Source organism: Sus scrofa, chromosome 18, assembly GCF_054392235.1.
Source record: "Sus scrofa isolate SSC_HxYL_T2T_F1_AM1 chromosome 18, Sscrofa_HxYL_maternal_Yorkshire_Landrace_v2.0, whole genome shotgun sequence".
Lineage (NCBI taxonomy): Eukaryota > Metazoa > Chordata > Mammalia > Artiodactyla > Suidae > Sus > Sus scrofa.
In genome coordinates this window covers 44,706,522-45,592,505 of record NC_139400.1, presented here as the reverse complement: position 1 = coordinate 45,592,505, position 885,984 = coordinate 44,706,522, and the positions used below count along the sequence as shown (strand labels likewise).

The 885,984-nt window shown below is 37.8% G+C and overlaps 3 protein-coding genes, 2 long non-coding RNA genes, 1 other non-coding gene and 1 pseudogene across 15 annotated transcripts; 2 read left to right on the top strand and 5 right to left on the bottom strand.

Annotated features, from left to right (window-relative positions):
- Nucleotides 1-29,620: 29,620 nt before the first annotated feature.
- Nucleotides 29,621-82,010, top strand: GPR141 (G protein-coupled receptor 141). Its single transcript, XM_005673242.4, has 3 exons — nucleotides 29,621-30,032; nucleotides 54,064-54,441; nucleotides 78,795-82,010. The coding sequence occupies exon 3, from the start codon at nucleotides 78,809-78,811 to the stop codon at nucleotides 79,718-79,720; it is 912 nt and encodes a 303-aa protein (XP_005673299.1). The 5' UTR covers nucleotides 29,621-30,032; nucleotides 54,064-54,441; nucleotides 78,795-78,808; the 3' UTR covers nucleotides 79,721-82,010.
- On the bottom strand, nucleotides 61,703-67,679 carry LOC146395014 (uncharacterized). The gene is made up of 2 exons (XR_014834251.1): nucleotides 67,550-67,679; nucleotides 61,703-66,742 (listed from the first exon to the last, which is right to left on the bottom strand). It is a non-coding gene; the product is annotated as an uncharacterized LOC146395014 (long non-coding RNA).
- Nucleotides 82,011-99,759: 17,749 nt separating the features above from the next.
- Nucleotides 99,760-107,631, bottom strand: THAP5 (THAP domain containing 5). The gene is made up of 3 exons (XM_003134778.5): nucleotides 107,482-107,631; nucleotides 103,298-103,490; nucleotides 99,760-102,586 (listed from the first exon to the last, which is right to left on the bottom strand). Exons 1-3 carry the CDS (start codon nucleotides 107,559-107,561, stop codon nucleotides 101,672-101,674), a joined length of 1,188 nt encoding a protein of 395 aa, XP_003134826.3. The 5' UTR covers nucleotides 107,562-107,631; the 3' UTR covers nucleotides 99,760-101,671.
- A 260-nt stretch (nucleotides 107,632-107,891) lies between these two features.
- DNAJB9 (DnaJ heat shock protein family (Hsp40) member B9) lies at nucleotides 107,892-855,955 on the top strand. Of its 10 annotated transcripts, XM_085005842.1 has the most exons (10): nucleotides 107,892-108,505; nucleotides 109,675-109,901; nucleotides 111,071-111,337; nucleotides 116,960-117,024; nucleotides 156,994-157,109; nucleotides 281,876-282,039; nucleotides 441,561-441,655; nucleotides 567,344-567,508; nucleotides 853,443-853,547; nucleotides 854,615-855,955. In XM_085005842.1, exons 2-6 carry the CDS (start codon nucleotides 109,869-109,871, stop codon nucleotides 281,893-281,895), a joined length of 501 nt encoding a protein of 166 aa, XP_084861968.1. In that variant the 5' UTR covers nucleotides 107,892-108,505; nucleotides 109,675-109,868; the 3' UTR covers nucleotides 281,896-282,039; nucleotides 441,561-441,655; nucleotides 567,344-567,508; nucleotides 853,443-853,547; nucleotides 854,615-855,955. The 10 variants fall into 10 exon arrangements, with proteins under 10 accessions (XP_084861968.1, XP_084861967.1, XP_084861966.1 ...); XM_085005841.1 differs by lacking the exons at nucleotides 116,960-117,024; nucleotides 853,443-853,547; nucleotides 854,615-855,955 and adding an exon at nucleotides 115,447-115,606 and having other exon boundaries at nucleotides 107,892-108,082; nucleotides 567,344-569,149; XM_085005840.1 differs by lacking the exons at nucleotides 567,344-567,508; nucleotides 853,443-853,547; nucleotides 854,615-855,955 and adding an exon at nucleotides 535,008-535,114 and having other exon boundaries at nucleotides 107,892-108,082.
- On the bottom strand, nucleotides 237,422-237,529 carry LOC146395013 (U6 spliceosomal RNA). Its single transcript, XR_014834455.1, has one exon. It is a non-coding gene; the product is annotated as a U6 spliceosomal RNA (small nuclear RNA).
- On the bottom strand, nucleotides 443,886-471,174 carry LOC146395012 (uncharacterized). Its single transcript, XR_014834254.1, has 3 exons — nucleotides 471,066-471,174; nucleotides 470,436-470,553; nucleotides 443,886-444,009 (listed from the first exon to the last, which is right to left on the bottom strand). It is a non-coding gene; the product is annotated as an uncharacterized LOC146395012 (long non-coding RNA).
- LOC100621929 (F-actin-capping protein subunit alpha-2-like) lies at nucleotides 619,984-621,472 on the bottom strand (annotated as a pseudogene).
- Nucleotides 855,956-885,984: the final 30,029 nt, after the last annotated feature.

Sequence of the window (885,984 nt, the reverse complement as noted above, 5' to 3'; positions counted from 1 at the left end):
GCTAATAAAAACTTTATAGTGGACTACTCAGGTTGGCTACTGACCAATTTTAGCATAAAAAAATAAGAGAGACAATCAGAGAGTCTGTAACTCCTAAAGTGATGCAAAAGGAAGTACAAAATATGAACTAAGAAGTATTCTTGCCCCACTGAAACTGAACCAATCAAGTCTCTAATTACAACTGTGCAGGAAACACAAGGGACAGAAGAGAATGTTGAAAAACACCCCAGTGACATGTTAGTGAAATTCAGTATGTGGAAGACTCTACAGAACAAATAACCTACTTTCTTTGAAAGATAAATAAAATTTAAATACAGATAAAAATATAAAGGAAAGGGGAACTATTGTTTACAAGAGAAATAAGGGATATAACAATCAATGCCAGATGTGAACTCTGGATTTTGATTCTGACTCTAAAAGCAAACAAATAACGAAAACAACCAAACAACTAACCAACCCACCAAAAACCAATAAAAACATCTATGTGATATATCGTGAGATTGGAATACTAACTGACTAAGATACTAAGGAATTATAATTGGTTAAGTATAACAGTGGTACTGTGGTTATGTTAAAAAGAAGAATCCTTATCTTTTAGGACTGGCACATTCATGGATGAGATATTATATAATACCAGTAACTTGCTTCAAAATAATCTAGTGTTATGGAAGAAACGGTGGGAATATGAATGAAAGATTGTTCACTAAAATAATTAAAGTTTGAGTCATGGGTGCACAGATTTATTGCACTACTCTTTCTACTTGAGTATTTATTTGGAATTTTCCATTGTGAATAAACAAACAAAATCTAGAAGGACTTGCCTTTCCTAAAGCCAAACAGATTTCTTAGGGGATGTTTTCATATGTAGGTGCCAGATAACGAATATCTCCTTAGCCTTACCTGTTCAAGTTTGGGTATCTTATCTTTTCATAATGGACTAAGAACACATCTCAGTGATTAACAAACGTCTTAATTGCCTTTTACTTCAACAGTTTCTACTGTACCACTACACAAGCACATTTTTTTGTTAATCTTTAGGATTTTATGCCATCTACAGTTTCTCCTCTAAGTCACATACATATGAAACAGGTCCTCCTGAATCACCATTGCTTTTGTTTATCTAGGAATGCTCACATGTTATAGGATCCCTCTTTTCATGTGTGCAATTTCTTTAATAAGCATTAATAAATAGTGAGTACAATGCTTGCTCTATGTCCTAGACTAACATAGGTGCCTTAGGGAACATGGAATAAACATAATTACATCCTTCCCTTCAAGGAAATGGCATAGGCAAAGTGCTTGGCACATCACAGGAGAGCTACAGAGGTTGATGAACTTCCCTTTCTGTGAGCCTGGTGTTGCTCAGAAGGGCAGGCTCCACAGTCATGGGACAGAGAGAACAACTCATATTACCCTGGGTGCTGTAAGCACACTGCCACTGCACATAGTATGTGACCTAAGTTTAACCCAAGGATGGGCCAAAAAGTATCTGAACAGTATCTTTCATTTTTCCCAAGACCCTAGCTATGCTACTTGCTGTTCCAGTGAACACTCCTTTTTGTGGGAATGTTTTAGCATTACCCTAGGTGGAGATGGGGCTTAAGAATATTTTTGGGAATTATTGTTTTGGTGGGTCATTACCAATACTTTAATCATTCAATAAATGCATGCATGCCTACCATGTGCCCCGCACTGTACTTAGTACAGTGATGTAATGGAGACAAAAACAAAGTCTTTGTTGTTCTGATGCTTATGGTGCTGAGGAGAAGACAGATGTTTATCAAACATACACATGCATATAACTGCAACCCGTGACAAGTTAAAGAAAATGTACCATTTTTTATTTTAGACTGTATAACAAAGGGACCCAACTCTTCTAAGCAGCTGGCTGAGCTCTGACGGCTGCACAGGACTTGAATAGAGGTAGGATTGTGCAAAGGCTGGCGGGGGGCAGGGTGGTCCCTTGGAGGTAGCTGGTGGTATTGCAGGGTGTGTATTCAAGAGCTTGAGACAGAGACGACAGCCTTTGAAGACCCTGAGGCAGAGCAAGGGCGAGAGTTCTCTGAGGGGCCATTTCAGGAAGTGTGAGAAAGCAAGTGGCAGATAACTCTAATCTGGGAAACATACACAAACCCTAACACAAAGATACCAACCCAGCTCGGCTGGTAAATATCCACTGAGATGAGAGAACGTTGGGGGCTGATGAGAAGAGGGAGCAGCAGGAGAAAAAGACAGACTTTTAAGAGAGCAGCACACGTTCAGGGTTATACTTTTTCACTCATCTCTTTTTTTCCCCCTGAAACCCTCCAGTTGGTGGGTTTCCAAATGCTTACACTCTTGGGGAGAAGCTGGTTACTTAAATTTTATAGAAATACCTAAGTCATCGTTCTTCTAGCCAAAGAGAGATGATGCTTTCTTTAAACCACCACAGTGTATTTTAAACCCAAATCAAAACAGAAAAAAAGGATTTAAGAGCTATCTCAAATATTGGGCCAAAAACCAGGTTGAGCTGAGGAAGGAGGGCTGGACAAAAAAATCTAGGAAACTAGCATTTATTGTGTGTTTGAATGAATAAATGAATGAATGAATGAATACTATGCTAACCACTTTATATGTATATGGTGTATATATTTATATGTATAATACATACCACACACACACACACACACACACACCACACACATATAGTTTCTTCAAATTTTCCCAAAAGACAAGTAAGGTCATCATTGTAGTTATTATTTTTTATCATAATTTTACCAATCAGGAAAGGTAACTAATTCAGATTACGTGGTTAAATATGTGCTATTTTTACTAAACCTCATAGGAACAAGGATTGGGTAAGTTTTCTTAGCTATTTTGTCTTTCTCGTCCATACTGGCCATTTGGCTCGGCACATGCTTAACTCTTGCCTTGCCCTCTGTAAGAGCTAATAGCCCACATTACCCAATGTCATGGTAGTAAGAATTGATGTCCTCCTCTGCCAAGGCCAGTATGGAAAAAGGTCTTTGTTCTCAGAGTGTAGACATTTCTCCTGTGTCCAGAAGAGGCTGATTTTTTTTTTTTTTTTTTTTTTTTTTTGGTAAATCCTGCTTTGCAAAGCTTTGGTTTTTCCCCTTGGGGACTTAACATGTATATGCACAACAGATCCTGCTTATGAGTCCTTTATCATCAATTTTTTTATTAGGTTTTCATCTCTTTGGTGAATCATTTAGATTACAAGCTGAAAAACTTTATTTTTTAAACTGAAGTCAGGTCAGAATATTATTCCCCCCAAAATGCCTTTTATGAAAATCAAAATATGCACACACACACACACACACACGCCCCACACAATATAGCAAAAACTCACACTGGACAGACCCATCAACGTCTTATTGTGTATTAGACAAGAGGCGTTATTTGTCAAGCAGCATCCTCCTGGTCTCCTTGGAGACCACCAAGAGCAGAAAAGCAACGTGAAAGTCATGGAAGCTTCAAGGGCAGTGGAATATGAAAGACTGATTGTAGCCTCTTCAGGTGAGGAGCAGTCCAGAGAAACAGCATGATTCAGACCCAGGAGCTATAATTTTGACTTTACCACTGACTGGCAAAGGAGGCTTTACAAGTCACTGAATTCTTTGTGATTCAGTTGCCTCATCTAAAGGTTAAAGACAAAAGATCTTGCTTCTTCCTTCCTAAGTATTGATTATTAAAACCCTTAAGAGTAAAGACATTATATTTTCCAGGTGATTGGATTTGGATGGTCAACAAAGGACCCCAAGGATTTGGTAGTCATTAAAAGATTTAATATTTGGCTTTTCTGAGCCTCACGTGTAAAATAATACTTAACTGAAATGAGATCATGTATTTGAAACACATACCATGTAATCAAAGAGTAAACACAGTGGCACCCTGTAAACATTTCCTATACAATTGTTAATATTATAAGACAGAGCATGATGTAATGATTTTTATAAAGCACATGGTTTGGAAACAGACAAGCCCGGGTTAGCTTTCTAATCTGCCCCCATTTAACCCTAGTACAGTAATAAACCTTGCTTTTCGAATACTTTTAAAATGGGGAAATAGTTCTGTTGTGAGGAGTAATTATGCAAAGTACTTAGAGCAATATTGGATGCATAGGAAGTACTCAAGGAATAGTGCTGTCTATCTGTCTAAATATTCATGCACCCATCCATTGTGTGCCTCTGCCTACAGTCTAGCTTATCATATTCTGCAACACCTGCTTCTCTGAGACCAAGTCACATTGGAAATGTTGACTCACTGAATTCATAGAGCTGCATCCAAAGAGGAATATTAAGATGAGAACAGGCAACAAAAACACCTTCTCTTCCCCTTGAAATACCACCAGGTCAGAAAATTAAGGGCTCTGGCATACATTGTACTATGAAGTGCACGAATAAAAATACTTGCAATATTTGTGGGTAATTGTTAACATTTATCATCTCTGCTTCTTTGTACCACTGTCTCAGATTTATAAATCTGGATGTTTTATTTTTTATTTGTGGTGATCTGGCCTGGCATCTTTGGAGTTAACTGTTTTGCTATTACTAATTACAGACAGTATCACAGAGAAAAAGAGAGAGAAAAAAAAAAAAAACAAAAACAAAAAAACACTGGTGTTTTTGGTGCCCTAAATATCTGAAATCAATTTATGAAGCTGGGACCAAGCCCCATGGTGTGCACACAGGAACTGTTAATGTTCTCTTTCCCCTCTAACTTAATTTGGTTGTCAAGGAAAGATATGTACCGTGATTTAAGCAAAAAGATGATTATCTGAAAAGGTAGAATCACTCTAGAGCCAGCATAGTGGCCTGTCACACTTGCTTGGTTATATCTGGAGTCTGTGTAAATGGATATATATGGCTATCATATAAAATGTACTTTATTTAAAAACATTTCCACAGAGGGTTTCCTGTAAAGACCTGCTCTTTTCTTCCCTCAACTTTATTTATTTTTTACTTATTTTTCTTTTCTTTTTTCCTTTATTACTCAATGAATTTTATTACTCAATGAATTTTATAACATTTATAGTTGTACAATGATCATCACAGCCAAATTTTATAGCATTTCCATCCCAAACCCTCAGTGCATCCCCCGACCCTTAACCTTATTAATCAGCCCTTTCCTTGGTTTTTTAACTTTAATTAAATTAAATCAAATTAAATTAAACTCTTATTAGTCATAAAATTATTTGAATATATCTGGTTTCAGATCATGAAATTTCTACCAATAGAAGCTTATTACATTAAAAACTGTTATGTTTTAATACTGTTACAGCTAAATATAAAAATAGTTTTGATATTAGCATTGAATTCAACACATATTTAGCAGAACTACACATAAAAAAAAAAAACAGAAAAATGCACTACCTACTAATAACAAGATAACTAAAACATGGGCTTTGACTTCAATGAATATAAAATCCCAGGGTAACCATAGTCGACTAAAAATTACAAACCATGTCAATTGCATCAGCTGGTATAGAATTTTTTAATATAGTATTTTTATTGTTGGCTTAGCAAAGCATTTTCCCTCTAGGCTAATTCTGAAAACATACACAAAATTAGAAATTAAAATATTTGATAAAATAAGTTTCAAATGAGATAATTCGAGGTACTGAAATAGGGTTAAACACTGTGCAAAGAAATTGGTAATTAGAATGAAAGTCATAAATTAAAAGGATGAATTTTTCTGATGGAGCTAAAGCTGAAACCTGAAGTACTGACTATGATGCCCAAAGTAAAATATGCCATTACTTAAATGATTAAATTGACATCACTAGGTTTAGTCCTTTTGATTTTGCAACCAGAGTATGAGCTCTTATTTATAAGAAAACCACAACTTGTCTTATTTGTCTCTTGCTTCCTATCTGTTGTAGTATCTTAAAGTGAAAAAATTGCTTAAAAATTCAGACTATAATTGATAGCACTGTATTTTATAATTGAAATTTGCTAAGAGAGTAGAACTTAAATATTCTCACCAAAAAAATAAATAAAACAAGATAAATATGTGAGGTGATGGATATGGATGTATTAATTAACTAGACAAGGAATACTTTTATAGTATATATATATATAAAATCACCATCATGTACACTTTAATTATCTTACAATTTTGTATGTCAATTATGCCTCAATAAAACTGGAATTAGACAAAAAACTCAGACCTTTGTTTAAGTTAATAATGTAATAGCTTTAAACATCTATTCTGAAATAAATGGCTTTCTATTTTTTACTAGGAATTCTGAGCACCTGTGCTGTTTCCCGCTCCCTAATTTTCTGCCAAACTCTTTCAGTTTGAAAAGGAGGTTTTAAAAGATAGAGCAAGATTTCCTGCTCCACAATAAAACAATTAAATGAGAGTTTCTGAGAAGTTGCCAAGAACATTCAAGAATGATGTTGCTTTTTACACAGAATGCTCAGTAAAGAATAGCTTTGCATCTTGGTCAATGAGCAGATTCTCATTATTTATTTAGATTTATCTGGCAGTTATTCTCTGAAGGGCTCATTAGAGGAAATTATTCCAGGATCATATACATTTACAGACTCAAGTTATTTATCCCTATGTTGTTTTCATATTTTTGCAGATTTTATCCATGAATATGTCTTGAATCTAGTCACATTTCTCTATCTCCACCATAATAAACTTAGTCCAGACAATCACCACCTTTCATTCAACTGTGTAGCACTGCCTGTAAACTGGGTTTCTCACCTCCACTCTTGCCTTCTCCATCTGTTTTTTGCTCCACAGTCCAGTCATGTCTTTTGCAAAAAAGATGGCTGGGATTTTGATAAAAATGACACTGAACCCATAGATCAATTTGGGGATTATTGTCATCTAAACAATATCAAATATCTGGTCCATGAACATGAATGTTTTACCATCTGTTTAGGTTTTTTCTTTCTTCTTCCTTTTTTTTTTTTTTAAGGGCCACACCCACAGAATATGGAGGTTCCCAGGATAAGGGTCAAATTGGAGCTGTAGCTGCTGGCCTACGCCACAGCCACGGCAACGCCATATCCAAGCTGCATCTGCAACCTACACTAAAGCTCACACAGCAACACCGGATTCTTAACCTACTGAGTGAGGCCAGGGATTGAAACTGTGTCTTCATGCATACTAGTCAGATTAGTTTCCGCTGAGCCATGATGGGAACTCCTATTTCGTTTTTTTTTTTTTTTTTTTCTAATTTCTTTCTATGATGTTTTGGAGTTTTAGCAGTAAAAATTTTGCAGCTGTTTTGTTAATTTTACTCCTAAGTATTTTATTCTTTTATTCTATTTGATGCTATTTAAGTGAAATTTTATCATTCTCAGATTGTTCACTGCTGCTATTAAAATTGATTTGTATAAGTTGATCTCATATTCTGTAACCTTGCTTAACTCACTAATTAGTGGATGCCTTAGGATTTTCTATTTTGTAGATAATGCCACTTAGAACTAGAGATAGTTTTACTTCTTTCTCTGTAATTTGGATCTTTTATTTCTTTTTATTATCTAATTGCTCAATCTAGAACCTCTAGTACAATGTTGAATACAGGTGGTGAGAGCAGTCATTCATGTTTTGGATCTCATCAGGAGATCTCCGGGGAAAGCCTTCAGCTTCTCCATTAAGCACGATATTAGTTGTGAGATTTTCGTAAATGGCCTTTATCAGAGAGAGGAAATTACCTTCTATTTCAAGTAAAAAAAAATTATGAAAGGGTGTTGAATATCATCAAACACCTTTTCTATACCTATTGAAATTATTATGGTGATTGTAGGGGATTGGTTCCAGACCTCTGCAGAAATCAAGATTCAGTAATGCTCCAGTCCTTTATATAGAATAGTGTAATAGAGTCAGCCCAGTTGTATCTGACGGTTCTGCATATGCAGATGAAACCAACCTTGAAATTTGATATGTGGTTGTTGAATCTGAGGAGATGGAATCCAAAGATACAAAGGGCTGACTATAGTTTTCTTTTTCCTTCTGTTATTCAGATTATATAATCTCTATTAATCTTTGTGTTTGATAATTCTTTCTTCAGTCAGCTCAAATCTTCAGTCAGTGTTGAACCATTTCAGTAAATTTTAATTTCAGTTATTGTACTTTTCAACTCCAGAATTTCCATTTGGTTCTTTGACACACCTATTGATATTCTCTATTGGGTGAGACATTGTCATCATATATATATTTTTTTACTTATATAATATGCTTCTTTTAGCTCTTTGATATTTATAATGCTACTTTGAGGCTCTTAAGGTAATTTTTGTTGTCTACTCCTTTTTTTGTTAATTGGCAACACTTGCCTGTTTATTTTTATGTCTCTTTTTTGTTGTTGTTGAAAACTGGACGTTTCAATAATGTATTATCCCAAACATGATTACTGACCTGCCTCCTCTCCTATTTTGGGCGTATTCTCCTTTCCTTTTTTTTTTTTTTTTTTTTTGTCTTTTTGCCTTTTCTAGGGCTGCTCCCGCGGAATATGGAGGTGCCCAGGCTAGGGGTCGAATCGGAGCTGTAGCTGCCAGCCTACGCCAGAGCCACAGCAACGCGGGATCCGAGCCGCGTCTGCGACCCACACCACAGCTCACGGCAACCCCAGATCCTTAACCCACTGAGCAAGGGCAGGGATCGAACCAGCAACCTCATGGTTCCTAGTCGGATTCGTTAACCACTGCGCCACGACGGGAACTCCTCTTTTCCTTTTTTTTTTTAAATTTTTTTATTTTATTTATTTATTTATTTATTTTAGGGTTGACCCATGGCATATGGATGTTCCCAGGCTAGGGGCTGAATCAGAGCTATAGCTGCCAGCATACACCACAGCCACAGCAACACAGGATGTGAGCTGCATCTTCGACCTACACCACACCTCACAGCAATGCCGGATCCTTAACCCAATGAGCGAGTCCAGGGATGGAACCCGTGTCCTCATGGATACTACTCGGGTTTGTTAACCACTGAGCCATGATGGTAACTCCAGTTTTGGGGGTATTCTAATTGTTTGCTTGCTTAATTATTAATTTAGTGACATGGCTGGACTAGTTCAGTGAAGTCTATTTCTCATGCAGTGTACATGCTATGATGCCACTCCCTAAAGGGTGCAGCCTTGGGCATGTGTACAGTTTACTGACTTCCTTCCCCATGGGTGAATATGGTTGTAGCTGGTGTCATTCACTGTCTCTTTCTCTGAACCCCCTGTTAAGCTTCAGGCTGGTTATCACATTTAGCTGTCAGCCACCACTATTGCCAGCTGATCTCTCTATTATTTTTCACACCACCTTGCTCCACAGTCTGATTCAGTTAAAGTTGGGCCCCTTTGCAAGGGTAGTCTTTGAGACTTGATTTACTTTAGGAGAGCCCGTCTTAGCCATCTTGTTCTCTGATTCTCTCTGGTATACTTCTAGCTACTCTGTTATTTTTCTTATCGATGTCAAGGAGACTCTTCTTAAGTGCCTGCCTCCAAGAACTCTATTGCTTTCATCAATGCCTTTGAGCTTGAACATCCTCATACTCTATTACAAATAAAGAAGTACCTTTCCTGATTTCTCTATTTAAACTCACAATACCTGTAACTCTCTCTTCATTTTCCCTACTTTACTTTTCTTCATAGCCTTTACATTGACCTGACATTAGGTTTCATATTTATCTTATTGTCTATCTCTTCCATGATAATATAAGCTCCCTGAAGGGAACTTATAGCAATATACACAGTTCCTATGCCATATACATAGTTACTAGAATTCTGCTTAATATAAAGGAGGCACACTAAAAGTGACTGAATAAGTGATTTAGTGAATGATGAAGGAATAAATAAGCCAACAAACAGCACTATCTGATGAAAGGAAAAGGGAAAATTCACAGTGTGCTAAGTCTTTGGGCATACATATGACTGTTGACAAAAACTTTGAAGTCTATGTTAAAAAAAAAAGTGTTGAGAAAATGAAAGTTGCAGTGGGATGAGCAGGTCTAATGCCTCCAAATGAAGATGAACTCAATAATAATGATGTTGCTAATGACAATAACAACACAGCTAACATGAACTAATGCTTAGAGAAGACCAAGCCCTGTGCTATGTTCGAATCCATTATTTCTTTACTACTCACAATAATGCTTTGTAGGGAGTACTGTTTTGCAGATGTGTATACCGAGCACAGACGTGTTAAGGAGTATATTCAGGGCAGTAACACAGCTAGCAAGTGGTAAAATTGGGTGTCCAGATTGGGCAGCCAGATGTCAGAGCCTATTTTATTAAATAAACTATGCCAGTATACCTAAACATGCGTGATATTAGGAATTAAGGAAATGGTTAAAAATAAAGGAAATAAAACCAGAATCTTCGTAGATTCCAAAAGCTGCGATTAAAAGTGAGGTCATGTTAATATTAATTCTTGAATTATTTTGGCTCACTACCTTATTTCTTGGAGTATGACCTTGGTCCCCTATGTAACAAAAGTTCTGAGGGATCCCCACAACGAATATCATCTGTTTCACAATTATTATAAATGTGGTCTAGGTACTGCACAAATATCCAGTGGGCTCACACCACCTCCTGCTGGACCTCCTGGCCTCCCTGGGTGTTTTGTCACTGCTCTCTGGCCCCCATGTTTAATGCATTAATTTACAAGGCTAGAATCATGGTAGTTAATGGGTTCTGAGCAGAAACAAGAACATGCTCATGGCAGTCACTCTGTCTTGCACTTTATCTATGGTCTGGGAAACCAAGCAACTCTACTTATGCCTAAGTTGTAAAAAGAGAACTTTTAGCCTCTATAAGATTTAGAATGGAGCTCATGGGCTCAGTCTTGGGAAGATACTTGAAGTTGCTTCCATCAGCTCTTTTAAACCTTTATGTATTCATGTAAACCTGCATGTATAGCCTCCCTTCTCCTCTTAAACCAAAGCGAAACACTAGAACAAAGGGATCTATGTGAACTGATATCCTTTTAGTGCTCTTTGCTAATCATGATCAGACATTGTTAATTCCACCCCTGATGCAGCCTCAGCTTAAACTGGTTTGTCTCCAAATCTGTTTGTTTCCAAAGCTACTGCTCCTAACATTATATTTTATTTTCACATCTAGTTGACTTTCCAACTTCTGTTATCTTAAGTTTGTGGACCACCAGGGAAGCAACTAGAAAAGGCAAAATGGAGACAGGCTGCTTATCCTCTCTAGGATTCTAGTCTCTACAACTTGTAGCTGGAGGGCCCTGTCCAGAACAGCTACTAAATATGCAAATGATCACTTGAGGAAATACCTCAGGGTAGAAGAAGGGGATTTCAGGAGAATGCAGTTTCCTTACATTGTACTGGGAGAGAGTGACATCTTAGCTCTAAAGAATTAGAGCAGCTGTCAGCTCTGATGGAGCATGTGGTGAAAACAATATATACACTGAAGTCAGGCACATTTGGATTAAAATCCTGGTTCTTTCACTTTAACTGATTTCAGCAAACATGTATTTAGTGCCTACTATATATGTCAGCCACTACTAAGTGCTAATAATAGAGATGAATAAGCTATTATCCTGAAGTAATAGAGTTTAAAGACTAGTTGTGGCAAATCACTTAAAAACAGAAAAAATAGATAAAAGGATTACTAGGTCAGGCATAGTACAAAGTTACCTTGAAATTAGATCAAGCGAATTGAAAATTCTTAAGCCTCGATTGCATTTTTTCATCTAAAAGTTGATGGTCGTAATAGTTTAAAAGATCATTTTAAGGCTTGGAAAAAATAAAATATACATATACATGTATGTATACATATGCATTCACATACATACACATACACAGAGATAGAGAGTAAATGATAAAGCAATTATAATCTTAACCAAGATTTGCCTTTCATTAACAAGGTTAAATAACCTCTTCAAAATACTGCTATAAGTTGAAGGAAGAAGCACCTGCACCTCTTTCCTCTTTCGTCCCAAATCTCATTGACATTTCTGAAACATGTATTTTAAAAGAAATAATTTCCAACAGTGATGGGAAAAAATACAGGTCTGCTATCAGTAGAGCAGAAGTCTTGAGGCACTGCAATTATGAACCAGAGCTAAAGAAATACAGCTCAAAATATAGGTTGGAGAAAAATATCTCAGATGGGATTCTTCCCTATCCAAAGACATCCAGAGACATTTTTAAAGGCAGCGTCAACAGACAATCATTGGGATAATTCATTAAAGGGCTTTCTTCAAAATAGCTGGGCTAGTTGGGGGGGGGGGTGGCTGCTGCTTCTCCACTTACACTGCCCACCCGGGAGGGCCCTGGGGAGACTGTGGGCTGGACTGAGAGGCAGAGCAGAGATAAGGCTCTACCTTTGGGTGACAGTTGGGAGTTAAAAATGGAAAGGAGCAGTAGACATAAGCCTTTACCCCTAGATTAAAGAGGGAGTTTCTGCAGAGAAAATCCTGAAAGAGACTCCAAGAGAAGCATTTGGTTGACAGGAAGAATTGAGAGCCCTACTCTATTCACTTGGCCTCCTGCCCACTCTGCCCAACCTCATCCCCAGCCCCTCCTCCCAACAAACACCACTAGTCCATGGTCAGGACTTCTAGTCACAGCAGGGGAATGAGAACTCTTTGGGGAATGAAAATAGACTTGGGACCAACAGTGTTTTAAGTCCAAACCCTCAACTCAAAAAATAGGAACACGGGGTTTTAAATCATCAAAATTTCAAGACTAATAGTATGAAACGGAGGCACAGATATCACAAAGACAAAAGAAATACGTAAGGACACAGAGCTCATGGGGGAAACCACAAAAAACATTAACAAAGGAGGATTCATAGATGCTATAAACTGAGATAGAGTACTTGGAAATTAAAAAGAAAACAGTGGGTGAATTGAATTGCAACGCTGACACGAGTAAAGAATGAATTAGTGGTCTGAGATTGAGAGAAGGGTCTTCCAAAACTCACTGCGGCGGAAAGAGTAGGTTGACATGTTTGCAGAGTTTGGCTCTGACGCTGTGCAAAGAAGTTATTCTCTAGGGGCACTGCCACTATGAGCAAAGCTAGTGTTTGTGCTCTGTATTTCAGAAGCTAAAGGCCAAGGAGGGATCTGAAACCCTAGTCAAGGTGGGGCTTAATATTAATTGGATGGGTTTTGCATTCCACAGGAATTCATTTTATTTCATGTTACTTCCTATGTTAAGGTTTTATGGCTAACCAAGAGGAGAGTATGAGTGTTTGTCAATGTGAACGGACTGTCAGCCTCCACTATCCACTGCTCACATTTCTTTTCTAAGATCAGCCAGGCAATTTATGTTTCAGACCTCCTAGGGAGGGTTATTTCTAAATGTCTTCGGGTGGATGGCTATATAATTGATATAATCTGGAACTCAGAATAACTTTGCTGTACCTGGTACCTAGTGAGGAAGAAAAGACAAACTCAAAATCTCCGTTCTGCTGGGGCTCATAACCCATGGTGGATATAAAAGGCAGATGTTATGTTTTATTAGGGAAACTGTTCATTTTATGACAGTGACTCTGAACTGTTTATACAATAAAAAACTCATACAGGAGTTTGCCACAATTTCACACCCCAATGTGATGCTTCTGCAAATGTTATGGGAGTGTTCTGCAAGATCCCTAAAGCACGGCTGGGTTGGAGTGTGTGTCCCCAGTGGACCACTTGCCAAAAGCAGCTAAGTTAGAGTCTTGTCTGAACCTATGTCCCTAAGATAGGTTTTATCTGAAAGAACTTTCTCTGATGTGATAAATATGTGTCTTCTTCCTCGGCCTCTTATGTGAGTAAAGTGAATAAATGCGATTTTTTTTTTTTTTTTTTTTTTTTGGCTGCATATGGAAGTTCCCAGGCCAGGGATCAAATCTAAGCCACAACTTCAACCTGTGCCTCAGCTGTGGCAACACCAGATCCTTAACCCACTGCACCATAGCAGGAACTCACTAAAGGTGACTTTTTTTTTTTTTTAATGACAAAGTTCTCTAAAATTGCCATGGCAGGCTTTTAAAAGAGATTGACTATTTTGGGGGAGGCATGAGCCAGCCAAAATGGGGGTCACTTTTATTTTGGAACATTTTGAGGAAAGGGGTGGGAAATACTGACAGGGAATAAATTTCAAAATCTCTAAATGTGTGAGTTTTTAAAAGCCTAAATATAATGAGACAATTTTGTTTGTGATGACTCAGTTAAGGTAGGAATTGTTGATTGGTTTAACATGACCCTGATTTTTTTTTTTTTTTTTTAGCCGTATCTGCAACATGTGGAAGTTCCCAGGCCAAGGATGGAACCTGCATCACAGCAGTGACCCGAGCCACAGCAGTGACAGTGCCAGATCCTTAACCCACTAGGCCACCAGGGAACTTCCCTATAATTTTAAACAGGTGAGTTTACAGCTTAAAACTCACTTCAGAGTAAAGTGTCCTTCAAGACTGTAACCGGCTACAGGCACTCATACTGCAATTCCCAGTCACTCAGGCTAACTCCTAGGAGGTGTGGGACATTTTATGCACAGTAGCTGGCAAGAGAATAGTCATGAAGACCACTATGTACTAACTGAACAGATGAGAGTCTTTAAATTGAAAAAGAAATTTAAAAAGTGTTAGGACTAGTATCCAGATGAGATGTTCATTCTGGCAAAATTTTTGAACTAGAGTTCTGCTCATTTTATATACTCAAAGATAGTGCAGAAGAAGAAAAAAATTAACCAGATAAATTTCCAAAGATCCATACTTAATCTCCCACAATTTTCCTGGGCAAGAAGCAAGAATGGTGGTACTTTATAGTGAAATGTCTGAGGTGGCCCAAAGAGTTTAACTATTGGATCCAGATTCCAGTGATGTGAAACCTTTAGCAATCTGAAGATGGATAAAACTGGATTTTACGTTACACTTTCCAGAAGTGCTTCAACACTTGTTTGCTCTAGAATCCTGAATATAATTACAGTGATTTCCGTTAATAGCAGAAGGCACAAACTATGGTCCAGAGGCCAAATTGGGCCTGCTGACTGTTTTTATTTTTTTTTAATTATTATTATTATTTTTTGGGTCTTTTTAGGGGTGCACCCACAGCATATGAAGGTTCCCAGGCTAAGGGTCGAATTGGAGCTGTAGCTGCTGGCCTACACCAGAGATGCAGATCGGAGCTGCGTCTGCAACCTATACCACAGCTCACGGCAATGCCAGATCCTTAACCCACTGAGCGAGGCCAGGGATCGAATCTGTGTCCTCATGGATGCTAGTCAGATTCGTTTCACTAAGCCATGATGGGAACTCCTTGTTTTTATAAATCACGTTTATTGGAACACAAGTCAATGGTGCATTGTCTGCTTTCTTTTTTTTTTTTTAATTTTTAAAAATTGTATCAGTGTTTTTGACTTAAAAGGATGCATTTGAGTAGTTGTGGCAGGGCTCATATGGCCTGCACAACCTAAAATATGTACTAGCTGACCATTTACAGAAAAAGTTTGTTGACTCCTGCTTAAAACTTCTCATAACACAATACATGCTTCCTAAAGATGCTCGCTCAAATTAGGACACAGAGTGGTGAATAACAATGTACTACAAAAGACAAATAAATGCATCACTATAGATAAAACTACACTCAAACTGAAGGCAACTTTGTTGTGAGCCTGTCCAATGGGGAACCTAAAACCTGCCACAGTCACTATTGCGATGCTGGCCCTCTTACAGGGTATACCAACAGTACCCCAACTGATCAGCACTTTAGCTACAGGAGGTTTAATTCTCTATTTATCTACATAGATGTGCTACAGAATCAGTGGGTTGGAGACCAGCTTGTGCCACTGAAGAGCTGTGTCCTGGGCTGCAGGAGAAGATACAACATGATGAGCATCACTTTCCACAAGTCTCACTGTAGCTGGCAAGCCACCAGCCTTTCAGCACCATCTCATCAGGATACAAGCTGACCAAGACCAAGATAACATCATTTAGATTTATATTTTCAAAGCAGTGAAATGTGTAAAAAATAGAAAAGAAATATGATCTTCTATAGTTATCCTAGGGCCACTCCTATTTAAAGCAAAGTTTTTGAGGAGGATGACGTCAGCCTCATAGTGACATGAGTCATTCCTTTTTTCTCTTCTTTTTAATTTACAACTAACCAGACATCCTTAACCCATCAAAAGTGCCTCTGCATACTACACTAAGACACCGGGAGATCCGCTCACCTGTCGAAAGTGGGTGGATCGGAGCTCAGAGAAGGATGTGGATCCAAGGGAGTCATAGCCTGCCCACCCACACTTGCCACTGAAAGGAAAAAAAGGTAATCTGGAGAGCACAAAACTGGGCACTCCTGGGGGAGTATCTGTGGAAGCCCACCTGACAGGAGAACTCGGTGGGCCATCGAGCAGGATGGAGACAGTTTAGAGGCACAGAAAAAGGAAGAACAGGCTAAGGCAGCCTCACAACCCAGACCAATGCTGCAACAAGCTAGGGCTGTTGTGGTGGCGGGGGCTACCTCTCTGGCAGAGGAGGTGGAAAGTAAAAGTGTGTAGCCTGGAGAGTCAGTTCAGTCAGAGAAACCAAAATTGTGTTATAGCACCATCTTCTGGAAAGCAAAAGAAAGTTTTCTAATTGACAGACTATTGAACTATTAGAACCAAAGTAAACAAAGCCTTCCTTCGTAAATAAGAAAGGTATTTGCTACTTCACATGCAAAAGCACAGGCACATTTCATCAGTCACAATGAAAAATTGCAGTAGTAGGGTATCACAAAAAGAAAACGACAATTTGCCAGTGACAGAACTCAAATACATGAAATATTATGATCTAGCTGATAAAAATTCAAAATAGCTGTTATGAAGAAATTCAGCAAGCTACAGGAAAACTCAAAAAGGCAAGTTAATGAATGCAGAAATAAAATTTATGAGCAGAGGGAGTACTTTATGAAAGAGACTGAAATTTTAAAAAAGAACCAAACAGAAATTCTGGAGCTGAAGAACCCAGTGAATGAGATGAAGGAAGGATGTGTTAAAAAACACTGGTAATAGGGCAGACCTGATGGAAGAGAGAATAAATGACCTGGAGGATTGAAATTTAGAATGATTCAGATGGAAGAGGAGAGAGAACTAAGATTTCTAAGAAGTGAAGAAACCCTGCAAGTGATACCAGTCTCTGTTGGGAAAGCCTATACAAGATTAATGGATGACTATAGTTAATAACACTGTATTGCATATTTGGAAGTTTCTAATGAGTAAATCTTTAAAAAGTCTTCATCAAAAGGAAAAAAATGTATCTATTTAAAAGGACAGATGATAACTAGACTTATTGTGGTAACCATTTTGCAGTATATATAAATATCAAATCACTATGCTGTCTATCTGACACTAAAAAAATCATATGTCAACTATACCTCCATAAAAAATTTTAATAAAAATAAATGAAATTAGGAATGATGACATTAGATGAATCTAATTTATAATTGTGTCCTCATCACAAAAACACCTCATTTAAGTAGATATTTAATTGTTTGAGTTGACACATAGGATAAAAAATATTTATCATATATATAATGCATATTTAATACTATCATAGTGTCTCCAAATGTTGTGGTCTTATCCTGACCCCTATGCCTAATGGAAAATGAATTCAAATGAAATTAGTGATAACAACAGAGTGGTCCAGATGACTGTCTTTCTAGTAATGAGGAACTGGAGGAGCAACTGCAGGTATCTACTGGTTTTACCTGTTTTGGGTGATACTGTTTCTGGCAAAGCAGAAGCAGGGGATCTTTGTATGCTCTACTTTCTGGGCTGGTCATGGAGAAAGAAGTGTGAACAAGTGAAAAGATAGCATTTCACATCATTCATTCAGATCACCACGCACCTATAGGAAACTTTTGGGTGCGACCCTAAAACATACATATGATGTAATAATAGTAATAGCATTATCTTACAGCGTTATATGAGGACTACATAAACTAATGTGGAGAAAATACTTATTGAAGTCATAAATATCCAATAGGTACTAGCTAATAGGATTATTAATCATTAATGCAACTCTGACTAACATAATAACAAGCAATAGCAGTATTACTGTTCTGGATATAAACAGTATATCCAAAGACAATGAAAATACTAATTCAAAAAGATATATGCAGAGTTACCTCCATGGCACAGTGGATTAAGAGTCTGACTGTGGTGGCTCAGGATGCTGCAAAGGTTCATGTTTGATCCCCAGCCTGGGGCAGTGTGTTAAAGGATCCTGCGTTGCCGCAGCTGTGGCATACATCACAGTTATGGCTCAGATTCAATCCCTGGAAACTTCCATATGCCATGAGTGTGGCCATAAAGCATTCTTTAAAAAGAACAAAAACAAAAGGATATGTGCACCTCAATTTTCATAGAAGAATTATTTACAAGATATGGAAGCAACCTAAGTGCCCATCAACAGAGGAATAGATAAAGAGAAAATGGCTTATATATACAATAATACTCAGCCATAAAAAAGAATAAAAATTTGCCATTTGCAATAACACAGGCCGACATGGAGCATATTATGCTTAGTGAAATAATTCAGACAAAAGACAAATACTGTATGATATCACTTATATATGGAATCTAAGAAATAAAACAAATGAGTGAATATAACAAAAAAGAAACAGATTCACAAATACAGAGAACTAATGATTACTAGTGGGGAGAAGGAAGTGGGGGCAAGATAGGCGGAGGGGATTAAAAGACACAAATTATTATGTACAAGCAAATAAGCTACAAGGATATATTGTGCAGCCAATATTTTACAAGTGGAATATAATCTACAACAATTTTGAATAACTATGTTGTACACTAAAAATAATATAGTACTGTGAATCAGCTGCACATCGATAAACAAAATAACACTATTATCGTTAATAATCTTGGGCAAGTTATCAAAATATTTCTTTCCTTCCTTTTTTTTTTTTTTTTTTTTTTTTTTTTTGCTTTTTGCTTTTTAGGGCCATACCCATGGAATATGAAGTTCCCAGGCTAGGGGTTGAATCGGAGCAACAGCTACCAGCCTATGCCACAGTCACAGCAACACGGGATCCAAGCCACATCCACGACCTACACCATAGCTCACGGCAATGCCGGATCCCCAACCCATTGAGTGAGGCCAAGGATTGAACCCACATTCTTATGGATGGTCAGATTTGTTTCCACTTTGCCACAATGGGAACTCCTATCAAAATATTTCTGAGTTTTTCTTTTCCTCTGTAAAATGAGACTGATTTCCACCCACTAGAGTCGCTGAGGAGATAATATTTTAAGATTGACATATAAGACTGTATTAATTTCAGGTGTACCACATAATGATTTGATATTTGCATATATTTTGAAGTAATTGCAACAGTACATCTAGTTAACATTCATTACTACACATAGTTACAAGTTTTCTTTTTCTTGAGAAAAAAGCATTTAAGATTTATTCTCTTAGGGAGTTCCCGTCATGGCTCAGCAGAAACAAGTCTGACTAGCATCCATTAGGACGCAGGTTCAATCCCTGGCCTTGCTCAGTGGGTTAAGGATCTGGAGTTGCCGTGGGCTGTGATGTAGGCCAAAAGCTACAGCTCCAATTTGACCCCTATTCTGGGAACCTCCATATGCTCCCTAAAAAGACAAAAGACAAAAAAAAAAAAAAGATTTACTCTCTTAGCAACTTTCAAATATACGATATAGTATTAACTATTTCTACCATGACGTACATTATACCTCCAGGGTTTATTTATTGTATATAAAATTATTAGGATCTGCTTGGCATATTAAGCATCCATTCATCCATCAACCCATCCACCCACTAAGCCATCATTTATTGAGTGAATATAGTGTGTTTTGCGCTATTATGCTAAGTTTTGGTCAGTAGGTAGTAGGTGAGTCATAGTCCTTAATGCATCGTCTTCTGTTGAACTGTACACAAAATACGAATACTGGATTAAACAAATGAGTCTATTATGATAGAGAAATAAAGGTTTTGGTGTCCACGTTGGGAATGATAGCAAGTGAGAGCAAGTGTGTGAATGAGAAGACTTGCACACCAAGGTGAAGGAATTAAACGATAAAAAGACACTGCCTAGCAGAGTGCTGGCCAATGTGACGAAGTGACGTTCCACAGGAGGTGACAGGTTCCCCAGCAAAGGTGGAATCAAACTAGTGGGCAGCTTCTCTAGCTATGCTGTTAGGTATGATGCCTGGTTCAATAAGAATTCACTGAATAAATTAATAAATTCATCCTTCAAGAAAAAATGTACTCTGGAGATGGCAGTGACCACATAGATAATTGAGACCAAAATGTTAAATAAACAGAAAACTTGGGTAGTTTTTTTAACAATTAGAGTGAAACTTTAGGGACTGCACAAGGTAAGGTCCATTGTAATTGCCTCCTAAACTTCTCTGGCAACAGCTGGTCATTCTCAGGAAAACTCTCTGAACCTCTCACTTGAAGAGTGAATGTAGGGTACCAAGGAAATCATCAGTGATGATGAGTTCCAGGATAGGGCTCCATCAGGTGGGAAGGCTTCTTGGAACTAAAGAAACCACATCTACCTTCAGCTACAGGGGGCAAGCACAGATCCACAGAGGGGAAGACAAAGCCAAACAGTCAGGAGCTGAGTATAGGTAAAAATGGATTATGAGGCAAGAAGTTGAAGTCAAGAGAAAAAGTCCAAGACTATTTCTGTAAACAGGGTCAGGATGTGTGAAGTTTAGATTAGGTGCTGGCCTGGCTTAGCCTGGAATAAAAATTATTGGTGATCCAGTTGCTAGATGTATTTGGGGAGTGTGTGTGTGTGTGTGTGTGTGTGTGTGTGTGTGTGTGTGTGTGTGTGTGTGAGAGAGAGAGAGAGAGAGAGAATATATCAGTGAATACATTTAAAAACTGAATTCTTCCCCCATGTTTTAAGACTTAGCATCTAAGTCAAAATACCATTAGATTTCTATTTTAGGGGTGTGGTCTCCCACAGCACAAGGGCTGATGCTCTGCTTCTAGAAAGACAAGCTTTGCTTTTAAAATGGCAACATGCAGCTTGTTTCTTAAGAAATGCATAGGCCTTGAAACTAGTCCCTAGCTGAAAGGAAGTATGGTTTTGGGGTACATTTATGTTTTACCATAAAATTCAACTGTCACCCTAGCAACTGTCCTGAAATGCCTTATAATAGCCTGACATGCATATAAATAGGATTGCCCATATTATGAGAAGCCAGGTGAGTATTATTAGTTATTCCAACAAGAGGAGTATTATGGCTGTAGACTGCAAGGTGGGAGCCTCGATTTGATTCATCATCATCATCATCATCATCATCATCCTGGCCACCTCTGTTGCCATCATCACCTTCTCATATAACAGTATTTCTTCACAGGTGCTGACTTTTTTTTTTAATAACTTAATATAATGTCTCAAAGAACTAAATAGTAAAAATCCTCAGGTCTCTACGCTAATGGGGGTGTTTGATGGTCTCTGTTTTAGAACACTCTTTATGTGGAGTTTGAAATTCATGGAATACTTTACAGGAAACGTGCTACTTTAGACCAAGTTCATGAACGTTAAAACAAACAAATTGAAACAAAATGATACAGTAGAAGCCTTGGCAATGAACCCATTGTCTTAATTAGCAAAAGAAGGCTCAGAAAGTCTGTATGGTTTTTCTAAGAACACAAGTTTACTAGGTGAAAGGGAGGAACTTGAACATAGATAAAGCTCCAAATCCTTGTGGTACTATGAGTACAGAGTCCACATGCTAATTCGTGTGGCTAGAAGGTTAAATTGTGACAGGGATATCGTGACAAGTCACCAAAATGAAGCTGATCAATATTCCTTAGACATAGGTTATGTGGTTTTCAAGCAGTCATGCAGCAAGGTTGCTGCTGGAAGCACAAAATGTATGATATCTGGAGAACAGTTCTAGGACACAAATGAATGGACTGGTGCCCAAGTGGAAGTGTTCAGGTGACTGATAGAGATCTTAAATATCCATTCTGTTCTGTTGGACATCTTGAATGAAGATGTAGTGATAGGTTTAGGATGCAAAAATTCTGGAAAAACCCAGAGCAAAATAATTTAGTAAGAATCAATACAAGGGTCTTCTCATAGATCTAACAGCACAGGATGGTGGAAGATGTGCTTGCAGGCAGCTCTTAAAGAAAGCATCACATAACAAAGAGACAGTATTTCACAGGTCAGAGCACACTGAAGGTATTCTGGATAAACCCTAAGAAAGAGGAAGTTAAATAAACTGAAGGATATTGAAAGCAGAGTGACTAGGAGGGTGGGGGAGCTCAGAACCACACCATGTGAGTATTGTTTTAAGAGAACACAGCTCTGGGTATGGAGAAGAGAAGACTCAGAGCCCACTAGTCAAAGGTCATCAGAACTTTCAGTGCTGTTGTGTAGAAAAAGGATTGCGCTTTCTCTCTGTGGTATAGGGGGAATTGAACATGTGGGCAGGTGGTATAGTGAGACCATTCAGCTAGTAAGTAATGATTAAGTGTTGGAGCTGCCAATGAACAGGTAGTGACTGGATCATTACTTGGAAGGGTATTTCCAGCATCAGTGCATAGCTTCAAACACTGAGCTTCTGTGCTTCACAGATCCCTCCCTTGCTCTTTAAATATTCGACATGGTTTCATCACCAGCCATATTTTTTATATTGGTTCCCAATATTGGCAATCATTTATGTCACTAAGATGATTCTGAAGACCTGCAGCAGAGTTTAGCCAGAGTTTGCTTCTCACATTGACTTAATAGGTAAGAGCTGGAAGCTCACAAATGCCACATGCAAATTTTTTCCTAATGACCTCTGAATATAGATTTGGAGTTAATTCTTCTGGCACTTATTTCAGTGGAGATGAAGCACTGACCAAACATACTACAAAGTGAGGAAGAGGATGTGTTAGCTATCCAAGAAAATAAGCAGGAGTATGCAGGAAATTCTGAAAAGGAAGACATTCCATCTGAAGCCTCATGGAAGAAAGAGAATGTTGGCTGAATTCTTACTTGGAAATAACAGAACTACGAAAATAATTAGTGTTACATCACATATAGCACTGAATTTCCAATGTGGGTCATATTTTTAAAATAAACTTCTATTATTTCAGTATAAAGTATAGACATAAAAGTACATAAGTTACAAAAGTACACAGATAAATTACTAGGAGCAACCACCTAGATCAGGAGATAGTACGGAAGTCCCCTTCTTTCATTTACTCCTCCCATTTGTCCCAGAGGTAAGGACTACCTGACTTAAAATATGTCAGTTTTGCCAGTATTTAAGCTTTATATAAGTGTTACCACACAGTGAATTATCTTGTGTCTGGCCTCTTTTTATTAATACACCGCTTGCAAAATTCATATGTTTTTACATGTATGTATTCATTCATGTTCACAGCAAGAGCAATTCTATTCATCTCACTTTTTTTTTTTTTTTTTTTTTTGCTTTTTTAGGGCCACACCCATGGCATATGGAGGTTCCCAGGCTAGGGGTCCAATCAGAGCTACAGCTGCTGGCCTAAGCCAGAGCCACAGCAACGCAGGATTCCAGTGATGTCTGCAACCTACACCACAACTCAAGGTAACACCGGATCCTTAACCCACTGAGCAAGGCCAGGGATCGAACCCGAAACCTCATGGTTCCTAGTTAGATTCATTTCCGCTGCAACATGATGGGAACTCCATCATCTCATATATATATATATATATATATATATATATATATATATATATATTTGTCTTTTTGCTATTTCTTTGGGCTGCTCCCATGATATATGGAGGTTCCCAGGCTAGGGGTCGAATCAGAGCTGTAGCCACCGGCCTACACCAGAGCCACAGCAAACGCAGGATCCGAGCCGCGTCTGCAATCTACACCACAGCTCACGGCAACGCCAGATCGTTAACCCACTGAGCAAGGGCAGGGACCGAACCCGCAACCTCATGGTTCCCAGTCGGATTCGCTAACCACTGCGCCACGATGGGAACTCCCATCTCAGGTATTTTTTTGATAATATATTTTATTTTTGTTTGACATCTAGAATGTTTCAGATTTCATTTGCTATTATTTAAAACTGTTGCAAACATTATTGTAACTTTTTAAATACACATACATATGCATTTTCTTTTGGGTATATAGTTTCTAGTTCATGAGATATGTGTATGCTCATCCTGAGAAGTAACAATTTAGTTGTGCCACATTTCCACTCCCTGAATCAGTATATGAAAATTGTATTTACTCTACACCCTCTGCAAAACTTCATATTGTGAGTCTCTTAAATTTCCACTATCTGGGGTACAGTTAGTGGTATTCCACTGTAGTTTTTTTGTTTTTTTGTTTTTTTGTTTTGTCTTTTTGCCTTTTCTAGGGCCGCTCCCGCGGCATATGGAGGTTCCCAGGCTAGGGGTCGAATCAGAGCTGTAGCCACCAGCCTACGCCAGAGCCACAGCAATGCGGGATCCGAGCCACGTCTGCAGCCTACACCACAGCTCACGGCAACGCCGGATCGTTAACCCACTGAGCAAGGGCAGGGACCGAACCCGCAACCTCATGGTTCCTAGTCGGATTTGTTAACCACTGCGCCACGACGGGAACTCCTCCACTGTAGTTTTTATTTGCAGTTCCCAAATTGCTAGTAAGGATGATCAACATTTTATGGGTTTATTGGGAAATCTTTTGCAAATTTCTATTCATGTGCTTTGTGTAACTTCACAGATGATACTAACCTTGTTGTATCATGTCTTTTTCTATATATGTATATTTGATATGAATCTGCTGTCAGTTATATAAACTACAAAAATCTTCTCCCACTTCATGGTTTGCCCTTTTATTCTCTCGATGACATCTTTGCTGGGCATAAAATCTTATTTTAACATACTTTAACCTATCATTATCTTAAGGGTTAGTGGGTTTGTACCCTTAAAAATATCTTTCCAATCCCCGAGGTTATAAAGATATTCTTCTTTGTTATTTTCTAGAAATGTTATTGTACCTTTGACATTTAGATCAGCTCTCCATCTGGAACTGATTTTTTTTTAATAGAGTGAGGTAAGGCATCAAGATTCATTTTTTTCTTTTAATTAAATTTCCAATTGACACAGCCTCACTTATAGAAAAGATTATGTCCCACTGTTCTGCACTGACATTTTTTTTAATATAAGTATCCATATATATGTAGATTAATTTGTGAACTCTATTACTCTTCCATTGGTCTATTTGTGTATTATTGTGCCAATACCATATTGTCTGAATTATTACAGATTTAAAATAAATCTTGATATCTGGTAATTTTAAATTTTCAAATATGTCTTTTTTCCACTGTTATTGACATTGCACACTCTTCATATTATTGTATAAATATTCAAATCAGTTTGTCAATTTTCATGAAAACACTTGTTAAGATTTTGATTAGAAACACATTGAATATAGGCAGTTTAGGGGAAGAACTGACATCTTTACAGTACTGCATCTCTTTATCGGAAAGCATTGTGTATTCTTCCATTTACTGAGTTCTTCTTTAATTCCCCTCAATGTTTTATATTGTCCTACATGGAAAACTTATCCACCTTCTGTTAGATTTATTTTAATGTTCTCTGATGCTAATTTAAATAGCATTATTTTAAAAAACCGTATTCTCTGCTTTTGTGTTGCAAATGTGAAATGCAATTGATTTTTGCAAATTAGCATATAACTATTACCCACTTCACTAAATTAACAAATTTATTCTATTAATGTGAATGTATAGTCTCTGGAATTTTTAATATATAAAATCAGGGCTCTTGCAAATAGAGGCCGTTTTATTTCTACTTTTCAATACTTATACTTTGTCTTGCCTCATCATACCAGGTTAAGATAGATCCTAGATTAGAATACAATGTTGAATAATATTCTAATGGTCAGAAGTTACCCTTGACTTATACCTGATATCAAGAGAAAAGCTTTCAATATTTCTCATTGAAGCATGACATCTATGATATGATGTCATGTAAGCACCCTTCTCTTCTTAGTTTGTAGGTTTTCTTTTTTAAAATCATAGACGGATATTTAATTGTATTGAATGATTTTTTTACCTCTATTTAAGATGATTGATTTTTCTCCTTGATTCTGTTTATGTGGTGCGTTGCAGTATAGATTTTCACATATGATACCATCTGGCCCTCCTGGAATAACTGTCACCTAGCCATAATGCATCATCATTTTTACAAATCACTGGATTTGCTTTGCTAATACTTTGTGAAAGAATTTTTGTCTCTATAAATGAAAGTGTAGCCTCCTTTAAAATCCTTTAATGTAGTGTTCTTACCAGTATTTGCTACCAAAGTTATGATGACCTCAAAATATGATTTGGGACAGTTTCCCTCTTTTTCTGTGCTCTGGATTAGTATATATAAGGTTGATTTTATCTAAATGTTTGGAGGAATTCTCTAATAAAACTGCCAGGCTTGGAAAATTTTTTTCAAAGGATTTTAGTTATAGATTCAAACTTTTAATACATACTAAACTATTTGTATTTTATATTTTGTCTTGAGGCATTTAGGCAATTTTGGTAAATCATGGCTTTTAAAATCATTTGATCATTTTATTGAAATTGTTTTCCTTCTGCCTGTGGTACACTTTTGCTCTTCCTGAGCAATTCCTTCTATTAATTCCATTAGTTCATGTTTGTAGATTACAAATTATCTTAGTTTTTGTTTGTCTGGAAATGTCATAGTTTGTCTTCAAGATAATTAACACATTCATTGAATAAAGAATTTTAGGTTGGCAGTTATTTTCTTTCACAACTGTGAAGGTGTTTTTTCATTTCCTTTGGTTTCCATTGTTGAGAAATTTGTTTTTACTCTTATGTTGCTCATTTAAAAGTAATTTCCCCTTTCTAATTGATTTTAAGATTTTTTTTCTTCTTTTTTTGATTTTTAGCAATTTTTCTAGATGTAGCTAGGTGTGAGTTTTCTTCATTTCTATCTTGTTTGAGAGACATAGCACTTCTTGAATCTATGTCTTTTAAAAATTATATAATTTAAAATTTTATTACCTCTTTAAATATTGGTTTTGCCCAATTATTTCTCTTCTCTCTTTTTAGGACATCAATTATGAGTATGATAGAACTTTTCCCTATGTCCTTTACATTAAAAAAAATTGGCCCTTTTCTTCTGCCTTTTTTTCCCTCCTCTGTTCATCAATCTGATGTCTTCTTCTGACCTATTCTAATTCTCATATTCTGGGTCTAATCTGCTATTATCCTCCAGCAATTGGTTATTTAATATTAGTTATTTTTCAATTTAGGAATTTCTATTTGATTTTTAAAAGATAGATTCTGGTATAAAATACAAAATCCTCTATATTTCATCTATTTCTTCAAATTATGAATCACGGTTATTTTAAAGTTCTTTAATTCCATATCTTCTCATACATCTGTTTCAATTTCCTATTTATTGTCATAGTTTGGGTTTTTTAGTCTTATACTATGACATGCCTGCTAATATTTAGTGAAATTTGGACATTGTGCATAAAAACATTTGAAAGCAAATTTGCTGATCTGTATTGTGTTATCATCCTTCAGAGATTACTTTTGTTTGAGGTTGGACATATAATGTGGTGAATCCCCTAATCTGTTTGATGATTATCTAATTATCTCTTAATTTAGTTGATTTGAATTGAGCTTCGATCCTGTGACTGCACAGTATTTCTAGTTCATACCTTCTCCTTAGGTGTACCCTGCAGGGGTCCAACCTGAAAGCTTAAGGTGACTATAAAGGCACAACATCTTTGGTGATTTCTGGGCTCTAATTGTGGCCCCTAACTCAAAAATCCTTCACTTCTAGCTTCCTTGCTACCCTTTTCTGCTTGATTCTCTGCTTCTCAGTGGCCAGTTACAAATAGGAGTACCTTGAGTAAAAAAAAAGAATCAATCAGGTTCACCTTTGTTTTTCTCCTCTGGATATTTCTTCAGGCCTTCACTGCCTTGCCAGCTTTCTAAAGCATTCAAGCCAGTGGGATTTATATTCTATACAATTTTTTAAGTTGTTCTCAGAAGGTGGATTCATCTGTACCAGTCTTCTCTACCATTACTGAAATTCCTTCAGCCTGAATTATTTTCAAGCACATAACATTTTTATTCCTATGACACAAGGAGTGCACATCTGCTGAAATTGAAGACTTTCCAGAAGTAGAGTCCTTCCTTTGAAATTGAAAAAACAAAGCTAGGTGAATTTACAACATTATGTTTGAAATGAGAAGTGTGAACAATAAGAAAGAAGAACTGCAAAATATTTGCCTAGTATATTAGTGTTCCAGCATTGCAAAGGAGACCAGAAATAATCTGAAATAAGCACAATTATAATTCTAATTAGGGCTTTTAAATTATCAAGAACTTAGGGATGGTGTAAGTTTGATGGTCTCATAATTTTTTTTCTTTTATGGCTGCACCCACGGCATATGGAGGTTCCCAGGCCAGGGATCGAATTCGAGCCACAGCTGCGGCATACACCACAGCTGCAGCAATGCCAGATCCTTTAGCCCACCGTGCTGGGCTGGGGATTGAACCCATGCCTCTGTAGCAACCTGAGCTGCTGCAGTCAGATTTTTAACCCACTGCCCCACAGTGGGAACTCCCCATAATTTTTTTTTAATGAAAAAATCTCAAATTAGAGTTTAAAAATTGGAGCGGAATTTTAAATGTTGATGTTTAATAAATAAGCATTTTAAACTCACAGATTTCTATACAGTATTATGTGATTTACAAGGATAATTATATTTATAAAGTGTCAATGTATACTATTGCATAAAATGGCAAGCAAGTCGGAATAATTTAGAAGCTTATTTTTCTTTCAATATTTGCAGTATATCTTTATGATTGTACGTATAGCTTCTTTTGAAGATAATGTTAAGGGTATAAAAAATGAGGCTATGAACAAACACACACCCCTCCTCTGGCACTCTAATAAACTCTGGTTCAAATACCTCTCTCAGAGTTCCAAGTGTGGTTCAGCAGGTTGAGAACCTGGATAATATTCATGAGGATGTGGGTGCTATCACTGGCCTTGCTCAGTGGATTAAGGATGCATCATTGCCACAGGCTGTAATGTAGGTTGCAGATGTGGCTTGGATCCCGCATTGCTGTGGCTGTGGTGCAGGCTGGCAGCTGCAGCTCTGATTTGACCCCTAGCCTGGAATTTCCATATGCCATAGGTGCAGCCCTAAAAATAAAAAAATAATAAATAAGTTCTTAACTCTAACTAAATAAGCTGATGGGAGTTGCCATCTTGGCTCAGCGGTAACAAAACTGACAAGTATCCATGAGGACATAGGCTCAATTCCTAGCCTCGCTCAGTGGGTTAACAATCCAGCATTGCCATGGTGTGGTGTAGGTCAAAGATGTGGCTTGAATCTGGACTTGCTGTGGCTGTGGTGTAGGCCAGCAGCTACAGCTCCGATTTGACCCCTAGCTTGGGAACTTTCATATGCCACGGGTGTGGCCCTAAAAAGCAAAAAGAAAAAAAAGAAAAAAAATCTGAGAAAAAAAAATAAAATAAATGAGCTGATGTTAGTGTCATATTACAGTCACTATTATATATCAATTACAGAGCTGATCATCAAAATATGAGAGTTGGAGTCCTAGGTCCCCCATGGGGTACAGTACAACTCTGTAAATTTGCTGAAAGGAAATATTGTATATGCATACTTCCACCCTAAACAGCACACAGTTACCTTCTGTTTCATTTTGATAATATCACTGTCTTTTCCTCCTCACTCTCGACAAAATCCAATTTGAATAGTTTTTTTTTAATGGATTCTCATCATAGTCCTAAAACCTTAAAAAATATTTCTTTACAGTTGGCCTTCCTGTAATTTTGCAACTTGAACTGTTCATCTTTGAGCTTGGTTTTTCAACGCTAGTGTTTGAAATGGTCTTGAGGTTTTGTGGTTGCTGTTGATTCTCTGCAGAACTTTGAACACGAGCTTCCTTTTGCTTGGTGAACTGGCCAGGCCCTGTGAGCGTGTGCAGACCATGGAAGTGTCCAAGCAGCCTTGCTGTTAGAAAAGATTCCTGTTTGGATGTCAGACAGGTAGCCTAACTCCACACATTTCCCTGAGATATCTGGCTTGTTCAGGTAAGTGCAAAAGAATTGGGGTGGGAGAGGGCACGCGAATAGACGTTATGCAGAAAGAGAGCTTGGCCGACTTGCCTACGTAATTCTAATTCAGAATCTCCAGAGAGTCTTACTATAGGAAACAAGCTTATTTACTCTGACCACAGCTCCTCCTTTACAGAAAGAATTGTTCCAGTCTTCCTGTGTAGTACATACTGCTCTGAGGGTGAGATGTAATTTTATTAGCCCTTAAATATGGACAACTATATTTTTAGAATCTATCAAAAAAATAAAAAAGAACTCTGGATAAAAACATCCTAGAAGTTTTTAGGGGATTTGGTGTTGCTTTTAGACATTATTCAAATTTTATCTTTTAGGCAGTTTTATCATGTTTTATTATGAAAATCTTTTAACTATTTTTGAAAATATTGCCATATGTAGTTTGAAACCATTCTGGCAGCTCAAACTGATAGAAAAAAAGCAATCAATAGCAATCAAGTACTTTGAAATTTCCAAAAGAATATATTCAAAATAGCACATGTGACTGCGTGATAATGGTTATTATAATTCTTTGCATTCTACACTGACAGTACTATGTGACAGGAGGAATCTGAAAACAACTTTAAAAATCATTTAATTAGGAATTAACAGCAACATCTGTTCAAATAATTTTCCTTTAAGTGCAAAGTTCTTTCCATACCATTACTTCCTTTTCATAAGAAGTGTTACATTTCAAACATGCGAAATGGAAAATAATGCAAATCAAAAAAAATTAGTTGGTGATAAACAACCTGAGCTTGAGAGCTTAGTCTTGCCCCTTTAACAAATTTTCAATATGATTTTCGACAGGTCACTTCGTTCTCTGGATTTCAACTTCCTATACAAATTTCCAATTATTTATCTAAGAAGTTATTTCTTAAGTACTTGAGATTTACAACTCCTCGTTTTCTTTTTTTATTGGATTTAAATCGATCAATTAGTCAATATTTTAACTGATCGGTAGGAGTAATGAGAGACCAACGGATGAGAAATCTGGTGGTATGAATGCTTGTCCTCTATTTTCTGGTAATTGGCTGAATAATTTGGAAGATATTTTCTAATCACTGCAGGCCAAATATTGGCAATTTTTTTTCTATAAAGACTACATAGTAAATAGTTGTTTTGCAAGCCTGAGAGGCAAAATTGAAGATAATATAAGATTCTTACATAGCTGTTTAAAAATGTAACCATTTGAAAATGTAAAAGCCCTTCTTAGGTTGTACAAAAAGGAGAAATGAGCTGGATTTAGCCTCAGGGCTCTAACTTTCCAATCCCTGTTCATGGCAATGACTTGTACCAACTACAAAATGGAAGCTCTAGACTAGATCATGTGACCCCAGAGGAGTTCATGGATGATACTTAGGGTAATCCACCAAACCCCTGACACTGTATACAAAAATCTGAGTGTTTGTAAATATGTGCTTTTTTAATGGGAAAAAATTTCCCCAGTATTCATTCGATTTTCAAAGTGCTCTAAAACCCAATTAAGATTAAGGACCAGGGAGTTCCCGTCGTGGCGCAGTGGTTAACGAATCTGACTAGGAACCATGAGGTTGCGGGTTCGGTCCCTGCCCTTGCTCAGTGGGTTAACGACCCGGCGTTGCCATGAGCTGTGGTGTAGGTTGCAGACGCGGCTCGGATCCCACGTTGCTGTGGCTCTGGTGTAGGCCGGTGGCTACAGCTCCAATTCGACCCCTAGCCTGGGAACCTCCATATGCTGCGGGAGCGGCCCAAGAAATAGCTAAAAAGACAAAAAAAAAAAAAAAAAGATTAAGGACCACAGGACTGGCTGACTTCTAAAAATGCTTTCCAAATCTAAAATTCAGGGAAATGCTTACTGGATGTCTGTCTAAGCCACTATGCTAGGACTGTAAGAGATGTTAGCATATTATAACAAAAATAACACGTCAAAAATACTTTAAAGAAGATTTAAATATGCACAAATCAGTGACATCCTTCAAGGTAATAATCTTGAGAAAGATTCTGTAATGGTCAAACATTTCTGAAAATATTAATTTGTGAAGTGTCTTCAAATCTATTATGAGTCAAAATATTCATAAAAAAATTCTTACTGTACCATCTTGTTTTTGATGACAATGGCATTATTCATGACAATCATAATAAAACACAATCTAAACAGGGGGTCTTTCCCAAAAATATGATTTCCTGAAGGAACTATTCTTTTTTCATCTTTGTATTCGGAACAGTGTTTGTCACATACTGAGTACTCAACATCCCTAGAATAACTATATGAATAAATAAATGAATGATGAATTAAAAAGATAAAGACAGTATCATAGAGATTATGTGCATTAGATACTGAAGACGTAGAACCCCAAATGCTCTAAAAACAGTAGTTGCTAAGTCCAAAGATTGCCTTACTTTTCAACTTTGGATGTTAACTGGAATTTCAAAATACTTGGTCAGCTAAAGGTTGCAGTTCTTGGAGATTAAGCAATTTTTTTTAAAAGAGTGAACTTTGTTGAATTTAATTCACATGTTAAAGATTTCCTAGTAACCTATCCTCTCGGATGGGGGGACTAGAGAGTGAAGTTTTGCTAATGAGTAACAACATGCTCAGCATCTGAGCGCTTCCTGCTCTGAGACCAGGAAGGAGTTTGTACCAGCTGGAGCATGACACAACAATGGAAGGTTTTTCTGGGCAATAAAAAAGTCAGATCTAATAGAATTCAGGATATCACTCTGCTCCCTGACAGGGGAATGCAGTCTGACCTCCAAAGCCTGGTCAATGGATGATGCCAAAATCTGAGCACCAGGCACAGGGGAGTGCCCACAGCTACACCGGGGGCGGAGCGGGGTGGGGATGACTTGGGATATAAACATACCTCTCTTCTCTCTCTAGGAAGAATTTCATTTTCTGAAAGAGAAATTCAGCCTACAATAGATGGTTTATGGTTCATTCACTTCTTTAGGGAAATTAAAATCTTGACTTAAAAAAATTTAAGAAATGTTCATGAAAAGCCTACACAGCTTTGTATAATCTGGTGCCATGCCTGAAACATCCTTATTCCAAAAAGTGCATCCTACCTCCTCCCCTCCCTTCACTTTCCCTCCACTTAAGAATCTGTGAGGGAAATAGCAACTTACTTTTCACTTTGGGATGTAATTATTCAGTGCACCTGTATAGTATTGGTGCTTTAAGTGGCTCCATTTATTCAACTGTTTAGAGGTTATGCTGAGGTCATATCCCCAGATCTCCTTAGGGATGGAGATTAGCCCCAGATTGAGTCCAAAAGCCAAAAGATTCCTACATGGAATCTCAACTATATAACTCGTTTCTGTGCTTGGTCCAAGGTCTCTTTTAAGTGATGACAGGAAGTTCAGTCCCCTCCCAAGGACTTCTTCTGAGACCTGGATTACGCATTCTACAAATCCAAGGCAACCAATGACGCTCACTCTGACTGCTGCCCTGAGATCTGCCTGTAGATCACCTCTGTACCCCTCTGGTGCATTTGGACAAGGTCCCTCCAGTTTCCTGTCAAACACAACTAACTTGAATCTGTGACAAAGTTTTTGGGTCCGACTTTTTCTTAAAGGACCAGATATTCAATATTTTACGTTGTGTGGGCCATACTGTCAATCTCTGTTGCAACTCCTTAGCTCTCTGATTGGAATATGAAAACAGCCAGAGGTGATACATAAATGAATAGGCATTGCTGTGATCAGATAAAAACTTGACTAAAACGTCCCATGAGCTGTAGCTTGCTGGATCATGAACTATATCAGAGGCTTGATAACAGCTTAAGAAATTACAATGTCCTAGAGAGAAATGAAAACTCAAAGAAGTTAGAGATGACCTGCTGGAGGCATTTGTGCTTTACGCCTGGAGGTTCCCAGCAATCTCTCTCATTAGCCCTGGTTTGAGGCCATGCTGCTAGGGCCTACTTATTATCCTGGGCAGAGGACTTCTCTCCTCCTTATCTTTACATCCACAAATTCAGTGTCTTCCTTCCTACAGTAATTACCGTTAAAGGATGTCAAAAATAAGTTCATATACAATCACCTCTGAAGAGCAAGGCTTCATTGAAGGGAAATGTGGTCCTTCTAGGTCTGAAGCATCTTCGACACTCATAGTGGCACAACCTTCCATTTGTACTGCTAAAAGGCTCATCAAAATTGTGCTTTCTTGACTAAAGTGAGAGTCTGCCCTAAAGACAAACTCTTTTCCTATTTCTTCTTAATATTTTTATTTACCATGTTAACCCTTTTTAAGTGTACAGTTCACTGGCATTAAATACATTCACGATATCATGCAACTATCACCATTATCCATGTCCACATCTTCCTCATCATCCCAAACTGAAACTCTGTACCTCTTCAACAACAATTCCCCATTCCTTCCTACTCCCCCATCCCGGAACTGCCATTTTATTTTATGTATCTTTGAATTTGACTATTCTAAGTTATTCACATAAATGGAACCGTAATAGTGTTCTTTTGTGAAAAAACACAAATTCTTGCTTGTATTCTTAGAATCACATGAAAAAATAAATTGCCTGTCTATTCTGGTGTTCAACTATCTCTGGTTTAGAAACATAGGGGTTGAAGCTGAGAACACCTGACTGTGTACCTTTCATAAATTATATTCCACTATTCTCCAATCTATTTCCTCTGTATCAACTATTAGGACATCTCATCTTTCCCCAAATGCACATTGCACGTTATTGGCTTTGGAATATTATGATCCACGCCTTTAATGTCACCATATTACAAGGGTTTTAGGAGTTCTGTGTCATGAATTGGGGGCAAAGCAATATATTTATTTATTATTTCACAGCAGGTACAATGGGACTCATGTACTTCATCGTAGACTGCATAAGATTATTTTAGTACAGGTCATTTCCTAAATTGTAATCTCTTTGCAAAGTCATGACCATATCTAGCACAGACTGTATTCTGTGCAGTGGCTTAATTTAGGAAAATTTTAGGGATTTAAACATGAGATTATTCAAGAATTAAGAAAAAAATTATCACATTTATCAGTTCTCCCCCTATTTTATTCCCCTCTCCCCAACTCTCTCTCTGTCCATACGCCATTAAATATAATCCATCTTACAAACATCTCTTCCAAGAACAAAATTGTTGAACTGGGCTATTTCAGATCTCTTCCCATGAAGAAAATTTGACATAAAACTTTAGTTTCTTTTAGTTGAGTTTTCAGAAAAAAATTAATAGTAAATATGGATTTTTATACCTACTTCACTCTTTATAATATTATAGATAGAAAGACACACAGAAATATTTAAAGATGTTTATTACTGCTGCTTTCTAGAAGAAAATAATATGGTTGGAAAGACACAATTTATCCATGTGAAAAAATACAAACATCGTTAAGTCATTATGAGAATGTGTATTTGTCAAATGCTTTGAGGCTAATGAGGAGGTAAGTATATTAACCTTATTTTACTCAATTTTTTTCAGAAAATTTAATTATAAGAACTTGAAAGTTTAATCCTGAATTTTCTTTATGGGAAAAGATCTGAAACAGACCAATTCTAAGTTTTTTGGGTTTTTTTTGTTTTTTTTTTTTTTGCTTTTTAGGGCCACACCTACAGCATATGGAAGTCCCCTGGCTAGGGGATGAGTCAGAACTACCACTGCTGGCCTACACCAGAGCCACAGGAACGCAGGATCCAACCTGCATCTGTGAACTACACCACAGCTCATGGCAATGCCAGATCCTTAACCCACTGAGTAAGGCCAGGGAATCAAACCCACAACCTCATGGTTCCTAGTCGGATTCGTTTCCGCTGCACCACAATGAGAACTCCCTCTAAGATTTTTCTATTGGCAAAGATACTTAACAGAAAAAAAAATGGTTAGATAATCTTTATCAGATTACATAAAAGGAAAAATAAGAATTACAAATTATTAATCAAATGACTGGAAGGGTAACTAGTGTTCTAGACCAGGTCTCTTAATATCATCAAGGCTTATTAGAAAAAAATTCAGAGTTTTTTATCAAGAATGCTTAGTGCTTTACAAAACATGGAGACTATTTTTCCTTTATATTGCAAATGATGAAATCAAGGCTTAAGGTCACTTGAATACTCTTGCAGATCAGGAGAGGCAACATTTGTTGGTGGTGTGGTAAAAAAATAGATCGTAAATAGTTTCAGTTTATACAGTCTCTATCATGACGACCTAACTGCCACTGTAATGGGAAAGCAGTCATAGATATATGTGAACAGGTGCATGTGACTGTATTCTAATAAAGCTTTACTTATAAAATCATTTGGCAGGTGGGATTTGGCCCTTGGGCTGTGGTTTGGAAACCCAAGCTCTAGATTTTTTTTTTTTTTTTTTTTTGGTCTTTTGTCTTTTTTGTTGTTGTTATTGTTGCTATTTCTTGGGCCGCTCCCGCGGCATATGGAGGTTCCCAGGCTAGGGGTTGAATTGGAGCTGTAGCCACCGGCCTACGCCAGAGCCACAGCAACGCGGGATCCAAGCCGCGTCTGCAACCTACACCACAGCTCAGAGCAACGCCGGATCGTTAACCCACTGAGCAAGGGCAGGGACCGAACCCGCAACCTCATGGTTCCTAGTCGGATTCGTTAACCACTGCGCCACGACGGGAACTCCCAAGCTCTAGATTTTAAGTAGCCAGAAATCTCAAATCAATTTTGATTTTTAAAAATGTATTTTACATTTTGAATAATAAGTACACATAAATCATTCTCTTTATTCGCTTTTTTTTTTTTTTTTGCTTTTTCGGGCCTCACCCTCAGCATATGGAGGCTCCCAGGCTAGGGGTCGAATCAGAGCTGTAGCCACCTGCCTTCGCCACAGCCACAGCAATGCAGAATCTGAGCCATGTCTGCAACCCACACCACAGCTCTTGGCAACGCCAGATCCTTCACCCACTGAGCAAGGCCAGGGATGGAACTTGCGTCATCATGGATGCAAGTCAGATTCATTTCCTCTGACCCATGACGGGAACACTAAGGCAATATTCTTTTTTATAGGAGAGTCCAACCTATGTTCTGCCCCCTTCCAAAGAGCTTAATTTAAAACCCACCTGCCCCAGGAAATCTATGTATAACCCAGGCTGGGTGCTTCATTCTTCCAAGCCAACCAGGATTTGTCCCCTCAGCTTAGACTATAAGGCACATGTGGACTCCAATAATGTGTGAAAATGTGTCATTGTGACAAGACATTGTTCCTAAGAGTTGCAGTTGAAAACTTAGGGAAAATAAATCTTACAATTCACTGTAATTTAGCAAGTTAAAAATAAGTCCTCCAACTGTTCTAAATGGAATATAGCAAAAAGAGAATGTATTAATATTTTTCCTCAATTTCCTTCAGTTTCTTATATAATACTTTGTGACATAATATGATTACATATTATCATACAATAAATAACAATTAAGAAAATGGTAGCCTATACAGTTTTCTCTATGTTTTCTCTATGTTTGAATGGGTTGCCTCCACATAATATTATGGTTACATATTATCATACAATAAATAACAATTAAGAAAATGGTAGCCTATACAGTTTTCTCTATGTTTGAATGGGTTGCCTCCAGAGGAATGGAGGGGAGTCTTGCTTCATGACCCAAGGGGAGAGTTTTGATAAACACCATCATCTCAGCTCAACTTTGCTTCCACTTTATTTCACCCCTACCTAGAGTTGCCAAATTTAAAATACAAAAATATAGGACTCTCAGTTACATCTGAATTTTAGATAAATAGTAAATAAATTGTTTTTAGTATTGGTATGTGCCAAATAGTGCATGGGATGTTTATACAAAAGTAATTATTTGTTGTTTATTTGGATTTCAAATCTGAATATTCTGTATTTTATCCGTCAACTCTACACACAAATCCTTAAGGTTCAGCTTTCACATAGTGCATGTACTGGTTTAACAGAATTCGATTCAATTTCCTGTTCAGCTGCATATGAGCCCTTAGGCAACCTACTTAACCTGGAGGTAATAATTCATATTGCAGAGAGGTGTCATAGGAATTGCAAGTAGAGAATGCAAATAAATTGCCTGGGTTAGGCAGGCACTGCTAGTAGGCAGCTGCTCAAAAAAACATTGGCCAAATATTTATTTCCCTTTTTTTCTTTCAACTTCTTTCAAATTTCCATCCAATCTTGCTGGAAAGAATTAGGTGCTGCTCCCTTTTCCCTCACCATAGGTTGTGCCTATTTCATACAGCATTTATTAAAAATGAGTTAAGGCTTGATGACAATATAGTTCCCTTCTTTCCTTCCTTCCTGCTTTCCCTCCTTGTGTTCTTTTCTTTTAGGTTAATTTAACTTGCTTTTTCTTCACTTCATTCTTCCCCTTTACTAGTTTGGAAGATACACATTCTAGTTTTACTCTTTTAGCACGATAAAAGAATCATGAACTTCTGTTAAGAACCCCAAAGTTAAACGATGTCTTTCTTTCTTTCCAAACAATACACAAACCTTCTAACACATTGACAGAGAACTACATCCTAGGTTATATGATGTTATTACACAGTATTTCAGTATTGTCTTGTATTGTAATCCAGTAAATTAGATATCCTTATTAATATCATTTTATATGAAATCTGGTTGGAGTTACCCATATATTTAGTTTCTTTGACTAATATTTTCCCCTTGTATCTTAGGACTTTCCTTCTTGTATAACTTTCCTTCTTCCTTAAGTATATCCTGTGTATGTTCCTTTCATAAGAATAAATGTGTACTACTCTCTTTCAATTTTTGTTTGTATGAAAGATCTTTTTATTGCCTTTATTCTTGAGGGATAATTTTGCTGGGTACACTTTGTAGATTGATGGTTATTTTCACCACTGTTTAAGATAATATCTTACTGTATTCTGACCTCCACAGATGCTTTTAAGAACCCACCTCTCTCTGTAAAAGCTTTTCTTTTTAGTTGATCCATCTTCTCTAATAGGCTGCTTTTAGCATCAGCATCTCTTTTTCCTTAGAATTCTGAAGTTTCATTATGCTGTGTCTATGTATGGATTTCTTTTTATTCACACTGCTTAAAATTTTTTGACCTTACTGAATCTGACAATCAATGTTCTTCATCAATTCTGGAAACTTCTCAAACTTTATGTTTCAGAAAGTTGACTTGAATTTTCTTTATCTATCATGTATTCTGGAACAAATTTAACCTCCATGTCACTGCTCTTTTGTGCTAAGAAAGGTGTATAGTATGTTTGCTCTTATTATTTTTCTTTCTGAGCTGCATTGAGCAATTTTTCATATCTATTACATAGTTCACCAATTTTTATATTCTTTGTTGAATACGTCCTTTGAGATTCTGGTTCTACTGGCATATTTTTCATTTTCAAAAGTAAAATTTGGTTATTTTTCAAACTGCCTGATCAATTTTTAAATTCATTTACTTTTAATATATTCTTTCATTTCTTTACATATTTACATTTGCATTGGAATTTGTGTGAGTTGAGTACCATCGGCTGGATACCCTGGGGCATTCTGAAAACTGCTTATACTGGCCTTTCCTCAATGTGTTGGGAAAACACTGAGGGGAGAGATAGAGAAAGTTCTCTAACTTGATTATACGTGATTTGAAATGACAATAAGATGAAGGTCTGACATAAAATAAACCAAAGCCTGAGGCTGGGAATTCAATTTGAAATTGAGACAGTGGTTTTCATCCTTGGATGCTCATTGGAAATATTTGACAAGTATTGAAAAATATGGATACCCAGGCACCTTTGTAGACATGGGAGCCATGCCTCAGTGCTTTTCAAAAGCTTCCCAGGTGGAGTTCCCTTCGTGGCTCAGGAGTTAGCGAACCTGACTAGCATCCATGAGGATGCAGGTTTGATCCCTGACCTCGCTCAGTGAGTTAAGGATCCAGCATTACTGTGAGCTGTGGTGTAGGTCGCAGACACGGCTCAGATCCTGCATTGCTGTGGCTCTGGCATAGGCCAGTGGCTCTGGCATAGGCCAGTGGCTCCAATTCAACCCCTAGCCTGGGAACCTCCATATGCCACGGGTGTGGGCCTAAAGACAAAAGACAAAACACACACTCACACACACACACAAAAGCTTCCCAGGTGATTCTACCATGCAGCTGGCATTGGTATATCAACTAGAGTATTACAGGGAAAAACAAAAACAAAGACAAAACGCCAGATGTTCCAAACAGGGAGGAATTTAATGTAGAGGATCAGAGATTGTGATATCATTGGAAAGGCTGCAAAAATAAAGATTAGGGGCAGCTTCTGACTTTTGTCCTGGGAATCAAGAGGTACAGGAATCTCAGAAAACCACCACTGAAGCCTATAGCTATGTATGATCCAAGGAGGATGATTTAGAGGAAGACAGAGACACTCCATTAGAAGGGCTTGTCTGCTCCCTCCCAAGCCCTCAGGCCTCAATGCTGTTGACAGAGGAAAACTCATGGTCTCTCTTCAGTTTCACCTTCAGATTGCCAGGGGGTACTTATCACTGGAGGTATCTAATAACAAACCCTCTGGCCAGGGAGTTTTGGGGATGCAGAGAAGGGGTAAAATTGTGCAAATCTGTCAATACCTTGTCACTGGTCCAGGATAGGTAAACCTCCAAAATTCAGAGCTCAGAGGGACTCAGGTCTATCAGTAACTCTGAAGATCAAAATATTTGTAAAAGGTCTAAGAAGGCCTGAGGTTAAAACTCTTCCAGTGGAGAGAACTTTTCCCAATCCCCCAAGTTTCTGTAAATACCAAGAAGTAGAAATACCTTTTATTCCCCTATAGTGCCTTTAACTTTCCTGGCAGTGCTAAAGAATTCACAAATGAATGGCAAAAAACTCTGTAAGGAGAATCTTAGTCACATGAGTCCAAAGCTGTACTTTGCAGAGACTAAGCTGAATCTGGTATTCAAAAGGAGAGGTTTAATGATGGGCACCATGAAAATCTCACTGTAAAAAGGGAAAATGTACCTTATACCAAAGCTCATGTTCTTTGTTTTTCATTCCATTGCCTCTTTATAAGCAAGTCACAGTATGAATTTTTTAAGAGTATTTTCTTTCTTTTTTCTTTACTTTGAATGCAAATCTTATTGACCACAGACTCTTGCAAAGAGACTAGGCATGGATGAAAGAAAATAAGAGAGGGCCCATCCCTTGTTGGTGGTTCTTGTTTTATCTCTTTCTGAGAGTGACTTCCCACCTAGTGTGTCCCTACTTCTCTGTCACGGCTGTAGCCTCTTCCTCTTTCTCTCTTATGTTTCCCCAACCTTCTTCTCTTCTTCTTCCCTTTACCTCCTTCCTGTTAAAGTGTCTGGTAGTGGAGTTGGGCAGAGATGTGGTCAGATCTGTGTGGGATGGGGTAACCTCAGACACTGCACCCAGGGGGAATATATCGCCCTAGAGGCAGATACCTTGCACTCTGAACCTGCCAGACCTTCTCCTGTCATAATATTGAACATCTACTGCTTGCCAAGATGGTCCTAAATGTAGCAGTCAGAATCATATTTAGTACCTTAGTATAGCACTTTTACCAAAATGTTCACAACAGCATTACAAAGCAGATAATCCTATTATTCCTGTTTTATACTCGAGAAATCTGTAGGCTTAGAGAGACTGAATATCTTGCCCAATTTCAAACAGCTAATATTCAGATCAAGTAATGAGCATCCCCCTGTGTTCTGAGTTTTCCTGATTACAACATATTTATGCCTCCGGTTTTGCTATTATAATTTGAGAAGAACATCGGCCAACTAGAATGTCCATAATCTGGTCATATGAGGAAGATACTGGAAGCTATCCTGTCTTATCACAAATCATCATAAATGAGGCACATTTATGCAGTGTAACCTCTATACCAAGTCCTATGATGTGTTTTAAGTCAACTATCTGCATGTAAGTAAAACATTTAGTGCAACAATTTTATGAAATAGATGACATTATTATCATCTAATGAAAGACAAAGAAATTGAAGTATGGGAAGATTGATTAAGTTTCCCAAGATGGTCCAGCTAATAAATAATAAATGCAGAAGTCAAGTGCCAAAGCGTACCTGAATAAGAAAAGATGGCAAGGTACAGAAGTTGAGAGGAAAGAGATAAGATAGGAATATTCAGTTGATGAACAAATATCTTCTAAACAGAAAAACATTTACATTGCAAAATGCCAAGAACAGAAGTATGACGATGGTGGGATTGTTAGAGGAAGACAGACTTCCTGTACAATATAATAAAGAAATTCCCATCAATTATTTTTGTCTTAACAACACCATAGACTGTATTATAAAATAAAAGTGTGAATTCTATGAAGCTAAGAGTGTTTGTCTGGATATGAAAGACATGTTCTAAGTTGAAAAGAACACTGGAGTGTGTATGACCTCTTAGACAGTATGTGACCTCTAAGATGCTTTGGATCTAGAAGTTAATTCATTTAAACCATCACAGCAGCCCAGCATATTTAAGGATATCATTTTATAAGTGGCCATATTGAAGCACGATGAGGAAAAATGGCCCAACCTAGATGAAGAACTAATTTAGTCACTGAATTGAGTTCTGAATCTAGTCTTCAATTTTGTCAGCATTTTTCAAAAGTTTTCTCCTGACAAATTACTTGGCAAAAAAACCTGGTCAAAAGCAGTCTGTGTTCCAGTTATGTAGGGAGTTGTTGTTCTTCCTGAATTTATTTTTGTGCTAAAAATCACATTTCTTCCTCCATGGTTTAATGGAAGTTCTAACAGGGTGGTGACAAAAGGAGGTGTCATTTGCAGGGAGTAGTGAAAGCTAAAACTACTCTTGTAAGACCTGGGAAAATGAGTAATAATGACATGTCTGAGAGGAACGCTGTACTTGCACGAAAGGTAGGCGTTCTGCTTGGGAAAAGGCAGATTACTTCAGGAAACTGACAAGGGGGAACAGGGAGGCATGGGCAGGGACTGTCCCCAGGTAAACAGTCCTTTCCTTATATAACCATTGGCTTCATTAGCAAGAGGGTTTGAGCAGCAATAAGATGTCACCACCCAAAGACCTTGCTTAAAGTACAAATTCAAATAAGCAGTAATAATGGCTACTTTTTTTTTTTTTTTTTTTTTTTTTTTTTGTCTTTTTGCCTTTTCTAGGGCCACTCCTGTGGCATATGGAGGTTCCCAGGCCAGGGGTCTTATAGGAGCTGTAGCCCTGGCTTACGCCAGAGCCAGAGCAACTCAGGATCCAAGCCGCGTCTGCGACCTACACCACAGCTCACAGCAACGCCAGAACCTTAAACCACTGAGAAAGGCCAGGGATCAAACTGCAACCTCATGGTTCCTAGTCAGATTTGTTAACCACTTCACCACGACGGGAACTCCAATGGCTACTATTTTTATAACAGTTCATTGATTATGATGCATGTCCAGGTATGGGATCGCACCCACCTCTTCTCAACATATTACATACAAAGAAAACTGTGAACTTAAAGGCTTATAAAGATTCTTGTATACATTGTGTCTCATTTATCTTCCAAGTGACCTTGAGATCAAGGTGTTATTAAATTATATTCTTCACTCAGCCAAGGAAAACTACATATAGTTACACAAGCCATAGCCCCTATTCTGAGTATATCCAAGGCTGTTGTTTGTCATCAAAGTCATTATCATCAGGCAATTAAGAAATACAGGGCAACTGTGCATGATGAAGGAAATATTAGAAAAATTAATAGTTTAAAAATATTTTTATAATAATGAAAGTGTATTCTTATTTCTCAAGAGGATTTGGAAAACACTGGAGAAGTATGCAGAAAGAAATCTAAATCATTCACGTCCAACTGTCCAAAGCGCCTAGTTTTAAATATTCGATAAATTTACTTTCAATAAATACATATATTCAGATAATACAGTAAAGAACATAATGTATAAACACTTTTCTTTATTACAGGAATTACCTATTTATTTTATATTTCTTTATAAGCATTATTTTAGTGGCACAGTGGGTCATATGGGTACAGCATAATTAACTTATTGTTAACGAATCTCCTTACATCTAGTGTGTACATCTTGTGCACACTATTGGGTATTGCCCTTAGTAATTCCTAAAAGAGAGATTCCTGCCTCAGAGAGCATGATTGCTATTCATGACATTGCCATACTGCCAAACTGATTTCTAGAAATGTGATTCCAATTTCAACTCTAATGAGCAGTGTCACCTTATCTTTTCCATCATTGAAGACTGTCAAAGTGTTTCACTTCACTAGATGAAAAAGATCATTGTTTTGACCTTTTCTTATTTGAAAACCTTTGATGGCAAAATCACTTTACCTTGTCAATACAACTCACTAAAGGCATGGATAAAAGAAATACCTGTAAAGGACAGTCTTTTTTTTTTTTTTTTTTTTTTTTTGTATTTGATAGAAGCTTTTTTAATGGCTACGACCTAAGTCCATATACAAAATTAAGTGAACTAGACGTTTCCTGCAAAGGGTAAAGTTGAGACAATGGGCATAGTAAGTACTTAAATGTGCAGGAGGCTTGGGTATTGAGTCCAAGAGCGGGCAGCAGAGTAGCAGGGACTAAGGTGTGTCTGTTTGTGAGCTGGCCCCTCTTCCTTCCACCAGGAGTGATTTTTTTTTTTTTTTAATTGAGTGAACAGTCATTGAATGCCTGTTGTGTCCCCAGCACGCCTGAATGAAGTTTTCTCTCAGTGTTTGTTTCACAGCATGGGTTCTCTGTTCACAAAGCCCTCTTTGCAGAAGGATGGCTTCTTAGAAGAGAAACAGAGTACCTGGTGATCTGGGGGGCGTACCACTGGCAATGTTTCCTTTGGAGGCATTGAATTTTATCATATTCATTCTTCATAATAGCAAATGGAAGTATATCTATCTTTCACCATTGTTTATATTTTTTTAGAAAATGTTTTGTCTCCTTATTCTTTTCTTTTTAAATTACTAATTAAAAATGTCATTATGGAAAATTTGAAATACACATCCCAGCACGTGACAGTGAACCCCATGTATCCATTACCCAGCTATGCTCAGCTATAGCAACGCAGTTCACAGCAGCTCTAGTCTGATTCATTCCACCTCTCCCAACCCCAATAACTGGGTCATTTTTAAGAAAATCTCAGAAGTAATACCTTATCCACAAATATTTTGATATGCATCTTTAAAAGATAAAAGAACTCTGTGTAAAAAAAAAAAAAAAAAAAAAAAGCCGTGACTATAATACTATTATCTTACCCCCAAATAATTCTTTTTTTCTTTTTCCAAATAGTTCTCAATAATATCAAACAGCTAGTTACTGTTCAAATTTTCCTGACTTTCTTTTTTTTTTTTTTTTTTCAGTTGGTTTCTTGAGTTTGGTTCCAAACAAGACCTGTATATGCTTCTGTTGATTTGTTTATTATCTCTTTTAAAATCTAGAATTCTCTCCTCTCCCTCTCTTTTCTGCAGCAGGCAGTTCTGGTTCCTTGCAGTGGGAAATTGTATTGAAAGCAAAGTCTGGGTGCCAGGGATGCTTATTGTTATTGACGTGGTCTTTTTTTTTTTTTTTTTTTTTTTCCTGGAGAGAGCTAGGAAGTAAGTAACAGGAAAGTATTTTTGCTCTGTTTACACAATTTTAATTTCTATTTACTTATGTATTTAACAGGATTTTTTTTTAACTCCTGAATTTCAGAACTCCTTACCTGTTTAGTCAAATATTCAGTGTGTTTACTGTAACTGATGGTGTTCTAGGTTCTTTGGGGTGAAAATGGGGAAGGCTCACCACATGATCTAGCTCTCAAGATTTTCCTTTATACTCGGCAACACTTGTGAATCAAAATGAAAAAAAAAATCAGGGGGAGACACTGAAATTATGTGTAGTAAAATAATAGAATGAGAGAGCTTCGAGGGGCTACTGAGATATTCCAAGCTGACCTCTTCATTTCGTAGACAGGTACACCAAAGACAGGTGACTTGCTCAAAGTATCTAAATCAAATTTAGTCAAATTTAGTTCCAAAAAACATCAGTAGAAACTGCTAAAACAATGCTGAGCTTCACCCCAGAGATTCTGACTCAGTCAGTCTGGCTGGGGACCTGGTGATATCAATGCCGCCAATGTACTGAGTAACCAGGAGTGGTACCCAGCTGTTTCCTGAGAAGCAACCAGTGTGAGCATCTTCTTGGCTACAGCCCTGTTGAAGTACAGAGGAACACGTTTTGAACCACGTGGGAACAGATGCTGGAAAAATCAAGTCATGGGGTCCAGAGCAGGTAAATTGTAGGTTGGCTGGATCACTACCCACCTAGTGTGATTTATGAAGGAAACTGGGCTGCCTGCCCCAATCTATTTGGTGTTCTCCAAATTTTCACCACAGATTAATTCCTTTAAGTTAATTCCTCCTTTTAAAAATCAGGTCCTTAAAAAAAAATCTACCTCTGCTGGAAGTATTTTTTTTTAGCTTTAAAAACAGTTCATTTGTCATCTTTAAATCATTAAGTATTTATTTATATTTATTGAGGTACAGTTGATTATATTAGTTTCAGGTGTACAACAATATTATATTAGTTTCAGGTTATGACATAGAGATTCAACATTTTTAGTTATTTAATGTTATATAAAATATTGGCTACATTCCCTGTGTTGTGCAATATATCCTTGTAGTTCATTTATTTTATACATAGTAGTTAGTACCTTTTTTTTTTTGTCTTTTTGCCATTTCTTGGGCTGCTCCCGTGGCATATGGAGGTTCCCAGGATAGGGGTCGAATTGGAGCTAACCACCAGCCTACACCAGAGCCACAGCAACGTGAGATCCGAGCCATGTCTGCAACCTACACCACAGCTCACAGCAACGCCAGATCTTTAACCCACTGAATGAGGCCAAGGATCGAACCCACAACCTCATGGTTCCTACTCGGATTTGTTAACCACTGAGCCACGACGGGAACTCCAGTAGTTTGTACCTTTTAATACCCTGTCCCTATAAGCCCTCCTTCCCTCTCTCCACCGGTAACCACCAGTTTGTTCTCTTTGTCTGTGAGTATGTTTCTTTTTGCTTCATGCACTAGTTCACTTTAGTTTTAGATTCCACATATAAGTGATAACACATAGTAACTGTCTTTGTTTCACTTATTTCACTAAACATAATATCCTGCAGGTTCATTCAAGTTGTTGCAAATGGCAAAAGTTCATTCTTTTCTTTTTGTCCATTGCTTCCTTTGGTGTGTATATTCCAGGAAGGGAGAAGAGCCCAAGGATTCACACTGGTGGTTAAGGGACTCAGAGTATTCACATGTGTATGCGTGGAGGCTGAGTGAGACTGGTACTAAAAAGTGCAGGAAAAAAAAAAAACCCAAAGACAAAAAGGGTAATATGGTGATCGATCTGCCTACATAATATGGCTTTTGTTTGGACTACAGAAACCAGACTGCCATTCATTCCTCACACAATCTTTCCCTGGTCCCTGGATAGCATATCAAGTTATTCATCAAAGCCTATTAAAAAAAAAAAAAGATAAACCTGATACCTGAAAGATGGCAGAGTGATTGCCCTTCTGGTGGCAATGCATGAGGGACTTGATTTAAAAACAACAACAACAACATAAAAAAACACCTGTTAAGGACATTGTATTCAGTTGGTTCCTACCAGCCAAAATGCTATGTAGGAAGTTATCCCAAGACTCAATAGCTTAAAGAGCAAGTGTCTATCTTCAAGTGTACTGGCTGAGTGTGGGTCAGCCAGTTTGGTCCAGGCTGAGCTGGTTGGCTCTGCAAATCTTGGGTGGTCTTGCTTCTACTTCCTGTGTCTGCTGATTGAGGCTGGGCTCTACTGGTTGGTTTAGCTCCACTCTTTGTCTTTCCTTTTCCTCGGGGACCAGGACTAACCCAGCATGGTCTTGTCAGGGTAATGGCAGAGGTTCAGGGAATGTGAAGAAAGTGAAGGTCTAAGCACAAAACTCTCACACTGTCACACTGTCATTCTATCTTAGTCTTCTGAACAAAGCAAGTTATTTGGCCAAACACAAAGTCAAGGGGGCTGGAAATACATTCTGCCTCTGCAGTGGGAGGGTCTGCAAAGTCACACGTCAGAGGGTTTGCAGATAGGGAAGGGTGAAGAATTGGGCAAATAATGCCCTGTCACAAATATAGACAGTATGATACCAATCAAGTTGAATAATATTACATATAAGAACATTCAGATAAAATACCATTAGATTCTGATGCTGAGGTATAACACTTTTTTATGGATAAACTTAAAAAAAAATAGCTAGTGGGTCCTAGGCATATCTGTTAGGTCTTGTTTAGATTTCTCCTTTTTTGCTGCCTAGATTCTTCTAACTCTTTTTCTGTCTTCCACATGGTTACATTTGTTTGCATTGAGCCTTATTACTTAATGAAAGTTTCCCAGACTCTATCTGGAATTGTTTCATCACTTTAAATATATGTCATCTTCAATATATGCTGCATTGTTGCTAAAGAATCTCCAATTCACTGTGCAGAATACCCATTCATTATATATTTATGTGATTGAAACCGTATTTCTCTATTTTACGATTTTGTATAATTTTGGCTACTATTTATTAAGGAGTTCTTAATGCAAGCCTCTATACCAGACCCTATATATCTTTTTGTTGTTTCACATAACAATATTATTAGTATAATCTCCATTATATAAATAAGAGAACTGAACCCAAGAAGATTAAATAAGTTACTTAAAATCAAATTGATACTAGTGAAACTGACAGCATTAAAGGCCTGAACCTAGCCAGAACACAGATTGGGACTTGAACCCACATGCCGGGACTCGAACCCGGCCTAAGCCCAAATTGGGACTTGAACCCAAGGTTTTAAATTAGAATCACCCACCCTGTGTCTGGACTCACTGAGGTTCAGGTTCTTCATGTCTCTGCACAGAAGGAATTCAGCGAGAGACAAAGTGATAGGCAAGAAATAGATTTATTATGAAAGGACTTTTGTGAGAGAGGCAAGTGGGCAGGCACGGAGGCTCTGCCCAGAGTATCCTATGGGCTACAGTTTTTATCATCCAAGGGGAGTAGGGTTGGAAAAGCCTGTCTCTTCCTTTCTGGGAGTAGTAGCTCCTCCTTAGTATCGGCTAAGGTGTGTATTCAAATCCGCAGAAGGGTGGTCCTCAAACTCTTGCCCTTGGTCGGAACATGAATGCAGGCCTCCTCCCATCCCCCGCCCAATGACCTGAGGCAATTCTCAAGGCTCCACTAATGAAGCAAACCTGCCTTGTTCTGATGGCTTTTTTGAGCAATTTATTTACTTACAAAGATCTCCCAATGTCCCCTAAGTTTCCCTCTTTAAATATGGTCCTTTATCAGGACTTCTACAACTACCTGTGTCTACTCCATCCCCATCACTAATATTAGAATTCAAATACGGTCCTTTTTGGCTACAAGGTCAATAGCTTTTCTACTATTTGCACGTCTTTTGTTTCATCTTCCTTGTCTCTCCTGGACCTGGGTTTCTAGATTTTCCTCTGAGATACAGTGAACCAAAGGTTTTATGCCAGGTAATTTGGTGGCAAATGCTGGTGGTATTCTTTTTTACTCTCTTGAGAGCCTGTAGATTTGGCAGGGCATGTATTATTCTTATCTTCTATAAACCTGAGGGAGTAATATTTTCAAGTGAAGAGATGTACGCAGCCAATAAGTAGCAGAGCTAGGACCTAGGCTCAGGCTATGTTTCTTATATATCATTTAAATTGCTACACTATATCATGGTGATTAAAAGAGTGATGGTCTACAGTTTTGCTAGTGGAACTGGCAATGTAGCTTGACTTCAAAGGGCTGTATTTTCCTATAAGGCCCTAAAAGTTTTCAGTAATAGTAACAGACTGGCTGTTCTCACATTGCAACAAAATAAAAGGTAAGCTGGTAGAAGATAATTACTGTGCAGGCTTATAGTTTCCTAGATTCTAGAGTGTTACATTTATAACAGAATTTTTTTAATAACTTGGAACTCTTGGTAACTAATTGTTAGTTACACAGCTTCTTAGGCAATTCAAGTTAAAGATCAAAAAAGAAGCAAGTTTGAATTCATCCAAATAACCTTGAATGAAACAAAATTGAAGTTTTTTTCCTTTATATTACCCTTATTTTCCGATGACTACTGTTTATTGTAAAGGTCTAGCCCAAGAAATCAAGAGTTTATTTTTCTTTATGTTTTAACCTGCCATTTATGGAGCAAGCCCTGTTACACCATGGTTTGTTAGTATGGTGTGTGGAAACAGGATGTAAACTATTATGTTCTTTGCAATGGCTTCCCATGAACATGTGTCTCAAGCACTAGGAGTCTCAAAAAAAAAAAAAATCATTGAGTCTTAGTTTGGGTTAGTTGTACCCTTGTGAAAACTGGAAGATGAAGTTTCATTCCTGAGTATTATCTATCTTTATTTTGAATTCTTCAGAACATGCTATTATAAGAATTTGGGGTTGCTGATATATTTCAGGGTATTTTTATTTTTGTTTCTGTTTTTTAAAAAAAGACCTTTAGATGTGGAAAGAAAGATGGAGAAACTATTGAGATTTAAGGAGTGGCTGCTGAGTGTCCAGCCCCATGCTGAGTACTTTACAGAATAATCTCATTATTGGTCCCACATTACAGATGAGGAAATAACATTTTTATGAATGCAAACTTGATAAAACTCTAATTTAACTTTTTAAATTATCAGATTTTAATGATTAAAATTTTGAAAAGAGGTTTTGTTTCCTGTTTTTTTCCCTATTAGGATATTCTTTTCTTTCCTTTTCTTTTTTTTCTTTTGCTTTTTATGGCCGCACCCGCGGCATATGGAGGTTCCCAGGCTAGGGGTCAAATCGGAGCTGCAGCTGCCAGCCTACGCCACAGCCACAGCAACACCAGATCCAAGCCACGTCTGCGACCTACACCACAGCTCACAGCAATGCTGGAACCTTAACCTAATGAGTGAGGCCAGGGATCTAACCAGCATCCTCCTCATGGATACTAGTCAGGTCCTTAACCCACTGAACCACAAGGGGATCTCCCTAGAACATATTTCATATACCAGATACCTAAATGTCTATTCCCAAGCTACCACTTAATCAGCATCATGAGCCTAATATATGTCTTCTGCTATGGCAGTGAAATGACTGCAGCACTTCTAAGTCTCAAACATACTCACTCCACTTTGTAAAACAAGAGAATCTGCCTTTGCTCAGCATTCCCAGAAAGAGTCCTGAAATTCTTTCTTATTGGACTATCTGAGGTCATATGTCCATCTTAGATCAATAAATATGATTAGGCAGAAGATGGGGGGTAAAATGTACTGCTCAGTGTACCATAGGCCAAGTTTAGAATTCCGTCATTGAAGTTGAGACATGGAGTCAAGTTCTCCAGAATAACAGAGATACTGAAATGGAAATGATGGGCTTTGAGGAAGGTATAAACAGAGTCTGAGGAGACAGGCAAACACAACTGTCCACAGATTATTCATTCTTTCAATGAGCCATGTAGACAGCAGTCTTACTAAGAACTGGGGGGCGGTGGGGGGATGAAAAGAATTAGACATAGTTCCTGAACTGGTTGTCTATATTTTATTACAGAGAGGGAGGAACTAAATTAATAAGTATAATAAAACTTTGAAATGATGTGAAATAAAAGTGGTACAACTAACTACTGGGAAAGATTCCTCTTCTTTGGAATTCCTTTGGAGAGGAATAATGGAAAATTCTTGAAGGAAGTGAAAAATGACTTAGAACATATAGGACTAGTTCAAAACTTTTTTTTTCAGTCATGTGTAATATGTTGCTGAGAAAAATTGGGACACAGGAAAAAAATAAGTTTTGTTAGGGAATAGGATGGACAGAGGTTAGAAGTAATATCCAGGGCTTTCATAGAAAATGTAGCACCCTAAAGTACAAAAATTACCCTATTTCACCGTTTTATTTGGGATCTGTTTTTTTCAATAAGGATGGTCAAAAAAGTTAGCGTGTGATCAAAAAGTATCATTTTTTGTTGGCTGAAAGTGGTAACTTCTGTATTCTTTACAGAGTTTGTTCTCTTGCTTAGGTATCCCTGCACTGCAAAGCATGTTTTCCTTTCAGTTTACATAATTCTCTTCTTAAGTTCTATTTCTGAATGAAGTTTCAACTTTATTACTTCTACCTCATTTGTCATAAAAGAGGACATAATGTTGTTGAACTTTCAGCTAGGTTTTCAGCTCAAACTCTTTGTTTTCCCTTATGGACTGGAAATGGATTCCTACAGGACCAAGGGTGTTGTGAGCACTTTTTGGGCCCAGCTCTAATAAGAAGCCCAGCAAGACATGTGGAAGGTTCTCCAGGCAAACAACCTCAATTTTCCATGTTGGATATTATCAAAAGGGAGCAAGGCCATACGCCTTTCCTTCTTGGCCAGTCTTGGAACTTGAAGGTCCAAGTCCTTTTTGAGTGTTCTATCTTAATGCCCTTCAGGGCTGAGGATAATTTTGTGGCCAGAATCCAGAGAAGCTACTGATATTGGTATACGGCAGTTTTCGGAGTCTGAAGGGTGAACCAGAAGCTCAGAAATAAATGTCTTTGTGTTTGGTCACTAGACCATCACAAGGTAGTTTTGTGGTCTGAGCCTAGGGCAGAAGTCTGGGTGAGCTAAAAGATGGAGTAAGGCAGGACTGCAGAAGCCAGGTCTTTGTTAAATTATAGAACCTCAGGATTGTTCATCTTATCTGACCATCAGATTCAATGATGAATTTTCTGTACAACAATCTGCCAAGAAGTTTTCCAACTCATGTTTGAATAACTGGTACCTCTTCCTTCATCCAGCATAAATGGTTAATAACTCCTTCTATTCATTTTAACTTCGTACGTGGACCTCAGCCTGTGTTTAATCATGGAAATACTGGTCCTCTTTTTCCTGTCGAAAGGACCAAAATGCTCCTAGAAACCTAGTTCCTCTCTTCAAAAATATTGAAACTTACACTTTGACACACATATCTGAGAGTCCTGAGTCATTTTTGTCTCATCTTAGAATTCACCTTGGCTGTGGTTAGAATATGCAGTTCAGAGGCAGCTGGTTAGCAAAATCAAAAATAAAGAGTTGCTGGAGGGAGCTGTGAATTAGACAGGAAACTGAGGAAATAAGTGGCACCTCCTCTACTCTACAATTTCTGCAAGGAATTACCTTAGGCTCTCTGGGGTGGGATGGGGGATAAGCTTTTAAGGAAATAGATAAGGGAATAGGAGCATAAGGCAAAACTTGAATTCTTCCAGAGATACTATTAGAAGTAAGGCAACGATGTGAAGGGAAGCAGGAACAGTCCCTAGAAACAGGGGTCAGAATGCTTAACAGAGGGAGGAGGCCCTAAAAAACTTTAGAGCCAGGTTGGAATCAAAATTTGCGGGGCTGGCTGGTCCTGCAAGGGTGAATGATCATAGAGACACATCTAAATTAATGTAAGGCCATGAAGTACAAGACAGAAGCATCAGAATGAGAAGATCTTTGGGGCATTCAGGGAAACTCAAGACCCAGAGGGGACTGGAAGGCAAAACCAGGAACCAGGTGAAAAGCAATCAGAGGAAAGGCATGGTGTGACCCCAGCCTGGCACTCCTAGAAGACTGTGTTCCAGCTGCTCATCTGGGATCCCTGGGCACAGGGCATTGGACACTTAGAGACAACAGTCCCTCATGCCCATTAATAGCCAGACACAGCTTTCCTGGGCTAAGTCCATCTGGGGTTGAGCAGCTGGTCAGGGCCCACTGTAACAGTCTCTCAGCGTGATTTCCACTTTGTGGACTTAAAGTTCAAGAAGTAAGAAGGAATTAAGAAAAGGGTTCAGGACTCTATAGCCAGGACAAATCGAATTTTGGGAAATTAAACTTTAATGAATTTTGTTTTTCTATTATATTGCAACCTGACAAACTACTTCTCAAATATTTATTGGTGTTAGAGAATACGAGTGAGCCTATTTTAATAACTTTCTATAGCAGTCACATTAACTGCCTTTAAATAAACTGGTCGTAGAGGTATAAACAAGTGCAGTGGAGAAAGAAGGACCAATTACCTAGGTGACTCCTCACCTCAGAGGAGATTAGAGATGGAGCAGTATGGAATGGCCACTTTTTTTTTTTTTTTTTTTCCACAGGAGGAAGATTTCAGTACTGCTGCCCTGTGAACTGGCACTCAGCATTTGAGTTTCAGTGCTGCCGCTTGTTAGCTGAGTGGAACTGAGAAAGTTGCTGAGCCTCAATTTCTCCATCAGATATTAAGGATAAAAGTGCCCAGATTCTAAACTTCTTGGGAGAATTATAAGCAGTGTATGTCACATTTCCATCATATTATCAGGAACTGAGAAAGAACTGAGGACATCACAGCTATAACTGTCGACAAGTTGTGCTGGAAGAGACATTTTGCCCATTGCTGATGAGAAAGCATAAATCCAGAGGCACCTGGGACTGAAGATTGGAGGAGGGGGCGCCTGGCTAATTTCTCAATAGCTTTGACTTGTGGAAGTCTTACTGCTGTGAGTAAAATATTTCACATTCACTTTGGAGGTATGGTGCCTTGGTTAGTTCTCAAGTGAAAAGCCTCTTTCCTTTAATCAAGAAAGTTAACATTCTCTAAAGTCATCTCCCATTCCCAGTTCTCCTCAGGTGTTCTATTGGCTGTGGCATCTTGACCTGTTGGCAGATTACATTGAGATCCAAGACAAAGTTCAATTATTTCTCCAGAGCTTTATTTAGATATGAAGCAAAGTCAGGATTTGAATAGGAGAATACCTATAGAACTTCACTAGTTTTCTCTCATTTTTGGCTTAGCTTGCTGAGTGAGGGCTGAGAGTATGGTTTCAAGGGGCAATGCATTACTTGAGGTAAGTATTTTATCCCAAACTCCTTATTTTGCCCATTTCAGAATTCTGCCCATAAGAACATATATAAAGATTGCTGGATGATTTGCCTAATTTAGACAAAGTATTTTTAAAAACCTGCTTAATAGAAACAGCTTAAATTAGAGAGCAGGAACAAACCTTTTACTTTAAGTGAATATTTTGTATTTGTCAATGTAAAGCAATTTTACATACAAATCAAGGTCCTAAATATTTTCATGTTATGCAACCACTTTTTTCTTGGATATCAGTTTCTGAATACAATCCAAAATATATAAAATGGTTAATTCACAAAGATGTTTATCATAGAGTTACTTATAATATCAGCAAGTAAAAAACATCCCATTGCTGAAAATTTGGTTACATTACAGTGAGACCTTGATGGGATATTATGTAGTCATTTAAAAGCACAGAAGCTTCAAAGCTAAGTATTACAAAATGTTACTACCGAAAAATAGGCCTTGTAAATTGAGGTACAATGTGATTATATCTATCTCACTAACACAGATATACAGAAAGATACTAGAATAAAATTTACTAAAATATTCAAAAGAGTACAAAAAAACTTGTTCATCTTCTAATTTTTTCTTTAGTTTCTTTAATTTAGTTGCTTCTTTTTATAATAAAATAAAAAACAGAAACACTGAGAAAACAAAAGGAAATAAAATCCTAGTAGTTATGAAGGAAAAAAGATCATGGAGCCAAAGCTGTACAAGTTGATAGTCAAGCTCAACAAATAGTCATAGTGGTCCTGATAGAAAGAAAGCCTATTTGTGATACTCTTAGTGAAATATACTTACCGTGAATCACATGAAATGAAAATGTGAAAAACAGCCTTCTTTAGTGACATCCTATCCTTACTTTATTGTTTTAATTCTTCATCAGGCTATAATGGGAGCTTAGAGGCGAGGAAGTTACCAGCATGGCTGACAACCAAGTTTCATCTATTGGAAGCCCTCCTCCCTTACTGGTTGCCTGACAGTTTGCTTTTCTGTCTTTGGGTGTTGGGTGGATGAGATAGGCCAGATTCTGTGATGAGGGTGGTGAGAAAGACCACTGCAGCCTTGGGCATTGGGGGCATTCCAGGAACAAACTCCCAAAGATTTAACATTTCCTGAGAACAAAGAATGGTCCTTGGGCAACAAGGTATTTCTCTGAAGCAGGATTTCCAATAAGGAGTAAGGGATACACACTAGGGTCAGAATTCACAGCACACTTTAATACCTACAGACCTACAGATCTGAACAAAGCTCCTTCTGGGAATGAAAAGAACTCATACACTGCTTCTTATTTTGAAGAAAGCAGGTGATAAAATAGTGTGCTGAGGTGGCCTGCTGGGTAGCGGGCTCTCACTCTGCTCCAACACGAAGCCTCTGAATTTCAACCTCATGGGGGTGTGACCTCAACTTTCACTTCCCTTATGGGTAACCAGAAGTTATCAAGTCAGGAACACCATTTAACTCCTCAAATGATTGCAGAAATGACAGCTCAAACGCCAAATGCAGTTGTTGGTTGAAATGGAATTTTTTCTTTTTTTCTATTATAGTTGAATCTTGTCAAATACTTTTTTGCATCTAGTGAGATGATTATATGGTTTTTAGCATGATATATCACATTGATTTTTGGATGTTGAAACATTCTTGCATCCCTGGGATAAATCCCACTTGATCATTGTATATGATCCTTTTAATATCTTGTTGCATTCAGTTTGCTAATATTCTGTTGAGGATGTTTGCATCTATGTTCATCAGAAATATTAGCCTGTAACTTTTTTTTTTTTTTAATCAGGGTTGCCTTTGTCTGGTTTTGCTATCAGGGGGTCTCCTAAAATAAATTAGGAAGCATTCCCTCCTTTTCAATTTTTTGGAAGAGTTTGAGAAGGATAGGTATTACATCTTCTTTAAATCTTTGGTAGAATTTATCTGTGGAGCCATCTGATCTTGGATTTTGTCTTTTGGGAGGTTTTTGATTATTGATTCAATCTCTTTATTTGTGATTAGTTTATTTGGATCTTTCATTTTTGTCATGATTCAGTCTTACAAAGTTGTATGATCCTAAGAATGTGTTCACTTCTTTTTAGTTGTCCAATTTGTTGGTGTATAGCTATCCATAATATTTTCTTATAAATTCTTTGTGTTTCTATGGTATTTGATATTTCTCCTCTTTCATTTCTGATTTTAATTATCAGTGTCTGTTCTCTTCTTTCCTAGCTAAAGATCTGTCTGAAGTATTGTTAATTTTGTCTATCTTTTCAAAGAATCAGCTCTTAATTTTTTTTAGAAAAAATTGAGACTTGTGTCTCAACATATGATTTATCCTTGAGAAACTTCCCTGTGCACTTGAGAAGTGTATTCTTTTCTTTTTTTGTCTTTTTGCCATTTTCTTGGGCTGCTCTCGCGGCATATGGAGGTTCCCAGGCTAGGGGTCAAATCGGAGCTGTAGCCACCAGCCTACGCCAGAGCCACAGCAACGCGGGATCCGAGCTGCGTCTGCAACCTACACCACAGCTCACAGCAACGCCGGATCCTTAACCCACTGAGCAAGGCCAGGGATAGAACCCACAACCTCATGTTCCTAGTCAGGTTCGTTAACCACTGCGCCACGCCACGACGGGAACTCCCGAGAAGTGTATTCTGCTGCATTGGATGGGATGCTCTATACACATCTATCAAATTCGTCTGGTTTAATGTTTAAGGCCACTCTTTCCCTGTTGGCTTTCTGTCTGAACGATCTATCCATTGATGTAAGTGGAATGTTAAAATCCCCTACTGCTTTTGTTTTGCTGTCAATTTCTCCCTTTAAGTCTATTAATAATACATTGAAGTCTTTATGTGGTGCTTCTCAGGCGCATATATTTTAATACTATTGTGTCTTCTTGATGAATTACTTTATCATTGTGTATGGTCCATTTTTTTCAACTGTTACTTTTTTGGCTTAAAGACTATTTTGTCTGATCTGAGTATGGATACATCCACTTTCTTTTGGATGTCATGTCCTCAGAATGTTATCTGCCATTCCTTTACTTTAAGCCTATGTTTGTCGTTAGAGCTGAGGTGAGTCTCCTGGAGGCAGCATATGGTTGGGTCTTATTTTTTAATTCACCCAGTCATCTCGTGTCTTTTGATCATTGAATTCAATCCATTTTATATTTAGGGTGATTATTACTAGATGAGGACTTAGTACTTCCATTTTATCTTTTGCTTTCTGGTGGCTCTACATCTCCATTGTTTCTTTTTCCTTGTGTTTCTATCTGCCATTTTGGTTTGGCGGTTTTCATGTTTTCCTCAGTTTCCTCTTTTTTTTTTTTCTGTTTTATGCCTCTGCTCTAGATTTAAGCTTTGTGGTTACCATGGTGTTTGTATAAAATGTCTCATAAATTAAAAAAAAAAAACTCCATTTCTCCTGATAGTATCTTATCTCCATATACCTATGTGAGTTCCATCCTTTCCTCTTCCCCTTTTGTGTTTTGTCTCCAATTGTCCCTTTTTATATTAACTTTGTTACAAATTGAAGTATAGTTGTTTTGTCTGCTTTTTTCCTTGAATCTTTATACTTTAATAAAGTGTTTAAAAACTTATTCTGATACTGAGTTGCAATTTTCTGATCTGTCCATCTACTTATCACACTACTCATGATTTTGTGTACTTTTGCCTTTTGTTTCTGGTAGAAAGGTTCCTTTCAACATTTTTTTATAAAGTGGGTCTAATGTTGATGAATTCCCTCAGCTATTGTTTCAATGGAAAAGTCTTTATTTCTCCTTTGTATCTGAATGATAACTTTGCTGAATAGAGTACTCTTGGATGATAGTTTTTATCTTTCAGTATTTTGAGAATATTATTCTACTCTCTCCAGGCCTATAGCTTCTGCTGAGAAATCTGCTAATTCTTTAACTGGGATTTCTTGTAGGTTACAATCCTTTTTTCCCCTGGCTGTCTTTAAAATTCTTTCTTTAGAATTCTTTATCTCCTCCTTTCTCTCTTTCTTCTTCTAGGATATCCGTTATCCTAATGTTGCCCTTCCTAAAAGAGTCAGATAGTTCTCATAGAATTTCTTCGTTGAGACTTGATTTTCTTTCCTCATTTATGTCCTTTCCAGATTTCTATCTTTGAGCTTGCTAATTTCCTCTTCCCTATGGTCTACTCTATTTCCAGTGCTTTCTAATGCATTCTTCATCTTGTTTATTGAGGTCTTTAGCTCCAGAATTTGTTTGGTTATTTATTAGAGTTTCAATCTCTTTGGTAAAGTATACTTTATGCTTATTAATTTTATTTTATTTTATTTTGTCTTTTTGCTATTTCTTTCGGCCGCTTCCGTGGCATATGGAGGTTCCCAGGCTAGGGGTCTAATCGGAGCTGTAGCCACCGGCCTACGTCAGAGCCACAGCAATGCAGGATCCGAGCCCCGTCTGCAACCTACACCACAGCTCACGGCAACGCCGGATCCTTAACCCACTGAGCAAGGCCAGGGACTGAACCCGCAACCTCATGGTTCCTAGTCGGATTCGTTAACCACTGCGCCACGACGGGAACTCCTAATTTTATTTTTGAGCTCATTTAACTGCCTTTCTGATTTTTCTCTTATCTCATTGAGTTTCTTGATAGTTTTTTTTTAATTGTCTATCAGGTCATAATATTCTATGATTTTAAGTTTGGTCTCTAGAGAATTGTCGTTTTCTTTTTGCAATACTGTGTTACTGTGGTTCCTCATGGTGTTTGATGAGTTGTTCGTGTGCTGATGCATTCTAAGTACAGAACACCTCTCTTCCTTAGATAAAGTTGGTTTAGTTTTGTTTTTTCACTTATCTCTAAGAATTCAATGTTAGAAATTAGAGGCATTTCTTCTGTTTTCCAATAGGTAGCGCTATCACATGAAATTTTGATTTTTCTTACCTTAGGTGCCTCTGATTGTATTTGAAAATTGGCACTTTGCATCCTTCACTTCCTCTATCCGAGGTGTTGCCCAGGGCCCTCATTATCACTGCTGTGCCTCCAGGATCACTGGTGCCTCAATGCTTCCAGTGTCACTGGGATCACTGCTGGGGGCACCAGGAAATGGGCTCTTTCATCAAGCTCAGGATCTCTCGAGTTGCAGGCTCCCCTACAACAGGGTAAGGTGGTGGGGAGCTGGGGTAGTGCAGGCACCTCTGCCATGTTTGGTGTTGTAAGGTTCACAGGCTCTGCTGCTGCAGGCAAAGGGCAAAGGGCCTGGGGTTGTGGGAGCCTCTGAGGCTGGAGGGACAGCCTGCTATCCCTGCTGCCCCTTTATCTTTGGCTGTGGTCACACTGTGGCTGGAGGCCAGAGTTGTTTGCACCTTCTCCTCTGCTGCTGCTGCTGGGTTCTCTGGGGCTCTGGGGTGGCTTCTGTGGGTGGTAATCTGAGATTGCAAGCATCATCTCTACTGTTTCTCTGGTCCTAACTTCCCTATTTGTTCAAACACACCCATTTTTAGATGTACAGATAAGTGGAATTTCCCAGCACCCTGGTGTGTTAGGCAGAGGTGCCTGTGTTGAGCTGTGGATGTCTTTCTGGTTGTAGATTGAAGGGGAGAAACAAAGAGAGTTTCTCACATCACTGTGATGCTGATGTCACTCCCTCGCTGCTTTATTTTGGTATACTATACATCTTACTTTGTTTTACTAGAATATACATAAATGATTCAGGGAATTTCTAAGAGAGGTAGACTTTCTGAGTGCTCATGTATCAGAATATACCTTTCCTTTTCTCTGCATTTCAAATGGCAGTTTGGTTGAAAGCAAAATTCTAAATTCATGATCACCTTTCAAAACAATTCAGATTTTTTCTCCAGCATTTTGATACGTCAAAGTTCAGATGCTCATTTGTTTTAAATTCTTTTATACAGTATCTTTTCTTTTCCCTCTACGAGAACTTTCAGTATGGTTGGTTTCATTTATTCAACAATTATTTATTAAGAAGGTATTATGTACAGAGCAGTATTCCCAATGCTGGAATTAAAAGAGTGAACAGAAGAGAATTTTTTTGTCCTCAAGGAGTTTGAATTATATTGGAAGGAGCAAAAAGACAAGCAAACAAACAACTCAAACATATGGTATGTCAGTGATAAATGCTGCGGAGAAAAATAAAGTAGAAAAAGAGGATGAGATGTTCTAGGTGGAAGCGGTCAAGTGCTGACATTTTAAGTATGAAGAAAAGGAATTAATGAAGTACCTTTGGTCATAGATGTGAAGAAGGTGAAGGTGCAAGTTGTACAGACATCTGGGGGAAGAACACTCTTGAAGAGGAAACTTCATGTGCAAAGGCCCTGAGGTGTGAACATGTTAGGGATGTTAGAGGGAAAACAAGGAGTTATTATGTTTAGTTGGAATATACCAATAAAAGGAAAAGTTATAGGAGATAAGATCAAGGCAAGAGTGTATGGGGGGGAGGGCTTAAATTCTGTAGGACATATTAGACCATTTTCCACATTCTGGCTTGACTCTGAGTAAAATGAGAAACCATTAGAGGGTTGTGATATGAGGAATGACATCTTCTGACTTATATTTTGAAAGGTCACTCTGGTTGCAGACTGGGAATACACTATAGAGGAGGCAAGAATAAAAGAAGGGAGAATTAATGAATTTACCATAACATTCCCAGAGAAACATGGTGTGGTTTGAAGAAGAGTAGTAATAATATATGTGGTGAAGAGAAGCCACACTTTAGATTGAATTTATTTCTTTGTAATTTTTAACTTAGAAAAATTTTATACTTATGAAAATATTATATGAATAGTATAAAGTATGCTTATAAAAATAGTATATGAATGGTTTAAAGACCCCGATATATCCTTAACTCAGATTCCCCAGTTGTAATATTTACCACATTTGCATTTCACTTTTTATATCAACACATTATAATTTTTGATCCATCTGGGAACAAGTTGAAAACATGATGCTTTTATTTCTATGACATGCAGTATATATTTCCTAAGAACAGTACATTCTCTTTATATAACCACATACAATGATCAAAGTCAGGAGAATAACACTGATGCAATTCTGTTACTTAATCCATAGACTCTGTTCAGATGTTGTCTGTCATCTCAGGAATGTCCTTTATAGAAGGAAATCTGGTCCAGGGATCCTATGTTGATTATGTTGAAGAAGAGAGGGTAGAAATTGCTTAAGGAGTAGAGGTTAACTTGGGGAGATAAAGATGAATCAAGTATGACTCTAAGGTTTTTCACTCAAGCAACTAGAAAGCAGAGTTACTATTCCCTGAGACTGGAAGGACTTGGAAAGTAACATGTTGACATCCATGTCTGGGAGGCGGGGAAGAAAGGTGCAGGAATTCAGCTTTGGATGTACCACACTGGAGATGTTTATTGGCGATGACATCCAGTGCATATGCAAGTTTGTTCTTTGTGATTTGAAATTCCACTCCGATGTGCCCAAATGTTAGTCTTTTCTATTAACTCAGCTCAGCTGCGGGTGTGATCCTTTAACATAAAGGTGTCACCTTTTTATGTGTAGGAAATGGTCTTTGATTATTTGAGTATTCCATTCCTTTTTGCTCTCTCCAGATGATGTTGGAACTTCTTGATTTGCCCTGGGTGTTTGGTAGCATTTCTTTTCAATATTTTCTCTTGATGTATTTTGTTCTTGTTCCACTCATGAAAATCTTTCTGAACATTCTTACAAGCTCACTAATTTGTTAGTTTGGTGCATTTCTATTCAATAACAACTGTAGTTGAATTTATTTCATATAATTTATTCTCTTTGAGGGTATTAATTGCATTTAAAGTTACTTTACCCTCTTTGTCCTTTTAGCAAACTAGATAGTCTGTTTCGATTGCCTGAGGAGTTTGACATCTTTTTAATGTAGCATTTGCTTTCTTTAAATGCTCAGTGATTATTCCCATCTTTTACCTGTTGGTTTGCTCTGTAGACGTCATCACTTGCTAACTGATGTACCTGAAGCACACAATGTCTTCTCCAACCCCACACTCTTCCATTTTTGTGTAGTTTAGAGGTGACTTCTCCCAGGTGGTATCAGCTTGCACCAATCCTTGTAATATTTAACCTTGATCAGCATAGTAGCCTGTTAATATCACTCTTTTTGTCCTGCCCTCCTCCAATCCTTTCTCCATTCTGCTGCCAAAGCTAAGCTTTTATAATTGAAACACTAAAATGTCATTTGATATTTAAATTTTTGCATTTCTAATAATTTTCAGAATAAAATGGGAACTCTTCAGCATGGCAACATGTTGTATATTTGTCAAGGTTCATTTACACATATTCATCTCTTTTCTACTCATTTACCTCATGTTCCTGGTATGTCTAACTACTGGTAATCCATGCCTTTTCTCAGACTCTTGTCTTTACCTGGGGTTCTCTAACTCTTCCTCTCTGCATCTGGAACTTCAATGCATCTTCCAAGATACAGCACCTGTTACATATCTGTGCCCAAGTATAACTCTATCGCTATGATATTGTGATGCTTTCACTCCCCACTAGATTAAATTGAATGACTCCCCTTTCTGAATTCTTGTGGCATTTTCAATGTACCTGGAGGTGTTGTTGTAAATAATCTATGTACTTGTCTCTCCCCTGACAGATAAAAGGAGATTGAAATGTAGGGAAGGATATGTTTTATTCATCTCAGAATATTTACTACCTATGACATGAAAAATACTTAAAATGATATGATTTGTTTATTAAATGAAGTGAGAGATCCCAAAGTAGATTATAGATACTCCTCTAGAAAAAGGAGGGGTCCTGGGGCCTGAAGTCTACACACTCATGAGGATGTGGATTGCTTAATGCCATTTTTTTTTTTGTAAGACTACAATTTTTTTCAGGACTCTTACTTTGTAGGCTGGGCTCTGATGTTGGTTCTAGCATAGATTTCTTATAAAACAGCCACAGGAGCTAATTCCATGTCTTACTTCTACTATTGAGGTAGTCCTCAGGCCGTGGGCAATGGGTAGGGCTGTAGGCAGAGTATTGGGAAGGGAACTTATAAGACTCAAGGAAAAAGCCCCTGTCAAGCCTTGGGCAAAGCCGAGGAGCAATCCTGTGTGTAGGATGAGGTCAGAGATCAGAGAAGAACAAGGAAGAAACAGTTCAAGCAGGATGGGGGGGTGGGGGAGCATCCTGGAGCTCCAATGACAGACGTTGAATTATAAAAGCCAGTCAGACATATTTAGTATGTTATGCTGAGAGAAGGCTCTGATGTATGAGGCAATGGGAGGCCAGGGGGAGTTTTTAAGGAAAACAAAATCATTTATGGTATAATTTGGATTTCATTTTTCTGTGTCTAGCTGTACCTTGGGATCTATAGAGAGAAGAAATGATGTGTAGTACGAAAAAGAACTTCCCAGGAATGACAAGAAGATATGCAAATCTGGGGCATAAGCTGAGGGCAGGGTGGGGAAAGAGGGGTCATGACAAAAATGATGCTTTGAAATATAAGTTGGGTTTAGACTGCATGGTAGTTATCAGACTTCATTCTTTTCACTAAAAGGAACCAAAGAAGGCTTTAAGCAGGAGGACGAGAGAGGGCAAAGGAAAACTGGAGTTTGAGGCCAGGCTTCTTGCTGTTCTTCAGGAGTCAATCACAGAGATAAGAGATCACTGCCCAAGGCAAGGTGGTTCCCAGAAAGCTAAGGCGGCAGCAGCCCTGCTCCCTTAGGAGAGTGTCCTCTGGGCCCACAGTTTATCCCAGGTCCTGACATCACTTACTGGATTAGACTCAAATGTGGCCCTTTCAGAGATACCGTTGACAAGGGCAAGGTAATTTTTCACCATTATTTCACCCATTCAGTTAACAACTCATGCCTACTACACCCCCTCAAAAAAAATCGATTTAGTTCTAAAAGAAATTCAGTATTAAAAACAGGTACAGAAATGACTAAAATAAATAATTTAAATGGAAATTAATAAAGCAAAGAAAGAAGAAATGCAACACTTAGGTAAAGCATTTTGAGGATGCAGCTAAGAATGTATAAGGGGACCAGGGAGGCTGGCAAAGGAAAAGAAATTTGAGTTTCCAGCTCAGGAATGTGCAGGAGTAAATGAATAGGGTGGCGTATTTGGGGAAGAGGAAACACAATGAAGATATAGGGATGCCATACCTAAATAATATCAGCAAATAAATGCTGCAAGTATTGTTTTAAAAAAACTCCCTGGCTCTTTGTATACAAAATGGATCATCTCCATGGAAAAAGAAACTATATCCTTTACTTTCTTTTGGGTTTTATGAGAGCAGCTGCACTCTTTTGCAAACAGTTCATATTATAGTAGACAATTAACTGGGTAAATAAATACATTTATATGGTTTTCAGGTATAAAGACTTTGATGCCAGGAAATACTAGTCAGCTCAAGGCCTGCAAGTGATGACAGCATGGCTAGCTGGGATCCTCAGAACCTGCCTTCCTCTTCTTCCCTCTTCTCCTCCTCATCCTTCCCTTTATTCTTTTCTTTTTTCCTTTTCCTTCTCTGTCTTTCCCTTCCCTCATTTTTCTTGATTTCTCTTTCTTTCACAAACTCATTCAATCAATACAGATATACTACCCACCTCCCATGAACTAAATGTTGAACTAGTGTTCACATTTTTTTTTCCTACAAAAAATGGGTGTGAGGCGGAGTCTTTAAATAATAATAATAACTAGTGTGTCTCGAACATTCGATCTGGGTGCTTTCTGAGTTTCATGTGTTTTCCTCTTCAAAATGTCTTTGTCCCAAACCAAGGGCAAATTTCAAAACCTGAGCCTGAATTTTAAAAAAATCCAAACATATAGATAACATCTAAACTAGACATCCAGGGAAAGTAACAGAGCATCGAGTTTCATTGGTGACTCTTATCTGCCAGTGTTTACTGAACCCCATTTGGCAAGTTCTATATATAACACATGTCAAAGCCCCAGCTGAGCTCATCCTGTGTACCATGACTGGCACGTGGGTACTGGCTCAAATGTTCCAGGTCCCCAGGTCCTGCCTGTGGGGTTTCTCCCCCCGGCCCATCTGTCACAATTCCCACTGCTTCTCTCAGGCACCCTCTCGGTTTTCCCATTGTAGGGACTGTTCTTCTTAGCAAGCTATTACTCCGCAGTGAGGCATGGGAAGCACTTCTGAACAGTATTTACTATTTTTATTTGTGTTCAATTAGCAAATGAAGATATTTCTTTCCAAGATTTTTAAGCTCTGAACTTTCATTTTGTGCAAAAACTTGAGATATCCCCAATTCTATTAGGGTATCCAACTCTAATACGTAAAGCAATAGATTAGGAAATATTTAGCAGTCTAAGTTCTAACAAATCTATTTACTTTGGTTGAACGGATGTTGCTCTTAATTGTCACTGAGAGATTTGACAGTAAGGAAAATATGACATTGCCCGTATCTCAAATGAGAATTGTCTGCAGATTTCAGTGTTTCAACTTCAATTTGGAGAATACAGTTCTTCAATGTAATATTGATAAAATAATGCTGTCTATCCCTGTGCCCATCTCTTCTCAAGTATCAGGCTGCTGTGAACATGTGGGAATGCCCTTCTACCTACACAGGTGGGGAAGTGACTGACAGTGTGGTATAGGATATGCACAGTCATGGCTACAACCAAGTCATGCATATGGGAGAATTTAAGCGTTTCTCTGAGAAAGAATGAAGGAGAGGAGAAATAAAATTTTTATGCCAATTAATTAAAAATTTCTTTTAACCCCTGGAATCATATCCCATATGCAGAGTAATACTTCTTGGACATACATTTTTTTTTTCCATTTTTTTGGCCCTGGGAAGAAATTAGGCCCAAATCCCTATCTGATCTCCCTTAATACCTATGACTCTCTCCTTACTACCTATGACTCTCAAAAGCCTTTACTTCTTCATTGTCTTCCTCCTCTAGGCTCCATTCTAGCGCTTGTTTTCAAAAGCCGATGAGTCATCTTGATAGAGGGGGATAACCACACGGAATGCAGCAGTCTTCATGAGAACAAAAAAGAGAAAGTGCCATGTAGTAGGAGGCAAAGAGAAAGAGTGTGTTTGTTTTTAAAAAGGAACGCACTCTAGGAGGAAACAAACTTTTAACCTGTTTTTTCATTGTGTTACATAGCCCAGAGTGGGAGCTGGGTTCCTCGGAAGTGATATGAGAGAGTGCCCCCTGGAGGCAGATTGAGAGAGTGCACGGCACAGTTCAGCAGAAAGATAAGGCAGAATAAAGAAGCTGTGATCTAAGCCAGACCATCTGGGAGTCTTACGCAATATCCCTGAGGAACATGTATGCAAAAACCCTTTTTGCCTTTTCTAGGGCCACTCCGTGGCATACGGAGGTTCCCAGGCTAGGGGTCTAATTGGAGCTGTAGCTGCTGGCCTACACCAGAGCCACAGCAACACCAAATCTGAGCTGCGCCTGTGACCTACACCACAGCTCACAGCAACGCCGGATCCTTAACCGACTGAGCAAGGCCAGGGAAAGAACCCGCAACCTCATGGTTCCTAGTCAGATTTGTTAACCACTGAGCCACGACGGGAACTCCTACAAAATATTAACGAGAAAAATTCAACAGCACATTAAAATAATCACACATATCGACCAAGTGAAATTTATCCCTGGTTGTAAGAATGGTTCAATATACATAAACCAATCAATGTGACTCACCTCATCAGCAGAATAAAGGATAGAAATCATAAGAGCACCTCAATGGATATAGAAAAAGCATTTGATAAAATTCAACACCCTTTCATAATTAAAAAAAAAACTCTCAAAAATTATGTGTTGAAAGAACTTACCTCAACACAATTAATGCCATATATGAAAAATCCATAGCTAACATCAGATTCAATTGTGAAAAACTGAAATCTTTTCCTCTAAGATCTGGAACAAGGCAATAGCACTCTTGCTATTTCTATTCAGCATGATCTGAAATTAAAAAGAAATTAAAAGAGCAATTTAAAAGAAATAAAAAGAGCAAGAAAAAGAAATAGAAAGTATCCAAAAGTGCCCTGATGGTGCAGCAGGTTAAGGATCCAGTCTTGTCACTGCTGGGGCTCAGATCACTATGGCATGTGTTGGATCCCTGGCCCTGGGACTTAGGTATGTTGTGGGTGTGGCCAAAAAAAAAAGATGACAGTTCTGAAAACATTTAAATTTAAAATTTATACAATTGGAGTTCCCGTCATGGCTCAGTGGTTAGCAAATCCGACTAGGAACCATGAGGTTGTGGGTTCGATCCCTGGCCTCGCTCAGTGGGTTAGGGATCCAGCATTGCCGTGAGCTGTGGTGTAGGTTGCGGATGTGGCTCGGATCCCTCGTTGCTGTGGCTCTGGTGTCAGCTGGTGGCTACATCTCCGATTAGACCCCTGGCCTGGAAACCTCTATATGCCACAGGAACAGCCTTAGAAAAGGCAAAATTGACGAAAAATAATAATAATAATAAATAAAATAAAATTTATACAATTGGATGATTGTCATGGGGGTGAGCAAACAGAAATAAAAAACATCCAAATAAGGGAAGAAAGAAGTAAAATTATGTCTCTTTGCAGATGTGATATTATAAGTATGAAACCTTAAAGACAAAAAAAACCCAAAAAACCTGTTAGAACTAACCAATGAATTAATTTAAATATGTAGGACAGAAAATCAACATACAAAAATCAGTTGCATTTCTGTAAGCTAACAATAAGCTATCTGAAACAGAAATTAAGGAAACAATCCCATTAACAATGGCATAAAAAAAGAGGAATAAACTTAAGTAAGACTTTACTTCGAAAACTATAAACCACTGATGAAAGAAATTAAAGCAGATAGAAATAAGTGGAAATACTCTGTAATATTCATGGATTAATATTATTAAAATTATTACCTAAAGTAATCCATACTACCATAAGTGATATGCAGATTTAATACAACCTCTATCAAAATCACAATGTAATTTTTTTTATAGACATAGAAAAAAATTTTCTAAAATTCATATGGAACAATGAAGACTCTGACTAGCCAAAGTAATTTTGAGCAAAAATAACAAAACTATCGGCATTACATTTTCTGATTTCACAATATATTACAAAGCTATATAAAAACTACACAAAGCTGTAATAAAAACATATTACAAAGTAATTAAAATAGTATGGTACTGGCAAATAAACAGATTCATAGACAAATAGAACAGGGTAGAGAATCCAGAAATAAACCCATGTGTATATGGTCAATTGATCTTTGACAAGAATACAAAGGGGAAAGTATAGTCTCTTTAATAAATGGTCTTGGGAAAACTGGATGCAGAAAAATGAAACTGGTGCATCATCTTACACTACACACAAAAGTTAACTCAAAATGAATTAAAGATTTAATGGTAAGACATGAAACCACAAAAACTCCTAGAAGAAAACACAGGGGAAAAGACTTTTGACACTGGCCTTGAAATGATTTCTTGGATGTGACATTGAAAGCATAGGCAAAAAAGAGAAAAATAGCTAAGTGAGATTATATTGCACTAAAAAGTTTCTGTACAGCAAAGGAAACTATCCACAAAATGAAAGGGCAACCTGTGGAACTATGGGAGAAAATATTTGCAAAGCATGTATCTGATAAAGGGGTAAAATCAAAAATATATTAGGAACCCCTATAATTCAAAAGCAGAAAACCCCAAATAACCTCATTCAAAATGGGCAAAAGAGGAGTTCCCTCTGTGGTACAGTTGGTTAAGGATCTGGTGTTGCTACAGCTATAGTATAGGCTGCAGCTCCGGCTCAGAGTTGATCCCTGGCCTGTATGTCATGGGTGCAGCTGAAAAAGAAAAAAAAAAAAAGGACAAAAGAACTGAATAGACATTTCTTTAAAGAAAACATACAAATGGCCAACATGTACATGAAAAGGTGCTTAACATCTCACCAATCATGAGAGAAATGCAAACCAAAACAATGAGATATAACCTCATAGCTATTAGAATGGCTATTATTAAAACAACCTAAAGGAGTTCCCTTTTGGTGCAGTGGGTTAAAGATCTGGCATTGTCACTGTAGGGCCTCAGGTTGCTGCTGCTATGGTGCTGTTCAATCCCTGGCCTGGGAGCTTCCATATGCCACAGACACAGCCAAAGGAAAAAAAACCCTAAAATATAACAAGTGTTGGTACAGATGTGGAGAAAAAGGAACCGTTGTACACTCTTGGCCGGAATGCAAATTGTTGTAGCCACTATGCAAAACAGTATGGAAGTTGCTCGAAAAATTAAAATAGGATTACCATATGATCCAGCAATCCCTTCCTGGGTATATATTCAAGGAACACAATCAGGATATCAGAGAGTTATTTCCAATCCCATGTTCATTGCAGCCTCAGCTTTATTCACAATAGTCAAGACATGGAAGCAAACTAAATGTCTATTACTGGATGAATGGGAAAACAAAGTGCGGTATATATAAACAACGGAATATTATTCAACCTGAAAAAGGACATCTAGCTCTTTGTGATAACATGGGTGTACCTGGAGAACATTATGCTCAAGTGAAATAAGCCAGACACAGAAGGATAACTACCACATAATACCACTTATTTGAGGAATCTAAAATAAAATAGTAGCAGAGAGCAGAATGGTATATGCCAGGATCCGGGGGTGGTGGTAGGGGGCAAGGAAGTATTAGTCAAAGGGTACAAAATTTCAGTTATATATGATAAGTCCTAGAAATCTGTAGAGTACAGAGGTTAGAGTTAACAATACTGTATTGTGTTCTTAAAATTTTGTTGAGGATAAATCTTATATTAAGTTTTTATACCAAAAAAATACTAATGATAATAAGAAGGTGGGAGGAAATTTTTGAAGGTGACGGATATGTTTATGGCATGGATTGTAATGATAACTTCACAGGTGTATAATGATATTTAAACTCATCAGGTTTTATACATAAATATACACAGCTTTTTGTATGTCAATAATGCTTCCAAGAAGTGGGCTTTATAAAAAGCAATGGATAAGGAAACTAAGTGGATAAATATAAACAGCTATTGATTATTAACAGTATAATACAATGGTTATAATGTTATGTGAGGTTTAAAATGTATGTAGGATTAAAATTCATGAAAATTATAAAAATAGATGGAGAGAGTAAACGGAATTAAAATATTCTGAATTTGTGTCAACATGAGGGGAGTGGCTGGAGCAATAATTTGTATTAGGCTATAATACGTAAAAGATGCATACTATAATCTCTAGGATTACCAGTACAAAAAGAGTAGAAGAATTTATAACTAAGAAGTTAATAGAGAAGGAAATGAAAATATATTTGAATAATCCAAAGGAAAACAGAGAAATAGAGACAGAGAAATAACATGGATGACTGAGTCAAACAGAAAATAAAATTATGATGATATACTAAAGACAACTTCAATCATAAGTTACATCAAATGTAAATAAACAGTTCAAATAAAAGACAAGTGTTGTTAGAATGAATTAAAGAACCCAATCCCAATAATATGGGTTTTACAAAAGACACATTTCAAATGTTAGAACATGGACAGCGGGGACTCTACCCAATATGTGATAACCCATATGGGGAAAGAATCTGAAAAAGAATGCATATGGGTATGTGTATAATGGAGTCACTTTTTTCTTTCCTTTTTTAGGGCTGCACCTGTGGCATACGGAGGTTCCCAGGCTAGGGGTCAAATCGGAGCTGCAGCTGCCGGCCTTTGCCACAGCCACAGAAATGCCAGATCCAAGTCATGTCTGCAACCTATACCATAGCTCGCAGCAACGCCAGATCCTTAATCCACAGGGCAAGGCCAGGGATTGAACCCACATCCTCATGAACACTAGTTGGGTTTGTTGAGCCACGACAGGAATTCCCTAAGTCACTTTGCTGTGTGCAGAAATTATCACAATGTTGTAAATTAACTATACATTAAAACTTTTAAAAAACGAAAAGTTAGAATAATAAAGGTTGCAAGTAAAAGGATGGAAAAAATGTAAAGTGCAAACATTAAACAAAAGAAGGCTTGGTGTATCAGAAAAAGTAGATCTTAAGGAAGAATCAAATATAGAAATAAAGAGGATACTTTAAAGTTGACCAACTGAAAAGAATACTGCACAATATATAACAAGAGTGGAAGACCATAACAAACTACTCTCAACTGCTTGCTTCTAGAACAGGGGAGAAATAAAGCCACCAGAAAAGAGAATGCATATAAAATATGTGAAATAAAATTAAATGTAATCTCAGTTGATTCTATAGAATACTAGAAGTAATAAATCAATGCACACAGACATTTTTAGAAAATGGGAATGAGAGAACATTTCTAAGTTTATTTAACAAGGCCAGCAAAACCTTGTTATACCTGACTAGGGCATTGAGAAGAAAATTATAGACCAATCTTTCTCATAAGAGAAGCAAAATTTTGTACAAAATGCTACTGTTTCAAATAGAGTGATATATTAATGAGGTTTATACAATATATCAAAAGCAGTTTTATTTCAGCTATGCAAGTCTGGAGCATTCAAATCAATCACTGTATTTCATTACAATCATATGATTATCTCAATCATTATAAAAAACATATGAAATACCTCTATATGGAAAGCCACAACACATTACAACACATTATTGAGCCAAAGAAGATTACAGAAAATGAAGGGGAAAGAAAAGGCAATGGATGGCTGGAGGAACTCAAGGTGGGCATTAAGAGTTACTTACAGCAGAATTGATGCAACATGATAAATCAACTGTATTTTAATAAAAAAAATTTTTTAAAGAAAAAGAAAATGGAGGGAAGAAGTTCCCTGTTTTGCAGTGGGTTAAAGATCCAGCATTGCCACCAACTGCATGCAGTTTGGATTTGATCCCTGGCCTGGGAATTTCCACATGCTGTGGACTGAGGGGGAGAGGGGGGAGAAAGAGAGAGAAAGAAGAAGAAAGGAGGGAAGGAGGAAGGAAGGGAAAGAAAGAGGGAGGGAGGGAGGAAGGAAAGAAGGAAGGAGAGCGAGGGAAAGAAAGGAAGGAAGAGAGAAAGAAAAAAAGGAAGAAAGAAAGAAAAAGAAAGAGAAAGAAAAAAGAGAAAATGGAAGAATATATTATGTTCAGTGATTAGAAGACTCGATGTTGAAAATCTATTAATATCTATCAAAAGCTATTGGTATCTACAATTTCAAGGCATATCCATTAAAGACCCTAGAAGTTTTTATAAGCAGATTTTAGAACTTAATGGACATACAGAAGGTCAAGTACAGCTCAGGTGACCTTAAGAAAAAGAAAGCTAGAAAAGCTGCACTACTTATGTGAAAACTTACTATACTGCAGTTGTGATTTAGACACTGTGGTATTTGTCCAGGTATAGATCAACAAACCAGCGGAACCTAGTGGAGCCCTAAAATGGACTAAATTGTCTCATGTGGTCACCTAATTTATAACACAGCTGACACGGCAGTTTAGTAGGGGTGAGGATGGTATTTTCAATTAATAATTATGAGTCAATTGGTTAACCATATGAGAAAAAATAATCATGACCTCCTTTTTACATTATATTAAAAAGCCAATTCTAGATGAAATGTATATCTAAAAATGAAAAAAAGACGTTAAAGATAAATAGAAGATGAACACAGCATACCATCTTTAGTACATTTGAGTAGGCAGATTCCTTAATAGGACACAAAAGGGCTGACTGAAGGAAAATTTGACATATTTGTAATACTGAAAACTAAATGTTCTGTTTATCAGAAGATACCAATTAAGCAGTTAAAGGGAAGTGGAAGGACATATTTACAATACATATCTCCAGCAAAGGAGTAATACAGGCTACATAAATAACAAATAAATAATCAATAAGAAAAAGCAGATCACCAAATAGAAATATGATGAAAGACTTCAACAGGCACTTTACAAAACAAGATATCCAAGTGTCCAACAGATACGCAAGAATGTGCTCATCTTTATTATTTATTAGGTAAAGGCAGATTAAAACCACAATGCAATATGGCCATTTAACTACTACAATGGCAAAAGTAAAAAGGACAGAGAATTCCATGTATTCTTGAGGCGGTGGAACAACTAAAACACTCATCTACTATTAGTGGGAATTTATATTGGAAACTGTGGTTTACACCAAAACTGAACACATACATACCAAATAATCCATCAGTTCCACACTTTGGTAAATTCCCAACAGAAATGCATACTTATTTTCACAAAATATATTTATAGGAATGTTCAGAGTAGTGTTATTTATAATAGCCCTATAACTGGAAATAACACCATTGTTCATCAACAATAGAATGGATAAATTGTGAAATATTTATACAGTGATATAGTATACTAAACAAGGATAAAATAACTAAACTAGGGAGTTTCCTGGTGGCTCAGTGGGTTAAGGATCTCTCACTGTCACTGCTGTGGCTTGGGTCGCTGCTGTGACATAGGTTCAATCTCTGGCCTGGGAACTGCTGCATAAACATAGCTGAAAAAAAAAAAAAGAAGAAAAGAAAGAACTATACAAATGAATGAATATCAAAGCATACTGTTGAGTGAGTTAAACTAGAGACACACAAAAGGGGACACTGAATTGATATAGAATTCAAAGTAGACAAACCTACTGTATGGTTTTAGTTGTAAGGTTAGTGATTACCTTTGGTGGGGATATGTTTACCATGTTAAAATGCATTGAGCTGTATTCATATAGCTGAGCACTCTACTATGTCAGTTTTCAATAATAATATTTACATTAATTTTAATAAGTTTACTAAGTTCTGTGAATATAATGGAAAACACGATTCTTCCCTGTTCAGTCAATGTTTGTAAGGCAGAAGTGTAATATGGTCTGTGTGTTAAGTACCATAATAGAGATAAGCATGGTGAGTTCCATGCGACAGAAGAGAAATGGCACACAACCTGAATTTAGAGTGGAGATTAGGAAAGATTTCCTGTGAGAAATGATGCCTTAGTTGATTTAAAAGAGAAATAAGAGGAGTTCCCGTCGTGGCTCAGTGGTTAACGAATCCAACTAGGAACCATAAGGTTGCAGGTTTGATCCCTGGCCTTGCTCAGTGGGTTAAGGATCCGGCGTTGCCATGAGCTATGGTTTAAGTCACAGACGAGGCTCGGATCCTGTGTTGCTGTGGCTCTGGTGTAGGCCAGCGGCTACAGCTCTGATGAGACCTCTAGCCTGGGAACCTCCATATGCCGCGGGAATGGCCCAAGAAATGGCAAAAAAGACAAAAAAAAGAAAAGAAAAGAAAAGAAATAAGAATTAGCCAGGTATTTCGGGGTTGTTAATTGCAAACAGAACCCACGTTAGCTGGTTTAAGCAAAAAGTGTTTATTAGAAGCTGACAGTTTACAGACTATCGTGGAATGTCTGGGAACCAGGCTTGGTTGCTACAAAGATATGATCCACATAGATAGAGAAAAATGTCCAATATCAGTCGAGGCTTAAGAGCAGAAACATCATTGGCTCCAACTACTGCTTCCTGAAATTCATGTTTAGCATGGGACACCTGTGCCATAGCTGTCCCAGAGCAACCAGACATTTCCACTACTGTCTTGCCAAATGGTCTAACCTTTTTGCACACTGACATCCCTCACTTTGCCTCCAAGTTTTGCAAATGCAACAGACTAGCAGAAACTAGGTCACATACAAGCACTGTAACTGCAAAAAAATCTGCACAGACATTTTCTGGCAGAGCAGAAAGGGTTAGAATGGATGTTGAATGAGCTAATTTATATAATCTGCTGTGAACTAAGTAAAGAATAGGAAGGTGAGGAGTTCCCTTATGGCATAGTGGGTTAAGGATATGGTATTATCATTGCAGCCCTTCAGGTTGCTGCTGTGACGTGGGTTTGAGCCCTAGCCCAGGAATGTCCACATGCTGTGGGCATGGCCAGGAAAAAAAAAAAAAAAGGTGAGAAATCCAAAAAGAAGGAAGAGCAGCTTTCAAGATACATTGCCATACAGCTATGTGAACAAACATTCTTCATGGCTTCCCCTCCTTCTTATGTTAAGGTTTAGAAACTTGGGCTTAGGTGATGTGCAACTCACTTCTCCATGATGTACAATAAGGACGTGTGTGTGTGTGTGTGTGTGTGTGTGTGTGTGTGTGTGTGTGTGTGAAAGAAAGAAAAAAAAACAGAGAGATACAGAGAGAGAGAAGATTTCGGAGAACTTGGCAAACAACATCTGGTCTGGGGTTCAGTTTCTTCATTTGAAAAATCAGTTTAGTGATACATATAAAACACACAGGACTGCTGTGAAGGTTATACGAGACTATGTTCAGGCAAGCATCTCTTGTAGTACCTGGCACATAGAAGAGATTTAACATGAGCTTCTCATATCTGAAAGAGAGAGACAACGAGTTGGTGAGAAAGAAGGAGGGTATGAGACAAATGATACGAAATTGATCATACATTCTTCTTTCAGAAGCTGGTCCTTCTAGGTCAATAGCTGAAAAAACTGACGAGTAGAACTTATGGTGGCACATTCATCCTTGATTCAGATAAGAACACAATATAATTTCATGTTTACCTGATGGAACTACTTTTCTACAGAGAAAAATAAAAGGCAAGTACAGAGATTACACACCACATAGAAGAAGTATAACATGAGGCAAGCCTTAAAGTGGGTTGCATGGAAATTCTATTCCATACCCGTGAAAGCAGAGGCTCTCTGGTGTCAGGTTACTGTTATTTTTAAAACTAGTTTTATTAAAGTATAAGTTTATATGCAAGAAAATTCACCACCTTTAAGTGTACAATTTGATGAGCTATGACAAATAGCTACAATTGTAACCAGCACAATAGAAAACATTTCATCACCCATAAGTTCCCCTACGCCCCTTTGAAGTCAATCTCTTCCCCTGCAACCTGGGCCCTGAGCTACACTGATCTTCCTGTCATATTAGTTTTGATTTTCTAGAAAAAGAAATCATTGAGCATGTAGCCTTTTGTGGCTGGCATCTTTTATTTAGTATAATTTCTCAACTTTATTATTGCACCTTTAAAGAGCCTCTTTGGACCCATTTCCCTGTCTTTCCCCCTCTTACGAAATTTTTATATACCGTCTACCTAGATTTTCTACACTAAAAGATTTTTCACACTTCCAAAACAAAATTTTCCCCCGGGGGCGTAGTACTGCCCAACTGAGAATACATGATTCAGCATAATGCTTTTCCACTGCCGTAGTATTGTATCAGTAGTTGGTTCATTTTTATTGCTGGGTAATTTTGATTGTATGAACAGACACTCAAGAAGTGAATAAGAATAACTGCAAATGTGTTACAAAGGTCAAGTACTAAGTGCATAATTCAATGACTGTTCTTTCTTAGTTTGATCCTCAGTTTCCCTGGTATCAGTTACCACACCTCTTACCACACAGTTGTTCACATAAGGTCTGGGAGCAATTGAGACACTTCCTTCCCCTTCATTTCTCCATTTACAATTCATGTCAAATCCTGACAATTTCACCTCTAGATTATTTCTTGAATCTGGTCTCAAGGGATCAGATTTTGCCATAACCCAGAACATTCTAGACATGTAAGAATTTTTATTTTTATCTTAAAAGAAATAGGCCATTGAAGGACCTTAAAGGAGAAAGTGAAATGACTTGATTAGTGTAATTAAAGATTAATAAGTCTTTTATTCATTAAATGATAAATTAGAGTGTGAATAATAAATTAGAAGGGATCAAGACAGTATAGAGAAGGGATCTTTAGAGAGGAAAAATAATAATGGTGCCTTTATAAATTTAAGGATGGAGGATGGGAGAACTGGGAGACATGCTATGATTTCAGGGGAGCCCACGAGAAGAACTTAGGCAAGGTCTCACTGTTAGCTGATAATATAACTGTGATGAGAAATTCAGATGTACTCTCATATTGCTTGTCGCTGGCTTCATTTAGCCAATTATTTTTTGCCAAACTAATGAGTATCCTAAAGTAATTAAGTGTTAATATGGATCATTTGTTGATGAGTTGGAAGGAATTAGAGAATTAGAATAACATTAAAAAATATTCTATGTACTTAATGCATCTACTCTGTTTTCTATTCCTCTTAGGATTGTGTGTGTATGTGTGTGCAGTGGTTGCTGCAGTACTAGCATCCATGTATCAGTTTCACATGGTCTGCAGTCCAATTTCACGCAAATTGTTTTGACTATACAGATAGATGCATGTCTCTGGGGAGGTCTTTAGCCTGTTCAAGGTCAAGAATTAATGAGGTCTTTAGTCTATCCAAGGTCAAGAATCAATGACTTATCGTGTTTTCAGTGAATGTATGTTACAGCAAGCAGATAGATAGGCACAAGCAGAGAAGGGGGGAGGGTATGGGGCCAGCTGGCAGGACATCACACATCATGCAAACAGCAGAGTCCATGGGCAGACAAAGAAAAGCCAGAACCTCCAGACTGACAGGAAGCCACACATTTTGGGGGTGACAGTGCCCTGGAGGCAGATAAAGAAAGGTGGAAAAGGGCACAAATCTCTAGTGTCCGAATGTAACCTGTTGCTCATTATGCCCTCATTATTTAAAACAACAACAACAACAATTAGCTATGCGGATAAGAAGTACCCATCAAACACACCATAACACTGCCGATAAAACCAAATAAACACAAAAATCCCTTCTCCCTTTGGGAAGGTGGAGCTGGGATGAAAATTAAGGACTACGACCCCCAAACCCCACCTTCCTAGTGAATATTTCACCCGTGCAATTGGATACCCCTTCTGTGCCAAAAAACAAAAACAAAAGCAAAATGAAGGGCAGCTGCTTGCCTTTCTGCCCGCCTCTCCTTAAGACGTGTATTTCTCACCTAAATAAATCCTCACATTTCTTTCTCAATTTCCGTCTCATTTCTGAATTCCTTCTGCGACAAGACAAGAACCTACTCTTGGGGAACACGTATACAGAAATGCATGTGACAAGAGCCTTCATTCTTAAGGCTCATAAAGTTTACGTCATATAAATAAATAAATGACAAAGTCACATTGTCAGTACAATGGGAATGAAATGTGAACAAAATTCTGGAAGTTTGTTAGTTAACACTGGTGCTTTATCTCTCCCAGGTGACTTTTGAAGCATGGCTGGCCACAACACCTCCTCCTGTGATGATGCTATACTGACACCCCATTTGACCAGGCTCTACTTCGTCGTACTCATTGGAGGGCTGATGGGCATCATCTCCATCTTGTTCCTGCTGGTGAAAATGAACACCCGGTCCGTGACCACCACGGCCGTCATTAACCTGGTGGTTGTCCACAGTGTTTTTCTGCTGACAGTGCCTTTTCGCTTGACCTACCTCATCAAGCACACCTGGATATTTGGGTTGCCCTTCTGCAAATTTGTGAGCGCCATGCTGCACATCCACATGTACCTCACGTTCCTGTTCTATGTGGTGATCCTGGTCATCAGGTACCTCATCTTCTTCAAGCACAAGGACAAAGTGGAATTCTACAGAAAACTGCATGCTGTGGCTGCCAGTACTGCCCTGTGGATACTGGTGATTACCATTGTGGTACCCCTGGTGGCTTCTCAGTATGGAATTCGTGAGGGGTATGATAAACACGACTGCTTTAAATTCCATAAAGAACTTGCTCATGTATATGCACAAGTGATCAACTATATTATAGTCATTATTGTCATAGTCATTGCAGTGGTTCTCTTGGTCTTTCAGAGCATCATCATTGTGTCAATGGTGCGGAAGCTACGTCACTCCTTGCTATCCCACCAGGAGTTCTGGGCCCAGTTGAAAAACCTTTTTTTTATAGTGGTCATTCTTATTTGCTTCCTTCCCTACCAGTTCTTTAGGATCTATTACTTGTACACTGTGGCACACTCAAGTCATTGTAACAACAATGTTGCATTTTATAATGAAATCTTACTGAGTGTAACAGCGATTAGCTGCTTCGATTTGCTGCTCTTTGTTCTTGGGGGAAGCCGTTGGTTTAAGCAAAAGATAACTGATCTGTGGAATCGCCTTTTGTGCCGTTAGCCACAAGCTACAGTATTCAGAAGTACTTCCTTTATATTGAGAGTGAAAACAGGAATGGTTAGTTCATTACTTGATTAAAACTATGCTTTGATGCAGCCAAACAAAAGGACTATAAAATGTCAGAGCATTCTTTTCATTCCTTATTTAATGTCTACCATCTCTGGATGATAAACATACAAAGACTAGTGATGTTCAATCCACCTGGAGTTACAACACTGCATTATTTTCCAATGTAAAAAGTCTGCTTGGCCCATCCAGGTACCATGGGTTTAATGGTTTCTGAGTTCTACTAGCTTATTTTAGTTTCCTCAGTTTGAAACACGGTCTTTTCTTTGGACTGGACTCAGCCCTCTAGTTCTTTTCATTCCACTTAACCTTAGTTAAGATTAATCTTGGTAATGATTCAGCTTCAAAAACACAAACTCTACTTAGCTAACCAGAAGAGATGTCCATTCAACTTATGCCCTCACAAAAAACAAACAAACAAACAAACAAACAAAAAACAAAAAAACAAAAACAAAAAACAGAGAAAGGGGCAAGAATAGTAAAAACACTTTTTTAGATCACCATAGCTTTGGTGGGAAGTCACTTATTTAAAAATCAAGAGAAATAGAACTCCTGTAGCCTTCTATAACCAGGTAATCTAGATTTGTTCTTTGAAAGATCAGGTTTAAGAACATGGGATCAACTCCCTGAATACATCCTAAAATAATTTAAAAGCTAACTGAACACATTTAAATAATGGTGACTGTAACTTAGAGAATTTTACTGATGAATGTGTTGCTAGGCATTAAATGAGTTCCCAAGGGAAGTGATTAAATTTTTCCCCTGTTTTTTGAAGAATTTCTAGATGTCTTGGGCCACAATTTAGATTTTCCTTGGAGACAGAAAATTATACTGAACTCTTTATAGAGTTGCATTCTACTCTTAAAGTTATATTTAAATAAATGAAAATATTCTTAAAAATAACTTCGGAAACACATAGAAAAATATTCATTTATACCATGAGATTAGGCTGCTAAGTTGAAACATAGGCTTGTCAGGTTTTTGCTCTTCTACCCATATTTCTACTATTTCCCTCAAAGTTTCACAGTCTCAGAGTTCCCTGGGGGCTCAGTGGGTTAAAGATCTGGCATTTTCACTGCTGTGGCTCAGGTCACTGCATGGTGATCCCAGTCCCGGGAACTTCGGCATGCTGTGGGATGCAGCCCAAAAAAAAAAAAAAAAAAAAAAAAGGTTTCACAGTCTTGAAACTTTCCAAAGAAACGGTTCTGTTTCACATTTGAGTCTTCAGAATCTGAAGCAATTCATAGTAGGAGAAGAACCATGTGAATTTAGGAAACTTTTTTCCCCCCAGCAAGGTTAAATTTTTAGCATTTAAAGATTTTTTTTTAATTTGTTTTACTCTATGGAACCACAAATTCATCAGATGGATAAGAAATACTCCTTGGGTTTTTATGATCACAAAAGTTACTGAGTCACAGAAATTAATTTTGAGGAACAAAAAGCGACAATATATTGAGTACATGACTTGCTCCCCCATTTTTTCCAATTTAAAAGTTTCTCTTATCCTTCCTTTTTTTCTTTTTTCTTTTTTGCTTTTTAGAGCTGCACCCGAGGCATATGGAGCTTCCCAGGCTAGGGGTTTAATCAGAGCTACAGCTGCCAGCCTATACCACAGCCACAGCAACTCGGGATCTGAGCCATGTCTGTGATCTACACCACAGTTCACAGCAACGCCGGATCCTTAACCCTCTGAGCGAGGCCAGGGATCGAACCCGCAACCTCATGGTTCCTAGTTGGATTTCCTTCTGCTGGGCCACAATGGGAACTCCCTTTTTTTCTTTTTAAGTTGTAGTTCTTTTACTTCTTATTTGTCTTCTTTTCCCATTTTTTTTTTGTTTTTTCTTTCTCATTTGACCCAAAATATGCGTAAGATAATTTCTAAGAACCAAAATAATTTAAAGAAAATTTGTTAATCCATAAATTTGGAAGAAAATGACTACAGTAAAATATTTTAAAGTTTTTAAAACTATTTTGAGTATGACATCAAGTTTCTCTTCTTATATATCCATGTCTTACTATCATAATATCTGTTAGTGTATAGATTGTATTATAGTCTCTTCCAGATTTTAAATACGCTGAGGTCAGGTAATCATGCTTTTCTCCTTATTATCATATGTTATAATAAAGGGTCTATTCTTGTGGACCTATAAGAAATATTTTCCTAAATATAGAAATGCAATAATAATATCTTATTAATATTTACATAATAAACCAAAAAATTCAATTTGCTGGTCCTCTGTGTCTAATTGCTTTAAAAATGAATCTCATGCAGGAGTGGGAGTGACAGTGGCTTTTCACTTTTGGATGTCACAAATATAAATGAGTACCACTGGCATTTGATGGCTGGGGTCACCCTGCCTTGCATACATTTATAAATTTTTAGGTCTTGCTCTGTTTTGGAATGTTCTTCCAGACATTTGTGAAGTAAAATATATGCTCATAATAATAACAGCAGTTAGGTTTTATCTACTTTTCATAAACACATAATTTTTTTTGGTATGGTTTTACTTTTCTGAATTTCCAAGAAATCCCACTACCATAGATGTTGAAGAAAGATTTTACTCTATTTTCCTCAGACTTTTCCAAGAGTTGTTAATTTCCTGGGGGGAAAAAAATCACCTTTTCTTTTTTAAGGGCTGCACCGGTGGTATATGGACTTTCCCAGGCTAGGGGTCGAACTGGAGCTGTAGCCACTGGCCTTCAATACAGCCACAGAAACACCAGATCCAAGCCATGTTTATGACCTATATACCACAGTTCACAGCAACGCCAGATCCTTAACCCACTGAGTAAGGCCAGGGATCAAACCACATCCTCATGAATACTAGTCAGATTTGTTTCTGATGAGCCACGATGGGAACTCTGAAAATCACACTGTCAATGGCAACACCATCTGTGGCATTAATATACCACATAACACACCTATAAACAATACTCGTAGCTGTTATATTCAGGTAGATATCAGATATAGGTGCCAACATCACAGTGCCTCATTTTGTCTACTTTTGCAATTATGTCTCAGCATTTACACACTGTAATATATTTTATTAAAAGAACTTTCTCTTTCATTACTCATTTATATGATAATTAGAACATTAGATGCATTATCTGTGATTTTATTTTAGATAGCAGAAGTGTTGCCAAATATTTATAATAAAAAGTAAGGCACTGGGTCTGCAAGGATTGAGAACCACTGAGCTACCATAAACAGGGTCAATATAAAAGAGAGAACTGCCAATTATGACATTATGGACTGCAAAAATATTTCTGTATTTTGGGAATACTTAACTTCGGTTTGATTCAATTCTAAATGATTTCTCTCATTTCTGTAGTAATTAAAAGAGTAAATGCAACTTTTAAACAAATACAAAAAAGAATATATATGTATTTTTCCTTTTTAATACAAAAAAGGCATTTCCCTGAGCCTCACAACTCTCAGACTGGCTTCATGGTCAATATCTACCAGATTTTTAACCTATGGATTATTACAACTTTTTAAAAATGAAATGAGCTTTGTGTGGAAAGAATCAACAAGTGCTGAAATCCCCAAATCCTTCTCAATGGGACTGCTATTAAGACTGCATTCCTAGGTTAATATGGCAGTTCTTCTGAAGGAGGGCAGCAGGCCAATTCACTCTGGTCTCAGCTCTTGAGCATGAAGTCAATGAGGTGAACCTTCATGAAAGTGCCATTTTGTAGATTTGGTAGATTTTGCCCACTTAACCTCTAATAAGATAAGGCATAGACCAAGGACTCTCATATCTATTGGGGTTAATAATAGGAACAAGGAAACTCTCCTTGTAATAGACATTGACCAAAGCACTTTGAAGATAGTTGGTAACAAAAACCTTATGGTAAAGGGGCACATTAATGGTGGAGTTACTTGAATACTGCTGAGAAATCTCAGGAGACAGAGAAGATTTTGGTCTTGGGCATGGCTGAGTTCTCCTTCTCTGATAGAGCTAGAATTCTAGATATTTACCAAGACAAAACTCAGAAAAATGAGCAAGTTCTGTCTCCTGAAGGGGTATACATGGTGACTGGAACTTTCAGAGATGGGAACTTGGCCCCAATGTCAAAATTCACCTATGGAGGCTTCAACATGAGACACACTGCAAAAGCTATAGTAATCAAAACAGTATAATGTTGTCATAAAAACATTCACAGAGATCAGTGGAACAGAGAGCCCCATAATAAACCCCATAAATGTGCATATAATCAATTACTTTATGACAAGGTGCCAAGAATACCTTACAGTGGGGAAAGAATAGTCTCCTCAACAAACTGGACAAGCACATGCAAAAGAATGAAATGGGACCCCTATCTTATACCATATGCAAAAATCAACTCAAAATGAATTAAAGGCAGATTTAAGACCTAAAAATGGAAAACTCTTAGAGGAAAACATAGGGAGCAAGATTCTTGATGCTGGTCTTGGCAATGATTTTTTTTTTATTTGACACCAAAGGCAAAGGCAACAAAAGCCAAAAATAAACCAGCAGGACTTCATTAAAACTAAAAATCTTCTGTACAGAGAAGGAAACTAGCAACAAAATGAATACCTATAGAATGGAGAAAATATTTACAAGTCATATGTCTAATAAGGGATTATTATTTAAAGTATATAAAATATACTACTCAATAGCAAAACCCAAATAATTCAATTTAAAAATGGGCAGAGGAACTGAATAGACATTTTTTCCAAAGGAAACATACAAATGGCTAAGAGGTGCGTAAAAAATTCTCAATATCACTAATTATCAGGGAAATGCAACCCAAACCACAATGAGATATTACTTCATACTGTTAGAATGGCTATTACTCAAAAAAATGAGATAACAAATGTTAAGCATGTGGAGAAAAGAGAAACCTTGTGCACTGTTAATGGAAATATAAACACGTATATCCACTGTGGAAAACAGTATGAAGTTTCCTCAAAGATTAAAAAGAGTTCCTGGCATGACACAATGGGTTAAGAATCAAACTGCAGTGGCTCAGGTCACTTCAGAGGTGTGGGTTTGATCCCTGACCACTGTAGTGGGTTAAAGGATCTGGCTTTGCCAAAGCTGTGGCTTAGGCCCAGTTGTGGTTTGGATTCAATCCCTAGCCCAAGAACCTCCTTGTGCCATAGGTACAGCCATAAAATTAAAAAAAAATTAAATTAAAAATAGAACTATCATATGATACAGCAATCCAATTTCTGGATATATATCCAAAAGAAACAGAAGACACGATCTCAAAGAGATAGCTGCACTTCCATGTTCATTGTAGCATTATTGAAGGATAGCCAAGACATGAAATAATTTAAGCATCCATCAATAGAGTAATAAAGATTATCACATACAAATATACACAGTATTCCACACACAGTATGTAGAATCTAAAAAAAAATCAAAGTTAGAGATGTAAGGGCTGGGATGGTGGGAGAAAGCAGGAGATGTTGGTCAAAGGACATACATTTGCAGTTATGTGAGTATGAATAAGTTTAGAGACCCATTGTGAGGCATGATGATTATTTTTACTACTGTGCTGAACAGTGGGAATATGCTGAATGTAAATTTCAGGTACAATTGTCATACACCAAAAATAGTAACCATGTGAAGAGATAATACATAAACTAGCTCAACTGCAGTCATCATTTCACTATGTATTTGTATATCAAATTTCATGTTATACACCTTATATTTAGCTTTTATCTAAAAAAAATCTTTTAACTATACCATTAGCATCTAATTTCTGTCATACTAAAAATATCAACACAAAAGTTTACAAAAGGCAAAAGCAAATGTATTCTTTAACACTAGATGGCAGCCCAAAGTAACAAATTGTATCAGCTTTTCAAAGCTTTGTTATTTGAGTTTTAAATTTATTTTAAAAAGTGGGAGGGGGAATGAAATAATGACATTTTAGGATTTTCTAAACTCTGCATAGATTCTCAGGGGTTTTTTTCCCTAGAAGGAATAGTTTACAGTAACTCTGTTTTCCTATGGGAAATGGACTGAGAAGATATTAAAATATTAAGTCTATACTTAAAAGAGCAAAAATAATTCTGAAAGCAATTTTTTTTGGCTTAGCTCATATTTCGACATCCTCACGCTTTATTACAATAATAGTTTGCGGCAACTAATTTTTGAAATTAGATTAGGTTGATCCTTGCAAATAATTTGTACACAGTTGTTTTTATAGAGGATGAGATTTAGATGACCTATTATGTTTTTAATAAGTGCAATTATAACATTTGCATGCCTTAACACAGGATGTCAGGACACTTCTCTACAGGCAAAATCCTGCAAAGGCTGGAGTATACGGGGAACAAGTCAGTACCCACTCAGGGCTTCCTCTTCAATGACAGCCTTTGATTAGCCCTGGGAAAATTTTATTCTTCTGACTTGTAAACAGTATGAAATATTTCTCTAAGTACTATGCTATACAATTTATGATTGCTGAAAACTGTATCAGCCCCCACCCCCAACTGCCCCCCCCCAAAAAAAATAGGAAAGAGAAACCGAGTTAAAATTTATTCTCTCTTCCACAAGGTTGAATGTGTGGTGTCCACTGGGTATCAAAGCGAAAGAAGTGTTCATGAGGATTACGAATGTAGAAAACTTGGTGGTGGTGGTGGTGGTTTTTATCATTCTCAGGCTTTCAGAAAAATTACAAATAGAACACAAATAACTTCTTTTTCTGAACCATATCAGGGTGACTTGCTTGCCTGATGCCCTATCATTACCTAATATTTTAGTCTGAATTTCCCACAAACAAAACCTGCATCTTCTACAAGTCATTATACAGCCATCAAAATAAAGAAATTAATGTTGATTCATGGCCATCACCTAATCCACAGACCCCATTTAATTGTCAGATTTCTTCAGTCTCCTTCACTCTGGAGCAGTTCTTCAGTCCTTCCTTATCCTCCACGAAATTTAACACAAATTAGATTTTGTATAGTTTGTCCCTCAGTCTGGGATTGTCTCATGATTAGATACAGATTATGTATCTTTGGCAGGAGAATCACAAAAATGATGCTGTTTTCTCATTATATCTCATTGCCATGAAGTTATCCACAATTTTGACTTGTCCCATTATTGATGACATTCACTGGGGTCACCTAATTAAGATGCTGTCACATTTCTTTGCTCTGAGATTCTTTTTTCTCTTTGTAAGTATCTTGTGGGAAGCTATCGTGAAGTTATGTATAATCCTATTCCTCATCAATTATTGGCCAACTATAGTAATATCATTAGCATTCAAGTAAAATCAATAAATCATGCAAATTGATATCACTAGCATTCAAGGAAGTTCAAATAAGGTGACCATAAGCAATTTTATAAGAAGTCTTTTTTTAAAGTTTGATAAAGTCTCTTAATGGTGAGGGTGAAAGGCAATTTTATTAGTATATTAGTACTCTGCTTTTTTGGAGTACAATTTGGAAATAATAAAATAAGTGTTTGGTTTTTTTCTCTCTTTCATTTTTTGTATTTTTTAGGGCTACATATGGAAGTTCCCAGGCTAGGAGATGAATTAGAGCTACAGCGGCTGGCTTACGCCACAGACACAGCAACTCAGGATCTGAGCTGCAACTGCGACCTACACGACAGCTCCCAGCAACACTGGATCCTTAACCCACTGAGCAAGGCCAAGGATCAAACCTGCATCCTCATGGATACTAGTCAGCTTTGTTAACCGCTGAGCCACGACGGGAACTCCTAAAGTAAGTTTTAGAGGTATATATTTTCTGGTATAGTAATTTTATTTCTGTATGTTGGTCCCTAAGAAATCCACACATTCACAAAGATATATATTCAAGAGTATACACTGCAGCATTATTTGTATTAGCAAAAAGTTAGAAAGGAACTAAATGTCTGCAAGTGGGGTGATTAATTGATAAGCAAGCTATGGTAAATCCATGTTATAGAAATCTATGAATTAACTGAAATAAATAGTGGTATATGTTTTGAATTGGAAGAAGACGTTCACCCTACTATGGAGAAAAAAAGCAAGTTGTGACACAGTGGAAACGAATCTGACTAGCATCCATGAGGATGTGGGTTCGATTCCTGGCCTTGTTCAGTGGGTTAAGGATCTGGCATTGCTGCTTGCAGAAGCGGCTCAAATCCCACATTGCTGTGGCTGTGGCGTAGGCTGGCAGCTGTAGTTTCAATTCGACCCCTAGCCTGGGAACTTCCATATGCATGGGTGTGACCCTAAAAAGCAAAAAAAAAAAAGCAAATTGTTTTCCTTCTCCATATCTTATGGTGAATGCACATATCCAGTCTATCAGCAGATACTGTCAAAATACATACAGAATTCAATTACTTCTTATCACCCTCACTTTTATCATCCTGTGTCATCAAGGCTCAGCATGACAAGTGGTTCATTAAAACCAGGTAATTTGAGGAGGCTAGATTGGAGGAATTGTCTAAAGGTATGAGTAGAGTTTAGGAAACCTGAGTTTAGGAGGAAGAGAATCAAAACAAACCTGCTAGAGACATGTCCCAGGAAAACCAATTCCAAAGTAATTTTGTTTCATTTTGTCTTACTTTAAAATATATAAATTGCCATAGCTTATGTAGAATTTCATGCTATGTTAAGAAATAAGCACATCGCTAAGAAAGACAAAACAGTTGAATTACTCTAGAAAATGAATTGACCTAAGATTTAGGAAGATCAGTAAATGAAGCATAGCATTATTCATGTTAAGATGTGGCATTAAGAAAATCTGCATTGTGTTAAAGTGTAGTGGAAACGACTTTTCATGTCTAAACAGAAAACTATGGTTCCTGGAACAATCATAAACGGTAAATATGTGTCACCCCCAGGAAGCAGAAAACATTCTACGGCAATAAGATAGAAGGGCAGTCTCACTCTGTCTCAAAGTACACTTAATTTTTTCCTAGTTCAATTATGAAAATTGTGACTACGTGAAATATTTACAGACACTCCTAATGATAATGTATCTGTGAGGATGGAGAATAAAATGTAGGTAGAGGAGTTCCCATTGTCGCTCAGCAGATTAAGAGCCTGATCATCGTCTGTGAGGATGTGGGTTCAATCTCCGGCCTTGCTCAGTGGGTTAAGGATCCTGTGTTGCTGCAACCTGTGGCCTAGGTTGCAGATGCAGCTTGGATCTGGCATTGCTGTGGCTGTGGCATAGGCCGGCAGCTGCAGCTCTGATTTGACCCCTAGCCTGGGAACTTCCATATGCTGCAGGTGCAGCCCTAAAAATAAAAATAAACTAAAATGTAGGTAGAATTTAAACTTCATAAAATAAAATCCAAATCAAGAGATAAATCATTCAAGATGAAAATAATTGTCTAGAAAAATATCAAAGGCTTGCCTTAAAATTTTCAATTTATAATTTAGTAAAGTCCAACAAAAGGAAGATTTAGGAATAGCCAATAGGCAATAAGGTTTAATGGTATTGGGTTTTAGATTTTTTAACTTTATTTACTTTTTAAACATTATATATATTGTAACTGAAAAAAGAAGTCAGAGTATATATTTTGTGACTTTCTGAAGTGGTACTTCAAATTGAAAAGAGTGATATGCATATTTTTAATTATCTTAAACTTGTTTACCCTCATTTAAATATTTTCTAAGGTTTTCATCTCCTTTGACATTCTAATTTCTATGGCCTCTTCTCTGTTTTCTGTTAGCAAGTAAATGTGAGATATATTTAGGACGAAAAAGCCAGCACAGAATTACCTAATAGGTTTTAAGTTTAAACAACTTAAATTTCCTATTAGGTTAGTTTTCTACAGTATTTAAAAGTAACTAGATCTGGAGTTTCCGTTGTGGCACAGTGGTTAATGAATCCAACTAGGAACCGTGAGGTTGCGGGTTCGATCCCTGCCCTTGCTCAGTGGCATTGCCGTGAACTGTGGTGTAGGTCACCGACGTGGCTCGGATCCCACATTGCCGTGGCTCTGGCGTAGGCTGGCAGCTACAGCTCCGATTAGACCCCTAGCCTGGGAACCTCCATATGCCGTGGGAGCGGCCCAAGAAATGGCAAAAAGACAAAAAAAAAAAAAAAAAAAAGTTACTAGATCTAAGCACGATGCCATATACTTTATCATCCATCATTCAAATACTGCCACAAGAGATAGAAAGCATATTATTATTATCTTTTCCACAATTTAATTGAGGGCTTACTAGATGTTGGAGGCATTCAGAGTACGACACCCCAAAACAAACCACTGACTTAGGATTGTTTTGAGCTGCAGATGATTGAGAGGAAGCAGATACACACACAAAAAAAAAACCTGTCCTCTTTCTTTCTGCTATGAAGGCTAGGGTGACACTTGACCACCAGAGAAACTCCAGACTCTTATCAGCACCAGAGGAATCAAAGAGAACCACCATATGATCCAGCAATTTCACTGCTGGGTATTTATCAGAAAAAGACAAAGACACTAACTCAAAAAGATATCTGCACCCTCATGCTCACTGTCGTATTATTTAGAATAGCAAAGACATGGACTCAACCTAAATGTTCATCAGCTGATGACTGATAAAGAAAATGTGTATATCTACAAAATGCAATATTATTCAGCCATTAAAAAGAAGGAATTTTTTTTTAAAAAAGGAAACCCTGCCATTTATGACAACATGGATAGACCTTGTGGGCCTTATGCAAAGTGAAATAGGTCAAGATCAGACAGAGGAAGACAAATACATTATGACCTCAATTACAGGTGAATTTTTTTTTAAATTAAAACAACAACAACAACAACAAACTCATAGATACAATAGATTGATGGTTAATAGGCAGGGGGCCAGGAGTGGGCAAAATGAGCACAGGTGGTCAAAAGCTATACACTTTCAGTTGTAAGATTAATAAATCCTGGGGGAGTTTCCATTGTGGCTCAGCAGTAATGAAGCCCACTAATATCCATGAGGATGCGGGTTTGACCCCTGGTTCCACTCAACCGGTTAAGGATCTGGCCTTGCCGTGAACTGTGGTGTAGGTCACAGACGAGGTTCCGATCTGGCACTGCTGTGGCTATGGCTGTGGTGGAGGCCCACAGCTGTAGCTCTGATTTAACTCCTCACCTGGGAACTTCCATATGACTTGGGTGCAGTCCTAAAAAAAAAAAAAATCCTGGGTATGTAACCAGCATGGTGACCATAGTTAAAAATACTGTATTGTATATTTGAAAGTTACTAACAACATATCTTAAAAATTTTCATCACAAGAAAAAAAATTTGTAACTATGTATGGTGATACATAGCAACTAAACTTACTGTGGTAATCATTTCACAATATATACATGTATCAAATCTCAATGTGGTACACCTGAAACAAATACAATGTTATATGTCAATTATATTTCAGTTAAAAAAATATGGATTCACTGAAAAAAAGCCTTTATTTTCCACTAGATCCCCCCATATATTTACCTTCCCACAGTTTGTTGCCCCTAAAGACCTAAACCCCCTTTCCTTTGTCTTGTCACTTTTCTTTTTGAAGATACTACATAAGCCTCAAGTTCTGCTCATGCCTTTGAGTTACCCATTACTGAGTTCTCCCACATGTATGTGAGAGGATAGGGGGTACAGGATATATGAATTTCTTCTTCCCTACAGTGACAAAGGTGAATAAGGTTTCATCCCCACCTCTTGGGAAATCCCAGTCTAATCAGAGACTGATACATAAAGAGGTAACTATAAAGAGAATGATTTAGTTATAATAATGATATGAATAGCATTTGTAAAGATACAGTGAATTACTAACTGGTATTTGTATCAGTGTGTGTGTCTGCCTATGTTTTACCACTTGGAAGAGGTGACATTTAGGCCTGTTCTTCAGTGATACAAAGAAACAACCCCCCAGGAAGTTCTGGTTCTATAGTAACAAAATGAAGATGAAAGACAGAGGAAAGATTTGTGGGACCATTTTATTTAAGTGGGAAGCAATTTCTCCTGTGCCAAACACTATTTGTTAAAACCAGGGTCCTCCCTGCACTAGTATTAGCAGCAGCATCTCTTTACCTTCAGTATTTGGCTTTTACAAAGGAAGGAGTTTACCTTAGTGTGACTTGAGCTGGCTTTTTGTCTTTTTCCTCTCTTATTAAAAGGCTATGTTTACAGTACTTCTTTTCAGAAATGCATTTCTGTGGTGATATTCATTAATGTACTTCTGCCTACTGACAAAGGAGACTGTATTACATTACAGAGAAAATCAGATTTTTCAGACTTCTGGGTCCTAGCTCTATGCCCCTCCTACATCCAACCCCATTATTTCCCTTTGCATTCTATCATTTCCCAAATTAATGAAACTAAACAGGTGAACCAAAAGTTGATATGCTGAAGTGTATTTCAAATTTATAAAGCAGCAAATAAATATCTTTAACACACTACCTGATGTTCCAAAGAGAAATAAATGAATGCTTTCTTATTTAATGACTTTTTGGGGATTAAATAATTGGAATGGTGTCCTTTGCCCTTCCTCCTCACTTCCCCCAAAATTTCTTCTTATAGTTTAATATTATCACATCAGTGAACTGATTGACTTCTTTTTCATCTGTGGTTTAGAGATGTTCTAGTTTCATGTCAGTGAATACATTTTTACCTAGACTAAGCAAGGTTGAAAGCTTAATAAAATTAACCTTATTTCATATTTATGATATTCAAGTCCACTGTGCATATTTAAACACCATGCCTTTTTATTAATGGAAATTCTGAACCATGAACTGGAAAAAAAAAATTAGGCTTGCTCTGAAATTGGCTTCTGCTCTATTGCTTCTCATTTTGAATTATATTTCAGTAACCGAGAAACAAACGTATTATTTTCTAATAATCAAAATACTTATTTAATATCTGAATTTATTTTCTGACATTCTATATAGTAATCTGAACAGTGAATTTTTTTTCCAGGAAATATGAAACAACACTGCCCTAAAATTCATAAGAATTCTGTGCAGAATTTACCCAGCCTGCTTTTGAATATGAGTGCATTTTCCTTTCAGTCCCAGTTCTACTCCTGATTAGTTAAAATACTTAGTTGAATTAGAGGTTTTTGTGCAATCAAATCTAGAATAATGGCTTTCCCATCTCTATGTTTTAAGGGTTTTAGAGAGTAAACTATGTAAGGCGCTCTATGCCTCTTCAACAAATGGCACAATGTAAAATGTAATACTGCTCTGAGCAGTGGTATTTAAATTTTTTGGAAGCATTTATCCCTTTCCTAATTCAACAAAAATTATGTGTTCTCTTTCCAGAAAATGCCTACACACAAAATTTTGTGTTAAATTTTAGGGCATCCAAAGACCTTTCTGGAGTCTTCCCTCAGATCTCCATTTCAAAAACGCTGGTCTGGTAGGAATGCTACTTCACCTTTTTTTTTTTTTTTTTGGTCTTTTCCAGGGCCGCACCCGCAGCATGTGGAGGTTCCCAGGCTAGGGGTCCAATCGGAGCTGTAGCTGCCGGCCTATACCAGAGCCACAGCAACATGGGATCCGATCCACGTTTGCGGCTTATACCACAGCTCAAGGCAACACTGGATCCTTAACCCACTGAGCAGGCCAGGGATCGAACCCAAAATGTCATGGTTCCTAGCCAGATTCGTTAACCACTGCGCCATGATGGGAACTCCTACTTCACCTTTACTAGGTACTGTTTATGAGGCATACCATAAAAGATTAAAAGTAGCATTATTTACATCACAATTTAGGTTAATATTTTAACAAAGCCTGCCAGAACGATGTGGCAATAATATACTCATGGAGCTGAAAGTTGGTTAATTTATTTAGGGTCTGTCTCAATGTGGAGCCAGAACTAGACCTAGCAAATAGTTCCTGAAATATGGTTTAAGAGGTACCATTACTCACTTGACAAATACTTATGGAGCTCCTATTATGTACTAAGAATTGTACTAGACAATGAAGCTAAAAAGCTTATAAAAAAAAAAAGCTTACACTTTGAGGGTATGAAAACTTACACTGAGGTATGAAAAAAAGTAAGGGGCAATAATGATACTAGATGATTGGTATTAAGATAGGGTAAGTAAAGGCAGCTAATAGAGTAAATAAGAAGAGCATCTGGAAGGGCAAATGAAGACTTTCTAAACAAAATAATGAATGGGTCAGTCCTCTCTGAATGATAAAGAGGAGCAAGCCATATCTCTTATGCGTGTTTAAAGAGTCAGATACAGACAACGCATACAATTCAAAAGCAAAAAAAACAAACAACCCAATTGAAAAATGGGCAGAGGACATAAACAGGCATTTGTCCAAAGAATTCATACAGATGGACAACAGGCACATGAAAAAGTGCTCAACATCACTGATTATTAGAGAAATGCAAATCAAAACTATGATGAGGCACCACTTCGCACCAGTCAGAATGGCCATCACTATTAAGTCTACAGATAACAAATGCTAGAGAGGGTGTGGAGAAAAGGGAACCCTCCTACACTATTGGTGGGAATGTAAATTGGTACAACTACTTTGGAAAACAGTATGGAAGTACCTCAGAAAACTAAATGTAAACTACCATATGATCCAGCAATCCCACACCTGGGCATATATCCAGACAAAACCTTCATTCAAAAAAATATATGAATTCCTACGTTTACTGCAGCACTATTCACAATAGCCAAGACATGGAAACAACCTAAATGTCTATCAACAGATGAATGGATTAAGAAGATACAGGAGTTCCCATTGTGGCACAGTGGAAATGAATCCAACTAGTAACCATGCGGTTGCGGGTTTGATCCCTGACCTCATTCAGTGGGTTAAGGATCCAGGGTTGCCATGAGCTATGGTATAGGTCACAGACGAAGCTTGGATCCTGCCTGGCTCTGATTAGACTCCTAGCCTGGAAACCTCCATATGCGGCAGGTGCGGCCCTAAAAAGAAAAAAAAAAGATGCAGTACATATACATGATGGAATACTATTCAGCCATTAAAAAAGAAAAAATGCCATTTGTAGCAACATGAATGCAACTAGAGGTTCTCAGAAAGAGAAAGACAAATGAAGTCAAGTCAGACAGAGAAAGTGAGGTCAGAAAGAGAAAGACAAATACCATATGATATCACATATACGTGGAATCTAAAATATGGCACAAATGAACCTCTCTACAGAACAGGAACAAACTCATCAACCTGGAGAACAGACTTGTGTTTGCTGGGGGGGAGACGGGGATGGACTGGGAGTTTGTGGTTTGTAGATGCAAACTGTTGCATCTGGAATGGATAAGCACTGAGATGCTGCTGTATAGCACAGGGAACTATATCCAATCACTTGTGATGGAACATAATGGAATAAATGAGAAAAAGAATGTATATGTATGTATAACTGGGTCACTTTGCTGTATAGCAGAAATTGGCAGAACATTGTAAATCAACTATAATAATTTTTTTTAAAAAAAGTAAGAATTCTATGAGCCTTGTTAGAAAAATTTCTATCCCTCCATCTCTTCCTCCCTGGAGTCAATCACTTCCAATGATACATGTGGATTATTTGTGCATTTACCTCTATTTCTCAAAGCAACATGCTTAATTTGCATTTTAAAGTTTTTTTTTTTTTTTTTTTTTTGGTCTTTTTGCTATTTCTTTGGGCTGCTCCCGCGGCATATGGAGGTTCCCAGGCTAGGGGTTGAATCGGAGCTGTAGCTTCCAGCCTATGCCAGAGCCACAGCAACGCAGGATCCGAGCCGCATCTGCAACCTACACCACAGCTCACGGCAACGCCGGATCGTTCACCCACTGAGCAAGGGCAGGCATTGAACCCGCAACCTCATGCTTCCTAGTCGGATTCGTCAACCACTGCGCCACGACGGGAACTCCCTAAAGTTTTTTTATTTAGGCCTTATCTTTTGATATTCAACTATGGGTGATGAGGATTTTGCTCTCTTTAATTATTGCATCTGCCAACCCTTTGCTCCTGGCCTTAGCACAAACATATGTACACATACACACATCCCTCCTATGCCATACCTCATCTTCCCATTTTGTCAGCATTTATATTGTATTAACATTATTTTCACTATGTAAATGCAGTTACATACTAAGATACGATGGTTTGACCTTTCCTATGTATTTTGTCAATATTTGCCTGATTTGTTTGTATAGTTTTCACTGTACTTAATATTAATTCAACCCTAAAAATTCTACCCGATATGTATGTTTCCTCTGAAGATGTTCAACACATTAGTTATTTTATCAATGTTCATCTTGAAGAACTCTATCCCTGAGCCATCAGACGTATTCCGATTTGAACTAGTGGCTCTCTAGGTCTGTGGTCCAGCTGTCATGTTGGGACTACCCTTAAACACCAACTTGGGATTTCCTTTGCTTCTTTATTGATTTGAATTTCCTTTTTCCTACTTTCAATCTATAGATCAATTGAATAATAAATTATCTGGGAAATCATTCTAATAATTTTCTTAAATCATTTTCTTATTATAGCCTTATTTCCCTCATTTTCCAGTAGCTTCCTTAGAAAGGGTATAGAGGAGGCAATATTTTGAGACTTTAGATACAGAATTTTATCTTGGAACTCTTTTTCTCTCATAATTTTCAAATCATTGATCTCTTGTCTTCTTGCTTCCAGGGTGGCCATTCACAGGTCTGATGCTATTCTATTCTTGAAACTTTGTGTGCATGTGTTTTTTATGTCTCAAGTTGTGATTTTAAGAAATAATCTGCCTTGGAGTTCCTGTCGTGGCTCAGTGGTAAATGAACACTACTAGGAACCGTGAGGTTGTGGGTTTGATCCCTGGCCTCGCTCAGTGGGTCAAGGATCCGGTGTTGCTATGGTGTAGGCTGCAGACCTGGCTCGGATCCTGCATTGCTGTGGCTGTGGTGTAGGTCAGCAGCTACAGCTCCGATTGGACCCCTAGCCGGGGACCTCCATATGCCATGGGAGCGACCCTAGAAAAAAAGGCAAAAAGACAAAAAAAAAAAAAAAAAAAAAAAAACACCTGCCTTGGTGTATCTATTTTGCCATAGTAAAATACCCGGTATCATGTGGATTAAACAACAGAACTTTATTTTCTTACACTTCTGGAGGTTAGAAGTATATGACCAAGGTAGCAGCTGGTTTGGTTTCTCCTGAGGCCTCTCGTTTGGTTTGCAGCCAACTGCCTTTTCACTGTGTCCTCATGTGGTCTTTCTGTGCTCTCAAACCCCTAGTGTCTGTATATGTTGAAATGTCCTCTTCTAATAAAGACTCCAGTAAGACTGGATTAGGGCCCACCCTAACAGTCTCATTTTATTTAACTAAATTACCTCTTTAAAGGCCTTTTCTCCAAATATAGACCTATGCTGAGGTACTGGTTTTTAAGCCTTCAAAATATGAATTTGGGGGGTGGGGGGGAGACACAATTTACCACATAATGCTGGGCTTGTTTCTTTGAGGTTTATGGTCACTTTCCCGAGTCACAAAAATTAACTGTTTTGTTTGTCTTTTTAGGGCCACACCTGTGGCATATGGAAGTTCCCAGGCTAGGGGTCAAATCAGAGCTGCAACTGCTGGCCTATGCTACAGCCACAGCAACACCAGATCCAAGCTGCATCTGCAAACTTGGCCGCAGCTTGTGGTAACATGAGATCCTTAACCCTCTGAGCAAAACCAGGGGATTGAATTGGCATCCTCAAGGACACTATGTCAGGTTCTTAACCCACTAAGTCACAAAAGCAACTCTCTTTTTTGCAATTTTTAAAGGAAATATGTGCCCAGTGTTCAAATTACGAACAAAAGAAAACAAACACACATGATTCACTCTCAGAGAACAATGAAAGTAAAATATCTTTCCTTTAGTTGTTTTGGAATTGAACACAAACAAAAGGCCACAGCTTGCAGCAACTCTAGATCCTTATCCCAATGGGCAAGGCCATGGAATGAACCCACATCCTCATGGACACCATTCGGTTCTTCACCTGCTGAGCCACAACAGGAACTCCCAACTTTAATTACTCTCTTTATTGCCGTATCTAACCTCTCATTCTTGACCACTCTAGTCTGTTACTGTTATATGTCCTCCCTTCCAGAACTTTCCTTTTACCCTTTACCTATATCTATCAAGACAGAGTAGAATAGAAAGATTCAAAAAAGAAATCAATTGCTTTGAGGAGTTCCCACTGTGGCTCAGCAGTAACGAACTGGACTAGTATCCATGAGGATGTGAGTTCAATCTCTGGCCCTGCTCAGTGGATGAAGGATTCAGCATTGTTGTGAGCTGCAGTATAGGCCACAGATACAGCTTGGATCTGGCGTTGCCAGATAATAATCACAATCAATTAAAAAAAAGTAAATGAAGAAAGAAGGTGGTGATCAGAATGAGGTGCTTGAAGCTGACATTTTCAAGGGGATGCAGGTACTGATAATGACAAAAGTCTGCCACTGACCACGGAAATGAGGTGGCTGAAGATGGATGGAAGAAAAGTTCACTGGAAATGAGGTGGTCAAGCAACCAAAAAGCCAGAGGGAGGTGAATGGGAGGTTACAATGGTAACTGAAACCAAGTCCCTTCCTGAAGGAACTTACTTCTTATACAAATACATCTGGCCCATCTCCCCCCAACCTTCTCTATAGCTTTTTTTCCTCTGACAACTGTGAATGAGCGTTTTAACCCACCCACTTTCCACAAAAACCCAAAATAGCATAATCTAAAAAAAAAGTACTTGAACACCCAATTAGTTGGCAGAACTGCTCAATTTAGCTGGAAATAAAAAAACTAATCTGCTAATCAATACTCCAACTCTTAAAACATGGCTGATTTTTTTCCCAAGATCAAAAATATGCAGAAAAGGTCATTTGATGTTTATTCATTATTATTATACTTTTTTTTAGGGCTGAACCTGTGGCACGTGGAAGTTCCCAGGCTAGGGGATGAATAAGAGCTACAGTTGCCAGTCTACACCACAGCAGATCCCTGACCCACTGAGTGAGGCCAAGGATCCAACCCACATCCTCACGGATACTTGTGGGGTTCATTTCCGTTGCACCACAACAGGAACTTCTCTTTGATGTTTAAATCAATTCCACATATTACGTGTATTGATGAAATCTTTCTAAATTTGATTTACTTATCTCCCCGACATGAAGGCATGGAAATATACAGCTTTTTTTGACTTAGATCTTTTTTTTTAATTAGCTAGGATCAAAAGTAGGAGGTAGTCTGTGGTGGGGACAGCCTTCTACAGTAAGAATCCATTAATAGGTGGTTTACCAGATAGCTGGTAAATTGTACTGTCCATTGGAAACATGTAAAGTTTGAAAGATTATATGACGGTCTATATCCTTCCCTAATCATTCTCAAGGTTACAAGGACATATTTGTTAAAAGGGTTCTGATTTTTAGTGAAAAAACAAAGAAATTCTAAGTAGGCAAAATCAAAATATTCAACCAAACACTTATTGAATGAATACTACATTGTGAAAGAAACAAAAAGAGAAAAAAATTCTGCTTTCAAAAAGCATACAGTCTACTCAAAGAGAAAGCCATAGGTAACATCATGATAAAAAAAAGTATAAATGCTGTTACGGCGTTATAAAACAAACCCTGTCAGAACAAAAAATTTTGAAAAAAAGGGATGACATTCCAACAAAGTCAAAATATTTTGGAGTTCCCGTCGTGGTGCAGCAGAAACAAATCTGACTAGGAACCATGAGGTTTCGGGTTTGATCCCTGGCCTCGTTCAGTGCGTTAAGGATCCAGCGTTGCTGTGAGCTGTGGTGTAGGTCACAGACGCAGCTCAGATTCCACATTGCTGTGGCTGTGGTGGAGACTGGTGGCTACAGCTCCGATTAGACCTCTAGCCTGGGAACCTCCATATGCCGCAGGTGTGGCCCTAAGAAGACAAAAAAAGACAAAAAAATTAAAAAAAAATATTTTGACAGAATGGTTAAATTTAGAAAATAAAATAAGTAGACAAAAAGACAGGTACCTGTCTTTGTTTAAGAAATGCTAAGAAGTCCAGTGTGGTTTTAATACAGGATGAAGAGAATCACAGAGGATTATGTATATGATGGTAACAATTTTTACTTTATTTATTAGGTATTAAAGAGTAATTACAGACTTCTGAGCTAGGAGAGTTAAATGGTAGGCAGGTGATATAGCCAGATCTATAATTTAGGTAAAAAGATGACAACAGAGTCCAGGAAGATATGGAAGCAGGAGATTGAAATATAGGTACTATTAAATTGAGGCTCCTATAACAATCCAAGTAAGAAGAAAGTTGGCCAGAAATTCCAAGTAAAATTTAGCAATTAAGTCAGACAGGGAACATTCTAAATAGAATATAGAAAATTCAAGAAAGTATTTACTTTTAATTTAGTAGTTTAAAGAAGTACAACCAGTTTAAATTATTCCTGAGTAAACCATAACTTTACATACAAAATAACTACAATGTACAACATATTTTATAATGACAAGTTTTTACAGTATTTTAAATATTAGCAAAGTGCAACTTAAAAACATCACATCAATTTTACCAATTATATGCATATAATTTATGCAAGTTTTAAGGTTTTTTTTCCCCCATCACATCCAATAAGGATACCTCTAATCAATTTATTGCTAGCTGATAATATTCATATAATACCAATTAATTTTATTAGCATTAAAAACCTAACTTAATTATGGTCCCAAATAATCACCATCAATTTACAAAACAATCAGTATACTATCTGCTGTGCAGTCAACTAGTATTTATTGAGCACCTCCTATTTTCCAGCACCAAAACCACATTTATTACGTCACAGAATTCACAAAAACCATCCTTCAAGATAGGTAAGAGTATTTTTTTATATAACGGATGAGAAAACCAAGAATCTGACATGAATTTGCTCAACATCATAAAGAGTAACATATTATATTAACTGCCAATTTTATGGGATCATGTATTTTTCATATTTGTGTTGTTATGATGACCTCTCGGCTTTTACATTTCTTTTTATTTCTACCACCATTATTTCTCTTTCCCACGTGTCTCCCTAAGGTCATCACAAATCTCTAATTTCTTACTTTTAATATAATTACATATAAGTGGGAAGGCATAGTAAACTATTTATCATTCTGGAATTTTAAAATGACACAAGTACACATTTAAAAAAATTAAATATATTAAACAGATACAAACTCAATTTCTAAAATATTACATACTTTAAAATTTAACCTAATTGAAACTTTTGGTTTATAAATATATCTTAAATACAGGCTGTTGAGAAGCTTAAATGGCTATGTATTATGATGGTCAGCCATAAGGTTCATATTCTTTCCAGTTTAAAGTACCTCTCCTAAGGACTGCCCTAATGGTTGATTCCTCATTTTAGTTCAATTGGAATGTAATTATAAAAGGAGTATTTTCCTTTATAATGCAAAAAACTATAGCCCAAAGGCCAAGCAATACTGATTTAATAAATACTGAGAAGAATCCAACAGTTAATAATATCAGATTCTAGACAGCATTCAGTCTTAAGGATAAGATTATCATATATAAATAATCTATTAAAAGTGTCTTAGCAGAAAGGAAAGAAACTATAAAGAAACATTATGTTACAGATCTAGTTAAGTGCCTTCATTTTACAGATTAGAGACTAAATCACAAACCAGGTAGAACCATGAATGATTCCTAAGCCTGCCTTCTATTCTGGGCTCTTATTTACCATATCTATGTTCACTCATTTAAAATATAAAGTAAAATAATATTTTCAAATTCTTTATTCACTGTATTTTTATTTTAAATTTGGACAATTAACAAGTCATGAAACTTTTTCTATCCAACAACTCTCTAGTTTTTCTCAAAGGAGCATTACAAGAATATTAGAGCACTTGCTTGGCTTCATTAAAATAAAGAAATTTATACAGGAAAAAACTTACACACAATCTGATCTGGCCAACAAAAAGCTTACATAAAAGTCACAACTTTAAAACCTCTTATATCATCGTAACTTCATTTGTTGTGAAATGGTTTCCTATAATCTTGACATTTTCTTCAGATAGCCAGTTTTCCTGTTTTAGCTGCCTTATAAGAGCTTCCAAAGACTTCAATCTTCCTAGAGTTTGTTGTTCTTGTAACTCAAGGTGAGTTATCTTTGAATGAAGTTTAGAGACCTTCTGCCAAAGGTGTTCCTTACTTACATCTTGTCTGCAGTAAGAATGCTCAATTTGTAAAACTTCTGTCTCATAGTCTGCATCCTTATATGAATCTTCAATGTCTATGTCTTCTTCCATTTCCATGGTTTCTTTGGGGGTGGGCATAAAAGAGTTAACTGTAGGTTTGGAATTTTCTGCAGGTATCAAAATAGCAATAACAGATTCTTTATTTGTATTTAATTCTTCAACTGTTTGAGTAATTGTGCTGAAAAAGAATGGGTTTTCCTGTGCTGGATTAATTTCCAAAGAATTATTTGTAAAGTTTGGGTTAGTAAGATGATTGGTAGTTATTTCAAGCACTTCCTGGGTTTCCAAAGATTTTGTGATACCTTCTGAATTTGAAGTTGTCAAAGTGATAGTTGTGGAATTTAGATCCTCAAAAGATGTGTGAAACTCATGTATACCTATGTCTTGGTTAACTGGTGTTTCTAAGGTAGATTCTAGTTTTCTGGTATCTTGTTTAACTAGATTAAGAGTTAATACATTATTCTGTACACTTTCTGCTTTTAGATCTGGTGGCTTTACAAAGGCAGATAAATCAAGCAATTGTGCATGTTCAGGGAGGACATTTGAGTTAACTGTATTCTTCTTTGGCTCATTTGATGCAAATGATTCCTCTGACTTCGATTTTAGGCATACTTCTTTCTCATCTTCTGATTTTTTCTTCTGAGATTTTTTTTTGGAAGGGTCTTTCTCCTATAAAATAATATTTTCAAATTCTAAAAAAGATGTTCTTTCTAGACTGATTCTCTTATTAGTTAGTGCTGACTATTTCATTACAACTTCAAGCAGTATACTGGCCAGGCAAATTTATTCAGTTAAAAAAATGTTTTAGCAGTATAACAGCACAAAATATACTTGAAGGCATTTTTAAAAAAATATTAAGCATGGGAGTTCCCAACGTGGTGCAGCGGAAACGAATCCAACTAGGAAACATGAGGTTGCGGCTTTGATCCCTGGTCTCACTCATCTGGTTAAGGATCAGGTATTGCTGTGGCTGTGGCATAGGCCAGCAGCTGTAGCTCCAATTGGACCCCTAGCCTGGGAACCTCCATATGCCGTGGGTGCGGCCCTAAAAAATTATACATACATCAAGCTTAATCATTATATGATGGAAAAAGCTCACATCATTCACCAGACCAGTAAAAAAAACTTAGATAATTAATTTACATTAATAACTTGATAATTTACATGTTATCTTCTGCTCCTAAGCTATGCCTCAGAACAGTTTAAATTTTTCAAAATTTATCATACTTTCAGTAAAAGCATCAGTTTTCCTTTTTCTCAAGTATGTTTTCCCAGCAGTTATTTTTCTCTTTCATGCCCTCTACCTAATTATATGCCACCCTGAAATCTGCTACCATGTTTAGCACTATTCCCTTCTCCCCTACTTCCTGCCTCCAATACCTGATTGTCTTCAGGCAAAGAAAATATTGTTGGAATTGCAGTTTGTTTCAAATAGCGAATACCCCATCTGATGTCAAGAGAGTCAGGAGTAAAATGATCACTACACAGGAACTGGTATTTACTGGGAACCCATGAATCTCGTTTCATATTCTTTAACCATTTTTCAAGTCTTTCTTTGTCATGTAGAGGAAACCTGAAATTAAAAAAAGGAAAACTTTGCTATATTTTAACAATCTTGCCAGAATCCAGGACTGCACACACAGGTAACCTTATAGGTCAAGTGCCACAAAAGCAAGACAACCATCTCCACCATACAAAAGCATCTTCATGACAAAATTACTACCATATCATTTCTGCAGCAAAGAGGACTAAGCTATGAGATGTGTAGCCAAAACATTTGTCTGAGAGGAGTGACATGTAAAACATAACTCAAGAGTCCCTTCAAGCAAAATAAATGTGTTACTAAAGAGGATAAACTATCTTATAAAAATTAATATATTTTCTATGGATTATGTTTCTTTTTTTCGGTCATGTAGTTTGCCTAGAAATGGTAAAGAGTTTTGTAACTAAAAAGTCTTATTCAAATATATTCCACAGTAATAAAGTCAAACAGTTTCTTATCTATAATTCTAGGAAATATTAAACTCTAGGCTCTTATTTATATTAATATTTTTAAAGTAAGGAGATGTGAACTCAAACAAATGGTTTATCTGACATAAAAATGAATACTAAATCTTGTAAAACTACATATATGCCATTCTTTTTACTAGAATCAGCCTCAAATCTACCCATTTGTAATTCAGTCCAATATTTCTCAACATCTCTAGCCAGTGCACTGGGAACTCTTAAAATTTAAGTATTCAAGTTCTGAAAGAGAAACTGACGCAAGACCTAAATATATTAAAAAGGACAGACTCATATTTTACAATATGAAACAAACAGAAAAGATAGAGAATGGCAAGACAGCTCTTTATAAGTTTTGTTTCTGTACTAACCTGGATTTTTAGAGTTGCCTCTACATAGCGCACCATGTCTTATGGGTAAAACTGGACCAATGGAGGAATTTCACGGAAAACTTTTTTCTACCAGTCTGAATATGTTTGGCCTATTCTGTATTAAACAACAGTGGCCTATACTTCCTCTGATGATTTTTAAAAGAACACAGTCCAAGACACATACTACATAGTTTCTTATTTTTTAAAAAATAGTAAAACATAAGGTTCTTATACAAAAAGCAGCTGTTATACATTCCCTCAATCTCAACGTTTTATGCTTTGTAGTAGCATGATTTTTTAAAATAAATATTGGTAACTTTTTAACATGCTAGAGGAAGTTTGGCTACTTTATAGAAAATACTTTTTAAACCTGATATCCTTCCATGGTAAACGCAGATAAACTGCCTTTCGAAGTTCTTAACACAGATACAATATTCATACACGGTTTGAAAGAAAAAAAATTTTTTAAGGTTTACTCATTTATTTATTTATTTATTTGTCTTTTCTAGGGCCACACCTGCAGCATGTGGAGGTTCCCAGGCTAGGGGTCTAATCAGAGCTGTAGCTGCCAGCTTATGCCAGAGCCAGAGCAATTTGGGGTCTGAATCCGAGCCACGTCTGTGACCTACACCATAGCTCATGGCAATGCCGGATCCTTAACCCACTGAGCAAGGCCAGGGATCGAACCAGCAACCTCATGGTTCCTAGTCGGATTCATTAACTACCGAGCCATGACAGGAACTCCTGAAAAAAAAATTTTTTTGGCTTTTTGCCATTTCTTGGGCCGCTCCTGCAGCATTTGGAGGTTCCCAGGCTAGAGGTCGATCGGATCAGAGCTGTAGCCGCCAGCCTGAGCCAGAGCCACAGCAACTCAGGATCCCTGCCACACCTGCAGCCTACACCACAGCTCACGGCAATGCCGGATCCTTAACCCACTGAGCAAAACCAGGGATCGAACCAGCAACCTCATGGTTCCTAGTCGGATTCATTAACTACTGCACACGACAGGGAACTCCCTGAAAAACTTTTAGTGATGACCTAGGGTATAAGTATAATGGCATGATGAAAAAAAGCATTTAATGACAAAAAGAATCTTCTTTTCAGAGGGCTTGAATTCTGCTAGCCAAAGATAAGTTCATGCCTTTTCTGTTACATCTAAAATGAGAATATGTCTTTTATAATGTTTTTAATGTAATTTCATGTAAAAGGATGTGGTTTATATATTATTTCTATTGTAGCATTATGCAAGTTATCAAACAACTTAAAAAACACACTTTGTGAATGTCTTTATTGGTAATTGGATTGCAATGTTTTCTCAACAGCTATCTCTAAGAAATTTTCTAGAATATGTTTCTGGAACAACTTAGTATCTTTACATTGGTTCAGTCTGTTTGACTAGTAATTTTGTCTCACTGTCTTATTAACTTCTCCTCAAACTGGTCACTATATGTATACATACATTCAGTGAATTCCCAAATTAGTATAAATTTATTTTGCAACTTGTTATAGTGTTAGTATGAGAAAATTCAATTCTTCAAGTTTGGTGCTATTAGGGGAATAAAAGTAATTCATTTTATGGATTACACATGAAATTTTAAAAACACATTAGAAAATTCAACTTTCAGTAAATTCACATTTTTAGAAGAAAAATTTTTATAATTGACTTCCTCTGGCATTTTATTTTCCCCTCCTTAAAAAAAAGTAACTACACAGTCCGCAAAGATTAAAGACTTTTTAGTTTGACGTTATGACAAAATAAACCTGAAAAATATGAGATTATATCAAGCTCAACATGATCCTTTGCTACAAACCTTCTCAGAGCCAGAGCCACTAACATACTAGCATATATTTCTCCCCAAAAAATATCTTTGCAATTTGTGGAAGGGCTTCAAGAAATATAATCCTGGAAATACAGCCAAATAGTGTGCATTATTTGGAGTTATCAGGTTTTTTTTTATTAGTTAAGATAATGGAAAGCAGCTGAATCATGAGCAGAGAGCTTCAGCTCTAAAGTCAAATAAGTTTGATAAAATAGCGAGTGCAAAATCAGAGACAGTTAAAAACAACCAAGTCACAGCTAAATTATTAAGTACAAGAAATAAAGGAAATAAAATATTCTAAGGATGCTGATTTTCACATACATTATATTCTAAGTGCTGTTTTACCTCTTTACACACTAAGTGTGAATTAGGTTCTATTAATGTCTCCACTTTACAAATGGGAGGTCTTGGGTAGCACAGGTTAAATAATTTGCAGGTCATTCAGCTACAAAGTAGTGGAGCCAGGGGATTTGAACCAAAGTCTGGCTTTGGAGCCTGGACTCTTACTTATTACACCATACTGCTGCCCTCTTCTTATAAATAAACAAAAATGAGTACTTCTGGGGTTCCACAAAAATATTTCATGGCTCTAGAATTTGGAATACAGGTACCCACTTTTCCAAAGTTGGCTTTCTGCCAGTTCAGTTTTTAGGAAAGACCTAACAGGTACTAATGCCTGAACAAGATTTTCACTTTTACGAGAAAAACGCAACTGCTTTCTTGCTTAGAAAAGGTTTCACAGGAACGCTCTACGCTGGGATAGCAGGTGAAACCTATCAGCCCTTACTTGTCCTGCTCCCTGTACGAATGAGTATCTAGAGCCCAGAACAGGGGCTTAGGATATACCTGGCTCTGCCACAAAACTTTCAAGGTCAGTTATCCAACCTTTCTGAAAGGCCTCAGTTTCCTCAGGAGAAAATAGAATTAAGTAACATCAATGCGACCTAACTTACTGCAGGTGGAAGTTAAATAACTTTGAGGGCACTTTCCCACTTGGCACGGTGGACGCACCTGGTGGTCAAGGGCCTTTAATGAAATGAGGTCAGGTGAGCTAGGGAAACGTTCTGAAAACCACAGAGCATCGCGCAAACTTTACTGCTTCAAGCGCCCTATTAACACCCGCAACAAGCCCCAACGCCTCGCCGCCCGCCCAGCGTCCTATCCAGAAATGTCAGAACACGTCTAGGAAAAGTTTACGCGAGCCTTCGCGCCCTCCTCCCCCGCACCGCCCGACCACCCCCGGAGAGCTGAGGCAGACTTCACAGAGCTGAGGAAGACTTTGTAGAGCTGACAGGAGATACGCCAAGCCCAAACGCCCCAGAACTGCGGCCCAAAGGCGAGATAACGCTTCCGCGTTAGATCAACTCACGGGTAAAAACTCAGCTTCCGGTCTGTATTGTTTCTTCCCCGGCGATTCTTACAGCAAATCGCTGCGCAATAACGCGGCATCGCGACAGAAAGCCGGGCCTCCTGAGGTGTGGGCAGGCGGGCCTTCCTCACCGAGGCGGGGCCGCAGGATACGGCTGCCCGAGCCACTGCGCCTGCGCCAGGCTGGGCGGAGCGGAAAGACGCGGCAACCCTCTCCTTACTTCCGCTTCTGCGGGCTTCAGTCCTACCCTTTCGGGGGTTGGGGCCGGAAGTGACGCATGGGCTGAGCAGCAACAACAGTTTTCCACGTGCGCGTAGCGCTCCAGGGTCAGGTGGGTGGGCCAGAACCAATAGGGAAGCGTTTCGTGTAGGTCTTCTCCTGAGGTGGAGGCGCCGGCCGCTCCTCCCGCCAGTAGGGAGCGGGCGGAGAAGGGACGCGGCTGTAGCTGTGTGAGGCCGGTGTACAGGCGGCCTTGGGCACGGGCCTGCTCCCAGAGCGGCGGCGGCCGGGGTGAGGGGCCCAGCCGGGCAGCTGTGTGAAGTCTGTGGTCAGCGTCGCCGGAGCCTACGCTCTGTGGAAGAGCAGCAGCGGCAGCCAGAGGGTGCGAATGAGGGACGAGGCCGGGGTCTCGGGGAGGGAGGTTTAGGCCTCTTTGACCGTCACGGTCGCCGCTCGGGCTTCGGGCCGCCTAGTGTTCTTGAGGAAGAGAATAGGAGAAAGGACATGACCGAAGCACGGGGTAGTGTGTTTTGTCATAGTGTGGTGCCGCTGGCGTCGGGCACCCCTCACGGCCGGACCCCGGGCGGCGAACAACTGTTGGCGCCTGGACGGACGGGGCGAGTATCGGTCGGCTTTGGCTTCAGGCTGATGGTCCAGGCCAACCAGCCACCGGCTCTGGGGAGTGAGTCCCAGGCTACTGTCCGCCAGGTCCTTCTTGGGAATGAGAGGTCAGAAGAACGCAAAAGTCGGTCTCCTGGGAGAGTATCGGATATTCAAGTTGAAACTGGAATAACGTTTATTAAGAGTAAGGTGCTTCCCTGTCAGTTTTAGACCCGCCCTTTGACTAGGGAACAGCCAAAGTACACGCTTGGTTTGGCGTTCTTTAAACCAGGAGTTTGTACTTGTACTTGATTCTTGCTACTCGTGACTGTGAGTAACTCTGAAAAGCAGTATTCCGTCTGCTAATTAGGCTCCGAACCGGCCACAGGAGAGGAAGGCAGGCAGTTTCCACAAACCGGAGTGTCTTTCATCAGCTTTGTTTTGTCATCCTAGGTTGTTAAGGACTCCTGTGGTACAGCGTTCAAAAACCAGGATCACATCTTTTTGAATCCCGAGTCATTAAATCTCTATTATGAAGAATTCTAAGTTGAATTCTAGGTTGAAACTTTTTAAAAAATTAGATAAATATTTTAATGACTCCTGAAAAGTTTGAAAATAAGCGTTTATCTTATCGAAAGTTCAGACTCTGAAAGTCCATTTTTTTCTGGCAGCCGTTGCAGAAATCTTAAGTTGTATTAATTGAGTTTTTAACAAAACTTAGTTATCCGTGCTTTTTTGTTAAAATGGTTGGGATCTTACAGATTAAGAAAAGATTACATTCTCTTGTATTGCATTGTCAATATTATTGTGATACTGAGATTCTCTATGCAATCCTTGGCTTACCTTGCTGAAATGAAAACTGAAGTTTCTTAGAGGAAGATTACTACTGATTTAGACATACTGGGCTATTTGGTAATATACTTTTCTTCTGCGAAGTCTTTTTTATCTTTAAACTCTTTTAGAATATGAATCGCGCTCCTTTCAAAAATTGTTTGTATTTTCCACTCTTGATTAAGCTTGCATATGATGAGTCTTTGGTAGTAACTGATAATAAAAATTAGTTATTGAATATGTTTGTATCTACTATGTGTATGGCTACGGTATTAGTGGAAAGGTAAAGCCAAAAAAGATTTTTCTCAGTGTGGTTGAATCACATTTGCCCTCAAGAAGATTACAGTCTATGGTAGAATAGCCTGTGTAAATGAAATAACGTAGAAACAAGTACAATATATACTACATATGCTTAACATTTTCATGCTTTAGTAGTATACTTTGAATCCTACAAGTTCATTGGGTTTCTTTTAGAAAAAAATCTTAATGATAAATTGTTTTTACAGTTTAAAAAGATAAAATTTTTTTTCTTTTCTTTTTTAGGATATTAGAAATGGCTACTCCCCAGTCAGTTTTCATCTTTGCCATCTGCATTTTAATGATAACTGAATTGATTTTGGCCTCAAAAAGTTACTATGATATCTTAGGTGTTCCAAAGTCAGCATCAGAGCGCCAAATCAAAAAAGCCTTTCACAAGTTGGCCATGAAGTACCATCCTGACAAAAATAAGAGCCCTGATGCTGAAGCAAAATTCAGAGAGATTGCAGAAGGTACGTAAATGACCATCTCCAGGGTATCATGTGTATTAACTAGTAAAGGAGGATGATAGCTAAGAAGTATTTACGTATTTGAAGGTTTTGTGGAGCTGGGAGAAAAGAGTGGGATCTACACTTAAAATATAGTGAAATTCTCAAGACTGTTTACTTAGAATGGACACTGTGATCCTGGATGTGTGGAAGTATATATTTTTATTGGCACTCAGATCTAAAAAAATTGAAACTGTACTACATTCTTTTATTTATAAAATCACTTATTGTTTCCACATCAAGAGGATTTTACAAAGTGCAGAGATTAAGTATAAAACTATTAAGTGTAAAAAATTAAATAGACTCTAAAATGACTTGGGGGGTTTTTTGTTTTTCATTTTTCTTCCTTGCTTGGTCTACATCTCAAAGACAAAGTCACCTTTGTCTTTAAAGGAAATGTATGAAACAAATTTTGACTCAAGACCCATTCTAGGGAGTTCCCATCCTGGTGCAGCAGAAACTAATCCGACTAGGAACTATGAGGTTGCTGGTTCGATCCCTGGCCTTGCTCAGTGGGTTAAGGATCCAGCGTTGCTGTGAGCTGCGGTGTAGATCACAGACGTGGCTTGGATCTTGCATTGCTGTGGCTTTGGTGTAGGCTGGCAGCTGTAGCTGCAATTTGACCCCCAGCCTGGGAATTTCCATATGCTGTGTGCAGCCCTAAAAAAGACTCGTTCTAAAACAGATTGCATCTTCTGAGCATTCAGTAATTAATGGTGGTTGTTGGTAACTGAGTAGGGAGTTGGAGTTAAACATTTACTTCAGCTAGTAAGGAAGTGAAAAATCTAAATTCTTAAAATTTGCTCATTAAAAATTTTAATACAAGTATTGGTTTTACACAAATAATATGAGAATAACTCTGTAATTGTTGCCCATCTATTTATTTGTAGTAGTGATAGCATTTATTAAAAAATATTTATTGGCTGTCTCCTAGAGGCAGGCATTGTGCTAACTGCTGATAGTAGTAACAAGGCAAAGTCTGCCTTTTGTGACTTTTATTTTTTCTTATGTGCTTGTAGCGTTTGGTTTTAATTTTGATGTGAAATCCTTTCATAAAATAGATAAATTTAAGAGGTTTGAATATATGTAATATTGATTAACTTCAGTTACTAAACTATTTTTATTTCTTTCAGCATATGAAACACTCTCAGATGCTAATAGGCGAAAAGAGTATGATACGCTTGGACACAGTGCTTTTACTAATGGTAAAGGACAAAAAGCTAGTGGAAGCCCTTTTGAGCAGTCATTTAACTTCAATTTTGATGACTTATTTAAAGACTTTGGGTTTTTTGGTCAAAACCAAAACACTCGATCCAAGAAGCATTTTGAAAATCACTTCCAGACACGCCAGGATGGTTCCAGTAGACAAAGGCACCACTTCCAGGAGTTTTCTTTTGGAGGTGGGTTGTTCGATGACATGTTTGAAGATATGGAAAAAATGTTTTCTTTTACGGGTTTTGACACCACCACCAGTCGGCACACAGTACAGACTGAAAATAGATTCCATGGATCTAGCAAGCACTGTAGGACTGTCACTCAACGAAGAGGAAATATGGTTACTACATACACTGACTGTTCAGGACAATAATTCATTCTTTTTCTGTTCTCATTAAACACAACTAGTTGACTCTTCTTCAATATCTTTGATTCAAAAGAATTTTCTGTGAACTGTTTTGACAAGTGCATGATTTCACTTAACTTGATATAGCTATTAAACATATTTAAATTGTTTTTAACAAATTCAGCATCATTCAATTACTAGAGAAATAGCTAATTATTACTTTCCCTGATTAGGAAGACTTCTTTAAAAAGAGAGATTATAATACTGCCTGGTCTTTTTTCTCTACCTGCCCTTGGGCTTATTAACATGGCCAGTTTTATTACCAAGAAACGAGTGAGTTTGCCTGATAAATATTTAAAGGTTAAACTTGAAAAGTTATTGTAAATTTAAATTGTGTGAATTTGAGTGGTTTTGGAGTGAAACCTTTGCTAATTTAAAATTGCATGCTCTGTAGCATCTCTGACTTGGGTTGCTAAATGTATGTGAAACCGTATAATTGAGTTGTTCAGCAAAGGATAGCAGTATCTTTGTTAATTTCCATTGAAAACTTCAGAAAGATGTGGTTTAGTATTTACCACAGAAGCATGCAGAAGAATTAGAGGTAAAGGAAATGATTGTATTGCTCATAGCCATTTAGGCTAAAAGAAAGTTGAAAGCTTATGAAATAATTGCCAAGAGATTGTTGTGTGTTTGGTCCCTGGCTAATGATTTTATAGTGTTGAAATCATAGCTACTTGACACATCTTTCTTAGTTTTTGGAGCTCTAGGTCTTCATATGGATTTATGTATTTGTGTGTGTGTGTGGTTTCTCTTCCTTACACTCATCTTTAGAGATTGACTAATACCTCATTCTGTTTATAAAAACAGCCAGTAATTTCTGTGCAACCTTATTATGTGCAATATTTTTAAATCCTAAGAAATGTGTGCTTTTGTTTTCAGATAGACTTAACTTCTTTAGTTCTGCACTTTTCCATGTTATACTCCATATGAGTATTAATCCTATGGATACATATTAAAACTAGTAAATATCTCATACAATTTTGTGAGTGAGAGAAATATAGTATTTACAATATGATGTTCTTTGTTGTCATTTTATTGTTAAAAGTTTAGCCATTCTGGATGTATGGAGGGTGTATAAGCATTTGGGCTGCTTATACTGATCATAGATCACAAGTTACTTTTGACTAACCTGAAAACCCTGAAATGACCTTGTTTGCCACTTGGTAATTTTTCTTGCTTTCTCATTGTCCTTCATCCTTTCATCACAAGTTTTGGTAGCTTAAAGATTTGATTTTGGTGTATTTGCTTGCTAGACCAAGTATTCTTGCCATTGGTTCTTTTCTCTTTCGGCCTCTTTGGGAAAAAGCAAACTTTACATGAAGCTATATTTGTTAGTAATCATCTTTAATTTAAATCTGTGAAGAAAATGAGTTTGTTCTATTATATTTATGTATCTTAATTGCTTCCTGGAAGTTATATCTTTTATTTTTGTTTGATAATAAGAAAAAAGCCATACCTTGAGTTTTGGTCTGAGAATTATCTATGGCCTATTAAACAGAACAAATGAAGCCAAAAAAAAAAAAAAAAAAAGTACCATTTTCCTATCACAATTAACTTTAAGGATTATAGGATTATTTTAATATTGTTAACATCTCTTTTTCTTCGGGGCTGATTATCTTTCTTGTTTTTCCTGTTTTAAACATTTATTTGAATCTTCTCTCTTTCTCCCTCTCCTTCTCTCTTCCTCTTTTTAACCTCTGCTTTGGCTCTTTGGCATGCTTTTTGCGAGGAAAACTGTACCATGAATTATGCACACTTAGGGTACAATTAAATATCAAGAAAGATAGGTAATCTATAGGTGTGTGTGTGAGTAGATAGCTATATAAGTAGCTGGAAATTAGACTAGTAATCAACACAAAAGTGGGTTAAGAATCCGACATTGCCACTGCTGTGGTGTGGGTTTAATCCCTCACCAGGGAACTTCTATATGCCGCAGGTGTGGCCAAAAAAAAAAAAAAAAAAAAAAAGGTTTCCTGAAAATACCATTATTTTGGAGTTCCTGCTGTGGTGCAGTGGAATCGGTGGGGTCTCTGCATGCCAGGTAGCAGATTCAAGCAGGTTCCATCCATGGCCCAGCACAGTGGTTTAAAGGATCCTGTGTTGCTACAGCTGTGGTGCAGGTCAAAATTGCGGCTCTGATCTGATCCCTGACACAGGAACACCATATGCCGAAGGGTGGCCAAAAAAGAAAAAGTTTCTTTAATAAAAGTTTTTTCTGTATAATTGGATGGGTTAAATGTACAAGGAGAATGGTAAGCTTCTGTAGTTATGAAATGATCGATACAATAGCTTAACCTACACTCTTTATACAAATCAACACATGAAATCAATCACTTTTTTTCTGCATAAAGTAGTAATATTCATAACATGACCATCTTTTTCTTGAACCCAATTTCTGTAATTCTTGAGGCTGTCTGAATTGGGTATGTCTTGGCATTGGACACTATAGGGCACTTGGTAGGCATGACATTCTTTTGGTGCTCTAGATTAGTATATAGTTAACGCCGCATCTGACAGCTAATTATAGGCAGTTTCTCTGCTATAAGTTTCAGATCCAATTCAGAGATTAGTTCCATGGAAATTTAAGTTGTCCAAGATCAATTAAGAATTTGTATGCTCCTGGGGTAGTTATTCTAGTTTCTGAAATGGGATTTTGTTGAACAATTAAAAAGCACTCTAAGGAAAAATGAAACCATTGCTAAACAGAATAAAGAAGAGATGGGTAACAGCAGTAGATCTCTAAAATTTTTATGTTCTTCATGTTAATGCTGGGCACCTTCTTGCCAGGTGACAGCTTGAATAAAATCAGTCATGATTATTTCCCCTGTTGATACCAATGACAGAAAATATAATCCAGAAATAAGACAACTAGAAGTTTTGAGACTTGATATAAAAGAAAGTATAAAGCAGAAGGAATTAAGAGAAATCATGGAATCACAGCTAAGCTATCCTGGGGAAGCTTTGCATTCTCAGATTTTAGATAGTTGGGGCAGGGGAAGCAAAGGAATGGGCCGGAGTTCAGTTATGTTAATTCATTAAAGGACTGCATTGAGAACCCTTGCCCTTTTCTCTTCCCTTGGTAAACTGTTGACAGCTTTTTCTTCGGGTCAAAGAGATTATCCTGGGCAGGCTCCCCAGTGAGGGTATTGAGATGCCATAGAAAGGTAGAGCAGAGAAGTGAATTTTCACTTGGTAGTGAGAGGGTGTTGGTGAGTAATAGGGACACTCCACTCAGAGTAAATCCTTCTTTGGCATTTGTAGGAGTAACTTCTGCATGCTGACCACATACTCACCTCCCTGCAGGTTGAAATATCTTGACAGCGTTACCGAAACTCAGTCTCTGTCCACTAGTGCCAAACAGAAATGCAGAGACGGTTTTGGGCGAAGGAGAAAAAAAAAATAGCTTTATTGCTTTGCCAGACAAAGGAAGCCACAGCAGGCTAATGCCCTTAAGTCGGTGTCCTCCCCTGGGAGAGATTAGGAAGTGGTTTTATAGTTTAGGAGTAGAGAATATGGCCACAGATAAGGATCATGGTAGATGCTAGCTTTCCTTCTTCAGAGTTTGTGTTTAGTGGCCCTAGGACTGGTTCTGGTGGTCCTGCTCTCTTGTTGGGGGTTCTTTTTCTGCAGAACTCAAAGGCATTGCTATGTCTGTTCCCTGAAGAAGGAACTGGGACCCTGCCCCAAGGCTGCACTATTGTTTCTTCGATGTTCCTCCCTGGTCTTTGTTTTCCCTCCAGTCCCTGATTAGCACCTCTTTGAACCTATGCTTCGCAACTCTCCCAAGGTCAAGGAGGCTGGAGCTTATTCCCTAAAAATAAGAAATTGGGGGCACAGAAAGGCTTGTCTACCCAGGAGCCCCATAGTGTCCTTTTTTGGTTTCAACAGCTTACGAGGAACCATAGCTCCAATTCAAAAAGGAGTTATAACACATGCATAATATAACCACTGAAGAAACTGCTTTTCTCAGCCATCTGTGCAAGTCGATGTAGTCCTTCAAAACACATTCAGGTGCCCAAGGAATTCAGACACTTAAGGAAAACCAAAGGTAAGGAAGGGAAACCACAGCATCTAATCCTGCATTTACTGACATGCATCAATGAATCATGTCATTCCTAACCTGCTTACTCCAGGGTTTCTATCCAGGTGGTAATGGTGTAAAACAGGATTAGATGAAGCAGTATGAATCCACATTTAGTTTACACTTACATCAACTACAACCAAAATTGGTGGAAGATAGAGCAGATATGCAGGATGTATATTCCCTACTGTTTTTTCTTTTTGTTTGTTTGTTTGTTTTATTTTGTTTTTGTTTTTGTTTTGTTTTGTTTTTGCTATTTCTTGGGCCGCTCCCGCCGCATATGGAGGTTCCCAGGCTAGGGGTCGAATCAGAGCTGTAGCCACCGGCCTACGCCAGAGCCACAGCAACTCGGGATCCGAGCCGCGTCTGCGACCTACACCACAGCTCACGGCAACGCCGGATCATTAACCCGATAAGCAAGGGCAGGGACCGAACCTGCAACCTCATGGTTCCTAGTCGGGTTCGTTAACCACTGCGCCACGACGGGAACTCCTCCCTACTGTTAAAAACAAAATTCAAATGAGTAAATTTTAAACATCTTTCTAGCTGTATTCAAAGTATCATGTATCAGGTAGCTTTCCACCTAGCTGATAGAAAGGAGCTCTGAGGAGCTAAACAAAATGAAAGTCTTACAGACAGGAAGGAACAGGACAAGGAAGTTACACCAACAAAAAATTTGTCACGGTTACTTTAGGGGACAATAGAGGGTCTATCAGTCAGATTACCTTGCTAGTGCTGATCAGGTAGTTCCTGACTGATTTAAGATTCCATTTCTGGGAGAGCTGAAACTACTTAAGTCTTGGTGACCTAAGTGACTCCATTTGGGGACTGTTGTCTTATTTTTCATGCTACCACACAGGTCTTATTTTGACTCTCTTCTAGAAAATTCATATTTTTCCTCATCTCAGCTTTGCTACTCAAATCTCTCTCCAATTTCTCTTCAGACCTTGCCTTATGGTTGAACTACCCAGTGAGGGGAAGCAGAACTTGCCACCCTTAAATATGCCTCTTTGGAATAAGGATGATTTTAGGCTATTTATTGAACACACAAAAACGTAGGAGAATCTCAGAAAACCAAGTAGATGATACCCTTCTGTAAGAGACATTTACATTTATAAGAAAATCTTTATTTTTAGGAGTGTTTCTCTCTATATATATACAAGAAAGAAGAGAATGACTAAATGTCTAGAAATTCGTATTAGTGGAGAAGTTTGGATTTAAATCTGCGTAACAACTATATCCTTGCTTACTTTGCCTGAAAACCTCCTATAACTGTCTCCCACTCCCAACATCTTTATATCTTTTCCTGTCTTTCCCCAGGTGATGGTTTTGGCCATTTCCAAGAGTTACTTAGTTTTCCTGGTTATCTTCCATAAATTCAGGAGGTATGCATGTTGTTAAACTTTTATTTGTTTTTCTCCTGCTAATCTGTCTTATTAATTAGAGGTTGGGGGGAAATCCTCAGACAAGAGCCTAGGAGAATAGAGATACAAGCCTACACTACACTGGATAATTTGATGTGCAGTTTTATTTATTGTCATTCATAATACATTATGAGGTGTGTGGGGTATAGATGCTTACATTCCCATGGAAAGAAATGGGCAATAACCATAATAATTAAGTCAATTACTGTCAACTTAAATACACTGCCAATAATTTCTCCAGCAAAAATGGGTTTATTTGGGATCAGCCAAAGAATTGCAACTCAGAGTCTGCAACCATGGTGAGCCACATGCAAGTCCCCAGCAAAAATGGAGAGGAGAATTGTTCCATAGAAGGGAAAGGGAAACTGGAAGGGCCATATTAAACAAAGATTCCCTGGCTTTTCATTGACTGAGTTGTGACAGTCTTGGCTGAGCTCTTGCCAGGAAAGCGAGGAACTTTCTCTTCCTGTTGGGCTGTGCTGTGATCCTAAGGTGTAAGAGCTCCCCATTGTGGTCTACTGACTATTTAATTGAGGGTTCTGCTTATTTATTTATTTATTGGTCTTTTTAGGGCTGCACCCACGGCAAATGGAGATTCCCAGGCTAGGGGCTGAATCAGAGCCGTAGCCGCCAGCCTGTACCACAGCCACAGCAATGCCAGATCCAATCCTTGTCTGTGACCTTTGTGGCAGCTTTCAGCAACACTGGATGCTTAACCCACTGAGCGAGGCCAGGGATCAAACAAACATCCTCGTGGAAACTAGTCGGGTTCTTAACTTGCTGAGCCAAAACGGGACTCCCAGTTTCTGTTTACTTTTAAATTTTACTGTGTCAGGTGATACACTCTACCTGAAAAAAAAAAAAAAAAAAAAGAAAGAAAGAAAGAAAAAAAATCACAGAGGAAGGATATTAGGAGGGTAGGAGGGTCAAAGATGTATTGCAGTTTTCAACAGGATGGTCTGTGTAGGCCTCATTGAGAAAGTGAATTTACAGGCTCGAGTTATTTATATGGAAGATGGAAACATGTGACTGGTTCTAGAAACAGCAAAGTAGCCAGTGTAGCAGGAGGTCACTGACAAGGGAGAATAGTTGGAGATGGTTTCATAAAAATAGTGGGGTAAGGGACAAGACATTGTATAGGGCTTTGTCAGCTTTTCTAAAGGATTTAACATTGGAATGTGATGTGAGAGCTGAGTTTTGAGCAAATAAATGACTTTACCTTCCATACATTTTAAGAAGGTCATAGTGGCTTCCATGTTGATAATAGACTATAGAGGGGCAACTGTGGAACAGAGAGACTAGATAGGAGACTTTTTTTATTCCAGAATGAGAAATAGATGCAGTGCACACATAGTACCAAGAGGGTAGCGGTGGAGATGGTGGGAAGTAGCTGGATTTCAGATATACTCTGCAACTGGAGACGGTAGGATTTGCTTACTGATTGGTAATAGCCATGAAGGAGAAAAGGATGATTTTAAATTGCTATTAACTAAGATGGGGAAAGCTATAGGAAGAAGACATTTAAGAGGGAAGATAGGAGATTCAGCTTGGATGTATCACCACCTTTGAGATGTGTATAGAGTTGGAGATATGCCTAAGATTCGGAGAGAGCGCTGAGTTCAAGGTGTGTATTTTGGAATTGTCAAATATAGGTGATAGTTTAAACTGAGTCCAAATGAAATCACTAAGAGAATACGTAGAAAAACAGTCCAAGAACTGAGCCTTCGGGTACTCTAAAAGCACAAGGAGAAAATGAGGAAACCACAGAGATATATGAGGAGCAGCAGCCAGTGTGTTAGGAGTTTTGTGTCTTGGGAGAAGGTGAAAAAAAATGTTTTATCAAGAAGTAGGAAGTCTTGACCTGTAGTGTAGGTCGAAGATGCAGCTCAAATCCCATGTTGCTGTGGCTGTGGCATAGGCTGGAGACCTAGCCTGGGAATTTACATGTGCCTCGGGTGCCACCCTAAAAAGCAAAAGAAAGAAGAAAGTGATCAACTTTGTAAAATGCTGCCACTGAGACCAGTAAGATGAAGCCAGAGTACTGACCTTTTTTTTTTTTTTAACATTTTAAAAGTGGGGGACCAGGAGGCACTCTGTTTCTCTGAACAAAGGCCCTTAGGCTTTAGCCCACAAGACTTTTATTAGGGAAATTGATGTGTTTAGATTAGTGAGCAAGAGTAGGCATCAGGAGTGTCAATGCTATCTCTTAGATTTAGGGAGACTACTAACAATAAAATTCACAGGTGTGTACATCTTAGGATATAGTGCAGCTGCCTAAAGAACAACATAGTTAATGTATAAGCCCCTTATTTTATTTTGACAGGAGACCCTGCACTTTAGAACTCTGCGTCATCAGACATGCTTATCTGGCTTTTGCCATCCGGAGCATTCCTTGGCTTATTGTGCTTTTGCATGTACCAAGTTTGCTTTCTGCAGAGTTCAGCAGTTCAGTGGTCTCCAACATCTCCCCCTTTTTTATTTAGTTGTTGTATAAGAACAGTCATAGTAAATTTTGATTGCAGGGTGTTCATTTAGTTTCTGTGGATCAATCTGATTCTGCAGACTGCACAGACTTTTTTTTTTTTTTTAGCAATAACCTTCAGAAATAAGCCTAGCAAGACTAATTTCTGTCAAGTGGTGGGAGTGTGCCTGATTGGAGTAGGTTTAATACAATGGCAGCAAAACCAAGCACTTTTAAAGAAATTATTTGTAAAAGAATTTATAGTTGAATACATTTTTGAACAGAATTTTTAACATGGATATTTTAGTTTGAGTTTCAATTATGACTCTGTACATGTAGCAAATAGCTTGTTCTTCAGAATGAGGTTAATAAGTACACCGTAGGGGAGTTCCCGTCGTGGCGCAGTGGTTAATGAATCTGACTAGGAACCATGAGGCTCGGATCCAGCGTTGCTGTGGCTCTGGCATAGGCCGGTGGCTGCAGCTCTGATTCAACCCCTAGCCTGGGAATCTCCATATGCCGCGGGAGTGGCCCAAGAAATAGCAAAAAAAAGACCAAAAAAAAAAAAAAGTATGTCGTGGGGAAAAAAATGTTTAAAAAGATTTGTGAAATGCAAATTGATTCAAACCTTGTTAAGTGTTTCTTTATGGGGGGGGGTTCAGTATTGTGATTTATAAGAAATGCATACTTAGTCATTTTGGTGATTAAAATACATTTCTTGTATATACACTTGACTCTTGAACAGCATGAGTTTGAACTGCACAGGTCCACTTATACACAAATTTTTTTCAGTAAATACCTAAAACTATGGTGCTTCATCATCTGATATTGGTCGAATCTGTGGTTTCGGAACCTCGGATAAAACTGGCTGTTTGTGAAGTAGATTTTCCCTGCATGGAGGTCAGTGACCCTAACATCCATGTTGTTAAAGGGTCAGCAACCTGGCTTTCATTCACAGTACCTGGTTCCTAGAACTCTCGGAATTTTGTGAGAGAGCAGTAACTATGTCTCTTGTTCTGCTAATGATACTACTTTTGGACCAAGGATAAGGATAAGAATTGATCAAGTGGTTAGAGCTTTGGCACTTTCAGTCCTACCCCTTGACTTTTGAGAAGGGAGCGGGCCTTTGACTTGGTAATCAGTGGCCAATAATTTAATCTTTCCTATGTATGTAATGAAGCCTCTATAAAAACCAAAAAAGGAGAGTGTTTGGAGAGCTTCTGGGTTGGTGAACATGCGGAGATTGGGGAGGGCAGCCGTGGAAGCTTGGTGCCCTTTCCACCTATCGTGCTCTATATGTCCTTTCCATCTGGCTGTTCCTGAGTCATATCCTTTTATAATAAGTCAGTAAAATGTTTCTCTGAGTTCTGTGAGCCTCTCTAGCAAAATAATAGAACCTGAGGAGGGAGCTCGAGAAACCTTTAGTCTCTGGCCAGTTGGTCAGAAGCACAGGTAATAAACCTGGTCTAGCAGTTGGCATCTGAAGTGAAGAATAGTCAGTCTTGTAGGATGGAACCTTTAACCTGTGGGATCTGTCCTTGGCTCCAGGTTGATAGTATCAAAACTGAGTTGAATGGTAAGACACCTAGCTGATGTCAGTAGCATTACTTGGTGGTGTAGGGGAAAGCCTCCCCAGCACATTGGAAATTAGGGTCTCTGAATACCCATTTATTGGGCTTCTCAGAGGTCTTAATATCCTAACCTATGTTGTGAATCTCCAATAGAGATATTATTTACAAAACTTACTGGACTATAGAATCATTTTTATTTAGAACCATATCCAAGAGTGCCACAGCAAAAGTTTGGTAAATATTGGCCTAAATAAAACTGAATAACAAACCATAATGAATTTTTAGAACATGTACATGAGCAAATATTAAATAGTACTTGAGGTAGAACAAGGATGGTAGCATATATTACCCTTGAGTTCCCTTTATCCCCTTCCCTGTCTTTTTCTCTTTCATCTGTGTGTCTGAATTAAATATGACCTGAAAAAGATAGCCATCAGACCCATTATGTTTTTATTTAATCTATCTTTTATTTCATCAACATGCTTTCCTTGTTTTGGTCACTACTCTATTTAAATAACATTGTTTTTTTAGAACTATTTTGTACCTATAAAAGCCATCATCGAGCAAATTGTGACAGTATAGTTTATGTAAATGAAAAAACTCTTTTATTATTCTCCCATGAAAATAAAAGCTAGTCACAGTTGTTTCTATATTGTATTTTAATAAGACACTATTTGAGAACAGAAGAGTCAAAGTGTGATTATTAGGATAAAGAGCAAATGATTCTTATAGTCTCATCTGTTGACTAATTAGACTAGTATTAGGAGCTTGTGATATCAAACAGGTTCTGACAGGAATGAAATAATTGCACATGCACACACACATCCCTATACAGTCTTTGCTTGTTGAAATATCCTTTGGCTGTGTCTACAAAATAATGGGGTACTTGGAAACAGATCAAAATGATAATATACATGAATAATTTGTCACAGTCTTTCAAAAATCATTTATTCTTTTTTTACTCTACAAATATGCATAAATTTAAAAAATGACTGTTCTTATTCCTAATGTGAACTTTTATGATAAAGTTTACAGTAAAATGCTGGCAAGATGGACTCATCTTGTGGGGGAACATAAAGGATTCTTTTCTCTCCCAACCCTAACCACACCAAAAAATAAATTATTACAAAAGGGTGAGAGGGAGGGGGGATGAGAATGGAAAGAGAGGAACCAAAGAGAGCAAGTCTGAAAGAGTAGTGTGTAGATTTTTATTACAAAGAGTTGCAGAAAAATGAGCAGTATTTAGTGGGGGAAGTAGAGTGAAAAGTTTCCCTATGAAGTAGCAAGAATTAGTTTAACAGACATTTGGAAAATAATACCAGATGCTGAAGTTGAATGCAGTAATGTCTTCAAAGATCTGAGGGAAAGACACTTTTGAACTTAGAACTTTGTAACCAGATAGATTATTAATAGAAAGTGAACCCAAAATAAAGACACTTTGGAAATGCAGAAACTCGGTTACTACCCCCATACCCTTTATGAAAAAAATTAACTGGTTTTTACTCTAAATTACAATGTATAGGAAAGTTACAACATGGGAAATAAGACAATGGCAGCTGAATATATACCCTTATAAAGAAAGAAAGCTAGAAAATTGAGAGCATACATTAGAATCTGACACTTAGGAATTTTTCATTTGGAAAGCAAAGATATTGTTTCTTTTATTACCTAATTTACAACAAATTGTTTATATAATTGTATTATAAATGTTTTTCAATCAATCTGAAATAGCACACAAAAGATATATTTATTGGATAGTGGTGTAAAATGTACCTCACATTGGGAAATGGAAGAAGAAAGGAGAGGAAAAGGCTTTGTGTATTAATTCTATCATCTTTCATGATAGGCAATCAGTTCATTCTCTCTAAAATTGATATATTAAAGACAAGTGATTTAGGTTTGTCATTTTCAGTTTTAATGACAACTACCTGAAGATCTGCTAATAGACACTGATAACATAGTAATTCCTGAAGAGCAGGACTAGGGGGCCAGGAAAGACATAGTTTTCATTTTACATCAACCCACTATGTTTGAATTTATGTTTGCGAATGCATTTTTCCTGCCCTAGTATGTTTTTAAAGAAAAAAAAAAAAACTGATGTATTTGTTAAAATGTCTGCAACTAACATAAAAAACCCTAAGTAAAACTTACTCAAGCAATACAAAGCTTATTCTTTTCTTAAACAAGGAGTCTGAGGTCAGGCAGCTCCAGGAGTGGTGTTTGCCAGGAATCTGGTTTTGCTTCTTTGTAGCTGTCTTGGCTTTGATCTCTGTTGGCTTCATCCTGATGGCTGTTACCAGCCATGAAACCTTCTCTGAAATGCCCTCAAAAAACTTTCCCTCCCATCTCATTGGCTAGAAATGTTCCATGCTGTTACATGTACACACCCAAACCAGTCATTAACAAGGAGAATATGACCACCATGGTTGATTTGGGCTTTTCTCCTCGAAAACTAGAGGGAAAAGGTGCTCTATTAGTGAGGACTTAGGAGGTTACAAACAGTTGAGTATTTAAACTTACAAAAAAAAAAAAAAAAAACTTGGAGTTCCTGTCGTGGCTCAGTGGTTAACAAATCCAACTAGGAACCGTGAGGTTGCAGGTTCGATTCCTGGCCTCGCTCAGCAGGTTAAGGATCCGGTGTTGCCATGAGCTGTGTGTAGGTCGCAGATGGGCTCAGATCTTGGGTTGCTGTGGCTCTTGCGTAGGCTGGCGGCTACAGCTCCGATTAGACCCCTAGCCTGGGAACTTCCATATTGCCGCAGCAGCAGCCCAAGAAATGACAAAAAGACAGAAAAAAAAAAAAGGCTTAAGTGGTCTTGAATGTTTTACTTCCTTTATGATTTATTCTTCACCATTAGATGTTTCTGAAGAGGATTGGGCTGTTATCTTTGTATCCCCAAATGATGACAGATTTTGTTTGAGGTAGGAACCAACTTCCCCTTAAGTACTATAGACTCTTGGCATTGGTATGTTTAATGTTTATGGTTTCAGTTATTTGGGACAGACCCTGAAGTTCCATAATACAATAATTTGTGATTTTTCTAGGTACAACATTGAATTCCATACCTTACATGTCTATTAGGATATAGTCATTGAGGTAGTTAAGAAGGCCCAGCCACCTATCTAATATCTACATATCAAAATATCTTTGAGTAGTTTATCATTATGTAGGCATTTTAAGAGGGAAATTCTTTGCTAAATTATGTTTACTAAATTCGAGATCTGAGTCTCCTTCAGAGTCAAGACGGTTCTTTATCCTGTGATGATTGGTTGCTGCCATGACCCATTTATCTGATCAGATATTTTGCATTCACCCTTGTCTGTTCTGTTCCATCCTGCCTCAGTCAAACGTCAGTTTTCACCATTTATTTGAATACTGACTTTGAATTTTTAACTGCTGGCCTGTAGCAAGTCAAATCTACACCTGGATTATTTCCCTCAGCCTTGGCCCTGCCATCTCATTGTTTTCGCATTTCCCTTATCAATCTATGCTGCTGACAACCCAAGGATTCCTCCTGGTAGTCTTTCTTTGGGGTTATGATACATTATGTATTCATCACTCACTAAATTAGCAGTTTAAATAAAAGACTTTCAACTATTTAATTTTTTGACCTTAATTTCCTATTATTTAAATATAATGTCACACAATAATCACTTGAAGAATTACATGATTCATTACACATATTAGGGAGAAGTCATTAAAATTTTCTGCCATTTCACAATTTACTTTTGCTTACAACTAAATGTATTAATACTTAAGTAATTATTTAAAAGAACAGCCACATTTTCTTGTTTTAAATGAGTTTTACTTAGCATTTTCTACATTGTATTACATATTTCATAATTAGAAGTGGAATGAACTGGTGTTTGCTTATGCATATTATTTGGTTATTTGTATTCATTCTTATCATTTAGATAATACTGATTCTCATTTTCTGATACACAGAACAGGAATATAGACCCACATAGATTTTAGATATAACAGATGAGAAAAACATTTTTCTTTGCTTTTCACAGATGGTTTTGATTCATTCACCTCTGTTCCTTTCTCTGTGTAAGTAGAAGTAGGTATTATGTTAGTTGGCAGAGTCTATGCTGCAGTAATATATTAGTCACATTTTCTTTTCTTTCTTTTTTTTTTCTTTTTTGTCTTTTCTAAGGCTGCACCCACTGCATATGGAGGTTCCCAGGCTAGGGGTCTAATCAGAGCTGTAGCCACCGGCCTTCACCATAGCCACAGCAGTGCAGGATCCAAGCCGCATCTGTGACCTACAGCACAGGTCACAGCAATGCCAAATCCTTAACCTGCTGAGCGACGCCAGGGATTGAACCCACAACCTCATGGTTCCTAGTCGGATTTGTTAACCACTGAGCCATGATGGGAACTCCTAATTTTCTTAAATATTGGAATAATACCAAAAATGAATATGCCTAATGATTTTATTAAGTAATGCTATATTTTTGAAAAAGGAATAGCTATATACTAGTTTTTCCTAAAATATGCTATGCGTCTGTTCAACGAAAATAAGGATTCTATAGTCAGGGGTGGGAAACACTAGGACTAAAGACTAAAAACTGCTCAGAGTCTTTAACATGCTAATTTTACACTGGATAGCTCCAAGAAGCAGATAAGTGCATCATTTCTAAAATCTGTGATCATTAACATCTCCAAATCAGTCACATTTCTGTTTACTAACAATGAAATATTAGAAAAGGAACACAAAAAAGCAATTACCTTTCAAAATTGCACCCAAGAAAATAAAACCTGGGAATACACCTGACCAAGGGGGTAAAGGACTTATATGCCGAGAACTATAAAACATTAATCAAGGAAATTAAAGAGGATGTAAAGAAATGGAAAGATATTTCATGCTCCTGGGTTGGAAAAATTAATATTGTAAAAATGGCCATACTACCCAAAACAATCTACAGATTCAGTGCAATCCATACCAAACTACCCATGACATTTTTCACAGAACTAGAACAAACAATCCAAAAATTCATATGGAACCACAAAAGACCCAGAATTGTCAAAGCAATTCTGAGGAACAAAAACGAAGCAGGAAGCATAACTCTCCCAGGCTTCAGGCAATATTACAAAGCCACAGTCATCAACACAGTGTGGTACTGGTACTAAAAACAGACGTACAGACCAATGGAACAGAATAGAGAACCCAGAAATAAACCCAGGCACCTACGGTAAGTTAATCTTTGACAAACGAAGCAAGAACACAAAATGGGAAAAAGACAGTCTTTTCAGCAAGTATTTCTGGGAGACCTGGACAGCTACATGCACATCAGTGACACTAGAACACACCCTCACACCATGCACCAAAATAAACTCCAGTTGGCTTAAAGACTTACATGTAAGTCAAGACACCATCAAACTCCTGGAGGAGAACATAGGCAGAACATTCTCTGACATCGACCTTAAAGATGTTTTCTCAGGTCAGTCTCCCAAAGCAACAGAAATAAAAGCAAAAATAAATCCATGGGACCAATCAAACTGACAAGCTTTTGCACAGCAAAGGAAACCCAAAAGAAAACAAAAAGATAACTTACAGAATAGGAGAAAATAGTTTCAAATGATGAAACTGACATAGGCCTAATCTCTAAAATACACAAACAACTTCTACAACTTAACAGCAAAAAAGCCCACAACCCAGTTGAAAAATGGGCAAAAGACCTGAATAGACATTTCTCCAAGGAAGATATGCAGATGGCCAATAAGCACTTGAAACAATGCTCAACATGACTGATTATTAGTTAAATGCAGATCAAAACTACCATGAGATACCATCTCACACCAGTCAGAATGGCCATCATTAATAAGTCCCCAAATAACAAATGGTGGAGGGGGTGTGGAGAAAAGAGAATCCCCCTGCACTGCTGGTACAACCACTATGGAGAACTGTGTGGAGGTACCTTAGAAAACTCTTCACAGAACTACCATATGACCCAGCAATCCCACTCTTGGGCATCTATCCAGACAAAACTTTCCTTGAAAAAGACATATGCATCCACATGTTCACAACAGCCAAGACATGGAAACAACCTAAATGTCCTTTGACAGACGATTGGATTAGGAAGATGTGGTATATATACACAATGGAATTCTCCTCAGCCATAAAGAAGAATGACATAATGCCATTTGCAGCAGCATGGATGGAACTAGAGACTCATACTAAGTAAGTCAGAAAGAGAAAGACAAATACCATACGATATCACTTATATTTGGAATCTTATATACAGCACAAATGAACCTTGCCATAGAAAAGAAAATCATGGATTTGGAACATAGACTCATGGTTGCCAAAGGGGAGGGGGAGTGAACAGGATGGACTGGGAACTTGGGGTTAATAGATGCAGATTATTGCCTTCGGGATAGATTAGAAATGAGATCCAGCTGTGTAGCACTGGGAACTATGTCTAGTCACTTATGATGGAGCATGATAATGTGAGAAAAAAGAATGTGTACATGTATGTGTAACTGGGAAAATTGGCAGAACACTGTAAACCAGCTATAATGAAAAGTCAAAAAACCGTTTTTCTCTCTGGACCAATTAAGTAAAAGAAGAATTCTATGTAACACTCTTTGCAAATTCTAGGCTAGAAATACCTTTAATAAAAGAACAAACTTTTGTGGAAAACACTAACTTTTAAAAACTTTATTCTAAACCATGAACAATGTTAGGACTAATGTCCCATTCATTGGCACTACTATGGAGAGTAGAGAAAATTTATTAGAAGAATGACTTGAAAGGGAGTCATGACATTAAAAATGTAAAGCATGTGTGTATGGTATTACCTTGCTTGTCTTTGTTATAAACATTAGGAATCTCTAGATTAAAGTTAGATGTTGATCATAAAGTTAGAATACCCATGATTAAGACATCTAATTCTCATAGTAATGCATCCGAAGGAGTAAGAGCCTAAAAGTCCCAGAATGCTCATTGATGTCTCTGTGTTTGTTTGCCACCTGGAAAAATGACATAAAAATTGTGGCTATAGCATTGGGGTAGTTAGAAAATTCACCTGGGATGGAAAAAAAAAAAAAAAGGTACAAAGATAAATGCATCTGTACTCATTTATAGCTGGCAGTCTTTCTTCATTGAGAAAACTGAAGTGATCCGAAACGAACTTCCCAGTTTCCCATCATCTTCCTATAGCAGCAACTCCACTTTCTCTGCCTTTCCATGAGCCCACCAGCAACAATAAACTTTTCGTATTCCCTTCTAAAGCCAACCCCTCCACCATACTCTGGATCACATCACTCAGAGCATTGAAAAATACTTCTTCAGAAATTCTTCTCTTCTACTCCTATTATGGATTTTTTGCTTTCCATTTAGTAATTCCCACCAGGGAACAAACTTTCTTCTTCCCTGTCATCTCTTCTCTTCCTGTTATACTCATTACTTTCATGTCGTCTTTTCATGGTGTAAAAGTCGTCAGTATACCTTCCGCTTCCAGCTTTCTGTCTCTAGACTGGATCTCTCTCCTAAACTTCAGATTCGTAGATTCAGCTCTACTCAGCATATCTAAAATAGAATTCTTGGTATTCTAACTCAGATCTACTCCATCTCAGCCGATTGTTAATCCATCCTTCCAGGTTCTCAGGTTGAAATCTCGGAATGATTCTTGATTTCTTTCATGCTCTAGCACTCCCACCCCATAACCAATCCTACTGGCTATACCTTCAGAATATTTTCAGAACTTCACAACTTCTTATCACCCCAAGGCTAATACTGCCATCTCTCAAATGGGCTAGTGGGTAAAGGTAAATTTCCATCCTTTATAGTGTGTTATCAAACCAGCAGCTAAGATTATCCTTTTAAAAGATAAGCCAGAACTTGTCATTTCTCTGCCTAAAACCTTCCATCTACTCCCTTCTCATTCACAATAGAGGCTAAATCCTCTATAACAGTCTGCAAGGTCCTACACCATCAGCCCACCCTTGCCTTTCACTTGCTAATTTTATCTTGTCTTCTTTTCCCCTTTTTCACTCTGTTTCTGTCAGTCTGGGCTCTTTACTCTTCCAGGAACAGGCCAGGAATGCTTCCTCCTTAGGGCCTTTGCTTTAGCTATCTCCTCTCTTTGGACCATTCTTCTACCATATGATCAACTCTTTCACCTTCTTAAAGTCTTAGCTCAAATGTCACCTTTTCAGTAGAACCTCCCGGGCCACCCAATTTAATTCTACATGGTGTCCCTCCTCTTCCACCCTCCCCATCCCTTTCATCTTCATTTTTTAAAAAAATGCAGCATTATCATATTATTTGCTTATTATTTTATCTCTTTCCTTTTGATAGAATATAAGTTTCATGAACATAGGAATCTTTGTTTTGTTCACAGATGTGACATAAATGGTTATCTCTGTGACTGGCATAGAGTGGATACTCAGTATTTACTGAATGAATGAATTGGACATCTCAACAAAATGTGCATATCTCAACAATGTGATTTTTGGAAACATTACACAATCTTTTACTTTTCTTATAAAATGGGTGAAACTAAATGGGAACATTTTGATTATACCAAATAAATGACATCTGTTCATAAAGATACTGAGACTCTAAGATAGTCATCCTGCAGATTTTTTTTCTCTCATATGATAACATCTCTTTTGCTGATAGTTTTTCTCATTGTTTTTCTTGCAGACATAGGGTTGGAAAATATTTTTTTTTGCTCAAATACCATAGTCTAAGCTGTCAGAGATAGTTATCTTTTAAGAAATAATTTTTGAAAGGAGACAGAAATCAGTTTATGTATTGATGCTGGTGGATCTTTAGATAGAAAACTAGAATATGGCTCCTCACCTATTAGATCAAAGGGGAAATTTTAAAAAGCTTCTGTTAAGAAGTTAAAATCAGCTGTTAACTTTTTTATATATAGAGAGAGACACTCTTTCCTGAATGGGGATCTGTGAGCTTATCTTTTAAAAACTTTGAAAATAATGAATCTTCCTTTTCCCAACCCCTTAGAGCTGTGTGCACAGGGACCTAAACATGTTTAAATTTCATTTTAAAGCCATAGTAATGGTCTACTGAAAATGTCCCCTATTTGGTCATTGTAAACAAAAGAATTCTCTCTTTTCCAATACTTCCAGAATATTTTTAAATTGATCATAAAGTAGGTCAAAGGAAATCTCAATGAATTCATGTTTGGATAATTTATAGAGTGTGCTTTCAGCTGAGACTGCTAACAGAAAGAAGGATGTAAACTTGATGCTGCCAAGGGCTACATTATTGAAATAGATAAAGAGCTTCCAAGGAGGACTTCAGAGCCATTTACGCCTGGATCCAGCTATGCCTGAAGCTAATTCTCCCCTTGAACTCCTTGGTTATGTGAGACCAAAAAAAAAAAAGAAGTCTTCTTTTTTACATTAGTCAGTCTGAGTTGAATTTATCATTCAATTAAATCCTTCATCAAGTGTCAGGAGCAGTAAGGAATCACATTGGGCTGTCCGAGAGAAGGAAGGGGAGGACAGGAGGAAAGGAAACTTATGTTTAGATAAGAAGATGGATATGTGCTGACCTCATGGAGACAGGGCCCCTCTGAGACTGGGAGGAAGCAGAGGTGGCAGATTAAAGATGGTAGAGCTTCCCCCTCCCACTCAGCTGCCCTGGAAAACTCCATGGATCCAGACAGGACATGCAGGTCTGTGGTTTGATTCCTGTCTCAGTCTCAACAGCATTGTTGTAAGCCCCTGTGACCACTCCCATGGTCATTGTAGACTACTTCACCCAAATTGTGCTTGGGCATGACAGGGTTATCCAGTTGCCCCAGTATCCTATAAAATGTTTTCACTTTCACTAAATTCCCTGATGTAAAGAAGAGATTGGAAAGCACTAGAGAGAATTACGTTGTAGGGCTTCTAACATAGTGTCTGTCGTAGGTAGGTAATCACACCCCAAAGACGTCCATGTCAGTTCCCGGAACCCATGAATATGTTCAGGTACTTGATGAGGGGGAATTAAGGTTGCAGATTGAATTATGATTGTTAATTATTTGCCCTTTACATGAGAAGGTTATCCTGGATTATCCAGATGAGCCTAATGTAAACACAAGGGTCTTTAAATGGGTCAGAGAGAAGCAGAAGAGTCACAGTCTGAGATGGTATCCTGAGGAGGGCTTGACTTGTCACTGCTGACTTTGAAGGGGGGAAAGGGCTACTAATCAAGGAATGAAGGCAGTTTCTCTAACATGAAGAAGATAAGAAAATGGGTTCTCGGGGAGTTCCTGTCGTGGTGCAGTGCAGACAAATCTGACTAGGAACCATGAGGTTGAGGGTTCGATCCCTGGCCTTGCTCAGTGGGTTAAGGATGTGATGTTGCCGTGGGCTGTGCTGTGGGTCACAGACGGGCTTGGATCCAGCATCACTGTGGCTGTGGTGTAGGCCGGCAGCTATAGCTCTGATTGGACCCCCAGCCTGGGAACTTCTGTATGCCGTGGATGTGGCCCTAAAAAGACAAAAAAGAAAAGAAAAGAAAATGGGTTCTCCCCTAGAGCTTCCAGAAAGGAACACAGGCCTGCCACACCTTGCCTTTAAGCCCAGTAAAACCCACTTTAAACTTCTAGTCTCTAGAACTATGAGGCAATATGTTTGTGTTGTTTTTAAGCCACTAAGTTTTCTAATAATGTGTTACAGCTACAATAGGAGAATAACACCATTTTCTGTAGAGGGCAGAGGTTCAGGCGGCAGAAGGTGGATAATGATGACAGATGTGGACTAAGGGCCAGGCCTGCCTCATTTTGCTGTCACCATCTTAGTCCCAAGATTCTTTTACATTTCTCAGAGGGTGGCAGGGTACCCCAATAATGATATTTACCATCCCATCAGCAGGTAGGTAGGAGTTCCAAACCAGTGGTCTTGCATAAGGCTATTATGGAACAGTAAAAATGTCATTTATCAATTATGTGATGTCAAGTTTGAATTTTTTTCATTTATACTCTTTTGAAGTCACTTTTTGAACTAATTATTCGTGTCGGGTTTTTACAACTGTGTCTATAAACCCCACAACTGTCCTTTTCCTGGAAGGCTTTTTAGTGTATGAAGTTCATGCATGTCTCCCTTTTGACATATTGTCACCAGCAATAGCACTGATCATCATGAAAGATCTTGAATTTATCTTCCATTAGGATTCAACTACTCGTCATACTTTTTAAACTGTAAACTGTCATTGCAGTTTCTTAAAAGTTTTCTTTTTATTCCATTCTCTGACCTTTACATACTCTTTCTTCTGAGTACTTTCCCCTGAATTCTATGTACTGCATTATTAAAAATACCATTTGTCGATCAACTTCCCAAATTTTTTAATTTGAATTTGATTTATAACAGTTTCTGCAGTTTCTGCTGTATAATAAAAATGCATAAACAATTCAATGTCAAACGGAAGCATACTATAAAAATTGGGCTGAGCTCTTACATTGGTGATACCTGGCCACAACTTTTTTCTTTTCCCAGCTCCTTTGAGTGATGATAGGAACTCTCAGACATTTAATTTTTCTTGTTGACTGTGTCTTGGGGTGGTTAGGTACTATTTTTCATGTATCTTAAAGTATTGTCCCCTTTAAACTGCCACATAAAGAGTGACTTTGCAGTCTTTAGTGCTGCTATTATTTCTTATAAAAAAAAAAAAACCCTTGGTATTTTTGGTTGAATTGTGATTTAAGATGTAATCTTTGTTTTAACTAATTGGATTAAAAAATATATTTCCCAAAGGTGAAAAGACTTTCTTCAAAATAATTATGGTTTTCATTTTTCCCACTATTACTAGGAAAGAAGAAAAAATTACCTTTATTTTATTCAGCCTACTGCCTGAAGGACGGAATTTTTTTTTCATTTGGTTTCAGTGATGCATTAGTATTTGTGACACAGCAGAAGCTGGAACATTACAAATGCCTGTAATTGTTTGCATTGCTGTAGGGAATATAATGTTGTTAATATCTATTACTGAACTAAATGAATGAATAAAGTAGCCAGAAACAAATATGATTGTCAAGCATGATTTAGTTGGAGTATAGCTTTAGAACAGCTGCCAGATTTAATATGCAGGGTGGAGGAGGGTTTCATAACATTTGCAAATAACATTCTCAATGTCAGACACCTCTGCTTTTCCACTAGATGGAGGCCTTGCTTTGCTTTGAGAGCCATGGACCGCTTGGGTACTGCAGTGTGTCTAAAATGAATGACGTTCTATAGAGTTTTTCCTTTTCCTTCTGTGTTCCATTGCACTGTTTTTATTGTTAGCTATTGTGTGTGCCTTGTCCATGCTTTTGTCCTTTGGAGTGGGCTGTAAAAGGGAGGATTCAGTCAGGCGGGGAGAGTGGGGAAAGCAGAGGTTTGAACTGGTTCTAGCATAAGCTTCACTGTGAGGAAGGCTGAGGTTTTCCTTTAGTTCCTCCCATTTTACTCACTGGGGTCCTTCACCTTGTTCTCAAACACACAGGATACATGTGTGTGACCACCTGGGGTCGCGTGTCCTTGGGCGTTCCTGATATCTATATCTAATCTCTATCTGTATCTATCAAGATGCAGCTTTTCAGTGTCCTGTTTTCTCCTAAGGATTTGGATCCATGTTTTGGTTCAAACACTGTACTCATTGAGCAGCTTTTATGTATTAGGCACAGTACTGAGAACTTTTAGGTCAGCCATCTCATCTCAGTCTCACAAAAATTCTGTGAGGGCAAAAGTTCTGATCCAACTCTGGCCAGGTGGCTATCAGCTCTTCTGGCAAGGTAATTTGCTAAAAGGCTTTCCAAACTGATATGCCATGGCTCTTTCCATAATATTTCAATATGATTCAGTATATTTGGGTACATGGTGATAGACACCATTAAAAATTCATATTTATTGCGGGATTTCCCTGAGTCTTTAGCAGTGACTTCTGGCTGTGGGAAGTCCTTACTTCCTCACCCTGGAGGCTACTCTTTCCCATGTGTCTGGTGTGTAAAGACCTCCTGGTATAGAATAAACATTCTTCTTGGAGACCAACTGTTTTTGTTTAAAATGTCACCTAGGATAACTCTAGCTCTGGCTGGCATCCCATAAAATTATGAGGAAGAAAGGGATCAGGAGTGAGCCAACTCTCCAGGAGAGATGAACCTTTGCCATCCTGGCAGTAAGTAGGATGGCAACAGCCAAGCTACAGCATCTCTGTTGGGTTACCTTTTACTGCGTTTGTATTGAAAGGTGAGCCCCTCCTGGTACTTCATCAGGTTTAGGCCAGTGGAATGACCTGGAAAGTTCTTCTGTCTTCAGTTCCTGGATTATGGATTCTGGCTTTCAGTTGGTCCAAGTTATCCCAATCTAATGGTTTATATTTATTGGCTATCATAGATATTAATGCATATTTTAAAGGCTAAATTGTGTAAGATATTAATAAGTAAAAATGTTTCAGTAAATCAAATATTCTCTGTCACAGTAGGGCTCATAGACTTGGAGAGAATTTAGCTACAAGTTTCCCAATTCTCCAAAGACAAGGATGTTTAGGGAGTTCCCTTCATGGATCCACAGAAACGAATCAGACTGGTGTCCGTGAGGATGCAGGTTCAATCCCTGGCCTTGGTCAGTGGGTTAAGGATCTGGTGTTGCCATGCGCTGTGGTGTAGGTCACAGACACAGTTCAGATCTGGTATTTCTGTGGCTGTGGCATAGGCCGGAAGCTGCAGGTGTGGTCCTAAATAAAAATAAATAAATAAATAAATAAATAAAGATTGCTTCGAAGACAGGCTATTTAGAGTTCTGCAAGATAACGTTCTTTAGAGCTCTGCCAGCAGGAATGCTGGAGTCAGACTCAGATGAGACCTAATATCACTACCCCACTCACTGCCTGACTTGGTGCTGATCTGCCTCCCTGGCTCTTTTCCTTTCTCTGAGTGATTTTTTTTTTTTTTAATCACAGGGATCTCTCGGTCTTCTCCAGCCCTGACCTTTGGTCAGTGCCAATGTAGTCCACAGATCTCAGTGGCTGAATCTGGAGACAAAAAGTTGGGGTTTTGACTCCTTCTTTCCTAACAGGCCTCTATGCTACCTACATACTTTTGTTAATACCCTCCAGCATCCTTCAGTAGCTTCTCTTTCTGTGTTTGCCACAACCCCCATAATATACATGCATATTATTTATTACATGTCTGCAACCCTGGACATCTTATCATCAGAAACACAAAACAAGCAAACAAAAACCCCTCAGAACACTAAATGCACCTCTTGCTGTTGCTCCATAGGAAGGCAAAGGCTTCAAAGGCTAGGAGTTGTATAGTAGATGTTCTACAACTAGCATAGGGCAGACGTGCCCCATTTTCCAGTGCCCACCTCTGGATCATAGAAGAGGAGGTGAAGAAAAGTCATAGTAAGGATTTCTTTGTATAGAGGAAACACCCCAGTTGTGTGTTCCTGCCAAGGTGAACTTCACCAAGACTGCTAGACTAGCTTGACCTATGTCTCCTAGAGTGTGAGAATCACCAGGACTGAAATCTTGACTCATGTCAGAAGGTTTAAAGTGAGAGGCTGTGGTTAAGCAGCATAAGTGGCTATAGGGAGAGAGACAGGACTTTGTTGGGTATAGCCTCTTCTTCCAGGTGTGGGGAGCAGGGGTGCATCAGTATTTGGCTAGAAGTAGTGGAGACTGGAAGGCAGCTGGGCCACCAACTGTCATGAGATGGTCTCCACCCTAGAGGACTACCTCTGAGGTCCAAGTGATACTAACATTAGGGCAGACTGGGACCTGGCAACTAGTGGGCTGAGCAGGAAGTTGAACAACACCCATCAGGAGGAGTCCCCCAGCATCAAGGACACTACAGAGAAGAGGTCCTATGTGTGAGTATGTGTGTACACTTGTGTGTGTGTGTGTGTGTTTCTCCTGGGGAGTGGTCTCTGAGGAGCCTACCAAAGTCCTCCACAAAACAGTTCTCTTTGGCCATCTGCTCAACTCGGTGAGAGCCAAAGCAAGAAGACAACCGTCCCCAGCAAGTGAGAGCTCTCCTACCCTTCCCATGTGCTCTTCTCTTCTCACTCTGCCCCCCAGGGACCCCAGAGAGTAGCAGCAACTAGAGCAAGGAAGACTAAGGGGTCTGCCATGTCCTGGACTTCCAGCTTTAAGTTTTCTGGCCTTGGGGCTTTCTGTCCCACAGACAGAGGAAGTGGAGGGTAGGATGGGGTTAGTGGGAGTAAAATTGCATAAAGAATAAAGTTTAAGTATAAAATTTGGCAAGACATTTTATTGCCCCAGATGCTTTGGGGGCTTCCTTTCTTTAATGATAAAATATACATTATATAAAATTTACCATTTTAACCAATTTTAAGTGTACAGTTCAGGGACATTAAGTACTTTAACATCTTTGTGCAGCTGTCACCACTGTCTATCTCCAGAACTTTTTCTTCATCTAAACTGAAACTCTATACCCATTAAACAATAATTCCCCATTCCCCTTTACCCCTAACCCCTAGTAACCACTATTCTACAACCTGTCTCTGTGAATTTGACTATTGGGTATTCTTTTTTTTTTTTTTTTTTTTTTTTTTTTTTTTTTTTGTCTTTTGTTGTTGTTGTTGCTATTTCTTGGGCCACTCCCTCGGCATTATTGTTGTTGTTGTTGCTATTTCTTGGGCCACTCCCTCGGCATTATTGTTGTTGTTGTTGCTATTTCTTGGGCCGCTCCCTCGGTATATGGAGGTTCCCAGGCTAGGGGTTGAATCGGAGCTGTAGCCACCGGCCTACGCCAGAGCCACAGCAACGCAGGATCTGAGCCGCATCTGCGACCTACACCACAGCTCACGGCGTGTTGGATCGTTAACCCACTGAGCAGGGGCAGGGACCGAACCCGCAACCTCATGGTTCCTAGTCGGATTCGTTAACCACTGCGCCACGACGGGAACTCCGGGTATTCTTGATATAAGTGGAGTCATAACAGTATCTGCTCTTTTGTTTTTTGTTTTTATTTGTTTGTTTGTTTTTGTCTTGTCTTTTCAGGGCCACACCCGCAGCATTTGGAGGTTCCCAGGCTAGGGGTCCAATTGGAGCTACAGCTGCCAGCCTACACCAAAGCCACAGCAACCTGGGATCCAAGCCACGTCTGCGACCTACACCACAGCTCATGGCAATGCTGGATCCTTAACCCACTGAGCAAGGCCAGGGATCGAACCCACAACCTCATGGTTCCTAGTCAGGTTCGTTAACCACTGAGCCACTATGGGAACTCCTATCTGCCCTTTTGTGAATGACTTATTTCACTTAGTATAATGTCTTCAAGTTGCATCCATGTTGTAGCTTATGTCAGAATTTTCTTCCTTTATAAGGCTGAATAATATTCCATTGTATGTATATACCACATGTTGTTTATCCGTTCATCTGGTGATGGACACTTGGGTTGTTTCCACCTTTTGGCTATTGTGAATAATGCTGCTATGAACACTGACCAGCTAGTATCTGTCTGAGTTCCTGTTTTTGATTCTTTTGGACTGTACACTTAGGAGTGGAATTGCTGAGTCATAAAGTAATTCTCTTTAACTTTTAGTGCAATTGCCAAGCTGTGTTTCTCAGCAGCTGCACCATTTTATATTGCCACCAGCAAAAAGCACAAGGGTTCCAACTTCTCCACATCTTCACCTCACTTTAGAGAACTTTTTATTGTCAATACTGACCTGACTATCTGCAGGACCAGCCTACAATTTCTTCAAGGACTTGGAAGAGCAAGCTGTGAGAGCCAGTGTGGAGATGAGTGGAATAAGTGTAACTGAGAAGGACCCTATGGGACCTTCCCAGGAGAGATCCCGCCCTGCGCCCCCGCTGATCTGAAGCAGATTTCCTCAGTAGTTTTACAGACACTAAAACCCCCACCAAATGGAAGGTGTAAACTACTTAATGACCCGGAGAACATAGCCCCAGACCTAAGAATTGATAACCCCTGTGTGTTACCTCATCATCAACCAATCAGAGAATTGTGCACTAGCTGATCACATACCCTGGAACTCCCCTCCCTTACCTGGTCTTTGAACACTGAAACACTTTGGGGAGTTTGGGGTGTTTTGAGCACTAGCTGCCCTGGATCCCTTGCTTGGTGCCCTGCAGTAAACTCTGTACTTGCCTTCTCCACAACCTGGTGTGACTAGATTGGCCTTACTGTGCGCAGGCGAGGCCCCAAGTTTAAGTTTGGTGACAGGAGGATAGCTACCTAAAGCTTTCTCTCTACATCCTACGGGGTCCAGTTTGGAAGCAGATGTCAGTGACTGTTAGGAAATGGCTAAGGCTGGTCCAGTTCCCTCTGGCAACAAAATCCTGAGGCAGCAGGCTGTGCTCTTTAAGAGCTGAGAACGAGGAGGGCCCAGAACCCTGGGTCATAGTCTACCTCTTTTTATCTTCCCGGCCTACTGGTGGGCAAAGGGAGTAAAACCAAGACCTACAAATGAGTTCTTTATTCTGTATAGATTTGTCCTTTCCATTTTTCTCAAAAAATCAGTATTAAAAGGTAGGAAGAGTTGCAGAAGCTAGACCTTCCCAATTCAGAAATTATCAACCCTCTTTTTCAGACTGCTTATTTTTGTCTTCCTCTTTTATCATATGGCTAGTTCCGGAAGTCAGAATGAAGACTACTAAGACCAGCAGTGTAACTGTTCATGGTTTCTTTCCCTCTCATTGTCCGACTTTGTCTTCCTTGGAGCTTCCTGTGGAATGCACAGTGGGACGTAAGTGCCATCTCCTCTTTCTTGAGCTTTATCAATGGTGGAAATTAGTTCTAATTTAGCCCTTTTTATGAACTTATTAATCTGTTCATAAAACGTGTCATAAACTTCTACAGTCATGGTCCACAGTTCAGCAATTAAAGATAGATAAAACGAGCATTTTCTGGCTGATAATAACTGAATGATGTGGCTAAGGGCCTCAGGTGAAACCAAGGCTCCCCTTTCCCAGCAGGAAGCAGCAACATTAGTTGATAATCCTAGCAGTTATCCTTAGCACTTTATATGCATTAACTAAACCTCACCACACTCTTGTGAGACAGGTTTTATTTTCCCTATTTTAACTATCTTAAAAAGACTAAGAAGCAAATTGCTTAGAGAGTGTCTGCTAAGCCTTTGACTTTTCACAGTCATGTGGTGGGGAGAAAACTGGGACAAATAGATGGTTTCTTCTCCACCTTTCTTTCCTCTGCTAAAAGACTGATTGGAATTTCAAAAACCTTTTTGAAATAACATTATTATTTTAATTTTATTTTTTTCCTTTTTGCCCAGGTCTTTGAAGAATTTAGAAATCAAGAAAAATCTGTCCCTGTAATTAAAATGTGAAAACAAAAGCTATTTGTGGCAGAAAAACATCCCATTAATGTGATTTCCTTGTGGTGGATTGACAAGTTCAAAGCAGGAATGTACGTTGCCATGGCCACCAGCTTGTATTTGCTCTGCTGGTTCATTTGACTTAGCTGCTGTAGGAGGAGGGTAGCATTCAGCCAGGAATCACTGAGCATTGCTAGAATAGATTTGTAATTTTTATGTAATACCTTCCCTTTATAGATCTACACAGATAACAGCTGCAAACTGTTTATAGTCACTTTAGGGGCAGAGTTTTCAGAATCTCTCAGGAATATAAACTGCAGAGTGGGGCACAGGAGAGCGCCTTTTCTCCCTTCTCAAACATCTCATCCATAACAGGCTGTAAATAAATATTTGTCAAAAAGATGGGGTGGATGGGTGAATGGATGACTCATTATCATGCACCAGCTGCCTGAGTTAAACTTTGGGTTTATGAGGAGGAAGGTTGGGAAAAGAAGTTGCTGAAGAAAGGGAGAGGGAGATTTCAGGAGAGAGAAGGGAGCAGACATTCTGGAGTGGTTGGTGATCGTTCAGACACAGGGGCACAGGATTAAAGCTGTCCTTCTGCAGTGACAGAGAGAGAGAGATTAAGAGCAAGTGAGAGATGCCTGCTGCTTGCCTAAAACCACTGAAGTCAAATACATAAAAGGCAGTTACATTTTATTAGCTCCATGATGCCCCCAGCCTCCTCTCTCTCTCTCTCTCTGTTTTGTTTTTTGTTTTTTTTTTTTTTTGCCATTTCTTGGGCCACTGCTGCGGCATATGGAGGTTCCCAGGCTAGCGGTCCAATCGGAGCTGTAGCCACCGGCCTACGCCAGAGCCACAGCAACTCGGGATCTGAGCCATGTCTGCAACCTACACCACAGCTCACGGCAACACCGGATCCTTAACACACTGAGCAAGGCCAGAGATCAAACCCGCAACCTCATGGTTCCTAGTCGGATTCTTTGACCATTGAGCCACGACGGGAACTCCCTCCTCTCTTTTTCACTATGTTTATAGGGTCTGATAGCAAGTGAGAAATGGGAGGGGTGGCTCCCTCTCTGGAGGGGCAGGAGTAGTTCCCTGATGCTGATCCAAACAATGAAGTTTTGCTTCATTTGTTTTAAATTTTCAGGACCCGGTGACTTTCATTTTGAATTATGCATTTTCCTTCCCTGACAAATGAAACCTCCTGCCAAGGCCTTTGGATCAGGAAAGGCTCCTGCTCCTCATATACAGCAGCAGCATTCACAGTGTAAAATGATGGTTCTGGAATTGCAATGGAAGTGGCAATGTTTCACAGTGATTTTCTCCCATCCTTCTCCCTCCTACCCCATGTTGAGTGTTGTCTAAGCAAACTCTGGTGGTGTCTTGTGTCTGCATGATGCCCAAGTAAGCAAAAGGCAAGACAAAGTAAATGTCTTCCAAGTCTCCATTTATCATGAACACAGATTGTAATTTCAGCTCTTTCGCTTGATGCAAATATATATCATCGGCAGCAAATCTCATGGCTGACATAGCTGCTGAATTTGTCTATATTCTTCCTGGGGAGGGATAAGTTATAATATAAAATGTTTTGATGCTAATGCTCCCTGACCTCTCTGCTTCACTCCTCTGCTTCAGTCCCTAAGGCACATCTTTTCAAAGCTCTAGTCCCTAGGGGGCTAACGGCTTGGCTGCCCTAGAGTTCAGGATATCCTGGTCTCAGTTATCTGTTGAATTCCAGACTGTTTCTCTCCTTCACCTGTTTCCTCTTCCACTTCTTCAGCCATCACCTGTCACGAGTTGCATCCTTTTCTCAGTTATTCCTTGGCCCTTGCAGATACCTGTTTGATCACAATAATCTGATAAAGTAATTCACAACACCCACTAATGGATGATAAATAACAAAGGATGTAATTTTTCAAATGTTCCCACTAAAATCCTCTAATGATAGAAAAAAGTGAATGAGTCTCTCCAATGAGGCTGAGGGATGTAGGGTGAGAGGCAGGGGTATAAGGTTGAGGGAAGAAAGGGCAGAGAGAAACTGCTTTAAAAATCTGTTTTAAATTATTTATTATTTAGGTTACTTTATGCTCTAGCTCATCTCAAATGTCCAACAGTATGCACTCTCTCCATGTCTTTTCATCCTGTGCTTTTGCAAACTCCCAGCACACTGCTGTACACTTTTGAAGGTGAGCAGAGAAATCTTTAATTCAGATGAATAAAACTCCATTGTAAGTTATTACATCCTTTAAAAATTTTTATTAGTATTAATATATTATAAAACAATATTTGCTTTTGTAAACATCAAATATCATAGACAAGTATCAAGAAAAATATCCCCTCTTCTTAGTTCCATTCTTTTTGGAGAAAACCACTAATAACAATTTGCTGGTTATTTTTTTTAGACTTTTTTTGGTAAATGTATATCATTATCTCTAATTTATTATAAATTAGTTAAGTGTGCAGTCTTTTAGCTTTAATCCATACCTTAGGGCTGATGAGTTAATCTTCATATACATACGCTAATCAAGATAAACATTCAAGGAATGGGCGGTTGCTATTGAAAGACTAATCCCAAGGCTATACTCTAAAGGCACTAGATCGATCTCCAGTTATTTATGTTTTTAGCATAATGGGTATTAGAAATAATATTTCCTTAGTAAAATTATTAGTGTTCAAGATGTGTGAATAAATTAGAATTTTTATATAGGCACTCCTGCCCTTGAAGGATAGGCAGGAAGACCATTTGCCTGGCACATTAGTTTAGGATTTTATTCTATCCTGTGGACATTTCTTTGAGGTAAGAGAACTGAGTGTGATTGTGTTTGTGTCTGCCTGCTTATAAATCTTTGTCTCCTGAGCAAAAGTCCATAAGAAACCTGCTTTCATTTTACCAAATACCCCCTATTGGGCAGGTGTGGGAGGAGAGTCCATTGCTATCAACAACTTCTAACTTTTAGAGCCAATAGCTCTCTATCAAAAAGAACCTAATGATTGTGAACAAATTGGGTTGGGTCAGTTCTCAACACATGTATAATGATATAAATAATAAATAAATATATATTAAAGTACATACTCATTTAAAAAACAAAAAAGAGGGATCAAATCAAAATGGCAGAGGAATAGGACATGGAGCTCACCTTTTCCCACAAATACATAAAAAAAAAAAAAAAAAAAAAAAGAACATTTACTAAAGGCAAAAAAAAAAAAAAAAAAAAATCTCCACATGACTGGGTAGAACAAAGGAAAAAGAGAGAAAAAGGAAGCATGTTGAGACCAGCACTCCTGGGAGGGAGCTGTGGAAGAGGAAAGGTTTCCACACACTGGGAGGCCCCCTGACTGGTGGGGTGATCACCCAGGGCAGAAGGGGAAATTCAAAGCCTCAGAGAAGACTGCAGCAGCCAGCCTGAGGAGGGCAAAGTGGAGGGAGAGCCACGCAGATGGTCAGTGCTGACACTCAGTGCACCCAAGTCTGAGAAGCACTTTTGCTGGAGTGGGCAGGTTTGAGTGCTGAGGCTTAGGAGTTGTGACCTGGTTTGAGGACTAAGGTTGGCCGCGTGGAAACAACCTGAAAGGGCTAGAGTATAGTGAAGTACAGGTTAGTGAGTGTGAGAAGAGACCTGATCCTGCCGAAGAAACAAGGTGCCATTGCTGGGGAGTGCAAGAGGAGGGGGCTGGGACCACCATTGGAATTTCTTTCTCTCCTCTGGCCTTTCAGATGGCAGGGCAACACTTACATGGGCCACAGGGACAGGGACAGGCACAAGCCACACTACCATCTCGGACTCCAGAGGTGTGTGCAGCCAGCTGCTTCCAAGGGTCCTGCAACCAGGCCCTTCTCACACACACACCCCCATGCAGGAGCACCCACAGCCTGCTGCCACCACAACCACTGCTGCCAAGGGCCCTGCGACTGGGTGCTCCCTGCTGCCAGGCCATTATCCCTTGATAGTGAGTATATAGGTGTGCAGGGATAATAGCCTGTGTATTTGAAGGAAAGAGACAGCAAGCCTCCAAACCACAAGCAGCCCTCATGCCAAGGAAAAAAAAAGGCTAAACCAACACAAGCTACCCAGGGATGCTCCTGCATATAAATAGCCCTCCAAGACTGCAGTAGATACTTGTTTCCCTTAAACGCACAGAGTAAGAGAAATATAAATGAAGAAGCAGAGGAACCATTCCCAGTTTAAAAAATAAGAGAATTCCTGAAGAAGCACACAATGAAACAGACTTCTTCAGTTTAACAGATACTGAGTTCAAAAAGGTGGTAATGAAAATACTGAAGGAATTAAAAAAGGCTTTCAACTGCAAAAAGGTACAAGAAACTATAAGGAGGAGCAAGAAAAATTAGAAAATGTGTTTGCCGAGATGAAAGCTGAGCTAAAGGCAAGTGTTAAAATATATGCATAATAGGAATCCTAGAAGGAGAAGAAAGAGAAAAGGGAATTGAAAATATATTTGAAGAAATTATGGCTGAAAACTTTCCAAATCTAAAAAAGGAAACAGATATCTAGATACAGGAAGCACGGAGGGTCCCAAAGAAGATGAACCAAAACAGATCTACAACAAGACGTATTATAATAAAAATGGCAAAAGTTAATGATAAAGAGAGGCATCTAAAGGCAGCAAGAGGAAATCAAAAAGTTAATTTACAAGGGAAACCCCATAAGGCTATCAGCTGATTTCTCTACAGAAAGGCTGCAGGCCAGAAGGGAGTAACAAGATACATTCAGAGTTTTGAAAGGGAAAAATCTGCAACCTGGAATACTCTACCCAGCAAGATTATCATTTAGAATAGGGAGAGAAATAAAGAATTTCTCAAGCAAAAACTAAAAGAATATGGCAATACTAAACCTATCCTGAAAGGAAATATTTAATGGTTGCCTCTAGATAGAAAAGAAGCAAGAAGATATAGGAAGGAGGAAATCAGAATTGGAAAGTAATCACTTAAATAAGCCAGTATACAGATCACAAAGGAAAACAAACAAACAAACAAAAAAAAACTATTGTGTAAAGCAGTAATAAACACAAGGAACAGCAAATGGATAAACATGAAGATGTAAAAAAGAACATCGAAATCATAAAATATAGGGAAGGAGAGTAAGAAAATATATACTCTTTTTTTTTTTTTTTTTTTTTTTTTTTTAAGAATGTGTTTGAGTGTGCCTATATGACTGTCAGTGTAAAGCAAGCAGATATGAGAAGGGGTTAACATACTCGAAAAACCAGGCAATGACAAACCAAAACAAACAATAGATTCACAAAAACCAGAAAGAAGAGGATACAAGCATAAAATAAAAGGAAATCATCAAACCACAAAAAGAAAAAGAAGGGAACAAGAGAAACATAGAATCAATTTAAAAAAAAGGTTTAAAATGGCAATAAGTACATATGTATCAATAATTAACTTAAATATCAATGGACTAAATGTTTTAATCATAAGAGAGAGTGGCAGATTGTGTGAAAAAAAACAAGAGCCTACAATATGCTGTCTACAAGAGATGCACCTTAGAGCAAAGGCCACACATAAATTGAAAGCGAGGGGATGGAAAAAGGTATTTCATGCAAATGGTAATGACTAGAAAGCAGGAGTTGCAATACTCATATCAGACAAAATCAACTTTAAAACAAAGCCATAAAGAAATATAAAGAAGAATACTATATAATGATAAAAGAATCAATAAAAGAAGAGGATTTTCACACTCATCAACTTATATGCCCTTATAATACGAGCACTCAGTTACATAAAACAAATACTAACAGATATAAAGGGAAAAACTGATGAGAATATAATAATACTAAGAGACTCTAACACTCTATTCATATCAATGGACAGATCTAGATAGAAAATCAGTAAGTCAACAGAGATCCTAAATGTCACAATAAAACAGTTAGACTTAACTGGTAGTTTCAGGACATTATATTAAAACAAAAAACAGGAGTTCCCATTGTAGTGCAGTGGAAACAAATCCTACTAGGAACCACAAGGTTGCAGGTTTGATCCCTGGCCTCACTTAGTGGGTTAAGGATCTGGCATTGCCATGAGCTGTGGTATAGATCATAGATGCAGCTTGGATCTGGTGTTGCTGTGGCTGTGGTGTAGGCCAGCGGCTACAGCTCTGATTAGACTTCTAGCCTGGGAACCTCCATATGCCATGGGTGTGGCCTTCAAAAAGACAAAAGACAAAAAAAAAAAAAAAAAGAATATTCATTCTTTTCAAGTGCACATGGAACCTTCTCTAAAATTGACCACATAATGGGAAACAAAACTAACCTCAGCAAATTTAAGTGTATGGAAATTATTTCCAACATCTTCTCTGACCACAATTGCATCAAACTAGAGATCAACCACAGGAAAAGAAATGAGAAAAAAAAAATCAACTACATGGAAACTAAAGAACATGCCACTGAACAACCAATGGGTCAATAAGGATATTTAAAAAATACCTTGAGGAGTGTCTGTTGTGGCTCAGCTGGTTATGAATCCAACTAGTATCCATGAGGATGTGGGTTCAATCCATGGCCTCACTCATTGGGTTAAGGATCCAGTGTTGCCACAAGCTTCAGTGTAGGTCTCAGATATGGCTAGGATCCTGCAGTGCTGTTGCTGTGGCATAGACCAGCAGTTACAGCTCCAATTTGACCCCTAGCAGGGTCATTTCCATATGCCATGGGTGTGGCCCTAAAAAAAAAAAAAAAAAAAAAAGAATTAATACCTTGATTCAAGCAACAGTGAAAACCCTGCCATACAAAATCTATGGGATGCCATAAAAGCAATTCTTAGAGAGAAGTTCATAGCAATACAGGCCTTCCTCAAAAAATAAAAACAAAAACAAATCTGAAATAAATGACATAACCTACCACCTTAAAAAATTAGAAAAAGAAGAACAAACAAAATCTAAAATCAGCAGGTGGAAGGAAATAATAAAGATCAGAGAGGAAATACATAAAGTAAAGATTTTAAAATGGTAGGAAAAAAATCGATAAAATCAAGAGATGGTACTTTGAAAGGGTAACAAAATTGATAATCATCTGGCCAGGCTCACCAAGAAGAAGAAAGAGAGAACCCAAATAAACAAGAAGTAAAAAAGGAGAAATGTCAACTGATACTGCAGAAATACAAAACCATTAGAGAATACTATGAAATAACTATATGCCAACTATGAAACAACTATATGCCAAAAAATTTGACAACCTAGTAGAAATGAACTACTTTCTAGAAACATACAGCTTACCAAAATTGAATCAAGAAGAAATAGATAATTTGAATAGACTGATCACTAGAAGTGAAATAGAATACACACACACACACACACACACACACACACACACACACACACACACACACGTCCAGGAACAGAGGGCTTCACAGGTGAATTCTACCAAACATACAAAGAGGAACTTATATCATCCTTCTCAAACTCTTCCAAAAGATTGAAGAGAACATTCCCAAAGATATTCTATGAAGCCACCATCACCCTAATACCAAAGCCAGACAAAGATAATATGAAAAAAAATATATACATATATAGGTCAATATCTTTGATGAATATAGAAGCAAAAATTCTCAACGAATTTTAGCAAATCAAGTTCATATCCCATGGCCAAATGGAATTTAACCCAGGTTCATAAGGATGCTTCAACATAATGCAAATAAATCAATTTAATACACTGTGTTAACATAAGAAAAGTCAAAAACCATATGATCATTTCAATAGATACAGAAAAAAAATCTGACAAGAACATCCATTCATGATAAAAAAAAAAAGTCTTATTAAAGTGGTATAGAGGGACCATATCTCAACATAATAAAAGCCATTTGTGACAGACCCACAGCCAATATAATACTTAATGCAGAAAAGCTGAAAGCCTTTCTGCTAAAATCTGGAACAAGAGAAGGATGCCCACTCTCACCACTTCTGTTCAATATAGTGTTGGGAATACTAGCCACAGCAATCAGACAAGAAAAAGAAATAAAAGGTAACCAGATTTGAAGAGAAGGAGTGAAGTTGTCAATATATGCAGATGACATAATACTATATATAGAACCCTAAGGACTCCACACAAAAACTGCTAGATCTGATAAATGAATTTAGCAAAGTAGCAGGATACAAGATTAACATTCAAAAATCAGTTACGTTTTTATACCCTAACAATGAAATATCAGAAAAGGAATGTTAAAAAAAAACTTTTAAAATTGCACCAAAAATTAAAATACCTAGGAATAAACCTAATTGAGGAGGTGAAAGACTTATTTACTGAGAACTATAAAACATTATTAAAGGAAATTTAAAGAGGATTCAAAGAAATGGAAAGATATTTCATGCTCTAGTTAAATGGCAATACCACCCAAACAATCTACAGATTTAATTCAATTCCTATCGTTACCCATGATGTTTTTCACAAAGCTAGAAAAAATAACCCCTAAATTTACATTGAACCACAAAATTACCCATAATTACCAAAGAAATCCTGAGACGGGGGGGTGAAGCAGGAGACATAAGAAGATGTACATATACAAAATGGATTACTACTCAGCCATAAAAAATAATGAAATGATACCATTTGCAGCAATGTGGTTACCACTAGATATTCTCATACTAAGTGAAGTAAGTCAGAAAGTGAAAGACAAAAACCATATGATATCACTTATATGTATGTGGATCTAAAATGTGGCACAAATGAACCTATCTACAAAGCAGAAATAGACTCACAGACATAGACAACAGAGTTGTGGTTGCCAAGGGGGAGGCGGAAGGAGTGGGATGGACTGGGAGCTTGGGATTGGTGGATGCAGACTATTACATTTAGAGTGTATAAACAAGGTCCTACTGTATAGCACAGGGAAGTATATCCAGTCTCCTAGAATAGACCATGATGCAAAAGAATATAAAAAAGAATGTGTGTATATGTATAACTGAGTCACTTTGCTGTACAGCAGAAATTGGCACAACATTGTAAATCAACTACAATTTAAAATTATGAAAACAAAAAAAAGCAAAAAGAAATAGGGTTGTAAATATATACTATTTACTCAAGATATATTGTGGAATAAATGTCTAATTATAGGAATTTGGGTACCTGCAGGATATTGGTGAAAAAGATTTTTTGGGTAAAATTGACTCTTACAAAAATCTTCTTAAATTTTTATCACGTAAGTGGATATTTTAAAATATTTGCTTATTTTCTGATTTTAATACTAAAATACATTAGTCATGGAAAGATAGAAAAAAATCCAGAAGAAAATAAAAATATATCTAATGCTGTTATTTCAGTGTAACATCGCTCTCATTTCAGCGTAATAATCGTCAGTATTGATTTTACCTGCTTCCTTCCAGTGTGTGTGAATATCTGTATACACACACTTATAAATAAAATTGTTCTGTAGGTATAGTTTTGTGTTCTGCTTCTTTAACTTAGCATTATATAGTGAGCATTTCTACAGATAATTAAAGTGGCTCCAAAGCATAATTTTGTACTTGCCAATAATTCCATCTTATGGGTAGATCATCGCTAAACCATTTCCTCATCATTGGACATTTGCTAGATTTTTTTGTTTTAATATTATCATATTGTGACATGTTTTAGACCTAAAGCTTTGCCCTCATCTCTGATGCTAGAATCCTGTGTAGAGTTTGGAAAGCATGGTTTATTCATGACCTATTTCAACCTTCTCATTCATCTGTCATTCTCCAAAAATAAACACATACTTTATGACCTCTGTCATTTAGGAATATTTGAAAAGCTTTAGGGGGAAAAATGAGTATTCTAAGGAAGAGTACTGTTGGTGTTACCAGCTATGCTTTCATTTTGAAAAAAGAAAAAAGCCTCTTTATTCTCTTGATGCCTGGTTTAGGAAGCATAGATTTAGTGTTCTAGTCTGACTTAACCATCAGAGTAGCTTCTTGCTCAGGGTTCTGTTCTAGCTCCATTCTCATCCAGTAAATTTGGCTTTTTCTGCCGTTATATTGCCATCCATTGAAGCACCATCCCTTCCTTCAATCACTGAGCTCAAATGATTCCTTCCTTCATTCCTGGTTTTTCTTTGAGGGGAAGTAAACATTTAAGCTTTTGTGTGGCTCCCATCAGGTGCCAGTGGCATCCAGAAACATCCCAGCCCTAAGCTCTACAAAGCAATAAGGTTGTGCTAGCCACCTTGCTTAGTGTTGGAGCAGAGAGAATCCACAGCTGTTCCCTTCCTGCCCTCTTATCTCCTGCATCTGTGAAGTGACAGTTTCCATGGGCTCCAAGTAGATGTAAGGAAGATTTTGAGAGTCCTCTGACCCTGAAAGCTGCTAATTAAAGTGCTGCTAAGATGCTTGCATGAGCTCTGAGCTGGTTTCATGTACATTTTAAAGAGCCGGCCTTTCCCCTTTCTGTCTCTTGCGTCCCATTGTGAGTGCTGTGGGTGGTCAGCAAATAATAACTGATAATAACCCTCTCCTATTCTTTCAAACCTCTACAGAAATGCAAATCGCTGCCTTCAGAAGAAAACACACAGGCATATGAATTTTATATCAGCAGGGATTACCAGTGAGTCATGCTTGATGTTGTATAAACTATTCAGGTGGGAAGGCTAGCACAGCAGTGAGAGAATAAGATGGGGAGTGTCTCTTTTTCCTGAATATTCAATTATCAGAGAAACACAATACGCACATGTTCCAACCCACAAAAACAGACAATTGCGTACAATGTATGCCAAAATCTCCACAGGGAGGAAAGCTAAACTCTTCAAAATCAAATGGTTATCACAATGCAGAAGAGAAAAAATCTGGAAGGTGATAAACAGTTAATACCTGAGCGAGAGTGCCAAAGCTCATGCAGATGTGTGTTATTTATGCCCTTAATTGTTATTTCCAGTAGGTGTCTGGCTGCCAGTGCACACGAGTTAAGTACTGTAAAATAACAGATGTCACACATCACAAGAACAATAGGGAGTCAACATAAGCAGCAGCATAAATCTGATTACCTCAGGTACTAGGGAAACAAAAAGAGAAAGTACACAAAAACGGATGAGCCTGTGGCTGTAATTTATAAAACAAATGATCCCATTCAAATATGTTCTGCACTAATTATGTATTTGCACTGAGTATACGAAGAGACAAACCATCTTGAAATAACAGCCTATTTGAGTAACAAAGTTTCCCTTCATTCTGCAAAGGGCAAAGAAAAGGGGAGAATGAAAGAGAATGAAGGAAAGGCAACAAAAGAAGAGAACCAAGTCAGCCAGTGACATTTTCTAGAGAAAGGGTAGGATGCAAGAAAAAGACTAAGAACCTTAGATGTAAATTTTTAAAGTATTATTAATGATCCAGCAGAAAGATGTGCCAGTGAGGCTTGCAATCTAGCACCAATTCATTGTGCTGAGAACCCCACAGAATGAGATAGTTTGCAAAGACTTCAGAGAGTTCAGAGATTTGAGAAAAAATCCACGAAAAGCAAAACAAGATACAACTGAAAAATCGAACACAAACACATCTGAGAAAAATAATCTTAAATAAAGGTACCCAGTTGGAGAAAAACTGCGACAGCCTGGACATAGAATAAAGCAGACAGCAAAGCCTATCAGAATTGCAAGGTATTACAACAGCTCCAGAAGGTGAGTTTCCTCTTGAGGTTTTAAATACAGAGGTGTCTCATTATGGAGCATTGACAAAGGAACTCGTGTCCCTTTTTACTAGCAAAATGGGATCCTCGTTACCTAGCTGAATAAATGAACCTTGTTCACAGTATAGAGTACTTTTGGGGTCGTGTAAATATGCATATGTGGCTGAACTGTTCTGATTCTGTCATTTCTAGTCAAACGATTTAACAGAAATCTGATTATACCAACCTATAATTTTCCATACTTAAGGAACTATTTAATAATAATAGCATTTACTAAGTACTAGGCATTCGTTGTAAGCACTTTTATATATTTAACTAAATCCTCATAATTCCTCCAATAGATGCGATTGTTCTCCTCAATAGATGGGGAAGCTGGGGTGCAGAGCTTAATGAGACATCCCGAGGTCATACTTTTAATAAGTGGTGATTCTGGGATTCAAACCCAGTCAGACTGTCTCCCGAGTTCATGACTTTTTAACACTACACAAGACTTCTGTCTGTGGGTAGAAAAGGAGGTTTACTCTATAATTCCCTTCAATTTGATAAATAAACTTTATCTCTGAATAGAGACCTGGAAAGGCTCATGATATATGACCAGCCTATATCATTCATCCTCCTGTATGCCTTCTGTCTCCTCACTCTCAACTATCCAGTTCTCTTCCAAAAGTCATCTACGTGGTCTGCAAGACACAGGGTCGGAGGTTAAATTTTGTGGCTCCAGTCCCTGGACATTTTTTAACCTTTGGCCCATTAAACTGCAGTGGTCTTTGAGAGACTTGGACATGCCAGAGACTATGAAGAGCCTGTATAGATTTAAGGATCCTTCATGACTTTTGTCATTTAGGTGAGAAATTAAAAGAGGTTAATTTTAGGAGGTTGTTTAACATAATGGCAGTAATATAATTTTTGAAATGTACTCCATGAAAACATTTGTAAGTTTATATTATTTATGAAGCATTGGTTTCTTTGGAGATACTCTTTGTCCCCCCAGAATCTTGAAGTACAGATAGTTTCCCCCCATGACAGTATTTGGAAGGAAACAATAAAACTGTGACTAGGGAAGAATACATTTTTCCCTGGGCTGCCCTGGTACTATTCTCTTTCCTCTCTGTCTTGAGTCTCCCACCATTAGAGTCATGACTTCAGCTCTTACATGGGTGCCTGAGAGGTGACCCGGTCCAGTGATGGTCCAAAAAGACTTGTTTTACTGTGATTCTGCTGCCAGCCACATCCACCCAGAGCCACAGTGTCTCAATTACAAGAATAATCTTCCTTGGGACTGGGAGAACCGGAGATTAGATAGACTACAGGTTTGATTCCACTTATTGATTCTTTCACTTCATCTGAGAAATATCTTTCCCCCTTTCAAGAGACTGAGATTGAGTTCTCAATTCAGTAGGTTTGTGTGATGAGGTCCAAAGGATTATGCTCAACATTTTTTATCCTTGCTTTATGTCTCCTGGCTCATGCAGAGATCATCCAGAATGAGAGGCTGGGAGTAAGCTGATAGAATTAAAATGTAGTGTGTGGCATATCCAGAGAGAAATAAGTTGTAAGACAGAATTGTGTGCCTGATTCTGCCTACTGAAGCATCTTCAGGCAGTCAAGTGATATACTTCGTGTAGGTTCAAGTATAATAATACCTAGATTCATTATTTAGTTATATATTTATTTAGTATATGTAAAGATTCATGTATGTGTGTGTATATATGTATATATAAATAATGGAGGGGGAGGAATTTATATTAGAGGGATTCATCACAGGATATATAGGCTTAGACATGTGATGGTTTCTACTCAGTCCCAGAGTAAAAACAGAAACTAGGGCAGTCTAGTAGATCTCTAGCCAGAGATCATCTTTTACAAGCTCTTTTTCAGGCTCTGCCCCTGAATTGAATATGCCCCAAACTTTTTTTTTTTTTTTTCTTTTCTAGGGCCACTTCCCGTGGCATGTGGAGGTTCCCAGGCTAGGAGTCAAATTGGAGTTGCAGCCACCAGCCTACGCCAGAGCCACAGCAACACAGGATCCAACCGCATCTGTGACCTACTCCACAGCTCACGGCAACGCCAGAGCCTTAACCCACTGAGCAAGGCCAGGGATCGAACCCGCAACCTCATGGTTCCTAGTCGGATGGTTAACCACTACACCACGACGGGAACTCCAAAACTTTATTTTTTTTTTCAACTATCTTTGTATCACTCTTCCTAATGTTCAAAGCAGGGAAAGAGGGTTATATTCCATGACTCGGTGCCAAGTCTCTGATTAGGGAAGGGTACAGTTCCCTTAAGACTACACAGACAGGTGAGGAAGTAATTTCTCTAAAGCGAATAGGGTTACATTAGAAAGAGGGAATGAATCTTGTTTAGCAAAACAATAACAACAACAACAATAATGACAACAAATGTCCACTAGATTCTAAATCCTTATTGCTTCAGATCTGGTGATCTGCCCAGGATGACTCCTTTCCAATATGCTGGGCTAGTCTTGGCACCCTATCTGAAAGAGGTTGCCTACCTTTTAAAAATCTATATTACTGATCATGAGGAGTTGTTAGCATTTCTTTAAGCTCTGGCCCAGAGCATAGTTTTAAGGACTAAATTTATCATCTGCTGATTTTCAGGGCTTAGTGTCTTATCTCTGTCTTCTGGACAAAGCTGCATGCCTGCTTTGCTAGTTTATGGGGGAAGCAGGGCTGTGTGAAGCTGCCTTTCTGCATCTTACCCTGTGTCTGTTCTTCGAGCTGGCTGATCTCTTGTTGGACTATCAGGCTGCTCTGCCCTTAGGCTATGTGATGAGGGTGGGAATAACACATCGGTTTTTGTTTAATAACAGCCTGTCCACATCATGTAGTCTAGCATATGTTACTTGGGAATGAAGAAGATTCTAAGAGTTCATAGTACTCTCAGGAGTGATTTTTCTCAAATTAATTAGCTGTCACTTTGAAGGAGAGGCATAGTAGTGATAAACTGTGGGTAGATAGATAATAGCAGGAAATGTACAGGAAGGCCACCTTCATGGGTCCCTGAGCAGCCCTGGGGATGCAGGGGTCTAGAATGATGGAGCTTCCTCGCTTCACTGTCAGAGCGTTTATGTTCCTTTTCACCCCTCAGCACTTCATTTCCCTCATTAAGTACCCGGAATCCTGATGCTCTTTCTCAGATCTTATTAGAGTGGACAGAAAGTAGTCTAGTAAACACCAGCACACACCAAGGTGCTGGGAGCTGGGTGGAATGCTCCTCCAAGGAGAAATTATAGTTTTAAATGTAAGGGCAATGTATAAAACAATGGAATTGATTCTTTTGGCGGGGTTTAGTTAACATGGAAGTGGGGAACATACTGTTGGACATGGTGGTTTTCTTCATATCCATTTGACCATTTCCTGATTATGAACATCTGCAACCTTAGTTGGGGGCCATGCATCTATTGGGGAGAGACGAAAATAACACTCATCAAGAAAAAGAGCCCAGGGAGTTCCCGTCATGGCTCATCAGAAACGAATCTGACTAGTATCCATGAGGACGCAGGTTTGATCCCTGGCATTGCTCAGTGGGTTAAAGATCCGGCATTGCCGTGAGCTATGGTGAGGTTGCAGATGTGGCTTGAATCCTGTGTTGCTTAAAAATCCTGTGGCTGGAAGTTGCGGGTGATGCAGCCCAAAAAGACCGAAAATAAAAAAAAGCAGCCCAGCTTCCTTTGGCTTCAAAGCAAGTTTTGTGCTTTAAGGGAAGGATTAGGGGAAGGAGCCATTGGAAAAGCTGGTTTGAATGGCATTTAGCTAACAAAACATTCTTTTTTAGCTCTCCTTAACCCCAGGAGAGATCACACCTTGTTATACTTCTTACCATCATGCAAAGACCAAACCAATCAATATACACTTAGAGAGCCAGTGCAAATAAATCATAACTGGTTGAGGGCAGGGACTATTCGTTCAGCTCCTTTATGTAATACATCCCACCCTCATTCATTCAATTCATTTCGCAAACATTTATTGAACACCTACTATTTGCCAGGTTCTATGCTAGATGTTTGTGATTCTACATGATTAAGGTGTGTTTCCTCTCCTTAAGGAGCTCAGAGCCTAGTGAGAAAGACAGATGAGCACGTGGTAGTTTTTAAAGCAGTGGGTGAGTTGCATTCCTACCTGTAAGAATACATTGGTATTGTATCATTGAAGAGGAAGAGTTAATTCTGTCGAACTTTAGCAACACTGGCATTTGAGCTGGTCCTTGAAAAAGATTTCTCCGTATCTCATTGGCTCAGCATCTTAAATATAGCAAACTTTTAATAATGTCATTGTCTAAAAATCTCGGAGATGGAAGAAACTAGAATTCCTTGAAAGTTGAGACCATTGTTTTTTTCCCAGTTTTTGTTTGTACCGAAGTTGAACCAGCTTGCCTCATTAGTGAGACCCCTGTGTGATTCTAGCATGGCATCATTTGACCACATAATCAGTGTTCCTGAGATTAGCACACAGACACCATATAGGAGTTGAGAACTTGACATATTATGGATGCAAATGTAATTAAGTGATGAAAGTTCATTTCTCCTTTTTTCCCCTTGCTTTTGAATCATTTTGTATTTTGAAGTTATCAGTCTTTTTTTTTTTTTTAAGTTGTCAGTCTTGATACCATACTCATAACCCCAGGAATTCAACTCAGATGACTGAAGCGTGTTTCTGTGGTGGCACTTAATCTGGCCCTATTGAGTAGTCAACTCTCATTAAGCTGCAAATTTTAGATTTTTTTAAAGTGAACTTTTGATCAAACTGGGCTTTTTTTACCCTAGTAATAGTTATCCATTGACTAGTACAGTATTTACAAACTAAATGTTGAGAAGCCCACCACAAATTCTGTGTAGTTTTAGCAACTTTATTTTTAATAGTAATGATCACATTATGCTGATGAATTGAATTTCTTTTTTCAGGCACCCTAAAAAACTAAATTGAATGTTGTTTGAAAAAAATTATTGAATAGCTTCTCCCATCAGTTTTTTTTTTTTTTTTTCCTGCGTCTAGGTAATGCTGTATATCTGAATAAAAAGATCAAATGCTACAAACTATTAGGTGTTTCAAAATATCTGAATTTGTATGATATATAGAAACAATGAGATGATTGAATCTGCCAGTTTCTTTTTAAACTTGAAATTGAGTATAAATAAGTTTTTGCTGTTTAGTCAACTTGTAGATTTCAAAAATAGTAAATTTCCAATTTTGACCACAAGGGGGAAGTAGAACACTAAAATTGTTATGCAGTGGCACCAAATGAAAAATGTGTATGTGTGTTAAGAAAACCTGTATTCTATAGCCAAAAGTAAGATTTTTTTAAAAAAAATTTGACTAAAAATTAGTAATCTTTGTGGCTTTATAGTCACCTTAATTTCAGCCTCTTTATAGTTTGTAAATTTCACCCTTGAACTAAAAATATGGTCTACAAAATGAACAAAGAAAATAAATAATTATCAGTGAAGGGAAATACTTCACATATCATCTTGAATGACAGCATGTAAATTCTCACATATTTGGGGGAGATTATCAGTTTTCTTAAGATGTCTGGTTGGCTGGCTGGAAAGGCATATATATATATTTTTTGTCTTTTTGCCATTTCTTGGGCTGCTTCTATGGCATATGGAATTTCCCACGCTAGGGGTCGAATCAGAGCTATAGCCGCCGGCCTTTGCCAGAGCAACGCGGGATCTGAGCCGCATCTGCGACCTACACCACAGCTCACAGCAATGCCAGATCCTTAACCCACTGAGCAAGGCCAGGGATCAGACCCTCAACCTCATGGTTCCTAGTCAGATTCATTAACCACTGAGCCACGACAGGAACTCTGGAGAGGTGTATATTTTTGAGGCTTCAACATCAGTGGAAAATAGATCAACCAAAGTAGTTGCATGATATGGTTTAGCACTTAAACAGAAAAGGTAAATATTTAATCTGTTTTTCTGGCCTTGCTTGTAGTTCAAGGCAAGCTTTTTAATTCTTGTCAAGTCTGATTCAAGATTCTCTTCCTTCCAGAAACATTCCTGATCTCATTCCACCCAAAGCGAATGCCTCGTTAGTGTGCAATAGCACCCACCGCAAGAGTTCTGCAAAAAAGACTGTGGGGCTTCTCCCCCAGGGCTTGTGGTCTGGTAAGTCTGGGGAGGGGCCAGAGATATGTAATTCTACCACGTTCTAGCTGTTGCTGATGCTGCTGTGGGTTTGAGAACCCACAGTGGTGCCTTGTGAAGCAGTGGTGCCTTTAGAACCGTTGTTTTAACATGTATTCACTCAGTTTATGCTACCAAATCCCATCACAGCAATGTCTGGAGAATGTTACCTGTTTGTTATGCTGGAATTTGGTTTGGCTAAATAGTCTTTGAAACCAAAGGTGGCTGTTGACTGTGGCTCAGAAAGCTTTCTCAGCTCTGCAGTTGTATGTATTTATATATTTATTAGAATTTGATGTGACTTTTGGCCCACAGCTTTGCATACAGTGGTTTCTCAGACGTTTTATGAATACATGATGTGTCTTTCTGAGCACACTGTCACTTGAAGTGGGTCTGGTCCTTTTGGCCTGTGCTTGCCCTTAAGAGTCCCCTTGAGCTAGTACAGCACTTACTCTAAAGCATGTGTGCACTCAAATCTTGAAACCTGAGGACAAATTAAAATATCAGTACATATGCTAATTAGTGAATCGTTCCTGCCAGAAATACTAGTACTGATATAAAATGAGGATTAGGGAAGGGTTTGGTCTGAATCATTCAGGCTGTATAGCTATAATCATTAGTTAAATGGAAATTGGTTAATTGTATTTCTTTACCTTTTCCTCAATGAAAGAAAAAATGAGTCAAACACTGTTCTAGGTATCAGTAAACTTCTAATTGTTTTGGACACAAGTTTAGTGGGTAAATTGTAGCAATGTGATCTTCAGCCTTCTGGAGTAAGAGGAAAATAGCCACACTTACCTTAATAGATCCACTGAAACTGACAGCTAGCAACAACAATAACAAAATCCTTTGTAAATGTAAAGTGCTAGAAATATATTAGGTAAGGAGAATCAGTTTGATATTATAGGTTTTACTGGTCAGATCTATTTCTTTACAAACCACACTTCTAGGAATAGAACAATTATAAGCAGAAGTGTGGTTCCACTGAGGACAAGGAAATACAATCGCAACTAAAAGATACTGAAGATTAAAGCTGGCTTTTTACCAGCATGGCATAATGGGTGTTAGACTCTGTGGCACATATTGTAATTGTTTAGCAAATCAACACTGGCAAAGCAATTAATCTGGTAGGTCCTGTGCCCTCTACCACTGATTCGCAATACGCCCATAGATTCTCTAATTCTTTGGAGGTTCTAGAACTATGTGTGATCACTGCAAAACAAGTCGTGAGATTCCAGTTTCTAAGTCACATTGTCTTCTCTCCAGCCTCGGTGGAGGTATAGAATACGCAGCAGGGCCATGGGAAGATACTGGATTCTTCTCTAATATTCCAACCCTAGTTTCAGGGCACTGAATAAAAAGAATTCCTTTATGAGGGTCTCTGTGACAGTGTTTATGAAATGTTTTGAGTTCTTCAGATGAAGGCATGATATCCCACATGTTGTTATGCTCGTCTCAAAGAAAGATTTTCAAAATGTATTTTTTTAAAGCAAAGAGAAATGAAAGAGTATTTGACCTGCAGAATTTGCTCTTGAACGAGCCAGGCTTACCAAGATGGCTCTTTCTAGTTATCCCTGTCAGATGGTGGTTTGTAATTGCCAGAGGGACTGGTCATAGCTGCCTATGAGACTGAGCACAGGCTTCCAAAGCAACATCACACACCTACTTGCTGGCCTTGGCTCTAGGGCTCAACCTTTTAAACATTTGCCCACTAACTGACTCCTTGTACCCCTGTCTTGATGTTTGGCTGATTCACTTCAGTTTCTTGCTCATTTTAGCTATTTCCTCACTTTTAGCCTGTGCTTCTGAGGGGTTCTGGCAAAAGCATAGACTGTCAAGTCTCATTGCCTGGATCTGATTCCGATTCTACCACTGGCTTTCTGAATCTCAGTTTCTCTCTCTCTGACACAGGGATAGAAACTGTCTCAAAGTTTGTTGTCAGGATTTGCAGAGATAAACATAATTCCTGACAAATATTTGTGCTCAAAATGTGCCAGCTATTGTTATGACTAATTAGGTGTTGGCACTTTTAAGTTCCACCCGGTGTTAGCTACTTTGGCTTCTCAACATGTGCTGCTTTCTCCTGCCTAATTCCATGCCACTGATGCCCTGTCCCAGCTTTTCTTGACCTGGGCTCATCCTCTGCCTCACTTATAGTCCTCTTGCTTCCTCTCTTGAAGTCAGGGCCCCTGAGGTTAGGAAAGCTCCTACTTGCCTAGTAGCATCAATATCGTTATGCTTCAGACTCAGACAACAGCAAACACTCTTCAGATTTTACTAAGTAAGAGGCCAGATGGGCAGTGGAATTGACCCCCTGGTTTTGTCATCTGAGTAAACACTACAGATCGCCTCCTGAAAGATTTGGCTTCAGAAATCAATATTCATTATTGGTGTGGTTAAAGTGACTGAATCAGTTGGCCATTGTCACACTCACTACTCATTGATTAATTGGTAGCATGACCTCAGAATTCTCATTTTGTGAACAATCATTCCAATTACAGCAAAGTGGACATGAAGCCTCTTTGTCTCCAGCCAACTTTTAGGTCCAACCATTATGTGTTTTAAATTTTTAATGCCTTCTTTTAGAGAAGCCTCATTCTGTTTAGTAGCTTGAAATATTTTCTGTAACCTAAAGCCAACTAATTTTGCTGTGCTCTAGGTGTGAGAGGTCAGGCTTCTAGAGTCTGGAAGAGCCAGGCAACAAAGCCCAGAGAATTTATTTCCCACTCATATAGAACAAGTGGATGGAGGGTTTCCTCCTTGTGAAGCTTTGTAGGACACATTTTGGCTCTTTAAAGAATTGATAGGGAAAAAGGTAGGGTTAAATAAAGAAGAAAATCGCATACTGTGAACAAAAAAGCTTCAAAAGAAGATTTTCATCTATGGAATAAGACATATCGTCGTGGCACTATTTTTCAGATGAATCAATCTTAGCCTGTCCTTTAACACGAAGTAAATAAGGAACTTCAATCTCCATTAATTTGAATGCTTGTGCTACATCATTCTCACCAATGGTTTGTTCTTTTGCCCCATCAATGAGCTGAAGACAGGGCCTGACTTTCATATAAAATGCACTGATTTTTGTTGGATTCTATTGCATTCTCATGCTGCTAAAGAGTCTTTTCATGTTCAAATTCCACTGTGTTTTCAATGTCAGATTTTTTTTTTCTTTCGAAAGAAAAAGGGTCCCCTGTGGAAGTTTATGAAAGCTGACACATTTTCTTGTAAAATATCCTTCTGAGATTATGTGGTTTACTGGTAAGCACATGTTTTTGGACCTTTTAAAATGAGCATTATGAAATTAGCATGAGATGTTTTTAGAAAAGTGAACACTGTTGACTTGGTAGGGCAAAATGTCTGTCTCCTTCGTGGTTGTTACTCTTTATAATTCCCTGCAAAAGGCATTTTCAGATAATTAAAAAAGGTATTGGGAGCAGAAATACTTATCAAAAGAGGTTATATAACACAGGCACGGCAGCCACTTGTCAAAGTTAAATATACCCATTTCTTTTCCCCCAAAGCCATTAGATCTATTACCACCTAATTGCTTGGAAAATTCATTTTCTTTTTCTCAAATCACAGCTTTAATTGAGGTCTGAAAGCTCACCAAGTGCCTCTTAAATCAGTAAACCTAACTTTAAAAAAAAAAATTCTATAATTTATCTTTGTGGCTGAGGGCGTATTTTTTTCTTTGAGACAGTTATGGCAGTTAGTACTAGGAGAAAAAACTCTTACTTTGAGAAATAAGAAAATGAGGGAGCATGTCTCATGTTTCTGATAATGTACGTTGGGGCCAAGAGTTCACAGCAGAGTGAACAGATATTGATGCAAGCACAGTATTTAATCATACTGCAACCAAAAGATTTTTAACTAATTTATGTATTTTATCCTGAATGTCAAGATGAGAAACACACATCTGTTCTTCATCCTGGCTATGGAAATCTGCTCTTCATGTAGCTGTCATCCAGAGTACCATAGAAGTAATATGCATAACCTTATTCCTTGTTATATAAATCCTGAAGAATGTATATAGCAAGAAGTAATTTTCAGCTTTGGTTTATGATATATCAGTGGTGCATCAATGGTGATTAGAATATCTAACTTGGTATCTGAAACCAGAATTAATTTTAATTATATAAAAGTAATGAGAGTAAATGTAATTTTTTTTTTTTTTTTTTACACAAACATAGAAGCAATTGTTCAGTTTAGGGTTGCTTGTTTAAGGAATCACCTTGGGAAATTATAAATAAATTTGAAAAAAAAATGTATTATTTATTTACAAATTTCTAAGATTTTACTTGAACAAAATCAATTGGACTTGAGCAGTGCCAAACCAAAAGTGGCTAGGAACTCAGGGAGATACTTTCCCAGGGAAAAGGCAGAAGTAAGGAAATTATTGATTGGCTATAGCAAAAAGTCTAGTTGGCTGTGATTGGTTGTCCTTAGTGTTTTGATTTCATAATCTTCAGGCATTTACAGGCTTAGATTTTGGTTTGCTAGCACAGGCCATATGGCATTAGAGCCACATCAGTCTAAAGGCCTCTCTGTTGAATCAGTTTAACACCCACCCCCACCCCCCCGCCTCCCCAGCTTTGGTCATCCTCTGATATATTAGGTATTGACCAAAAATTTAATATTAGCACCACTGTCAATTACCGTCAGGGTTAAGTTGCTCTTGTCTCGTTGTGAAGGAGGTTATGATGTCACTACAGCTGCCAGCCTATACCACAGCCACAGCCACGCCAGATCCGAGCTGCATCAGCAGCCTACACTACAGCTCCTGCGATACTGGATCCTTTAATCACTGAGCAGGGTGTCCTGATCAAACCTACATCCTCATGGATGCTAGTCAGATTCATTAACCTCTAAGCCATGACAGGAACTCTGAAGCACAGTACATTTTTGATAAGACACAAAACCTTTGCTTTCCAGGTAGATTCACTTGAAAGGTTAAAAAAAAAAAAAAAAGCTTTCACAGACTCTTCTCAAGATCAGACCAATAGAACAGAGAGGAAACCAAATTCTAATTCTGTACCAATGTACTTTTGATATTAAAACTCGTTCTTTAAAAACTTAAATAAATTCTTTTCAATTTTAGTCAGCTTGACCGCTCATAAAATTCCTTTTCCAAGATCCCTTTTCCATATTCCTTCTACAAATTTTCGTTTTGCCTTTTTTTGTTTTTAAATATCCATTCAGGGTTTTTTTTTGTTTTGTTTTGTTTCTTTAAGGGCCGCACCCGCAGCACATGGAGGTTCCCAGGCTAGGGGTCTACTCAGAGCTACAGCTGCCGGCCTACATCACAGCCACAGCAACGTGGGATCCGAGCCACATTTGCAACCTACACCATAGCTCATGGCAACACCAGATCCTTAACCCACTGAGCGAGGCCAGGGATCGAACTGCAACCTCATGGTTCCTAGTTGGAGTCGTTTCCTCTGCACCATAATGGGACTACTCCATTCAGGTTTTGTCCTATATTTTTTCTCTTTGTCATTCTTTAATAACCAGTTGTGCTACTTTCCCTACCTATTTTTCATACGCAATTGTTTCCTTTCACCTGTATTATTTCTAAGTAGTTTTAATTGCACATATTGAGTAGATTTCTTAAACCTTAAAATCTTTTATTTATATTGAAAACTAAGAAATAAGTGATTGTGGACTGTCTGGTATACTAGCATTCTGTAGATTGGCAAATTTATAAATAAATTATTTCACAGTTTTTAGAAGTATATTCTTCCTCATAGTAAATTTTTCAATGTGCACATAACATGTTTACTAATAGACCAGTATATCTTTAATTCCTCTGTAAAAGGAAGCCAAAGATAGATAAACTTATGTTCACTAATCAGTGTTTCAGTATTTTATCTTATTTGGATATAATCTGGATATTCAGTGAATATCTGTCATTCAAGTAATCTTAGTATAATTTTGAGTTTTGAAATTACCAAAAATATTTTGGAAATTATTTTTAAGTAAACATAAAATAAAGCATAATTATTGTTAACAAGTTTATTTGTAAGATTATCTTACATCTATTTAATTTACTTGTTCTTAATTATATTTAGAATACTCATGAAAATTTCATGAGATATTAAACAGCTAACCATCATCTTAAGTCACCTTTCTTGCTGACAAACTCTGTAACGGAGAAAATATGAGCTTATTTGACTTTTAGTAAACCTAATAGAATAAAAATATTCTATTTAATGCTTATAATTCTAAATCAATAAACTTTAGCTTTTATCCTAGATCAAGTGAACTTGAAGAGCATTTGGTTAGTTTCTCTATTTCTGAGAGTACGCTTGATTTATATAACTTTTTGTTTGTCTTTAAGTAAATTAAATAGAGCTCTTGACAAATAAATTTTGGCAATATCATCCAGAGGTAGAAAAATTCCACACAACTATAACATATACAGAAAGACATACAGATGCATTGATTTTACAGTTTTTATTTTAAAATTTTAGCTGTGAGACAGGTGCAAAATGCAAAAATCCCTAGATTACAAAAGAACGGTTGGTTGTATTTCTGGCATATAGACTAAGTTAAGGTTACTTGCTCAGAAGGCTAAAGCTTTTACTAATATTTGTGAAAAAAGACTTAAGACTTTTCATTCACCTCATTTCCAAATAGCGTAATTTTTTTCCTCTGATAAAAATTATCTCTCATAAATTTGCACTTCAAAAGATGGCTCTGGGTTCCTAAAGATCAGGTAGCATATTTACATCTCAAAGGCACAGGGAAAGGCTATAAGTCTCTCCCCATAGGGCTTTTGTTTCCTAAATGCAGGTCTTTTACAACATCTATAAGCTTTTTGAGATAAATAGAGAAATTTTGAGGATTGGTTTAAAAAAAATAAGGCAGACTTTGAATTGTTGCTAGAGCTGCCTTTCTGTTCTTGTAAGGACTCAGTTGTAAGACAAGTAGAGTTGTTTTTAACTCCTCAAAGAATTGGGTTATAGCCTAAATAACTTTAAAAAGCTGACCCCATCCAACCCTATTATCCTCAATTTGCTTCTTTATATTGAGGAGACCTTCAACCCACATGGAAATCAAAAGATTCCAAGATCTGGATTTAGAGCTGTGTTTCTTTGGAATGTTTTAGTAATCCTTCTACAGTGGCTTCAGAATGTTTTTCTTTCCCTCTGGGCACATAGTTTCAATCTGGCTTAGAGGAAAAGGCCTAAAAAACAGATCCTATCAGGATCCAAATATCAGCTTCCAAATTAGGTCAACTTCTGTACATAGAGCTACTTAAAAAAAGGGAAAAAATCCCTTTGAATATCTTATCTCAAGTTTCACCTGGGACAAACAGTAAATATTACTGGCAGTACTGAACAATTCCACGGATACTTCAATGAGGGTGTAAAAGATATGACCCTTCCAAGATCTAGATCTAGGATGAAAGACTTAGTTCCCCCTGGGAGCTGGGAACAGTCAGTAGGACCCTGGCTGCAAACGGAGTGCAACCTACATTTCAGTCTGGCCATATTTTTGGGTCCTGCAACCTGATGATTGCTAACTTCTCAGAACACAAAATGGGACAAGAAGGCAAAAGCTGCCCCTGGGATTGAAAGGATCAATAACTTTTCCCTGCCAATCTGAATTTAGAAAAGAAGGGTACAGTATAGAATTTTAGCTTCCTCTCTCGAGAAGGCACCACAGAGAAGGATCTGGGGGAGCTGACTTTGGTGAGAATCCTCACCCTTTGCCAGGTTCTGCAGCTTTCCCAGGATCCCACCCACAGGCTCTGGGGTGAGTAGTGTCCCATCAGATCTCACCCTGGTCATCAAAAACTGTAGAGGAGGAAAAATAATTTTCCCTCTTTCCTTTATAGCTAAGTTCCTGTGTGAAACTTCTTTTGCTCTAGAGTACCTCACAAATGGATAAGCTTATGTAAGATGGTTAAAATTCTTAACTGTGGACACTGTAATTCAAGAATAGCTTTGGTAAAGTTAACCTCCTAGTTTAGCCTCAAAACAAAATTTTATTCACCTGCAACCTCACACTGGACCCAGTCCAGTTTAAAGTGTTGGACCCAGTTTGTCCCTAGGTCATGACCAGTTTCTAAGTCTAACTCAGTCCAACCCCAAACCAAATCCACCTCTTGCCAGTTTCTGGACCTAGTCCATAAGAAGAAATGCTCAAGTAAAGTTCGAAAGCTCATAATGCAAAGGCTGTGGAGCTCGGATCCAGGATCCTGGAAAGACTCATGCATCACCTCCAGAGGCAGAGAGATCAGGGGGCTCAAGAGGTCCTACTCCTGGTTGCTCATCACTCTTAGGGCCGTTGGGGTCTCCTTTGCTTCCCTTTTTAGACACCAGAGCTGTTAAAAGATAAACATACTGGAGTTCCTATTGTGGCTCAGTGGTTAATGAATCCGACTAGGAACCATGAGGTTGTGGGTTCGATCTCTGGCCTTACTCAGTGGGTTAAGGATCCGGTGTTGCCATGAGCTGTGGTGTAGGTCACAGACACGGCTCGGATCCCGTGTTGCTGTGGCTGTGGTGTAGGCCGGCGGCTACAGCTCTGATTGGACCCCTAGCCTGGGAACCTCCATATGCTGTGGAAGCAGCCCAAGAAATGGCAAAAAGACAAGAGAAAAAAAAAAAAAGATAAACATACTGAAAAAAAAAAACAAACGGGGGGGGGGGGGGAGAGATGGTGCAAAGATTGATTCCAATTGGGCAGCACCAAACTGGAAGTGGCTAAGGGCGATCCTTATTACTATAGTTACAGTTTTACTACTGATGGTGTTGCCTTGCTTGTCCACCCATTTTACTCATTAAACTAACTCAGAGTGAATTTTGTTAATTGAGAAATTGACAAAAATGTGATATAAACCATTCCAAAATATTTTGTGTAGCAGCGTCTTCTCTGGAATGGCTATGTTCCTCGCCTTTCACCCCAGGATAATTTAGATTTAAAAGTGGGAAGAAGGAAACCGAGTGATTAATGTAAACCACTTTTCATTGAATCTTTACCAAAGTCCTATGAAACAAGTATTCTCTCTCTTATCCAGAGGAAGCAGAATCAAAATGTTTAAGGGATTTGAATCCCTTAGAACTAGTGTAGAACTGGGGTTTATCTGGCACTAAAGTTCTGCTCTTTCTTATACTCCTTAGTATCTTCTTCCAGGGTGACGACCTCATTTTGGAAGGGTAAGTTCTGTTGGGTTTGTGAACATTCACATTGCTTTTAAATTAACACCTGCACATATCTATGTAAGCTTGGGCCAGAGTATGATCGATATTCTTAATGTTATCTTTGTGATTATATAGCTTTGAGAGATGAAGAAAGGGGAAGAAATGTCATTTGTTTATGCATAGAAAGCACTGTGATGGGAAGCCACATAGTATTAGGCGCTATTAACAATAATGATGTTTGACCTCCTAGTGTTGCAAAAATTTGCCACATTTTTTGTTTTGTTTTGTTTTTGTTTTTAGGGCCACACCCCCTGCATATGGAGGTTCCCAAGCTAGGGGTCAAATCGGAGCCATAGCAATGGCCTATACCACAGCTCACGGCTATGCCAGATCCTTAGCCCACTGAGCGAGGCCAAGGATCGAACCCACATCCTCATGGATCCTAGTCAGGTTCATTAACCACTGAGCCACATTAATTTGCCACATTAAACAAGGTCAAACAGATGAGCCAATAAGAGGGAAGCCCCATTTCTAACAAATAGGCTTCAAGAGAAAGCAAACCAATGAGAAGTGAGTTTGTAATGCTAACATAAAAACCTTGGGGAAGATGAGAGAGACATGATTCAGCCACTACTTCAGATGATAAGTTTGAAGACAAAAGAATCCTTAATATTAAGTCCTAGTTCCAGGATGAGGAGTTTAGGTGATATGCATCCCGCTTGCCCAAATGACTTGACTTTTGAAAAGTAATAGAAATTGGAGATGTGTAACAATTTAGTTATAGTTCAAAAGAGCCATCTTTCCATGTGTCACCAAAAAAGAATAATATGTATACACTGCTTTCTATTTGCCAGGTAGAGAAACCAACTCATCCTGGTTTACCTGGGAATTACTTGGTTTTAGCATCAAATATTCTGTATCCTGGGAGCCCCCTCATTCCCAGGAAAAGCAGGATGATTAGTCATGGATGCCAGGTTCTGTTCTAAACATTTTATATCTAGCAACACATTTAATCCTCACAACAACTCTGTGAGGGAGGTACTATTATTATCCATCTTTTACAGACGAAGAAATGCTTGCACAGAGAGGCTAAGAAATGTACCTAGGGTCCCGTGGCTAGTAAGTGACAGAGTCAGGATTTGAATTAGGCAGTCTGGTTCAGTGTCAGTCTGCCTCTAAGTGGACTGCCTCTAAGTGGACTGCCTCTAAGAGTGTCTTGCTTTATAATAGAGGGAGAAAGACAGATTGTTGGGAAGAGGATAATGGAGAAAAACCTGGTCCCACTCGCCTGGTGCACATGTGGCATATATGGGAAAGAAAACAGGCAGTTACTGGGTCTGAAAAAAAAGAAGCTCTTGTCAGAGGCCTATAGAGTGAGCCCTTTGAGGATGTTGGAAGCTAATTAACCCAACTTGTTTGGTCAGGGAAGGTGTGAGATACTATGTGAAGAGCTTAGCCTCCGCTAGATATGCGTTCATTGTCATTAGCCTTCAATGGTGGCAGCTGTAGAAGAATTTGACAGTAATGACAATGGCTGCAGAAAAGTAGAAACTATTGCTAAGGAGGAATATGAACCCCTCAGGGCTTCCAGGACAGCAGAGGTCAGGATAGAAAGATTTGGGTAGAATCAATCACACTGTGATAATCCCCAAGGCCAGAATGGTATTGGTTTGCAGGTCTATGTGGTTCATGGAAACCTGGGTTAAATAAATACATACCACTGAAGATTTCCTGTCAGGGAGATTCATAGGTATGACTGTGATGGGATTACAATATGTTAATACAACCACATCCCCCAAAACAAAAAATAAACAAATTTGGAATCATTTTTCTAAAGGGTAGGAACTATGCTATTTTGTGCTATGTTACACAGGGATTAGGAGGTTTCAGAGCTTTTCCCTGATTTGGTAAGTAGTAAACACTGTCATTTACTAAAATCCTGATCAACAAGGGAATAATTTAACTGTTACTAGTAGATTTGCCCAGGACCGTTTGAAAGTTCCGCATCCCAAGAAATCCCTTAGTCTTTCACAAACCAGACAGCTGGCCATGCTACCAGTAGACTGGCTCTGGAGCCACTCAGTCCTAACTCAAGAGCTCATTCCAAGCTCTGTGACTTTGGGAAAATTACTTCACTTCTTTTAGCCTCAGTTTACTTACTTGTTAAATGGTAATGCTAAGAGTACCTATCTGTATGGTTATTGTAAATATGCATACACGGTGTGCTTGTACTTATTGGGGCCCCTTGCTCATAATAAGTTTTATAAGAAAATAGAAAAATCCTAAAAATATAAGGGTTTGCCTTGTCTTCTTTGTCCCAACCTCCCTAGTACATTAAACCAACCCTAGCAATGGGCCGCAGGTAGTTTTGTTGCTCACCAAATATATCTAGTTCTCTATCTGGGCATGTGGTAGGATTGATGTGAGGTGTGACCACAGGACTTGCTTCAGTCAAGGAAATAGGAGAAATGACGTATGTAAATGTGCCAGTGGAAGCCTTAAAACTGTCACATGGAACATCGTGCTTGCTCCTGCGGAAATGTTCCAAACAAGGCTTGCTCTGTCACCCAGGGGCCTTACCTAAGGACAAAGAGAAGCAAAGGTCCCAGTTGACCTGTGTCAGATATGGCACAGGAGTGAGAAATGAACCTTTGTTGCTTTAAACTGCTCAGGAATTTTGGGTGTGTTTGTTAGCACAGTGTTAACTAGCCTGTACACCAAGGAAGTGGCTGAACTCTACCAGTGGAGAACTGCAGTTAAACCAAAACTGACTGACTTAACACAGCCACTATTAATTGTAATCTTAAGTTGATTTTTGGCGTCAATTCGGTTTTCAGTTTTGTTAAAGAATAAGTTGACATAGCACGCTTTCTCATGGTTTGACTTGCATGGGCAATGTTGTTATTTGTAGCATACTATGTTTATACTCTATTTTGCCTTGCATTTCTTTGCTGTTTGTATGTCAAGCTTCAGTTGGACAAACATTCATTACTTTGGCTCCACAGTAGATTTTTGGGGGAGTTCTAGAAAATATCCATATCCAGGCCCTACCTACACTCTAGTTATTTTTCCCAAAGTTCCCCAAGTGATTCATATGTGAAGCCAGAGGTTTGACCCTTAACAAGATCATTAACTTCTTAATGAGGGCATTGACCTGAAATCCTTCTTGTCTGTAGTAAGCAGGAGCCCAGTACACAGAGGGCTATGGGGCGCCATGACCAGGAACGGTTGACATGGCTTAGTGGAGACTCTTGTACCATACTTCTAAGTGGTACTGGCCAGCCTAGAACAAGCTCTCGGTGGGGTTTGACATCATCTTTCCGGAAGGGTAATTCAGGGCTGTAGGTGCCAATTGAATGCTTATAGAATTAAGCTTGTTACAAGTGTCCACATCATCAAGAAGATGTGATTTCCTGAAGAAAGGAAGGGGTCCACTCTTGGTAGATATACTAAAGGAAGTTCTCCTCTTTTGCAAAGGGTGATACTGATCTACAGCTCACTTTGGAAGGTGACCTCTTGTGTCTGGCTGTTCCTTTGACTTCACTTGTAACAGATGTCAGTTCTCTTACTGTGCCTCAGTTATTCGTTATCTGTTTGATACTGCCTTCCTCCAACTGAAATGTATAACTTGTACGGGTGCTAGGATTTTATTTTTGTTCCTGTCCTCATTTGTGCTAATGAATCCCTCTATGGTTTGGTTCCTCTAATCCTGAATCCTTATGGTCATGTGGAAGGAGCACTTGCTGAGCCTGAAGAGGACTGCCTGGGCTCTTATTTTTGTTCCTTTGCCCACCTGGAATGTCTCTATTTTTTTAGCTCAACCTAGCAGCTCATGTCCACGTGGGCTCAGCATAGGCTGAATGAAGGCAAGATCTCTTGCTATCTGCAGCTTTTGTTGGTCTCCTTGTCCTTTGATACCTATAAGCCAATTGTGAGCTGCCTTATTCCATGAGGCACCCTTTGTATCCCTCTGACTTTCTATTTCTCCTACCTTCTCTGAGAGTTTAAATACATCATCAGCAGAAGTTAACTGGAGATAAAAGTTTACAGTTAAACAGGCAGGATGTGGTACAATATCCATATAATCTAAAGTAACTGGGGCTCTCTCAGGGTCATTGAAATGTACAATGGTTTTCTCCCAATGCATTTTTAAAACCTAGATAAATTGTGTGTCATATAAAATGCATTATAAAAGGTTCCAATTGAGTCATTGGATTAAATGAACCTTTCAACACCTTTCAGAAGAAAAGAGATTGTATTTGGTGGTGTGATAAAATAGTCAGTGCTTGGCTTCACTCTTAGGAGATACAGTGATCACCAAGGGAAGACTTTACTTAAAGAAATAAAAAGAAATAAACCAATGATCTCCTGACTTTGTATGAAATAAAAAATATTATTGTTATTTTTAAAACAATACCTTTCAGGATGTTCTTAGGAAGAAACATTATATCCAAAGCTCCTTCTGTCCTTGACCTACTGTTAAGATAGGTAAGATACCTAATCCTCCTCCCCCTACCCAGCATCCACTAGCACCTGTTAAAACTGATCATTCATATGCTAAAAGCTGTGTGGACTTCTCTCTTTCCTTTAGTAGTAAGTGTTGCACTCTGCTAAGGTCACAATTATTAACAGGAAGCCAGAAGCTGATCTCTGACCAGCAGACTGATATGGAAGAAGGAGAACAGATGTGATTAGCATATTAGAAAGCATTTGATTTTCTTCATTCTTTAATTTAAAAAAAAAAAAGTTCTGAACCTATGTTTTAGAAAACTATTTAAGAGATTCTGTCAGTTTAGAATCCATTTAAATAGTCTCATATTTGGAGAAGAATTTAAGGTCACTCTTAGGGATGCTTAATTTCGTATGAATAACATTGTGCTACTACCTTTATGAAGAGACTCTTGGAAGGTGGAGATATTGAATAAAATCTGAGAGGCTGAAAAAGGAAATAAGCAAATCCATGAAGTGCAATTATGAAGTTTATTGTGGGTAACTCTTACTTACAGAAAAGCAGGATTGGGCAGAGGATGATCCAGAGTCATACCCTAAAGGAGGTTCGGGGGCCTAAAGGGGCCAAAGCTAAAAACAGAATCTGACCACTAAGGGAGAAGCACATCTGTAGGACAGGAACCAGGGATTTTTCCTCCATCTGTGGATCTCCTGACCATTAGCCTTCTTCCAGTTTTCACATCAGACGAAAGCAAGGGTACAAGTTGATAGGGAACTTAATTGGCTTGGGTGCATTCCTTGTGACTAGGCTAAAGCTCAGTCATGCAGAAAAGGGAGGGGCCAGGCTGGCAGGCCTGAGATGGAGCTGAAAAAAATGGAGTCAGCAGGGTTCAGTCTAATCCTGCATTGTCTAAATTCTCTTAGACCTTGGCTTCCCTCATCTCACTTTCAGGCTCTTTCTGTGTCTTGATCTTCCCACTGATTTGTCTGTGACATCGTTAGTTTGCTTTTCAACTTAAAGGTAATATTTTGTCCAAGTTTTCTTGTTCCTCATTTGTATATCTATATGGTGATTATTTTTCTTAAAATTTAAAGTATCTATGGGTCAGGGCCTTGCTCCTGTTAAAGTGATGCTCTTGGATAGTGATGATAATAAGCTAAAATAAGGAAGAAATCAAATACATTTTATATTATCACAAATAGCAGAGCTTCTTGGAAACAGCATCAGAGGTACTAATAAAGTTAAAATTTATAAACATTGTTTTTCTTCTTGAAATTTCCATTCAACTTTTTATTGAGCAACTACTCTGTGCCTCACGCTGACTTTAGCAATCCTAAGTGGTCTTTCTATTCCAATCCTACCTGGATGGAATCCCAGATTTTCTTACACATCTCGGATGGGAGTCAGGAAGAGTAAATTGGCTGAGATTCTGGCATGCCAAGGGTTGCTGTGGCAGAGTGACCTTGCAGCTGAGTGTCACAGGATAAACCACTGTGCCAGGACCAAATGTTTCAATGAGAGATAAGATGGGCTTAAAGAGCACAAGGCTTAAGGAAACTGAAAGAGGTCAGGCCATAATCCCACCAGCTGCCAAATTTAATAGCAGATGCCAGCAGAACATCTCAGGACAGGCTCAGTGGTACTTCTACAATTGCTAGTCCAGAGAAGGAGCGTAAGGATAGAGAATATAAGTCCCAGACCTCCTCCCCCCACTAAACATACCTCATATACCCTGAGGCCTCCTTGGAGAAGAGGAAGGAGAGAGAGGGCGTCTGAAAGACTAAAGAATTATCTAAAATATACTGTGTTCTCTAGAGAGAACTAAATTAATTTATAAGAGAGGAATAAACTCAGTTTTTAATCACCACTCAGTGGGTGGGTTCCAGTGAGGAAGATTAGATTGGTTACAAACAAAATAAAGAAGCTGAATTTTATCTGCACATTTGTATGAATTGAGGGAAATTTGGAGCCCTCTACTGTGTGTGTGTGTGTGTGTGTGTGTGTGTGAGTGAGTGTGTATTTGTGGTGGAAGAGCCCATCTCAAAATACAGAGAAGTAGCAATATAGCAGGAAAAATTTAAACTTGTTCTTGGTGGTTCTGGAAAGCAGTGGCCCGCCTTCCCTACCCTTCACTTGCTCCCATTACACACGAATGATGCAAAATAATAGGAAGTGAGGGCCCACTAGAAATAAAAGCAACACACAAAGGGAGTGTTAACAACACGATTTGGGGGATCATGAATGACTTGGCCTTTGAGATATATCCTGAGGGTGAGCAGATTTTCAGTAGGAGACTGTTCGAGAGCCCCAAAACCAGGGGATGTGAAGCAGGCTTAGTGACAGGTGAAAGGTCCAGTTTGCCTCCGTGGGAGCAGGACACTGGGATGCGTGAGGGCGTTTCGTTCGCATCATTCTCATGCTGCAACTCCCGAATGCCTCCTCTTAGACAACAACTTCAAACCCCAGAATGGTTTAATAACACCTTCTGGCAGGCATTCAGTGGAAAAAGTGGTTCCAGGTCAAGGAAGTTTGGAAAATGTCCTACATCAAATTCTTCTCTCGGAGAGTCATGATGCACATTTGCATATTAAAAGTTCTTAGAAATCCTATGGTAAAGAAATTGGTTTATCATTGTTTACTGTTTTAACCCAGCATTTCTTGGACCTATTTGATCAGCTTTTTTTTTTTTTTTTTAAGCATATCCTAAAAGCAGTATTTTGCTTGTTTAACTTAAAACTAATTCCTCACATGAAAATTGCAAACTCTTCATGATCTGGTCCTCTTTGTGCAATGAGCTTCTCTCCCTTCAGCAATTTCTGAGCAGCTGCTATATTTCTCAAGACTCACCTGTCACCAGATTTTCTTTAGAACTTTTTTCGTTTGCTGACCAGGGAAGAATTCATTTTTCTTTTGGTGTGGACTCCACTGTGCCTTTCATAGCGTATCTTTACTATTATTGGTTTTCTCTACTGTTCTTTGAGTCACTTGAGAGTAAAATACACACCTTATTAATTTCTATATTTCTGTTATCTAAGATAGTGTCTGGCACATAGCAAAGACTCAATTTATGTTAAATAAATGAATAATTCCACACTTGAGTGTATCAAGATGAGCATAAGTCTCCAGGGCAGCCGTCTATCCACAGGCTGATGGCTAGTTTATAAGGGACAGACATCAAATTCTGTCCCAAAGCAGGGTTTTATTCTGATTAGTAAATTGGTCAGACCTTGTCTCTTAGGCAGCTTAAAAATGAAGCACACAAGAAAAGCACACAGTGAGTAGTAGAAACATCAGAAGAGAAATACACAAAGAAATGGCCTTAGAAAGGAGGCAATAGTAGAAGTAGGAAGTTAACAGGAGTCATAACTCGAGGAGTAGAGAGAAATCAGCCAGCGATAGAATAGAAGGAAGCAGGTGGAAAAAAGAGAGAGAAAGAAAGAGAGACTGTCACCATTTTGGCGGAAGTGCTAGTGTTAGAAGAAACAAACTCTCATCTTTGGGTGAACTTGAGTCCCGAAGGAAGGACCGTGAGAGCAGCACCTGCCCTGCCCTGAATAATGATAAACACCACGCTGGTTATCAGGATGGTGACTGAGAAGTTTCCTTTTCATCTTTATAATACCCTACATAATATCCTTATAATATCCTGAGGTAACTGGAACCTATCTCCTTTCCTTAAACCTGAGAGAGCCCAGCACAGCATAATTATTCTAATTTTTACAGCAAGGAAACCAAGGCAAAAAGAGACTAGGTATTTTGCTCAAGTTCAGAAAACAAGTAAGCACTGGAATCAGAAGCCGAAGCCAGATTTGTCTGACTCAGAGCTGATATTCTATCTAATTCAATACAAAGCTTCTGCCAGCTGGGAAGCAGAGAATGGATTCAAAAAACACTGCAGAATTAGCATCCATGGTTCTTGGCGACCCAGTAACTGTTTCATTTGCATATCATTAAACAAAAGGTCTTAGAATGTTTTTTTTCTTCTCCCACATCTTTTTTTTAACCTCCATTTGTGCTGTGGGAAGGTGACACAGAATCACAGACTCAAAGGGCTGTGATGCTGTTGAGTCCAGTTCTTTGTGTTCTTTTTAAAAAGTTTCTGAAACACATGTGAATTTGCTTCAGCTTAACAGCAGAGACTTCTTAAATGTAATGATTCTTGATTTTGGGTACTGGTGAAAACAGAAAGCTTTTCTACCGCTCACTAGTATAGATGGAAGAAAGAAGCATGGTACCCAAAACCTCACACAATTCACAAAAACATTCTTCTTCCTCCACCACTGCAATAAGTGGTTTTCTTGCGGGGGGCGGGGGGTGGTTATACCAGTGGCATAGGGAGGTTCCCAGGCTAGGGTCAAATTAGAGCTGCAGCTACTGACCTACACCACAGCCATAGCAACCCGGGATCTGAGCCTCAACTGCATCATACACCACAGCTCACAGCAATGCCAGATCCTTAACCCACTGAGCAAGGCCAGAGATCGAACCTGAAACCTCATGGTTACTAGTCGGATTCATTTCTGCTGCTCCACAATGGGAGCTCCCACAATGAGTGTATTTATTGACAAATTCTGGTCTAAGCCTTGTTCTCCTTTCGGAAAGGACCCCACTAAACCTCCTCTGAGGGGGCTTCCAAGCAAATTTTATTAATTCTGTCACCATAAACTTAAAGACGAATGAATAAAATACAAGATGGTCTGAAATGTATCCCTGATAGGCACATAAAAATCATTGTTTTTTGAAAATTGGTAGACGAAGACTGTGGTAAACAGCTTTCTGTCAGTAGCGTTATGTGAGGGAAAATGTGGACCTGGTCAGCCTCTGTCCTCCCCAGTACATCATAAGCTCCATGAAGCGGGGATCAGGTCTTTCTCGTTCATCCCTGAATTTCCATCTCTAAGGGAGTGTCTGCCACCTAATGGCTACCTGTTATGGACTGAACTGTATTCTCCCCAAATTCATATGCTAGAACCCTAACCCACAGTGGGATCGTATATGGAGATGGGGCCTTTACAGAGGTAGTTAAGGTTAAATGAGATCTTAGGAGCAGAGCCTTAATCCTGTTGGACTGTGGCCTTATAAGGAAGAGGAAGAGAGATGAGAGAGCTCTCTCCAGCCCAGAGGAAAGGCCCTGTGAAGACGCAATGAGAAGGCAGTCATCCACAAGCCAGGAAGCGAGATCTCACCAGAAACTTACCCTGATGGCACTTTGGTCTTGGACTTCCAGCTCCAGAACTATGAGAAAATGCATTTTTATGGTGTAAGCCACCCTGTTTGTGGTATTTCATTATGGCAGCCTGGGCAGACTACTACCCCAAAAATATTTTTGGAAAGAAGGAGAGGAAGGAAGACAAGCAGGGAGCAGAAGAGATCTGACTTTTCTACTGATTAGATTGCATGGTCTTTGGTGAATCACTGCAGATGTCTCTATTTGAGCTTCTGTTTCCTAGTAGACAAAATATAGATGAAAATAAGGCCCATATTTCTGGGTTGTGGGGAGGAGTAAGTAAGAGAATATGTATAAACTACAAAATACTTTTCAACAGAATGGCCTTCATCAAAAAGTCTACAAACGATAAGTGCTGGAGAGGGTGTGGAGAAAAAGCAACCCTAGTACACTGTTGGTGGGATTGTAAATTGGGACAACCACTGTGGAAAACCACTATGGAGATTCTTCGGAAAACTAAAAATAGAACTACCGTTTGATCCAGCAATCCCACTCCTGAGCATCTATCCAGAGAAAACCACAACTTGCAAAGACACATGTACTCTGATGTTCACTGCAGCACTATTTTCAGTAGCCAAGACATGGAAACAACCTAAATGTCCATTGACAGAGGAGTGGGTCAAGAAGATGTGGTACATATACACAATGGAATATTACTTAGCCATTAAAAGGAACAAAATACTGGCATTTTTAGCAACATGGATGGACCTAGAAATTATCATGCTAAGTGAAGTCAGCCATACAATGAGACACCAACATCAAATGCTTTCACTGACATGTGGAATCTGAAAAAAGGACAGACTGAACTTCTTTGCAGAACAGATGCTGACTCACTGACAGTGAAAAACTTACAGTCTCTGGAGGAGGCAGTTTGGGGGGGTGGGGGGATGTGCTTGGGTTGTGGGATGGATTGTTATGATCATTATACAACTACAGATGTGATAAATTCATTTGAGTAAAAAAAAAATGCTGTTCAAGTCTAGTTGCTCTTGTTCAGGAAACTGTTTTCTCCAAAATCTTAGTTACTTCAGCAAAAGGACTAATTCAGTGACTTTTTATTGTGAGTTAATGAGGACTTCTGGACTGTGAGGTCTAGAAATGTTCTGTATTTTTGACTATGGGAATAATGAACAAATGCTGAGGTTTGTATTCAATGATAAAATAAAATTATTTTAGGGAATAAAAAAGATATGGTTATCATTTTTATTCAGTTTCTCTATTTCTTTCCATGTCTTTCAAAAAAAATAGTGTGTTTTTTTTTTGGCTGTAAGATCATCTCAACTCCCTAATATTTTAGTGGTAGCACAGTAAAATTTGTACAACTCTCCCAGCATTTATGTGCTGTAAATGCTATTGACAGTAAGGGGCAATGTAAGCCATTGTTTGTCATCTGGTATTGATGTCTACCCTTTAAAAAGGAATAAGAAGGGAGTTCCTGTCTTGGCACAGTGGTTAACGAATCCGACTAGGAACCATGAGGTTGCGGGTTCGGTCCCTGCCCTTGCTCAGTGGATTAACGATCCGGCGTTGCTGTGAGCTGTGGTGTAGGTTGCAGATGCAGCTTGGATCCCGAGTTGCTGTGGCTCTGGCATAGGCCAGTGCCTACAGCTCCAATTGGACTCCTAGCCTGGGAACCTCCATATGCCGTGGGAGCGGCCCAAAGAAATAGCAAAAGACAAAAAAAAAAAAAAAAAAAAAAAAAAAGGAATAAGAAGGAAAAAAAAAAAAGACAAAAAAAAAAAAAAAAAAAAAAACAACCCTGCCAAGCAGTACTAAACTATCAATAGACTTTTAGTGAAAATTTATGAAACAAGATGTGGTACAAAAAGCAGTAGGCTGGAGTGGCCTTGTACTGGCTTGTGAGAGCCAATTCTCATATTTTCAACATCTCTTTCCAACTCTGTATTCAATGATGTCACATTGATAGCTTGAAATCGGCCTTGTGGGCTTACTTATAGCATCGAAATTGACAAACACCCCAAACCTCGGTCTTTCCCGCTCCCTCCCCTGAAGACCTGGTGCTTAAACATTTCTCAGCAGACAAGTGTAGACAACAAGCAGAACTGACTGCAAGTGACCCTCAGGCTCACTCAGAGTGGCCCAGACAATGTACCAGCTGGGACCCTGAGGAGCAGTCCTCTCAGTGATGGATGGGGAGTGTACCAAAGTCAGCTTCTCATGGGACCTTGAGCATCCTCTCTCCAGCAGGCGGATGGCAACAACTTATGTGACCCAGCGTCTCTACAGCTGGGCAGCTTGGTGTTTGCAGATAAATACCATACAGTTCTGATATCCCCAAACAGACTGCCTAGGGCAAGCAGCCTACGTAATCCCTCACTGCTTTCTCTTACCAGTCCTGTGAAAAAGGCAGAATAACACACTACAAGGCTGTGCACTGGAACTCAACCCCACAATCCCTGCCCAGCAGAGCCCTAGCCAGTGTGTATTCCTGTGAAATAATGGGAGTCATGCCATGTAATACTGTGCAATTTATCCTGAATTCTGGTGTTTTTTAAAAAAATTATTAGGGTATAGTTGATTTACAATTTTGTGCCTATTCTGCTGTACAGCAAAGTGACCCAATCATCAATATATATACACATTCATTTTATATATATATATATATTATTTTCCATCATGGTTTATCCCAGGAGATTGGATATAGCTCCCTGTGCTATACTGTAAGACCTTGTTGTCTATCCATTCTTATCATAATAGTTGGCATTTATTAACCTCAAACTCCCAGTCCACCCCCCCACCCTCCTCCTTTGCAATCATAAGTATGTTCTCCATGTCTCTGAGTCTGTTTCTGTTTTGTAGATAGATTCGTTTATGCCATATTTTAGATTCCACATAATTCTGGTGTTTTAAGATGGGATACATTGCCAGCAACAGAAAGAACGAAAGAGAAAGGAAGAAAGGTCGAACTCAGCAACTTTGAAAACTTATAGTAATACGACCTAGCCATTCACATGGCACCCATTTTATTTTTGGATCAGGTTCTCAAAGATGCTTGCTTACTCAATTTTTAAAAATTTGTTTTTAACCTGATATTGTTACAAAAAGGTGGGTTTTACACACACATGTTTATATATGTATAAAATCTTGGAATAAATTAGATACATTGAAAGATTTTGGACAAAGAGACCATAACTAATTAAAGGAGAGGAACCTGTACATATACAAGTGTTAGTCCTGAGATGCTATGTCCTTCCAAGAGGTAGTCCACAGATTTTTCTCTAGTGGCCAACAGGAAGACAAAAACACAGCCACTATATTCAAAGGATTCTTAAAGCACACACAGATTGTTCAGGAAAAGTATTAACTATTTCTGGTACTGTGACAACAGGACACTACGTGATGCAGTGAATGATGTTCTCAACAATACCCTGTAGTTACTAAAATATTCAGTTTCACCGTGCTGTTTCTTATCATGTCTCAGTGTAAGCTGATGTTAATTTCCATTGTTTCATCATTAATGAATTGTCAAGACTTAGAGTTAGACTTGATTATAGGTGTTACCTCTGTCAGGTTTTTCTTTCATCATCTTGATTCTGCTTAATTCTCTTCTTTGTGTTCTAATATTTGTGTCCTTCTTTGGTATTTGTTGTAATAATCCCTTTCTTATATTAAGACCTTTACTATTAACTGCAAAAAATTCTGTCTTTTGGTCTGCAACTTTGTTAAAGTTTAGTCTCAGTATAATAAAGTTTTCATCAATTGTTTTAGTAAGAACATTTGATGTGGCCAGTATGCTTTGCAAAATTTTTAACTCTATTACCTGGGAATGCTTTTTCCTCCAGGGTTCTGGTCTTGCAGCCTGTCATCTCTTGCTTTTATTTCTGTGTGTCTTAGGCTCTCTGAGTAGTCAGAATGAAATTTATACTTTTTGGCATAAAGAATAGCCTCTAAATCAATTCCAACCTTACAGGTAAAGAGGCTGAGGCTTAGAGAGGATAAATGTCTCTCAATCAGGAGCAGTATCAGGATTTTAACTCAGGTTTTTTTGATGCCATGTTGAATTTTTTTTTTATTACTCAATGAATTTATTACATTTATAGTTGTACAATGATCACCACAATCCAATTTTATAGGATTTCTATCCCACAACCCAGCACATCCCCACCCCCCGAACTTTCTCCTTTGGAAACCGTTAGTTTTTCAAAGTCTGTGAGTCAATATCTGCTCCACAAAGAAGATCATTCTGTCCTTTTTTCAGATTCCACATGTCAGTGAAAGCATTTGATGTTGGTGTTGAAAGGATGAAAATGCAACCTAACCCTCCCAGAACCCAGGAAGTTAATAAAAAGCTCTAAATGCCCCCGAATTCCAGACCCTGCTGGCTGCCAGTAAATAGGTAGAAGGTCACACTTCCTATTGTTCCAGGGCCTGCTATCCTGGCCTAAGTAAGATAACAGGAAATGAGTTGACTAATCGCTTATCTGGATTCTGTAAAACTGACTGGCACCATAGAAGAATTGATTACACATTGACAGCCCTAGTGACCTATCTCAACTGCAATCTGTCACTCTGCCCAGGAGCCCACGCAGATGCGGACCTCCGGAGCTATTTTAAAATGATTGGTCCACGGAGCGCGGGCTCTCGATATTTTAAAATGATTGGTTTGTGACGCACAGGCTTTGTTGTGAACCCCATAAAAGCTGTCCCGATTCCGCACTCGGGGCCGCAGTCCTCTACCCCTGCGTGGTGTACGACTGTGGGCCCCAGCGCGCTTGGAATAAAAATCCTCTTGCTGTTTGCATCAAGACCGCTTCTCGTGAGTGATTTGGGGTGTCGCCTCTTCCGAGCCCGGACGAGGGGGATTGTTCTTTTACTGGCCTTTCATTTGGTGCGTTGGCCGGGAAATCCTGCGACCACCCCTTACACCCGAGAACCGACTTGGAGGTAAAGGGATCCCCTTTGGAACGTGTGTGTGTGTCGGCCGGCGTCTCTGTTCTGAGTGTCTGTTTTCGGTGATGCGCGCTTTCGGTTTGCAGCTGTCCTCTCAGACCGTAAGGACTGGAGGACTGTGATCAGCAGACGTGCTAGGAGGATCACAGGCTGCCACCCTGGGGGACACCCCGGGAGGTGGGGAGAGCCAGGGACGCCTGGTGGTCTCCTACTGTCGGTCAGAGGACCGAGTTCTGTTGTTGAAGCGAAAGCTTCCCCCTCCGCGGCCGTCCGACTCTTTTGCCTGCTTGTGGAAGACGCGGACGGGTCGCGTGTGTCTGGATCTGTTGGTTTCTGTTTCGTGTGTCTTTGTCTTGTGCGTCCTTGTCTACAGTTTTAATATGGGACAGACAGTGACGACCCCCCTTAGTTTGACTCTCGACCATTGGACTGAAGTTAGATCCAGGGCTCATAATTTGTCAGTTCAGGTTAAGAAGGGACCTTGGCAGACTTTCTGTGCCTCTGAATGGCCAACATTCGATGTTGGATGGCCATCAGAGGGGACCTTTAATTCTGAAATTATCCTGGCTGTTAAGGCAATCATTTTTCAGACTGGACCCAGCTCTCATCCTGATCAGGAGCCCTATATCCTTACGTGGCAAGATTTGGCAGAAGATCCTCCGCCATGGGTTAAACCATGGCTAAATAAACCAAGAAAGCCAGGTCCCCGAATCCTGGCTCTTGGAGAGAAAAACAAACACTCGGCCGAAAAAGTCGAGCCCTCTCCTCGTATCTACCCCGAGATCGAGGAGCCGCCGACTTGGCCGGAACCCCAACCTGTTCCCCCACCCCCTTATCCAGCACAGGGTGCTGTGAGGGGACCCTCTGCCCCTCCTGGAGCTCCGGTGGTGGAGGGACCTGCTGCCGGGACTCGGAGCCGGAGAGGCGCCACCCCGGAGCGGACAGACGAGATCGCGATATTACCGCTGCGCACCTATGGCCCTCCCATGCCGGGGGGCCAATTGCAGCCCCTCCAGTATTGGCCCTTTTCTTCTGCAGATCTCTATAATTGGAAAACTAACCATCCCCCTTTCTCGGAGGATCCCCAACGCCTCACGGGGTTGGTGGAGTCCCTTATGTTCTCTCACCAGCCTACTTGGGATGATTGTCAACAGCTGCTGCAGACACTCTTCACAACCGAGGAGCAAGAGAGAATTCTGTTAGAGGCTAGAAAAAATGTTCCTGGGGCCGACGGGCGACCCACGCAGTTGCAAAATGAGATTGACATGGGATTTCCCTTGACTCGCCCCGGTTGGGACTACAACACGGCTGAAGGTAGGGAGAGCTTGAAAATCTATCGCCAGGCTCTGGTGGCGGGTCTCCGGGGCGCCTCAAGACGGCCCACTAATTTGGCTAAGGTAAGAGAGGTGATGCAGGGACCGAACGAACCTCCCTCGGTATTTCTTGAGAGGCTCATGGAAGCCTTCAGGCGGTTCACCCCTTTTGATCCTACCTCGGAGGCCCAGAAAGCCTCAGTGGCCCTGGCCTTCATTGGGCAGTCGGCTCTGGATATCAGAAAGAAACTTCAGAGACTGGAAGGGTTACAGGAGGCTGAGTTACGTGATCTAGTGAGAGAGGCAGAGAAGGTGTATTACAGAAGGGAGACAGAAGAGGAGAAGGAACAGAGAAAAGAAAAGGAGAGAGAAGAAAGGGAGGAAAGACGTGATAGACGGCAAGAGAAGAATTTGACTAAGATCTTGGCCGCAGTGGTTGAAGGGAAGAGCAGCAGGGAGAGAGAGAGAGATTTTAGGAAAATTAGGTCAGGCCCTAGACAGTCAGGGAACCTGGGCAATAGGACCCCACTCGACAAGGACCAGTGTGCGTATTGTAAAGAAAAAGGACACTGGGCAAGGAACTGCCCCAAGAAGGGAAACAAAGGACCGAAGGTCCTAGCTCTAGAAGAAGATAAAGATTAGGGGAGACGGGGTTCGGACCCCCTCCCCGAGCCCAGGGTAACTTTGAAGGTGGAGGGGCAACCAGTTGAGTTCCTGGTTGATACCGGAGCGGAGCATTCAGTGCTGCTACAACCATTAGGAAAACTAAAAGAAAAAAAATCCTGGGTGATGGGTGCCACAGGGCAACGGCAGTATCCATGGACTACCCGAAGAACCGTTGACTTGGCAGTGGGACGGGTAACCCACTCGTTTCTGGTCATCCCTGAGTGCCCAGTACCCCTTCTAGGTAGAGACTTACTGACCAAGATGGGAGCTCAAATTTCTTTTGAACAAGGAAGACCAGAAGTGTCTGTGAATAACAAACCCATCACTGTGTTGACCCTCCAATTAGATGATGAATATCGACTATATTCTCCCCAAGTAAAGCCTGATCAAGATATACAGTCCTGGTTGGAGCAGTTTCCCCAAGCCTGGGCAGAAACCGCAGGGATGGGTTTGGCAAAGCAAGTTCCCCCACAGGTTATTCAACTGAAGGCCAGTGCTACACCAGTATCAGTCAGACAGTACCCCTTGAGTAGAGAGGCTCGAGAAGGAATTTGGCCGCATGTTCAAAGATTAATCCAACAGGGCATCCTAGTTCCTGTCCAATCCCCTTGGAATACTCCCCTGCTACCGGTTAGGAAGCCTGGGACCAATGATTATCGACCAGTACAGGACTTGAGAGAGGTCAATAAAAGGGTGCAGGACATACACCCAACGGTCCCGAACCCTTATAACCTCTTGAGCGCCCTCCCGCCTGAACGGAACTGGTACACAGTATTGGACTTAAAAGATGCCTTCTTCTGCCTGAGATTACACCCCACTAGCCAACCGCTTTTTGCCTTCGAATGGAGAGATCCAGGTACGGGAAGAACCGGGCAGCTCACCTGGACCCGACTGCCCCAAGGGTTCAAGAACTCCCCGACCATCTTTGACGAAGCCCTACACAGGGACCTGGCCAACTTCAGGATCCAACACCCTCAGGTGACCCTCCTCCAGTACGTGGATGACCTGCTTCTGGCGGGAGCCACCAAACAGGACTGCTTAGAAGGTACGAAGGCACTACTGCTGGAATTGTCTGACCTAGGCTACAGAGCCTCTGCTAAGAAGGCCCAGATTTGCAGGAGAGAGGTAACATACTTGGGGTACAGTTTGCGGGGCGGGCAGCGATGGCTGACGGAGGCACGGAAGAAAACTGTAGTCCAGATACCGGCCCCAACCACAGCCAAACAAGTGAGAGAGTTTTTGGGGACAGCTGGATTTTGCAGACTGTGGATCCCGGGGTTTGCGACCTTAGCAGCCCCACTCTACCCGCTAACCAAAGAAAAAGGGGAATTCTCCTGGGCTCCTGAGCACCAGAAGGCATTTGATGCTATCAAAAAGGCCCTGCTGAGCGCACCTGCTCTGGCCCTCCCTGACGTAACTAAACCCTTTACCCTTTATGTGGATGAGCGTAAGGGAGTAGCCCGAGGAGTTTTAACCCAAACCCTAGGACCATGGAGGAGACCTGTTGCCTACCTGTCAAAGAAGCTTGATCCTGTAGCCAGTGGTTGGCCCGTATGCCTGAAGGCTATCGCAGCTGTGGCCATACTGGTCAAGGACGCTGACAAATTGACTTTGGGACAGAATATAACTGTAATAGCCCCCCATGCATTGGAGAACATCGTTCGGCAGCCCCCAGACCGATGGATGACCAACGCCCGCATGACCCACTATCAAAGCCTGCTTCTCACAGAGAGGGTCACTTTCGCTCCACCAGCCGCTCTCAACCCTGCCACTCTTCTGCCTGAAGAGACTGATGAACCAGTGACTCATGATTGCCATCAACTATTGATTGAGGAGACTGGGGTCCGCAAGGACCTTACAGACATACCGCTGACTGGAGAAGTGCTAACCTGGTTCACTGACGGAAGCAGCTATGTGGTGGAAGGTAAGAGGATGGCTGGGGCGGCGGTGGTGGACGGGACCCACACGATCTGGGCCAGCAGCCTGCCGGAAGGAACTTCAGCGCAAAAGGCTGAGCTCATGGCCCTCACGCAAGCTTTGCGGCTGGCCGAAGGGAAATCCATAAACATTTATACGGACAGCAGGTATGCCTTTGCGACTGCACACGTACACGGGGCCATCTATAAACAAAGGGGGTTGCTTACCTCAGCAGGGAGGGAAATAAAGAACAAAGAGGAAATTCTAAGCCTATTAGAAGCCTTACATTTGCCAAAAAGGCTAGCTATTATACACTGTCCTGGACATCAGAAAGCCAAAGATCTCATATCTAGAGGGAACCAGATGGCTGACCGGGTTGCCAAGCAGGCAGCCCAGGCTGTTAACCTTCTGCCTATAATAGAAACGCCCAAAGCCCCAGAACCCAGACGACAGTACACCCTAGAAGACTGGCAAGAGATAAAAAAGATAGACCAGTTCTCTGAGACTCCGGAGGGGACCTGCTATACCTCATATGGGAAGGAAATCCTGCCCCACAAAGAAGGGTTAGAATATGTCCAACAGATACATCGTCTCACCCACCTAGGAACTAAACACCTGCAGCAGTTGGTCAGAACATCCCCTTATCATGTTCTGAGGCTACCAGGAGTGGCTGACTCGGTGGTCAAACATTGTGTGCCCTGCCAGCTGGTTAATGCTAATCCTTCCAGAATACCTCCAGGAAAGAGACTAAGGGGAAGCCACCCAGGCGCTCACTGGGAAGTGGACTTCACTGAGGTAAAGCCGGCTAAATACGGAAACAAATATCTATTGGTTTTTGTAGACACCTTTTCAGGATGGGTAGAGGCTTATCCTACTAAGAAAGAGACTTCAACCGTGGTGGCTAAAAAAATACTGGAGGAAATTTTTCCGAGATTTGGAATACCTAAGGTAATCGGGTCAGACAATGGTCCAGCTTTTGTTGCCCAGGTAAGTCAGGGACTGGCCAAGATATTGGGGATTGATTGGAAACTGCATTGTGCATACAGACCCCAAAGCTCAGGACAGGTAGAGAGGATGAATAGAACCATTAAAGAGACCCTTACCAAATTGACCACAGAGACTGGCATTAATGATTGGATAGCTCTCCTGCCCTTTGTGCTTTTTAGGGTTAGGAACACCCCTGGACAGTTTGGGCTGACCCCCTATGAATTGCTCTACGGGGGACCCCCCCCGTTGGTAGAAATTGCTTCTGTACATAGTGCTGATGTGCTGCTTTCCCAGCCTTTGTTCTCTAGGCTCAAGGCGCTCGAGTGGGTGAGGCAACGAGCGTGGAAGCAGCTCCGGGAGGCCTACTCAGGAGAAGGAGACTTGCAAGTTCCACATCGCTTCCAAGTGGGAGATTCAGTCTATGTTAGACGCCACCGTGCAGGAAACCTCGAGACTCGGTGGAAGGGCCCTTATCTCGTACTTTTGACCACACCAACGGCTGTGAAAGTCGAAGGAATCTCCACCTGGATCCATGCATCCCACGTTAAGCTGGCGCCACCTCCCGACTCGGGGTGGAGAGCCGAAAAGACTGAGAATCCCCTTAAGCTTCGCCTCCATCGCCTGGTTCCTTACTCTAACAATAACTCCCCAGGCCAGTAGTAAACGCCTTATAGACAGCTCGAACCCCCATAGACCTTTATCCCTTACCTGGCTGATTATTGACCCTGATACGGGTGTCACTGTAAATAGCACTCGAGGTGTTGCTCCTAGAGGCACCTGGTGGCCTGAACTGCATTTCTGCCTCCGATTGATTAACCCCGCTGTTAAAAGCACACCTCCCAACCTAGTCCGTAGTTATGGGTTCTATTGCTGCCCAGGCACAGAGAAAGAGAAATACTGTGGGGGTTCTGGGGAATCCTTCTGTAGGAGATGGAGCTGCGTCACCTCCAACGATGGAGACTGGAAATGGCCGATCTCTCTCCAGGACCGGGTAAAATTCTCCTTTGTCAATTCCGGCCCGGGCAAGTACAAAGTGATGAAACTATATAAAGATAAGAGCTGCTCCCCATCAGACTTAGATTATCTAAAGATAAGTTTCACTGAAAAAGGAAAACAGGAAAATATTCAAAAGTGGATAAATGGTATGAGCTGGGGAATAGTTTTTTATAAATATGGCGGGGGAGCAGGGTCCACTTTAACCATTCGCCTTAGGATAGAGACGGGGACAGAACCCCCTGTGGCAGTGGGACCCGATAAAGTACTGGCTGAACAGGGGCCCCCGGCCCTGGAGCCACCGCATAACTTGCCGGTGCCCCAATTAACCTCGCTGCGGCCTGACATAACACAGCCGCCTAGCAACGGTACCACTGGATTGATTCCTACCAACACGCCTAGAAACTCCCCAGGTGTTCCTGTTAAGACAGGACAGAGACTCTTCAGTCTCATCCAGGGAGCTTTCCAAGCCATCAACTCCACCGACCCCGATGCCACTTCTTCTTGTTGGCTTTGTCTATCCTCAGGGCCTCCTTATTATGAGGGGATGGCTAAAGAAGGAAAATTCAATGTGACCAAAGAGCATAGAAATCAATGTACATGGGGGTCCCGAAAGAAGCTTACCCTCACTGAAGTTTCCGGGAAGGGGACATGCATAGGAAAAGCTCCCCCATCCCACCAACACCTTTGCTATAGTACTGTGGTTTATGAGCAGGCCTCAGAAAATCAGTATTTAGTACCTGGTTATAACAGGTGGTGGGCATGCAATACTGGGTTAACCCCCTGTGTTTCCACCTCAGTCTTCAACCAATCCAAAGATTTCTGTGTCATGGTCCAAATCGTCCCCCGAGTGTACTACCATCCTGAGGAAGTGGTCCTTGATGAATATGACTATCGGTATAACCGACCAAAAAGAGAACCCATATCCCTTACCCTAGCTGTAATGCTCGGATTAGGGACGGCCGTTGGCGTAGGAACAGGGACAGCTGCCCTGATCACAGGACCACAGCAGCTAGAGAAAGGACTTGGTGAGCTACATGCGGCCATGACAGAAGATCTCCGAGCCTTAGAGGAGTCTGTTAGCAACCTAGAAGAGTCCCTGACTTCTTTGTCTGAAGTGGTTCTACAGAACCGGAGGGGATTAGATCTGCTGTTTCTAAGAGAAGGTGGGTTATGTGCAGCCTTAAAAGAAGAATGTTGCTTCTATGTAGATCACTCAGGAGCCATCAGAGACTCCATGAGCAAGCTTAGAGAAAGGTTAGAGAGGCGTCGAAGGGAAAGAGAGGCTGACCAGGGGTGGTTTGAAGGATGGTTCAACAGGTCTCCTTGGATGACCACCCTGCTTTCTGCTCTGACGGGACCCCTAGTAGTCCTGCTCCTGTTACTTACAGTTGGGCCTTGCTTAATTAATAGGTTTGTTGCCTTTGTTAGAGAACGAGTGAGTGCAGTCCAGATCATGGTACTTAGGCAACAGTACCAAGGCCTTCTGAGCCAAGGAGAAACTGACCTCTAGCCTTCCCAGTTCTAAGATTAGAACTATTAACAAGACAAGAAGTGGGGAATGAAAGGATGAAAATGCAACCTAACCCTCCCAGAACCCAGGAAGTTAATAAAAAGCTCTAAATGCCCCCGAATTCCAGACCCTGCTGGCTGCCAGTAAATAGGTAGAAGGTCACACTTCCTATTGTTCCAGGGCCTGCTATCCTGGCCTAAGTAAGATAACAGGAAATGAGTTGACTAATCGCTTATCTGGATTCTGTAAAACTGACTGGCACCATAGAAGAATTGATTACACATTGACAGCCCTAGTGACCTATCTCAACTGCAATCTGTCACTCTGCCCAGGAGCCCACGCAGATGCGGACCTCCGGAGCTATTTTAAAATGATTGGTCCACGGAGCGCGGGCTCTCGATATTTTAAAATGATTGGTCCACGGAGCGCGGGCTCTCGATATTTTAAAATGATTGGTCCACGGAGCGCGGGCTCTCGATATTTTAAAATGATTGGTCCACGGAGCGCGGGCTCTCGATATTTTAAAATGATTGGTTTGTGACGCACAGGCTTTGTTGTGAACCCCATAAAAGCTGTCCCGATTCCGCACTCGGGGCCGCAGTCCTCTACCCCTGCGTGGTGTACGACTGTGGGCCCCAGCGCGCTTGGAATAAAAATCCTCTTGCTGTTTGCATCAAGACCGCTTCTCGTGAGTGATTTGGGGTGTCGCCTCTTCCGAGCCCGGACGAGGGGGATTGTTCTTTTACTGGCCTTTCAGTGTCTCATTGGCCATGTTGAGTTTTTTAACTCCTTCTGATTTCATGCATTACTTTTGTTTTCTTCCCTTTTTTTTTTTTTTAAACTAGACTTTATTTTTTAGAGCAGTTTTAGGTTCACAACAAAACTGAATGGAAAATATAGAGAATTTCCACATCTCCTGTCCCTACCATTGACCTCCTGCGCTAGAGTGGTGCCTTTATTGCAGTCAATGAATCTATATTGACACATTGTTACCAAAGTCCATAGTGTACACTAGGGTTCACTCTTGGTGTTATGTATGCTGCAGATTTTGACGCATATGTAGTGACATGCTTCATTACTTTTTGGTTTTGCTTTTGAACCATTTCGCACATTGTTCAGACAGGGTTCTTTTGCAAACTGATGAAGTCTCTGTGAGTCCAGAATACAGTTTTAAGAAACAATTCTATCAATTCACTAAGGAATGATGAGATTCTGAAGGGACTGACTTCAGGCTATCAGGCCTCATGGTTTTATTTGTAAGCACGTGCTAACTTAATATTCAGTGGGATTTTACCCTTCTTGTTGTTAGAGAAGCCTTATCTAAAATGGCCCTTTTTATGGTCACACTTCCCTGGAATCCAACTTGGGAATCCAAGTTGCTAATCAAGAAATCGTGAGGCAAACGTGAAGATATGAGATAATGGTAATATAAACTGAGTAGTCTTGAAGGATATTTCTTTCAGATTGTGGCAGAAACCAGAGAAAACACTCCTGCTTTACTGCTGATGATATATTTCTAATGACTTGTGTTCCAGGTCTGTCAGAATAAATGCCAACAAGTTATTATTCGTCAACTCTCTGTTCTCTAAACTTCAGGCATCGTGCCACATCATTTTGTTTGCATTTATTACAAGCATGTGGTCATCCAGGTTATCCAAAGTTGAAGCTCAGGCTACGGTAACTTACATTTGGACTGGGGACCCTAAGGAGATTTAGAGACACCATGGTCTCCTATACAACTCATTTCAAAGTGCCTCTCGAGGATTACTCCTGCAGAAGGCTAATCACATTCATTCCATATTAATTAATATAAACTTCAGTTGCAGAGGATTATTTAAAAATAAAAGTGTCGATCCCCCAATACTTTCCCTCAAAATTCCCCTTGTACCGACTCTACCGACTCTACCGTGGCTCCTAACTTAGGCTGCTAACACTTTTAGGGAGTGAACTCCACCCTGATTCAACCTCCAGTCGTGTATCTTATGTTACCAGGAAAGTTTTTCTCTCTTGGATTCCTAAAACCAGCATCTGTCAAATTAAGTGTCACTTTCTATTGCGAATGAGATGTGAACCACTATCTTCAAAGGAACAGTGTTAGAAGAACTCATTTTCCCAGCCTTCCAGGTGATAAGAGTTTTGTTTGTCAGTTTTAAATTTGCACATGCACTGCCTGAACATAAATAAAAGAATGTAAGTCTGTCACCAATGACTATGGATTTGATATGAAATATTAATTCCTTTTTCTTAGCCGATTCTTTAACTATGATAAATAGCACTTGAAATTTTTTGAAAAGAGATGTCAAAACTCACTTTCACCTCCTTGTTACACTCCTTCAGTTTGACTGTAACATCCATGCTTGATTCATGTCAAGACTGTAAATCTTCTAATCTTCTTGAGAGCTCTTAATTTAAAAAAAACCCCAACCCATTCCTATTTTAATGGGGCAAAAAATTCCAAGTTGGAAGTCTATTTTCTAATGAAAATGATTTTAATTTTGATCAGTGAAATAGTCATGCCATTTGGGAGATCAGTCTACCATATTTTCCAAGCACAAAAGTACAGGTTTTTCTTAAACATGTCCCCTTTGGAATTAGTGGCAAAATTGATGTCTCCCCTTTCTTAATCACTAAACTAGGCTGGTACAGACAAAAGGTCTCCTGCCTTGTATACCTCTTCTCTTTTCCTTAAAACGTTGTGTCAAATTAAAACTTAAAAATGACAGTCAAGAAAATAATTACACCCTTGTTCATTTTTCTTGCCAGAGGGGTGATCATAAGTAAACAAGAAGAGCCCAGTGCTTTGAAGCTATAATAGTATTTCCCTTGTGTGTTTTTTCCTCTTTGTATAAACATTAGTTGAAGTAAATCCCATTTACTTAATAACTGCTTGGATTAAGAAAGTTTTTGAAGAGACTAATCTACATAAAGTAAACTGATTTGAATAATTTGTGCTAGTTTGGATATTGAAAACAAAACACACACCTGCGATTTTGTAAAAGATTTTGGCTTGATTGGCATTGCCTTGGGTATTTTTTCTGCGAATGAGGTTAAAGTTTCCTTACTGTGTTTATGCATGAGTGGAGAGGGCTGAAGAGAAATCTCCAGACAAATAAATTCTTTGGCAACTCATTACTTGACACTTTGCCTAAAAGTCTGTATTGCCTAAAGTTACAGAAATATGAAACCAAAGGACAGATTAATTCTTCTGAAACTAAGGATTCAATGTTTTCCTTTTTTAAATCCTAAATAAGTGCTAATACTATTTAATGATAAAAATGGATACAAATTAAAGTTTGCTTTATATTAGAAAGTTAAATGCTTTTTGTAATAATCAAATACAATTCTATGAAAAGTATTTCATTCAATTTTGTGTAAAACCAAGATGTAATAATCATGTATAGTTTATATCTAAACTTTCATATCATAAATTTAGGCAAGGTTTCTGAACTTTCCCTATAAATAGCACTTTTTAGGGTCTGGTAGTTTTTTCATTGCAACCTTGGGCTGAAAGACTCGACTAATAGACCTATTTAGTGAGTATGTAGACCCAAGTAACTTAAGTTTTTATATCCTAGCATCACAGAAGCCAGTTAGAAAAATAATACTTATAAGTGGAGAGAAAAATATTTTCATTCTTAAATATTCACAGTTATTTGCACAAATTCTCAAAAATATTTTCATTCTTAAATATTCACAGTTATTTGCGCAAATTCACAGTTATTTGGAGTCAAATGGACCCACTTCTCTCATTTCTTGTTTTGTATTGATTTTTGTTTAGGTCTTATTTTTATCACAGCACCTGCCGAAAATGTTTCATAAAGATATGATATCATGGCAATGTGTATGTGTACCAAAGCATCACGGGTTGTACACCTAAAACTAATACAATGTTTTATGTTTGTTATACCTCAATAAAACTGGAAAAACAGGAGTTCCCGTCGTGGCGCAGTGGTTAACGAATCCGAATAGGAACCATGAGGTTGCAGGTTCAATCCCTGCCCTTGCTCAGTGGGTTAACGATCCGGCGTTGCTGTGAGCTGTGGTGTAGGTTGCAGACGCGGCTCGGATCCCGTGTTGCTGTGGCTCTGGCATAGGCTGGCGGCTACAGCTCCGATTAGACCCATAGCCTGGGAAACTCCATATGCCGCGGGAGCGGCCCAAGAAATAGCAAAAAGACAAAAAAAAAAACCAAAAAAAAAAAACCTGGAAAAACATGGCATCAAAAGGAATGTACATGTTGAAACTGAACTATCTCAGAGCTGTTGTTTGCATGTCTGACAGATATCACTGTGTTTCTTTTGGCAATTGAAATATCCCCTGGCACCCATTTATGAATTTGCTGCAGCTCCCAGGGGCAGCTCTGTGAGTTTGAGAAGGGCAGCATTTAGGACAATATATTTTAGAAAGTTTTATTATATATCTTAATCATTTAACTATCTAAGGCTAAACTTTTTGTTAGTGTTCCCAGTTTTCAAACTAACCATTAGTCATTAACTGCTCAAGAAGGTATTGGCTGTATTCATATACTCAGTAAGCATCCAACTGTAATCATGACTTCAATCTATTTAAGGAATAGTGGCATTGTTTTACATAAAAAATAATTGTTGGACATTATTTTAACTTTCTAGAAAAGCAGTATATAAGTAGCCTTCAAATGGATCAGAGACCAGGATGGACCCAGCTGTAGAATGGAATAAACGGCCAGATGAACGAGGGATACTAGGAATCCCCATTTCCTGGAGTATTTATCTGATTGTGCTTTGTTTGCAAATTCCTGACTTCTGTTTTGTTTGGAATGCCCATCCTTGTCATTACTCCTTCATTAACACAAGAAACACGGGGCTTGGGTTCAGGAAATTAGTGCTAAAATAAACATACCATTTTAGGGAATAGTGGGGAAGCTCAGTGGATCTGTCATCTTACCTACATTGTTACCTGCGCTTAAGTATCAGATTAACTGTCTATTGCCTGGAGAAGAAGGGGGTTGTGAGGACTAGCTGAAGGACAGCTAAAGTGTAGTGCGCAGATCTAGGTTCAGTGGATCAAACATGAAATAAGCAGGAGGCAGCATGAGGGCACGAATAGGATCTAGGTTAGGGAGGATGGAAGAGACTGGGATCTGCAGATTAAGTTTGTCTCTTCCAATGGGGGAACTGCTCTAGTAGGGAACCAGCCACTTCAGGCGGTTACAAGGCAATTCCCTTGGATAGTCCTTAGGTTATTGACTTCTGGAACTCATAGCGGGCTAAATATTCTCAGACATAAATCTTTATGAACATGTGTGATAATTTCTTTTTTTATAATGATTTTTATTTTTTCCATTATAGCTGGTTTACAGCATTCTGTCAGTTTTCTACTGTACAGCAAGGTGACCCATTCAGACATACATGTATACATTCTTTTTTCTTTCTTTTTTTTTTTTTTGTCTTTTTTTTTCGTCTTTTCTAGGGCCATACACACGGCATATGGAGGTTCCCAGGCTAGGGGTCTAATCAGAGCTGTAGCCAGTGGCCTGCACCAGAGCCACAGCCATAGCAATGCCAGATCCGAACTGTGTATGCAACCTACACCACAGCTCATGGCAATGCCAGATCCTTAACTCCCTGAGCAAGGCCAGGGATCGAACCTGCAACCTCATGGTTCCTAGTCAGGTTCATTAACCACTGTGCCATGATGGGAAAGCCCATTCTTTTTTCTTGATGATTTCTTTAAGGACAGATTTCTAGAAGGTGAATTGCTAGAACATAGACTCTAAGTATGTTAAGATTTTTGGTTCACTTTGTCAAAATATTCCTCAAAAAAGTCAAAACAATGAAAAGTGTGCCAGCAGGGTATGAGAATAGACACCAGAAATGGTAAGTTCCATTTCTTCTGGCAAGCTCCACCTAGGACAGTTATACCTGTATATAGCCCTAAATGGGGATTTTGCTTAAAAGGCCAGATGTTGACTCACTGAGAAATGCTAGATTTACACTAAAAGGTTAAAAATAAGCAAGTAGACTAAGAGTGTCAGTTTTTGAATACTGCCAAGCATCTGTGAATACTCAACATTGAGATCCTGGCTACAAACTCTAATTCCTCTTCAAGATCGGGAATACCCAACTAGAGTGGCTGAAGGAGTGGGCTCTCTTTGGTTTCATCTGGATACTTTTAGTCACTTAACAAAATCTTTAAAAATTACATTATTTTTTTCCGAAAATCTCTTCTCTCTAAATTTTCCTGTCTTTGTGAATAGAACTATCATCCCCAAATTTGGCCAAGCCAGACTTGGGAATAGTAAAAACTAACACCTTAAGCCCCACACAGACCCAGCAGGCAATTTGTTACCAATTCCTATCACTCTATTCCCTGATTTCCTTTCAAACATATCCCGGTTTTAGTGCCTTTGTTTGCACCTTTGTCATTTCTTGTTTCTTAATGTTCTGGCTACCCTCAGCCTCATATATCTCCAATTTATCACACTTTCACTAAAGTCAAACTTCTAAAATATGTATCAGGTTATGTTTTGTTCCTTCTCACAGTTCTAGATAGATTCCTATTGCCTATAGAATAGAAACTATAACTTGTGTCCAGTCTTACAGGACCCTATTAGCCATAAAGTTCATTGTTATGTTGCAGAGCTGGTATTGCTGAGCACCCATTACTGATCATGGTTTTCATCCTGAACCTCTTGCCTTCACCTTTTTAGGCACCATATCCTGATTTGAACCTTATCTTTCATGCTTCTCTTTTTTGTAGAACCACACCCACAGCCTATGGAAATTCCCAGGCTAGGGGTCAAATCAGATCTGCACCTGCTGGCCTACAGTGACACTGATTCTGAGCCGCATCCATGACCTATGCTGCAGCTTGTGGCAATGCTGTATCTTAACCCACTGAGCAAGGCCAGGGATTGAATCCACATCCTCATGGATACTAGTTGGGTTCTTAACTTGCTGAGCCACAATGGGAACTCCTCCTTCACACTTCTTTTTTGTTGTTGTTGTCTTTTCTAGGGCCGCACCCGAGGCATATGGAACTTCCCAGGCTAAGGGTCTAATCAGAGCTGTAGCTGCCAGCATATGCCAGAGCCACAGCAACTCAGGATCCGAGCCACGTCTGCGACCTACACCACAGCTCACAGCAACGCCAGGTCCTTAACCCACCGAGCAAGGCCAGGGATTGAACCCACAACCTCATGGTTCCTAGTTGGATTCGTTAACCACTGCGCCACAACGGGAACTCCTTCACACTTTTGATGTGTGATTTATCTTCCTGGGCACAGCTTCATTTTCACCTCCCCACCTCATGCTTAGCACTGTGTCTCTGGCTTTGACCTCTTGTACCCTGCCCTACCTATTTTAAAGAATCTCCCTTTTTCCTCCTACTGTGGAAAAAAAGATATCCAGAGTTCTAGTAGAATCAGTGCATCAGTTCAGAGCAAAACTCTGTCCAGAGCTGGCCCACAGACTGGGGAAGGACAGAACTGACCAGAAGAGGTTCATTTGCTTGAGCTTCAGCATTGTGGCTCACTAACACCAGAACTAAGACCTACCGTGGTTCTTAGAGGCAAAGTTCCATCTCAAAGTTCTGTCTCATTTGTGGTTTCTCCAAGAAATCTATCAAAGAGGTGCTGTTGAGGTGATGAAGCTTTTAACAGTGTTCCTTCTGCAGGTTTAGAAAGAATGGTTTCTGTTTGCTAAACTATTTGCACTTGAGAAATGCAATATGATTTGAGAAAACAGGAAAGCACAATATCCTGACTGAATCTTTGACAATTAAGAAATAATATGACAACTGAATTAAGCTGACTATCCTAATTTTAATGTTTTCTATGCTGAAATGCAATTGGTTAATGAAAGGAAACAAAAATGTTGCTCGTATAAATAACGAGAGATATTTATCTTATTAAAATACTGCTGGAGTTCCCATCGTGGCTCAGTGGTTACAAATCTGACGAGGAACCATGAGGATTCAAGTTTGATCCCTGCCCTTGCTCAGTGGGTTAAGGATCTGGTGTTGCCATGAGCTGTGGTGTAGCTCACAGACGTGGTTCGGATCCTGAGTTGCTGTAGGCCGGCGGCTACAGCTCTGATTAGACCCCTAGCCTGGAAACCTCCACGTGCTTCAGGCATGGCCCTAGAAAAGACAAAAAAAAAAAAAAAAAATCTTAATGTTTCCAGTTAAAGAAAATACACCAAATAAATGCATTTTAAGAAAACAAAAATTGACGTTACTGTTATTTACCTAAATAATATAACTAAAATATAGTTTACCTATTGAGTCTAAAGTGCTTTGCTGCCAGTTACTTTACAAGAACTTATGTTTGATTACCTTTCGCATGAAAATAATGACTTTTAAATTTTCTTAAGAGCATAGAAAATGAAAATATATATTAAAATAAAGCCATGCTGTAAAATGTGTAAATAAGCCTTATGAGAATCAAACTTGTATTTTTATCTTTGGTACAGTTTTAAAAATTATGATATGTAATATTTTTAGGTTGGAAAGGCTTTTCATTGGTGTTCAGTCACACAGTGTATGAATAGAGGAGGATGATTTAATTGGGAAAGTATCTGAGCCCCAAACAGGATTGTAGTGTCCATTTATCAGGGAAGCATGGCAGGCCGGAAGGGGGTCTGAGGATGGAGAGAGAAGGCAATAGTTATGTCAACCCAGATCCCAGATAGGCAATACTGAAGAGATGTTCTCAAATATATGTAAATGTATGATCTATGACTTCATTGAGTATTGAGTAAATAGTCAGCAGATTAACAATAATAACATCAAAGAGTAAGAGAGTCTGTTTTTTTTTCTTTTTCATAGAAAAAGAGAGAAAATATTTACATTTAGGCAAATGTTGATTATGACACATGTTGTGAACTTTTTCCAGATTGAAATAATTGCCTCTCACTCAGAAAAGCTTTCACTGACACCCCATCTTGAGTAATAACAAACATATTGTAAAACCCATCCAACTGATTAATAGTTTTTGGCTTTTAGGAGAGTTTTCAATAAGATAAAGAGATTGGAGTGAAGTGGAAGGGAGGCCATCTGTTTCAGTGTTGAATTTTAATATTTTATTATTAATGTAACAATTAGAAATTGATAATTATTCCAGATAAAAGCTGTGCTCATAAATATTTAAAGCAAGACAAGTGGGTGGGTGGGTTGGATGACTTGGAGGGGATTTGGATCAATGAAATCAGAATTTAGTTGTTATGTGGTTTGTATTTCTTGTTAAATCCTGGAATGGTACAGACATATAGAATGGCATTAAATTAATTTCTTTTTTCACTCTTGTTTTCATGCAATTTCCCACATTATACCCTTTGCTATAAAATGTGCCATGTTCAATTAAGGTATGCTAGTATATTGAAGTATTTTTCAACAACTCTGTTGAAATCTCATGAATGAGGTCAGCTCACAGGGTCAAACTAATACATGCTAAATGCTTGTATGTAATTTTTTAGCTTGAGACAGGCCCAGAGGCATTTATTTGACGAACTCTTGAGAATAATTGGTTCTCCAACAACCTTGACAGAATAGGCTTTTTGAGAATAAACTAGGTCCTCTATTCATTCCTTTCCTGTAGCTCATTTTAAGTAGGGTCTTATAACAATCGTAATTTTAAAGTAACTTCTCTTCACCCAATGAATTAACTTGTTTCTTTTGATCCTTTTGGTTCCTAGGTCTTTAAACTGTTCTCAAACTGAAGCTGTTAATCACACACATTTGTTTTGCCTTATGCTGTTAGTAGGATGGAATTGACTAACTTCTTTGCATGATCCTGTTATACCGATACACGTAACATCTGCCATAAATGATTTCTTAAGATTTAGTGAAAATTATATTTCAACATATTTAGGGAATAAACTTCACTGAAAACGCAAATGGTATACTCACATTTTAGTACTCTCCCAGCCTTTCAAATTATAATTAAGATATAATTTCATTTCCTTATTATTTTGGAACCCCAAGCTGTCACAATATGTCTTTTCTTTTATGAAGTATTTTCCCCTTAAATCAGAAAACTTTCATTTTATGCATTTAAGCACAGGCTTTAATGGCAATTTATTTTTCTGATCAAATACATGTTTCAGAGTTTGAAAAATTTTGTGATTTTCAAAGTAATACAGAGGCCAAAGTCAGGAATTTAACCCAATAGATGGAACCCACACACACGAACATGGAAATTGATGAACTTTTTTTTTTTTTTTTTTTTTATTACTCACACCAAAACTTATTTTGTTCAAATGGGTAAAATCACTTGGGTCACTGAAGCTAAAGCAGTAAGTCCAGACCTTTATGTTAAAGCATTAGCTTAATGGATTGATATGTATCCTCCGAATAAATGGCCCTCTTGAGACTGATTCAGCCTGTGAGTTCAATAAATTTACCTCCCCCTCCAAAGCTTTAGGCTTAGAGTTCTGGTATCTTGGGATATCAGCTTTGTCGACTCAAAATCAAACTTTGTGTCACCCATAGCATTTCCTTCCTTGCCCATGCTCTTTATTTGTTTTGGGAGACTTTGTGACTAAGGAGACTCACTTGTATAAGGTATAGACTTGTAAATTTAGCTCCATAATTAGTGAGTAGAGTGTGCTGCACATCCAAAGGTCAAAAGCTTATTGAACTTTTGGGCAACTCACTTTATCTCTTGGAGCATGAGTGACCTCATTCTTACGATAAGGGTAGGCTTTATATATTTTGGAGGATAAAATGGTTAAAAGGAACGTCTTCAGAACTGCTACAGGGAGGTGAGTAATGGGCAAATGCAACTTCAGCTGAAACAGGATCGGTTGACCTGAATCCATTAAGTATTCAGCAAATATTAACGAATATTACTATTAAAATTAATTTACAGCAATTTTCCATTGCTAGATATGGAGAGCACAAAATTGCTGTAGCAAGGCAGAACACAGACCACACAAGACAGAGGCTCATGTTAGAAAGCAACCCTACTTCAGTATTAATAAATGAAATATCACAGGTTTGGTCTGAATATTTCTTTTTAAAGGATATAACAAGCAAACATTCATAAAAATCCTTCAATAATTTTTTTTTTTTTTGCCCAAAGCACACTTTGAAAAATCATTTGAGAATAATCTACAGTAGTTTTTTGTTGTCATTGTTATCTATTTATTTATTTGGTCTCTTTAGGGCTGTACCCACGGCATATGGAAGTTCCCAGATTAGGGGTCTAATCAGAGCAATAGCTGCCGGCCTATGCCAGAGCCACCGCAAAGCCAGATCCAAGTCGTGTCTAAGACCTATGCTGCGGTTCATGGCAATGCTGGATCTTGAACTCACTGTGAGCAAGGCCAGGGATCAAACCTGTGTCCTCACGGATACTAGTCGGGTTCATAACCGCTGAGTGACAATGGGAGCTCTGTTTTTTTTTGAAGTAGAGTAATCTGGTGGTTCATGAATGAAAGTTTCTCTTCAGTGTATTTTGCCTGAATGTTGAGATGGTTTTAAATATAAATTTGTATGTGATGGTAAACGGGATTGCTTCCCTAATTTCTCTTTCTGATCTTTCACATATATTTTTTTCTACTGTACAGCATGGTGACCCAGTTACACTTACAAGTATACAATCTTTTTTCTCACATTACATGTTCCATCATAAGTGACTAGACAGAGTTCCCAGCGCTACATAGCAGTATCTCATTGCTAATCCATTCCATAGTAGTAGGCAATAGTCTGCATCTATTAAACCCAAGCTCCCAATCCATCCCACTCCCTCCACTACCCCCTTGGCAACCACAAGTCTGTTCTCCAAGTCTGTGGTTTTCTTTTCTGTGGAAAGGTTCCTTTGTGCTGCATATTAGATTCCAGATAGAAGTGATATCATATGGTATTTGTCTTTCTCTTTCTGACTTATCTCACTCAGGATGAGAGTCTCTAGTTCCATCCATGTTGCTGCAAATGACACTAGTTTGTTCTTTTTCATGGCTGAGTAGAATTCCATTGTGTATATATACCACATCTGCCTAATCCAATTGTCTGTCAGTGGACATTTGGGTTGATTCCATGTCTTGGCTGTTGTGAATAGTGCTGCAATAAACACACGGGTGCATGTGTGTTTTTTGAGGATAGTTTTGTCTGGATATATGCCCAAGAGTGGGATTGCTGGGTCATATGGTAGTTCTATGAATAGTTTTCTAAGGTACCTCCAAACTGTTCTCCATAGTGGTCGTACCAGTTTACATTCCCACCAACAGTGCAGGAGGGTTCCCTTTTCTCCACACCCCCTCCAGCACTTGTTATCTGGGGACTTATTAATGATGGCCATTCTGACTGGTGTGAGGTGGTATCTCATGGTAGTTTTGATTTGCATTTCTCTAATAATCAGGGATGCTGAGCATTGTTTCACGTGCTTGTTGGACATTTGTATATCTTCTTTGGAGAAATGTCTATTCAGGTCTTTTGCCCATTTTTCAACTGGGTTGTGAGCTTTTTTGCTGTTAAGTTGTATAAATTGTTTATACATTTTAGAGATTAAGCCCTTGTCAGTTTCATCATTTGAAACTATTTTCTCCTATTCTGTAAGTTATCTTTTTGTTTTCTTTTTGGTTTCCTTTGCTGTGCAAGAGCTTGTCAGTTTGACTAGGTCCCATGGATTTATTTTTGCTTTTATTTCTGTTGCTTTGGGAGACTGACCTGAGAAAACATTTGTAAGGTTGATGTCAGAGAATGTTCTGCCTATGTTCTCCTCCAGGAGTTTGATGGTGTCTTGACTTACATGTAAGTCTTGAAGCCAATTTGAGTTTATTTTGGTGCATGGTGTGAGGGTGTGTTCTAGTGTCATTGATGTGCATGTAGCTGTCCAGGTCTCCCAGAAATACATGCTGAAAAGACTGTCTTTTTCCCATTTTGTGTTCTTGCTTCCTTTGTCAAAGATTAACTTACCGTAGGTGCCTGGGTTTATTTCTGGGTTCTATATTCTGTTCCATTGGACTGTATGTCTGTTTTGGTACCAGTACCACATTGATGACTGTGGCTTTGTAATATTGCCTGAAGCCTGGGAGAGTTATGCCTCCTGCTTGGTTTTTGTTCCTCAGAATTTCTTTGGCAATTCTGGGTCTTTTGTGGTTCCATGTAAATTTTTGGATTTTTTGTTCTAGTTCTGTGAAAAATGTCATGGTCATTTGATAGGGATTGCATTGAATCTGTAGATTGCTTTGGGTAGTATGACCATTTTTATAATATTAATTTTTCCAACCCAGGAGCATGAAATATCTTTCCATTTCTCTACAACTTCTTTAATTTCCTTGATTAATGTTTTATAGTTCTCGGCATATAAGTCCTTTACTCCCTTGGTCAGGTGTATTCCCAGGTTTTATTTTCTTGGGTGCAATTTTGAAAGCTAATTGCTTTTTTGTATTCCTTTTCTAATATTTCATTGTTAGTACACAGAAATGTGACTGATTTCTGAACGTTCAACTTACATCCTGCTACTTTGCTGAATTTGTTGATCAGTTCAAATAGTTTTTGGGTTGAATCCTTAGGGTTTTCTGTATATAGTATCATGTCATCTGCATACAGTGGCAGTTTTATCTCTTCTCTTCCTATTTGGATGCCTTTTATTTCTTTTGTTTGTCTGATTGCTGTGGCTAGGACTTCCAATACTATGTTGAATAGCAGTGGTGAGAGTGGACATCCTTGTCTTGTTTCAGATTTTAGTGGAAAGGCTTTCAGCTTTTCTCCATTGAGTATTATATTTGCTGTGGGTTTTTCATAAATGGCTTTAATTATATTAAGGAATGTTCCCTCTCTACCCACTTTGGTAAGAGTTTTTATCATGACTAGATGTTGGACTTTGTCAAATGCTTTTTTTGCGTCTATTGAGATGATCATGTGGTTTTTGACTTTTTTTGTTAATGTGGTGTATGGCTTTGATTGATTTACATATATTGAACCATCCCGTGAACCTGGGATGAATCCCTCCTGGTCATGATGAACTATCTTTTTGATATGTTGTTGGATTCAGTTGGCCAAAATTTTGTTGAGAGTTTTTGCATCTGTATTCATCAAGGATATTGGCTGATAGTTTTCTTTTTTGGTGGTATCTTTGTCTGGTTTTGGACAATTATTTATAACCTCTTTCTGAAGACAGAAGCAGAGGGGATACTTTCTAACTCAGTATATGAGAGCAGAAAAGAAAACCTGCAGAGTAATATCTCTCATGAACATAGGAGGAAAAATCCTTGACAAAATATTAGCAACTGAATCCAGCAATATACACAAAGAATTACACATCCGACAAGGTAGGACTTATCCCATGTATACAAGCCTGGTTCATATTCTAAACTCAATTGACGTTAGTCCATTACCTCAATAAACTAAAAACAAACAAACAAACAATCCTATCTATTAATGGATGCAGGAAAACTATTTGACAAAAATCCAACACCCATGGAGTTCCCACTGGGGCGTGGAAGGTTAAGAATCTGACTGCAGTGGCTTGGGTCTCTGTGGAGGTGTAGGTTCAATTCTTTGGCCCAGTGCAGTGGGTTAAAGATCTGGCATTGCTACAGCTGTGTAGTAGGTTGTACCTGTGGCTTGGATTCAGTCCCTGTCCTAGGAACTTCTATACACCATGGGTGCAGCCATTAAAAAAAAAAAAAAAAATTCCAACATCCATTCATGGATGAAAGCACTCAATTATCTATGAATAGAGGGTTTTTTTTTTTTTTTTTCCACTTGGTAAAGACTATCTACAAAAACCTTCAACTAACATCATATTCAGTGATGAGGAACTCAAAGTTCTCCAACTAAGATCAGGTACAAGGCAAGGATATTCTCTCTCACCACTTCTTTTTAACATCATACTGTAAGTCCTAGCTACTGGAATAAGGCAAGAAAATAAAAGGTGTGCAGATTGGGAAGGAAGGCATAAATTTGCCTTTGTTCACAAATGACATGATTGTCTATGTAAAAAATTTCAAAAGAATTAATAAAAATAATTCCTGAAACCAATAAGCAAGTATACAAAGTTTGTACGATACAAGGTTAATATATAAAAATCAATTGCTTTCCTATATACCAACAACGGATGAATAGAATTTGAAATTTAAAGCATAATTCCATTTACATTAGCAACCCCAGAATAAATACTTAAGTATAAATCTAACAAATATGTGTAAGATCTATATGAGGAAAACAAAATTCTGAAAGAAATTAATGAGGAACCGAAGAAATGGAAAGATATTTCATGTGCATGTATGTGTAGAAAGAGTTGAGTATTGTCAATATGTCAGTTCTTCTCAATTTGATCTGTATACTCAATGCACTCTCAAAGGTCCCAGCAAGTTATTTATGCATGTTGATGAACTGATTCTAAAGTTTATGTAGAGAGACAAAAGACCCAGAGTAGCCAGCACAATACTGGTGGAGAAGAAAGCTGGAGGACTGATGCTACACAGCTTCAAGACTTAACTATAAAGCAACTGTAATCAGATAATGTGGTATTGGTGAAAAAAAAAAGACAAATCAATGGAACACAGTAGACAGCCTAGAAATAGACACCATTCATATGATAAACCGATCTTTGACAAAGAAACTAATGCAATATGATGGAACAAAGATAGTCTTTTCAGCAAATGATGCTGGAACATCACAGGCAAAAAGCATCCATACACAAAAAGTGTCTAGACATAGACCTTACACCCTTCACAAAAATTAACTCAAAAGTGATCAAAGACATAAATGTAGAGGGCAAAATTATAAAACTCCTAGAAGATACCAGGAAAAAACCTAGATGAGTTTGGGTATGGTGATGCGTTTTAAGACATGACACCAAATCCATGATCCATGAAGAAATAACTGATAAACAGGGATTCATTAAAATTAAAAACTTCTGCTCTGTGAAAGACAATGTCAAGAGAGAAGACAAGGCACATACTGGCAGAAAGTATTTGCAAAAAGCACATCTGATAAGTGACTATTATCTAAAATGTACAGGGAACTCTTACAACCCAACAGTAAGAAGGAAGTTCCCTTGTGGTACAGCTGATGAAGGATCTAGCGTTGCCACAGCTGTGGCACGGGCTGCAACTGCGGCATATGTTCAATACCCGGCCTGACCTGGGAACTTTCGCATGCTGTGGGTACAGCCAACATAAATAGATAAAATAAGAAAACAAACAACTGGATTATAAAATGGAATAAATTCCTTGGACATCTCACCAAAGAAGACATACAGATAGCAAATAAAACATCTGAAAAGATGCTATACATCCTATGTCATCAGGGATATGCGCATTAAAACAACAGTGTGATACCACCATACATCTATCTGAGTGCTCAAAATCTGGAACAAGGCCAACACCAAATGCTGGAGAGGATGTGAAGCAATAGGAACTCTCATTCATTGCTGCTGGGGATGCCAAGTGATACAGACAATTTGGAAGACAGTTTGATGTTTTCTGACTAAACTAAACATTGTCTGATCACATGATTCTGCAATTATCCTTCTTGTACTTACTCAGCAGTGTTGAACACTTACATCTACACAAATATCTGTACATGAATGTTTATAGCAGCTTTGTTCATAATTATTAAAACACAAAAGCAACTAAGACGTCTTTCAGCAGGTGAATGGATAAGCTGTGGTCCACCCAGACAATGCAATGTTATTCAGTGCTAAAAATAAATGAGCTTTCGTTCCATGAAAAGGCATGGAGGGAACTTCAATGCATTTTACTAAGTGGAAGAAATCAATCTGAGAAGTCTGAATATACATACTAGTATGATTCCAACTATCTGACATTCTGGAAAAAAACAGAACCATGGAGACAGTAAAAAGATCAGCAGTTGCCAGGTATTGGGATTGTACTGCGAGATGAATAGGCACAGCACAGAGGGTTTTTATGGCAGTGAAAATACTCTCTATGTTACTATAGTGATGGATATACACCATTATGTGTTCGTCCAGACCCAAAGAATGTACACCAAGAGTGAACCCTAAGGTAAACTATATACTTTGATGATTATGATGTGTCAGTGTAGATTCATCTTTTATAAAATGTTACCACCCTGCTGAGTGTTGTTAAATGGGGAGGCTGTGCATGTGTAGGGCAGGGGGCATATGAAAAGTCTCTGGATCTTCCTTTCAATTTTGATACAAACCTAAAACTGCTTTAAAAAGAAAAAGGTTTTAAAACATAAGTACCTCCGTAATATAAATATAATCTGTCTTTCATGATGAAAAAATGATTTGAATTACTTTATTCCAGTTTGCTACACACTGCACTACCCCCAGTGTTTAGAAATGGGCAGGGTTTGGAGTTCCCGTTGTGGCTCAGCTGCTAACGAAAGTGACTGGCATCCATGAAGATTTTTGCGGGTTCAATCCTTGGCCTCACTCAGTGGGTTAAGGATCTGGTGTTGCCGTGAGCTGTGGTGTAGGTCGCAGATGTGGCTCGAATCCCTTGTTGCTGTGGCATAGGCCAGCGGCTACAGCTCCGATGGGACCCCTAACCTGGGAACCTCCATATGCCACGGGTGCGGCCCTAAAAAGACACAAAAACCAAAAAAAAAAAGAAAAAAAAAGAAACAGGCAGGGGTTTATATTTTTATGTACCTATGTGGGATCTGTAGCTGATTTAGTTTATGCTCCTTGATAATCAGGCATTTGTTTTAAGGGTTCTTTTAGGCTATCAGATGTGTAAGAAAAGAGAGATGTTAAGCACTAAAACATGCTCTACTAAATCAGGAAGAATTTTCTAGACCAAACCACTCCGTTAGCTGTGGCTCAGTATTTCCATTTTTAAGGAGGAATTAGAACTTGCTGCTGCATTTTCTCTGTGGAGTAGCCCCAGATGTTAAGAAGTATTCATAAATTAACATTATGAGTAAACCTTAGTTCATTCTTACTTTTTAGTGTAAATCTAGTACTTTTCGGTGAACTGATTTCTGGCCTCAAAGAGGTGACAGAACTCCTTTTGTCATTGCTACGAACACATATAACTGTCCTGGCTGGACCTTGCCTGAGGATTCCAGTGCCATTGCCAGTGTCCATTCTCACACTGTCGGTAGACTTTCAATTATTATTACCTTTCTGAGGAATTCTTTGGAAAGTATATCAAAAGTCTTAACACACTTATATTCTATGATCCAGCAAGGAATTCTTTTTCTAGGAATTTGTTATGTGGAAATTGCATATCTTATACATAAAGATATAGTTTTGAGGATGTCTAGTACCCGATTGGTTGTAAGAGTAAAGAATCAAAAACAATCTAAATGTCCCCAAATGAATATTTGTTAAATAAATTTTGTGGTAATTTGGAATTTGTTGTGCTCATTCAAAATCTTTTTATTAGAGTATTTAGTAATTGAAGAAAATATTTACACCTAAGTATCTTTGAAAAAGTATGTTATAAAATGATGTGTTTGCTATGGTCTCATTAGTCTTCATAGAAGCAAAAATAGAGTCACACTGTAAGTTTAGAAAATACCCCAAAATGTTAACAGTGGTTCCCTGGGTGTTAGGAGTATGGTTGATTTTTATTTCTTCTGTGAGCTTTCCTATGTTTTCTACATTTTATTGTTTTGTAATGAGAGCAATACTAAAAATAACTATTTTCAGAGATATTCTAGTGCTCTGATGGTTAATACTAGGTGAGCAGCACCCCTTAAAGGCTACTCAACCAGTGGGCCGTGCTCTCTGCCTGAGCTGGAAGACTTGGGCATCCCATCTCAGGAGGGCCCTTTCAGCAGTATGGCTTAATGCTCTGATTTTGACATAATCATGATTTGTAGATCTCTTGTCATCTCAAGCAACTTTTCAATCAGAGAGGTATCGGAAGCTTTTCACCATCAGAGCTAATGGTCCATACCGGTACTGCTACCCTGTAGAATAATTATGCTTTTGAGGGGAACATTCTCTGCTACCCTGTGATGGTTAAGTGTGGGATTGTTCTCTCCATTGCAAGAGGAGCGGCTCTAATTTAATGATTCTGGATGATATTGAAAGGAATGGATATTTGTTCTCAGAAGGATCTTTTTAATAGGATCATTGCCTTGAAGCAATGTTCCCTTGGAAACTGCTTGATGTCTGTGTAGCAGGAGTATTAGATTTTTAGAAGTTGGGTGCATGTGTGTATGTGAATTCATATTGAAATAGCTGAAGATAAGTATGAATAAAAGAAATGCATCCGTAGCCTAAAAACTCAAATTAAATTAAATCTTATAACCATATTTTTCAGAATAGGGAGATAATGAAAAGAGGAAGCATCCAATTATTGCAGTTCTTTCAAATGTTTACATAGTGGGAAAAATTAACTTCTAAAATACACAACTCCGAGAGTTCCTGTTGTGGTACAGCAGAAACAAATCCAACTAGGAACCATGAGGTTGCAGGTTTGATCTCTGACCTTGCTCAGTGGGTTAAGGATCCAGCGTTGCCAGGAGCTGTGGTGTAGATCACAGACACAGCTCAGATCTTGCATTGCTGTGGCTGTGGCATAGGCTCCAATTCAACCCCTAGCCTGGGAACTTCCATATGCAGCCCTAAAAAGCAAATAAAATAAAATAAAATAAATAAAATAAAATACACAACTCCCAAACTCACATTAGCTTTCAAATTCTTTCTTGGCCTCTATGCTCTGGGTTATATGAAGAAATTAATATATGTCACGGCAAAGTTGCTGGCTTGGCATGTGAGCCCTTGCTCACTTATGATATTTTGGGGATGTGGGAAGGTAAATTAATATAAAAACTATTAACATCTGATGCTTTTATGGATATTGCAAAAGGAAAAAAGAAAGCTTATATTCATTAGATGATGTATGGTGTATACAGACTGCATTAGAGATATAAAACACCTTTTCTTTCTTTTTTTTTTTAAGAGCCGCACCTGCAGCATATGGAGGTTCCCAAGCTAGGGGTCGATTGGAGCTTTAGCCACGGGCCTACACCACTGCCACAGCAATGTGGGATCCAAGCCACATCTTCGACCTACACCACAGCTCAGGGCAACACCGTATTCTTAACCCACTGAGCAAGGCAAGGGATCAACCTCATGGTTCCTGGTCGGACTCGTTTCTGCTGCACCACGACAGGAACTCCATGAAACATCATTTCAGTCGATATGTTCAGACCACAATCATACCTATTAAATATTTAAGAGGATATTGGAGAACTTCTGCCTCATGATCTTGAATGACCAGTAAGTATGTGTGTTAGGGGATAGGTAAAAGGGCTTGAGAAAATAAGAAATAAGAAAATAAGAAATCAATTCTTGAGCATTTTCAGACTGCCAAAATCTCTCTCTCCCTTAAAGGGTTGTATCAGAGTTGAATGGATGAATAGAAGGTCCTTACGTGAAATTTGAAAAATTCTCAGATTAATGCTTAAAAACCATGCACTTCATTTTCTAAGATTTATGAATTAAAATATCAGAGATGTTAAGTGGCATTACATAAAATTACCAAACTTGTTTTGGAGAAAACTTAGATTGATTTTTCATCCAGTGGATGAAGTATTTTAATTTTTAATATACAAATTAGAATGGAAGAGTAGGATAAAAGCATGAACAGATTGAACAAATAGCTTCTCAAATTGCTTTACGTTCTCTGCCCCATATCAACCCAATTTTTTTACTTGTCACTTATTGATCGATTCAGTCATCATGACTGCTATTGACCTAGCTCTGTGTCATGTTTTCCCCTTTGGTAAAGAAATGAGTGACATTTGAGAAAATGGTCTCTACGATGTCAAGATGTAAACCTAATTAGAAGGGTTGAAGCATGTGGAAATGAGCAAAAGGAGACAAGTACAGCTAAATGATTGCTTCAAGAAGTTTTCACTAAAGAAGAAGAAAGAGTGATAGTGTAGTTGGGTACTAGAAAAAGGATAAAACCTTTTATGAGATGCAGCCAAAATAATCATGGATACGTATTGTATAACTTTCTCTGCGTAATGTTGGTGCTATACATGAAATGACTTTCAGGCTTTTGCTGCAAAATGCTGCATAAAAGACAACCCCAAAATCTAGTAGCTTTCAACAATGTATATTTTTTTCTAATGGGCTTGTGGGTGGGATCTGGCTTGTGGGCTCTGCTGGGCTTGGGTGCTGTAGTGGAGCTGGCTCTGAATGAAAGCACAGGTAATTCACTGATGGGAACAGAGAGGAAGGTGGAATACGTGTAGCTGGGTGGGTGGAGGTGGAGGCAGTAGCTTCTAGAGCTCTTCATCTTTTAGAGCTATAGGAAGCAAAGCTAAGAGTGAAGATGAGGAGGGACTGAAGTTTTGAGCTGAAAGAAGAGGTATAAAAACGTTATTTAAGGAGAATGAAGAAATTGTATAGAATAGAGAAATGCAGTCCATTCGCTGGACAGCCCTGTAGGTCTTTTTGAGATTAGTGATCATGATTTAAAGATACAGAAGACTGATATTCTCCAGCCACATTCAGCCTCCTGGGTGCCAGGACAGAGCAGGTGGCTATTTAGTTTTAACTAGTTAGAGTTTTACCTATAAGGTAAGAAGAGGATGAGGGTTGAGAAAAATGATGGACTATGAATTCTAAACTACATGGGAGAATATATGAATAGGATGTGGGGAGAAAAGGATAGGTCCTGGTTGGGAAGGGACATTAGAGAAAAGACCTGGAAGGACAAGAGGTGGTGGTTGGAGAGTGGGATGCTAGATGTTGAACTTATGGGGCAGTTGCTGTTATTGGTAATGAGAAGGTGACTGGGTTAGGTAGCAGACAAGATCATTGGAGATGAGCTCAAATGGATTGGAAGGAAAATTAGGTGGATATTGAAATCACCAAGAAAAATGACAAGTAGGGTGCTGGACTTGATAGTGAGTTAGGAGAGTAATTCTTCAAGGAGTGGGGAAAGGCTGAGGTCTGTATATAATTGCAGCAAGGAGGGTTAGTGTGTTGATAGTCTGATGAGTTGAGGGGAGATCATATTTTGAGGGAAGAGCCAGTTCAAGTAGAGGACATTAATGATCGAAGGGATTTTGCTGGTGATGGATTTTGGGTTCCAGTGGGATTGAGGGATGGGTTGGAGCTAAGTTCATAAAAGGATAAGTACACAACCATCTGATAATAAGAGCCCAGGGATGAAGGTGTTTCTTGGTGATGGGGGGATAGGGTTGTTTTTTTTTTTTTTTTTTTTTTTTTTTTTTTTTGTCTTTTTTGTCTTTCTTTTGTTGTTGTTGTTGCTATTTCTTGGGCCGCTGGCGCGGCATATGGAGGTTCCCAGGCCAGGGGTTGAATCAGAGCTGTAGCCACCGGCCTACGCCAGAGCCACAGCAACGCGGGATCCGAGCCGCGTCTGCAACCTACACCACAGCTCACGGCAACGCCGGATCGTTAACCTACTGAGCAAGGGCAGGGACCGAACCCGCAACCTCATGGTTCCTAGTCGGATTCGTTAACCACTGCGCCACTACGGGAACTCCCGGGATAGGGTTTTTAAAGTGATCAACAAATCAAGAATAAAGGGATGTCTGCCTGAGTCATGAGGCAGATAGACTATGAGAGTTCATGTAGTGAGGGACGAGGGTTGAGATTTACTCATAGCACATTAATTTGGAGACCTTCCTCTTCATGTCAAGAATAGTGTAGAAGACGGGGGAAGAGTGCCTTCATCTGGTGATTGTAGAGTTCTAGGGCTTGGAATTGGGGTGGTGTGGTGTGAGTGGTTGAGGTAATATCTGAGGCTATTATCTAGGATCACCTGTCATAATCAATTCACCAGGGCTCTTTGTTTTCAGGGTCTTAGGTTTAGAACATGGGACTCTTTTTCCCTCATCATAATGACTTTTTTTTCATGATTATGTCATAAAACCCATGGTTCAGTAGCCAGGTGTTTGACAGTTGAGTTAAAAACAACAAAAACAGAAGTTCCTATTGCCGCTCAGTAGTAGGGAACCTGACTAGTATCCATGAGGACACTGGCCCTGATCTGTGGGTTAAGGATCCCCTGTTGCTATGAGCTGTGGTATAGGTAGGTCGCAGATGCAGCTCACATCTGGCATTGCTGTGGCTGTGGTGTAGGCTAGCAGCTACAGCTTCGATTCAGTCCCTAGCCTGTGAACTTCCATATGCCACAGGTGCAGCCCTAAAAAGACAAAAACAACAACAATAACAAAAACCAGATTGAGAGCATGCATATGAGACAGAGTTATAGGTCTCTTTAATTTAACTATCAATTTATCCATTTCTTTATTTACTGTGTGGGAATATGGTTGGGTGTGATGATGTTTGAACTCAAATTTGAGGATAAAAAATGTGCTCAAACTATTTAATACGAAAAGAAAAAAATCAGGGCCATTTGTCCCCTTCCTTCAGTGTCTGATCATGTTGTGGCCCCGCATCAACTTTCACAGTTCACAGAGGAGGAAGATAGAATCCTCTGAGTTGTCCATCTTTATTTTTAAGATTCTCTGATGAGGTTTATAATAAGATCTTGCAGGATAGGAGGCTTGAAGGAGATTCATTCTACATACCTCATGGTGTAAAGTCCTCTTTCCCCTTAATGGAAAGCTAGAAAAGGTTGAAGAGTTCATTTTGACTGTTTCACAATAAAAATTCCCTTTATTTTGTTTAGCAATTGGGGCATAAATATGCTGAATTTTTATAAGGTATGCTTTTATAGCTACTTCACTTCCTTTCCTTACAATGGTTAATTTTATGATAGAATTTAAACTTTTTGCCAACTTTAATTTATGGTGTTAAAGTGTTACATTTGAGTACTTTGCTTAATTGGCTTCCAGAGAGTGACAGACGGGCATGGCTTACGTTAATCAGCTCTGAATCTCTATGGCAAATTTTCTTTTACCTTCTTTATTAATTTTATTCTTAGGGGCTGTCAGGAAATAGTTTAAATCCCTTTGGGGAACCCCTATTCTAGAGAAGCAAAAGCGTGGCAGGATAATAAACCATAGCTCTTTGGCCCTTGTGCTCCTCCAGGATGAGATTCTCGAATAATTATACCTCCACGGGTTGAGAAGCACCACTCTACTGTACTCAAAAATGAAATACAAGGAGTTCTCAGGTGGTTCAATGGGTTAAGGATCAGGTGTTGTCATGGCTGTAGCACGGGTTTGATCCCTCTCCTGAGAAGTTCTGCATGCTGGGGGCATGGCCGAGAAAAAAAAAAAAAAGAAGAGAAAAGAAATATATTGCAGTTCATCAATAGCATCCTTTATTTTGGAGTCTTGGGGTAGAGCTTGTAAATACCTCATTTATTTGTTACTTCGCTTTTCTTGAGGAAAACCATATCAGACTTTCATGTCTTCTAGACATTTCCTCTAAGTAAAACGACTACTAGCAAGAGAATAGAATGTAACTGTCTTAGTCCATTTAGGCTGCTATAACAAAATACTGCAGATTGGGTAGCTTATGAACAACAGAAGTTTATTGCTTGAAGTTCTGGAACCAGGAAGTTTGGTATTAAGGTGCCAGCATGATTAGGTGAGGGTTCTCTTTGGGGTTGCAGACTTGTTGTATTCATATGGTAGAAGGGGGCAAAGGAGTTTTTCTGGGGTCACTTTTATAGCAGCATTAATCCCATTCCCGAAGATTCCTCCCTCATGGCCTAACCACCTCCTAAAGTTCCCACCTCCCAACACCACCACTGTGGGCATTGAAACTTCAACATATGAATCTGGGGTTGGGGGACACAAACATTTAGATCATAGCAATAGCGAATTGTGTTGTAATGGGTAAGGTTGTTTTGTGTAATTTTATTTTTCAGGTGAAAACATTAGTTGATTACAGTACATAACATAGTTTCTATTAAGCAGTAAAATTATGTCATAGATTTTATATAAATTAGGTTCACCCATCTCAATTGTTTTAAAATTACCACTGAGATCACACATATTTTTAGAACTAGGAAATGAAAATGTATCTTGGTGGTCATTCACGTAGTTTGTCTTTATATGCTTGTAGAGAGGGATGGAATTTAATTCCTATATTGACTTACTTTTTCTGCATATAGGAAAAAAAAAAAAACCAGTTTTACAGTCATAGGACTTCAGCATACTTCACCCAGAACTGGAGTCTTCTAGAATCTAGGTGTTTGGTGCTATTGGTCACAGGCGGGAATTTCTACCTGGGTAGCTGTCCTAGGACAAATCTATCTTTACCTCCAGAGCAACTGACACGCAGTTTCCAGCTCGCTGTTTGGTCTTATTTTTAGGTTGTAAATTTTTTTTTTCAGAAACAAGCTCTGCATTTTCAAGTGCCCTGTGTCCAAGTTTTTCATAATAGCTCAGTAAATATTTGATGCGTGACCGCAGTTTCTTAACAATTACTTCATTTCCAGGAGAAGAATGAATGTGAGTTGCCAGGCTCTGTATTCTACACAGTACTTCTGTTAGTAGGAGGATATGGCAGAGTATCCCATCTTTTATTTATGTTTATAGTTACACAATGCAATTTAGTGATTAAGTGAGGGATATAATTTGAAAGGGACTCTCCTGGGTGGAAATATCCTAAAAATCCACAAGAGGGAGATATATTGCCATTGAGTGGAGCTAATGAGATAGCAATTCCTAATTTTTCAGAGCAGAATACTTCAGTGTATTTCCCCAGCTGAAAATAAGAAAAGGAAAGCTTTCTTAAGCTTGGTCTCCCAGTTTTCTTTTGGGATGGAGATTAGATTTAGGAATGCTCAGTTATTTGCAGAGTCTTAGAATATGCATAATATGTCAAGGTTTATGATGAATCAACAACTTTAGTGAGCATATCAAAGGGCTTTAAGGATTGTTGTTTTGTTTTTGATCTTGACTGTGGCTCTTTCAAGGATGGACTGCAAAGCTGCCTTTTCTCTGGCTTCCTCTTTTCACTTCTTTGGCAGTGGCAGTGGAGAGTCAATGCTGGCCAGATTGGGTTTAATATTCTTGCTGGGAAGTGCCCTCACTGTCTCCTTTGGGCAAGATGTCTCAGCTGGATCAATCATTTTGGTTTTCAGTAGCCTTTACCTACCAAGAGGCAGGGCTGAACTCCAGGTAACTACAGAAAAGGAACAAAAGGAAACTTTATTTTAAATAGCAAAAAGGATGTATATGTATGTATGACTGGGTCACTCTGCTGTACAGCAGAAATTGACACAGCACTGTGAATCAACTATACTCTAACAAAAAATTTTTTTAAAAACCATGATTAAATGGAAAAAAAATGACTATATGTGCACTTTGAAATTTATACTCCTTACCTGACCTCCTCATGTTTATGAGGAGACAGAAACCCTTTTATAATTTCAAAAGAAGTATTTACAGCCTTATTATGAGATTACTTACAAATTTTATTTTCCTTCTTTTTAGAAAAAATTTTTTTCTCTTTATATATATATATATATATATATATATATATATGTACAAATGAAGCTAATGGTATTTTTAGTGTTTGCCTGCCTTTCCTGAAGATGCTCCAATTCTTAAAACTATTTCTTTCTCTTTTTTGGGGGCCTTACCTGCGGCATGTGAAAATTCCCGGGCCAGGAACTGAACCCTTGCCACAACAGTGACCCAAGCCAATGCAGTGATAATGTCAGATATTTAACCCAGTGAGCCACAAGGGAACTCCAAAACTATTTCTTCCTTGGTCTTCTCATTTCCTTCTATAGCTTTCCATTCTCAGTGTTCTTCAGGTGGTATTTCCTTCGTCCCACATCATTACTGCCCAGAGTTACTTCTGTGGTCATCCTCTCTTAGGAAGGCCGTATTGTGTACAGACTAAGAGCACAGGCTGGAGACAGTCTGTTCTGGGTTCACACCCCAGCTCCACTACTGACTAGCTGTGTGACTGAGGGCAAGTAGCTTAAATCATCCAAGACTAGTCTCGTGGAGTTCCCTTGTGGAGCAGCCAGTTAAGGATCTGGCATTGTCACTGCAGTAGCTCAGGTCACTGCTGTGGTGCCAGTTTGATCCCTGGCCCAGGAACTTTCACAGGCCAGGGGAATGCCACCCACACACACACACACCAAAAAAAAGACTTAGTCTCACAAGCCGTAAAATTGAAATCATGATAAAGCCCACCTCATTGAATTTGTGTGAGGATGAGCTGAGTTAATATATGTAAAGGGCTTAGAACAGGGTCTGGCACATAGGAAGCACTCTTTAAAGGTTGGCCATTCTTATTGTTTTTATTAGTAATCTCTTCCACTAGAAACTCTCCTTGTTGGAGCTCAGCAACACCCAGAGTCTCAAGAGTTCCCTTCATATCTTTTCTGAACTCTAGACACATTTCCTAGAGCTTTCTGGACATCTTCACAGGGGCTGCCCACAGGATCCCTCAGATTCAACATGCTTAGAACTGAACTCATCATCTGTCAGTCTCCACTCCTTGCAATCCTGCCTCTTTTTCTAGTCTCTCTTTTAGCCAATGACATTACTTCTTGTCTAGTAGCTAAAGCCAGGAAACAGTGAGTTATCCTTGCCTTCAATCCTTTACCTCCATCTCATTTGATTACCAAAAAGGCCAGTGCACCTATTCGAACTTCATCTACACACAGGCCCTTTATTAGCAGAGGGACCCTGAATCCATCTCCTTGCCTCTACTTGTACGTTGTTCTTTCTAATTTGTTCAGAACGATATTTTATAAATGAAATCTGATCCCACACTTCCTCAGATCAAAGAGTTCCATATTTTTCAAAGCTTTCAGTGTTACATATAGTCTGACACACAAGATCCTTCCTGATCTGACCCCAGCTCGCCTCACTGTGCTGACCTATTGCTTCTCTCTGCCACATGGAAAATGTTGTCCTCATTTTGATTTGGGGGCACAAAAGGGAAACCTCACTGTGCATGTATCAGAGAGGAATTAGTATCCACACGGCTGCATTTACTAGAGATTCTAGCATATCATAGGTACTGAATATATATTAATATCTGTATGAATAAAGTCTGGACTCCCCATGAATGGGAATGCTTTCTTGCTCATGGACTTTAAAACTGTCCTCCATGTGTTGATTGGAATCAGCATGTTCCACAGCATAATTAAAATGTGAGAAATGTTTCTAGCACATCAGTAATATAGACACTTTCAAATAATGTCTGAGGAAATGCAGGCTCAAACTTACAAATAGCCTTTTACAAAAACAACGCTCAGAGATGCATTTTCCCCTTAATGCATGTATGTAACTCCCATTAACGTTCTTTGCCTCAGTGGTTAGCTTTTACTTTTATGTCTGTTGTATAAATCTGAATCTTGACACTTTAATGGAAAGATCTCAGTTAGTAATGACATCATATCAAATGTAAAGCAGAGATGGTTGTGTGGTGGGACACTTTTATCTGAGAATGTTTATCTGTAGTTCTGAAAAAAAATATTTTAAGCCAGTAATATTCTGCTCCCCAAGGGAGCCTCTTCAGTACATGGGTCCCACATGCTACCTTCACCCCTCCAAATTGTATCTCTGGATGATTTTTGGTGGATAGCTATAGAGAAAATGGCTTGATCTGGCCTAATCCCACTCAAAGGGCTCAAGCTTGAGAGAGATGCTAGAAGTCATTACGGCTTCTGTAGGAAGGACCCAATGTGCTGAGGGATGGTGATGAGAAGGAGAGTCATGGGGAGAGAACAGCTGAGCTGATTCTATTATTATTATTATTATTATTATTATTATTATTAACAGTGTGGTTTGTATTCTAGAAACTGTTCTGGGGAGACTTTGTTCCACATCCTGTATAACCTAGACCTTTTTGTACCAACTTTGGGGCAAGTTAGAGGTTTGAATGTACCAGAGTTTCTTGGGTTTTCTCATGTTGTTCTGGGATCCTGACAAATTAGACATAGGCATTAATCTTTGATTCTCCTCGCAATTCACTTGTAGGCCTTCCTGACAGAAGGTGTGGCCACTGGATCCTGCTTGTCATAACGGAAGCCTGAACCCCAGCAGTGTCCCTAAGTTATCTTCACTCAGTTCCCACCCCACCTACCCAATATAGCAACTGCCCTGATGAAGGATGTGTGACTTGACCTTCATGCTGAAGTGTGACCCTGACTTTTTATTCTAGTACTTTGTTCACTGGATCAGAGAGAGGCTGAGAGTTTTTATCCCAGGGTAATACCACTTTTCCTAACGTGAAACTCAGTGGTTACTTCAAGGATTATAGAATATTGAACTGGAACCTAGGTTATTGAACTCTTATTGAGGAGGAAGAAACAGACTGGCAGAGCTGGAGTTCCTTTCTCAGGGTGGGTTTAGTGACAGAGTTAGGCTGGAAGCTCAGTTATCTGATTTCTAGCAGGGACCTTTCTTCTCTGTTTCTCTCATTCTCTCTTCCATTCTTTCTTTCCTTTCTCTCTTCTGTTTTACTTCTGTCACTTGGGAACACTTTCACAGTGTGGAAAGCACAATAATTTTTATATCATACAAATCCTAACAAGCATCTCTTAAATGATCCCAATGTATTATTCAAAAGCATGAAAATATGGACTTTGTTTTTTTTTTTGAGGATTTTATTCACTATTAACTTCCCCTAAATCAGAGAGATGAGTCCCAGCAGTTTTTCTTTCTGCCTGCTCAGCCACTGATGTCAGCTTGTTCTTCTTCATGGCTCATTTTTTGTAGCTGCTGCTCTTGTAAGGGCAACTCGTTGTCTTGTTCTTAGCTCAGCCTGCTCTCTTGTGTCATTTAATATCACCGTGCCACTTCTCTCTGCTGACAATTAGACATTAGCTGCAGTAATTATTTTCTTTTTAATTTAAAAATATTTCAAGCACACAAGAGATAATAACAGAAACCCATATTTTCCATCATCCAGATTTATTACATATTAACATTTTGCCATAACTTCTTTAGATACTTTTAATGAAATACAACTTTGTAGATACATTGGAAAGCCTCTTAGCACCTAAATCTCCTCATAGAGAAGCTTTTTTTAAAAAAATTTTTTAAGTGATTTTTATTTTTTCCATTATAGTTGATTTACAGTGTTCTATCAATTTCTACTGTACAGCAGAGTGACCCTGTCACACACACATACATATATATATATTCTTTTTCTCATATTATCTTCAATCATGTTCTATCACGAGTGACTAGATATAGTTCCCTGTGCTATACAGCAGCATCTCATTGCTTATCCACTCCAGATGCAACAGTTTTCATTTATTAATCCCAGACTCCCAGTCCATCCCACTCCCTCTCCCTCCCCCTTGGCAACCATAGGTCTGTTCTCCAAGTCCATGAGTTTCTTTTCTGTGGAAAGGTTCCTTTGTGCCGTATATTAGATTCCACAAATGAGTGATATCATATGGCATTTGTCTTTCTCATTCCGACTTACTTCACTCAGTGTGAGAATCTCTAGATCTGTCTATGTTGCTATAAATGGCATGAGGTTGTCCTTTCTTATGGCTGAGTAATATCCTATTGTATATATGTATCACGTCTTCTTAAACCAATCATCTGTCAATGGACATTTAAGTTGTTTCCATGTCTTGACTATTATGAATAGTGCTGAGATGAACATAGGGGTACATGTATCTTTTTTGGTGAAAGTTTTGTCCAGATAGATGCCCAGGAATGGGATTGCTGGGTCATACGGTAGCTCTATATTTAGTTTTCTGCGGTACCTCCATATTGTTTTCCACAGCGGCTGTACCAGTTTACACTCCCACCAACCGTGTAGGAAGGTACACTTTAGGAGAAGCATTGTTAAAGTGTGCCCACTTCTTTCCATTATATCTCCAAAACACAATGTGTTCTTAATAGAATCATTGCGTATGCACTCTTTTGCAACTTTCCTTTTTAACTCAAAAGTGCTTTCTTCAGATATATTTGTGCTGATATAGTAATTCATTTTCATTGGTCTTTTATGAATATTATTATTTTATGAAAAATATCATAATTTATCTATCTCTTCCACTATTGATAGACATTAAAGTTGCATTTAAAATTTTCTATTATAATCCATGTTGTAGTGAACATCTTTGTCTGCATTTTTTAGTGGATTTATGTAGGAGGTTCTGTGGAGCACCTATCTAAGAGTGAAAATTTTGGTTTGTAGCTTATATTTAATTTTGTTGAATGTGCTAAATTATTTCTCACAGTGGTTTTCCAGTTGACATGCTTCTCATCACTGGATGAGAGTTCACATTTCTCCACACGCTCTCTTTTACAGTGATTAAGTATTGTTCACCAATGACTTTGAGCTCTCTGCCTTCTAGGTTTGTGGTGGCCTTGAACTTGTTAACTTTGAAGTTAGGCAAAGGCATGAGATTTGTTTTAGGCAATAAGATGAGAGCAGAACCTTAAGGGCTAATGAGGCACTCATCACATTCTCTGGACCATAGTGAACTTTAATATCCATATGGTGACTTTGTCATGTTGGGGCTCAGTGAGGATGACATGCAGTATAAAGCCTCCCATTGACTGGACAAAAAAACATTAACTATGAGCTATCATTATGATACCGTGATGCTTTATATCAGAGGTTGGGAAACTGTGTCCTGTTGGCCAAATCTGACCCACTGCCTGTTTTCATAAAGTTTTATTGGAACACAGCCACGCTCATTTATATATGTCTTTTCTAGACAGAGTTGAATAGCTGAAACAGAAACCAGGTAGCCTACAAAGTTGAAAGTATTTACTATCTGGCCTTTTGCAGAAAAAGTTCCTGACCCCTGTTTTAAAACATTGAGCTTCTGCGATTGTTTGTTATTGTTGTAGAACATAGCACATTCTAACTGATATGCTCGCCACCATGTGGCATTATCTGACTATAAGCTCTTTGCCAGTCTAATAGGTGTCTTGAAATTTTTCTTATCAGTTCAGTAAATAATTCCTTTTTGAAAGCCATGGACATATTTTGCTGACCCTAATGGCTCTTTCTTTTTAAAGTTTTTAAAAAATCAACTTTATTGAGGTATAATTACAATAAAATTGACGCATAAAAGGCAGTCATCACTGTAACCCAGCTTTGGAGTGATTTCGTCAGGCCCAGATGTTCCCTTGCGCCCTTTTGTCCCCATTTCCACCTTTCAATGCAGACAACCACTAATCTGCTTTCTGTCTGTATGAATTTTTCATTTCTGGACATTTCATATTTTTGGAATCATGTAAATCTAAATGGAATCCTGTAATCTTTTGCATTTGTCTTCTTTCACTTCATGTAATATCTTTGAGCTGCATCCGTTTTAGCACCAATCAGTAGTTTGTTCCTTTTTAATGCTGAGCTGTATTTCATTACATGAAAATTCCACATCTTGTTCATTCATTAACAAGCTGATGGAAATTCACTTTGTTTCTACTTTGGCTATTATGAATGCTGCTATAAATATTTACATACATGTCTTTACAGAGACATATATTTTAAATGGGTAAATTTCTGGGAGTGGAATTGCTGCATAGAATGGTAAGTTTATGTTTCACTCTTAAAAAAAAAAAAAAAAACTGCCAAACTATTTTCTAAAGTAGCTGTACCATTTTACATTCCCACCAGCAATGTCTGAGGGTTCCAGTTTTCCACATCCTCACCAGCATTTGATGTTGTCTGTCTTTTTGATTATAGCCATTTGGGTGGGTACACAGTAGTATCTCATTGTGGTTTTAATTTTCATTTCAGTAATTACTGATGATGTTGAGCAATTTTTCATATGATTATGAATCATTCACATACCTCATTTATGAAATAACTAAATATTTGTCCCATTTTAAAATAGTTTGTGTTTTCTTTTTGTTATTTAATTGAAAGAGTTCTTAATGTATGTTCTGGGTACAAGTCATTTATCAGATATATGATATGCACATACTTTCTCCTAGTCTGTGATTTGTCCTTTCATTTTCTTAGTAGTGTCTTTTCAAATGCAGACGACTTTAATTTTGACTAAGTCATATTTACTGCTTTTATCTTTTATAGATCATGTGTTTTTTTGTTTTTGTCTTTTTGCCTTTTTGTCTTTTTAGGGCCACACCTGTGGCATATGGAGGTTCCCAGGCTAGGGGTCTAATCAGAGCTGTTGCTGCCAACCTACACCACAGCCACAGCAATGCCAGATCCGAGCCGTATCTGCGACCTACAACACAACTCACGGCAACACCGGATCTTTAACCCACTGAGCGAGGCCAGGGATCAAACTGACAACCTCACTGTTCCTAGTCGGGTTCGTTTTCTGGTGCACCACAGCGGGAGCTCCTAGATCATGTTTTTGATGTTGTTTCTAAGAACTTTGCTCAACTTAAGGTCGTAACAAATATCTTCTATTTTCTTCTAGAAATCGTAAAGTTTTATCTTTTATATTGAGGTCTATGATTCATTTTGAGGGTTTTTTGTTTTGTTTTGTTTTGTTTTGCTTTTTAGGGGCACACCAGCAGCATACGGAAGTTCCCAGGCTAGGGGTGGAATCAGAGCTATAGCTGCTGGCCTATGCCATAGCCACAGCAACGTAGGATCTGAGTGGCATCTGCAACCTGTACCACAGCTCAAGGCAATGCTGGATCCTTAACCCACTGAGTGAGGCCAGGGTTCCGACCCACATCCTCATGGATCCTAGTCGGGTTTGTTAACTGCTGAGCCACGATGGGAACTTCTTGAGTTGATTTTTTGTGTATGGTAACCCTAGTGGCTCTTATTTCATACTTTTTGGGGTTATTGTTACAGGGGAAGGAAGTATCAGTGGTGAAAAACTAGTGCTTTAGAATTAGATAGAAAAAGGGAGGCACAGTCGGAAGCCAGAGAACCTATTTTCTAACTTTCCAAATATGAAACTTTTTAGTATGAAAATATGTTCCTTCTGTGAAAAATACATTTTAAAACATAATCAATGTTTATATTGCGAGCAAGTAATGAGAGCTTACGCCTCATGTGCATAAAGTTGGGGATGTTTGAAAAGAAACTTTAATTGAAGCTTATGCAACCTTATCTCTCCTTCTGGTTTTACAGACTTCAAGAGAGTTAGGCAAGTCCAGAGAGGCTTAAGTTTTCTTCAAAGATTTCAGGACATAACTCAACTCAGCAAGGAACACTTTTATAATTCTTTCATAAAATGAGGGGAACACAGACGTCTTTGAGTAGGACTAACACTGCTCTCTGTAGAGATTTAATTGTACACGTGGAGATAAGCTTGTTTTTCATTCTAGCTACAGCAACTTGGGAGCAGAGTGGGAAGTTGCATTGGGCTTACTTAGCTGCAGTTATGAATCAGTATTTCCCCTGCCCCCCCATCTAAAGAGATAGGCATCAGTGTCACAGTAAGAGTAGCAACATCAAAAAGATCCTCCTAATCTCAATCCACCAAGAAAATGCCCTTTTCCCCACACTCCCCATGTTGCTTCCCCTCTGGGCTGATATCTGGGTACTGGCTCCACCCTCCAGGTTATGGCTCTTGACTGTGTTCCCTGTTGCTCTGCTAGCCAGGGCTGGTGGGTTTCATGATCAAGTGCTGTCTTCCAGGCTCCTTCACCCTCTCTCCACAGGCCTCTCCCCCTCTCTCCATGTACACACAGGCCTTGGAGTCAAACAAACTTGGTTTGACTCCTGCCTTTGCTAATGGCTCCATGACCATGGACACATCATTTGCCCTCTTCAGTCTCCTCTTCTGTAAATATGAGGTATTTACAGAACTTTCAGGATTGCCATGTGGATTAGAGACAGTATGAAGGACCTAGTACAGTGCCTAGCTTGGCATAACACTTCTCAGCATAAAAAAATATCTTGTTGGGAGTTCCCATCACGGCTCAGTGGTTGGCGAATCCGACTAGGAACCGTGAGGTTGTGGATTCAATCCCTGGCCTCACTCAGTGGGTTAAGGATCCAGCGTTGCCGTGAGCTGTGGTGTAGGTCGCAGATGTGGCTCGGATCCTGAGCTGCTGTGGCTCTGGCGTAGGCCAGCAGCTACAGCTCTGATTAGACCCCTAGCCTGGGAACCTCCATATGCCACCAGAGCGGCCCTAGAAAAGGCAAAAAGACAAAAAAAAAAAAAAAAAAAAATCTTGTTGAGTACATATCATAAATAGTAGCCAAACAAACAAACAAAAACCAAAACAAAACCAGAAAACAAACAAAACCCAGTGGCAGTGGTAGAAACAATAGGGCTTTTCTTTCTTCCCCTCTTCTCTCTCTTCCTCTTCCTTCTTCCTCCTCCTCCCCCTGACCTTGTGACAGATGACATCAGTGTCGCAGATGTTTGATGGGTACCTCTGTGCTCTGAGCCTGAGCCAGAGCCACTGTCATCACCACAAAAAATCCTCTTCCTGCTGGCTCACCATTATTGCCACCATCTATACGATCTCCCTGTGACTTTAGACGGGGGCTTACCCATCAGAACTACAATGCCTTTCATTCCAGGGTAGCATGGGCAGAGACATTGCCAGTGTTGTAGGGGATAAACCTTTTGGAGCACCACCTGGAAGCAGGGCACCTCGTCTGCAGCCCAAATTATTGATCTAAAATGTGGAGTTTTGAGTGGCTGCTTCTCTGGGGAAACTCAGACATCTTTCCAGTGCTGTCTTCTGGCTACAGTTCTCTCCCCTTTCTCCTTCTTTCCCAGGAAGCTGGAGAGACATTTTTTTTTTCCGCTCTGCGCTGGGGTTGCACTTTCCTGTTTTCCATGAATTTTGTCACCCATGGGATCATCCCATCAGCATGAGAAAATACTTCAATATTTACTGTTAAGCCATTATTACCCTCACCTAACATCCTTCTCCAGCTTATGCTCTCTATCTCTGTTCCCTTCCCAGAAACAGTTCAACACATGTGCTGTTACCAGCCCTCACTCTTGTGTCTTCCTCATCACTGGTCTTTTCCTCACTGACTCTGGTCAGGCTCCATCCCTTTCTGTCCACTGATGTTTATGCCATCCAGCTTACCTGCAGCCTCCCTGTTGCCAAATTCAATGGTCCTTGTAGGCATTTCTGGGACTGGGGTGGGGCAGTTGTGGCATTGCTGGCTTCTCCTTTGCTCTCCAACCTACACATGCGATGTGCCCCAGGGGCCAGTCCTAGATCACCTTTCACCTAGTTCCCCTCATCTGTCTCTTGTCTTTAAATCTGTATGCTGCTGGCTCCCATATTTATAACTGTAATTCCAACCTAGCAAGCTCGACTCATATATCCAGCTTCTCTGGGTTCACTCCTGCAATAGTCTGAATGTTTGTGTCCCCCCAAATTCATACTTTAGAATCCTAGCCCCCAATGTGACGATATTAAGAGGTGAAGCCTTTGGGAAGTGATTAGGTCATGAGGGTAGAGGCCATATGAATGGAATTAGTGCCCTTGTAAATGGAACCTCAGAGAGCTCTCTAATCCTCTTTCCATCATGTGAGGATACAATGAGAAATTGGCAGTCTGCAACCTGGAAAAGGGTCCTCATCAGTAACCAACCATGAGCATCCCAATCTTAGACTTCCAGCCTTCAGAACTTTGAAAAATAAATTTCTATTGTTTGTAGGCCACCTAGTCTATGATACTTTGTTACAGCAGCCTGGACTAAGACACCTCTCCTTCTGCATCTGAGACATCTCAAACTAACATATCCCCATAAAAATCCTAGATTTCCTCCTTCAAACAAATTCCTTCTTTACTTCTCATATCAGTAAATGACACTTTAGTCTGCATCCAATGCACCAGCCAGTGTCTCAGCACCCCATTCAAAACATGTTCCAACTCCTTGGATATCGCCCCTTGCGGCAAACCCAAGTTCAAGCCACCACCATGTCTCCTGGAAAAGGGTCTCTGCTACCACTTTTAAACTGTAACGTATAGCACATTTTGCAGCCAGAAAGATCTTAAAACATAAATCACACCATACGTTATCTTATGTAGAACCCTCTAGTTGCTCCCCACTGCTCCTAGCGTAAAATCCGAACACTTTATCATGCTTTTACCAAGTCCTAAATGTTCTGGCCCCACTGATGTTCCTCTGCCATCATTTGCTACTTATATTTGCTGTATTCTAGCCACACCGAAAGTCTTTTTGCTCTTTAACCTAAGTTAGTGTTTACCTCCGAATCCTTACTTGTGCCATTTCCTTTGCCTAGAATCCTCCAACCCTATGTCTTCTCATGTTTTCCTTCTCATTTTGATTGAGTTCAGAAGTCATGTTGACAGGGAGGCCTTTCCTGAATGCTGGATCCAGGAGGTCCCTCCACTGTCCTAGTCATTTGCTATTGCACTGTCAGTATTTTAATTGTGCATTTGCGTATGCATTTATTTTTTATTTGTTTGGTATCTGTTTCCCCCAACTAGTGTGCTACTTCCAAGAGAAAGCGCCCTTCTCTGTCTTGTTCACCTCTTTATCCTCAATGTATAGTGCACTGCCTAGCACAGAAAGGACTCTATAAACATGTGTTTGTTAAGCAAATAAATAAGTATCCATCCGGAAAGCACTTCTGACCAGTTCCGGCTACTCAGATGTTATGCTCCATGATTTCTCTCTCTTGACCCTGAGAACATCCCGTCACCCTCCCCCAGAGAGGAGTTCCTGGTGGGGATTGGGTCTGGCTCTTGTTCTTTCAGGATTTGAGGTAGGATTCTAGCCTTGATGCCTCCTGCCCATTGTCTGAATTCTTGTAAATGATGACAGTCTGGTTTTTGAAGAGTGTTGGTGTCAAAGACAGAGTGTTGAACCATGGAAATCAGTTGGGTTAGTTAGGAACTCAGCTCAAACATGGAGCAAAACAGGGTACTGGGATTTTGGCTGGTGAGGATCTGTGCTCAAGAAGCCAGCAATATGAGTGGCCAAGGGAGAGTGATCTAGATGGATAGATTTGGAGTATGGAGTCCTGAGGCAATTTATTATGGAAAAAGAGCATGTATTTAGTGTGGCTGATATAGGTTTGTTTAAGGAATTATAATGTTTTTCATGGAGTTTGAGACTCCTTTTAGGACTTGCCAGGTCTTTCATGCTCCCTCTGCGTCTTCCTCTATGAGGAAGACTGCTATACTTTTTCCACAGTTATGCTTTTACATTTTCTCTATTCTCCATTTTTCTGTCCTGGGAACAACAGAGAAATGTGCCATTTTATAGTCAGATTTTCAGGAGTGAACCTTGGATTCAGTTTCCAGATACACTTAATCTTTTGGACCAAACATAACTTGCTTCTGAGAGATCTTTGCCTGCCATCCACAAGGCATAATTGTTTGAGGCAATATACAGAGGTGTCTTTTAAGAAATTTCGATACACATAAATCTGAACTTGCTGAACTCTAACATACACACCAGAGGTCATTATGTTACAAAACCATAAATAGTGGACACCATAAGATCCACACACATTTATGACATAAAATAAAGAACAAATATATAAAAAAGCCACCATCCCTCCTACAATAGAGCATTTATAGGTTTTTCTTAACTTCGCCATATACAGAGAGTCTAAATTCTGGTTGGATTCATTGCTTGGCAAAGCCATTGTTCAAGGCAGCAGTAAAGACATAAGTTTCCCTCAATTCTCACATCAAAAAGTATCACCCAGAAGTCAGAACTCCCCAAAAGTACCTTCTCTGCACCATGATTATCATTTGTGCTTTGAATAACCAGGGTAAGGTGCTATTATGCCTCTTTTATTGATGGGGAAATGGACAGAACAGCTTGCTTCTTATAAATGTGGCTGAAGCTTCATAAATTGTCCTGCTTTTTGAATGACAATAGTCCCTCTTCTTTCAAATCAAAAGCCCAGCAGGTTTTTAACTTCACCAATTTTCTTGGTGAGAAGCATGCTAAACAATGATGTGTCGATAAAAGTATGAGCAGGAACTGCCACCCTAGAGTTTTGCAGAAAGGAAAAGATGCAAGAATACTGATTTTTTTGTTGTTGTTTTTGACATGTTGGGAAAGTCTATAGACAATTTTGGGTGTGAAAGAAGTTGACTAAGAAGTGTGAATTTACTCTGCTGTTTTGGCCTCAGAAACATGTTTGTACTTCATTTTAAACCTCCCCCCTGCCCCCTTTCCTAATGACTTTGTTTTCTGATTATGAGCTGTTTGGCTGGAATTCTCCAGGCATGACTAAATTAGAATTAGATTAGTTAAAAAAAAAAAAAAAAAAAAAGGAGTCTCCATTATGGCTCAGTGAGTTATGAACCCGACTAGTATCCATGAGGATGGGGGTTCGATCCCTGGCCTCCCTCAGGTGTTGCCGTGAGCGGTAGTGTAGGTTGCATACAATACCATTAGATACGGTTAGTATTCTAATAGTTATATTCATTCAGATAAAAATTCGTATAGGATTTGAAAATGACCATGGAGAAGAAAGGTTGTTTTCTTAATGCATAAAATAACCACTCGAACCTCTCGAACTTCCTAAATAATTGATAGAAGTATAACCATCTATTTTCCCTGCAGTAGTAGCTTGAGAAAGTGCTTCAGTAGATACATTTAATTGTATCTTGCACACTTATTTTTAAAATGTTGAAGAATTCTGGAAGCTTTCTGGAGGCATTAGTGTTTATTACATGTAGTTACAAATTTAGAGAAAAAAATTGATTTCTTCCTTGGAATCAACCTGCCACAACCATTTAAAAACAGTGGATCCATGTACTCTGAGGAGATAGAAATAGCGGGTGTTAGGAAATGAGGGAGTAAAAATTTAAGATTACTTATTTTTTATTTGAGAAATTTTTCAAAGTCAAGGTATTGATTTCATCTTCTAGGACTAATATTGAAAAAGAAGTCAATCTGATAAAATAGCTTAAGAACTGTGATTAAGAAGAGAGTCAGATCTAGAATTTTGAGATAGCACTATAGCGAAAAGAGTTACTTCACAATAGCAGTTACAAGAAGGAAAGAAGGAAGCCCTAGTGCCAGGTAACTTATTCTCTAAGAATAAGCAAACACAAACAAATAAGTTCTCAATGAGCTAAATTATGAGTGTGTGTGTATATATAATATATATAATTAAGTAAATATACACATGTATATTTGTATACTTATACATATAGTCATATAAAACATTTGAATAAACAACCTGTTTTATGTTCAGAATTACAGTAGGAGACATGGAGGGTATAAGTAAATAAATACATTCTATTTCATGATTCTTGTTCTTATCAGAGCTGTACAACTGATTTCTCATTACTTCTGAATGTACTCTCCCTGCCTCAGTTCTCTGCCATTTATTATTTATTTATTTATTTATTTTTGTCTTTTATCATTTTTTAGGGCTGCACCTGCGGCATATGGAGGTTCCCAGGCTAGGAGTCAAATTAGAGCTGTAGCTGCTGGCCTACATCACAGCTCATGGCAACGCTGAATCCTTAACCCACTGAGCGAGGCTATGGATCGAACCCGTGTCCTCATGGATGCTAGTCAGGTTCATTAACCACTGAGCCATGATGGGAACTCCTCTGCCATTTATTTATAGTTCTCTTCTACATGTAACAAAATTAAGGTTTGTCTGGATCTCTGAGAATTAAAAAAAAAAATCAATATATAATTATTAGAGATGATATGCTTCCCAAACCAAAATCTGGAAGACTAAACCAAGCTTGAATGTAATATAATCAGTGATATTAACATCACTAAAGGAAGAATTTACCAATGGAAGCATGAAAACAAAGAAAAATGAGGAATGAGATCATGATCTTGGAGAAAAATTGCTTGGAAATTGCAGGGGTATTGGGCCCATAAATCAAACATGCATATACAGAGCATCTGGCTCTCCATACTTGCTGTATTAGCCACTATAATTACACAATTATCTTTTTTTTTGATTCTTTACACTGACTTTTGATTATAATCTAGCTTTCCATAAAGCTTTGCCTCAATATCAGTACAGTATCTGATGCCCCCAGGCTGAGATGTCTATTGTGAAAAAGGCATACTTTGACATTCTGACCCCTACTTCAGTATTTTGTGAGTTATCGAGACAGGTTTCTAAGAGATTGATCATCTGATAATTGATTTGCATTATGTAAGCTGGAGGTATTTATCATTTTTCTGAGCTAGGTCGTGTTCTGAGCTGTGAGGCCCTCACTATATAAAAGTCATCATAGAAAACTCTGAGTGGTATGCCAGGGGCCCGGGGGTTTTGCCAACTGTGCTTTCTTCTCAGTGTATCTCTCCTTCCAAAGGACGGTGCCTTATTTTGTATTCCCCATTCCTCTATTCCCGATGCACTTTCTTCTTACTCATCCCCATCCGATCTTAAGAGGAAGGTCGTTTTCCATCTATTGGCTCAACTTTGGCTGCTCATTAGAATTACTTGGGAAAGTAAGAAAATTCTCACTGTCAAGCCCACACCTCAGACCAATTAAATCAGAACCTAAATAGATGGAAACAAAGGTAATTCCAATGTGCAGCCAAAGTCAAGAACCACTGCTTAGAGAGACTCTATCAACTTAACAGCCCACTTGAATTCTCCCTTCTCTGAATTCTCTTCATCACTTGAACTGTTTTCATATGCTTTTGTATTTTTCTTGTTTGTTTTTCTAATTTGAAAATATACTCCCTATGGTCATGAGTTGTGTCTTGAATGAATTTTATGTGTAATTATTTAAATTACTTCTGACATACATAAATACTTTGGATAATTACTGGGCTTATAGTCTGTCATACTTATAATGAACCATTCTTCTCTTAGGTTGCTTAAGTACATGTCAAAGTTGTTAGGATACAATTCACATTCCATGTAATTTGGTAATCTGAATCTGTCATCTTTGGCATACATGAATGGGAGAATGTGTATCTGTGTGTGTAAACAAATATACGCATAAATTAAATTCTAGTGAAATTTTAAAATAGCATATTAAAGAGTAGAGGGAAAGTTTATTTAATTATATTACCGATAGCTACTTTTCATGATTTTATTTTTCCCACTCTGTACAACCAGAAGCTAATCTTTTTATTGAAATTTATTAATATGCATAATCAGTATAGCATTTAATATACATGATAAAGGATAATGTCCTAGTAATAGCAGGACAGTCCTAGGATTGTCCAGGATACTGTCTTAGACAATCTAGCCTGGTGATTTAACTATATGCTAATATGCTATTATATCCTAAATTTGAAGATGAACACTGTGACATTCATAGTTCACATGTGGACCAAATAAGACTCTAGACTTTTAGTGAAGATATCTGTCTCTAGATTTTCAGCCAAGCTCAAATGAGTTCAAAAGGTGATGTGACCCACCTGTCTCTTGATTAGTGTAAAAGGAAAGGTTTAACCTTTTTGGAAGAATTTCCCACTTTCCATGTTTTGCTCTGATTACAAATCAAGCTTCTAAGGGTATGACTACAAGGACACTTAAAAAAATTTAGCAAATAACCAGGGTGTTGAAAGAGTAAATGCAGCTCAACTTAGTGAGTTTTTTTTCCCCTTTGTTTTCTTTTCTTTTTTCCTCTTCATCATGATTCATGGTGAATCACAGTTGTTTGAAAAACTGCAGGATTAACTATTTATGATTTGTATTATATAAGCGCGAGGTATTTTTCTGAGATAGGAACCCTAATAAAATATCCGGTTAAGACTTTTCAAAATTAATTAATTGGAAGTTTTTATGTCTTTTTTCCTCGTGAAGTTTTATCCAGGAACCTGGTACTGATTCTCATTCTCCTCTCTTCCATGAGCTCCTTAGTTGCTATAAAATAATGTCAGAGCCTGCTCTTAAAGAAAACATCCTTTCAAAATGAAGGGGTTAAAGAACTTTGAATTACTCACATGTGACTGTGACAAATTGCTTTAACCTTTAGCGGCTCTGTGTTACTTCTGACTCACTAAAGAACAGCTTAAACCCAGGTTGCTTTCAGAATAGACTCCATTTTATTTCTGAAAGAAGTGATTGTGTTTGAAACGCTTTTAAACTTAACAATTATGAATATTATCATCCGATGACAGGCAGTACCTAGTGCATCTGGAGTCCCTGTATGATGAAGTTTGACATTTCATGCTAGAACGGAGGATACCTTTTCTTAAAATCAAGCCTCCTCAGGAGCCGCTTCTCCAGCTCATTCCGAGAGGAGGCACCTCGAGGAGCATTGTGTTCTTTGCCGTTTGTACACCTCGTGCGGTAGCACTCTTGTTGATTAAAGGTGCTTTAGCAAATGGAATTTAAAAGAGGATTATTAAAACAGCTAGCAAAAATGCAGCACCAGAAATTCTGAAAGCTTACAGAACTGACTTGTTAAATGCAGTCTTTAATGATTTATATTTGACATAGTAGATTCTGAGTGGCTCCTGAGTGAGAAGAGGCCTGGAATAGAGACAGCATGTTGCCTAAGGTTTCGCTGAGCTAGATGCATCTAAAGAGTCTTGTTAGAATTAGATCAGTTCTAGGAATTTCATGGCCATGAGGAAGTCTGAGCAGTAGCGACGATGTATGCCAGCTGGGATTGCACTGTGACCCTTTTCAAGTGTTGAGGTCAGTTTGATTCAAAGATATAAATGGGGTTTTTGTTTGCTTTGGGGGGTTTATTTTTCAAGATTATTTTGGTTGCAATAAACAGAGACCTCTCTCAAGTGTGCTGAACAAAGTAGATATTCCTCTAAGAACAGGAATCACAAGAGGTCTGGATTTCCCTGGTGTGGTGGTTGGATTTAAGGCCACCCATGAACCTTAGCGGCAGGAGCTCATGCACTTTTCCTTTGGGCACAAGCATTTCTGGGACTCAGCCGCACTACAAATATGACTGCATATTTCTGTTCCCTTGTCCAGTCAACTGTGGGACAGGGGAAATCAGCGGCCCACTGTCCATTCAACATAGGCAATCAGCAGAATGGTTCCTTGATAATAAAGATGAGATATTATGCCCAAATACATTGCTACCAAAAATGTTATTGGGAGCAAAGGAGGAACGAATCCAGAGAAATGTGTGGAGAAGATATATAAAATTTAGTTTTGCCTGTATTGCACAAGGGTGACTGTCGATACCCAAATGTGTATGTGTAGAAGTGATTTGGTTGGTTGAAGCTGAAGCTCAGGACAGAGGGCAGAGCTCCAGAACCAGCTTTGGTTGCCATTAGCACATGGGTGAGAGTTCAAATCATTAGCTCAAATGAGGCTACCTGAGATGAGGATATGGAGAGAAAGGCAGTATGCAGAAAAATTGAGGAGAGGATAAAACCCTGTCGAACCCTAACATTTAAGGATCGGGGGGCGGGGGGGAGAAGCAAAAAATACTTGTATAGGAGATAGTTACAGAATAGGGGAAAACCTAGGAGAGAATGATACCATGGAAACCAAGAATATACAGCTTTAGAAAGGACAGAGTTTCTACCATTCTGGAATAGGACAGAAAGAACCAAAAAGTAACAGAAAGTTGTCAGATTTGACATGATGGAGATCATTGGTTGCCATTTCCAGGGCAGGATTTTGCAGAGCTGAGGCAAGTGTGTGACAAGGAGGAGGTGAAAACCAGCTTTCTGTGGCTGAGAGAAAATGGGAATGGGAAGCAAGGATGTAGAATTAGTTGAAGAATATTCTCCAGAAGCAGCACAAGAGGGAAATATAAAGCATGCACCTAGTTAGAGGTAAAGCCTGGTCAGAGAGAGATGCTTTTTTCAGGATAGAAGAAATTTGAGCAAGTTTCTTACTTGGGGCTAAGCGACTGGAGGTTGTAAGAGGACCAAAAGGATGGAAAAAAAAAAAATTACGGTGTTAATAAAGCTAAGAGAAAAGTAAAATAGAAGAAGACTTTGCCATGATACATAGTATCCAGTGATAGCCTGGCAACTCTGCCAGTTGGGCACTACTAAGTAACTGTCAAGATATTTGTATATAAAGTATAAGGTCTAATTAACTCTTAACTTGGTTTATTAAATCATTGATATCTGTACCAAGTTCTTCTGTCTCTGATCTCTCGTTATAGGTGATAGCATTTCTTTTTCTTTGCCTTTTTCATGACTACAATGGAGTTCAAACAACTCTATTGCTCTTGACACAATAATGGCAGGAACAATTCGAATCCCCCGATAATTCATTATGAACTATTTAAAAACCACTTTTAACCATTTAGGTCTGTTTTAGTGAAATTCAAAATATAGGGTCATTGACATGTTTTTTGTTTTTTTGGTTTTCCTCCATTTCCTTTCCAACTTACCCCCAGGAAAAAATACTAATGAGAAAAAAATTCTAACATTTCCCTCAGCAAAAATAGTTAATAAAATATTGCCCAATTCTCCCAACTCCAACAAGATGATTGGAGTGGCCTATGCCACGAGTCAGTTAAAGAAAAAGTTTTTGTTCAGGCGCCTTCTGTATATGAAGAGTTGTAATCATTTCCTCATGGTGTTGGTGATTCCAGAGTTGCCTTTATGCTGCCAGTGGAGCTCAATCACTCGTGACAGCAGGACAGAAAACAAAGACAGAGACTCAGAAAGATGTAGCATGGGACATTTATAAAGAATGAATTAAGGAAATGTAACCATGTGCCCATCTGCTACACAGTAATCTACAGTCTCAACACAAATTCCTGATATTGCACCTTGAATTCCTGGCTACACGAAGTCAGGTATAACAGTTAATTATTTTTTGAAGTGTTTGTCATTAACGGCCCCACTCAACTATGCATGTTGTGATCAAAGCTCTAAGGATATCTGTAGACTTGTAGCAGCCAACGTCTCTTTCTGTTCAAGCAGAGAAAAAGAACACTGTAGCTCAACCTGACATGCTGATAAGACCCAAAATGTTTCGCATCTACTTCATTTGGTGCCTCTAACTTGAAAAATTGATGACAAATAGTATATGCATTGCTACCACCAGGAAAGTTTTATAGAGTTCATATATATATGAACTCTATAAAAAAATTAAAATTTTAAGCTAGGGAAAGATAAAAACCTGAAGTAGTATTTGAGAGGGAGCAAAAACTGCGGAGTGTAGGAGGGCAAATAATAAAGCTATGAAAGTGTTCGGCAATGTTCTAAAGGGGGAGAGATTAAAAATAGGCTCATGGATCAAACAAACAGATTAGAATCAGGCAGTGAGGTTTGATTCTCGGTTTGGGCACTTACTAGCCCTGTGACATTGGATGAATAATACAGGTCCACAGACCCCAGTTTACCCATCTGGAATTGGGTTGCTGTGAGTTTTAAATGACATGTGAAGTGATAAGCATGACACCTGGCCCATGGGAGAGATGCTTAATGAATGTCAGTCATCATAACTGAAGAAAGATATCTAAGGGATATATGAAATGGAAAACGGGTCTGATGAATATACCGGGAATCTGGGTTAGAAACAAGCGGAGAACTATGGATAGACGAAAGCACTGCAGGTGTGCTTCTCTTTTAACAAGTGGTATACCTGTTTAGTTTAGTTCAAGGACTAAGGACAAAGGCTACGTGGAGAGTTAAAAAATATGCATATTCACAGGCTGCCTAACTTCCCTCCGCCACCCCAACCTAAATGCCATTGACTAGGGCAGGGGTAGGATCCTGAAATCTGTACATTCAAAGTGATCCACAGTGGGTCTGATTACTTAGTATATTCCTCACCACTGGGTGAGGAAATGAGGCTTAGAAGGACAAAGCTAGTTTAGAAAATCTTTGCAACATGGCAATGATTTAAAAAACACTGGGGAGGACTTTGAAGCCCTTTGAAAATCTGATATAAAAATCCTTTTAAAAATGCACTCAGTACCTATTCAGAAAAATTTGCATACGTTTCAAAGTGTTCCTTTACCTCTGAAGCTCAGCCACACCAGGCTAAAGAAAATCCATTGTAAGTAATTATTTATGGAAACAGAACTCTGTGGCACATATAACAACTAGTCAAATAAAAGAATTCCTTCCATGGGAATCTAGCGGTATGTGACATAGAGAGCTAGCCTTTCATCAAAAACGTGTGTGTCCTTCTATTATACTGTAAAACCATTGCTGGGAAACAACTACATCTGTCCCAGCCTTCCTCACATGTGGGTGTGGCCATGCCAATGGCCTTGCCAATGACATGTGAGCAGAGGTGACATGTGTCACCTGCAGGGAGGAAGGGTCAAGAATGAACACGCCCTCACCATCCCCTCTTTTTCTCACCTGCTGGCTGGATGAACACCCTGGGGTAACCTTGAAAACCGCATGCTGAAAATAGAAGAAGAGCAAATTGGATGGAGGCTGAGTCCTGAAACACTGCTCAGAGGAGAGCTGGCAGCTGGTCAGGAACATTCACTTTTCCCTTACATGCAGGAGAGAGAAATTTGTGTGAAGCCACTGAGATTTCAGGGGTTTTGTTTTCAGAGATACTAGTGTTATCTTAACTAACCACTGCCAGTTTTTGGAACTACAGTGCGGGGTTGAGCCCCAGACCACTACTTGTGCAACAAGTAGCAAGCGTATAGTTTTCTGGCAAAGGTCAAGAGGTTCAGTTTCTCCTGTTGTGAACAGTGAAGGTCCATAGAGGATGTCCTGGGAAATAAAGCAATGGATGAAGCTGATTTTGTTCTCTGAAGCGATGGTATAACTGGTCAGTTACTAATTTCCCTGACGCCGTGGTCAGCATACTCTCTGTGTTGTAGCTTTCCGTTTAGAAAATGGCGGCGATTCTCTTTCTTCCTGTTTCCTAGGTCTGTGTCCTGAGGATTGAAAGAAAGGTCCAGCGCCACTCTAGCAGAGACTGCTAGATGTTCCTTAAGTCCCTGTTCTCCTTTTCTTCATGAACACACGCCTGGGCTCATTTTCTAGCTTCTCTTCCATTGCATTCAGTGTAGCCATGTATCTTGAGTCCTAGCTCGTAGAATGGGAGAAGTGATATATGCCACAATTTTCTGGCTTTGAAAAATCTCTCAAGTATGATCGTTCATCCTCTTTTCCCTTTGGGGCTGGATGGAAGTGACTTCAGAATTGCTTCTTTTGAAATGATGGTGAGTGAAGGGCTGAATCTCACCAGATTAAGGAAGGTCCTGCAGAAGCTTCCTAGAGGCCCGGGGACCACTCAGAACAAAATCAGGAATGTCTTCAATTGGACAAACCTTTAAAGTTTCCTTTGGATATAACATACTCTTGTCCTCTTGGGAAAACACAACAAGTTTTTCTATTTTTTATTTCTGTGTTTAGCTGACAGATAACACTAAATTCTGCTTCCACCTTCCATTTTGAATAATAGTAACCTAACTATGCTGAAATGATGGGAGTCCGATGATATTTTATCTTCTTCTCCAAGCGACCTGGAGAAGAAAACACCAAGTTCCCAGGAGTCTGACCAAACTGCAATCTAGGATCTGTGTCAACACACTAGTAATTACTTTTGTAGAAGAATCTTTGATATCTACTTTTAATGATAGAATTATCGTTACCATCCCTTTGAGCTTTGAGTTTTATTCCTAACTCTGTGTGTGCATTTGTGCTCTGTAAATCCGTGCATTATGTGTGTGTGTAAAACGATCGATATCTTTAGCAATGATCAATAATACATTTGATTAGGGTCCTCTTTCAGCTCTGTGGTGAAAGCTATTCATTTGTTAGTTTATGGTTTTCAGCCTTATCCTAAAGTCTTATTCAACAAAAATGTTGACTGGTTTCATTCGTCAGCATCCCAGCAGGACATAGATGGGGTACTTAAAGGGAGTAATAAATAGGGGCAGGGTAAGTGCAGCAAGGTATAGCATAGTAAGTACCTGGGAGCTAGTAACAGTGGGGTGTCATCACTATCTGTAGGCCTGAGGAGGCAAAAGGAAGGAGTAGTTACCGGAACCTGGAGATGGAAAGGCATCTGGAAAGGGACATTGGAGCCCACGGCTACCCAGCAGGAAGAGAAAAGGGAGATAAGGGAGATAAGTAACCCAGTTTCTTCTCTTCTTCTCTTCTATTTGCAGGGAATTCCCAGTGTCCAACCTCAGATTGCAGGCAGAGGGCAAAGGCATCCAGTTACATAATCCCAAAATCCATGCCTGTGAGTCTAGGGGGTCTAGAGTAGTGAAGAGAAAGGTAGAGACTTGATTTGAAAGGTCAAATGCAATATCTACCCAATGATCATGACCTTTGTTATGAAATTCAAGACTATTTGTAAATGTTATGGTAATTAGTGCTTAAGGTGCTCAATAAGACTATCCTTTTATTTTTTATTTAATTTAATTTAATTTAATTTTTGCTTTTTAGGGCCACGCCCATGGCATATGGAAGTTCTCAGGTTAGGGGTCAAATTGGAGCTATAGCTGCCAGCCTACACCACAGCCACAGCAATGCAGGATCCAAGCCTCAGTCTGTGACCTACACAACAGCTTATGGCAACGCTGGATCCTTAACCTACTGAGTGAGGACAGGGATCAAACCTCATGGATCCTAGTTGGGTTTGTTAACCACTTAAACCACGAAGGGGACTCCCAAGACTATCCTTTTTTTAAAAGAAATACGGAATACTTCACCAATTTGCATGTTATCCTTGCAAAGGAGGCATGCTAATCTTCTCTGTATTGTATCCAATTTTAGCATATGTGCTGCTGAACCAAGCTCAAAGCTATTCTTAATTATAAAAATACAGGGACTCTAGTTCTCTGTCCAGTATGATAGCAAGCAGCCCCATGTGGTTGTTTAAATTGGGATTAGTTAGAATTAAATAAAATTATAAATGCAGTTCCACAGTTACACTAGCTGCATTTCAAGTGTTCATTGGCTTCAGGTGGCTGGCGGCTTCTGCACTGGAAAGTGCAGATGGAGGTCATTTCCTCCATTACTGAAAGTTTTGTTGGATAGCTCTAGTTATTTCATTCCTCATTGTCCAGTTTCTTTCCTTTGTTGTGACTCAAAATGAAAGTAAAATGACTTTTGGAATTATTCATTTCCCCTAAACTCCTAGATCCCCAAACTAGGATGTTAGTATCAGATACTAAAATGCCTTATTTTGGATGAGTTAGAGTTATTTGGGTGCATGAAAAAAAAAAAGTCAGCTCTGGCCAACTCAACAAAAATTGGAATATATTGAAAGGATCCATTGGATCCCAGAAGGAGGTGAAGGGAGGCTGAAGAACCAAGAAAGCAGAAAATCCAGGAGTTAAGGAAGCAAGATTTCTGGACAGCTTTATTAGATGCCGAATGAAAGTGGAGCCTCTTATTGTCCTATTGCTCATGGAGAGGGTCTAATTTACTACCAGATGCCTGTGCTTTGACTAGGGAAAAACAGGGTACCTTGATATATGGGTCCATTGTTTGATTACACACAATGAAAAGGGCCATTCTCCAAAGGAAATCCGATTCACTAGTGCCAAGAAAGGATGGCATGGGAATTCCTATTGTGGCGCAGTGGTTAATGAATCCGACTAGGAACCATGAGGTTGTGGGTTCCATCCCTGGCTTGCTCAGTGGGTTAAGGATCCAGCGTTGCCGTGAGCTCTGGTGTAAGTCGCAGACGCGTCTTGGATCCCACGTTGCTGTAGGCTGGCGGCTACAGCTCCGATTAGACCCCTAGCCTGGGAACCTCCATATGCCACGGGTGTGGACCTAGAAAAGGCAAAAAGAAAAAAAAAATGGCATGGATGGAAGTGCTCCCAAGCTGAAGCTGTTCAGTACAGCCCATCCTCTGGCTACTTAACATCCACATATATCTTCCCTCCATATGCAGAATGCATTCTCATTTGGGGTGATGTTACTCTCAAGGGGGTAAAATTGGTTTTTTGGGGGAAGAAATGTTGGATATTTGTGGTGGGCTGAATAACAGTCCCTCAAAGATCTGCCTGTCCTAATCCCCAGAACATGTGACTAGTTACCTTAAGAGACTTTGGGAGTTCCCATCGTGGCTCGGGGGAAGTGAATCTGACGAGCATCCATGAGGATGCAGGTTTGATCCCTGGCCTTGCTCAGTGGGTTAAGGATCTGGTGTTGCTGTGAGCTGTGGTGTAGGTCGCAGACATGGCTCACATTCTGCGTTGCTATGGCTGTGGTGTAGGTCAGCAGCTGTAGCTTTATTTTGACCCCTAGCCTGGGAACCTCCATATGCCACGGGTATGGCCCTAAAAAGCAAATTGAAAAAAGAAAGAAAGAAAAGAAAAGAAATAAAAGAGACTTTGGAAATAAGTTTTTTTGACATGGGGAGGTTATCTCACATTATCTGAGTGAGTCTGGTGTAATCAGAGTCCTTATAAGAGGGAGGCAGGAGGATCAGAGTCAGTTGTAGAAGAAGTGATGACAGAAGCATTAGATTTGAAGATTATATGCTTCTGGCTTTGAAAATGGAGAAAGGAGCTATGAGCAAGGCATGCAGGCAGCCTCTAGAATCTGGAAAAGACTAGACTCCTATAGACCCTTTGGAAAAAACATGGGCCTGCCAACACCTTGAATTTAGTGCAATGAAAATGATTTTGGACTTTTGACTTCCAGAACTGCAAGAGAGAAAAAAATGAGATGATAAGCTGTGGTAGTTTGTGCATGGATAGGAAGCAAATACAACCCTCCCACCCTCCAAATAGTTCGTGGTACTCCAAAGCTCAACCCCAGGTGGAAATGTCTTATTCCTTCCTATTTAATTTCACACTTGGGAGAATTTAAATTTTATGTAATTTTTCTCCTTGGGAGAGGTATTAATAAAAGATTGAGAAACTATGATAATAGCGTTTCAAGAATCCTCCTATTTTTACATTACTTACAAATTAAACTATATTCATCCCTTTCCCAAATGGAGATAGCCTAAATTGATCAATTCCTGCATCTTTCCCCATGTATGAGACACCTGGATGATGTTTCATTCCTTGTGGTTTCCCTGTAATCAATCCATCCTGATATTACCCACGTTGTGGACAAAATGGCAAGGTTAATCATCGTCATTAAACTCTGTTTACAACACTCTAAGTATAGAAGGGCACTAGGAAAGTGGAAGGAAATTATTAGATGAACATTGACTTAGCAAGGAAAAAGATATGAGTGAGGGTTAAAGTTTTTATTTCCTACATTTATTATTTCTTCTGCACTACCCATTCTGGTCCCCTTTGTCCTTGGTTGTTTGCCTGGTGATATGCTCCAAACATTCATTCTTCAAATATCTGAAACCTTGGTGACATTTCATTAATTTTTTTAAACAGCTTTATCAAGATTTAATTGAAATACCAAAAAGCTACACATGTTTAATGCATATGAGTTTGTACATTGTACCCACTCTTGAAAGCATCATCACAATTAAGATAATAAATATATCCATCCTGACCCGAAAAGTTTCTTTGTGTCCCTTTTGTGTGTGTGAGTGATAAGAATGCATAACAAGAGATCTACTCTCTGAATAAATATTTAAGTGCACAACACCCCATTTTTAACTGTAAGAGTTATGGTGTACAGTACATCTCTGGAAACTTATTGATCTTGCATTACTGAAACTTTTGCCTGTTGAGTTAAAAGCTCCACATTTCTTCCCCTCCACCCTCATCCCTGGCCACCACCATTCTTTTCTCTGCTCCCAGGAGTTTGACGATTTTATATGCCTTTACAAGTGAAATCATATGGTATTTGTCCTTCTAAAACTGGCTTATTTCACTTAGCCTAATGTTCGAGTTCATCTATATTGTTGCAAATGATAGGATTTCCTTCTTCTAAAAGATTGAATAATGATATTCCACTGTTCCATCTTTTCTTTTTCTGTTCATCTGTCGATGGATATTTGTTTCTATATCTTGGTTATTGTGAATAATGCTGCAATGAACAAAGGCTAGAAATGTCTCCTCAAAACCCTAATTTCAGTTTTCCTAGGAGTAGGATTGATGGCTCATGCAATAGTTCTATTTTTAATTTTTTTGAAGCACATCCATACTGTTTCCTATAGTGGTTGCATCATGTTACACTCCTACCAGGAGTGTACAGGGGTTCTAACTTTTTCACATCCTCGATAACACATTCTTAATAGCTGTTCTAGTAAGTCTAAGGTGTTCCTGTGATTTTTGACTTGCATTTCCCTGATCATTAGTGGTGTAGAGCACCTTTTCTATACCTTGTGAACATTTAAATGTCTTCTTTGGAAAAATGTCTGTTCAAGTCCTTTGCCCATTTATTAAATAAAGTTACTGGTTTTTATCAATAAGTGTGATGACAAAAGATGTGTCCCAGGGAGTTGCCTGGCTTTCACGTATTACACCAAGCCCATTTTGTAGTAGTAGCCACTTTGGGCTCTTGGTCAACACTGTAACACCTGCTTTTGCCTATTTCTGCAATGGGTTGAGGACCCCTGTGTGGTCAAAAAAGCAGTGTTAGTTTCCATTTCAGTGAATTGTAGTTGGATGTCTGTGGTAGAAATTCCTTCCTTGGAAGTTCCTATCGTGGCTCAGTGGTTGATGAACCCAACTAGTATCGATGAGGACGTGGATTTGACCCCTGGCCTCACTCAGGAGGTTAAGGATCCCCATATTGCCATGAACTGTGGTGATGTTCACAGATGCGGGTCAGATCCCAAGATGCTGTGACTGTGGCATAGGCCAGAAGCTACAGCTCTGATTGGACCCCTAGCCTGGGAACCTCCATATGCTGTGGTACCGCCCTAAAAGACAAAAAAAAAAAAAAAGAAAGAAAGGAAAGAAAAGAAATTCTTGGAGTTCCTGTCGTGGCGTAGTGGTTAACGAATCTGACTAGGAACCATAAGGTTGTGGGTTCGATCCCTGGCCTTGCTGAGTGGGTTAAGGATCTGGCATTGCTGTGAGCTGTGGTGTAGGTTGCAGACTCGACTCCGGTCCCACATAGCTGTGACTGTGGCATAGGCTGGTGGCTACAGTTCTGATTAGACCCCTAGCCTGGGAACCTCTATATGCCGTGAGAGCGGCCCGAGAAATGGCAAAAAGACAAAAAAAAAAAAAAAAAAAAAAAAAAAAAAAAAAAAGAAAGAAAGAAAGAAAAAGAAAAAAAAGGAATTCCTCCATTGTATAATCATTTGCTCTTTTGGGTGGTAAAAACCTCTAAACTTCTCAGATATGTGGGCTAGGAGACAGAACGCATTGTAGGTGGATCATTGTGTGTGATTGGGAGAAAACTGAACAGAGTTTGACTTGTAAAAGGCAATGAAGTTTTTTAAGAACTGGGGTGAGATGATCAGCTTTGTCTTTAGCAAGTAAGACTGTATTTATCTTACTATCTGTATTATTCTTTGTTTAATTAGTTGATGATCATGACACCTCAAAATAAGATTTGCCTTTACTCTGCCAGTTCTCTGGAACTGATACCAACCTGGAACCATCATAAATTACCATTTCTTCTCGAGAATTTCTTCACATCACTCAGAGAGTGTGAACTCAGATTATGAACATGATTTTGAAATGGTTGTGAATTACTACGGTAAATGCAAATTTTTCCCTTCCAAGAGAGCTTAGTTGGCACAGGTGAGTTTCTTTTCTGCACTTTTCTGTGTAGTGACGTTTACCTTTACATGGTGGGTGCAGCAGGAACCCCTTTATCAAATTATCCACCTGAAGGAGCCCTGGGCTTTATGTCACAATCTCTATCTCCTGAGCAGGTGTCAAAGTGGAAGCTCGAGGTCTCACAATTTCTCTCTCTCTCTCTCTTTTTTTTTTTTTTTTTTTTTTTTTTTTTTGTCTTTTTAGGGCATATGGAGGTTCCCAGGCTAGGGGTCGAATCGGAGCTGTATCTGCTGGCCTATGCCAGAGCCACAGCAACACCAGATCCTAGCATGTCTGTGACCTACACCACAGGTCATGGCAACTCCGGATCCTTAACCCACTGAGTGAAGCCAGGGATCGAACCCACAACACCATGGTTCCTAGTCGGATTCGTTTCCACTGCGCCACAACGGGAACTGCTCCCAATTTCAATAAAAATCTTCAGGTTAAGAGTCAGCCTTGGCTCTTTTTTATTTCCTAGAGCTTCTGGTTACTTTGGAGACTCAGCGTCTTTACTTTTTTATTATCTCAGTGATGCATATTAAAAAAAAAAACACTGAAAACATTTTATCTGATATTTTATTGTATTCAAATGGGTTGTTCGAAGTGTCTAATCTGCCATCATGTCAAATGTAGAAGTCCCTCTACCTTTATTTCAAAGGTAAAGAACAGACTCAGAGTTGCCATGACTTTCCTAAGATCACACAGCTCTTTGGAACAACCATATATCTACTACTAGAGACTGATTTTAAGGCAAGATCAAAATCAGGATTTGTTTACAATGCTTAGAAACTTGCTTTTACCTCTGTACCTAAAAAGATGGAGTTTCTGTCATGGCTCAGTGGTTAACGAATCTGACTAGGAACCATGAGGTTGCGGGTTTGATCCCTGGCCTTGCTCAGTGGGTTAAGGATCTGGCATTGCTGTGAGCTGTGGTGTAGGTCCCAGTCATGGCTTGGATCCCGAGTTGCTGCGGCTCTGGCGTAGGCCGGTGGCTACAGCTCCAATTGGACCCCTGGCCTGGGAACCTCCATATGCCGCGGGAGCAGCCCCAGAAAGAAGGCAAAAATAAATAAATAAATAAAAATAAAAAATAAAAAGAGACCACTGTCTCAATCTAACTCAATCTAAGTTGACTTGACCATACAACACAGAGCCTATTAAAAACATGCTAAACCAAGAGGAAGATTTGGGTGGTCTTACAGAACCCAAAGGTGAGATGTACAGTGTGACCTCAGAAGGGGTTGACATTGGATGTGAAAACTGACCCGAATTCAAGGCAGACACTCTCTCCGTCTCTCCTGCCCTCAGGGTTTCCCATCTATAATTTTCTTGTGCCTATTTCATGCTCTCGCTTTTTCTGTTAACTTTCTTTTTTTAAATTATTATTATTATTATAATTATTGCTTTTTAGTGCTACACCTTCGGCATACAGAAGTTCCCATGCTGGGGGTTGAATCAGAGCTATCCTTAATCCACTGAGAGAAGCCAGGGATCGAACCTGCGTCCTCATGGATCGTAGTCGGGTTCATTAACCACTCAGCCACAATGGGAATCCACTGTTAACTGACTTTCTGTACTTCATTTTGGATCAGGTTAAAAAGAACCATTCCAATCTCTTTTAAGTTACAGATAAAATATTCAGCAGAGCCTGACTGGGGTCTCTCAGTTCTAACTTCAAAATGATGATTGGAGTAAGATGGCATTACTGGCTCAGCGTGGGGTGTTCCCTGTAGCCTAGCAGTTAGCTGTTCGGCCACTGCTATGGCTTGAGTTGTATCCCTCTCCCAGGAACTTTACCATCACAGCCAAAAACAAACAAACAAACAAAACAAAACAAAAAACAAAGCAAAAAAAAAAAAAAAAAACCAGGCTCCACTTGGATGTTTCTTCCTATTATCCTTGGTCAGAGTGTCATCTTGAGATATGATAACGGGCTTTAAGGGAATGAGGTATGGACATATTATTTTATTTTTTTAATTAATTTATTTTTGTTTTGCTTTTTAGGGCTGCACCTGTGGCATATGGAGGTTCCCAGGCTAGGGTCCAATTGGAGCTGCAGCTGCCAGCCTACACCACAGTCACAACAACAAGGCATCCGAGCTGCATCTGCAATCTACAACACAGCTCCCAGCAACACTGGGTCCTTAACTCACTGAGAGAGGCCAGGGATGAAACCCACATCCTCATGGTTACTAGTCAGACTTGTAACCCCCTGAGCCACAATGGTAACTCTTTGGACATGTTATTTTAAAAGGAAGAATAGGGAGGAAGTGACTAAAAACAATATATACTCAATACCTAGACCACTAGGAAAACAAATAAATATTTTTTTTATTAAGCTAAGAATTACTGTGTAATTTGGGGGCATACCAATAACTTGGGTGCTTAAAATAGTGGAATGGATTGTTTCCCATTTTGTTAAACAAAAATAAGACCAAAAAACTCTGTCTTCATACTAACCTTTTGTTCATATAATATGCTTGTTAGAGTGACATTTATTTCTTTTCCAAGGTCAGTCTGAAAGTCACTAAATGTGGTTTAATGCTTTGTTCCATCCAGTGTGTGCCAAATATAGGATGCAAAAGAATGCCCTTTTTGAGCCTGACTCCTTGTAAAGGATAGTTGCCAAAAAGAAGTCAGCTTATAGGTAGATTAAATGCATGGGGTAATCCATCATGAACAGGACAAGACCTGCTTGAAGTTGCTACTGATTGTGAACCTATTTCAGACGTTTTATTCAATTGAGTCCATAGGATCGATTCTTTCCTAGGTTTATTTTATCTCTTACAAATTATTCTCATATCTGAAATTCAGATTCTTTTGAATACTAGGTAGAGAAAAACAAAATAAATGCAAATTGTATGTGTGTGTTTTGTGTAGAAGAGAGAGGAAATTATTTTCAACAATTATGCAAAATATCTTCTAAGAATTAGAAAGCTAGATTTTCAGGAGATAATTTGAGAATATAGCCTTTTCAGTGTAAATGTAATATAATGTAAAGGACACAAAAATAAGTTTTATATTTGGATGACATTTTGATATCCAGAACAATTCCTAGAGAAATACTATGGGAGTTAGTGAAAAATCCACAGACAATAATACAAAGTTGGAGAGGGGAGAAGAAAAACTGGGATGGATCACTCTCTTTCTGTCTCCAAAGGGAATGGTAAGAGCATTGTAGGGAATTGGAAAAGAAATAAATGAACCAGTTTAAATTCAGTGCAGTTTTTGTTAGGAAGATAGTCTGTCTCCTCTCTAATACTGCCCAAGCTCCTAGTAGTTGCTGACTTTATGGTTGTTAATCAAATCAGTTGTGGATTCTCCCATCCTCAGACCACATTGTTATGACCATCAGAACAGACCATAAACCCATTTTAAACTGAGCTACAGAAGGGTTTTTTCTGAATTAACTTTCTCTCTCTCTCCTTTTTTTTTTTTTTTTTTTTTTTTGGTTGTTTATGTGATATTATATAATACGACGCTGTTAAAATAAGCTTAGGATAGTTTGTATCCTGGGAAAAATCTCTTTCAGGTTTTTCCCCCAGATATCATTTCAGGAGATAATCAACAAGTGTGTTTTTGAGAGTTTACAAACTCTCATAGAGAGATATAAGAGAAATGTACTGTGTTTCTAACTCATGGACCTGAGGAACAGACTTGCCGTTGCCAAGGGGGAGGGAGTGGGATCGACTGGGAATCTGGGATTTGTATATGCAAACTATTGCATTTGGAGTGGATACACAATGAGATCTTGCTGTATAGCACAGAGAACTATACCTAGTCACTTGTGATGGAGGATAATGTGAGAAAAAGAATGTATATGTGTATGTATGACTGGGGTCACTTTGCTGTACAGTAGAAAATTGACAGAACACAGTAAACCAACTATAATGGAAAAAATAAAAATCATTTTAAAAAAAAGAAGAAGAAACTGGAAAAAAAAAATAAGACCAGCAATATGCCAAGTAACTGATACTAGGCTTGAGCCTGAGGCCAACCTCTGAAAATGAATAAAAAGAGAGGAAGGATGTCAGTTTAAAATCTGCAAACAGCAAAGACTTCTGTTCTATAAAATTGAGGAAGATGTGACCTAATTATGTCCCTCTCCTTTAATGAAATATTCATATTTTATCTCAAAAAAATGTACTATGTTTCTAAAAAGTCAGGGACTGTATTATTCACCAGCAAAGGTACCATTCTTAGCTAATGAAGTGCCTGGCACAATATATGTGTTCAATTATTATGTGTTGGATGAGTGGACAAGACACATGTTCTATTGGCTCCAAAGAGAATAAATGACATGATATACTATCTTAGACTTCTCATTTTATTTTGCAGGGTGTAATCAGGTGAGTAAAATAAAAATAAATGTGATATCAAATTGATTTGTTATTCAGGCTTGGAAACCTAAGAGTTTCTGGGTCATGAAATGATGGGTAAGGTTGAATCTACATAATCTACATTAACTGCTAGTTTGTCCCTGAGAACTTGTCCAGGGCTCACTGACATTAAAGGGAGCAAGAATTATGAACTGCAGCCTTCCCGGACACATAATTTATCTCTTTTCTTATGGCATTTACCTTGAATAGTGATGAGTATATTAAAAATATCATAAATAATGTCATATAAGCCTGTTTTGGGAATTTTGAAATGGAAAACTTAGGGGGGAAAGGATGCAGTCATGGAATGAATTGGGTTATGTAATGATATCTTTTAGTAAAATTAAAATAAAATTTTAATTATAATGGAGACATCTTTATATTTTCTCATAGAACTGGAGAAAATAACTGATAATTTAGGATATTTTGCTCTTGATAGTCTGCTAGGTTGAATTGCTGAAGTGTGGGAATAATGTCCTGTTCTTTTTTGAATTTCTAAGGCCTAACATAAAGTCTGGCCTCTCTCCTTCGAAAGGGAAACGTCGTTGATAATAGTAAGTGCTATGTTAATCAGATAACCCTGCTAAGCTTGGCTGACAACCCACTCATTAAGACCTTTGTGTGCAGTTTAGAAGTGAAAGCATTTCAGACCTTTCCTTCAGAAATCCACCTCCAATTTCTTCCTTTTCACTAATGAGATGTTTCAGTGCGTTATTGCTTTTAAAAATGTTTGGGCCATTTGAATGGCAAGAATGTCACCAAAATTATTATATAAAAATTCCATTTTCTACAGGGGCAAAAGGACAAAGCATAAGGACTGAGGCTTAAATTTCAGATTTGAATTGAATGTATCTTGAAACATGAGGCAATATATCTTTGGTTGACTCAGGTAATGCATAAGATGTAATACCTTTTACAGAATCCATCTTGAAAAGTATCAGCCAATGACAGGCAATCAGTTCTTTTTCAAAAAGAGATAAGGACATAGTTAAAAGCCTTAATATTGATGAGAAATAGGCTTGCTGGTGCTTTAGGGGAAAGAATGGGTTGTTCATAGGAAGAGATTTTTATGTTTTCAGGAAAATTTTAAGTGTAATAAGATGTCACTGAAACAAAGTTTTGGGGAATGTTAATTCTGCTTAGAGCAGAAGGCTCTGATATTATTTCTTTCTGGCCCACCTCTGCCCACCCCTCCAGATTAAGTGATACTCAGTTTTATTATTACTCACTACTCTCTCCTACATGTGCCATTGATCTTTGTAACCAGCCTTGACTTTTCCATTGACCTTGAGAATCATAGATACATTCCTGGTGGACATCTTCACTTGGATGTCCTATTGGCTGAAATTAAATCACAATCTTCTTCCTCTTCCCCAGTGGTCCTCAGAAATGGCTCCTCTTCTAGTGTTAATGATATCACCATTCATTAAGTTGCTCAAGACAGAAAACTGAGAGTTACCCTGGACAGTTGCCACTGTTTGCTCATGTTGTGCTTTTGCAACGAGTAGGAAGAGTTGACATTCCTCTGTGCATACATAAACTCTACTTGGTAAGCAAAGCTCAAGCTGAATTCCAGTTCCCATTTCTCCTCTCAATTCAGAACATGACATGCCTAAATAACATGGATCCGTCCTCATTCTAGGCTCTTCTACCGTTTTTTACCTACATACTTGATCAGTTTTCAGCATCTAAATCTCCTGTAATCTGTAAGTCCTTTTTCTTTTCTGCTTAATTATCTGTTAACCTAAATATTTAATAAGAAAAGTGTGTATCTTCTGAATGTGTGTTTACTGTAATATTGTAAAGAACACCAGTGAACTCACCACCTTCCCAAGAACCAGAACATAATTGGTATTTTTCCTTGTGCTTTCAACTCCCCACCATGGCCACATCCATCTACGTACCATATCACTACACATTTAACCATTTCACTCCCCTTCTTAAAACTCTTCCGAAGATTTCTGTTCCTTAGGGAAGAGCCTCTAAGTTGCTTGGCATGGCTGAGAAGGCTCTTCAAGTTCTATCCCCTGTGGAGCAAAAACCCCATCTTTTGCAGAGTTTAAGCAGAGCTGATGGTGGTTCCCCAAGCAGCTCACTGCATTATTTTCTATGCCTGGAGGCACTGCTTCCCTCTGCCTTGTCCAGTCCTTTCCCATTTTATTGAAATGATCTCTCTGTGTCTGTCTCCAGTCCTAGACTGCTAGCTATTTGAAGACAATAAATGTATCTTGTTTACATTTTTTTTTCTAGGTCACAGTAGGGTTTCAAATATTTGAATCAAAATGATTAAGAAGGAAGTTTATCTCAGTATTTTGGGGGGGCGACACCAAACCTTCCTTCTGAAATTTGGTTTTAAATTCAACCAGTCATCTAGACATTTGTTGTGGATACCCTTCAATGTTCCTTTTGTAAGTCTTTGCCATCACATAAACATAGCCTCTGAATTACCTTGGGGAAATTACTTAATGTGAATCAGGGGCTCTGTCAGTTAAAAGAGTCAGATGGTAGTGTTGATTTTTCCCTCCACTCCAACATAATTAAATGAGTAAACCCAGAGGATTTGCTTGATATCATGTCATCTTAGCTTACATAACTCTTGTCCCAGACAGGACCTCTTGGTTGAGGTCTCAGAAATTTCCTTAGAACCCAGGAATCTTCTCTTTTGTCCCCTTCTTTGATCCCTAGCTCACCCCTCTTCCCATCCCTGATTCCCACTCTGCTGCTCAGGGTCAGCTGAGGCTCCTATCAGCTTGTGCTCCCAGAGCAGTTTCATTTGCTACAGTTTCCTCTCCACCCTCTTCTGACCTCAAACCTGCTCTTCTTCCAGAGCCACCATTTTTTTACAGGCTGTCATGAGGGAAACAATCTCATTAAATTAATTCAATTAGTATATGAATAAGCCTTATTTAACTTAATCTGTGGATTGTCTCACGTATCTAAGTTTTAAAGGAGAATACTTCTTACCTGAAAGTAATGAAGCTTGAATGATGCATGTGTTCAGTGCATAGTCAGCGCATCCTGGCATTTTTCTAATCATACCAAACAATACATGCGCCTATTACTTTTCCCACCAAGCAGCCTTGCTTGGATATTATAATACTGAAATCAATCTTTTCATAAAAGAAAGCTTTATGCATATTATTTAGTGGCAAAGTCAGACAGATGTACAAAAGCATTCGACACATCAACTTGGGTAATTATTATCTCTGGATGTCAGCCATAAGAGCAAAATTTTTAGCCTCGTTAGGTATTGTTGAACTTATAAGAAACAGGTTTAGCTTTGACTTCCTTTCCATCTCCACCACAATCTCATGCCGTGAGAAAGCTTGGTTGGTAAGGTGGTCTCTTCTCTCTTTTCCAGTCCTAATGCATAGCAGGGTGATAAGGGATGTTTGAAAATTTCAGTACATTTTTCAAAGTGACAAATATTTGTCAGGAATATACTATTTTTAGAGCAGTGTGCAATGAATAAGATGTGATTCCTGTCCTCCCATAGCTTATTAGAAGTCCTCTTGCACAGATAGAAGGCAGGATGTGATAAATGTTATACAGGAGGTACAAATAGCCTCCTCAAGTTTCCAGGAGAAGATTAATTCTGTTTGGCAAAGACTGAAAAGATTTTGCAAAGGGATGGCATCTGAGGAATAGCCGTAATCTCAAAATGTAGAGATATTGGACAAGGGTGTTCCAGATAAAGGGAAGGGTATGAGCAAAATACAAAGGCAGGAAGGGAGAGGAGGTGGGAGGGTTTGAGTGGCAGAGAGTTAGAGGCTTCCTCCTTTAGGTTTTGACTGAGAAACCTTCTCAGCACACAGCAACTCCTTGTTATTCTTGGAAAAAGAATCCAAGCCTGTTCCTTTTGCTACATAATATATTTTTACAGTTCAATTGCTTTCATTTTCAGTTCCTTTGATTTTAGGGGATATAAAAACTCCTTTGCTATCAACTAATAGGAAAACTTAGGAATTGGTTCACCCTTTGATATTTAAATATTACATTTTAAAACCTCGTGTTGGCAATGTTTTAAATTTTCTATAGCTTGTTTCAGACTCTGGTAATGAATTTTAACAAGTAATTACTGAGTATCAACTATATACCAGATGGCATTTTTGATGCTGTAATTGAGACAAAGTCTCTGCCCTCATGCAGCTGACATTCTACTCAGGGAGGCAGACATTAAACAAGTAAATAAACAACAATAGAAAAGCCCTCACAGATTAATAAATGCTCTGAGATTTTGTTGTGACAATAAAGAACAGTCAATTCTCTGTGGCTTAAATACACAGATCTGGGATTAGCTGCAGTGACTCTGTTTCCTGCTCTGAATGGGTTCTGGTCTGTTCCATGTATCTTTCATTCCAGGACCAAAGTTGAAAGGGCAGTGGCTGCCTCAGATAAGCTCTGCTCATAGGGTAAAAAGGTCTTAGGAGCATAAGTGGGCTGGTGAGACTTACCGTATCCCCTAAAGCTCTCACTTTGAAGCACATTTCAGTGGTCAAAGCAAGTTATATGACCAAGTCTCGGGTCAATGGACTGAGGAAGTACACATCTCTTGCAGGAGATATTGTGGAAGAGAGTCACTATTTGCTGAAAATAATCCAATCTACCTCAAAACAAAGTAAATAAGAGTAAGATCTTAGTATTGTGTATCATAAAGAAAATATACCTCAAAAAATAAAGCAAATAAAAGTCTTAGTAATGTATCATAAAGAAAATTAAAGAAAAATAAAATCAGGTGATGGGATATGCTATCTAGGGATAGAGCAAGATGTTCTTTTAGATAAAGTGGTCAGAGAAGAGGTGACTTAAATGGGATCCGAATGATGAGCAAGGGCCAGTCACGGAAAGAGTTGGAAAAAAGGCGTTCCAGGCATAGGCAACAATAGGTGCAAAGACCCTGGGGTACATACGAGCTTGACTTGCTCAAAGGTGAAAAGATGTCCAATAACGCTGAGGAATGGTGACTCCTGGGAGTGGTATGGAATTTAGCACTGCAGAGAGGAGCCAGTGCAGACTGGAACTTGTAGCTCAAGTGAGGAGTTTAGATTTCATTCTTAGTGCAATTGGAAAACATTAGACTTTCAAGGCACAGTAATGACATAATCTAATATGTATTTAAAGCAATCTCTCTTGCTGATGTGTAGATTAAAAATTATGGGGGTGAGGGTGGACAACAGCGGAAGCAGGAAGATGAATTAGGAGACTTTTGGAGAAGGTTCGGAGAAATATGACGGTACTTGGCAATAGGGTAGTGGAAAGGAAAGGGGAAGAAAATGAAAATGGGACACATTTTGGAAGCAGGGTTTTTAAACTTTTCCATTAAAGGAGATGGTGAGCTTTTGACTAGTCCAAGCAAACACACATTGTGGTGGAGGGGAAAGGACATGGGACTTGGAGTCAGAAGATTGTTCTGGATCCAGGCTTTGCTTCTTAGGACTTGTTGACTGAGGGTAGCTTCTGAACTTTAGTGTCCATAATGCCAGTAAACAAACAAACAAATGAGTGATAATAAATCAATTGATAGGGAATGACACCAAGGACGTATTTTTTTCAGAAGATTTAAATGTGAAAGAAAATTCATATGAAATACAGAGTCTGCATGGGTAAAGCTTAAATTTCTTTGCTTAAGCTCAGGCATTTGTTGACATTCTCAAAAAAATGTTCCAAATATAGTCAGTCCCATAAGTTGTGTGTTCTGGAAGATGGTATAGTGGTAGCAACACTGGCTTATAAATTCACCTGTGCTCTTACGTGAAACTTCAGTGTGGTTTCTCCCAGTCTCCAAGTGAGTGTGCTCACTGGAAAATGCAGGAACTGCTGAAGCTAGAGGTTTTTTTAAGCGTGGATGTATGATATACATTCTTTGGAGTCACCCTCTCACGGGCTGACCTATATTCTGCTGCCAGGGATAAGGGATAGTGTACCATAAACCTTATCAGTTAATATAGCCGTTTTGCTTGTAATGGAGTGATTAAGCCCTTGTTTTGGCCAGAACACCTTAAGGCTGAATTGAGCTGTCAGGGATTTGCTGGTAATGTAGCAATTTTTCAGACAAGGTTCTGGTATTTTCTGATAACATCACTGTTTTATATCTAATTAATACTACTGCTATTTGAGTGGTGTTTCTGAGATGTGGACTTCAACTACTTCTTAAGCCCAGGATTAGGAAGAGAGGTGACATTTTCTCAAGTATCTGAATTTGTTTTCCTCTGTTTTTTCCCCCCTCCCCTAAACGGGTCTTTGTAAACCTACTCCTGCTGCTCCTTATGATAAAAAGCAGAAGCAAACTCCCAAGTAAACTTAAAACTATTTCCAGGTGGCATTTTTGATAAACAATCAACTAATTACAGTTATCTGTACATCTTTGCAGCTTGGAAAATATACAGTTAATTGAGTCACTTTAACATAAATAGTCACAGTACATGTATGTATCTGTCAGATTCTAGAACAAGAGAAAATGTAAGTCATTGGGTTCTTGGGCCCACTCATAGAGGGTGAGAAGTTTTGAGGAAACAAATGAGGGATGTTGAGGCCCCCAGAAACTAGCAACCAGGGATGCCATTCAAGACCCTAGGCTGGAAGAGTAATACTATTATTTGAGCCGAGTGAGATTTGGAGCTTTGGAGAAGGGATAAATCAATATATATACATATATATATATATTTTTTTTCTTTTGTCTTTTTCCAGGGCCACACTTGCAGTATATGGAGGTTCCCAAGCTAGGAACCTAATTGGAACTGTAGCCGCTGGCCTATGCCACAGTCACAGCGATGTGGGATCCGAGTCGAGTCTGCGACCTACACCACAGCTTCATGGCAATGCCGGATCCTTAACCTAGTGAGCAAGGCCAGGGATTGAACCTGCAACCTCATCGTTCCTAGTCAGATTCGTTAACCACTGAGCCATGATGGGAACTCCAGGGATAAATTAATATTAATTGTAGTCCTGGAAGAGTGTAACTGGCATAAATGTAGTCCAAAGCAAAAAGGAGAAGGGAAAGAAAAACAGTGACTTCTCTCCCCTCCCAACCTCTGGTTTCCTTCTGATGATGCTCATTGGCCAAGCCCTACTTAAGCTCACAGTAGGCCTACAAAGGTGCTTAGGTGCTTGGCCACTGGACCAGTCTTACAGTGATAGAGCAGAGAAAAGAAGAGCCAAGAATGAATTTGTGGGACAGAATGAACGATGATCACACAATTTCTAATTCTCAGCTGTGCTACTGAATCCTTAACTAGGTTCCAGTTATCTGAGGTTTTTAAAAAATATTTTCTGGGAGTTCCCATTGTGGCTCAGTGGTTAACGAATCCAACTAGGAACCATGAGGTTTCGGGTTCGATCCCTGGCCTCGCTTGGTGGATTAAGGATCCAGCATTGTCGTGAGCTGCGGTGTAGGTCACAGATGCGGCTTGGATCTGGCATTGCTGTAGCTCTGGCATAGGCTGGCAGCAACAGCTCCGATTAGACCCCTAGCCTGGGAAGCTCCATATGCCTTGGGTGCGGCCCTGAAAAGATAAAAATGTTTAGTCATCTTGTGGGGTAATGTCAGAAAGGCCAACAATAGCATTGCAACTCTAAGTCTGGAAATAACTGGGTCATGATGAATAGCCTAGTATTGGCTCTACCACTGTGTATGTATGCTGAACAGGGGGTTGGGAATTGCAGACTCTGGCTCCACCAACCAAATAAGCAAGTCTCCATGACTCTTTAAACTTCTGTTTCCTCATGTATAATCACTACTAAATCACACATAATTTCTGTAATATATACTTAGGAAAGGCAAATCAACAGCAAATATTTATATAATAATGAAACCCACGTGTATGTGATTTTAGTTTTATCACTGTTTGGGATTATCCATAACATCACACTTAAAACAGCAAGGTTAGTTGGAAGTTGTCATAAACACAGATGTCTTTTGTACAAACAGTCTGCTATATCTTTGTGATATGAAATTGAATGCAAATATTTGTAACCAATGAAAAGCTGAAACATGAGAAATTGCTGGAATTCCAATACCAGTACTGCTGAGATGTGCATGTTTTTATACTTCCCTTACAACATATGTTTGCAAATGAGTATCTGTGGAAGGTCAAAGATAACATTAGTGAAACCATTGGCTGTTTTGCATGTGGTTTGTCCTCTCAGACTAGACTTAAGTCTTCATCTCTTACTTTTCACAGGACAAGGGCTTATTTTTCTCCTAGGCAGAATGTCTCCTTATTTGTTCCACTTCCTTCTTCCTCTTTCAAATTTTATGTTTTTGTCTTACTCTCATGCTTTTTTCCTAAGAGGAGCCATAATTTGGCATGTAGTAGAGGTTGCAGGGTTCTTAAGAGCTGTCATAGTAGAAGAAAGCAAGTGGGATCAAAGTCTTTTGCTGATACCAAAAGTTCAAGGTTATGGGAGTTGCCTATTAAGAGAGAAGGTGACTTTAAGATATAAAGAGGCATGTCTGGTATGTGTCCTTGTTTTCAGACTTACAGGGAATGAAGTATGTATTTATCACTAAGAGTCAGGCTTAGGTGACCTTTCTTCCACTCCTCCCGAACCAATTCTTCTATAGCATCTCAGTAAGTGGCACCCGGAGGCCATTTAGGGAGAGTGACTCCTACAGTGACTCTCCCAAAATCATCACACCCAATGGACCGTGGCATCTAGCAGAATTCTGTTGATTGCATTTCCTAAGTATCTCCTGATACATTGTTCAATCATTGCCTTGTTCATTCACTCAATAAGTACTTAAGTGTTAGGCACTGCATGCTAGGTTCTGGATCCAAAGATGAATAAGTCTTCATGGTCTTGACCTTACAATGCAGATAATGTAGTGCAAAAGAAAAATAAATACATATACAAATGCACATTTATATACTGCTATATCACAAGATGTAATGTTAGAGAATTAGAGAGGGAGGAGCTACTTTAAAAGGGTATTTAGTTAAGACCTCCCTGAGAAAGCGATACTCAAGAAGAGGCTCAGGCAGGAAACTTCAGTCATGTAGTTAATACATGAGTTGTTTCCTTCTTCAGATCCACCTCCCTTAGCCTGGCCATCCTGTCTCACCTGGAGTTCTGTAACGGCTCCTAACTTGTCTTCCCAGTTTTAATCATGTTCCTCTTAAGTGCTGTTTTTTTTTTTTTTTTTTTTTTTTTTTTTAGGGCTGCACTCATGGCATACAGAGGTTCCCAGGCTAAGGGTTGAATTGGAGCTGCAGCTGCCAGCCTGCATCACAGCCATAGCAAGGTGGGATCCGAGCCACGTCTGTGACCTACACCACAGCTCATGGCAATGCTGGATCAGATCTTTCACCCACTGAGCGAGGCCAGGGATCAAAACTCACATCCTCACGGATACTAGTCAAGTTTGTTACCACTGAGCCACAATGGGGATTCCCTCTTAAATCCTTTTTACATTCTTTATTTAGAGCAACATTATAACACATTATAAAACTTCAAAGTTCTATACTTCAGATGCTTCCATGATTCCCATTGTGCTGATATATAAATAAACCAAGCCCCTCCTTAATCCAGTTTGTTAAGGTCTGCCACCTGGACCTGTTCCAGATTGGAACAGGGAGAGGATCGTGGTCTGGATACCCACGGCCGTGGTGCTTGCTCCCTTTGGGGTCTAGACTGAAGCCTATGGGGAATGTTGTCCAGTCTCTTTCACTACACGTTGTTGTAGCTGTTGTCTTTGTCAGCCTGGACTGCGACAACAAAATACGATAGCCGAGGTCGCTTCAACAACAGCATTTTTTCCCCTCTCAGTTCTAAAGGCTAGCAAGTCCCAGATCAAGGTTCTAGCAGGGTTTGGTTTCTGGCAAGGGCTTTCTTCCTGCCTTGCAGGCTTCTTGCTGTAGTCTCACATGATAGAGAGGGAGAGCTTCTTTTCATGAGCTCACAGTCCCACCTTGATGACCTTGTATAACCTTCATTGCCCCCATAAAGATCTTATCGCTGGCCACACTACATTGGGAATCGGGACCTCAACATATGAAATCGGAAGGGACACAATTCCGTCTGTAGTCGCTATTTTAAATATTCTGCCTTCTGCAAAGACTGTCACCTGCATGAAGGCAAGGATACTATTGCCTTTGTGTTTGGCAGTATCTTGCAGAGTCCTGGCTGACCACGAGAGCAAAAGAAACCTTGAATGCTTGAAAAGACTGGGCATTTCTAGTTGACTAACTGAATTTCCCTTGGGGAAAATCCTTGACCACTTTAGGCCGAAATTTTTCTATCAGAAAAATGAGAGGTTGTATTCTGATCACTAAGATTTGACCTGAACCTTTGAATTTTATAATTTTCCTTGCCTGAGGGAAATCGTTTTAGCTTGCTTGGTAGAGCTTTTTATGCCCTTCTTATGACCTTACTATCAATCAACAAGGATATACATATAAATGCTTGGGATACCAAAGAAGAACTTAGTCAAAGGCATTTGACATCTCACTTCCTACGTCTTCCTCATTTTTGCTTAAGAGTTTCATAGAGAATATCAGCTCTCTTTGCTTTGGATGCTGCTATACTAAAGTAACATAATACTATTGATTTTTATCGATCACTGGGTAAGGTGACTTTTCTAACTTCCAAAATTAGAAATTTTCTAATTTTCTAATATTGAAAAATTACTCTTGTTCTTCACATATATAAAGTGTCACATATATTTCTCACCAATAATTTGTGGGGAGTAAATATTTTCAATATATAGTTGCACTGTGTGTCTTTTTATCCTGAGTGTGGTGCTTTTAGGCATTCCTGACTGTTGTAGTTATTGAATTTATTTGGATGACCGTCTTATATGTTAGTATAACTTCTACCCTGAATGGGCTCTGAGTGGGTGAGTCCGGAACATACAGATTCAATGTGACCTTCTCTCTCCATCTCTGGATTGGTTTGATCTCATACATGACAAAGTCGGAAAGTGAAATCCTCTTCGAAATTTGATTAGCTGGATACTATTTTTGGAGCAATAGCACTTGTTCTGTTCATCCTCATCCCCATCCCGCCTGTTAATAACATGCGTTTGCTAATGAGGACATAACTGCCAACTTCCCAAAGCTTGTGTAGTAGCCTGGAAACATATGGTAAACCCTAGTATTATTAGTAGAATCTCATTCCCCTCATCTGTTGTCTTATATGGAGAGGCACTGGGGTGAATGGAATGACTAATGAAATAACCTATGAAATCTGTGCTATTCTAGGAGCTCAAGATAAAGCAAAGAAAGTATATATACAGATTTATTCACTTTTTTTCTTCAAGGAACTACCTTATATTTATGCATTTATTATGGATTCCTTCATGCATCTGTATTTTTTTCAGTGACTACTCAATACTTGATTTTGAAATTATTCTCCTTTTCTTTCCCTACTTCAGAAATCCCCGTTTTGCACATGGAAGGCAAATTTTAAAGGCAATTTCTTTGGTTATCTTAATGATTACATCTCTATATAAATTGTCTCAAGATGGACATTCTGGATCATGCCCTAACAGAAACAACGTTCTTTTCTTCTTGTGAATAGGAGCTATAAAAGTCTATGTACTTTTGGGTTTATCATGCAAATTTTGATACACTATTACAGTTCAACAGCAGTTATATAGAGGTATGTAATATGAGGACTATGGTAGAAAGAAGCTGGATGCTATTTAAGAATAGATAGGAAAGACGTGAATAAGACAGAACTAGCAGTGGGGTGAGTCTTCCGTGTACACTATGAATGAGCAAGAGTGGAACCCAGGAAGATTCCTATCGCTCAGGTGTGTGGTGTTCCTCTGGGCTAAAAAATGCTTTCCATTATACAGGCTTCATTAGCACAACAGTCTTGTAACACCCCAGTGCAGCTGAGAACTGCTGGGGGCCTCTCAGCATCTGCCAGGCATGGATCACTGATTAGAGTCAAGCTTTCATTGCCTGTGAATTCCTACTCATCAGTTCAGCTTGGGAAGGAAGGCATTGTGCATAGAGGCAAAGAGAGTAAACAATGTTTGGAGGAAATGCTGGATCAAAAGTCATCCTTTGTCTTCACAGAGCATGAATGACACAGGCAGAGCCTGCGTGGGGTTCCCTGAATTTCCCTATCCATGAGTAAGCTGGCACGCACTCCCAAGGATGAACTGCTTCTGCAGAGCCTGCCTTGTCACTCTGCGCTGTCAGTGATAACACCAATTAGTGTCAGTTTTAATGATGGCTCTTGAGACCCAAAGGGGCCTAATATCTTGGCTACTGAAATAGGAGTTTGGTTTTCTATTCAAGTGAGAAGAGAAATGAACCCACAGCAACTTGGGATCCGAGCCGCGTCCGCGACCTACACCACAGCTCACAGCAACGCCAGATCGTTAACCCACTGAGCAAGGGCAGGGACCGAACCCACAACCTCATGGTTCCTAGTCGGATTCGTTAACCACTGCGCCACGATGGGAACTCCTCTTTTGTCTTTTTAGGGCCACACCCATGGTAAATGGAAGTTCCCAAGCCAGGTGTTGAATCAGAGCTGTAGCTTCCAGCCTTCACCACAGCCACAGCAATGCCAGATCCGAGCCACATCTATGACTTACACTACAGCTCAAGGCTATGCCAGATCCTTACCCCACTGATCAAGGCCAGGGATGGAACCCATGTCCTCAGGTTCTTTACCATTGAGCCACAACATGAACTCCCAGGAAAACACTTCTGTAAGCAGAGATTAAATACTGAGGATGAGAGCTAGTGCAAGCCATGATATAAGTTTACTCTTGGGAGTCAAGCTGACATAGAAACCTGACTGGGCATTAAAGACCCATAAGTTTTTCTTCTGGTATAAAAAGGATTTAGGTTGTTATTTTGGGGGGAATGGGGAGCTACCACTTTTTAGCTGTCAAATTCAGGGTGATCATTACCACACATTTCCATTACACATACTATTATTCTCTTTATAGTAATATTATAGACTCCTGACAACATGATCTACTCTGTCATTGTAAACAGAATAGGTGGTTGTTGAAGTCTGTTTAAAAATTGAGTCCATTTAGACTTAAAAAGGAGTCAGGTAGCTTTTCCATTTTATCAAATGATGCATTTATTAGTCTCCCTTTCTGAACATTGTGGCAGATTCTAAAAGGGCTTGTTTGGCTGTCTTGGCATGACAGGCTTCTCCTATTTTACTGCTGTCATAGGTGAGCTTGACATGCTTCTCAGGAATTCTGAGTTCTGCTGAGGAGTGTAATTTCGGTCGTAGGGTGGAATTTTAAATCTTGAACTAAGAAACTCTAAGAAATCCACCCCACCAAAGTTTTCTTTAAATATAAAACACGGGAGTTCCTGTCATGGCTCAGTGGGAATGAATATGACTAGTATCCATGAGGATGCAGATTCAATCCCTGGCCTTGCTCAGTGGGTTAAGGGTCAGGCGTTGCTGTGAACTGTGGTGTAGGGCACATGCTCTTCTTGGATCTGCAGCTACAGCTCTGATTCAACCCCTGGCCTGGGAACCTCCTTATGCCATGGGTGTGGCCCTAAAAAGACAAATATATATGTATGTATATATATAAACACACACACATATATATACATATATATGTGTGTGTGTGTGTGTATGTGTGTGTGTGTGTATATATATATATATATAAAATGAAGTTAAGTGTTTACCAGTAATTTGATGCAAATCCAAAAGCTATGTTCAGGAAGCACATTACCTTATAGGGAAAATGGAAAGAATATAATGAATGTTTATTTTCAAGTTAACTTAAAAGTAACTAAGATACTTCTGTATGTTTTATATATATATATATATATATATATATATATATACTTTTACAAGTGTATACATATATATAATATTCACAATTGTATTTTAAATAGTATCTAAATGATTTTGTTAATAGTATCAGTGAGTTCCTATAGGAGTATAGGGGTTAACTCACATAGGACTCCCATTTAAGTTGTATAGGGACTAACAGTACCCACTGGCACCTACTGTGTCTATGACAATTCATATATATACCTATATATAGACAGACATGAATGGAGAGATGAGGGAGGATTTGGGGGGAAAGAGAGTGGAAAGAAGAGGGAGTGAGAATGATAATGAAGAGGATGGGTTGGTGTCAACTTCTTGCCTGGTTCCAGGGACTAAAATTTTTGAGCTCTTGGAGAGGGTTTGAAGAAGCTGAGAGAACTATTTAAAGAGATTTTATGAGAGGAGTTCCTGTCACGGCTCAGTGGTTAACAAATCCGACTAGGAACCATGAGGTTGCGGGTTCGATCCCTGGCCTTGCTTGTGGGTTAAGGATCCAGCCTTGCCGTGAGCTGTGGTGTAGGTTGCAGACGCTGCTCGGATCCCGAATTGCTGTGGCTCTGGTCTAGGCCGGCGGCTGCAGCTCCGGTTCGACCCCTAGCCTGGGAACCTCCATATGCCGCAGGAGCGGCCCTAGAAAAGACAAAAAAAAAAAAAAAGAGAGAGAGAGAGAGAGAGAGAGATTTTATGAGGTTCTGGGCACAGGCAGAATTGTTTGGGGGACGGGCATTAAAGAGAGGCATGGTACTGAGGAAGACCACCAATATTCTGATACTTTGAGGAGCTAAAGCAGGCAGCACCCTGAGCCTCTGACAACCTTTGTGGGCAACACCCTGGGCCAGACCTTGGCACATGAACAAGCAGGGTAGTTAGGTCAGGAAGACTATCTGGGTGCGAGAAGATGGCTGTGGCAGGCAGACCGTTGTTGGAAGCAGCTGAGACCTCCTCTCTGGGTTCTCCCAGAAATGAGCAGAGCAGTCAAACCACTGTGTGGGGTGAAAACCATACCATCCATATTTTGAACACACAAAGGAAACATGATCTTGTTTTATGGTCAGAAGCTGATAAGAGAGACCTTTTTTTGAGGTTAGAGGCTATACTGGAATGAAGTGAAATCACGTATGTGAAATGCTTGTTTTGGCTTCTCATTCAGGATGGCTAATTGAGCACATATTAATTTCCTTTTCTTTTTAAGACTCAAGTAAAATGTTAAAGACTAAGAAGTGGAGTTTACTTAGTGGCGAAGAGGGGCACAAGACTTGAGACTATATTTCAGCCCTTCTCTGCAAGATGAAGCAGACAGCAGCATGTTGGTGCATCCAGCAGAGTGGGGCAGAGGCCAGAAAAAGTCAGGCAGAACCACTCAAAAGGCCCCTGACTTCAGTGGACCATATAGAGGGTGGGAATGAGAAAGTATGCTATTAATAGGCCTAAGGAAGTAAAAGGTGTGCCCATGGGAACAAAAATACTTTGATTTTCCGCTTCCCCTTCTTCTACCCTTCCCTCTTCTCTGGCTGGCAGACTGTGAATGACTCAGTATTTAACCCTTAACAAGAAAATCCATAAGATTCTTTTCCACAGAAATGAAACAAACTGCCTAGGAAGAACTTGAGCCACTATTCTGGCATTCAGGCTGTCTTCCCATTATAGGCTGGTTCCTTACCGTTTATTCTTTTTTTCTTTTTTTAACTTATGAATTGTTTATTTCTGGAATTTTCCATTTAGGATTTTTTTTTCTTTTGTTGGGATTGTTTTATTTAAATGATTTTTATTTTTTTCCATTATAGCTGGTTTTACAGTGTTCTGTCAATTTTCTACTGTACAGCAAGGTGACCCAGTCACACATACATGTATACATTCTTTTTTCTCACATTATCATGCTCCAGCATAAGTGACTAGATATAGTTCCCAGTGCTACACAGCACCTTACTGCTTATTCTGAGGCAGAGTCTATCAGGTGACAAATCTTGCCTTCATACATAGCTCTGGGTGAAATTTCCTATTCAGAAGAGACCTTGGAGGGAAAAACAGAAGACCTATGTGTACAATAGCAGGAAAACATCTCAGAGGTAAAAGAGCTAATTCAGAGGACAAAACATAGCTTAAAACAAGTACAAACAATAAATTCCAAACTTCCAACGTGGATACTCAGAATAAGATGTAACAACTGATTAAATCAGGTAAACATCTCTTGAAAACAAAACCAAGAACAAGAAAGAATTCTTAAAAATTGGAAATGTTAGGAGTTCCCATTGTGGGGCAACATAAATGAATATGACTAGGAACCATGAGGTTGCAAGTCTGATCGGGGGGTTAAGGATCCAGTGTTGCTGTGAGCTGTGGTGTAGGTCGCAGACGTGGCTTGGACCCTGTATTGCTGTGGCTGTGGCGTGGGCTGCAGCTGTAGCTCCAATTCTCCAGTTAGACCCCTGGCCTGGGAACCTCCATATGCAGGGGGATGTAGCCCTAAAAAGCAAAAAAAAAAAAAAAAAAAAAAAGGAAATATTAATGCAGAACTAAGACAAACATAGTAAATAAGTCAAAAGTTAAAGTCAAAGGGTAGAGTAAAAAAGTCTTTCAGAGTAGAAAGAGAAAGATGAGAATGTGTGAGAGGCAGGGAGAGACTAGAAAGGTCAGAATAACATCCACCTATAGGAATTTTAAATAGAGGAAAGCAGATAAAAATGAGGAATTTATCAAACCAATAATAGGAAAAATAAATGCCCATTCTTTAAAAGGACTCAGTGTGTATAATGAATGAAAACACATGCAGGAAACCAAAAAGAAAACAAAAATGCAACTTACAGAATGGGAGAAAATAGTTTCAAATGATGAAACTGACAAGGGCTTAATCTGTAAAATATACAAACAACTTATACAACTCAACAACAAAAAAACCCAACAACCCAATTGAAAAATGGGCAAAAGACCTGAATAGACATTTCTCCAAAGAAGATATACAGATGGCCAACAAGCACTTGAAACAATGCTCAGCATCCCTGATTATTAGAGAAATGCAAATCAAAACTACCATGAGATACCACCTCACACCAGTCAGAATGGCCATCATTAATAAGTCCCCAGATAACAAGTGCTGGAGGAGGTGTGGAGAAAAGGGAACCCTCCTGCACTGTTGGTGGGAATGTAAGCTGGTACGACCACTATGGAGAACAGTTTGGAGGTACCTTAGAAAACTATTCATAGAACTACCATATGACCCAGCAATCCCACTCTTGGGCATATATCCAGACAAAACTATCCTCAAACAACACACATGCACCCGTGTGTTCATTGCAGCACTATTCACAACAGCCAAGACATGGAATCAACCCAAATGTCCACTGACAGACAATTGGATTAGGAAGATGTGGTATATATACACAATGGAATTCTACTCAGCCATGAAAAAGAACAAACTAGTGTCATTTGCAGCAACATGGATGGAACTAGAGACTCTCATCCTGAGTGAGATAAGTCAGAAAGAGAAAGACAAATACCATATGATATCACTTCTATCTGGAATCTAATATGCGGCACAAAGGAACCTTTCCACAGAAAAGAAAACCACAGACTTGGAGAACAGACTTGTGGTTGCCAAGGGGGTAGGGGAGGGAGTGGGATGGATTGGGAGCTTGGGTTTAATAGATGCAGACTATTGCAGACTATTGCCTACTACTATGGAATGGATTAGCAATGAGATACTGGTGTGTAGTGCTGGGAACTCTGTCTAGTCACTTATGATGGAACATGTAATGTGAGAAAAAAGAATGTATACTTGTAAGTGTAACTGGGTCACCATGCTGTACAGTAGAAAAAAAAAGATAAATAGATAAAAAATAAAAATGCTATCCTACAGACCGAAAAGAAATCACCTCAAAAGAATGAGAATCAGGAGTTCCCATTGTGGCTCAGTGGTTAACAAATCCAACTAGGAACCATGAGGCTGCGGGTTTGATCTCTAGCCTCACTGAGTGTATTAAGGATCTGGTGTTGCTGTGAGCTGTGGTGTAGCTCACAGAGGTGGCTCGGATCTGGCATTGCTGTGGCCGTGGTGTAGGTCAGCAGCTGTAGCTCTGATTCGACCCCTAGCCTGGGAACCTCCACATGCCCCAGGTGTGGCCCTAAAAGGATAAAAAAATAAAAAAATTAAAAAATTAAAAAACAAGATAACCCTTAACACTAGAAAATCATAGGACAATGTCTTTAAAACTCTGATGGAAATTATTTTGAATCCAGACTTCCATGCCTGCTCAGTTATGATGGTAAATATGTTTTGACATGCAAATATATAGAAAATCAAATTCCCGAACATATTTTTTAAGAAAGTTAGCTGAGAATTTTCTCAAGGACTACAAATTTGAAACCAATAAAAGGGCAGATGGAAGACTCAAAAAATGTAGAATTCCAAAGTGCACTGGAAACAAATTCAGGATATCAGATATACTGCAGGCCTAGAAATCGAGTACCACAAGGAACCTGCTGAAGAATGGAGTAGAATCCAAGCAGTAGAGAGGAATTTCAAGTGTAGAATAAGGAACTGTAAGACATTAGTGATATAGAGAAGATAACATGAAAAAATAAAGGAACATTTGAACTCAAAGAAAAAACCAGCAAGCACACACATGCATGCACAAACCTCTGTAAGAAAGTGCCAGTCTATTAAAAATTTTTAAAAAAAATTAAAAAAAGGTTCTCCCTGGCATTGTCTCTGCTGTGGTGCAGGTTCAATCTCTAAGAAAACCACTGTCCAAATACTAAGCAAATGAGCAAATTGCCAGGTTTTGAGAAGTTAGTGGGGTATAAAAAGAAACCATTTGACCTGAGTACTGGGATAGCAAATACAGAATTCTAACACATTTCTTGGCCTTCCATAAATATGTATAGTTCACTTTGTGGATTTTCAATTTGAGTAGTCAATTTATAGACAAAGCGGAGTAAATCTTAATAAACAGAATAAAATGTAAATATTATCAACCTTAACAATATAAAGGTAAATATATAACCAACAGATGAGAAACGGTGCCAATATCTTCATCTTACAGAGCAGTGTCCAGAATTACTAGCACAAGTTAGTGAAAAAAGACACCCTCTACCCACCTCGGCTACAGAAACCAACCAAGCCTGGCCCCACCGAAGCTCCCCTCTCCAGCCGCGAAGCCCAGAAAGAGTCCTGCCCCCAGCCACTGCCCCTTTGACCCTGCGTGCTGGCAGCCAGCGGCCTGGGCCAGGGCAGCAGGAGCGGGCAAAGCAACGTGCTGTGCAGCATCAGCCTCTGCGACCCTAGGACTTCCAGCCCGGGTGGCAAAGCCGGGAGCCGGCAGCTGAGGCGGACGACGAGCCCAGGGGTCTCCAGGGCAGCAGCAAGAGCTCAGCCGCTAAGGCGGCCTCGTTTGTCCGGCCTCAAACAGCTCGAAATCAGAAGTGCAGTGTGTATAAGGACGAGGCCAAGGTCCCAGACAGTTGCCGCAACTAGAACTAGCCCAGGCCAAGGCCCCTGTGGCCCCCACGGCCGCCATGGGCGACCCCGCCACGAGAGGGCGCCCCGCCTCTGCCCGGGTGCACCACCCGTCGGTGCCCGCCCTCTTGAGATTCCTGAAACAGGCGCCCGATCCCGGCTCCGGAAGCCCATTTCCGGACCACAGCCCGGCCTGAGAAGGTGAGCAGAAGGCCAGGTCCCTGAAAGATGTTTTAGAGCCTTTGCTCCCACTGCCTCCCCTTTTTGCCAGTAGGTAGTGTTAAGCTGAAGTCGAGGGCGCCCTGCACCCTACCCTTCCCAGGCCAGTATTTACCGGCAACAACCAGAGTTGGAAGCTTGGGAAGAGGGAGTTTGGGTGTCTTGTCTTTTCTTTTTTCTTTCCCTTTCCTCTCTTTTCTTCTTTTCTTTCTCTCTTTACTTTTTTTTAAAAGTAGTACTTAATTTGAAACATATTGAATTGTATATAACCATCTTCCCTTCTTGTCAGTGCTGCGGGGCTTCTGGGCATCCACCAGGAAAACCTTCTTGTGCTTGTGGACAGTTGCAGGTACCCTGGGCCTCAGCCCCGGTTGGCACTCTGCCTGGCCTGGCCTGGCCAGGCCTGTTTTTCTCAGGCGCCTTAACGGCTGGGGTCGCGCTTTAGTGGCAGGGGCTTAGTGAGTTTTCTGAGTAAAGCACGACCCCTCCCTCAAGTTAAAGGGAACAGCGGGCTTCTGGAAGGCACCAAAAGCTGCTCATCCTGTGTTGCCTGAGCAGCAAGAGATGGAGCCAAGACCACATGGAGGCAGGTCCAGGCATTTGTAGAACTCCATCTCCTTTGCAGTACACAGGCCCTAATAATTTGCTTCAGGGGCCAGTGGAAGTGAGAAGACATCAAGGAAGAAAAAGAAAAGGGACTTCCCATCGTGACTCAGGGTTAACGAACCCGTCTAGTATCCATGAGGACGTGAGCTTGATCCCTGGCCTTGCTCAGTGGGTTAAGGATCCAGCGTTGCACTGAGCTGTGATGTAGGTCGCAGACGCTGCTCTCATCCCGACTTGCTGTGGCTGTGGCGTAGGCTGGAGGTGTCAGCTCTGATTGGACCCTTTGCCTGGGAACCTCCATATGCCTCAGGTGTGGCCCTGAAAAAAAAAAAAAGAAAAGAAAAGGAAAAGAGCCCTTGGAAGCTTCCTGGCTGGGAGGGACGAAGTCCTTTGCCACTGCTGTCTCGGCTGCATTCGCACTTGGGCCTCCCTGCCATCCTCCTTCCAGAGTTCATCCTTGAACCTGCGCCCTCCAGCCTGCATCAGAAGATTCAGGATGAGAGATGGAGCTGGAGGCCACAGGGCCGGGGTAGGACAGTGGCCCAGGGGCTTCCCTGAGGAGACAGCCAAAGCATACCTCATGTTTTCTGTCAGTATTAGCCCTGTCCTGTCCTGGTGTGTGTGTCACTGCCATGCCCGGGCCTGTCCTGGTCCTCAGAAACCAGAGTGCCCAGTGTGCCGGCCCAGGCCTCTCTGGGGACAGATCAAGGATCCGTGGCGTGGCTGCTCCACCAGGTTCCGGACAGAGGAAACCCTGGGTGGTTCTAGGCGAAGTGTTTCTGCTTTCTCTGCAGCACCTCCTTGCACCATATCTTTAGGGCCCGTGTTTGGTGTGTTTGGTTTCCTTCTAAGAGGACAGGTGCATGGGTTTAGAGGTATATGCCATGTTTGTGGATATTTATGAGAAAGAGTCCTGAGGAAAGGGTACAAGACTAGCCAGGGCAGGGTGGGGACTGGTGGGCCTTCTCCAGGAGAGGGATTGGAGTCCTTGGTGTGAATGGAGGCTTGGAATCCGAAGCCTGGGTCCTGCTCTTCTCATCCTGCTGAGCCAGGAAAGGAGCAGAAGTGCCAGCAGTGGGCTCCCCATACCTTCCCCAGGACCCTGGCTGAGGTCCAGTCCTGTCCACAGAACCTCAGAGGAGGCCCACTCTATGGACAGGGCCTGGGAGACTGGCCCAAGGGGAACTGGGCTAAGCCTGTGGATCAGTACGTACCAGCTGTCTCCTGCCTTCTCCTCATCCCACCGCCTCAACCACCTCACTTAAGGCCCTCCACTCTTCCTTGCTAGAAGCGAGGAAGTCCCGCGTCTGAACCAGAGGGTTCTCCCTCCCACCTCCGTGTCAACCCTCTTCTCCCAGAAAAGGAATAGTCACTCCGTTTGGGTCAGAAGCAAGGGCGGGAGAGGCAGCCCCACAGGGTCTGTGCGCCATGATCAGGTTGGTTTGAGATGTCTTTGTGTCTTTTTTTTTTTTTAAATCAATCATTAGTGGGGTTTTCCTTTAGCCACCCGTCTTGGCCTTGAAGCAGAAGGCTGTAGCCCTTGGTGTTTGTAAAATAAGAATGAATACGTAGTATGACTGTGGTTGGGTTTTTTCCCCCTCCTTTGAGAATTTTCTTTTGTAAAAGCAAAATTCAATACTTTAAAAAAGCTACATCTATGGATGAAATAGCCGAAAGCCCCTTCTTGGAATATTCAGCCTAAGAACTTCATGGGATTAGGAATTCACCTGAAATTTTCATTTGCCATCAGGCTGAGCTTTTAAAGAAAAATTGTTCTCTAACCAGGGTTGTAAATACTATTTCAGAGTTGAAAGTTGAAGGTGCAGGTATCTATATAATGTCCTATATTTTAACAAATGAGCTTCATGTGACCTTATTCCACCTGCTCTTTGTACTCCACATGTGTCTTCCAGAAACATCACCTGCCCTTTCTCCTGTTGTCCCATAATCCAATAGTTGTATTACTGCCATTAAAGGATACAGTTATTTTTTTGAAAGAGAAATATTGTGTATATACATATATATATAAATTATTTAAACTATGTAGGTGTCCAGTAGAAATGTATAGTAAAGTTATAGTAAAAACCACAATAACTCAAAATTAGGAGAGGCTAGAGAGAAGAGGTAGAAATATGATTAACAAATTAAATCTTTATATTTCATATTGGAGAGGCAGATATGACAGATTCAAGAAATTTGAATGTAAGCCTATTTTTAGATATTAAAGAACTATCAGAAGAGCTAAAACAAAAAAAGTTAAAAGTGATCATCTCTTGAAAGCCAGAGTTCAGATTGGAAAAGATGGCTTGGGAATATTTCTTTTCATTAGAAGCACCTAATATAGAATTTTATTTGTTCAACAGTACATGTATTACTTTATTATATTTTTAGAAAATAAAATATCCAGAGTCTAGGGTGTGCTTAATAAATATTCCTTTCCACATACTTATTCTGAATAGAAGTCTCTGAGTAAACAGTTCTTCTAAGTCACTTCTTAGAGTGACTCCCCTGATGTCTGAGTTTTAGTTCTGTGACTATCAAATTTTAATGTGCATTTAATCTCCTAAGGGCTCCTATTAAAATGCAGATTCTGATTCAGTAGAGCTGAAGTGGGGCCTAAGATTGTCTGCATTTTTAACAAGCTCCCAGTTGACATAGGTGCTGCTGGTCTGTGAACCACATCTTGAATAGGAAGTAAATCTCTGGATACCTTCCTTCCTCCCCTTTGCATGTATGGTGACTGTTGATTTGGTGTCAGACTTGGTGAATGTTATTTGGTTGCATGCTGAGCATTTTCATGTTCTTATAATTATTCTTGAACTTTGTTCTGGAGTGTAGCTAAGTTACTTGAAAACAATCTGATCCTTTTGAGGCGTCAGTGGTTTCTGAGCAGTTTTTAGTCTAGGGGTAATTTTAACATCCTCCTCCCCCCACCCCCCCAACTGAGGCAAGACTCTTCTGAATTGAGTCTTTCACTCTGGCTGTTGGGAACACGAACTATTCCTTGCCCTTTGTGAGCTCCAGGGGTTCTTTTCTCTGCCTTTGGTAGTTTTTTTCCCTTTCTCTCTTTTTTAATTTTTCTTTTTTTCCCCTTTTTTGGCTGCCCCTTGACATACGGAGTTCTCAGGCCAAGGATCAGATCCGTCACTCAGCTGTTACCTGTGCTGCAGCTGCAGCAGTGCCAGATCCTTTAACCCAGTGTGCCAGCCTATGTCCTGGCGCTGCACAGACACTGCAGATCCCCTTGCACCGCATCGGGAACTCCTGGTCGTTTCTTTGTACCCATGCACTGATGAGTACCCAGTTGATGACTGGAGAGAATTCTCAGTGGATCTCTGGAGTTCTCTCTCTGTGCAGTCCCCTCCTGTCCTGTTCTTTGCCTTGCAGACTCTAATCTGGGTTTCTCAATTCTATCTCTTTAATTTAGAGAGAACGATGGACTCTTCCTGGGTTCTTTTCCTTGCAGATGGGAAATTCTTACAGGCACACCCCCTCTCAGAAATCACTGTTCTAAGCTGCCTGATGTCAAAAAATCTTAAAACTATTGTATTAATATGTTTTTCTTGGAGTTCCCATCATGGCTCAGCGGTTAACGAATCTGACTAGCATCCATAAGGACGAAAGTTCGATCCCTACCTTTGCTCAGTGGGCTAAGGATCTGGCATGTAGGTCGCAGATGCGGCTCAGATCTTGCCTTGCTGTGGCTGTGGCATTGGCAGCTACAGCTCTGATTTGACCGCTAACCTGGGAATCTCCATATGCCGCGGGTGTGGCCCTAAAAAGCAAAAATATATATATATATATTTCTTAGTGTTACAGTTGTTTTAGGCATGATGACAACTTTGGCTTATGACTCTATCTTGGCCACATGCAGAAGTCCCTGGATATTATTTTCCATCCTGATTGGCTTTGCTTATTTAGCTTAGTGTCAAGAAGTGTGCAGAGTCTGAGATTTTTACCCTGCTTGCAAAATAACAGGTTAGTCTGCCACAGGTTTAAAATGCTAGCAGAGGACAAGAGACTCTTGGATCAGAGACAAAGGATTTGTTATTCAAGGCACCCCAAAAAGCCTGAGGTTCCTGTTCTCTTTGTTTCTGCTGTCCCCTCCAAGTCCCATGGAGTGATGTGGAATGATCTAGATCTAGTGTGCACAGAGGGGGTCTGTGTCACAGCTGAGGAATCCTGAGTCTCAGAATATAAGAAGATGATGCCAGTTTGCCAAAATTTGTTCCAGAGGGAGAGATTTTTAAAAATTATTCTTGTCACTAAAGAAATCTGTCCCCTGCCCAGAGGGAGATATTATCTTTTTCTCCCAAGACTGTTTGACATACAATCATTCTCAGATATAAGCACAGACGGAAACTGTCACAAGACATGTTGAAACGATGGAGAATAGCTCCGGAATATTGAACTTTGCTGAGTGACCTGCCCAAGGGTTTTTGGGGCTATGGTTATTTCAGTTATTTTTTATCAGGTATTGAGAGTCAGAATATCTATGTAGGATGACTTAAATAAGGGCCCTATTCGTTTGACAATGAACAGCTTTTAAAATACACACATTGATTATTTGGCATGTGCTCAGTTTCAACAAAGTGGATTTTTTTGTAAGCATTAGAAAGCACTCCAGTTACTCACTTTTTCAAGGAAAATTACCAAGCAAGGTAGGTTTCTGCATTGTAGAGTTGATATCCGATCCCAGCTTTAATGTGGGCACAGAGTCACAATGTAGATTCGAAGCCAACTTATTGAACTTCTTCAATAACGTATAATATTGTTGAGCATGTAAAGCGATCATTTCTAATTTGAATTTTATATGTCTCATCATCAGGCTGGTTATTTGCTAAACTGGAAAGTTAAGCAGTGAGAGTGAAGGCTGCTGTTCTTCTTTGGAGAATGTCTTGGGCTTTGATAATACTTCACATGTGATGCTGTCTGGAAGATTCTAATTATGTGAAACAGAGAGTAGATATGCTACAATTAGATTTGATTAAAAAAAAAGAGCTGATAATATTGACTTTATTATTTGGCAAAACCCCATAGGAAACCGGAACTATTAGGCAACCCTATCTTGACAATGTTGTAAGCAAGTCAGTAGGAGCCACTCAAAGGCTTAGCCGGCTTATATAACGGTTTAAGCACCTTACATTCTCTAAGGAGGCAGGTTTTATCGGATATTCAAGACAGGCTCATGACAGATGTAGAGACATTGTGCTTATTGTATGAGTTCGTGTTAGAGCAGAGTGGGAAGGAATAATATTTATAAATGACTTCAAGGGTAAATTTGTGACTGTCTGACTTGTAAATGGATCTAAAGCTTTTTGTGGGCGGCATGAGAGAAGTCTCTAGTTCCGTATCAGCAGGAGCTCTTGTCTTGGTTTGTGTGGTCACAAGGGAGGCTTCAGGAAGCCTATGAATCTGTTAAGTTTGATGTGTATGGATGTGTTGTTGCATTTTGAGCAGAGGGATTCAGTAACTTTAATCAGAAGGATCAGTCAGGATTAAGAATGGAGAGTTCCCTTGTTAGGGATCCAGCATTGTCACTCCAGTGGCCCAGGTGGCAGCGGTGGCATGGGTGTGATCCCTGGCCTGGGAACTTCCACATGCTGTGAGCACGCCCCCCTCCCCCCAAAAAGATTAAGAACAGTGTTTCACAGCTCAGATTAACCAAGGAATAACTCAGAGACATTTAGCTAGGTTTTTTCTGTACTTTTAGTTATTTGGAATAAAAATTATACATGCAAAGGTAAGGGAAAGTGAGACTGAGTCAAGAGACAAAGGAGAAACCAGGATTAAAAGAGAGAGGGGTGAGAGTAAGGTAAAGCAACCAAAACAACTGTAGTTAATCTGAGAACAAAAAAATCTTGTTTGTACATTCTTTTGGGCAAAATAATTATCTGACAAGTAGTAGAGAGGTCAGGCTGGAGATTTTTTTTTATTTGAAATGGACACCTAAATTATCCAAGAAATGATTTTAGTTGTTGATAAATTTTCCAGAAAGCCTTGAGAGTTCTGCTAAGGTATACACATGATATATTCTCTCTTCACATGTCCATCCATCATCACCTTCACCACAGTCATGTTAGTTCAGCCTCATTGCCCTCAGAATTTCTCACAGGTCAAGTTGAACAAAACCCTAGGAGAAGATCACATAGCAGAAAAACCACACAAACTCTTCCCTGAGTGATGAGCCCTGATCTCTAATAGCCAAACTCTTTTATTTTTTGCTTTTTAGGACCACACCTGTGGCATATGGAAGTTCCTAGGCTAGGGGTCGAATTGGAGCTGCAGCTGCCAGCCTATGCCACAGCCACAGCAATGCCAGATCTGAGCCAAAGCTGAGACCTATGCTACAGCTTGAGGCAATGCTGGATCCTTTGTCCACTGAGCAAGGGGAGGGATCAAACCCGCATCCTCACAGACCCTATGTCAGCTTCTTAGCCCACTGAGCCACAATGGGAGCTCCTCTAAAAGTCAAACTCTTGAATTAGTTCTATTTTAATGCTTTTTTTCAGGGCGCAGTCACTTACTTCAGAATTATGGACAAAGTTTTGGACACACATTTCAAACTCTGTTAACCTAGAAACAACTGAATTATCATTTATTCAAACTGTATTTTATATGAGAAGCATAATTCACGAGCACGTGTTTTATTATTAGTCACTACACAAAGCAATTTCATATCACTAGGAAAATTACCAAAGATGATTAAAGGCTATTTAATAATTAATTGGCCTGTCAGAATCCTTTTTCCTCAACATTCAGGAGCTATATATTGGCCTAATTATGCCCAGGAAAGTAAGTGATCCCAGACTACTTTTTGTTGTTGTTGTTGTTATTTGTCTTTTTGTCTTTTTAGGACCGCATCCACGGCATACGGTCCCAGGCTAGGGGTCTAATTGGAGCTGTAGCCACTGGCCTACGCCACAGCTACAGCAACTCGGGATCTGAGCTGCGTCTTCGACCTACACCACAGCTCATGGCAACACCAGATCCTTAACCCATTGATCAAGGCCAGGAATCAAACCCTCATCCTCAAGGGTGCTAGTTGGGTTCGTTAACCGCTAAGCCACAACGGGAACTCCTATCGTTGTTTCTTTACTCTGTTTTAAAACATTGTCAAAACTCCATTAGAGAAAGGAAGGATATAAAACTCTATGGTATTCTATGTTTCATTAGAGTTATCCTGGCTTATACCTGAAGACCCCTTTCAAATATACTGCCTCAAGATTTCAGGACATGCTGTTCTGCTTGCTGGAATGTTCTTTCCCTGGATATTCACTTTCAGGGTGTTACTCCAAAGTTTGTTCTGTAAAGATGTTTCCCCTTGTCATCTTGGAAAATATTAATCCAAGTTTCTAAAATTTAATTATCTAAAATATTACCTACACTTTTTTTTCCTCTATGCTGCTTTATTTTTCTTCAGAACACTTGCCCATTGTATTCTAGACCTATTTTTGTCGGTATTCTTCAGTAGCATAGAAGGAAGCTTTGTGAAGACAGCTTCACTGTTGAATCTCTTGCTTCTAGAATGGTGCCCAGAACACCAAAGTTCCTATTTATGGAAAGAATGAACTGTATGTAAACTTCTCTCTAAATATTTTGGAATCGTGTCTTTAGATGGATTGAATAGTCATCCTTCATCTATACCAAAAACAACAGCAGCTTCTCTGACTGTTAAATACAGAATATATTGCCTTATTCTAGGAACAATTTCTAAGAGTTAGATTTTAAGCTTAGCAGTTGCTAGAAGGAATAGCTCTACATCAATAGCATAGTCTTAGTTGTCCTATTTACTACAAATTTATAAAATATAATTGGCCACTTTTTATTCAACAGTTTAAAATTTCAAATTTTGGTGTTTAAGTGGCCTTTTTTCTATTATTTTGCATGGATATATGACATCCTGACCTATCACTAGTACAGAAGATTAAAAAGCAAAGATCTAAATTATCCATTTATCATTTTACTGCTCATAATTCCAAAATCAAGATCTATACAAAAAGTAATTGAAATAATAAAAATGGTTCCATATAAAATATGAGGAGAGGATGGTGTGAGTGGTTAAAAATGTAAGTTACTACAATTGTCTATTATTTATATTCTTTGATTCCATAAACTCCACAGCTGAATTTAAGGTTCAAGAGGTTTAATCAACTCAACTCAGGTGCTTAAAAGTAATATTCCACCTGTATCCTTCAGGTGGTCTTATTTCACTTTTATTCTTAAAGATCGTATTTTATATTCTGTGATAATCTTTAAATTACTTCAGGATTTATTTCAAATGCATAGGGCATGGAGTCAATTAAAAAAAAACAAACGTGAAGAGTTCCAATTGTGACTCAGTGGGTTGAGAACCCAATTAGTGTTCATGAGGATGTGAGTTCATTCCCTGGCCTCGCTCAGTGGGTTAAGGATCTGGCATTGCCGCAAGCCGCATCGTAGGTCCAGGATGCTCTTGGATCTGGCGTTGCTGTGGCTGTGGCTGTGGCTTAGGCCAGCAGCTGCAACTCCAGTTTGACCCGTAGGCTGAGAACGTCCATATGTCACAGGTGTGGCCCTAAAAAGACAAAAACCAAAAACAAACAACATGAGCTTCATTTTTAGAAGAGCTGTATATGTAACTCTATATTGCATATTTTAGTATTCATGGTTATAAATTGTAGACTAAATTATGATTGTCTTAATGTGGAAAATGAACAAATAGTCTCAAAATATAGAGTCAAGATAATTTTACAGCTTTTTAAAATCTAAAAATTTCAATTTCCAACAGTTTTTTTTTTATTATCAACTTTTGTCCTTCTTTTTGATGAAATGGGGTAAAAGTTGAAAAAAGATAATTGAGGAAACGGTTAAAAATGACTTCGTTGTACTGATCCAAATGGTCTTAGCCTGCTATCAAGGTTTGCTGCTGAAATTTTTTCCATTACCTGTCATCAAGAAGAGGAGAAGTATGGTTCCTATAAATTATGTTGCAGAGCGATTGCAGTAGAAAAATGGCACCCATTATTTTATCAAATTACTTTTTATCTACAAGACTGCTCTCCTTGCTGCCATGGTATTGTAAATTAGGTGGTAATGTTTGAAAAAGGGAGTTGTTACTTAGTTTCTAATCTCTACTGCTATCACTGACAAAATAACTTTGTCTTTTAAGTAAATCCCATAAGACCCCACTGAGTGTTTTGTGGTCTGGGCTGCTGTACGTGTTTACTACTGATATATTCTCATGATAAAAATAAATTTAAGGAATGTTTTATTTCATTAGTATTATGGGACTATGAGTTAGCCAAGAAGTATTATTAACTTGAAGAATGGTTAATTTAACATGTAGTGTCTAAATCTCCTGGTGTTCTAACTTCCAACTGCAACTTCTTCATTGAGCTAAAATTGTAACCTGTGGCATACACTTCTATATATTTCAGTATTTTTCATAAATGTTATTCAGCTGTAGATGGGGATGTGGTTTGGCAAAAACAAAACAAAAAAAAAAACCAAAAAACCCCCTAATGCATGTCCAAGGTCTTTGATGTCTTAGCTGTTTTATCTTGTCCAGTGCTTACATTTCAGTACCTTGTAGATACCTAGTAACCAGTGGTATTATTACTCTCATTTTATAGAAAAACACACTTTCACCAAATCATGCAACTTTGAAAAAGTGGAGTTAAGACTGGTCAGGGTCTAAAGCTGTGTTGTACTATCTCATATTATTCACATACATTTTTCATATTGAGAACTATGAGAAAGGCAAGGATAATTATGCTTATTTATATGATGAGAAGAAGGTTGAGCATGTCTTTATGAAGGTGTAATTTTAAGAAGCAGGATGACGTATGGAAGTAGTCCTGAAATTGAAGTTTTGGAACTTGAGTCCTTGATTTAAGCACTAAATAACTATATGGATGAACAAATAATTTAACTAAGAAGAGATCCCATTTCCTTCTATGTAAAGTGAAGGAGTTGGTTTCAGTATTTCAAGTTCTCTTCTACACTGGACTCACTCTGATTCTGTAATGTCGAAAGATTATTATTGCGTTGACTGTCTTGATTTTGATGAAGAGAGAAAATGTCTTAGAATGAATTTGTGAAAGGCACAAAGGGAATTCTTGTTTACTTAAAGGCAGGGTTATAATCAGAGGACATGGAAATACCATCTTTAAGATTTTTTAAAATGTGAAGAATCCACTTTATTGGAGTGCCTCAAGAGTGAAAAAATTCACACAACAACAAATACACTTCTGAGTCCTTCCCGTGTGCAAAGCACTGTGGAATTGTGTAAGATATAACTACTATCTTCAAGGAGACTTTGATCAAGTTGGGGAGATAGATGTGTAAACACTAATAGAATTTAGTATTTGTACAATACTATACAGTAGGATCTAGTCCTAGTGAGGTACTCAAAGGAACAATTTAGAAACTCAACAGTAATTCAGAATAGCTCTATTTATTTATTTGCTTAAACCAAATGAAAGGCAATACATAACCTGAAGTAATACTTTAAATACTTCCTTTGTTGCTCATCCATTTTCCTCATAGTTTCAACTCTGTGCCTCTTCTCAAAGTTTCTCCAAATCACAGCCCTGTACATCTTGTGTCTTTCTCTCTTCTACTCCTCCTTCTCCCTTATGTGCAAATTTTGAAAGACAAAATTCACAGGAACCCATCTGGCATGAGAAGCTCAATCTCTGTAAAGAGAGAAGGGAAAGACACCAAGCCAGCAAAGACAGTTCACCCTTACAGGGTCTGTGATGGTTATAGCCTGGCTTTTCCAGCTTCCCTTCCCTTCTTTTTCTCTTTGGTACAGAACTCCTTCCTGTGGGAAATATGAGCCAGGGAGTTTGTTGGGCCTACACTATCACCAGCTGTCCACAGAGACAGACAGGCTCCAGGCCTGGCCATCAGACTCCTTCATTCCCCTGACCGAGGACACGAGTGGTTCAAGGACATGAATGCATCCCAAACTGAGTCAATCAGATGCCCTCTGGGAAACTGGTTATGGACTCTGTCCTCCTTTTGTTCACAAGCAGTGAGGATCATAATGTGGAATTGCCAGTACTCTTTGGTTGGATTCAACCGGTGGCCCAAGGACTGAAGCTGACTAAGAAGGAGGGCAGAACTGGAAAACAGAAAAATCAATTGCTGGCAGCATGCGCCTCTAGGTCCAGCAGTGTCTGAGGCTGAGGCACCACTGAATTGTTCAGTTACGTGAACTAATCCCATCTTTTTTGTCTCCTTAGCTAGTTGATTTTCTCCTTCTTGAAATGGAAAGAGCTCTGTATAAGGCACAGCTTCAGCAGTGTTTGTGGGAATATTCACACATCAATAATTGTTGTCCAGTCATATGTCCCAAGGGTTAGTCTTTATGGAGGCTAGCAAAATATTAGTCCAGAGTACCTAAATATTTTCACATCTCAGGTCCCTCTTTGCTTAATTAGTAGGGCTTTGTTTATAGCTCAGTGTCTCTTTTTTTTTTTTTTTTTTTTACATTGAGAGTGTATGTCACACCTCTCAAGTCCCTCTCTAGGTGCTGTGAAGTAGACCCCACTTTAGTTCATTGTAGTACCTTCTTCAAACCTTGGTGTTGGGGAATGGTTAACTTCTCAAAGAGCAAACCAGCATTGTTAGTATTTAATCCCCTCTCCTTGTGACCGGTGTTTTAACTCTAGAGATGAAAAAGGAACATGGGAAAGACCTCTTTGACACAATAAAGCCAGAAATAAGGGCTTCTTTTGGATGTCTGGGTCTGTAATCCTCTAGGAGTAAATGATAGAATAATTAAATCCTTCCCACTTACAACCCATTAGAAACAAATTAAGGGTCCCAGTCTTGATCTAAGTCTCCTCGCTTACTCTGGGGGGCTCCCTGACCATGATTAGAGAAACCAGCTTATCTCTACCTGCTGAGAGCTCATCTGTTAGGATTTGTCTTCAAGGGAAAGAGATATACCTTCTTTACTTCCAGCTTCCAAGACCACTCAAAGGGTGTCATGTCTGAGCTTCATTAGTCTTGTGTGGATAGAGATTAGCTAATTATCTCCTCAGTCTTCATTAGGTTCAGTATTCAGAGTTTAATGAATGTTTTTCAGCTTAAGTTTCTGGAAGATTTTTGATGCTTTTGTGTGAAATAGAAAATATAAAAGACGATGTAGCTTGGGGCATGTGGAATGTGAGTTACCAGATAGGTGTGCATGGAATTACCATGCCAGGAGCTGGAAATACTGGTCTGAAACTCAGTACAGAGGCTCTAAGTTGAAGAGAGTGAGGGAGGCTGCTGAGGGATAAATGATTAGAAGGGGAAAACATCAGATGGGCATCACTGTGATGCCAGCCAGTGATCCTCACACCAGGGTACAAAATGACTTTGCAGTGGGTACACTGGTGGGTCATTTAAAGGGAAGCCATTGTCCAGAGAATGGCCTTCATAAGTATCCTTTTCTACAACTGATTGACCTGAACAGTTATTTGAGGTAGGTCTTCCCTTTGTCACCTCCCCTTCCACGAAACCCTCTTTTGCCCATGTTACAAAGGGAACACCTACCTTCACCGATCAAGAATCATATTATGAGACCTTGGGCTTCAAAACCTGCACAACAGCAGGCAGAGGAACTGTTCAGTGATTCCTCTATTCAAGACTATAAATTTTACTTTCTCATTAAAAGGTATAAGCCCAACAGAGTTTTACTTTTTGTATTTATCATTTTACTGTCTAAATTTATACTTTTTATATTTGTGTTTACCCTTTAAATTTGTGTTATATATAGATTATTTTTATTAATTTTATAGAAATAATTTTAATGAATAAGTAAAGAAAATTTATAGGCTTGTGTTCATAGGATATTAAAAATAAATTCCTGGGAGTTCCCATCATGGCTCAGCGAAAACGAATCTGACAAGTATCCATGAGGAGTCAGGTTCGATCCCTGGCCTCACTCAGTGGGTTAAGGATCTGGCCTTGCTGTGGCCAGATTCAGTCCCTAGCCTGGGAACTTCCATATGCTGCAGATGTGGCCATAAAAAGAAAAAAAAAATCCTCTATTTGTTGCAGACAACTATAATAAGGTGATAATGAAGAACTTTCAAGTATAAAAGATATACATAAATATCACCTGCTGTGAGGATACAGGAGATATACAGATTTGAGGAGGAAAGGAAACACAGACTTTTTTCTCAGGACCTACAGACAAAAAAATTTGAACTACTTGAACATTACTGATGCAAATGATTGGTATGTCTTTGACAAAAATGGGAGCAGTGCTCCAGTGACAAATGTCTAACAGAAAGATAAGTGTTTTTTGTTTTTTGGTTTTTTTCTTCCTTAGAGCCGCACCTATGGCATGTAGATGTTCCCAGGCTAGGGGTTGAATTGGAGCTGCAGCTGCTTGCTTATGCCGCAGCCACAGCAATGCAGGATCCTGAACCCACTGAGTGAGGCCAGGGATCGAACCCACATCCTCGTGGATACCAGTTGGGTTGGTTACTGCTGAGCCACAACGGGAACTCTGAAAACTAAGTGTTCTGATGCTTAGACTCCAGCTGTCTCCTTAGAACCTAATTTAGAATCTTACTTTATCAATTCATTCTTTTGCAGCTCCTTGGGTCTTCACCCTTGGGAAAAACTCAGGGACCTCAATGGTTATCTTATTCAGTCACTGTTTGATCCTGAGTAATCTTTTCAATTCTTTGAAAAATTGATTCATATTTCCTTCATCTGTCTCTTCATCTCTTTTCCTCCACCTCTTCCTTCTTTGCAGAACGCATTTATAAAATGAAATTTTTACACAAAGGGTTTGTGATAAGTATTGGGGATATGACTGGTGAAGAAAATGAGAAGTTTCTGACCTTTCTGAGCCTACAGTCTAGTGGGAAATACAGCCAGTGAAACAAGCATTATTGTAAAGTACAAGGTCTATAAACAAGGAAGCACAGGATATTATGATGAGCCATGTAGGAAACATGTTACTTTGTCTGGGAAGGTAGGGATGAGGATTGTCAGTAAATATTTCTAAGAATAAATGTCATCTAAGTTCACTCACTAGATTGTCACTTTGTCCTTTCTTGCTCAGCACTGTTCTACTGAGAATCAAGACTGATAAAATTCACATAAAGCACATTCTACCTGAAAGGTAGAGATACAGTAAACAGCCAGTTGAGGAAATGAATAGGATAAATTTCATGTAGTGATGAATGCTATGTAGAAAAATGATAATTCATTCATTTCTTACATTAAAATTTAATGAGTGGAGTTCCTGTCGTGGTGCAGTGGGAACAAATCTGACTAGGAACCATGAGGTTTTGGGTTCGATCCCTGGCCTCACTCACTGGGTTAAGGATCCAGTGTTGCTGTGAGCCGTGGTGTAAATCACAGACGAGGCTCAGATCCCTCGTTGCTGTGGCGTAGCCCAGCAGCTGTAGCTGCAATTAGACCCCTAGCCTGGGAACCTCCATATGCCGTGGGTGCAGCCTTAAAAAACAACAGCAAAAAATCTAATGAGTGCCTTGTATTTTCTTGGTGCTGGTCTAAGTGCTGGGCATAAAGAGAACAAGACAAGACAGTGTCCCTTTTCTCATGGAACTTACATTTATTTCTATTAGAGGAATAATACACAAACAAAAACATACAGTAGGAGGTTAGATGGTGATAAGGGTTAGGAAATGAAATGATAAAAGAGAAAGGGAAAGAGTGTGGAGAGGTCTTTTTTTTTTGTCTTTTTTTTGCCTTTTCTAGGGCTGCTCCCACGGCATGTGGAGGTTCCCAGACTAGGGGTCTAATTGGAGCTGTAGCCACCGACCTACGCCAGAGCCACAGCAACACAGGATCCAAGCCGCGTCTGCAACCTACATCACAGCTTATGGCAACGCTAGATCCTTAACCCACTGAGCAAGGCCAGGGACCGAACCCACAACCTCATGGTTCCTAGTTGGATTCGTTAACCACTGTGCCACAACGGGAACTCCAGAGAGGTCTATTTTTGATAGATGATGGTAAGGGAAATTTCCTGAGGCTGTGACAATTGAGCAGAATCCTGAGTGAAGTGAGGGACCAACTCATGCAAATATCTGGGAAAATTTTGTTCCAGGTAGAGGAACCTGCAAGTGAAAAGACTGTGAGGCCAGAAGCATGCATCATCTGTTCAAGGAACAACAAAGAGGCCAGCATGGCTGCAGCAGAAAGAAGCACTGGCAGACAGCAGTTGAGGATGAAGGTAGCCGGAGGTCAGACCACGAAGCTTTGCAGATCATGGTAAGGAGGATTCTTTTCTAAATATGATCTGAAGGCACCGGAGGATTTGAGTGGGGGGGGGTGAGGTGGTCTGGTTTATGTTTTTAAAAGATCACTCTTATTTGGTTCCTATTGTTAGTTTCTACGAGCTTGAGGGTTTCTTAGCTTGGTTTGTCTGAGAAGGATATTTGAGCTGGGTCCCAATGCTGCAATCTGAAGGACAAGAAGGACTTACCCAGACATTGAGGAGAAATCATTGTGTTGTATGTAAAGACATCAGTGGGAGCTGAAGTCTGATGGTGAGTGAAGGAAGCATGTCCTCTTCAGAGATCTGCAAAACATTCATTTGGGCTGATGTCCAGAGTACAAAGGCAGGACGGTTAAAGAGGAGGCTGAGAATGTATAGTGGTGAGGGAGGAATTTGGATTTTATCCTAAAGACAATGGAAGGGAACGTTTTGAAGAATTTTAGGGAGGGAAACATCAGAGCAGTTCTCTATTTTGAATGACTTGCTTAGACTACTGGAGAGGAACTGGCAATGGGAGATCAGGTAGCAGGGTGTGGAAGTAACTCAGGTGGAGGGATGGAGTATAGTCAGACTTTGTGTGAACATTTCTTGAAGCTATTCTCTCTTAATTTTGGACAGCTATGGTTGCTGAATAGGTCTTGCCTTTGGAGTCAGTCTGCCATCTTGGAACTTCCACAGTTTATCTTAGTTTTGTTCTCTTGTCACACGGGACAAATTTAATTTGGTTTCTACATGGCAATCCTTTGTATTTTTGAAGGCAACCTTTCCCCATATTTCTTTCCATCGTGTGGGAGTATTTTTTGGTGGGTGCATGTCCTGTATTTCTTCAACTCATGAACGTTGAGTATTCCCCATGTCACATAGCTTTTTGTTCCTTCTCAATATTCTGATCATTTTTATTTAGATCAATTCTTGTTGGTTAGTGACTGTCTCAGAGTGTGCCACCATACTTTTACCAGCTCAGTAAAGGGAGTAATTATTTCTTCCCTCGTTATGACCATTATATTTTACAAATAGTAACTGACATTCTCAAGAGATTTTTCTAGTGCCTGTACAGTGTTATTAAATATTTTAGTTGCAGCCAACTAAAATTCTCATTTTCTTCTCAGTTATGTTACCATTAAACATGAGTCTGGCTGTGTGAATAAATAGATACAGGGGACCAGGGTGGAAGCAGGGTGTCCAAAAAGGTGGCTTTGTGATAATCAGATCAGAGAAGATGGAAACTTTATCTAGAACATTTATAGTAGAAATGGAGAAAAAGTGGTTGAATTCTGAATACATTTTGAAGGAAAATCCACTCCATTATTTTGTAACCCCTATAAAATGTAAATATCAATGGCATGAAGAGTCAACCTTTGCCATGTTGTCTCAGGTTAACTTGCCCTTATTTAGTCCCTACCACATGGCTCAGGTTGAAACCTTTCATTTAGTGCATATTTTACATACATTAATATACATGGATACGATGTGTCAAAATAATTGACTCCCATGATAGGTTGCAAGTATGTAACTTTAAAATACCTGGCATATGCTATAGGTTTTATTTTGTTTCACTTTTGTTGTATTGATCCAAAGTGTGTCATATTGGAGACTTTTACTGTCAACTTCACATTTCATTAAACCACTCATAATAGAAGACACTGACAGAGGGGCTGGCTGTGCTTTGTGTCTTTTATAGGATTCATAGGAAATGTCATTATGATTATGTCTTTTTGCTAAATGGGATTCATAAGAACTGCTTCATATTTATAGAGAAGATGACTGCCCTCCCATCTGAAAGAGCCCCTCAGCTCCATGCCTATGCATCCTGGTGCTTTTGCTCACACTCATTTCTATAATGCACTGTGATCGGAGATTTTGGTGTCCTATTGGCAAGTCCTGGTGAGACAATGTCAGCTTGTCTTGTGCCAATTTATCTGCACATTGAATGACAGCTGTACTATCCCTGAATAGTAACAGCATGAGAGGTCATTTGACCTGGCTGTGCTGCCAACTGAAAGGCTTAATGTGTTTTCAAATCTTGGGTTATTAGAGCCAAAGGAACTTTATAAATCACCTTGACTCTTTTCTCATCTTATAGGTGTGGAAAATGAGAGAATAGCTAAGAAGAAAATGTTCTTTCTCTTTTTCTCTTTTTAGCCGTTATTACAGACAAGAAGGTGTGCATTTTAAAAAAAGCCATTATCTGGGCCTGAGTGAATATGTTACCGAGAAATCTTGTCAAAATATTATGACAGTCATTCTGGGGTCAGAGTCATGGTATCAGAAATATGGCTTGTGAAATTATCTTCAGAGAAACAGCCGGAGGGGCAGCTGAGAGATATGTCTCTTGTAGGTGGACGTGTCTCCACCTGTGACGACACACATAGGAAAGAGAGAAGAAAGCAGTTCCTTGCTTCTTCTTGGAGGGCAAATCATTGTAGCTACTCGGAAGTATTTTTAAAGGGCTGTTCTGTTAATAATAGTTAAAAAAACTCTGGGGTATAAAAGCAAGATTAGTAACCCGTTAACACAAAGGGAAGATAGCGCGTAATAACGTCTTTCTCCAGTGGGATGCTGCCACTTAAACTCACATCATGCCTTAGAGCAGTTCATACATGCCTTCTTTTTAGTCACCAGCTGAGCACCGATCTTATTTTCTCAGATATTTCTGAGCTGTGAGAGGTAGCTGCCTAAAAGGAAATCCAGGGGCTGTTCTTAGGATGAGGTGAAAATTGATTCTGAGAGGGAAAACAATAGATATTCCCTCTCATAAGGGGAGTGGGGAGGGCAAAGAGGTTCTCTGAGGGCTCCTTTGTGATTGAACTTGCTTTCCAAACCAGGATGTCATAGAAAGAGAGGTGGAGTGGGACAACAAACTTTCCAGTACCCGAGACCTCAGTTCCTCGCCTTTTATTTCTTAACATCCACATGTCTTGGTCAAGGTTTAAATCTCTTTCTAGAGTAATCCTTTTGATATGCCCACCTGCTTGCTGTCCCTGCAGTGTGGACCTCTTGCTGCGTGCTTCCGGGGGCACATACAGACGTGCTTCCCTGAAGAGAGAGGCTCAGAGACAAAGAGAGACAGAAAGAGGAGGTCCAAGACAATTTTCACCATTTGTCCTTGAACCTTGTGGACAGTGTTGTGTATTCCCATGTGAACATGTGTTTATGGGGAGGGAATATTGCCTACAAAATGGTGCATCACTGTAAAATATATGTGGGAAAACATTTTAGAAGAAGATAAGGTAACTGCTCTTCAGGATGATCAGGCTTCGGGGGAAGTGTACGAGTGTGAGTAGGTAACTCTGGACAGTGAGCCTCTAACCACATTGGAGAGAAGACATACATCAGCGTTTCAACCGACCCCATATCCCTAGTCACATGGGAGTATTTCCTGTTCCCAGGACATGCTGTGCAGTTTCTCCCCATGTGCATATTCTCCCTCCTGTCCCACTGTTGGAAATTACAGTAACTCTGGCTCAGGTTGTCAGTGTCAGAAAGTGAGACACACGGACAAGGAGAAATCTCGACAAGGCTCTTTACTTCTGCAGAAGGGCTCGGACACTCCAAAAAGTGTGTGCGCCGAACAAAGGACTCTCCCCTATTTATCCCTAACGCGGGTGATGTACCTGTCCCCTTCCCATTGGTTGGGTCAGGGCGCACATTCTTCCCAGTTGGCTACTTTGAAACAAATTTTTGCTGGGAAAAGAGGTAAAGAGGAAGGGGGTCCCAGGGTTGATTCAGCAGAACCCAGAGCAGGAGCAAAATGGAGTAACCAAGATTTCCCTTGAAAGAAAAGACATTATGTTACTTTCCACACCACTAAACCCTTCAGCTGCCCTACTGTCTCTAGCCATTGACCATGATTTTCCTTAAAGCTTCTCTGAAAACTCTCCCCTGAAGTCTATCCTTTTCCATTTACGGTGCTAACTAGATTGAGATGGTCAGAAGACGTCTGTGGTTTTTCGGGTTTTTTTTCTAATTATAGTTTGAGGATGAGTGTTTTTTTCCCCCCAGTTAGAGGCTATTAAGGTGTGAGCCAGGATTTTTAACTACTAATTCATTGCTTTCTGGAGAAGATGGTCTGAGAGAGTAACTTTAAAAGTTTCATAGTATCCAGTATTACATTTAGGTCTTTGATCCATTTTGAGTTTCTTTTGGGGTATGGTGTTAGAGAGTGTTCTGATTGCATTCTTTTGCATGCAGCTATCCAGTTTTCCCAGTACTACTTATTGAAGAGACTTTTTTCTCAACTATCTCCAATTCAACCCCTAGCCTGGGAACTTCCATACGCTGTGGGTGCAGTCCTAAAAAGACCCCCCCCCCCGCAAAAAAAAAAAGAGAGAGAAAGAAAAAGAAACATCTAATCTAATCTATAGTCTTTTAACGATTATGTTTGATATTGAGAAATCTGATGTTATTATTTTAATGTGCATAGCTATAGTTACATGAACAAGAAATTTATTGAAGTGTAAAATCTTTAGGTTTTGCTGCATTCTTGATTCTAGCTTTCTCTAGTGAATTACAAGTTACTGATTTTTAAACTCAGAAATAAAATCTTGGAGTTCCCATTGTGGCTCAGTGCTTAATGAATCCGACCAGGAACCATGAGGTTGCAGATTCAATCCCTGGCCTTGCTCAGTGGGTTAAGGATCCGGCGTTGCCTTGAGCTGTGGTGTAGGTTGCAGACGTGGCTCGGATCTGGTATTGATGTGACTGTGGCATAGGCCAGCGGCTAGGAACCTCCAGCGGCTAGGTGCGGCCCTAGAAAAAGGCAAAAAAAAAAAAAAAAAAAAAAAAAAAAAAAAAATCTCATATGCTAGTGCTTTTTATTTTTAAAAAAGATTATCTTTAGTTTTACCTTTTAGACTAATAAATTCCTTATAAGTTTGTGAAAGAATTAAAAAATCATAATTTGGAGAATTAAAAATAGTGTATTTTTTAAATTACTCTTAGGCACATAGAGTGACTTATTTTATGATTTGCTAAAGTTGTAGACATTTTCTGATCCTTTCTAAAGCAGAAAGTGTGTGCTACCTTCACACACTTTTCCTTAATTTGGATCTGTCTAAAGGTACTTTTTAAGAACTATATCATTCTGATCAAGAATTCTGTTTCTCCCTGAAAAACTTCTTTCTACATCTGATTGGGATGACATGATCATGATTATCTTTGTTCCTACTTAGATATGTTGAAATTGTCTCAAGGCTTTGAAGTTCTGAGATTTAAAGAAAAGATGAAATACAAATATGTCTACGCTATATTCATATGGGAATAATATTCTGAAAGAAAAGTAGCTTCTTTGTTGGCATACACTGAGTCTTCTAGAATAAATTAAAAAGTACTTGAGGACAGGCTCCATTCTTTTTCTTGTAACTTGACTAAGATACATTGTTAAGTGGAGACTGAAATTCCTAGGATTTTGAAGAATAATTAATACATTTTCATTACATTTTAGCACTTCAGAATATGAGAATTGTGTTTATTTCTATGTTTGAAGTGTGTCCATTTCATTCCTGAGTTCCATTGTTCTTTTTTTTGTACGTACCTCTACATTTTATTATTTCTGATTATTAAAGTTGTAAATTTTCATTGTAAAAAGTCAAGTAATATGGAAAAGTAGAGTGAAAATTACTTATAACCTCTCCACGCAGTCTTAGCCACTATTAACCTTTTAGTATAAGCTCCTTTCATACTTTTCTTGTCTATATGAATCTTTGGGGGCATAACTCAATCTGTGTATCTGAGGACATTCTGTGGATGTCTTCAGTGGACCTGTTTGGGTGGGACTCTCTTTGTTGAGCTCTCTCTCTTTTTACATGCTTTTCTGACTTTTATTTTTGCTTCTTTGTTCCTCATCTTCTCTCTGTCACACACACACTCACTGTTTTTCACCTTCTCTGTATATGGTTTTATACATCCGAAGTGTGTGAGTGAATCTCTATGTGTGTACCTGTGTGTATGTTTGTGTGTGTGTATATATGTATATTTAATTTTTAAAAATTATTCAGTGAAAGATTATTTAAATTCTACGGTACTTTAAATTTTTCAAAAGTTCACATACATGACTTCATATAATTCTATAACTCTTTTTTTAAAAAAAACCCCTGCCCCTATATTGTCCCTCCCTTCTTCCCTCTCCCACTATGTGTATATATATTTATGTCAAAATAGAACCATTGTGGAGTTCCCTGGTAGCTCATTGGGTTAAATATCCAGTGTTGTTACTGCTGCGCCTCAGGTTACTGCTGTGGCCTGGGTTTGATCCCTGGCCTGGGAACTTCTGCACACCATGGGTATGGCCAAAAATTTTTTTAGATCTAGAACCATTAGACATATGCTGCCTTGAGATTAAAAAGTAAATAAATAAATAAATACAAGAACAAAAAACAAAAAAAACCCTTTTCTATAACAACAAATATAGATCCAAAGCTCCATAATCAATTACTGAATGATATTCTGTAGTATCGTGTGGTCTAGATTTAATTTATCCAATTCGTTCAAACAATTTATTTTGGACTTTAGGTTGTTTCCAGTTTTTTGTTTGTTTGTTTGTTTTAACCATATTTAGCCTTTTTAATGCACATTTTTACATATTTATACAATCATTTCTTTGTAACTGAAATGTTACTGTTAGCTATTACTAATAACCCTTACTGTAAGTATCCTTAATTAGCTGTTCTAAATTATGCAAACTTAAGCATGTACTATTAGGATAAGTCCATAAGATTTCTTGGGAAAAGCTAGTTTTCTTTAAATAATAAAATTTTACAGGATGTTGCTAGCAACTAATGGTGGGATGTGGCTCTCTATTGTTGTTGGTCATTTCTAATAATGTATTTGCTGATGGGTATGTCCTGAGCTCCCTTCTCCATGACCAACAGGAATAGTGTTTTAAGAAAACACTTGGGGTTATAGCTGTTGTTTGTGATTCAAAGAGCAGAATCAAGCTACACATTCACAGAGTAGGAACAAAACTCACCACCCTGCCCTAACCATTTGGATCAATTGTATTCTTTTCTCAACCACAGCAGGTCTTTCTTTCAAGTTTTGCCTCCCTTTTCTTTCATTCTTTGTCTAAATAAGCTCTAAGCTGCTTGAGACAGGAGCCTTGTTTTCACTGTGTTGTTTTGTAAAATGCCATATGCACACATGACATTTTGTAGATAATAAAACAACAATGATTATAGGCTGTTGGTAGTCCTCTGTTGATATCCCTGCTGGTAACAATACACTAAGATATCACTTGACATTCTATTGAGTTAACAGAAACTGTTGTGCTGATTTTTACTGCTGTTAAGAGCAGGGAGAATATTGATTTTAATCAGAAAGAGCAGGGAGAAATTGCTTTGACATGTGTTTTTTTACTTGATCTTTGAGAATGTGATGAAAAAATAAAAAGAGTAAATAATAATCTATGTGAGGTTCTTTCAAAAGAGCTGAAAGGTTGTTTGAGAAGAGTGACCCAAGGATAGAGATTTAGTTTCAGAAATGAAGTGTTTTATCAGCCATCTCAAAGTAATCTCTTGCATGACACAAAGAAACCTTTCTTTGGAATATTAAATAACTGTACTTTTAATCACATTCTGATTAAAATATAAATAAATATGGTTTCATTTGTTAATCACTTTATTATCTATGTAGTTCTTTATTCATTCAGCAAATATGCAGTGTTCACCTACAATAAGGCTGCTCTTGTCCTAGGTCCTAGGGTCGCTCTAGAGAACAAAGCAAAGTCCTCGCCTTGATGCAATTTGCATTCTAGAGGAGGAGTAGGTACAATAAAGAATTAGGTAGCAGGTCAGGTGGCAGTAAGTACTATGGAGAAATAAATGGAGCAGCGGTGGGGTATGGATGGTAATAGCTATTTTACATATCACAGTTGGAGAAAGCCACTCTGGAGATGTAAAGAAGTCACAAATGAGCCCTGTTCTAGGCAGAAGGAAGAGCAGGGGCAAATGTCCTGAGGCAGGAGTGTGGGCCAGGGACAACCAGGAGGGCTGTATGGGCAGGAAAGTAGCATAAATCAAAGGGAAATGGGAGGATTCTGATCTTCTAGGGCCTTGGAGGCCATTGTGTGACTTTAGCTTTTACTCTGAGTGAGACGGAAGTCAATAGAAAGTTGTAATCACAAAAGTGAACCCAATCTTCTTTTCTTTTAAAGGGATTAGTCTGGTTGCTATGAGAAGAACTCTCAGGGTGCCAAAATGGAGAAACACTATAATAAGCTGGTTCATAGCCAGGCAGTGGAAGATGGTAGTTTGGATCAGGGTAATAGCAACAGAGGATGTGAAAAGAGATTTGATTTTTGCTATAGTTTGAAGATAAGGGTGACAGTTTCCTGATGTATTGGATGCTGGGTGTGAAATAAAACGAGCAAAGATGTTTCCAAGATTTTTGACCTGAGCAACACAGAAGGGTAAAAGGCTGCAGAAAAGAGGGTTTTGTAAGGAACACGGCAGTTCATTTTGAGATGAATCCAGTTTGGACATTAGAGATTAGAATTTAGTTTCAAGAAAGAGGCTGTAGCTGGACATGTAGATTTGAAAGTTGTCAGCATGTAACTGACACAATACCATTAAAGACAGAAAACTGAAAGAGATCATTTAGGGAGTAATTTAGGTAGAGAGGTTCTGAGAGCTGAGGCTGGGGTATTTCAAGGGTTAGAGGTTAGAGAAATCAGTGATGAAGACTGAGGAGCAATGAAATAGGGAGGTTCAAGGGAACCAAAAGCATCATCTTTCAAGGGTCAAGTGAAATAACTGCTTCAGGAAGTTAGGAGGGAGGGAGGGGGTGTGGAATCCAAAGCCATTTGTAGGTCTGATAAAATAAGGACAAAGTTGACATCTGGGAGTCCTTGTTGACCATCTTGTGAGTTGTTCAGAGGAAGAGAGAAGGCTTTCTGGAGTGGGTTCAAAAGAGAATAAAGATAAAAAATAGAGGCAACAGGAGTTCCCGTTGTGGCTCAGTGGTTAACAAATCTGACTAGGAACCATGAGGTTGCGGGTTCGATCCCTGGCCTCACTCAGTGGGTTAAGGATGTGGTGTTGCCATGAGCTGTGGAATAGGTCGCAGATGCATCTCGGATCCCGTGTTGCTGTGGCTCTGGTGCAGGCCGGTGGCTACATCTCCGATTAGACCCCTAGCCTGGGAATCTCCATGTGCTGTGACAGTGGCCCTAGAAAAGGCAACAAGACCAAAAAAAAAAAAAAAAAAAAAAAAAGAAGCAACAGTGTAGGTAAGTATTGAGGAGTTTTGCTGTGAACAGGAGAATGGTACTGTTGTGCCAGCCATGTTGAATGGATGGCCAGTGGCACACATGCCAGGCCTGCAGGAGCAGTGTTTGTTGGGGGAAAACTCACAGCGGCAGGACCAGTATCAGGAGCGTGAGCCCCCACTGTCCACTGCATTTGGGCAGTACACAGAGATCCAGCGGGGCTGAGTGTCAGACTCTAGGAGAGGGACTCTGATGTCAGGCTGTGGGGCTTTAAAGGTGCACCATCTCCACTCCTGATGTGAGTACAGGCTGCAGTGATACTTTCCTTTCAGCCTCAGTCCTTCAATCCTTAACTGCTCACAGGGCCAAGGTTCATTTCTGATTGACCAGGAGTGAATATAATAAGTACTAGTTTCCGTGGGAGCTCTGTAGGACAAGGATTCTTTTCTGAGAGCCCAGCCTTAAGGAGATGAGTCTTGCTAAGGTAAGCTTATCTCTAAGTAACAAGAGAGCAGTAGGAAGGCTATGGGAGGGTTTTTTTAACCTCCTCTTCTTCCCTTCCCTCTCTCCCTCTCCTCCTTCCTTCTCTCCTTCCCTTTCTTTGGTGTGCAATATTAAAGATTTTTATAATCTAGTTGAGAGGAAAAACCATTGAGGATATAGGGGAAAGAGCCAATGGAGTGATTGCTGTTGAGAAGAGGATTGGGTAGGATCCAGGATAGGAGTGGAGGGCGTGGCCTTTGTGAGGAGAATAGATAGCACATGCCTATTAGAAAGAAGACAGGATTTATAAGCACAGAGGTGCTTATGCTGTGGTAGAGCCTGTGGACATTCTTTTAGGACTGCTTCTAACTTTTCACTGGAATATAAACTTGCAAGGAGAAAGAAGTGGGTGTTGGAGTGATTATAACAATATGTGATTAACAGCGTTATTTTCCTGATGAAAATTTTATTAGCTACATGCTCAAAAAATCCTCTCTTACCAAGGATTGAATTTTATGTCATTTTGGTAGACAGTCTTGGTTAAATTTGTTTAGCTTTTTTTGGTCAAATGTTTATTTCTATGGGCCAACTTTCATACACCAAAAAAAATCTCAATGATTTGAGTCATGTTAGATGATTCTGTAAACATAACACAGAGATAAGCAAAATGTACTTGGGCTTAATGGCATGTGTGCAGAAGAATCTGTACTTATTAAGCATACAAATATGTTTAAGATTCACTGTCTTTCATGTGGCTCACAGCAAGCAAAAGCATGACATTTGAAATTGTGTCTTCATTGCCTTCTCAGGGCCTGGGATGATTGACACATCCTAACCTACTTGAAACTCTGAGACTGAACCAGTTATTCACAGAAGTTCTCTGCCTCCTCTACCCCCATTTTGGAGCTTAGATAATTGGATTGAATTATAACAAATAAGTCAGGCCCACTAACACTCTCTCAACTGGCAAGAGATTGGCTATTCTGGCAAAGTGAATACATTTTATACATTTCATTATCATGTATGACTCTTAAAAAATAAGCAAAAATCTCCTATTTTAAAATAAATAAAATAACAGATAATAAATGGACTCCCTAATCTTTCATTTCCTCAGGTTTAATATGGAGGTCAAGCTAAGATTGCACTAAATTATGGTATAGGCCTTTCCAATTAAATTTTATGATCTCAAAATAGTTTTAGTGAGTGAGCCATTTGTGGCTAAGTTATTAACCTAGATGATGCCATATACTAGATTTCCAACGTATCTCTGGTCATTTCCTCTGACACAGCATTTCCTTAGTTCCTTTTGAGATTATCCTGCCTTGTAACTTCAAGTTGTTGAGGTAGCTTAAATAGAATTGAGGGACTTTCAAACCTCATTAGTTTCTAAACGGCAGGTGTCTGGAGGCAGAATTTCCCTGGAACTTGTTAAAAATGTAGGTATGCAGGACACATCTTCTAAGCTTCTGACTTAATGATTTGAAGCTGGATTCAGAAATCTGCATTGTAGTAAGCACTCAAGTAGTGTTGAGGCGAGTAGCCAATGAAACACGTTTTGGAACATAATCCTGGTTCGTATGTAGAATTTATGTATATTTGCCTGATTTAGGAGAGACTAGACATAAGAACCCAACTTTAGCCAAAATGTTTAGTTAAAAATCAAAAGATGATGAAAATTATCAAAAGGAATGGAGATCAAAGCACAGTGTGGCAGGCTGATTCGTTTCTGATAATTTCTAGGTTGTCATGATGATGAGAAGAAGGTGGCCATGGGAGGAGTCTATAAAATATTGTAATGAGAGGTGTCTTACATAAATGTAATTTAGTATGTAACCTTTGAAATGAGTTTGGAGACCCTTATACACTGAATGCCAGGAATTAACACATCATGATGTAGAAAAACCTCTGAGAGATTTTACAAATCACACTAGCTCTACCTTCTGTTAGTGATTCCAGAACTACAAAGAACAATAGCTACTGAAAATATGGGCCTTGAATCTGTACCATACGTAGTTCTGTACATCCATCCTTGAAATCCATCTTGAATCCAGAAAACTGTCATGTTGGAAGTTAAGAACCCTGTTGAATTATGCTCTGCATTCCCTTTCTTTCTCCCTCCCTTCTTCCCTTCATTCCCTCCCTTTTTTTCCTCCTTCTCTTTCTCTCTTTCCTTTTTTTCCTGGCAGTTTTTCCCCTAATATCTGGATCTTATGTATGTATTGTATAGTCAAGGGAAAACTTTCTACCTTATTTTGTCTTAAAAAAAAGTTTAACATTAAAAAAAAATTGTAAGTTCCATAAAGGTAAAGAATTATGGCAAATTCTTGTTTTTTTAGGAGCCATTAGTATTTTCCGCTGTAATTGGTAATAATAGCAACCAATATTTAATGAGCTCTCTGCTGTTCCTTTGCTGAGTCCCTAAAATTGTAATAGTTTAGAGCCATCAAGTTGACCCCGAGGATGTTTTTTCAGCCTGTTTCAGTCAACATTTGTAGCATGAGTTAATGTAACCCTGGTGGAATAGAGGCAGAAGGGTCTGGATCCTAACAGCTGCCTCTTCCACTGCAATCCCAGTGGCATCAAAGAAAACCATGTAAGACTGAGCATTTATTTCAGTTTCCAGTATTAAAGAACACAAGAAGAGTTGTAGAAATTTGTTTCATCTCTTGACCATGTTCCTTTCTAAGTGTCTTATGTCCTGGTGAGATTTTTCTCTATTTTGTTTTTTAGCTTCTGAAGCAGCCCTTTTGCACTTAAAACTGTCAATTTCTTTACTCCTTTGTCCTCAAAATGCATGTTTTTCATTTACCCTTTCTATGAAAATCCTTTGGGCACAGAAACTCAAGGAAAAGGAGAGAGAGAAAAAAAGGAAGGTGTAGAAATAAAGAAATAAAGAAGGGGGAAAGAAGCTAAAAGATGCTTAAAAGCTGGTACTTCTGAAACTCTGACATTTAACTGAAGCATTGGCTTTCTTGTTATATGCAAATGACTTTGTCTGTATTTCTTAGATAGCAAATCCCTGGAGCAGAAACCATACCTCTGCCTTCCGTGGTATTGTGCCAAGTACAGTGTGAGCATTCCATAAACAGTGATACCATATTTTCATCTTCAAACTTAAAGATTCTCTTTGCAATATGAGATACTCAGTAAGAATAATACCAGTTCTTTTTCTCTACCAGATCTGTTTCAGCCATAAGCATGGAATTAAAAAATATTTACTGAGTACTTATTTTTTCCATATCAATAAAAGAAAGATGGGCATACTTTTCTTTTGAAAGGATTCTTTTTTGTCTTGTTAATGAAAATATAAAGATTTTTCTTTAATAGCTGCTTAACATATTTATGTATCCAAGACCTTTCTCTTAGAACTTTTATGAGCTTTTAAGTTCTAACCCACATGAACCTGACATTTAAGATGAAATAGATGGTGTGGCAGTGATACTTGAAACTTAAGGGATGTTTACTATTTTTCAGGTATTTAGTTTCACATTCTTATGATCCCTTCAGAGACATCAGACCTTTTAATTCTAAATACAATATTTTATATTTAAAAAACTAATTAGGCTATTTGTCAGTGATGCTCACTGAATGAAAGGTCATATCATTTGGCAGAAAAATATGAAAAATACCAGCACTTTTCCTGAAGAATTTCAATTATATTTTTTAAAAAGTTTACAAGTTTGGAGTTCCCGTCGTGGTACAGTGGAAACGAATCCGCCTAGGAACCATGAGGTAGCAGGTTTGATCCCTGGCCTCACTCAGTGGGTTGAGGATGTGGTGTTGCCGTGACCTGTGGTGTAGGTCGCAGATGTGGCTCAGATCCCACATTCCTGTGGCTCTGGCGTAGGTTGGTGGCTCTAGCTCCGATTAGACCCTTAGTCTGGGAACTCCATATGCGGCCCTAAAATGACAAAAGACCAAAAAAAAAAAAAAAAAAAAAAGTTTACAAGTTTACTTTGGTAAATGAGTTCTTAGTGTTCTTGGCTAAAATTAATTCTAGCAGGAAAAAAAAAAAGTTTTCTTAAAATACAAAGAGAGAGCACAGTCCTTTTTCTATTGATTGATTTCCCCACAATTTCTACCAAACGTTATGTTGTGTGGGAAGAAACTTTGTTTTTATGTTGTTATTGAGAAATGCAATTACAAATTTTATTTAAAACAATTAACCTCTCTTGAGCAGCAGATGAGATTTAATTATATGTTTCCATGAGAACCATAATCCAATTTTATAAAATAAAATTAAATAAAGCAAATAAGTTCACTTTTAGAGTAGCTGCAAAAGAGAAAGCATTTTCGGCAAAGAATATGTAAATGATGTGACAGGATGTGGGGTACCTTGGGGAAAGCACACTGTCAAAGATTTCCAATTATTAATTTGAATTTAAGATATAAAAATATACTATATATATATAATTTTATGGGAAAAAAAGAAGTTCCTTTAAATATGACTTTATTCCTGGCTGGCAAGTTTTTTCCTCTTTTTTTTTTTTTTTTTTTTGGTCTTTTTGCCTTTTCTAGGGCTGCTCCCACGGCATATGGAGGTTCCCAGGCTAGGGGTTGAATCGGAGCTGTAGCCACCGGCCTACGCCAGAGCCACAGCAACGCGGGATCCGAGCCGCGTCTGCAACCTACACCTCAGCTCATGGCAACGCCGGATCGTTAACCCACTGAGCAAGGGCAGGGACCGAACCCGCAACCTCATGGTTCCTAGTCGGATTTGTTAACCACTGCGCCATGACAGGAACTCCCCAAGTTTTTTCCTCTTTTAAATAATAAGTTTACTGATCTGAATCCCTTATTTTGATGAACACTGGCTCACTGTAGAGAGAATTGGGAGGGGACTGGTTATTCTCAGACACACTCGGGAACCAGGTCAGTTTTTAGACCAACCGTGGATACAACTGGGATTTGGGCTGCATGGCAGCTGAGGTTATTCTAACAGCAGATACAGGCTATAGATGAAATTTGGCTGAGGCAAAGCTTAAAAAAAAAAAAAAAAAAGATGGTTTTCCAAGCTTTTAACTGTAAGATTGATAAAGATTATAGATTAGCAGCTACAGAGTGTGGTAGAGACCAGTGGTCAGTCCTGGGTAAGTGAGCCATTCAGAAGCATTTCATGGTTTTAGATGACTCAGAGTAGAGTGATTGGCATCCCAGCTCAGTGGCAGAGCATTACAATGCTCAGCAGATATTTCCCCACAAACACACAAACAAACCTTAATATTCCAGGATGGAAGAGTTTATTTCTTTTTTTTTTCTTTTTGTCTCTTGATGGCCGCACCCGCGGCATCTGGAGATTCCCAGGTTAGGGTTCTAATTGGAGCTGTAGCCACTGGTCTTCGCCAGAGACACAGCAATATGGGATCCGAGCCGCATCAGCGACCTACACCACAACTCATGGCAACACCGGATCCTTAACTCACGGAGCGAGGCCAGGGATCGAACCCGCAACCTCATGGTTCCTAGTCGGATTCATTTCCGCTGCGCCCCGACTGGAACTCCCGGAAGAGTTTATTTCAAGTGGAGGTCAAAACCAAGTTACACTGTCTTAGAAGGAAACACAGGAGAGCAGCAACAAAATCAATGTTAAGTAACACCGCTTTAAAGAATAGGGTGCTTTTGCTGTGGCTCTGGCGTAGTCCGGTGGCTACAGCTCCGATTAGACCCCTAGCCTGGGAACCTCCATGTGCCGTGGGAAGCGGCCCTGGAAAAGGCAAAAAGACAAATAATAATAATAATAATAAAAATAAAAAATAAAAACATAAGTAAAAAAAAAAAAAAAAGAATGGCATGCTCAAGAAATCTTGTACAGTTCCCTGTTTCAGTCCTGAGAATTGGTTTGGCCTAAACTCTTTTTTAACATCATAGAACATTGTAAACATTCATTGCTCTTTGTGAAAAAATTATTTTCGCATTATACAATGTTTAGAATAGCTTGTGGATTTTAAATCATCTATAAAACTAATCTTCCTGCCCTTCCAAACATACGACAGTGAGAGGAAAGTATCAGCTCCTTGATGTTTTCTGACATGGTGAGTGGTCTGACTGGTGAGGATGAGTTATTTTAGATTGTCAACTGATGGGTCTTTCCATAGGGAAACCATAAGGGCTGCAATTATATTTCAGCTTTTTCTTCTAAATCATTTTGTAAGATTAGATCTCTCACAGTTGAAATGACAGAATTAATGAGACTGTATAATAATATTTGGATGTAATAAATGATGCCGAATGGAATTTCTGTCATCCAGTCCAGTAGATCTGAGGCTAACCATTATTCTCTAGTGAAAACTTGGCAAGTACAAATAGAGTCATAATGAAGTATCTTGTTCTATGACTTCTAGTAATAAAATCTTGGCTAAAATTTACCTTCCACCCCAGAGTCAATAATATGTTAACTGAGTCAGAGAGTAAAACAAAACAGAACTTCTGAGTTCTTTCTTGGCTTGATTACTTGTTTGAAAAGAGCATCAGGGAGATTAAGTGCATTGAGTAGTATACATGGAATGAATAATAACGGACACAAAGAGAAATAAAGCATAGCACATTTATCAAATAACTTACTGGCTTTTGGGAAAGATAAAACCTAAATACAAATGACTATTAATAAGGAGGAACTTGATCAAACCATTTAGAATAAGACTGGGAGACTTGGGAGTTCCTGTTATGGCTCAGCAGGTTATGAACCTGACTAGTATCTATGACGATACGGGTTTGATCCCTGGCCTTGCTCAGTGGGTTAAGGATTTGGCGTTGCTGTGACTGGTGTAGGTTGCAGACATGGCTTGGATCTGGTATTGCTGTTGCTGCGGGGTAGGCCAGTAGCTGCAGCTCCGATTCGACCCATAGCCTGGGAACTTCCATATGCCACGGGTGCAGCCCTTAAAAAAAAAAAGAAAGACTGAGAGACCCGAAGATCATTCTGATGGAAAGGAGGAAATAAGAGAAAATACACCCTTTTCTAAAGATCCAATATTTGCTGTTCCTTATTAATTTTTACTAAATGTATAATGTTGGTGTGGAAACTGTAGGTTCCTTGCATCTATCCTCTCTCTTCAATCCACCCCAAAGAAGAAGGGTGATAATTTAATTGGTTAAATTTCGGAGATTAATTAGGCAGCATTTGCTGGTATGCAGTACACTACACATTGATAAAATAGTTACATAGACTTGTCCTGCATTTTCTCTTTCTTACCTAATATAGCTGAAGTGATGAACTGATAAAGGCTGTACTGTCTGAGAAATCCTGACCATATTTCATCATATATTCCCTTTTTTTTCCTTCTTCTTCCTTTTCTTCTTCTTTTTTTTTTTTTTTTTTTTTTTTTTGCAGAGACCTTTGGCTTTATAGAAGTAACTTTGCATTCCCATTACTCCTCTGCTCTCTGACTTTCCAGCCAGTTCTGGGTGTAAAGCTTTGGCCATAATCTATCTATCTGAACTTGGAATTAACCTTGGGAGAAAATTCCTCTTGTTCCATCTGTGTTTTGTCATTTTGGAATGTGTGTTGGATATGGCTTTCTATACATTGCAGTGATAGGATCCTGTAGTTGGGTTTGCGGATGGCGAGAAAACACACACTATCTTTTTAAATAACTTGCATTGTTTTCTCTAGTTGAGTGGGGACATAGGGATGGAGACTTACACTTGGAAACAATGTACCTCATAGCAAGACAGAGTTTCTGTGTTGGGAGATGGGAGATATATCTAATGTGAGGACCTCAAAATGTAAACAGAAAGTTGTGTTGAACTAGATGAGGAATAGGAAGCTACATTTAGCAAGGCTGTGCAATTTCAAAACTGTGTACAGTTATATATTATTAAGTTAAGAACTTCAAATAACTTAACAAAGCAATGTGACATAGTAGGAAAATTAGGTCTTTAGTTGCAAATGCAATTTACTGATTGAATAACTTTAACTTTGATTCTTTACCCATCAGTTCATCCTGTAAAATGCGAATAATAGCATTTACTCCTTAGAGCTATTGTGAATTTTAAACTCAGTATAGGACATTGAATCCTACTGTAGTCCTTGACACATGGTGGGACCTCAACAAATTGTTGCCGTTTGTAGAAATCTCTTGATACTTCATAGGTTTCCAATAAATATTAGTTCTTCTGAAACTTTTAATCATTCTGTGGAGGGTTACATGTCTAGCTCTGTTAACAAATATGCTGTATCAGCAGTAAAAACATTTTATCTTCATTTTCTTATGATACTTATTGGAAATATCAGTGAGGTTTTGATGTATAAAGGTGGTTATTTGGCATTATTATGCCAAAAGTACTCAGGAACAATCAAATCCTGCCCTAAATTATGGCATCCCTGTAGTCCTACGGAAGACATACATGGGAGGAACATAGCCATGGAAGCAAAGAAACACTTTAGCCAGACTTGTGCCTGAAATTCCAACAGAGTTCTTAAGAACTGTTTCCTTGCCTCCAAGTCCAAACTTGAGGGCTTACCATGCTCCAGCAGGGAAGAGAAAAAGAATGTACTAGAGTACACTAGAAAAAAAAATAGTGTATTTTGGAGAAAAAAAAAGAATGTACTAGAGTGAGGAAATGGCCACATGTATGGCCCACTTCATTTATTCATTCATTTAAATACAGTGACCCTGTTCACTAGGAAATGTGGCTCACCTCTGTCCTGAAATCCAATTAACATTCTTTTTTTTTTCTTTTTTTTTTTTGCTTTTTAGGGCCTCACTTGTGGCATATGGAGGTTCCCAGGCTAGGGGTCCAGTCAGAGCTACAGCTGCCGGCCACAGCCACAGCCACAGCAATGCCAGGTCCAAGTTGCATCTGAGACCTACACCACAGCTCACAGCAAGGCCGGATCCTTAACCCACTGAGTGAGGCCAGGGATCAAACCCACAACTTCATGGTTCCTAGTTGGACCTGTTTCTGCTGTGCCACGATGGGAACTCCAAATTAACATTCTTTCTGTTTAAAGGAGTTTATCACTCTTTGGAAATCAATTCATTTAGTTGCCTGGAGGCTCTGGCTTTCTGACAGACTCACAAAATGCTACAGTTTTGTATATGATCCAGCTTTTCCTTCTCTGGAAGTGGAACTTCAAAGACTGAGATTTTTTGGTATTTAGACATTAAGTAAATAACCTAAGTTTCAATAAGTAGAAAGTTGTGTTCAACTCCAAAACCCACTTTCCCTCCATTATAGCACATTGAATTATTAAGGTCTTTAAAGCCCTGGAATGATGTTAATAAGTTGTATGTATATAGGGTTTTTCCAGTTAAGAAGACTTTAGCTTTTACACTTAGGAGCTAATCGAGTCTTATTATTTACACATTATTAAGGCCTTAGCTTACAGTAAGAAAAATCATGATTTGAAAACTTAAGCCGGTATGGAATTAAACTCAAAACTGCTTCTAAGCTTCCCATAATTTCATATCAATGTGGATATGTAAAATGGAGATAGCCATATGTATTCTTTAATTTTTTTTTTTTTTTTTTTTGGTCTTTTTGTCTTTTAGGGCCGCAGCCACAGCATATGGAAGTTCCCAGGCTATGGGTCCAATCAGAACTGTGGCTGCCGGCCTATGCCAAGCCACAGTAACACTGGATCTGAGCCTTGTCTGCAACCTACACCATAGCTCACGGCAATGCTGGATCCTTAACCCAATGAGTAAGGCCAGAGATCAAACCCATGTCCTCATGGATGCTAGTCAACCACTGAGCCACGATGGGAACTCCTGGATTCCGTAAATGTTGAGTGTATTCCTTAAAAGATAAAAAATTAATTAGCGAGAAGTTTAGTACCTGAAAAGGAAAACTAATTAGTGAAAAATGGCACTTAATCCAAAGTTTATTAATTCTTGAGCTACTTCCAGCCATTGATATCATTTCTTTCTTTAGATGAAAGTCAAATGGATGATGATCTTTGAAACTGTGCTGTTATCTTAAAAAAAAAAGAAAAAAAAGGGATTTTGCTGTTCTTATAATGAGTGAACACAACTTCAGAAATAATGTCAACTTATCTTTCCTAGGATTTTTCTATCAGTGGGAGACCATTATTAGGGGTACAAATTAGTATTTTATTAATATTATCATTTGCACATATTATTTTAATAACCCGTTTATAATTATACTGAAAAACAAAGAAGGCATACAAAATTCTTCTTAAAGACAAAGAAAACATTATTCATGAACATATACATATTTTAGATACTAAAAGTTATGGAATTTAAAGTTGAGGCAAGTGGATGGATGGTTTGTTCGCCTCTGGCAAACATATGAAATGGCACAAATTTGAATATGATATTCTTTCTAGTATATCTTTTAAGTGAAATGCATTCTATTCCTAAAAATCTGTCCAAATACACATGAAGAGAAAGGGCAAAGTATTGAATTTATAATATGGAAAAATTCTACCCCAAATACTTTGGCGTTTTAATAGGTTTCAGGTCAGGTTTCATCCTAGAAATGATTAAGAAACATGTAATAAGATTTCGGGGGTTCCTGTCGTGGCGCAGCAGAAATGAATCCAACTAGGAACCACGAGGTTGCGGGTTCAATCCTTGGCCTTGCTCAGTGGATTAAGGATCCAGCCTTGCTGTGAGCTGTGGTGTAGGTTGCAGACATGGCTTGGATCTTTTGTGGCTGTGGCATAGGCTGGTGGCTACAGCTCTGACTGAACCCCTAGCCTGGGAACCTCTATATGCCACGGGTGCAGCCCTAAAAAAAAAAAAGAAACGTAAGATTTGAAGAAAATCACAAATCTTTTTGTCTCAAAATATATTCCATAGTGCCTAAATTCTTGCCATTGAAATAGGTTTATAGATTTAGTGCGTTTCTTCTAGATGGAGCCTGGAAATTTCATCTTTTATCTGATGGAATGAAAAAAAGGAAAAGTCAGGTTAGCCAATTCTCATCTTGTAGAAAGGATTGCAATGAGAGAATGGGTTGTGGCAATGAATGTGTGTGGGATATAGATCAGAAGGGGTGTAGAGCTCATGACATTTCCTCAGAGAGAGCAATCATGATAAACCCAGGAAGACACTGGGCAGGTAGGAAAAGAGAATGATCGTGGAGCAAAGCTTTCCCCAGAGACTTAGTAGAGAATGTACTTACCCATGTGGATAGTGTCTAGTCCTTGTTAACAACGAATCAGAGTGCACACTTTTTACCAGATATCTACCATGGCTGAGGCACTGTTTTGGGAACCATGGGATAGAAAAATAAGAATAATTTCTCCTTTATGAAGTCTCTGATCTATATGGAGATACATCATTGCAGAAAAAAGCAAAGAGAGGCAACAGCAAAGATAAATATCTGCAAAAAGAACTGAGAATGTCCATTGAGTTTTGTAGCAAGGTGTTATTTACAATTCCTAGAATGAAATAATTGGGACCAAATTCCATTGAGAGAGTAGGATTCGAAATGGTTCCTGAAGACTGAGAAAGGTTTGGATGAGTGGCATGCAGGGGCCATCTTTCAAAAGGAGTTAATCAGCAGATGCACAATTCAGGGTAAGGAGATCAATTTGTTTGGAGCAGATGCTTCTCAGTGGGGAGAGGTAGATTAGTAAGGAGGTTTAGGATAGCAATGGATTGTGGGGTCTACTGCTCATGCCCCTCTTTCTTTTTTCTTTTTTTTGGGGGGGGCAGTTTGGCAGGGGGTTGTTTGTTTTTTGGCCACATCTGTGAAAGTTCCCAGGCCAGGGATGGAAGCTGCACCACAGCAGCAACCCAAGCCACTGCAGTGACAATGCTGGATCCTTAACCCACTGTGTCACAAGGGAGCTCTCTTACTTTATTTCCTCAGTGTTAATTCTGCCTTGGTCTCCAACTTTTTTTTTTTTTTTTTGCTTTTTTGCTTTTTAGGGCTAGGGGTTGAATTAGAGCTATAGCTGCCAGCCACAGCCACAGCCACAGCAACATGGGATCCGAGCTGCATCTGAGACCTACACCACAGCTCATAGCAATGTCAGATCTTTAACCCACTGAGCCAGGCCAGGGATCAAACCTGAATCCTCACGGATACTAGTTGAATTTTTAACCCACTGAGCCACGACAAGAATTCCCTCCAAACGACTGGGCAAATTGCCTAAGCTTTTTGTACCTTGCTTGGTATTTTTGAAAAAAATAGAAGTAAAGTTATTGTTATTTTCAGGAGTTTTGGGAAGACAAAAACAGCTAAAAGATGTAAAACTATAAGAACAGTGTTTAGCACATAGTAAATCCCCAACAGGTATCTTTTTTTTTCCCCCCAGTTATCTCAGCTAGTGTGTTTCATTGCTTTTCTCCCAGTATTTAATTGGTCACAAAGTGCTATCAAATATATGCTTCTGCATTTCCTTCTCTCAATCCCCTCTGGCATGGCCTTAGTCCAGAGATGCATTACTTCTCAAATGTATTGTTGAGGTAATTGTACTAAACTGATAAATGCTCTTTCTATCTCCAATTTCACTCCTCTCCCCTCTAATTTCCAAAATGCCACTACTGTGACCTTTTGAAACTGCACTGAACAAAACGTTTCAAGAAAAGTGAATTGCATTCATAATGAGACCCAAATTCCTTTGCGTCACACCAGGCCCAAATTGCCTCTTTGTTGGTCTTCCACTGTTTTCCCAACAACCCTAGATGCTTCAGACATGTCAAATATTCCTTGTTCTTTGCGTTTTTACAAAGGCACATTTTTCCACTTTTAAGTCCATTCTTTAATTCTTTTTCTTCTCTTATCCAATCTTTACTTCTTCTTTATGACCAGATGATTTACTTTGTCTTCCTGAATATGATTCTTCCCAACTCATTCTAGGTTGGGTGATATATCAAGAAAACAAAGAGTATATCCAAAGCAGGTAATTAGAGGAAGGTTTAATAGAGGGATTATTTACAAAAGTGTGGGTGTGATGAAGGGAAACCCACAAAGGATTGTGCAAGATCCCAGAACTAGCAACAGCTGGGAGCCATCATCACCCCTGGGCCTGACAGGGCAAGAAAGCTGATCCCCAGAAGGGATCACCTAACAGGAGATGCAGTCAGTTATACAACCTTCAGCTACCTCTCCAATAGGAACTGGAGGATAAATACCTGTCCTCAGTGTTCTTGCACCCCCTGTCCTGCTTTCAGTGTCTCCCATTGTCTGAACCCAACCTAAAGCCAGAAGGTAAGACTATTGAAACAGCCATAAGTTCTGAAATGTGTTGGGAAAGGGTGGGAAGGAGGTCTGGAAAGACCGTTGAAAAGCATTCAACAAAGATGCTATTTTCTGCAGTACCTGGTCCCCAGAACATACTTTTATTATAAAACTTAACACATTGTATGCATTGAATACACATTATTCACTTTTGTCATAAATTGTGAAGTTTGTGATCATACAGACTGCACACATATATATATATATATATATGTATGTATATATTTTTGTTTTGTTTGTTTGCTTTTTAGGCCTGCACTCACAGCATATGGAGGTTCCCAGGCTAGGAATCCAATCGGAACTACAGCTGACAGCCTACACCACAGCCACAGCAACACCAGATCCAAGCCATGTCTGTGATGTACACCACAGCTCATGGCAATGCCAAATCCTTAACCCGCTGAGCAAGGCCAGGGATCGAACTTTCATCCTCATGGATCTTTGTCAGGTTCATTAACCACTGAGCCATGAAGTGAAATCCCAGACTACCTTTATATTTTCTCAACATCTAGATGGCTACCCAGTCCTTTATCATGTGTTTAAACGAATGAATGGATGAATGAGTTAATGTCAATATCAGGGTAAAGTCTCTGCCCTGTAAAATACAGGACTCATTACTCTTTGAAGCTGTTTATCTCGTTCACCTTCTGGAACTCTACATTTGTTCCCTAATTCAGGCTTTTCTGTTAAGACACGATATGCCTGTTTCTCTTCTGTGTGATGTGTAAATGAGTGCAAGTGGGCACATGTGCTGTTTACTTCATAATTTTATTTTATTTTATTTATTTTTTTGTCTTTTTGCTATTTCTTGGGCCGCTCCCGCAGCATGTGGAGGTTCCCAGGCTAGGGGTCTAATTGGAGCCGTAGCCACCGGCCTACACCAGAGCCACAGCAACGCGGGATCCGAGCCGCATCTGCAACCTACACCACAGCTCACGGCAACGCCGGATCGTTAACCCACTGAGCAAGGGCAGGGACTGAACCCGCAACCTTATGGTTCCTAGTCGGATTCGTTAACCACTGCGCCACGACGGGAACTCCTACTTCATAATTTTTAAAAATGATAATGGGTCAGACAAATACCAGACAATTCACAAACTTGAGACAAATATGAGAAAACAATTTCTCTAAGAAAATGATCTCCATTTAGTCATTTATTCACTTGATTTAACCCCATGCTGTTATTAGTAATGCAGAGAAATAGTGTTTTAATGACTCTTTAGAAAATGTTCACCACAGGAAGAAACACTGTATGCCTGGAATAGGCTAAAAGGATATTTATCTCTCTGTGCATTTTGTGGGTCTTAATACTATCACACCTATGCGCTCCCAGAAAGCTATTGTAGTAGAACAGCTGCTAACAAAGTGTTTATAATTCATATGGAAATTAGGACTTCAGAAAGAGCAAAGTCCTTTTGAACATATTATCTGGTCTAAATATAAAATAGAAATTACATGACATACCCTTTCTATTCATCACCATGACTAGGATTGTAATTATAGATAATTTAGAAAAGAATATAAAGAGTTAACTTAATTCTGTTACTTGGCTTTTTAAAATGACGTCTTCGCATTAAAAAAGTAAGGTTAAGTTCCTGCTGTGACTCAGCAGTAACAAACCCAACTAGTACCCATGAGGATGCAGGTTCAATCCCTGGCCTCGCTAAGTGAGTTAAGGATCCAGCATTGCCATGAGCTATGGTATAGGTTGCAGATGCAGCTCGGATCCTGCATTGCTATGGCTGTGGGGTAGGCCGGCAGCTCCGATTCTGTCCCTAACCTAGGAACCTCCGTATGCTGCAGGTGCGGCCCTAAAAAAAGAAAAAAAAAAAGTTACCTTGTTATGATAATTATGATCACTCCATCTTCTTTTATAACAAGAAAATCAAGTTATTAAGAGTTTGAAGGAGATATATCAACCCCCTCCTCTTAAACAGATGAGACAACTGATTTTCAAAGAGATTATAACTTATGAAAAGCACTTTCTACTTAGATGCAGAGACAGAACACTTGTTTATGGATTTCCAAACCTAACTTTCTTATACAACCTCATGCTGTCTCCCTAATGCTAAGCACTAATGGAGTAAGACATCATCTAAAATTAGGTAGTCAATCCCCTATGGCATTTGATGTGGGAGCTGCGATTTCTGGAGAGAGCCAACGACCTTATTACAGGATACAGTGATTCATTTAGTAAGAGCTTTCATACAGAATATGGAAGCCCAGATCCATTTATAAACTACAGAACTAGAAAATGTCTCTGCTAAGAAAATTTTGTGGGTGAATGGTTGTAAGATGCAATCATTAATTATTTCCCTTCATTAATGGCTTATCAAAGGAAAGCAGAAGGGGTGTCTATGTTGTTTGGGGTAAATGGTTTTGCTTATTTTCTCTCCATTTTCATAAACAAGGAAGACCATTTTTTCTAAAGTATTTTTTATTACAGTAGCTTTTTATGGAAATTTCACTTCTTCCCTTTTGCTGATGCACACCAAATCTTACCTCCCTATATTTTTATAGCCCAGATTTACTGTTAATTTTTTTGCCCTGTTCCTAACCTCCTCCATAATCATCTGTATCTGCTTGAAAGCTGAATAAAAGGAAAAATGAGCTAAAAACCAACTATTCACTTGATTAAATGGAGCTCATTTATTCTCATATCATGGATGAGAACTTATCTAAAATATCATCACCATTTGTTTCTATCTCCTCCGTGTTTCCAGTTGCTGAATGAGAATCCTTTAAGGCTTGGAGCATTTTTTTTTTTTTTTTTGCTATTAATCTTTAAAAAAACTACTACTAATCTTTGTCATTTATGACATGTCCTGACATTTGGACAGCTGAGTGTGACTTGGGAGAAGATAGATATAATGTTATCTGAGCCATTTCCCCAGCCGGCAAACATCAGGGGTCTCTGCTGAGAAAAGAAAGGGGTTCACTTCAGCAAAGGAAGTGTTATCTCTGAATTTTACTCTAAGTTTCAGAGTAAGATTATTGACTCCGCCTGAACATTCCTCAACAGCTTCTTGAACTTCCCTTGCCCCTTGCTCCCCAAACTTCCTCCTCAGCAGTCTTCCCTGCTGAAGTGGCATTGAAAATATGACCCCACCTTGGATGATGGGAGTGACTAACGAAGAAATATAGAGACCTGAACTAAATACCTAGAAGCTCAGCCTGTGGTCTTTCAAGAATACTGTTAATTATGCCAGATACAGAAAGAATTTACAAGTCAGCCAGTCCATCCACCTGACTTGAAGGGGTGGCTACACCTAGAATCTCATTGATGTGAGAACGAATCCCCTTAAGGCATTTAGAAAACATATTCAAAAGTAGCTGTCATGACTTGCCTGGGAACAGATGCCTAGAAGGTTGAACATGAATTAGAGATATGTATATATTAAAAGAAGGACAACACAATTGAAGCCTGTTCCAAGAATGGGGTAGTGTAAGTGTCTTTTAGAGGGAAACTTGTGCTCTGTGTGAAGGGAACCTTCAGCTGCCTTCAAAACTTTCTTCTCCCTAAGGTATTCTGTGAGATAACTGGGAACAGGAAGAGGCTCAGCTTCAGTAACATTTGAATTAGTGTCTGGAGGGTTTTCAGAGCTAGCCTTAGATGCCTGTAAATGGGTGAAAGTAATCCACATGTCATAAATCATACCGGTTTATTAGTAGTAGGTGGGATAAATCCTGCAGTAAGTAAAGAGAGACTTAATGACAGTTCCTTTATTCCGAAAGCATTTGAGAGAGAGAGAGAGAGCTGTAAATAAAAGGCCTGGTGAGAAATAGAAGAGGGAGGGCACTGATGAGCTGCCACGATCTGAAACAACTGGTATCTGCCACTAAACACCTTGACTTGAGGACCTAGATTGCTGAGCATTGCAAAAATAGTGCGTTGTGTGTCAGAAGAGATTATAAAAAATGACTTCCTGAAAAAGGCCAACTATTGTTTTTGTTTTTTAAGTATTTATCCTGGGCTCCTAGCATCAGCAAGCTGAGTTTGTTCCTCTGAAAATATTGGGAGACTGGCAAGGGACTAAGAGAAAACCAGCATGTGAAATAAGAATTCTGTTACCCTAAAGACTCCATATTGACTCTTCTTAGGAGCTAGTCTTTTTTCCCGGCTCTCTCATATCTTCAGAATTTTCCTCTTCACTGGCCTTTACCAGCTTGTCCGTCTATAAAAATGTCCACACACTAAGAATTATTAAAGTTTCCTTGGATCTTGAGTCCCTCTGCTTCTCAATATTGTCTCTATCCTTTGTAGCCAAATTTGAGAGAAAAGGCTATTCCACTGCTTCTGTCTTCCTCAGCCTCCCTCAGATTCTCACTCCGATCCATCACTGTACAGAAGCTGTCTTCTCAAAGGTTACTGACAGCATCCTACCTGCCCTATCTAATCACTTCTTTTCAGAAGTTATCCTCTAGGACTTCTGTGGCATTTACCATGACAAAGCATCTTTTGGCTTCTAAATCACTACTTCCTCCCATTTTCCTCTGAAATTTTTTAAACCATTTTTTATCAGTCTCCTTTTAGGTTTCTTTTCCTTTCAGGAGCTTGTAAATGCTGGTATTTTCAAAGGATAAGCTCTTGTTTTTCTACTATTCTTATTCTCTTATTTATGGCCGGGGGCCTCAGCTATGCTGATTTCTACAAACCTCAATCACCAGCCTGGAGCTCCTGTCTGAGCTGCCAATTATTGCCTTCATGGAGTCCGCCGTAATGCGTCTCAGAAGCCACATAGCTAACTCCTGTTCTCTGGTAAACTTTCTCCTCCTGCACTTTCACTCTCTTAATAGAATTACTCTGAAGTCATCACCACCCCCCAACAGCTTTGCCATCTTTGACTCCTATTTCTCACAGCCCAAGGAACCAGTCATAAGATTCGATGATAATATGTCAAAACTAGCTTTAAGATTTCTTTTTTTGGAGCTCCTGTTGTGGCTCAGCGGGTTAAGAACCCGGCTAATGTAAATAAGGATGGGGGTTTCGATCTGTGGCCTTGTTCACTGGGTTAAGGATCTGGGATTGCCGAAAGCTGTGGAGTAGGTTGGCTTGGATCCGGGGTTGCTCTGGCTGTGGTGTAGCCGATTTGACCCCTAGTTTGGAAACTTCCATATGCCGTAGGTGTGGCTCTAAAAAAAAAAAAATTTCTTTTATCTTCCTCCATTTACTCTGCCATTCCCCTCATTTGACTGCCTTCATTTCTCAACTAGTTTAGTTAGATAGCCTTCTAATAATCTAATAATATTTTGTCTTCAGCCGTTCTCAGTACCTTTCCACACTTCTCCCAACTTTTCTGTGATATCTTTCCCTTATCATGTCTCCTTTCTTCTTAAAAGAGCAAATGACTCCTCGTAGCCAAGGACATTAGTTAGTATGGCTTTAAGTCCCTTCCTGGTCGGTTCCTCTCTGTTTCATGGTGATCCAAATGGGTTAAGAAGGGCTTGGATACTCTCTTTTGTCCATAAAGGGAAGGAATGCTGATTGTGCCTGACTCCGCTTCTTAGAAATTGTTTTATGCAAACTCAGGTCTCAGTAGAACAAAACAGTTCCTCTCAAGGGCATTGCAGAGAGGAGCTGTGTGCTAGAATGAATGTGTATAATCCAGTGCTAAGGAAATGCCATCCTGAAAAGTTAAGTCCCCATTAAAAGGTAAGTATGAAATAAAAAAAATTTGGAAAGAGGGAATAAAATAGAGGTGTAACTGGGGAGTTTATTTTTTAAAAAATCTTTTTTTGGAGTTCCCTGGTGGCCTTGCAGTTAAGGATCCTGCATTGTCGCCACTCTGGCTCAGGTCACTGCTGTGGCATGGGTTCGATCCTTGGCCCAGGAGGTAATGCATGCTGCAGGCCCAGCAAAAAAAAAAAAAAAAAAAAAAAGGAAAGCAATAATGTATCTGGAAATGTTACGGCAGCTGTCAGCAGCCCCTCAGCTGCAGTGTATCAGCTCTAGTGACAGTCCTGTGGCTGCAGCAGATCAGCTCTTTCACCTGACGAGAAAGCACGTGAGACCTGGGAGAGGTGGAGAACTCAGGCTTATTACGCCCGGCAGGCTCAGAGGAGAGCCCCCAAGTCTGAGCCCCCGGAGTCTGAGCCCCCAAGAAGGGTTTCACAGGGGTTTTATGGGCGACCTCTTCCGGGTAGGTGCTTGGCTGGTCGGACCGGAGTGACGTCAGGCAAGGTGGTCGATTTGGAAGCAAGTTCACAGAAGCAGATGGGGGGGGGGGGGGGCAGTTGGCTGGCCTTTGCTCAGTCGTCATGGCCGGGGTCTCTCCTTTCTACCTTTTTAGTGAGACAGTTTCTCCTACAATAAGAGGTTAATATAAAAATGTATAAAGACAACTCAGTAGCAGAAAAAAAAAGATCGGCAGTGTGGCTATGACATTCCACAGTAAACGCTGCTTTAGTCAAAACTTAATTCACTCCCTTCATCACTCTCTCCACCTATCTTATCTCCTTTTATATTTTCAGGCTTGGTGGATGGCATTGCTATTTAGCCATCTAAGGCCAGAAATGTGGGGATAATTGCAGATTTTTCTCTTCTCCCATATCCCACATCCAACTGGTCAGCAAGTCTTATTCAATCAATCTCCTTTGTATTTCTAAAATGGTCACATTTCCCACTCTGTTCCCACTGTCTTTATTTTGACCCACATCATTTCATCTCTTGAAACTGTGGCAGCCTCAGTCATCAATCATCGTGATATCTCTTTCCTTGCCTGCTTTTTTTATTTTTTATTTTTTTTTAATTTTTTTATTTTTTTTTAGGGCCGCACCTGGGGGATATGGAGGTTTCCAGTCTAGGGGTTGAATTGAAGCTATAGCTGCCAGCCTACGCCAGGGCCTCAGCAATGCGGGATCCCAGCCATGTCTTCAACCTACACCACAGCTCACATCAACACCAGATCTGTAATCCACTGAGCAAGGCCAGAGATCGAGCCTACAACCCACGCTTCCTAGTTGGATTTGTTTCTGCTGCATCACAATGGGAACTCCTTTCCTTGCCTGCTCATCATGTCATGGTCCCTCCTTCCCTCCTTCCTCCTTTGTATACAAAACATTTAAGAAAAAAAAAATTAGGAGTTCCCTTTGTGGCTCAATGGAAACGAATCTGACTAGCATCCATCCATGAGGACGCAGGTTTGATCCCTGGCCTCCCTCAGTGGGTTAAAGATCTGGCATTGCTGTGAGCTGTAGTGTAGGTCACAGACATGGCTTGGATCTGGCGTTGCTGTGGCTGTGGTGTAGGCTGGCAGCTATAGCTCCAATTCGACCCCTAGCCTGGGAACCTCCATGGGCCGCGAGTGTGACCCTTAAAAAAAGGACAAAAAATCAAAATTCTCCTTCTGAAATCCTTTCAGTGGTTGAATCAGCCCTGTACTCATTGCTTTGATTTTGCTCTGGAAGGTTGTTTGGAGATTAGTCATGTCTTTGGGCTGTGCTTCAAGGGAAGGTTAGGGCTTCCTGACCGAATGGAATCTGGAAGAGAGTAAGCATCCAAGAGCTGGTTCTGTCATTTTCCTAAAGCAGCAAAACCCACCAGCCCACCCATGGAGAGATGAGACTGCACTTAAGGCTTGAAAGCTCTCCCCAAGCAGTGCACTGCCTCTTTCCATTTATATGTTCCTTCTCTGCTTGTACTTCTTGGGGAAGCTGGTTCTAATAGGACTGATTGATGGCCAACCTGTTTGGGAACAGGTGAAACATCAGGAAAACTTTAAGAAGAGTTCTTGCCACAGTCAACTTTAATGTCTTCTTAGTTTTCTTCTTAAATATTTTTGTTGTTAGGTAGGAGGAAGTAAACTTAAATAGCTTTTTATATTTGAGGAGTTCCTATCATGGCGCAGCGGAAACGAATCCAACTAGGGACCATGAGGTTGTGGGTTCATCCCTGGCCTTGCTCAGTGGGTAGGGATCCAGTGTTGCCATGAGCTGTGCTGTAGGTCAAAGATGCGGCTCCAATCTAATGTTGCTGTGGCTGTGGTATAGGCCAGCAGCTGTAGCTCTGATTTGACCCCCAGCCTGGGAACCTCCATATGCCGTGAGTGCGGCCTAAAAAGAAAAAAAAAAATAGTTTTCTACATTTGCAAAATAACTAAAAGTTGCCTGGTTGCTGAAAATGTCTAATTGACTAATTGGCTAATTTGTGAGATTCTCTGTCCAAGCTGCATAGACCCTGAGTCAACTTTGATTGAATTAGGTGGGCTTGAGTTCTTCCCCACAGAACCCAGTGAATTTTGTCTTCCACATTGTCTTCTATGACTTTAGCCAAGTCTCACTGAGCCCTTGAGTCATTCTCCATGGGGAGTGATAGTTCTAAAATACCAACATAATATTATCACTTTTTTTTTTCTTAAAACCCTTCCAAGCTAATAGATCATCATTGCTGTTGAATGATTTGCTTTTTATGTAATATACCATGATCTCTTCTTGTCATTTTCTGCTTCTCATTCCTGCCACTTAAGTCCTGCCCTCTTTCCACCACCCTGCATTTCTTCATCTGTTTCTGCTGTCTTCCCCAGCACCAATGCCATCTGGTCAGGGAAGGCTTTCTGCATTAACCCTGCTTCCTGTCCTCCTTTCTGCACTTTCTGGCTTAGGTAACAGCCCCCTCTCCATGGACCGCTCTCATTAAAAAAAAAAACCCAGTGCTTACCTTTGCCCTAGCATCGTCCATGTGCTTCCTGATCTCATGAGCCACCAGACTCAGGAGTCCCAAGGTCAAAAGTCCTGACATTTTACTTTGCTCTCTTAGGTCTCCTATAGCGGGTATTGAACATATCTGTGTTAACTAAAATTAAAAATCAAGTACAGCTCCATGGGAAAGTTGCTTTTAATGAAATTGCAAGCTCTCTCAACCATTTTCCCACAGCTAGCCCAGGACTTTCTAGATTGTGACATATCCTGTGGAGAATTCCTTGGGGGATTAAGTTTGCCTAAATATTTAATATAATGTATTACACACTTTTGAGGAGAGAATTGTCCATTTAAACCATGGAGTCTAATATAGGCACATATGAAGAAAGTCTCTCTAACCTGACTATAAGTTCTCAGTAAGTGTTTTCAGAGACTCTGGATTAGTTCTTTAGAGAAGAGAGGAACAATTTATAGGGCACTTGTAGCTGAAGCTCCTTGGTTTACTTGCTCGGGGACAGGGTGGGGGGGGTTGGGGGTGGTGGAGCAGGACCAGACTTGGGGCCATCATCTTGTGCTGGTGGATATTTTTTACACTCATTTACTTTTTGTCATGGAAATGATTGAATTGATGGGAAAACATTTCTGGTGAGATTCACATGAAGTACCAACACAGGAACATGAAGGAGAGAGATCAGTACCCTGCCTCTCTCAAATTGCTTATTCTCATTTTGTCAGCATTGACTATTAAGTGAATGCTCCTTCTTTTAGTTGCAGTAAACTATCTTATCTTTCCATCTTTCATGTTGACCCCAAATGCCAGATTTATTTTCCTATTTGGGGCATGTCTTAAAATAACGGTGGACCAGGGAGTTCCTGTCATGGCACAGTGGAAACGAATCCGACTAGGAACCATGAGGTTGGGGTTCAATCCCTGGCCTCACTCAGTGAGTTGAGGGTCACAGACACAGCTTGGATCCTGAGTTGCTATGGCTTTGGCGTAGGCTGGTAGCACTGCTCCGGTTAGACCCTTAGCCTGGTAACCTCCATATGCTGCGGGTGTGGCCCTAAAAAGACAAAAAAAAGAAAAGAAAAAAAAGGTGGACCAAAGGTCTTAGTAAATACACAGTAGTGATGAGCTGAATCTGCCACTAGATGTCATTGCATTTTCAAACAAATTGCATTAAAGACCACTGAAGTAAAATGGTCTTGATTTTTATCTTCTTTTCTGTGGCATCTATGGAGTAAGTAATAAAACTATCATTCACTTTAACACATTTTCCCTATTTAGATTTTGGAATGTATTTTGCCTTATCCAGCCCATTGCATTGTGAACTGGTATTTACAGTGTGTGAATAGTACTTTTCATAATGCAATACTGATCTTGTCTTCACTTAAGAAGATGTGAAAACTATTCAGAAGCACAAAACAATATATATTTAATGCCTTTCCATTACAGAAAGCTAATAAAAATTCCAATATGAATAGATTTTGCTTGGGAAATTACATTTCCATTTCTCTTGGGAAAAATGGGTACTTTATTTTTTATGTTTCTTTGTAAATGACTACTAAATTGCACAACTTCTGTGCCTTTTAGAATTGTTCAGCAATTTTGTCAATTTTTTAAATAAAAGTGCTACTAAATTATTGTCATCAATTATACTTTCCGATATGAACTTTTGATATTGCGCTAACCATACTTCACCAAAGGGCTATACATGCATCTGCTTCTCCGAAAAAACAAAGACAAAACAAAAATAAGACTGAATGTAAAAAAAGATAATCGGTGAAGCATAGCAGTCTCACACCTGCCTGTTTTATAATCTTTGATCCAGTAGGAATAATAGTTATCCAGTTGCATATCTAAATAATAGGCTTTCAAAATCTGAATGCAAATCTGGTGTTATTATGAATTGACATATATTCTTTGTTTATGGTTTTTTGAAAAGATTATTATTATTTTTGTTTGTTTGTTAAGGGCCATAGTAGCGGCTTATGAAAGTTCCTGGGCTAGGGGTCAAATCAGAGCTGTAGCTGCTGGTCTACACCACAGCCACAGAAATACCAGATCTGAGCCCTGTCTGCAACATCTACCACAGCTCAGAGCCACGCCAGATCCTTAGCCCACTGAGCAAGGCCAGTGATTGAACCCGAGTCCTGATGGATACTAGTTGGGTTCATTATTGCTGAGCCACAATGGGAAGTCCTGAAAAGATTATTATTATTATTATTTTGTCTTTTAGGGCCACACCCGTGGCATATGGAGATTCCCAGGCTAGGGGTCCAATTGGAGCTAGAGCTGCCAGCCTACACCACCGCCACAGCAATGCAGGATCGGAGCCAAATCTGGGACCTACACCACAGCTCTCAGCACCCTGGATCCTTAACCCACTGAGCAAGGCCAGGGATTGAACCCGTATCCTCATGGATCCTAGTCCGGTTCATTAACCACTGAGCCACAACAGGAACTCCCAGACATCAGGTATTGTTGACCTGACTCTGGAAAATGAAACACAGAGGGTCAGATGTGTTGAAAAATATTACATTGTAGAGGGAGAGACGTCTAGAAAATCCAAGAATAACCTCACAGGTACTGAGGGCAGATTTCATTTAGACCACTAGTGGACCACAGAGACCCCTTGGTGTGTGGTCCATCGTACCTGTTCACTTCTAACCGGAACAGCTCGGCTACATCTGTTTTAAATATGAAAGCAAACAGTGTAACTGGGCAGAGTTGTCTGAAATCTGGCTTCTTCCATCACAACTTGGTTGATCTTCACAATTTACTTAACTTCACTATTACTAACTTTCTTCATTACCTGCAGTGCAAATGGCAGGTAATATTACCAATCTCTGGTTGCTTCTGTAGGGTTTAAATAAATTAATACACATACGTAGAACAGCAGGTGGCATATAGTAGTACTCAATATTAGTTACTGCTATTTTTATTGTTCTTATATTGGATTTCTGCCTGCTAATTCCTTTGAAAAATGGAATAATTTTCTTCAGCCAAAAATTTTGAAACCTAACAGTCTAGACTATTACTATATGAAAATTCTCTTTTCTCTACTCAAAGCATTTTGCCTGGTAAATTGGAATGGGTTCCACAGATCAGAGCAATGAAACATTCAGGTCAGTGCTGGGTGAACCCAGATGAATTGTTCTTTGATGAGTTGTCATTTTCTATTCTTAAAAGGGGCATTAAGAATTTATAACGATGTTCTCACTGCATTATCATTTGGAGAGAGTGTTTATGCTAATTTCTATTGCCAATCCTAATTACTGGTGGTTAAATTCATTAAAAAATAATTTTTTTCCAGACTCTTTTCTGAATCACCTTGCTTGTTAGAATATCTCAATTTCTTTTTGGTTCACTTGCCATAAGTATCAAATGATTGATTCACCAAACATGGTAAATCAGAGGTGCTTTTCCTTATTCACCAGTCTGTTACTAAATGCAGATGCTTTGTGGGTATCCAAACATTTTTCCAATAACACCTTAGAGGTCACCTAGTCCAACAGGTCACATATTGTAGAGTTTTTTTTTTTTTGTCGTTGTTGTTGTTGTTGTTGCTATTTCTTGGGCCGCTCCCACGGCATATGGAGGTTCCCAGGCTAGGGGTTGAATCGGAGCTGTAGCCACCGGCCTACGCCAGAGCCACAGCAACGCGGGATCCGAGCCGCGTCTGCAACCTACACCACAGCTCACGGCAACGCCGGATCGTTAACCCACTGAGCAAGGCCGGGGATCGAACCCGCAACCTCATGGTTCCTAGTCGGATTCGTTAACCACTGCGCCACGATGGGAACTCCAGTAGAGTTATTTCTGTATGCTTAGTGACAGGTGGTTCTCTGTTCCATGAAGGCTAGATTCTTGCCTGGGAATAGCTTATACTGTAGTTGCTGACAGATAATATACAACTAAGAGTAAAGTTACAAAGCTTTCACATTTTTCAATATGGTAAGTCAAGCATACAAATATTACTTACTTGTCCAAGTCACATACTAAATAGTAGTAGGGTTGAGAACAGAATTCAGATGCCCAGCTCCTAAAATACAACTGTATCAGAACACCACTTTACTCAGAGCCATTTCATCTTGTAAGAAATACTGTAAATAATGATTCAATATTTAGTTAGGCTATACAACTAAACTTGATTTAATGAAAAGAATACTTGTTTTTGTGGTCAGAACTCAGAGATAAGAGACCAGGTTTGGTCATTAAACAGTTGTGTGAGCCCATAAACCTCAAAGAGCTTCAACTTTCATCTGTAAACTCAGGATTATAATGCTGTCCACTTTATAAGCTAGCTATGGCATCGGATGAAATTACTCTTTGGTAACTCTTATTTTGCTCAGACTCTTTTGTAGGAGGCAAGGTTTCTAAATTTAGGAATATATTCATCCTTAGCATATATTCTCCCAAACATATGGAACTACTTACATCCTGGAGAAAAACAACATGCTTCATCTTCACCTCACACATCTTGTAAGACCTCAGTATAGGCTGTTGAAGGGGACACGAGATGTCTTACGTAGCAGGGTAGCAGGAATGAATCTCCATCCACAAATCCAGTCTTTCAAGAGACATGCCTGGTAGAAAGTACTAAACACAATGTTTATTTTCCTTTTCTCTCAGTCATAAAACCCTGCAAATTTTAGCTCATGGATTTTCAGAGTAAATATTTTCATATTTCCTTCACTACGATATGTGTCCCTGTGACTACATTCTGGCCAATGGAATGTAAGCACACATGATGTGCGAAATTCCTGGGAAAGAATGTCCTTTTCTCTCAGTTTTCCCTTTCTTGCTGTCTGTAATATGGATGTCCATAGATTTTAACTCAGTTATCCCAAAGGCGCTGGAAATATACACTGTTAGTATTCTGACTCTGCTGGTGAGGAATTTGGGGCACTGTGGCCCGGGTACCTTATCCAAAGTCACATAATATATGTATAAATTTTATGTTATATTTGTATTTTGTAAATATATATAAATATTATATTTATATACAAATATATAAATTATACATTATATATAAATATATAAATTATATATTATATTTGTATTTTATAAATATATATATATATTTTTTGCTTTTTAGGGCTGCACCAGTGGCATATGGAAATTCTCAGGCTACTGGGAGCTCCAGCTGCCGGCCTATGCCACAGCCACAGCAACGCCAGATCTCCGCCATGTCTGTGACCTACACCACAGCTCATGGCAATGCTAGATCCTTAACCCACTGAGCAAGGCCAGGAATGGAACCTGCAGACATCATGGTTCCTAGCCGGATTCATTTCCACTGTGCCATGATGGGAACTCCCCCTTGCCATTAACTTCTTCTGAAACAAACAAATATGGTGCCTACACTTGTTTTAAAAGCAAAGGAAGGGAAAGAGAATGTAAGGCAAACCATAAACTACATCCTGCAGTTATCCTGCTCTACACATGTCACACATACACGTATTTTATCTAAAGACTGAGAAGAGACTAATGAGAATCCAGCAAAACAATCCATCTTCTAAATGTTCATCTGCCTCATGATCATTGAGGGCTTGGCTGGTGAGTCTTTCTGTCCTCAATTGCCCATCAAAAGCCTTTGCCATGTGGGTCACTTCCAGTTTGTAAGCATCCATGGTCTCAGCTTCTCCTTGCTTGCCAAGAAATCTGCATTCATCTTCCTCTGGGATCTCTGAGCTTAGCCCATCTTCATTGTATTTTTTGTTGCCTGAATTCCAGGAGGCCCTCTGCTGGCATACAACTCACTTTTCGTCTTGGACCAGGGGATGGTGATGTTCTTTCAGTTGTTTTCCTCAGGCATTACTATTTCTCTTTCTTTTCATTCTACAATGTATGGCACAACGTGCCAACCTGCATTCCAAAATTCCCTGACATAAAACTCGACTCACAAAGCATTTTATGAAGCATGCGGAGCTCTGTAAGTGAGCAGGTTTTTTTTTTTTTTCCTACATTAAAACAATTATATTCACTAAAATTTTATTTTCGTTAATAGTTGTCCTCAAGAAAATTATTTTTATACGGAGGAGGATAAAACAAGTGAATGATTTTGGACCTTTTCTAAAGTTTTAGAAATTCATGTACCTTGTTCTTTTTATATATATTTTTTTATGTTGGAGCAACCTGTAACAAATGGGGCCCAGGATATTCTGTGTGAATATATTCTTGGATCTAGTCTCGTCAAAAGACTCAGAAAAATCTTTTCATCAGATATTCCAGGAATCTCGCACAATTGGCAGTCTAACCAACAGGTGCCAACTGGTTGTCCAACTGGCACCAGCTCATACAGATTGAGCATGAAATGCTTAAACACTAATACCTCTGAGCTACTGAAACTATGTGTCTGTACTGTGGGGAGACCTTCTTTTAGCTATAATTCCAGTCACAAAGTCATGTTTTCTCCTCCAGAAAGAATGAACAGGATCAAATCCTCTTATCACAAAGTAATTAAAGAATGCAGAGCAAAATCAAATGGCCAAGCTACGTTGCAGAGGTGGATCATTCAAATGTAAGAAGACCCTCATGGGGTAAGGAGGATGGCAGAATCTTAAGGACCATCATGTATGTGACTTTTCTTAAGAGTGCTTGCCACATGGTAGATGCTCAGAATACATTAGCTGAGTATGAAAATCAAGGATATTAGATGGAGTACATCTATCTAGATGATAGCTATATGACTCAGACCTTGAGGTGAACTCTAGGTAATTAGTGATTGGAGACTGAGATTTCCCTTCAGTGATAAGTTGGATATTAGTGTTCGATTATAGATATACATCCCCCACCCCTACCCCTTTAAAACTCCTTAATACCTCCCTATTTTCCTTAGGGTAAAGTCCAGACTCCTCAGGAAGCCATGTGTCATGATTTTGGTCCTGTCTTTTTTTCAAGGTTATTCAAGATATACTCTCCATTCCTCAACCCATCCCCACATAAATGCTGTGCATTAGCCATATCCAATAACTTGCTTCTTTAATAGATACATTATACGACATCCATAGTGTGGAATATGACTCAGCAATAGAAAAGAATATATTACTGATGTACACAGCTCAAAAACTTTATGTTGATACCCAGACACAAAGGTACATACTGATAATTCCATTAATAAGAAATTCCATTAATAAGAACAGGCAAAAGCAATCCACGGTGATAAAAATTAGAACAGAGATTGACTGTGGTTGGTGGGAATTGACTTAAAGAGTCTCAAGGGGTCTTTCTGGGAATGCTGCTTCTGTTCATATTGATTGGGACTTGAGTTACACTGTTGAACATGTTTATCAAAATTCATTGAAGTATGCATTTTATGCATGTAAGTTTTCCCTCCACCTGCAAAGTTCCACAACCTGTTCTTTCTAGATCAGATTATGCCATTTCAGATCTTATGTCTTGACTCATGCCCTCTGCTGGGATTTCCTATATTTTTCTTCCTCCTAACAGCTCTCTGCTAGGTAAATGCCTACAAGTTTATTAAACTCAGATAGTCACCCTTCTTTGAAGCCCTTCTTGACATTATTTCCCAGCACTGATGTAGTACATTAACTTTGTCTTTTGTGTTCCCTTCGCAAGTTCCTTAATTAGAAGATATTGAACATTTTAATCCATACCCAAGAATACATCATCTATAGGCATTGTAGGATTATCCTTAAATTAACTATATAGTAAGGTGTCTATAATGCTTTTAGGTTGTGGCTTCAGCCATTCTCAATAAGTTCTTTTCTCAGGAATTTTTCTTCACCTTCTTCTCAGGGTATGAACCCCCTGTTGCGATTCTCTGTCCGTAGTGCTTCCTTCCCCAGGCTGCCCTCCCCCTCAGGACACTGTGTAGTATGGTAGAGGACAGAGAGTCGCAGAGACTCCTGGGAGCCACGCTTCACTCATGAGCTCTCTGACTTTAGGAAAATGACTCAGTTTCTCTGACTCTCAGTTTCCTCTTATCTGAAGTGGTGATCATAGGGTCCGCCTATCAGTATTATCAAGAAGAAATGCAGGCATAGTGAACAGCTTCTAGTTTTATACTTGGCCAGAAATATCGGCCCCTGTGCTCTGCCTGCCGATGTGATCAGATCATTGCCTTCTACTGGTGTGGGTCCTTTGGCTTGTTGGGCTTGCTGCCCACCATATGGTTTTGGTTGTGCTCTCCTTCCCGGTCAGATAGGTAGATCGCTTCACCGAGGGCAATCGCAGTGTTTCCTGTGTTTCCTGGCTATCGAGGCATAAAGCTATGGAGAGCCTGTGAATTCTCCATCTATAACTTCACCTATAATAAAAATGTAAGTGCATGGCTTTTATAATAAGGTATTTGATCTTGCTTCCTTTGAGTTGTGTCCTTTCTGTTTATAGGGTAAATATGTCTTCTTCCTACTTGGAATTGTGCCTCTTTTACTCCTTTGGGAATAAACATCTTCTAGACCCATGAAGACCATGAAACCCGATAACTATGTTCAGATATAGTAGTTGACAGCCCTAACCAGCCCCAGTAAAGGAAAAATCTCTTTCCCAGGGACTAATGTCTCATCATTCTTATTGTCATCAGACAAGAACGGACACATTTCCAGGGGTGCTGTTGGCAAGCTACGTCATCACCACCCTTTCTTAAGTAAATTGGAGGGATGAGTGTGTGGAGGGTGGACTTTCCTAACATCAGAGCTCAGAATCCTTGCTGTAAAGAAGCAAAGGTAAAAGTGAGAATATTATATCCTCTATCTGACAAAAACTGAAGTTTGCCATTTAATTAATACTTACATGTTGTCAGCACTATTGTTAAATCATCAAGGTTATGCTAACTTTTCAAGTCAGAAATAGAATGAAGAGGGGGAACACATTTTTCTTGAAGTTACTATCTCACATTAGTGATCTTGCACAGAGCTTGTATAATGAAAGGAGCAAAGATATGGAAAGGGAAACAATGTGCCAAAAGATCAGAGGATGGAAGTTGCGTAGAATTACTGTGTATAGACAAGGAAAGCAGAAAGCAAGGGGTCACACGACATGTGAACTAGGTGAAAGAAAGACAGCTCTTGGGAAGGAGACACACAGTTAGTTCGCTAGGTGGAGAAGAGTGGAAGGAGCAGGGAAAGAACGAGAGAAAGAAAGTGAGAAGGACCTGGCTGTCTCAGTAAACTGGAGACATACATTTATAGGCATCTGGAAAGGAGGGCGGTGGACTATGTGAAATGATTGATCCCATTTCTTTAAGGTAAGCCTTCAGTGCCTCTGTAATAATTCACAGGACACTTCGGAGAAATTGTGTATCTGAATTGGCAGCACAACAGGGATAGGCCTTCTTTTTTTATTTTTATTTTTATTTTTTTTCTTTTTAGGGCCACACCTGCAGTATATGAAGGTTCCCAGGCTAGGGGTTGAATCGGGGCTCTAGCTGCCAGCCTACACCACAGCTTACCATGACGTTGGATCCTTAACCACTGAGCGAGGCCAGGGATCGAATCTGAAACCTCATGGTTCCTAGTCAGATTTGTTTCCCCTGTGCCATGATGGGAACTCCAGGGATAGGCCTTCTTAAGCCACTATTCTGGAAGAAGAGCTTCTTGCCTGGTCTGTCCCTTACCTGATCTGTCATCATATCTGCTCCAGATGCTTGGCTCACAGGATAGAAATATCTATTTAGGTATTCTTATGAGTCTAGGTTTTATAAAAACAGTATTAAATATGACCAGGGCAGGAGCTGAATTCACATATATAAATGGTATTTAATTAATATAAAGGTACTTATAGGAGTTCCTGCTGTGGCATAGTAGGTTCAGAATCTGACTGCAGACCTACGGGTTCAATCCCCGGGCTGGCTCAGTTGGTGAAATGATCAGGTGTTGCTGCAGCTGTGGTGCAGGTTACAGCTGCAGTTCAGATTCAGCCCCAGGCCCAGGAACTTCCATGTGCTGTGGGTGCGGCCATAAAAAAATACTTACCAACTTAAACATTATATTTTATACATACATATGGAAAACTCCACTGTGACTCACAGGGTTGTTCTTGTATTAATAGAAACTAAAGAATTGGAATGTTCTCTTCGTGATCTGCTCTGAGTTTTCTTTCTTTGAAATCTTCGTGTGTGTGAGATATTCTTCCGTGTTCCACAGAGTTCTTCACAATGTGTTTTCCCTTCTCGAATCAGGATTAATTGACTGATTGCTGAAAACTCTCAGTTGTTTTATTGGCAACTGGCAAAACACACACTTTGAGCGCAGGTTTCATTATCAGCTCTTTTTGTTCTTAATTTGTTGCTTTACATGTTTAACTGAGGGATGTCTTAACAGCAGCAGCAATAATTGAAAACTCTAACCTAGTCTATATACTTTTTATGTGTGTGTGAACAACAGTCTTCACAAAACTCCATAAGGTAGGGGCTAGTGCTGTCCCCCCGTTAGAGTTGGGAAATATGGGAAATAGAGGCAGAAAGATGGGGAGTAATTTGCTCAGGGCGTCCATGCTGGTAAGCATGAATCTATAACTACCACCATGCACTCTCTCTGAAAAAGCTTCCTTCTTCCTCCTGTTGCTTGTCTCTTAGCATTATCTGGAATGGTTTCTCTGTCTTCTACCTAGCAGTCAGAAGAAAGATATTGGGGAGTTCCCGTCATGGCTCAGGGGAAACGAATCTGACTGGCATCCATGAGGACACAGGTTTGATCCTTGGCCTCGCTCAGTGGGTCCGGGATCCGGCTTTGCTGTGAGCTATGGTGTAGGTTGCATACGTGGCTCAGATCCCGAGTTACTGTGGCTGTGGGGTAGGCCAGCAGCTACAGCTTCAATTCAACCCCTAGCCTAAGAACCTCCATATGCTGCAGTTGTGGGCCTAAAAAGACAAAAAAAAAAAAAAAAAAAAAAAAGAAGAAGAATGATATGGATCATCCTCGCTTTTGATGGAAGGCTTAACGTTTAGACAGACTGATACATGATAAAGCTAATTCTACTATGCAGAAGTCTTTTTTCCCCCCTTTTTTCATATTATCAAATGTCTTTATAACCTGTATTAACTTTAGAGTTTAATAAATATATTTGTATTCCTGGGAGTTTCCTTTGTCGTGCAGCAGAAACAAATCTGACGAGTATCCATGAGGATGCAGGTTTGATCCCTGGCCTTGCTCAGTGGGTCTGGGATCCAGCGTTGCTGTGAGCTATGGTGTAGGTTGCATACGCGGCTCAGATCCCGAGTTACTGTGGCCGTGGGGTAGGCCAGCAGCTGTAGCTCCGATTTGACCCCTAGCCTGCGAACTTCCATATGCCTCAGATGCAGCCCTTAAAAAAAGAAAAGAAAAGAAATATACACACACACACATCCATAATTCAGACGAAAAAACCAGGATAGAGCTTAAAATTTGGTGTAGGATATTAGGGTGGAGGATGAAAAGTTGGAGTGGGACTTCTGGATGTGCTTCCTGATCAGTCGGAAGAGCCAAGGTACTTTGTTGCAGATGTTTTAGGTGGGAGAGAGAGTTCGTAACTGAGTAGGGAGTGAGGTGAAGCGAAGCCTGGCCTCCACGTTGTGAGGAATATAGATGTGATAGGAGGGAAGGGGTGGTGACGTGGATCGAGTCTGACCTTAAGAGAAATCATGTATTTGGACTGATAGCATGATACAAGGTGGGTGAGCGTATGAGGCAAAGTTTGGAGGCAAATATGATCAAGAGGCAGGAACTCCACAGCAATTCCCTTCATTTTTCTGCAGATGAAGCAATCTCTATTATCATGGTTATTGCTTTTTGACTTCTCAGATAATTTTAACTTATTTTTAGAAATATCACCACAGCTTTATCTTTATTGTGACCAGATGTGAGCAGATTAAAAACATTTGGAATTGTTTGGAAATATTAGAGTTTGTGTAAAGCAGACACATTAGTTAGAGGTAGACTGCTTTAGATTATAAGCAAAAGCAAGCAAAAGCTAAAGCATTTTTTTTTGCACAAATGACAAAAACAAATAAAAATCCCTGTCAGAATAAATGTAATTTATGGATCTATTAAATATAGTCTCATCTAGCTCACTAAGTTGCTTCATATGTCTATTTTCTAAAAATTACTAACTGGTAACCTAAGACTATTTATTTTTAGTTATTAGTTCACTCTTTGCTATGAGACATAGAAGACTCATAAAGCATTAAGGTTAAAGGACCTAAGAGATAATTGAATTCAAGCCTTGAATTTTGAAAATGACAAAGCAGAGACTTAAAAGAATAAAATGATCTTCCTAAGGCCATGAAACTGGTTTGCGTTGGAACTGAAGCTAAAATTCTGATCTGCTGACACTCGGGTCACAAGGTGCTTGTTTTCCTAATATTATCCAGAGTGGCCTTTATGACAACACTTGGAAGTCAACCCCTTAAGAGTCTGATACTAATAACATTATACATTATGCACAAACAGTATGTTGCATTTCAAATCATAAGACCATATTAAATTAAATAAAATACAAACAGACTTGAATTTTTGTTATGACACATTAGGGAGATTGACACTAGAGGCAAGGATAAAGAATTACAGGATTATTTTAGGGAGACTTGAATTTTTAAAAAAAGAAACTTGATATAGTGGTAAACCATGATAGATGCTTCGTCAGGGAGTGATGTGATTAATGTGTTATTCTAGGAAGGTTATTCTATCAGTTATATGGATATTGACAAAAAGTCAGGTTGAAATCAAAAGAAAGAAAATAAAAGCAGAGGCTTCTGAGATGAGCCAGAACTGACATGCATGTGTACTGTTCAGGGATGGTGGCATGTCTGACCATTTTTCGTTTAGTGTCTGAGTCTATTCAGGCTGCTGTAACATAATACCAGAGACTGGGTGGCTTAAACAGCAGTCATTTATTTCTCACAGTTCTGGAGGCTGGGAAGTCCAAGACTAAGGCACTAGGAGCGTCTGTGTCTGCTCAGAGCCTGCGTCTTAGCTCATAAACACAACCATCTTCCCATTGTCTTCACAGGGCAGAAAGGACAAGACCTCTCTGGGGTCTCTTTTATGAGAGCACTAATCCCATCATGAGGAAGGGCTCTGACCTCAGGAGCTAATCACCTCCCCAAAGCCTCCACCTTCAAATAACATCACAGTTGGAGGTTAGATTTCAACAGCTGAATCTTTTTGTGTGTGTGTGTGTGTGGCTGTTCCTGCAGCCTGTGGAAGTTCCTGGGCCAGGAATCGAACCTGAGCCACAGCAGCAACCTGAGCTGCTGCAGTGACAATGCCAGGTCCTTAAGCCACTGCACCAGGGAACAGGGAACTCCCAGCATATGAATCTTGAAGGAACACAAACATTGTCCATAGCAATTAATGACCAGTTAACATCAGTAATGTGGAAAGACAAAAAAGCTATCATGGTTGCTAACCAAGGCTTTGAAATCCATGAAAATTGTTGTAAAAATGCAGCTACCCAAGCTTCAAACTTTGTGATTCTGATTTTGTCCTGGGTGGATCCTTGTTTTACAGGTGATAGTATATATCAAATAATAAATGAGTGTTTGAGGGGGCAATAGGAAACAAACCGAATTTTTAAAAAACAGATGTAGAGATTCTTCGATTTATAAAAGCAAATTTATTCTTCTTCCTTGAAAAGTTGTTTACTTAGTTAAATAAATAAAGACTGCTAGTAATTAATGATGAGGGTATGTATTCCCTATAGATAACTAAGGTTAGACTAGTTGTCTATAGGCAATAGGCAGCCTCTAGATAATCTATACCCTCTGGAGACTGTTACACCCTCTAGGGAAGAGATAACCCCCAGACTTCCTAAAATAAGTATTTAGAAATAGGTAAATACTAAACACAACAAGGATTGTTCACTTTCAAGTGCTTGTCTTTTTATTTTACCTTTTTCCTTCTCATGTTTCATTCTTTCCCAAGTCCATTTGTACTGTCTGGTTTCCCTTTTAATACCTACCACTCTCCTCACCCAGGCTCCTCCCTACAGATGGAAGCCTTTGGGAGGAAGGATAGGAAGGGAAGCTAATGCTGCCAAACCTCCTACCTAGTGAGAAAGATGAAGTAATCGTGATCCTTTGTCTTTAGAGAAACAAAGTGTGGCAGGATTTGTTTGTAAGCACAGAATCCTGCCTCTCTCTGCCTCATTCTCTTGCTCTACTTCAGATATTCTGATCTGAAAGTCCTGCTATGAAATCTAGACTATTCATGGAGGGGCTCTTTCATCGTTTAAAAATTGCCACTCACTATTTTGCATTCCAAGGATATATGTACCTTAGCCTCAACCCCGTAAGCCCCAAAAGCATAGGCTGATTCACAAATTCATGACGCCTGTCTGAACTCTAGCCTTGTATCCAGCTGCCTACTCAGCATCACTACTTGTATGTGTAGCAGGCAGCTCACTTTTATTGCATTCATAACTGAGCTTGGCAATTACTCCTCAGAAACCGTCTTTCCCACCTAGCCTTTCCCATTGTAATTTCTTACAATTCCATTCTTATGGTTTTTCTGGGACAAAAGCAAAAGCAAGACTTTTGGAGTCGTGACAGGTTTCTTTCACTCACCTCTCACACCTAATTTGTCAGCAAATCCCATTCACTGTGTCTTCAGAATATATCCTGGCTTCCAGCTATGATGGCCCAACTTGGAGCGAACCAGTCCTCTTCTCCCTGAGAGCAACTAGGAAATCTGGGTAAAATATAAAAAAACATCTGCTCGAGGGCATTATATGGTTTCCAAGGCACCCGGATTTGAGGAGTCATAATCCTAGAATAAAAAGAAGTGCAGAGAAGTGAGATTTACCTTCTAAGCCACTTTTGCCCATGGGGCAGTGCAGGCCAGGAGTCACAGAAGCTGAGCAGAGAGCAGTTATCAGAAGTCGGGTGCTTCTGAGAGATAAAAGCTGGAGTACAAGGTCTGCCAGGTGGATGGGCCCAGACTGTCAGCTGAGAGCTCTAAACAACAACATGCAAGAAATTAGGGAAAATGAGAAATGGATCAGCTTTGAGGAAGATTGAAACCTTTATCCCAGGTAGCTTAAGCCCTGACTGGGTTAATGGTTCTGCTCCTATTTAAAACCGCCTTCTAGAAACCTGACAACAGCCCTTTGGAGAAAGAATCACCCTTTTAGTCTCTACAATTTTTCCATCCAATGTCCTGATTTATTAAGAGACAGGACCTTGGGAAAGAGTAGACAATAAAAACACTCACATGTGCCTCAGATATTGGAATTTAAAATAACTCTAAAAATTATGTTTGAGAAAAATTGATGACAAAATGAAGAGTTTCACTGGAAAACTGAAGTCTATAATAAAGAATAAATGGAAATTCAAGAACTGAAAATCATCTTTTCTTGATGGTGATGATTTTTTAAATGTCTTCTCTATTTTTCTTGATAAATCAGAAGCTTTTCAATTTTATTAGTCATCTTAGAGAACAAAGTTTAGGTTTTATTGGTTCTTTCTAGAGAAATGGGTTTGTTTCTAGTAGGCAGCTACAGATAACCTAGTAAACCACTCTAGGATTCAGTTTTCACATCTTGAAAATGCAGGTTTTAGCTTAATGAGTAGTTACGGAATTTCAATAAAGTGTTGATTTTTGAGTTGTAAAGAGAACACTTATACCTATGTGGGTATGTGCCCCACACAGGTGGGGCTTCATAACCGAGAGAAGTCCAGGCCAGACAGTGGGTCATCTGCCAAAAGAGGGCAGTTATAGCTAAGAAGGTGCATAGGATCAGCAAGAAAGAAAGGAATTCCTTTCTTTCTGGCTCAGCAGAAACGAATCTGACTAGTATCCATGAGGACGCAGGTTCGATCCCTAGCCTCGCTCAGTGGGTTAAGGATCTGGCGTTGTCATAAGCTGTGGTGTAGGTTGCAGTCCCCAGTTGCAGCTTGGCTCTGGCATTCCTGTGGCTGTGGTATAGGCCTGCAGCTACAGCTCTGATTCGACTCCTAGCCTTGAAACTTCCATGTGCTGAGGCTGAGGCTCTAAAAAGACAAAAAAAAAAAAAGAGAGAGGGAGAGAGAAGAAGAAAGAAAAGGAAGAGACAGAAAAGGGAGCACGAAAGGGATAGGAATGCAGATCTCCAACTCTGTGCATCTGAAACCAGCTTTCTGTGTCAACCCCAGAGCTTGATTGCCAGCCAAGCTACCAAGACAAACACCTTCCCTCTACCACCCACCCCACAAAATAAAACAACTTATGTTTTACTAAATAGTTTTCTCCTTTTTTAAACTTTTCTGACAGAAGGTATATGTAGATGTATTTATGTGTGAATGAATGACTTATGTTTCAAAGAAGTAGGGTTCTTGAGGGGTGTTAAAGGGGAAAAAATGGTTTTTAAAGGTACAGTGCAAACCTAGGATTTTGCCATCTTATCCTCTGGGATCACTTCATATAAAACCAAGGGTATTGGAATGCCCTGAATTGTAGGTGACTCTAAGGGACATGGTGTGACACCAAGGCATTGGAAGGTTTTCCATGGAGCTGTGATTTTAAAGCAGGTATTGGGTTCCTTGGAAAATAGATCAAAATATCCATGAAAGGTATATATTTATCACAACTGTAATATTTTCGGGTCTTCTGTTTTAGACATTCACATCTATGTCTTTCCCAAGATTGAGAGCTTTTAATTTCTTGAGCATATCGACCATAAATACTGTGTGAACCTGATGACATGTTAGTCAATGGCCTATAATCTCAAATTGAAAACTGTGCTGATCTGGCATGCTATGTAAGAAATTTTCATCTCCCTGGTAGTATCAAAATCCTGACATGCTTTTAATAAATTGTTAAAATTAACTACGGCACTTGCTTTGGTATACATATTGCCTTATAATTTACAATGTATTTGCCATGCTGAAAGATTGATTTTAGATAGGTCTAGCTTGTCTGGCTGGGGAAAAAAATGTCATTCTGTTTTATGGAATAAAACAAGATTTCATAAGACACATTCGGTTAAAATGAAGCAAAAACTGCAGTGTTTGAGAATGGTAATGCCTTGTGTTATCTAGATTTATTGATCAAAATAAAATCAGTGTTCCATTTCAATCTGCCTGCAGCAGCATGCTCTTTTCAACAGCCCCAGTTTTTTGAAAAGCTTCCCACTGTAATCCCTGCAACCTCCCCTACATCTTTTGAGCATAAAAAGTATTGCAGAATTGCATGCTAACTAAAAGGTTTTTGAGCTGATTTCTATACCGTTAAGATAGAAAGTGAGCCAATGAATTAAAAACCTGTAGGAAGGGGAGCTTTTTTGAAAGGTGCTTTTATAGCACTTGAAATTATAAAAAGTTTCTGTTGAACTCAACAGGTTAGATTTGAATAAAACCTAATATTAAAAATTATGGCCTGAGAGATGATGGAAAAATTCTCTCTCATTTGGACTCAAAACATTTTCTTTTGTGAGGAGTTATGTACATAGGGTATTGATTTTTAACTCAACTAAATAAGAAAAATCTATTGCTGCAAACTACCCCAAAATTTAATGGCTGAAGCAAAAACTATTTTATTTTGTCTCAAAATTATATGGGTCTCAAAGTTATTTGTGTCAAAATTCTATGGGGATTTAGGCAGAGTTTGGCTGTGTAATTTTTTCTGCTGCTCATGATGTTGATGGAGACAATTTTGTAGTACTCAGTTGGCAGAGGAACTGGCCTGCAGGTTCCCAGATGTTTTCACTTGGCATCCTGGTGTGGATGGTTGGAAGACTGGACTCCCTGAGTCCCCACCTTTTAACGGGAGTACTTGCAAAGAATTTGCAGCAGGCTTTAATACAGCAAGCACTGTGGAAGTTTGGGTCCTTTAAGAAGCCAAACTGGGATTAAATATGCAAGAGATTTTTTGAGGGGAAATATCTGTGATAAAAGATACCTTCGTGGTCACCATATTTATCTAGCTAAGCAATGTATAAGTAAAATTGAGATTCAGTATGGTAATAAGATGAGTAATTAGGGAGTTCCTGTTGTGGCACAGTGGAAATGAATCCAACTAGGAACCATGAGGTTGCAGGTTCGATCCCTGGCCTTGCTCAGTGGGTTAAGGATCCGGCATTGCCATGAGCTGTGGTGTAGGTCACAGACTAGGCTTGGATCTGGCATTGCTGTTGCTGTGGCGTAGGCCGGCAGCAACAGCTCTGATTGGACCCCTAGCTTGGGAACCTCCATATGCCACGGGTGTGGCCCTCAAAAAAGACAAAAAAAAAAAAAAAGAAAGAAAAAAAAGGTGAGTAATTAGGCTTATATGAATAAGTAAATACCAATGGTCTGATCAGTTTCATAAAGAATGAATGAGCAGAAAACTGTTGTCTTGAACCATTGTCAGAGTAGGCTTTGAGGGGGTCTGAGGAGTCATGCTTGCTCCTTCCTTGACCAAAGAGAGAGTAGCTATAGTCTGGGTGCAAGCACTTAAGCCTTTGTCCAGGTTTATCTTCTGTGCCATTTCTGATTTACTGTATAAATAAAATTTTTTTTAAATATTTTTTTCTTTCAAAGACTGGACTGGGGCTGGGTGTTGGTTGGGGGCTTGTTGGGATGCTTAGGGAATAGTGTATTCAGTCTTCTCTGGAAATGTAAGAAAAATAATACTGAACGTGAGGCGGAATACCATGTTATGGGCCATTATGCAAAATCACTCAGGCTAGAACAATTCTATTTGACTGACAGATTATTTATGCCCAGAAGAAACATGGAAATAAAGTTTCTGGGAGTTGGAGTGTTAATTTTCTGCTTTGGTTCTTCAGCTGGAACTGTCCAAATGACTTTTGGTTCTTCAGCTGGAACTGTCCAAAGGTTTGAAGTTCCTTTTACATTGTTTCTCCAGCTTCAAGGAAAGCAGGTTGGCAGTGACTAAGATGGATTATCCTCTGATGTCCTAAGTGGTGACAGACCCTTCTGCCTAAGGTCACAATCGGGAGAGAGTGAGAATATTTCTTTGGTCCTTGTCCTGCAGTGGAAAGTGATTTCTGTCAGTTCTTGAGAGGAAGAGTTAGGTTTTGATGTGTATGATGATCATCTGGGCAGGTTATTATAAAAGCAGATGTCAGGGCTGTAGCCCAGAGATTCTGGGTCAGTAGGTCTGGGATAGAGCCCAGGGCTTCCCTCTGTATTTTTAAGAAGCTTCACTGGTAATTTTGGTGCACACTGAAGTTTGAGAACCAATGCTGTCAAACCTAAGTGAGAAAATGGAAGCATTTTGAGGACAAGTCTTGATATCCATTTAATCCGCAATTCCATTATTATATACTAAGTTCAAGCACATATATATTTGCAAGTTGTTCCTTTCAACAAATACCTCATGAACATTTACTTTCTGTTGGGATTTATTCTAGGAAATGGGGGTCACACAAAAGGAATAAGACACCATCTTCTCCTTGGGCAGCTCAGTTTGGTAGACAAAATAGGTACATATCCATTATAGTGACACAGGTACCATAAATAGACAAATATCTATAGAATAAAAGTACATAAAAGGAAATGATATGTTCTGGGGCCATAAATGAAGTCTTTACAGAGGTCGTGATATACAGACTGGATTTTGAAGGCTGTATTGATATGTGCTAAATGGATTAGGGCAGAAAAAATAATCTAGAAAGAGGTACTAGCTTATATGTAGGCACAATTTACACTGTTTAGTAACTGCAGGTAGTTTAAGTGGAACATAAGATGTAAGGGAAAGAAATGTAAGGGATGGTCTTGGAGAGGCAGGTGGGACACAGATTAGGGGAAGTCTTGTGTTCCATACTAGATATCTTAGGTTTTTCTTATTCACTATGTTAGTCATTTTTTAATTTTTTTCAGTTTTTTTTTTTTTTTGTTTTTTTTTTTTTTTTGTCTTTTTGCCATTTCTAGGGCTGCTCCTGTGGCATATAGAGGCTCCCAGGCTAGGGGTCCAATCGGAGCTGTAACCACCGGCCTACGCCAGAGCCACAGCAACATGGGATCCGAGCCGAGTCTTCAACCTACACCACAGCTCACAGCAACGCCGGATCCTTAACCCACTGAGCAAGGGCAGGGATCGAACCTGCAACCTCATGGTTCCTAGTCGGATTCGTTAACCACTGAGCCACGATGGGAACTCCAGTTTTTTTCAGTTTTCATTAAAGTACAGTTGATTTACAATGTAGTGCCAATTTTTTGCTATACACACATACACATTCTTTTTCTCATGTCATCCCCCTATCAAGTCAGTAGTTTTGTTTTGTTTTGTTTTGTTTCATTTTGTTTTGCTTTTTTGTCTTTTTGCCATTTCTTGGGCCGCACCCTCTGCATATGGAGGTTCCCAGGCTAGGGGTCCAGTCGGAGCTGTAGCCACCAGCCTAAGCCAGAGCCACAGCAGTGCAGGATCCGAGCCGAGTCTGCGACCTACACCACAGCTCCGGGCAACGCTGGGTCCTTAACCCACTGAGCAAGGCCAGGGATCGAACCCACAAACTCATGGTTCCTAGTCGGATTCTTTAACCACTGAGCCACGATGGGAACTCCAAGTCAGTAGTTTTTTAATAAGCTTTACTGTGTCATAGGTTTCCTCCCCCTGCCCCCCCACCCCAGGGATAATCAACCAGAAAGTTTCACATACTTATTCATTCCAAAAATTCTGTATCTGATTTCAAAGGAGTCCTAGTCAAAAGAACTGCTATTGTAGACAGTGCAAAAGAGAGTTACATGGTCATTTCTGTGCTTTAGAGTGATTGCTCTAGTTGGTACCAGCCCAGCAGTTGGACTGGTTTAGGAAAGACCTGGAGGCAGGGAGATGATTTAGGAGGTGCTGGCTATAGAAATGAGATGGACAGGAGTTCCCATGGTGGCTCATTTGTTAACGAGTCCAACTGGGAACCATGAGGTTTCAAGTTCAATCCATGGCCTTGCTTAGTGGGTTAGGGATCTGGTGTTGCCGTGAGCTGTGGTGTAGGGTTAGGGTTAGGGTTAGGGTTAGGGTTAGTGGTGGCTCGGATCCTGCACTGCTGTGGCTCTGGTGTAGGCCAGTGGCTGCAGCTCCGATTGGACCCCTAGCCTGGGAACCTCCATATGCCACGGGAGCGGCCCTAGAAAAGGCAAAAGACAAAGAAAAAAAAGAAATGAGATGGACAGTCAAGATTATCACAATTGGGGATTGTTTATATAGGGAAAAGAAGGAGTGGAAGACGTCTCCCAGGTTTCTGACTAAGCTTTTGATCATGTGGAAGTGTTCTCAAATGCAGTAGGAAATAAGAAAAGAAATGCAAATAATGATTGGTTTTGTATTTGTTAAGTTTAATATGAGAGTAGATGTTCCAGAAACAGTTGTATGCACCTGCGTATTGCTCATAGGAGCAATCAGGGTAACAGTTATAGTTGTTGCCCAACTCAGTCTGTTCCGTGTCCCTTCTTCCTTATAGTAGAGCTCGGACTTTGTGCCTTTACCCTTCTCTGTGTAGCCTTGTGCTCTGGGGGAAGAAACTAATCCCATCCTCAAGGAAGGTTGCTGAGAAAGAAGCCTTTCAGCTTGAATGGTCTCTTCTGTTTGTAATGATACCATCTCCCTTGTCAGTGATTTGCTCAGGAAGTGGCTGGTGATTCAGTTCTGGTCAATGAGAAAATAAGTGCCTCATCTGAGCCCTGCTGTGTGAGAATGTGAACCATGGAACAGGTACAGCCACCCTGAAGCCAGTGTAGTGAGCTAGCCAAGGTGCTGAGGATGGCTTTTCTGCTATTTGTAAATAAGATTATCCTAAATTTAGCACTGGGGTTCGATCTATCTATCTGTCTCTCTCTCTCTGACATCTACCATGACAAAAAAAAAAAAAAAAAAAAAAAAAAAAGGAGTTCCCATCATGGTTCAGTGTTTAACAAACCTGACTAGGAACCATGAGGGTTCAATCCCTGGCCTCGATCAGTGGGTTAAGGGTCCAGCATTGCTGGGAGCTGTGGTGTGGGTCGCAGACATGGCTTGGATCCTGAGTTGCTGTGGCTGTGACATAGGCCAGTGGCCATAGCTCCTATTAGACCCTTACCCTGGTAATCTCCATATGCCGCGGGAGTAGCCCTAGAAAAAGCAAAAAGACAAATAAATAAATAAATAAATAAAGTAAAGCCTAAAAATACCCAAAATACCAGTATTTTGTAATCAGGAAGTTGTGGGTAATGTTGGCAAGACCCATTTCCATAGAGTAAGAAGGTTAGAAGCCAGAGCTGTAGAGTGAGTGGTAACTGAAGAAACAGGATCAAACCCGTGTCCTCATGGATACTAGTTGGGTTTCCCAGCAAGGGAGAAAGCCACACAGTGACATCCCCATTTTCCTCAACTGATAAGGTTTAAACTCACCCCTTTAACACGCTGTTGATATTTACCTGTTTCCAGCTCATTGCTGAAAATGGAACAAAGCAGGACCTTGAGTTCTGTTTCTCCTCCTGCTGCCTAAATGAGCACATATACTCTAGAGCAACTTTGACAGTTTGTCAGCTTTTATCTTTGTCGACCCTGTGGCTATATATTATTTTATTCTTTTTTAAAATTAGAGTATAGTTGATGTTCCCGTTATGGCTCAGTGGTTAATGAATTCGGCTTGGATCTCACGTTGCTGTGGCTCTGGTATAGGCTGGCGGCTACAGCTCCGATTAGACCCCTAGCCTGGGAACCTCCATGTGCCATGGGTGCGGCCCTAGAAGAGACAAAAAATACATAAATAAATAAAATAAAATAAAATTAGAGTATAGTTGATTTAGAGTGTTGTGTCAATTTCTGCTGTACAGCATAGCGACTCAGTCGTACGTATTTATACATTCTGTTTTTCATACTGCCTTCCACCATGTTCTACCCCCAAGAGATTGGACATAGTTCTCTGTACAGAAACACCCCATTACCTATCCATTCTAAATTGTTTTATTCTTACACGAGGGTCTGGGAAAAGGTATTATTTCTTTGAAAGGTATGAGGGATCTAGTTTTGCTTTTTTTGGGTTTTTTTTTGAGGACCACACCCACAGCATATAGACATTCCCAGGCTAGGGGTCAAATCAGAGCTTCAGCTGCCAGCCTACATCACAGCCACAGCAACATCAGATCCACGCTGGGTCTGTGAACTACACCGTGGCTCACAGCAACACTGGATCCTCATGCCACTGAGCAGAGCCGGGGATCAAACCCATGTCCTCATGGATACTAGTTGGGTTTGTTACCACTGAGCCACAGTGGGAATTCCTAAACACTCTTATTTTTAGAGCCAAATGCTTGAAGAGACATATTTGGTCCTCTGTCTAGCAGTGCTTATAGCACGGTCTGGTCTGCTTTAAATTCAAAGCAGCTTCATTATTATTTATTTCCCTATATTAGTATAGGTGGAAAATATATTAGTACTGTACAGTAACAAAGAACGTTTTGCTCTTCACAATTTTTTCTTCTATACTACAAAAATGGGTATTTCAGTGGAAGGTTGCGATCTGTTTAAATATAACGCCAAGGGCTGAGCTGCTAGTTAGTGGGCAAATGACATTCATCCTCTAAAACGCTGTATAAGTTGAAAGCATTTCTAGGAGATTCTTGGATACCCTCAGGGCTAACTGGTAACATTAGGTTGTAGATTCCCCAGGCTTGACCAAAATGAATTGTTTTTATTTTTTCTCAAAAAGATTAATGAATGATCTTAAACTCTATAAAGCACGTGTATTCAAATAATAAAAATATACATGTTTCTAAGAAATTGTGTTGAAAATAAAACTTGGATATTGGTAAACATCTCATTTAATCATTTAAGTCATATTCGGTAAATGAATCAAGTATCTATTATGTGCCGGACATTGAGGTGATGTCCATTCAGAGGAGGACTATGTGTCAAATGCAAAATCTTTTATGAAATTTTAAAAAGTCTCTCATTTTTTGAAGGTTACATTTTCATGTATTGAGGTGTTTTAAGTGGGAATGGGAATAATATTTATGGTTTAGTGGCTCTACCCTACTAGAAAACATTTCTCCCTATTGCAAATAATTGCTTCTGATGTTGCATGTGGATATGAGTGATTCTTCTGATTGTCAGTGAAAATTCGGAAGGTAAATCCAGAAACTGATGTTAAGATATTAAAATATGTTGCATTACGCAGAAGTTAGAGTGTGAGCAGAACCCTCTTTGAAATATTGCATGAAAGGAAAAGTCTTTTGGATATGCAGATTGGTTCACAGAATGTTTGGTGTCTTTGATGAATAAAATAAGTCTTGAAAGCAATTTGAAGTAAAAGCAGTAAATATCAATTAAATCCCACAAGGATAGACATATGTTTATATGATAAAGAAAAGTTTTTGGATAACAAACCATCCTGGACTTCTGAATGTTTAAATGAGAACATTGCAATGTGCTACTGATGATATAGGAGTGTTAAATAAAAAGAGACTATGAACAAAGCTCTTTCACTTTTATTTTTCTTCTTTGCAATCTGGATATGGGCTGGAATCAAGTCTAAGATAATGCTCTATTCATTGGCCTGATTCTCAAGATGTCTCACATGTAAAATTACTTGGTGGCTTTTAGTCCCTGTGGATTCCTATAGATTCAAGGATTTAATTACCTGCTTGTTCACTTTATGAAGTGGTCATCCTAGCCAGCTCTAAGCTGATAATCACTTAGGAGGAGAAACTGCTGGTTTTTACCCTGATGATTTTCACTTTTCTTGGTAGCTCAAGAAATTGTAAGTCTCTTTAACACTGGTTATTACTAAGACTTTTTGACAGCAAGAAAAACAGGAAATATATTTCAGTGGTGGAAATGTCAGATAGAAGAGAGATGCTATTCACAAATGAATGAACTAATAGAGGGAGGACTATGACTAGATTTCTCCCTTCGTCCTCTTCTTTTAAATTCCCAGGATAGGACTTCCAGGATACTGTGGCTCAGCAGCAACTAACCCGACTAGTATCCATGAGGATGTGGGTTCAACCCCTGACCTCGCTCGGTGAGTTAAAGAGCCAGCATTGCTGTGAGCTGAGGTGTAGGTCGGCAGCTGCGGTTACAATTTGACCCTAACCTTGGAACTTCCATATGCTGCAGGTTCTGCCCTAAAAAGACATTTAAAAAAAAAAAAAAATTCCCAGGATAACCAATTTAGTCTGAAAAGGGCTTCCCTGGACCATGGGCATTGTCCTCTATCATTTTAATTTGGCAACCTACTAAAAAGCAAAACAAAACAAAAAGCCTCCCACAAAAACAAAACAAGAAACATTTAGAGTTTTGAATTAAATGGGTTTTCAGGTTAGTTTCAACCCATAGGCAACTAATTTCCACCAATTTCTGCTTCAAATCTTCCTTAGTGTGTAAACGGAAGTGATTGTTCTTCTCTTTTAAAATCATTTAAAAATTATTGTCTGTGAAATTCATTTTGAAGTTAATCATGAACTGCCTCATGACATCTTTCCTACAACAGTCTTGAGCTGTTGTTTAATTTTTTATGGCTCTGAAACTTTTCACTTGTCTTGAACTGCTAATCAAATTGCTAAACTCTTTAATGCAAAAGAAGCCTGTCTTATATTTCTTTGCATTTCCTCTAGTGCAAAATACAGTGAACCCTCAATAAATTAATCTTATTTCTGTCTTATTTCATAAAGGTACATAATATTCCAAATCCATATTCACCTTTTCTGAAAGAGTTCTGAAATGACAGAAAATGAGATATAATCAGTTTATATTCATAGAGTGATATTTATTTCTCCCTGGAAATGGCTGCAGAATTTGTAAGAAGACGAAAATACTTGTAAGGAAAATGAGAAAACAGCTCACAGATGCCTCAGATGTGCTACCAGGAACAATGCCTCCCCCTTTCCTCTTTCCTGTTCTGAAGGGTGAGCAGATGGAGGAGAACAGATGAGCAGATGAGAAGAAGCAACACCATAGCAGGAACTTTACATACCACTCTCTTTAATTCTTAAAGATTCACAGATAGGAATTCTTATCCCCCATTCACTGATAGGGCTCTGAGAGGTGCAGAGAGCGTGGACAAGATCACATGGCTACTGTTAAAGCTTGGATTTTCATTCTGGTCTGTTCTTGCAAATGGGGTTTCCTCTTTTAGCCAAGCAGCTTCGACCTTGTGTACTAGAAGAGGACAGGTTGTTATAGATGTTTAAGATGAAGGGACTCTGGGAGAGAGTCAGCATAATGTCAAAATTATGAAGTAGTTTAGTTTCTCTTAGCAGGTCCTTCCTCTTCTCTTCATTTATCTCCCTTGCATCCTGCTGACTTCAGTTCCCTCCTGCTTCTCTTGTCTATGTGAGTCCACACTGCTGCTCAGACCTCCCCAGGCCAGAGCACTCAACCCAGAATCTAACCTAGATCTTTACTTGGCTGCATTCTTATTAAGACATTAGTTTCTTGTCTCATTACCGCTTTCTAATAAGTCAGTCTACATTTACGCATTAATGGTCATTGATGGGCTCATGTCCTGCTTCTAGATAACATTTAGAAACCAACAGATATTGTTAGTGTTACTGGAAACTTGGACTCTTATCTGCCAGTGCTGAATAGAAATGAGGAGACAGGAATTTTGGGCGAAGGAGGAAAAGATAGCTTTATTGCTTTGCCAGACAAAAGGGGCCACAGCAGGCTCAAATGCCTTAACAATTGTGCCCACTTGGGGGATAATGGGAGGTGGTTTTATAATTTAGGAGTGAAAAATAGGGCCACAGATAAGGATCAGGGTAGCTTTCATTGTTTTTCCAAAGCTGGTGATCCTTCTTTCTGGAACGAAGAATGCCTAATTAGCATCTTCCATTTGCTGGGGGTTTTAGTGCTGCTGAAGAATTCAAAAGATATTGTTGTCCATATTCCTTGAGGAGGAACCAGGACCCTGCCCAAGGTACACTGTGGTCTCTAGACTATTCCTCCTGGTCTCTGTATATCTCCCCTTCCTTGATTAGCAATTGTTTGAACCTGCCCTTTGGAACTCAAAGGTCATGGAGGCTGAAGCTTATTTCCTAAAAGCAAGAAATGGAGGACACAGAAAGGCTTGTGTGCCTGGGAGCCCCGCAGGGCCCTGATCAGCTTCGTTAGGAATTTTGGATGTGGTAGGAGGCATCAGGGGTGGGGATTCTCAATTAGGAGTTCCTTATTTCCATCTCAAGATAAATGTTGTGGTAGATTTATCTGAAAGGTAGCCTGCTTTCTTTATTACATGCTCATTTGTTATTTATTCTTTAACAAACGGAGATTATTTAAAACCAAACAAAAAATGTTTTTCAAAATTTAGATTTAGTTAAGGAAGCTCTAAAGTAGCCTGTTTCAAGCTATGTATCATAACTTTTGTGACCTTTGAAAACATTCTTCTTTGTAACAGGAAGAATGTGACTCTACATTGTCATTTAAATAAGCAGATCACCGGCCTACACAGTATCGAGCAATTATCACACTGAACACGTTGTGGGAACATTCTACCTGCCCCTCTCTAAGCGAATTATCCCTAAAATAAGCGCTTGGAAAGGCTCTTACAAAGCGGTATCTTTGAAAGTATGGACATATATCAGCATCATATGGGTGCTTCCTAAACGTGCTCCTTCCCAGACCCAATGAATCAGAATCTCTTAAGATTCTGTATTTCGTAAAAACAAAACAAAAACCAAAAAACTTTACATTAGATTGGTGAAAAGCTCTTGGGAAATCTTTTGTAATTAAGGCGAATCATTTCCTAGAAAAATGCACTGTTTTTAGTTAATTCCGATGCTTACAGTGCCAAAGGCATTTGAAGACTAAACTATTCACACTAGAGAAAGTTCTAATACCAAAGGGAAAGAAAGGTCACCAAAGTCAAAAGGAATCTAGACAGCAAGTTCTGGAGTATATTAAGTACAAGTGGAATGAATACACCACACTCTTTATGCCTGGTGAAACTATTGCAAATGTGCTTCCAGCATTTCCAGAAAATAACTGAGATTCTGTACAAAGAATGAAAATGTGCTCTGCTCTCAGTTGTCAAAACTGTTCGTTGCACAATCACTTTAAAACCTCATTTAGAGGCTGTTTTATACCCTAAAGTTATTATTTTTCTTCTTTGTTAATAGTCCTTCTCTCCTTTCCTATTTTTCATTTCTATGGAAGGTAGTCCTTTTAGGAAAAGTAATTGTATCTGAATTAAATTTTTGAGCAAACTCCTCTCTAAGGATACCGCAGTGTTTCTGCTTTAGCCACCTTTCATTGGAGAATAATTGGTCCATGAGTCAGGAAGGTTTTGGTCCCGGTTTTGTAGGCTAATGAGCGGTGCATTCTTGCTGATGTAGCGGCATCTTGCCATGCCTCAGTCTTGCCATCTGTATAAGGAGGAGGCTGCAATGGCTGATTTCTGATGTCCATTCCAACTGTACAGTGGGAAAGGAGCAGAGACAGTCTTTGCAGGTGCGCTCCCTGGTAAATGTTAATGTCTAAGGAATCTTTTCTACTTTCCCTGGGAGATAATATGCACATTTCTCCTAAGAGAAGAGGCAAAAACAGAGCATAAAATGGATCATTTGCATTTAAACTACTTAAGCAAGATGGAAATTACTCACTTATTTAAATGAATCAGCATTTCCTCTTAGAATCTAGTGTGTCATCACGCATTTCTTAAGCACTTTAGGAAAATGGCTTTAGAGCTGGGCGGGCCAAAGTTAGCAAAACAAGGTACTTTAAACAACAACAACAAAAAAACCGGTCCCTTTAATGTGTAAATACTTAAGTTAGTGTCTCTTCTTGAAATAAGTTTAGTCAGCATTTCAGAACACATCAAGGAGAAATTACGAATTGACATCTTCTTTATTCTCTGATTTCTTCTTGCCCCTTGTTCTTTTTGAAGTGACCTCAGTACTTTTGAGTATACACATCTATTATTAAAAAAAAAAACTGAGGATGCACTCCCAAAATATATATTACATATGTATTTACAAGCTATATCTATACACACACAAACACACATACTTAATAACTATCCCTAGTTACTATTTCAAGGAACAGTGTGCAGTAAAAAGAAATCCATCATTAGGGAAAATAGACGAAAACTTTAGATAGTTTAAAAATGGGTTGGGGGGCTGACTTAGGTTCCCACATGATTAAATCATTGTTATTTTTCCTTTACAACATGGTAAGGAATTCATATTAAGAACAGATGTGGGAGTTCCCATCGTGGCACAGTGGTTAACGAATCCGACTAGGAACCATGAGGTTGCAGGTTCGGCCCCTGCCCTTGCTCAGTGGGTTAACTGATCCGGCGTTGCCGTGAGCTGTGGTGTAGGTTGCAGACGTGGCTCGGATCCCGCGTTGCTGTGGCTCTGGCGTAGGCCAGTGGCTACAGCTCCGATTTGACCCCTAACCTGGGAACCTCCAAATAGCGTTGCTGTGGCTCTGGCTCTGGCATAGGCCAGTGGCCACAGCTCCGATTCGACCCCTAACCTGGGAACCTCCATATAGTGTTGCTGTGGCTCTGGCTCTGGCATAGGCCAGTGGTCACAGCTCCGATTCGAACCCTAACCTGGGAACCTCCATATGCCTCGGGAGCGGCCCAAGAAATAGCAAAAAGACAAAAAAAAAAAAAAAAAAGAACAGATGTGGGAGTTCCCGTCGTGGCACAGTGGTTAACGAATCCGACTAGGAACCATGAGGTTGCCGGTTCCGTCCCTGGCCTTGCTCAGTGAGTTAAGGATCTGGAGTTGCCGTGAGTTGTGGTGTAGGTTGCAGACACGTCTAGGATCTCGCATTGCTGTGGCTGTGGTGTAGGCCAACAGCTGCAGTTCCAATTCGACCCCTAGCCTGGGAACCTCCATGTGCCGCGGGAGTGGCCCAAGAAATGGCAAAAAGACAAAAAAAAAGAACAGATGTGGGAGGAGTTCCCGTCATGACGCAGTGGAAAAGAATCTGACTAGGAACCATGAAGTTGTGGGTTTGATCCCTAGCCTGACTCTGTGGGTTAAGGATCTGGCATGGCTGTGAGCTGTGGTGTAGGCTGTCAGCTATAGCTCCAATTAGACCTCGAGTGTGGGAACTTCCATATGCCATGGGTGTGGCCCTGAAAAAAAAAAAAAGATGTGCTAACTCTGCCACTTTATTTTTTGTTTGAATTTGCATTATTAGTTTTATCTTCATTGCAGAGATTTTTTTTTAAAGGCTCTTTGACCATGTTGAGAAGATTTAGTTTAGTTGAAAACCTTATAAATATAGCCCATAAATCTGTCGATTTGGCGTACACAATCTGTAATTCCTTGCAAAATGTGGAAATCTAAGTAACCAGTGAAAATGGCAAATTGGGGGAAGTCCCGCCCTTCCCTCTGTATCCTCTGTGGAGCATGTGTCACATGTGACTTCTGACATGTGGACTGAGGGTGGGAACCCGGGTGGTTCAACAGTAAATATTAGTAAAGCTTAATTTCCTTTTCTACTTCTAGAATAAGAAAAATGGAGTTTCAATATTTTCTTCCCACATCCCACTTCAAAAATTACTGCTTTAGCGGCATAGAAATAGGGACAAGCCGCATAGCAAATGAGCGTTGACATTTCGGGTGGTAATTAGTAGCAAGGTTATAATTCTTGTAAAGCAGATAAAGTATGTTTCCCCTTCCTTTCCTCAGGCTCCAGAAACGCAGGCATGCTCCTTCTTAGTAATGATTAAGTTGATACTAATCCAGGTGGGAAGAACAGAGAAGAAGCGTGTGTTTGTCATGACCAGTGTTCCCTCATCATAAGCTGCTGTGTGCGTTTGCACTTGCGGCTTTCTCTTCTTGGTTTGTGACCTTCTTAACCAGGAATTATCATCCCCTGAGACAGAAACACTATGACATCTGTCCTTAGCCAGGGCTTTAAAGTTAGTTCAAGTACAAAGTGTCCATCTTCTTAAGGGGACCATATTCCTTTCCATGGGGGTGGAAAAGAAATGTGACACCATTGAAATAGAATATGTTACAAGGCTTTTAAGTCATGATTAATATAGTTGCCCAACTGCCTGCTTTGACAGTTGGGAGCCATATTTTCCTTCTGTCTTTTTCAAGTCTTGGTTATTCTCTGGGGCATGTTGTGAGATATATAAAGCTAAGTTCTGCACACTGATGGTAGTTTTGCCCTGAATAAATACGTACAGCCTGCCCACATGTTTTCTGTGTAGATTCTCTTGGTGATCTCAAGGCTGCTTTTTAGTGCTGTACTTAACTTTCTCTAGTGTGAAACATTCTGTCTTCAAATGCATTTGGCACTTGCTGGTCGCAGAGTTAACTGAAAATAGTGCATTTTTCCAGGCGATGATTTGCTTTGATCATGAAAGAACATTTCCCGGGATTGCTCTGAGATAGCTTGAAAAGAAAAATGATTACTGCAAACACAGTTTTGATGTCCACCTTTAGACACACGCTTCATAAAAGACTATGGTATCCTTAAAACATGTCCAAGGTACATAAGCTCAGGAGAGAAGTTTATCTTATTTTTAGAACCTGAAAATCTGTAGAACTAAATAATATAAAGGAAAAGTGGAAGTTTATAACCATTCCATAGTGCAAATGAATACTTACAACTCACTATCTAGTACTGTCATTTTCGAAAAAGGAGTAGAGGAGAACCTGCCAGGGGAAAAAAAAAATACCCTTCCATCTTATCTGGGAGAAAACCAAGAAGTGAAGTTATAAACTCTATGCTTGATTTTTAAATTTATTTAACATCAGTTTTTAAATTTAAATTATATAAGCAATATAGTCTTCTTGTAAAAAAAAAGCAATTAAAAAGAAAAGTCTCCCCACTCTTCCCACAGACCATCTGCTTCCCCAAATCCTATCCCTAGATTCTGCAAAAAGAACCATTATTAACCATTATTATGAATGTTTTACACATACTTGCATGCATTTGGGTTTTTTTATTTATTTTTTTTCTATTTTGTTTTTGTTTTGCATGCATTTTTTATTCATATAAAGTACATGAGAGGGAGCACAAACACACACACAGAAAAACGCACACATGCAAGCACACTAGTGCTCTCAGCCCTACACACCATTTGATAGTGGGCTAGGGTTCCTGGAAAGAAGAGCTCTGAGTGAATCAACATAAACAGAGTGAGAGCGGGGCACCATCCACTTGGAGGCACACTTCTGGCACCCTGCAGAGCAATTACTTTTCCATGTTCGTTTAATCTTCCAGACTCATGCCATGCCTTGGGCCAAGGGTTCTTCCAGCTTTCCAGTGATTTCATGCAACCCTTGCCCAGTCCTTTCCAGATCATAGAATAGTCATGTTTAACACATCCTTCATGATGTCAGAGTACTTTCATTAATTCTCAATTATTGGGTGAGAATTTCCTTGATTTTTTTTTTTTACTATTCTTTCAAAAGCCCTTTGTACATCATCTGCAACTTGCATTTTAAGCAACACTGAGAACTTGTTCCTCTGTGGCAAGTCTAGCATTGTCAATAACTAACCTTCAACGATGGTGGATTTAATTTATTGCTAATCCATAGACAAATGGCAGGAAGATAGATCATGACACAGCAAGAAATAGAAGATACAGACCTCAACCAATTTATTTTTATGTTACTTTATTTTAATTTTTTTGTCTTTTTGCTATTTCTTTGGGCCACTCCCGCAGCATATGGAGTTTCCCAGGCTAGGGGTCAAATCGGAGCTGTAGCCACTGGCCTACGCCAGAGCCACAGCAACGCGGGATCCGAGCCACGTCTGCAACCTACACCACAGCTCACGGCAACGCCGGATCGTTAACCCACTGAGCAAGGGCAGGGGCCGAACCCGCAACCTCATGGTTCCTAGTCGGATTCATTAACCAATGCGCCACGACAGGAACTCCAGACCTCAACCAATTTATAGCCATAGACCTTACCACCTCCATTTGTACTCTGGATACTCATTGGGTGGAAGTATGTAGCATAGTCTGCTAAGAAGATTCTGCCGTTGGTTGAGGGCATACAAGATATTCAGATCATGAGAATAATATAAATGTCTTATTCCAGTTACTTATTATTGCCTGTTTCTGCAGTGTAACAACCAGCACAAATCTCAATAGCATCGAAGAGTCAGTTTCTAATATTCTAAACCCGTGGGGACAGGAATTTGGACAGAGCAAAGTGTTGGTGGCTTATCTTTATTCCATGAAGTCTAGGACCTCAGGTGAAGAGACTGGCAGGCTGGGACTGATAGATAACAATAAGAGGCATATCTGCTCACACTTTAAGCAGTTAATACTGTCTGTTGAGTGGGCTTCAGCTGGACTATCAGCCACAGCACCTATAGATGGCTGTTCATGTGGCCGCAGCTCCCTTACAGCAGAAGCTGGGTTCATGAATGAGTATGCCAAGATACTAGAAAATGGAAACTGCCAGTTTCTCATGACTCGAGCCTGGAAACTAGGCAGTGTCACTCTCACTTTATTCTTGGTGAAACAGAAAGCCCAGACTCAAAGAAGAGGAAATAGACCTCGTTGCTTTATGGGACGGAGTTCAAAAAATCGTGGAACTGTTTGTTTTTAAACTTCCATAAATATGAACCGTGTACTGTAACGAGTTGTTTACATGTTTTTCCCCACTTTAGACAGAAGCTCTCTATATAGTATTATATTGAACTATTCTGCTTATAAGCAGTGTTAAAAGAAAGCCTCTCTTTCTCTCCCCCCATCCATACTATTATATTGAGTTTTGCTGTTTTGCAATTTCCTTTTTTATATCTTGTTTTCAATATCAGTATTTAATTTTAATATAAATTTATCTTTTTAAATAAATTTTTAATGCTTTGTATAGCATTCTCTTGTGTGGATGTATGGACTTATTTAATTAGTTTCCCAGTAGATTTAAATTTATTTTATATTTAAATAGTGCTTACCAGACACTGTTCTAAGCACTTTAAAAATATCAATTCATTGACGTTTCATAATCACGTAATGATATAGAGACTATTGTTATTCCTGTTTTACAGGTAATGAGACATAAGAACAGAGAAGTTGAGTAACTTGCCTAAGTCAAACCACAAGGAGTAGTGAAGCCTTGATTTAACCTGAGTCCCTCTGACTTCAGAATTCACTCTTTTAGCCGTAATGCTTTGCTGCCCATTGGTAGACAGTAATTTTTTTTTCTCTGTTTGCTAGTATAAGCCATGCTGCAGTAAATGACCTTTTATTTGTATCTATATCTCTGGAAAATGGATGCATATATATAAACACACATATCTTAAATAGTATAACCTTTAATGATATCTTTATATACACACGTGAGCATTTTTCTCAGCAGAGGTGGGTTTCCTGTGAATATAATGAAGCAGAAGCATTAGGACCCCTCATTCACATGGCTCTTTGAACGCTGAGAGTTGTGGAGGAATTTTGGTGCAAGGGGACATCAGGATGCAAACAGAAAGCATTTCTACATGAGCATTTCTGGTAATTTTCCTAAAGAAAGCATATATATATAAAAGGACTGGTTTCTAAGACTCCTATAATTTGGTTTAATTTCTTTTCTCATTATAGATATTCACTTCAGTAACTAATTTTGAATTCATACTGCTGTGTTCTTTTTCTTAAAGAGAACTTCCCAAATTGCATAAGCTTCTGGCCTCACAAAGCCTAGATCTGCCTCTCTTTCTGGGATAAATTCCTGTAAGCAAAGTTGCTAAGTCAAAGTTCTGCTTATTTTAAATGCTGATAATAATAATAACAATAATAATAATGATAGCTAACATTTATGTAGAGTTTTGTGGGGGGGCAGGCAAAATTTTAATTACTTTGCATATGCTAGCTAAGTATTATTATTTCCGTTTTTGTTGAAGAAACTAAGACAGCATTGTCACAGTTTATAACAAAAAATATTTCCACATTGCCTTTTTAAAAGGTTTCACCAATTCTTCTAACAAGTATAAATGAAAGTGACTTATCAAATATTCTAATTTTTAAAATTTTAATTTTATTTTTATTTCTTTTTGGTCTTTTTAGGGCCGAACCCACGGCATATGGAGGTTCCCAAGCTAGCGCTACAGCTGTTGGCCTACGCCATAGCCACAGCAATGCCAGATCTAAGCCACATCTGCGACCTACACCACAGCTCATGGCAACAGCGGATTTTTTAAACCACTTATGGAGGCCAGGGATGGAACCCCCAACCTTATGGTTCCTGGTCGGATTTGTTTCAGCTGTGCCACTACGGGAACTCCTGAATATTCTAATTTTTAAAGAAATCTGGCCTGTGAAATTGGATTGTTATGATCATTATACAACTACAGATGTGATAAATTCATTTTGAGTAATAAAAAAAAAATAAAGAAATCTGGGAGTTTTTTATTTGTTTTTTTTTTAATTCTTTTTTTTTCTTTTTTTTGTAGTTTTGTATTTGGATTTAGATTTCTTATTATAAAAGAATGTATCTAATTTACATTTCTTATTATAAGAGACATTGAACTCATGTTTATTGGCTAGCAATACTTTGTGAATTGTAACTAGTCTGATTTTTAACTTTCTTTTTCTTTCAAACTCCAAGCTGCTTGGAGATGTTGGGTACATGTGTGTCCAGATAGACTCTAGAAGTATTAAACAAGCCACTGGGGCATTTCTGCCACAGCTGGTAAACAGATTTCAGGGAATGGCAGGCAATGAAGAGATGCCACGTAAAGATGCAATAGCAATCTTCAAAGTGGTAGCAAATGAAACTACTGGGCTAGGCATTTTGTTTATTGTCATCTAGACTCATTCTGAGAGAATAATCCTTATAAAAGAAGAGCAGGTTGAAAATACAGAGAAGAATTTTGGAACAGTATGACAGCTCTTTGCATGTGAATAGCAGTTTTGGTGCATTGGGTGTCTTTAGGCTCCACATTTCAAAATGACTCAGTCATTGAGAGAAGTGAGAAACTAAAGGGACGGTAATGAGACGCGTGGATCATAAAAGACCACAAGATGGGTCCAGAGTGTTTAGTGTGGAAATTCTGTCCGTAGCCAAAGAGGCCATCAAGAAAATGAGATATATCAAATCACTAATGGTAAAGCCAGAGTCCTTTGAAGAAGCATAGAAGTGAAAACAGTGACCCTCGTTTATAACATGTGGTTGGTGAGGACCCTTAGAGGACATACCCATTGTCCCAGGGTACTGAGAAGAGGCACTGGCCTTGAAGAGGGCTCCAGGTAGCATAAGAGATCAGTGTTGGCTTAGGATGTGGGTACTGTGAAGTCCCCTGTTCTCAGAGCCAAATCACTCTGCACCAAATGCAGTGGATTAAGTAATCCTAGAATTTCTCAAGTAAACACAGGCATTTCCAAACATCTGGTTCAGCTCAATGCAATTTAATTATAAAGAGGCAGAGGTAGAAGCAACTTGAAAAGTAGTGATAGAAAACAGAAATAGCAATTAAGGCAGACATTTTTCTTTCTTTCTTTCTTTTTTTTTTTTTTTTTTTTTTTTTTTTGCTTTTTAGGCCCACACCCACGGCATATGGAAGTGCCCAGGCTATGGGTCAAATCAGAGCTGTAGCTGCCGGCCTATGCCACAACCACAGCAATGCAGGATCCTTAACCCACTGAGCAAGGCCAGGGATCAAACCTGTGTCCTCATAGATGCTAGTCAGATTTGTTAACCACTGAGCCATGATGGGAACTCCAAGGCAGACATTTTTCTACATTATAAATTAGAATTAAGTGAATTCAAATAGAAACCTACAGCTATGACAAAACTTGAAACAGTTGCTTCAAATACCTTAAAAAAAAAAGATAGGCTATAGTTTATTAAATTAAATATACATAGACAAACACTGCTAAAATCTACACTGTAAGCCAAATGAAGTAATGTCATCAGTGAAAGAAATGTTTTGGCACTCAAAATTTGATAATATCACAGGTAACTTACTTTAAGACCGAAAGTCTATTTTATTTGTGGTTAGAAGATAACAGAAATTTGGCATTAAATGAGAATATACCCTTGTCATTCATAACCCATTAAGCATCTGGTAAAATTGGGATTGCTTTTCCCTCGTCATCCATTATATTCTTAATTAATTTACTTCTTTGCAAAAATTTCTATGCAAAAAAAAAAAAAATCATTTAAGGAAGTTAAAACATTATGTGGAACCCCTAAAATTTTTATTTTTATTTCCTTCCTGTGTTGTGGGAGTTAATACAGTTGTCTTCTATGTCCTGTATCACAAAGGTTGCAGTTATAAAACTGACCTTTGAAAGGAGATTGCTTTTCAGATGCCATAACATGAACTTTACATGGGTATTATGGGTTTTGGTTTTGGTTTTGTTTTTTCCTTTTTAGCGCTGGACCTGCGGTGTATGGAAATTCCCAGGTCAGGTGTCAAATCAGAGCTGCACCTGCCAGTCTGCACCACAGCCACAGCCATAGCAATGCCAGACCTGAGCTGCATCTGTGACCTACCACAGCTTGCAGCAATGCCTGATCCTGAACCCACTGAGTGAGGCCAGGGACTGAAGCTGCATCCTCATGGATACTAGTCAGGTTCTTCACCCTGAGCCACAATGGGAACTCCTACATGGGCATCATGAACCATTACTATGTTCACAGCATTCTGCATATCCCCTAATAATACATCGTCTGCTATATTCGTAGCCTGAAAATTAGTGTTAGGATTAAAACTAGTCAGGGTCTCAACTCTCTGGCTATGCTATGCTTTTTGCCAAAGAGGTAAGTAAAATATGCAAAATGAAAGAAACCTGATTGTAAAAATAATCATCTCAAAGTTGTTACCATTACAACTGTTTCCCAGTGTAATATAATTCAGCTCTTCCACAATATTACTGAAGAGTGTTAATATTCTCAACGTAATAACTTACTGGTGGCCTCCTACACTTTTAACCATTTTTGCAAATTACCTTCTGCACTGCATTTTCCTAAAGCCATCCTGCATTCCTTCAAAAAGAGCCATTTACTTATCCCTAATACAGTTGCAGATTTTATATAATTAAAAGGTAATTTATTAGAAATCTATTTGGACTTTAAATCACTTGCTATAATTTGACCCAGGAAAATGATCTCCACATTTTATTTATTTTTTATTTCTTCGTTGAATCTATTCCAATATGGTAAGCAGACAATTCTTTCAGCTTTATTAATATGTATGGCCTTCTCTGGGTAGGTTTAGTTTCTTCAAATTTATGGCAGTAGCTGGCATTAGGAATGGAATAAACAGGTCTGCTTAGCTCTGCAGAAAATAAAATAAAGTGTAATTTCATCAACTTTCTTTTTAGTTGTCAGTTCTAAATGAAACTCTCATGTTACAAGGTTAGTGTTAGGCTGACATTAAATCATCATCTAGGACCATAGCTGAAATACGTTGAATTATGTATTTAAATGTGCTCACACATTATCTCCATATAGAATGAAACAAAGTAATCAGATTTCCATTTTATTTCTCTGCCAGAACCTACTGTATTATTTTGCACTCACTGGAGGGAATTTGGCAATGTGTTATTCTCCTCAGGCCGGTTTTCACAGGATAGCAATTCGACTGAAGTGCAGTGAAAAAGTATTTATTAAAAGCTATTCCCCTCTGGCATTTAGAAATGAAAGACAATAGGAGTATGTTGTTTTGCTCTCTGGGAAGGGCTCACATTTTGTGAGCTGATGATAAAGTTCCGTGTATCACACCCTTACATAAATATCTCTGCTTGCCCCTGGAGAGAAAAGTAGCAGGAATTTTCAAAAGTTCTTAAGACGCTTAAAAGAACAAGGCCCAGCACCTTGACCAAGATGAAGACAGATGAGGTGTTCAGTCTTTCCCAGCCCTTTCAGAATTAACCTCTATTTTCTACACCTGAAGGCTTAGTCCATTTCATTGACCCTTCATCATTTCCCATCACTGCCTCCCAGCATCTAAGACCAACATGATTATCGGATGTGTTTACAGTCTCTGCCACTAACCTCTGGAATATGGAGTTAGTCTTGGTGACAGAATCAAAATACCAAGGATGTCTGCCGAAAGCCATGGGCACATAGATGTCCACTGAGTTGTGGTTTTCTCCCCATGCAATTTTTCAGGCCATCTGACTGGTGTTTGGCTTCTGTTTCTCTGGCTCATTCTTCCCTGTGTCCTTGCGACGACCTTTGGATAGGAAGACTCCTCCCAGCTCTCTGTCTCCTGGTAACCTGCTCAACCTTAACCAACATGTGCTCTGTGTTTTGGCTGCAGTACCTCATTGTTAGCCTGGACCGTTGGGCCTGTGTCTGAAACAAGCTTTAAGTTTACTAAGCACTGGGATGGTGAACATCAGACCAAGAGTCATCTTGAGAAGCCAACACTATACCTGAATTTGTGGCATTTGAATTCACTACCTATTCTTTTCTCTCCTATTTCCTTCCTCCTCACAATTAGCTGGCCCTTATTGGGTCCCCAAATGCCTCTCAGTTGAGCCTTCCCTATGGAAGACTGAGTTCTTGAAAAAAGGATTCATATTGGGTGATGTATCCATTTTGCAGTGGTTTAGTCTGCTTGATGGCTCAGCATTTCAATATCTACCAAATGATCAGTTAAAATCATGTAATTAAGAAAAGCTGTGATTTATCAGATTTTTAGACTAATGATTATTGATCTCCCTTCTCTTCTCTCTTTTCTTAAGTTTGCTTTTTTTTTCCCATTTAAAAAGAAAATGGACCGATTTAAATACGTAAGGGAGACTTTATTCAAAGCTACTGCAGGAGTTCCTGTCGTGGCGCAGTGGTTAATGAATCCGACTAGGAACCATGAGGTTGCAGGTTCGGTCCCTGCCCTTGCTCATTGGGTTAACGATCCGGCGTTGCCGTGAGCTGTGGTGTAGGTTGCAGACGCAGCTCGGATCCTGCGTTGCTGTGGCTCTGGCGTAGGCCAGTGGCTACAGCTCCGATTCAACCCCTAGCCTGGGAATCTCCATATGCCGTGGGAGCGGCCCAAGAAATACCAACAACAACAACAACAAGACAAAAGACAAAAAAAAAAAAAAAAAAAAAAGCTACTGCAGCAGGGGAGAGTGGCCAGAACGCAGTCTAAGCCCAACTCCACTAAGAGCAAAGGGCGTGAGGATTTTTAAACACTGAGGTGAGCAGGAGAACACAGATCGTTTGTGTTTGTTAATTGGCTTTGCCCAAAGAAAAAGTAACATTTTTTATGTCTTCGTGACAGGAAGTAGTTTTAAAACTTGGAGCAAGTTTGGCACACTGTGGTTATTAGTCTTCTACCTTCCCACAGAAACAGGAAGATGGGGCACTGTTTCCCCTGATACTTAAATTTCAAAGAGAAGGCTCCTAAGCCTTCGAGAAAGAGATTACTGGATTTAAAACCATCAAGAGGCTTTTGAACAGATTTACATACATCACAATGGGGCAGGGAAATAATTTACTGTAGAAAGTTTTCTGAATTAAAAGCTCTAGGAAAAGAGGTCAGGAAGAAACCTATCTGAAGTTTAGGCAAGCTGAGAACAGTAAGGCAGTCTTGTTGGTTTCTTTCCCTCTGCTCCAAGTCCTTCCCCTTGAAACTGACAGCACTTATGACTTGAACCTGGCCAGACCCCGACTGGGACTAGAACCCACATGCCAGGACTTGAACCCAGCCTAAACCCAGATTGGGTTTTTACTTTTTTTTTAGGGCCGCACCCACGGCGTATGGAGGTTCCCAGGCTAGGGGTCGAATCGAAGCTACAGCTGCCGGCCTGCACCACAGCCACAGCAACACCAGTGTGCTGTAGGTCCAAGACGCGGCTCCAATCCGATGTTGCTGTAGCTCTGGCTGAGGCCGGCGGCTACAGCTCCGAATCGACCCCTAGCCTGGGAACCTCCATATGCTGCAGGTGCGGCCATAAAAAGACAAAAAAAATAAATAAATAAATAAAATAAGTAGCTAAAATGTACATGCATTCACTTACTTAGCTGTCCCTCACTCCTCCATTCATCCAACAGGTACTAACCATCTACTGCTCTTTGTTTGCTTCTTAGGCTTCTTCCATAACTTGGGCTTTTTCCCATATTCTTTGATTTTTTTTTTTTTTTTATGTTTTCCTTTTGAAATATCTCTTGGCCTAATAGAGTTTTGCATGTCCTGGTTGTATTACAGTCCTGCCACTTTACTGCCTTCCTTTATGTAACAGACACTCCATTTTTAGGTGCTCATTTCATTTTTACTTAGGTTTCCTAGAGCTTTCAAATTATGCCAAATTAAATCCTGTGTATTAGATATACCTTTTCTGTTAAAGTTGTCCTTTTGTTGCCAAAACTCAGCCTCTGTCTCCGGGTGCTGCATAGAAATGCAAAGACAGGAGTTCCCGTCGTGGCTCAGTGATTAATGAACCCAAGTAGTAACCAGGAGGTTGCGGGTTCGATCCCTGGCCTCACTCAGTGAGTTAAGAATCCGGCGTTGCCATGAGCTGTGGTGTAGGTCACAGATGCTGCTTGGATTCCGTGTTGCTGTGGCTCTGGCAAAGGCTGGTGGCTACAGCTCTGGTTAGACCCCTAGCCTGGGAACCTCCACATGCTGTGCGTGTGGCCCTAAAAAGACAAAAGACCAAGAAAAAAAAATGCAAAGAGTCTTGGGTGGAGGAGAAAAAGATAGCTTTTATTGCTTTGTCAGGCAAAGGAGCCACAGCAGGCTAATGCCTTAAAGATTGTGCCCTCCTCTGTCGGGAAGAATTGGGGGAGGGGTTATAGTAAAAGGAGAAAAAAGCAGGTTTTCAGATAGGAATCAGGATTGGGACAAACATGCATTGTCCTTTCTTTGTGGGAATCTTAGTCATCAAAGCTGATGTCAGGAGATCTTGGCATGATCGTGATGGGGGTCTTCTGGGTTATTGCCTAGAATAACAGTACTTGCAAAAAGGGCATATTGGTCAGAGATTAGAACAAACTGGGAAAGTTCCTGAAAAACATCATGTGCTAATAATCTTTAACCCAGGCAATTGTGCTCACAGTGCCTGAAAGCAAGCAGGGCCCTGTGGGGCTTCTAGGTACAAAAGCCTCTGTCCCACATTGCTTTTTAGGAAATAAAATATTCATTTCTAAAAGAAACATAAGGAATATGACTTTTCTCTTAGGTGTATGAGATGCCTGCATCATTATGTATATTCCTTGAGAGGGAGCCAGGATCCTGCCCCAAGGCTGTATTCCTGTTTCCTGACTGTTCCTCCCTTGTCTGTGCATCCCCTTCCTGCCCTGTATGAACCTGTTCCTTGGAACTCAGGGAAGGTCATGGTGGCTGAGTGAGGTCCATTTCCTAAGAACAAGAAATGGGGAGCACAGAAAGGCTTTTGTGCCCAGGAGCCCCTTAGGGCCCTGTTCAGTTATACTTTAAATTTTTCTTTTGTAGAATATCAAATCACTTATTTTTAATTTTTTTGCCTGATTCTATAAAAATTTTTCATCACTTATTAGGTAGGAAACTCCCTGAATTTCTCCATGTTTTCAAACTATAAACTTTATAATATGAGCTATGAATCAGCAAATTTGCTGCATTTTAAAATGCATTTTAGTGGTCTCATCTATTATCTATTAAATTGTGTCACTGATTCTCAGTTTTCAGAGAAATTATTTTCTCCATGTTAATGTGTTATATAAATATTCTTTATTTTTTATAAATATACTTTAATATAATATTCTTGTATGAATTTACTGTTCATTTTGTGACTATACCATTTCTTAGATAATGAATAATTACTGAATAATGAGCAGTGGAAAATATGAAAATTGTGGCTGAAGACACACCTAGTAAGTTAACTAGTTTTATGACTGTCTCTGTGAAGTCATCCAATTTTAATTTGTATTCTTTCAATGCCTGTGTGCCAAGCATTGTTTTCAGTAATAGGTAATGGAATATAGGAGTGAATCAAAGAATAAAGTCTTTGCCTTGTAGAGTTTGTGCCTTTGTGGTGAAGTAGATAGTGTACTAGTAACAAATTACATAGTATCTTTCTTTCTTTTTTTTTCTTTTCTTTTTTTTTTTTTTTTGTCTTTTGTCTTTTTAGGGCCCCACCCACGGTATATGCAGTTTCCAGAGCTAGGGGTCTAATCAGAGCTACAGCTTCCAGCTTACGCCAGAGGCACAGCAACACCAGATCCAAGCTGCCTGTGCAACCTACACCACACCTCACGGCAATGCCAGATCCTTAACCCACCGAGCGAGGCCAGGGATTGAACCCTCAACCTCACAGTTCCTAGTTGGATTTCTTTCTGCTGCGCTGCGGCGGGAACTCCTACATAGTATCTTTCTCATTCTTTCTGGTAACATTTTGTGTATGACTCTTTTTTTTTTTTTTTTTTTTTTTTAGATCTTGGGAGAAAACTTAAGTAATGATAGGAAAATATTAAATAATTGGAACCTATAATGGGAAAGAAACTGAAATTTTATTAAATCCTTATGGAGTGCATCATCTGTTGGGGTCATCAAGGAATGACATTTTCTAGAAATCACTTGCACTCTTTGATCACTAAGGATGAAAGGATGTTTCATTTCTTTTCCTTTTATTTGACTTTTTAGGGCTGCACCTGCGGCATATGGAAGTTCCCCGGCTAGGGGTAGAATCGGAGCTGCAGCCGCCTGGCTACACCATAGCCACAGCAACGCCAGATCTGAGACATGTGTGCAACCCACACCACAGCTCAAGGCAATGCTGGATCCTTAACCCACTGAGCAGTGCCAGGGATTTAACCTCTATCCTCCTGGATACTAGTCAGGTTCGTTACTAGCAGGAACTCCCCACGATACATTTCTGATGAGTAACTGCACGAATAACTAGTTATTAAGTTAGAGTTACTTCATGCATTTAATTGAAGAAGTGAAGCCTGAAGAAATTACTTTTTTTAAAGTAAAGAACATATTATAAGATAATGTTAATTCTGTGTGAGTATAGCTACCAGTTGCCTCATACCCTAGCATATTTATAACTCTTGTCATACTTATTTCTTCTGCTTCCTTCTGAATATTTTGATTTTTCTCCTTGAACCCCTTTCAGCCTTCTGATGTTTCATCTAATTTTCAAGTTCTGTTGTATTACTTTTTCTCCCTTCATTTTTGCTTCTGAGACTTAGCTCCTGTGTTTTCTTTTGATGTAAAGAATAATAATAAGCTTCTGGTTGAATATTTTTCAAGTTTATTAATATGTATTATTCCTTTTGTTACTATTTTTTCAGTTGTTCCTTAGAATTTACTTTAGTAGCTGCCTTCTAGCAGGCATAGAAAGAGAAGGGAGAGTTACCCAGGCTTTGAACTGAGAACAAGTAGATGGGAGAAAAATAGCATTAAACTTATTACTAAATTGAATTATTACATTTTTCGATAATTTATTCCTTGTCCTCTACAATATCAAGACTATTAAAAGCCATGTTCAAATGAAAAGAAGATTTAAAAATAATCCTAAATTAGCAGAAAGAGCAGTAGGAGAAATGGATCTTTATAGCGAGGATGGACTCAGAACATGGCACTGCTTTTTGAAGGAGACGGTCAACATCCTTTGCGAACAAGGAGCAATTAAAGAGCAAGTTTGGCCTCGAGGAGGGAAATAACGGGGACTTAGGACACTCAAGGATGCTTCAGGTTTCTTGAAAACAGTTACCATAAAAAATTAGAAAATAAATGATAAATATGAGGAAGGCATACATCCAAGATGATGTTACTAAGAAAATCATTTTAACATCACTCTACAGATATCTGTTTGGGTAAAACAAATAATAGATGGAGAGAATGTTAATGCATCTGAAAGAAATTTGTCGAGATCCTTTAGTTGGACTTACTGTCTAGTTTTGTTTTAAGTAACAGTGATGAAAACTTGGGTTTAACTTGATGTATATTTAAACAAAACTGTCTCATGTTTTCAGATAAAGAAGAAACATATGAGAAATATATATTCTTTGTGTTTTGTCTCAACATCCTTTGATTTATTCACTTATCCATTCAATCATTTGCTGTATCCCTACTATGTGCCAGACACTAGAAGAAATGACTCAAGGAATTCCCGAGGTTGCAGTTTCGATCGCTGGGCTCACTCAGTGGCTTAAGGATCCAGTGGCATTGCCTTGAACTTTGGTGTAGGTTGCAGACGCTTCTCGGATCCTACGTTGCTGTGGTGTGTGTAGGCTGGCAGCTGTAGCTCTGATTAGACTCCTAGCCAAGGAATCTGCATATGCTGTGGGTGTGGCCCTAAAAAGCAAAAAAAAAGAAAAGAAAGAAATAAAAGAAAAAGAAATGACTCAAGACTAAGACCTTAACAAAATAATAGTAAGCCTCAAGAACTTACTCTAGAATGAATTAGGATTTTCTAAAGGGCAGCATATTAAGTCATGATTCTATAGATAAGCTATTTTAAGAAAACTTCTGAATGTTTGGTGAGGAAAATCATGTTAATTTCCCTCACTGAATCATGGCTGCTTTGATGATTAATTATCTTTATTATCCCTGTGTATGTTTCGATTAAGCTGTAGACTCCTTGAGGGTAACAAATGTGTTTTATACCATAAAAAACAAAACGAAACAAAACAAAAAACCTGGCACACTTTCTGGGAAGCAGTAAAGGTTAACATTTGTTTGTTAAATAAGAAAGTCCAAGTTGGACAGGTTATTGGTTAGGAAACAAGTTGCGGCTTAGTCCTTTTTAAAAGGTGTAGCAATTGCCCATTTGCCTTTTTCACAGACCCATCATGAAAAGGCTACAGAACATCAATGTACCCTTAATTCTGTAGAAACCCTGTAATACTGTGATGTAACCCATAAGCAGAGCAAAAAGCACTGCAGTTTAAAAAAATGGACCATAAGAATTATTTTAATAATTACATCTAAACTTTGATATTAAATCTTTAAAGCACTATAGGCAAGAGTATAATAAAGTTAAAGGGGTTTTGATTGAAGAGATTAAAACTATAAGCATACCACGTTATCCCAAATATTGGGGGAATAACGCACTGAGAACAAATATGTATTTTTAAGAATACAAATATTTTCTATATTATCTCCAGATTTCACAACTTCTCACTAAAGTATTTTCTCCTAATACTGATTTATGGAATAGACAATAATGTAAATGGCTTTAAAAATAACAAGAGTAAGATTTTAAAAGATGATAAAAATATTCTCATGTTTGTTGCAGTGCAGAGATATTTTTGCTGATAAAAGGGGTGATTTACCGTAAGATGATTTTCAGTCTTTGCTAATTTGTAGAATAAATGATGTGGCTTTTACAGTCTTGCAGCCTTTCATTTATCAGCCCAAGAAGCTAATGAAAGTTTGCCTAAACTCTTCCCTGTTAAATGGACAGATTTCAACTTTTCTCATATTAATTTAGATTAGATGACTTTTGTCCTTGCCTGAAGTGACAGTGTCAATGTCTGGAGTTTACATCTTTCATGACTATCAGCTAATTAGAATGCAGGGCAGCTTTAAAGGTCTCATCTCTACTCTGCCATTCTGGATTACATGCACTGCTAGCACTCCTGTCAGTCTCCACAGGGCTCCGAGCTACATTTCCCAAAACCTATGATAAGCATAATTTCCATGAGAATCAACAGTAGGAGGTAAAAAAGCCACCTTTTTATATTTCAGAATATAAAGTAAATCTGATAATCATACCGCTGTAAAGTCCTCACTCCATTGCCACTGAACAGATACCATCTTTCTTAGAACTGAAAGATCGTCAGAGAAGCAGGCCTGCTGTTTCTTGTTTACATGCATGTGTAGAACGAGGAATTGTGTGTTTTGGAGAGAAGGGTTTTTTTAGCGATTTCTTCTGAGTCCTGGGAAGATACTGCGTTTATTTGTGGCCCTCTTCTCTAGCTCTTGATTCTTCCTCTTTCATCCTGGCTTTCCCAGTCCTCATCAGAAGGGCGAGTGCCACAAGGGGATTCTTTTCTTTCCGTCTTCTCATTCCAGCCTTCCCCTGTAGATCTTCCTCCAGACTTTACACACCGCCCCCTTGGTTTTCCTCACGACATTCACCCTTTTCATTGACCTTGATGCTGGAGAGATGTTACTGTCATCTGAGTTCTCGTTCATGTAGCTGAAGATTGAACTCCTCGAACACACAGGCAGCAAGCAAGCAACGTCTTTAGTACAGGGAAGAAAATAGCTCCCAGGGCTGCTGGAGGGGGAAGAGCCCCCCTTCTCTATTGTCTTATAGGGGTTTTTATCCCTTAAAGATGGGGGTGGGTACCAACGTGGGGTCCAGAAAAATGTGGTTTTCTCCCATTGGCCTTTCTCAGTTTCTCAATTATCTATATCAGTCCTAGTCCAATAGGGGTCTTAGGAGTGGAAATGTCCCGTAATGGTTTCTTTGCCCTTTTCTTCCTGTAAACTGAGTCACAGGGGATTAGGGATTATTGTCCCTCTGGGTGTAGGTACATTCCCTGTAGTAAACAGGGCCTGTGGGGATGTTACTTCCTAGAGCCCTTAAGCCACAAATGTTAATCAATAGCCATGTCAAAGAATGCTTGGAAGCCTGTGCTCCTAGGCTCACTACCTGAGTTAATATTCTGCCTCAATTTTTGTCTACCATTCTTTTTTTTTTTTCTTTTGTCTTTTTAGGGTCGCACCCACAGCATATGGAGGTTCCCAGGCTGGGGGTCTAATTGGAGCTGCCAGCCTACACCACAGCCACAGCAACGCCCAATCCAAGCCTCATCTGCGACCTACACCACAGCTTATGGCAACACCGGATCCTTTAACCTACTGACTGAGGCCAGGGATGGAACCCGCAACCTCATGGTTCCTAGTCGGATTCGTTACCTACTGTGCCACGACAGGAACTCCCATCTACCAACTTCTTATTTCACTGGAGTTTATTAGAAAATCCAGGTTGTTAGTGAAGCTTATTTGAAAGCCTCCCTCCAAACCTTTGATTGGACGGACTGCTTATTCTTCTACCTTGTGTCTCTGAAACTGGGGTCAGTATTTTCTAGAGCGTTTTACTTCCAAAACATGAACAGAAACCTCTCTGTCCTTTAGATGCCCGAGATCATAACACTTTTCAGTAGTCTTAGGTCTTTCCTCTTCAGAGATATAACAAATGTAATACTTGGCTGTCCGTTTTTCTCTGGACTCAAACTGTCTTCATTTTGTGTGACTTAAATGTCTACAGGGAGGACCCACTGTAACCGAGCTAGTGCCCTGAGGGACTCCTAGGCACACAAACCTTTCTGTGTCCTCCCTTGCTTGTTTTTAGGGAATAAGCCTCAGACTCCATGACCTTCCCTGAGTTCCAAAGGGCAGGTTCAAACAGTTGCCAATCAGGGAAGGGAGGGGATGCAGAAACCAGAGAGGAACAATCTAGAAACAATAGTGTAACTTTTTTGAGCTGGGTCTTGGTCCCTCCTCAAGGAACAGGGATAGCAAAATCTTTGAATTCTTCTACAGAAGTAATCCCCCAGAGTTCCTGTCGTGGCACAGTAGAAGCGAATCCGACTAGGAACCATGAGGTTGCAGGTTCGATCCCTCCCCTTGCCCAGTGGGCTAAGGATCCAGCGTTGCTGTGAGCTGTAGTGTATGTTACAGATGCGGCTGGGATCTGGTGTTGCTGTGGCTCTGGCATAGGCCAGTAGCTACAGCTCCAATTAGATCCCTAGCCTGGGAACCTCCATGTGCCGCAGATGTGGCCCTAAAAAGACAAAAGGTTAAAAAAAAAAAAAAAAAAAGAAGTAAATACCCCAACAAATGAAAGATGTTAATGAAATATTCTTTTTTTGGGGGGGGGTGACTTTTTATTTTATTATTTTTTTCATTTATTTATTTTTTTGCTTTGTAGGGCTGCACCCACAGCATATGGCAGTTCCCAGGCTAGGGGTTGAATTGGAGCTGCGGTTGCCAGCCTGCACTATAGCCACAGCAACGCAGGATCCAAACCATGTCTGCAACCTACATCACAGCTCATGGCAACTTGGGATCCTTAACCACTAAGCTAGGCCAGGGATTGAACTGGCATCTCCATGGATCCTAGTTGGGTTTGTTAACCGCTGAGTCTTGAAGGAAACTCCCTAATGAAGGATTCTTTATTCTGGAAAGAAGACAGCTAGACCAGTGAACACCAGCTTTGAAAACAAGGCAGGCTTGCTTTTACCCTGATCCTTATCTGCAGCCCTATTTTTCACTCCCATAACTATAAAACTACCTCCCAATCTCTCCTAAGGAAGGCACAGTCTTTAAAGCATTAGCTTGCTGTGACCCTCTTTTGCCTGGCAAAGCAATAAAGCTGTTTTTTTCTCCTTTGCCCAAAGCTCTGTCTCCGCGGTTCTATTCAGCACCAATGACAGAGACTGAGTTCCAGCGACATCACTAAGGACTTCAGGCACTGTTCCAGCAAGGTTCACTCCCCCTTGACCTGAGCCACTCATGCCCAGGACAACTCCCTGGACCATGCCATCCTCTAACAGTAATCTATTTCAGAAAAGTGAATCCTTGAATTCCCAGTTTTATTTCTTGCCACAGTTCTGTGCCTTTCTTAACTGCATTTTGACATCCTCAGAATCTCTGAGTTCCCTTGCTACTTGAAACAAAGTTGGTGGAACGGCAGTGGCATTGTACTCACGTGGGAGCCCCTCCCCGAACTTAATCCACGGTTCAACAAGACCCCCAGCTGCTGTGTATGCACATACAAGTTTGAAAAGAACTGCTCTCCTACTTTCAGATTTTCCTCCAACGCTATACTAGCATAGCGGTATATGTCAAAACAGGGACATAGCTCAGTAGAACAGAATAGAAAGCCTAGACAGAAACCCTCACATACTTAGTCAACTAATTTTTGAAAGACTATCAAAGATACACAATAGGTAAAGGATCATCTGTTTAATAAATGGTGTTGGGAAAGCTGGATACCCCCATGCGGAAGAATGAAACTGGACCCGTACCTTACAGCACTCACAAAAATTAACTTGCATTGGATTAGAGATTTAAATATACTTGTGAAACTGTAAAACTCCTAGAAGAAGACATTGGGAAAATGATTCTAACAGTCTTTACTCTCTTCTTTTCCCACCTAGCCCAGAGCTCAAGGTCAGATATTTTGTTGTTGTTGCTGTTGTTTATTTTTTATTAATTTTTTTATTATTACTCAAATGAATTTATCACATCTGTAGTTGTATTATGATCATAACAATCCAATTTCACAGGATTTCCATCCCACAGCCCACACACATCCCCCCACCCCCCAAGGTCAGATATTTTGGTTTGTTCTCACCAACACTCCTCTCCCTATAGCCCCTGGCCAATCTCCTCCTTGGATCAACCAAGCCACCATCTTTACTGGCTACTATGCCTGAGTTGCTGAGCTCTAGAGCAAATGATCTAACTGGACTGAAACCATTGCTTAGTTGTATGTTATGACTTCACCTGGATGCCAAGACTGCTTGGTGTTTTGTTTTGAGCGTCGCTCTTTTCTACTTTTGGAAACTGCATAGGTTTCCTCAGAGGCCTTACTGTGTGTCTCCAGACTTCACGCTCTCTCTCCCTTTTTTGCTTATAAAGCTCCTACCTCATATTTAGAGTAAATGGGATTCCTCTGCCTTGGACAATCTTAACATCTTCACTAAATGCCTATAAACATCTATTTTTAATCCTCTTCTTCTCTTCTTTCCTTTTGTCTCTGAGAAAGTTTTTTTTTTCCTTATGATATGTAAGGTTCCATCTCCATTATACTGATTCCACTTAAATACTGCTCCCGCCCCTTTATGAATAAACCTTTTATTCTGGAATAATTTTATATTTACAGAAAAGTTGCAAAGATTGCACAGAAATTTTTCATATACCCCTGTGGTGGGTTGAATAGTAGCCTCAAAAGTGTACCCAAGTCCCAGCCTTGGTATTATGAATGGGGCCTTATTTGGAAATAGGGTCTTTGCAGGTATTAATAAGTTAAGGATCTTGAAAGATCATCCTGGATGTAGGTGGGCTTAAATCCAACAAGAAGTGTCTTTTTAAGAGTAACTTGTTATGGGAGCCCTAGGAAACCAATTCAACTCCTCACCCAACTTCCTCTAATGTTCATGTCTTAAATTGCCATTTTATAGTTGTCAAAACTAAGAAATGAACACTAGTACATTACTGTTAACTAAACTGTAGTCCTTATTTGGATTTCCTTACTTTTAACACTAACATCCTTTTTTCCTGGGGAACAATCTAGGATACTTCACTGCATTTAGCTATCATGTCTCCTTAGTCATCCCTGAGATGTGACAGTTTCTCAGCATTTTTTTTTTTTTATTAGTAGCCTTGACATAGTTTTGAGGAGTACTGCTCAGTTGTTTTATAGAATATCCCTCAGTTTGGGTTTGTCTTGACCAAAGTCATGGACTTTGGGGAAGAATACTAATGTTTTATTTATCTTTATATACTCATTGCTAACCACATACTAGCTAATTTTCAATACCCAGTTATTCAAGGAATGAAGGAATACAAACCTGCAAATACCTTATTTCTTTCCTTACTAGTTATTAGATGCTAATTTTAGGATATTTTCTATTAAAAAAAAAAAAAAAAGGAGTTCCTGTCGTGGCTCAGTGGTTAACGAATCCAACTAGGAACCATGAGGATGCGGGTTCCATCCCTGGCCTTGCTCAGTGGGTTGAGGATCCGGCGTTGCCATGAGCTGTGGTGTAGGTTGCAGACGTGGCTCGGATCCCACATTGCTGTGGCTCTGGAGTAGCCCGGAGGCTACAGCTCCGATTCGACCCCTAGCCTGGGAACCTCCATATGCCGCAGGAGTGGCCCTAAAAAGGTAAAAAGACCAAAAAAAAAAAAAAAAAAAAGAGTTCCCATTGTGGCTTAAAGGTAATGAACTTGACTAGTATCCATGAGTGACTAGTATCCATGAGGACATGCATTCGATCCCTGGCCTCACTCGGTGGGTTAAGAATTCAGCATTGCCGTGAGCTATAGTGTAGGTCACAGATGTGGCTTGGATCTGGCATCACTGTGGCTGGCAGCTGCAGCTCCAATTCGGAATACTTGTTGGGTTCATAACCCACTGAGCCACGATAGGAACTCGTATCTAAACATTTTGACTTCCATTGATTTCCTTTGTTGACTGAGAGAAAGCTGTTGTCCAAGGCTTAGACTAGAGAAAAGGGCCTTTGAGTTTCAGAGAGGGTTCTAGCAGCTGCTTGTTGAGATGGCCATGTTAATTATACCATCATTAAACAGTTTAGTCATGACATGAAGCTATTCAAAGGGAAGGGTGCGCTGTCAGCTCTCCCATGATGGCTCTTTCTCATGCTCCAACTTCCCTTGCCAAATTCCTGGTGTTCTCTTTCCTTTGCTATTGTGATCCTTCTATACACTTCTCATGACTTGCCCACTTTCATCTCATCCATGAACTCTTAATTCCTCACACTGGAATTTCTTTAACACTCTTTAGTATAAAGTCATGTGTTTTTATCACTAATATTTGATGCCTTGGAGTTTTAGCAGCACTTTCCTCTACACACACATTTGATCTCACTTCAAAGGGCTATTATTATCCTCAATTTTCAAACAAGCAAATTGAGATTTATGGAACTTATGCTTTCCCTGATACTCCCAAGATAAGTTAGAGTTGGACCTAGAATCCTGGTTTGACTTAGAATTCTGTATACTTCCTAATGCAGAGAAACCTGATCCAGATGCCATCATCTGAATCGGAGAAAAGTAGTACCTAAACCAGAATGACTTAGGAATGCCTCAGTTGTAAGAGCCAATATTTATTTTTTTAGGAGCTGCTTTAAGTCACATTTTCTGTCTGCTGAGGAGAGAATAGCAACAAACTTATTCTGATCAGATGTAGCCTTTATAGGTTTTGATTTTGTGATTGGTGCATATTCACAAGTGTGATTTATAAAGCCTCTGAATGTACGTGTTCTGTGCTTAGTGCAGAAGAGGAAAGGACAGGAGTGTAGTCATGCATTTCATTGTCTTCTCTGCGACAGAAAAGAATCAACCATGAAATGAAAGTGTTCTTTTTCAAGAGAAGTATCGCTGCATTCATATTTTTCTTGAGTGCTTTGTTTTGTTTAAAACTAACTCAAGAAGTTGAATGTAAGTATGATGGTTTTGGAATATAAAAAATACTTTTTTTTTTGTTTGTTTAATACATCCTGATCACCACTGAAATTAGAGCTTTCAGTAACAAGCAAGACCAGCCAATTCCTGCATTTTTCTCCTTATTGTGACTGACATTATTTCTAGTGGCTCATTTATGTCTCCCTGAACAGCTGAAGAGGATTTGGATAAGGGTCCCAGCAAAATGGAAGTAAGATGCCTAAGAAAAACCTTTTGAGGAGTTCTTGTGGTGCAGCGGAAATGAATCCAACTAGTAACCAAGAGGTTGTGGGTTTGATTCCTGACCGAATCCAACTAGTAACCAAGAGGTTGTGGGTTTGATTCCTGACCTTGCTCAGTGGGTTAAGGATCTGGCATTGCCATGAGATGTGGTGTAGGTTGCACATGTGGCTTGGATCTGGCATGGTTGTGGCTGTGGCTGTGGCATAGGCCAGTGGCTACAGCTCCATATGCCATGGGTGCAGCCCTTAAAAAAAACAACAGCAACATAAAAAACAACTTTCAATTCCTAAAAAGCTTAGCTCACTTACAGAATTTTTCACTTCTACTTATGACAACAGAAAGGCTGAATCAATACAGTGGTAGCCTGGTAGATAACCCTAGGATTTTGGCCAAAAACTGCCCTCAGCATGCAATCTTTATAACTTGCTTTAATCTAAATAATGCAGAAGTAAACTGGCCTCTCTGAAGTTTATTGTGTTTGTTTTGCTTTTTTTGTTTGTTTTCAGAGGGAAGGAAATTTGCATCCTACTTCTCAAAGAGAAATGTTTTATTTGATAAATGTTTTAGTCTTTGCAACCAGAAATTCACATGGGTTTTTTGAATTTTGAATCAATTCTGATATTTTCATGGGCTTAAACTGACTCCAGGAATGTCCACAGGTAACACTAGGAGGTCAGGTTTTTGAGTAGCGCTCCTGTCCTCTGTGACCTCCTTTGTGTGAGTTATCTTCCTACTTCGGCTGTCCAAGCAATCTTCTGTAAAAGCCTGGCAGGTCATGGTTTTTAGCTGGAGCCGATGTTCTTAATTCTCATGCTTTCAAGTCTCACTGCAAAATGAACCCTGTGTTCATTTATTTTGTAGAACAGAACTCACAATTGTTATAGGCCTTTTACTAAATACAACTTTAAAAATGGCATTTGTAGCAAAATGCCATAGAAGTACAGGTTCTAAACTATCATTTAAAAATGCTGCCCAAACACATTGATTTTGAAAGAATAAATCAAAATAGCAATGAAACAAACTAAACTTTCAGCTTTCAATATTCTTAAATGTCATCAACTAAACAAAAATGATTTAAGCGCAAATTTAACAAGTAAACTGAGTAAATGCTACTAAAAATGTGATGTTGTTTAGTAGAAAGCCCAGCAGTTTAAATTCAAATCGATAATGGTTTCAAATATCAGCATTATTACTTCCCGGCTGTTTCCTTCAAAAAATTAAATTTATGTGAATAAGATTTCTTATATGAAAAGTGAAAATAATAATATCAGTAAGGTTGTCATGAGGTTAAGAATGATATATGGAAAATGCATGACACATCTAAGGACTCAATAAATGCAATTATTATTATTACAGTGTTTTTTTAATACCTCCATTTCATGTTTTAATCTTGTGACTGAAATCATATTAATTAACCCTATTATGTATATCATCAAGTGAATTCATAACAACTTTGCCCATAAATATATTTATAAAGTGCAAAGATAAAAACATGTCAATAGAATGAAGATTTATTATACCAAAGAATAAGGCATGTGAGCATACTAATAGCCATATACTTAGTAGAAGTTAAGAAGATGGCAAAATAAAATTAATTATACACATTTTCAAGAGCTACTGCCGTCTTTGTCACAAGTGAATTTTTTTTTTTTTTTTTTGTCTTTTTGCTATTTCTTGGGCCGCTCCCGAGGCATATGGAGGTTCCCTGCTAGGGGTCGAATCGGAGCTGTAGCCACCAGCCTACGCCAGAGCCACAGCAACGCGGGATCCGAGCCGCGTCTGCAACCTACACCACAGCTCACAGCAATGCCGGATCATTAACCTACTGAGCAAGGGCAGGGACCGAACCTGCAACCTCATGGTTCCTAGTCGGATTCGTTAACCACTGCGCCACGACGGGAACTCCACAAGTGAATTTTTATAGAGAAACTAAATCTACTTCCATGATAAATCCCTTGGCAGATATGGCCTTCCCTGTAGAATATTCCTTCATTCACTTTAATATAAATAGACAATCAAGACAAATCAGTATTTTTTTGGTAATTTGAGTGGTTTGTTTTTAACATCTATTTGTAGGCAAACTTTTTTCATGAGAATTTTCATTGGCTGTCAGTGCATTCTCTTCCAGACAAGTTCTTAGGTAAAACCCCCCTTCAGATTAGGGCTAGAGAGCAGGTCTATATCAGAAATCAATAGGATAGACACCAAGAGGGCACCATGTAAAATATCTGTTGTTTATGAATAATAATTCATAATGATCATATGAATTTGCCCATAATTACTTAAATTGCTCTTGGAATATAAGACTTTTGGAATTATCACTCTGGCTCAGAGAGTGTTAAATTCAGCTAAACTCAGGCAAGGTGATGCCAACTTTGCTTGGGTTACAACTTTTGTCTGATGAGTTCCCAGTGGACAAGGTGTTAGTAGTGAATCACCTTTTGGTATCTTTATTTTAAAAGCCAATTCTGGTTAAATATTTGTTACCTTTTCTTCAGGTTAAATTTTTTTTTAGTATTCTTACAATACTTTAAAACTAAATTTCTTGCTGTGGCTGTGGCATAGGCCAGCAGCTGTAGCTCTGATTTGACCCCTAGCCTGGGAACCTCCATATGCTGTGGGTAAAACAAACAAACAAACAAACAAAAAAGCCTCTCAATTTCAGAGTTCCCTTTGTGCTTCAGTGAGTTGAGGATCTGACGCTATCTCTATGAGAATGTGGGTTTGATCCCTGGCCTCACTTAGTGGGTTAAGGATCTGGAGTTGCTGCAAGCTGCATTGTAGGTCACAGATATGGCTTGAACCTGATGTTGCTGTGGTTGTGGCTGTGACCTGTAGCTGTAGCTCTGAATTGACCCCTAGCCTGGGAATTTCCATATGCCGCAGGTGTGGCCCTAAAAATAAGAAAAAAAATTCAATTTCTAAGCCTTTAATTAGCTTTGTTTTTCTCTAAACCTTTTATGATTCTTGACCCACAGACTGTCTAATCTGAGGAAATTTAAAAGTCCCTGAGTCTAATCTTTGCTCTCTGTGTATCCGCCTTCTCAAGCCTATTTTGAGTTCTTCAGTCCCTTTTGCCTTTCATTTCTAAATCCATTTCTAACTAGATTGTTTTTCTTTGGTTCTTGAGAAAACACTATGTTTGAGTCAAGGTTTTAGCAGATAAAGCTAAATTCATGGGTAATTCAGGTTTCCAGAACATTCGAGGGGATGCAGCAGGCATGAAGGATAATGGTGGTTGTTCATCTATGGGGTTTCTCAGGAAGCACGCCTGATCTGCTGGTTTACAGTACTGATTCAGAACTGGGTACTCCATTCTAGAAAGAATTTCATCTTAGCTAAGAAGAAAGGGACCATTTTACTTTTGTAAATATAGCTTGAGGTAGTACACATTAAACTAGTATTTTGTTCTCATAAGGTAGTGAAAAGTATACAGTATTTTTCACGCTTATTTTGTGGAGAGTGAAGGTGGATGATGTATTTAACAATAAATTCAACACTTTTTGTAATCTATTCATTTTACCTCCTCAGAAACAGACAATGACTTCTTGTTTCTCCATATCATTTTCAGTCTTTCTAATCTCTCTACATCATGTCAAGGATAGGCTCTCAGCTCCATATCTTTGGACTTCACTGTTGATTCAAAATGTAAATATTTTAAAGTTCTAATACATTTCCACTTCTTTGGGTTATTCCTTTAATGAGTATGCTTAGATTTTTGGAAGGCACAAACCATGTTCTTTCTTACCTTCAAAATATGACCAGAATCCAACCATTTCCCACCATCTTTATTGCTATCATCCTGGTCCAAGCCACCATCATCTGTCACTTGGATAATTGCAATTACTCCTAATGGGTGTCCTTACTTTAATTATACCTGCCCGACTACTGTCATTCTCCAGACAGGAAACAATAGGAACCTTCTAAAAGATAAGCCAGATCATGCTGCTCCTCTGCTCAGAACCCTCCCATGTTGTCCCATTTCAGCTGAGTAAATGCAAAAGTCCATTATAATTTCTCATAATGCTTTTCATCATCCCGCTCCTCTCTGACACCATTTACTACTTCCTCTCATATGCTCTGTACTTCAGCTACACTGATCTGTGTTACCTTAACCAAGCACATCAGGTACTGTCCAGCCTCAACGTCTTTGCATTGCTGCCTGCCCCTTCTGCCTAGCTATCACTGCATCACTTCTCTTGGGTTTCTGTGCAAACATCACTGAGGCCCTCCCAGACAACTCTAAGTAAAATGCAACACTCATGGCACTTCCTATCCCCATCCTTGCTTTTTATTTTCTTCACGGAATCTATCACCAAAGGACATAATATATATTTTCCTTTTACCCCCTTTCTCTGCACAGAATGTAAGCTCCTTGACATCAGGGTTATTTGTTTTGTTCACTGCTATAGCAAACCACCTCACACATAGAAGCAGCCAGTGAATATCTATCAAATAGATGGATCGATGGATAAATAAATGCTTATCATGTTAATACTCTGTGTAGTGTTAAATTATTTGTTGGATAAAAAGATTAGGTGAGATAGTGTTGGGCAATGAAGAAGAGTCGAGCATATGTCTTACAAAATTTTCAATTAGTAATGACAGTGAGAGTCGAAATTTTCTTAAGGATGGACATTTGATCTTCTATGTTTAGAAGAGACATTTAAAATATACTGAGTTTCACATTTTGGTCTTTAGATAACTTCTAAGGAAGGCTTTTACAACCGAAAAACTAGTTATCAAAATAAATGTAGAATCACAAGAACTCTAAGCTCTTCCTCTACTGATGCTTCTTTAGGTCAATTAAAAAATGTTCTCAATAGAAATTTGCAGAGGATGGACATTTGTTTACTGATGTATAACTTAACTATTTTATCAGCTCCTAAAGAGAATAAAACATGAGCATTTGGGTGTCTTTCCAGTCCTGAGTCAGAGGGATTGATGGGGAAGTAATTCTTGGTCCTGTGAGGTCACTAAGTGTCAAGAACATGCTGGGATTGGACAAAGATGATGAGGAGGAGGAGGATGAAAAAGATAATAGTATCTAACAGCTGATACCTATAAAGCTTAACATGTACAGGCATTGTTCTAAGTGGTCACTTGTATGAATGTATCTAATCTTTACAACAACACTCCAAAGCAGGCATTATTATTTCTATTTTATGAATGAAAAACTCAAGTATGAAGAGGTTGGATGGGAGTTCCTATCGTGGCTCAGTGGTTAAGGAATCCGACTAGGAACCATGAGGTTGCGGGTTCGATCCCTGGCCTTGCTCAGTGGTTTAAGGATCCGGCATTGTTGTGAGCTGTGGTGTAGGTCCCAGATGTGGCTCGGATCCTGAGTTGCTGTGGCTGTGGTGTAGGCCGGTGGGTACAGCTCCGATTCGACCCCTAGCCTGGGAACCTCCATATGCCGCAGGAGTGGCCCTAGAAAAGGCAAAAAGACAGGAAAAAAAAAAAAAAGAGGTTGGATGAATAGTCAAAGTCACATAACAAACATGAATGGCAGAGATGGGATTTGAATGCTTGATTTCTGAGTCTTCTCTTTCTTAACCTCTCTGCTATGTTGTGCCAATCTCCTACCTGGAACATAAGCAGAACTCCTAAAAAGTGCATGTGCCAGGGAGAGCACGTGCACTCTTATTTGTGTACACGTGTGTATGTGAGTTGACAGTGGTGATGGTGCTGTGTTAATGTTGACTGTGAAAGTGACAGCTCTGACGGCAGAGGGAGTAAGGACATAAATACCATTGTTAAGCTTTACATCTTATTTCACTTTAATAGCATTGAATCAGGGCTTCAGCTGCCAGCCTATACACCACAGCCACAACAATATGGGATCTGAACAGTGTCTGCGACCTATACCACAGCTCACGGCAATGCGAGATCCTTAACCCACTGAATGAAGTCAGGGATCAAACCTGTGTCCTCATGGATATTAGTCGGGTTCATTACTGCTGAGCCACAACAGGGAGCTCTTCACTTCTCTTTTTAAATAGATGATCCATCAGAGTTTCAGAGAAACGAGAGCCTCACCCCCGGATCAGGCCTTGTCCAGGCAGTGGCAGTAATCTTGGGAGGAGAGGCTCACCCTGCTCCTCAGGGTAAAGCTAACAGCTCTCCAAAGGCATCCAGGAAGGCATTCCAGCGTCCTGGCCAGCATCCTCTGTAGCAAGGTCTCTGTGTGTTCTCTTTGTGTCTGGGAGGGGACGTCACCCAAGAGAAGACATTGGCTCAGTCTAGGCCTGTATAGCCTGGGGCTGGAGTTGCCAGATAGTACCCTGGGAAATACTTATATTGAGAATTATTTGTCGTTGTTTTTTGAAACTCATATTTAACTGGGTAGGTATTCTGTTTTTTGTTGTTGTTGTTGTTGTTTGTTGTTTTTTGCTTAATCTCTCAACTCTACTCGTGGCTTCTATACTTCTGTCAGAAGTGCTGAGCAGATCACAAGAGCAGAGAGAGGCACTGCCTTGGGACTTGGTGAATCCCCTGAGGTTTCATCACCTGTTCATTTATTCATACACTGTACACAGAAACAGTGACTACCTACTAGGGCCAGGCAGCGTGTTTAGCTCTGAATGAGACTTGCGCATGTTCCCTCCTCAGGTTTACAGTGTTCTCGAATCTTGGGGTGTAGAAAAGTCACCTGGGAAGCTTGTTCAAAAAATACTGATTTTTAGCCTCAGCCCTGAAGATGATGACTCTAGGAGTAAAACCTTGGGATTTGTGTTTTTAGTGAACACCCCAGGTAGTCTGGAGGTAGGTAGTTCCAGGACCATTCTTTGAAGTACTGGTCTAGTAGATGGAAGGAGACTTCATCCAGAATTTTTGTGTGTGTGTCTTTTCTTCCCAGTCTAGGGGTCCAGTCAGAACTGTAGCCACTAGCCTATGACAGAGCCACAGCAACTCGGGATGCTTAACCTGAAACCTACACCACAGCTCATGGCAATGCTGGATGCTTAACCCACTGAGCAAGGCCAGGTATCAAACCCGCAACCTCATGGTTGCTAGTTGGATTCGTGAACCACTGAGCCACAATGGGAACTCCCAGAATTTTTTTGTTTTGTTTCGTTTTGTCTTTTCCAGGGCTGCACCCGCGGCATATGGAGGTTCCCAGGCTAGGGGTCTAATCTGAGCTGTTGCTTCCAGCCTATGCCAGAGCCACAGCAACGCCAGATTTGAGCCGAGTCTGCAACCTACACCACAGCTCACGGCAACGCCGGATCCTTAACCCACTGAGCAAGGCCAGGGATCAACCCACATCCTCATGGTTGCTAGTCGGATTCATAACCACTGCACCATGATGGGAACTCCCATCCAGAAATTTTAAGTGTAAGTAGGAACTACTTCTCAGTGAGATGTATATACTGGTATGTTGTATGAAGTGAGTTTCTCTGAAGGTGTTAATGCAGATTATAGAATTGTATTGTTTTCTATGTATTACTCTTTTTAATGAAACGTGTTCTGGTAAGATATAGCTAAGTGCTAGCAAGTGGGAATTGGCTCCTGAAAAGGAAGACTGCCCCCAGATTTCTGATCAGAGCTTCAAGTCAAGTGAAGTGTGACATTTCTTACAAAATAGCTTAGACCTCTTGAGCCACAGTCAGCTCAACACCAAGGTTATGTATGAAAGCCTTGTTTCTGAAGGAGAAGGTTCACTGTGTTTCATAGGGTTAAAAGCAAGGATCTGTACCTACAATTTTTCAGACCAGTTCTCTATTTCAGGGTAATGTTTGTGGTACTGATATGGTAAGTGCAGGCATTTCTGTATTCGTTGTTGCACACCCTGGCTGCTGAATCCTCTACAAATTCAAGTCCAGGCAGTGAGCATTCTGGGAGGGATGCCAACAACAAATTGTAGTAATCCAGCCTTGTTGTTATAAAAGCATGAATCAAAAGCTCAGCATCTTGCTGAGACAGCAATCGTCTTAACCTTGTTATGCTCTGGAGATGGTAATATGAGGTCTTATCAATACAGTTGATAGGGCTCTCAAAGGAAGGCTGAGGGTCAAAAATGGCTGAAATTTATCAGGGAGAATATTGGTCTGTGGGATGTCCAGCTATAGAATTGTGACTACCTATTAAATCCTCTATGAAATAGGAAATATATGGTCCACTGCCTGCAGGATAGGAGAAGAGGAGGGAGCTAGAATCAAAAGCTAAATAGAACTGGTCAAATGAGATGAAAGTGTGGTATCTTAATTTCAGCTCTCAGCATCCCTGTTTAAGATGAGCCCTTAAGCAGCTTCTGATTGGGTGGGGATAGTTACAGGCCATGGAAGACTAAAGTCTTTCTGGATGGCTGTATGTCAAGTGTGAAATCTTTTCAAAGAGGTTTTGTTTTTGTGATCAAGTCTAGGCTTGTGAGTAGATGAAAACAAATTCTACGTGACCAAGACAATTAATAGCATTTATATGAGTACAGAGGACAAACTACTGTGATCTGTAGTGCTTTGTTTTTGTTGTTGTTTTTTAATTTACTTTGAGCTTTATAGCTAGAAAGAAGTTTCTTAGAAACTTCTTAGAAAGAAGTCAAACCAAGAGTGATGCCAAGAAGACAGAGCTTTTTTTTAGGAATTATCATTAGTATTCAGTTCCAACCTCATGTCCTCCAGGAGGAAGGGCAATATGCAGAGTGTTCAAAAGCCTGGGCTTTGAAGTGAGAAAGACCTGCGCATGAATCACGACACTGTCACTTCCAAGTTCTGAGACCTTGAGCAAGTTACTTAACCTCTCTGTGCCTTGGTTTTATTAGCTATAAAATGCAGGTAATATCAGTACTTGTCTCATAAGTCTTTGTGAGGATGAAATGAAGTAATATATGCAAAATCCTCTCTACAGCTCCTGGCACATGGTGTATACTCTATAAATATTAGCAGTTCGGAAGTTGAGACTCCTCCTCCCCCACAAAACGGCGCTTCTCTTTTCCTGCCCAGGTTCTGAAATTGGGAATTTTAGAAAAAGTAAACAAACGGGCAAAAATCACCTTATTAATAACAGAGAAAGCTTAGAGAATGCAGTTTCGTTGGAAAGATAAATTGACCAGCTCAATTTTACCCCAGAATTGGGTATACTCACCTATCTGTTTTAGAAGCACCACCTGAGCCAGCCCTCTCATGGAAAGACAAAGAGGAGAAGAACTTGCTTGCCCCCACAGGAAGCTCTTTTCAAGACTGCCAGAACTGGACTAAGCAGGCTCAGACAGTCTTTCCAAATTAACCAGAAACATCATTCTACATTACCAGAGCCTGAGTGATTAAAAGATTAGCAGTGAGAAGGGGTGTGTGTTAAATAAAAGTCCTCCTCATGGCAACAATGAGGAGAGGAGGTTCCCATGTAACATAAATGTTGTCATAATCATTATCATCATCAATAATTCATTTCCATTACGTTTTCATTTAATTGAATATTATCTTCTTACTTCTCTCTTTTCAGATCATACTATGTGTATATTAGTTTCCTATTACTGCTGTAATGGATGACCACAAACCTTTTTTTTTTTTTTTTTTTTTTGTCTTTTGTCTTTTGTCTTTCAGGGCCACTCTGGTGGCATATGGAGGTTCCCAGGCTAGGGGTCTAATCAGAACTGTAGCTGCCAGCCTGCGCCACAGCCACAGCAACACCAGATTCGAGCCGTGTCTGCAACCTACACCACAGCTCATGGCAACGCCAGATCCTTAACCCACTGAGCAAGGCCAGGGATCGAACCTGCAACCTCATGGTTCCTAGTCGGATCTGTTTCTGCTGTGCCGCAATGGGAACTCCGATAACCACCAACTTAGTGGCTGAGACAATACAAATGTTTTCTCATACCATCTGAAGGTCAGGAGTCCAGAGTCAGTCTTGCTGACTCAAGATGTTGGCCTGGCTGATTTTTCTGGAGACTCTGAGGGAAGAATCGTTTTTTGCCTTTTTCAGTTTGTAGAGGCTACCTGCTGGTGGTTCTTTGTGTCATTCCGACCTCTTGCTTCCATCCTCACCATCTCCTGTTAGGTGTTTGACCTTCTTTTCTCCCTCATTAGGAACTTTGTGGGAGTTCCCTGGTGGCTTAGTGGTTAAGATTAGGTGTTTTCGCTGCAGAGGCCTGGGTTCAATCCCTGGGCTGGGAACTGAGATAGCACATCAAGCTGTTGCACCTCATGGCCAAAAAAAGAAAGGTAGCTTGTGGAGTTCCTGTCGTGGCTCATCAGTAAGGAAGCTGACTAGGATCCATGTAGATGCGGGCTCGATCCCTGGCATTGCTTAGTGGGTTAAGGATGTTGTGATCTGTGGTGTAATTCGCAGACACAGCTCGGAACTGGCCTTGCTGTGGCTGTGGTGTAGGCTGGCGGCTGCAGCTCCGATTTGACCACTAGCCTGGAAATTTCCATATGCCGCGGGTATAGCCCGAAAAAAAAAAAAAAAAAAAAACTTTGTGATTATATGTTGCCTACCTGTAATCTAGGATAATCTCCATCTCAAAACTCTCAACCACAACTGCAAAATTCCTCTTACTTTATAAAGTAACACAGTGAAACCTTTCATGGATTAGGATGTGGGTATTTGGTGGGGGACATTATCCTGCCTCCCCCAGTGACATTTTGTTTGCTTTATTTTGCTTTGTAGCTATTTTTCTTGTTATCGTGTACAGCATTCTTTTGAATAGTTCCTGAATCAGGTTATAAATTCCTCAAAGATAACAACTCTTCCATGTTTTATACATTTTCCTACTTCATTATGTCATGTGTTTAAAGTAAAAACAATGCTCATAATAGGCACTCAGTAAAGCCCGCTGATTTAAATACTCTTAAATTACAGTCTTTAGAAGGAGGCATGGATCTGGTCTACATATGTTCCAGGAAAAACAAAATCTTACCTTTGACTTTTGATTGTACAAACAGTTAGGCTATGCAAGAAGTAATGTAGAGTGAAAGCATTAGAATGTAACTTATTTTCCAGAATTCTCACTATTGAACTGTAGACAGGTTTGGGGACATTCAATTAAGTGTCAAAATTTACCAGAAATCCTTGGGATTATTCCCGCCACACACTTCCCTCTGATAAAAAGAGAAATATTGCAATTCTCGTGAGTGGATGTGAAAACTTACACTGTATGCTTTAACCTGCTCTCCCCATAAACTTTGGAGGGAGAATTGTTATACAATGGAATTTGTTTCTGATTTTTGCTGCAATAGTTGATAAGCAGTGTACTGTGACCGAAAATGAATATAGACACAAAATAATTCTCTCTCAGACATGGGTACATCTCCAATGCATGATTGTTCATCACTTACGAGTTGAATTAGGAAATTATGGAGCCCAATATGTAATTTTAAGGTATTCAATTTACATTAATAGATATCTAAATGAACCATAGAATTAGCTTTAAAACATATAGCTCAATTCACACTCATAATTTTAAAAGTTAGTGATGCTATACTATATGGTAGCCTTGCATATAATATTTTGGTACATAATTAAGATGAAAAGAATATCTTTGTCCTTAGCCCTCAAAATTTGCAGTTGACCTTTTGTTCTTGACCTGTGCTGCCTTCATATTCCTGGCCCCGCCCTGAGTTTTCTTCTCTAGAATAGTAGAATCTGAACTGTAAAGTTGGAAAGGACCCTAGAGGCCATCTTTTCAATGTGGATGTTTTACACCTGAGTCCATATTTCTAGAGACATTAATTGACTTGCTTCAGATCACACAGCTACTGGCAGAGCTTTATTAGAAATGCAGTTCTCCAATACTCTGTAATGATTTCCCTGCCCACGCCCCCACCCCAATTAGGAAAGATAGTTTAAGAGTATAGGAAAATAAGAGAAGTCTAGTAGTAAAGCATTAGAGGGTGAGAGGATTTTGGAAATACTGTGGCTTAAAGGAAACATGGTTCTCAGTCTCCTACTTTCCAAAGCTTATTGTCTGTTAGAGCAGGAGGAGGAAGATGTGTCTGCTTTGGGGGTGAAAATAATGCCGAGGGAAAGGTTTAATTCTGATAGAAGGCTGGTGGGGAACTTCTCTCCACTATGTGAAAGGAGCTCCTGAGAACTAAGGTCACAGGACCTGGAGAAAAAGATAATAATAAAGGAATGAGTAAAGAGATACAAGGAAATTGCAAAAATAAAAAGAAAGAAAAAAGAAAGCAGATGTGGCAAAAGTAAGAATTATGTTAATAGTAGAAAAAGAGGTATGTAAAGTTAAAAATAGTAATCAATATAGGCAAATTTTGAGTAATAAAGTGATAAAATGAACAATTCATGAAGACACTGAAACACCAAACAACAAAAGTCAGCAAAGACCACATAGTAGCTAAATATAAAAAGGAAAATCTAGGGGAGGGATAAATTAGGAGTTTGAGATTAACATATACTTACTACTGTATCTAAAATAGATAAATAACAAGAAAGACCTATTCTACAGCACAGGGAAATCTACTCAATATTCTGTAATAACCTATATGGGGAAAGAATCTGAAAAAGAACTGATATATGTATATGTATAACTGATTCACCTTGCTGTACATCTGAAACTAACACAACATTATAAGTCAACCAAACAAATAAAATATTTTTTAAGAGAATATTGGAGTTCTCGTCATGACGCAGCGGTTAACGAATCCGACTAGGAACCATGAGGTTGCGGGTTCGATCCCTGCCCCTGCTCAGTGGGTTAACGATCCAGCGTTGCCGTGAGCTGTGGTGTAGGTTGCAGATGTGGCTCGGATCCCACATTGCTGTGGCTCTGGTGAGGCCGGTGGCTACAGCTCCGATTAGACCCCTAGCCTGGGAACCTCCATATACCACGGGAGTGGCCCAAAGAAATAGCAAAAAGACAAAAAAAAAAATACATATATATATATATATTTTAAGAGAATATCTGTTAGATGTGCAAGGATAAATTATGAAACTGCAATATAATGGGAGACCTTAATACATGTTTTTAGAATTATAAGGGATTATAGGGGAATTGAATACTGATATCAGTACAGTTTCTTGTATAGAGAGAGCAAGTAAAAAGAAACATATATCTCTTGAGTGGAGAATGTAATTTTTTTCTATGTCATAGAAGCTTCTCAAAAATAGATTGTGTAATTGACCACAAAGCAAATCTTGACAAAATTTTAAAAGCTAGATATTTACAGACTACTTTCTCTAACCATGTTAAAATGAAATAGGAGATAATAAAATGAAGATTCTCTATTTTCCCCCAACCTATTTGGAAATTAAGAATGCACTCTTGGTAAGCTCTTGGATCAAAGACCACATAAAAACTGAAATTATAAACTATCTAAAAATACAATAAAATGATGACTATTACAACCTACAGAAGAGCAAAAACTTACGGAAAATTTATAGCCTTAAATTCCTTTGATAAGTGGCAAAGTAAAAGGGAAAGAGGATGAAACATATTTGAAACTTCAAGGAAAATCACTGATTTCCCAGAAAAGTAAACATTACCAAAATTGATAAAGAAGTACAGACATAGAATAAAACGATTATAACTGAAGAAGTGAGAAAGGTGATTAAAGTTATATCATTAAAAAAGACCTTGAGGAGTTCCTGTTGTGGGGCAGCGGAAATGAATCTGACTAGGAACCATGAAGTTGCGGTTCCATCCCTGGCCTTGCTCAGTGGGTTAAGGCTCCTGTGTTTCCGTGAGCTGTGGTGTAGGTCAGAGACAGGACTCAGATCTGGTGTTGGTGTGGCTGTGACATAGGCCAGTGGCTACAGTTCCGATTTTACCCCTAGCCTGGGAACCTCCATATGCCACAGGTACGGCCCTAAAAAGCAAAAAAAAAAAAAAGAGAAGAAGAAAAAAAAGCCTTGTGAACCCCTGCACATTGCTGGTGGAAATGTAAAATGATGCACTAAGGAAAAGAGATGATTCCTCAAATAATTAAACATAAATCAAATGATTCAGCAATCTCACTTCTAGATATATACTCCCAAAAACTGAAAGCGGGGATTCAAACAGATAGTTGTATAACAATGTTCATAGCAGCATTATTCATAACAGCCAAAATGTGAAAACAACCTAGATACCCGTCAATAGGTCAGTGGGTAAAATTGGTATAAACATGCAATAGAATATTATTCAGCCTTAAAAAGGAATGAAGTTCTGATTCATGCCTTAAACATGGATGAACCCTGAAAATGTTATGCTAGGTTAAATAAGCCAGACATAACAGATAAATATTGTATGATTCTACTTATATGGCATACCTAGAGTAGGCAAATTCATAGAGACAGAAAGTAAAATAGAGTTTACCAGGGGCTTGAGAAAGGTTGGGCTATGGAATTATTGTTTAATGGGTAGAGGGTTTCTGTTTGTGATGATGACAAGCTTCTGGAAATGAATAGTGGTGGTAGTTGGACAAAATTGGTGGTGTACTTAGTGCTACTGAATTGTGAATTTAAAGGTGGGTACAAGAGTTCCTGTCGTGGCTTAGTGGCTAACAAAGCTGACTGGGAACCATGAGGTTGCAGGTTCAATCCCTGACCTTGCTCAGTGGGTTAAGGATCTGGTGTTGCCGTGAGCTGTGGTGTAGGTTGCAGACGTGGCTCGGATCCTGCGTTGTTGCTGTGGCTCTGGTGTAGGCTGGCAGCTACAGCTCTGATTAGACCCCTAGCCTGGGAACCTCCATATGCCTCAGGAGCGGCCCTAGAAATGGCAAAAAGACCAAAAATAAATAAATAAATAAATAAAGGTGGGTGCAGTGATAAATTTTGTCTCATGTATATTTTTATCAGACTAAAAAGATGCATCGTGACCAGATATTTTTCTGAGTTCTAACTGATCTCAAAAGAACAGATATTTCTCATGTTACTTAATTTACAAGATAAAAAGATGAAAATTTCCTAATATCATTTTTGAAGCCAGCACAACTTTAATATCCAAATTTGGTAAAAGCATTTCAAAATCAAAAACTATGAACCAATTACACATAGGAATATAGATACACTAACACTAAAAAAAATTCAAATAAAATCTGGCTTTGTATCAAAAAAAGATTTATTAAGACCAACTAGAATTTATCCAGAAATGCAAAGGTTGTTCAATATCAGAAAAAAACTCACTATAATTTATTTAATCAACAAATTTAAGAGGGGAAAAAAAAAACCCTTATCATTTCAAGAGAAACTGAAAGCATATCAGATAAAATTTCAAAGGACACCCTAAGTAAAATATGAATAAAGTGAAATTACTTTCAAAACCTTGAAAGCATTTCAATTAAAATCAGGAGTTAGGTGGAAATGCTCATTATTGCTGTTAATACTCAACATTTTTGAAATTATAACAAATGTTATAGATCTTTTGAGAAAATGCTGGAAAAGAAGAGATTAAATCATCTCTTTTTTATTGATGAATATGATTATTTATTTATTTATTTATTTTTGTCTTTTTTGCCATTTTCTTGGGCTGCTCCCCCGGCATATAGAGGTTCCCAGACCAGGGTGGAATCAGAGCTGTAGCTGCTGGCCTACGCCAGACCCACAGCAACGAGGGATCCGAACCGAGTCTGCAACCTATACCACAGCTGAGGGCAACGCCAGATACCTAACCCACTGAGCAAGGCCAGGGATGGAACCCACAACCTCATGGTTCCTAGTCGGATTCGTTAGCCACTGAGCCAGGACGGGAACTCCCATGATTACATATTTTAAAATTTGAAGAATTCTAGCACAAGAATGATATAAAGGACTTCCCATCATGGCTCTGTGGTTAACAAATCCGTCTGGGAACCATGAGGTTGAGGGTTTGATCCCTGGCCTTGCTCAGTGGGTTAGGGATCCGGCATTGCCATGAGTTGTGGTGTAGGTTGCAGATCTGGCTAGGATCCCCACGTTGCTGTGGTTGTTGTATAAGGCCGGTGGCTACAGCTCCGATTGGATCCCTAGCCTGGGAACCTCCATATGCCACGGGAGCGGCCCAAGAAATGGCAAAAAAGACAAAAAAAAAAAAAAATATTGGTATAAATATTTGTAGGTAAATAGAAGATGAAATATAGTAAATGAATAGATTTTTCTATCATTTAAAAAAACCTAAAATTAAATATAGGGGAAAATCCATTAAAATAATAATATAAGCATAAAATAGTTAGAAATACATTTACTAAGAATAGAATTTTACCAAAAAAAAAAAACATGGGATCTCTTTTAGTTATACAAAATAATATTTCTAAAATGAAAAAGACACAATATTCTTGGTGAGATATAATTAAAATGTTGGTTCTGTTAAAATTAAAATAAGTATTAAACATAATTTTAATTAGACTCTAGAGAATTTTATTTGGTAAGAATTTCATAAAATAATCTTAAATATAATGTATATGTATAACTGATTCACTTTGCTGTACACCTGAAACATAACAATGTAAGTCAACTATACCCAGGAAAATTTTAAATCTATTTTATATTTACAATTTTTAAATATAAATAAAAAATGGCTGAGAATATTCATGAAAAATATAAAGAAGAGCTGACATAAACTACCTACTTTATCATCATTAGAAATAAAATAGTCATTATAACAAAGATCAATGTGGCATTGTTTTAAAATTAGGAAATTAGATTAAAATAGAATAAAAATTTGTTAAATGATTCCAGTGTATGTGAGATTTTAATATATGACAGTTAGTAGTATTTCAGTTCTTTGAGTAAAGGATGAATGATCAACCTAGGAGATGAAGGAACAAAAAATAGTGATAAATATTCCATAGAAGAGAAAATCCAAATGGCCAATGAGCATTTGAGAAGATGCTCAAAATTACTAGTAGCCAGAGAAAGGCAAATTAAATAAAAATTAGTGTTATTTACAGCCATCACAATGGCAAAAATGTAGAAAGAATGATTAATAGTTATTGCTGGTTGTAATATAAAGAAATGGGTACTTTCATATATTGATAGGTAAATGGAATTTTATAGTCTTTTTGGAAAGCAATCTGATGACATTTATTGAAATGAAAAATACATCCTTGATCCATAGTTCTACTGCTGGGAATTTATAGTGATATAAATTACTAAGTTATATATAGTAATAAAATTACCAGCTTCTAAGATTGTATATACAAGGATTAGGTATTACAGACTTTTTCAGATAGGTAAAAATACAGAAAGTTGGAAGTATAATAAATGCCCATTAATAGAGCAAGGTTGAAACAAATACTGGTTTATCCACATTGTGGAGTAAAATGCTACTATGCATCAATTAGAAATAATACAAAATAAAAAAACATTAGAACTATACCAGTTAATTTAGAGCCATGTACACAAGGCATTTTTTAATGAGAAAGGTACAGAGGAGTGTGTAAAATAGGATCAATTTTTTTTTTTTTTTTTGTCTTTTATCTTCATTAGGGCCGCACCTGCAGCATATGGAGGTTCCCAGGCTAGGGGTCTAATCAGAGCTGTTGCTGCCGGTCTACACCAGAGCGACAGCAACGCCAGATCCAAGCATAGTCTGTGACCTACACCACAGCTCAGGGCAACTCTGGATCCTTAACCCGCTGAGCGAGGCCAGGAATCGAACCCACAACCTCATAGTCAGACTCGTTTCCGCTGCGCCAGGATGGGAACTCCAGGATCAAATTTTATAATCAATTCCAAACTCCTTATCAGTGCAGATGTATGTGTCTCTGTGTGTGTGTGTGTGTGTGTAACAACATGAGTCTGAAATAAAACGGCGGTACAAACGCAGAGCTGTTAACATGAATTAACTGATTGGAAGGAGGGGCAACAAATCTGGATGAGTTGGAGAGAAATGTTGGAAAGAGGTGAAATTGGGAAGCAGAAAGGAGAATAGATAATTTTTTTTCTTTATACATCTTTGCAAGTTTTATTTATTGCAATAAGCGTGTGTTAATACACAATATGACAAAATACATTAAAAAACCTTTTAAACTCTTGGTCAGATTAAATTCTCTTTGATACTGCAGTGAGTTGAATGGTAGCCTACCTAAAGATAGGTCCATTCAGAACAGGTGAACGTGATCTTATTTGGAAAAACCATCTTTGTAGATGTAAGTAATTTAAAGATCTCCTATTGAGAGCTTCCTGGCTTAGGGTGAACCCTAAATTCATGACAGGTATTTTCATAAGAGGGAAGAAAGGTGGAATATGCATGAGGAGGAGACGGCCATGTGAAGGCTGAGGCAGGGATTGGACTGAGAACCATAAGCCAAGGGACGCCAAGAGCCACGGGTTGCTGAAAGAGGCAAGGGACTGACTCTCCCTAAAGCCACTGGAGGAGCTCCAGCCCTCCTGACACCTTGATTTTGGACTGCTGGCCTCTATCACAGTGAAAAAATAAATTCCTGCTGTTCTTAAGCCACTAAGTTTATGGTAATTTGTTATGGCAGCGCTAGGAAACTAATACAGATAATAAACCTTTACTTCAATGAAAATTTTCTGTGAATTCCAATACACATGATTAGTCAGAGCTGTTCTGGCTCTTGAATAGGATGCCCTACACCACCCCTGCCATCTCAGTGTCACCAGATAAACACTAGGCCAGCTGGAGCACAGCTGGAACGTCACTGGTTTAGCCAATCTCCTGCCTGTACAGATGAGAAGAGCTCTCATCTTTTGACAAGCTAAGCAAATTCAGGCGACTTCATGCCCCTTTCTTAATTTTTCCCTTGGTAGGCTTGGGGTCGTTTTGAGTTCTTTATCACAGTTGGGTGTAGTTTAGTCAGCTCTTCTCTCAGCAGGACTTAGAGAATGCCATTTTTCAGCTTTTCACAAATGCGTTTTGCTGCTATACTATCACTTTTGTCAAGTTTTATTAACTTCCTTTTTCTATGTTTCCTTTGGAAAGAATTTTGCATAACCCACTTGTTTCTTGCTGTGGATCCCTAGATATGCATCTTTCACTAGAAATATGTGTCCCTGATGAATTCTTAATTCTGTGTCTCTGATCCATCATATGACTAAACTAAGCTGAGAATTCCCCTCACACCGCTGCACACAAAAAGCCCAGGATGGAAAAAAGCTTGAGATTACAGGGCACTAGCAGAGCCAAACAAATCAGTGAACCCTGTGTGAAATCAGGGAGGAGGAAAAAAAGGTGCTGAGTAACTGCAGTAAGGCTCCATGTCTCCCAGTATGCCACAGGGTTCCTGCAGGATGAGGTAGACATTTTTCGCAACCTGGATGCTTCTTTATTCCTACTAAAAAATAATTTTTCACCTTCCTCAAAGCAGCATCACAAGATAACTGAGCCTGAAAAGGCTCTGATGAGCTGGATGAGGCGTGGAGTATGAGAAGGACGGCTTTGGGGTGACTTTACAGTCATGATTTTGCAAAGCTTATGGGGATGACTTCCAGTGTTAGAGCTGGATATGTCCTGTGCATTGAAATCTGTTAACTGGAGGAGAAGAAATAGTTTATAAAGATCTCCCACTTGATTCTTCAGCAGTCACACAGATATTGTGAGATTTTTGAACAGTAGGTTTAAAAAATCCATGGCATGTCCTACTTTTAAGACAGAGGACTTACCTACTTCTTAGATCTAGATGAAATCAGTGTTAACCTCACTGATGGTACTGTGTTGAAGTCTCGAGGGATCTTCCAAATGTTTGGAAAATTTACTGGAAACTTATATTATCAGATCTCTCCAAGTCTTTGGGTTTCTGCATCCCTGCGTATTATATCTGTCCTACAATTCCTTAGTCTGATGTGACGCTCAGTCCTTTCTTCAGTTTCCTTGAACAGCCCCTGCATACATTGCCACACTGGCACACCAGCACTCCAAGAATCTGGTGTTTTGCTTGTTTATTTGATGGATGGATCATCATGAGAGGCAATAATAACACCAGAGAGGCTTCCTTTCCTCTGCTTCTTTCATCTTCTGTACTCAAACCCCTTCTCCCTGGAGCCCTCAATTAGTTAGTCTTCACTGAAATTTTAGGGGTCAGCCTCTTAGGTCTTTTTTTTTTTTTTTCTTTTCCCATTTCTTGGACTGCTCCCGTGGCATATGGAAGTTCCCAGTCTAGAGGTCCAATCGGAGCTGTAGCTGCCGGCCTACATCACAGCCACAGCAACATGGGATTCGAGCAATGTCTGTAGCCTACACCACAGCTCACGGCAACGCCGGATCCTTAACCCACTGAGCAAGGCTAGGGATTGAACCCGCAACCTCATGGTTCCTAGTAGGATTCATTAACCACTGCGCCAGATGGGAACTCCTCTTAGGTTTTGATGGTAGAAATTGTGAGGGGAGAGGAGCTTACCTTCTGCTATAAAAAATTAAAACATTTTCCCCAAAAGAGATTGATCTCTCCTGAGGAGGGAATTCTGATACCAACCGTGAAGGTAATACATTTTCTCCATCTTATTTCATATTCATTATAAGCGTAAAAGCAAGTCTACAAGAAAAGCTGGGTTCAGTAATATGTTACATTGGAAAGTCAGTGTGAATTCATATCCTTAAAAGACTTATTTTCCAGCTCTATCATTTTTATAAATGGCCCAACAGCAGGGCATTGCTCTAATTTGTTGTCAACCCTCATGTACTCCCCTAGCACACAAATTTTGATCCCCAGAGGGTAGACGATTCCAAGGCTGTTGCAAAGACCAAGTGAGATGGACTCAAAACAACCTGTTGTTAACCAGATATCAAAGCTGCTTCTTGAAACATCAGGGATAGAACTTCAAGGACAGAGAGCCAGCAAATAAGGACAGAAGTAATAATGCTAATGGTTAAATTGGAACAAGTTAAGCCTGTAAAATGCCATGAGTTCACAGTAATGCTCAAAAGAGGAAATACAAAGTATGCAAAGAGGTATTTGTAATAAAAAAGGAATAATTCCAGCAAGATCTTTACATCTTTATTGATTTAAACAAGCAGGAAAGTGTCAATGTATGACATTTTATTCTCTTTGTTTAGCATATATTTCCATGTGTTTAGCACAGACACTTGTTTGTATAAAAAAGAAAAAGGAACTAAGATATATAAAGAAACCAATATGACACAGGGTTTCTGCACAATAAGGTAAACCTTTTCCTTGGTATACAAATGAATAGAAAAGGAAGACATACTGAATACGAAAGGGTGTATCAGAATTAATGGTCTTGCATAATAATGACTTGCAAAGTTATTAAAGTTGATAACAGCTGTGGTATACAGGCATACACAGTGGCCATTACAAAATGGGCTGTTCCCAAATTGTAAATGATCCAAATGTTCTGAGAGGAGATGAAGTGTCTACTTATTATGAGTAAATCCTCATGAATTTTAATAAAATACTAATAAGGAATATGTATATTTCAGTACTTGAAACAAACCAGGTCAATGTATCATAATGTCAAGGCAGTGGCATAGGAACTTCCAATTATGAGAAACTTTGGGAAAGATAATTCTCTAAAAATTAAAATTTATATTGAAGACAGGGATACATGGGTATCAGGATGTAATGAGTAAAAGTTTGATATAAAAAGGCCATCAGTCCATCACGGAAACAGAAGTTTGCTTTATCTTGGACTGTACAACCAAGTGCCATACCAGAAATGTAAATGACCAGCCAGAAAACTGGGCTTTAGTATTCTAAGTTAGCATTTTTTTTCTTTTAAATATGGAAAAATAAATGTTAAATCCCTGTAAGGGATTATAAACATTGGTTCAAGTAAAACTTCAGAAAGCTAAGGAAGGTAAAAGTTAGAGCCCTGAAAAGATATAAAAAAGAATTAAAGCAAATTAGCAGTTTTGCTACCAGTATTATTTTAAGGTATTGAACAATTATGGAATTATTGAATCATTGTGTTTGTATAAATTTTTTTTGTATAAATTTTATTTGCTGTTTAGGGTATTTAAAATGTCCAAAAGAATCAGTTACACACTAAATTGCTAACTGCAGTTTAAGTTGTTTAAAGAACTTAATTAATCAGTCTTATAGTCAATAATTAAATGTCCATGAAAACAGATTTTCCAAGTTTTGCTTTTTAGATATGTGGATTTAATGAATTAAGCGTTGAGTAAAAAGGAGCCATTACAAATCAACTAAAATGACTCCTGAGATGTAATTATAAAATATTTTTTTTTTGTCTTCAACTGTTCTTTAAATCTATTCTGTAAGGCTGGTTCTTCCCCTGCCTCTGTTGAAAATAAGGTGCAGAAAATAAGGGTAGTTCTAGTTTTCGTTGCCTTAAGTTGAGACAGTTTCTAGTTATTAATTAAAATGCCTATTCCCATTTACTAATCAAAATTCTAAACTTAAATGTGAGATTTCTTCTTATTCCTAACTTGAGCCAGCCTGGAATCCTACATCTGGGAAAAAGATGTGGTTGGCTGTCTCCCTAGCACTTCCATTTTTCATCTTCATTCTCCTTCCCTTGATCTGGCTAACTGCATTTCTGACCACTTTGTAGTCCGGACATTACAAGGGAAGAAAAGAATGAAGGTAGGACTATCTTAACTGACTGATACTATCATTTGCTGGTACCATGCCCTCTGGGATCATTAGGAAACTAAAGTGGGCTCCTCTTTTAAGGGTACTTTAGGACCCTCCTCTACCCCAATAATGGAGACATCTTATCTGAAGTTCTTTTGACCCTACTAAGTACATCTCGTGATACCTTCAAATTCTGTCAACTACCATGTGGTTTTCTTGGATGAGACTTAAGATGACCTCGTATTAGCTTTCCTGTAGGTTTGCCCCTCATATCTGTTCCAAGGAAAGCACTCAGTCTAAATTTATAAGCCATCACCAACTCTTTTACTCCATTGTCAAGTCAGCAAGCCCCTTTCTGTCTTACCCTTACCTTACATGTGAGTCAAAAGACTTGCCCACTGTTTCTCCAAACTGCATGTGATACATAACAAAGCTCTCTGTGTTGTCTTTTTTTTTCTGCTGTTTCTTGGGCTGCTCCTGCGGTATATGGAGGTTCCCAGGCTAGGGGTCGAATCAGAGCTGTAGCCACCAGCCTTTGCCAGAGCCACAGCAACGGGGGATCTGAGCTGCGTCTGCGATCTACACCACAGCTCATGGCAACGCCGGATCATTAACCCATTGAGCAAGGGCAGGAACCAAACCCGCAACCTCATGGTTCCTAGTTGGATTCGTTAACCACTGCGCCACGGACGGGAACTCCTTTCTGTGTTGTCTTGAAACCACTCATTACCTCTCACTTCTCCTTGGGAGTGATTGGTGGGACTTGTGGCACTGTTCTCCCCCAAGACACTTCCCCTCCAAATTCTTCTGGAATATGCAACTCTTTTTTTTTTTTTTTTTTGGCCACCCTGTGGCATATGGAATATCCAGGCTAGTGCAAGGATCAGATCTGAGCCACAGATCCTTTAACCCACTGTGCCAGGCCTGGGATCTAACCTGTGTCCCAGTGCTCCCAAGATGCTGCCGATCTGATGTGCCACAGCAGGGCCCTGGAATATGCAACTCTCAATCTGCTTAAATCCCTTTAGTGAGTTTGTGGACATGTAAACAGTTTCCAGGAACTTCCTTTTTGAATTGTGTGTATGATCTAGTGTCTTTTTTTTTTTTTTTTTTTTTTTTTTTTTTGCTTTTTAGGGATGCACCTTGGCGTATGGAAATTCCCATGCTAGGGGGCAAATGGGAGCCACAGCTGCTGGCCTACACCTACAACAACTGGGGATCCACAACCCACTGAGAAAAGCCAGGGATCAAACCTGCATCCTCCTGAATCCTCCTTGGGCTTGTTAACTGCTGAGCCACCAAGGGTGGCTTCTTTGGAATGCAGTATCTATTATATGATTTTGTTTCTACCAAACTACATTTTAATACATAGTAATATAAAGTACAAATTTTAGTGAGTGTTCCGCTCCATGTGCAAAGTCTTCTCTTCATCAGAGACTCTTATCACAGTAAAGATCTAGGTTAAAGGACTCTGGCTATTATAAACATCTGTCAACAGCTGTATAAACTGGGTAGATATCCTAGCGAGAACCACAGCTCATATTAGGGAACATTGAGCAAATTAGAGGCTCTACTTAGCAGTGCTTGAAAAGCACTTTTTCCTAATATTCCATTAGCTGGTCTTTTATGTTTCCAATTAAGTTATTAGTACTAGGAGATCAAGTCAGAGCTACTTAAGAACATTTCATGGGTGGGGGTAGGGTGGGGATCAGAGGTCTTAGTTGTTAAATAATGGCTCTGGAGTACTCTTGTTTCCTCTTTGTCTGTAATGGAAATCTTGGCTTTAAGCCTTAGCGCCTTTACTATTAGAAAGGAACCCTGAGGTATCAGGTGATTTCTCTCCATTTTGAAAAGGATTTATGTAGATTTTTTTCCCTTGAAGATGACTTTGTCAGTGTTTAATTATCTTTATTTCAGAATCACCTTTTTTTTTTTTTTTTTTTTTTTTTAAACGTGACGATTTCTAGTTCCCATCTCACATAAATATAAGTCAGTAAACCTCTGATGGGCTCCAGGGATAGAACTTCAAATTAGGATTTAAGGGACACACTTTGACTTAGAAATCTTCTTTCATGATCAATTCATGGACCTAAAGAAACAGATAAGCCACCTCCCATTTCGCCTGTCGCAACTACATGAGATTGACTGAAAAATATCCTCCACTTGGTCATTGTAACTCTATCCCGAGGGTTATTGGCCATTGAAAATATCCTTTTCTTTCTTCAACGTTAGAGGCATGGGCAGAAACTGACCCCAGGAAATGTCCCTGCAGAAAGCACCATTTTAAATTATCCTCCTTGGACAATTGGAAAAGGAACCTAAGCTTTGGAAAATCATTTATCTTCTTTTCTGACTTTACTCTCATATCTCATTGATGTTTCTGTCTTGCTTAATATTAGCCATGACAGCTACATTTTGCAGATGTAATTGTTCATAAAGCCAGAGTTGATGTCCATCCTTGACTCAGCAGCATAGGAAAAAAGACTCTGAATATATCAGCTATTACCCTGTTTGCTTTCAATCTGATGTGGAATCAATGATATATGACTCTCACAATGTCTTTATTTTCTGAAACATAGATGCTGGTAGCTTTGACTTATTTTTCATTGCTTTGACAATATGTCATAGACTGTGAGGCAGCTTTTAACTCTGTGATGCCAAACAGAAGCTGCCTGAGAATTAAGGTGACTGGAACAATCTGAAATCTAGTCGGAGGAAGAAACCCATCCTGTTGCCACAAAGGATAGGCAGCATCACTTCCTCTCCTTGAGCCTGTTCCCTTGTACGTTTTTTGCTTCTGTATCTATTCCAAGCTATTACTTTATCTACCACACATGGATACATTATGCTCTTCAGATTTCCTAGGTACAGCCTGTATCTGAAACTTCAGCTGCTCTTTCACTGGCTCCTCCTATCATTTCAGGACTTGGTGAAACACCATGCCACCATGGGGTAGACTCCGGCATTGTGAGCAGCTGCTAAAGGGGCTGCCACATGATATGTCCACAATGCAGTTTACTCCCCAGGAGATGACCATTGGGCAACAAGTCAGGAGGGAGAAGGCAGATAAATCCCTTCACCTCCCTACCTGTATCAGCTATTTCAAGGCACAGCTTCTCTTTGCATCTGGTCCAAAGATTCCCATTCTAAGTAGCCAGATCTGTTGATGGTGCTGCAGGATTTGAAGCTTGTGAAGAAGTTCAGCTTCTTCAGCAGCTTGTGAAAAAGTGATAGGCAGCCCATAAAGACTCTCTTCACATTGGTTTTTAGCTTTTCTGGACCCACTCTGCCCTCCTCCTTTTTTTTTTTTTTTTTTTTTTAACCATGGTTTCTGCCTGGTTTCGTACCTCCCAAGTAAAGCATTAGCACTTTAATTCTTGCCGCAGGCTCCACTTCCTAGAGAACCCTGGCCAAGATGTGTGACAGTTATAATAGCCTGGGTCTTTGGAGTGGATTATCTACTTTCTACAGCATTTAGGGTGTTTTCTGATATACAGCCCAATTAAGCAAAAGCAAACCTCTTGATTGTCTACTTTGTCTTTGAACTGGGAAAAAAAAAAATTCGTAGGGCTGAAAATAACATAATGCATACACATTAGAATTTATTTCTAATCATGAAACATACTGAAATCTTTAATGTCTTGATTGTCATTAGTTATAAGGAGCTAAAATGTGCTCTAAATGGTAAATATAATCAGGTCCTTTATTTCTGTATTAAGATTTCATTTCCAATAAGTGATTTTGGCATATTCTGTGCTGTCCTTTTTACTGCTCCTGGCATCTAGAAAGGTACTGGTGTTACCTCAGTGCTCCCTTTTCTTCTTCTGATTGAAATCTCACATAAAGTGTTTCCTGTTATATTGAAAATAAGGACAGTTGAGCAACCAACATGTTATAAACTTATTTTCTCCTTAAATAGAACTTTGGTTTTTTTTAGAATTGCAACTGATGGACCTAACTGAATACTATTACGACTTTCCAAAGAATAATTTTTTTTTCTTCAGGGACTCTGGAGTGTAAGAAATCAAATGATCTTTCACCACAAAGAAAGTAATTTTTTTAGACAAAAGGTTAAAGGCTGGGGAGAGGAGTAATTCTGCCCTGTAACTATTTACATCAAATTTGACATGTAGTTTACAAGATCGTACTTATAAGCAGTGCCTTTTCAATTTCTCATTAACTCTTGCAACCATTTACAGTTTTTAAGTGAATTGCATTTGATCCCCATGGAGAATCAATGGAAACATGGGTATTGATCAACTTTAATGGTTGAGCTTGATTGTTCTGTTTTATCATCATTCTGATAATAGTGTTTTTAGGGAAAACAGTGAGTTAGCTTTCATTTTCTTTCAGTCTTGAAGCTGAAACAGGCCAATAGAAAGGTAAGTGACAGGATTTGACAATCAGAGTTTCTACATTTCAGCCTCAGACTATCACAAACAACAAGAGCAGGGCCTCATCTGGCCCCATGTGCACTGATGTAGACACACACATACCCACATACATTTGTTTTTATAGAAACATGTCACCTGTTGTTTTTATGGGTCTCCCCACAGGGAAAGCCTCGTTGGAGGTACTAAACTAATTGGATCCCCAGGGCTTGCCTAGATCCCTTTCCTGGTATATTGATAGCTACATTCTCGTTCACTTTCTAAAAATTGAAAACCTAGGTTAGGTTTTTACCTTTTTTTTTAATTTAATTTTATGTTTTTTATTAAACCTTGTTATGCTGAACAAAGAAGTTGTTATTTTTTTAGAAATGAATTTATCTTGCCTCATCACTTTTCCTTATAAAAGTCAATTCAGTTTTTTAGTAAGGTAGATAATATCTAGTGTGATTTTAGTTTTTTCCCTGAGAAATTTGTCTAAAAATCTGCCAAATTTGCCCATATTTAACAAGGCTGCACATTGCCTGGGGAGCTTTTTCTATTTAAATACACAATTCACGTAATTGGAACACATGGGATCGAAACTGAAGCTATTAATTTTTTTAAAATTTATGGTGTTTTCCATTTCAAAAAAAGAGTCCCATTTCTAAAATAAAATTGGAGAAATATATTAAAAGTTTGAAACTTGGCTATGCTATGAGAACAGTATTCTTTAATAATGCCAAAAGAATGATGTGAAAAATACACTACCCAAGGAAAGACACAATATATGAGGGAGAGATTATCCCCTTTTATTACTGGTTCCTACCAGAGGAAACTTTAATAAAGGAGATGTTTACCTTCCTGAAAATGGGATGAAGCCCTGCAATGACCTAAATAAAATAAAATAAAATAAAGTAAGCTACTGCTGTTATATTTCCCTCTTAGAGCAGAGTATCTTGCCCTTTGGTTATTTTTTGGCAAGGAGATTTGAAATCTTGGATGATGGAGCATTCTGTTCACAGGTGATTCTGTCCATAGATGATTCTTCAGTAAACTTTCAGAAAACACATGTGGACCATCTTGAGTCTGATCATTCCCCCTACCTCACTAACATAAGGAAAGGATTGCTATATTTTAGACATGATAATCTCATAAATTCATATCTTATAAATTACTTAGAAAATTCATGGAGTTCCCATTGTGGTGCAACTGAAATCAAACCCAACGAGTTTCCCTGAGGATGAGGGTTTGGTCCCTGGCCTCCCATGGCCCTCGCGTTGCCATGAGCTATGGTGTAGGTCCCAGACACGGCTTCTATTCCTCATTGCTGTGGCTGTGGTGTAGGCTGGCAGCTGTAGCTCCAATTTGACCCCTAGCCTAGGAACCTCCATATACTATGGGTGCAGCCCTAAAAAGCAAAAAAAAAAAAAAAAAAAAGAAAAAAGAAAAAAAAAGAAAATTCAGTATACCTAAAATGTAGGCTATTTATTTAGCAATTCTAAATGAGATGAAAAATGTCCCAAGATGAAGTTAGAGCTGCATAACTAGTTCATTTGTTTGTTATCCAAATATTTGCATGATTTTTTAGTGCAGGACTTGCAAATTTAGTGACATCTTTATAAGGCTGCAGTATGATAGGCTACCTTTTTTTTTTTTTGATAGGCTACCATTTTGAATGTCTGAGGCATGACATTTATTAATTGCTTATGATTATCAATTATCATTGAATTAAGTAATTGAACACACCAAAATACAGCAAGCATGTCTCATATGCAGTATCGTTTTTATCGGTTAAACAGAACTTTTTGCAATGGTTTTGAAAATCAATACTAATATCAAGTAACTTTGTTTTTATTTGCTGCTAAGGTTTTAATAGACTTGCAAAAGATTATGAAGACAATATAATCAACATAAGTTAGATTTCTGTTATGTTTGCCTTTGAAACATTCAGGTAACTAAAACAACCAGATTTTTTGCTGTTTGCGTTTTTTGTTTTTCACTCTTTAGAATAGTCTTACAGATGTTTGGGCAGTATTGGTCTTATAGACATATGTAAAGTGCATGTCGCCACTCTATAAATCATTAAAATCCAACATCTGAATATATGTTATCATTTGAACCACTAAATGTGAATATATGTTATTAAATTTTAATGGTTGAAGTAATGGTGTAGTAAAGAACAAGAATGTAAAATGCCATAGCGTCTGGGATTTGACTGGGATTGAGTTAAAATCGTAGATCAAGTTGAGAAGATTGAGTTTTTCTATCCATGAGCATGGAACATCTCTCCGTATATTTAGTTCTTCTTTGATTTTATTCATTAGTTTTGTAGTTTTCCTTGTATAGATCTTGCACATATTTTGTTAGATTTATATTTAAGTATTCCATTTTGGGGATGCTAATGTAAGTGGTACTGTTTTTTTTTTTTTTTTTTTTTTTTTTTGTCTTTTTGCCATTTCTTGGGCCGCTCCCGCGGCATATGGAGGTTCCCAGGCTAGGGGTCTAATTGGAGCTGTAGCCACCGGCCTACGTCAGAGCCACAGCAACGCAGGATCCGAGCCGCGTCTGCAACCTACACCACAGCTCACGGCAACGCCGGATCGTTAACCCACTGAGCAAGGGCAGGGACCGAACCCGCAACCTCATGGTTCCTAGTCGGATTCGTTAATCATTGCACCACGACGGGAACTCCCTGGTACTGTGTTTTTTAATGTCAAATTCCACTTGATTGTTGCTGGTATTTAGGATAGCAATTGACTTTTGTATATTAATCTTGTGTACCGCAATGTTGTCATAATCACTTATGAGTTCCAGGAGGTTTTTTTGGTTAAATCTTTCAGATTTTCTATAAGGATGTTCATATCAACTGTGAAAAAAGTCATATTTCTTCCTTCTGAATATGTATACCTTTTCTTTCCTTCTCTTATTGTATTAGATAGGACTTCAGTGCAGTGTTGAAAGGAATGATGAGATGGGGCATCCTTGCCTTGTTCCTGATCTTAGTGGGAAAACTTCTGGTTTGCTTGCCATTAATTATAACATTAGTTGTATATTTTTGTAGTATTCTTTATCAAATTAAGGAAGTCCCCATCTATTCCTCACTTACTGAGAGCGCTTATTATAGAAATGAGTTTTCAAAATATTAAATCTATATCCTCCAAATGGTAGATATAAGAATCTCAAATTTAGGAATTTCCCATCGTGGCTCAATGGTTAACGAATCCGACTGGAAACCATGAGGTTGCAGGTTCGATCCCTGGCCTTGCTCAGTGGGTTAAGGATTTGGCATTGCTGTGAGCTGTGGTGTAGGTTGCAGGCACGGCTCGGATCCCGAGTTGCTGTGGCTCTGGCGTAGGCCAGTGGCTACAGCTCCGATTCAACCCCTAGCCTGGGAAATGGCAGGAGCAGCCCAAGAAATGGCAAAAAAAAAGCCAGCAAAAAAACAAGAATCTCAAATTTAGAGATTTAGTTTTGGAAATCACTAGCAAATAGATGACCTTAGGAATCAAAGTTTGGGTGTTATCAGCTAGAGAATGGCTGTAGAGCTGTGACTGAGGACCCATAAGGAAGTGTTTAAGAGCTCTGTATTAGTAAAAGTCAAGAAAATTATGTGAAGTAACACATGATTTCCCAAACTGAAATTTCATTTATTTCTCACTTAATGCAAAGTCTTCTGTAGTTTGGTGGGTACTTTCCTCCATCTAGTGACTCTGGAGTCTGGTTCTCATTTATCTTATGATACCGCCTTCTCACAGTTAGCTTCCAATTCACTGTAATAGAGGAAGATAAGAATGGAGGAGACACATCTGATTTTAACTACTTCATCCTAGTTTATGTTGATAGTTATTTGGTAAGAAAGTCACTTGGCTACATTCTCATTTTCCCAGCAAAATAGTCTGGTGATTAAAGGGAAGCTCTTGTAGTATTTGATGAGTGCTGTCTGTCTCTGTCCAAAGTATGGGCTTTGAAGCCAAAACATCAGAGTCTAAATCCTGGCTTCATGATGTATTTGCTGCATGGCATTAGACTAGTTACTTAGCTACACTGTGCCTTTGTTTTCTCTGTAAAAGGGGAGAAGTAATAGTACTTTTGTTATTGAGGTCTTATGATGTTTAAATGAGTTAATATATCTAAATCTCTTAGAACAAGGTGGGGCATACAACAAACAAAAATAATGCTACTGCTGGTATAGTGATGATGATGATGAAGTTAGTGAACAGAGAAATAGTCCCGCAGGAGTATGCTCACAATTAAAGTGATAGCTGAGATGAAAAAATAACTATCAACAAAGAATTCTACAGCACCTCTGTTTCTTGAGGAGACCACTTGATCTCATGACCACTGATTTCATGTTTCCCAGTATCAGATCACTTTGGAATCATTATTAAACTCTTTCTAGACTGTGGCTGGAGACAATTACCACTAATCATGAAAATTTTACTGGTAAAAAAATATTTACTGCATGCATTTTTGTGGCCTCAGAGTTAGAGTCCTCCGAAGCAGCTTCATGGGCAAAATCCCAACTTTTGTTCCTGTTATCCTGGCACTGCCCAAGGCCAGGGAGCTCAAGTCACATTGTCTTCTATTGTAAATATGCCTCCTTGAGTTGTGTAAAGCAGCCGGGATGCTTCCAGGGTCTATTTCTAGACAAAAGGGAATGGACTTTCATCTAGCTCTGAACATTTCTTAGCTTTCTTAAATTCACAGTAGAAAACCAACTCACAAAATGAGGAAATGAGAATATCCTTTTTATTAAGGCACTTTAAACATTTTTTTCAAATAATTTCTTTTTATTTATTTGTTTATTTATTTATTTTTGTCTTTTCTAAGGCCGCACCTGTGGCATATGTAGGTTCCCAGGCTAGGGGTCTAATCGGAGCTGTAGCTGCAGGCCTACATCAGAGCCATAGCAACACTGTATCGGAGCTGCATCTGCAACCTGCACCACAGCTCATGGCAAGACCAGATCCTTAACCCACTGAGCAAGTCCAGGGATGGAACCTGCAACCTCATGGTTCCTAGTTGGATTCGTTAAGCACTGAACCACAACAGGAACTCCCAGAGCACTTTAAACTTATTTCTCAACCCCTCTCTCACAAGCAGAACCTGATGTACTCTGACTCCATGATATTCCTTCTAGAATCTCCTTCCCTGCACCTTTTCTGTATTCCAAGCTTAAGCCCATGGCCTCTTTGAGTGGTCAGAGTACGAAATACACGAAATAGCTATGGGGAAATATGTCATAGCATTGCCGTAAACACAAATGTCCATTTACATGAACATGAAAACTCTATTATGTTTCTCACTATTGTCTATATGAAATTCTAAATGAACACATCTTTTGGAAGTTATTTAAGAAAAGTTACCTTGAGGATTTATTCTTTCCCTTTCTTTCCCTGGCTGTCAGGAACTTCAGAACTAAATAGCGACCTTTTTTTTTTTTTTTTTTTTTTTTGCTTTTTAGGGCTGCACTCATGGCATGTGGAGATTCCCAGGCTAGGGGTAGCATAGGAGCTGCAGCTGCTGGACCAAGCCACAGCCACGCAAGATCTGAGCTGCGTCTGCGACCTACGCCATAGCTCATGGCAACGCCAGATCCTTAACCCACTGAGTGAGGCCAGGGATCAAACCCACAACCTCATGGTTCCTAGTTGGATTCATTTCCCTTGGGCCACGACGGGAACTCCCAAATATAAAACTTGATTACAACACTTACGTTTTTTCTCCTCCGAGGTACATTTGTATTATTCTTTCATTCTGTTATTTATCTATATTTTATTATTTTATTGATTCCAAACCGGTTTGAGCCGTTGGTAGAAATATAGATACAAGAAGTGAAAAATCATCTTTTTTTTTTTTTGATTCTTGGTCTTCTTTATGAACATTTTAGTAGTTCTTTTAGCAGCTGATTTGATTTTATATTAGTTTTGACATCTCAAACCAGCCGCTAATAGGATTATTAAAATGTTCGTGAAGAAGGCAGGACCCAAAAAAGGGTGATTCCTTTTCTTCTTGTATCTTTCAACCAAAGACTCAAGCCAGTTTGGAATTAATAAAATAATAGCCTGTTTGTGATGTCTTCTTTTTTTTTATACTTAAAAATACGTCAGGAGACTAGACTGGAAACCTTTGAGTATCCTGATGCTGTAGAATAGCATATCCAGTAACACTTGTTAAAGTGAAAATTACATCGGACAAAGTTAAACCTGCAGTGAAGACTTTGTTCATGACCACTGCCACAGGAGACACCAGAACTGAGTCTGAGCTCTGCAAGAGTGAAAAAGTGTTTGTTATTAAGATGTGGAGTGGGAGTGAAGGTCCTAGGCCATCTGTTTGTTGATCTTGGCTTTACCCGAAAGAAGAGCAATCTCGATAACAGAAGGTAATTTTGTAACCAGACCAAGGTGCCCAGCAAAGTTAGGCTGCTAGACTGGCACAGCAGTTGGAGAGTAGAGGTACTGTCTTCCTTGGTGTTTGCATTTCAAAGAGATGACTTCCAGGTCCTGGAGAAAGACAGTTCTGATGTGTACAACTGGCAAGGGGCTTTTAAAAATTTTTATGTCTTAAAGGGGAGGAAAAAGAATGGACCCATTTTCTAAAGTAAGTGCTCTAAGAAAAGGGTAGACAGGGCCTAGAGTCCGGAAGAAGCCCGTCTAAAGTTTAGACAAGTTGAGGGAGATATCAAGGCCTTCTTAACTTCGTTAAGTTGGAAACAATCAAGGAGATTCTATTATGACTGGTTTTCTCCTCAACAAAAACACAAGTCTAAATCTAGGTCCCTTTGTCTATGACACTGCCACAGAGTTGGCAGTTCAGATCATCTGCTTTCTTCACATTTCAGTATCATTCGATGATGGTACCACAATGAAAGATATTTAACAGGCATTCTGTAAATATTTCGCCTTTCTTTTGATGAAAGGGGAAGTGTTCCGTAACTATATGAGAAAAGATTTCAGTAGTTTGCAATCCAACATGACTAGCTCCTCATATAATAATAAACTGTCAAAAATAAATTTCTCACTCAAGCTGAAAGCAAATAAAAGACAGCAAGAAACAGTAGCTGCAGGAATGAAACTTTATTTATTATTTCACTGAATGATCACTTCAGGAAGCAATATGGGCTTATAGTGATTCCTCTGGTATTTGGGTGGTTTTGATTTGTAGGGAAGTCATTGTGAAAATGGAAATCCTTTGGGAACTGAAATGATATCAAACTTGATGCCTATTTTCATCATTATTTATAAATTTCTGTTGGCAAAAATGATAGTAGAGTTATTAAACAGAGACCAGATGTGAATATTTTGGAAGAAAAAGCATTTTTTCCATAATTCATCATTGTTTAATTTTTACTTTGGAGAAATTTCAGAGGCTTTTCAGAGAGACTAATAGTTTTTAATGGAGAGAAGGAGATTTTGGAGGCTGAATTTAAATAGAGTGTAATTATTAAGGCCGTTTTCCTTCTAAATAACCGGTTCAATTTAGTGAAGCCATAGTTTGATCTAGGTCAGAACTTTTTTTTTCTTTCATGTAATTACTTTGTGTATCCCTAAGAGACATCATATGGAAAACCGATGAAACGTATTTACCTCAGATGACAATGCTAAATTTCTTAGGCAAAATTCAGGAATCAGATTTTACATGACATGGAGTTAGTTATACTCCTGTCTACAAAGAGGGGGGGCTGTCATAATACAAAGTGCGTAAATATTCTGCATCATTTTTCCTGTCCTAGGAATGTTTATTTTAGGTTTTTTTTATCTCACGTTCTCTCCCATCTAAGTGTAGGATTCCACTCAGCTTCATGGGCAATAAAGAAGTACGTAATAGTAGATTACTGCACAATGTCTATTCCTTGGTTGGTTGAAACAGGGCCTTCCCTCAAACTTCTGGCTGTTTCACTCTGTGTAAGTGATTGGACACTTCAGTCTTCACCAAACAAAATGACAACATGTCTTCTGATGATTAATCATTAGGCCCTTAACAAACATCAGAGAAAGCCTCTGAGACATTTATCTCTAGGAGCTCCTGACCTTGGCTCTAATGTTATATTAATGTAATAGTCCTCATGTTCTTACTATTTTAATAGTTTCCATCTGCTTTTTACATAGTGAGGCTGTTTCCTTCTCATCCTTCCTGACCCCCACCCTTTTTGCTCGTTCCCTTTGGTTTCTACTTCATAGGTTTTCTGTGGCAGAAGGTGGGTGGGCCAACAAATGGAGCACTTGCCCCAGTTTATTCAGAGTTGCTTCTAAATCTAGGAGTGTGGTTCTTTCCAAAGTTAGCAGCTTCAAAATTCAAAATAGGTCATTCGTTATATGAAAGCTGCTGAACAATACTTTAGTCTGTGGCCTTGCTCTGACAACCTATGTCCCTGGGGTCACCCTATCTTCCCATCTATTATTTCCTTCTTTGAGTCACAATTCAGGCCCACTTTAGTATTTCTGAGGTTAACACAAATCTCTCAAAGACTAGCCACCCCAAAATTCCTTAATAGCAAATTGTGTAATTGACTTCTTAATAGTAGTTTCAGTGCTATCTCAATGAAAAAGTGATCATTTCATTGAGAAAATAATATGAGGAGGAATAGAATCTATGAAAATCAGCCAATGGTCAATAATAATTTAGGAAACACTTTTTTTAATCTCTAATTTTTCATGTAATACAACCACAATAAAATGAGGGAGAGGAAGCACAAAGCTGTATACGTATATCATAAATTCTTTGTCTTAAATTTACCTCCTAGAAAGCAATCTTAATATACACTTCTTTTATTTTATTTATTTTTTTATTTTTTTTGTCTTTTCTATGGCCGCTCCTGCAGCACATGGAGGTTCCCAGGCTAGGGGTCCAATTGGAGCTGTACCCACCAGCCTATGCCAGAGCCACAGCAACACAGGATCCAAGCTGGGTCTGTGACCTACACCACAGCTCATGGCAACGCCGGATCCTTAACCCACTGAGCAAGGCCAGGGATAGAATCTGCAACCTCATGGTTCCTAGTCGGATTCGATATACACTTTTTTTAAAAAGACCTCTTATGAGTTCTCTGGTGACTCAGTAGCTTAAGGATCCAGCATTGTCACTGCTTTGGCTTGAGTTACTGCTGTGGCATGGGTTCGATTCCTGGCCTGGGAACTTCCACATGCTGTGGGATTAGCCGGGGAAGGAAAAAAAAAAGACTTCTTCATTTATATTTATTCAAGGTGATGGCTGAATTCAAGGAAGCCAGCATAATATGTGACATTGTGTGTGCTACCTATTGACATGTGTGTTGTACTATTTTGTTTATGTTTTTGTCTTTTTTGTAAAGGAGAAGTAGATATAGAGCCCTGGTAAAAAGATGAAAATGTTTTCTGAGATTTCTGTGATACTTAGGGTCAGATACCCAGCTCTACTTTGTTTTCAGACGGTGCCTAGCTGAGCATGTAAATGACCTACCTGGTTATAACCAAAGCTTCCAGGAGAAGCATGCTTTCTCTGTTCCATTGCTATATTAAAGGAAGCTCCATGGCAGTCCTAGTTCTTGCCTAGTAGTTTGAAATGGCCTTAGGTTCAGAAACAAAGGCAAAGGGGTTTGATCCGGCAGTATGAGGACATCAAATGAGGGAGTATCATGCTGAAGAGAGGAGAGAGAAAGAAGTAAGGATATCTTTCCTCTATATCTTCCAAACTTGGGCTCAAAAGTTGTGCCCTATAATTGTGTGGATTTGGCTCACTGAAGCTGGAATTCATTCAGCTGCAGGGCAGAGCTTGACTGTGATTGCATAAAACATCACAGGGTCAGGCAATAATCCTTGACACAGTGTAGGAAAAAAATGGGGAAGCAGCCATGACAAGAGACAATGTGGGCATTGGGCAAGTGGAAAAGTTCCACATTCCAAAGGTCAACATGTAAGGTCCATGTAATCACAGCTTTCATTTACCCGAGTTTTTCCATCAGTTCCCTACATGATTATCAAGTATCTTCTGTGTGTTCTAGTTGGAATATAAAAGGCATGTTTATCTAAAGATATTATTTTGTGGTTGAAAAGGCAAGGACTGTGTTCAATAAATCAATGGAAAATATAAAAAAATTAGACAGCGAGTATTAGGTAGTGGTATAAAGTCTCAGGGAAAGAAAGAAAAAGAAAGGAAGAAAGACAGGGAAGGAAGGAAGGGAGGGAAGAAGGAAGGAAGGAAAGAAAGGGAAAGGAAGAAAGAAAGAAACTTTTGGAGATTTGATGTGTGTGTACATATCAGATGTTGCAGTAGGTAAAAGGATATTGAGGTGTTCATGAATCCCCTGAAACTGTATCATTAATTTTGGGTGTATAGATACGCATTTTGTAGGCATATTTTTCTGCAAAAGAAATCCATAACTTTTATAATTCAAATTCTCAAAGTGATCTGTAGAAAATATTAAGATGTTTTAAAGCCATCTGTTTTTATGAACTTCATTAAATATTTTAATTTGACAAATAATTTGACCTCACCTATTTGCCTTCTTTGGCCAATAAGCTTCTTTGGACCAATATTTATATGTGTGTTTCTTTTGTTTGTGTCAGTGTCTCTTTGTAGATAGTCAAATAATGCATGTTTGAATTTGGCTAATACGTTGATTGAAAAACTGAGCAACTTATGTCACATGGTGTGATGAATCATCTTATGCTTGAATACCTCCTGAAGCTAATTTTATCTCCTTGGCTGGGTTCATTGGCCATTTAACCCGTTCCTGAGTAGCAGAAGGAGAAAGGTGGAAAAGATAGATTTGTATTGCAATAATAACCAGAAATATTTACATTCACTGCCCGGGGCTGTCTTAATCCTCTGTCCACCCAGATATTAATTAACAAGTGCCTAAGTTTAAAATGAAGTCAAAGGCATCTTGAAAAGAAAAACCGAGTCATTTTTACAAGTGTGTGGAGTACATGTGCGGGAATTGGAGAGTCATACTTCCCACATTAATGAATTCCTTCTTCTACCTCCTGCTGTTACTGGTCAACTCCCCAAAGTGCTCAGCTTATAGTTTCCCCAATATATTGGTCTGGGGGAAATTGTGGCAGACAAAAAATTACGTAGTGCTTTTAACACTGATTTTACTTCTCTTCAGTGTGGGAAAGAGTGGGTGAAGAAAACATTATCCTAACTATAGCAATAACCAAAAGCCAACTGAACATTGCCTGAAAATATGGAACGAACTCTCCTGGAAATTAGACAAAAAAATGTGCTAACCTTGTAAGATGTACCCCACATCCTACACTCATAATTTTGTACCATTTTAAGTATTGTACACTTCCAGGAAATTATGGTCAAACTTTTTATGTGAGAACTAGCCTAAAATATTATGCCCTTTAGATTAGTGAGAAGCAAAACAGCATCAACAAACAAACAACAGTGCCTTTTTACCTTTGGAAACTCTAGTAAGTTACCTAATATCATGAGAAATTGCTAGATGGTTTTATATGATTTGTCTAGATCTGAATCTCAGTCACTAATAATGAGTAATGCAGGGGGCAGGGGGAACGACACCCAGAAAATTCGTTTTGCAGTAGGATAGAAAACGTCGGCATTTGAATTACCAACAGGTAATATAGGATAATGGATACCTGTCAAATCAAGTCTTGGGGAATGTTAAATAAAAAGAAGTAACAGCCTAGAAGTTAACAGTAATAGACAATTGGGTGAAATTGCTGTGCAGTAGTTTTTAAAAATGGCAGAAGCAGCCTTGCTAGTTATTATTGGAACTTAGGCTTCCCACTCTTAACTGTAGAGACAGAGTCAATGCTTATTCACAAGTTTTTGAGTGTAGAAATAAAAACTTCCTAAAATTTTGGCTAAAAGAATGGAATTGTCTTACTTCTGGTCATAAAGAGGAAGAACTATGAACTTGTGCAACGCTATGAAAAATGATTTAGCAGAAAAGAACACAATGAGCTGTGAAGGTGAGGATGTGGTGGCAGTGAAAGGCTTTTTATTTTGTTTTGGTGAGTGATTCATTTAGAGCCTTGTCTCATGTGATGAGTGTTGTCAAATAGCTTTATTCCAGAGGAAAAAAAAAAAGAAGTCATTTTTAATGGATTTATTGACTCTGTATATTTCTAACAATGTTTTTTATAAATTATATATTTTTTTCATCTAAGAATGAATAAGCCTGTGTATGAATAATATATGGTACCATGGAGGTATATTTTGGGGAGAGATTAGGCAAGTAAAAGAATGGGATTGGAATAAAATGAAATCAGAGGGAAGAAAAAAGAAAGTGCTTGAATATATTGAATGCTGTGACAAGCACACAGATATTGGATGTGTGTTGGAGCTCATGCTGTGTTATTTACTAGTTCCCCTCACTAAACCCTGGTTTCCTCTTTTAAAATGAAAAAAATGTTACTATTTAATTCATGGATTTTTTTTTTTCTTTTTAATCCCATAACTATGGCATATGGAAGTTCCCAGGCTAGGGATCAAATTGGTGCTACAGCTGCTGGCCTAGGCCACAGCCACAGCAATGCCAGATCCAAGCCACTTCTGTGACATACACCGCAGCTCTCGGCAATGCTGGATCCCGAACCCACTGAGCAAGGCCGTGTCCTCATGGTTGCTAGTCAGGTTCATCACACTGAGCCATAACGGGAACTCCAACTCATGGAATTTTTAATATTTGATAATGTACATGTTAAGTACCTAGTACAGATTTGAGCACATAAAATGCTCAGTAAGTGATCTTGCCTAGCCAGATGACCTTCATAGTGTGGAATGACTTGCTTCTCCTAAGTGGATTTTATGGTTCAGTGGTTTAGCTGGTTCATGTATTTTCTCTGATTCATTGGAAAATGCCAACTGGAAGGATCCAGTCACAGGGCAGTACAGATGAAGTTGACTACAGTAATTTTCCTCCTGTGCAGAAATCTATGCCATCACAAGTCATTATTAAGAAAATGCCAAAAAAGAAAAGAAAAGAAAAGAAAATGCAGAAATAGAATTGCTGATATAGGTTGTTTCTACAATTATTAAAATATATCTTTTATTTTTGCAAATTAAAAAATATTGCTTTACTCTCTTTGTATTATTATTATAGCTTTAAATAAAGAAGACAGACGTAGTTTAACAGAACTTTTGATGGCATGGATGAGGTCTGTAAATGTGCTTGTTTGGACCATCTTTCTTCCTGTTACATCAAAGGATGAGCACTTTTACTGTTTATGAGGTTCAGACTTATTTATTTTATATTTTTTACTCTACTTTTTCTTTTTTCTTTCTTCCTTCCTTCCTTCTTTCTTTCTTTTCCTTATTAGGGCCGCACTTGTGGCATACGGAGGTTCCCAGTCTAGCAGTTGAATCGGAGCTATAGCTGCCAGCCTACGTCACAGCAATGCAGGATCCAAGCCGCATCTGTAACCTATACCACAGCTCACTCACCGTGCCAGATCCTTAACCCACTGAGCAAGGCCAGGAATTGAACCCGAGTCCTCATGGGTGCTGGTTGGGTTCCTTAACCACTGAGCCATGATGGGAACTCTAAAATATCCATTTTTAAGACATGCTCTGCAAATAAAATCATTAATTTTTAAGGAAACTCAGCAAAATCATTTGTGAGTAATATCATCTAAACATACATTTATGAACAAATTATTTAGTGAATTTCCAAAAGGGTAGAGACTGTGTCTAATCTGTGATATAGACCCAAACACTCATCTCTAGTTGGACTTCAGATGTATCTTCTTTTATAAGGATAGCCCCTTCCAGCAAAGGAGATCAACTCCTAGGTTACTCAGCTATGTCTGTGCAAAGAATGCAGACATTTTAAGAGTTCCCATTGTGGCTCAGTGGTTAAGGAACCCAACTCGTATCCGTGAAGATATGGGTTCAATCTTCTGATTTGATCCCTAACCTGGGAACCTCCATATGCTGTGGGTGTGGCCCTAAAAGACCAAAAAGAAAAAAAACCACAAGCTTTTTAAATAACAGAATTGAATCATTTATTACATTACTAGTGGTCCTATGTAACCTTTGATTTTATTTTTGCATGAAAGTGTTCTGGGATGTTGCAGATTTGAAAACACTGTAAATCAAGGCACAGTTAATTCATACTCAATAGGAGACAATACCACCTGGTCAACATTACAGTAACTTCAAAAATGCATAGGTAGAGTTTGATTATATGCAGGTTTTTATGGCTCTTCCAATATCATTAAAACTTGATAAAAAGGACAAGAAAATTCAGACAGAGTTATAGTTCATTTGAACATATAAAGGATATCAGATCAGGTATTTACTGACGTAGTCTGAAGAAAGTCTATGGTGATGACAAATGGCTCAGAGGCCCTTTCCTCACTGAGTAAATGGAGCAGAAATACCACCCAGGGAAGCCCCAATTGACAGTGATGGAAATGCTCACCAGGCGCCAAGGATAAAACAACAATTGAAGCAAATGTAATAGGAGAGCTCAAGAGGAGAGGGTGCCATGGGCCAGAAAACTTTGCTGCAAGAACTAGCAGGATGGACTGAACACAGATAAAATCTCTATCCAATATTCTCTTCAGATGGTGTATTCATATGCAAGAGGAGGAGTGACACTGATGATGTGTGGTCACTCCTATGGAGATAGGATGGAAAAGAATGATGTGGAGGTAAAATCCTTTTAGCAGGACCCGATAAAGGGAAGCAAATGATGAGCATATACAAATGGTTTGGATGATTGGGATTGGGATTCATAAGAGGATGGGTGACGTGACAGATATTCCACTCGACGCCGGTGATGGGGAGAAGGAAAAGATAATAACCGATGGTGTGCAGAATAGAGGCAGTGAGTGTGGCTTGTTTATTTATAGATGGGAAGTTAATGGAAATGATGGTAGATTGAGAAAGAGGATCTAGTGGATAAAATGAGGGGTTTTTGCTTTTTTTTTTTTTTAATTGTTTTTGTGGTTTTTTTTTTTCTTTGAGCATGAATTTTTAAGAAGACAAATGAAAAGGGAAAATTTTAGAGAAAATTTGGAGCTCAACTAAGATACCATCTTTCCTGAGCATATTTTGATAAATTAAAGGCCACCACTTGTCTGAAAAGGAGAAGGAGGTATTTGAAATGGTGGCAATGGTGATATGAGGAATGTCAGTAGAGGAGATATATTTTAATTCACAGTTTTGCATATAGGTTGACTTCTTACAGAAATTAAGAAGGCCTAAGGGCTGAAAGTACCCATGGAGTTCCAGAATTTAATCTTATGTGTACTGCGCTAAAGATAGACTCCTCTCCTTCCTAGTATCTGTTGACCACTTCCTGTATAACAGGTCCTTTGCATTTTCCCATTGAAATCTCACAACTCTTTGCAGGGAACACTAACATTCTGTCAAATTTTATGTTGGGGAAACCAAGGCCCAGGAAGGTTGAATAAGTAGGAGTCAGTTATACATCTGGCTTGGGTCACAGTTGGGATCTAATCCAGGTCTGTCTGCCTGGGAACTCTTAATTCTCAATATATAATCTAAAGGTTAAAGCAAATACTTTTTCTGACTTAATTTGATGTGTGTGTGATTGTGTGTGAGTATGAAAAAAGGGATTCTTTGATTTATCATGTGTGAATTTCCTTCTCTGCTTAATTGTAAGCTCCTTGTGTGTAGGGACCCTGCCCTCATCTGTATTAAGTGGAACATTTTTATTTCTAAACTGCAAACTCTTTCTAAATTTTTGTTCTTTACAGAGGTATTTCTAGGCATGTATTTTCACAGAATATTAAAGTGTTTTTTTTATATTCCAAGTAATAAAAAAAAAATACTCTTTCCACCATGGATTTCAGAGGAAGCTGGAGTTAGCCTGCATCTGCATATTGACTATCTCTTTCTTTTTAGAGGACATTTTATGACCTTGGGTGGCACATCTTATATTAGATTCTGAGTATGGAAGGGATCACAGGGGTATCTTTTTTCCAATACCCATGTCATTATATAAGTTAAATGCCACCAAGAAAATAGAGTCTGTTTTGCTTTACTTAGACAGAACCTATTTAGAATTTGTCAAAGTGCTCTATATATAAATAACCTGGAGAAGTTAGTCACAGAGGACTTTCAGATACTTTAAAAAATTACTCTCCCCCCACCCTACCCTCACTATTTCATATCTCTATTGAAATAAGCTTAGGGATCTCATGTGTCCCAGACCAGCATCAAAGTCAAAATCCCATTTTGCAAGGGATATAAATCTCTGAATTTGAAATAGCTCTTGAAAATGTTTGGAGTTTTAATTTCATACTTGCCTAATTTTAATGTGGGTCAAGAAAATGGAATGGCAAATGCAACTGGTAGTTGGAATAATGGGACATCTACCAGAGAGAACAAAAGAGATAGCATTAATAATGTATTTTGAACCTCGGTGTGTAGAAAAGAAATAATTGTTTTAATTAATAAAACTACAATATTTTGAGGTGAAGCGCACTGTTATTCATGGAACTCATGATTGTTACTAATTACATATCTTCAACTCATATGTTATTTACCTGCCACTGCTTTGCATTATCAGAATTTCCTGCTCTGACTTTTAACAACCTACTGCTTTCTTTCCTCTTCAAGGTTCTTTGTACTTTTGTCTTAGCAGTGGAATTGCTGGCAAGGCTTGCCTTCATTTGTACTTCATCCTTTCTGTTCTTTAAATTACAGTCTCCTTCCTCTGTCCCATCGAAATCTCCTAAGGACTTTGAAGCTAATTTATAGTGATACTTTCACTGCCTCCACTTATTAAGGACTGATAGGTGATGAAGATGAGCTTGCTCTACAATAAGAGTGAGCCTGTTGAAGTCAGTGCCCTCTTATTTGCTGTTTATCCTCAATTTAATAAAGTTGATTGACTTATAAAGTTTGCTTGGTGGGAGAAGTGTTTTCCATCTAGTTGGACTGCTCAATTATTTCACTGTAATTTGCCTATACCATTCTTGCTGTGGATTTCAAGGTGATCTTGCTCTTTAGTGACGGATGGGTGCTCAGAAATCATACAGGTTTATGCCTACAGGATAGTACCGAGATAGAATAACTGTTGCTAACAAATTTCAGTCCACCAGGATAGCAATGACCAAGCAGTCCTCATCGGGGGAAAACATAGAAGTTGATTGATTCCACGATAACGCTGAGCCGCACATTACTTCTCTGCCTTCTACCAAGGAGAGGTATTGTTGTCCAGAATTGTCACTCTCCTGTGAGACTGAGGACAGTCTCCTTTCCACTTCTTGGGCACATGGACAGTTATGAATATTGGCCCCATTGGAGGGTCCACCCTGTGTGTCAATGACAATCAACAGAATGGTCATGCTCCTCTTTCTGAAAACCCTTCCCCAGATCACTCTGTTAGCAAATTCAATGAAAGAAGAGCTGTGTTGATGGAGAGTATTCTCACTACACCTCCATGAGCATTCTGTGCACACCAGTCTCTTTAGAATATGAGCTAAATATTGAAGAAGGACCTTAATCTCATGTTGGTGCCCCCAAATAACCACTTCTATTCTAAATCTTCTATCCTAAATCTATTCTAAACCTACAGTACCCGTGTATCGAAAGAACAATTTCTCCTAATACATTAGTCAACTAAGTTTGCAAGTAGTTTCAGGTCCTCCTGAGACTATTTGAACTAGGTTGACTTCTCAGGGTTCGTCCTGCGCTGACATGAAAGCAGCAAAGCCAGGGTTCACGTTTCTCTTTTTTTAGCGAGACCACCTATGTTTCTTTAAAGCAGCCAGTGAGTATAATTTATCGAGGTGACTTCGACTTTTCCACCATTTAATCCTAATTCCTAAAATGGGCTATGTTGTAAATATTTGGGTCCCCTTTCCTTCTGAGTTGGGGAAAGTTTTGTCTTGGTTTGTGACTTTTTGTTATTTTGTAGTGCCTCTTATAGTTCCCTCCTTTTCCACTTGAGTTACGGGACCTCTCCATGTTTATTGTTCTTAGAGAGTATAAAATCTCTATCATTTCTCCTTTCGGCCCAATGAGTAGTCTCAATTTTCAGAAAAGATTAATTTCAGAAGACAAACAGATTTAGCTTTTTTGATACTTTAGTTCTGGCTTAAAAGATATAACTATATTCCTATTAATAATGTAATATTTAAAAATTAGTACCAAAATAGTTCACCTTACTTAATATTTGAAAATAACATTAGTGCTTTGACATCAGAATGATATTCATTAACCATTTCCCACCTCCCTACCACTTCCTGGCATCCCCCAGACAGACTCACATCCATATCCAGCAGCAGTTATGACTACAGTGATTTTTATGGGTTTTGAGATGTTGGTATTGTTTGTAACATAGATAAAGAATGGGTTTGGTTTTGGCAATTAAGTATAACACCTACACCTGTTACTTTAGCAGTGTAACTTTGGACAAGTCATTGAATGACTGTGAGCTATAATTTCCTCTTCTAAAATAGGGGCCATGTGTATTTTACCTGTTACAGGACTCCTCTCTCTCTTAGAGGAGTTATCTTGTGAGTTTCATGCTAGAATCTTGCTAGTATCTCATGAGTTTTGTGGCTTATTCTGAAAGATTTGAGCACTAAGATGATGCAAATTCCAGTGTTCCCAAATGATCATTACTTAGACATGGTAAAAGCATGTCATCTCTTAATGAGTTGAGAAGTAGATTAGTTTGTCCTGACGCTATAGAGCAAATTCATAACAGCCTGAGAGTTTTACTCTATTACTAATTCTACTCATGGAATTCATAACTTTGCCAAAGGCCAAGTTTTTTATTTTTTTGCTTTTTTATTTAAGGCCATACCTGCAGCACATGGAAATTCCCAGGCTAGGGGCAGCTAGAGCTGTCAGCCTACACCACAGCCACAGCAATGCAGGATCCGAGCACATCTGCGACCTACACCACAGCTCAGGGCAACTCCGGACCTCCGACCCACTGAATGAGGCCAGGGATTGAACTCACATCCTCATGGATATATTTATGTACGTACAGACAGTCAGATTCGTTTCCACTGCACTACAACGGGAACTCCAAGGCCAAGTTTTTTAGAAGTCCATAGCACCACTTTGAGGGTTTTAAGTCATATCTTAAAAACATATTTCTTTCTTTCTAGTGCCATTTCTTCCATTCCGGGGCCCTGAGCCTTTTCCTTTATTTCTCATTATAAATTACCCTTATTTAACTAACACCATCAAAACAATATCCTCTATTTTTTTTTTTTTTGCAAGGTATTGGGGGGAAAAAGGATGAAAGACAGTCCCTGGTATCAAGAGGCTCACAGTGTAGTGGGTGAATCTGACAGGAAATGATTAAAATTAAATGTAGTAATTTCTAAGAAGAGAGATAGACATAGAATTCTACTAGTGCAAGAAAACGATTAACGTAGGTTTGCCACGTAGGTAGCAACTAATAGACTTAATAATTCAGGACAGAATGTTTTGGTGAAAGTAGGTGATATCAGATGTAAGTCCTCATTCATGAGCACGTGTTATGCAGCGCAAGGAGAAAAGAGGGCACATATTGGGGAAAAGCATCCACAAAGGCACAGAGGCAAGAGGTCATAGCCTCTTTGAGAAACAACAAATAGAATATGCTTTAATGGAGTATTTGTGCAGGGAAATGACGAGAAGTGTGTATCAGTCAGGGTTCTCCAGAAACACAGAACTGATGTGATATACAGTGTCCCCCGCCCCCTTATCTACAGGGAATATATTCCAAGACTGCCATCAGGTACCTGAAACTGTGGATAGTGCCAAATGCTATCCTGGAAGGACATTTGGTTCCGTCCAAAAGGTGATTGATATTTGATCCTGTCCAAAACATCCATCAAACATTTTTTCCACCCCCAAAAGTTTCTTGAAATTTAGTCCTGTCCAAAACATCCATAAGGCATTTGGTCCACATGAAAATGTCCTGAAATTTGGTGCTATCAAAAATGTTCATGAGAAGAGTTCCTGTTGCAGCGCAGCGGAAACAAATCCAACTAGTATTCATGGGGATGATGCAGGTTCGATCCCTGACCTTGCTCAGTGGGTCGGGGATCTGGCATTTCTGTGAGCTGTGGTGTAGGTTGCAGACGTGGCTTGGATCCTGCATTGCCGTGGCTGTGGTGTAGGCCAGCAGCTGTAGCTTGGATTCAACTTATAGCCTGGGAACTTCCATATGCCTCAGGTGCAGCCCTAAAAAAGCAAAAAAAGAATAAAAAAGTTCATGAGAATATATAGTCCATACTAAATGGTTTTGGACATATGTATACACACCCACAGCTGCACAGTAGTTCTCCCTTATCCATGGATTTGCTTTCCATGATTTCAGTTACCTAAGGTCAACTGTGGTCCAAAAATATTGAATGGAACATTCCAGAGATAAATAATTTATGTTTTAAATTGTGTTCCCCTCTGAGTGGCATGATGAAATCTTGCACCATCTCACTCCGCCCCACCTGCAACATAAATCATCCCTTTGTCCAGAGTATCCTGCCTATCAGTCACTTATTAGTGTCTCAGTTATCATATTGACTGTTAGAGTATCATGGTGCTTGTGTTCAAGCACTTTATTTTACTTAATAATGGCCCCAAAGTGCAAGAGAAGTGTCACTGGCAATTCAGATATGCCAAAGAAAAGCCATAAAGTACTTCCTTTATGTGAAAAGTTGAAAGGTCTTGGATTCATAAAGGAAGAAAAAATCATATTCTGAGGTTACTGAGATCTAATGGAAAGGACAAATCTTTTGGTGCAATCATGAAGAAGGAAAAAAATTCATGCTAGTTTTGCTGTCACACCTCAAACTACGAAAGTTACACCTACAATATGTAATAGTCTCTCTCTCTCTTTTGATGATATAGAAAGAGAGAGATGGAGAGATTTTAGGCAATGAATCCCATGGTTATGGAGACTGGGAAGGTCCACAATCTTCTGTCTGTAAGTTGGAGAAGTGGGAAAGTCAGTGGCGTGTGATTTAGTCTGGTGGAGGAAGTTTACCAAAGTCAACAAAACAGGTTAGGAGTATTGTCTGAGGACCTAAAGAGCAAAACCCATGTGTGTAATGGTTTTCAATAAATATTTATCAAAGAAATGAATTAATCAACTCTCTTAGATGTGCATTGACCCAGTGAGTGGAGGGGACCTAGTTTATACTTATTCCAGGTTTTAACATAAAACTCTACCATGAGAGAGCAAGTGAGTATGTGCCAATCAATGCTTTACTGCAGAGCAACACTAATCAGTGTTTTACCTGGGTTCCCTACAATGGCAGGATGGTGTGTGTATGTGCATGTGTACTTGTGTGTTTGTGTCAGTGTGTGTATGTGTGTGCAAACCCATATCCAAGCTGATTGCGGATAGAGTGAAGAATAGAAAATGTAGTCAGCAAGAAGAATGCGAGCCCAGGCAAGCTTTATGTTAATTATAAAAGTTCATAAAGTAAGGATTACTTCAATAGAGGGTGACTCATAGTTAGGCGAGGTTTTTCATCTGCAAGGCATTTACCAATAACAAATGCTGTGTTGGCAAATGAAGCCGCCTAATGCACTAACAACATAATTACAGTGATTTTGGCTGTGACAAAAGGTATGCATAGATTTCAACCTAAGCACGTAAAAATCTGCAAGACATGACATTGTCTCAAAAGAACTGTTGATGGAGTTGCAGGGGTGGTTATTCCACTGGCAGGCCTTTTATTTACAAGAAATTTATAAGAAAATAGCCCACTAACATCACACTTGAGTGAACCCTTACTAAGTGCTGTAATTTATAATTTTTTTTTTGTAGAGAAATATCCAATTTTCACTTGTCCCTCTCCAAAAGCTTTTCGAATTTCTTTGGGCTTAGAGCGGAACTGCTGATAAAGTAGGTTGTGAAGAGTTGAAAATTTAGAAAAGAGAGAGAGTAAGATTGAGAGATATAGATGTGATTTATAAATGGAGACAAAAAGTGGAGTAGAAATTAAAATTCTTCTAACTTGTATTATATGATTTAAATAGAGTGCAATTTCTATGAACCAGAGGAAAAAAATCAATGTAACAAGAGTTGGAAATGTAAGGAAATGCTTACCCAGCACATACTCCCTCTGTTACCCCAACCCTCTCCTTTCTGAGGTTGAAAAAGTGGTGTGGAGTCATGAAAGAACACTGATTTCTCCCAGGAAAATGCTGTGAGGATAGAGAATTGGTTAACAGTTCAAACTAATAGATTGCTGTGTATAAGAATTCAGTATCCCAAGGCTTTGTAAATGAAAGGGAAGTTTTAATATCAACCTATGGGATTTTTGAAGTCAAATTTTAAATTTTGGAACATGTGGAATTCAATATGCATGGATTCAATAAAAGCACATGTCACTGCATTTTGGATATAATGAAGGAAAAAAACGAGTGATGTTTCCATACGCAGAAGTCTTCCAATTTATATTTCATCAAAATTATATTACATTTGGCTGTGGTGCTACATACATTTATCTCTAAATATTGTATTGGAAGAAAGAGATTTTCTATTCCCTTTCCAAGTATAAGTTTCATTGTGAAGGTTTTAAAGAGCTGAAAATCAGACCTGTAACATTTTCATTGCTAAGGCATTTCCTTCTTTTTAATTGCTCTTACGTATATAACTATAAAATGATATCTTGAAACTTCTCATTATTACATAAATAATCTTGCTAATAGAAGGGGAAATTTGAATTCTTATGAGATTACACAAGGACTATTTTAAGAACACTTACAGAGTTTGTTTCCTGGAGTGCCTGACAGTTTTCTTCAGAACTGCTGCTTTGTAGAGAAAGTAGTAATTGTTAAACCTTTCTGCACGAAGCATACAATTTCTCAAATGTGCCCTGCATAGGTATATTTTAAGAAAGGTTTCAATTTGGTTACATAATTTCAGCCTTTGCTAGGTTCTCAGTGATGATAACATTGAAAAATAACTTGGTATGCTGCATGTTCTCCTACTGCTAAGATTTTACCGCAAACTGCTAGTTTGCTAGAGATTAGCTGCTAAAATGCTCTCCTGATTAATGTGCTAATTAATTAATGCAGCTGCTAAATTGTGTTGCTGATTAAAATACACTACACAGAGAACACTGGAAAAACTCCTCACATTAGTCATTCCTTCCAGGTGCCTTTTTACCCTAGAAAAGCCTCAGAAACTGAGCAGAGTAGGCAGATCTCTGGCCTGCTTCTTGAAGCAACTGAAAGATGTTTGAGTCGGGTCTCCATTCTTTTATCTCAGTTCTGAAATTTACTTCATGTCCCAAACTCAAAGATGAAGCATGGGAAAGAATTAGGACAAATTTTTCTCTTTTTCCATAGCAGTTTAATTTTCTCTAGGGTGGCTCGGGACCTAAACTTTACTAAGATATGAAAGAGTTTGTAGTGCATATAATATGTGTTGAGTCCAAGCTCAGGTTCAGACTTAGTTTGGTAGCTGTGTGGAAGTTTGGAGTTATAGACATTTCTTCCAAGTGATTCCAATTGTGATATTCCTTCTCTAAGACCCTGATTGTGAGAGTTCATTGCCTAACAGAATAGGAATTATTAAGTATCTGCCATGCGCAAGCATTGTACTAGATAAAAACATATAAGGCATTTTTACTCTCTTCAAGCACTTCATTTTATAATTTTGGGAATAAGGCATGCACTTAAAAGCATTTGCCATTACCAGGCAACAAATGGACAGGTGAAAAATCAGTGGAAAAGACATTAAGAATTGCAGGATTATAGAGGAAGAATAAATAAGTTGCATTTATTCCTCTTCTTCCAATGAAGAGAAAATTGCTAAAAATCTTGAAGAATGAAAGGATTTAGACTGATAGGTTGGAAGTTGTTTGACATGGAGAAATCATATAATGGAGGTGTAAAAACACAAGAGGGAACAGACCTATATGTGAATAAATTTCAGTGCAGTTGACAAAACTGAAGCCTTATTGATGAGACCCATGAAGGGTTCTTAAAACTGACAGATAAACAGGGGCCAGTGTAGAGGAGGCCTTGAGTGACAGGCAAGAACCAACGAGCCAGTCAGCCTTTTGCAGGGGAAAATGACTGGTTTTGAGAAGACTGATCTCTGCAATAAGAAGACTGGATTGCATGAGGAATTTTCTGGAAAGGAAGAGACAAATTAGTAAAATTTCTCATGATTTAGGTATGTACTTTGCAACCTGGAAAACAGCTAATCCAAAACATCAGAGGATGTGTGTGGATGGAGAGGGTACCTCAGGCAACAGACCAAGAAGTTGCTGATAAAATAAGACACAGACCCTTATTATTCTTTGCTGAGACCCTTAATGAATCATCTTTCCATTTGTACTCACAGTTCCTCCTCAACCCTGGGGTATTGTGAGTGCATTTAATTAACTTTCTTCAGAGAATTCCTAAAGAGAGATGATTCCTTGAATCACATTGTGTGCACTTAGGTAAGTGACAACTCTCAGATCTAGTACCATTGTTATGGGTTGAATTGTGTTCCCCCTAAAGATATGTTGAAATTCTAAGTGCTAGTATCTGTGAATGTAGGCTTTTTTTTTTTTTTCCTATTTTTTTTCTTTTTTTTCTTTCTTATCAATTTCATTTCTTCCCTTCTGCTGAATATGTCATACTTTGGTGGCCCCTCTCCTAGAATGAATCTTTTACCTTCCTTAACCACAATTGCTCATAGCAGGGCTTAATTCCCAAAGATAATGATCTCTTTTTTTATTTTTTAAAGTTTTATTGAAGTACAGTTGATTTACAGTGTTGTAATAATTTCTGCTGTACAACACAGTGATTCAGTTATACGTATACACACATCCATTCTTTTTCAGATTCTTTTCCCATATAGATTATCACAGAATACTGAGTAGAGTTCCTCTGTGTTATATGTCAGGGTCTCTTGAAATGCATACTTTTTACTCCTGGCTAGCCATTTTGTACCAAATATGTAGTTCTTTTTCCCTCCTGGGAGGCATATTTTTCTCTCTTTTATTTTTTTAAAGCATGGGGATGGACAGATGGAAAATAGCACTCAGGCAAAGCAATTCTCCAAATGATTCCCTCTAGGTTTATGTTTAGTGATGTCAAAACCTCAAAAATTGGTTCCTAAGAAGGAGGCCATGACTTGTAGAAGAAGGTATGCCCTCCCTGGGTCTTTAAATTCTGCTCCATTAATTTGACTCCCAAAATTCCACACCACGGTATACTGTCATCTTTACTTGTGCCCCTGTGGCCCATGTTCCGTAGTGGAGCTTCCACTTAGAAGGGTGAAGGATGGTAATGAGGGCGAAGATGGAGAAAGGGTCTGGTGAAAGAAAACGAAATGCGGTCAGTAAATACAACAGTGTCTTAAATGCTTCAGTAGAGGTGTGTACAAGGAGAAAGGTCATACATACAAACGACCACAGAACTTTGCCTGGGGTTGGTTGACAAAGTTTTCATGGAAAACATACTAATTCAGTCTAAGGATTGTGAGCCGTTACTCCAGAGGAGGAAGAGGAAGAGAATTTCTGAGGAATCAATATAATTAATTAATTAATATAATATAATTAGTAGAATGAGAGGATAGTAGTAAACCAATGGTGACTGGACTATGGAAATGTCTCACACTTCGCACAAGCATTGTTTAGAACTTAGACTATGTATACAGATATATGTATATGTATGAGTATATATACATACATATGTGTGTGGTATACATACATATACACATATTTTTTTTCCCCCACACCTGTGGCATATGGAAGTTCCCAGGCTAGGGGCTGAAATGGAGCTATAGCTGCCAGCCACAGCCACAGCCACAGCCACAGCAGATCCGAGCTGCGTCTGAGACCTACACGACAGCTCATGGCAATGCCAGATCCTTAACCTACTGAGCAAGGCCAGGGATCAAACTTGTGTCCTCATGGATACTAGTTGGATTCATATCCTGCTGAGCCACAACAGGAACTCCTTTTTTTTTTTTTTTTTTTTAAAGAAAAGAGTATTTACCAGTGACTTTTAAAATAATAATTGTGGTAATATTAAGCTGACAGACACTTAGTAAGTTTTATGATGCGTTTCAATTTTGTAAAGGAAAAAGTACCCACTTACTGCTTGCACTTAAAGTTCACCATCCTCACCACCCTCCCCTAACAAACTGTTGTAAGGAGAGATTATTCCACTGAAGTACAGAGGGCAGAGAGGGAAGAAGTTTCCATAAGGCTAGTGAAGAAAAAATGGAACATTTTCCTAAAGGCAGTTGAAGCCATCAGAGGACTTTCTTTGTTTCATTTTTATATTTCCTGCTTGTTAATTTTCTTATCATAAATTTGTACATATTTATTGTTCAAACAATGAAAAATGGAGTAAAATATGAGGAAAAAATCAGTTATTCATGTTCCATCCATGTAGTGAGCCTTTGTTAACATTTTAGTTATTTCTGTCTAGTATTTTACACTGCATATGTTCATATTTTACATTTTTGTTCATGATGTAAATGCAGTTTGATCTGCTTTTTCCTTAACTATATATCACGAACATTTATCCATACAAAAAGGAATTATTTAAAGCCATTATTTATTAAGGCTCCTTGATATTCAATTATTTGGATACATTACAATTTTTTTTTGCCATTTCTTGGGCCCCTCCTACGGCATATGGAGGTTCCCAGGCTAGGGGTCCAATCAGAGCTGCAGCTGCCAGCCTACACCACAGCCGCAGCAACGCGGGATCTGAGCTGCATCTGCAACCTACACCACAGCTCATGGCAATGCTGGATGCTTAACCCACTGAGCAAGGGCAGGAATCAAACCCGAAACCTCATAGTTCCTAGCTGGATTCATTAACCACTGAGCCATGATGGGAACTCCTACATTACAGTTTTTGTAATTTATAACATATGACACAGGAGAATGAGCCCATGGATTGAATACAGTTTGAACACTCTGTATTAAGCCCTAAAATATAAAGACATAATCATTGTCTTCCATAAGCTTACAATCTAAACTTCTCATCTAGGAGATGCAAAAACTAACTCAGCTAAATTTGCTGCAGGGAGCCAACCTCCATTTATCTTCTTGCCTTGTGCCCTAAATTAGAATTGGGACTTGAGTATTTTTAGGCCTGCACTTGTGGCATATGGAAGTTCCCAGGCTAGGGGTGGAATAGGAGCTACAGCTTCTGGCCTACTCCCCAGCCACAGCAACTTGGGATCCAAGCCACGTCTGCCACCTACACCACAGCCTATGGCAACGCCGGATCCTTAACCCACTGATCGAGGCCAGGGATCAAACCTGCATCTTTATGGATCCTAATTGGATTCATTAACTGCTGAACCACAAAGGGAACTCCCTAAAGTTATACTCTTCATTGACACAGGTCCTTCCTTATCTGTTTCTTCAACATTTGGGGAAAAAAAATATACACATTGTAGAGAGTTAAAGTGCTCAGTATAAGAAAAAAGCTGGAGATGACTTAAAATATTTTCCTTGGTCTGGTAGCTCATCAAACTGGTAATGTTGCTATATATATTTCAGTAGCAGGCTATTCGAATAAAATGAGAAACTATTGTTGCCGTCCAATACTTGCAAGATTGGGCTCACGGTAAAGTCCTATGTGTTTGTTTTCAATCCATGGATTTAACTTATGAACAAGTTGTTCACTCTGCCTGCTCTTCGCCTTGTCCAGATCTGACTGCACCCAGGATCTGAGTATAAGTGAAGACATGCATAACTCAGCCTCATTTGATGAATGGAGTGCTTGATGCCGAAGTGGCTCAGAAGGGATCACTTTGGATTAGAAAGGAATAGTTATGTGGCATTGCCACCTGCAAATTTGTTCATGGCTTTGCCTGAGTTTACGGCTGAGCTTTGGGCTGAAAAGCTCTTAAACATGATTTATCAACAGCTTCAGAAGTCTCCATGGGGTCTGCACTAATTCAACCAGGACTTTCTGCTGCTGAAAAGAACTTAAGCACCATTTTCCAAGGGCATCTGTGACCTTCACAGAGCAATTTAACAGGTTTCTTCCAAGTTAGAAAACAAAAAAGTATTTTCAAAGCCACACCAAAGTATTCTTTATTTAAACATCATACACGTTAGAATTTGCCTCCTTTCTACTTCCTGTGATGATTTCTGTCACAAGTTTATCTTAACCAGAAGTCACTTTCTTAAGGGTTATGAAATCTATCCGTCGTATCAGAGCTTCCTTTTAGGGCAAGACCAGGGTTGCGTGTGAAACAGTAGAGGTAAGATACGGGCAGCTAAGCCATCAGATAATTTGTTGGATTTTTAACTCTGTGACTTCCATTAATTGAAAAGAGAAAATGCTGCTCTCTTAGGTAAGGGCAGGGACGAAGCTGTTTGGTTAACAAATTTGAAGCCTAGTAGTTTAGTTTATTTTATTAAATTCTCCAATATTCCTTGAAAAAATATATTTTAGAAAATGAAGTATCCTGTGGGGGTTAATTTCATCTTAAAAAGATAAATAATTTTTTAGTACCTTGCATTTTGTATGAGCTTTCTTCTACTTCAAAGTATGACTCTCCTCATATAAGTCTTCCAGAAACTATATGAAATAAATAGGTCAGGGAAAACGTTTTTATTACCATTGGAAAGGAAAGAAAGCTGAGAAGTCTTTTGAATGACTTTTTTTTCTGGTGAAAGAACCAAGTTCTTCAAGGATTGAATTTACATAATGTCTTGAATTCTAATAACAGGAGTTTTTTAGGAAAAAGTCAAAGACAAAAACACCTTGAGATCTATTCTATCTTCTTTACCTTTGAAAATCTTAACAAAAGACTCTTCTGGGTATATGAGAAGTTGACTCTTAGTGATCAGCCCTCTTCTATTAAGGCAATCTTTGGACCAAAGGGGAACTGCTCTTCCTAAAGTGGTACATGGTGAGGGAGACCCTCTAATTATATGCATCGGTTTCCTTTGTGCAGCTGTGTGTCATTCAAGGTAGACTCGGTTATGCTGCATAAAAGCAACCCCAGATTTTAGGCCCTCATAATAATAAAGCTCTGTGTCCATGTTAAGTCAGCTTTGGCTCTTCATCCTCCGTTCCTTCACTCTTCTGACCATGCTAATGGAACAGCCTCTATCGGGAAATGTTGGTTTCAGGCAGAGGGAAACCAGACATGGTATTCCACAAACTTCCTTTCTAGTTGAGGGAGTTCCCACTGTGGCAGAGTGGGTTAAGGATCTGAGTTGGCTCTGCAGCACCTTGGGTTCGATCCCCAGCCTGACGCAGGGTTTAGGACCTGGTGTGGTCACAGCTGTGGCTCAGATTCAATCCTTGGCTTCCTGGTCCAGGAACTCACATAAGCTGTGGGTGTAGCAAAAAAAAAACATAAGTAAATAAAAATAAAAAATGAAGCTCTAGTTGAAAGTGACTACATTTCATTGTTGTAAAGAAGTCACATGGCCAGACTGGTGCCAGTGACTATAAGGACACATTATGTTGCTGTTGGGAGTGAAAGCTAATAATTGTTCATATTAAAACTTACCATAATCTTGAAAAGGTCATTATGAAATGGGAAAATAATTTTGACTAAGTTTCAAGAAACATTTTGACTTTTGCTTCAAAATTTCATGGAATGGCTTGTTATAGACTAGTGCCTCTGGTAAGAATAACTAGAATAGCTGAATTAAAAAAAAAAAAAATCTTTCAGAGTTCCCGTCATGGTGCATTGGAAACAATTCCAACTAGGATCATGAAGTTTCGGGTTCAATCCCTCACCTCAGCAGGTTAAGGATCCAGTGTTGCCGTGAGCTGTGGTGTAGGTCGCAGATGAGGCTCGGATCTGACGTTGCTGTGGCTGTGGTATAGGCCAGTGGCAACAGCTTTGATTATCCCTAGCCTGGGAACCTCCATATGCCGTGGATGTGGCCCTATAAGGACAAAAGGCAAAAAAATAAAAATAAAAATAAAAAATCTTTTTGAAGATGTCAAGAGTCTCTTAAGCAGCTAGACCCTAACAGTCCAAGATCGTGGAGTGAAGAGAAGCTCATTGAGTTGGGCCAACATTCTATGCATTGCTTTCTGCTAGAGGGCATTTGCTGACTCTTAAGAATAAGAGGATGTGAAGTCAGGGGTAATCAGATGAGGAAGCTGAGGAGCAAGCCGAGTTTAAAACACTCTCATGGGAATGAGGATACTGACCTTAGCTCCAGAGTACCCAAGCATCTTAGACATGAGAGCCCAAGGTTATGGATGGGAAGTAGATGTAAAGAGGTTAGCCTGCAATCTGCCAGTGTTTCCCTTGGGGCATTGCTGTGTATTAAACTGCACAGAGAAAGAGGCTTAGAAGTCAAGATTAGTACTAAAAAGCTAAACAGAACTGAGGTTTTGGTTTTTCCTTTTCTTTTTTTTTTAAGGGCTGCATCCACAGTAGTAGTTCCTGAGCTACTAGGGGTCAAATCGGAGCTGCAGCTGCCAGCCTAGGCCACAGCCAACAACACAGGATCCCAGCCACATCTTTGACCTATACCACAGCTCATGGCAATGCCAGACGGAGCCTTAACCCACTAAGCGAGGTCAGGGATCAAACCTGCATCCTCATGGATACTAGTCAGATTCTTTTCCTATGGATGCAATGGGAACTCAGAACTGAATTTTTATTAGAAACAATAGAAGTAAAAAGAAAATTTAAAAACTTCAAAGTATGGAGAAAAATTAGCTGCTTATTTAGATTTCCTAAGTAAAAATATCCTTTAAAAGATAAAGGCATTTCTCTACAAGCAAAGACTGAGAGAATTTGTTGCCAGTGACAGTGAATGAAAATATACATGAAAGATATTCCATTAGGCCAGAAAAAAAAAGATACCAAAAAATAAGGAAAATAAGAAAAATGGAAAAGGTGGATATGTGAGTAAGCCTAAGTGGAAATTGACAGTAAAAATAACAATATACTGTCTCATGTATTTAATCATAAGTAGAATTAAAGTTGATGATGTAATTACACAAAAGGTAGGAGAGAGGAAAATAAAGTGTTCTAAGGACCTACCATTGTTTAGGAAAAAATAAAAGCCTAATTTATATTTAAAAATTAATATAAATTATAATTAAATAAGTATAATTATATTCGATAATATTCATGTTATTTATTAATAATATAACTAATATAAATTAATTGAAAACCAAATGTTCATAAAAATTATAACATGTAAATACTAACCAAAAAAATGCTTTATACCTAAATTAGTATCAGATTTAGGGTGAGTTATTAGTTTCCATACATTTTAAACTACTAAAATCATTGAGACTGTTTCCTTCTATCATATTATTAGTAAAGCTAGAACTCAATTACATAATCACTAGAAAATTCCCCAAAACTTAGGCTCAAGTTTTTTTGTTTTTTGTTTTTTTTTGGTCTTTTTGCCTTTTCTTGAGCCGCTCCCACGGCACATGGAGGTTCCCAGGCTAAGGGTCTAATCAGAGCTGTAGCCGCCGGCCTACGCCAGAGCCATAGCAACGCGGGATCTGAGCCACGTCTGTGACCCACACCACAGCTCAGGGCAACGCCGAATCCTTAACCCACTGAGCAAGGGCAGGGATCGAACCTGCAACCTCATGGTTCCTAGTCGGATTCGTTAACCATTGCGCCACGACGGGAACTCCTAGGGTCAAGTTTTTAAAAAGAACAAAATTATAGGTAAAAAAAAAAGCTACAAGAGCATGAGAAGATTTTTTAAATTAATTTATAAAAACAAAAGGCATGTACAAACTTTCAGAATGAAAACTAGCAAAATGAGAGCTTTTTATTCGTATCTTAGAGCTACATACATACGTGCAACCCTTTATTTTGTGATAAAGGTGACCCTGAATGCAAGGAGGAAATTATGAATTTTTCTAGAAATTCATAAATTCAATAAGTTTGATATCTGTATGAAAAAATAAATATTTATTCTTTACCTCATATGTAGATACAGTCAAATTCTAGTTTAAATGTAAAATAAAAACAGTAAGACTTCTAGAGGAAAAACCTAAAAGGATATTTTGTAATATTAACAGCAACCCCAAAGCACAAACAAAAAGGAAAGATTGACAATTTGGGTGACTCTAATTTTAAGAAAGAAAATAAAAAAGTTTTAAGAATAAATAAACAAACCACAGGGAGTTTCCATTGTGGCGCAGCAGAAACAAATCTAACTAGTATCCATGAGGATGCAGGTTTGATTCCTGACCTTGCTCGGTGAGTCAGGGATTCTGCATTGTGTGAGCTGTGGTGTAGGTCATAGATGAAGCTCCAATCCCAAGTAGCTATGGCTGTGGTTTAGGCCAGCAGCTATAGCTCCGATTTGACCCCTAGCCTGGGAACTTCCATATGCTGCAGGTTTAGCCCTAAGAAAAAAAAGCAAGCACAGAATTGGAGAAAATATTTTCAATATATATTTCAATATAAATACCAGTATGTATTTATATTTACTCACAAACATATGAAAAGATGTCTAATCTCATTAGTAATCAAGGATATTCAAATTAAAACCAAAATAAGACAGTACTACACACCTATCAGAAAGGTTGAATTTTGAAAGATGAACAGTACCAATTTTGATGAAATGTAAAGAAATGGGAACTCTTACACATTGCTAGTTTGGGTGTAAAGTAATACAACGTATTTGAACAGTCGCTTGGCAGAATCTATATGCCATTTGACCAGCAATTCTATTCTTACGTCCAACAGAAATATATGTGTGTAGACACCAAAAGACTTATTCAAGATTTGTAGCAGGATTGTTTGTCACAGCCCTAGGTCAAAAACAACCTAAATGTTCATCAGCTGTAGAATGGATAAATAAATTGCAATATAATTATACAAGGAAATACCGTGGATCAATGAAAATAAATGACTACTCAACAATATGGATAAAACTTACAAACCTTACATTAACTAAAAAATATTTGATAGCGGGAAGAACTATTCAACGGTGAAGGAAGTTAGGGTAATTTTTACCATTGGGGAAGAAAGTATACTGATTGTGGGGTTATGGGGATAGCTTGGGGTGCTATTATTGTCCTATTTCTTGATCTGTGAATTGGTTACACAAGGGTATTAATTCTTTGGAAATTCATTGTGCAGTATATTTTGTTTATATCATACTCAGATGAAACGTTACCTAAAAAAAAAAAATTGGTGTTTTGGCTTGGAGCAACATCTCTTTGAGAGCTGTGTGGTGACAAATGGGAGAGGGCTGTGTGTAGAATGTGATTCTGATTCCCTTTTTCATTTCGGTTTCTTTCTTTTGCTCTGGAAGTAGAGGCTTATTTATTTTCTCCCTCCATTATCAGAAGTGTGGCAAGTTCAGAATTGATGGTAGCTTCTTTTCAGTGGATTAATTTATCTTTTGGAAAATCACCCAGATTGATTCCCACCCCCCGCCCCTGTTCTCTCTCTCTCTCTCTTTATATATATATATATATATGGGATGTCCATGGAAAAATCAGATATCGAAATGAAAAGGGCATAAAATGATCCAGATTCTTTTCACTTTGTGATTCTTACGAATGTAAATATGAATCATCAAGTGTTAGAGGTAAAATCTTCTAGGATTGGCAAAGGGGAAAAAAATAATAAGAACAGGAATGCCAATGCTCTAAGACATTCAAGTATATGTGTAAGTAGAGTGAGCAGATATCAAGGGAAAAGAAGTGAAGAATGATGAAGTATTTTGAGATTTGGTTTCTCCAGCGCTGAAACTACAAACAGATGTAAGGACAAATTTTCATTTTTTCTAGGTGAATCATGTTCTCTATTGTGGCTCTGTGACAGATCTTGCATCCAATTTCTCTTTGAAATAACCACCTAGTGATGCCTTTGCTGGTATGGTAACTTGCTTAATGCTCTCTTGTGTGTAGCCTGCAGGCTGGCAGGCACATGACAGGGACAGAAAGCAAAGGCAGAAGGGGTCTCTGAACCAGAAAGCAGCAGAGCCAGAGAGAGAGGGTAGAGAAGGAAGAAATTTCTGCTATCACCTTTTAATAATTTACATTCTGTCTTTCTGCCTTTGTTATATCTTTGGCCTTTTTTCCCCTTATATTCTGGAAAAAATTACACCATTTTTTATGTGATATCTAAAATGATTGCAATATGATAAATACACCAAGGAGCAGCTGTTTATTTTGGGACATGGTTAAAGTGACCTGGCCTCTAGGCTTGCTTGTCTGTTTAGTGGTCCTACTCACTATCAAAAGTGTCCCCATTTATTCATGTATCATATGGTCACCCAAGATAAATCATGCTGACTTTGAATGTGGACTCAGGACTCACTGGGTGATCCCCGGCTAAATCAAGAGGACATAAGCTATATTTTCATGCTGAAAAAAATTTTTTTCTGAAAAAGCAACAGCCAACTTGTTTTAACAGGAAAGTGTAGCGATTTGGGGTAGTTTTTTTGTTTTTTGTGTTTTTTTTGGTCTTTTTTTAGGGCCACACACGAGGCATATGGAGGTTCCCAGGCTAGGGGTTGAATTGGAGCTGCAGCTGCTGGCCTACACACCACAGCCACTGCAACGCCAGATCTGAGCCATGTCTGCGACCTACACCACATCTCATGGCAGCGCCGTGAGCAGGACCAGGGATCGAACCCTTATCCTCATGGATGCTAGTCGGGTTTGTTAACCACTGAGCCACGATGGGAACTCTGTAGTGATTTTTTTTTTTTTTTTTTTTTTACTCAAGTAATAGACACATCCAAGTGTGTTCTTTTTTTTTTTTTTTTTTTTGCCATTTCTTGGGCTGCTCCTGCGGCATATGGAGGTTCCCGGGCTAGAGGTCGAATCGGAGCTGTAGCTGCCAGCCTACGCCAGAGCCACAGCAACGCAGGATCCGAGCCGCGTCTGTGACCTACACCACAGCTCACGGCAACTCCGGATCGTTAACCCACTGAGCAAGGGCAGGGACCGAACCCGCAACCTCATGGTTCCTAGTCGGATTCGTTAACCACTGCGCCACAACGGGAACTCCTTTTTTTTTTTCTTTTTTCTTTTTTTTTTTTTTTGTCTTTTGTCTTTTTTTTTTGTTGTTGTTGTTGTTGCTATTTCTTGGGCCGCTCCCGCGGCATATGGAGGTTCCCAGACTAGGGGTCGAATCGGAGCTGTAGCCACCGGCCTACGCCAGAGCCACAGCAACGCGGGATCCGAGCCGCGTCTGCAACCTACACCACAGCTCACGGCAACGCCGGGTCGTTAACCCACTGAGCAAGGGCAGGGACCGAACCCGCAAACTCATGGTTCCTAGTCAGATTCGTTAACCACTGCGCCACAACGGGAACTCCCCAAGTGTGTTCTGTGACATAAACTCTGAGACTATATAAGTCTAGAAATATACAGCTGTTGGTCTTCATAGCAAGGGGAGGCTGCTTACATGTCAAATATGTAAGTTTATATGATGGTGGATTTCTTAAGGTATAAAGATAGAACATTTATGAAAATCAAATAAGCTAGAAGAGGAGATTCCCAGATGTCCATTATTCCTTTGTTACCTTATAAAACTTCACTTATGGCATTGTCTGTTGACTTGTTTGATCCAGCAAACAATTTGAATTATATCCAAGTGGGCTGAGCCTGTCAAAGATACTCAGTTTTTTCAGATGAGATTTGACTATTACTGCATGACTTTGCTTTATTTACTTCTTGCTTTTTCATCAAAAATAAAAATACCTGTATAACTGATATATGTAGAGATACACAAGTGATCATGAGGAGTTCTGTCGTGGCTCAGCAGTAGCAAATCTGACTAGTATCCATGAGGATGTGGGTTCCATCCCTGGCTCCTCTCAGGGGGTTAGGATCCAACATTGCCATGAGCTCTGGTGTAGGTCACAGCCATGGCTCGGATCCTATGTTGCAGTGGCTGTGGCTGTGCCCTGAGCTGCAGCTCAGTTTCGACCCCAAGCCTCGGAACCTCCACATGCTGTGGGTACTGTGGCCCTAAAAAACAAAAGAATTTTTATAAAGTGATTATGACTATGAGATGCCCCACCAAATTCTTCAGTATCCAAAAGTAGAATCCTGCTTTTGAGTTTCCTTCAGCACCTATTGATCATCAGCTGTGCTCACATATAGTCTATGGAAATTCATGTGTGTGGCCTTTTCTCTGCAGGACTCAGAGTAAGGACATATCAGGACTGCCTTTCAGCCTGGTGGAAGAAGGCAGGGGCCCTGGTTATTATCCTTGGTTTGGCTAATTTTTTTTTTTTTTTTTTTTTGTCATTTTGTCATTTCTTGGGCCACTCCTGCGGCATGTGGAGGTTCCCAGGCCAGGGGTCGAATTGGAGCTGTAGCCACAGAAACTCGGGATCCAAGCCGTGTCTTCAACCTACACCGCAGCTCATGGCAACACCGGATCCTTAACCCACTGAGCAAGGCCAGGGATCAAACCTGCAACCTCATGGTTCCTAGTCGGACTCGTTAACCACTGAGCCACGATGGGAACTCCAGTTTGGCTAATTTTTATACAACTGCCTGTATTTCTCCTTTTCTTCTCCCCAAACTGACTGTTCTATTTGCTGCCAGAAGATTTTTATGTTAAATAAGAGGTACAAGGTTTTATTAGAGCTGGAGTCCTCTCTGTTTTGTGCTCATGCGGAGGGAAGGAAGCTCACTGCTGAGCACACATAGATACCCTTACACACATGCATTCATGCATATACACAGATTGCAAACACTTGCCTTGTAAAATATAATACGTAAAGAGACTTAAGGTGCTCAAACTCCATTTATGTTTAGGAATTCCTTTGATTTCATATTTAAAAATATGGCTCACTGCAGGATTAGGGCCGTGCACATCACTGCCACAGAGCATAGCTTATTTTGTATGTAAAACAGAAACCTCACTCAAAGGGGAGCAGCATCTGCAATTGCAGCTAGCGAACCTCTTCCAGTTATTTCCTCCTCTAAAGCCCCCTCCTGGGCCCAAGCAGAGACGTCAGTTGAAACCACTCTCGCTGGCCTACTGCATGTGTAATACTGCTCTTCTTCTAGTCTGACCTAGGTGGGGGAAAACAAGACAAAACAAGGTGAAACTTTTCAAACAAACTTTTAATAGGAAATTTAAGGAACAGAACACACAGAAAAGCACTGAAATGGATGAATCTTAAAAAACAAAAACAAAAAAACCCCTCATACTTCTAATCTTATTCGAAGATGACCACAAAGAGGCTGGGCAGGCAGAGCTCAGGCACCTGGCAGTCCTGATCTCTTTACCGGACATACCTCATCATCTTGGGAAATCCTGGTTGGGGGCATATCACCAGCCCTTCCTTCCATCCTCACATCCTTCTTTACCTTCTTTGTTTTCCTTCTCCTTCCACAGGCAGCTAACTTAGTAGAGGAAATGAAAATCACAGACATGGGTAACTTCCTTTCTCTTCCAGTGAGCATCTTAGAGACAGCCATTCTTTTTTTTTTTCTTTAATTTTAGGTCGCCTCCTCGGCATATGAAAGTTCCCAGGCTAGGAGTTGAATTGGAGCTGCAGCTGCAGGCCTACACCACAGCCACAGCAACACCAGATCCCAGCTGCACCTGTGACCTGTGCTGCAGCTTGCAGCAACGCCAGATCCTTAACCCACTGAAAGAGGTCAGGGATAGAACCTGCATCCCCACAGATACTGGTCAGGTTCGTGGTTACCACTGGGCCACAATGGGAACTCTGAGACATCCGTTCCTAATTTTAAAAGAAATGTGTATTTATTGAAGGAAATTTAGAGAATCAGTCGTATGAAGACAATGACAATTTACTTGGAAACAATCATTAACATTTTAAGAACGTATTTGTAGTCTAATAATCACTTTCCGGGTCAATGAACATTATTCAAATATATTATTTTAATGATATTTCATTCTATTATGCTGATATTTTATAATTTAATGTATAATTGTTGGATGTTTATATTATTTATAGTTCTTATCTATTAGAGATGATGACATGATAAATATTTTTCATATAAGTCTGTGCTTTGAAGGCATATTACTTAAGTGTGTTCCAGAAAGGTTATACTAATTCTACTGCTACTAGTAAGTGTATGATAGGTCCATAATGCCCCATCTTTATCGGAATGTACTACTTTATTTTTATTTTTTTATTATAGTTGATTTTCAATGTTTCTTCAAGTTCTGTTGTATAGCAAAGAGACCCAATCACATACATTTCCCTGTGCTGTACAGTAGGGTCCCATTGCCCATCCATTCAAAATATAATGGTTTGCATACAAAAAATACCTAAAATGCCTGTCCATCCAGCTCCCTCCCTCCTGGGAACCCAAGTCTGCTCTCCTCGGCCATGATATATTTCTGGGTTTTTTAAAGATAGGATCATTTATTCCATATTTTAGATTCCACAAATAAGTGATATTGTATGATATTTGTCTTTCTCTTTCTGACTTAACTTCACTTAGTCTGAGAATCTCTTGTTCCATCCATGTTGCCGCAAATGGCATTAGTTTGTCTTTTTAGGGCTGAGTAGTATTCCATTGTATATATGTACCACCTCTTCTTAATCCATTCATCTCTCGATGGACATTTAGGTTGTTTCCATGTCTTGGCTATTGTGAATAACACTGTGATGAACATAGGGGTGCATTTATCTTTTTCAGTGAAAGTTTTATCCAGATATATGCCCAGGAGTGGATTTGCTGGGTCCCAATTTGGTTGTTCTATATGTAGTTTTCTGAGGTTCTTCCATACTGTTTTCCATAGTGGTTGTTCCAATTTACATTCCCACCAACAGTGAAGGAAGGTAGCTTTTTCTCCACACACTCTCCAGCATTTGTTATTTCTTGACATGTTAATGATGGCCATTCTGACAGGTATGGCCTCATTGTAGTTTTGATTTGCACTTCTCTTGAGCATGTTTTTCATATGCCTGTTGGCCATCCCTAGGCCTTCTTTGGAGAAATATCTATCTAAGCCTTCTGGAGGAGTTCCTGTCATGGCTCAGCAGAAACAAATCTGACTAGTATACATGAGGACGCAGATTCAATCCCTGGCCTTGCTCAGTGGATTAAGGATCTGGCGTTGCCGTGATCTGTGGTGTAGGTCGCAGATGCAGCTCAGATCCCATGTCGCTGTGGCTCTGGTGTAGGTCGGCGGCTACAGCTCCGATTTGACCCCTAGCCTGGATTCATAAGCTGTGGGTTCAGCCCTAAAAAGACAAAGAAAAATCTTCTGCCCATTTTTTCAATTGTTTTTTTTTTTTTTTTTTTTTTTTTTTGTGTTGAGTTGCATGAGTTGTTTGTACATTTTGAAGATTAGGCCCTTGTGTGTTGCATTGTTGGCAAAGATTTTCTCCCATTCTGCGTGTTGTCTTTTTGTTTTTTTTAATGGTTTCCTTTGCTGTGCAAAACTTTTGTGTTTAGTTAGGTCCCATTGGTTTATTTGTGTCCTATTGTCATTATTCTAGGAGGTGGATTAAACAATATGTTGCTGCGATTTATGTCAAAGAGTATTTTGCCTATGTTCTTCTCTAGGTGTTTTATAGAATCTGGCCTTATGCTTAGGTCTTTAACCCATTTTGAATTTATTTTTGTGTATGTTGTGAGATATTGTTCTACTTTCATTCTTTTGCATATAACTTTCCAGTTTTCCAAGCACCATTTATTGAAGAGACTGTCTTTCTTCCACTGTATGTTCTTGCCTCCTTTGTAATAGATTAGTTGACCATAGGTGCTTGGGACTTTTAAATATATATTTTTCCAATTTGATAGGTTAAAGAATATGTATCTTCCCTTTGAGAGAAGAGCATGGAAAAAAAAAAAAAAACTCTATTGACTCTTTGCTTTATGAATTTCTTGTTTTGTTCTGGGTTCATTAAAAAAAAAAAAAAAAGAATCCAGGGTATTTTTTACCCCTTGCTATGTTCTTTACTTCTTTTCTTAGACTTCTCATTCCTTCTTTCCCTTTGTCCTTCCTGCCTTCTTTTATCTCTGCCCCTTTCTTTTCTTTGCTTTCTCTATTTCTCTAAGGTAAACAGATTTCATTGGAAATACTTTTAAAAATAACATTAAAAAATTATGCTTCCAAGATGAAAGATTTTCTGTTGACTTTGATTTACAGTTTGACTAGGTTTATAGTGCTTGTGCTTCTTAAGAAACAATATTTCCTCTTCGGAGTATAAAAGAAAGAAAAAGATGGAAACTAACAGGGATAGTTTTTTGTTTTTGTTTTTTTCTTTTAAAACATCTGATTTCTGGGGAGTTCCCCAGTGGTCTAGTGGTTAGGACTCAGCATTTTCACCTCTGCAATGTGGATTCAATCCCTAATCTGAGAACTGAGATCCCACATCAAATGTCTCTCTTTTTTTTCCAGTGGCCACACCCAAGGCATATGGATAGTCCCAGGCCTGAAATTGAACACAAACTGCAGCTGTGACCTGTGCCACAGCTGTGGCAACACCAGAGCCTTTAACCCACTGTGCCAGGCTGGGAATTGAACCTGTGCCTCTACAGTGACCTGAGCCACTGCAGTCAGATTCTTAACCCACTGCACCACAGCAGGAACTCTGAGATACCTCATAAGTTGCCACCCGTCCTCCCCCCCACCCCCCCAAAAAAATGCTGAAAGAGAAAGTATCTATCTTGGTCTTGACTATGGGTAAAAGAGACTTAAATGTTAATAAAAATATGTCCCCTGAAAATTTAAAAGAAAAAAATATGTGGTTTCCTATTCCCTGATATTAGATCTAATGGTTCTTATGATAAATTTATTTTTTGCCTTTGTTTTCTGCCGGCTTTGATTTATACTGATTTAATATAGTACCTGATTTCAGTAGTGTCTGCACTGATGAATAAGCTAAAAGCAGTGATACTTGCACTCCATTGTATAACACAAAAGACACAAGGATGTAGTTCAGATCATGAATCTCTTCTTTCTTTTTTTTTTTTTTTTTTTAGGGCCGCATCTGCGGCTCGTGGAGGTTCCCAGGGGTCTAATTGGAGCTGTAGCCACCGGCCTACACCAGAGCCACAGCAATGCAGGATCTGAACTGTGTCTGCAACCCCACCACAGCTCACAGCAACACCATATCCTTAACCCACTGAGTGAGTTCAGGGATCGAACCCACAACCTCATGGTTCCTAGTTGAGTTTGTTTCTGCTGAGCCACGACAGGATATCTGTGAACTTCTTCTTTGATTCATCATCCATCATCGGCTGCTGATTTCTAAATTTACATATTTTATTAGTGAGGACGTTTGATTTACTTAATTTTCCTGATATTAGATTTCTCAGACACCAAATGTGGATCTTTCTTGGGCTTGAGGTTTTGTTCTGTTTTGTTTTTCCTTAAATTTAACATAACTGTGGGTTCTCATGTAGTAGTAAGAAATAAAACAGGGTGATCCTGTATATCCTTCACCTGTTTTCTCCCAGTTGCAACACTTTGCATAACTGTAGCACAGGATCACAACCAGGAAATTGATGTTGGCCCAATCCACCGACTCTCAGGCATCTCGTAGAAGGACCTCAGAGTTTTTGAGTGGCAGAGCCAGGTCTTGATCCCCAAGCAAACCATCTGACTCCTTCCATTATAGTACTTGTTTCCCAAACTTGTTAGAATACAAGTGGCAGTGATTCTCACACTTCAGTTTGTGTGCAAATACCCGAGGACCCTGTTAAACTACAAATTTGGATTTGCCAGGTCTGGAGTGCAACCTGATATTCTGCATTTCTAACAAGTTTCTAGGTGATGCTAACACTGCTGATCCACTGCCAACACCTCATGTTGCAAGAATCTCGACACCTGCTAAAAATTCCAATTTCCAGTGCCTTTTCCCCAACATTCTGGTTTAAGAGGACTAGCATGAAGTCTAGGACTTTGTGTTTTTAACTGATATCCTAGCCAATTCTTAGGATGAATTACTTTTGGCACACACTGAATAGCATTTATGCTGTCTCCATCCAACTTCTGATTCTCCCAGTTCCTTTTAAATATACAGATATTATTTACCTTAATACTGTGATCCAAAGATTTGATATAGTCAGCTCTTTTGTTTTTTCTTTTGTCATTGTTTTATTTTGCTTGGCTTGGCTTTTGTCTCTTGAAGGCCAAGAATCCCAAAGTAGATTTGGACTCTTTTGCTGAAAGTTTAGTTCAACTCTTAAGAGCTTTAAGGTATTAAAATAATTTCAGTGCCATTCCATTTGACACACAGAGATTTTATCAGGGCTTTAAAAAGTCTTCCTGAACCTGTATATAACAGCTCTTTTTCTGATCTAAATAAATAACACATTGGACTTGCAACCAGAATTTTTTTTTATAATCTCTGAATTTACTCTTTTCAGGTCCAGATAAAAAGTAGTGCTTAATCCCCTGAAGATATAGACAGTTATGTGAGCTGGTCGTTTTGATAAAAGAGAATCATGGCCAGAGAGCTATGGCTGGGTTCAACCGTAAAAGCTGAAGCTGTATAAATCATCAAATAACATGGGAATTGGAAAATATCATTATAAGCAACTTGTGTGAACCCCTGATGTTTTAAATTAGCCATGAAATGTGACTTGCTTTGTAATATTTTAGAGCTTCTGCAAATCCCAGCTTTTAAATCTAACTTTTCCCATTTGGCAGCAACACAGCAGGCCTACAAAACTATTTACAACTATTTGCTTTGTTAGTTATCCCCTTTAAGCAACCCTTGAGGGGAGGAAAACATTATTAATCCCCATTTTATGGATGATGGGATTGAGGTATTAAGAGGACTCAAAGCTTTGATTTAGCCAACACTTGCATTTTTTAGTCTCAGCCCAAAGCCCTCGTCTTTACTTATGCCAAGGTGCCTGCCCTTATTATTTTGGTTTATCTTGATAAACAACATTGACTCAATTTCCAAAAGTCAACTTAAACCACTTGGAAAAATTAGGGTAATGTCGCAGGATTGCTTTCTCAGATGGATGGACTAAGTTCAGTTTTGTTGGGCTATTTTTATTTTGTAACTGATATTTTCACATTTTTCATCTTCTCCAAATAAATCATACCTGAGGACTACTATTTTAGAGGAGTTTACTTCAATTGTTTTCAACAATCAAGTAAAAGACAGAAGACACTGCAAATCTAACTGAAGTATGTACATTGTGGACGATGCTGCCAAATTCCCTGAATATTTTGCTCTTTCATAAATTACACATTTTACTCTGATGTTTTATGTTTTCAGAAATATTTTTACATGCATATATTTAAAAAAAAATCTTTCCTATAACCTTGTGATTCAACAAAGTAGCTCTTAAAAGATGAGATCATTGATGCTCCTTCAGAAAGCTGAAGGGACTCGTGTTCAGAGGCAGGAATAGAGCCCATTTATTATAACGTTAGCCTCAGTTCTCTTCCTCTGGCAAAGGAAGTTATTGAAAGTAAGAGTGATCATCACACCTCCTCCTAGACTCAATACATGTTTTATTGGCTTGGTTTATACTGTTGTTTCTCCAGATGTGGTACCCAAACGGTCAATATCAGCATCTCCTCAAGTTCCTGATTGAAAGGAAGATACCTTAGCTACACAAAGAGAATTTGGGGGTGGGGTGGGAGAACAGTCTTGGAATCTGCTTTAACAAGGACTCCAGGAATTCCCGTTGTGGCGCAGCAGAAACGTATCTGACTAGGAACCTTGAGGTGGCAAGTTCGATCTCTGGCCTTGCTCAGTGGGTTAAGGATCCGGCGTTGCTGTGAGCTATGGTGTAGGCTGCAGATGCAGCTCAGATCCTGCGTTGCTATGGCTCTGGCATAGCCGGTGGCTACAGCTCCAATTGGACCCCAAGCCTGGGATCCTCCATGTGCCGCAGGTGTGGCCCTAGAAAAGGCTAAATAAATAAATAAAGGAAACTTTGTTGCTCAGGCTAAACACCTGGGACTATTGTTAGCTTTATTCCTTCCTACGGACTTCTCAGCAGTGGCTAATGGTGACAGAACACCTGTGCTTGCTAGAAAGGATGCAGCAATTTTTTCTTGGCTAGGCAATTAGCTTTAATTATCTACAGCTTTATTACCATCTTATTTCATGTGCTAAATTTGACATCTCCTTTAAACTGCATAAATATTTTAATGAATATAGAGCTCAGCCAAACAATAACCTAGAGCTAATGGTGGCATAAAATGTAAAGGGCCAGTCTGAGGTCTCTGTTGCTTCCTTATATTCTGCAATACTAGTGCTAGCACTTGACCTTCAGAGAGAGCATGTTCTTGCTCTCTGCAAGAGTGTACCAGGTGAAGAAACATTGTAACGTATAATGTGCTTGGTAAATATAACACACCGTTATTAACATTGTTGTCAAGAGAAGCAATATCAAATAAAGTTCTCTGGTTTAGTTTAAAGAAGCCCAAACAAGGTACTTTTCAAAAAAATTCTAAAATATAGATTCTATAGTTTTGAAGTATTGTATCCTTATGTAATTTCCCCTGTTTTTAAGTTTTCTAAGATCCCTTCATACAGAAAACTATTTCTAGGAGGTCTGGGGCGGGGGGGCTTAGGAGGTTAAGGATCAACCTTTGTTGTCACTGCTGTGGCATGGGTTAGATCCCTGGCCCAAAAACTTTCACAGGCTTGGCTTAAAAAAAAAAAAAAAAATTTATTTATTTAGTCTTTTTGCCTTTTCTGGGGCCGCTCCCATGGCACATGGAGGTTCCCAGGCTAGGGGTCGAATAGGAGCTGTAGTCGCCAGAGCCACAGCAACGTGGGATCTGAGCTGAGTCTTCAACCTACACCACAGCTCATGGCAGTGCTGGATCGTTAACCCACTGAGCCAGGCCAGGGATCAAACCTGCAACCTCATAGTTCCTAGTCAGATTCGTTAACCACTGAGCCACGATGGGAACTCCCCCCAAAATTTATTTCTATCATCTTTATTTCCATTGCTGCTTACATATTTTTGGGGCATTAACTCAAACCTTAGACAATAGACATGGGTGATAATAGGGGCCAGAAATGTCCAGGGATTCGCTGATCCTATTGGATACGTAAGACGTTGCCGCAAAGAAAGGAGGAAGGATGAGGAAACTTGGGTGCAATTTGGTCCAAGCTTCTCAACCTTCTTGAATTTTTCCTCTGTAAAAGCGAAAGATTGGATTAGATTGTCTTTAATTAGTTATCAGCTCTAAGGCCGTGAGTCTCCATGAAATCTATTAGAAGGGGGAAAGAAGAGAAAGAGAGAAATAGGTATCTATAAAGACAGAGAAGAGATAAGAAGAGGATGGAACACAAAGAGGGAGACGAGGAGACAGGGAATAGGCAAGTGGTTTTGAGAGCCTCCCACCCATTACCTTGGCCCTGATTTCCTGATCTGAGCAAGTGATACTCTATCTGGGATTAAATAAACACGTAACTCAATAAATAAATCCTGAAAATCATACCTAGTTTTTTCAGTCAAAGGTGATTTAATATCCACTTGGCCGTCCGTTAGTTTCATGAATTATTCATGGATCCCTTCGGACACTACCTGTAGGTTGATCGAGTTATATGGTGCCACTGATATGGGCACTGTTATGCTTGGCCTGTAGAAGCCAGTAAATTGAAGACAGTTTAGGAGAAGAATGCTAAAGCTGGCTGCGATCAGTCTAAAACGTTATTTCAGTTCACTTAAAAAGCCTCTGACATGTAAATAACTCCAGTGTGAATGGTAGGGCACCTGTCCTGTTTCTTTGTTTGCAAATGACTGTGGAGGTTCATCCTCGCCTGCCTGCAGAATCATAAAAGTTTATAAATAATAACACTACAGAAAGTCTTTCTGCTAAAACAGAAATCTTTTTGTGTCTTATTTTATTGATTCTGCCCTCTAAAGTCTTCTATTAAAGAATAAATGAATGCAGATATTTAACAAGATTTTAGGAGAAATCAAGATTAATGTATTTACCAGCTGCGTTTAATTTTTAAAAGGAAAAAAAATCTGCATTACAAAAAGGCTAAAGCTACAGCACAGAGGAACAGTTGGTCAGGAAGGGTGTTTTTAAGATCAGTCAGCCAGATAGATCACTGGAGGGAGCTCTAACTTCACAACAAAACCAGAACTGAACTCTTTCTTTGTCCTTCAATTTCACGTACAGCCAACACCCTGCCCTCCCCCCGCAATAAAAATCAATAATAAATATGAAAAGTGTCTGGAAAAGAAAAATGTTTGGGGGGCTATCATATACCATGTTTGCTTACAAATAAAGACAGAACCACTATTCAGAACAGGCAATATTTAAACATGTCAAAAAAAAATATGACTGTATACTGTGAGGGCTACAGTATGTACTTTGTATGACAAAATACGTTGAAAAGTATGTTTTAAAACTGTTCACACTACCACTCCTATTCTCCCGTTAGAATAATGTAAATCCACGGTGGTCACCACTCGTAGGGCATCCAGGCAGAATCTGGCTTTGGTGTTCCCAGAATTCAGACAACAAGGAGGAGACTGAAAGTGCAGATCATATTTTGGGCCCATTCTTTGCAACATCACAACTGTGCTGGTGTTAGACCAGCTTTATGAAGGGCACCTCTATTTTCAGAGGCTGAGTGGTGTGCTTGACACCCCCCTGGTTTGAGAACCCAGATATCTATCACGGCTGAAGTCCTAACCTTAAGTGAGCCTGTGGGCTTTATCATCTTCATATTCCTGATGAAACAGAAATCTGAAAAGGCTAATCTAAGTGATTTCTAAAGTCCCTTCTAGTTTTTAAGCTAAGATCAAGTTATAATTGTTTATTTACTTTTTCAGTACTAGCTGACTGTGGTGTATGTTCATAGAGAATGGTATTTACAGTTCAGTTGTCATTCAGAAATCCCTAAAATGCTGTTTCCAACTTAAAAACTCACTACACATTTCCTGAGAGTTTTCCTTTATCTTTCTTCCTATTCACACTTCCTCCTCTTCCCACTGCTTACCTGGTCCTTTTATTGTCAGCTCCAGCTAAGATTTGTACTCAGAATACTTGTCTGTACTAGTATTCTGAAAAATGACTTTCTAAGAGGCAAGATATCTTCAGGATCAGGCCTAACCTGATAGGGATTCTGGTGACTTAGACAGGCTATTGAGCAGGGTCTTGTGTCTGGGATTTGTTGAATTAAGGTGTGACCTCGAGCCAGACACATAGTACACAGGACCCAATGCAGAATGAAAATGCAGGGTCCGTGCTCAAAAATTATTAGGAATTTTCAGAAGGTGATGGCAGACCATTAAACCAAGCCCATGGCACTTCTGATTACATACTCATGGAGCCAGTACTGCCTGGAGTGGGCTGGGACCCTGGGCTCGATCCGATAGATGTGTAGGACTGGGTTTGACTGCCAAACCTGTTTTTTTCCATGGGGAAAAAAATCTAATACAAATAAGACACAGTAAAAACCAAGCCACTCCTGCCAACTTATTTTTTTAAAGGTGAGAAGTTGTTTCAACAAAGAAGCTGTGATTGTATTTGGGCCAAGTCTTTAGAAGGATAATTAGTTAAATAGTTTTGGAAAAAGCACTGTGGAAAGGGGAGGTTTTGAAATCATATGATAATTTTGTTTATACCAATTAAAAATTTCAATCTGAGAAGATGTAATGGTTTCTTCCAAGTAGTTTCCAAGAAATTGGAAAGCCAGCTGGAGATACAAACAGTGGCTCAAAGACTGACAAGAAATTTCCTGGAAGGGCTGGCAAAGTGTGAGGTAGAGATGCTTTTAAAAGGCTGCAGGCAGGGTTCCTGTTGTGGCATAGCAGAAACGAATCTGACTAGGAACCATGAGGTTGTAGGTTTGATCCCTGGCCTCACTCAGTGGGTTAAGGATCCAGGGTTGCTGTGAGCTGTGGTGTAGGTCGAAGATGCGGCTCGGATCTGGCATTGCTGTGGCTGTGGCATAGGGCGGCGGCTACAGTTCAGCTACAGTTCTGATTCAACCCCTAGCTTGGGAACTTCCGTGTGCCTCAGGTGCGGCCCTAAAAAACAAAAAGCTAAATAAATAAAAGTCTAGAGGCGTTTAGTTTACCCCTACTACCCAAAGCCTTATTAAAATAAAGTCTATGAAAGTTCAAGTGTATAATTTCTTTGTGTTTTTTCCTAACATTTTATTCTTGTCTGATCCTATTATTCTAGTGGGGAGAAAATTATCTTGGCAGTAAACACACTGTATTGTAACCTTTGATGGGCTATTTATGGTTTCAAAACAACTGCAAAGCTTTCTTTTTTTTCCCTTTGATAATAGCCATCCTTCTGCATTGATTGACTTCCTGACAATGTTCCTCGGCATTCATTTTTGTTTGTGCACAGAACTTCAAGAACATCGTGTTAATATTTTAAGTAGCATCTTGTGATTTGCATTGGCTGAGATCTGGAACAAGACAGTTCACAGTTCTGTATTTGTTTTCTCCTCTTTCCACAGCACCACTTGCTGATGTCCTGACTGCTTCAGAGAGGCACCATCATCACCTTTGAGATGGAGTCGTAGAGGGCATTCCTCCAGCCAGGTGGAAGCAGGTAAGTCTGCATTAGTGCCTCTGCTCTCTTCTCTCCCTCTCTCCCAGGTCCTAAGTCTCTTTCTCCTACCCTCATCTCTTCTCTTTTTAGACTTTCACGTTTTCCCTCCCTTACAGTTGTCCTCTTTCTCTCTTGCATTAAAAACTAGCCCATCTGCTGAATTAAGTCTTATTACTTTGTCTGCTGGTGGATGACTGTGCACATGCGTGCCCTTCTCAGTACTACTTTCGCTTTTCCTTGGAGCCTGCTGCATCAGAAAGCTTCAGCCCAATGAGAGTCTGAAATGTGCAGTTACGTCACAGGGAAGGCGAGAAGGACAGTGGACTTGGGTCAGGAGTGATATATTGTGACCTTAAAATAACAAAGTTGCTTACTTTCTAAAGTAAAGGCAATCTTATTTCTTAGATATTGTATCTTACCCCTCTGAGGCTAAGTGTGTTGCCTGACCTAGGATAATTTAGAGAAGCTAAGATTTAGGAATCTGAAGACAGGCCTTAATTACGGCCTTTGCACTCAATTCATAATGAAAGTAGACTGAACTTAAAAGTCCCAATAACATAGCCCTCAGGGCTAATGCTCTTGGGATACATTTAAAACGAAACTGTTTCATACTGAAATCCATTAGTCATTTCTTTAGCAAACCTGCTCAGGTAGGGCCCCTTTAGCCTACATGTCCTGATTCTGCTGTAGTTTATGGTGTTATGACAAGGTCCCAAAGAACACCATGGGATGCAATCTGTAAAAGCACTTTCCACCTAAAATTTTAAAATCAAAAGTGACTGGAGAAAAAGCGTGGTAATTATAGCTTAACATAATACTGCAGAGGATACAGCCTGCAATGAATTAGTTTCAATCATCATCATTATTAGCACAGTTTTTGGAAGTCATTAACTGCTGAATTTTTAAATGTTGTGTTTATTAAGATAAAAAGTATCTTTTTATTTATACAAAAGATGCCATCAAATAAGTGTTCCAAAAGTGATGAGAAATTATTTTTTCTCATTATCACAAGATCTTCCCTTAAGCATGCTACAGAGACATATTTTACTTTTAGCTGAAATCTACCCAATTGCATAGGAAACAAAGGACGTTTCTGCTTGGGGACTCGGTTTATCCTTTCAATTTGAAATAATTTTAGACTTATAAAAATTTGCAAAAATAGTATGCAGAATTCCTGTATCCCCCTCACCCAGCTTCCCCTAATGTTAACATAGTACCTAAACGTAATACAGTGATCCAAACTAGGCAATTAATGTTGGTAAAATGTCATTACCTAAACTATAAATGGTATTTGAATCCCACCAATGTTCCCATTCATGTCTTTTCCTGTTGTTGTCGTCAGAGAATCTCACAGTGCATTCAGTTTCCAATCTAAATAGTCTCTCCCTCGACGTGTAAACATTTTCTGTCTTTCCTTATCTTTTTTGATCAGGATGATATTTCAAACAGGGTTTATTCCCTTGAGTTGAAGGTAGCCTTTCTTACTTCTGTTGGCTGCCCCCCTTCTGGCTGAAGTTGGTAAGGGGGCTTGCTGTAGGCTTCCTGATGGGAGGGACTGGTGCCTGCCCACTGGTAGGTGGGGTTGATTCCTCTCCTTCTGGTGGGTGGGTCTTTGTCTTTGGGTGAGATTAGAGGCGTGGTGTGCCTAGGGTGTCCTTTTACTGATGGGAGGGGCTGTGATCGCACTTGGATTATTGTTTGGCCTGAGGCTTCTCAGTGCTGATGGGTAGGGCCAGATTTTCCCAAAATGGCCATCTCTAGAGAAAGGCAGGCTGATGAATATTCCTGAGAGCTTTGCCTCCAAAGTCCTTTCCCCACAACGAGCCACAGTCATCCCCTGTTTTCCAGGGAGGTCCTCCAAGAACTGCAGTCAGGTCTGACCCAGATTCCTATGGAGCCTTTGCTTTGCCCTGGAACCCAGTGCACATGAAAGTCTGTGTGCGCCTTTCAAGAATGGGGTCTCTGTTTCCCCTAGTCCTGTGGAGTTCCTGCGCACAAGCCCCACTGGCCTTCAACACCAGATGCTCTAGGGGTCTTTTCTCTCAGTGCCAGATCCCTATATGGCATGGGGATTTGACATGGGGCTCAGAACTCTCACTCCTGTAGATGAGTCTCTGTGATAGTTACTTTCCAGTCTGTGGGCTTCCCACCCAGAGGTATTGGGTTGCTTATATTGTGTAATTGCCCCTCCTACTCTTGATGTGGCCTTCTCTTTGTCTTCTGGAGGAGGATATCTTTTTGAAAGTTTCTAGTCCATTTGGTTGAAGGTTGCTCAGCATTAGCTTGTAATTTTGTTGTGTTTATGAGAGAAGTTGAGCTCCATCCTTCTATTCCTCCATCTTAATCCCATCTCCCTGTTGAATAGTAATGAAAGAACAGAAAAATCTCTGACATTTGGGAACTTTAAGGGAAAAAAATTATAATTTTCTTAGAATTCTTTCGAATTATTAGGGTATGCTTTGCTGATATTAAATGTGTATATTTAAAATTGTGAATTGATTTTAAGTTTTAAGTATTTTTAAAATATGTTTGGAAGAAAAAACATTTTTCTACACATTTCTGATTTTTAGTGATGAGCCGTGTTGAGTAGTTTAAATCTAAAATAAACACCTTTAGGAGTGGCTTTGGGATTTACAATTTAGAAGAAGTAATGGGGTTTTGTTTTTGTTTCTGTTTTTGTAAGAAATGGAATTAGTATAACTGCTTCATGACCTCTGAAGCTTAAATTAGAAAGAAATTCAATGAATTGTGTGGTATAAACTTGACTATTTTACTCCTTTAAATAACTTAAATTTCAGAGTAGTGTAGTCAAATTCTGCATGTAAATACTTGTATCTGTTGTATAAGTTTAAGTTCCTGAAGACACTGTATAAGGTTAAATTCCTGAAAACATTGTTTATAAATCTGATTATAATTTTATATATATAGTCTTACATGCATGCTTGTACATGTATGTAATTGCATGCAGCATTGTGGAATGCTTTACTGGAGCACATGAAAAATTACATAATCTTCTATAAGACTACTTTATGTAACATAAGTGCACGATTTCATCAGCCTGGAGTGCAGAAGGTCATGATTCTTTTTTATTTTTATTAAAAAAAAAATTTTTTTTTTTTGTCTTTTTGCCTTTCCTAGGGCCGCACCCGCGGCATATGGAGGTTCCCACGCTAGGGGTCGAATTGGAGCTGTAGCCACCAGCCTATGCCAGAGCCACAGCAATGCAGGATCCAAGCCGAATCTGCAGCCTATACCACAGGTCACCACAACGCCGGATCCTTCACCCCCTGAGTGAGGCCAGGGATCGAACTGGCTACCTTATAGTTCCCAGTCAGATTCATTAACCACTGAGCCATGATGGGAACTCCCTTTTTTATTTTTTTTTCATGATTCTTTTTAAAATAAATATTAATATGACTGCCCTCCCACCTTACAACTCAAAGTACATCCTCTGTCTGCCCTAGGGTCAACACTCATAGGGCATTCCGGAACCTAAGGGGGCTCACCTATAGTACAGCCCCAATCTGACCTAGATTTCACTGGTGTTCAGAGCTCAAGTGTGGCTCCTTAAATCTGAAGTGTGCCCAGGTAAAATCTTAGACCAATTGCTTTGTAATGGATCACTTCCCTGTCAAACTGGGGGCCATCTCTACATCCTGTTATATCACTCCTGAAAGATGCAACAATCACAGCCGAGGGAGCAGTTTCTCTGTTCCTGGTGCATCGTCTAATGTACTACATCTGGGAGTTTCCATCATGGCTCAGTGGTTAGAGAACCCAACTAGCATCCACGAGGACGCAGGTTCAATCCCTGGCCTCACTCAGTGGGTTAAGGATCTGGCATTGCCATGAGCTGTGGCGTAGATCACAGATGTGGCTTGGATCCTGTGTTGCTGTGGCTGTGGTGTAGGGAAGCAGCTACAGCTCCAATTGGACCCCTAGCCTGAGAACCTCCATATGCTGTGGGTGCAGCCCTAAAAAGACAAAAAGGCCAAAAAAGAAATGAATGAATGAATAAATAAATAAATAAATAAATACAGTACCACATCTGGTTCCCAGGATCTTGCAGAAGGAGACTCAGAGGACTCAAATCACTGCCACATAGTGCCACCTTTGTGTCAGGTGGTTTCCTAACGTCTGCTGACATCCCTGTCTACTTACTGTTCCCTGATAGTACCATTGCCTCTTGAGGTCTCTGTTCCCATGTGCAGAAGCGGTTGCTGAGCTGGCGAGAAGTAAGTCTTTTCCCACCATGCTGTGTTTACCGTGGTCACACCCACCAGTTACCTTTGCTGCTTTTATACTCAGAAGACTTGCATAACAAGGCTAGATATGTTAAAGGAGGTTCACAGTCCATGATGAGGCCCATGTTTTACAAAAATATGGTTTATTCAGTAGAAAAAGTATCCAGGCTTGTCAAAAATGTTCATCTTTAAAATAATTATTTTTTAATTTATGTATTTATTGAAATATAGTTAATTTACAATGTCATATTACTTTTAGGTGTAAGCAAAGTGATTCATGTATATACTTTTTTCAGATTCTGTTGTACTATAAGTTGTTATAAGATGTTGAGTATAGTTCCCTGTGCTATACAGCAGGTCTTTTAAAATCTACTTTATATATAGGAGTGTGCATCTCTTAATCCTAAACCCCTCATTTATTCCTCTCCTCACTTTCCCCTTTGGTTACCATAAGTTTGTTTTCTGTGTTTATGAGTCTGTTTGTTTTATAAATAAGCTCACTTGTATCATTTTTAGATATCTACATTTCACAAATAAGTATTTGTCTTTCTCTGTTTAACTTAGCTTCACTTAGTGTGATAATCTCTAGGTCCTTTCTTGTTGCAAGTGGCATTATTTCATTCTTTTTTATAGCCAAGTAATATTCCATTGTGTATACATACCACATCTTATTAATTCATCTGTCAGTGGACATTTAGGTTGCTTCTGTGTTTTTGGCTATTGTAAGTAGTGCTTCTATGAACACTGGGGTGCATGTATCTTTTCAAATTAGAGTTTTCAGACATGTTCATATTTTTAATGAGAAATTTTAACCTCTTTGGGTTCCCGTTTGTTATCTGAAGGAGAGGAGCTTGGAATATATACATTGCAGGTCTTAAAACATGTCATATAGCAGCATCTACCATCCAAGGAACTACATACACACAAATACACACGTATAGAGAGCAGGAGGGATTTTTTTTTTGTATTCGTAAATCAACTATATTTTAATAAAACAAAACAAAACTAAAAAGACTCAGGGCTTTAACCACAAGAGGGATCTTATAAAAAATGTAGGATACTCCATTATGAGTGGGTTGTGACCCAGTATGTGAGAACTCATTTAAAATAGACATGTCCTGCAGCCAATGAGAGGGAAGGAGCAAATCTGTGTTTTTTTTTTTTTTTTTTTTTTCTTTTTAGGGCCACACCCTTGGCACATGGAAGTTCCCAGGCGAGGGATTAAATCAGAGCTATACCTGCTGGCCTACACCACAGCCACAGCAACCCCAGATCTGAGCCCTTGTCTGTGACCTACACTGCAGCTGGATCCTCAACCCACTGAGAGGGGCCAGGGATCGAACCTGGATCTCATAGTTGGGTTTGTTACCATGCATAATGGGAACTCTGGAAGGAGCAAATCTTGCAACAGGGACAAGTTCTTTAAGTCATCACTGTTCAGGCAGTGTTCCAGATTTTCTGCTTAGGAAGAGCTGAGTAAAACAGTCTTACTGGAATGGAGGGAGAGGAGGGAGAAGAGTTTTCTTTTAATTGCATTTGGAGAGCATCCTCCTCCTCCTCTTCCTTTACCTCCTTCTTTGATTCTTTTTATTTGGAGGTGGTTTGGGAATAAGAACTGATGGGTTAAATTATATGGTGGCAAAACACCCTGCCCCTCTAGGAACCTCTTGGTAATCCCAAACCACAATGCAATCTCTGAGTTTACTTTACACATGGAAGTAATCATTGGATTTCTCTGTAGCAAAGGCTTTTTGCAATTAAGTATAAATTTTTTGGGGGGAGGTAGAAACAAAACTAGGATGTAAGCTCCAAGAGGGCAAAATTTTGTGTTCGTTCTTTGCTCTATTTTGAATTCCTAGAATAATGTATGAATCCATAGTAAGAACTGAATAATAAGAACAAATAAATATTTGTTCTTGAATGAACTTGTATATTTAGCAACAAATTAGTTATATTAATTAAAAACATTATCTAATTCATTATGGCAATCCTTATAATAAACTATTTTTCAGTTATTAGGATGATTTATATCATTATGTATTGTCATAGCAAAATGTTTATGATACAGTGAAAGGTAAGTTAACATCTAATTTGTATAAATTACATATATTTATAAATCACTTTTCAAAATATATTTAATTTGAGATTTGTAAATGTGCATATATAGAAGCAATGTCATATACTTGGATGTAAACAAAATATTCATAAGTGACAGTATTCAGATCAGTTGACTGTAACTAGTGGAATTCAAATGGAATCAAGAGAGGTGATTTTTTAAAAATAACAATAATTGGAAAAAATAATGATAGTTGAGTCTCAACATTCAATATTAATTGATTAATATTAGCTAAAATCATTCAAATTGAGCCATGCCAGTGATAGAAGTTATTGGAAATAACGGCATTAAAAATGAAAAAGCAAATGTATTCACCTATATTTGAACAAGTTTCAAAAAATATACAAATGATATTGAAAAAATTATCAAATTTTTTCCCCAAGCCGAGAAATTATTGGCTGTTTGGTAAAGGTATAACGCTTTTATAGATACTGTTCCCATCAGTCATACTACTTGGCTAATCCCTAAGATGGATAATGGTAGGGATTTCCAAGGTGCCCTGTGCATAAAAAAAATATTAAGGAGTTCCCGTCGTGGCTCAATGGTTAACGAATCCAACTAGGAACCATGAGGCTGTGGGTTCGATCCCTGGCCTTGCTCAGTGGGTTAAGGATCCAGCATTGCCCTGAGCTGTGGTGTAGGTCACAGACACGTCTCGGCTCCTGGGTTGCTGTGGCTCTGGTGTAGGCTGGCAGCTACAGCTCCGATTAGACCCTTAGCCTGAGAACCTCCATATGTCGCAGGAGCAGCCCAAGAAATGGCAAAAAAAAGACAAAAATAAATAAATAAATAAATTAATTAATTAATTAAAAAGTATATTGCATACAATTTGGACTTATATATTTTTTACAAAACCTCATCTCCCCACTTGAGCATGGAACATGATACCAGCACAGGATAGACAGTTGATAAATGCTCATTAAATGAACTCTTGATTGTCTGAATTAAGTGGGAAACAGTGGTACAGATACTTAAAGGTAGTGGCAACTGAAATGATAGTAGTATTATGGAATCAACTGTGTGTGGTGGTGTAGACAAACTCAAAAATTCTTCACCTTTCACTAGCTTTTTAAAATTTGCTCTTATATAACTTTTATCCATACTCAAATTTAATCATTTTACTTTCCCTTTTTTTGCTGTTTTTTTTTTTTTTTCCTACAAACTCTAGCTATCAGTAGATGAAGTAAAACCCTAATTCTGCCTTGCCCTCCAGCACCATCACTAGCTAACAGAGTTTTATGTACAGGATATATCTCCTCATCACTGTATTGAATTTTTAGAATTGCCTCCTCAGTGCAGTTGTAAGGCTTTGGAAAGTTCTGTTTGTAGAGTTAGTGATTTGGTACCATATTTTGAGTGAAGTTGTAAAGAGTCCATGAATAAAAGGAGCAGAAGAGAAGAAAAAGCTATAGATTGAATCTAAGGATGTTAAAATGCAATTTTAGCTTTTTCTCTGATAACAGCATTCTGCCTCTGGTTTCTTTCTACATTTGAATGAGGTTCGGGGAAGACTGAGTTACTTGTAAGAAAAGGCTTCGTTGTGATTGTTTCTTCTTTTGTTTCTTCATTTCTTTCCTTCACTTTTTGAAAAATTAATATAGGTATTCTTTTCTAAAAGTTGATGTCTTAAAGTAAATATTACATAGCACTTTTCTACTTATAGTGGTTTGAATAAATGCTTCAGATTGGCAAAGAAGATTTTACTCCATCTTCTTGCATTTTTGCAGCTTCATTTGCATAAATGTGCAATTTATGTAGGGGGTGATATACTGTATTGAGAAATTCCGAGACAGCTGCCAGGACCATCTTGCAGGGAAGCTGTGCTCAACCTGAAATTTCATTTAAATATTTCATTTCATTATCATAGATTGCAACATTGGTAGTAAACTCTCCCTTCTTCAGAATCAGCACTAATCCAATCCATGAAAATTCAATTGCCCTGTCACTCTTAGTCTGAAAATTTTGTGACTGAAAGCAGGAGACTGCAAACTTTTCAAATGGAGATTGCCTGAAAGAATGCTTTTGACTTCTTCCTTAGGGGGAAGAATCTTCATTTTAGGAATTCAGGTAATAGAATTCAATCCCATTAACTACAAAATTGTGCTCATTGGTGTCCTCCGGCTACACTTACTAGGCATAAATGCAAGTCAACCGGCATCTTTCACTTGCCACTGATCTTCTTAAATCAGCCACTTTTGTTAAGTTTAGTTGCTGCAATTAACTGCTGATTTTGCCTTCTATGGGCCTTGCTTCAGATGGTGTTAGTGGTATCAACATCATTGAAATCAATGGCACATGCTGGTGATTAATAACTACTTCATTATGTTACTCAGAAAAAAAGGCTCCTCTTCCTTCATGATTATGGAAAATTTCCTGTGAAAATATTATTTTCAGAAACACATATATAGTTATTAGCTAAGACTGTAGGCATTACTAGAATCACAAGAATGTCAAGGCTTTGCAAAAATACATTACGATTTCCCTGATATGGTTAAAAAAAATTGTTGCTATTATTGTCTGTGATTAATGTATTAGGAGAATGTGGCTTTCCCAGTGTTCACCATCATCTTGGTTTAGATATGAATACTAGCAGGTGCTTTTTGGAAATAATATTTTAACCCCAGAGAGTAATTCTGGTCCAAGGAGAATTATTTGAAGCTGATGAAGTCATTGCATTTTTCAAATGAGGCTGATACTAGCTTATATGATCTTTATATCTAGTTGCTTATAGCTCAAAGACTGCATTGATGGCACATCAAATTGTCCTTCAGTGAAATAAATGCATGCACATAAAAACATCCTCACACCCCTGCTCACTCTTACATATACATGTAGTGGATAGGACATATCTTTTGGGGAAAAAATAATTTTTTATCTCTTCTAAGGTGACAAGGAGCTAAACTGTATCTTTACTCTTAGGAGGATTGAATGAGTTGTGTCATCACCTTCATCTTGGACCTGACAATTTCTGTAAACCTCTTCTCTTTTGGGTTTGAATAGAGAACATATTGATAAATCCAATATTCAATCCTAAAAAGACCCCAGGGAAACAAATGCTGTTGGAATAGACATGAAGCTATTAAGTGTGCTTAGCTTTCCTCCTGTGATGGATCAGGGCCTGTTTGGTAACATGGAGATTTTTAGCCTTGGAAAGTCCCTCACTGTCTTTATTGGGGATGGACTCCTTCTGCATATTCATGACATTGAAATTTCAGTGTAGGATGCATCTCATCCCTTCTGAGTTTGGGCATCCTTTCTGCTGACAGCTTTCATGTTAAGTTGGGAAAGGATTTGCCATCGGCATTGTTTTAACTTCTGTTTTTTAATTACTTTTATTGCCACATAATTTTGAAATTTATGGGCAATGCTTAAATGAATTATAAACGGCTGGAATTATGAAGTAATAAAAATAGTTGAAAACTGCTTCATATTTTAATTATTTTTAATTTGCTCTTAGAGATAAAAGAAAATAAGGATGTACCACAGGGTCACAGCTTGAAAGGAGGTGACAGTTTCTGCCTTACAGTGAAAAGCAGGATAGAACATAGAGGGCTCACCAGTCATGGACTATGTTTGATTAATATTGTCTTCATTCTTATCAGACACAACCTAGAATAGATTTACAAGGAGATCCTGCTGAATAGCATTGAGAACTATGTCTAGATACTCATGTTGCAACAGAAGAAAGGGTGGGGGAAAAACTGTAATTGCAATGTATACATGTAAGGATAACCTGACCCCCCTGCTGTACAGTGGGAAAATTAAAAAAAAATAAATAAAAAAATATTGTCTTCATTGAGAGGGCTTGCTCTACACAACATCCACACTTATGAACAATATTCCATTGAGTGGTCGAGAATAGATGCAAACCACAGGCATGAAAGTACGTGTGTAAACTGGTCCCCCAAAGTTGAGACTAAGCCTCTTGTTTTTAAGAAACTCATACTCTAGGAGTTCCTGTCGTGGTGCGGGGGAAACAAATCTGACTAGGAACCATGAGGTTGAGGGTTCGATCCCTGGCCTTGCCTCATTCAGTGGGTTAAGGATCTGGCATTGCCGTGAGCTGTGGTGTAGGTTGCAGACGCTGCTCGGATCTGGTGTTGCTGTGTCTGTGGTGTAGGCCGGTGGCTACAGCTCTGATTAGACCCCCAGCCTGGGAACCCCCATGTGCCATGAGTGCGGCCCTAAAAAGACAAAAGAGGAAAAAAAAAAAAAAGAAAGAAAGAAAGAAAGAACCTCATACTCTATGACTCAGAATGATATACATACAAAAATAAAAACCCAGAACCATATTGGTGGCGCTGTATTTACAAGTGCTGATGTCTTAGTTTAAAAAAAAAAGTTCTAAAGAGGGTGAGAAACTAGAGAGATAGTTGAAGTCTGGGATTATTCAGCATATGCTCCTAAGAAAGGTAAGCTTAGCTCTGCATCTAAAAATATTTGTTAAGGGAATGTAGACCAAGAGGACATTTTAGGAGGAGAATAAACTTTTAGAGATAAAGACTTTGGCGTATCAAAGAATAATATGGAGACTTTTTAAAATGCAAATGAAGGTGAACTTAATGCATAGCAAATCAATACTAATAAAAATAATACCGACAAACAACTAATGTTTACTAGGTGATTTCTATGGCCCAAAGCATTGTCCTAAGTGCGTTATATGGATTATCTCTTATAACCCACTTTTAAAGATTGACAGCAACGTAGTAGAAGACTTCACATTTACACTTGAGCCCCTTGGCAATAGGAACTAATGCAAATCTTAAAATATTCAGTGATTTGATTTGGATGAGTGGATGTGTGATGGAAAAAAGGCAAGAGGAACAGCTGAGAGATGACTCTGAAAATCTGTTAATGAATTGTACCATTCTGCATGAAAATAGAAAATTTGTCCAGCGGTGTGCTGATAAATATTTAACAGTTGACTCTAGGAGGAAAAGCCTTAATTTGATAATTTGCCACTTTCTGTGGTGTAAATACTTTCACAGTGACTAAACTGGAGCTACCAATGCAAGATTAACTGGCTCACCAAATTTTTGACAACAGTTGGCTTTTGTCAGCCAGCGTGGGCTGGCTCTGCACACCACTAAATTCATCTCAGACACAGAGAAAGTAAAGGGCGAATGAAAGCGTTTTGGATGGTTTGCCTCTATAGAACAGAAGAAGAGACTATCTCAAAAGTGGCACCCAGTATTTTAGCTTGAGGGAATAAGGGCCTGGGTGTCACTGCCTTATAGGAGGGCAAGTCCAGCTGTGCCCAAACTGGACAAATCATGTAGAGACTTAGCTCTGTGAGCTCCTTCAGACAACTAAATGAGGGTTTTACTTGCTTGGAGGAGAAAGTTTCTTCCCCAAGGGACTAGGGGAGGCATGTGGTATTGGGGCACTGAGAAGATGGTGTGGCTCAGCTTTCTTGGTCCAGTTCAAGGATAAAGTCTGACCATCAAAATAGAGAGGGTAGAGTCTGATTTGGGAGGATTCATTTTCACCAAAGGGCCCAAGGAAACATGTTATTTATTTCTCCCAGAAGAAGGGTGTGGTGTAGAAGATTCTTCTAGTTGTGCACGTCCTCGTGGCTCTGTGAATGCTTCGGAGACATGGGACACTTTCTGGAGAATCCTAAAAATGTTTAGGGGAATTGGAGAAACTCAATCAATAGGAAGGCCTATCTTTGCAGGTATGAAGTGAAATTTGAATGTTAACAGTCATGCAAATTCGTACCCAAAGCCTTCTGAAGCCTGGGAAATTTGGACCAGGGAGGGAAAAGAAGGAAATTTAGGAGGGCCAAAGTGAGCCTAAACCTAATCATGTTACATATGAGATGACAACTAGGAAAATATGTGATGATAACCAAGAAAATATGTCCTATAATACAACTGAACGTCTCCTGAAAAGAGCAGAAATAAGGAAGGGAAATGGGAAACATCCACCAAAAAATGACACTTCTTGGCTGGGATCCGAATCAGGGAAAGTGGAGAAAGGAGATCAGATTGTCTCTGAGAAGCCCCCAAGACCATCCACAGTCCCAGCATTCTAAGTGCCACCAATGTATTTCAGCAGTCAGTCCACAATCCTAAGTGTGTGTAATAAATACATTCATTTTCCTCAAACAGACCTTAGAAACAACCGTTTCTGTGCCACACTCATTTGCTTCCTAGTTTACAGATCTTCCTGGTTTCTAAATTCCTTCTGACTTACCCGGGTTGGGCAGCAGGCATGCCATGCCTGCACCAGATAGCTTGAGTGCTGAGATAGAACTCCTCTATCTCTTTGCTGTCCTAAGACCTCACAAGAGCTTGAGTTCTCACTGACGTTTTGGAGGCAGATGGCTTCTATGTGTCTAAGCAGCAGAGGTGATTTAACTCCCTAATTCCTTTGAAGGGAATCCCTTAGCATGTTTCTCTTTCTCCTTGTCCTGAGTAGAGTGCACAGCCAAGAATTTATGTTTCTTCTTTCCTTCCCCTTCTGCAGCAATTTAAGGACCAGTACAGAGTGGTTCCTAAATCTTCCAACCCCAAACTGTCCTATAAACCTTCCATTCCTCTTGCCAGCCAGCTTCTCAATGTTTGATTAATATGTTTGGTTTAAAATTTGTACTTCCCTTCCAGTCTTCTGCTAAGTATGGAAAAGACACACACACACACACACACACACACACACACACACACACACACACACACACTTCCAGCTGAAATGGCTAGACTTACAAGTGTTATTATTAAAAATACCATAGAGAAAAACAGTGATTTCATGCCTCCCACGCATTTATCAAAGGGAGGACTTAGACTACGTTTATTTCTATTGATCTTATTTCTGAAACCCAAGACTGGAGTGAAACTCTGGTCACTGTATTTAAGTTTTAAAATTAAAGGTATTGAGAAGAAGAGATAAAATTTCAATATGCACAAATCCGGTATGTGGATTCATTGCATTTTCACCTTCACACTTCATTGCATTAGTTAGTTTTTTTTGTTTTGCTTTGTTTTGTTGTTGTTTTGTTTTTTTTTGTTTTGCTTTGTAGGGAGAACCTACGGCATATGAAAGTTCCTAGGCTAAGGGTCGAATCAGAGCTGCAGTTGCCAACCTACAGCACAGCCATAGCAATACCAGATCCTACACCACAGCTTGTGGCAATGCCAGAGAATCCTTAACCCATTGAGCGAGGTCAGGGATTGAACTCACATCGTTATGGATACTAGCTGGGTTCTTGACCGGTTGGGCCACAACAGGATCTCCATGTATTTGTTTAGACTTAGTAGATCTTCTTCAAATGCAATATGTTTCCTTTGTGTATATTTCTAAAAATTTAAACTTTTGCTTAATCTCCTACCTCTATTCCAAACCATGAGAACGATCTCAACTTTTGCTTTATGGATTAGAGGTTTGCGTTTTCCTTAACTCACATCCTTAATATGATTTTCCCCTGTATTTATTTATTTAAATTATATAATTCGTGCCCTTATTTCTACACCTAACCTTCTAGTTCTAACTTTCTTTAGAATGGCTTTAACTACTTATTTTCACTGCTTCCATCTCTACCTCTCAATTAGCTTCCTTTTCTTAGAGTATAAACATTCTCAGTTCTCTCCCATCTGTAGAAATATTCTTTCTTTTGATGCTGTCAACACTTTGGATGGGAGAAAATTCATACACTTTTCTTTCTTTAAGCCAAACACCTTATAAATAGTCTGGCTTCATTATTACTGTCTTCCTACTTTTGTCTAATTCCTCAGGTTTTTACCATCTTTCTTTGCACTCTCATCACATTACATAAACAAAAAATAAAGAAACAAGCAGACAAATATGTAAATATACAAATATACTATATGCTGTCTTGGAGATTATAATGCGCTCCTAATAACCAATTGATATCTTTTTTTTTTTTTTTTTTAGTCCTTGTTTCCTTTCTTTCTAGAGCTGTAGGATTTGACACTATTAATAATCCAGATTCTCTCTGATATTCTCACTCCACTAGACTTGGAAAATCAGTTTTATCTTGGCTCTCCTTCTCCCATCATGACTCTTAGACTTTGCCCTCCAGTCTCACATATATTTTCAATGAGATCAGTTCTTCAGCTCTTTTTTCTGTCTTTCATTTAGTCAAATAATGCTTCATTTAGTTAAATGAATGCTTACTGAGCATATATTTGTAACTCCTTTGAGTACTAAGGATGCCTTGGGGTACCTTTGTGGTCCTGTTTTGAGGGCAATAAGAAAACCATCTGGTTCAAAGAGATCTTGAGAGATGTTTAGGACTTTTCGTTATGTGTAAAATTTCCATCCCTCTTTTCTGCTTTTGGCTGATAAATTTATGATCCTTGTTGAAATCCAAAAAAAAAAAAAAAATGTTCTCTGACAGGCTTTATACGTTGTCAGCTACGCCTTTAGTCAAAATAGAAAAAAAAAAAAAAAAAGATGGCTACATTATCTAACAGAACACAGATCCAGAGGCGTGAAATACAGGACAGGTATATTTTAATGAGGTAAGGGAGAAAGGTGAGAGAATATTGGGTAATAGGATGCACTCCCTGTAAAGGATAAACCAGTGGTTTATCTCCCTGGGTTCCATGGGAAAATGTTGCCAAAGGCTGGCCTTGTAAATGGCTAATTAAAAAGACACAACATAAATATTATAAACAAATTCCCATGACTGAATAAGCTTAGCATTTTGAAAACAAGAGTCCTTTGCAGGGTATGTATTCCCATTGCTGTTTTGTTTTGTTTTGTACGAATACTCTCCTGGTTCTCAGTAAATGAATCTGAATCACAAGAGATCAGCTCCCTAGAGGTGTTTAGTCTAATTAAGAATAGAAATAAAAATCTCCATTAAAGCCTTTGCTCTGGGAAAGCTATTAGGAAACTACTAGAGTGACAGCAGTTTTTCTTCCAAGTTCAGTATTTCCTTTACTTCAGTGCAATGATTATAAATAAATATTTTTTTGATATCAAGTAGTCCTACTATACATCTCTAGATGGACCATAAACTACTCTAATAAATATGAGTTACTAGGCTAACATGAAAGGTGATTTTTGCCTATCAGTGAAAAATGATATAACCTTTGCCCCTACCATTTCTAATAAAACATTACTGTTTTTATAATGTGACCTGGAATTGGTGGTCTTGGAAGATGTTTAAGAAAACCCTTAGGGATCTTAAGAAAATTAAAGTGCCATGATAACAGAAACTCTTCATTTTATGGTTATTAATTGAAACTACCTGCCTCATAGTGTTTTCTTCATTTTAAATTTACATCTCACTCATACCATTTTTATCATAGATTCACCAGTTGGGTTTTACTAAGTTAGAAATTCTTTGTTGTGTGGGCATCTTACTCTGACACTTAACATTTGGATTTTGAGAGTATGTATCTAAGCATCTGTCTTCTTGAAATTTAATAGGTCCTAGTTGATCCTTATCAAAGTGACAACAGTCTTATCTTCTACTTCCTATGTTTAAAGGGAATAATGCATTTGAAGAACAACAGTAGGTAAAGAGCCTTCCTGAACAATCACAAGATTATTGATTATTTAAGGACTATTTATTTAAGTACTCCTGGAAGAACAAATGTTTTAGCAATGCCAGCAAAACCAGGAAGGGTCAGTCTGCATATGATGCTATTTATGGCATGTATCATTTTCTGATGACTACAGCTTTTGTTTGTATACCTCTGCCACCATAGCACCTTCACCATGCCAACTATTCAGATGCCCAGAGCTTCCTGGCATAAACTGGGTGGCTTCCCTGCTCCAGACTTTCTCTCTTTCCTTCCATCCCAGCTTTGCAGTTTTTGTGTATGAGTCTTTCTTTCTGTGGGAGGTGGGTCTGATTTGTGATGCTTATATGATGACTGACATAAGGACATCACAGTTCCCATCTAACATTTGGCTTTAGCTGCTAAAAGGAGTTTCAGGTATCATAGGTTAGCGAGAGAGATGTTTTGGGGCTGGGATCTTTTTTAACATTTTTTATTTCAAATTTCCAGGTATTTAAAGGCACTTAGAGTAACCGATTTGAGGATATCAAGTAATTTAACGGTTTTCTGAACCTTTTATATAAAATATAAACTTGAAAGAGGTGTAAAAAAGTAAGACTTTTTATATGCTAAACCTTGTTGAGTTGTAATTGACATTAAATAAGAGACACATACTTAAAGTGTACAGTATCATAAGTTCTGACGTATCTATATACCCATGAAACCATTATCGGTGAACATATCCATTACTCACTAATGTTTTCTCATGCTTCTTTGTAATAAAATCTCTTTCTTACACCACCTTGTCATCCTTCCCATCCCCATCCACAACGAAATAGTCACTGATTTTAAAAGCTAAGGCTTTTGCATACCAGCCTATTCTTTGAGGTCAATACACTTAATAAAATCATGAAATTACAGGTGTAGTTTTAGAGTTCAATTATTTGTCCTCAACAAAGTGAGTAAATCGAGATCAGCCACACAATAGGAGGGCCCTTCTAGACCACCACTGTGAATGGTCACATCTGTATTATGAATGGTGCCTTCAACAGTTTAGTGGTGAGAAGAAATGAGAAGAGACAAGAATTATATGCAAGCAGAGACCAGAAGTCACAGCTTCCGAACTTTCTAAGACCCTAAAGCTTGTCTCCTGGTTTCACCTGGTGTTTGCAACTCCAGCTGCACATTAGAATTGCTCAGGCAGCTTTAAAAAAATGGATGCCTGAGAGTTCCTTATCAGTTAAGGACTGGGCATTGTCACCGCTATGGCTTGGTTTGCTCCTTGGCCTGGGAACTTCCACATACCATAGGGCACAGCCCCCCCGCCCCCCAAAAAAATGCCTGTGTCTCATTTCAGACTAGTCAAATCAGAATCTCTAGGAGGGGCTGAGTCTTGGGATTTATCAGTGGTATTTAAAACTTCCCAGATGATTCTAATATGTGGTGAGGGTTGAGAGTTATTTCTGATATTATATTCATAATTGAGTGTTCTTTTTTGAGAACCCATTCTAGGTTCAATTCTCTTAAGCAGTTCACCCAGAATTCATCAGTCTGTACTACTGTTTTCTCTTAGGAGGCTGTCTTGCTCAGGTCAAGAAGTGGTTCATCAAGGAGAAGTAAATGATTGTTGCTTGCACATGATTTTGATGTATCCTCCTGCCTTATAGTAATCTGCAAATTCTAATCCAAATCTACTGTGCTCTGTGATTTTTTACCTTTCACTTACCATTTTCTATTTCAACATACATGAGAGACCGCAGAAAAATCTAGGATGTCTAGGTGCTAAGCTACCTCCCCTTTTCCTCTTGGCTTTGCATCCTCTCTTCAGTCTCCTGCTTCTCAAGTGGCTCATGAGTCCTCCATTTTGCCACATCCCTGGGTCTCCCTTCCTGCTCTCCGACTTATCCTGACTCCTCCCTGCTAGGGAAATACTTCTCTCCTCTTTCTTATTTTTGATGTCTATTGGTTGCTAGACATCTTTCTTTTTTTTTTCTTTTTTTTTTTTTTTTTGCCTTTTTGCCATTTTCTTGGTCTGCTCCCGCAGCATATGGAAGTTCCCAGGCTAGGGGTCGAATTGGAGCTGTAGCCACCTGCCTATGCCAGAGCCACAGCAATGTGGGATCCGAGCCGCATCTGCAACCTACACCACAGCTCACAGCAACACCGGATCCCTAACCCACTGAGCAAGGCCAGGGATGGAACCCGCAACCTCATGGTTCCTAGTTGGATTCGTTAGCCACTGAGCCACGACGGAAACTCCTAGACATCTTTCTAATGCATGTATTTATGTCACTATTTGTCTACACTATTTGACTGCCACTATTTGACTACAGTATCTCAGTCAAACTACTGTCATGTTAATTTGCCTTTTAATATGCCTTTTACTGATGAAGCCATGACCTAAAAAGTTACCTTTATTTATTTTTTTAATTAAAGTATGGTTTCTTCAATTTCTGCTGTACAGTTCCATGTGCTGTACAGTAGGAGTCCATTGCCCATCCATTCCAGATGTTACAGTGGGATGGACGGAGACTTTGAGGTTGATGGATACAAACTTTATGTATTTTAATGAATACATTTTATTTATTTTTTTAATTGAGATACAGTTGATTTACAATGTCGTGTTAGTTCCTTATGTATGGCAAAGTGATTTGAATATACATATAAATTTATATATTCTCTTTCAGATTCTTTTCCATTATAGTTTATTACAAAATGTTGAATATACTTCCCTGTGCTATACAGTAGGACCTTGTCACTTATCTATTTTACATGTATATTTTTTGTATCTTCTAATCCCACACTCCTAATTTATCCCCTCTCCCCCTTTCCCCTTTGGTAACAGTAAGTTTTTTTTCAAGAACTAACTTTATAATGGGACATTCTTGATTTTGTTTCAAGGTAGTGGGAGAAATATTTGAGGACAGACATGCCAGTTTGTGGCCTCCCTGTTAGGCTATGGACCAGTGTTCTCTTGTAACCCTGCAAACAAAAAAACCCCAGCTCTGATGGTAGCATAATCCTTTCAGCATCTTAAAGGACATTGGTGTGCCCACCTCTGAGAAAAACGAAACATCTGAATGATAGTGAAACACTGATGCTTCACTGTAAATTAATGGTTCAAAGTACTTCTGTGACTGTGGTGCAGGAAAACAACTCTGCTCAATGACCCTTGAATGCAAACTTTAATTTATGAGGCTACTGAGTATTTTAGCAGGTTGATCTCTAAATTAAAGATGTAGGAGTTGGTTTTTCTCAAAAGGATATTAGAGTTTTGTGTTTCTTTTCTTCTATCTCTTTTTAGGTTTAGATATTTGTTAAGTACAGGAGTTTATAGAGAAAAAGACATTTCACTATTGTGTATCACTCACGATAGGTTATATTAGAAGGATTTTTTTTGTTGTTGTCCATATTACATACTCACTTCTAGAAGTCCAAATTTCATTTAACGTACTCCAGTGAAAGGTAACTGCAATGCTGTATGTTTATGAATCACAAGTTAGTTTTATATTTGCTTTGTTTCTTTTAAGAGAATTTTATTAGCACATGTAAAAGTAGCTAAGAGGTAAAGCACTTCCTTTTGTTTATAAGTAACTTGGGAAACATTTTTATTGCTGACTATAAATTGAGAAACTGTGGTAACTATGATTAAGCCAGTCCAACATGGATTTTTTTTTTTTTTTTTTTTGGCACCTGCTATGTATACAGCACTCTGCTAGGGATGTGAGATACAATATATTTAATTGGTATGATTAAGGAATTTAAAATATATTAGGGGAAAATGTGGGCACAACTATGATTAAACCAAACCTCTGTTCTGATAGTAGAGCTAGTAACTTTTCATGTATTTAGCATCAGTAAAATTTCTACGAATTCAAGTATTTGAGGAATCTTTCAAAATATGTAATTTGTCAATGGAAATAAACAAAATGAAAACTGAATAAAGGTGATCTAAAAGTGTAGAGACCAGAGTTCCCATTGTGGCTCAGTGGTTAATGAATCTGACTAGGAACCATGAGGTTGTGGGTTCAATCCCTGGCCTTTCTCAGTGGGTTAAGGATCCGGCGTTGCCGTGAGCTGTGGTGTAGGTCGCAGACGCGACTCGGATCCCACGTTGCTGTGGCTCTGGTGTAGGCTGGCAGCTACACTCCGACTGGACCCCCAGCCTGAGAACCTCTATATGCCACGGGAGTGGCCCTGGAAAAGGCAAAAAAGACAAAAAATAAAAATAAATAAAAGTGTAGACAACTAGGTGAACTGATAACTACCTAATTCACCTAGGTAATTGATAAGCACTTTCTTTAAGTTTCCTGAGAGCCAGAGGCCTCACAATTTTTATTTTCTGACACAAGAAAAGACTCAGTTTTATCTATAGAGACAAATATTTTTTTATGACAAGGCACTCAAATAGGAATATATTTCAAAAGTCTTAGTAGGGTGAATATCACAATGACTAATAAAATAAACTACAGGCTTACAAACAGCAAGGAAAGTAAGTCCACAGAAATGATTCTAGGTTATGACCATCTGTCATAACACTCTTGAACTAAAGGAAAGATTTATATGAAGAGTTGAGATAATATAATACAGAGATATTTTTCAGTTAAAAATTATATACTAGAAAATATTTCACATATTTGAAATAAATTTAAACAGTAAATAACATGAAATTAAAGTGAAATTCTCCCTTCTCTGTTCTTCCCACCCCTCAGGTGTGTATCACATACATAATTCATTTAATACTTTTGGTTCACACCTCTGGCTGTTATCCTCAAAATACTAAATATTATTCTCATAAAGCTATGTATTCACTCAATAATTTGAATAAAATCTAATATATTCCATGACAGAGGCAATATACTATTCTCTCTCTTCTTTTCCCTTTCTCCCAGTGCTCAATTACTCATTTTTATTTCTGCTGCATAATTAGAAAAAAACTGACCTCCTAAAAATTGAAAATGACTATGTCATACACATGTAATGTATAATATTATATGGCAACTATATTTGTCATGGTCTGTGCATGCGGGTTGAAATAAGAATTTCCAGCATCGTGAGGAGTTCCCATCGTGGCTCAGTGGTTAACGAATCCGACTAGGAACCATGAGGTTGTGGGTTCCATCCCTGGCCTTGCTCAGTGGGTTAAGGATCTGGCGTTGCCGTGAACTGTGGTGTAGGTCGAAGATGTGACTCGGATCCCACATTGCTGTGGCTCTGGTGTAGGCTGGCAGCTACAGGTCCAATTAGACCCTTAGCTTGGGAATCTCCACATGCCGTGGGAGCAGCCCTAGAAAAGGCAAAAAGACCAAAAAAAAAAAAAAAAAAAAAAAAAAAAAAGGATTTCCAGCATGGTGAGATAAGAAATACTGCAAGTGCAGCAGGATGACTTCCTCATAATCAGGGAGAGCTGACAACAAGTGTGTGGTCATGTCCATTTTTATAACCCAGGGAGAAAGAAGAGGTCTTGTGATATACCTGCTGACCTGCTGATTGGTGAGGAAATAGGGGTCTTAAGATACACTTGCTGGTTGGTTGGTGGTGTATATGGCCTCTGTTGGGGCAGGGTGAGGAGTGGGCCACATACCTCTCCTAGTAGGGGGTAGAAAGGAGTTGGCCAAGTTGCTCACAGTGGGGAAAGGGGCATTACAATGAGATGCTATGTCTGGTAATTCTTGTCTTGATCAGAGGCTTTGTGTTCTATCTCTTTGAAGTCCAATGTACTTCAATTTAAAACAAACAAACAAAACTAACCCTGTTGCAAAGTGAGAAACTGACATTTCTACTCATCTGTCAAGCTCTGCCCTGATCCCCATTTCTATTGATATGGCATCACTTGTACTTTGCCAACAAAATATTTTCCTATGCCGCTGATCAAGTGCTTCTGGAAGAGATTATTCCAAGTATTGTGATAAAATTCACTATTTTTCCTTGTACTCTACCAGTTGCCAAAATTATGCCATATTTAACATGCATTTGGTGTTGGACCATGGGTGTCAGGCACAAATTTTTGTTTTCCCTTGAATTTCTCATTGTCTTTCTTTTTTCTTCATCAAATATATACCTTCCTTTATCTATTGTTAATCCTACATACAGTTTATGTAACCCTAATCATATTGACCTTCTACTTCTTTTTTTTTGTCTCTCTAGGGCTGCACCATGGCATATGGAGGTTCCCAAGCTAGGGGTCGAATTGGAGCTGTAACCACTGGCCCATGCTACAGCTACAGCCACGCCAGACCTGAGCCTTGTCTGTGACCTACACCACGGCTCATGCCAACGCCAGATCCTTAACCCACTGAGTGAGGCCAGGGATGGAACCTGCCTCCTCATGGATTCTAGTCAGATTCGTTCCTACCAAGCCATGACGGGAACTCCTCGCCTTCTTGAAGATAATCTTTGATCTCTCTGACTCTCTGTTCCAATAAAGAAAAATTACTTACTAAAACACTTGCTTCACAGTCACACTGACGCTTCTTTTTAATGTATTCTGGGGAGTTATTTTGATTCTTGATACTTCCTTTTTCTTGGATCCCTTTTTCATTTTGTTGGCATTCTCCTTCTTCCTTTTTGGAAATGTGCCTGGGCAAAAACGTTTTGTCTCTTGCCTATCTACAAAGTCTTAATTTGCCTTCAAATTGGTTTTAAAATCTAGGTTTAAATAATTTTGGCTTACAATGTTGAAAGCATTACTTACGTTGTCCCAATTGTCATCTAGTGTTCAGTGAGCTCTGCCAATTAATGGTTGAATTCCTCCGTGCTAACATTTACTTTAGATTTTCCTTAAATGTACCGTATAGTATTTTACATACTGGTGAGAGAGAACACACCTATAAATCTTTAAGAATCATATTTACATTCTCTCTTAAAGAAAAGACTGAATAATAATTAAACTTTTCTGTTTTTCAGAAAGGAGTTTAAGTTACAATCAAGCAATTTCCAAAAGGCTTCCTTGAGATCTCACAGTTGTGTGTCACATAATATGGAAAATTCTCAGTGTCTTTAAGAAACACAGTTCCACCCAAAGCAATCCAAGTAATTTAAAGCATTTCCTTCTTTTAGACTTGATAGTTTATTGTGAGATGTTTCCTGTGGAATCACTTTGAAGTTGTTAATGTTAGCTAATTCTGAAGCCGATTCAGATAATGACAAGAAACACTCCATAAGAATAAAATTACCCTAATCGGAAAGTATTATGTATGCCTGAACTAGTAAGCGAGCACCAAACAAGTCAATTAATGTCTTCTTTTACCTTTAAAATGTCCTATTCTCTGTCCTTTTACAACAGTGTTTTCTTGCCATTTCGTTTCACTGTTTGAAAACTTCCCTAGGGAAAACTGTTTCTTGACTCTGACTTTTTGTCAGCTTCAGTTACTTAGTGGGCCAAATCCCTTAGAAATACAACTGCTAAAGCCACATCTAAGCATGGCACCAGTTATTCCCAACTCATCATAGAACTGGAAGGAAACATGAAGCATTTCTAATGGCTTCTAAGCCTTGAAAGGAGACCACCTAGTACTGTAAAAATCATCAGGTTTGGGAGCCAGAAGGAGGCTCCCAAGGAGCTTTCCATATTCTCGAACCCCTTTACTGAAGAAACTGAATCACAGCAAAGTTTGCAATGGTCCTAAAGTTACAGGATTACTTAGGCAGGACTACTGAATGTAGTTTTGCAGCTGTGTACAGCAGATTCTCCGAGGCGTCTCTCACCTCTGTAAGCTACAAAAACAACACCCATGGTCTTATTCAGTGCTGTACAGATCTCAACAGTCAAGAGTCAATGGCAGAAGCCAGGTGTCCCCAGTGCTCTTCTCATTTCATTGTGACACTGATACACAATGAGATATGTGTATGCATGCTTGAATGTGGGTTTATGATCTTTTGGACTTTCAGAGCCTAACTAAAGTAATTAGAAAAGCCCTTGGCAACATTTTAAATGTATAAAGGATTAAAGAATACAAGCTAGCTCTCTCAAAATATTGATGTGCCAAAAGGTTCTAGAATGAGCTGAAGGGCTTATTGGAATATAAAACCAAAATATCATTTGTGATAATATTTGAATGTAAATAAAGTTAAGACTGGGATGACAATAAAAATATTTATTATGTGAGCACTTTGTGGTAGTTTCCTTTTCCTCATTAAAATATGAAAGGGACTGGAGTTCCTGTAGTGGCCCAGTGGAACGAATCTGACTGGCAACCATGGGGATGCGGGTTAGATCCCTGACTTCTCTCAGTGAGTTGGGGATGTGGTGTTGCGGTGACCTGTGGTGTAGCTCCAGGGTGCTGCTCTGATCCCGAATTGCTGTGGCTGTGACATAGGCTGGTGTCTATATATATATATATATATATATATATATATATATATATATATTTTTTTTTTTTTTTTTCCAGATCAAACACATAGTAAATGACGCTTTACTTTGGTTCTGTGGTGCTGGCATGGAATAAACTCAGCAGCATCTAGTTTGGGCCTAGTTCATGACATTGAGAGTGGTTGACAGAAGCTGTCAATATTAGGCTGTTGTCAAAAAGCTGGTGTGGACATAGAGCTAGATCAAGAGTAGTTAGCAGGCAACACTTGTTATCTGACCTTAATTTTTTTTTTTCAGTAAACTGGGTTGCCTCTTCTATCCTTTATAGCTTCTTACTTTTTATCTCTTTTCAACTTCCCCCCAATGCAAAAGGAAAAGAAAAATAAAACTTTTCTTATATCTGTGAGTGTTCTTTTTCTCTCACCCATCCTTGTGAATTTTTACAAAGCCTCCTCTGATTAGGTGGAAAAGAGGTGTGAAGTTTTTTCTTCAAACACATCAATGCTAGAAAAACTAAAAATATACTCAGCAAAATATATCTGTTTGAATTTCACTGAATGGATGCTTTTGGTGGCAAAAGTGTCTGTCTTCCATTTTTCATTTCTCAATCATATGCCAAGTTATTTAAAATCATTATGGCTTGGCATTTATAATTATAGGGGAGTAAGAATTTGATACTTGCTCCAGTGAATTCATGCTAAGATCAGAGTCCTAAAGGGACATTTGACCATTCATATAAAGAAGGCGGCAGTTTGGATTTTATAAATATTAAGTAGAAACTCTGTCTACTCTGTTTTAAAGCAGTATTTTAAAAAATTGGCAACAAATTTACGTAGATCTTCTTTTGATTCATTCTTGACAAATGAATGCATTTCCTACCCTGTCAGAAAGTCATACACATTGAAAATTTTTTCATTTGCTTTTGTTTTTCCTAGAAAGAGGTAGTTTTTGGAGTTCCTGTCATGGCGCAGTGGAAATGAATCCAACTGGGAACCACGAGGTTGCGGATTTGACCCCTGGCCTCCCCGGCCTTGCTTAGTGGGTTGAGGATTCGGCATTGCCATGAGTTGTGGTGTAGGTCGCAGATGTGGCTCTGATCTGGCGTTGCTGTGGCTCTGGTGTAGGCTGGTGGCTACAGCTCCGATTAGATCCCTAGCCTGGGAACCTCCATATGCCAAGGGTGCGGCCCTAAAAAGACAAAAAGACAGAAAAATAAAGAGGTAGTTTTGGTTTGCTCAAAATTATTTATTTGTTAGTTTTAATCCCAAGTGCCCAGTTTTTGTTTGTTTGGTTTTTGTCTTTTTGCCTTTTTCTAGGGCCGCTCCTGTAGCATGTGGAGGTTCCCAGGCTAGGGGTCTAATCAGAGCTGTAGCCTCCGGCCTACACCGGAGTCACCACAATGCTGGATCCGAGCCGTGTCTTCGACCTACACCACAGCTCACGGCAACACTGGATCCTTAACCCACTGAGCAAGGCCAGGGATGGAACCTGCAACCTCATGGTTCCTAGTCGGATTCGTTAACCACTGAGCCACGATGGGGACTCCCAACAAGTGCCCAGTTTTTTACATCCTCAGGGACCTTGTCAGATATTAGAACGGCAGACAATGAATAATTTTTTTTTTTACATTTCATTTTTTTCTCCAGAAAGTTAAAAGACCAACATCGTAATAAAAAAACCAGTATGCTCATGTGTTTATAATTGACCCTTATAGTTAAAATCCCTTTGGTGATGCAATTCTTTAAGCAGAACATCCTAAAAAGAGAAATATTTAAGAATTTGTGAATTGTAAGGGTAAGAGGATTTTCATTCTGGAACTCACTGGCACTGGCACAGGATTTCTGTCTGCTAGCCTAGGGCTACGGATCGTCCTCTCTTTTCAATTGAGGACAACCACTGAATTAGCCTCCTTTTATGTTCTCTAGGTTTAAAGCTCTTTTATTTCAAAAGGCCTTTGGCATGGTACACTGATTTTATGTTTGATTTTTATTAGTGATTTTAATTGCTTCTGCAGTTGTATATATTTTTGGTACTTTAACTATATTGTTCCTTGTAAAATACCTGGAGTATTTTTTTAAGAGGCAGGATATTTTATGAATTGTTTTTTGTGCGTAATTAAATAATACATAATCTTTATGTTACCGACTCCAACTTCCTAAAAATTTTAAAGTAAATGTAAGGTGTACCTTATAGAGTTAAGGGAAAATATTTAAATAACAAATTCTTTCCTCAAATATTCTACTCCACAGATTTGATGCAAAGGAAATAAAACAGAATCATACTTTAGAAAGCCCATTGATTATTTCTAGTTGCCTTTTGGGAACATCTTGATTTTTCACTTTAAAAATGGTTTAGCCCTGTTTAGGTTTGTTTTTTTCTTTGTGTTTATTTGGTTTTTTTTTTTTTTTTTTTTTTTTTTTTTTTTTTTTTTTTTTTTGGCCACAATGGTTTTGATGTGGAATCTCAGTTCGCATCAGGCATTGAACCCTGATTACAGTGGTGAAAGTGCCAAGTCCTAACTACTAGGCCACCAGGGAGCTCCTAGCTCTTTTTTACAAGTCAGACATTACAACTACCTTTTGTGTAGAGTATATAAATGAAAACATAAAATTCCCTGTTGAAGTGTAAAATTCAGCCAAGAACTTTAAGTGCATCATACACACACACACACACACACACACACACACACACATATATGAGATGTTAGAAACTTACTTAGTGGTTGTTATAAATCTTGCTAAAATAGATTTTACTAGACAGATATCTTTTCAAATATGAAAATACCCCAACTGTCTTAAATGATTTGATGGAATCAGGTTCAGCTACAACAGTAACCAAACATGATGTAATCATTAGAATTTTGTATTGGATTGATTATACTTCATTAGGATTACCGTATAAATATTGTGGGCAGGTATTTCCCCTGCTCCTGGACTACGTAAAAAAATCTGTGGTAAATCAAGCTGATTGACTCTCCCTGTGCCTCCTAGTTTTCTTGTATTTTTATTAGAGGTTTTATTTTTTAATAGAAACAATTGTATTCTAGTTTTTTTCTTTTTTTCTTTCTGTTTTAGGGCCACACCTGTAGCATGTGGAAGTTTCCAGGCTAGGGGTTGAATTGGAGCTGCAGCTGACGACTTGCGCCACAGCCACTGCAACACCAGATCTGAGCCGCATCTGCAACCTACACCACAGCTCATGGCAACGCTGGATCCTTAACCCACTGAATGAGGCCAGGGATCCAGCCCACTTCCTCATGGATACTAGTCAGTCTCATAACCTGCTAAGCCACAATGGGAACTCCCTAGTTTTTAAAAGTAAATGAGCGCCTATAATCAGAAGCTCAGTGCTGTGTAATTTTCATAGCAGTATAAAATTATAATTCCTTTTGCTGTATGGACAACATCTTTCTCCCTCCTTTGAGATGGAGGCTCATGGTGCAGAGGGATAGAGAAAAAGAAGAGAAGAAAAGCACACTTTCTTATTTGAGTAAGTTGGGGCCTTAGGGAAAACTTTTTATCAAAGTTTCTGTGATAGGGGTCCCTGTGCCTGATCTTCAGTTAGGTACTATTGGTAATTTTAATCTAATTTTATGTGTATTGAGCAGTTTATGTTGAGAATCATGGTATAATATTGGATCAAGGTGGGATAACAGATTATTCTACCTAAATTAATATCCGTATATTCTGCCAATATTAGTGGAAATATTGTTTAAAAATTACATAGATTATTTACATAAATGAATTCCATTTCACCAGGTTATAAGTGCACAAAATTAAAAATATTTATGCCTCAGTAAAAAACTGTATGGGGAAGCCAATCCTTGTCCGTAGAGCCTTAGGTATTACAATTAAGAATTAATTTTTCTCTATTACCATTAGGAACAAATGGTAAACCCTTTCCAAATTTGCAGAGTACATTTATGGGACATTACTCAGTGTATTCACTTAACACTAAAATGTAATGAGGTGAATTTGCATATTTTTCATTAGCTAAAGTTCTTATATTTCTCCAAGGCTGTCTTAATAAAATGTATAGTTAGCCCAGTCTCCCATTTTCAAAAATGTTGAATTAATGGATTTTGAGAAATCTTCCTGTCATCTACTTATTGGTAAGATTATTTGGATAATCATAATATTGTAATTCAGAACAAAATCTTTTTTTTAAGATTTTAATTTTTCCATTATAGTTGATTTACAGTGTTCTGTCAATTTCTACTGTACAGCAAAGTGACCCAGTCATTCATACACACACACACACACACACACACACACACACACACATATACACATATATATGTTCTTTTTCTCACATTATCTTCCAGCATGTTCCATCAGAAGTGACTGGAGATAGTTCCCTGTGCTATACAGCAGGATCTCATTGCTTGTCCTCTCCAGATGCAATAGTTTGCCTCTATTAACTCCAAACTCCCAATCCATCTTCAAGTTCAAAGATAGTCTCCTAGAAAACACTTTTTAAAGCTTCTGCAGTATTCAATTCCTTACACGATTTATTCCTTTGGGAAATTCTGCCCTCTTCTGACTTTCATGAAGCTTCTTCTACTTCTCGGGCTATTCCTCCCCCCTCACTATTTTTTTTTCCCTTCTTTTACTTCCTTTGAATCTCCAAGACTTACCTCTCAATCCTCTCTTTCCCACTCGCCATGCTCAGGTCAGAATCTCCTCAACTCACAGATTCAGTGACCATCACTTTACTCTCAGCTGTATTCACCTCCTGATTCAGGTCCCACCTCCCTAAAACATATTGAAATCCAACCCAATTAGCTGTTTATTCCTCCCTAGTATCCCAGTGGAAGTTTCCCTGTAGTTTCCTTTCCCCCTGTTATTTTTCCTTATATAGCTCCCGCGGTTGCAATTTTAGATTATCCTTGCTCTTCCTTCATCCTCAGCCGACACATTGTCACCAAGTTTAGTCGGTCCTTCCAATGTCACGCTTTCCTAATCAAATTATTTCCTCCGTTGTCTTCATTTCTGCCTTAGTTCAAAACTTTAGTACTGCCTAAATTATCTCTGAGTCCATTCCATCTTCTCTCTTTGTTATTTTACACATTGCAAAACAAATAAAACAAACCCAACTTTGTGCGTGCTACTGACAAAAATTTTAAATGACTCTTGAAGATTATTTGGAAATTTGACTTTTTGCCACCTCCTCCTCACCCCCCAATCCTTACCCACATATATTGTCCCTAGAATACTATTCAGAATATAAAAATAGGAGAAAGCCTGAATTTGTTTCAAAAACTTACCAAGAGTACCAGAAAAAATTCAAGAAATCATTGCTGTTTAGTTCATTTGATCAAAACTGTAGGCAAACCGTAAGAATCAGATATGACCTTCTATATTGAGGAAATAGAAAAATGATAGGAAACTTGTGCAAGAGATCTTTGCATAATCCAAGGATTCCTTCTAATTTTAAGGCTTAGCATTGGGGCAAGGACATGACGCAGAGCAACTGGAGACCATACCTCTTGGTATTTTGTTTACTGTGGTTAATTAGCAATAAAAAGCAGCTAGACTGGGAGTTGCAGGGCTCATGAGGTAGTTATATCAAGCAGAAAACGAGTAGTGCAGTGGAGTTTTCATGATTCAACACTAGCAAAGAGGTATTTCTTCCTTCACTATTTAAAATGACAGCAATATAGTAGAATTCTGAATAAAATGATTATAATAATAATTCACATAACTTATATTTTATCTATTTGGGGACTTTGGTGCCTGCCTTAATCCATGCATATCTGTACTATTCCATAAGGTAACACACCCGTGTATTTTCAAAAAGCTTTCCTGAAATTCTAAAAATGAACTTCCAGATATGAGTCAAGTTAAGACCTATTTTAGTGTGAAAGTTGATGGACTTGAGAGTCAGAAAGAAGGGTTCAAATCTGTCTCTGCCTTTTGACTTCTCTGAGACATTTAATTTTTAAATTTGTTCAGTGGGAACAAGGATCCTTGCCTCTAGAAGTACTGCAAGGTTCAATGAGATAATTATGAAAGGACTTGCCCTTAGTAGATTCTTTCCACCATCTTCACCTCACTTTTTTTTTTTTTTTTTTTTTTTTTTTTTTTTTGTCTTTTTGCCATTTCTTGGGCCACTCCCACGGCATATGGAGATTCCCAGGCTAGGGGTCGAATAGGAGCTGTAGCCACTGGCCTACGCCAGAACCACAGCAACACGGGCCACATCTGCAACCTACACCACAGCTCACAGCAATGCCGGATCCTTAACCCACTGAGCAAGGCCAGGGATCGAACCTGCAACCTCAGGGTTACTAGTCGGATTCATTAACCACTGAGCCACGACGGGAACTCCTCACCTCACATTTTCTAGAGGAATTTCAGATAATATTTTAGCAATAGTTGTTTCTATGTTGTACGTGAACCTCTCTTGCCTAATCAATAATTATTCACTTTACAAAACAAATGTACACTTAAGTTATAATCTCCCTTGGGACACTGAATAGTTTGTTATTCAACGAACAAGCAGGAAACAGAAAAGTCCAAATTTCAATTGTTCTATTGCTAAGAGCAAACCAATAAGAAATCATGATAAAATGTATCCACACTGATAATTCAGGTCATTGAAAACTTATGCTGAAATAAATATTCAGTTGACATGCAGTTTTTAGGTATGTATATTGACCAAAGTGAGGTGATTCTATGGCAGGAATTTCAAGCATGATTAACTTTCATGAGTCCTCTGAAAACTTTATTGGGATTTGCTAATTGGCTATTGTTTAAATTATGACACTTCTCATCAACTAATAATCAGTGAACATTCTTACACATTCTGTTCCCTTCTAGGCTCCAGAGCATCTGGCTCTGAGATATGCCATCATAAAATGCCTTGAAAAAGTTTATGAGCCTTAGTTGTAAATTGTAAAACTTATTTTGTAAAAGGAAGAAGTAGGTTCCAATTTGAATAGCCTAATAAAAGAGGGAATGGTGGAAATTACCATTCTTTTTTTTTTATTGGTTGAATAAATGAATGGATTTGATTATATAAAAGACAGGATAAAAATGTTCACAGAAATAAAATATACAGTTCTGAACAACTTGTTCTTCATGTACTGCTGGTTTAAAACCAAAACAAACAAATTCTGAAATGTCTTTTTTTTGCAGTTCTTTCCTGCTCAGACAGAACAATTCAATCAAAAACTAAGAGATTCCATGTCTTCATTTTCTATTATTTTTTTTCCTTCTCTCTAAATACTGTGGAGTAGGGAAACAAAGGTTGTAATTTTAGATAGAGCAACAACTATAAGGCTGAGAACTCATTGGCAAATAATTTAAACATTAAACATTAGAGTATGAAGGCTAGGTTCTATAACAAATTTATAAGAACTGAAAAATGTCACTATCAAAAAAAATAGTAGGCCTTTTAATGGGTAGAAGAGAGAAAAACAGGAAACTAGCAAATAAAAGAGTCTAAACCTTATCCTTCGTTAAATGAGGAACTGAATTTCTAAGAAATCAACTCTGGCCTTGATGTTTGGGAAACAAATGAAATGTTCATTCATGTATTAATTTACTCATTCAAGAAAACCTTTGATGTTGAAGATAATATAAAATAAAACTATCTCAGATTTAAGGAGTTATAGTTCTTCCCATAGTCAAAAAGACACGTCCTTAGTAATAGGAGCCCTGAATACTTAAAATTACTAACAGGATGGCATGTGCTTTTAAGTTAAAAATACCTTTTCTAACCAAGGCAGTCATCTGTGAAAATCGCTAATTAGCTTTACATACTCATGAATTCAAAGAGAAACTGAGAGGGTTCCTCCAGTTAACATATTAAGCTGAAGTGATGTGAGAAACCTTCCCACATCAAATAGACTGGGATAAAATGTAAACGTAGACAAAAACATTAAATACAAAACTGGGCTTGAAATAGAAGAAGAGGAAGAAGAAGGAGGAGGAGGAAAAGGAGGAGAAGGAGAAGAATGAGAAGAGGAAGAAAATCCTCAGTGTCAGAACTGAAGAGAGAATTCAAAGTTGGAAGAGTTCAAAGGTGGTTCTTTTCATGGATTCTTTTTATGCATTTAATCAGTGAATGCCTTTCTGGAATGTGTGTGTGTGTGTGTGTGTGTTTAGGAGCTATTTTGTTGAAATAAGAGGGAAGGTCTCAGCTTCAGTCACTGTGCAAAAGGGAACATGGGACTGAACTTTCTTTTTAAGAGTCATAAGTGATCAGGTTTTACGTGGAAAAAAAGACAAGGAAAGCTTGACCTCCACTCAAGCCAGAAAGTCTGCAAGGAAGCTTGTCGACTGCAGAAATGAAGGATGGAAATATCTACTTTGAGAGATCAGAAGCTCCAGGAGCCCTGAGCAGGGTTGAGTCTGGATTCATGGTAATTGCAGAGTATAAGGTTACCCACTGGAACACATGATACTGGGGTCCCAAAGCAGAGGCAATCCTAAAACCATACTGTAGGGAGGTTACCTTACTTTAGGCATATAGGACTCCCATATGCTGAAGGTAAACTTACAGTTAAAATAACAGATCTTGTAGGAACACAAACCACCATTAGAAGAGTCATCAGATACAACACATGGGGGAATTAATACCTCTTGGACTGGAGACTGCAGGGCATACTCAGGAGACTTTGATGTAAATCAAAGAGACAAAACAGAAATGAAAAGGATAGACTAAATTATTTGGGGGGATAAGAAGATACAAAAAAAAAAAAACCCACAGGGAAGTTAAAGTCATGAAAAGTGTAGGACTTGACATAAAACCTTGGTGAAGAGGTTATATAAGACTAGATTCAGCAGAAAAAAGATTTAATGAATCAAAAATCAGATCCAAAAAGAAAAAAGAAAAAAAAAAGTCAGATCCAAGGAAATCACTCAGAATGTGGTGCAAAGAATTAAAGACAGAAAATATGACATAGAAGTAGGAATTGTTGACAATGGAAAGAAAAGATCCAGTATAATCATAATAATGCATTTTAGGAGGAAAGGATAGAGAAAGTGGGAAGTGGACTTTATGTGAAGCTAAAATAGGGAAAGAATGATAAAAAAAAAGTTAATTCCAGAATAGGGAAAGTAAAAACAAACTTGCTTATAGAAATATCATAGTGAAATTACAGTACACAAAAGGACAATTTAGATATTAAAACTTTCAATTGGAAGGGATATAAAATCTACAGAGAAACAGCAATCAGATTTTTCACAGAATTTTTTCTGTGTCTACTATTTTTTTTTTCAAGCTTAAGCAGCTTCAGTATTTTTTATCATTTATTTATATATATATATATTTCCTACTGTACAGCATGGTGATCCAATTACACTTATATGTATACATTCTTTTTTCTCATATTACATGTTCCATCATAAGTGACTAGACAGAGTTCCCAGTGCTACACAGCGGGATCCCATTGCTAATCCATTCCAAAGGCAACAATTCTGCATCTATTTACCCCAAGCTCCCAGTCCCTCCCACTCCCTCCCCTTGCCCCTTGGCAACCGTAAGTCTGTTCTCCAAGTCCATGATTTTCTTTTCTGTGGAAAGGTTCCTTTGTGCCGTTTATTAGATTACAGATATAAGTGATATCATATGGTATTTGTCTTTCTCTTTCAGATTTAATTCACTCAGGATGAGTCTCTAGTTCCATCCATGTTGCTGCAAATGGTGTTATTTTGTTCTTTTTTATGGCTGAGTAGTATTCCATTGTGTATATATACAACATCTTCCTAATCCAATCATCTATCAGTGGACATTTGGGTTGATTCCACGTCTTGGCTATTGTGAATAGTGCTGCAGTGAACATGCAGGTGCATGCGACTTTTTCAAAGAAAGTTTTGTCTGGATATATGCCCAAGAGTAGGATTGCTGGATCATATGGTAGTTTTATGTATAATTTTCTATGGTACCTCCATACTGTTCTCCATGGTGGTTGTACCAGCTTACATTCCCACCAGCAGTGCAGGAGGCTTCCCTTTTCTCCACACCCCATCCAGCATTTATTTGTGGACTTACTAATTCTGACTGGTATGAGGTGGTACCTCATGATAGATTTGATTTGCATTTCTCTAATAATCAGTGATGTTGAGCATTTTTTCATGTGCTTGTTGGTCATCTGTATATCTTCCTTGGAGAAATTGGGTTGTTGGATTTTTTGCTATTGAGTTGTATAAGTTGTTTGTATATTTTAGAGATTAGGCCCCTGTCAGTTGCATCATTTGAAACTATTTTCTCCCATTCTGTAAGTTGACTTTTTGTTTTCTTTTTGGTTTCCTTTGCTGTGCAAGAGCTTGTCAGTTTGATTAGGTCCCATTGGTTTATTTTTGCTTTTATTTCTGTTGCTTTGGGAGACTGACATGAGAAAACATTTGTAAGGTTGATGTCAGAGAATGTTCTGCCTATGTTCTCTTCCAGGAGTTTGATGGTGTCTTGACTTACATGTAAGTTTTTAAGCCAATTGGAGTTTATTTTGGTGCATGGTGTGAGGGTGTGTTCTAGTTTCACTGATGTGCATGTAGCTGACCAGGTCTCACAGCAATACTTGCTGAAAAGACTGTCTTTTTCCCAGAAGTTTGATGGTATCTTGACTTACAGGTAAGTCTTTAAGCCAATTTGAGTTTATTTTTGTGCATGGTGTGAGGGTGTGTTCTAGTGTCATTGATGTGCATGTAGCTGTCCAGGTCTCCCAGAAATACTTCCTGAAAAGACTTTTTTCCCATTTTGTGTTCTTGCTTCTTTTATCAAAGATTGACTGTAGGTGTCTGGGTTTATTTCTGGGTTCTCTATTCTGTTCCATTGGTCTGTATGTCTGTTTTGGTACCAGTACCACATTGTCTTGATGACTGTGGCTTTGTAATATTGCTTCAAGTCTGGAAGAGAGATGCTTCCTGCTTGGTTTTTGTTCCTCAGAATTTCTTTGGCAATTCTGGGTCTTTTGTGGTTCCATGTAAATTTTTGGATTTTTTGTTCTAGTTCTGTGAAAAATGTCATGGTCATTTGATAGGGATTGCATTGAATCTGTAGATTGCTTTGGGTAGTATGGCGATTTTTACAATATTAATTTTTCCAACCCAGGAGCCTGGAAACTCTTTCCAGTTCTTTACATCTTCTTTAATTTCCTTGATTAATGTTTTATAGTTCTCAGCATACAAGTCCTTTACCTCCTTGGTCAGGTGTATTTCCAAGTATTTGATTTTTTTTGGATGCAATTTTAAAACGTATTGTATTTCTGTATTCCTTTTCTAGTATTTCATTGTTTTTACACAGAAATCTGAATGTTAATCTTATATCCTGCTACCTTGCTGAATTTGTTGATCAGTTCAAGTAGTTTTTGGGTTGAGTCCTTAGTGTTTTCTGCATACAGTATCATGTCATCTGCATACAGTGATAGTTTTATCTCTTCTCTTCCTATTTGGATGTATTTTATTTCTTTTGTTTGTCTGATCACTGTGGCTAGGACTTCTATTACTATGTTGAATAACAGTGGTGAGAGTGGGCACCCTTGACTTGTTCCAGATTTTAGTGGGAAGGCTTTCACCTTTTCTCCATTAAGTATTTTATTTGCTGTGAGTTTGTCATAAATGGCTTTGATTGTATTAAGGCATGTTCCCTCTTTACTCCCTTTGGTAAGAGTTTTTATCATGAATGGATGTTGGACTTTGTCACATGCTTTTTTTGCATCTATTGAGATGATCATGTGGTTTTTGACTTTTCTTTTGTTAGTGTGGTGTATGATGATGATTGATTGATGTATGGTGAACCATCCTTGTGAACCTGGGATGAATCCCACCTGGTTGTGGTGTACTATCTTTTTGATGTGTTGTTGCATTCAGTTGGCTAAAATTTTGTTGAGAATTTTTGCGTCTATATTCATCAAGGATATTGGCTGATAGTTTTCTTTTTTTGGTGGTATCTTTCTGTGGTTTTGGAATTAGTGTAATGGTGGCATCATAGAATGTCTTTGGGAGTGCTCCTTCTTCTTCAACCTTTTGAAAAAGTTTAAGGAGAGTGGGTATAAGTTACTCTTTGTATGTTTGGTAGAATTCTCTTGTGAAGCCATGTGGTCCTGGACTTTTATTTGTAGGGAGTGTTTTTATGACATATTCAGTTTCATTTCTAGTGATCAGTCTGTTCAGTTGATCTATTTCTTCTTGATTCAGTTTTGGCAGGCTGTAGGTCTCTATAAAGATGTCCATTTCTTCTAGGTTTTCAAATTTGTTGGCATATAATTGTTGATAGTATTATCTTATTTTTTTTTTTTTTGTATTTCTGTAGTGTCAGCTGTGATGACTTCTTTTTCATTTCTTATTTTGTTTGAGTTTTTTCTCTCCTCTTCTTGGTGAGTCTAGCCAGAGGTTTGTCTATTTTGTTTACCTTTTCAAAGAACCAGCTCTTGGTTTGATTGATTTTGTCTATTGTTTTTTTAATCTCTATTTTTTTTTTTTTTTTGTCTTTTTGCCTTTTCTAGGGCCGCTCCCGCAGCATATGGAGGTTCCCAGGCTGGGGGTCAAATCGGAGCCATAGCCACTGGCCTATGCCAGAGCCACAGCAATGCCGGATCCGAGCCATGTCTGCAACCTACACCACAGCTCACTACAACACCAGATCCTTAACCCACTGACCAAGGCCAGGGACTGAACCTGCAACCTCATGGTTCCTAGTCGGATTCGTTAACCACTGTGCCGTGATAGGAACTCCTGAATCTCTATTTTATTGATTTCCTCTTTGATCTTTATGATTTCCGTCCTTCTGTTGACTTCAGGTTTTGTTTGTTCTTTTTCTAATTCATTTAGATGTAGGGTTAAGTTGTCGATTTGAGATTTTTCTTCTTTTTTGAGGAAGGGCTGTATTGCTATGAACTTCCCTCTGAGCACTGCTTTTGCAGCATCCCATAGATTTTGAGTGGTTATGTCTTCATTATCATTTGTCTTGAGGTATTTTTTAATTTTCTTCTTGATTTCCTCATTGACCCATTGGTTTTTTAGTAGCATGTTGTTTAGTCTTCATCTAGTAGGTTTTTTCTCACTTCTTTTTCTGTGGTTGATTTCTACTTTCATGCCATTGTGGTCAGAGGAGATACTTGAAATAATTTCTATACTCTTAAATTTGTTGAGGTTAGCTTTGTGCCCCAGGATGTGATCAATCCTTGAGACTGTTCCATGTGCACTTGAGAAGAAGGTATATTATTCTGATTTTTTTGGATGTAATGTCCTGAAATTGTCAATTAAGTCTAACTTTTGTATTGTTTCCTTTAGAATCTCTGTTGCTTTATTGATTTTCTGTCTAGAGGATCTGTCCATTGATGTCAGTGGGGTGTTAATGTCTCCTACTATGATTGTATTCCCATCCATTTCTCCTTTTATGTCTTAGTATTTGTTGGAGGTATCTGGGTGCTCTTATATTAGGGGCATGTGTATTTTTTTTTTTTGTCTTTTTTTGTCTGTTGTTGTTGTTGTTGTTGCTACTTCTTGGGCCGCTCCCGCGGCATATGGAGGTTCCCAGGCTAGGGGTTGAATCGGGAGCTGTAGCCACCGGCCTACGCCAGAGCCACAGCAACGCGGGATCCGAGCCGCGTCTGCAACCTACACCACAGCTCACGGCAACGCCGGATCGTTAACCCACTGAGCAAGGGCAGGGATCGAACCCGCAACCTCATGGTTCCTAGTCGGATTCGTTAACCACTGCGCCATGACGGGAACTCCGGGGGGCATGTGTATTGACGATTATAGTATCCTCTTCTTGAATGGATCCTTTAACCATTAAATAGTGTCCTTCTTTGTCTTTCTTTATGGCCTTTGTTTTGAAGTCTATTTTGTCTGATGTGAGTATTGCAACTCTTGCTTTCCTGTCTGGTCCATTGGCATGAAACAGCTCCCATCCCCTCACTTTTTTTTTCCCATCCCCTCACTTTCAGTCTGTATGTGTTCTTTGCTCTAAGGTGAGTCTCTTGTAAGCAGCAGATTGAAGGTTTTTGCTTTTTTATCTAATCTGCCACTCTGTGTCTTTTGGTTGGAGCATTCAGTCCATTGACATTTAAGGTGATTATTGATAGATATGTATTTATTGCCATTTTAAACCTTGTTTTCCAGTTGATTCTATGTTTCTCTTTTCTTCCTTTCTTTTTTTGGATGGATGATTTCCCTTTATTTTATGCTTGAATACTTTTATTTTCAGTTTTGTGAATGTAATGTTTGGTTTTGATTTGTGGTTTCCCTGTTTTTTAAGTATGTTAACCCCTTCCTATATCTGTTGCTTTAGCCTGATAATCGTATAGGCTCAAACACATCCTTTAAAAAAAAAAGAAAGAAAAAGAATTTAATTTTTTTTCTTCCCCTGCCCACATTGTATGAATTTGTCTCTTTTTTTTTTCTTTTTTTCTTTTATCATCTTCATGTTTAGATCTGTATGCTGGCTTATTTAAGTGACTGCTTTCCAATTGTGGTTTCCTCAATCCTAGATTTTCCTTTTTTTTTTTTTTTTTTTTTTTTTATTTAGAGAAGCCCTTTCAGTATTTCTTTTAGAATGGGTTTTGTATTGCTGTACTCTTTTAGCTTTTGTTTGTTGGAGAAATTCTTTATTTCCCCTTCTATTTTAAATGATATTCTTGCTGGATAGAGTATTCTAGGTTGCAAATTTTTTCCTTTCAGCACTTTAAATATATCTTGCCACTCCCTCCTGGCCTGCAGTGTTTCTGTAGAGAAATCAGCTGATAACCTTATTGGGGTTCCCTTATAATTAACGCTTTGCTTTTCTCTTGCTGCCTTTAGAATCCTCTCTTTATCTTTAACTTTTGCCATTTTTATTGTAATATGTTTTGGTGTGGGCCTGTTTGGGTTCAACTTGTTTGGGGCCCTATGTGCTTCCTGTGTCTTGATATCAGTGTCCTTTAGATTTGGAAAGTTTTTAGCCATAATTTCTTCAAATATATTTTCAATTCCCCTTTCTTTTTCTTTTCCTTCTGGAATTCCTATTATGGGTACATTGGCCTGCTCTATATTATCCCATAGGTCTCTTATATTGCTTTCACGTTTTTTCATTTGGTTTTCTGTTTGCTGTCCTGACTGGGTGATTTCCATTATTCTATCTTCCATGTCACTAATTCGTTCCTTTGCATTATTCATTCTAGTCTTTATTGCCTTTAGTTCAGTTTGTATCTCTGCAAATGAATCGTCTAGTTTTTCTTGGCTCCTCCTTATATTTTCTAGTTCCTTTTTGAGGGAATCTGCATTACTCCTCATATCCTCTCTTAATTCCTTCAGTATTTTCACTATCTCCCTTTTGAACTCAAAATCTGTCAGACTACAGAGGTCTGTTTCATTATTTACTGCTTTAGATGAGTTCTCCTGTTGTTTAAACTGGGTGTGGTTTCTGAGCTTCTTCATCTTGCTTGTGTGTGTGTGTGTGTGTGTGCGCACATGCGTGTGTGTTTCTCCTGTGAATTTGGGGAAGCCAAACTGTGGTCTCGTGAGTCTATTTCTATGCAAGAATACCCCTTTGTATTTTTTGTGTGGGTTACTATTTTTTTTTTTTTGGTGTGGGAGTTTGAATCTTTGCTGTCTCTTTCTTTGGTGTGAGCAGTCTGTTATCCCCAGTATGCCCAGTGTGTTTTCAGGGAGAAGGGGGCAGTGGGTAGGGCCAGCATTCAGTGCCTGATCATTGGGCTCTCAACAGAAGCAGAGACCTGCAGGAAGGTGGCAAAGGTCACTCCTATTTGCAGGGCCCTGGGCAGTGGTAATAAGCTCTAGAAGGATCTACAAGGTGACCAGAAAATTTGGCTATAGCTGCAGCAGGGCGCATGAGTTCCCAGGGGGATGAGATCAATAAAGGCTTGTGTTTGATTGCAGTGCCCTCCTTTGAGGTGATTGGACCCACAGGGGGCGCCTATTCAGGGACCCCTCATGGGAATGGGCCATGACTGTCTCTAGCTTCTGTGATAACTGTGGTGGTTTGCCTCTGCCACCTGTAGACCATGTATGAGGTGATCTGCCTTACTTAGCCCACACAGGAGGTGCTGCACAGGCTGTTCCTAGTTGTAGGATCCTGGGAAGTGACAGAGATCTGGCATATGGGTACTGACCTGAACATTCAGCAGTGGCAGCAGCAGGGTCGGTGTGTTTGCAAGGGTGCATGAGCACCAATAGTTGATTCAGTCACAGTGCCTTCCTCTGTGATGCCCTTGAGGTGAATGGGGCTGCAAGTGGTGCCTGTTCACCGACCCCTCTGCCACCTCTGGAGCCAGAGATAACTGCAGCAGTTTGCCCTTGTAAATCATGCAAGAAGCACCTGGTCCTGCTTAGCCCCCATTGGATGTGCTGAACAAGGCACTCTTATTTGCAGGTTCCTAGGAAGGGACAGTGATCAAGCATCTAGGCCCCTCCCAGCACGTTTGCCAGTGGCAGCTGCTGTGCGTGTGTGGACCCAGAGGAGCGAGAGAACATCAGGTGGTGTTCTGTTGTAGTGTCCTTCTCTGTGATGCCTTCTGAAGTGGTTGGGGCTGCAAGTGATTTTTGTTCAGATATCCCTAGGCCATGCCCACTTCTGGAGTCAGGGATAATTGCAGTGGTTTGCTCCCACCACCTGCAGGTCTGGTCCACCATGGGCTAGCATGCAGCTTCCCACTGCTGGAGACACCAGGTCTATTGTGAGCTAGCAAGTGACTTCTGGTCTCTAGGGGCTGTGCCTGATAGGCACAATCTAGGGTGGGTAGCATGGCTTCCTGCGGGGTGGGGCGAGGTGGCCCAGGGGGATGCAGAGCAGCGCAGGGGTCAGTGAGCGTTGTGGAGCTGGCTTCTCTGCTTCCCATGGGGTATGGTGCTGTGCTGGGGACGCTCTGCCTTCTGCAATCCAAGGGGAAGCACATGCAGGCTGGGGCACAAGGAGTTTTCCATGGTGGTGGCCTGTGCCTTCTCCTCTCCCCTCCCCAACTTTGTCCGGACCTTCTCCTCTGCTGTGGCTTTCCACTCCCCAGCCCTTAGTGTACCGCTACCCCGCCCTCGGCGCACCACTCCCTAGACTCTTAGGCTATCTCCACACCCCCAACCCCAGCCTGCTCCCAGGGACTGACCTCCAGAGTCTGTCTCAGTGCCCAGAGTCTGTCTCAGCGCCCAGAGTCCCCCCACCCCAGTTTCTCAGGCTGTGGTGTCTGCGCCAGTGGTTCAGATGATCTGTGCTTTTCAGTTCTCAGACCTGCTGCTGCACTTTCCTCGGCTTCTTGGAGATCCCTTCAACTTGGCTGATCTTTCCATTGGTTGGATGGCTTCCCAGGGTGTGGGTTCCTTTTCTCCTTCACAGCTCCCTCTTGGGAATGCTTGTCCCATCTGATTCCTTTTCTCTCTCTCTTTTTTTTTCTTTTGTTCTACCCAGTTATGTCAAGAATTTCTTGCCCTTTTTGGAGGTTTAATTTAAGTTCTTCTGCCAGCATTCAGTTGATGTCCTGTGTGAGCTGTTTTACATGTAGATGTGTTTTTTGGATATGTTTGTGGGAGAGGGTGAGTGTGTCCTCTTACTCTTCTGCCGTCTTGCCTCCTCCGCCCCGTGTCTGCTTTTATTAGAAGACAAGGGAATGATACTTCCAATAATCGGAAAACAAAACCTGTTAATCATTTTTGTATTCAGACAAGTAATTAGAAAGAGTAAGGAAAGAATACTTTTATAGATAGAAGAAGATTGTTTACAACTCAACTGTTTTCCAAGAAAAAAACTATTTAAAGATACATTTCAGGGGGTTCCCTTTGTGGCTCAGTGGTTAACCAACCTGACCAAGATCCATGAGGATGCGGATTCGATCCCTGGCCTTGCTCAGTGGGTTAAGGATCTGACATTGCCGTGAGCTGTGGTGTAGGTTGCAGACACGGCTTGGATCCCGAGTTGCTGTGGCTGTGGTGCAGGCTGGCAGCTGTAGCTCTGATTTGATCCCTAGCCTGGGAACTTCCGTATTCCATGGGTGCAGCCCTAAAATCCAAAAAAAAAAAAAAAAAAGGTAAAAAGATTCCTGCAAAAGAAAACTGAACTCAGAAAGATGAGTGGGATGCAATAAAAAACAATGCTGATTAATAAATTAGTAAGTATACTGTTAAGATGAAATATATGTTAGCATTCTAAAAAATGCTTATTTGAGAGTTCCTTTGTGGCACAGTGGGTTAAGTATCTGGCTTTGTCACTGCAGCAGATCCGGTTGCTGCTGTGTGGTACAGGTTCAATCCCTGACCTGGAAACTTCCACATGCTGCCAATGCAGGAAAAAATAAATAAATAAAAATAAAAAAAGATGATTTAGGGGAAGTTATAGAGGAATCAGAAAATCAAACTGAAATAGTTCAAGAAGTGACATTGGAGAGATTGAAGCAAAAGCATCTTAAATTCCTATAATTACTTTTGAGGGGATAAGTTAAAGGATAAATTTATTGAATCTCTATTTGCAATAGTTAAAAAATAAAATTAGGGAATTTCCATTGTGGTGCAGCAGAAACAAATCCAACTAGTACCTATAAGGATGCGGGTTTGTTCTTTGGCCTTGCTCAGTGGGTTGGAGATCCAGCATTGCTTTGAGCTGTGGTGTAGGTTGCAGATGCAGCTGGAATCTGAGTTTGCTGTGGCTGTGGCATAGGCTGAGAGCTGCAGCTCTCATTCACCTCCTAGCCTAGGAACTTCCATATGCTGTGGGTGCAGCCCTAAAAAAGCCAAAAAAAAAAAAAAGATTAATCCTTAAGAAATAGGTTAAAAATTGTATCTATAGGCATTCCCATTGTGGCTCAGTAGGTTAAGGATTTGATGTCTGCGAAGGTGCAGGTTTAATCCCTGGCCTCACTAGGTTAAGGATCTGGCATGGCCGAAAGCTGTGGCAGAGGTCACAGATGTGGCATGGATCCAGTGTTGCTTTGGTTGTAGCACAGGCTCCAGTTTTAGCTCCGATTTGACCCTTGGCCCAGCAACTTCCATATGCCCCAGGTGTGGCTGTTTAAAAAAAAAAAAGTACAGGAGTTCCCATCGTGGCGCAGTGGTTAACGAATCCGACTAGGAACCATGAGGTTGCGGGTTCGGTCCCTGCCCTTGCTCAGTGGGTTAACGATCCAGCGTTGCCGTGAGCTGTGGTGTAGGTTGCAGACGCGGCTCGGATCCCGCGTTGCTGTGGCTCTGGCGTAGGCCGGTGGCTACAGCTCCCGATTCAACCCCTAGCCTGGGAACCTCCATATGCCGCAGGAGCGGCCCAAGAAATAGCAGCAACAACAACAACAACAACAACAACAAAAAGACAAAAGACAAAAAAAATTAAAAAAAAAAAGTACATATGTAACTGATAATATGTAGCCATTAAAATGAATGAACAGATGAATATAATCTCAAAACCTAATGTTAAATGAAAGCAGACAGTTGTAAATAGATACTTAATTTATGGTAGCCTCTGTAAATTTAAAAGAGCACCAAACTATTCTATGTATTACATGTTCTATTTATTTTAAATGGATACATTGTACATTTTTATATGTACAGTAACAAAATAAATTAGCCTTGGAATACTTACTGATATTATTATGTTGTTGTCCTTGTGGTTTTGTCTGTGAGTAAAACAAATGTAGGCAGCTTATTTAGTTTGTATAACTTGCTTCCAGAAACAGTCCTCTGAAGCAATAGTAGCACAGTGGGAAAAGGCAAAATATTCTTGATAAAGTTGATGCCTTAGAGAGTTAAACTCCTGCAATTAAAGAGACCTTGATAAGATTTGATATTACACAGTGATATCTCAGTGTGTGCTAAGACTTCCAAATTTATACCTGCAGTTAAAAAGATACACAATGATATGCAATTTGGGAAACTAAAATATTTCAAGATACATGATTGCTTCTAAAAAATGGTATATTTTACTCTATTTTTCTCCTCAGGGGAAAATAGAGAAACCACCTAAAAGCAAATTTAATTTTGTTTTTGTTGAAATCCTATACAAACTGCATCTCTAGAATTTATTGATATCATAAACTCTGTTTTTATCAAATCAACTTTCAGCACTTAGAGTTTACATATGTGCTTGATGAGTTGAAGGATAATTTATCTATAGTATGTAGTACCAGGATATTAGATTTTTGTGTGTGTGTTTCTTAGAATATGTGTGTTTAACAAACATAAAATAAATGAGAATTAAAATGTAACTTCTATATGAGATGTGTACTTGTCCCACACCTACTGAAGGGAATATTGACACGTGTCTGATTATTTCAGAGGTTTTTTGAAGGATTCATGTTTGATAATGCTGTTTGGAAAAATAGTGTTTCCATTATCAATTTTCAGCAAAAATGACATTCAGTGGATTGCCATCAATATGGCTTTGTGTAGCCATACCTTTAGTTAGATACCTTAATTTAAAATTGATTAGAACTGGAATACGAAGATTCTGTAATAAAGGCAGTTTTAGTCAATTCCCATCCTCAAAAATCCATCAAAGGAAGTATGAAATTGATAAGTGAACAATAATAGAGGAAAATACAAGAAAGGAGAGGTTATACATTCAGTGAAAGCAAACAGATACAACTCTGGACCAAAATCTCTCTATTAAGCTGGCATTCAAATTATGAAAATTTGGGATCAAAATAAACAAATTCAAATCTGAGAGCCGACACAACCCTCTTCAAACCTCAAACTCAAAGCAGCCTGTCTCTCAAAGTTGGTGGCCCAGTTTGAAAGGTATATTTTGTTTTGTTTTTTTTTTTTGCCTTTTTTTGCCTTTTCTAGGGCCACTCCCTCGGCATATGGAGGTTCCCAGGCTAGGGGTCTAATCGGAGCTGTACCCACTGGTCTACACCAGGGCCGCAGCAATGGGGGATCTGAGCCACGTCTGCAACCTACACCACAGCTCACGGCAACGCCGGATCCTTAACCCATTGAGCGAGGCCAGGAATCGAACCCACAACCTCATGGTTCCTAGTCGGATTCGTTAACCACTGAGCCATGACGGGAACTCTGACACTCCATTTGTAATTTTCTAGAGTCTGGTTTCCTAATCTAGGGAAGTTGGAGAGATTAAGTCTAAGAGTCATGGAGGGAGGATGAAAAGCAGTGGTCACCAGAGTGTAACATCAATGACCTGGGATTGAAGGCCTTTATCCTATTGATTCTTGCCATGTGAAAACCACAAAGAGAGAGCTGTTTCAAGGCGGAAAGAATTAGGGAGAAAATTTTGGTAGCAAAAATTGAAACAAAGGTACCAAATGTTCTAGTTCTCCTTACTATTCCTCTCTTCCATATGCTTCTTGAAAGCGTTCATTCAAGGATCAATAAAAATAAACAAGGAACCAGCACTTGTCTAACACATTAATACAATAAATAAGTAAATGAAGAAGCAATCAAAGGAAAAGAAGGCAAAACATATTCGTGTGTAGAATGTACATCATAATGCTAGTATTCAAAAAATCAAGGCATAATTCAGTAAAATGGCTTCCCACATTATAAAGAAAATTATAGCCACCTGGAGAATGTAAAGAAAAATTTAAAAGGTTAAAAAGAAGATAAAAGGGAGTTCCCTGTGGCTCAGTGGGTTAAGGACCCTGGTGTTGTTTTTGCTGTGGCTTTGGTTGCAGCTGTGGTGCAGTTTCAGTCCTTGGCCCAGGAACTTCCACATGCTGCAGGCACAGGCAAAAAAAGAAAAAAAAAGAAAGAAAGAAAAAAAAAGAAAAGAGGTAAGAGGATACTAAAAAGAGATGAAAATCAAAGTGGGAAAAGACAGTTAAAAATTAATACAATGAAAATCACATTAGAAACAACAGTCACCAGGACAAAAAAATACATGTAATGGAATTCTTTGGGACATGGTGGACAGGCAAGAAAGTCAAATTATATTTAATATAGACTTGATTGTACTTACCTAAGAAAAGAACAGAATAAATAGAACAGAAAACATAATCCAAATCTCTAATATAAAGCCGTATTTATTTATTTATTTTTGTCTTTTTGCCATTTCTTGGGCCGCTCCTGCAGCATATGGAGATTCCCAGGCTAGGGGTTTAATTGGAGCTGTAGCCACTGGCCTACGCCAGAGCCACAGCAACTCGGGATCCGAGCCACGTCTGCAACCTACACCACAGCTCACTACAACACTGGATCCTTAACCCACTGAGCAAGGCCAGGGATTGAACCCGCAACCTCATGATTCCTAGTCGGATTTGCTAACCACTGAGCCATGACGGGAACTCCCAAAGCCATATTTCTTTAAATGAAGGGTTACGTTCTTAAAAAAGGAAAAACTTTGCTTGAAACGAAACAGAACAAAACAAAACAAAACTAATTGGCAGTACAGTACAGTTCTGCAAATGACAAATCAGAATAAGATACCTAGGAATGGAAAAGCAATATTACAGGGACTGATGATGAAATATAAAAGCTGACAGTAATAAGATTAGTTCACTTTCACTGATTTCAAAACCATGAGAAATGGAAGATGGAAGCGATTTAAATGTATAAATTTTCTAATTTTTAAAGTCATGGAGTCAATAGGTACTATAGTTAAAAACAACATATATATATTTCTGTGTCTTCTTTTTTTTTAAGGGCCTCACCTATGGCATATGGAGTTCCCTGGCTAGGGGTGGAATCTGAGCTGTAGCTGCTAGCCTGCACCACAGCCACAGCAACGCTGGTTCTGAGCCACATCTGCGACCTACACCACAGCTCATGGAAAAACCAGATCCTTAACTCATTGAGCGAGACCAGGTTTGAACCTGCATCCTTATGAATGCTAGTCAGATTTGTTTCTGCTGAGCCACGACGGGAACTCCCCAAAAAACAACGTATATTGACTCCAATTCTTTTTTTTTTTTTTTGTCTTTTTGCCTTTTCTGGGGCATATGGAGGTTCCCAGGCTAGGGGGGTCCAATCAGAGCTGTAGCCACGGGGCCTATGCCAGAGCCACAGCAAGGCGGGATCCGAGCCCAAGCCACGTGCTGGATCCTTAACCCACTGAGCAAAGTCAGGGGTCGAACTCACAACCTCATTGTTCCTAGTTGGATTCGTTAACCACTGAGCCATGATGGGAACTCCTTGATTCCAATTCTTAATGGTTTTCATAATCATGTTTCTCTAGAAAAAATTTTAAGACCTTATTATCTCCTATAGTTAAAAAAAATCTGATGATCAGCAATTAAATTTAATTATATATGTAATATATAGTATATATTATATATTTTTATACTCAATAAATTATATTTAACATTTTTCTTAAAATAGTATGTGACATAAATCATTTTTCTACATTTTAAACCTTTATCTTTAGTCTATGTATATGCATAGACTCAAGTGATATAAAGAATTATGTTATTAACAATGGCTTCTGCTTGGTGAATAATATTTTTGTTTTCCCTTCTCCTTTGATATCTTTGGTATATCTGATTTATAAAACAAACGAGTGCTTTTACAGAAAGTTCTAATTAATAAAAGTTCACATCTAAATAATACTCATTTTTCATGTAAGCACTAATGTCAGTAATACCAGTGTAGGGTGGAATATTCATTATAAATTTTCATGGAGTTACCTCTAATATAAAGGCACGTCATGGTAGCATGATAAATAGACTTATGATGCTATTTGTATGTAGTAGTGCGGTAGAGCTGTGTTGTAGCTGACTATCTTGATACATTTGTATGCCTGGTGATCTATGAAAATGTTCTAGAGAAGACCAACATTATTATTAATAAATATGTTTGAAAATCTAAGAAAGAAATTAAGAATTTAGAAATTTATCTAAAACACCTACTTATGATGATGGGCATACAATGGGGCAGAAGCCAGATGATTTTTTTGTTTGTTTGTTTGTAAGATTTTTGTTTTTTCAATTATAGTTGATTTACAATGTTCTGTCAATTTCTGCTGTACCGCAAAGTGACCCAGTCTCACACACACACACACACACACACACACACACACACATGCTTTTTCTCACATTATCTTTCATCATGTTCCATCACAAGTGACCAGATATAATTCCCTGTGCTATACAGTAGGATCTCCTTGCTTATCCACTCCAAACATAGTAGTTTGCATCTACTAACCTCAAACTCCCAGTCCATCCCACTCCCTCTCACTCCCCCTTGGCAGCCACAGGTCTGTTCCCCTGGTCCATGAGTCTGTTTCTTTTCTGTAGAAAGGTTCATTTGTGCTGTTTATTAGATTACAGATATAAATGACATCTTAGGGTATTTGTCTTTCTCCTTCTGTCTTACTTCCCTTAGTATGAGTCTCTCTAGTTCCATCCATGTTGCTGCAAATGGCATTATTTTGGTCCTTTCTTTGGCTGAGGAGTATTTCATTGTGTATATATACCACATCTTCCTAATCCATTCATTTGTTGATGGACAGATTTAGGTTGTTTCCATGTCTTGGCTATTGTGAATAGTGCTGCAATGAACATACGGGTACATGTAGCTTTTCGAATGCAAGTTTTGTCCCAATATATGCCTGGAATGGGATTGCTGGATCATTTGGTAGTCTATATTTGGTTTTCTGAGGTACCTCCATACTGTTTTCCAAAGTGGTTGTTCCAATTTACATTCCCACCAACAGTGAAGGAGGGTGCCCTTTTCTTCACACCCTCTCCAGCATTTGTTATTTGTTGACTTGTTAATGATGGCTATTCTGACAGGTATGAGGTAGTACCTCATAGTAGTTTTGATATTCATTTCTCTAATAATTAGTGATGTTGAGCACTTTTTCATGTACCTGTTGGCCATCTGTATATCTTCTTTGGAGAAATGACTATTCAGGTCTTCTGCCTATTTTTCAAGTGGGTTGTTGTTGTTTTTGTTTTTGTTTTTTTGCTGTTGAGTTATATAAGTTGTTTCTATATTTTAGCGATTAAGCCATTGTCAGCTGCATTATTTAAAACTATCTTCTCCCATTCTATAGTTTGTCTTTTTTTTTTTTTTTTTTTTTTAATGATTTCCTTTGCTGTCCAAAAGCTTGTAAGTTTGATTAGGTCCCATTGGTTTATTTTTGTTTTTATTTTTGTTGCCTTGGGAGACTGACCTAAGAAAACATTTGTACGCTTGATGTCAGTGAATGTTTTGCCTATGTTCTCTTCTAGAATTTTGATGGTGTCTTGTCCTATGTTTGTGTTTAAGCCATTTTGTACTTTTTTCCTTCATGTTCAAGATTTATGCTGTCCAATATGTCAAAAAAAAAATTAAAGGCACAGTCTTTGTCAAGAAAAATTAGGATACTTTAAATAATTTTCCAAGCATGTGCTGTTAAACCATCAAAATGCTTTAATGCCTTCAGCGATATCTTTTTTTTTTTCTTTGCTGAACACTTATTAATTTATTTTGGTAACAGATCTGGGTTTATTATAAAATGTGTTCTCTTTCTGGACCCCGGTACTCTTTTTAAAATTGTGATTAAGAACACTTCACATGTGCTCTACCCTCTTCAGTTCCTAAGTGAATGATACAATATTGTTAACTACAGATATGTTGGTATATGACAGATCTCTAATGGTATTTTATTACTAAGAGTTCATCACACTGAAATTCTTCAAAAAATCCTTTTTCTGAAATGCAATTGATACCTGATAGAGGAATAAGGTCCCAAATCAGGACTCTCTATAAACTGATTACAACCTTTCTTTCCAATTTTATCTTTCACTCATTACTCCTTCCTATGAAACCTCAGCTCCAAGCAGATCAGCTCATGGGATGAACAGAGACTTGCTGAATACCTACTTTCTGTCAGGTTCTAGGGTAGGGGCTTGGGGGAAATGAAGAGAAGAGTAAGATTCATTCATTGTCCTTGAGAATGTCACAGTCTAATGTGACAGGCAAACATGCAGCTAATTATAATGACAATGTGCTAAATGATAACATAAAAATATGAATAAGGGGCTGTGGCAAATGTGCTATCAATTAATTTTGCCTAGAGGTGGTGAGAAGAGGACAACCAGGAATTAATTTGAAAAACTCTATAAACTTAGTGTAATAGGGATAATACGTTTAGCTCTTCTCCTAAAATGATGATATTTTATTTACCATCACTACGTTTCACTGCCAAGTTAGCAAAATGAATGTCAGCTAGGAAAGAAGTGAAAGAATGTAAAAAGCCTCCTTCCACGCCCTTTCAAGGGAAATAGGAAGGCAAGGAGATCAGATACCAGTTCTAATCCATGCCCAGTCCAGAAATGATCTGCAAAGTCGGAGGGCTTAAAACACACACACACAAACTGCTATGGAATCTCCTGAGAACATCAGGATCATGTTCTACTTTGAAGCCTCTGGTGCTGGGAGAAGCCTAGTATTTGGCATGGGGCCACTTCCAACATTATGTACAAGCAGTAGAGAACGTTTGGCAGCTGGAGACAGCAAGACAGATAGCCCGTCAGGAGATGTTGAGGCTCCTCACTCTCTGTACATGATGCAGAGGGGTCCAAAAGTTCTTAATGCCCTGGTGACAGGGAATGGAGGGTCTAAGAATACCTATTAATGGATGGAGACCGAGAGCTAGAACATAGAGGACAGAGCTCCAGCTGCACCTCTGGCTGGGGTGTGCAGAAAAGATCTGATAACTTACAGAAGATAAAGTGTCTAAAGGAGCTTATTGCATGACTATTGGGACAGGTGAAAAAAAAAAAAGTAGTCTTTGTCAAGGTTCTTGAACCTTCTCCAATTAAAAATGAAACATTTGGAAAGACCTGGCGAATTTGTTTTAGGATTCTCCATCTGTTGGGAGAGCCTGGGTAAATACTAAAGGCAAAAGAGCTAGGGGAAAAGACTAAAACCATTATCTAAAAGGCATATGGCCATTTAAACCAAAAATTCAAACACTATGTTATGGAGTTTATATTGTATGTGGACATAATATATACGTAACTGTAATAGCACATGCTCAAAACCTGTACAAACAGTCCACAACAAAATAAGTCCTTAGGTAGGACAATTAGGTAATGGGAAAAAGGCAGTAAAATCTTTGACTAAGATAACCAAAGGAAGTACGTTTTGAGACGTTTTCATGAGAAAGGAGAAAAGCCCTAAAAGTGGGTGGAGTTTTCTACTCTGAGCACCTGGATATTTAGGGTTATAATTAATTTATATTGGAAATAAAAGAGGGCAGGTAGGGTTTGATAGAAAGAAAATGTATTCCATGTGAGGCATATAATGTTTAAAATACACATGAGGTATTTAATTAGAAACAGTCAAGATGCAATACAGCTGAGGAGTCATTAATTAAGGAATTAGTAGTTCATTAAGTTGATAGTTTTCAAACACACTCTGTATCAGATACTTGTTCAGCACTGCTCGTTAACTAGTGAGTATAATAAACAAGATTCACCTACAAATTTGTGAGCACAAATTACTGGAATTTAAGTTCTAATAGTGAAGATAGATATTAATCAAGTAATGGCAAAAAAAAAAACCACACCTAAATCACAAACTGTGATAAAGGCCATAAGGAAACAGTACACAAGGCATTTGAAGCAAACACCAGGAAGAAATTATCTAGTCCAGGGAGTTCCCGTCGTGGCGCAGTGGTTAACGAATCCGACTAGGAACCATGAGGTTGCGGGTTCGGTCCCTGCCCTTGCTCAGTGGGTTAACGATCCGGCATTGCCGTGAGCTGCGGTGTAGGTTGCAGACGCGGCTCGGATCCTGCGTTGCTGTGGCTCTGGCGTAGGCCGGGGCTACAGCTCCGATTCGACCCCTAGCCTGGGAACCTCCATATGCCGCAGGAGCGGCCCAAAGAAATAGCAAAAAAAAAAAAAAAAAAAAAAAAAGAAATTATCTAGTCCAAGAGGTCAGGAAAAGCTACATTGCCATATGGAAAATAATTAACCTGAAGCCTAAAGAATACGTGGGTCTAAAATAGGGGTGTGTAGGTATGTGTGTTAGTATGAAAAGTGACTATTCCAAGAGGCTGGAATAATTGCAAGGGGTCTGAGGCAGGAAGAAGACAGCATGTTTGGAAAACCAAAGCAGGCTGTTCAGGTTGAGTCCAGAGAAAGTAAAGAGATAGAAGTTTAGGTGATGAGATTCCCTGAAGATAATGGTGGAAGAGCTCCTCCTGATCTTTCCCTATCGGTAACTACTAAAATTCTGCAGAGACCCCACACAACAATTGGAAGACATTAAAAAGCAGCCCAAAAGAGGCAGAAATTTGGAGGGAAGCTGACCTTTGAAAGAGGAGGACTGAATTGGGTAAAATTTTCACTTAAGAGCTCTACCTAGGATGCATGTTGCCAAGGCAGTGATAATTGAAACAAAAGATCCCAATTTTATTAGTCATAGGATATGGAGCAAGAGAGCCAGAGCAACTGGAAAGTAAGGAAGGAAAGAGATATAAAATAGTGAAAACGAATATTTAAAAAATAAATGTCCACAAATTTGCTAAATTTGATGAAATGATAAACCTATGGAGCCAAGTAATTATATTAAAGAGAACAAATACAGAGAAAAATATACCCAGCCACATCATAAGCAAACTGCAAATACCAAAGAGAAAGAAAAAATTCTCAAAAGCAGCCAGAGGAAACAATAAAGTACATAGAGAGGAACAGTAGTAGAACTGACAAATGGTTTCTCATTGGAAAAGATGAGCCAGAAAACATCACAATGACAATTTCAAAGGGATGGAAGAAAATTAAATCCCTGTAAACTCAGAATTCCGTATCCAGCAAAAATGTCCTCTGAAACTGAAGGAGAAAGACAAACGTTGGCAGGAAAATAAACCAGACATTATGTTGCCAGCAGACTGTACTACAGGAAATGCTGGGGAAAGTTGTATGGGCTGAAATAAAATGACTCCAGATGGAAATTTGGATTCTACAGAAAGAAATGAAATGAATTGGAAACGCTAAAATATGTAAACAAATACAAAAATTTATATATATTTTTTCCTGTCCCAGTTTATCTAAAAGGCATATGGCCGTTTAAACCGAAAATTCGAACACTGTGTTATGGAGTTTATAATGTATGTGGACATAATATATACATAACTATAATAGCACAGAGGATGGTGGGCTGCTAAGCAGACTTACACTGTTACAGTATGAAATAATATAATGTAATATAATATAATACAATATGTGGAGTGTGAGACATTAAGGACGCATATTATAACCCCCTCCCAAATACTCGCAAATATGTTTTCTCCCAGTTTTCTACAAACTTTTCTTAGTGTTTATACATTGACAATATAATTCTAAAATTAGCATTGAAAAATAAAAGGACTACAAAGGCGGAAAAGATCTTGAAAAAGAAGAACAAAGCTGGAAGTTGTACACAGATTTTAAAAATTACAATAGCTGCAATATTAAAGACAGTGTGGTGTTGTTATAAAGACAGAAAATAGAGTAAGAGAACTGGATATAGCATTTCGAAACAAATCCACAGCAATATGAACGTTGATTTTGATAAAGGTAGCAAAGTAATTTTGATAAAGTTGAAAAAGAATGTCCAACAAATTATATGAGAACAACTGGATATCTTTATGAATATAGAAAATCTAATTCAAAATAGGTCATAGACCTAAATGTAAAATCCAAAACCATAAATATTTTAAAATAGACAAGATGTATGTTTTCTCCCTGTGAGTAAGCAAATATTTCTTAGGACACATCAATAAATAACCCTAAAATATGATAAATTATGATTCATAAAACCAAAACTTCTGCTCATTGAAAGACACCATTAAGAAAATAAATATCTAGGGAGTTCCCGTCGTGGCGCAGTGGGTAACGAATCCGACTAGGAGCCATGGGATTGCGGGTTCGGTCCCTGCCCTTGCTCAGTGGGTTGACGATCCGGTGTTGCCGTGAGCTGTGGTGTAGGTTGCAGACGCGGCTCGGATCCTGCGTTGCTGTGACTGTGGTGTAGGCTGGTGGCTGCAGCTCCGATTCAACCCCTAGCCTGGGAACCTCCATATGCCGCGGGAGCCGCCCAAGAAATAGCAACAACAACAACAACAACAATAACAACAACAACAACAAAAAAAAGACAAAAAAAAAAAAAAGAAAATAAATATCCAAGAGATGTGAGATTGCTATGAAAAATTATACACCAACAAAATGGACAATTTAAAAAAATAAATAAATATCTAGAAATGTAAAACCTACCAAAACTGAATCAGAAAGAAGAAAAAAATCTGAACAGACCAATTAACTGGTAGGAGATTGATTTAGTAATCTATGAAGAAAAGCTCAGGACCAGATGGTTTGTTTCACTGGTGAATTCCACCAAACATTCAAGAAAATTTACCTCAATTCTTCTCAGACTTTTCCAAATACATTATATGAGACCAATATTATCCTAATACCAAAGCCAGATAAGGATTCTACAAGAAAAACAAAACAACAACAACAACACACACACACACACACACACACACAAAATACCCTAAACTTCAGGCTAATATTGCTAATGAATATTGATACAAAGCTTCTCAACAAAGTATCAACAAACCAAATTCAACAATATGGTAAAAAGGGTCATACACTATGATCAAGAGGGATTCATCCCTGGAATGTAACTCTTCCAATCCAAACATTATTTGACACAGCCAAGACACAAAAACAATCCGAGTGTTCCTCAATGGCTATATGGGTAAAGAACATGTGATGTGTATAACAAACATATGCACACAATGGAATATTACTCAGCTTTGAGAATGAAAGAAATCCTTCCATTTGCTGCAACATGTATAAAACTTGAGGACAGTACGCTAAGTGAAATTAGTCATAAAGAAAAATACTATACAATCTCACTTATCTGTGGGATCTAAAACAAAATAAAACAAATGAACTGGAAACAGAGTAGATTGGTGGTCGGCAGAGGCACCTGCACTTTTTCATTTACCATCACAACTGAACAAGGGAGTCCTAAGAGGCACTGTGGTGATCTGTTCATGTCACTCGTATTCCTCCCTAAGCCCGCTGCAAAATATCAGCTCCATCTGCTCCTGATAATCAAGGTCAGTCACTCCTGCCACAATTGTGAGTCCTTTCTTTGTTTGCTGGTTGCGGAAACACGGAGCCCAAAGGACACAGGGGCCATAGTACCTTATAGTTCAATGGAACTCTCACTATGTCCTTTAGCAGAAGTATGCCTCCTCTAGCGACCAGGACATCTAACTCTGCAAAACTCAAAGTTATTACAGAGATAGGAAGCAAATACCCCTGGTGGTAACCGTTTGGTTTCCAGACCCATGTATTTTTCCTCCTGAAGATATAGTGCTTTATAAATGTCCATGACTCAGTGTGTATACTGCATTCAGAAAAACTGTACTCTATCTTCACAGAGGATTGCCTCCAGGATAATCCTCCAGCTGTGTGTTCAAAAGGCTGTTTCAATGCTATCTCAGGCCAGCAGCTTCTTGCTGGTATAGTATGTAATACAATCAGTGTACCCCGTAGTCGCGGGGCCACTCCTTGTACCTCCATGCTATAGAGTGGGTCCCCTGGTCTGATGTGATGTCATGTGGCATCCCATGCTGCCAGATTAATCACCCTGAGAACTATCAAATAGTGGTACTGCAGGGTTGGGAAGATGGGAAATTAGAAACATCTAAATGACTATTCATAAGAGGAAAAAAAAAGTGCAGGGTTTATTGATACAAAGTATCACTTTCAAACTAGATGAAGTTACATGTATTGCCATAGAAGTGTTGCTAAGACATACTATTAAGTGAAAAACAGTAAGTCTCAGGGAGTTCCCATTGTGGCTTGGTGGGTTAAGAACCTGACTAGTATCCATGAAGATGCAGGTTCAATCCCTGGCCTCAGTGGGTTAGTGATCCAGTGTTGCCATGATCCATGATTTCTGATCTGGGGTTTAATGGCTCTGGTATAGGCCCCAGCTGTAGCTGCCAGTCAACCCCTAGCCTGGGAACTTCCATACGCTGCAGGTATGGCCCTGAAAAGGGAGAAGAAAAACCCAGTAAGTTTCAGAATAGCATATATATTATGATACCTTAGTTAACAAATCCATGTGTGTACACATACAAGCATCAGTGCTCAAAAAGCTCTAGGAGGGAGTTCCCATTGTGGCTCAGTGGAAGGGAACCTGACTAGTATCCATGAATCATGTGGGTTCGATCCCTGGCTTTGCTCAGTGTGTTAAGGATCCAAGCATTGCCATGACCTGTGTGAAGGTCCCAGACAAGGCTCGGTTCTGGTGTTGCTGTGGCTGTGGTGTAGGCCTGCATCTGTAGCTCTGATTCAACCCCTAGCCTGTGAACTTCCATAGGCCATGGGTGCAGCCCTAAAAAAAAAGAGAAAAAAAAAAAAAAAGTTCTAGGATACACACCACCAAATTATTAAGAATGGTATTTAATGGGGATAGAAATAGTACTGGGAATGGAGTTTATCGGGCGGGGTGCGGGGGGAATAGGGTGGGATTTTAACTTCGAATTCTGTGGACTGTTGAATCACAGAAGTATATTCAAGAATTTCTTGTGTAAAAAATACAGACTTTAAGAGTTGAAAATGTATTAATGTTCCAGGGAATGCTAATTAAGGGATTAAAGGCCTAGAGAGGCCTGGGGTTTCCAGCACTTACTTAATGACCTCTCTCCAAAGACATATTTTTAGCACTAATTATCTCTCTCTGTTTCTTGCCATCTAATCCTTTGCTTCTTTAAATTGTTATTTTGCTTTTAGTTTTTTACATATTATTACAGGCTCTTTCAGGTAAGGAACATGGTAACATGGTGCTTTTCATATAATGTATCCACCCCTTTCCCTCATAGACTCTCATCCCTTTTCAGGGCTCACAAAAGCCATGCATATGGGAAACACTCTAAATATTCATTAAGGGAAAAATTATATTTTAAAGATTCCATGTTGAGCAGTCTCTACATTACCCTTTAATCCCTTCCATGAGTGTATAATTTTATACTGTAAAATCCATTCAGCATACATTACCTCATTCAAACTCACAGTAACATAAAGTTCTAGACAGGGCAGGTGCTGTTTTGCTGTTTTCTCAGTTTTCACAAGAAGAAAGTGAAATTAAAGGTCACTCGACCAACTAAGTGTTAGGACTTAGGATATAGCTAAGTCTTGACTCCTCTCACAAACTTGTCACCATGGTGTACAGACACATACTGTTTACACAGGTCAGTCTACTTGAAACTCAAACTACATTATAAGCAATTACAGTAACTGCCCGATTTTCTGAGTGAGAAAACATCATATTCAGAAATTTGATGAGTTCCTGTTGTGGCTCATGGTTCTGACTAGGAACCATGAGGTTGTGGGTTCGATCCCTGGCCTTGCTCAGTGGGTTAAGGATCCGACGTTGCTGTGAGCTGTGGTGTAGGTTGCAGACATGGCTCGGATCCCGAGTTGCTGTGACTCTGGCATAGGCCAGCGGCTACAGCTCTGATTAGACCCCTAGCCTAGCCTGGGAACCTCCATGTGCTGTGAGAGAGGCCCAAGAAAATGGCAAAAAGACAAAAAAAAAAAAACCAAAACAGAAATTTGATTATGTTTTAGCAATAGCTAAGGCTAAACAAATGGCCTTGTGAAGTTTCTATAGAAAAATTATTTGTAGAATTTACAAACAGAGGAAGAGGTTGGAGTTGTATAATCTCTCAGTATTGCAAAGGCAGAATGATACTGTCCATTAAAGAGCACACAGACATGAAATTAAAAGATTGTGCTACACTGTCCTTTTTTCATGTACAGCCCACCAAAACTGATCCAAGGTGACGTATCTGCCTTCTCTGTTCCTCCTAATTCAACTCTTTGTCAGGCATGGTGGATTCAGGGTTTGGAGCTGCCACCAGAGTTGCCTCCTCTCCACTGGGACTGCTTCTCATCTCCTTAGCCACTTAAGCCTTTAAGCTCTTCTCCAGACTTGGAATCTTACTGTGACAAGTAACTTTTTGTGTGTGTGTCTTTTTAGGGCCAAACCTGAGGCATGTGAAGGTTCCCAGGCTAGGGGTCAAATTGGAGCTGTAGCTGCCGGCCTACACCACAGCTCACAGCAATGCCAGATCCTTAACCCACTGAGCAAGGCCAGGGATTGAACCTGTGTCTTCATGGATGCTAGTCAGATTCGTTTCTGCTGAGCCATCATGATGGGTACTCCCATGTAACTTTCTTCTAATGGATCTAGGGTGGCAAGAGGGGAAAGCACATCTCTGGCATCAAGATCAAACATTTACAAAAATCAGCACATGGATATGGATAAGAATTATTACCTCCTAGTCAATGTCCAGTGTATTGTTATGCTAAAAAGTATTCCAGTCTCTTTTTTCAGCTTTTAGTTGCATCACAAGTAAAGCTGTTTTTCTGTCATGCCCCAGGAGGGGATATAGTGGAAAAGGCATTCTTTCATAGTTGTCTCCTATATTCAATTTGATTATTTCCCCCAATATTACAATTGATACTAAAAAAATGCATACTACAATATTACGAATGTATTCTTACTTATAGAATCAGAAATGTGTAGTAATATTTGGGTTTAGAAGACAACTATTTTGGCCAGGAGTGACTCTCAGACTCTTTAAATATGAATGCATTCTGTTAATTTTACAAAGTTGATTTTTTTTTTTTACAGATTTGATGTTTTGTCTTCTATAACAGAAGATAGCCAGATGGTCTAAAATAAATTATTAAAATTATTTTTGTGGTTTTGAACTTAGAGAACCACTCATGATCCCTCACACCTCTGGATTTGGACCCGGACTACCTAGTGCTTGTATAAGACGTTTTTTGCCAGTGGGTACCTGACACTCTAGCTGGTGGGGGGATGGAGATTATCAGATCTATATATACTAGATTCGTTATCAAGATCCCTAAAGAGGTTGTTCACTTCATTAAAATAAAATCTACTGTTAAAATTTAATTAGCAATATCTTTACTTCATTTGTTTGATTATCAATTTGCAATGCTAATTTTAAACCACAAACTGCCAGGTTAATATTTATATATTTTTAGGGGGCCAAGAACCCCCTTGCTGAGTCATAGAGGGAAATATTAGCAGGTAAATATTTGACATGATGCTATTTAATGTATTGGTATTTGTTTTAATTTCTGGGTCGTTGACCCCAAAATTGTAATGCCTTTAGGTAGATTTTTTTAAAGAAAAATCTCCAAGATTTTTCTAGTTTTCAGTTTTCTGAAAGAGCCTATTATGATACTGTGGGACCCTCAGTTTTTTCCTAGCTCTAGTAAGTAGAGCCTGAATAGGAGGATACTAACAGTCACGTGGACTTCTAATAATACGTAATACCCTGTAGTGCAAAATATCACCTAATGACATCTCACTGCCATCACATTCTCAGCACATGTATGTTTAAGGCCAAAGATGTTCAATAAATAAAGTGCTAAGTAAGTCAATAGTAGGCAGAAGGCTGTGCTGCCAGAATTGTTCAATGAGCGTGTGAATGACATACACTGCTTTGCCTGTCACTCTCTTTCCAAAATCAATGGCTCTGTTTACAAAAATGTATTCTGGGAGAAGAGAACTAACAAGATGGGGAGGAAGAATTCCTGAGAACACTGGATGTGAAGAAAACCAGCTGCCAGCACACTGGCGTCTAAGCTAAATGCAGTGCCTGATGTTACTCATCTTAGCTATAAAGGTCTGTGAATAATAAGGAAATAAGTATCGAGTAAGAAGATTGGAGTAATGCTAATACGTTCTGACTTTCTCCTCTCAGGTTGAAATACTAAAAGGCATTAAGAAAGAACTAGAACATGATCTATTTAGAATGTAGTGTTTAGTTGCATGTTTGTGTTTTGTTCTAAAAATCAGATTGCTGCTCATGTAAATACATTATGATCAGAGGATATCCTATAAAATAAAATGCCTATGTCTGATTTTTTTTTTAACTTAATGAATCTCACATGGTCTTTTATATGGTCCATGTTTTTTTCTTCAGGAAGCCATAACTTACATACAGTAAGTACGTAAGCCTTGATGATGCTGATTAATGATTTTTACATACGTAGTAGTATTTCTTTCTTTCTTTTTTTTTTTTTTTTTGCTTTTTAGGGCTGCACCCAAGGCATATGGAAGTTTCCAGGCTAGGTGTCGAATTTGAGCTATAGTTGCTGACCTAAGCTGCAGCCACAGCCACTCCAGATCCAAGCCGCATCCTAAACCTACAGCACAGCTCATGGCAATGCCGGATCCTTGACCAGTGAGTGAGGCCAGGGATCGAACCTGCATCCTCATGGATCCTAGTCAAGTTTGTTAACTGCTGAGCCATGAGACGGGAACTCCAGAGTAGTAGTAAACGGCCCTTTTTTTTTTTTTTTAGTCTTTTTAGGGCTGCACCCATAGCATATAGAGGTTCCCAGGCTAGCTGTCAAATCAGAGCTGTGGCTTCTGGCCTACGCCACAGCCACAGCCACACAGGATCCAAGCTGCATCTGTGATCTACACAATAACTCATGGCAATGCCGGATCCTTAACCCACTGAGTGAGGCCAGGGATCGAACCTTAGTCATCAAGGATACTAGTCAGGTTCATTTCCTGCTGAGCCCCGATGGGAACTCCAGTCCATTTTTAGAAAATAAATTATCTAATCGTTACATGCATAATACTATGTATGGTTATTAGATCAAGATTGATAACATTTTTGTCCCTGCCTTTTATGATCTCATCTTTTTTTCATCCTTGGCTTTTTTTGGGGAGAGGGGACCACACCTGTAGCATGCGGAAGTTCCTGAGCCAGAGATCAAACCCATCCCACAGCAGTGACCTGGGCCACTGCAATGCCAATGCTAGATCCTTAACCCACTGCACCACAAAGGAACTCCTCCCTTTTGGCTTTTAAAATTTTGATTATAGAAAGAGGTATGTTTAAAGCTCCTATAATGATTTGTCAACATCTCTTTGAAATTTTTTTTTAGTTTTCTTAATATTGGCTTTATTTATTTTTGGTGTTAATAGACTGACATGTTTAGACTTAAGTTTTCTTTATTAATTGAATCTCATTATATCTGGTGATCCAGTTTATCTTTGATAATGAATTTGGCTTTCAAATCTATTTTCTCTCATAAGAATATTCTGACAATAGCCATCTTTTCTTTAGGATTAGCCTGATGAATTTTCCCCTTCCCTTTCAAATGTTATGTCACAGTATTTTAAAGGTATGTGGAAGAGATTGCTAACTCCTCACCAAAGCTTAAGTTTTCCTCTTTTTCATCTATACATACATATGAACTATATATTATATATACAGAGGGACTACATTTCTTGCTTCACCTACAGATGAAGTAAACACGTGAACAAGTTCTGGCCATTAGAATGTAAGTCGAAGTGGAAGTTCCCTTCATGGCTCAGCAGTTAATGAACCCAACTAGGATCCATGAGGATGAGGATTCGATCCCTGGCCTCGCTCAGTGGGTTAAGGATCCGGTGTTGCCATGAGCTGTGGTGTAGTTCGAAGACGCTGCTTGGATCCCACGTCGCTCTGGCTGTGGTGCAGGCTGGCAGCTGTAGCTCTGATTTGACCCCTACCCCGGGAACTTCCATATGCTGCGGGTGTGGCCCTAAACAAACAAACAAACAAACAGAAAGAATGTAAGCAGAAGTGATCTCTTTCCAGGCTTACAAAATTCTTCCACCACACAGCGTCTCACCAGGATCTTTTCTCTTCTGGCTGTTGGGATAGAGATGAACTGAAAAGTAACCGTGGAAGGCACATCATAAAGATCACAGGGCCAGACTTCCTGAATAACTCTGGAGGAGGGCTGCCCAGCAAACTCTTCACCCTGTGGTGCTACATGAAGCAGGAAATAAACTGTTACTGTGTTGGAGTTATTATGTCTATAGTTGTGGTGGTGAGCTTACTGCAACTCAGAGGTCAAAGGACTTTCTAAGGAGGTGACAGTAAGCAGATATTTAAAGAATGAGTAAGAATTGACTTAATTGGTGGGGGAAGAGGATGGGAGGGAGAGAGAGAGGAAAACTTTCCCAAATTGACCTTTTGACTTTTTTGGACTTAACTCCAATTATTTCCATATATGAACTGCATGGTCCAGTCAAACTGGTCTATTTGTCAAATCACTGATCATATCTCTGCTTGTGCTTGCTATATAACTTTCTTTCCCTAATACCAAATTGCCATGTGCCTTTCCGAGAATAGTTCAAATGCCGTCTTTTCTATGAAGCCATTATCTCAGATAAAACTGACCTCTTTTTTCTTTCCTCAGTTTTGGCAGTTTGAATCTTTCATTAGCAAACACAACTCAAGGAAGAAAGGAAGGAAGGAAGAAAAAGAAGGAAAGAAAGACAGACAGAAAGAAAAGGAAGGAAGGAAAGAGAGAAAGGAGAGAAGGAAAGAAAGAGAAAGTTAACTTGGAATAATATGTATAGTATTACATATGGAAAAAATATCGAGATGAGTTTTTTTTAAATATATGAGCTAATATCAGAGTTCTCAACTATTATTTCCTGGGAGAATAAATTAAATTTTAAAAAGTTTGCAGTTACCTGGTGAATGAATCTGTGCAGAAATACCATAAGCCATAGAACATATCAACCGTCCTATATAGATATCCCCCCTTCGGAGGGGACAGAGACCATCTTTAATTTTCAGTATTCATTTTCTTGCTTTTTAAAATAGCCGCTTATGTTTGCATACCTAAACATAATAATTTTGTTTTATCTGTTTTTAAATATCATCTAATTTAAGTTATACTGTCTACATATTTCTGTGACTTGTTTCATTCATTCAACACAGTGTGTTTAGCAGTAGTTTATTCATTTTCGATGTTGCATAGCATTCCATTTTGTGCCTTTATTTTCCCATTCTAATTTTCATGGATATTTGGGTTATTTCCAGTATGCACCTATTGCATAGAATGAGCAGTAAAAACTCTCTTATATGTTCTTTTTTTTGGTACATGTGCACAAGTTTCCCTATGATTATGCCTAGGATGAGAACTGCAGGATCATAGACTATACACATTTTCAACTTAACTGGATAATGTCACATGATTTTCCTTAGGGATTACACCAAATGACACTCATACTTGCAGCTAATATGAGAGGGAATTGTTGGATTTCTGAGTTTATTCAATCAGATGAGTGTGAAATTCGTTGCTTTTCCTTTTTTTTTTGATAACTTATAAAGTATCTTTATAAATTTCCTCTTTTTGAAGTATCTATTAACATCTCTTTCCCATTTTCTACTAGGTCTCAAGACCATATGTCTTTTGATCATAGACATTATATATATGTATATATATATATATATTTTTTTTTTTTTTTTGGTCTTTTGTCTTTTTAGGTCACACCTGCGGCATATGGAGGTTCCCAGGCTAGGGGTCGAATCAGAGCTGTTGCTGCCATTCTATGCCAGAGCCACAGAGGTGTGCCACAGCGATGCCAGATCCGAGCTGTGCCTGCAACCTACACTGTAGCTCATCTGCAACCTACACCATAGCTCATGGCAATGCCAGATCCTTAACCCATTGAGCGAGGCCAGGGATCGAACCTGCAACCTCGTGGTTCCTAGTCGGATTCTGTACCACAATGGGAACTTGGACATTATATATATCTTGAATACCAGTGCATTGTCAGTGTTGAGGAGGAGGAGATTTTCCTCTACCTAAAAAGATTCTGGATGATCTAAGCATTCAGTTGACCCAAGGCAGATTACCAGGACAAAATTAAGCAAGAGTTTTGTATATATAAGAGAAACCTAGGAAAATTGAATGACTCACCAAAACAGTTGAAACCTTCAAGTTAAGTATCCTCTTCAGTTAAGTACAAAAGAGGATATTTACAGTAGTGGGTTTGGACCTCAGAAGGAAGAAGACAATTGACATAGAGATGGAAAAGAAGATGTTTGGTAAATAAATGTTTGCTGGGCCTTGCAAAGACAATAGGACACAGAGGAAAATCTTACAAATAGACTTGCTGGGTTCTTCCCCATCGACACCCGTAGTTTACACTGTCATTATCTATGGTGACATCGCCTTTCCTGGAACAGGTCCTCTGTCTTCATTCTTTAGGCAGTTGGGGGGAGGTCAAAGTTTCTTCAGTCTTTTGGGCTTGATTGTTTTCAGTTTGAAATAATCTATAAGCAGATTTTGCTTCTTTGCATCACTTAGATATCATATAAATATATTCTCCTGTTTTGCAGTTTCTCTTATTTCTTTAGATGGTGTATTTTGATGAACAGAAATTCTTACTTTTTTTAAAGTGGTAGATTTAGCTCTATTTGATCTTAAGAGTTCTTTCCCTGACACAAAGTAATGAAAATATTCACTTGCATTATCTTTTAAAGCTTTATAACTTTGTAATTTGCATTTAGTTCTGGAATTTATCTAAAATTAATTTTTTTTTGTGGACAGGCTAAGGTAGAAGTCTAATGAATTCATTCCATATGTACACAAAAATAACCTAGTAGCATTTCCTGGAAAAAAAAAAAAAATCTGTTCTTTCCTTGCTAGTCTGCAATGCTACATTTAGCAAATATTTACATATGCATGGATTTGTTTCTGGACTCTTTACTCTGTTACATTGATTTATTTTCTTACTGCTGTGCCAATAGTTACACTTTTTTACTACACCTAATACGGTAAGTATTCATTCTTTTTTTTCCTTTTTTTCTTTTTTTTTTTTTTAGGTGTATTTTGGCTATTTTGGCTTTTACTTTTCAGTATGATTTCCAGAGTTGACAAAAACCCTGACTGTATTGAATCTATAGTTCAATTTGGGAATATTTGGCATCTTTACCAAACTGAATTTTGCAATTGTAGGGGAGGAAAATTTGCCACCCCAAAATGTCTCTTTGTCATGTAGACGATTTCGAGCTGAAAATAATCAAGGCCCAAAAGACTCAGGAAAATCTTTGACTCTCTCTCTGTCTAAGACTATAGATAGAGGACTTGTTCCCAAACCATTAACCTCAACATCCCCTTTCAACTGTAGCTATTAAAGGTGAGGGCTTCAGCCATTTTTTGTGATTTACTCAGTTTTCCTGAGTCTGTCTTGTGTATGCACATTATAAAACTTAAGTTTAATTTTCTTCTGTTCATCTAATTCATGTCCATTTAGTTCTTGGATCAGCCAGAGAAAAACTTCTTTCTCCACAACACAATCCATTTGTTTATGTTGCCTTTAAGCACTACTTCTTTGATGTAAGAAATTATGTTTCCATTTACTAAAGAACTCATCAGAGCATCTGCATAAGGAAGTGTGTGTGTGTGTGTGTGTGTGTGATGCATTCTTTCTAGTGAGTCTTACCATCTGACCTCAGAGAATAGAAAACATCTGCTCTATTGTTGTTGGTTTCTCTCTTTGCCACTTAATAGTTCTTCATTTTGATAAGATTTGCTAATTTTCTTAGGTTGTGTTCGCGTAGTAGGGATGGTTCTTTCTTAAAGGCCAATGCTGATTTGGAGCATGGTCTCCTGACCACCTCTTTCTAGTTTCTGATGAATCCAGTTGCATCATATTTCTGAATTCAGCCCCACCATGCAGTTAATTGGGTGAACAGATTCTGGATCTACTGCTGTGCTGGCCCATAAGAACAAGAAGACTGAGTTCAGGCTTAGGTCAGATTCTCCAAACCAGCTTTTGCCACATGACTTTGTATTTGTAGGGTTCTAGGAACCTTGCCCAGCCAGGGTTGCATCCAGTACTCCCCTCTCAATTTGGCTATTAGTGATATGTGTACAGAAGTCCAGAAAGGCAAAGGTAGATTTCAAGAGCTAAACTGTTCTTAAAAATACAATACTAAATTTTTCACAAAGCAAGTTGTACCTTTATGTAATTACAACTAATAATATTTTTTTAAAAAAAGCATTTTGTTTCATTAGAATTAAAATATGACTTTCCTTTCTTTCTACTGAATAATTATTATTCTCTGATTTTTAAAGCCTAAAGGTGAAAAGTCATAGCTAAATATGATAAAGGAAGCAGGCATTTGAGGGTATATGCCTTTTCAAAACTGTACCAATTGAGTTTATTTTCCAAATGCAATTAGCATGAATCAATGCAAAAGAAATAATCATAGTAACAACTATTATATGTATTTTTCAGCACTTTATGTTTTCAAGTTACTTTAGTACTCATTATCTGTGTTCATCACAAGCTAAGTGGCTTTTATTCCCATTTTATGCTTGAGGAAACTGATCAAAGAAGGTAGATTAATTACTGAGTTACCAAAATAAAGAACAGTGTCTTCTGTGATATAAAAGAGATAGACAAAGGCTCTGATTCTAGGGTTAATAAATTATAGAATTAAATTTTAAATATATTTCTATTTAACCCTAGTAACAGTGCAGAGTAGTAAAAAGGATGCACCTCTGGAGTTAGACACAACTCCTCCATCTACTAGCTGTGTGATAAAGAACAATGTACTTGAAACTTCCCCCAGCCTACTTTCTTTATCTATGCAATGTGTAGCAGTATCTAACCCTTAGGTTTTTGGCAGGATTATGTGAAAGCCTCTAGAATGGTGCTCAGCACATAGCAGAGTTTCAATAAATTGTATCAATAATTTTAATAAGTAAGTTTTTAAATGTAAAAGGAGATCTAAATCAAGCAAGGATATATATTTTAATCTATAATATTAAAAAGAATTCCAAACTTGAATTTGAAATACCTCTCTTTCAACTTGGGCAGATTTTCATTTCTTTCTGCATTGAGGAACTTGTGATAGGTCTGTTTGAAAGGGTCAGTGAATGCTTCATGGCTTGGGGAGGAAAATAATAATGAGCAATGGAAGCTGTGATATGCTGTTCAGATTCCTGTTCACAACTGAAGAGCTTGTTACCCTAATTGCTGGAAACCCTCAATTGTCATTCTCCTCTGAAAATAGCCCCTGGTGGGAGGAGCTGCTTCTCCCAAAGTCACAGCTCTTTTACAGGGAAGCTTACATCCCTTGACTGGTTGATAAAGACTTGACTTTCTCATAACAATATGGAACAAATCTGAAGGACCATTTCACCTTCACAGCTCTTTGTGGCATTTAGTTTTGATCATTGTTGAAACTGCATTTCATCCCAACTTTCCCCTCTGCCTGATCTTGCTTACTTCCCTCCTCTTCCATTTGTGTTGATCCTAAAAGCACTTCTCAATAAATTTTCTGAATGCCAATCTCTGTCTCAGAGTATGCTTCCTATGAATCCTAACCTGTAACATAGTCTTACTCTAGTGTTCTATGGCTTTCTGAGCCAGATTTTTATGTAAGACTACCCCTAATATATACTAATTGACAAAGTTGGAGAACACAAACTGGATTTTAATCTCATCAGATACCATGTGTTACATAGGTGAGCACAAGTCCTGTTTTTAGTTTCATTGATAATAGTTGTTTCATTGATAATACATTCACCCCTTATCAAGCAAGTTTCAGGATAATAGATTCATGCCATTTAAGTAGCAAAAGTGAATGGCAAGGTGGAGTAATGAATATGCAAGAAAAATGGAGATATGAAATTAGGGGGTTGCAGAGTGAGCTGGAGTACTTTTATTGAACAAAAATGTCTCCCTGTTGTCACATAAAATCTAATTTTTTTTCCCCCCAGAAATTAAGCCCTGTGAATATATTCAGTTTCCCTTTCCTAAAACACTCATCTACAACAGTGGGGATGCTAAAGCAAACTACCCTGAAGAGAGCAAATCCTATTTTGCTATAGGTTTAAAATGTTCTTATGGCTTAACTATATCCAGGTAGTCAACTGTGGCTAGAAATGTACAACATACACAGAAATACACTTTCTTCAAGTTAGGAGGTAGAAGACGTGGCTTTTAGTTAAATACAACTTGACTGCCTCAGGACTACCTCTTCCATGTCCTGGTGCGTCTCTTTTCTATAGCGCTCTTCAAATTGGAGCATGTGGACATATTGGTGGGCAAAGGTGCGTGCATCAGCAGGAAAACCACCTCTTTGTGCTTTGAATTTTTCTCGAAGCTTTGGGAATTATCACATTTTTATCTTCGTTTTATTTTTTGCCCCATGTTGCATTTCCAAGTAAATTGTAAGAATATCACTTTCCATTTTGATGTATTTCCATTTTGTCTCAAAATTCTGGAGTGTAAAATCTTTTAATGCGTAGGCAGTGATTTATGTTATAGAAGACCTAGGGCTGTGTGCAACGGAAGAGATGCACCCCAAACAAAACACACTAAGGTCATCAGTCTTTAGACTGAAGTACAGGAGGAAAAGAAGGAAGAATAGAGTATCTGAAGCTTAAGAAGGAAGCTCGTGGAAAGAATGACATAATGAAAATGCACACAACTTGTTTGTTGAAAAAATTAGCTTCCTCAAGCCAGATATCTTGTTTTTAGAATATGTCTGTGATGACATGTTAATTTTCACCATGCTTAATGATAAAAAAAAAAAAGATGAAAAAACTTGTGAACACATTTTATCAACAAATGTGTGATTTTTGTAAAGCATCATACCATCCTGGAAAAAAATATATATATCTGAGTGATATGTGCACAGATGGAGTCAAATCATGACAGACAAAACATTGTACCCTGCACATGTACCTGCAGCTACTTCATTATCCATGACAAATCAGCAATCTTTTTGCAGCAGTTTGTTTATTGAGGGGGGGGGAATTATAAATAACATTAAAATGACTTAAAAAAATAAAAATTACTCTCTCAATCCTTCTACAAAGAGATATATCGAATAAAGCTATTTCTTGGTTTTTTAAGTTCTTTTTTCTTTTTCTTTTTTTTTTTTTTTTTTCTTTGGTCTTTTTGCCTTTTCTAGGGCCACTCCATGGCATGTGAAGGTTCCAAGGCTAGGGGTCTAATCGGAGCTGTAGCCACCACTCTACACCAGAACCACAGCAATGTGGGATCTGAGCAGCTGCATCTGCAACCTACACCACAGTTCATGGCAACACGGATCCTTAACCCACTGAGCAAGGCCAGGGATCGAACCCGCAACCTCATGGTTCCTAGTTGGATTCGTTAACCACTGCACCATGATGGGAACTCCTTAAGTTCATGTCTTAATATCTATTTTCCATCACTGAGTGGAAAACTCTATAATAAAGGGTAAGGATCTATCTCCTTGAATTAATTCATTGTTAAATTTATTGAAGAGTGTATCCCAATGGTTGCTTATATAGTAATCTTTTTTTTAAGGCTGAATACTTAAAATTAATTAACGATAAGGCAAAAATCGAATGACTTAACTGCATACAACAAAATGGCTGCCATGAAAATGATGCTTGAGACTTGGATGAGAAGTTAATTGTTGAGAAAATGAGACATTTAAGATTCTTAGTCCATTTGCATGGAATGAAAATGAGAACATTAACAGCAAAGAACACCAGAAATAGTCTTTTTTTACTGAAAAAGACCTTTGTATAAATTTTCCCTTTAGATATTAGTAGAACCTGATTGGTGGATTGGAGACATTTTCAACTCGGCACCTGACAATCATTGCCTTGATATTTCAGTGAGAAGATGCAGCTATTGAAATTTCCATTGACAACCGCCCCCTCAAAAAAACTTCGCACTATCTTATTTCTTCAGTGGCTTTCTGGAAGACTTCCCTCCTCATGATAACTAACAGTTCATTAAAAAAGAGAGAAGGAGGTACCCTTTGTATTCCCTTATTAGGTTAAGAATGAAGTCTCATAACATGTGACTGTGAGACAAGAGGGAAATTTTATAAAAGACGTCAGCTCTAATTCAATTCAAGCTAGTTTGCCAAAGTTGACAGATTCAATGAAACTGAATTGTTCATAATCAATAAGATAGAAAAAATATTTGAGGTCTATCGCTTTGCTAGTTGGAAAATAATTGAAATGATTTTGTATTTATTCCACAGATATTTATTGGTTGCTTAGCAAGATGCTAGGCATCATGATGACCACTCACGATCTAGTCAGAGACAAATGGTCTTTGCCTTTATGGTCATTAAAACAAACAGAAATGTGAAATGAACCACACTGCTAATTTCACATGAATTTTAAAAAAGAAAATGTTTTCAAGGAAATTTTCAATCGATAGAGCATTGCTTCAGGCTATGTCTCCAGATTCCTAAGTAGCCCACCTTCACTTTCCTCTGTATTAAGTTCACATTGCCCTGTGAACTAAGACACGGAAAAACACTGCTTCTCCATTCACTGCTTATACTCTCTATGGTCCCATGCAGTTCACATAGAGTAGATCTCAGGCCTAGATCTCTTGTGTCTCTGAAGAAATAAAAGTTTCCACTAGTTGCTCAGTTCCTATTCCTGCCATTTGGACAATGAGAACATCTGTCAGTCTTTCTGAGACCCTAATTCAAAGTTCAGTGTCACCTTCTAGAAGCTCCATTTTCAATGTCTTGCTTTTCTATTGGCATCACTGCTTTCTGTCTTTCACATTTTAGGCTACAGTTATTACTTGCATTCACCAAGTATTGAGCTAAAAACTAGTATCAATGAGTCTAATCACTCATTCATAAAGTTCCTTCATCAAGTATTGTTGAGCACCTACTATTGTCAGTCAACAGAATATAATCTTTGACCTTGTGGGATTTAGAATTTAGGAAGGGGGAATTCCCGTCATGGCTCAGCAGAAATGAATCTGACTAGGATCCATGAGGATGCAGGTTCAATCCCTGGCCTTCCTTAGTGGATTAAGGATCCAGGGTTGCTGTGAGCTATGGTGTAAGTTGCAGATCTCACATTGCTGTGGTTGTGGCGTAGGCCAGCAGCTGTAGCTCCATTTAGACCCCTAGCCTGGGACCCTCCATACGCCATGCATGTGGCCCCAAAAAAAAAAATTTAGGAAGGGATAAAAAGGGTCATTCACTTGCTCAGAGTCATCTAGCATATATGTGTAGGTAGTATCATGCTGTGGCCTTATTATTATTTTTTTTTAAAGGAGGCTGTTTCTTTTCCAGTCATCAGAAAGTGGGAACTTTGAGGCTGTGTTCATTTCCTCTTGGTCCTGTGCAATAGAACCGTTTCTTCCCGGTTTCCTTGGACAATGCAGGAGACGTGCCAACTGAGTATTTTCCATAGTCTTTCATTTTTCTCAACTTCCTTTTTTAGGCTGTATCTCTAGTTCTGAAAGTTTCCTTCCATAAAGCACTTTTCTACATTCCATACCAGATAATGTCACTGATTGTATCTTTTATGTCTTTTGTTTTGTTTTGTTTTGTTTTGTCTTTTCAGGGCTGCATCCACGGCATATGGAGGTTCCCAGGCTAGGGGTCTAATCGGAGCTACAGCTGCCAGCCTACACCACAGCCACAGCAGCGCCAGATCCGAGCCACGTCTGCAACCTACCCCACAGCTCAAGGCAACGGCAGATCCTTAACCCACTGAGCAAGGCCAGGGATTGAACCCGCAACCTCATGGTTCCTAATCGGATTTGTTTCTGCTTCGCCACAATGAGAACTCCTGTATCTTTTATTTCTGATTTTCTGGCACCAATGCCTATCAGTTGTATTAGTAGATCCATATAAATGTATACACATTAAAAAATAAGACATGTTGTTTCAGATGGCTCTTATATGGCTAGCTTTTCCAATTAGTTCAGGAGCTCCTAGAAGGAGAGACCATGCCTTAGGAAACGCTCAGTGTGTAGTGTATTCTGAGGCATTTTTATGGAGGAATTAAAGCTCAATTTGTGAAAAAGTGTTTACACTCAACTTCTTTGTCTTGGAGGAAAGTATCTCTTTTTTCTCCCCAAATTGTAGATTAAGTAATAGGTTAGACTCTGAAGTAAGCACTATTGTCAGAGTAGATAGATGAGATTAAAAACAAGATCAGAAAGGAAAGCTACTGGTGGCGGGGGCAGGCATGAATCTCTCCCAGAGAAGATGTCAGTGCATCGTAGGAAAATGCCCTAGATGGTGTGTAAGAGGAGTTAACAAAGTGGTTGGGGTCATGACAGCACCACTGGAATGAGGGCAATGTTTCTGCAGAGACTCGAGGTGCTAAAATATTTGGAGGTAAAAGATCTGTTAGGTTAAAATACGTCCCATCATTCTCGTTGCTTTTGTTAACACAATTAAGCTGTAACACCGTGTTCCCTTAGGTGTTGAAAATGAGTAAGCGCTGAAGAGGAATTCCAAAAAGGGAAGGTCAGAGTGTGAGAGTGATCAGATGAGGCTTCTGAGAGAGGTGATGCTTGTCAGCAGACCCAGCAAAGGTGGAGTTTAGATGGAGACTGGAAAATTCCTCAGGAGAAGGTTTAAATTTCTTTCTTGCCCACCAGAAGCCATAGACTAGGTTATGCTGAAGTAGGCTGAATGCTGCTTAAACATTCGCCGATTTTAAAAGGTTTGCATACTGTCGTAATTACTCAATATACCTAAATTGTGTTGACTGAACTCAATAACTTATGACATACAAATGCATGCACATTTCTACAATCTCAAAAATGCAGCACAGTGCAAGTTAGCATTATGAATTTATACTTAACTGACTCTTCAAGAACTGAACTTGGAGATGTGTTTATTAACAGCTTTAATTATAGTACTACCAGGAGAGAAATTTGCTTAATGGAAAGCTTTCCATGCTGATTACTACTCATAGTTAACCTGAGGTAGAGAGCAGTGAAGAAAACACTTCTTTCGCCTTCCAAACTGGATTTGTTCAAGTCTATCTATGTGAACACTCTCACTCTTGTTACTAATTATCATTTAAAAACAAGTGTTATGTAGTGATTGTCAAGGGATGAGGAGAGAGGGAAATTGGGACTGACTGCTGATAGTACATGATTTCTTCTGGGTGATTTAAATGCTCTAGATTTAGAGAGTGTTGATGAGGTACAATGTAGTGACTATAATATAAATCATATGAGTTCATATAAGTTCGGTAAAATTCTTTAAATCTTCCAGGGTCTCATCTTTTCGTAATTAATAGAATTTTGCTTCTGACTCCATTTTTTGTCTTTTTTTTTTTTTTTTTTTTTTTTTTTTTTTTTTTTTTGCCATTTCTTGGACTGCTCCCATGGCATATGGAGGTTCCCAGGCTAGGGGTCCAATCGGAGCTATAGCCACCGGCCTATGCCAGAGCCACAGGAACACGGGATCCGAGCCGAATCTGCAACCTACAGCACAGCTCACGGCAACGCTGGATCCTTAACCCACTGAGCAAGGCCAGGGATCGAACCTGCAACCTCATGGTTCTTAGTCGGATTCGTTAACCACTGAGCCACGACGGGAACTCCCCTGACTCCATTTTTTTAATGGTTGTAGTTCTATGCTGACCTTCTAACTACTCTTGAGTCAATTTGCTGATGATTTCCTTGAAAATTATTCTGTAATATAATTTTTAATTTTATTTGCATAACTTTGCCATGTATTTTCCTTTGATGCATTCAAATCTCTGCTCTATTTATGGTTATGGCTCCTTCAACTTTCCAAAAATTAAAAAAATGTTAATACGGTTGATTAGTCTTGTCTCTTGTATTTTTAAATTATTTGTAAAGTTTTTAATTTTGTTGCCCTTCCTTAGTCTTCCTGCTTTAAAAAATAATTTCTACTCTTACTAGTATGATCTCCTTATTCTCTAGGCTTTTTCTCTGTTGGTCTGTCTCTACCTTCTTGATTTGGACACTTAGCTCATTAATTTTTCGTCTTGATGTATGATATGCGTATCAAGGTTAAACATATTTTTCCTTTGTGCTGCTTTAGAGGCATTTGCACATTTTAATCTCTATTGCTTTTATTTGTCTGCAGTTCCAATTCATAACTTTCATTCTCACTTAGTCTTTGGGCTGTGGATTATTCAGAAGCGTATTTTCGGTATTTTAGTGTGTGTGGTCCATTTTTGACTCTTCATAGCATTGTGGTGAGAGAAAATATTTAAGGTATTCTTTTGTATATAGACACCCTTTCTGATGGAAAGGATTAATTTTCTCTCTTTTTTTCCATGAAGGCATCCTACATGTTTATAAAAGTGCAGCCTGATAATTTCACTTTTTATATCTTCAGTAGTCTTCTTACTATTTTGTCTGTTTGTGTGTTCAATTTCTGAGGAAAACACCTGTAAAATCCCTAAATTTGTTTACAGATTTGTCTATTTCTCTTTTTACTTATGTTATTTTTTGCCTAAACTAAATGGATACCCTTATATTTTATTTTATTTTATTTATTTTTTTATTTTTATTTTTTTGCCATTTCTTGGGCCCCTCCCACAGCATATGGAGGTTCCCAGGCTAGGGGTCTAATCAGAGCTGTAGCCACCGCCTATGCCAGAGCCACAGCAACATGGGATTGGAGCTGCGTCTGCGACCTACGCCACAGCTCATAGCAGCGCCAGATCCTTAACCCACTGAGCAAGGCCAGGGATTGAACCCACAACCTCATGGTTCCTAGTCAGATTCTTTAACCACTGAGCCACGATGGGAACTCCAGCCTTATATTTTAAACTACTTTCTAATCTTAATGATATCTAAAGCTAAGTAACATCCCTACACTATTGTATAAAAATGCAAGGGGCTAAAAATATGAAAATACTAATCTCATTCTGTTATTTTCATGTTATCATTATTGGGTATGTTAGCTCTATCCTCTCCTATTAGTACTTATTATTAATTTGTCTTTAGAGTCTGTAAATTGGTATACCAACATGTTTACCAATTTCTTTTTTTTTTTTTTTTTTGTCTTTTTGTTGTTATTGTTGCTATTTCTTGGGCCGCTCCCGCGGCATATGGAGGTTCCCAGGCTAGGGGTTGAATCGGAGCTGTAGCCACCGGCCTATGCCAGAGCCACAGCAACGTGGGATCTGAGCCGCGTCTGCAACCTACACCACAGCTCACGGCAACGCCAGATCGTTAACCCACTGAGCAAGGCCAGGGATCGAACCCGCAACCTCATGGTTCCTAGTCGGATTCGTTAACCACTGCACCACGACGGGAACTCCAATTTTTTTGTTGTTGTTGTTGTTTTTTTTTTTGTTTGTTTTGTTTTTTTTGGTCTTTACCAATTTCTGTATTCACTGCATTTTCTTTTTTTATATTTTACTTTTGGATTCAGTTTCCTTCTTTTTTCTTCCCTCTTTTCTTCAAAATTATTAAAGGCACTCTGTGAATACATGTAATATATAATATGGCTTCAGGTGACAGGCAGTATACATTAACATAATGGCTAGATTATAATAAGTTAACAAGTTATAAATATTCTGAGACAGTGAAAGCAGAAGGCCAGAGATGAGGGCAGGTTGCATTTTTAGACATGGTAATCAGCAATGATTCACTGACAACTATGACGTTTAAGCAAAAACTTTAAAGAGGTGAGAAAGTGATCTGTGCAAATTTTAGAGAAAAAAGCATTCCAGGCCAATGTGTATAGCTAATGGAAATATCCACTATGCAAACATGAAGGCTGTATTGAGAAACAGTACAAAACAAAACGTGGAGGGCAGTGTGGCTGGAGCAGCTAGAGTTGGGAAGAGAGAGAGGAGATGAAGTCAGAGAAGAAACGACGCAGATGACAGAGGGTTCATTCGTAAGCTATTACATGGACTGTGGACTTTAGCTCTGAGTGTGATGGGAAGTCCCTGTGGGATGCAGCAGGTCTCATATACCTTTCGAATAACAGCTCTGGTTGCTGTGTGGAGAACTGGTTGTAGGAAGGCAAGGACAGAAACAGGAACACGAGTTGGAGGACTGCTATGGTCTGTGTCCCCACCATTCATATGTTGATATCCTAACCCCCAAAGTGATCGTGTAAGGAGGCGGGGCTTTTGGGTAGTGCTTAGTCATGAGGGGGAGTCTTCATGAATAGGATTAGTGCCTTATAATTGACACACAACAGAGATCCCTGCCTTTCCACATCCCTGTCTTTTCCATCCTTGCTTACCTGAGGGCAGAGCAAGAAGTCAGCAGCTATGAATGAGGAAGCGTGCCCTCACCAGAATGAAACCATGCTAGCACCTCAGTCTTGAGCTCCTCAGCCCCAGAACAGTGAGAAATAAATTTCCATTGTTTATAAGCTACTCCGTCTGCTTTATTTTGCTGCACTAGCCTGAATGGACTAAGACGAGGATAATTGCCATGAGCTAAGGAAGAGATGTTGACCGGACCAGATCTATAGCTGTGGAGATTGTGAGAGTCAGTTTTGGGATAAATTTTGGAAATAAACAAAAACAAAAAACCCACAGCAGGTTTGCTTCCTTCATTTACTAAGGAAATCATTATGCCTATAAGCAGAGATCCTGGTGATAACATGCACGTGGTAATTAATTACAGTAATGCAAGTTTTTAAAAGATAATTATGCTACCAAATATCTACCAAAAATATACTTCATATATAAACAACTTTAAAACTCTTGCTTAAACTCAAAAGAATTGAAACTTTGTAACTCACAATTTTTACTGGTTCCAGGAATGACAGATTTGTTTTATTTATTGCCTGTTACTAATTAGAAATGACCCTATAATATTATGTAGTACTAAAAATAGTAATAAAGGTCAAGAAATAAGAGTATAAAAATTAGGGGAGGATAAAGCAAATAATATGAAATTTTTAAAAATAAATTACTTTCAAATTAGCTTAGGGGTTTCTCTATGTTTTGTACTGTTTGTATTTGTCGACCCCACAAGAGATAGAATTTGTTAAATTAGAAAGTTTGCTATAATATGCATAAGACGAAGAAATGAGGTTTTAAAATTTAATTGTCATATAGATCACATGAAAAGACATGAGTATGGCTAATGTGTAGCAGTGTTAAAAAATATAGCCACAGTATGTAGACATTAAATAAAGGTAATTGCTTTCTTGTGGCAAACAATTTGAAATAGAGAAAATGGGCATCCATCTTTTTCAAAGATCACCAGAACCCATAATTACAATGGGAATATAAACCTGCATTTCATTAACAGTGCATTCGACTGACCATAACTTCTGAAGAAACATTATGTACAAAGTCCAGGTCAGATTTTGGAGGATAAAACATTCTGTAAGATAATTAGTTCGGCATTAATTTGTTCTTCATGATAAAGATCCACAACCAGTGAGTAGCAGATAGGAAATAAGACATCAGAAAAGCCCAGTGTTGTGCTGGTGAGTGTTTAATAATAGGCACCCTCCGAAAAAAAAAAAAGTCCACTGATTTGTAATGCTTGCAGATTTCTCTAGTGTAAATATTCCTGTTGTGGCTGATTTCAAGCAGCCAGCCTTCTGTGACTGGAAGTGGTGTTAGGAAGACTTGCACCCAATTAACCTTTGCAAGCCCGTGAAAGTCAGTTTCAGCATGCCACTTCCTAGACTTATTAAAATCAGATAGTTGTGAAAATTTGAATAGGCCTGAGTTTCCTCGCTTATAATATCAAGAGGTTGGACTAGTTATTTTCTAATGCCCTTTCCAGATTTATCATTCTTTTTAAAGGAAAATGGCAAAATTATTTTGTTCCCTTAAATACAATAAAATAAAATGTATATGGAATATCCGCATTTACAAATTCCACATACAACTATAGGTGGAAGTAATGGTACAAATCCACTTTTTCCGTTAATTGCTATTTTAATACCCTTATCTTTAAGTGGAGTCACAGATTTGGGAATGTTATGTAGATGAACTGGCATTAAATAAGTAAAGTCGCTCTAATTAGATGAAATTCTTTTAATTCCAGTTGTTATACTGTCAGAACAATGCGAAGAGGTACCTCTTGACAGCATAAAATGTTTTCTGTTGCATTCTGTGCAAAGCTGTGGTAAATCTGTAAGGGTCTGTCTTGTGGTATTTGTTGCTTTGTGTAATTTACATTTTTGAGTGTGGGCTGGATCTTGTGACTCACTTCCAATGGATTGAATTCAGCAATATTGTAGATTATTGCTTCCCCGATTAGGTTATGAAAAGACCATAACTTCCGTCTTCATAGCCTCCCTTGCTCTCTCGCTGGCTTATTTGGGGAAGTACTCAAATGACGCAGGCTCTGTCATCTTGACTGAAACCTCACGAGTAACCTGAGACAGCCCTGCAGCTTAGCCCCTCCCAAATTCCCAAACTAAGATAATAAAATCTATTTACGTTAAGTTGCTAAGCTTTGAGGTATTTTAGCAAACAGCAATAGATAATACAAGGTGTAAAGGGGATTGTGTCTGAAAGTGAAATGTGGGCGCTTATCGTAGGCATTTTTCAATATTTCCATGTACTTTGATTAATGTACAACAACCCAAAAAACATAGGTCCATTAATGATGCGCTCCCTTCAGGAATGAAGATTTGAGTTACCTCACCAAGCAGGGACCTTAACCAGTTGAGGTGCTTGCTGAGGGCAAAGGTTAGGTGAAATGGATAGGGGAGGAAGATCATTATAAATACCATGACCATGAGATCAACCGCAGAAACAAGATCTGTATAGTTATGAGGTTTATATTTTTTCCATATTCAGACATAAGCATATTTGTATAAATATTCATAAAAATTCACCCCCCCCAACTCCCTTGCCATGTAACTAACAGAAGTTTTTGTTTTGTTTTGTTTTGTTTTCCTCTTTAAGGCTGCACCTGTGGCATATGAAAGTTCTCAGGTTAGGGGTTGAGCTAGGTCAGAGATCAAACCCGCATCCTCATGGGTACTAGTCAGGTTTATAACCTGCTGAGCCACAATGAGAATTCCAGATGTTTTGATATCAGTTAACTTTGTATCTCAGTATTTAATTTGCATGATTCCAAAAGTAGGCTATGACTCGGTTTGAAAAATGTATAAACATCATCCAAAGCTAGAAAAGAGATTTTTTAAATTCTCTTTTAGGGAGAGGGATAGCATGCTTTGGGTTGTACATAACAAGGTAGAAACAAGACTTTGCTCTTGTCTTTGTTTGAAATTTGAGTATGGTTTAAAGAGGTGTGTAAGGATACCATGGTGACAAGGGATGGACTGTTGTGGTTTTGTAATATGTTAGCTTGATTAAGCTGAACCTTGTTTCTGTGAATTGCATTCCCTGTTTGTTTCTAAGATTGGTCTCAAGAAAAATCTGTGTAATATTTAGAGAGTAGTAATGTTTATTCACTGAAGTCAACACAGCCCAAGGCTTGTTGCCCTTGATGCATATGTGTGAGTATCTGGTAGTTTATTTATTAGCATGGGGAACAGCTTCTATGGGATTTTTTCAGTTCCTCAATCCTTGGATAGGAGCTAGTGACCTGACCTATATAATTGACTCTGTAACAAGCACCCACTTTTCCTGTTAAGTCATGCTTGGAAGAGAGACAAACATGGGATAGACAAATACAGGTCCCAGGGGTTCCTTGCAGGTTTCAGCTGTTCCTTCTCTCCCCAGCTCCATGTCTGTCTTTCATTTTTGACTTCCTGTACTGTGACCCCAGAATCAGCACTAGAAGCAAAAGAGATGGCTGTACCAAGAATGTTTCATCAGCTCCTGCAATTGCATAAGGTTAAGTCCCTATGATAAATAACCTTATTCTAAGTCATCATAAGTGACTCTGATTCTCTCATCTCATTGAACCCTGACTGATACATACATTCAGCAAAGAGGAAGGACTTTTCTTTGGGTGAAGTGTCTCTGATAGCATTCTCCTACCTTTAAGATTGTCCTAAGTCTTATTGCCCATGGTTACCAAGTGGTAATTTCTGACTATTTATACTCCAGCTTTTATTTCAACTGTAAGACTGTGACATATACCATAGTTGAGTCTTCTATTATACAATTCTGTGCATCAGTTATTACATCTGAGATCTCATAAATTTATTCTGACTTGGCATCTGAATACTCAATTTTAAAGGAAAAAGGGAAATGGAGTTCTCATTAATTAAACTACTCACTCTGTGCAAGTAGAATGTGACATGGAGGGTTTTGTGTTCTCCAAAGCTTTGGGGGGCAGGAGGTGGAAAGCCAAGAATAGTTTTATTGAGAAGGGAGGGGTGACTTGGATATCCTCTTGAAATCGAGGGTCCTTGGTTCTGATGACTCTAGTTCTATTTCTAGGTCTCCAACTTGGTAGCCTTACATACTGCTTTAAACCACACTTAACTGAAGACAGGAGCAAAGTCTTGGTACTGCCTACCCTGATGCAGCTCTCTCGTGTTAAACCCAAACACACTGATCGTCTCTCTAAAAGAAGATTTAAAAAATCTTTTATCCATTTTGGACTGATAGATATTCTAGTTCTATTTCTGGTTCTTTTTTTCTTTTTGACTCTTTTTTTTAGGGCCATAGCATGGCACATGGAGGTTCCCAGGCTAGGGGTTGAACCACTGGCCTACACCACAGCTACAGCAACACCAGATCCGAGCCTCGTCTGCGACCTACACCACAGCTCACGGCAATGCCAGATCCCTAACCCACTGAGTGAGGCCAGGGATTGAACCTGCGTCCTCAAGGATCCTAATCAGATGCGTTTCCATTGAGCCACGACGGGAACTCCTATTTCTGGTTCTTTTGAAGTATGCTCTGAGATATGAATGGTAAAACAAAATGCACCTTCAAATCAAACAAAGAAACAAAAAAATGAAGATTTTAATTTTAAGACTTATAAACTGATGTTCTTAAATAATTTAATTTTTTTCTGGTTGTGGTGACAGCACTGGGCAATAGAAATGAAAAATGTATTGAGTTTAGATTCCAACTCTGCTACTCACTATAAACTTGGATGTTTTTCTTAAATTCTGTGAAGCTAGAATCCTCATCTAATGAAAACGTAAAGTATTATATCTTGTCCTCAGAGAGTTCTCAGGCAGATTAGCTGAGATGAAGTGTGGAAATCTATCTTGGACATAACATAGACTAGGAGCTTAGCAAGTCAGTTCTCTCATGATATCTTTCTTCCTCTTGATGGTAGAGCATCTACCTTCTCTAGAAATTACACCAATTATAGACCATGTGACATCATGCTGTGGGTGAAGCAGTATATAATTGTGCCTAATGGGTTAGGTCAGTTAGTCACTTTCCTCTCCAAAGTGTCAACTTTTCAGCCAGGGTCAATACATGACACTATGGATGTTGCTATAGCTATGTTTGGCTTTAATGTTTGTTAGCACCCAAAGCACAAAATGATAGCTTTAGTATTAAAAAAGAGAAGTGATGTAAGGAAAAATATATATCCAATTTAAACTAGGCTTAAGTGCCTCTTTATTTGCACACAACTCTGCTATTTATGTGAAGGTTTAAAAATATATAAGAAAATTTCAATTCTCAGTAAACGCACAGACATATTAAAAGTTGTCTCTTGTTAATTTGTCCCATAATACCTGGCAGTGCGGCACTAGACGAAACTTGAAAACAGTTACTGCTTAAATCTCTGTTCTAGACTGAACCTAATGAATAGATCTAAGTTCCTTGTAGTTAAAAAAGATCTTGGCTCAAAGTTCTCTGTTGAAACCCAAGTCATGTGGAGACAATGGTCTCACCAAATATTCTTTTCTTTCTTTCTTCTTTCCTTCTCTCTCGCTCTCTTTCCTTCCTTCCTTCCTTCCTTCCTTCCTTCCTTCTTTCCTTCCTTCTTTCCTTCTTTTTTCCTTTCTTTCCTTCTTTTTGTCTCTTTAGGGTCACACTAGCAGCATGTGGAGGTTCCCAGGCTAGGGGTCAAATCAGAGCTTTATCTGCTGGCTTATGCCACAGCCCCAGCATCGAGGGATCTGAGGTGCATCTGTGAGCTACACCACAGCTTAGGGCAATGCCCTTAACCCACTGAGTGAAGCCAGGGATCAAACCTGCATCCTCATGGATGCTAGTCAGATTCATTTCCACTGAGGTTCAACGGGAACTCCCCATCAAATATTCTTGTCTTGTATATGTGCAAGAATTACATACTATGAAAAAAAATTTTGGATGGGTTTTAAAATTTTTTGTAATTAGTTTTTACATTGTCCATCTGCTTTTAAAAATATATATATATTACACATATATATATACAGTTTTAAAGATTACTTCCCATTTATAGCTATTACAAAATATTGACTATATTCCTTGTGTTGTACAATAATTTGTGTCTCCCACTTCTCTACTCCTATATTGCCCCTCCCCCAACTGGTAACTACTAGTTTGTTTCTATGTCTGTGAGTCTGCTTCTTTTTTGCTATATTATATATTTGCTATATTTTTTAGATTCCACATATAAGTAATATTATACATTTTTAAACCTTTAGTCCACAATTCTCATTTTTTCTTTTCAGTTACAAGACTCCCTTTTCACTCCTTAGCAACCCATGTTAAACACATGCTGTGAATCCTACATGTTTTTCTCATGATCATGTAATACTATGTATACATTTTACACACGTAAGTATAAATATACATATGCATACTCGTGATTTTTATCATTGACATTCAAAATAAGATTATATTTTATGAAATTTTTTATAAATCTTGCTATTGTTAGAAAAATAGTTCATGGATATCACTCAACTTTTATAGCTCTAGTTCACTGTTTATAGTAACTACAGAGGACTATATAAATCTTTTAAAATTGTATATGTTGAAGTATGTTAACTTATTTTTTTTAACAACTTGTGGGTGTAATAATGGGTTCAAAGATCTCTTTCAGTGGGAATGTTGATTTCATGTACTAGATTCCCTTTTAGGATTTTTAATGTTTTTAATATATACATGTTCCTCCGAATGCATAGTGAGTTTTGCCAGGATTAAGGAAATAATTATTTTCCCACTCAATAATTACCAAATTATCATATATTACCAAATCGCCTGTTTCTGTGTTTTCTCATTGCTTTATATGCTTTTCCTATATCAGTACAATATTATTTTGATTACAGTGACTTTAGGGTATATATCGGAATTTTAAACCACATCCCTACTGACTTTTGTTCTTTTTGAATACTTCTCTTGGCTTTTTTGAACTTTCCCATAAACTTTAAGATGTTTTTACCTAATCTCTCAAAAAATTATTGAGGAATAGTCATTAGAATTGTATTATAATTGCTTTTAATCTTGTGGAGAACTGGCAGTTTTAAGATATTAATCATCATCCAAAATCATGGCATACATTTACATCAGTTCAGATTTTGTTTATCAATATTTCTCTATTAGATTTATTGTTTTCCTCACATCTTTTTAATTATTTTTTTCTCAGATATTCTATATTTTTGTTGATATTATGAATAATTTTTTTCTTTTTTGGCCACTCTGTGGCATATGGAATTCTTGGACCAGGAATCAGATCTGAGCCACAGTTGCAACCTACACTTAACATGTGGCCATGCTGGATCCCTAACCACTGCACTGGGTTGGGGACTGAACCTGCACCCCAGTGCTCTAGAGTCACCACTGATCCCATTGCACCACAGCAAGAACTCCATGAATAATTTTTATTTCAATATCCATTTCTATTTTTTTAACAGACTAAGAAATAGTTCCTAATCTTGATACATTTGAATTTTCTGATAACAGGCTGGTATTCAGATTTTATATCTATTGATCTATTTTTAAGATTTTCTTCTCTAGCATCTGCATTCTGTTATCGAACTTCCCTGGTGAAATGTTTGTTTTGGTTATTGTATATTTTATTTGTAAACCTTTCATTTATTTTTTCTTTATGTCTTCTGTTTCTTTGCTAAAATTTTCTATTTTTTCATTATTTCTGGAGCATCCCTGATTGTTGGAGCAAGCATTTGTGTAATAACTACTTTAAAGTCTTTTCATATATTTTCAACAGCTGTGTCATTCTGTTGTTGGAATCTGTTGATTGTCTTTTCTCCTGCAAGTTGAAATTTTCCTAGTTTTCCATTTGGAAAACAATTTTGGTCTGCATCTTACAAATTGAACGTTACGCTCTAAGTCCCCTGGTTTACTTTAAATCCCAAAGAAAATGTTGACATTTTTGTTTTAGCAGGGAGTCAGCTTGGTTAGGTTTATGTTGAAAGTTCCAACCTACTTTTTGTGGGCTGTGGTTCCAATTTCAGTTTAGTTTTCAAAGCCTTTGTAGTGTTATTTGTACCTATCCCTTGTGTATAGCACCTAGTAAGTAGTTTGGGAACTCATTGGTAGTTTGTGTGTTAGTTCCTTTCTCAATAGCTTTGACACACTGATTAGGAGCCAGTCTACATGTGCATAACTTGGTGATGAGCCCAGGAAATCCCAAAAACTTTATAGGGTTTCTTTTCCAAGCACTGCCCTCTAGCTGATCTCCCTGGTACTTTTAGTTTCCCTAGGACTTCCTTTTTCTGTCTTTTGCTCAGAAAACTGGGGCTTTAATTATTTCTCTCAGCCACCCAGTTCTACAACTATGCAGCATTCAGAGCCAATTGGTAAGAGTCCAAAGGGAAAAAATGGTCAACTCAGTATAAATCTGGTGGTTATTCAATTTTTCATCTTCTTACCTATTGTGCCTGCTACCATATTCTTTTCAGTGTCTTTGAATAGTTGCTTCATTCATTCTGTCCATTTTTATAGTTGCAGTTAGTGTGAATGATAGAGTATGCTTAGCCATCTTATGCAGAACAAGTGTTCATTTATTTTTAGCATAATTAGTGATATGGATTTGTTTAAATTTATTAAGTACAGGATATAAGCGTTGAAGGGGTACATGGAGCTTCTACCTGGATGGTAGTTATTTGGAATAATTCTTGCTCTTTCTATTATATATTAACACTCCATATTAAATTTTTCATTAAAATTAGCACATGTTGAGCAGAAAATTTGGAAGTATAGAAGGATGTGAGTTTGATTATAAACTAAACCCCCACTTACTCCAATCAGTGATAAGGATAGACTGTTTAGTTTTTCCCTTTACCTTTATAATGCATACATATGTGCATCTGTTTATAAAAAATGAAATAGCATCAAATTCATAGGTTCTTTTCTTTTCTTTTTTTGTCTTTTGTCCTTTTAGGGCCATACCCATAGCATATGGAGGTTCCCAGGCTAGGGGTCTAATTGGAGCTGTAGCTGCCGGTCTGTGCCAGAGCCACAGCAACGCCAGATCCAAGCCTCATCTGCAACCTACACCACAGCTCACAGCAATGCCAGATCCTTAACCCACTGAGCGAGGCCAAGGATTAAACCTGCAACCTCACAGTTCCCATTTGGATTCATTTCCTCTGCGCCACGATGGGAACTCCGGTTCTTTTCATTTTATAATACATTCTAAACATATTTGTATTATAAAAGTTTAATAGCTACATAATATTCTACTCTATGGAAATATATTAACTTTATAATAAACCCACATTTTCTAAATATTCTTCTACAAATTATATACTTTCTACAACTTGCAGTTCCCCATGGAGTATTTTTCACACAAATATATATGTCTGGTTGTTAACAATGAATAGGTAAATACTATACAAAGAGTCTAACACGAGATTCCAAACAGTTTTCTTTTGGACACTAGTATGTTATTAACTTTTTTGAATTACTTTGAAAATTTCTTATTAATCCCAAACCTTTTGATTTTATGATTTTTTTCTCTTTTTTCTTTCTAAGTGTTAAGGGAGAAGTGAGCCAAGGACATAAGTATTTTCTATACAAATTTTGATGGTACAAAGAGAAGAAAATTTATGATTTGGTCCATTTAACAAGGCTCCTACCTGCCACATCATAGTCTGAGTTCTACACACGCACAACACGCCCCTAAAGAAAATAAAGGTTTCTTTTTCAGGCATGAAAGAGGGAGTATACAATATGACTTAGGGTTTCTGCAGGAAGGGAAACTGAACAAAAGAAAAATCTCTCTGAGTCAAATATATTTGATACTCTCGTAGTTGCTATTTGATGATTATCAGAACCACAATGACATACAGCGATCATGGATAAACTTAAGTATATCTAGCAAAACTGTAAAAAAAAATGACAAACCGCTTATTAATTTGATAGATTCCACAATAGCATTATTAATAACCTGTTTTCATAATCATAGCTTTATTTGATATTTTTAGGAGCCCAATTTCAAAGACATTCTCTTATAGCAACACTGTAATATAACAAAGCTATTACTGTTACTTATGAAATGATTTAATTGTTTGACCTATAGTGCTGTATTCCATTTTGGACCTTACATAATTTTACTCTAAATAATGTAGCATATTACTGTTTTAAAATATTGTTATCAATTCTATTAAGTAATTTTCTTTCAATTTGATATGGTTTTTGAAAGGGGTAACCACATTTAATAAGGGGTATTATTCTTCATATTGAAAGGAGTTATATCTTTTCATGGTTTTTAGGTAATGATATAAAAGCCTTTAAATATAAAATAAATAATAGACAGAAATAAAATGTGTAGTATATCACTGTAAAATAGTTAATAGTCAAACTAAAATTTTATAGTATTCAAAGAGACTGCACAATATTAACAAAATTTTTAATCATAATTCAGATAAATTAGATTTCTTATTTATTTTTTAGACTACCCAATAAGCCCTGTGGTAGCAAATTTTAAGTTGTCAGCTTTAGAGTAAAGGTTACAATTTATATTTGGTGACTTTTGTCAATTTCTGCTAAGGCCCTTTACACCTTCCTAATGTATGGTAGTATTTTTACATATTTATATACCCTGATTCACTTATAACTGACAACTGTCAGGTCTTAGATTGACAAAGATGTGCATAAAGCAAGCATCAGAAGATAGAAATGATTACAGTATGAAGCACTTCTTTTATAAAATATATGAGTTAATTTACCAGTCATGAAAGCAAAGGACTGAGAAAAGCTTTCTTTGTGTGTAGTGTTGGCAGGTGTCATGAAACTTCCACCAAACAAGATTATTAATTCATGACCTCTTTCTTTCATTGCCATTGCAGTAGCACCTTTTTCAGAAAGGGCAGTCATTTCCAACAGGCAGACCTTCAAATTATGCACGGGGCACGAAGCAAATGCAAATCCGCTTCACAAATTTAAAAGCAAACAGTGCACTTGATAACCTGATCCCTATCTTTCCGGGTTAAAGCTGACCAAGTTCTGATGGACAGTTTCTGCAACCCTGCATTTGCCTTAAAACTCATGTTGCTCCAAGACTTGTTTGGCAACTCGCGGAAGGGAAATATTCTTTTCCTGAGAATGAATTATATCTTTTACAGAGGTAGGGTTAAAAGAGAAATTGTAAGGGCTGTGTCCAAAAGCTGACATATGAAACCATTTCAAAGGTTTTGTACTTTTGGCTACCAAGATGGGGTCTGGAGGAAGTCTTAGAGCAGATGTCTGTCTTCAAATGTGGAAGTGTCCCAGTTCAAAGTCTTTCATGACTTTTAGCCTCAGTTCCAATGTTAAGTCAGGCAATCGACGCAAAGTATATCTGGACAAACTCATTCCTCAAAGCCATTACTCCACTTAGCTTTAGCACCGATTGTTCACCTGTGTTAAGGGCACTTTAGGAAAATTGTTCTATCGACTTTTTTGCTGTGTTCTTGAGGATGCTATTTGTTTATTATTATTTTTAATGTAATGATTTTTTTTCCATTATAGCTGGTTTACAGTGTTCTGTCAATTTCCTACTGTACAGCAAGGTGACCCAGTCACACATATGTATAGAGGTTCTTTTTTCTCACATTATCCTGCTCTATCATAAGTGATTAGATATAGTTACCAGTGCTACGCAGCAGGATCTCATTGCTTATCCATTCCAAAGGCAATAGTTTGTCTCTATATTAACCCAAATTCCCAGTCCATCCCACTCCCTCCCCCTCCCCATTGGCAACCACAAGTCTGTTCTCCAAGTCCATGATTTCTCTTCTGTGGAAAGGTTCATTTGTGCCTTATATTAGATTCCAGATATAAGGGATATCATATGGTATTTGTCTTTCTCTCTCTGACTTCATTTAATATGAGTCTCTAGTTCCATCCATGTTGCTGCAAATGGTGTTATTTTGTTCTTTTTATGGCTGAGAGGTATTCCATTGTGTATATATACCACATCTTCCTAATCCAATCATCTGTTGATGGACATTTAAGTTGTTTCCATGTCTTGGCTATCTATTTGTTTATTATATTATTAACTGACTTTTTTTTTCCCCACTGACTTATTTTTGAGACCTTTGGTCTTAATATCAGTTGTGATTTTCCTGAGCATTTGGTTTATTTGTGCCTTATAACACTAAATCTTTTACACAATTTTCTCTTTTTCTGTGGGAAAACTTAATCTTGTCTATCACTTTTAACAAATGTTTAACTAGCATGCTACATAAAAAATGAATTTTCCTAGCTATACCTCACTCTTTTGAATATTGATTTTTATTTTGACTCATTCTCCCCCCCCCCCGCCCCCCGCCCAAGTGTAAATTAGGTTACTTTTCTTGGTTAGCTGCATCTTTGTAAACTGCCTCAAATCATTTCAGACCAAGGTAGAATGCAACTTAACAATACTATGATTTATACCTTAAGATAGGATTCAAGTTGCTTTGCAATCTAAAACAAATTTACTTTTCCAATGTTATTTCTAAGAACAGTTTTACATACCACCAGTTGTAAACAGTTTTGTCACCTCTATGTCCCCATACAAACCAGATTCATTTTCATTTGGCCCTAATTGAAAATGCCTTCATCTTTCACCTCAATCCATCTAAATAGAAACTATCATTCAAGTTCTTATTCTGTCTCATTACAACTATGTGATCCTTAACCCACTGGGCCATGAGGGAACTACTTTTCCTAACTATGAATTTAAGGCCTTTATTTATTTAACCATTCATCTAGATCTTGACTTTGTTCTCTGTACTGTAATTCTTGTATTGCTTATTATGTCCTATATCTTCTTAACATATTTATTATCAAGATCTTGGCCTTCAGGTAGACAATGGATTCCTAAAAGTGAGGAAATGGATCTTGTCTAGAACTCCTACTGTTTTGCATTTTGGTGCATTTATTGAAGGCATAAACATTTATAAAATAGTAAATCAATTTATATGATGAAAAAAATATAAAGTTTGAGTTGCCAAAGCAGATTTTAACACAGCATCGTTAAGTTCACTGGAAATTCTGAAGTATTCATAATTGTCACAGTACCTAAGATTTCTATGTAGTGAGCGCCAACTTGAGACTTAAACAGAATTCCCTCATTCCTTATATTTACAACCTTGTAAAATTTGGGATGGCTATGTGCACTGTGCGTTTTTTCTAGTGTGGAGAAACTTCAGCAGGAATCCTCTCTGAATTCAGCAGTAATGTTTGGGTTTACACTGAACAAGGGTCAATGTATTGACCTGTGACAAAATTACTAGGGTTCATGGCTTGGTGACATTGAGAGATGAGTCATTATGATTCTCTTGGATGATGACCAATGGCAAAGTCAACAAGGTTCAGGCGAGGTGGCGCATGTGAAGTAGTTGTTTTCCAAACAATGTATTCTTATGCCTTATACAAGGAGGTAGCATAAAGTATAGCGTGTATATGGAAGCTCAGAAAAGCACAAAGCTAATTTTGCTGCCCTTCTGAATGACGGCCATCTTCTTGCCTGCTGTGACAATTTTCTATTCCAAACATATAGTTCACTAAACATTCATGCTGCATTCCTTAAGGGGTTTTGTTTTTGAGGGTTTCCTTTTTTCTTTTCTTTATATATTTTTCCAGAGTAGATAGTAGCATGCTGTTGATAAAACACTTGAACTCCTGCTGCTAAAATTGTTAGGCTCTGTTCAGAGGAGTGAAATAATATTCTGCCATTTGTTCCCAGGTACTGAGACTGCTGCTGAAATGTACAAATAAGTGCTCTAATGTGAGTAGAGAATAGTTCTTTGTAGGCTGGAAGGCAGTGCAGAAGGATGATGTCTCACCCCTTTCCACGTGGGAGGTTGAACTGCTTATTTCCCCTGCTGGGACTTCCATGCCTCAAAAATTCTTATGTACTGGTGCATGGATCACTACAGGTTCTTTTTTAATAATTGCTTTATTTATCCTCCCCACCCTCCACCCCCAAACGACCCAAATCTTGCATTGTCAAAGACAAGGTAACTCCCAGGGTTGCTAGATCAGACTTCGTCCCTGAGGAGAGTTTAAAGTGCTTTAATCTGTCATTTTTTTTTAAATTTTTTATTTTTTTGTCTTTTTGCCTTTTTTATGGCTGCTCCCGCGGCATGTGGAGATTCCCAGGCTAGGGGTCTCATCGGAGCTGTAGCCGCCAGCCTATGCCAGAGCCATAGCAACGCAGGATCAGAGTCATATCTGTGACCTACACCACAGCTCATGGCAATGCTGGATCGTTAACCCACTGAGCAAGGCCAGGGATCGAACCCGCAACCCCATGGTTCCTAGTTGGATTCGTTAACCAATGAGCCATGACGGGAACTCCTAATCTGTCCTTTAATTCGTATAGATATCCTGCATGATCTGCCTTCGAAGTGTTTTGTTCTTACATCATAGAAGGTTCACTAGACTTCTTTCTTAACATTTTAACTTTGTACATTTTGAGGGCAAGTTCTTCTCAATGACATACAAAAACAACTTACCTAATGTCAAAAGGTTTTATTAATTCATTTTGCCTGGATGATTTGATACTCTGAGTTTATTGGAGTCAGGGATGGAGTCTCTGTTCTAAGCAGACTGTACATGTTCACATATGCCCACTCTCTGAAACACATTCACATTCACACTTTATGGCACAATCTTTTAAGATAATAGCTGTTTTCCGTCTGGTACATGCTCCCCACTACCAACTACTGTTACTAATTTTTTAAAGGAAATAATCCTCCTATGAATAACATCTCATTTCACATATCCATATCTTTATAGTAAAACTTTTTAACTCAGTCATCATGTATGTATTAGGCACCAGTACTTGCCAACAATTCTGATATGTTTCAATGTTACAAATTCAAATCAGACAAAATCCTTGCTTCCAATAAGTTAACAATGTGGGGTGTACAGTCACAAATGCCAATAGACCACCACTATGTGCTGCAAGCTGTGATGACAGCATTCTCTGTCTTCTGCAAAGAGTCAGTGATTATGCTCTTAGTTACATAGCATGTAAGGGCTTTGCCCTATACAAACGTCATATCTCTGGGTACATTTTAAAGAAAAGAAGATATGTAAGGAGTTCCCTTTGTGGCACAGTGGAAATGAGTCTGACTAGGAACCATGAGGATGTGGGTTTGATCCCCGGCTTGGCTCAGTGGGTTAAGGATCTGGTGTTGCGGTGAGCTGTGGTGTAGGTTGCAGATGCGGCTCGGATCTGGCGTTGCTGTGGCTGTGGCGTAGGCTGGCAGCTGTACCTCCGATGAAACCCCTAGCCTGGGAACCTCCATATGCCGTGAGAGCGGCTGACAAAAGACAAACAACGACAACAGCAAAACAGATATGTAATACGTTAATATGCTATAACTATTACGTAGGATGAAGTCTTGATGCTGTATTGCTGATCAAGTCCTGCTATAATTAATTGGATTGAATTGAAAGCAAAAGTTCAAAGACCAAGGTTATAAAGCTACTTTAACCTGCTTGTATCAGTTACAAAGACCTACTGTCTCAATAGAGAAATACTCTAATCAGAAATGAATTTCCAGGTGTTGGTAGAAAATATGGCTACTTTTGACGTCTTTGGAGGCCTGCATGTTGGGAGTAGAAGACTTGATTCTAAATGTCAATTCCGAGAAGAGATTATATACGATCTTTTTAAAGTGCTTATGTTGGTGCAAATCCCCGTGAACACGACCTGTTAATGAGTGAAAGAAATCCTCTTTGAGCATTTCGTACGATGATGCTTTTCCACTTAAGGATTACCCATCCCTTTTTATCTTTGTTGCTTATTGCATATCAAGATTGCCCTTCTCTGCGGTTTACTTTTTCCCAAGTGCTCTTATTTTAAAGAGCTAGGAATGAAACGGCAGATGAGAATTGAATTGATATTGAAACTGCAAAGAAAAAAAATCCCCAGGTTTTATTGCAACTCTAAAAGGGCATTTTAAACCCTGGAACACATTTAAGAATAAAAAGTTCAAACTTACCTGTCAAGGTAACATTTATCGTTAAGGATCATCTGTTGTTAATGTTTCCTCATTTTCCATTACTTGCTGACAGTTATGTGTTAATAAGAGAGGCCTGAGTCTTTCATCATGTGTCTCCTTACTGGGCTTTATGACTTCCAAAGATGAGGCTGTTGGAACTCCTGCTCAGCCAGAGAGAAATGCAGCACATGGCTTAGAAAATCACACTGATCTAGACATTAAACATCCTCTCTTCCCATGCTCCCTCCTGCATTTGTCTTTTTAAAGACATAGACTGGGTTGATCTTAGAGATAGAGAATAATAAGAAAAGAATTAAGAGGGATTTTTTCAAACTTCTCTTCCCCCAAAAGCTGCTTCGAAGAAACCGTTTCTTTCCCACTCAGTTTTTCTTCAGTTGCCTTTTAAACACATGTCCTCCACATCTCAAAAACACACTTCACTGTGATGGTTTAGATGAACCACTTGGTAGATGGTGATTGCGGTACCTGCACTGAGGGTTCTAAGATCCACCAGACAGAATTATTAAAGCAATGGTCAGAATGGGTCACTGCAGGTTGTGTCCTTGAATCTTCCGGTCAGTACAATTCTCCACAATCATACCAGCTCCATTTTCAGAAGCAAATTTTCTACTCTCGGTAAAGAGAATTTGCCTCCTGAAGTCCTGCTCGCTTGGGGGTGTGGAGCCTTAGTCCCATATAGTAGGACGGCTGCCTTGCTTTGCTTTCTGTATCCATTCATCTCTCCTTTGGGAACTTCTCTGAGAGAGTGGCTGGATCACAGTAAGATGTTGGTGTTCCCGGATCCATTTTAATATCTTCTCCAGATTCTTCTGACTAATATTTCTAATCAAAACCTCAGTGTGTCTATCTCTGGAAGACTGTGTGTCATTCAGCTAGAGCCAAAGAGTTATAAATAAAACCATAGTAACATGCTTTGTTTGCAGTGTGTCTGTCCATTTACAAAACGTTTTAAAATTGGTCCTCCCAGTCATATCATTAGCTAAGTAGGGATGTATTACTCATATCCATTTTCCAGATGACACTAGAGGTTGTGACAATTAGAAGGTCACAAAACTTCTGAGCAGAAGGGCTAACATGGGCAAGACTGAATCTAACAAATAGCCCTGGAAAAGGAGTGGGCCGTTCGTATCAAATGATTTTGTAGTCTACCCTAAAATCTTCGTCAGTAGCGGTTGGAAAGGAGTGTTAAGGGAATGAAGAAGGTGAGCCTCAGCTCATTTCCCTGAGGCTGGGAGAAGCTTCTTTTCACAATAGGATTGTAAAACAGGCAGCTTCTGAACAAATACTCAAATGCTGTTGATTAGAAATAAAGGAAACAAGAAGAGGACTTTGGGTAAGATGAGGAGGAAGACGCTTGTATAACATTTTATGTCAAATATAGAATAATAATAATTTTAAAAAACCCCAAAAAAAACCTTATTGGAGAAAGAAGTAAGAAAAGAAAAATAATAACAGGCTTCAGAACTGTAGCGCAGTTAGCGGGTTAAAAGCTCCCATCTTTCCTCAGGGCTTGTTCCCATGGAGTGTGGAGGTAATCAGGACGGTCAGGATGAAGAAACAGCCCGTTTTGCATCACGCACCTGAATAAGCTTCTGTGATACCAGGTGGCAGGAAGTAAGTGAGGTTCCATCAACATCTGGGGAAGAATATGTGTAGGGCGGGAGGAATAACAAGGGCCAGAAAGCGACTGGGTAGGATTGTCTCTTATCTAGAGGACACCTCACTACAGAGAGAACGCAGTGTCTTGAGGGAGCTTTGAGGCTCTGCTAACACTTGGACTTTTCTTCCCGTGATTCATGCTGGCTCAGTCGGAACTGGATTCTTGGACAGAGTGTCCCCTAGATTAGAGTCAGCATCCTGGATAGATAAAGGATTCTAATAGATCCTTCCTATAGTTTGGCTCTAAAGAGAACAAAAAGTAGCACATTAGAATTTAAATAAATAAATAAATAAGTAATAAAGTAACCTTTTTTTCTTATGTTTTTTTATTATTTCCCGGAAAATAGGCAGATTATATAATGTATATGCAAAACTTTTCCAGCCAAATTTACATGTTGGTTGTAGAATGACTGTTAAGGAAAACCAGGCCTGTTTGGAACTTTTGTGAAGTTGACTTAAGAGCAGCTCTCATAGTACCACCCCATAGCTCCTGGAAGCCGAGGGCAGGAATGTCGACTTGGGCTGGATGACGTATTTGATTGATACAAGGAGGATGGGTAGAAAGTTAATAAGACAAGAGACAAGAAGAAGAAAATACACATTCACTGAGCATTATATGCAATGGGTTCCAGTGTTGTGATGCAGCCAGTGTAGCCAGCCAGTACTGGCTACCTGAGAGAGATCATTGTTCAATTTTCAAGAATTTCTCAAGGCAATTGTTAAAATTATCCATGATTGAAAAATAAATTGTTGCTTTTCCCCTTGTGGCACAGCAGAAGCAAATCCAACTAATATCCATGAGGATGTGGGTTCAATCCTTGGCCTCACTCGGTGGGTTGGGGATCCTGTGTTGCTGTGGCTGTGGCATAGGCCGGTAGCTGTAGCTCCAGTTCAACTTCCATATGCAGCAGGTGCGGGCCTTAAAAAAAAAAAGAAAAGAAAAGAAAAAAAAAAGAAAATTAAATTGTATAAACCTTCACTTATCTAAACTATCAAAAGTAAAAATAATAAACACTCAAAAGCCTATCCCTTCCAAATTATTTCTCTGCATTTTACTATTGTTTATGCTCTCGAGATTATTCATAACTATTGTATTTGTGTGGTGGAAATCCTGTCTAACAGTGTGTTAGTACATATCTCTTCTCACTTCTGTATTCAGTGACATCGTATCAGTGGCTGAAATTAGCTATAGCTGGCAAATGTTTCGGAGTAGGCATTAACATATTGTTTTATCGATTGTCTAATCTTGAGAAATGTTAATAATGCAAATTAAAATGGAAAATGTGTCATGCAGTTACATTATGAATAGTATAAAATCAAGGAAATATTCATTTATCGTTTGAAAACTATTACCTGATTCAGCAAAGATGTGATCACGTCACTGACGAGCAAATGAGGTTCTGACTCACATCACGGTTGTTTCACCTTCCTCCTAATTTTGTACAGTAAACAAAAATATCAACCAGCATTCACTCTGCATACCACATTTATTGATGAGACACTGGGAAAAGAGGTGGCAGGTTGGAATCTAACTCCATTTGCCAAATCCTGGTTGCATTGAAGCCATGATTTGGTTACCAATAAAGGAGCTCAGAAAATATCCATGGAAGTATTGTTAGAACTAATTGGTTATGTAGAATTTACCATAATAAGTACTGCATATTTTATTATTGTTAATCATGTGCTACACCTTCTTTATGTCAATAACATTTATAATAAACTAATGTGTGTGTGTATATATATATATATGCACATGTATACATTTTTTTTTCTTCAGAAAGCCTGGTTAATATTTATCAGCACACTATTGGTAAGTACTAAAAAATTTTCTTATTCTCCTATTTGTAACAATTTTTTTGAAGTAGGCATTATCTGTATTTTGTAAGCATGGAAAGTGAGTTCCAGAGGAGTTTGGAAACAGTACCAATGACACACAGCTGGCAGAGAATGTAGCTGGGCTGGGTTCTCAGGGTATATTCTGGTCATAGCCTGGGCTTTTGTATTAACACCACTTTGACATTGACTTTTGCTAGTTAATGACCTCAATTAGGTCACTCGTGCCATATTCTTGTCTTGTATCCTCCTCCATGACAGGAGAATGATACTGTCTATTCATTCCTCCTCAGAATGGTTGTAAGGATCAAATGTGAAAATAATTTGTAAACTTAAAGTGCCAAAGTGATACGTAATTATTTACATAAGAGCTAGACCTTTGAGATAACACTTTGCTTACAGAGCTTTATTTTTCTGAGTCTGATTCAAGCTCCTTAAAAATTAACTTCTCCACATATTGCCTGAAAAACAGAGTGTGTGCTTCATTTTCTCTTGGAAATACTTTCTATTATAAATTGCAAGATATTTTCTTGCTCTGGGCTTCTGTGCAAATGGCCAACATCTTTTTGTTTAAGTACTGCTAATTTTTTCCAGTAATAGATTGATGGGTTCTTAAAGTGTTTGGCAACTCCATGTGCCCAAGTTTTTGTCAGCCTAGAGCATCTCTAGGGTAATGTGTGACCAGCAGATTCTGGGGAAAGAGCCAAAAGTTTAAACCAATGCATAAGTGAAAAGGAAGAAAAAGAAATTATTTTTTGAAAAGCAATCAAGTTGTTTGCATTAGAATATTGTTACTAATAACCTTGGGTTATTTATTTATTTATTTATTTAATTTATTTATTTTTATTACTCAAATGAATTTATCATATCTGTAGTTGTATAATGATCATAACAATCTGATTTCACAGGATTTCCATCCCACAGTCCAGGCACATCCCCCTACCCCCCAAACTGTCTCCTGTGGAGACCATAAGTTTTTCAATGTCTGTGAGTCAGCATCTATTCTGCAAAGAAGTTCCATTTGTCCTTTCTTCAGATTCCACATGTCAGTGAAAGCATTTGATGTTGGTGTCTCATTGTCTGGCTTACTTCACTTAGCATGATAGTTTCTAGGTCCATCCATGTTGCTAAAAATGCTGGTATTTCGTTCTTTTTGACGGCTGAGTAATATTCCATTGTGTATATGTACCACATCTTCTGGATCCACTCCTCTGTCGATGGACATTTAGGTTGTTTCCATGTCTTGGCTATTAAAAATAGTGCTGCAATGAACATTGGAGTACATGTGTCTTTGCGAGTTGTGGTTTTCTCTGGATAGATGCCCAGGAGTGGGATGGCTGGATCAAATGGTAGTTCTATGTTTAGTTTTCTGAGGAATCTCCATACTGCTTTCCACAGTGGTTTCACCAATTTACAATCCCACCAACAGTGTACTAGGGTTCCTTTTTCTCCACACTCTCTCCAGCACTTATTGTTCGTAGACTTTTGGATGATGGCCATTCTGGCTGGTGTAAGGTGGTACCTCATCGTGGTTTTGATTTGCATTTCTCTAATAAAGAGTGACGCTGAACATCTTTTCATGTGTTTCTCGGCCATCTGTATGTCTTCTTTGGAGAATTGTCTGTTTAGATCTTCTGCCCATTTTTGGATGGGGTTGTTTGTTTTTTTGTTATGGAGCTGCAGAAGTTGTTTATAAATTTTGGAGATTAATCCTTTGTCAGTCGATTCATTTGCAAAGATTTTCTCCCATTCTGTGGGTTGTCTTTTTGTGTTGTTTAGGGTTTCCTTTGCTGTGCAGAAACTTTTAAGTGTGATTAGGTCCCATTTGTTTATTTTTCTTTTTATTGCCAATACTCTGATAGGTGGATCTGAGAAGATGTTGCTGTCGTTTATGTCAGAGAGTGTTTGGCCTATGTTATCCTCTAGGAGTTTGATAGTGTCTGGTCTTATATCTAGGTCTTTAATCCATTTGGAGTTTATTTTTGTGTATGGTGTTAGGGAGTGTCCTAATTTCATTCTTTTCCATGTGGCTGTCCAGTTTTCCCAGCACCACTTATTGAAACCCTTGGGTAATTTAAAGTTATTGGAAAATATAAGTTCATTTTAATACTCTTTGCTAGCTAGGTATTAAATCACTGTATGGATAATAGATAATTTTGTCCTATATCTGTCTCCCAATGCCAGAGCACTTCCAGAAGATGACATTTTCTATCGCAATTCTGAGTGTTTATAGACCCTGATTCCGCTTGGTAGTTGTAAAATCTACCATGACATTAAGGCTCATTGAATGAGCTAATGCCATGACATGGAATTAATCAAACTGAAATGAAAAGGTCATTAGAAAGTTAAATTATTTCACTGATACCAGAGTAGCACCACATAAGCAAGAATTATACTCCATTTTGATATAATAAATCCTGAAATTCAGTCATTAGTTTCACCTCACTAGGCATATCTAATTGTTGATGTGGTTAATGACTTAAGCCCATTGACTACTGTTTAGTTTTCCATTACTTATACTTTTGACTCTTTGAAAAACAAGTTATGTCACATTCTTAAATTATCCTTATGCTTCACCTTAATTACTTCCTATGAGCTAATTTAGTAAAAACACAGATGATCTAATAAAACACTAACAGTTATTTATTGAACTTTTACCATATAGGGAATTGTGCAGAGATGTAAAGGGAAATTGTTCATTTCATGGTGAAATAAGTAAATTTCCCTAATACATTAGAGTGGTATTCACTTTCTCAGGAGAGCTTTAATGCCCTCCTCTGCTACTGTCCCTGACCAGAACAGTGCAGGTTGAGCCTATGTTTGGAAATGAGCTTTTAAGGAATTCTGGATAATTCGAGGCAGAGAAATGGTGCAGGGTAACCTAACTGCTGAATGTCCATTTTCTCTTTAAGGTTAATGTAGTTTGCTGATGTAAATCCTTATTAGTCAGGATAGGCTAGATTATGTTGCGCTAACATACATTCTCGTTATCTCATTGACAACAGAGATTTATATCTTGCTTATGCCACATGTTCCATGTGTTAGTTCCATCTCTGCTATACAACATCTCTGTTAAGAACTAAAGATAACAGGGGCTTCATCTTTTGATCTCCCATGATCATCATGGTAGGAGGAGTAGCACATGGTGGACTAAACACTTACCTTTTTCCCAGAAGTGCAGTCTTATCATATGCTTCAAAACAGCAGGGCCAGAATATTCATGTCTGGAAATAGAGACTCTCGCCCATCTCCAGTAAGGACTTCAATGGGGAGAGCAAGAAATAGAGTGGGTCTCAAGAACTTCTGTTGTAGCTATACTGGCTCTGTGTGAGCACCTCAGTCCAACTAGAAGTCTGTAACCTTTGAGCAGTACTAGATGAACTCAGCTGAGCATTTTGGGTGAAATGTGTGCTCTTTTTTTTCTTCAGAATCTGTAATCTATCAGAGATGCTTCAGTCCTCCTGTTACAGTCCTGTATATCCTGAAGTTCTCGTATAGAATTGATAAAAAGAAATTTTTAGTTATTTGAATAATCATGTTCCTATGTACAATGAGGGAAGGAACTGTGTATAATCACTGCTTTTCCACAACATCTCATTCAGAGCCCAAGCTCAGAGCAGTTGCAAAATAAATGTAGGCTGTGTGAACCAATAAATGAGAAAGTAGAAATTCCAGCTAAATAGGACTGTCAGTGGAAATATTTAACATCTATTTTATTTCATTTCTGTTCTTTATTATTTCTTCATTCTACATTCTTTGAGCTTAATTTGTTTTCTTTTGCATTTTTTTCCCAGCTACTTAAAGTGTGAGCTTAGTTTATTGACCTTTCCTTTTTAATATAAGCATATAAACATTTAAAATTAGCCACTCCCCTTGGATGATAAAACTGTAGCCCACCTAATCCTTGCGACAGAGCCTCCTTGCCTGCCCTTGTTAGATAGACAAGCATCCTATATTAATAAATCTATTTCTTGCCTAAAAAAATAAAATAAAATAAATTATATGCTACCTCTAATCACTACTTTTGCTGCACTATACAAATTTAGATATGTTATATTTTCATCATTATTGAGGTTTTTTTTTTTTCTTTTTTTCTTTTGGTCTTTTCTAGGGCTGCACCGGCAGCATATGGAGGTTCCCAGGCTAGGGGTCTAATTGGAACTGTCCCCCGCCGGCCTACACCACAGCCACGTCAGCACGGGATCCGGGCCTCGTTTGCAACCTATACCACAGATCATGGCAACACCAGATCCTTAACCCACTGAGCGAGGCAAGGGATTGAACCTGCAACCTCATGGTTCCTAGTCGAATTCGTTAATAGCTGAGCCACAGCGGGAACTCCTATTATTATTGAGTTTAAAATATTTTATAGTTCCCACTGTAATATATTCTTTGATCCATGTGTTATTTAGAAATGATTATTTAATATGCAAATATTTGAAGACTTTTTGGGTATTTTATCACAAGTGAATATAATTTGTATCATTGTTTCAAAATTAATGAAGACTTACCTTCTGGTTGAGCATATGGTATCCTTATGAATATTCCCTGTGCACCTGAAATAGACATGTATTGTTTATTTGTTTTATAATTCACAGCTAGTCGGGTTGATTGATAGTTTGTTCAGATCTTTTATCTCTTTACTGACTTTTTTTCTACTTAGTTTATCAATTAATGAGATAGGGTATTGAAATCTCCAAATATGAGTGTATCTCTTTTTTTATTTCTGATTTTAATATTTGCTCATAAAATTTTAAAATTATTTATTATATGGTTAATAGCAAAATAATAAATTTTTCATTTATTTTATTCTGTAAGGAAGATCTCTCCTTCATAATAACCTCTTGTCTTTCCTGAGAAAATACCTCACTGGTTGTACTGATTCATTTTTTTTTGGTCAGTGTGTTATAAGCCATTATTATCATCGTCATTATTTAATGTCTGATTTGTTTTAAGTATCACGAGGGAATGTTCTTTCAGGACATTTCCGTATCCTTTTAATGTATTCCATTTAGCAAATGAATACGTCTTTCATTTCTAACGCAACAAAATGTTTCAGGCTCACCTTTTACTTTACCAATACCAAACCTCGTATCTTTGAGTTGGAAGTGACATTAAAAAACCAATATCTGGCCATTGTATTGCATGTACTAATTGCTTTGGGTGACATTTCTTCTCAGCCCAATAATGGAAGAGTTTGGAAGCATATATTTAAATAATCATTGGTTCATACTGATATCTCTAATTCAAATCACCAGGTTCCTTCTCACCTTTTTCCATTCCATATTTGTATTTCCTTATCTCAGTACAAATTAGTGTACATATTAGTGTATACACAGTACATATTAGTGTACACACAGCTAATACTCAAATGGAAGCAATAAATGGAATACCGACTGTAATTTGAATAACCCTAAAGAGGAAAGTAAAGAAAGAGAGTTAAACTCCTAGCATAAGACAAATAGCAAAATGTTAAACAGAACCTAAACTATATCTGTGCTTAGCTTCCATTTAAATTAAAAAAAAAAAAAAACCCTGCAATTAGAAGGCAGAGATTACCAGAATGGATAATAAAAGCATAGTCAAGATATATGCTGTCTACAGATGTGATTAACCATAAGGAGAAGGTAGGTTGAAAGTAATAGGATGACAGATTTCATGCTAAGAGTAAACATAAGAAAGCCGATGTATATACATAATATCAGACAGGGTAGACTTCAATACAAAGAGTATTATTATGGATAAACAAGTATTTCATAATGATAGAAGGTTCATCTTGTTCAGCAAGGCAGAATGTCAAAGTACTTAATAAAAGGGCTTCAAAATACATGAAGCGAAAACAGGTAGAATCAAAGAGAGAAATAGATTGTAATAATGTTTGGAAATTTTAATACCCCTCTCGGTAGTTGATAGAATAAATAGAGAAAAAAATCAGTAAGCATAAAAGATGTGAACAACAATGTCGGCTAACTTGGTATAACTGATATTTAGAGAAAACCATACTCAACCACAGAAGGAGGTATGCTCATCAATGCAGGCGAATGCTGCTTATGGGCCATTTTAAATAAATTTCATTAATTTAAAAAAGATTGAAATCATAAAGGATATGTTGCCTTGCTACCCTGTAATTAAATTAGAAATTGATAAGTAAAATATGTACAAATGCTGTAATGTTTGAGGGGGAAAAATAACACAATCCTAAATAACCCACAGGTTAATGTCAATATCAGAAGAGAAAATAGGAAATATTGAGAATTGAATGATAATTAAAATGCAGTATATCAACATTTATGAGATATAGCTAAATGATACTGTATGGGAAATGTAAAGATTTAAGTATTTTAATAGAATAGAAAAGTTAAAATCAATATTCTAAGCAAGCTATGACCTTAAACAAATAGATAAAATAAGGAAAAGAAAAATAATAAGAATATCCACATGATAGAAAATGAATAAATAATAGGAAAAATCAAAGTAGTCAGAATTAGTTCTTTGAAAAGCTTAATAAAATTGCTAATCTTTAAAGAAGGCTGATCAAAAAATAAACACAAGATAAATTATTGTTAAGAAAGGAGGAATTACTATAAATTGTACAGATATTTAAAGATAATAAGGAAGAATGATAAATGACTAAATTTGATATTTTGTGTGAAATAAACCAATCTTTGAAAAAATACTGAAATTAAGAAGAAGTAAAAAATTCTGGATAGCTATAAATATCATATTACAATAATTGATTTTGTAATTTAAAGATTTCAGACAGAAAATTTTGGCCTCACTGGTATACTCTAACAAACTCTAACAAATGAAGAAATAGCAACAGTATTGCACATGTTCTTTCAGAAAAGGAAGGAAATATTTCTCCAGCAGTTTTATATACTCCAGATATTAGTGATGTCAAACCTTAGCAATGACATGCAAAAGGAAATTTAGAGACCAGTGCACCTGATAAACAATGATACATTAGTTAACTAAGCATATCAAATCAATCTAGCAATATATAACAAAGGAAGAAGAGAGGTATCTAATTTCTGGGGATGAATAGTAATTAATTTATTCTCTATTACTGTGTTATACACAATACTTATCATACATTCAAAAAATCAAAGACATATGAAGAAAATTGGACATAAGGTCAGGACATAAAACAGTCAGTAAAACAGATGTCCAGATGTTAGAAATATGGGAAAGATACTTTAAAATAACTATGATAAAAATGCCAAAGTCATCAACATAAAAAAGGAAATAATAAATTGTAACATGGGGAGTTTCCATTGTGGCTCAGCAAGTTATGAACCCAACTGGTATCTATGAGGATGCAGATTTGATCCCTGGCCTTGCTCAGTGGGCTAAGGATATGGCATTGCAGTGAGTTGTGGTGTAGGTCGCAGATGTGGCTCAGATCTGGCAGTTTCTGTTGCTCTGGCATGGGCCCTCAGCTACAGCTCTGATCCATCCCCTAGCCTGGGAACTTCCATGTGCCATAGGTGCAGACCTGAAAAGCGGAAAAAAAATAAATAAAAAATTGTAACATGAACATGGATGCTATAAAAAAGAAAATACTAAAAATAAAAAAATATATATCATATCAAAACTCAGAGTTCCGTGGTGGCCTTGTGGTTAAGGATCTGAAGTTGTCACTGCTGTGGCTTAGGTCACTGCTGAGGCATGAGTTCAATCCCTGGCCCAAGAACTTCTGCATGCCATAGGTGCAGCCAAAAAAAAAAAATCCAAAGAATGTGTTTGATAGACTTAACAGACTGAATATTGAAGTGAAAAAGATTGGTAAAATTGAAAGCAACTGAGTAGAAAATAATGAAACTGAAATACAAAAGAAGGGTGAAATAAAAACAAGACCAAATGTCTCAGACCTTTGAAACAATGTCATATAGTCTAAAATAGGGTTTCTAGCCTTTGACACTGCTGAAATTTTGGACCAGATAATTATTTGTTTTGGGAGAATATCCTGTGCTTTTATGTTTAACAGTGTATCTAGACCTTACCACTAGGTGGCAGTAGCAAATACCCTTCTAGTTTAGACAACCAGAAATATGTCTACATGTTGTTAAATGTTTCCTGCCGGACAAAATTGCTCCTGGTTAATAACTTCTGATAAAAAATTAATTCACAGATGGATATGGGAAGAGGAGAGAATGGGTCAAAGAAAATATCTAAAGAGCTACTATATGAAAACTTTCCAAAATTGATAAAAGACTTAAATCCATATTTCTGAGTTAAGTCAAGAAACAAAAAAAGTAGAACAAATGAAAGCAACACATTGGCATTTTACAGTCAATGATGAAGAGCAAATATGAAGAGTGGATATAATAACAAATTTTTCAAAAAGATGCAGTACATGCAGGGGAACATGAAACTAAATACTGCTGACCACACAGCAGAAACAAAGTAAACCCCAGAGCAGTGGGATACATTTTTAAATTTCTGAAAGAAAAAAGTTTGTGAACCTAAAATTCTGTCTCCAGAGAAATAGCCTTCAAAATGAAGGTGTGTAAAGACATTTAAGAGTGTTAAATTTTCGTGAAAATTTGTCTGGAGCAGACCTGTACTATAAACATGCCTAAAATAAATTATTTGGGATGAAAGTAAATAGTGCCAGATGGAAGTATAAGATGAATTTGTAATAAGAAATAAAGACTACTATAAATAAATTTAGAGATTCAGTATCCACACTAAATTTCGTCAGGCTCTTTTGAAAGAACAGAAAAGCTATTTCCAAAATTTATATAAAAATTCAAATAATCTGGAATAGCCACAACAATGTTGCAAAATAATAAACTTGGAAGTCTTTCACTACCTGATTTCATTATTTTCTGTAAAGTTGCAATAATCAAGACAGTGTGGTATTGGTTTAATAGACAGGCAAATAGATTAGACAAATGGAATAGGGAGTCTAGAAATTGACCTTCACACAAATAAACAGTTGACTTTCAATAAGCCCTCAAGAAAATCACATTTTAAATACACATTTTAAAATGAATTGTGCTAAACAACCAGTTGAATGTGTGAAGAAATTGGATCCTGGGCCCAATTTCATTCTGTCCACAAAAATGAATTTGAGATTAATCATAGGCATAAAATAAAACCCAGAACAAGAACGCATTTCAGAAAATTAGAGGATATATTTAAGATTTTGGAAAATGGTTCCTTGGTGAAAACGCAGACTTACCGTAAAAGAAAAACATTGGTAAAGTGGATTTCTGTAAACATTACAAATTCTACTTAAAGCAACATTGTAAGATGATTGGAAAGCTCTAGTCTAGGAAAAAATACATTCTTAGCCCACAGATCTGAGAAAAACTTTTAGATAGACTATATAAAGACCTACTAAAATAAACAATAAAAATATTAAGAACTCAATTTAAAAATTGGCAAAATACTTTAACATCCATTTCACGAAAGTATATACGAGTAGCCAATTAACAAATGAAAATGCAAATTAAAACTATATACTATTTTACAAAGCAAGAATAGCTAATATTGAAAATTGACAACTCTTTAAGTGTTTCCCTCTATTTGGAGAAATAGAGCTCTCGTACATTGGTAAGAGTACAAAATGGTTCAACTGGTTTGGGAAATTGGTGATTTCTTATAACATTCAATATACTCTACCCGATGAGTCTGCATTTTACCCCTAGAAATTGACCCAAGAGAAATGAAAACATAAGTCTACAAAATAATGGTACAAAGAAAATTATTAGCATCTTCATTCATAATAAGCCAAGAGTTGCAACAACCCAACGTCTGTTTATAGGAGAGAGGATAAACGTATTGTGGTTACTTATATGAAGGTTATTCCTTTGGTATACTCCCCAGGAATGTTTTTTATTTTATTTTTTTAAAGAACGGCCTAATAAGGAGTTCCCATCATGACTCAGCGGAAATGAATCCAACTAGGAACTATGAGGTTGTGGGTTCAATCCCTGGCCTTGCTCAGTGGGTTAGGATCTGGCGTTGCCTTGAACTGTAGTGTGTAGGTCGGGAACCTCCATATGCCTCACATGTGGCCCTAAAAAGACAAAAGCAAAAAACAAAAAAACAACCTAATGATTCAGGCAACAACCTGGATGGGTTTCAATATGGACTAATCCTGTGAAAAAAGCCAGATATGAAAGAGTTTAGTCTACACAGCAACATTTTATTGAAGTCCAAGAACAATCAAAAGTTGAAACCTAATGTGTTAAGAATCAGAAAGTGCTTACTTTTGAGGGAGTGTGGATTTAGTTAATGGGAGGAGATGGAAGTTTTCCCATGATGTTGGAAACATTCTTTATCTTAAGTGGATTGATGATTATACATGTGGGTACATGGGTCAGAACTCATTAAGCTGAGCACCTTAGTGCAGTGCCTGTCAATTATACCTTAATATAAGAGAGTACAAAGGTGAAAACCCAGTAAAACAAAAAGGCAAAAGACATGGCAGTTTGTAAACAAAGATACACAAATGGCCAAAAATTACGTGCAAGTTGATCTCCTACTTCCAGCAAAATCACAGGCTGCCACAGTATCTCCCAGTTAACAACTGTGCAGTTTCATGGCCAGAGCTGCAATCTACAGGTCAGGAAACCACGTGAACAAGCCACCAATGAAACAACTTCCCCTGCAAGACACATGACACTAGTAACTGAATGCTGGAGGGTAAAGTCTGTAGCAGGCCTTCCACAGATGCCTGCTGGTTCCATAAACCACATACTAGGACATGACTGCAGTGGAAAACAAAATCTGCCCACCCATGAGCTTGTTTTCCAGAGCCAAAAGCAGTAAATAGGTGGTCTTTGCCTCATCTTCTCTTTCAAACTTGCTTAAGTACGTAGCACTGGTGGAACCAATCTTGCATGCAGAACCTAGTTCTAAGGGAGTATGGAAAATACTGTTTTTCTATTTCAGGATTTCCAGAGGAAGAAAACCCACTAAAAGGATGTTGGAGTGGAGATCTAATACCCAACAGAAGTATTACCATTATTATTTACATTTTGCAAATACCCAGTTCTTAGAAATGCTATTTAGTTTGTTATTTAAGGCTGGAAATTGAACATTAAATTCTAGGTTTCTAAACACTAAGCTGTACTTAATAAGTTATACTCAATTTTTCTTTGTATCTTGCTTTACCTCACCTCATTTCGTATAATTTTTGGCTCAAGATCAGAGAAAAATCACATTGGAAGTCTTGCTTGGAATATTTGAGAAAACTTTCACCATCAGAGGCTTACTATTTTTTTTTTTAGTCCAAACTTTTTAGCTACTCATTTTCAATTAAAGGGAACATAATTATATGATTAGACTCAGATGAGCTACAGGGAAATTTGCCAATCTATTTGAAACTAAAAAATAATTGGAAAACCTATCTGTGATGCCCCAAACTGTAAGAAATATATACTTTAGCTTTATCAGTGACTTTGTACTGAAAATTATTCTGGGCCTGCAAAAGCAAAGCTCATTCTGCAGAATGGTATTGCAGAATTGCATGACACGTTCTGAGTCCATATGGCAAATTAATAAAAGACATCATTCTGGGTCCCTTAAAGTTATATTTTCCTTTGCAAATTACTTAGAAATTCAGTCTTCTATCTTGGTGTGAGATTAGTTCAGGCTCCTAAAGGCTATCAGAAGTGTCTTTGAGTGACAGGCTCTATACTGGAAGTTAAGGCTTCTTAGTTTTAATTTGCACTTCAAAGCATGAGTTCATAAGTGGGAGAAGCCAAAGACTCTTCCAGAGCCCAGAAAACTGATGGTGATAGTTTCTGGATCCTGCAGTGTATGGACGGTGCCAACTTTTATGGAGGACCTTCATTTCCTTCTGGGAAATGACCTCTTAGGAAATGAGGGGAAGATGAAGGAAGCTCTTCTCATACCATTAGTTCCTCCTTTCTTGCTGTCACCTGTACGGGGTTCCAGAGGGGAGAGTGTCAGATCTCACGGGAGAGTGTAAAGTCACAGGCAGAGATGAATATTGTCACAGAGTGAGTTTCCTGCTGGTATTCTGTTTTGTTTTATGTTTTGGTTTAGGACAGAGTTCCTCTCTAACGTCCTTCAGAAGATTTAAATTTTTTTTTTTTTTAACTTAAGAGAATTATTATTTTCTTCTAGGATGAGATTTGGAGTTACCCTCAGGCAGTTACTTTAATCCAGGAACTCTCTGCTGAATACCTAAGCCAGTAACAGCCAAGGAATTTTGCAGAGAAGGAAAATAGTGCAAGTAAAATATTTATGGCTAGTAAAAGTATTAACAGTTAAGTTCATGGACTATAAAAAAATGAAAAGTCATATCACAGTACATTTCATTCAGTGGCCTTGTGAAAGAGAAGTGAAGACAAAAGAAGTGAGAAGGTATGGACATGCATAGATATTCTATTTCTTCTGTTAAGCTTGTTTCTGTCTATAAGGCGTAATTGTTTTAATTGTTTAAATATAGTATAAGCAGAAACCAGTGGATAGAGAGAGGGGGTAGCAGTGATCATTATACTTCCAAAAATGTAGGAGGTATAATGATTAAAAAAACCCAGGTAGAATGGATCACTAATGATATGTTGTCAGATGCTGGTATAGCCAGAAGTCCTCAGAAAATAACTGACCAGGTATACTTGATTACCTGTTTCCCAGAATACTGTTGCCCTTCATGGTTTTACCATGTGGCAGGATGCCAAACTCAAGAAAACAAATCATAAACTAAGAAGGGGATAAATAAATTCATAAAAGAAATATTAAAGGATGTATATGTGATAAGAATTAGGGTCATGTGAGGAATTAGAAATAGGGAAGGTTAGGGAGAAAAAAGATTATATCTATATTAGTAATTAATTTATTGACTTATGTATAAGCCAAACTTTTCCCCATGTTTTTGAGTGAAAGTAGGCTATGGTTAATTAAACTGAAACTTGTGCGGGGATTGAGTTTCAAAACATTTTATCTCTCATGAAACACTCCCATCAATTAATTGGCTCTACTTGAATTGCTCTATGAGGATGTATCAGGAAGCTACATTTATGCCCTTTGAGAGTGTCATGATCAGTTTCTTATGTCTGCAGTGATCATGAGAATGTCTGCAGTGATCATGGCTTCTTACCCTGAACAAGATCTTTCAAAACAGATGGCTCTTATATAAACCAGGGCTCAAATCAGACCAGGACTGAAAATTTGTCAGACTTCTAATGTCAAGCAGATATTGAGTTTGATGAAGAATGGATGGCTAGTGATTACATATTCTAGCGATTAACTAGAGTCTAAATATAAAAGACAATTTAAGCCCAGACTCAAAGAAGAGTCTGGACTTACATGGCATCAGATGATTCTTGGTTTGGAATAAAAAATTTAAGGAGAAGGATTCAGCCAAAAGACTTCAGAATGTTCTTGGCTAAGGAAGGCTGAAATTGGCTGATATGAAGTTTTGTTTTCTTGATGGGGGGGAGGGTAGTCCTTGGTTTATAGATGGTGTTTTTACATCTCTCTGCATGGAACACAATACACCAGGACTCTATAGGCTTAGGGGAAATCATTTAATATGTTCACTTGGGTTCTGATAACATAACCCAGACTTAAGATAACTGCTTGGCAGTTCTTGAGTAACAAATTATTCGATGGCTTATTTGCCTTCTTAATGATAGGCTTGTAGGAAAACAGGCACAGTAATAGAAGACTTCAGAACATGTTGGACAAAATTGGATGCAGTCGAAAGTTGTGTGGACCACGTTCAGTGATTCAGTAGGAACTTCTCTCTTTGGGGCTATAATGGATTTATAAAAAGGTAAGATACATCAATGAGAAGAATGATTAATACAACACTACTCTTAACAATTTCAGTCAGAATCTAAGATTCTAGCCATCTGTGGGAACAAGTAACTGACAAGAGTTCTAGCATATAGACATTGATTTGCTATAAAAGAGCTAGGAAACCCAGCAGGGTATGAGAATGAGGTAGGAACCCAGTTATCAGTGTAATCTATTCAGTGAGATTGGCGATGTTGGACCAATAAGTAACATCATGATTCTTTCTTCTTCTCTGCCAGGACCTAGTTAGAAGGCTGGTTAAAACTCATGGAAGGAAGCTACGATGAAGCACAGCATCAAGGGCTTACAAAGATAAAAAGATAAGAATCTGTTAGGAATTTCAAGTTCTATTCAATTTTTAAAGTTCTCTATGGATGTAATTTTTTTTTATAATCTCTCAGTAGATCTATTCTACCAATTAAGGAGTTAAAAAGAATTTTTACAGTTATATCATAGATTGATTTCCTGAAGATAAAATTATTCCTCCTCTAAAGCTGTGAATGTGGAAAACCATGTCCTCTTGAGACATTAAAACCAAACCAAACATAAAATTAATTGAGAGCAAGAACAAGCCCTGAGGCCCATGGATCCTTAGGGATTTAGGAATGGAGTTTGAAAAACTTCATTCAACTGGCGAAGGCCTATCATGTATTTCAAAAACTTTTTCATTGTAGTATAATGTATTTCATAACATGTCACATAGGTGTGTAACTTGATGAATTTTCTCAAGCTAAACACACCTCTATAGTCAGTGCCTGGGACAAGAAACATTGTCAGCATCTCTGGAAGCCGGTATCTTTTCCTGTCACTAATCCTCTAACAAGGGTAACTGCTGTCCTGACCTCTAACCCTATAGGTACATTCTAGCTTTGATGTAATGAAATTCTATAGAAAGTACTTTTTTGATGTCTTCTTTCTCTTGCCATCTTACTTGTAAAGTTTACTGAAGTTATTATGACTAGTTGCAGATTATCCATCCTCAGTACTAAGTAATATCCCACACTATGTGACACTGCCGTGACTTATTAGTCTATTCTACAGTTGATGGGCGTTTAGATAGCTTCTAGTTTGGAGCTATTATAAACAGTATGCATCTCAATATTTTAGTACGTGTCTTTTGGTGAATATATTTTGGCCTATCTGTTGAGTATAAATCTAGGAGTAGAATTTCTAGGTCATAAATGTAGATCCTTTACTTTTTCAGTCTGATTATCTAAGTTCCATGTTTACTCTTCCATTTTTTTCAAAATAGTATAGTAAAATTTATGGTTTGAATTTCTCTGTTTTTGCAACAAAAACATACAGTAATAGACGAAGCATTGAAAATGAAAATTTTAAAGATATATCAGTTCTCCAAGGAAAGATATTTCCACAAACTAGAAATGAAAAACAAAACAAAAAGAAACAAAAATAAGCATCAAGCAAGATGGGACTTTGGGCCTGGAATTAGGAAGAGTTTATCTCTTGTGGGGCAATAGTGTCTAACTGTGTATCAAGCAAGGTAAAAGGGCTAGAGCTAGCTCATGGCATGAAACTGGGTTCTCAAAGAAGTCTGAAAGTTGTAATTGCCTGGGGTGTGGCTGATATGAAGTTGAGTACCTATGGAAATAGAAAAAAGTGACCAGCCTTGTCGTCAGTTGTTTTTGCTTCTGTGGCAGGATATAAATTTCCTTGAGCCCACTGTGAATCAGAGGTTCCAGGTTACCATAATAGACCTACTTCTGCATAGGGGATTCTGGGTGGGGAGACCCCCAAACTCCTAGAAAAGAATGGGTGTGCAGAGAGGGAGTAAATCTGTAATAACAACAATGACAATGGCAATGACTCATCACTTCTCAAGATGAGCCTACAAACCAATACTCCAAAATAGGTAAGTCAAATCAAGGAAGATTGCTGTCAGATGAATTAGTGGAAAAATAATTTATGCATATAAAATCAAAATAAAAGGACTATTTAAAGATAACTGAAATATTTGATTACTAAATTCAGAGGTACGGTAGAAATCGTATTTATAAAAAATAACAACTGAAAGCATAAAGCAAGAAAAGACATAGTTAAGGAGTGACTAATTCAAAATCCTGTAAATAAAAAAATATATATTTACACACACACACACACACACACACACACACACATATATATATATACTTTAATAGGTACGCAGGTAAAGAGAGAACATTTTTTTTCACTTCTTAGTTTTATTGAAGTATAGTTGATTTACAATGTTGTGATAATTTCTGCTGTTCAACAAAGTGATTCAGTTATGCTTATACACACATCCATTCTTTTTCAGATCCATCAGGATATGATTGTGAAGTATCTTAGATTTAACATAGAAAGACATTGAGATTAAAAAGAATGTAAGAGACAGAGTTACTACTGTGGCTCAGCAGGTTAAGAACCCAGCTTAGCATTCCTTAGGATGCGAGTTCAATCCCTGGCCTTGCTCAGTGGGTTAAGGATCTGGTGTTGTATCAGCCTGCAGAATAGGTTGCAGATGCAGCTTGAATCTAGCACTGCTGTGGCTGAGGCATAGGACAGCAACTACAGCTCCAGTTTGACCTCTAGCCCCAGGGAACTTACCTGTCACAGGTGTGGCCCTAAAAAGAAAAAAAAGAAAAAGAAATGTAAAGGAGAAGTTATGGAACAAGGAAAACAGAATGACGGTAACAAACTACAATACACGTAGTGAATTAAGGAAGAGAAAAAAGGGTATAAAAAAAATCAGTATTCCAAAACAATGGCTGCAAGTTTTTAATAACAGAGAAGACCTTAAAATGTTGAAAATGCACACTCATTGTGCACTGGGATACAGAATGATAAAACCACACAAAAATAATATCCTCAAACTGGAAAATACCCAGAATAAAAATGAAATTTGAGGTGCAAGTCAGGAGGAAAAATAATTTATTTACACAGCACCTATAATCCTAGTCGACTTCTCATTAGTAATGCTAAATACTAGAAGATGAGGAAATGTTAGTTTAAAATGTTGAATAATTGTAACAGTGAAAACTGTCATTCAGGGAAGAGGGGTAAATTGAGGTATCACCAGGGATACAAAAAGCAGGAGTCTTTTCTTCTACAACTATTTTGCAAAGAATTATTAAAAACATAGTTGGAAAGGAAGCACATTCATAAAACCTTGACTACACTGTAGATCAAGTGCCATCAGACTTTTTTCAGTGAAGAGGCAGATAGAAAATATTTTAGGCTTTGTGAACTACATCATCTCTGCGGCAACTACTCAGTGAGGCTGCAGTAGTGTGAAAGCAGCCAAGGTTTAAAGGATGGTGTGGCTGAGTTCCAATAAAACATTTTTTTCCTTTTTTCTTTTTTCTTTTTCTTTTTTTTTTTTGAGAAAAACTGGTGGCAGAGCAGCAGCTATGGCTTATGGACTGTAGTTTGCTGACCACTGCTATAGATCACAAAGAAAGACTCATTTTTTTTTTTAATTGTAATTACCTCTCTCTGTCACATCTGGTCTGGTCCTATTCAATACCAGATTAGTATAGAAATGGCATGGAGTTCTCATTCTCTTGCATTTGCAACATTTCTGTCTTTAGATTTTATGTTACAAGCTTATACCTGTCCTAGACTCCAGGAACAATATATCATGATCATTTTTATTTTTAATTGTTATTTTCAGTGTACACAGATCTTGGCTTTTCAGAAAGGCTCTTTTGTGGAGAGAGCCCCATTGTGTCCTGAAACGCTGGGGTCAGATGGGTCTCCTCAGATTTTTGTGCCTTTGGACAGAACGGAAGTGTCTTCTGGGCTGAGTGCCACTTGGAAGACTTCATACGATTACTCAGATGCTTTTTCCTTCATTGCTGTTTCCATGTCTCATTTCAAAAGAGCCCACTGCACAGAAGCATCCTTCTCTCAGGGCTGGATTTAGCAGAATGGGTTTCATCACTTAATTTCTTCATGCCCTCGATGCAAAAGGGTTATAATCATATTACTGGTTATTGGCAGAGTTGGCTATTTTTTAAGTTAATTGATTTCCTGGCACTAAAGATTATACATTTAAAAAAAGTTTTATCAGAAGAAATATGAAGTAAATGCTGAAGTTAAGTCCCTAAATCACTCTCAGGCTTCACTGTAGCTTGTTCATTCATACAATTTGAGATAGAAGCTGGGGACCCAGGCAAGCAGTGTATGCCTGCTAATGTTGAAACCCCCCCCAAAAAAAAGATACAATATGGAAAGTTTTTATTCCGTTTATTCCTAGAAATGCAATTTTCTTCCTGGCTATGTAGTCTTCTAAGTACTCCTAACTGAGAAATGTATGTTCCTCTTATTTTGCTGATTCTTTTTTTTTTTTTTCCTGATAATGCTATGTACTCTTTAAAGCAATAATTTTAAGGATTTTGAAGGTGGAATAGACTCTAGATATCCAATGTTTTATCTGACATCAAAATCCTTCTGTGGTATTCTTGCTGAGTAGTCACTTAGCTTTTTCTTTCTTTCTTTATTCTTTTTGTCTTTTTAGTACTGCACCTGCGGGATATGGAAGTTCCCAGCCTCTGGGTTGAATTATAGTTGTAGCTTCTGGCCTACACCATAGCCACAGCAACGTGGGATCCAAGCTGTGTCTGTGACCGACACCACAGCTCATGGCAACACCAGATCCTTAACCCACTGAGCAAGGTCAGGGATCAAACCTGCGTCCTCATGGATGCTAGTCAGATTCGTTTCTGCTGAGCTGCAATGGGAACTCCTTACTTAGTTTATTCTAGATTACCTCCCATAATGGACAATTCAGTATACCCCATGATTGCCCAAGCCATTCTCCGTCAAATCTTACTGAAGATAAATTTTTTTTCTTATAAATGCAATGTTAAATGTTGAATTTATACAGTAGAGATTTTTACTTAGAAGGTTGAAAGTAAAATCCGTACAATGGAAATTCTATCCAGTGGGATTTTGAATTGTTATGACTATGCAATTTTGATCATTAGTATAATAAAGGCTTATTTATGGCCTTGATTATTCTAAAAATGATCAAGAAGCCTCAGACACAAAGCATGGCAAGCAAAATAAAGATTAAAGTAGATGAAAAAAAGTCCAAAAGAAATTAAGAAGGGGAAATATCAGCTAGAATTAAGGTTTATCATAAAACTTATTATATGAGATACTTCATACTTACTAATCCAAGCAACCGAAGCAAAGAGAGATACAAGAAAATTTATGGCTAAGGCAGAGCTATTGTTTTCCTTGCTAAGCAAGGTCTTTGTAATAGATAAATACTGGGATGTACTGAACAAAGTCCCAAACCATATCTTCCCGACACATATTCCAGAGGGAGCTTGCTAATGACATGCCACAGAGCAATCAGTGCAGTTTTTTAGAAATAGTTCTGTTCTGGCCTAGCAGTCTGGTTTGACTTGAGGATAATGTGGAATGCAAATTGGGAGAGATAAACTGAATATCCTTTAGTTAACTACTCACACATATTCTATGGTTGAATTTTTTTTTTAATGATTTTTATTTTTTGCATTTTAGCTGGTTTACGGTGTTCTGTCGATTTTCTACTGAACAGCAAAGTGACCCAGTCACACTATATCTAGTCACTTATGACTGATCTTTTTATATAAATAATACAGCAAGAAATATAATGCTATGGATTTGGCATGATTAAAAAGTACAGAATTTTGAAGTGGCTTCTTAAAGACATATTCAGCAATCAACTGAGTAACAGAGAGAGTTGATATCACTTTATAATAAAAAGTAGCCTAATAAAGACAAGCATCTATGTGGATAATTCTCCTTGACTGAATTTGCATTTGTGCATGTCAGGTGGACATGTAATTCACTAGTTCACCATGCAATCCTGAAATGCTATCTGGAAACTAACTAGTAAACTCTAGACTAGTGGTTCTCAAACTTCAGTATATTGAAGAATTACGTGGGAGCCTTGCCAGATATGCAGTTCTGTCCACATCCAAATATTCTGATTTAATAAATCTGTATGGAACATAAGAATCGGCATTTTTTATGTGATAAAGGCATATTTTGCAAAACATTGCTCCAGTCCTGGTAAATCTCTACTCTAGGGCTCAAATTGCCAAAATTATCATTACTCACAAATTTTGTTTCATTTATTTTTTTTACACTTTGGAGTTGGAAGATTATGTCTCTTTCTTCATAAAACTTGTAAAAGACTGCCTTTATTCATTCAAAGTTCCAGGTTCAGAGAAATTGAGATTTCTTGAGGTAATATAAAAATCTCTTCTAGTTAAGAATTTTCAGTGTATCTCTACACCATACCACCAGATTGTCAGGCAACAACTTTGTTTTTATACTGTATTAATATAGTCCATTGACTTTTAGTATTATTATTCTCGGAAACTTCTTTTTATTGTTCGAAGGACGCCTGAGGGAGACCATGTTATTTATAGTTGTGTGGTTACGAGCAGATTGAAAGACACAATCTGTGTCACTAAGTATTCAAAAAAATGGGGCATAGCAGGGTGGAAGAGGCAGTTTTGCTCCTGGCAATCCACTTATCTTCCTGTGTGTGCTGATGACAAATGGATCATCTCAATACCTGCTTGAGTGGCTCAGGTGAAATATTTGCGTATTTCAGCTCTTCAACAATCTGGTTATTTGTCTTCTTAAAAACAGAGCCGCTAAAAATAACGTCATGCTTAAATTCACACTAAGAGCAATGACAGAGAATGGATTTCTCTTTGTCTTAAACTCAGGATTAATTTACCTAATCGCTTTCAACATTCCATTTTCAGAGTCAAACATCGAAGAATGTCAAGCTTCACTGTTTGACTCTGCAAACAGCAAAGCTGACCTGGGGTTTTTTCTACTATTTGCCAGACAGTGTTAGGTTATGGGGGAAAAAAGTTAAGGACTAGAAGAGATATTACCCCCAGGGAATTCACATGAACACCCACCCTCACCTCCTCTTGGGGCTCTTCACCGCTTTACCTCACCCTCTACCCACACAGATAAGTTCTCACTGTGTGACAGGTCACTGGCAGAAGAAATCACTTTACCAGATTATTTTCTATTATCAGGGGTTTAAAAATATGTTTTGACAATAATGAGTTATTGTGTTTCTAATATCAGAGTAGAAGTAGCAAATGAAATCTTTTTTTTTTTTTAAATATCACAAGGGAAAAAAGAAGAAACACAGTATAGGTAAAGAAGGGGCTACACTTCTTTTTACCCAGGGAAAACATAATCACAGGGGTTTTGTTCTGCTTGTATTGATGTGCCATGATTTCTTTCAAGGTGAGTGAGATACTGGCAGTTATATATAGATGATAAGAAATTCTGAGAATATTGAATGAGAGGATTTCTTTCCTTAGCGAACGGGCAATCTTCCTTGCTTGAAAGAATGCCCTCAGATCAAAGCCCCCAAAATGCCTTTATTTTTAAATTTTATTTTATTTTGTCTTTTTGCCTTTTCTAGGGCCACACCCTCGGCATATGTAGGTTTCCCGGCTAGGGGTCCAACTGGAGCTCCAGCCGCCGGCCTACTCCAGAGCCACAGCAGTGCAGGATCTCAGCTGCATCCGTGACCTACACCACAGCTCACCGCAATGCCGGATCCTTAACCCACTGAGCAAGGCCAGGGATCGAACCTGCAACCTCATGGTTCCTAGTCAGATTCGTTAACCACTGCACCACGACGGGAACTCCCAAAATGCCTTTAGATGCAAACGTGATTACAGTTTCTGTAGAAAAGCCAAGTTTAAGAAACACTGAACAATCAAGAAGATATCTGATGAGTTAAAAAGGGGGTTTTTATTCTAGCCAAGCGACAGGAAGTGAAGATAGGCCAGTAGTAACTAATAAGTGATTTTAGTAGGTAGCATTAGTGAGGAAATTAGATATGTATCCTCAGAATATTTAAATCTTATTTTCTAATTTGTGTGTCATCTACTTTAGCATTTTCAGTGACTTTTTTGGGGGGGAGGGGGGAGGCGCGTGCCTGTGGCATGTAAAAGTTCCTAGGTCAGAGATTAAACCCATGCTACAGCAGTGACCCAAGCTGCTGCAGTGACAGCACAGGATCCTTCGCCTGCTGTGCTATAAGAGAACTTTAGTGATTTTTTGATGTATATATGTTTTTTCTGTTTTATTAAATTGTTTCATCAAAAGCAAAGCAAACCAATAGAACCTAGAGTTTAGAAACATGTCATATATATGTGTGCCTGCATTAATTCTATCTATAGGATGTTTGATCATTTGAATAAAGGATTGGAGAAAAAGACCACTGATTTAACTACCTAAAAGATGGAGGGAAATGGCTTTAAGCAGATTGGTTGTAAGATTAAGTTAAAGAAATTTATGTCAAATACAGCATCTTCAGCTGACACTTTTCATGCAGGCATGCAAATTGTGACCTTCCCAGGCTCTGATTTCTCTGCTCTTTCTTACTTGGTTTTCTTGGAGAGAACACTTCTTCACATGGGCTTTGCCTCCACTCAGTATTCACGTCGAATCCTCCCTCAAAACCTCCGTCCTCTGGGAGACTTCACATGGTCACCCCTCCCGTCTCTGATCATCCCTTCCCTTTAACCCTCTGCCCCTGACATATTCCACCTACCGTAATCCACGCTTTTTAATGTCTCTGGGATTGCACAGAAAACGCCCCAAAGAACAGACAGATGTAGACCCCTTTGCAGTCTGATGGCTCTTCTCAGAGGGGGAAGCTAAGGTGAGACAGGACCTAACTAGGGGTCAGGATGCCAGGCTGTTAGTTCACATTCCGGCCCTAATTAGCCACGGAAGTTAGGCTAATCAGGCACCTCTTTGGTCTGTATCAGCGTGTTAAAAGATAAACTGAAACGTACTGAACATTTGAAGAGTTTATTTGAGCCAAGGCAGCGCCAATAAGCCAATGGGGAAGTGGTTAAGTGCATTGGATGGAAGTCTGGGGAAGGACGCGGGGAAAGTGAAAGCACTGAAGGCGCAAAGAATTTGCGTGGCTAAACCGCAAAGCCTAGTACGCTGTTTGTGATTGGTTGCTTCTAAGCGTTTCCTTACATTGGCGCGTTTTCACGCCTAGGTTTTGGTTTATGTTTGCCGCCCGTAGCGTTAGAGCCAACTCAGTTGAATGGTTTCCTCGTTTAAGGAATTGAGCTGCGGATATCAGCTGCTCACCTGCAGACGTCACTAATGTGATAGATGAGATAAAGGGTGAGTAGTGTTAAACTAAAATTCAGAGCATTTTATTCATGCTCCCAGGTCTGCAACACCGTTTTCCTGATTCCTGGGCATCTGACCCGCCGCCACTCAGGGCCTTGCTTTGGCGCCTGGATACATGTCTTACTGTCGCCATCTAAAATTCTTAATAATTTTGTCTTTTCACTTGTGGTTTGTAAATCAAGGCCTACGGGAAAATGCAACACAGGAGGAGAAACTAGAACTATGCAAAATATGCATGTCTGACTGCTCCTTGTTGCGTTATTTGCACATGGTGTGGAATTCCACAACATTTGGGCCATAAGTATTGCTCAAAGCCACTAGGAAATAGGATTTTAAAGCTGTGAATAAGGTGTGGGAGGTGTGTACCCACCCTCAGAGCCCCCGCCACGTGGAACCAAGAGTTGTCTCTAATACAGTAGGAAAACCACGGAGGCATTCTAAAAAAACCTCCGTAAAACAGCCAAGGAGCTCTCTCATGCTTTTTCTTACTGTTACTTCCTTGCACCAACCAACCACTTATACTGAAAATAATGACATGAAAAGGAAACGTAGTTCTTCCAATAACTTCTTCTTTTAGTTCTTCCTTACCCATCAGTCAGCCTACGGTAGCCTGTGGGTAGAATGTGGGCAGGCATATATCCCAGAGTAATGTAAAGATGGTGGTGATGGGTGTACAATACGAATGTATCTGATACCAATGAATTCTTCATGTAAAAATGGTTAAGGTGGTGCATTTTAAGCTTATTTTACCATAGTTAAACATATTAAAAATTAATTTTAAGAAGATAAAACCAGGTGAATTATATTTGTGGAATGTTTCTGCTCTTCTCGTTAGAATGAAGTACATATACCTGTACGAACCAAGGCCTCTGAATTACATGATTTTGTGATACTGCATCTGAGTTAAATTCTCTCATATTTTCATTTCAAATGACATTGTATAATATAAGGTGAATGATAAAATTTATTCCATTTAAAGTTTTAATTTAAAAAAGTAGGAAATATGTTAAATGGAAAAACCTAAGCAATATGACAAGTTGAGAGAAAGACTGCAAGAAGAAAGGAAAACTTGTTTCTGCTGTAGAGCCCGAGGAGCTATATCTGATCTCTTGCGATGGAACATGATGGAGGATAATACGAAATAAAGAATGTATATATACGTATATATATAACTGGGTTACTTTGCTGTACAGCAGAAACTGACAGTTTTAAATCAACTATAATTTAAATTTTTTTTAGGAAAGAAAGGAAAAATTTATATTTTAGTACTTTAAACGGACTTTTTTCCCCTGCTTTTTAAACAAGGGGCCCCACATTCTCATTTTGCATCAGGTCGCACAAATTATGTTCATCTGTACTGTATTTACATTGGTGAGGAATATATTTGGAAAGTATAAAGAGTGCATGTAACCCCACATATATAGTTTTGTGAGCACAGAGAGCCCAGTGGGATCCTCAAAGTAGAGACGTACACTTTTAATTTGAGCCTTTTACTCAGGTCGTGTTGTTAACAAGCGTATTCTGTGGGTTCTCCTGTTTTGATTTATACTTTAATTCATTTCCTGATACATGTGCCATTTGAGAGAAATATTGAATGTCTCAGCCTGGCATTAATCAGTGACAATAATTAATTATGAAAAACGGAAAGCAGAAAGGATTCTAATTGTTCATAACCATCTTTTCACATTTACTAATTGCTTTGTGGGTTTTCCGTATGTCTTCTTTGGGTTAAAAGAATTCTAAAAAATACAGGAAGAAAGAAACACTTTGATTTATTATTTGGATTTATTTATTTATTTATTTATTTTGCTCTTTTAGGGTCGCACTTGTGGCATACGGAGATTCCCAAGCTAGGGGTCAAATTGGAGCTACAGCTGCTGGCCTGCATCACAGCCACAGCAATGCAGAATCCAAGCTGTATCTGTGACCTAGCACCACAGCTCAAGGCAACGCCAGATCTTTAACCCCTGAGCAAGGCCAGGGATCAAACCCTCAACCTCATGGTTCCTAGTCGGATTAATTTCTGCTGCACCACAATGGGAACTTCTAAATTTTTTTATTGTAGTTGGTTTACCTTGTTCTGTCAATTTCTGCAGTACAACAAAGTGACCCAGTCATATGTATATATATACACTCTTTTTCTCATGTTGTCTTTCATCATTTTCTATTATAAGTGATTGGATATAATTCCCTGTGCTATAAGCAGGATAAGCAGGGCCTCATTGCTTATCGCTTCTGAATGTAATAATTTTCATCTACTAACCCTAAACTCCCAGTCCATCCTACTCCCTTCCCCTTGGCAACCACAAGTCTATTCTCCCAGTCCATGATTTTCTTTTCTGTGGAAAGGTTCCTTTGTGCCATATATTAGATTCCAGATGTAAGTGATATCATATGCTTTTGTCTTTCTCTTTCTGACTTACTTCACTCAGTATGACAGTCTCTAATTCCATCCATGTTGCTGCAAATGGCATTATTTTGTTCTTTTTATGGCTGAGTAGTATTCCATTTTGTATATATACCACATCTTCCTAATCCAATCCTCTGTCGATGGACATTTGGGTTGTTTCCATGTCTTGGCTATTGTGAATAGAGCTGCAATGAACATGCGGGTGCATGTGTATTTTTCAAGGAAACTTTTGTCTGGATATATGCCCAAGAGTGGGGTTGCTGGGTCATGTGGTAGTTCCATGTATAGTTTTCTAAGGTACCTCCATAGTGTTTTCCATAGTGGTTGTACCAATTTAAATTCCCACCAACAGTGCAGGAGGGTTCTGTTTTCTCCACACCCCCGTCAGCATTTGTTATTTGTGGACTTACTAATGATGGCCATTCTGACTAGTGTGAGGTGGTACCTCGTAGTAGTTTTGATTTGCATTTCTCTAATAATCAGTGATGTTGAGCATTTTTTCATGTGCTGTTGACAGTCTGTATATCTTCTTTGGAGAAATGTCTATTCAAGTCTTTTGCCCATTTTTCAATTGGGTCATTGGCTTTTTTGCTATTAAGTTGTATAAGTTGTTTGTATATTTTAGAGATTAAACCTTTGTCTGTTGCATTGTTTGAAACTATTTTCTCCCATTCTGTAAGTTGTCTTTTTGTTTTCTTCTTGGTTTCCTTTTCTGTTCAAGAGCTTGTCAGTTTGATTAGGTTCCATTGGTTTATTTTTGCTCTTATTTCCATTGCTTTGGGAGACTGACCTGAGATTGATGTCAGAGAATGTTTTGCCTATGGTCTCTTCCAGGAGTTTAATTGTGTCTTGTCTTATATTTAAGTCTTTAAGCCATTTTTAGTTTATTTTGGTGCATGCTGTGAGGGTGTGTTCTAATTTCATTGATTTGCATGCAGCTGTCCAGGTTTCCCAGCAATACTTGCTGAAAAGACTTTTTTGCATTTTATGTTCCTGCCTCCTTTGTCAGAGGTAAATTGACCAGAGGTGTCTGGGTTTATTTCTGGGTTCTCTATTCTGTTCCATTGGTCTGTCTGTTTTGGTACCGTTACCACACTGTCTCAATGACTGTGGCTTTGTAGTATTACCTGAAGTCTGGGAGAGTTATGCCTCCTGCTTGGTTTTTGTTCCTCAGAGTTGCTTTGGCAATTCTGGGTCTTTTGTAGTTCCATGTAAATTTTTGAATTGTTTGTTCTAGTTCTGTGAAAAATGTCATGGGTAATTTGATAGGGATTGCATGGAATCTGTATATTGCTTTGGGCCATTTTTATAATATTAATTTTTCCAACCCAGGAGCATGAAATATCTTTCCATTTCTTTGAATCCTCTTTAATTTCCTTATTAATGTTTTATAGTCCTCAACACGTAAGTCTTTCACCTCCTTGGTCAGTGTATTCCCAGTTATTTGATTTTTTTGGATGCAATTTTAAAAGGTATTGCATTTTTGTATTACTTTTCTAATATTTCATTGTTAGTACACAGAAATGCGACTGATTTCTGCATGTTAATCTTATATCCTGCTACTTTGCTGAATTTGTTGATCAGTTTGAGTAGTTTTTAAGTTGAGTCCTTAGGGTTTTCTATGTATAGTATCATGTCATCTGCATACAGTGAGGATTTTACCTCTTCCAATTTGTATGTCTTTTATTTCTTTTGTTTGATTGCTGTGGCTAGGACTTCCAATCCTATGTTGAATAGCAGTGGTGAGAGTGGACATCCTTGTCTTGTTTCAGATTTCAGTGGGAAAGCTTTCAACTTTTCTCCATTGAGTATTTGCTGTGGGTTTGTCATAAATGGCTTTTATTATGTTAAGGCATGTTCCCTCTGTACCCATTTTGGTAAGAGTTTTTATCATGAATGGATGTTGGACTTTGTCAAATGCTTTTTCTGCATCTATTGAGATGATCGTGTGGATTTTAACTTTTCTTTTGTTAATGTGGTGTATGACATTGATTGATTTGCATATGTTGAACCATCCTTGTGAACCTGGGATGAATCCCACTTGGTCATGGTGTACGATCTTTTTTATGTGTTGTTGGATTCGGTTGGCTAAAATTTTGTTGAGAATTTTTGCGTCTATATTCATCAAAGGTATTGGCCTATAATTTTCTCTTTTGGTGTTATCTTTGCTCCTGAAACCTGCAAACCAAAGCAAGAAGCACCCCGTCTCACTTAGCCCACACAGGAGGTGCTGCACAGGCTGCTCCTAGTTGCAAGATCCTGGGCGGTGACAGAGATCAAGCATGTGGGCACTGCCCAGAGCATTCCGCAGTGGCAGCAACAGGGCCGATGTGCTCCCAGGGGTGTGAAAGCAACAACAGGTGGTATTCTGTCATAGTGCCCTCCTCTGTGGCACTCTTGAAGTGATTGGGGCCCAACCACACCCACCTCTGGAGTCAGAGATGACTGCAGTGGTTTGCCCCCACCACCTCCAGTCCATGCAAGAATCACCCTGTCCCGCTTAGCCCACGGGAGGTGCTGCACCAGCTGCTCCTAGTTGTAGGGTCTTGGGAAAGGAACGTGATCTAGCATCTGAGCACCACCCAAGCGTTTGGCAGTGGCAGCTGCAGGGCAGGTGTGTTTCCATGAGGGTAAGAGCAACAACATGTGGTGCTTTGTTGTATTGCCCTGTTTTTTTTTTTTTTTTTTGGCTGAGCCCTGAGGTGACTGGGGCCGCAGGTGGAGCCCACAGTGGTGGCAGGCCAGGCCCCCCTCTGGCCTCTGAGAAGACTGCCACAATCTGTCCCTGCCGCCTGTAGATCACCCAAGAGGCACCACATTGCACTTAGCCCCCCACTGTCCCCAGCCCACACAAGCAGTGCCTGGCCACCCGCAGCCCATACAATAAGCACCCAGTCTCCCGCAGCCAGAGCAGGTAGCCTGCGCTGGAGCAGCCCCGCCCTCTGAGAACCTGCGCGCCTGCGCGGAGATTCCTGTGGCGCTCCGCCCCTCCTCCTCTGGCCCTCCCCAGCAATGGCGCCTTGCTGCTCCTGCGGGCCCAGACCTTCTCCCGGTTCCCTCTGCCGTGGTGTGCCACTGCACAGCCCGTAGCACCCCACTCCCCTGCCTGTGGCACTGCTCCTTAGCCCCTCAGGCTGTCCCCACACAGCCAACCCTAGTCCTCTCCCCGGGACTGACCCTGCGAGCCTAAGTCTCAGCGCCCCCCCCCCTGAGGTCTCGAGCTGTGATGCCAGGGGCGGGAGGTGCAGATGATCTGTGCGGCTCTCACTCTGCTTTGTCCTCAGTCCAGCTGCTGCGCTTTTCTCCTCACTTTGAGGTCCCTCCACCTCAGCTGATCTGCAGGTTGGTTAGGTGGCTTCCCAGGGTGTGGGTTCCTTTTCTCCTTCACAGCTCCCTCTTAGGAATGCTAGCCCCTTCCTGATTCCTTTTCTCTCTCTCTCTCTCTTTTTTTTTGTTCTACCAGGTTATGTCTAGGCTTTCTTACCCTCTTTTGGAGGTTTTAAGTTCTTCTGCCAGCATTCAGTAGATGTTCTGTGCGAGTCATTTTACAGGTAGATGTGTTTTTTGATGTGTTTGTGGGAGAAGGTGAGCAGGTTGTCTTACTCCTCCATGGTCTTGATCCATTCTCCTTGTGCTAGTATCTTCATGTTGTTGACTACTCACCGAAAGAAGAAAGGAAGACTTTCTTTCTTCACTATATCACACTGATTCCTTTTTAACCCTTCCTCTTCTCCCTTTCTGTCCCTCTATCACAGACTCAGGTGCCTTTTATTTTTGAGGATGCTTAACACCTCGGTTGCAGCTGCAGGGAACCAGGCAGGTAGTAAACCACCTTAGAATCTTGCTGTTCTTTTAAAAGTGAAAGGGTCAAGAAAATCCACTCTGTTGCCCAGTTGGTAGGTCATTCTAAACTTTAGCTGGTATTTTTGTTTTTAAAGGACATAAAATATGCTGCCTTTCATATTAGGGAAGACCCTATTGTCCTTCTGTCTACAGAGCCTGCACTTTGAATTGTATTCCCAGTTAGAGCAATGATTCATCCACATCCCTTTTCAGAATCTGCTCTGGGACCAACAGCCTGCCTACCGGGAAAGAGACATTTATTTGGGTGATTACCACTGTCCATTCTGTGACTGAGAAACAGATTATCCAGGTTTATGAGAAGCAGTTTTCTTTTCCACTAGAAAGCTCTGCTTTGATATTACCAAACCTGAGGAACCCTTTCCTGTGCTTGGTGAGCTCTACTTTGTAGCATTTGAACACTGACACCTACTTTTTCCTCTTTTGGTTTCTAGGTCATCCTTTTCTTTTTTTAAAAAAATTTTCTTCTTATAGTCATCAGTCTTTTCCCAGCTGCTCCTTTCCTCTTAAGTGACAGTGTTCTCTGACACTAGAATCTCAAATAGGGCCTCTCTTTCCCACATACTGAATAATAAGTCCAGGGAGAGTCAACCCATGGCTTTTGCAGAAGATTTTCTAGTCAGTAATGATTCAAGTTCCATCTGCTTTTTTGCTCCAGTATTGTTAGCATGTGGTTTTGTCCTTATATTTGTTGCTTCCTGGTCATGCAATGGCTGCTGCATCTCCTGGCATCACATCCAGAAAGGGAATGTGGAGGAATGAATAGCTAAGTCTGTCTTTTTTTTTATAGGAAGCAAAATAATCATTAGAAATCCTACCCAACATGTGTTCGGATATATCTCTGACAAAGTGTCACTTGACTCTCCAGAACTTCAAGGTGGAGTGTAAAATCAACTACTAAGCTTTCTTCTTTTCTAATGGAGAAAGGCGAGGGTAAATATAGTTATGAGAAGTTATCCATACTTTGAGGTATCTAATCTAGCTTTGGCCCATCTATTTTCACACTTGACTAGCTGGTTATCCCACAGATACCTTAAACTCAGCCTACAGATTTTTTTTGGAGGCGGGTAAAACTTAGAAAAAGGGAGTGGCAAATGGTAAGTCCCCTGTTTTTGTGGTTTCAGCCTGGGGATGAAGATCATATCTTGCTGTAAGGCAGCTGAAAAGTCCATTGTAAACCTTCTGGCTTCATGACCAAAGGAATCAGAGGACTGAACTCATGGCAGCTACAGCTAGGAAGCTGAGGGGGCCATCCCAGAAAGCAGAGAGCCAGAAGGTAGAAGCCCGAGGTATGTGTAAACTTATAAAACTATAAAAGATAATAGTACATGTGATTTTGTAAATTGTTTAATACAAAATGTTGCCAGAAGGTTCAGAGACATTCAAAGGAGCCTGAGGGGCTTTCCTAGAAATAGTAGCACTTTAACTGGCTTCCGAAGGATCTGCATTTTTCTTCCAGTGAAGGATGATAAGGTGCCCGTCCAGTGAACCGTTAGAATCAATAACACTCTTGGCCCCTATGGCTTAAATCTTAGGGAAAGCAATGTGGATAATCTTAAAGATATTCCTGGATGGAAAGGTTGAGTCCCAAGTGCTTTTGGGAGGCTCTCTAGAACTAAAATATGTATGAAGTCTATTGCTGGACCTCTGGATGGAGAATGGTAGAAGCATCTGATTAACTCTGTCTTCCTTAATTAGTGACAGCTAAGTGCATATAACATTAGCAGGTTTCTGCAAGCTGGAAGAATATCAAGATACAGCCAAAGGAGAAAGAGAGAAATTCAGAGCATTTCGTTACTTTGTCAAAAAGTATGGGTACCCATGGTAGTGTGTAAACTCAGCTCACTCTCTGGCTCTGGCTGACCTGTACCGTGTACATAAGGATAGATTCAATGATGCTAACGATGAAAGAACTTTATTGGGGAGTTCCCATCGTGGCTCAGCAGTAATGAATCTGATTGATAGCCATGAGGACATGGGTTTGATCCCTGTCCTCATTTAGTAGGTTAAGGATCCAGTATTGCTATGAGCTGTGGTATAATGATGCCTCCAGTCCTTCCCCTAAAGAACCTATGTCTGTTTACTTGGGTAAATGTCCAGTGGAAAAGAGGAATACCCAGAACATTTTGGGGATTGTTAGATACACGGTTTAGGTGGACATTGACAACTGAAGACCAGAAGAGACATCATTGACCCATGTGACAGCAGGAACCTGTGGAGACCAGGTAATAAGTGGAGTCTTTGATCAAATCTGGCTTACAGTTGATTGGACCCATATACTTGGTCAAATGGTCGTTTCTTTATCCTTTGAATGTGTAAGCGGGGTTGATGTAGTTGACAGAATAACTCCTACTTTGAGTCCTTGACCTATAGAGAAATTACAGTCATAGTGGAAAAGGGTGCCCTCCCTCCATGTGCCAAGAGAAAAATAAAATACAATGTCTTATCCTGCTGGTATAAGTGTGGGGCAAGGGTGAAAGAAATTGGTGCCTTCTCTAAGGATCTCAGAAATGTAGGGGTGGTATTACCTATTGTATTTTCATTTAATTCATCAGTCCAGCTCCTGGAAAAACCAGAAGAATATTGGAGAATGAGCATAGACTTAACTACCAGATTAACCAAGTGGTAGACCTGATCATACCTGCTGTGTTAGACATGTTATTTATTATCAGAGCAGGTTAATATGGCTCCAGGTTTAGGATATGCATTCTTTTCTATTCCAGTCAGTAAAGAGGAGGATAAATAGTTTCCATGCACATGGAACATATAAAAAAATACATTTAGAATTTTGTCCCAAGGTTGTATTAACGCTTTCATGTCTAAGCTTTCTTAAACAGGGCACAAAAAACATGAACCACAGGCGAAAAATAGGATGAATCAGATGTTATCAAAATTTAAAGTTCACTCTTTGAAAGACACCAATAAGAAAATGAAACTCAAAGTATAGAATGCGAGAAAGTATTCTCAATAACGTATTTGACAGAGGACTTAAGTCTGTAGAATGGTACTCACCTCTCTCCTCTTTTCACCTTGCCTTTCTTCTTAGAGAGAAAGACAAATACCATATGATATCACTCAAATGTGAAATCTAATAAAAGTGGTGCAAAAGAACTTGTTCACAAAACAGAAACAGACCCAAAGATTTCAAAATCAAACTTAATGGCCACCATAGGGGAAATCAGTGAGGAGGAGGGATGAATTAGGAGGGTTGGAATAACATATACACACTATAAAATAGATAATTAACGAGAACCTACCGTACAGCACAGGGAAATCTCAATACTGTGTAGTAACCTATATGGGAAAAAAGAGTGGATATATGTATATCTATAACTGATTCACTTTGCTATACACCTGAAACTAATACAACATTAAGTCAGTTATACTCCAATAAAAATTTTAAAATAAATAAATAAATAAATAAAATTCTGTAAGGACAGAGACCACACTGTAGTCGCTTTTCTATCTTTAGCATCTGGCCTAGAGTAGATATTCAAGTGCTTAATTCATTTTTCCTGAATAAATTATTACATGTAAGAATCAAAGGTGTGGCATTTTAATACCACTCGTTTCTGCATGTTTGAGGAAATGGGGCCATGTGAGGAAATTCTGAAGGGAGAAGCTCATGTGCGAATATTGTTGAACATAAGATCACGTTATGAACTCTGCTCCATTCTCCTGTTTGCGTTCTTCTTGTGCTAGAACTATGCTGTTGGTAACAACGTAAAATAAGACTTGAGTGTGGTCCCCTTCTTAAAGGTACTGTTCTTTCTCCCAGCCAGTGCTCACTCTCAAGTGGCCTTCACATCTCGGAGTAGCTTTTCATTGTGTGGGAAATGTGGAGCGTGCTGGGCTTCCTACGTCTTCCTCTTATTTCTCCAGATTCTTGTCTATCACATTATTCAGAGTCATTTCCTTGCTTGTCTGAAACCTCATGCTCTTTTTAAACATCACAGTAGCTTCATAAAACCTAATGGTAGGATTTCAGACCTGATACATGGAAGAGTGATGGCTGATTAGTCTGAGGATTGATGTGTTTTGGAAGGTATGGTTGATATCATTTTTAGTAACTTTAAGAGTTGCATGCAACTGTAGTAGTGTATGCATCTCTGGGATAGCCCAAGTCTTTTGTTGCTGGACACGCAAATTCTAGGCTTCCAGGCTTTATCCTAGAAGAGAAAGCAGTTGTAGGAGTAAAAGTTGCTAGGATTATATCTTTCCTGTGCCTTTTACCCAGAAGCCAAACATGATCTCTCTCCTTGTCCTTTGATATGTATCTGATTTGTTTCATTCTCTACCTGTATACTAATTTTTATTTTTTATTTTATTTTATTTTGTCTTTTTGTCTTTTCTATGGCCGCTTCTCGTGGCATATGGAGGTTCCCAGGCTAGGGGTCGAATCGGAGCTGTAGCCACCGGCCTACACCAGAGCCACAGCAACACAGGATCCGAGCTGCGTCTGCGACCTACACCACAGCTCACGGCAACGCCGGATCCTTAACCCACTGAGCAAGGCCAGGGATCGAACCTGCAACCTCATGGTTCCTAGTCGGATTCGTTAACCACTGCGCCACGACGTGAACTCCCCTAATTTTTAATAGTATGAGCACCACGCTGTAACCAACTGAGCTAACCAGCCCTTGAATTTTTGACAGTATTGAATACTACTGTTTTTCTTCTGTGCTCTTTTCACACTTCTCTGTCTTTGCCTCTTTCTTTTCTCCTCCCTTTCTCACCCTAACCTGGCATCCGAATGAAGAGATCCGAGAGATTTTGATGTGCACCACTTTCTCTTGTGTGGCTCATTTTTAATAGTGTTTTCCAAGGGGTGAAAAGAAACAGTCATTGTTATGGTTGTTAGAGCAATAACAATAGTCATGATGGTTAACAATAACAGCAATAATAGTGAATGTTGGCATTATTTACCTTCTTGAAGGAATGATGTGAGTACACTATAGTCCATTATGTTATAAAGTGCTCCTTCGAGAGAATGCTCTATGTAAAGTATAGTAATTATTCCTAGATTTCCATTATCATTGGGTAAAGCACTGTTTGGAACAATGATGTGTGACTGTTTATGTGGTTTTTTTTTGGTATTGATAATACAATCTCTGTGAATTGATTCTAGAATATTACTGTGTTAGAATCATATTAATGACTCAACTTTTCTCACTTAAGAAATAGATTGTTTTCATTTGGAAAGTTCAAAGCCTTTACTTCCTAGGGTTGTTTCTCAAACAGCTCAATTCTATATTGCAAATATTCACAAAAGGATCTGGTATTGTTTTTTTGCAATATTCAGTGCAGGACCACTTTGTTAATCCATCACTCCCACTTGTGACAGAATATGGAAAGGTCACTAGAATCTCCCAAGCTGCTAAAAGCATAAACTCCTTTTGCTGAAAAGATAGGTTCATTTATACTAAATATTTTTCAGGGATGTTTAAAATCATGTACATATTCTCTATGGGAGATGTCTGTTTTCTTGAAAATACAACTTGATTCATGACAGAATTATAGAGAGATAAAAGGTGACCATTTAACCTGCTCATGTTCATAAATATGCAGAGTTTGTTTGCAGGACTGAAATTGTTTCTAGATCAAGCAAAAGATGAAAATGTACTAAAATGAATGTACTTTCCTGGTCAACTTTAACACAGAAGCTAAAAAATCTTCATACATAGGAATAAAATGGAAAGGAAATAGGCTTTACCTGAATCATTGATTATTCCACTGAAGATTAAACTGAAGATTCATTTAAAGGAGGAGAATCTCAATGACAAGCTCAGATGAGAGGGTTTTAGGAGGCCAGTGAGGTTGCAGGGGTGAAGTCACAGGAAGAGCTTGTCTGGGACAGAGGGGAAGAAATGTACTCAGAGACTTAGTTGTCTTATCGGAAACAAGAGAAGTGAATTTAATAAAGGCAGGAGTGACAGCACAAGTGACAATTTAGAACAGATTGTTACTGACACACTTGTTAAAACACCATCAAGCATGTGTGTTTGTAGATGGGTTATTCCTAGGTTGGAAATGAAATTTTATGATACCTTAATGTATACTGTAAGTATACATTTATTTGAAATAACGTGCACATGCTCATTTATATCACATTTTAAAAACGTGTTAAAAGAAATCCTGATTTGTTCCCAGAGAGTCTTCCTTTTACATCAAAGAGTAGTAACTGAAACCTAATCCTAATCGTAACCCTTAGGATTTATGCATTCACCCATCATGTTTTATTTTCTTTATTTACATTATTATCCCACTATCTTGAGCTTTTCATTGCCATTTTCTGTTTCATTGTGTAGAGATAAATAATAACAGTCATTTCTGAATCTTGAAAGAGCATCAGCGGCCTCTTTTGTTCCCCAGGAGACGTGGACTTTCCCCCCCATGCATGTTTTAAATTCAGGCCCTTATTCTTATCTTGGGACTTGGGTGGCTGAGAACAGAGCAACTATGTTGCTTCCGCTCTTGGTCTTGCTTTATTTAGCCAGTCTACATGGAGCACCAACTCTGTGCCAGGAGCTGTTCTGAGTTCTGGGGAGAGATTGGACCAGGGATGTTCCATTCTAAAGAGGAGAAGCTAAAAAATGAACACTAAGTAAATTTTAAATATTGCTCTCTGCTGTTGAAAAAGGAAAGCAGGGAGATATAAAGGAGTAACTGGCTTGCCTGGGCGATATGAAGGCTTTAGATTGAGAGACAAAGATTTCTCCAAAGAAACAAAATTTGAGCCAAGTTTTCCAGATGGCTCAAACATCAAGTGAAAAGACCTGAAGGTAGAATAATCTGAATATGATCAAGGACAGAAGGAAGGTTGATGGAATTGAACAAATGGATTAATAAAACTGCAGTGATGCCGGAAAGATAGGCAGGGGCCAGATCATGGAAGTGTTCATAGGCCAACAGAATTTGAAGTTTATGTGCAGTGAGGCTATCTTTGGTTGCCATTGTGGAGGTGGCGTTTAGCTTAATCAAGGCTCTAACATATCCTGAATTTTTTTCTTTAAAGATGGATTGAAGAAGGGCAAGAATAAAGTCAGGAAGGTAGGTTGGATGTGTTTGAGTGAATCGAGGATAGGATGGCGATAGGAAGTGGCACAAGGTAAAATTGAACCAGTGGAGTAACATTGAGTGGGCCTCTGCCACCTGTAGGCAAAGCAGGTGGTCACCTATAGGATTTGGTTTCAGTGCTCACTGTTGAGGTCAGTGAGGATTTTCATCTCCCACTTGTATACTGCAACCGATAAAATAATATCCGTCGTTAGTCCTTTAGTGCTTGAACTAAATTCTCCCTTTTCAAATACAAGTACATTTGTGAGAGATGCTGTACCCAGACATTAAAGCACGTTCAGTAATCATAACCTTTCTTCCCTTCACCAGAAGAATGCAGTTTCGTTAGGAGGGCAAGACAGATACACGGGAAAACATTAAAAAATGTAGAATTCCAAGTTCTTGATCCACTGATTTTCAGAGACCACCGCGTTAGATTTTACTGCATCCGCTCCATGACAGCATTACATTGTCGCCACTGAGAAAATGTTTATTGACAAATACTGCTGCACTCTCCAGCATTCTCATCGTAGTTTAGCAGTCTGATTTTCCCGTGTGATAAACACGTGTGGCTTTTTCAAGAAGCCCACTTTTGGATGTTCACTTCACACATGATGAAGTGCTGGATTCTTTTTCCCGAAGGGTAATCAAAGATGATGATGTTTTGGGGAGATCAGTTTAAATTCAATTCTTTTGAGTTTCCTTATATAATATTGGGCTACCCTGCCATGCTTTGAGCAAGATAGCATATATTTTATGAGTCACAGCTTGAAAGAGAAACAAATTCAACAGTAAGGCATAAACACCAGTCAAAAGTGGGGATTCAATCAGTTCATCAAGTAATATTTTCAAGGATTCATTATAGAGAAACCTTCTAGGTACCTTGTAGGATGTAAGGTCTCAGGGAGACTACATATATGCTTATAACAGATAATGGTACATAAGACTTTGTAAAATGGCTGGTACAGAGCATTGCTATAAGGTGTCCAAAAAATTCAGGGGGGTCTGAAGGTGATAGAGTCAGAAAGACGTTTTTTTAGAAGTTGTAGCACTTTAACTGGATTCTGAAGGATCCACACTGTTCTTCCGGGGAAGGGTAACAAAGGCTCGTGACCAGTGAGCCATCAGAATCAATAAAATTCTTGGCTCCTTCCCCTTAAATCTTAGGGAAAGGAATATATGTAATCTTATAGTGGACATTTCTGGATGGAAAAGTTGAGTTCCAGGTGCTTTGGGGAAGCTCTTTAGAACTAAAATATGTATGAAGCCCATGCCTGGACTTCTAGATGGAGAATGATAGAAATATCTGATTAAACTTTTTGTCCTTAATTAGTGACAAAGGAAGTGTATATAACATCAACAGATTGCATCAATCTGGAAGGATGCCTAGATAAGAGAGATACTGAGGTGTGTTCCTTTGTGGTACAGTGGGTTAAAGATATGGCGTTGTTACTGCTGCAGCTTGGGTCACTACTGTGGTGAGTGTTTGATCCCTGGCCCAGGAACTTCCACGTGTCTGGGGTGCAGACTCAGAGACAGAGAGAGAGAGAGGGAAATGGTGAGTATTGTGTTTCTTATCAGAATTTATGGATTCTGGCATTAGTGGTTTATCTTTATTTTCCTTATTAATCATTTGGATTCTGTAAATTCTTTTAAAAGAAATAGACAGTCTATGTAATAACACCATTAAAGGGAATTTAAAAAGTTTTTAACTTCAGGCACAATTATTCAGGCATAGGTACAGAATACAAAGAGTTCATATTTCAAATTGTTCTCTGGTAAGTATGTTCAGTAGCACATTTTTACTTTTAATCTGGCATGAATTACTTTTTTTCTTTTGGAGTGGCTTCTTGTAGTCTATAATGGGTAATGGGGTTACAAGTAGGTTAGCTTTTTCCATATCTGATGAAAACTTTTTGTTCTATTAGCCTTTCATAGATTTTATTTTATTTTATTTTTTTATTTGAAAGGAACACACACACATAATCAGGTACTTTTTCTATTCTCTTCTTAAAAAAGGAAAAACTGTTGGAGTTCCCGTCGTGGCTCAGTGGTTAATGAATCTGACTGGGAACCATGAGGTTGCGGGTTTGATCCCTGGCTTTGCTCAGTGGGTTAAGGATCCGGTGTTGCAGTGAGCTGTGATGTAGGTTGCAGACGCGGCTCAGATCCCGCGTTGCTGTGGCTCTGGTGTAGGCTGGCAGCTACAGCTCTGATTTGACCCCTAGCCTGGGAACCTCCATATGCCGCAGGAGCAGCCCTAGAAAAGGCAAAAAAAAAAAAAAAAAAAAGAGGAAAAGCTGTGTATTGGTACAATTGAAATTTAAAAAATTATAGGAGTATCTGTCATGTCACAAGGGGTTAAGAACCCAAAGCACCAAAGCAGCATTGCTGCAGCTGAGGCCTAGGTCACAGCTGTGGCTCGGATTCAATCCCTGGCCCAGGAATTTCCATATACTACAGGTGCAGCCAGAAAATTAAAAAAAAAATATATATATAAATAGTGATGAAAAGAAAACATAGTAATGTAATGTTAATATTTTCCAAATAGAAGTATTAATTGCTATTTTAGAAACTTTCCAAAATTTCCTCTATTCTAAGCCCAAAGTAAATGTTCATTGATTTACTACATGGTAATGAACTGAGAAAACCATTCTGGTTAACCAAAAACAACTCTTTATGATTCTTTTTTTTATTTTTTATTTTTTAATTTTTTTTATTACTCAAATGAATTTATCACATCTGTAGTTGTATAATGATCATAACAATCTGATTTCACAGGATTTCCATCCCACAGCCTAAGCACATCCCCCCACCTCCCAAACTGTCTCCTCCGGAGACCATAAGTTTTTCAATGTCTGTGAGTCAGCATCTGTTCTGCAAAGAAGTTCAGTCTGTCCTTTTTGCAGATTCCACGTGTCAGTGAAAGCATTTGATGTTGGTGTCTCATTGCATGGCTGACTTCACTTAGCTATGATTCTTGACTTTATAAAAGCATACATTACTGAGGAGAATGTTAAGCCTGTAGAGTTAACAGTGACAGGCAAGAACGGGTGGATGTAATATAGAGAATTTATTTTCCTTTTTATATTATATTTTTTGATTCTGCCCACACCAAAGTGAAATAAAACTCCTCTTTTAGGAGCAACAAGTGTCATTATTAAAGGAAACATAAAAATGAGAGAAATAAATTTATAGAGATTGTCTAATTCTAAAGGATAGAAAATATACACATTTTTGATATTGTAGTGACCATTATAAAATTTAGTGTATTTTATCTTTTTTTTTTTCCTAGAAAGAACTTGATTTCTGCTTTTTAAATTCTGGCATGTAATAATTTAGCCTTTCTTGAAAAGCGAGAATGTTTTGTGTTAAACATTTAATTGAATGTGGTCCCTACTTAATGAATCTTGAAAAATTGCTAAGTGGAATGAGTCATGAAGAAAAAGAGACCTATTTTAGAGTAAACATGTTTTATCACTTAATATATATTTACAGTCCCTATTTTTTTTCAACAGAGAAAATACAGATTGCTCTAAAAATGAAAATTTGCCTGAAGTCAGCCAATATAATCTTCCTGTTTTGCTCTTTTGGCTGCTATAATAATAGATGTAATGTATTTGTGCTATATATATAACTGTATATAATAGTTATATATAGTAATATATAATATGTAATATTATTGTAATATATAACTATCTAATATAAATGCAATATATTACATACATAATACTGTATATATATTCCTCTCTTAGTTCTATAAGCTCTCCTGTATCTAACTTTATTCATTCTCTGCTCAAGTACATGGTGTGAAATAGTTGATGACTATGAAACTGTACCACTGAGATCCTCCAAAGAGAACTGGATCTCCTAAATGTAGCCCATGAGCTGATGGGCTCTCCATAATGAAATGGCCATCTGTGAACTGAATGGCATGGGCTCATGTTAGGAACTGAATGGCGTGGGCTCATGTTAGGAGCTAAGAGCTGGAGTAGATAGTAGTAGTAGCTAACATTTACTGGACATTTAATATATATTAAATATACCACTTACTGTTATATGATATATATGTATATATGTATGCATATTCCTATTTAATGTAAACAAGTCTTGCAGTATAGGCATTATTACTGATTTTACTTTACAGATGAGAAAATTGAGTGTAGTTACAGTAACTTGTCCAAATTCACACAAACATTATATAGCAGAGATCGAATTCAAATCCAGTTTGTCTGGCTACAGAGGGAAGACTGTTAGCAATGATGCTATTCTTCCACTGCAGGTAAGTTCCTAGGCCCCTTATATCTCTGAGGTTATAAAATTATGATACATGTCTTTTCCTTCAGGAACTTGATAATGAGTTATCACTCAACAAAAGGGTTATTCTTTGGGAATATGTTTTTATGTATACAGGCCTGGAAACATATCTAGCTAATGATTACGATTTGAATAGTAGGAAAGAGATGACATTACACTTATTTTTAGTGAATTACTTTAGTTGGGATGTGTTGGTTTTTCATAACCCCAAATAAAGGCAATTCATTATTACAAACTAGGCCAACTTTTGTTGAGATAGTATTTGTATGTTTGTTAGTATCTGATGTGAATTGAAACAACTATAAAATGAAAGGAATACTTTGAGGTAAATGCCTCTAAATTCAAAACTGAAAACTCACTTTACAGCTGTGAGCATTGCTAGATTATAATGTCATATAATGACCTTAGAGATTAAAAAAAAATTGCGAGCTGTGGCTACAATAACATTTTCATTTATTGGTGCCTATGTAACATATCCTCAGTGGCTTTAAACAACAATTTGCAAACACCTTGGAAATGTTCTAGCATTTCAGTAAGGTAAAAAGCAAATATATACTAATTTAGAAGATAGAAAAACCATAACCAAAAATAGAGTAAGTAGTATGTTCAGTGTTACTGTATAACTTGAAATTAGCATACTGAATAATTCTTCTCATACAAATGATTTTCGCATTACTTCTCTTGAACCACAGTAAAAGCCAATCTCAGAACTCTGCTCAAGTTAGCTTCTCTGTTTATCTTGTTAGCCAGGATGACACTGATTTGCATTAAAAATCAGTAGCTTGAGAACATCCTCATTTAGATGACAGGCCAAGAAAAATATGCCACAGGCAGTAGTGCAGAAAAGTGACACAAGGGAGTAAGGAGGAAGACTGTGAGAGGGTATGTAATGAAATTGGCTTTCATAGCATTGAAAGAGTGATGAAAAAAGAGAAGTCATTGGTATAAAAAGCTTCCAAGCCATTAAGTGAGATGAAAACTGACTAGTGTTCACTAAATTGAGAAAACAGGAGCTATTTGTCAATCATGCTGAGTTTGGGATTCAGCTGAGTAGAAGAAATGGAAGCTAGATTGTGATGGTTTGAGAAGCAAGCAAGATACAGAGAGTGTAGGTAACCTAGATTTGAATTAATCTGACTGTAAAAGAAAGTAGAGATAAGTAATAGCTAGAGGAAATTTTGAACTAAGAAGATAACTTTTAGAATTCAGAATTAGTGTTAATTTCTGACAGTGAAACCACAGATATAAAATTCACTATTTGTAGAGGAATCTAATCCATAAAATGGTCTGTGTAGATGAAAACTTAGGGTATATACATGATCAACCAAGGCAACTAGTGCATTTCTTCATAGCTGGAATGCTACTAAGAAACTGCCTTATTTTATGTCATAGTCTAAAGTATGTGCTAATGGAAAGGAAAAAAAAAATCTCACAGCAGTGTGCTATGGAAATTTGCTCAACAAAGAAGTGCAGTACTTATGGGAAAAGTGGGTTTAGAGGCACAATACATAGTGTTACATATCAGTGACATAAGGAATAATAGAAACCTATTAAAAAGAGTAGCACAGTTTTATGTATAAAAAAGCATATAAATGCATATAAAATACATATAAAATAATATATGAAAAAAGGCACTAATTTGAAAAATATCTAATGTTTGCTTGTAGAAATGGGCTTCAGAAGGGTTTCAGCTTATGAGCTATTGTGAAATGATGGAATGTGAGTGTATTAGTTTTGTAGGGCTGCTGTAACAAATTGCCACAAACTGGGTAGCTTAAAACATCGAGTTTATTCTCTTACAGTTCTGGAGGCTAGAAGTCTGAAATCAAGATGTAGGCAAGCCTGAGCTTTCTCTGCTGGTTCAAAGGAAGAATTCTCCTTTGCTTCTTCTAGCTTCTGGTGGTTGCTGACAATCTTTAGGTTCCTTAGTTTGCTGATTCATCACTTCAGTTTCTGCCATTGTCTTCACATGGCCTTCACCCTTGTGTATCTCTTTCTTTGTGTCCTTATTTCTCTCTTATAAGGATATCCATCATACCCAATCAAGTTCGACCACACCCAGTCAAGTATGATAGCACCTTGACTTGATTACATCTGCAAAGACTCCATTTCTAAGGAAGATCACATTTACAGGTTCCAAGTAGACATGGGTTTTTGAAGGTCACTGTTTAATCCAGTCCAATAGATCATATGAAATTAGAAAGCTGTAACACTTGGTGTGGACAGGAATGGCTTGTAACACATGCAGTGAACTAAGACAGCTGTTGGGGGTTGGAAGTGTGTGCATTTTTTTGCATTATTTGGCTCAGTTAAATTCGGTGTTGGTTTCAGCCTTCAGCTAGTGTTTTTCATGCATAAACTAACACAAAATTCCATTCCTTTTATTCCCTTCTAAATCAGTCATGTTGGAACAAATTCATGTTATCAGAATAAGTGTTATAGAAGATCTGGTTATACAATGAAATGCATAATTCTTAATCACATTGTTCAGCATTGAAAAATGCATAAACTGTGTAATCTATACTGTTCTCAAGAAATCAGACATTTTCATCACCCGAGAATGTTTCCTTTGTGCTTCATACCAATCATTACTCTGATTTATGTCGTCATATGTTTGTTTTGCCTATTCTGGGACTTCATATAAATGGGATTATACAATATGCACTCTTATGTATCAGGCTTTTTTATACAGTATCATATGTTTTAGATTCATGCCTACTGTTATATGCATTACTACTTCACTTGGTTCTTTTAACTTGAAGTAAAATTTATATGTTTCACCATTTTAACCATTTTAAAATGTAAAATTCAGTGGTTTTGTTGCATTCCCAATGTTGTACAATCATTGTCTCATTTCAGAATATTTTTATCTCCCCAAAAATGTATCTCCTACCTATATATAGCTGGTACCCTCTCTTCCTTTCCCTCTTCTCTTCTCCCCCCACCTTTTCTTTTTGCTTTTTGGGGCCACACCTGTCACATGTGGCAGTTCCCAGGCTAGGGGTCTAATTGGAGCTATAGCTGCCAGCCTACACCACAGCCACAGCAATGCCAGATCCAACCTACATCACAGCTCATGGTAATGCCCGATCCTTTAAGCCCTCTGAGTGAGGCCAGGGATCAAACCCACATCCTCATGAATACTAGTCAGGTTCATTACTATTGAGCCATAACGGAAACTCCCCCCCTTTCTTAGCCCTTGGAAACTGCTAATCTACTTTCCATCTATGTGGTTTTGCTTATTTTGGATGTTTCATATAAAAAGAATCATAATATGTGACCTTAGTGATTTACTTCTGTCACTTAGTATAATGGTTTCTAGAGTCATTGAAGTAGTAGTTATATTAGTACTTCATTCCTTTCTATAACTGAGTAATATTCTATTGTATAGCTATACCCATTTTTTTTTTATCCCTTTGTCACTTGAGGGATAGTAAATTGTTTTCACTTTTTGGCTACTATGAATAATGTTGTTATGAACATTTGTGTTCAATTTTTTGTTCAAATATGTCCTTAATTTCCTTGTGTAAGCACTTCAGAGTAAAACTGCTGGATATTAGGAAAATTCTATATTTAAGTTTTTGAAGAAATGCTAGACTTCCCAAGCATCTGTACCATGTTAAATTCCTACCAGAAATGTGTGAGGATTCTATCAATATTCTGCGCATCCCCATCAACATCAGTGTTTTGTTTTGTTTTTTTTTTATTTATGGCCATATTAGTGGATTATAAAATGATGTCTTGTGGGTTTTGATTTGGAACCAATGGCTAATGACATAGAGCACCTCATTTCTCATGGTCATTTTTTTATCTTCTTTGAAGAAATGTCTATTTAAATTCTTTGCTCATTTAAAAAAAATTTTATTGAAGTATAGTTGCTTCGAGTTCTGTTGTACAGCAAAGGGACCCAATCACACACAGTTCCATGTGCTGTACATTAGGGCTCCATTTCCCATCCATTCCAGATGTCACAGTTTGCAAACGAAAACCCCCAATTGCCCTGCTCCCAGTCCTTCCCCTCTCCCCTCTGGGAACCACAAGTCTGCTCTCCTTGGCTATGATCTGTTTCTGTTTTATAGGTAGGATGATCTGTGCAGTATTTTAGATTCCACAAATAAGAGATATCATATGGTGTTCTTTTTCTTATTGCTGGCTTACTTCATTTAGTATGAGAATCTCTAGTTCCATCCATGTTGCTGCAAATGGCATTAGTTTGTCTTTTTATGGTTGAGTAGTATTCCATTATATATATATATGTACCACTTCTTCTTAATCCTTTCCTCTGTTGGGCATTTAGGTTGTTTCCATGTCTTGGCTATTGTGAATAGCACTGCAGTGAACACAGAGGTGCTTGTACCTTTTTCAGTGAAAGTTTTGTCCAGGTATATGCCCAGGAGTGGGATTGCTGGATCAAATGGCAGTTCTATACTTAGTTTTCTGAGGTACCTCCATACTCTTTTCCAAAGGGTTGTACCAATTTTCATTCCCACCAACAGTGAAAGAGGGTACCCTTTTTTCCATACCCTCTCCAGGATTTGTTATTTGTTGACTTGTTACTGATGGCTATTCTGACTGGTGTGACATGGTGCCTCATTGTAGTTTTGATTTGCATTTCTCTAATAATTAGTGATATTGAGTATTTTTACATGTAGCTGCTGTCCATCTGTATGTCTTCTTTGGAGAAATGTCCATTTATGTCGTCTGCTCATTTTTCAATTGGGTTGTTTTTTGTTGTTGAGTTGTATGAGTTGTATATTTCAGAGATTAGGTCCTTGGCTACTGCATCATTTGCAAAGATTTTTCTCCCATTCTGTGGGTTGTCTTCTTATTTTTTTAGTGGTTTCTTTTGCTTTGCAAAAGCTTTTGAGTTTGATTAGTTTATTGGTTTATTTGTGTCTTTATTTTCATTATTCTAGGTGATAGATCAAAAAAGATGTTGCTGTGATTTATGTCAAAGAGTGTTCTGCCTATGTTTTCCTCTAGGAGTTTTATAGTGTCTGGCCTTATATTTAGGGTTTTTTTTTTTTTTTTTTTTTTGTCTTTTTGCCATTTCTTGGGCTGCTCCCACGGCATATGGAGGTTCCCAGGCTAGGGGTTGAATCGGAGCTTTAGCCACTAGCCTACGCCAGAGCCACAGCAACGCGGGATCCGAGCTGTGTCTGCAACCCACACCACAGCTCACGGCAACGCCGGATCGTTAACCCGCTGAGCAAGAGCAGGGACCGAACCTGCAACCTCATGGTTCCTAGTCGGATTCGTTAACCACTGTGCCACGACGGGAACTCCCTATATTTAGGTTTTTAATCCATTTTGAGTTTATTTTTGTGTATGATGTTAGGTAGTGTTCAAATTTCATTCTTTTACATGTGGCTTTCCAGTTTTCCCAGCACCATTTATTGAAGAGACTGTCTTTCTTCCACTGTATGTTCTTGCCTCCTTTGTCATAGGTTAGTTGACCATAGCTTCTTGGGTTTATTTCTGGGCTTTCCATCCTGATCCATTGACCTATATTTCTGTTTTTGTGCTGGTACCATATTCTTTTGATAGCTTTAGCTTTGTGGTATTGTCTGAGGTCAGGAAGCTTGATCCCTCCATTTCTGTTTTTAATTTTTCACTATTGCTTTGACTCTTTGGGGCCCATTTTTAAATGGTATTGTTTGTCTTTTAGTTGTTGAGTTTTCAGTTCTGTATATATTCTGTGTACTAAACTCATCAGATTTAAAATTTGCAAATACTCTCATTTTGTGGATTTTCTTTTTACTCTATTGTTAGTGTCCTTTGAAGCACAAGACACTTTAACTTTGATTTGATGAAGTCTAATTTATCTATTTTTAATTTTTTTTGCTTGTTTTTTGGTGTTATAACTAAGTATCCATAGACAAATCCGTGGTCATGAAGATTTATTCTTGTATTTTCTTTAATGATTCGTACAGTTGTAACTCTTACATTTAGATCTTTTAATCCAGTTTGAGTTAACAATTGTGTGTGATATGAAGAGTCCAACTTGTCCATGTGGAAATCTATAATTCCCAGTATTTGTTAAAGAGGGCATTCTTTTCGTCATTGAATGATGTTGGCACCTTGAAAAAATCAGTTTACCATATAGAATGTGTGTAAAATGGATTCTCAATTTTATCCCATTAATCCATATTTCTATCATTGTTGGTACGCTATTGTTTTCATTATAGTAGCTTTATAGTAAGTTTTGAAATCAAGAAGTTTAAACCCTTCAACTTCATTCTTCCCCTTTTCAAGACTATTTTTGTTATTCAGGGTGTTTTGCAATTCCATATGGATTTTAGGATTAAGCCTTTCCATTTCTGCAAAATGGCAATTGGAAATTTGATAGGGAATGCATTGAATTTCTTGAACATTCTGAATATTACTGCCACTTCAACAAAATTAAGGGCTCCAATTCATTAACGCAGATTTTCTTTCCATTTATTTAGGTCCTCTTTGATTTCTCTCAGTAATGCTTTATAGTTTTAAAAATATTCCTGTAGTATAGAGAGCAAGTCTTGAACCTGTTATGTCAGTTTATTTCAAAGTATTTTATTCTTTTTGATAGTCTTGCAAATGAATTTTTCCTTAATTCACCTTGGATTGTTAATTTCTAGTGTATTGAAATACAAATGATCATTAGAACTCAAAATATTAGACATTTTCCAATACTCTAGCCTATGGATGTTACATATTTTTTAAGATCATGGGAGAATTTTATCAAACACTGTTAGAAACTTGCCACCTTAACTGGGATGTTCCACAAAGATATTTGGGGTACAAATGGGAAATACATCTATTCTACATATGAGTTATCTTTTATCATCAAATTGTACAAATGATTTTGATTTGACATATTTCATGCGTAATATGTCAAACTCTTCAAAAGAATGTGGACATATTTGCATGCATCTACCAAAACCAACAAAGGGTGAAAAATTCAGACAGCCAAATGGACTTTACATCAAACAGGGTCTTTTTTTTCTTCAGTGAATTACCTAAAATTTTCACTTTTCTACAAAGTAATTGGTAATTTTCACAAGAGTAACACTTCAAAAGATATTTCAATTTGATATTTGAGTGATAGGAAGAATATAATGAGTTCTCAAATAAGGAAAACATCAAAATCATATTTTTAAAGAGATGTTTTGGAACTTTTTCTAAAAGAAACACTTTTCCATTTATTATATGTAATTCAGGCATATATAGCACTCTCAGAGAAAAATGAGAGCAATCAGGAAAAAAATTCCTTTAAAATGCTATAATTTGAGTTTATCTCCAGTTACTCTTAAAGGCACACTTTTGCAACAACAAAATTTTCGGCATCGCTGAATTTAAAGTAGGCTATGATGTGTGTCTTCTCCTTTGACAATTTTGTAGAACACCACTATTAGTATATATTGCTCAAGTGAGAGTTTAAAACACAGAACAAAGCCAAACAAAATAACAACAGAACATTCCTGTGAAATATCTTATTAGTGCAGAACCTCATATTAAAAAAATTAAATTATATCATGTGGCTGTTTTAGATTTCAGTGTAGAATATTACGCTTTGTGGCAAGTGTATTCTGTCTTTAAGTTTCGCTTACTTTTTGGTTATTATATTTCTCTAAAGTAACCATATTACAGTCAAATAGAATTTATCTTTGTCATGATTATTCAATATGAAACACACAACCAAGATGTATGCTTAAGGTTATTTAATAACTGTTAAAGAGACAATTTTGATGCATAAATCTGAAATGTCATCTATCAGCCTAATGAAAAAGAATATTATTATCTTGAATTTTCCTTTTATGTTATTGATTTGTGGTGCCCCAAGACTATTTTAAAAGTGATCAGTGTAGTCCTTATCTGTCATGGGAACAAATTCATTCTTTGGGTGGCTGAGCAACATGAGGGGAAATAAATTTCTCAGAAATGTATCCCCTGAAGGTTGCTATCCATTATTGTTATGAGTTTGCAATGGAAATGCCTTTATTGCTACATGGAGAATATGATAAAATTCAAAACTCCTGAAAGATGATTAGAAAACAAATATAATACCTATATAGTATTATATAACAATATATCACCACATATGATATTTATTTACGTAGACAATGTTTTGAGTGTATCAAAGCAAACATAGAACAATTCAGACCTGAATGTTAATCCAAAGGGTAATAAAAATGAAAAATTAATGCCTGCAGGGAATTGGGAATTCAATAGTCTTCCTTTTCCAACATAGAGCACTTAACATTTTCTGCTTGGATGGCAGGTGTGAGTTCTATAAATCAGATTTTATCATATCAGTGTTTCACTTAACTTTATGTCTTCCACATTGTTCCTCGTCTGAACTTTAGCAAAGTTTCATGAATCTTTCTAAGAGATCATGTCAGCGGAAAAATAAAGGACAGTTAAGTGATAATTCTATCACTTAAGTTTAGACCTAGCTCTCTGTCATCTGTGCCTACTTTCATATAAACCACATCATAAGAATTAGAATGTAGTGTTATTATTTTACTGTATTTAAGTATAATCTTCCTGTTAATACATTTCTACACAGGTAAACACATGCTTTCTTTAAAATATTAATATAATTTGACCTGTGTGTGATATATCAGCAAGGATATTAAAATTTCCATATATTTATAAAAGCAAGTAACTGGAAAACTTTAACTTGCCACTAAATATATTAGTATTATTCTCTCTGGATACTGATCTTGAATAATTTTAGGTTGCTCTTACATGTAATTTTGAAAAAAATTTTCCAAATGGCTTTATTTTCCTTGTGTGATTATAATTAGCAAAGCTAAATGATTGTATCTTTTATACATATTACCTGCTTTTTTGGTAACATCTGCTTTTCTGACATGATTCTTGGAGACATGCAGATAGAAAGACAGACAGTTTCACTAGAATAATCTAGATTTAAGAAAACAATATGTAATAGTGTTAGAAGATTTACTGTCATACCAACAAATGCAGTTCTCTATAAAAGCATTCAAGTTTCTAAATTCAAATGTAAATCTGTATTTGATATCTTGATGCCAAAACTGCTAACACTTGGATTTTCTTTTAGAATTATCTAACATATCTAGTTTTAAGAATTCCCATTAGGTATCACTGCAGTCATTAAAAATATTATTATTATTGTGGTAATCCTAAGTCTCTTTATTATTTTAATATTGATTTCAGTGATCCAACATTGAAAAACCAACACCTTTTCTGCTTTTTTTTTTTTTTTTTAGAGCCACACCTGTGGCACATGGAAGTTCCCAGGCTAGAGGTTGAATTGGAGCTACAGCTGCTGGCCTGCATCACAGCCACAGCAACGTGGTATCCGAGCTGTGTCTGCAACTTATACTACAGCTCACAGCAGTGCCAGCTCCGCAACCCACTGAGTGAGGCCAGGGATTGAACCCTTATCCTCATGGATCTTAGTCGTGTTCATTAACTGATGAGCCGCAAAGCGAACTCCGAAAAACCAACACTTTTAAACTGATGCTAAAGACACTGTATTGTGTGATGTGAAATTCTAAGTGCTAACTGGTTATTTTCAGCACAACTCAGTAGGGCATCACCATTAAGCATTATTTTCCTCCCACTTCCATTCAAATCACCATGGTGAAGTAGTCGTTGATCTGTCCTAGCATGAAATCTCAAGAGGAGTCCCCCGGCTTCTCCAGTCACTCTTGTATTAAAAACAACAACAACAACAACAACAAACAGTGTTCTAAGCACTTCTAGTCACTCTTATTTTATTAAAATGCTGTTGCAGTGGAATATCAGAATTCCAACCTTTATGCGAAGTTAAAATACCTTCTCTCCTCCCATGCCTTGAATATTCTGCAGGGTAGAAACCAACAAAGGGAAGGCAGGTCAGACAGCTTCTTGATTCCCCTTTCTTCTGCTATACCTCCTCTTCCTATCCCCCAACATTGGATCTTTTCATTCATTTCTGGCTCCACCAGAATTGGGATAGATTAAGGGAAAGAGGAGAGATGTGAGAAGATACCTACTTTTGAAATGGCATTTGAATTTTCTGGGGCTAGTGGACTTTGAAAATTAACTTTTACCTTGGGCATTTTTGGCTCCTCAGAGATTCCGTCACCCTTAGCTTCTAACTGTACTCCCTGTGATGCAGCCAAAGCATCTTTTCTAACTAGTGACTTCAGATCTCTCTTTGAGACTTTGTTTGTCCTCTTCTACTGAACCCTTCTTCCACCTCTTCATGGCTTTATTTTTCCCCAAAGCACTTTTCATAGTTTGAGTATGTATAAATTTATTTATTACCTGACTCTCCACGATGGAAAATAAGGTTTTATTTTTTTATTTTTTGCAATTGTTTATTTATTTTGATATATCATTTTATTTTTTATTTTTTTATTTTATAACGGTTTTTATTTTTCTATTATAGCTGGTTTACAGTGTTCTGTCAGTTTTCTACTGTACAGCAAGGTGACCCAGTTACACATACGTGTATACATTTTTTCTCATATTATCATGCTCCATCATAAGTGACTAGATACAGTTACCAGTGCTATACAGCAGGATCTCATTGCTTACCCATTCCTAAGGCAATAGTTTGCATCTATTAACCCCAAATTCCTAATCCATCCCACTCTCTCTCCCTCCTCCTTTGCAACAAGTCTGTTCTCCATGTCCATGATTTTCTTTTCTGTGGAAAGGTTCATTTGTGCCATATATTAGATTCCAGATATAAATGATATCATATGGTATTTGTCTTTCTCTTTCTGACTTACTTTACGCAGTATCAGTTTCTAGTTCCATCCATGTTGCTGCAAATGGCATTATTTTGTTGTTTTTATGGCTGAGTAGTATTCCATTGTGTATATATACTACATCTTCTTAATCCAATCATCTGTCGATGGACATTTAGGTTGTTTGCATGTCTTGAATATTGTGAATAGTGCGGCAGTGAATGTGCGGGTGCATGTGTCTTTTTCAAGGAAAGTTTTGTCTGGATATATTCCTAAGAGTGGGATTGCTGCGTCATATTTTAGTTCTAAATATAGTTTTCCAAAGTACCTCCACACTGTTCTCCATAGTGGTTGTACCAGCTTACATTCCCACCAACAGTGCAGGAGGGTTCTGTTTTCTCCACACCCTCTCCAGCATTTGTTATTTGTGGATGTATTAATGGTGGCCATTCTGACTGGTGTGAGGTAGTACCTCATAGTAATTTTGATTTGCATTTCTCTAATAATCAGTGATGTTGAGCAGAAAATAAGGTTTTAAAAGGCAAAGGTTATCTATTTTATTTGTTACTATACTTCCTATGCCAAGAGTAATGCCTGGCTTGCAGTAAAGGGTCAGTAAATACTGTTATAAAAAATGAATGAATAAATGGAGGAATGAATCTTAGAGGAAGATTCCCTTTATTGGAGTCCATTGTTTCTCCACCCTGCCCTATTAGGTATGATCCAAAACAAGCCCTCGATGGCTCCTATCAAAATATACGCAATTAATCCCCTTCAGTACTAACATTTGACAAAAGTGCAACCACTTCTCAACTCAGCCCTCTATACCCACAAACTCAAATATTTGGAGCTTTTGTGATACCAGTCTGACATCACGTCCTGTATCTCATAAGGTGCAAATTCACGTTCTCTGGGTCTTGCAGTGCCTTCTCACTGGCTTAAAATTAGGAGTGTTCATCTCTCTTCTTATGTCTTCACCACCCCTCTTCAAAGAAATTCTCTCTGAAACTCTTTTCTCTCTCCTCTCTTCCTTCCTCTCTTTCTCTCTTTAACCACTTAAATATTAGTGACTTAGATGTTGAAGATTTCCAAAACAGAATGGGAGATAACTTCTTTGCTGGTCCTGTGCAGGTGTGGTCAAGCTATTTGCTTTAGACCTATTGCTTTACCCTGTGCCATCAGAGCCTTAGCCAAATTTGAGACAAGAAGAGTTCAATTTTTGATCCTGTTACCTTGAAAATCTTGGTGTTCCCATCGTGCCTCAGTGGAAATGAATCTGACTGGCATCCATGAGGACGCAGGTTTGATCCCTGGCCTTGCTCAGTGGGTTAAGGATCAGGCATTGCCATGAGCTGTGGTGTAGGTCACAGATGCAGCTTGGATCCTGTGTGGCTGTGCCTGTGGCTGTGGCATAGGCTGGCAATTACGGCTCTGATTTGATCCCTAGCTTGGAAACTTCCATATGCTGCAGATGTGGCCCTAAAAAGTAAAAAAAGAAAAAAAAAAAAAGAAAAAGAAAATATGTTATAATGTGTAATGAGATAAAATGAATCAATCATTTAACAAAATGCCTGACATAAAGCACATATTTATTTTTTCTTGGTATTCTTCCATAAACTCACTTCTTACCGTTCCTATAAAAATAATAGAATCCTAGATCATAATTATATTTGCTGGGAAGTTTTTGAGCATAGAAAAAGAGCAAAAGGGTTAATAAATTCCCTTGAGAATCTGGAAAAGGAAAAAAAAAAAAGAAAAACCCCCAAAGTTATCATAAGTATTTCACATGAAAGTCAGAATTGCAATATTTATTTTTTTCCTGAAAGGAGTATCTTATTTCTTGTTGCTAATTTTTAAAATTTCACTTAGAGGTGCAAGCTAAACAATTTAAAATGGTCAAAGTTGTATAAATTACTAACTTACTTTAGTATCAAGTGCTATTTTCTGGTGTTCAGTGATTAGACCTTAAATATATTTTATGGCAAAGTATGAAATTAGTTTCACCTCTAAATGTAGAATGCATGTGCTTCTTGCATCCTCCTTAAAAATTAGCTATGTTGGAGTTCCCGTCGTGGCGCAGTTGTTAACGAATCCGACTAGGAACCATGAGGTTGCGGGTTCGGTCCCTGCCCTTGCTCAGTGGGTTAACGATCCGGCGTTGCTGTGAGCTGTGGTGTAGGTCACAGACTCGGCTCGGATCCTGCGTTGCTGTGGCTCTGGCGTAGGCCGGTGGCTACAGCTCCAATTGGACCCCTAGCCTGGGAACCTCCATATGCCGCGGGAGCGGCCCAAGAAATAGTAAAAAGACAAAAAAAAAAAAAAAAAATTAGCTATGTTTAGCAGAGAGTGAAATTCATCAGGAACAGAGCACTGCAGGTGTGCTTATTCTTTTGTTACCTTGGTGTATGGAATTATTCCCTCAGGTCCAAATCTAATCAAATATGACTACAACTCATCTAATACTTTCTTCCAGGTCTGTGCAACCTTAGCAGTATTACCAACCAATGAATTCTTCTGCAGAGACACCTATAGTATAGTTCTTCTCTAACCAAGTAATTCTTCAGAGAATGACATTTTATTTTGAGGTAGGAGTAGCTTTATTGGAGCTATCAATACTTTGGGAATTTAGCAGATTCCCTGTGTATAATGAATGATGAGTTAAAACATTTTCACCAAATGCTGTGAACATTTACAAAAAATTGAAATAGTTGGGATTAGAACAAAAAATATGACATGACTTGAGTTACTTGGATATACCATTTGGGAAATTTAATTCCTTGTTTAAGAATGTAATCTCACTAATAAGAATTTCCATTTGTATGAGTCCTTTATCTGAAATGTCCTTATGACAAAGGCACCCTTAGAGTTAGCCCTTTTTGGCGTGTTTTGAGCACCTGCTTGAAGACCTGACACAAACACCTTAAGAGGGAAGTCTGTAAATAGTTAGCAAACTTTCACTCTGACTTTTAACAGAAACAGTGTATCCCAGGAAAAATTTTTATGTGTCCTAACAGCTCATCAGGATCATTGAATTACAACAATAGTCCACAGTTGTAACCCATGTTGTCCCACAATGCACATAACTTAAACCCCCTTCGGGGTCTTTGTAAAGGTTTAGTTAAATCAAGTTTCAAACATCTACCCATAACCAGCCATGACCTGGCTCTGATAATCTGGCCATGAGAATGGGGTAAAGGCACTAATGTGGAAGATACCCAGTTGCTAAAGGGCTGGGTCCATAGGGCTGACATGCTGGTGAGTCTCTTGATGTCCCGAAATATGTCACACTGGTCAAGGAAGGACCCTGAGTTTCATATGGGGATGTCTGAACTCCGTGTGTCACGTTTAGTAGGAGGTGAAAAACCTTGATCATAATTTTGAGAAAAGCATGACTGAGGGGGCACATTCTGACAGTAACCTTGTTATATTGCTTGATAGTTCACAAGGTCTAGAACAGTGATAAACAATAGGTGATCAATATTTTTACAATTAAGTGTGGATATCAAATATCTATTGCACCTACCTTCATAGGTTGATTAGCCAGGGCATAGAACTCGGCCTAAACACCAGTTTTCAAAAGGAATCCAAGTATACTCGGAAACTTGTGATTTTTTTTTTTTTAATACTTTTCAGAAAAGACCAAGTATTTTAAGGTCATAGTAAAATAAAACACTGCATGGGTCATGCAGCAATTTCCTAATTTTCGATTCCCTAGTTCTTCTTCTTCCCTAGTGCTTTTATTTTTACGTCTTTTTTTTTTTTTTTTTTTTTTTTTGGTCTTTTTGCTATTTCTTTGGGCCGCTCCCGCGGCATATGGAGGTTCCCAGGCTAGGGGTCGAGTCGGAGCTGTAGCCACCGGCCTACGCCAGAGCCACAGCAACGCGGGATCCGAGCCGCGTCTGCAACCTACACCACAGCTCACAGCAACGCCGGATCGTTAACCCACTGAGCAAGGGCAGGGACCGAACCCGCAACCTCATGGTTCCTAGTCGGATTCGTTAACCACCGCGCCACGATGGGAACTCCTATTTTTACGTCTTTTAATGGTGATAAAATACGCATGATACACAATTTACCATTCGTGGCATTTAGTACATTTAAATGTTGTGCAACCATCACCACTATCTACTTCCAGAACATTTTCATCATCCCCAAAAGAAACCCATTAAACCGTCACTCCCAGTATCCCATTCCCCTAAACTCCTAGAAGCCAATAGTTACTTTTTCTTTATAAAATTTCTGTGTAACTCTGGGTTTTTCATAATAGAACCATATAATATATGGCCTTTTGTTTCTGGCTTCTTTCATGTAGCTTATTGTTTTCAAGATTCACCCGTGCTGTAGCATGTATAAGTACTTCATTCTTTTATGTCTGAATAATATTCCATTGTTTATATGTGCTACATTTTATTTAGTCATCAATTTGAACATTTGGGTTGTTTTTATCTTTTGGCAATTACAAATTGTTCTGTGAACATTTACATACAAGTTTGTTTGAACATGTGCTTTCAAATCTTCTGGATACATACACAGAAGTGGAATTTTTTACTGCCTCACAGACTTTGAAAAACTCCAAAGGAGACAGCTCAGGAGGTGGGGGATGCACTGGGGATGTGGGATGGAAATCCTATAAAATTGGATTGTGATGATCATTGTACAACTATAAATGTAACAAATTCATTGAGTAATAAAAAAAAAGAAGTGGAATTTTTGGGTAATGTGGTAATTCTGTATTTAACTTGCTGAGGAATGGCCTGCTTTCCACAGCATCTGTACCATTTTACATTCTCATCGGGAATGTACTAGGGTTCCAATTTCTCCATTTCCTCATAAACACTTGCTATTTTCTGTTTTTGTATTTTTGTTTTTATTTTTTAATTAAAGCCATCCTAGTGTGAGGTTGTATTTCATTTTGGCTTTGATTTGCATTTTCCGAATTGTGAGTTATGTTGAGCTTGTTGTCCATTTGTATACAGTCCTTGGAAAAATGTTTATTTAGTTCTTTGTCCATTTTCACACTGGTTGTTTGATTTTATATTGTTATTTCTAAGTGCTTTTAATGTATTATGAATATTAGATCCATATTGGACATAGAGTTTCTGAATATTTTCTCCTATTCTGTCTTTTCACAATCTTCATAGTTTCCTTTTTATCATTTCCTTATTACTTTGCCTCCAATGTCTTCTTCCCCTTCAGTCTCTTAGAGGCAGATATGTTCCTTTCTCATGTGTAGATGAGCAGTACTGTGGACCTTCTGTAACTGAGACACTGGTCTAAGTACAATTAGGCACTGGGGGCTGAGGCTTCATTAGGGACAGTTTATTCTCCCAACAAAGACAGGTTTCCATAAAGAGAAATTTCATACTAGCAGCTAAGAAAATAAAGTGTGTTCCATATTTTTTTCAGAAATAAAAGTTTTATAGGCAGAAAAATGATTATTTTCTTTCAAAACATCATACAGGATAAGTTCCACTATTATAATACAGTTATTCCTAGCAAAATTGGATGCAGTAATTGTTTGAGAGTTTTAAAGGCTGGGTGACTTGTCCTGGGAGCATTAATAACCTGATTACAGGCATGCCACATATAATCCTCACAAGGTCTACACCGTGGATAAATCCTCTCTGCAGAAGAATAATTCTTTTACAGAGTAGTTGTCTAGAAGTCTTCAATCACATGGTAGAATAAGCTCAAGTGTGAAATACTGGATACCTGCGTTACTGAAAACAGTGGTGAATTAAAAATGCATGCTACTTGTGTGTGAACTTTCAACCAGGATAAATAATAAATCAAAAAAAATCTTGGCTTTATGATTCAAGATGGAAGCATGGGCAGATTTTTTTTTAATCATTAAAACATTTCCTCAAGTTTCAGAATATATTTATGCTTATCCCTGTGATATTGAAATAAATGTTTTTTTTATATATTCTTACTTTTTTTAAACATTGTCTGTTTCTCAAAATTGATTTGATGGTACCCAAAGAACAAATATCTGTTAGCTTTTATAGACAGTGACAGAGCAGTGAATGCAAACATAAGCTCACTACTCTCTTAAGAATCAGCTGTTTCCAGTAGGTTTTGTATCTGCATTCAGTTTGACAGCCACTCCCCAATAATTTTGGTGGAAGATTTCTTTGCTCTTATTAAACTTATCTTATTGATACACTGTTTTCATCAGGTATAAAAGAATGGATTTAAAACGTAATATCATATATGTATATATATGTATATATATATATGCTGAATTTTAGCACCATTAATAAGATAAATTTTGCTTCACACTTTTCAATCTTATGAAATTATAATTAGATTATGTAGCTGTAGACTTTTATAGACTTATGTATTATGTATTATGTAGCCATATATATATATATATATATATATATATATATATATATGGAATACACACACAAAATTAAGGATTTTGAGATGAGATCATCCTGGATTGCCTGAGTGGGCCTGAAATCCAAGCATAGGTGTCATTACTAGAGTGAGTCAGAGATAGATTTTTACAGGCAGAAGAGGAGATGGTTTAGAGGAAAAAATGATATAAAGACAGAGGCAGGGATTGCAGTAATGCATTTATCTACTAGCCAGCGAATGCCAGGGATTGCTGGTAGCCACCAGAAGCTGGAAGAGAAAAGGAGTACTGGTTCCCAGAGACCTTGGAGAGAATGTGGCACTGTTAGTACCTTGATTTAAGACTTTTTGTCTCCATGACTGTGAGAAAATAAATTTCTGTTGTTTAAAGCCACTAAGTTTGTAGGTTGTTCATTAGGGCAGCCCTAGGAAACCTATATAGATTTAGGAGTGGAGTGCTACTGTAAAAAATATCTGAAAGTGGCTCTGGAAATGGCTAATAGAGACTGGAAGAATTTTGAAGTACATAACAATAAAGAGCCTAGATTTCCTTGAAGAAACAAGGACCTTAAAGGTGCTCCTGATGAGGTCTGAGAAAGAAATATGAATATGTTTTAAGGAAATGGGAGGAAAAGTTCCATGTCATAAAGTGACAGAAAAGTTGGCTGAGTTGTTTTCTGTTTGGGAATGGAAAGCAGATATTGTGAGCAGTGAACTTGGATATTTAGGTGAAGAGATTTCCAAAGTGTTAAAGGTATGGCTTGGTTTCTCATTGTTGTGCCTAGCAAAATAGGAGAGGAAAGAGATAAATTCAGGGAAGAACTGTTCAGCAGTATAGAACCAGAACTTGATTATTTGGAGAGTACCTACCTTGTCCAGATTGCAAAAGATGCTAAAATTAGGTTCTTAAGCATGTGCTTGAGAGGGATTCAAGGGTGTGGCTGGACAATTTTTGCTGACCAGTTGGTATATGACTCATGTGTGTCAGTGTGTCATCTCAGCATAAGCCAGGAATAGATAGGGGTTATGCAGAAAAGGTCTGTGGAGAGCCCCCTTCTTCAATGGTATGGGTCCTTATGACATACATGGGAGACAGTCAATGTTTTTGAGACTGCTATACCAGCAGAAACAATGCAACTCAGACAGAAGAAGACAGGATGAAATAAAGGATGGCTTTTGGGCTTATGGGCTTCTACAGGAGGGAATTAATGTGATAGAGATCACTGGCATAAAAAAGATGCAGCCCTTCAAGCAAAAGGAGAATGACTCCAAGGGCAGAGCTGCAGAAAAAGCAGAAGCCAGAGAGGTGGGTACAGAATGAGATGGAGACACTAATATTGCCAAAGCCTCTGTGAGAGAACATATTTCTACTGTTTTAAGCTTCCAGGTTTGTAGTAAGTTGTATGGCAGACCTAGGAAACAAATACATTCACATTTTCTGAAACTTACTTGTATAATTTGCATTCTATTTTAGGTAATAAACCATCTTCCCCAACAGAATGTGTCTGGAATTTTTTTTTTAACTCTTTCTTTTAAACCTTTTCTTACGTACATGTAAAAGCTAGACAAAAGCAAAGTAGATTAGAAGAAAGATGAACATCGTATTAAGATCTGAGTCAAACTAGGTTTAAAGTCTATTCCTCTAGTAACTATGTGACCTTGAGCAAATGAATTAACCTCTTTGAATCTACTTTCTTTAACTATAAGATGGGGATAATAACAATAAAGTTGACTGTAGGATTTTAATAAGTAGAAAATATATTTAACTTAGCAAGCACAGTGTATGCTAATTTTCCCCCATCCCACTATCCCGGTAGGAACATTATGAAGAAGCAATAGGAGGAGGTTACCCTGTGTTCATGACTTTAATCCTTTCAAATTTTGAACATCTAGGAGGGTTTTTATCCATATGGCAATCAGAGAGACTGATCAGAAAGTTGGATCTTTTGCAGTCATTCTGAAACATAGATGCATATCTTTATGGCCCCAAGGAATTCATTTAAGAATTTTTTTTGAATGACTACTTGTGAAACTTATGTGTACAAAAAGTGTTTCACAGTCAGAGGAAAAGAAGTAACTCAGTGGTAAGATGAAGGCTGTAGTCTTTAAGTTTTCTGTTACTTTATTCTACCTGCTATATCTGACCCTAATTATTAAAACATATTGACAAGCTCATGGGTTCCCCAAATGATCTTAGTGATGAGTAAGTGCCTGTATTTATACTCTCTGTTCATATTGGAGGTTTCCGTTTCTGAAGACACTTATAGAGAACACATGCAGAGATTTTCATCTTTTGGGTCACGTTCTCATTAGCCTCATGTGAGGCATGATGTGCATGCTTTGAAAAGCTATATTTATTTGTACCGATTGCTTCTCCAACTTTTATGAAATTGAAAAATTCTGAAATTGAAAAATTGATTCCTCAAAGTTACATTTCTAATAAAACCTCAAATAAATTTGAAATGAATGTGCAGTAAAATTTTCTGAGAGAGAAGGAAGAGGCCTCCCCCACTTTACACAGTGTTTTAAAAGTACTCCTATTCTCACTCAGAGCTCTTCTTAAAAAGTAGACTCTATGTCCTTTCCCCTTCCTCAAGGACCTCAACTCTAGTTAACATTAAAATCAGAATGTCTGGTGTTGCAACATAGCTGTTAAAAAAAGTGGAAGATTTCTAGCGTGCTCAGGAGTAAAGAGAATAGTATGGTATGTTTCCATGTGTCTGTTACTAGCTTTGACAATGAACTTATTATCAACCTTGTTTTATCCATTCCTCGTTTCATCTATACTTCCATCCAACCTTCAATTAGGCTGAACCAACCTGAACCATCAGATAATTTAATCTGTAAATATTTCCATAAGCATTCATGATAGAAACATTTTAAAACATAACTATAACATTCTTATACACTAAATAACACTCAGTCCTTAATATTATCAAATATAAGTGTTCACATTTCCCCCAGTGTTTTATAATATAATTGTGTGCAATTTCTTTTAATTAAAATTCAAATAACCTTTATGCATTATAAATTGAAAATAAGTTTTTGAGTCTTTTCTACAAGGTCTCTTTTTGTCTTTTGTTTCCTTTGCTATTGATTGAAGAAATGTCTTAAAAAGTTATGACTTGATATAGTAGCCCCCAGCCACATGTAGTTACTTAAAGTTTAATTAATTAAAACTAAATAAATACTTGATTTCCCCCTGTGGTGCAGTGGGTGAAGAATCCAGCTACAGCCAGTCAGATCACTGAGGAGGCGTGAGTTTGATCTCTGGCCTAGCACATTAGGTTAAAAGATCCAGCATTGCTACAGCTGCAATCCCTAGCCTGGAAACTTCCATTTATCAAGATTTGTGGCCATAAAAAAATAAAAATTTAGATATGTATTTGTATAGCTAAATCACCTTGCTATAAACCTGAAGCTAATACAACATTATAAATAACTCTACCTCAGTAAAATTTCTTAAAATAAATTAAAAAATTTAGCATAGAATTAAGTTAAAAATGTTACATTAAACGTAGTTCTCTCTCTCTTTTTTGTTTTTGTTTTTGTTTATTTGTTTTTTAGGGCCGTATATGTGGCATATGGAAGTTCCCAGGCTAGGGGTTGAATGGGAGCTGCAGCTGCTGGCCTATGCCATAGCCACAGCAACGTGGAATCCGAGCAGATCTGTGACCTACACCACAGCTCACAGCAATGCCAGATATATCCAACCCACCAAGCGAGGCCAGGGATCGAACCCACATCCTTATGGATACTAGTTGAGTTTGTTACCACTGAGCCACAATGGGAAGTCCCATTAAACATATTTCAGGTGTTCATTAGCCTCTTGTGTCTCCTGTTGAATAATGCAGATGCAGAGCAATTCTATTGTTGTTGGAAATTCTATTGAAATGTTCTTTTGTAGATTTTCCCACAGTAAGGAAATTATACCTCATATGTCATTTTAAACATTGTGGCCCCTGTATTTCCTATAAATTGATAATTATATCTAGAGTCTTCATGGATTTGTGTTTAATGTTTTACCAAAACTACTATATAATTTTATCATGCACTTATATGGGGAAGTATATAAATACTTTTCTCTTTTCATGATGTTAGAAGCCACTGATTTTCATTGCCATGAAAAAAATGGTATTATCATTTAATAAAATGGTGCATTTGGATTACTCCATGATTTTCATAATTTCTTTTTTTGCCCCGTACCAATCTTGTTTGTATAATTATAGTATATTTATTGCAAGTGATGTTGGTTATCACTAGATTTTGACCTTAGCTTCTGCTATCCTGGACTCCTGTCATCTTTCAGGGAAAAAAAATAATCAGCCAACAATCTACCATTGTTGTAGATCTTAGTCCATATTTTTATTATTATATTATTTTTTATAAGAATGGAATACTTTTTACATGCAGTTTTAGAAAGCAACTATTTAATTTTACATGAACTTAACAGATAAAAAAACTAATTGAAGAGAAACTGAAGACATTGATGAATTCCAGACAGACATTTCTTTATACAAGAGGACAAGATATACTGGTCCTTAAAAGATCACTATGATTTAGAATAAAAAAAATTATGAAAAATTAAGATATGTAGGTCATTAAAAACAATTATTTGGTGTTCCCCTCGTGGCTCAATGGAAACAAATCTGACTAGTATCCATTAGGACACAGGTTCAATCCCTGCCCTCACTCAGTGGGTCAAGGATCTGGCGTTGCAGTGAGCTGTGGTGTAGGTCACAGACTTGATAAGCTCAGATCCTGCATTGTCTGTAGATGTGGCATAAACGTTTGACCCCTAGCCTGGGAACTTCCATATGCCATGGGTGTGGCCCTAAAACCAAAAAAAAAAAATTTTTTTTTAATATATGTAGTTTTTGTTTTTACTACATGTAAATTTTAGACAGAATTGACTTACTTCTGATGTGAAAAATCAAGTAGTGAGTTATTTTACACTTCTTTTTCCACCTTCAGTTTATGTTTGCTTATATTTTACTTTGTTAAGTAAATATCATTTACATTCAGTCCAGTAGCCATAATACCTTTTTTTTTTTTTTTTTTTTTGGTCTTTTTATAATTTCTTGTGCCGCTCCTGTGGCATATGCAAGTTCCCAGGCTAAGGGTCTAATGGGAGCTGTAGCCGCCGGCCTACGCCAGAGCCACAGCAACGCAGGATCCAAGCCGCGTCTGCAACCTACACCAAAGCTCATGGCAACCCCGGATCCTTAACCCACTGAGCAAGGCCAGGGATCGAACCTGCAACCTCATGGTTCCTAGTTGGATTCGTTAACCACTGCGCCACGACGGGAACTCCCGTAGCCATAATACCTGTAGCAGTTTAGTTTTACTTGTATATTTGCATGGATTCACAGAACAGCACCATTTCTTTTTTTCCCCCAGTAAATAGCTTTGCCATTCCTAAGTTCTTTCTTTTGATTTATCTCTTGGTGTTTTTAATTTGTATTGAGGTCCCCTTTTCCAAGAAAGTGTATATAATATTCCCTGAATTCTCTAATGTTTGTAAACATCTTAAGATTGCCTTTATTCTTTTTTTATTTGTAAATTGACTTTATTTTCCCCCCTCATATTATTTTTTTAATTACTCAATTAATTTACTACGTTTATAGTTGTGCAATGATCATCACAATCCAGTTTTATAGTATTTCCATCCCCCCAACCCCCAAACTGTCTCCTTTTGGAAACCACTTTGTATTATTTTGGTCAAAATAACAGAGCTTATCTTTTTGGGTTAAATACTACTCTGTTAATTTTAATTCTTTTATAAAATAAAATTTCTCCTGGAAGTTTTATACTTTAAGAGGACAGTTTAAATACATGTATCTAATATTGATCCTTTCAAACTTCACTAAACCTATAATAAAGGGATTTAAAAAATTTTTTTTAAATTTTTTAATAGTTATTTCTGCAATACAGTTTTTTTTTTTCTACTGTGCAGCATGGTGACCCAGTTACATATACATGTACACATTCTGTTTTCGCACATTATCATGTTCCACCATAAGTGACTAGACATAGTTCCCAGTGCTGCACAGCAGGATCTCATTGCTAATCCATTCCAAAGGCAATAGTTTGTATCTATTAACCCCAAACTCCCCAACCACCCCACCTCCTCCCCTTCCCGCTTGGCAACCACAAGTCTGTTCTGCAAGTCCATGATTTTCTTTTCTGTGGAAAGGTTTGAGATTTTTTTTTTTTTTTTAAGACACAGACCCATAGAGACAGGAGAGAAAAACAATTGAAACAGCATTTTGGAAGTTAGGGAGCAGATGGGCCAGGGCTACCCACTTAGCAAATGCTAACCTGGAAATAGAAAAAACTGAGAAAGAACCAAAATTAAAGTGTAAAATTTTCAAAAAATTTAGGAACTGGCAGTACTTATGGAACTTGCAGTGAAGAAGAAGTTTGCTGTTAAAGACGTGATGATATAAAAAGCCAATTCCTAGATAACCTCTCCTATTTTCTTTGACTTCCCCTCCATTACTCTGGTAGTCCTCTGAAGATTAGTTCACTAATGAATGTTTAACTGTTCCTGGCCTGGACCGTTGAGAGTAAACATACACTGTCACAAAGAGAAGAATGAAGAGGCCATATACAAATAAATGGCAGTTTGTTCCCCCGCCCCCATACTTAAGTTGGCTCCCTGGGCATGGGCAGCCAGATTTCTCTTCCCCACAGATAGAAGACTGCAAGGTTTGCCTTTGAGAAATTGGCCTTCCTATAAAAGAAGAAAACAAAGATACTGACATCCAGGTTTTCCTAGTAACTGTCCAGCTCTCCCTCCAGTGAAGTTCAAGTTTGCCAGCCCTCATGTTTTGAGCACCTCTTTCCTGCCCTTGTTCATCACAAGCAAGTAAATAGAATATCAGATATTTGGGGAAACACTTTAACATGGAAATTAAAAAAAGTGAGCAAGTAGGAAAAAGAAGCACCTTGAAAAGGACAAACATTGTGCAGAAAGAAAAAAAATGAACATGAATTTTCTAACAGTGATCATAGAGACTGTCATATTCATAAACATAAAAACTAGGGAGTTCCCATCGTGGTGCCGTGGAAACGAATCCGAGGAGGAACCATGAGGTTGCGGGTTTGATCCCTGGCCTCGCCTAGTGGGTTAAGGATCTGGCGTTGCCATGAGCTGTGGTGTAGGTCTCAGACGCGCCTCGGATCCTGCGTTGCTGTGGCTGTGGTGTTGGCCGGCAGCTATAGCTCTGATTCAGCCCCTAGCCTGGAATCTCTATATGCCATGGGTGTGGCTCTAAAAAAAAAATAAATAAATAAATGAAAAAACTAGGTAGTATAAAGAGAAACATTCAGAGAAACCATAAAAATTAGAAAAAATAATCACAAAAGAATATTTATGAAAGTGTTGATATAAAGTCATAGAAATCTCTGAGATTAAAACAAAGAGACAAAATTAAAAAGAAAAACAGGGAGTTCCCGTCGTGGCCCAGTGGTTAACGAATCTGACTAGGAACCATAAGGTTGCACGTTCGATCCCTGACCTTGCTCAGGGGGTTAAGGATCCCGTGTTACCGTGAGCTGTGGTGTGGGTCCCAGACGTGGTTCAGATCCTGCGTTGCTGTGGCTCTGGTGAAGGCCAGCTGCTATGGCTCAGATTAGAGCCCTAGCCTGGGAACCTCCATATGCTGTGGGAGTGGCCCTAAAAAGACAAAAAAAAAAAAAAAAAAAAAAAAAGGAAAAAAGAAAAACAGAAAGTTAGACAAGACTAGAGGACTACTTGTTTGTTGTTGTATGTTTGGTGTTTTTTTTGTTTTTTTTTTTTTGTTGTTGTTTTTTTTTGGCCACACTTGAGATATGCAGAAAGTTCCTGAGCCAAGGATCAAATTCATGCTGTAACAGTGACCCTAGCTGCTGCAGTGACAATGTCAGATCTTTAACCCACTGAGCCACAAGAGAACTCCCAAGGATGAGGTTTTTTGTTTGTTTTTTAACAACAACATTGGAAGCAAGAAACAATGTACAGTGCCTTCAAATATCTGAAGAAAAATGGTTTCCAACTGACAAACTTTACCTGACCTGCTATCAACATCAAGTTTTAATTTAGACATGTAAGAAAAGGGAAATTTGATTTCCCATTCCTCTTTCTTTGGAAAGTATTAGAAAATGTGTTCCATAAAAAATGGGAAAATTAACCAATAAAGATGAATACAAGGACGGGACGGGGGTAGGAAAGACGAGATCCAACACAAGAAAAAGACAAGAAACCTGAAGGATGATGATGAAAAGGAAATCCCAGGTTGACTGCTCTGCTCTAGGTTTAGATGACAATCTGCAATAGAAAGCCTCATATTCATAGCAACCCATCCCAGAGAGTGAACTGTTAGGCATGTTGAATGTCAACAAAGCTACCTCTTTTATTAGTGTGATTCACAGTTGTGGAGTTTGGCACTTGCCATCTGCCTCTACATGGATTAAATCATAAGCCACTGAGGCTGCCAACTCACAACACCCCCTGAGCAGAGCTTATAGAAACGTGTGACCTGTCCTTGGGATCAGACTGGCAGTGCTGATGGTGGAAGGATGTGGTCTCAGTGAGAACAGTTTGGAGAAGATTAATTCTGACACAATCCTGTCATTGCTCTCGTGGCAGCTCACACCTGCCCACCACATCGTATTACCTCTTTCATTTTCTTTCTATTTATATGATTTAGGTGAGAAGTTTGGTTTACCTGTAACACTTTCCTGAGAGTTCATATTCCTTGTTTCTATTGTTCTAAAGAAGATTTCACATTAAACACAGTATCCTTTCTATGCTCAGAAAATACTTTTATCTTTTAAAAAATAGGGAAAATAATCCATAAAGTAACATCCAGAATGGGTCAGGATATTCAGAGAATGAGAGAAACATATTAGTTTGTAATAAGAGGATGCTTATGGATTAAATGGTTATGATATTAAAATATTTTTGCTTTCCAAGAATATTTATTAAAAAGCAAAATTTTAGGCATATCAAAGGTGATGCAAAAGATAGCTCCCAAGTTAAGGCCAGTTTGCTGAATAGTGCCTTCATGGGGAATTGAGGAATTCATTCTGATTCTCTCATTAGTGCTTTTCATATCCTTAACTTGAAGTACTTCTCGGTGTTCATTTCAGGCATAAGAATGTAATCATTTTTTTCCTGCCTTGAGGAACATTAGGAGGTTTTGGAAAGATGATGCCCTATAAATTCAAAGTGGCATGAGGGGTTTCTGGCAAGCAGTAACACCTGTTCTGCCAGGTTGAAATTCTACCAAATGCTGTAATTGGTGTCCGAAGATGTACAAGACTGGAGTTTCCTTGTTTGTCTGCAGTAGGATTTAGATGTGACTCATTTTAATCATGGAACCAGTCTGATAATGTATACTCCAGGTATAGGTGACAAAAAAGAGTACAAGTAAATATTCTGTAGGATTGTGAAGCCTCACAGACTGACATTCCCTTGACTCCCTGTGGTTCTGGCAGACATCTTTACTGCTCAGATAGAGTTGTTTCCTTCCTCAGACAAATGGATTTCCTCCTGATAGCACTTTGCCGGGAAGTCAATTTTCCTCATCAACCATAGTTTTTTTTTTTTTTTTTTTTTTTTCTTAGTAAGGGCACTTGTTGTGTAGAAAAGAGATAAAAGGAAGATGTCATCAGTGAAGTCAGTGGATCAATTGGCCATGTGGTCGGCTGGTATAACCTGATAAATCTCTTTAGGCGCATATGGTCCCAACAGATGCTATCTTAGGTGAAGTGTGCAGAGTAGAATGAAGAATGTAAATGAATAGAGTCACGTAAGGGCACAGTAGAGAAATTGTAGCACACAAAGGGATTAAAAAGGAATGTCCAGAGGCAGAGAAGGATAATCAAAGGAGAAAAGTGTCATGGAAACAGAAGAAAGAAATTCAGGACTGTGGTTTGGGATTGACATATGCACAGTGTGGTATATAGAATGACTGGCCAGTGGGGACCTGCTATATAGTACAGGAAACTCTCCCTTTCAATGTTCTGTGATAATCTGTGTGGGAAAAGAATCTGAAGAAGAGTGGATGTTTCTGTATGTATAACTGAATCACCTTTTTGTACAGCAGAAATTATCACAACATTTTAAATCAACTATACTTCAATAAAACTTTAAAAAATGAAAAAAATGCTGCCAAAACTTGAAAAAAATTAAAAAAAAAAAAAAGAAATTCAAGAGAGAGTGATTAGCAGTTATTTCTTCCGGAAATCTTAAATAAGGTACCCTGAAGCCTGCCAGTGGAACTTGGTAACAAGGGTGATTTTGACACACCATAAGGTAATAACTAATGCTGTTAATAAGAAGACTTTTGGTGTAATGAGACAGCATAGATAGATTGCATTGGGCTAAAGATTAAATGGGCTGTGGGAAGGTAGAGAGCAAATCTCGACTTCCCTTTCAATAAATGTTTGTGAGAGGAAGAATAGAGCCATGAGAGTAGATCAGTAAGTTGCAGGAGGTCCCATTGTGGTGCAGTGGTTAACAAATCTGACTAGGAATCATGAGGTTGCAGGTTCAGTCCCTGGCCTCACTCAGTGGGTTGAGGATCTGGTGTTGCCGTGAGCTGTGGTGTGGGTTACAGACGCAGTTCGGATCTGGCATTGCTGTGGCTCTGGTGTAGGCCGGCAACTGTAGCTCCGCTTAGACCCCTAGTCTGGGAACCTCCATATGTTGAGGGTGCGGCCCTAAAAAGCAAAAAAAAAAAAAAAAAAAAAAAAAGATAAATAAGTTGGGGTCATTGGCCCCTAGTAACTTAGAGTGTCTAAGAGGGAGATGGAAACATTTAGCTGTTGTGAACACAGTATGGTCAATGCTGGATAAATAGCCAGAATCTTTGAGAATACGGAGGAGGAGCACTTAGTCAGCCCGAAGGAGAAGACGTGGTGGTGGAGGAAGGACGGGGCGGCAGAGGCTAAGGGTCAGCCTGGTGGGTGCAACTCTGGTTTCTTCTTCATAACTGGTCTGGGCAATTTGCTTCACTTCTTGTGGCAAGGTATTTTGATGGATTAATTTGAACATTTCTCTTCAAAATTTTCTTTCTCGTAAAATTTTCCTTTACCAATCCCTCTGACCACAGCTCCCACTGAAGCAGAAGCAAAGATTAAAGGATATTGCCAGTTTAGGTATGAGATGATGATTCTTAGACACTTTCTTCCAGAGCTGGTGTTTGGCTACTACACAGGAGTGGCCTGAGGTAAGGGGAGGGATAATGCTGACTAGCAGCCAAATTTAAATTGGAGAGGAAATACAGTAGAGAGAGAAGAGAGAGTTTTTACTAATTATTATTAGTAGTAGTATCAGTATTTTTTTTTTTTTTTCATTGAAGAATAGCAGGTTGGAAAATGGGAAGGGACTTAGAATGAACTGGTCTTAAGTATGAATGCTTTTATCACAGCTCATATGCAACCTGCCTTTTAGCATTTCTGGACACTTATAAATCCCTCTGTGCATTGTGGGGACAAGAGGGACATGGATGGATTGTTATTTCAATAAGAGGGAACTGAACTTAACCAGGGAGAATATTTCTATAAGAAGGAGCAGTAGTGGCTCAACTACTGTTAATTCAAAACCACAGTACTTTCAACTATAAAATGGGAGTAATATTACCTACCACACAATGTTGTTGGAAACATTAAATGACGTAATATCTAACACATCTGCCTAGAGGAAAAATGAGTGGGTCCTATTTGGAAGAAATGATACTATCTGGATACTCTTTAATTTTTATACTATTTTCCTTCCTTACTAAAAAACAATAGCTTCGCCAACCCCCCAAAGCCCTCAAATATACAAGGGATTTAACTACATAGAAGCCAAGGAAAAAAACAGAAAATAGAAGCAAACCCATAATTGACCCAGATTTTGGAATTACCTATCCAGAACTTTGGAAGACATATAATTTATATATTCAAGAGGAAAGGAAGGAAATGCTAAGAAATCGTATTAAGAAGTTCAACAGAGAGTTCCCGTTGTGGTGCAGTGGTTAATGAATCCAACTAGGAACCATGAGGTTGTGGGTTTGATCCCTGGCCTTGCTCACCTGGCATTGCCGTGAGCTGTGGTGAAGGTTGCAGATGCGGCTCGGATCCTGTGTTGCTGTGGCTCGGGCGTAGGCCAGTGGCTACGGCTCTGATTAGACCCCTAGCCTGGGAACCTCCATATGCCACGGAAGCGGCCCTAGAAAAGGTAAAAAGACAAAAAAAAAAAAAAAAAAAGATTTCAACAGAAAATTTGAATTAATTAAAATGTCAAATAAAAACTGTACATGTGAAAAAGCATTATTTGATATTAAGAATTTAGCAGAATACAGGATTAAGGAACTAGAAGGCCAGCTAGTAGATAATATCCACATTGAAGCTCAGAAAGGGTAAAAAAGTTGCCAAGTAAAGAAAAGTAGTGAAAAGGTATTAGAGTTGGCAGAACAATGGCAGTAATCCCTTTCTTAAATACATGCTCGAAAGAAATGCATACATACATATTATGTACATATATGACCATCCAAAGACATGCACGATAAAGTTCATGTAAAAAATATTTGCCGCAGTCCCAGATTGGAAGCAAACTAAATGCTATTCAGTAGAATAATAGGTAATACTAAAATGCATTGAGAATAACAAAGCTGTACACAAAATAATAATTTTCACAAACATAATTTAAACTACACATTGACTGGTTGCATTTATATGAAGTTCAAAAATACTCCAAATTATATCTGTGTTGTCTTCAGCCCAAGTAGTGGTTATCGCAGTGAGAAGAAGCCATTTACTAGACAGGTGTGCATAGGTAGGTTTAGGGGGATGCTGGTGAAATTGTTTCTTGATGAGTTTTAGTTAAGATAATATGCTTATTTTGTGAATTTATAGATCTTTATATTTATGAATTGTGTACTTTTTAGGTTAAACTTTATAATAATTACTAAAAATATTTAAATACCTTGGTAGTCTAAATGTCAGTATTGCCATTATGGTTAATGCTTATGCTTATGATTACATGTCCTGTAAGGAATGGAATTATCACAAGTTTCTTTTTTTCTTGTTTTAATATTTAGCAAGTTTTTCTTTCAATTTCTGAACTGATACCAAACAAACAAGAAAATAAAACAATTTAAGCATTAAAATTATACTGTTGCACCAATTTTACACTTAATTTCAACATTAACATGGAATGCTAATAACTAAGCCTGATATATAAAAACAAGAGAGTTTCAAAACAAAAGGAAACAGTCTCTGGAATAAAAGAATCGTAAGCATAGATGCTAGGAAATGATATGTGCTTGTTACCAAGATGAACGTGCAGTTTTGAAAGAAGAGCAAACATGTTTATCATTTAGCATCTTTCATTTTCAGCTGATTGTTGTATTGTAGATTCAGTTAGTGCCTTGTGAACTTTTAGATGAAGATGTCCATCTGTGTATCAAGGAGAGAAGCCTGGAGCAGATCCCTCCCTCACAGTCCTTAGAAAGAACCAACCTGCTGACACCTTGATTTCAGACTTCTTGCCTCTAGAACTGCGAGACAGTACATTTCTGTTTAACCACCCAGTTTGAGGTGCATTGTTGTATCAGCCCTAGGAAACTAATGCAGCATTTAGTCTAAGAGAACTTGGTATAAAGTAACACTATGATTTCATTTCCCTTTATCCGATCCATTGTGCTATTTATTCATGGCATCTGAATTCTTTGTCTCACTGTCACAGAAATGCAAGCCCCACAGTTGGGAGAATTTTGCCTATGTTATCTCTTATTATCAAAACAGTGCAAGAAAAAGTAGAAAATTTAAATAGGACTTCAGGAAATAAGAATTTGTGAAACAGTAAGTCGTATTCTTCCTCCAATGAGCAAACAAAAAACCCCCCAAAATCAGATTCATTGTCAAATGTTCAAGTAATAGATAATTGACATATAAAAATTCCTTCAGGAAGCAGAAAAACATTAATCTTATCTATCTCATTTTAAGAAGTTGATACATATTTGATAAAGTGGAAAAATGCAGCATGATATTTTTATTAACCTCTTGTAGCACCTGTATTAAGCATTATTAACTCATTTTAATCCTGTCAACCAGCGGAAGTAGGTACAGTTATTGTTCCCATTTTGTATGTGAAGAATGGAAGTAAAAAAATTCAGTAATTTTTCTAAGATAAACAGAGGGAGTAATTGGTAGAGCATGAACTGAAATCTAAACAAGATGACTTTAGAATTCATGCTTTTAAGTTTTAGATGAGGCGCCCTCAAAGAGAAACTACAGAGCAATTTCACTTATGATTAAATGCACAAATAACTTTAAATTATATTGCCTTAACACATCTAGTAATGTATTAAGAGAAAACACTTCATGATTAAATTTGGGATAGTCTAGTTATTTCTAGTAATATTTCATGTTTGAAATATTAGTTAATATAATACACAAATTATATTAAATGAGAAAAAACATATATCCATCTTCTATGTGGAAAAGATCTTTTATATCATGAAGTATTTATTCATGATGAACAAAACATAAAACTAAGTAAATTTAGAGTGAACTGGAAAAATTGCTCCTAAAATCTTAGCAATTATAACACTTATTTTGTGAAAGGTAGAAATGTTTTCTTTTAAATCAGAAAAATGATGGGAATGCCGGCTGTGGACATTTTTATTCAACATTGTGCTTGAGGCCCTAAGCAGGGCTGGAACACAATAAAAATAATGAAAGTTGTAAGTTTTCGAAAGTAAGAAACAAAATTGTCAATATCTTCACTCAGTATGTTTGTATTTGTACCAGAAAACTTAAAAGAGAAAAACTCGGAATTAATGTGAGTTCAGCAAGGTAGCCATATATGAGATCATAAATTTATCATGTTCTTATCCACAGTAACAACAAATAAGACAACATTGTAAGAACAATAAAAACTGTAAAGCACTGTATAATAAATATAAAGAAAGTGTGTAAAATGTCTAAGCATAAATTGTAATGTCTTATTGAAAAGTGTTAAATAATTAAATATAGAGGTATTTATATCCATGCCTAAAAAGACTTACCATTACATATAGGGTGATTTAATACTAATTGCTGCCTGAATTTAATGCCTTGGCAATCAAGATCCCTTCATGTGTTTTATGGAATTGACAAGTGGGTTATATCATGTACAAGGTGTCAACTCCACTTAGAAGGGTCAAAAACTACTAAGAAAAGATTTAAGAAAAAGAATAAGCTTGAGGGTATTTGCCACACATCTCAAAAATAATATAATGGTGTTTGTGTTGGGAGATAGGTAAATTGACTAATGGAAAAAAATAGAGAAAACACATATTAAACTTTGCTTTAGGATAGATGTGGCAACACAGATCAATGAGGGAAAGTATAGCTCTTACATTGATGATGATGGCAGAATTGATTATTCGTATGAGACAAATAAAATATATGCTCACCTTCTACCATGCCTGGAAACCAGTTCTAGGGGAAATGAAAATCTAATCAGGATAAGCAAAATGTTAAAATTAGAAACATCTGTTTTCTAAAAGACAATATTAAAATAAGCAACATAGTAATCCCATGGTCCATGGTCCAAGAGAGAATAATTATAAGATATGCAAATGCCTAGCAATAAAACATAAAATCTGAGAATTAAAAAAAAAAAACTTCAAACAGGATTTGTGCGGGGAGCCGAGAAGATGCATGGACTCAAAAAAAGGACCTTGCCTGATGGCGGAAAAACCTGAAGGCAGGTTCCTAACCAAGGAAGGGAGCTCACCTGAACGGTACAAGCCGAAGGTGGGCTTCTGGGCAGGATAAAAGCTCACCTGAATGGTACAAGCCGAAGGTGGGCTTCTGGTTAGGATAAAAAGCTCACCTCAATGGTACATGCCGAAGGTGGGCCTCTGGTCAGGATGAAAGCCTGCCTGTACGGTACAGGCTGAGGGCAGGCCTCAGGTTACACAGCTCTCATTTTGATGTTTATGGGGAAGAATTGGGGCTTTCCTGGGAAAACCAGTTCCATGTTTGTGCTGGAGAACATGGATTGTTTCTCGGGTGACCTAGTCTTTCCTGTTGTTTTATTTGTTATTCAGTTTTCCTCAGTCTTTCCTGATTATTTACTTATTCTTATTTTCCATTCTTATTTTCCTGTGGTGATTTGTGATTTAACAAAATTGCAACGATAATATAATAAGAATTTCATCCTGAAGGACTTTCCCCTATTTAAATCCAACTTAATTAAAACATAGTGTTTATCTACTAACTAGTTATACAGTAAACTTTAGAGTTAGGATTTTAATGAGGTTTATAGAAGTTAGACATATATTATTCTTGATCAAAAGAAACCCAGCTGTGAGTCTTGTCCTTGATTTTAGAAACTTTTAGTGGTAGCTAGCTAAGTTAATTTGTATTTTCTTATACTGTCTCCCTGCCAAGGATGCTTTAAAGATAGACATTAGTCTGAAGACAGGATTTTTTGTGTTTGTAACTTCTTCAGCTTGTGGGAATTGGCTGGCCATGAGATGGTTTATACTGGGTCTCCTCTTTCCCACATGATATGCTGCACCTGCTTGTCCTTGAATTGTACTCATTAAGTTGAAGATTTTAAAATGTGATGTATTGCTACTGTACCATGTGATCAAAAGACAAAGCCTAATAGTTAACCAATGTACTTTTAACACTATGATGTAATCTGTAGTGAAAAACTGTCTATATAATCAACCACTTATGCCAATAAAATTTGAGCAGTCCAGCACCCTGAAAGAAGGGACAAAGAGGCTGTCTCCGTATGTACATTCACCGATGCCACGTCCCTCTCCTATCGGGAAAAGGTGTACACTCCCTGGCCGCCAGAGCTGGCCTCCAGCAGATTTGAATATCAAAATGGGCAAAAGCTATAGAACAGCAACTTATCAGAAGAAAATTATTAAATATAGCTATAGACATAGATATGGATTTATGCATCTATGAGCACATACACTCAATTTACTATAGTACTTATTTTGGAGGAGATAGGATGAGGTCAAAAGGAGGAATACAGAATTTTACATATATAAGTAATATTTTTAAGTGACTGCTGGTCACATGGTGTTCATTACGTTACTTGCATGTGTATTTCATTTAACTGAAACATTTTGTCATAAACTTTTTAATACAAAGGATATTGAATAAAAGTGTTAAAAATGTTGAGTGATACCCTTGACCACAGAGACTCTATTTTGATAAATTTTTATTTCCAGACCCTGGTATGAAAAGTCATTCAGATATTTGCACATCTGAGCCTGTGAAAGATTAATAGTTATATGAAGTACTATCAAAGAAAAAAAAGACTAATTGATGTTAGAAAAAAGGTGAAAATGAAAGAAAAACCTGTATGTAAAGACAATGTAAACATTTAATAAAAAAACGTGGGAGTTTAGGAGACCTGATTACAAACTTGACCTACTCAGCTAACTCATACAGTGGTCTTGGGCATGGTGCTTGTGATGAATTAAAAAATATCAAACATTTTTGGACATTCCTTCCATTCAGAAGTGGGGTCCTTTTCCCCACTCTTGCTTCTGGGCTGGCTTGTAACTGATTTGGAATATGGTAGAACTGACACTGCCAGTTACTATCTTAGCCTCTTAGAGGACTAATGGCTTCACCTTGGTCTTTGGCATCCCTGAACTGCTATATAAGAAGTTCAGCTACCTTCAAGTTCCCTTGTGGCTCAGTGGGGTAAGGACCTGGAGTTGTCACTGTACCAGCTTGTGTTGTTGCTCTGGAGCTGATTCAGTTGCTGGCCCAGGAACTTCCACATACCATGAGTATGGCCACGCACACACACAAAAGTTCTAGCTACCTAGCCAGCAAAAACACATAGAGAATCTCTGGAAGTAAAGGGAGAGAGTGAAGGGCCAATATGAGCCCAGCTGTCTCCATAAAGGTGTAGGCATGTGACTGCAGCTGTATTGAACCTTCCAGTTTAGCTCAGCCACTTGCTAAATATTACTGAGTAATCCCCCTGGATGGCGTATGAAATAGAATTGCCTAGCCAGCTAGGCAACTTAAATTCTTGCTTACAAATATCTCTTTTCTATAGAACATTTTTATAGTGTTTGAGTATTATTGTTTAAATAGGTTGGAATTGGGAGTTCCTACTGGCAATGTCTTCAATAGAAAGCTTTTTTCAGAGTGTACCTTCTGCTTTTTGTGACCCACGGGATCATGAGATACAGTTTTTGTTTGATGCCATTAAGTACACAATAGCTTGTGATACAGCAATAGAAAACTGGAACTGGAACTGAACTTGTTCCCTGGAAGTCAGATGGCGCCATAACGAAAGCCTGAGACATATGGCATTGACTTTGGAGCAGCACTGGACCTTGCTGGGACTGCTAGTGAGAGCATCAGAGCAGAGGAGGGATTGAAGGACAGTAAAGTATATTTGATGGTCCTTATTATGGAGTGGTGGGAAGTTCAGCAACATTGTTGCTGACAGTAGTATGGATGTTCAGAAATACACCTAATGGCTTAAGCTAAGGAGATTTCCAGGCTCAGTTTACAAAGGACCAAAGGGGTTCTAGTGGCCTCTCATAGATTGAATAAAGAAGAAACTATTCAGCTTTCAAGTTGAATTTTGAAGAAATACGGGGTTTTCAGAACAGTCTTTTCAGCCAGCAAAATATTATCAAATTAAGTCTCTTTGGGTCAAAGATAAAGTCCAGGGCAGTAAAGCATGATATCAAGGAATAGCTGTAAGGCTGTAACAACCCTAGATAACACCAATCTAAATAAACTTAGGGGGCAGCAATCAAGCAAAAAGCATTTCTTGGAGATGGAAGAATTGTAATTCATGCACACAGATGTCTCACTAGAGGGGCTTTTAAAGGCAAAGAAGGGAAATTTGCATTACAAAGAATTTTAATTGGCGTTGGGGCAGAAGTTGGTCTTGGCTAAACAAGCTTGAGTGCTAAGGCTGTCACTAGAAGGATAAAAGTTCACTCCTCTGACAAGTTGCAGGTGTTCTTGAGGAGTCCTTGGATGATTTATGGTTTGGCCCAGTTCAAAAGTTTCCCCACGAGGATAGTGAGGATGGGTGTACAGTTTGCATCCTTAGTGGCCTCCCAGCTCCATTTAAAAACCCCTTGACATAAGTGACTTGATTTTATTTCACATTCCACAGTAAGAACTCAGATCTTTGCTACACACTGTATCTTCTAAAAATCGCAGATGATTTTTCTTAAGCAGTATTAGAAGCAAATCAAGGTTGAGCAGGGGGAAAAAAAATGACTTGGAAGGCAGAATACAGGGCCCAGAGTGCAAGAGCTGAGACAAACAGAAGATCAGTCTCAGTGAGAAGGACTCAATAAATGAACCAGTGACAGATGGATTTCAGAGATTTTTGGCTACTCACTCTTTCCTGGCCATCTTTTTTTCTTTCTCTTTTTGCTTTTTAGGGCAGAACCTGCAGCATATGGAAGTTCCCACACTAGGGGTCAAATTGGAGCTGCAGTTGTTAGCCTGTACCATAGCCCAAGACAACACCAGATCCCTGACCCACTGAATGAGGCCAGAGATCAAACATGCATCCTCATTCAGGTTGGTTTCTGCTGTGCCACGAGGGTAACTCCCTGGCCGTTCTTTTTGAAATGGAATGTTTATTACGGTTTTTCCATGCATTTCTTTTCATTCTATGTTATGAGTGTATATGGAGGGAAACATATAATTTTTTTCTTTAATTCCCAAGTCTTTGGAGTAAGAGGAATTTTACACAGGACATGCTACTCACACCTGGACTTAATTTAGATAATGAGATGCTGACCATCAAGTTGGTGTTGAGATGACATAAGACTTTGGGAGACTCTTGGGAGGAGCTGAGTGTATTTTGCATGTGGAGAAATGGAAATAGTTTGTGACCAGAGAGAGAACTGTGGCATGTTTAAAATGGCAAAAATTCTTATTGAGGTCTGTCTCCATCCCTTGAATCAAGGCTGGCATATGACTATCTTGACTAATGGGAGTAAAGCATATTTTAATTCTGGGTCTAGTCTTCAAGAGAACTGGCAGCTCCTGTCTTGATCCGTGGAATCATATATATTATGAGCCCCCATGTGTTAAGTCTGGCTGCCCTACTGGAGCAAATCCAAGAGTCCTGGAAACTATGTAAAGAGAGGTATAGAGACAGGGTTAAGATGGTGGAATAGAAGGACTGGAGCTCAACTTCTCTCCTAAAAACAACAAAATTCACAACTAAAGACTGAGCAATCTTCACCCAAATGGACCAGAAACCTTAAAAAAGATACCCTACTCCAGAAGAAAAAGAGGAGGCCACATCAAGAGGTAGGAGGGGCAATTTCATGATATAAACAACCCCATACCTCCTGGGTGGGAAGCTCCACAGACTGAAAACTAACTGGTTCACAGAGACTCACCTACAGGAGTGAGAGTTCTGAGCCCCACATCAAACCCTCACGTGCGTGCGGGGATCTGGCACTGGGAGAAAGAGCCCCTGGAGCATCTGGCATTGAAGGCCAGTGGGGCTTGTGCGCAGGAGCTCCACAGGACTGGGGGAAACCGAGACCCCATTCTTAAAAGGCACACACGGATTTTCACGTGCACTGGAACCCAGGGCAAAGCAAAGTCTCCATGGGAATCTGGGTCAAACCTGACTGCAGTCCTTGGTGGACATCCTGGGAAAACAGGGGTGAATGTGGTTTGTTGTGAGGGAAGGACATTGAAAGCAAAGCTCTCGTGAATATTCAGCAGCTGCCTTTCTCTGGAGGTGGCCATTTTGGGAAAATCTAGTCCCACCTGTCAGTCAGTGCTGAGAAGCCCCAGGCCAAACAACAATCACAGCCCCACCCCTCAGTAAACTGGCTCCCTAAAGACCCCTCAGGCACACAGCTGCCTCTAATCCCATCCAGAGACAAAGCCCCACCCACCAGAGGGATTAGAATCAGCTCCACCTACCAGTGGGCAGGCATCAGCCCCTCCCATCAGGAAGCCTACAGCAAGCCCCCATACAGACTTCAGCCACACCCGGGGGGGGGGGTAGACATCAGAAGTAAGAGAGGCTACAATTCTAGCATCTATAAAAAGGTCACCACACCAAAAACCTATAAAAATGCAAAGACAGAGAACTATAACTCAGATGAGGGAGAAAGGAGAAACCCCAGAAAATCAGCTAAGAAATGAGGAGAGTCTCAGCGTCCAGGAAAAAGACTTTAGACTGTCGATGCTGAGGATGATGCAAGACATTGGAAATAAACTGGAGGCAAAGATGGATAACTTACAGGAAACACTGACCAAAGAGATACAAGATATAAAATTTAAACAAGAAGTGATGCAGAGTACAATAACTGAAATAAAAAACTCACTAGAAGCAGGTAACAGCAGAATACAGGAGGCAGAAGAACAAATAAGCAGGGTGGAGGACAGACTAGTGGAAATTATGGATGCAGAACAGAAAAGAGAAAAAAGATTGAAAACAAATGAAGAGAGTCTCAGAGAACTGTGGGACAACGTGAAACGCACCAACATCCATAAAATAGGGGTGCCAGAAGGAGGAGAGAGGAGACAAAAAATATTCCAAGAGATAATAGCCGAAAACTTCCCTAACATGGGAAAGGAACCACTCACTCAAATCCAGCAAGCACAACAAGTACCATATAAAATAAACCCAAGGAGGAATACATCGAGACACATATTAATCAAACTGACGAAAATTAAAGACAGAGAAAATCTTGAAAGCAGCTAGAGAAAAGAAACAAGTAACATAGAAGGGAACCCCAATGAGGTTATCGGCAGATTTTTCAGCAGAAACTCTGCAGGCCAGAAGGGAGTGGCATGATGTACTTAAGGTGATGAAAGGAAAAAACCTCCAATCAAGAATACTCTACCCAGCAAAGCTCTCATTCAGATTTGAAGGAGAAAGCAAAACCTTCACAGATAAGCAAAAGTTGAGAGAATTCAGCAACACTAAACCAGCCTTACAACAAATACTAAAGGAACTTCTCTAGGCAGGAAAGAAAAGATCAGCAACTGGAAACAAAAATTCCACAAATGACAAGGCTCACCAGTAAAGGTATATATACAGTAAAGATACAGAGTCATCCATGCACAATTATACCACCAAAATCAGAAATCATGAGAAGAGGTGGGTACAAATGCAGGACACTGGAGATGAACTTGCAATTAAGAGAACAACAACTTAAAACAATCTCATATACATACAGACTCTTATATCAAAACTTCAGAATAACTGCAAACCAAAAATCTACAACTGATACACAAACAAGGAATCTCTGGAGAATATATCTTATAGTAAATAAGTGCATAATCCACCATGAAGGGGGTGATTTGACATCATTCTTGGAATGCTGAAGTCTTCTTAGATCTGATTCTGATTTCCTCTCCATCAAAGAATTTATGATAATTATAATTAAATAATGCAACTGTACAGTTAAATAATACAGTTCTACAATTGTATTACTAATAACCATTTCTCTCCATGGTATGATGTAAGGTCTATAATGTCTTGTTTATCACATCACCTAGAATGGTGTAATGCCTATAATGAAAAATCAATAAGATGTAACAAATTGTGAGGACGTATTTATATAGTTACACTGTTTTTTAACCAATTTATGCATTTTATATTTTACTTATTTTTAGAGGGTATATTATTTTTGTTATTCTTACCAACTAAATTATTCTTTTTATTATGCTATATAAAATATTTAATGGTATATAAGGCTTTCTTCTTTATAAATTTTAGTTGCATAATATAACAATTTTAATATAATGCTAATTGTTAAAGAAAAATTGAAATGTAATAGATTATACTAAATAGTAAGGATGAAAGCCATACAAAATGGGATAAAGTATAGAATAAATTTCCTATTTGTCTCAGTATATTTTCCATTCCATTTCTCCAGAGGGAGTCACTTAATCTGTTTCTTAAGATCCATGATATAATAATCTGTGTGAATGTAATTGTGTTTAAATGTATATATTTTATTCTGTAAAAAAAATAAAAATTTCAAAAAATAAATAAATTTAAAAAAATTAAAAAAAGAGAGGTACAGCTATTTCCTGTCTTCCAATCTTCCTGCCACATTACCAGGCATACCTTGGAGCCATCTTAAGAACAGCTCAGGGACCAGCTTGATACCATCAAGTGATCCAGTCTTTGCCTTGTACAATGGAAGAAATGCACAAAGGAGCCCTGCCAGGTTTCCTGATCAACAAATCAATGTTATACAGAATACTCATCGGACTGCTAAATTTTGGAGTATTTTTTTACAGAGCAATAATAGATAACTAGATAGACAGGTAATAGGTAGACAGATTAAAAAAATACAGTGTTAGAATTCTGTTTATCTGAAAAAAAAATGTTTGAACAGCATTATCTGTGCTAGCCCTCTAATTCCTAAGACTAAAGATTTATTCCAGTTTAATCTATCCACTTTTGAAGCATCTTTCCTTTGTGCTCTGCTAAATGTCTAGGTCAAAGTAACACAATATGGAATAGATAACTAAATCCTTGCTAGGCATTAACTAGAGTAAATACAGTTGGAGAACTGCTTCTCAGTTTAAACCAGTTGAACTGTGACTATGCCATGGTTTTAGAGACTGTTTCATCATGTCCTGGCCTGTCTTCTAAGAATGTGGTTTCAGTCCCCTGACACTTTTAAAATAATCACAGTCACACAGAAATTCAGCAGCTGAGATATGTGTTAATTGCTCCATCCTAGTGAGTACAGATAATAGGAGCTGAGGTTCTCTTGAGATCAAGAAGAATCGTGAAGGGTCAGTGTCAAAATGAGTATTATTAGATTGGTTAAAAATAGCTCTTTTCTTGGACAATATGTTTAACATTGTTTGAACGTTATTAAATATGATGAAGGTGCTAATTATAACAGAGAATTGTTTAACAGAAATGCTTCTCGGTATGTGATTTCTTTTTTTTTTTTTTTTCCTGGTAATTTTATTGTATAAAGTCCCTTTTATACATAGATTTTTCCATGAAATAAGAGGTCACACAATCAGATCAGCATACGGATCCTGTGATGATCACATGAGAGGAATTGAGGATTATTGACGGTTACTTGAAGTTCAGGGCAGTGCTTGTCTGTGGCTACAATCTGCCATAAAATTCAAGGCCACTGTTTGAAGAGCGAGAAAGAATTTGACTCAAGTTTTATATTTTTATTAATTATAATTTTTATAAATATGGACGAAATGCAGTTTCTTTTACTTGAAAACTCTGAACAATCTATACATTAATAGTACCAAAATAGATACAGAGAAATGAGTGATGTCAAAGTTGAACTTCTCAATTTATTTATTTTTTTTAGTTCTTTTTTGGTTGCCCCTGCAGCATATGGAAATTCCTGGTCTAGGGCTCATCAAATCTGAGCTGGAGCTGTGACCTACCCCACAGGTGTGGCAATCCAGGATCCTTAACCCACTGTGCCAGGCTGGAAAGTGAACCAGTGCCTCCACAGAGACAAGCTGGATCATTAACCCACTGTGTCACAGTGGGAACTTCTGAATTTCTGATCTGTGAGATCAAACATATACTAGGTCAACATTCATAAATGTAGGATTGTAAACAACTCACTTCATTTTCTGATAACTGAAGTGACAGGTTACTAACTTGAACAAACTTAAATGTTGTTAGTTTGGATTTTGGTATTTGCATTGGAATGTAATTTTTCCTTTTATTCAAAATGGACTAAAATATAACTGCTTTATACTTTCTAAGAAGAATATTTTTCCTTAATATCAACTCACTGTCCTTGTTATTTAAAGGAAACCTAAAAAAATATGTCTACAAAATGTTAAAATTTGGGAGATGTTTGAAGTATAGATACATATATGTTCTTTATAAGTTACAAAGCGACTTTTATTATTTATTTCTGGGTGACATTCTTGGTAAATTTTCAACTATAATTTATCCTTCAGTCAGAAATGTATTATATTTTCAAAAGTACTAATTGGATTTTATAAACATTTTCACATATTTCAATTCTTTTTTATATTAAGTAAAATATTTTTGAAACACTTCAAAAACTTTTGATATTAAACTAGAGGAATCACCTCTTCATTGCAAGAAAGAAAGTCATAACAAAGTAAAACATTTAAATTAAACTGATTTTCAATCTTCTTTGAGCAAAAGAAAGAAAAAATAGTGGTTGATTAGTTAAGCTTTGTGCTCTAACCAAACTAATTAATTACAGTGATTTTAAATGGCCATAGCCCATCTGTTTGGGTAGCTTGACAGTTCTGACTACTGTTGTGGTGATTTCTTTTTAAACACAAAGGTGCTAAAATGATCCAGTCATGCAATGTTCATCTTAGGCACTCTGCATCTCTATGCCAATCTTGTAGCTAAGGATCTTGTTCCAGTCAGTCCTTGTGTGTGTAGCTGGCAACTCTCGACATAAGGCTTTGAAAGTAGTGTCTGATGTTGTCTCATAATTCTTAATGATGATAGTCTGATACTCATTTTCTGCAGCCTCTACAATCTTTATAAATTCTTTTGCTCTTTGCACCTCATTAGATGCTGTTAGGGAATCTTGTATATCTTTATGACTCACTAGCTGAACATTAACTATCTTCATAATAATGAACCTGAATTTTCAAGATACCAGCCACCTGAATGGTTGAAGAAGTGATTGTAGACTTCCACTCTGACCACCAATGACCATTCCAAAATTTTTTTCTTGAAACTTATGGCTTTTTATGCATGTAATAATGGTTTGCTGTTCATCTATTTTTTTTAATATACAGTGCAAACTCAGTTTGAATAATGTTCTTTTAGATAAGTTTGAAGAGCCGTTTCTACTGAAGTTCTCCATGATTCATTTGCATTGTCTGCTTCAAAGGGTCTTGCATCAGTTGCTTGCTTCCTTTCTTTCTTTTGTTCGTTCATTGGTTCTTTCGTTCTTTTTTTTTTTTTTTTTTTCCTTTTTAGAGCTGTGTCTTTGGCATATGGAAGTTCCCAGGCTAGGGGTTGAATTGGAGCTAGAACTTCCAGCCTATGCCACAGCCACAGCCATAGCAATGTGGGAAACAAACTGCATCTGTGACCTACACCACAGCTTACCACAACGCTGGATCCCTGACCCATTGAGTGAGGCTAGGGATAGAACTGGCATCCTCATGGATGCTAGTCGGATTTGTTTCTGCTGAGCTATGACCGGAATTCCAGTTGCTTCCTTTTTTTTTTTTTTTTTTTTGTCTTTTTGTTGTTGTTGTTGTTGCTATTTCTTGGGCCGCTCCCACGGCATATGGAGGTTCCCAGGCTAGGGGTTGAATCGGAGCTGTAGCCACCGGCCTACACCAGAGCCACAGCACCTCGGGATCCGAGCTGCGTCTGCAACCTACACCACAGCTCACGGCAACGCCGGATCGTTAACCCACTGAGCAAGGGCAGGGACCGAACCCGCAACCTCATGGTTCCTAGTCGGATTCGTTAACCACTGCGCCACGACGGGAACTCCCAGTTGCTTCCTTTCTTAAGTGATCAAATTTGAAACAGAGTCTGTTTTTTGGATCCAAAAACTTTGTTTCCTAAGTCACCAGGTTCAGTTATCAATACCTGATCTTCATACCCTTCAATTTTTACTGGAGTAAACTAGTCCAAGTTATACTGTGCAAATGCACTAAAAAAAAAAAAAAAAAAAGGCTGGCAGCTCCTTCCCTGAGAAGATTATCTTTATTAAGTAGTAACCAAACATTCTTAAACAGCTCATTAAATTCTCCAGGAGAGACGTGAATGATGAATTTTGTTGCTATATGCACCTTCTCCTCATCAGAAAACTGCTCCTCCAGATCCACCATTTTCCTTCTAACATATTCCAATTCTAATTGTTTTTCAATTAGTGTAAATAATTATATTACCTGAGTAATGAATAAATTGAATTATCACTGATTAACATTTTTTGAGTAGCTATCACTTCAAATAGAAAATAGGAATGGTAAAAAATATAGTGATGTGAAAGAAAAGATTTATCATCACATGACTGGAAATAGTTGTTTTTAAATTTGCATATGTGTTCTAGTGCTTATGAATTCTGTAGGTGTTATGTCCTCAATATAAGGGGTTTTTTTTTTTTTAATATAATGATTTTATTTTTTGCATTATAGCTGGTTTACAGTATTCTGTCAATTTTCTACTGTACATCATGGTGACCCAGTTACACATAATGTATACATTCTTTTTTCTCACATTATCATGCTCCATCAAAAGTGACTAGACATAGTTCCCAGTGCTACACAGCAGGATCACATTGCTTGTGCATTCCAAAGGCAATCGTCTGCATCTATTAACCCCAAGTTCCCAATCCATCCCACTCCCCCCCGCTTTGCAACCACAAGCCTGTTCTCCAAGTCATGATTTTCTTTTCTGTGAAAAGGTTAATTTTTGCCATATATTAGATTCCAGATATAAGTGATGTCATATGGTATTCATCTTTCTCTTTCTGACTTACTTCGCTCATATTAGAGTCTCTAGTTCCATCCATGTTGCTGCAAATGGCATTATTTCATTCTTTTTTATGGCTGAGTAGTATTCCGTTGTGTATATATACCACATCTTCCTAATCCAATCCTCTGTCGATGGACATTTGGGTTGATTCCATGTGTCTATTGTGAATAGTGCTGCAATGAACATGTGGATGCATGTGTCTTTTTCAAGGGAATTTTTTTTGTTTTTGTTTTTTCTAGGGCTGCTCCTGTGGCATATGGAGGTTCCCAGGCTAGAGGTCTCATCAGAACTGTAGCCAACAGCCTACGCCAGAGCCACAGTAATGCTGGATCCGAGCCGTGTCTGCGACCCACACCACAGCTCGTAGCAACTCCGGATCCTTAACCCACTGAGCAAGGCCAGGGATCGAACCCAACCTCCTGGTTCCTAGTCGGATTCGTTAACCACTGAGCCATGACGGGAACTCCTCAAGGAAAGTTTTGTCCAGAAGTATGCCCAAGAGTGGGACCGCTGGGTCATATGTTAGTTTTATGAAGAGTTTTCTAAGGTACCTCCATACTGTTCTCCATAGTGGTTGTACCAGCTTACATTCCCACCAACAGTGCAGGAGGGTTCCCTTTTCTCCACACCCTCTCCAGCATTTGTTATTTGGGGTCTTATTAATTACGGTCATTCTGACTGGTGTTAGGTGGTATCTCATGGTAGTTTTGATTTGCATTTCTCTAATAATCAGGGATGTTGAGCATTTTTTCATGTGCTTGTTGGCCATCTGTATATCTTCTTTGGAGAAATGTCTATTCAGGTCTTTTGTCCATTTTTCCCTTGGATTGTTGGCTTTTTTGCTGTTGAGTTGTATAAGTTGCTTATATATTTTAGAGATGAAGCCTTTGTCAGTTGCATCATTTGAAACTATTTTCTCCCATTCTGTAAGTTGCCTTTTTGTTTTCTTTTTGGTTTCCTTTGCTGTGCAAAAGCTTGCCAGTTTGATTAGGTCCCATTTGTTTATTTTTGCTTTTATTTCTGTTGCTTTGGGAGACTGACCTGAGAAAACATTTGTAAGGTTGGTGTCAGAGAATGTTTTTCATATGTTCTCTTCTAGGAGTTTGATGGTGTCTTGTCTAATATTTAAGTCTTTAAGCCATTTTTTATTTTATTTTGGTGCATCGCGTGAGTGTGTGTTCTAGTTTCATTGATATGCATGTACCTGTTCAGGTTTCCCAGCAATACTTGCTGGAAAGACTGTCTTTTTCCCATTTTATATTCTTGCCTGCTTTGTTAAAGATTGATTGACCGTAGGTGTCTGGGTTTATCTCTGGGCTCTCCATTCTGTTCCATTCGTCTGTATGTCTGTTTTGGTACCATTACCACACTGTCTCAATGACTGTGGCTTTGTAGTATTGCCTGAAGTCTGGGAGAGTTATGCCTCCTGCTTGGTTTTTGTGTCTCAGTATTGCTTTGACGATTCTGGGTCTTTTGTGTTTCCATATGAATTTTTGGATTGTTTGTTCTAGTTCTGTGAAAAATGTCACAGATTAATTTGATAGGGATTACATTGAATCTGCAGATTGTTCTGGGTTTTGAAAGGGTAGGTTTGTGAATTTTTAAACTGTCTTCTTTAGCAAAACAGGAAGCTGGAGAGAGGAGGCAAAGATAGAAGAACAAAATCACTGAAATGAACTCATTATAATTGTTTTTTATATTAAGTGGAGACCTTGTAATAAATAATCAAGTAATAGATAATCTGGTAGGTATATGGTATAATTTGTAAATAGGGAGACATGTATACACACTCACACATACCCTTCTGTTTTATGATCTACAATGGAATTTAATATAAGCATAAATAACTGTTCAGTATAAAAATTAAAATGTATTTTATTTAATATAAAATATATTTAATAGAAAAATTACTGTTTAATATAAACAGAAGCAAATGTTCCAAAATGGCATTAATTTCTCCAACTTCAGCTAATAAGAAATATTAGCTGGTAGGAAAAGGGGTTATATCTAAGAGCTTGAACTGTAGGAGGAAGATCCTAAATACAATTGGATCAATTAAAAAAAACTGAAGTACGCTTTACTGGTCAATGCCATTGTACCAAAACATTGTGAGGCCACAAAAACTAATTCCCAGAAATAGCTTTCAATATAAGGAGCAGGCCAATGGAGTAGATAAATGTGAATAAAATATACTAATACAGCGTCACATTTAAAAAATCTCATAGGAGTCCCTGCAAGGAAACTATTGCTTCATCTGTGGAGAATCTTATGAGCTTTTAAAAATTTGTTTGAAATTTGGGGGCAGGGTTTGGTGGTGGAGTATGAGTGGGAAGCAAAGGCTGCCAGAGATTTTGAAATGATTTGGGGGAAGGCCGCACATGAAGACTGTGGAGGAAACTTCAGCAGGGGTCCTGTGTTGCAGAGTCCAGCACCTGAAGGCCTAACAGAGATGCCACTCCTCTGTGCTGCCAGCACTCCCGCTCTTCTGCTCTTTCAGAAGGTAGCTCTGTGCGAAATGCATGTCCTTAAGTCCAGATGAGGAGTGTTTGTGTAGTGAGTTTGAATAGCGAGGGATGCTAGCATATTGCATTTAACAAATTTGTTCAATTTATGAGGTATAATTTAGACACAATATAATTCAAAAATTAAAAGCTTAAGAACATTTGCGTCATCCGTTTCCATGGACCCATTTCCAGTTTATCCTCTGCCACAGCCATGGAACAGTCAACCACTGATCTTTCTGTCCCTACGGTTTTGCCTTGTCTAGAATTTTGTGTATATGGAATCACACAGTATCAATTTTTTTGGTGAGATTGACTTTTCACAGAGCATAATGCTTTTAAGATTCATCTATGTCAATAACTATGTATTTATACAAATGTCAGTAGTTTGTTAACTTTTGGTTGCTTATTCAGTTGTGTGGATCTGTCACCCATTGTTTACCTCCTCACAAGATCATGGGCTTTGGGGTTTTTTCAGTTGTATCCTGTTATCCAAATGGATATGCAAAAAGCCACTATGACCATTCAAACAGAACTTTTTGTATGGATGGATGTTCTTATTTTTCCTAGCTGTGTTGTATGTTGAGTGCATGTTTATCATTGAGAAGACACGGTCAAACTGCTTTCCAACACAGCAACACCAATTTGCATTCCTGCCAGCAGCGTATGTTCCACTTGCTGCACATCCTTTCCAAAACATGGTCTTTTCATTCTCTTCCATTTTAACCATTTTAACTTTTTAAAATGTTTAGTATCTCATTGTGGTTTGATTTTTTCTTCTTTTGCTTTTTAGGGCCATAACTGTGGCCTATGGAAGTTCCCTGGGCTAGGGGATTAGGGATTGATTCCGAACTGCAGCCTCTGGCCTGAACCACAGGCACAGCAACACTGGATCTGAACTGAGTCTTACCTACACCACAGCTAACAACACTGGATCCTTAATGTACTGAGCGAGGCCAGGGATTAAACCTGTGTCCTCATGGGTACTAGTTGGGTTTGTAACCTGCTGAGCCACAGCGAGAACTACATGGTTTAAATTTTTATTTCTCTGATGATGTGGAGCATATTTTCATGTGCTTATTTCCCATATCTGTGTATATGTATATATAAAACGTGTGTGTGTGTGTGTGTGTGTGTTTAGATGTTCTTTGGTGAAATGTCTCTATCTACATATTTTGCCCAGTTTTTAAAATACTTTTAGCTCTTACATTTAAGTCTGTGACCCATTTTAAGGTAATCTTTGTGTGTGTTGTGAATTAAGGGGCTAGATTTATCTTTCTATGTGTGGTTTTACAATTGAGTGCCATTTGTTGAAAAGACTATCCTTTATTTATTAGATTTTTTGGCATCTTTGTTAAAAATCAATTTGTCATGAATGTAAGAGTTTATTTCTGGATTTTCAGGTTTTTTTCATTGGTCTCTGTGTTTCTTCTCTTGCTGGAACCATACTTCTTAATTGTGATTACTTTATAATAACTTTGAAATTAGGAAATATAAGTGTTAGTTTATTTCAATATTATTTTGGCTATTCTGGATAACTTGTCTTTCCGTGTACATTTTATAATCAGCTTGTCCATTTATGCAAAAAAAAGCCTGCTGTAATCTTGAAAGGTAGTATAATAAAGCTGTGTATCAGTTTAGGGAGAAGTAACCATTTTAATTTATTCTTCTGATCATGTGATATATTGCATCTCTCTATTTTTGCCTTTTTAAATTTCTTTAAACAATATTTTATATTTCTCAGTATATCATCTTTTTACATATTTTGTTAAAATTATCTATGAAATATTTAATTTTGGATATAATTAGTAAAGTAGTATTTTTATTTTTAATTCCCAATTTTATTGTTAGTTTTTAGAAATAAATTAATCTTTGCATATAGAGCTTGAATATTTAATATTCAATTTAATAAACAATAATTTACCTCCTGCAGGATCATATTATCTGTGAATTAAGACAGTTTTTTCTTTTCCAACATTTATGATTTTTCTCACTCCTCCTTGTTTCCCTTATTGCAATGTCTAGGACCTCTACTATTAGGATGTGCACAAGTGGTAAAAGCAGATAGCTTTGCCTTATTCTTGAAGTTATAGGTAAGCATTCAGTGTTTCAACTTTAAATGTAATGTTAGCATTGTTCTTAAATATCAGCATTAAATGTAATGGTCTTGAGAGGTTTGAGAAAGTTCCCTTCTTTTATTAGATTCGTGAGAGATTTTAAAACTAGGAATGGATGTAGAAAATGTAGTTCCTACAGTTACTGAAATCACTGTTTGTTTTTTTTTTCCTTTCCATTCTGAAGAGATAGTGGATTATATTTATTACTCTTTGAATGCTATACTAAGCTGTATTCTGAGATAAATCTGATTTGGTCATGTTGAATAATAGTTTTAAAATTTTTTATTGATTGATCGATTGATTGATTTTGCTTTTCAGGGCTTCACCTGCAGCATATGGAGGTTCCCAGGCTAGGGGTCGAACCAGAGCTGTAGCCGCTGGCCTACGCCACAGCAACGCAGGACCCAAGCCACGTCTACGACCACAGCTCATGGCAACACCAGATCCTTAAACCACTGTGTGAGGCCAGGGATGGAACCCCCAACCTCATGATTCCTAGTTGGATTCGTTTTTGCTGCACCATGACGGGAAATCCAGGGGACTCCTGAATAGTATTTTTAATGTGGACTAAAAAATGTATGCACAGCCTGAAAGTTGAGAGTGATGATTTATCTGGTGGACAAAACTGAAGACTTAAGCCCAGGAGACAGTATCTCCAATAACCCTGAGACAACTGCCCTTAAGAGGTGAGGCAGGAGTAGGATATACATGAATTTTGCAACAAAGAGCAGGTAGTTGGAACAAAAGATTACTGTTAATAAAAGAAAACTAGATATCTCAAGTTAAAGAATTTAGTGCTTTTCAATGTATGGGAAGATGCAAGAGTTTGACTTCACCGAAATCATTCCTTTGATATGCACCTCAGCTCTCTGGGGCCTGTATCCTGTGTTTTCACACCCTGCAGCCTCACCTTTGAGAGTGGCTGCACCGTAATGGCTGCTTAGATGGCAGGTATTCTTTGTTTCCTCCTGAGTCCCCTCACTCTTGGAGGTGGCTGAAATCACTGATGACTGTGACATCCTTTGTTTAATGATATGGCAGGCAATATTTTCTCATGAATACACTGTTAAGTTTAATTTGCTAAGATTTGGTTATGGCATTTTCAACCATGTTCATGAGGGATACCTCTGTAGTTTTCATTTTTGTAATGTCTTTTGGTGGCTTTGATACAAACGTAAAGCTGGGTTGAGAAAAATGAAAGGGATGTCTTCCCTCTTTTTACTGTTTATTTGTTTTGCTTTGCTTTGTAAAATTCTTTGCAACATCTTTTTTGTTTGTTTCTCTTGCTTTGTGACATTCTTTTCTGCCTTTTCTTCAGTACCAGATATTCAATTTGGTCTTCCTACCTTAGGTAACTGAGTACTTTTAAATGAGGTGCATTTTTTCACTTGTTGTCATGGTTTTGTGATTCTTCAGAACTCACTAAAATCAGATTGTTGGAGATTATCTCTCGTGGTAGCAAACCAGCATATGCTGGGATGCACAGTGGCTTCTCTTTGTTGTCATGTATGTGGGTTGGAAGAAGAATTTCCAGATTCATAGCAGGTTGAAGATAAAGAAGAGTTAATTGAGATGAGAGATTCTGCTAGGGCAGCAGGATGACTTCCTGATGGTCAGGGAGAGCCAACCCTGGGTGCGGGGTCAGTCATGTCTGTCTTTATAGCCTGGGGAGAGAAGAGGTCTTATGATACAACTGCTGACCTGTGGATTGGTTGAGGAAAGATGGGGTCTTCTGATACACTTGCTGGTTGGTTGGGGGTGCTCAAGGCCTCTACAGGGACAGGGCGAGGATTGACCCACATACCTTTCCTAATAGGAGGCAGGAAGGAGTAGGCCAGGTTGCTCAGGGTGGGCAAGGGGCATTACAGTGAGATGGGAGGGGTGATGATAAGGGTCTGATAATTCTTGTCTTGGCCAGAGGTTTTGAATTTGGTCTCCTTCAAGAGGCCTTGAAGTCTTACACTCTTTTTTCGGACTGACAGCCAGCGGATAGGAAATCCAGTCCCTCTTCTGTCTGTTCAGCTCATCAACGCAGCTTATCCTCAAATCCAAAGCAGACAGGCAGATGCAGACTCTTAGCTTGTCAAAGAATCCACAGGGGGGAGTCGTTTGTTTGCTTATCCAGGCAACAGAAAGTAGCAGGCACTTTTCTCTGTAGATGGCAGGTCCTTTTTTCAGTCATTCACAGATATTTCCTGAGTGTTGGCTTTGTGTTGGACAGAATTCTTAACAATTAGGATATAGGAAGAAACAAACAGAAAGAGATCTGTGCACTCACAGAGTTTATTAGGGTTTAAGGGTGATGAAAATATAATAAATTGTAAAACCATGTAATATGTTAAAATGTCGTAGATGCTATTATTACAAGAAGAAAAAACTACAGAGTATAAGGGAGACCTAAAATGCTAGGGGAAGAGGGATGGTTTGCTGTAGTGAATTTGCAGTTAGGTTTCTTGAGCAAGAGAGATTTGAAAAGACTTGAAGGAGATGAGAGATTGGGCCAAGGGAAGAGCATTCTAGGAGAGGGAATAGCAGGAGCTAAGGCTCCAAGGGCAAGAACAAGAGCCTTTCTCAGTTCCCTGGCACAACAGATGAGGTCCAGCCCCTGATCCCTGAGAGATCCAGGCTGTGACAGCACTCCTGGCCTGGTTTCGTTACATCCTCAGAGGAGCAGGGAAGAAGAAGGAGTCATAAATGTACACAGAAGCTGCCTCAGCTTATGAGAACCCTCCTACAAAATGTACATGAGAGGTACTGTCCAGAAATGAGTACGAAAATATCCAGCTTAGTGTGACACTTTTAAATACTCTAAAATGAGACACAGAGAAAACCAATTAAACTGTCACCGAGAGAGATTATTGCATATCATTTTATGGTAGGGAAGTCCCAATGACAAATAGCAAAATACAAGCAAAATGATGATTAATGTTTGATTTATTGCAAAAACATCTAAGCAGAATAGCTTTTTCTTTTTTTTTTTTTAACTTTAAAATAGCCAAGCAGAATATCTTATCTCAATGCAAAAATGTATTATTTATGATTGGCTTTCTTCTCTTTAAAGATTTGAAAATTCAGTTTTCTGCAGTATCCTTAAGATCCATCAAGAACATTCAGAAATAAGATAAACCTGAAGGCAACCTCATTTATAGGCAAAATATAGCATTGATACTTTTGAGTATTAAACAGTTTATATACCTGGCATTTTCTTTATTAAAAATGCATTCCTCTGGATTTTCTTCTTAGTATCTGATTAATATGATCCAGTACTGGTGGGTTGAATTTTTTTTCCCTCTTTTGGTAACAAGTTGGAATAATTTGTAAATCTTTCAAATTCAGAATATGGAATAAAAATTAGATTACATCATGAAAAATGCAGTAGTTGGTTTGACAGCTATTTTAATGGTAAACTGTATTTTTCAATAAATTTGCATATCTTTGCATATTAAATAAAATTTTTAGGTTTTGAGTTTTAAATATATAGGTATGTGCATAAACATGTGTACAAATACATTAAACATTTGTATATATCCATGATAAAGCAACTGAGTACACTTTCATAGCTAAGCTTGCTTTGGTTCTCAATAATGATAAGCATTTAAATGTGCAAACATGAAATCTCCAGGACAATTAGTTTTCACATTTGGAAGAGTTGTTGTTTCAGGCTTTTTGTATAATATGATAGAAAAGTTAATTATTTTATATGGATGCAGGCATATTTATTGTTCCCCAAAGATTTAGAGGTATGTGTGTGTGTGTTTGTGTGTGTGTGTATATGTAACACCAAGTTCTTATTGGGGTAATTAAAAAAGATTTAAGATCCTGACTCAAGAGGCCAGTTGGATTTAGTAAAGGTTTATTTGTACAATGACTCAAGAACCATTGTGGGTTTATTTTTTAGAAACCGAGTTAAAATAAAATTGCTTTGAATGGCACAAATGAAATAATCTACAGAACAGAAACACACTCACAGACATAGAGAACAGACTTGTGGTTGCCGAGGCAGAGAGGGGAGGGAGTGGGATGGGCTGGGAGTTTGGGGTTAGTATATACAAACTGTTACATTTAGAATGGATAAACAATGAGGTTTGCTCTATAGCACAAGGAACTATATTCAATTTTCTGGGATAGACCATGATGGAAGATGATATAAGAAAGGGAATGTATATATATGTATGACTGGGTCACTTTGTGGTAGAACAGAAATTGGTACAACATTGTAAATCAACCATATTCTAATAAAAATTTTTTAAAAATGCTTTGAAAAAATTGAATGACTCAAACTAAATGAACATTAAAACATGGCACAAAAGTCAACAAAATTGAGAACATGCATTTTTTTTTTTAAAAAAACTATGGTTTAGTGAGAAGACAGCAATTCCCAATTTTTTTTTGTTTTTGCTTTTTAGGGCCGCACCAGTGACATATGGAGGTTCCCAGGCTAGGGGTTGAATCAGAGCTACAGCTGCCGGCCTAGGCCACAGCCACAGCATCTGTGAGCCGCATCTGTAACCACCACAGCTCATGGCAATGCCAGATCCTTAACCCACTGAACAAGGCGAGGTATCGAACCCACAACCTCATGGTTCCTAGTCGGATTCATTTCCGCTGAGCCACAATGGGAACTCCCAATTCCCAATTTTTAAAAAATTCTTTATAATTTTTTTAGTCTCAGCTTTCTTGTTTGCTAAGGCTACCATAAAGTAAGTGCTAGATATTGAGTGGCTTAAACACCTGAGATTTATTTTCTCATAGTTCTGAAAGCTAGAAGTCTGGAATCAAGGTGTCAGCTGGGGGAGTTCTCCCTGTGGCACAGTGGTTTAAGAACCCTACTGCAGTGGCTGGGGTGGATCCCTGGCCCAGCACAGCTGTGGTATGGGTTGGAGCTGTGGCTTGGATTCAGTCTCCGGGAACTTCCAGATGCAGCAGGTGTGGCCATTAAAAAAAAAAAAAAAAAAAAAAATGTCAGCTGAGTTGTTTCTTCCTTCAGGAAGAACCTCTGAGGAAAGTATGTCTTCCGGCACCCACCCCCATCCTTGTTTGTAGATGACTCTCTTCCTTCTGTTACTGTTTGTATCTGTGACCAGATTTCCCTCACCAGCCATTCCGGTTTAGGGATCATCCTAATGATCTCATTTTACCTTGATTACCTGTGTAAAGGCCCTGTTTCCAAATGAGCTCCCATTCGGAAGTCCTGGGGGTTAGGACTGCAACATAGCTTCTTTTGATAGGGTGCAATTCAACCCATAACAGCTGTCTCGAGAAATAAAAATAAAACATTAAAATATTAATATTATCTGTCATTACAAAGTAAAAAAATCCTGAAATCCACTAGTGGCTTGAAGTAGCACTTTCACTAATTTTGATAACAGTGGAGGGTTCCCTCATATAAAGCTAACTACCTTTGTCTAGTTGGTTTATTTGCTTCTTTATGACAGTCTCACTATCCAAATCATTTATGCTCATTTAGAGCTGAGACAGAATGCATATGATTAGATTGAGAAAATCCACTTCAATAATTAGAAAAGATTGTGTCAAATAACTCTTTCTGCCTCAGGGACATATGGAAAATTTGCCTCCTTATTTGAACAGAGTGCCAGGCTTTGCATATTGCGGAAGCTTGCTTTAGAATGAAGTCTTTCAAGGTGAATTAGTGGCTGCAAAATTCATAAATTGAAAATCAGGGGTTCCCAGTTGTGGCGCAGCAGAAATGAGTCTGACTAGGAACCATGAGGGTGCGAGTTCAATCCCTGGCCTCACTCATTGGGTTAAGGATCCAGCGTTGCTGTGATCTGTGGTGTGGTCAACGATGTGGCCTGGATCTGGCGTTGCTGTGGCTGTGGCGTAGGCCGGCAGCTGTAGCTCCAGTTAGACCCCTAGCCTGAGAATGTCCATATGCCGTAGGAGCGGCCCTAAAAAGCAAAATAAATAAAAATAAATAAATTAATTAATAAGTAAAAAAAAAAGAAAATCAGATCATTTTTTTCCCTGTTGGCATTTTGGCATTTATCTTCCTCACTGCTACAAAAAAGAATGTGTGTTTTTGTTTGTTTGTTTTTTGTTTTTTACTTTATGGTGTTTTAGTAATGCAGCTAAACACAAAATTGGCAATTGTATTATTTATGTTCCTAAGGCCTCCTCATTCCGGGCAACTTATTTTGCTTCTATAAAGCCTCTAGTTCTTGAGTAAGTTTTGACTAAGATGGTCTTACTATTCCTCTCAGTTTCCTCTTGACTATAAGTTTATGACCTCCCTTTTCTTAGAGTTTTTACTTTATAAAACTTGCACTTGTATATTCTTTCTCTGCTCTTTTGAGATATAAGTCTTCTGCAGTCCAGGAATATGTTTCTTAAGGACCCAGGAGCCATCTTTTCGCAATGTAGTCATCCAGAAAGATAGGGCCTTTGTCTCCTAGTGTCTGTTGGGAGGGTAGGAGCCTAACTTCTATAAGGGAAAAGTAGCAAACACAGATGGCCCAACCAGTTTGGGCAAAATCCTCCCACCTCCTCAGAATCCCCCAGTGCTTTCCCTTTCACTCACCCTGACTTTTTAATCCTCCTGCCTTTTGTTTCAGGGGAGTTGAGTTCAGTCTCTCTCTATTGCAATAATCTTGAATAGTCTTCCTTGTCATTTTTAGTAAGTGGCTAGTGCAGTTTTTCTCCTTTATCGGTTTGGTCTGGTTGTTCATTTGGGGGTACTTCTATGAATAAGAGAAACTGTATGACTACGTACTTGAATTGTACATATTCTATACTTCACTAGGCTGAAAACTTTTCATTTTAATGTTAAAGTTTTGAATAAACCTGAAATTATTTCATGTCACAAATACAGTATCTATGACCTCCTCAGAAATTCATTTAGTTTATTCTGTGCAATACTTTGCTTGTTTTTGTTTCATTAGAAAGGCAGGGAGATATTTGATGATAACTTCAAATATAAAGATTTTTGCTTGCAGAAATCTGAGATTTCTATCCATTTACCCTCTAAATATTTCTTGAATTCTCTCTGTTCAGTTTCTATAGCTACTCATGTACTCAAGACCTGCATCATCTTTATTTAGGCTAAATGTACGTTTACTTAAATCTGTACTTTCTGTCTAATCAATACTCAAATCTGTTTTCCACACTGCAAAAAGGTGATCCTCTTCACATGGAAATCAGCATATATAATTGCTGGGACAATTACTGCCCTAAAGGTATGCTTGTGTGGATTAGATAAAGGGTCCTCTTCTTCAAGTAAAATGGAATTTAAGTTACTAGACCACAGCCTATACAACTCTACTTGGGCTGATGTGGGGAAAGTGGGGACTTTGAAAGTTCTCCCTTGTAGGATATGGCCCCCCTAGCAAATGATAGGGAGGGAACAGATTACTTGTTGGTTGCCAGAGGAAAAGTAGAATATTCCAATGGATAGTGCTTGCTCTTCCCATCTTAATGCATTGGGCCAATTATAGCATCACTAATAGTGGAACTTCTGCCTTGAGATACGTTCTGATATGATGTGTATGAGGTACACAGTATCATCCATGAAGTTGTCTTGCTGAAACAATTACAATCAAGACTTTTTTTTTTTTATTTTTAGGGCTATACCCATGGCATATGGAAGTTCCCAGGCTAGGGGTAGGATCAGAGCTGCAGTTGCCGGCTGCAGTTGCTGGCCACAGCCACAGCACAGCAACAAGAGAGCTGAGCCGTATCTGCAATCTACACCACAGCTCACGGCAATGCTGGATCCTTAACCAACTGTGTGAGGCCAGGGATTGAACCTGCATCCTCATGGATACTAGTCGGGTTCTTAACTTACTGAGCCACAACAGGAACTACTAAAATGCATTTATAAGGTAAAACAACGAAACAGAAGTCATAGCTTATGATTGATTACTGGTTTAAACTAATAAGCTGTATTGTTTGGGACTCTTGGGAATATCTGAATATGGGCTGGTAATTAGATGTTATTTTGGGATTATTGTCAGTTTGGTTAAGTAGGATGGTAGTGTTGCTAGTATGTAATAAACTATGCTTATTTAGGGGTGAAATATCACAATAGTTGTAATTTATTTAAAAAAAAACTTCTGTGAAAAAATAATTGAAGCCAACATTGCAATGTGTAAACAGTCATTCAGTTTACATGGTGTCTGTAGACAGATAATTGTGTTATACTGTTCTTTTGACTTTTCTGTATGTCTGAGCTTTTATAGCTGAAAGATACTGCCTTTTTTTTTTTAATGGAAAGAGTGGATGTCTAGTTTTAGTTCTGACATATGAAGAATTTGGAAGCTCTTACTTTTATTCTTATAATAAGAAATAATTAGGAGTTCCCATTGTGGCTCAGCAGGGTAAGAATCTGACATAGTGTTTGTGAGGATGTCGGTTTGATCCCTGGCCTTGCTCAGTGGGTTAAGGATCCAGGATTGCTGCAAGCTGCAGTGTAGGTCAGAGATGCTGCTCTGATCCTGCAATGCTGTGGCTATGGCCTCGGTTGGCAACTGCAGCTCCAATTCGACCCCTAACCTGGTAAGTTCCATATGCTGCAGGTGCAGCCATAAAAAAGAAAAAAAAAGGAATAGTTAGAAAACTAAAAATTAATGACTTTTGTTGGAGCCATCAGAGAACTAAGTTAGCAAGGCAGATGGCCACTCAAGTCTAGACAGATGAAATCCAGGGAGATACAGATAAAATTTGGTTACCTAGATCTGAAGCTACTGGAGCTGTAAGTAATTTTGGCAAACTTCTGGTGGTTGAGTGTGGACTAGGATGAGATTGAGAAACTCCTAGGGTTGGAATCTTGGAGTGGGAGGGCATGCTTTTGTGGACTCACTTCCAAGAACCCAACCAATTTTGAAAAGATTCTTTTATGAATCTGGCAAGGAAAATGGAAGAGTAATCCTTGAGGAATAAATACACTCAGAAACTTTTCCTTAACAAAGTCTATGCCAGGGAGAGGATTTTGCCAGAGCCTTATCCCAGAGGAAGGGGATTCTCCCATTCCAGGCCCCCAGTTTTCTTGTCTAACTTCAGGGAAGTGGTCAACAAGGATTAGGGATTCAAGGAAATAGATTAAGAATGCAGCAGCCAGGGAAGGGCATAAGAAACAAAGGGGAAAAAGCTCTATCACTGGAGAAACATTTCTAAAGATTGCAATTCCAAGATACATGTCTACTGAATACTGAGATTTAATCAGAAAATTATAGGACTCTCCCCATGTCCATTTCTTACCACTGCATCAACAAGACCATAGTATAATAACTGGATGACAGCTGAAAGAATTAGAAAGCCTAGTTTCTATTTAAGAAGGAGTTCTCAGGGAAACCCCAAGGCACACAGGCATTAAAGGAATGTGAAGCCTCTGGAACAGTCATTCAACACAGCCCAGCTCTCAGCCAAATTAACATAAAACCTCACTTTAAGTCTTGTTAACCTCAGTTCTTATTACCTAATATATCCTGCCTGGATTTCAGCAAAACATTACAAGGCATAACAAAAGGCAAAATACCCCTCACCCTTAAGAGGCAAAACAGTCATCAGATCTAGACTTGGATATGACAAATTATGAGACTGGGAACTTAAAATCAGTATGGTGACTATCCTGTAAGAAACATGTAAGAGCAGATGAAAATGTAAGCAGAGAGATGTATAGTCAAAAAGAATCAGAAGGGAATGCTAGAAATAATAATTAAAAACTGCATTGCAACAGAAATAAAGAATGCTTTGATGGATTTTTCAGGAGACCCACATGGCTGAATAAAGAATTTTTTTAATTTACCTGGTTAATACTCATTCATTTCTCAGATATAGATCAGCCATCATTTCCTCAAAAAATACATTCTTATCTTTTTCTTAATGTTTTCATTCCATATCAACTACCTATTTCCATGGTTATCATAAATTATCTTTTAATTTTATTTTCTGTTTATTTTTTGTGTTTTTAGGGCCGTACCCATAGCATATGGAGAGTCCCAGGCTAGGGGTTGAATCTGAGCTGTAGCCCTCGACCTACACCATAGGCACAGCAATGCTGGATCCAAGCCGTGTCTGTGACCTACACCACAGCTCATGGCAATGCCGGGCCCTTAACCCACTGAGCAAGGCCAGGAATTGAACCTACGTCCACATGGTTGCTAGTCAGATTCATTTCCTCTGAGCCACAACGGGACCTCCTAAATTATCTTTTTAGACAAATTTTCTCTGATAGCCTGTGACCATTGTGTATGCAATATGGATCGCCTTGTTATTATCAATTTCTATGGGTTAGAACTAACTCAGCATAATGTCAAACAAATGCTGAAGAATTAAATCAGTGAATTAGATCTTTTATTTCTCAAAAAGTTAATAATCTTATCATAAAGGCCAAACATCTGAGATATGTAACTTACATTTAACCATTGTTAGGCGTCCAGAGATCAATAAATGGAAAATTTCTATAAAATCATGCTAGGTTGTAGTAAGCTGAGATGTTGTTTAAAGAGTATGAAATTTGATTGGGATGATATAAATATTGAATACATCTAATTATTTTCCTTAAAGAAAGATTCTCATACTAAGTGATGTAAGTCAGAAAGAGAAAGACAAATACTACATGATATCATTTATATGTGGCATCTAAAATATGGCACAAATGATTCTATCTACAAGATAGAAACAAACAGAAGACATGGAGAACAGACTTGTGGTTGCCAGGGGCGTGGGCAGGGGAGGGAGTGGGATGGATGGGGCGTTTGCAGTTGGTGGATGCAAATTAACATTTGGAATGGCAGGCAGTGGGCTACTACCATACATCCTGGGGAACTGTATATGACTGGGTCACTTTTCTGTACAACAGAAATTGAAGAAACATTGTAAATCAACTATACTTTAATAAAAAAAGGAAATTGTCTCTTTGGAGGTATTATTTGATATGCAAAAACAGTTTAAAATTGTGGACTTTTAATTCCTTGTCCTGGCTTTGATCTCAGGGCATTTTGGGTGACAGTTTTCCATAGGGCTCTCATGTTTTGCAGATCTTATGAGGAGAGACACTGACTACCATTGTTCTGAACTATATTTTCAAGGACATTTGTATAGTGAACAACCCTGAAGATAGAGATAGTATCTTCCTCCAGAGCAAAATGCATGCATAATTACTTCCCAAGGTAAAAGGCTCAGGACTCTTAAGCTCAGATTGCCTCCCTGTAATATAACCCACTGTGTGTGCAAGTGTCACCTGGCCCTCTTTGCAGTGTCATGTGGGAATTGGGGCTTGAGAACCCAGAAATGCTGATTATCTGGTACTGCTACTGCTGTGTGTAGTAAACTGTCCTTTGACTGGGGAGTCTCAGTCTTGGATAATGTTTTTGTTTGTGATCCTGCAAGGAGGATAAACTATCAGGTCTTTCACAGTTCTCTCTCTCTCTCTTTGTGTGTGTGTGTGTGTGTGTGTGTGTGTGTGTGTGTTTGTCTTTGTACGGGCACATGCATGGCATATGGCGGTTCCCAGGCTAGGGGTCTAATTGGAGCTACAGCTGCCAGCCTACACCACAGCCACAGCAATGCCAGATCTAAGCCGCATCTGTGACCTACACCACAGCTCACAGCAATGCCAGATCCTTAACCCACTGAGCAAGGGCAGGGATCGAACCCGCAACCTCATGGTTTCTAGTCAGATTCGTTTCCACTGTGCCACGACAGGAACTCCCTTTCAAAGTTCTTTGTATATGTGACTCCAGTTGGAGAATGGAGGCTGTTTTTTAAGCAACAATGATTTAATTAGGGCAAGAATAGGTTCTTCTGAAACTATGGGTCAGGGTTCACCTGGGGAAAGAAGTGATTGCGCAGTAAATTAGAAGACTCCTGTTTGGGAATATCAAGCACACTCTGTACGAAGGCTTCCAGATGGATAAGAACAGCCTCTCTCTGCCTATAACTCAGAGCCTGAGGCTGGGGCAAACAATAAACTATGATCTATTCCCAGAATTCCTTTACTACTATTTCAGTCAATCAGCTAAACCTAGATAAATCCATTAAATGACTTAAAGTCATATCTTCAGGTTGTAGTTGATGACATACAGGGGAGCACAGAAAAGCTGGCAAAACATATTTCTGCAGAGGCTGAGAATGAACCTGAAAGAAGAGGAGAGAAAGAGAGCAAGAGAGAGAGGGAGAGAATGAGAAAGAATTGAGAGCTAATAGCAGGCAATGCTATTGAGAGCTAATGAAAGAGAACAACAAATTGACAGGTATCCTCTATTTGGCTGACTTGTCTGAATGGGCAAATTTATATTGTGAACTTGTTTAGAAAATGATGCTTTTACTTGTAATTCATTTTTCTCCCTGGCTCTATTGATCTGATTTGAGAAGTTACTATGCCAGTAAATTTGACTGTGAAATTACATTCAAGGTACATAAGACTCAAAACCACCGCTTAAACGTTAACTCTTCTTGCAGCAGATTCAAAAATACTCCTATTCTACAGTCGATATACTACATCACTAGGCTAAATATAGAATTATATTTAGATACTCACTTCTGCATACCCTGTGGAAGAGTCAACCCTGAACAATCATTGCATCTTTGGTCCACAAATCTTGTGAGGGTGTTGAATGAATTTTGGTATGGAAAGATGCAGTAGTCATTCAGTGGAAGCAAAAAAATGGATGTTATATATACAGTTTTATGAAATATGTCATTGGGACTTCCCAGAAGCTGTAGCTCCAGTTCAAACCCTAGCCTGGGAACTTCCATATGTTGTAGGTGCAGACCTAAAAAAAAAGAGAAAAAAAAAGTCATCAAGAAATATAATCAATGCATTGAATCTTTGAAAGTGTCTCATCACAGAAATTTTGACAACCATTGCCCTACAATAAATAAGATTCAATCATTAGGAAAATAAAGTTACAGAGTTCCTGTCATGGTGCAGTGGGAACGAATCCGACTAGGAACCATGAGGTTGCGGGTTCGATCCCTGGTCTTACTCAGTGGGTTAAGGATCCGCATCATCATGAGCTGTGGTGTAGGTCACAGATGTGGTTTGGATCTGGCGTTGCTGTGGCTATGGTGTAGACCGGCAGCTGTAGCTCTGATTAGACCCCTAGCCTGGGAACCTCCGTATGCCATGGGTGCGGCCCTAAAAGGACAAAAGACAAAAGACAAAAAAAAAAAAAAAAAGAAAGTTGCATTACAGCTGACAGTCTTGTGCTGTTGACCATGTAAATTTCTAAGTGGAAAACATTGAAAAATATTCCAAAGCAGAGTTCTTGATGAGATTTTAGCTATAAAGAAACTAATGACAGGTAAAAGATATCAGTGTCCTCGCTGGAAGTCTTGGCATATTTAAAATCTAAATTAAATAGGTTATGAATGCCAGTGATACACTAATGAAGATTAACAAAGCTCAGAAGATATTGAGTAACTGAAGTGGAAACATGGAGTGATTGATGTAGTGATGGCATTAAATGACCTACTGACAAAGGCATCTTTCAGTATTATGACTCAGGGTGTGAAATCCTGGAAGCAAGTGTGGAACACCAGACTTGACACAGTGGATGTGAACAGATATTTAGGGGAATAGGGAATGTATTACTCTTGGAGATGATAATATTATTAATATTATTAATCATTATTAGTATCGTTGGTCTTCCATGTTTAGGACTCTGTGTGAAGTGTTCACTTTTTATCTATCATTGTCATTGCCACACTACGGCAGGATAGATATCATTATCCACCTCGTATCAAATAGAAACTAAGACAAGGTAAGGCTGAGCCAGTTAGTGATGTGGCAGAAAAACAAATCAATTCCGATGCTCTCTCTATTAAAATCAGAGAAAAATTATTCCTAGTCATCAAGTTAACTCCTTTCAGGCAGACCAAGGTGAATATTTTTGTATTTATTTTCTATTGCTGCATAACAGACTTATCATCCTTACCTAGCTTCCAAATTTCCACAAATTTAGTAGCTTGGGACCACACCTGTTTTCCTGTCTTTAGTTTTGAGTCTGCTGTGAGCTGGGGGCTATCCCTGCTCCCAGAAGTCACCAGAATGCCTTCTTGTATGGTCCCTCCATCTTCAAACCAGCAATGACACCTTGTGCATTGCTCTTAGGTTTTCTTCAGCTGCCAGTGAGAGTATTCACCATGTTTTTAAATGGCTCACGTGGTTGGGTGGACCCAACCTCTGTATCTGAAAGTCCACTGAAAGGGAACTTTAGTTACATCGACAAACTCCTTTTCCAGAACTACTCACATTAGTGTTTAACTGAATAACTGGGGGAAGGGAATCTCTAGAAGTTGTGCCACCGAAGTCTCTTTGTAATACCTGAATATTTGAGATAGGTGATAAATTTTTTTAAGCAGCTGGGACTTACATCATTCTGCTTTGAGACTGTCCTTTCAGATCTTCTCTGGGAGAGTCCCCAAATTTTTGTCAGGTCCTGTTAATCATTCTAAAAATTTCCATTGAATGACAAATACTTAGTGCAGTAATGTAATAGTATAATTCATTATTTATCCCCAAATTAATCCTTCTCTTTGCTCCCTGGATAAGGTGCATTTCAGCGTGGAAGCCTGAAGTTAGAGGTGTCAGGAGGGGAAATCTGGTTTCTTTTGCAGCTGGTAATCACGTCCTTTCAACTTGCTGACTGTGGTTTCTGACTCCTACAATGTTAGGCTGCGGAATAGAAAGCACTAAGGAAGAATAGACCAGTCTTGCGCAATATGACCACAGTGCTTTCCAGGTTTAACAAATATTGAAAATCGTTATTTCCTCTTGTGGAGTTTTATTTGATTATTTAGAGATTTCTCTGGTTAATTCCACTCCCCTTCTATTTGCTTTTTGTACCCACAGAGAAAAACTCAAAGACCATGCCGAGTAAGCTCACTCTGAATTGCTAATCATTGTTCTCATGTGGGTGCTTAGTGCTGCCCAGCCTAAAATTGATTTAATCACCTGTGACTGCATTTTCTCAGTTTTGAGAAAGTATAGCATCATTTAATTCAAAATATTTTAAATTTTTTGTGATTTTTTTCTTTGATACCTGAATTATTTATAGTTTATTTTCATTTTTTAATTTTTTGATGTTTTCCTTAGAGATCTCATTGTTTTTAATTAACTGTATATTCTATTTTGGTCAGAGAATATGTTCTGTGTTATTTATTTACCTTTTTAGGGCTGCACCCTTGGCATATAAATGTTCCCAGGCTGGGGGTCGAATTGGAGCTGTAGCTGTTGGCCTATACCACCGGGATCCGAGCCGAGTCTATGACGTACACCACAGCTCATGGCAGCGCCAGATCCTTAGCCCACTGGGCAAGGCCAGGGATCAAACCTGCTTCCCCATGGATACTAGTCATATTCACTTCTGCTGAACCATGACAGGAACTTCCTATTTTGTGTTATTTAATCCTTTTAAATTTATTGGGGGTTGTTTTATGGCTTAAATTTTGATTTATCTTGGACATTGTTCTTTGTACAGTCAAAAAGAATGTATATTCTTTATTAAATGTGGTGTTTTATAAATGTCTTTTAGGCTATGTTGGTTGATAATATTATATCATTAACAATTTTCAGTCAGACAATTAACAAGAAAGAAATGTTAGTTTTTCCAACCATGGTGGTGAGTTTGTCTATTCCTTCCATTAATTGTATTAATTTTTGTTTTATATTCTCTGAACTTTTGCAATTAGGCACACATACAATTAAAACTCTTAGAATTATTTTGTGAATTTGTTCTTTTGTCATTATGAGATATCAATTATTATTCTCATAATACCCCCCAGAATTGAAGTTTTTATTCTCCACTCTCATAAGTATTTTAGACACATTGGCTTTATTTTGCATACATTTTTCCATTTCTTAACTTATAATCTGTTTCTTCTTGTTTAAGTGTATACTCTGTGAACTGCGTGTAATTAGATCTTGTTTCTTTTTAATTCATTGTGAAAATATCTGACTTTAAATTAGATTTTTCTTAATACATTTATATTTATTGTAGTTATTGATATGGTTGGGCTATTGGTAAGGCTTTTATCTTGTTTATTTTTTTTCTTCTGTACTTTTTCCCTTGATACTCCTTGCTTTTCTTACTTTAATCATTTATGTTTTAATATTCAATTTTAACTTTTCTCTTGTATCTATATCTAACCATCTTTGTCAGAGAGAAAGAGAGAATGTGTGTACACGTGTGTGTTTAGAGGAGTTTCTAGAAATTAAAGCAAGTATCAGTTTGTTTGTTTGTTTGTTTGGCTGCATCTGTGGTATGCAAAAGTTCCTGGTCCTGGGGTTGAACCTTCACCATGATAGCAACCAAGGCTGATGCAGAAATAATTCTGGGTACTTAACTGGCTGTGCCACAGGGCAACTCCTATAACATGTATCTTTAACTCAGTATTTTATTACGTATTAATCATATACTATTTTAAGCATTATGTTATGATTTACCATTGGCATACTTTCATTTAACCCCTTCTTATGCTATGTGCTGTGTTTTACTTTTATTTTATGAATATGTATGCTGTATATCTGCAGTACAATGTGACTTTCCTGTAAAATTCAAGGTATTTCAAAGAAACTAGTGAAAATAATGGAAGTCCTTTATGTTTTACAAAATGTTTATTATTTAAGATGCTCTTCAGTTCTTCTACATACATATTTATAAATTGTTTCATTTCTCTTAAAACTAAGAACTGGTGTCACATTCTCTCAGCCTTTGTTTATCTGAAATTTTTAAAATTTTCATTTCTGGAGAATATTTTTGCTGGATAGATAATGTTAAATTGACAGTTTTCCTTCTCCTTTAAAGATATGTTTCATTGCCTTCTGACTTCTGGTTTTTTTTTCTGGTAAAAAGTTAGCATTTATTCCTATGGTTATTCTCTGGGTTTGGTGTCTTTTTTCCTCTGGCTGGTGTTAGAATTTTCTTATGCCGTACATCTGTATCTTTGGTATTTGGTAATTACACACACTTAAATACAATTTTCTGTCTTTTTATCTTGTTTCAGATGTTTTGAGCTTCTTGGATTTCTGCATTTATATTGTTTATAAAACATATAAAATAGTTCATGCAATAATGAGAAAATTATGATAGATACTCATCATCTATTTAAGAGCAAAAAATCTAGAAAGTATGTTTATAGTGCTTTGTTTGAGGCGAAGCTTGAGATAAGAGAAAGAGATAAAAGTCAATTTAAGCTGTGCTTAATCATTTCATATTTACCATGGTAAAAAATATAAGATGAACCTGTAGAGGCTATTACAGTAAAATATCAAGGAAAAGCTTGAATAATTTAAAATGCATTAAAAGAAAAATGGATGTGAAAAATATGTAATTATAAAATTTTGATGAGCAATCATGAAAATCATGTCAATATAGAACCTGAAGTTATAAACTGTGAAGAGGTTCCTAAAAAACTGAGAGGCTTATGAATTTTAAGATACATGGTATTATCAAATTTATTTAATTAACAGATGACATAAATGACTCAGAGAGACCATGTCATTTCCAGCAGTTTCTGAGGCATGACAGGAAAACGCAGGCAGAAGACAGACTGGATTTTCAGTCTGGGGGGTTCTAACTTATACCACTCCTGCTGCTATTTTTAAAGAGCATGTATCTTGAGTGAGAGTTCATAAAGAATACATTAGAATTAAACAGGAATCAGATTATCAGTATATATTAAGATTTTGCTATCGGTAAAATAATACATTATCTGATTTTTATAATAATTGGAATCAAGAACGAAATAGGAATTAATGTGTTATATTTAAACTTTAACTTTTTAAAGCTAAGTGCTTGTTGAAATAACTCCTTTAGAAAGAGATGATAGCAAGTTTAAAAATTCTTTATTTAGACAGTGTCTTCAAATTATTACATTGAACTTATTATAAGAAGAAAGTCTCTAGCTTTTTCATAAAGTGTTTAATGAAAGAAGAAAAATTAAAAACACCAGGTATCCCAAAGTGGAATGCTGATACTACTGATATTTTAAAACATATCAAATGCTTCAGGCAAATAAATTTAATTAAAGAATCTAAGCGCCTTCATAGCTATAGTTGCATTATTCATGTATTTATGATGATTCTTTGAATCTAAGGATATATGTGAAAAGTGACAACATAACAGCCAAGGGAGAAAAGAACACAAATTTAGTATTATGGTGCCAAAATAGCTTATTTAAACAAATGGACAGTTAAGTGAAATGGCCAGTAAATTCAATAAGTAAAAGCAGTTGTTTTATTCTACTGGTATTTTTGATTATTAAAAATTGTGAATTTGGTAATTTTAGGTAGGAAGAAAAAACCCTTACTGCTATTAAAAAAAAAAAAAAAAGACTCTCTGTAACAAAGCTAAAGATTCTTCTAGATCCTCATTCAGAATTTTTCAAAAGAAGTTTCTTTAGCCCTTTCCCTAATACTTTTTTTTTTGTTAAATCAGTTATTCCTATGAAATGAAAAAAATAAGCAAGTGGTAAGATCTAAAATTTTTCTTGATTTTAGTTTGGTATCCTCTTTATTATTTTCTGCATTCTACTCCATACAGAGCCCAGCTGTTAATAGTTTGCCCCCAATGAAATGAAAAGTTAACATTCAAGAGGTTACAAGACATACATAGAAGCTTTAGCCAAGGTAGGTGTTAAATGATAATAAATTTAATGTTTTAGATTTAACAGAAAATTTAGATTGTGTAATCCAAGGATCATTTTACATGAGGAAAATGAGGAAGTGAGTTTCCTGACTTTAGAACAGGGGCTTATCCTACCACATTAGAATGTATCAGTATTTGGCCAAGTTTTATGGAACGTAACAAAATCTCCAGTGAAACAATAATATTCTCTATTAATTAGCAAACTTCCCATAAGGTTCCATTTACTTCCTCCAGTTAGAGCACCCATGGCTTAGAGTGAGTTATTTTTACATCTATCTAGTTGGCCAACTTTTTATGTGAAGGGTTAGATAATAAATATTTTAGGCTTTGTAGGCCAGATGGCCTGTCACAACTACTCAACTCTGCAAAAGCAGCCATAGATAATACGTAAATGAATGTGGATGGCTTTGTTCCAGTAAAATTTTATTTACAAAAACAGGTGATGCAAGATAAATCTGGCTCTCAATCTGTGGTTTGATGACCCTAGGTTTTGAACAGTAACTTTGTATGTAGTTCATAAATCTGTACTTTATGTATATTTTTTATCATATCTTTTGCTAAGCTGTATGGTAAATGTTTGCCCTCTCCCCCATTCGTGCACAGAAGAGTGAGTTCTAAAGGGTAGGAGTTCTGCTTCATTTATTTTTGTGTGGTCAAGAATATTGGCAGACTCAGTTTTATCTATCAGTATGGCAGTTCTTGCAACCAAATGGAAACAGCACAGTGAGTGAGTGCATGTCCAAAAGCATGTTCAGCCAGTTCCTGGCTTCAAGGGATGCTTAATCAAAAAATGAGTTTATTATCAAAAAAGTTTGTAGAATATTGCAGAATATCAATCTCATGGATAGTTAGAAGATGTGTTAACATAGTAAGAGCCATGATCAATACTTGCTATGAGGAAATCAATTGTTTCCCGAACTTGCTTGAAAATAAATTAATTCACTGTTACCATCCTGAACAGCACATTTCTTCTTTCTCCACATTTATATCTCCATTCCCCATAATTTATAACAGCAAGTGCTAGGCATTATGCTACTCATGCCAGCTTAAAACTTATTAAACATGTAGTTAATTAAGTAAACACTTTTAAAAGACTAGGAAATGTCTTTTTAAACAGATTTTTTTTTACCTTTTATTTATTTTTTTTCTACTGTACAGCATAGTGACCCAGTAATACATACATGTATACATTCTTTTTTGTCACATTACATGTTTATTTTTTACCTTTTTTTTTTCTACTGTACTTAAATAGAACTTATTTTTGAAAGCACTTTTTGATTCACAGTAAGAAATGGAACAGAAGGTACCGAGAGTTCCCATGCATCCTCTGTCCCAACACATGCGGAGCCTTCTCTACTATCAACAGCCCTCATCAGAGTTGTACCTTTGTGATAATCAGTGACCTGCATTGACTCATCATTCTCACTCAAAGTCTGTAGTATGTTAGGGTTCACTCTTGGTGTTTACATTCTATATGTTTTGACAACTGTATGATGACAAGTATTCACCATTATAGTATCACACAGAGTAGTTTCACTACCCTAAAAATTCTTTGTGCTCTGTTTTTTTCATCCCTCACTTCATCCTTAAGCACTGGAAACCACTGGTCTTTTTTTTTTTTTTTAACCATCTCCACAGTTTTGCCCTTCCTGGAATGTCATATAGTTGGAATTGTATAGTATGTAGCCTTTTCAGATTGGCTTCTTTTACTTAGCATTTAAGATTTCTCCATGTCTTTTCATGGCTTGAGAATTCATTTCTTTTTAGCACTGAATACTATTTCACTGTCTGGCTGTACCACAGTTTATCCTACACCTGCTGGAGGGCGGCTTAGCTGCTTCCAAGTTTTGACAATTATGAGCAAAGCATCTATAAACATCCTTGTGCAGATTTTTGTGTGGACATAACCTGTCAATTCCTTTGGGTGAAAAGGAGTGCAGTTGCTGGATCATATAGTAAGACTGTGTTTAGTTTTGTGAGAAACTGCCAGAGGGTCTTTCAGAATGGCTGTATCCGTTTTCATTTCCACCACCAGTGAATGTGTGTTCCTGTTGCTCCACATACTAGTCAGCATTTGGTGTTGTCTTGAAATGTCTTTAGAGTCTTATTGCTTGAAATAACTAATAAGTCAGGAAATTAATTTTCTTTTTTGAGGTTGTTGGGAGTATTTATTTATTTATTTATTTATTTTTAATTTTTTCCCCGCTGTACAGCATGGGGATCAAGTTACTCTTACATGTATACATTTTTTTTCCCACCCTTTGTTCTGTTGCAATATGAGTATCTAAACAGTTCTCAATGCTACTCATCAGGATGGAAATTAATTTTCTAATTTTCATTTGTAGTGTGTTTACCGTCATCATAGATGCTTACAAAAGATTATTTCTAGATATTAAAACAAAGTCTTCAAATAGATGTACATTTCACAATCCACCATTTTCTTTGAAAGAAGTCTGTAGCCTAAGGTACTAGAATTTGGGGCTGACACCTTGCCCATTGTATCTCTTTTTTTTGTTGTTGTTCACTAGACAGCAAATGTTTTATATATATCTCCCACACATACTTGACCAAGTAGAAAAATAAGCCTGGCATTACAGAAGTATGAAAATGGACAAAATTCTGATGACAAAATTATTAACCAAGGGATAGGACTCTTATAGTGTCAAAGTAAAAAGAAAATTAGTTATTTTAACTATTCACATTGGCTGTAAATTAATTTAACTTTTAGGGCTGAAGATGAACTGGATTTGACTGAGTCAGGATATTGTGATTGGAGTATTGATCCTTAGACTAGTAACCAAATTTTCTATCCAGAACATTTAATCTATGTGTTAAAAGACTTTTCCTTAATTTCATCCTCAATCTTGTGATCATAGGTATCAGATACTGCTTGTATAGAAACCACTCTCAAATTACATTAAAAAGCTAGCAACATATGAAATGAACATAGGAATCACTTAATATTTCTGGGTTAAGTATATCGGAAGTCTTGCTTTTGCCTTTTGCCAAAAAAGATGCAGAACAGGGATTAGAAATTCTTTCTAACTTGCTATAACTAGTCAAAAAAGTGTTAGGAAAATTCCAGGTACTTTTTCTGAACTGTACTCAGAAAATTTTGTCATTAACTAATAACATTTACTTGTGTCCAGATATCTCATTTTAGCAAACTAGATTTGGAGGAAGAAAGTAAGCATCATTAAGGGCCAGCATTAAGAAGCACACATAACCTCTTAATAAGGAAAGCACTCTGCAAGGGCAGGGGTATCTTTTAGATTCTCACCCTCAGTTTCCCCAGCAATTCCCATGCTTCTTGGTTTGCCAGAAACTTCTAATAATGGTTTCTGGATAGAGATTGATGGGGCGGATTAGAGCTGGTGAATGTGGAAGAATATTTAAGACATTAAGACAAGAACAAACACTATTGTCACTCTTGATCTAAAAGTTGAAAAGCAGAACACACTCTCCCGTTGTTCTGACCTTTTTTGACTTAACCACGTAGGCATTATGGTTCTGCTGATTTTTAGACCAGGACCTTTGAAACCTAAGTGTAGTTTCCTAGAAATTGCTCCACAAAGAAAAGGTGGAATAAGAGAATTAGAGTCTAGGACTATGAGACAGTATGAAAGATTTGGGATGTAGGGTATTGATCAAGTCAATCCATGTAGAGAAGCTTTTACATGTGGGGGAATGTCAGGAAATGATAGAAATAGAGTGAATTATGAAAGATATTGAAAATTATAAAGAGTATGAAGTTGACGAGGTAGAAATATGAAATATATAAGTATAAAGTAACCTGAAGAAAATATTAGGTAAATGTCAGAGAAGAGAGGTAGCTTTTCATTTTGATCATTACTTAAACTCACAAACCAGTCCTCAAAATTTATTTTGACAGACATATAATTATTTAATTTTTAGTGTTTCTTTTCAATTTAATGTTTAAGTTTCTTATTGGAATGTGACTTGTGTTTCTTCTTACGTGATGTGGAAAAATGGTAATGTAATGAAAACTTTTCAGAGATAAGAACGACTAGGTAGAAAATACCTTTAAACTTTGACGTTGAGGATGTTTAATTAAGATGACTACATTTCACAGTTCAAAGTGGAGAGAAAACCTTTTGAGAGGGGAAAATTAAAGATGACAGTTTGAAAGAGCAATGGCATTTTTGCATCACTTGTACTAAGAAGTTGTTAAATGTCTTGGAAATAAATGAACAAACACTAATGTCGCACTTTTAAGGTGTGGCGAGACAAGGAAGAATTAGGAGGTCTCAGCAGTACTGGTGCTGAGAGTGGTGATCAGTATGTGAGGAGAAAAGTAATGCATTATTCATCACTGGTCTAGTCGGGAGTTGTGTTGTACCGTGTTCAGGGGAATATCTGACGAGTAGTTGTGTGGATAACAAGGAAAATGGAAACGTTTCTTAGCTCACTTGTGAAAGTGGCTCAACAACCTCTCCAGGTTCTTCTCACAATTTTATTGATCAGTTTTTTATTAAATCTGGATCCACTGATAGTTTGGCAAGAGAAAAAGAATGATGTCTTTGGCACACTTATTTGCCCAGATAAATTTTCACCAGAAGGATTAAAATTCAGTATTACTAGCTGACTTAAGGCCACTTAGTGATGCTGAGTTTTCAGTAGCATTGGATTCCCTGGCTTATGGGTTCCTTTACCTCTGAGGAGCATATACAGAAAATTTTAAAATCTATTCCACTCACATGAGGTTATTGGGGGAATTTACCAGTTATTTCTTTACCTAAAGAGGTACATCCTCACGTTTGGATTGCACAAAACACTGGGGTTCTTGTAGTTTCTCCTGCATTGTGTACAGTCTCATTTGTATCATGGACCTTGTTGATAACCTGAGGAAAGCTATTACTCTCTCTCTAGGAACATGCATACATATGCTGATATGATATGACAAATCAGTCATACACTTTCTTGAAGTATGATAGACTCATCAGAATCATCCACAGAACCCCCCCTTTTTTTTTTTCTGTCTTTTTAGGGCCGCACTATGGCTATGGAAGTTCCCAGGCTAGGGGTTGAATGAGACCTGCAGCCATGGGCCTACACCACAGTGTTAATAAGAAGTCTATACAGCTGGGTCAGAGTGAGTCTCTCCTGAACCCTCTAAAGGCTGTTACCCAGGGTGACTGCAGCGAATGCTGTTGGTGCTTTGTCCAGATGTCCTATATATCTCTCTGCCCTTCTATGGCCAAGACTGCTACTTATGATTGCTCTTTCTGGGCGACTGTGCTCAGCCACCGGAGCCACCATACCCACTCCTAGAGAGAGCTGGAAGGACCTGGGAACACCCTTTGCCAAAGATCAGGATACAGGATAATGAAACCCAGCCCCGTCGCCTCAGATGGGGATTAACTCTGATGTGTAATTTATGCTCCAGATGTCCCCTTGAGGGATGAAGCCAAAGCCTCCTTCAGTAGGACTTGGCATGAACTCATGCTCTCCTTGGCTTCTTCCCCTTTCCCTTTCTGGTTTTGCTTTTTTTATTCCCTTGCCAGTTTCCTCTGGGAGTTTTTCCTTAATAAATCACATAGCATACAAAGCATTCTCTCAGGGTCGGCTTTTTACCCAAAAAATAATCACATAATTTAATTATCCCGGCCAGGAAACATACTTGAGTGTGAATGGGAATGCTGTTATTAGTTGTGCTGGGAAGGGGGTATAGATGGCAGTGGTCCAGGACAAATTAGGATGCATGTTCATCCTAGGGCTACATGATGCTTTCAGAGTCAGCCCTCGAGAAAGCCTTTAATTCCGAGTTCTTTTAAGATAATGAAACATCACTGTGCTGCACTGATTGAAAGTTGCTTAACATTTTATTGTTTCTAATATGTCCCCAGTATAAGTCTTTATTAGCTCATGGTTAGCATTCTTTTAGAGGCTGCCTAATTCCTACCCCCTACCCCAAGACTCCTTTCTTGCCTTCTCATCCCACCCATTGTCCCTCCCACTGCATTCTAGCTTAAAGTCATAGTTTCCTCTGGAAACAGCCTCACTTTAGTATCTCATGCGACTTAACAGCATCCCGAAATTGCCCCTCACATACTCTTCTAGAGAACTCAAAAACACAGATGCAAAATGAACTCTAACAATAGGCCAGAACATTCCACATTTTTGAAGGACTCCAGGAAAATTAACCTTTGTAAGTGGTCATTAGTTACATGTGATTTTGTTCTGCCTTAGTTTTGAGTAAACTTGTAATTTGCAGACTAAATTTATGTTGTTCAACCTAGATACTGATGTTTGGGAATTTAAAAATTCTTTGCAGAATTATTTTAAGCTATTAAAATCCTATCCTAGTATGTAATGTACGTTCTTTTTGGTTTTTGTTAAATTCTGGAAGTGGAATTTATGAATTTTTTTCATGATTGGTGAAATAAAAGTCCTTTCATTGAAAGTAATACTATATTGCAGTCAATTCTATTTCTCAGGTTAAAACTTTTTGTCTCAAAATGTTTACCTTTTTCAAATTCTGTTATGATACACTTGACACATAGTAGAATGTAAGGTGCTAAAAACAATAGTATTTTAGCTATTTGAATGGACCAAATTCAATTTTAAAATTATCCATTTGATTTCAATATGACAAAATGTAATCGATTTGGTTGTAAGTATGATGATGTTTAAGCCCAGTCAATGTAAGTCATTTCTAGAGGTTAAAATTGATTGAAATTTTAATAGCAAATAGAACTTAGCTTTCATCAAATCAGGAACTTAGCTTTCATCAGTTTTAAAGTAGACATAATAGTTTTAAAACTTTAAAGATTTATTATGTTTGCTTTAAGTAATATTAAGTTATTTGATGATACATTGATGAAGATGCTGTGGGATTTCAAAGAAGCACTGAAATGAGGTGTTGTAGTACAGAGTAGAAGCTCATATTCAGGCACAATGATTTATTATGTCCTTTTCTCAGACCAAAGTATCATTTTTTTTGATTTTTACGCATTACCAGAAAAATATTTATACTTTTATACCTTAATTTTATCAGTGGATTGGGCATCTTTCCAAAATAAAAACATAAATAAATTCAGGAGGTAGCGAATATAAAAGAAAATGAGTTGAGTGTGCAAAATGACTGACTTTTTGGCTGAGTCAATTATGCATGGACTATTGGCAGTTCTCGGGACTTCAATGTAACATTGTAATTTGGCATACTAAACCAATGAATTGAAGTATAAAAATAAATATTATTATAAAAGTAATATATGTTGCTAGTATAATAGTATATGTATATGTATATGCATATATTGCAAAATAGTGTATGTTGCTACGAGAGAGCTATTAGCACATTATTTTTTAAAAAATTCCCTTAAAATGTCACAGTATTTACACAAAATTACCTCTTTACAGTCTAGTTCCTAAAGCAATTAACAGGCAAGTATTTTATTTTATTTGATGATTATAACAGAGCAAAGTGCTCCTAGAAAATAGGATACTTAATTCTTTAAGAAATTTCTAGTATGTTGAATTAGCAAGGAATTAGTATAATCATTGTTATCATTATCCCAAGTATGGGTCACAATTTTTTGAGTTGTTTCTATACAACAGCAAACATGGTATCATGTTCCAGAATTGGATGTGGCCAACATATGTGCACATGACTAAAAAATTCTACATAGTTGGAAAGAGATGTATCTCTTTAAGAATGCTGATTTTATGTTATGGGATCAGTCTCAGAGAAAGAGGACAAGCAGAAGTAAACATACTATCATATGTTTTTCCTATTTCTTCAAATCATTAGTCAATAAATAAGATAACACAGGATCATCTGTTTGTAGCTAGATAACTTTTTTTTTCATGTTTAAGGGAGATATGTGAAGAATATTGACAGAAATATTGAGATGATGCATATAAATCATACAGTTCTCTGGCTTTTAAAAGTTTGAAAGTTTATTATTGTCTTTTAGATGTGGAATCAGGCATTGTTTTAGGCCAGACTTGCTAATTGTTTTATTAAAATTTGGCATCTGATCATATCACAAAGCCTTATTCTGCAAACTCTGTCCTGCCTTATTCTTTCTATTATGTGTCCTCCATGAATGGTGAAAATTTCTTAAGAACCAAACTTTAAAAGCATTAAAGATAGGTAAGAAGTCATGCTTTTTAGTCATTGTGTCAATACTTTTCTGACTCTCAGCTGGCTCCATCCCATGTTCATATGCCCCTCTTTCACTTCTTTTATACTAACTAGTGGTAGGAAGTAATTCATCTGCTAATTTTCAGTTATCTAAGTTAAATTTCTATATTTTTCTATATTTCAAAATTTAATATTTTAATACCTTACATGAAATAAAAAAATTTTTTTTTCTTTTTCCTTTTAAGGCCACACCTTTGGCATATGGAAGTACCCAGGCTAGAGCCCTTGCCACATCCACAGTAATGCCAGATCTGAGTTGCATCTGTGACCTATGCCATATCTTGTAGCAATGCCAGATCCTTAACCCACTGAGTTAGGCCAGGGATCAAACCCACATCCTCAAGGACACTATTGTCGGGTTCTTAACCCACTGACGCACAATGGGAACTCTGAAAATTGAAATCTCAACTGCATCATTGATAAATGGCAGTCTAATTTGTATAGTTCATTTGAACTTTAAAGTTGGAAACATACACAAAGTGTTCCTTAAGAATATTAGATCTCAGTGAACATTAGGATGCATATATTTTTCAAATTATGGTTTTCTCCAGATATCTGCCCAAGAGTGAAATTGCCAGATCATGGTAACTCTATTTTTAGTTTTTTAAGGAATCTCCGTAATGTCCTCTATAGTGACTATACCAATTTAATAGCCAAGATGTAGAAACAACCTAAACAAATGTCCATTGACAGATGAATGGATAAAGATGAAGTGGGGTATATATACAATGGGATATTACTCAGTCATTTAAAAAGAATGAAATAATGACATTTGCAGCAAAATAGATGGACCTAGAGATTACCATACTAAATGAAGTAAGCCAGACAAAGGCAAATATCATATGATATTGCTTATATGTAGAATCTAAGAAAATGATACAAATGAACTCACTTATAAAACAGAGATAGGAACAAAGACATAGAAAACAAATTTATGGTTATCAAAGGAGAAATGGGGAGGGATAAATTAGGAGTTTGGGATTAGCATATACACACTACTGCATATAAAATGGATAATAAGGATCTGCTGTAATAGATAACTAATAAGCACAGTAGGGACACTGCTTTAAACAACACGGAACATAACAGTGGAAGACTAAAACCTACAAGAAATACAGCAAGATGCTTCTTGCTTTGCCTGGAGGACAATATCTAGGGCTCTGAGTGATGTTATTTTCACTTAGAAAGCAATTGTATCATAAAATTTTAGGGCGAAATAAGCACTTAGAATTCACTTTGTAAGGCAAATTTCAAGCCATTCTTTCAAATGGATCAGAACGTTTGCTTTCTGTGCTCAGTTTTCTTCACCAACAGGACCAAGATAAGTGCTCCCTTTTCTGCTTCATTATAAGCTTCATTATTCCATCATGTGCCTATTTTTATGCATTTTACTTGTATTTGCATCACTAGTTTTAAGTAAAGGAAATGACATAAAGAATTGTGTAGCAAATGTCTGACGAATGGAAAACGAATTATTGAAGAAATCTTGAAATGATTTGCTAGTGATATTAGTGCCAATATCTTGATATAAGTTGTATGTTCATCAAATGATCTTTTAAGATTTTATATTTTTTAGATGCAGTCACTGAAGATATTTACATAAAAAGTCCAATTAATTACACAATGTATTGCAGTCACTTAGACCAAAATATGTAATATCCATCTGGATTTAATAGAAAATTAATCTGTATAGTTCCTCATGAATGAATCTATGAAGAGAGTAATTTTAAGTAGAATGTTTTAATAAAATTTGTAATTTTACTCATGTTATTAGAATCAAAATGATGATTAATTTCTTTAAAGAGTACAGTAAAAATTTAGTCTGAATTATTTTTAATTTTCTATAACGTTATTTAAAATTTATCTCTTGTCCATTAGCTATAAGTAAAAATTGGCCACAGCAAACTTAACAACTGTCTAGTTTTTTTTTTTCTTCCATGGATTTTATTTATTTATTTGAGTATAATTGATTTGCAGTGTCAATTTCTGCTGTATAGCATAGTGATCCATTCAAATAGTGTTTGTTTTTAAACTTGTTATAGACTCCAGGAATGGGAAGTGAGCTGAAGGAATTTAGGAGAAAGAAGGAACACAAGTAGGAATGAAAAATAGCTTTTAGGAAGGGAAAGGAACTGGTATTTTTAATCTAGTGGGGTAGGATTAAATAAAAGTATTTTAAAATAAATAACAAGATTATTAGACTTTGTTTAGGAAAAAACCTTGACATAAAGAACTATGTGATAGACTTTATAATAAATTATCTTTAGTTTTTAATCAATGAACTCATAATCTTTTGAAAATGGTCCAGAAAACTACAAGATTAACTGAAGGTTATTCCCAGCCTTTGAATTAATAAATGCTTATTGAGTGCTTCCTGTATGTCATGCATTGTATTAATAGTGGGGAAATAGCGAGGGTATTTTGAAGGCATTCTGCTTTCCAAAAGTCTTCATTTCAGTACAGAAGATAGATATGTAAATATATAATTGCACTGTAATATAGAAAGTAAAATGCTAGGGATATGAATAAATGACTGAGTTAAAAAAAGAAGTAACATATTTCTGCCTGCAAAGGGGAAAGGCTTTTGTAAGTAGATGATAGTAGTAAATTTAAGGTCACTATAAGGAATATGAGTGGAGATAAGGAAAGTAGAGGATGTGGAAGGGGGAAGAATATTTGTCACATAGTAAATAACACAGAGCCACAAAGAAGACTGGCATGTTTGGTGAATGGAATGTAGTTCAGCTTGTCTGAATTTAGTATCTGAAGATGAGATGCATTTGGAGGTAGGCTGATAGGATGAGTTGGTGACAGGTGGTGTAAAAGTTCTGTTTTAAGATGTTTGAACTTCATCCTGTGATCAGTGAGTGGTCACTGTAAAGCATTTAATTAGATAATCCAGACTGGAGATGACTAAAATCTGTTCTAAGGGAATGACTGTGAGTGCAGTCAAGAGGGCATGAGTTTATTTGGAGAGTATAATGCCTAGGGCTTTTAGATCTATTTGGGTGTTAGAAGCAAGAGATAAATCTAGATATCTGGCTTGTGGATAGTGAAGAAAGAGAAAAGAGGAGGAAGTGGAAGATGGCAAAGAAGATGGAATAATGATTTAGGTACTGAAAATAATATATCTAGATGCCAAGAAGCCATTCAGTTAAAGATTCGTAAGGCAGTAATGTGGAGAAGGATAAACCTTTAGAGAGAGATTATTTGAAAGTTTGGTAGAGTGATCCAAAAATGCCTCAAAGAGGAAGTGAAATTTTAAATTGCTCTTGAAAATAGTATGGATTTAATGGGTTGAAATGTTAAAAAAAGGAAAATATTTTAGGTCATGTGAATTTTATGAAGGGCTGGAAGGGCTGGACATCACAAAGGCGTATTTGAGTAACGGTACATATTAGGAAATACCACAGAATTGTCCAGGGGAGCAGTGGGAGGAAAGCCTTGAAAGGTAGATTGGCATACATGGGGTTAGGTTTTGAACTTCTTTCCAAATGTTTTAGAAGTTTTTTAAAAAATGTACTGTGTAGATTTTGAAAGTTTAGGGAGTGACGTGATCATAAATAACTACTTTAGGTCACTAATGGTACTGATATGAGCATAAGCAGAAAAGGAGGGAAAAAAATTAGGAAATTGGGATAGCATGACTTCACATGAAGTGGTGGTAGTGTAATTGTACATGCAGAGATGGCCATAAAGCATATTGCAAAGATGAAATCAATATGGCCTAGCAAGTTATTTGGATATGAGAAATAATTAATAAGTAAAGAGCTGAAACTACCTATAAAGGGTTTGAGATGATGCCAGAGCCATTGATGAACATGGGGAAGTCATTGATTGGGAAGTGAAGATAGGGATTCATTTGTTCTGTTGACAAGTATTGCATGCATACCATGTGCCTGTCATTGTATTTGGTTCAGTGTATAGAGATTAAAAAATGATAAAAGGAAAAAAAAATTATTAAGAAAAGATGCTGCCCTGAAGGGGGTTATGTTCCAGCTGAGACAACAGAAATATAAACAGTATCAAGAATAACATGTGATAAGGACTAGAACAGTGGTATGAAACTGCTTCCAGAGCTCATTTAGAGAGATGAGTGCTTGTGATTCCAGTGGGGCATCGAGGTAGAAAGATACAGCTGTAAGTAAAAATGAGGAGTTATGCCCAGGAAGGAGGATGGAGATGGATTTAATGTCTTATTTCACTGGACTGTCCTGATACTTTTGGCACTGCTAGTCAGTCTTTCAGATCTTTAGTTGAAATTATGTCTTATTTTCATTCCTGTCTAAACTCTACCCAATAAATTTTTCGTTCCCTGCTTTTTTCAGTCTCAGTAGTTCCACCCACATCCATGGGTTAACCATTGCTTATGTATTCACGATTGCAAATTTATATCTCTGGCCCAGAACTATCTTTTGAGATCTATGTGTATAAAACAACTACTCCTAGACATCATTACTTGTAAATCTTATGTGCGTTACAGAGTCAACATATCCTAAAACCACTCTATATCTTTGTCTTGGAACCAGCCCCTCTTACAGAATTCTAGTACATGCAACTGGTACTAATCATCAGCCTAGCTGTCTAAGTTAGGAATCTAAGAATCATCCTTTATTATTTTATCTCATCTCTCATTTTCTTTTTCTTTTTTTCTTTTATATTACTCAGTGAATTTTATTACATATATAGTTGTACAGTAGTCATCACAACCAAATTTTATAGCATTTCCATCCCAAACCCTCAGGGTATCCTCCCACCCCCCTGGAAACCATAAGTTTTTCAAAACTGTTAGCGCTCATCAGTGAATTTGGCAAGGTCTCAGGATTCAGCTCTCATTTTCAACAGTTGTCAAGTCCTGCAGAATCACACTTTGAAGTAGCTCTTAAACCAATCTTCCCTTCCCCATTCCCATTGACATTGTTGTGGTCATTCATTGCCAATATTATGCAGTGGGCCTCCAAGTGGTCTCATTACTTCTGGTTTGACTTTGCTTTAAGTTGTATGCCATACTCTGGTGGTTGTGAGCTCCTTCTGTATGCCAGACACTGTTCTAAGCGCTTTGCATGTATTAAGTCCAGAGAGATACAGATACAAATCTGAGAGGTAAGTGTGTATCTCTTTCTGTTGTGCAGCATGTGGAAATTAGGGTAGAAAGGGTGCCCAAGGTTACACAGTCAGGAAAAGGAGGACTTGGTTCTAGGCCAAACACTCAGAATGGAGGTACCATGCCCTTATGTACTATAGGTTATGTGTTGTAACCTTGTACTGCTTTTACATGTAAGCTGCTTTGACCCCTGAACTATGAGTGAGAGACTTCTAAAAGGAACAAAATGAAAGCCAGTGATTTAGAGTCATTTATTTGAACATTTATTCATGTCAGTTTTTTTGATAAAATGTTGATACTTCATCCAGTTGATATATAGAAATGAATTTCATGGCAATCTTATTTTAAAACTTTAAAACTCATCATCACTTTACTTTTCTGTCCTTTTTGGCTGGTCCCAGTTAAACCATTTGTACTTTTACTTTTCTCCCCATGAGATATGCCTTGAAATTCTTGGGAATGTGATATTCATAAGAAATTAATTTGTGTTTCAGGGGAATAACATGCTCACATGGCAACTGTGGCATCATTTTGAAAAGTGTTCTTCCAAACCAAGCTGAAGAATTGGTGTATACCTTAGGTTTGGTTTTGTTTCTTTTATCTTAAAGTGACATTTCAGTCACCCATTAGATTAATGCACAGGTGCAATAAAACCTTCTTACCTGAGAGTCGTAGGTAATGAGTCTACTTAGACAGTTTTCACCACTATATGGTAAAAGCCTGATCTGCTATAGTTTCTTTATTTAACCAGCATGCTACCTTTGCTCTGTGTTCCTTTCCAACAGGAAGACCCAGGCAAGAATGTGGTCATATTCTCACTGATATTGGTTAGACATAGTTTCAATTCCTATGTAAATCTTTACAGACAAACAAAGAGATTAAAATAACTCTAAGAGGAGTTTCTGTCCTGGCGCAGTGGTTCACGAACCCGACTAGGAACCATGAGGTTGCTGTTTCGATCCTGGCCTTTGCTCAGTGGGTTAAGGATCTGGCGTTGCTATGAGCTGTGGTGTGGGTCACAGACGTGGCGCGGATCCTGCGTTTCTGTGGCTCTGGCGTAGGCCGGGGGCTACAGCTCCGATTAGATGCCTTGCCTGGGAACCTCCATATGCCGCGGGTGCGGCCCTGAAAAAGACAAAAATAAATAAATAAATAACTCTAGGAAATATTAAACATGCCTCAAGTTCTGCTTATGCATTGTATTGTCAGAATTATATCTTAATATCTAAATTTAAAGTAAATTAACGTTAACTTCTCTTTCTGATGTATTGCTATTAAAGAGACACTGTGGGCACATGAAACAAAGTAATTAATATGCTGATAAAACTTTTTCCATTATTCATTTCTTCCTTTCATCCTTCTAGTTTTCCAACCTTCCCTCAACAAATATTTATTGATCAGCAACTGTGTTCCAGGAATTGTATTATATATTTGGTATCTATCATTGAATTAAAGATCCCTGCTCTCCATGGAACTCACATTCATAATAATCTCAGAATAAAATCTACATAAGTAAAGGGGACCCTTGTATCAGAGCAGAATGAAGATAGAAAGATACATAGATTTCAAAAGGGAAAAGAAGTGTTTCAGGAATGGTAATGAATATAAATATCAGGTGATTAGCAATTTTTATCAGTGAGAATCCCTACCTTTTCAACCACATCACAATATTTTGTCATAAATAACATTTGTAAAAGTTGAATCCAGTCTGAAATTCTGAAGGTCTCATCCAGAGAATATGGCTCAGATTCAGAGAACTCATCCACAGCAGGGAGGACTTTCCAAAAGAAGAACTGACCATTTGTAACCCTAATGGACATATAATGTGCTTTCAAATTACATTTCCACCTATCTTGAGATCAATTAATGCCTCTCCAGCAGTTGTAAATTTCTCTGACATTCTGATTTTTCTCCATATTGAAACTTTTTTTTTGGGGGGCTCTCTTTTGCATATCCTTGGTTTTAAATTAAGAATGAGAAGTAAAAGGCTTCTTAAGGCAGACTCCTGACCAGTGTCTGAAAGATCTGAAAGATATGGAGTTTATCTCATTCTTTATTATTTCAGTTGTTTGAGCCCCCACATCAATTGCTTGGGTGGTTTAATCCTTACTGCTAAGAGAAAAAAACATTTATTCCCATCTCAGCATGAGCTTTCTAAGGAGCAGGTTATTAGGATTTTGTTGTGTGGAGGAGGCAGAGACTGATGACACAGTTCATCATCAGTTGTTTGCTATCATTTAATTGAGTCACATTTAATTATTAGCATAATCTAATAACTTAAGCTTACTTTGGAGTCCTGGAAATTGAAATGAAGCACATTAGTAAATTCCACTAAACATTATGTTTTCTTTTCCAGATGAAATGCAATTAGCACAGTGCTCTTTAATAATATACTAGCCCACTGCTATTTATGGCTAAGTCTGAGTTTGCTACAGAACCAAGCCTTCTCAAGTGTCTCTCTAATATTGGAAAGCAGGAAACATAAAAGGCAATGAACACTTTAAATATGCTTATTAGGGGTTGATTGAAATTCATCGTTAGCTAATACCTAATAATATTCTTACTGGAAAGAATTCTAAGTTATCTGAGAAAAGTGGAATATTCTGGGTAAACTAATATTTCTCAGGCAGCACGAATTTCTTTATGGTTTATTAATTGTCCTTGTTCTTTATTGTTCTTTGAGATACATTCAAAAATGTTTTCTGAAAAACAGGTAAATTTTAAGCAGTTCTACCTAGGACTGAATTGCTTATATAGACGACCCTTTGTTTTTCAAATTCAGTGTGATTTTTCTTTATACTAAGAGAAATATAATGAAGATTTTAAAGGCTTTGTGTCATGAAACCCTAAGGGCAAATAAGATGGTTGATAGCTGTGCTAACTTCATTTGAAATTAATACCAGTATATCAATTTGCAGTATTGTTTTTCCTGTTATGGAACTTAATATACAATTGAGCATTTGTTGACCCAGAGTTCCCATTGTGGCTTTGTGAGTTAAGGACCAGTGTAGTTTCTATGAGGATAAAGTTTCTATCCCTGGCCTCGCTCAGGGGGTTAAGAATCTGGCTTTGCTACAAGCCAGCGTAGGCTGCAGATGTGACTCAGATTGACGTTGCTGTGGCTGTGGTGTTGGCCTCAGCTGCAGCTCCGATTCAACCCCTAGCTGGGGAACCTCCATGTGCCCCAGGTGTGGCCTTAAAAAAAAAAAAATTAAATCTACAAGAAGCTACAACCTTTTGGGGTCCAATCAGGTTGAGATTAGAAGTTGGAGTTTCTGTGATTTCTGCCATGAAAGGTGGCAACCCAAATTAAATCCAAAGTCAGTTCTCACCTTTCAGGACAACTGAGACAACTGAAGTGTGATGAGACGAAGTGAATGTGACTGTCACAGTGTCCAGGGATTTGTAACCTACATGATTATAACCCACAGGAGCCACTCAGGTCAGGAACTAAGTAATTGGGCAAGGCTCAGGAAAACATCTGGGAAGAAGAAGAAACTAACTCCCAAAAAAGGCTTAAAGAGGATTAGCAGATCAACCTGCCATTTCTATTGTTGTACATGATTTTGGGATTGAGAATAGCCACAGAGTCGTTGCTCCTCCATTCATGGAGAGGTGGAGTCCAGTTGCCTTCTTACTGAAGGTCTTAGTGATTTCTCTTGGCTGATACAATGCGAACAGATTGACATCCTGGGAGTTTGTAGTCTAGGTCAGAAAAAGACTTGCAGCTTCCATCTTTATCTCTAGAACACTTAGTCTTGAAACACAGCTGCATGTAGTGAGGAAGCCCAATGGAGAGACCCCTGTGGAGCAGAACTGCAGCACACAGCTGACAAGCCCTACTGAATATCCAACCAACAGCCCCAACTTCCTCTCAGCCAACAACCAGCAATAACTAGCAAGCTCTGGGAGTGGTTTCTCCTATACCCAGATTCTCCAACCTCTTTCAAGCTTCTCCAGTTACTGCTATGAGAAACAGAGATGAGTTGCCCTAGCAAGCCCTTCCCAAATTCCTGACCCACAAACTTCATAGCATTGATATTTTTAACTTTCAAAGTTTTAGAAGTCATTTGTTGTGCTATAATAGAAAAATATACTTGACACTTATAATCACTCTCCTTAATTACCCATTCTAGGTTTCTCTCACCACCGTTTGGATGAGTGGTTTTACTGATGTTATTCAAACTTTTTTCCCCAGGATATTTGAGCACTTAATTTCCTTGTGTTTTTGAAGCCATGTCCATTCACCATCGTCACTTAGAAGCTTGGAGAAACCCAAATCAATAACCTGGGATAAAGAAATACTCCTTCTTTATTCCATGCTTTAGTAGCAAATCTAGATCTTAAAACAGTTTTTTTTTTTTTTCTTTGACTACTGGTACATTGGCATGAAGTGCACAAGTGGCCATGTGTGTGCTGCAGCTTTTATTTCGGTAGAAACTTTGCTGGCTTCTCTGACAGGAGTGTTTACCCCTAGGAGCTAGGGTCTCTAGGTTGAGAAGGCTGAAGGTTTTAGGAATACAAAGGACAATTCATCAGGTAGATCCCTTGGCAGTGATAGTGAGAGGAGCCAGTCTTACTTCCACCTATACGTACTGGACCCATATATTATTGTTATTGGGACACAGCCCTTGGTTCAGTATATGTGGGCATTGTACTCCAGAAGACTGCATTCAAATCCTCAAAGTGTTGTCCCTGGGCTGGCACCCTTGATGACCTTTCAACAAGCCACTTAACTATATTACAGGCTGCCAATTTCTGGGTGATTGGGATATGTTGTCAGAATGGTGAATCCTGCATCATTTCTTGCATCTCATTTTCCGTAAAATATTTCTCCCAGTGCAAGGAAATGTCATGTGGATTCTGTATCAATGAATTAATAGTCTCTAAGCCCTTGGACACTGATGCTATCTATCAAAGACATTGCTAGCATAGAAAACAGTATTTGCAGTATGATATGATTCTAGAAAGGACAAATCAATGCCCACTGTTAGGTGGAATACATTGCAAAATCTTTGAAGTTTGTCCACCAGTGTTTGATTAATATTGTAGCAATTTCCTGAATTTTAGGAGGTTTATACCACATCTATCAGGCATGTATCTTCCTAGAATATCTAGAAGCTTGTCAAGCTCTGTACAGTTTAATTAGCATAATGCCACACAGTATTGTTAACCAGGGTGATTTTTCACTGGAATGTCAAGATGACTGCAATTCTTGAGGGCTATATCTAACAAAGACCAGGGATTTTTGATCCTCTCTGCTTTTTAATATTGAGGAAAAAAAAGGCCTTCCAAAATATAACTGTATACAATGTGACAGAGTCTGTGTTGATAAACTCTTGTAACGACACCACCGAATGGCATGGCATCTTCAGTTTGGACTATGACCTGATTAATTTTACTGGTTAGCCTTTATCATTGATGATTTTTCTGGTTTTTAGAGGCAACATAGGTGAACTGAATGGTGATAGGATGAAACTGACACTGATCTCCATCATTCCTCCCAAGATGTGTCTTCTAATTTATTATTTTTGCTAGTGGTAAGGAGTTACATATAGCCTTTTCCATAAAATGGTCCTTATCCTACAGCTCATGGAATAAATGTGAGCCTTTTTGTTAGCACCGAAGTATAAAGGTGGAGCCTGAATTAATAAACTATTAATTAAATACCTGTTTTCCATATGTCTTCATTATGAACTGGTATCCATGATGATAAATATTTATGGAGGCATCAGTTCCTTAAAATATCTTCAGTATTTATTTTTTCTACTTATCCTGAAAAATGGCATCAGTACCATTTGGAATCAGTCTCTCTCAATCATTACAAACCATTTTTCTTTGCAATTGTACATTCTTTATAATCAGATAAGTTTTTGGCAGTGTGCCTTATGACTGCAAAAAGAAAAAAAAAATCTTCTTCAAAGTTATTCTTAAGACTCTCTGGTTACATAGCATGACATATGTTGGCAGATGGTGAGCCCATGAGCCCATTCTTTTTTTTTTTTTGCAAGGCTTCTCATGCTAGTCACTGAAGCCACTAAATGCCAAATTCCTTATAATTATCATTACCTTATACTGATTGAGCTGCATCCCTGGATCATCCAGTTCCTTATCTTCTTCTTTCTACACCTTATCATAATTAATTTCAGGTGAAGTCTTTAGTAATTGTAATCAAAAGTGAGGAGAACGAAGTAAAACAGTATTAGGGAGAAATCAAATAAAGATGTATTATGAAGCTATAACTTCAAAAGAATGCATAGCTAATGGCTAGGTCATACATGATATATCTGGAGAGGCCATTTATAATCCATGCATTTTGGAATGGTTCATTTGAAGAAGTAAGAAATAGTTCATCAAGGGAGGAAAAGCAGTTTTTCTTCCAGCTCTTTCTGCCTTTCATGTGTTAAATCTCATACTCATATTTATATTATAAAATATATAGAGAAATTCATAGTTTTTAATCTATGGCCAACCTTTACATTTTTTCTGAGGACTATGTTGACTGTAGATAAAGGTGTGAATGGGATATTTCCTCTGATATTAAGAAAAGTTTGTCCACCAGTGTTTGATTAATATTGTAGAAAATTTGTTCCTTTCATCATGGGTTGTCTCATTAAGTATTCTAGCAGGTGTCCATTTGAAGTTATCTTATGTCATTATTCAGCCAGCTTTGCTATAACTTACCTTGAAACTCAGTCATTTGCAGTATTTCATTTCAGAACTTCTGGCCAAATTTTATATATTATTGAATATAATTCTTTAACTTCCATGAATTTTTCCTTTGGCTTTACAAGAGGTCTTTCCAGAGGACTTTAGTCAGCATAACTGGCTTAACATAATGACCTTTGTAAGCATTTCCTAAGCATGCATTTTTATGTCATTTATGGTGGGTCTTGACCTTTATAACCATAATTTCATCATGTAGCCTAAACACCAAGAAATTCGTATATTTGTTGTCCACTTTTTATAGGAGTCCCTGAGGAATTTAAGACTTTCTTTGTTTCCATAGTTGATTTCAAAGTCATGAACTATAAAAACCTATCAGCTTCCTGGGATTTTATTTAGCTTTTTATAGTAATAAAATGGACATATCCTACATAAGACCGTACATTTGGCTACTTGAGTTGTTTTCTTTGGGGAAGAAGCAGGATTCTCCTGGGGGACCTGGAGTGGTTTTCAATAGTTACATTATATTTTCTCTTTACATTTGTGATATAAGACATGTAAGACATATCTATATATACTACTAAGTAAGTTATTGTATGAGAATATCAAAATGGTATGTTCTGAAAATGGGCCATTCTTGTACTATAGATTCGATTCTCCATTAGATAAGGATGTTAAACTTGCTGAATTGAAAGTATAGATGTATGTTTAATATGAGAAAGAGAAATATAAATATTTTATATTGAATCAGATATCATATTTAAACAGAACATTTTTTAATAATTTTGGTTAGGCATTGTATAACTATGATGCCATCGGGTTTGGAGGTGATTTTTAGCATGAAAACTGAATAGTTTTTTTTTAATTAAGGCATATTATGTATGTATATATTTTTCTTTTTATGTCTGCACTTGTGGCATGTGGAAGTTCTCAAGCTAGGGGTCTAATAGGAACTGCATCTGTGGCCTACGCCACAGCTTGTGGCAATGCCAGATCCTTAACCCACTGAACGAGACCAGGAATTGAACCTTCATTGTCCTAGTTGGGTTCTTAACCCCTGAGCCACAACAGGAACTCTAAGACTATTTTTTTTAGAGCAGTTTTGGTTCACAGCAAAAATGAGGGTAAGGTTGATAGATATTCCATAAATCCTGCCCCCACACATGCATAGCATCCCCTGCCAGAGTGTTAAATTTGTTACAATTGATGAACCTATGTTGACATAATCTCCCAAAGTCCATAGATTACATTATGGCTTACTCTTGGTGTTGTACATTTTATAGGTTTGGACAAATGTGTAAATGACATGTATCCATCATAATGGTATCACATACAGTATTTTCACTGCTTCAAAAACCCTCTGTTCTCTACCCATTCATCTTTCCCTTGTCCCTAACCCCCTGGAAACCAGTGATTCTTTTTTTTTTCTCCTGCCTTCATAGTTTTGCTTTTTTCTAAAGAATATTGTGTAGTTGGAATCAAATAGCATGTAGACTTTTCAGATTGACTTCCTTCACTTAGTAATAAGCATTTAATGTAAGCCATGTCTTCTCATGGTTTCATAACTCATTTCTTTCTGGCACTGAATAATATTCCATTGTCTAGATGTACCACTGCTTATTTGTTTACCTACTGAAAGACATCTTGGTTGCCTCCACGTTTTGGCAGTTATGATAAAACTGCTGTAAAGATCCATGTACAGATTTTTGTGTGGATATAAGTTTTAAAGCTCAATAGTCTTTTTTTTTAATTTACCATAGTTGCAAATTCATTGCAACAAGGACAGCATGACTTTAAGCAGGGGCTTTGATGTGTGTCACTTTGAGTTAAGGTCCTAAAGCATGGTCTGTGCTTTCACGTGCAAACAAAAATAAAGAGCTGTAATGATTTGGTAGGCCCTCCGAGGTAGTTGTCAAAGAGATGTTTTGATCTTACCTGTAGACTTTTCCAGTTTCTGCAATCCATGAGAGAGGTTCTGAGACGTTTGATTTAGTCACATTATAAAAGAGCATTCTTATTTCAGAAAATGTTTGTACCTATAATATCTGTTTAATACCAGAAATTTCCTCAGTTGTCTTTTAGTTGTTCATCTTGGAAAATTTAGGATAATGTGTGTGGTCTTCCTTTGGATAATGTCCTTTGTTCAGCTGATAGATGAAGGCCTGGAATGAACTTTGGCTTTGCAGAGTTGTAAGTTCTTTCTTAGAAAGTTTTTGTCCCTTAACTAACTTGACGAATAGATGTAGAGTTAGGTTTAGAGTCTCCTGTATTAAGGAAGCATCTACTTAAGAAAAGTCAGCTACTTATTGGACTGGAATGAGACCACAAAGGATCTGTATATTCTTAAGGTCTTCTTTCAAGACTTGGGAGAAGTAGGACAAATCTTCAGTAAGTCCTCATTATGTAACTGTCCAGGTGAATTACTGATTATCCTTGGAGAAGGAAAATAAATACTGACTTTAAAAAAGTCAATCTGGGCACTAAATAAAGCTGAATGTAGGTATATTACTGTAAAGAATTTGGCCTCAAATGAGACTGAGAAGAATATGGGCTTGGTACTACAGAGAAACACAGAGTTAGTATTTTGTGAATTACTCACTGATTTTGGAAAAAAAAATTAGGTCCTTACCACCATTTTAATAGGTAAAATCGGTATATTGCTGGGGTTGGATCAAAAGATAATCTGTTCATTGTTCATTAAACAGGTTATAACTTCTTTGACTTAGCTTAAGATAGTATTGAAAAGCTAGAAGTTTTGAAAAATAAATCTGGACACAGAGGTTTAATTATTTTTCCTATATTTATGGATTTTTTTGCTCATAAATTTCTTGAAACCACCAAGTTTTTGATATACAGTGTTGAAATGATTACCACTTCACACAGTTACCACTCGTGTGTATATTCTGCAGTGACTTATGATCTAGTCTCTGAGCAAAATTCAAGTAACTGAACTTTGTAACTTTTGACCAACATCTCCCCATTTCTCTCACGCCTCTGACAACTACCACTCTTCTCTGTTTCGAGGAGTTCCACTTCTTTACACTCCAGATAAAAATGAAATTGTAAGAGATCATGTAAATGAGATTGTCTGTCTGATTGGCTTATTTCATTTAGTGTAATATCCTCCAGGTTCATCCATGTTGTTGTAAATGGCAGGATTTTTTCATTTTTTATGGCTGAATACTATTATGTTTTCTTTTTCCATTCATCTGGTGGTGACTATATACATTGCTTCCATAGCTTGGCTACTGTGAATTGTGCTGCAGTCAACATGGGAGTGCAGATATCTCCTTGAGATACTGATTTCATTGCCTTTGACTATGTACTCAGCCTTGGTATTGCTAGATCATGTGGTAGCTCTGCTTTTAATTTTTTTTATAGGACCTCCATGCTTTTTTCCGTAATAGCTGTATCCATTCATGTTTCTATCAGCAGTGCACAAGGATTCCTTTTTCTCCACATCCTGGTCAACATTTGATATCTTCTGCCTTTTTAATAATGGCTATTCTAACAGGTATGAGGTGAAACCTCATTGTGGTGTTAATTTGAGAAATACCTTGAGGAAGGGACAACTTATTTAGAGGGTCTGGTTAAAGAGCAGAAGGAATAGAAGAGGTATAATTGATGGGTAAAGATAAGTATGGATAGAGAGAAAAAGAGGTACAAGGAGGGGAGACTTTGGAAGTTTGGGAGGACATTTTTTTTCCTTTGGTTTTGCTCAAGAGTTGTTGAGAGTGTCTGTCTTGGAATCTGTGTTTTGTTTTTCGGGCTCAGTATATCCATAAAAGAAAGTCGACCATGGATTACTTGGCATTTTGTTTCACTCTTTTCTAGAGTTCCTCTTAAATGTATTATTCTTGACACATCAGAAGTTCCCCATACTGCCATTGTAATTCCAAATGACTCAATAAAATCTTCCCATTTATCAAGATAAAATTATCTGGGTTATGGTTAGACAAAATATAGGAAGCATGAGTTTTTCCAGAAGGAAATCACAGCTTTAATGTAGAGATGAACTCATGATAAACAAGTCAGAGAGTAGACCAGGGTGAGTCAACTGTGTGCACTTGTGAATGGCTCTTGCTTCCTCAGTCAAGCAGAGAGCATGATCCATGCCCGCATAATAGCTGACCTCAGAACAGGGACTGACCAAAGCAGCCTTCTTTCATAATTTCTCCTCAGGAAGATTTTGTAGGGATCCTAAAGCAAAATTCAGCCAAGTGTCTTTTTTATGAATTGATCACTGGTCTAACAAACCTATAAACTTTTTTTTCTTTTTTGGGGAGGATTCGTTGTAATTTTTATTTACATTTCCGGTTTTCCATATCTACTGGTATAAATTTAAATTATTGGTCTTTAAGTAAACATGTTTTAAATCCTAAAAAGAACTTCTCTCTTTTCCTGAGTTGATGACAGTACGTGGAATCCTGGCAGAGAGAAGTGCCATTCTTTGGAGACCGCATCCCAAGAAAGACTAAGTTGGACAGTAATTTTCATTCATTTTTTTTTTTCTTTGTCTCATGGTAGTAATTCTTTTTTTAAAAAAAATTTATTGGAAAATAATTGACTTACAAAGTTATGCCATATGATGTTTACTTTCACGTGGTATATGGTTACTAACAGAATCTTTAAGATTTTATTTACTTATTTATTCATTTTTTTGTCTTTTTGTCTTTTTTAGGGCAGCACCCATGGCATATGGAGGTTCCCAGACTAGTGGTCCAATCAGAGCTGTAGCCACCGGCCTACACCACAGCCATAGCAATGCCGGAATCCTAATGCACTGAGCGAGGCCAGGGATGGGGTTCATTCACCACTGCGCCATGATAGGAACTTCTAGAATCTTTAAGATTTTATAGTGATGTTATATATATGCATTTTAATTTCCACTTATTTTATATTCTTTGCTAGTTTTGGTATAAGGAAATGTAAGTTTATGTGTGTGATCACGTTGATAATTTTCTTCTGTCAGTTCTCCTTAACTCTCTTATGAATTCCCTATTTATTATGTAAACAAGTTCCTCTTAGGTATAATATATATGACTCTTTCTAAGATCCTCATATATGCCTCTGGATCCCAGACACTTGACTTTTTAAAAAGCTATTAACTAGAATCTGTTGAATCTCACCCAAGAAGCTGGTATCCTTTTTCTTTATTAAAATAAACCATGCCTTTCCTTACTGGAGAAAGAAAAGGCATAGTTTATTTTAATATTTATTGGATCCCATTATTGGATTACCTCTTAGGTAGTTTTCATGGGGGAATCATTGAAGAACAGTAAACTATTTTACATTTTATTTGTGAATTTCTAATAATAGCTATCATCTCTAGTACGGATTTAGAATTCCAAAATCTTGATTCTTCTAGGACTTGGTCTCTTCTAAGTTTGCTTCTTAACTAGATCTTTTTCCAAAGCTGAAAGATCTCAACGTATTTGCACATCTTCGAAGCTTCATCTCTATTAAGGCAAAGAGATTCACAGCATTGCAATTCTTCATATCTCAGTCTGTATTTTCTAGTAACATCTTATCAAGTGATATTTCATGACTGTTCCATTATCCTACCTGATCAGTAGGGATTCTCTCTCTCTCTGTCTTTTTTTTTTTTTTTTTTTGTCTTTTGTCTTTTTAGGGCCACACCCACAGCTTTTGGAGATTCCCAAGCTAGGATCCAATCAGAGCTATAGCTGTAGGCCTCTGCCACAGCCACAGCAACACGGGATCTGAGCTGTGTTGGCAACCTACACCACAACTCACAGCAACACTGGATCCTTAACCCACTGAGAGAGGCCAGGGGTCGAACCCACATCCTCATGGATGCTAGTCGGATTTGTTAACCACTGAGCCACGACGGTAGCTCTGGGATTTTCTTTTATAACAACAGGAAGTCTAGACTCTAAAGGTCTTTGACTCATCAGAGTATTTTATATTAAGGAAACAAGGAGTTCACTGCTTTTCCTGGCCCATTTTCCTTTTGGTGTCTCTCAGTGATTTATCTTTGCTTAGTGAATGGAGATACTTCAAAGATATGCATCTCTCTTTAAGAAAAAAAAAAAAAAGGGAGTTCCCGTCGTGGCGCAGTGGTTAACGAATCCGACTAGGAACCATGAGGTTGCGGGTTCGGTCCCTGCCCTTGCTCAGTGGGTTAACGATCCGGCGTTGCCGTGAGCTGTGGTGTAGGTTGCAGACGCGGCTCGCGGGATGGGTTGCTGTGGCTCTGGTGTAGGCCGGTGGCTACAGCTCCAATTCAGCCCCTAGCCTGGTAACCTCCATATGCCACGGGAGCGGCCCAAGAAATAGCAACAACAACAACAACAACAAAAGACAAAAAGACAAAAAAAAAAAAAAAAAAAAAAGAAATTTTAAAGTGTCCTAGATTTTTTTTCTGAGGGCAAAATCAGCAAAGCATAAAACAATGAAACACCCCAGTATCATCAGAATCCATACATAGACATAGCAACACTGATTTTCAGGTACCAAGGAAATGTAGGATCAGACTATATACACTGATATTTGCTCTTAATAAAAAAAGAAGCAAAAGAACCTTGAATTATGGAGTAAAATGTGATTGTTTCATGAGCTGAAGACTGTGTTCAATGCCATTTAAGTAGATTGCAACCTATGATAACTCAAAGTTATTGAAAATCACATGGGTAAATCTTAAAATTATTATTTTTTAAATTTTGAGATTGAGTTGGAGCTGTAATTGATATTTGCTTTATATATTTGATTTAAGTATGTTGTGAAGTGGTAATTGTCCAAATAAATGTTATTTTTTTTTTTTGAAAACATAAACTTGTAAAACACTTTCTATGTACTGGTAAATGCTTAGAGATACAACTATGAATTTCAGAGCATCTGTTTTTTTTTTTTTTCTCTTTTTTCTTAGCAAAATGTGATCTCACATAACTTTTCTTCCATTACGTTTTTCATCTGATTTCTCCTCCTTTATCACCCAAATAATACCCAAGCTACCCACAACATAGCCTCTTCCTCTGTCATCTTTTGGAACTCTTTTTTCCAGGATCTCCAAAAATCTCTTAATTGCCCAATTTAAAGAACTCAGTTCATCTGATGTCTTATTCTAAGATTTCTCAGCCATATTTCCTATTTTTGACATTATGCTTCTTATTGCAATTCTTCTGCCTCTGTGACACAGTACTTTGCTTATAATCTTGCCACCACTGTGAGATTTTCTGTTTGGCTTTCTTATCACTTATATTCCCTTCCTGAGTCATTTTATTTATGTTTATGTCTTCGAATTCTCGAAGAAGCAGAATTCTACCAAGTGTATATTTCCATCCCAGAATATTATGTGGATTCTGGACTGTGTAGCAACTTTGGTCCTAAGCATTGTACACGTCACATGCTGAGCTCAAAGGCATTGTTCTCTCAGCATCTCTTCACATGGTCTGATCTATTTCAGTTCAAAGAACCATTGTTTATTTACATTCTAAAGTCTTAAAACTGTGTCTTCCAGATATATCTTTCACCCATCAACTTCTGTTTTTCTGGACTTCATCTCATCTTTTTACCCCTTATTTCTCATTTGTCATGTCTCATTTCATCTGCTTGTTAGTCACCCAACTTGTGGTTTTCTATAGCTTTGCCCAGTCCCTTCTCTGCAATCACCCTAACAGAATCTTTCAAATATCAAGTGAGTAATTCATCTTAAATTGAATTTGATGTACAAAGTAAAATATCAATTGACTTTCCTAAAATTGCAAGCTAGTTGTTTCAGATCTATTTACCAAGTATTCCTCATTTGATTTGTGATGTCTATATTTCTCTATAATAAATTCTTACACACAATCGAATCTCTTACTGAACAATCCTTTCCAATCTGTATTGTTCGTATATTTGCTTATCTGGGAATAGTACTACTCCGTATTACGTATTACGTCTTTATAATGTACCGAGATTTTTTAAATAACTAGGTTCTTCACATTAGCCTTTTCTTTCTGAATTAGCTTTGATACAGTTGGCCTATTGATTTTTTTAAATCACTTTTTTTTCAGTGACTCCCAAAGAAGTCCATTTGAATTGCATCGAATCATTGCATAATAAGAAGGAGAATTGATGTTTTTATATGTACAGTTGCATTTGAGTAACATGATATGTCAATCCTTTTATTCTCTCAAAGTGTTATATCCTTAGATAAAGATTTGTAGTTCCTTTAGAGATTTCATAGAGAGAACTAGAAAGATTAGAAGTTCCTCTTTTGCCACTTTACTTTTCAAGGGAATAGTGTAGCAAAAGTATTCTTTTTAAAGAATTTGTGTAATTTGTCACTGAAAAGTTAGTTATTCATTTTCACCCCTTCTCTCTAGAGCACAATCAGATTGTCTGGGATCCTTTCAGAACACTCATCCCTAAATATCTAAAGAGTGATTAAATCCCAGTTTAATAGAAATGTGAACTTATTTTGTAGTGACAACTGGTGGGGTTGGGATAGCATAATTGCAGTATATAAGAAATATAAATCATTTTTTTTCCATTTTCTCCTTTATATTTTTGTGCTCCAAGAAATGGTCAGTCTCTCTGATGGTGTCAAACAACCCAGTTCACAAAAGATCAATCTATAAAGCAAAATACTAAATTATTTTTTAGAACAGCATATACCAGCTTCTAGCAGTCAGAGTCGCCAAGCAAAAACAGTGATGTTAGTAATAATATCTCCTACATATTAAGTACTCTGTTCCATACACAGAGGGAATAGAGTCTTACTTTTCAGAGCTTAGACACTGTCAGACTGTTTAAATTCAACCTTGGCTCTTTCAATTAATCACTCTGTTGCCTGGGGCATACAACTTAACCTCTACCTGCGTTAGTTTTATCATCTGTAAAATGCTTTAAAGAGCTGTGATGATGAAAAAATGAGATAGTATGTGTCAGGAATTTAGCGTAGAGCTTGACACTGCTAAATGATAAACATTAGATATCACTCAGATAACCAGGATGGTATTTTGAAAGCAATAAACCAATTTAATTCCATGCTCATTTAAATTTTATTTCCCTACAGCCTTTCTGTCATTGAAGCCAAAATATGAGGCTTATCATCCAAGTCAGTTTTCACCAAAAAATGTTTTGACTACCTTTGACTTTCAAAACTCTCCCCTGAAACAATACGATCAGGCTTTATTGAGGGGAAAAGAGGGATTTATATATTTTCAAACAAGTTAAGACACAGATCAGGATTGCTCAGATCACCAAACTTTAATACAAGTTAAAGGCAGAGAGACCTCAGAATATACATGAGAGAAAGAAGAGAGAGTTCTCTCAGGATAGAGGATGGAATGGGGAAGAGGTCCCATTTGAAGGCTGGAGGTGGTAGAAATCCCACATTGGTTGTGTGGGAAGCCAAAAGCCAAATGACACAGACCTAGATTTCTACCTTAAACTGTGGGAATTGACTGCTAGGCAGATGTCTTTGAACCAGAAGGGCAATGGGAGCATGGTGTCATAAACAGAGTATCTAAGTTTTCTGTTGGCCCTCAGGTTTTGAAAACTCAGACATTCTAGTATGAGCTCAGAACAGAAAGCTGAGAGTGGAGAGTTGGTAGAGCTGTTCTGGGGTGAAAGAGGCCCTGCAGTAGGTTGATGGATCTTTTATCTTCAAGTTATGACTAAGACTCAGTATCTGCGGGTCTCATGAGAGCTGGGTTGGCACCTAGTCTGTAAAGTGGGGCTGTGCTTGGAGAACTGACTGAAAGCTCAACATGCCGTTGACCTCAGTATGGTGTGGACATTTGCCACCACAGTATCCAGTGACCAAGAATTACGAAAGTGAACACCTTGAATTTAGAGGGCATAGCATTCCAGCTGCTCCTTTTACCATCTTCATGGAGACCCACCTGCATCATAAGGGGAAGGAAAGGTAATAGCTTGGGAAGATTCCAGTTCATCCGGAAGAAACTGAATTGATTTTAATTGGCTAGTTCAGTTTTCTCCTCCCATAATACTTCCACTATCCACATAAAAGGGGACTTCAGAGGAATTTCAATACAATTATAGAAGGTAAAGGATTCTACTCTGTTAATTTTTTCCCATCTAAGTCATGATGTATATGTGTTATTTCTTAACACATTAGCATTTTTATTAATACCCACAACAACTCTTTGAGATAACTGCTATTTTCCCCCCATATCAAAGAGTTTTTTTAAAAAAACCTACAAACAAAAAACATAGTTAACCTAAAATCACCAAACTAGAGCATAGTAAAACCAAAACTGAGTCGAAGGTGTTTATTGCTAAAGTGCTGTTATGCCGGACGGTGCTGCTGCAGACAGTATATCTGGGTGGCTCTTACACATTTCCCAGTATGGATTTTTTTGTTAGCCTCCCACAGAATCATTATCATACCATTATTCTTCCCCAGGCCATTTTCCCATATTTCTCTCTCTGAAAACCGTTCCATTCAATTCCCTGGAACTCTTACATCAGAGTGAACAACTACCACCAGCCGACCTCTACTCTTTCACTGGCCATTCCTTCCATGTTCAGATTTTAAATAAGGACTGGCTGTTTCCCGAGTTTCTCTTTGATGCTGCTCTTGTCCCAGCATCCTAGCACCTGGCGGCTGATGAGGGGTCAGGATCGCTTCTTTTCATATCACTGATACTTTCAGTAACAGCCCCTGTTGCTTTAGTGGTCCTCACTTTCAGTGATTCTTAACCAGAGTCACTATGAAAACAGCTCAGGGGCTGGGGACTAAGAATGTGAATTTCTAACAAGCTATTGTGATGATGATACTAACACAGCTACGTACATGTAACTCATTTTTAGATATGAATATTAATAATCTAGAGATTTTAGAGATGATATTGAGTCTTGAGAATTTAGTCTCGAGGATAGAATTGTCTCACCGTATTCTTTGTTATTGAAATCTGAGATATTCCTTTTATATTTAGCAAGAATTTCCACTTCCTAATTTGACAATATATACTCTTATGTAAAAGTTTGCTATTATTTCATATATTAGGACAAGCACATGTAGCGATTCTAAAATGCTTTTTGTGAGTAAATTAGGTAATTCATGGTTGAAATAGTAACACATGGACATAAAATCACCCTGTTTCAGAAGTATTTCTGCAGTACGTTCTCTCAGATATCATTTTGAATTTCAGTCTTTTCAAAACCTTGTGAAAAACCCCATCCTCTTTCCCCTGAAGTCTTGCATTATTTATGGTAATATTTTATGAATACTAGTATTTTATCTTTTTCATTAATATTTATATGTCCATTATCAGTCTTTTGCAACTCTCAGTATATGTAATCTCAGTAATTACACTATGAATGAAATATCCAACCAACATCTATTTTTTGGAATGCTTTGCAATTTTCTTTTCAATTTGTTGTTCAGCTACACAAATTACCGCTAACTGCCTGAATTGAGTCTAGTGTGTATTCATGTGACAATTTTAATTAAAACTGTGGGCTGATTTTCAGTTATTTTAAATGACAGGTAAAATACTGTTTTCTAGATAAATAAATAACTAAAAGATCTTTTAAAGCACAGGTGTTAGCAATGTTAAAGTCATTGTTGTAATCAAAAGAGAAAACAAGATTATCAACACATTATTTGGGAAATACTGACAGAACAAGGTTATTAAACCCAAACAAACAGGAAAAAAGAGAAATTTCCTTATCCTCTTTTATTTTAGTCCACTGAAATTGAATTATCTCTATTTCTCTGTGAAAAACTATGTTCCTTTAATTCATAATACTGTGGGGCTAGATAAATTTTATGTCAGCTCCTATGGTAGATGTAAATATTAACATAGTGTTGAAATAAACATAACCAGGATGAAAATCTCCTAATTTCCTTATCCACGGGTGCTTTGTTGCATGGAATAGAAACCAGTGAGAATTAAGTTATCTAAAATCAGTTATATTTTAATGTTAGCAACCTCATGGAAGCTCAGGAGGGTTTCATGGGAACTTAAAATTCTTTGCCAAACTACTCGTTCAGCCTTCCTGGGACACATGTTTTCTTAACACTTCTTCTGCATGTCAGCTTGATCCTCCGGCTTCTCTATGGCTCTGCTCTCTCTGCTTATATATCATTGCATTCTTGACTCATCATGGCTATCCCGTGGCAGCTTCAGCTCCCAGACTGTCAGAGCTTTCAGTTCAGTTCCACACATTTGAGTGATCCATTCTGTTTCCCAAGTGAAAATTGCCAGAAGAGAGAAACTGAATAGCTGCCTTTGCATCAGATACCTACCTCTTGTTACTCAAGTAAGCCTGGAAGACTGGGGTTGCATATATTGGGCCCCACATGAGAGGGTGATATTGTGGATCTTTACTTCTCATCTTATAAAAAAAAGCCCCGATCTTTTAGGATGTACAGAATGCATCCAAACTGCTCTCCCCAATTGTCATTATCAGCTATTACATATTGCTGTTATTACACTAAGTTATACTTTACCATCATCAGTCTCAAATGGGGTTTCAAAAGTGCCATGCAACTTACCTTAGTACATTTACTTTCTTTCTACCTCCAACTTTGCCTCCATTATCATCTAAGTTCTGTTTCTCGTACAGCATAGAGAAATGAGAAGTAGGAGTTCCTCTGTCTTTACAGTGCTCTATAAACACACCTGCACCTGCTACCATTCTTTCATACTTGCCTCTTGTTATAAAGGACTAATATGCTTTCTCCTTATCAAAGCTCCAGTCCACATGGCACACACTCTGGTCTTCACCCCCTTTGGCTTTCCTACACTCCTTATCCCCAGCCATTTCTCCAGCAAATACTCCTTGTCAGCATTCATGCATACTGTTGTCATCCTGATTTAAAACAATCCCTCGAATCACATAATCCCTCCAGAAGTTGCCGTGTGTATACATATAGTCCTCGTTTATAGCCAGACTTATTACGACATTCCCCTAGGGTTGTACAAGTTCCGTTCCTCCTTCCCCTTCACTTTCAACCCACTTTTTTTTTTTTTATGAAGATTTTTTTCTTTTCTTTTTTTTTTTTTTTTTATTTTCCCACTGTACAGCAAGGGGGTCAGGTTATCCTTACATGTATACATTGCAGTTACAGTTTTTTCCCCCACCCTTTCTTCTGTTGCGACATGAGTATCTAGACATAGTTCTCAATGCTATTCAGCAGGATCTCCTTGTAAATCTATTCTAGGTTGTGTCTGATAAGCCCAAGCTCCCGATCCCTCCCACTCCCTCCCCCTCCCATCAGGCAACCACAGGTCTCATCTCCAAGTCCATGATTTTCTTTTCTGAGGAGATGTTCATTTGTGCTGGCTATTAGATTCCAGTTATAAGTGATATCATATGGTATTTGTCTTTGTCTTTCTGGCTCATTTCACTCAGGATGAGATTCTCTAGTTCCATCCATGTTGCTGCAAATGGCATGATGTCATTCTTTTTTATGGCTGAGTAGTATTCCATTGTGTATATATACCACCTCTTCCGAATCCAATCATCTGTCAATGGACATTTGGGTTGTTTCCATGTCCTGGCTATTGTGAATAGTGCTGCAATGAACATGCGGGTGCATGTGTCTCTTTTAAGTAGAGCTTTGTCCGGATAGATGCCCAAGAGTGGGATTGTGGGGTCATATGGAAGTTCTATGTATAGATTTCTAAGGTATCTCCAAACTGTTCTCCATAGTGGCTGTACCAGTTTACATTCCCACCAGCAGTGCAGGAGGGTTCCCTTTTCTCCACAGCCCCTCCAGCACTTGTTATTTGTGGATTTATTAATGATGGCCATTCTGACTGGTGTGAGGTGGTATCTCATGGTAGTTTTGATTTGCATTTCTCTTATAATCAGCGATGTGGAGCATTTTTTCATGTGTTTGTTGGCCATCTGTATATCTTCTTTGGAGAAATGTCTATTCAGGTCTTTTGCCCATTTTTTCCATTGATTGATTGGTTTTTTTGCTGTTGAGTTGTATAAGTTGCTTATATATTCTAGAGATTAAGCCCTTGTCAGTTGCATCATTTGAAACGATTTTCTCCCATTCTGTAAGTTGTCTTTTTGTTTTCTTTTTGGTTTCCTTTGCTGTGCAAAAGCTTTTCAGTTTGATGAGGTCCCATGGGTTTATTTTTGCTCTAATTTCTATTGCTTTGGGAGACTGACCTGAGAAAATATTCATGATGTTGATGTCAGAGAGTGTTTTGCCTATGTTTTCTTCTAGGAGTTTGATGGTGTCCTGTCGTATATTTAAGTCTTTCAGCCATTTTGAGTTTATTTTTGTGCATGGTGTGAGGGTGTGTTCTAGTTTCATTGCTTTGCATGCAGCTGTCCAGGTTTCCCAGCAATGCTTGCTGAATAGACTTTCCTTTTCCCATTTGATGTTCTTGCCTCCCTTGTCAAAGATTAATTGACCATAGGTGTCAGGGTTTATTTCCGGATTCTCTATTCTGTTCCATTGGTCTGTCTGTCTGTTTTGATACCAGTACCACACTGTTTTGATGACTGTGGCTTTGTAGTATTTCTTAAAGTCTGGGAGAGTTATGCCTCCTTCTTGGTTTTTGTTTCTCAGGATTGCTTTGGCGATTCTGGGTCTTTTGTGGTTCCATATAAATGTTTGGATTGTTTGTTCTAGTTCTGTGATCAACCCACTTTAATGTGGCTTGTCCATCTACCACCCCACCAAAACAGCTACGACTAAACAAGTGCACATAGTAAGCAGTCTTCAGTATTAACCCTATGTGATATTTAACATGTGTCTGACATTATTGACGTTTTCCACTTATCTGAACACAGTTTTATATTGCCTTCCATGGTTCCGTATTTTTCACATTTTCTTCCTCCTTTTCTGGCCCTTCTTGGTTAGTCTTTAGTTGTGTCTCATTTCTTTCTTTCATATATTTTATTTCTTAGATTTTCATCTTTTATCTGTCTTTACTGTCTAAAAGCAGTATTAACTATTGGCACATTTAAAGATAACATTTGATTACTAAAAATCCCATCCAGACCTCCAGTTAAGAGTTCTCGTCTGAATCTCTCATATCTATGAATGTGTATGTGAAATCTCCCCCTCTGAAGTTTCACAGAAATCTCGCCAAGTATGGCCTTCCCAAGAAAAAACAACCGTTTACCTTGCATCCTCTGGTTAGAACATAATCCCCATCTCAGTCAAGACCCTTTTTCATACAGTCAGTCCTTCCTGCTGGAACCTGGGAGTGTCCCTCAATATCTTATTATTCCTCACGTCTCCTGTCCAATCCTGTCTAATCTAGAGCGTCCCTTCTCTCCACCATCATCACTGTAATGCCACTTCCTGCTCTCGTCACTTCAGGTTCCATCCCTGTAATAGCTTCTAATCCTTATGCCCATTTTCCATAAGGCAGCCAGGCTAATCTCTACATTGACTTTTTTAACATTTTTAAATGAAAGGTAGACATGTATTTCATCGAAAGTGTCAAATTACTCTGCTAAGTTTATAAGAGAGCAAAACAAAATAAACACACACAAAGCAGAATGGAGGTAATTTCCCACTCCTAGTTCCAATTTCTCTTCCACAGAGGCAACCGATTTTTAAGCTTATCCATTACCAGTTTTTATCTCTACCTAATAATTATAGTGCTGGGACTCCTTTTTGCTTTTTCAGTTTTATCTCTTGCCTTTTCCTTCTTTTTTTTTGGGGGGGGGGAATTATCTTTTGGTCTTAAGCTATGGAACATGAAGAGTTATGTAGCTCACCTTTACTTACCGTTTCTTCAAGGCAACTTAGGCTTTTCTCAGTATTCTTGATATTAGTCTCAATATTCTTTCATTTTCTACCTTTTGTGATAGTTCTGAGTAAAATCCTCCTTACTGTTTTAACAGTATCATGAATAAATTTTTTTTATCAACACTATCTCCCAGTTATTTAATCAAACACTAATTTAGGGATGGCCATAAGGGAATGTTACAAATGTAATTAAGGTTCCCCAATCAGCTGATTTTAAAACAGGGAGATTATTTGGTGGTCCTGACCTGGTCAAAGGAGCTCTTTAAAAGCAGAGAGTTTCTTTTGGATGGTCAGAGCAGAGGAAGACAAACATCAGAAGCATGAGAAGGTTTCTGTTGCTGCTTTTAAACGGAAGGAGGCCAGGCAGTGAGGAATGGGAGTGGCCTCTAGGAGTTGAGAGCGGTCCTTGGATGACAACTAGCAGGGAAACAAGGACCTCAGTCCTACCACCAAAAGCAACGGATTCTGCCAACAACAACAGGACTGGAAGCAGATTTTTCCTGTTATCTCTAAAAGAGAACCGAGGAGTTCCCGTTGTGGCGCAGTGGTTAACGAATCCGACTAGGAACCATGAGGTTGCGGGTTCGGTCCCTGCCCTTGCTCAGTGGGTTAAGGATCCAGCGTTGCCATGAGCTGTGGTGTAGGTTGCAGATGAGGCTCGGATCTTGTGTTGCTGTGGCTCTGGCGTGGGCTGGCGGCTACAGCTCCGATTCGACCCCTAGCCTGGGAACCTCCATATGCCACTGGAGTGGCCCAAGAAATGGCAAAAAAAAAAAAAGACCAAAAAAAAAAAAAAAAAGAAAAAAAAAGAACCTAGTTGAGTTGGAACCTTGATTTAGTTCGACCTGAGGAGAGAACCCAAACAGACCTGGTGGACTTCTGACCTAACAGAACTGTGAGGTAATAAACAAGTGTTTTAAAATAGTTCATTTTGGTAATTAGTTATGTGGAAATAGAAAATGAATAAACCAGTTTTCTATATTCATGTAATTTTGAGAAATCTGAAAGTATTGTAATACAGAGTATTATTATGATGCCTAAATTTATCCTCCTCAGAGATTTTGTTAGGATCTTCTCTGTTACCTACTGTTTTGAAATTTCTGAATTATATATTTTAACAGGAATCTATCTCATCCTGTTTTCTGGCTACATATGAGTTTGTTTGTTTGTTTGTTTGTATGTTTCCTAGGCTGCACCTGTGGCATATAGATATGGAAGTTCCCAGGCTAGGGGTCACATTGGAGCTGCTGCCAGCCTATGCCACAGCCACAGCAACACTGGACCTGAGCTACATCTGTGACCTATGCCACAGCTTGTGGCAACACCAGATCCTTAGCTCACTGAGCCAGGCCAGGATTGTACTCACATCCTCACAGAGACAGTGTTATGTCCTTAACCCACTGAGCCACAACAAGAACTCCATAGTGAGCTCTATTAATATGGAAATTTTTTTTGGCCCTGGAAAATTTTTTTCCATCATTTATGAATTTTTTTCCTTTCTATTTCCTTGTAATGTCTTCATAGAACTCCCATTATTCATATGTTGAACATACTTGATTAATGAACCAATTTTCTTATATTTTCTTGAATTTTTCAGTTCCTTTTCTAATGCTCTTTGCTTTCTTGATTTAATCAATTTCGTTTTCTAACACTTCTATTGAGTTTCTCTTTTCTGCTGTCATTAATTTCCATGAACTCTTTTTTTCCATTCTGACTTTCAATTTGTGTAACATTTAGTTACTGCTTTGTGGGCATTTTCCTCTTCGCTCTTAGAGAAAATATTAATAAGCGGTTTTCAACCTTCACAAGTTTGTTTTTCTTCCAGTTACCTTTTTTCTGTTTGTGGTATTAGCCTGCATCGTTCAATTTCTTAGGATTTTTAGTTCTTTTTAGCTTTCTGATCATATAGGAAAGTACTAAGTTCTTACTGCCTGGAAGATACTGCTTGTGATGGAATTGTCATCTGAGGGTTTCACTGCAGGTAAGCCAATAGAGCTCTTTCACTGGAAAACTTCCAATATCATAATCTAGATATATTCTCTCTGGTTCCACAGAGTAGGCTCTTTCAATCACTTGGGTTAGAAGAGTATACTTTACCCTACAACTGTGGCAAACAAATTACCTGGCCAGTGCTCAAGGAACAGAATGAAGAAAGGTGTAGTCTTGATATGTACACAAATTTGCATTAGTTTTCTGTATGGTATGTCTGCCTGTTGTCTCCTAATTCAGAGGCTCTGAATTTCTCCAGAGACTTCCTCTTTCTGCTGAGCATGGAGCATGGGATGGGCCTGTGGCCTAGTTGTGGGAAATGGGGGAGGGGAATGGTAGCAGGGGCCGAGGGTGAAGTCACAGTGGGCAAAATTTTTTTTCCAACGTGGAAAAGTTTTCTGGCACCATTCTCATACTTCCTTCAGAGATATCAGAGCATTACGGGAATTCTGAAATGCAAACCAAATGGCTTAACATTTTTTACATGTTGTGACTTAGGATTAACTTTCTGTTATTCAAAATCAGTCATCACTTGTCCTTCTGACTTCCAAATTCCAAATTTTGCTGTCATTACCTTTTCTCCTGTTCTTTGTCCTTACAGGTTTATGGACTTTAAAATGTATTTGATTTTTGTTTTAGTAGGGATTAGCGATAAATATCTGCCATAGTCTTCATCACTGTACATTATACCGTGTCACACTCTTGATCAAAATGTATCAGTGGCTTCCTGTCCTGTTGAAATGGAACACAGAATTGTACCTGGGGGGCCCCTGCTGCCCACCTCTTCGTCATATTTGGTACCACTTTGCCTTGGTCGTATGCTTTAGAGACTGTCATCTTCTCTATTCCTCCATAATGTTAGTGTTTTCCTACTCTAGGGTTTTCGTACATTCTGTTTCTAAACCTGGACTGTTTCTTTTCCCCTCCTTTATTCTCTCTCCACATTAACCCCCCAAGTTAACTCTTATTTATTTTCCAGTCTAAACATCATCTTCTCCCGGAGCCCTGTTCTAACCTCCCAGTCTTTGTTGTTACTTGAGAACACCCTCTATATATTGTTGTTCTCTTGGTTGTCTCGCATCCTTAGCAGTTATATTTTAATGTGATTACTTCTTTTATGTCTGTCTCCCCTGCTTGTCTTTAACTTCCTGAAGAGAGGAATGCACCTCTGTCAGAGCCTCTTGCTGTTACAGATATGCAGTTAGGACTGAATGCATTTTATTTAATATATAGACAAGTCGATGAATGTATAGAGATGCCTTTTGCAGGCTGTGGGTTTTCCAAGGAAGAGTAGAGAAAATGTTGGCAAGTGTGTGATTGAACTTGTTCGTGGGTGCCAAAGAGAGAACTCCCAAATAACTGGGTCATTTTGCTGTATGGCAGAAATTGGCAGGACATTGTTAATCAACTATAATTAAAAATTTTAAAAAAAGAACTCTCAAATGGTTTCTGAAAAAATTTAAGTGAATTTAGGGCTTCTGCCCTACTCCTTCCTTGGAATCTAATAGTTTTCCTTAGAGAATTTAAGTTGTCCTTTATTAACTATGTAGTTGTGAGAATGATGCATACATCCTTCAGTTCTTAATTGTCTCATTTATAAAATGGGCATAACGGTGACAACTTTAAGCACATTGGATTTTTCAAGGATTACTTAATATACACACGTAAAGCCATTAGCACTCTGCCTTGAGTAGTGAATGTAATTATTAAAGAATAGTTTCTTTCCCTCTTCATTTCCTCTGTGTTCTACATTGATTAGGTATAAGGAAGATATCTTTTCTAGGCAGTGAAAGCCTTAAAACAGAATAAGTTATCATGGGAAATTTGTGAACATTGTGAAATTTGCTTTTCTAGCTGCATTAACAATCAGGACATACTTACCAGTTAGATCCTGATTGACTAAGCCAGGGTGTGGATTAAATGGACTTTCAAGGTCTTTTTGAAGATTGCAGATTCTGAAGTAGGAGAATAGTGTAACTGCCATTAGGGATATTGCTCATAATATAGAATAACTTTACTTACCAATGTGGTAAGATTGTAATGACTCTAAAAACTGGACCATCTTGCAAGGATTAAGACACATTAAGAAGAGCTATCAGTTAAGGGCCAAAATTGTATTTATCATGTTCTTGAAGCAGGAGACTCTATCTTATGATTCAAGATTCATCGATACATGATGCATGCCCTGACATGCAGTTTTGGCTAAATTAGCTATTTTAGCTAATTAGAAATTAACTTACTGTCTAAAAGGAGAACTGAAGTGTTTTTCTCTTGTAGCAGCAAGAAACATGTAAATAGTCAGCATCTTGACCTTACTTTTAGATAGCAGTCTTTCTCAGGTCAATTTCATTTATTCATTCAACAAATATTAGTTGAGAACCTATTACATGTGGAGGATTATTAACTTTATTTGTTCATTTGTTTATTTACTTAATATAATACTGTAGAGAAATATCATTCTAGGCTCATTTCTCTTTTTCCTTTCTTTAAAGCTTTAGTTAATAAGTTGTAAGTTCTTACAAAAACTTAAAATCATCAGAAATGACCAGGAAGGATGAAGCCAGATTCATCTGGGAGAAATCAGTTAATACTTCCTAGAAAAGATGGCATTCGTGTTGCATATTCAAAGTGCCCATCAATTTGATACTTTGAGGTAAATTCTGGTCTGTATAGACAGTAGAGGCTCAAAGCATATTCAAGCAACACTAAAAACTAACTTGACTGGATCATTGAATTTCTTTTTTTTTTTTTTTTGGATCATTGAATTTTTATAGGGTAGCTTTTGGGGGTTAGGTTAGGAAAGTAATTTCTGGGCAGCATCTTTATGTCCCTGTTCTCTCTGCCCTCACCTGGCAGAGAAAATATTCATTCTGTCAATATCAATTTACTTGCCATCTCCTGGGAAATTGTACTTTGACTCCATATACAACATTAACTCCTCTTGTATCTTTTGCTGACAGACTTCCTATTAAAATGCTCAAAACCCGTCTAGGGACTGAAGTTGCAGGGGCGGTCTGAGCTTGGTAGCTCTAACACTTGGTGTGGCGTGTTGGGTTTGGATTATAATTCAAATGGTCTGCAGTAGAGCCTGTCTCAATCATATGGTCTTTTCCACATATAGCTTGATCGGTTGACCTAATACTGCCGTAAGATTGGGTCAGTTTCTTAGTCATTTTAATGAAAGTGAATAGTACAAAAAATGACTTTTTCACAGTTGCTTGAGAAGTGAGTTCAAATACACACAGTCCAGATAGACATTGGCACTCTGGTTTGTGCAGTTTTCCAGGCCCTCAGTTGAATTGTCTTTTGTGTGGTGTGGGGGGGAGGACAGGTGGGTTGTGGGATATTTCTTTTTTTTTTTTTTTTGTCTTTTTGCCATTTCTGGGGCCGTTCCCGCTGCGTATGGAGGTTCCCAGGCTAGGGATCTAATCTGAGCTATCGCCGCCGGCCTGCGCAAGAGCCATAGCAAGGCGGGGATCCGAGCTGCGTCTGCGACCTGCACCACAGCTCATAGCAACGCCGGATCCTTAACCCACTGAGCAAGGGCAGGGACCGAACCCGCAACCTCATGGTTCCTAGTCGGATTCGTTAACCACTGCGCCACGACGGGAACTCCAGTGGGATATTTCTGAGCTCAGTTGGATTGGTAATTCCTGGTGATAAAGCTATGGAAGCCATTATCCAGACTGGGCACTTTTGGCATTTAGCAACTAGAAAGGCTTTTAAACTAGGGTAAAGGGAAAATTTCTTTTTAATTAACTCATCTAGTCTGTAAACAAAGTGAATCGGGGACATTCTGGAAGTTGCTCTATGTGATGGAGGGGGTTGGAACTCCAGCTTTGCTGGAAGTCTGTTATCCTGAGCCAAAGCTCACTAGGTCAGCTTTGCCAATGGTCTGAAACAGGAGAGAAGCTGTGACTACTTAGGAGAAAGAATAATGGCTTTCAGAGAAGACCATTCTCAGATTCACGTATTGATCTTTTCTTCAAGCTTTTTGAATTGTCTATGAAAATGTGTGTTGAACTTACTTAAGTTTTAATAAGTTAGTGAGAAAATCTTGAATAATTTTATTCCTTGGGTAGAAGCTGAACTGGATGAACTATTGTTATGGTTTAGGTTTTTCAGATGCCTTACTTACTTACGCAGTCCTATCTTTAGCAAATTTTAATGTGTGTGTAATCCAGGTGGAAGATAATATGGGAAGTGTGTTATGAAGTTTATTATGACCAATTCCTTGCTTTCTCCTCAGCTATAAGAAATGTTCTATCACAACCTTATAAATCAGCTGGACTTCAATAAAACTTTAAAAAATGAAAATATTCCTAATTCTCAAAAGTTACAACGGTTTTATATTTTAAACCAAATCTTTATTTCAGTTTGTCATGTTTCACTGGTGCGGGGAGCCAAGAAGATGCAGGGACTCAAAAAAAAGGACCTTGCCTGATGGCAAAAAAAACCCTCAAGGCAGGTTCCTAACCAAGGAAGGGAGCTCACCTGAATGGTACAAGCCGAAGGTGGGCTTCTGGTCAGGATGAAAGCCTGCCTGTACGGTACAAGCCGAGGGCAGGCCTCAGGTTACACAGCTTTCATTTTGATGTTTATGGGGAAGAATTTCCATGTTTGCAATTTCCATGTTTGCGCTGGAGAACATGGATTGTTTCTCGGGTGACCTAGTCTTTCCTGTTGTTTTATTTGTTATTCAGTTTTCCTCAGTCTTTCCTGATCATTTGCTTATTATTCTTATTTTCCATTCTTATTTTCCTGTGGTGATTTGTGACTTAACAAAGTTACAACGATAATATAATAAGAATTTCATCCTGAAGGACTTTCCCCTATTTAAATCCAACTTAATTAAAACATAGTGTTTATCTACTAACTAGTTATACAGTAAATTTTAGAGTTAGGATTTTAATGAGGTTCTTAGAAGTTAAACATATATTATTCTTGATCAAAAGACACCTAGCTATGAGTTATAGAAGATTTTAAGTGGTAGCTAGTTAAGTTGGTTTATATTTTCTTACACTGTCTCCTTGCCATAACGCTTTAAAGATAAGCACCAGTCTAAAAACAAGATTTGTGAATGCCAAATTCTTGTGTCTGTGACCTCTTCAACTTGTGGAGACTGGCTGGCCATGGAATGATTTGTACTGAGTCTCCTCCTTTCCACATGATGTATTGTACCTAATTGCCCTTAAATTGTACTCACTAAATTTAGTTAAGATAAAGATCTTAGAACGTGATGTATAGCTGCTGTACCATGTAAAAGTTAACCGATGTACTTTTAACACTACGATGTAATCTGTAGTTAGAAACTGTCTATATAGTCAACCACTTATGCCAATAAAATTTGAGCAGTCCAGTGCCCTGAAAGAAGCGACAAAGAGGCTGTCTCCGTGTGCATCAGCTGACGCGTGTCCCTCTCCTTTGGGGAAAAGTGTACACTCCCTGGCCACCAGAGCTGGCCTCCAGCACACTGGTAATGCAAACACACAAACAGACTCCACAGTTTTCAATATAGAGTGACTTTATGATTTGTTTGAAATAAATACATTAATTGCATTAAATGTTCCCATTGGCAAAGTTTTATTTCTAAAATAGAAGGTCATCTTTGGAGTTCCTTCTGTGGCTCAGAGGGTTGAGAACCCAACTAATATACATGAGGAAGCGGGTTCGATCCCTGGCCTCAGTGAGTTAAGGATTCAGCCTTGCTGCGGGCTGAGGCATAGGTCACAGTCGTGTCTTGGATCCTGTGTTCCTGTGGCTATGCCGTAGGCCTTCAGCTACAACTCTGATTAGACCCCCTAGCCAGGGAACTTCCAGCGACCCTAAAAAGAAAAAAGAAAGTTATTTCCTAGACTTTACTTATTTAGGTAAAGGGGCTAGGACCTCCTTTTCCATGGCCATGGTATTGAAAAGCTCAATTAGAGGTTGTTGATTTTAAGGGGACAGAGAGGCTGACAGTGACTTAAAGCTGCTTTACAAGGAAGTGTGTCTTGGAAGTTTATTACTTTCTGAAAGAAATTCTGTCCTATAGCAGAAATAGAAATAACTTATCTCTGGCGGGGGGGAGATTACCTCTTTAAGAAACTTTCTATTGTTCCTTATCTTAGAAAAAATTTTTATTTATTTATTTTATTTTTAAAATTATTTCCCCAGTACAGTTTTTTTTTTCTACTGTACAGCATGGTGACCCAGTTACACATACATGTACACATTCTATTTTCTCACATTATCGTGCTCCATCATAAGGGACTAGACATAGTTCTCAGTGCTATCTTAGAAAAATTTCACTTGGAAACTTTTTTTGTCTAAGAAGTTAAGTGGATGAAGCAGCTATTGAGGCCAGTGGGAAAAGTGTTCCCTAAAAACTTTGAGGCAACTATTTGAGCCTTTTCAGCTACACACACACATACACACAAAACCATGGTGAAGATAAATTTTAAAGTAGAATTTTAGGATTTAATTCTGCTAGAATCAGCAGTATTTCTCCCCATTGATCCTAATTAGAATTAGCTACATGTAGAAGCCATGGTTAGAACCCCAGTCTTGGAAAGGTGAGAGCAACACATCCTCCATTTCACTTCTGTGAAACCATGTTGGCCTTTAGCTCTGTGGACCCCCACCCAGTCAGTATTTCTCAGGGATATTTTCATAATGTTGAAAGGTTCTCTGTAGCAGTTTGTTGAGATCAGACTAAAGGATTATTTTTGAGCAAAAAAAAAAAAAAAAAATTCATGGAACAAAATAAGGTCACCTATCCATTCAACAAAGAAAGAAAGAAAAGCGAGATGCTCTTCTTGCTCATCTGCCTTTTCCCTAAAACTGTTAAGCTGTGCACATGGAAGGTGATTTCTTCCATTTCTAGAAGTGGAAGGGATATTATCTTAATCTTATTCAGATACTGTCATGCAAAAGTATTTATTTTATGTGCATAAAAGTAGAATAATTGTTTTCTAAAACGTTGACTTTTACCTATTCTTGATCAGTTTTGTATAAATGTTCTATCTGTTTACCAAGAAGATATTTTTAGTTCTCTATCACCTTTCTTAGGAAGGGCAAACTCATTTCAGCACTAGACTAAGAAAAATTAAATTAGAAATATGATACATCAGTTGCGGAATAAATCACATAATAAACTCCTGAGCTCATTGTGAAGGATTTTGAGTTACGGCTAATTTGAATAATCCAGCCCAGCTGGGAATTGCCTCTCACTGTCATTTGTTTGAAAAGAAAAGCAGCCTTGCAGCTGCTGATATGTTTTACTGACACTCGAAGTAATTTTTAAATAAAAAGGAAAGAAAGAGTTGCTGAGATCTTAGAATGAAAGATTTTTAGAAATGTTTTTCTTTTTGAGATTTCTTTATTTATTCTTATTATATCCCCTTGAGGACTACAAATAATGTGCTCCTGGCCAGTAAGCATTAACAGTTACATGTTTGTGAGCAGAGGAATTCAGGATGCCATAGACCCTATTCCTATAGGTATAGTAAGGTGGGGACTTCAGGGAGGGGTAAATGGGAGGTGGGTAGGGCGGAAATCTGCCAAATAAGCTTATGGGCATTATACAGATCAAGAATCACAGGCTTAAATACCTCCAGCACTGTTGAGCATCTTATTGAGTTGGAGAACACATGCCTATTGAAGTAGCTGAACACTTAGAAATCTTTATATTATTGCAAGGAATTAATCCTGCCTCAGTATTGCCAGCATGTAGGATTGACGAATAAATGAATTATCTCCTGGTCAGAGCTGAAGACTCTTCCACAAGAGACAACAAAATAGAGACACTCAAGAAAAGAACATTAACTGATGTCTTCAAGCAAGAAAAATTTACTAGACAAGCAAATAAGCAGAAAAAATGTGACTCATAATCAGGAGGAAAAATTAGTTCATTGAAATAGATTCAGAAATGAAAGATGATGGGGTCAGAAGGCAAAGATTTTAAAACAGCTTTCATAAATAGGTCCAAAGTAAATATAAAGTGCTATTATAAATAGGGAGTTAGTCAAGGGAATCTCACTAGAAACAACACCGTCAGTAATGAAGCCGAAAGTCTTGTTACTCAATGATATTACCCCAAAAAAATGCGTACGGTTTGATGTGTGTGTGTGTGTGATTTGAAATATAGATATAAATTGTCTAAAAAACAGAAGTTTATTCTGGATCTTCTGTCTCAACCATGAAACACGTACATGTACAAATTATCAGATAGAGCCGCCATATTTTAAAGGAAACATAGGGTTCCTTTAATGCTCTGGCAATGATTGTCTGACTTAACCTCCCACATACATACCTGCACAAAGAGAGATATACCTTTTTCTAGGGAGATACTGAATTAGAGTATATGTGAAATATACTCGTTTGAGTATTTAAGTATAGCCTCCCTAAAGAATTATCTAAGTGAAAAAAAGTAGATCATTAAAAAGATAAAGGAACAAAAATACTATTTTCATGGTTATCATTTTGTTTTTATAGTAAGAACTATTAAAACTTTGTTTTTTTTTTTTTAATTTTGTGATCCATAGAGGCGAGGGGAAAGCCTTCTTGAGATAATTCATATAGGCGAGTGCTAACTCTGACAGAGATTCAGCTCTTGGCTTGAATAGGCAGTGTCTCCATTTTAGCCAAGTGACTTTAATTTAAAGACAGCTGTGCTTTGAAGATACTGGCAAGAGAGGTTTAACACTTTCCTTCAGTACTGAACATATCTGGGATAGTTTATAAATCATTAATTCTCATTTTAATGGTCTTGATCCAAAGGATTTACAAGTTCGCTTAAGATTAACCAAACCATACAGGTTACATCATCTTTGGTTGAGTGCAATTAAAGCCTGAATTTAGTGTAAGTATTGGCATGTTACCAAATAATTCCATCTTAAATATTTCCCAGAGGGAATGTCTTGTTTTTTACTTTATTGTCTAAGGTTATACAAAATTGTCTGGCTCTCACCCTTAGCTTTCTTATTCCTTAGGTTTGTGGAAGAGCCTGATGTATACGTTGATTCTTCTTGGTCTTTTGTTTGTTTTTGGTTTGCTAACAGTACTGTATCTTTCCCTACCTTAATATTTTTAATAATTTTCATTCTGTTAGGTCATATAATATAGAGCAAGTATTTTTGTTTTGTTATGAAAACACTGTTTTACTAAATGTTACCTGCAAAACCTGTCTCTAAAGCACGGAGAAATTTAGCTGCTCTGAAAAGCCCCCTTATCCCAAGTCACTGATGTAACTCCATAGATTCTTAGATTTATTGAACCTTAGTTTTCTTATCAGTGAAATAGGAATAATAGCTATTCTATCTGTAGCATAGATTTGTTAAAAGGATGTTTATCATTTGGTAAAATGTGTCCTGCCTTTTGATGATATTTAATGAGGTTGTTATTCCTATTACATGCTTTACAAGTATAAAATGAAGAATATTGAATCTCTAGGCTTAACTTTTCTAGATGAGTCAGGTTTATAAAGGAGACAAGTGTTCTTGAGATGACTAGAAAGACAGAACATTTCAGTTTTTCATGGACTGGAGGCAAAATTTCTTTCATGTGTTTGCATTCGAGGATGAACATCTGAAATTTTTTTTTTTTTTTTTTTTTTTTGGTCTTTTTGACATTTCTTGGGCCACTCCCCATGGCATATGGAGGTCGAATCAGAGCCATAGCCACCAGCCTATGCCAGAGCCACAGCAACGCGGGATCTGAGCCTCATCTGCAACCTACACGTCAGCTCATGGCAACGCCAGATCCTTAACCCACTGAGCAAGGCCAGGGATCGAACCTGCAACCTCACGGTTCCTAGTAGGATTCGTTAACCACTGAGTCACAATGGGAACTCCCCGAAAATCTGAATTTTTAAAGAACTGTTTCAGATTTAAAGAATTACTGTTAAGGTAATACTAAGAATGCTTGTACACCCACATTGTCCTATTGTTGTCCTATTGTTGTTAGTTTGGTACATTTGTAAAATGAAGGAAACAATATGGACACATTATTATTAACTAGAGTACATAACTTACTAAGATTTAAATTTTTCCTAATTCCTCTTCATTGTGACTATTTCTTAGGCTTTTCTTGATTTTGAGGACCTTAAAACTGTTGAGGAATGTGAGTCAGATAATTTGTAGAATGTAACTCAGTTGGGATTTTTCTGATGTTTTCTCATGACTATTATGAGGATAATATGTTTTTGGCAGGAACCACTGCCATCACGTCATAGCAAGGGCACATAATATCAAAGGACTTATTAACATTGATGTTAATTTGGTCTCCTGACTTGAGGTTGTGTTTGTCAGATTTCTCCTTTCTGTGCTGGACTTCTAGGAAGAAAGCGGCAATGTGTAACCTACACTTAAGGAGTTGAGAGTTATGCGCTATCTCCTTAAGGACAAAGTATCTGCATTGCTGTTTGGAATTCTTATGTATGATAAATGTATTTCCTCCCCCTTTACTTATTAAATCTCAGTATGTACTATTTGTTTTATACTGTGGGTTATAAATCCAACTCTCTCTCTCTCTATATATATATATAAATTTATTTTCTTGCTCACATTTTTCCAGCTTCGGCCATTGGGAGGCCTTCTAATTGGCTTTTAAAACGTTTCAGACTCAGCTTCTGTATTTCCTATCTCAGTCCTAATATCAGCCTTTTCTCAAGGAGCCATGGCTCTTTGTATGTAGGACGATAATAGAGAACAACATCTTGGCTAAGCGCTCTCATTGAGACCAGCCTGTCACTGCTTCTAAGTGCTCTCAAGATAATAGTACTGAAGATGTATATATCTGTACTAATAAGTGTATATTGACATATCTATACATAATTCTACATGTGGCCATCTGTATATTAAGCTATGAGTTTATTTATTTATTTATTTTTTGGTCTTTTTTTGCCTTTTCTTGGGCCGCTCCTGCGGCATATGGAGGTTCCCAGGCTAGGGGTCTAATTGGAGCCATAGCCGGCTGGCCTATGCCAGAGCCACAGCAAAGTGGAATCTGTGCTGTGTCTGCAACCTGTGCCACAGCTCACAGCAACACCAGATCCTTAACCCACTGAGCAAGGCCAGGGATCCAACCCACAACCTCATGGTTCCTAGTTGGATTCGTTAACCACTGCGCCACGACAGGAACTCCTAAGCTATGAGCTTATACTGATGTCTCTAACTCAGTATCACATGGATCATTTTAGCCCTCTCTCCTATTCATACGTAACTTCCTACTCCAACAATGAAAAACCCAGATGCCACTAGCTGCAATTATATTGGTTTCCTATTGCTGCTCTAATAAATTACCACGAACACAGTGACTGAGACAAAATTAATTTATTATCTTATAGTTCCTTAGGTCAGAAATATGACATAATTTTACTGGGCTAAAATCAAGGTATCAGCAAGGCTGCTGCACTTTTTTATGGTGCTATACAGGAGAATCTATTTTCTTGTTTTTTCTAGCCACTCTGGGTTACATTTGAATGTTTATAGCAGCTTTATCATAATTAGCAAAAACTAAAAGCTCCTATAAATATGTAAGTTTTGTGTGAACCTGATTTTTTCAGTTGGTTGAGTACCTACAAGCACAATTGCTGGACTGTATATTAAAATTATGTTTAGTTTTTTAAGAAACCAACAATCTGTCTTTCTAAGTGGCTTTACCATTTAGCAACTTTACCAGCAGTGACTGAGCTATCTTAATGATCCACATCCTTACCAAAAGTTGATACTGTCAGGTTTTTTTTTTTTTCTTTTTCATTTTTGCTATTCTGATGGGTGTGAAATACTTTCTCATTATTGTTTTAATTTGCAATTCACTAATGACATATACTGTTGGCATGTTTTCATGTGCATATTTGCCATCTGTATATTTTCTTTGAAGATGTGTCTGTTAAGATTTTTTGCCAATTTTCAAGTTGTATTTTGTTTTCATTATGTTGAGTTGTAAGAGTTCTTAGTATATTTTGGATTCAAGTTGTTTGTCAGTAGTATGCTTTACAAGTGTGTTTTTCCAATCTTTGGTTTGTCTTTGTATTTATTCTCTTAGAAATGATTTTGACCAAGCAGAGTTTTTTAAAAAATTTTAATGAAATCCAATTTACCTTTATTATGGATTGGGCCCTTGGTGTTTTCTTTTTGCTTTTGTTTTTTGTGTATGACTATCCAGCTGTTCCAGTGCCATTTGTTGGAAAGGCGTGGACTGGATTTCCTTTGCTCCTATGTCAAAGATGAGTTAACTGTTTTTCCATGGGTCTATATATCTCTTTTCTGTTCTACTGGTAGATGTGACTGTTCTTTTGTCAATACCGTATTGTCTTGGTTACTGTAGCCTTAAGGTAAGACTTGAAATTAGATAAAGGGAGTTCTCCAACTTTCTTTTTCTTAATTATTGTGTTCGTTCTTCTAGGACCTTTTCCATATAAAATTTAGAATCAATATCTGCAAAATAGCTTGCTGTAGTTTTTATTGGGAGTACATTGACTTTATAGATCAAATTGGAAAGAGCACACATCTTAACTTTATTGAGTCTTCAATCCATGAACATATCTCTCCATTTATTGAGATATTTTAAAATTTTTTTCACAAGTGCTTCATACTTTAACTTTTGGGCCCTCTACATATTTTGTTAGATTTATGCATATTTGGTTGTTGGAGTGTTATTATAAATGTTATTTTTAAAATAAATTTCAACATCGAATTGTTTTTTTACTGGTATATATGAAAGCAATTGGTTTTGAACTTCTCGTCGTGGCGCAGGGAAACAAATCAGACTAGGAGCCATGAGGTTGCGGGTTCGATCCCTGGCCTCACTCAGTGGGTTAAGGATCCGGCGTTACTGTGAGCTGCAGTGTAGGTCACAGATGTGGTTTGGATCTGGTGTTGCTGTGGCTGTGGTGTAGGCCCTAGCCTGGGAACCTCCATATGCCGTGAGTGCAGCTCTAAAAAGCAAAATAAATAAATAAATAAAAGCAATTGGTTTATTTATTTATTTATTTATTTTTATTACTAAAATGAATTTATCACATTGGTTTTTTTTATATTAACCTTGTATTCTACATCCTTCTTATGCTCACTTAATTAGTTGTAGGATTTTTTTTTGATAATTCTTCAGGCTTTTCTACATAGACAATAATGCTATCTATAAATAAAGACAGTTTTATTTCTTCCTTTCCAATTTGTGTAAATTTCATTTCTTTTTCTTATTTTGTTGCCCTAGCTGGGATTTCCCACATGATATTGAGTGGGAATGGTAAGAAGGGACAGACTTGCCTTGTTCCCAAGGTGGAAAATATGTAGCTTCTCACCATTAGGTAGGCTGTTAGCAGTAGATTGTTCATGTCCTTACCAGACTGAGGACATTAATTTTTATTCCTAGTTGCAGAGAATTTTTATCTTGAATTGGCATATGATTTTGTCAGATACTTTTCCTGTGGCAAGTTATAGGGTTCTATGGTTTTCTTTCTTTACTGATATGATGTCTCACATGATTGACTTTCCAGTGTTGAACCAGCTTTGTATACTTGAAATAAATCTTGCTTGGTCATTGTGCATAACTATTTTCATATACTGTTGGATTATTGAGGATTTTTGCAGTTATAGTCATTTGAGTAGTGATCTGTAGTTGTCCCTTCTTATAATTTTTTTTTCCTTCTGTTTTGATGTTAGGGTAATGCTGATCTCATAGAATGGTTTAGGAATTGTTTTCTCTGCTCCGGTTTTCTGGAAAAGGTTTTGGTGAATTGATATCCTTTTTCGCCTTACTTATTTGGTAGCATTCATGGTGAAACTATCTGGATCTGGTGACTTATTTATTGCAAGTATATTAATTATCAATTCAATTTTAATAGATATAGGGATATTCAGATTGTGTGTTTTACCTTGTATGACTTTTGATAGTTTGTACATTTCAAAGAATTGTTTCATCTACATTATCGAATTTGTAAGCATAGAGTTATTTGTTATACTTTTATGGTATTTTTAAAAATAGTTTTAATAGAAGAGCATAAAGAGCTGAATGATGTGTTTTTAGTTAATTCACTTAAACCTATTGATTGTCAAATGTCAGTCAGTCACTGTGTCTAGAGATGCTGATGATATAAAGTAATTTTTGTAAAAATTGATATATTATCTGTCCTTTTGAACTTTTTAAAAACAAAGACTTAACATAATTCCTGGAAATAGAAGATATTCAATAAGCATTGTCAGACTTAATAAATAAATGATACAGTGAGTTATTAGTTTGACAGTTCTTGCTCTCAAGAGCTTAGAGTTTTGTATTGAAATACTAGAAAATTATAGTCTGTTTAAACAACATATTTTTATTCAAAAATGCATTTTCCTAGAAAAATTTCCCTATGTAAACATATACATTAATACATGAAAAGCATAAAACTTGATCAAAAGGAGGTACATTATTTGTTAGACAAGATACTAAAGAAAAAAATTGATATAGTAGTCAAAGAGTATAGTCTTTGAAAGTATGCAAGAAACTTTGTGATTTAGAAAATCACATTGAATAACTGAGTTGGTAGACAAAAGTTTCTATGTTTCCTAATATAATCCTTATCCATATTTTTCTGACATATCTTAGCATCCTTTTCACATAGAGGAAAAAAGTGTGGTCTTTTTCCTCCAAAGAGAGCAAGGTTGTGTTGTCCTTCTGTTTCTGCAGAATTTCCCAAATTCTAGATACTCTGAATAAAGGAGAAAGAGCATGTAAATGTGAAACCACAAAAAAAGGAAGAAAAGAAACCAAAGTTGAGTCGTTGTATTTAAACTGAACTATAATAAGGGAAAGTGGAGAAAAATATCCGAGATGAAAAGGTACTTCAGTCATTTGAGGACTAGGAATGTTGAGTATTGAGCAATCCTGAGATTTAAATTTTGCCTTTAAGAAGGACTTTCTAGGAGAAGATACAACCTGTTGGGAAATAATATCAATAAGAATTTTCTAGTAAAATGTGCACTAAAATGAAAGACACAGGGTTTATAAACAAACAATACAGGAATAATTGATGTTTGGTACAAATCTTAGTATTTACTGGTTAGAGCCAATCTTATAGGACCCTTTAGCATCAAGTATGTATTTTAGTTGTGCTTTGCATAGCAAAACCATGGTTTTTGTTTGTTTGTTTCAGATGGAAATGACTGTAGAAGTAATCCAAAACGACTGGTTCTTTTTAACAAGTGATGAAATTGTGAAGTCCATTTAGTGGGAATATTGCTTGTTTCCAGCCATACAATGTCAGAGTTAAGACTAGAAGTGAAGTCTCCAGGCTCTCAGCTAAAGATGCTTTTCTCTGTCATTCCTCACCTCAAGAGAGCATACTGTCATTCCTAAAGCCATTTCCATCAGATGGAATTAGCCTCTTCCCCTGCAATTGAGGAGACCCAGATAAATAAATTATGTGGAAATATTAAAAATCTGGAGAATATTTTCCTAAGCTCCTTAGTTAAAACTGTATTTCCTCAAGAATGTGGTTCTTAACTTAGACTTCAAAATTCATAACCTAGTTGTCAGAGTGGACAACTCCCCAGTTCAGTGGTTCACACAGCTAGGAAGTAAATCTTTAATTTGAAAACTAATTCAAATATTACAATTTTGATTAGTTTTAGAGACAGTACCCTGATAGATTATGTTTCCAACAAGATTTGAGAAAAGAAGAATTAAGGGAAATCACCTGTTTATCCCCCTCCCCCACCATTCTTTATTTATTTTTGTAGTTGTAAACTCAGAATACCTAGTGACACCTTGAGCTGAAAATTAGATTGGAAGGTGTGAGAAAGCAAATCTTAATATTTTGGATTATAATTTGACAAATTAATTTGAAATATGTGAATATATTTGTGATAGAAGAGTAAACTCAGCCAGGAATACCAAAGTAACTTTAAGTTTAGCCACTGATATCTTTCTTCTGAAGCATACTACTGAGAAGTCCAGGCTAATTTGTGGATGCTTATTTTAGTTACCCTTAATTTAGCTTAATGAACTTCTGTGCATTTTCTACATTTCAGCACCCTCTAATAAATATATCTTGCCATCCTATACTCATGAAAAGTTCTAAAGGACATATTGGTAACAAGTTATTTCTTATAGTCGTCTCATGAAATAGATAGGTTATGGTTATAATTAAACATGTTATCTTGTTTAAAAATAAGGACTAACAAGTTAAAAAGTTGGCCTGAAGTGACAGTTATGTAAATTTTAGTAAGGTATTTCATTGATCTGTAGCACGTTCCACTATTCAGAATGCACCAAAACACACAACAATAATTAACTATGAGAAACCAAATCATGTTTGAATTCCTGCTCTAGCGATTAATAATTAGAAATGAGACTAGAGTAGTAACGTGTCCTTTATTTATTTATTTATTTTGCCATCCTAACAAAATTTATTTTAGCCTTATGATGATTTTTTAAGATTTTTATTTTTTCCATTATAGTTGATTTACAGTGTTCTGCCACTTTCTACTGTGCAGCAGTGACCCAGTCATATATATATATATATATTCTTTTTTCTCATATTATCCTCCATCATGTTCCATCACAAGTGACTAGATATAGTTCTCTGTGCTGTACAGCAGGATCTCATTGCTTATCCACTCCAAGTGCAGTATGTCTTTTATTTTTAATGTCACATAAAAAGCATGAGAAATTTTCTTCTCAGCTTGAAGTTCCTGCTCACCATTTCATTCATTTCACAATTTCAGCTGGCATATATTTAAGTGAGCATGTTCAAAGTATTGTGCTGCTGCTGACATTTTTAAGGATGTGTTGATTGAAAAAAGTCATAATTCAGCTACCTCTGAAAATCACCTATCAGTATGCAAAATCTAAAGCTTTCCCTTAGGGAATTCATCTAAATTCCATCTTTGCCCATAATTTTTTTTTTCTCAGCTCCTGGCATTGAAATATGTAGTGGCTATTGATCATTCTGCCATATTTTTAGGGTGCTTTTGCAACTGGAAATCTGTGAAGTTAACTTTCCAATTTGGAATATTTTGAAAGGGGTATTCATTCAGCTTGGTAGCTATACATAGAATTTAAGCTGGAAGGTGGAACCAGCTTTCTAACAAGTAAAGTGGATAGATTAGGGCCCACAGTTGGCATTGGCCAGAGGAATTCTAAGTCTCTCCTACCTCAAATAATACTGCATTTTGCTAATGCCTAAAATTTAATTCCTAGAGTTCCAAATGTGTGGGCTTTATAGATAAGGCATATAGAACAAGAGTATTGGGAGAAATAAGGAGAATACTTACTGGTCATCTCTCCTTTATAGAAATGTAAAAACTCATTTCCAGAGAACAAATTTCCAAGATAAAAAATGATGACCAAAAGACTCAGAGACTAGAGAAGAGGATAGGAAAATGGTATTACCAAGGATATAGAGAAGGGATAATTTGAGTATTGAAATGTTGCTAAATTTGCCTACTTTACCAATTTGCTTTACATTAACCTCAGAAGAAGTGGGATATTTCCCCCAAAAAACTACATTTCTTGTATTTTTTGAAGTGGTTAAGATGTTCATTTTGAGAGAAGAGTCACTTTCAGATGTTATTGTCTGGCTTCATTAGCCAGTTGCAAGGGAGGCTATCCTTAGTGCATGCTTAAACTTTCAGGCTGAATGTTTTTGTAAGAAGAACACAGATACTTAATGACAGACTCAAGGCCAGATTTCATTCAGTTAAATTTAAGGAAACAGACAAAAAACAGTGAGTTGGAATTATACTCTATTTTATGATAGCATTGTACATCCCACAAAGAGTTCTGTAGGACAGTGTTTTCTTATCTTTGTCTGGCTCATTGTTAAGGATGTTAATTCTGATCATGCTGTTACTGAATAGAGCTGGGGTTGCTCTGTTCTTTGACTAAGTCAGTTCAGCTGAACTTCAACCAACCGTGACACCATGCTGTTAATCACAAGATAGAACGATAAAAGAAGGGATGCAACGATGTAAACTAATAGCTAAAATGGTGTACACACAGCTGAATTTTGTGGATAAATATGCTACTAAATGAATGACCTTGAAAAGGTCCCTTAACCATTCTAGGTCACATTTGTCTTCTCAAGTAAAAGGATAACATCAGTGATCTTTATAACCAGAGTGACATATATCATCCAAGGGAGAAATCTTTTGAGAACAAAAGAGGGCAGTACTAGTAATTCTACCTAAAACACAAACTCAAACCAGAAATGTCTCAGGAAACTTAAGATGTGTGAATGCCTTATTTGCAATAAACAGATGCCTCTTGGAAATTCTTTGGAGAACTACATCCTAGGAAGTTCGAGCTTCCTCCTCAAAACAGTGATGAGGCTCAGCAACTGTTTTATGAAATATTACCCTTCTGTTCTGGCCTGGATTGAGTGCTTGAGGTGTAAACACTTGAACCAAGCTGGACCTCTCAGAGTTCTTCACCCAGATATTTAGAACTGAAGCTACAACTTCATAGTTCAGTTTGCCTGTTAAATTTACAGACGATTTAACTTGCACATTGTGAGTAATTATTCAGACACCAAAAACTTGTAAGACAAGAGTAGAATGAGGCAGATAGACCATTTATCTCTGTCACTTTTATTCAACACAGTGGCTATCAAAATAACACCAAGGAAAAATGTTTTAAATGAATCTTGTGTTTCTTAGCTGATAATTAAATAGTTTGACAGATTTCAAACCTTATTTTGACTCTTTGAAAATGATAGGTTATCCAAAATGGTTACCCTCTTTCCAATAAAGATTCTAGGTGGTTAGTATTATTAACTTGTGTATTAATTAAGAACAAAATAAAAATGGAAAAGTGTTGGTGAAACTCTAGATAGTAGGAGAGATAAATGGATCAGAAATTTGGTACCGGAGTTCCTGTCGTGGCGCAGTGGTTAACGAATCTGACTAGGAACCATGAGGTTGCAGGTTCGGTCCCTGCCCTTGCTCAGTGGGTTAACGATCCGGCGTTGCCGTGAGCTGTGGTGTAGGTTGCAGACGCGGCTCGGATCCCGCGTTGCTGTGGCTCTGGCGTGGGCTGGTGGCTAAAGCTCCGATTCAACCCCTAGCCTGGGAATCTCCATATGCCGCAGGAGCGGCCCAAGAAATAGCAACAACAACCAAAAGACAAAAAAAAAAAAAAAAAAAAGAAATTTTGTACCAATGACTTGTACCTTCTGAGCATTAAATATTCTATTGGGAAAAAAAAGGTGGGGGTTCCCATTTGGATCAGTGGGTTAAGAACCTGACTAGTATCCATGAAGATGCCAGTTCGATCCTTGGCCTCACTCAGTGGGTTAAGGATCCAGCGTTGCCACAAGCTATGTTGTAGGTCACAGATTTGGCTTTAATCTGGTGTGGTGTAGACCAGTAACTTGCAGCTCTGGTTCGACCCCTAGCCCAGGAACTTCCATATGCCGCAGGTGCAGCCCTAAAAAGAAAAAAAAAATTCTTTTGGGGGGCTAAGAAAGGAATGAAGGTGGCATTTCATAAAACTGAAAACACGTCTGAGAAGGAGTTGATTGGAATGTTTTGAGATAGCTTCAGAGTACTGAAAGAGGAGCACCAAACCTTAGTAAAGAAAACAGAGAAAGCGTCAGCCAGCCCAGTCTCTGTGATCCTTTATTCAAGTTTTAATTTCCTGGAAGAAATAAGATCGATCCAACTTGGGTTAGATGCTTTAATTACTAGGTAGCCAGTTGTGATGGGGAGAGAAGAGTCATAATAGCACAGACGTAGCCTTTGAAGGGCTTAATGTGAATCAAGTAGCCATCCTAATATGGGTGACAAAGACAGTTTTACATCCCAATTTCAATATGGGGGAAATCAAGCATCTTGAAGATCAGTAGCTTAGTTTGAGTCTCCATAGGTACAAACCCTGAGAAAAGTATTTCAGCACAAGAAATTTATTTGGAAGATAGTTCCTGACAATGCCAGTAGAGCAGTGAGGAAGTGTGACAGCAAAGTATAGGAGGCCAATAAAGAGCACTTTATGAAATAAGTTACCTCTGTGAGCACATAAAGCTTAATACCACTGCAAGGCTCCGAGAAATGATGTAGAACATACACCAACTCATGTGAGTTATCAGTAGAGCTGTGCTACTGGGGAGCATACCTCCTCTTGTACTTCTGATTATACAAATAAAGAACAGGTATCAGCAGCCACTGAGAGCTATTTAGGCATAGAGACATGATGCTGAGAGCAAGGAAATGGTAAATGGCTGAGAAAGGGGATATTGGTGTGATAAAAACAGCATCTGCCGCATCTAGGAAAAGCAGCAGTTTTGTAATCCCAAGAGGAGTGGAGAATGAGAATTACTGTTATTAGACAAACTCTTTGAAACATTAAATTTTTTTTTTTTTTTTTTGGTCTTTTTGCCTTTTCTAGGGCCACTCCCACGGCACATGGAGGTTCCCACACTAGGAATCTAATCAGAGCTGTAGCCGCCAGCCTATGCCAGAGCCACAGCAACGCGGGATCTGAACCACGTCTGCAGCCTACACCACAGCTCACAGCAATGCCAGATCCTTAACCCACTGAACAAGGCCAGGGATTGAACCCGCAACCTCATGGTTCCTAGTCAGATTCGTTAACCACTGTGCCATGATGGGAACTCCTGAAACATTAAACTTTTAAAAAACAAAATGTACACATTTTTTCAATGGCTGAACCCTAGGATAATCAATGACTTTGATATTTTGGTAAATTTAATTTCTTTGGGACCTTAGAGAGTCATTAAGAATTATTTAAAATGTTTATAGTGGCAAAACATGTAAATAGAAGAGAACTTTGAAAGGTGGATTTCATTATGTAAACCTTCGTTTCCAGTAAGCAAATATGTCTATTCTAAAAAGGCTCTTAAACAAATAAAACCAAACAAATAAAACCCCCAACTTTTATTTATTTATTTATTTATTTTAGTCTCACCCATGGCATGTAGAAGTTTCTGGGCCAGGGATCGAATCTGTGACACAGCAGTAATCTAAGCAACAGCAGTAGCAGTGCTGAATCTGAATCCACAGGGCCACCAGGGAAAATGCCATATATATTTGTCTCATCTTCCGAAAGTACTTTTTTTTTTCTTTATTGAGAGGTAATTTCCAAAATACTGTTAGAGGAAACATGTAACAGTGTGGAATTATGCTCATAGTTACTGACTACACTCATTGTTGGATGGCCTAACCTCTCGGGGCCAAGAGTGGCAGAAATTATGAATTCTTACAGGATAATATTTACTGACTTTTTATTTTAGTTCTTCTGAGGAGCAGAGAGGATGTGCCCAATAAGAAGTCACACAGGAGTATAAAATAGTATCTTTTGCCTGATTTTGGAATTACATAGGATGGTAGATAAATTCAGGGATACAAAGAAAAGATTTGGAAGCAAAGCATACTGAGGGAAATGGTGGTTGGTCAGTGAGCTTGTGGTGATTCTGGGCTCTATAAAGGAGTAAAAATTCAATTAAGTGAGAATTGAGTAGAAACAAAATTTTGTTGAAACATTTATCAAATTGGGAGAGTACAAATTTGTGCCTGGACCACAGACATTGATCATTTTTTTTTTTTTGATGAATTTACAAGAGATTATTTAAAATCTCTTGTTCGCTCTTATGCAAATAGACACCATGAAAAACTTTTGAAGGATTAACTATTGGTACTCAAGAAAGTCCCTTACCAGCATTTGCAAGTTAGTTTATTCAATTAAGAGAAATGCATCAAATCATTACATGGAAAACCATTTTTAAAATAAAATCTTCCCATATCCTTTTTCGTGGAATAAATATATTTCCCCCTAAATATCTCAAAAGTGCAAACAGAAAGTACAGCAAAGCTTAGAGCTTTTCAGGTGGACATTTTTCCCCCCTCTTTATGTAAAGAATTTCTACAGAATGTAGATCTAAGTCACAGGGATACAATGGCTTCTACAGTCCTCTCATGTATCAAAGTGCTGATATTTATATTTCTTCGACATAATTTTCAAGCAAAGCTTGACCTAAAGCTGAAATTAATAAACCCAGAAGAAAAATTAATCAAAGGATAATTTTGAGGTTTTATTTATTATTAAATATGCTGCATATAATTTGTCATTTTTAAAGCAATCTATGTTTTAAGGTATTAAGGAACCAACTACTGAAATATACATGTTTATTATAAAATTATGGTGCTAATGCAAAATAAAAATGCACATAAATATACTTCTGCGTGGTTTTAAAAGTCACTGCTGATAATGAAAGTGAAAGCTTATGAGAATGTATAGCATTGAAAAATGCATTTTAACATTAATTGTGCAGTCTCTCTGTACATCTTTTTAAAAATTGTTTTAATTAAGAAGTGTATTTTTTGGTATATCAAGTCATCTGTATTCTTAGAGCAGGACTCTAATTTCAGTTGCAGGTATAGGCATTCCTCACCTAAGACAAGGAAATATCAACCATCCAGAAAGGATAGTTAAGAAGGAAGAGGAAGGAACTCCAAAGAATGAGAGAGCAAACACAGGGCACCAAAAATGAGAACTCTCTGTGCCAAGTGTGAGTGTTGATTTGAAAAATCTAATGATTACCAATGAAATGTTAAATATACTCATTGACATGTACTCTCTCATGAAGAAAATAAATGGTTCCATCCATCTCACATGTGACACAATTGGTATAATGATCAAGTTATTGATAAATCAAGTCATAAATTTCTTCAAACTAAAGACTAGTTTCCAAAGGAGGGAACTTTCCCAATTGCTGTCTTTTTTACTGACTCAGGACATACACTCTTACAAACAATATAAAAATATTTTAATTTTTCTCTAAATTAAAATATTTTTCTTTTCTTTCTTTTTCTTTTTTCTTTTTTGATCTGGTCCATTCACTCCCTATGAAAGCAGTACGTGTGAAGTGAATAGAGAACCTTACATTAGAAGGTGGCTACTTTTTCTAAGGTGGTGTATATCTAAGATGCATATTCTTTTTTGAGGAGTAAGAGGAGGACGCTTACCCCATCTGGGATGGTTATTTTTAAGACATTATCAGGAGCTCCTGTTGTGGCTCAGCGGTAATGAACCCAACTAGTATCTGTGAGGATGTAGGTTTAGTCCTGGCCTCTCTCAGTGAGTTAAGAATCTGGTGTTGCTGTGGTTATGGTGTAGGCCGGCAGCTACAGCTCTGATTCAGCCCCTAGCCTGGGAACTTCCATATGCCACAGGTGCAGCCCTAAAAAAAAAAAAGACAACAACAGAAAAGTAATTATCAAAGCATGCTGGGCGTTTTTTGTTGTTGCCCTTTTGCTTTGGGGCTTTTCCCTTGTGCAGACCACTCCTATTTCTGTTCATTTCTGTGTGTTTAGAGCCACGATTGTTGGAAATGATCATTTGACCCTAGGCCAAATGTCCATTTGTCAAAGCCCATTGGCTGCTAGTCTTTCCATTGTGTAGCTCCCAGAATTCTGGGCATTCAGGAAATCCTGAAATGGTTGTGAGGGGATCTCTGAATATCAGCTGGAGAGATGTTTTTAAAATAACTTCCACTGAAGAGTCTGAATGAAGTCATGTCCAGTTCTAGTGTGGTGTAACTAGATAGATAAATAGAGATGATAGATGGTAGGTAGGATAAATAGATGGATGTAGAAAGATAAAAAGGTAACTATATAGTTACAAAGATATGTGATTAGGCAGGGAAATGTGAAATTCTACTTACCATCAGTGGATGTATGTGGAATAGCCTTACATGTTCATCCTCATATTTTGAGGAACGTCTGACTTTCTAGTTAGAAGTAAAGGTGGTAAGATACGGGTATACTTGTGCAACATCTAATAAACTAATAGCTAATAGGAGAGTGAATCAACGCTTGGATCTTATACACTCTCATTGTACTTCACTATCATTTCTTAAGAAACAACTCTTTATAGACCTAAATACAAATTATTTCAATATACATAACATCACAGAAAATAATTTGCAGATTATTTTGTTCTGTTTCCATGTTATCTAGGTGAGGAAGCAGGTCTGTGGTAATGGAGGTTTTCTGAATAAGTAACCAGCTTTGAGTGGAAGAGGAAAGATTCACTAGACATCAGACACCATGCCGTTTTTAGGATTGACAGATTTCCTTTGGGGATCATTAAAATCTATTTGTAATTTGGGGGGATTGGCTTCAGTGAAGGGTTGTTTCTTCTTCTTTCTCCTCGTAGCTGTTGATCAGAATTATGCAAGTATACCCATATTTTTACCACCTTTACTTCTTCTTTTACTTTTTATTTTGCTAGAAAGGAGATTTGGGCAAAAGGGTAATTTTGGAATGAGGTGCACTTTGCAAGAAAGTTGAATCTGATGACCTAAGATAATGGGAAACTTTTGAGGATAAGGTAGGAAACGGATTTAGAAACGTCTGAAGGACTTGCATAAATTGAGCTATGATCCTGTGTAGGAAAAAAATTGTATGGCATAATTATTAATTGTTGGAGTTAGGATGTGAGGGTTTGTTTCTGTGGTGGTAACATTGTATCAACTTTGGCACATTCATTTTTTTATTCCCAGGTTTGTTTATAGAGTCAACCATTTCTAAGTGTTTCCTTTCCCATTCATGCTTCTTCTTCCCTGCCTCACCACTCACCTCCACCATTTCTCTATCACCATCTCTCCCTCTCTGTTTCTCTCTCTCCCTTTCTCTCTCTCTCTTACACACACACAAAGATGGGGAAGAAGTAGAGCATATAGCTGTTTGTTTTTTTTTTTTAAACACATTTTGTTTCCTATAAGAGCTGAGTAAGGCAAGTACTTACATATTTAAGTTATCTTATGATTTGTTTACTTGATCCCACCATCTGTTCCTTCACTCTCATGGATATTCAACTTCCCTTGCTAACAGGAATGTAACTCTAATTGTTCCTCCATAGATGGTGATGGCTCCCTACACATACAATTGTGCTAAGTATGATATTCTTTCATTTGTTCCTTATTTTTTCTTCCTTTCTTGCTTCCTTTCTTCCCTCCTGCCATTTATATACCACCCAATATTCAAAACACCTTTCATATTTAGATAGCTTGACAGCATACAATGTCTTACCCAGGTAATTAGTCATCACTTGGGTTACATGACTCACTTTGATTTAGGGATTATTCTAGGTAAAATATGTTCAAATAATATTTCTTCTAGATAGAGGAACATATAGCCATCCAAGAACTTGGGACTACTGTTAGTAGACCTAGCCAGTAAGCCAATGATAAAAGTGGCTTAGAGGAGTTTTCTGGTGGCTCAGTGGGTTAAGGATGCAGCATTGTCACTGCTGTAGCTTGGGTCACTGCTCTGGTGTGGGTTCCACTCCTGGCCCTGGAACTTCCACATGCCGTGAGTGGGGCAAAAAAAATACTGACTTAGAAAGAGCATGAGCAAACTGGTCTATGTAGTCTTTAGGACTGGATTTAGTGCTATAGTTTTATTTGTTTGCTTTTTAAAAATCACACACCATGTAATACCTAAAGGCTTATGAATGTTTAATACACTCAAAGTTAGTAGTAGTCTTTCAAGTTTCTAAGGAGTATGGAAACAACACTGTTGCTTTTTCTTGTGATTGTTTTTTAACTCTTTAAAAAGAACTTCCTAGTTATAAATTATAACCATATTAAAGCTATAAATTGAAGACTTTGATAGATAGCAAATTTGCTAAAGGGCTTGTTATCCTTATAAAATTTATGAGTATGTTAATATTCTAATGAAAAATTGCTGAGAAGTCAAATTCATAATTATGAACTACTTAATTTAATAAAAATGTTGATTCAAGTAATTATTTACTTAAAGCTTAAATTTGCTGGAAATCTTCTAGCAGATTTTTATTAATATCATATAATAAACTAATTGTGAAGCTTTTAATTAAATTCTCAGAGGTGACACTTTACTAATATTATTTTTTCTCTATGCCTTTGAAAAAATTGGCTTATCTAATTTTCTTATTTAAGATGTCCAAGAATCAGCATTTAGAAACATGATATATTCATTTCCCATGGCTGGAGTTGGGAAAATTTGGTTCATGCTTTCAAGGTGCTGGAGCAAATTGTGAAAGGGAAATTAAAGAGATACATTTCCAATACTAAATAGTTTCTAGATGATGTAGTTCTTAAAGATTAAATTGTATGTCTTGATTGGAAATTCTCTGGTGAGAAACAGGATAGTTTTGTCTGTTTGTAATCTTAGGTTGAAAATATATAGCAAAACAGTACAAAATATCTTTAACGCTATTAAATACTACATTTTCACCTAATCTTAATGGCTATTTCTAATAATTTACACATTCACTGTTTACAGAGTATTTCTGAACATACTTTTCCTTTGATCTGAGATTCCTATTCAGTCTGCTAATGAAGAATGGAATGAATTAGTTTCTGTATTAACACATATGCATACTTAGGAACCCATTAAACACTGCATGGTAAAAATCTAAATGCCTTTGGAATAACTTCCTCAATTTTCTCAAAACCAACATCATGGAGTAAAGTTTTGAGATGCCCTGTCAAAAATGACAGTTTTAAAAGTCTTTTAAGAAATCCTTGCTAAAGTGAAAGTGCCTAAGGAAGGTAAACATGAAAAGCAGGTTAAGGATGGTCTGCCCTGATTGAGTTTGGTTGTGTGGTCCTGAGTTTTGCCCCCTCACAAATATACAGGTAACTCCAAGGGAACCTTTTAAATCAGAGTTTACGAGATGTTGGTCCATGGGACTGTTTACAAATTGGCTTGACATTTTGCTGTTGTAAAGCAAAGCACATGAATAACGTTTCTCTTAGAAAAGAATCCATGAAGAACAACCCTCTCCTCTTTCCTCTCTCTGTTGACTTATTTATAGTAGCATGAGATTAAATCAAATAAACGATAACTTAAGTAAGTTATTATTTCTCAGTTTATAGTTTATGTTTAAAATGCCTCTAAAATTCTTAGAACCCAAATGATGTAATGTACATCTCTCAGGAATATTGCCAAGATTTCTCTTTCTGACTTATTTCTCCCATTATGAGAGTCTCTAGTTGCTGCAAATGGCATTATTTTGTTCTTTTTTATGGCTGGGTAGTATTCCATTGTGTATACATACCACATCTTCCTAATCCAATCATCTGTCAATGGAGACCTGGGTTGTTTCCATGTCTTGGCTGTTGTGAATAGTGCTGCAGTGAACATGCAGATGCATGTGTCTTTTTCAAGGAAAGTTTTGTCCAGATATATGCCCAAGAGTGAGATTGCTGGGTCATATGGTAGTTCTATATACAGATTTCTAAGGCACTTCCACACTGTTCTCTATAGTAATTGTACCACTATGTCTAGTCACTTATGATGGAGCATGATAATGTGAGAAAAAAGAATGTATACATGTATGTGTAACTGGGTCACCATGCTGTATAGTAGAAAAAAGATAAATAAAAGGTTAAAAAAAAAAGAATATTGCCAAGATTATATGAAATCATTTTTGAGTGAATGCTTTGTAATATTTCTAGTAAAAGATTATTATTTTTGTGATTACAATTGCATATTGAGCTCAGAACCAAGTCCTTTCTCCTAAAGCATGTGCTGAGGGTTCCAGTACTTTATTTAACAGTATCTATGGAGTGTGTGCCATGGCCAAGTCCAGTTCTGAAAGCAAACACAGCAGCCTCTGGATGTCTTTATATAGTCATCATCTCAAGTATTTGAAACAAATAGCAGATTTCTTATCTGTTTACTTTTATTCTTATATATTTTATATTTCCTAGGAAGGCTTATAACACAAAGACTCAGATACAGTTTTATTTTTGTAAGCTATGTTGTAATGACATGCAGGGGTTTTATATTTAAATTCTGGAGCCAAAGACCAATTTTAAAAAAGTTATCTTAAAAACACCACTTGTACTTCTCCAACAGTGCAAAGACAACTTGTTAGCAGTTACTGTTTTACTTACCTTCCTTGTCTATCGTGTTCCTTCAGAGAGTTGTATGACTGTGTATGTTAGTGCTTCTTACTCATTTTCGTGAACCGTCTAGTCAGATAGATCATAATAGCTGCAGGAAAAGTTTTTATGCCCATAGAAAACCACATGAAATTTAAGCATAGTTCTTAAATATGTTATAGTGTAGAGGTATTCCAGGTATATTCCATGTGATAAAATACCATCATAAATTAAAAGTGGTTTTATCAACAGGAAGAGATAATCATGTAGAATGGCCAATTTAAAAACAGATTATTTTCTTTAAAATTTATCTATATTCCTATTTAATATTTTTTCATTTTCAAATACCGAAAACCAATACCCCTGCCTGTAGGATAATCCCCCATTTGTTTCTCTTTTCTGCCCCCCACCTCATATCCCCCCCATTCATCTGTCTTCTTTTCTGATGACCTAGACCTTTATAAGTTTTCTAAAATGAATTGATATCCCACTTACAGTAAAACGGTATAAGATAAACATTTTTTGAAATAACATTTTAAACTTAGAGAAACGTCAGTGAAATTTGGATTAGGACCAGGCTGCCCTTACGTATTTAGTAAGTGTTTGCTAGTCTCATTGTTTCTACATTTCTTCTTCATTTATGAAAGGGATGGTGCTTCAGAGATTAATCAGTATTAACAGCCGTATGACAGGTTATTTACTTGCTTGACACTTTTACTAATTCTTAGGCCTGATAATAGCTTTTCTCCCTCATGACACAGAACAATTTTTAAGTGATTGACACTAAATGTTATTATAGTGTTACTGGACTCAGAATTAATTTTAATCAAATGTTGAAGCAAGGGCTTTAATAATGAATCAAAAGTATTGCCTAAATATTGAACTGTATTTTTTTTGTAGTACAATGAATGAATAATTTAAATTTCACTGTGTATAATCATTATTGTGTTTGGTTATATATTCCTCACAATAAGATATAGGTTGTTGATTGCATTTCAAAAGACAGTTCATGGGAATGTTAGGTATAAATATTTAAGATCATCAAACTAACTCTAGGTATAATACTAGTAGAAAACTAAAGAAGTTTTCTAATCTTTTTTCTATTTTTTTTTTCTCCTCCTTCTCGTTTGTTTAACAATAATGACTAATACAGGGGTTGTCTGCATTTAAATGTATTTCTGCAATTTTGAGTATATTCTCATTTTGACATGTATTAAAACCCACACACATATCTCTCATTTTGGTTGGGTCAATCACATACGTTTATTTAGAAATTAGTTTTTAAAATGGTACTATAACAATTCTTTACCTTATTATTTCATCTTATTTAGCTCTTACAAAATATGTGTTATGTCTTACTTTTATTCTATATAGAAGTCATTTTCTCTGTCTCCTATATAAGGTAATTACACTATAATTAATGAAATTAATAAAACAGACTAGAATAACCTAATTTCACCTGTATAAATAAAAATAAGAAATGCGGTATTAAAAATAAATTACTTTAGGAAAGCATGGAGTCTCTTAGAATCCTAAAAACATTAAAATGAAATAATGTAGCTTTTTATTTAATTTAGCACTTGATTTTTATCTAAAGCTCTTTATTTCTTATGTTTAGCTTATAATATGCTATCACAAATTTAAACATTTTTATTATTGAAAATAAGTACAAATATCAGTTTATTATGTTGTAAAATAATTTCTGCATTGAAACCAAGTGAATCATGAAATTCGGTTTTAAAGTATTGATATTCAATATTAATCTTTAGCATTTTGATCAATAGGAGCAGGTCAGGCAGCATGTAAAATATTTTCAAATTTAGCAAAAGCAAATTTGCTTAAGAAAGATCTTAAAGATACTTTACTTTGCACAATCGTATTTTAACCAGAAATACCCCTACCAAAATTCCATACATACAAACAAAGTGGATTTTTATTGATAATTTTTTCCCTTAAACTGAGCTTAATGACATATTCGGTCAAGAGCTTTTAAAAATGAATTTTGAGTGGTACAACTTTAGTGAAGTACTGGTTGAGTTTTAATGGAATGTGTTGGATGTTTGCAATGAGAAAGGGAGCGAGAATGAGAATGAAAGAAATAGAAAAACAAACAAACAAACAAAAACCATAAGGCAAGGGAAGGGGAGTAAGAGGAGAGCAGGAATGAGAATAGGATTTCTCATACCCAGAGAAAATGTGCTTAGGATTTCCTTTCTATTTTCCATATAGAGTTTATATGCTCCAGGCAAATAATAATAAGTTATAAGAAGAAACTAATTTCATTTCATTACTTTCTATTTAATCAATTGCTGAGTGTTACAGAGAATATTTCTCAGGTTTAGAAATATTATGCTTTTCCCCATAGAACTTAAAATATCATAGGTTCCAGTTCATGTACATTTTCTACCCTTGGAAATATAATACTAAATGATACCTGATAATATACTTTTAAGTCTGGCTCTGAGAGTGATCTACCCATGAATGACAGCCCTCAGCCTCATCATCTCTAAGGTCCTTTTGAGCTTTCAGTTCTATTTCATGAGACCATGACGGTGTTAAATCTGACATGCCTTTTAGAAAATAACTTTTCCTCTTTTGAGGATAAGTGTCAAATATTTCATTTATGGCTGACTAATTTACCACTTCACTGATCTTATTAGCTAATTAAATTACATTTCTTAAGCATATCATCTTCATAGTGCTGATAATCATTAGACATAATTTTTCAAGGTAAGACTTACCAACAAAACAAGAATATGAAATGCTTACACTGTGTGCACAGATATAGGCATAATTTTCCAAATAAGAACCTTTATGTTAATTGAGACAAACAAATATTTAAAAATATTGAGTTATACCTACCAGTCTCATAAGTATAAAGGTAAATAAGCTAAATAGGTACTCTAGGATATAGATAAAATCAGCAGACACAGTGAGAGACTAGACGTCAAGAAATTACCATCTAGAAAATTAGAGCCTGAGTACATAATTTGGGAGAGGAAAGAGGAGAAAGCCAAATTGTTTTAGATAAGATAGGATCAGTAGGTGGGGGATAGGGGCAACTGTAACTTGCAAGAAAGGAAAAGGGAGGGGGGTTGAGCAAACAAGAACAGGGCACCATCTTAGCCAGGACAAAGGAAGTACTACAGGGATATTATTTAGCCTCTCTGAATCTCACTTTAATCTAAACATGGTATTAATAATATCTAATCTCTAAACATGTTTTGAATATTAAAAGAAATGTTCCTAAAGCATCTAGGATTATACCTGACACCACAAAGCACATATAAATAATAATAAAGCAAGCCTGTGTTTACATCAGCAATCAAAAAAGACCCCATATTTATAACAAAATCATATCCCTTTTTCCCAAATTTATTTCATAAGCATTAAGAATCTTAGAAGCTTCTACTTCAGCCAACCCCAAAATCGGCGCATGTCTACATTTCTTTTGTGTTATTAAGTGAAACAATCCTCAGATAAAGACATTTCAAAGCCAGGGATATATACAAGGGATTTTATATATTAAGTAGTTTTCCAGGCCGTGATGTTAATCCCCTTCATTATCTTGAATACTGAATACAAATCTGACATACCTAGTTTGGGGCCAGTATTATTTTGGAGGTTGCAAGAATTCTGTGCAGGGCGACATGGTATAAAAATAGACCAGCAGGGTTGAAATAGCAAGATGATCTAAGGACAGACCTCTTTTCTAAAAATAGACATAGTAAAAGTTAAAATTGAAAGAATAAATTAACTTTAAAAAAATACATTACTATTATTTGTTATATAGCTAGTTACCTCTCTTCTTGGCTCTACCCTCCTCCATTAGCAGTAACTCTCAGATGCAGATATATCACGAATCTACATCTTTAGCCTTCACTCTTTGTAGTCCTCTTATCTTAATAGTGCTCTGCAGCCTGGACTATTGCCAATGTCCAGGTAAAAGGAACATTAAAATAGATACCTGAATTTTGCAATGTTAGATTCTTGTATCCCTAATTTACCTACCATTCTCTTATTTTTCTTCATAGTTGAACATCTTTCTCTCTCCTGTCCCATCCTACCCTCTCCTGCTCAAAGTACCTGGCTCTCATTGTCTCTTTCTATTTATTCTCTCACTTAACTTAATTCAATCTGAAGCACAGATTTGCTATTTTCTGATTTCTAATTCTGGCAGGATTGCATCATTAATAATCAGATCTTTCTCCATATGAACAAGAATGAAAATTATTTTTCTAAGACCACTGTTTTGACTAAATCCTGGGATTTAGACTTCTGTATAGTCTTAACCAGTGCATAAGGCAGATCTCCAGTTTGCTGAAATTTGGACAGTGTTTAAATTCTATTGCATGTACCCACAACTAGTTGTCCTTCAATTCATTATTCTTTGCATTATGAGAGGTCAAGAGGAGTTCCATTGGGAATCTCAATAAATAGGCCTATTTTAGGATTCATGTCTTAGGAGCAAAATATAGGGTAAGAAGTCCTAGTTGAAGAAACCAAAACTAGAATCAGAGAAATATGTCTAAATGAAAATCCCTGGAATGTACCAAAGACAGAGCTGAAGGAACTAAGTCAGCCAATAGCAAAATGAAGAATGAGAATTAAAATGAGAGTCAAACATCTCATCCTAATAATGAGATGTCTGTGTGTCTCAGCCAGTTACTATCTGTAAAGCCTGTGTGTAAGGAAGAGCCCTGACTTCTGTCCTGGCCAACAACAAAGAGATTTAAATGAGCCAGGATCCATAATATAATATCCAAAATTATGTTGTGGTCTAGGATTCAATTAAACATAATCATATAAAGGATTTCCTTAGAGGCTTAGCCATTAAGGATTCATCATTGTTACTGCTGTGGCTCATGTTCAGTCCCTGGCCTGGGAACATCCACATGCCACAGGTGCAGCCAACAGTCAACAGATGCTAACACAAAATTGACACAAATATTGGAGAAAAATTCAATTTTTTAAAAAGAAAAATAATTAAAATACCTTAATAAGCAATTACAAATGCTTGAAAACATTTAAAAGCCAGGAGTCTCAGCAAATATACAGAAGCTATAGAGAAGAACTAAATGGAAATCTGATTTTTTATTTTTATTTTTTGTCTTTTTAGGGCTGCACCCATGGCATATGGAGGTTCCCAGGCTAGGGAACTTACGCCAGAGCCACAGCAACGCTGGATCCGAGCCGTGTCTGCGACCTACACCACAGCTCATGGCAACTCCGGATCCTTAACCCACTGAGCGAGGTCAGGAACGAAACCTGCATCCTCATGCATGCTAGTCATGTTCCACTGAGCCACAACAGGAACTCCCTAAACGGAAATTTTAGAACTGGAGAATATAATAAGTAAAATGAAACTCAGTGGAAGGGCTCAATAGTAGAAGTGGGATGAGAAAAGAAAAAACTTAGTAAAGTTGAAGATCGATCAATAGAAATTATGCAACCTGAAAAACAGACTAAATATAAACAGAGTTTCAATGACTTATGGATGGTAACAAAAGATTAATGACATTGGAGTCCCAGAAGGAGAAGAGAAAAATAGTGGAACAGAAAGAAAAAATAAGGTGACATAATGGCTGAAAAATTTTCAAATATGTCAAAACACATAAATCTACATTTGGATCTAAGAAGCTGGGCAAATACCAACAAGATAACCCTAAAGTAATACACATCCAGACACATCATAGCCAAAATACTCAAAACTAAGACCAAAGAAATCATCTTGAAAGCAACCAGAGAGAAATAAAACATTACCTGTAAGGAAAGATAATCCAGTGATGATAGATTGTGTCTCTAGATCCCATGGGAGCCAGATGAAAGCAGCAGAGACATCTTCAATTACTGAAAAAAAAGAAGTTACTTCAGGATTTTTTAATAGAGTAAAAATATTTCTTAAGGAACAATGGCATTTCCAGATGAAGAAAAACCAAGAGATTTTATCATTAGCAGTCCTGCTGTAAGAGAGGAGATGTCAGAAAAAAAAATAAAAGAAAGAGGAGATGTCACTAGAGGACCTGAGACTTTACAAGGATCATAACAGAAGATTACAGACAACTATGCACACGTAAATTTGACAGGTTAGACACATTGGACCAATTTCTTAGGGGATAAAAAACAAAGTACCAAAAGAATGACTAAAAGAAGTTCTCCAGCAAGAAAGGTAATGACAAGAGAAGGAAACTTGAAAGATCAGTACTGGAGAAATAACAATGAAATAGTGAAAACTGTAGGTAAATACAACAGATATTCTTCTACTTTTGAGTTTTCAAAATTATATTAGGTCTGGAGAAAGATAGTAGAGTAGTAGGACCTGAGGCTCGCCTACTCCCACAAATACATTGAGAAGGCATTTACATGTAGAACTATTTGCACAGAAAATTTGCTAAACACTGACAAAAGACCTCAGGATTATGATAGAGTGAGAAAAACCTCACAAAACTGTATAGGGCAAAAGGAAGAAGAAAAAGCGAAAAGAAATGGATGAGACCTGCACCCCAAGGAGGGACCTGGAAAGAGGAAAAGTTCCTGTACCCTGAGAAGTCACCCCACCAGTGAGAGAGTCAGCCAGGATAGAGGAGGAACTTCAGAGTATTGGAGGAGAACATAGTGATTGGTGTGAAGCAGTTGAAACAGAAACAGTCCTCCAAAAAGTGTCAGTGCTATGGCAACCGGCAACCTTATGCCATCGCTAGCAAGTGTCGGGAACTAAAACTCTAAAATATGGCACAAATGATCCTATCTACAAAACAGAAACGAATCGTGGACATGGAGAGCTGACTTGTATTTGTCAGGGAGAGTGGGAAGAGAGTGGGGAGAGTGGTTGGTAGATGCAAACTGTTAGGTTTAGAACAGATGAGTAATGGGGTCCTACTGTAAGCCCAGGGAACTGTGTACAGTCTCTCAGGTTAGAACATGATAAAGATACTATGAAAAAAAGAATGTGTGTGTATATATATTATATATATATTAATATGTATGGCTGGGTTGCTTTGCTATAGAACAGAAATTGAAGGAACATTGTAAAACAACTATACTTTAATAAAAAATTTAAAAAATTAGTTGCTTAAAAGCAAAAATTACTGTATTTACTATACTGACGTGATTATCAAAGTATGCATGTGAGATATTATAAAGAGGGCAAAGGGGAGTAAATTCTCTACATTTCACTTGAAATGATAGAATATCAGTGTTAGTTAATGGTGTCAAATTGTGTATATACACCATAATAGAACAACCACTAAAAAAAAAAAAAAAAGTGCACAAAATGGTGTACTCAAAAAACACTATAGATAAAGAAAAATGAGCATTAAAAATGGATTAAGTAACTTATAGGAAGGCAGGAAAAGGGAAATAAAGGAATAAAAAACCATAGGCACAAAGAGAAATAATAAAATGGCATATTTAACTCCTACATATTAATAACTGCATTAAATATAAATATTAATGGTTTAAATACAAAAAAATCTAAGCTTGTAGACTGGATTAAAAATATGAGCCAACTGTATATTTTTATAAGAAAATCATTTCAAATAAAAAGACAAGGTAGACTAAATGTAAAGGGGTGGAAAAAAATATCATACAAACTCCCATCAAATGAAAACTGGGGTGATTGTACTACTATCAGGTTACATATATTTTAGAACAAATAAAATTATTAGAGACAGAGAAATAGTGCATAATGATAAAAGGCTCCATCCACTGAGAATAAGACATAATAATCTAATGGCACAAATGAACCTTTCCACAGAAAATAAAATCATGGACTTGGGAGAAGAGACTTGTGGTTGCCAAGGGGGAGGAGGAGGGATTGGGATGGACTGGGAATTTGGGGATGCAAACTATTGCCTTTGGAATGGAAAAGCAATAAGATCCTGCTGTATAGCACTGGGAACTATATCTAGTCACATATGACGGAGCATGATGGAGGATAATGTGAGAAAAAGAATGTATGTATGTATGTGTGACTGGGTCACCTTGCTGCGCAGTAGAAAATTTACAGAACGCTATAAACCAGCTATAATGGAAAAAATAAAACTCATGTAAAAGTGGATAAAAAAATAAAATAGTAAAAAAAAAAAAAAGACGTAGTAATCCTAATATGTGTATGCCCAGTAACAGAGCTTCAAAATACATGAAGCAACCCTCAACAGAATTCAAAAGAGAAATAGGCAAATACACAATTATAGTTGATATCTTCATTGCCTTCCTTTTAAGACAGAATTGTTAGATGGAAGATCAGCAAGAGAATGAGTACATCAACCAACACGGTCTAAGTACATTTATAGCACCCTCCACCAAATATTTGCAGAATGTACATTCTTGTCAAATGCTCATGGAACATTCATAAATAAGACATACCTTTGTTGTAAGATAAACTCAACATATTTAATTAAAGTCATTCAGAGCATGTTCTTTTCTATAATTAGGTCAAACTAATAGTTAACAACGGAAAGACATCAGGTAAATAGTCAAATGTAAAAGTTAAATATCATAGTCTTATACTGTATAATTCATGAATAAAAGAGTAGGTCTCAAGAGAAGTAAGCTACAGTCAGAAACACTGAATTATATAAAATAAAAATAAAACATGTAAAAACTTATGAGATGAACCAAACAAGTGCTTAGAAATCTATAGCACCAAGTGCTTATTTTAAAAACGTAAGAAATGACTATGTGTTCCCCAGTGGCTCAGCGGGTTAAGGATCCAGAGTTGTCACTGCTGTGGCCTGAGCTGCTGATTTGGTGTGGGTTCCATCCCTGGCCTGGGAACTTCTGTATTCTGTGGGCATGGCCAAAAAAATAAACAAACTTTTAAAATAAAAAGTAAAAAATGTGTATATACAATAATCTAAGCTTTCATCGCAAGAAAGTGAGAAAGAACAAAATAACCCCAAAGCAAGCTAAAGGAAGGAAACAAGAGTAGAAATGAATAAAATAGAAAACAGAAAATGGGTAAAGAAAGCTAGTTCCTTAAAAATATATATAAAATTGATAAATCTTTAACAAGACTGACAAAGAGAAAAAGAAAATACAAATTACCAATATGTAATTTTTTTTTTTTTTTTGTCTTTTTTGCTATTTCTAGGGCCGCTCCCGCGGCATATGGAGGTTCCCAGGCTAGGGGTCGAATCGGAGCTGTAGCCACCGGCCTACACCACAGCTCATGGCAACGCAGGATCGTTAACCCACTGAGCAAGGGCAGGGACCGAACCCGCAACCTCATGGTTCCTAGTCGGATTCGCTAACCACTGCGCCACGACGGGAACTCCCCAATATGTAATTTGTACAAATTACTGTATATAAAGTAAATAAGCTATAAGGATATATTATACGGCACAGGGAAATACACCCCATGATTTTATAATAATAAAAAAGGAGTTGTTAAGAGAATAGATCTTCAAAGTTCTCACCAGAAGAAAAAAAAAATTTTAACTCTGTGATGACAGATGTTAACTGGACTTGCTGTGGTGATCATTTCACACTGTACACAAATACTGAATCATTATGTTGAACACTTGGAAGAAACTAATGTAATGATATATGTCAATTATACTTCAGTTAGAAGATTTACCTGTTGGGAATAGGAGAGAAAATCCCTTGGGGAAAATTAGCAACGTGAGGAATAAAAGATGAGATTATGGACTCTGAGGACTTTGGAGAGAAGCTAAGGGAATACCATAAACAACTATACACACATAAATTTGACAGCTTAGTCTCAATGGACCAATTCCTCGGGGGAAAAAAAAAATCTATCCACACTAACTTATTGGAATAAACAATTTGTATAAATCTATAACTAATAAAGTAACTGAATCCATAACTTTAAAAAAATTCTGACAAAGAAACCTCAGATTCAAATGGTATCACCAAGTTTCACCTTTAAATAAGAATGAAAACAAATTTTATACACCTCTTCTCAGAAACAAGAAAAACAGCATGTCCCAACTCGTTTTATGAGGCTAACGTTATTTTGAGACTTTCATACAAAACTGAACGTAGTACAGGAAAAGAAAACTACAGACTTCTTTCTCGTGAACATAGATGTAAAGATGCTCAACACAGTTTTAGAAAATCTTTTGTAGCAACATTTAAAAACAATTGTGAACTACAACAAGGGGGCCTTATTCTGGTAACACAAAATTTTTCAAATTTTCAGATTATATCCATATAATCCACCCTTATTCACAGACTAAAAGAGGAGTTCCTGTCGTGGTGCAGCAGAAATGAATCCAATTAGGAAAATTAAGGTTGCAGGTTCGATCCCTGGCCTCGCTCAGTGGGTTAAGGATCTTGCATTGCTGTAAGCTGCGGTGTCGCTCGCGGATGCGGCTTGGATCCTGCGTTGCTGTGGCTGTGGTGTGGGCCAGCAATTGTAGCTCTGATTCAGCCCCTAGCCTGAGAATCTCCATATGCTGCAGGTGTGGCCATAAAAAGAAAAAAAACCAAAATCCAAACAAACCCCCCCCAAAAAAAAACAGACTAAAAGAGAAAACTGCCATGGTTTTATCAATGCAGAAGAAGCATTTGACAAAACCCAATACTGATTCCTAATAAGAACTCTCATCAAACAACGAATGAAAGGAAGTTTCTTCAATTTCATGAAGAACATCTCTGAAAAACCTATCCGTAACATCAACTTAACAGTGAAACACTGAATACTTTCCTTGTAAGATTAAGAAAAAATAAATGGCAACCACTCTTACCACTTTTATTTACATTATTGCTGGGGGCAATAACACAAGAGAAAGGAAGAATGGTAAGACAGAACTGAAATTCAAGCTATATTCAAAGATACTTTTTAAAAACGTAAATTAGGCCATTGGTTTTCATTAATGTACTATCATTATATTCTGTTTGTGTAGTTAATCAGCTTCTTAATTTAGTAATTTAATTTGTTTAAACAATATAATAGGCTTATATATCTTCTTTACATCTAAAGGATGACATTTAACTTCTAGGTTTTGATACACGCTCATTGATACCTTTTTCGAGCTGTAGATTCCAACTGGAATTTTTAAAATTTCCCTTCAAGAGTAGGGTGTAGGGTGAACACTTTGTTGAGTTCTGCTTCTCCATCTTTCAGTTTGGAGGTTTTGGTGGTTCACATCAGCTTTGAATATTCACTGTAAACTCCCTTTGAGATTTAAGTGTCTGCTTCGCATTTAACCTAAGCAATTACAAAGGTCTCTGCTCTAGAAATTTATGGGTAAATGAAAGGATAAAGTGCAATGTAAATACTACAATAGGGAAAAACTAGTCCTGCACTAGATGCCTGATGACTCTCTAAAAAAGGAAATATAAATTTCAAGAGGAGATCTCATTTATCTTAATAGATCTAACAGTGACACAAGGGTAGTATAAGAAAAGAACTTGCTGTGTGTGGGTTGGGGTAAACATACAGTTTAAGAAAATGTAAATTTTGAAATTTGTTAGTTACTAAGAATGATCTCAAAAAGCATGTAATAAAGTGTGATTTGGCATTATTTTTATTATTATGTTGCTTCTATTTCTTAGCAGAGACAGTGATCAGCATTATAAAGAAAACCCTGAGATCTAATTTCAACTTGTTGTAGGCATTGCATTATAATTAAGTAGTATATAAATTATATTCCAAGAATGAGATTGTTTCTGTTTGACAGAAAAATGATCAAAGGATCATAAACAGAATTAGAAGAAAACATACAGGTTATTTGGTCATTAGATACTAACTCGACACTGCATTGTCAGTGCATTAATAGCTCAGTGACAAGGGCAACAAAACCAGACTAGAACAAAATATATAAATTAGTTTTTGTTTTAGGTGGAAAATCAACTAACTGATGAACAGAATTATTTTAATTTGTTTTTACTTTTCACATTTTCGTTTGAGGTTGAATAAAAAGAGAATAAAATAAAATTACTTTTTTTTAGAGTAAACTGTGATATCATTTGATTTAAATTGCCAAGGTAAATTCTGCTGTACTCCAAATTTCGTTTTTTCCCTAATGATACCTGTTTCTGGAAAAATAATTCTAGTAAATAATTCTCAAATATTCTGATGGGTGGTAAAGTAGCCTCTTTCTCCTGCTATAGGAATGAATCCTTAAGACCCTAAGTCATTTAGTCATTCCCCCAGCCCTCAGTGTATTCATTCACCTCTTTTCTAGGTCTCAGTTTGCTCAACATCTCTGCCACTGAATTTGGCCAGTTTTCATTTTATATTATGTGAAACTATTTGAGTTTCTGCCTCTGCAAAGTATCAGAAAGTCAGAAAATTGGAACTATTCTCAATGTTTAAAAAAATCTGGAATCATGATTTTTAAAAAGCCTCTTACTGAATGTACTACAAAGCTACAAATTAGAAAATATTCTGAAAAAAAACCAAACCATCCTTTTGAACTAAAGTGAAATTCTTACTGATTGAAACAGTGCATTTCTTTTTCTTAAAACAAAATAGAAATTATTAAAGTTGAGATTGGAAAAAAAATTGAGGACTCTTTAGTCATAGTCATTTTTTTATTATTATTTCTGTTACTGATTAGTACAGTGGGTTTGAGTTAATGACCATAAAATTGGTTCACAAAATGCCTCAAAGCTGATATTGGCTAATACTGACCTTGATGTTGATTTTTCATTCTATATGAAGGACAACACATGAAAGCAATTAGGCTGATGAGCACTTGTTTTCTGTTATTTTCTTTGAATATGTGTAGTAGTGAATACATGTAAATTTTGTGTTCTGTTCTAAATGTAATATCTTAGTGAATTTGAAAATGTACTCTATGGAGGATGATGACAAGATTGCATTTTTTAGTTTTCTTTGCCCATATTCTTTGCCCATGAAAAATATAGGAGAATGTATCCAGAAAGTCCTTAGAGTCATATGTAGCTTAGTCAGCCAAGGGATTGGTAAATCAGAGGTATTATTAATGATAAATATTTTATTTTGATTTAATCCTTGTGAAGTTGACTAAGACATACAACTGTGTTTTCAAACTACCCTCCCTCAGAGCAGCCTTTTCATTACAGAAAAAGGGCACAGGAATGAATGGGGAACTTTTGAGACCAGTTTAGTTGTTTATATATATATGTATATACACACACACACAAACATATCAATCGTGATCCAAAACAGTTTATTATTTGGTTCCTCCTTTTTAAAAAATATTCTCAATGTTTTTAATATCCCCAATATTTTTAATATTCATTATACACATTAAGTATTCATACATGTGAAAATGAGTACCCATGTTTTTAAAGTGATTTTTGAAAGAATTTAATCACTATGAAGAGAATGTCCTTTATGCTATTTATAGAATCACTCCCACACAGTGTACTTCTTGTGTCTGCATAGTGGCTCTGCTGTCATATACAATTGTTTGTCTTAAAGTAGGAAAAATACATAGTATAAAATATACTAAGACTTATTTTTAAATAAATTTGAGATCTAATTTACATATTAGAGTCTATTTTTAAACTTGTCACAAATTAGTACAAACTTTTCAGATCTTTTTTCCTGATTCACCCATATACATGATAGATTATTTTTTCATCTTTCAATAGAGAAGGCAGATCTGTATCAGTCTAACCTAGTGTTTCTTGGGTTTAGAACAAAAATTTGATTCTGTTCTCTTTCCTTGAACCAGAATGGTAGCCTATCTGTAGTAGATGGCTGTAATTGCGTGAATATGGGCATTGCTGCCAATTACAAATTCTGCCTACAGATCTTCATTCTTTCTTTTCCCCTTGGATTTGGATCTTCTTGTTCTGTCCTTGGTAGGCAAAGTCTTGGATTTCTTGCCCGGTATGTACTTCTCTCAGATTTTAATTCCCTCTTACTCCAAGACTGACTGACTTTCTTTCTTTCTTTTTCTTCTTTTTTGCTACTTCTATTGTTCTCTCTGCCTTTTTTTTTTTTTTTTTGCCTACGCCAGAGCCACAGCAATGCGGGATCCGAGCCACGTCTGCAGCCTACACCACAGCTCACGGCAACACTTTGTTGAGTTCTGCTTCTCCATCTTTCAGTTTGGAGGTTTTGGTGGTTCACATCAGCTTTGAATATTCACTGTAAACTCCCTTTGAGATTTAAGTGTCTGCTTCGCATTTAACCTAAGCAATTACAAAGGTCTCTGCTCTAGAAATTTATGGGTAAATGAAAGGATAAAGTGCAATGTAAATACTACAATAGGGAAAAACTAGTCCTGCACTAGATGCCTGATGACTCTCTAAAAAAGGAAATATAAATTTCAAGAGGAGATCTCATTTATCTTAATAGATCTAACAGTGACACAAGGGTAGTATAAGAAAAGAACTTGCTGTGTGTGGGTTGGGGTAAACATACAGTTTAAGAAAATGTAAATTTTGAAATTTGTTAGTTACTAAGAATGATCTCAAAAAGCATGTAATAAAGTGTGATTTGGCATTATTTTTATTATTATGTTGCTTCTATTTCTTAGCAGAGACAGTGATCAGCATTATAAAGAAAACCCTGAGATCTAATTTCAACTTGTTGTAGGCATTGCATTATAATTAAGTAGTATATAAATTATATTCCAAGAATGAGATTGTTTCTGTTTGACAGAAAAATGATCAAAGGATCATAAACAGAATTAGAAGAAAACATACAGGTTATTTGGTCATTAGATACTAACTCGACACTGCATTGTCAGTGCATTAATAGCTCAGTGACAAGGGCAACAAAACCAGACTAGAACAAAATATATAAATTAGTTTTTGTTTTAGGTGGAAAATCAACTAACTGATGAACAGAATTATTTTAATTTGTTTTTACTTTTCACATTTTCGTTTGAGGTTGAATAAAAAGAGAATAAAATAAAATTACTTTTTTTTAGAGTAAACTGTGATATCATTTGATTTAAATTGCCAAGGTAAATTCTGCTGTACTCCAAATTTCGTTTTTTCCCTAATGATACCTGTTTCTGGAAAAATAATTCTAGTAAATAATTCTCAAATATTCTGATGGGTGGTAAAGTAGCCTCTTTCTCCTGCTATAGGAATGAATCCTTAAGACCCTAAGTCATTTAGTCATTCCCCCAGCCCTCAGTGTATTCATTCACCTCTTTTCTAGGTCTCAGTTTGCTCAACATCTCTGCCACTGAATTTGGCCAGTTTTCATTTTATATTATGTGAAACTATTTGAGTTTCTGCCTCTGCAAAGTATCAGAAAGTCAGAAAATTGGAACTATTCTCAATGTTTAAAAAAATCTGGAATCATGATTTTTAAAAAGCCTCTTACTGAATGTACTACAAAGCTACAAATTAGAAAATATTCTGAAAAAAAACCAAACCATCCTTTTGAACTAAAGTGAAATTCTTACTGATTGAAACAGTGCATTTCTTTTTCTTAAAACAAAATAGAAATTATTAAAGTTGAGATTGGAAAAAAAATTGAGGACTCTTTAGTCATAGTCATTTTTTTATTATTATTTCTGTTACTGATTAGTACAGTGGGTTTGAGTTAATGACCATAAAATTGGTTCACAAAATGCCTCAAAGCTGATATTGGCTAATACTGACCTTGATGTTGATTTTTCATTCTATATGAAGGACAACACATGAAAGCAATTAGGCTGATGAGCACTTGTTTTCTGTTATTTTCTTTGAATATGTGTAGTAGTGAATACATGTAAATTTTGTGTTCTGTTCTAAATGTAATATCTTAGTGAATTTGAAAATGTACTCTATGGAGGATGATGACAAGATTGCATTTTTTAGTTTTCTTTGCCCATATTCTTTGCCCATGAAAAATATAGGAGAATGTATCCAGAAAGTCCTTAGAGTCATATGTAGCTTAGTCAGCCAAGGGATTGGTAAATCAGAGGTATTATTAATGATAAATATTTTATTTTGATTTAATCCTTGTGAAGTTGACTAAGACATACAACTGTGTTTTCAAACTACCCTCCCTCAGAGCAGCCTTTTCATTACAGAAAAAGGGCACAGGAATGAATGGGGAACTTTTGAGACCAGTTTAGTTGTTTATATATATATGTATATACACACACACACAAACATATCAATCGTGATCCAAAACAGTTTATTATTTGGTTCCTCCTTTTTAAAAAATATTCTCAATGTTTTTAATATCCCCAATATTTTTAATATTCATTATACACATTAAGTATTCATACATGTGAAAATGAGTACCCATGTTTTTAAAGTGATTTTTGAAAGAATTTAATCACTATGAAGAGAATGTCCTTTATGCTATTTATAGAATCACTCCCACACAGTGTACTTCTTGTGTCTGCATAGTGGCTCTGCTGTCATATACAATTGTTTGTCTTAAAGTAGGAAAAATACATAGTATAAAATATACTAAGACTTATTTTTAAATAAATTTGAGATCTAATTTACATATTAGAGTCTATTTTTAAACTTGTCACAAATTAGTACAAACTTTTCAGATCTTTTTTCCTGATTCACCCATATACATGATAGATTATTTTTTCATCTTTCAATAGAGAAGGCAGATCTGTATCAGTCTAACCTAGTGTTTCTTGGGTTTAGAACAAAAATTTGATTCTGTTCTCTTTCCTTGAACCAGAATGGTAGCCTATCTGTAGTAGATGGCTGTAATTGCGTGAATATGGGCATTGCTGCCAATTACAAATTCTGCCTACAGATCTTCATTCTTTCTTTTCCCCTTGGATTTGGATCTTCTTGTTCTGTCCTTGGTAGGCAAAGTCTTGGATTTCTTGCCCGGTATGTACTTCTCTCAGATTTTAATTCCCTCTTACTCCAAGACTGACTGACTTTCTTTCTTTCTTTTTCTTCTTTTTTGCTACTTCTATTGTTCTCTCTGCCTTTTTTTTTTTTTTTTTGCCTTTCTAAAAAGCCTTTTTTGGTTTTGACTGATTATTTAAAACCCCTTTCTTGTCCCTTTTCTAAGAACCTCCCTGGAGTGTTTGTAGATTTCATAAAGGTTTACCATCCCCTTCCCCAAGTGTCTTAAATCCTCATTGATGACATATATTCCTACATTAGGGTAGAAACTATGACATTTTCTTTTAATTAATGGATTGTCAGTGTCTTACTATATTTCTATTAGTAAAAGCTCCACAAATAAGTACTTGATGAGTAAATGAATGAATGTTTGTGCTTCCAACATCTCAACTATGTAGGTGGTCTCCATAGCTGGGTAGAAACACTTATGTATATATAGGCATTTGCTGACTAATTTTATTTGCGTTCTTTTAATAAGACATTTTTAAAGTATGTGGAGGGAGACATTGTGTAAAAACACTGTTAGAAGATTGAAAGTCCTTTTCCAAAACTACCAATCGAAAATAAACATCACTGCTATTCTCATCTCTCCCATTTAAATCCATCCTTCCTCAAATTAAGATGTTTTAAGTGTCTAGTCGTTTGTACCACTGTTCAGAAAGAGAAGAGGTACATTAAAATCATTTATGTACTTTTTCAGAATTTTAACTTGCTGCTTCTTTAAGTTGAGCTCTAGGTGAATGTGACCTCTTTTTCTTTTCTCTTAATTGACTGGCTCCAGGTCCTTGTTACATTGTATTCCCTCTCGTGTTTACCATATCTGTGACCTTTTCATATTCTCACAACTGTTTGTCTGATAGCATCCACCTTGGACGTTTCTGTCCTCCAGAGACATCTTCCACTATGTTCCCATTATTTATCAGCCACTCAGGTTCAGAAAGTCACTGGAAAAGACGTTGCTCTGAAAAGTCTTTTATTTGAAAGAAGTATCCAGATGACTGATTAGGTCTGTAAATGTTAAATTTTCAATATTGCCTATTTAGAGGACATATGTATATGTATGGCTTTCCTTAATTTAAAAACACTACACCATGAAAATATATTATACACTTCACTTTGATGGTATGTAAACACTTATTCTAGAAATAAATTGAATAATGAATAGTCTTCATGTCTGAATTTCATTTAAAAGGCAAAAAAGCATTTGTTGTGTTACTATCACAGATTCAGGGAACTGGAAGCATACCATTGTTTCATATTGATGATTTTACAATGGGTATGTTTAAATGCAAGTATTCTGCTGTTTATTCATTCTTTTACTGTCAGAACAAACAATGTTACTTGTGGGAGTGAGCAACAGACTGATAGTTTGGAAAGAACCCAATAGACTTGATATATAATAAAACAATTGAAAATATCTTTTGAACTGATGAGACATTTCCAGTTTATTTTCTGTCCTATACGTACAGTTTTGTCAAATGCCACCAAACGTTAACAAAATAGCAAGAGTCCATATTGTATTCTGAGAGTGAATCATAGGCTAAGGGGATCTTTGTCTGATAATTTCTGTAGTGTAATGTTGATCTCATCGGTCCAGAGAATATCCTGACTGGACCCTAGGACCTATGATGCATGAATATATACTTATATATTTAATATATTGTTCTTAATACTATATTAATTTCTTCTAAGCACATTGTTAAATCAGTCAACTCTGGCTGCACATTAGAGTAATTTAAGAAGCTTTTTAAAACACTGAAGTTTCAAGCTGATCCCAGAGTAGCTGAGCTGTCTGGATTGACCGAGGCATGAGGATTTTTAACATTCTCCAAAATGATTCTAATGTGAAGCCAGAGTTGAAAACCGCTGCACAAGTGGAATAAATATATTTCTAGAGCTGTCCATTTCTACTTCAGTATTAAGATTTTTTGTGTAGTCCTTTTCTTGAACATAAGATTTTCTTAAAAACTGAAAAAATAACATAATTATTTATATATGTAATTTAGGGTAGGGTAAAATCTAATTCGCAGTAGGAAACATCCCCACGCAGAAAGAAAATTCCCTTCAACCAGTCTTTGACCAAAGGAACAACTACTGTTGCTCCATCTTTAAATTTCAGTGTCATGATCATTTATAAAACCTATAAATACTCCTGACCTGTTGTGATTTCCTATTAGAGAAAAAAATATATATATTTCTCAATTTTAAGCCATATATCTATTATATTTATTATCCAGAAAGGAAATAGTTAAGATTTCTCATTTTACCAAAGAGAAAAGTAGACGTCAAATGCCATATGATGGAAATTTAATTTATTATAGCAGTACTGAGCTGTTCCTAAGAATAAATAGCTCCTGCTATTTGGGATCTATGCAGTTGAGGCTCATCCTTGAATTTCATTGTGGAAGGATTTTCAGATGCCAAGATAAGAAGCAACAGTGTAGATGATGGCTGTATTCAAAAGGACACTGGGCTGTTTTGCAGGAAAATCATATTAAAGATTTGTATCTTGTTTTATGTCACTTGTTACCCATATATCATATCAAAATTTCCTTTTTCTTGCCTTTAATCCATAGATTATAACTCTAATACATTGTATGTATTGTATTTCAAGTTGAAGTCCACTCACATTCATAAATATGTAACATTTATGTCCTGATTATATTTTTAACAGATATTAATTCTGTTAATATTTAATAAAAATGCTAGTCTCATAAAAAATCTAGTATGTTATTGGAATAATAGCATATTATTAGAAAAATAGTATGTTATTAGAGTAGTGTAAGATTTATAATCTTATAATCTTTAAGATTTATAAATATCTCAAAATAGTTTACATAAGATATATAATGTCAGTCCAGTGCTGGTGAAGGTCTCTTGTTAAATTCTTATTGAATATTTATTAAGTTAATAATCAAAGCTACTTATTAAGGAATAATAAATATTTTTGAGAAATTAGGAGTTCCCGTCGTGGTGCAGTGGTTAACGAATCCGACTGGGAACCATGAGGTTGCAGGTTCGATCCCTGGCCTTGCTCAGTGGGTTAAGGATCCGGCGTTGCAGTGAGCTGTGGTGTAGGTTGCAGACGCGGCTCGGATCCCACGTTGCTGTGGCTCTGGCATAGGCTGGCGGCTACAGCTCCGATTAGACCCCTACCCTGGGAAACTCCATATGCCACGGGAGTGGCCCAAGAAATGGCAAAGAGACCAAAAAAAAAAAAATATATATTATTACAGTTAACTCTCACAACTGACTACTCTCTTAATTCCTGTCTTTCAGATGCAGAAACTTAGAATTAGTTAAATAACCTTTCCAATGTTATATGTCTATTAAGGGGCAAAAGTTGGATTTAAACTCTAATTTTCTTGACTTTAAAATCTATTAACTTTAATTACTGTACTCTATGTATTGTCCAGTGTTGCACTGTATGTTCGATGAAAGAAATATAACAATTGCTGTATTTTTTTCAGGGAATATCCAGTATAGTTGAGAATTTAATTATTGGAATAATTTTTAATTATTATTATTTTTAAATTTTCAACTTTTTTGATTGTTATCATTTAGCCATCTTACCTATTTGTATGGCATCTTGGGTTTAATTTCATTGTATTAGCTAAGAAATTGTACTAGATGATATTTAAAGGCAATTATAGTTCTAAAAGTTTATAATTACTACAAATTGAAAGCAAATTAAATAAAGTATGTAAAATAACTGCATGTTATTAAAACCTCTTCAGGTCTCTGCTAAAATGCAACCCACTCAAAGACACCCTTTCCATCTACCAATGCCACACGCATTGTTTAGAAAAGTTTGAGAAACATATATGAATAAGTGAAAAAGTCACTAATATGATTTTATATTTGTATGCCAATAAAAGTGTATTCAATCAAGGATGAAAGGAACCAGATTGCCTACTGTGAGTAGTGTGGATAGTTGTATATATTTTTGTCACAATTGTAGCTTCTTGTTTTCCCCTAATGAGTTACATTTAGAATGGCTAGGATTTTATTTTCAGTAATGCTGCCCTGAAAATCTGTAAAATAGACCAAATATGGGTCATTTTCAGCTAATTCCGATATTGAGCAATCTTAATTTATAGATTTATATGAAAATCAGCATGATGGATTTTGCATAGATGTGCTGTCACTATGACTTGGTAATTTTAAAGCATTTTTATCTTTACATTTTACTGTAAATAATCATAAAACCTAGGATTTAAATTAATAGTAGAGCAATTATGTTCATGATCTTTAATAGAGCAAGTATCTGTATTATAAAAAGGAATAAAACATTTCCCCAGTTTTTACAGAGTAATATATATTTACTCTGAGACATCAAGTTGTTTAGGCTTCACTCTAAATATTATCATGTTTATATTCTTTGGTTTCCGTTATTGTTCACATGTTCTATAAAACCTACCTAATCTATAGACCTTGGATGATAACAAAGAACTGGAGAGGTTTGCCTAAAGAAAATCAGTGTAGTAATTGAAAACAAATGCTAAATTATAATGATTTCAAGTTATTATATATGCCATGATTTTTCGTATTATAAACAGTTCATAAGTCTCAAAGGAAATTTTAAATTTTTTTAGAAAAAGTAGAGGAAATGTTACTTCTTATTTCATCGCTAGTATAAGAAGGTTCATGTGTTAATACTAGTATAAGAATTGTGACATTTTCCCTTTCAGTTGCTTTATCTATATGTAATTTAATGTTGTATAATTGTGTATTTTTTACATATTAATACTTAAACACTTCATGTGAATTTTCTAAGAAAACATTAAAACTATTTCTTTTTCTTTTTATTCTTTTTGTTGTTGTTGCTTTTTAGGGCTGCAGGTTCAGCATATGGACGTTCCCAGGCTAGGGGTCGGATTGGAGCTACAGCTGCCAGCCTACGCCACAGCCACAGCCACAGCCACACCAAATCTGAGCCATGTCTGCAACCTATACCACAGTTCATGGCAAAGCCAGATTCTTGACCCACTGAGCAAGGCCGGGGATCAAACCCTCATCTTTACGGTTGCTAGTTGGATTTGTTTCTGCTGAGCCACAACAGGAACTCCTCCTAAACTGTTTTTTGATACACATTGCAACCATGATTTTTATTACCATGACATTATCCTGTGGATTTTGAATATATCATTGATTTACTTATCATTTACCTTTTGAAATTAATGGAGCATCTGTATGTACCATGCATTTTTCTGATCACTAGAAATTCAGCAATAAAGGTCATAAATGCTTTCACCTTACAGAGCTTTCTAAATAAAGTAAGGCACTCTGTAAACTAGTAATGATAGAATATATATCAAGTGATTATAGGTGTATAAAGAAGAGTGACATAGGATATAGGTTGGAGGGAAAGAAAACACAGTTCCCCTAGTGATGGATTTGACAAGGTTTCTCTGTTTTTTTTTTTTTTTTCCTGCTACTGTAAAGAATTAAGACATAGAACCAAAGAGATAAATGAAAAGCCAAATATGTAATAGATACTCAAATATTTGATGAGTACATTAAAAATGAATATAGAGAGAATGAGCTGGAAAGAAATAAGTATTAGAGTAAAAGTTTTTCAGGAAAAAGTTAATATAGCTAGCACCATGACATTGGAGATCGAGTGTAAGACAGAAACTCAAGAACTGTAAAGGAGGCAGAATCTAGTTGTTAATTTGAAATAGAGGGTCAGAATTTTAATCAGGGAACAGTCTGTTTTCCCACATTTTTAGAAGAATGTCTTAGAAGAAACGCCTTATGCCTTTGTCGCTTATATTGATATGTTAATATAAAATATTAATACATTTCTTAAAATTGATCTCAACTCTCACTCCTGGCATAAATTAGAAGTTGTGATTATAGATTATTTCAGAAATGCTAATAAAACCCCTTTGTTAGTATTTTCAAATGTGTTAATACAGTTTTTAACTCCTGTGTTTCTTGTCACTGTATTTCATTTTTTACTCTAATTATCATTATTTATATTTTTTGGCTCTTAGTAGACTTCTTGAGAGTCTGTGTAATTATTTGTTTCTTTCCTTGATTGTATTAATTGCATTATCTTTCTATAATCTAATTCAAATGTTTCTGCTTTTACCTCTGTTAGCTCATACTTCTGTTTTTCTTTGAATAGTTTTCTCCTTTTACATTCTGAAATGAATAACTCATGCCTTTTCTCTGTGTTATGTAAGAAAAGCACATTAGAGTATAAATTTATGACTTCAGCCTGACTTAACCTCATGCATTTCTCTCATAATTGTTTTCCGAGTAGTCAGATTATCTATTTTATTTCCCTCTAAATTGAAAGTTACTCAAGACATAGAAACAACCCAATGTTTTTCTATTTTATTTTTCCTTTTTTTTAAATAGAAGAGGCCAGTGATGTTCAAAAGTAAAATAATATCCCCATGTCCTCAGTTTCAGAAATTATCTATTCATGGCCAAACTTATTTTAGTGATAAACTCATCCTCTACTTCTTCAAAACTACTTTGAAATAAATTTTGGATATTATGTAATTTCACTTGTGAATTGAGAATGGTTGGTATGTTTCTTAACTCTTTTGAGAGATGTTCTTCCTCTGTACCTATTTTTCGTTCACTTTTTATTTTTAATTGAAGAAACTAGGTGGCATATCCTTAGAAATTTTATATCTGGAGTTTGTTGGTTGCATTCCCACATGTCTATTGATGTATTTTTCTCTCTTACGTACTTTTTTTTCCCTGTAAATTCTGAGGTAGATGTAGAAGTTTGATTGGAAACTGGTTCAAGGTTTTGGCAAAACCACTTCATAGATAATGTTTCATTCTTATTTGGAGAGGTAAGAAATTCTCTCTCCTTCTCCTCTCACTGTCCATGTCCAGCCCCATCTCTCTCTGATTTTAGTAGCCATTGGCAATCATTGCCAACGTCTTTCACTCCATTAGGGGTTATGAAAAGATAAAAATCTGACTTGCCAATCCTAATTATTAGCTGGGATGCTTTTACAAAGAGAAACATTCCTCATCAGCAGTTAAATTAAGCATTTTTTTTTATGTAAAAAAATCACTAATTAAACAATTGCACTCCTAGCCATGTATCCAGACAAAACTTTTACTCGAAAAGATACATGCAAACTTCTCTTTATAGCAGCAATAATCACAATAGCCAAGACATAGAAATAACCTAAAAGTTCATTGACAGAGGAATGGATAAAGAAGATGAGGTAAATGTATACAGTGGGGAATTCTCATCGTGACTCAGCTGTTAGCGAACCTGACTAGCATCCTTGAGGACCAAGTTCAATCCCTGGCCTCACTCAGTGGTTTGGGGATCCAGCTTGTTGTGAGCTGTAGGTGGCTAAGATCCTGTGTTGCTGTGGCTCTGGTGGCTCTGGCGTAGGCCGGTGGCTGCAGCTCCAATTCAGCCCCCAACCTGGGAACCTCCATATGTTGTGGGTGTGGCCCTAAAAAGACCAAAAAAAAAAAAAAAATGTGTACACATACACACACAGTGGTATACTACTCATGCATAAAAAATAACGAAATAATGCTATTTGAAGCACCATGGATGAGGTTAGTATACTAAGTGAGGTAAATCAGGTAACATTGATAATACTTGCATGTGGAATCTAAAATGTGACAAATGAACTTAGCTACAAAACAGAAACAGACTCAGAGACATAGAAAACAGATAGGTGGTTGCCAGTGGGGAGAGGGGTTTGGGGAGATGAATTAGGAGTTTAGAATTAGCAGATGCAAACTACTATATATAGAATGGATGAACAACAAGAGCCTACTGTGTATCATAGGGAACCATATTCAATATCCTGTGATAAATTATAATGGAAAAGAATATGAACAAGAATGTATATATGTGTATATGGAAAGAATATATATATTTATATATATATATAAATCTAAATCACTATATAGCAGAAATTAAGGTAATGTTGTAAATCAACAATACTTCTATAAAATAGATTTTGAAAAATCACCATTGTGATGTTACTTCCATCATTAAATACAAATAAGCAAACAAATACATAGATTGATTTCATAGACCACTGTGTTCACAATGAAACCTTAGCCAAGCCATACCTATGGCAATGGTCTGACTTTGAACATGGCTCATTTTTCCTAAGTTATGATTATAATAGCTTCCCATTTGTTTTTACTTCATGACAGATAATGATCCTCTAAGGTAGTTTCAGTAAAAAGCAATCAGGAGTATGAGGGAAGTCTGATCTGTATCACATCATCAATGTCTACAAGAATTTGAAATATTTTAAAGGAGAGAAACTTTTAGAAAGATTTTATGTAGCATATCGCAGAAGTCTAAGAATAAAATAAACTATCTCAAGAATTAATGAATCCTTATCACTGAGTTGATCACAATCGTTGGTTTCAATCCTGGCTGCATATTAGACTAATACGGGAAGATTGGGGGGAAAAAAAATCAAAGTTCAATTCCATCTCAGGAAAATTCAGTCAGATCTGTCTTTGAGAGATAATGGGTTTTTTTAAAAGATCCCAGCCATTGTAATGTGTATCCAGGGTTAAAAATTCCTTTAGGAATACATGAGTTTGATTACTGGGCAAATGAATCATAAAGAGCATTTTAAAACTGCATATATGGTCTTTGACTTACCTTTGTATCTAGCATTTCATCATGCAATAGAAAGGCTGACTTCCTTACCAGGAATCATAATTTACTTACTTATTATTAGCAGCAGTTGACACAATTCATGAAATACTTTACCTGTGTGTTTCAGTCCATCTTCTTTTGATTCTTTGCCATCATTTTTTCCTCCTTCCTCTCCTTTGCTTGTTCCCTCCTAAGCCTTCAATCTCTAAACATCGGATTACCTCAGGACTCAGTTCCTGCCCCCGCTCCCAGCTGTTCCCTTCTTCAGGGAATTAAACCACAGGATAATGTCTGAAATGTGTATCTTCAGGTTGAATCTCCTGAACTTCTGTTTCATGTGTGTTGTGGACGTGACATCTCTACTTGGATGTCTCAGAGGACTCTAACATAACGAGTGCAAATCTGAATTTCTAATTCTTTTTTTTTTTTTTACATTTATTCAGATTTTAATAAAAATTTAATATTTAAAATAGTTTCTGTACTGTATCCTTTTTGAAGATTTTGTATAATGACCCAGACTTTTAAATCTGATAACATCTTCTTCATGTCTGTGTTTCGGTCCATTTTAAAACACAAGGGTTCAGAACCTTATGGAAAATTGTAGGCCAGAGATTGTGGATAAGTGGAAAGTTATATATGTGCAGGAACCATTGGTTTTTGCCTTTTCTAGGGCCGCTCCCATGGCATATGGAGGTTCCCAGGCTAGGGGTCTAATCAGAGCTGTAGCCGCCAGCCTACACAAAAGCCACAGCAACACAGGATCCAAGCCGCATCTGCAACCTACACCACAGCTCACAGCAACGCCGGCTCCATAACCCACTGAGCAAGGGCAGGGATTGAACACGCAACCTCCTCGTTCCTAGTCGGATTCATTAACCACTGCACCACAATGGGAACTCCTGGTTTTTCCTTCTGACATTGTTAAAGTTGAGCAATTTGAGAAATCATTTCTTTTTGAATTTCCAATTCTTAACATTAACTCCATCCATGTTTTAGCCTCTCACTAATTAGTAGCTTCACTCTTCCAGTTATTTAGCCTAAAATTGTAGTCATTTTTAATTCTTTTTTTTTTTTTCATAAACCATTAGCAAATGTCATCAGTGCCATCAAAATGCGTTCAGGAGATTCCATTGTGGCCTAGTGGAAACAAATCTGACTAGGAACCGTGAGGTTGTGGGTTTGATCCCTGGCCTTGCTCAGTGGGTTAAGGATCCCACAATGCTGTGAGCTGTGGTATAAGTCAGAGACACGGCTCAGATTTGATGTTGCTGTGGCTGTGGCGTAGGCTAGCAGTTGTAGTTGGGATTAGACCCCTAGCCTGGGAACCTCCATATGCTGTGGGTATGGCCCTAAAAAACAAACAAATAAATAAATAGACAAAATGTGTTCAGAGTCTTCCTAACTTTAAACATCTTTATTCCTAAAGTCCTAGACCAAGCTAGCACTCATTGTCATGTGGGCTACAAATGTAGGAACTTAATTTTCTCCCCGCTTCTGATTTGTCCCCCTCTATTCTATACAATCATTCTCAGTGAGAAGCTAGAGTAATGATTTTAAAATTTGTCATCTCATGTCACTTTGTATTTAAAGACTTCCAGCATTTCTACTCACTCTGAGGGAAAAACCTCAAATCCTTACATTGGCCCAGTAACAGTACAGCATGACTGATTAGCCACCGTTTCTCTGGCTTCTTCTCTTAACTTTTCCTCTTGCTTACTTATTGATACCCACACTGGCTTCCCCTATAGTTCTGAAACACACAGAGTACTCCCATATCTGGGAGTATATTCTTCCCTCTAGCTCTCTGCCTAAAATGTAGTTCCCTAGATACCTACATGGCCCCCTCCCTCCGTTTCTCTACCGTTTTGTTAAAATTCTGCATTACTAGAAAGGCCTTTATTAACCATCTCATTTATAGTGGCAACCTCCTCTAACACCCATATTTTCCACTTTTTTGCTTTATTTTTCTTTATAGCATTTATCTCACACACACTATATATAGTATATGTTATACTATATAATATATACTATATATTATTATATACTATATATAATATACTATAGTATTATAGTATAGTGCTATAGTATAGTATAGTATTATTATATAGTATTATAGTATAGTGCTATAGTATAGTATAGTATTATTATATAGTATATATATAGTGCTTGGCCACTAGGTTGGAGAGTCCAAAGTTCCACATCAACACAGGGACATTGTGTACGGTTGTATCCATTGCATCTAGAGCAGTGCCTGGAACATAGCTGATGCAAAACAAATGTCTATTAAATGAAGGAATGGATGAATGAATGCTAAGACATTATCACTTACATTTATTATTAATCTTTGTGGTATTTTCCAAGTAAAAATGAAAAAAGAATTGCTATGAAATATTTCATATTTTAAGCATAATTACATCCCCCACATCTCAAGTGTAGAGTTTTGACAATTGTATATACCCAATGTCATCACTGTCCTGTAGTCATTGAACATATGCTATGTCTTTTTACCCTCAGTCCACCTGCTGCCACTCAAGTTGAAGACTTACTAATTTCTCCAACAATTTAAATTTGCCCTTTTTTGACATCATATAAATGGGATTATGCCCTGGGTAGCTTTGTGTAAAGCTTCTTTCTTTTAACATCATATATTTGAGATTCATTTATGTCATTGCTTGTAACAGAAGGATATTTGTTTTTTATTCTTGAGTCTCATTCTGTTTTAAGAATATGTCATAGTTTATCCATTCTTTTGTTAGTATTTGAGTTCCATTTTGTGGCTATTAGTAAGATTGCTGTAAGTATTGATGTTCAAGTCTTTTAGTAGACATTTGTTTTTGTATTCCTCAAGTAAACACAAGTGGAATTGATGGCTTTGAGATTAGAAACTATATAAGAAACTGTCAAATACTTATCCAAAGTGGTTTAGCATTTTGCATACTCAGAAACAATATTAAAGTTCCAGATGATCCGCTGACTTTGGGAATATCAGTCATTTTAGAACATTAGCAATTCTAATGAATGCTAAATTGTAATTGCTCATGGTTTTCATTTTTGTTTCTCTGATAACTAGTGATTTTGAGTCCTTTATCATGTGGTCATTGGCATGTTATTTTTTGAGAAGTGTCTGTTAAGGTCTTTTGCACATTTTTTATTATCTTTTCATTGTTTATTTGTGTTTTGTACTAATTTGACTATGAGTCCTTTCTTGCTATATATGCTGCAAGTGCTGTATCTACCCTGTGGTTTGCTTATTATTTTCTTAATGATTTTTTTTTATGAGAAGCGGTTTTCAGTTTTTATTAAAAAAGGAAAAGACCTTTTATAAAGTCAAATTTATCATTATTTTTCTTTTTTCAGTTGTTTTTTTTGTAGTATGTTGAAATTTTCAAAAGGTTATTTTCTTTCAGAAGCTGTGTGGTTCTGGGTATTCTGTTTGGGTCTATGATATCCATCTCAAATGTTATTTTTTTGAGGAGAAGGGTATAAAGGGATGAGTTTCTTTTCTTTTATCCAATATATAGCCAGTGTTTCTAGCATTATTTGTTCAAAAAAGTCTTTCATTCTCTGGTTGAATAAATTGATGCCTTGATCAAAATATAATCTGACAATTATGCCCCATTTATGGACTCTATTATATTCCGTTTTTTTTTTTTTTTTTGTCTTTTTTTTTTTTGTCTGCGCTTCAGTGTTTAATTTCTGACTTTAGAGTAAGACCATATTTTTTCTTCATTTTCAAGATGATTTTGTTCTGGATCTTTGCATTTCTAAAAAACTTATTTTGGTAGCTTGATCAGTCAGAGACTATAAATTTTTCTGATGACAGGAACTGTGTGTGTATTCAAGAATGGGAAAAATAAGCTCTCCAATTTATTTTTTAAGCCCAAATCTAAGTAGCTATTGTTCTGCTTATTCCTTTCTTATTATTGCTTTCCAGATATAAATAATCCTTAAGGGCTGTTACAATTTAGCTTTTGTAGCACTTCTAGAAACATTTTTTTTCATCTGAACTTCAAACCTAAGTCATGTTTACCTCAGAAGGAAGGATAACTGTTTTGAAGATAAGACTAATCACATTAGGTCTTCAACAGTCTCTTTGCTGTTCCACAGTTATATTTATCTTCAAAAGGTCTAATCCAGTTCAAGGGAAAGATGTATGAAATCAGTTTGATTCCCTGAGGCAAACCCAGAGAGAATCTTATATTTATTTCTTTTGGTAAACTTACAGCTGCTGTCTAGGCCAAAATTAAAAGCATAAATAACAAATAGGAATGGACCAAGAAGCTACATATGTTGACTTCACAACTAGATATACATGTTGAATCATCAAAACTTTGCCTGGCCCAATCCTTAATTTATGAATGCTCTCTTCAATTTGAGCCTTGACATCCTTTCCTGCTGCTGCCCAGCCTTCTCCGTTATAGTACCTTGGCTTTCCCCTGAAATGTAGATCCTTCTCTGGACAATGTAATAAATAAAAAGGCATAGTTTATTAAATGTATTCTATTAAAAATCCTCTCCAGTGTGCATCCTTCCTACCCTTCTAGTTCTATTCTAGGAAAACCCTCCTCAGCACTACTGTGGGAATAAATGAAGAACTATGTATTTAGTCTCACACATATTCACAACAATATTTAACAATGTATCTCTGAAACTGATACAACCCATGGAAAATGATACTTTTAATATATATAATACAACATTTTAAATGAACAATTTCTATGTGTCACATTTGAAATTTTCATGATTTTTTGTGTCTCTGTTGGCTTTTCTCTTAGCCAATCATTTTTATACCTAAGGAAAATGAATCACTGAATAATTAGTGTATAGACTAAGATTAATAACCTAATCATCTTTTGGGGGGCTCCTTTCAGTGTGAACTTTCTTATATCATGCTACTCTTTTCCTTGTTCCTCTTATGAACATCACTAGTTGATTTTTTGAATTTTCTTATGGTATTATTGCCATAAATTTTCTTTAATCTTTTCTTGATCTACATAAACCATAGAGATCTCGTCTCTGAACCTGTTACACAATTTACACTCAATTTAAAAACACTCTGATTCATCACTCCAGTCCATCGTTTATTATAGTAAGTATCACTGAATTTGACTCATATGTGACACCAACTATATTACCTTTGGTTTCATTGATTTTTTATTGTTGTTTTTCTGTTCTCTATTTGTTTTTTTAACCTACACTCTAATCTTTATTATTTCCTTTTGCTAACTTTGGATTTTTTGTTTCCTTAAGTTGTAAGTTAGGTTATTGATTTGAGATCTTACCATTTCTAAATATAAGTATATATAGCTATAAATTTCCCTCTAAGCAGTCATTTTGCTTTGTCCCATAAATTTTGGTGTGTTGTATATGTTTTTCCTTTATTTCATGTAAAGTATTTTCTCATTTCACTTGTCATTTCTTCTTTGACCCCGTGGTTGTTTAAAAGTGTGTTGTCTAATTTCTACATACTTGTGACTTCCCAGTTTTCTTCTGTAATTAATTTCTGGTCTCATTCCATTGTAGTTAGAGAAGATATATTGGATAATTTCAATTTCATTCCTTTAAAATTTATTTAGACTTATTTTATGGTCTAATATATGATCTTTGGTGGAGAATGTCCCATGAGCACTTGAGGAAAATGTATTCTACTTTTGGTGTGGAAAGTTTCTGTATATGTCTGTTAGTTAGGTGGTTTATATGTCTAATAGTTTTAGGTGGTTTATCGTGTTGTTCAGGTGCTCTATTTTGTTATTGATATTCTGTCTAGTTGTTCACTCCATTAATAAAAGAGGGATATTAAAGGCTCTATTATAGAATATTCATTTCCACATTCAGTTCTATCAATTTTTTGCTTCATATATTTTGGATCTCCATTTTTAAGAGTGTACATATATAATTGTTACATCTTTTTAATTTTTTTTATTTCAGTGTAGTTGATTTACAATGTTGTGCCAATTTTTGCTATATAGTTAGATGACCCAATCACACACACACACACACACACACACACACACACACACATACATATATACACATATACATTCCTTTTCTCATATATCTTCCATCATGTTCTATTCTAGGAGATTGGATACAGTTCATCTTCTTGATAGAGCGACCATTTTATAAATTTATGATGTCCTTGTTTGTCTCTTATAACATCTTTTGGCTTAAAGTCTGTTTTGTATGATATTAACATAGTTACCTTTTATTAGTATATTTTTATTAGTGTGTTTTACTACTGTAGCTCTCCTTTGCTTATCTTTTGCATGAATATCTGTTTTCCATCCTTTCATTTTCAACCTACTCATATCTTTGGATCTTAAGTGAGTCTTCTGTAGGTAGTGGGTAGGTGGATCATGTTATTTTGTTTATTCTGCCAGGTACTTTCTTTTAATTAGAGAGTTTAATCCAGTTACTTTGAAAGTCATTACTGATAAGGGAGGACTTCTACCATTTTGTATTTGTTTTCTATATGTCTTTTATCTTTTTGTCCCCTTAATTCCTATATTGTTATCTAATTTTGTGTTTCATTTAATTTTTTATACCTTTCTCATTGAAAATACTTTTGGTTCTTTTCTCATTCCCTTTTCTTTATACATTTTAGATATTTCCGAGTGGTTAAGATGGGGATTTTATCTTCTGTTTTTATCCATAAGTCCAAAAGTTTTTTTCAAAATGTTTAACTGAGTAATCTATTAAGGATAAAAAGAATGGGAGGAGGAGAGGCATATATTTCTTGTTTACTTACTGTATATGTTATCAACAATTATTTTTTGATAATTTTAAATCAATAAATTTATTGATACATGTGAAGTGATTTCTAAGGAATGTAGTTATAGAGATGATAGATGATAGATAAAATGTGATTATATGTAAATTTACCCTTTATTGTGATACGATACATATCCCCTTTCTCTGCTTTGTTTTCTTCTTATAATTCCTTTGTTCAACTTCCAAATAGAATGATTTTTCTTTTATTGGTTCAAAACCATATATATTTTGTTTTATTGATGTCATTTATTTTTCATTTTATTAACATTTTTATGTTACTGATTTAAAAGCACATATATTTTGATATAGTGACATTGATGCCAAGGATATCTGTTTAAATAAATAATCAAAATTTCAGTCTTAATTATGAACTACTTCACTGTAACTACATTGGATAAATATGACTGCATAAATAGATGGTAGTGTATGAATAGATGATAGTGTATAAATATAGACTTTGGATGAAAAAGCTGGCTGAATTTCTCTCTCTTCAAAGCATAGTTATGAACTTTTCTATCCTATAAGTCAAAAACAATATGCTATAGTAATGGCACAGTAGTAACAGGAAAGTTTCTTATGATAAGAAAAGATTGCAGAGAAGAATGGTTTAATATTTTTACTTCTTTAAAATAAGGCATTTTCTCTGCCAATTATTTTACCCATAGATTCTTAGAGAATTCCATTCTACCTTGTTTTAAAAACTCTGCTTTAACATACTGGGAAACAGACTGCAAGAGCCTAGTTCTCTGATGAAAGATGAGTACATAAAATCGGTGACAATTAACCCAATATAGGCCAAGAAGATACTCTGTTTGAGGAAAAGAATTAAAAATGTCTTTTAGGCATTTGAATTGTGAAACCTTTATAAGCCAGAGTCAAGGAAGCAACAAATAGGCCAAGTGCAAATGTATATGGAGCTAGAAATATTCTGGGATTCTGATATTTAATTTTGATTACAACTTTGATGATATCTAGTTGTACTTCCTGCCTTTGATTCCATGTGATGCCTCTCTGTCATGACAGTCAATTTAGCTTTTATCTTTAAACTGCCCTGAGTGAATTTATAAGCTTACAGTTTATTCAAAACAATAGGCCAGTATGATCAGAAGTGAAATGCTAGATGTTTGTTTAACAACAAAAGCCCATTAGTAGAAAAAAAACAAATCATTCTATTTGGAAGTTGAACAGAAGAATTATACAAAGAAAACAAACTGGTTAAAGAAAGGGGAGTCATATCACTATATCTCAGTAAAGGGTAAAGTTTCATATAATCTCATTTTATCTATCATCTCTATATCCATATTATTTAAAATCACTTTACATTTATCAAGCTTTTATTTTGTGTTTGGGATAATAAAAATGCTTTAAATTGCTTTAACATTTGTAAGCACATACTTTAATATATATTATACATAATATATATACAATAACATTAATGATTCAGTGTAGAAATATGTGATATATACCTATGCTTCTAATGAAATTCACAAAGACTCTTATAGTCTTACTAATGTCTAGTTTTCTTTTCTTTTTTTTTTTTTCTTTTTGCCTTTTTAGGGCTGCACCTGTGCCATATGGAGGTTCCCAGGCTAAGGGTTGAATCGCAGCTGTAATCTCTGGCCTACGCCACAGCAACATCAGAGCTGAGCTTGAGCCATGTTTAAGACCTACACCACAGCTCAGGGCAACCTCGGATCCTTAACCCACTGAGCAAGGCCAGGGATCGAACCTGCATCCTCATGGATACTAATCAGGTTCGTTTCCACTGAGCCATGAATGGAACTCAACTAATGTCTGGTTTTCAACATCTGCTTTGCTCCAAGATTATCCAAGACAATCAATATCTTTTCATTTTATTTTTTCTTTTGAGAAGACTGCTGCTCCTTCTACCATGCTGATATTGACACCCCATGTCAAAGCCCTGGTTGTTTCATATATCAAAAAGAAAGACGTTCTTTCTAAATAGGTGTCTATAGTAACAAAGAAATAGCAACATTGAAATATACTTCTGGGTAGACATTAAAATAAATTTTCCAATTTATTTTTTAAATATTACATTTTTGTGGTCTTTCTCTCTCTCACTCTCTCCTCCTTTCTTTCTTTCTGTTTCTTTTTCTATCTCTCCTCTCCTACTTCCCTATTTAATTAGAATATTGAATTTTGGTTTCTGCTAAATTGATTTAGAGAAGTATAACCTTGGGCAAATCACAAAATGTACTTAGGATTCTAAATTTTGGCCCTTTAAAATGATAACAAAAGTAGATGCTATCTGGTGTTACTTTTAGACCTAAAATTCTGTGATTCAAAGACATAATGAAATACTACCTGGGGTTATAAAACATGGCAATGATAAGTTTCAAATAAACACTTGGAAATCCTATGTTTGCTCAAAAAGATAAATTTTACTTTGAGCTGAAATGTCACATTAAACATGTGTCTTCCCTAGATATTTTTTTTCCCCAGGGAAGAAAGGACTAGTGATGCTGGGTTTGGCCAAGTGTTATTTATTGTGAGGATGTAAATGGGCTATAAAAGAAAACTCAAGGAAGAGACTTTATGAGGTCAACTTTCATGAAGCTTAACTTGGGTATTGATGCACAGCTCAGCTGTGCTAAGGACTCATTCATAACGGTCTCAACTTGGGTGTCCCATAATGGACATAACTGGGCACCTAACTCATATTCCACATGTACTCTGATTTATTTTCTTCCTCTGCGTAATTGTTTCTCTTCTCTCATGCCTTCAGTGTACACATGATTTTGGCTTCTCATGACCCTTAATCTACTTTTAAGAAGTTACTCTTTCATCTCTGACACCCATTGCTAATCAGCTATTTTGTTATTTCAGTTCATGTTAATGAGAGAGAATCTCATAAGTCTAGCTCATTTGTTCAAACCAGGCTTTTTGGAAGGGACCAGATCTTGGCCCAATTAGCTATGGTAAGGCTGGTAGGTAGGCCCATGCAACAAAAAATATGACCATCAAGGCTACACCCTTTTTTATTCTTCCCCTTCAAGCAGGCATGGCCATATAGGTAAATAACATGAACCATGTTTAGCACACAACAGTCTGGGCATAAGATTACAAACAGCAACAACAGCTGCTGTTGGCCATAGGTACTACTGTATGAAGCATTTACAGCCCTGCTTTCAGGGGAAATCATCTCATAGGAATTCTAGAAGTTATACCGAGCAAGGAATGTCTGAGGAGATTTAATGTGTGTCTGCAATATGAAGGAAAGTGGACATAGACTTCCATTAATTAAAGCATCTACTATAAAGGAAATGGAAGTTAGAAATTAAAGTCCCCACATCACTCTGCCAGTTGTAACAGCATAAAACCTCAAAGGCTTATGCGAAAGCAAAGGCTAATCACAATATTTAAATTGAAAAGGTTTTCAAATAATTATTTTAAAAATGGTTTATCTGCTTACCAGTTACTGCTTCTTCCTCTATACAAGTTCAAAAATAGAAAATGACAGATGCATTTGACAGAGGAGAAAAAAACATATTTGATGAGAAATAGGAGTTTCATATACTTGGGGTTATACCCTAGGAGTGATGGCTGTCAAAATTCTCTTATGTGAATAATAAAATGTGTAAGGCATTTTGAAACAGTTACTAACAATAATTGTTTTATGTTAATATTTTATTTCTATATGGAGTCTTTTAATATGAGGCAATATGAGATAATAACCAATTTTTATATCTCATAAAGTATATATTGTACCACCAAATACTGAAATTGAGCCGAAATGTATAACTCATTTATCCGAGGGATATTTTTTTAGTATATACAGCATATAAAGACATGTATTATTCATCTAAGCTGTTAGCTCATTTGCATTTTCATTAAACTGTAAAGACTGTGTCACTGCAATGTGAGTAGAATTCTAACTTTTTTCCTGCTTTGAACATGCAAACCCAAATCTCTTTTGTTTAAAACTACTAATAGGCATCTATACATGCATGGATACATGCATATTTAAGATGAAAATATATATATATGTATATATGTGTGTCTGTATTGAAGAAGCAAGCAGATTAAGCATCTGAAACCCAATTTGTTTGTGCTAATTTGAAATAAGATATATTCCCATATGAGTGAACATAATAAATGAAGCATTCCTTAAGCACTGAAACTTTTAAAGAATTATTACTGTTTGAAGTATATTACAACTTTTCTTCTGTTAAAATGAAATACATTGAATATATTGTTTTATTATCGATGATCCAAAGACATAATTTTCATAAGCTATTACAGCTGTAAGCTTCTTTTCCTAAGGATAAATGGTCACTAATAGGCATGCTTTTTAAGTTTCATATATATTTTATTTACATATTTATATATAATATTTTATAAATATTAATGAAATATTTAAAAACATCTTTATGGGCTCTGACTTACTAACAGACTGTGAAAAAGAAAGAGGAAATGGCTCACTTTTATTAGTGTTGTCATCTTCTAGTTTGTTTCTTCAAATTTATTTAGTCCATTCCTACGTAAATATTTATTGTTGTTTTTGGACAGGCACTTGAAATTCACTGAAGGAAAAACAGAGTTTTGTTGAGGAAGGATACATATAATTAATGTATATACATTATATACATTATATTACATTATATATAATGTAATACATATAATTAATACATATAATTAATGTATAGTGACCATTAAAGTGCATAAAAATGATTTCTGGTATTGCTAGGGATTGTATTATGCAGTTAGAATAATAACAACACCTAATAATTATCAAACACTTTCATTGTAATAGATACCCTTCTTTACACGGTTTAATTAATTTGTCTTCCTAAAGGAATTTAAGAGGTTTTATTACTCCTGATTGTTCATATGAGGAAAATGGGGAGAAATGTTAAGTAAGTAACTTGCTGGCTCACAGCTAGTAAGTGTTGAGAAAATAATTAAAAACACAATTTCCCGTTAACCCAGAAAACCTCTCCATTTTCTCCCGGTGGAAGAAAAAGAAAACAGTTTATTGAATGAGCATTAAGCCAGAATGTGATTCGCATCACAGGCAATTTGCTAAGGTATTGCAAAGACAGAGTTTAGCATATATGTAGTCAAGCAGATACAACCCCTTACAGATGTCTTTGAGATAAACAGTAACTAGCCCTTGAGCAAAGGGACTTGAAGGCACCATTTGTTATGCATACTTTCCTTTAAACGCACCTAGTAAACTGGGTGATTTTCTGCATCAACTAATTGGCTGATCCAAAGGAAAAGTGAACTTCTTATATTTTCATGACAGAAGGTAATTTTGAAAGCTGGAGTATGGCACCTGCCAATCTTAGGCTCCTAAACTTCCAAATAAACTGGGAGATAAGGATACTATCTTCCTTGATAATTACATATCAGAGAGATGGTTTCCAGGTCTGTAAGTAAGACATACCTAGGTTGTAAATCTGGCAAAAGCCTTATTTAGCTTTTCAGATTTTTTTTTTTTTTTTTGGACATTTTAAAGAGAGAGAGAGAACTTACAAATCTTCTAAAGTTAATGCTCAAAGAGAGAGGTTGCTTCCTTTATATTCAACAGGAAGAATTACGCCTCTTACTCTTAATTTGTATGTGCCTTTACACAAGTAAATAGTAGAATTAAGATTTGGGTCCAGGAAATGTTGGCAGAGCCCAAGCCCTTAAATACTTCCATATATATCATTCTGCTAAGTGTATGCTTGGCATGGAGATGACTTCATTTAAATCGATACTTATATGATGAGAAGGATGCAGCCATATAAGCTCCAGGGAAAGAACATTCCGAGTAGATGAAACAATAAGTCAGAAGACCTTGAAATCAAAAGATAGTGGATGTGTTAAAGGGTCACAAATAAAAACCAATGTGGATAAGATGCAGTGGATGGAAGGACATTTAATTTAGCATTCAATTTTATAGTCATTGAAGGCCATAGTACGAAGTTTGGATTTTATTTTAGTGGCAATAGAAAACCATCTGAAGACAGAGAAGTACAATGATAGCATCTTTTACTTAGAGAAATTATTGTTCTCATTGTGTGCAGAAGTTGTGTTGTATTCTGTTGGGGAGTTAACAGTAGGGGGCAAAGTAGTCAAAAGGAGGCTGTTGCAGTATTCTGGCCCTTTGATTATGTTATAGGCTGCAAGTCCTCTTCAAGGGGATTAAACCGAAAAGACTTTGGGCTTGTCACCCCTTCCCCCACACTGAGCAACCTGGCCTGCTCACTGCCTACCAGGGAAGGAATGTCGCCCCTTCCTCATCCCTCCTCTATATAACCTGTTCCCCATGCAAATAAGGTATCCTGCCTTAAACCAATCAGAAGATCAAATACACCCCATGCAGAGATCAAACAACACTCCATCCTTACTCATAGTGGGTAGGCCCTCTTTTTTACCCACACATGTGTGCACTCTCTCTCTCTGAAAATGTACTTTCACTTGAAGCAATTTGTGAAATGCCCACCATTTCCGTGCTTTGCAATGGCAGGGCAGGGCAAGGAAACCACAATTCTGCCATTCTGGAACAAATTCTATCAGTTATAACCATAAAGATTTAAATTAAACTCTGCCTATTTTTAGAGGTAAAACTAAGGGAGCTCTGCTGATGGGTTGGATGTGAGGTATGAGGAAAGGAAGAATCAAGGGTGATTCCAAGAACTAAGTAAAAATGGTGGTGTTGGAGTTCCCGTCGTGGCGTAGTAGTTAACGAATCCGACTAGGAACCATGAGGTTGCGGGTTCGATCCCTGCCCTTGCTCAGTGGGTTAAGGATCCGGCGTTGCCGTGAGCTGTGGTGTAGGTTGCAGACGCGGCTCGGATCCCACGTTGCTGTGGCTCTGGCGTAGGCCAGTGGCTACGGCTCCGATTCAACCCCTAGCCTGGGAACCTCCATATGCCGCAGGAGTGGCCCAAGAAATAGCAACAATAACAACAACAACGACAGCAAAAAAGACAAAAGACAAAAAAAAAAAAAAAATGGTGGTGTTATCTACTGGTATAAAGAAAGCTTCATTTCTAGAGGAGGTTTAAGGAAGAAGTGGGGAATGGCTAACAGTTTTAGTTAGCTATATGAAGGTTTCAGTGTCACTTAAACGTAGCCCAAATGGTGATGTCAAGTTAGCAATTGGTTTCCAGACTCTGTGGCTCAGGGTGAACAGTTTGAGCTATAGATGCAAATTGAATGGTCATCAGCATATGAAAAGTATGCATATAACTCTGGGAACAAGACTGAATAAAATTACCTATCCTTTGTAGGTTGGTAAAGAAGAATGCTGAGAACAGGAAGCTTCTTGGATATATGTGTAAACCAAATTAATGACCTCTGAAAGATTGTTTGACTTAAAATTGTTGGCAAAATGAAGGAAAAAAGCCTTTGTAGTAATATAAAAAAAGACAAGACCAAGAAACAGCGTTATTATAGAAGTGAATACAGGAGAGAATCCTATAGAAAAGTCAATTTTGGTAAGGATAAGTGATCTTCAGTGAGTTTAAGAACTAAAAATATTGAGTACCTGCTACGTTCCAGGGACTTGCCTAAGTGCTTTACACTTCTATTAACTTATTTAATATTCACAATTACAATACTTTCCCAGAGATAGGCATGAAGAATGCTGAATTTTTATAAATAAAAGTAAAAATTAACTTGTTCAAGGGCGCAAAATTTTTGAGTGATGTATGTACTTGGATTCACATTTAGGAAGTGAGACTTAAAAGTCTCTGTCCTGGAGTTCCCGTCGTGGCACAGTGGTTAATGAATCCGACTAGGAACCATGAGGTTGCAGGTTCGGTCCCTGCCCTTGCTCAGTGGGTTAAGGATCCGGCGTTGCTGTGAGCTGTGGTGTAGGTTGCAGACGTGGCTCGGATCCCGTGTTGCTGTGGCTCTGGCGTAGGCCGGTGGCTACAGCTCCAATTCGACCCCTGGCCTGGGAACCTCCATATGCCGCAGGAGCGGCCCAAAGAAATAGCAAAAAGACAAAAAAAAAAAAAAAAGTCTCTGTCCTAATCCTTAATGCCCATTGGTGAATTTTTGAAAGCAATTACACAAGTGTAGTAAAGAAATTTACTTTTCTCTCTGATGGGAAATTCTCTCCCCAAATCTGTATATACCTTTCTGTCACGCTTAAGATTTCTTTATAATGAAATCTTATCAGCGATCCTTTCACTAATATTCCATCTAATCACTCTGTCTCCTTGTCCCACTTAATTTTTCTTCTTGGAACTTGCTGACTCCTGAAATTATTATATATCTGTCTGATATTTCTATCTATCTATCTATCTATCTATCTATCTATCTATCTATCTATCTATCTATCTATCTATCTATCTTTGTAAACTAAATGTATCTCTCTGAGAGACTTAAATTTGTTCAACATAATATAATCAGTGCTTTGTCCATGGTTGTGGCTCAATAAAGATTTATTCACCAAGAGACTGAATGATAAGTTAATGGAGAGCTAATGAATAAGAAATGAATAAATGAACTTGCGTTTGGTTGGGATTTTGCAATTCTAACTGACATTGATGACTATAGATGTTTAGTTTCACTACTGCTGAGGGTCATGTCATTTTTGCCAAGGTCTTAGTCACCAAGAGGGAAGATGTTTGTGGGAGTAGCCCAGGGTTGGAGCAGCAGGAAGAGGAAAAGAATCAGAGAATCTTAAATAAAAGGAAGAGAACAGTTGATGTAGAAGGAAGGAGTGATGATAGAGCATTAGGGGATAAGTAAATCATGAAGAGGACATTAGATTGGGAGGGAAAAGTCAGAAACCAAATCATGGAAATAATTGAGAGATTCAAGAAACATTCTGAGTAGAGTAAGAAATGCCATGAACTTAAACGATGGAAAGTTGTGTATTGTGCAAAGGAGAAAAGCTGTAAAAAGTAAATGTCTTACACTCATAAAGATGTCTCCCCTGAATTTCCCACCAAAGTTGACATCAATAAAAATTTAATTTTATTAAAACATTATAACCTTAGAAACACAATAATAGCTATATTTTTAAAATAATAGTTTCTCAATTTAATGAAAACATGCCTATGCAATCTGAGACATTTTACAAGTTAAACATTTAGATATTAAAATCTTAGTAATTATTAAAAATTTCAATTAGTTCTCTCTATATAATCGTGGACCACTAGATATAAAAATATTTGTTTTGAATGATTTTTTTATAGCTGATTATTTGAAAAATCTCTATTCAGTTTATTCCCTTCTAAGCAGCAGAATTATTCTGTTGGCTATTTAGCTGGAGATAGAGCTAAACTGTGTTACTGATCCTGCTTTTCTATGCCTGAGCCTAAGTAGGCTTTCACAAAAAGCAGCAAACACCTCGCAAAAAATAGAACAAAACAAACAAATGTCTTACACTTCAGCATCAATGTGAACAGCTGTCCAGCACACTCCTACAAACTAGCCCTAAGGTGTACACATATGTAATTGCAAAACTTTTAATATAATTGCATTTGATGAAGCATTTGGGGACAAAATGATTTTTAAAAGAGCCCATTTACTGGTCCTTGAAATGCTCAGTTTTTGTATTTGAGCAGTATATGATTTTTCAATTAAACAGTTTTCTGTGATATAAAAAGGGAGAAAAAGTTATCTTTAATTCCTCAAATTGAGAGGATCATTTAAGGCAATTTTACAACGTTAATAAATAGGAAAACTCATTAACATCTGATTTACTAGGGTGGTCGGGATTTGTAGCATGGTTTATTGCAGTTCACTTAGCACATAAGGCATGCATATTGTTTTCAATTTCCTTATACTCCCAGCTGAGTAGTAAAACTATTCTACACAGTATATTAGTAACAATAATAGAGTAAAAGCTGAGGGGGTTCTGGAATATCTCAAGAAATTTATTTCTACTTCTGCTGTAACAACCACTCAAGGCATAAAGTTCTTAATGTGGCACTTATAGACTTCAAGGATCATTTGAAATAAAATCTAAAACAATAAAACATTAGCATTGTTGTAAAGCAGGAAATCACATTAAAAATCTACATTTGTATGTATCTAGACATTTGTATGTATCGCCCTCCTTTGCCACAATCACCCATCCCTCTTGTCTCAAAAGGGGATTTTTTTTATTGAAATTAGAGGGAAGTCACAGTTAAAATAGTAATTTTGATTTTATATTTCAATTATGTTTTAAAAATTTTAACTCAATAATGTTCAACCTTAAGTTGGGTCCTTACCGGAGCAGTGAGCTGAGAGTATATCTGAGTAGGGCCCTGTGGGGCTCCTGGCACATAGCCCTTTCTGTGTCCCCCATTTCTTGTTTTTTGGGAATGGGCTTCAGCCTCCATGACCTCCCCTTGTTCCAAAAAGTAGGTTCAAACAGTTGCTAATCAGGGAAGGGAAGAGAAGGGATGCAGAGACCAGATGCAGCCTTGGGGCAGGGTCTGGGTTCCTCCTCAAGGAATATAGTTAATGTTATCTTTGAGTTCCACTGCAGAACTAAAACCCCCAACAATGGAAGATGTTAATGAAGCATACTTTATTCCAGAAAGAAGGACCAGCAGCTTTGAAAAATAATGATAGCTTGCATCTATCCTGATCCTTGTCTGAGGCCCTATTTTTTCACTCCTAAACTAAAACACCACCACCCAGTCTCTCCCAAAAGGAGCACAGTCTTTAGGGCATTAGCCTGCTGTGACCCTTCTTTGCCTGGCAAAGCAATAAAGCTATTTTTTTCTCCTTCACCCAAAACTCTGTCTCTGAGTCTCTATATGGCACCAATGGGCAGAGGCTGAGTTTCAGCAGCAAAAGCTTTATTCTATATTGAAAGAAGCTTTACTCACCAGTTACACTGTCAGCCTGGCCTTTGGGCTTTCTCCCCACAGCTTCACGGAGACCTAAGAAAGCAGCTCAGCAGGGCAGTAGGTCATGAGAAGAAAGATTATATACTTCTTTATCACCATAGAATGATGTGGCATATAGATAATTTACTTAGGTCATCCCTGATATAGATTATTAAACCATTAATTCGGAGGGAAAAAAAAAATGAGTTCCCTTTGTGGTTGTTAGCATTAACAAACCCAACTGGGATCCATGACGATGTGGATTTGATCCCTGGCCTTGCTCAGTGGGTTAAGGATACAGTGTTGCCATGGGCTGTGGTTTTGGTCACAGATGAGGCTCAGATCCTGCATTGCTGTGGCTGTGGTGTAGGCTGGCAGCTGTAGCTCTGATTCGACTCCTAGCCTGGGAACTTCCATATGCTGCAGGTGTGGCCCTAAAAAGCAGAAAAAAAAAAATAGAAATTATATGATTAAAGCACCTCTGAAAGAAAGATGGGTGGGTAAGTGGTTACAGATTTTATTTATCTACTTAACTAATTTTTTATTGGTATCTCTCTGGGCCAAGAATTATGCTGGGCTAAGCATTCACTGCTGTATAAGGTCAACTTGGTTGCTGTATTCGTGGTATTTATATTTTAGTACAGAGAATGGATAAACACAGGAGTAGAAATAAGTAAAAACCCATCGTGCTGACTAATCTAAAGGAAGCAGAGAGGGACTGAGGTAGCAATTTGTGGGCATGCTTCATTAGTTGCTAAGGAGGTCAGCAAAGGCCTCCTTCAAGAAGAGACATTGCCCTTGAAATGAAATATGGAAGGATTTAGCCATGGCAATATCAGGGAAAAGCATAGTAAGAAAAACACAAACCAAAAAGGATCAGCAATAAAACTCAAAAAGTTCTGAGGGAAGAAACGTTTAAGTTATGGAGTTATGGAAAGAAAGTCTGTTTCCTGAAGTATAATTTATTTCATTATTTTTATTTCTAATTTCTGTAATTGTCAGGTTGGTCTGCTCTGCTCCATCTTCCCTCGGTCCTTGCCTACACACAGCAAGGATTTGGAGGTGCAGGCCAAGCAGAGTGGTAGCAGCACCAGGATAGAGTCAGCAGGCAGGTAGGAAGTTTGGTGGGAAGTCATTCTGGTGGCCAAGAGGTGCTGCAGCAGCATCAGGGTAGACCCAGTAGTAGTCTTGCTGCACAGGGATGGAGGAAGGCTGTCTCTCCAGGTGGGAGCAATCAGCTCAGCACTGGAGTGGTTCTGGGTTGCAGGAAATTTCCCCTCGAACTGACACTTAAGTGCAACAGCCCTGACCTGGTCTCTTTTGATGAGCTGCTAGGGTCCGTCACCCCGAGCCTGGTGCCCTGAGCCAAAAATGCTCCTGCAGGTTGCCTCGGAGGTCGCAATCAAGAGTCAGGTAGCAGTGTACAGCAGTTTTATTGACACACATTTAATATTTGGCTCTCTGTCACCAATTTTCTGAAGGTTGTAAAAACCATTCTACAAAACAAAGGTGTGCATATTATGAGTACTGTAAGTTTATTATGATGCAAATAGAGAAGTAATGAAATGAAGTCATTGGTGAGGAAAGAAGTCCTTAGTAGAGCAGAATATCTTAATGAAACCAGAGTATTTCAATTAAACTTTAGCTAATGAGCAAATCTCTGTGAACATTAATACGTGACATTACAAAGTATACCAAAGTAGTACCTGACAAAGTCATGCCTTCAAGAACCTTAAAAGGTAGATTGAGATATTTGTGCTATGACTGAAAAAGAAATTGATGGTAAAGCGTATTTTCCTTTAAAATAAGAAGGATGGGTTCAGCAGTGATTAAAGAGTAAGAAGAGCAATAATCAGAGGTGAATTTTAGCAACACATGCATTCATTACTAAAAAAGACAACAGGAAAATCATTGGACTAATCATATAACTTTAACCATTGTGGAGTAATGCATTAATAAAAATTAAAACCATAATATGTTATGAAACATCAAGCAGTTGAATGGAAATGATTAAAAATACCATCTGCTCTTCTTCAAACATAAGAAAATAGAAACTTCTAACTAGTCCAATATTGCAGAAAGATAAACAGCCCAATATAAAATTAGTATGAGAAAAGAGATATAACTACAGATTCAGAAAAAAAATTAGAAAATCATACATGAATACTATGGACAGTTCATTTTGCTGGGCATAGATTCAGAAGGGAAAGCAGATGGCAGTACTTAAATTAGTCAATCTAGTCTTTGTCCTTCTTCAGTCACTTTTTAAGAATTTCAGAGGGAATTAGATGCCTAGAAGACAAATACAAATCAAAGGAATAATCTATGAGATTTTTTTTTTTCTTTTGTTGTTGTTGTTATTGTTGTTGTTGTTGTTGTTGTTGCTATTTCTTGGGCCGCTCCCGCGGCATATGGAGGTTCCCAGGCTAGGGGTTGAATCAGAGCTGTAGCCACCGGCCTACGCCAGAGCCACAGCAACGTGGGATCTGAGCCGCGTCTGCAACCTACACCACAGCTCACGGCAACGCCGGATCGTTAACCCACTGAGCAAGGGCAGGGACCGAACCCGCAACCTCATGGTTCCTAGTCGGATTCGTTAACCACTGCACCACGACGGGAACTCTTGAGATTTTTACTGAGAGATTTTTCCAAGGATATAGTCTCTAGGTAAACTAGGTAAACTAAAATTCTTATTTGGAGATTGGTTTTTTTTGTTTTGCTTAGGTGAGAAGCAGCACAATATTATAGAGATAAAGTAAACCAAGAGGCCACTTTTTAACCTTAACTTCTAAAGTCAGACACTGCACATATTGGCCTTATGTTACTGTTACAACAGTGAGAAAAGGCCAAGACAGGTAGACCACATCAAGAGGAAGTAAGTACAGGAGAATGGATCTTAAAGCAAAAATAGTGATTTCACTTTGCAAACACAAGAGAAGGAAGTCCAAAGCAAAAACAATTATTTAATTTTTTTAGTTTACCTAGACGTTTCTAAGGTCACAAACCCTAAAAACTGTTATAGTCTTCATCCTCAAAGCCTTTCTGGGGTTTTCTGTGTCATTTCTGGCTCTCAGCTCCAGTTCCACTTCCTTCCCCAACACACACACACACACACCCACACACCCACACCTAACTACCACCTACTACAGTTACTTAGATTTTGACATTCCTGTGGTTTGTCGAATCAGTTACTACTTTGCAATTTCAGTTTCCAAAAATGTGTTATCTCCCATGCAGAGAGAGTAGAGATACACATATAGTTCAATCTGTTGGGTTTAACCAAAATCTGCCTTTTTATAATGGTTTTGGTAACAAGAGGTGGAATGAAACAGAAAAGAAAGAACATAGACATTGCATAGTAACTACCAATGCCAGAGTCATTAAAGGATCCTTGTGAGAGACCTTCTTAGAGACACAGATGTAACTGGGAAGCATTTTGCAAAAAGATTTAGATCTGGCCATTCCAAAAGTGGTAGCTCAGCTCATTGCTGCTTGGATGTAAAAATTAAGTAGAGTTACATATTAAATTACTCAAGTTCTAGAATCATGCAATTAACTCAAATTCCAAAAGTGATATTTCCCAGATGAGTCAAGTTGGGCAAGATTCAAGTGGCTACTTGCCCTTTAATTTACTCAGCTATAAAAGAGACACTAGAATAGTTAGTTCCCAATTCATAGAAATCTTGTAAAAGTTAAAAAAAAATGAATATGAAAATAATTGGAAGAATATTAGGACCATAGAATGGATGTAGTATTTACTAGTGATTATCATTATTATTATTAATATGTTTTATGTGTTTGCTGGATGGTGATGTCAATATAAATAGCACATAGGACAATTCAATAAGACTGAGAAAATTTATTCACTTTAAGTCAAATCCATGTGATTAATACTCAGAATTTGTAGCGAATAAGCTACATTTTAACATCCCATTTTAATTTTTACTTATTTTTATTTTTTATTTTTTTAACTTTCCTTTTTGATTCTATGTAAAAAAGTTAAACACACACTTTTGAACAAGACATAAAATGTGATTAAAATATCTCTTTCAAAAATGTATATAGTAATCAACAGTGAAAAATTAGTCACCTTAATTAAAGTCAGGAGCAAAACAGCTATGCTCTTAATTATCACATCTATCTGAAATTTGGATTATTTTAATACCTAGGAGAAAGAAATAAGACATAAGAATTGGGAAAGAAAATACTGTTATTGCTTGTGTGTTGTGTAATTGCTTTCCCAGGAAACTTAAGGAGTTCAACAAGAAAACTATTAGAAATAATAGGAGTTCAGGAAGGTTGTTAATTATAACGTACATACTTTTTCTGTATATCAGGAATAACCAGTTTGAAAATGGAACTTTTTTTAAAGTTGGATACTTTTTACAATGGGCAACAGATTTTAAAACTCTCCAGGGACAAAAATATATAAAAAACAAAACATAGTGGCATGTGGTTAAGTGTGAGACTTTGGCATAGTACAGACCAGGATTTGAATCACAAATATACCACTAATAGGTAACATTTATTGATACTTTCTTGATGCAGATGTTATTATAAGCACTTACTATTTAAGTTAATCTTTTCAAAAATGCTATAAGTTAGGTAATACCATGTCCATTTTATAAATGAGGGAACTGAAGTACAGAAAACTTAAAAATAATGTGCTTAAAATCATAGTTAATAACTTGTTGAGGCTGGATGTGAAGAAAAACATGGTTTCAAAGCCCATATTTTTAGAAATTTCAGATGTTTGATATCTTCTGATTCCTCATCTATAAAATGGGAATAAGTACAGCATTGTTACATCGTTGCAGATACTGCTTTTAGCACACTGCCTGGTATATGTCAAATATATTAAATGATAACTCGATTTTCATTAAAATATACAAAGCATAATATTTTCCTGGATAGGTAGATTTATTTCCTAAATCAATACATAATACTTAGAGAAATTGAAATTTAAAGATAGATCTAATGTTCTTTGCTTCTGGCAGTGACAGTCAGTACCAGACTAGCCATTTCAATAAAGAACCAGAAAACTGGATGATACATAGGACAGTTTTCAGGTTTTGAACAACAAGCAGCTCATGAATGCCATCTCTGAGAGAAGAGGAATGAGGCCCATTGTGACCATAGCTCATTGCCCGAGGATGGTATGCTGACCATGGCACAGCAAGGTGGAGCCCAGGCTGACTGCCACCACCCCCATGAGCTGGGGAGGCAGACGTAGTGATCCAGGACTGCTGAAGCAGGCTGCAGTCTGCAGGTGGGGCAGGGAAGGAGTGTAGGGATTCTTACCACTGCTGTAACAAATCACTGCCAATTTGGTGGCTTAAAAGAATACAAACTTACTCTCTTTTGGATATCATGGTTAAAAATCTGCAGTCAAGGTGCTGGAAAGGCTACATGACTTCTCAAGGCTTCAGGGGGAATTCATTTCTTTGCCTTTCCCATATTGTAGAGACCATCTGCATTCCTTGGCCTCTGGTTCTTTACTCTGTCTTTAAAGCCAGCAGCATTGTCTTCTCTTTTCCCTGACTTCCAGCCTCCCTCCAATAAGAAGCTTTGTGATTCCCTTGGGCTCACCATGATAATCCAGGATAATTTTACCATGATTATCCAGTGCAAAGTTAACATCCTTATACTGATCTGTGAAGTCCCTTTTGCCATGTAAGGTAACATGTTCATAGGTTCTGGGAATCAAGTTATAGTCTTCTTTGAGAAACATTTATTCAGCCTTAAACAAATGATTTCTGGGGAGTTCCTATTGTGGCTCAGTGGTAATGAACCCAACTAGTATCCATAAAGATGTGGGTTTAATCCCTGGCCTCACTCAGTGGGTTAAGAATTTGGCCTTGCTGTGAGCTTTGGTGTAGGTTGCAGACATGGCTTGGATCCTGTGTTGCTGTGGCTGTGGTGTAGGCTAGCAGCTGCAGCTCCAATTTGACCCCTAGCCTGGGGACTTCCATATGCCACAGGTATTTTCCCTAAATTTCGCTTTAAAATGGAACAGTGTCTTTTAGCTTATTTTTATCTATCCATACCTCATCATATAGAGCTAAAGAAAACCCATTGGCATTTGCCACCAAGTGGAACTCTTAGCCAAATTTACCAGCTTCTTTCATATATTTTCTATTTTATCCCAGGCAACAGTTCTCTGAACTCTACTCATATAACAGAGGTAATCTTTCCATTTTCTAAGAAAAAATTCCTTTCTGTGCTTGCATCCTCCATTAATAATCCTCTTGATGCCCTTCAGGCCTCCATTACCCATCGGATCCTAAAACTAGTCATATAGCGTGTCCCCATATCCTGTTTTTATACTCAGTCAGCCTTCCTCCAAGGGTGAGTTTTCTGTTTCCTTCAGTTAATACGGCAGTGGCGGCTACCAACTGTATGCACTCAGGCCATCCTCTGGCAACAGGGTCCAGGTGTTAGGAAGGAGGTCCACCAGCTGGTGGCTTCCTTCATGTTCCTGTGTGAGGACCCCTAGAGCCGTTCCCCGGCCCACACTTACAAATAAATGAAAAGGTTTTTCAAAGGATGGCAGAGCTAGAACAGGGGCACCTGTCAGCATCTCCCTCAGATCCCTGAATTGTTGTATTTCCTCCTGGCTCCATAGTAGGGGATAAGGGCCTTCTTCTACAAACTTGGGAATAGTCCTTTTATATTGTCTTTTTTTTTTTTTTTTTTTTTTTTTTTTTTTTTTTTTTTTTTTTTTTTTTTTTTTTTTTTAGTATGTGCAGTCCCCCTGTTGCAGGTTCTGGGCCATCTGATCTTCATCCAAAAATAGATCACTGAGATAAACTTTAGAAACAAGCTTAGAATGTTCTTTTAGAAGCTCAGTTAGACTTTGTAGCAATATAACATAATAGCAAAGCACTATCTAGGAAGTAAATCCTAGTGATACTGACTACAATGAAAAGAATTAGATTAAGAGATTTGGCAAGTATTCATTGGAACATCTCTTGCTTTTAAAAATTACTCTTACTTTTATCAAATATTAGCCAAACCAAGACTTATTTATTTGCCAGTTAAGTCTAGTGTCAACAATCTTGGCCTGATGATTTATGTGAATAAAATTGATCATGTAGGGTTTTCTAAAAATTGATTTAGAACTTTATAAGGAATCTCAGACTAAGCTTTTAAAAGGCATCTCAGGGCTAGAAAAGTCATGCCAAGGGCGTGTCTTAAAGATTTTTTTTTTTTTTATCTTAAAGATCTAGGCGAATTCCTTCCTTTTTAAAAACCCAAATACCTTGAGGTTTCTACAGGCTACATATAACATGGTCTTTCCTAATTTATCTGATAAAGCTTTGGGAACCTGAGAGTTTCCATTCTCTGAAGAAATCAGGTAGAGAAGAGAGAAATGTTTCAATTCTGCTTACAAAGGTATAATTTACCAAATTGCTTGTTGGGGAGAATTTCTTTGTACCTAGAAAACACAGATTAAAATCCAGTATTATTTTAAATAGAAACTATAAAATTAGACCCATATTTACCAGTTCACACAGTCCAATGTAACCAATCCTTTTTGTTTAACTGTTTATGAAATCATCAGATTTCCTTTCAGAATTTTTTTTTTTTTTTAATTTCTTACCCAGCTCATCATTAATGTATGGACATCAGAAACTTGTTTATTTGTTTGTCTTTTTGCCTTCTTCTTGAGCCACTCATGCGCCATGTAGAGGTTCCCAGGCTAGGGGTCTAATCAGAGCTATAGCCAGAGGCCTACACCAGAGCCACAGCAACCGAGCCGTGTCCGCCACCCACACCACAGCTCACGGCAATGCCGGATCCCCAACCCACTGGGCGAGGCCAGAGATCAAACCTGCAACCTCATGGTTCCTAGTTGGATTCGTTAATCACTGCACCACAAAGGGAACTCCTGTTTGTTTGTTTTTAAAGATCTTTCTAGGAGTTTCCATCAGGTCCCACGTTGCTGTGGCTCTGGCATAGGCCGGTGGCTACAGCTCCAATTAGACCCCTAGCCTGGGAACCTCCATATGCCCCAGGAGCGGCCCTAGAAAAGGCAAAAAGACCAAAAAAAAAAAAAAAAAATAGATCTTCTTGAAGAGGAAACATTCTATGTAAAGGTATCAGTAAATCCATTAACGTAACAGTGACAAAAGACTTAAGGCACATTTCAAATCTGATTGTAATGCACATTGACAATGAAACTTGGTTACTGTTGTGACTTATAACATTTTGAAATAGCTAGAAAAAAAAGAATTACAACATAGTACCAGTACATATCCAAATTTCAGAAACTGTAAAAGTTTTAGAATATCTATATTAAAAACTTACTATTTATCTGTATAATCTGAGGTTTATCACTCATTTGATAATGCTCTGTATCTATGTTAACATTCCAAATTTTAGTAAATTTAACATTTTTTTTAATGCCTCAAGGGTCCTGTGGAGCATTTTAAAGTTAGCTGAGTTAAAAGCACTTTAATTAGAATTTGATCGTGTTTATATAAATAAATCTCTTTTTTTTTTTTTTGATTTAACTTGGTCAGACAGAATCATAGGTCCTTGTGGATAATACTTTTTTTTAGCTAAAGTTACAAGAGATTTCAAAGGCAAATACAGCATTATATAATCGGTGATCAAAGCAGCGTTCGAAGGAAACTTTTTCTTAACAAAGAAAAGCCAAGTTCACGTTTTGCACCAGCTTATTTTAAAATTAATTTACTCAATTAAACTTATTTTAAACTTCATTCTAACAATGTATAACCCTTCTCTCAATGTCTACTTTCCACAAACCTTCCAGCACTTTCTGTATCCAGTAGTTTGTCCCTGATTTTCCATTTAATACAACAAGCTAGAAGAGAGACTTAACTCTTCTTTTCCCTTGATAAAATAGAATTCCATTCCTCATTCCTTCTCACATAAACCTCTTGTTGCCTCTTTAGTAAGTTCTCTAATGGTTTATCTTTCCAATCCTCTATTATATTTTTTAAAAAATATTTGGTCAACTATTAGTTACAAAATGAAGTCTGAGCATGCCCTTTCCTGAAGGGTCAGTGGAATCTGTTCCACCATATCTTTTCATCCGAGCTCTGAGTCTGTCCAAAAATTTAGTTGGTCCCTCCCCTTTACCTTGCCTTAGATATATTTGAGTCTGAGGTACGGCCTCTCTAATTGCCTGAATTATGAGATCTCTCAAGTCCATCATATGCCCCCAGTGGATGGCATTGTTCTTGTCCCACCCAGGGTCCTCATAGGGAAATTTAGTTTCCTCCCTAGCTTCCCCCGGCTGGGGAGGGTGGGTTCGCTCCCTCGAGGCCTTGGTTGCCCTTCCAGTCATCCCCCTTTCTTCTCTGGAAAATAAAATGCTCAAAATAGACATTAATTCGGACCATGTATAAACCTGTGGTCCAAGGAACTGATCCACTTGATCTGTTACCCCATATGGGTCCTCCGACAATGGCTGTAATTCCCTCTTAAAATTTCAGACCCCAGTGCCGGTTAAAGGGGCGTTTACATATCCTATTCGTCCCCCACCTAAGGGAACCTCCCTTAGTGGGAAGAACATTTGTGTTTTTCTAGTCTTTCCCCAGGGGTAGCAGCGGGGAAAAGGAAAATTTTGAATATCCTCCTTACATTGTTTTAACTCTTGCCTAAGTCTGGAATAAGGCCCTGCCATATCCTTTGGTTTTGTTGAGACAGTGGGCTTCCATGCTGTGGGCCTCGGCTCTGTGCTTGTGCCCGCGCAGGACTTTGCACCCCTCCCTCTCCTGCGTTAACTCCACAAGCAGAGGCGGTGCCCTTGCACCTGGGTGGTAGGTTCTGCGCCCCTCCCCTTCCCACACTCCCCTGGCAGCGACAGCGGGGGCTATGGCTGGAGGGGGGCCAGTGCCATTTTGGGGAATGTAAGGTGGTGACAGCAAGCCAAGGGGGTCCCTTGGAGGGGAGGAGGTCCCAGAATGTTCTTGGGTTTCCTCCTCATTTTCCTTTGGTCCTGTGCTCTGAGGGGAAGTGAGACCACCAGTCCCTGCTGCCAACAGAGAGCATAGTAAGTTTCCTCCTGAGACCCAGGTGACTTGTCCTGGACAAACTGAATGAGCAGCTGACAGACCCAATCCTCTTTGGATCCGAACTTTGGCCAGAAGACGGATGGGGCGAGAATAGGTGTCTGTGTCCAGATAAAACCACAGTATTTAATCATGCTTCCCTTCTTTTTGTCCTTCACCCGTGGATCGTCGCCCCAGTGCTTTAACATTAATCCCAGAAGACTGTCTGGAGGAATGTGATCCCCTCCCCCACTGGATCCTCCAAGTGGAGGTGCAGGTCAGGAGGACTTACTTCCCCTTTCTCAGGATCCAATTCTGATCCTCCACTTTCACCCGAAGTTGCCAGTCTCACCCGAGACCTTTGAGGGTCATGCTCTGAAATTACAATTTCACTCGAAATCGCCAGTCCCACCTGAGACCACTGGTCTCACTCAAGACCCTTTGAGGCTTACCGACCACCAAGGAGATACTTGATCGCCCCTGCAATCTTTCCTACCTTGGTCCGTGCACGAAGTTGCCTGGTCACCGCGATTTCCTATGTTGTCGAGAACCCTCCACAGGTTTGAAGTTCACAGGCGTGGACTTCTCAATTCAAGGCCACTGCAACAGGGACATGGGATGCGTCATCCCCTCCTTGAGAGTCCATGCTCCAGTGGGCCCCAAATCCCAGACAACCCCCCCATCTGTTGGAGAATGGCTCAGATCATCGGTACTGGAAAACGAGACACATGAACACGGGGAGATCTCAACAAGGCTCTTTACGTCCACAGAAGGGCACGGGTACTCAAGAAGCACACATGCCAAAGAAAAGATCTCCCTTTTTATCCCCAACACAGGTGAGGTACCTGTCCCCTCCCCATCGGTAAGGTCAGGGCGCACGTTCTTTCTGGTTGGCTAATTGAAACAAACTGTTGCTGGGAGAAGAGGTAACAAGGAGGGGGTCGCAGGAGGGCATTTCAGCCAAAACCATAGCAAAATGGAGTAACCAAGATTTCCTTTGATGGAAAAGGCATTATGTCACTTTCCACACTAGCTAAAAATAACATTAAGCAAAGCGTTGTCTTTCATGATTGTGAAGCTCGACTGGGTTCAGCTGAGCACTGGGTTCTCTTAGGCAGCTGCCATCAGGTAACAGTTGGGGACAGTAAAGGCTTAATTCAGCTGAATGTCCAAGGTGTACCACTCATGTCACTGGCAGCTAGTATTTTGCTCTTGGCTCTAATCTCAGCCTGTGCTATAGGCTAAAGTGACTGTGTGGACTTCAGATTATGTGACCTCTCTCTCTGCTCTAGACGTATTGCACAGAATTGTATCTGGGATCTGTGAGGCTACAAACAGCAAGTGTCCCAAGAGACCCAGTTAGAAAGTACAAGTCCCCTCATAAATAGCTTCATTGTGATCTCTTGGTCAAATGTAAGCACTGAGCCAGCCCAGATTGTGGTAAAGGATCCTACACGAGGACATGAACATCAAGAGCTATGGTCAAGGGGAAGACTATAGTGGGAGACTAGCTACCACATGAAAATTTTCATCTCGTAATGATATTTATTACAAATATGCTTCATGACTTAAAATTCTCCAGATAGAGAAGCATAAATATTATGTAAATTTATTGAGTGGTATTTTTTCAGGAATAAAATTATAAATTTTGTTATAATTTTCACATCGAGTATTGGTGGTATTTTCTTCAATGGAAATTCATACTGATTTTGCCTTTTTATTTTCATCTATAGCCTCAAAAACGATGTGTTATTATTGGCGTCAGAGTCCCCTTAAAACAACATGACCAGTTTTTTGGAGATTCTCTCCAATAACGTTTATAGTTATATCTTGTTAAATTTGAAAAATATAAAAATCAAATTACATGTATAAAAACACATGACATAGCTAAGTAGGCCCATAGTAAGAACCAGTAATTTTTAGCTTAAGTAAATGACCTTCTGTTCACTTTTTAAATGTTTTACACCATTTTCCTATCTTATTCTCACATTCACTATTACCTCATAACTATGTTGCAAAGATTAATAACTTAATAGGCATATGGAGGGCATTTTTAAATTCTCAAAGACATGTGATATAAATGATAATGGTATAATGATTATTTTCAAAGAGAACTGAACTTTCTTGAGGTAACTGATTAATTGTGCCTAAATTTAGTCAATTACACTTCCTTCTGAAAAGGTAATCACATTCTTAATAATATCAAGGTTTATCTTATTCATACTTTAGAAATTTTTACTTTCTTTTTTTTAATGAAATCTTGGTGATTTGCAGACCTTTCTTTTCTGAGGTCCAAGCTAACTGAGAAATGAGTTGGAGAAGTAATGTAAGTGGAACACCACATATCTGCTTTGTTTGACCACAGTTTCTTTTAATTCTTCGTATATAAATGGAATTATTCATCTAGGTGAGCATGCTTTTCACCTTGCAGTGAAGGGTCTTTCACTGGAAACTTGCCAAAAAGAGGAACAGAGAATGTCAGTGTTCTTGCACTGAGTACAGATTATCTGAAAGAAAGAGAAAAGGCTGACCCATATATACTCAGTTTTTTCTCTAAAGTCAAGAGCTAAGTCACTAACTTTCCAGGCTCATGAGTGACTGAGGAAGTGGAGAGAAACTGGAAGATATTTTTCCTAATACATGCAAAAGGGTGAAATGATGGGCAAAGTAGGAATACTGGGAAAAGAAAATGATTTACTTTATTAGATGATGTAAAAAATTTCAAATAATCTATTTAGATTTTCTAGTTATTTAATTGTAAATAATTTATTAGTAGTTAATAGAAAACCTGAAGACAGTAAAATAATATATATTTGTGTACATAATTTATAAACTAAAGTTTATTCATAAAAAGAAAGATTGACGTGTGTAATACATAAAATTCTAATGCTATCCTAAGAAAATAAACATTCAGGAAGCCTCTGATTATAGAAAATTTAGTAAATGTATTAGATGCATATTGTTTTCATATTTCTGTAGTATAAAGAATTGACCTAGAGTTCCCTCCGTGGCTCAGCAGTTAACGAACTTGACTGGCATTCATGAGGACACAGGTTTGATCCCTGGCCTTGCTCAGTGGGTTAAGGTTCTAGCGTTGCCATGAGCTGTGGTGTAGGTTGCAGACGCGGCTTGGATCCTGTATTACTGTGGCTGTGGCGTAGGCTGGTGGCTACAGTTCTCATCAGACCGCTGGCCTGGGAACCACCACATGCTGTGGGTGTAGCTCTAAAAAGAAAGACAAAAAAAAAAAAAAGAGAGAGAGAGAGAGAGAGAGAATTGACCAAAGCTCCTTACATGTATTGTCAATTCATAATTTGAAGAATCAAAATTAGATAAAATTCTCCCATGATTGCATTCAAAGTAGTGATATTTTGGCTGTATAAGTTTCATATTATTTATCAGCTTCACTTGTTCTTATTATAAGGATATCAAAACATGAAGTGAATATATATAGCTATTATAATTAATTTTATAACAATGTAAATAAAACTTTTTCTTTTACATGATTTGTGTTGTGATTGAAGGAAATAATTTAACTAAGAGCCCAAAACTGAGAGAATCATTGAGAATATTACCATCTTTGAGTGTTATCTTTATCAATAGATTTTCTTCAGTGGCATTTTTAAATTAAAATATTCTGAATAAACTAAGATGTTTCAGTCCAAGATACTTTCCCCCTCTGGACAATGATCCTTTGACCGAGGCACTCCTTGGTAAGGACTTATCAAGTACTTTAAATGTGAATTTCAAGAGAAGAGCTGGGATGATCAGGCTGAAAGGCAAATTGTAAGCATAGAGAAGATGGATTACTCATCTATGATTTAGGGACTATATGCTCATTCAGTTTCTCATGAATCATGAATGTTAATAGTTTCCAAAAGATGAATGTTGGGTTTTCATTAAGAATCTCTGCATATTCTTGATTATGTAGAATTGGAAATTTAATGACACAATTGAGAAAGAAAATCAGCTAAATTTCAGCTTAAATGTCCTTTTTCTTGAATTTGACCTTCATCACAAATATATGGAACTCATGATGCTTTGAGGATCTGGAAACCTGTACCTACGAGGGCAGATTTCAATTTAAAAGGATTATGCTCCCAAATGCCAGAGCTGCCAGCAGCTATATATGGGAAGCTGTTTTGGGACATCGTTCCTAAAATTATTGCTTCTAGCAGATGGCTTATCCACAAGTGGGGATGATTCAACACTTAAAATGATGAAAAAGATGGGACTTTTGGGGGTGAAAGACACTTATATGATACCCAGCTTATTAAAAACCTTATATTTATATAAAATCTTAACAGTTAATACACTAATAGGAAAATAGTTCCTCCACCTCTTCTCACCAAAATCCCCCCCCCCAATATGGTATATATTAAAAATTATTGAGGGCTTTGTGAACCACGTGAAAATAATTTTTTAATTTTTTTCAAATGCTAGACTTCCTGCTCTCAAATGGGCACTAATTTATTAATTTCAGATTGTAATGTATTCTGTGACAAATGCTTTTGAGATAATGGTTTGTTCTCTGCTGAATTCTGGGTACTTATTGAGACAGTATCATGCTAATTAAAATGCACCTAGGAAAGTAGCACTGTGGTCAAGACTTCAAAGATGGTTAAGACAAATTAATATTGTTGAGCCCAAGAGATATATTATAAATTCCTCTTTATGCTTCCTTTATTTCTTTCAAGGACAGTTTACCCCCTACAGACATAACTGATCTTTTAATTTTCTTATTGTCTTCTTCTGAAGAGTACTTTAATTCACTGCTTAGCAACTTCAGAGGTTTTTTTGCTGCATTGTAATGTTTTTGAACTCAAACACCGTGACATAACCTCAATTTTCAAAGTTATGTTAGGGATTAGAGATGAGGCAGAATTTTAAAGGAGGTAAATTGTGTTTTAGAAAAATGTGGTAAGCAAACTAAAATCAGGACTTTTGATCATACATTTGCCAAATGATTTTAAAACGTATTGCTTATAAATAAAATAACATATTTGAAATACGCACTGGAAGAAATGGCTAACTATTGAAAGATGGCAGTTCAAGTTTATATATTTACTATCCTTTGTGTTTTATTAATAGTTATGAAATATTTTCTATACCTGATATAGGTATGAGGGTGTTTATAAAATTGTGAATGCTTATTATTCTTTGGAAAAGGTGCCATCGATGGCACATAATGTTTCTCAGTCTCAAAACTTGTTATGTGGAATAGTTCATTCCCAGATTAAAGATTGAAGAAAGTATATAAATGGGAAAGCAAAGGTGATAAGACTTTTATGCTTATGTTATTAATTCAAACAAGCAAGGCAGTGTTTTCTAAAGGTTATATGCTCAGTATTTGGAATCAAACTGCCTTACTTCCTCTACCCTTCCTAGTCGGGTAGCCATAGGTCTATGTGTTAATCTTCTTAAGCCTCAGTTTCCCAATTATAAAATGAGGGGCATTATAACAAGTGAATTATGGGATTGTATAATGATTAAATAAAATAAACAATACAGAGGCCTTAGTTCAGTACCTGGCACAAAATAAAGGCTGAAGTAAACTTTTGCTTTATTATAAATAACCAAGTCATTTTAAACTGAGATATAATTGGCATACAACCTTATATTATTTCAGGGTTACAACACAATAATTCAATATATGTATATTTTAGAACATGATCTTCACAGTAAGTCTAATTAACATCCATCACCACACATCGTTTTTGGTTTTCTTGTAATGAGAACTTTGCAGATCTACTCTCTTAGCAACTTTCAAATCCACAATCTGGTATTTTTAGCTATAGTCACATTAAATCCCCAAGACTTATTTTATGACTGGAAGTTTGTACCTTTTAACCATCTTCACCCGTTTCATCAACCTCTGTACTCCCTGCCTCTGGCAACCACCAATCTTTTCTCTGTATCTATGAGTTTATTGTGGTTCCACATTTAAGTGTAGTCATATGGTATTTACCTTTATTCCATCTGACTTATTTCAGTTAACATAATACCCTCAAGGTCCATCCATGTTGTTACAGATGGGAGGATTTCCTTTTTTTATGGCTGAATAATTTTTATTATGTGCATATGTGTGTGTGCGTGTGTGTGACATTTTCTTTATTCATTCATCCATTGATGGATATTTAGGTTATATCCATGTCTTGGCTATTGTAAATAATGCTGCTATGAACTTTGAGGTGCTTGTATCTTTTCAAATTAGTGTTTTCATTTTCTTTGGATATATACCCAGAAGTGGAATTGCTGGATCATATGGTAAGTTATTTTTAAGTTTTTGAGAAATGTCCATAATGTTTTCCATGGTGGCTGCATCATATTCGTGCTAACTTTTTATTTCTTGTCTTTTTGATAGTAGCCAAAAACAGTTATAAGATGATATCTAACAGTTATAAGATGATATCTCATTGCAGTTATGATTTGCATTTTCCTGAATATTAGTGATGTTGAGCACCTTTTTGTGTACCTGTTGGTCATCTCTATGTCCTTGGAAAAATTTCTATTGAGATCCTTTGTCCATTTTTAGATCAGATTGATTGTTTCTTAGCTATCGAGTTGTATAATTGAGTTATTTTATGTTCTTCTGTTCAGCCATGGCATATTTTCTTGAAGGATACAACTGGTTTATTGTTCTCTTCAGAACATTGACTTTGAAGGCTATTACTTAAGAAAATTGAAAATCAACAATAATGTAAATATTAACAACCTGAAGACTATTGTCTTTTTCATATATGGTGTACCACAGATCTGTAGGGAGTGTATTGTTATAGGTAGGTCATTTTTTAACAACTAGCACCTTAGAGGGTATGCAGAAAAAAGTTAGCATGGGAGGGCTGTTTATTAGAAAATCTGCTTGTAGGGCTGACCCTTGGCTGGCTGGCTTTTGAAATGTTCCCTGAGTGATAGGTTGCTCTTTGTGCCTGAGCCATTGAATTCTGTTGTCCAATCTCTCTAGACTGTGTACAAACAACACAATCAATTGTAAGCACCTACTTTGCTTTTGAGAGTCTGAGATTTCGATGACTGTGGTTGATCACAAGGGCAGAGTGTGTCTTTCTTCCTAGCCCACAAAGTCTCTTAGAATTTTAAGTGCCCTTCCCTGGGCAGTAAGGAGAGTTCTCCCCCAAATTTTTTTTTTTTTCCATCTAAGCCCTTCCTCCTGTCTCCTGTCCTTGAACCCTGCTGGAAGAACATGACCCAAAACCAGGTCACGTGATTTAAGGGAGTGCTAATTAATCTAAAGTTGCTTATATGACTTAAAGTGGGTTCTGCTGATTGACTTACAGTAGTGGTGTTGGATAGGGAGGGGTGTGTGCCCTGGGAGACTTTGAGAGAGAATTGCCCCCCTCTGTAAGGCACTTGATTGTCCTCTAGGGGAGAGGAGGAATGAAATCAGGCTGTCAGGTACTCAAGTCCAAATACAGACCCTAGCCTTGGGGAGGGAGGCCAGGAGGGAAGGGTTGAAATTTGTTAGAGGTGATGGCCGGTAGAGGGCAAGAGAGCACCAGCAGAGCCCAGCTGCTGCTCCATGATCACACCTCCAGGCTTGGAGATGCGGTTTTTGGAACCCCAGGGATGGGCCCAGAGAGGAGAGGGGTTGTTTAGGTCGCCTCTGGCTTTCCAATCCAAATTGCTTCATCTGATAGAGGGGACATAGTTCTGCCCTTACATCTGTGGGTCACTTCCAGCCAGATAATTGGGCAGGCTGTCTGAGGTCTGACTGCCCTTTGATTCCCAAAAGGCAAGACTCTGGACCCAGAAATGTCTGGCTTGAATCTTGAACTTGCAGTTTTCTAGAATCAAGCTTGCATGTGGTTTGGAGTCTGGAAAGCTGGGCAGATAATTGTGAGTGGAGTGTATAAAAGCAGTGGCACTTTGGTGGGTGGGCTGTGCCCATGTCTGTGAACATTCCCTCAGGTTTTCTTCCCAACCTTCCTACTTCTTTTTCCATCTGAGCCTCCTCTTTCTGTACTTGAGCCCTGCTGGAAGCACCTGACCTAAAACCAGATCATGTGAATTAAAGGGTGTGTGTGTGTGTGATTAATTTAAGCAGGTTACATGACTTAAAGTGGGTTAGGCTGATTGATTTAAAGTAGTGGTGTTTAGGGAGGAGTGGTTTGATGTGTGAGAAGGTAAAATTCCTCTGGGCTCAGCCCTAAAGAAAGAGTCCGAGATGAACCAGAATCCAGTATAGGCATGTCTCTGATTGTTGCCTACTCCTGTTGACAGTGTGACAGCCCATACATACATGTAGTTAGTGGCTACCATATTGAACAGTGAGGTTCCAGAAATTTCTAGTTTTATCTGGTATACACATTAGGAGACAATGCTTGTTAGCTGCTAACTGTGAATTAAGTTTCCCTGTTATTCTCATGAGTGACATCACGCCTATATGTTTTTCTTAAGCTAAAAGCATTGCTGCTATACTCAAAGGCAGGTTTCTACTATTTATTTATTTATTTATTTATTTATTTATTTATTTTTTGGTTAAGTACTGGACTCAGTAATTTTGTTTTAAACCATGTCCCCTAATATGTCAGGTTTCATTTGACTGATTGTTCATTATATACATGTATTATTTTACTAATGATAGATTATGTTCATTAGAAATGATACATTAAAAGTAAAAAAATTTTAAGAATAAATTTAAAAATATAAGTTCTGGAGTTTCCAAAGTGGCTCCGTGGGTTAAGGACCCAACATAGTCTCTGTGAGGATGCAGGTTTGATCCCTGGCCTCACTCAGTGGGTTAAAGTTCTGGCGCTGCTGCTAGCTGTGGCATGGGTCTCAGATGTAGCCCAGATCTGGTGTTGCCATGGCTGTGGTGTAGGCCTGCAGGTGCATCTCTGATTTAACCCCTAACCTGGGAACTTCCATATACTGTAGGTGTGGCCATAAAAGGAACAAAATTTAAAAATACATGTTCTAATATTATTCCTCCACGTTCTAATGGTCTCTTTGAGCACCTCAGAGGTGTGTGCACTTCTTTTTGGAGACCTCTTCTTTGTTTCAAAATCCCGTTCTCTGTTGAAAATGACGAGAGTTCACTGAAGAATTTTCTGATTCTCTTGCTGGTTTAGGGGAAATACAAGCTAATCTGAAACATGTTTTGGTCCCAGAAAGTAAGGAAGTGCTCAAAGAATGATGGTGACATAGCCAAATGACAATGGAGCTAGCTTGACTAAGCTCTCTGAATTCTAGGACAGATTGAAAATCAAAGTAAAATACATTAGCTTTCAATTTAAAACCCTTGAGCATATTTGGAAACGGTGAACTCACATTTCTATAAATAAATACCTACATAAATTCAGTAGAAGGGAAGCTCCACCTTCCAGTGTAGCCACATAACATAATCAATTACTCATTAATTGATGAATACAAAATACATGTTAATTTTTTGAAGGAGCAAATTGGCAGATATGCCCTTAACCAAGTGGTAAAAATTTAATGTCGTCCATAATGAAACAGAAACATCATTTGTCCTCTGTTAGAATGCACTAAGAAAATAATGTCTTTAGTCTTCCTACCCCCTCTCTAAAAAATAAAGAAGGAATAATCTATTCACAAGGAAAATCAAACACAGCCCACATGAGGAACTTTCTATAAAATTACTGACCTGTATTCAATAAAGATGCCACAGTCATGAAAGATGAGGAAAGACCGAGAAGCTGTTGCAGTTTTAAGGAGATTAAAGACATATGACAACTAAATGCAACATGCGATTCTGGGTATATAAATGACCTTTTTGGAGTAATTGGAAAAACTGAGTTTTATGAATTAGTTGATAATCTAATACATCAGTGTCGATTTTGTGATTTTGAGTGTCAGACTGCTGTTGTACAGGAAAAAGCATTTTGAGGATATGCACATTGAAATATTAATGGATAATGGGATCATCATGTTGTAAATCTGCGAAGTGGTTGGGAAGAATACATTAAATAATATATATGTGCACATAAATTTATGCAGACAAGTGTATTTTTATATATACAGTGTACGGAGAGAAAGCAAATGGTGAAATGCAAACAGAATGTATACTGAAGTTATTTTTTTCAAGACTTTATTTTTTAGAGAAGTTTTAGTTCCTAGCAAAATTCAGGAAAGGAAGGTACAGAAATTTCTCATGTAATCCCTGCGTTCACACATGCATAGCCTCCCTCCACCCCGTTATCAACATCCTCCCCCAGAATGGCACATTTATCACAACTGATGAACCTACATTGGCACATCATAATCACTAAAAGCCCATAGTTTTCATTAGGGTTCACTTTTGGTGTTTATTCTATGGTATGGACAAATATATAAAACTATATATCCATGATAATGACATGATATCCTTCTACGATTTTTGCAATGTGTCTAAAAAATTTAAATAATTTAAAATAAAAAGTTCAAAATAAAAAAAGCTGTTTATTTGGAATTTAGGAAATAAGATACTTGCCTCACTAACAAGGTTTCATAGCCTTGGCCAGGAGTCATAAACTGGCACCTTCAGTATTGAAAAATTATGTAGATATTTGGTAGATCTCTCTCACTGGAAAGTGCTTTTTTTCCCACAGCAATGGCGGATCCTTAACCCACTGAGCAAGGCCAGGGATTGAACCCCATCCTCATGGATACTAGTCAGATTCGTTTCCGCTGAGCCACAAAGGGAGCTCCATGGAAAGCCCTTTTGCTTTTTTTTTTTGCTTTTTGGGGCCCCACTCACAGCATATGCAAGTTCCCAGGCTAGGGGTTGAATCAGAGCTACAGCTGCCAGTTTGCACCATAGTCACAGCAACACCAGATCCCTCACCCACTGAGCAAGGCCAGGGATTGAACCTGCATCCTCATGGATACTAATCGGATTTGTTTCCACTGCACCACGATGGGAGCTCCTGGAAAGTGCTTTTTAAAATAACATTTGGGAAGTGTCTGTTGTGGCTCAGTGGAAACAAATCTGACTGAGAGGAGAGTTAACTATGTGGCTAGAAACTGAAGTGGCCTCTGGCAGGACAGGCAGGGAAAAAATGAGGCTCACTTTCCAGCAGTCCTTGAGGATCTGAATTCTCCCAACAACCATGAGAGTGACAGAACCAGGCCCATCTGCAGTCAAGCCTTGAGCTGACCGTGGCCCTAACCTACAGCTCAATAGCAGCCTTGAGAGAGAGCAAAATTGTAAACCGGAAATGGGAGGATCCATTTAAGCATCACTCACATTCCCATCCATGAGAAATATGGGATAATAAATGTTACCTTAACCACTAAGTTTTGGGATAATGTGTTACTCCACCATAGATAACTCATAGTAGGTAGGCACTGTTACTTCAAAGGTGAGGAAACTGAAATTAATTTTCTAGCCCACTTGCAGGGACATTCTTTGGTTTAAATACTCACAGTAAGTAGTCTGATTTCTGCCTGACCCATGTAGGCATTTGTTTTATTGTCATGCCCCTACATGTGTTTTGCTTATGACAAAGAAAAACCAAGAACAAATGTTTTCAGGGATTGTAATTCTGAGGATGCCGTGATCAGATGCTTTAGCCACATCTCCTGTGTAGGACCCATTTGCATGCTAGCTGAGAATATTATACTTTCAATAAATGTTTCAAAATCAAACTGTCTAGTTTGGCTCTGGAACAGTTCCCTGATGTCATGGATTTTTAACAGTCCCTTGTGAAACTGTATTAGATTATATTATTTTAACTGGATCTAGAATTCTGAATTCTTCATATTATACAATTTTAGTTAGAAGTTCTGATGGAAGTAGGCTTAAATAGTTAAAGATAACAAGAGAGTGCTTGATGCTAATCATGTTATTTATGTAATAACCAATATAATGGCCTCCCTAGAGTTCATGTGTGTACATATACAAGCATGTGTGTGTATATATGTGTATGTTGCTGTCTAAACCAGATGCTCTTTATAGTTTTCTTTCCAATGCTTTCAAAGTAAAGTCTGTTTAAATTTTGTATAAGTAATTGTATTTTGCAGAGTTTATTTTTCATTTTTCAACAAAAAAAAAATAAGAAATAGAATAAAGGATAAAATTGCAACGTTTTCTCAGTTACACGTTTCAGAGGTACTCAGTCATTTATCTCATCAACCCTTATGTAATGGATATGGATTCCTCAGGGCTGTCACAAACAGACATGAGTAGCCTTGCCCAAAATCACAGTCTGCAATACAGATTTTAACATTTTATGATGTCATGCCAAGAAAAGGAGGAGATAGCGTGTAATATCTCTAATAATGTACCTTTATTTTCATTCTCTCATTTTCTTATTCCCTCTCTCGCTCTCCTCCTTATTCAACCACAGCTATATTTGGAAAGGTTTTTAATTTCAAGAACAGAAATCAAATGTAGTTAAGAATTTTTTTAGTTTATGAAAATAATTCCATAGATGATCACAAAAATCTCTGCGGAGCTGGAAAGTTGGGATTTGAGGATCATTAGCAAGAAACAATTTCCAGTTTGATTATGCCCCAGGATTGATCTTGCAGCTGGACTAAGACACAGTAGCCTATAACAATGTCATTGATACCACCAAAGCTCTTTGCCGCCAGGTTAGAACTGCTCCACCCTTATATGGAGCAAAGAGGATGCACCTGCCACTGTCGCTATTTGTCCCAGAATCGATGCTGTGTGACTCTCGCTTCTTCAAGCCACTGGCTTCAAATGAAAGGTCAAGAGCAGGTGCTTGAATCCAGGCTTCCAGGGAGGCGAGACATAATAGTATCTCAAATATTTGACTTCTGTGTAGGAGGTGGTTTTACCTCCTAAACTGAAGGAGTCCCCACACATAGGACTTTTGTTTACATACAGAGTATTGAAAAACAATGGCAAATGTCCATGTAACCAACCATTATCACAAATCTATTTGAGACAACAGCAAAATGAATCATTTAAAAATGATAGTTTATATTATTAAAAACTAACAAAACATCTTTAATGGTTATTTGTGATAACTGCTAAAACACTTGAGTAAAATTTAATCTATCTCAAAGCCAGTTTTCTGAACTAAATTATCTTGGTTCTAAATTTGCAACCATACAACTGTACTTATTGACTTAATAATATTTTAGGGGCTCACTCGTTACTACTAGTTGACTACTAGTTGATGTTTCAAATTTATTCATGATAGAAGGAAAAAAAGTGAATAAAATGAACCATATTAAATAACACCCCCCTGTCACTGTAGACATTCTTCAGCAATAAGCATTTCCATTAATTAATTTTTGTTTACCACACGGTAAGTTAACACTAGAATTATATTTTAGTTATTTTGATTCATAGTTAAATGCAGATCATCTGAAGGAATGTTTCGTTAGGTTACGGAATTTGACTTTGGTATCTAATGAAATACTTGTGCTCTAGAAATGATCATATTCCCACACTTTCAAAGCAATGCATTGTTATAGATTAAAATAATTATTTTGGAACAATGTAAATTCTGGGATATACTTTTATTTCCCCAATACATTATTTTTTTTTTCTACTGTACAGCATGGTGACCCAGTTACACACACATGTATACATTTTTTTTTTCTCACATTATCATGCTCCATCATAAGTGACTGGACATAGTTCCCAGTGCTACACAGCAGGATCTCATTGCTAATCCATTCCAAATATAATTTAAAGAAACTGTCAACTCCAGGGATCAGTGAGTTCTCCAAGTTGGGTGATTCAACTGACAAGCCATAGAACGTATCTGTAATCTGAGCTACAAGGTGGGGCTGAATAAGTCCTGTTTGAGTGTATTAAACTGTCAAAATCTCGAACCAGACTTGAAGTAAAAATAAGTACAAATATAGCATGAATTTATAGTTGAAACTCAAGTCCTGAGCAGTAGGTTGGTGAGTTTTTAATACTTTTAAATCAGTTTGTATAAACTAACCAATGCAAATATGAGTAAAGCAATGTGTGTCAAGGAGGTAACAGGTGGGTGCTGTGGGTGGTCAATGAAAGCAATAAACTTATCAGGTGGTACAATTTACTGCTTTTATTTGGTTTTAAGAAACCATTTTGGGATCTGTTTTGATAAATAAGTTATTGGCTACGCTTCTTTAAAATTTATTTCAAACATTGCTATTTTATATGTAATGCCACTCCTCTAGCCCTTAAGGCATGTATAATGTGAAATGATACTGGAAGTAGTGCACTTACAAGATCTAGAAATAATAGAATAAAAACAAAATTAATACAAAAGTACCTAGTACGCTATACCCATTAGGGCAAAAACAGCATTACTCTTCCCTAATATAAAATTCTCTTTCTGTGGCTTAGCTATTACTGTAGAGAAACAGAATATTGTATAATAGTTCTTAGAGCTTTTTCAGTTGTAAGAGAGAAAACCTAAATTATTAGGTAACAGGTAGCAAAGGAGTTATTTTATTCTTTTTGACTCTCTACACTTTGAAAAATTTTATTATAAACTTGATAGAAACTTCATCATTTGCAAACTCTTTGGGATCATGCTGATGAGATAAAGTGTGACACTCTCTTATGAACACGTGCAATGTAGGAATATCAGATGTTAACCACGAAGTGACAGGAAGGCTGGGTGATTAATGAGGAATGAGGCTAGGATGGAACTTGAGGATCGTAACATTTTCATAAATTGTGTGTTCTCTGAGGACGTGCTTGTTATGACCCCATCAGTATCAATCTGAACATTTCTTGTGGAACCTGCCACTTTCCAAATTAGCATTCTATTCCCAAGGCAGCCCTTTGCTGTGCCATGAAGTCTTCAGACAAATGATTTCATCAAGTGATAGGTGTCTGCTTATTCCTCCTTCATCTCATCCTAGCCTGGCTCGTGGATTTTCAGTTCATGTTCTCTCACATTTGTGAGAACTAGAGATGTTAGATCACTGCCAACTGAACATGGGATTCATTTCAGCCCTGGCCATCCAACAAGCCATTCAGGATTTTAACATTTTTTTCCCGTTTCTCCCTTTCCTCACATTCTTATACTTAAACCTGTGTTATTTCTATGATTTTACCAAGCACTATTAAAATAGTCAAAACATGGATAATTCTAGCTGGCAAGACCTGATGTTCCAGGAGCCTAGACTAGGGTGAGAGCAGCAGACAGGGTTTACCTGCAGGTGAGGTACTAGGTACATGATAATAAAGGAAGGATATGGGAAATAGCATCTTGTTGAGAAACCAAAATTGAATGCCAAGAAGGACAAAACAAATACACAAACAGAGAGAAAACAGAGACACTCTCAAGGAAGTAAATGGATCATTTTGATGAGATTTGTTGTCCATGAAGAGGAGAGTCAGGAGGAACTTTCTGTGCCAAAGGAATTTTGTCAGAGACTCTCTTTACTGGCTTTCATATTTTCTGCCTCTGGCAAAAAGTAAATTCTTGAAGGCAATGAGCTAACTTGAAATATCACACTGACTTCACTAAACCCCAGTCTCAAATAGGGTGGGAATGGATTTCTTCAGATTATACCAGTGGGTGGTTTAGATATGTCTTAATACCTGGCCGTGGAAAAATGACTTTCCAGCTAACCAGGAGTGCAGTTGCCAAGGCATTAATGACAGCCATGGGAGTTTGTCTCTCAGCTCGTTTTATTTACCACTTTATTCAAAACTTTAAAAAGTAAAGGGGAAATGTGGGACAGGGGGATGGAGGGATAAATTAAGAATTTGGGATTGACATATACACAACTGACTATATATAAAAGAGATAGGTAACAAGGACCTACTGTATAACAGAGGGTAATCGACTCAATACTGTGTAATAACCTATATGGGAAAAGAATCTGAAAAGCAATGGATATTTGTGTATACAGAACTGATTTACTTTGCCATATACCTGAAACTAACAAAACTTTGTAAGTCAACTATGCCCCAATAAAATTTATTAAAACATACAATGAAATACTTAGAAAATATTAAAGTAAAATGTGTGCTTATCTAATGCCATAAGCTGTACTAGATATTGCAGACAAGTTGAAATAATTATAGTCCTTGTAGTCATGGGGCTCATAGGTTGGACAACTTGCAAGCTGACTCCCTCCAACCCTGGATCATCAATGTAGAATTTGAGGTGGTGGTGGTGGGGGAGGTGGGGCTCATATCCATGTGCTACCCAAGCGGAGAGCTGAGTAAGTCAGGTGGGGTCATCAGTGGCAGATTTTTAAGAAGCAGAGGTTTTCCTAGAGATTCTCTGGCAACTTTCAAGGATTCTAGTCTTTTCCCGAAGAATGTATGGAATAGAAAAGGAATCCACGGTTACTATTGAAAATGGGTATTTTGATGAAAGAGAGCAGTAAATCAATATAGGTGGATGTGAAAGCAATCCTGCTGCTGGGTAGGCATAAGAGCAGTGTATCATTCATTTGACAAATATACACTGTTGCACACTCTCTGAAAGACATTGCAGATGTACCCTACAAGAGGCAGGTGTGCTTCTTACTCTCACGAAGTGAACGTATTAACTGAGGGACAACCTTTAAGAACCCAGTTACACAATTACACAGATTATACTACTAGTACAACTGTCCAGATAACTAGAAGAGCAAATTTGGAATGTAAGGAGAGAACATAAAAAGGGTTATTTAACTTCATTTGGGGCATTAGAACTGCACTTTTGATAAATCCTTTTAAAGTAAATAGAAGTTTCTTGGAAATATGTGGGGGGAGGGTAGACAATACTATAGTTAGAAAAAATGGACTGTGTATATCTCTGGCTGAATAGGGTATGATGAGCATGAGTAGCTGAGTTAAGGAATGGGAGCCTGTGGGACCAAAATGGGGTGGGGGTCTATTCTTGCACATCCTAATCAGCCCAAATAAAGATTTCCTATTTTATTCTACTAGAATGGGCATCAGCTGAAGGTTTTTGGATCAGTGAAATGTCATGGATAGACTTGTCTTTAAAGAGTCAGTGGAGAATGTATTGGGTTGAGGACAAGAGCGAATTTAATGAAGCTAATGAAGAGACTCTTTTTGTATCCAGGCAAGTGGCTATGTAGATTTAGAGCAGGGCAGTGAGAAAATTTGGTGTTTGGATGGATAGAGAAAGTAAGCAAGAGAAAAAAATCAATTTTCTGTCTTGTATAATTGGGTAATGTGCCAGTTGCTGAAATGGAGGATATAAAATCATTTCTCTTTTTGTAGGGGGAATCATGATCTAAGTTTTATTGAAAGAGGGGTAGAAGTTCCCTTTATATAGAGATGCCAAATAGGGAGCTGGCTATGAGATTCTGCAACTCAGAGACAAGGTCAAGGCTAAAGGCATCAGTGTGTGTCATTATTTTCAGAAGGTAATTGAAGTTTCCGAAGTAGATGTGCTTGCCTTGGAAGAAAGTGTAGAGTGAAGAGAGAACAGCACATAGGATCAAGCCTGGAAGAACTCTGACACTTAAAGATCAAATGAAGAAAAGAAAAGAGCCTGCAAAGGAGGCTGAGGTCCGACCAAAGATTCAGAAGAGAAAGGAGACTCTCTTGGGATATCTGTCTTTAAGCATCTTGTTGAGCTTCAGAAATGAGGCTTCTAATCAGGACGCTGCTCCTATGAACCCTCTGTGAGCTCACTTTATGAACCCTCTGTGTCTCAGTTTCCTTGTCTATGAAACGGAAGACAAGAATACTCACCTGTCTTGGGGGCCTTGAAGAGCAAATATGATAATGTCCAAAAGCTCCTGGGTACAAAAATAAAACCTGTAACAACATAAATTATAACTAAGTTTCTCATTTTCCCTCTTCAGCATTTCATTTACCCCTGACCCCCATCCCCTGAGGTTAAGTGAACAGGAAAATATGCCCCTGCTACAAACCCTTTGCCAATCCCCTTACCTCTTTTAGATAAAATTCTACTCATTTTTCAGATCTCAGCTCAAGATTCACTTCTTCAGAAAGGTTGACTTCAACTTTCAATAAAGGCCAGATTCTTGCTGTAGAATTCACTTTCACTTCCTTAGAGGATTTAACTTGGATTTTAATTAAACATAATTTTATAATTATTTGTCTAATATCTGGCTCCAAAATGAAAATATATGCTTCGCAGGAACATCAGCCATGTCTTTATTGATCATTGCTGTATTCCCATTGCTTAAAATACTGTTTGTGGAAGTTAGGCATTTAAAAATATTAGTAGAATAAATTGAATAAACAGATGAGTAAATACTGTCTTCAGAAATCAATATAAAAAAGAGGACTTGAAAATAGAAAAATGGTATTTAATTTAGCAATTTGGAACTCATGTGTGAAATTAGAAGGAGCTAACTCAGCAAAGCATTTATGCTGAGAGATGAACACTGAAGAACAAGCAGGAGGTGAAATGCAGTGGTAGCAAACAGACAACTTGTTCAAAGTGTTTGGTAATAAAAGAGGAAAAAAAAGAAAAAAAAAAGGGAAAAATGATAGAAGTATGCTTCCCAAACCTAGTGAATATGCTTTATTTCATGGGCACTGGATAAATGGAATCAACATTAGAAAACTATAAAGAGCATGCTCCAAAACCTGCAAATAATTTAGAGACAGAAGTTGGGTGTCAATGGCATGGCTTTCCATGGAGATGGCATAGTTTGTGGACATATGGGTGACAGTTGCTTGTACGGAAAAGGGACCAGCACAGAGGATGAAGATGAAGTGTGACATTCTGGGAGGACACCTGTCATTGGGTTGTTAGTGTATCATTGCATTGGGCCTGCTTGAACATGATATTCTAGCACAGAGAGAAAAGTGTCCCTTGGGAGCTTGCTACAGTAGGGTCCTGCTAGGAGGTCTATTGATGTCAGGAGGTGCAGGGCTTAGAAGAAGGTGCATTAGTCCTTCAGGCTGCTTAGTGCAGATGGAACAAGTACTTATATATCACATATGCAGCATCCTTAGGGATCCTGTGTGTTGCTGTGAACAGGCTGCATTAGCAAATGGTGAAATGCTTCATCAGTTTAGATAAACTGTCTTGCCATGCTCATATTCTAGGTCTTATCAACAATCCCAGCTGCTTGCTTTGATCATTTCAGTTGGTTTTTAACTAGATTGGTTTTGACTAAATTATAAAATATAATTTCCAAGGGTAGAGTCCCATGGTACTTCAGACTCCAGGTTAAAACATCTGGAAAATTTTCCTGTCTGATACATAAGAAGTGGAACTGGGAGTTCCCGTCATGGTGCAGTGGTTAACGAATCCGACTAGGAATGCTGAGCTTGCGGGTTCGATCTCTGGCCTTGCTCAGTGGGTTAAGGATCTGGCGTCGCAGTGAGCTGTGGTGTAGGTTGCAGATGTGGCTCGGATCCCACGTTGCTATGGCTCTGGCGTAGGCCGGCAGCTACAGATCTGATTCGACCCCTAGCCTGGGAATCTCCATATGCCACGAGGGCGGCCCTAGAAAAATACAAAGAAAAAAGAAAGAAAGAAAAAAAAGAAGTGGAACCGTAAATGTTCTTAAAAGGGCTGCAATATCTCCAGCTTGGCTGACATTAAACTGTCATGTTTTTCTCTAAGATTGCTGTCATCTGTTGCCAGACACCTGACCTCTTGTATAAAGTTTCTAAGGCTTAGATAGGAGTTTGATAGCTAGAAACTCTTTCTCCCCCCTTAAGACACTTGTTCTCCCATTTAAAGGGGAAGGACTAGGGCAGCAGCCCTTGGATATAAAGTCATTTTAGACTTGGTGTCCTATACTAATTGCCATAGGCATTCGTTGTAATACAGAGGGAGCGAAAGATTTTGTTTTTGATTGAGGCATAGTTGATTTACAGTGTTGTGCCAATTTCTGCTATACAGCCAAATGACCCAGGCATACACATATATGCATTCATTTTCTCCTACTATCTTCTATCATGTTCTAGCCCAAGAGATTAGATATATTTCTCTGTGCTATAGAGTAGGGTCTCACTGCTTGAGAGTTCAGGGAGAGCAGATGGAAAGTTATTTTAAAATGTAAGTTCCATCTCAAAGCTAGTTAGACATGTGCTACAATCAAAGTAAAGCCAAGTCCATGTGACCTATTCTTCCTCCAGTGTTGTATTCTAAGAAATTCCATGCCTGCATCTTAAAGAAATTTTAAAACATTTATATCTTAATGCACTCTCTTGAGAAAACAACAAATGGGGGTTATTTTTCTAATGCAACGAAAAAGTTCTTAAAGATTCTATTTCCCTAACTCTTTCAACTCTTCCTCTCGGAATCTTACAGAGACTTTTCTGAATCCTCTCAGCTCTTGCTAAAATCCCAGAAAAATTCTTCATCTACTCAGTCTGAGTGAAATCTTCTCTTCGCTTCTCCTCCCAGTGCTCTTTTGTGCACCAGACCCACCAGTGGCTTTCCATACTTAAAAAAAAAATAAACAAACTAAAGTTGGTTTTGTGTCTCTCGCTTTTCCCAGTCAATCATCATCCCAATTCTAAACAATGAAGAGACAGAAATTGAGCAGGGAGTCTGATTTCTCTTAAGCAGAGAGAGGAGAATTTTCTTGTCACACAAACTGACCCCCAGATTTCTCATTTCTCCAGCAAATGAATATATTGTATACCTATTGACTCTAAAGTTGCACCAGCCTCATTTGAATTCAGAGCTGCCAATGTTGAATATTTGACTTTGGGCAAATCAGGCACTTTCTCCTCTCTCAGTGGTGTTATTAATAGCTTCAACCCAGGGATGTTGAGAGGATTCCTTGGATCACATAGGGGAGGTTTCTGTTGTGAATGGCACTCAGTTAGCTTGCAGCAAAAACTAGTTTCCTTTGAATAGGGCTCTGCCTGTGATAATTATAACTGGCAAGTCATAATTATGATGATTGGTTCACCACTTTTTTCTTGGGCATGTTAAGACGAGTTCAAAAATTTGTCCAAAGAGATTGGTTGCTTTTACATTTGACCTTGAACTGTATAATGCTCATGCTGCAAATAATTTTAAAAGGCTTAATATTTGAATACCAGGAAAAGAACACGGAGAGAATAAATTTTAATGTGGTTCTTGGCAAATTCATTCTCATACATGAAGCTGGATATTTTAAGGGGGTGCTTTCTCTTATTTCTTCACTTATGTTGACAGAAATCCCTTGAACATGATCAGTGCTAAAGTCTCACTATGGATACTATTTAATATCCTCACCTTCTAGAATTGAAAATATCCTCCATCTGGAGTTCCCATCATGGCTCAGTGGAAACAAATCTGACCAAAATCATGAGGAAGCAAGTTCGATCCCTGGCCTTGCTCAGTGGGTTAAGGATCCAGGGTTGCCATGGAGCTCTGGTGTAGGTTGCAGACGAGGCTCGGATCCCACTTTGATGTGGCTGTGATTCGATTCGACACCTAGTCTGGGAACCTCCATATGCCATGAGTGTGGCCCTTAAAAAACAAAACAAAAAAAATCTTTTTAAAAATTTTTTTCCTCTATCCCTATTGACTTTCACTTGCCTTTGTCTGTTTTTTGTAATTAACTGTAAAAGAGTGGTTCTCATAAATGTGACATGACCCTTTTATTTTAAAATAGTTTTTATTACTGTTTACATTTGTTTCAAGGGAAATAGTCACATAATTTAAGTATCAGCCTAATCCTCAAGTAGAGCAGTTCTGGTGTACTTTGCATTAATGTGTTTATATCTAAAAATGGAACAACATGCTGAGTCAGTAAGAAGAGAAGCCTTCTTAAGCCTTTAGAAGTCATTTTAACTGAGCTGAAAAATTTGCTTTCATCGAATCAGTGGTCCACTAGAACAACTAATTAATATATAACTCAGAAATTCTTTTAAATCAAGATGTTTATATTTTTCTTAAAGAATCATAGTTTGCATCAAGGTACTTTAATCAGTTGGGGTCAGATGGATGGACTGTATCTGTGTTAGTATATGTTTTATTCAACAAGAACGAATATTCTTTCGCTCAGGGATTTAGGGAATGAAGTTGTTCATTTATGAAAACAAAAATACCAAAGATGTCTCAGAGTAAATACAACTCAAGCTGAAAAGGGCCTTTGTATTTGAAAATAGAAAGTCCCTAATCATTTTTTTTTTTTAATAATGCGAAGACTAGAGGGAGTGAATGCTATCCAAGGGGATTTGAAGATGAAGAATTAGAGAAGAAATACATGCAGGCAGTTTACCATCTCTTTAAAAATCGTCCTCACTAGCAGCTTCAGGAGGGGCAAACAGGCAAAGGAAGGTTATGTTAGAATGCACTTGAATATGTCTGTAGGCTGACGGGAAGATAGAAAAATTCATATTGATCCTCACAGGTTAAACACCTGCCTGACATTTGATATTTTGAGCTGAAGCAGGAATTTAATCCTATTTTCCTTTGACTGCAAAGACTACAAGGTAATCCGCCCTCTGCAAATCTCTGTCGGGCCCATAGGTGAAGGAATGTGGGGAGAAAAAGAAGAAAACTGGAGTAGTAACTGCAGAGGATCTGGTGGCTGGATAGGATGCAACTCTTTGTCCTAAAGTGGTGTACCTTCCTCATTGATAGAAAAAAAAAAAAACAAAACAACAAGCATTGGTAAAGTTATTGATAAGACTGAAGAAGAAAGAAAAATTGACAGGTGCTAAGAGATGCACAATATCTATAAATGCCTATCACTCTTCTTTCAGTGTATTCATTATTTATTATTTGTTATGGCCATTCTCCTGCTTCACAACTGAATTTTGTCAGCGTCCATTGGAAAGCACACCCAGAGTATTTGCTTTAATTTGTGTGATGCAGCCTCTTGAATTTAATGAGGTTTAATCACACATCTTTTATTACCTGGCTACCAGAATCTATTAATCTATGGATGCATTATTTTGCTAATATCATGCTATCTTTTTTTTTTTTTTTTTTGGCTTTTTAGGACCACACCCATGGCATATGGAAGTTCCCAAGTAGGGGTCAAATTGGAGCTGTAGCTGCTGACCTATACCACAGCTCAAAGACATGCCAGATCCTTAATCCACTGAGCAAGGCCAGGAATGGAACATGCATCCTCAAGGATACTAGGTGGGTTCATAGCCTGCTTAGCCACAACGGGAACTCCCTACCATGTTATCTCGATGATGGCAGTCTTGTAGTAACTCTTAAAATTGGGTGAGTCCAACTCTGTGTATCGCCTACAGTGTAGACACTTTGACTTTCCATTTAAGCTTTAGAATTCATTTGTAGATATCTGATTTTTTTGAAAACAAATTTATGTCTTTATTGGAATTTTAATGCTTGGGATAAGTATGTCTAAGATTGAAAAATAATTCTGAGAGTTTTTTGGTGGTGAGAGTAGAATAGAACACAGGAAAGGACTGTCAACAAAGAAAAAGACCCATCTCTGTAGGAGCTTTGTCATTAATAAATGTTTGTTTACAACTAGGCTATGAAGTATGGAAATGAGTGATGTTTATCTGCATGAGGATTGCCTTCTCTGCCGTCTTCTTCTTTCACTCTCCTTTTAGAACCTCACCTGCTAGACTATTGTCATCCCAATCCTCAAGATTATCTTGGTCATCTTCCCTTCCCTTTAAATTGAATTTATTTTCCCCATATCTCCTTCATTTCAGTTGAGTTCTCTGTGCATTCCAAGGGCCCATAGTACTTCCAGCAAACAGTTATATGCATTCAGAGAATCCTTTTAGAGACAGTGTCTTAGTCCTTGTAATCTGATCCAATCGTGATTTCTTGGCACTGAGTCCTAAGTGGAAGAGGTCCCTAGAGCCCACAATTTTTCATATCCTCCTCTTCTTTCTGGGAATGGAGATAGATTACATTTCCAGACTCCTTTGCAGTTAACTGAGGCTACATGACTAAGGGCTGGAGTATGGAATATGATCAAAAGCGATGCATACTACTTTCACGACTGGATCATAACGCCCTGTCCCCTCTTCACATTATTTTTTTTCTGTTTTTCTTTTTTTAATTGAAGTATAGTTGATCTACAATATTGTCTTTTTTTTTTTTTTTTTTTTTTGTCTTTTTGCCTTTTGAGGGCCGCTCCTGTGGCATATGGAGGTTCCCAGGCTAAGGGTCTAATCAGAGTTGTAGCCACCAGCCTACGCCAGAGCCACAGCAACGCAGGATCTGAGCCAGCCGCGTCTGCAACCTAGACCACAGCTCATGGCAATGCCAGATCCTTAACCCACTGAGCAAGGCCAGGGATCAAACTTGCAACCTCATGGTTCCTAGTTGGATTCATTAACCACTGAGCCATGACAGGAACTCCTACAATATTGTCTTAATTTCAGGTTTATACCATAGTGATTCAGTTTTTGTGAAGATTATATTCCATTATAGTTATTACAAGGCATTGGTATAATTCCCTATGCTATATAATAAATTCTTGTTGCTTATTTATTTTGTGTTTGTCTATCTTAATTCTACAACCCTAATTTGTCCGTCCCTCCCTCTCCCCAAACTGTGTTAAATTTATATAGATCAACTTCAGAAGAATTTATATGTTAAAAATAGTGCCTTAATTCATGACCATAGACTATCTCTTCATTTGTCTCTGTTTTTAAATTTTACTTCTTCTTTTCTAATCTGTATACCTTTTATTTGTTTTTCTTTTGTTCTTATCTTATTTCTTTGTTTTTTGTATGTTTTTGCTTTTTACCGTGCACCTGCAGCATGTAGAATTTCCCAGGGTAGAGGTGGAATTTGAGCTGCAGCTGCTGGCCAACACCACAGCCACAGCAACACAGGATTCGAGCCCCATGTCTGCGACCCACACCACAACTCCTGGTAATGCCCGATGCTTAACCCACTGAGCAAGACCAGGGATCGAACCTGCATCCTCATGGATACTAGTCTGGTTTGTTACCACGGAGCCACAAGGGGAACTCACTTATTTCTTTATTTTCTATTGTAATTTTATTGACTTCTAGTCCAGTGTTTAATAGGACTGGAGAGAAAGAATATCCTTGTCTCATTCCTGATCTTAGGAGGACAATATCCAGGTTTTCATGATTTAGTATGACATTAGCTGTAGATTTTTTGTAGATATTCTTTATCAAATTGAGGAATTCCAGGACTTGTGGTGCAGTGGGTTAAGCACCCAGCATTATCACTGGAGTGGCTTGGGTTGCTGCTATGGAGTGGGTTCGATCCCTGGTCCAGGAACTTCCACATGCCATGGATGCAGCTGAAAAACAAATTGCCAAGAATTCCCCTTGATACCTAGTGTGATGTCAATTTTCATTATGAATGAACTTCTGATTTTGTTAAATGCTTGTATGACTCCACTGATATGATAATATAAATTCTCTATTTACATTGATTATATTGATTAATTCTCCGATGTAGAGACAGCCTTTCACTTGTGGAATAGGTCTCACTTGGTCATGGTGCATGACATTTTTATACATTTTGAATTCATTCTGTTGATATTTTTTGAGGGTTTTTTTTTTTTTTTTTTGTCTATATTCATGAGAGATATTGGTCTGTAGTTTTCCTTTCTTATGGTATCTTTATCTGTTTGGATGTTGGGTAATGCTGTTCTCAGAGCACGAGATATGCTTTCTCTACATCTTTTTCTGGAAGAGATTTTAGAGACTTGGTGCCATTTTTTTTCCCTTAAATATTTCTAGAATTTCCCAGCAAAATCATTTGAATCTGGTGAGTTATTAGTTTGGAAGCTTATTGGCTATGATTTAACTTCTTTCCTAGATAATGAATTATCCAAATAATTTACCTTTGTATTAGTCTTGACACTTTGTGTCTTTCAAATAATTGATTTATTTTGTCTAAATTATCAAATTTGTGGACATGAAGCTGTTTATATTTTTTAAACTATAATTTAAATTCAGGGAGTTGGCAGTGATAACCGTCTTTCAGCTCTTATATTAATAATTTATGTCTTTTCTCTTTTTATATTTGTTAGCCTGACTAGAGGCTTGTAAATTTTGTGATTCTTTTCAAAGAACTGCCTTTTAGTTTTGTTGATTTTCACTATTGTTTTCTTGTTTTCAATTTCATGCTAAGTGCTCTAATTTTAATTATTAATTATTTTATTCTTCTGCTTGCTTTAAATTGATCATCTTTTTCTAATCTTTTACATTGGAAGCTTAGATTATCAATTTTGGATTTTTCTTTTATATTGTGTACACTAAATGTTATGCATTTTCCTTTAGGCACTGTACTATTTTTATAATATGACAATTTCGATGTTCTATTTTATTTTCATTTAGTTTCAAAGGTGTTTTAATTGCTCTTGAGGCATCTTATTTGATGTATGTGTTATTTGTTATTTAGAAATTTACCATTTAATTTCCAAATATTTGGTGGTTTTCCAGCTAAGTTTTTGTTATTGATTTCTTAATTCCATTGTGGTTGGAGAACACACTCTGTATGATTTCTGTTCCTTCTATTCAGGTATGTTTTACGGGCCTGAATGTGGGCTTTATTAGTGAATGTTCCCTGTGAACTTGGGAAGAATGAATATTCAGCGTTACTGAAGTAAATATTCTAAAATTATCCATTACATCAAGATGACTGATAGTGACCTTCAGGTCCACTCTCTCTTTATTGATTTTCTGCCTACTTGACCCATTAATTACTGACAAGAAGAGCATTTTAATTTTCAACTAATATAGTGCATTTATTTGCCTATTTCTCTTTTTAGTTTTATCAGTTTTTGCCTCATGTATTTTGATGCTGTATTGTTAGGTGTATACACTTTTAGGATTGTTATGCCTTCTTGGAGAATTGTCCCCTTTATCATTGTGTTATGTCCTCTTTATCCTTGTTAATTTGATTTGTTCTGAGTTTATTTTGTCTGAAACTAGTATTGCTCTTCCAGCTTTCTTTTGTTTGGTCTTAGCATGATAAATCACTACACCTTTATACAAATTTATCCTATTAGAATGTTTACATTCTTAATCATTTTTGTTTAGTTTTTTGTTGTTGTTTTGTTTTGTTTTTGCTGAACTCACAGCATTTTGAAATTCTGGGGCTGGGGATTGAACCTGCGCCACAGCAGCAACCTGAGCCACTGCAGTGACAATATCATATCCTTAACCTGCTACACCACCAGAGAACTACTGAAATAGTTTTTTAAATAGCAGTTTTTTTTTTCTGCTCTGAAAATCTTTATCTTCAAGTTGGTGTATTTAGAACATATCCATTTAAAGGGATATTGATGTGTTTGGGTTAATATTAACTGTAGTTTTTAAATTAATTCTTGTCAGAGCCTTCTTTTTCTAATTTCTCTCATCATAATTGAGCATATTATATGGTCTCACTTTATTTCTTCTCTTAGAAATATACAGTATACATGATCATCAAATAAACATGTTTTATAGGTATTTTATTGATTTCTCTAGAGTTTATAATTTTTGATTAACATGTCTACCTTCAAATCATATTATCCCTCACCTTATTGTTCAAGTATTTTATAACCAAATATTCTCAATTCCTTGCTCCTATCCTTCATGGTGTTCCTGTCATTCATTTTACTTATGTGTATGCTAAAATCTTCAAAAGCAAAAGCAACAAAAAATCAAGTGGGGGAGTTCCCATTGTGGCTCAGAAGATTAAGAACTCAACATAGGAGTTCCCTTTGTGGCTTAGTGGTTAGTGAATCTGACTAGGAACTATCAGGTTGCGGGCCTTGCTCAACGGGTTAAGGATCTGGAGTTGCTGTGAGCTGTGGTGTAAGTCGCAGCCGTGGCTTGGATTCCGTGTTGCTGTGGATTTGGCCTAGGCCAGCGGCTTTGGCTCTGATTAGACCCCTAGCCTGGGAAACCCCATATGCTGCAAGTGTGGCCCTAGAAAAAAGAACCTAACATAGACTACATGAGGATGCAGGTTTGATCCTTGGCCTCACTCAGTGGGTTAAGGATCTGGTGTTGTCACAAGCTTCAGCGTTGGTTGCAGATATGGCTCAGATCCTGTGTTGCTATGGCTGTGACATAGGACAGCAGCTGCGGCTCTGATTTGACCCCTGGCCCAGGAACTTCCATTTGCTGCAGGTGTAGCCATAACAAGAAAAAAAAAAAAAAATCAACAAGTGGGAATACATCAAACTAAAAAGTGCACAGCAAAAGAAATGGTCAGCAAAATGAAAAGGGAAATGAAATTCCAGAAAATATTTGCAATCTATAAATCTCATAAGGGATAAATATTGAAAACATATAAATAGCTCATATATTCAACAGCAAAAACCAAACAATCTGATTTAAAATTAGGCAAGGGACCTCCTGAGATATTTTCCCAAAGTCTATATGCAAGTGGACAACAGGGAGATGAAAAGTCCTGTTTTTCAACAGGAAAGAAAAGTCTTATTTTTCAGCAACACTAATGATCAAGAAAATACAAATTAAAGCCATGATGATATGCCACCTCAAACCTGTTAGAATGACTGTCATCAAAAAGACAAGAGATGACAAGTGCTGGTAAAGATGTAGAGAAAAAGGAATTCTGTATACTGTGAGTGAGAATGTAAATTGGTATAGCCACTATGGAAAACAGTATGGAGAGTCCTCAAAAAATTAAAGCTAGAATTACCATATAATCCAGCAATTTCACTTCTGGGCAGACATTTGAAGGAACGAAAATCACTGTCTCAAAGAGATAACTGCAGCCCTGTGCTCATTGCAGCATTCTTTATAACATCCAAGATGTAGAAGCAATCTAAATGTCCATATTGAATGGATGAAGGAAATGTGGTTTATATATATATAATCATATATATATTTATATATAACCATATATATATTCTATTGTGTATATGTGTGTGAATATAACCATACACACACACACACAATAGAATATATTTAGCCATAAAAAGGAGATCCTGCCACTTATAACAACATGGGTGTATCTTGAGGACATTATATTCAGTGAAATAAGCCAGACAGAGAAAAACAAATACTGTGTTATCTCACGTATATTTGGAATCCAACAAAACCAAACTCAAGAAATGGAGAGTAGATTTTAGTGGTGTGCCAAATGGGGAAACAGATGGAGGTGGTCAAAGGGTACAGAATGCCAGTTATTAAATGGCTAAGTTATTGGAATATAATGTGCAGCATGGTGATATATATGTATCGTATATGTGAAAGCTGCTAAGAAAGTAAATCTTAAAAATTCTCACACACAGGCACACATACACACATGTGCAATCATACACACACACACACAAAGGTAACTATGTGAGATGACTGATGTGTTAACTAACCTCATGGTAATCTTTTGTTATATATACATTGTAAATCAAATCATTACATTGTACATCTTAAACCTACACAATGTTATATGTTACTTATATCTCAGTAAACCTGGAAAAAAAGAAAAAGAATGAGAAAAATTCATTTTACTTCTATTCATTCCTAATGTTCTTTTCTTCATGTAGATCTGAGTTTCTGGCAGATTACTTTGTGTCTGAATAACTTCTTTGAAGATTTCTTGCAGGGAAGATCTGCGGGTGATAAATTCTCTGCTTTTGTTTGAAAGTCTTTATTTCTCTTTCACCTTTAAGGATAATTTTGCTCAATATAGAAATGATAGATTGATGATTTTTTTTCTTTTAACATTTTAAATATTTCACCCACTCTTCTCATGCTTGTGTGTTTTCAGAGAAGCCTTCTGTAATTCTTACATTTGTTTCTCTATACATAATCCCTCTACCCCCGCCTCCCAACTTCTTTCAAAGTAATGTCTTACTCTTTGGTGTTCTATTTTAATATGACATGTCTAGGTGTAGGGTTCTCTCTTTTTTTTCTTTTTAGTTTATTTTTTATTGTTATTTCCCCAACACACTTTTTTTCCCCCACTGTTCAGCATGGGAACCCAGTTACACATACACGTATACATAAATTTTTTCTCCCATTGTTGTGCTGTGCTGTATCCAGACCTAGTTCTCAGTGCTACACAGCAGGATCTCATTGTTAATCCATTCCTTTTTTGCCACTTATCTACTCGTTTTTCTCTGGTCTTCCTTTATCCATGGTTTAGTGTCCATCATTAATTTTAGAAAGGTCTCAGTCATTGCTACTTCAGATATTTCTTCTGCTCTGTATGTTCTACTTCTGGTTTTTCAAATTTTTGTATGGTACATCTTTTGACATTGCCCATAAAGTTCTTGGATTTTTGTCTTCATTATTTTCTCTGTTTACATTTCAGCTTTGGAAGTTTCTATAGCTATATCTTCAACTTATTCTTTCCTCAACCACTTCAAGTCTACTGAGAAACCCATTAAAGATATTCTTTATTTCTGTATCCTGTTTTAAGAAAAAGTTATATTTTCTTTTTATTCTAGATTCAAATTGTAATACCTCTGCTTTCATTACCCATATGTCACTTCATGTATCTATTTTTCCCTTTAGAGTCATTAACATATTTATCATGGCTATTTTACATTCCTTTTCTGATAATTCCAACATCTTTGTCACATAAGAATCTACTTATGATTTTTTTTTCCTACTGTTCATGTTTTTGTGTCTTCTGGAAAAGAAATTCTTGTTATTTTTCATTGAAAGTTGAAAAGTTGTTTTGGGTAACAGGAACTAAGATAAATAGGCCTCTGGTGGGAAGATTTATGACAATCTGGTTAGGTGTTTGGCTGTATTTAAAATTTGCTGTTGTTGTAGTTGCCAGATATTCCAACTTGTTCTAATATCCTTGTTTTTGTCTCTCTTCTTAACTTTGGGTTTTAAAGCATTCTTTTCCTCAGATAGTATTTGCATTTTGCAGCTCCAGCTATAATCCAATGTAGTTATACTAGAACCTGTTGGTATGGTGTTAAATATTGGAGAGGGGAAGTATTCTATAATCTTATTATTAAATCTCAGTCTTTCTGGTCTGTGACTTTCATAGGTTTTTCTTTGTGTGTAATTTTTAGGTAATGATGTCTTGCCAGAGAAGTTTCCTATCATTTTTCTCCTACAGTGCCCATATGGGTAGTTATACTGCCCACTCCCTACCCCCTGCCCTCAAAGCCAGTCCATACCACATAAAGTGATAAATAGTAGTAGGTAGCTCTTTAATAACTCTTACTGTGTATTAGGCATTGGAATCAGCACCTTACGCATATTTACTTATTCTCTATAAATAACTTCTGAGGAGGCACTATTCTTATCTGTATTTTATGGTAGAGGAAATCAAGAAAAACATTAAATAATTTGCTCAGGGACAGTAGCTAAATAGCAGGCCAAGATTTTGTCATTAAGAAGACTACATCTTGAATAATTAGAAATTTGGATGGATGGATGCTGGATAAGTGAGCTTTTGTTTCGCCAAATAAAAGCATGATTTTAGCTTGTTATCACTTTCTCATGTCACCATGAAAAGGCAATAAATAGCACAGTGTTTCTACAACCACTTAGTATATTGTTTACCAGCCGTTTCTGTGATTGCTACCTGACAGCAAGTCAATACTTGTTATGTCTGAATGTTTTCATTTCTTTAGTAATCTTCAAATTTACATTCCTCCAATACCTTGAGCCATAATTCAGTCTCCACTATTAAATGAATTAGCTAAATGGATCTGCAAATATTCTGGTGAAATTAGGTTTTATTTTCTGTGGAGTCTGGTGGAGGAAATGATGGTATTTAATTCAATGAATTATGAAGATACAGGCTGAGCTTCATTGATTTATTCACCCTTTTCCCCTTAGCATGGACTTTGAAAATGTAGTTATAACTATCATATTTCCAATTGAAAATAAAACACTGCATTTTCAATACTGGAATAGTGGCACAAATTTGAGTCACTTTCTTTTAAATTATTTCTTATATTTCATATTTAAAATTGTTTATACATGGTAGCCTATTACATACTTATTGATGTGATCAAATATATCTTTTAGGCTAGGCATTTGGGATATCTGGTTATTAAACATTCTCCCATCTTGCTCATACTATATTGGTCTATATTAAATAAATGTTCACATTTTATGTAATTTGGCAAGAAAAAAGAACCATTGCTCAGGAGGCAGCTTCTGTGAGCTTAAACTACAGATTTACCAGGAATCTGTATTTTCTGTAAGCTCTTTGAATAAAGGTTCGACATGAGAATTTGATTCTTTTGAAGGTAGTAAACTCTGCGTAACAATTAGTCCCACCGGTCAGCTGACATGAAGGAAAGAATCATTTTTAAGTAAATAAAATGTAATGTATTATCATGGGGAAACCACCTTTATGCCTCAAACTGTAGAGTATAGCTGAATAAATTAGATGCATAGCTAAGCTTGAAATCAAGAATGGAAAAATCCACAAGTGGTTTGAAATGAAGCAGAAAAGCCAAGAAATAACACTGATTAGATGTCAAGCCAAGATGCCTGTAGGACAATTGGAACCAGATATGGGCTTTAAATAAGGAGCATAGGGCTGTATACAACCACGCAGATAATAATCCTGACCACTGATTCGAGAAATGCCGGAAGCAGGATTTGAATTGCCACAAGAAAGCCAGGGGCCCCAAAGGCATATATTATGAAATGTAATTATGGATTATTGTGAGAAATTCCACTCCAGCTGCCACAGGCAAAGAGCAAAGAAATTTTCTATCATCTCTGAATTTTCCCCTCCCAATGTCATTCTTATAAACCTTTGTTGTATGTGAAAGTTGAATAAACTAAGCATTCTCTCTACTCTTTGCATCTGTTGTTCTCTCTGCTTTGGATAGTCTTCCTCCAGAGAGCTGTGTGTCTCATCACATCCTTTTTATCAGGTCAGTGCTCAAATATTTGTCGGAAAGGCCTTTCCTCGCTGCTACATGTAAAATGGCATCTGCCTTTCACCAGCCAAGAACACTGAGTGACTCCTTTACTCTGCTTTAAATCTTGCCATAGCACCCATCATCATCCAAAGCATGATAAATTCATTAGTTTATTATCAATCTTCCACTAGAATTAAGCTCTGTGCAGAAAGGGACCTGTTTAACCACTTAGTTTATCATATCATCTGGCACATAGAAGGCACTCAGTGGTCTTATTTTTAAGAATAGAAGGAGGGAACGAAGGAAAAAAGGAAGGAGGCAAGGGAGACATGCCTGCAGACAGGTCAAGCAGGTCAACGTTTGTCTCTCTAAAAGTAAAGGAGTTGTGATAATCTGGCTTCATTGCTCAGTGCATTAACAAGCTCTTCTCATTAGAAAACAGTTGCTGCTCTTATGAAGGCATCAATGGCATTGCGTGAGGGAGCAAAGGTGTGCATTGGCATTGCAAAGAACCAAGGCCGAATGTGTTGGGTATGCCGATTTAGTAATCATCAGTGCCTCGCTTCTTTGTGATCTGACATCCACTTTATGGCAAGAACTGTTTATTCTTGATGCTACTCTGTCCTCAAGACCGTGCTTTACGAAGATGCCACAGTATTTGTACCCACATTTCTTAATTTATAATTTCTTTATAACAAACTTCTGTTTGTTAAAAGTGTGTCTGATGTCAAATGGATTTTGAATAAGATCAAAGCAAGCAAACATGACCCAGTCAGCAGAACTTTCCATGTCAAATGGGACAAATATCAAGTATATAAATCTATGAATGTCTAGAATCATCTCATTATTGTGGTATATAACTTTGTGCTATTCAGGTCAGATATGCTCACTTTCTATCTAAGAGCTTTAGTTTTCCACAATGTAGAAGATAAATTCTCAACTAAGTCTTGAAAGATGCATATGTAATAGTATGCCTTCTTTGGATCAATCCTGAAGGGACATATAAGTCACAACTTTTATCACACGTTACCCCTGATTTTTAAGCAATAACCATCAGGATTGCCCCGGGTTATGCATATTTGACATCTTCAGGGCAGACTTGAATGACAGTTAAGAGAAAACAGTGTCATAGTGGGCAAAGATTTGTCAGACTGATGGAAAAGGTTAAAAAGAAGTTTCTGTGAAAGACTTAAAAATGAAATCAGCATTATTCAGGCATTTTATTAACTCAGTTCAGTATCATGAATGTTGGATTCGATTCTTTGAGGCAACCTCTCTTTACATTCCCATTTTGAGTCCAGAATACTGGCTTAAAGTATAGTATGGTTCCTTACACTTTATTGGCTTAATATCGTTTCAATATATTTCAGTAAACATGTATTGTTTGTTAATGCATGCATAAGTCTTTAAGTTGTGGGAAAAATCTATTCCACTTAGTGAATTGATTCAGCATGCTGCTGTTGTGATTATCCTGTCTAAGCTTGGGGTCTGCACATCTGGTAGGCTGAGTTACCAACTGCAGAAAGTAATGCATTCCTCTTCCTTTGTTCTTTATGATAGTTGATAGGGGAAATAATGTAATTGCTTCAGTCTTTTTTTTTTTGTCTTTGTGGGTGGAAGTGGGAGGGATGGTGGGTGGCTATGTCCATCTGTAAGTGGTCTCCTGAAGGTGAAAGCAGCCAGCACAGAGCTGAAAGGAAGGCAGACAGAAACTCTTATTTCCTTAATCTCTCAGAGGATTGCGTGATGAGTGAAAAATTGAATTCATTGGCTTGATATGATTATAATTCAAACCAATCTATAAGAACTGTTTACATCTTAATGATGATGGAGTTCTAACATTATCAGCTGTTGTTTATAAAAGACATCATGACTGTAATTAACTCACATTGAACTGCCATTTTGCTAACAACTTCACCAAAAGTCACACTTGGATGCGCTTGGCTCCTTTTAGTGAGCAACATATGATTGAATGACCCCTTTAAAAGTTTCTGTATGAGCATCATTTAATCCTGAGTTTTCTATAAATCATTAAGAATGGTGCTGTGATTATAGCATTTATTTTCATATAGTTTTTTATTTAAATTAAGGGGAGATAGTCTGTGGATACAGAAGAATAAATTCTTTATTAATATATAGTGGGATCTGAAGAAAGAAAGATTGAAGAAAAGGAAGATTGCTCACTTTTCAAATGAATTATTATATTATGGTTTCTATTGTATGGCACTGCTGATTTGTACAAGAAGAGAGTAAGACCTTTTCACAAGTCAGTGTTTATGGGTCTGTGTATGAGTATATATACATATATACACATACTGACTAGATAAATTGTTGGTTTTATCATGGTATGGGAAATCTATGATAAGCTCTTACTTCATTTACCCCGCCATAAAATAAATTGTCTGTAAAAGACAGATGTTAAAAGATGAAACATTTGCTAGAGATTCGATGATAATTAGACATAAGGAATATAATGTTTGCAAGATCAAGCAGAAAAGCCACTGTCTTTTGGAATTTCTAGAGATTGTGTAAATGCATAGCCACAGGAGTTTTTTCCAAGTATAATGAGAACATATCTGAAAGAAAAACTGAACCTATTTTCTCCAAACTCAGAGGGAAAATAGAAGCTCATTCTTTCTCCTCCCTTCTGTTTCTTTAAGATCGGACTTCAGCAGACAGTTCTATATCCTAGGGGATTCAGGAGACTCTGATCTATAGTTCTCCTCTTCTCTCTCAGAGGTAGCCCAAAAGGGCCTGGGCTTGGAGAGCGACATTGGTGTTTGGCTTGTGAAGCTATGAAATGTGCATGTCAAAAGAAGTCACATGAAATTCGATTATTTCTATAGAAAGGGAGGATACTAGGTGGATAAGGGGTAAAACTAAATGGGCTGTAGGAACAGAGGAAAAGATTAGAGAGTGAGGGAGTTCACATGCATCATACTGTAAAAGTCTAAGCAGCATCAAAATAAAGACATGCCCCCTCCTTACACTACCCAGATTCCCAGGAGGCGGAGGTAGTGTGGCACATCCTTAGTGTACAGTAGCACAAGGATGCAAGATCAGACCAGAAACATCAAGGTAGAAAACAAATCCAGTTCTATTAGGTTTTTTTTTTTTTTTCTTCTGCTTTTCAGGACCACATATGTGGGATGTGGAAGTTCCCAGGGCAGAAGTCGAATTGGACCTGTAGCCACCAGCCTACAGCAATACCACAGCAATGCCAGATTCGAGGCTCATTTGCAACCTACACTGCAGCTCTCAGCAACGCCAGATCCTTAACCCACCAAGCAGGGCCAGGGATTGAACCCCCACCCTCATGGATACTAGTCAGGTTTGTTACTGCTGAGCCACAACAGGAACTCCTCTATTAGGTTTTAGAACACAGAAATCCCTTCAACACAGAAGTTGCTTCTCAGAGAAGATCTTCACCTTAAATCATCAGTGCTTCAAGAATAAGAGATTGAATGATCACTGGAACAGGTGAGAACAGTATCACCGCCTCTCTGATACATATTTACATGTAGCTATAGTTTCTAATTGGCCAACTACTCTGTGATGAGGGATATCTACCAAGAGAAAGTTATTGAGATAGAGAAAAAAGTTTAAATTTCCCAAACTTACCTTCTTCCAGAAGATACCTGGACAAACTATCATGAAGATTAAAATATATGTTTGCTGTCATAGTTCAGAAAGATGGAGTCACTGGGTTGGAGCAATAATTTCCTACTGTAAACCTGAATCACTGATCAGGATCTATCTGAGTTACAGACAGAAAATCACGGAGGGATTGCAGAAAAGTCAGTAACAGGAATCAGGTGACAGTGGATAAAATAAAAGATCTTACATAAAAGAAATGTGAATGTAGGCAGTTCATGACCAGCGCGGCACTCAACATTGATATTGGGGGCCTGTCCTGCTTCTGGGTTTCACTTTCTTTATGTTTAGCATGTGGTTTCTCTTTCCAAGATTGTTCTATGGCCCAGTATAGTTTCTGGTGCTACTGCTGTCCTGTCTTATGTCCTAAGCAACAGAAAGGATGAAGATGGAAAAAGGATGGGTCATATACCTTGAGGGAGTCAGTTCTCCTCAAGGAGCTTTCTCAGAAGTCATAGGCATTATCCCTACTTATATACCATTAGCATGTAAGGACTTAGTGATGTGGGTACACCTGGTGGGAGGCTAAGAAATTGATCTTGCCTGAGAACTTACTTCCTGAATAAAAAGTAGGATTATTTTATCAAAGAAGAGGTAGACGGATACCTGGTATGCAGCTAGAGGCTGTGCCCCAGAAAGTAAGATGAACACAAAGGATGAAAGGTGTGTGGGGCTGGAGGTGGCTAAGCAGAGTACTGAGAGGTCCAATAGGTAAACAGATCCACATTCTTTCATGTCAGACACCAGTAATTCTGTATGAGAAACTTAAAACACTAATAAATATGGAGGCAGTGGCCTATCTTTATATTCCACTTGGGGATGAAAATAGACATCCTTTCTGGTGATTTAAAAGTCCTTCTCCTTAAGGACAGTTTAATTCCTATATGGTCAAAAACAAGACTTTTGGAAGACGTGGCCAGAAAAAAAAGAATGAGAATAAAAGGAAATTCAGGTACAAATTAAAAAAAAAAAAATCCTTTATTTCTTTTGTTTGTTTGAAGCAATGCTCAATGATTTGTCCTGTCAAATCTAATTATTTAATTATGACAACAGATTTCTTCATATTGCAAAGAATAGTAGTTTATAATATGGCTCATAGCATCTGAAGAACTTAATCCTGGATTTAGTAATGCTAATAATTCCTGAGCCACACCTCTGGAAATTTGGAGATGGCACAGCTATGGTGTAGTCTAGTACTCTGTAGTTAGCAAAACAAAAAGTGGTTTTGTTACTAGTCTACAGAGTTTTCATATCTTGGTTGTTAGATTTAGGGGAGGAAGTGAGTAAGTCATTTTGGTAGAGTAGGCACATTAGAAGAGTGAAAAGCAACATTGGAAAATCTGTCATCACAGAGATAATTTGTTTTACTGAAAGGAAAAAATCCAAGCAATAGTCTGAGAAGATTTCAAACCACATCCTTTAGTAACCACCTCTTAGTCAATTATAATTTTATTCCTCATGCTTCTTTTCACCCAGCTTTCCTTATTTATTCAAAAGTTTATTTTTTTAGTCGCATGAGCTACTAGTATTCTATAGCAATAAAGTGGTAAAAAGTAAAAGTTGCCCATTTAAAAAATATTTAGGGTTAGATGATTTTCTTGTTTTACATATTTATCTGATTTTTCTCATCCTTTGCCAGCCAACTAAATGTTTTCCACTCCTGGACTTAGCAACGAAAGCCTACAGTTTTCTGTGACTTATTGATATACTGTTCAAATTATTGGCACATTCAGTCACAGCAAACAATTACTAATTTAATATTATCATCATCCCACATCTAGTCTATTCTATATATGTGTTTATTGTCTTCCTCTGAGTACCACCACCATATAACATATGTTCAGTGGAATATAAGACATGTGAAGGCAGCAATTCACATTCAGATAGTGCTTTTCCCTTACATATTATAATGCTTTTGGAGTTTGGAAAATAGAGTGAAAAATCTTATATATATAGTTGAGTTTTATTTTTGCAATAAGCTAGGTAATAATTTTTAGCTATTCTTTGCAGTGCCCTTATAGGATTTCTGCTATTTATTTAAATTAGTTATCTTTCCCCAACAGATGATATTTTATTTTCTCTTTTTAAATTTCTTAATTACTCAGTGAATTTTATTAATTTATAGCTGCACAACAATCATCGCAACCAAATTTTATAGCATTTCCATCTAAAACCCTCAACACATCCCTCTACCCCTCAGCCTGTCTCATTTGGAAACCATAAGTTTTCCAAAGTCTGTGAGTCAGTATCTGTTCTGCAAAGAAGTTCATTGTGTCCTTTTTTTTAGATTCCACATGTAAGTGATGTTGGTGTCTCATTGTCTGACTGGCTTCATTTAGCATGATAATTTCTAGGTCCATTCATGTTGCTAAGAATGCCATTATTTCTTTCCTTTTGATGGCCGAGTAATATTCCACTGAGTATATGTACCACATCTTCTTGATCCACTCCTCTGTCGATGGACATTTAGGTTTTTTCCATGTCTTGGCCCTTGAAAATAGTGCTGCAGTGAACATCAGAGTACATGTGTCTTTTGGAGTCATGGTTTTCAATGGATAGATGCCTAGGAGTAGGATTGCAGGATCAAGGGTAGTTCTATTTTTAGTTTTCTGAGGAGTCTCCATACTGTTTCCCACAGTGGTTATACCAATGTGCATTCGCACCAACAGTGTAATAGGATTTCTTTTTCTCCACACCCTCTCCAGCACTTATTGTTTGTAGACTTTTTGATGATGGCCATACTGGCTGATATAAGGTGATAACTCATAGTGGTTTTGATTTGAATTTCTCTAATAATGAGTGATGTTGAACATCTTTTCATGTGTTTTTTGGTCATCTGTATGTCTTCTTTGGAGAATTGTCTGTTTAGATCTTCTGCCCATTTTTTGATGGTTTTTTTGTTTTGTTTTGTTTTGTTTTGGTATTGAGCTGCAAAAGGTGTTTATAAATTTTGGAGATTAATCCCTTGTCAGTAAATTCATTTGCAAATATTTTCTCCCATTCTGTGGGTTGTCGTTTTGTTTTGTTTAGGGTTTCCTTTGCTGTGCAGAAACTTTGAAGTTTGATTAGGTCCCATTTGTTTATTTTTGTTTTTGCTGTCAGTACTCTAAGAGGTGGATCTGAAAAGATGTTGCTGTCATTTAATTATTTTTATTTTTAAAAATTTTATTTATTTTACTTTTTTCTAAAATTAAAGTATAGTTGATTTACAGTGTTGTGCCAATTTCTGCTGCACGGTGAAGGGACCCAGTCATATGTACATTCACATTCCCTTTCTTATATTATTTTCCATCATGTTCTGGTTGCTGTCATTTATAACAGAGAGTGTTTGGCCTATGTTTTCCTCTAAGAGTTTTATAGTGTCTGGTCTTAGATCTAGGTCTTTAATCCATTTGGAGTTTCTTTTTGTGTATGGTGTTAGGAAGTAGTCTAATTTCATTCTTTTTTACATGTGGCTGTCCAGTTTTCCCAGCACCACTTATTGAGGGGGATATCTTTTCTCCATTGTATATTCTTGCCTCCTTTGTCATAGATGAGTTGGCTGTAGGTGCGTGGGTTTAATTCTGGGCTTTCTATCCTGTTCCACTGATCTATATTTCTGTCTTTGTGCTAGTACCATACAGTTTTGATGACTGAAGCTTTGTAGTATAGTCTGAAGTCAGGGAGCCTGATTCCTCCAGTTCCATTTTTCTTTTTCAGGATGTCTTTGGCTATTCTGGGTCTTTTGCACTTCCAAACAAACCTTAAAATATTTTGTTTGAGTTCTGTGAAAAATGTCCTTGGTAATTTGATAGGGATTGCATTGAATCTGTAGACTGCCTTGGGCCATATAGTCATTTTGATGATATTGACTCTTCCAGTCCAAGAGCATGGTATGTCTTTCCATCTATTTGCATCATCTTTGATTTCTTTCATCAGTGTCAAATCGTTTTCAGGGTACAGGTCTTTTGTCTCCTTAGGTAGGTTTACTCCTAAGTATTTTATTCTTTTTGATGTGATGGTAAACAGGATTGCTTCCCTAATTTCTCTTTCTGATCTTTCATTGTTACTGTGTAGAAATGCTGTTGATTTCTGTGTATTAATTTTGTATCCCGTGATCTTGCCAAATTCATTGATGAGTTTTCTGGTAGAGTCTTTAGGATTCTCTAGGAATAGTATCATGTCATCTGCCAAGAGTAATAGTTTGACTTCTTCCTTTCCAATTTGGATTCCTTTTATTTCCTTTACCTCTCTGATTGCTCTGGCTAGGACTTCCAAACTATTTTAAATAGTAGTGGTGAGAGCAGACATCCTTGTCTTGTTCCTGATCTCAGTGGGAATTCTTTCAGCTTTTCACCATTGAGAATGACATTAACTGTGGGTTTGTCATATATGGCCTTTATTATGTTGAGGCTGGTTCCCTCTATGCCCACTTTATGGAGGGTTTTTATCAGAAATGGGTGTTGGATTTTGTCAAAGGCTTTTTTACGCATCTATTTAGAGGATCATAGGGTTTTGATTCTTCAGTTTGTTAATGTGGTGTATCACACTGATTGATTTGCAGATATTGAAGAATCCTTGCAATCTGGGGATACATCCCATTTGATCATGATGTACAATTCTTTTAATGTATGGTTGGATTCGATTTGCTAGTATTTTGTTGAAGATTTTCGCATCGATGTTCATCAGTGACACTGTCCTGTAGTTTTCTTTTTTTGTGGTATCTTTGGTTTTGGTATCAGGGTGATGGTGGCTTCACAGAATGAATTTGGAAGTGTCCCTTCGTCTGCAATTTTTTGGAATAGTTTCAGAAGGATAGGTGTTAGCTCTTCTCTAAATGTTTGATAGAATTCACCTGTGAAGCCGTATGGTCCCGAACTTTTGTCCCAGAAGATTTTTAATCACAGTTTCAATTTCAATACTTATGATCGGTCCATTTATCATTTCTATTTCATCTTGGTTTAGTCTTGGAAGATTGCACCTTTCTAAGAATTTATCCATTTCTTCTAGGTTTTCCAATTTATTGGCATATAGTTGCATATAGTAGTTTCATGATCCTTTGTATTTCTGTGATGTACATTGTTACTTCTCCTTTTTCATTTCTAAATTTATTGATTTGAGTCCTCTTTTTTTTTTTCGTGATAAGTCTGGCTAAGGGTTTATCAATTTGTTGATCTTTTCAAAGAACCAAGTTTTTATTTCATTGATCTTTTCTATGGTTTTCTTCATTTCTATTTTATTAATTTCTGCTCTGATCTTTATGATTTCTTTCCTTCTGCTGATTTTAGGTCTTGTCTGTTCTCCCTCTAGCTGCTTTAGATGTAAAGTTAGCTTGTTTATTTGACTTTTTCTTATTTCCTGAGGTAGGCTTGTATTGCTATAAACTTCCCTCTTAGAATGGCTTTTTCAGCATCCCATAGCTTTTGGAGTGTCATATCTTTGTTGTCATTTGCTTCTAGGAATTTTTAAATTTCCTCTTTGATTTCTTCAGTGATCCATTGGTTGTTTAGTAGCATGTTGTTTAGTCTCCACGTGTTTGTGTTTTTTTGCAGTTTTTTTTTCTTGATTTCCAGTTGTATAGTTGTATAGAAAAGACACTTGTTATGATTTCAATTTTCTTGAAGTTACCAAGGCTTGATTTGTAGCCCAGGAGGTGGTCAATCTTAGAGAATGTTCTATGTGCACTTGAGAAGAATGTGTATTCTGCTGCTTTTGGATGGAATGTCCTATAAATATCTATTAAGTCCATCTGGTCTAATGCTTCATTCAGGGCCTGTGTTTCCTTATTGACTTTCTCTTTGGATGATCTGTCCATTGCTGTAAGTGCCCCACTGTTATTGTGCTATTATCAATTTGTCCTTTTAAGGTTGTTAGCAGTTGCCTTATGTATTGTGGTGTTCCTATGTTGGGTGCATAGGTATTTAAAATTGTTTTATCTTCTTCTTGGATTGATTCTTTGATCATTCTGTAGTGTCCTTCCTTGTCTCTAAAAATATTCTTCATTTTAAGGTCTATTTTGTCTGTTACGAGTATTGCTACTCCAGCTTTCTTTTGATCCCTGTTTGCATGGAATATTTTCTTCCATCCTCTCATTTTCAATTTGTATGTGTCCCTAGAAGAGAAGTAGGTCTCTTGAAGATGGCTTATATATGGGTCCTATTTTTTTTATGCATTCAGCCAGTCTGTGTCTTTTGGCTGGGGTGTTTAGTCCATTAACATTTAAGGTAATTATTGATATGTATGTTCTTATTGCCATTTTATTAGTTGCTTTGGATTTGTTTTTGTTCTTTTTTCTTCCCCTCTCTTGTTCTCTCCTCTTGATGTTTGATGATATCTTTAGTGTTATATTTGAGTTGATTTTTCTTATTTATGTATAAACCATAGAGTTTTGGTTTTCAGTTGCCCTGAAGTTTTGATATAGGAGTCTATGTATGTACAAGTTTGTTTTAAGTTGTTGATCTCTTAACTGCAAGTGCATCTCCAATGTCCTGCATTTGTACCCTCCTCACGATTTCTGATTTTGGTAGCATAATTGTACATGGATGATTTCTTATCTTTGCTGTACATATACCTTTCCTGGTGAGCCTTTTCATTTGCGCTATTTTTGTTTCTGATTGTGGCCTTTTGTTTTCTGCCTAGAGAAGTTCCTTTAGTATTTGTTGTAAAGCTGGTTTAGTGTTGCTGAATTCTCTCAGCTTTTGATTTCTCTTTCAAATCTGAATGAGAGCTTTGCTGGATAAAGTAATCTTGGTTGGAGATTTATACCTTTCATCACATTCAGTATATCATTCCACTCCCTTCTGGCCTGGACAGTTTCTGCTGAAAAATCTGCTGATAACCTTATCGGGGATCCCTTGTATGTTATTTGTTTCTTTTCCCTAGCTGCTTTCAGTATTTTCTCTTTATTTTTAATTTTGGTCAGTTTGATTAATATGTGTCTCAGGGTGTTCCTCCTTGGGTTTTTTTTAATACAGTACTCATTTCACTTCCTGGATTTGAGTGAGTGGTTCCTTTCCCATGTTAGGAAAGTTTTTGGCTATTATCTCTTTGAATATTTTTTCTGTCCCTTTCTCCTCTCCTTCTGGCACCCCTATAATATGGATGTTGGTGCATTTAACGTCCCAAAGTTCTCTGAGACTCTCTTCATTTCTTTTCAATCTTCTTTCTCTTTTCTGTTCCACATCTGTGATTTCCACTAGTCTGTTCTCCACCTCGCTTATTCGTTCTTCTGCCTCCTGAATTCTGCTGTTGGTTGCTTCTAATGAATTTTTTATTTCAGTTATTGTATTTTGCATCTCTGCTTGCTTAAGTTTTATATCTTGTATTTCTTTGTTCAGGATTTCCTGTAAATTATCCATCTTTGCCTCCAGTTTATTTCCAATGTCTTGCATCATCTTCAGCATCAGCAATCTAAAGTCTTTTTCCTGGAGGCTGAGAATCTCCTGATCACTTAGATGTTTTTCTGAGGTTTTTTCTTTCTCCCTTATCTGAGTTATAGTTCTGTCTTTTCCTTTTTTTAAGTTTTTAGTGTGGTGTCCTTTTTGCAGACAGTAGAGTTGTAGCCTCTCTTACTTCTGGTGCCTGCCCCCCTTGTGGCTGAGGTTGGTATGGGGGCTTGCTGGCTTCCTGATGGGAGGGACTGGTGCCTGCTCACTGGTACGTGGGGCTGATTCCTATCCCTCTGGTGGGTGGGGCTTTGTCTCTGTGTGAGATTAGAGGCAGTTGTGTACCTGGGGGTCTTTAGGCAGCCTGTTTTATGATGGGTGGGGCTATGATCCCACCTGGATTATTTTTGGCGCCGGGGCTACTCAAGGCTGATGGTTGGTGCCAGATTTTCCCAAAATGGCTACCTCCAGAGAAATACATGCTGAGGAAGATTCCTGAGAGCTTTGCCTCCAATGTCCTTCCCCACAACCAGCCACTATCACCCCCCTGTTTTCCCAGGAGATCCTCCAAGAACTGTAGTCAGGACCAACCCAGATTCCTGTGGAGCCTTTGCTTTGCCCTGGGACTCAGTGCACATGAAAATCTGTGTGCATCTTTCAAGGATGGGGTATCTGTTTCCCCAAGTCCCATGGAGCTCCTGCACGCAAGCCACACTGGCCTTCAATGCCCGATCCTCCAGTGGCTGTTTTTCCCAGTGCAAGATTCCCCAGGCATGTGGATTTGATGTGGGGCTCAGAATTCTCACTCCTATAAGGTGAATCTCTGTGATACAGTTACTTTCCAATCTGTGGGCTTCCCACATGGGAGGTATGGGGTTCCTTACATCATGTAATCACCCCTCTTACCTCTTGATGTGGCCTCCTCTTTGTCTTCTGGAGCAGGATATCTTTTTGAAAGTTTCCAGTACATTTGCTTGAAGGTTGCTCAGCATTTGGTTGTAGTTTTGTTGTTTTTATGAGAGAAGTTGATCGCCAGTCCTATTCTGCCATCTTAATCCCATCTGTCTAGAGTTGTCTTTAGCAACGTTGGACTGAAGAAAAGGTGGCGCACTGGAGGGCAAGCACTCAGCTCTCCAGCAAGCACGGGAGCAGGGGCTGGCTTGGCAGGGGTCTTCACTGGGCCTGCTGGTCCACAAGTCCTGGGCAACCACCTTAGCTTTCCATGCACCCAACTCTGAAACACTGCCTCACCACAGTCTCCCCAACAGATGATATTTTAGATTAAAGGATAGATTCTTAAAATTGTATTTCAAGATCAAAAGCATAGGGTATTTATGGTTGCTTGTTAAAATAATTGCTGGTTTTTATTTCATTCTTATCAGGTAAAGAGAAACTAAATTTTCTTGTCACTTTATACTTACCATAATTTCAAAAGCTTATCTGATAGAATATCATGACCTGTTTTCTCTGAACCCCACAATGCACACTTTTAGAAGAAATTGAATAAACAAATTCAAAGTGTAAGAATTCTAAAAAGATTGTAAATGAACTGTTATTAAAGATTCCTTTAAGTACAGAACTAAAAGCCTGGTTAGATGTAGATTAGAAATGTGGGTTATCTTTTAGAACAACTTTGATTTTCCCTAATCAAATAGAAGTATAATTATAAAATTAATAAATTAACATTTATTAAAAAGTTGCCTCAGCTTATCTATCATCTCACATAATTACTTTAGAAATATGTTCATAGGGAAATAATTTGTTTTCCCTTCTCAAAGCATATATTCTCTCCTCTCGAAATGACTTCCAGCTTCTGCTGAATATTGTGATAGCTTTAATCTTTTTGCAAGAAAAACTCTGATATTTTAGTAAATGTTTATTATGTTTTTTTAACTTCAGCCATGCATTTGGTAAAAAGCAATTCATTTTATGAAATTCTGTTCCCCAGGCATAGAATTATTCCCTTTATTGCTTAATATAAGTTCAGTTTCACGTCCAGTAAGAGCATAAGGCCCAATAAAGAAAATTGGCAAAAAAAAGGCATAGGTTTATTTTATGTAGCTGCCCAAGTTATGCATAAAGTTCATAAACTCCATATTCTATTGTTGGTCATAAATATGATGGACCCAGTGGACATCTGGTTACCCATACAACTGTAGGAAGCATTCCAGTTCCATTTGGATTCAAGCAACTCAAATATCCTCCAACTGTTAAATAAATAAATTTTGTTGCATCCATACAATAGAATACTTCACAAAAATAACAAATGATGAACTACGTGACGTAACAACACAAATGTATCTTAGACACATTATTCTAAGTGAAAAAAGCTCAATCTTAAAGACTGTATAATATGATCCCATTTACATTGATATGACAGGCTTGAAATGACAAAACTGTAGAGACCAAAAACAGATTAGTCAGTGATTCCAAGAAGCCAAGGCTATAGGAAGGGTTTGACTTTAAAGGATTATGAGGGATTTTTTTTTTCAGCTGCTCTATACCTTGATTGTGGGAAGTGTGAACTTTATAGTAAGTTATACCTATAAATAATTTAAAGCCCTGAGCAAGAAAACAAAACACAATAACTTTGACAATACATTGTTAACTATAAGTACAGGTTAGGTAATTGCAATGCATATGGCGTAATAGTATTTAGAATATATAAATAACTATGAATCAGTAAGGGTAAGTCATCCAAAAAACCATCCAAGTTAAAAACTGTATCAGTGATATTGACAGAAAATTCACAAAAACAAGTGTCTGAATGGCCAAAAAACAAATGAAAATATGCTCAACTTCACTTTTAATTTTCTCAAGCTAGAACAACAGTCAGATAATAGGAGGTGTTAGGAGGTGGAGAAAGAAGTATAAGAGGTAAATGTATTCTTACACAGCTGGGCAAGTTTCAAAAATGATAGAATTATTTTTGGAGAGTTATTCTTCAGTTCCCAGGAACACTGAAAGTAAGAATACCCAGTCACTCAGAAATTCTGCTAAGTATTTATTCCAGAGAAATTGTTCCAGTTGTCAATATTGTATACAAAATATTCATCAGAGCATACTTAAGACAGGAATAATTGGAATCGCCAAATCTGCTATTAAAAACCCATCTGATTCTAGTAACCTTAACACTGATTGAATTTCCTCATCTATAACAGAAGAATTGTAGTTTAATTATTTGCTGGTGTCATCTGAAATAAAATGTCTAATCAGCACCTAGAACATTGTAGGTATGATATAGAATACTGATTATACTCATTGACATTCATCTCTAAAGGCTCGATGAAAATAGGAAAGGATTTTTTTTCATGATAAATAAGAACAACCATTGTTTACTCCTTTGATTCTATAGAACAATTTTTGTTACCTCCCCTAAAACCCTAATGGTGTCTGACTTTAGCTGGCCTCTTTAATCCTCGACTGAACTGTGGATTCTAGGCAGTGGGTGTCAGTAGGGGTCCATATCTACTTAGATAGCCCATACCAGCTCACTTGGGCCTGGATACATTTTTGACTAGGATTGAAAAATTTTATAATCCAATTACTATTTTAAAAATGTAAAGCCACAGAAATTTACTCATTTCTAATTTAAACCTTAAATTACTACACTGTAATCCCCTTTGCATCTTGTCATCAAGGAGAGGATTGTTATAATATGTCATGTAACTTTTCTCAAGTATAGTAACTTCTGTGCACTCTTCTGGAGCTTTATTTTATTTGGAGTGTAAAACACACATGTCTTTTGCACTCCATTTCATATTCAAAATTTTGAATGCCCACAGAAGGATTTTCTAAATTCCAAATTCTATATACTTCCTCCTGTCTGCATTTTTATAATTTATGTTTTTTCTAATGACTCTATATGATTTAGAGAATATGGAAAATAAAAATTCACTCCCACAACACTTAAAACACAATCAAAATATTTTTCTAAGCTATTCAGATAAAGCAAAAGTGTATATTTTTATACTAATCCAAAAATTCCAATTTTCACTTTTCACCTTTTCATATACATTTTAGTCTGAATTTGTCCAGTTCTACTGCTGCAAGTTGTTTTCAATTTACATAACATTATTCAAAATATAAGAAAATACAGGAAGAAAGATTTTAGTTAATGATTAAGCTGGAGAGAACAGGTAATGAATATGATGAGTACATAAATTACTGTTAAAAACAGATATTTTTGAAAATGAAAGTTAGTGCTAAACCAGGCCAGACACAAGAACAATTGGTATAAAAAACTGGGGCTGTCCTGGGCAAACTGAGACCAATATTCATACTAGTGATAAATAATTCACCACAGCCACATACAGATCATGTAAATTTATTGCAAAATGCACTGGCTAAAATGTCCCATATTCTGATGCTTATATTTCCACCTTTGGGGGGACACTTGGTCATTATTTCATCCAGTTACATTTCATGAGTTCCAGGACGGGAGCTAGAGACTGATGATCAGCGCTGAAGGAATCAGACCCCACGTCTGTTTTCAGAGCATCTGGTTTATAGAGGTATTGCCATTTTATGGAATTTCAAATGTCTTAAGATGTAGCACACATAAACAGTGACTAAATTTTCCTATTTAGGTAGAAATGTGTAGCAGAACTGATTTTTAAAAAAAAAGGAATTTAAAGGAAAATCTATGCTACCCAATGTGTGATGCTTTTAGAGCTCATCTTTGGAGAAGAACTTTTAAAGAAGAAAAAGTAATAGATGAATACAGTCATTAATTGGTGGAAGTATCCTTAGAAGACAAAATATTTGTCATGGCAAGTGATTAAAGTAAAGAAAAATATATAACTGAACAGTCACAGGAACGTAACAGAAACTAGAAAACAAAATCAACATCATTGCAGTGAAGGTACCTTAAAATCAGTTGAAAAAGATGTTTAGAATATCCGCTTCCTTCTCCTTCCCAGGACCATCACTTCAGATAATATGCTACACAGATCCTGATTTGTTCTCTAAATTGCTGAGAACAGTAATTTCCTAGAACTATGCTGACCAATGGTAATGGACATCAAATTCTCCTTCCATAGTTGATCAGATATATTGGTGTATTACCTCAGGAGTACACGTTTCTTAACAACAACAAAACAAATACGCACACACACAAACAAAATGAAACAAAATAAAACAAAACTTTAACAACTGTTCGATTGCCCAGAAACACCACGATTGTTGTGGAGACCCAAGTCCGGTTCCTCAGTTTGGTTCTAGACCTCAGTTTACTTGTGTAAAAAACTAAGTAACTTTTCCTCTTTGGATCTTAATTATGTGTGGATCTTAATTAGGTTGCAGGGAATCTCTAAATTTTCTTCCAAATGAGGCATTTGGTGAGTATTTTACAACATTGTAACAGAATTTCTCAAATTCTTTCTCGTATTATTTTTGTCTCTCGGAATGTTTTCTGATTCTAGATTTCTAGTTTACTCTTTTCCTTCCTTCAGAGAGAAACTTCGGAAGGATTAGATTTCATAAACTTTTCCACATCTAATATTCTCATTCACTAACACCTCAGTTCTCTAATATGGCTCTTTTCTTACCATTTAATTAAAATTATTATTTGGGGGTCACCAAAAGCCTTTTTGTTATTAATTCAGGATAGCTATATGTGTTCTTATCTCAGCCTCTGTGCAGGACCTGATCTTTGGGGACACATCTATTTTGAAGTTCTCTCCATCATGGTCTTTCATGACAATGTTGCTCTTTTTCTTTCTTTTTTTTTTTTCCTAGCCATTTTATTTATTTATTTTTCCTTTCTCTGTACTCCTCTTTAATACTAGTGTCTCACACATACATGTTCAACCCTCTCAAAACTTCATTCATATTCATGTGTTCAATTTCCACTTATGTTTGTAAATCTCTCATTACATCAAACCTTTTTATGTTCTGTAACCACATACACAACAAACATTCATCTGAATATTCATACACAACATTTATCTGAATCCAACAGATACCTTAAATTCACAAAAGTAAGAAACACCATTTTAGCTCCAGCCCCAAATATCTTCCTCCTGAGGTGCCCCTTATCATTGTATATGGTACTTAGTTGCCTGAGTGTTTATATTCTATCAACCTTGTCTACCTTAAAAACATTCTTGAGAGCTCCTGCTGTGGCTCAGCAGTAACAAAACCAACTAATATCCATAAGGACACAGGTTCAATCCCTGGCCTTGTTTGCTCAGTGAGTTAAAGATCCCGCGTTGGTGTGAGCTGTGGTGTACATCACAGATGCAGCTTTTATTCCAAGTTGTTGTGGGTGTGGTGTAGGCCGGCAGCTACAGATCAGATTTGACCCCTAGCCTGGGAACTTCTATATACCTTGGGTGCGGCCCTAAAAAACCAAAAAAAGAAAAAAAAAATTCTCAAACTATTCTTTCATTTTTATACTCATTCTAACAACTTTGGGGATTTTTATGCTTATTCCAATGACTTTAGGGTACCCCTGTTCATAATGTAATAGCCACTGACTCGTTTCTTGTTTTTCACCTTGACCACTGTATAAAATGTTGACATTGCTCAGCTTTCTGAAACTAAACTTACTATGGTCCTTGTCTTCTTGACATCCTTCATTATCTTTTCTTGACTTTTAACATAAAGTCAGAATTACTTACAATGGAATAAAAAACCTTCCAGACTTGGCTCCTATCCACCTATTCTCATTATCTCACTATATAACATACTGTAATTATTTACACATTTATTTCTCCCTTTGAACCATGAGTCCCTTGATGATGGGGGGGGGGTCCTATGAAATATTTCCTGAGCCTGAATTCCTGGAAAAGTGTCCCACATCTAAAATACGTTCAAGAGATTTTATTATGTAAGTTATTTTTAATTAAAAGATAATTAATAAAAGTAAATAAAGCTTAATAAAAATAAAAACAAGGTTACTGTCCTTTCAATGTTTTATAGAGTAACATCTTTGTCAAAGAATTAGAAACCTAAATTCTAATCTTGAATCTCTCACTAATTAGTTGTATAACTGGCACTAAATCACATAACCTTCCTGGGCCTCAGTCTCTTCCTTATGAAATGATTTTGTAGTTTTCAATGATTTCTCCAGCTCCTCTAGTTCTGACTTTCTGGGCAACTGGGTACTGTTCCATGGGTATAATTTAATGAGACACATTAACTTTTTAGGCCTCTAAGGAACAATTTCCTTAGCACTCAAACATAGTGTTACACCCTAGTGTCTGTCCTATATCTAAGTATGTTTTGCCCCCGGGAATGTAGGCTCAGAGTGCTGCAGTGGCAGAGAATATTTTCTCATTTCCACTGGTCTTATATAAAGGGAAAAATGGTGTCATAACTCCCATGGATTTATTTCCTGCTAACTTTAAAAGCTAAGAAATGCTTGATAATATATCCCCAATGTCACTGATTAGAACGTCCTGTGGAGACAAATTAATTTTCTTGAAATGACATTTGAAAACTTGCTAAGGGCAAAAACAGAAGAATGTGGCTATCCAATGAGTCATAATTTCAGGATGAAATTGACCACCTTGTGTGACAAGTTTTTGTGGAGCAAATAGGACAAGGTGAGTTTTCCCCAGCTATGAGCAAAGTACCCATTACTAATTTAGCAAAGGGAGGGATAATAGTCTGGAAAATTATAGGTCCATTTAAATAACTAAATGTGCTATAAAGATATATGCCAAGATTTTGGCAACAAGACTTGAAAGAGTTATGGGTAAATTAATACACAGGGACCAAGTTGGATTTATGAGGCATGAAATAATTATAGACAGTATGAAGACGACTTTTATGTCAATGAAAATTGATAGTGATACCAGTGTTTGCAAATTCTGTTAATATCCAAGAAGTGTGTAATAGAAAGGAATAGAAATAACTAAGCAAATATTAAATCATGTGCTTATAAAAGTCTTATTTTTTGAAGATAATACTATCATGATAACAAAAAAGTTGTATATTCATGGTGCTAAACACCCAACATAGAAAATGGAGCTGGAGTTCCCGTCGTGGCGCAGTGGTTAACGAATCCGACTAGGAACCATGAGGTTGCAGGTTCGGTCCCTGCCCTTGCTCAGTGGGTTAACGATCCGGCGTTGCCGTGAGCTGTGGTGTAGGTTGCAGACGCGGCTCGGATCCCGCGTTGATGTGGCTCTGGCGTAGGCCGGTAGCTACAGCTCCGATTTGACCCCTAGCCTGGGAACCTCCATATGCCGTGGGGAGCGGCCCAAGAAATAGCAACAACAACAACAACTACAACAAAAAGACAAAAGACAAAAAAAAAAAAAAAAAAAAAAAAAAGAAAATGGAGCTAATCAACGGAATGCCACTTAATTTGAAAAGCATAGATATATGATTGAGTTAATTGCTTTTTTTGATTTGTAGCTTGGCTACATGTTGAAAGTCATTATTAGGAATCTTATTTAACTATTTTCTTGTCTTATTTTTTGTGGTTAAAGAATGACCTAAGTCACCAGGATGGCAAATTTTGAATAATATATTCTATTACAGGGATTTGAACTAATTTAGGAGTTGCAAATTTAAAATGCTGATGGTAATATATCCTCACAAAGTCTAAAGAAAATTTGAGTGAGATGCATATAATCCTCTTGACTGAACAAATTAACATTTGAAATTTTACATAATTAAAAAAAATATGAAACATGTCTGTTACCCCCAGGGTGATAGATTAGACAATCAGAAGAGCCCTCCTCTTATGAAACAACTAAATCTTTCTTATAAATACACTGTTGGGTTTTAAGAAAAAAGGGAAATCTTTAAGGGCACAAACAATCAAGAAAGTCTTAAGCTGAAATCTGAAAAGGAAGCAGTAAAGAGTAAGTTAACCTGAAAGCTGAGATTGTCCAAGGCATAACAACCCATGCCAAACATGGGATTGAATGCCATTATATGAGAGTGTATCAGAGTACACAGGAGCCCAACCAGGGGTGTTCAAGAAGCCCCCAAGCAGTTACCCAAACTCCCTGAATCAGAGCAGAAGCAAACACAAATCCTCTGTAGTGTAAAGTGTCTCACTTTTAGTCCCTTAGGATTTCCTCAGTCAGAAACCAGCATATCCAGCAGGCAGAAAATCAGTGTGGACATCGCTCAACCCAGTACCATCAGTGAACTGGATATAAATCGCATCTATCTAGGACCTCATCAAACAACAGCAGAGTCTGTTTGAGCTGTTGTGGAATATTCATCAAGGTAGACCATCTTCTGGGCTATAAATCACACTTTAAAAATTTAAAAAATAGAAATCACTTAAGATATGTTCTCATACCACAAAGGAATTAAATTAAAAATCATCAACAGAAATATACCTGGAAAATTCTAACTTGTATATTAAACCACGTTTTTTGATAACACATGGGATAAATAAATCTCAGTAGCAATTTTTTAAAAAGTTAACTAAATGAATATGAAAATACAATATTTTAAAATTAGCAAATTATCAACTAGCTATCAATTTTAAATTATCAAAGTTTGTAGAATGCAGAAAAAGCAGTGCTTATAGGGAAATTTATAGCATGGAATCCATATGTTGTTCATCACATTATTTGCATAATAGGTCATAAAGCAATCCAAATAAATTTCAATGAACAGATATATATATATATATATATATATATATATATATATATATATATAAAACCTCTACCCTTCCTGTATGTTTCTCCCTTTAAAGTTCACACAGAACACTTCACCCCTGATACTTCTGATTACCAATTGTGTGTGTTTTCCCCTACCTCAGTCATTTCTCTGCCACACCAGTAAGGTGTTTTATAATTTAACTCAATTCTGACACTATCTACCTGGAGATAGCATCACATCCCACAGCTTAAAGGTTCAGTCCCACAAGGCTGCCCACTTCAGATGTCAATTGCAAGTATCTGATATCTGTGCTTCTGACCCACTGGTTTTAAATCAAAGATTCCCACAACTCCCTCCTTGGGTTTGATTAATTTACTGGAGCAGTTCATAGAACTGAGGAAAACAGTTTACTTACTACATTACCGGTTAGAAGAAGATGTAACTCAGGAATATTCAGATGAAATAGATACATAGGGCAAAGTATGTGGGTAGGGGTACAGAACTTTGGTGCTTTGCCTGAGCATGCTACTCTTAGCATCTCCATAGACTCACCAACCCAGATATTCCCTGAACTTGGTACTGTTGGGATTTTTATGGAGGCTTCCTCACATAGGGATGATCTATCCTTAACTCAAATGTTATTCCCCATCCTCTTCCTGGAAGATAGGGGATGTGGGACCAGAAACTCCCACACTTCTAATCATAGCCTGATCTTTCTGGTAATGAGTCTTCATCCAGAAGTCTACCAAGCTTTGCCTTATTAGACCAAAAGATGCTTCAATCAACCAGGAAATCCCAAGGGAACTTGTTATTCAGTGCCTTAGCTACATGTATCAGTTTCTAAATGTGTAATTGCTGCTAAGATTTCTCTTCGGGTCCATTGTTGAATTTCTCTGACCTTGTGCTAGTACTATACTGTCTACATTATCACAATTAGTTAATGAAGTAAGTTCTTGTCAGCTCTAGCACAGCAGTCTTTTTTAGGCCTAGTTATTCTATCAGTAATCCGCTTTCGACCACATAGCCATCATCATTTGATATTATGTTTGACAATTAACTCAACAAGAACACATCTGGCAGCCACCATATGTATATACCTGAGCTGTGTTTGGGGCTCCAGCATGGAGTATGTTGTGATGGCTCCTGACCTAAGAGAGCTGATAGACTCCCTCTGGATATCTTTTACCATCCTCAAAGATACTAAACATTTTCTCTTTCAAAGTTGAAAAAGTATGATCGTCTTCCTCTTGATTTTAAGACATGCCAAATAAGGCTGACCCTTATTAGCATTTGTGTCTGAGAGTTACTTTGACTTTCAATCAATTCCTAATATGTGTTTAGAGTCTGGGATGTCCACACATCTTTATACCTTACTCATGTAGATGAAAGTCTGGAAAACTGGTACAAGTCAGTTAAAGCAAAATGAGAAAGCCCAGACCTCAGGGTAAGTAGAGAAAGTGTTTCCATGATGCGATATATGTGTTTATACAAAGTTCCTGGTCTTTAAATAGTCGTCATCCTGAGTTGATGATTAAATTTTAAAGGATTAAATCTTTACATGCCAGGATGATAAACTTACATTGTAGGTGATGGTAAAGAGGATTTTAATTAAGCAAAATCAGACTTTTTAGGATTAATTATGTCAGTTACCTTCTAAAATGATAACTGAGCAATGAAGAATAAACTTTCATAAGGCAGAAGGATATAGAATTATCTAGAAAATTCTTCCCTCTGAGGTCAGGCAGCAAATGAAGACCCTGGGGAGGGAGAGGAGCAATAGAAAGATGTGTCAAAGCAGTACTCACATTTCCACTTAGTTTATCCTGTTCCTGCTGCTTGAACTTAAACTGTGAATTTATGGAGTGTTCTGTTCTCAAAGAACTTTACCAATTTGGACAACACCGGACCTGAAAAGAGTGATGAAACCAAAGAACATATAAAACTAGAAGAATGCAGATGAGGTAGTCAAGGTTTGTCAAGAGATAGAAGCCTTTTTAAAAAATGTTTTTAAGAGCTTACCTGTGCCTCAGTGGGTTAAGGATTCAGCATGGTCACTAGTAGCTCAGATTGCTGCTGAGGCCCAGGTATGATCCCTGGCTGGGAACTGCCATGTGCTGCTGGTGTAGCCAAAAAAGAAGTTTTTAGAAGAGATGGCATATTACCATATAGCAATAAAAGACACTAAATTCCAATTGAGGAAAATATTAGAAGCTATGAAGTGCTACATAATTCTGTCTATATTCAAATCCAGTGAAAATGAAGAGCTAAGGAGGTTAAATGATTTAAGGTTGAGCTCAAATGGGGCAAGGCAGCAATTTATTAGATGACAGGGGCATATTCTAGAGCAACTTTTTGAAATTTCAGAGTTTCTTCTGCATTTGCTCGTGGGGATAGGGCCGTCAGAAAACATGGGTCCCGAAGCCCACTGCCTAACCAGACTCTCCATAGGTGGGAAAAACCCTCAAACCCGCTAAGTAGAGAAAAAAGAGCAGAGAAAAGCCATTCTAGTCCTCTTCTGGTTGAGAAGAAACTAGTTTAATGCTAAGACTCATTCAACTTACATGAAATGAAAATCTATTATATTTCCTTACAAGGCCCTTTCTCTAAGTGAGCTAAGTGTATGCAAACAGTCCCAGATGCCAAGGACATTTGTATTTGTCCAATAGTTGAAAAGGTACATTTTCCCCTTTTCTTCTCTTTCCTTTTCTCTTCTTTACATACCTCCCTTCTTACCTTCCTTTCTTTCTTTTTAATTTTTATTTGCTTTCTAAAAAATTGTCAGACATATTTAGAATGCAAGTGAATTTCAAAAGTAGACAAAGAACTGAAACAGGAGAAATGATTTCTAGGATTAGCCCATATGTTTTACTTTGTCTGAGGTCAGGCAGCAAATATTTTTATTCTCTCTTCTCAATTTTGAATATAATCACAACTTGGAAAAACACATGTTTCACAGTTTGCACCTGACTCCTTATTCTCTCTTGTTCTTATTATTTCCTAAATGCATTAATCTTTAAGATGATTTTAAGGGGATAGTTTTGCAGAGCTTATGTTTCCTTATTTATAGAACAATTAACGAAGGGTGTATAACATAATTTCTGAAAGGCCAACTTTAACCACTTCAATTACATTGTTCAGACAATGCAGAATTTCTTACTTAAATACTCATTGTTATTTTCCACACTATTTTATAAAATAAAGTACTACTGCATTTCAATTAGATTTATTGGCAAGTAAGTAAAATGCCTGAAGGTTTAAGTCATGTGCTCTATTTTTTGAACTATTTATGGAACAGGTGTTAAACCAGTTCTGTATACCACAGGACAATAAAAATATCTAGAAAACACTTTTATTACTTCACTTTTATTACTTCATCTGGTTTTCTCTAATAAATTGTTTAGTAATATTATTTAAAGTAACAAAAGTATTATTTTGCTCAGAAAAATAATTTAGCACCATATGTACATTTGTACAACAGATACAAGATTTGAAATGCTTCTCTTTATTATTAATATTTTTAAAGTTTTCACATATTTCAAAAACTCCAATATTTTAAACAATTGACATTCCAGTATACAGTTCAATATATAGCTGCCTTCATTCAGTCTAGAAAACATTATGATTTTTTAAATGACTCATTCTCATAGAAATTTACATTGGGTATATGACCCTCATAAGCTAAGAAAATATGAAATTGCCACAAAATGGCAAATGAATTATAGCATAAAAGGTCATTTGTAAAATTTCTGACAGTTTATAACGTTAGGAGGGCAAAAATCAGTGGCATATTGTCCTATGCTGAAAAACATCTTGATTTAATCAAGACACTGTGTAGGCTTGTATAATTTAAAATAATTGTACTGTCTGTGAAATCAGACATTCAGATATACGTTACTATTTTAATAGGAAATGAATCAGGTATTAGAGAAATGTTGTTTTTACTTCCTTGTTTTCTTAACAAGTAAATGTAACTTTCCAACACAAAGACATTTCTTTCTTCTATTACTCTTTAAGTTAAATTTGTACAGTGTTCTCACCATTAATGAAATGCCTGTCAAGATGTTTAATAACAGAGAAGTATAACAATTGTAAATTCAAGGTATCTTATCCTTGAAATTCAGGTTTTTACTATTTTTCATTGAATGGAAATGTGAAATGGTCTGTGTGGGCAGTTATCTTGATTATTATAACCATATATTTCTCCAAAATCCTCTTTTTTATGCTTAATGACTGCCTTATTTCAAATTAGAAAAATGCATATTTTTCTCTTTACTTTTCATCTGCAGAGCAAAAGAATTTTAGGGTTCAAAAACATCATTGGTTACAATATTAACTATATCCTAGTAAGTGAAAGTAATGACTAAATTTGCAGGGTATAACGTATATTATACTAATAGACTGTGGAAATTGGAGCCAATAAACCTGTTTAAATTCTAATTTTGCCCCATTCCATCATTGTGATTACAGTAAATCATTTTCTGAATCTCCCTTTTTTCCTTTTAAATCTGTAAGAGGAAGACAGTAATCTCACTAAAACTCATGTATTTTTGTAAGAAATAAGTAAATGTACATGGGCATATTAGTGAATCATAAAATGCCATACACATCTATGTTAATATAGAGATCCAAAGATAAAGCCATCCTTGGGAATATAAATTGGCATAGTCATTGTGGAAAATAGGCTGGAGGTTCTTCACAATATTAAAAACAGAGATATCATATGATCCAGTTATTCTAGTCTTAGGACTATGTCTGAAGGAAATGAAATCACTCTTGAAGGGATATCTACACCCCCACATTCACTGAAGCATTATTTATAGTAGCCAAGGCTTGGAAATAGGTAACCTAAATGTCTACCAGTGGATGACTGGATAAAGAAAATGTGGAATGGAATATTATTCAACCACAAAAGAAGAAAATCCACCCATTTGCAACGTGATAGATGGGCTTCAAGGGTATTTTGCTATGTGAAATAAGTCAGACAGAGACAGAAAAATACTGTATGATCTCACTTATGTGTTGAGTATGAAAAACAAACAAAACAAAACCAACAAACTCATAGAAAGAGAAAACAGATTGGTTGTTGTCAGATGTAGAACTGGGCAGGGGAAATGGATGAATAAAAAGGCAAGATAAAACAGGCTTGAGTATTTAGAAATTAGATAGTTTACATGATATTTAACTCTGAGAATTAAATAATAAAATCAACATAGCATAGCTAAGCAAAATAATCAAAAAGAAAGAATGACTCTCATTAGACATGATGGGAACTAAATAATAAAATAAAATTGAAAAAACATGGTTAAGAACCAATTTATTCAGGAAGGGTGTTGGTAGCAAAAGACATTTAAGAAATTCAATTATCAACTGTACAAACTCCTATTTGACTCCAAGTTGATGGTTAACCATGACCTTTAAATTCAATTAGTATTTAATTAAATTTCATTCTACCTTCATCTGACATGCTATGGGAGCCCAGTTTTCGTCTTCAAATTTCCAAGACTTTTTGGGGGGTGGGGAGGAAGCTATTTCATATATTCATCTGCAACCATGTTTTCCTAATCAATCTCCATTTTGTTTCCTGCTGAAGAGATTATTTATCATGATTCTTTATCCCTACCAGGCCCTTATTAACTTCCTCCACCTTTCCATAGGACCATCCAGATGAGAATGGCTACGTAAAAATATAGACTTTGTGATCAGAATCCCAAGGGTTGTGAGTGTGGGTAGCAATTACAGCACAGCCCAGAACAGCACAGAACTTCAAAGTTACTCAGTAACTAAATCTAACCACTGGGTAACTTCACAATTAATCTCTCCTTCAAGAGCCTTAGCTTTTGTAGGCTTCTTGTCTTCATTCCTTTTGGTTGTCTCTCCCTGAAACAAAAATCTCCCCACCCTCTATAATGAAGAGCAATTCAGTACCCTCCAGATTAATTGTGCACCGTCTTTGCACAGGCAGAATTTTCTAGAGTGATCTATTAAATGAAGGGTCAATGAACAATTCTAGAACTCTATACTTGTTAATTGTTAGGTTCTAGGGTTGCCTTAATAAAGTACCAAAACCAGGGGGCTTAAAACAGCAGAGTTTTGTTCTCTCAGTTCTGGAAACTAGAAGTCCAAAATTCAGATGTCAGCCATGTTGACTCCTCCCAGAATTTCTGAGGGAGAATCTATCCCATACCTTTTTCCTAGCTTCTGATACTTACCAGTGATCTCTGGTGTTTCTTGGCTTAGAGATGCATCACTCCAGTCTTTGCCTTTGTCTTCACCATGACCTTCATAACCATGAGTCTGTGCCCCAATTGCTTTCTTATGTAAACATCAGTCATTGGATTTGAGCCCATCCTCATCCAGTATTACTCCCATATTAACTTGATTACATCTCTAGAGACCCTGTTTCAAAAAGAAGGTCACAATCACAGATTTAGAGGTCTGGCTTTCAGTATATCTTATTAAGGGACACAGTGAAATCCATAACATGAGGCAGACGGCTTAAGAAGTAACCTTAAAATTAGATTTTTCTCTATTGGCCAGCTCCAATTTTTGACAGAGCTGCTACCCTCTGATGTGAAATATCCCACCCTATTCAATGAAGAATATTTTTGTGTTGTATAGGGGGACAGAATATGCAACTCCAAACTATTCCATTTTGGCATAAGGGTTATTTTAAGCTGAAGGCAATTGAGAAGAAGAAGGTACAAGAAATCTCTTTGTCCTCCCCTCTTTGCTTTTTTAAGCTGGGCATGCATTTACAAAGATGCCCTCCTTCCTTCTCTACCAGGAAGGACAAAAGTTATCCACTGGAGACAACTTCAGACCTTTATCAGCTTAGAGACAGCACCAGAGGAATTTATATGACAAACTTTACTAACTAGCCTATCTGACATTAGTTTCCTAAATATTTGCCTTCCTACAGTTTGTCAGCCCCAGAGACCCAAAGTCTTTTTCCTTTAGTTTTCTTTGTTGTCACTTCTCTAAAAAAAATGTACTGTTCTTTTGCTAAGATGCTAAATAAACCTAAGTTCCAACCAAACCTTTGAGTTACTGATTTTGTGTGTTCCCATGTATTATGTGTACCATACATGTTAATAAATATGTTTGTTTGTCTTTTGCTAATATGTCCTTGGCCAGTGTAATTTACAGGGCTCCTGCTGGAGAAACTAAGATGAGTACAGAAAGAGATTTTTCTTTTCCTACAAATCCTATATACCTAAGTTCTGTTGTGAGATGCAGATAAATTACTTGGGAATAGACTAATTCTTTTTTATCTTCCTTTTAAAATTTGTTGTGGGAACGGAGCAGTGCTCAGTTTATCACTAATTATTCCCCACAACTGAGGCAAGACTTCTGAGTATTCTACTCAGTGCTCCATGCATCTTGGGGTTTTCCAGATAGGTCAGTGGGAATTGTCACTATTTCAAGCCCCATGTACCACCACCTTTACTGCTAGTCTTCTGGGTGACTGGCTTTGTATAGTTTCCCTGGCTTTGGGTAGTTTCGTCACATGCAAGTGTTGATCAGTATTATGGGGCGTATCTGCAGTCCTCTAGATTTCTCTCTCTGGGCTGCCCTTTTTCACTAGCATTCTGTCATGTGAACCCTACCTACTTTAGTCTCCCCAAAGTCTCACCTTTATCTCTTCAGTTCAGAGCATCTGCTTATCTGGTTGAGTCTTCCCCCATGTGCTATAGCCTTATGTGGCTTTACCATAGGTTAGGTTCCCAGTATTTTGGAATTACAAACAAATCTGCAATGAATAACTTGTGCTTGTGTATTTTTCTATTGTTCACCTCTAAGGTGAATCTTCATGGTAAATTTCTAGAAGTGTAATTATTGGGTCAAAAAAAAGCAAGCATGAAGTTTTGTTGTGTATTGCCAAAAATTTTCACTGAAGATGGCAATGATTTCCATTTTTGTTAGTAATGAGTGAATGTGCCTGTTTCTCCTCAGCCTCACGAACAGAAAGTATTGTCATGTTTTTACATTATCATCAAAATGATAGTTGAGAAATTTGCATTCTCTAAGAGTGAGTTTGAATGTATTCTTATATGTTTGAGGATCATTTTAATATTTTTGGTGAATTTTCTAATCATATTTTCCCCTAATACTTCATTAGATATTTGGACTTTTTTCTCTTCAATTTTAAAGAGTGCTGTATATGTAACATTACCTCTGTTCATATTAAATGTTGTAAAAGTTTTTCAGGTTTAAAAATTTTGTTTTTGATGTTTTCATGCCATTTAATTTATTTTAAATTTTTTTTACATTGTCAAATTTAATAATCCTTTTCTTTATTACATCTAGAACTTATGTCATAGTTGGAATGGTCATTCCCGTACCAAAGTTAAAGAGGAAATCACTCATGTTTTCACCTAGTATCCATGTAGGTTTTTTTTACTTTTAGATCCTTAACCATTTTAGAGTTTATTATTGCTTGAGGTATAATTCTAGTTTTATCTCTTTCGAAATGACTGTCTTATTAAATAAATGGTGTCATCCCAGAGCACCATTTATTTAAACAGTAATCTTTACACTAGTGATTTGAGATGCCAAGTTTCCACTTACATTTGTGTATAATTCATTCTATTCGAGAACAGAGAATTTCTTCCAGCCCATTTGTTCAAATCTAATTTGATGTTTTTCAGAAGTGTTTTCAAATTTTACTCATAAAAGTATTATATGTTTCTTCTCAAGTAAGTATTGATTTGTTGTTGCTATTGTAAATAAGGCTTCTCAACCATTGCATCTCTTATTTATTACTGATATACACGAACACCATTCATTTTTTTATGTTAACATGGCATATGCTTGTGCTTCTCTCAATTTAGTTACTTTTTGCATTAGCTTTTTTATTGATTCTTTGGGATTTTCTCAAAGAGTACCATCACTATGATACAATCATACCATGTAAAAACATGTTTTACTTTCCTTTTAGTCATTATTGTAGCTCTGCTTGGATTTTTTTTGTTTAATGGTGTTGGCTAATACTTTAATGACAATAGGTAACATTTGTATATTTGTCATCTATCTTTAGCTGCACCTTTATTTTATATGTAGATTTACATATTTTAACATGTTTATTATTTCTTTTGCTGAAATTTCCAATTATCATTTGGTTGAATGAAAGCCATATGCTAGCATAGAGGTTGAGGAACTATTACCCATTTGCCATACTGTCTACTCCTGGTTTTATAAATTTATAAACAAAGTTAATTGGAATACAACCACACCCATTCATTTATATTGTCTTTGCCTATTTTCACACTACAGTTACCAGTTATGTAATTACAACAGAGATCATACAGCGTTCATAGCCTAAAATGTTTACTACATGGCCTTTGCAGGAAAAGTTTGTCAACTCTATTTTAGAGTATTCACTTAAGCAAAGAATTTCTTGGTCATAGGTAAATGAATCTCCAAATTTACTAGATAAAATTAATTTTTTTTCAAAAATTTCTGAATTTTCCTCATGACCTGAAGGAATTTCAACTCCATGAAATTTTGATAAAAACTCAGTCTAGTAGTTTTTGAAATAAAATTTTGGTTTTAGACATAACATTTAATTTCTCTCTCAGGCCCTTTGTTTTCATTAAATCAATTTTAGTAATCCTATTTTTTTTAAATCTCAATTCTTTTATTAAAGATTTTAAATATGTAGTTATTAACTTTCTTAAAATACTATTGTAATTTCAGATCTCTGCTATATATGTAGTTAGTAATATTATCTTTTTATTGCTATTATTTCTTTTTTCCTCCCTTCCTTCTTTCATTCATCATGTTTGTCTATGTAATATCTTTAAAGAACCATTTTTCAGTTGATGTTCTCCATCATGCTTCTTAGTTTTTATTACATTAATTTTTTTGCTTTTATCTTTTCATATCTTACCTTCTACTTCTGGGTTTACTGTCATTTTCATTAGGTTTGACTTTGTAAGTTGGATGCTTAACTAATAAAATTACATTTTTTATTTTCTAGTGTAATTAATGCTGCTTATTTTCCTGTAAGCAATGTGTATCAATCAACTTTTATATGTAATGCTTCTATCATTGGTCCATGACAGATACTTCTGAATTCCATATGATTTTTTCTGAGACCCATAATTATGTATATTTTAAAAGTTTTTCTAACATTTTTTTCCTTTTGTTCCTTGGTTAGGTATTTCTAGCCTTAGTGATTTTGGCAAGAAAATAAGACCTATGTAGTTACCTACTTTTTGGTACATTGATTATTTATTTATTTATTTATTTATTTATTTTTGGTTTCTTCTTTTTTTTACTTTATTTTTTTTATTACTCAAATGAATTTATCACATACGTTGATTATTTATTTGAGTCTGAGTACATAGTTATGTTTTATACAAGTTCCTTTTGTTTTTGAAATGATATATGATTATTACATTATAGTTTTTCAGTCAATGTTTGGTCAATACAAATTAAGAGATGATTAAATGAATAGATGAGTGAACAAATAAGTTGTCATAGAAATAAAAATATTAGACAAATTTGTCCATAGAAAATGGTTATCTCCCATTTATAAATTCTCTCTCTTTTTGGTTTGATATTTTGTTTGATTTGAATATCAGCTTGATATACTGAGAATAAGATATCTATCTGTTATTAAAGTGGAGCTATTATTTAGGCAGAAGGGCTATAAGAATGAAAATCAAAATAAAATGCTAAATTAAACAAATTAAGTATAATTAGTCTATAAAGAGCAAAAATCAATGAGGTTTTATATATATAGCTTACCTAAAGTCTTTAGTCAACATTTGTAAATCAGTTTATTAATTTATAAGGGATTGTTCCAAATTAAAAAGAGAAAAAGACTTAAAACTAAGCATTGAAACTGTAAAATTCATAGGTCAGGTAGAGAAGGCAGAGATCAAATAGAAAATTAAGAAATGATGGGCCATAAATAGCAATATCACAAAAGGGGAGATCTGTCAGTGAGCTGTGAGGGGAAGCTGTTTATAGAAGAATTTAGTATAAACTATAGAATTTTTCTAAGATGTCAAGTAAAAAATGCATTTAAATACTTCTTTTTAAGATACACTTTCTTGATGAAAGTTGATGGCTTCATCTGCCTAGTCTAGTTACCAAAACTCTTTGTAAAATAGGGAGTTGGATCTAAACAATCTAAATATGAGTCTCTAATTGGAAGAGCTTTTTCTAACCATTATATGACCTCAAATTACTGCTGTAGTGTGAAGAGGTAAAAATAGGTGCTAAAATATCAATATCACTAATCAAACTTTAGAGCAGCACCTTAAGTAGGAGGATTTAATCCTTCATGAAATATAATGCTAAAGTAACATAGTAGTGACCTTTTGCAAAAAAAAGGATGTCCATCAAGTGTACACGAGATGAAATTCAGGCTGTTGAGCACCTGCTTGGTACTTCTGCACTCTATAATTTAAAAGGAAATTATCTGCTGCTGAAAATGTCATATTTGAAAAATGTTTTTAAAATTCTACAGACAGGACTTCCTGTGTGGCTCACAGCTTAAGTACTTGGCGTTGCTTCTACAGTGGCTGTGGCTCAACCCCTGGCTCAGAAATTTCCATGTGTTGCAGGCTCGGCCACTTGTTTAAAAAAAAAGAGAAAATTCTACAGACAAAGGCAGATTTAGGGGAAGCACAAAAAGTCATTTGAAATATTTCTAAAATATGTTAAACACCAAATTCTTTGAGAACTCTGTGTGTGTATATGTGAGCATATTCATAGTCATATTATTTTATGCCTGAATTTTTAACTTATTCAGACTTAAAAGTATTAGAGAATTAATGTAAAACTAATGTTTCTGTTAGCAATAGGAATTTGAAAAAGGATGTTAAAACAATATAGGAATTACTTAATTTAAATAGGTTCTTATAATTCGAGAAGAATTATGAACTCAGCACTTAAGGAACATAGATTTTTCCATTGAATTATTTTTGTAGGTTTATTTTGTGTTAAATGTTCAGGAAAGAAAAAATCCTAGGTGTGGGATTAAGTTAAAGAACTTTCAGGAGTTCCCATTGTGGCTCAGGGTAATGAATCCGACCAGTATCCATGAGGATGCAGGTTCAATCCCTGCCCTCGCTCAGCAGGTTAAGGATCTGGCACTGCCTTGAGCTGTGGTGTAGGTCGCAGCTGCAACTTGGATCTCAAGTTGCTGTTGCTATGGCATAGGCCAGCAGCTTAGCTTGGATTCCACTCCTAGCCTGGGAACCTCCACATGCTGTGGAAGTGGCCTTAAAAAAAGACAAACTTTTATTACCGATTGCTGATGAACCTGCTATCTCTGCATAAATTTACAGATACTTTTATGAGGTCAAATTATTGATGAAAAAGCACTTTCTTCCTAAGAATTGAACTTTAGTGAAACACAATTCTCTTTTTTCTTCTTTTAAATTTTATTGAAGTATAGTCAATGTACAATGTTGTGTTAGTTTCAGATATACAGCAAAGTGAATCAGTCATACATATAAATATAATACCCATTTTCCCCCCAGATAGGCTGTTACAAACTATTGAGTAGATGATCCTGTGCTATGCAGTAGGTTCTCATTAACCATCTGTTTTATACAGTAGTGTGTATATGTTATTCCCACCCTCCTATTCCTACCTTCCCACAATGGTTTCACCTATGGTAACCATAAGATTGGTTTTAAAATCTGTGAGTTTGTTTCTATTTTATAAATAAGACTTTTTTATTATTGTACTAGAGTCTACGTATAAGTGATATGATAACGTCTTTGTCTGACTTAACTTCATTCAGTAAGTCCATCTGTGTTGCTGCAAATGGTGTTATTTCATTCTTTTAATGGCTGAATGATGTTCCATTGTATAAATGTACCACATCCTCTTTATCCATTTCTCTGTCAGTGAACATAGAGGTTTCTTCCATGTCTTGGCTACTATAAATAGTGCTGCAGTGATAATTGGAGTGAATGCATCTTCTCAAATTGTGGTTTTTCTCAGTGTATATGCCCAGGAAATGGGATTTTGGGTACTGTATTTATATTTTTTAAGGAACCTCCCTCCATATTCTCCTCCATAGTGGTTGCACCAATTTACATTTGACCAACAGTGTATGAGGGTTCCCTCTTCACATTCTCTGTAGCATTTATTGTTTGTGGAATTTTTGATGCCGGCCATTCTGATTGGTTTGAGGTGATACCTCATTATAGTTTTGATTTGCATTTCTCTAGTAATAGTAGTGTTGACCTTTTTTTTAATGTACTCTTTGGCCATCTGTCTGCCTTCTTTGGAGAAATGCATTCTTAGGTCTTTTGCATATATTTTGATTTTTTAAAAAATATATATAGGGAGTTCCCATCATGGCGCAGTGGTTAACAAATCCGACTAGGAACCATAAGGTTGCGGGTTCGATCCCTGCCCTTGCTCAGTGGGTTAACGATCCGGTGTTGCCATGAGCTCTGGTGTAGGTCACAGACGCAGCTCGGATCCTGCGTTGCTGTGGCTGTGGCGTAGGCTGGCAGCTATAGCTCCGATTCGACCCCTATCCTGGGAACCTCCATATGCCGCAGGAGTGGCCCAAGAAATGGCAAAAAGACAGAAAAAAGAAAAAAATATATAAAGACCCATAAGATGTTTGTATATTTTGGAGATTAATCCCTACTTAGTTGCTTCACTTGCAAAGATTTTCTCCCATTCTGTGTTTTTTTTTTTTTTTTTATGTTTTCCTTTGCTGTGCAAAAGATTTTAAGTTTTATGAGGTCTCATTGGTTTATTTTTGCTTTTATTTTCATTATTCAAGGGGGTGGATCAAACAAGATATTGCTGTGATTTATGTCAGAGAGTATTCTGCCTATGTTTTCCTCTAGGAGTTTTATAATATCTGGCCTTATGCTTAGGTTCTTAATCTGTTTTGAGTTTATTTTTGTGGATGGTGTTAGAGAATATTTTACTTTCCTACTTTTACATGTGGCTGTCCAGGTTTCTTTTTTTTTTTTTACTTTATTTTTTTATTACTCAAATGAATTTATCACATCTGTAGTTGTATAATGATCATAACAATCTGATTTCACAGGATTGCCATCCCACAGCCCAGGAACATCCCCCCACCCCCCAACTGTCTCCTCTGGAGACCATAAGTTTTTCAATGTCTGTGAGTCAGCATCTGTTCTGCAAAGAAGTTCCATTTGTCCTTTCTTCAGATTCCACATGTCAGTGAACGCATTGGATGTTGGTGTCTCATTGTATGGCTGACTTCACTTAGCATGATAGTTTCTAGGTCCATCCATGTTGCTAAAAATGCTGGTATTTCGTTCTTTTTGATGGCTGAGTAATATTCCATTGTGTATATGTATGTCTTCTGGATCCACTCCTCTGTCGATGGACATTTAGGTTGTTTCCATGTCTTGGCTATTGTAAATAGTGCTGCAATGAACATTGGAGTACATGTGTCTTTGTGCGTCGTGGTTTTCTCTGGATAGATGCCCAGGAGTGGGACTGCTGAATCAAATGGTAGTTCTGTGTTTAGATTTCTGAGGAATCTCCATACTGCTTTCCACAGTGGTTGCACCAATTTACAATCCCACCAACAGTGTATTAGGGTTCCTTTTTCTCCACACCCTCTCCAGCACTTATTGTTTGTAGGCTTTTGGATGATGGCCATTCTGCCTGGTGTGAGGTGGTACCTCATCATGGTTTTGATTTGAATTTCTCTAATAATGAGTAATGTTGAACATCTTTTAATGTGTTTCATCTATATGTCTTCTTTGGAGAACTGTCTGTTTTGGTCTTGTGCCCATTTTTTGAAGGGGTTGTTTGTTTTTTTTTGGTATGGAGCTGCAGAAGTTGTTTGTAAGTTTTGGAGATCAATCCCTTGTCAGTTGATTCACGTGCAAAGATTTTCTCCCATTCTGTAGGTTGTCTTTTCATTTTGTTTAGGGTTTCCTTTGCTGTGCAGAAACTTTTAAGTTTGATTAGGTCCCATTTGTTTATTTTTGTTTTTATTGTCAATACTCCAAGAGGTGGATCTGTGAAGATGTTGCTATGGTTTATGTCAGACAGTGTTTGGCCTATGTTTTCCTCTAAGAGTTTTATAGTGTCTGGTCTTAGATCTAGGTCTTTAATCCATTTGGAGTTTCTTTTTGTGTATGGTGTTAGGAAGTAGTCTAATTTCATTCTTTTTTACATGTGGCTGTCCAGTTTTCCCAGCACCACTTATTGAGGGGGCTGTCTCTTCTCCATTGTATATTCTTGCCTCCTTTGTCATAGATGAGTTGGCTGTAGGTGTGTGGGTTTAATTCTGGGCTTTCTATCCTGTTCCACTGATGTATAATTCTGCCTTTGTGCCAGTACCATACGTTTTTGATGATTGTTGCTTTGTAGTATAGTCTGAAGTCAGGGAGCCTGATTCCTCCAATTCCATTTTACTTTTTCAGGATGTCTTTGGCTATTCTGGGTCTTTTGCACTTCCAAACAAACCTTAAAATATTTTGTTTGAGTTCTGTGAAAAATGTCCTTGGTAATTTGATAGGGATTGCATTGAATCTGTAGATTGCCTTAAGTATCTATTATATATAATATATAATATCATGATAATATTAACTCTTCCAATCCATGAGCATGGTATATCTTTCCATCTATTTGCATCATCTTTGATTTCTTTCATCAGTGTCTTACAGTTTTCAGAGTACAGGTCTTTTTTCTCTTTAGGTAGTTTACTCCTAGGTATTTTATTCTTCTGGATGTGATGGTAAACGGGATTGCTTCCCTAATTTCTCTTTCTGCTCTTTCATTGTTAGTGTATAGAAATGCCATTGATTTCTGTGTATTAATTTTGTATCCTGCGACTTTGCCAAATTCATGGATGAGCTCTAGCAGTTTTCTGGTAGAGTCTGTAGGATTCTCCAGCAATAGTATCATGTCATCTGCCAAGACTAATAGTTTGACTTCTTCCTTTCCAATTTGGATTCCTTTTATTTCTTTTACTTCTCTGATTGCTGTGGATAGGAATTCCAGAACTATGTTGAAGAGTAGTGGCGAGAACAGACATCCTTGTCTTATTCCTGATCTCAGTGGGAATTCTTTCAGCTTTTCACCATTGAGAATGATGTTTGCTGTGGGTTTGTCATATATGGCCTTTTTCATGTTGTGGTAGTTTCCCGTTATGCCCACTTTCTGAAGGGTTTTTATCAGAAATGGGTGTTGGATTTTGTCAAAGGCTTTTTTCCACATCTATTGAGAGGATCATAGGGTTTTGATTCTTCAGTTTGTTAATGTGGTGTATCACACTGATGGATTTGCAGATATTGAAGAAACCTTGCATCCCTGGGATAAATCCCACTTGATCAAGATGTACAATCCTTTTAATGTATTGTTGGATGCAGTTTGCTAGTATTTTGTTGAGGATTTTTGCATCGATGTTCATCAGTGAAATTGGCCTGTAGTTTTCTTTTTTTTGTGGTATCTTTGGTTTTGGTATCAGGGTAATGGTGGCCTCATAGAATGAGTTTGGGAGTATCCTTTCCTCTGCAATTTTTTGGAATATTTTCAGAAGGATAGGTGTTAGCTCTTATCTAAATTTTTGATAGAATTCACCTGTGAAGCCATCTGGTCCTGGAGTTGTGTTTGTTGGAAGTTTTTTAATCACAGTTTCAATTTCAGTTCTTGTGATTGGTCCATTCGTCTTTTCTATTTCATCTTGCTTTAGTCTTGGAAGATTGTACTTTTCTAAGAATTTGTCCATTTCTTCTAGGTTTTCCAATTTATTGGCATATAGTTGCATATAGTAGTCTCTTATGATCCTTGGTATTTCTGTGATGTCCGTTGTTACTTCTCTTTTTTTATTTCTAATTTTATTGATTTGAGTCCTCTCTCTTTTTTGCTTGATAAGTCTGGCTAGGGGTTTATCAATTTTGTTGATCTTTTCAAAGAACCAGCTTTTTGTTTCATTGATCTTTTCTATGGTTTTCTTCATTTCTATTTCATTGATTTCTGCTCTGATCTTTATGATTTCTTTCCTTCTACAAACTTTAGGTCTTGTCTGTTCTCTCTCGAGCTGCTTTAGATGTAAAGTTAGCTTGTTTATTTGAGGTTTTTCTTGTTTCCTCAGGTGGGCTTGTATTGCTATAAATGTTCCACTTAGAACAGCTTTTGCTGCATCCCATAGGTTTTGGAGTGTCGTATATTTATTGTCATTTGCTTTTAGGTATTTCTTAATTTCCACTTTTATTTCTTCAGTGATCCATTGGTTGTTTAGTAGCATGTTGTTTAGTCTCCATGTGTTTGTGTTTTTTGCATTTTTTTTCTTGTTGATTTCCAGTCGAATAGCATTGTGGTCAGAAAAGATGCTTGATATGATTTCAATTTTCTTAAAGTTACTGAGGCTTGATTTGTAGCCCAGGATGTGGTAAATCTTAGATAATGTTCCATGTGCTCTTGAGAAGAATGCGTATTCTGTTGCTTTTGGATGAAATGTCCTATAAATATCTATTAAGTCCTTCTGGTTTAAGGCATCATTCATGACCTGTGTTTCCTTATTGATTGTCTGTCTGGTTGATCTTTCCATTGCTGTAAGTGGGGTGTTAAAGTCCCCCACTATGATTGTGTTATTGTCGATTTCTCCTTTTAAGGTTGTTAGCAGTTGCCTTATATATTGTGGTGAACCTGTGTTGGGTGTATAGATATTTAAAATTGTTATATCTTCTTCTTGGATCGATCCTTTGATCATTATGCAATGTCCTTCTTTGTCCCTTAAAATATTCTTCATTTTAAAGTCTATTTTGTCCGATATGAGTATTGCTACTCCAGCTTTCTTTTGATCCCCATTTGCGTGAAATGTTTTCTTCCATCCTCTCACTTTCAATTTGTATGTTTCCCTAGAAGTGGAGTGGGTCTCTTGAAGACAGAATATATATGAGTCTTGTTTTTGTATCCATTCAGCCAGTCTTTGTCTTTTGGTTGGGGCATTTAGTCCATTAACATTTAAGGTAATTATTCATATGTATATTCTTATTGAATTTTATTAATTGCTTTGGATTTGCTTTTGCTGCTCTTTTTTCTTTCTTTCTCCTGTTCTTTTCTGCCTATAGAAGTTCCTTTAGTATTTGTTGTAAAGCTGGTTTAGTGTTGCTGAATTCTCTCAGCTTTTGCTTATCTGTGAAGGTTTTGATTTCTCCTTCAAATCTGAATGAGAGCCTTGCTGGGTAAATAATCTTGGCTGGAGGTTTTTTCCTTTCATCACATTAAGTATATCATGCCACTCCCTTCTGGCCTGCAGAGTTTCTGCTGAAAAATCTGCCGATAACCTCATTGGGGTTCCCTTCTATGTTATTTCTTTTCCCTAGCTGCTTTCAAGATTTTATCTTTGTCTTTAATTTTCGTCAGTTTGATTAATATGTGTCTCGATGTATTCCTCCTTGGGTTTATTTTATATGGTACTTGTTGTGCTTGCTGGATTTGAGTGAGTGGTTCCTTTCCCATGTTAGGGAAGTTTTTGGCTATTATCTCTTGGAATATTTTTTCTGTCTCCTTCTCTCTCTCTTCTCCTTCTGGCACCCCTATAATACGGATGTTGGTGCATTTAATGTTGTCCCAGAGTTCTCTGAGACTCTCTTCATTTGTTTTCAATCTTTTTTCTCTTTTCTGTTCTGCATCCGTAATTTCCACTAATCTGTCCTCCACCTTGCTTATTCGTTCTTCTGCCTCCTATGTTCTGCTGTTACCTGCTTCTAGTGAATTATTTATTTCAGTTATTGTATTTTGCATCTCTTCTTGTTTAAGTTTTACATCTTGTATCTCTTTATTCAGTGTTTCCTGTAAGTTATCCATCTTTGCCTCCAGTTTATTTCCAATGTCTTGCATCATCCTCAGCATCGACAGTCTAAAGTCTTTTTCCTGGACGCTGAGACTCTCCTCATCACTTAGTTTGTTTTCTGGGGTTTTTCCTTTCTCCCTCATCTGAGTTATAGTTCTCTGTCTTTTCATTTTTATAGGTTTTTGGTGTGGTGACCTTTTTACAGAAAATAGAGTTGTAGCCTGTCTTACTTCTGATGTCTGCCCCCCTGTGGCTGAAGTCAGTATGGGGGGCTTGCTGTAGGCTTCCTGATGGGAGGGGCTGATGCCTGCCCCCTGGTAGGTGGAGCCGATTATAATCCCTCTGGTGGGTGGGGCTTAGTCTCTGGAAGGGATTAGAGGCAGCTGTGTGCCTGAGGGGTCTTTAGGGAGCCTGTTTACTGAGGGGTGGGGCTGTGATCCCACCTGGGTTGTTTTTTGCCCTGGGGCTTCTCAGCAGCTGACTGACAGGTGGGGCCAGATTTTCCCAAAATGGCCACCTCCAGAGAAAGGCAACTGCTGAATATTCCCGAGAGCTTTGCCTTCAATGTCCTTCCCTCACAACAAGCCACATTCACCCCTGTTTTCCCAGGATGTCCTCCAAGGACTGCAGTCAGGTTTGACCCAGATTCCTATGGAGACCTCGCTCTGCCCTGGGACCCAGTGCACGTGAATGTCTGTGTGCGCATTTTAAGAATGGGGTCTCGGTTTCCCCCAGTCCCGTGGAACTCCTGTGCACAAGCCCCACTTGCCTTCAATGCCAGATGCTCCAGGGGCTCTTTCTCCCCATGCCAGATCTCCACACGTGAGAGTTTGATGTGGGGCTCAGAACTCTCACTCCTGTAGGTGAGTCTCTGTGAACCAGTTAGTTTCCATTCTGTGGGGCTTCCCACCCAGGAGGTATGGGGTTGTTTATATCACGAAATCGCCCCTCCTACCTCTTGATGTGTCCTCCTATTTTTCTTCTGGAATAGGGTGTCTTTTTTAAGGTTTCTGGTCCATTTGGGTGAAGAATGCTGTCTTTAGTTGTGAATTTTGTTGTTTCTGTTCTGCCATCTTAATCCCATCCTCTGTCCAGTTTTCTTGGCACCACTTATCAAAGAGACTGTCTTCCTCCACTGTATGTGCTTGCCTCCTTTGTCATAGATTAGTTGACTGTAGGTGCATGCATTTATTTCTGGGCTTTCTATCCTATTCCACTGATCTATTTTTCTGCCAGTATAATACTGTTTTGATTACTGTTTTTGTTCTAATACCATATGGTCTTGATTACTGAAGCTTTGTGCTATAGACTGAAGTCAGGAAGCCTACCAGTTCCGTTTTTCTTTCTCAAGATTGCTTTGGCTATTTAGGATCTTTTGTGTTTCCATACAAATTTTAAAATATTTTGTTCTACTTCTGTGAAGAATGTCATTGGTAATTTGATAGAGATTTCACTGAATGTGTAGATTGCCTTGGGTAGTAGTCATTTTGACAATATTGATTCTTCTAATTCAAGAGTGTGGTGTATCTTTGTCTCTTTCCATATGTTTGTGTCATGTTTGATTTCTTTCATCAATATCTTATAGTTTTCAGGGTACAAATCTTTTGTCTAAGTAGGTTTATTTTTAAGTATCATCCTTTTTGATGTGATGCTAAATGGGATGGTTTTCCTAATTTTTCTTTCTGATCTTTCATTGTTTGTATATGGAAAGGCAATTCATTTCTGTGTATTAGTTTTGCATCCTACAACTTTACAGAATTCACTGATGAGCTCTGTTTTATGGTGGCAACTTTAAGATTTGCTAAGTATATTATAATATCACCTGCAAACAGTTATCATTTTTCTTCTTTTCTATTTTGGATTTCTTTTTTTTCTTTTTCTTCTCTGATTGCCCTGGCTAGGACTTCCAAAACTATGTTGCATAACAGTGGTGAGACTGCAAATCCTTATCTTTTTCCTGATCTTAGTGGAAATGCTTTCAGCTTTTTACCATTGAGAATGTTGTTAGCTATGAGTTTGTCATAAGTGTCTTTTATATGTTGAGGTTGATTCCCTCTGTGACCATTTTCTGGAGAGTTTTTATTGGAAGTGGGTGTTGAATTTTGTCAAACACTTTTTCTGCATCTATTGAGGTTATCATTTGGTTTTTATTCTTCAGTCTGTTGATGTGGTGTATCACATTGACTGATTTGTGGATATTGAAGAATCCCTGCATAATGGACCACAGTTCTAAAGTAGACATTAACTTTCTCTGTTTCCATTATAGAAAGGATATATAAACAATTCAGTTCACTTCACTTTCATGTTTAATTAATATCTTAATAATTCAGTCTTTGAAAAAAAATGAGGCCAAATCAAGTAATTGTTACTATAGTTCAGTTCTAATGGATGGTAAAACTCAAGTGGTTACATGAACTCAAGTCATGCAAGCAATTTTTTTTCTTTTTTGTTATTATCATTTTCATTAGTGACCTTTGCACTTGATTTATGTTTAATCTATGTACAACCTTAAAGATCTTAATTCTGCATATGAGAATGAAATGCTTAAATCACAAAACTTCAAGTGTGTTTACAATTATTTCCATAAGTAGGCAATCCTTTTCAGCCTGTTTGCATGTTGTTATAAACTGCCGTGTCATTTCTCAGCAGCCTTTGTGCATAGCACAAAGCTTCTCTGTGTGTGTATCCTGTTTTTGTTTCTATATAAAAATATTGTATTATCAACAGTTTGTGAGAATGAGCTTTTCTCCATATCCATACCAAAAATTGGCATTGGTAAACTTTTTTCATGTATCAATCCTGTAATTGTCCCTTCTTGGAAACACCTATTCATATGTACATATACTTTTTGTATTGCTTTGCATATTTGAAAAGTTATTTATAAAAGCTGTTGTGTAATTTCGATTAAAAATTTATTATTTGTGTTATATTTTCTCACATATATATTTTTTACTTTTACTTTATAGTGTTTTTGATAAACAGAAGTTCTTAATGTAATCAGATTATTTTCAACATTTTAAATTTACACATTTTAGGACTATTTTAAGAAATAACTATTTCTAAATAAATAAGATGTGTCTGACATTTAATTAGAAATGTAACTTTTAGGGTTATATTCTTCACATTTATGACTTTTAATACACTTGAAACATAGTTTTGTATGTGAAAAGGGTTAGTTTTAGTAACTGATTCTCAAGTAATTATATTGTGGTCAGACATGTTTAATCTATAAAAAAATCCATTTTTTGAAATTTATATTGATAATACTATTTTAGCATTCTTTAGTTATCATTTTTCTATATATTTTTCCAAGCTAACACTTTCAATCTTTCTATGTTAAACTCAGAATATACATTTTTCAATGAATAGAGGTGAATTGGATCTGTAATCCAGTCTAACAATATTTTTTCAACTGAATTATTTCATTAGCATTTGGTAAGATAATTTCAAATATATTTAAATGTATTTCTACAATCTCATTTTATAGTTTCTTGGTATGCCCCCTTTTCTATCTTTGTTTTGTCCTTTTTACTTTTAGTAATAATCATTTTTTTTCCATTTAGTTTTTCTCTCCTGTACTGGATTTGAATTTTTTCATTCCATTTCATTCCATTTATATTCTTTAATAAATTTATTTTGACTCAAAAAATGCCTACTTTAACATATTTACCTAAGATTCACATAACCAATAAGTAATATATATTTAACCAACAATTTTTTTCCTCTTTTCTACACAATGTTATTCCAGAAACAATCAAGTTGTAAGTTTCATTTTTAGCTTCATCTTGCATTGGAAGAAAGCTTTTTTAGCCCAATCTTTTTCTAATGTTGAGGCCCCTTAGCTTTGTTGTCCAGTAACTGAGGTGCTAGCCTATGTAGCTTTTTTTTTTTTAAATATATATATTTTTTGTTTTGTTTTGTTTTGTTTTATAGGGCCACATTCTCAGCATATGGAGGTTCCCAGACTAGGAGTCTAATTGGAGCTATGGCTGCTGGCCTATGCCACAGGATCCGAGCCAGTCTGTGACCTCCATCACAGCTCACTGCAACACCAGATCCTTAACCCACTGAGCGGGACTAGGGATGGAACCCACATCCTCATGGTTCCTAGTCAGATTCGTTTCTCATGTGCCACAATGGGAACTCCTATGTGGTTTTTTAAATTTAATTTAATTACACTTAAATAAAATTAGACATATCTTCAGTTGCCTCAGGTGGCTAGTGGCTATTGCATTGTAGAGCACAGCTATGGAACAATTCCACATAGAAAGTCCTATTGGACAGAATAGGTAGGGGGTCTCAGCTGTCTTTCAGCTCTCATTCTCCAAGATTAGTTAGTTTCCACTTTTCCATTAGCCCTTTAGTGAAGAGCCTCGAGAATTAAGCATCTTAATTTTTAATGCTCTTATTTCCTAATTTGGATATTTGTCCTTTCTTCAGTATTTGCTTATTTCTTGAATTTAATATCTCTATTCATCTAAATAGGTTCTTTGAAATTTTTCTTAGTTTACTACAAACTGTAAATATAAAAATATGCTTATTGTAATTTATTCAGTGTCCGAGGTTTCAGAGGACAGTTGACCACTATGATGTTGGGATAAAAGATAAGATTAACTTATTTTTATTATTCATATATATTTACTTTTTGTATGTGAACTGCTACTCTATTGGTCTTTACAAATTATCAATTCTTTTTTTTTTATGAATTTGAAGGAACTCTGAAGAAAACATCCCTTTGTTACCAGATATTTCTAGGTGATGTTGCTTTTATGCTGTTTTATTCTGTTTCTCTTCCATGTTTGCTTTTGATTCTGTAACAATATATATGGCCGAGAAACTACTTTAATGTAATTTATATACCTTTTTTTTTTCATGGTCTCCATGTTTCATACAAAATTTAGAAAGGTCTTTTCATGCTGAAGTTATGTGTTCTTCTTATGTTGCTGCAGTTTATTTTTAATATTTAAATCTAAGCCTATTAGGAATTAATTCTAGTGTGTAAGCTATGAGATAGTAGCTTTGTATATTCCCAAGATGTATGAGTTTTTCCAGCACCATTCATTGAACAAGTTATTATTTTTGAATATTTTGGATACTCCACTAATTTATTTTCACCCATAATAAAAATTACTGATGTTTTATGCTATATAGAGAGTATAAATATATTGGGGGGGTCTAATATAAGACGAAACATATTTTTTCCTCCCTTGTGGTTTCTCTGCGTAATTTTGCCACAGTACCAAACAAATAGGATCTCTAAAAGTTTATTGATCTTTTTCTCTTTTTTTTTCTTTTTTGTGCTATTTTTAAGGTCTACATGTAGGAACTTTAGAATTCATTTGTTCAAAAAATTTACACTGCTATTTTATTGGTAACAGATTATGTTCTTAAATATTAATTTAGGAAATTTAACATTTTATCTTATTGAGCCTTTCTAGCCAGAAACAGCATATTGCCTTTTAATTGATTCAAATTTTATTTTTATGTCCCACAAGAGAGTTTTAAAATGTATTCTGTATGAATCTTGAACATTATTTAAAAATATATCTCTCTATGCTTAATCCCTCCACTGTAAATGGAATCTTGTCAAACTGGTTTTGCTTCATGGTAGAGAAAGGCAGTTTAAGTTTCAACCTCCAAGAGATTTTCCTTATTTTTTAAAACAGTTTTCCAGTCTATTTACTTTAGTTTTCCAGGCACACAATATTGTTTTTGATAAATAATGATAGTTTCACCTGTTTCTTACCTCATTTCTCTCTTGTATCTAATCATATAAGCTGCTATGTCCAAAATAATGTTAAACAAGAGTGGAATAGTGAATATCTTTGCATTGTTTCTAAATTTAACAAGAACACTGGTTTACACATTAAAACCTATAGCCACATTGATAAATATAAGTTCTAGATTTATATCTAAATAAATATTTAATCTTACCTCTATGTTTTCTATTCTCAAATATCTGTGATTTTAAACTTATGTACTATTTAAGGCAAATGTGGATATTAAATTTTTATCAAATACCTTTTTACAGTTTGGGAAGTGATTATAAATATTTTATATTTGAATTTGTATTATTATGCAGATTGTATTATTAGATAATATCTTTCAGTATTGAATTATACCAGAATTGAATTATACCAGTATTGAATTATGAATATAATTAATAATGGATTACTATTGTTTTGTTATGCTCTTGTATTCCATTTACTAATATTTAATTTTGGATTTATATCTAATAAGTGAAATTGATTAATGACTTTTTTTTTGTTTATCTTTACCTATGTTTGCAGCTGTCTATCAAAGATGCTCTTGAGCAAAATTCAAATAGCATAGTTTTGTATTATTTAAATAATTGATAGAATTTCATAAGTTTCCTGAAGAATCTATTTATGATTAAGGCTTTAACTAGAGTATGTTTATGTGTCTGCAGGTGGGAGGTAAGAGATTATTCTCTGACAAGTTTCTCTATTTCTTCTGTGGTAATTTGTAGGTTTCAATTTTTTATGCTATATGGATTGAGTTGTTTAAGATTATTTTATCTGCATTTGCAAATTAATTTTTACAGAGGTGAGCAAAGTAATATATAATTATTTAATGTCATCTGTGAAAATTTGCATGTTGTATGTTTGATATGTTTGTCTTTTTCCTTTTATTTAAGGTAGGTAATAATTTATATCTTCATCCTTTATTTTTCCTATAGAATTATCTCTTAGAAATTTAACTAAATTCTATTTCTCAGTTCAATATTTGCTATTTTTTTCAATATATTTATTCTCCTTATTGCTTTGTGACTTTTTAGGTTGAATATTCATTATGTTTTCTCTGTTTAAGAAAGCAAATTGTTAGACTATTAAATATTTAAATATTCTTAAATATTTCCCTATCCACTGCTTTAGGTATTATCATATAAGCTACAGTTTTGTATATGGTATTTTCATTATTGCTGATTTCTATGCAGTTTATGTTGATTTTAAACCAAAAGCCATTTGAGAGATTTTTCAGTGTAAATTAGTACAATCATTATGGAGAACAGTATGGAGGTTTCTTAAAAAACTAAATATAGAACTACCATATCATCCAACAATTCCATCTTCTGGGCATATATCCAGAGAACACCATAATTCACAAAGATACATGCACCACAGTGGTCATTTCCGCACTATTTACAATAGCTGAGACATGGAAGCAACCTAGGTATTCTGAATATAGAAGATGTTGTACATATATATACAATGGAAAATTACTCAGCCATAAAAACAAACAAAATAATGCCATTTACAGCAGCATGGATAGACCTAGAGATCATCATACTAAATGAAGTAAGAGAAAGACAAATATAATGATATCACTTATATGTGGATTCTTAAAAAAATAATACAAGTGAACTTATTTGTGAAATAGAAACAGACTCACAGACTTCAAAAACATATGGTTACCAAGGAGAAAACATGAGAGGGGAGATAAATTATGAGTTTGGGATTAACATATACACTACTATATATAAAATAGACAACAACGACCTATCGTATAGCACAAGTAAACTACTCAATATTCTCTAATAACCCATATGGGAAAATAAGCAAAGAAATGATGGATATATATGTATAACTGATTCTCTTTTCTGTACACCTGAAACTAACACAGTATTATATGTCAACTGTACTTCAATAATTTTTAAATGAGAAAAATAGTTTACTAAACATAGGAGAAGACTTCGCCCCCTTTTTATGAGATTTATAATATTTTGGTTTTTTTGTTTGTTTGTTTTTTTGTCTTTCTGCCATTTTTGGGCTGCACTCGCAGCATATGGAGGTTCCCAGGCTAGGGATCTAATCAGAGCCTATGCCAGTGCCACAGCAATGCGGGATCCAAGCCGCATCTGCAGCCTACACCACAGCTCACAGGCAATGCCGGATCCTTAACCCACTGAGTGAGGCCAGGGACCGAACCTGCAACCTCATGGTTCCTAGTCGGATCCATTAACCACTGAGCCATAACGGGAACTCCAGAGATTTATAATATTTTGGATACTCCACTAATACATCTTGCTGTCTCAGTTCTTACATGGAACCTGAGAAGTAGACATCTTTATTCCATTTTGTGTAGGACAAAGGAATCCTATAGTATTGAAGTAGCAGAAGATATCCAGAAATACATCTGGAGAAATAAGAGTGAAAGCTAAAATTAACCCTACTTTTTCTAGATGTCATATATTTATTTTTTAATTTTTTAAAAATTTCAGGCACATATAAAAAAATTAATGTTGGGAGTTCCTTTCATGGCTCAGTAGAAACAAATCTGACTAGCATCCATGAGGACTCATGTTCCATGTGCGGCTTCACTCAGCAGGTTAAGATCTGGCATTGCAGTGAGCTGTGGTGTAGGTTGCAAACATAGCTTTAATCTGACATTGCTATGGCTGTTCTGTAGGAAAGAGGCTACAGCGCTGATTGGACTTCTAGCCTGGGAACCTCCATACCCTGCAGGTGTGCCCCCCCAAAAAAAAAACCAATAGTAATTAATGTTTATAAAGTCCTGAGTAAATGAGGGACTATAATTAAGTGAAACACAGAGGTGCCAAAAAAAATACCATCTACTACACTTCTGATGTGATGTGCAACTTAAAAAGAATAAGAGATGGCAATGGACAACCGAATCCAGCAACAGATAAAAAAGATGATACACCACGACCAAGTGGGATTCATCCCAGATTCACAAGGGTGGTTCAACATATGCAAATCAATCAACATCATACAACACATTAACAAATGAAAAATCAAAAACCACATGATCATCTCAGTAGATGCAAAAAAAGCATTTGACAAGGTCCAACATCCATTCATGATCAAAACTCTTACCAAAGTGGGTATAGAAGGAACATACCTTAACATAATAAAAGCCATTTATGACAAACCCACAGCAAATATAAGACTCAATGGATAAAAGGTGAAAGCCTTCCCACTAAAGTCTGGAACAAGACAAGTATGTCCACCCTCACCACTGTTATTCAACATAGTATTGGAAGTCCTAGCCACAGCAATCAAACAAAAGAAATAAAAGGCATCCAAATAGGAAGAGAAGAGGTAAAACTGTCACTGTATGCAGATGATATGATACTATATATATACAGAAAACCCTAAGGACTCAACCCAAAAACTACTTGAACTGATCAACAAATTCAGCAAAGTGGCAGGATATAAGATTAACATTCAGAAATCAGTCACATTTCTGTATACTGACAATGAAATATTAGAAAAGAAATACAAAAATACAATACCTTTTAAAATTGCATCCAAAAAAATCAAATACCTGGGTATACACCTGACCAAGGGGGTGAAAGACTTATATGCTGAGAACTATAAAACATTAATCAAGGAAACTAAAGATAATGCCAAGAAATGTAAAGATATTCTATGCTCCTGGGTTGGAAAAATTAATATTGTAAAAATGGCCATACTACCCAAAGCAATCTACAGATTGAATGTAGTCCCTATCAAATTATCCATGACATTTTTCACAGAACTAGAACAAACAGTCCAAAAATTTACATGGAACCATAAAAGACCCAGAAGCCAAATCAATCCTGAGGAACAAAAACTAAGCAAGAGGCATAACTCTCCCAGACTTCAGGCAGAGAGTCAAAATAATCAATAAAGTGTGTTATTGGTAACATAACAGACATAGACCAGTGGAACAGAATAGAGAACCCAGAAATAAACCCAGACACCTTTGGTCAATTACTCTTTGACCAAGGAGGCAGGAACATAAAATGGGAAAGACAGTCTTTTCTGCAAGTATTACTGGGAAACCTGGACAGCTGCATGCAAATCAATGAAACTGGAACACACCCTCACAGCATGCACAAAAGTAAATTCAAAATGGCTGAAAGACTTAAGTGTAAGACAAGATACCATCAAACTCCTAGAAGATAACACAGGCAAAACATTCTGATATCAACCTTGCAAATGTTTTCTCCGGTCAGTCTCCCAAAGCAACAGAAATAAAAGCAAAAATAAACCAGTGGGACCTAATCAAACTGACAAGCTTTGCACAGCAAAGGAAACCAAAATGAAAACAAAAAGACAACTTACAGAATGGGAGAAAATAGTTTCAAACAATGCAACTGACAAGGGCCTACTCTCTAAAATATACGAGCAACTTATACAACTCAACAGCAAAAAAAAAAAACCAGCAACCCAATTGAAAAATGGGCGAAAGACCTGAATAGACTTTTCTGCAAAGAAGATATACAGATGACCAACAAGCACATGAAAAAATGCTCAACATCCCTGATTATTAGGGAAATGGAAATTAAAACTACTATGAGGTACCACCTCACCCCAATCAGAATGGCCATCATTAATAAGACCCCAAATAACAAATGCTGGAGAGGGTGTGATGAAAAGGGAACCCTCCTGCACTGTTGATGGGAATGTAAATTGGTATAACCACTATGAAAAACACTATGGAGGTACCTTAGAAAACTTTTCATAAAACTAACATATGACCCAGCAATCCCACTCTTGGACATATATCCAGACAAAACTTTCCTTGAAAAAGACACATGGACCTGCATGTTCATTGCCACAGTATTCACAAGAGCCAAGACATGGAAACAATCTAAAAGTCCTGACAGATGATTGGATTAGGAAGATGTGGTATATATACACAATGAAATACTACCCAGTCATAAAAAAAAGCAAAAAATATTGCCATTTGCAGCAACATGGATGGAACTAGACTCTCATGCAAAGTGAAGTAAGTCAGAAAGAGAAAAACAAATGCTGTATGATTTTATTTATATCTGGAATCTAATTTATGGCATAAACAAACCTTTCCACAGAAAAGAAAATCATGGACTTGGAGAACAGACTTGTGGCCGCCCAGGGGGAGAGGGAGGGAGTGGGAGAGACTGGGAATTTGTGGTTAATACATACAAGCTATTGCTTTTGGATTGGATAAGCAATGGGATCCTGCTGTGTAGCACTGGGAACTATGTCTGGTCACTTGTGATGGAGCATGATAATGTAAGAAAATAGAATGTATACATATATGTGTGACTGAGTCACCTCACTGTGCAGTAGAAAATTGACAGAACACTGTAAATCAGCTATAATGGAAAAATAAAATCATGATTAAAAAAAAGAGAGAGAGAGATGGCAATGGAAATGGTGGAATGAGGAGATAAGTCTCCCAGGAACCCTCGCTGCCCTGGATGCATCTATGCTTTTTCAAATTTTCTTGTCCTGAGTCACAAACAATGCAGTAAAATTGAGACTTTAGCTGACTAATTACCGTTTTGTTTGTATTTCCTCAGTTGAATGTCTTTAGATCATGATGGGATAGAATCTGATAGTTGGATACAAAATAGTATTGTCACAATGTACTATCCTAGCGATCTATTAAAGAGAAGAAATCCTTTAGGATTAAAAATTTTGAAATTACAAACATAATTTAATTTGTAACTTAGGAATCTCCTCTCTTATGTAAGCTTGGGTTATTTACTGGAATGCCCAGAATTTGCAGACACTCTACAATGATACTTATCTAGCAATTCAGAACCTGAATCTCTAGCAGACCTTCTCAGTACGATAGCTAAAATGCAATAGAAAGTTCTGTGGGATCTAATTCCCACCTTTTTTTCCTAAAGAGGATGTGGAGATCAGAAAGTCAAGCTGTCCATTTTTGGTCTAGCATTAAAAAAAAAAATCTAGAACTAAACCTTCCCAAAGGCAATCATGTTCACACAGAACTTACTGTAATGCTCTTGAAAAGGTGTGGAACAACCCTGGCTGGGTGATAGGTGTAGTTAAATTTCTTTTTTTTGGAGATACCTCTAACCTTATTGATAAGCTCCAATACAAAATAAGTCTCCTTCAGCAGAACAGCCTGAGGATAACAACATGGATTATGCCGGCAAAAGACTTGCTTTAATTATTTTATTTCATTTAAGTCATTGAATGACTTGTCTCTTGAATTATTATTAGCCAAGAACTAATATGTCCCACTTACAAATATTTGGTAGACAAAGCTTATCAATGTCTAAAGTTCCTTTTATTTTATTTATATATAAGAGAAAAGAAGTAAAAACTCCTCATATTTGGAAACTGAAACGATCCTCCCTTGAAAGTAGAGAACATGCAGTTTTTATAGTGGGTTTGTCTTTTTTAAGGCAGCAAAATGACCCAATTTGTTTTTACCACACCTATAAATGTCAAATATTCTCAGTGAAAATGATAAATATGTAATTTAACTGTCATATATGTGCTCATAAAGCAAGAACGTATGCTTGGTGAAACTTGGAGATGGGGCTTAACATGGATTATTCTATTGTAAAGTTATGAATATATATGGAGTACGTATGTATTGATCTTCATAAAGAATTATTTGATATTTAATTATTAACATATTTTGGAAGGAATAATACCATTTTCTATTAAAAGACACATTTATTACTTTGAAATAAGATGCATATATTTATGTGGGTTTATGATATTGAATGTGTGGCTAAAATCAAACTTTATTCAGAATGTGTCATGACATAGAATGTAAGCAATGACTTTAAATTAGGTTTGCTCCATTACAGGGTGTGGGATTGAATTAGAATAAAATACTAGTAGAAATCCAGTCCATAAAAATACCACAAGGATAATGAAGAATCTCTATGATTGCCACACATTCCAGCAAATCACTATCTTCCAAAGTACTGATAGATCAGATATTTTGAAGTTAACCAAAGGGGGAAAAACTGGTGTGTGTGTGTGTGTGTGTGTGTGTGTGTGTGTGTGTGTGTATAAAGAATTTATTAAGAATATTTGTATAATTGTCTCACTTTTTTCCTCTTTCAAAACGGCATAAGAAGTCTCATAAGATCCTTTAAATTGCTAACATTACCTGATTTTGTTAAATTGCTTGGATTATTCCTGTATAATAAATTAATAGTATGGGGTGTGGAGAGGAAACTAAATCAAACTACGCTCTGTACTTTTCTAGTTGAGGAATAATTATGAATATATAGAGAGTTATGGGCAACCTGCCATCAGAGTAGTAGCTATTTTACACACATGCGTAAAACAAGCCATGAATGGAAAGGCACTGCCTACATCATTTTCCTGTTTAAAAACACAACCTATTCCCTGTAACTCAGAACCCAGACTAGAAATCTGTTCATCATCCTTAACATCTCCGTTTCACATTTCTCTCATGAAATCTATTAGCACTGATCTTGAGTTCACTTCCTAAATATTTCTGGACCCCACCATTTTTTTCTTGCTACCATTCTGTTGCTCTTACAAGCTGACATCTCAGCTCTCTGTATCTTTTCAGTGCACGTGAATAGTGCCACTTCCCAGGTCAACCCACTTCCACGTGTTTGCTCCCCATTCTGTTTTCCATTATGCCCGTGTCACTCTTGTGTTTTCAACCTTCACTTGTACTGTGACTCTCGAGTTAAAGTCCATGTTTGATCCCAAGGCCCTGGACGATCACCTGTATCTACCCCCCAACCTTATCTTGCATTGTGCTCTTCTCTTGTCTTCTCTGTTCCACCTTACCATCCATAGTTCTTGGCATGTTCTTTTCCTTCCCAGGACCTCCGTATGTATTATTCCTACTGCCTGGAGCATTATTTCCTCCCTTCTTATCTAGTTGATATCCAAAGAAGGAAACATTTTTTGGGGGGTCTCGGATTAAGCAGCAGAACCTTCCCTTACCTCTCTAAAAATGTAGTCCCTTGTAATGTTCCTTCCTAGCACATATTTTGATAGCAGCTTCACACGTGGGTAATATTTGGTAAATACCTATCTCTGTCACTAGATTAGTCTTATGAGGGCTGGGTTGTGTTAATTATTACTAGTATAATAATATTTTATTCTCTGTTTTTTGTATATGGTGTTTGCCACCTCAGTAAATATTTGTTGAAAGAATGTATGAATAAATGAGTGAAGAAATTAAAGTTTAGCTTAAGAGATTGGGAACAATAAGAAAATAATTTTGGAGCTTTGGTACTTTGGGAAATAGATCAACCTAAGTTGAAAATAAAGTTGGGTCACAGTCCCCTGATGTCAGACCCTACTCAAAACAACTGTAAACCTAGACTTACAATAGAAAAAAGAATATGTACCATTAATTGAATATTTACTATGTCTTAGGAACTTCATTATGTACTTTATATAGTGCTTTACAAGATTTGAGCCATAATTTTAAAAAGCATATACTGTATAATGAGATGTCAAATGGCCCCAATTTCTTTGACATTTTTGTCTCTAGCAGGCATAGATATCTGCTGAAAAGATATCAATTTGAATAAGTATGTGAGGATAATAATTTGAGATATAAACAGATGGAAGTTTCTTTTGGTATTTTCAACTATTCCATACAGAAAAAGGATTCTTTTTTTTTTTTTTTTTTTTGTACTGTTGGTGTCAGTTTTTTCTACTCCTGAGGTTAAAATTTCTGCCCTGACTGGGATGAAAGAGAAAGGGGAGTGAAAGGGAAGTCAAAGACTGAAAGCTAGTATGTCTTAGACTGTAGCTCAAGATGGTAGCATAGGGAGATCCTGAATTCACCTCTTACCATGGAAAAAACAAATCTACCATCACTTATGGGATAATTCCCTGTGAAAACACCTGAAACTTGACACACAGAGCCTCTATAACAAAGGATAAAGGACAGCAGTGAGATTGTAGGAGAGGCAGAGACATGGTCTTGCCAAAGACAGACAAAAATAAAGCACCCCAACCCAAGTGAGCAATCCATAATTGGGAGGGAGCTCAAAAATACAGAACTTTTATCTAAGAGTGATGAATTTGTGCCCCACATTGGGCACCCCAACCCTTATATCCTAAGTGGGATAGAGAAGCTCCCAAGACACCTTTGAAAAAGAACAAGGATACATCCAGGAAGATCGCAGTACTATAAGAGATGGAAGAATCCAGTTTCAAAGTGCTTGTTTGCAGATTCACTTTGCAGCACAAAATTTACAAAGAAAAACAAACAAACAAACAAAAAACAGATTGAAAAGCACCTAGACAGTAAGTGAAGGAGAGCTACTTACTAATCTTAAAAGCATATGTCAGAGAGGCAGGAACCTATTGGGATTCTTCCTAAAAAGGGAGATACTGCTGAATACCACTTTTGAAACATCATTATACATTGCCAGTACTGATGCTGGCAGGCGCTGTTTTGGAATTCTCCCTCTAACCTGCAAGCACCAGTAGGCACACATCACTGAGAGCCCCATCCACCCCCCAAAGAGCCACAACTATGCACCATAGCAACCAATCCAGGCAAGAGCCCAAGTCACAGCAGGCAGGCAGATACAGCCCACACGGAGAAACCCCTTGAGCATCTTGCTCTGGTGGCCAAGGGGGATTGTTTTTCTGGGCCTCATGGACATAACTTGCACAAGACCACTCCTTCAAAACTGGGGTAGGTAGCTGATTTTCTTAATACATAGAAACAAATACAGAAAGCCATTTTGCCAGGAGAGGGCAGAGGACAATGTTCCAATAAACAAGACAAAAATTTCAGAACAAAGATCTTAAGTAGAGACGATCAATCTACCTGCTAAAGAGTTCAAGGTAACTGTCATAAAAATACTCACCAAATTTGGGAGAAGAATGAATCGAGAATGAGAACTCCAAGAGAGATAGAAAATATACCTGAATTATACGACAATTGAGCTGAAAAATACACTAGAGGGCTTCAATAGCAGACTGGAGGAAGCAGAAGAACGGATCAGTGGAGCTAAAAGACAAAGCAGATAGAGAAGCAAAAAGAAAAAGGAATTTTAAGAAGTAAAGATACCATGATGGACCTTTAGGACAATTTCAAGTGTAAAAACATTAGCATTATAAGTGTGCCAGAAGGAGAAGAAAGGGCCAGAAAACACATTTGAAGAAATATTGGCTAAATATTTTTCTAATCTAGGGAAGGAAAACAGACATCCAGGTCCATGAAGCCCAGAGAGTTCCAAATAAGATGAACTGAAATCAAACCAAACCAAACCAAACCAAACTCACAGTTACAGAGAACAATTTATGTTTACCAGATGAGGAGGTGTGGGGTTGGCAAGAAGAAATGTGAAGAGGGTCAAGGGTATGGGGATGGATGGTAATTGAACCTTTGGTGGTGATCACTTTGTAATGTGTAGAGATGTCAAATTATAATGTACACCTGAACAACTTAGTGTGTCTCAGAGCTCTCAAGAGAGCGATAAAGGAAACTTTGTGGCATCTGGGTCAGAAGAGGACTTAATGCCACTGTTGTCTGTTGGGGCCAAAAATACATCATGATCTCAAAGTTTCCCTCTTCTGCATGATGTAAACACAGAGGGAATACCTATGATGGTCATCTACTCATGTAATGTTCTTAAATAAGTAGACTCCACCCTCTGGAATTGTGTGTGTGTGTGTGTGTGTGTGTGTCTGTCTGTCTGTCTGTCTGTCCCTGTGGCATATGGAAGTCCCTGGGCCAGGGAGTAACCTATGCCACAGCACTGACCACACCACTGCAGTGATGATGATGAATCCTTAACCCACCACATCACAGGGGAACTCCTGGAACTTTTAATAGTTGAGATGTTAGAATATCTTAGCTTTTGCAGAGACCGTTATTTGCACTGAAGTTCCTTTTTGGAAATGAATAAATTATTTTCACTACTCTATTTTTTTAATAGAAATTATATTTTCTAAAGGATGAAGGGATGACAGGAGACTCAGAGTATGGAATATGTTCATTGGTATTAGCCATAGAGATTCTACAGAAGTGACAGCTTGAAAATCTAGGATAACAAATACTACTTTCTAGTATCATAGGAGTAAAGTGCCTTACATAGATGTAAGTCATAGATGAAAGTACATTAGTCATAAGGCAAAACCCATTTTAAACAGAATTCCATAGGCCAAGAAGGCAAGACTTCTTAAAAAGAACTAGATTTGCTGCAACCTCTGGGGAAAATAGGAATCCTTACTGCCTATGTAAGAGCAAGCAGTTCCTGCAGTCTTTTGAATTTTATAGATATTCTCTCAGGCTCAGAGAAAAAATTTTAAATATATTTTAAAAAAATAGGAGTAAAAGATAACTCCCTTAGAAGTGCTTCCTCCTTTTTAGATAATAGATATGCCCAGAAAGACATCTTTTGGGATAGGGGTTTGTTTGAAAGCTTTAATGCTCATAAATTATATTATTGCCATTATATATATTTTGTGTGTTTTTCCCAGATAGCTCAATTTATAGGTTCAGAGACACTCTTCAAAATATGTATCTCTAAAAGAAGAACATGATATGCTTCAGAAATAAAACTTGCTTTATTAAGTTTTTTTTTTCCTTCTGTTTTATTACTACCATCTCCTCTGCTTGTCATGGAATAAAAATTTGATTGCCATGTGTGGATTGCAATTCGTGGATTTTTTTCCTTAATAAGCAAAGTCAAAAGTTTGTTTTTTATATATATTATTATTTTAGTACTGTTTTACTGAATTCTAGTGAGAAGGCTTTTTTTTGTTTGTTTTGTTTTTTTGTTTTTTTACTATTTAAAGATATTTGGACCTAGGAGCAAAGGTCTAAATTTTTCTTGGAGTCAATGGGTACTATATGTGGTTTCCTAAGAGATATTTATTAACAGAAATTTTTGTTCTTTAAAAAACAAAATGTGATGTGCAGCACACCAAGATATATTTGACTTAACCATAATTTGAACATTTTTTTTTCTCCTAGCTATAAAATGAATGCTGGCTGTTCAGCAGGAAGGCCAGAAGGCAAAGGGGCAGCATGGCACCATTCAAGAAGCACCAGCCTGGGAGACCGAGGACAAGGGACCAGGTACTCCCTGACTCTATTCTTGATGGTCTTGTCTTTGCTGAATGAACCTGAACTTTGCCTCCTTTATTCTGAACCAAAGAAAAATAATTATTTCTTTCATATCTATGAACATGTATGATTTTTGTTCCCCTGTCTCCCAAATAGAAGAATATATTCAGCTTTACTATATTCCAAGTGTACAAGAATGAGAGATTGTTGTATATGCCTATGACCAATCAACATGAGATTCAACTTATAACCATTAATTGATTTTGTAATAATTCCTGTGAAAGTCAGTGTGGTACCATTGAAGAAAGAACGAGATGTGATATCAGTCAAACCTCTGCTGGCATTCAAGTTCTAATTCTTACTAGTTGTGTGAACTTGATCAAGTTCCTTAAATTTCTGGGTCTCAGCAGTAGCATGAGGTTAGCAATATTTACCTTTCTGTGTTGTTGTAGTGATTAAATAAAATAATATATGTAATGCCCACCTCACATAGTGAGTGCTCCGTAAATTATTACTTTTGTACTGTAAAAACACTGAAGTTTCATCTTCACTGATAATTGCATTGTCTTTCTTCTGATAAACCTTGGATGCCTACTACTTATTTTGTCCCCTTTGGATATTTGCTAAGGAGTTAATGTTTATTCAGATTGCTGGTGAGGAAATTTTATTTATACAGATTGCTATACTTGTACTGTATTACCCTGCCATTCTGGCCATCATTTGATTGGTCTATAACCGGCTGATCAAAGAGCTCGTAGCCTAAGGCTTAGTGTAGGGGTATACCAGGAACACAACAAAAGGCATTTGTATTTTTCTTTGGGGGAATTTTTAATGTGACACTTACAAACAAGTTTCTTATTCTTTCCTATTTTCCATTATACTGTCATAATAAATCCCCAGTGTTTTACATTTTGCCTGAATGTGTCTCTATTCTTTCAGTGCAGCTGGAAAGATGGTAATTAACGCAGTTCTTTCTTTCATTTCACTAATAATACGGCACACATGTGATGTTGTTAATGGTGAACATTTTTCCTTACTAAAGAATGGCATTAAAGACCATTGTCCATTTTATTTTCCAGGAATAGAACTACACCACTGGGAATTCCTCCAGAAGCACAAGAACTAGATATGAAGGATAAAACTGTTCACTGGTCCAGGTCTCTGATAAAATTACTATTGTAAGCATCAAATTCTTATGTCATTTAATATCAGAGTAAATGGTAATTAGAGAGAAACTGATGGATTAGCTTAGCTGTGAAGTGTAATGGTTGCAAAATTAAATACACTAAGTAGAAATTTTAAGCATAACCACCTTCAAAGGAAATAGAATTTTCAAATAGCCTCTTTGGAAGATTACTTAATTCGTGTTTATAAATTATGTTAAAGATGAAAAGCCTTATTAAATATTAGAGCATCATCTAATACTCTAATTTATGCGCAGAATGACAATTATCAAATTGTAATTAAATAGTGAGAGAGCATAATGGTATAAGGCTTTGATAAAAGGCCTTGATTACTAGGATCAGGATCTAAGTTGATTGGTCTCAGGCAGCCTCTGTTTTCTCTTGTCAGACTAAATGCAATTTTCTTTTCATGAGAATTAAAAAATTTAAGATCAGAGTGTTTGGATTTAGTTTGACATTCTAAATATCATTGTTAATTGATTTTGACAGAGCTAATCAATTGTCTTTAAATCTTAAATTAGGAGTTCTCGTCATGGCTCAGGGATTAATGAACCCGACTAGTATCCACAAGGCCATGGGTTCGATCCCTGACCCTACTCAGTGGGTTAAGGATCCAGTGAGCTGTGCTATAGGTTACAGACGCGGCTCGGATCTGACGTGACTGCGGCTGTGGCATACACCTGTGGCTACAGTTCTGATTCAACCCCTAGCCTGGAAATCCTCCACATGTTGCAAGTGCGGCCCTAAAAAAAAACCTTAACATTAAAGAAGCTAACTTAATCCTATCTCCTTTAACTCTTAAGACATAAGGTAATGTAGATATTTATACATGAATAATTATTATATTGTTATAGTAAAATTACTATAATCATTCATTTGTTTTTATATATGCATGTTTACATACATATAGATATGAAAAGTGATTAAAATAAGATGTAAAAAGTTGTGTATATTATGTTTTTTAATAGTGGACCTATAAAAATCTCCTCAGTGAATTTCATGTTTTCATTTAACTATGGTTAATATATTGTATCATAAATCTTCTGGCTAATAATTTTCTTGTCTTGGTCTTATTTATGAATCAACCTGGAATGAAAAAGACCTATATTTAAACTTAAAGCTTGACATTTTCTTAGGCTTAGCCAATGGTTATTTATTTTCAGCTTCAATAACAATCCAGAATCTTTGCCATTAATTAATTAATTCATACATTCAATAAACTATTATTGAAACCCTCCTATGTGTCCTGGATAGTCTGCTATATTTAGAGAATCCAAAGAAAATTAGGTCTCATCTTCTGCTCAAAACATTTTTCTCTCCAGGGAAAGGGGTATATTTGTAGGGAAAGTATACCAATACCTCAGGTTGTAAGGATAGTATATGCACTTTTCATTATGGGAGGATAAATGAAATACCTAACCAAGTCTGGGAAAGAACAGAGCCGACTTCCTAGAATATGCTCCCAGATGGACTGTTAAAGGACAGGTAGCTGTTAGCCAGGGAATGAATGTAAGGAGAGGATGCAGTGGCCACATTCTGGTGAGATGGGGCAGTTTTAGCAAAGGACGGATATAATGTTTACGTGGGGTATGCTATAATGGTGTGTGCTTCAGAAGGGACTATTAGAAGGTGAGGTCAGAAAAAAGGTAGTGGCCAGATCAAGAGGTACCTTATAGGCTAAACTAAGGAACATGGATATAATCAAATAAATCAGGGGTGGGGTGGGTATTTTTTTTTTTTTCCCTGCTCAAGGAACAACTTGTCTCATATGTTTTCTGTATAAGAGCATTCAGTATCCTGCAATGACAGACATACCTTAGGTCCCACGGCTATGATGAGAGGAGGATCTCTATATGTTCTGGCTCACCAGAAAGTGTATATCCTAATTAGGGCTCTGGACTTAAAGCTACTTTTTGTATTTCCTGAAAGAAAGATACATCATGATGGGCTATGTAGTGCTATTAAGCAGTGTCCTTAAGATGTTAATCTACTTATCTTACCATTTTACTGTTCCATATACTATTATATACGCCATACTTACTTACATGCATGTACTAAGAGATTTAACAAGGTAATTGATGGCTAAGGTCAGTGGTAGACTAAAAAGTGTTAATTATCCATGTAAAACAGTGATGTTTCTATACAGAATATTTAGGCATTATATGTTACAGGAGAAGGGCTTCTTCTGCACGCAGAAGCAAATTTTCATTGCCTTACTTCTTGACTCACCCCAAGGAGTCAGAAAACTGTAGTTAACTTTTAGAATAAATTTAACTGTGCAAGTCCTTAGGGTGAGAAGAAAACTCCAATAGTAATTAGCATCCTAATTATCTAGGAGGCCTATACATTAAGTTCAGGATATGGAATTACTAGAAGAACTTAAAAGGAAATGGAAGCTTATTCAAAGTTACATCTCATACTCAGAGATTTTTCTTCACTCTTAATTGGGGGAACCACTGCCTTCTGTACCATATGAAGCTCTAATTTTTATCAGATAGTATGTAAGTAATGTGTGTCACTTATGGCATGATAATATATCATAAATGGCTAGATTTGTCTGAAAATAAAAGCAATAAGCTTTTTTGGTGATCTTTTAATTTCTGTTAAGTTAAAATAATCTTTAGGGAATAAAGTCACTTCCAGATCTGAAAATGGAGAGTATATGTCCCAGTTAATTTTATGGCAAGGTAATTTACGGAGATATGAAACTGGGGATGTGTGGGAGGATATTTCCAGTGTTCCTGGGAGAACCCCATTTCCATCCAGTTCCAAAAAAGTGTTTCCTCTTAGTCTCTGGAGCTCCTTTAAGCTCTAAGCATGGATGGCCATCTGTTGTCAGGACAACCACACATCTCAGTTTTCTTGGGATAATATGAGGGCAGCAGATGCTGCTGTGGTCAGTGCTCTGCCCATCCCCCCCTCAGATGTTTCTGCCATCTTTGAGGATGGAAGCTCCCTGTGTGGCTTCTATGCGAACAACCAGCACTTGTTTCTCTTTGTATGAAGGCTACACTCAGACTCCTCTGATCCACTTTGCGTGAATACCCAGAGAGATGGAATTGCCTGGGAATTTAAATTCATCTGGAGCTGCACTCAAACAGTGACTGATGGATGCAGAGGTTTAAATGCATTAGTTCTCTTGGCCCCTGGCCCTCTTAGTTGTGACCTACACTCTTTTTCTCTCCAGAGACCTCTTGTCTTGGGTTGTCAAATTTAGCAAATAAAAAAACAGGACAGTCAGGAAAGAATTGTTTTTTGGTGTAAGTATGTCCCATGCAATATTTGAAACAAACTTATACTGAAAAAAGTTATTGTTTTACTTAAAATCCATTCTAACTGGATATCTTGTATTTTATCTGGTAAACACACTCCCATAGGACCTCACTGATGCCACATTCTTTCTTGGCCTCTTTCCCATCACAGTTCCACTTCCCCACTCCCGTATCAGGTTTTCTTGGGAACACATCCTAAGAAATCAGTTAAATATAAATTAGGGTCTGTTTCGGTGGGGGGGGGGGGGGGCGCTAAACTAAGACAACCAGCTGTCTTCTGTTGCCTTGTCATGATAATTAAAACCTCCTACCCCCAAAATATTCTGGTTTGGAATGATAAATTATGCAGTCACTCAAGCCATTATAACACATAACTTATTGAGTATATTATGCTATGTTCTCAGGAAATACATGGAACGTGAAGAACTAGTGACTGTGGAGTAGGAATTAGGACTGGGGGAGTTCCTGTCATAGCTCAACAGTAACGAACCTGACTAGTATCCATGAAGATGCAGGTTTGATCCCTGGCCTTGCTCAGTGGGTTAAGGATCTAGTGTTGCCCTGAGCTGTGGTTGCAGATGTGGCTAAGATCTGGCATTGCTGTGGCTGTGGTGCAGGCCGGCAGCTACAGCTCAGATTCAGCCTGTAGCCTGGGAACATCCATATGCCACAGGTGTGGCACGAAAAGCAAAAACAAAACAAAACCCAAACACACAAAAATCCTATGCTTGGGAAGAGTTTTGCAACAAATGGGGTTCGTCTAAGGTCTGTGGTTTCCAGAGTACGTGGGATTAATAAGTCAGGCCCTCACAATATCCTGGAGAGACTAGAAGCTATTGCCTATTTACTGTGACTAAAAAGCTAGACAGCAGGGTTTCTGTCCTCATCGAATATACATTCTATGCCCAAATATATCATAGAAATAGAAGAACAGTCAGACTACAGAATCTGTGCAGGTTTGGATGGTTTTCCATGTGGGCAAAGAGAGAGTCCTGAAGCTTGAAGTTGCGAAAGACATTTGGGGCCTTCACATGGCCCTGAGCTGCATATGAATTGGCCCTATAATGATCTAGATTAAATTTCCCATTAATCACAAGGGGGCAAATAAGTCATATTTAATTTGCTTCAAATAAAATAATCTTTTTTGTACCAGCCAATTTATAGCTACAAATTTATAACAGCACATTTTACAGAATTGTATAATCAAGCTAATAGTGATTATCTTTTTAAGTTTTTATTATAACTTCTTAAGCATTCAAAATGCACCCAGAAAGGTTTTTTGTTTGTTTTTTTGGTTTTTTTTTGTCTTTTGTCTTTTTAGGGCTGCACCCACGGCATATGGAGATTCCCAGGTTAGGGGTCGAATCGGAGCTGTTGCTGCCAGCCTACACCACAGCCACAGCAACACCAGATCCTTAACCCACTGAGTGAGGCCAGGGATAGATCCCACAACCTCATGGTTCCTAGTCAGATTCGTTTCCGCTGCACCACGATGGGAAATCCCCCCCCCAGAAGTTTTGTATTTATTTGAAACTTGTGATACGAATCTAATTTCTAGATTTAAAATCTAGACAATCTATGATCATTTTGATAATAACTTCCAATGATCTCCACTAGTAGTCATGAAAGTGAGACATATTTCAGGAAGAGAAATGCACAGACCTAGCATGGGACTATTCTCATAGGATTTTAAACTAAATATTACAATTAAATTGCACTCACCATGCCATCATGCATTCATAAATCGAAAAATCACATAGTAAGCTGAAGTCAAATGTTAGATTCACCTTTAATTAATGGAAATATAAATTAAATGATATGAACAAGATGATACTGAACATATAAGACCAAAGAGTATATTTTCTGGTGCTTTTAAAAAATGAGCTGTGTTAATCAATTTCCTTGGCTGAATTAGTAGAACATGACCCCAACTTTTAAATGCACTTAATTTTCTATCGTCAGTACTTTCTCAATGAAGAAATAAAATTTGGAAATTAGAAGACATGATGAATAGCCTTTATTCTAAGGTCAGACATAAGATAGTCAAAGCTAATGGAAAACATCATTCTAAGCCATAGGAAATGAGCCCTACCAACATAACAAACTGCTGATAGCAGCCTGGAAACCATCTTGAATGTCAAGGGAGATGCTATTCATTTGCAGTGTTTGATTGTTCATATAAATATTTAATGAAAATATTATTAGACTATTCAGCTGTGTGAAATAAACTGATGGCACAAGTAGCTAAAGAAGCTTACTTAATATTCACTAAATGAAGTGGCATAATAATTTATTTTGCATATTATATAAGTCTTTTGAGAGGTTTTGTACTTTTAAACTTTTTAGCACTATTTAAAAGGCATCGTTACTGCTGTAATTATGAGTTTTTAATGTATTTTTATGGTTAATGAAAATGTAGCACACATTTTGCGGGGAGAAAGAAGACCATCATCCACCTAATGCTTGATGGGAATGAGGTACCTCTGATTCTGAAGGCTGACTTACCTTTAATAGAGCTTCACTGAATCTTACCATAAATGTTAACTTTATACTACATAAAATTACACAGTGGGTTTCTCAAGAGTAGAGCTTAAATGATTAAATGGATAAGATAGAAAGCTTTTGACTATCATGTAAGCTTTGAATTTTCAGGGAAATTGGGAGTCACATGTTTTGAATCGGTATACTTTAATCACTGTTTTAGTGAAGCAATATGAAGAAAAATTTGCAGACATGGGTTTTAAAGAACTGTTATGAGTTCATATATTGATGCATAACATTTTTCAAATTGTCTTTTGAAATGCTGCATTGTAAGCTGTTTTGGAAAATATTATTTAAGACTTATATAGAACAAAGGATAATAAAATACAGGGGAAGAGAAAATACATGTTTTAAAAATATGTTCTTTGGAAAGTCAGGAACACAGAAGTGGTGCCAACATTTTTTTTTTTAAGTTAGAACAAAACAGCCCAAGAGAATAAAATATATGTGAAAATATATGTGTGTGTGCTCACATGCTTGTAATGTTTGCTCTTCAGTTTACTCCCAAAGAATAAAAGAAATAAATCAATCATACACTTCTTAAGGATGAGTCATAGCAAGCATTCTCCCAAGCTTGCTTCCATTCTTAGTATTTGTATGGCAATGAAGATACAGATCCAGGTATAGTAAAATGCTTGGAAACACTGCTGAGTAAGCAACAAAATGTAACATTTATGGCCCTCAGATTTCGCAAGTTTATGGCATAAATAAAACTTTAAACCCGATGAATGTGGGCAGAAATACAGAGGCACATTTAAAAGAGCCTACTAAGTACAAGTAATCAGCATACTCTGTGTATATCAGTCAGAATATCATCCAACAGGAAAGAGTCAGTGAATCTGACAAATCCATTAAAAAAGACTTGAACTAAGAGAACTCCGTTATGAACTTCTCTTCTTCCACAAAGAGTTTACTGAAAAATGCAATCTAGAAAATAGTTCTCAATAGATTAATATAACTCCATATTCATTATAACTGAAGAGAGAATTAGTAAGTTGGAAAATGGGTCAGGAGAATATAACTAGAAGAAAGCCCAGCGACACAACATGATAGACTGTAGCAAGGAGAAAGTTATAAACCTAAGGGTAACAGTTGAGTAGTCTATCGTTTTTGCAAAAAGAAACACAAAAGGGAAAAAGAGATCAGGCAAGAAAATACTGCTTATAAATCTGACATAACAAAAAAGAAAAATGGTAAATCTATTTAATCTTACAAGTTTTGAAATGACTGAATATACAATTTTTTTCAACAAATAAAACTTGTAATCCCTGGATTCACCAATCTCTACCAAATGGTTAAGAAAGATATAGTCAGAAGTCTTTTCTTATCATTTTATGAGGTAAGTATATTCTTTGAAACTAAACCTAACATTGAGAAAGGTAAAATGTAAGATATATAGATGTAAAAGTTTAGAAAGGTAAAACGTAGATAAACTTTAAACATAGATTTAAAAGTTCTAAGCAAAATGAAAGCATATCAGATTCAGTATTATATAAAAAGGACTATATTATGATCAAATTAAATTCATTTCAGGAAGGTAATGTTGGTTTAACCTTTGATAATCAACAGATTAAATTAACAACAAAAAAAAGGACAAATACATAATCTACTGAATCAGCACAAAAAATATTTGGTAAAGTTAAACATCTATATATATGATTTTTTTAAAAAAACTTGTAACAAATTAGGAATAGAATAAGCTTCCTTAACTTTATCATGGGTAGGCACAAGGAAACTTTACATTTGATAGTGAACTATTGGATGCTTTCTCTCAAAGATTAAGGCTAACACAGAGATATTCTCTACTGTGTAGCATACCTGAAATCATAGCTGGTATGAGAAGGGCATTTTTCAAAGATAAAAGAATGGAAAAGGGAGGATACACATATACATTTCTATAATGTGCAAATTTGACAAAGTTGTTGGGTACTGTGTCAAAAAGTAGAAATAAAATGATATGCATATATATATATATATATATGTGTGGTCTTGGCAATAGCATCAAAGAATTTTAAGTACATCGGAACAAATCCTGTGAAAAATTGCCCCAGATAGCACTAGAAATAGTGTTAAGATAGATTAAAAAAACCTAAATAAATGGAAGTATATACCAGTACCAAGAATGAAGAGATTTAATAATTTAAACATGTTACTTTCCTCCAAAAAGTATATTTGTATATTCACTGTAATCCCGATAGAAATGCCAGCAGATTCTTATGTTAACATTGGTAAACCAATATTGGTTTGAAAATGCAAAGGGCATTTCCAAACCAAAACATCCTTGCAAAAATGCAAGGTGAATAGGAATCATCAGATATACATGCTTTTACTGTAAAGCAGTAATAATTATGAAAGTATTGGCTAAGATAAATAAATCAATAGAACAGAACAGATATATCAGAACAGCCTCATCCTCATGAATATAAATAATTTTATATGGTACAAGGTAGGTAAGGTATGCTGTAGATGAGTGAGGAAAGAATTTCAACAAATTGAACAGTGCCAAGTGGATATCCATATGGGAAAAAATAACTTGACCTTTCTTCAAACTCTATATATAGTAATAATTGCTGGTCCAAAAGGCAAAGTGTGAAAGATTTTAGAAAACATAAAAGAGCATCTTTCTAATATTGGGTAGAGAAATATTTTTAAGCAGGACTCCTAAACATGTTAACAATGAAAAAAAGATTGAGAAACTGCACTATATTAAAACTATGTACTGGAGTTCTTGCTGTGGCTCAGTGGGTTAAGAATCCAACTTCAGTGGCTCTAGTCACTGCAGAGGTGCAGGTTTAATCACTGGCCACACACAGGGAGTTAAAGGATCTGGATTCAGTCCCTGGCCTGGGAAGTTCCATATGCTGCAGGTGTAACTATAAAAAAAAAAAAAAAAATTATGTACCAAGAGTTACCATTAAGATAGGAAAAATGAATGAAAATATTTGCAATCCTCACAATCCAGAAGATTCATATCCATAAGACATAGAAAAACTACAAATCATTGGTGAAACACAAAATTACAAAAGAAAAATGACAAGAGACTTGAACAGGCACTTCACAAAACAATATATCAAAATGGTCAATGGAAATTTAAAAAGTGTGCAATCTCATTAATTATCAAAGAATGCAAATTAAAACTATAATATACCAGTAAACACCCTCCTGAATACCTACAAAGATTGTCACTACCAAGTTTTTAGAAGAATTTAAAGCAATAATATCTCTCATACAGTTCTGGTGGATGTGAAATTTTGTATGAACACTTTGGAAAACCATTTAGTGTCATCTTTTAAAAGTAGATATTTTCTATAATTTTGAAATTCCACTCTACCTTCAACATATGTAAGTACACATGTGCAGAAAGACTTATCACAAAATCTTCAACAAGGGTATTTATAATCACTGAAAACCAAAAGTAACAAAAATGGCTATCAAGAATGGAATGGGTAAATGATTTTGATTTAATTAATGAAACGGTTCATTGCACTGAAAATCAGCAAACCTCAGCTGTACATACAGTACAATATGAATGGAGTATATAAATACAATGCTAATTGAAATATGCTAGATACAAAAGAAAACATTTGTATTTTAAGAAGACGTTATAGTTCAAAGGACCAAATACATGTATGTATTTCAGGCAAAACTGTTCTCCAAAATATATACTCCTCTTAATAGAACGCATTTACCTGTGAACTTTTAACACCGAGAAAAGCATGCTGTGTTGCTATAGGAAGGTCTGCTGATTGGATGTATCCTTCAGTTGGGTTTAGTGAGTGATATCTATTATTCTAACTGGATAATCCATACAATCCAAAGATATTTTTTATAAGCATTTTTGCATTTTGGAGTAGATACAGTTAAACCAAAGGGACTAGAAAAGGAGAGAGTAAAACAAAAAAACTTGTCACAAACTGCATGGCCTTGGTCTCTTTAAAGAGATCATCACTCGCTAATAATGAGTGACGTTGAACATCTTTTCATGTGTTTCTTGGCCATCTGTATGTCTTCTTTGGAGAATTGTCTGTTTAGATCTTCTGCTCATTTTTTGATAGGCTTGTTTGTTTTTTTGGTATGGAGCTGCAGAAGTTGTTTATAAATTTTGGAGATTAATCCCTTGTCAGTTGATTCACTTGCAAAGATTTTTTCCCATTCTATGGGTTGTCTTTTTGTGTTGTTTATCAAAACCACTCTGAGATACCACCTTACACCAGCCAGAATGGCCATCATCCAAAAGTCTACAAACAATAAGTGCTGGAGAGGGTGTGGAGAAAAAGGAACCCTAATACACTGTTGGTGGGATTGTAAATTGGTGCAACCACTGTGGAAAGCAGTATGGAGATTCCTCAGAAATCTAAACACAGAACTACCATTTGATTCAGCAGTCCCACTCCTGGGCATCTATCCAGAGAAAACCACGACTCGCAAAGACACATGTACTCCAATGTTCATTGCAGCACTATTTACAATAGCCAAGACATGGAAACAACCTAAATGTCCATCGACAGAGGAGTGGATCCAGAAGACATACATATACACAATGGAATATTACTCAGCCGTCAAAAAGAACGAAATACCAGCATTTTTAGCAACATGGATGGACCTAGAAACTATCATGCTAAGTGAAGTCAGCCATACAATGAGACACCAACATCCAATGCTTTCACTGACATGTGGAATCTGAAGAAAGGACAAATGGAACTTCTTTGCAGAACAGATGCTGACTCACAGACATTGAAAAACTTATGGTCTCCAAAGGAGACAGTTTGAGGGGTGGGGGGATGTTCCTGGGCTGTGGGATGGCAATCCTGTGAAATCAGATTGTTATGATCATTATACAACTACAGATGTGATAAATTCATTTGAGTAATAAAGAAAATGGAAAAAAAAAAGATATCATCACTTGGAGAAGTTTCTATACACCAGGCCAAGCTGTTTTTTTTGTTTGTTTGTTTGTTTTGTTGTTGTTGTTTTTGTTTTAATAAAATCATTAAGTCAGAAGAGAGGAGGACTACAAAAAAATGTGGGCACAGCACAAGTTCCAGTGTTAGATTTAACTGGATATCTCTAGAAGATATTGTCACAAAATCTAATGATGATTCAGTCCAATTGGACTATGTCATTGAACTTGATGCTCTATCCTAAAATAGAAGGATTTCAGTTAAAAACCCAGACTCCTGTGTAGGATCAACATTTTACAGTAGTGGGAAATATTTTTTAAAATGTGGAAGATTTATGTAATTTGAAGAGAAACCAGAGTATTGGAAATATTTAAAAGATGTTGTCATTGCCGTTCTTCATGACTTTAGGGAAGGGAAACGGAGCCTTTAGAAAGGTATTCCAGCCTTTTGGCTCTTCAAGTTGAACTTTCTGGCTGGATATTACTCAGTTTAGCATTTTTCTGTAATACTAGCCAACGTATGACCAAAGGTCTCCGGGGGGAATGGCTCTTTCTCTCTCTCTCTATTGTTGTCTCGCTATAGAAAGAATTGAATCCAAAATACTAAAGAAGATCAATAACTAAAATTGAGGTAAAGAACTCATAATTTGTTCCTCAGAATGTTCAAGCTAAAACAGGATATGAAAGCGCTTCCCTTAGGCTTAAAAACAGTAATCTTGTAGTATAGAGTTGGATCTATGTGGATAAGTGAGCAGATTTATTCCTTAAAAGAGAAAGCTGGGACTAGCATATAATACAGATCTAATATTTGAACATTAATTTTGACATGAGAGATTTTTAGTGAGGATGCTTCTGATTAGGTGTCATTCCATGGAACTCACTGATAATATCCTAAATATATGATGTAAATTCGTTCTCTCCTTCCACCGAGGAAATAAATTTAACGTACAGCAGCATAAACCCAGTCACATATACTAAGGACTGTTTTCTAGATAGCAAAGGTCATTGAAGTTAAGAATGAAATTATTTAGAAGAGAATCTGTGGATTCTGCTACTGTGTAGTTATTGAATAATAGGACCTACCTGTCTAGCATGACTTTCATGAATTTCCAGCTGAAGCCAGCAGGATGAATCAGATACACTTTCAAGGATCTTTACCGTCACATAATTCTTCAAGATTGATGCAATATATTTTGAGAAGTATAATGCAAAGATCGGAAGACAGAGAATGTGTAGTGGTGTGGTGAATACAAATCATTTCTGCAATATGTACTGTTTGCATAGATGGTAGGTATCGGGCTATTTGCCTTCTTAAGGTTTGTCAATTTCCAATGAAGACGAATGCAAAATCTCCAATATATTAAGCTTTCTGATGGTTGTACTTTATTATGTAAAACAAAGTCTAATATAATAATGACATAATTTTGGATACATTTTATGTGGAATCAAGCACATTTTTACAATAATGAGAAATCCTACTTTCTTAGAAAAATGTGTATCAAATGTTTTCCATACCAAAAAAATTTTGTTAATTTGATTTTTTAAATGAGTTCCAGAATGTCAAAATCATATTTTTAAAAGGTAATGAAAATTACCTTTTAAAAAATCTCTATGTGGTTAAGATTAAATTAAATCATATTCTTTCCCAGGCTTGGTAGTCTTATCTAAATGTTCCCATCACATAGCTGTGATTTCAATGATCCTATCTTTATGGGTCCATTTTATTAGTACAACAAAATGAATTTTAAAGTCTGCATTTCAATGCATAGTATTACATTCCTCATGGCTTTCAAATATCTGTGCCATTTGCCTTAAATTATACTTTTTATGATGCATGACATTTCCTTTCTGTTTCCGTTGAGTAAACATTATGAAAATAATGAGAAGTCATATCCTCAGAATATCAGTGGTTAGAATAAAACACAAATTTAAGAACTATTCATAATTTTCCTTCTGAAATAAATTCAGACTTGTCTTTTACTTTATTAATAAAACTTTGAAGCATCCTTGTGTGTCAAAAACAACATTTACAACAATCAGGTGATGAGGTGTTGATTGCACCAAGAAAATCATGTCAAACACATTGAATGAAGAAATTCACACAGGCTGGTTGTTTTCATTAAGAACTGAAAGCAGAGTTGTCACACAGTGCTTATTTTTACCATGCTGTCCACTGAAGATTTCACCATTACATCACTTATATAGAGTTGAACTCTTTAGCAGCATTCTCTCTGGCCTGCTGTGTCCATATGTAATTTGAAATAGTTCCCAGTAGATGGCAATATAGGTACCATATCCAAGTGGTCAGTCACACCATAGTATGACTGCTATGACAATGGATATTACAAAAGATCATGAAAGTAGCTTTAGTGTAGGGCATATTAAATTATGCCATTTCTTTTTAAATTGAAAAATTAACTAACAAAATGGAATTGATATATAATGAAGAGAGTTTGGCGAGCAAGGATGTTAACAATGACAAAATGCTCTGAAATCTAGCTCTATACCAGGCACTACATTAAATTTGAATTTTCTCATTAGGATATATGCATCATAGTTGAAGCATTTACTGTGTTATCTAATTTCATAAATTTCCAACTTGCCTGCTACCTCTTTACCCTGATTTCATAGCTTTGATCCAGCCTGACACTTTGAAACTTGCCGCATGTCTCAACAACAAAGAACAGTAAACGGGACACTCCAGTCACACTGCAGTAGCTTTTTAAGGTCAGCCTTACCTCACACCCTTACCACTGCCCTTTTCCTATTTCATGTTTCAGAGATCCAGGATCAGGCTGTATCTGCATTTTCCGGCCATCTTTCAACCTTTGGATTTGTACATTGATTTTGTTTATCTAGACAATTCTGCTATATTCTAATAAGAATGCTGACTGAGCACTGTCCCTGTTTTCTTATTTCTCAGATCAGTTTGGTGGGATACTCAATTCCAGTTCATTCTCTTGACCTGTCATTAACTCCCTGACAAGGTCTACTCCAGATCCCCAGGTAAAGGAAAAAGTCCTCCATTTTTAGCTACCTAAAACACAATACAGATTACAAGTGGTGATGTTTTTGCTTTCTGGTAGAATTCTTAGAAGGAAATTCTTGCTTCTTAGAAGGTGGATTCAGCGCTAAAGATATGAGAGCATATCAAATGTAGATGACTCTCCAATATTTCATAAGGCTAGAGAAGTCTGCCAATGTATTGCTGTTACACTTAAACATTTCTGATTTTAAATTCAGGAAAGTACCTACAGACTAGAAAGCCAAGAAAGAGATAGTTTTGTCTTTCCAATGAAGCATTCCATTTTCCAGCTTTAATTAAAACAGATGTCTTATGTGAAGAGTCTTTTATTTATATAGAATACACTGCTAAAATATAGGTCTTTACTGTATGAAAAGCCTTTACTGACCAGGAAACCGAGGCCAGACTAACTCAACTTCATTTAAATCCTTTGAAATTTCAAACATTTCAATTTCAAGCACTCTTTACACTGTCTCTCATGCTAAGCTCCATGGATAGGTCTGTGTAAAGCTAAATGAATGGCCAGGGGAAGAGTGAAAATGACAATTGGCCAATCCTTGATTTTCATTCTTGAATCTGTCAAGACTGCTCATTGGGAAGCAGACTTATGTTCACAGAAGCCTTTTGATATAAGTCTCTGAGGCCACGGGGCTATCATTATGAATCCCCTTAGAAGGTTTGCAACCGTCTACTCTGAAAACTGCCAACGTTATATTTTCAAGGTTGTAGGTGTGTGAAGATTTACTTATTTTGTGAAACTTATTTTATGGTGTTTTTTTCTCTCATTATTTAATAGGTTGATTTTTCCCCCCTCTGTAAAGCACCCCTCTATCTGTATCCTAAGTAGACTATAAGGAAAGGCACCCCCCTTTCCTTCTCAGGCATTCTTTCTTTAAGTCTCATTAGTTTTGCTCTCTGACAGTACTATTTCTTCCCAGCTATCCAAAGGAATCTTTTCTTTGTCTTCTTTTTGGCTCCTATCATGCTAGGATGTCACCAATTATAATGCGAAAACTTTGAAAAGTAGGTTTCCCTCTTATATTTCCCTCTAAACATGTAGTGAATTATTTCACATCAAATGAGAACCAGTAATTTTTTTCAAAGATTGATTGATTGACCTACCTTTTCAATATGAAGTGATATAGCAGCCTCATGAATTGTTAGTGTTCATTTCCCATATTGCTTTTCTGACAGAACATGCATTATACAGGGTATTTCCTTCACTTTAATTGAAAACAGGTGTTATAGATCATCCTCAGAAGATTGTAAGTGTGCATAAATTCATGCATCTTTGGTGAGAATTCTTTGCTGGCTAAAGTTGAATAAAATGATTTCCATTTCTTTAGGGAAGGGAAAAAACTAAAAAAAGCATTGCATAAAAAAAAAATGCATTGCATGCAACATGGTGAATGCTCAATGTATATGGTAAATGTCAAGTAAATGTCTCAATATAAACCTATTTTGAATAAATTATTTTCAATTATTATGGTATTAAGTGTAAAAATTTAATTGGAGGATTTTTCAAAATATTAGTTAACAAATTGTTAAAAAGAAGATTTTCACTTATAAGCATTCTAAATACAGGAGAAAAAAGTAAGCAGATGATTGCAAATATCTCCAACAATGATGCTAATCATAATGGCAAAACTAATAGGAAGGAAATTAGATACCACTTGCAGGAAAACACAATGACTTAAGGAATTCTATGGAGATCACTACTTTTTCACAAAAGGAATATATGTTTCTATATAAAGAAAGTTGATTATTGTATTGCTCTTATAAAAATCTGAATTGCTGGGAGTTCCCGTCATGGCTCAGTGGTTAATAAATCTGACTAGGAACCATGAGGTTGCGGGTTCGATCCCTGGCCTTGCTCAGTGGGTTAAGGATCCGGTGTCACCGTGAGCTGTGGTGTAGGTCGCAGACGCAGCTCGGTTCTGGCATTGCTGTGGCTCTGGCGTAGGCCAGCAGCTACAGCTCCTATTCGACCCCTAGCCTGGGAACCTCCATATGCTGCGGGAGCTGCTCAAGAAATGGCAAAAAGACAAAAAAAAAATCTGAATTGCTGATTTTAAGGTATCAAAATTATCCAATTTTTTCCTGAGAGATATTTCATCTCAGAATTGGAAATTATTCAAATTCAAAACTTTGTTCAATTTCCATAGAAATATAAAACTTTCTCTAATACTTAACAAAAGTAACTGACATTAAACATCATATATTTTAGATATTCAAATACATTATTCAAGCTTAACTTGAATAATTTAGAAGTTCTCAGACTAACTAGGGATGTGGTTTATGGTTTGTAGGCTTGTAAAAATATATATTGCAAGATGTAGGGTATTACCCACTTTTTAAACAAATTCAACTCTATAGAAGAAGCCTAGATCTGAAGAGACTCCTTAGAAAAAGTAGCCAACATTGAGTACTGACGCTGCTTTTGTTCAGAATCTATGTATGTTCACTGTAGCCAAAAATTATTCATGTGGTTTACAAGACTTTAGGGATGCTCCCTCACACACACACCCCCTTTTTTTTCTTTGTCTGCTCAGGTTCCCTTCACCAGCAGAATGAATGACTGTTCATTGCTTTAGGCTCAAAGACACCACCTTCATCAGAACATTTCCCTCACCTACACCTACACAGGAACACACTTGCCTAGAAAGCTGCACATTCCCACCACAAAGCTGCCCACCTCTTCTGGCCAGAATAGCCCAGTCAACAGCTGACTGAAGTGAGGGTACCTAAACCCAGTCTAGAATGCCTCTGGTTTAGGTCATGTTCCAGAGCTTGCTGTGGGACCAGGCTGAAGTTAGTCTCGGGGCAAAACCACAGCCTTGCCTGATCTGTCCTCTTTCCCTATGCTGCTTTCCTTCTCCTGAGAGCCTGCCCTTGATACATCACCTTCACCAAATTACTAGCTCAGGCTCTTCTTAGGAGTCTAGCCTACCCTTCTCCCCTCAAAGAAAATTTCCAAAATGTTTAGAATCAGCAAATGAGAAAATTATGGATGGTTAGATACCAGCAAAATGAAAAACAAACATGAAAGATGGCAGATTGAAAAAACAAAAACAAAAACACAGTTCAAAGCAAGACTAAGAATTTCTCTCTCAGTCCTCATGGGTTAACTGGTATTTGACTATGTTCCCATACTGGACATTTGACAGCCAGCAAAGGATAATGAATCCTCAAGAGAAACTATGCACACAGGTTGAAGCTCATATTTGTGTTGGCTTTCTCCCTGAGGGAAGTCTCTGATGCCAAGTACGGTGTGGAGGAAGAGCCTAAGAAGAGAACAGCAATCTTGTTAAGCGAGGTGGCCCTGATCACAGTTCGAAGCTTCTGAGGTGACTGTGGATCAGAGCACATGAGGAAAGGCTGCTGAGCAGAGGAAGGCATCAGAGGTCTGTGAGAGGGGTTACCCTTAGGTGTGTAGCCAAAGGGTGGCCTGTGCATGCACAGAGAAAAACTCTGCAAGATCTAACAATAGCTGGAAATAGCTCAGAGACAGAGCAAGTTATTCAGTGCTGGAAGATGTTGGAGTTTCAATCCAGAGTGGAGAGAAGTGCTGATGGCCACAGGCATTCAGTGAGACACCATAAGAATTGTTGTCAGGTGGTTTATGGCCATTTAGAAGCAGGAAACTAGGAAAATGATGCCAAGAGACTTTGAGCAGTCAGTAAATCTCATCTGGGAGTAGCATGAGCCCTGCCCTTGGAGAGCTCAGGAAGTTTCAGACAAGGTAGATTTGAATCCAGCCAGGTGTATAGACATCCAGCAATGAAATAAAATGAACTGTCTGATGGAGGAAGGGGATGGGGTGGAACACACAGGCTCAAGAGGACTATTGAATACTGAAGTTGGAGATGAGGCAAGTTCAGGGTAGCATCGCCAGAACACTATTTTGTATGTACAAGTATCTCTCCACCACCTCACCCCATTTTTATCCCTATGCTGCCATTCTTCATATGACCCAGTCAGTGACACAAATATATTTTGAGTCCATACATGTTAGTGTATATATTTTTTCTGGGTTGCCGCAGATTATATTCATTGGTTATTAACTTGCATGCATCCAGAATCAACAAAAAAAACCTCCTAGAATTTCTGATTCAGGGCTCAAGAGTCTGCATTTTTATTATGGTCACAGGTAACACACTAAGCCAGTAACAGCATGTTTAGCATCACTGGGCTATATTACAGTGGTGGAAGAGGACAGAGACATCCTAATTCACTGAAGTCCCTTTGGAGAGAGTATGGTATGTATTAGGCAGAAATACTTGTATTGGGGGGGGGGGAGTCAGATTCTAAACAAAATTCATGCTTAATAAAGTGCCATAAACTTCCGAGAAGTCCTGCCTTGCTGAGCTTTGTTATGAGTTGGGACATCATGTCTATGGAGAAAAACTGGGGCTAAATTTTAATCTCTCAGCATTAAAGAAGAAGAGGAATGAAAAGATCTCAGGAATAAATGGAGGATAGAGAGGCCAGGAAGACCTCCTGCAGAGAGGGGATGAGAGGCAAAAATAAAACTCTAGTAATGCGGAATTGAAGGCGGAACTTAGCAAATGGAAAATATGTAAGGGCTTTTTAAGTAATTATTTTTGGTTGTGTGAGTCTATGAATTATCAGAAATGCTATGGCCAAGAGAACACTTTGCAAGAATGGAAAATACTGCCATCTGAACACAGGAATCAGAGGATGATGGGGGAGTTGATGAGTGGTTAAAGTAGCTTCATAAAAAATAATTAAAACAACCGTTTAAAAATTTAAATTGTACCACAAGTTAATGATCCTCTTCTGCTGTATTTAAACATTTGAAATTTATGCACTACTTTTCAGATGAAATAGACTCTTCAAAGCTGTCATTTGATAGCAAAGTAGAACAAAAAAGTCTCAAGAGGTTTGGGGCAAGTACATCAGGTAAGAATAAATATTTCTTCAAATGATGAAAAATAAACAAGTTCCAGCTCATTTAATATCCCACATTTCTAGAGATGCATTAAAATCAAGGTCATGATACCTAAGAATATTCCCTGTGCATAGCCATTAATTCTCAGACTTATTCATCTTTGCTAAAATAACAACGTACTGACTTGACTAGTTAATTAAGCAAGACAGATGAGAAATATTCTGCTAAAACAAAATAATAAGGCGGAGATTTTTTTTCTTGCTTTTTCATAAAAATTTCAACTCTTTTTTTTTTAATCTTAAAATTTACACTTTCTAAGAAAAAAAAAAAAAACCCTGGAAATATAGAAACTACTTTTTTTTTTTTTTTTTTTTTGGTCTTTTTAGGGCTGAACCCATGGCACATGGAGGTTCCCAGGCTAGGGGTCCAATCAGAACTGTAGCCACCAACCTACACCACAGCAACTCGGGATCTGAGCCGTGTCTGCCACCTATACCACAGCTCAAGGCATCACCAAATCTTTAACCCACTGAGTGAGGCCAGTAATTAAGTCCTCATGGGTGCTAGTCAGGTTCGCTAACACTGAGCCATGACGGCAACTCCCCTAGAAACTACAAATTGTAAAATCACTTGTAGTACCAACAAGTATGGATACTTACAGGTATTATTTACCTGTACCCATTCTAATAGGTATCACATATGAAAACACTTAAAATTCTCTATATTCAAAACTATTTCACATATCATTTTTACTTTTTTTATTTTGTGCTTTAGTTATTTCTCAAACAGTATATTTTTACAATGTATTAATTTTAACTGAAATTTTTTCTTAATGAGTAATTTTTAATATATGTTAATGTCTGTATGTCTTTTTATTTATTGTGCTATTTAAAATGATTTTAATTAATTATAGGATTAATTACATAGGTACATATTTATTTTTATATTTGCCATAAATAATTTAGAGTTAATACAATAGCTTTAAAATACTTGTCAGTATATTTATGATTTTAAAAATATACATATTCAAAAACAATTTTGTTACTTAATGACTCCCTCTTCATCTGAAATGAAGAATTTAGCTTAATACTCTCTTGCTTCACAATTTCTTTCTTTGTAATAAGATCTGTTTATAGACTTGTATCCTTTATTTTATGTAATAATCATATAGGAACCAATATTGGTCTTTTCCTTTTGCACTTTCGTTACCATATTGTTATTATTTTTTGTCATCAGTCTGGTGCCTAGCATGGTCCTTGGCATATTGGTGTTCTAAAAGTATATGTTGAATTAATGAATGACCTCAACGTAATTTTAAATATGTAGATCAGAGAGATGGTAGAATCAGAGCTTATGCTATCCTATAAATCTAACCTCTGTTTTAGAGTTTGTATTTTCAATTAGTGCATTTCTGGGGCCAGGTAACAAGGATCACGTTTTAAATTTTGTGTTCTTATTTTTGGTATCCAAAAACCTATTTAGATTGTCTTTACATATCTTTGGTAGGTTATAAAAATTAATAATAAACCAGAATTACTTTCCTTTCCCTAAAAATGGTCACGTACGTTTTCATGCATGAATGTTTATGATCTTATTTTTTTATTAGCAAAATTTGAAACTTTTCCAGAATATGGCCAGCTATGTTATTTTTACATTGTTTGAACTGAAAATAGTGAATCCTTGTAGTCAATAGGTTAGTTTAAAACAAAACACAAATGCATTAGGAATAATTATGAATAGTTTTTGTTTTTTTCTTTAGTTTTCTATTTTCTTTATCCTAGTTTATTTTTCAGAAATGTAGTTTATCCATGATGTGGAACTATATTTTCTATATTTTCTATATGTTCTCAGCTTTTGATCTATCATGTCTTTCACAGTTATTATATTTTAAAGGTATTTTCAGTCTGTTCCCCAGACTGCAGATTTGACTTTGTGTTTGGTTCATACTGTTCTTTCTTAACTCATGAAAATATTTTTCCTGTTTTCATCTTTAATTTCTTAGCATTGTTACAGATGTATCCTAGTACTCCTTTTATTTAATTGTAACACTTTATTTCATGTAGATTATGTTTTTTAATATTTCTGAAAATTCAAAATAAATATAGTTGGACATATTCTTTTGTTTTCTGGAGTAAATATTTTTACAGGTTTATTTACCTTCTGCCTAAAGAAAATGGCTCTGTGCTTTAATGTTGTGGAATATTTTATAGGCCTCCCACCCTCACCTCCCAAGTTTCTATAAGGCTTTTTTTTTCAGGCTTTTTTTTTTTAGGGCCCCACCCACCTATGGCGTTTGGAAGTTCCCAGGCGAGGGGTTGAATTGGAGATACAGCTGCCGACCTTGGCAATGCAGGATCTGAACCACATCTGAAATCTATACCACAGCTCACGGCAATGCCAGATCTTTAACCCTCTGAGCAAGGCCAGGGATTGAACCCACATTGTCATGGTTACTAGTCAGGTTTGTTACCACTGAGCCACAAGGGGAAATCCTCAAGCTTGTATAGTCTTGATACAATAGAAATCTGTTCTGACCCAGAGGCTGCTGACAAGATGCCTATGCTGTACTTCCACATATCTTTACTTCTAAAAATTTAAATTGTTTAGATCACTCTCGCATGAGCGCTACTTTATATTAGGTAGTTAAATAATACAGCTCTCCTGAGTTGAGAATTTTACATTTTTCATACCTTGTTCCTATCATAATTTAACGCAATATGTACGTCTTCTTTTGCCTGTAAACAATAGTATCTCTGGATTGTACAGCTCTGTGTGCTTGTTTTTACTTTATATGATTTAATTCAGATGTAAAATGTGCTACTACAGATTCCCTTCTCTCTCAGATTGTGTTGCCTTAGAGAAAATTATCTGACCTTTACTATATAATAAATATTGAGACTGAGAGGGGGAAAGTGGTTCTATAGCCACACACAGGAGGAAGGCGTACCTAGAACCTTTGATGGCACAGGCACTAAGTCTTTAATGCAGAAGTGAGAAATGATGTTAGGAGAAAGTCCCCTATTTTCTTGCTTTCCAATTGTTTTATTATTTTAGAAATCTGGGTATGAGTTGATTTCTTCCAGTGTCTAAAAATGAGCCACTCATTTATTTAAGCATTTGATTAGTTCAGGTGAAAGCAGCAGCATGGTCCAATGCTTTATAGTCTGAAGACTCATGGAAATTAAATGGACTAAAAGAGAGCCAGCTACACTATACCACCCAAAGTAAAGAGGATGATGCAGAAGTAGGCTGAAGGATGTAACAATGCAACACATCTTAAAATTTTTTTATTATTTTATTTTTTATTATAATTGATTTACAATGTTCTGTCAATTTCTACTGTATAGCAAAGTGACCCAGTTAGACATATATATATATATATTCATTTTCTCATATTTTCTTCCATCATGTTCCATCACATGTCATTGGATATAGTTCCCTGTGCTATACAGCAGAATCTTATTGCTTATCCACTCCAAATGCAAGAGTTTGCATCTAATAACCTCAAACTCCCAGTCCATCCCACTCCCTCCCCCTCCCCCTTGGCAACCACAAGTCTGTTCTCTAAGTCCATGAGTTTGTTTCTTTTCTGTATAAAGCTTCATTTGTGCCATTTATTAGATTTCAGAAATATGGTATCATGTGGTATTTCTCTTTCTCTTTCTGACTTACTTCACTTAGTATGAGAGTCTCTAGTTCTATCCATGTTGCTGCAAATGGCATTATTTTGTTCTTTTTATGGCTGAGTAGTATTCCATTGTGTATATATACCACATCTTATTAATCCATTCATCTGTCGATGGACGTTTAGGTTGTTTCCATATCTTGGCTATTGTGAATAGTGCTGCAATGAACACAGAAGTGCATGTATGTTTTTCAAGGAAAGTTTTGTCTGTATATATGCCCATGAATGGGATTATTGGATCATATGGTAGTTCTCTAATTATTTTTCTGAGGTGCCTTCATACTGTTTTCTATAGTGGTTGTGCCACCAACATATTTTAACAGATGTAAAAATCAGATATTTTTAAGGAATTTTTGCCTTCGTCATAAGAACAGTGGTGATCCATCAGTTTCCTGTGGATTTCCAAGAGGTTACTTAGAGTAAAATGCAAGTTCTGTTTCTTAGTTTAGTAAGTTTTATGTGATAATAACTTTTGCTTACCTCCCTGGTGCCATGAATGTCATTTTGTTGCTGTTGTTGTTGTTGTTACCTTCTCTACCAACACAGCTGATATTTCTGTTTCTCAGAGATGCCCAATTTTATCTCAACTTTGGGTTTTTGCACCAATTATTAATCTATTAAGAATTCTTTTTATGATGATTTTCATATATTCAGTTATTCTTATGATTCATTTAGAGAGATAGTCTCTAACTCCTTACCTCCTCGTTAAATTATCCTTTACTTTAACTAGCTGAAATTTTCTTACAGAGTCATCAATTGCTACTTGATATTTGATCTTTTTTTTCCCCATGTTTATTGTCTGTCATCCCTACTATCATAAATTCCATTGGAAGAGACATTTTGTTAACTTTACATCTCAAGGAACTAGAAAAAAAAAAAAGGGTAAACTAAGGCCAAAGTTAGTAGAAGGAAGGAAATGAAAATCAGAGCAATAAACAAAAAAAGCCTAAAAGGGCAATAGAAAAGATAAATAAAACTAAGAGTTTTTTTTTTTTTAAAGATAAAGTGGACAACTTTTAACTAGATTCAATAAGAAAATATACAGGAATCAAATATGCAAAATCAGAAATGAAAGAGGCAATATTAAAACTGACATCATACAAATGCAAAGGATCATGAAAGACTACTATAATATACTCCATAATTGAACAGCCTAGGAAAAATGGATAAATTACTGGAAACTACAACATATTAAGACTGAATCATGAAGAAAGAGAAAATCGAAACAGACCAATTACCAGAAAGGAGTTTAAGTTAGTAATCAAAAACCTCCCAACAATAATCCAGGGCCAGAAGATTTAACTAATGAATTCTATCTAACATTTGAAGGGAGATTAATACCAAGCTTTTTCAAACTCTTTCAAAAATGGAAGAGGAGGAAACAGTTCCAAATTCATTTAGAGGGCAGCATTATCCTGATATCCAAATAAGAAAGAACACTAAAAGAAAATTAAAGGTCAATATTCCTGATGAAGATAGAGGCAAAAATCTTCAAAAAAATTTTTAGCAAACAAAATTCAACAATAGATTAAAAGGATTATACACCCTGATCAAGTTGGACTTATTCTAGAGATACAGAATGGTTCAATATCTGAAAGTCAATCAGTCAGTTAACAAAATGAAGGATAAAAATCACAGGATCATTTCAAGAGGTGCTGAAAAACATTCAACAAAATTTGATATCCATTTATGATAAAAACTCTCAACAAAGTGGGTATTACCACAAAGAGGGAACATACCTCAACATAATAAAGGCCATATATGACAAACCTACAGCTAACATTACATGACTAGTGAAAAGTGAAAGTTTTTCCTCTAAGATCAGGAAGGAGAAGGTGCCCATTCTCACTACTGTGATCAACATAGTATTGGAAAGCCTAGTCACAGCAATCACACAAGAAAAGAAAATAAACGAGATCCAAATTGGAAAGGAAGAAATAAAACTGCCATTATTTGAAGATGATACTTTATCTAATAAACCCTAAAAATTCCACTGACAAACTACTAAAACTAATAAATGAATTCAGTAAAGTTGCAGGATTCAAAATCAGTATACAGAAATCTGTTGTGTGTTTATACATTGACAATGAACTATCAGAAAGAGAAGTTAAGAAAACAATCATATTTACAACTACACCAAAAATTCTAAAAGGTCAGAAATAAATTTAACCAAGACGTGAAAGTCCTATACTCTGAAAGCTATATGGCATTGATGGAAGAAAACGAAGACTGCACAAATAAATGGAATGATAGCCTATGTTCATAAAACGGAATAATTAATATTGTTAAAATGTCCATACTATTCAAAACCATCTATAGATTCAATGCAACCGCTATCAATGTACCCACGGCATTTTTCACATAACTAGAACAAATAATCCTAAAAATTTTATGGTACCACAAAAGACCTAGAATTACCAAAGTAACCTTGAGAAAGAAGAACAAACCTGGAGATATCACACTCTCTGATTTTAAGCTGTACTACAGTACTAGCTATAGTAGTCAAAATAATATATGGCACTGGCACAAAACGAACACTTAAATCAATGGAACAGAAAAGAGGTTCTGGAAATAAACCCACATTTACATGGTGAAAGAGGCCAAAAACTTCTGATGGGAAAAAGACAGTCCCTTCAGTGAATGGTGTTGAGAAAACTGGACAGCTACATGTAACAGAATGAAACTAAACTATTTCTTACACCATATACAAAAATCAACTCAAAATGAATTAAAAATTTTATGTAACACCTGAAACCATAGAAATCCTAGAAGAAAACAGGAAATAACCTCCTTGACATTGGTCTTAGTGCTGTTTTTGTGGTTATGACTCCAAAAGCAAAGGAAATAGAAGCAAAAAATAAACAAGAAGGACATCATCAATTAAAATGCTTCTGCACAATGAAGGAAGTCATCATCGAAATAAAAAGACAACATATTAAATGGGAAAAAATATGTGCAAATGGTATGTCTGATAAGTGATTAATTCCCAAAATATCTAAAGAACACATAAAACTCAATATCAAATAAACAAACAATCCAATTAAAAAGTGGGCCAGAGATTTGAATAGACATTTTTCCAAAGAAGACATACAAAAGGCCAATAAAAATATGAAAAAACGCTCAACATCACAAATCATCAGGGAAATGCAAATCAAAACCACAATGAGATATCAACTCATACCTGTCAGAATGGCTATTATCAAAAAGACAACAAATAACAAGCATTAGTGAGGATGTGGAGAAAAGGGAACCCTTCTGCACTTTTGGTAAGAATGTAAATTGGTGCCATCACTATGGAAAACAGTATGGAGACTCCTCAAAAAATTAGAAATGGAACTACCATATGATTCAGCAATTCCACTTCTGGGGGTTTATCTGAAAAAAAATGAAAACACTAATTCAAAAATATATATGAATTCCAATGTTCACTGCAGCATTATTTACAATAGTTAAAATATGAAAGAAACTTAATTTTCCATTGATAGATGAATGAATAAAGAAGATATGCTATTATCAACCAATGGAAAACTAGTCTGTCATTAAAAAAAGAAATGAAATCATGCCATTTGCAAAAACAGAGATGAACCTTGTGGCTATTAAGTGACACAAGTCAGATAAAGACAAATATCATATAATTCCATGTATATGTAGGATCTAAAAAACAAACATAATAAAACAGAAACAGTCATAGAGACATAACAAAGTGGTGGTTGCCAGAGGAGAAGGAGGTAGAGATATGGGCAAAATAGGTGAAGTGGATTTAGAGGATTAAATTTACAGATATATAGTAGAAAAAAATGTATTGGGGAAATAAAAAAAAGAGATAATGATACAAAAAAATTTACAGATATAAAATAAAGAAATCACCCTAACACCATGCACAAAAATAAACTCAAAATGGTTTAAAGACTTAAACCTAAGGCAAGATACCATCTAACTCCTAGAAGAGAACATAGACAAAACATTCTCTGACATAAACTGTACAAATGTTTTCTTAGGTCAGTCTCCCAAGGCAACAGAAGTAAAAGCAAAAATAAACCAATGGGACCTAATCAAACTGACAAGCTTTTGCACAGCAAAGGAAAACATAAAAAAAAAAAAGGACAACCTATGGAATGGGAGAAAATAGTTTCAAATGATGCAACTGACAAGGGCTTCATCTATAAAATATATAAACAACTTGCACGACTCAATAGCAAAAAAGCCAACAACCCAATTGAAAAATGTGCAAAAGACCTGAATAGACATTTCTCCAAGGAAGATATTCAGATGGCCAACAAGCACATGAAAAAAATGCTCAACATCACTGATTATTAGAGAAATGCAACTCAAAACTACTATGAGGTACCACCTTACACTGGTCAGGATGGCCATCATCAGTAAGTCCACAAATAACAAATGCTGGAGAGGGTATGGAGAAAAGGGAACCCTTCTGCAATGTTGGTGGGAATGTAAATTGGTACAACCACTATGGAAAACAGTATGGAGGTACTTCAGAAAAATAATTATAGAACTACCATATGATCCAGCAATCCCATTCCTGGGCATATATACAGACAAAACTTTCTTTGAAAAAGGTACATGCACCTCTGTGTTTATTACAGCCCTATTCAGAATAGCCAAGACATGGAATCAACCTAAATATTCACTGGCAGATGATTGGATTAGGAAGATGTGGTATATATACACGATGGAATACTACTCGGCCATAAAAAAGAATGAAATAATGCCATTTGCAGCAACATGGATGGAACTAGAGATTCTCATACTAAGTAAAGTAAGTCAGAAAGAGAAAGACAAATACCATATGATACCACTTATATCTAGAATCTAATATATGGCGCAAATGAACCTTTCAACAGAAAAGAAACTTATGGACTTGAGGAACAGACTTGTGGCTGTCAAGAGGGAGGGGAGGGAGTGGGATGGACTGGAAGTCTGGGGTTAATAGATGCAAACTCTTGCCTTTGAAATGGATAAGCAAGGAGATCCTGCTGTATATAGCACTAGGAACTATATTTAGTCACTTATGAGGGAGCATGATGGAGGATAATGTGAGAAAAAGAATGTATAAATGTATGTGTGACACTTTGCTGTACAGTAGAAAACTGACAGACCATTGTAAACCAGCATTAATGGAAAAAATAAAAATCATTTAAAATGCATAGATAAACGACATTGGAGCTAGAAAAATAAAATAAATCACAGGGATGTAATGTATAGCATAGGGAACACAGACAATAATATTGTAACAGCCTTGTATGGTGGATAGATGTTAACTAGACTTGTCATGGTAATTATTTTGTAATGTATAAGAATATCAAGACAAGATTTCTGCCTTCCTGAAGGTTACAGGTGAACAGAACTAAAGTTTTATTTACCACTGAATAAGAATAAAACATTCTCAAATATACATTACATAACATAAAGATGGGATGTATAAAGAACATAATATTCAATTCATTGATTTAAAAATAATGGTGATTAAATACTTTAACATCATCTTTGCACATTCATATTTGTTTATTTTAATTGAAATCACAGTACTCTAAGATTAGCTTAATTTAATTTTATTAATCACGTCTAACCATTATCAGTTTTGTAAATATTTCATGAAAATAATAATGTCTCAGTATATCCTATTTTATGTCATTAATTTTTTTTTGTCTTTTTTTTTTTTTTTTTTTTTTTTTTGCTATTTCTTGGGCCGCTCCCACGGCATATGGAGGTTCCCAGGCTAGGGGTCGAATCGGAGCTGCAGCCACCAGCCTACGCCAGAGCCACAGCAACGCAGGATCCGAGCCGCATGTGCAACCTACACCACAGCTCACCACAACGCCGGATCGTTAACCCACTGAGCAAGGGCAGGGACCGAACCCGCAACCTCATGGTTCCTAGTCAGATTCGTTAACCACTGCGCCACGACGGGAACTCCATGTCATTAATTTTTAGTCTTCCATATTGTTTAGGTTTCAAATGCTTTTATGAAACTGCTCTGACATCTTGGGATATTATATTGCTTTCCTCTACCAAAATACTGCATGAAACACAATATTTTATATTCTTTCTCTAGAAAGACCCCATTATATTGGGCTCTGTAAAATCTGTTAATGTGTAGTAATTATTTACATTGATAATCTCTGCTATAACTTTTAATTTGTTTAAAAGCAATTTTAAATCCAGTGATATCTTACTAGATGTTAATAAAAACCCACAAGGTGACCATATACCTCTCTACAAGGGGGATAAAAATGGGAAAGGTCATTTTTCATTAGACACTTAAAATTTTAACTTAAGCATGTGATAACATTCAGTTTATAATAGGAAATGTATATTTCTCGTGCACTAGTGCTATAAAATACGTCCCTAGTGCATATCTATACGGTGCAATAATTAACATTCTGTTCACTCTTTATCAGATAATTGAGTGTTTAAAAAAATCTTTTCAAATAAGCTTAAATAAAGCTATTCATTAACCCTTGGAGTTTCTTTTTAAAAATTTTAGTTTTTATTGTTTGAGGTTTTATAAATATAAGAATCAACTAGCTAACAATTTTTTAAATTGGACTTTTCTAACCCAAATTCATGATTCCTTTCTGTAGAAAAAAAAAATTAAGCGTTAAATTTTGTAGACTAGAGAAATGATAAACAATATTTATTTAGTGGATTAGACGAGCTTAAAATTGGCTTTGAAGTTCTTATAATCATTGTGCTACAGAATGAATTGCCTGAATACATGCAGAAGCCATGTAGTACATTATAAACTTCACCCCTTAATAGCAAAAAAAAAAAAAAAAAAAAAAAGTGGCATAGCAAAACAAAAAAAAACTTCCTGCAGTTGTAAATTCCATCTTGTTTACTTCTTGCTAATTTTTTTATGACTTGTTTTTCTTCCTTGGTTAAAAAAATCCATGTAAATTACACTTCTTTTTTGGCACCTGCTGCATGTGGAAGGTCATAGGCTAGGGGTCGAATTGGAGCTGAAGCTGCCGGCTTGCACCACAGCCACAGCAACACCAGATCGTAGCCACATCTGCATACTATGCCACAGCTTGTGGCAACTCTGGATCCTTAACCCACTGAGTGAGCCCAGGGATGGAACTCGAATTCTTGTACGCTAGTCGGATTCTTAACCCACAGATTCACAGTGGGAACTCCAAAATTACACATTATTTGATTATATATACTTATAAAATCTAAAGACAACAGATTAGGGAAAATATCAATTAGAAGACTTAATGACATCTTCTAACCTCACACTTATTTTAAGAGATAACCACTGATGATAATTAATAGTTTGTAATAAGTTTCAAGACTGTTTTATTTATTTTTTCCATTTAGTCCAGCAGGGCTTTTCTTTTGGTCGATGACTTTTGTCCAGTGTTCACAGCTCAAACAAAAGTATTTCAGTACTTGCTTTACATTCTAAAATGAGCCGTAAAGGAAATGCCAATATTTGGGGCTTAATAGTTTCCTTTAGGGCACACAGATTAAAACTGTAGGCACAGAAAGTTAAAAGTAACTCACCCAGGACCACACTTGAAGTAATTACGAAATGTGGGATTTAAACCTACAGAATCTGGCACCAGAGCTGATGCTATTAACCACCCAGGTGTGTGCTTTCACTGTTTATTCTTAAAGTACTCACTTGAGAAGATAAATTTACAGTATGTCCATTTCTGTGTGCATATTTTATTTCTTTTTTTTTTTTTTTTTTTTTTTTTTGTTGTTGTTGTTGCTATTTCTTGGGCCGCACCTGCGGCATATGGAGGTTCCCAGGCTAGGGGTCGAATCGGAGCTGTAGCCACCGGCCTACGCCAAAGCCACAGCAACGCGGGATCCGAGCCGCGTCTGCAACCTACACCACAGCTCACAGCAACGCCGGATCGTTAACCCACTGAGCAAGGGCAGGGACCGAACCCGCAGCCTCATGGTTCCTAGTCGGATTCGTTAACCACTGCGCCACGACGGGAACTCCTTTTTTTTTGTTTGTTTGTTTTTTGTTTTTGTTTTTTTTTTAGAGCTGCACCCCCAGCATATGGAAGTTCCCAGGGTAGGGGTCCAACTGGAGCTGCAGCTGCCAGCCTACACCACAGCCACAGCAACTCGGGATCTGAGCCGCATCTGTGGCCTACACCACAGCTCATGGCAATGCCAGATCCTTAACCCACTGAACAAAGCCAGGGATTGAACCTGCGTCCTCATGGATGCTGGTCAGATTCATTAACCGCTGAGCCACGATGGGAACTCATATTTTATTTCTAATTACCATGTAGTAATACATGATACTAAGTATCATGGTTTCTTTAGAAATTCCTTCATGAATGGAGTTTGGAATAGTTTGAGTATTTCGCTATTGCAGACCCTATACCCTATTGTACACATATCTTTAAATTCTAAGTGCTAATTTAGAAGTTATAAGTATATTAAATCTTGATAGTTTCTGTCAGGTGCACTTCCAAATACATGCTTCAATTTGTACTCTTATAATAGTGTCTGGAAACACCAAATTCTTTGCCTTTATCAGCACTGTTTATGATCATTTACTTTTTTTGTCTAATATGATCAGGTGAAAGTTGCATTTCATTAAAAACTATTACCTAGTTTTGTAATAGTAAGGTTAGATTTTAAGGAATTTTTTCTATATTTGCAATTTGTGTTTCTTCATCTGTACGTTGTTTCTTTCTAAATGAAACATTTTCCATTGGTAGTTCACATTTTTCTGATTAGTTTATGGGAATTCTTACCTATTAGGAATGTTGATCCTCTGTTATATATTGTAAATATATATTCTATTTGTGGCACTTATGACCTTTATTTATGGTGCTTTTGCTTATGTAGAACCTTTAAATGTGATGCAGCTACAGCCATCATTTGATTGCAATATTCAAAGAAGTTCTGTGTAAAATTAAGTTACATGAAACTGAAGA

Bases quoted from the DNA above. Each gene is read 5' to 3' on its own strand.
- DNAJB9 (XM_003134777.5), top strand. From the start codon at position 109,685: ATGGCTACTCCCCAGTCAGTTTTCATCTTTGCCATCTGCATTTTAATG. The intron at 109,902-111,070 runs GTACGTAAATGA...TATTTCTTTCAG, and splicing joins ATTCAGAGAGATTGCAGAAG to CATATGAAACACTCTCAGAT.
- GPR141 (XM_005673242.4), top strand. From the start codon at position 78,809: ATGGCTGGCCACAACACCTCCTCCTGTGATGATGCTATACTGACACCC.
- THAP5 (XM_003134778.5), bottom strand. From the start codon at position 107,561: ATGCCGCGTTATTGCGCAGCGATTTGCTGTAAGAATCGCCGGGGAAGA. The intron at 103,491-107,481 runs GTGAGTTGATCT...TTTTAATTTCAG, and splicing joins CGGAAGCTGAGTTTTTACCC to GTTTCCTCTACATGACAAAG. The intron at 102,587-103,297 runs GTATTGGAGGCA...ATTATTTTATAG, and splicing joins CTTTGCCTGAAGACAATCAG to GAGAAAGACCCTTCCAAAAA.